The following is a 1,017,214-nucleotide window of genomic DNA, read 5'->3' on the forward strand; positions in this document are numbered from 1 at the left end:
TTTTACTGAAAACGTCACTTTTTCCCTGTTATTAGGGAAAAAGTTAAGTTTACAGTAAAATGTAGAGGGTTACAACCCCCCAAACCCCCCATAATGCCGGCGCGATGTCTATTAAGTAAAGTGGGGAGGTTCCCCAACAAAAACCCCCGTCGGAGCCCCTAAAAACTGTAATTTTCTTCGGCACGCGCCTCCGTCTTGCGCTCAGTTGTCGGCGCGCGCCTTTGTCTTTCGCGCCGTTGTCTATGAACCCAATTGTATAAGAAAGCAAAATAGAAAAACTCAGTATTCCTAGGAAACTGACAGTCCCAGAGAGCTCCCAGAAGCTAACTGGAAAAGATGAGTTTTTAACTAAATTGCTGTAGAGGAATGGAGCTGTTTAGGTCAACACAGGAGCTGTTATTACCTATAATTGACTCATTGCCAGATGAACAATTTTGACACTGCCGTGTGTGTAGTCCAGTTTGAAAAAAAGTTGAGAGAACTGGCAGAACTGCAAGAGCGCTTGTGTAGGTAATGGGGTGATTTCCTTCCAGGAAAAAAAAAGACAGTAATGTAAAACTAGTTACATTTGTACCAAAAGAAATAGATCTCCAATAAACAGTCCAAGATGCCAAGTCTTAGGCGCTGAAGTTGAAAATAAGGTCACAACCTAACTTATTTTTTTATTTATTCAAGTTTCTATACCGTTCTCCCAAGGGAGCTCAGAATGGTTTACACGAATTTATTCAGGTACTCAAGCATTTTTCCCTGTCTGTCCTGCTGGGATCACAATCTATCTTGGGGCAATAGGGGGATTAAGCGACTTGCTCAGGGTCACAAGGAGCAGCATGGGTTTAAACCCACAACCTCAGGGTGCTGAGGCTGTAGCTTTAATCACTGTGCCACTCTAGAAATCAAAATGTAGTAAAAGTGAGCCAAGTATAGGACAATCCATCCATTGTGACGTTACTTATGAGGTTGGCTCTTAGGCATTGGTTGGATGAGGCATTGTGATGTCACAATACCAGCTGTGGTTATCAGAGGCTGTAACTTTTCACACTATTTATTCAATTTTCTATACCGTTCTCCCAGAGGAGCTCAGAATGGTTTACATGAATTTATTCAGGTACTCAAGTATTTTTCCCTGTCTGTCTCGGTGGGCTTACAAACTATCTAATGTACCTGGGGCAATGGGAGGATTACATGTCTTGTCCAGGGTCACAAGGAGCAGCGTGGGTTTGAACCCACAACCTCAGGGTGCTGAGACTGTAGCTTTAACCTCTGCGCCAAAAATTATCCAGGATAAAGAGGCATGCCGTTCATTTGCATTCTTTGTAAAGGAAGGGGCTACAACTGGAATTCAGTCTCATGACTCCCATTTGCAACATGTCCTTCAAAAGACTGGTCAGATCCTCTCAGTTCCCTTGGTATCCTTAGATGCATTCCATCTGGCCCCATGGTTTTACCCACTTTTAGTTTTGTTCGCTCTCTTCCATAAATTATATCGTATCTAGATCACTCCCATATGTACACTTGCCAACAATTGGCAGTCTTTCTTCAGATTCTTCTTCAGTGAACAGAAGTATGTTAGGTACTTCTGCCTTTCTCTTGTCCCTCTCCACATATTGCTTTATTCTTTCTATCTTATAGTTCCACTTCTGGCTACCTTCCTTTAACTGATCTGGAAAAAGTCTTGTTACCTCATTATTTATCTTTTCTTCTACTCATGTGCAGAGACTCCCAGGTGGATCCCTGTTTGGGTGCGATACAAAAAAGAGAATGTTGGATCCTGAGGTGGGGGGGGGGGGGGGGGGGGAGGAAAAGAAATTAATTGTCAAGACCCTTATTCATAGCTCTCTAGTAGGTTAATGGTCAGAATCTAACACCAGCACCAGACTACCGCAGTGTTAGGGTGCACAGGATGTTCAGAGCGCACAAACTCTGGAAACAACACACACACCAAAGACAGCTGCACATAGCATTAAAAGTAGATGTAAATGTAAATGAGGTCATCAGCTATTATGCACTGTGCTCAGATAAACAGCGCACAAAAAAGCACTGCCTTGGCGCTAGAAAATTATTGGGTTATTTGAAGAGAGGATTTCTTATGGTCAAATATATTTTATTGAGCAAGCAAGAGCACAACATAGTAACACAAAATACAGAAACAGCTCAAAAGTTTTGAAAAGTCCCAGAAAGAACCACCCCCCCAAACCCCCCAAACCCCCCTCCCCACCAAACCACCCCTGGGTCCTCCTTCGAAACACAAATTAACAAAGAATTTGAATAACAAATTATGCAAAAAAGGCACAAAAGGGAAGTACAAACAAAGCATCAATTAAGTATCCGGCTACGAGCCAGAGGGGTCAAAGTATTCCAGAAAGGTTCCCAAGTGGTCTGGAAAAGACGACCTTGTCGAGAAGCCAAGTCAGTCACATCCCTTCGCTAGAGAGGATTTCTTAAAGAAGGATCATCTTTTCTGACATCTAGAAACCCTAAACATCGTGCACGAAAATGTCATCATCCCATTTGAAGATAAACTGGCCATTGTGGCAGTATTTCAGAAAGTTTACCTCCTTGAGCATCGGGTTTGAAAATGTGGCGATAAAATCCCATTGAAGAATGTCTCTGTAGATCTGGTTTTAGCTCTCAAAAAAACTTGCAAATTACATGGGTTCCCTGTGCCCCAGTTTTACTGGGCATGTGCACTAGAATTGTACTTTACAAACAGTTCTTATGCACATGTGCCATGCACATTCTTCCTCCTTAGTTTCCCAATGCTCAATGCTAGTAGTGCGCATAAAATTCGCATGCTATTAGTGTTGAGCATTGGGAAATTATTTTGCTGCACTGTCATAGTATGGAACAGCACTAGAGTTTTGTGCATCGGGTCTGCTGGTATCTAGCTACTGCACCCAGTGCTTCCTGGTTTGGAGAACCAAACTGGTTTCTTTTCCTCTTACATGTATTTACTTTCCTGCCATAAAAGCTTGTTGACATTATTATGGTTCCTTTTAGTTTAGCCAACTGCTGCCTTTTTACTTCACCTGCCTCCTTCCTCCTTGCCAGCACCTTCCTAAGATACTTCCCCCATCTTACAAAAGTCAACATTTTTGAAATCCAGGTCTCTGAGCTTTAGGTAACACCTCTCTGCCTTAGCCATTACGAACTGAAAAGTTCTCAGCCCAACCAAGAAGGGGATCACATGGAGCTATGAAACTTTACAAGTTATTTCACATATTCACCCCTAACTTCAACACACTTGGCATATCGTGTCTGAGGTTTCTGCAACCCTTCCAAAAAATACTCTGATGTCTGGTCACTGATGTACTGCTCTGCTGCAATCACCTCTGAATCATTTGAAAATTGGGTGTCAGGTCAAAAGTGTGCCGGGACAAAGGCGCGCCCAGACAATTGAGCGCAGCGCGGAGGCGCGCGCCGCTCTAAATTACTGTTTTTAGGGCTCCGACGGGGAGGCGTGGGGGGGAACCCCCCCACACTTTACTTAATAGACATCGCGCCACATTGTGGGGGTGTTGTGGGGGGTGTGGGGGGTTGTAATCCCCCACATTTTACTGAAAACTTAACTTTTTCCCTGTTTTTAGGGAAAAAGTTCAGTTTACAGTAAAATGTGGAGGGTTACAACCCCCCAAACCCCCCATAACGCCAGCGCGATGTCTATTAAGTAAACTGGGGGGGTTCCCCAACAAAACCCCCCATCGGAGCCCCTAAAAACTGTAATTTTGTGTGGCACGCGCCTCCGCGCTGCGCTCAATTGTTGGCGCGCGCTTTTGTCTTTCGCGCTGTTGTCTATGAACCGAAAATTGTCACCCTTTCAAACTCTTTTTAAGGTTTGGTAACAGAAAATAGTCAGATGGAGTAAGATCTGGTGAGTAGGGTGGATGGTCTATGCACTGAAACCCCAACTGCATCAAAACATCCTTCGTTTTGCCAGCCTTGTGAGCAGGTGCATTGTCTTGCAAAAGAACTCCTTTCTGCAGCTTCCCTCTCCTTTTTTGTCTTTAATCGGCACAGCCCTTTGGAAGATAGTCATTACAACACCTTCCTGATTCCAAAACACCGTGGCCATGATCTTTCCTGTTGACTTTTGAATCTTGAATTTCCTTGGCCCTGGAGAACTTGAGTGCTGCCATTGCATAGACTGTTGTTTTGTCTCAGGATCATAGTGGTGTAACCATGTTTTAACAGTAACTAGTCACTCCAAAAAGTTGGCACCAGCTCACTGAAAATGCTGCATAATCAACCTGGAAGTGTCCACTTGATGCTGCACTCAAACATTTGGGCACTCATTTGGCTGACAGCTTCTGCATACCCAGCTGCTCATGGATTATACACCCAACACGTTCCCTGGATATCTAGTGTCTCTCGGCAATTGTTTTAGCCGATATTCGTCGTTATATCAAAATCAGATCATGAACATGGTCAACAATTTCAGGAGTTGACACTGTTTGAGGCCTCCCCAACCTTTTTGCATCTTTGGTCTCGAAATCTCCATTCTGAAAGTTTGCACACCACTTCTTCACTGTGGAGTATGATGGGCATTTGTCACTCAAAATTTGCATCATACATTCATGGATTTCCTTTGACATTTTTTTCTGCAGGAACAGGAACTTCACGACAGCTCGGAGTTCCACACTTATAAATGTCACACTTTTCATTGACATGGTTCAGTCAGTGATCTGAAACAAAAGATAGCATTACGATTCTGTAAACTGACATTTTGCAAAATAAAATAACACTCTTTTAAGCTACAGTGGCAAAATAACGCTCAGAATTTAAGAAATTGGTTGAGCTGAGAACCTCTCAGCACCCTCTCATAGGAGTGGGCATACTCTGGAGGAAAAAAAGAAGATCGCTGTGACACAGCTGCAAACTGGTATACCAGGAAGCTGTGGCTATCATCCAGGGCCCCATGAAAGCTGTAAACACACGCATCAGTACTGGCTCTCAGTATGAAGAGTAGTAGCCACTATGTAAGCAGGGTTGTTTAAAGTAATATCCTCTTAACGGTCCATGCACTCCTAATCATGGCAGTTCCTTATTTCAAAACCAATGTTTTAAACCAGATCTGTTATTGCAGTTCATTCAAAATATTATTATTTATTCAAAATATTGGGTACCAACGCCTCTTCCCTACTAAAAGTTTGATAGTTGTGTTTTGTAGGCCCTGCAAACAGTAGCTGACTCTAGTTGTGATAGAGCACATGGATAATAGTTGCCAAATCTCTTCTATCCAAAAGAAGGTGAAAATGACAAATATAAACATCTTCTAAAACAAGCCCATATTACCAGTTATCATAATCATCTTGGTAGCCAGAATCGCCCACAAGCCCATCATAGCCTCCTTTCAAGGTACATTCATGCCCATGAGACATGGCAGTCAACATTCTATTCCTTCTATTAATTCACGAAACTTCAGACTGCTGCCAAACAGTTACTGGATTGCTCAACCACCCCTATCTGGTTAAACTCCATTGTCACACACAGCACTAACCCCCCTCTTTTACAAATGCATAACGTGGGTTTTAGCGCTGGCAGCGGCAGTAATTGCTCCGATGCTTATTGGAATTCTATGAGCGTCGGAGCAGTTATCACCACTGTTGGCGCTAAAACCCACGCTATGAGTTCGTAAAATAATAATAATAATTTTATTCTTATATACCACCAAAGCCTTGGAAGTTTGAGGCAGTTCACAGCAAGAAGCGCTGGACAATCAGCGAAGAGGTTACAATCAAAGTCAACAATACAATCTTACATAATGAAAGAATTGGAAAGCTATGTAGTTCTTAGGGTTACTGGTTGAATAAGCAGAGCAGTATAGAATCTTAGTTTACAAATCGATTGAACAAACTCGTTTTTACCATTTTTCTAAAATTGAAATAGGATGAGGAGAGCGTGATATCGTTATTAAGCCAATCGTTCCATTTGCCTACCTGGAAGAGTTCTGTCCAAGAATATTTTGTAGTAGCAGGCTTTTATTGTCGGATAGGTGAACAGATGTATTCTTCGTGTGGGCCTAAAAGAACTTGTCAGATTAAAATGGGAAACTAGGTAAGTGGGGGCCAGACCAAATATTGATTTATAACACAGACAAGAGAACTTAAACAGGATTCGCACCTCTAGGGGCAGCCAATGGATTTTTTGATAGTAGGGGCTTATGTGTTCCCATTTCTTCAGTCCAAAGATCAGTCGAACTGCCAAATTTTGAATGACTCTGAGTCTTAGAATGGTTTTTTTGAAGGATCCCAAGTAAATGATGTTGCAATAATCGAGCAAGCTTAGGATGGAAGATTGAACCAGTAAGCGGAAGGATGCTGCATCAAAGTATTTTCTGATGGTTCTGAGTTTCCATAGTACCAAAAAGCATTTTTTAACCAATAAATCTGTGTGAGCATTTAGGGTGAGGTGTCGGTCCAGGGTGACTCCCAGGATCTTAATGGAGTGGTCAATAGGGAAGTCCTGACCATTCAAGGAGATTGATGAGTCTTTGATTTTGTCATTAGGGCTTGCAAGGAAAAATTTAGTTTTGTCAATGTTGAGCTTCAATTTGAATTTGGTCATCCATAGTTCAATTTGCTTTAGAATGGATGATAGATGAATCTTAGTCTTGGAGGTCAGAGTAGTAAGGGGAATAACGATGGTGATATCATCAGCATAGATATAAAATTTAACTTTTAAGCTTTGTAGTAAGTTCCCCAATGAGGCGTGGTAGATGTTGAACAAAGTGGGGGAAAGAGGAAAGCCTTGTTGGACTCCGCATGAGTTTACCCAACTAAAGGATTTTTTATTGTCACTATAGACTTGATATGACCGTGTGCTCAAAAAAAGCCCAAAACCATTTTAACACGTTACCTGAAATACCAATTGACTCCAGACAGTCAATCAGAATAGCATGGTCAACAAGATCGAAGGCACTACTTAGGTCTAGTTGCAGAATAAGAGCACTGGTACCCTGACTGAATAAGGTATGGAGGAAGTCCAGAAGAGAAGCCATGACAATTACAGTGCTGAATCCGGAACGAAAACCAGACAAAGTGCTCAATATGAAATCTCTCAAAGGTGTCAACTAGTGGATGCAGACAAATGTGAAAGAAGATTAGAGAGAAGACCGACTCCTGCAGTAGCCCACATTCCAGCACAGCTGGGTCCAGCAAAGTGCAGATCTACCATTAGTAAATTTGTAACCAATTATTAAAATCAACTATGGTATCTGAACATTGGAGGGTGTTCAATGTAGTGCTAATTTAAAAAGAAATTTAATTAGCTCCAGGGGTGATCCGGAAAATTACAGACCAGGAACTGGACCCTTAACTCCATAACAAGAGTGTTTCTTTGTGTGTACTTAGGCTATGAATGAATGGCAGCGAATAAGAGGTACGTTTCATTTATAAAAATTATAGTGCAGACTTCCAGTATCCTAGTGGTCCTGGAAAAATTGATGCTTAAGACCTTATTCAAAAAGCACTTCATCCCATTGGAAAATAAATCTTTTTTTTTTTTTTAATAAATGACTCTTTGTAGGTTCTGTTACCTTGTATTAGATCAAAATATCTAAAGGGAACTGTTTTGATTTTGCAAATTTATGTAGACCATTTAAAATCTATTGACAAGCCAACAAAAATATGTCACAAACTACTAAGGACCATTTATTAAAAACTGAACTATATACCTGATTTTAAGAAGTCATCAGACCTAGTCATTTAGGAGTCATTTTATAAGCAATCTAAGGGGCTTGTTTTCAAAAAAAATGATAGACATCCAAAAGACAGCACTTGGACATCTTACTAGTCAAAAACATCCAAGTGGGTATTCTCAAAACAGACTTTCTAGATGTTTTTCTGGTTGTTTTGTCTCCAGTGCATCTAAATCTTAAGGGGGCGTGTATTGGGTGGGTTTAGGGCGGGCTTAGGACTTGGATACTCTAAAGGGATAATCAAACCTTTAAAAAAATGACCAGGGCTTTTTTTTATTTTAGACGTTTGCAGCTAGACCTGTTTCAAAAGCATCTACAGGTATATGCTATGAAGGTGCCCACACTGATCAGATGACCACTGGAGGAATTAAGGCATTACTCTCCCAGTAGTCACTGAACCACTCCCACCACCCAAAAATGGGATCCCTCCCCCCGTACTATCCATCCTGTATGACAGATTCACATGGCTAAACCAACAGCCAACAGTGGAGATTCACATGGCTCACATACAGCAGAGCAGAGGGGTACTCTAAGGATTACTACAGTGAATGTCATATTAAAAGTCCCAGGTACAGATAAGAATAGCTATACGGGGTCAGACCAATGGTCCATCAAGTCCAGTAGCCCGTTCTCACGGTGGCCAATCCAGGTCCCTAGTACCTGGCCAAAACCCAAGGAGTAGCAACAGTCCATGTTACCGATGTCACTATAACTTGCTTATATTGTATGATGAGCCTTCCAAAGCCTACTATACCTACAAAAAGATGACACCTGCAGCCATAAGGGCTATTGTTGTGGTATACAGGTGAGTACAGTAAGTTTTGGGTGGGTTTTGAGGGCTCACCATACATAGTAACATAGTAAATGACGACAGATAAAGAAGACCTGAATGATCCATCCAATCTGTCCATTAGTTATTCTAATTAAAAATACATGATTAAATTAACTTGTCTCTTCTTTGATATTTCTGGGCCATAGACTAAAGTCCACCTGGTATTGACCTAGGTTCCAACTGCTGAAGTTGCCATCTAAGCTCACTTCAGCTAATCCAACCATCCCGTTGTTTGCAGGATATCTACTGTAAATGTCCTAATGTTCCAAGTTAATGGAGTTCCCATTAATGCCCTCCCCAGCCCATCCTACACCAAATCACCACATATGGGACACAAACCGTACAAGTCTGTCCAGTACCGGCCTTAGTTCTTTAATTTATACCATTTGTTTTCTAATTAGAGATTCACTGTGTTTATCCCACACTTTTTAAAATTCCATCACTGTCTTCCTCTCTACCACTTCCCTCAGGAGGGCATTCCAAGCATCCACCACCCTCTCCATATAAAATAATTTCCTAATATTACTCCTAAATCTTCCTGGACTTTTAATATGACATTCACTGCAGTAATCCTTAGAGTGCCCCTCTGCTGTACTCAGGATTGCTCAGCTGCCTGTGAACAGTTTGCTAAGAATGCTGGCTGCTTGGACACCAGAAAAACTTGCTTTTGTGCATTTTTCATGAGAACGTCTTTATATTCGAGAATGGCCTAAAAAGATAGATGTACTAAGGGCCCATCAACATCTTCTCTCAAGTGGCATTATGGGGCAAAGATCTGGAACAATTGCTCACGCCTACTACTTATGGGGAATTTAGGAAACACCTAAAAACATATCTGTTCTTGAAGTATTTAGACAACTAACCTGTACAATCCTACTCCACAATAACTGATCTCTAGCACTGTTAATAACTAGCTTCTAACTTTGTTAATTCTACTTAATCTGTAACATTTTTTAACCATTGTAAACCGCATAGAACTTCACGTGCTGTGGTATATAAACTGTTATTATTATTAAATATCTAGATAATTTATTTTCAGACAAAAAAGATACACATGTTGCCGTTTTGGAAAAGAACATTTTCTCTACTGGATTTCTGGACATCTTTCCCATAACATCCAAACTCAGACTTAGACGTCCTATTGAAAATGCCCCTCCACATGTGCAGTTTTACATGCTAAGGTACTCATTTTAAAGCTGCATTTTTGCTTCCTTAATTGTTGAAATCTGATTTGATTTGGTATATTGACATTTTTATATTGTCTAGTTATGTCTCTGTTAGAAGTGGAAATCACAGGGAAATAAGATTTTATGCATGTGATAGGTAAACCACATAGTTGTATGGGGCATATACATTTTTGAATAAATAATAATAAATATGCATATATAAAAGAAGGCACTCCCACACACAACTACTGAATGCAACTTGTCTCGAACTACTACTGAATAAGCAAGAGCGAAACCCAAATCCTTTTCCCTTTCATTTAATGTGATATGGGCACAGATATTCACAGGGGAAAATAAAAGGCGAGTGGGGTTGAGGTGACGTTTCAAGGGCAATTCTACAATGAGGAACTTAAGAGTGTGTGCACATTTGCACACATAAATGCATAAAGATTAGCTCTTATACATGTAACTGCTGTTAGCAGTGGCAAAGTTAGGATGAGAGGTGCCCGGGCCGGTGGCACCCCTCCCCTGCCCTCTTCTCCGCCCCACCCCACCCCATCTGCTCCTTCCCCATCCCCTCCTGCCTCCCTTCCCTTCCACTGGGCCTCTTTAATGTTCCTGGCGTCAGCAGCAACCCCAAGCTGCTGCTCGTGGCAGCATCGGCTGTTCCTAGGAAGTGACGTCGGAGGAAGAGGTTGGGGCTGCTGCTCGTTCTGGGAACATTAAAAAGGTATGGATAGGGTTACACGCGGATTGGTGAGGGGGCATAGAGGAGGATGGGTAACTGCACCCCCACCAAGATGGCACCCAGGGTGAACCACCCCAGCTCCCCCCTTACTACGCCATTGGCTGTTAGTGCTATTCTGTAAAGGAGCTTGTATTGGCATAGCTCAGAATATGGTGGCCAAAACCATTGCCGCTAAGTACAATTCTATACAGGGTGTGTGCACTTTACAGACTCACACTTAACTCCAATTCTATGCACTGGACTTATACCTTGGATGTGCTCAAGCTGCACTCTGTAAATCCCCTTATAACATTTTAGAGAGTCATCAACACATCCCTGCCCACGCCACCTTTTCAGATATGTGCAATAAAACTTAGGCACCAAGCCTTATAGATTAGCGTGAGGCCAGATGCAAACACAGATCCTAATTGGAGCCCATTAACTGCAAAATCCTAATTGCAAAATCCTAATTGGAATCCATTAACTGCAAAATCCTAATTGGAGCCCATTAACTGCAAAATCCTAATTGCAAAATCCTAATTGGATCCCATTAACTGCAAAATCATTGGAGCCCATTAACTGCAAAATCCTAATTGGAGTCCATTAACTGCATTAACTGCAAAATCCTAATTGCAAAATCCTAATTGGAGCCCATTAACTGCATTAACTGCAAAATCCTAATTGGAGCCCATTAACTGCAAAATCCTAATTGCAAAATCCTAATTGGAGCCCATTAACTGCAAAATCCTAATTGCAAAATCCTAATTGGAATCCATTAACTGAAAAATCCTAGTTGGAGCCCATTAACTGCAAAATCCTTATTGCAAAATCTTAATTGGAGCCCATTAACTGCAAAATCATTGGAGCCCATTAACTGCAAAATCCTAATTGGAGCCCATTAACTGCATTAACTGCAAAATCCTAATTGCAAAATCCTAATTGGAGCCCATTAACTTCAAAATCATTGGAGCCCATTAACTGCAAAATCCTAATTGGAGTCCATTAACTGCATTAACTGCAAAATCCTAATTGCAAAATCCTAATTGGAGCCCATTAACTGCAAAATCCTAATTGCAAAATCCTAATTGGAATCCATTAACTGCAAAATCCTAATTGGAGCCCATTAACTGCAAAATCCTAATTGCAAAATCCTAATTAGAGTCCATTAACTGCATTAACTGCAAAATCCTAATTGGAGCCCATAATTAGAATCCATTAACTGCAAAATCCTAATTGCAAAATCCTAATTGAAACCCATTAACTGCAAAATCCTAATTGGAGCCCATTAACTGCAAAATCCTAATTGCAAAATCCTCTAACCAAATGATATTATCAAGTGGTCCATGAAGGAAATTACTCTAAACCCTGGCAAAGCCCTTCGGGAGTCCCTCAAGGTTCCCCCCTATCTCCCACCTTGTTCAATATATACATCTCTTCCCTAGGCCACCTATTACAAAAGCTTAACTTAACTTATTACATATACGCAGACGACATCACAATACTACTACTAATAACAAACGTGACCACAGCCAACTCAAAACATATCTCCTCCATCATGACCGAAATAGAAAAATGGACTACAAACTTCAAACTGAAACTAAACTCAGAAAAGGCAAAAATTTTCCTTGCAAGCCCAAATGAAAAAATCTCTGCAACTACAATGCATGTAAACGGCTATGACCACCCAATACTAAAAACTATAAAAATACTGGGAGTCACCCTGGACACCCACTTGACCTTGACCGATCACATAAACTCGGTGACAAAAAAATGCTTCTTCATCCTTTGGAAACTGAAAACCATAAAAAAATACTTTGACCCTCTATCCTTCAGAATATTGATACAGTCACTGATTCTATCCCTGGACTACTGCAACATTATTTACTTGGGGATACCCCAAAAAAATGTGAGAAAACTGAGAATAGTTCAAAATACGGCCATCCGTTTAATATTCGGACTAAAGAAAAGCGATCATGTTAGTCCTTTCTACAAACTCCTTCATTGGTTACCAATTGAAGCACGAATTCTATTCAAATTCTCCTGCCTCTGCTACAAACTAATCTGGGGATTGGCCCCCAGCTACCTACTACCTCACTTTGAATTCCACTCCTCTACCAGGCCTACCAGAAACCGTAACCTCTTTACTTACCCAAATATCACAGGCTGTAGATATCGTACCTTTTTTGACAGAACATTCAAATTCCAAGCCGGTAGACAGCAAACTTGGCTAGGCTACTTCACCGATGCCGCCAGAGAGTCATACAGTGTCTTTAAGAAAGAACTAAAAACCACCTTTTTTAAGAAATTCATAACCTAACCAGACTTCCTACCCCTAAAACCAGAGCCTCCTCCCATCCAAAGTTCTTCTTTCACCTTAATAGGAGCCCGTCAACCTTCATCTGCCATAATTCGTCCTTCAATCATTACCAGTTTCCCACTGGTGCCCGTCCTTCGTTAATGTATCATGAAAACAAATTATTTCTCATCAACATCCTATGTTATCTTTTTCATCTATTCAGTCTTGCACCTTGTAATTCATTGACTGCACAATTTTCTTTTACCTACTTATGCTCTGAATTCCGCCGATTGTATAATGTTATTTATTGTGAACCTTGTAATTCACTGACCCTGTAACTCACCTTGTACTATCACTGGATGTTCAATGTTCTCTAATCAACCTATACTCTGTAATTCGTTGTCTGTTCAGCTTTTCTTCATTGTGAACCGCCTAGAAGTCGCAAGATTATGGCGGTATAGAAAAAAAAAGTTATTATTATTAATTGGAGCCCATTAACTGCAAAATCCTAATTGGAGCCCATTAACTGCATTAACTGCAAAATCCTAATTGCAAAATCCTAATTGGAGCCCATTAACTGCAAAATCCTAATTGGAGCCGATTAACTGCAAAAATTGGTTGTTAGTGCCCAATTTTTGCTAGTTAAGGACTCATTACCCAATAACTTGGGTGATCAACTTTGGGCGTCATATATAGAATCCGGGAGCCCGCAAATGCAAGGGGGGCAAATCTATGGGTGGAGCAGGGGCGGATATGGGCATGCCTCACAGTAATGACAGGATTATAGGTTACATGCACTTTTGCCATATTTAAACATGCCTGATTATACTAGGGGCTCTTTTACTAAGGTGCGTTAGCATTTTTAGTACACGCACAAGATTAGCGCACGCTATAGCGTGTGCTAGCTGAAAATTACCACCTGCTTAAAAGGAGGCGGTAGTGGCTAGCACACGCGGCATTTTAGCGTGTGCTTAAACCTCTAGCACGCCTTTGTATGGCCTAAAATGTATTTATTGAAAAATGTTTATGTTAAAAATATAAAAAGCCAAAATTGACAAATTACAAAATATAAAAACGCATATAATAGTCCACAGTATGATAAAACATATAATTCCAAACGACGGTTGGATCCCGATAAAGATAGTACACAAAGAAATGGTATGCTGGGAATGAGAACCAGTTGTAATCAGGCTAACATATAGTCAGGTGAATATATTGGCCAGACCCAACACGGGCCATGTTTCAGCAGGATTATGTCTTCATCAAGGATCCTGATTGCTGATTACGGATAATACTCAATGACCACAAGTGGGCTCTAGTTGGTCTTGGAACAGTATGAATATCAGTGTGCCTAAATGAAAAGGCACCAATGCTGGCTAGAATTTCATAATGGATTCTGGGCACCCAGATGCTGTTATAGAATAGTTTCTAGCAAAAAACAAAAGGAATTGACCCCAAAATATCCACAAAGAAGAAAATCCAGAGAAACCCAAAAAAACTCTGTGGAGTGACGATGTTCCTAAATGGACTTTATTTGAAAGTGTCAAAGTTCCAAAGGTACACTGAAATCATCCACATAAAATAATTTAATCCACATAAAAGCCTTAAAGGACCTAGTCCGCTTGCATTTGCAATGTCTCACTTCCGGCTCACCACATAATTGTTTCCCACGTATTCACCTTTATAGGACCCCCAGGGACCCCTGAAGAAGACTTTTTGTCGAAACGCGGACCGTTTTGGGTCCTGTATCCCTAGCGGACTAGGTCCTTTAAGGCTTTTATGTGGATGATTTATTTTTATGTGGATGAAATTATTTTATGTGGATGATTTCAGTGTACCTTTGGAACTTTGACACTTTCAAATAAAGTCCATTTAGGAACATTGTCACTCCACATAGAATAGGTTCTCACATGTATAAGGAGATTCCCACATATAGAACTATTACAACACGGGGTAATTCTATAACTGCACACCTATGTATAGGCACCCAAGGATAACTGGTGCATAAAGGAGAGTTGGCACCTAGCTTTCATTATAGAACACTAGCATAGTCGGATATATGAGTATATGCTCAACTGTGCTTATGCACAAGTACTTATGTCAACTGGCATAAATATGTGTGCTATGTTCTGAAGATAACCCTTAGGGGTAATTCTATAGGGAGCCACTCACTTTTAGACAGCATAGTCTTTTGCATGTGTGGTATTGGTAACAGTGGTTGACGTAGCTGGTTTTGGGAAAGGCTTGGACAAGTTCCTGAAGGAAAAGTCCATAGTCTGTTATTGAGAAAGGGGGAAGCCACTGCTTGCCCTGTGTCGGTAGCATGGAATATTGCTACACCTTGGGTTTTGGCCAGGTACTAGTGACTTGGATTGGCCACCGTGAGAACAGGCTACAGGGCTTGATGGACCATTGGTCTAACCCAGTAAGGCTATTCTTATGTTCTTATGACAGTAATCCCACCTGAAATAAGGGGGCATTCTCAACCCCTTTAAAGATAAGTAGGTGCCTACTTTTCTTTTCTTTCTATATATATATATTAGCCTCCAACTAGCCATGTTCTTGGAACCTAAATCTAGGTGCTGTCTTATACAATGAGCCTCTTATGTGTGTATTTTCCGAAATTTGTGTATATGTGTAGATTTCTACCAACACGCGCAAAGTAACTTTGCACCAGAACATGGAGGAAGCCACTGCTTGCCCTGGATTGGTAGCATGGAATGTTGTTACTATTTGAGTTTTTGCCAGATACTTGTGACCTGGACTGGCCCACCTTGAAGATGGGCTACTGAGCTTGATGAACCATTGGTCTGACCCAGTAAGGCTATTCTTATGTTCTAACAGCTGTAGCATCAGTTTATTGGTTTATAAATGCTTGATATACTGCATTTTCTAATGTATGGATCAATGCAGTTTATCAAAAACAATATGTAATTTAAAAGAAAAGAACATAAATTTAAAAAGAAAGGAAAGATTATACACATAGATCGCCCTGCCTACAATGCCGTCTTCTCTCTGCTACTCTGGCCCGCCCTCTCTGTTGTAACTTCCTATCTCCTCCAAGGTGGGCCACAGCAGCAGAGAGAAGACGACACTGGAGGCACGGCAGCCTTTGTGAGCGGAGACAGTCCGGGAGGGGACAGGAGATGCCTGGGGAGGAGTGCGGCAGTTGAAGTTCTGCAGAAAGGGAGGATGAAAGCTGTCCAACAGGCAGTCTGGCCAGCGGTAAAATGCCGTTCCTTCATGAGTAAATGCACAAATATAAGAGTATAGACTCAAGGGTGCTATTTCAATAATATCAACCTTCAAAATAGCAGCAAACTTTTACTACCATTTGCATCGCAACCCTGTCTTACTAACTTTGCTCAGGATCCTCAGCGCCACCACTTAGAGCTCAAATAGATTTCATTGCTCTAAGCTTTATGTGCCAGCTCGTCATCGGGTCCTGTTTTATTTTCCTAATTAGTTGACTTTGTTTAACTTTATTTAAGCATATACTTAGTTTAATCTTGTGGTTTCTGGCTAGGGGATTTTCATGCCAACATGTTTCGCTATCAAAGCTTTATCAAGGCTTAACCCCTAACTAATTAACCGCCAGAAACTGCAAATGGTGGCAAAAGTTTGCCTTGTAGAAAGGCTATTTTGAAGGTTGGTTCCTTCATGAGTGCCACTTGCGGCCGCTGCCTCAATTGACCTCATTATAGGGCCGCCGCTGTGTGTAGACGTGTGAAGAGAACTGTTAGGTGATTGACCCAGCAGGCATGACAGATGGTGGTGTTCTAAAGAGACTGCAGGCACCTACGTTGAGAAGAAGAAATGCCTGCAAAAATCGCATCATAATAATCAAGCCTGGAAATAATAATAATAATAATAGCTGTATTTATATACACTGAGGGCGCTCCTTCACCATTTAAATTTAATTTAAATTTAATTGATTGCATTTTTTTCATTGAAGAAGCCAGGTTTCTCACTTGCCAGGCAATGCCTTAGGCATGTCCTACCTCAGGGGTGTCAAAGTCCCTCCTCGAGGGCCGCAATCCAGTCGGGTTTTCAGGATTTCCCCAGTGAATATGCATGAGATCTATTAGCATACAATGAAAGCCGCGCATGCAAATAGATCTCATGCACATTCATTGGGGAAATCCTGAAAACCCGACTGGATTGCAGCCCTCGAGGAGGGACTTTGACACCCCTGTCCTGCCTTAATTGATTGTGTCTTTCAAGTACTTAATATTTCCTTTGGGTCTTTACATTGTTGTTACTAGTATGTAATTGCCAATGTAGAATTTGGCCCCGATTCTATAAAAGGCGCCTATAGTTAGGTGCCTAGATTGGCACGCCTAGCTGATCTGAGCACCTAACTTAATTTTTAAAAAAAAATTGGCTTAATCAGTACGGATAATTGAAAGCACCATTAAGAAAACAATTTTAAAAAACATTTGGGCTCCTGTTACAAAGTTGTGATAGAGGTTAGGAACTCTATGAGCATTGGAGCATTGGAGCATTTACCTCACTGGCCTGCGGTAGAAACCTCTACCACGGCTTTGTAGAAGCCAGTGTTAATTTGCTGGTGGGCGCCTAACTCGGTACACCAAGGAACCTACTGGTGAGTAGGCATGGTTAGGGGTGGACCCAGGGCATATTTAGGGCGGAGTTTGGGCATGGATTGACTTAGGCACACTCAACCTACTGGCGAGTAGGCATGGTTAGGGGTGGATCCAGGGCATATGTAGGGCAGAGTTTGGGCATGGATTGACTTAGGCACACTCATTTAGGCCAAGAAAACACTAAGGCCCTCTTTTGCTAAGGTGTGCTAACTGTAGCGCGCGCTAATTGATTTAGCGCATGCTAAACTTTAATGCGTGCAAGTTAGTCTATGGACACGTTAGCGTTTAGCGCGCGCTAATTCGATTAGCATGCACTACTCGGTTAGCACACCTTAATAAAAGAGGGGGGTAAGTGCCTAAGAATGCTTATGCACCACTTGGTGTGATTCTATAAATGGCATCTAGCGGATGATTGACGACTGTGCCATATGGCAATGCCATTTATAGAACACTGAATCTCTACTGAATTATAAGCAACAACGATGGATTTTTGAATTAAATTCATTAGAACCATATGGGTTAGATGCAGAACTAGATTGGATGTCTCTGACATAAGAAGAGCTCATACTAATATAGGAACTTTGGATCATCTGATATTCTATTGTCCATTGATACTTAATTTTTGGAAGTCGATATGGGGTCAAATTAATGTAGTACTTGGGTCAGCGATACCACTGACTTATGAAGCCATAATTTGTGGTACTCTATTACATGTTAAACCTTCTTTGGATCACTATATAAGCTGGTTTTTCTTAGTAATGACGGGAATAGCCATCCAGATGATAACACACAACTGGAAGAGTTATGATCGACTTAATTATACTTTCTGGTGGGCAAACTTATGTTCTAGTTACAAATATGAAAGAAAGAATGCTGAAATTTTAGGATATAATATTGCATTTGAAAGGGTGTGGAGCCCATTGGCATCATTTATTGAGTCACAATAGCTGTCATATACCTTTTATTTTTATCTGACCTCCTTACACATCCAGGGTGGGAGATGGGAAAACATTATAATTATTATTCGCTATATTTATTTTATTGAAATTATACATGTGGTTTTATTTTCATTAGTTAAGGGGAGGAGAGGGGTGAAAATGTTTGTTGTTGAAATATATGTATATTTTTAAAGTGCTTTTGTTTGATTCGTTTATGTTTAAATTCACTGTATTGCACTGTTAATAATTGAAAACTAATAAAGATTTACAAAAAAATAGAAGAGCTCTTCATTTTACGCATGTCTTTCACGTCATACTTGGGAGTTGAATTGACATGCACATACCTAGTGAGGTCACAGATAAATAAGAACGGTTGGGAGTTTAAACACTAACACACCATTTTGCCAAATAGAAGTAAGCATGGGACAGTGGTAAAAACCAAGTAGGTGCCTCAATATAGGCATATAAGATGTAGTTTTAATGTTTGTTTGTGTATTTAAGCAGTGGGATACATCTGGTTTTGTTCCTTTCGTGACAGATAACCCATTCCTGACGCAGATAGCGAAACATGCATGTCGGCGTAACGTTTTGGCAATGAGCTGACAAAAGATGATTTCAGATAAGTGTGCATTTAAAGACTATATTGAAAATAACAAGAAAACTTAAAAAAAAATACTTGTGATTTTGAAATCGATTCCAAGCCGATGAAGAAGCTTGTGGTCATATACAAGTTTTTATTGGAAAGCCCGAGCTGATATCTGTCCCACCTGGATTTTTGCCGTCGGGATTATTTAAAATATGCTGATGCAACAGAGCTGATTCAGGAAGCTGGACTTCTGCCAGACTTATTTGATTTTGCTTTTCAATTTTTTTTTTCCAGTTTATGAAATATTTTAAATTTTATTCCATTATTTTTACCCCTATTCCTTTTATTTTATTAACTGAATTCTATTGTTTAACGGTTCCTCCCTTCTATTCCTTTTTACATATTCCTTTAATTCAGATAAAGTATACACATGGTTTGAAGGATTCCTTAAATCAAGAACCTATAGAGTAAAATCAGACAAACAAAAATCTGAACCTTGGTCAAACCCTTGAGGAGTTCCCCAAGGATCCCCTCTATCCCCAACTCTCTTCAATCTCTATACAGCCTCCCTCAGCTCTCACCTAGACAAACAAGGCATAACCTCCTACAGCTATGCCGATGACATTACCATTCTCATACCCTTCGATCAACCTGAACTCTCCATGACGAACACAATATACCAAACACTAAAATCAATAGCAACCTGGATGAAAGATCACAAACTGAAATTGAACCCAGATAAAACAAAATTCATCCTCCTAGAAAACAACAAAATACCAACCATAACCAACATTGAAATCAACGCAATCAACTACCCCATACAAACCACCCTAAAACTGCTAGGAATAAGTATCGACAGATGCTGCACCATGCAACCGCAAATCAATAAAACAATACAAAAGTCATTCTTAGTCATGAGAAACTTAAGACAAGTTTGGAAATTCTTTGAGAAAACTCAATTCCAGCTCATAGTTCAGTCCTTAATACTAGGCCTACTTGACTACTGTAATATCCTCTACCTCCCATGCCCTACAACCATAACAAAACAACTACAAACTATCCAAAACACAGCACTAAGACTCATCTACTCATTAAAGAAACATGATCACATTACAGAAGCATATCTCCAATCGCACTGGCTTCCGATCCCAGCAAGAATACAATTTAAATTCTTCTGCCTACTATTTAAGACTTTATACGGAGACAGTCCAAACTACCTGAATAACCGCCTCATCCACAAAACCGCAAACAGACATAGGAAAACTCACACCCCATTCTCATACCCCCCAATTAAGGAGGTCAAACGGAAAAAACTATATGATGGCCTCCTGGCCAATCAAGCAGCCAAACTAGACAACCAAATCATCAATCTACTGACGGCATCCCTCGACTACAAGACTTTTAGAAAAGAAATAAAGACCATACTCTTAAAAAAAAACTCTGAATAAAGAAATAATACCGCAAGTTTCAAACTCCACCTCTCACTAAAGCCAACTACCCCAAACAAATAACCTTATCCATTTCTCACTCATTTTGAAAATTACCAATTTTTTTTTTTGTAAGTTCTTGTTGTAATACATCTTGGATAATTCTTTTGTAATCCGCCTTGAACTGCAAGGTAATGGCGGAATAGAAATCCCTAATGTAATGTAATGTAATTCAGGGGTGCTTTCATTGTATGCTAGTAGATCTCATGCATATTCATTGGGGAAATCTTTAAAACCCGACTGGATTGCAGCCCTCGAGGAGGGACTTTGACACCCCTGCTTTAATTCATTTATATATCATTTACATAGATGATGCTCCTATCTGTAAAGTTAGGAATTTCTATGAAATATTCTACATGCTTCTCTCCTCTCCTTCCTGCCCTCCATAGGCCTCCCTACCCTCTTCTAGCCCCTTCCTTTGTAATATCTTTACTTTTCAGTAATTGTTTTCTCAGGTACTTTAGCTAGCTTCTGAGCCTTCGGGACAGTTAGAGAAGTTCCAAGTACCTAATTTTATTTTTATTTTATTGTAACCCGTTCTGGGCTCCTGGGGAGGACGGGCTATAAAAATGAACAAATAAATAAATAAATATTGGGTGAAATATTTCCCGTATGAGAACCGCTTCTGAGGGCTCTATATGTTCTATATACACATTAAAAGAGCAAGCTAGATGCATGTATAATATGATGAATCTACACAAACAGAGTGATGTAAGAATATAAGTCTGTAGGGCAAGATTTAAGAACATAAGAACATAAAACCCGCCATCTCCGGATCAGACCTTGGGTCCATCAAGTCCGGTGATCCGCTCCCGCGGAGGCCCGGCCAGGTGTAACCTGGCGAAAACTTAGTCACCCATATCCCTCTACACGCCTTTCGAGGAGATGTGCATCTAACTTGCCCTTAAATCCTAGAACAGGCATTTGTGCTTAGCAAACAGCATTCTGGTGCCTATCTGTAGGCAACCTGTAAAGAATTACCCTCCCCTCCCCCAGTGCCTTTCCTGCCTTGTGCCCCATTATAAAAATCATTCTCTTAGCACTCAAACATGGCAAATAACAAGTTACTGGACAACAATGGTAAGAAGTAGTCATATTCAAAAAGATGTTTTCTACTCTGTGTTCATGGTGAAAAAAAAAAGCCCAACGTAAGTTGCAATCATGAGGCAAAGCATTTTTAGTGCATTTTTTAATTTTAGTATCCACAGCACTTTTTTTTTTTTTTTGACTTGGCAGCATTCTCCTTCTTTGGGCTTCCAACTGTAATTGGAACCAGAAGTTAAGATTCTGGTGCCATGAGCTTTCACATGCAACAACACGGGGATTTCCCCCTCCCCCCTCCCCCTTAGTCTGATCATTGCAGCAGTGGTTATGGGCTGGGGTCTATGCACCTGCTATTCTGTGGAAAACCTAAAATCCTGGTCTCTGAACCAAGCCCACAGTCACTCATGACTCCACAGCATCCTCAACCCCAGCTGGCCTAAGCAGCAGAAACTCCATCTAGGAAACTGGGCACATGCAAGTGTAAACCTGCTCTACTGATCCTTGCCGCTCATTTCTAAAAGTATCTTAATATATAAATTATCTTTTGAGAGAAATATGCACAGCATTCACAGGCAGATCAAAGTGGTTTGTGATGCAAAAAAGGGCTGAAATAGCCCTCCTTTGAAACTTTCAAACTGGTGCTAATTCAAGACCTTTCTCTGTTACCATTTGTCCATCAGTCAATCAACAGAGTGGCTTTTGTATGTCTTCTGTTTGAAAGCTATATCACTTAAAGTATGTTTCCAAATCATTCTAATTCTTGATCCAACGCAGCAAGATACAACATGCAATCAGCCTTCCCCTGAACCATGAAGAGCTAGCGATGCCCTCCCCCCCCCCACCCATCATTTTTGGTATAATTTCTTAGGCTAAATAAATCATTTCATTCTCTCCAGGGAATCCCCGGGAGGTTTGGCTGCCTGCTCCTGCAGCTTCTACACAGTAACACTTCCACAACTGAAAGAAAAGAAAAAACAGGGAAGGGGAAGGAACGGATTGCTCTACTCCACTGGGGTGTTTACCATATGGCTCCAGAAAAAGGAGGACGGATTGAGACATCCGGGTTTTACTTCTACTGAAAGCAATAGAAGTGAGTAGGACAGCTAGAGATATCTGGGTTTTACTTCCATTGTAAGCAATGGAAGTAAAACCCGGATGTCTCAATCCGTCCTCCTTTTTCTGGAGCCATATGGTAACCTGCATGATAGGAATGAATCTCACTCCTAAGCCACAGGTATGTGGAGTATGATTTCAGCTCCCGGTAAAGGGAAATCAGCAACTCCCTTGGAACATAGTAGATGACAGCAGATAAAGACCCGAATGGTCCATCCAGTCAGCCCAACCTGATTCAATTTAGATTTTTTAATTTTTTTTCTTAGCTATTTCTGGGCAAGAATCCAAAGCTTTACCCGGTACTGTGCTTGGGTTCCAACTGCTGAAATCTCTGTTAAGACTTACTCCAGCCCATCTACACCCTCCCAGCCACTGAAGCCCTCCCCAGCCCATCCCCCACCAAACGGCCATACACAGACACAGACCGTGCAAGTCTGCCCAGTACTGGCCTTAGTTCAATATTTAATATTATTTTCTGATTCTAGATCCTCTGTGTTCATCCCACACTTTTTTGAACTCAGTCACAGTTTTACTCTCCACCACCTCTCTCGGGAGCGTATTCCAGGCATCCACTACCCTCTCCGTAAAGTAGGGGGGGGGGGGGGGGCCTGACCTGTGATTTATTTAATTAAAAAAATGTCGCTGCCTCCAATCAGGAACAGGAGTTAGAAGTTCTGTCCTCATTGACACGCCTTCCGATTTAAGGCAAGCCACTTAATCTTCCATTGCCTCAGGTAAGCCCTCCTGGACAGGGACCTCAACGTACATATAACCTGCCCTGAGCTACTACTGAAAAAAGGCAAGAGCCTAAATCCAATTCCCTTCCCCCCAGCCCCTTTCATCTAAAATGATCCATGATCTCCACAACCTGCTGCTAGCTCTTGCTGCTTCTTCAAATGAGAGATAAGCCATTCCTGCCCAGTACGTGAAAATCGTGCAGGTTCAGAGCAAACCCCAGCCTAAGCCAGCAGTGACTGCACGATCTTCTTAACCATTGAATGACTGAGCTACTATGGCAGAAGGAGGTGGGGGTGGGGGGAGAAGATGAAACAAGCTCCGTTTTTTTCCATGAGACCTGCCCTTAAAAAAAAAAAAAAAAAATTGGCAGATCCAGTCATGAGAGGAAAAGAGTGATTATATGAAGCGATACTTCCTGTTCTCTGGAGCTATATATAACTGTCTTGTTTAATGTAGGGGGATGAAATCACGCGGGTAGGAGTAGCGAGAGCTCGGCTTCCCAGCTCCTGAGGTTTCCTAGCAGACCACAATGAACAGGCTCACTTACTACGCGCTTGCGGTGAGTACAGCACTTGCAGAGAGGTAGCTGGAACGCTCTTTGTACCTAAGGCTGCTCCTGCGACGACTTGAGCTAAAGCCAGCCATGCCTATATGCCTCGTTTCTTGGTTAAATAGTCTAGCGATGTGCATAGCGCGACTTGCTGCATCGTAAGATGAAGCCCTGTGCGCTAACTTCTATTTTTATTTTTTTTTTTTATGAAGATAGAAGGAAGAGAGATTTGCAAGGTACTGTATGATGATATGCATGCTTGTCCCTGGCTTTATTTTTAAGTTGCTTACCAGACGCTGAAGATTTATGAGTTTTAAAACAAAAAAAAAAATGACTAAGCTATTTGGAATATCTTTTAAGCTACTTTACAACCTTTTAGCATCAGAAAATAGCAGTACTTTTTTTACCTAGTAGTCGTCAGATTTGCAATTTAATAACTGAATTTTCTTCGACAGAAGGCATGCCTCATTCTTACTTGGTGCACGACAGATGCAAACCACATTCCATGTTTGGTAGTGTAAAATGTTTCAGGAAGGGTTGTTATAGTCTATCTTTGTGCTTATGCGTTGCTCCTTCCGTGTTTGGGCTCTTGTGTACTTCTCAATCGACTAACAATAAGAGCTATTCAAAGGTTGTAAATGAGCTTTCAGGACCACACAAGTCCCTTCTTTAGAACTCCCAATGATGTTATTCCTTTGATGGTATGAGCACAGCCTGTGCCCTCCTTAACCAAGTTTTGGGAGGTTTAAAAAAAAAAAAAAAATATCTGGAAGTGTGTGGAAGCCTTTGTAGAAAGGGATGGAAAAGTAAATGGTTTCTCGGTATTAAATGCTTGTTTTTTCTCTTTAGTTCAACTTCTGAAATGGAAACTTTTTTTTTTGGTTCCACTGGAATTTAGAACTTAGAATTCTAAATGACAGGCAGTGAAAAAGGCAGCTAGCAATTCTTGGTTCTTGCAATGTGCAGGACCTGCAAACTTAAGAAAAAAGTTAATGGCCAGACATTGGTGTGTTTATTTAAGATATTTTAAGCAAATCTGTATTGGAAACCTTGTAAGATCTAAATACCAATATCAGCATGTGTATGAGCAGCAAAGACTTATACAGATACGGTTTTACCATTGATTCATTAAATGGCCCAAAGTATTCCTTTTAAAATAGGGTGTGTTTTGAAAGGGATCGGGGCAGTGTCAAAACAATCAATTCAGTGATGAAATTAAAACTTACTAGTTTATTTCCAAAGGTATACATGACAAGAATAAGGTATCTCATTACAGTTACACATGCATTCTCAAGAGAGCTAACCTATGAATTTGGTCTGCTGAAAATTAACATAGCTATCCATTTAATTACTTTAATATAATGAAAATTGAAGGAGAAAAAGGGGAAGGGGGAGTGAGGGGAAGGGGGGAAGGGAGGTGAGGGGTAGTAGGGGGTTGATTGGGGTCATATGGAAATATATTTTGAAGGAATGCTAGCAATATTTATGTAATTCTATTTGAAATGAAATCTATTTGTATTATATTATTTCCTTCAATAAAATGTTATAAATTAAAAAAAAATGATGGAATGAGCAGACAGCTGAAGATTGACTTCTATAGCAAGCAGTTCTTAATTTCATCCTCGGGACACACCTAGACAGTAAGATTTTCAGAACACCCACGATGAAAATGCCCAAGATAGACTTGTATAGAATGGAGGTCGTCTATGCAGATTTATCTCGTAAGTGTCCCTTTTCAATACTGATCTATTTTTTTTAGGACTGTAAACTGCCATGGCTTAAAAAGTTAATAATAAACATTATGGGTATCCTGAAAACCTGACTGACTAGGTAAAGCTACAGCCTCAGCACCCTGAGGCTGTAGGTTCAAACCCACGCTGCTTCTTGTGACCCTGGCCAAGTCACTTAACCCCCCATTGCCCCAGGTACATTAGGTAGATTGTGAACCCGAAGGGACAGACAGGGAACAATGCTTGAGTACCTGAATAATTTAATGTAAACCGTTCTGAGCTCCCTTGGGAGAATGGTATTGAAAATTGAATAAATAAATAAATCTAAGAGGATACCCAATGCCACAAGGGTTAATACACTTGCCTGAAGAGTATCAGTGGGACGTGGGGGTGGGGTGGAATTTCAATCCAGGTTTTTCTGGCTGTTAGCATACTGCTACTGCTGGACACACATACTACAGGATGAAATGTGGGAGGAAACATTAGACGGAGAATGTCAGATATGCAAATGTATAAATCATGGGCCTCGTTTGATTAAAGTGCATTAACTGTTTAGGAGGAGTAGCCTCATGATTAGTGCCGTGAGCCGAGATCCTGGGGAGCTGGGTTCAATTCCCAGTGCAGCCCTCTGTGACTCTAGGCTTAGATACACTAAACAGGGTCAGTAAGACCGTGTGGCTCCGCTGCGGTCTGATTAGTGGTCAATTCCAAAAGAGCGACGGATGCTCAAACAAGTTTGCAAGCAAATAATTTGAGCGGAGGTTCGTCATAATCCCCGCCTGATCCTGCCCATGAATCGCTGTGAGAGCGACTCTCACACATGTGCAGAGCCGGCAGGGGAAGCCCGAACAGCTGAGAGGCAGGGGAAGCCCCGAAGCAGCCTCCTGCCACTCAGTTGTTTGGGGCAGGAAACCTTTTTTTTTTTTCTTCTTTTTTAATGACACAATGTTATGTGTGTTACCCACACACAATATCTGTCCCCATTATAAAAAAAAAAAAAAAAGTCATGCTGGCCCCCCTCCCGACCACAGCCATCGCATCCCCCCATGCAACCGTGGGTCCCCGAACCCTCCGACAATGATGGTCGCCCCTGCAACAGCAACACACCCAGAGAGATAGGAGGGATGCCCACTCTCTCCTACCTCAGCAACCCAGTTGTGCATCCGGGCCACCTGGACCACTCCCCAACACTCCCCTGCGCCCCCCGACACCCTCACCCTACATGAAAATCTTCCCTCCTCCCACCCCACCAACAAGACCCCAAAAGATAGCCCTGGTGGGCTGGGGGATCATCCCAGAAACCCCCCTAGCCCCTCCCCCATACCTTGTTGTAGAAGCCAGCAAGAGGGATGCCTACACCCTCTTGCCAGCAGGTCTGCCTCTTCAAAATGGTGGGCCTTCCCCTTCCCGGTGCATCCTGGGATGTGTTTTTTTCACGTGTAGGCCCTAGTGAATGAAATTGACTACTTATCTATACTAGACAAAAGAAAGATATACAAACTTTAAAAAAACCAAAAACCTGCTAAAGCGTTATTTGTTCTGTAAAATTCAATATGATTACTGAGACTTCTTGTTAAAGAAGATTGTTTTGTTAAATTTTCTATGTTTTTAGTGTGGCTTATTGTAGAGTGTATGTAAAGCTGCAATCCGCCTTGTTAAAGGCTGACTATAAGTAATAAACTATAACAGGAATCATGCATACAATTGTCAATGTTAAATTTACGCTTAGTGCATATCTTCCCAGCTCCTAACTTTAGGTGATCTATAGTGAATGACCCCCTAACTAGTAAAAAAAAAAAAAAGCAAAAGCAGAACTGTGGATTGGAGTCAATGATCTTGATGTAAAAGTTTATTGAAAAGTTTGAAAAGTCTTCGCAATTAAAAGTGATGCAGGTCAATTGGTACAATCCATATGATCAAGTTTCAAGTTTATTTAAAATATTTGATTTGATCGCAAAGTCCAAATCCAATGCGATTTACACTTGGGGGCTCCTTTTACAAAGGTGCGGTAGGGCCTTAACGCGTGCAATAGCGCACGTTAAATTCCCAAGTGCACTAGATTTTCAGCTACCGCGCACGGTAATTTTGTGCGTGCGCTAAAAAACCCTAGCGCACCTTCGTAAAAGGAGCCCTTAGTTATAAAATTGGGTTAAAAACCAAAAAAGAAATAATAATTAAACTAAACAGTTAGTACTATTTTACCAGACAATACATGTGAAAAAGGGAAAGGAAAAAATAAATAAATAAAGGATTAAATATAATTTGTAAACAAATAAAAAGGGTTAGGTAATGAAACAAGAGGCTAGGGGAGGGTACCCAGTTAATTTTGCTTATCAGCACTACTAGTCCAATATAAAGTATCCTTTGAGATGACCCATTGTGCAAAATTTTCATTCTGCATCATATGGATTTTACCAATTGATCTGCATCACTTTTAATTATGAAGATTTTTCAATAAACGTTTACATCAAGATCATCAACGCCACCGTTTTGCTTTTTTCCTTGGTTCCCCCTGGTTTTCTGTGGAACTTTCTGGGTGATTTTCTTTGGCTTGCCTTGGACTCCCTAACTATTATAGGAACAGAGTGCTGAGCTGAAGACATTGGATTTGCTTGCTTCATCTTAATCCAAGTTAACTCACAGCAGGACAATCAAAAAGCTTGCATTACATTTTTTTCAAATATAAAAACCAAAAGAGCATGCTGACCTTTGGCAAAAAAAAAAATGAAAAAAAAAAGCCCTAGATAAACTCATTTGATAAATGCAGTTTTATTTTATGAACCAATTCTGAATGCTTGGGGGTGGGGGTGGGGGATCCCAAGCCATTTATTTGGCTGCACCTGTGAATGCCTCTAGTCTTGCATGTCTGAACAGGTGCCAATGTAGAAAAATTGAGTGTAGCCTTCTTGTAGCCATATTGGTGGTAGATAAAACTGGATTCCTTGCAGTAGTTACAATTTTTGTCTTTTGATTAGAGGGGCAAGTAAAACAATATGGTGGTGTACGTGGAGGGGCATAATCAAATGAAACGTCTAAGTCCGACGTATGGCTCTAGATGCCCAAAGTCGGCAGTAGAAAAGTGTCCAGTTTTGAAAAATATGGGGCTCATAATCAAAACGGAAATGCATCTAAAAACCCGCCTAAATTTGCACTTGTCAATCAAAAAAGACGGGTCGATCTAGTGCCGATAATCGAAACGAGTTTTAGACGTATCTACAAGCAGCTTAGGCCTTTTCACTGACCACTACATGCAAAGAATAAAAAGGGGAGTTTTTGAAGGAGTGGTTAGGGCGGGAGGTTGGCGGGATGTGGGCCGACCTAGACATAGTCGTCCTGCAGCATTAATCGAAAGTTTATCGAGAATGCCTAGACGGAACTTATACGTTGTGACTTAGAGGATCTAAAAATAGATCTAACTGCCCAGAAAGTATCCAAAGTGACCAGACAAAGTACAGATGTCCACACACTCACCCAGTGATCACTGCCACCTCCCCCCCCCCCCCCCCGCCATAAAATTTGGAATAAAAATACCTGCCTCCAGAACATCAGCATCTGACATAGGAAAGCCTAGTAGAGCTGCACAAAGGTGATTTAAGTAGTCTGGGGGGTGGGCTTGTGAACCATAGAGAGGAGGACCCAGGCCTATAAGCCACTCTAACCACTGCATTCATGGTGGAAAATATGAGCTCACCAAAACCTCCCCAAACCCCACTGTAATGCCTTATAGGTAGCACCTGCAGCCATAAAAGCTATTGGGGTGATAGACAGGTGGGTATAGTAGGTTTTGGGGGGCTCACCATGACCTGCAAGGGAGTTGTGGTGAGATGTTTATGTGGAACCCTTTTTGTGAAGTTCACAGCAGTACCCTGTAAGGTGCCCCACTGCTCTGTTTCCATGTCTGGGTGGCCAGTCCATCACTTTGCTGACTCCTCCCACGTCCAAAAGGTCTTTTTCTAGGCATTTTGGACTTGGACATTTTTTTAGACAAGAATGTGGTATAAAGATAGATGACGTAGCGGTGTGGATGATCAAACAGCTGGATACTTCCGACTTTGGATGACTAGTGTTTTAGGCCCAAAATAGACAGATTTTTTTTTTTTTAATTATGCTGCGCCACGTCCAGGCTATTGATCATCCAGACCACCAGTACGTCTATCTTTATTCCACATTTTCAACCAAAAATTTGGCTAAGTCCCAAACGCCCAGAACAAGACCATTTGGACGAGCAAGGGGCCAGCATTGTGATGGACTGGCCACCCAGACATGGCAACAGAGCAGTGGGGCACCATACAGGGCACTACTGTGAGCCTCACAGAAAGGGTGCCACAAACATCTCACGAGAACCACTTTATAGGTAATTGTGAGCCCCCCAAAACCCACTATACTCACCTGGCTACAATCTCAATAGCCCTTATAGCTGCAGTTTCCACCTATATCGCAGTAGAGTAGGGCTTTCAGGTTTTTTGGTAGACTCACATTTTTCTCCATGAATGCAGTGGTTAGAGTGGCTTATGGGCCTGGGTCCTCCTCTCTATGGTTCACTAGCCCACCCCCCCAGCTCTACTAGGCTTTCCTATGCCAAGTGCTGATGTTCCGGAGACGGGTATGTATGATTTTATTCTGATCTTTGTGGGGGTGTGAGGGGGCCAGTGAACACTGAGACATTATGTGTGGATCTTTACTTTGTCTCTGCAGTGGTTATCTGGTCACTTTGGATAACTTTTTGGCACTTATACCTGCTTTTACATCGTCTAAGTTTCATCCAGGAAGTCTTGTGAAACCTTTGATTATCCCTGCAGGATTATTAACTCTAGGTCGGCCCACATCCTGCCCTAACCACTCCTTCGGATATGCCCCTTTTAGCTTTGGGTGCACAGCATAATTTAGAGGCCTAAAAAGTCCCTGGATACGTCAGGAAATTCAGTTTGATTAGCGGCACTTAGACGACCTGTCTTTTAGGTTGTCCAAGTGCCAACTTGGACAGGTTTTTAGATGAGTTTTAAGTTTCAACTATGAGCCCCATAAACTCTAGGAATGGGCACCCAGAAAGTTTTCATTTCATGTTCACTTGTTTTTTTGGAACAAATGCCGTTAAAAGCACGCACCACCTAATCTGCCAGATTCTATCAAAGTTGGGTGTACAATTTTGGCTGCAGATCACAAATTTGCACATAAGTTAATTTACACCCCTCCCCCTTTTTTTTTTTTTTTTTTTTTTTTACATAACCGAGCAAGAGATTTTGGCCAGGGTGCTGAATTCTCTGCGCTGTTCTGATGCTCATAGGAACTCTATGGGTGATGGGACTAAATCGCGCGAGACAACGGCGCGCCGACAACTGAGCGCAGACAACTGAGCGCAAGGTTGATGGCGCGCCGAAGAAAAGTACTATTTTAAAGGGCTCCGACCGGGGGTGTGGGGGGAACCCCCCCCCACTTTACTTAACAAACATTACGCTGACGTTGTGGGGGGCTTGGGGGGTTGTAACCCCCCACATTATACTTAAAACTAAACTTTTTCCCTAGAAAACAGGCAAAAAGTTTGGTTTCAAGTATAATGAGGGGGTTACAATCCCCCAAACCCCCCCACAACGCCAGCGCGATGTCTGTTATGTAAAATAGGGGGGTTCCCCACCAACACCCCCCATCAGAACCTTTTAAAATAGTGCTTTTCTTCGGCGCGCCATCAACCTTGCGCTCAGTTGTCGGCGCGCCATTGTCTCGTGCGATTTTGTCTATGAACCACTCTATGAGCAATGGAGCAGCGCAGAGTATTCAGCATGCCGACCAGCGCTAAAAACCTATTGTGCGGCTTTCTAAACAGATGGGTTAGCTAATTCAGCGATAGCAATTATTGGAGTTAAGCATTTAATTGGCAGTAATTAGAACTTATGCATGGATGTGCCCTATGCCCTGTTCTGTAACATCTACACCTAAATTTCATAGCATGCATTCTATCAGGAAACAGCATGCACTAATCTAATCTAATCCTTAGGTTTGTATACCGCATCATCTCCACGTTCGTAGAGCTCAACGCGGTTTACAGTAGGAGAAATAGGAAGGAACTACAACAGAGGGTTAGAGGTAGAAGTGTGAAGAAAATTTAGAGGACTTGGGATGCCAAGATATAAGAGTTTCCTTGATTCCTAAATTGGAGGGAGACTTACACTACCGCAATGTGCAAATATCCCTGGATACTATAAAGGTCAACCAAATCTGGCTATGATCCTGAGATACGCGGTCAACTGAGCTGGTTAACAATCCAATTAATGACAATAATTAGGCATTAATCAGTTATCAATTTTAATTGGCACCAATTAGGATTTACATGTGCATCTGGCTTGTGCTATTCTATAACACTAGGGGCCTAAATGCCATAGCACAAAACCTATAAGGGGGCCATGGAAGGAACCTCGATGGGTCAAGAGGTGATCCAAAAATTTGTGCAGAGTTAAAGAATATTAGAGATGCCAGCATGTGTAAGTCCTGGCACCCAAATTTGGTCATGAGAATTGGCACTATATGCTATTCTGTAGAGGGTACTCAGCCCAGAGCAAACTTTATGGGATATTGCTGAGTGTCAAAGTTTTTCCAACGCCAAATTTTGAGCGCCATTTACTGAATTCAGCCCTATATACACCTAAGGGGAAATTCTTCGTGTGGTTTTCGTGATAAGGTGTTTGGGGACAGACTTAAAGATCTCAATCTGTATACTTTGGAGGAAAGGCGGGAGAGGTGAGATATGATAGAGATGTTTAAATCAAAAATCCAATCAAAAAATGTTATTAGCCGAGTGGTGGAAATGCTCACTGAAAAATCATTTAATTACAGTGGAGAAAAAACCTCAGCCCAATGAGTTTTTCAGCTGCTCTTATTCTGTATCACAGGCAAACAACTCCACTATTTTTCAAAATGGGAACATATCCCACCACTGTGTGCACAGGGAACAGGAAAAAGAACCTAAGGAAAGGTTTCACTTATCTTCACAGCTGTTAATGACGCCAGGATCGCGATCCAATGCAGTAATCTTCCTGCTTGCTTGGCATTAGAGTGAAGGTAGGAAATCGGTGTCCAGATCCAACAAGGCTCTTGTTTCACCAATGAATGGTTTCTTCAAGGAGTTCCCTCCTATTCCTATACCAAAGTGAGCAAAGGTCCATTTATTTTTTGAATGCCATTTGGCCGAATGAGCTTAATCAAAAAATAGAATGGTATGCATTCTATTAAGTTTTTGGTGCTGTGCTGTTTCTGTTTTTTGTTTTTGTTTTTGATAATAATATGGTATGCTCTGTGAGTACTTCCCGGCAGAAATGATGTCATCAGTATTGGGGCTATTAATCAGACTGAGTAGTGGAGCTGAATCAGCACCGACAAAAATCCACACTTAGCGCTAGTCTATAAATCACATCGTGATAAATAGAATATGCATAATGCCCATCAGGCATGGCCAGTTATGCCAGTTAAAATCTGGCATAATTGCCTGCGTCTAAATTGTGCACAGAACATGCATATTCTATAACAATACACTTCACTTTTAGGAACGCCCATCCCTCTAAGGAAACAAGAAGGCAGCTGGTCTACTAGATCCAACGTTGAAAGGAGACATGAAGCAAACCACATGAAGAAAAATGGCTTTTATCAATGCTCCTGGAAATGGTTTCTGATGTGACTATGTTTCGCCAACTAGGTTGCGTCAGGGGCATGCAACCAGCTGCAACAGACCCAGGATTATTTCTTTCGGCACTGGTGGAAGCAGCTGTGTCACCAGTTGGTAGTATGCCCCTGACACAGCCTAGTTGGTGAAACGTGGCGACATCAGGCACCATTTTCTGGGAACATTGATTACAAACCATTTTTCTTCATACGGTCTGCTTCTTGTCTTCTTTCTGAACCCAACTTTAGTTGTAGTATACAGAATCTGGGGAATTATACACACTCTTATTTCAAATGACGGCAGATTCCTAGTTCTGAAAACTACAGAGCTTATAGCGATCTCTGGATTTCTTATGCTGATTTAGTAATGAAGACAAATTTTTGAGGGTCCCAGAAAACTTGAGGTTTTTTCCCTTATTTCAAGGTAGTATAAAGAAATAAAACAAAAAACAATGGAAATAAGGTGATACCTTATTTCAGAAATGGTTAAAAAAATTAAATAAATATCACAAATATAACTGAACCAGCATAACAAAAAAAATGTTAAAAAATGCAAGAAACATAAACCATTAAAATATCAAACATATGTTAAAGAACAGGTTAAAAGTCATGAAAAGTTGCATTAAGTGCTAAGCAGTTTGCATGTGAGCAGCTGTAGCTGTTAGTGCATGGCCACAGTAACCATTGCTATACTGGTTTGACGGTGTGCGCTGGTTTACCTGTTAACTGTATACTATATTATGGGGTAGGAAATTAGCATGCTAACAACGGGAAATAAGGTTCCATTTATTTGGTTAATGGCTTATGGCAAACCCATCAAAGTGGTATACAATTACGATAAACTCATTTAGAGAAGAGAGGAAATGCAAATTATACTAGTAAAGCAATAGAGTCACAAAATCTTAGTCTGCTGCATTCCCCAAGCCCAGGTACTCCAGCAGTTATCCAACAGCCCTAGCTGGAAAGGCAGCTTCATGCATTAACCCCCAAATTATATATATGTCAACTAAACGCAAATTTGACCATGTCTCCCTACTACTTACCAATCTTCACTGGCTCCCAGTACTCTCCAGAATCCATTTCAAATGCTCCTGCCTGGCTTTGAAGATCATTCACGGCATCCTTCCGCCCCTAATCCTTCTATCCTTCCTCGCTCTGACGCCTGCTACCACCAGATCAGCCCACAGACATAAACTATCCTTCCCCTCTCTACACGGCATCCTCCACGCAGGTAAACTGGGAAGATCCCTTCTCTCCAAAATCACGGGCCTTTGGAACGATCTCACTATCCCGCTGCGGAACCTGGGCTCCCTCCAACTATTCCGAAAACAACTGAAAACCTGGCTTTTCTCTAACATATAACATCTCTTCTCCTGATCACATCCCCTCTTTTATATGCCTTTGTAAATCCTTCTCCTCTCTCTTCCCTATTTTTAAGCTTTGTAAACCGTGTCGAGCTCCACTTCCGTGGAGATGATGCGGTATATAAACTTAAGGCTTAGTTTAGTTTAGTTTAGAAGCTGCATGTGCAAATTTGGACGCATGGCCGAACTGCACGCACAACTTAATTGTTTAATGAAGTAATCAAAATCCGACCACTCCTTCCTGAGCACACTACTAAAACCCTTATCCACCCTTTCAACACCTCTCCCTTAGATTTCTGCCACTTGCTTCTCTCAGGTCTTGAACTCAAACATCTCTCCCCCCTACAATCTGTGCAAAATTCTGCTCCACGGCTTATATTCCCGGAGAGCCGCCATACTCACATTACCCCTCTCCTCAAGTTATTTCATTGGCACACTGACCATTTATGAATAGAAGTCAAACTCCTCTTACTGGCCTACATATACACTCATTCTGCAGCCCATTAATATCTCTCCTCACTTATCTCCCCCTATGCTTCCCCCCCTTTCCCCTGTAAACTCCCTTCATCAGGTAAGTTATACTTATAGAAACAAGAAGGCACACCACTGGTAACATCCTTTTCCTCAGAAAGATCGCCATTGACCACTAACCTCCTGGCCCAGCCTGTCACTTTGGTGCCCATCTCAAGAGCACTGAGTTTATTACACATCTGTGTGGAACACTGTCAAAGGCTTTGCTAAAATCTAAATACACCACATCTAGCCCTCTATCCAATTCTCTGGTCACCCAGTCAAAGAAATTGATCAGAATTGTCTGACAAGACCTACCTCTAGTGCAGTGATTCCCAACCCTGTCCTGGAGGAACACCAGGCCAATCGGGTTTTCAGGCTAGCCCTAATGAATATGCATGAGAGAGATTTGCATATGATGGAAGTGATAGGCATGCAAATTTGCTTCATGCATATTCATTAGGGCTAGCCTGAAAACCCGATTGGCCTGGTGTTCCTCCAGGACAGGGTTGGGAACCACTGCTCTAGTGAATCCATGTTGCTTCAGGTCCTGTAATCCACTGGATTCCAGAAACGTCACTAGTCTTTGTTTTAGAAGTGTTTCCATTAATTTACTTCTTCCTTATTTCCACCTTTAGGAGAGAGAGACCGTATCCACTCTTCTCCGGTCCTCTAGTACAGTGGTTCCCAACCCTGTCCTGGAGGACCACCAGGCCAGTCGGGTTTTGGGGATAGCCCTAATGAATATGCATGGAGCAGATTTGCATGCCTGTCACCTCCATTATGTGCAAATCTCTCTCATGCATATTCGTTAGGGCTATCCCCAAAACCCAACTGGCCTGGTGGTCCTCCAGGACAGGGTTGGGAACCACTGCTCTAGTACCACTCCGGATTCTAGAGAAGCATTGAAAAAGTTGCTGCCAGCCCTTCCTTAACTTCCTTCAGTACTCGTCTCCTCCACTGCCAGCTCCTGATTGGTAAGGCCCGACTTTAGTGCAGGAAGAGGCAGTCGGAGCATACAGCAAGTGATTTCCTTCACTCACCTGCGCTCTGGCTGCTCTCTCCTACCTCTCCCGCTGCCCTCTCCAGTCTCCCCCTCAAAAACCCGTATTCGTAGTTTTTTAAGATTTGCGGGGGTTCCTGGAATGGAACCACTGCAAATATCGGGGGAGTACTGTATCAGCTATATGGTTTGCAAAAATTACGATCATAACAAGTTAAAGACCACATAAAGACACATTTGCAGAACAGCTCTCATAAAAAAAACCTAACACAGGAAAGTTCTAACAAACCATTGATTTTTCAGCATTTTCTTAAAATTCATCCTCCCAGCACAGTATTACAAAATTCCAGGCAATGTATTCCAAAGCTTAGCACCTGCCACAGACAGCATCGCTGCACCAATCCTAACATGAGAGATTGACATCTTACCTTCTAAGCAGGGCAGGATTAACCAACAGGCCAAGTAGGCACTTGCCTAGGGCCCGAAATGGTAGGGGGGCCCGATGAAGGAGGGCATCAACATTGTTTTTTCCATATGGTGATGGCCCCTTCAGCATCGATCGACAATGCGGGCCCCACCCCGATCGGCAACGTGGCCCCCCTCCCCCCCATTGACAGAAAGTAAGACAAGCAAGCAACGCGGGTAAGAAAGGCCATGGGAATTGTAATTGTGCAAGCGGTGCTGCTTGCCCAAAGCTTCCCTCTGACACAGCTTCCTGTTTCTGCCTGGGCGCATGGTGGGGTGGGATGGGGGCCCAGTATACTTGTGTGCCTAGGGGCCCTCGATGAATTAATCCTGCCCTGCTTCTAAGCTCAGTTTCATACTATTTTCTGATCTCAGACACCTTCTAGGCTGATAAATTTTAAAAAATCCTTTTAACACAACTGAAGAAACATGATACAAAATCTGATACATAGTAGAAAGAATCTTAAAGTGAACATTTTGCTGCATGGGTAGCCAATGCAATTGTTTCAGCACTGGGGTTATGCGAGTCATTCTATAAGAGAATCTGGGTACTCAGATGCTGTTATAAGCTCCCACTGCACAGCTTTACTTACCGGAATCACTTAGAAGGAAATCAGACGCCTACAAATACCGTATTTTTCAGACCATAAGACACACTTTTTCTACCCCTGAAAAGGGGGTGCATCTTATGGTCGCACAATGCAGGAGTAAGTTCACTGCAGCCAATCACAGAGCAGTGCAGGACCAGGCAGGAAGCGCAAAGGTCATGCTCCTGCATTGTGCGTTGCTCTGCAAAAAGAAAGGCAGCCATCCAGCAGGAGACTGCGCTGGACCACCACTTAAAAAAAGGTACATGGGGAGGGGAGGGGGGAGGCTGCGGGTGGCTTTGGGCTGCAGGCTGCCGAAAAATATGTTTTCTTGCACTAGCTTCAGAAACTTTCCAGAGTAGAAAAATACAGAGCAAAAAAGAAAAAAAAAAAACAGTAGAATCATGCTAACTTTCAATTTAAGTCCCAGGTCAGATTTTTACTTAACTATCCATGATTGTCCCATCCTGTTTAGAAATTCACACTCTACACTCTTCTTTTAAGGATCAGACCACTGAATTTCTGGTGCGCTTTTCAAGTCCTTTATACCCTGAGACACATTTGTTCTTTTCTGATGGAACACAATTTAAGAAGGGTGAGTCAATTCTTTTAACGGGGAGTTCTGGGCGGTACTTACTTTCCTCATCTTACAAATAGTGTGTTTACTACCTTCCTGTTGCTGCCATTCTGCTCCCTGTTAGTGAGATTCTAAACTGCAAGTCCTGCCCGAACTTCTCGCACTGCGCTACTCAAGCTAACAGGGAGCGGAATGGCAGCAACAGGAAGGCAGTAAATGTGCTATTTGCAAGGCTTGCCAAACTTCCTGCACTGAGCGGCTTAAGCAGTCCGATAGGATGGGAGGGAGAGATGGAAGGGTCAGCGGTGGCGGTGGGAGGCAGGGGGAATCATTTCAACTAGGGCTTATTTTTGGGGTAGGGCTTATATTAAGACCTACCCTGAAAATCATGCTAGGGTTTATTTTTGGGGTAGGTCTTATTTTGGGGGAAATACAGTAGTTGTAAAATTGCCCCCACTATGTCCGAATAGGTCAGTGGTCTCAAATTCGCGGCCCGGGGGCCACATGCGGTCCGCCAGGTACTATTTTGAGGCCCTCGGTATATTTATCATAATCACAAAAGTAAAATAAAACCATTTTGATCATATGTCTCTTTAGCTATAAATGACAAAAGGAAGGATTTATAAACTATAAAGAGTTTTACCTCATGCAAAATTGTCATTTCTTTAATAAGAAGAAATTAACTATTCTTTCTGCGGCCCTCCAAGTACCTACAAATCCAAAATGTGGCCCTGCAAAGGGTTTGCGTTTGAGACCACTGGAATAGGTCATTCACAGAGAATCCTTAGTTAAGGAAATATTAAGGGGTAGGTAGTGCTCACTTGAGGTCTACGACTATGCCGTGTGCAATCCTCACTCAGCAGGATAAACCATTCAAAACAGAACAGACCAACTTGTGATGTTCTTCAATTTTCTTTATTCAAAAACTTTTCTTTTTTCTTATCATTCTTGCTCCAATGCTCAAATGCCTGACGGGACCCGTTTCGCCAAACTGGCTTTATCAAGGGTTCCAGCAAGGAGCACTTAATTTAGCTTCCTCTTGCAGCCGAGGCAGGAGCAATGTGAGACACATATAGCAATAAATTACAACGCCACAATATACTAATTCAGTCCCCTGCCGGTTGCCCTGCACATGCAACCCCCACTAACTTAAGGCTGCCAAATGTATCTAGATTCACAAGACAGGGTTGATCCAGGCCTGGGTTTACCCCAGTATATGTTGGGATTTGTAGTCTTGCATTTCTTAGGGAATGCAATTGGGAAATTGGAACTACAAGTCCCTGTATGCAACAGGGTAAACTCGAGACTTTATCAACCCTGCCCTGTGAATCTGGATCCAGTTGACAGCCTTACACTAACTTTAGCTGATGAAAATGCCTTGTTATATAAGCTGTAATATTCTTATTAAAAATCCAGTTGAGATTCTCTCACCCATCCTCTCTACAGTCAAAATCTTAAAAGTGGTTCCAAGAATCATTGCCAGTTTCTAACCCCAAGCTATTTGATATTATTTCATACTATGAGGACAAAGATATCTAAGTTGTAAAATTGTACAGGCCTGCTCAAAAAGCCAAGCCTTTGCTTATTTCCTGAATGTCAGTTATCCTCATGCCTCAGGACTTCTGGCTATGAACTCCAGAGTTTGGGGACATAATAATTAAATGCTCTTTTTTCTTGTTTTGGTTTCTTGGGGGTCTTAATAGATCTTGTTGTGGCAACAGACCTTTGTCCCTGGGACATAGGGCATTAATATCTCCATAATTATATAATGATCTCTGTTCATGTAAGGTTCTGAATGCCACTCAGAAAGTTTTTGAATACAAATTTTTGTCATTCTATTGGCAGCCTATGTGTCTTTCTAAGGTCTGGAGAAACATAGTCATATATCTTGTTGCTTGTTACTAGCCTGTTAGCTGCTCATGAACCAATCTGATTTTGCACAACTGTTGTTGTTTTTTTTTTGTGCAGGCCATGATAAAGTTATCAGCCTGCTTATATAGATTATTTTGTTGATGATCAGGGCATGGATTGCTGATATAAATGCTTTAGAATTTAATAGACCTCTAACCCTTTGTAATAAATGAGAATGGCAACAGATAACTAGATGACTCCTGAAATATGGTTTTCCAGTGAAAGCCAAGAATCTATCAACATTTCAAACAATGGCATAGCGATGGAGGTTGGCACCCAGCATTGCTGCACTGTGTGCACCCCCCCCCCAATCTTCCTCGCCACTTGAGTGCCCCCGCGTTCCTCTTGAAATGTTCACTGGTGTGAGCCTAAATACCACCTGTATAGTCACTTCCTTAAACTATATCATGCCTCTTTATAACTTAAATAGTTATAAAGAGAATCTCAGAACGCCACCTGTCTGATCCAGCACAGTGTAGCAGCACTCGTCACTGGCTCACCCAATCGTGCATTTGCTAACTAAACCTATATTTTCAAGATCTTTTTTTTCTTTTGCCTATACTTTAATTTATTTTTATATGTTTTTTATTTTATACTTTTACTTGTTCACATTATTTCATGCGCTCTATCACTCTAATAAATAAATAAATTAAGCAATTAAGCTAAAAATTTCTCTTCGTGGGTTTAAATTCATCCAATAGCGTATATTCTGTCCAATTCCTTCACAATTCATTTGCAATTCATTTGGATGAATTTAAACCCATGAAGAGAAATTTTTAGCTTAATTGCTCACACCATTGAACATTTCAAAAGGTACATGGGGGTGGGAGTGAGCAGGAGAGGTGCCGGCTCTGGGCTGATCCTCCCCACCCCCTTACTATGCCACTGATTCCTAAATACCATAGTTCATTAGATGATTGTTAATATAGTACATTTTTGGAGGTCCAATGACATCACTAACCAAGATGGATGCCTGAATCCACTGTTCCCACTCCAGAACAAATAACCTCGGTAGTTACTAACGGGGTAAGTTATCAATGTAGGTTAACTTAAGATGGGTTATTTTACAATAAGTCATGCTATTTTAGAACAGGGTCCCATCTTAACAGTAGCTCACATTGATAACTTCCCCGCTAAATGGGCCATGTGAGCTGGACAGAACCAAGGTGCAGGTGGTTGGGGGTTGGAAAAAGGGAACTGAGATCTGAAAGAATACTCTTACCTAAGCAGTAGCCTAATAAGGATTATGGAGGCTTTAAGATGACTGGCATGTTGTCCGACACATAAGACATGGTTATCGTAGTCAACATGGAAGGGAACACCAGGAGAACCTGCTTTCCTAGTAGGAATTGGACAATGATATGAGGAGCTGAAAGAAGACTATTAAGTGTCAAGAATAATATGCAAGAATTAGTGGCTGAACTCTGGACCGAGAAGTGAGCTGGGACATAGAGTTGAAAAAATGTACAGGAAGTTGAGAGAACAGCAATATTACATACAGGCTCTGCCTCACCAAGTGGAGGTTCTAGAGAAGGTTCAGTACAAGTGGATAGCAATAAGAAATTGAACGACTTTGAACACAAAATAAAATGCTGAACATTTGAATTCAAGGATTACCAGAAAAAATGTGCTTATCAAAACTGTAAATTTATAACAAAAAATTTGTGTGCAGTACTGAAACAGATGGAGACCAGAATATATCCCCAACAAACCACAGGACATATCAGTATGTTTCCTAAAATATTCTATGGGACAGAAAATCTTCCTAGCAGTCAAAGCATTAAGAAGTTTCAAGTGGAAGATTATGATACACAGATATATGTGGACTTAATACCATCAACACTATAGAAATGGATAGACTTTGCTGAGGAAACCAGATTTCTGTGAGAGGAGAATCTCAGATACCATTGGCTATTCCAGTTTGGAATAGTGATTACAAAGGGACCATTGTGACTGCACGTACAGTTAAAGAAGCAATCCATGTGCTGCAAAACATGGGCCTCAAGAACATAAAGCTCTATCATTGGCAAAAGTTAATGCCTTGGTCCGGCCAAGAGAAAACCAATGGGAATAAGTAAGCAAAGGAAGGAAGCTGTTAAGGTGTTGTAACAATGACTGCAGTTGTTAGTGGTAAAAAATCTATGAGAAAGAAGCACAGATAGATTGAGACTGATAAGCCCGAGGGAGACTTTGGAAAAGTTTACTGGCTTGAGGGGATAAGTAGGTTGTGAGAGGGCCCCAATATTGGTGAGACAGGCACAGCAACAAGAGAAGCGAGTTGAATTTGTCCGTATGATCAGAATGCATGGAGACAAGGGGAAGGATGAATTGAGTGCAGGCGCATCAAGGGTCAAGGAATAGCCGAATGGTTAGTGCAGTGGCCTGCAAACTCCTCTTACTGACCTACAAATGCACTCACTCAGCTGCTCCTCACTATCTCTGCATTTATCTCCCACCTATGATCCCCCCTCCCCCATCCCCGTGAGCTCCGCTCAGCTGGTAAGTCTGTCCCCATATGCCTTATGATGAACACCATCAACCATTTTAGTAGCCTTCTTCTGGACCGACTCCAGCCTGTTTATATCTTTTTGAAGGCGCTGTCTCCAGAATTTTACACAATATTCTAAATGAGGTCTCATCAGAGTCTTATACAGAGGCATCAATACCTCTTTTTCCTACTGCCCATTGCTCTTCCTATGCACCCAAGCATCCTTTCAGCTTTCACCGTCACCTTTTTAACCTGACAGTAGCCAGAAAAAAACAAAAACAACCCACACACAGTAACAACAAAAATTTAAAACATCATGAAAACTACATAATAAGAAAAGCAGGTCATACAACTTTCAAAGAAAGGTATTCAATAAGACCCATCGCATACAAATCTATTAAACTGAATCAAAGTAGGGGCCTTTTTCAGCTCCAAAGCAAGAGCATTCCAGCCAACCGGACCTTGCAAGGAATACGTAGTTTTACGAGTTATAGCTTTACAAAGTCAAGGATAGCACATTCAAACTCGCCCCGTTCATGGAACGTAACGGTGCGTGATTGTTGATAGACTTGTAGACCAGAGTGCAACACTATTGGGCAGTTATTCTGCAACAGCCTAATAATTGTACATAAGACCTTAAATTCAGTTCTAAGGTCAATCGGAAACCAATGTAGATCTCGCAAAATCTGCGAGATATGATCGAATTTAGAGGCCCGTACAATCATGCGTGCAACAGCATTCTGTACCATTTGCATGGCCTGCAACACATAGTTCTTAACATTAAATCTTAGCTGCCATATTTCACACCATTCCTCAAGCTTTGCTAGGTCCTTCCTCTTGTTATCCATACCAACAGTAGCATCTACTCTATTGCAGACAGCCCTTCAGCAACATCACTTACAAAAATGTTAAAAAGATCAGGTCCAAGAGCCGAACCTTAGGCATACCACTGGTAACATCCTTTTCCTCAGAGTGATCTCCATTGAACATTACCCTCTATCACCTTCAACTTAACCAGTTCCTGAACCAGTCCTTCACTTTGGGACCCATACCAAGGGCACTCAGTTTATTTATAATATGTAAACTGCTTTGATTGTAACCACTGAAAGGCAGTATATGAAATCCTATCCCCTTCCCCTTTTAGGAGTTATAGAAAGTGTGAATGCTATATGGTGAAATGGGAGCAGGATACACGATTTGGAGGATGGGCATCGGTTTCCAGGTACAAGATTCAGAAAGTAGAAACTGGATGGTGCATAGAAGGCAGAGAAGTGTTTTTTTTTTTGGGGGGGGAAGGAGAGGCTGGGGTTTCAGGGGATGGTAAATAGGAATAGGAGGCAATATGGGTTGTCCTTATGGGATAATTGTGACCACTGCAAGACAACCATGGACTTAAGGTTTTAAGTATAAATGCTAAGGGTTTGAACTCATTACAGAAAGGGAGCCTGCTATTTAATGAGGGTAAGCGAGTGAGGGCCAACCTATTGATGATGTAAGAAACACATTTAGTAAGAAAGGTGGAACATTATCTGCACAGCAGGGAGTTCTTTCTGTATTGTGCATATTTTTCTTCAGAAGAGTTAAAAGTAGAACCTGGGAGATGTTGCCAGGAGGAGAGATGCTTAGATGTTTAAGTGAAAGGCCAAAGATATACAGTTGCTAATCATCAACCTCTCGTATGTTGTTTACGTTGTTTGTACAGGTAAGCTACTCCATATGCCCAATACTATTTTAGTAATGAAGCATTTTTCTCATAGCTTCTTCCTCTGAGTCTTACAAGTTCATACCATAACTTCTCATCCTCGAATTTATGTTCATATAGGAAATGCCTCCTCCTTTACGGACTCCTGCGAAGTGTTTAATTGGTTCAGTTGTTCCCTTTTCCTTTCTTTCTAGTGGTTACATTTAGAATTTGAATTCTTTAAGCCTGAGAACAGTTTGAGTTGTACAGCCTGTAACATTTTGGTAACCTCTCTCTTTTCTGAACTATTTCTTATCAATATCATTAGGGACATTTGATTTCCAGAACATCTGGAACAACCTGCCTGACTTGGTGCATCAGGTTCTCTCTCTGGCGGTATTCAAATCCAGCTTGAAAACCCAACTTTTTTGAAACTGCATTTAAGTCCTAACCCTACCAACCTGTAAACCACCAATCTGTGTTATTCCCTCTATAGTCCCCTACCCTATCCTCATTAGTATTCTTGTAAATCCCTATCTGAGCAATATGCATAGATTTACCTTTGTCCTATGTTCTGTCTTAATTAGATTGTAAGCTCTTTTGAGTAGGGACCGTCTCTTGAGTTTTTAATGTACATGCTGCTTGTTTCTGGTAATGCTATAGAAATAATAAATAGTAGTACTTTCCTATGTACAAGCCCTGCTGAGTGGAACAGGCTTCCAGAATATATCAAGCAACAAAAAGATTTGTGTAAATTTAAAAAAAAAAACTTGTTAAGGCGTAATCTGTTTTGTAAGATGAAATATGCTTTTTCTATGAGTTGGCAATTTTGATGATTTTTTTACATGTTTGTTATATTTTTAATTGTGTATATTTGGTTACTGCGGATGAGCAGACTAGATGGGCCATTTAGCCTGTATCTGCCATCATGTTTTTATGTTTCTATGTAATCTGCCTTGTTTAAAACAATATAAATAATAAACTATAAACTATGGTAGTAACTAAACACCCCTGAAAATCAACAGCAGGAGGGATGCTCACTCCCTCCTGCCTGAACCCTACCTGAAAACTTGCTCCCACCCCAACACCCCCCAAGCTCACCTGGATCCTCCTCCTGTATCTTTTTCTTGTACGCTGACCGAGGGATGCTTACTCCCTCCGTCCGGCAGCCCGCCTCCACAGAATGGCAGGCCTGCCCCTTCCCGGTGCATCCTGGGATGCACCAGGGAGGGGCCTAAGGCCCTGATTGGCCAACTGGAATCTTAGGCCTCCCAGTGCATTCTGGGATGCACTGGGAGTGGCATAAGACTCTGATTGGCCAGATCCCTTAGGCCACCTGGGAGTTATTTAAAAAAGGGATGGTTAACAAGACTGTTATAATGCCTCTGTATTGTTCCATGGTGCGACCTCACCTGGAGTATTGCGTTCAATTCTGGTTGCCTTATTTCAAGAAAGATATAGCGGAGCTTGAAAAGATTAAAAAAAGAACGACCGAGATGATACAGGGGACGGAACTCCTCTCGTATGAGGAAAGACTAAAGAAGTTAGGGCTCTTCAGCTTGGAAAAGAAATGGCTCAGGGAAGATATGATTGAAGTCTACAAAATCCTGAGGGGTGGAGAATAGGTACAAGTTGACTGATATTTTACTCTGTCAAAAATTACAAAGACACTTGGGGTTCCTTTTACGAAGGAGGCGGTAGCGGCTAGGACGGCTGGAAAATTACCGCGTGCTATTACGTACGTTAAACCACTAACGTGGCTTTGTAAAAGGAGCCCCTGGTGTTGTATCTTTACGTGCTTCTTTTTATTTGCGACACCTTTGTAAGTGTATAGTTGCATTACCGTACAGTTAAATATGTTTTCTTTGAGCCTAATCAATTGACTTCTTTTATAGCGTTATCCCGTTTGGAGGCAGGAAAATCTTAAGCCCTAGGATTATTATAGAATTGCTCCTGCACTCAGCCTTATAGCCATTTTTATGTATAAGAATGTACATTATGTTCAATTCTTTTTCTTTTTGTTCTCGCTAAAAGAATACCTTGGATCTTATAATTTGAGGACTTGAGCATATTAGTTATAAATTATCCTTGTGTTATTGTATGAGTTTCTTGATGTATATAATTGCTAATCTTGCTTTCTGTACAAGTTTTTCTTGGTAGTTTGATTTGAAAATCAATAAATATAATTATATATATATAAAAAAATAATTTACAAAGACACTCAATGAAGTTACAGGGAAATACTTTTAAAACCAATAGGAGGAAATATTTTTTCACTTGAATAGTTAAGGTCTGGAATGTGTTGCAAGACATGGTAAGAGTAGTTAACATAGCTGGTTTTAAGAAAGCTTTTGACAAGTTCCTGGAGGAAAAGTCCATAGTCTATTATTGAGAAAGACATGATGGAAGCCACTGCTTGCCCTGGATCGGTAGCATGGAATGTTGCTACTCTTTGAGTTTTTGCCAGGTACTAGTGACTCGGATTGGCCACCGTGAGGATGGGCTACTGGGCTAGATTCTTAGGATTCTTAGGTTCTTATTTTCAAAGGTTATACTAACCCCCTCTTTTACAAACCTGCAATAGCAGTTTCTAGCGCAGAGAGCCGCGCTGAATGGCCTGAATGGCTGAATGGCCTGCGCTGCTCCCGACGCTCATAGGAATTCAATGGGCGTCGGGAGCAGTGCGGGCCATTCAGCGCCGCTCCCTGCGCTAGAAACTGCTATTGCAGTTTCGTAAAAGGAGGCCTAAATGTTTATACAATTACAAAGTGTTTTGAAATATATAGGATCCTGTTTTTTATGAACATTAGAGAGAGTGAGATTCACTATATTTCAACTCCACTGGTATCTCAATGCTTAACTAAAACCTGCTTGTGCATTTTCTTTTGGCGCATCATGAACACTGCAGTAAGAATACGAGTTCTCTAAAATGAAATGGATAAGGAAAATTAGTATTCATGATTGAAGAAGGTGCACAACTGTTCATAAATCTTCATAAGTTTCATAAATAAGATTTTCATTCATCAGGAAGGAGCATGTGAGGTGTTAAAGAGAAGAGCAGCACCAAAAGGGGGAACTGAGACTATTTATCAAGTACATTCACCTCAAGAAGATGAACAAAAACATAATTTTTTTGTGCATTCGAGGAAGTAAAACTTAGGGAAGTGATATGCACAGTCACTTATTGAAATGGAAAGTGATGCTGTTCAGTACTTTTTTTTTTTTTTTCGGAGTGTGTAGAACTGATCTCTAGAGGCACATACAGCAGTGGCGTACCAAGCATATGTTATAGAAACACAGATATATTGAAAACCAATGTATGTAAAGCAACACTTTCAATTGGTGACTACTATGATTGTAGGACAATGTAGTAATGAAGTTTTGCAGAAAACTATGTGAGACAAGTATCAACTCTAAATTTACTCAAAAAGAAGGAAAAAGCCTCAGAAAAAGGCCCTCCCACCGCCACAAAGGTGGATATCAAGGTGTTTGAGCATCATATCATATGTGAAGCACAAGTTTTTCTGCTCAAACACTCATTTTAACGAAGGTTTTGCCTGTGAGGTTACCATCTAACCACCTTGATATCCACCTTTGTGGCGGTGGGAGGGCCTTTTTCTGAGGCTTTTTCCTTCTTTTTGAGTAAATTTAGAGTTGATACTTGTCTCACATAGTTTTCTGCAAAACTTCATTACTACATTGTCCTACAATCATAGTAGTCACCAATTGAAAGTGTTGCTTTACGTACCAAGCATATGTGACACCCGGGGCCCATCATTTTTTGACACCCCCCCATCTGTATGAAAAACATGATTTTTAGTAACAATCCACACGTCACACATGAATATCTAGGAAAAGGCAGCATCTTACATACTGCAGTGAGCAGTACATCAATAAACCTATTGTAAAACTAAACAAGCCAGACTAGTACAGATCAATCCTACACAGTCAATCCTAACAGAAAACCATGTCTTTTCGAACACACAGAACACAGAAAACACCTTCGACTAGGATGTAATCACAAACTAACCCCTCTCCCTTTTACAAAACTGTAGTGTGGTTTTTAGCCATGGTGATAACAGCTCAGATGCCAACGCTAAAAATCGCTCTACAGTTTTGTAAATGGGGAGATAGAATAAAAATACATAGACAAAGATTAAACTGAAGCACCAAGAAGTTGGACTCTGCGTACAATGCAACACCACAGAAACAGCAATGCATCTCCCCTAAAGCAAAAAATAAATAAATAAATATAATTTTTTTCTACCTTGTCTTCTCTGGTTTCTGCTTTCCTCATATTTTTGTCAATCTCTTCCTTTCATCCACTGTCTACCCTCTCTTTGCCCTTTCTATATGGCATCTTCTCTCTTTCTAGTCCTGTTCTAGAAACTTTATGCATCCCTCTTCCATTTCTCCCTTCACCCCCATTAGTCTGGCATCCGTCTTCTTCCCTTCCCTCCTCCAATGGTCTGGCATCTCTCCTCTCCTCTTCTTCCCTTCCCTCTCCCACATCCACATGGTCTGGCATTTCACTCTCTCCTCTCCCTTCCCCCCACTTCCATCAGCATCTGCCCCCTTTCTCTCCCTTCAACCCAATTCCATGCAGTATCCTTTCCCCTTATGTCTCTTTCCCTGCAATTCCATCAGCATCTGCCCCTTTCTCTCCCTGCACCACACTTCCATACCACCCTGACCCCCGTTCTCACCCTTCAGCATGATTCCATACCACCCTGACCCCCGTTCTCACCCTTCACCATGATTTCATACCACCTGGACCCCCCCTTTGTCACCCTTCACCATGATTCCATACCACCCTGACCCCCCTTTGTCATCCTTCACCATGATTCCATACCACCCTGACCCCCTTTGTCACCCTTCACCATGATTCCATATCACCCTGACCCCCCTTTGTCACCCTCCACACCCTGACTCCCTTTCTCACCCTCCACATCCTTCCATGCCTCCCTGACCTCCTTTCACCACCCTACTATGCTCCTTTCTTTCTCCATCCCAAAGGTCCCGCGATGACTGCTTCTGCTCCGGATGGAAGAGGTAAGTGACGTCGGAGGGGGCTGGGCCGGCAGACGCAGTTAGTTACAGCAAGATCCCGCAATGACTGACTGCCGGTCCACCCCCCCTGCCCCGACGTCACCTCTTCCAGAACAGAGGCATTAGATGGCGCAGTCATCGCGGGACCTTCGTTCACTTCAGCGCGGCTGCCGACTCTGTTCTAAGTACGGCAGCCGTGCTGAGGTGCCGTTTGAAGCAGCGCGGAAGGTTCCGGATCCGGCCGGCCGTGCACCCCCTTGGAGCGTTCACCCGGGGTGGACTGCCCCCCACCCCCACCCCTCCTTGGTACGCCACTGCATACAGTACTTATTTATTTAAAAAATTTATATACCACATGGAGTTTCAGCTGTCACCCTAGACTATTGTCTCTTAAACTGTGTGCCACGGCACAGTGGTGTGCCCTGAAGAGATTCCAGAATTTTACTTTGTTTTTAAAAATTCCTTTCATAAGTATACACTACAATAGATAACATAGGCAGGCTGCACCACCTCATCCGCCCCGGCCCACTGGCCTTAACAGAAGTCACAGAGACATAACATTGAGAATAACAGGCCATATTTGAATTCACCGCCAGCGGGGAAGCTCCGTCCACATTCCCTGACTCACCCAATGAGGGCATGGCCCTCACCTCTGACGTCAGGAGTGGCGTCTGAGGGACCCATGGAAAGTCGGGAAATGGGACAGAGCAAAGGGCCGAGCTCTCTCCGGGCAGCCGCCATGTTATCAGCAGCATGCACGAAGGGCTATCGCTGCCGGCATTAACATGTATATTGCATACTCAAGAGTCTGTCAATGATATGAGTATCTTCGTGCGTTAAGGATACGGCTGCCCAGACAAGCATCATTTTTTGGCGTGATTGGTCCTTGAAAACTAATGGCAAGTCATTTTAATTTTAGTTTTTAAGCAGTAGTTGAGCAACAAAGCAATCGAGGCTTTGTTGCCATTTGGATCTTATCTTTGCAAACTTGGATTTTCAGCTGAATTTAAAAAAAGAAAAAGAAAATGACTTCAGATAGTGGATGATGAAATGTAGGTTTGCTTGTCAACTATCGAGCTGCGTTTTGAGTTAATTTGCACTCAAAAACAAGCACAACCATCGCATTGATTAGCAATTCTATTCTATTTACTTTAGTTTCACTGTTGTTACAATACATAACTTAAAGAACTTTAAATAAATAACTCTCAAATTAAATTTTTTTTGTTGGTTTTGCAATTTTATAATTTCAATTATAATATGCCACGAAAAATATTTGCTCCATTTAGTGTGCCAGAGCTAAAAATGTTTGAGAGACCCTGCACTAGAAATACAATTGCGTCAATACTTAAACTCCAAGGCTAGTGTTTGCTTTACACCAGCTGTGGTATTTCAAATATCCATGGATTTTCAGCATTCTCCCCAGATTCTATATAGGGCAACCAAAATCGGGTGCTGATATTTGGATGCCAGTCCAAAATGTGCACTCAACCAAATTTGACCAATGAGACAATTAGTGCCAATACTGAGTGCTAACCAGCACTAATCGACACCAATTTGGATTTCAGCGCATACCTTGCTACATTTTATACAATGTATGCCCAAATCCCCTAGCATGCAACCCAAAAGAGGGCACAACCATGGGACGTGCATGGATGGGTCAGGGGTGTTCCTACAATTTGCGCATGGTGCTATAGAGTATTGGGAATGTACGCCCAAATTGGGCTCTCGAAATTACACCTAGTTAGAGTATGAGTAAGTCCTGGGCACCAAAACAATGGCCTGCGAAGGAGTTCATACACAGACCGTTCTTCGGTGATTGTTTGTTGCACAGGCTAAAGTTTTTTTTGTTTGCGGTTTCAATTGATACCTTATCAACCTGGGACCGAAACACGGACCGTGTCAGGCCCCTTGGTTTGCTTTAAGGTGGTAATGTTAACTGCACTCAATTATTTGATATAATAAATTTAGCCTGCATCATTGTACATTTGTCTGCAGTTTCTCTTTGTTTTGCTTTCGTATTTTTTACTGCAGACCTCGTTGATTTTTCCATTTTTTGTTTGTTTCCTCTTATCCCATCCATGGATTGAAGTGACAAGAGGCTGAGAATTAAGAAAGGGTCGATGAAGAGGCAAAAAAAAAAATAAAAAGCTGAGAGGACAAATAGAGAGGAAAGTTCTGAAAATCCATCCTTTAAAAAATTAGCACCTTAAGAATTATCCCTCTCCACCTTTTACTTTGCCACGATAGAGGTTGGTGCTGGGCTAAATGGTTTTATATTTATCGACCATTTTTAAGAGTGTTGTTTTTTAATAACTGAACTATGTATGTTTGTTTAACATTTTATGCTTGTTACTATGGAAACCGTATAGGTAATGTACGGTATATAAATTTTTAAATAAATAAAATGTATATACCGTATACAACTATGCGGTTTCCAATTATCAATTATAACATCGGAGTAGCGTCGGACCATTGAGCGCTCCAGGCTGCAGCGCAAGCCTCTACTGTGACTTAGTAAAAGAGGACCTATGAGAGAATGCTGGGATAATATTTCAGTTGGGTGCTAAACTGGAAAGGTATACAGATATGTTGAAGCCTACAAAATAAGCAGATTTTCAACGATATTTAAACTATGCTCTTCAAGAAATCCCTTAATAAAGCTTAATACCATGATAAAGCTTAACCCCCCTCTTACCATCCCCTCCCTAACCCCAGATCCTACTTTTCCCTCTCTTGGAAACCTCTGATCTAACATTGTAATCCTTCTTCCATAACTCTTTTTGTAATCCGCTTTGAACCGAAAAGTAATGGCGGAATAGAAATCTGTAATATAATGTAATGTACTTGAAAACTGGATTTTTACACTTCTAAAAATATGCACACACTGAGCTTTCTCTAAGTTGTTATGATGACCTGCTGCTCATCTTGAGCCAATGGTTGAAGAAAACTATCAGTGGGAAGCCCAGAGGGCATAGTGGGGTTGGGCGTAACCTCCTTGGTGATGATTTCTGGGTGCTGGGCAACTTCCTTCCTTTCACCTACTCCTCAGTCAATGACTTCTGTAGGAACCAACTCCTCCACATACATCCTAGGGGGCTTTGATAAATTTTGGTGGAGGTGGGGAATCCCCTTCCCCTCATGCCTCTGGGCACCCAACTTCTAAATCCAGCCTGGACTTCAAGGAAACAAGGTTAAAGCAAGGATGAGCCCTAGTTATGAGGAAGTGAAAGAAATAATATTTAGCAGTCTAGACAAACCTCATCCTTATCTACCATTATACTGAGGTTAATATTCAGTATTTCTTTTCTAGCTCTCATTTTCCACATCTCTCTCCTTTCCAATTCCTTCCCTTTCTGCCTCCAGAGATCTTATCTCTGGCTTCACCTTTATTTTGCTTTTCCATGCTTTATTCTTTTTGGTTTTCTCATTCCTTTTACACCCCCCCCCCCCTTTCCTCTTAACTTTTCCTACAGTTAGCTGGTCACATTTTCACTACCTATACTTTAGGCCATTTCAATTAAAAAAAATAATAATAGGTGCTTAGGTCCTACTGAAGATGTACTTGACTTTGCTAATCATAATCAGGCAGCAAAATTGGATATTCTGAGCCTTTTTGGCAATTGTATGTAACTGAAGTTGGATACAGTAAGTAGAAGATTTCTTTTTATTTTATATATTTAAACATTTATTGCACCTAACAGCAGGGCGAACTCAGGGGTCTGTGGTGCTCCGAGTCAAGTTTTGCTTTTGCACCCCATCATCCCATTCTCCAACTCTGTCTCATTCCTTTTCTGCTTCCTGTTTCCCCATTTCACCCGCTTTTTAGTCCTTTATTTCTATGTTCGGTGACTATTCCCTCCCCATCCTCATCTACCATCATCTGCTTCTCATCCCCTTTTCAGCCCCAGCTCCTTTCCTTTGGCTCATCTCCTCTCTACCTTCTGTTCCCTTTTTTATGGCTTATGTCCAGATTTCCATTCCTCACTTAATATCTTCCCTATTTCCACTCTCTCTCACCTCCTTCAAAACTTTATCCCACCTTCCCCATAACTCTTTGTCCCAATGACTCTCCAAACCCTCTATGCCCTTCAAACTATCCTCCTTCCCCATTTGTCTGCACTAAAGCCTCACAGCACTCACTCAATCAATCAAATAATCTCCTTTGACTTCCTTCCCTAAGCCAGCTTAATTTCTTAATCCCCACTATCCTTTCACCTAATTCTTAAGTCTCAGCTCTTCCATATCTATCCTTGAGTCCTCATTCAAATCTCACACACCCCAAGTCCTTACTTAAATTCCTGATACCCAGCCAGTCTTAGAACCTGATCTCCCTCTCAATCATAGAATATCAACCTTTCTCAGTTTCTGATCTTAAGCGCCCACCTGTTTCAGTAACTGCCCTTCTGACTTTGTTTCCCCCTTATCAAAGCATACACTGTCTTTGTTTTTATCCATACAATATTTCATCTTTCTGAGCGATTTTATCCCTATTTTACATCTTCCCCATATAGTATCTGTCCTCATGAATCCCTCATGAAGGAAATAAAGGAACTGAGAAAGGAGGTGGTAAGACCTGAGAAGCATCCCTGAGAACGAGGTACATCGCTGAAATGGTTCATGAGGTGTCAAAGATTTTCAGGAGTGGGGAAGAAGAGGCTGTGCTGAGGGAAGACGGCTGGACTCAGATTATGGAACCCTGCAAGACTGGTACTGTGACTCCACCTGCCCTTGAACTGAAGAACCGGTATGCTATCCTGGAAGTGGATGAGATGAGAGTATCCCAGGCAGAGGAAAGACCAAAACTTAAAATCCCCCAAATTGCTGGATCCATGACCACTAGGAGGCATAAGGTAGTGGTGGTTGGCTGTTCCCTTCTGAGGGGTACAGAAGCGTCCATCTGCAGACCAGACATGATGTCCTGGGAAGTAAGCTGCCTGCCTGGTGCCAAAATCCAAGATGTTAAGAAGAAATTGCCAAGACTTATCAGGCCTGATGACTATTATCCGATGCTGCTCATCCACGTTGGCACTAATGATATTGCCAGGCACCCCTGCAAATGTATCAAAAGTGTTTTGTGACTCTGGTAGAGAAGGTGAAGTAGTCAGGTGCATAGGGGGTATTCTCGTCCATCCTTCCTGTCGAGGGTAAGGGCTAGGTCAGAGAAGCACGCATCCTGGGGATGAATGTATGGCTACGTGGATGGTGTCGTTGAGATCATTTTGGCTTCCTGGACCATGGGATGATTTTACATGGGCTGCAGAGCAGGGATGGTATACATCTATCAAAGAAGGTAAGAAGTGTCTTCATTGGCAGGCTGGCTAATCTGAAGAGGGCTTTAAAGTAGAAGTGATAGGGAAGGGTGATCAAAGCCCCTGGGTGAATATAAGCCCTCAGGTAAGTAAATCACTGAATACCTATACATGGATGGGAAAAGGGGGCAATGTCTGGAAAGCAGTATATACTAATGCTCAAAGGATGGAAACCAAGATTCTGGATCTAGAACTGTGATGGAAGAAGATGAGTTGGATATAGTGACGATCGCAGAGACGTGGCTGACAGAGAACCATGACTAGGATATAGTTATACCAGGCTATAATCTGTTCAGGGAGACAGAACAGGAAGAAAAGGAGGGGGAGGGGGAGAAACATTATATGTTAAAGATCTTATTAAAGCCACACAATTGCAGGATCTGCAGAGCAAGGAAGTAGCACTGTGGATCAATTTGGAAAGAGGGAATGGTAAATATAATTACATTAGTGTGATATACAGGCCTCCTTCACAGATGGAAGAAAAGGACAGAGATTATTTAATAGATTATGTAATGGTACAGTTTAGGGGGTGAAGAACTTATGTGCACAACAGAACAGCAGGACTTGGGTGTGATTGTATGTGATAAGAACATAAAAATTGCCGCTGCTGGGTCAGACTGGTGGTCCATCGTGCCCAGCAGTCCGCTCACACGGCGGCCCTCTGGTCAAAGACCAGCGCCCTAAATGAGACTAGCCCTACCTGCATAGGTTTTGAGTCAGCATAAACTTGTCTAACTTTGTCTTGAATCCCTGGAGGGTGTTTATAAGAACATAAGAATTGCCGCTGCTGGGTCATAATCTTAAGGTGGCCAAACAGGTTGAAAAGGTGATGGCGAAAGCTAAAAGGATGCTAGATTGCATAGGGAGAGGTATGGCCAGTAGGAAAAAGGAGGTATTGATGCCCCTGTATAAGTCTTTGGTGAGACCTCATTTAGAATATTATGTACCATTCTGGAGGCCGCACCTTCAAAAAGATATAAAAAGGATGGAGTCGGTCCAGAGGAAGGCTACTAAAATGGTTTGTGGTCTTCATCATAATGCTTATGGAGACAGACTTAAAGATCTCAATCTGTATACTTTGGAGGAAAGGTGGGAGAGGGGAGATATGATAGAGACGTTTAAATACCTACGTAATGTAAATGCGTATGAGTTGAGTCTCCTTCATTTGAAAGGAAACTCTTCAATGAGAGGGCATAGGATGAAGTTAAGAGGTGATAGGCTCCGGAGTAATCTAAGGAAATACTTTTTTACAGAAAGGGTGGTAGATGCATGGAACACAGTCTCCCAGAAGAGGTAGTGGAGGCACAGACTGTGTCTGAATTCAAAAGGGCCTGGGATAGGCATGTGGTATCTCTCGGAGAGAGAAAGAGATAATGGTTACTGTGGATGAGCAGACTAGATGGGCCATTTGGCCTTTATCTGCCATCATATTTCTATGTTTCAGAGAGTTGTGTTTGTGAGAAGCTAGCTAAATTAAAGGTAAACAAAGCGATAGGGCAAGATGGTGTACATCTGAGGGTGCTGAACAACTGACCTTTTCAATGCTTCTCTAGAGTCAGGAGTAGTACTGGAGGACTGGAGAAAGGTGGATGTGGTCCTTCTCCACAAAAGTGGAAGCAAGGAATAAATAGGGAATTACAGGCTAGTAAATCTGACTTCTGTTATAAGCAAATTAATGGAAACGCTTTTAAAACAGAGAATGATAGTTTCTGGAATCCGGTGGATTATAAGACCAGAGGCAACATGGCTTCATTAGAGGCAGATCTTGTCAGACAAATATGATCAATTTCTTTGACTGGGTGACCATAGAATTGGGTAGAGGGAGTGCGTTAGATTTGGTGTATTTAGATTTTAGCAAAGCCTGTGACAGTGTTCCAAAAAGACATCTAATAAATAAACCAAGTGCCCATGGGTTGGGCCCCAAAGTGACGGGCTGGGTCAAGAACTGGTTGAGTGGAAGGGTAGTAATTGATGGAGAGGGCAGTAGTTAATGGAGATTGTTTTGAGGAAAGGGAGGTTACCAGTGGTGTCCCTCAAGGTTCTGTTATTGGGCCTGTTCTTTTTAACATAAGCAATATTGCTGAAGGGCTGTCAGGTAAGATTTGCCTCTTTGCGGATGATACCAAAATCTGCAATAGAGTAGAAATCCAGGATGGTGTGAATAACATGAAGAAAGACCTAGTGAAGCTTGAAGAATAGTCTGAAATTTGGCAGCTAAAATTTAATGCTAAGAAATGCAAGGTCATGCATTTGGGCTGCAAAAACCCAAAGGAACAATACAGATAGGGAAAATGCTTGAGTACCTGATTGTAAAAACCGCTTAGATAACCTTGATAAGCGGTATATCAAATCCTAATAATAAATAAACTTAAACATTAAGGGGTGAAGAACTTATGTGCATGACGGAAGAGTGGAATTAGAAAAGGTACAGAGAAGGCGGTGAAAATAATAAAAGGGATGGGACAACTTCCCTGTGAGGAAAGGCTAAAGTGACTAGGGCTCTTTAGCCTGGAAAAGAGATGGCTTTGGGGGAGATATGATAGAGGTATATAAAATATTGAGTGGAGTGGAACAGGTAGATGTGAATTGCTTGTTTACTGTTTTCAAAAATACTTGGACTATGGGGCATATAATGAAGCTACTAAGTAGAAGATTTATAACAACCTGTAATTAAACTCTGTAATTCGTTGCCAGATAATGTGGTGAAATCAGTTAGCATAGCAGAGTTTAAAAAAGGCTTGGATAATTTCTTAAAAGAGAAGTCCATAGGCCATTATTGAGATGGCTTGGGGAAATCCACTGCTGTATAAAATCTGTTTTACTTCTTGGGATTTTGCCAGGTACTTGTGACTGGGGTTGGCCTCTGTTGGAAACCGGATATTGGGCTTGATGGACCTTCGGTCTGTCCCAGTATGGCAATTCTTATGTTCTTATGAGTATGTACTCATGGTGGAGTGCAAAAGAACAATTAGTTTTATCAGTGAGTGGAATACGGAGCTTTTGATAAGAATGTGCTGAAGTAAAAAAAAAAAAAGAAGGTATAATCCAAGTTTACACTGTCTTCAAAAATGTGCCCGTGACATGTGAATTCTCTGATTAGTTAGAAAGAAGCAACAAGGTCCAATATGCAAGAGATAGAGAATGTGGACACTCAGCGCACCAAGGCTTGGGAATAAATCACTCTTTCATTACATCTGAGGAACTAGTTTAGGGAAGCTGCAGCCTGAACAATACTATAACTTTGATTTAAAACAAATCCATATAAAGAGAATACTGGACTCTTCCATAGTCACTGCAATTTCAGGGCAAGCAAATTGTATTTTTATTTCACTGTTGTATAACACCTCAAAGGTCTTCAATATGGGAACTTGTATACTGCCTTTTTGTGGCTTTGGCATTCAAAGCAGTAGGCACTGGAGGATTAAGTGACTTGCCCATAGATAGGATAATTCATCTATCTAATCCCAGGCTCAAATACTTAATTTTAACCAGACCTTATGTATAGGTCACAATCTCCCCTATCCTCTCCTTTAGGCTTAGCCATATTTTTAAAACATTCTTCATCACCCTCCTGATGTTGTTTTTTCCCTAAATGTATTCTTACTTTCTTCAAAGATTGTAGTTCACCCCTGTTCCCTTTTGTATCGCTAATTACTTGTGTATATACATTGTATGTTTATTTGTATAAATTGTTTTATTTTTGCCTCCTCATTTTAAATTGTCATACGCATTGAAGTATTTTATATTGCGTGCACAACAAACTTTTAATAAATTTGAACTTGAAACTTGATATACCACAGGACTGTGAAGTTCTATGCGGTTTACAATGATTAAAAGATGCTACAAATTGAGTAGAATTAACAAATTTAAAAGCTACCGGACATGGTACTACTCGAAAGGGTCCAGAGAAGAGCGACTAAGATGGTTAAGGGGTTGGAGGAGCTGCCATACAGCAAAAGATTAGAGAAACTGGGCCTCTTCTCCCTCGAACAGAGGGGGGACATGATCGAAACATTTAAGGTACTGAAGGGGATAAACTTAGTAGATAAGGACAGGTTGTTCACCCTCTCCAAGGTAGAGAGAACGAGAGGGCACTCTCTAAAGTTAAAAGGGGATAGATTCCGTACAAACGTAAGGAAGTTCTTCTTCACCCAGAGAGTGGTAGAAAGCTGGAACGCTCTTCCGGAGGCTGTTATAGGGGAAAACACCCTCCAGGGATAAAAAACAAAGTTAGACAAGTTCCTGCTGATCAAGAACGTGCGCTGGTAGGGCTAGTCTCGGTTAGGGTGCTGGTCTTTGACCAGAGGGCCGCCACGTGAGCGGATTGCTGGGCATGATGGACCACTGATCTGACCCAGCAGCGGCAATTCTTATGTTATTATGTTCTTAGCTCTAGAGATCAGTTATTGTGGAATCAGATAGTACAGATCAGTTGCCTAGATACTTCAGGAACAGATATGTTTTTAGGTGTTTCCTAAATTCCCCCTAAGTAGTAGGCATAAGCAATTGTTCCAGATCTTTACCCCTGATGTGAGAAAAGATGTTGATGATGTCTTTTAAATTTACATCCTCTAACCGGTGGAGAAACAAAATTCAAGTGTGAGCTTCTCTTAAGTCTGTTGGTTGAGAAAGAGAAAAGGTCAGTTATATATTTAGGGGCTAAGCTGGAGAGGCAGTAGCTCTGTCAGTGAGTTATGCAGCACACTTTAAAATAGCGCTTCCCTCATCAGTCCTGATCACCCCACGATTGGCTGTGTTTGAGACAGCCAGAATGAATATGCATGAGATATATCAGAGACCACCGTATATGGAAATGTATCTCATGCATATTCATTGTTGATATAATAAAAATCTAACTGGCTGTGAGGTACCCAAGACAGGACTAGCCTTGCTTTAGAAATAGTGATCCTTGTTAAAACAATGGGGGGAACGGGACACTCAACTCCACCTAGCTATTTTTATCTCATATTTATAGTATGGCATGCTATAACATAAATTTTTATTTATATACCGCAAAAGCCTTTCAGTTCTAAATGGTTTACAAAAGAGGTAAAGCTGACCAGAGTCAGCGAACTGCAGCAAAAGTTTGGCAGGCAGTTAATAAGGAGTTTATAAAGTGGAGATAAGTAGATCTTTACAAAGAAGAGGGATTTACAAAGAGGTGGAGAAGACCAATGACCCTGATCTTTCACATAGATTGGAAGGAGTGGTACTGATGGAGGTCATGTCCTAGGGGGTCCTAGGAAGGACTGCCAAATGTAGCAGAGCCGTGCTGAGGTCTGATAAGCAGCAGTAGCAGCAAAAAAAGGAAAAGAAAGAAAGACGTCCGAGGCTGGAAGTTTATTTTGTTTGTTTCTTTGCTGCTGCATACCAGAGCTCCAACACAGGAGTGGCTTAGTGGTTAGAGCTCCTGCTCCAGCAGCCTCAGGGTTTGACCCTGAGCAGGACTTAGAGCAGTGGTCTCAAATAGAGAATGACACGGTGACAAAATTCATCACCGTTCCCGTCCCCGCGGATAACCGTGGGAAACCATCTTCATGTCATTCTTTAAGGAGAGAGGGAAGAATCAGAGTATGAATGGCCACAACCACTGACCCTCAAGCTTTACTTTGAAGAATGCTGGTGTAGAAGGACCGAGGTTGAAACAGACACTACAGAATGGCAGTCTCTGGTATCCAGAGCAGATATTGTGATGTCATAATGCCTCATTCCACCAGTGCCTAAGAACCAATCACATCAGTGATGTCACAATGGCTTCATTATCCTTGGCTCACATAAGAATCAGAGTATGAATGGCCACAACCACTGACCCGCAGGCTTTGCTCTGAAGAATGCTGGTGTAGAAGGACTGAGGTTGAAATAGACACTAGAAAATGACATGGGATTATTTCCCGCGGTTATCCGCGGGGACGGGAATGGTGATGAATTTTGTCACCATGTCATTCTCTAGTCTCAAACTCAAACCCTTTGCAGGGCCACATTTTTTTATTTGTAGGTACTTAGAGGGCCTCAGAAAAAAATAGTCAATGTCTTATTAAAGAAATGACAATTTTGCATGAGGTAAAACTCTTTATAGTCTATAAATCTTTCCTTTTGGCTAAGTCTTAATAATAATATTGTCATTTATAGCTAAAGAGACATATGACCAAGAAACTGTTTTATGTTTACTTTAGTGATTATGATAAAATACCGAGGGCCTCAAAATAGTACCTGGTGGGCTGCATGTGGCCTCCCGGGCCGTGAGATTGAGACCACTGACCTAGAGTGATTTTGTAGCTGTCCCCCTAAGAAGTTATGGCCCAGATTCTGCACATGGCACCATTAGTGGCAGCCACTTGCGAAAGTGGTGCCATCCGCATGTCCATCATGCAAGAGTGACATTTTCAGAATCATGGCCATGTCTAAAGTAGGCGCCGTAAACGCAGATCAAGGTTTTACAGGCCTACACATCTGGTTCTTACTTTACATGAGAATCACGTCCATAGAGGCATCAAAGAACACCTACGTCAACTCGCCTACTTTAGACGTAGGTATCCTTAAGCAACTCTATGGACGCGCTATAAGCCACACTAATGTTTTGTAAAAGGGGAGGGGGGAATTAAATATCAAAAGATTATGACTAACAATTTATTATTCCCCCATTTTCTTTACAGATATTTAACATCTCAGTCACACCAATCGTGCAGGAAATATCTCCTCCCAAGTACCATCATAAGGATCCAGAAACATCCGAGCGGTTACTTTGTGACCAGTGCCCTCCAGGAACCTATGTTAGGCAACACTGCACAGCAGCCAGGAAGACTGAGTGTTCCCCTTGTCCCAGTAACCACTACTCAGAGCATTGGCATTATAGTCAGGAGTGCAAGTACTGCAGTGTGGTATGCAAAGAGATGCAGTATGTCCAACAAGAATGTAACAGCACTCACAACAGAGTCTGTGAATGTATTGACGGGTGGTATTTGGAACTTGAATTTTGTTTACGGCATAGAAAATGTCCTCCTGGATTTGGTGTCGTGCAGCCAGGTATGTAATTTGATATCATCATTATATGACTGATTTTGTAAAGATCTTTTCACGTGCATATTTTTGTACTTGTATGTACGAGTATAATGCATCTTATAAAATTATTCTCCCCCTACACATAAAAGTATGCATAATGACAGGAATGTTTGTATTTTTAATCCACTTGGGCATAAAAGAATGCAGCTTGGAGGCCCTGCGTATCTCAAATGAATTATGTAATCCCTTGTTTCTACAGCAGTGGTTCTCAACCCTGTCCTGGGGGGACCCCCCAGCCAGTTGGGTTTTCAAGATATCCTTAATGAATATGCATAAGACATATTTGCATGCCTATCTCCTCCATTATATGCAAATCTCTCTCATGCATATTCATTAGGGATATCCTGAAAACCCAACTGGCTGGGGGGTCCCCTAGGATAGGGTTGATAACCACCGGTCTATAGGCTTAAGTTTGAGGTAAGAGAGCTTTTTTTTGTTTTTATTTAAAACTTCTGCCCCCCCCCCCGCTCTCCCATGTTCCAAAAAGTAATATACAGCACTATAAGAACAACAAAATCTAACAAAGTATTTTAAACTGAAACAGAAAAACAATATTCATGCCCTCCTTCTTCCACCTTCCTCCATTAAACACAGGGTGATAAAACTGCTTAGACCGCATTTGTATAGGTTAATTCAATGAAAACTCCAATAGAGATAAAATTAAAAACAAAAAACCAGCAAAAGATGGATTCCCTCTTCCATCCTTTCTCAGTTACAACTTATTTAGGAAACAGCCAGGTTTTTCCATTTCTTCTAGAATATTCTATAATCCTACTTTAAACCTTAGCTCCTCCAGAAATTGATTTCACAACTCGGAAAAAATTGCTGAAAAAGCCCAAGCTCTAGAGACCATCAAACTTGCCATTTAAATTGACCTTAATGCTTGGCCAAGCATATATCACTCTAGCCTGACATTTATGTAGCTAGACCCTTTCACCTTTAGCACCCTTAAAGGCAAGGCCAGCAACATAGTATGGATCTTTAATGTCACTAGCAACCAGTAGAAGATCTTCAACAAAGTGGAAGCTGGCGTCCACCTGGATAGCTCATTATCATTCTTTCTGCTGCACTTTGAATCCAACATCACATACAGATCATTTATTTTTTTTTTTCATTATCTTTAATGATTTTTTTTTTTAATAAATTTTTTATTCATTTTCAAAATTACATTAAATGTATATATATATTCAATCAATCACATTAACAATAAATATATCATTTAACATTCTATCATTTGTACAGTACATAAATTTTTATCCCTCCCCCTTCCTACCCCTCCCTACCATATATTCCATAATCTTATAAAAAACATATTAATAAAATATCCCTCACCCTACCCAAATTAATTGATACATTAAAGGGAAACATTTTCAACTAATCCTTACAAAATTCTGCTAATGGTTTCCAAATATCCTGAAATTTTTGAAATACCCTCTTTGTACTGCAATAAATCTTTCCATTTTATTCCATTTTATAAATATGGCACAAAGAGTTCCACCAAAAACTGTAATTTAGTCTCTTCCAATCCTTCCAATTATATGTAATTTGCTGAATGGCAACCCCAGTCATTATAAGTAACAATTTATTGTTGTTCACAGAAATCTGACTTTTTGCTCTCATTTCCATACCAATATTGTACAAGACATCATCTCTAATGATTTTTTATAGCTTTGACAATAAACATAAAAAAACTAAACTAAGCACACTACAATCCGATATCTGTCCCGTCTGGACTTTTGCCGTTGGGATTATTTAAAATATGCTGAGGCAACAGAGCTGCTTCAGGAAACTGGACTTCTCTCAGACTTATTTGATTTTTTTTTTTTCCAGTTTATGAATTATTTAAAATTTTATTCCATTGTTATTACCCCTATTCTTTTTATTTTATTAACTGAATTCTATTGTTTAACGGTTCCTCCCTTCTATTCCTTTTTACATATTCCTTTAATTCATTTAGATATCATTTACACAGATGATGCTCCTATCTGTAAAGTTAGGCTTAAACAAACGGGAAAACATCACCCCTTTCTACCATAAACTGCACTGGCTGCCATTTGAATCCAGAGTCCTATTCAAGTTCGCATGCCTCTGCTACAAAACTGTATTTGGTCTATCTCCAAGCTACCTCAACCCTCACTTCAAGCTAAATCACAACAATAAGAACTCTCGCAGAATTCATCTGTTTGCCTTCCCCCCCCCTTAAAATGATGTCACCTCAAAAGGTTCCTCGACAAAACCTTCTCCTTCCAGGCAGCCAAACTAAACTCATGGCTTGCCCAAATTGTACTCGACGCTCTCTCCTACCTTGACTTCAGAAAAAAACTCAAAACTCACTTATTCCACGAACAGAACCCCTAACACACCCTCTCACCTCTTCAACTCCCCTCATTCCACGCGAACCTCCACTTTCCCCTCTTATTGTACCCACCAAACCAATTTAACTTCAACGACCGGTTTTTCATGTAAATAAATTTTTACCTTCCTATTGTACATTCTTGTATATTCCTGTCAACCCCAATGACCTGTACACTCCAAAATATGCTAACTCCAATGTTTTTCATTATCTGTAATCTTAATTAATTGCTGTGAACCACCTAGAACTCTCTGTGTATGGCAATAAAGTTATTGTTATTATTATTACATGCTTCTCTCCTCTCCTTCCTACCCTCCATAGTCCTCCCTACCCTCTTCTAACCCCTTCCTCTGTAATGTCACCTAGAGCTTGTATAGGTAAGTGCGACGCACAAAAGGATGAAATAAAAATAAAATCCTTAACAACAATGAAATTGATAAGTAGTGCACAATGACCCTGCCCAATAATAGCCCTGACATAATCCTGAATCCAGGCGTTGCACTATTCACTACAACCCTTTCCTTGCTGGAGTGGAAAGGGCATATGTCAGCCACGTATATACAAAAGGGTGTGTATGTCGTACCTACCATGCAAATTAAATGTATAAACGTATAAGTAAGAATACCGCGCCCTGAAGAAGTGAGGCGTAAACGAAATATGCATGGCGGCGGCGGTTAACACTGTGAGAGAAAATAAGTGCCATTGAGGAAGCATAGCGGCGATTACATTTAGAGTGCCGCTTCTGATGGCTCTGTGAATAAAGAGGAGGAGTCATGTTTTGATCGAAAGAGCACAGTTACACTTCCCCCTCCCCATTCGCGGTTTCTGCACTCGCGATTTCACATAATCATGATTTTTTTCTGGGCAGGGGGAAAATAAAAAAAACAAACCATATTTTTAACCTCCCTGCTGCCTTCCCGGCCTTACCTGGTGGTCTATCGGGCTTTCGGGGCAGGAGCAAACTTTCTACGCTCCTACCCCGTGCAGATCGCCATGAGGAAATGGCTGTAGGGAGTTCCCGTCGTGGTCTCGAGAGACTACAGGAACTCACAGCAGCCATTTCCTCATAGCGTGACATCGCCTTGACATCTGCTCTCTAGACACAGCCCTGGGCTCAGGGAAGATGAGATGAGGTTTGAGGGGGTGTGGCTGAGGGTGGATTGGGGCGGGCCGGGGTAGAATGGGGAGGGGTTGTAGGCAGAACAGGGTGGGGCTACGTGCCCTCTTTTTTGGTGTACCACGAAAAACATGTGCCCCATTAGTGTACTGGAGCTAAAAAAAAAACGTTTGTAAATGCAGAGGTGGAGGAAAAACGACGGGACCTACGGGACCTGCGGTGCTTATACGCAAATGCAAGAAGCCTCATGGCCAAGATGGGTGAACTAGAAGTCGTGGCCAAGGGGGAGGACCTAGATATAATTGGAATTGCAGAAACCTGGTGGACAGAGGAAAATCAATGGGATGTGGCGCTGCCGGGGTACAAGCTCTACAGGAGGGACAGGACCCACAAGAAGGGGGGAGGCATAGCACTATATATAAAGGACTCTATCCACTCGGTCGGGATGAATATGGCAACGAAGGCAGAGGGGCTGGAATCGCTATGGGTCAAATTGCCGGGAAACAAGGGTGCAGGCATAAAACTAGGACTGTACTATCGCCCACCTGGTATGCCAGAAGGAGTCGGACACGACTTGGAAGCTGAACTGAGACAGGAATGCAGGACTGGGAGTGTAACAGTGATGGGGGACTTCAACTACCCGGGAATAGACTGGAGTACGGGTCACTTCAACTGCACTAGGGAAACAGGATTTGTAGAAGCTGTGAGGGACTGCTTCATGGAGCAATTAGTCAAAGAACCGACGCGAGGGGGTGCTACTCTTGACCTCATCCTAAACGGATTAGGGGGGCCTGCAAGAGGGGTAGAAGTGGGAGGACCACTAGGCAACAGTGATCACAACGCGATCAGATTCACATTAGAAAGGGGGACACCCATAGTAAGGAGGACCGCAACAACTGCGCTCAACTTCAAGAAAGGGAACTATGTTGCTATGAGGGAAATGGTGGGGAGGAAGCTCAGAAACATCTTTAGGATGGAGACTGTGGGAAGCGCCTGGACCCTATTCAGGGACACCCTGCAGGAAGCACAAAGAATGTACGTCCCCAGTTTCAGGAAAGGCTGCAAGAACAAGCGATCAAAGGACCCAGTTTGGATGTCAACTGAAGTAAAGAGGGCAATAAATGACAAAAAAGAATCCTTCCGGAGATGGAAAAAGGACCCAACGGAGGAAAATCACCAGGCGCACAGGAAATGCCAAAAGGAATGCCACCGAGAGGTTAGAAAAGCGAAAGGGGAATACGAAGAGGGGCTGGCCAGGGAGGCGAAAAACTTCAAGGCATTCTTCAGTTACGTAAAGGGGAAGCGACCAGCGAGAGAGGAGGTGGGGCCGTTGGATGATGGGGATAGGAAGGGAGTGATTAAGGAGGATAAAGAGGTAGCTGAGAGGTTGAACACGTTCTTCTCGTCAGTTTTCACGAGCGAAGACACATCTAATATACCGGACTCAGAGGAGCTCATGAGTGGGGAACAGGCCGAAAAATTGGAGCACATAGAGGTAAGTAAGGAGGATGTCCTCAAACAGATAGACAGGTTAAAATGCAGTAAATCACCGGGCCCGGACGGGATCCACCCAAGGGTTCTGAAGGAACTAAGACAAGAAATAGCGGGCACAATCCAGCATGTTTGCAACCTATCCTTGAAAACTGGTGAGGTACCAGAGGACTGGAAATTGGCGAATGTCACACCTATCTTCAAGAAGGGATCGAGGGGTGACCCCGGGAACTACAGGCCGGTGAGCCTGACTTCAATTATAGGGAAGATGGTGGAAGCTATGATTAAGGACGGCATTTGCGAGCACATCGAGAGGAATGGCATACTGAGAACAAGCCAGCACGGATTCTGCAAGGGAAGGTCGTGCCTAACGAACCTTCTGTACTTCTTTGAGGGAATAAGCAGTCGGGTGGACAATGGGGAACCCATAGACATCATTTACCTCGATTTTCAAAAGGCTTTTGACAAGGTGCCACATGAAAGGCTGTTTAGGAAGCTGTGGAACCACGGGGTGGGAGGGGATGTGCACAGATGGATCAAGCACTGGTTGTCGGGTAGACTGCAGAGGGTCGGAGTGAAGGGCCAATATTCTGACTGGCGGGGAGTCACAAGCAGTGTGCCACAGGGATTGGTGCTTGGGCCGTTACTCTTCAACATATTTATCAATGACCTGGAAAAGGAGGCAAAGTGCGAGGTTATAAAATTTGCAGACGATACCAAACTGTGCGGCGGAGTTAGGTCCAGGGAGGAGTGTGAGGACCTGCAAAGGGACCTGGACAAGCTGGAAGACTGGGCAAACAAATGGCAAATGCGCTTTAACGTGGAAAAATGCAAGGTCATGCATATAGGGAAAAACTACAAATTGGGGGGGGGCATTGTTGGGAGACAGCAGACTTGAGAGAGACTTGGGTGTGCTGGTGGATGCATCACTGAAGCCATCTGCACAGTGCGAAGCAGCCTCAAAAAAAGCCAACAGGATGCTGGGCATCATAAAGAGGGGCATAACAACCAGGACGCAGGAAGTCATCATGTCATTGTATCGAGCGATGGTGCGTCCACATCTGGAATACTGCATTCAGTATTGGTCGCCGCACCTCAAGAAGGACATGGCGGTACTTGAGAGAGTCCAAAGGAGAGCAACGAAACTGGTAAAAGGGCTGGAACACTGCCCATACGCCGAGAGGTTGGATAGGCTGGGGCTTTTCTCTCTGGAAAAAAGGAGGCTCAGGGGAGATATGATAGAGACCTTCAAGATCATGAGGGGCATAGAGAGGGTGGATATGGACAGATTCTTCAGACTGAAGGGGACAACAAGTACGAGGGGGCATTCGGAGAAACTGAAGGGAGATAGGTTCAAAACAAATGCAAGGAAGTTTTTTTTCACCCAAAGGGTCGTGGACACTTGAAATGCGCTACCGGAGGAAGTGATCAGGCAGAGTACGGTACAGGGATTCAAACAGGGATTGGACGGATTCCTGAGGGATAAAGGGATCGTGGGATACTGAGGGAAGAGCTGGGATGTAACACAAGTATAGAAAGCTAACCAGGTAATAAGTATAGAAACCCAACCAGGTCGTACATGTGCAAGACCGGAGGGTTAGGACTTCGATGGGAAGATAGGACTTCAATGAGAAACCAAGGTGGCAAGGGAGCCCCTTCTGGTGATTCAGACAGGTCGTGACTTGTTTGGGCCGCCGCAGGAGCGGACTGCCGGGCAGGATGGACCTATGGTCTGACCCGGCGGAGGCACTGCTTATGTTCTTATGTTCTTATGTGAGACACTGGTTTATTTGATTTCATGCAGAGCAAAGAAAAGTGGTTTACAGATATTCAAAGGTCAACAAAGACAAGCAAAATCCAAGAAGTCTGCAATGAATGTCAAGTAGCCAAGAATAAAACAAGGAAAACTGCAGAACAGATGTACACAATGCAGGCACTTTATTCAGTCATAAATTTTGCATAATAGTCCACTTTTCCTTAGAGAAACGTGTTTCGATTAAGAAATCGACATGTCACATATCTTTATCCACATCTCCATCAGGTCTGTTGACCCCTCTTTTTCACTGCTTTCACCATTTCATTAGGATTATTTTGGAAAGTCACGCACACAGTATCAGATACACCAAACAGTATTTCTCATGGCATTCCTTTGTTTATCAATAGGACCCCTGAGGAAGATTTCTAAATCGAAACACGGCCCCTGTTGGATCCCCGTTTCTCTAAGGAAAAGTCGATTATTATGCAAAATTTATGACTGAATAAAGTGCCTGCATCATGTACATCTGTTCTGCAGTTTTATAAATATTCAAAATCATTAGACATAAAGGGGAAGGAATGCCTTTAATCAACAGAACAGTAGGAAATAGCATAAGCAAAAATAGGTAAAGTTAAGGTTAAAAAGGAGCCAGCAGGCAGAACTAGACTGCCATTGGCACAGTTCTACTGCTTCAGGAATGCGTGGATAAAGAGGTGGGCTTTCGGCGCTGAAAATTTCATATAAGATGGTTCAAATTGAATTACAATCTAACTTCTAGTAAAAAACAAACAAACCTGTTAACAATCTCCCCTAGGCAAACACAATCTAAAAAAATCCAATAAAACTGCAGTGATACGTCGACTCGAGAAACAAAAGAAAAAAACTGCAGAAATGGTGTACAAGACGGCAAGGGTTCCTTTTACTAAGCTGCGCTAGCGGTTTTAGCGTGCACAGCATTTCCGCGCATGCTAGACGCTAATGCCAGCATTGAGCTGGCGTTTGTTCTTGAAACGTAATCAATGTAGCGCAGGGTTAGCGCACGCGGCAGTGCAAAGCGCGCTAAAAATGCTAGTGCACCTTAGTAAAAGGAACCCCAAGTCTTTAATAAATAAGCATATATAAACTCATAAATATAATCATAAAACTGTATTCACAAGGGTTGGTGAACCCGGACCCAAAAATCACCCTTATAAAGCCTGTGAATTATGAATTAGGAAATTCTCTCTTTGCAGCGAGCGCCGGAAGATGGGTATCTCGCGGGACAACTGGCACAAGCGCCGCAAGACCGGAGGCAAAAGGAAGCCCTACCACAAGAAGAGGAAGTATGAGCTGGGGAGGCCCACCGCCAACACCAAGATTGGTCCCCGTCGGATTCACACAGTTAGAGTCCGAGGTGGCAACAAGAAATATCGAGCTTTAAGATTGGATGCTGGGAACTTCTCTTGGGGCTCTGAGTGTTGCACCCGTAAGACCAGAATTATTGATGTGGTATACAACGCATCCAATAATGAGCTGGTGAGAACCAAGACATTGCTGAAGAACTGCATTGTTCAGATCGACAGCACCCCTTACAGACAGTGGTATGAGGCCCACTATGCCTTGCCTCTTGGACGCAAAAAGGGAGCTAAGTTGACTCCTGAAGAAGAAGAAATCCTGAATAAGAAGAGATCCAAGAAGATTCAGAAGAAGTATGACGAGAGGAAAAAGACAGCCAAAATCAACACCCTCCTGGAGGAGCAGCTCCAGCAGGGGAAGCTACTCGCCTGTATGGCCTCCAGACCTGGGCAGTGTGGGCGTGCAGACGGCTATGTCTTGGAAGGAAAAGAGCTGGAATTCTACCAGAGGAAGATCAAAGCGAAAAAAGGCAAATAAACTCCACTCTTCCAACAAATAAAGCCTAAATACCTGATAAAAAAAAGGAAATTCAATTCTAACTTTAAAATCTTTATCTATTTTATTATAGATAATGCATTTCTATTTTATTTTAAAAATTTGTATTCAATTCTAACATGTAAATCGCATAAATGTTACTACTAATGCAGTATGTGGAATATAAAAAAAACTTGTAAATTTTCTTTCCTGCTGCTTTCTAATACCTATTTTGTAAAACAATGATAAATACTATGGGGCTCATAATCATAACAAAAAAACAAACATCTAAAAAGTGGCCTAAATCGGTACTTAGACGATCAAATAGCCAGATCATCCAAGTACCGATAATCAAAGCTGGTTTTAGACATATCTAAAACCAGCTTAGGCCTTTCCCCTGCCTCTAAATGCCTAGAGCAAAAAGAGATGTTTTTAGAGGACGGGAAAGGGCAGGAGGTGGGCCGACCTACACTTAGTCGTACAGCAGGTATAACCAAAAAGTTTAACAGTTGGCACTTATACTTTTGACTTAGACCAAGTCAAAACAGGTATAAGTGCCGAAAAGAGGCCGTTGAGCTGATCGCGGCTGCCGCAATCAGCTCAGCGGCCCGGGCAACCTGTCCACCCCACCACCACCACCACAACGATCATGGCAGGAGAGATAGGGAATCTCTCCTGCAGCGATGGCGATACCCCACCCCCTGAACTGTGGCACTTCAGAGTGAGGATCACGGCAGGAGAGATGAGGCATCTCCCCTGCCGTGATCCTCCCCCGGAAGTGCTGCAGTTTGGGGGGTGGGGGATTGCCATCACTACAGGAGGGTTTCCTAATCTCTCTAGCTGAGACCCATCTCCCCCACACCGAACTGATATAGGCAGGAGGGAGCTCAACCCCTCCAGCCCCGATGAACCCCCCCGATGTGATCCTGGCAGGAGGGAGTCCAACCCCTCCTGCCCCGATGACCCCCTACCCCCCAACTGATATAGGCAGGAGGGAGTCCAACCCCTCCTGCACCAACAAACCCCCACCCCCAACCAATCCCCCAAACCCCCAATCGGCTCCCCCGAACCCCGTGACACCCCCCACCCAATGACTCGCTGACACCCCACCCCCTCACTCACGACACTTCTTTACCTAAGATCTGTTGGCTGGACGGACGTGTCCCAAGCCCGTCTGCCCGGCAGGCCCACCATCCGCTGAATAGTGGGCCTTAGGGTCTGATTGGGCCAGGCACCTAAGGGCCTGCCCACAGGAGGGGGCCTTAGGCATCTGGACCAACCGGAATTGGCCCAGTTGCCATAGGCCCCTCCTGTGGGTGGGGCCTCAGGCACATGGGCTGGGTTGGCCCCATGTGCCTAAGGCCCCGCCCAGAAGAGGGGCCTAAGGAAACTGGGCCAATTCCAGTTGGCTCAGGCACCTAAGGCCCCTCCTCTGGGTGGGGCCTTAGGAGCCTGGCCCAATCAGGTACTAAGGCTCACCATTCAGCAGATGGCGGGCCTGCCAGGTGGATGGGCTTGGGACCCGTCCATCCGGTCAACGGATTTTAGGTAAGGGAGTGTCGGGGGTGGGGTATCGGTGGGTCGCCGGGTGGGGGGGTGTTGTGGGGTTCAGGGGGCACCTGGGCAGGAGGGATTGGGCTCCATCCTGGCCGGATCACATCAGGGGTGGGGGGTCGCCGGGGCAGGAGGGGTTGGGCTCTCTCCTGCCCGGATTGGTTGGGGGGGTTTCATTGGGGCAGGAGGGGTTGGGCTCCCTCCTGCCCATATCGGTTCAGTGGGGGGGAGAGGGTCGCAGCAGGAGCCTTTCCTAAAGTGATGGTGATCCCGGATTGCGGCAGGGAAGATGCCTCATCTCTCCTGCTGCGATCCTCACCCCGAAGTGCTGCAGTTCGGGGGGGAGGGTAGATTGCCATCGCAGCAGGGGAGACGAGCCATCTCTCCTGCCGCGATCGTTGCAGGGTGGGGGGGAGGTGTATGGATTCTGTAACCGGTGTTCTTTTTGACAGACACCGGTTACAGAATCTAGCTTTTAGTCAAAGGACTGGCCCCTCCTTCGCCTAAAAGGTCTGGTTTTGGGCGTTTGGGACTTAAGCTGTTTTTTGGTTGGTAATGTGTTGTAAATGTTGATGTAGTGGTGGTCTGGGCATTTAAACAGCTGAACGTGGAGGTAGGCCATTCTAAATAAAAACCTCATTTTGGATTTTTTTTTTTTTTTTGAGAATGGACATTTTTCCTTCTTCTACTTTCAGCGTTTAAAGCCTAGGCCAAAAGGGGACTTAGACTTTTTTTATTATTATTATTATGCCCCTGCACTGGTATTGTTATTCTCAATCCACAATCCACCAAAGTGCAGAAATTTTTTTTTTTTTTTTTTTAAGTGTGAAAAATTGCCAGTATTTAACCTCAGGGTCTTCAGAAGGCCAGCTGGGTCATAAGACTCAAACTGGCTGGAATCCTCATTGGTTCCGTTGGTTTTCTTATTTGTCCTTATTCATGTTTAAATACTAATTCATTTATCCTTTCTTCTTTGTGCTTTATTTTTTCTTATATAAATCCTGTACATGCCTTAGTCATTTCATTAATAAAACTACTAAACACATTCCAATTTATAAAACGTGTACTTAGCTTGTTTAGGAGCAATATTTCTCCTCTAATACCGATGACATAATTGTACTGTGTTTCACCAAAATGCAGCATAATTGTTTTAAGTTTAAGTTTATTAGGATTTTATATACCGCCTATCAAAGTTTTCTAAGTGGTTTTACAATCAGGTACTCAAGCATTTTCCCTATCTGTCCCAGTGGGCTCACAATCTATCTAACATACCTGGGGCTATGGAGGATTAAGTGACTTGCCCAAGGTCGCAAGGAACAGCACGGGGTTTGAACCCATAATCCCAGGGTGCTGAAGCTATAGATCCAACCACTGCGCCACACACTCCTCCCTAGAACTTTTCCTGTTGCTTGGTGTTGAAGAGCTAGGGAGATCAATTTTCTAACAGTATCAGTTTACAATTCAAATCTGACAAAACTCGAGACTGATTTTCGTGTACAAAGACCAAAAATCTGAATTTCATCAGCGAAGACATAGAGTATGTAATTTCAGTTCTCCAGAAGCTCAGCCAACAGCGACAGGTATAAATTAAAAAGCACAGGGGAGAGCAAGACTTGTGGAACACCCCTCTTCCATTCCTTAGAGGATGATAACATTTGATTCGAACAAACAACCTGAGTTTGATTTTTTAAAATAGGACTCAAACCATCTCAAAGCAGTGGAGCATATCCCAACGTTATGCATTTGCTTAGTAATCTGACTGACAGTATCGAATGCAGCACTCAAATCAAGTTGAAGCCACAACGCACCACAGCCTTGATCTTTCTTCACTAATATTATTATTATTATTTTATTTCTTATATACCGCCAAAGCCGTAGTAGTTCGAGGCAGTTCACAACAAAGAAGGGCTGGACAATCAGCGAATAGTTACAATCAGCGAATACAGATACAACAAAGAATCAGCTGATACGGTTTACAACAGAGAAGGGCTGGGCAATCAGCGAATAGTTACAATCAGCGAATACATATACAATAAATATGCGTGTGCGGGGGACAGGTAAAATATGAGGGGAACCAATGTAAGGTGGGCAGGGCGAAGAGGTAAGGGAAAGAGAACTTGGGGAGCAGGGGTAGGGAGAGAGGGCTTAGGTTATAATTCGGTCGAATAGGCTAGTTTTTAATCATTTCCTGAAGTTTAGGTAGGATGAGGAGTGCGAGATAATTCTGCTCAGCCAGTCATTTAGATGACCTGCTTGGAAGGCAAGTGTTCTGTTTAGGTGACTTTTGTATCAGCAGGCCTTTAGAGTTGGGTGGCTGAAGAGGTGGGCTCTGCGGGTGGGCCTGGAAGGGCAGTTTAAGGAAAAATGGGGAACCAAGTATAAGGGGGCCATACCATGAATGGATTTGAAACAGATACAGGCAAACTTGAACTGGATTTTTGCTTCGATGGGTAATATATCATCTACTACAGAACATAAGAGTCATTCTGTGCTATGATGATGTCAGTAATCTGACTGATTTTCGTGCAGCTCTAATACAATCTTTTCAAGAATCTTGGTTAACAAAGACAAATTTGAGGTAGGACAAAATCCTGTATTCATCTACAGCAGCAGAATACAAACTACGAAGATGTTTAGCAATTACAATATCTTTGGCAGATAAAAATTTGACAAAAACTCATTAGTAATTTCAGTGTCATCATCTTGGGAAAAAACCATATTTTTATGTTCTAAGAAATCTTCCTCATTAAGAAGGTCTGAGGCAACCAAATTTGCCCTCTTATTGTAGAAGAACTCAGAAAAACCTAAAGATGTTCATATATTTAACCAAAGGTGGGTCTATAAGTAGTGATCAAACTAGAAACAATCTGAAAAAGAAGATGTGGATTATTATCAGTAGCATTCAATTTCTTAACATAATGTTTTTTGCTATGTGTAACCTCAGAATAATTAACAAAAACACTGTCTTTTACAAAGCCGCAGTAGAGCTTCACCATGGCTTTGTAAAATAAAGCTAATCATTATACGCTTATGTTTGTTTTTAGAACAATTTATACGGTCTTGGTATTGTGACCCGTGAGAAAGCCGGTTATACAGGCGAAACGGCTCCTGTCGGGAAATTAAAGCTACGTTTTTGAACAATTTCTTGTTTGAAGAAAAAACCGACACATTGAATGTAATTGGATTTACAAAGTGCACCTTTATTTTTGAGTATATTGGGTTAAATAAGGGGTTTGGGTTCACCCAGTTATGTGCACATAAGAACATAAGAATAGCCTTACTGGGTCAGACCAATGATCCATTATGCTCAGTAGCCCGTTCTCACGGTAGCCAATCCAAGCCTGTAGTAGAGGAGTTTTTCAGGATCCATGATCGAAATCTGGACCTGATAAGTCTCAGACCGTTTTTAATTCCTTATGTACTGAGCAGGTTTCTGAGATCCTTTTCCCCTCTTTTTCACGTTTGTTGCTTGCTACAATTAGAAAGAAGCTGTTTTGGTGGTTTGTAGTAGTACGCTTTGCAGTTTCTCAAGGAGAAGAGAAAGATATCTTTTTTAAAATTTCTTTAAAATGCATTACAAGATGAGCTTTATGCTCAATAAAGGAAAATAAAAAGTCCATATTAAGGGAGAAAGAGGAATAAATCACAGCACAAAGAAGTCAAAATAGAAGCAATCAACCTGAACCTACAATATGTTGATATTCACCTACTGATCTTCATTATTCACAACCAATATAGCTAGCTTCAATATCTAACAGGGATCTTTCCAGGTGATCAGGTTCATAAAAAAAATGTACTGAATATTTAAATGGGAAATGATACACTTGGCTGAAAATTTTTAAAAAAGAAGGCTCCAAGAGCCCAAACTCTAGACTTAAATTGTTTTTGTCTAACTTGAGTTGCTCTAGAAACATCCAGAAACATTTGTAATTTCCCTCCACAAAATAGGAAATCTTTGTCTGAAAATAGTTTTTCAAAATCATAATCTTATCTGCTTCAGAAGAGAAGGAAACCAAAAGAGCAGTAGGCTCAGAAAACTCATCCTGAATGGTTTCCAAAAAAGGTTGTCAAAATTTTCCATAGTATCGTCCTTACTCTCAGGAGTCTTTAGACGTAACTTCCCCAAGGTTTCCACTAGCACTCCTCTTAGACAGATAATAACATTTAGTCAATACAATTCTCTCAACATTAGTCAAAGCCAGAACCTCCTTGAAATATTTCCTTAACAAAGTCTCCGCAGATAATAATGGACACACGGGAAAATTTAAAATTAATTCAAGTTGCCTATGCAAGCAAAGACTATCCTTGATCGCTGAGACACCTGTCTGTTGTAGACTGCAAGTCTGAGAATCCATCTTTTTCAATCTAACATCAAAACTTCTAAACTTTTTCTCCATATCATTTACTTTAGAGACCATACCTTTAGAAAATTCACATAATTGCTGTGCAAATCCCTGAAGCATTACTTCAGCCCTCTTTGCCACTTTCCACACATCTAACAATGACACTTTTGTAGGCTCATTTTCCAAAGAGATAACCTCCTTGGGAAATTCCACTGGTTGAACTATGAACACAGTCAGAGGTGAAGTTGGTAGAGGCTGTTGCAAAGCCACACTTCCTTCTTCTGAGGTAAAACCAACATAGGACAAACCCCTCTTCAAAAGATGATCAGAAGCTGTAGGTGGAACCTGAACATAATGAGGCCCCAGAATCATTTCCCACAATAGGAGGAGGAAAAGGGCTTAGTCAATGAAACCAAATGTTTCTTTATAGGACCGGATATTAAAGGAGTACTAACAGGAACATGCTTAGTCTTAGCTTTGCGTTTCCTCATTGCAATAAAATACAGTAACGCAACCAAATTTTCCACTCACTGAGACTCCACTTTGACTCCAAAGGGAGTCACAAGACCCCCTTAGGTCATGACTCTTTGGCACACCTTGTGGCTTTCTCATAGGAAGTGCAAGGCTTTTAACTCATGTGACAGCCCAAAAGAAGTGACATCAGTGTTCAGCTGGAAACAGGAGAAAAAACTCCAAGGCACTGGATGCCATATTAAACCTCCTTCCCTGGACACACAAAGCTCTTCTGCCGAGAAGCCATAGGAAGTGGTATGCTTGAAGCTGAGAAACAAACTCCAAGGCACCAGGTGCTGCACAAAGCCTCCTTCCTTCAGGTACTCAGCGTTCATCCTCCTTCTGAGAGGAAGATATTTTAATGTTAAAATTAGCAGGTTAAACAAGCATTGCTAACTTTATTTATAATACAGGCAGTCACCAGGTTAAGACTGAGTTACGCTTTTAAAGCTGTTCTTAAGTCAGATTTGTTATGTAACTCAGAACCTTTAAATTTTAAGATTCTTGCTGCTCACCTCTGCTCCCAGCTGACAAAAAGGGCCAATTGTCCCTACCAGTGTTCCCTCTAAGGTACAGCATGCACAACCACACACTGTTCTTAATGTGGCCATGTGTCATTCCTGAATCTGCTACAGGAGAAGTGTAGGAGTTTATGCCACTGGAAATTCTGCTCAGTGAAATCAAATGAAGCCGCAACCGTGTTCTTAAGTCCCAGTTGCATTTAAGTTGGGCGTCTGTAACTCAGGGACTGCCTGTATATTCCAAGACTGCAACATATTTAATGCCTATAGACGGTTGGCATGATGGCAAATTGCCAAGCAGTGTTTTAGCATGACTGACTATAACCTATACAGAATGGGTAGACTAGATGGACCATGTAGGTCTTTATTTATCATTGTTTTTCTTTCTTTACTACTGTAATAAATTCTGTTTACAATTTCCATCGCCTAAATCAATTAAGCTATTCCGCTTCTTTTAGTTATCAAGCTCTGACTATTTGGAATAAACTTCTTCTCACTGTTAGATCAGAAACTAATTATTTAGTTTTTAGAAAGTTTTTTAAAAACAGTTTTATTCAATACATTTTTGAACTGATTATTTTTAATTTTTTTTTTTTTCAATATTGCCTGTTTGACCGGGTTTGTTTCCGGTCATCTGCTTTATTGTAATCCACCTGGAACTCATAAGAGCTATGGTGGAATATAAAAAGCTTTGTAATATAATAATAATAATAATTTTATTTCTTATATACCGCTAAATCCATTAAGTTTGAAGCGGTTTACATAGAAATATACATTGAGGAAACAATAAAAATAGGATAAATAAAGAAAAGGTACTTAGAAATTCCCTTACTGTCCCGAAGGCTCACAATCTAACTAAAGTACCTATGAAAAAAAAACCCAAACAAATCCAGTTAATGAATATTAAGATGTAAAAATAAAGACAGAGATAGAACAGGAAAGAAACATCCCAACAAGAAAAACATTGATCTCATTACGGCCATATTCTTTTAAAGCAAGTGTACATCCCAGCAATAATAAAGTGGGTAAAGTAAATTAAATTAAAATTATTTGAATTAAAACTAAATATATATAAATTAATTAATTAAAAGAGAATATATGGACTTTATAAGTATGTAAGAAAGGAATAATGATAGAAATGAATAGAAGGAAAAAAAAACAAAAAAACATTAGACAATGGAATTCTAATGAAAATTTAAAATAAAGATGTAAAACAAAATAAATAAGAAACAGTATAATAAGTGATATTTTAAACACGATGTTATAAGAGTCAGGAGGGTCTCATTTTCACTTCAGTCAGACCACCATTCTCAGCGTCTCTAGTCCATCAGCCGTTTTATCCAATCAACCGCCATTATCATCCTCAGCACACAACTACAGGTCACCTCCTCCGATGCAAAAGAAACCTCCCTCAGTCTCCTCAACGATCAGTGCGCTGAACAGCTCTGCTTCCACATAGATCATGCCGATTTCAATCATCTGCTCCCTGGTGCGGACTGCGCCTTACTCTGCTAGCCCTCGCTCCCGCAGACACCGCCTCTCACCACACCACTCCCATGATTGGTGAGGAATCTGGCGTGGCGAAATTTCATCAAGATGAAACAACTCTGCAGACCTCCTATCCTGCCGATGTCGCCCTGCAAGCAGAATACAAGGAGTTGCATCGGTTTCAGTGCCTACGCTGAGCACTTCAGACATGGCGCCTCCAGGTCCCAACAGCTACCGCTTCACGATGTCTCAGCCACCCTTCACTGACTTCAGCGCTGATACTCTCTCGACTCTCCACTACCAGTGTCACTTGCCATGGCTCAACCGTCAGGCACAGCCCAACACCCTCCAGAAGTGCAAGGAAATATCAGGTAGGAAGGAGGCTTTTCAACTGTTAGACCAGAAACTAACAATCAAATCAGTAGCTGTCAGTCCGTTTTCACGAATAGAGGCTTCAATCCAATATGATAAATCAAAATAAGATTAATAAAGATAAATTAAATAAAGTGAGCTACTAAATGAAATAAACAAAATAAAAATAAACAAAGCAACAGAGAAAACCAAAAAAGTAAAAAAGGGAGTGGGAGACAGTGCAATTGATGACTTAAAAGGCCGCCATCTTGTTAGAATAATGTAATAAATCTGTCTTGTTCTTTCTCCAGGGAAGAAACAACTAGATATCATTAGCTTACATAAACTTAGAAATTCCCATAAGTGCTAGGATAGAACACAGTGTTTTTTAAGTGAAGCATTGCAATTTTTGACAGGAAAACCACCACAAACCTTTGAATTTTGGCTATTGTTTAAAAATAGGTGAAATCTGTTAAAAATTTTATGAGTAATGCTATCTAATAGGATAAGACGACTTGTTCTTCTGCTTGTCTTCTAATTTTCCCCATGGGAAAAAATAAAAAAAACATTCTAAGTGCTCTTTTTACGAAGGAGCGCTAGCGGTTTTAGCGTGCGCTACAATGCCCCCCGCGCTAGACGCTAATGCCTCCATAGAGCTGGCGTTAGTGTTTTCCGTGTAGTGCGGGATCAGCACGCGCGGCATTGTAGTGCGCCCTAAAAACGCTAGCGCACCTTCGTAAAAGGAGCCCTGACTGTATCAAAGTTGTTCCTTAGCAATTAATAGGAGTTTTACCTTGCTGTGTCTGAAATAAGAATAAACATGCTTGCCTTCGGGACACTATTCCCTTTAAGCTGAGTGGGAATCCTACATAGTCTTGCCAGTGGGAGGCACTGTTTCACTATCACATTTTCAATAGTGAGAGACAGGCGAGTTCTGGAGGACTCTAGAGAACCTCCCTAACCTTAGAGATTAAAAACACAATATTGAAGTACCACCTCCTACTAGTTGTAAAGCAGTTGGAGGACACCTGCTCAGCTTAGAGGGAACAATACTTCAGAAACTTTCATAAGTGAATAAAAGGCATATATTTTAGGGTGAATGAGTATTGACAGACAGGTCTAATGGGTGGAGTGGAAGGCATTAATGGAATATCATGTGACTTAAGCTATTCTATAATCTAGGTCATCCATATTTACACACGTGCAAATATGTAAGAATACTAGCCCTTATGTACATTAGCATAAAATTACCCATGAAAATGCCAGCAGGTGCCTATGTGCTACTCTCTAATGGTGCGTGTAACATACATAGTGCATAAAAACAAGAGGTATATACAATATAGCAGAATTAGAAGAGGTTCAAAGAAGAGCGACCAAAATGGTTAATGATTAATAATAATAATAATAATAATAACTTTATTCTTCTATACCGCCACAATCTTGCGACTTCTAGGCGGTTTACAATCAAGAGTGCTGGACATTCAGCGAAATACAATAAGTAGATATTCAGAGGAAATACAGAGATCAGAGACCTCAGGAGGCAATAGTATAGAAATACAATTTGCTGAGCGAAAATGTAATATGTACATTTTAGTAGGTAATGTCCGACAGGACCTGTTGGGGATAAATAGCAACGTAAAGTTATGATAAGATGAAGATAACAGATTATATTTATAACAGTGCTGTAAGTTCAGGTGGAATAGGGAGGGGGGAGGGAGAGGGAGAGCGGGTCAATTGTTTAGGTATTTCTGGAACAGGTATGTTTTTAGGCGTTTCCTGAATTCCCCGTATGTAGTGGGCGAAAGCAGTTGGTCTAGGTCTTTGATTAATGGAACTCCTCTCATATGAGGAAAGACTAAAGAGGATAGAATCACGTACAAGATAGCTTTATTAACATTCAAAATATTAACAGCTACAGCACCAATATTCCTAGAAAGATACCTAATACCATATACTCCTATAAGAACTTTAAGATTAGAGGACAAAAAGTTTCTCCATTCCGTCTTTGAGAATCATTTATTCAAGACGAGATACTATCTTTATGGTCACAGCTCCACAAGTATGGAACTCTTTACCAGGTTATATTAGGGGAAAAAAGGATCCTTAATAAATTCAAGTGCTCTACAAAGATTGGCTCTACAAAGATGCATTTGAAGCTTGAATTTTCAACGAGGCTATCTTAATCTTATTTTTAATGGACAAAGGTTACCCCTTCCCTCTTGTTTTTACCTTTTTGTCTCACTTTTCTTTAATTAATTTTGAAGTTCCACCCTTTTTCCCTTTTCATCTTGTATGTTTGGTATACGTCTTATTGTAATAAATGCAGTCCGTCTTCCACATTTTTATACTGTATATCGCTTTGAAATATGAAATTGCGATTTAATCAAACTTTTAATTAAACTTGAAACTCTTCAGCTTAGAAAAGCGATGGCTGAGGGGAAATATGATTAAGGTATGTCTGGTAGCACCATAGAAATAATTAGTAGTATTCTATAAAATCCTGAGTGATGTAGAACGTGTACAAGTGAATTGATTATTTACTCCATCAAAACTTACAAGGGTAGTGGAAATTTACTTTACAAAGAGTAGGAGACTCACAATGAAGTCACAGGGAAATACTTTTAAAACCAATAGGAGGAAATATTTTTTTTCACTTAAAGAATAGTTAAGCTCTGGAACTCGTTGCCAGAGGATGTGGTGAAAGCGGTTAACATAGAGGGGTTTAAAAAAGGTTTGGACAAGCTCCTGGAGATAAAGCCCATAGACATGGGGGAAGTCACTGCTTGCCCTGGGATCGGTAGCATAGAGTGGTGCTACTATTCTGCTTGGTACTTGTGACCTGGATTGGCCAGTGTTGGAAACAGGATATTAGGACAGATGGACTACTGGTGGCATCCATTTCAGGTATTAGGGTTGTCCAGAAAAACCTAAAGTTGGAAAAACTGTGCGAATTGAAGTTTTTCCCATGAATTTGATTGTGCTTGATTAAAAAATAATTTTTTTAAGCCCATCCCGGGGTCCCTCAAAGCCATTGATTATAGAAACATAGAAACATGATGGCAGATAAAGGCTTAAATGGCCCATCTAGTCTGCCCATCCGCAGTAGCCATTATCTCTTTCTGGGAGATCCCGCGTGCCTGTCCCAGGCCCTTTTGAATTCAGACATAGGGCTCCTTTTATCAAGCTGCGCTAGCGGGGTTAGTGCGTCAGACATTTCATCATGCGCTAACCCCCGAGGCCGGCTAAACATCTAACGCCCGCTCAATGCAGGCGTTCGTGGCTAGCGCGGCAGGCGGTTTAACGCGCGGTGTGACCGTGTTAAATCCCCTACCGCAACTTGATAAAAGGACCCCATAGTCTCTGTATTTCTTAATGGGGCTCCTTTTATCAAGCTGCGCTAGCGGGGTTAATGCGTTGGACATTTCATCACGCACTAACCCCCGCAGCTGGCTAAAAAACTAACGCCTGCTAGTGGCGTTAGTGGCTAGCGCGGCAGGCGGTTTAACGCCTACCGCAACTTGATAAAAGGACCCCATAGTCTCTGTATTTCTTAATGGGGCTCCTTTTATTAAGCAGCATAAGAGCATTTTATTGCAGGCCGGTGAGATAAATACTCAGACGCTCATTGAATTCCTGTGAGCATTGGAGCATTTACCAGTAAAATGCTGTTATTCTGCTTAGTAAAACCCAGCAAAAATTTGATATATAACTCAAGGGTGGGAGATTTCATGGTGACATCAGGAAGTACTTCTTCACCGAAAGGGTGGTTGACCGTTGGAATGGCCTTCCACGTCAGGTAGTTGAGGCCAGCAACGTGCTCGACTTCAGGAAACGATGGGATAAACATGTGGGTTCACTTCGGGGAATTGCTTAGATGGAGTGTTCTTTTAAGGGGAGTGTTCTTTTGAGTGGGCAGATGTGTTGGGCCGATGGCCCTTTTCTGCCGTCATACTCTATGTTTCTATGTTTCTGTGTATAGGTTAGGTACTGGTATTTTGGGCCAGGAAACCCCTGGCCTAAACTTAGGCACTGGTAGACATGATTCTACAAATGGCGCCTAAATTTTATTGATTGGGGCAGATGTCATTTCCCTATGAGCCTACTGATTAGCTTCTCCTGGAAAAGTTATGAGGTAAAAAAAGAAGAAGAGAAAAAGGTGCTGGATTTCATATGCGGCTGAGAAAATCACTTTCTATTATACCTTAAGAGTCCACTGAAGTCCAGCTCAGTGTAAATAAGGCTGCCTCAACAGAGTCTATACCAGGGGTAGACAATTCCTTGAGAGCCGGAGCCAGGTCAGGTTTTCAGGATATCCACAATAAATATGCATGAGATAGATTTGCATCTCATACATACATATTCATTGTGTATATCCTGAAAACCTGACCTGGCTCCGGCTCTCGAGGACCGGAATTGCCTAACCCTGGTCTATACAAATGTAAGCATACTATTATGTAATCTGGAAAAACAATGCAGTTGGAAACCTCTTCTTTGGACTCTTGCCCAAAGAACATTTCTTTGTGGTATAAACATTGCTTTACATAATTCAGTGATAACATGAAAAGTAGCACATTGTATTTTAGTGAAAACAAAGTAGGCTGTATGCTGCTTTGGCTGAGAAATAATGTGATTTTTATGAGGAATATGAATTCATTACCACAGATTTGATTCATTAGTTCGCCATGAAAAAGTTAAATGACTTGCCTAACATCACAAGGAGGGTGTGCTGGGGTTTGAACCTGGCTCCATTGGTTCTCAGCCTGTTGCGCTAACCCAGGGGTAGGGAACTCCGGTCCTCAAGAGCCGTATTCCAGTCGGGTTTTCAGGATTTCCCCAATGAATATGCATTGAAAGCATTCCATGCGTCCATGTTACAGATGCCAGTTAGAGAATCGGGTTAGAATAGACGTGGCCGCTACACTTATCGCAGCAAGGGATCTCCCTGCCGCGATAAGTATAGCGGCCGCCTGTCCGATCGCCGGCAGGAGGGTGCCCAACCCCTCCTGCCAGAACGCTGCCCCCCTGAAACTCTTGATCACCGGTAGTAGGGTGCCCAACCCCTCCTGCCGGAAAGTTACACCCCCTCCGGACCCCCCATGCTAATGACCACCCCTGCGCTACCCCCCCCCCCCGATGACCCCCTTAACCTCCTCCCCAACTAACCTCTAAATTGTTGGCTGGCCGGCCGGAACTTGCAGCATATCCCCGCTAAGTCTAAGGCCTAATTGGCCCAGGCTGTAGGCACCTCGGCCAATCAGGCCTTAGGGTTAGTGGGGATGGGCGGACCCGCTATGCCTAAGGCATGATTGGTCCAGGCTTCTAGAGCTTGGGCCAATCAGGCCTTAGACTTAGAGGGGTGGGTCGGGAAAGGGCAGCAGGGAGATCCTTTGCCGCAATAAGTATAGCGACTGCATCTACTTACAATGTAGACTAGCATTTTGCTGGCCTACATTGTAAGCATCTCTTCCTCTACTAGGGAGACGTGTAGGGCTGCCTAGGTTCGCCTAAGGCCCTTAGGCGAGCTTAGGCGGTCTTGAGGGCCTCCCTAGGCTCCCAGAGGCACCTTCAATATAGGCGGCCTGCCTGGGGAGCATTTTTTTTAAAAACGTGCATCCCGATTGGCTGATTAGACAGCTATAGGACGCCTACAGCTACCTAAAATAGGGACACACTTTGTAGAATCAGAGCCTATGTGTCTAATCGTCATCGGTCTTAATTATTAAAGTTATCTTTATCATTTATTCTTTATCAAATGTAACACTTTAATATTATTATTATTTTAGTATTTATATACCACTTATAACCTCACGTGGTTTACATTCAGGTCCTCAGACAATTTTCTCTATCTGTCCCGGTGGGCTCACACTCTATCTAATGTACCTGCGACAATGGGGGATTAATTGACTTGTCCGGGGTCACAAGGTGCAGCATGGGATTTGAACCCACAACCTCAGGGTGCTGAGGCTATAGCTCTAACCACTGTGTCACACACTCCCCTGAAAAAAGTGTTACATTTGATAAAGAAATGATAAAGATAACTTTAGTAATTAAAATTAAGACCGATGGCGATTAGACACATAAAGCTTGATGACAATGAAAGCTTTTTGAGCCTCGAGTTGTGTCACTGAGGTCTTGGAAGACGTGATTAATTGTGAAGAAGTGAGTAATCTTTCAGCTAACAAATCGGAGAGTATTTCTGTGCACACAACATTAAACATGCAGAAACGACTTTTCAATTACACTCCCTCAGTCTACGAATAACTCAGTCCATGCTAATCTATTTGTTCAAAAATGTAGCACTTTGTTATGAAATAGTTTTCTTCACCTATTTGTTAAAAAAATATTTTCTTGACTAGAGTCACTTGTGCTTATAATGTGTTTACTGTTCCAGATATTTGCCAAGAAATGGCAAGTGTTTTTCAATGAACAGTTGTTAACAGATTTCTTACTTTGCCAACACATACTCGAAAATGTATAATTGCGCCACAGAACTCTGCTAGGCTAATGCTCAATCATGATTTTTCAAGGTCCTTATGTGGTCACTCTGAAGACTTTATAAAGCCAATCTCTAGAATCTGGTACCAAAATGCATAGACAGTGAGTTATAATTCTATAAAGATCCAACCAGTTGTAGGTGGCAAGAAAGGGTATAAATTGCTTTGTATATACCGGTAATGCCAACTAGCAGAAAATAATTTTTCCTCATTTTATGATGCATAGATAAGAACATAAGAATTGCCATAATGGGACAGACCAAAGGTCCATCAAGCCCAGTACCTTGTATCCAACAATGGCCAACCCAGGCCCCAAGTACCTAGCTAGGTCCCAAGTAGCAAAACAGATACTATGCTACTTATCCTAGCAATAAGCAGTGGATGTCCCCAAGCCATCTCGATAATGGCCTTTGGATTTCTCTTTTAGGAAATTATCCAAACCTTTTTTAAACCCTGCTAAGGTAACTGATTTCACCACATTTTCTGGCAACGCATTCCAGAGTTTAATTACACGTTGTGTGAAGAAACATTTTCTCCTGGTTGTTTTAAATCTACTACTTAGTAACTTCATCGCATGATCCCTAGTCTTAGTATTTTTGGAAAAAGTGAACAAGTGATTCACATCTAACCTTTCTACTCCACTCATTATTTTATAGACCTCTATCATATCACCCTGGAGCCATCTCTTCTCCAAGTTGAAAAGCCCCAGCCTCTCCTCATAGGGAAGTCATCCCATCCCTTTTATCATTTTTGTCACCTTTCTCTGTATCTTCTAATTCTGCTATATCTATTTGGAGATATGGCAACCAGAACTGCTTACAGTATTCGTGGTGCAGCCGTATAATAGAGCGATACAAAGGTATTATAACATTTTCATTTTTGTTTTCCATTCCTTTCCTAATTCCTAACATTCTATTTGCTAAGTTAGCAGCCGCCACACATTGAGCTCAGCATTGGAACCTAGATCCTTTTCCTGGGCAATGACTCCTAACACTGAACCCAGCATCAAATAGCTATAGTTCTGGTTCCTCTTTCTCACATGCATCACTTTGCACTTGCTCACATTAAACGTCATCTGCCATTTTGAAGCCTAGTCTTCCAATCTCAAAAGGTCCTCTTGCAATTTTTCACAATCCTCTCATATGAGGAAAGACTAGAAAGGTTAGGGCTCTTCAGCTTGGAAAAGAGACGGCTGAGGGGAGATATGAGTGGAGCAGAACGGGTACAAGTGGATCGATTTTTCACTCTTGCCAAAAATTACAAAGACTAGGGGACACTCGATGAAGTTACAGGGAAATACTTTTAAAACCAATGGGAGGAAATATTTTTTCACTCAGAGAATAGTTAAGCTCTGGAACGCATTGCCAGAGGTTGCAGTAAGAGCAGAAAGAGTAGCTGGGTTTATGAAAGGTTTGGACAATTTCCTGGAGGAAAAGTCCATAGTCTGTTATTGAGAAAGACACCAGGGGAAGCCACTGCTTGCCTTGGATCGGTAGCATGGAATATTGCTACTCCTTAGGTTTTGGCTAGGTACTAGTGACCTGGATTGGCCACCGTGAGAATGGGCTATTTGTCTTGATGAACCATTGGTCTGACACAGTAAGGCTGTTCTTATGTTCAGATTGTGCCCTGTGCCTTGGTATTATCAAAGCAATCCACTCATAGTGCACGCTCTGGCCTAGTGTATTGTAATTGACACTGAACCAGTGGCATAGCCAGACTTTTTTTTTATTAGGAGGTGGGAGGAGGAGCAGAGTTAACATGGGTGGGCACTGGATGTACAGGTCTGAGCCACTCTAATCATTTTTTTTAAATTTTTACAAATAATGCTTTACATTGCTTGTGTAGTGGAAAAAGAGCAGCATGAAGATCAGCAGCAGATAGATAAGTGGTAGTTGTTGCTGAAGTAACACTAACTCACCAATCGCAGAAAATGGGTGCAGTGAATGACACGGGGACAAATTTTTCCCCATCCCCATGGGAACTCATTTTCCCGTCCTGTCCCCGCAAGTTCTTTTCCTGCCCCTGCCTCATTTCTTCAAGCTCCGTCCTCATCTGCACAAGCCTCAAACACTTTAAAATCCTAAGTAGCAACATTCTAGAGCTCAGATTGTGATGTCATAATGCCTCACTCCACCAATGCCTAAGCTCCGTCCTCGTCTGCACAAGCCTCAAACACTTTAAAATCCTAAGTAGCAACATTCTAGAGCTCAGATTGTGATGTCATAATGCCTCACTCCACCATTGCCTAAGCTCCGTCCTCATCTGCACAAGCCTCAAACACTTTAAATTCCTAAGTAGCAACATTCTAGAGCTCAGATTGTGATGTCATAATGCCTCACTCCACCAATGCCTAAGCTCCGTCCTCGTCTGCACAAGCCTCAAACACTTTAAAATCCTATATAGCAACATTCTAGAGCTCAGATTGTGATGTCATAATGCCTCACTCCACCATTGCCTAAGCTCCGTCCTCATCTGCACAAGCCTCAAACACTTTAAATTCCTAAGTAGCAACATTCTAGAGCTCAGATTGTGATGTCATAATGCCTCACTCCACCAATGCCTAAGCTCCGTCCTCGTCTGCACAAGCCTCAAACACTTTAAAATCCTATATAGCAACATTCTAGAGCTCAGATTGTGATGTCATAATGCCTCACTCCACCATTGCCTAAGCTCCGTCCTCATCTGCACAAGCCTCAAACACTTTAAAATCCTAAGTAGCAACATTCTAGAGCTCAGATTGTGATGTCATAATGCCTCACTCCACCAGCGCCTAAGCTCCGTCCTCGTCTGCACAAGCCTCAAACACTTTAAAATCCTAAGTAGCAACATTCTAGAGCTCAGATTGTGATGTCATAATGCCTCACTCCACCATTGCCTAAGCTCCGTCCTCATCTGCACAAGCCTCAGACACTTTAAAATCATAAGTGTTCAAGGCTTTTGTGGTTAAGAATGAGCTTTCAGGAATGGGGCGGGGACTTGGACAGTGACAAAATTCGCGAGGATTGGACAGGGAAAAATTTGTCCCTGCGTCATTGTCTAGAAGTGACTCCTGCTCAGGTCATGCCCAAACTGCTTGCCATATTCTCTGCTCTGTGAACACTCCTTACAGCAATAGGATCTGAAACAAGGTGGCATAGCCATAGCGGGAGGGGTACTGCGGGCCATGAGCCCTGCACTTTGCTCTCAGGCCCCCTCAAAATTAGCCTAACTTGAATTGCTGGTCCATTTTAAAAATATACCACAGTAGTATTGTTAGATCATGGTTCTTCTAGTGCCATGCTATTTTGGGACTTCTTTTCTGTTTCAGGCAGAACTCAGAGGGTGGTGGTAAATGGCACCCCCTCCGAAACAGCGGAGGTGATCAGCGGAGTGCCGCAGGGCTCGGTCCTGGGCCCGATCCTATTCAACATCTTCGTAAGAGACTTGGCTAAGGGGCTTCGGGGCAAAATTACGTTATTCGCCGATGACGCCAAACTATGCAACGTAGTAGGCAGGAGCACAACGACCAAAGCACAGTGCCTAACAAAAGCTCAATGCCCGACAGTATGACGCAAGACCTACTCCTACTGGAGCATTGGTCCAGGACTTGGCAACTAAGTTTCAATGCCAAAAAATGCAAGGTCATGCACCTTGGCAGCAAAACTCCATGCCAGACTTACTACCTAAATGGAGAGACCCTAGCAAGGACTGTAGCAGAACGTGACTTGGGGGTAATCATTAGTGAAGACATGAAGACTGCCAATCAAGTGGAGAAAGCTTCATCCAAGGCTAGACAAATCATAGGTTGTATCCGCAGAAGTTTCGTCAGCCGGAAGCCCGAGGTCATAATGCCATTGTACAGATCAATGGTGAGACCCCATCTGAATTACTGTGTACAATTCTGGAGGCCACATTACTGCAAAGATATGCTGAGAGTTGAGTCGGTTCAGCGAATGGCTACCCGAATGGTCTCAGGACTCAAGGATCTCCCGTATGAGGAACGGCTTGATAAGTTGCAGCTATACTCACTCGAGGAACGCAGAGAGAGGGGAGACATGATCGAGACATTCAAATATGTCCCAGGCCGTATCGAGGTGGAAGAAGATATCTTTTTTCTCAGGGGGCCCACGGCAACGAGAGGGCATCTGTTGAAATTCAGGGGTGGGAAATTTCATGGTGACACCAGAAAATATTTCTTCACCGAAAGAGTGATTGATCACTGGAATGATCTTCCACTGCAGGTAGTTGAGGCCAGCAGCGTTCCAGATTTTAAGAAAAAATGGGATTGGCACATGGGATCTCTTCATAGAGGTAGGTAAAGGAGGGGGTCATTGGTGTTGGCAGACTAGATGGGCCGAGGCCCTAATCTGCCTTCAGTTTCTATGTTTCTATTTCTATGTTCTTCCTTTTGTTTATCTGAAATATTGTTTAAGTTCCTTAAATCCATATCCATTAAGGCAAATGAATGTTCAGAATTCCATGTCTGAGTCAGTCCTGTAATTTTATCTGCCATAAAATTCTACAGACCTCACCCGCAAGCAAAAATAAATGAGGTAGAGAAGGTCACAGGGTGTACTGTATGTGCTATATGATTCAAAAGTAAACAGTGCACATTGATTATATTCTGTTTGAGTTACAATAAAAAAAATCTCTTTTTGTTGTGGCATTTAACACTAAAACTCTGCCCAAAAGGACATAAAAAAAACCACATAGAAATTACACCACAGGATTATGTCTACATAAATTCAGCAATTACCAGTGTTTCATTTCATTCCCCACTATCTGTCATATTCTCAACCTATCACTCTCCACCACAACTGTGCCCGATGCCTTCAAATATGCCATTGTTACACCACTTCTCAAAAAATCCTCGCTAGATCCTACGGGGCAGGTTCTGTAAAGGAAGTGTAAATTTAGGCGTCCATATAAAGTAGATAATAAGCCTAATTAATAACTTTAACAAGCAACCGGAAGGCTGGACAAAGGCTGAACGCGATTCACAAAATAGGTGTCTGCAATTTTGTGGACGTCCATTGGAAAAAGCTGCGCCTAATGGGATAGGCATGGCATGGGCGTGGCTTCAAAATAGACGTCCATTTACAGAATCGCTAGCCGCATTATTATAGAATTGCGCTCTGGATGTCTAAATGACGCCTAACTTTTAGATGTCCTTTTGGATGCCTTTCCCACTATCACCCCATCTCCTTCCTCCTCTTCTTATCCAAGCGACTTGAATGTGCTGTTCACCACCATTGTTTTGAGTTTCTCTCATCTCAAGCTATCCTTGACCTGCTTCAGTAGGGTCTACGCCCTCTTCATTCTACAGAAACTGCCCTTACGAAAGTCTCCAATGAACTGCTCCTGGCCATCCTCTTCTTCCCTTTCGTGTCCCAACAGTTCTCTTCACAAAGCCACGATCAGCAGCTCCTGCACACTGCCTGCAGCTGATCCAGAGGGAAGGTTTCGTATCAGCCGCGGGCTGCGTGTAGGAACTGCTGCTGCAGCTTTGTGAAGACAAGTGTGGCTGGGTGGAGGGAGCTGGCCAGAGGAGGTAAACACCTGCGGGAGGGAGGAAGGCACAAATTTGGGACACAGCACAGAGAGAGGAAAGGACGACAACGGGCATGTTGGGACAGGAAAGGAAAAAGAGTGGTGCATTGGCACAGTAAGAGAGAAGCAGGGTCGCGTTGGGACACAGAAGGAAGGGAGGGAGCAAAACCTTTAGACAAAGGATGGAAGGAAAGAGAGAGGGAGGAAGCATGAATTTGGAACACAGAATGGAGAGAGGGGAGCATGAATTTGAGACATAGGATGGAAGAATGGAGGGAGTGAAGGAAAGAGATGCTGAGGTGAGGGAAGGAATAGCAAGGGAGAATTGTTGGGCATGGATGTCGGAGTGAGAGGGAAAGAGATGGTGCACATGGAGAAATGAAGAAAGAGGAGAATTGTTGAGCATAAGGAGGGAGAGAGAAATATTAGGCATGGTAGTGGGAGAGGCATGGGGAAGAGAGATGAGAGGGAGAAATGTTGGATGTGGTGGTTGAGAGGGAATAATGGGACGGATGAAAAATGAAAGTGTAAATCTATCTTTACTTTCTATTTAAACTTCAGTACTTTATTTTGAAGACTTTCTTTAACGCTTAATGTTTTTATAGACTGTGTACTGTACAGGATCCGAGGTACATACAAATTCAACTTTAAAACAGTTTAAGAATTTGTTCTTAACCCAGGAGCTGCCTGTAATGCCTTTAAATTATATAGTAGATCTATTAATTTTATTAATTTACAGACTTTAGTTTCTAATGCTAGATTTGCCTCCGGAACACTCTTATCATCCTTTGGCAACTTCTGTTGTCAGTCTTTATTGAACAATGAAACCTACTTACCCTGCTTGAGGTGCACAGGCTCCAGAAGGAAATCTGGCCCATAGCTAAGGATTGCCACTAAAATAGGTTAGATGGGAAAGGATTAAAAGCCTGAGTAGATGCAAATGAACATTTATTACAGTTTGAACTGAGATGAAAGCCTAATGACTTAGAAGAAACTTTTCAGTCAAGAAAAGAGGAAAATATATAGCTGTTCATATAGGAGCCAAATCAGTGGGTACCATAAATGCTGACCATCCCCAATATAGAGCAAATTCTTTCACTATGTCTAGGGAGGTGTAATTTTGTATGGTTTGGCACCTCCAATTATTTTGAAATGTTGGCACCTCGGATCATGTGGAACAATCTGTTTATTTACAGCTTTGAGAAATGTTATCATCTGCATAATATAATAGTTTAAAGACTTGCATTGATCTGCATTCAAATCTTGGATAGTAATGCTGAAAAGAAACACTAATTTCTCTCTACAAATCATTAGTGAAAACTCATCTGGGGAATTTTGTCTTGTTCTGGAATCCTGGAAAAGGCTACCATAGGTATGGGACCTGTATGATAGATAACAAAAATATCCAAAAAATCAAGAAAAGGATGCCCAAAATAAATCACAAAAAATTGCACCCTCCAAAATACAGGACAAAAAAGTCACCTTTCTTTACAAAAAGGGAGAAAAGACCTCAGTGAGCGATCACACACAGGAGTGGAAGCGGGTGTGTGATCGCTCAAATCCCTGACGAAGCATTTTGTTGCGAAACAGGGGCCCCTGTTGGATATTTTGGAAGAATGTTTTGACTGATAGCTTTTTTCCATAGAGCAGTTTTTCCTGCTTGCTTTACTCCAGGACTACACCTGAATATCGAAGTGCTCAGATAAGTGACTTCTATTTTTGATAATTGTTGTTTGAAGAAAAGTTTAAAAAAATATATAAAACTATAAGAAAATATATAAAACTATTAGAAAATTAGAATAGAGGTTCACTTACTAATTGGGAGTTTTTCTGACCAAGGATGTGTCTGCTAGGATTAAATTCTGTTTAAAACTAGCCTGTCTATATGGGAAGCTTAAAGAGCCCCTATTAGACACTGAGGTCTTTTCTCCCTTTTTGTAAAGAAAGGTGACTTTTTTGTCCTGTATTTTGGAGGGTGCAATTTTTTGTGACCTGTATGATAGAGACATTTGAATACTTCAGAGGTACTGATAATGTCCAAGGAACAAAATTATTATTTTTTTAAATTAAACTTTATTGGTTTTTAAAATATTAACAGTGCAATAAACAAGCATGTGAACATATAGCAAAACAAGATAAGCACATTTCTCTTACAACATATCAGAGCAATACTTTTAAAACGCCCACCCACCCATTGATTAATCGATAAAAGCACAAATACGTATATACATTCAGTAATCTTCCTTTCTGTAAAATAATAATGCAATCCCACCCACCCTTTCCCCCTTCCCTGGATGTGCGTGTGAAAATAAACAAAAAGTTAAAACATAGAACCAACTAAACTGAAAGATATTTTTAAACTATAGTGAAGTAATGATAGATGTCAACGGGCTCCAAACCAGTTTAAATATATTGCTATGCCCTAACATACCAGCATTCATTTTCTCATATTTATAACTGGAGCATAAATTTCGAGTAATATGGAACAAATATTTTTCAATGGAAAGGACAATTTGGAACAAAGGACCATCACAGTACACTCAAAGAAAGTAGATTAAAGAGCATCACAACAAATTATTTCTTCGTAGAGAAGTTTATGTGATATATGGAGCAACCTTCCAGTGGAGGCCAAATGCTAAACCGAATTCCAGAAGGCCCAGAAGAAGCCCAGAGGATATGAAAGTAAATTCTGTTATTAGGAGGCCAGAATAGATGTGTCTTGCTGTCCTTAACTTCCAGCATTCTTTATTTCAATGATAATGTAGATAAGTTTTCATGGCCAAACAAATATGACTTTTTAATAGGGAAGTTATCAAAGTGGACTATCATTTACACATATTTATTTACGCCTGTTCATTTGCAGAAATTAGATAGTTCTAAATCTAATAGATGCTGGCATTGTCATCTTGAAATAGGGACATCGGATCATCTGTTGTTCTATTGTCCTTTGGTACTCCATTTTTGGAGGTCGATATGGGGACAGATTAATATCATACTGGAGTCATTGATTCCATTGACATATGATGTAGTCATATGTGGGATGATATTGCATCTTAACCCCCCATTGGACAGATATAAATGTCAGTTTTTCCTTATTATGACCAGGATAGCCATGCAAATGGTTACTCGCAACTGGAAAAATTGGGATCGCCTTAGTTTTACTTTTTGGTGGGCGAATTTATGCTTATGTTATAAGTATGAGAAGATGAACACTGACATACTGAGGCATAAGTTATTTAAATTAGTTTGGGGTCCATTGACGACTTTTGTGGCTTCGTTATAGTTGTCTTTTATTTTTATTTTCTGTTGTTTTAGGGTGGGAGGGGGGAGGTATCTCTTTTGTTTGGTTTTATTTCCTGATTGAAAATGCTAGAAGGGAGAGGGTTTTTTTTTATCCTTTCTGTATTGTTACTGATTGATTATAAGTGCTTATTATGATTATTAATATATATATGTATATTTTTTTGCACTTTTTGTTAGCTTTGAAAACTTAATAAAGTTAAAAAAAAAAAGAAAGACATTTATTTATTTATTTCCCGCCCTCCCCAGAACAGTTCAGAACAGGTTACATGGCAACATACATAATAATTAACAAACAGGGTACAGAAGATTACAGTGAAATGCATCTAGTTCAATTGTTCTGGATTAGCAGATACGTGAAGCATACATAAAGAAAGTGTCAGGTCAAAAGCGCGCTGGGACAAAGGCGCAAGCAGACAACTGAGCACAGCGCGGAGGCGCGCACCGAAGAAAAAGACTGTTTTTAGGGGCTACGATCAGGGGTGTGGGGGGGAACCCCCTCACTTTACTTAATACAGATCGCACCGTGTTGTGGGGGCATTGTGGGGGGTTTGGGGGGTTGTAACCGCCCACATTTTACTGAAAACTTAACTTTTTCCCTGTTTTTAGGGAAAAAGTTACGTTTTCACTAAAATGTGGGGGGTTACAACCCTCCAAACCCCCCAGAACGCCGCCACGATATGTATTAAGTAAAGTGGGGGGGCTCCCCAACAAAACCCCCCCTCGCAGCCCCTAAAAACAGTCTTTTTCTTCAGCACGCGCCTCCGTCTTGCGCTCAGTTGTCAGCGTGCGCCTTTGTCTTCCGCGTTACTGTCTATGAACCGAACTATATATATGAGGAATACATTGGTTTGGGAGTTACCGTCTGTGTGCTAGTTTATCCTGAAGACTCAGGTGAAGAGGTAGGTTTTTATTGCTTTTCTAAAGCTCAGGAACCCATCAAGGGGTTTGATGTCAGGAGTTAGGTGCTTCCAGTACTTTGGTAAGAAGTGAGTCTGACCTTCATCTGGCTCTTTCTAGTTGGAGGCTCCGACCAGGGGGCAGTTGGAGACGTGTTTCATCCTGGGAGTGGAGGGTCTGTTTTACCATTACTCCTTGACCCCAGAATGTCTCCACTTATCACAGTTGAAATAAATGGAAAAAGAAATGTATAGTAACAATAACATTTTTTTTTTTCTTTTAAGGGACATCAGAGAGTGATACCATTTGTAGAAGGTGTACCAAGGGATTCTTCTCTAATGAAACTTCATCCACAGCAGCCTGTCAGCAGCACACAAGCTGCCATTCCCTGGGAATGCGAACGGCAGTGAAAGGGAATGCAACGCACGACAGCCTATGCTACCAAAACACAGAAGCTTCAACTTCCAAATGTGAAATAGGTACTGTATAGTTCAAAGATGATTTTGGAAAGTGGCGTAGTAAGGGGGGAGGAGCGGTTCGCCCCGGGTGCCATCTTGGTAGGGGCACGGCACCCATCCTCCTCGCCGCCCCTCAGCTCCTTCCCCACCCTCACCCTCCCACTATCGCCCGCCCTGCTTTCCTTCCCCTGTACCTCTGTAACATTCATGGCGTGAGCAGCAACCGCCAACCTGCTGTCGGGCCTGCGTCCGGCTCTTCTTCTGATGTCACTTCCACGCGGGGCGACAGCAGGTTGCTGCTCACACCATGTTACAGAGGTACAGGGGAAGGGAAGCAGTATGCGCAGCAGTGGGGGTAGAGAAGAGGGTGGGGGGAGGAGCACCACTGGCCCGGGCGCCTCTCACCCTCGCTATGCCACTGATTTGGGCTTAAGTGTTGTCAAATTTAGGGGCCTTTTTACTAAGCTGTGGGGTGGGCAGTTTTTGCATTTGTGCGTGCTAATCATATGCTAAAAAAATAGCTTTTATCTGTTAGCACTGGGGGTGGGCCTGGGAGCAAAGAGTAGCTTTATTCCTTGCTAATCAGATAGCGCAGCTACATTGACACACTCTAATCATTTAGGGCTCCTTTTACAAAGCCGGTATTAATGCCGACGCTCACAGAATTCCTATGAGCGTCGGAGCTAATACTGCAGCGGCTGGTGATAAAAAAACCTAACATGACTTTGTAAAGGGGGGTGAGGGTAGTGTTAGTGCATGGTTAGCACATGAACCCTTATCACCTACAAAACAGGTGTTGGTAAGCGCCCATGCACTAATGGACATACGCTAATGTTAAAATTATCGCATTGGCCATTATTACTAAACTAGAAAAACTGGCCATTTCCCTGTCAGCACTACACGTGGACATAGCAAGCGGGACAGACCCGCGCTAGGGATAGCTTAGGTCCCTATTTAGCGCTGCTTAGTAAAAAGACCCCTTAATTTTCTGCAGCCAAATGTTGCTGTTAAAAAAAAAAATTACACTTTATAGTTACGTAATAAAGAGAAGCACACGCATGGCACTCCATCAGAAACTGGCACTCACAATCTGTAAGAATAAAACACATTTCATTCTCCAGTCCTTTTCACATACAGGAATAGATTGTACAAATGGCACCTAAAAATCAGCACTGAAAAAAATATTAACGGAGCTCAAAGTTAGGCACCAGCCTTAGTGCCAGGAACCATGCCTAACTTTAGGTGAGGCCTTTTACAACAACTGAAACCTGGTTTAAATCCTTGCATCTAAATTAGGCGCCGATCCCCCTTATATTATAACTATGCGCGTGAATTGCGGGACAACCCTGATTTGCCCATGACCCTCTCAGTTCCGTGACCCAAGCTTCAAATTTAGGCGCAGATCCCATTTCTTTTCTTTGGTTTTTTTTTTCATTTTAAATCTTTATTAATTTTGAAATGTTAACAGTGCCATACAATAAATTTAAACATAAACACTACACAGAATGCACTTTAAATACACAAATAATTCAAAAAAAAAAATCATTTTCACACCCCCTCTTCCCCCTAATTAATAAAAGAAATACATTCATTTCAGTAATATAGATTATTAAGTATAGCAAACAATAATACATTCCCCTTCCCCCACCTACCCTGGATGTGTAAGGAAGGCCCATTTCTAAATTATACACATGTAAATTTTTAATAAAATCCAATTAGTGCTAATAATTGCTTCTTAAAAACCAAATTATCGGTGTCAACCGACTTGTTATTCAATTCAATTGCATGTGCAAATTGGGCACACGTGTCATTTTTAACGCTTTTTATAGAATTCAAGGGGCAATTCTGGAACTGGGCGTCCAGGTCAGGGCAAATGTCAATCCAATGACATTTTAGAAAAGAATCCGCCGACCTGGAGCCTTTTCTAAAATACATAGAGTATATATGTATGTGGCAGCAGCGAAAGAAGCCATTTTACAACTATACATGTGAAAAAAAAAAAAAATCAACAGAGGGAACACAGCAATTTAACATAGTAGATGATGGCAGCTTAAGGGCTCCTTTTACTAAGGTGCGCTAGCATTTTTAGCGCGCACTGCCGATTAGCTTGCGCTAACCCCCACGCTATGCATAAAAACTAACGCCAGCTCAAAGGTGGCATTAGAGTCTAACACGCGGGGCATTTTATCGCGTGCTATAACCGCTAGCGCAGCGTAGTAAAAGGAGCCCTAAGACTTGCATGATCCATCCAGTCTGCCTAATAAGATAAACTCATAGCATACAATGATCTGTCCTTGCCATTTCAGGGCACAGACCGTAGAAGTCTGCCCGGCAGTGGACATAATCCCCAACTACTGGAGTTGCTGTCGAAGCCCACTCCCTACTTAACATGTATAACTTCCTATTCTACAACATACCCAAGTAAGTGTTCTCAATCTGTATGTCACTACCCTTGTGACGGCTGCTCATTAACTATAGAGCAGTGTTTTTCAACCTTTTTACACCTATGGAATGGCAGAAATAAAAGAATTATTCTGTGGACCGGCATCGGTCCATGGACCGGCGGTTGAAGAACACTGGGCTAAGTCATGGGCCAGACCCCGCCCATCTCCACCCTAGACCCTGCCCACCTAATAGTACTAATTGCACCTTGCACGTCCCGTGCCTCATCTGGAAGCCTTCCCTCTGACGTTGCAACGTCAGAGAAGGCTTCCAGTTCAGGTGCAGGACGCCCGTAGGAGCCACTGCCGTTGGCTTTGTGCACTGAATCAGTTAGGAAGAGGGAGCTGGCTCGAAGATAACGCCGCATCGATCGCACCGTGGACTGGCGGTTGAAGAACACTGTTTTGGGCCTGATGCACGTGCTGGCCCTGTGGACCAGCAGGAAATTTCTGTGGACCGGCACTGGTCCATGGACCGGTGGTTGAAGAACACTGCTATAGAGAACACAAACTTTTTAATTTTTTTTTCTTTATTTTCTATTTGGAGGTGGAAATAAATAATAGAGTAGTACACGGGATAGCACCCTTAATCCATCTTGTAAAAGGCAGGCCAAAACGAGCATTTGTTAAATTCTGTACAGTGGCTTTTGAGCAGAGGCCATTATTGGTATGTGAATTTTCAACCAACTATGTGTATTCCCCTTGTAAAATGGAGAATACACATGAAAATTTCAGTCCTGCTCTTGTCCCATCCAAACCACACCCTTTTGAAATTGCTCTGTATTTGGGGTTACCAGATGTCAGGATTTCCTCAGACATGTCCTTTTCGAGGACATGTCCGGGGGTCTGGAAAGCTTTTCAAAACCTGGCACTTTGTCTGGGTTTTGAAAAGCTTGGAACAAATCACTGTCAGGCAGCAGCGCGTGCACAGATGCCATGCGATGATGTCACGCATATACGTGTGACATCATTGCGTCACCTCCGCGCATGAGTGGATGCGCTCCTGCCCGTCGAGAGCAGGCAGCGGGGAGCGGGGCTGGGACATAATAGGGCGGTGATGGATGGAACTGGACGGGCCTGGGAACGGGTCTAGGGGGTCCAGATTTTCCAAATGGAAAATCTGGTATCCATATCTGTATTATGGATAATTTAGATATAAATAGTGACTTTCTGAAACTGGCTTTTATATGTGGATATGTTTTTAAAATAATGGCCATAGTGCTATTTTTCTAGAAAGTAAGGTATCTGTACTCAAAGAAGTCAGGCTGTCTATGGGGGAAGAGCAGTGATCTGTAGACTCCATAGCCTCATGGTAGCCTTGGCCCCCTGATATCCACCACAGAGTTCAGTCATTGTGATCCTGCACTCCCTCTGCCTGGAGGCCTAAGAGAAGGGCATCATGACTAGCTAATGTCTCCATTGTTGCTGTCATGATATGGAAAGAAGCCAGTAGAGCAGGGATGGGAGAGAAGAAGGAGGGGGAAGGGACCCAAGTCCTATGGAAGACAAAGAGGGAAAAAACCCCAGCAGGATTAGGAGGAAAAATGGGAGAGATGCAGGACCAATGCATCTCTTTCACTCTCTTTTCCCTCCTTCCCCTATTTACAACCATTTTGTACCACCCAGACATTTACTACCTTCTCACTTGGCACATCCCATTCAGCCTTCATGTTCACCTCGTCCTCCTCACTTCTCGGATGCCGACTGAGTCCCAGAAGCACAAACTACTATGCATCTACTGCTCTCCCTTCGCTTCTTTCTCCATGCAAAAGGCAACTAATGCATGCAGGTGGCAGGAGGGGAGGGGCAGGACTGGGGAGTCGAAGGCTTCCTTCTGTTGAAAGAGATTCAAGACAATGAGCAATAGACATGCTTTACAAGATCTGGATTAACTAGTGCCCCAAATTTCACTTAGTACATAGCAACTCTCTGCTTTCTACTTTAGCAACTCCTCAACCAGCATCAAGTATGGAACAGAAGGGGAGGATCAAGTGGAAAGCAAAAGGAAATACTTTAGTCCCTGACTGGGCTCCTCCCGTCCCTTTCTGAGGAAAGGAGGAGTGAGGCTGACAAATCAGAGCTGAGAAGAATTATTCTTCTTTAACATATCCCCTTTCCTAGGCTGATGTTGGGCAAAAGGATGTAGCTATTAGATACTTGCAAGTATTGGCAGTAAAAAAACAAAACCGTTTACATACACAAATAGGGGTAAATTATATATATGGGTGTCTAAAAAATCAGTGCCAAAAAAGAGCTGTTCTATATTATTATTTATTGACTTGATATACTGCGGCTTGTGAGCCACATGCGGCTCTTCTTGCATGTGGCTACAGCTCTCCAGGCCCTGACCCTTTAATCACCCAATACCACGACTCCCCCCCCCCCCTCCCCGGGCCTACTGAGACACCAAGTAGTCCAGTGGGGGTCTTTGTGGCAGAAACATGGCCCTCTCACACCTGCCTTTTTGCTGCTGCCTTCTAAAATAGATGCCACATCCTCTCGCAGCTGCTTGCATTTCCTGTAGTACCTTGAGCTGCTGCGAGAGGTCACGGCAGCCATTTTAGAAGACAGCCTCAAGGAGGTAGGAGCGAGAGGACTGCTGCTGGACTACCAGGCCTCAGTAGGCTCAGGGGGGGATCGTGGGGTTGAGATTAAAGGGTCAGGGCCTGGAGAGGGGAGAGAACCTTAGCCATGGGTTAGGGGAAAGGGAAGGGGAGGGAGGGATGAGAGGTGAAGAGACCTGCAAGGGGTTGGAGGGGAGAGAAGCTACACCTTGCGGCTCTTTGAAAATTTTGAGTCAAACATTTTGGATATATTGGCTCTTTTTCTGTAAAAAGGCTGCCAATCCTTGGCCTATACCAATCAAATTGGTGTAAATAAAATAAACAGATTATAAAAGAAAGAAAAGAACACCATTAATAACAGACACCATACATCATAACTAAATAAAATATAAACCTATCCTTGTTCCAGCCAACCCAACCATCCTTAAAGTTACATTTGTAGTTATAGAATAATGGGATCCATGCCTAAATTTAGGCATAACCATTTGCACCAACGAAAAAGTGGCACAAATGCCCATGCCAATCCACCCTTGATCCACATATTTCTGCATCCCCTTTTTTGACTTGCATGGAAAATTTAGGCGCAGATCCCACACCTAAATTTACAACATAACTTGTAATTGATTCTAATTAGCGGCAACAATTGCTTGTTAAAACACTAGCTATTGGCACTAATTAGATTGCTGTTCTATCAGGTATGCGCCCAAATTTGCATATGCATTTTTAGCACCCTATTTATGTTCCCTTCAGCTAAGGGCTGCAAAAGTAAGAGACATCATGGGCACTGTCTTTGTTATCAGGCTGCTTCTTTTGACAAAGATTTCCATCCATTGTTGATCAGATCTATATCTTATAAGCATTACAGAAGCCTTTTCTTTTCTCTAAATTTTTGGCTAGCTAAATTTCTTTGCATCAAATTATTTTTGTGTTTTCCCATGGCATACCGGTAATCGTTTGTTAACCGCATTGAACTAATGGTTATGCGGTCTAGAAATCTGCTATTATGTTATGTTATGTACTTTCTGTTCTATGCCCTGGGCAGATTGGTAGTACGGTGTATTGCGAGGATTTTCTTCAAATAAATATATAGGAAGATGTATTTCTTGGAGGTTCATAAGGGCTAAACACAATACATAAAAACTGATAGGAACAAAGGACAGGATGCAGGGCCGGTGCACAGGTATTGAGCCCTTTAAGAAAACCTTCAGTCTCATCACCCCTCCCTCCAAATTGATTTTCAGACCCCTCCCCAAAATATCAGCTTTTGAAAATTAATTGAATTGTGGATGTGTATCACAAATAAAGGCAATGTTCAAAAGTCAATTGTTAATTAGAAAATTACCCACATTTCCTGCAAACCTTTTGAAATAAATAAGTATGACTTGATAGTTCCGTGAGGCTGCCAAAACTTAGGCCCTCTTTTACTAAGGTGCGCTAATCGATTTACCGCGCGCTAAACGCTAACGCGTGCATGTTAGTCTATGGGCGCCTTAGCGTTTAGCGCGTGCTAATCGGTTAACACACCTTAGTAAAAGAGGGGGGTTACTGTTTCACTTGAACTGCGGCTACTCATTGCTGCCTCTCAGAAGCTGTTGCCCTAGGTGACCACCTAGTCCTGCCTTATAGTTGGGCCAGCCCTGATTGTGTGGACGAATAAGTGACTGTTTTCTCTTTTCTTCTATGCCATACTGTACTCCCACAAATGCACAGAATTTTCATGTTTATAGCTTATTGGTATTGTGAGAGTCCTGGAATTAATCTTCATACCATACAGCTTGTTAATGATTTTCAATAAAGAACGATACCACTGCATAATGTCATTCCTCTACTTATCTGAAATAGCAGCCAGTGGCATAGTACCGGGGGGGAGGGGCGGCAGCGGTCTGCCCCAGGCGTGGTCTTCCTAAAGGCATGGCGCCCCTCCTCCTGTCCATCCCCCCACAACTCTCCTAATTTTACAAGTTTATTTATTTTGTGCTATACCATCTATCCCAGGGGTCTCAAAGTCCCTCCTTGAGGGCCGCAATCCAGTCGGGTTTTCAGGATTTCCTCAATGAATATGCATGAGATCTATGTGCATGCACTGCTTTCAATGCATATTCATTGGGGAAATCCTGAAAACCCGACTGGATTGCGGTCCACAAGGAGGGACTTTGAGATCCCTGGTCTATCCCAAGTATCTAGACCGTTTACAATAGGTTAATAGAAGAAAAAAAAGAATAAGATATTATCTAAAATATTGAGGAGGGAAGACAGACAGACATGACTGACAGAAGTCCAATACGGAGGTTGAGGGAGGGAAGTAAAGTTACAATAAAATTAGCTATGGAAAAGGGTATCTGGTCGGAAAAGAACAGTAGGTGAGGGGATCTCTTTGTCAGGAGGGTATAAGATGGTTAACCTGCATGGAAAGTGTCTCAGTTATTTACCAAATAGATCTCGGTGTTCTGAAAACTCAGCCTTATTAAAAACAAATGTTGATCCAAAATATGCTGAAACCAGTAAAATGACCTTCTGCTGTGCAGGGGTTAAACTGTGGAACTCACTTGTCAGCCAATTACGAAGATGTGAAAAGGGCAGCTTTAGAAAACTACTTAAAACACAGTTATTTGTAAATGCCTTCTTCTAGACCAGGGGTGTCAAAGTCCCTCCTCGAGGGCCGCAATCCAGTTGGGTTTTTAGGTTTCCCCAATGAATATGCATGAGATCTATTAGCATACAATGAAAGCAAGGCATGCAAATAGATCTCATGCACATTCATTGGGGAAATCCTGAAAACCCGACTGGATTGTGGCCCTCGAGGAGGGACTTTGACACCCCTGTTCTAGACAATGATTTTTTATGATTGCTGCTTGCTGAAGGATTTTTCCATGATTTTTTGTACAAGCCTTCTGGCTTTCATTTTTCATAGTCGATTTTATGAGGATTATTTGTTCGTGTTTGTTTGATCTTATTTGATTTATAGAATTATGTATGTACAATTATGTAAACCGTTTAGGTTTAAACGGTATAGAAATTTTTAAAAATAAAATAGGAAAGTTTTAAATTTAGGGCTCCTTTTACTAAGGTGCGCTAGTGTTTTTGGTGCACGCAGGAAATTACCGCGCGCTACGCTTCCAGCACTAATGCCAGCTCAATGCTGGCGTTAAGGTCTAGCGGGCGGAGCAATGTAGCACACGCTATTCCGCACATTAAAGCCCTAACGCGGCATAGTAAAAGGAGCCCCTAGATCTGAATACCGGTATTGAAGAGTCAAGTCAGAGTTCGTTGGGCATTGCATCCCACAGTGTCGGCACCATTACGGAGATGATAGATTTGCGGGTATGATCGTAGAAAATTTTGCAAATAGGGGGGTATTCCAAGAAGATTTGGAGCGTTGGATCTTAGTATTCTTTGAGAGGAGTGGGGAGTAATAAGTTTCTCAATGAATGCCTTCCCCCGTACCTTTTATTACTTTCCCGACGCGAGGTTGCTGCCCAGGTCAGCATCGGCGCTCTCTCTGACATCACTTCCGGGACCTGCACCTAGGAAGTAATGCCAAAGGGCGAGTCGACAGCAACGTGAGCATGCTGCTCATGCCGGAGAAATTAAAAAGGGAAGGGGATGCGTTATGGGGGGGGGGGGGGCAGGGGAGGAGTGCCATAGCCCCGGGCGCCGCTCACCCTTACTGACTACGCCACCGATAGCAGCATTGTGTCTTTCAGTGATTATGTTTGTACTGGTTATAAAACTGATTGTAAAATCTCCTTGACCTTAAATCTCTCCAGATTTTAATTCATTCCCTTATAATATCTAAAATTGATTACACTTCCCCCTCCCCATTCACGGTTCCTGCACTCGCGGTTTCATATAATTGTGATTTTTTTCTGGGGAGGGGGAAAATTTTTTAAAAAACAGTTTTAATGTAAAAATAATCCATCTTTTTTTCCTCCCTGCTGCCTTCCCAGCCTTACCCGGTGGTCTAGAGGGCTTTCGGGGCAGGAGCGATCTTCCTAAACTCCTGCCCCGTGCAAATCGCTATGAGGAAATGGCTGCTGGGAGTTCCCGTAGTCTCTCGAGACTATGTCGGGAACTCCCTACAGCCATTTCCTGATGGCGATCTGCACGGGGCAGGAGCGTAGGAAGATCGCTCCTGCCCCGAAAGCTCTCTAGACCACCAGGTAAGGCCGGGAAGGCGGCAGGGAGGCGGGGGTGGGTCAGAGCCGGATAATCACGGTTTTCCGGCATTCGCAGTCCGGCTCTGCCCGTATCCCCCACGAATGACGAGGGAGAAGTGTATTGTAATTCATTATATAAAGGCTTATACTAAAAGGACATTAGACGCCTTCAACTAAACTAAACCTTAAGTTTGTAGACCACATCTCCATAAAGATAGAGCTCGACACGGTTTACAGGTAATTCAATAAATGAGGGAAGGACATAATAAGAAATTAGAGGTTATGAAGAGTACAAAATACAACAATAAAAATTATCACTAACTCAAGAAAAATCTGATCACGTTACTCCTCTGTTGAAGAATGCTCACTGGCTTCCCATTCATCATCGGATCATCTATAAAATCGCCCTCCTTACTTTCAAGACCCGGCAGACCAATGAACCAGCATTTATTGACAGACTCCTTATTCCATATGACTCCCCTAGAATCTTAAGATCCTCATCACAATTTACCCTTAGGGCTCCTTTTATCAAGCCACGCTAGCAGTTTAATGCGTGTAATAGCGCACGTTAAACTGCCGGCCGCGCTAGCCGCTAACGCCTGCCTTGAGCAGGCGGTAGTTTTTTGGCCAGCGCAGGGATTAGCGCGTGATTAAAAGTCGCACGCGCTAACCCCGCCAGTGTGGCTTGATAAAAGGAGCCCTTAATGTTCCAACTTTAAAAATAATCAGTACTCGTCGTTCATACATTTTCTGTGTAACAGCAGCCACTATTTGGAACTCACTACCTTTACATTTAAGAGTAGAACAAAATTTGGTTAAATTTAAGAGCAGCTTAAAATGCTTCCTTTTTATAGATGCATATGATTAATGTATCTGACTCAATTTTGATGTATTTTATACAATCTTAATTCACCTTTATCTTTCATCAATTTTAAACCTCTTCCCTATCCTTTCCCTTCATTTCTTCCCTATGATTTTAATTTTTTTTTTAATTGTAATTTTTTCACACACTTCCCATTTGTTTCATTCCCCCTCCCCCCTTAGTATGTCTGTCCTTGTATTGTCTTTGCTCATTATTTTATTTTTGATTTTAATTGTACAACGCTTTGAAATATATTGTAAAGCAATATATCAAATTTTAAATCTAATCTAATCTAATCTAAACCTTAAGTTTATATACCGCATCATCTCCATGAGAATGGAGCTCGACACGGTTTACAAGAACTTAAAATAGTGGGTAGAGAAGAAGAAAAAGGATTACATGAACTTATGTGTAGAAGGGGGGAGAGAAAGGGGGGAAGGATAGAGCTACAATTTGCTGAAAAGCCAGGTTTTCAGTTGTTTGCAGAATAACTGAAGGGAGCTCAGGTTCCGCAGCGGGGTGGTGAGGTCGTTCCAAAGACCTGTGAGTTTGCCTGAATAGTGGATGCCGAGTGGAGAGGGGAAGGCTAGTTTAAGCCTTTGGGCAGTTCTGGAGGAGTCGGGACTGGAGGAGTTGAAAGACAGTGGGATAAGAGGAGGCAGGATTCCGTGAATGATCTTGAAATTATATTATAAATTAAATTATAAACTATACCATTTAGACCTAGCCTGCTAAACCTCAATTTCTGTTTTCCTCTCGTTTTCTGCAGATGTAAGCCTGTGTGAAGAGGCATTGTTCAGATTTGCTGTTCCCTCTGAACTCGCACCTAACTGGTTGAACATCCTAGTAGAAAGTTTGCCCGGTATGAAGGTTAAGGAAGCAAACCTAGATCGGATAAAGCAGAAGTACAACTCTCAAGAGCAGATATTCCAGCTGTTGAAATTATGGAAACTTCAAAATAAAGAGCAAGATGTTGTCAAGAATGTCATTCAAGGTGTGTAGCAAAAGGATGTGGACACTACAATGCACACAAGATAGATTTGTAAAACATAGGTTTATTTGCGACTTATATGGTCCAACATTGACTTATTTGGTAAAACTATTGGGGCCTTTGTGCTTAACATTTTCAGAGTCATGCTCCTAAATTGGCCTTTTTGAAAATTTGTTAGGGCTCAACATCTACATTTATACTCAGAACGCCACTAAACTCCTAAATGCAAGTGGGTTGGAGTTAGGAGTTAAAAGCAGCCTTGAAAAAGTGAACTTGTAGCCTGGATTTGAACACTGCCAGAGATGGAGTTTGACGTACTGACTCAGGCAGTCTGTTCCACACACAAGGTGCAGCATGATAGAAGGGATGGAGTCTGGAGTTGGCAGTAGAGGAGAAGGATACAGTTAAGAGAGACTTACCTGATGAATGGGGTTCTCAGGGAGAAATATAGTGAGAGATGAGAGATACTGAGGAGCTACAGAGTGAATGCACTTATATAATGTGAGTGCTGTTTGATCTTATTGATCCTTCTACTTGCTAGACTTTCAACCATGGGGTTAAAAGACACAGTCTTCAAGTGATTTTTTTTTTCTGTTTTAAGGATTTGTACATTTAGGGCAAATTCTATAAATGGCGTCCTGATTGTGGGCATCCTATTGCTGTCTAACCAGCTAATCGGGATGCACATTTTTAAAAAAAACACCCGAGACAGGTCGCCTACACTGTAGGCATTTTCATGAGCCTAGTGAGATTCTTAGGGCTGCTTAAGCTCACCCAAGGCTATGCGTGGGCATGGTTTCGCCCGGACATGGCCTTAGGCAAGCTTAGGCATCTCCCTAAGGCCGCGATAGGCGCCTGAAATGCAGGTCAGCAAAATGCTGGTCTACATTTCAAATAGACGCGGCTGCTGAGCCAATCACATCAAGGGAATCTCCCTGCTGCGATCAGTTTAGCAACCACAGCAGGAAATCTACCCCCCCTCCCCCCCCCGTGAAGTCAGCCAGCAGAAGGGATGCCTGGGTCTCTCCTCCTCTCTGCCCCCCCCCGCCCCCCCCCGCATACCTCTTTAAATGTTTTGCAGGCATGCTCAGCATCTTCCACTTTCTGCTGGTGCTGGCCTCAGCTCCCTCCTGGCCCCTCAACCTGGAAGTGATTTCAGAGGGGAGCGAGGCCTGGTCACGGGACCAGGACGTGACATCCAAAGGGAGCTAAAGGCCGGCGCAAGCAGCAGGTGGCAGATGCTGCTTGAGCCGGCGAGCATTTCAAGAGGTGTGCGGAGAGGGGGGCACTCAATCAGTGGGGAAGAGTGGGGAGTGAGGGGGCACACAGTGCGGCAACATCAGGCGTCATCGCCTTGGGTTCCAACCTCCCTTGCTACGCCACTGGATTAAAGCAGAACACCTCCTTAATCCATCAGTGGTTTCTGTTTCCCCTCCTCCCCTGAATGTGAAACTGGCAAGGGATACCTGGCTCTGACAGCTTCAGGTATTAGGGATTTGAGGGGTAGGTAGGACTGAGAATTGAGGGACCCAAGTTCAAAGCCCACTTAAGCTCTTTTGGTTTTTTTTAAACTGCAAGCCCTCCATGGACAGAAAAATGCCTACTGTACCTGAATAAATAAGACACCTGCAAGCCTGAAAGCTCTTGATGGGGTGTACTGTATGTTCAGCTACATTCGTTATTTTTCTGTTCCTCAAAGGCTCACAATTTTTTTTTTTAATTCACAAACAGCTGAAATGAGATTTGAACTTGGGCCCTCAGAGTCTCAACCTACTGCTCTAATTGTTAGGCTACCCCTCTGCTGTGTTGAATGTCTGTTTGGCCCTTTTATAAGATGAAGGCTCCTATGCTGCCACACAGATGCCCTTGTTTCCTCCTTGTGCCCATGTTTCCTCCTCTCATCCCCCCCCCCTTCCTTCCTGCCCCTCAGCCCTTCATAATTTGGATATTTCCGTTTGTAAAATGGATGTTCATGTGAGAGGAACTTCCATGCACTGAAAATGTTCATGCTGGACATTGCAGGATGTATCCTGTCCTAAAATATATGTGAGATTGATGTCCATTTGTGATGGTCTGACTTAGATGTGCATATTTGAAACTGGACGTCCTTTCTAACATGCCCCACGATGCTAGCATAGAGTCTTAACTTACAACATGTGCTATACAGAGAGATTATGGGGCTGATATTCAGCACTATTTAGCTGGCAGGGAATGACTCCCAGCTGGCTATCCACCTATACTCAGTGAAAGATAGCTGGCTATATCCCACTGAATATTTGGGTCAGCTGATTGGCTGATGACCAGCTATGCCATGCAACATAGCCAGTCACCGCCAACAGTGGCACATCGAGGGTGGGAGACACCGCTCGTGCCCTCCTCTTCATCCACTGCTTCTTCTGCACCCCCCATGCCACACTCGCACCCTCCCTTCCCCCGGTACCTCTTTAAATCTCCTCCAGCGTAAGCAGCTTCTCTGGCCTGTTGCTTTTGCCAGCGTTGGCTTTCCCTCTGACATCACTTCCTAGCCCTGCGACCTGGAAGTGATTTCAGAGGGAAGCCAGGCCGTTGTGAGCAGCAGACTGGAGAATTTGCTTGTGCTGGTGAAGATTTAAATAGCTACGTGGAGGGGGAAAGGAGGATTGCGAACGTGGCATGGTGGGGGCAGAGAGGTACCGGCGCCCCCACTAAGATGGCACCCTGGGCGGTCTGACACCCTCCCCCTTACTATGCCACTAACCACCAATATTCAGTGGCTGCCCAGCTAAGTTCAGTGGCCAGATAGACCCGCCAAGAAATCAGGTCCATCTTTGGCCACTAGGACTTAGCCAGCCAATGAGTATCGGCTTAGCAAAATCTAAACCAGAAATTCAGTGCCGGATACTGGATATGGTGCCTGGCATTAAATTTCCACAGACCGCTGGGTATGTATTTATTTTGAGACCAACAAAAGGTTTTACTTTGCATTCTGAACAGGTAACTGTGCAATAAGGAATTTCTAGGGGATAAAGTTGTTGTTTTCCAAATCAGAGCATGGCATTCCTCTAATTATTTTCGTTTCATTTTTGTTCATTATAGATATAGATCTTTGTGAAAAGGGTGTACTGAAACACATTGGCCACATAAATCTTACCACTGACGAGCTGCTGGCTTTGATGCAGAGTTTACCGGGAAAGAAAGTCTTAAAAGACGACATAAAGAGTATGCTGCTTGTCTGCAACTCTCCCAAACATATACTGAAACTTCTCAGCCTGTGGAGAACAAAGAATGGAGATCATGACACCATAAGGGGCATCAGGCATTTGAAAACAAAGAACATTCCGCCAGCGGTAGCCCAGAATCTGAAGAAGCTCATCCGATTCCTTCACAGTCCCACCATGTACAGATTATATCAAAAATTGTTTTTAAAGATGATAGGGAATCAGGTGCAGTCCCTGAAAGCAGGCTGCTTGTAAAACGAAAGCTAACTTGCCTTTTCATTTCAACGCCTACTGACTATATTCGACAACTTAGTAGTAGCAGAATTAGACTGGAACAATATTCTGTAAGAATATCTGTTTTCCTATGTTGTGCTTGTTTTATTTAAAGGAATGTCTCCAGGGGATAGAATTTAAGCTTTTTTTTTTTGTAATAACTCGAAGGCCTAATCCAGAGAGGAATATTGGGAATCCAGCATGCCTTACATATGTATAAACCGTGTATCAGTCTCACAGACTGACCGACATGAAGCTCGCATAAACCAGTATTTATCTCTGCCTTAAGCCCTAAGAGTTTCTATGAAAGTTGCCTTCTTTAATAAGGTACTAATTTGTGGATAACACTAAGGGGTCATTTACTAACAGTACACATTGACACTGTTAGGGGGGAATGCAGTATAGGTCGCTCAAAAACAGTAGTATAGTAAGAGGGGGGAAGGGGGGCAGAAGCACTGGTGCCGGTACCTCTGTTCCTCTCTGCCCACCTGCTTCTTGGAATCTTCTCCGGCTGTGAGCAGCACATCCTCCCTGCTACTCGCGCCGGCCTCAGCTCTCTTGATGTCACTTCCTGGTCCCAGGACCAGGAAGTGATGATAGAGAGAGAGAGCTAAGGCCAGCACGAGTAACAGGGAAGAGGTGCTGCTCGCTGCCAGACTAGATTTCAAGAGGTAAGTGTGTGTGTGTGGGGGTGGAGGGGGGCGGGGTGCACAGAATGGGGAACAGTGCGGGGGGTGGTAAGTGTGGCAGAGGTACACCATGCGGAGCTGCCGGGCGCCACCACCTCACGCACCTCCTTCCCGCAGTACGCCACTACTCAAAATTAGGCACTGGGGTGACACGTGCTAAGCAAATTCTATAAAGGCATTTCCATGGAAAATTATATTTGTGGAGCACTAGCTGTAATGTAATTTTGTGCCTAAGTTTGGGTACAAGCTCTTACACCTGCCAAAGGCTGGTATAAATGCTCGCACCCCAACTAACCCAACTACTGTAAGTTAGATGTGGAAATTCAAGTGTTCTATAACCATGCACCTAAATCCTTGCAATGCCCCTGACCTGTCCATTCTCCTCCCCTTTGGATTTGCACACAAGATAAGTTAGGTGTACAGGTTATAGAACAGGGGCATAGGGAAGATCCATGTGTAACTACTAAAGACTGCCAATTAATGCTTGCTAACGCCAATAATGAATGGTTATCACCTATTTAGCCAATTAGTTTACATGAGGATCTATGATCTGTGCCCAAAATGGTGCACCCAACTTTGAGCAATCTTTTCGGAATTAAGCGGTTAATGCACATTATTTTCCACAAGACCCATTTTATGCGCCAAGATCTTCAGTAAATAGTGGGGTTGAGTAGCCCCCAACATTTTCACTTTTGTTTCCTTTCCTGTGTCATTCACAGCATTTTGTCGTTTTGGTTTAGTGAGTCTTCATGTTCGTTTTGTAGGCAATGTTATCAAGAGAACATCCTCTATGCAAAGAGTTGTTTTATTTTTCTGCTTATTTTTGTTCGTTAACTACGTGGAATCACAAGGGATATATCATTAAACCGAAAACAACAGCAGAGAAGACGGAAAACCAGCAACAACCTATGGTGGTCCCAGAAAGAAAATGAATGTGGTGCAGTGGTTAAAGCTATGGCCTCGGAACCCCGAAGTTGTGGGTTCAAACCCCATGCTGCTCCCTTGTGACCCTGGGCAAGTACCTTAATCCCCCATTGCCCCAGGTACATTAGACAGATTGTGAGCCTGCCGGGACAGACAGGGAAAAATGCTTGAGTACCTGAATAAATTTGTGTAAACCATTCTGAGCTCCCCTTGGAGAACAGTATAGAAAATAGAATAAGTAAATAGTGTGAAAAGCTTCAGCCTCTGATAACCAGAGCTGGTATTGTGACATCATAATGCCTCATTCCACCAATGCCTAAGAGCCAACCTCATCAGTGATGTCACAATGGCTTGATTGTCCTATACTTGGCTCACTTCTACTACACTTTGATTTGCAGTGGTTAAAGCTACAGCCTCAGCACCCTGAGTTTGTGGGTTCAAACCAATGCTACTCCTTGTGACCCTGGGCAAGTCACTTAATCCCCCATTGCCCCAGAGTACATCAGATAGATTGTGAACCTGCCAGGACAGAAAGGGAAAAACACTTGAGTACCTGAATAAATTAAATGTAAACTGTTCTGAGCTCCCTTGGGAGAACGGTATAGAAAATTGAATGAATAAATAATGTATGGCTTAACACGGTTATGAGGCCTACCTCAGGAGCCCAAAGTTGACGCATTACAAGATATTACTGGAAACATTATTTCTATGGATAAAAGTAATTCTATCCAGTGTAGAAATTCTTACATGATCCCCAACAAAACCCCAGCAGAGCATATGGTGACTGAGAACACAGCTTGTAAGCCAGAAAGACACACCCCATGAGCCATGTTCCCATCTCCCATATGCTCTTCTAGGATTTTGTAGGGCATTGACTTATGTTGAGTCATACATTATTGAAGTAATACAAGTTTCTTTTTTCTGACCATCATCAGTAGTTGCTGGTACTCTGTCTACTCTGCTGTTGTTGTCTTTTGCATTTCATCTGCCAGGGATTTGCTCTTCTGTTTGTCCCTTAAGGGATTTAACATTAACATTTCCTATATCATTGCAAACAACAGCCCATCCCTAATAAATAAAGGCTCCTTTTATCAAGTAGTGGTAGAGCATTTTACTGCAGGCCGGCAAGGTAAATGCTCCGATGCTGATAGCAATTGAATGAGCGTCAGAGTATTTACCCCACCGGCCCACGGTATAACGCTCTACTGCTGCTTGATAAAAAGGAGCACAAGTAAATAGAATATGTTAATGGTGTTAGCATGTGATAACTGTTAATAAATGATCCTGTACATAAAGTATTTTGCTGCTTATGTATTATTTCTAATATATGTTTGTACATATTTATTAATATTGTGAGAACCTGAAATTGAAGTTATGTAAGAAAATTTTTTTAAAATTGATACTTTTTTATTATTAAGAAACTTATGGTTTATTGACACGATGGATTTAAGATATAAAATATATTTTTTTGACAGAGAAAGTGGCGCATTTTTTTGTGTGTAGTGTTTTATAAGAAATATTTTTCTCCCTCTTCAGCTATTTTTAAACAGTTTTATCTGTATAAATCGTGATATTTTTTCTGTAAGAATGATCCAATATTGCTAAGAGAATTAAAGTAAAAAATGTGGAAAATATAAATTATCTGAATATTAAATATTTTTTGAAATACAAGTATAACTACATAATATTGTCAAATTAAAGTCCGAATTGCATACTGTTATGCAAATATTTTAACTATTTAATGTTTTATTTATCGCTTTTGGCTGTTGGATTTTGACCATCCTCCTCCTTTTTGTTAATGTTCCTTAGTCTGTAAAATGTATTAATATTAATAAATTAGTGATTTGAAAAGAGATGGTTAGTCCTACACTTTGTCTTTTCTTCTCTTTCACCAATCTAGGAGCTTATGCCGTAGAGTCTTCTTCATCCTGAAATATGTACAAAAGCATTACAGCACCACCGCTACCCTGAGAATTGTGGCACGATGATTCAAATGGTAGAATTTGAGCAGCCATTTCATGCTCAAGTTCATACTTTTTGAGTCTCCCCTGACTAAAGAGGAAGGAGGCTGTAAGCCTGAAGTGTCCTCATGTACTTCGACATAATTATTCCTGTGTGCCTTTGAAACAAAAGGTTGGTATTTCGGTACTAAACCACCAACCAAAAATATATGAGAATGGCACAAAAGATCCTTAATTTAAAAGAAGAAAGTATCAAAACAAAACGTAACACATCAATAGCTATAGGTTCATTTATGATGCTTAGGTAGCAACTTCAGCACTAGAGAAAAGATTTATGTCTCATATATAGCCAAATAGATCAGGATGTGCTGGGAGTGGCCTTTGACAGCAATTCCAAAGTAGGGCCAGAATTGTATAATATGAGCCCTGAATATGGCAAGGATGGATCAAGATTTTCTACCACATTCATATCGTATGCTATCAATGCACGTGCGGTATTTCTCAGTGAGGGAGGGAAAGACATCTTAAAGGGGAACTGAGGAAGTAAAATGATGATAATAATACTATTGGGTTGCTTGTTCAATCATGAATTTATAATAAATGTGACTGTTAGGCAGACTGTGCAGGTTTCCCATCATGTATTATGGGATTGATATTTGGCTGGTGGCAATCAGCATTTTGCTGACCGTTACAGGTGTTATCCGTAGAAATTCAATGTTGAGCCCTGGTCCAGGTTCTGGCTTTGAATTTCTGGGTTTATGGAGTTGGCGAAACCATAGCTGGTTAAGGCCCTCTTTTACTAAACCGTGGTAACGGTTTCTACCTCGTCCCAGGGCACTAAATATTCGAACGCTCATAGGAATTCTATGAGCATTGGAACAGCATTGGAGCATTTAGCGCTCTGGGTGGCAGTAGAAACCTCTTCTGCATCTTAATAAAATAGGGGGAGGGAAGGTAAGTGTGATATTCAGCACTTAACGTCCCTATTCTATAAACAGAACCCTATTAAGGTGCCCTAATCATGGCTGCTTAGCGACACCTAAGTTTGGGAAACACGCCAAACTTAATTTTTTTAATTGGCTTAATCAGTGTGGTAAATGACCACGCCAGTTTTCAGCCCATCAAAAATAAAAATTAAGCCATTTAAGAATTCAGCGTTGAACTCTTAGGACGCCTATTGACGCTTATGTGGAAGTGCCATCCAATGCCTAGGGACACCTAATGACACCTGTATTAAAAAAGTAGGTTTAGTTATGGGCGGAGAATAGGCGTAGTTGACTTAGGTGTTAGGTGTCTGTCATAGGCACCGCCAAATTAAGCAAGTGAAAAACTGGCTTAATGGAGCAGCACCTACGTCTAGAATCCTTGGCAATGCCGAAGTCTGCTTAGACGCCACTAGGTGTGATTCTATAAACAGCATCAATTTTTAATTGACAACCATGCCAAGTAACACCTACCACATTGGCACTACTTGACGCCATTTCTAGAATCTAGCCTTAACTGGCTATGGCAAGCCAGTCCAATTAATGTGGCTACCTTGGTCTGTTAAGTGTTGAATATTGGCACTTAACTAAGTGCTAACTCCACCTTGAGAGTGCTCCCAAAATAGCTGATTTTGGATAAACAAGCAATATAAGTAGCCATGAACCCATTTCTACATGGTTCAATCGATTTGAAAGTTGATCCCAATGTTGGGTAAATCAAAATGTAAAGGCAAAATATATTTAACAGGTTTAATAGAAGTACATTAAGTGTGAGCAATTGAACATATTACTTTTCCATACAGTCCCCATGCTAAACAACATATTTGTTGTATCGCTCAACTAGCTTCTGCTTTCCTCCAGAGAAGAACTTTTTCGGCTGCTCCCAAAGCTAGATGAGCACTGACTACTACTACTATTATTCATCATTTCTATATTGCTGAAAGGCATATGCAGTACAGTACATTTAACATTCAATAGACGGTCCCTGCACAGAAAAACTTACAATCTAATTTGGACAGACAGACAAGACATCTTGGGGTTGGGATGTTTCTAGCAGAAAGAACGATATGGTGGGTAGAGGTAACTTATGGTGAGAGAGTTAATAGTTGAAAGGAGTTTCAAAAAAGTGGGCTTTTAGTTTGGATTTGAATAGGCTAGAGACGGAGCATGACTTATTGACTCTGTTATTCCAGGCATACGGCATGGCAAGAAAGAAGGGACAGAGTCTAGGTTGGCGGTGAAGAAGAAGGGGGGAGCATAGGGGGCAGGGGAGTTCATGGGGGGAGCATAGGGGGAGATAAGTGAGGAGAGGAGTTTGAACTGTACAGTATTTGGAAACGGATGGGGAGCCAATTAAGTAACTTGAGGAGAGGGGTTATGTGAGCGTGATGACTCTTGCGGAATAGGAGTCATGCAGCAACATTTTGAACAGATTGGAGGGGAGAGATACATTTGAGCGAAAGACCTGAGAGAAGTATGTTGCAGCAGTCTAAGCGAAAGGTGATGAGAGCATGGGTAAGGGTTTCGGTAGTGTGCTCAGAGAGGAGAGATTGAATTTTTGTAATATTATAGAGGAGGAAGAGATGGGTTTTAGCAGTTCATTGGATCTGAGTGGAGAAGGAGAGAGAGGAGTCATAGATTATCCTGAGGTTGCGAGCTGACAAAACAGGGAGAATGAGAGTGTTATCCACAGAGATAGAGAACAATGGGAGGGGGAGGGGGGTTAAGGTGGAAATATAAGAAGTTCGGTTTTAGCCATATTCAGTTTTAGATGGTGGTGAGACATCCAAATGGCAATGTCAGACAGGAGGCTGAGACTTTAGCATGAATTCCTGACGTGGAGAGGTATATCTGGGAGTCATCAGCATAGAAGTCATATTGAAAACCATGGGAGGAGATCAGTGTACCGAGAGAGCAGGGTATATATGGAGAAGAGGACCCAAGACAGAGTCTTGAGGTACAGTGGGATAGCAGCGCAGGAGGTTCCACTGGTACATACACTAAAAATGCAATGGAAGAGATAGGAAGAAAACCAGGAAAGAACAGAAATCTGGAATCCCAGCGAAGACAGCATATCAACAGTATCAAAGACAGCAGACAGATCGAGAAGGATGAGGATAGAGTAGAGGCATTCGGATCTGGCCAGGAACTGATCATTAGAGACTTTAGCAAGGGCAGTTTCCATAGAATGTAGAAGGCAAAAACCTGATTGAAGTGGGTCATAGTAACATAGTAACATAGTAGATGACGGCAGATAAAGACCCGAATGGTCCATCCAGTCTGCCCAACCTGATTCAATTAAAATTTTTTTTTTAAATTTTTCTTCTTAGCTATTTCTGGGCAAGAATCCAAAGCTTTACCCGGTACTGTGCTTGGGTTCCAACTTCCAAAATCTCTGTTAAGACTTACTCCAGCCCATCTACACCCTCCCAGCCATTGAAGCCCTCCCCGGCCCATCCTCCACCAAACGGCCATACACAGACACAGACCGTGCAAGTCTGCCCAGTAACTGGCCTAGTTCAATATTTAATATTATTTTCTGATTCTAAATCTTCTGTGTTCATCCCACGCTTCTTTGAACTCAGTCACAGTTTTATTCTCCACCACCTCTCTCGGGAGCGCATTCCAGGCATCCACTACCCTCTCCGTAAAGTAGAATTTCCTAACATTGCCCCTGAATCTATCAACCCTCAACCTCAAATTATGTCCTCTGGTTTTCCAATTTTCCTTTCTCTGGAAAAGATTTTGTTCTACATTAATACCCTTCAAGTATTTGAACGTCTGAATCATATCTCCCCTGTCTCTCCTTTCCTCTAGGGTATACATATTCAGGGCTTCCAGTCTCTCCTCATATGTCTTCTGGCGCAAGCCTCCTATCATTTTCGTCGCCCTTCTCTGGACCGCCTCAAGTCTTCTTACGTCTTTCGCCAGATAGGGTCTCCAAAACTGAACACAATACTCCAAGTGGGGCCTCACCAATGACCTGTACAGGGGCATCAACACCTTCTTCCTTCTACTGACTACGCTTCTCTTTATACAGCCCAGCATCCTTCTGGCAGCAGCCACTGCCTTGTCACACTGTTTTTTCACCTTTAGATCTTCGGACACTATCACCCCAAGGTCCCTCTCCCCGTCCGTACATATCAACTTCTCTCCTCCCAGCATATACGGTTCCTTCCTATTATTAATCCCCAAATGCATTACTCTGCATTTCTTTGCATTGAATTTTAGTTGCCAGGCATTAGACCATTCCTCTAACTTTTGCAGATCCTTTTTCATATTTTCCACTCCCTCTTCGGTGTCTACTCTGTTACAAATCTTGGTATCATCTGCAAAAAGGCACACTTTTCCTTCTAACCCTTCAGCAATGTCACTCACATACATATTGAACAGGATTGGCCCCAGCACCGAACCCTGAGGGACTCCACTACTCACCTTTCCTTCCTTCGAGCGACTTCCATTAACCACCACCCTCTGGCGTCTGTCCAACAGCCAGTTTCTGACCTAGTTCACCACTTTGGGTCCTAACTTCAGCCCTTCAAGTTTGTTCAACAGCCTCCTATGAGGAACTGTATCAAAGGCTTTGCTGAAATCCAAGTAAATTACATCTAGCATATGTCCTCGATCCAGCTCTCTGGTCACCCAATCAAAAAATTCAATCAGGTTCTTTTGGCACGATTTACCTTTTGTAAAGCCATGTTGCCTCTGATCCTGTAACCCATTAGATTCAAGGAAGTACACTATCCTTTCTTTCAGCAACACTTCCATTATTTTTCCAACAACTGAAGTGAGGCTCACCGGCCTGTAGTTTCCTGCTTCATCCCTGTGACCACTTTTATGAATAGGGACCACATCCGCTCTCCTCCAATCCCCAGGAATCACTCCCGTCTCCAGAGATTTGTTGAACAAGTCTTTAATAGGACTCGCCAGAACCTCTCTGAGCTCCCTTAGTATCCTGGGATGGATCCCGTCTGGTCCCATTGCTTTGTCCACCTTCAGTTTTTCAAGTTGCTCATAAACACCCTCCTCCGTGAACGGCGCAGAATCTACTCCATTTTCTCGTGTAACTTTGCCAGACAATCTCGGTCCTTCTCCAAGATTTTCTTCTGTGAACAAGAATATCTTGAGAATATCAAGAATATCTTGAGAAGGAAGGAAGTCCAGGCAGCGGTGGTGAACAACAGCACTTCGAGTAGCTTGGATAGGAAGGGGAGGATGAAGACAGACTGATATTTGCAGGGTCTAGTGAGGTGTTTTTTTTTAGGAGAGGTGTACAGCATTTTGGAAGACATCAGGAACCGTTGCAGTAGAGACTGATAGGTTGAGGATATGACAGATGGGAGGGATGACAGTGGGAGTGAAAGCTCCGAATAGGTGGATGGGAATCGGATCAGAGGAACAGGTGGTTGGTTTGGAGGAGGAGAGAAGGTGAGCAGTTTCCTATCCATCATGCTTTGTCTTTTTGTCACAGTGATGTACCCATATCTCATCACCGGTGATAATTCATTCCAGAATACTTGGATAGAAACATAGAAACATAGAGTATGACGGCAGAAAAGGGCCATCGGCCCAACAAGTCTGCCCACTCGAATAACCCTCCCCCCTAAACACTCCCTCGAAGTGACACCTCATGTTTGTTCCATTTTTTCTTAAAATCGAGCATGTTGTTGGCCTCAACTACCTGAAGTGGTAGATCATTCCAACGATCAACCACCCTTTCGGTGAAGAAATACTTCCTGATGTCACCATGAAATCTCCCACCCTTGATTTTTAACGGATGCCCTCTTGTAGTCGTAGATCCTGTGAGGAAAAAGATGTCTTCTTCTACCTCAATATGGCCAGTAACATATTTGAAAAAAATCCAAATACACAAGAAAGGATGTCCAAAAAATCCAAAACCAAAAAAACACCCTCCAAAGCACAGGGCTACGTATCAAAGTTATACCAAAAAAGGAGAAAAGACCTCAGTGTCCAATAGGGGCTCTAAAAAGCTACCCACATAGACAAGCTGGTTTCAAACAAAATTTGAGACCAGCAGACACATCCTCGGTCGAAAAACTCCCAAAGGAAGAGAGTTAAAATATATACTCCCTTTCAAAACTCTCTTTGCAAATTCAATTTTTCATATGTATACTAAATTTTAATTATTTTTTTCAATTATTTTCATTAAAGTCACTTATCTGAACATATTGCTGTTTGAACGTAGTCCTGGGATTAGAAAGCAGGAAAAAATTGCTCCGTGGGAAGTAAGTTGAAAGCTTATTCAAGCATGTCCATTGTCACACTTCCACATAATCCAGCAGGGCTCCCTGTTTCGCTACAACGCTTCTTCAGGGATTTGCTGCTTTACATGCTGTGCTACCATGCATGACTTCTAGCATAGGCAATTCCTCAGCAGGGAAATCTCCTACTGTTCCCAGGACTCCTCCCCTGGATTTTCCCAGCTCTCCTCCTCAGGCCCAGCTTTGCTGAAGGATAAGGGCTTCCTCTGTTAGGTCCCTCCCCCTAATTACTATCCTGGGAATAGTAGGAGATTTCCCTGCTGAGGAATTGCCTATGCTAGAAGCCATGCATGGTAGCACAGCGTGTAAAGCAGCAAATCCCTGAAGAAGCGTTGTAGCGAAACAGGGAGCCCTGTTGGATTATGTGGAAGTGTGACAATGGACATGCTTGAATAAGCTTTCAACTTACTTCCCACGGAGCAATTTTTTACTGCTTTCTAATCCAAGGACTACGTTCAAACAGCAATATGTTCAGATAAGTGACTTTAATGAAAATAATTGAAAAAAAATAATTAAAATTTAGTATACATATGAAAAATTGAATTTGCCGCGGGCTGCTGGGTGCGATGGACCCCTGGTCTGACCCGGCAGAGGCAATTCTTATGTTCTTATGTTCTTCAGCTTGTGCGGTAATCTCCTGAGAAGACTCATGAATAGTATCCACAATTAAAACCATCAAATCAAGAGAACATTTATTTAAAATGGCCGCCCATTTATGTAAAAATGCTTCTTTGTTGGTATAATAATAATAATAATAACTTTATTCTTGGAAGTTCTATGCGGTTAACAAATGAAGAGACTGTACATTTACAGTGAAGTTAAAGTTACATTTACATATTAGACGATACATTTTCAGTCATGTTACATTTACATTATAGCCGATAAATTTTTTTTTTTTTTTTTTTTTGCAGCTAGGTTATATACATACCTGGAGGTTTTTGAATCCTTAAACCTCGAGGAATGAAATGATTTTTAATGTATTCCAGTAAAGACATACTATGTAGGTCTAATTTAATCAGTTCCTTTTGAAGACCAATCCAATTATTTTTATCCACCAAGTAATCAGGTGACCCCAGAGCGCTATCTTCTTGAAATAAGGAATTTCTAGATAGACAAGACGTAACCTGCTCAGAAGAAAAGCACAGGGTGCGCTGCCACCCTGGAAGCTCCATGGAGAAGACCAATTAAGCAAAGAACTCTCTTTGATCTGATTGGCCATATTTTTCATGACGTATTTATCCTGCTCAGCGCTGCTTGCCTGCTGCTCTGTTAGCTCCTCCTTCTTCTCCTGGCTGGCTTGCTTGCTCCGTTGGCTGTTCATGGCTGAATGATGAATGTCATCTGTTTAAAGCTACAGGTTCCTGAGGAAGAGACCCAGAGTCTCAGAAACCGGGCTAGTAGAACCTGAACTTGAACTAATCTGATGCTACAGTGGGCTTTGCTGCCCTGCTATTGTCCTCTTCGGACCATGCCTGCAAGTTAAGTCTGCCGATTATTTTTTCCTGGGAGTCAGCTGGGGGAACTTCAGAGTATCTTGCTCTGTTTCAGCACTGTGCATATGTGATTCATTTTTATCACTTATTAGTTTGTTCACCTTATTATTTGGTGGGTTGTCCGATGATAGTGTGCAGGTGGAGGTTATTAGACCTTCACCTTATTGTGTGAGCGCTGGAGATTGTTCTCCCTTCACTGTGCCTTCACACTGAGGATTCCCCCTTTCACTGGTTATATTATATTTTATTGATAGAGTGCGATTGGCAGTCCAGTGCTTGGGACAGAGTGAGTTACTCTGTGGGTCTATTAGACCTTGTTTTTGCTGCTGTTTGTGTGGTGTTAGAACTAGCATTTGTACCAGAATTGCAATGTGGTTGCTGTTGAAGTAAGGTTTGATCAGTCTCAGTTGCTTTAAACTGTAGAAAGCTTTTTTTTTTTTTTTTCCAGAGGTTTTAGGAAGGCATCTCCTGCTGCCCCTGGAAGAAGCTACTGCTGGTGCTGCTGGGGGTGGGGCTGGCAGAGTTGTGGGCAGAATTGGGTGGAGTTATGGGTGAGACTGGGTGGAGTTATAGGTGGGACTGGGTGGAGTTATGGGCAGAGATGCAAGATGGGGGCAGGTCCTAAAACTCCGGCTTAGGAGATCAGCCCTCTTGGCAACTCTGTTTCTGTCTAAATTCCCAGCATTCTTTTTCCAAACTCAGGATAACATATAATCACCAGCCTGCACAAATAAGTTATTCTGCCATCTTTTGATATCCTAAGTAGTAAATAGGTCATACACTGATTACAATTTATAAAGAAATGTTTACTTTTTTTTTTCTTTTTAAGAGAGTGTGGATAATGGGGAGTTTGCAGTGATTTTCTATTAATAAATATGGTGCATAGTTGTATAATAAACATTTTCCAATGATTATTTATTAATATATTTATTTATTGGGATTTATCAACCACTTTTATGAAGAGATTCACCCAAAGCGGTGTACAGCAAGTATAGTTCAATATAAAACTTATAATTTCGTTAACAGCTTAACAATAGCAAAATGGGCAAATATAAACAAATACAATAAATGAGATACAGTAAGCTCAAAATCAACATATTGAAACTAAATACTAGGACTACCATGAAACAGTATGAAAAATATACATATTTTACAGAAATAAGTCAGCATGATACTAATGAAACGCCTAATTAGCACACATTAGAACATTCAGATAACAGATATGATGCTAATGCTTTTCTACAATATATAATCGTTTATCATATAGCCGAGGGGTCAAGTGCAGATATATAGATGGGGACAAGATAAATGGTACAAAATCCATTGCATGACATAAAATAAACCCATACTGGAAATACCAGTGTCCCACAAACTTTGCGAAGCCACGGCACACTAAGCTTGGGGCTGCGGCAGAAGGGCATCCAGAAATGCGTGGACATTGATGCAATGATGTCACATGTATGCGCATGCGCGGAGGCCCTCCATCTGTGGCCCAGAGTCTACCATTATTGTGCTGGGGGAGGGGGGCTGGAGGAGGTTAGGTGCAGAGAGAAGGAGAGGCGCTGGCAAGGAGGAGAGGCACTGGCTAACCACCTATAGAACGTGGAGAGACACTGGCTAACCACCTATAGAACGTGGAGAGACACTGGCTAACCACCTATAGAATGTGGAGAGGCACTGGCTAACTACCTATAGAATATGGAGAGGCACTGGCCAACCACCTATAGAACATACAGAGGCGCTGGCTAACCACCTATAAAACATAGAGAGGCTCTGGTTAACCACCCATAGAATGTGGAGAGGCACTGGCTAGCCACCTATAGAACATGGAGATGCACTGGATAACCACCTATAGAACATAGAGAGGCACTTGATAACCACCTATGGAACATGGAGATGCACTAGCTAACCACCTATAGAACATGGAGATGCACTAGCTAACCACCTATAGAATGTGGAGAGGTACTGGCTAACCACCTATAGAACATAGAGAGGCACTGACTAACTACTTATAGAACATAGAGAGGTGCTGGCTAACTACCTATAGAACGTGGAGAGGTGCTGGCTAACTATCTATAGAATGTGGAGAGGCATTGGCTAGCCACCTATAGAACTTGCCTCTCACCTGTAAGCCTCTCCTCCTCACCGGCATCGCACGGCACACCCAGAATCTCGCTGTGACACACTAGTGTAATGAGGCACACAGTTTGCGATACACTGGATTATACAGTCACTGACCCAAAAACGTATTGAAGCAGCACAAGATTGAAACTGGTAATCTATTACACCAATAAGGAGGACTTCAAGTTTATTAGGCTTTTATATACCGCCTATCAAGATTATCTAAGCAGTTTTTTTTACAATCAGGTACTCAAGCATTTCCCTTGTCTGTTCCGGTGGGCTCACGATCTTTCTAATGTACCAGGGCAATGGAGGACTGAGTCACTTGCCCAGGGTCACAAGGAGCAGTGCAGGGTTTGAACCCACAACCCCAGGGTGCTGAGGCTGTAGTTCCAAACACTGCGCCACACACGCCTCCAACCTGGCCATTGTCTAGTCATGCATCTTTCTTATACTGTACATTTTAAAATGCTATCTAAATTGAGACATTCTTTCACCTCATTTTTGGATAGAGAGGCTAGAGTATTTTGACAGCACACTCTTAAACTAACTTTCTCTGAAGTAAAGCATCTTTGGTCTTAGGGATTTCTTTAGTAGGGTGCAAGAGTTCCAAATACCTCAAATACTTCACATTCTCCTGGAAAATCTGACACGCCTATGATTTTATTTTGAGCTGGTATTAATACGTTGGCTCCTGACTAACTGCACGTTCTCACTGCATAAACTAAGCAATGTGGTTATGTCATATGTGTCAGAAGGGCATTGATTCTATTGTGATTTCTTAATTAAAAATAGCAAAAAAAAAACCAAACAACTCCAAAACTGATGCATTTTGTAGCCCAAAAAATATATGTTTATATCTGTTACTGGATATAAGCTTAATTAAATGCCTTAGACCAGTATTTCTCAACTCGGTCCTGGAGTACCCCCTTGCCAGTCAGGTTTTCAGGATATCCACATTGAATTTGCATAAACTTGATTAGCATACAATATGTCCATTATATGCAAATGTCTTTCATGCATATTCATTGTGGATATATTCAAAACCTGACTGGAAAGGGGTACTCCAGGACAGAGTTGAGAAACACTGCCTTAGACCAATGTCTCTCAAACTGTATGCCATGGCACAGTAGTGTGCTCCGAAGAGCTTCCGGGTGTACCATGATAGATTCCAGAATTTGACTTTATTTTTAAAAAATTCCCTTTTCATACACTAGAATAGAGGACATGTACATCGCATATGCAAGAGTCTGTCAATGTTATGAGCGTATTTGTGCATAAGGCTACAACTGCCCAGACAAACATCATTCTTTGACGTGATTGGTCCTTGACAAATAACAGCATGTAATTTTAATTTTATTTTTTATTCAGTAGTTATCTTAACTTGAGCAACAAAGCAATCAAGGCTTTGTTACCATTTGGATCTTATCTTTGCTAACTTGGGTTTTCAGCTCTGACAGAAATTAAATCAAAAAAAGAGAACGACTGCAGATGGTGGATGATGAAATGCATGTTTGCTTGTCGACTAATTTGCATTCAAAAACAAGCTTATCCATTGCATTGATTAGCAATTCTATTCTGTCTTCTTTAGTTACCCATATATAGCTTAAAGAACTTTAAATAAATTACTCTCAAATTTAATGTTCTGTTGGTTTTGCAATTTTATAATTTCAATTATAATGTGCTGCGAAAAGTATTTGCTTCGTTTAGTGTGCCAGAGCTAGAAAAGGTTGAGAGACATTAGCGTAGACCCATAGGCATCAGAACGGAGGGGGGAGGGGCCACAGGGGCCTTGACCTCCCCCAAAATTGCCCGGCATTAGGGGGGAGCAAACAGGGCAGCTGCCCCATCTCCCGCAGTAGCCTACAAGTGACTTCACCCATGCTCCGGGGCTCTAATGCTGTGCTTGCCGGCTACCCAAATCTTCTCCGAAGAAACCTGAAGTTACGTCATGAGGGGGAAGAAATGAGAAGTGAAGCTGGCAAGCACAGTGTTAGCGCCTCAGAGCATGGGCAAAGTCGCTTGCTGGCTAGGGCAGCGTCGGTGGGAGATAGGGCAGGGAGGGAGGCGTTCAACTCGCTGCTCCTGCTTGCTTCGGGCCTTCCTTGCTGTTGGGTCCTGCCTTTGTGGAAACAGAAAGTAGGTGGGACCTGGCAGCGAAGAAGGCTCGAAACAAGCAGGAGCAGCGAGTTGTGAATGCTGCACTGCAATAGGGAAGAAGGGAGGAGGGATGGAAAAGGGAAGAAAAATGCTGCTGCACCCAATTGGGGAGAAGGAAGACCAGAGAAGGGAGAGGAGAGGAATGAGAGATGCCAAGTCTGTTGAGGGGTGGGGGGAGAAATGCTGCTGCTGCACCCAATTGTGGAGACAGAAGGAAAGCGGGAGAAGAAAGGGGGGGGATAGAAATACTGTGTTGCACCCAATTGGGGAAAGAGAGGGAAAGTGGGAGAAGGAAGACCAGGGAAGAGAAATGCTGCTGCTGTACCCAATTGGGGAGAGAGAGGGAAAGAGGGAGAAGGAAGAGAAATGCTGCTGCTGCACCCAATTGGGGAGAGAGAAGGAAAGAGGTAGAAGGAAGACCAGGGAAGAGAAATGCTGCTGCTGCACCCAATTGGGGAGAGAGAGGGAAAGAGGGAGAAGGAAGACCATGGAAGGGAGAGGAGAGGAACGAGAGATGGCAAGTCCATGGGAGGGAGGGAAAGGAAAGGAGGTACTAGACCAAGGGGGGAGGGGGGAGGGATGGCTGCCAGGGCATGGGGGAGGGAAGGAGATAGATGCCAGACCTAGGAGAAAGAAAGGAAGGAGGGAGTGAGAGAAAGGAAGCAGATGAAATGCTAGATAATGGAGGGGGAGAGGAGAGGAGAGAGATGCCAGACCAGAGGGAAAGGAAGGAGAGGAGGTGCCAGTGAATGGAGGGAGAGATAGGAGAGAGATGCCAGGGCATGGGGGGTGGGAAGGAGATAGAGATGCCAGACCATGGGGTGGAGTGGGACGGAAGGAAGGAAAGAAGAAGAGAGAGATGCCAGAGCATAGGGGAGGGAGTGGAGACAGAAAAATTGAGAGGGGGTGAAGCTGAAATGAATCATGTACAAAGGAGAGAAGGGGCACAGGATATACAGTTTATTAAAGGGACATAGAAAGAGGGAAGATGCCGTATGGAAGAGAGAGAGGGTGAACAGTGGATGGAAGGGGCAAAGAGAGGGTGGAAGGGGCAAAGAGTGAGGGCAGATGTTGCATGGAATAGAGAGAGAACAAACGCTGCATAGAAAGAAGAGGGAAGAGAAGATGATTAAAGCAGAAATGACAAAAGGTATTTTTGTTGCTTTTTGTAGAATCAAGTAGTATTGTAACTGTATTGATAAAAATTTATAAATAGGAAATAAGGCAATTTGGGGGGGGGACTAAATCCCTTTCCTCAGGTCAGGACAGGATACCATAACAGCAGTATACTGTACTGGCCTGAAGAAAGATTTGGCCTCTGAATTGAAAAATGGATTAGTCCAATAAAATGGTATTTCCTTATTCTATCTTTTAATTTGTAAAATGGTGATTGTTTTGTATCAGTTTTTTCAAATTTACTACTACTTAGAGAATGGCGGGGAGGGGGGAGGGGAGAGAAGCAGTCTGCCTCGGTGCTCCATTACCTTCTTCGGGCAGCAGCAGTGTTTACAATTTGCTGCTGTTGCCGGCTTCAGGCCTTGCTCTCTGCTGGGTCCTGCCTACTTCCTGTTTTCATGAAGACAGGACCCGACAGAGAGGAAGGCCTGAAGCGGGCAACAGCAGTGAATTGTGAATGCTGCTGCTGCCCGATGAAGATCAGGACATCGGGGAAGGAGCAGGGAGAAATTGGCTGCTGGCTTGGGGGTGAGGGTAGGGAAAGAATCGTGGAAGTGGAGAAATTGGCATGATGGCTTTGTGGGGGCTAGGGGGAGAGAGAAAGAAAGGAAAAAATAAAGAGGGGGGCCAGGGGGAGAGAGAAAGAAAGGCAGAAATAAAGAGGGGTCAGGGGGAGAGAGAAAGAAAGGCAGAAAGAAAGAGGGGGGACCAAGGGGAAAGAGAAAGAAAGGCAGAAATAAAGAGGGGGTCAAGAGGGAGAGAAAGAAAGGCAGAAAGAAAGAGGAGGGCCAGGGGGGAGAGAAATAAAGAGGGAGGCCAAGGGAAGAGAGAAAAAAAGGCATAAAAAAGAGGGGGGCCAGAGGGAGAAAGAAAGAAAGGCAGAAATAAAGAGGGGGTCAAGGGGGAGAGAAAGAAAAGCAGAAAGAAAGAGGAGGGCCAGGGGGAGAGAGAAATAAAGAGGGAGGCCAGGGGGAGAGAGAAAGAAAGGCAAAAATAAAGAGGGGGGCCAGGGGGAGAGAGAAAGAAAGGCAGAAATAAAGAGGGGAGCCAGGGGGAGAGAGAAAGAAAGAGGGGGGGGCAGGAGAAGAAAGAAGAAGGATCAGAAGGACCAGAGACTCATGAAATCACCAGACAAAAAGGTAGGAAAAATGATTTTATTTTCAACTTAGTGTTCAAAATGTGTCCGTTTTGAGAATTTATATCTGCTGTCTATATTTTGCACTATGGCCCCCTTTTACTAAAACGCAATAGCGGTTTTTAGCGCAGGGAGCCTATGAGCGTCGAGAGCAGCATGGGGCATTCAGCGCAGCTCCCTGCGCTAAAAACCGCTATCGCAGTTTAGTAAAAAGGGAGGGGGAATATTTGTCTATTTTTGTATAGTTGTTACTGAGGTGACATTGCATAAAGTCATCTGCCTTGACCTCTTTGAAAACCCGCAGAATATAAATGATAATTAACATTTTCTCTGCGTACAGCGTGCTTTGTGTTTTTAAAATTTTATCATTTTGACTTGGCCACAAAGGTAAGGGGGAGGGAGGGAGGGGAGCTGCTGAAAGACATCTAGTAATCCTTGCAGGCTTGACTGTGCAGGGAATTATTTTTGTAAAATCATGTTTTGTTATGTGACTGGCATTATCTAGACTTTAATTTCTATGAATGAATAGAATGAAAATGATATAAAATTACTTGCTTGCGGGGACCGCGTGTTCTGGCTCACACAAGGAAGGAGGGGGTGAAAGGGAAAAAGTTTCTCTTCCTTGGAAATAGATTTTGAAGTGACCTCATCAAAGAAGACCAGCACCAAATGTACAAGAAATCCCTTAAACAATGTCAAAAGAGCCCAAAATAGAAAACTGCTACTGCCTTGAGACTCCATTATTGAAGGAATCAACTTGAAATCACAGAAGAGACAGGAAAAGGTTAAATGCCTCATGGAATCCTCAGGTACAAAACACAAACCAAATTGTGAATGAAATCAGAGCAGACAGTAAGAATTATAAAATTGATGTCATTATCCATCTGGAAAAAAAGGCATACTAGAAATAATGCCTCAGCAGTACAATTTTCAGAAGTTCTATTTGCTCATGGTAAGGGAGAAGAGAGACTGCTAGTGATGGTGGGGGAACTGATAGAAGATATGAAAGAAGGGTGGTAGAAAGGAACAGATGGTAAAGGAGGGAGGGAAGGGTGGTGGTGGAAAGGAATAGAACAGATATTGAAAGAGGGTAGAGAGGAATAGACCCTGAAAGGAAATGTGGAAGGCAGAGTGGGGAGAAGACGCTGGAAGGGAAGAAGACAGATGCCAGACTATGGGGGAGCAGAGGGAAGAAGATGGGTGCTAGACGATGACGGTGACGGGGCGGTGAATGGGATGGCAGTGGTGGTGACGGGGCGGTGAAAGGGATGGCGGTGACGGTGACGGGGCGGTGAAGGGAACGGCGGTGACGGGGCGGTGCAGAGGATGGTGGGCCGGGGACGGTGCAGTGACGGGGACAGATTTTTTCCCCGTGTCATTCTCTACTACTACTACTACTATTTACATCCACTGTCTTCATATTTTGCACAGTATTTGGGGACATGTGTCACTGTTTCTGTAGTGTTGCATTATATACATACAGTGTTATTTGTGTAGTTTAATTTTGTGGTTAACCATTATGTGTTGTTAATTAGATTATATTATACTAGTCTTTAAGCCCGTTACATTAACGGGTGCTAGAATAGATGTGTCTGTCTGTCTGTGTTTCTTTATCTCTCTCTCCTTGGCCGCTGTCTGTATCCTTCTGTCTCCCCCCCCCACGAACAAAGCTGTCTGCCCCCAGCATACACCTCCCCCCCAAAGCAGCCCCCTTTCCCTCTCCCTAACTGTCTCTCCATGGCCCTCTTCTGTCTTCCCCCCCAGAGCAAAGCTGTCTGTCCCCAGCACACCTCCCCCCAAAGCAGTCCCCTTTCCGTCTCCCTATCTCTCCATGGCCCCTTCTGTCTCCCCCCAGCACACCCCTCCCTCCAAAGCAGCCCCCTTTCCCTCTCCCTGTCTCTCCATGGCCCCTTATGTCTTCCCTCCCAGAGCAAAGCTGTTTGCCCCAAGCATACCTCTCCTCCCAAAGCAGCCCCCTTTCCCTCTCCCTGTCTCTCCAGGGCCCCTTCTGTCTCCCCCCCCAGAGCAAAGCTGTCTATCCCCAGCACACCTCCTCCCTCCAAAGCAGCCCCCTTTCCCTCTCCCTATCTCTCCTTTGCCCCTTCTGTCTCCTCCCAGAGCAAAGCTGTCTGTCCTCAGCACACCTCCCCTCCAAAGCAGCCCCCTTTCCCTCTCCCCATGGCTCCCGGTATTGATCCCCTTCTTACCCTCCCTCCATCCCGGCTTCTTCTGGCCTGCTCCTCTTCAAAGCAGCCTGCGATCGTGGTGGCCGGCTTTAGCAAACCTAGCAGGCCGCTCTCCAACTTGGTAGCGCGTTCCCTCTGACGCGATCCCGTGCGTCAGAGGGAGCGTGCTACTGAGGTTGGAAAGCGGCCTGCGAGGTTCTTTAAAGTCGACCACGATCGCAGGCTGCTCTGAAGAGAATGATCAGTGGTGGCGGCGGCAGCGGCGAGAGAGGGCGGGAGGTGTGTTTCCTGCTGAGGACGCAGGCAGGGAGATAGCACAGTCATGCGCCTTCAGCCACCACACGCGCATCCAGCCCCTGTAAGCGCCGTGAGGTGTCAAATAGAATACTGCCACAGAAGCACACCTCACGGCGCCAGGAATCATGAATTTTCAAGAGCACATGCGCGCTCTAGGGTTTTATTATTATTTATTATATGTATATATGAAAAATGAATGGAAAATTGTATTACAATTAGTACTATTATAGGGGCGGGATCAGGGGCGTAGATTGGGCGGGGTGGGGGGCGGAGCTTTCAGCCCACCCCAAATAAAAAAGCATTCTACTGCCTATGCCTAGGCCTAGACCTATACCTGACCTGCAGGTTTATGTGTTTGCAAGGGATCTAATCTAGGCTCTGATGAGGGGATATATTTATTCTGATGTTGATTCAGAATCTATCTTCACTGAAAAGTGGAGCCCGCTTCTCTCTTGGACCTGACACTACAGACAGCTTTTCTGGTCGCCCTTACTTCAGCAAGACGTATCTTGGTTCTGTCTTGTAGAGAGCCTTTCCTGCAGATCTCTCCGCCCAGCTCCTTTGTTCCTGCGGAAGGTGGTGTCAGCATTCCATGTTATTCAGCAAGTGTGTTTGCCTTTTTTCAACCTCCAGGTTCTAAGAAATAGGACTGCTATGGGGGGGAGGGGGGAGTTAAAGTTTGAGAAGGGACTGTAAATAAAAGCAGTTTGTTATAATTGTAGTTGTTGTTGCTGCTGACTGAGTTCCTTTTGGACATAAAAAGGGGAAAATTTTGTTTTGTCAGTAACCATTTGGCTGCCTGAACTTGACCAGCTGAGAATTCAAAATACCAGAGCTGCTGAATATTAGTGCTGCTCATACCTTTAGAGAGAAAAGAGTGTTTGGTGGTATAAATGAAGTGTGTTTGAAAGCTGATGCCTGTGTGTGCTGACACTTGAAGAACAGAAGATTGAAGAGGATCAAGTTTAGGGTTGCCAGATTTCCTCTTTGAAAAAAAAGAGGTTGCCTGGTCCCGCCCCATTCTGCCTCCAGCTTCACCCCGTTTCTCCTCTAGCCCTGCCCCCCCCCTTCCATGAACCTCCCTGAGCTGGAAGACCCCATTTGGAAGCCTTCGCGCATGCGCGGACATTGGCGCAATGATTTAACATGCATGCGCACATGCATATGACATCACCACGGTGACGGCCACACATGCACAAAGGCTTCCAGATGTGGCCCCCGAGCTCAGGATGTCCAAAACCTGGACAAACTTCTGGGTTTTTTAAATCCCTCCGGGCGCCCGGACGGTCCCTTAAAAAAAGGACATGTCCAGGTTTTCCAGGATGTATGAACATAAGAACATAAGAATTGCCACTGCTGGGTCAGACCAGTGGTCCATCATGCCCAGCAGTCCGCTCACCTGGCGGCCCTCTGGTCCAAGACCAGCACCCCAACTGAGCCCAGCCCTACCAGCGCACGTTCTTGTTCAGCAGAAACTTGTCTAACTTTGTCTTGAATCCTTGGAGGGTGTTTTCCCCTATAACAGCCTCTGGAAGAGCGTTCCAGCTTTCTACCACTCTTACAGCTAGAATAGAGAAAAGAAAAACAGATAGGGAAATAAAACTTTTATTATTTTATCTGTAGTTAACAATACAGTATTTAGGCATTCAGAGCTGTTAGGCCAATAAGGAGCACACACCCAGGAAGATAGGGTTTTGTTTGGGGGGGGTTTCCTTTTATTTTATTTTAAGCTAGTGAGGTGTAGGAAGAGGACGGACACAGAAGAAGAAAGAAGACAAAGGGGTACCTGAAGAAACAAGATAAGTTAAGACATCAGAAGAAAAGAGGACACTTTAGCCACTGGTGAAAGACACTTTTAACATTTACAACAAAATTAAACAATCAACCAGAGTTCATTAACAGACTTTTAATTCCTAATAATACTTTAAAATCTCTTCGTTCAATGTCTCAGAATCTTCTCGTCATACCTTCTTTAAAATTGATCAATACGTTGCGCTCCAATAATTTTGCCGTCACTGCCCCTACTCCCTGGAATTCGCTGCCTAACCATTTGCGTAGTGAATCCGATATAAAACAATTTAAAGCAAAATTAAAAACATTCTTGTTCCAACAACTGTCCTCTTAAGGACAAAAATTAAATCAAAATGATTACTTTTTACCCTAACCTATTGTATTTTCCCTTTTTTGTTTTTCCCTTCCCAGTTTTAATATGTTTTTATGTAAATTTTATATTGTACACCGCTTAGAAACCTGATTGAGCGGTTTAAAAAATCTTTTAATAAACTTGAAATTTGAAACTGACACATATTTACCTGAACTTACTTGGAAATTAAATTCTAATGATTCTGACGCTTTAAAATAGAGAGAGAGAATCACTTGATAAGAAATAGCTCTTCATTGAATAATTTTGAATTAATCTGAAAAATATTTACTTTGAAGACACCTGTAACCGTTCCCCTTAACTGTATCCATGATATCCTGTTTGTCTGTCTTGTCTGTTTAGATTGTAAGCTCTTGTGAGCAGGGACTGTCTTCTTTGTGACTGTACAGCGCTGTGTACGTCTGGTAGTGCTATAGAAATAATTCATAGTAGTAGCAGTATGAAGAGTTTCAGTCTTTGGGAAGCAGAGCTGAGATTGTGATGTCATAATGCCTCATTCCACCAATAAGAGCTAACCTCATCAGTGATGTCACAATGGCTTGATTGTCCTGTACACCCCTCTACCCTCCAACCCAGCCAGCAGATTAACCATTCCCCTTAACTGTATCCATGACATCCTGTTTGTTTGTCTTGTCTGTTTAGATCAGGGCTGCTCAAGTCCGGTCCTCGAGATCTACTGGCAGGCCAGGTTTTCTGGATATCTGCAATGAATATGCATGAGAGAGATTTGCCTGCACTGCCTTCTTGGTATGCAAATCTCTCTCGTACATGTTCATTGTGGATATTCTGAAAACCTGGCCTGCCAGTAGATCTCGAGGACTGAACTTGGGCAGCCCTGGTTTAGATTGTAAGCTCTTTCAAGCAGGGACTGACTTCTTTGTGACTCTGTACAGTGCTGTGTATGACTGGTAGCACTATAGAAATAATTAATAGTAAAAGTAGTAGTAATAAAAGTTTCTTGAAGCTTTATGGTTTTATAAGAGCTCTGTGATTTACCTCCCCTTTTACAAAAGCATAGCGCAGTTTTTAGCGCTGGCCACAGTAGTGACAGCTCCTACGCTCATAGGAATTCTATGAGCGTTTGAGATGTTACTGCCGTAGCTGGCGCTAAAAACAGTGCTACGCTTTTTAAAAAGGAGGGGGGGGGGGTTAGTTAACACTAGATCCAGTCTAGAATAGTTTAGTACTATTTTAAAATTTGTATTACCACTTTATAACTTAAATTGAATTTTAACTGATTTTAAAGTATTTTTAATCTTTTAAAAAATGATTTGGGAGAATGCAATAAAACCATCTATGCACTTTCTGAAAATGAGTTTTCATTCTTTTAGGAATTTTAAGTGAAAGCATTGTAGCATCATCCAGTTTTACCTATATTTCCTAGCCAGGTTCCCTTTGACATTCTAACCAAGGTTAAAAGGTGGTTAGGGTTATTTTTCTGGGCTTCCTCCTCCTCCGGTTAAGGGTTGGGCCCTGCCACTCAACAATTGAAGAGGAGACTCAGCGCTTGCCTCAGAGAGGGGTCCAATCTGTATACTTTGGAGGAAAGGCAGAAGCAGGAAGATATGGTAGAGACTTTTAAATACCTACATTGCAAAAACGCACATGAGGCGAGTCTCTTTCACTTGAAAGGAACCTCTGGAATGAGGGGGGCATAGGATGAAGGCGAAAGGAGACAGACTCGGAAGCAACCTCAGAAAATACTTTTTTCATTGCAAGGGTGGTGAATATGTGGAACAGCCTCCTGGTGAAGCCAAAAACTATTTAAATTCAAGAAAGCTAAGGACAAGTTTACAGTACTCCCCCGAAATTTGTGGGGGTTCCGTTCTAGGAATACCCCGCGAATTTCAAAAAAAACCGCGAATACGGTTTTTCAGCTGATTGAAGGCAGGAGAGGGCAGCTAGGGCACCGGTGGGGGCTTAAATTGTACTTACAAAGCCGGGCACATTTTCTGACCGCCTCTTCCTGGTACTAAAGTCATGCTTACACCAATCAGAAGCTGCTTTGATACGTGTCAAAGCAGCTCCTGATGTAACCATGACTTTAGTGCCAGGAAGAGACGGTCAGAAAATACTGTGAATTACTGAGTCCGCGATTTGCGAACCGCGAATTTGCGGGGATTTACTGTATAAGATCCTTAAAGGAGTGTTTCTAGAACAAGGTAGATAGAAAGAGAAAAATGAAAGCAGATAAAGACCATATGGCCTATCTAGTCTGCCTGTTCACATCATCTACTATCCCTTCCAGTATAGTAAGGGGGGGCGGGCATCCCTGGGCACCATCTTGGTAGGGACGCCAGCACCCATCCTCCTCTCCCCCCACCCCACTACTGTGCATGCGCACCCTTCCCTCATACCTCTTTAATGTTCGGGGCACAAGCAACAACCCAAACCTGCTGCTTGCACCAGTGTCGGTTCTTCCTCTGATATCACTCCCTGGACCCACGCCTAGGAAGTGACATCCGAGGAAGAGCAGACGCTGTTGTGAGCAGCAGTTTAGGGTTGCCGCTCGCGCCTTGGACATTAGAGGTGCGAGGGAAGGGAGACGCGGCCAAAGAGGGCGGGGAAGGAGCAGGTGGGAGGACGTGGAGGGCATTATCTCCCCGGGCGCCTCTCACCCTCGCTACGCCACTGATGTCATCCTCTCCCATAGCGATCGAATGTACTTGTCCCAAAACACTCTACCAGACGGCTGTTCCACGCCTTCACCACCCTTTCCGTGAAAAAGTATTTTCTGAGATGACTTCTGAGTCTGTATGAAGGGTAGCATTGATCTTGTTATATACATGTTCATTAAAGAGTTTACCTCTACTCAAGTAGGCGTCTTGAAGTGAATTGCAAAAACTTTACTTTCCCAACCAGCTCCATTCAGTTTTAAGCTAATCTAATCTTCTATTTGTGCGTCACTCATACCTATACAGGCTCAAGGCGACTGTAAAGAGAGGCAAGAGGGGAGAGGATGGGGAGGGAGGGAGGAGAGGAGGGAGAGAGATGAGGAGGATAGGAAGGAGGGAGAGGATGGGAGAGAAAAGAGGGGGGAGGGGAGGTGGAAGGATAGGGGAAAGGGGAGGAGGAGAGGGGAAAGGAGATTAAGTGTCGAACAGATGGGTTTTCAGTTTTCTTCGGAAGATAATGGGTCTCACTCTGCCTGTTAGAAAAGCAAAAGGGACTTAAAGAGGAAAAAGCAGAAGATAAAGTTTCAGCATGACTGGAATTCTGTTTAGAATTTGTCATGGGTGAATACAGATGCAAGACAACCATGCTGAGTGCTTCCAGGGGAATTCTGCCCATGTAACGAAACCTGGGTATCCTTACACAGGCGTCTGGGATGACCTCTTAACCTGGCAGAAGTAAAGCTTTTCTCTGCCAGCAACCTCTCCGACTGTCTGTTCATTTTGGTTCCTCTTTGCAGGGTGCCCAGACCCCTTTGTTCTGCCTGCATATTTCTTTTAAGCACTTTCATTCATAGAGGTGCAGACATGATTTCATCAACAACCTCACTTCTCACTTGCAGGCTGCAATCGTTACACCTGTGTATTCTGGGACTTACCAGTATTTACTGAAGTGGAAAAAAAACAACTTATAGAAGCAAAACACAGTTATCTCTTACTATAAATACAACCATAATGAACTGTAAACTACGCAGGGATCAGTACCTCTGTTGTTTTTAACAGTAAGGAAACACAATATGCCACTAAGAAATTGTCAACCTTCTTTTTTAGTACAAATTATTTACAGTATGGTTCCCTAACCTGTCAAGAGATGAATCTGATGATTTAATGGCTGAGACCCAAGTCAGACGAGAAGGTGATCCCTCCAAAGGCCTGCAAGAAATGTGTGAGATGCTCGTGCAGCACTAAGGCAGTTCAGAAGCTATCCAGCAGGCATTGTTGAAGACAATAGAGAATTTTCCAAACGTTACAAGTAAAGATAATGACAAGCTACTAGAATTAGAAGATCTTCTGGATACAGACTGGGGAGTAAACAAAATCACAATAAAGCTACCATACAACATAAAAGAGAAATGGACATCTTTATTTTTATTTTATTTTTTTATTAAAAAATTTATATACCGCATACAACTATGCGGTTTCCATATCACATACATAAAATCTTGTTTCCCTCCGTTTATCACATGTCAAGATAACATCGTTAATCGTCCATGTTATAATAGGGATAGAGCACAAATTCAATCAATTCAGAAGTACAAACAAGCTTTAAATCATACATTGCTGTCAAAAAATTCTAAAAGGCGATTATCAACTGAAATATATCTTAGCATAAGAAGGCTTTGGCAAATAATTGAGTTTTCAGCATTTTCTTAAAATTCATCCTCCCCATACAAAACTGCAGGATACCAGGCAAGGCATTCAATAGTTCTACGCCAGCCACAGATAGGCATGCAGTATAAAGTGGACAACTAAGAGAAGTTCCCTCCCTTCACAGGCTTTATAAAATTCATTAGGGAGCTCATTTTCAAAGCACTTAGACACACAGAGTACCATAGGTGCTTTGAAAATGGGATCTAGCAAAAAGGAGACTGTCACCAGCCATCCAGAAAGAGGCATGGGCCAAAGCGGGAGCGCGGAAAGCTTGGTCCTGACCTCCGCGCTCCTGACTCGTGCGCCTGCTGCCCTGAAATAGTACGGAGCTGTCAAGGGAGGGAAGGAAGAATTTTAAAAGGTACGGAGTTAAAAAAAATAAAAGGTACAGGACCACCAGGCTGCTTGGAAAAGGGACGGCGGCGGTGGGTGGGATGTTTGTTCTAAAAAAGTTGTCCTGCGGCGGCGGCGGTGGGTGGGCGTTGTTCAGAAAGGTGGTACGGCTGCATGGGGGGGTTGTGCAACTGTACAGGGGGGGTGCAGTAAAAATTTTATATCTTCGCTTCATAAGATGCACTGAGATTTCCACCCACTTTTGGGTGGAAAAAAAGTACTTCTTATGGATCGAAAAATACGGTAAACAGGATAGAGTCAGTCCAAAGGAAGGCTGCTATAATGGTCGGTGGTCTTTGTCATAAGGCATATGGGGACAGACTTTAAAATCTCAATATGTATACTCTGAAGGAAAGGCGGAAGAGGGGAGATATGATAGAGGCATTTAAACACCTACATGGCATAAATGCTCATGAGGCAAATCTCTTTCATTTGAAAGGAAGCTCCAGAATGAGAAGGCATAGGATGAAGTTAAAAGGTGATAGGCTCAGGAGTGATTTACAGATTTTTTACAGAAATGTTGTTAAATGCATGGAATAGGCTCCCAGTAGAGATGGTGGTGACAAAAGACTGTCTGAATTCAAGAAAGAGTGGACAAGCACGTGGGATCTCTTAGGGAGAGGAGGAGATATTGGATGATGTGGATGGGCAGATTGGATTGGCCATTTGGCCATTATCTGCCAACATATTTCTATGTTACCGAGGTAATACTGCAGTTACTGGGGTAATTAGCAAAGTAATGGGGAGAACTTTTTAAAAATCTGTGAGAATACTGCAGTAATGGAAGACCGTTCCACAGTTGTGCTGCGGGAATGTGAACCATTATCATGGCATTCCCACAGTAATGAGGGAGCACTCCCTGAGTCCCCATGCTTACTGGCTCACTTCCCATTGCAGAAGGAAAGCTTCGGGGTGGCTCCTGCAATCCTGCATCTTCAAGTTGACTGCAGCAGCAGTGATTCCAATATGCGGCCTGCCACTGACCTGGAAACTTTCAGTCTACCCTGACTTCCTTTTTCTCTGCCTGGGTGGGATGCCACAGAGAGGAAGCTACTGGGAACCCATTCAACTTGAAGAGAGATGGCAGCCTGCAGGGAGGAGAGAGAGAGGGGTACATATGGGGGAGAAAGAGAATTGCTATACTCAGTTGGGGGGAGGGGATAAGGGAGAAAACTACCAAATTGGGGGTGGGGGGGAGATCTGGGAAGAGAAGAGAGATACCAGATCATGGGGAGAGAAGGAAAGGAGTGGAGAGATGCCAGTGGCTAGAGCACAGAGAGGGAGAGGGGATGAGAGATGGAAGGGAGGAAGAGGAGAAGATAGAGATGCCAGAGTAAGGGGGAGGGGAAGGGAAGAAGACAGAAATACTAGTACTAGAAGGAGGAAAGAAAAGGAAAGAGATGCCAAACCATGGGTAGAAGGTACAGAGATTCCAAACAGTAGGATGGGAAGGAAGGCAGAAATGTAAGGGAAGGAGACAGAGACACCAGACTATGGGGTGGGATGGAAAGGAGAGGACAAAGATGCCAGAACATGGGGGAGGGGACAGAGATTCAGCTGACATATATTGAGACAGGGAAAATCCTGAAGTTAGGGAAATCCCCAACTTTGAACAGGTTTCTAAGGAAACAGCCCCTGTCACTAGGGAAATACCAAGGCTTAGCAAGCCCCTAATAAGCCCCAGAGTGTACAGTACAGTACAGGGCAAATGAGGCCAGATCAGATAGGGAAGAAAAGTGTTTCTTCAACCCAGACCTATTCATCCTTTTATGAGGAGTCTGCTAGGCTACAGCACAAAACTCAGAAAAGCTTTCTGTCCTATCTAGGCTTGGGAAGGGGGTGGGGCCGAGAGAATGCCTCAACACACAGAGAACTTAAAGCCAATGTGAGCCCCAACCAATGAGAAGGTTAGCCACACCTGGCAGACTAATTATTCAGGCAGGAACACAGAGGGGGGGAGGTATACACAGGACATAGAGGAGAAAGGAAGGCAGGCAGTGGGCCAATGCTGCTTCCTAGAAGCAGCCAAGTAAGAAGGGCCAGAGAAGCTAAGATTGAACCAAAGCTACTGGAGCCCAGGGAAGCCAAGAACCCAGTGCAGGTTTAAGGTCATTCTAATGAAACACAAGAGGTGGACATGCTTTCTTGTTCAGAGAGGGGAGATGCAGTTTCAGCTGGAGAGGAGCTCATGGAGCTTGGGGACAATTTTTCCGTAACCTTAGAAGAAGAGGCGGAGATGAATTGGGAGCCCATTGAATGAGGAAGATAGCTGCTTTAGGAAAGCTACTGTAAATAATATGCTGCTGCCCATGTTTGAAAGGAAGGTGTTAAGAGGGCAAGCATTCTTTCTGTTTCAATCTTAATGGGCATGTATAGGAGTCACTGCCCAAGGTGCTATTGTTGATGATACGTTGAAACCCTCAACACAATGTGCGGCGGCGGCTAAGAAAGTGAACAGAATGTTAGGAATTATCAGGAAAAGAATGGAAAACAAAAATGAAAGTGTTGTAATACCCTTGTATCGCTCTATGGTATGGCCACAACTTGAATACTGTGTGCAGTTCTGGTCACTGTATCTCAAAAAAGATATAGTGGAATTAGAAAAGGTACAGAGAAGGGTGACAAAAATGATAAAAGGTTTGAAATGACTTCTCTATGAGGAAAGGCTAAAGCAGCTAGGGCTCTTAAGCTTGGAGAAGAAATGACTCAGGGGTGATATGATAGAGGTCTATAAAATACTGAGTAGAGTGGAAAGGGTAGACATAAATTGCTTGTTCACTCTTACCAAAAATACTAGGACTATGGAGCATGCGATGAAGCTACTAAGTAGTTTATTTAAAATAAACTGGAGAAAATATTTCTTCACACAATGTATAATTAAACTCTAGAATTTGTTACCGGAGAATGTGATGAAATCAGTTAGTTTAGCAGGGTTTAAAAAATGCTTGGACAATTTCCTAAAAAAGAAGTCCATAGGCCATTATTGAGATGGCTTGAGGAAATCCACTGCTTATTACTAGGATAAACAGCATGAAATCTGTTTTACTACTTGGGATCTAGCTAGATACTTGGGACCTGGATACTGGGCTTGATGAACTTTTGGTCTAGCCCAGTATGGCAACTCATATTCTTGAAGAAAAGCCATGGATCATTGCTAACCCATCAGAAGGGGAACTTTGGGAGGGTTTTGGGCCATCTATATTAGGGTGAATAGGTTCCCTCCCCACTGAGCCTAGGAGTATTGCGGATTATTGATCTAATTGAGAATGGTGAGACAACCAAAGAGGGGGGAAGGAATAACTATTGGAAAGTTTTAGGAGAGAAAGAAATTATATAAGAGCTCCAAGCGACATTGAAATGAGAGAGACTCACATCCGCCAAGACGAGAGCCTAGGGCCGAAGACCCAAGAAGCCAAGATAAGGAATCCGCAAGAGACAATAGCCGCAGGGAGGTGGCTGTGATTATGACTGATTATGCTAAAGACACTCCTGTATTTTAATTGACTGTTATTGAGAAGACTAAAGTGTTTTGAGTAATTATGCTGCACACAGTTATGGATTTTGATTAGTTCAGCAGGATACCTGGTGTGTTTTAAAACCAGGCAAATAAACATAATGTGGAAATCTGGACTGGACCCAGTGTCTGAGTTCTTTTTAATACTGCATTCCAGCTCTATCAGGCCATTCCAGGTTTTGCTTGGTCTGATGCATGTGTTGGGATTGTTTGGGTTGGACAGGTTGGACGGGCTGTCCGACTCAATCCCTGTCACATTAAACAAATAAAAAGCAAAAACCCTTCTCTTTCCTTGATTCCTCCTCTGTATCTGGAGCTACTTTAGCCTATTTCACTGCCTCCCCAGCAGACTCTAGGCCCTTTGCTGTCCATCATGTTTTCAATTCAGTGCTAGTACCCTGCTATATTGTTGCTAGTGTTATTCTAGCTACGGCTCTAAGATTTCTTAATGTTCTAATACCATTTAGTTCAAGGTGATTTACATCAGAAAGAAGCCTTAATAATTCTATGGGAAGATACAATTCTTTGGATAAAAAAAGATATCCTTATAATTCTTTAGATAAAAATACTAACTTTACAATCTATCATATAAAAATGTTTTAAGCATTTTACAAAATCTCCAATAACTCATTTCGGCCCTTATTTGCTTAGGTAAATCTTTCCAAACAACAATAGCAGCATATTGTGACAGGGAAAAGCACGCAATCAGGAAATTGCCTAAGGTGCAAGAGAAGCCCAGTAATAATGTCACTCAGGTTAAACCTGGGGCTTCAAAAGTCAGAGCCGTCCCTGTAAACAGAAGCTTATTTGCCTTCAGCTAAGAAGCCTGAGAGTCAGCAATTTATTTCAAAACCTAGAGAGGGGGTGGAAACAATTACACCTAAGAACATACTGGTGAAAACTTTATTAAGAGCAGGCAGGCTAGTTAAGGAGAACAGCCATTGAGAACTCTAGCTGTCCCTGCAGGTGTAAATAAACAGGCAGGAGAACAGAAGTTAAGGAGGAATAGTTCCATTCCCAACCAAAACTTCATTCCTGATGCAGCACTGAAATCACAGGGCAGAAACAGGAGAAACCAGCTACAGGAGAAACCAAAGCTAACCCAAGGGAACTTTCCAAACTCAGCTCTATAGAGAGGTCTGATGAGGATTTAACCCAAGCAGCAGGTGGGCAAGATGTAGACCTAGTTTCTTTATCTGGGGAAAGTGATATTCAGCCAGAATGTGACCTATGCATGGGTGAAGGGGAATGTGATACAATAAGCTTGTTGGAGGATAATGAAATGCAGTGGGAGCCAGGGGACTAGAACATAAAGAATGAATGTGGTGTTAGAATGTGTGATACAGTGAGAAAAATAGCAGTAAAGCTGATATCTCAGAGTAGTTTTAGTTCCCATAAAAGGATTTACTGTGGGGGGAAAGGAAGCCTTAACTCTGTCCCTCTCTAATTGAGAAGTACAGCTGGAGCAGTAGTAAGGCTTAATAAATAAAGCCCTAATCTTAATTGGAGCTCACCAAGGGGTTTTGTTAAACATGAGGGATACAGCCAGGCAGGTTTGCCCTCTCTCTGAGTTCAGGTAATCCTAGTAAAGGACTCAGTGTCCAGTTCTTTAGCAAGATTAGGAGAGCCTGGGATAGTCACTTGGGATCTCTTAGAGAGAGGAAGAGATAATGGTTACTGCGAATGGGCAGGCTGGATGGGTCATTTGGCCTTTATCTACCATCATGTTTCTATGATTCAAACATAATTAGCAAAGCTTATAATGAACTGTCTGAACAGCACCAGTGCATAAAGTTTGGTAGAAAGCCACCATATTTGATGCACCTAACACTCATGGGAGGTGTAGTCAAGTTGCTGAATTGAAAGTGGAATCAAGAGGAAAAGTAATCATGTGTCTGCATTACTGACTGTGCTTGTGGCAACTTACCTTTCATTTATGACAAGAAGTTTGTGCTTATTTTTAGACTGTTGTTTGAATAAATCAGTGCATGGTGGAAGCACTGGACTGAACTTGGTTACACTTGCTTCAACACCCCAGAGTTTGGGGAATAAAAATCTTTAATTTTTGCACATGGCTGTTTTGCGTTCCTTTTTGAGTTTGCAATCCCCTTGGCCATTGCAGTAATACCGCTCGGCTGGTGCAGTGCTGAGGATTAAGGGCCCAGCTGCCTGCTGTCCCTACTCCCTGTCACAATATGTAAAAAAGGAGTTAAATTGATGTTTAAATGTATACCTCTAAAAGGGGGAAACTGCAATAAAAATGTGGTACTTAATCTATTAGAGGAATAATGCAAATGTGAAAAGAACAAAGTGAGATGATCAGAAGTTTCTGCCTTTATAATATGATGAATTAGACAAACAGTTTTAAACTCTATACATTTTTCTATAGGCAGCCAATGAAGTTTCTTATAGAATATAGAAACACTATCATATCTCCTCAGGCCATATATCAACCTCACAATGGGACAGTACAAAGTACAAACCAAAACATAATATAGCCATTGTATTAAAAGGTCTATCCATGACATCCCTTTCAAACCACTTTTTTAGACTGCCTGTAATATTACTAAGTGATCTCCAAGATAATATTTCCTAAGCTTACTAGTATTGTGCACAGAAGAGTTTTAGTCCATAAGCCATTATTGAGATGGCTTGGAAAATCCACTGTTCATTTCTAGGATAACTAGCATAAAATCTGTTAGAAACAGGATACTGGACTTGATGGATCATCAGTATATCCCAGTATAATAATAATAATAATAATAATAATTTATTGTTATATACCACTAGACCACGAATGGTTCTAGGCGGTTCACAGCAGATAAGGCTGAACATCCAGCAAATATACAGTATGGCAATTCTTATGCACTTATGCAGTACTGATAGTATTTAGAAGGTTGACTTGTGCACTGAGCTAGACCTTTATATTCCTTCCCTCCCCCTCCCTACATTAAACACTACTGCTCAGATGTTTTTATTATCATTGCTTTGAAATCTTGCTGCCAATGTTGGTACTGCTTTATCTCTCTAATGGTGCTTAGGTCTCTTTGGCAACTTTGGGACAACTTTATCCACTTCTACTGCCTTGATATCTTCCTGCCAATGTTGGTGATGTTTTGATTCTCTCCTACTGCCTTAGGTATGCGTAACAATGATGGTACTGCTTTGCTGTTTTCTCAATGTGTTGTGGTCTTCATTCCCTTTTTCTAGGATGCATGGTCCATCTCATGGTAGCTTGTACATAAGAACTGCCATACTGGGACAGACTGAAGATCCACCAAACCCAGTATCCTGTTTTTAACCGTGGCCAACCAAGGTCCCAAGTACTTAGCAAGATCCTGAGTTGTAAAACAGATTTTATGCTGCTTATCCTAGAAATAAGCAGTTGATTTCCCCAAACCATCTCAATAATAGCCTATGAATTTCTCTTAGGAAATTATCTAATTATCCAAACTTTTTTTTTTTTTTTTTAAACCTGCTAAAACAACTGATTTCACCACGTTCTCTGGCAATGTATTCCAGAGTTTATTTACACGTTGTGTGAAAAAATATTTTCTCTGGTTTGTTTTAAATGTACTAATTAGGAGCTTCAAGGTATGCCCCCCAGTCCTAGTATTTTTGGAAAGAGTAAACAAGCAGTTCACATTTACCCTTTCCACTCGTCTCAGTATTTTATAGACCTCTATCATATCACCCCTGAGCTGTCTCTTCTCCAAGCTGAAGAGTCATGGTCATAGGGAAATTGTCCCATCCAATTTATCACCCTTCTCTGTATCTTTTCTAATTCCGCTATATCTTTTTTTAGATACAATGACCAGAATTTCACACAGTATTCGAGGTGCAGCTGTACCATAGAGTGATACAAGGGCATTATAACATATTCCTCTTTGTTTTCCTTTCCTTTCCTGATAATTCTATTTGCTTTCTTAGCATCTACCGCACGTTAAGCTGAGCGTTTCAACATATCCAACGATGACCACTTTTAATAATGCCCTTTGCCTTCCTTTTGGTGTTAAAGGGTCTTCATGCCACTCTTGATGCCTTGGAGTGCCAGCCAGCAAGTTTTGTTCAAATGGCTGGAAAAAACAACTCCAAAATTGCTTACCTATAAATTTTAATGAACCCAAATAATTTGAATGATTTTGAATCTGAAACCAAACTAAACCAAACCAGTGATTAAACTGAACAAGAACCTTGTAAAGCCCTAATATTTCTAATTCAATATTAACAGTGGAAGGGCTAGAAATAGGAACACATGAACTGGATAAATAGGAATGGAAGTGAAGTAGACTGGAGCTAGTTAAACTAACAGAAGACAAAGTGATGGTGATCAGAAGGGATTCATCCAAGGATATTAAGGGAACTCAGAGAAGTTCTGGAAGCTATATTTTCTGACCTCTTTAATACTTCTTTTGAGTTAGGAAAGGTCCTACAGGACTGGAAACAGGTAGAAGCGATTCATTTACAAAAAGTGGAAGCAATCGAGAGGCTGGAAACTACAGGTCAGTTAATCTGATCTCAGTGGTGAGCAAATTCATGGAATCACTGCTGAAACAGAGGATAGTACAGTTTCTGGACTCCAACAGATTACAGGATCTGAGGTCACATGGTCTCACAAGAGCTGGTTCTTATTGCTATGTGAGCAAACCTCGTACTGTCAATTAACTTAGTGTACAAGTACTTCACCATCAAAGCTTTACACTCTGTCAAAACTCTTTAAATTACAGCATGTAGATCACATTCAAAATATTCCAAAGACATTAGTTGGAGAACATGCACTTATCACCTAGATTTCAATGGATGACCAATTAGAAATGGTAAAGAATTAAGGCATTGTAACAATAATGCAAAAACAAAACCAGTAATATTGACTGGAATAACTTTACTAGACTTTTCAAGTTCAACCAGTTCAGGAAAGGAGACTAAAAACTGGAAAGTGGCTAACATAATATCAGCGTCTATAAAAAGTGTCTAGGGACATACTGGAAAATTACAGACTAGACATTAGTTATGAGGAAAGTCCTAAATGTTATTTAGAGGGTTTACGTGGCTTGGTGGGTCAACGCAAGGCCAGCCAACAGGATTTCAGGAAGAGCAGCAATATTCTTTGTTCACTTGTTAACAGCCTTTGAAGTTATTACAGCCCGACATTATGGAATCAGAATTGTCAGAAAGCATTTGACAGACTTCCCAATTGGAAGTGGATATCCATTATGCGGTGTGGAACTATGGGACAGGAGGATAATTGGCATGTTGAATTGGATAGAACATTGGCTAAAAAGCAGGAAACACATCATACCCATAGAAGGGAAGGAAATCTTTGAAGATGAAATTCATTTTAGTTTTTCGCTGTAATTCATACCATTACCTGAGTTCTTTTCTTATATTGTATAATTATAGTATTAATATATGCTACCAGCATTTCAAAACTGACAGCAATCCGTGGTCACTCCACAGAAATGCCAGGAATCTACTGCAGATGTCCTGACGTCAGTAGATGCTAGCACAACCTTTGGCTCTGTATTGCATGAAATGTCCAGAGCTGCCTCTGATATATGGTAAGTAGAAACGGAATAATACAGTTAAAACAGCAATTATCTGCCTATAGGTCAGAGACCAATACTGAGTCACAAACAACCAGCAAATAAGCCCCATGACAAAGGGAAACTGAAAACGAAAAACCTGGAAAGGCTACACAACAGGGAAGAAGGCACTTTCATCTAGGAATTTTCCTGAGAAATGTCATTTTGTTTCATTTCTTGTTTTTCTCAGTTTGGCACAAATGTCGTCATAAGTGCACATAATGATGCCAATAAATGATGCCTAATGTTAGATGCAGATCCCCTAATTAACCCACCCAATTAACACATGGAGTTAAATTTAATGAGCCAATTAACACCAACATTTTGGCGCTAATGATCAATTAAATTTTAATTTAATAAATTAAATTAATTATGAAAATTAAATTTGAATTTATACACATATCTTTGTAGTCTGTATTCTATAAAGATATGCACATAAATTTTATGTGCGGATCCAAAAAGGAGTGCGGGTATGGGAGGGGCATTCCTAGATTTTGTGTGCAGTGTAATAGAATAAGGCAGATCCATGCCAAATCTATGCATGAGGATTTACACTAGGTTTCAGTTGGTATAAATCCTTGTGCATAAAATTGAACGTGGATCCTGGTACTAAGTGCTATTCTATTAACAGCGCCAAATTTTGAGTTCCGTCCAGAACGTATTGGGAAGCGTTCAATTGTAGGTGAAGGATGTCCAAGTCTAAACATGTGCAAAACTCACCCATAGCATGTCTACCAACACGCCTCCTGGATCTTTGGACCCACAGCAACTAGAACACCTCGCAAGATGTCTAGAAACCGAGTCGAGCCCCTACTTCAGGAGAAAATACGGTATATAAATCTAAGGCTTAGATTAGATTAGATTAGATTAGAAAGACGGTTTCAAAAATTGGCACTTGGGCATCCTAGCGATTGAGACTGAGAGGAGGGGCATAATAATAAAAAAAAACCTCTAAGTCTGTTTTTTGATTATGAGCTCCCATAGTGGAATTAGAGAAGCTTCAAAAAAGAGTGACCAACATGATAAAGGGATGGAACTCCTCTCGTGAAAAAAGGCTAGAGAGGTTAGGGCTCTTCAGCTTGGAAAACAGATGGCTACAAAATCCTGATTGGTGTAGAATGGGTAAAAGTGAATTAAATTTTTTACTCTTTCAAAAATTGCAAAGACTAGAGGACACTCACCCCCAGATTCTCTAACCGGTGCCCATATTGATGGCCACCTTAAAAGCAGCTGCCGATCGTGTGTCAATCATATGACAGCACCAGACAGAGAACCGTGCCTTAAGTGCCTATGATTCATGCAGACAGGCACCAGAAATGTAGGCCTACAATAACCCTGGCAAACATTTCTGGTGCCTATCTTTGCTGATAGATCCCCTCACAGCCTGCCATCAGTGGATGAGGAATTTCCAATCAGCTGAGCTGATAGGATTCCCTGAAACCATGACTTTGGGGATTCCTGCCAGATGAGCTGAGCCAGCGGGGAGATCCCATATTCGTCTCTCCCTCCCTCCCACCCATCCACCGACCAATCCCCCTTGTACCCTTCTAAGGAGATACCCCTCCCCAAGCCTGATATCCCCAATCCCTCTTGTATCTTTGATAGACAATCAACAGGAGGGTTACCCGGTGCACCCTGGGATGCTCTGGGAGGGGCCTAAAGCCCTGATTGGCCCAGGTGCCTAAGGCTACTCCAATGTGGGGGGGCCTTAGGTGCCTGGGCCAATAAGGCCCCTCCCAGTGCATCCCAGAGTGTACTGGGAAGGAGCCTAAGGCACTTATTGGCTCAAGCACCTAAGGTCCCTCCCATAGGAGGGTCCTTAATTAAATGGGCCAATCAGGGTCTTAGGCCCCTCCCAGTGTATCCCACGGGGCACTGGGAAGGGGAAGGTCCTCCATTTTGATTGGGCATTCCTCCTGCTGATTGTCCATCAAAGGTAATAGGGGGGGTGGATGTCAGGCTCAGGGGAGTGATCTTTCCTTGGAAGGGATAGTGGAGGGGTGGGAGGGAAAAAGGGAGAGAAAGAGGAATCAGAGCTGGTTAATCACAGCAGGGGAATCCCTGATCAACTGAGCCAGCAGGACTCCCCGAAGCCACAGTTTTGGGGAGTCCTGTCGACTCGGCTAATCAGGGATTCCTTTGCCTCTCTTAGGTGATGGGAGGCTGTGAACTATTGTTGAGATCCCCTGGCAAAGACAGGCACCAGAAATGTAGGCCAGAGTTTTCTGGGCCTACATTTCTGGCACCTATCTTTGCGTGAATGCACCTGCGTAAGCGCTTTAGGCTGCCTAATGCCACCTCTGGCATTGAGCCAGCCTCAAAAATTCATACAAGTCGGTTCAGTTCTCAAAAAATATTCACCATAATGTTCAAAGAAAACATTTTTTTCTATTTTTCAATTTTATACAATGAAGACTATTAGGGAGTTCAGATTTCCACCAAGATCATGATGCTTCTGGTGGTGTTATTTTTCATTATTCCCATCATAGTTTCACTTCTATTATATCAAATTATAATTCAATACATATTCTTTTATCATATCTTTACTTTTCTTTATAACTTAGCTTTTATCGCTGTGGGTTCCCCTTCCTGACACGTTTTGCTTGTCTTTATCAAGGTCGGGGGAACTGTTAAAACACAAAATTTAAATATTCATAAATACTATTATTTGCATCAGTTATTTTAATATCTAAAAAAGTCTAACTTGCCTTTACGTGAAGTAAAACTTTCCCATTTACATCAGCCGCTAGAGATCCAAAAAATGGCCGTGGCGTTTTTCGGGAGCGTTAAAGTAGATCCATCCTCCCATGACGTCAACAAGGATGCCGTAGCACCTAGCAACCAGTTTAAACAAATATTTTAAAGGGACACAATTTCACCCACAGAACAAGTTCAACAGTCTACCTGCACCATCCAATCAGATGTTTCATTCAATCCATTAGGGGCCATTGTTTGAAGTTCAAACGTCCATCTAAGCTCTCTGAGGTTCAGCGTGCGTTCAGTATTCAGTATTCTTCCTACAAACAATGTAAATAGAATTCTCAAACAGTAGCTTCAACTGATATCATTTATTCTATTCCCTTATCTGTAGTACCTGAAGATTGGAGGGTGGCCAATGTTATGCTGATTTTTAAAAAGGGTTCCAGGGGAGATCTGGAAAATTACAGACCAGTAATCCTGACTTCAGTGCCAGGCAAAAGGGTGGAAACAATTATAAAAAAATAAAATTGTGGAATACGTAGACAAACATGATTTAATGAGACAGTTAGCATGGGTTTAGCCGAGGGAGATCTTGCCTCACCAATTTGCTTGACTTCTTTGAAGGTGTGAATAAACATGTGAATAAAGGTGAGCTGTTTGATGTAGTATATCCAGATTTTCAGAAAGCTTTTGGCAAAGTTCCTCATGAGAGGCTCCTGAGAAAATTAAAGAGTCATGGGATAGGTGGCAAAGTTCAGTTGTGGATTAGGAATTGGTTATCGGATAGAAAATGGAGGGTAGGGTTAAATGGTCATTTTTCTCAACGGAGAAGAGTAAACAGTGGAGTTTCGCAGGGATATGTACTGGGACCGGTGCTATTTAACTTATTTATAAATGATCTGGAAATTGGAGGCTTCTTTTAGGCAGGGATTCCTGCCATGGGAGATGATACCTTAGGAGATCATAGCCATCTAAGGGAAAAAATAAATTTCCCTCTGGATCCTGGAAACAGCAGAGTTCAAATATAAATGTCAAAGTTCACAACCCATACTCTCTTATGAGACCAAAAAGAGGCTGTTAAGGTACTGGGGGGGGGGGGGGGGAGGGTTGTTGTGAGGATTTGAATGCATGACCTGTGGAAGATGGAAGAAGTGCCTTTAAACAATGAGCTACAGGAGCTTTCATTTAGGCATGGGTTCCTATAATTTTTTAGTGACATTCTGCCATCTAGGTGCATATTGATGATGTTACAATGATGTCAAAATTGTGCATCAGACATGTCCACTTGCTCTGAACCATAGTCATTTTGAGTAAGGATTCTCTTCTTATTTTTTTAGGCTTTTGGGAATGAGGTTTAGTATGCTATATATATTTCATGTGCTTTGCTTAAGTAATGCATTAATAAACATCTTTTGACCTTAATATCAAACTGGTGTCCTATATACCCCCCAAAATAGAAGCACCGTTTACCTATATGCGGATGCCTCAGGCATGCCTAAGTGACGCCTAAGTCACGTCCACCTAACTCGTGCCTGCCTAGCACTCAACTCTTGCTCAAAAGTAGACCTGGGGCAATTTGAATTGTAGGGATCCAAGATGGTGCTGGGTACTTACTGACTGGAGGGACGCTGTGAGATTTGCTGCTTGTTTTCAGTTTGTTTCCTTGGTCACTGTTCCTGCGATGCCAAAGAAAAGGGGTAGGAGTACTGCTGGAGCCTCGCAGCGCTCCGAAAATCTCCCCCTCACTACTACTGAGCAATTTCTCCAATGTCTTCAGAGGGAGTCAGTTATGTCGGGAAGTCGCCCGCTGGATCCATCGGCACAGAGTGACGCTGACCCGGAAGTCCTTGGCCTAGAAACTACTCTGAGCCCCGACCTAAGGAATCTATCTCCCCCGCCACAGCATGCTAGCTTACCACACGAAGGGAGTGTCTCAGAGGCAGCAGCACTCCCTGACCGAGAGGCTGTATCATCTGGGAGCCAGCTTATAGATGCCTCAATGGACCTTTCAAGTCCAGAGGTAATACCTGCGGCGAAAGCACTTCTGGGAGGAGAAAACCAGGGTCAGCAGAAAGAAAACGGACAAGGTGAGCTGAGACAAACTTTACCTGAAACTTCCTTCTACTCTGAGAGACCGGCTGAAGTTACCCTGGATTCAATCTGGAACCTGGTTTCCAAACTAAACAGATTAAGGATGTGGAAAGAAATTCTAAAGTTCAAAAACAAGAAATAGAAGAAAGTCAACAAGAAATTTCCAATATGAAACTTAAAGTAGGAAATATTGAAAAAGAACTGACTGTGATTAAGCAAGTTCACTCTACAATAATAAAAGATAATCAGATTATTAGAAGAAAATTGGAGACAATAGAAAATAGTTACCGAGCCAATAATCTACGTTTGCTGAACTTTCTTAAAGTTTCTTCTATAAGACCAAGGGAAATGATAAAAAAGTACTTTATAGAGATTTTGAATGTTCCTGAGGACTCTAAACCCCCTTTTACTCGGGTATATTATTTACCCGGTAAAGTAGTAGATCAGCAAGTGGATGATCAGAATCAGTTCCAGCTGGAACCGCAGTTAAATTCAATTGCAATTCTTGAAACCTCCGATAAAGAATTGGCCAAACCAGCAACTCTTTTATTATCTGTGGCATTATTGCCAGATAAAGAATGGATATTAAAAATGTTCTTTAAAAATAAATATAAAGAGTTTCTAGGCTTGAAAATACAGATCTTCCCAAGGAAACTCAAAATCGTAGACAACAATTTCTTATATTGAAACCAGGTGTTACTCAGTTAGGTGATATATTCTTCTTACGCTTTCCATGTAAATGTATTATAAGATATCGAGATAACAAATATGTGTTTTTTGAACCGGCCCAACTTACTAGTTTCCTGATGCTGAAATGCCTGGAAAGAGAAGGAACATTGCATTAGTTAACTGGAATTAAACTCCTTGAACCAGTCATCAGATACCTTTATTCTTTACTTGGAGTATTTTTTTTTTATTTTCCTTTATAGTCACTCAATGACTCTTGGATCATAAATGAGGACTTGAGATTGGGCATATTTGTTATTGTGTAAAGTTTTGTTTTCCTCATGTGTAATGTTAACACTCAATCTTTCTGTACAAAATGTTTAATTTTGTTAACATGTAAAAATTGATAAATAAATAAATAAAATAGAACTGCTTTTGCAAAGACTAGATTTTAGGTGTTAGGTAGACACGTTAGGATGCTGAGCGGCATACGATTCTGAAATGGATGTCTACGTTGAAGCCACGTCCACGCCTATCCCATTAGGTGTAGCTTTTTTCTGATTGGCGTCCATAAAATTGTGGACGCCTGTTTTGTGAATCGGGTCCAGCCTTTGGACGTCTAACTTTCAATTATTGCATGTTAAAGTCATCAATTGGGCTTATTATCCACTTTATCTGGATGCCTAAGTCAGTGGAAGTCCACATTGTGGACGCCTAAAGTTAGACGTCCTTTACAGAATCTGCCTCTATACCTCTCCCTAAAAATTCTAGGCCTTCTAGTTGCAGAGATAGATGAGGTTGAGGAGGTGGACTTAATCACTAAGCTGGAAATTTTTATTCAAGAAGCCTCCTGAAGAGCCACCATGTTAGTGTTTTCTGAGAATATATCTGCTCACGTATCTCTCACTATGCTCCCCCCGCCCCCCATTAACTCCATTCGTCGAGTATGTCTCTCTTATCTGTACCCTTCTCCTCCACTGCCAACTCCATACTGTCCCTTCTTTCTTGCCACACTATATACCTGGAACAGGCTGTGTGAATCAATATGTCTTACTCTATCTCTAGCAGTATTCAAATCCAAGCTAAAACCCAATGTTTTGAAACTGCTTTCAACTCTTAACTCCTACTGACTGCTGTCAGACACCTATACCTATTGTATCATTTCCTCTACCAGAATCTCCCCAATCCTGAGATGTCCTGTCTGTCTGTCCAAATTATATTGTAAGCTCTTCTGAGCAGGGACCATCTATTGAATGGGCACACTCTAAAGTTGAAAGAGGATAGATTCCGTACAAACGTAAGGAAGTTCTTCTTCACCCAGAGAGTGGTGGAAAACTGGAATGCTCTCCCGGAGGCTGTCATAGAGGAAAACACCCTCCAGGGATTCAAGACAAAATTAGGCAAGTTCCTACTGAACAAGGACGTACGCTGGCAGGGCCAGTCTCAGTTAGGGCGCTGGTCTTTGACCAAAAGGGCCGCCGTGTGAGCGGACTGCTGGGCATAATGGACCACTGGTCTGACCCAGCAGCATCTCTTATGTCCTTATGCTCTAAGGCCCAGATTCTCTAAAAGTGCGTCCCGATTTTAGGCAGCTGTAGGCGTCCTACAGCTGTCTAATCAGCCAATCGGGATGCACGTTTTTTTTAAAAAAATGCTCCCCAGGCAGGCCGCCTATATTGAAGGCGAGGTCCGCAAGACACCTAGGCCCTGATTCTGTATAGGACGCCCGGGAGAGGCATCCTATTCAGAATCGGCCTAAACTAAACCCCGATTCTGTAACCGGCGTCCATGTTACAGACGCGGGTTAGAGAATCGGGTGAGATTAGACACGGCCCGCTACACTTATCGCGGCAAGGGATCTCTCTGCCGCTATAAGTATAGCGGGCCGTGGCCCCCTGACCGATCACTGGCAGGAGGGTGCCCAAACCCTCCTGCCCGAAGACGCACCTCCCTCCCCAACACTACCGACCGCCCTCCTCCCCGACACTACTGATCGCCCCCCCCCCCCCCGACATTACCGATCTCCCCCCCCGACAATATCGGTCGCTGGTAGGAGGGTGCCCAATCCCTCCTGCCCGAAGACGCACCCCCCCCCCCTGGCGCTAACAACCCCCACTCCACCAAACCTGTTCTTACAGATGGGTCTTGCATGTCGAGCAAGCAGGCACGCCTCGTCGAAATGAGGCGGGCCCGCCCCTTCCCGGCCCATCCCGCCGAAGCCTAAGGCCTGATTGGCCCAGGCTCTAGAAGCCTGGACCAATCAGGCCTTAGGAATAGCGGGTCCGCCCATCCCTACTAAGTCTAAGGTCTGATTAGCCAATCAGGCCTTAGATTAAGTGGGGATGGGCGGACCCGCTATGCCTAAGGCCTGATTGGTCCAGGCTTCTAGAGCCTGGGCCAATCAGGCCTTAGGCTTCGGCGGGATGGGCCGGGAAGGGGCGGGCCCGCCTCATTTCGACGAGGCGTGCCTGCTTGCTCGACGTGCAAGACCCATCTGTAAGAACAGGTTTGGTGGAGTGGGGGTTGCGTCTTCGGGCAGGAGGGATTGGGCACCCTCCTGCCAGCGACCGATATTGTCGGGGGGAGGGCGGTCGGTAGTGTCGGGGGGGGGCGGTTGGTAGTGTCGGGGGGGGTGCGTCTTCGGGCAGGAGGGTTTGGGCACCCTCCTGCCAGTGATCGGTCAGGGGCCACGGCCCGCTATACTTATAGCGGCAGAGAGATCCCTTGCCGCGATAAGTATAGCGGCCGCGTTTACTTACAATGTAGACCAGCATTTTGTTGGCCTACATTTTTAAGCTTCTCATCTACTAGGGAGACGCGTAGGGCCGCCTAGGTTCAGCCTAAGGCCCACCTAAGGCCCTTAGACGAGCTTAGGCTTCTTGCGGGTCTCCCTAGGCTCCCGGAGGCGCCTTCAGGCCTGCCTGGGGAGCATTTTTTTTAAAAAAAACGTGCATCCTGATTGGCTGATTAGACAGCTGTAGGACGCCTACAGCTGCCTAAAATCGGGACGCACTTTTAGAGAATCTGGGCCTAAATGTACAGCGCTATGTATGCCTTTCACCACTATAGAAATGATAAATAGTAGTTGTAATGGAGAAGATCGAAATGAGGTTTTAATTAGTTTCTTTTGTAAACAACAGGCTCTCATGGTTCTCCAATATATATTTTCCTGATGTTTCTCGGAGAGCCCAAATGTTCAGATGAGAATTTCCAAAATTGAGACCAATCACTTAGCCGCCTTTTCCTACCTAATTGCAAACTGAAGAGAAACTTTTGCTGGTTTAGGACTTTGTGCTCATGGAAACTAAACAGTATGTTACCGTGAGCACAAAATTTGTCAGTCCAGTTCCTGTATATACATATATTTTTTGACATAAAACAGTTAAGTGACCTAAACTGGCTAGAAATTAAAGCATTTCTCATAAAGTATTGCCATTTCCTGACACTGGGAGATTCCATATGTGAGAGATGCCCATAATTATGGGGCAAACCTAGGAAACCCTTTGGCAGAAAAAACAAACAAAAAGATACCTTTGATGAGTAAGACAAGAACTAAAGACTTAAAAGATTATATAAATAGACAAAAAATATTCCTTACATGTGGTGGAAGAGATATGAGACATGTGGGTAGAGACTAGGATCAAAAAAGATAATGTTAGCTCCTAAAATTACCTAAATACTCTGTATGATACCTGTGCTATACAAGCTGGAATTTTACAAGTGCTCGTAAGCTTCTGAAATATAATTATATGGACATAGAGATCTAAAAAAATTATACTTAAAAAATTATGTTGACCTATGTTGTCAAATCCAACTTGTGGTCACAATGTCTTTTATTAACAGTTTATTCCAAAGAACACTGATGCCATCTTCTTTTCTTTTTCCCCAGACCTAGAGAGATGGACATGTTGCATTCCCCAATTTCTGTACTTACCAGAAAGCCTTTATTTTATTTCAGGGTATATCAAGTACAGAATTATTTACCTGGCAGAATACAAATGAGGAGGCCTTAGTAGATCTCATCCCCCTTATGGGCATTTTTGGTACTCATTTGCTTTTATTACTGAGAGAAATTCCTAGGGTTTTGTAAATCTCTGGGCAGCTCTACTAGGCTTTCCTAAGCCAGCTGCTGATGTTCTGGAGACAGGTCTGTATGTTTTTATTCCGATTTTTATAGCAGTGTGGGGGGTCAGTGATCACTGAGGGAGTGTGTGGGGGTCTGTACTTTGTGTCTACAATAGTTATCTGATCACTTTGGATACCTTCTGGGTACTTATACCTGTTTTTAGATTGCCTAAGTTACAAAATATATGAAAGCTTGGTCGGCCCTCTTCCTGCCCACCTCCTGTCCTAACCACTCCTCGAAAAACGCCTCCTTTCGCTTTGGATGCACAGCGGCAGTCAAAAGGTCTAAGATGCCTTTAGTTCTCTGTAATGTCACTGTCTGTATACAGTCTCTTCCCTTGTAAACCGCTTACAACTGTTTGTGGTATGGCGGTATATAAAAATAAAGTTGTTGTTATTATTATTATTAATAAAACCCGTTTCGATTATTGGCACTTGGACGACCTGTCTTATTATTTTATTTATTCATTTATTTAGCCCGTCCTCCCACAGGAGCCCAGAATGGGTTACAGGAGTACAAGGGAGTTTAGGTTATAGCATTTACAGTAAAGACATAACATATAGACTTAAAATACAGACTTAGTAGGCATAGGGTGGATTAAATTGCAGCGTTTACAATGTAGGTATAACATGGAGGTAACATAGCTTTCCTAGCAGGTGGGTGTATCTTTGTTGTCAGAGAATGTGGTGGTAATTCAGGTTATATTTGCGGTGGCCTGTGAGTTTAGAGATGTCGTTTGGTGTATTAGGCGGTGCCTTTGAGATCCATCCATCCGGGGTATAGACGCAGACTGTTAAGGAGCTGGGTTTGTAAAGAGAAAGGTTTTCACGGCTTTCCTGAAGTTCCAAAGACTGTCTAGTGATCTAATGGATGAGGGGGATGATGTGCCATAATCTGGGTATGTAATGAGAATAACAGTGTCTTTGGGCTGTCTCAGATGTGAGCGAACAGCCAGGTGGCAGGATCAGCCGTTTTTCTGTTTGAGATCTCGGTGATTGGTTGGGAACATAAGTTTGTAGTTTTGAAGCTATGTAGTTTGGTGTCATCTTGTGGAAAGTCTTGAAGGCTAACACCAAGGTTTTGAAGGCACATCGTTTTCAGATAGGCAGCCAGTGCATGGAAGTTAGTGCAGGGGTGACGTGGTCGCGGAAGCCCAGGTTTTTTAGGAGTCGGATTGTGGTGTTTTGCACCCCTTGGAGATGGGAGAGTGTTTTTGCTGGTAGGCCCACTAGTAAAGCATTGCAGTAATCTAGTCGGGATAATACAAACGCGTATAGTAGCTGAGCAAAATCGCTTTCTGAAAAATAGGCACAGATGCACTTTAGTTGGCAGAGGTAATAGAAAGAGGAAGACACTATTTTTGATACATGGTCTGAGAGTGACAGGTTTGAGTCGAAAATCACACCTAGGCTGCAGACGTTCTCTTTGGCTGTGAGGGTGTCATTTCCCCAAGAAAGAGATGGACAAGTGATCTTGTGTATCCAGAGAAGTTCTGTTTTTGATGCGTTTAGCTGAAGTTTATTTGCAGTCATCCAGTTTTTTATTTCTGTTAGGCAGCATTGAAGTTTTTTTTAGTTGTGCATCTCAATGTTGACCTAGGGGGAGGTAAAGTTGTATGTCGTCTGCATATGAGTGGATTTTGATTTGGTATTTTTCTGCGATGTCAAGTACTGGTTTGACATATAGGTTGAAGAGGAGTGGGGATAGTAATGCACCCTGGGGCACTCCGTAGCATAGAGGTTTTGGATCTGATAAGGAGGGCTCCAGTAGTACTTTCTGAGACCTTTCATTCAAGAAGGAGGAGAACCATGCCAGCGCGACATCATGGATTCCGATCGAGTATAGTCTGGATAGTATCGAAGGCTGCGCTCAGGTCTATTAGGACCAGCAGTGCGTCTTTTCCCTCATCAAGGATTTTCCAGCAGTCATCCACGTTGTCTAGAAGCACCATTTCTGTGCTATGGTGCTTCCTGAATCCTAATTGGAAATTGGAGAGGGTGGTGTTTGTTTCCATGAAGTCTCGTAGTTGTGTGAGCACTATCTTTTCTAGCAATTTTTGAGACAAATGGGAGATTTGAGACTGGTCTATAGCTGCTTGGATTATCCGGGTCCATAGTGGTTTTTTTAAGGAATGGTCTTACTACAGCAGGTTTCCAGCTTTGTGGTATTATGCCTGATTGTAGGTCATGCAAGTGCAGATTTAGGTGGGTTTTTAGACATTTTTTCATTTCGATTATGAGCCCCTGGGCTTCCAAATGACAGTTGAAATTCAATGTGGAGAGTTATAAAGTGATTCACATAGGGAAATACAATCCCAGTTACAGGTACAAAATGCGTAAGTCTGAGTTAGACACTTCCAGTCCAGTGTGCAGGAGTTTCTAAATATGCAAGTAGAATGTTAGGGATTATCTGAAAAGGGATAGAAAATAAAACTGAGAATATCCACACCTTGAACACTGTATGCAGATCCGGTTGTCCCACTTCCAAAAGTAGAGAATATAAAGCAACTAGCAAAAGTTCACAGAAAGGCATCAAAATGATAAAGGGGAGGAACACCCCTTATGAAGAAAGACTAAACAGCTTAGGGTTTTTCAGCTTAGAGAAAATATGACTGAGAAGGGATATGATAGACTTATAAAATTCGGAATGGGGTGGAATGGTTGAATTAGGGAATAGTTGCTTAACCTGTCAAATAGTGCAAAAACAAGAGGGCACACCATGAAGGGAAGGTGATGGATTTTGACATATCACCTTTCTGTACTTGTTTATTTATTGGAATTTATTAACTGCCTTTATGAAGAGATTCACACAAGGCAGTATACAGCAAGTATAATTCAACCTAAGCAAAATTTTGTTAACAGCATAACAGTAGTAAAAAGACCAAATATAAACATTAATACAATGAATGAGGTCAACTGAAACTTAATAGGACTACCATGAAATAGTTCAAAAATATACTTAGTAACAGCACTGAAATTCAAATAAGAGAGATATAATACATAGTAAACGGGAGACATAACACTAATGAAACATCTAATAAGCACAGAGCATTCAAATAACATAGATATGAGACTAATGCTTTTCTATAATACAGCTTTATCTTATAACCGAGGGATTGAATGCAGATATTAGGTCGGGACAAGAAGGGTGGTACATAGTGCGTTGGGATAAACAGATGGGAGGTTAAACTCAGTTGTTAAACTCAGTTAAAGACAAGTTGTTTATACAGTTAAACAATGTGTAAGGAACTGATTTAGTTATAGTGTGTGTAGCAAGCTAATCCTGGTGAAGAATGAGTGCATAGACAATCATCCTATGTATTAGAGGCAAGGGTGTAGAGCCAGACTTTCACCTGCTTTCTGAAATAGAGGTAGTCTGGAGTTAGAACTGCAATCTCAAACTCGTGGCCCATGGGCCACATGCGGCCCTCGATCTGTATACAATTGTCGTCTCCACTCTACTTCACAATCGCGTACAGACGCAGGAAAGCGCTTGCGTGAGTTTACAGAGCCCGCCAGACACTTAAGGCACTTAAGGCACAGTTCTTCATATTCTCATAACATAGTAACATAGTAGATGACGGCAGATAAAGACCCGAATGGTCCATCCAGTCTGCCCAACCTGCCCAAGACTCCTTTAGATGAGCAGAATGGTTTGTAATTTCCGTTCTGCAGTAACTGCCTTCAGACTTCACTGTGAAGAATCAATGAAGAGACGCCATTCTTCTGGACAATGCACTTTTGACAAACTGTTGAAGAGCCTGTTGATGTCATGACAAAAGCATAATGAGCCATTTGCAGTGAAGAATGTTGTTAAGTTATGATTACTTTTTCTGTAATGAGTTATATTAGCATCTTTTGCAAGCAAGTGCTTTTGCTTAAGCCTTGAAGCACGAAGTTCTGCTTTTTCTTTTGAAAGATTTAGATCACAAATAAGATCATTGAGCTCAGCTTGTGTAAAGGTCTCTGGTTCTGAATCTTCATCATTCACATCATCAGAATCAGATAATTCTGGATTGTGACCAGCTGCTGCATTATCATCACATTCCTCATCATGTTCCACTGAAGCAAGTCCACCTTGTGGAGGTACAGGGACAGGCAGTGAGTCATCATGAGGAATAGGCCTAATAGCAGAATCCAGAGTAGGATATATAATTTTGTGCTTAGTTTTAGCTAAGAATCTACTTGTGTTCACAAGGCAAAAGTAGCAATCTTTAATATGGTCTCGCGGTTCCCTCCATATCATTGGCATTGCAAATGACATCGCTGCCTTTTGTCGAATGAGCCAGTCGTGAAGTCCGTTAGAACAACTGTTGCAGGTGATATGTAGAGCCCAAGACTTATTCTGGTCACCCAGTGGACAGCCAAAGTCCAAGTTGTATACCTTCCTTAGATCTACGGTAATTGAGCGACATTGTGCTTTCGTCGTGAACAGAAACTATCTGGATGATTAGTACAATGTCTTGGCATAATAAAGGCTGATATTAATCACCATAAATAATGTCTGTAGCATAAAAAACAAAGACAACTTTCGTTAACCTTCCTTACACGTTTATCCTATAAATGCATGATATATTGCCCAATTAACGTTTATAATTATATATAATGAACCTCATCACAAAAATGTGACTTGCTAATGAAAAACTAAACACAGATTTGAAATCAGCATGAAAACTACTACAAAACCCACCCAACATTAACTCTGATGAAAATGATGTGTTGACCTGTGTTATGAAAACAATAAAATAAAAATCAATAAAAAGTTATATATCCAAACTAAGTCTTTGCTATAAAAGGGTATGGACCCGACACGGTCTATGTTTCGAAAAACACTTCTTCCTCAGGGGTCCTTGATGTTCAGTACACATTTACATTCAAGGACCATATGGATAAAAGCAATTGAACAGAAAGCCCCGTTGGAAGAGTTTCATTTCTGCTGGCTACTTCCTCATCGTTATGGAGAGCTAAGTACCTCCAATAGACTGTATAATGCCTGTGCCTGATTAGCTGTTTTTGGTCACTCCTGCACCCTTGGATGAGAGGCAGAGACAGTTCTTACCATATTTATATATTTTGATGTTTATTCACTTGTCACTATTAGCACACTAGTTTGTGCACTAGTTATATTTATTACCACTCACGGGTTAGCCCGGGGATGTTTCACAGATAACACCCCTTTGGGTATATATTAGTGACAGCTGGTGCATTAGGGGCTTGTCCCCACTGCGAGCTGTGTGGCTGAGGGCTTCCTGTTCACCAATTAAAATAAGTTGGTTTCTGGTTTGAGCTGTCTCTTCCCCTCATCCCGTTTTTTGAGGGTCTTGGGAGATTTTCTCCTTTTGCTTTATCCATTTTCTCTCTTGGTTTTGGGTTTGTTCTTATTGTCATACATTACAATCAACATATAAAATAGCAAGACCTAATTAAAATTGAAATCTCAGTACTTACTTTATCACAAGTTAGAAAGTTAGATATTCAGCTTCTTTCATCATTAAGCTCCTCACAGGGCTTCCGTGAAGCTGATTGTGCAAAGTACAGTAGGTTCAGTCAAAATAAAAACCTCTTGCTCAAATTTTATAAATTGTCTATTATGGGGTTTCAATTCAGTTTCATTGTATTATTTCTAGTCCACCTTTATCCAAGGCGGATTACAAAAAATACATACATAATAAAACAGTAAAAACTACAAACAGACACTCACAAAACAGAATTTTATTTATTTATTCAAATTTCTATACCATTCTCCCAGGGGAGCTCAGAATGGTTTACATGAGTTTATTCAGGTACTTAAACATTTTCCCCTGTCTGTCCCAGTGGGCTCACAATCTTTCTAATGTACCTGGGGCAATGGGGGGATTAATTGGCTTGCCCAGGGTTACAAGGAGCAGCGTGGGTTTGAACCTACAACCCCCAGGGTGCTGAGGCTGTAGCTTTAACCACTGTGCCATTCTAGAAATCAAAATGTAGTAAAAGTGATCCACATGTAGGACAATCCAGTCATTGTGACATCACTGATGAGGTTGGCTCTTGGCATTGGTGGAATGAGGCATTATGATGTCACAATATCTGCTCTGGTTACCAGAGGCTGAAGCTTTTCACACTATTTTATTCAATTTTCTGTACCGTTCTCCCCAGGGAGCTCAGAATGGTTTACATTAATTTATTCAGGGACTTAAGCAGTTTTCCCTCTCTGTCATAATCTATCTAACGTATCTGGGGCAATGGGGGGATTAAGAGACTTGCCCAGAGTCACAAGGGGCAGGGTGGGTTTGAACCCACAACCTCAGGGTACTGAGGCTGTTGCTGTCATGGTAAACATAGAAACATAGAAATAGACGGCAGATAAGGGCCACGGCCCATCTAGTCTGCCCACCCCAATGACCCTCCCCTACCTTTCTCTGTGAATAGATACCACGTGTCTATCCCATTTGGCCTTAAAATCAGGCACGCTGCTGGCCTCAATAACCTGAAGTGGAAGACTATTCCAGCGATCAACCACCCTTTCAGTGAAAAATAATTTCCTGGTGTCCCCGTGCAGTTTCCCGCCCCTGATTTTCCACGGATGCCCCCTTGTGGCCGTGGGACCCTTGAAAAAGAAGATATCTTCTTCCACCTCGATGCGGCCCGTGAGATACTTGAATGTCTCGATCATGTCACCCCTCTCTCTGCGTTCCTCGAGTGAGTACAGCTGCAACTTATCCAGCCGTTCCTCGTACGGGAGATCCTCGAGTCCCGAGACCATCCGGGTGGCCATTCTCTGGACCGACTCCAGTCTCAGCACATCCTTTTGGTAATGCGGCCTCCAGAATTGCACACAGTATTCCAGGTGGGGCCTCACCATGGATCTCTACAACGGCATAATGACTTCAGGCTTACGGCTGGGCAAGTCACTAATACTCCATTGCCCCAGGTACATTAGTCAGATTCTGAGCCTCTTTTAGAGACCGAGTGCCCAAACTGCAACCCAAAACCCACTAATTTATCACAGAGTGCCAAGACGGCAATTTAACCTGAATGCTAAGCTTTTAGTTTAGAAAAAACAACTCCTACGTTAACATCTTCTGTCTTAAAAGAAAACCACAATAACAATGATACAAACCCAAATTTTTTTTTAAAAAATGAAGCACCCAATACAAATCTCTCTCTATACCAAAAATAGCTAACACTAGTAGTCAACATTAAAGAAATGGATATTCCCTGAATCAATAATCTGCTTCCCTCTGCTATGCCATGCTGTGAGCTATAATCCCCTCCAACCTTGCTGCTCTCCAACCCCACCACGAGAATCACGCCGCATGTGAGCCGCCCGCCTTACCCCAGACAAGGGACGGAGGAAGCAATCCCATTGGGCTGCTGGGCAGAGGGGCAGGTGATGTGAGAAATGTCCTTAGGCATGCAAGGAGAGGGGGAGGGGAGCAGCCCAGCCCCGCCTCCCTCTGGCTTTCTAGTAATGAACTCTGGTGAACTCTGTGCTGGGGCGATGGCGTGTGTGCCCACAGAGAAAGCTCTGAGTGCCCCCTGTGGCACACGTGCCATAGATTTGCCACCACTGGCTTAGGCTATAAGCGGTGTATAAATACTAAAATAAGTAAATATTTCATATTACAAAAAAGATGTTTTTTAAAAAAACATTCGCTTAAATTCATACAAGCTTGTTAGATGCTTTAAGTACACAGGTAGTTAATAGTTTTCACTCCTAGAAATTTTACTGCAGCTGTTCTGCCTGTGCAAAAGAGTTAAATGGAGCTGGCCAGAGCTGGGCATGAAAATGCCGCTCTTGCTGGAAGCTGGTTGTATCAAACTGTGGGTAAACACGTCTGCTGGAATAACTAGCTCCGAGCTTGTTTCCTCTATCGAACCACTCAGCCCGCAAACTAACAAAGGCAACAAAATTTTTGTTGGACCTGCTGTATTTGTGGATTTGTCCTCGGCTACTTCAGAACTGACTATCCTCTTAAATGCAGAGTAGGTGGATAGTTGTGTGTTCAGGTTTGAACAATTTATATTGGCAAGAGATATTTTGGCAGAGGCCTGCCAGAAAGCAATTCTGTTGTCCTTGCTGGGATGAAAACACCTTGCTCAACTGACAGCTGCTGCGTCCTTGGCAGAGGCTAGAATGGCAGACCAGGTGAAGATGGGAGTTAAGTACCCAAACCTCAGAAATAAGTTAGAGCAGTGCCACTTGCCTAACACAGAGCTCTGATAATTATACAAAAGTTTACATACTGTAAATCTATATATATAAAATCGGAGGTATATATGTGTGTATGTATGTGTGTGTGTGTGTATGTGCCGCGATCACGCAAAAACGGCTTGACCGATTTGAACGAAACTTGGTATGCAGATCCCTCACTACCTGGGTTGTTATGTTCTGGGGGTCTCGCGGCCCACCTGCACACGTGGGCGGAGCTACAAACAGAAAATCAGATTTCACCCATTCATGTCAATGGAAAAAATGTAAAAAGCTGCCATTCTCACAGTAATTCCAACTACCTGGGGTGATATGTTCTGGGGGTCTCGCGGCCCACCTGCACACGTGGGCGGAGCTACAAACAGAAAATCAGATTTCACCCATTCATGTCAATGGAAAAAATGTAAAAAGCTGCCATTCTCACAGTAATTCACAAACGGCTTGACCGATTTGAACGAAACTTGGTATGCAGATCCCTCACTACCTGGGTTGATATGTTCTGGGGGTCTCGCGGCCCACAACTCTATGTTGCTTGCTCAAGGGTGGGTTCACCCAAGAATTTATATGTTCTTGCTCCAGGAGGTGAAACTAAAATTGTTGTTTATAATCACGTTTTGCGTTAGTTGTATTGTATTCATTTTGTCAAATATTTCACATTATAATTTAAATATTGTACTTTTTATTAAGCTGTAAAAAAATACTTTCATTCACCACTATAAAGTATCTGTCCCTAGCATCCTTGTATCCCCTTCTAGATCACAACGATTGGTTATGCTCTCTGGATCTCAGAGGCTTACACTCAATTTCGCATTCATCCAGCCTCTTGCAAGTTTTTCATATTTCAGGTGGGAAATCATCATTTTCAGTACAGAGTGCTGCCCTTCGGTCTGGCATCATCTCCCAGAGTTTTTACCAAGTGCCTAGTAGTAGTAGCAGCAGCTCTGCATAGCCATGGTCTTCGGGTTTTCGCATACCTGGACGATTGGCTGATCAAATATTCAACATCTCAGGAGGTTATTGTAGCGACCCAATGGACTATTTGGTTCCTCCAAAGTTTGGGGTTCGACATAAACTTTCCAAAATCCCAGATACAGCCCTCTCAGACTCTACAGTTCATTGGAGCTATACTGAACACTGTACAACTGAGAGCATTCCTTCCTCAACAACATCAGGATGCTCTCATTCAACTTTATCAAAAAGTATAATCCTTCACTTTATTCACATGGCCTCTACAATTCATGTGACTCCTTTTGCCAGACTTCACCTCAGAATTCCTCAGTGGACCCTGGCATCTGTGGGCGCAGGCTTTCGACCCACTCTCTCAGCACAGTGACTCCTTCTTTGAGACAGTGTCTCTACTGGTTATTGCTATAATTAAATACCCATGCAACGCCGGGGCATCAGCTAGTACTCGAATATAAGCTGAGATTTTTGGGCCAAAAAAGGCTCAAAAATAGGAGTCTCGGCTTATATTCGGGGCAGCGTTCACCCATCCCCCCTCCCCCCTGTTGCAGGCCTCCACTGGGCCTGCTGTTAGACCTGGTGGTCTGGCAGCGGGCTGGAACAGGAGGGACCCCCCACCTCGTGTCTCCGCTGACTCTAAAAACTTTTAATTCCCTCCCACCTCCCCTGCCTACTTTTTGAATTTCCTGACAGTCTCACGGTGGGCCAGAATAGGAGGGATCCCTCCCATCTCCTGTCTCATCCAACTGTGATGATTTTTACCTCCCTCTTTTTCAATTCCCTGGTGGTCCAATGATGAACTGAGCAGGAGTGATCTTCCTGTGCTCCTGCTCGGTGATGAGCTGCTAGTTGAATGACTGCACGAGGGGTGTCGGGGTGAGGTGTTTAGGAGTTCGGGGGGTGTTGGGGTTTCAGCGTGGGGTGTTGGGGGGCCCGGCGGCAGGAGTGAGGGGGAATCCCTCCTGCTGATTGTTGGGGAGGGGTGTCAGGCAGAAAGGCAATCTCAGTGGTGGAAGTCGGTGGGGGGCTCCTATGCTGCAGCCGGCTCAGCTGATCGCATCAGGGGTATTTCCCCTCCAATCAGCTGAGCCGACAGGACTCCCTGAACCCACGGTTTCAGAGAGTCCTGCCAACTCAGCTGTTTGGGGATTTCCATGCTGCGATCAGCTGATGACAAGGGATCCCTCAGCAAAGATAGGTGGCTGAGCCGCTTATCTTTTTGAAAAGGCAGGTGCGATTCTCTGACCAGCGCTGGTTGACATGGGCACCACTTAGAGAATCAGGGGGTAAGGCATCTGTTCCCTAAGATAGACGCGATTCTGTATAGGACGTCAGTGCATGATTGACACGTGAGATTCTCGACCACTTCTTAGGCAGCCACTGAGACCGGCACCCTATACAGAATCAGGCCCTCAGTGCCTGCTCTAGCAGAAAAGCTGTGTATCTCTAACTAAACTGAAATAAAATTAATAATTATAGTTCCATATTCTAATCTAAGCCACCCAGTAGTAGAAATCAGGGAAGCACGTGTCACACTCACTTTGCAGTCCCAGTCAAACTCAGACAACAATAAGAAGCTCAGCCTCCTAGCCACTCCACGGTCACAAATTTGGGGATTCACAATTAATTTTCCAATTTTCTCTTGTACTGTATTTCCATTAAAAATAAGCAATTTCCCAAAGCTTTTCTCATTAGCAAGGCAGCAAAACTGAAAAGGTCAGCACTGCTGTGGATATTCCAAACCACTCTAATTTAAAACACTTTTTGCTGTCTCTCTCTCTCTCTCAGTGGTGTACCAAGGGGGGGGGGCGGGGGGCAATCCGCCCCAGGTGCACGCCCCAAGGGGGTGCACAGCTGGCCACCCTCCAGTGTTCTCCCTAGGGCAGTGGTCGGCAAACTGCAGCTCGTCAACAGCAGGGGTGTCCAACCTGCTTTCCTTCCCTTCCCTCTCCCAAGCCACCGCTGCCATGGGGAACAGGCAGGCGCCATGTTCTGAGATCGCCCTGCTTCTCTTCCCCACGGGGCTGACCAACTCTCGCCACCCAATGTCAATTCTGACATCGGAGAGGATGTTCTGGGCCAGCCTGGCTGGCCCGGAACGTCCTCTCCGATGTTAGAATTGACGTTGGGTGGCGAGAGTTGGTCGGCCCCGTGGGGAAGAAAAGCAGGGAGAACTCGGCGCTGGTCTGTTCCCGATGGCGGCAGTGGCAGCATGTTTCCCAATGGCAGTGGCATGGGGGAGGGCAGGGAGCCAGAAAGAAAGAAAGGGGGGGGGCAGGGAGCCTGAAAGAAAGAAAGAGGGCAGGGTGAAACAAAGAAAGAAATAAAAAAATGGGGCATGGAGAGAGAAAGACAGACAAAGAAAGAAAAGGGGCATGGAGAGAGAAAGAAAGAAGGGGGCAGGGTGAAAGAAAGAAAGAAATGGGGCACGGAGAGAGAGAGAGAGAGAAAGAAAGACATAGAGAAAGAAAGGGGGCATGGAGAGAGAAAGAAAGAAGGGGGCAGGGTGAAAGAAAGAAAGAAATGGGGCCGGAGAGAGAGAGAGAGAAAGACAGACATACAGAAAGAAAGGGGGCATGGAGAGAGAAAGAAAGGGGGCAGGGTGAAACAAAGAAAGAAAGAAAGAAATGGGGCACGGAGAGAGAAAGACAGACATACAGAAAGAAAGGGGGCATGGAGAGAGAAAGAAAGAAGGGGGCAGCAGCACTCTTCCCTGTACCTCACATCTAGTGACCAGCCCAGCGTGTGCAAGTGCTGTGACTGCCGGAAGGAACTGCAGCCTGCATCATGGCAGGACCCGCAACTCAACTCTAGGCGCTCCTGGAACCAGACCCCAGTCCTGGAGACTTGTTAAAATTGGGATCCAGAACCAGAGACCACTGTCTTCCTCCAGGTGAGCCCTTACCCCCCAAAAAAGTTTCTAACTCTGTTTATGGTAGCATGGAATGTTGCTACTATTTGGGTTTCTGCCAGGTATGTGTGGCTACCCAGTGGAGGATTGGTGGTTACTAATAAAGGGGCAGCCTTGATAAAGCAAATGGGTGATACATGTTGGCAGCATCAGTCCCTTATGCAAAATACCACAAGCTAAGTATACAGTAACTTTAAAAATTATAAAATTATTTAAGAAAGCATTAATGAAAATAGAGAGCAAATGAAGAGGTAGCACATAAAGCTTAGAGTAATGAAAACTTTTTTTACTCTGAGTGGTGTTGCTGAGGCTCTTTGGTATATCTTGAATAAACATTTATCCATATCGGCATATTTGGGCTTATATGCATGATTTATTGTTATAAGTGATAAGTTATTCAAAGACAAAGATTAAGGGATTTGAGAGGACTTTACAGAATATTAGCATGGATCTTCTAGCACCTAATTATGTGTGCCATTTACTGCATTCCCCCCCCCCCCCTCATAGTGTGCCCTTTTTTCCCCCTAGGGCATATGCGCAAACTATCAAGCACAGTAGATTCTTTGATGAAATCAAGGACTACTTTATGGGGCAGCTGGTTCGAGAATTGACAAGAGGCGAAGCAATTCTAGTGGAGCTCATGAATTGGCGCAGGAGCTAATGGTGCTCGGGCCGCTTGATAACAGTGATCATAACGTGATCAGATTTGATATAATCCCTGAAGTAAGTTCACACAGGAAATCTATTACAATAGCATTTAAGTTAAAAAAAAAAAAAAGAGACTATGATAACATAAGGAGAATGGTAAAAAAGAAACTTAGAAGAGCAGATGCAAAGGTCAAAAATTTACATCAGGCGTTGATGTTATTCAAAAATCCCATCCTGGATGCCCAGACTAGATATATTGCATGCATTAAAAAAAGGAGGAAGGAAGACCAAACTGCAGTCGTTGACAAATGAGTTGAAGGAAGCTATTATTAGCGTTAAAAGAGAATCCTTCAGAAAGTGGAAGAAGTATCCAACTGAAAATAATAAGAAACAGCACAAGGAATGGCAAATCAAGGGCAAGGCACTGATAAGGAAGGCAAAGAGAGACCCTGAGAAGAAGATTGTGCTGTAATCAAAAATACATAGGCTCAGATTCTCTAAATGGCACTGATATCAGCGGCCACCTAAAAAGCAGCCGCCGACCGCATGTCAATCACACAATGGCACTCAAACATGAAATTGATGACCTGCTGATAGTGATCTGTAATCTGTCGCTAAAATCGTCTGTAGTACCTAAAGATTGGAAGGTGGCCAATGTTATGCTAATTTTTTAAAAAGGGGTCCAGGGGAAATCTGGGGAAATTACAGACCAGTAAGCCTGACTTCAGTGCCGGGCAAAATGGTGGAAACAATTATAAAAAATAAAATTGTGGAATACGTAGACAAACCTGATTTAATGGGACAGAGTCAGCATGGGTTCAGATGAGGGAGATCTTACCTTAGCAATTTGCTTGACTTCTTTGAAGGTGTGAATAAACATATGGATAAAGGTGAGCCAGTTGATGTAGTGTATCTAGATTTTCAGAAAGCTTTTGACAAAGTTCCTCATGAGATAGTCCTGTGAAAATCAGATAGGTGGCAAAGTTCAGTTATGGATTAAAAATCGGTAATTGAATAGAAAACAGAGGGTAGGGTTAAATGGTTATTTTTCTCAAAGGAGGAGAGTAAACAGTGGAGTGCCGCAGGGATTTATACTGAGACTGGTGCTATTTAATTTATGTAAAATGATCTGGAAATTGGGACAACGAGTGAAGTGATTAAATTTTCAGATGACACTAAACTGTCCAAAGTTGTTAAAAACGCATGCAGATTGTGAAAAATTGCAGGCAGACCTTAGGAAACTGGAAGACTGGGCATCCAAGTGGCAGATGAAATTTAATGTGGACAAATGCAAAGTGATGCACATTGGGAAGAATAACCCAAATCACAGTTACCGGATGCTAGGGTCCACCTTGGGGGGGTTAGCGCCCAAGAAAAAGATCTGGGTGTCATTATAGACAATACGATGAAACTTTCCACCCAATGTGCGGTAGCAGCCAAAAAGCAAACTAGATGCTAGGAATTATTAGAAAAAGGATGGATAACAAGACTAAGAATGTTATAATGCTTCTGTATTGTTCCATGGTTCAACCTCACCTAGAGTATTGCGTTAAATCTGATCTCATTTCAAGAAAGATATAGCGGCACTAGAAACCTCTGCTTTAGTCCAGGTTCCTAGGTATTCCTTCCCAGTTTTCACATTATACCTCAGAAGTTTGTAAGACCTGATCTATAAGCGCTTGACGTTTATACCAGCTAGAGAAATATCCCTTCCTCCATCCCCCCCCCCAACCCCAGGAGTGTTTCAAGTATAAACCACAGAAAGTTCATTAAATGGTGATAAGTTCCAGACATTGTTGACAGAGATGGACTGAAGCCAGTGATCTAGTGCAGAAAGACTGTTTATAAACATCAGGTTTACTTAGTCACTGAACTACCAGAATGTCATAATTTCTATAAAACATAAACAAATGTCTGTTTAAGATCACAACAAGGGTAAACCTATCAAGGGCTTATTGAGGAAAGATTATCATATGGCTAAGGCCAGAATTACATTTGATGAATATGATTGTTTTACCCTTTCCTTAAAGGATGTGCAAGTATGTTTATTTCTTAATTATATAGTGAGCTTGCGACTGGAGTGCTGGTCAGATTTGTATTATATAGTTCCCTCACAGACATAACAAGAAGATTATTGTTTTATGCTTGCCCATTAAAGTAGCCTCCTACTGCTTCTTGCCTGGTCTTTTGGTTTTGAAGCGTAATATAATTTTTGCACATTGCAAATATCAATAATTGTCATCTAGTATGGTAGTCTGTATTCAACTGAACAGAAAACATCTGACCTGATAAAGTTTAGTAAATCATGCTGATAAAAAGCAACAGTGTGGAAAAACCATTAATTTCAAAAGGATGATATTGATCTGGATAATGATAAAAACCAGGCACAGGATAATTTGGCTAGTAGGACAGCAGATCTGCAAACTGATCACCGATATGCCATTTCTCTATCACACATATGTTTTTTCACCTCTGGCACAGTGAACGGGGCAAATGTTTTTCACGGCACATTATAATTGAAATTATAAAATTACAAAACCAACAAAAAATTAAATTTGAAAATTGTTTATTTAAAGTTCTAGTTTAGCCAATGTATGGGTAATTGTAACAACGGTGAAACTAAAGTAGGTAGAATAAAAAGTCCGAGAGCTTGTCTCGACGGACGGCTCTAACGCGGAGCTGGGAGGCCCGTGGGGCCGTCCGTCGGGTAGGGTTTAGTGAAGGGGGGGGTTAAGGTAGGAATAAAAGTTTTGAATCGGGAGGGTAGAGGCCTTCCCGCTGAGGGATTGGCCTCTGATAGGTTATAAGTTGCGGCCGTGGGGTGGGGTGGAAGATGTATATAAGGAGGGCTCTCGGAGGACCTTAATGGTTTCCGGTCCTCCGAGACAACTTTCCCACCCTCCCGCCTGTTGGTACCTGGGGTGAGTGTTTGCTTCGGTTGGCAGTATTCCGAGCTACTGGCGGCTGGTCTCATCATGGGGATAAGCGGTGGGCCGGTTGGGAGCCCTGCCTGGTTGGTCGGATGACCCTGGACAATGGGGCATGTGGGGACATGCCACCCCTCGGACCCTTGCTTAGATGGCAGGGTCGGGGGCCATTTACATCTGAGTCAGTAGCTCGGGATCTGGGTTGCAATGGTGATACCATTGTGCGGGTTTAATGGATAAACTGTTATTTAATGTTGTTTGTAATGATATTTATAATATGTAAAATGTTATTCAAATATGTTAATTTTCAATAAACAGGGCTGCGGCCAGGTTTCTCCACGCAGGTTTACGTGTCTTCTTGGGGTTTGGTTAAGGGTGTGATGGGCAGGAAGATGTTAGCATTAAGAAAGCGGGCCGCTCCAGCTTCCGCTGTTATAGAACTGCTAATCAATGCGATGCAAGTGCTTGTTTTTGAATGCAAATTAACTCAAAGCGTGTCTCGATAGTCGACAAGCAAACGTGCATCTTACCATCCACCATCTGCGAGCTGAAAATCCAAGCTCGCAAAGATAAGAAGATCCAAACGGTAACAAAGCCTTGATGGCTTTGTTGCTTAAGTTAGGATATCTACTGCAGAAAAAAAAACCTATGGGCTCCTTTTACTAAGCCGCGTTAGGGCTTTAACGCACGGAATAGCGCATGCTACAATGCCGCACGCGCTAGACCTTAATGCCAGCATTGAGCTGGCGTTAGTTCTAGAAGCGTAGTGCGCGGTAATTTCCTGCGTGTGCTAAAAACGCTGGCGCACCTTAGTAAAAGGAGCCCTAAAATACGGTAATACTAAAATTACTTGCCGTTAGTTTTAAAGGACCAATCATGTCTAAGAATGATGCTTGTCTGGGCAGTTGTATGCTTATGCACACAGATGCTAATAACGTTAACAGATTTTTGCGTACGCGATGTGTATGTCATCTATGTTAAAATTCAGGAATCTCTTCGGGGCACACCACTGTGCCTTGGCAACACAGTTTGAGAGACACTGCTCTATCAAATACGGTTCATAGACAACCCCGCGAAAGACAAAGGCGCGCGCCGACAACTGAGTGCAAGACGGAGGCGCGTGCCGAAGAAAATTACAGTTTTTAGGGGCTCTGACGGGGGGTTTTGTTGGGGAGCCCCCCCCAGTTTACTTAATAGAGATCGCGCTGGCGTTGTGGGGGGTTTGGGGGGTTGTAACCCTCCACATTTTACTGTAAACTTAACTTTTTCCCTAAAAACAGGGAAAAAGTGACGTTTTCAGTAAAATGTGGGGGGTTACAACCCCCCAAACCCCCCACAACACCCCCACAACGCAGCGCAATCTCTATTAAGTAAAGTGGGGGGGTTCCCCCCCACACACCCCCGTCGTAGCCCTAAAAACAGTAATTTTCTGCAGCGCGCACCTCCGCGCTGCGCTCAATTGTCTGCGCGCGCCTTTGTCCTGGCGCGCTTTTGACCTGACACCATCAAATACATCACTACAAGCAAACAGAAATCACTATACCTAGCAATTTTTATGACAGAATAAACCACACTATTTTCTAGGGTTCTCTTTCATAATAATCCCTTATTATTTGGAAGATCAGTCAGATGGAATTTACATATGAGACCTGAGTTAGAAATTGGAAAGCAGACATGGCTGTAATGGAAAAAAAAAAATTTCTTGCTCATTTCTTACGTTGCCAAGTTTCTTTCAAATGAATTTCCTGTGAAAAGACTGCTACTGTTCAAAACCGTAACAAACTGGTATCCAGGATCCTTTTGCAGCATTGAAATCCTCCTACAGTACAAAGCCAGCTTCTCCTCATTCTACAGCATACGTTTAAGTAAGAGGAGGCATCTATAAACATTCCTTATTAAGAGGTTAGGGTAGAATATAAGAACATAAGAATAATCATACTGGATAAGACCAATGGCCTATCTAGCCCATGATCTAATTTCCAGCAGTGTCCAGTCCAGGTCACAGAAACCCAAATAGATTTTTTATTGATAGATATAGTTACATTGATTAATTGATTGAACAATGTTAGACTTATGAACTAGGAAGTAGAGAATGACATGGGGAAAATATCTGTCCCCGTCATTGCCCCATCACAGGACCACCGTCCCCTTCACCGACCCGTCCCTGAACCCGCCGTCCCCTTCACCGCCCCGTCCCCGCCATCCCCTTCACCGCCCCATCCCCACAGCATCCACCCTTCTCTCCCGCCTCCTCACTGCCCTTCAGCGGCCCGAGAATTTCCTCCCTCCCCCTTATCTTTGCGGCGTAAAGAAACTTAAGGGAGAGAAGGCGCGCTGTCACCGATCGCACGCGTGGCCTCTTCCCTCTCTCCAGCCAAATCTATCTCCCTCCCTCCCCCCCTTTCCTTTGCGGCGCTTTAGAAAAGAAACTGATGCCGGCGATGCCGGCAAAGCCTGCCTGTGCCGCCCTGCAGTCACGTGTGTGTGGGCGGAAGCTTCTCCTCTGACAATTGTCATTTTATAAACGCAAATAAAACAGAGCAGGGTTCAACAAAATCCATCTCCCCTCCCTTTCACAAATATCCCCTTCACTATTGTGAAAACCGAACAAACCAAATTACTACAGAATGCTACATAGAAAAATCAAGCTAAAAGAATACTTTAGTCACACATGGCAAGAATAATGTTAGGGGAGTGCAACTGCCCCCTGGTCAGAGAGAGAGCCCTAAGCCAGCTGGAAGCTAATGAAGCACAGCCTGGACTTTGTGGTCCCCAGTTATGTCTAATACCAGCTTTAGCAGAAAACATATTTCAAATCTCAAATATTCTAATCACAAAATATAAAATAAATTTATTTTTTTTCTTTTTGTTGTCTGGTAATTTTATTCTTCAAATCACATTGGTCTCAGGCTTTGGTTTTAGGTTCCTTCTGTCTTCATCATGGCATGGCTGGCTCCTGGAGGTAAAATAGGCGCAAGAGGAGCTGGGGAGAAGATGCCGAGTCTGACACGGGCACAATTTTTGTTACCACAGGAGTAAGACTTTTCACCGCTCCCATGGGGTGGTAAAAGGTCTTGTCCCCATTCCCACAGGCGGTGAAAGGTCTTGTCCCCATTCCTGCAGTAAACCAGTTGCAAATGTCTCAATTCCTGCGGATTTACTGTGGTGACCCGTAGTTTACCACGATAAACGGTCCCCGTGTCATTCTCTACTAGGAAGAAACATCATGAATTGTTCATTATAGAGATAGATTTTTTAATGAAATCTATATATATAAAATCGGAGGTATGTATGTGTGTATGTATGTGTGTGTGTATGTGCTGCGATCACGCAAAAACGGCTTGACCGATTTGAACGAAACTTGGTATGCAGATCCCTCACTACCTGGGATGATATGTTCTGGGGGTCTCGCGGCCCACCTGCACACGTGGGCGGAGCTACAAACAGAAAATCAGATTTCACCCATTCATGTCAATGGAAAAAATGTAAAAAGCTGCCATTCTCACTGTAATTCAAAAACGGCTTGACCGATTAGAACGAAACTTGGTATGCAGATCCCTCACTACCTGGGGTGATATGTTCTGGGGTCTCGCAGCCCACCTGCACACATTGGCGGAGCTACAAACAGTAAATCAGATTTCACCCATTTATGTCAATGGAAAAAATGTAAAAAGCTGCCATTCTCACTGTAATTCAAAAACGGCTTGACCAATTTGAACGAAACTTTGTATGCAGATCCCTCACTACCTGGGGTGATATGTTCTGGGGGTCTCGCGTCCCACCTGCACACGTGGGCGGAGCTACAAACAGAAAATCAGATTTCACCCATTCATGTCAATGGAAAAAATGTAAAAAGCTGCCATTCTCACTGTAATTCAAAAACGGCTTGACCGATTTGAACGAAACTTGGTATGCAGATCCCTCACTACCTGGGGTGATATGTTCTGGGGTCTCGCAGCCCACCTGCACACATTGGCGGAGCTACAAACAGTAAATCAGATTTCACCCATTTATGTCAATGGAAAAAATGTAAAAAGCTGCCATTCTCACTGTAATTCAAAAACGGCTTGACCAATTTGAACGAAACTTTGTATGCAGATCCCTCACTACCTGGGGTGATATGTTCTGGGGGTCTCGCGTCCCACCTGCACACGTGGGCGGAGCTACAAACAGAAAATCAGATTTCACCCATTCATGTCAATGGAAAAAATGTAAAAAGCTGCCATTCTCACTGTAATTCAAAAACGGCTTGACCGATTTGAACGAAACTTGGTATGCAGATCCCTCACTACCTGGGGTGATATGTTCTGGGGGTCTCGCGGCCCACAACTCTATGTTGCTTGCTCAAGGCTGGGTTCACCCAAGAATTTATATGTTCTTGCTCCAGGAGGTGAAACTAAAAATGTTGTTTATAATCACGTTTTGCATTAGTTGTATTGTATTCATTTTGTCAAATATTTCACATTATAATTTGAATATTGTACTTTTTATTAAGCTGTAAAAAAATAATTTCAATCACCACTATAAAGTATCTTTATTTGAATCCATTTACAGTGTTATTGCTATAATTAAATACCCGTGCAATGCCGGGGCATCAGCTAGTATAACATAAAATTAAATTAAATAAATAAATAAAGATACTAATTAATTAATTAATTAAGGGAAGGGAAGGAGGTTTGGTGTACATGATTATTGAAATCCAACAGAATATAGACCTGGGATAACGTATGTTATGGGAGATCCTATGCACTGAGATCTGTTATCAGGTATGATATACCATGCTCCTAGATTATTGAGGGGTTTTCTATTAATTTAAGTGCTTCATTAAATTGATAAAAACGAGATGATGAATTTACTTATAAAAATTGAAGTGAATTGTATAAAGTACGTATGTGACTAATATAAATACATGAAAAAACAATTCAACAATTTGCCATAACCCTATTTGTTCATAGAAACCCAAATAGTAGCAACATTCCATGCTACCAATCCCAGATGAATAAAATGCATTTATTTGAATGTGAAGCTGGACATTTTAAAGCATATTTTGGGCAATTCAAGTTTATCAAGTTTCAAGTTTATTATAACATTTGATTAATCGCTTATTCCGAATTCTAAGTGATGTACAAAGTGATAAAATTACAAAATATAGGAGGACAAACATAAAAGAGATGTACTATAACTACTAATACAATAAACTAGGTGCCAATATTTGCGTATGTGTTAAATATGTAAATGTTTATAATACTGGGTTTAAAAAAAGGGTTTAGATAAGTTCATGGAGGAAAGGTCAATAAACCATTATTAACTAGAAAGTGTTGGGAAAGCCATTGCTTATCTATGGCTATAAATAACAGAAAGGATTGAGATCCCACTGCTTTCTTTCAACCTGGATTGGCCGCTGTCGAAAGCAGAATGCTGGGTATGATGAACCTTAGGTCTCATCCAGTGCGGCATTTCTTATATTCTTGTTTTTTTTCCGAGCCTGTATGCCCATGTCCACCTGCCTGTTATTTTATCTGAGGTCTTACTAGCTCTGTTCCAACCCCTTCTTTGAAATGTGCGCGCTGGCATTTGTACGCGACAGGATCTGGTTTGGGGTTCCTATTTTATAAATGAACAAATGTACCTATGTCATCTTAATAAGAAAGATTTAAATAGGTGCCTTTGTGGACTTCACACAAAAACATTCTGTTGCAAAATCACATTCTAAGGTCCTGATTTTAAAAAAGATGCCTACAGTTAGGTACCTTGATCAGCATACCCTAGCTCATCTGGACACTTTTTTTTTTTTCAATTGAAAAGCTTTATTTGGTTATAATAACAGAAACAATATAAGAAACCAGCAATCGATACAAGCAGGATCTAGACACATTTAATTTTTTTAATTGGTTTAATCAGCAGTGATCAAAAGTGCCATTAAAAACTGATTTAAATGATTTAAAAAATAATTTGCTGGTAGGTGCCTAAAGGCACCTACCACTTTGATGTAGACATCTACACCAAGGCGCCTACAGGTAAGTAGGCATAGTTAGGGATGGATTTGGGGTAGATACAGGGCACAGTTTGGGCATGGATTGAGTTAGACACCCAAGAAAACCCTGGCCTAAATGGATGTAATGCCTTCCGGAGCCTAAGAATGGTTAGATACCACTAGGTTCAATTCTATAAACAGTGCCTAGAAGTTGATTGACATCCGCACTGAACTGCGCTTAGGAATTAGATGCTGCTAATAGAATCGGGGCCTAAATGTCTATCCCATGTACACTTGAACTCTGCCAGTGCTTTGGAACTTATAACCTTCACTGGAAGTCTGTTCCAGACATCAATAGCCCTCTCAATCCAAATGTATTTTCTGATATTTCTTTTGTGTTTCCTACTCTTCAGTTTCAGACAATGACCCCTGAGTTCTTGAACTTTCCATTCTGTGGGAAAAGGTAAGTGTATTATCAAGCCTGCTAGATATTTAAATTCCTTTTGTATCTCCTCTTTCCCTTCTTGCTTCCAGTTAGTATATCTTTAACACCCTAAGGGGGGTAAGTCATGAAAGGGCGTTAGCGAGTGCAATCACTAAAGATGGCCATTATTGGGTATCTTTAGCGGTTAGCATGTATTAACATGATTGCATGCATTAAAGCATTAATGTGCCTAACACGCTAAACGCCCTTTCATGAATTCCCCTCCCCTCCCTTCAGATCTCTCTGTGTAAGACTTTCAGTGCAATCCACGCTTCATTTTGGTAGCTCTCCTTTGAATTTACCATGTCCTTCTGTAGGTATGGTCTTCCAAAACTGAATACAATGTTCAGAATAGGATCTCATCAGGGATCTACAGAGAGGTGTATTTCTTCTTTTTTTCTATTAATGATACCCAGTGCATTTTTTTTCTAGAAAAAATGGTATTGATACTCAAATGCAACACCTTCCTTCAGGGTTGGGTGATCAATAAGAGACCTGCCCTACAACTCACCACAATCTATGAAAAAGCAGAATGCTGGGATGCACCAGGAAGGGGCCTTAAACAACCTGGGCCAATCAGAGCCTCAAGCCCCTCCCTAAATGCACCATTAAGAATTAGGCTCTAGTTGGCCCAAATGCATAAGGCCCTACCCATAGGAGGGGCTTTAAATAACCTGGGCCAATCAGAGCCTCAAGCCCCTCCCCGGATGCACCGGTGAGGAATCTAAGGCTCTGATTGGCCCAGATGCCTAAGGTCCCATCCATAGAAGGGGCCTTAAACAATCTGGGCCAATCAGAGTCTCATGCCCCTCCCCAGTGCATCCCAGAATGCACCGGTGTGGGGAAGGCTTGCCATTTTGAAGAGGTAGGCATCCCTCTGGCCAGCCATCTAAATAAGGTAAGGAGGAGAAGGTGGGGAACATCGGAGGCATGGGGGGTGCATGGCAGTAGAAGAGAGTGGGAATTTCTCCCGCTGCTGAGGGGGTGTTGGGGATGTGTTGCTTAGTGGCAGGAGAGAGAGGGCATCTCTCCTGCTGCTGGGGGTGTTGTTTGCAGTAGGAGACAGTGGGCATCTCTCCTGCTGTTGAGGGAATGTTGGGGGGATATGTTGCTTGGCAGCAGGAAAGAGTGGGTGTCTCTCCTGTTTCCTGTTTAGAGCAGGAGAGAGTGAGCATCTCTCTCGATGCAAAGGGGTTATTGTGGGGTGTATTGCTTGGCGGCGGGAGAGAGTGGGCATCTCTCCTGCTGCCAGGGGGGGGGGGTTGTTGCTTAGCGGCAGGAGAGAGTGGGCATCTCTCCCACTGTCGGGTAGAGGGTTGCTTGACTTCTGAGGCCCGATTTGTTGTTGGGTGATGGGCTTTTTTTAATTGTGTTTATTCTGAGCATGTGCCCATTGCTATCACCAGTGATGGTCACATGCAAATTTAGCAAATTTTCACTACCCTCTGCCAATCCCATGGATAATGACTCGCTTTTTAAAAATTGCTACTATAATGGCTACGACAGCGGCCCCTCGTTTTTTAGCGTGACTTTTGAGAATCTAGGCCACAGTCTTTGTCTCTACCACTTCTGTCAGAAGACTATTCCACACATCTACCACCCTTTCTAAAAATTAAAAAGTATTTCCATAGATTACTCCTGAGCTTATCACCTCTTAACTTCATCCCTTGCCCTCTCACTCTGGAGTTTCCTTTCAATTGAAAGAGATGTGCCTCATGTATTTATGCCACACAGGTACGTATTTAAACATTTCTATCATATCTCCCCTCTCCTGCCTTTCCTCCAAAGTACACATATTGAGATCTTTAAGTCTGTCCCCATAAGACTTAGGATTTAGACCACTGACCATTTTAGCTTCTGTCCTCTGGACATACTCCATCTTGTTTATATCTTTTTGATGGCATGGTCTCCAGAATTATACACAATATTTAGCAGTGATTGTCTCTAACATGTTTAATGTACAGAGTTGCATACGTCTAGCAGTGCTATAGGAATGATAAGTGGTAGCAACCGTTGAGTGCTGGGGAGGTAAAATTCCTAGATATAATAAATGATTGCTGTTCTTTCTCCACATTCATGGGAGCAGATTTGCTTGTATTGAAGTATGTTTACAGTTTGTGTGTATGTGGGGGGGGGGGGGGGGGTAACTCAAGCTCCCAGTATGCACTGCTGTATGCTCGGTGGGCTAGAGCTCTCTTTCGCCTGCCTATGCAGAGAGCAGACTCCATTTTTAGCAACACATGCCATAGGAAAAACAGTGTTCCCCATCTGGTTTACACCTTTGAACCTGCTAGCCTCTAAGTAATTCAATGTTGCTAAACTTTAAAATACATTACCCTTCACAAAGAATATGTGGAATACACTCCTGACTTTCCCTATCTCTGGAATGTGCTGGTAAATTGTGGACTTTGTAGAAGAAGAAATGCTTTAAAATCAACTGAACTGTGATTTATTTCTTTGTTTTAAGTTTTATATTAAAGAAGTTTGTTTAAGGAACCACAGAGACCAGTCTCGTAATGTTATAGACTACAGGTTCAATGAGTTTAAGCTGCTGACAATCCTCAGCGTCAGAAATCAACTTTCAAGTTTTCAAGTTTTATTTATATTTGATTAATCGCTTAATTAAAATTATTTCTAAGCGAATTACAATGTATAAAAGTAACATATGATAAAACATAATACAAAAATAGGAAATAACATATAAGATATTATAAAACTAACAATTTATACAATAAATACAATTTAAAAAAAAAAGAATGAATTTACATAACAAATATATAATGAGCTAATAAATTTATACAATAATGCAAAAGATATCAACATACGAGAAAAAAAAAAGATTTAGGAAAAGAGGCATGAAAAAGAAGAAAAAAAGAACGAGGGAGAGCTCAGAAGTAATTTATACGTTAAAGGCATCCTTGAATAAAAAGCATTTTTAATTCTTTTTAAAATTGCTTAAGTTATTTTCATCTCTTAACTGTAATGGTAATGAGTTCCAAAGTTGCGGCGCTGATACAGAGAAGTCAAGCAAATTTGTGAGGCAAGATCTCCCTCGGCTGAACCCATGCTGACTCCGTCTCATTAAAGAATGCTTGTCTACGTGTAAGACTAGTAAAACTAGGACAAGTAACACTGTGAATGCTGCATGCAGAAAAGAAGAAATGGTTGTCACAGAGTGCAAAAAAAAGGCAGAGCTAGATATTGGGCTCCTTTTATCAAGCCGCATAGTAACAACTTTTTCAGGTACATCATAAGCATAAGGCCTGTGAGAGAATCCATGGGACCATTAGATCATGAAAAAACAAAAGGGAGGACAAGGCCAAAGCAGAGAGACTGAATGAATTCTGTGCTTCAGTCTTTACATAAGAAGATGTAAGAGGTCTACCTGAACTGGAAATGACTAAGCAGAGGAGCTCAATGAAATCTCAGTGAAACTGGAAGACATATTGAGTCAAATTGACAAGTTAAAGAGTGATAAATCAACTGGTCTGGTTGGTAAACACCCCAGGATACTGAAAGAATTCAAACTTTAATTATCTTCTGTTAATGATCTACAATCTGTTGTTAAAATCATCCATAGTATCTGAAGATTGGAAGGTGACCAATATAATGCTAATTTTTTTAAAAAAAGGGACCCAGGGGTGATCTGGGAAATTAAAGGCTAGTAAGCCTGACTTTAGTTCTGGGCAAGAAAGTGGAAACTAATATAAAGAATAATATTATGTAACACATAGACAAACATGGCTTAATGGTCAGAGTCAGCATGGGTTCAGTCAAGGCAAGTCTTGCCTTCCCAACTTGCTTCATTTCTTAGCAGGTGTGAATAAAGATGATGTGGTATATCTAGATTTTCAGAAAGCTTTCAACAAAGTTCCTCATGAGAGATTCCTGTGAAAATTAAAGAGTCTTGGGATATGAGGCAATGTTCAGTTGTGGATTAGGAATAGGTTATTGGATAGAAAACAGAGGGGAAGGTTAAATGGCCATTTCTCTCAATGGAGGAGGGTGAATAGTGGAGTGCTGCAGGAATCTGTACTGGGACCAGTGCTATTTAACATATTTATAAATGATCTGGAAATTGAAACAAATGAGGTGATTAAATTTGTAAATGATACTAAACTCTTCAAAGTTGTTAAAATGCATGTGAACTGTGAAAAATTGCAGGAAGAGATTATGAAATTGGAAGATTGGGCATCCAAATGGCGGATGAAATTTAATGTGGACAAATGCAAAGTGATGCACATCAGGAAGAATAGTCCAAATCATAGTTACCAGATGCTGAAGTCCACCTTAGGAGTCAGCACCCAAGAAAAACATCTGGGTGTCATGGTAGATACTACACCGAAATCGTCTACCCAAGGTGCAACTACAGCAACAAAAGCAAACAGGATGCTAGGAATTATTAGAAAAGGGATGGGAAATAAGACCAAGAATATTAATGTGTAGTGCTTCTGTATCGCTCCATGGTATGACATCACCTTGAGTGTTGCGTTCAGTTCTGGTCACCGTATTTCAGAAAAGATATAGCGGAAATAGGAAAAGTTCAAAAGGCGACTTCTTCACAAATCCAGCTCCATGAATAGTCCAAGCCAAACGGATCCCAGACAAACTCAGCAACTAGGCCATAACGCTGAGTTCCTGACCAAAACATGTAAAAGTAAATTAGAATAACTTGGATGTTCATACTTGCCATACTCGTTTAGTGTTCTCGAATGTTTATACCCACAATAGCATGTGTGTTGAACTAACGTATCGCGGCTGTTAATTTCTACTATAGCATGTAAAATCACCTACTGTTTCTCTGATGTTCTCTATTTAGCATAACTCAGGGCTCCTTTTACGAAGGCGCTTTAGCGGGTTTAACGCGCGTGACTTTTCATCACGTGCTAACCCCCGCGCTCGCCGGAAAACTAACGCCTGCTCAAGCGGCGGGAGCGGCTAGCGCGGCTGGCAGTTTAGCATGCGCTATTACGCGCATTAAACCACTAACGCGCCTTCGTAAAAGGAGCCCTCAGTCTTTGTACCACTCACTTCCCAAATACGTCTTGTCCATACTTATTCTGACTTTGCTGTGTGTACTCCTCTAACCCGTTCTGGGCTCCTTTGGGAGGACGGGCTAAGCAAGTGACTAAACTCTTAAATAAGAAAAGGCTAAAGAGGTTAAGGTTCTTTAGCTTGGAAAAGAGACAGCTGAGGGGAGATATGGCTGGTCTAGGTGATTTGCTTCTCTTCAGTTTGTCAAATTGCCCCATTACATCTTCCAGTGTTAAAGAGATTTGTTTGTTTCTCCGACTCATCAGCACTGGATGCCATTTCTGGCACCAGTATTTCCTCTATATTTTTCTATGTGAAGACTAGGGTCACCAGATTTTAGGCCCATATAATCTGGACACAAGGCTCCGCCCTCCAGGACCGCCCAGTTCTACCCAGCCCCACCCAATTCTTATGCCATGCCCCATTCTGCCCTAGCCCCACCCCCAAACTTCTCGAACGCGGAACCATGTTTGGAGGGCCTCCAAGAATGTACAAGTATGACACGATGATGTCACATGGATGTGTACATGTGCAGATGCCCTCCCGATGTGGCCCCGAGCTTGAAGCTTTTCAGAACCCTGACAAAGTGCCAGGTTTTGAAAAGCCATCCGGATGCCTGGACAGTCCTCTAAAAAGACAACATGTTTGGGTAAATCTGGACACCTAGTAACCCTAGAGAAGACAAGAACAAAGAAGTAATTTAATCTCTTTGCTATGGCCTAGTTTTCCCTGAGTTCCTCTTTTACCCCTTGGTCATTTAGCAGTCCAACTGATACTTTTGCCAGCTTCTTGCTTCTAATATAGCCAAAACATTTTTACTATGGCCCATATTCTATAAATGGAGCCATAGCCTAACATAAATGGAAAACGCCATTTAATAACAATTAAAAAGTGATTTAAAAAAATGTAGGTCCCTATTGGCGCTAAAACAACAGCACCTGCATCACGGCTACAGAGGTGCTTTACAACACCTAACACCCCTATAGGCGTGGCTAACATCAGAAGTGGCGTTAGGTATCATGAAGCAACTCCGTAGCCGTGATTCACATGAAAGGTAGGTTTTGAATATCCTGGCCTACATTAATAGTGCATGTGTCATTCTTTAGTGTCTAGCTCAACCTCAGTCCTCCTACATCAGCATTCTTCAATGCAAGGCTTGAGGGTCAGTGGTGGGCCCATTCATACTCTGATTCTTATGTGAGCCAAGAACAGGATAATGAAACCATTGTGACATCACTGATGAGGCTGGCTCTTAGGCATTGGTGGAATGAGGCATTATGACATCACAATATCTGCTCTGGATACCAGAGATTGTCATTCTTTAGTGTCTATCTCAACCTCAGTCCTTCTACATCAGCATTCTTCAATGCAAGGCTTGAGGGTCAGTGGCTGGGCCCATTCATACTCTGATTCTTATGTGAGCCAAGTACAGGATAATGAAACCATTGTGACATCACTGATGAGGCTGGCTCTTAGGCACTGGTGGAATGAGGCATTATGACATCACAATATCTGCTCTGGATACCAGAGACTGTCATTCTTTAGTGTCTATCTCAATCTCAGTCCTTCTACATCAGCATTCTTCAATGCAAGTCTTGAGGGTCAGTGGCTGTGCCCATTCATACTCTGATTCTTCCCTCTCTCCTTAAAGAATGACATGGAAATGGTTTCCTGCAGTTATCCGTGGGGATGGGAATGCTGATGAATTTTGTCACCGTGTCATTCTCTCCTTATCACACTTTAATTTTAAAAATTTTTAAGGCATACTAATGAACCAAATGCGCATTAATGAGTGTGCGTTCCTACTCTTGACATCCATGCCTGCACTTCTTTGTCAAATGCTTATGATGATGTAACGCTTTGTTAGCCATGCAGCTGGGGTAGGTGAATCTTGTTATCGCTATATTAAACTCACATTTATTAAGTCCCTTATTCCCTACTGATAGTATGATCTGAAGTTATACAAACTGGTGTCTCAGTTAACATTGTCAGATGACAAGAGTGCATGTGTATGTTTTTTTTTAAAAAACTTTATTTAGTTTTTAATGCCAACAAAAAATGCAATACAATTTACATACAAATAATAATAATAATCAAATAAGCACTTATAAACAATCAGAATCTATACAAAAAATAAAATTCCCTCCCCCATCCAACATTACCATCAGGAATAATACCAAAACAAAAGATATACCCCCCTCCCACTCCCCCCCTGGATGTGTGGGTACAAAACAACAGAAAATAAAAATAAAGATAAAGGGCAACTATAACAAATCTACAAAAAACATCAATGGACCCCAAATATCTTATTATGCCCCAGGCAGTCAGCATTCATTTTCTCATACTTATAAGTTAAGCATAAGCTCGCCCACCAGAAAGGAAAACTAAGATACTCCCAATTCTTCCAATTGTGAGTAATCATTTGCATGGCTATCCCGGTCATAATTAGGAAAAGCCGGCATTTATAGCGGTCCATGGGGGGGGGGGGCTTAATATGCAATAATGTTCCACATAGGACTACCTCATACGTCAATGGAATTGATGCCTCTAGTATGGTATTAATCTGTCCCCATATTGACTTCCAAAAGTTAAGTATCAAAGGACAATAGAAGAGCAGATGATCCAGTGTCCCTACATCAAGTTGACAGTGCCAGCATCTATTAGATTTAGAACTGTCTAATTTTTATAAACGAACAGGGGTCCAGAAACTTCTATGTAACAAAAAATCCATGTTTGTCTCATAGATGCTGATGCTGTACATCTCATCCTCAATTAATTCAATTTAATATATTGCTCTTCCTGAAGCTAAAAAAACCCAGAATGGTGAACTATACTAATGGGGAAAAATAGGGAAGGAATGCCAGTTTCCTAAGAAGATAGAAGAACAAGAGGAAGAGAGAGAAAGATAGAGGAAAAAGTATACGTAGTCTTGAAGTTGTGAAGTGAAGATTCAGCATTTTATGAGTTGGCTCTTTGTCACGGTTGTGGTGTGCTGTTTTGCATACGCTGTGCAGTTTCAAAGTGTGTAAGGATAAATAGAGGGTATGCGAACTGGAGTAGCATGATGTCATTTCTGCAGCTGTCACCTGTTTCAAATGCCCATTTTGCAAAGATATATTTAGTTCCCAAAGTAGATTGAAAAGATTTATATTATTCTACTTTAAAATTATGGTGTTGGTTATGTAAGTAAAGACTGAAATGGGTCTCTGTTATATGTGAAAGCCATTGCTTTTCTATTGTTGCTTATGATGGTCCGTGGTGTAGTGATAGGTTGGTATCTTAACAAGTCTTTTTAGTTCTATCTGATGTAGTTTTATCTGTATGCATCAGCTTTGCCGGTTAGGTTAGTTTTTTAACTGCATTCTTTTTTAAACTGTTAATTAGTTTAGATTCAGCTGATATTTTATTCGTATTTTATGCATTTCTTTTGCCTGTTAAGCTGGTATTTTATCAGCTTTCTCTTTATTTTTTAATGTATTTTATCCGCATTATATTGTAAATGCATTCCACTCATTATTGTTAAGTTTCTCTTATTCCAATCTGTTGTATTTCATCTATATTTTATGTACTTGCCCAGTTTGTTGTGAACCGCCTAGAACTTTTTGGAGAGTGTGGTGCAGTGGTTAAAGCTACAGCTTCAGCACCCTGAGTTTGTGGGTTCAAACCCACGCTGCTCCTTGTGACCCTGGGCACGTCACTTAATCCCCCCCATTGCCCCAGGTACATTAGATAGATTGTGAGCCCACCGGGACAGACAGGGAAAAATGCTTGAGTAGCTGAATAAACTCATGTGAACCGTCCTGAGCTTCCCTAGGAGGACGGGATAGAAAATTGAATAAATTGATTAAAAAATTAAAAAATTTTTGGTATGGCGGTATATAAAAATAAATTATTATTATTATTATTATTATTAGTCTCCATTACATCGGCTGGGAGGCTGTTACATACATCCACTACAATTTCCATAAAGAAATATTTATTTAGTCTACCCGTTGCCCTCATCCTATGACCCCCTCATTCCAGAGCTTCCTTTCATGAACAGTTTTGTAAGTAATGAAGGAGTACATGTGATCCCTAAAGTTAGTGAATATCTTTCTGCTCTCGTATAAATCCTGAATGTGGGTAAACTGAAAGTTGAACATTAAAGCTGTGTCTATTATGAACCCTTATTTCTGCATTCAATTCCATTTGTGAGCTTGCTAGTTCCTGAAGAAGCGGAGCGCAAGAAAAATGAGTCTGATTCGCCATTGCACAGAACACACTGCATCTCTGCAGCCATGACGGTTACTACAAAGTTGTGAGCTTGTTTTGGCAAGCATAAAGGGAAAGTGGGATGACAAAACAAACTCTTTAATTCATCTGCCCTTAGTCATAGGCTTCCCGTCAAGTATGGTTTCTTCTTTATTTAGAATCAGTAGTAAGTCAGGAAAGTATAAATACATAAAATAAAATTCCCTTTCTGTGGGAAGAACAGTGGCCAAAGTAAATTGTCTGTGGTTTAGAGAGACCATGCATTCCTTTTGTGTTTGCTCTAGAAGAGACAAGTGTTTCGCGACATTTATTGTTTTACGTTTTACAATAATAGTATCACAAGACTCTTTAAAGGTTGATGAAGGGTGAAGGGGCATGCTGATCAAACTGAGAAATGCTCCTAAGAATTTGTGTTCTTTTTCTAGCTTGTTCCTTGAGGCTAGGGTTCTATGCCTCTGTTCTATTCTGAGGCCAGTTCAGGAGTACCCCCAACCCCACAGGCAGTCTGGTTTTCAGGATATTGACAATGAATATGCTCAAATTTTTGATAGTGTCTAAGTCCGACTTTGAACGTTTCCCGCATGACGTCCAAATATCAGGGTGGGGAAACATTTATTTTCGAAACTGCTAGATATCCAAAAAAATTTTTGAAAATGACCTATTTGAATAATTTGACCTTTAGGACATCTAACTTTTATGGCCATTTTTGAATACAAAAACATCCTTGTTCAAAACGTCCTAATCCAGACGTGAGCGGGGCCAGCATAGTAATGGATTGGTCATATAGACATCCCAACAGAGCAGTGAAGCACCTTAGAGGGCACTGCTGTGAACTTCACATAAAGGGTATCAGATGTGTATCTCACCATAACCCCCATATAATTTATGCTGAGCCCCCCAAACTCCCCCAAAACCTGCTATACCCACCTCTCTACGACCCTAATAGCCCTTATGGCTGCAGGTGGCACCTATATGGCAGTATAGTAGGGTTTGGGTAGGTTTTGATGGGCTCATAATACCATAGATGTTGTGGTTAGAGTGCCTTATGGGTCTGGGTCCTTCTCTCTATGGTTCACTAGCACACCCACTGGGTAACTATATACCTGATGCTCTACTAAGCTTTCCCCATACAGATACCGCTGTTCTAGAGCCAGGTATGTATCTTTTTGTTCTCATTTTGTGTGGTGGAAGGGGGGGTTAGTGAGCACTGGGAGAGTGTGGGAGTGTCTTACTTTGATGCATGTGGTGATCATCTGGTCCATTTGGGCACCATTGTGGCACTTAGATGGTTCTAAAACAGGTCTAGCTCTGAACGTCTAAGTTCTGTCCAGGATGTTTGGTGAAACATTTGATTATCACTGCAAGACATCCAAATCTAATCCACCCTTATGCATGTCCAAAGCCCACCCTTAACACGCCTCCACCAAGCCCATCTCAAGCTCTGGATGCACAAAGGCTGGGACACCTTGCTAGACATCCAGGAAGTTGGTTTTGATTATTGGCACTTGGATGTCTTGGCAATTAGGACATCCAAGTGCCAATTTAAGACAGTTTTTGGTCATTTATTTTTTTATTATGAGTCTCTCAGTATATATAAATTAATTTCAAACATAGGGCCCCTTTTACAAAGCTGCAGTAGCGTGTAGCGAATGTTCTTTCCTTCCTTCCCCCCCCCCCAGCGGGACCCTGCGGCACAACCTCTCTCTTCAGCTCCGGACTCCTACACACCTACCCGCTGGGGGGAGGGAGGGAAAAAGAAAAAGAAAAGAAAGAAGAACATAGGCTATACACCAAAGATTTAAAATTACAGCCACCAGAAGAAGAGATAAGGTGGGGGGAGCTGAGCCATCGCCAATTTTGGGGGAGGCCATGGCCCTTGTAGCTCCCTCCCCCCATTCCGCACCTATGGATGGGTAAGAATACTTCTCTTTTTCTATAATGTTCTTTATGCATGTTTTCTATCAACCATTCTATTTATAATATATTGTTTATAACCTGTTATTATTTTTTCTATTTATTTTTCTATGGTTTCAAAAATGTTTATGTACAAGAGACCACTGAAAAGCTTTCAGCCCATCCAACAAAGCTGGGGCAGTCTCCATCAAGGGCTATACCCTTAGTCCAGTGATCTTCCACTTGTTCATTCCATCAGAAAAATATGGAACAAAAATAAAAATGGAAAATTGCTTACCCAACTTTGTTGGTTGGGCTGAGAACTTTTCAGTATATTTTGTAGACTCATGAAGAAGACACTTTGTTGTGTCAAAACACAGTGTTCAGTCCACGTGTGTCAACATTTGATTGAGCCAGCATATGTATCAATAAATCAATTAAAGACTCGGATCCTGTGCGGAGGTCATCTTTAATTTCCTGCTTTTGTTGGATTGTTGACTTTACTGTGGGGATTATATTCTTCTTCTTTTGCCCTGAAGAATATTAGTTCAGACCACACAAGTCATATCTGGGCAGTAGAGGGGTGGTCTGGGGATGGAGTTGGGGAGGAGATGGCACATTTTTGGGCATGGGCTATTTTCTAACCTAATCTACGATTTGTGAGTCGCTCTGTGCCTAAACAGGTTCAAGGTGACGTACATATCAAATGATTGGCAAAAGAAAGAAGAAATGGGTAAAAGGAGATATAGCAGTGGAGGAGGGAGGGGTGAAGTCCTCTACAGGGAAATATTGAGGACATATTTGAAGTACAATTCCCCAGGATAGCATTCAGCATTTAGTGGGGAGGGGGGGTCACTATAGGTCAAAAAATAACCCCCTCTTTTACTAAGGTGCGCTATACTTTATAGCGCACGGTAAATATTAGCGCACACTAAACATGCCTGCTATCCTATGAAAGCGTTAGCGGTTAGCGCATGCATTGATTTAGCGTGCCATAAATCCACGCTAAAACACGTTAGCGCACCTTTGTAAAAGATGGCCTAAGTTTCCAAAAATTTGATAATGTGACAGCGAAGGGCTTTGATGGGCAACATAATGTTTGTGGGAGATGGCAGTGGTGTAGTAAAACAATTGTAGGAAAGGAGTGGGCGGTGCAGGGCAAAGGGATAGTGATTAAATCAAGAGTAAATACTGACTGTATTTTGTTGTTTATGCAATAACTTGTCCCTGCAATTTGGTATATATTGGACGCACTAATAGACCAGTTAAAATACGATTAAACGAACACAAATCTCGTATATTGACTCAAAATTTACAAGCCCCCATCGTCCAACATTGGGTCCAAAAGAAACATCCAATAGAAGGGTTGAGATGGCGAGTCATTGACCAACTAAGGCAGGGGAGGGTAGGAGGTAATGTAGAAGGAGCACTGAATTTTAGATACAGTGACTCCTTGGGGGGGGGGTTGAACGCCGAGGTAGAATGGGCCACGCTGATCTAGCTTCACCCTATAGGACGGCAGATTGAACAGCTGTTTAGTTCAACAAATTAGTATACTTAAGGGGTTGAAAAAAACACCGCCACCATCTTACTCTGGAAACTGAGGGAGAGTTGGATGACGTTAGCGGCACTGGTAGGCAACAATGTTTGTCCTAATATATTCAGCTTTCATAGGTTTTCAGTAGATATCTTAGGGTAATAGTTTTACTTAAGCTTAATAGTGATTACAGTTTATAATGATGAATATTCAATTGTTTATAGGGGATCCTTCAAATTGCATAATTGCAAAACATGTTGGATCCAAATTCCCCCAGGTCGAAATAAACATGAAGATGAGTTTGAGCTAAGGACAATATTTATTATTCCCAATGAACAATATACCTGAAGAAAATATACTTTAAGAAAAAGTACAAGTTAAGAATTTAAGGCCGGTGAAGACCTTTTACACATATGTCCCCGCTTTATGAAGCGTACCATGAATGGCGGAGGTGTAACTCAGGCCTTTAATTAGACTTATGATAAATCTTCCAGATTTCAATATTCTGACAAGCTGAATACCCAATACCTCACTCGGAATAGTTCTTTAATATTTAATGCTAGTACTGTATTTGTAAATGGGAGTGCCTAGGCTATAAAATCGCCCCAATAGATTCTAATTTCTTCTTTTTTTTTGCCTAATTTTCTTCTCTCTCTGACTCATGTGTGCCTTCAGCCAAGGGTTCAGTAGCGGTGACTGCATAGCTTCACCGTCACTTTTAAAACTTTTTGACATTTGCTGTGGCAAGACAAAACCTTTTTTTTGCACCTGGCAGTGATTATCTATGTTAATTCCTACACTTGTGCGGACAGACCACAGACCTGCTTCTGTTAGTGATGGCCAGGGAACAAACCACTTGCACTCTCCTGGCCTCATTTCAAAAACTCAAGAGCAAAGGAAAGATCACTGTATTCATCGTATGGCAGTTGGAGTATGGTGATGCCACAAACCTCACCCGGTACCCTTTCATGTGCGCAGGTTCTTCCCAAGAGAATTGTTTTACAACTGAGGCTGGAAAGTGAGAGTGGTTTGCCACTTTCCATCTCCTAATGGTCTATACTTTCATTTTTAACATACTATCACTTTTTGAATGATCTCCAGTCAAGCCAATTGAAAGAAATCAGGGAACCTAATACATCATGTTTTCTGGAACCCCCCATCCTCTTCAGATAGTTCAGCCTATTTATCAAACTAAGGGGTGGCTTTGATTAATGCAGTTTGATAAATGAATCCCACAATTGTGCCAGCACCAATAACAGTCTTATTATTTTTATAATGTTAGATTAAAATTCAATGTTGTGCTTCACTATCTACTATAAAAATGTTCATATTATATTTTCCTAACCCTCCAGTCATGGTTCATGGGCTTGACGTGCCACTGAGGCATGTGCACATCTGAGAAGCTGAAAGCTATGCTGTCGGTAGTTTCACTACCAGCAGGGCCTCCCAAGGCGGACAAGTTTCGGCGGAGATGTCAGACTAGCAATGAACCACCCATCTGGGTAGCAGCAGAGCAGATGGGCAGTGTTGGAGGCAGAGGATCGCGTATGATGTGACAACGGCAACAACATTGAATTTATACTGCGCAGAGAAAAGGCCTGACAATCTGCTTCTGTATTCTGCGAAGAAAACTTGATGATGAGACATAAAGAATCGACATACTGTATAGTGCGGGAAGATGGTCCCCTAGATCAGAAAATACTCACCATACTACTAGGGAAGAGCCCAGTGTTTATGAAGCTGACGGATCAAAGTCACTAGGACATCCTGATGTTGATGTTGCCGGACAGAAAATGGAGATAAGAAGCTGTAAAGATATTCTCAACATAAGAACATGGAATGTACGAAGTATGAATCAAGGAAACTGAAAATTGTTAAAGATCAAATGGAGAAAACAAAATCGATTTGATAGGGATCAGTGAGCTCAAATGGTGCTGGGAAATTCAACTAAAAGTACTTATGAGGACAGCACTCAATCCTTATCAACCTAGGGATTTTTAAATTGTTGTTCAAATTAAAAAGACTAGGGGACAATCGATGAAGTTACAGAGAAATACTTTTAAAACCAATAGGAGGAAATATTTTTTCATTCAGAGAATAGTTAAGCTCTGGAATGCATTGCCAGAGGTTGTGGTAAGAGCGGATAGTATAGCTTGTTTTAAGAAGTGGATTCTTATAACGCTTTTAGAAAATTTTTTAAAACACATTTGTTTGATAAGCTTGTCAAATAATTATGTAATTTTCTTTTATCATCTTCTTTTACCTGATGTATTTTTTCACTTGTACAGTTTTAAGAAAGGTTTGGACAAGTTCCTGGAGGAAAAGTCCATAGTCTGTTATTGAGAAAGACATGGGGGAAGCCATTGCTTGCCCTAGATCGGTAGCATGGAATGCTGTTACTCTTTGGGTTTTTGCCAGGTACAAATGATCTGGATTGGCTACCGTGAGGAGGGGCTACTGGGCTTGATGGACCATTGGTCTGACCCAGTAAGGATATTCTTATGTTCTTATCATACTTCTTGTCTTTATTCTGTGACTTTCTTAAGAGATGAGGGTACTGGCTCCCTCTCTGCTTCTAATGTCAAAGCCTCATAGGATTGATTTTTGGACGTCATAGATCTTTAAAAAAAGTGAAACAGATGAATGTACCAAGAGGACGGCTTGGGTTGTGTTAGCAATCATAGCCACTTAAAAGAGGATAGGAAGGAACATCAAATCTCCAAGGAGATTTATGGCAGTTCAGATACTGCACACACTATAAATGGATGTTAAATACTGGATCCAAATTTATTGCAGTACATTGACATAGGACAGATCCAAAAAGTGCACACAGAGTTCCAAAACTGGTAAGTGCTATGGTTTACCAACCACCAAATTATTTTCAAAGCTTATCCCAGATCCCTGTAAATTATTTTCCTGGTAGGGTTAGTATGAGTGACATGCTCTTTGTTGCTTCATTATAATTTTAGTTAAATTACTCATTCACAATTGTCAGTCTGCGAGTTACACTTTGACATTTTTTCCTAGCTGCATAGCATCTCCTGTCCTTTTATCATTTCAGACAAAAGTGCTCCACAGGGTTTTTTTTGTGGGTCTTGGACTGGTTTTCAGCCAGTGAAAATGAGGAACTTGCATAGCATATAATCTTAACTTGGTTTCAGTCTGCAGAGGAAGTTCCTGTCCAAAACCATGCCATGTGGCCAAAACCCAGTTTTAAGCCTCAGAGAGGCATACATGTGTGCCAAAGCATTTTTGTACCAGTATGGATGAAGCTGGGAGCCTGTTTTATGAAGGCACATCAACACATATGTTGACTTTATAATGTAGATATAGCATAAGCACATTTGGTTCACTATTATCCCCCCCCCCTCCAATTTGCAAACTGGACAGCATGCAAAAAGATAGCAAGCTAAACTGTACTATAACATCTCTGATCCCATTTGCAGTTTAGTACATCAACCACATACCACCACACACTAGGGATAGGGTCAGGGGTCAAGGGTCAGGGGTTAGGTTTAGGGCTAGGGTCTGGGGTCAAGAGTCCGAGTGTTGCCTAGATAACTGGCACCTCTCCGCCATCCCTCCCACCCCATTCCATGCTCATGCTCTCCCATCTCCACCCCTCCCCACCAAGTACCTCTTTAAAAATCTTCACCAGTGCAAGCAACTATTCTAGCCTGCTGCCTGCATCGGCCTGGTTCCCTCTGAAATTACTTCCAGGTTACGGGGCCCAGATGTGACATCAGAGGGAACGCTAGAAGATTTATAAGTACGGAGGTGGGAAGGGAGTGTGAGTGTGGCTGGCAGGCGGGGGAGGGTGTGTGGAAGGAGCGGGGGGGGAAGTGGAGAGGAGGGTGCAGAGGGGCACCACCGCCTTGGACGCCTCTTACCCTCGCTGCGCCACTCACTGTGGGACACCTGAGTGCACCCTGCCGTAAGCGCAGTAAAAGGACACTTTATTGATTTGCTCAGGGTCATATGGAACTGCAGTGGGAATTGAACCAGTTCCCCTGGTTCTGAACCCACTGTATTAACCATTAGGCTACTTCTCCACTCTGGATTACTTCTGAGATGGTGTGCGGGTGGGAGCCTGGGTGCTGAAATTATCTAACCTCTCAGTCCCAGAACACAATGCCAATATCAAATATTGTTCACAATTATACTTCCTTTATTTTGTGCTAATAAAGTGATTTTATGCAGTGCTCAGAAAATGGTTACCAAGTAGCGCTATTGTGCTGTGTTTCTCGTTCAAAAAGTAAAACTGTACCACTTTCAATCATCGCACTAGGAGAGACAATCTCTAAAGATAAGAGAAGTAGATTAGGTGCACTTATCTTATTTAAATAGTCCTGCTTCTCCATAGAATGGTAAACAATCCCACTTATCTCCCACAAAACGGGATGTGTGCTTGGTGCTTATTCAAACCTCCTATTCAAAGTCCGTTAAGTCCATCTTCATGCTGCCAGACATAACCCAACTAGGATCCTAGTTTCACCAATGACAGCTTCATCAAGGGTATATTGTCAAACAAAATTCCATGGCTCTTTTAGCAACGGTCAGAGATGAGCAATTTTCAACACCAGTATGCTGGAGGCTGATATTCAGACCACGGGAGGAAGCCTGGCTACCACTGGCGATCAGTGGCGAGCCCAGAAATTCAATGCCAAGGCCATATCTGGCCACTAGCATTGAATTTCCAGTCTAAATGCAGCTGCATTTGACATAGCCAGCCAAGCCAATATTCGTTGGCTGGCTGGCTAAGTCATAGCAGCCAAAGATCGACCTGCTATTCACAACTATCCCAATGCTGTCACAGTGGCCTGTTTCCCTTGCCAGTTTGGCACTGGCATTTGTGGGAGTGGACAAAAATCACAGAGGAATTAAGGGGCAAAATCCCCTAATTCCTCTAGTAGCAGCTGCTTACCAGATCCTAAAGGTGCTTGGTAGCAGGCATAACGCTCAATGTCAATCTTTTAAGGCTTAGACATTTAAGGGGAAATTCTAAAACCTATGTTTAGGCACCAATTTGCACCCTACCAGTGACTAAGTTAATTGAAGAACACCATTAGAAGCAGTGGAAAATGGTGAGGTAAAAGCACCTACCAAGCGCCTAAATAAAAGATGCCGGAATCATGCCTATATAGGTACTTTAGGTCGCCTAATGCCAGAGTAGTCATGGTCAATGCAGGAAGTGGCATTAGACAGCCTAAACTGCCTACGTAGGTGTGATTCACGCAAAGACAGGCGCCAAAAATGTAGGCTCGGAAAACCCTGACGTACATTTCCAGCACCTAGCTTTCACATGGGTGCGATTCTGAAACTGGTGCCGATGCATGATTGACACGCGATTGGTGGCCACTTTTAAGGCAGCTGCCGACATTGACACCAGTTACAGAATCCAGCGGTTAGGGCCAGATTCTTTAAACGGCGCCTAAGCATGACTACATTTTAGGCGCCACTCCGCTTGGTTGTCAGTTTACCGCTGGATGCCGCTTATAGAATCACGCCTAAGTGGACTTAAAAGTAGGTCTAAGTCAGATGCCTACGTTACTCACATCTATTCTCCGCCCCCTAACAACACCTATTCTTCAGGTAGGTGTCGGTTAGGTGGCAAAGGTAGCATCAACTTAGGCATCGCTAGGCACCTTTCTGAGTTCCACATGGAACTCTAACTTGGTTATTTTTTAAAAATGTATCAGTTAACGTCAACGGCAGAGTCAATTACCAAGCTGTTTAAAGCTAATGGAAATAATTTGGGTTGGAAAAAAAAACCACACCCAATTCCACAGGAAAAGAGAAGGGCAAACCAAACCAGAGAAAGCACTGTGGAATCAATGTTTTTGGCGTAAAATTTTATTAATACAAATGGTAATACCCAGCAGGCAAAATATTAAGAACATAAGAACATAAGCAGTGCCTCCGCCGGGTCAGACCATAGGTCCATCCTGCCCGGCAGTCCGCTCCCGCGGCGGCCCAAACAGGTCACGACCTGTCTGCATCACCAGAAGGGGCTCCCTTGCCACCTTGGTTTCTCATTTAAGTCCTATCTTCCCATCGTAGTCCTAACCCTCCGGTCTTGCACATGTAAAACATATAAAACAAGGGTTGGGCATGGATTTTAGTTAGACGTCGCTAAGTGACCGCTATTAGGACACTGTTTATAGAATCTGGCCCATTTGCATGTATTTGAGTCTGATTCATGTATATCCTGTTTTTGTAAAATGGAGATTTACAGATGCATGCAAATATTGGAGGTGAATATTGCCGGAGACCACATATCTTCCAGGTCCCACTGTGACTCTGCCTATGGATCATCCTGGCATTAACTGTGCTATGGCATTCAGAAGGGACTAATGCCACTGAATATCCTCTCTCAGCCTCTTCTGCCTGTTTGAACTCCTTTGAGTATCCACTCTATGATCAACACACAACATTCAGTGCACCGGCTGGCACTAATAATAAATTATTATTATTAATAATAACCTCTTTCATGGTTTTGTAAAAGATGGGGTGGGGTTAGCCAGCTAGCAGTCTGAATGTCGAGTAGCCACTAATATTCATTTGCTTTTCAGCTAGGCAAATTGAACTGTTGGTTAAATCCGCTTATTTGTCAAGTGGATTCTTATAACGCTTTTAGAAAATTTTTAAAAACACATTTGTTTGATAAGCTTGTCAAATAATTATGGAATTTTCTTTTATCATCTTCTTTTATTCTTTTACCTGATGTATTTTTTCACTGATTGTACAGTTCTTCTTTGTGGTTGGAACAGTTGTGGTTGGGCGGTATGGAAGAATAAATTTTTTATTATTATATTTGCGCTTAGGTGTCTATGTGCTGTTTAGCTGGCCAAGAGCCATTCCTGGCATGCTAAATAGTTCTGAATATCAGGTGGTAAGTCTTTAGGTCAAAGAGACTGTGAATCAGTGCATAGTCGAAATCATGCAAAAAAAGCAGACAGCCCACTTTGCTCTGAAGGGGTCATATTTGGTGTAGGTTATAAGCCACTCAGGACCACAGGAGAAGAAAAATGAGATTTATATGATTAAATGTGGAGAGTCGTTATGTTAGGACAAGTGCAAATCGGGATTTTTAAAATTTTTAAAAATCAATGATAGCATGTGTACTTAGGAATCTAAACAGATTTTGAAGGCGCGATTGAAAAACTCTGATTTATTGTCTTGTTCCATCTGTTTTTGCCATCCACACTCAGCTCTGGAAAAGCTGTTTCAATTTGTTCTTGAGCTACAGTGGGTGAATACCCGCTCATCACCATGTGACTTGGCTGCCATCTACTGGGAAATCAATAGCATTAGCACAATTGTGATTTGCCTGATTGTGCATTTCCTTCAGAAATTAATATTTTGAACCATAAAATATTTTAAAAGAATCTGTATATTTTGGTGAAATTTTTTTTAAGTCAGCATTACAGCATCAGAGACTGTCCACCATTTGTTTTAAGCTTAGCATAGGTTCATCAAGAAAAAAAGGGCAATGCAAGTTTTTCCTGCTCTATTTTAAGGTAGGAAAAGATAGGCATGGTCACTAAGGAGTCTCCCTTACGTGAAAATGTCTATGACTCACCTCATCTGAAACAGGTCCAGAAAGACACCAGCATTTACTAAAGCTGGTCAGTTTCCAGCTGAAGAACATACCTAAAGAAATTAGCAATCCAAAGGGTAAAGAATTGTGTTGGTCTACTTAAATATTGTTTATTGTTCGCTACTAATGACTGGGAAGTCAATTCAGAGCGGTTTGCATGAGCTTCTATAAAAGGTGTTACAATACAGAGTTACAAAGAGCTTCTGCAAGGTGTTATAATACATGTGCTCTATACAGAGTTACAGGGGCTTCTGTAGCAGTGTTACAATACAATTATTAATACCAGCATAATTATGGCATAATAAATCATCCTACTTATGTTACCGGCACATCGATCGTCAAGGAGTTTGGCCTATTCAACTAAATACTGTATAGTCTATATACATGTATTTGTATTGTGTTTTACCGGTATGTTTATCTTTGAAGTAATATCTTCCTCAGAGTCTAGTTTTCTGGGCTTCAGCCCTTGATCTATTTATTTCCTATTGTGTTCTTCCTATCGAGTTCCTGATTTGGGGGGGGGGGGGGGGGTGGACTAGCCAACTGTCTCCTCTATGTTGTTTTATTGGCTAAAGTAGTCTACAAAGAGGATGCTCTTTATCCCTTTCTTGAACTTTCCAGTATCTTTTTCTAGTATTAATTCCTTAAGGAGGGCATTCCACCAGCTTGGAGCCATCACCGAGAACATTCTTTCCCTGACACTTTTGTATCTGATATCTCTGAAGGAGGGAATTTCCAACAGGTGATTTTGACTCGAACGTAGTGCACGTGTTGTTGTGTGCTGATGCAGTCTGGCTGCTAGATATTGTGGTTCAGAGAAATGAATGATTTTGTGCATTAGCAGTAGGATCTTGAATTTCACCTGCTTTCAATCGGGAGCCAGTGTAGTTCTTTCAGTAGCAGGGTGGCCCTCATGTGCCTCGATTTTCCCAGCAAAAATCTTGCTGCTGTGTTTTGTACCTTTTGAATCTGTTTTATCATGTATTTTGGAACTCCCAGTAGGACTGCATTGCAGTAGTCAAAAATTGATAGTACCAGGGTTATTATTACGTTGGACATTGCTTGGCGGGTAAGGTAGGGTTCGAGTCCTCTGACCCAGTAGAATTTGCCATATGCACTTTTCACGATGTCTAGGTTTGGGTTCAACCATTCCCCTAGGTTTCTCACCCCATCCATGGAAGATTTTATGGTATTACCGTTCAATGTTAGTTGGTATCTTGGGCTATTTCCTCCCCATTTGTTAATTAGTAATAGTTCCATTTTCTCCTTGTTGGCTACTAGCCCATTTGTTTGGAGCCATCTGAAGATTTTCCCCAAGCATGTTTTGATCTTTTGTTTAGTTTTCACATTTTGCTTCTTTAGCGGAATGATCAGTTGGATGTCATTTATTTTATTTCATCCATTTGTGCGTCGCACATACCTATACAAACTCTAGGCAACATTACAGAGGAAGGGGTTAGAAGAGGGTAGGGAGGACTATGGAGAGCAGTAAGGAGTGGAAAGGAGAGAAGTATGTAAAATATTTCATAGAAATTCCTAACTTTACACCATCTATGTAAATGATATCTAAATGAATTAAAAGAATATGTAAAAAGGAATAGAAGAGAGGAACCGTTAAACAATAGAATTCAGTTAATAAAATAAAAACAATAGGGGTAAAAACAATGGAATAAACTGGAAGAGAAAATTGAAAACCAAAATCAAATAAGTCTGGCAGAAGTCCAAGTTCCTGAAGCAGTTCTGTTGCCTCAGCATATTTTAAATAATCCCAACGGCAAAAGTCCAGACGGGGCAGATATCAGCTCGGGCTTTCCAGCTGCTGCAGCCCTGACTCATCGCTTCCAGGCAGAAGATGCACAGAGATAGAACAATCCAGCGCCAGGCTGCACTGCTCTCGGTGGGCAGCGGATGCTCAGGAGCAGCTCCCGAAGAATACAGCACTCTGCCTCCATCGGACAACCACTCCATGGATCCGGAGACACCACCAGCCCCTCCCCAATGAGAAAGTAGATGCCGCCCCATTCTACGCAACCACCAGCAGGGATCAACCATGCCTCCACTGGTCCCGCCTCCAGCAACGATCTCCCCACAGTGATCTCTAGTGACCGCATGCAGGAAGGAAGGGCCTCTGCTAAAAATGAACCGTTGAAGGCCTTTAGGTTAGTAGACAGTTATGCTGTGATTCTATAACTGTCAAACTCCTCCTATCCAAGATGTTTTCTGACTTTCCCGAGTGAAAATTAAAAGAAAAAACTACAGAACCCTGTAAAACTATGAATAAGGTAGATGAAAGGAACAAAATAAAGTAGAAACCAACAAAATAGAACTAAAAACTTAAAAATATAAGAGAGAGACACTGAAGCCTAGGTCTTACTCAGGCAACATTCTAGAACATCTGTGTAGATGTAGCATTCCCACCCCAGTTTTCTGATGAAATGCCCAGTGGTTGGAGTCTATCCAAGCCATGACATTTCCTTTAAGGCCCAGGGCCATGCATCTCAGTTTTAGTAGTGTGTGTTGGACAAGGTGAAAGGCTGCCGAGAGGTCCAGGAATCCCAGTAACACATCCTCTCCTTTAGCATGGTGTTGTACTGCTACTAGCTGCTAGTTTTGTACTGCTACTAGCACGGTTTCTGTGCTCAGGTATCTTCTGAACTCCGATTAGGCCTGGTAAAATTTTGACCTGTTTTCTAGGAAGTCTAATATTTGTTGACAGGCTTGTTTGTCTATTAGTTATGTAGAAATAAGGGTCAACAACCAAGTTGTAGGTGATAAATTAATGTATCTTTGACAAGCCTCTGAAAGCTATCCTGCTGAAGAGAGAATAATTCTTGACAGTTATACCTACAACTCAATTGTTGACCATCATTTCACAACCCAAGCAGAAAATATGCCCTAAGCAAATTTCAGAAAGAAAGAAAAAAACAGAAGAGTTGGGTGAAAGATGCTGTAGCCCTGCTACCAATCTTGAATGTCAGTTAAACCAGAGTATAGACTCAGACCCCTTGAACCAAGGTCTTCTTTAATGCAATAATCAAACAAGGAAAACAATAAAATACAGTTCTGATGTGCTGGACAAGAGTTATTGCTTTGTAATCAGACGTCTGTTCTCAACTAGCTCTCTCTCCATGAATAAAAGGCTGGGAGCTTCAGCATAACACTAAATGCCGTTTAGACTTTCTCACTGCTAAAATCTTGATGGAATCTGAATGGACGTGAAGGACTCGTGCAACCCTAATTCTGCATTGTAGTTTCAATTCACAAGAGAAACCAATGGAGAGAGAATGGGGCTGTTTGCCCAGCATGCTTAGAGAATAAGCAAGCCAGTATAAAAAGTCCCATAAGACACAGGAAGCTGTACATGTACTCAGAGCCTATTACAGGGAAATACATGATTACAGGGATTTGTAGTCTTATTGCATTAACTAATTACCTGACTCCAGGCAAATGGGTATTTATAAAGATCAGGGTAACTTATAGTGGAAGGAACCAGCATATCAAGCTAATTATACACCAAACTGTTGACTTATTCATAGAAAATCTTCATTCCCAGCACATATAAACAATACAGTGTATTCTTTTTTAGATGGATTAGTCAGAGTAAAAGTAAGATGGATATCGTTTATATTTCCAGCAATAAAGTGCCAGCATCACCTTTGTCATCCATATTTGATAAATATCTTCAAAATTAGAAATATAATTTAGAACAGGGCAGGGCCGCCGTGTCCTCTTTCTTTCATGAAGAAATCTGGTAACCCTATTTTCAGTAGGTTAGCCAATCTGCTGCTGAAGGCACTTCTCTTCTTTGATAGATGCACACCATCTCTGTTTAGCAGCTCTTGAATCAGGGCTGCCCAATTCCGGTCCTCGAGATCTACAGGCAGGCCAGGTTTTCAGGATATCCACAATGAATATACATGAGAGAGATTTGCCTGCACTGCCTTCTTGGTATGCAAATCTCGCTCATGCATGTTCATTGTGGATATCCTGAAAACCTGGCCTGCCTCGAGGACCGGAATTGGGCAGCCCTGCCCTTGGATAATCATCCCATGGCTCAGGAAGGCAAATTAGAAGGCAAATTTGCACATCTCTCACTATCAAAAAAATTATGAGACTTGATTTTCAAAGAATTTATCAGAGTTGCCAAAGAGGCTACATTTTTAAAAGGGAGATTTTAGTACATGCCATGCAAAAATAATTCTTGCATGTTTGTGATGCCTGCATCGGAAAAAGGCTTAAAATTAAACCTAACTGTGAAATCTTTAGTATAGTTGATGTTTGTATTTTAAATTTATTGTTTATTATTTCTAATCTTGAACTTTTTCATGAAGAGGAGGAAAAGCCTCAGACTCAAACCTGCTGAAATGAATTTCAGGGGGCGGTGACCTTACGTCGGGGCTCAGAGAGACTTCTAGCCCAAGGGAGTTCGCCGCGGCACTACTCTCTGCCGGCGCTCCCAGCGGGCAATTCCCCGACGAAACCTGCTCACTCAAAAGACGCCTAAAAATGGCATCCACTGCAGGCAGAGGGGTCTCCGAGCGTCGGGGGGCACCTCCGACGCTTCTTCCCCTTCTCTTAGGCATGTTTCCATGTTGCCGCTGGGAGCAAGCTCACCGCGAGAGGAGAGCACGCCGGAGGAGGAAGTGTTTTCCTCTTGAGAGGCCAGCATGTTGGAGGGCTTGCAATTGAAGACAGCTGAAAGTGAGTTACTCCTTTTAGAAAAACCGGCGGTAGGAACAACTCCAGCTAAAGGGGATCAAGGCTCCGGAGAGGTAAAACAGCCGAGTGAACACTTATTAATGACACAACCAATTTTTGTTTCTCCTGTTAGACCTTCTGAAGTCACTCTAGACTCTCTCTGGGACTTAGTGTCCAATTTTGGAAATGCCCTTAACTTACAGGTAAAAAATTTGGACAAAGAAATACAAATCCAGAAAGAAGAGATAAAAACAATAAAGGAAGAGACTGTATCACTGAAATTAGATATCCAAGAAGAAAAGAAGAACTTAAAAACAATTAAGAGTAACCAAGATTTATTTGTTAAAGACAATACGATTATGCAGAGAAAATTGGAAGCTTTAGATAACAATATTCGGATTAATAATTTGCGATTAATTAATTTTCCTAAAGTATTATCAATTTCTCCACGAGATATGATAAAGCGATACTTTCTGGAAATTCTTAAAATACCTGAAAATGCTTTACCACCTCTTACAAAGGTTTACTATTTACCTATAAGAAATCAGGATCCTCAAAAGAAAGAAGATGAAGGAATACTACAGAAAGAACCCTTGGACGTTTCCACTTTGTTAGAGCAATCAGATAGAGAATTGGCTATTCCAGCCACTCTCTTATTGACTGTGGCTTTGGCCCCAGACAAGGATTGGATTCTTAAACTTTTCTTTAAAAATAGGGCCAAGGACTTTTTGGGGTTTCATATCCAGATATTTCCTGATGTCTCGAGAGAGACTCAGAAGAGAAGAAGGGAATTCTTAATGTTAAAACCAGAAGTGACTCAAATAGGGGGTTTATTTTTTCTTAGGTATCTTTGTAAATGTGTCATAAGATACCGTTCCTTGAAATATGTATTTGTAGATCCAGCTCACTTGACTACTTTCCTTTCTGCGAAACGTCTTGAGTCTGTAGAACCATTGTGATAATAATAATTAGCTCACCTCTCAGTAGTAGTTTAAGTGATTTTTCTTGTTAAAACGTTTTACTTTAATTTAATTTCTACTCTTATCGTTAATCTTGGATCTTAATTTGAGGACTAGTGTGTGATTAAGTTAGGATGTATACTTTCTTTATTATTTTGAATTGCTTTCAGGTTTGAGAGTAAATAATATTATTATGTTTTCTTGATCTCACTTTCTGTACAAGATGATATGCTTGACAATAAATGTGTAAATTTTATAAATAAATAAAAAAAAAAAGAAATGAATTTCAAGTGCAGACAGATCATCCATAGGAGAAACTTCATTGGCATAAGAACCTCCTTTCCACAAGTTTAATTCACTATTATTTGTCCGCTAAAATCCCATTTAATTAGATATGTTCACCTTGACCCAGGAGAAGTAAACTGGTCTATTTCATACTCTTTTTATGATTATTATTAGTTTATATTTTTAGAACTATTACACAAGAATAAACTTGCGCAAGCAATACAGATATTGAAAAGCAAATAAGGCATTATGGATACGAAGGAAAACAGAATCAAAATTTTCATTAGACCACAATTTGGTAGGAGAAGGCCTAAGAAAAAGTGAGGAAAGCCAATTGAAAGAAATTGAAAAGCTTAGCAGCTCTGTCCCACATTGCCTATAATTCCATTCCTAATCCGAGTCTAAACAGTCCCAGGTACCAACTTCTTCAAATCTAGGAAGGTTCTTAATTGTTTAGGAGGGAAAAAGGCATATTTAACTCCAAGATATTTATCCAAACATTTACAGGGGTAGGCTAATAGAAATGAAGCCTCAAGAGTTAGTCTCAGATCTCATAACCAGAAACAATCTTCTTCTCTCCTGCATTTGTCGTATAACATCAGGATACATTCTAATCTTTTTCCCAAAGAATAACACTCAAGAATTACGAAAACCACATTCATATCTTATTCAAGAGACAAGCAAAGTAGCTTTTTCTGTTATCTCAAATATAGATGTTTCAAGCAATTCAGTAACATTCAAAGCTTCTCCCATATTAGTTGCCAAACCTTCTGTCTCTGGGTTTACTGCCATGTCTTTCTTCAGAGGAATATAGTAAATTTGGTTCAGAGGTAGAATATTGTCTGGGGTAAATTTCAATTCCAGGATAAAGAAGATGAAGTGAGATGAATACCTCAATCAGATATTTCTTAAAAGTTTCCATGGGAGTCATCACCAAAGACTTTGGAAAATTTAACAAATGAAGATTCAATCTTTGATTATAATTTTCAAGTTCAAGTTTAATTTATTTAATATACCGCAAATATAAAACCAAAGGTAAGTCTAAGAGGTTTACAATAAAATTTAAAATAACAAAGTAAAAAAAAGGTAAGAAACCCAAAAAATAAAACCAAAACTTAAGATACAATTGAAGACATGAGGAAAGAGGGACTTAGCGGATTACAATAAAAATAAAAAGGTTGGGGGAAAGGGATGAACAATATGGTAGGGGAGGAAACAGAATATTTATCCCCTCTTCTAGGAAACCGTGCTAGCGATTTTTAAAGCAGAGAGCCATGCTGAATGGCCCGGCTCTGCTCCCAACACTCATTGAGTTCCTATGAGCGTCGGGAGCAGCGCGGCTCTCTGCGTTAAAAACCGCTAGTGTGGTTTAGTAGAAGAAGTGGGTTAGTTCTACCCGCACTAATTTCATAAAGCCAGGAATGCAGCTGCTGTTTAACATGATTTTATCTTTAACAATATTCGATGTGGATTATTGGAGAATATTAAGTGTTATATTTAAGTTAAAATGTTATTATTTGCTGTCACACTTATAAGTTTTAAAAATGAATAAAGATTTTTTTTTAAATTAAAAAACAGTATTCGATGTCAATCTTGTAAAGCTTTAACATTAGTTTTAACTGAGATCAATTCAAGGATAAGTTCTTCTTTATTGCCTACAATTTTCTTAGACAAATTATCTACTATACTCAAAAGGGCTGAAACTTCCTTAGAAGACTTGGAAACTGTAGAGTCTAGTCTCAGGAGTCTAGTCTCATATGCTCTCTAAGATCACCACTACAGATTTATATGCTATTTCAATGTCTTCGATGTTTATCCAAGTTTATTTAAAATTTGTTATACCACTTATAAGCGGTGTACAGAATTCATAAAAAAATAGGGTCATATTACAATTGTAATTAGTTAGACATACAAGAGACTAACTGATGTACAGGAAAGAAGAGGTTAGGGGGGAGAACTCTATTAAATCAATAGGACAGGAAGTTCTTCTTCACCCAGAGAGTGGTGGACACATGGAACGCACTCCCGGAGGTTGTGATAGGGCAGAACACGCTACAGGGATTCAAAGAAGGTTTGGATAAATTCCTGAAAGATAAGGGGATTGAGGGGTACGGATAGAAGTAGAGATAGGTTATAGGTAGAGTCAGGAACCACTTGACAGGTCATGGACCTGATGGGCCGCCGCGGGTGCGGACTGCTGGGCGCGATGGACCTCTGGTCTGACCCAGTGGAGGCAACTTCTTATGTTCTTATGACAGCAAGATGGTTAGGGATAGAACAGTAGGGAGTGGGAATTCTGTCTGAAATAGTCCGTTAGAGACAAAGTTTCATATTTCAAAGGTGTCTTTGAATAGAAAGGTCTTCAGTTTTGACTTGAAACGTTCGAGTAGAGGTTCTTCTATTATGTGGAATGGGATAGATTTCCAGAGCGAGGGGTCAGTTACAGAGAATATAGAAGAACGGATAGAATCATAATTTATATGGCATAATGAAGGAATCGCTAATAGATGTTGGGATTACGACTAGAGTGATCTTAAGGGAGTGCAAGGGATCAAAAGTCTATTAATGAATTCTGGGGCATTGGTTGATTAAGACTTAAAAGTGAGCCGTAATATTTTATAGCTGATTCTGTAGGAAATTGGGAACCAGTGTGCTATGAACAGTAGTGGTGTCACTTGGTCGAATCTTTTTGCTTTCATTATGATTGTAATTGCTGTATTTTGTATGATTTGGAGTCTCCTTAATTCTTTCGGTGTAATCCCTTTGCATAGTGAATTGCAATAGTACAGCTTTGCGATAATCAGGGAGTATATTAGGATATTGAGAGATGAGGGTTCTAAAAGGCTTGTTTGCAAATGGATCATTTGTAATCTATGAAAGAATTGTTGGACTGTGGCGCCGATTTGTTGATGGTAGGTTAGCTCCAGCCCTTCAAAATGCGAGATTATCTTCGCAGAGTAGTTCCTGCTGGATCTCTGCAACAGCAAGCTGCAGTGGGGGAGTGGATGCTGGAGGGGATAAGGTGACCGCAAACTCCAGTTCCTCGAGTTCTCTCCCACCTGGAGCTACAGCGGTGAACTCTCCAGCTATTCCTGTGGGACCTTTGAGCGCGGTATACTTCAGGATAGACTGCTGCTACTGGGGAGAGGATGTTTTTACTGCTGAGGGAGCGACTCTGACCATTCCCTTTCATTTTGTATGAGGCATGATAAGGTAAAAAGGAAATATTTGCATCCAGCAGAGTTAAATTTAAGAACTCCAAACTCAGGCTGCTGCCATCTTAGCTCCTCCCCCCCCCCCCCCCGCCCACACACACTCTACTATTTCATACTCTTGACCTAAGTTTGTTTTGATTCACTTGGTAGGTTTTAGTACATACCCCAGCCTTGCCCCACTCTGCCTAGCCCCATCCCAGCCCTGCCTACTCTGCATAATGGCTAAACCTCATGGTATACCTCAGTCTCCTGGTTATTCCAGAAAATACCTTATTGTAACCAGCCTGAGGTTAAAAGGTATTTTTAGTCTGGAGGGGGGCTCTGAAGGGTCCTGGGAGTGGACAGGAGTCAGTCACGGGGATCTGCTACTGAGATTACGTCAGGCACGTGTCCCCACGAATCATGGCTGTTCCTCGCTGCTGAAGAGACAGAAAGATTGGGAGGAGTAACAGGAGAGGCCCTGGCTTGCTGGCAGCGTTGGGTCAGGTTCATCATCGTGCATGCCGGTGCTAACATTAATTCTGAAAAAATCTGATTTCTTTTTCTAGATTCACAAACCCTAAAACGGAAGACTGACATGTTTCAGTGTTTTGTATATAAACAAAGCTCATTCAAGGTCAGAACACACATCAGTAAATCTCACAGCACTTCCACACAAGTTTTTATATTTTTTAGCAGCATTAGCAGGGCCAGATTAAAGGGTAGGCCCAATAGGCACATGAATCAGCGCTGAGGATTTCAGGGAGGCCTGATGCACTGTTCCAATATCATCATGTCATCTACAGGGTCCTGCTTACATGCAGGGCCAGTGTTGTGTGTGTGTGGGGGGGGGGGGGGGCAAACAAGGCAGCAGTGCATCACTAGCAGAGACTGTGGTGAAAGTTGTCTCTCTGCCCCGCGAAGCCTTTTCTTTGTGCATCCTGCCCAAAATGCAACTTCCTGTCGGGGTTGGTAAGCGGAGAAAAGAGAAAGCACGAGGTTCTGGACCAACAGAGGGAAGGAGACCAGAGAAGGTAGTGAAGTCGGAGTGAGGATGCAAGAGGAAGGGAAGAGAAAGGAGAGAATCTGGACATGAGGAGGGTTGGGGACACAGAAGAGATGCTGACCATGGATGGAGTACAGGGGTATGGAGACAAAGGGGCAATGCTGGACACAAAAGGAAGGATAGGAACAAAGAGTGACACATAGAAGAGATGCTGAACATGGGGGAAGGATAGGGACAGGGACACAGAGGGGCTACACTGAATAGAATGGATAGGGAGGGACACACAGGAATAATGTGCTTAATGCATCTTAAAATGGCACACTGTGGGACACACTTAGGAACCCTGTGGCAAATGCCAATTTAGCATGTACTAACCCACACACTAAAAAAATTTGGGAGGGGGCATGTCAGGGGGACATTTCTAAACTAATCAGTTCATGCTCCTACATTATTGCACACTAACTGGTTAGCACAGGATTACCACGTGAGCCATCGCCTACAATAATTTTTTAATGGCTATGTACTAATGGCAAATTTAGCACATGGTCATTAATATTGAAAATGGAAAATCGGCCATGTTAAAGCAGTGAGAGAATAGCTTTAGCGCGCAGGAAAAACCCACATAAGGGCACGCTAAGGTCACGTTTTGCCACAGCTTAGTAAAGGGGCCTGTAACGATGCAAGCGGGCTATAGGGTTTTTGGGCATGCACATACGCAGCCAGACATGAACACAGATAGTAGAGAAAAGCTCTTTATTGATTCAAAACAAAACTCCCTGAACCCTATTACTTCACAGGGCAGGGTATACAGGAAACAGTCTCTTAGTTTGATAAGCAAAAAGTCCTGAGATGGGCCTGGAGCTGCCATGTCCCAAACATAGACTGCAAATTCTTCCTTAAACCAGGTAGTGAGGTCTAGGCTTAGCCAGACCTCAGAACATGGCTCAGATGTAATTAGCACCAAAAGTTGGCTAAAAGTGGCCAAAAACCAAAACAGAACTGTGGATACGAAGTACTTGATGTCAAAATTTATTTCAAAGATTCTTCTCAAATAATTCAAATGGTGCAGGTATAGCAAAAACAACTCATTGATGTGTGATGTATGGATTGTTTTTGCTATATCTGCAACTTTTGAATTATTTGAGAAGAATCTTTGAAATAAACATTCTTCTGTAGAAGGTGGGTAAGAAGTTCTGCCTTTTTTCAGCAGACCCTGAGATTACCTAAGGAGGTTCACACTTGCTTCTTGGTCTGGGGCACTGGCACCCGGATAATGGCTTACACCTTCTAGATCTGAGGTTTCACTTGGCTGTTCCCAACTGAGTATTCCAGGTACTGAACCTCCTGTTCTCCCAGGAAGTATTTTTTGGATTGGCCGTCAATTTCACAGGCAACAAATTGTCCGGAACTGCTTCCACTTGGATGAAATGAATCTTCCAATTCTTATTAGAGATGACAATATCATCTAAGTAAGCAGCCACATAGTCCCCCATGCTGTTTTAGCAGGTGGCCAACCAAGTGCTGAAAAGTAGTGGGAGCTCCATGAAGGCCGAAAAGTAACACCATAAGCTGGAACAGACTCTGGGGTGTGGAAAAGGCTGTCTTCTCTTTGGTCAGGTGTAGAGTAGAGATGAACTGGGCCCCTCCCAGCCTCTCAATGAGCTCATTCACTCTTGGTATGGAATACTCTTCCAGCTTGGAGAAAGTATTCACCTTCCATTCTCGATACAAAACCGATTGCTCCCATTGAGTTTCAGTACCAGCACAAGGGGGGAAGACCAGTTACTTGTCGACTCCTCAATTAACACCTAGCTTCAGCCTGTCCAATACTTCCTTTGCCACAGCCTGCTGCTGAGATCTGATAGCCCCAGAAGTTGACTTACCTCAGCCAAGCAGAATGTCTAAAAGTGTAGTCAAGAAGTATGCTGGGGCCACTTCTTCCTCCTTTCCACCAAGCCTCCTTAAACCAGCTCTGGCCCTGCCTATTATACTTCTTGGTATCTGCCTTCCTGACTCCTCCTTCCTGTGTCACTTCCCTCTAAGGAGGAACTACCTATATTAAGTCAGCTCCAACATTATTCACCATTTTTTGTCCAATGTGTCATAATTAGATTCTAAGCTCTTTCGAGCAGGGCCCGTTTCTTACGTGTTTAATGTACAGCACTGTGTGCATCTGGTAGCACTATAGAGATAATAAATAGTAGTAGTATCCAGCAGGGGGAATGGTAGCATCTTTTAAACTCCTTCCTTTACAGTAGAGAATGACACGGTGACAAAATTCATTACTGTTCCCGTCCCCGTGGATAACCGCAGGAAATAATCCCATGTTATTTTCTAGTATCTATTTCAACCTCAGTCCTTCTACACCAGCATTCTTCAAAGCAAAGCTTGCGGGTCAGTGGCTGTGGCCATTCATACTCTGATTTTTCCCTCTCTCCTTAAAGAATGACTTGAAGATGGTTTCCCGCGGTTATCCGCGGGGACAGGAACGGTGATTAATTTTGTCACCGTGTCATTCTCTACTTTACAGGGCTCTTAAGTGATTCCATCAATGAAGGCTTGGTCATCACCCTAGAAAAATAGAGCTCTAGTTCTGCTGAAATCAGATAAGATCGAAATTATTTGAGATTCTATAAAAATAAAACATTGAAACATGGGTTTTTGAATGTGTTTGCAAGTTCTTAATAATTCTCAATCTTGTAAAAGTTTCAGGTTTTGAGAATATATTGGAAGAATGTATTATTTTCTGTAATGTATATCTTGGAGTTTTATTTATAATAAATGTTATAAACACTGTAAACTACTTTAAACAAGGTTACTGGAAGGGGCAGTATAAATTTCCATATTATACTAAATTAAAAAATAAAGTAGCAAAAAATAGTTTCAAAAATGCAATGCATGCCTCTCATTTGGAAATAGAGCAACAGCAAGTACAAGTTATTGAGAAGTGGCCAGTCACATGGGCTGACCTTTCCCTCCCTTTTCTTTTAACCACATTGGCCCATCTTTCTGCTGTCCTCCTCTACTGCCAAGTTCTGTGCAATAAGATAAAATTTGTTCTTACCTGCTAATTTCCTTTCCTTGACTCCTGTATGGATGAGTGGGTTATGTCTCCCAATCAGCAGATAAGGCAAAGAATACTGACAATTCAGAGAAGACATTAGGACTATTAATTCCATATACAAAAAGGAGAAGTATACTGTATACCAAACCAACATGACATAAAACTTGCCCTGAGGTATAACCTTTGTGGTGCCTAACTATACCACTGATTATTATTATAATTACATTTATATTTTGTGGGGTGAATCATCAGAATCAATCATACTGCCAACTGTTTAAAGGAGTGACGAAAGATCAGAAATATAAAATATAGATGCCCCAATCGGCACCAGCACTCCACATTACTCAATTAATTCATCATTATCCAAATTATTTCCCCCATAGAAACAAAATAGGAAAAATATTTAGGGCTCCTTTTATCAAGCCGCGCTAGTGGCTTAACGTGCGTAATAACGCACGCTAAACCGCCGGCCACGCTAGCCACTACCGCCTCCTCTTAAGCAGGCGGTAGTTTTTGGCCAGCGCAGGGGTTAACGCATGATAAAAAGTCAAACGTGTTAACCCCCGCTAGCGCGGTTTGATAAAAGGAGCCCTTAATGTTTATGTTTTACAGTATGTGTTATTGGCATTTGATATACCACCATATCTTGGAGCAGTTCAGGCTGGTGTACAATTTCTTTTCTTTTTTTTTTTTTAATCAGGTACTCTAAGTAGAAAAATATTTATTTAGAAATATATGTATATTTCTTTATTTACTTTTTCTCATTACTCATCCCTTCCCAAAGGCCCAGGACAACAGATAACACAACGCCTAAAATACATTACAGTAAGTCACAAAATATGTTTAAAAAATGATTAACAGTTTAGCACAGGGATCTCAAAGTCCCTCCTCGAGGGCCGCAATCAAGTCGGGTTTTCAGGATTTCCCCAATGAATATGCATTGAAAGCAGTTCATGCACACAGATCTCTTGCATATTCATTGGGGAAATCCTGAAAACCCGACTGGATTGCGGCCCTCAAGGAGGGACTTTGAGATCTTTGGTTTAGAAGGTAGGTGAAAGCCATAGTATTCCTTCAGGCTTTTGACAATTTGAAATTGGGGCTTTGCTGCTGATTAGGGGAGGGGGAATAGGTACAAATTTAGGTATGGGATTCTGAGGTGGGCTGGGTGGTAAAGTGGAGTTTATAAGGATATTTTTTAAGACAGCTAATCGATTGTGTAATGTTAGATAACAGCGTGCTTCGTATAGAGGGATTTTATGAGGGGAAGGGTGATTTTTATAGGGCAGGCATCCCAGTTGGTTTCTTGCAATAGGAGGAAGCTGAACACAAAGGGGTCCTTTTTGCTAAGGTGTGCTAACCCATTTAGTGCACGCTAAATGCTACGGCACCCATTATATTCTGTAGGCGCCTTAGCATTTGGCGTGTGCTAAAAAGGACCCCAAAGTGTGAAATGCATTTAAAAATTTCTGGTCTTCAGGGATATTACAGGATTTCTTAATTGCATCTGAATTCAAATGCACTTCCTCTTTCTTTCTAACTATCCTCCCCCTCCCCCACCCAAAACTGCAGAGTTCTGCCGTTTGTTTTTGTGTTTCTCTTGGGGGTTGTGAGCCGAGGCTCAGGGCCAACTCGGATTTGGCCTCTGTCCTTACGAGCCCATTGTTGCTGAGTTTTCATCCTTTGCATTGTTGGTTTCAGATAACAAATGGGCTTTATACCAAAGTAGCATTTTTTTTTTTTTGTCTGTGGTAACATTTGCCATTGACTTCATTCTTACTTGCTCTAAATGCCATAGATATTGGCAATAATACATAATTCTTGTCGAGTAAAGGCTTTTAATATTCACATTTAGACTTTAAAAGTGCCAACTAGCTGATTTAAAGAGTTCAAATTCTTCTCTAGGCAAACTATTAGAGTAACTTATGTAAGTCTTGTTGACAGTTTTCTGTACTTTTGGTTTTCAGAGACAGAAGCATTAATACCATGAGAGCTTTTACCCCAGGGCGTGAGAACAGCTCTCAGCAGACAAAATATGGTCTAATGGAATTGTGTATCAGTCTATTATTTATTTGTATAAAATTTATTACACCTTAGCGTATTTGATCAGAAGCTTCCTAGCATTTCATATGGGGTCCTGTGCTGTAAAGTGTTACAGGTGCAATGGGCCTTGACTCACTGGAATCATTAGTAGTGTACAGAACCAAGAAAACATAGCTCAACATATAATAAAATCAACTGAGTACACTCTAGCTTATATTTTAGAAACTATATTCGTGTTGTGGGTGTCTGGAAACCATATTGCATGGAAGATAGATATCCAGGATATGGATGTCTATCAACATAGTAACATAGTAGATGACGGCAGATAAAGGCCCAAATGGTCCATCCAGTCTGCCCAATCCTACCCACTCTTTAAATTACTGATTTAATTTAAATTTTCCTTCTTCTTAGCTATCGCTGGGCCAGAACCTAAAGCTCTGTCAGGTACTATCCTTAGGTTTCATCTACTGAAGTCTCCATCAAAGCTCACTCCAGCCCATCTAAAGCATCCCAGCCATTGAAGCCCTCCCCAGCTCATCCTCCACCAAACAGCCATATACGGACACAGACCGTGCAAGTCTGCTCAGTACTGGCCTTAATATTTTCTGATTCAAGATCCTCTGTGTTCATCCTACGCGTTTTTGAGCTCTATCACAGTTTTCCTTTCCACCACCACCCTGGTCTGGTCATGTTTTGGGTGGGACTAGAGAGGGACAAAAATATGAATATCCAGATCTAATTTCAGAAGGGGAAAAGGTGTATGCATCCAAAAAGATGGGCGTTGGTATTTAGACCTGGTATCTTGCACATCTAGATTACAGAAAGGTGCCCTCACTGAGCAGCATCCCATTGAAGGGATTAGGACAAGTCACCTCTTTAATGCCCCAGTGGTTGCTGTCCTACCTCTCCCTTGAATGTGCAACTGAAAGGGAAGGCCCAGCTCTGCGACGGCTGCAGGAACTATGGATGCTCATGGCAATAACATTTATTTTTTAATCAACTTTTTAATATCTCTGCATTTGGTGTGGAGTAGTAGTTTGATGGTTGGAGTCGGGAGCTGAGAATCTTGGTTCAAATCCCACTTCAGCTGTTGGTGATTTATTTTTTTTTAATAGTGAGCTCTCCAGGAACATAAAACTAATATTGTACTTGAATGTACACTGCTTTAGTAGCCTTTGAGCTGCCTCCCCCCCCCCATTCCGTGAAAGGAAAAAAAAAGATCTCTCATTGAGCAAGACTGCTAATGGCAAACACATTAGTAGTGAGTTTTTCTCAAAATGTCGACAGAGAAAATTCCTCAAAATGGTATTTTAGACAAAACCGTAATCAGGAAGAGGGTTTCCACTGAGCACCGATTCATAGAGATAAGTGATATAGCAAAGAAGCTTTTGTACTTGAATTCCAACAATACAGTATATCAAAATATCAAATTTGGGGCTGAATTAAATTGAACTGTAGAGCAATGATTAAACAGTGGGGTTTATCTTTCAAAAGAAGTAAAATATTATAATAAAAGAAATATCATTAGAAAAATGGCATGTAAGCAGAGAGAATGAGGACTAGAGAACTACAGACTTTAAAAAAAAAAGGCCAGATACTGTATATTACCCATCATTCTATCTTCTGGACTTTAATGTAAAATTCTATCAGATTCTGAAAAAAAAGCCAGATTGTTGGCCATCCTAACTTCCTAGGTCATGAGACCCCCTTAACCATTAGGGATGGACAGCTAGCTGACCCACCTCTTCAAAATGGCAGGCCTTCCCCTCCCTGGTGCATCCTAGAATACACTGAAGGGGGCCTGAGGCTCTGATTTGCCCAGGCTGTGTAAGGCTCCTCCTGTGTGTGGGGCCTTATGCATCTGGGCCAATCAGAGTCTTAGGCCCCTCCTCAGAAATATCCCAGTGCTGTCACTGTACTTGTACCCCTGGACCAGTCGCTGACTTTCTTTAAGAATCCACTTCTATTATAGCGGTTCCTGACTGCTTTTGTACAAATTGAGGGGGCAAGAGCAAGCCTACTGAAGGAAGTGAAGTTGAAAGATGAGTGATAGCATAACCCTAGCATTCAGGACTACTAGACACAAATCACATTATTCGCCGATGACACCAAACTATGCAGCATAGTAAGTAAGAGCACTTTGCCCAACAGTATGATGCAGGACCTACTTCTATTGGAACATTGGTCCTTGACTTGGCAGCTAAGCTTCAATTCTAAAAAATGTAAGGTAATGCACCTTGGCAGCAGAAATCCATGCAGAACTTACACACTAAATGGTGAGACCTTAGCTAGGACTAAGGCAGAACGTGACTTAAGGATGATCATTAGCGAAGACATGAAAACTGCCAATCAAGTGGAGAAGGCTTCATCAAAGGCAAGACAAATGAGGGGTTGTATCCGTAGGAGTTTTGTCAGCCGGAAGCCTGAAGTCATAATGCCGTTGTACAGATCCACAGTGAGACCTCATCTGGAATATTGTGTACAATTCTGGAGACCACATTACCAAAAAGATGTGCTGAGAGTTGAGTCGGTTCAACGAATGGCCACCAGGATGGTCTCGGAGCTCAAAGATCTCCTGTATGAGGAAAGGCTGAACAGATTACAGCTATACTCACTCGAGGAACGTAGAGAGAGAGGAGACATGATTGAAACGTTTAAATATATCACGGGCCTTATCGAGGTGGAAGATGATATCTTCTTTCTTAAAGGACCCTCGACCACAAGAGGGCATCCGCTAAAACTTAGGGGCGGGAGATTTCATGGCGACACCAGGAAGTATTTCTTCACCGAAAGGGTGGTTGATCACTGGAATGAACTTCCACTTCAGGTGATTGAGGCCAGCAGCGTGCTAGATTTTAAAAAGAAATGGGATATACATGTGGGATCTCTAGGGGGGTAAAATCAAGGGGGGCGGGTCATTAGAGTGGGCAGACTTGATGGGCTATGGCCCTTTTCTGCCGTCATCTTCTATGTTTCTATGTTTCTACAAGAAAGAAGATTATTGAGGTAAGAAACTAATTTTTCTTTCTCAGCACATTGTTACTGCCGAGTTACATTGGTTCCCAGTGCAATTTAGAGCACAATTTAAATTGTTGATGCTTATTTTTAAAACATTGTCTGGTAATAGTCCCAGGTGTTCTAAACAAGCACTGCAGATGTTTGAGCCGCTCACTCCCTTAGATCTATAGGGACATGGCAATTGGTGTTACCCCCATTAGCGAAAGTTCATTATTCAGACACTGGTTCACCGTCCTTCACTGGAACAAATTAACCTGACAATCCTCAATGCCTGAATTTAGGAGAAAGTTGAAAACACATTTGTTTGTATAAGCAGATGCTAGATGAGAGAAACAATGTACGGAGCTAAGTTTCAGTACCAAATGTCTATTTGTATCTGTCTGGTTTTGCCAGTTTAATTATAAATGTTATTGTTATTTGTTTCGTTAAGAGGGCTATAATTGAGAAATAAATAAATGTATATGTTTAATCCTGGTGGATTCCTGAGCTACTGGGTTATCATGAGTGCTGTTAGAGGCCAACTAAAACTGCCTTTTCAGTTTCTGCCAAAATTGAAACTGCCACCAAAATTATCTGAAAGCTTTTCACTGAAACCAAAACTGCAGCCAAAACTCATCACCTGGTTTCAGTCGTAGCCAGAATCCATTAAATTACATTAGTGACTTTTATTCCACCATTACCTTGCAGTTCAAGGCGGATTACATAAGAGGTTATCTGGACATTTCCAGAAGAGTTACAGAGTTGAGCGGGTTATCTGAAGTAAATCAATGAGGGCCGCTGAAGACTGTCAAGAGTTTGCAGTCCCTATTCGTCTGCTAAATAGTCATTTTTGGCTGAAACCATAACCATAGCCGAAAATTAAAATAACCTTTCGGTCGAAACCAAAATTGGAGATAAATGGATTTTGAACCAGTTTTGGCGCCTTAACTGAAACTAAAATTCAGTTGGCCTCTAAGGGCTGGATTCTATAAAAGGCGCTGATATTGGCAGCTGTTAAAAAAAAAAAAAATGACTGCCAATTGTGTATCAATCACGCAACAGCGCCATTTGTCGAATTGCATCTACCTCAAACATAGGCCAGGATTTTGAAGGCCTGCATTTCCAGTGCCTGTGGCTGGTGTGTGAATCACATCTATGGAGGAACCTAAGAACGCCTAAAGTCATTTCCGGCATTAACCATCCCCTTTCCCTTTCATCTTTGTTACCATTACCAAGTTGACAACATTGTCTGTTGCTGTTCTAACAAATTTTTCTTCTGACAGCAAACTCTGAATATCTTCAAGAAATGAGGCAAAAATGTGAAAGGCGTGGAAACCCTTCAGTCTTAAGGCCAGATAAGCAGACTTCCTCTCTAAAGACTCTTATCAATCCAGTGGACAGTCACCTTTATATAAAATTTTCCATGGGACGTCCAACAGTCTGTTGTGCGTCTGTTCGCCAAGAATTGCAACATATATCTTCTAATAGTCAATAATGGAGGAGCAGTCATTTTATGCACAATTTTATGAGCAGGCACCAATCACTTTGAAGCACAACAGCAAAGAAAAATTCCTGCCGGGCCGCCATTTGGTCATGATGAAGGAACAAGATCAGTTACCTCCAATATAAGATAAATGCTACCTTTTTCCATTTCCATAAGTAGCCGTTGTAATAACTTGTTTGTACTGGGACGGAAGAGTGTTATGATGGTCCCAAACTTGTTCTCTTAGTGGCACCTTCTGCGCAGGAGACAAAGGGCACTGAGTACTTTTCACGTTATATTTTAAAACATTTTTCAAATTTTGTATGGACATTATTGAATACTGTATTAGAAGATATATGCTGGTATTTTGACAATCAAATTTTGAAGAGCGTATTTATTAAAAGTAATCCTATACTCCTTTTAGTGCTTGGCACCAAGAATTGCAACCAGCTTTGCTTGATCTCTGCTTCACCGTTCTGTTTGCCTAGAGACCAATAATGAATTCAACAAGCACAGGTAGATCCACTCTTCTCATAGGCTACATTTCCTGAGCAGCAAAATTTAAGATGAGCTGATCCACCGTTTGCATGACGAGGTTTGCAATAGCAAAATCCTGTTCCAGGTTTTGCTGTTTCATTTGGTTTACTGAGGAATCATCGTTTAGGCCTCAATGCAGGTGCATATATAAATTTTTTTTAAAAATAATTTTAATGGTTATATTTAGGGCTCCTTTTACTAAGCCGCGATAGCGGTTTTAGCACACGCTTAACACGTGCTAAACTGCCGCACGCGCTAGATGCTAACGCCAGTATTGAGTTGGCGTTAGTTCTAGCCGCATAGCACGGGTTTAGCACGCTCTAAAATTCTACACGCGCTAAAAATGCCATCGCAGCTTAGTAAAAGGAGCTCTTAGTTTTATTGTACGATAGTTTTACTTGCTTGATTGTGATACTTTACTTTTAAAATTTTGACGTTCCTGTTTCTGTGATTTAAGAAGCTGCTATGACCTGTTGTATTATTGGGATATCAAATGAACAATAAACATAAACTTGAAAGGCTCACTTTTAAGTAGAAAATTCTTTACCTACCGATTGTTCCAAATCGACTTCTGTTAATGCCCTCTAACTGACTTCGTCCCCTCCTGATGTTGTTACCATTTATGTTCTTCAATCCTATTATCATTATAGTTCTTCCCATTTTCCATCTTGTACCGTGCCTCCCGACGACCGACTGCCCCTTTGTTAGCGATTGATGATTTTCTTCGGCGTCTACCACAGGAACAGGAAGCGTCGGGGGCTAGCCTGCTTGGGACACCGCCGGGGAGTAGTGCGGGGGTGAAAACCTCAGGGCTCGACGTTACTCTAAGCCCCGACGTGAGGACGCCACCCCATGAGCTACTGCCGCAGGCAGCCAGCTCTCCAGGGGACAAGAGAGCACCCGAAGAGGTAGCCCACTCATCTCTGGAGGCCAGTGTGTTGGAGGGCTTGCCGTTTGAGACATCTCAGAGTGGCCTGCTCACTCTGGTAGGACCTGAGACCGGGACAACTAAGGCTGGGGGAGCACAAGACTCCATGGAGGTAAACCAAATTTCGGAACAATCTCTCACAGCACAAGCACGCTTTTTTTACAGCAATTAAACCTCCAGAAGTCACTCTTGAAGCACTATGGGATTTGGTAGTGAATCTGGGAAACTCCTTAAACCCTCAAATTAAAAATTTGGAACTTAAAGAACAGAAAGGAGAAATAAAATTGATTAAACAAGATATATCTCAGTTAAAAGTAGAGGTACAAAATACGGGTAAAGAGCTAACAGTAGTAAAGAATAATCAAGACTTACTGGTTAAAGATAATATAATTTTGAGGAGGAAATTGGAAGCTCTGGAGAATAATGGTCGAGCTAACAATTTGAGGATTATAAACTTTCCTAAGATCTTATCAATCTCCCCTCGAGAAATGCTGAAGCGGTACTTTATGGAAATATTGGAAATTCCTGAAAGCTCTTTACCTCCTCTTACAAGGGCATATTATCTTCCTGTTAAATCCTAAGTCAAAGAAAAAGAAAAAGTTGAGGAATCTCAGGAAAGATCATTGGACATTTCTGCAATACTGGAACAATCGGATAGAGAATTGGCTGTCCCAGCCACTCTCTTGTTGTCTGTGGCTTTGACCCCAGACAAGGATTGGATATTAAAACTTTTCTTTAAAAATAGATCCAAGGACTTCTTGGGACATCATATCCAGATATTTCCTGATGTCTGTAGAGAGACCCAAAAAAGAAGAAAAGAATTCTTAATTTTGAAACCTGGAGTGACTCAAATAGGGGGTATTTTCTTTTGAGATATCCATGCAAATGTGTTGTCAGAGACTGTTCTTTGAAGTATATTTTTACAGACCCATCTCATTTGATAAGTTTCCTCTCAATGAAGCGTCTTGAGAAAGGAATAGCTGCGCCTAATGAAGTTCAGCTCTCTGTACCGCAGTAGACATAGGTTTTTCCTAAAAATGTTTTTGATTAATTTTGCTCTACTCTTTAAATTTTGGTTCCAGTTATTGAGGACTAGTGTGTGATCAAATGAGTCTATTTTATTTATTCATATAATTTCAAGTTTGATGTGTTTTTCAATTTTGGAAAATAAGGTAATTTGGTTTTTGATCGCACTTTTCTGTACAAAATTTTTATGCTTGGTAAATATTATAAAATTGCATAAATAATAATAATAATAAAAATTTAATAAAAATGTTTTGCTTGTCTTACAAAACACTTGCATACCAAGTTGCTTGCAATCCAAGGCTTTACTGTATATACATTTTATTGTTACTGAAAATCTTTCTTTATGAAATCTGTCTTCATTTTGCTGGAATAAGGATAGAAGGTCTCCATTATATTTAAAGCAAGCTGGGGAGTTCAGCTCTGATCAAAAATGGAAGCTATGCATTGCATTTTTCTCACTTAAGCAGAAGCTGAACTTGACCTCCATCAAAGGCAGTAAATAAATTTTCTTTCTGTTTTTTAACAGCTCATGGCAGATGTTGAACTTACCCAAGACACAGGCAGTAGTTTTTAATTGTTTATGTAGATAAGGAACTGCAGCGATAGGAGCTTCCAGTAACCATTTACACAGCTACAGCAGCTGTTATGTCCTTATTGCAAAACAAAATGAGTATGAATTTCAGCTTTGAAGTTCTCCGTGGTGTGCATTATTTTCTGAATTACAACCTCCAGATATAAAGTGAATTGGAAACAGTTTGATCAGCTTCTTTGAGTGGAGGAGTGCCCTTGGATCGGTACCATGGAATGGTACTACTGCTGGGGTTTCTGCCAAGTACTTGTGACCTGGATTGGCCACTGTTGGAAACAGGATTAAATGGGCCATTGGTTTGATCAGTGTGGGCTATTTTTATGTTCTAATGATTAAAATAATAATAATAATAACAGCTTATATAACGCAATACCGTGAAGTTCTATGCGGTTTACAGAAGATTAAGCAAAGGTAACAAATTGAATTGACTTTAAGAGGGGAGGAAGAAAGAGAATTAATAGGACAGGAAATTCATTGTTGAGGAGAGAGTGATCAAAAGGACAAGTTAATCGCTATAGAGGGGAGAGAGAAGAGAGGATCAGTTGTCTAGATCAGTGTTTTTCAACCTTTTTACACCTATGGACCGGCAGAAATAAAATAATTATTCTGTGGCCCGGCATCGGTCTGTGGACCAGCAGTTGAGGAACATTGGGCTAAGTCGTGGGGCAGACCCCGCCCATCTCTACCCAATCTCCACCCCAGACCCTGCCCCCATAATAGTACTAATTGCACCTTGCACGTCCCGTGCCTCAGCTGGAAGCCTTCCCTCTGACGTTGCAACATCAGAGAGAAGGCTTCCCGTTCAGGCGCAGGATGCCCATAGAAGCCACTGCCAGTGGCTTTGTGCACTGAATTAGTTAGGAAGAGGGAGCTGGCTCGAAGATAACGCCGCATCGATCGCACTGTGGACTGGCGGTTGAAGAACACTGTTTGGGCCTGATGCACATTCTGGCCCTGTGGACTGGCAGGAATTTTCTGTGGACCGGCACTGGTCCATGGACCGGTGGTTGAAGAACACTGGTCTAGATGCTTTAGGAACAAGTGTGTTTTTAGCCGTTTCCTAAATTCCCCATAAGTAGTGGGCGAAAGCAATTGTTCTAGGTCTTTACCCCATGATGCTGCTTGGTGCGAGAAAAGATGTTCATGGTGTTTTTTCAGTTTACAACCTCGAACTGGGGGGGAAACGAAGTTGGAATGTGAGCTTCTCTTGTGTCTGTTGGCTGAGAAGAAGAAAAGGTCAGTTATGTATTTAGGGGCAAGTCCGTGTAGTGCTTTAAAGCAGAAGCAGGCAAATTTTAACTTTACGCGCGCTGCCATTGGCAGCCAATGCAGCTGCCGGTAGTAGGGTGTCACGTGGTCAAACTTCCTCAGCCCAAAGATCAGTTTGACCGCTGCATTTTGCATCAATTGTAAACGTTGCATATTCTTTTGGGAAATTGCTAAATAAGCGATGTTACAGTAGTCAAGTAGACTTAGTACGAGGGATTGGACTAGGGTTCTGAATGCCGATGTATCGAAGTAAGCTTTAATGGATCTGAGTTTCCAGAGAGTAAAGAATCCCTTTCTGATTAAGGAGTCTACCTGGTCTTTCATGGTTAGGCATTGATCCAAAGTTACACCTAGTATCTTAATGGTGGGCTGGATAGGAATACAGGCTAAGAACAACGGAAACCAGCATTCAAACACCACTAATGCTCCTTGTAATCTTAGACAACTCACTTCATGCTTCATGACTTCGGCTACAAACTTAGACCCTGATTTACTAACCCCCCCTTTTACAAAACCTTAGCATAGGAAAAACAAGCATAGTATATTGGCCCCCCTGAGATTGTAAACCCTTTGGAGACATTATCTGAATGTAACTCACCCTGAGCTATCAAAAAGCTTGAGCTAAATATTAAAAATAGAAAAATAGATTTAAAAAATTCTAACGCATTTGGTAGATTATTAGCTCATAAATTCTTGTCACATGTCTTTTTAGTGAACCATTAATACCATTCCCTTACCTTATTTAAAAGCAGACTGAAAACCCACCTTTTTGATTTAGCCTTTCATCCATAACCTTACTCCCCTCTGCACCCTAGCCAGCCGATTAACCATCCCCACCTCCCCTCCCCCCCTCCCCCCCTCCCCCCCGTTTGTCTATCTTGTCTGTTTAGACTGAAAGCTCTTTTGTGCAGGGACTGTCTCCTTTGTGATGCTGTACAACTGGTAACACTCTAGAAATAATTAGTAGTGGTAGTATAATTAAACACATAGGAAATCTTTGCTATTGTTTCAGTTATTGTTGGAGTAGTTGTATAACTAGGCATCTCCCTTTAGATACCCCAAGGCCACATAGTAGGAACAGGTTCCATTATAGAATACTAGCATAACCCCATATCAGTGCACAAACATCTAAGCGCCCACACTTGTACCAGCCAATCAGCTGGCATAAGTGGGGCAGGGATGCATGTTACATGGGTAAGTGGGAACCCCCACCTATGTCCCAGCTGTGTTTCACCCCAGTGTACACCCCCCAACACACACACACACTTTCCACTTACCAGTTCTTGTTGCGGATAGCGTAGCTGGTTTTAAGAAAGGTTTGGACAAGTTCATGGAGGAAAAGTCCATAGTCTGTTATTGAGAAAGACATGGGGGAAGCCACTGCTTGCCCTGTATCGGTAGCATGGGAATATTGCTACTCCTTGGGTTTTGGCCAGGTACTAGTAACCTGGACTGGCTACCATGAGGAGGGGTTACTGGGCTTGATGGACCATTGGTCTGTCCCAGTAAGGCTATTCTTATGTTTTTATGCCCCCCCCCCCCAATTCTTTGTGTATTTCCTATGCCCCTACCCTTCCTGAGTCATATTCCTTCCTTCCTGTATCCTTCACTCATCCACTTTACTTCCATAGCTCCTGTTTCTAGGTCCACCCATTTCCTGCCACTGGAAATGTCCTGCTACAGGGATAGCATTTTTCGTGGTTTAGGAATTCTATGAGCATCGAAGCTGTTACCACCGTAGCTGGCGCTATAAACCGTACTACACTTTTGTAAAAGGGGGGGGGGGGGGGGAGATAAGGCAGTCACAATCCATAAACTGAAAAAGCAAAATATATGTTGTTAATTTAAATTTAATGAAACACTCATGCACAAAGAGGTGATTATACCATTTTAAAACCATCTTTCAACATTTATGTTTCCACCGTCCAATTTATCTGTTTACCCAACTATCAATGTTTTGCAAACTCTCAGGTATTTTGAATAGCTCATATTGTTATGGGTGTTTAATGTATTATGCAACTGGATTTATAGGACTGATAATGATTCCTATCACAGCAGTATCACTGTTTCCATTGGATTTAGTTTATTTTAATTTAAGGTTAGCTTACTGAGTAAGTCTACACCAATGATTTCCTTCCTGGATTATGATACTTAACAGACCTGCCATACCAGGCATTAGTAATAATGCAAAGCAATGCGGAACAGTTCCTGTCATAGGGGAATTCCCTGAATCTGTGTAGGGCTTACCACCTACATTGATACCAGCCTGCAGGAAGAAAATTGTTGACACAGCATAAGAATATGCTTAACCACAAAACTGGACTAAGTCCTCTTGAACAAATCACAATAAACAAACAAAATAGAGGACTGATACTGATAAGAATTCTGTCTATCATGCAAAAAGAAGATCACTTTGAATTTGACATTTTCACCAAACCAACGGACAGAAATACATTTTTGGATTACCGCAGCTGCCACCCTATCAGTTTAAAGAACAATCTTCCTTTTTCTCAGTTTTTGAGATTAAAGAGGAATTGTTCTTCTAAGAAGACTTTTAAAATGAGATCTCAGGAGCTAATAGTGAAATTGCAAGAAAGAGGTTATCCATATACAACTTTAAAGAAAGCCTTAAAATGAACTAAAAATTACCACAAAGAGTGGCTATTCCAAAAAAAACAAAAAGATATGGCATCTGAGGATAAAATTATGACTTGCGCACTCCGATATTCTACTGATGGTAATTCTATAGCTCATATTTTAAAAGAAAACTGGAAAATCATGGAAACTAATCCTCTTTTTGAAGATGTTCATTTAAGAATAGCCTTTTCTAGAAACAAAAATTTAAAAGACATTCTGTCCCTGACCATGTGTGATATCAGAAAACCTCCAATATCATTGTCAGTAGGTTTTTTCAAATGTGGACATTGCAACATTTGCAATTTTACGGTCTCTCAAAATGAGTTCATTAATCCATCAGATGGAAGGAGGTATAAAATAAAACATTTTTTAACATGTTCCACTGATTATATCATCTATGTGATCTTGTGTCCATGCAACAAGCTATATGTTGGCATGTCCACAAGATCATTTAAGATCAGAATAGGGGAACATAAGTCCAACATCAAATGTTTTAAACGCAATGCTCCTTTGGCTGAACATTGCATTCAGATGAACCATTCATTTTCTGATTTGAAATGTTTTGGTATTGATAGAGAAGTACAGACTATCAGAGGAGGCAATAGACAACGGAGGTTACATCAGCGGGAATCTCGTTGGATATTCAGATTAGACACATTAAAACCAAAAGGGTTGAATTCTAAGATCGATTGGTGTTCTTTCTTTTAACATTTCTTTTAACATTTTTTATAAGTGGCAGATTTTGCATTAATGTTTTTTCTTTAATAAATTTTGATTGCACAAACAATATTCTTAAAAGGGATATTAAGTTAGTTTTTTCTTTAAGATGTGCCGTATAATCAACACATGCGCACTATTATATACGTCACCGGTTAGGGATGTTTAAAATGCGCATGCGTGGCGTTTAAAGTTCGCCAGCGCCATTTTTTCTATATATGTCAACCGAAACAAAGTTGCACAGTGAGTACTTCCTTTGTAGTTTTGTAGATAGTTTCTTGCACTATTGCATACAGATATATTAATCTCATTTATGATTTGTTTATTTGTAGTTTACAAATACAAGACCCCTGAAGAAGCCCTTTATTGTGGCGAAACGGGTCCCGTAGGGCGTTTAGCCATTCTAGGACAACTACAATGATTTACTACAAGTCAAGCTTATATACAAGTTAAGTGCGAATTTTTGATACATTTTAAAGTTATTTATTTCACTCAGCACTTTATAACAGCTTGTTGCACATTTGTAGTTTTGCACATAAAAATACCGGCTCAATGAAAGATACCATTTACCTGTACAAGTGGTTTCCAAACACTGATGTGTTTTGAACATTACAGGTTTCTGAGTACAGCATAAGAATAGCCTTACCGGGTCATGCCCAGTAGCCTGTTCTCACAGTGTGCCAATCCAGGTCACTAGTACCTGGCAAAAACCCAAAAAGTAGCAACATTCCATGCTACCGATCCAGAGCAAGCAGTGGCTTCCACCATGTCTTTCTCAATAACAGACTATGGACTTTTCCTCCAGGAACTTGTCCAAACCTTTCATAAAACCAACTACTCTTTCTGCTCTTACCACAACCTCTGTCAATGTGTTCCAGAGCTTGACTGAGTGAAAAAAAATTTCCTCCTATTGGTTTTAAAAGTATTTCCTTGTAACTTCATCGAGTGTCACCTAGTCTTTGTAATTTGTGACTGAGTGAAAAATCGATCCACTTGTACCCGTTCTACACCACTCAGGATTTTGTAGACTTCAATCATATCTCCCCTAGGCCTTATCTTAATGATAGATTTCAATGCTGAGATTATATGGAAACTTATATAGCTGCTATAATTTCTATCTATCCAGTCCAGGGGTAAACAAGTTATAGCCCATGAGCTAAAACTGATAATGAGACCAGTCCCTGGTTCTGCGTCAATTGGACTATTGCAATATTGTTTATTTGGCGGGTACACAGAAAAATTTGCATAGATTGCGTATTATTCAGAACTCAACGGTTTGACTTATTTTTAAGTTGAAAAATTTCAATCATATTACGCCCTTTTTCATGAATTCCATTGGTTGCCGTTAGAGGCCCGGGTACAGTTCAAGTTTGGCTGTATTTGTTATAAAACCTAGTTCGGGCTTTCACCAAATTATTTTCTGAACTTGTTTTCATTCGTCAATAGGAAACACATTAGGCGTTCACTTGCAAGATTTACCTTTCCATTTGTCAGAGGGTATAAATTCAAAAGATACCTAATCCTATCAGGCAGCATCTTGGGATAAAGACCTAAATCTCTTAATCACGAGTTCTAGCACCTATCAAGTATTTAGGAGACACTTGAAAATGTATTTGTTCACTAAGTATTTGAGTAATTAAGATATTTCATCCTATTGTAACTACTTTGCTTATGTAAACTGCATAGAGCTTCACAGTACTGCAATATAGAAGCAGAATGTTATGTTATGTTAATCCACTTAGGCAGAGTAGGTGCTCACCTAAAAAGTATTGAACAGCTGCAGCCTAAGCTAAACAATAGGTCCTGAAAGTCACACTAATTCAGAGAACCTCTGGATAGTAACAAAGGACTAGATTCACTTAGCCCACCGATCAACTTCCGACCACTTAGCGACCCCTTTACAACCCAATTTCCCTCCGACCCGATTCACTAACCTCTGTCCCAATCATCCTCCGATCCGCGCATGCAAATGAGGGAGAACAGCATTCAGATGCAGGCAAGAAGCGATTCAATAAATTAAAAAAGCAACACTGACTAGGCTGGCCGATCCAAAAATAAGCGACCAGTCGCAGAGGTCCTTTCCAGCTGCCCGCTCTCAGCCCCGAATCTCCTGCTCTCTCCTGCCTGCCCCAAATCTCCTGCTCTCACCCTAAATCTCTCCTGCCGCCCTGACTCGCCGCCCTGCTCTCGCCCCAAATCTCTCCTGCCTGCCGCCCTAACTCGCCCTAAGTCCACCCAGTACCGTTCTTACTATTCTCCAACTACTGGAGTTACTCTTGAAACTTGGTACCTTAGATTCCAACAAATGGCGTTGTCGTCGAAGCTCACTCCACTCTATCCAAACCCTCTCATCATTTGTGGGATATAATTTTTTTTAAAATTTTTTAATTTATTCAATTTTTCTATACCGTTCAGGTACTCAATCATTTTTCCCTGTCTGTCCTGGTGGACTCACAATCTACCTAATGTACCTGGGGCAATGGGAGGATTAAGTGACTTGCTCAGGGTCACAAGGAGTAGCGTGGGTTCGAACCCACAACCCCAGGGTGCTGAGGCTGTAGCTTTAACCACTGCGCCACACACTCCCCGTAAAAGTCTGCGCAGCACCGTCCTCATGTTCCAAATTACTGAAGTTTCATTGAAGCCCTTCCCTGCCCCATTCTAAACTGAATTTCCATATTCGGAGCATAGACCATTCAAGTCTGCCTAGTACCAGCCCTAGTTCTTCAATTTATGCAATACAGTTTCTAATTAGAGATCCTCTGTGTTCATCCCACTCTTTTTTTTAAATTCCATTTCCGTTTTCTTCTCCACCACCTCCCTTGGGTGGCATTCCAAGCATCAATCACCCTCTCCATGACATTACTCCTAAGTCTACCACCTTGCAACCTCAATGTATGCCCTCTAGTTTTGAGGAATCTTAGAGAGTAAACTTGTATAATGTTAAACCTAACTTAGGACCTCATACACCCAGGACACTATGCAAAATTTCTTTCGTGCCCTTACTGGGGTGGTGCATTCATCATTGGTCCATTTGTAAAATGTTTTACAGTTTGGCTAATTCCGTATACCAACTCATATGTGCATCTGAAAGAAGAAAAAAGGAGGAAGTACGGTACTTTACTTTAGCGTGCCGGTTACTCAACCATTTCACACCTTGGTTTCTTCAGGGGTTCTGCTACTTCCTCTATAGATGTACTCCACTATGAAACATTATCGCCAAATCTTTAGATTTCAATTTCTGCAATAAAATGTATTAATTAGGTTAAACTTATTTATTGTGAAAAACCTGCCAATCACTGCCTTCCTTTATTTAAATACTATTATTTAATATAAATCGTTTAAAAACTTTTATCATTCTATTGTTCTTAGGTGTGGATCAAACTTAATTTTAGGGCTCCTTTTACTAAGGTGCGCTAGCGGTTTTAGCGCGCGCAGGGTATTACCGTGCACTACACCACGTGCTACGCGGCTAGAACTAATGCCAGCTCAATGCTGGCGTTAGCGTCTAGTGCACGGGGCAATGTAGCGCGCGCTATTCCGCGCGTTAATGCCTAACGCCGCTTCGTAAAAGGAGCCCATAGACCACAACCGAAACTTTAAACCGCTAACTAAACCGTTCACTGATTTACATTTGTTTGGTCCACACATAAGAACAATAGAATGATTTATATTAAATAATAGTATTTAAATAAAGTAAGGCAGTAATTGCCAGGTTTTTCGCAATAAATAAGTTTAACCTAATTAACATCGTACAAGTTTACTCTCTAAGATTCTTTACCAATGAGACTGTAATTTGAATAATTTAAGGGCTCCTTTTACGAAGCTGCGTTAGCGGCTTTATCGCACGCACACTTTTAGTGCGCGCTAACCCCCGCACTAGCCGAAAAACTGCTCAAGAGGAGGCAGTAGCAGCTAGCACGGCCGGCAAATTTGCACGCGCTAATACGCGCGTTAAACCGCTAACGCAGCTTCATAAAAGATTTTCAAGTTGTATGTTTGGATTGCCCTCTAGATTTACCACTTTCCCTTCTCTGGGAAATATTTGGTTCTATATTAATACCTTTCAAGTATTTAAACTTCTGTATCATATCTCCCCTAGTCCTCCTCCTGAATAAATCATTGGTTATGTTTCCATCTCTTTCCTCTGAGCATTATGAATCTATGTGTTCCTCTGCTTTTTCTACTTAGTGCTTTCTCTCTCAGATTCCTTACCGAAGCACTGATGTTTAGAAATGTCATATCCAAAATATCAAATGGGCTTTCCAAAAATCCTACCCATCACAATGAATCAAAAATATAGAGCAAATGGGCAAACAAAGGATTAAACTAAATTAATTTAAAAACATATTGAAACAAAATCAAAGCAATAGAATTGCAAAATTACCGCACGCAAAATTCTTGCATGTTCCTGCATTCTGGGTTTTGTCTTTCTCAGATTGGCAACACAGATAGAATTCCCCTGAGGAAGATCTATCCGATTGAAACGCGAAGGTGAGCGTATGGACAATGGCCAGGATTCACTAGCCTGCCAGATCGGGCCTGATCTGGGCCTGATCCTGGCAGGTCCGACCAATTCAAAAAACAAAAATATGCAGATAGGGGCGATTGGAGGAACGCCTCCATCACCTGCATGGATCACACATGCGCAATCCACGCGCATGCGCAGACCATAGGAGCAGCGATCTTTTTTTTTTTAACTTTTTTGTACTTTGGGTGGCAGGACTTCGGGGAGACTGAACCAAACGCCGCTACCTCCATTGATCCCCAACCCGCGTGGCTCCCAGAAAGCTGGTCCCGCTCTTGCCAGATGCCACCCTCACTAATAATAAAAAGATAAATGGAGCCCGTGGTTTTAACCCACTTAGATCCCGTGGGTTAAAACCACAAGCTTGCACTGCAGGGAAGGGTGGGAGAGTCCAAGCAGACAGGAAATCATGGCAGTTTGGGGCAGGCAGCAGTTTGGGCAGGCAGAAGAAGAGCATCGGAAAGACAAGCAGCAGGAGATAAGAAGCAGGGCAGCATTTGGGGCGAGCAAGCAGGAGAGATTGCAGGGCAGAGAGCAGGGCTTCCAGCTGGGAAGACGTTTTCGACTGGTCCTCAGCAGTTGCTTCTTCAGGTGATCGGCCAGCCCAGTCGGATCAGAAATTTGGTGTAGTGAACGGATTCGAAGTGGATCGCAGGAGAGGTAAGTGAATCAGGCCGGATGGAAATTTGATAGTAAAGGGGTCGCAAACCAATCAGTATACGATCAGTTTACTTTGTGAATCTAGCCTAATGTTGCTATAAAGCCAGCACTGGAGGTGTTAATCACCTATTAAGATAAGTGTTGCTAATTATTTTGTGAGACATTTTTTTAATTTCACGCTTTGTGGTTTCAAAGTATTGTTTTCAGAGTCATTACAGTTTGTTCTATTACAAAACATTTTTATATTGATTTTGTGGGGCTCTTCTGTTTACACTGTAGGGGTAGGGTGGAGGCGTGCATATGTGATTATAGCTATCTCTTCAGGATGGGGACCTGAATATAACATACAGGTTATAAGAGCTCTTATGATAGGAGTCTATGAAGCTTTACGATATGCACTCCTCTTAGTTTCATTTATTATTCATTATTTATTTATTTTTATTCATTTATTTTTTGATTTTCTGATCTATATATTTGCACATTGAGACATTTATAGATAAAGATATTAGAAAGGTGGGAAACTTTTGTTGAAGCGTTGAATACGTGTTATATTTTTGATATAATTGTGGTGAATGTTTTCCATTACTAATTTTGCAATTCTGTTGCTTTGATTTGGTTTCTTTTTTTTTTTTTAATCTTTATTAAGTTTTCAAGACTAATACAAAGTGCAGGAAATTATACAAACATTAATAATCAAAATAAGCACTTATATTCAATCAATAACAATGCAGAAAAAATAACCCCCCCTCCCTTCCAATACATTCAATCAAGGAATAAACAAAAGAGATATCCCCCCTCCCTCCCACCCTGTCCTGAATGTGCATGGAAATGAACAAAAATTAAAGACAAAAGACAACTATAATGAAGTAATAAAAAGATGTCAACAGGCCCCAAATCAGTTTAAATAAATTGCTATGCCCCAACCTATCAGCATTCATTTTCTCACACCATCATACTACTCAGTAAGGAAATGAGAGTCTCTGCTTAACTCAGCCACTATATCTGGAGAAGCAATAAGACTTCTCCACTAGCCTCGGAACCAGCCCCCACCCCACCAACACACAGGCAGAGGATGATTATGGGAGAACAAGGGTAGAATCTGAAGAAGGATGCAACTAAGATCCTGTCTAGAGAATGACACGGTGACAAACTTCATCACCGTTCCCGTCCCCACGGATAACCGCGGGAAACCATCTTCATGTCATTCTTTAATGAGAGAGGGAAGAATCAGAGTATGAATGGCCACAACCACTGACCCGCAAGCTTTGCTTTGAAGAATGCTGGTGTAGAAGGAGTGAGGTTGAAACAGACACTACAGAATGACAGTCTCTGATATCCAGAGCAGATATTGTGATGTCATAATGCCTCATTCCACCAGTGCCTAAGAACCAATCACATCAATGATGTCACAATGGCTTCATTATCCTTGGCTCACATAAGAATCAAAGTATGAATGGCCACAACCACTGACCCAAAGCTTTGCTTTGAAGAATGCTGGTGTAGAAGGATTGAGATTGAAATAAACACTAGAAAATGACATGGAATTATTTCCCGCGGTTATCCGCGGGGACGGGGACGGTGATGAATTTTGTCACCATGTCATTCTCTTTCCTGTCCTGAGAAGCAGGAGGGAACAAAAAGGGAGTTCCTGGGATATCTAAGACAAAAGAGACTTACAGAGAGATTTTCTTCTGGGGAAGGGGCAACCCAAAGAGCAAACTGATGAAAGGACTTTTGTAGCAGGAAACAAGGGAGAAGACCATGAAGCCTCTAAATAGAGATTGTACATGTTGATCCTAGTTGTGATCCGATTTGTAGTTTGGATCAGGTCAAAATTAGGATTAACGCTTACCATACAGCAAAATGAGATAATCACTTGCCTCACTTACCAACTTAGGGTAGAGCAGTGACTTAGTGGTTAGAACAGCTGTCTCACCACCCTGAGGTTGTGAGTTCAATTCCCACTGTAGCTCCTTGCGACTCTGGGCAAGTCACTTAACACTTCATTGCCCCAGAAAATAAGTAGCTATCTCAAAAGTGTAAACCATAGAGAAAAAGCAGTATATAAGTCCCAGTCCCCTTGTAATCTAGGTTTTCGAACTCAGAAAGTTTAAGTAAACTCTGATTCAGAACCCCAGTTCTGAACTGAGTTGTTAAATGCCAGAGGATTGTTGGTGCCGGTAGCCTCCCAGTACAAGCTAGTCCCAGCCCTGACTTCTCTATAAAACGTTTACGGCCTCTTTTACAAAGCCGCGCTAGCGACTGTGCTGCGGTAATGGCCCCGAATCCCATAGAGATTTAAAGGGCTTCGGGGCCGTTGCCATGTGGCTTTGTAAAAGAGGCAGTTAGTTTCTAATAAAATAACCTGCTCTTAGCGGTGACATGTAAAACAAAATCTGTTATTTAAAAAAAATGATGTCCAGTTATGCATTTTTACAAAATTATTCTGCAAGTGGTCAAGTGGTGGTTTTAGGATGATCATGCTAGTTAATTATCAATTCTTGGAAGAGGCCTGAAAAGAAATCGGTGGACGGTATAAGGCTGAACTTTCCCTAAGACACCTAATATATTTGCATCAACAATGCCCAGGATCAGTTTCTTCTGACCTAAAGTGACTTTGGCTATTGCATCATAGTTTGCCTTCCCTTCCCCGACCCTACTGTCTTAGCAGCTCCAAAATTTGCTGTTCCTGCTAACAGCTGATCTTACTGTTTATATTGTCACATACTTAGAAGCTAGGACTTTGTTCAAACAGCTAATCACAGGACCAGCAAGAAAGAGGCACATGTGGATAACAGCATCTCTCCCCTCTTCCTCCCTCCCCCTACCCTCTCTCAATCTTTAGCAACCAACAGCTTACAAGAAGTGCCAGTGAACAACAGGGCTGGCAGGCTGTCTAACATATTATGCCTAATCTTTGACCTAGGAATCTTCATTTCAGGGTTGGCCCATCACTAGCTCGTTGCCAAAGGCTCTTGATCCATCTCTATTCCCTGTGCAGTCATGGAATAATGAGTGACACAGTGTATATGAAGCAGTCCAGGGGAGTGTGACAAAAATGATAGGAAGTTTACGCCAAAAGACTTATGAGGAGAGACTGGAAGCCCTGAATATACCCTAGAGGAAAGGAGGGACAGGGGTGATATGATTCAAACGTTCAAATACTTGAAAGGTAGTAACGTAGAACACAATCTTTTTCAAAGAAAGGAAAATGGTAAAACCAGAGGACATAATTTGAGGTTGAGGGGTGGTAGATTCAGGGGCAATGTTAGGAAATTCTACTTTACGGAGAGGGTGGTGGATGCCTGGAATGCACTCCTGAGAGAGGTGGTGGAGATAAACACAGTGATAGAGTTCAAAAAAGCATGGGATGAACATAGAGGATCTAGAATCCGAAAATAATAGTAAATACTTAAGAACTAAGGCCAGTACTGGGCAGATTTCCATGGTCTGTGACTGTATATGGCTGTTTGGTTGAGGGTGGGCTGGGGAGGGTTTCAATGGCTGGGATGGTGTAGATGGGCTGGAGTGAGCTTTGACAGAGACTTCAGTAGTTGGAACCTAAGCAGGGCCGGATTTAGATGAAAAGAGGCCCTAGGCTATTCCACTTATGAGGCCCTTTCACCTCCCATTTTTAAGTTTGTAAATTACATGAGAGATAATAAAATACATCATTACTGTGATATATATCAATATGTTAAAGGAAACATGTTGTTATTGGTACTAACCTTTATAAAAAATGTGACACGGATAATAAATAAAAAAAAGTCGAGAACACTTATTTGGACATTTATTCTCAGCACCATATATAGTACTTGTAACAATAACTAATCAAACATAACACACAACATTTACAAAGAAACAAAATTCAAATAATGAAAATCTTTAACTACGAAAATAAAATACGCAATAAAAATTATCATATTTTCTATCAAATTAAATTAAATATATTCAATACATTGAAGATTAAACCAAATTCAATTCAGATAAATTGATTTCATAATAATTCACATTTAAAGTTTAAGTATGAATTATTATGAATTTTAAGTCTTAAACTAAACCAAAAATGGAACTTTATTCAAATAAAATCCAGATCACAAAAAAGAAAATATCAAATTGTATATCATATTAAATTTTATGTTAATAGTTATTTTATTTAAGAACTGATTCAATCCAAGTATACATTTAAAACGAAATAGTAGATTAGAAGAATTTCTTTCTAAACTTTTTCACACAGAATTCTTCTATAAGTTCATCAAAATCTATTTTTCTGAAGGTCTCATTTTTGATGCACAAAATACTCAATGAAGACAACCTCGTCTGGGTCATTGTGCATCTTAATTGATTTTTGATATTTTTAAGTCTTGAAAATGACCTTTCTCCACTACAATTAGTGACTATTAAACTGAGAAACAGCCGTACGATTGATTCCACATTGGGGAAGGCCACTTGAATATTTTCTTTGAATATTATTTGATACAAGTCTGTATGCGACAATGTGGAATTTTTTGAAGGTTTATGTGTTTGTCTCACATATGTGTGGAAATGAAATAGTTCTTCAGTAAGATTTTGGTTGACATCTTCTGGGTTTTCTTGCATTAATAGCTCAACACCTCTTTGAAGTTCTACCTTTGATAATGTAAGATCGGCAAGAAAGGAAAATATTTTCACTACATCATCATAAACATAAGCTCTTCTTCCTAAATTTGATTCTAGTGCATCTAATATAGGAATAAATGATGTAATCCTAAATGTATCTCTTGAAGGGATATCAATAGGTCTGTTCGTTTGTCTGTTCCAATCTTCACCAATCTGCACTTTATTTATGTAAGAACAAACCAGAGCTTAGGAGCATAAGGCACGTCAATATTTGCCATAGCAATCAGTGAACGTATGAACTATACTTTGGTGCAATCTAGTATATACAAACGAACAGACCCAATGAGCCGAATGCGTTGATCTTAACCAATACATTTTTATGTTTGTTTATTAGTCATATGCGTAGAATTTCTCCTTATTTTCGGTTCAGTGTTTTAGTGTTCACTGTTTTTAGAATAGTGTAATTTTAATTTTGCTAACAATTTGAATGTAGGCCCCTCTTGATCTTGAGGCCCTAGGCTGAAGCCTAGTTCGCCTATAGGAAAATCCGGCCCTGAACCTAAGCACAGTACCGGGCAGAGCTTTGGATTCTTGCCCAAAAATAGCTAAGAAGAAAAAAATAATAAAATTGAGTCAGATTGGGTCTTTATCTGCCATCATCTACTATGTTACTATGTATACAGAATCCACACCACTGAAGTTTGATTTTAGGGTTTTCTCTCCACTACATTCTCTTTTGTGATCAGTAATGCCAAAGATCCCCCAAGAAGAGAATCTGTGTTCCTGTTATTCTCTCTGTCCGACAGAATGCTTTTCTCTGGTACTTCTGCAGTTGAGCACATGAAAAAAACAAAATGAACAAATGATTCCCTTGTCATACCTGAATTTGATATCAAAGTGTTCTTATTTACAAGGGGCCGTTGAAAAGTTCTCAGCCCAACCAAGAAGAGAATGATGTGGAGCCATGAAATAAGTTATTCCACACTTTTCTTGACACTTTTTGTTTCAATGATATGAAAAGAAAAGAGTCAAGAAAAGTGTGGAATAACTTATTTCATGGCTCCACATCATTCTCTTCTTGGTTGGGCTGAGAACTTTTCAACGGCCCTTCATATTAAGGGCCCCTTTTACAAAGCTGCAGTAGCGAGTCTCCTGTGACAAATGCACCAAAGTCCTAAGGAATTGAATAGGTTTCGGTCAGGACAGGATTAACCAATAGGCCAAGTAGGCACGTGCCTAGGGCCCGAAATGGTCAGGGGGGCCCGATGAAGGAGGGCATCAACATTGTTTTTTCCAAACGGCCATGGGCCCCTCCAGCATCGATCGGCAACGTGGGCCCCCCCCCCCCCCCCCATCGACGGAAAGTAAGACAAGCAAGCAATGCGGGTAAGAAAGGCAATGGGAACTGTAATTGTGCAAGTGGTGCTGCTTGCCCAAAGCTTCCCTCTGACGCAGCTTCCTGTTTCCGCCTGGGCGCATGGTGGGGTGGGGCAGGGGGCCCAGTGTACTTGTGTGCCTAGGGGCTCTCGACGAATTAATCCTGTCCTGGTTTTGGTGCATTTGCCACAGGAGAGTTCGTACCGTAGCTTTGTAAAAGGGGCCCTAAGGGCTCTTTTTACGAAGATGCGCTAAAGAAATAGCGCACAAAATTACAGCCCTGGCGTAAGGTAAGCGCTGGCGCATTAAGGTCTAGTGTGCGCTATTCCATGCGTTAAAGCCCTAACGCACCTTTGTAAAAGGAGCTCCAAGTGTGTTCCAGTACACAGAAATTTTTTTACATCACTTGGCAGTATGATTTCTTTACATGTTTGGTATTTCTTTGATCCAGACTTTTAACAAAGTCTGTTTTATAAAATGATTTGACGACTTTTTTCTTAGTTGAAAGACACAGATGGCAATTTTCAAAGCTATTTACTTGAATAATAGAATTTACCTGGGTATAAAAGCTTGACTGAGAATTGCCATTCTCTGTCTTGACAAAAGTATGCATGGGCTTCAGTGACGCACTTTAAAGAGAAGTATTCCCCTGGGCCCAGTTTTTCTAGAGGAGTGAATAAGTTCATGCACCTGTCACTTTCAAAAGTATATGTGCTATTTTTCCTTCTTTATTTGCTCAGTTGAAATAGCAGGTGCAAAGTCTGTGGATGTACTTAACGTGCATACTATATGATAATCTTCTAAAGAAACCAGTTAGGTACTGTAATTTCTTTTTGAAAATTAACATAAAGCACATGATGTTAGAGCACCTGCGTACCTGCAGCTATGTAGGCTCTTAGAAAATTGCATCTCTCGATGCCTAGCCTTCAAGGTACATGAAAAATGTATCTGGCAATTCGGATTTACCTTGGACTACTTGAAATCGTAAACTCTACTTTGCTAACCCTACTCTCACATACTGTGCTTCCCACACCAGATCAGAAACCTGAATTCTCCACTCATGGCAAAATATGGAGGTATTTTCTTGTAAGGCCCAATATTTTCTAAAGGTCTTCCAAGCGAATATAAAAAAAAAAAATCAGCAGTTTCATTAAAAGATGATTTTCTTAATTATGTTAAGGTTGAATTTGTTTTAGTGATAGTGTCGATTGTGGAGGGTTTGTCTAAGTATCTCAAAAAGGATAAAGTGCAATTAGAAAACATTTAGGGGCTCATAATCGAAAAAGAAAAACATCCAAAAACCGGCCTAAGTTGGCACTTGGACGAACATTTCCCAAATACGTCCAAGTGCCGATAATAAAAATGGGTTTTGGACGTATTTCTAAACAACTTAGGCCTTTATAGTGCCGCTGAACGACCAAAGCTAAACGGGACGTTTCGGGAGGAGTATCGAGGGTGGGAGTTGGGCGAGACATGGGCCGGCTTAGACTTAGTCATACAGTAAAACATGGTCTAAGTCATAAAAACCCACCTAAAGTCACCAGATAAGCACTGAAAACACATAACACAGACCCCCACATACTACCCAAGTGATCACAGACCCCATCCCCACCCCCTATAAAAATATTAATCGCACCTTTAAAATTCAGTCTCAACCATTATCACGTGGCCGCCTGGCATAGGAAAGCCTAGTCATCCAGCACAGAGGTAGCTTAAGTCATCTTGGGGGTGGGTTAGGGACCCATGGAGAGGAGGACCCATGCCCATAAGCCCCTGTAATCACTGCATTGATATTGAAACATGTGCACTCCCCTATACACCACCACAACCCTTTTTTACTGGCATATAAGTGGCTCCTGCAGCCATAAGGGCTATTGGGGTGGTAGATAAGTGGGTCTAGGGGATTCCAGAGGTGGTTTGGGGGCTCACCATGACCTATAAGGGAGCTTTAGCGAGGAGAAGTCATGGCACCCTTTTGTGAAGTTCACAGCAGTGCCCTGTAAGGTACCCCACTATTTAGGTGGCATGTCTGGGTGTTCAGTCCATGACTTTGCAGACCCCTCCCATGTCCAACAGGGCTTGTTCTAGGCGTTTTTGACTTGGACGAAAAGTTGGATGGAAATGTGGTATAAATATGGATGATTTAGCGGCTTGGATGATCAGATCGGCAGGACATATAATTAGCCGATTTTCAAAACAAAAAAATTTTGGACGTATTTTTTGAAAATGTGTCCTAGGCTGTTTTTTACTTTGGACGACTTGCGGCTTAGACGCAAAAGGACTTAGACGTCCCTTTCAATTATGCCCCTCTTAGAATTCAAGGGCAAAAAAATGATATAACTGATGGAATACTTCCCTAATGAAAAGAGGCTGAACAGATTAGAGCTTTTCTACTTGGAGAAAAGACGACAGAGAATATATGCTAGAAATTTATAAAACTGTGAATAGGGTGGAATGGGTAAATAGGGAACCATTGTTAACCTGTCAGATACCAATGACCAGCAGATTGAAAACAAATCACAAATTTTTTTAATTTTTTATATGGAGCATAATTAAGCTGAGGAATCAGTTGCAGAATTCAAAAGATGGTTAGACAAGTTCCTGGAGGAAAAATCTGCAATAATTATTAGCCAGGTTGGATTAGGAAGAACTGCTTTATGGGATCTGCAGGATATTTGCAACCCATTCTGGCCACTATCTGAGACAGTATGGTGGGCTCAATGAACCTCAGTCTGGTACAGTAAGGCCAACTCATTACCATCTTCTCCAAAGGTAAGTCTATATGCTATTTCTCTGCTACCATCCCTTTCTTCTTATCTATGTCCCCACTCTAAACTTCCTCTTGGATTGGTCAATGCTCATTCTCTCCATGGCAAACAATTTCTTATTTGAGACCTTGTTCTCTTTCACAAAATTGACATCTTATGCCTTACAACAATCAGACACAGATGTATCTTATATTAATCAGGTCTGTCCTTGGATTCCTGTCCCTCTCCTCTGTCAAGAAAGGGGGGAGAGCAGCTTACTATTATTTACCGCAGTCACCATCAGATTAATATCCCTTGGAAACACTCATTTTCCATCTTCTTCTCTCCCCTCCACTGGACTTCCTTCTACTCTACTTTTCCCCTTCCCCTCTATTGCATCACAACAACTCTTAACAGAGTTCACAGTAGACCAATGTGTCTCCTCATCTTTCCCCATAATACTTGGCAATTTCAACCTACACTTAGATGACCATTCTAATTTCCATACTTTGACTTTCTTCATCTACTGTCAGGTTATGATCTTTTCCAACCTAGTACTAACCCTACTCACATAGCAGGCAATAATTTAGATTCAATTCTATCCTTTACCCACCATAGGTCTTCTTCAGTACTTCCTCTCCCTTAGTCTGACCATTCTCTAATCCCCATCATGATATCTGCCATCACAACTCCTCAAAGATCTGTATCTCAGTCAGTCCAGTATAGATATCTCAGCAAGATGACCCCTGATTCCATTACCAGTTATGACCTTTCTCTCAGGTTCCACTGTCTGAACAAACTCAGCTTTGGGACATAAGTCTCAAAAATATTCTAGACACTGTTGCTCCTGCTATATCTCACTCATCGCCTATAAATATAAGGAGCCCTGGTACAATCCTGAACTTCTGCTACTCAGGTGATAACTATGTTATGCAAAATGCCAATGGAGATGCTTCCATATCCTTTCCACCCTCTCTATAAATCAATTCCAGCTCCTGTGACAGCTGAAGCAGGCTAGCATCAGCACAGACAGACTGTGAGTACAGGCTATTGTAACCTATGGGAAAATCAGGGATGGGGGTCTAAAATTGCATGTGCCAAGCATTTCTAGGGCTAGATTTAGAGTCCCCAACCTTCAAAACCCCCTTTCTAGATTTTTATTTTTTTACCTTTTATTTGGTTTTCCAGAGCTGTTTTTGGCAAGACCATGCAGCTGCCATGGCCATCTTGGATGTCCTGATTTCTGTTTCATGTGCCTCAAAACCCTTTAATTTTGCTAAAAATCACTTGGAATTGACCCTCAGACTGTGATACCCCTATATCATGCCAGAATTGCACTGGATAGTCAGCTGTGTGTCATAAGGCACATGAGATAGGAGTGAGAATCCCTGCTAAATGCAGACTTAGCCTCTCCTGGTACCTCCAGGGCTGGGGGATTGCAGATGGCTCTTTCTCTCGATGTCAAGCCAAAGAGTCCACAAAGTAATCCACTATGGGATAGCTGAATTCAAGTTTGTATCCAACTCGTATTATCTCCAGCACCCAGCAGTTCGAACTGATCCTTGCTCACTCCTCCCAATAGGCCCAAAAGGAAGACTGGAGGGTGGTCAATATGATGCTGATTTTTAAAAAGGGTTCCGGGGGAGATTCGGGAAATTACAGACTGGTAAGCCTGACTTCAGTGCCGGGCAAGATGGTAGAAACAATTATAAAAAATAAAATTGTGGAACACGTAGACAAGCATAATTTAATGAGACGGAGGTCAGCCGAGGGAGATCTTGCCTCACAAATTTGCTTGACTTCTTTGAAGGTGTGAATAAACATGTGGATAAAGGTGAGCCGGTTGATATAGTATATCTAGATTTTCAGAAAGCTTTTGATAAAGTTCCTCATGAGAGACTCCTGAGAAAATTAAAGTGTCGTGGGATAGGCAGCAAAATACAGTTGTGGATTAGGAATTGGTTATTGGATAGAAAACAGAGGGTAGGGTTAAATGGTCATTTTTCTGAATGGAGGAGAGTAAACGGTGGAGTGCCGCAGGATCTGTACTGGGACCAGTACTATTTAACTTATTTATACATCATCTGGAAATTGGAATGACAAGTGAGGTGATTAAATTTGCAGATGACACTAAACTGTTAAAAGCTGTTAAAACGCATGCAGATTGTGAAAAATTGCAGGCAGGAAACTGGAAGACTGGGCATCCAAGTGGCAGATGAATATCTCTACCCTCTATTCAATGCTAAAATCACTCACAACAACAAAAAAATAAAAGCCAACTGCAAATGAAGCAGAAAACCCTTCCGCTCAAGATTTAGCACTTTACTTTACAGACAAAATAAATAAACAGCCAATTCACAAATTTCTCGTTAGATTATTCCAAAGATCTATCAACTGAATCTTTAAATCTATCATTTAGTACATTTTCCACATTCTCAAACCTGACAATAAAAGACATCAACCAACTAATAAAAAATATGAACAGCTTTGGACCCGATCCCTCCTATCATTACATAAGAACATAAGAAACGCCTTCACCGAATCAGATCTTTGGTCCATCCAGTCCGGTGACCCGCACACGCGGAGGCCAAGCCAGGTGTTCCCCGATGAAGACCTGTCAATCCGTATCCATTCTGAAACGCTACTTCACAACTTTTGGACCATTCATTCATAGTATGGTAAAAATAGCTTAGTACTAGGGAAGTTGTCCACGACGTTAGAAAGATTGGTAATTCATCCTAAAATGCAGATTGCACAAACTACCGACCAATAGCAAATCGCCCCTTTCTAGCTAAGATAATCAAAAAGATCGTATTTAATCAAATATCAGATTTTGATGAAAAAACAAACGTGCTTCACCCAAATCATACAGGATTTAGATTGAATCACTCCACTGAACATTCCCTTATTGGACTCACTACTTCGATCCTGTCGTACATTGACTACAGGAAATCAGTACTACTTATTTCTTTAGATCTTTCTGCAGCATTTGATACAATAGATCACACACTTCTAAATAGATTAAAATCTATAGGAATACGTGACACTACTTTAGATTGGTTTTCATCCTATTTCATAGATCATTCCTCCAAAGTAACCACTGATAAAAGCTCCTCTAAACCATTCAAATTAGATTATGGTATCTCCCAAGGATCAATTCTCTCTCCCCTCTTATTTAATATCTTCCTAGCTCCACTTTTAACATTAGGTCAATCCATTGAATTTACCATGCATGCTTACGCAGATGACATTCAACTGCTTCACCCTATATATCTTAATGACAAAGAGGACGTTAAACACATGAACAATAAATTTGAAAAAAATCACCAAATGGTTTAGGGATAATATGCTATCTCTAAATGTCTCTAAATTGAAAGTGATGTTATTTCCATGCAATGATAACAAACATCTAATCGCCCCTATCTATTTCAAATCCACTCCAATTCAATTTTCCAACTCAATCAAATTTCTTGGCGTTATACTGGATAACAAACTAACCTATCATCTACAGAACAGCTCTGTTGTTACGCAGGTTATGCAATCACATGATTCGTTCTATCTCAAGACTTCTAGAAATATCAACAATAAATATACTGATATATTTCCTAGTAATATCCCATCTAGATTATTACAATGCCTTATACCAAGGAATAAATCAAAAGGAATTAAGACACCTACAGATTATTCAAAATACAGTACTCCCCCGAAATTCGTGGGGGTTCCGTTCCAGGAACCCCTGCAGATTTTGAAAAACTGCAAATACGTTTTTTATGCAGGGGAGACAGGAGAGGGCAGCTGGAACGCCAGCAAGTGAAGGAAATCACTCGCTGTATGCTCTGACCGCCTCTACCTATACTAAAGTTGGGCCTCACCAATCAGGAGCTGCTTTGACACACAGCTCCTGATTGGTAAGGCCCGACTTTAGTACAGTGTTTCCCCAAAAATAAGACAGTGTCATATTAATTGAGTTCAAAAAATGCATTAGGGCTTATTTTCAGGGGATGTCTTTTTTTTTTCCAAGTACATCATCTCTCCCTTCCTCTCCTCCAGCCCAATTCTTCCCCCCTCATGTGCAGCATCTTTCCTCCCTTCTCACCCATCCCCTTGTGCAGCATCTTTTTATCCCTTCCTCCCATCCCCCTGTGCAGCAAAATCCCACCGACCCTCCCACTGTGAGACTGACATACCTGCGCTCCGAGGCCTCCAAAAACAGCAGCAGTGGCAGCACTCTGAACGGGCTGCTTCGCGGTCTTCCCCGCTGGGGACGGGCTTTCCCTCTGCAGCATCTATCTATCCCTCCCTCCCAACCCCATGTGCAGCAGAACCCCACTGACCCTCCCACTGTGACAAGGCAGAGGGAAAGCTCCAGCAGGGAAGACCATGAAGCAGCCCATTCAGAGCTCTGCCGCCGCTGCTGCTTTAGGAGGCCTCGGAGTGGAGGTATGCCAGGTCTCACCAGGGTGGGGGTCGCTGAATTGATGAGTCTAAATTTTTCAACGAATCAGTCGTGGAGAGTCAGGGACATTCAAGGGGAGCTTGGGGGGTGTCAATCTTAATTAGGGCTTATTTTTGGGGTAGAGCTTATATTAGGAGCATCTTTAAAAATCATGCTAGGGCTTATTTTCAGGATAGGTCTTATTTGGGGGAAACAGGGTAGATGATGGTACGGAAGATCTGGAGAAAACCAAAACAAAATAAATCTACACACCTGGGGATTTAACAGATGGGGCTAATATGAAAACGTAAGTGGGTACGAAAGTTCTACTACTAAAAATAGATCCCACAAAAGGAACAAGGCTTTCTTTGCTGTAAGTATTTTTAACATACATTATTTATAGCCAGCTGCTTAAATTTGGCAATAGAAGCTGACAGGCTTGCGATGACTGAATCAGTAGGAGCGAAATATCCCACTGAGAAGCCCCTGCCGCACCAACTCTTAACTATTTTGTTAGAATTCTCCTGGAAATCCTGTTTCTGTTCTGCCATTGACTCTTGTGTGTGAACTTAAGCAAGCCACTTTATCTCTCTGTGCCTCCGTTTATTCGTCAGTAATTGGGCAGTAATACCAATGTTGTCCCTTTTCCTTTTCTCCTTTGGATGCCTTTATTTAATCTGAGCACAGAAACGTACCACCAGAGTGTTCACTCAGAACTGTCTGTAAGTATGCTTTTGAAATATTGAATTATAACACGGATTAGGAACCATGCATGGATGAAAGGCGCTGTTTCAATTCAGATTATTATTATTAATAACTCATTTGGGCTTCTAGTTACGGAAATTTGGAGTTGTGATAAATAAATGATACACTGGAGTAGATCTCTGCAGGAGACTGTAGAATTTCCCCTGGGCCGGCACAAATGCCTTTTTTTGTAGCATGAAGAAAATGCCATGAGTTAAATATCTCCAGGGTCTCAACCATTATTGAGCTCAGCAATTTAGCAGCATGGAGGCTTTTATGAAACCTGTAGCAGTTTGAAGTGTAGCGAAATCTCTTGGCAGAAAATAGAAAGTTTGTCTTCTGTCAAAGCAAGAATATACTGTATTTTATTGGTGTTTCACTGGAAGTCACAATTAAATAATTTTATCTGGGAAGGCAAAAAATTGACATGACAACATCACAGAAAATGTGAAATTCACTAAGCCTCCATCTATAGTAGGGAATGTATTTGTTTATTTATTTAAAATTTACTTTATTTTTTAACAGATGGAGATAACATTCATTTTAATAATACAGCCTGAAAGCCTGAAAGCTATCAAAGCCATATATACCTTCACAAATACGAAACATACCACATATTAGGACCTTATGCGTAAACCACAACCATGCTCTGGCTTTATCTATTAGGTCTAGCACTCCTAGGTCCAAGTAATCTAGGAGAGGATCACCAAATAACAAATAATCACATCCCTATGCTACACATAGAGGGGTCTAATAATAAAAAAATTTCCAAGTCCCCTTTTGGCCTAAGGCCCTAAACGCTGAAAGTAGCAGCAGGAAAAATGTCCATTCTCAAAAAAAACATCCAAAATGAGGGTTTTTTTGAGAATGGCCTACCACTACGTTCAGCCCAGACCACCACTACGTCTAAACTTACAACACATTATCAACCAAAAATTAGCCTAAGTCCCAAACGCCCATAACAAGACCTATTAGGCGAAGGAGGAGCCCAATCTCTCCTGCCGCAGTTAATGGCAGTTCGGGGGGAGGGGTGATCACAATCGCGGCAGGAAAGATGCCCAATCTCTCTTGCTGCAATCGCGATCCACCCTGCACTCCTGAACCAATACCAGCAGAAGGGAGCCCATCCCCTCCTGCTGAGGCACATCCCCCACCCCCTTAAAATACAGGCAGGATAGATCACAGGCCCCCCTTCCCATGACACCCCTTCCACGACCACACCCCCGAACCCCTGATTGGCCCCCCAAAATCCCACGACCACCCCCTACTCCACCCCTGCCACCCTCCTCACCCCCTTCACTTACATTAGTTGGACGGACAGATAGGTCCCAAGTCCGTCTGCCCGGCAGGCCCACCATCCTCCGAAAGGCGGGTCTTAGGACTTGATTGGGCCAGGCGCCTAAGGCCCCGCCCATAGGGGGGGCCTAGGGGCCTAAGGTAACAAGGCCAATTCTGGTTGGCCCAGGCACCTAAGGCACCTCCTGTGGGCAGGGCTTTAGGCACCTGGCCGAATCAGGCCGTCCGTCCGTCCAACTAATGTAAGTGAAGGGGGGTGAGGGGTTGAGGGGGGTGTCAGGGGTTGGGGAGTGATCATGGGGTCACAGGGTTTGGGGGAAATCGGGGGTTTGGGGGGGCGGTTGTATGGGGGTGCTTCATGGACAGGAAGGCCTGGGATCCCTCCTGCCTGTATTTTAAGAGTGGGGGGTTGCAGTGGGCAGGAGGGCCTGGGATCCCTCCTGCCCATATTTTAAGGGGGTGGGGAGGTCGCGGGGCTCACGCCTCGGCAGGAGGGGTTGGGCTCCCTCCTGCTGGTATTGGTTCAGGGGTGGGGTGGATTGCGGCAAGAGGGATTGGGCATCTCTCCTGCCGTGGGTCGCAACAGTTCGGGGGTGGGGCGATCACGGCAGGGGAGATAAGCCATCTCTCCTGCCATGATTGTTGCGGTTGGGGGTGGGCAGGTTGCCGGGGCTGCTGAACTGATCGCGGCAGCCGCGATCAGCTCAGTGGCCCCTTTTCGGAACTCATACCTGTTTTGACTTGGTTTAAGTCAAAACGTATGAGTTCCAACTGGGCAACCTGCTCAATTTTTGGTTATACTTGCTGTATTACTAAGTCTAGGTCGGCCCACCTCCCACTCTTTCCCCTCCTCTAAAAATGCCTCTTTTTGCTCTAGGTCTTTAGAGGTAGGGGAAAGGCCTAAACTGGTTTTAGATACATCTAAAACCAGCTGTGATTATCAGTACTTAGACGATCTGGATTTTTGATTGTCCAAGTACCAATTTAGGCCACTTTTTGGTTGTTTTTTTTTTCTATTATGAGCCCCATAGCCTATTAAAAACCCCAAACCCGAAAAAACATTATATTAACTCAGTGTCCCACAAACATTTTTATTCAGCAGCAGCACAGTAAACTCCAGGCTGCGGTTAGAGGACACCCAGAAATGTGCAGATGTCACTGTGATGATGTCACGTGCATGTGTGATGTCATCATGTCATCTGCGCATGCGCAAAGGCCCTCCAGGTGGGGCTCAGAGCCGCCAGTGTGTATGTGTGTGGCGTGAGGGTTGCTGGAGCAGGAGAGGCACGGAGAAGAGGAGAGGCACCAGCGAGGAGAAGAAACATGGGTGCTGGATGACTGCCCACATGACTTGCCGCTTGCCGTGAGAGGCACGTCCTGTAGGTATTCGGCCAGTGCCTCTCCTTCTCGCCAGCATCTCGCCGCACACCTGGAATCTCGCCGCGGCATACAATTAGCGATGCATGTACTAACTAGACAGGGATTCACTGATTGCTGTAGCTCTCATTGCTACCACATGCCCATAATCTATGGCAACAAAACCAACAACAGAAAGAAAACCAAACCCATAAAAACTAGGAAACATTCAAACCTCCTGCGTCACAATTTCACACCAACCCTCACAAGACAGAACAACCACCCCGTCCCATATATATATTTCAACACCAGATCAGTAAACAACAAGGTGCCATTAGTAAATGGACCAATCTCCTCTAGAGATGTAGGCCTAGCATTTTTATCCAAAACATGGCTTAAAGAGACAAATACCCGTGAACTATCCCATCTCTGCCCTATAGGATACAGCATCCTTCATTCATCATAAGGCGTAGGGGACAGACTTAAAGATCATAATATGTATAGTATACTTTGGAGGAAAAGTGGAAGAGGGGAGATATGATAGAGATGTTTAAAATACCACTAACACAGTGAAGATGACAGAGAGGTGTTGCGATACTTTATTATTCGAACTCAAATGCCTCGACGAGAACATGTTTCAGCCCTATGGCCTGCATCAGGAGTCTTTATATTTTTTACTCTCGACATGTTCCATCAGTACAGCCATGATGGGAAATAAGGTGTGAAATATCTTGAAAAAAACCCCAAACCCCCCGAAGATGTATAAAAACTGCCGTGTCACTCAAATTCAAAACTACCAAAATGGCACTAGAAATCGTTGAAGATCACATTGGATTCGGAAAAACTCTCAAACTATGCGGAACAAGCGGCAGCTCAAGTATAGAGAATAAGACAAAGGCTTGATTATCTGGATTCATTGCAGTGAAAAGGTACTGGGGGGCAGAGAGGAGGAGAGTTGCAGGTACCACCACCAAGAGGGCACCCGGGGCAGTCCACGCTTTTTATATAAATAAAAAGATGAAGCTGAAGGATAGAAATGAATTAACTGATGATGTTATAATCCCAATAAAGTGGCCTGTCACTTGTAATTCAGGGAGATTCTTGAGCTCATTGAAAATGTGAGGAAATTTTACCATGTAACACCACTTTTGATCAAAGCCCACTGGCTCCCAGTATCTCATAGAATCACATATAAAACTGCTTTTAACCTTTAAAACACGTCACAAACTCTCCCGAATTTATAGACAGACTCTTAATCCCATACGCTCCTTCAACAACATCTGCTATCTATTCCATCGATGCGTCACATCAGCATGACCCACTCTACCATTTTCTCAATCACCGGTCCCACACTGTGGGACCAAATGCCCATAGAATTTTATTCCAAGATGCCTTTGATCTTTAATTAATGGTTCTCCATACTTTTATTTACAGACAGGTTCCCTCCTACTGTGCTACCCTTAATTGGCTCCCTATCCTATTTAGAAATGTATTTCTTTCCCCTCCTTCCTTCTGTTCCCACTATGTCTGTGCGTCAAAATCCATGTATCCCCGATTTTATATTAGATAAGCGGAATATCAAATTTTAATAAAATATGAAACTTGTCAAGAACTCCCAAGGCCTTGATGTTTAAACTACATGTTTGTGTCTGATAATTATTTCCTTGGCCTCCTCCAGAGATGGAAGAGCTGAGGGGGTATAAAACCTGTTCATGTAGTTATTCAGAGCATGGCGTGGGGTTCACAGAGATCCTCGGTTTTTTTTAACTCCTGCAGACCTCACGAATCCTGTTCACTCTACAGATCCTTGTTTTAACTCCTGCATACCTCTTGGATCCTGCTGGGGAGGGGGGGTGGGAAGTAAAATGAGGATCCCTGTGGACCCCATATCACGGATGCTTTCTTTTTAAGGCCATGCGGTAGAGCGCCGCGGGATCCTCGTTTTACCCAGTCCTGCTGTTGTGAGTCTGAAGCGCAACTCCTAAGGCTGAACTTTAGAAAAAGATATTCAACCCGACTTTTGAGTATATTACCATTAATTTAACAGGCAGCTGCTTGATCCATGGCATTCCCAGGAGGGGGAACCCCTCTAGTCTAGTGCCACGGAAAGTTCAGAGGCTGGCCGAGTCAGGCAACTGCCCTTTGGTAACCCCATAGGTGTTATCTGCATAGATCTGTGGAGTCTCTATTATGCCTATCAGCACAGATCTGTGGGATGAGAAACTGCAGCGGTCAAAACCAAGGTGAGCAGATTTTCAAGGGCCTGCAATTAAAATCCGCAAGGTCCACGAGGTCCGCATTTTACCCATTCCAGTGCCTAGTTAGCCAAAATCATTGTTATATTAAGTTACACACACAACTGATCTTATTCTATAACTTGCTTGGGCAACTTTGCATACTAAGCAGAAAGTTGGGCACCCAACCTTATAGAATTTTTTTGGGGGGGAGGGGGACTGAGTTGATGACAATTTAGGCACTGCAACCTTTGGACCTTTGCATGTCACTGCATATCATGGAATACATTCTTTTTTTTCTGGGAGATTCAGAGTCATCACTAGGTTTTTAAAGTTGTCTATAGCAAACCACTTAAAGAATTAAAGCACAGATGGATTACTGGGTGCCATAGGGGAAAACACCGTGTCAAATAGCTTCGCTTCACAGCACTAAATGGACAAGCTCGTTTTCAATCCAATATCCCTTTTCCAGAACAATGTGTGCTTGAAGGCATTGTGTTGTAGGACATGCAGCTCTTGTGCAATCACGAATCATTTGCTTTCTTTAATTGACCAATAGATAAGGAAAGGGCTGTTTGTTTTCTTTTCTTTTCCATGCAGCCTATCTCGAAAGCAGAAGTGCAGGAGCTGGGCGGAGAGGCACGCTGACATCATGTTCTATTTCTATGCCGACACGAAGACTACATTTCCCGGCCTGCTCGGCTGGTACAGAGCAGGCTCCCTGACCGCGTCCTGCAGGCTGAGCCTCTCTGCTGATGACTGAACCCTGCTGGAAACCTATGAGGGCAATAAAGCCTGCAAACAAGTGCAGCGAGAGCTGCTGAGCGGATTATGTGCACGTCCTTGCGAGGATGGCTGTTGAAGGTAAGGAGGTGTTTGGGGGGGGGCTTTCTGTGGCTGCAGCAGGTTTCTCTTTTCCCCTGGAAGAGCAACAGCAGGAGGTGTGCCTCACTGCTCACCTGAGCTGAAAGACACGGCAGGGTTTAAAATGGTCTTTTTTTTTTTGTATTTAAACAAGTTTGCTGGGAATGGCAAGAACAAGATGTGCCCAGTGCTTCCTTTTAAATGGGAAACAGTTTGAAAGATCTGTCTGTATTTATTATGGAGGAATGTTGTCCATGATATTATCAGAGCTGCCAAGTTGCCCATGCGAGTCCGGTCCTGGTTTTAAACCTACATACCAAAGCAGTGTTGTATTTGTAGTCCATGATCCGACCCCATTGAAATCAGTGCTCTGGGTCCCACAGTGCATCGCACCACAATGAGGCTGGCAGAAATCCAGGATTGGCTCCCAAAAAGTGTTCCTTCTGGAAATGGATAACTTGGCAGCTCTGTATTATTATGAACCTATGCGTGTGCATTGAAACCTATCATGGTTGCTTCTGAACACTTAATCTCTAAGGTCGGGAGTCTGTCTGACTGTTGGAACAGTGGAATGGATCTACATCCTGTGCTTGCCCTTGTAATGCTTACTGCACTGCTGGGCTGGCTGATGCTGTACAAAACAGCAAAAGGAAGATTTTAGCGTGAAACATATTGTTTAATTATAATTAAAGCACTGCTGGGCAGACTGGAAATAAGAAAGTGTACTAAAACAGAAAGTGTACTTCTGCTACTAGGAAAAAGTTGCCAGCAGTGGCGTACCTAGGGTATGTGGCACCCGGGCCCATCATTTTTTGACAACCCCCCTATGTAAAAAAATATTTTTTGTAATGACCATGAAACAGAATAAATGGTCAGAATAGAAACAGGTAATGAAAATTTTCTTATATTCCAAACATAACATAACATAAATTATGTCTGAATTGTCATGACATCAGAAGTACATATGGAGTAGTTGCAGGTGATGCTTGGGACAGTTCTGATTGTGTTAGTTCGGTTTTATGTGTTTTTTGAATAGAAGGGTTTTTATTTCTTTTTGAAAGTTTTGCAGTCTGTGGTCGATGTCAATTGGTTGTAGAGTTGGGGGTCGAGTGTTGCAGCTCGAATGGCTAGGAGGTTGTTGAACTGTTTTTTTCTTTTGATGTTTTTGGTTGGAGGGTGTGTGAATGGTGCGTGAGTTCTCTTATGTCTGTTTGAAGTGGATTGAATTATTTAGCTGAAGAAATTAGTTACCCCCTCATCCCACACACATTAATTCTCTTCCATTTTTGTTCCCATTATAAAAAACACTGATAAGTTCCCAGAAAAAAAATACATTAAAATAAGAAGTGAAAACAAAGGCCCCTACAGATGAGAACATAACATAAGAATAGCCTAACTGGGTCAGACCAATGGTCCATCATGCCCAGTAGCCCATTCTCATGGTAGCCAATCCAGGACACTAATACCTGGTCAAAACCCAAAGAGTAGCAACATTCCATGCTACCGATCCAGGGCAAGCAGACACTTCCCCCATGTCTTAATAACAGATTATGGACTTTTCCTCCAGGAATTTGTCCAAATCTTTCTTAAAACCAGCTACACTATCTGCTTTTACCATAACTTCTGGCCACTTCATTTTTAAGTTTAGATCTTTCCTTTCAAACAGAGACCTTGCTAGATGTCAAATACAGCACAAGGTAACTTCACATGGACTTAGCTGTGCAGGAAATGTGAATCTCCTCAAAAACCCACCATATAGTGCAAAAATGTACAAAGGTCTGTTTTTTTCTTTCGATCACTACATAGCCTAATGCCACACAAGCAGCGCTGTTACAAACATATTCTGTAGGTCAATGCTAAGGATAACAAAGTTTCCTTCCTTGGACCAGAAGGAGATAAACCACTGGAAGAGATCCCAAAACAACACCCAAAGACCCACTCAGTGTGTGAACCAGTTGAGTGGAGTGGACTAACTGGGGGGTGGAAATGGGCCCGGAGTTTGCTCAGCAGAATTTCCCAGACCACCTCTTCCTCTCAACACATTGACACGCTGCCACCATCACCACTAGGAACACCTCACTGGGTAGGCCAGCTATGCTATAAACTTTATAAAACACATTATTATATTTTCTTATAAAGCACATATTTTAACTGAACTCTCTGACATCCTCAGCCTTTCCATTCACAAAAATAGAAGGAAGAAAAGTTCCCATTTCCTGCTGTCTCATGTCCCCGGCCTATACAATATTTTTTTTCTGCAGACCCTTCAAAAGTCTGACCAAATCCTCGTTTCACTTGCATTATAAAGTACTGAGGATGCCATCTCTCCCCAATCCCAGGTCCTAAAGTCTAAGACAGTAGCGCAAACTAATGCTGCCAGATACAGGAAAACATTTTTTGATTCGATTCAGCCCTATTGAATTGGTTTTTCAATTCGATTTTCCTGCCCAGTTGGGTGATTTTTTTCAAAACTCCTGGTGGGTTTTATAGCTTTTTCACCCCCTTTGGCTTCTCCTAACCACACTGGCGCTGTGGTGTAAATAAAATAAAGAAACAAAAAGGACTTTTCCTCTCTCTGTTAAATCCTAGCTCACGTTTGCAGTCCAACACCAGCTTTGGCAGGATACACATTTCAAATCTGACATATTATAATCACAAAACAGAAAATAAAATTAATTTTTCTACCTTTTGTTGTCTGGTTATATTTCAAATCTTGTTGGTCCAAGGCTCTGGTTTTCTTCTGATAACTTGCTTGCCAGGGTCTCCTTCTTTCTGCATGCTAACCATCCATCTGCCAGCTCTGTCCTCCCTTTCCATTTCCCTTCCCTTCCCAGGAAGTCTGGTATCTTTCCTTTTTTTCATCTCCCTCCACAGATCCACCTTTTCTTAAATACCCTTTCATCCGGCATCTCTCCCTCCTTCCCCACCACCCCAGAGTCCACCATCTCTCCCTTTCTTTTCCTAATTACCCTCCTATCCAGTATCTCTATCCCTCCTCCACACCATCCCTTGTGTCCAATTTCTCTCCCTTTCTGTTCCTTCCCTCCCTAAATCCCATGGTCCATCATCTCTCTCCCTCTCCTCTATTTTCAGACCCATTATTTCTTCCCCCCCCCAAAGTTTGGCATATGCACGTCTCTTTCAACACCCCCTTCCCTCCGTGTACGTCTAAATCATGGTCCCCCCCAAAGGCCTGTCCCCCCTTAAAAGTCTGCCTGTCCCCCCTTGAAGGCCTGCACCCCCCTTGAAGGCCTGTCCCATCCCCTTGTAGGCCTGTCCCCCCCTTGAAGGCCTGCCTGCCTGTCCCCCCCTTGAAGGTCTGCACCCCCCGAAGGCCTGCACCCCCCCGAAGGCCTGTCCCCCCTGAAGGCCTGCCTGCCCCCCTTGAAGGCCTGCACCCCTTGAAGGTCTGCACCCCCCCCCCCGAAGGCCTGTCCCCCCTTGAAGGCCTGCCTGCCTGCCTGTCACCCCCTCCCCCTTGAAAGCCTGCCTGCCTGCCCGCCCGCCCCACCCTGAAGGCCTGATGCCCCAACCCACCCCGAAGGACCGCTCGCCCCCCTGGCCTCCCCGCACCACCTATGAAGCAGCCGCAGCAGGATCGCGAAGTCAGCGTCAGCGATCCCTGCGCTGCTTCCTGCGCCACGGTCCCGCCCCTCCTCTGACATCAGAGGAGGGGCGGGATCGCAGCTCAGGGATCGCTGACGCTGACTTCGCGATCCTGCTGTGGGCTGCTTCACAGGTGGTGCAGGAAGGTCAGTGGGGCGAGCGGTCCTTCGGGGGTGAGGGGGACTGAACGGCAAGGCCGGGAGCACCCCCTTAGGGCTGGCACCCAGGGCGCACCGCCCCCCCCGCCTCCCCCTTGGTACGCCACTGGTTGCCAGTGCTGTAGTCTAAGGTTTTGCATGCCTATGGCCTATCTTGCTATAGCACTTTTTTTTTTGCTAGAAAAAGGCCCTATTTTTTGAAGGGGGCGGGGAAGATATTTGGAAGATCTTTGACTCTGTCCCTTCTATCTTGCTGCGCCGTATGATGGAACAAACTGCCCAAGTCATTACATCAGGCGCCATCTCTGGCAGTGTTCATAACCAAGCTAAAAGCCCATTTTTGTGATGCTGCCTTCAAGTCCTAACTCCCACGTGCCATAAAATTACCCATCATTCTCTCTGCAAAAAAACTCCTCAACCCCTATATGTCCTGTCAGTCTGACCAATTAGATTGTAAGTTCTGAGCAGCGTTATAGGGTTTCCCATATACCTTCAGAGAAAGAGGACAGATTGAGACATCCGGGTTTTACTTTCATTGCTTTCAACGGAAGTAAAACTTAGTCGTCTCAATCTATCCTCCTTACTTCCATTGCTTCCAGTGTAAGTAAAACACGGGTGTCTCAATCTGTCCTCCTTTTTCTGGAGCCATATGGTAACCCTAAGCAGGGACCATCTATTGCAGGGGTACGCAATTCCGGTCCTCGAGAGCCGGAGCCAGGTCAGGTTTTCAGGATATCCACAATGAATATATATGAGATGGATTTGCATGCACTGCCTCCTTGAGATGCAAATCTATCTCGTGCATATTTATTGTGGATATCCTGAAAACCTGAACTGGCTCCGGCTCTCGAGGGCCGGAATTGCATACCCCTGATCTATTGCATGTTGATTGTACAGCGTTGTGTACGCTTTTCAATGCTATAGGAATGATAAATACTAGTCGTAGCCTTTATAATGTTCTCTAGGATGCAGGCCAAAGAGACAAGAAGAAAAAAAAAACAATCTTTCACAGACGGCACAGTCCAAAGAAGAGAGGAGATGACCATGGGCCACTCTGAGGTTCTGTGAGAATGATGCCGTTGCACAGGATGCAAAAGTGGTGGTGGTGTTGCAAACGTTGTTCACACAGTGCAGTGGGCAGGGCCTGGGCACTAGGGGACATGTCACACAGGACGTGATACTGGCTTGGGCTGCTACTGTATGATGACACCCAAGTGATAGTTGAACAGAAAGTGTACCCATATGCTGCGGTTATTTGTCAGCCTTTGCTGATGCTCTTTCCAGGGCACTGTCTCTAAATAGGATAGTTTTGCAAATGACAGTAATGACCCTTGCTCCTAAGCCAGAGTATATTGAGTATCCTCTCAATCGCCAAAATTTGCTGCTAGTACACTTCCCCCTCCGTATTCGCGTGTTCCGTATCTACGGATTCGGTTATTCGTGGTTTTTTGACCAAAAAATAAATTTTAATTTTTCGGGCTTCTTTTAGCTCTGTAAGCCCTTCCCCTTTAAGTCTTACCTGGTGGTCTAGCGGATTTTCAGGCAGGAGCGATCTTCCCACGCTCCTGCTCCATGCAGATCGCTCATAGGAAATGGCTCGAGAGACTACGGAAGCTCAAGGCAGCCATTTCCTGTGAGCGATCTGCATGGGGCAGGAGCGGGAAGATCGCTCCTGCCTGAAAATCTGCTAGACCACCAGGTAAGGCTTAAGGGGGTGGGGCTTACTGGGCTAAAAATAGCCGAGGGAAGCTGGGGATAAGGGCAGAACCGGCCCGAATATTATTCACGGCTTTTCCATATTCGCGGGCTGGCTCTGCCCCTAACCCCCGCGAAGTGTACTTACCTTAGTGCCTGTGCTATATTAGCCTTCTTCTGGACTTCAGAGGGTGGATGCATGCATTTATTTAATTTGTTTTCTATCCCGTTGTCCCAAAGAGCTCAGAACAGCTTACAGGTTAAACATACAGTCAAATCTTGGTTTGCGAGCATAATTTGTTCCAGAGGCATGCTTGTAATCCAAAGCACTCGTACATCAAAGCGAATTTCCCCATAGGAAATAATGGAAACTCAAGACGATTTGTTCCACAACCCAAAAACTTTAATACAAAATACTGTATGTACTTGTATTGCAAGATCTCGCTCGTTTAGAACAGTCACTACACTCTCGCAGCATCAGAGAGAGAAGAACCATCGGCTCAGTTGTGATGATGTGATGCGTGTATACTGTATGTACAGGTCCTCGTCGACTTACGACCACAATTGGTTCTGACTGACAGGTCGCATGTCGATTTGGACGTATGTCGGCCTATACTAACTACAGTATTTTTACCCCTCCCCACGTACCTTTTCCCTGGTGGTCCAGAGGTGAGGGGTAAAAAATAGTATGGGCTGGGATGTGAGATGGGGGAAACGCATCGTAAAGTCGAACCGTCGTAAGTTGCATGGGTCGTAGGTCGATGAAGACCTGTACTTGTATAGCAAAACATTGCTTGTATAGCAAGTTAAAATGTAATAAAATGTTTTGTTTGTCTTGCAGACCAAGTAACTTGCCATCCAAGGTTTTGCTGGATATATTATATAGTTGACAGGTTACAATTTGACATAATTACAGAACAGGTTTACCATACAAGGTTGTATCTTAACTTGACACAAACTAGGGATTTAGTACAAACAAATAGTTTCCAGGTTAGAATTTGTGTAGTTATCCTTGGCAGTGCATGTAGTGCAAATAAATGTATCGGTCCTAAAAAAAGAGGTATCACCTTACTGTATATGCTTTTTATTATACTCCTGGTGGAATTCTGTGTGAATGCGCAATGCAAAATTTGCACAGAATTGCACAGTTACCCAGAACTCCCCCTTTCCCTCTCAGAATCTCAGATGGTGTTAGCTACCAGGTCGTGGTAACAGCAGTGATTCCCACACGCTGCTTGCTGCTAACCCAGAAGTCTCTCCACAGTAGAGGGAAGGCTTTTAGGTTAGTAACAGATGGCATGTATGAATTGCTGCCGATACTATGACCCAGTGAAGCAAGCCTTATTAGGGAGAGTGTGGGGAGGGAGGGAGGAAGGAAAGTTGCTGGCACAGAGGTTGTGGAGTGAGAGGAAGGCAAGATTCTGGCAAAGGGGGAGGAGTGAGAGGAAGGAAAGATGCTGACATAGGTGGAGGGGAGGGAGACATGCATGGTGACGGGAGAAGATGAAACGTTGCACATAATGGAGGGGAGAAAGGGCTGACCCAGGGCACAAGGCAAGGGGAGTGAGAGATGGTAGACAGTGGGAAAGAAACAGAAATGGGTATGGCAGTGGAAGGAAGGTATAGGATGCTGCATGGAGGTAGGGACACAAGGGAGGGAGATAAAGAGAGGTGTTGGACATGGGGGTAGATGGGAAGGAGGGAGAAATACACAGGAAGTAGAGGGAGATGTTTGATCCAGGAGCAGACTGGAGTGATGGAGAAATGCCTGACAGCAGAATGGAGTAATGGAGACATGCCTGGCAATGGGAGTGAGTGGAAGAGAGTGGGAGAAATGCTGGACCATGGGGGAGAGTGCAGGAGGGAAGAGAGAGGGAGATGTCAGGCTACAAGGATGAGGAGGGAAAGAAGAGGGAGCAGATGCTGGGCTATAAGGGTGGAATAAGTAAGATGCTGAAAATGGTAGAACCCTGAGGGGGAGGAGAGAATGGCAAGGAAATGGATGAGAGGATAGATATTACAGAGAGTAGTAATATGCTAATGGGTGTATGGAGGGCTGAGGAAGGAATGGGATGGGGAATGGGAGAAAAGATGGAAATTTGATAGTTGAAAAGTGAAAAAGAAAGCTAAAAAAGGAACATTTTATTTTAAATGATTTAAATGGAACATGGATAATATTTAGCAAAAATATTGTTTATATTTTGACAAATAAACTTGTAGAATTTGCTATGTGCGCAGAATTTTGAATTTTTTTTTTGCGCAGAATTTTGCCAGGAGTATTATTTTTAATCTTGTTAACTCTTATTTCTATTCAAGAGAGCTAACAGCAGCCACACTGCAAAAGAGGAAGATCACAAAAAAAAAATAAATAAAAAAAAAAATATATATATATATATATATATATAAATCAGTAACCAGTGACTGGCTTCCAATGAGAATATGAACTGTAACAATTGTAGAACAGTTTAAATTGTAGATCTCCTTAGCTCCTTATCTTTCCCAGCTACCTCATAATGCAGGAAACCTTCTTCCTGATTTACAGCAGCAGACTAAGAACCAGGAAAAACCACAGTTCAAGTCCCACTGGCATTCCATATGACCTTGTGCAAGCCGTGTCACCCTCCGTTGCCTCAGGTACAAACTTTACTCCCACTTTTACTAAGCCATGGTAGAGGTTTCTACCATAGCCTGGAGTGCTAAATTCTCCTTTGCTCATACAATTCCTATGAGCGTTGGAGCAGTGTTGAAGTATTTAGCACCCTAGGCCGCAGTAGAAACCTCTATCACAGCTTAGTAAAAAAAAAAAAAATGTGTTGGGGGGGGGGGGGGGGTAGATTGTGAGCCCTCTGAGGACAAAGAAATACCTACTGGACCTGAATGTATCTCACCTTAAGCTACCAATGAAAAGGTGTGACCTTAAAAAATAATAATAAGGGGCCTGATAGTCAGATGGCAGTGCTCAGTGTTTTGCTGACTGCTGTCGGTGTTATCCCCAGAAATTCAATTCCAGGCCATATCTGGGCTTCGGCATTACATTTCCAGATTTACAGAGCTGGTGAAAACCATAGCCAATGGGATCTGTGGGAGATGTACGTGCCCCTGATCTACTGAGGCATATGGAAATGTTGACGATTCCTGTGTTGACGAAGATGGTTAGTTCATTTTTGGCTGAGGGTGTGGTGCTGGCTGTGCCAAAGCTGGCGATTGCATGTCAAGGTGTGAAAAAAGACATCCCTTGGTCTTATGGAGCTCTCCAATTTTCACCCAATATCATCTTTACCTGTGATTGTGAAGCTCGTTGAAAAGTCTCTTTATGTGCAATTGGATAATTATCTGCAATCTTCTTTGATATTGGATCTATTTCAGTACAGTGTCTGCAAGGCACATAATACAGAGGTGTTATTGGCAACTAAGGATGATGAACTTTGCTATTAATCTAGATAGGCATATTGATTGCTTTTTGGAGGTTATCTGTGTTTTTTTGGTTTTTTTTTACGTAACAGTTGCCTTTAACACATTGGATCATAGGATTTTTTTGGCTGAATGTGGTATTGTGGGAGTCGTTTTGCAATGGTTCCAGTAATACGTATTTGAATGGAAAGAAACAACTGATTCGTACTCGTATTGTTCGAACTGTTCCTCAGTGGGCTCTTCACTCCTTGACCTCTTGTGATCTGACAGTATCCAATTTAAAGCTGTTTCATTTAGCCATAACAGTCTGGAATCTTTTGTTGGCAGACTTGTTGGACTGCAAAAAGTTGCCTTAGGTTCTGAAATCAATCAAAAATCTAGAATCCTTTAAGGCAGGATTGAGGCATTACTTGTTGAGTTGATTATACTATCTTGCTTTTTCCTGCCCGAAAGTTGTGTTTTTGACTTTTTGTGTTGTGTGTTTATGATTTTGTAAGAAACAAAAGGAATTGACCCCAAAATATCCACAAAGAAGAAAATCTAGAGAAAACAAAAAAAACTCTGTGGAGTGACGATGTTCCTAAATGGACTTTATTTGAAAGTGTCAAAGTTCCAAAGGTACACTGAAATCATTCTTCTTCAGGGGTCCCTGGGCTCCTATAAAGGTGAATACATGGGAAACAATGGAATACGTGGTGAGCCGGAAGTGAGACACTGCTTGCATTTGCAATAGAAAGGCAGTCTGGGCGATTACATTGCTGAACATAGAGGTAGAAAACAAAAGGAATTGACCCCCTTTCTATTGCAAATGCAAGCAGTGTCTCACTTCCGGCTCACCACACAATTGTTTCCCACGTATTCACCTTTATAGGGCCCCCAGGGACCCCTGAAGAAGACTTTTTGTCGAAACGCGGACCGTGTTGGGTCCTGTATTTCTAGCGGACTAGGTCCTTTAAGGCTTTTATGTGGATGATTCATTTTTTATGTGGATGAAATGATTTTATGTGGATGATTTCAGTGTACCTTTGGAACTTTGACAATTTCAAATAAAGCCCATTTAGGAACATCGTCACTCCACAGAGTTTTTTGGTTTTCTATGATTTTGTAAGGGCAACAAACCATTTTATAAGGAAAGTAAGTAAAAGCAAGAGGAAAAGAAGGCTGCTTTGGTTCTCAAAAGTAGTAGCTGAGAAGGTAAGGAAAAACAGGTTAGCTTTCTTAAACTACAAAAGATAATTTCTTTGGGTGACCAGGGAATTGAATATAGGGAGAGTACTAGATGTGATAGATTTTAGCAAAGCCTTTGACAGTGATCCATACAGGCGTCTAATAAATGAACTTAATGCCCTCGGTATGGGCCTTAAAGTGACAGACTGGGTCAGGACTGGTTGAGTGGAAGGCAACAGAGGGTGGCGATCAATGGAGATTGTTCTGAGGAAAGGATGTTACCAGTGGTGTGCCTCAAGGTTTGGTACTTGAGTCTGTTCTTTTTAACATTTCTGTAAGTGATATTGCTGAAGGTTGTCAAGTAAGATTTGCTTCTTTGTAGATGATCTAAAATACAGAAGAGACCCAGGATGGTGTGAATAACATGAAGAAGGACCTAGCGAAACTTGAAGAATGGTCTGAAATTTGGCAGCTAAGATTTGATGCTAAGAAATGCAAGGTAATGCATTTGGGCTGCAAAAACCTGAGGGAACGGTATAGTTTAGGGCAGGAGTGGGCAACTCTGGTCCTCAAGGGCCGGAATCCAGTCAGGTTTTCAGGATTTCCCCAATGAATATGCATGAAATCTATTTGCATGTACTGCTTTCAATGCATATTCATTGGGGGAAATCCTGAAAACCCGACTGGATTCTGGCCCTCGAGGACCGGAGATGCCCACCCCTGGTTTAGGGGATGATGAACTTTTGTTCATGAAAGACGAGTGGGACTTGGATATGATAGTATGTGATGATCTTAAGGTGGCCAAATAAGTTGTAAAGGTGACGGCAAAAGCTAGAAGAATGCTAGGGTGCATGGAGAGAGCTATGACCAGTAGTAAAAAGGAGATTTTGATACCTTTGTATAAGACTCTGGTGAGTCCTCATTTAGAATATTGTATACAGTTCTGGAGATTGCACCTTCAAAAAAATATAAACAGGATGGAGTCGGTCCAGAGACAGGCTACTAAAATGGTTGGTGGTCTTCATCATAAGGTATATGAGGACAGACTTAAAGATCTCAATATGTATACTTTGGAGGAAAGGCAGGAGAGGGGAGATATAATAGAGACGTTTAAATATTTACATGGCACAAGTCACATGAGGTGAGTCTCTTTCAACTGAAAGGAAACTCCAGAGAGAGAGGGCATATGATGAAGTTAATTGGTGATAGGCTGAGGGAGTAATCTAAGGAAATACTTTTTTACAGAATGGGTGGTAGATGCGTGGAATAGTCTCCTGGTAGAGATGGTAGAGACAAAGATTGTGGCTGAATTCAAGAAAACGTGGGACAGGCATGTGGGATCTCTTAAGGAGAGGAGGCGATAGTGGATTCTGTGGATGGGTAGATTGGATGGGCCATTTGACCTTTATCTGCCATCATGTTTCTATCATGACTGTATTACTTGCAATCATATTACACAAAAAAGGGTAATTAGGTGTTGTACAATTGTGCTATTAGCTTTAATGTAATGTCAGTATACTTTATAAGTCTAGCACCAACCCTCTCTGTGAAGATAAATGAGTGAGCAGCTAGGTTGGCGTGCTTGCATATAAGTGTCTTCTCTGAAATACGTCAGCCCCACCACTCCACCGCTATGTTAAATTTCAAAAAAGCGGGAGATTTACGTGGTAACTCATCATAGGTAATTCATTTTCTAAACGCTGTGACAATTCTAACATGTTCATACAAGTGCCTTTTTTCCAACTAAGATAGTGTCAAGAAATTTTTTAAGAGTATATACTTAGCTTTTATACACAGCTGAACCTGGGAGTCTGACCCTATAGTGACAGGAGCAGCAATATTGGGTCTCATTACATCACCCCTCTAACTATAAAAATGGAAAATCTATACTTGTCTTAAGAGGAACTATAAAACACACACCAGGGTCAGACTCCCAGGTTCAGTTGTGTATAAAAGCTAAGTATATACTCTTAAAAAATTTCTTGACACTATCTTAGTTGGAAAAAAGGCACTTGTAAGAACATGTTAGAATTGTCACAGCGTTTAGAAAATGAATTACCTATGATGAGTTACCACGTAAATCTCCCGCTTTTTTGAAATTTAACATAGCGGTGGAGTGGTGGGGCTGACGTATTTCAGAGAAGACACTTATGTACAATTGTGCTAAGCATCAATCTTGTAGGTCACAATTTTTTTTAGGCACCCTATATAGAATATGGTCCTAAATGTAAAGTTTGGTACACTAGCTTATAGAATCACCCCCCCTCCCTGTCTGAGGAGGGGCATTTAAAAAAAAGGTCTAAGTCCAACTTGGACATTTCCAGCTGGACGTCTAGATTTGGATGAATTGAAATGGCCATTTTCAAAAGGCAAACTGCTGGATGTCCAAATATATCGTCTACTTAGATGTCTTGGCCACTGTTGTGTCTAACTTTGTACCCCATTTAAAATCCAAATACAGACATTTGGACATGGGATGGGCCAGTATAGTAATGGACTGGCCACATAGACACCCCAACAGAGCAATGGAACACCTTAGAGGGCACTGCTGTAAAGGGTGCCTGATATATATCTCACCATAACCCCCTTATAATTTATAGTGAGGCCCCCCCAATAAAACCAAAAACTACTATACCTAGCTGCGTTCCGCCTCCAATAGTACTTATGGCTGCAGGTGGCACCTATATGGCAGTATTTGGGGTGGGCTTACACGTTCTACCATAATTGTAGTGGTTAGAGTGGCTTATGGACCTAAGTCCTCTTCTCTATGGTTCACTAGTCCATCTACCTAGCTACTTAAGACACCTGTGTGCAGCTCTACTAGGCTTCCCCATACCAGATGCTTTTTCTTATTTTTGTGTGGTGGAAGGGGGTCAGTGACTGGGGCAGGGTGGGGATGTCGTACCTTGATGCATGCATTGATCATCTGGTCAGTTTGGGCAGCTTTGTGGCACTTAAACACTTTTAAAACAGGTCTAGTTCCAAACATGTAAATTCTATTCAGCATGTCTTGCAAAGCCTGCCCATAAAACGGCCTCCACCATGCCCATCTCATGTTCTGGATGCACAGAGGCTGGGACACTTCGCTAGACATCCAGAAAGGTGGTATCGATTATCAGCACTTGGATATTCTGGCGATTAGGATGCCCAAGTGCCGATTTAGGATGTTTTTTGGACGTCTATGGTTTTTGATTATGAGGCTGATAGTGTCTAGGACCAATTTCTGCGGTGACAGGTCAAAACCGCGCAGGACAAAGCCACGTGGAACAATGGAGCACTGACAAACGCGCACAGGCCATCTGCGCGCTGGTTTTAAGCAGTATTTTAAAGTGCTCCGAGGGTGTGTGGGTTTACTTATTATTGTTGGCGCTTCCATTGGGGGGGGAACCCGCCCCATTATAGAAGAAACTGTACTCCCATGGGGGGGGGAACCCGCCCCATTATAGAGGAAACTGTACTTTTTAAAAACAAAACGAGGAAAAAGGCAGTTTCCTCTCTAATGGGGTGTTCCCCCCCCCCAACAGGAGCGCAAACAGCTCTAAGTAAAGTGAGGGACCCAAACTCCCCTCGGAGCGCTTTAAAATACTGTTTAAATCCAGCGCGCAGACGTCCGGCATGCAATTTTCGGCGCTCCATTATCAGTGTGGCTTTGTCTTGCGTGGTTTCATCTATGTACTATTTTTCACAGCTCATGTGACGCCAATCTTGCCTTTTACACTTCCAGCATAAGGACCTCCACCTTTTCCTGCACTCATCCTGTGCACTGGTCTTATCTCACTTTCCCTTTAAAGTCTTTAAATGTGGGATGTTTCTGCTCCATTTGCCCCAAATGCCTCAACTTATTACTTTTCTTTTTGTGATCTGGGAAATGTGTGTTTTATAGTTCCTCTTAAGACAAGTATAGATTTTCCATTTTTATAGTTAGAGGGGTGATGTAATGAGACCCAATATTGCTGCTACTGTCACTATAGCTATAAATTGCTTCTGTCCACTTACACTAGCTGTACACCACTTTTGGGGAAATTTTTCTTCAAAATGATAGTAAATAAATCTTAACCAAATATATCTCTTTTCAGCTTTCCAATATATTTTCCTGTGTAGACTTCCTGTGCTTTTGCTAGCTTTATTAATGTCCTGTGAAACCAGTAGTTTTTTTTCAATTGCTGATGTATTTTGATTTTGAGGCATTCATATAGTTTTGTCTGATGGAAAGTTTGCGGTTCCCTTATTAAGAGGGATGCCCATGTTTTTGACTGAAAATATTACACCATATTACTTCAGTCATCACAAAAATATTGTGCTCCTAAGCATTGTAGTGGTGAGATTTTAAGCCTTATCAGTTGATGTGATAAAGTGGGATAATTTGGTGCTCTGAAAATGCAGACATGGAGGGGCATAATCAAAAGAAATGTCTAAGTCCCCTTTTGGCCTAAGTCCCTAGGCGCAGAAAGTAGGCAGCATGGAAATGTCCATTCTCAAAAAAAACATCCAAAATGAGGGGTTTTTTTTAGAATGGCCTACGTTCAGAGAAAACAAAAAAAAACTCTGTGGAGTGACGATGTTCCTAAATGGACTTTATTTGAAAGTGTCAAAGTTCCAAAGGTACACTGAAATCATCCACATAAAAATAAATCAGCCACATAAGAGCCTTAAAGGACCTAGTCCGCTAGGGATAAAGGACCCAACAAGGTCCGTGTTTCGACAAAAAGTCTTCTTCAGGGGTCCCTGGGGGTCCTATAAAGGTGAATACGTGGGAAACAATTGTGTGATGAGCCGGAAGTGAGACACTGCTTGCATTTGCAATAGAAAGGGGGGGGTCAATTCCTTTTGTTTTCTACCTCTACGTTCAGCAATGTAATCAACCAGAGTGCCACTACGTCTATCCTTACCACACATTCCCGACCCCAAAATCACCCAAGTTCCAAATGGCCAAAACAAGACAGTGAAGGAGAGGCCAGTTCTTCGCCTAAAAGCAGGATTCTCTAACCAGCGTCTGTCATAAATAATTCTGGTTACAGAATCCTGGAACTGTCATTCTCCCCTCCCCCCCCCAACGATCACGGTAGGAGATATGTCTAATCTCTCTTGCCACGATCCCTCCTAATCTCCACGGCAGGAGATATGCCCAATCTACAATTACCGGCAGGAGAGATGCCCAATTCCTCCTGTTGGACAGAACCCTCCCCCCCCGAACCCTCAACATCCATGATCATCGGTAGGAGAGATGCCCAATCTCTCCTGCTGAAGAACACACCTCCCCGCACTGATCATCGGCAAGAGGGAGCCCAAGCCCTCCTGGTGGACAACACCCCACCCCAATGCTGTTTGGCCCAGGTGCCTAATGCCCTTCTTAGGCGCCTGGGCTAATCTCCCCGGTGAATCCCACAATGCACCAGGAATGAGCAGGCCTGCATTCAGAGGAAGGCAAGCCTGACAGACGGAGGGAGGACCCAGCTGGCCATCTATTAGGGTGGTTAGGGCCATCCGGTGGAGTATGGAGGGGGGTTTTGTGGGGGTTGGGTGCGCAGTCGGGGGAAGGGGGTTCGGGGGGTTTTTGTCCAGCAGGAGGGATTGGGCACCCTCCTGCTGATAATCGCAGGTGATGGGGGTTCAGGGAGTTTGTGTTGGCAGGAGAGATTGGGCAATGATAGACTCTGGAAAGCACATTTAGGGGCTTGTCCCTGTTTGTGATTTTCTTACCATCTTTATTGATTCTGAGCACCTATGTCAGTTTAAGGTTTTCAACATATTACTGTGTCTTGTTTTTTGTCTTGTTTAGGTCAGATAAAACACCAAGTAAAAGCTTGTTAAAGAAAAAAGCTTTTTTAACTTTCCCTGAAGATCATATAAGAAGATTCTCTCCTAACTTCAAGACAAAGATTGTTCTAAATCAGGGGTCTCAAAGTGCCTCCTTGAGGGCCGCAATCCAGTCGGATTCCCCCAATGAATATGCATGAGATCTATGTGCATGCACTGCTTTCAATGCATATTCACTGGGGAAATCCTGAAAACCCAACTGGATTGCGGCCCTCAAGGAGGGACTTTGAGATTCCTGTTAAATTCTAGCAGATTGATATAGAAATGTGCAGTGAAATTGTTTCATACATTTCATGCCATTATGTGCATGGAAATCAAAAAAGAACATGATCTTTTGCCCCAAAAAGTTCATATTGTAGACAGGCGAATTAACACTGTATCCTCAGGTACTCGGCCATGTAAACATTTATGAATAAAACAGAAAGCAGAACTGTAAAGATAATTCATACTTCAGCTGGAAGTAGGGTTACCAGATTTTACTTTAATAAAATCCGGGCACCAGCCCCGCCCTCTTGCCTGAAGCGATTTCGAGAGAGCTTTTCAAAACCCAGACAAAGTGCTGGGTTTTGAAAAGCTGTCCGGTCCCTCGGAGATGACCTCAAAAAGGAGGACATGTCCAGAAAAATCCGTACGTCTGGTAACCCTAACCAGAAGCCAATTGAGAGCAACATCCTGGAAGCTGTATTTTGCAATAGACAAATTTCCTCTAGAGAATGACACGGTGACAAAATTCATCACCATTCCCGTCCCCGCGGATAACCGCGGGAAATAATCCCATGTCATTTTTTAGTGTCTATTTCAACCTCAGTCCTTCTATACCAGCATTCTTCAAAGCAAAGCTTGAGGGTCAATGGTTGTGGCCATTCATACTCTGATTCTTTTGTGAGCCAAGGATAATGAAGCCATTGTGACATCACTGATGTGATTGGCTCTTAGGCACTGGTGGAATAAGGCATTATGACATCACAATATCTGCTCTGGAGACTGTCATTCTTTAGTGTCTATCTCAACCTCAGTCCTTCTACACCAGCATTCTTCAAAGCAAAGCTTGAGGGTCAATGGTTGTGGCCATTCATACTCTGATTCTTATGTGAGCCAAGGATAATGAAGCCATTGTGACATCACTGATGTGATTGGCTCTTAGGCACTGGTGGAATGAGGCATTATGACATCACAATATCTGCTCTGGATACCAGAGACTGTCATTCTTTAGTGTCTATTTCAACCTCAGCCCTTCTATACCAGCATTCTTCAAAGCAAAACTTGAGGGTCAATGGTTGTGGCCATTCATACTCTGATTCTTTTGTGAGCCAAGGATAATGAAGCCATTGTGACATCACTGATGTGATTGGCTCTTAGGCACTGGTGGAATAAGGCATTATGACATCACAATATCTGCTCTGGAGACTGTCATTCTTTAGTGTCTATCTCAACCTCAGTCCTTCTACACCAGCATTCTTCAAAGCAAAGCTTGAGGGTCAATGGTTGTGGCCATTCATACTCTGATTCTTTTGTGAGCCAAGGATAATGAAGCCATTGTGACATCACTGATGTGATTGGCTCTTAGGCACTGGTGGAATGAGGCATTATGACATCACAATATCTGCTCTGGATACCAGAGACTGTCATTCTTTAGTGTATATCTCAACCTCAGTCCTTCTACACCAGCATTCTTCAAAGCAAAGCTTGAGGGTCAGTGGTTGTGGCCATTTATACTCTGATTCTTATGTGAGCCAAGGATAATGAAGCCATTGTGACATCACTGATGTGATTGGCTCTTAGGCACTGGTGGAATAAGGCATTATGACATCACAATATCTGCTCTGGATACCAGAGACTGTCATTCTTTAGTGTCTATTTCAACCTCAGTCCTTCTATACCAGCATTCTTCAAAGCAAAGCTTGAGGGTCAATGGTTGTGGACATTCATACTCTGATTCTTATGTGAGCAAAGGATAATGAAGCCATTGTGACATCACTGATGTGATTGGCTCTTAGGCACTGGTGGAATGAGGCATTATGACATCACAATATCTGCTCTGGATACCAGAGACTGTCATTCTTTAGTGTCTATCTCAACCTCAGTCCTTCTACACCAGCATTCTTCAAAGCAAAGCTTGAGGGTCAGTGGTTGTGGCCATTTATACTCTGATTCTTATGTGAGCCAAGGATAATGAAGCCATTGTGACATCACTGATGTGATTGGCTCTTAGGCACTGGTGGAATGAGGCATTATGACATCACAATATCTGCTCTGGATACCAGAGACTGTCATTCTGTAGTGTCTGTTTCAACCTCAGTCCTTCTACACCAGCATTCTTCAAAGCAAAGCTTGCGGGTCAGTGGTTGTGGCCATTCATACTCTGATTCTTCCCTCTCTCCTTAATGAATGACATGAAGATGGTTTCCCGCGGTTATCCGCGGGGATGGGAACAGTGATGAATTTTGTCACCGTGTCATTCTCTACTCTGTAATCTGTATGAGTTACCAACATAAACAGAGTTATTGTAAACCAACTGAGAGAGAATCAAAGCTTGAACCAGTCAACAAATTGTTTTCTATAAAAGTAGGGACCATTCAGTCTTAAATGTTTGAATGGACTTTTGCCCAGTTATCTTTCTGCCCATTTCTTATTTGTAAACAGAAAACATTTATGCAAAGTACAGTTCTTTGAATTGATGTGTTTATAGACGATTCTTTGGCAAAATGTTAGCATACCAGGCGGCTTTGTGGGAGAAACAAGTCAGCACTCACATATCATTTTCCACTTCCTATATGGCTTTTAGAAAACTGTTGAAAAAACATATTTGTTTGACAAATATTTTGATTAATTTGCTGTGATCATACTATGTTGGTTAGTATTTCTTGATGTGTGGACCTCACAGAACCGTGAGATAGTTGTGGTATATAAGAATCAATGTTATGCTATGTTAAGCTATTAATCTGGGGTTCAAAAGAAAGGTTTGAATCAAAAATCACTCCCCAAAATGTTGGAGGTTTGAACAATTGGTAGAAAAAAACATCCATGATGCAATGATACAGACAGCAGAATATTTGAAGTCAAATTACTAAACCTTAGGCTTGTCAGCATTAACACCCCTCCCTCCCCCCCCCCCCACATACTTTTACTAAGTCACGGTAGAGGTTTCTACCACAGTCTGTAATGTTAGAGCAGCATCAAAGTATTTAGCGCTCTGGGCCACAGTAGAAACCTCTACCGTGACTTAGTAAAAAAAAGGGGCGGGGTTAAGTTTCTTTATCTCACTGCAGATCATTTTGGTGTCTAACTCTGGGTGCCATTTATCGAATCTAGCCCTTGGTGCCAACACTTCTGTTTCTCCCTTGAGCACTGTCTGGTTTCCTTGTAGCAAGCTTTTTACCTGTGGGAACAGGAATGTCCCAGGTGATCACAACTTCCTCATTCTCCACTATTTTTTCAGGGTTATGAAACCAGTGTTTTTCTGGCACAGCAATATGCCAGTGTTTATATAGCACACCTCATCCCCTAGAAGCTGCATTTATTGTGCCCGTCTGTATTCAGGTATTTTTTTTTTTCTGATATCAGCATACCACACCCATCAATGAGGTGTGTGATCGTTTCTGGAACGACGAGTGAGGTGATTAAATTTGCAGATGACGCTGAACTGTTCAAAGCTGTTAAAAAAACGCATGCGGATGGTGAAAAATTGCAGGCGGGCTTTAGGAAATTGGAAGACTGGGCTTCCAAATGGCAGATGAAATTTAATGTGGACAAATGCAAAGTGATACACATTGGGAAGAATAACCCAAAGCACAGTTACCAGATACTAGGATCCACCTTGGGGGTTAGTTCCCAAGGAAAAGATCTGGGTGTCATTGTAGACAATACGATGTGAAACCTTCCGCCCAATGTGTGGCGGCGGCTAAAAAAGCAAGCAAGATGCTAGGAATTATTAAAAAAGGGATAGTTACTACTACAGCTCCCCCTCCGGATTCGCGGTTTCCCTACTCGCGAATTCGATTATTCGCAATTTTTTTTTGACCCTTGTTTTTTAATGCTGAAACACTGCCCCGGACCTCCCACAGACCTTACTTGGTGGTCTAGCAGTGACGTGGGGCAGGAGCAATCTTCCTACGCTCCTGCCCCGTGCAGAGCGGTCATCAAAATGGCTGCCGTGAGTTCCCATAGGAAGATCACTTCTGCCCTGCGTCATCGCTAGACCACCAGGTAAGGTTGGGGTGGCAGGGATGGGTCAGAGCTGGCCCCAAAAATTATTCAAGATTTTCCCTATTCGCAGGCCGGCTCTGCCCCTAACCCCATGAATATTAAGGGTCTGCTGTACTACTACTACTATTAATTATTTCTATAGCGCTACTAGATGTACGCAGCGCTGTACACAGTCACAAACAAGAAAACAGTCCCTGCTCGAAAGAGCTTACAATCTAAACAGCCAAGACAGACAAACAGGATGTCATGGTACAGTTAAGGGGAACAGTTAATCAGATGGTTGGGTTGGAAAGCAGAGGAGTAGGGTTAAAGATTGAAGGCTATATCAAAAGGGTGGGTTTTCTGTCTGTTTTTAAACAAAGTAAGGGAAGGGGATTGGCGGACAAATTCAGGTAATTTATTGAAGGCATGGGGGCAGCTAGATGAAAGGAACAAAGTTTGGAATTGGCAGTGGAGGAGAAGAGTAAAGCTAAGAGCAACTTATCTGAGGAATAGAGTTCTATGGGAGGTGTATAAGGAGAGGAGAGAGATATTGAGGGGCAGCAGAATGAACATACTTGTAGGTCAACAATAGGAGCTTGAACTGTATGTGATGGCACATAAGGAGCCAGTGAAGTGACTTAAGGAGAGGGGTGAGGAGCAAAACGAGGTTGGTAGAAGATGAGCCGTGTAGCAGAATTTTGCATAGATTGCAAAGGGGAGAGGTGACACTGTGGGAGACAAGTTAGAAGTAGATTGTAGTAATCTAAGCATGAGGTTACGAGAGCTTAGACAAGGGCTCAAGTAGTGTGCTCAGAGAGGAAGGGGCAAATTTTGGTGATATTGAAGAGATAGAAACGGCAGGTCTTAGCAGCTTGTTGGATGTGTGTAAAATATGAGAGGTCGGAATCGAAGACGACTCCAAGATTGCGAGCAGAGGAGACTAGAACAATGACAGTATTATTTACTGAGATGGAGAAAGGAGGAGGGTTTAGGAGGAAAGAAGATCAGCTCAGTTTTGGACATGTTTCGTTTCAGGTAATGACAGGACATCCAGTCACCAATGTTAGCCAAACGGAGACTTTTTCTTGGACTTTAGCTGAAATTTCAGGTATAGAGAGGTAGATCTGGGAGTCATCAGCATATAGGTGATACTGGAAGCCAAGGGAGGATATCAGGGCACCGAGGGAAGAGATAGAGAGAGAGAAAAGAAGAGGTCCTAAGACAGAACCCTGGGGTATGCCAACCGCTAGTGGGGTAGCAGCAGAAGAGGACCCACCAACATATACACTAAGGATGGTTAACAAGACTAAGAATGTTATAATGCCTCTGTATTGCTCCATGGAGCGGTCTCACTTGGAGTATTGCATTCAGTTCTGGTCTCCTTATCTCAAGAAAGATATAGCGGCATTAGAAAAGGTTCAAAGAAGAGCAACCAAGATGATAAAGGGGATGGAACATCTCTCGTATGAGGAAAGACTAAAAAGGTTAGGGCTCTTCAGCTTGGAAAAGAGCTGAGGGGAGATATGATTGAAGTGTACAAAACCTGAGTTGAGTAGAACGGGTACATGTGGATCGATTTATTTATTTTTTTACTGCATCAAGATTTATAAAGTCTAGAGGACACTCAATGAAGTTACAGAGGAAATACTTTTAAAACCAATAAGAGGAAATATTTTATTGTCAGTTGCCTCTTTTGTCAACTGCAGAGGATGTGGTAAGAGCAGTTAATGCAGCTAGTTTTAAAAAGGTTTGGACAAATTCCTGGAGGAAAAGTCCATAGTGTGCTGTTGAGACAGACATGGGGGAAGCCACTGCTTGTCCTGTATGGGTAGTATGGAATACTGCTGCTATTTGGGTTTTTGCCCAGGTACTTGTGACTTGGATTGGCCTCCATGAAGACAAGATACTGGGCAAGATGGACCATTGGGCTGACCCAGTAAGGCTATTGTTATGCTCTTATGCTCTTATGTACCACAGTCAGCTCCAGGTTTTGCCTTTGTTATTGAGCTTTTCCATTACTGACTTCCACAGATATAGCCAGCCTGATTTTTGTACAATCCTTTGGGCAAAGTCCTTGTGTACAATCACTTTTGGAGATGCTCTAGGAAAGTGTTTGAAATGAGCAGATTGGGTCTTGCAGAATTTTATCAGTCATTCTCCAGCTTCTTTTCTGAGGCCCATATTCGCCAACCACTTGGCCTTCTTAGTTTCCAACTTTTGCATCCCATTCATCCACGAGCACGAGTACATCTTGTTTGCATGTTCTGTTATTTTCAGTTTGGACTTGTTCATAAAACTGATCCTCTTCTGCATATTTTGTCTGCACACATTCCTAAATAATAGATGTTAATGGACTTTCCTCATAAATGCCTACATGCCTGCATTACGGTTCTTGCCTGCTTCTTAATTAGAAATGCAGCATCATTTCTTTTTTTTTTTTGTCTTTCTTCATATTCAGAGTACCCAACAGGTCAAGTTGAATGCATTCCATTTTATTCTTGATCATGCCTGGCTTTCCTTGGTTCATGCTTCACACCCTCCATGTCCCAATATGTGAGATATCTTTGCAGCTTCTAACTTCTTTCGTTGGTAACTACGTCAACAGTCCAACATCCTAAGGACTTTGTTCCAACTGCTTCACAAATGCTGGTTTTAACCTGAAGAGCTTTCAACTGTAACCTGTTGAGTGCTTTCTGACCTGAACTGAGCATGTGTTGAAGTGCTGGTATAGGTGTCAGGAGCACCCCCCACTGACTTCCAAAGTGTGGGAGGAGCAGGCCCCCGAGGCACCCCCAGTGCTGTCAACAGTGTTCTATACTGCTGCTGGACAAAGAGAGGTGGTTAGAGGGGAACCAATTCAGATTAGTACCATAATTATTAGGGGAATGTTTCCTCTCCTTCCCCATGCCCCCCCCCCCTCCAAACAATGCCTATACACAAATTAGGTTGCAAAGTCTGAATTTGGGGTTACAACCAAGCTGGGCAAAAAGAAAGTCGGATGCCTTTCCTTCCCATTGAGCCTACACTAGAAGGAAGGGGGTGATGGCAGTATTGCAGCTGATGCTGTAGGAGGAGTGGGAGCAGCAGTGCAGATCCAAGGTAGGGCTCAAGGGAAAAAGGCTTGAGTACCTGAATAAATTCATGTAAACCGTTCTGAGTTCCATGAGAGAATGGTATAGAAAACTGAATAAATAAATAGAAGGGCGGAGGAAGGAAGATGCTAAGAATGGTGGAACCCTATTTAAGAGATTAGGAGGGGAAGAGGGGGTGGCAAGGAAATGTATGAGAAGATAATGATGACAGAGGGTAGAAATATGGTATTGAGGAGTATGTTGAAGATGAAAGGGAATGGAGGACTGAAGAAGAAATGAGATGGGGAAAGGGAGTGAAAATGGAAATTTGATAGTTGAAAAGTGAAAAAGAGGAGGAGGAGAAGGGTAAGTGAGGCAGAAAAGAGCTAAAAAGGAATGATCAATATACAGAGGCAGGTGTAATGAAGGAATGGACAGGAGAGAGGAGAAAACACAAATGGACTGCAGCTGCTTGAAGGAGAATTAGCAGACAGGAAAGCAGAAAAGAAAAACTGGAACCAATATGATGGAAAAATAAAATGGCCAGACAACAAAGAGAGGAAAAAAAGCATTTTATTTTGAATGTTTTAAATGGAATATGGAAACAAAAACAAAAAACTGTGGTCCGGTTGGATTTTTTATCATTGTACATTTTTAATTGCATTTTCATGTTTTTATATGTCAATGTATAATAAATTATCTCCAGAACATCTGTATACACTGTTTTTTGTTTTTGTTTTCATCGGTGGATTGTTTTCACTGTGGATTATTGGGTCTCCCCATTTTTCTTTGTTGTGCTGCACTTAAATGGAATATGGATATTAATTAGCAAAAATGTGTTTAAATTTTGACAAACTTGAAGAATTTGCAAATTTTGAGTGCAGAATTTTGACTTATTTGCAAGAATTTTGGATTTTTTTTGTGCTGAATTCCACAAGGAGTAAACACTGTGGTAATGAAAACTGGCTACTTCAGTTCATCAAAATATTTGTCCATGCTTAAAGATTAAAACCAACTGTGGCATTAAATGTTGTTCTTCAGCACTTTGGCCCCGATTCTATAAAAGACACCTAAGACAAAAGTGCAGAGGGATGCGGCACATAGCACCTGTCAATCTTAAGTTAGGCACCATTTATAGAATCATGCCTAGCGGCACCTAAAATGGACTTACAGTAGGTGCCAATAAGTGACTGGTGTCCCCTAAATTCTGGCACCCAAGTCAGCTTACAATCCTGAAATAATGATAAATCAGTAAAAAACACATTTTTATATATAATTAACATCGTAGGGACGTCTATCTGGCATCTACATCAGAAAAAAATGTGATTTTTTGGGAACGGGTATCGAACGGCTACCCAACGCCCATGTAACGCTCATTGCAACTTGCGCCACGTGGATGTCTAAACAACGCCTAAAACTAGGCGCAGTTTACAGAATCAGGGCCTCTGTCTCCACTACCTCTTCCGGGAGACTGTTCCACTCATCTACTACCCTTTCCATCAAAAACAATTTCCTTAGATAACACCTGAGCCCATCGCCTTTATAATCTTTAGATAGTGACAACAGATAATTTATAATCTGAAGATAGTGAAAATTTTCTTAAAGAGTACGCTTTTAGCAGTTTCCGAAAAGGCAAATAAAGAAGCCGTAATAGTGGATTTCAATAGGCAACAAATTTCACATCTATGTGAACTGATAACAAAAATGAAAACTTCTGGAAAGACCAGGTTCAAACTCTTTACAGAAGGAAAGCACAAAAGCAAATGTTTAACAATTTGACACACATTATTAAACCCCATTAATTTTATAGAAGACAAACACCCTTCCAAAGACTTACAAACTAAACAGCATATCTTAAACTATTCTCAAGCTCTAAAAGGCAGCCAGTGGAGATGTATCAACAACTGAGTTACGTGATTGTATCTTGATTTCCTAAATATCAGTCAAGTGGCAGTGTTCTGCATTAGTTGAACTCTATAAAAGAATTTTACAGATAAACTAGTATATAAAGTAATTAAGTTGTGAGAATACTAAAGATTTAACAACAAGAGAAATATGGACAAACTAAGAGGTCCTTTTACTGAGGCGCGCTAGAGTGTCTTAGCATGCACTAAATGCTAGCACTTGCTAGCAAGTCCATTATATCCTATGGATGCGTTAGCATTTAGCGTGCGCTAATATTTAGCACACACTAAGATGCACTATGGGGTCCTTTTACAAAGGCGCGGTAGCGGTTTAACGCACGGAATACCGCACCTTAAACCGCCTGCCGCGCTAGTACCTACCGCCTCCATTGATGAGGCATTAGGATTTTAGGCTGCCGCGGGGGTTAGCGTGTGATGAAATGTCCGACGCACTAACCCCCGTAGCGCGCCTTGATAAAAGGAGCCCTATGTTTATTGAAACCTTTATATACTGCACACCAGCCTAAAAGGATCCAAGCGGTTTACAATGTATAATTCACATTCATCAAGAAAGAACTCCATTTCAAAATAGAAAAGGAAAGGTTAAGAACAAAATTAAAAAAAAATTTTCAGAAGATATAACAAAAAGATATAACAAACAACATCTCAATAATAACAATTCTAACGGCAAAATAATAAAACACTCAAATCTCAATGAACCATAATTTATACATGCAGCTAAAAATTTTACATTACAAAATTAATCATTACATAAACATAGATCACAATCCCAGGCTCTGTTCTAAGTTGAGAAAGCCTTTAAATGTCTTTAAAAAAAATTATATATATATATATATTTTTTTTTTATTATTGATTTTCCGAAAAACGTAACATATTAACAGAGAATAAAGCATAAAATAAAGCACAAAATGCACATCCATCTTATAAATATATACATACAGTATATTTTATCCAACCCACCTTTCTATTAATTAATCAATAAATCAGTAATAGTAATGTCTTTTAAAGTTTATATATGATTCTTCTTTTCTCAAATCTATGGGCAGGTTATTCCATAATCGCAAACTAAATAAAAGAGTGCACAATCTCTAGCTGATGCAAGATGTGCCTTTGAAATGTGAGGAACGACTACCCTATTAGATATGTCAGGTACAATGAGCTTCGCATCTTGCACCACCATGAGAACCATACTTTTTAAGTTATACACAAGCAATCCTTCTGATACTCCTGCTCCTAACAGACTGGAAAACAACTGCACACAACATATATCCAATACCCATCATAGCATACTCCAGAGGAATTACCCACCCAAGCTGGCATCTCATATTAAACAGAAACTCATACTATTGGCCCTTCACATATCAACCCTCCCCAAAATTAACAACTAGAAAACCAACAAATCCATACAATACCACAATACTACCCCACCAAAGTTCACTCATATATCTGAAAACAACGAGCAACTCACCAATAGAATACATCCCTCTCAAATGCGCCTATATGAACATAAGAACCATTGGCCCTAAAACAGAACTCATAAAAAACTGGATAGAAGAAGATAACCTTGATTGCCTTTTCCTCACAGAGACCTGGCTCACCTCTGATACAGACCCCAGAATAACTGAAGTCTATCCAAAAAGCCACAAAATGACACTGGTATGCAGAGAAAATAAGAGAGGAGGAGGAATTGCCATCATAGCCAGAGACACATTAAACATACACCTACTAGACAAAATAACAGACCAATACATGGATTTACTTGCCTGTCAACTCTCAAGCACATCACTTAAAGGAACACTCACATGCATACTATGCTACATAACCCCAAGTAACTGGAGCACAGCTAAGCCAATATTTGAAGAATTTATCTATCGAAACTCCCTAGCAACTACATACAACCTCCTTCTAGAAGACCTCAACCTTCACCTTGAAAACCATTCCTGCAAAAATGCTGAAACCGTACTAGCATATCTAGAAGTCCTAACATATAAAATCTTAGATCCTCAAACTACACATGAAAAAGGACACCAGCTGGACATCGTAGCATACATGTCCCAATAGACCTCACACCCAGAAGTTCAAACCTTAAACGGAAAATGGAACCGTTCCCTTTGGTCTGATCACTACACCTACTCCTTCGAAATCAATTGGTCCTGTAACAAATACACTCCGACTACTCAACAGACTATCTTCCTCTCACGTAAATATATAGATCCCACAGTATTCTGGACAAAAACAGATACCTTAATCCAACACTACACATCTAAAGACTTCATCTCAAAATGGAACCTGCTAAGTAGGGCCACCCTAGATGAACTAGCCCCAGAAAAACCTAAAACCAAAATCCACAGAAAATCAGACAAATGGTTCGACAACGAACTACTCCAACTCAAAAGACAATGTAGACAACTGGAAAGAAAATGGAGAAAATGCAACCTATTATCATTCAGAGATCGTAATAGACGCCTTGGGGCGTAAAATAGCACCAGGTTAGAACGATATGAAAGCTGTAGCTGAAATAATGCTCTATGTGCCAACACTAGGATCTTAAATTTGATCCTAAATTCCATTGGTAACCAATGGAATTTTAAATGCAAAGGTGTCACGTGATCACAAATATATGCCCGGCCTAAAAATCTAATTGCAGTATTTTGCACTGTTTGTAAGTGCTTCAACTGTCCTGACTCAATGCCTGCATATACTAAATTACCAAAATCTAACTTTGATAATACAAAGGCATGAGTTAATGTGTGCAGTGATTTCTCATCCAAGAAATCTCGAATGGCTCTAAGCTGTCTTAGTGCCCCCAAACCTTTATCAACCTAAATGGAGTGTGTATAAACTATTTCTGGAAAACCCGCACCTCCTGGAATGTAGATTTTGGCATACACTGGTTCCGAGAGACTAGCTCAGAGGAGGGAATTTTTCTTGCATCCTTTTTTTCGAGATCTTTCTGAGCCCACCATATGATTACAAAGCTGTTTGAAAGTGCGAGGATTGCAGGTTGATAGCTTGCATCGTATTCCATGATGTTTAAGTGCTTTTCAATAGCTGTTTCAGTCCTCTGCAATGTTCTTAGCTGATCTCCCAGTAATTTGGGCTGGATTGTTTCACTTTTTCACCTCCTGAAATTTTACACATTCCAGGTACAAGGTTGTTGGGTTTTTTTTTTTTTTTATAATGCAGTCTTTCAGTTCAACCTGGAGAAACATGAAGAGGTAACCTTACTTCAGTGAAAAAGTCATCCTGATGTCATTGGAGAAACTTTTCACTACTCTTAAGTTATTCTGCTAAATGGTGATTAATGATGTGCCAACAGAGGTGATGTTATCTTGTGGTCATTAAAGTTAAATCTGACAGAGAGGAACCAACAAGGTCATATAGTTATCAGATTGCAGGTCCAAAGTTACCTGATACTGAGCATAATACTAAATTTGAATATTGATTTTTATATCTAAGGACTCCTTTTTACATGAGCAGGCGGTAGTTTTTTTTGGCTAGCGCGTGATGAAAAGTCGTGCGCGCTGAAGCCGCTACTGCGGCTTCATAAAAGGAGCCCTCAGCTTTTTTTCCAGGGGGTGTTTGAGGGTACGGAGAACCAGCACCTTTTCAGTAGCCTGCAAAAATTGATTCATGTATTAATGAAACAGTCCAGGCTCTACACCCCAAAAGAACATAATAGCCTTACTAGGTCAGACCAATGGTCCATCTAGCCCAGTATCCGGTCTTCGTGGAGGCAAATGCAAGTCGCAAGTACCTGGCAAAAACCCAAATAGTAGCAGCGTTTCATGCTACAGTCCCATGTCTGTCTCAACAGACTTTTCCTCCAGGAACTTGTACAAACCCTTTTTGAAACCAGCTACATTAACCGCTCTTACCACATCCTCAGGCAACGCGTTCCAGAGCTTAACTGTTCTCTGAGTGAAAACATATTTCCTTCTATTGGTTTTAAAAGTATTACCCTATAACTTCGAGTGTGCCCTAACCTTTTTAGGCATTCCTCATACGAGAGGAGTTACATCCCCTTTTTCGTCTTTTGTTCGCTCTTGTTTGAACTTTTTTTTTGTGCCGCTATATCTTTTTTGAGATAAGGCGACCAGAACTGAAAGCAATACCTTTTCACAAATTAAGTGGCTAAGTTGTTATGGAGTGAGTCTCTCAGTGATCATCCTACCCCTGAAGGATAGCCTAGAATTTTAAGTACAGAAAGACCCAGAAAGACTATTCTTATGTTCTTATAGTCTACTTTTTTTTGCCAGTATGCACTGTCTATATATCTAAGAAAAAAAACATTCTTTTAAAAGGTTATGGTGAAAACAGTGACGTAGCGAGGGAGGAAGGTGCCCCTCTCACCCTCTTCTCCGCCCCACCCTCCTGCCACGTGTATTCCGTTTTGCTTCCTCAATACCTGTTCAACTTCCCCGGCATGAGCAACATCTCTAACTTGCTGCTTGTGCCAGTGTTGGGCTCTCTTCCCGATGTCACTTTCTAGTTGTGGGACTCGGAAGTGACATCAGAGGGAACGCCAAAGTTGATGTGAGGAGCAAGTTGGCGAAGGGCTAGAGGTAGGTGGGGTGAATTGAAGGTGCGCATACAGCGGAGGAGGAGTGGGAAGAAGCATAGGGGAGGAGGAGAGGTGCCAGCGTCCCCACCAAGACGGCATCCAGGGTGAACTGTCCCCCCTTACTACATCGCTGGGTTACAGGACTTATAGATTCATGATGGCAGATAAAGGCCAAATGGCCCATCTAGTCTGCCCATCCGCAGTAACCAGTATCTCTTTATCTCTCTGAGAGATCCCACATGACTATCCCAGGTCCTTGTGAATTCAGACACAGTCTCTGCCGCCACCATCTCTTCCGGGAGACTGTTCCATACATCTACCACCCTTTCCGTAAAAAAGTATTTCCTCAGATTACTCTGGAGCCTATCGCCTCTTACCATCCTATGTCATATCATTGCAGCTTCCTTTCAAATGAAGGAGGCTCGACTCGTGTTCATTTTCATTGCATAGGTATTTAAATGTCTCTATCATATCTCCCCTCTCCCACCTTTCCTCCAAAGTATACATATTGGGATCTTTAAGTCTGTCCCCATACGCCTTATCACGAAGACCACACAGTAATTTTGGATAATAGTTGGGAGGAGAGCATGTGTAGAGTTGATTTGATGTCCCTGTGAAAGGATAATCCAAGGTATTTTATGCAGGAGGTAATCCAGGTGAAAAGTTGCAAAGTGACGGTAAATGGGATAAAAGCTGAATTAAGAGGCATGAGTTCAGTTTTATCCCAATTAACCTTGTACCCAGAGATTGTGGAGAAGGTGGAAATCAGTTGTACCAGTGATGTTAAAGAGGCCTCGGGGGTCTGATAGGTACAATAAGACATCATCGGCATAAGCTGATATTTTGAATTCAATGCTAGCAATAGTAATACCTTTGATATTAGGAGATTGTCTGATGGCAGATAACAAAAGATCCAAGGCTAGATTGAAAAGCAATGGGGACATCGGACACCCCTGTCTTGTACCTCTATGTAAGGCAAAGGGAGTAGAAGAGTCGTCATTAGCAATTATTTTAGCATCCGGGTTATTGTATAATCAAAGTGCTTTTGTGCTATAAATACTTCAATGCTTCTCAAAACTTAAAGTACTTAGCTTTTAGCTCATTTTGAAACCAAGGGCCTGTTTTACAAAGCCGCACTAGCAGCTGCTGCACGGTAACGGCCCCGAAGTCCATGGAGATTTAAAGGACTTTGGGGCTGTTGCCGCGCGGCTTTGTAAAACAGGCTGCAAGGCCGTTGCTTAATATTTTCAATCTTCTGACGAGGCCTGCGTTTCGCGGGATAAAATTACATTCCCGCTGCATCAGGGCTAATGACTCATTAGCAACGCTAAAAAAAGTAAAAAGCCTAAAGTTACTTATCTTTTTAAAGAAAGCTACTTGTAAAACATTATCTTTTTCAAAAGATTCACTTTTACCTTCTCTGGACTGACTGCACGCCACTGCCGGTTCCGAGCAAACAAATATGGTCAGTATGTATAATGCACTTTCAGTATGCTTGTTCATTTTTGACTTTTTAACAGGGGTCAGAGCAAATGCCTGGAAATGGCTTAACACATTCCAGTAACAATGAGAGAACTAAAACATTTTGTAGTGGTCATTGTCATTTTGAAATTTCTCAGTCTCTTCTCAAGTCGTAAGAGATACCTGCTCACCGATAAGCAGGTGTCAGCTATACAGACTTGTTTTTTAAAAAACCTTAATGGATAAAGAACATATAGAAGTGCTGTAGTGCTTGACAGTTTGACAACTCGCTCAATTGCTTGGCCTTCCTATTTTGCGATTCTCCCTGTAAACCCAAATTCTACTGTTTGAACCAGGGTCATGAGTGCTGTCACTCTAAATTGATTTTTGCTCTTGGGACCCCGACACCACATTAATTAAATCAAACTTTCAAGACTTGCTGTAAACACAATTTCACAGTGATGAGATATTTGGTGAAGAAAGCAATGCTTTATGGTGCAAATATAGGCATTCTGTATTTGATTGACTTCATTACACAGCACAAATCAAATGTTCCAAGTTTCTTTTGTTTTGAATCAACCTTTGAGTCACTTTTTTTTTTAAATTCCAGATTTTGTAATAAATATGGCAAAGTAAACATAACAAAAATGGCAGTTACCATACACAAACCATAAAGGCATAGAAGCTCAAACATCCCAAAGAAAGAAAACAGTGGGCAGAAAGCCACAAGCTTATGTCTAGAGAGAGTAAATGCAAAATCTTAAATAATAAAATGCTAGCCGCGCATGCGCACTTGCCTCGCGTGTTCCCTGATCCCTTTTCTGTCAGGATGTGGCAAGACAAGTGCGCATGCGCGCCCTTCCCTGCTCTCCACCTCACAATACAGACCGCACCACGCCGCCCCTTCACAACGGCTGCCACAAGCATCGCCGCCGAGCGCACCCGAGGGCAGAGGCAGCCTACGCGCACGGGATGGAGCGCGAGGACAGCTGCCCGACTGTAAACTGTAAATTCAAGCTCCTGCCGCGGCTCTGCCCCTGAGGACAGCAGGCCTTCATTGACTGCCGGTGACCTGTTCAGCTACTCTCTAGAAACCTTCCCGCGGTCCCGACTCCAGCAGCACTGTACACACACTGCTTCGGGGCCTTCTACTGCCCTGATTTACTCTGGCACAGAAGCAGAGCAAATCAGGGCAGTACAGAGCAAATCAGGGCAGTAGAAGGCTCCGAAGCAGCGTGTGTACAGTGCTGCAGACGCTGCTGGTGTATCAGGTTTGTCGGGACCGCGGGAAGGGAAAGGAAGGGGGGGCGGAAAGGGACTAAGGGAGCCAACCAGACCGCGGGAAGGGAAAAAGGGTAGGGGGGGTAGGGGAAATGCTGCTGCTGCTGCACAGGAAAGTAGTGGGGGGGGGGGAATGGAGAGGGAGGGAATGCTGGTAATATACATTAAAAAAAACAAAAAAAAAAAACTTACTCTGTGAAATTTCAGTTACTACAAAAAAAAAAAAATAGGTGACATATGACACCTCCATATACAAACAGAGAGAGACACACACAGGAAACAAAAACCCTTAAAGACAAGGAGCAATAGAGAAAGATTGAAAGAAAGAAAAAAATAAAAGGAGAGAGAGACACAGAAAAAAAAAATCACACACAGGGGAGGTAAAAGACACAGGGGAGGTAAAAAGAAGGGAGAATGGACAGGAAAAAGCGGCTAAGGAGACAGAGAGAGAAAGAAATAAAGACAGACACACACGTATATTCTAGCACCCGTTAATGTAATGGGCTATAAAGCTAGTAATAATAATAAAAGCAGAAAAACCTTCTCTTAAAATTATCAATACAAAACGGCAATTTATTTTTTCTATCACAGCCCCTCAAACATGGAATTCGCTCCCTATTTACTTGAGGGAAGAAAGCAACTTGGAAAAATTTAAGAGCAAATTAAAAAGCTTCCTTTTTAAGGATGCCTTTGATAATTAGCAAGCCAGTTTACTGGCCTGATTTTAACTTTACTGTATAGCTTTACTTAAGTATACAGACTTCTCCTTTCCTTATGTATTTCCCCTGAATGTCTTACTTACTATCAAATAACTTGTAGTTCTTTTCCCTTCCTTTCCCTTTGTTTATGGGTTTGTTAAGTTTGTTATTAGTCATGCAAAATTCAGTTCTTGTTATGTGTTGTATTGTTCCCTAAATTTTGTAATTTTAGTATTATGTACATCGCTTAGAATTATGATTAAGCGATTAATCAAAACCATATTAAATTTGAAACTTAATATAGTAAATGGCGGCAGATAAAGACCCGAATGGTCCATCCAGTCTGCCCAAACATATACTCTCTATAATTTAATGATTTAATCTAAAATGTTCTTTTTCGTAGATATTTCTGGGCCAAAAACCCAAAACTCTCCCTGGTACTGTGCATAGATTCCATCTGCTGGAGTCTCTGTCAAAGTTCACTCCAGCCCATCTAAACCATCCCAGCCCTTCCTCAACTGAATGGCCATATACAGGACACAGACCGTGCAAGTCTGCCCAGTACACTGGCCTTCGTTCTTCAATATTTACCATTATTTTCTGATTAGAGATCCTCTGTGTTTATCCCATGTTTGGGTTTGTTTGGTTTTTTTTTTACCTCTGTCACCGTTTTCTTCTCCACTACCTCTCTCAGGAGCTCATTCCAGGCATCAACCACCCTCTCCATAAAGAAGAATTTCCTAACATTACTCTTGAGTCTACCACCCCTCAACCTCAGATTATTCCCTCTGGTTTTACCATTTTCCTTTCTCTGGAAAAGATTTTGTTCTACGTTAATACTTTTCAAGTTTTTGAACGTCTGAATCACATCTCATCTCTCCCTGCTTTCCTCTGGGGCTTCCAGTCTCTTCTCATATGTCTTTTGGTACAAACCCCCGACCATTTTCGTTGCCTTTCTCTGGACCGCTTCAAGTCTTCATATGTCCTTTACCAGATACGGTCTCCAAAATTGAATACAATATTCCAAGTGGGCCTCACCAATGACCTGTACAACACCTTCTTTTTTCTACTGTTACGCCTCTCTAGCATCCTACTAGCAATAGCCACCACCTTGTCACACTGTTTCTTTGCCTTTAGATCTTCGGACACTATCACCCCCAAGGTCCATCTCCCCATCCGTGCTTATCAGCTTCTCACCTCCCAGCACATACAGCTTCTTCCAATTTCTAATCCCCAAATGCATTACTCTGCACTTCTTTGCATTGAATTTTAGTTGCCAGATATTAGACCATTCCTCTAACTTTTGCAGATCCTTTTTCATATTTCCACTCCCTCTTTAGGGTCTACTCTGTTACAAATCTTTGGCATCATCTGCAAAGAGGCAAACCTTTCCTTCTAACCCTTTAGCAATGCCGCTCACAAACATTGAACATGATCAGCCCCAGCACCGATCCTTGAGGGACTCCACTACTCACCTTTCCTTCCTCCTTCCTCCAAGCGAATTCCATTAACCACCACCCTCTGGCATCTGTCCGTCAACCAGTTTCTAATCCAATTCACCACTTTGGGTCCTAACTTCAGACCGTCAAGTTTGTTCAAGAGCCTCCTATGAAGAACCGTGTCAAAAGCTTTGACACAGTTCCTCATAGTTGTATTTTGATATCTCAATCCTAATATATGAGTGTAAACATTATTGGCAAAAGAAGGAAAAATCCAGCATATCTGCAGTAAAAGGCAAACACCAAAAACAAAGAAAGACCTGCAGAGCAGAATGTATAAGGTGCAAGAATCTTTATAAAAAGTCTATACAAAATTGTAATCCATAAAAAACGGCTTTTATATATATACCGTATTTTCCGGCGTATAAGACGACTTTTCAGTACCTTAAAATCCTCCCCAAAGTCGGGGGTCGTCTTATACGCCGGGTACTGTTTTACATGCCCTTACTACCTTCTCTGCTTGCAGCACAGAGCCGAACGGAAGTCTTCCCGACGTCAGCGCTGACGTCGGGAAGACTTCCGTTCGGCTCTGTGCTGCAGGCAGGGCAGATAAGGAGAAGGAGAGTAGCCTCGCGGTTCGAGTGGCTACCAAGAGAGAGGGGCGGCCGCCCCGCCCCGGTTGCAGCACAGCCGGCCAGGTTCCCTTACTTTTGTGGCACTTCCCCGACCGACCGATAACAGCCCGGGTCCGACAATCCTCCCTGCCCTGTAGCCGCGAATCTAAATACCTTCTTACAGCAGCTGTAAGAAGGTAATTTAGATTCGCGGTTAAGGGCAGGGAGGTTTGTCGGACCGGGGCTGTTGTCGGTCGGTCGGGGAAGTGCCACAAAAGTAAGGGAACCTGGCCGGCTGTGCTGCACCCGGGGCGGTAGAGAAGGTGTGCGGAAGAAGGGGTAGTCTTATACGGCGAGTATAACACAAAACTCTATATTTTAACTAAAAGTTGGGAGGTCGTCTTATACGCCCAGTCGTCTTATACGCCGGCAAATACGGTATATGGAATATGGACCCAACATGGTCCATGTTTCGGAGAAACACTCCTTCCTCAGGGGTCCAGGATATCTGATGTATCACATATATAGAGAGAGAGTCATGCAGAGAACATCGTTGTAGTATGAAATGATCAAAAATTGTGAATCGAAGGCAAGAAATTCTCCTTCCGGGCTAACACACGATTGCAGTACTCAGACGGCATCCGTTCAGAAAGTGGTGCGGGGCCAGGCAGAAGTGCAGAAAGTTTGCTCCTGACCTGTGCACTGCTGGCCGCAAAATAAGATGAGACAGCCGTCTAGCGAGGGAGGGATTTAAAGATACCAGCGGGGGGGGGGGGGGGGCAACAGATTAAAAAAAGGTACCAGGAGGACTGCCTACGGGTTTTTCACTCTATAAGACCCTGTCCCGTCCTACCACTACACCACCAGAGGGGGTATAGGGCAGGGCAGTGGAATTTTTTTTTCTTGAGTTTTCCTCCTCTACAAGTGGCTGCATCTTATGGTTGGGTGCGTCTTATAGAGCAAAATTTATGGTATATTGGTTCACAAGAAAAAAGTAGTAATTTATTAATTGACTCTTTGGGCTCCTTTCACAAAGCCGCACTACGATTAGCAGTGCACTGAGGCCCCGATTCTATGAAAGTCACCTAGATCGGAGCACCTAACCAATCTGGGTGCCTAACTTAATTTTTTTAATTGTTTTAATCATCGCTGATAATTAAAAATGCCATTAAAAACCAACTAAAAAATTATCCGGTAGGTGGCTACAGTCTAGAGATGACATGGGGACAAATTTGTCCCCGTCCCTGCGGGATTTCTCTATCTCCATCCCTGTGAGTTCTATCCCTGTCCCTGCCCCATTCCTGAAAGCACTGCCCTCATCTGCACAAGCCTCAAACACTTTAAAATCATAAGTGTTTGAGGCTTGTGCAAATGAGGACAGAGCTTGCAAGGATGGGACAGAGACTGGGACATATGTAGCAATAGTAATAACAGATGGAACAGAACAGTGGTATTCTCTTGCAAGTCCTTGAGAAAACCAGTCTGTATTACCATTTCTGGCTCCTAGCTTTAAAGTAGTTTGCTCGACATGGCCATGTTTTACTAAAAGTGCTGTAACTCTAACCTGGGTATTGCAAGCAGTGACTCACTGCTTTTTAATATACTCAGGCTAGAGTCACAGTTTTTACCAGTTTGAGGCTCAGAATTTTACACTAGCTTGTATCCATCGACACTGAGGCAGCCATTGTGGTGAAACGTTTAATTTACATTCCACTTTAATAACCAACCTTCCAGCAAAAGGCAATTACAATCATAATATAGCATAGACATTTCAAAAAATCCAGAAAAATAGCAATATAAATGCATCTAAAATCAGGGATCTCATAGTCCCTCCTTGAGGGCCGCAATCCAGTCGGGTTTTCAGGATTTCCCCAATGAAGATGCATTGAAAGCAGTGCATGCACATAGATCTCATGCATATTCATTGGGGAAATCCTGAAAACCCAACTGGACTGCGGCCCTCAAGGAGGGACTTTGAGACCCCTGATCTAAAGTCATATTATAAATTAATCATGCACTTAACAAAGACCATTTATGAAAGACCATGTTTTCAATTCTTGTCTAAAATCTTTATTGGAAGAAATCATCCTCAAAGCACTAGGCCAGGGGTAGGCAATTCTGATCCTCGAGAGCCGGAGCCAGGTCAGGTTTTCAGGATATCCACAATAAATATGCATGAGCTAGATTTACATCTCAAGGAGGCAGTGAATGCAAATCCATCTCATACATATTCATTGTGGATATCCTGACCTGGCTCTGGCTCTCGAGGACCAGAATTGCCTACCCCTGCACTAAGCAATGATTTCCATTGAGTAGGCCCATGGCCATATCGGGTGAACTGGTTTAAACCTGAGAGCCAGAAATAGTAATAAAGACTGGTTGTATTCGTACATTCTGCTTCTTTGCTTTCTTCTACATTGGATCTTACTTTCTCAGCCTCTGAGGACTGCCAGCAGGATTTTTCATCCTTTCAAAAAGTACAAAAACCAAGGGGCACTCGATGAAACTACATGGAAATACTTTTAAAACAAATAGGAGAACATTTTTTTCTTGAAGAATAGTTGACCTCTGGAACTTGCCAGAGGATGTGGTTACAGCAGTTAGTATAGCTGGTTTTAAGAAAGGTTTGGACACGTTCCTGGAGGAAAAATCTAAAGTCTGCTATTCAGACAGATATGGGGGAAGCCACTGCTTGCCCCGGGACCGGTAGCATGGAATGTTGCTATTTGGGTTTTTGCCAGGTATTTGTGACCTGGAATGGCCACTGTTGGGCAACAGGATCTTTGGTCTGACCCAGTATGGCTGTTATGTTCTTATGTAGGATAAATGTAACGAATATGCATGAATGAGATTTGTGTTTGATAGAGGGAGTAATCAGGCAAACCTCTCTCATGCATATTCATTACAGGTATCCTGAAAATCTGAACCTTTGGCAGCACCCATTGACTGGGAGTGAATACCAAGGGACTGGTATTCTGGGATTGGAGAGATTAAATTTTAAAAAAAGAGAACGACTGCAGATGATGGATGATGAAATGCATGTTTCTATTTTTTTATAGAGACTGTGTCTGAATTCAAGGGGGCCTGGGATAGGCACCTGGGATCTCTCAGAGAGAGAAAGAGATAATGATTACTGCGGAGTGTCCGCTAGTCTTTGTAATTTTTGACGCAGTGAAAAATCGATCCACTTGTACCCGTTCTACTCCACTCCAGGATTTTGTAGACTTCAATCATATCTCCCCTCAGCCGTCGTTTTTCCAAGCTGAAGAGCCCTAACTGTTTTGGTCTTTCCTCATACGAGAGGAGTTCCATCCCCTTTACCATCTTGGTCGCTCTTCTTTGAACCTTTTCTAATGCCACTATATCTATGACATCACAATGCAAGGTGTAAAGAGCTTTAGCCAATAGGGAGAGGAGGAGATAGTGGATGCTGCAGATGGGCAGACTAGATGGGCCATTGGCCTTTATCTGCCATCATGTTTCTATGTTTCTGTCTGACTATCAAGCTGCGTTTTGAGTTAATTTGCATAAGAATTGCCGCTGCTGAGTCAGACCACTCAAAAACAAGCTCATCCATCACATTGATTAGCAATTCTATCTACTTTATTTTCACCATTTTACAATTACCCATACATAGTTTAAAGAACTTTCAATAAAACGCTCTGAAATTTATATTTTTATTTGTTTTACAATTTTATAATTTCAGTTATAATGTGCCGCAAAAAAAAAACCAACACATTTGCTCCGTTTAGTGTGCCGGAACTAAAAAAGTTGGAGAGACACTGCTGTAGAGAATTACTCCCTTTATGTGTTAGCCTGTCCTGCAGAAACTCTGGGCCCTTCGTGATATGAACCACTACTACTGTTTATCAGTCTGGATGGAGCCAGGAATTATGTGGGCACCGGTAACATTCAGGTCCTGATTCTGTAAATGGTGTCTTAACTCCTATAATAATAATAATAATAACTTTATTTTTGTATACCGCCATACCCCAAAGAGTTCTAGGCGGTTCACATTAGTTAGACAGAGATTACAAGTGGTTACATATCAAATTGATCGTAGAGTTGCGAACAGCAAGGAGAGAAGTAGGGGGGAGAGGAGGGAGACGGGGGAGGGGAGTAGATCAGAAGGGGGGGAGAAGGAGGATAGAAAAGGGGCATTAAGGGTCTTGGTCTCGGAATAGGTGATCCTAGGCATCGTTCGGTGCAGTTGTCAATCAACTGCTAGGTGCCGTTTGTAGAATCATGCCTACTGGTACCTAAGCATTCTTAGGCACTGCTTGGCGTGAAAATCCTAGACGCGCTTCATTCAGGCCAGGGCTTTGAAGGCCTAAATGAGTGCGCCTAGCTCCATCTACGCCCAAACGCCACCCTGAATCCGCCCCTGACCCTGACCCCTGACCTACCACGCCAGTAGGTGCCTTGACGTAGATGCCTACCTCGAAGTGGTACAGAATGGGACAGTGCATCGCGGTTGTTTCAGCTCAGGCCGTTTCATCATGGCCACGCTGAATCGGCTGCGCTCAATCGTCCTCTCCACTTCTCCATGTCACTGTAGGTGCCTCTCCTCCTCTCTTTCCCCAGTGGCGTAGTAAGGGGGAGCGGGTGCGTGTGGACCGCCCCCTCCCAGGGGCCATCTTGCTGGGGGCATCGGTGCTTCTTCTCCTCTGCCACCCTCCCTCCCCCCCCCCCCCCGCAAACCTCTTGAAAAGTTCAGCAACTCCACTTCACTGGGCTAATATAAAAAAGCTTCCTCCCTATATGATTTATACTCGCTGCACAAAAATAGAAGCTTTGCCTGAATAAATATTTATTATATCAAAACATCATTATCAACACTTCACATACAATGCGATTAAATGGATCCACACTACACATGTAGACAATAAAACTATTAAACCACTAAAGCTTTTACAGCAATAGTAGAAAACCTAGAGTCTTTTAAAGTCCTTCTCAACAGAACAGTATTTCATGATGATTTTCAGCTCTTTTTGTTACTTTTTGCTCTCCTTGGATGAAAACTCCTGTCATGGATATAACAAGATAAAGTTGGTAAAATGCCTTCTCTGTTTTTATTCCAAACGGTAACCAGCCAGCCCAACGCAGTACCACGTTTCGCTATTCAAGCGTCTTCAGGAGCTGTATCTGCATCAGGTTTTCAAATCTCAACCATCTGAAATCCTTTATGTCATCATATATCAACAGCAGCACGGGTTCACAAGCCACCACATCCTCTTGAAAGGAACCAACACCATATTGCTGGCCTTGGCTTCTTTCTGACGTTGCTTTCTATTCATTGGACCAGCACCTCGTGTCAGAGGCGAGCCAAAGTCAGTGTGAGCAGGAGGAGGAAGGTACTGCTCACACCGGTGAACTTTTCAAGAGGTTTGTGGCGGTGGCGGGAGGACACTTGAGCGACAAGGGAAGAGCAAGGGGAGCATCTTTAGTTTTGGGACCCACCAAATGAGGTCAAGTGCTGCTATGACGCTCCTGAGCTGACATCCAGGTGCAGCAAGATTCATCGGGGTTGATTCAGCGCTGAAACAGCAATGCTGAATCATCCTAGACCCAAAATGGTAAGCGTCTACCAAAAAATTAATTGTTTTTAATTGGTTTTTTTAATGGCACAATTAATTTTTTTTTTTTAAATGGCACTTTCAATTTGTTGATTAAAAAAAAATAAGTTGGGCATCTTTTATAGGATCACGGCATCAATGCCAATGTCTGCATAGCTAAGCAGGCATAGCGAACCGCAGAAAAAGCAGTCCTAACTATGTAGGTATGGCACCAAATATTCGCTGTACCTACATAACTTCCAGTTGCTACCACCAAAGACCTGGATATTCAGTCCATGCCAAGATAGGACCCAGCAATGAATATCCGGGTATACTCCCCCACACACACACTTTTACAAAACCGCAAAGGTGGTTTTTAGTGCACACAGGCACGCTGAATACTCTGCGCTGCTCCCGATGCTTGTAGAACTCTATGAGTATCGGGAGCAGCGTAGAGCATTCAGTGCGCCAGCCTGCGCTAAAAACCGCTTTTGCGGTTTTGTAAAAAAGGGGGGGGGGGTTATCTGGTGATGGTCAGCATTAAATAAAACACTGACCTCTGGCATCTGAATATTGACCATACTGTTATTGTTGTTATTAATATTTTGTGTATTATTTACCCCTGCAGCTGTTCACCGCAATCGGAATTCAAATAACATCGATCACCGTGCCTGCACAGAAGGTGTTGACCTGCTCCTTGAAAGCGAAGGAGTGGATTCTGCCCTAGTTAACCATGAAAACACTCCGAAGGTGCCTGACTCTAAAACCCCCAAGAGACCGCAGACAGATCCAGAAACGTCTAAGGTAACTACAGAAAAGAAACTGAGGGTAGCAGGACAGTTTTGTCCAAAATTAATTTTGTGATCAATGAAGTGGTATAAAAGATCTTCTAAATAAATAAAGCTCTTTTGGTTTTCTAGTCCAGTTGTGATTTCAAGTGAAATATTAGAAACTCAGAGAAAATAAAGGAGGTTTAAAGGAATTACATTTTTTTTTTTTAAAACGTAGGTGGTGGGGGTGAGGAGTGGTAACTGAAAACAGCACAGTAGAGAAATGAATTAACTATATTATTCTAGTCCAGGGGTGTCAAAGTCCCTCCTTGAGGGTCACGATCCAGTCGGGTTTTCAGGATTTCCCCAATGAATATGTATGAGATCTATTTGCATGCACTGCTTTCATTGTATGCTAAAAGATCTCATGCATATTGGGGAAATCCTGAAAACCCGACTGGATTGAGGCCCTCGAGAAGGGATTTTGACACCCCTGCTCTAGTTAGTTTGCTGACATGAGAGCATCTTCCATGTTTCCTATTGTACAGTGTCCCGCAAACTTTCTCGAGCCGCGGCACACTAAAGGTAGTGGCCGTGGCTCGAGGCACCTGGAAGTGCGTGGATATCGCCATGATGACATCACGCGCATGCGTGACATCATCACGTCGATGTCTGTGTGTGTGAAGGCACTCCAGGCGGGCCCTGAGACGCCGGTGCCAGACGGGAAGAAAGCCAGAGAGAAAGATAGGTGCTGGCGCCCACTGATTGCCTGCAGGACGTGCCTCTCGCCAGGAGGTAGTCGGCGTCGGCACCGCGGCACACCTGAAATCTCAGGAGCCACACTAATATTCCTTGGCACACAGTTTGAGATACACTTCTATTGTATATATTACATAATGATTATGGACATTTTTGCTGGAAAAGGGACAGAGGCTTTGGTAATTGAACTGTGCCTCCACTGCTCATTGTGGCATGCAATGTGTGTGCACAGATGCTTAATAAACCTTTCCGATATCCTGTGCTGGCCATACACAGATGTAAACCCGTGTTTGTGACAGGGTCACAGCTGTCTACACACTTTCCCCATCTGAAAAGACAAGCTGATTAAAAATAGAAAAAAAAAAAAGCAGAATTATGTACTCTCTCTAAATATACCAAGCCCAAAACCAACCACACCGGCACAACTCGTGCAGGAATTGCTCTTTGTTCCCTGACAGGGTCTAGGACGATTCATCGCAGCTGTGTAAGAGCCGCTGGTTCAGCGCAGGCCTTTCCCTGCGGCCCTTTTTTTGCGGGATGAGTTCAACACGGATCTTTACAGACTATCAAAAACATTTCAACTCCAGCGTGTGATACTTTTTCTCTGACAACTGGATTTTCAGCCTGTAGGGCTGCGTGCCTGTCCTGAGCTCCCCTCCCGATCTTAGACTCCCGCTTCTGTACCTGAAAAACACTCTGGTCCCCCATCTGCTCCACTGTGTTCTGCAACATCGTGCTGGGATTCACAATGCAGCATGTAGCTCAGGTGGTGGTGGGGGGGGGACAATGCCCTCCACGATCAGCACTCCACCTCAATCCAGCATGTGGCGCAAGTAGTGTAGGCAGTGCCCCCCCCCTACACACACCCCCCTCCATCAGAACTCCATCTTGATCTAGCATTTAATGCATGGGAGGGGGGGGCAAAGCCTCCCCAGAGCCCTCCAAAATCAGACGATCCAGCATGTGTTGTATTTCTGTGAAGGACCACGTTGAACGGTTCATAAACAACCCCGCGAAAGACAAAGGCGCGCGCTGACAACTGAGCGCAAGACAGAGGCGCACGCCAAAGAAAATTACAGTTTTTAGGGGCTCCGACGGGGGGTTTTGTTGGGGAGCCCCCCCAGTTTACTTAATAGAGACCACACCGGCGTTGTGGGGGTTTTGGGGGGTTGTAACCCTCCACATTTTACTGTAAACTTAACTTTTTCCCTAAAAACAGGGAAAAAGTGAAGTTTTCAGTAAAATGTGGGGGGTTACAACCCCCCACAACGCGGCGCGATCTCTATTAAGTAAAGTGGGGGGATCCCCCCCACGCTCCCCCCCGTCGGAGCCATAAAAACAGTAATTTTCTACAGTGCGCACCTCCGCGCTGCGCTCAATTGTCTGGGCGCGCCTTTGTCCCGGTGCACTTTTGACCTGACATCCGTTGAACTGACCCACCGATGAAAGGGCCACACTGAATAGTCCCACGATGAAAGGGTCACGCTGAAATGGTGGATCTTAAGTGGCAGCAATGAAAGGGCTGCGCTGAACTGGCGTCCCATTCCGCCCTAACATGCCCCCGTGATTTAGATGTGCTAATTTGGCAATTACTGCAGGATGACTGAGCGCGTCCCATAGTACGCTATTTTAAGCTGCGTTAGGCACGCGTTAGCACCTAACACAGCTTTGTAAAAGGGCTCCTTAGTTCTGTTGATTCAGCAGTTGTAAAACCATTTCTTTCATCGTGTGTGGTTTATCTAGCGTCTTTACAGTGTGCAAAACTGGGGGGGGGGGAAATGGAATTGCTTAATTTATTGCATTCCAAGCCATTTTGGCTGTAAATCACTTCTGTGGACATTTTTCCCCTTTTGAAAACGTATAGACCTAGCACCAGCGGGGTTTAGAAAAAAAAAGGACCCCTCTTTAAACATTTCTGAGGGTACCTCAGAGAGCTGATTTTTGCTAAACGCAAATATGACCACGTCTCCCCTCTACTTACCAATCTTCACTGGCTCCCAGTACTTTCCAGAATTCATTTCAAATGCTCCTGCCTGGCTTTCAGGATCATTCACGGCATCCTTCCGCCCCTAATCCCTCTATCCTTCCTCGCCCCGACACCAACTACCACCAGATCTGCCCACAGACATAAACTATCCTTCCCCTCTCTACATGGCATCCTCTACGCAGGTAAACTGGGTAGATCCCTCCTCTCCAAAATCACCGGCCTCTGGAACGACCTCACTGTCCCACTGCGGAACCTGGACTCCCTCCAACTATTCCGAAAACAACTGAAAACCTGGCTTTTCTCTAGCATATAATAATCTCTTCTCCTGATTACATCCCCTCTTTTTATGCTTTGTAAACTCTTTCTCTTCTCTCTTCCCATATTTTTTTTAAACTCTGTAAACCGTGTCGAGCTCCACTTCAGTGGAGAAGATGCGGTATATAAACCTAAGGCTTAGTTTAGTTTAGTTTAGGACCAGTGTAAACAACTTGCTTGCAATTGAACTTAAACAAGTTGAAAAGTGCACATGTGTGGGGGAATTGTATATATGGTGCCCAATATTATACGCTACTTCTGAAAACCTCAGCATGGAAAAGCATTCCACTGGATGCAAGGTGCTGAAACAGGACGGAAACATTGGATCCATGCAAAAACACACTTCATAATAACAACTTAATTTTTTTTCTACCGCAATACCACAAGCGGTTTACAGAGGAAGAGACTGTATACAGATGGCGATGTTACAATAAAAGGCTTTCAAATTACATTAGCATGTTAAGATTAGTCAAATTTATCTGGAAGCATTTTAAAGATACATAAATATTTGTAGGATAGTGCCTAAGGGTTGGATTCTATACATGGCATCTAGCAGTTGTCAATCAACCGCTAGACACCATTTATAGGAATCCCGCCTAGCGGCGCCTAGACATCCTGGAGGTAGGTACCAGTGCTTAAGGCCAAGTTTTACTTGGCCTAATTTATAGGCACCTAATTCAGATGCCTAGCGACACCTAAGTCAACTACACCTATTCTCCGCCCCTAACCATGCCTGCTTTTCATATAGGCGCATTAGGCATTGGAGAATGCCTCGACTTATGCGTCACTAGGCATCCTAACCAGTGGCATAGCAAAGGTAGGAGATGCCTCCCTCCCTGCTCCTTCTGCGCTCCCACCCTGCTCCTTCTTCCTTACCCCACACTCACACCCTCCCTTCCCCTCCCCACCCTGCACCTTGTTAAATCTTTACCAGCATGAGCAGCTTCTCCGGTTTGCTGCTCGTGACAGCATTAGCTTTCCCTCTGATGTCACTTCCTGGCCCCGCAACCCGGAAATGATTTCAGAGGGGAGCCAGGCCAGTGCGAGCAGCCTAATGTAGGCAACTTATATCTGGCCCTCAGTGTTTCCACGTGAGCCTTTCCTGATATCCAGTGTTCAAAGATTTAGTTTTGCTCAGAATTAACAGTATTGGATGTTCGTTGTGAGTCTAGTTTGAGCTTTAGTCCTCAAATTAATTACATTGTAAAAATAAGCTTTTACCAATTGCAAATGTTGCATCAACTAAAACAAATCCTTGAACAGAAAACCTTACAAAGTTGACACATACCTTCGTATCAAGTAGGATGGTCTACTGTAATACTCTCTCTCTAGGATTAAGTCAGGCCAATGTATATCATTTGCAGTTGGTTCAAAATACTGCTGCGAGGCTTTTAATAGGTAGCAAAAGAACGGATCTTATCCCTCCACTTCTATATAAACTTCATTGGTTACCTATAGATCAATGCATTAAGTTCAAGCTATTGTGCATAGTATTCAAAGCATGGCACTTGAAATCTATATTATATTTAGCAAATAAGTTGATATAGTCAACAGAGATCCCTATGCTCTTCTAGCAAAGAGCTGTTTTCTTTGCCAGGTCTAGGTATCATAAAGTTGTCTCTCTTGAGAAGCAGAGCTTTTTCTTATGTAGGTCCTGCATTATGAAATCCTTTGTTTGACAAATTATTTGATGGTTTGTCATATTTGTCATTTTGTAAGCTGTTGAAAACAGAATTATTTCAGCAATTGTACCAAGTCTATGGCTCATGTAACTCTTCATCTACATTATGGTATGCTGATGCTAACTTGTGCTAGTATTCTATAATGGAATTGGTGTCCTGATGCCATTACAGAATGTCCTTCCCTCCCACCTGCAATTGCACTGCCAGAGCACATATTTATAGAATTGCCCTCAGTGTTCAGCAGTATTGAGTTATTAGTACTTAGTTACTATAGTTACTTTATGATTATTGCAAGAAAATAATTATCTAACCTAGTAATTGTAATTTAATTATTTTGAAGAGCAACTTGCATGACATGACATGAGGAGGATGTGGTTGGCATGAGCTGGTCTAACCTCCTTTAAAAAAAAGCATCAGGAAATGAAGTTGTGTGATATTCACATTGGGGTTATATACAGGTATGTAACAGTTGGAGAAAATATGCTGTATAATGCTGTATGCATATTTCCTATGGCTGTTCCTAAGCTATCAGTTCCTATCCAATGATAGTTGGCAACTGCTTGACCCAAGAAACTTCAATAGGGAACTGTTACAAATTGTAGACCTTCTGGCACTAGTTAGTTAGGGGCTCAATTTCTGAATGTTAGTGGATTATTGCAATTCCTTATTAAAAGGGATATGCCTAAAAGACATAAAACGTCTTCAACTTATCCAAAACACAGCTATTAAGATTATTTCAGGATCTAATAAATTTGATCACGTAACCCCACTGTTACGAAAAGCCCACTGGTTGCCTTTTATACATAGGATGACATATAAAATTGCTCTTCTGACTTTTAAAACTATACAAACTAACGCCCCAGCTTTCATAGACAGACTCTTGATTCCGTACGACCCTCCGAGAGCCCTCAGATCATCTTCACAGCGCACTCTTAATGTTCCCTCTTTGAAAATAATCGGTACTCGTCGTACCTTTATCTTTTCAGTGAAAGCCCCAATGGCCTGGAACTCTCTTCCTCTATACTTAAGATCTGAACAAAATCTGCAAAAGTTCAAAAGCAGTTTAAAGTGTTTTCTTTTTAAAGATGCCTTTAACTGACAATATGATATATATTTACCTTAACAGTTTCCTAGCAATTCTTCACCTTCCCTACTCCCTCTTGTATTTCCCTTTTGTGTACCTTGTCTTTAAATATTGTAGTTCTCCCCCTTTTCCTATTGTTTTCTGTAGCTTAAGCATGTTAGTCAGCCCAAGAATTAATATTAGTCATGTATGTCTAATTGGTCTACAGTTTGTCTCCTTGTTATTTTTAAATTTTTTATGTACAACGCTTTGTACCTTCGGATAAGCGTTTTATCAAAAACTTGAATAAACTTGAAGCCAAGGTAGCTCTTGGATTTTCTGAAGGGGTGGGCTAGTGGCAGTAGTTACACCCCCAAAGAAGATTTGGTGCCAAATTTGTCTTTGGAATCCCTCCTGCCATTGACCATGTTTGCTGAAGGAATGCCCCTTGATTTGCTTATGCTTGAAGCTGACACTTGAGAGATTTATAGATTCAGCCTGTCTATACCACCCAGGTTAGACATTATAGGCACTTGCTACAGGAGCAAAGAATCGGAGGCTGGGGCAAGTCCCAGATCTAGAACCTGGTGCTGGCTTGCTTTAGTGAGAAGGTGTGGGGACTAGAGCTGTCCAATTCAGGCAAAAAAATGTTTGATTTTGCCAATTGAATCAATTTTTTTTTGATTCGATACAATTCAGTTCACTTTCCATGACATAGTTTTAAAATTTGCTAGAAAAATGGATTACATGAATGACATCTTCCAGTTCTTACTTGGAAATACTAATTTGTCAGCTTTGGCTGGTTTCACAAAGCTCCACCAAGCAGCATTTGCTTCTTCAACACTTTCGGGTGTATCTTACAGATTTTTGGCTACTGATCACGAAAATCGCGTTTAAAATTACGCATCACGTACCGTTTTAACAAAAAAGTACATTTTTACAATTTCTTGTTATACTTTCAGGCTAATGCAATTAATAATAACTGATGTCAAGATTAAAGAAGGCATTTTTGTCGGTCCACAGATCAGACACTTCGTCAATGATGAGAGATTTGAAGATCTGTTAGTCGGGCCAGAGGAAATCGCCTGGAAAGAATTGTCATTGAGAATTTTCTTGGCAGTTACAGAGCACCTAACTATATTCAACTGGTTGACAAACTTCTTAGAACATACAAAACCATGAAGTGCAACATGTCACTGAAGATGCACTTTCTACATTCACACTGGACTTCCCTGCAAATCTTGGGACAATCAGCAACTAGCATGGCGAAAGGTTTCACCAGAACATTGCCAGTATGGAAAAAAGATATCAGGGCAACTGCAATCCATCAATGTTGGCTGACTATTGTTAGACTCTGCAACGAGATGCACCAGACACTGAGTACAAACGAAAATCATCAGGAAAACACTTTTAGCCACAGCAAACTATCAGAGTGTATCAGAAACTGTGTAATAAACATAGTCAATTAAAGATACCATCATGTTTCTCAGAATTCCTACATGATACAGTCGGTGAGAAATAATATTTGTGTTTATTTTTAAGGAAGCAAAACTTTTGGAAAAATTTGTTTTCCAGTGTTACTTGACCTGCTGCAGAGAATATTCTTTTCAAAGGAGCAGAAGTTGCTGGTGAACATAGAAACTTCTATGCAAGCCGGCTTAGTAAAGGTAACTTCTCCCGTCTCTTGTGCCAGCACATAAATACATCACTACCAGTTTCCAAGGGTTTATAGTTTCCAAGGGTTTATAGTTTCCAAGGGTTCACCACCAGTTTCCAAGGGTTTATAGTTTCCAAGGGTTCACCACCAGTTTCCAAGGGTTTATAGTTTCCAAGGGTTCACCACCAGTTTCCAAGGGTTTCTAGTTTCCAAGGGTTCACCACCAGTTTCCAAGGGTTTATAGTTTCCAAGGGTTCACCACCAGTTTCCAAGGGTTTATAGTTTCCAAGGGTTCACCACCAGTTTCCAAGGGTTTATAGTTTCCAAGGGTTCACCACCAGTTTCCAAGGGTTTATAGTTTCCAAGGGTTCACCACCAGTTTCCAAGGGTTTATAGTTTCCAAGGGTTCACCACCAGTTTCCAAGGGTTTATAGTTTCCAAGGGTTCACCACCAGTTTCCAAGGGTTTATAGTTTCCAAGGGTTCACCACCAGTTTCCAAGGGTTTATAGTTTCCAAGGGTTCACCATCAGTTTCCAAGGGTTTATAGTTTCCAAGGGTTCACCATCAGTTTCCAAGGGTTTATAGCATGCAGGCTCTGCAATGCATCTGAGGCAGATTTCACCATCATAGTCTGCCATCGATGGAAGTCTGGCTTTCATGGCAGCCACATTGGTATCTTCAACTATTTCACAAAAGCTGCTGCACCCCGATAGGAAAAATCTAAAAACTGCAGCAACACCCAGTTTAACATTTGGAAACAGATAAAACTACCGCAAAACAATTGCGCGGTAGCCTAACCATGTATTAAGGACTTAAAAGTCCTTTAGTAAAAGGGCTTCTCATTATTGCACGCTGCTTTGCATTCAGTATTTTACCCTTGAGCTAGACACGGTTAACCTTCTATATCCAACTTTCGTAGGTGCTGGCATCATTTTTCAAACCGTGATAGCTCTTGTAGACTCTAACTGCCAATAAAATCGAAGTAGACTACAGTGACACATTCCTAGCAATTTTCTGTGAATTTCTGGGGACTCATTAAGTGTTACATAACCATGCATGAAACTAAAGGTTTGTGACAGGATTCGAGTCAGTAGACACTTTCATCATTAAAGCTCTCATTATATTTTCTAATATTTAGAACAGGGGTAGGGAACTCCGGTCCTTGAGAGCCATATTCCAGTCGGATTTTCAGGATTTCTCCAATGAATAATAATAATAATTTTATTCTTATATACCGCCAAAGCCATAGAAGTTCGAAGCGGTTTACAGCAAAAAGCGCTGGACAATCAGCGAAGAGGTTACAATCAAAGTCAGCAATACAATCTTACATAATGAATATGAATAATGAATATGAATAATGAATGAATATGCATTGAAAGCAGTGCATGCAAATAGATCTCATGCATATTCATTAGGGAAATCCTGAAAACCCGACTGGAATACGGCTCTCAAGGACCGGAGTTCCCTACCCCTGATTTAGAATCTTGAACCGGAGTTTCAGGTTTGTTTGGGGTTTTTTTCAAGGCAAGCATCTGTTAATTTCTGAATTTCTACCAACAAATTGCCATATAGTTACTGCAATGTTATAGAAGCTCAGTACAACACCCAGCCTCATTAACTGAAGTGCCAGTAATTTCACCATGCCTGTTCCATGATAAATGTTTTTGTTTCTAAACTCACACAACTCAGAACACCTCACCTGAGCGTCTCCTAAACAAGATCAACACTATAGTGGGGCACAGTAAACAAACACTGTGGGCTAGATGCACTAAAGATGCCGACTGGATCACTGTTGGCCGATTCTCCAGCAGCGATCGATGCGCTATCAAATTTGCATGATTTTTGTGTGTGTATGTGTGAATTTATCTCATTGGAAAATTAGTCCAATTGGCACATTTCCGCACAATTCTTCCATGGGCCGGATAAAATCATGGCCTGCAGGCCATACTTTGGAGACCCCTGGTCTAGGCAACCACCTAGCAACCCTTATAACAAGGGAGCTTACATATATAAGATGGGTATTTCATATCTTCACATACCATAAGTTTGTTTTGTTGTTTTTTTTTACCATAAATATTATTGGATGTAATATTGGTAAAGGGAAAGCAATGAGTTACTCTAAGCAGGATTACTTTAATCAATAATCAATCGCTTTAATAAATTAGTGATTTAATTACTGTAACCAATTACTTTAAGCTGAGAAGTAACTAGTGACTAATTAATTATTTTTTTGAAGAGTGACTAGCACAACATTGATTGCCCTCTTGCAATGGTGTAGCTCTGGTAAGTGGTGCCTTCCCCACGCCCTCTTCTCTGCCCCCTCTCCTTCACAACCCCCCTCCCCTCTGCCGTGCACATGCCCCCCTTGCCTTCTCCCTGTACTTTTTAATTTTCCAGGTGAGAGCAACAGCACAAACTTGCTGCCTGCATCGTATCGGCTATCTCTCTAACATCACTTCTTAGACGCGGGGCCCAGAAGTGACATCAGAGAGAGGCGACACTGATGCGGGCAGCAAGTTCGTAATGCTGCTCACGCAGGAAAAATGAAAGAAGTATGAAGGAAGGGAAGGGGCACATGCGTGCGACAGGGGAGGTCGGGAAGGAGGGGTGCCTACACTCTTTGCAAAGATCATGCCCCGGGGTGGACCCAGCTTACTATGCCAGTGCCCTCTTAAGAGTATGTCAAAATTGCGAGTTACTCTTTCCTTCATTTGAAAATTCATGCTGGTCTGTTCAGAGAATATAAAAACATAAGAACAGCCATACTGGGTCAGACCAATGGTCCATCAAGCCCAGTAGCCCATTCTCACAATGGCCAATCCAGGTCCCTAGTACTTGGCCAAAACCCAAGGTGTAGCAATATTCCATGCTACCGATATAAAGCAAGCAGTGGCTACCCCATGTCTTTGTCAATAACAGACTATGGACTTTTCTTCCAGGAACTTGTCCAAACCTTTCTTAAAACCAGCTATACTATCCACTCTTACCACATCCTCTGGCAACGCGTTCCAGAACTTAACTATTCTCTGAGTGAAAAAAAATTTCCTCCTATTGGATTTAAAAGTATTTCCCTGTAACTTCATCAAGTGTCCCCCTAGTCTTTGTCATTTTTGACGTAGTGAAAAATCAATCCACTTTTACCCATTCTACTCCACTTAGGATTTTATAGACTTCAATCATATCTCCTTTCTTTTCCAAGCTGAAGAGCCCTAACCATTTTAGTCTTTCCTCATACGAGAGGTGTTCCATCCCCTTTACCATCTTGGTCACTCTTCTTTGAACCTTTTCTAGGGCGCTATATCTTTTTTGAGATAAGAAGACCAGAATTGATAAGCAAGTCTTGATAGGATGACAGGGATTGTATGAAGAGTCCGTGTGAGAGAATGTCCTTCAGTCTGAATATTTATTTGTCCTAAGCTGAAAACATGCCCAGTGCACCCCCCCCCCCCCCCCCCCCCGAGCTCCTATTCTGCTGACTGCATCGCAGCCAAGCAGGAAAGACAATGGACAGGACACCTCTCCCTTGCACCCTGTGCGGCCGCCTTGCCCACACATAGCTTGCTATAACCCTGTCTTTGTGTATGTGAATGTGTCTCTGTGCCTGTGCCTATGGACAGATGGATTAAGCCTTCCCAACAGGAACTATTGCTCAAGTGAAATGAGCCTAAAAATGGTTGAATTGGTGTCTTGTTTTCTCTCCTCTTTTAATACATCCCTCATGAGCTATATCTCACAGTACTCTGTACTTTTGCCACTAGACTTTTAGAGGTCAATATTCAAAACAAAAGGATGATTTAAATACAGCAGGGTGGGGAGGGGGAAGAACTGAGAGGAAATATGTGGCTCCCTAAGTCTACCCCTCCCCCCCCAAATGGACTTCTGTCTACACCCCTGCCAAGAAGTAATGGTTTCATAGGCTGAAAAGTTAATCATTAGCTCTGGTAAAGATCAGATTAGGCCTTATGTCAGTTCTTTGGTGGCCATAACAACCCCTCTTCCTATCTTCCCATCTTGAGATACAAAATAATGATGCACCTATGGGGGACCCCACCTAGGTTGCAACTCTAATCAAGTTTTATGACCCCATTTGGGATTCTGATTCACAGTTTTAGAAGCTGTGCTTTAGGCAGTATCTCTGGTTTCTCTCATTCTCACATTTTGTATCCTTTCTGTTTTTGTGCTGATAAAGCTTGAAGTTAAAAACAAATTCAGTACTGCAAGTATGACTTCATTTGCAGTTTCCTGAAGCCCAGGTTTAGGGCAGTTGGATGGAGCTTGAATGCTTCATTTCCCACGTCAGATTCTCTAACTGAGATTCATGTCCAACAGATCATAGTTGATATGGATGACAGTAGGGTTACCAGACATCTGCAAAAACCCGGACATGTCCTCTTTTTATAGGACTGTCCAGGCTCCCAGATGGACTTTCCAAAACCCGGCATTTTTCTGGGTTTTGGAAAGCTCCTACGACAGGGGTGGCGAACTCAATCATATAAGGGGCCGAAATTTGAAAAAAGGCTAAGCCGCGGGCCAAACTTTTTATTAAGATAATTAGGGGTCCTTTAATTAAGGTACGCTAACCGATTTAGCATGCGCTAAATGTGCACCTTAATTAAAGGACCCCTAAGTGACTAAGGTTTAGTCTTAGCAGAAGTATAGGGTTACAATGTCTCCAACCCCACACCAGATCTGTGGTGTAAACAAAATAAATATTGTAATCACAAAACAGAAAATAAAATTATTTTTTCTACATTTTCTTGTTTCATGCAGCATCTCTTCCTCCTTCCCCACCACCCCTGGGTCCACCATCTCTCCATTTCTCTTCCCAACTACCCTCTTATGCAGTATCTCTATCCCCCCTCCAAACATCCCTTGTGTCCAACTTCTCTCTTTCTGTTCCTTTCCTCCCTCCCGCCATCCCATTGCCCACCATCTCTCTCCCTCTCCTCTGTTTTATTTCTTACCCACCCCACCCTCCACTCAGTCTGGCATATGCACATCTGGACCCCTCCTTCACTCCCTTCGGGTACTTCTACAACAGGGCCCACCCCCTTCCCGAATGCCTGCATGTTTTCCCCCTGCATGTTTTCCTCCTTCTTCTTCCCGGTCTTACCTTCAGATTTGACCCGCCGTTCCTACTCTCCCTCCGTCTCGGTTTCCTAGTCTCCTCTGGCCCGTCGGCATGAACCGCTGCCGCTGCTGCTTTTCACTCGCTTCTGCCTTTGCCTGGTCTCCTCTTCAAAGCAGCCTCCTGAGGATCGCCGGCCAGCTGGAGCGAACCTCGCAGGCTGCTGTTGACCTCGGTAGCACATTCCCTCTGCCACGGTCTCACCCCTCCTTTGACTTACGGGATCGTGTCAGAGGGAACGTGCTACCGAAGTTGACACCGGCCTGTGAGGTTCGCTACAGCTGGTCGGTGATCCTGAGCAGGCTGCTTTGAAGAGGAGACTAGGCGAAGGCAGAGCAGCAGTAGTGGCAGCTGTTTATGCCGGCGGGCCAGATGTAGTATAAAATTTAAAATGTCTGGCGAGCCAGTTTTTAACACACCGTGGGCCAGAATTTGACATGTCTGCCCTACAAGCTCTGGCCGCCTCTGGAGAGCCTCTGAGCATGCACGGATGAGGTCACATGCATCCGCGCATGTCCCAGGCCCTCCAGATGCGGCCAGAATTCCTCACAATGAGAGGAAGCTTTTTGGGGGTGGGGCTGGAGGGTGTGACAGGGTGGGGTTACAGGCAGAACTGGGCAGGGCTAGGGTAGAACAGGGTGGGGCTGGAGGTGAAATGGGGCAGGGTTTTAAAAAAAAAAAATATGGTAACCCTAGATAACAGAGACCGCTAGTACAGCGGTATTCAAACTTTTGGTCAAGTGGTCCATTTTTTCAACTGGTGAGTTGTTTGAGGTCCACAATATTAACTGGCTTACCTACGTTTCACTTCTAAAGCTAAGCAAGCCAGTAGACTTGCACAGACACATAGAGGGGCATTTTCGATAGGACATCTAAGTTTAAGGTTGGACGTTTTGGGCAAGACGTCCATAAACTCAGTAGAAAAAAAAATGTCCATTTCCAAAGCTGCCAGACATCTAGCTTTTATTTTTGGAAAAAGCTATATAGACGTTTTGGTCCTTAGGACGTCTACCTTTTTTGGCCATTAAAAAAAAAATGTCCACGTGAAAAGCGCACAAAAGCAAGTTTTGTTGATGTACCCAGCTACCTTGTCTGTTTGCGGCAGAGGAATCCCCATCAGCTGAGCTGGTTTTGGGGATTCCTCCTGCCAGGATCAGCTGGAGCCCTAACCCCCTCAACATCCCCCCACACATATATCCCTGAAACATTCCTGGAACCCACCCCCCACATCAGCCGACATCACTGACATTAGGCAACACCTCCCCCACACACACATCACCTAGCCCGTACCTTCCAATGCAAAATCATCAGGAGGGAAGCCCACACCCACCTACCTACAGGCCTGCGTGCTGCGAATGACAGGCTTTCCCCCTCCCAATGCATCTTGGGATGCCGTGTAAGTTCCACCTATGATGTCTTGGAAATGCTTTGATTATTGCTTCAGGAAGTCCAGGTGGAAGCCCACCCAATTCCCACCCATAACACACCTCCCAACATGACTCTTTTAGCTCTGGAGGCACAGCATCTTAGAAGTGCTGCTGAATGTCCAGAAAGTTTGTTTTATCGGCATTTGGACATCCCTGCTATTAGGACGTCCAAGTGCTGACTTAGGGAAGTTTTGATTATGCCCCTCTAAGCAAGTATATCGTAAATACTAGGGTTACCAGATTTCTTCTTTAAAAAAAGAGGACAACTGGCCCTGCCTCGTTCCAGTGGAGTCAGAACCAGGTACACAATCACATTTATTAGTTGAAGAACCAAGACCAAGCTTGGCGTGCACTGGGAGGCTGAATAAGCAAATCAGTCTTTTTAGAGTTCTCCACACAAATAACTCAGCCTACTCCAATATATTTTATCTGATGACTTATGGTTGGTCCAGAGGACAGTTACTAAAATACTGAAGGGAATAGACTTAGCAGATAAAGACAGATTTTTCACCCTCTCCAAGGTAGGGAAAATGAGAGGGCACTCTCTAAAGTTGAAAGGGGATAGATTCAATACAAACGTAAGGAAGTTCTTCTTCACCCAGAGAGTGGTAGAAAACTGGAATGCTCTTCCGGAGTCTCTTATAGGGGAAAACACCCTCCAGGGATTCAAGACAAAGTTGGACAAGTTCCTGCTGAACCAGAATGAACAAAGGTAGGGCTGGACTCATTTAGAGCACTGGTCTTTGACCTGGGGGCCGCTGTGTGAACAGACTGCTGGGCACGATGGACCACTGGTCTGACCCAGCAGCGGCAATTCTTATGTTCTTATGAGACATGTAACTATCCCCCCACCTGGAAAAATTCCTCTCCTCTAGAGAAGGAGATACTGGATTTTTCAAGAGGTCACTGAATACGTGTTTATGGATAGCAGAGGTCAGTTGGAGGAGCTGGAGGCTCCTTAGCTCGAGTGGGAGGGGTGTACTGTATAAAAGGGGAGTTAGGAGTAAGTTCTAGGCTTTTGGTTATCCTGATCTCCTGCTAGAGCTCTAGTACTGAGGGAGACCTTTGAATTACTGACTGTTTGCCAAGAGAAAAGCCTGAGGAAGAAAGGGAAACTAGGAGAGTTCCACTACAAGAGAACATAAAGGGCTTTTACTTTTCCCAGGGGTCATCAGGAGAGGATGGAGCAAAGAGTGTGTGGAGACCTATCTTTAAAAACAAAACAAAACAAAACAGTGAGTGAACAGACTTTGGGTAAGGCAGTTCTTGTGTGGAGTTTTTCAGCTTGGCTCGAAAGATACAGTGGTCCCAGGCTGAGAAAAGAGGGTGGGACCCAAAAGTGGTTCTCCGCGTGTAAGGAGGATCTGAATGAAGAGATTGGGGAACACAAAAGAGATGTTTCTGAAGTGACTTTATTCTAAACCGTTATAAATCCAGTTTCAATATTTCTACACTTGAGGAAGCTGCAAATAGTTTATGCATTGATTGTTACGTAGAGCATTTTTGACCCCTGTTCGTTTACAGAAATTAGATAGTTCCAAGTCTAATAGATGCTGGCACTGTCATCTCGAAGTAGGAACATTGGATCATTTAAACATAGTAGATGACGGCAGATAAAGACCCGAATGGTCCATCCAGTCTGCCCAACCTGATTCAATTTAAATTTTTTTTTTTTTTTTTTTTCTTCTTAGCTATTTCTGGGCAAGAATCCAAAGCTTTACCCGGTGCTGTGCTTGGGTTCCAACTGCCGAAATCTCTGTTAAGACTTACTCCAGCCCATCTACACCCTCCCAGCCATTGAAGCCCTCCCCTGCCCATCCTCCACCAAACGGCCATACACAGACACAGACCGTGCAAGTCTGCCCAGTAACTGGCCTAGTTCAATATTTAATATTATTTTCTGATTCTAAATCTTCTGTGTTCATCCCACGCTTCTTTGAACTCAGACACAGTTTTACTCTCCACCACCTCTCTCGGGAGCGCATTCCAGGCATCCACTATCCTCTCCATAAAGTAGAATTTCCTAACGTTGCTCTTGAATCTACCATCCCTCAACCTCAAATTATGTCCTCTGGTTTTACCATTTTCCTTTCTCTGGAAAAGATTTTGTTCCACGTTAATTCCCTTCAAGTATTTGAACGTCTGAATCATATCTCCCCTGTCTCTCCTTTCCTCTAGGGTATACATATTCAGGGCTTCCAGTCTCTCCTCATACGTCTTCTGGCGCAAGCCTCCTATTATTTTTGTCGCCCTCCTCTGGACCGCCTCAAGTCTTCTTACGTCTTTCGCCAGTTACGGTCTCCAAAACTGAACACAATACTCCAACTGGGGCCTCACCAATGACCTGTACAGGGGCATCAACACCTTCTTCTTTCTACTGACTACGCCTCTCTTTATACAGCCCAGCATCCTTCTGGCAGCAGCCACTGCCTTGTCACACAGTTTTTTCGCCTTTAGATCTTCGGACACTATAACCCCAAGGTTCCTCTCCCCGTCCGTGCATATCAGCTTCTCTCCTCCCAGCATATACGGTTCCTTCCTATTATTAATCCCCAAATGCATTACTCTGCATTTCTTTGCATTGAATTTTAGTTGCCAGGCATTAGACCATTCCTCTAACTTTTGCAGATCCTTTTTCATATTTTCCACTCCCTCTTCGGTGTCTACTCTGTTACAAATCTTGGTATTATCTGCAAAAAGGCACACTTTTCCTTCTAACCCTTCAGCAATGTCACTCACAAACATATTGAACAGGATTGGCCCCAGCATCGAACCCTGACGGACTCCACTAGTCACATTTCCTTCCTTTGAGCGACTTCCATTAACCACCACCCTCTGGCGTCTGTCCGACAGCCAGTTTCTGACCCAGTTCACCACTTTGGGTCCTAACTTCAGCCCTTCAAGTTTGTTCAACAGCCTCCTATGAGGAACTATGTCAAAGGCTTTGCTGAAATCCAAGTAAATTACATCTAGCATATGTCCTCGATCCAGCTCTCTGGTTACCCAATCAAAAAATTCAATCAGGTTCGTTTGGCACGATTTACCTTTTGTAAAGCCATGTTGCCTCGGATCCTGTAACCCATTAGATTCAAGGAAGTACACTATCCTTTCTTTCAGCAAAACTTCCATTATTTTTCCAACAACTGAAGTGAGGCTCACCGGCCTGTAGTTTCCTGCTTCATCCCTGTGACCACTTTTATGAATAGGGACCACATCCGCTCTCCTCCAATCCCCAGGAATCACTCCCGTCTCCAGAGATTTGTTGAACAAGTCTTTAATAGGACTCGCCAGAACCTCTCTGAGCTCCCTTAGTATCCTGGGATGGATCCCGTCTGGTCCCATCGCTTTGTCCACCTTCAGTTTTTCAAGTTGCTCATAAACACCCTCCTCCGTGAACGGCGCAGAATCTACTCCATTTTCTCGTGTAACTTTGCCAGACAGTCTCGGTCCTTCTCCAGGATTTTCTTCTGTGAACACAGAACAGAAGTATTTGTTTAGCACATTTGCTTTCTCCTCATCACTCTCCACATATTTGTTCCCAGCATCTTTTAGCCTAGCAATTCCATTTTTTATCTTCCTCCTTTCACTAATATATCTGAAAAAATTTTTATCTCCCTTTTTTACATTTTTAGCCATTTGTTCTTCCGCCTGTGCCTTCGCCAAACGTATCTCTCTCTTGGCTTCTTTCAGTTTCACCCTGTAGTCCTTTCTGCTCTCCTCTTCTTGGGTATTTATTTATTATACTATTGTCCCTTGATACTTAAATTTTGGAGATCAAGTGAACAACATATTGGAAAATCCAGTGGCATTGACGTACGATACCATTCTATTTGGTATGTTAATGAGGGCTAAAAGCCAAATATCTTCCCACAATAATAAACTTCTCTTCATCATGTCAGGGGTTATCTTGAGGAATTGGAAAAACTGGGATCGGTTGACTTACACTTTCTGGTGGGAATCTCTATGTCATATTTTTAATACAACAGGGACATTAAAGGAAATCTCTGGATGTTTCAGAACCATTGACTAAATTCTGTAAGGAATGATAATTGTTTGTATTTTATAGACCTTTAAACATACACATCCAGGGTGGGAGGGAGGTGGGGTGGATTTGCATTGAAATCTTGAATTGAGAAATTTATAGATCAATTCTGTTTTTTTCTTGATTATTAGGTGGGGGGGGGGTAAAAATGTATTGCTCATTTATGTCTGTAAGATCAATATGTTTTTCTTGTACTATTATATATATCTGTATTCTTTGTTTTGCACAATTGAAGTTTGAAAAATTAATAAAGATTTAAACTGATTCTTCAATCAAATTTAAGTAGGACAGCATGAGGACTGTTAATGTGATTGAGCTATGGGTCTATGATCCTTTGGCTTTCCGGAGTAAGACTGGCCCTGGCCTAAGCCCAGCTTGAGAGACTTAAAAGAAAAGCCCCACAGAAATAAATCTTTCTGTGAACCCTGGTGGTAGGTGCCTGACCCAGAGAGCTGAGAACGAGCGGGACCAGGGCTTCAGACATTTAAATGCCTACGTGACTTAAATTTGCATATGGCAAGTCTCTTTCAAGTGAAAGGAAACTCTGGGAAGAGAGGGTATAGGATGAAGGGGAAAGAGGATAGACTAAGAAGTAATCTGAGAAAATATGTTTTCATGGAAAGGATAGTGAATGCATGGAATGACCTCCTTGTTGAGGTGGTGGAGACAAATAATGTATCTGAATTCAAGAAAGCTTGGGATAAATATATTGGATCTCTAATGGAGAGGAAGGAATAGTTCTGTAGAGGGTATGAATAGGCAGACTAGATATGCCATATGGACTTTATCTGTCTTTATGGTTCTCTATTTCTATTAGAAGATTGGCTTCGGTGCTGAAACCGGCTTGAAATTCATGTTCAGCCTTATTTCAGTTTTGGCAAAAAATGCTGGTGCATTGTCTGGTTCTAAAATTTTATGCTGGCTCCTCTAGCTGTCCCCCCTTCCCATCCCCCTTGGCAGATTGAGCCCCCTCCCTCCTCCCTCCCATGCACTGAATGAGCCTCCCTTTCTCTTTCCATCTGTACCTGGAAAGACCCCCCTCTATCCATGCCCTGGTGATCTACTACCCTGTTTCCCTGAAAATAAGACCTATTCTGAAAGTAAGACCTAGACTGATTTTTAAAGATGCTCCTAATATAAGCCCTACCCCAAAAATAAGCCCTAGTTAAGATTGACCCCAGAAGCCCCCCCCCCCCCCCAAATGCAACTGATACTCCTTGACTCCATTCCTGACGCTAGTGCTGCCTGAAAAAATTGGACTCATCGATTCAGCAACCTCCACCCCTACTGCTTTAGGAGGCCTTGGAACGGTGGTATGTCTGTCTCATGGTGGGAAGGTCGGTGGAGTTCTGCTGCATAGGGGGATGGGAGGGAGGGATAGAAAGATGCTGCACAAGGGGATGGGTTAGAGGGAAGGAAAGATGCTGCACATGGGGGGGGGGAAGGAAAGAGGAACAACTGGGGTGGAGGAGAGGAAGGAAGAGATAATTGCTTTACATGAAAAAAATAAGACATCCCCAAAAGTAAGTCCTAGTGCATTTTTTTGGATCCAAAATTAATATAAGACACTGTCTTATTTTTGGGGAAACGCGGTAGATAGCCAAGGCAGGAGTAATCCCAAGTGTTCCTGCCCGTGTCTTTGCTAACACAATATCTAGTGGCAGTCTTATCAGTCTGCGGTTGGAGGTCAAGGCAGCCATTATGAGAGTGGAGCCAACGCAGGCAGGAGTGCAGAGATGCAGAATTTATTTATTTTATTTTTTTTGGGGGGGGGGCACTAGAGCAACAACCAGCTCAGGGTGCCACAAACCCTGGGTGCCAGCACTGAATGCATATGAGGAAACAGGATCTGATATCCTGGAGGATAGTAAGCAAAATTGTAGAGCTGAGATGCCTGGATTTTGAAGAAGGATAGCTGAGCACACAGGCTGTTAATTAAGAACATAAGAAGTTGCCTCCACTGGGTCAGACCACAGGTCCATCCTGCCCAGCGGTCCGCTCCCGCGGCGGCCCATCAAGTCCATGACCTGTGAAGTGGTTCCTGACCATTTTTTATAACCTACCTCTGCTTCTATCTGTACCCCTCAATCCCTTTATCCTTTAGGAACCTATCTAAACCTTCCTTGAACCCCTGTACTGTGCTCTGGCCTATCACAACCTCTTGTCCTGTACCTGTTGTCATCTACTATGATAGCGAAGGTCCGTGTGTTATAAAACAGTATGCTGATTCCTCTGATGTCCACAAAAAATATGGAAAAATGAAATATGAATATACTAGTTGTTTAGCCCGTTACATTAACGGGTGCTAGCAGCCCTTCTTCCTTATTTTTACCTCCTCCCTGTCCAGCAACACCTCCCCCCCTTTCCCTGCTCTCCCCATATAGCAGTAGCCCTTCTCCTTTTATCTCCCCCTGTCCAGCAGCACCCCTCCCATTCCCTCTTCCCCCTGTCCAGCAGTAGCTCTTCTCCTTTACGTCCTGCTCCCCCCCTGTCCAGCAATAGCCCCAGGAAAGAGTGAGGATCACAGGACCAAAGCTTTTACTCCAATCCTCTTGATGCCTGATATCCAAGTAGGGGAAATCCACTCTCGCCACCTCCTTGCTCCTGCTGCACTTCCTCCTCGGCTATACACACGCACACACACACTTACATACAGCTCTCCGGCTCCTCACGCCCCTCCTCCACCTTCCGCTTCTTCGGCGGGGGCCAACGTTTTCTTTTGTTTTCTTTTCGCGTGTTCCTCCATCACGGAAAAACAGCACTACCGGCCAACTTAGTCCCTTGCCGCCCCCTTCCCGCGGTCCCAACAAACGTCCTTACTCCAGCAGGGGCCGCAGCACTCTAAACACGCTGCTTCGCGGCCTGCTACTGCCCTGATTTGCTCTGCCCGTGTCGGGCAGAGCAAATCAGGGCAGTAGCAGGCCACGAAGCTGCGTGTTTAGAGTGCTGCGGCCCCTGCTGGAGTAAGGACGTTTGTTGGGATCGCGGGGCGGGAAGAGAAGAGGAGCGGCGGCAAGGAACTAAGGGAGCCGAAGGTAGGGTCGGATGGGAGGCTGAACAGGGGTTCGGGTGTGCCGGGGAGAGGAACGAAGATGACGCCGACGACTGGATAGAGAGAGAGAGAAAGAGATTCGCACGCATGCGCACTCCTACCTCAGGTGCCCTACATCTCACAGAAAACGGACGCACGCAGGTGGGAGTGTGCATGCGCGGCTTAGCGTTTTATTATATTAGATGACTAATTTTTATTCTCATAACATCAACCACCTATTCAGACCAATATATCACCTTTCAAGTTCAAATGAAGTCAGAATGCTGCTCATTTCATATAAACATTTCACTTGAGCATTTTTATGTCAGCTAATCTCTCATGCTTCTTGAGTCATCAGAAGCAGCAATCTAAAATATGAAACTTTATAGAATGTTTTGCCAGTATGCTTCCTCATTGGCTCTGGTATATATACGTATATCATTAAATTAAGGGAATTAAAGCCTTAGGCAAGATATGTCGATCCTTTGCTTTTTCTTTCTGATTTCATTTGAACTTGTAAGGTGATATATTGGTCTGAATAGGTGGTTGATGTTACAAGATATATAAGACCTTAAACAGCTATATTTTGACCAGTTCGAGCAATTTTTATTCTCAGCATTTTCACTGTTTCCTGTCCTCTAGCATTCTCCACTGTCGGGTTTTCCCATTTGCTGAGAAGGTTTATAGCAGTGGTCTCAAAGTTGCGGCCCTCCAGGTCCTATTTTGAGGCCCTCGGTATATTTATCATAATCACAAAAGTAAAATAAAACTGTTTTGATCATATGTCTCTTTACCTATAAATTACAATATTATTATTAAGACTTAGCCAAAAGGAAAGATTTATAAACTATAAAGAGTTTTATCTCATGCAAAATTGTCATTTCTTTAATAAGAAGAAATTAACTATTCTTTCTGCGGCCCTTCAAGTACCTACAAATCCAAAATGTGGCCCTGCAAAGGGTTTGAGTTTGAGACCACTGGTTTATAGTATTTTATCCATCTACAGCCAACCAGGATGCTCACTTTGTTCAGGTTTCATAAAAAGTTGAACTCTGCTGTAACAACTGAATCTGAATGTTGCCCGCATGAGTCAGCGATAAGTCTGCCGAGATTAGTTGCTGAAGTTTGCTTTTGGTTTGGTCTATAGTGCAGCGAGGGAATTAAAGACCTGTTACATTGTCTGTTGGGCTATTCAGTGATTTTCATTTCATATACCTGTTTGCAGCAAAAGGGTAGTGAACAAAAGAAAGGAATAAATTGGCATTCTGATGTTGAACTCTTTTTTTGTGAGAGCAGAAAAATTAAAGGTCTAAGGAATATATAAATCTCACAGGGTTGTTGTTTTTTCCATTAGTAGAGGGAAAGGAAAATAAGTTCATTTCATAAGACATATTCTTAACTCTTGCATTGTGTCTCACAGTTCTGGAAATACAGTACAGTACATAGATGAAAGAAATGGTAGGAGAACTCTTATACAGGGAAATTGATCATAATGGCCAGGTCCACGGTTTTCTCACTCTGTTGGGCAGCTTTGGAACGTTGGTTGCAGGAAATTTTGAGTAGCTGCGGCTTGTGGCTTTTTGGGCTGGTTTTAGATTTTTGTATTGTAATTTGAGCTGCATCTTGGCACGATATTCTCAAATAGGCTTGCCATTCAGCAAATCAGCACTTAGTAAGGTTCAAGGTTCAAGGCTTATTAACATTTGATTTATCGCTAAATCTGATTACAAAGCGATGTACAAAATAAAACATAAAATATCGAGATACAAAATTAAAACTCAATAACATAAGTTTGAGACAGGACAGACTTGAGGTGGAGGGGGAGAAAGGGAAAAGACTTAGTTAAGAAAACAAATAGGGCAAAAAACATAAGGGAAGGGTTAGATTAAAATTTAAAATGCTAAGAAAAGATTAAATAATACTAGGAATTAAAAGCGTCTTTAAAAAGGTGTGTTTTCAAAGATTTTTTAAAAGAATGTAAATCTCTTTCGATTGTAATATATTGTGGGAGAGAATTCCACCATTGTGGGCCCATGACAGAGAATATATCTGATCTTCTTGTTCCTATTGTTTTCAGAGAGGGTATGACTAATAAATTTTGGGAAGATGATCTTAAAGAGCGAGTGGGGTTGTAAGGGATTAGCATTCTTGATATAAACTGGGGCTCATTGTAAGTTAGAGTTTTAAATATAAAACCAATGATGGCCCTTGCCTGCCCTCTCCCCACAGCCAGGGCCGGATTTTCCTATAGGCGAACTAGGCTTCAGCCTAGGGCCTCAAGATCAAGAGGGGCCTACATTCAAATTGTTAGCAAAATTAAAATTACACTATTCTAAAAACAGTGAACACTAAAACACTGAACCGAAAATAAGGAGAAATTCTACGCATATGACTAATAAACAAACATAAAAATGTATTGGTTAAGATCAACGCATTCGGCTCATTGGGTCTGTTCGTTTGTATATACTAGATTGCACCAAAGTATAGTTCATACGTTCACTGATTACTATGGCAAATATTGACGTGCCTTATGCTACTAAGCTCTGGTTTGTTCTTGCATAAATAAAAGTGCAGATTGGTGTAGATTGGAACAGACAAACAAACAGACCTATTGATATCCCGACGTTCGGTTATATTCGTGTTACTTCGATAATATGAAACACGTGTTAATTTTATTAGAAAAGATTCTTATTTTAGGATTGCGTACACGATCATTTGATTCTCGCCTTTTGAGTTCAGTAGGTTCAATACTTTAGTGAAGTGTTTATAGACTATTGAAATAAATTTTTGTGACAATATCTTCATTTCGCGGAATTCAAATAAGTAAGTTCTTAACATATGTTTTAATTTGCATATTTTAAAATGTATATTACGTGCTTTATTTTATATTTTCATGATTATATCATAAATAATAAAATCCTAGAGCGCGCATGTATACTTGGATTGAATCAGTTCTTAAATAAAATAACTATTAACATAAAATTTAATATGATATACAATTTGATATTTTCTTTTTTTGTGATCTGGATTTTGTTTGAATAAAGTTCCATTTTTAGTTTAGTTTAAGACTTAAAATTCATAATAATTCATACTTAAACTTTAAATGCGAATTATTATGAAATAAATTTATCTGAATTGAATTTGGTTTAATTTTCAATGTATTGAATATATTTAATTTAATTTGATAGAAAATATGATAATTTTTATTGCGTATTTTATTTTCGTAGTCAAAGATTTTCATTATTTTAATTTTGTTTCTTTGTAAATGTTGTGTTATGTTTGATTAGTTATTGTTACAAGTACTATATATGGTGCTGAGAATAAATGTCCAAATAAGTGTTCTCGACTTTTTTTATTTATTATCTGTGTCACATTTTTTATAAAGGTTAGTACCAATAACAACATGTTTCATTTAACATATTGATATATATCACAGTAATGATGTATTTTATTATCTCTCATATAATTTACAAACTTAAAAATGGGAGGTGAAAGGGCCTCATAAGTGGAATAGTATAGGGCCTCTTTTCATCTAAATCCGGCCCTGCCCACAGCCAATCCTAATCAGAGCCTAGCCTTGTGTGTATTTCTCATACATTTCTCTTGGTTACTTCTGTCTCTGTCTCTTGTTCTCCTCTACTTGAAGTTTGTTGTCCGGTAGTTCTTTGGCATAAGGAGAAAAATTTCCCAGCTAAACTCTAGGAGGTAAAATTGCTCCCTCACCCCCAGCCCCCTACACAAGTTGGCTAGATTTAAGCATGAAGGGAAAAGAGACATTCCAGGGCTTAGGAAGAGGAGAGGGAGCACACACTGTGAATTTGATTTGAAAATAAATACAGCCTTTACCCTAGTTAAGGCAAGTACAAAGTGTTTCAAGTTTTTTTTGTTGTACATGTGCAGTTTCTCTTTCAAAATGAGCTTGTAAGTCCACAAGTGCAAAAGTGCCCCTCTATTCTTGCTGCTCTTTCTCCCGGTTCACCAGAATTGTTTCTCTCCATTGTTGAATATTTTCTGTTTGTTTTGGGACAGGTACTGTATATCTCTGAAAATATTTGTGTTGCACTGAAAAATTCTCAGCCCATCCAACAAAGTTGGGGCAGTCTCCATTGAGGGCTATACACTTAAGGCTCTTTTTACAAAGCTGCGCTAGGGCCTTAATGCGTGGAATAGCGTGCGCTAAATTGCTGCACGCGCTAGCCGCTACCGCCTCCTTTTGAGCAGTTGGTAGATTTCTGGCTAGCGTGCGTTAAAACCGCTAGCACAGCTTTGTAAAAGGAGCCCTTAGTCCAATGAGTTTCTACTTTTTTTAATTCCATTGGAAAAGTACTGAATGAAAAAAGTGGAAACTCGCTGGAGTAGGTGTATAGCCCTTGATGGAACCTGTCCCAACTAATTTAGTTGGGCTGAAAATAACTTTGCAGCACCCCCCTTGTACATTGGGCTGTGGTTTTTTTTGGTGGTTTTTTTTTTAAAGGTACCTGTAACTGAATTTTGGTTTTTGGTTGCACTCATTATGTCTTTGTTATAGGTTGGAAAAAATGATTAATAATAATAATAATAATTTTATTTTTATATACCGCCCTACCACATAGTTCTAGGCGGTTCACATACAGTACTAAAAATATACAGTCAAGTGAATAAAATACAATATGATCAAAAGGGTAATACTCAGATATTTCAACTAACATGGGGTTAATTGACTGATTTTATTAATAATAATAATTGACTGGCTCATTAATCCACTTCTGATTATAACTTACACATCCAAGGGGTGGGTGGGAGGGTTGGGGTTTGATTTTTACAGAGATTAATGTAGGAAAGGTTATTGAAGGAACCTATATATTTATGTTTTTCTTGATTAGTCATTTGGGTGGGTGGGAGGGAGTAAAAATGATTGTTCATGTATTTCTGAATGATGAATGTGCTTTTTCTAACAAAATTATTCTATGTACAATTGTTTATTGCACTTTGATAGTTTGGAAAATCAATAAAGATTTTTTATTTTTATTTTTTTTAAAGGTAATTGAGCGGGATTAAAAAAAAATATCTGGCAACACTGAAACTGGTACTGGTATGAAACCCACAGCCCCTTGTGAATTCCTAGTAACATAGTAGTGGTCCATGTAGTGTGCCCAGCAAGGTGCACTCTGCAGAGAATGCAGGTTACCTCTTCTATGCCTATTATAACCTAGTTCAAATATCTGTATAGACTGTTGCCTAAAGTAAGCCTAGTGGAGTCGGAATCAGGCACACAATCCCATTTATTGGTTGAAGGACCAAGACCAAGATTGGCTTGCACTGGGAGGCTGAATAAGCAAATCAGTCTTTTTAGAGTTCTCCAGACAAATAACTCATCCTGCTCCAATATATTTTATTTGAACCAGAACTCTTTACTGAAACTTCAACTGATATTTAAACAGTGATGACAGCTACTAAGATGTTGGCCATTGTTTTTCATCATAAAGTGTACAGGGACAGACTTCAAAATCTCAAGATGTATACTTTGTAAGGCCAGGATAGGGGATATGATAGAGATTAGAGAATGACACGGGGAAAAATTCTGTCCCCATCCCTGGACCACCATCCTCTGCACCGCCCCGTCCCCGCTGTCCCTTTCACCGCCCCGTCCCCGTCTCTGCCATCCTCTTCACCATCCCGTCACTGCCCCGCTGTCTCTTTCACTGCCCCGGACTCGTTTCCGTCTTCAGCGTCTTCTCCTCTCCATCCCCCCACCCCCAGCACCCTTCAAGCGGTCCAGAGGTTCCTTCCTTCCGGCCAGCCGTGCATTTCCCTCCTTTTCCCTTACCTTTTCTTCTTAAAATGGTGATTTCTATAAGGCTACCAGCTGTATTACAGCCAGAGCCTTGAAGTCGCGTCGGGTTGCCTGCTAGAAGTCTCCTCCGATGCAACCGGAAACAGGAAGTTGCGTCAGAGGAGACTTTTACCAGCAGGCAACGCAATGCGACTTCAAGGCTCCGGCTGTAATACAGCTGGTAGCCTTATAGAAATCGCCATTTTAAGAAGAAAAGGTAAGGGAAAAGGAGGGAGGGAGATACATGGACGGCCGGCGGGAGAGAGTGGGCTGCCGGTTCGAACGCTCGGTCACCGCGCGTTCAAGATTGTTCACCGCCCCGTGCTACCATTCACCGCTCCACGGGGCGGTGAATGGCCTTGTCCCTGAACTTGCGGTGACCAGTTTTTTTGGTCACCGTTTTGGCGGGTTACCCGCGGCTAAACGCGGGTAACCGCCACCGTGTTATTCTCTAATAAAGATGTTTAAATACCCACGTGGCATAAATTTGCATGTGACGAATCTCTTGCAATTAAAAGGAAGCTCAGGGATGAGGGGGGTATTAGATAAAGGTGAAAGGGGATGGACTAAGAAGTAACCTCAGAAAATACTTTTTCTTAGAAAGGGTAGTGTCCTAGATGCATTTACGCTTTATAGCTGAGAGAACTCACAGTAGTGTATCCCAGCGCGGTATATGTGATGTAACCCATAGGAAATGAATGGCCTACATCACATTTGTCATGCAAGAATCACTACCGCGGCTTTGTAAAACGGGCCCTAAATAAATGTAACTAATTACTGTACTTAAGTAAAAGTTTTGTCATTTTTACTTATAAAGAAGTGTAGGATAACATTTGTTACTTTTACTGAAGTAATAATTTCACCAATTTGTGCTACTTTTATTCAGTTACATATATGATGCTTATAGTTAAAAGTCAAAGCAGAAGCAAGATATAAACGACGATTCCTCAGCAAACCAAATCAAACAGCAAAACCGGGAACAGGATTTTCCTAATGCAAACCTCATCAGGCACACAATGGATCATCTCATCTTAAATTTTGCTGTTCGGTGAATATAGCCTATAAGAATAGTAGAGTTACCTGTTTTTGTCGAACCTGTTACTCCAGTCAAACAGAACAGTGATGCTTTCCAGCAACATTTTACTGTTAGCTTCTGTACGGTGTTTTGCCTACTCTCCGTTTCCTCTTTGCTGATGATGATGTTAGCGTTACCTTCCTCACTGCTGTTGCATTTCGGCATTTTTTTTTAATGAGTGGTGACTCTTTTTATTCCACCTGTTTCCCTTTGTCGCCCCCACACTCTAATTTAAACACCTAGTAATGTGGAGGGACATTTTCGATAGGACGTCTGAGTCCAAGTTTGGATGTTTTGGGAAACACATCCAAAAATACTGTTGAGAAAATGACCATTTTCAAAACAGCAAAATGTCTAGTTGTCTTTGCCTTAAATGCGTCTATCCTACGGGAGGGACTTAAGTATCGAGGCCAATCAGGGCCCCTTAGTCCCCTCCCAATGCACAGAATAGTATTTAAGATCCTTCTTATAATATTCAAGATAACACAAACACTCACTCCTTCCTTTCTTGACCGCTGCCTTATCCCTTACACAAGCACCCAAACTCTTCACTCCTCACAGCAAAATCTTTTGGTAATCCGAAACCCCTGCCAAGTAATATATGACATCACTTGTCACCACATTTTCTCTGTAACCGGGCCCTCCTGTTGGAATCACCTTTTCTCTCATCTCAGATTAGAAACCTCTTTGGAAGAATTCAAAGCTCATCTGAAAACCTTCTTTAACTATGCCTTGAGCCATTGTTCATCCTTTACTCACTAATCCTTCACCATTAGCGTCTATCCTTTCCTATCCACTAATGACTGAGGTGTAAACTGTCACAGCAGTTGACTAGTTTTCCCCTTCTCCCTTTCTCCATTATACTATCCTATCATATAATGGATTTCCATCTTCAACCCGCTCTAGCTTTCCTCGTTCTACCCCTCTTTCCTCTCCTCTTGCTATTACAGTATACTGTACTGTATATTACACTGATTTGTAAACGGCTCAGAAGTTCTGCAATGGACGCTATATCACAATTAAATAAAACCTGGAAATACGTAAATAAACTTGGAAACTTATAAGCCTAATTTATAAAGACCAAGGGTAGGTGGGTGGGGGTGAGGTGGGGGCAGTCCACCCCAGGTGCAAGGAGCTCAGGGGGTGCTGGAGCAGTCAAGTTTATTCAAGTTTATTTAAAATATTTGATATGATCGCAGAATCCAAATCCAATGCGATTTACAAAGAATTAAAAAAAAAAAAAAAACCTCAAACAAACAGGACACTAGAAATAATTATAACATAAAGATGCAGTTGAGGAAGGGGGCAGTCGACTCTGCCACCCCTGCTCCCTCTGATTCAAACTTTCTGTTCCAGGGCGGGGAACCGTTTGAGCCGATGGCTGTGCACAGGGGGTGCTCTAGCTAGAGGAGGGAGGGCTCCGCCCTGGATTCCCACTCGGCCACGTACGCCACTCACAAAGACACATATAGGCAAAGCAGCAGAAATCATGCCTAGACTGAGGTGGCAGGTGTACACCTGCACAGGAGCCCCTAAAGTGCACTGCACACAGGCACGCATTTTATAAAAATCCACATGTAAATCTCAATTGCAGCTGCATTCAGCCCAAACTCTACTCCACTGTATACCTACACTTAGATCGCATAAATACTCATCATCTTAATTTAATTTATTTATTTTAAACATTTTTAGCCTGCATATCAAACATCTATGCAGGTAACAGCAGCACTGCATGCAGTTTACACACACCGCCTATGAGAGAATTTGTTACAAGTGTTTTTATGTATGTTAAAAAGAACATAAGAATAGCCTTACTGGGTCAGACTAATGGTCCATCTAGCCCAGTGGTCTCAAACTCAAACCCTTTGCAGGGCCATTTTGAATTTGTAGGTACTTGGAGGGCCGCAGAAAAAATAGTTAATATCCCCCCCCCTGAAGGCCTGCATGTTCCTCCCAGCGTCCTCCAGCTTCCCCCCTGGCCTCCCGGTCTTAGTTTCAGCTAATTACCGCAACCTGCAGAGAAGATCGCCGGTGCTGTAACGTTCCTTGCAAGCTGCCATTGGCCTCTGCAGCACGTTCCCTCTGCTGCAGTCCTGCCCCTCTTCTGACTTCAGGGGCAGGATCGTGGCAGAGGGAACATGCTGCTGAGAACGACGGCAGCCTGCAAGGATCGCTACAGCACCAGCGATCCTCTCTGCAGGCTGCGGTAATTATCTGAAGGCAAGAGCGGGAGGCCGGGAGGAAGCCGGAGGATGCTGCAAAGTGTGGGCAGCACTAGTACCGACAGCACTAATACAGACTGAGGGCCGCAAAATAGTACCTGGAGGGCTGCATGTGGCCCCCGGGCCATGAGTTTGAGACCACTGATCTAGCCCAATATCCTGTCTTCACAGAGACCAATCCAAGTCACAAGTACCTGGCAAAAACCCAAATAGTAGCAGCATTCCATGCCACCGATCCAGGGCAAGTAGTGACTTCCCCCTTGTCTGTCTCAACAACAGACTATGGACTTTTCCTCTAGAAGCTTGTCCAAACCTTTTTTAAAACCAGTTACATTTACATGTGAAAAATTCTTTCTAAAATTCCCTTTCAGTGTCTTATGCGTGAAAGTTTGTAGTAGCTTTCGTTCCTATAATGACTGTGTTTCAGCTGTTTGTTTTTACTCTATGCAAATTTTTAAGGGCTGTTGATTAAACTAGCACTGCCACAGGTGCGGTAGTGATTGGAAACAATTTAATTACAGCTATTTAATTGCATCTCATTCAGTGAAAATTCAAATTAAACAAAAAAAAAAATAGAAGATTATACCCTCTTATTTTATTCATGCAGTTTTCATCGTTGGTTGTTTTCTAAATTTGTCCTTTGTTTTAATGTGCTACTTTTATAAAAACAATTCAGAAAAATATATTTGGCTCAGAGATCCTCTGTGGACTGCTGTCTTTAGTTGGGCTAAATAATCCAGTAATGGTGTGGAGAAATACAAATCTAAAAGTAATCAGAATGTTTATATCAATAATGATTTTAATGGCAAAACCCCCAAAATAAGAGATCCACAAAAATTGCCAATAAAGAGATTTCTCTAGATGATAGACAGTAACCCAACCCATTCAAAATAATCTTTGTAAATCATGCAGTATGTGAATGAGAGCCCTCAGTTATAGTGGATCTTATTAGAGAATCCTAGACATATTGGCTCATAGCAGTTACTCATATGGACCTCAATTAGTGGGCTGAGTGCCCCAAGAAAACATCAGTGAGCTTCTCATGCGTGCTCAGGGCCTACTGTAATCCCAAAACAATCACTTGTAAATGTCATTTGTTGCTATGAAGACTAATCTCACACACATAGTTTATAGTTAATAATGGAAGCACATCCCAGACATAATACATAAGTTAAACTTCTAGGGAGTTCAAATTAAATTAATATTGTTGATCTAGGTAAGTTTACCATATGGCTTCAAAAAAAGGAGGACAAATTGATATATCCATTGCTTTCAATAAAACCCGGATATCTAATCCATCCTCCTTTTTCTGGAGCCTTATGATAACCCTAGGGGTTTGTTTTGGTCCCACAAAGCTGGGTCTGACTGAGCTCCATTTCAGAATTGAAAACTCCTCCTTCAGGAACCCACAACTTAAATATCAGTGGCAGAAAAACTTCATCACAGGGGATCTGTAATTAGAAGTCAAATGGTGTAAATTAAAGAACAGACTTGTACGGTTTGTGTCCCATATATGGTGATTTGGTATGGGATGGAGAGGCCATGAATGGGAACTCCACTAACTTGGAACATGAGGACAATACTGACTAGACTGTACAGTAGATATCCTGCAAACAACGGGACGGTTGGATAGGCTGGAGTGAGCTTAGATGGCAACTTCAGCAGTTGGAACCTAGGACAATACCAGGAGGCTTTTAGCCTATGGCCCAGAAATATCAAAGAAGAGAGAAGTTAATTTAATCATGTATTTTTAATGAGAATAACTAATGGGCAGACTGGATGGACCGTTCAGCCTCATCTACTATGTTACAACTGTATGTTACGCTCAAACATGGTGGACCAGGGTATCTCAATAATTAGGCTAATAAGCTATTCCTTTTAGAGCGGGGCAGTTTCTGCTAACAAGATCACGATCTGCTTTAAAGATTTTAGTAGGGTCTGGGATAGCCCACAGCACTGAAGCCAGTGGGGGGCAAAGGACACTCTGCCAGCAAGTTAAAACTGCAGACACTGTACTATAGTTACAAATGGCGCTATTTCCAGATATTCAAAGCTGGGACCTGGGTGAGCTTCAGCTTTGAATATCCGGTTATTTTTAAGATGGCTAACACATAGTCGCTTAAGTTGATAATAAGCCCTTAAGCAGCCATAGGCTAGCACATAAAGCTGTGGCCAGGGTTAGCACATAAATGGGACTGCATAAATGACTGTCCTAAGTGCTGAATGGCCAAGTGTTGAATCTACCTCCAAGTGCTGAACGGCCAAGTGTTGAATCTACCTCCAAGTTCTGAATGGCCAAGTGGTAAATCTACCTCCAAGTGCTGAATGGCCAAGTGTTGAATCTACCTCCAAGTTCTGAATGGCCAAGTGGTAAATCTACCTCCAAGTGCTGAATGGCCAAGTGTTGAATCTACCTCCAAGTGCTGAACGGCCAAGTGTTGAATCTACCTCCAAGTGCTGAATGGCCAAGTGTTGACTCTACCTCCAAGATAACTAGCTTTGTGAAGTCCTCCAACGTCATCCCCATGGTTGTTTTCAACGTGTCCAGTCATCTGCTTGCAGGTTTCCCTCTTCACCTGGCTCCTTTGATCTTCCCAATCATGATGTCCTCACCCAGTGATTTCTCTTCTGATGGTGTAACCAAAATAGGACAGTCGCAACTTCATCATTTGGGCTTCGAATGACATAGCTGGTTTGATCTCTTCCAGAATCGAATTGTTAGTTCTTTTGGTGGTTCACAGCATGCATAAAATGCTTCTCCAGTACCAAAGTTCAAATGAGTCAATCTTCTTTCTGTCTTGTTTCCATAGTGTCCAGCTTTTGCATCCATAACTGACCACTGAGAAAATGAGGTCATGAACAAGTCTGATCTTCGGTTGGAGTGTTATTTCCTTGCCTTTGAATACTTTGTCGAGCCTTCATTGAAGAGCAACCAAGTGCTATGGAATATTTCATCCCTGCTAGTTGCTTCTTTGCATAAAAGAGCCCAGGAGATTGAAATCCTCTACAACTTCTATTCTATCACCTTCAAGATCAAAATCTTATTCATTTTCTGGGTTCATGATCTTCATCTTGTTTATGTTCAGTTCTAATCCCATGTTATGACTTTCAACTTTGACTTTCTTAAGCCTTGCGGAGATGCACCGCCACAACTATTATCATTTTTCTCAGTAGATAGAACATGTCTTCTATGCTGCTGGTGATGAGCACTGCATCATCTGCATAGTGCAAGTTACAGTCAAACCTTGGTTTGCGAGTAACCTGGTTTGCGAGTGTTTTGCAAGACGAGCAAAACATTCTCGCAAAACTTGTCTTGCAAACCGAGTGTTGACTCGATTTGTGAGCACCCCCCCCCCCACCCCGAGAACCGGCATCGCAAAGGCCCCCCCGCTTGAACTGGCACCCCCTGCCCGAACAACTTGAAACTTACCCCCCGTCTGGCACCGGCACACAACCCACAGGACGTGCCGGTGCCGTTTGAAGAACTTCCTGCCTCTTCCGGACCTTGAGCATGCATCTGCGCATGCTCAAGGCCTTCTAATTCTCCCTCTTGCCGAGATATGAATGAAGTAACCCCAAAAATACAACAGGAGAATAAGTCTTTTCAGCAATTTTAGATTTTTCAAATCAAAATGTTTATACACAGAAAAATCTCACAATAATATTAAAATATGTGAAAAAATTTTTGTAATTTGACAGTTACGTTTTTCAAGAGGAGGTGATATTTCTCAATATTTAATGTATCAGGAGCAGAAATTGATTTATTCCTGGTAGATGATAATCTCGGAGGGCCTCAACAAGGAAATTGAGTGGACAGTGATGTGACTTTACCAGCATTGTTTTACTTAGTATATATATATATGACATCATTATGGTATGTACCTCAGGCAGACTGAGCCAGCTTTTCAAGTAGAAGGAGGGCGGCTGTTGGGCCTGTGCTTTCTCCTATCCGGTAAGCGACCGCTTTGAAATATTTTCAAAGAACCTGATAAATTTTGTATTTTTAAAGGATTTTCAAGTTAATTGAAATGCATATTTGATACCATTTTATCTCTTTTTCCCAGGAGTGAGTTTTTGCTCCTGATGAAGCAGGATGTGAAACACGAAATTATGTAGAGGACGTGGCATGGAGTGATATGAAAATTTGCTTGCATTTATACTATTTGAAGGATATGTGTTGGAGTGGTTTTTTTTTGTCGTTTTTGATATTTTTGTTTTCACTGGGGATATCTTGAGAAAAAAATGAATCTGGCAATGGGGGCTACCTGCTTGGACTACACAGTTGATCGCACTTGAACATCAGCGAGTTAATTTAAGATAAGTGGAAAAGCTTTTGTTATGTTTCATTGTTAAAATGGTGAGGCAGGCAGTTGGTGCTATAATGCTGTGATTATACCATTGCCAGTAGGGATGGTGGTAATCTTATGACAGCACTTTACAATCATTTACAGCTAATTCAAAATGCTTATATTAAAATCATCATGAATGCAAAGAGGTTTGACCATGTTTCACCACTTCTCAAAAAATCTTATTGGCTTCCAGTATCCATAGAATAATTTACAAAATATATTTGTTATCACTTAAGGCTCAGCTCTATAAGTCTCCAGCTTTCATCGAAAGGATTCTAATTCCCTACGCATCCACTAGAATGCTTCGGTCTAATGACTAAACTAAACTAAACTAAAGCTTAGGTTGGTATACCGCGCCATCTCCACAAGCGTAGAGCTCGGCACGGTTTACAGGGTTAGGTTGAAAAGGAGCTACAATGAAGGGTTATAGGAAAGGAGCTAGGAAGATAAAGAGGAACAGGGAACCAAAAAGCGGGAAGTGTTAGATTTTTGAAAAGAGCCAAGTTTTCAGGTGTTTGCGGAAAGATTGGAGGGAACTTGAAACTCTGAGCGGGGATGTGAGGTTATTCCAGAGTTCTGTGGTTCTAAAGGGGAGGGATTTTCCTAATTTTCCTACTTGGGATATACCTTTAGTAGAGGGGAATGATAGTTTTAGTTTTTGGGAGGATCTAGTGGAATTAGGATTAGAGGAATTCCAGAAGAGTGGGATAACGGGAGGGAGGATGCCATGTAGGATCTTGAAGGTTAAACAGGCACATTTAAAGAGGACTCTGGAGTGAACTGGGAGCCAGTGAAGTTTGGACAGGATTGGGGAGACTTGGTCGAACTTGCCTTTTGCGAAAATAAGCTTGGCCGCGGCGTTCTGGATTAGCTGAAGTCTATGGAGTTTTTTTTTAGTTAGGCTTAAATAGATGGAGTTGCAATAATCCAGTCTAGAGAGGATGGTGAAGTGAGAATGATGAAAGTACGATCTCACTTTCCTCAGCATATGAAGACTAAAGAAGACCATTCCATCACTTAAAACTATTAATATACGAAGACAATACATTTTTTCAGTCATGGCCTCCCAATTGTGGAATTCCTTGCCAATCTACTTAAGGGAAGAAAGAAATATTGACAGATTTAAGAGTCAATTGAAATCCTTTCTTTTTAAAGATGCTTTTGACTGATAGACATTATAAAAACAAAACCAAAAAAACCCCTCCTTTTGTAATTTCCTTGATTGTCTCATTTGTCTCCAATTATTGTACTTCTGCTCCCATATGGTCCTGTTCGTCTTGTAAGTCATGTATTTGCTATATGAATTTTTGTTTCCCTGTATACTGTTATAAACTATTTTTAGAATTGTGCATCGCCTTGAATATATGATTAGGCGATCAATCAGATTTTAAATAAACTTGAAACTTGATTTTTCTATGTGTATTGTGACAGGGAAGGTCCTTTCACGGGTTCCAAATCTGCTTTAAACCCTGCCACTAAAGAAAATGTGCCTATTCCTAAGCCAAGGAAGCTGCCCATTAACTCTGTTACCAGTGCTAAGATCAGACAGGCAGGGCAGAACAGAGAAGGGATAGGACAGAAGAACAGAATACCTGTTCCAAGCCACTATAATCCCTTTTATAAACCATCTTTTAATTCGCCATTTAAACCTCTGGTCAGGCAATCTGACACAGCAAGGGTTTAGGAAAGGGGTGGAGCTGACAGGCAGAACGTGGTTAGAGCACCAGTGAGTTACACAGCAGAATAAATTAAGGCCAGCTGCGAACAGAGGGAGGCAATCAGGAACCTGGAGGGAAGGACGTTCCTCACAGAATAGGGAACTGAAGGCTAGGAGCTCTGTCTTACTGCCTTCTGCTAAGAAACTTTCAGTCCCACAGTACTGCCAAGCTGACAAAACTTTGCTTTCCCAACAGAGGCTAATTGGAAGGAAAAAGCTCCAGGAGCAGGGCTGGCCAAATACTGTTCCAGAGGATAGCTTGTACCCAGCTTCAGAGAGTGAGGATTCTCTTATGGAATTAGAGGGATATGTCTCTGAGGGGAATGAAATGGACTGCAGCCCAGAAACCTTAGACTATATGTCTGAATGCAGCATGAGTCAGTAAGGTACTGTAGGGGGGAAGGGAATTAAAGTTTGTTCTAGAACAATGGTCTAAAGTACTTAAAGAAACATTTCTGTCCTTATGTGGGACTGTATAATGAATGAGAGTTTGATGTGTGAATATGAGGATTGCCTAATAGCAGAAATTAAACCAGAATCCCTGTATGCAAGCAAAGCCTAGTGAGTGGGGGGGATGGGTCATGCTAACTAACCTTAGAAAGGAGAAATAAAGCCCAGAGTGGATTCAGTGACCTGACATTTCACACCCCTGATAGTGGGAACTTTTGAAAGGGGAATCTTAGACCATTTAAAACAAGGGTGGATGGTTCCCAGCCCACTGCCCAGAAATAAGAAGGGTAAGTGGGGGTATTTATAATTCAGGTAGTCAGGTGGGGGAAACGTCCTGAAGAAACACAGTGGGCTCAATGCAATAATTGTGCCAAACCTAGAAAGTGTGAAGCTAAAGCCAGGGGTCGGCTGGGGCTCTTGTATATAAGTTCTTCAAACCAACTGTGCAAAGCATGAACTGTGAGAAAGAAACCTGGTTTAAAAGGGAAATGTTTTGGGGTTTTTTTTTCCCCTTTCCTGATTGAAGCAAGGAGTTGCTGTAAAAGAGAACTTTTTTGTGTGATAAATCTTTTTCAAGCATCATCAGCTAGTGGGGCTGTATTAGAACCAGTGCAAGCTGAACTGGATAATAAAACTTGGAACTGGCAATTACTGTTGGAAGTTTTTTTTTTCTTTTCTTTTTCTCTGCCGTGCTTATTTCAGAGTGGTCCTCCAATTATTTCAGAGTGGTCCTCCAAAGAGCGCTAACACGTGCGCCTGGGGCGGGAGCCGGGTTGCCAGCACTAGGCTTACCCCTGGCCCCGTTACTGTATAAATATAAATATGGATGACCATAAAACTGAGACAATTGCAGATACTCAGAACAGTTTACATGAATATATTCAGGTACTCAAGCATTTTTCCCTGTCTGTCCCGGTGGGCTTACAATCTATCTAATGTACCTGGGGCAATGGAAGGATTAAGTGACTTGCCCAGGGTCACAAGGAGCAGCATGGGTTTGAACCCACAACCTCAGGGTGATGAGGCTGAAACTTTAACCACTGCATCACATTCTCCCCTTTAGAGATATCTGGTTTATTTCAGAAAACAGAGACTTCAACGACTGGTAGTCGGTCAAATTTACCCTTTGCTGCTTCTCAGTTTAGCTTCATGGATGTGTGTTCCCTTTCCATTAAGACTACTGTAACTAAAGTGAAAGTTCCCAGTTCCTGACAGCGTCAATTAAAAATATTCTTATTTCAGTCTGATAGCTCAGAAGCTGCCTTAAACATCCCTGAAGAGATTTCTTCCTGTGCTCCAGATATTTTGAAAGAGTTTTGTTTTGTCTTCAGGCAAACTATACTATTTGTCTTTTATTAATAACTCATTACAGCTGGGAAATCATGAGAGTTATTTCAGATGCCTACATACATACGCCTTTACTACTATTTTATATTCCTCTTGGGGCCAGTTGAACCAACAGATGTAATAAAAAGGCAGTTTTCCCTGTGTGCATATTTAACTTAGAAAGTCCTCTGGATCAGTTTCATTACTAGAGTAAAAATTGCTGAGCTTGAATAACAGAAATTGATGCATTTTTCATCTTCCATTGCCTCTTCTGCTAAAATTGTATTATAAGCTTAAGTCTCCGTGATGTCTGTTCCATGCCTGGACTTTGCATTAGTTTCTGTCTTCTGATTTAAAGCCCATCAGAATTACAGCCCTTCAGCATTTGGTGGGGCTGGAGGTGGAGGTAGGAGGCATGAAGAGGAAGAACTTCTATGCTGAGGAATTGTGGTGTTCAGAGCACTCATAGAACTGGGGCATGTGTCAGTAGACTTTAGAAAATAGTTCTTGTCCTCATAATATATGGTCAAGCTATCTTTCTATTGAATGAGACTTGGCGGGTAACAAACAATAATTTTGAACAGAAGATAGTTGTGGTACAGCTTCTAGTTGGGAAAATGGCTGCTTTTCCTGCTGTTGTCTCAGTTGTTCCCCAACACAACACCATACTGGAATCTTTGCTTCCCTCTATCTCACAATTCCTATATATAGTCAGAAATGGAGACATTCACTCCACCTAGTGGATACACTTCTAACTGCATGCTACTAATGAGGCCCCTCTCTCTCATTACATTTCCCCTCCTTACCTTTATAAAAAGGTGTATAAATATAAAATAGAAACATCGGTTCTGTTGAGAGGTCATGAGTATACCATCAGTCACCTCTAATACACCTTCCTAATAACAAATGTAATTTCTATATAATAATAATGAAATCTGAATGTTATAGAAACTATTCTTCCTCTGATCACATGTATTGGGTTTAAAAGCAAAGGATGATCTGCTGGTTGTAAAATTTGGGGGGAGTACTGGTTGATTTCAGTTGTTCAGTGATTTCCACTTCAGGTTCACGTGCCGTACTCATCCTTTGTTCATCTGTGAGTTTAGGGTCCACTTACAGATTTAATATCTTATATATAGTTCTAACTAGAAGTTGTAGGTAACATAGTAAATGACGGCAGATAAAGTTCCACTCTACCAATTGTATACGCTCTGTAAATTAATTTAATTTAAATGGTTCTTTTTCTTAGATATTTCTGGGCCAGAAACCCAGAGCTCTGCCCGGTAGTATGCTTAGGTTCTATCTACTGGAGTCTCTATCAAAGCTTACTCCAGCCCATCTAAACCATCCCAGCTATCAAAGCCCTCCCCAGCCCGTCCTCAACTGACTGACCATACTAGGGACACAGACTGTGCAAGTCTGCCCAGTACTGGCCTTAATTCCTTCAATATACTATTTACCCATTATTTTCTGATTAGAGATCCTCTGTTCCTCCTAAGAGTTCCATGAACTATAGAGCAATGGTGACTCATTGGCTGGGTGGAACTGGGCGAGACTAGGGGCAGAGCTAGGGGTCCTATTTTTTAGCTGGATCCACAAACCTAGAAATTCAATGCTGAAGCCCAAACGTGGCCTAGCTTTGAATTTCCAGGCATAATGCTGATGGCAGGCAGCAAAATGCTGAGCATCATTGGCTTAATATTGACCCCAAGAATTTTATAGTTAAAATACAGCAGAAGGCAATATTATAATGATGTTCTGAAAGCAGTCGTTTGTTGCTGGAAAAGCAAAAGATGTTAATAGATGCTAATGTGAAAAAATTTTTGTTTTAAAATTTGTGCCTATGGATATACTCGAGCTGAGTACAAATCTTTATTGATTTTTTTTTTTTCTTTTTCTTAGCATAACAGGTCTACATAGCGGTTCACAATTTTCTTTCACACTTCAATAAAACAGAAATAGTTTAAAAGTTGACAAACTCTAGTGAATTTATTTAAAATCACATTTAAATTTCTCTCTGTTTAATTATCACAGTTTAGAATAGAAATTTTCTTTTTGTGAAACTATTTCCCTGGGGCATAGTAACTAAAGAACTACGTTTTTAGAAAACACTTTCACTTGGCCTTGAATGGCAGGAAGAGATTGTTTTATTACTCTGAAGCCACTCTTCTCGTCCCTCTTTAAATCCAGCTGTGTCCCCTTTGTGTATGGTTCTTTTTCTGTTATTTGCCTTTTCACATTATCTCCTTTAGCTCCCCTCTCTGTCCTTACCGAGGTCTTCCACCCTTCGACACTCTCTCAACTCATCCCCTTAACTCCTATTTCCCCCAAGACCCTTCCCCAGTGTATTTCTCCTCCCAGTTTTCTCTCATCATATCCTCCCTAAGTTGCTTGTATCTCTCTTTCTCAGAGTCTTCTCCTGCATAGCCCAGCATTGTGCATGAGTTATACAATGCCTGAAACCAACCTCTCCATTGCAAGCTTATTAGTCACCCTAGCGGTTGCCTACATGACCTAGCTAGACCAGGCACATGGGAGTACAGAATCTCTAATATGGTAGCACTCTGGAGTTATTTATATTTATCTATATTCCCCAAGTAGATCCAAATCCAAAATTCCCTAGAGGCAAATAGAATATCTGACAAGGCCATGTATTAGAAAAATAGAATATTTATTTCTATCGCAAATTATAATTATCAGATAGTGCAACTTAGATATTAGACTTTAGTACTAGACAAGCTAGGATGTATAGGAAATACAATAGCCCACTCTTGCATGAATTACTGGAGACGTCAACATGCATTTCCCTATAGGCTATGAGCATACCTCCTGACCTAACCCCAGAATACACAGAAGCTGATACAACCTGTACGTGCAGAGGAAATTCTATTAAGGCATTACTTGACTTCTGGAGTGATGCCCAGCACAATCGGTACAGAGAGGTTTTCTCTGTCAGATGGAACTCTGGCATGATATAGGAACACTGCCCACCATGGTTTTGTGGGAGAGATGTCTCTCGGGCAAAGGGAGCTCAGCAGGAATACTGGCAGGAATACAAAGCACTGTAATAGTAACAGTTTGGGTCTGGCTGTTCTCTTCAGGCCTCTGTCACATACCCAAGGGGTGGCAGCTTAGGCATAGCATAGCCAACAGGCCTCAGGAACAGGAACCAGCAGCATGAAGTCCCTTCTTAAGAGTGCTGTAGCCAGTTCATCAAGTCTTCCTGAAGATCCATCTTTATACATAAGAACTAACGCTGCTGGGTCAGACTAGTGGTCCATCGTGCCCAGCAGTCCGCTCATGCGGCGGCCCCCAGGTCAAAGACCAGTGCTCTAAATGAGTCCAGCCTCACCTGCGCACGTTCCGGTTCAGGGCTTATCTTGGAAGATGATGCTTTCTGTTCTGACCTCTTGACCTGAGCATATCCAGAAATATCCCCTCAATGTCACCTTAGGGGAGTTCCAGGGTTCCTTGCTGGTGGCCCCCAAGACATTTGGGCACCAAGATATCTAAAAAGGACAGCTTGCCCCTGTTAAGACTCTAAGCTGAAGTATATGCTGTGACAAAAGGTCATTGAGTCACAGATAAGACCCGTAAGGAGCAGAAGTAGGCTGAATGTTCTCCCTTCTTCAGACAGCTTTTTAATTCTTCAGGAGAAATGTATTCAGCTCTGTGTAAAACTATGTGCAGGCTTTAATCCTTATACCACACTAGAAATTTCAGCAGGAATCCAGGCTCAAGTCTCAGCCTGCTTATCCAACATTGCTGCCTGGATGTCAAACTGCCATCTAAAATTGAACCTGGTTAAAATTGAACTTCTTATCTCCCCACCCCCCCTTAACCCACCTCTCTTCCTTCCCCATTTTCTATTTCTGTGGGTAACACTTTCATTCTCCCTGTCTCATCAGTTCAAAAACTTAGGGGTCATCATTGACTCCTCTCTCTTTCTCCACACAGACTGGCTTAAACCAGTCACTTGTTTCTCTATAACATCTCCAAAATTCATCCCTTCCTTTTTGAACACATTACCAAAACCCTTATCCACATTCTCATCACCTCATGCTTAGATTACAGCAAGTTGCTTCTCACAGGTCTCCCGCTAAATAATCTCATAAAAATAGCTATATTGGGTAAAATCAATAGTCCATCTAGTCCAGTATCCTGTTTCCAAAGTGATCATTCCAGGTCACAAATACCAGGCAGAAACCGAAATAATAGCAGCATTCCATGCTACCAATCCAGGGCAAGCAGTGGCTTCCTTCATGTCTGTCTCAATAGCAGACAACAGACTTTTAAACCTAATTATGCTAACCGCTATTAACACATCCTCCGGCAACGAGATCCAGAGTTAAACTATTTCTCTGAGTGAAAAATATATTTCCTTCTATTTGTTTTAAAAGTGTTCCCATGTAATTTCATTGAGTGTCTCCAGGTTTTTTGTACATTTGAAAGTGAAAAATCGATCCAATTTCACCCATTCTACACCACTCGGGATTTTGTAGACCTCAATCATATCCCCCCTCAGCTTTCTCTTTTCCAAGTTGAAGAGCCCTTACCTCTTTAGCCTTTCTTCATATGAGAGGAATTGCATCCCCTTTATCTTTTTGGTTGGTCTTCTTTGAATCTTTTCTAATTCCACTATATATATATTTTTTTTAAAGATGTGGAGGGGCATAATCGAAAGGAATGTCTAAGTCTGTTTTCGTCTAAGTCGCAAGTCGTCTAAAGTAAAAAAACATCTTAGGACACATTTTCGAAAAATACGTTCAAAATTTTTTTTCCCTTTCAGAAATCTTCTAAGATCTGATCGTCCAAGTAGCTAAATCGTCCATCTTTACACCACATTATCGTCCAAGTTTTCGTACAAGTTAAAAAATGCCTAGAACAAACCATGTTGGACATGAGAGGGGTCTGCAAAGTGATGGACTGAACACCCAGACATGGCACCTAAATAGTGGGGTACTTTACAGGGCACTGCTGTGAACTTCACAAAAAGGATGCCGTCATCATCTCACTACAGCTCCCATATAGATCATGGTGAGCCCCCCAAACCACCTCCAGAATCCCCTAGACCCGCTTATCTACCACCCTAATAGCCCTTATGGCTGCAGGAGCCACTTATATGGCAGTACAAAAGGGTTTTGGGGGTGTATAAGGGAGTGCACATGTTTAAGTATCAATGCAGTGATTACAGGGGCTTATGGACATGGGTCCTCCTCTCCATGGGTCCCTAACCCACCCCCAAGACGGCTTAAGTCGCCTCTGTGTTGGACGACTAGGCTTTCCTATTCCAGGCTGATATTCTGGAGGCTGAATTTTACAGGTGTGATTACGATTTTTATGGGGGGGGGGGTCGGTGATCACTGGGGTAGTGTGTGGGGGTCTGTATGATGTGTTTGCAGTGCTTATCTGGTCACTTTAGGTGGATTTTTGTGACTTAGACCATGTTTCACAACGTCCAATTTCTGTCGATCCTGTGCTGTATAACTTTCGGTTATACATGTGCTGTACAACTAAGTCTAAGTCTGCCCACATCACGCCCAAATTCTACCCTCGACACTCCTCCTGAAACGCCCCGTTTAGCTATGGTCGTTCAGCGGCACTATGAATGCCTAGGTCGTTTAGAAATACGTCCAAAACCTGGTTTGATTATCGGCACTTGGACGTCTTTCATTTATGATCGTCCAAGTACCGACTTAGGCCGGTTTTTGGACGTTTTTCTCTTTCGATTATGAGCCCCATATTGACCAGAACTGAGCATAATAATCAAGGTGAGGTCACACCATAGATTGATGCCGAGGCATTATTATAATCTTAGTCTTATTTACCATCCTTTTTCTAATAATTCCTAGCATCCTATTTGCTTTCTTGGCCGCCGATGCATACTGGGCAGAAGTTTTCAGTGTGCTGTCCATAATGACTCCCAGATATGTGTCTTGAGTGCTGACTAGTAAGGTGGGACCCTAGCATCAGGTAATGATTTGGATTGTTTTTCCCTGTGTGCATCACTTTGCATTTGTCCGCATTAAATTTCATCTGCCACTTAGATGGTCAGTTTTCCAATTTCCTAAGGTTTCCTGCAATTTTTCACAGGCCTCGTATGTTTTGACCACTTTGAATAGTTTTATGTCATTCCATTTCCAGATCATTTATAAATATAAGAGGGTGCTGAAAAGTTCTCAGCCCAACCAACCAACTTCCTAAATTCTGAGTGTTATTTTGCCACTGTAGCTGAAAAGAGTGTTTTATCTTATTTCGTTAAGTGCTCATTTGCAGAAACAAAATTCTATGTTTTGACATTGTTTCAGATCATGGATTGAGCCTTATCCACGTCATTCTCCTCTTGGTTGGGCTGAGAACTTTTCAGCACCCTCTTGTATATTAAATAGCACCATTTCCAGTACAGAACCCTGTGGCACTCTGCTATTTACCATCCTCCATTGAGAAAAACTGCCATTTAACCCTACTCTCTGTTTTATAATAACCAATTCCTTTTTTTTTAACTTTATTTAGTTTTTAATGCCAACAAAAAATACAATACAATTTACATACAAATAATAATAATCAAATTAGCACTTATAAACAATCAGAATCTATATAAAAAAATTCCCTCCCCCATCAAACATTACCATCAGGAATAATACCAAAACAAAAGATATACCCCCCCCCCACCCCCCGGATATGTGGGTGCAAAACAACAGAAAATAAAGATAAAGATAAAGGGCAACTATAACAAATCTACAAAAGACGTCAATGGACCCCAAACCAATTTGAATATCTTCTTATGTCCCAGCAAGTCAGCATTCATTTTCTCATACTTATAAATTAAGCATAAGCTCACCCACCAATTCCTAATCCACAATAGAACATTCCTCATGAGAGACTTCTGAGAAAATTAAAAAGTCATGAGAGAGGAGGCAAATTCATCAAAACCTTTCTAAAAATCTAGATACACTACATCAACTGGCTTGCCTTTGTCCATATTTTTATTCATGCCTTCAAAGAAATGAAGCAAATTGGTGTGGCAAGACTTCCCTTGGCTGAGGCCATGCTGACTCTGTCTTCATTAAACCATGTTTGTATATGTGTTCCATAATTATTTTTTTTCCTGGCACTAAAGTCAGGCTTACTGGTCTGTAATTTTCTGGATCACCCCAGAACCCTTTTTAAAAATCAGCATTAGATTGGTCACTCTCCAATCTTCAGATACTATGGAAGCACCACCTGTGCTGGCCTTCCGTCAGCCACCTAATCTGAAACAGAAACTGGTAAGAAGCAAACTTCCTACACAAACCCACAAAAGAAGAGAATGGCACACATTTTTGCAGTGGCAATCTGCAAACTGTGCGAGCATATTGCAAAGGATCCCATGGTCACTCATGGGAAAAATATTCAATATAAGGAGATCCTTCACATGCTGATCTTCCAATGTGGTATATATCATTCAATGCAAAAAGTGCAAAGAAGGATGTTACACTGGTGAAACAGGCCAGATGCTAAAGACCCGGATCAACTTACATAGATATCATATTAAAAATTACAATGCCAACCAGGATGTCACCTCTGTCGGAAAACCTGAGATGGAAGAAGAGATTCTCTTTCTCAAAGGACCCTCAGCCACAAGAGGGCATCCGCTTAAACTCAGGGGCGGGAAATTTCATGGTGACACCAGGAAATATTTCTTCACCGAGAGAGTGGTTGATCCTTGGAACGAGCTCCCGGTGCAGGTGATCGAGGCAAACAGCATGCAAGAATTTAAGAGCAAATGGGATGCCCATGTGGGATCCCTTAGAGGGTTAAGCCAAGGGAACCTTTCACCAGGAGTGGGATCCCTAGGATAGTAGACTTGGGGGTGGGTCAGTAGAGTAGGCAGACCTGATGGGCTATGGCCCTTATCTGCCGTCATCTTCTATGTTACTTTGAAAAACCTGACCACTGCCCCAATAATTTTATGGTAAGAATACTGAAAGGAAATTTTAAGACAATCCAAGAACGTAAGACGCTTGAACTCAAGGTGATAAAATGTTTTGATACTCACTGGACTGGACTCCACAAGGAACTTGGCTTATTTTCCCACTACAAAGACTCTTAAACTGCTTTGTCACCTCTTTGTCTCCAACTACCAGTGAAATGCTTTCATGTTTCTCTTATATTTACTGATTTTGCCAGCATTTGCTTATTTCTGATCTGAGGAAGAAGGGGTTACCTTTGGGAGTGAATCATAAACTACATTAAGCTAGTCCAATAAAAAAAAGTGTTGTTTTTTTTTCCCTTTATGTTTTTGTTTTATTTCTAAATATTACAATGATACATTACAGATCACTAACAGCAGATCAGCAATTTTATGTTTTGAGTTCTTTCAGTACCCCGGAGTGTATACTATCTGGTTTAAGTGATTTAACTCTTTAACTTGACGAAGATTTCATTCCGTTTATTTTGGTGCACCTTATACATGGAGTAGACTTCCTGAGTTGATATGTCAAACTCTGTGTAGGCTAAATGCCCTCCTTGTTGAGTCTGCTTTTATCTGTTGCCCCCCCTCCCCCCCCCCGTTCACCCCCTCATTACCCATGTCTATTTTAATCATTCCCACAATATTTCCTCAGTTGTCCTATTTATCTGTCTTGAATAGATTGTAAGCTCTGTTCAGCAGGGACTGTCTCATATGTCTAGTAGAGCTGTAGAAATGACAAGTGGTAGTAGTAGAAGGAGTATGGTGTGAGCTTCAATTTCCAGGCATCTGTTTATATATTTCAATATTTATATTCTGCTCTATTGTCAGCTTCTAGACAGAGTACAGTTCTACAATTCTGATCATCACAATTTAAACATCACATACCACATTACTGGACAAACAAGGCATGATAACTTGCAGAGCCTTGCTGTCCCAAGGACTAATAAAATGACTCAACAGTCAAAGGTGAATATAACGTCTACTAGGCCTATAGAGCAGCTTCCATCGGAACGCCTGTCACTACACATAGATAAATGTAAGAACATCCTCAACTCAGACCAAGGAAGAGTGCTTAGATTCTTCTTGCAAAGCTACAGTCCCAGCGCAATTCACATCTGATCTAGGCAAATTCTTCAGATATGGAAAGGGAGCTGTTTAGCACTACGTCTGCCACACCTATTCAACCTTCTAAGTAACAGACTCCTACACCAGTGCTAGTCACTGATGAGTCCCTGTCATCTGCTTAAAGAACATCCACATTCATTAGCTTTCCTAACTACTTTGTCACACTGAGTAGCCACCATGATACCATCCGAGATGGTGCTCATTCATCACTGTCAAAAAGGTGTTCAACCCTTAAATCAAAGAAAACATAGGACAAGCTCATAAGATCTGTAAAAGAGAGGAAGGGATAGTAGATGTTAAGGATGGGCAGATTTGATAGGACATATACCGCCCGATATTCAGACCGTGGGAGATAGCTGCCTGTCTCCCATGGTTCAAGGTCAACTCAGAAATTCTATGCCAGCCATCCAATATTGAATTTCCAAGCATTTTGGGGGCTGGCCAAGGCACAGTCAGCTAAGACGTGGAGGGGCATAATCGAAAGTGTGCCTGAGATTGGACGTTATGTGCAAAACGTCCACAAACTCAGTAGGAAAAATGGCCATTTTCAAAGCTGCCAAATGCCTATCTTTTATTTTTGAAAATAATTCAAGTATAAGTTTTGGTCCTTAAAATATCTACCTTTTTTGCCCATTTTCAAAAATAAAAACATCCACATGAAAAAACGTACAAGAGCAAGTTTTCTAGAAGTACCTGAAGGTACGAGGGGATCCAGGGATCTGGGAGGGGGCCCAGGAATGTTGGGGGGATGTGGGGAAGGGGTGGAGATGTCAGGGGGTGTTGGGGATTTCAGGGGGATGTTGGGGAGATCCGGGATGATAGGGGGATTGGGATTTCAGGGTGAGGAGTGTAGGGCTCCAAGGCTCAGCTGATCCTGGCAGGGGGAATCTCCATCAGCTGAGCTACCAGGAGTCCCCAAAACCAGCTCAGCTGATGGGGAGCCTATGGGGCTCATAATCGAAAGAGAAAAATGTCCTAAAACCGGCCTAAGTTGGCACTTGGATGAACATTTCCCAAATACGTCCAAATGCCAATACTAAAAACGGGTTTTGGACATATTTCTAAACGACCTAGGCCTACATAGTGCTGTTGAACAACCAAAGCTACACGGAGCGTTTCGGGAGGAGTGTCGAGGGCAGGAGTTGGGTGGGACATGGGCCAACTTAGACTTAGTCGTATAGCACGATCGATGGAACTTGGACGTTGTGACTTACACTATGTAAAACATGGTCTAAGTCACAAAAACCCACCTAAAGTCACCAGATAAGCACTGAAAACACATAAAATAGACCCACACACACTACCCCAGTTATTTCCGACTCCCCCACAACCCCATAAAAATATTAATCACACCTTTAAAATTCAGCCTCCAGACCATCATCACCTGGCCGCCTGGCAAAGGAAAGCACAGAGGTGGCTTAATCCATCTTGGGGGTGGATTAGGGACTCATGTAGAGGAGGACCCATGCCCATAAGCCCCTGTAATCACTGCATTGATACTTAAACATGTGCACTCCCCTATACAAACCCAAAACCCTTTTGTACTGGCATATAAGTGGCTCCTGCAGCCATAAGGGCTATTGGGATGGTAGATAAGTGGGCCTAGGGGATTCTGGAGGTGGTTTGGGGGGCTCACCATGACCTATAAGGGAACTGTAGTGAGGAGAAGACATGACACCCTTTTTTTGAAGTTCACAGCAGTGCCTGTAAGGTACCCCACTATTTAGGTGCCATGTTTGGGTGTTCAGTCCATCACTTTTCAGACCCCCTCCCAGGTCCATCAGGGCTTGCTCTAGGCGTTTTGGACTTGGACGAAAAGTTAGACAAAAATGTGGTATAAAGATGGACGATTTAGCGACTTGGATGATCAGATCTGCAGGACGTATAATTAGACGATTTTCGAAAGTAAAAAAATTTTGGACGTATTTTTCGAAAATGTGTCCTAAGCTATTTTTTACTTTGGACGACTTGTGAGTTGGACGTAAATGGACTTAGAGGTTCCTTTCGATTATGCCCCTCCATGGGTTTTTGCTTTTTTTAACTTCTTTTTTTCACTTTTTGGGTGGTGGGAGGGGTTGTGACCACTGGGGGAGTAAGGGGGGGGTCATGCCTTAAATCCTCCAGTGGTCTTCTTGTCAATTTGGGCACCTTTGTGGAACTTAGACGCAACTCAAACAGGCCTAACTGCTGGGGTCTACGTTCCCTCTAGGAAAGCTTGATTATGACTGGGGTGCGTCCAGGTTGAAGCCTGCCCAATTCCCGCCCATAACACATCTCCCAACACGCCTCTTTGCTCTCTGGATGCACAGCAGCTTTGAAGTGCTGCAGCACGTCCAGAAAGTTGGTTTTGATTATCGGCACTTGGACATCCCTACTATTAGGATGTCCAAGTGCCGACGTAGGCTGGTTTTTGGATGTTTTAAAGTTTTGATTTTGAACTCCATAGCATCCAAAGATAGACCTGATTTTTACGTGGATCTATCTGGCAGCTGAACATAACTGATTGTGTGATGCCCTATGTGCTCCTCTCGACCATTGCATTCTGCTTACACATTGTAATTTGGTTATTCCAACTGATGAGAAATGACAATTACAGACTGAGATCTAGTAATTTCCTATGTGCGGGACATGCTGAGAGGAACAGGCTGCCAGAATACATCAAGCAACAAAAAGATTTGTGTAAATTTTAAAAATTGTTAAAGCGTCATCTGTTTTGTAAGATGAAGTATGATCGTTGATGCTTTTTATAAGAATTGGCAATTTTGATTTTTTTTTGACGTTTGTTTTGTTATTTTTTAATTATATATGTTAGGTTATAATCCGTCTTGTTTAAAGTTGGAATCTAGATAATAAGCTATAAACTGGCCCAGCTGATAAATATTGGTGGTGACCGTCTGTGTCGTGTGACGTTGCCAATCACCTGGCTATCTACTGAATGGAATATTCAATAGGAGATAGCTGGAAATCTCCTACTGAATATTGATGGATAGACAGCTATGTGCTGTTTAGGAGGCTGGGAACCATTCCCAGCTGGCTAAATAACACTGAATATTGAGCCCATAATCTTTATCTGTTGCTATTTTCTGTTTCTATGAATGTCTGCATTCCAAATACACATGAATTTTCATTTTTCTGGATTAAAACATAATTGCCTTTTTCTTGTCATAACCGGGATAGCCATGCAGATGGTAACCTGAAATTGGAAGAACTATGACCGCCTAAATTTTCCTTTCTGGTGGGCAAATTTGTGCTCCAGCTATAGATATGAAAAAATGAATGCCGATAGTTAGGGGCACAGTAATTTATTTAAGCTGGTTTGGGGGCCGTTGACATCATATATTACCTTACTATAGTTGGTCTTTGATTACGAGTCAGTTTTGGTTTATTTTCATACACATCCAGGAAAGGGTGGGTGGGGGAGGGGCTATTTAATAATAATAATAACTTTATTTTTGTATACTGCAAATACCACAAGCAGTTCAGAGCGGTTTACAGAGGAAGAGACTGTACACAGGCAGCGATGTTACAGAAAATATTTTCAAATTACATTGTTGAGTCGAGAGAGGTTAGGTATATCTGGAAGAATATCAGGGATACAACAAGTATTTCAGAGGTATAACAAGGCAGGAAGGAGTCAGAGAAATTTATCAAAGAGATAGGTTTTAATTGATTTCCTAAAGGATTGGTAGGAGGGTGTATTTGAAATGAGGGTGGTTAGGCATTTATTCCATTTGCCTGCTTGGCATGACAGTGTTCTATCAAGGAATCTCTTGAAGATACAGCCCTTTAGGGAGGGGGAGGCAAACAGATTGGCATTGCGTGTGTGAGTGGTGCTTGGAAATACAAAGTGGTATGACATGTAGATTGGGGATAAGCCTGTTATGGTTTTGAAGCAAAGTCAGGCAAACTTGAAAATGACCCTTGCCTCCATCGACAACCAGTGAAGTTTTCTGTAGAACAAGTTTACATGATCTGACTTTTTGAGACCATAAATGAGACAGACGTCAGTATTCTGGATGATTCTCAGGTGTTTGAGTATGTCCACCTGGGGTGGGAGGATATTTTTAATCTGAATAGGGTAAGGTTATTGGGATAGTCTATGGTTCTGTTTTATTGAATAATCATTGGGTGGGGGGTGGGAGGGAGAAAATGGTTGGTTATGCATATTTGTAAGTTGAATGTGCTTTTATTGACTTATTAGCTGATGCCCCAGCGTTGCACGGGTATTTAATTATAGCAATAACACTGTAAATGGATTCAAAAAAAGATACTTTATAGTGGTGAAATAAATTATTTTTTTACAGCTTTATAAAAAGTACAATATTCAAATAATAATGTGAAATATTACTAACACAAAACTTGATTATAAACATTTTTAGTTTCACCTCCAGGAGCAAGAACATATACATTCTTGGGTGAACCCACCCTTGAGCAAGCAACATAGAGTTGTCCATGGGAAAAACAGGGGGATCTTAAATCCACTCCACAGTATGTAATAGTCTGTCCTTGTGATTTGTTGATTGTGATAGAGAATGCAAGTCTCACTGGAATTTGCAATCTCTTAAACTTAAAAGGAAGATCTGTTGGAATAAGTGGTATCCGCGGGATAAATACGGTTTCACCTTGTCCCTTTCCGGTTAAGATAGTCGCTTCAATTACATTGGACAGTAACCTCTTTACACAAAGCCTTGTGCCATTGCAAAGTTTTGGTGGGTCAAGGTTGCTAAGTAAAATAACTGGAGATCCCACAGCTTTTTACATTTTTGCCATTGACATGAATGGGTGAAATATGATTTTATGTTTGTAGCTCCGCCCACGTGTGCAGGTGGGCCGCGAGACCCCCAGAACATATCACCCCAGGTAGTGAGGGATCTGCATATCAAGTTTCGTTCAAATCGGTCCCACAGCTTTTTACATTTTTCCCATTGACTTGAATGGGTGAAATCTGATTTTCTGTTTGTAGCTCCGCCCATGTGTGCAGGTGGGTCGCGAGACCCCCAGAACATATCACCCCAGGTAGTGAGGGATCTGCATACCAAGTTTAGTTCAAATCGGTCGCACAGCTTTTTACATTTTTTCCATTGACTTGAACGGGTGAAATCTGATTTTCTGTTTGTAGCTCCGCCCACATGTGCAGGTGGGCCGTGAGACCCCCAGAACATATCACCCCAGGTAGTGAGGGATCTGCATACCAATTTGCGTTCAAATCGGTCCCATAGCTTTTTACATTTTTTGCATTGACTTGAATGGGTGAAATATGATTTTCTGTTTGTAGCTCCGCCCACGTGTGCAGGTGGGCCGCGAGACCCCCAGAACATATCACCCCAGGTAGTGAGGGATCTGCAGACCAAGTTTCGTTTAAATCGGTCCCACAGCTTTTTACATTTTTTCCATTGACTTGAATGGGTGAAATCAGATTTTCTGTTTGTAGCTCCGCCCACGTGTGCAGGTGGGCCGCGAGACCCACAGAACATATCACCCCAGGTAGTGAGGGATCAGCATACCAAGTTTCGTTCAAATCGGGCAAGCCGTTTTTGCGTTGGCAGCTTTTTACATTTTTTCCATTGACATGAATGGGTGAAATCTGATTTTCTGTTTGTAGCTCCGCCCACGTGTGCAGGTGGGCCACGAGACCCCCAGAACATATCATCCCAGGTAGTGAGGGATCTGCATACCAAGTTTCGTTCAAATCGGTCTAGCCGTTTTTGCGTGATCGCGGCACATACACACATACACACACACATACACACCTCCGATTTTATATATATAGCTAGATTATATGATATAGATTTGTGTATTGCACTTTTGAAGTTTAGAATATCAATAAATAATTTTTTGTTTTTTAAAGAATTTTCTGTCAAAACAAAAACAATTTTTTAAAAGTCTTGTATCTACCCCTTTTGGCATGTCTGTTCTAGGATAACATGAGATGGAATCTGGTGAAGCTTGAAGAATGGTCAGGCAATTGGCAACTAAGATTTAATACTTAAAAAATGCAGGGTCATGCACTTGGGCTGCAAAAATCCAGGAGAATGATATAGTATAGGTGGCGATGAACTTCTGTGCGCAGTAGAAGAGCGGGATTTGGGGGTCATTAAGAACATAAGATTAGCCTTACTGGGTCTGATGATCTCTGAGTGGCAAAACAGGTAGAAAAGGTGAAGATCAAAGCCAGGAAGATGCTTGGGTGCATAAGGAAAGGAATGGCCAGTAGTAAAAAGGAGGTGATAATGCAGTTGTATAAGTCTCTGGTGAGGTCCCATTTGTGTGTAATTTTGGAGACCGCACCTTCAAGAAAGATATAAATAGGATGGAGTCGGTCCAGAGGGCTGTTACAAAAACGGTTAGTGGCCTTTGTCATAAATTATATGGGGACAGATTTAGAGAACTTAATATTTATAATCTGGAAGAAAGACGGTAGAGAGGGAATATGATAGAGATGTCTAAATATCTCCCTGATCTCTGTGGTATTAATGTACAGGAGGAGAGTCTTTTTTTTAAGTGAAAGAAAACTCTGAAAGAAGAGGCCATAGGATGAAGTTAAGAGGTGATAGGTTCAGGAATAATGTAAGAAAATACTTATTTACAGAAAAGGTGGTAGATGGGTGGACTAGTCTCCCGGTGGAGGTGGTAGAGATGAAGAGTGTATCTGAATTCAAGATAGTTTGGGACAGGCATGTAGGATCTCTTAGGGAGAAGAGGAGATAGAGCGGATGGTGTGGAAGGTCAGACTGGATGTGCCATTTGGCCTTTATCTGCCGCCATGTTTATGTTTCTATAAAGTCTCATACCATCTGCAAACAGATATGCTTTTCCTTCTAATCCTTCATCAATGTCAGCTATAAAGACATTGAAGAAGACTGAACTTTATACTGATTCTTCTGGCATCCCACTGGTCACTTCTTTCAACAGAGTAAACCCTATTAACTAACATTTTCTGAGTGCTGTGGGTTAACCAACTTCTCACCTGGTTTATAATTTTTATTCCACCTCCCAGGCTATCTATTCTGGTCTTATAATGGTTTTGATAGAAAAGCATTAACGATAATTCTGATGGTCCTCATTGTGGTAAGTTTCTTTACACAGAGATTTGCTCAGTACTGACATATGAAGTAATTCTAGCGGTTCATTATTATTATTATTATCGGTAAAAATGATACACAGTGTTTATATGGGCTCAGTTTCTGCAAATGTTGTACTGTATGGCTTGTATGATGTCCAGTTTTAAATTATAAAATTAAAAATTGTATGGTTTGTATGAGCTCTGCTTTTAGATTAAAGAATTTGTATAGATGTGTTTTGCTCCTATGTTGCCAGTACTGATTTCTCCTCGTATTTGCATATATGAATTAAAGAGCATCTTGCAGCCCATATAAATTCAAATCCCTCCGTTGTGGACCTTTATAATGGCTTGGAGATAAAAGCACTTAGAATTCTAGTATGAGTTTATTTCTAATGAATTATTTAGGCACCCGTCTTCTTTAACTAATTGAGGTTGGTTAAGATAAAGGACAGTTTCTTTGATGCGATGCTCTCATTGACACATGAAGTAATTATAGTAGGTGGTTTCAGCTACTGCCGAAAGTTAATGTGAGCTCTGTTTATGATGAATGGGTTGTTTTGTGTGGCATATTTTAGACATACTGCTGTGTTAATGTCTTCCAGTTGAGTATCCATTAAAAAGTAAATGTGAATTTTCCTGGTGTGTATCAATAAGTTTTATAGAACATGCAGTGCATTGTTAATGTACAGTTAGTACTGTGAGGCTACCACTAGAGGTTATGGTAGTCATTTTTTGTAATAGAACCACTAGGCTAATAGAACAACTAGGCACAGGAACAATTGGGATTCAGTCCTGTCCCCTTCACCCTATGGAACTAAGGGAGGCCCAGTAAGGTCTGTTCTGACTGGGAGGAGGGGGAAGTCCATGATTGTGTTGGGGGGGTAGGAGGAAGGATCTGAGATTGTCAGAGAAACAGTGGGGTGGGGGGGTCAGTGATGAAGGAAAGGGATATACACATTCTGCTTATGTGGGTCCTGAAGTTGTCCAAAGAATTTCTAAATTGATTGTATACCAGTGGTGTAGCCATGGGGGAGAGGGGGTACCCAGGCCTCCCCAGTTTGTGTTAAGGCCCCTCCAAAGATTCCAGGAATGCTTAAGCCCTATCAGCCAGAGATGATTCATAGCCTGAGCCCTCTCCTGGCCTACCAGAGTAGCAAGAAGCTGGCGGGGTGCTCCAGCCACCGGTGCTGACACTTCCGTGCATGCTCAGTTTGTACATTTGAATGGAGCATGTGCAGAAGTGCCGGCATGGAAAGCTGGAGCATTCTGATGGCTTTCGCACTGCTTCTGCATCACGAGAGGCAGATCCGGTCAGTGAAAATTGAGCATCCCCACCAGCAAAGGTATGATTCAGTAGCAGTGGGGGAGTGGGGGGTGTTGTTTCTGGCTATGCTCCTGTTGTATGATATGGATGTAGAAATGACACACAAACAGAACTGAGATATAGGGCAGGACTTCTAAAGTTCCACTAGTATTGTTGAACAGGATATATCCCCAAACCATCTCAATAAATGGCCTTTGGACTTCTCTTTTAGGAAATTGTCCAAGCATTTTTTTAAACCCCACTAAGCTAACTGATTTCACCACATTCTCTGGCAATGAATTCTAGAGTTTAATTACATGTTGTGCGAAGAAATATTTTCTCTAGTTTGTTTTAAATGTACTAATTAGGATCTTCATTGCATGCCCCCTAGTCCTAGTATTTTTGGAAAGAGTGAACAAGCGATTCACATCCAGTGGCGTACCTAGCATAACATAGAAACATAGAAATAGATGGCAGATAAGGGCCCACGGCCCATCTAGTCTGCCCACCTTAATGTCCCTCCCCTACCTTTGCCCTGTAAATAGATCCCATGTGCCGATCCCATTTGGCCTTAAAATCAGGCACGCTGCTGGCCTCAATCATATGTGGCACCCGGGGCCCATCATTTTTTGACACACCCCCATCTGTATGAAAACATGATTTTTAGTAACAATCCACACGTCACACAAGAGTGTACCTAGCAAAAGGCAGCATCTTACATACTGCAGTGAGAAGTACAACAGCAATACACCCATTGTAAAACTAAACAAGCCAGACAGATCAATCCTACACAGTCAATCCTAACAGAAAACCATGTCTTTTTGAACACACAGAACACAGAAAACACCGTCGCCTAGTATGTAATCACAAACTAACCCCCCCCCCCTTTTTACAAAACTGTAGTGTGGTTTTTAGCCATGGTGGTAACAGCTCAGATGCCAAAGCTAAAAAATGCTCTACAGTTTTGTAAATGGGGAGACAGAATAAAAATACATAGACAAAGATTAAACTGAAGCACCAAGAAGTTGGACTCTGCATACAATGCAACACCACAGAAACTGCAATGCATCTCCCCTAAAGCAAAAAATAAATAAATAAATAGAATTTTTTTCTACCTTGTCTTCTCTGGTTTCTGCTTTCCTCATCTTCTTGTCACTCTCTTCCTTTCATCCAAGGTCGACCCTCTCTCTGCCCCTTCTATATGGCATCTTCTCTCCTATTCACTTTCCAGAAACTTTATGCCTTCCCCTTCCATCTCTCCCACACCCCCATGGTCTGGCATTTCACTCTCTCCTCTCCCTTCCCCCCCCCCCTTCACCATGCTTCCATACCACCCTGACCCCCCTTTCTCACCCTTCTCCATGCTTCCATACCACCCTGACCCCCTTTCTCACCCTTCACCACACTTCCATACCACCCTGACCCCCTTTTTCTCTTTCCACCACCCTGCTATGCTTCTTTCTCTCTCCATCGAAATCAGCAAGGTCCCACGATGATTACTTTTGCTGCCGCTGCTTCGGAAGAGGTAAGTGACGTCGGAGGGGGCTGGGCCAGCAGAGGCAAGGTCTTGCAATGACTGCGGCTGCCGGTCCAACCCTCTCCGAAGTCACTTACCTCTTCCGAAGCAGCGGCTGCAAAAGTAATCATCGTGGGACCTTCGTGTACTTCAGCGCGGCTGCCGACTCTGCTCTGGAATAAATACAGCAGCCGGGCTGAGGTGCCGTTTTCAGCAGCGCGGGAGCTTCTGGACCCAGCTGACTGTGCACCCTCTTGGAGCATGTACCTGGGGCGGACCTCCCCCCCACCCCCCGTTGGTACACCACTGTTCACATTTACCCTTTCCACGCCACTCAGTATTTTATAGACCACTATCATATCACCCCTAAGCCATCTCTTCTCCAAGCTAAAAAGCCCCAGCTGCTTTAGCCTTTCCTCATAGGGAAGTCATCCCAAACCTTATATCATTTGTCACCCTTCTCTGTACCTTTTCTAATTTGTTATATCTTTTTGAGATATGGCGACCAGAACTGCGCACAGTATTCTAGGTACGGCTGTACCATAGAGTGATACAAGGGCATTATAACATTTTCATGTTTGTTTTCCATTCCTTTCCTGATAATTCCTAACATTCTAGTTGCTTTTCTTAGCCGCCCCCGCAAATGGAGCTGAGGGTGTCAACCTATCTTCTACAATGACAGCTAGATCCTTTTCCTGGGCAGTGGCTCCTAACATACAGCATTACATAGCTATAGTTCGGGTTCCTCTTTCCCACACGCATCGCTTTGCACTCGCTCACATTAAGGGCTCCTTTTACAAAGGTGCGTTAGGGCCTGAACACGCAGAATAGCGCGCGCGCGCTAGCTGCTACCGCCTCCTTTTAAGCCGGCTCTTAATTTTTCAGCTAGCGCAGGCTATAGCGCGCGCTAATCTTGTGCGTACGCTAAAAACGCTAGTGCACCTTTGTAAAAGGAGCCCTAAATGTCACCTGGCATTTTTTGATCTGTCTAGTCTTCCAGTCTCAAAGGGTGCTCTTGCAGTTTTTCACAATCCTCATGCGATTTATCAACTTTGAACAACTTTGTGTCATCAGCAAATTTAATTATCTCACTAGCTATTCCTATCTCTAGATCATTGTTAAATATGTTAAAAAGCAGTGGTCTAACAAAGACCCCTGGGGAACCCCACTATTTACTCGCTGCTCGCTCAAAAATGCCTCTCTTAGCTAACTCTTAGTATAATTCTTTCAATAGAAACAGCAATGAATGTTCTTCTCTTTAAAACTTGGCTCAAGCATATAATTTAAATTCTTAAAGGGGAAAGGGCCTCAGATCCCCGTGCGTTGTGAGTATGTTAACTAAACAACCGCACTGGAAAGGGAAGAAACCTCATTGGCCTCACACTGCCTCCTGCCAAGTAAAATTTGTTCAATGCTTATTTAGGGCAGGATTCACAAAAGTCCCAAAATCTATCCTATCCGTGTCCTATCCGTTTCCGAGTCATTGTAGCCGATCGATTCAGTAAAGCTTGTCCATGCAAATGATCCAATCGTAAACACACCGCTTTTAGCGCTGAAACATCGATCGACGCACGTGCACACTGTGTCCTTGTTGACTCATAATGCATGTGCTAGCTCTTTCGGACTTCACCGCGTAGAAATGGGGCGTGGTTTAATCGCGGACGTCATTAGCTATATCTGCCATGAAGCAATTAGCAACAACTAGCGACACACATGCACGCGACAATCTTGCTGGGGGAGGGATAGCTGGCCCTTAAAAGTTATATTTGATTTAGGATTTTTTTTTTTTGTTATTTGGCATTGATATTTGAAATGTACAATGCGCAAGGAGAGCACGGGGATATTCCGCGATTTTCTCGCCATGCGCATTAAAAAGCCGAGATTTACTCCCACGCTCGCTATGCGCATTCCAAAAAAATTAAAAAAATATTTCTAACGCTTATGTACATGAAAGTTTACATATATTTAAAAGTTTTGATATATTTTGGATTTTTGTAGGGGAAGATATATATTTTTAATGGCGTTCTTAACATGTACGCGTCAGTTGCTAGGCAGAAATAGCCGGCGAGGATGTGAACGACTGGTCCTCAGCAGTCGTAACTTTTTGGACAGGAAAGGCCAGTCGATTTGGCCAAAATGCTTTCATGAATCGACGCATTAAGAAATTTACATGCCTTTTTACTCATTTGCATGCGCAGATCGGATGGGGTGCAGATGGGGTCTGGAGGAAGGTTAGTGAATCGAGCCGGAGTCAGAAAGTGAGTGCAAACCGAGCGGTACACGATTGGTTTGCTTAGTTTCACTATTCAAAAACTCATTCTTCAAAGTACAAAGCAAAGAACTTAGCTTAGGCAGGGCTTCGATTGTATACTGCAGGTACAGTGAATCTCCTGCTGTCTTTGCCGGTCCGCTTTTGCGTGCGTCAAGGCAATGGACTCTTGGCGTTACTTCTCACACTCCTATAGGCATTATACTTTTTTTTTTTTTTTAATACGGCTATAATATCACAATTGCATTTATTGGATTAATTTTTGACTCGTAACAGAAACTCTGTAATCACTTAACAAGCCCAGCATAATATTTGGCACATTTCACAAAAATAATGCTGTTCATAAGCCACCCAAGTTAATAATGATAATTTGTGCAGTATTTGTAACGATGGATATCTAAAACAGGAATAAAGCTTCTAAAGTAAATACATATATTTATTTGTCTTAATTTGTTTTAACATTTTATGTATGTAACAGTTTTGGTATAAAACAATATAGAAATTATTAAAATAAATAAAATATATGTACTGTATGTATTTTATTACAGGATGATGGAACGGTTTGATAATGTATGATCCCTGATACAGTTGTAAGCCGAAATACTTTGCATCACCTATAGATTTGCTTTATCAATCTATCAAAAAAGGATTTATTAACTTTATACTTCTGACAAGTATCCTTTCGATCTATTGTATAACATATAGCAAATTGAGGTCTTCATGTGACACAGCACCTTTCTCTTTTTGGATTTTGCCCTTCCCTTCAAAGGCTTGTCCTTTTCTGGTTTTTGGCATTAGATATATGTTGCCTTTTACCCCGGAAGTGGCTGCATATATAGAAACACGATGACAAATAAAGGCCAAATGGCCCATACAGACTGTCCATCTGCAGAAAACATTATCTCTTCCTCTCTCTAAGAGCTTCCATGTGCTTATTCCATGTTTACTTGAATTTAGACACAGTCTCTGTCTCTACCACCTCTTCTGGGAGACTGTCCAATGCATCTACCACCCTTTCTGTAAAAACGTATTTCCTTAGATTACTCCTGAGCCTATCACCTCTTACTTCAACCTATGCCCTCTCATTCCAGAGCTTCCTTTCAAATGTATTTACACTTTGTAGGTATTTAAATGACTCTGCCATATTGAAAGGTCACTTGGACACACAAAGTCAGAGGCGTGAAGAAGTACAAGTTTTATTCACAGCATGCATGCTGGACCCCTGAGCTCCAAGCTGGCTCAGAAGTGCCGAAACCAGGAAGTTACCGAGATATTTATTCATTTTTCTGGCTATACAACTGAATTCTAGAAAAAGCTTTTCACGTGTTACTTTTCTTAACACTCATTGGTTCTAAGCTCACACTAGCAGGTCACTAGCAGGACACTTATCTAACTCTTACAGTTAAATGTACAGAAGGGCAGGGTACATCATGGCTCAAACTCTTATCTATTCAGCTTACAATGTGGTAAGGTAGGGACATACATTTTAGGCAGATGCAGTCAATAGATTATACACTGTTTTCAGCTATGTAGGCCAGAGCAATATTTTAAACAACAGTTAACTATTTCATGACCCTACAATATCTCCTTTCACCCACCTTTCCTCCAAAGTATACGTATTGAGATCTTCAAGTCTGTCCCCGTACCTCTTATGATGAAGACCACACACGCCTTTCTCTGGACTGACTCTATCCTTTTTATATCTTTTTGAAGGTGCAATCTCCAGAATTGTACACAATATTCCAAATAATACCTCCTTTTTTCTACTGGTCATACCTCTCCCTATGCACCCTATCATCCTTCTAGCTTTCAACATCCAAGTCCCACTCTTCTGTCATGCACCTAAGTTCTTCACCCCTAAACTGTCCCGTTCCCTCAGGTTTTTGCAGCCCAAATGCATGACCTTACATTACTTAGCATTAAATTTCAGACCATTCTTCAATCTTCGCTAGGTCTTTCTTCGTGTTATTCATACCTTCCAGGGTGTTTACTTTATTGAAGATTTTTGTATCATCCGCAACCGACAACCCCTGAGCAATATCGTTTATAAAAATGTTAAAAAGAACAGGCCCAAGAACAGAACCTTGAGGCACACCACTGGTAACATCCCTTTCCTCGGAGCGATATCTATTGACTACTAACCACTGTCATCTTCCATGCAACATAGAAACATATATGATATCCTTAGTGCCCCTTGCCTCCCAGTAGTCTCCAAATTCTGTCCCGTTCAGTCTCTTTTTTCCTTTTACACAAGTTGCAGTCTTGGCAAAGAGCCTGATACAGAGGAAGAGGTTGGCTGGAAGAAGAGTGACACATTATAAGACATGGAGGTGAAGGAATGTAGTGGGTGAGTTGTGGGTGAAAAGGGGTGTGTCAAGCAAGCGGGGGAAGGGTAGGTGAGATGTGGTGGAGTATGCAGATATAAAACCTTTCTGCTATAGCATCTATATAGTATACAACCTTGTTTTCCTCTACTTCTTGTCATTTAACATTCCTCCTTTGATCTTCTTCTTTTGCCTAATCCTCTATAATGAAACACTAAGCGCGCAAGCGCATTTAGGGTTTTGTGATCCCTGCCACCACCACGGTCTGCCTCCGTGCCGAATTTGATTTCCGGCACGTGGGGCGGCTTGCGACGGCGGTAGCGGTTTGACTCCTTGCTGCCGCTGCCGGGACGCCTCTTCTCATCCCTGGACCAGCAAACGCAGCAGTTGCGGGGCATTTGCTAGGCCGGCCCACTTCCATAATGCGAGGTGGGCCGGCCTAGCAAAAGCCCCGAGGCTGCCAGGGCTACCGGATGCTGGACAGGGGGAGCAGAAAAAGTAGAAGGCCTACTGCTGGACAGGGGGGATCAGGTAAGAGGTACTGCTGGACAGGGGGGAGGTAAAACGAAGGGAGAAGGGCTGCTGCTGGACAGGGGGAGCAGGCAAGGGGTGGTGGTGGACAGCCGAGGAAAGAGAGAGACAGAAAGAAAGACAGACAGACAGCGGCCAAGGAGAGAGAGACACAGAAAGACAGACAGCAAACAGCCAAGGAGAGAGAGAGAGAAAGAAAGAAAGACAGACAAACACACACATCTATTCTAGCACCCGTTAATGTAACGGGCTTAAAGACTAGTGTCTAAATAAAGATTTAGCCCCTGCCATTACTGATTGAGCTTTTTGCTCATCCTGCCTCTTGGTACTTAGCAGCATTCATCTGCCTGTGTCTGTTTGTATTTTCTGATTGCTCCTTTTTATTCTCCTTTTCTATCCTGGTCTCTATGCTCTTTTCTTTCCAACGATGCTTAACACAAAAGTGTGTCGCTTTTTTTTTTCAGTGCTCCTTTTAATTTTCAAGGACCATTCTCACCTCTGACTTTCTTTAAACTAGTCCCCTTCTTTAAACTAGTCCCCTTATTTTTTTTTACTCCTGTTACCTATCTTTTACTAAGGCACGCTAACCGATTTAGCGCGTACTAACATGCCCATAGAATATAATGGATGCTTTAGCATTTAACGAGCGCTACATCAATTAGCGTGCCTTAGTTAAAAGGACCTCCTATCTATCTCTGTGTTCATCTTTGCTTACACCCCATGATGTCTATTAAAATGTTTTATTGCATATTATGTTTCAATACAAAAATTCTTCATGAACTGCCAGATATATTGGGAGATCTGCACCAAAACCCAAACAAGGGAAAATCCTTAAATTATAAGTTATTGAGTTGAAGGCTGTATAAACTCAAAAGGGTTACTTAAGCGTGTTATATCCCCGGTCCTTTGTGCATGAATGTGTTTTAACCAAAAGTGCAAAATAACTTGTAATAAAATGTGCTAAGATCTCTCCAATATACTCGTGGTGCAATTTAAATTGCTACATTTACAACTTGATTGAGGTTCAGCTTGCTCAGAGGTTCTCCCCTTCAATTGTTAACTGTTTTTAAAAGTAAAAAAATGAACTTTTGGACAAAAAAGCTGGTTACTTATCTGATGATAGAAATAGTTGATAAAACAGTAATGTAGCATACATACTCATAATCAATACTTTGTATTATTGCTTGAATTCGAGGTGCTACCCAAAAGTTCAGGGAATGTGAACAGCGTGCGTGAACTGGATATAGTATGCCCTTCTGCCGCTAGAGGTGTCTAGTAGTATGCTTTGTGAATCACTGTGCCAACGGGCATGCAGTTGAGCAGTCGCGTTGTTTTGTTCTGTATGATTTTGTAAGGTTGTGATTTAGTGACTCGGCGGATTTTACTAAGCAAAGAATCTGCATCAAATTTTGTTTCAAACTTTAAAAAAGTGACACAGAAACCTATCGTATGCTCCAGGAAGCCTCAAAGCAAAACCTTTCTTTGGTACAAATGCTTCAAGGACGGATGAACATCTGTCCACGACGATGACAGTTCTGGACGACCGTCAACAAGCATAACACTGGAAACCATAGCAAAAGTTCGTGAGATTATCCTTGCAGATCTTAGGCAAACTATCCACAATGTTTGTGAGATAGTAGGACAGTCATACTGTGAGGTTTTGAAGTGGTTGAGCGAGAGCATTTGGCGCAAATGCCCAGACAAGTGGAAAAACAAAAATTGGTTGCTCCACCGTGCTCATACATCACTCGTTGTTCGCCAATTCCTGACTTCAAGAAATATTACCGTGATTAAGCACCCTTCATATTCGCCTGACCTTGCCCCCTGTGAATTTTCCAGTTCCCCAAAATGAAATTACGACTGAAAGGGCGCCGTTTTAACACAATTGAAGAGATCCAGGCAGAATCACAGGAGGTCCTCAAAACACTCAGCCAAGATGACTTCTATAGATGCATGGACTCATGGGAAAAATGCTGGGATCACTATATACATTCTCAAGGGGACTACTTCGAAGTACTAGGTGTAGGAGTTTTGGTAAGCAATTTTTTTTTACAGTTGAATTCCCTGAACTTTTGGGTAGCACCTCATATTTGTATTTGTCTATTGCTTATGTTTGTCTTACTCTTGCTGTACACTGTCTTGAATGAATTTCTTTAAAAAGATGGTAAATAACCATATACAAGGTGTGATAAAAAATTATTATAGTAAAAGACACATTATCATTAATCCCCCCTCAAAATACTTCCCCTTGCTTTGAACACACTTATCCCATTGTTCTTGCCACTTTCTGAAGCAGTTTTGGAAGTCCTCTTTCGTGAGTGTCTAGTTGTGCTGTCATGGCTGCCTCGATATCCTGAATCAATTCAAAATGTTTACCTTTTATGGTCATTTTGACTATGGGAAAGTGTCAGAATTCGCATATTGCCAGACCCAGTGACTACCATAATATTTTTATACTCGAATATAAACATATTTTTGAGCCAAAAATGGGAGTCTCTTTATATTTGAATCTTCCCCCTCTACCCGCTGCCAACTGTCCCCCTAAACCAGCAGACTTCAGCGCATATCTGCACCCATGCCCTTACCCCCACCAGCAGGCAGCTAGCATTTCCTCCCTCCAAAGTAAGAGTAAACCCCCCCAGGCCAATTGTGATTTCCTGATGGTATAGCGGCGTGTTGGAGAAGAACAATTCCCACTTGCTCCTGCCTATTCTATCTTTGCAGCAAAATATCCATTTTTGCTGCATTGAAAGAATGGGAAGGAGTGAACGGAAATCACTCCTTCTCCATCATGTCGCTAGACTACTAAGAAATCACGGTAGGCCTGAGGGTTTTTTTTACGCTTGCTTGGGAGGGAGGGAACCCTAGTTGCTGGCCAGTGGCGATAGGGGCATGGGTTTGTGCTGAAGTCTGCCAGTTTGGGGATGTTGGACGGCAGGAGTGGGGGTTGGTGGCGGTGAAGAGGAAAGATTATTGGGAGGATGGTAGGGCACCACAGAGAAGGCAAGGGAAGGAATGATAGAATACAAACCCTCTGATTTATATTTGAGTTACTGTTTTCCCCTAAAAAGGGGGGCAAAAATGGTATCTTGGGTTATACTCGGATATGTTTATATTCAAGTATATACGGTAAATCCTAATAAATAAATAATTGATGTCCATATTTTCTCTCTGTCTCTTCTAGTGGAAGAGCAAAACTAAACTCATAGAGCAAGCTAGATATTTTCATTTCAAATTTGCTTGACAATGGTAAATTTATTTTCCTGACTATGACTAGTGAAAAGTCTGTAGAGTTCCAATTACGGAGTAGAGTCTTGCTTTGCTAACTATATATTCAGATGTAGGATAAAATTGCTGATAAGCATCACTTCATGCAAATTAAGTGTTCAGTTAGAAAATCTAATGAGATTTGCTGACTCTGTGGTTATTTAATGAAGATATATTTTAATTATGTGAATTTAATCAACGTAGTTTGTGCATGGTCTCTGTGTAGCGGTATTGCTCAGGCAAATCTCTTTTTAAAAATGATTTCTGGTGTTACTGAATTTTGTTTTTATATTCAAGTCCAGAGGGGCAGGGAGAAGAAATACTTTTCAAGGCCCAGTGCTGGAGCTGAAAGTCTATCCACTCTCCTCAGTCTCACCACTCCTTCTATGGGTTAAAAATAATCTTCTGGGATTTATGAACTTCAAAAGTCACAAGATCATGTATTACCTCAGGTTTCTATATAAGAACAATAGCAACATCCCTTCTGTCATGAATATTCTCTTTTTACCTCTGGATTCTTCCTCTCTTCATTCTCTAGAATGAATGTTTTCATACCAGATGCGCTCTCTGACTCTCTCCCTTATAGGTGAGATCTTCTCTACCATGGCTCCTTAGATTTTTGTCCAATGCCTTTTCACTGGCACACTTCTCTTCTCATGGCACTCTCTCTGATGCACCTCCAGAATTCAAGCAACATGTCAGTTCTCACAGCAATTGTTACATTACTCACACCACACCCTCATGATTATGGTGTTTTCTATGTGTTCGTTCTTTGGATAGTATGTGCTGCCCCCTGCTTTCTCCCTGTAGGGATCATCCTCTTCTCCACCACATCCTCTCATATTCTTCTTGGCTCTCTTCATCAATTCAACCTGCTTTTCAAGGAGTAAGACCTCTCTCTCTCGGGTTAATTGCCTTCAGTGACTGCATTCCTTTATTTCTAGGGATTAAACCCGAAAGTCCCTTCTTTACTTTTGGCACGCACTGACCAGCACCCAAGCCCCACCAACAAAAGTATTGCCTCCCTGATGTCAGCTTCACAGGAAGAAAAAGGAAAAGAAGAGGCCCTTCCCCTTCAAAACCCCAGGACCCTTCTAGCTCCTTCCCCAAACTTCCAAACAGGGAATCCTAATAAAAGATTTGTGGGATCTTATAACTTTATACTGATTCAAGGGCAAGTTGTATGCCTAAAAGATCAGTACTAAAAACATCTGTCTAACAGGGCATATCTGGTAGTTCATATCTGAATTTATCTTAAACAAATTCATGTCATTTATTTTTTAGAAGTTTGCATTTTCCTGTTAAAATGTTTCCAGGTACACTTGAACCTGCACTTCACCTGAGATGATCTTGCTATTCACATGAGCTGCTTCTCCTTGAACTGAAGTGAAGATTGTGCACTAAAGAGGAAAGTAAAAAGAAAAACTGTGCCAAAATTCAGCCTTTTTTTTTTTTTACATCAGGAATAATTCATGCTTTGATAAGTTTGCATGTGATTTGCCTGCTGACTGCATTACCTTTTGCACAATGGTTTTCTTGTAGATTTTTCTGTGCTAGTCTTGTGTCCAGAGTAAGGTTAGTATGAGAAAATATAAATGAAAAAAAAATAGTACAGCTTATTACATTGGACTCTGTAAGTACATCTGTATCATAGGATACTTGTACAGTATTGACTCTCATTCCCCAGTTTCTTTCAGTAAAATACAAGGTAGTGACCATTAAAGGTTAATCTTGCTGTGTAAGAGGTCTGACTGCACCGTTAGCTATTGGAAAGAATATTTTTTTGCTGACCACAATGGTCTCTATACTCTTCAGAATTAATAGCAGTATTATTCAATCTCATTACCTCCCTGCTGTATCGCCTGTTCTAAATCAATGTATTTTTCAGGAATGGTGCCCCCTCTGACCAGCAGGTGGAGACAAAGGCTTACTGAAGCTGAGTTGCCCAGTTTTGTTTTGTTTTTTTTTTTCTAATAACTCTGTCTATGTTGAATCCAAGCACTTGAATTCCATTGTATAGATTTACCTGAGCTCCTAGCATTTATAATTGAGCACTGCACTGGGTAAACCTATCTATTTCAGCAGATATGTTCAACTGTCTTCTATATTTCCTGATTTGGATCTGCTCTGTCTATAGGAATGTCCTTGGTTCTTTAGTATTTCAAAGGGGTACAAGACTACTGATAAATTGCATAGGCTCATTCTCATTCTTTTGTTATTGTTGTTTAACTATATAGTTCTGCCGCTAGCATGGCTGATTCTGACAAAGCACATTACCTTCTTATGCCTTGGTCTATGTACTTGTAAATTGGGTTTTAATGATAGCACAGCTTGTTCCTTTCTGCCTCTTTGAGGGTTTCTATGCATTGTGGAAGTATTGTAGATGCTGCCTTCCATCCCAGAAATGGCTGCACATATGATTAAATTGCATGGATGAAAATCACCATGTAAATAACTTTATTAATAATTGATAGTCTTATGGGACAGTCCATAGCTCTCTATTGGAAATAAGTTTCCTTTTCATCATAAATATTATTTTTAGATTGCACTGAGGGGCATTTTTCATTTTCTTCCATGGCCGCCTACTGTTTTCTCCTCAAGCTCTCTATTTTTGTTTTCAGCTCAGCAGCTGTTTTTAATACTCTCTCACTTTCCATTGTGAGCTTCCGTCTCCTCTAGAGCATCTTTCATGGTTTTCTGCTGCATCTACCTGCCATTTTATGTGTTGTTCATACAAGGCATAAAATGTTAAATAATATTTTTTCAACCCATCATACCATAAAGCAGTGTTTCTCAACCCACGGTACGCGTACTCTAGGGAGTACGCGGGCCGCCTATTGGGGATATGTGGCCTGCTTGCCAATTCCTGCTAATTTCCGCCTATCCATCCGCTGCTGCCGCCGCCGCTTGGGATCTCGCATGATTTGGGGAGCACCGAGCATGTTGAAGAACGGGAGTATTGTGCGCAGTGGACACAGTTAAACCCAGCAGCTGAAAGATAAGTAACAACTTTTTTCTTGCTTATTCACCATCATTTTTTGCCTACCATCATCTTCCACCTACTTAACCTGTTTTGGATTAGTGCCATGAATATAAGGAAGGTAGGGAGAGTGCTATGATGTCATAAAGCTAGAGCTCCTATACCTAAGCTTGTTAGCTTTTCACCGAGCGCATATAATTTAATTCAATTTCATTGTTTGTTATAAATTCAATTCTCTGTATTAACACTATAGAAACATAGAAACATGATGGCAGATAAAGGCAAATGGCCCATCCAGTCTGCCCATCCGCAGCATCCACTATCTCCTCCTCACCCTAAGAGATCCCAGTGCCTGATCCATACTTTCTTGAATTCAGACACAGTCTTTGTCTTCACCACCTCTACTGGAAGACTATTCCACATATCTACCACCCTTTCTGTAAAAAAGTATTTTCTTAGAAAAACCTCTGAGTAGGTGCCAATCAACTGAGATGCCTGATGAAGGTATGTTGGGGAGAAGCTGTAAATATAAACGTACTACTTTTATATAGTCTGAATGCCCAGGACATAAAGGTTATTTTAGAAACATGAAGGCAGATAAAGGCTAAAAGGCCCATCCAGTCTGCCCATCTGCAGTAACCATTATCTCTTCCTCTCTCTAAGAGATCCCACGTGCCTATCCCATGCTTTCTTAAATTCAAACAGTTTCTGTCTCCACCACCTCTTCTGGGAGACTGTTCCACTGTATCTACCACCCTTTATGTAAAAAAAGTATTTCCTTAGACTACTCCTGAGCCTATCACCTCTTAACTTCATCCTATGCCTTCTCATTCCAGCACTTCCTTTCAAATGAAAGAGACTCAACTCATGTGCATTTACACCATGTAGGTATTTAAACATCTCCATCAAACTTCCCTCTCCCGCCTTTCCTTCAAAGTATTGTGACATTTCCATCCCTAGGGATGAACCTGTCAGGGTTAAGTCAGGTACTAAACCAGTTCCCCGAGACAAGAAACCAGGAGAATGTAGAGCCTCAGAGCCTGTTGAGGACAGGGCTGCCTATCCTGAGGAGAATAAACCTGCCCCTGCCCCAGGACCCATTCTAGAGCCAGAGCCTGTTAGGAGAGTAAGCTCCCTTAGGAAGGTCAATCAGTTCCCCAACAGCAATATTCCTAGTGAACTGAGAGGGAGCCAGAGAGCACTCAAACCTGTGCCCAAGCCAGCTAAGCTAGGGAGTGGCTTTAACACCTTAAAACAGCTCTCAAAGTCTGTGGAGCAGGCAACCTAGGAGGACCTGGCAGATAGGGCTCTTCTGGCCAGGCAAAGGCAAGGCACAAGCCAGGAGCCCATGGAATGGGAAGGCTCTGCACCTCAGGAGACTACAGAGCTGGAAGCTCCAGAGGAATGTATGGACATAACAGAGGTTGCAATGCCTGTAGCTGAATCCTTGGAACCGATGGATGCGAGTGTGGCAGTTTCTTGCCAGTAACTTATTTTGCTCTTTCTTTTTTTTTTAGATTGTGTTGGGGGACATTTTACTGAAGGAAGTAGCTTCCAAGGAACTGTTTTGAAAGGTTTTATTTTTGATTGCACAGCAGTAAGGGCTGGGCTGATACTGGACTTGGATTGTGTAGAGCATAAGAACATAAGAAGCGCCATCTCCGGAACAGACCCTAGGTCCATCAAGTCCGGCGATCCGCACATGCGGAGACCCCGCCAGGTGTACCCTGGCATAGTTTTGGTCCCTATATCGCTCCAAGCTTCTCGTAAAGAGAAGTGCATCTAGCCTACCCCTACCCATGTCACTTCATGCCACTCATAAGGAGATGTACATCTAACTTACCCTTAAATCCTAGAATGGTGGATTCCGCAATTACCTCTTCTGGGAGAGCATTCCAGGTGTCCACCACTCGTTGCGTAAAGCAGAACTTCCTGATATTTGTCTTGAACTTGTCCCCCCCTTAGCTTCAGCCCATGTCCTCTTGTCCGTGCCACATTGGACATTGTAAATAACGTTTTTTTCTGCTCTATTTTGTCGATTCCTTTCAGTATTTTGAATGTCTCGATCATATCCCCTCGTAGTCTCCTTTTCTCAAGGGAGAACAACCCCAATCTCTTAAGTCTTTCCTCTTAATCCAGGTTCTCCATACCTTTCACCAGCTTTGTTGCTCGTCTCTGCACCCTCTCTAGCAGTTTGATATCCTTCTTTAGGTATGGAGACCAATACTGGACGCAGTATTCCAAGTGTGGTCTGACCATCGCCCTATAAAGCGACATTATGACTTTCTCCGATCTACTCGTGATTCCCTTCTTTATCATGCCTAGCATTCTATTCGCATTTTATTCTAGAGCCTTAACTTCAGCTGGGTCTGAGCCAGAAGGAAGCTGGTGTGGTTTTTTTTGGTGTTTGCATGAAGAGCCAGTGACTTGCAACAATTCTATTCACAGTCTCCCGAGACTGGAAAGTTGCTGCAGCCTAGAGAGGCGAAATTTACAAATTGCATTGCTCTGAAGTTTTGTTTTGTAGTTTATTATACAGGAGCCTGGTGAAGAGCAGGACTGTTTCACAGAAAGCCCAGGTCTCCAGGAAGAAAAGTAAAAGTGTTTCTTTTGTTTTGTTTTCTGGTTTGAAGCTATGTGAAGCTGCCAGGACATTGCCTTGAACTTATGATTAATTACCTGGGACAAAGTTTAAGTTTGTTCACTGGACTGTAAACTGGCTATTAGAAACTGTTTGCTTGAGGAGGAAAAGCCAGTGGAATGGTTTTTGTTTTTTGTTCTTTTTGACGCATTAAACTAAGTGCAATAGTCTGAAAACTGATTGGCTTATTATTATTATCATTGGTGAGCCAGAGAACTTTACCACAGTGTAGGGTCTCCCCCTTTGGGAGCCGCGTCAGGGTCGTGTTGCCACCAGTCGGCAGTCCCCCACCGATTCCTCGTGGGCCCGGCTGGTGACAGTATACAGGTTGAGATCTTTAAGTCTGTCCCCCATATGCCTTATAACGAAGACCATGCAGCATTTTAATAGCCTTCCTCTGGGCTGACTCCATCCTTTTTTATATCTTTTTGAAGGTGCAGTCTCAAGAATTGTATACAATATTCTAAATGAGGTTTCACCAAAGTTTTTCCTACTGATCATACCTCTTCCTGTGCACCCTAGCATCCTTCTAGCTTTCGCTATTACCTTTTCAACCTGTTTGGCCACCTTAAGATAATCAGATACAATCACACCCAAGTCCCGCTCTTATGTTATGCACATAAGCTCTTCACCCCCTAAACTACACTGTTCCTTCGGGTTTTTGTAGCGCAAATGCATGACCTTGCATTTCTTAGCACTAAATTTTAACTGCCAAATTTCAGACCATTCTTCAAGCTTTGCTAGGTCTTTATTCATGTTGTTCACACCATCCGGGGTGTCAACTCTATTGCAGATTTTGGTATCGTCCACAATATCGCTTTTAAAAAATGTTTAAAAGAACAGGACCAAGAATGGAAACTTGAGGCATACCACTGGTAACGTCCGTTCCTCAGAGCGATCTCCACTCACCACTACATTCTGTCATCTTCCACTCCAACCAGTTCCTGTCCCAACCCATCACTTTGGGGCCCATCCCAAGGGTACTCTATTTACTGGACGTCTGTGTGGAATAGAAACATAGAACATAGAAACATAGAAGATGATGGCAGAAAAGGGCTACAGCCCATCAAGTCTGCCCACTCTGCTTACCCACCCCCTGTCTATGCCCTAATGACCCAATTTCCTTATCTTGACCCTCGTAGGGATCCCACATGGGTATCCCATTTATTCTTAAAGTCTGGCACGCTGTCTGCCTCGATCACCTGCACTGGAAGCTTATCCAATGATCAATACTGTCAAAGGCTTTACTGAGATCTGAATACACCACATCTAGCGTACTCCCTCTATCCAATTCTCTGGTCACCCAGTCAAAGAAATTGATAAGATTTGTCTGACAAGACCTACCTCTAGTAAATCCATGTTGCCTCTAGTCCTGTAATCCACCGAATTCCATTCTCTGTTTTAAAAGTGTTTCCATTAATTTGCTTACCACAGAAGTCAGACTTACCGGCCTGTAATTCACTACTTCAACCTTACTTCTACTTTTGTGTAGAAGGACCACATCTGCTTTTCTCCAGTCCTCTGGTACCACTCCCGACTCTAGAGAAGCATTGAAAAGGTCAGTCAGCGGAACCACCAGAACTTCCCCTAAGTTCCTTCAGTACCCTCAGATGTACACCATCTGGTCCCATTGCTTTGTCTGCCTTTAATTTATCTAGCTCCTCATGAACACAGCCCTCTGAAAATCGGTCAGGGTCTATCACTCTTCCATCCCCATTCGCATTTGTCTTCTGCTGTCCCGCTCCCTGTGCTTCAGCCGTGAACACAGCGCAGAAATATTTGTTAAGCAATTCAGCCTTTTCTTTATCAGTTTCTACATATTTCTCCCCTTCACCTTTGAGTCTCACAGTGCCACTTTTGCACTTCTTCCTACCACTGATATGTCTTGTCTCCCCGCTTTATCATGTCAGCTATTTTTCTTCCATTTGTATCTTTGCTTTCCTGACTACACGACCAGCCTCTCTTAATTTTTCCAGATATTTTTTGCCTGTTTTCCTCTTTCTGCGATAATTTTGTAGTTTATGAAAGCTAAGCTCTTATTCCTTACCTTCTCAGCTACTGCTTTTGAGAACCAAAGCGGACTTCTTTTCCTCTTACTTGCCTCACAAAAAGGTTTGTCACCCTTAAAATAACTCCTTCTAGACCAGGGCTGCCCAAGTCCGGTCCTCGAGATCTCCTGGTAGGCCAGGTTTTCAGGATATCCGCAATGAATATGCATGAGGGAGATTTGCCTGCACTGCCTTCTTGGTATGCAAATCTCTCTCATGCATGTTCATTGTGGATATCCTGAAACCCTGGTCTGCCAGTAGATCTCGAGGACCGGACTTGGGCAGCCCTGTTCTAGACATTCCCATCCAGACAGCAATTCCTTGATGTAATTCCCCATCCGAACAAAGTTTATTTTAAAGTCTAGAACCTTTACTTTTGAATGAGCCCTCTCTATACCTGTCTTAATATTAAACCATACCATGCAGTGATCACTGGATGCCAGATGCCACTGTAACATCAGAAACACTTTCCGCATTTGCAAGCACTAAGTCCAGCATGACCTCATCTTGTATGCATCTTCCATTACCAACTACTGGAACAGTTCTCCTTGTAGAGAATCCAGGATCTCCCAACTTCTAGAAGACCCCACAATATGGATACCCCAATCAACATCCAGAATGTTAAAATCACCTATTAGTAAACTTCCCCTTTTTTAGATATATTCTGAATGTTTATTATTACATTTCTGTACACTTCTTCTGTCTGTGAAGGAGGCCAGTATATCACACCAATGTAAACATATTTATAATAATAATAATAACTTTATTTTTCTATACCGCCATAGTCAAACTGACTTCTAGGCGGTTCACATAGAAAGAAGGCTGGACAATCAGCGAATTACAAAATGCAAGAAGAATGAAGTTACATCATGAATTGGAGAAGCATGGGGAAAGAATACATGAGAGAAGAAAGATGTTACATAATACAATGGGGTTATAAGGGGGAGAAAAAAACCCAAAACAAAACCTGAGAGAGGTGATCTGATTAAGCAAGGAATTTGCCAAATAGAACAGTTTTAATTGATTTTTGGAATGTGTTGTAGGTCTGTCTGGCTTTATTTATGTGGTTTCCCAGCCAGGATTGCTGTCTGTTTGCTTGGAACATGAAGGTTCTGTCTAGGAAGGATTTGTATTTGCAGCCTGTGATCTTTGGGTATGCAAAGATGTTTTTGTTTCTGGTGGTACGTGTGGGGTTGTGTAGAGTGAAGTGTGTTTGCAGGTAGGAAGGTGCCAGGCCCCAGACTTGTTTGAAGCAGATACAAGCCAATTTGAACAGTATTCGCGCCTCCACAAGTAGCCAGTGTAACTTCTTGTACACAGTGCCTCTTCCTTGCCCTGTAGATCCTGCAATTGTGTGGCTTTAATATGATCTTTAACATATAACGCTATTCTTCCTCCTTTATTCCTACCCTGTCTTTCCTGAACAGATTATAGCCCGGTATAACTACTTCCCAGTCATGGTTCTCTGTGAATCACATCTCTATGATTGCCACTATATCCAACTCATCTTCTTCCATTACAGCTTCTAGATCCAAGATCTTGTTTCCCATACTTCAAGCATTAGTATATAATGTTTTCCAGACATTGCCCCTTTATCCCATGCTTACCTGAGGGCTTATTCTCACCCGGGGGCTTTGATTACCCTGCCTCATCACTTCTAGTTTAAAGCCCTTTTCAGTAGATTAGCCAGCCTGCTGCCAAAGACACTTTTTCCCTTCTTTGATAGATGCATACCATACCTGCTAAGCAGCCCTTGGAAAATCATTCTTTAGTCCAGGATGCCAAAATCTCTTAACAACACCATCCACATAGCCATGCATTCATCTCCAGGATGTGAGCTTCTCTGCCCTGGCCTTTACCCTCAACAGGGAGGATGGACGAGAATATCACCTGCACACCTGACTGCTTCGCCTTTTCTGCCAGAGCCACAAAGTCACTTTTCGTATATTTGCAGGGGTACCTGGCAATATCATTAGTGCCAACATATATGAACAGCATCGGATAATAGTCATCAGGCTTTATGGGTCTCGGCAAGCTCTCCATAACATCTTAGATTTTGGCACCAGGCAGACAGCATACCTCCCAGGACATCATGTCTGGTCTGCAGATGGATGCTTCTGTACCCCTCAGAAGGGAATCGCCAATCACCACTGCCTTATGCCTCCTAATGGTCACAGATGATTTTAAGCTTCAGTACTTTCTTGGGATGCTCTCATCTCCTCCACTTTCAGGGCAGCATACCGGTTCTTCAGTTCAAGGATGGGTGGAGTCACAGTACCAGTCTTTCAGGGTTCTGTAATCTGAGTCCAGCTGTATTGTCTCAGCACAGCCTCTTTTTCCCCACTGCTGGAAATCTTTGACACCTCATGTACCTCTCATTCTCACGGATGTTTCTCAGTCTTGCTACCTCCTCTCTCAGCTCCTGTAGTTCCTTTATGAGCGATTCAAGCTGAAGACATTTTGCACATGGAACCACACTCCCACTGCCTGGGTAACATTTTCTGTCTGTATAGAGACAGAAGCTGTAACCTGAGCAGCAACTTTGGTGACATAATGTTTCCCAGCAATATTGTGATGGCAGAAGTACTTACACCTGGAAGAAAAAAAGAAAAAGCAGAAAAATCCTACCAAAGCAATGCCCTGTTCCTTATTGGATGACAAGCCAATAAAGCTCCATTTTGGGGTGGGCGGGATGGAATTAACCTCAAGGGTCACCTGTGGAGTCTGATCTCTAAGAAAGTCCTCAAAGTTCAGTCTCAAACTAGGAGGCTGAAACCAACCAGAGGTCTGTCCTCAAGGAACGCTTTTCAGGTAGGGTGAGAGGAGTCGCATCCCCATGAAATATAGTGCACTTGGCCTGACTTAACAGTTTTCCAGGCCTCTCTCCCACTTACTATTCCCCAAAGTCTCAAAAAGATCCTAAACAGATCCAAAGAAGTCTTTTAGTCAACAGCTCTCTCCTCAAGCAAATATATGCAGTTCACAGGTTACTGTGAAAACTATCTTTAACGCTGAGCCTCTACAACCTCTCTTAGAACCAAGTTTACTGAGGGTTAGGCACTAGGCCAGCATTCCTCCCATCAAGGGTCATCTGTAGAGTCTGATCTCTAAGAAAGTCCTCATAGTTTGTTTGATTTGGTTGTGCATAAACCAGCATTTAGAGGGGTGTTATGCTTACATGTCTAAATCCTGGTTTCAGAATGCTGGGATACACACACTCAAATTGCTAATGCATGCATTATATAACGGGGCTATAGTCTGGATGTGTTGTAAGCAGGGCTAAAAATATACACTTACATTCCCTGTTTCAGTAGGGGAATGCATATTTAGGTTCCCCAAGATTAATTTCAGGATCTATGAGGGATGTTCAATAATTTATCTACCTGAGTATGAAAGAAAGTAAGCAAGCATGTTGAAACAAGTCTGTGCATGTTGTGACATGCCTCAAGGTTACTCATACACAGTTGTAGCTCAGTGTGAGTCTAACATTCCAAGAGACAGAATGTCAGGATTGTTCTCATGCGAATCAAGTAGGTAACTGCTAGATTTGGAGCACTGTTTCAGTGATAAAATTTAAGGGAAAAAGCCAAAAGAGCTTATGGTGAGTCTGCCCCATCATCCTACAAAGTAAAATTTTGGAGCAAGCAGTTTGAGTGGGGTAGAGAGTTCATTGAAGATGACCCTCACACTGGACGTCCTGTGGAAGCAACTTCCACAGAAATGTGCAAGAAAGTCGAGGATTTAATTTTGACAGACAGATGGATTAAGGTTTCCCAAATAGCTGAAGAAGTCGGCATCTTGGCAAGTACAGTTTGGAAATTCATGTAACATAAGGCATGTCCAAGGTTAGTTCAAGAGGGTTCCAAAAATGCTGACGCCATGTCAGAAGGCCACAATGCTCCAGTGCTGTCAGGAGAACATGGAGATGCTCCAGGAAGACCAAATGTATTTTTTTCATCATTTGGTGAATGGAGATGAGACTTGTGTCTATCACAGAGATCCTGAGTCCAAAATGGAGTCAATGCAATGGAAACACAAGTCATCCCTCACCACAAAAAAATCTGCAGGCAAATCATGGCAGCTGTCTTTTAGGATCATGAACGACTTTTGTTTTTGGAGTTCATGCCACAAAAGACAACCATAACTGTGGAGAGTTACACCAACACTTTGTCACTTTGTGGGAGTCAATCAAGGAGAAAAGATGAGGAAACTTATAGCAGGTATGCTGCTTCTTTACGACAATGCTCCTGTACACACGTCATGACAATCGCAGGCTGTCATTTGAGATTGTGGGTTTCAGCAGCTGAACCATCCACCCTGAATTCCTGACCTGGCTCCCTCAGATTATTTCCTGTTCCGAGTTTTGAAGAAATCTGTCCTTGAACAGCATTTTCCAAGTGAGGAAGCTGTGACTTCCTGGTTTGAAGGACTAAGCAAAGAATTTTTGTCAAAAGGGTTCAAGTCATTGCAAGAAAAGTGGATGAAGTGTATGGAGCTATGAGGGGACTATGCTGAAAAATAAACCAAAATTGTCGAAATCTCTTCTTTCCTACTGAAGTAGATAAATTATTGAATGCCCCTCATACATCTCTCCCAAGGACATCCAGGTTGTATAAAGATCCTTGTGTGGTGTGACAGGGTAGAGTACCTGTCACTGGCCAGCAGAGCAAGCCTGAGCAGTGGAACTCATTGAGCCTGAGAGAAGAGGTAATCTGCATAGAGCTGCAAATGCTGCTGAGAGCTGTCCACTCACCCTGTGTGAGCTGTGGTGCTGAAAAGGACAATTCTCAGGCAGAGAGTTGGAAAAAGAAGGAGCTCCTTCGGAAGCTGGGTGACCTTCGGGAGGAGGAATATTGGCCTCTGGCCTAATTCCCAGTAAGCCCTGAAGGCCAATTCTGAGCAGCACTGACAGGGGGGGCTCAGTGCAGTGGAGTAGAGTGGCCAGGCTGACCAGTCTTGACAGGGCGGTCTGGTGCAACAGAAAATGGAAGCTCAGTAGTAGGCATGTCTGCAGGGACCTATACTCCTGCAGGAAAGAACTCAGAAGTTGCTGGAGGACTCTGTAGAGCCTGGAGTCAAGGAAGTGGCTCAAGCTTGATGACCAGCAGTAGACCGGTGAAGAAGGATCCAGGTGGTGGGGCCCCAAGAGGCCAGGGAGTGAGGGACTGGTATTGGCCCCACAAGAGGCAACTGGAAGAGCTGGCAGAGTCCAAGACTGAGGGGTCAGGTTGCTGATCAGCTATGGGACCGGCGGGGGCGGTAGCAACCAGTGGAGATACCAGTGATGGCACCAAGAGCATTGGCCAAGTTCTTTAGAGCATCCGGTGGAGGGACTGGCTGGGACGGTGGCAACAGGCGGCGGGACCGGTAAATGGTACCAGAATCTGCTGAAGATCTGGTGGGCCAATGGAGGTTTGGAGGAAGGACATGAAAAGACCTGGAGGACCTGGAGAATAACCAGGAGGGTTGGGAAGGCCTCTGGTCATGGATTTCAGAAAGGAATGCATGTATGTGTATTTAACCCTATGTTGTAACAGAGACTTGGAGAACAGAGGTGCCTGAGGGTATGAATATATGATATATGATATATCGCTCGGCACGGTCATTTGATGACATGTGGTCAGTACTCTCCTAGAGGGAATAGGTGAGGTCACCCCGTAATCCCCCATGTTTGTTCTCCCCCCCCCCCCCCCCCCCCCCATGCAAATATTCTACTGACAAAATCATATTGGAAGCTATGACAGGGCATATATTATGAAATACCAACATGTTATATGTTGCTGTGTTGACCAGTTTGATTATTGTGGACACTGACAGTTGCAAAATAAGTGCCGACACTGCACATAATCAGCACATAAATGTCCATACCTGCATGTTTTTTGTTTAAAAAAGGCACATTGTCAGCACATAAATACTAGCATAAATTGTCCATTCTTCCTAAAATCTGCATTCACACGACACATTTACATGCCATAATGGTAGAGACGCTGGCCGCACAGCTTATACTGTGAGCTTTCAGCAAAAAAAGTCTGTGGGATGCAGCATTCAATATGCATGCAAATTACTGCCATATTGAAATTGTGGCAGCAATCTGCAACTCACTAGCAGATGTCATCCTACCTGTCATTGCCTGAGTGATGATTGGTTCAGACACTGAAATATAGGGTGACAAAGAAACGAAAAGCAAATCATTGGTATAGTTTCAGCATCACCCCTCCCCCCTGGCAATTAAAAAAACAGCAAAATGGCTGCATCCCCTTGTTTTGACTTGACCTAACCTGACTACCCCATACTTACATAGTGTACCCTACACCCCCAGCCCAAGTCAACCCAAACTCCTTCCATATTACTTAAAACAAAGCATCCCTAATGTCTAGTGGAACCCTCCCCCAGGCTTGTCCTCACAGGTATATCTTAAACAAAGGCAGCAGCAAAGCCCCCTCACTCCTGCCTCTGGCGCCACCTTCTGGTGCATCCAGTCCTGCACAATACAATCTGAGATTCATGGAGTGGGGTCAGTTTGCTATATACAAAATGTTTTTCTTAATTGGTAGTCTGGGGAGGGGCTCTGGGAGCAGGGTTTGCGGTGCACTGGACATCAGGATGCTTTAAGTATATCTGGGGGGGGGGGGAGACAGTGTATTAGGCACTAGAGATATAATTCAGGTGGATCACACTGCAATTGTACCAATCTTATTTCCATCTCCCTCCTTTCCCCCATTTCTTGCCCTTCTTATGTGCCCTGTGGAATGCCCGCTCTGTCTCCAATAAGCTTGCCTATGTCCATGACCTTTTTGTCTCTCAGTCTTTCCTTCTACTCACACTGACTGAGACCTGGATCTGCCTGGATGACTCTACTTCAGCTGCTGCCCTGCGTCATAGAGGCTACCTGTTCTCCCATACACCTCACCTGGATGGTCGTGGAGGTGGCGTTGGGCTACTGCTCTCACCCTCTTTATTTTTTATTTTTTTATTTATTTATATTCCGCATATCCTAAAATTCTATGTGGATTACAAATTATTCAGGTACTCAAGCATTTTTCCTTATCTGTCCCAACATGCTTACACTCTATCTGGGCACTGGAGGATTAAGTGACTTGCCCAGGGTCACAAGGAGCAGTGCTGGATTTGAACCCACAACCCCAGGGTGCTGGAGCTGGAGCTCTAACCATTGTACCACACACTCCTTATTCTACCTGAGTCTTACCACTTCTCTTCTTTTGAAGTCCACTCTATCCATTTTTTTTGCACCTCTATCCCTCCACTTAGCTGTCATTTACCGACCCCCTGATAAGTCTCTCTCTTCATTCTTCACTGACTTTGACTCCTAACTTTCCCTTTTTTTTGAACATCCATCTCTCTCCATCATCCTTTCTGATTTCATCATTCATGCTAACAACCCCTCTGACTCTTATGCTTCTAGTCCTGACATCCTCATTTGGTCTTCAGATATGCTCCACCACCCTTACCCACCAGAATGGCTGCCGCCTTATCTTGTCTTCTTCTCCAACTGCTCTATCACAAATTTCTCCACCACAGTCCTTCCCCTCTCCGACCATCATCTGATAACTTTCACAATCCATCACCCTCCTTTCTAGCCCCGGCCGATCTCCTCCTCCACCGCTGTTTCACCTCTTCTTTCTACCACTATGCTACACAAGTCTGTAAACGAGGCTGTCTCCTCTTATAACACCACTCTCTCCTCTGTTTAAATATCCTTGCTCCCCCTACCCAAAGCTATATAAGGCGCCCCAAACTCCAGCCCTGGCTAAACTCTAAAATCCGCTACTTATGTTCCTGTGCCAGGTCTGCTAAATAGCTCTGGCTCAAATCCCATAATCAGGCTAACTTCATTCATTTCAAGTTCCTCCTCCTCCTCTTTATCTATATATATAAAATCGGAGGTATGTATGTGTGTATGTGTGCATGTGCCGCGATCACGCAAAAACGGCTTGACCGATTTGAACAAAACTTGGTATGCAGATCCCTCACTACCTGGGATGATATGTTCTGGGGGTCTCGCGGCCCACCTGCACACGTGGGCGGAGCTACAAACAGAAAATCATATTTCACCCATTCAAGTCAATGGAAAAAATGTAAAAAGCTGCCAACGCAAAAACGGCTTGCCCGATTTGAACGAAACTTGGTATGTAGATCCCTCACTACCTGGGGTGATATGTTCTGGGGGTCTCGCGGCCCACCTGTACACGTGGGCGGAGCTACAAACAGAAAATCATATTTCACCCATTCAAGTCAATGGAAAAAATGTAAAAAGCTGTGGGACCGATTTGAACGCAAATTGGTATGCAGATCCCTCACTACCTGGGGTGATATGTTCTGGGGGTCTCGCGGCCCACCTGCACACGTGGGCGGAGCTACAAACAGAAAATCAGATTTCACCCATTCACGTCAATGGAAAAAATGTAAAAAGCTGTGGGACCGATTTGAACGAAACTTGGTATGCAGATCCCTCACTACCTGGGGTGATATGTTCTGGGGGTCTCGCGGCCCACCTGCATATGTGGGCAGAGCTACAAACAGAAAATCAGATTTCACCCATTCAAGTCAATGGAAAAAATGTAAAAAGCTGTGGGACCGATTTGAACGCAAATTGGTATGCAGATCCCTCACTACCTGGGGTGATATGTTCTGGGGGTCTCGCGGCCCACCTGCACACGTGGGCGGAGCTACAAACAGAAAATCAGATTTCACCCATTCACGTCAATGGAAAAAATGTAAAAAGCTGTGGGACCGATTTGAACGAAACTTGGTATGCAGATCCCTCACTACCTGGGGTGATATGTTCTGGGGGTCTCGCGGCCCACCTGCATATGTGGGCAGAGCTACAAACAGAAAATCAGATTTCACCCATTCAAGTCAATGGAAAAAATGTAAAAAGCTGTGGGACCGATTTGAACGAAACTTGGTATGCAGATCCCTCACTACCTGGGGTGATATGTTCTGGGGGTCTCGCGGCCCACCTGCACACATGGGCGGAGCTACAAACAGAAAATCTGATTTCACCCATTCAAGTCAATGGGAAAAATGTAAAAAGCTGTGGGACCGATTTGAACGAAATTTGATATGCAGATCCCTCACTACCTGGGGTGATATGTTCTGGGGGTCTCGCGGCCCACCTGCACACATGGGCGGAGCTACAAACAGAAAATCAGATTTCACCCATTCACATCAATGGAAAAAATGTAAAAAGCTGTGGGACCGATTTGAACGAAACTTGGTATGCAGATCCCTCACTACCTGGGGTGATATGTTCTGGGGTTCTCGCGGCCCACCTGCATATGTGGGCGAAGCTACAAACAGAAAATCAGATTTCACCCATTCAAGTCAATGGAAAATATGTAAAGAGCTGTGGGACCGATTTGAACGAAACTTGGTATGCAGATCCCTCACTACCTGGGGTGATATGTTCTGGGGGTCTCGGGGCCCACCTGCACACGTGGGCGGAGCTACAAACAGAAAATCAGATTTCACCCATTCATGTCAATGGAGAAAATGTAAAAAGCTGCCATTCTCACAGTAATTCAAAAACGGCTTGACCGATTTGAACGAAACTTGGTATGCATATCCCTCACTACCTGGGGTGATATATTCTGGGGGTCTCGCGGCCCACCTGCACATGTGGGCAGAGCTATAAGCAGAACATCAGATTTCACCCATTCATGTCAATGGAAAAAATGTATAAAGCTGCCATTCTCACAGTAATTCAAAAACGACTTGACCGATTTGAACGTAACTTGGTATGCAGATCCCTCACTACCTGGGGTGATATGTTCTGGGGGTCTCGCGGCCCGCCTGCACACGTGGGCGGAGCTACAAACATAAAATCAGATTTCACCCATTCATGTCAATGGAAAAAATGTAAAAAGCTGCCTTTCTCACAGTAATTCCAACTACCTGGGGTGATATGTTCTGGGGGTCTCGCGGCCCACCTGCACACATGGGCGGAGCTACAAACATTAAATCAGATTTCACCCATTCATGTCAATGGAAAAAATGTAAAAAGCTGCCATTCTCACAGTAATTCAAAAACGGCTTGACCGATTTGAACGAAACTTGGTATGCAGATCCCTCACTAACTGGGGTGATATGTTCTGGGGGTCTTGCGGCCCACCTGCACACGTGGGCGGAGCTACAAACAGAAAATCGGATTTCACCCATTCATGTCAATGGAAAAAATGTAAAAAGCTGCCATTCTCACAGTAATTCAAAAACGACTTGACCGATTTGAACGTAACTTGGTATGCAGATCCCTCACTACCTGGGGTGATATGTTCTGGGGGTCTCGCAGCCCATCTGCACACGTGGGCGGAGCTACAAACATAAAATCAGATTTTAACCGTTCATGTCATTGGAAAGGATGTAAAAAACTGCCATTCTCACAGTAATTCCAACTAGAAAACACTTTCTATGACACTATAACCACTAGGGACATCGTTTCTATTCTACCACGGACACCATACCTATAGAGTTTGTATGTTCTAACTGTGTTTGTAACTGTTTCCTTCATGCACTCCAGTTCATAATGTTATTACATTACATGAGTACTCACATATGCTGAACTAGGAACTCAGGTTCCATTCTGAACCGGGAAAAAACTGCATGGAGTTTCTTTTCAACCTGAGTTTCCACATATTGAGTTGTTTAAATCAATACTGAAACTTTTGGATGCCACTTATTCCAACAGATCTTCCTTTTCAGTTTACGAGATTGCAAATTCCAGTGAGACTTGCATTCTCTATCACAATCAACAAATCACAGGGACAGACTATTACATACTGTGGAGTGGATTTAAGATCCCCCTGTTTTTCCCATGGACAACTCTATGTTGCTTGCTCAAGGGTGGGTTCACCCAATAATTTATATGTTCTTGCTTCAGGAGGTGAAACTAAAATTGTTGTTTATAATCATGTTTTGGTTAGTTGTATTGTATTCATTTTGTCAAATATTTCACATTATAATTTGAATATTGTACTTTTTATTAAGCTGTAAAAAAATAATTTCATTCACCACTATAAAGTATCTTTATTTGAATCCATTTACAGTGTTATTGCTATAATTAAATACCCGTGCAACGCCGGGGCATCAGCTAGTAATTAATAAAAGTTTATTGTTGTGTGATGATATTTGACTCTTTTTTTCTCATAACCATTCTAAATAAAACCGTATCATAAGAAAGCGCAATATGGTTTTCCAATAGAGAATTTACTTGAGTCCAAATTGAATTCCAAAATAACTTAATACAGGGACAGTAATAAAGTAGATGATCCAATGTCCCTGGTTCCAGATTACAGTGTAAGCATCTATTTGATTTAGAGCTCTCTAACTTTTGTAAACGAACAGGGGTCCAAAACGCTCTATGCAACAAAGAAAACTAAGTTTGCCTCATAGATGCTGACACTATACATCTCATTCTCCAAGACCAAATTCGTGGCCACTGAGATGCAGAAATCTGCTGCTTAATCTCAATGCTCCAAATATCTCTAAGGAAGGGGATAGCGCTTCTTAAACGCGGTTTATGATTATTACTCTGTTTGGCCAGGAGTGGTGTTGTGACTTCCTTTTTTGTTTTTTGAATAGGAAGGTCTTTAGTTTGCATCTGAATTTGTCAGGGATTCTTCAAGTCTGATATCTGACGGTAGTGCATTCCACAGGGAAAGGGCTGTGACAGAGAAAACAGTGTTGCTCATGTAGAATAGCTCTCTTATGGGATGGGATATTAAGTAAGGTTTGATTGTTGAATCGTAGGGCGCGTGATGGGGCATTGGGAATAAGGAGTTTATCAAGAAAGGCTGTTTGTTTAATCTTAAAGAGAAGTAGAAGAATTTTGTATGTTGTTCGATATGAAATGGGGAGCCAGTGTGCTTCACGGAGTAAAGGGATGATGTGATCATTTTTTCTTGCCCTATGTATGAGTTTGACGGCCATATTGTGAATGAATTGAAGTCTGAAGGTTTCCTTTTCTATGAAAAATATAGTAATGTTGTACATAATAGATTTTAGTTTCCAGAAACATTTAAGGTATGAAGAATATAGTAAATGGATACTTAGTATAATGGTTACCTGTAATCCAGTGCAAACATAATATACATGTAATAAAGTAATAATAGTGCAATAACACCATATGCATTACATGGCACCCATCTAAATCTGCATTTAAAATCCATTGCGGATGCCTATGAAAACTACTCTGAATTGACCCCCCCCCCCCCAGTCATTTGTAGCGGTATAGAAACTTCCAATAAAGATAAAGATTGTGATAGAATTTCATATGACAGAATTTTACACGAGGGCGAATCAAAAATTAAAGACAATTGTTAAATTATGTGATAACTAGAACAGAGCTAGCGAAATGCAACATATGTACTCATACATTGCCTGTTGGATAATTCATCAACGCACAGTGCAGCGCTCTGCCTTTAGTCATGTAGCAGCCACAAGGTCAGAAACATGAACGCTCCATTGCCAGATTGCACCATCGAAGAGCAACGTGCAGTAGTGCGCTTTCTTTGGGCGGAGGGAGCAAAACCTGTGGAAGTTCATTGTCGGATATTGACTCAGTAAGGACGTAGCACCATGAATCAATGAATTGTTTATGAGTAGGCAAAAATGTTTAAAGCAGGATGAACAGGTAAAACCGACTAAGGTCGTTCTGGTCACTCATCAATATCACGCACATGTGAGCACATTGACAGGGCAGATGCCTTGATTAGAGAAAGCCGACAGATAATGGGGTCTCAATTGGCTGCAAATGTGGATATAGGCTATGGATCTGCATTTGCCATAATGCTTGATGACTTGGGATTCAGGAAAGTTTGCGCACGAAGGGTCCCCAAACAGGTTACTGATGTGCACAAGCAGCAGCGTGTGGAGGTTGTGACCCAGTTTCTGAGACGGTATGAAGAAGATCTGAGCACTTTGGGAGAAAAGTATCACCGGCGACGAGACATGGGTGCATCACTGCTACCCAGAGAGCAAAAGACAAAGCATGATGAAGTAAAGGAAGTGGTGCCGTTAAATGTATTTTGCCTTTACTTTTTGATTTACCCTCGTATAATGACTATGTACACTTCTTCGGGAAACATAGAAACATAGAAACATAGAAGATGACGGCAGAAAAGGAATACAGCCCCTCAAGTCTGCCCACTCTGCTTACCCACCCCCTGTCTATGCCCTAATGACCCAATTTCCTTATCTTGACCCTCGTAGGGATCCCACATGGGTATCCCATTTATTCTTAAAGTCTGGCACGCTGTCTGCCTCGATCACCTGCACTGGAAGCTTGTTCCAATGATCAACCACTCTCTCTGTGAAGAAATACTTTCTGGTGTCGCCATGAAATTTTCCGCCCCTGAGTTTGAGCGGGTGCCCTCTTGTGGCCGAGGGTCCCTTGAGAAAGAAAATATCATCTTCCACTTCGACACGTCCCATGAGGTACTTAAATGTTTCGATCATGTCTCCCCTCTCCCTACGTTCCTCAAGAGTGTAGAGCTGCAATTTGTTCAGTCTCTCTTCGTACGAGAGACCCTTGAGCCCCGAGATCATCCTGGTGGCCGTCCGTTGAACCGATTCAATTCTGCGCACATCTTTACTGTAATGTGGCCTCCAGAATTGCACACAGTACTCCAGATGAGGTCTCACCATGGCCCTGTACAACGGCATTATGACTTCAGGCTTTCGGCTGACGAAACTTCTATTGATACAACCCAATATCTGCCTTGCCTTAGATGAAGCCTTCTCCACTTGATTGGCAGTTTTCATGTCTGCACTGATGATTACTCCTAAATCTCGTTCTGCTGAAGTCCTAGTTAAAGTTTCTCCGTTCAAGAAGTATGTCCTGCATGGATTTCCGCTTCCGAGGTGCATGACCTTACATTTCTTAGCATTGAAGCCTAGCTGCCAGGTTGAGGACCAACTTTCCAATGTAAGCAGGTCCTGCGCCTTATAATTCTGTAAACCGCATTCACTTACTATATTACATAGTTTGGCGTCATCGGCGAATAGTGTTATTTTACCTTGAAGCCCTGGAGTCAGATCCCCTATGAATATGTTGAAAAGGAGTGGACCCAGGACCGAGCCCTGCGGCACTCCACTGGTCACCTCCGATGTTTTAGAGAGGGTACCATTAACCACCGCCCTCTGAAGTCTGCCACTCAGCCAATCATTGACCCATGCAGTTAGTGTCTCTCCTAACCCCATCGATTCCATCTTGCTTAGCAGCCTGCGGTGTGGGACACTGTCAAAAGCTTTACTGAAGTCCAGGTACACGACGTCCAAAGACTCTCCCAAGTCCAACTTTCTTGTTACCCAGTCAAAGAAGCTGATGAGATTGGATTGGCAGGACCTACCCTTGGTGAATCCATGCTGACTGGGATCCCGAAGATTCCCTTCATTCAAGATCGTGTCCAATTTGCTTTTAATTAGTGTTTCCATGAGTTTGCACACTATTGATGTGAGACTCACCGGTCTATAATTCGCAGCCTCTGCCCTGCAACCCTTTTTATGCAGAGGAACGATATTAGCTAATTTCCAGTCCAGGGGAACTTTCCCCTTACTTAGGGAGAGATTGAATAGCTCAGCCAAAGGTTTCGCCAGGACATCGCTCAATTCTCTGAGCACTCTTGGGTGCAAATTGTCTAGTCCCATGGCTTTGTTCACCTTGAGTCTTGCCAGTTCACTGTAAACTTCACCTGGTGTGAACTCAAAATTCTGAAACGGGTCTTCTGTGCTTTGTGTTGCCTTCAACTGCAGACCGTGTCCCGGTGCCTCACAGGTGAAGACTGAGCAGAAGTATTCATTCAGTAGTTCGGCTTTATTGGAATTTGCTTCCACGTAACTTCCATCCGGTCTTCTAAGGCGTACTATCCCGCCTGTGTTCCTTTTTCTGTCACTAATATACCTGAAGAAGGATTTGTCCCCCTTTTTAATGTTTTTTGCCAGAATTTCTTCCACTTGAAGTTTTGTCTCCCTAACTGCCATTTTGACCGCTGTAGACCTGGTCCTATATTCTACTTTTGCCTCTCTTTTCTCCGTGCGCTTGTAGGAGAGAAACGCTTTTTTCTTCTCCTTAATGAGGTGCGAGATCTCCGCGGTGAACCATTGGGGTTTATTGTTTCTTTGTCATTTATTTACTGATTTTATGAAGTGGCTAGTTGCTTCATGTATGGTTGATTTCAGTGTTAACCACTTAGCTTCTACATCATCGGTCTCCGCTTGGTCCTGCAGCGTTTGATGGACAAAATCTCCCATGCGTGCGAAGTCTGTGCCCCAGAAATTGAGTACCTTTGTTTTCATGTTTGATCTAGGGAAGCCTTTCCTAAGGTTGAACCATACTATGTTGTGGTCGCTGGAGGCTAGCGTATCTCCTACTGAGACCTCTGAGACGCTTTCCCCGTTGGTGAGTACCAGGTCGAGGATCGCCTGGGCCCTAGTGGGCTCCGTTACCATTTGTTTGAGACGTGCTCCCTTTATGGAGGTTAAGAGCCTCCTGCTACCGCTGGTTGTCGCTGAAAATGAGTTCCAGTCTGCATCAGGCATATTGAAGTCCCCTAGCAGTACAGCTTCTCCTCGTAGAGTGATATTCTCTATGTCTTCAATTAATTCTGCGTTCATGTCTTCCAGTTGTCTTGGGGGTCTGTATGCCACACCTAGATACAGGCATTTTTCTCTGCCTCTTGCCAGGTTTACCCAGAGGGACTCCCCGGTGTACTTGACATCTGTGATCCTGGTGGTTTTGATGTCCTCTTTAATGTATAGAGCTACCCCCCCTCCTAACCTGCCCTCTCTGTCCTGACGAAGTAGATTGTAGCCCGGTATAGCCATATCCCACCCATGTGAGTCCGTGAACCAAGTTTCAGATATTGCCACCACATCTAGGTCGGCATTCCTTATTTCAGCCTCCAATTCTAGAATTTTGTTACCTAAACTGTGTGCATTGACATACATGGCCCTCCATATCTTGTGTTTGCTAAGTCCCTGTGAGGCGTATCCTACCCGAGTCGGTGTGACTCCCAAAGAACTGTTTGCAATGTGGGTACTTACCTTGGACATGGAAGCGGAGTTTCGACTCACCTCATCAGGATAATTCCTGTCTGCACTAATATGTGAATGGGTACCCTCCCCCGACTTACCTAGTTTAAAGCCCTGTGAAGCAGGCGGGCTAGGTCAGGAAGGTGGTCTAGCTATGTTTTATATACATAAATATCAGTTTTATCTTTCAAAGAGCAAACATAAATATTGCCTCTGTGATTTTAATTATCTTTGAAGATGTTCTCAAGACAGAATATTGAGTTCTAGCAAAAGCAATGTACCTCTAACAAAACTAAACTAATCCAGCACTAAAACAAATTACCGTATAAGAGAGGTAGAAGAAATTCACAGTTTTATTTATGCCATATACTTTGTAACATTCAGGTTACAAAACTGCAATCTGTACTGTACATTGCCATAAAATATTAGTTGGTCGAAATTACATCTCACTAGAAGGCAGTCTTGCTCTCAGTATGACAAAAGCCTGCAGTGACTGACAGAACTTTTTTTCATTTAATGAACTGAACTATGAATATAAAAAAAAAAAAAAAAGAACAGATGGTGATTGAAAAATAGTGCCTTGTTGATAAGCCCATGTGTTCTGATTTTACAGAAAGGATAATGGAATTTGTATGTGACAAAAGTAAAGTTGAGTGCGTCACAGCAACCACCGCCACCACTAATATAAAACTGAAATGCTAATTTGGGCGTGAACTGCGAAATAAAATTAAAGCGAATCTCTCAAGGGCTTTACAGTTTTAACACACTATAAATGTGCGTGCATACAGAGCAACTTTCTGAGGTGAGTATCATTGAAGCCCTCCCCAGCCCATCCTCAACTAAATGGCCATATATAGACACAGACCGTGCAAGTCTGCCCAGTACTGGCCTTAGTTCTTCAATATTTACTATTATTTTCTGATTCTAGACCTCTCTGTTCATCCAGTGCTTTTTTGAACTCCGTCACCGTTTTCCTCTCCACCACCTCGCTCTCGGGATTGGTAAAATTGAAAAATAGTAGCACTTAGCTTGTATTTGAAGTAACTGATCTTGTTCCTTCAATGTGTTTATGTAGCGGCCCAGCAGGGAATTTTTTTCTTTTTTTTTAAATCTTTTCTATTGTACTTCAAAGTGATTTGTTCGCGCTCATAAAATGTGCTTAACTTGACTGCTCCTCTGCTCATATCCAAGTTTCATCCGAAAAGGGCTTCCTCAGGAGAAGATTAAACTATAATAGAAAATAAAATAAAATTAGAATAAACATATCCCACTACAAAACAAAACAATGGAAACCTGATACACCCCTTTCCATCAATAATTTAAAAGCATATATTCCCTCCCTACATCACCTATATGCTGATATTTTGATAATTCTACTTTGAAGAGCATATTAATTAATCCTTTACACTCCTATTGGTCTTCAGAAATATTGAATTGTCTGTAAAATTTTGTGATGTAACTGAATATCTTAGAAATAAGGTAGGAATTTCCAAATTGTGACTAGTTTACCAATGTAATATAATTGACTGTAACCCACCTCAAACTCCACTTGGTGAGGATTTGGTGGGATATAAGATACCATGTAGCATAACATAATGTAAGTTTTGCCTTTTTGCAGATAGCAAAATCTGAACTAGGGTAGACACTCCTGATGGTGTGGATAACAAAGAATCTTGAATGGTCAGAATTTTGAAGCTCAAATTTAATGCTAAAAAAATGCAGGGTCGTGTATTTAGACTGCAAAAACCCAAGGGAATGGTTCAGGCTGTATTCCATAACAGAATCTGGGTGCTCAAATGCCATTATATAATATTATCTTAGAGCACCGATTTTGGGTGCCTAACTTTTAGCGCCTTTTATAGAATTGCCCCTAGAGCGTAACTCAATTGCTACTATACCTCAGCATAACAATTTTAATGGTTTCAAAATATTCTCAGTGAACATGAGAGAGATTTGAATATACTGGCCGTCCAATCTCATGCATATTTGTTGTGAGTATTCAAAAAAACACAGACTAATATGAGTAAGATACATTAGAGAATGACACGCCGGAACGGGGAAACAATCAACTGGTTGCCGGGAATACGGGTTCAAGGCCATTCACTGCCCTGTGGAGCCTTGTCCCCACAGTAAAGGATCTGCCAAGTTGCCTCCCTTCCTTCCCCTCTGGATCAGCAGCTCCCCTCAAAATCTTGCATCCAGCAGCCCCCTCGTGATTGCGGGTGCAGCAGCAGCCCCACTACCTTGTGAATCCAGCAGCCACCCTTCCTTCCTATCGCGGGTGGAACAGTCCCCCACCCTTGCACCCAATGCGTTCGCCATTGGGAATTTAATTTATAAACAGGCCCCTCTCCGCCAAAGCCGACCCAGAAGGCTTCCCTCTGATGTCAGAGCTGACGTCGGAGGGAAGCCTTTCTGGTCAGCCTGGGATCCCAGTTACCTCAACTGTCTTCCTTCCAGCTTGGCTGCTCCTGCTTGTCTTCAGCGCCAGCGGCACTTGTTTGCCAGGACAACACGCAGCGGCTCTTGCACGCAAGAGCCAATGCATGCTGTCCTGGCAAACAAGTGCCACTGAACACAAGAAGGAGCAGCCAAGCTGGAAGGATGGTTGAGGTAACTGAAATGCCCGGCTGACCAGAAAGGCTTCCTTCCAACGTCAGCTCTGCAATGAGAGGGAAGCTGCCTAGGTCAACTTCGGTGGAGGAGGGTATGCCCAGCTGGACAGCCCTGAAGGGAACAAGTAAGGGAGAGGGGACATCGTGGGACAAAGGGAGAAAAAGGGGGGGGGAAGAAAGGAGCACAAAATTTAGGCCAAAGCTTGGAAGGCAGGGAGGGAGACATGAACTTGGGACACAGAAGGAAGGGAGGGAATAGAAAGGGAGAATTGTTGGGCATGAGCTTATAAGTGAGAGGGAAAAAGATGGTGCACATGGGGAAAGGAAGAAATAGGAAAATTGTTGGGCAGAGAGAGAGAGAGAGAGAGAGAGAGAGAGAGAGAGACAGAGGGGTGAGGTAGAGATACATGGGGTAGAAAAGGATGAGAAGGAGAAATGTTGGATATGGTGGTGGAGAGGGAACAGAGACAGATTGAAGGGGATGCGAGAGGGAGGAATGTTGGAAATAGTGATGAAGGGAGCGGTGTGCCATGGTGCTGAAAAGGGGTTGATAGAAGGATAAGTGTTGGGCATGGGACTGGTGGCCAATGGTGAAAAATGCTGCACATGATCTGGGGATGATAGAGGGAGAAATGTTGGATGTGGCAGTAGAGGGAGTGGGAGAAATGCACTCTGGATCTCTCTCTCTCCGTTTCCCCCCTCCCTAAACACAGGGAGAGGAGATCATAGAATGGTGAGATGATGAAGGCAGGGAGATGAGCACAGGGGAAATACTAGAAAGGGATGTATAGGAGACACAGAGAAGGGAAATGCTGCACACGGGGAACAGCAAACAAAGAATCCAATGAAACTGCAGTAAAATATCAAGTCGAAGGACAAAGGAAAAAACTGCAGTGATACAAGATACCAAGTCTTTAATGAAACGTCATAGAAAAAAAAATATATACATAAAACAGTTTGTATCCAAAAGGATTGAAAAACCCGGATCCAACACGGTCAATGTTTCGAAGAAGCACTCCTTCCTCAGGGGTCGTAGAGTGTGTTAATGCATGAAAACCTGATGGATAACAACTGGACAAAAACTGGAATCAGCAGTGAACAGCTGAAAAGACGTGAAGGCTCCTACATAGTGCAGGGCATAAACGCAGAGCCCAGGCAAGGTCAACCAATGGCTGAGAACGCTGTCTGGTGGCGTCATGAAGGGGGCAGGATAGGGCCAGTTTGGGAGGGTGTTCCTTAAAGGACGCATTCGCCGCTCCCACCGACTTAGCCTTTTTCTTGGACACAGGGGTGGACTGGCAGCTGCGCTGAAGTGCAGGTATCAGGAGGTTCCAGATCAGGCTGGCTGGGCACCCTCCTAGGGCGTGCAACCGGGGCGGTCCGCCCGCCCTTGGTACGCCACTGATGGCACTATTTCTGTACTTTTCTCCTGGATGTCCATGGATCTAGTTTGCTGAGATGTCCCTGGATCCAGGGCAGGATTAATTCGTCGAGGGCCCCTAGGCACACAAGTACACTGGGCACACAAGTACACTGGGCCCCCCTGCCCCACCCCACCCCACCATGCGCCCAGGCGGAAACAGGAAGCTGCGTCAGAGGGAAGCTTTGGGCAAGCAGCACCACTTGCATAATTACAGTTCCCGTTGCCTTTCTTACCCGCGTTGCTTGCTTATCTTACTTTCCGTCGATGGGGGGGGCTGCTTTGCTGATCAGGGTGGGGCCCGCGTTGCCGATTGATGCTGGAGGGGTCCTTCGCCATTTGGAAAAAACAATGTTGATGCCCTCCTTCATTGGGCCCCCCTGACCATTTCGGACCCTAGGCATGTGCCTACTTGGCCTATTGGTTAATCCTGGATCTAGTTTGCTGAGATGTCCCTGCAGTGTTCTCCCCAGAAATTTTTTCAAGCCGAGTGGCATGAAAAAGTAGCCGGGTGGGGCGGGACGGGGAAATTTGGTGGTGGGGAAAATTAAGGACTCCTTTTACTAAGCTGCAATAGCATTTTTAGCGCTTGCAGAATTGCCGCGCTACATGGCTAGAACTAACGCCAGCTCAATGCTGGCGTTAGCGTCTAGCACGTGCATCAATTCTGCACGAGCTAAGCGTGCGGTAAAACCGCTATCGCAGCTTAGTAAAAGTAGCCCTAAATGTGTACTATTTGTATTAATTAATTATTAATAGTTATGTTCCAATGCTCAATATGACTGCCTTTCTTAAGGTTTGACACTTGCTCCATAATATTTTTATTAAATTTTAGAAGTATCCAATTCTAGAAGTGAATAATTAGATATTTGCCCTCTTTCAAATGGTATAGAGCAGCGTCTCTCAAACTTTTTTTAACTCCGGCACACTAAATGGAGCAAATGTTATTTTTGGCACACTAAATGTAGCAAATATTTTTCATGGCTGGAAAAAATTTCTGGGAGAACACTGTTGCCATTAGTTTTCAAGGTCCAATCACATCAAAGAATGATGCTTATCTAGGCAGTTGTATAATAAAAAGAATGGATAAGATAACATGAGAAGTGAAATTGTCATGAATCAGAGGGATACATACCCTGTTGGTTCTAAAAGCAGGCTTATGGATTAGATATAAACTATGAAGGCAGTGGTGTACGTAGCATATGTGACACCCGATGCCCATCATTTTTTGACACCCCCCCATCTGTATGAAAAACATGATTTTTAGTAACAATCCACACATCACACAAGAGTGTACCTAGGAAAAGGCAGCATCTTACATATTGCAGTGAGCAGTACATCAATACACCCATTGTAAAACTAACCAAGCCAGACTAGTACAGATCAATCCTACACAGTCAATCCTAACTGAAAACCATGTCTTTCGAACACACAGAACACAGAAAACACCTTTGCCTAGTATGGAATATGTCATCACAAACTAACCCATCTCCCTTTTACAAAACTGTAATGTGGTTTTTAGCCATGGTGGTAACAGCTCAGACTCTCATAGAATTCTGAGCAATTACCACCATGTACGCTCTACAGCTTTGTAAAAGGGGGGATAAAAGAGAAAAACATAGACAAAGGTTAAATTGAACCACCAAGAAGCTGGACTCTGCATACAATGCAACACCACAGAAACAGCGATGTATCTCCCCTAAAGCAAAAAAATAAATAAATATAATTTTTTTCTACATTGTCTTCTCTGGTTTCTGCTTTCCTCATAGTTTTGTCACTCTCTTCCTTTCATCCATTGTCTACCCTCTCTCTGCCCCTTCTATATGGCATCTTCTCTCCTTGTATTCCCCTTCCATCTCTCCCTTCACCCCTATTATTCTGGCATCCATCTTCTTCCCTTCCCTCCTCCAATGGTCTGGCATCTCTCTCCTCTTCTTCCCTTCCCTCTCCCATACACCCCTGATCTGGCATTTCACTCTCTCCTCTCCCTTCCCCCCACTTCCATCAGCATCTGCCCCCTTTCTTTCCCTCCAACCCAATTCCATCCAGTATCCTTCCCCCTTATGTCTCTCTCTCCTTTCCCTGCACACCAATTCCATCAGCATCTGCCCCCTTTCTCTCCCTCCACCATCCTTCCATACCACCCTGACCCCCTTTTTCTCCCTCCACCATCCTTCTATGCTCCTCTTTCCCTCCAAACCAGCAAGGTCCTAAGATGACTGCTTCTGTTGCCTCTGCCTCTGGAAGATGTAAGTGACGTTGGAGGGGGTGGGCCGGCAGACGCAGGGTGTTGTGGCATGAAAAGTTGTGGTAGATGAAAAGTGAAACCTGGGAAAGATCTAAATTATTGTTCAAATGAGCTTCTATTAAAACCAAAGAATATAACCACAGCACTCGGGAAAGTAAAAAAGGGAGAGTAAAATGGACTTACCGAAAAGGTCTCTGCACTGATGAGATAAACTCGTATGCAGAATAAATCTGAACACGCGACAGTGGGGCTATGATATTTGATCGGTTGAAGAGGCGCCAAAAAAGTGTCGGCAGTGGATTGAATGCACATTGATAGGGGAGGGGCATCGGGCTGTTAAAAAAGGCTGCTTTAATAAATAAATGAAAATACTGGTGAAAAAATAAATAACAAACCAAAACCATGATAAAATGCCGAACCTGACTGCAAGTGGTAGTGAAAGTAGCATAAGGCACCCGTAGTACTGTTAGTGCCAGAGCTGCATAGAATAAAGAACCGTGCTGTACATGAGGAGATAAGATGTAAAGTGCTGGCCCCTCACTGCACCACTTGATAAAACTAAGGAGCCATGTTCTAGAGCAGGGGTGCCCACACTTTTTGGGCTTGCAAGATACTTTTAAAATGACTAAGTCAAAATGATCTACCAACAATAAAATTTTTAAAAAACACAAAGCACACTGTACACATAGAAAATGTTCATTATCATTCCTATTCCAGGGTTTTTTCAAAGAGGTCAAAGCAGATGACTCTATGCACTGTCACCTCAGTAACAACCATACAAAAATAGACAAATACCCCCCTCCCTTTTTACTAAACCACGATAGCAGTTTTTAGCACAGGGAGCTGCGCTGAATGCCCAGCGCTGCTCTCGACACTCATAGGCTCCCTGTGCTAAAAACCGCTATTGTGATTTAGTAAAAGGGGACCATAATGCAAAATATGGACAGCAGATATAAATTCAGACACATTTTGATCACTAAATTTAAAATAAAATCATTTTTCCTACCTTGTTGTCTGGTGATTTCATGAGTCTCTGGTTGCACTTTCTTCTTCTAACTGTGCATCCAATCTTTCTTCCCTTCTTTCAGCCTGTATGCTTCCTCTCCTCTAGACCTCATTCCCTCCCCCAACTTTTTCTTCCTCTCTCCCTTCCCTTTCTTTCTTCCTCTCTCCCTTCCCTTTCTTTCTTCCTCTCTCCCTTCCCTTTCTTTCTTCCTCTCTCCCTTCCCTTTCTTTCTTTCTTTCTCTCTTCATGCCCCCTTTCTTTTTTTCTGTTTCTCTTCTTTCCTTCTGCCTCCCTGCCCTCTTTCTTTTTTTCTTTCTTTCTTTCTCCCTGCCCTCCCCTTAGCCACTGCCACTGCTGCTGCCATCGGATAACAGGCCCCAAAGCCGCCACCACCCGCCCCAAGCTCTCCCTGCTTCCCTGCTTTGGGCCGACCAGCATTCCTCTCCCCGACGTCAATTCTGCTGTCAGAGAGGAAGTTCCGGCCCACCCAGGCAGCGATTGGCTGGGCAGAGCTTCCTCTCTGATGGCAGAATTGACGTCAGGGAGAGGAAGGTTGATCGGGCCAAGATCGCGATCGACCTATTGGGAGAAATGCTGCCGGGTCCTGCCTTCGCGGAAACAGAAAGTAGGCAGGATCCGGCAGCAAGAACAGTAAATTGTAAGCTTCACTGACCTGTCTCCCGCCTTAGCCCGTAGCAAATGCATGCTTTGGGGCTCTAACGTGTCCGTGCTGGTTTCTCTCCCCCCCCCCACCTCCCGGTTTCGGAGGGAAGAGAAGGGAAGCCGGCACGCACACATTAGAGCCCCAGAGCATAAGTTCACTACGGGCTAAGGTGTGAAATCTCCAAGTCGGTTTTTTGGTGGCAGCAGCAGAATTCACAGCAGATGATAGCCGGGCGGTTATCTAAATTAGCCGGGCGGAGCACCCGGCTAAAAGGCCTTAGGGAGAACACTGTCCCTGGATCTAGTTTGCTGAGATATTCTGTCAGCACTGAAGGAATCTGACACTTATAAAATATACTAAGTGGAAGGCACTCGTGCTTCTTTGAACACAAATATCTGTAACATTTCACAGACCCTTTTTCATGCTACTTATAAATTTGGGCCTGCCATTCATTTGCTTAGAGCTGAGCCTAATGGATGAGCCTAGTTTTGAAAATTAGTGCAAAACTTTTTTTTCCTACTCTAAATCCACTTCTGATTTCACCATTTTATGTTCCTAAATTCAGGAATTTGCTGAAATTTTTTAAGAATCAATGTATTTATTTGTCATTTGTTTTACTGTCAATCATCAACCAGCATGGATAGTTTACAAAAACCAAATTAAAACCAGAAAGGATAAATATAGGCTCCTTTTACAAAGGTGCGCTAGCGTTTTTAGTGCGCGCTATAGCGAATGCTAGCCGAAAAACTACCGCCTGCTCAAGAGGAGGTGATAGCGGCTAGCGCGCACTGTTCCGTGTGTTAAGGCCCTAACGTGCCTTCGTAAAAGGAGCCCATAATGATAAAATAAACAGAACAGTAGGAAGGACAGGCTAAAAAGAGGATGTTTGGTGGTGGGGGGGTAGAGCGACTTTTTATATACCACTTTTATGTGGCTACAATCAAAGAATGAAGAGCACTAATAATTTCATAAGACAAAATAATGAGCTGAAGTAATGGAACACATAGTGGTAGAAAGGGAGGAACTATGATGCTGTCAAAAGGCTATCATCAAACAATTTGATTGGAGTCAGGTTACTTGTTCAAGGCTAGAAGACACGATATGTTCTCAGTAATGGCCTCCCAACTGTGGAACGCTCTTCCTCAATATATCAGAGAAGAAAAAGATCTTAGTCAATTGAAAAAACTTCTAAAAAGTTATCTTTTTAAAGACGCATTCAATCTCTAACCTTCCTCTTTAGTTGCAAATATTAGGGCTCAGTTTTATTACCCAACCCCACTGTTTCATCCCTTGTTTTGTCTCTTTTCTTAAGCTATGAAGATGCAACTTTACCCCTTTATCCTTCACGTTTCGTGTATGTCTTAAAATTGTTAGTTTTAAGTTTTTTGTTTTTTTTCTTCTTTTGTTTACCTATTGAAACCTGTTTTATGAAGTTGTAAATCGCTTAGTAATTTGAATAAGCGATTCATCAAATATAAATAAAAACTTGAAACTTGAACTACCTTTGAATTTATGGTGAGAGGATTCTAACCAGAGTAAAAATGAAGAGTACTTAAAGATTGGAGGGTGGCCAATTTTACTTCGATTTTTAAAAAGGGTTCCAGGGGAGATCCCGGAAATTACAGACTGGTAAGCCTGACTTCAGTACCGGGCAAAATGGTAGAAATAATTATAAAAAAATAAAATTGTAGAGCACATAGGCAAACATGATTTAACGAGACAGTCATGCCGAGGGAGATCTTGCCTTACCAATTTGATTGACTTCTTTGAAGGTGTGGATGAAGGTGAGCCGGTTGATATAGTGTATCTAGATTTTCAGAAAGCTTTTGATAAAGTTCCTCATGAGAGGCTCCTGAGAAAATTAAAGAGTCATGGGATAGATGGCAAAGTTCAGTTGTGGATTAGGAATTGATTATCGGATAGAAAACAGAGGGTAGGGTTAAATGGTAATTTTTCTCAATGGAGGAGAGTGAACAGTGGAGTGCCACAGGGGTCTGTACTGGGACCGGTGCTATTTATTTAACTTATTTATAAACGATTTGGAAATTGGAATGACGAGTGAGGTGATTAAATTTGAAGATGACATTAAACTGTTCAAAGTTGTTAAAACACATGCAGATGAAATTAATATGGACAAATACAAAGTGATGCATATTGGGAAGAATAACTCAAATCACAGTTACCGGATGCTAGAGTCCACCTTAGGGGTTAGCATCCAAGAAAGGGATCTGGGTGTCATTGTAGACAATACTATGAAACATTCTGCCCAATGTTCGGTGGCGGCCATAAAAGCAAACATGATGCTAGGAATTATTAAAAAAAAGGGATGGTTAACAAGACTAAAGATATTATATTGCCTCTGTATCACTTAATAGAGCGACCTCACCTGGAGTAACATAGAAACATAGAAATAGACGGCAGATAAGGGCCACGGCCCATCTAGTCTGCCCACCCTAATGTCCCTCCCCTACCTTTGCCCTGTGAATAGATCCCATGTGCCGATCCCATTTGGCCTTAAAATCAGGCACGCTGCTGGCCTCAATCACCTGTAGTGGAAGACTATTCCAGCAATCAACCACTCTTTCAGTGAAAAATAATTTCCTGGTGTCACCTCGTAGTTTCCCGCCCCTGATTTTCCACGGATGCCCTCTTGTTGTCATGGGACCCTTGAAAAAGAAGATATCTTCCTCCGCCTCGATGCGGCCCATAAGATACTTGAACGTCTCGATCATGTCTCCCCTCTCTCTGCGCTCCTCTAGCAAGTATAGTTGTAATTTGTCAAGCCGTTCTTCGTATGGAAGATCCTTGAGTCCCGAGACTATCCGGGTGGCCATTCTCTGCACCGACTCCAGTCTCAGCACATCCTTGCGATAATGCAGCCTCCAGAATTGCACACAGTATTCTAGGTGGGGCCTCACCATGGATCTATACAATGGCATAATGACTTCCGCCTTACGACTGACGAAACCCCTTCGTATGCAGCCCATGATTTGTCTTGCCTTGGACGAAGCCTGTTCCACTTGATTGGCAGACTTCATGTCCTCACTGACGATTACCCCCAAGTCTCGTTCTGCTACCGTTTTTGCTAGGATCTCGCCATTAATGGTATAAGACTTGCATGGATTTTGGCTGCCCAGGTGCATAACTTTGCATTTTTTGGCATTGGAGTTGAGTTGCCATGTCCTAGACCATCGCTCCAGTAGGAGTAGGTCGTGCATCATGTTGTCGGGCATTGACTCTTCGTCTGTTGTGCATTTGCCCACTACATTACTTAGTTTTGCGTCATCGGCGAATAATGTTATTTTACCTCGAAGCCCTTCTGCCAAGTCTCTTATAAAGATGTTGAATAGGATTGGGCCCAAGACTGAGCCCTGTGGCACTCCACTGATCACCTCCGTCATTTCGGAGGGGGTGCCGTTCACCACAACCCTTTGAAGCCTACCTCCAAGCCAGTTCCCAACCCATTGCGTCAATGTGTCACCTAATCCTATAGAACTCATCTTGTTCAGCAACCTGCGGTGTGGTACGCTATCGAATGCTTTGCTAAACTCCAGGTACACAATGTCCAGGGACTCCCCAATATCCAGCTTCCCCGTCACCCAATCAAAGAAGCTGATCAGGTTGGATTGGCATGATCTCCCCTTAGTAAATCCATGTTGTCGGGGATCCCATAGATTCTCCTCATCCAGGATCTTATCCAATTGGTGTTTGATTAGAGTTTCCATTAGTTTGCTCACTATCGATGTTAGACTCGCTGGTCTGTAGTTTGCTGTCTCCATCTTTGAGCCTTTCTGGTGGAGTGGAATGACGTTAGCCGTCCTCCAGTCCAACGGGACACTGCCTGGTCTCCTTATCTCTTGAAAGATATAACAGCACTAGAAAAGGTTCAAAGAAGAGCGACTAAGATGATAAAGGGGATGGAACTCCTCTCATATGAGGAAAGACTAAAAAGGATAGGACTCTTTAGCTTGGAAAAGAGAAGGCTGAGGGGAGATATGATTGAAGTCTACAAAATCCTGAGTGGAGTAGAATGGGTACAAGTGGATTGATTTTTTACTACAACAAAAATTACAAAAAGACTAGGGGACACTTGAATCTGCAGGGAAATACTTTTAAAACCAATAGGAAGAAATATTTTTTCACTCAGAGAATAGTTAAGCTCTGAAACATGTTGCCAGAGGTTGTAGTAAAAGCTGATAGCATAACTGGTTTTAAGAAAGGTTTGGACAAATTCCTGGAGGAAAAGTCCATAGTCTGTTATTAAGAAATGGGGAACATTATATTACATTACAATGTACTTGTTAATCGCATTACCAAAAGTTCTATGTGGTTTACAAAAAATTATTAATTATAACATATTACATAGACAGAATGGATTAATCAGTCAATTATTTAAGGAAAAATAGGTTTTCAACTTCTTCCTAAAATGTTGGTAAGAATCAGTGGAAAGCAGCAATGAATGAAATTCCTTTTCAAGAGAAGCTGCCTGGAATTCTAGGACATGATTGAGGAATTTCTTACTTTTACAACCTTTTACTGGAGGGAAATTGAACAAAGTATATGTTTTTCTACTATTGTTATCTGTAGCTATAATGAAGCTATCAATCAGATAAATTGGGGCTGAGCCATAAACAACCTTATAACAAAAACAGCCCAGCTTGAACAAAATCCGAGCCTCCATAGGCAACCAATGAAGTTCATAATAAAACGATGTTACAGGATCATATTTTTCAGTCCGTAAATCAGTCTAACTGCTGTACTTTGAATTAATGATAGTCTTGATAACTCTTTCTTAGTGACTGATAGGTAAACGATATTACAGTAGTCAAGGAGACTCAGCGAAAGTGATTGAACCAGTAGCTTAAAAGCAGAAAATTCAAAGTAAGGTCTAATTGTTCGCAATCTCCATAAAGTAAAATAACTTTTACGTACAACGGCTTCTATCTGACTTTTCATCGTGAGATGTTGATCTAAAACAATTCCTAATATTTTAATCGCAGGGTGAATTTTGTAAGATGTTGAATGAATTTTAATAGAAGATTCATGAGCAATTTTACTTGGGGATGCTACAAAAAAAATGTGTTGTCAGAATTAAGCTTTAATTTAAATGGCTGCATCCAAAGATTCATCTTTTCTATTACAGTTTCAATGGAAAGGATGAATCTCTGGATGCAGCAATTTAAATTAAAGCTTAATTCCGACATAGAATATTGCTACTTTTTGGGTTTTTGGCCAGGTACTAGGGACCTGGATTGGCCACCGTGAGACCAGGCTACTGGGACTTGATGGACCATTGGTCTGACCCAGTAAGGCTATTTTTATGTTCTTAAAATGACCTCTATAATTTACCAAGAGATTTTTCAGATTATGTGGAATATAAATCTTTGTAAATATATTTTCACAAGGATGAATGCATTCTAGATCTTGACTATATCAATTGCTCAACATGACTACTTCCAGTCTGAATGGGTTTCAACCAAAACAAGAATGAGTTTAAGTGACTCTGAAGCAATTGGTCGCCGTACCTCAAGAAGGACATGGCGGTACTTGAGAGAGTCCAAAGGAGAGCAACGAAACTGGTAAGAGGGCTGGAACACTGCCCATACGCCGAGAGGTTGGATAGGCTGGGGCTCTTCTCTCTGGAAAAGAGGAGGCTCAGGGGAGATATGATAGAGACCTTCAAGATCATGAGGGGCATAGAGAGGGTGGATAGAGACAGATTCTTCAGACTGAAGGGGACAACAAGTACGAGGGGGCATTCTGAGAAACTGAAGGGAGACAGGTTCAAAACAAATGTAAGAAAGTTTTTTTTCACCCAAAGGGTCGTGGACACTTGGAATGCGCTACCGGAGGAAGTGATCAGGAAGAGTACGGTACAGGGATTCAAACAGGGATTGGACGGATTCCTGAGGGATAAAGGGATCGTGGGATACTGAGAGAGGTATCCAGGAAATAAGTATAGAAACCCAACCAGGTCGTGCATGTGCAAGACCGGAGGGTTAGGACTTCAATGGGAAGTAAGGACTTAAATGGGAAACCAAGGTGGCAAGGGGGCCCCTTCTGGTGATTCAGACAGGTCGTGACCTGTTTGGGCCGCCGCGGGAGCGGACTGCCGGGCAGGATGGACCTGTGGTCTGACCCGGCGGAGGCACTGCTTATGTTCTTATGTTCAATTATCTTTTAGAAAGGTAAAGGCACTCCTTATATAATAATAATAAAAAAGATAAAGTTGTTAGAGAATTTGGTGCCAAGTGAAAACCAATTTTCATTACTTTCCTTGTGGCTGGCAGATTTTCTCACCCAGGCCTTACTAGGCAACAAATCAAACTTGTAGCTTATGCAATTTTATAATTTTAATATCAGCGGCACCTTGATGAATTATTACTTCCCGTAGGACCTTGTGGTGCATTGCTGCCTAATGTTCCCTAATACTCCGACATTATCACCCTAGGTAAGATGAGGCACTTGGAAATTGGCCAAATTTTTTATTCTTGAGGTTTGGAATGAGCTCAAAATATGAACAAGAAAAAAAATTAGTCTACTACAAAATCCATTAAGCTACTCCCCATACCAGAGATAAAAATGTATTGGCAGTGAACCTAAGATTATTGATTGTTCTGCCAGAACACATTTCCCAGATACATTCCATCACTACTGCAATGAAATGCTCTTTTATATCTGAAATAGCATAGATATTAAAATGGTATGGTAGGAAAATGCAGCCATTATTTAAAAAATAAAAAAAAAATAAAAAAAGTCTTGTAAAAAATCAGTTTAGTATTAAGCTTGAATGTTTCACCACTGATTTCTTTTGGATTAGGTAATTTCAATATTGTACAGGCAAGATATAAATTTAAAGCTCCAGGCAAATTGCATCAAGTTAAAAACAAAATATCAATAACTCAACCCTAAAACTGATAGACAACATACATAATCAATAGTAAACGTATTGTAGCCACCGAGGTTCTAAGGAACAGGTCAACAGCACCCCTAGAGGCCACAGGAAAAAACAACCTGGGCACGCTTCTCAGTAAGGAGATAACCCTGCAGGTTTTAAGAATAAACAAAAGCAAGAACCACCAAAATGCTAATTTCCAGCAAGTCAGTAATCTCATCAAGCTGGTCTATCTGATCTTGTGGTTTGGGGGGTTCTGTGAATCCCCTTTTGGGTCTTTCTACCACCCTTCCTGCCAGATTTAACAGGGACCACGGCAGGCTCCAAACTAGAGAGCTGCACGGGAACGGGGATGACGGGAATCCCGCGGGTTCCCCCTTTGGGTCACAGGAATCCCGTGGGGACGCCCCTTAGGGTCGCGGGGATCCCGTGGGGACGCCCCCTAGGGTCGCGGGGATCCCGTGGGGACGCCTCCGAGGGTCGCGGGCTTCCTGCGGGGTTGGATCGCAGTGCACTCGAGCCGCGAGGGTAGTCTCCTCCTCCTTACCTGCCCTGTCACAGCACACAGCCGAACGGAAGTCTTCCCGATGTCAGCGCTGACGTCGGAGGGAGGGCTTAAGCAAAGCCCTCCCTTCCTCTGACGTCAGCGCTGACATCAGGAAGACTTCCGGTCGGCTGTGTGCGGCAGGGCAGGTAGGGAGAAGGCAATGGCGTACGAAAGAGGGGGGAGGGGGCGGTCCGCCCCGGAGAATGTGCACTGCCGGTCAGGTCCCCCGATAGACCGACAACAGACCCGGCCGACAAACCTCCCTGCCCTGTAGCCGCGAATCTAAATTACCTCTTACAGCAGCTTCACTACTCCAGTTGCTGTAAGAAGGTAATTTAGATTCGCAGCTACAGGACAGGGAGATTTGTCTGACCGGGCCTGTTCTGTTGTCGGTCGGGTGCAAAAGCGCCACAAAGGTGGAGGCAGGGAGGAAGGAAAGGTGGAGTGGAGAAGAAAAGACGCTTAAGGGGGGAGAAGGCCACTGAAAGTACTGGGGAAGACAAAGGGGTGGAGAAGAACGCTGAAAGGACATGGGGTAAACGGGAGGAGGGGGGGAAGGATTCTGAAAGCACATGGGGAAGACAGAGGGGGGGAGAAGGCCGCTGAAAGTACTGGGGAAGACAAAGGGGTGGAGAAGAACGCTGAAAGGACATGGGGTAAATGGGAGGAGGGGGGAGGAAGGATGCTGAAAGCACATGGGGAAGACAGAGGGGGGGAGAAGGCCGCTGAAAGTACTGTGGAAGACAAAGGGGTGGAGAAGAATGCTGAAAGGACATGGGGTAAACGGGAGGAGGGGGGAAGGATGCTGAAAGCACATGGGGAAGACAGAGGGGGGGAGAAGGACCCTGAAAGCACTGGGGAAGACAAAGGGTGGAGAATGCCACTGAAAGGACATGGGGAAAACAGGGGTGGAGAAGGCCGCTGAAAGGACATGGGGAAAACAGGGGGGGGGGGGGAGAAGGCCGCTGAAAGGACATGGGGAAGACAGAGGGGGGAGAAGGATGCTGAAAGGACATGGGGAAGGCAGAGGGGGGAGAAGGATGCTGCCTGACAGGACATGGGGAAGATGGTGGGGGAGAAGGACACTGAAAGGAAATGGGGAAGAGGGAATGGGGAGAAGACGCTGGCAGGGAAGAAGACAGAGGTGCCAGACTATGGGGGGAGCGGAGGGAAAAAGATGGGTGCCAAACCAATTTGGGAGGGGGGAGAAAGGGAGAGGCACAGTAACAGAGCAAATGGAAGACACAGAGAGAAGAGAGGCAGTGGTTGGAAGGAATTGAATGAGAACATGAAGAAAGCAGAAACCAGGCAACAAAGGTAGGAAAAAAATTATTATTTTTTTTTTTTTGCTTAAGGATAAAGTAGTATATTAGTTGTGTTGATAAAAATTTATAAACATTAGAGGCTCTGGTAGAAACCCGTTTACAAAGTATGTATTCTTCCCAATTAATATTTCCAAATTAATAAAGTCTTTTTGCTTATTTTTAAATGGGTTTCTACCAGAGCCTTTAATTCAGTAGCATAATTAAATGAAATAACTATTTCTGTAGTTTATAGGGACGGGTGGGGATGTAGGGGATTCCTCGCAGGGACGTAGGCGATTCCTCGCGGGGACGGGCGGGGACGGAGGGGATTCCTCGCGGGGACGGGTGGGGACGGAGGGATTCCTCGCGGGGACGGGTGGGGATGGGTGGGAGTCCTCACGGGGACGGGTGGGGACGGGTGGGAGTCCTCACGGGGACGGGTGGGGACGGGTGGGATTTCTGTCCCCGCGCAACTCTCTACTCCAAACCTGACTGGTCACATTATACAGTCAGATAAAAAGCCAAATAAACTCTATGCTAATGACCTCAGCCTTTGGCATAAATTTTCAATATAAATCTATCCTGTAGTATAGCTTTTCATATTTACTTGTGACAGAAGCCTTCTGCTCATCAGAAAAAGAAGCAACAAGTAGCTGATTACATCCCCTACTTCTTTTCCATTTTGGAAATTCATGATGATGCAATAAGCTTTTAACCTGGAAAAGCAGACGGGCCCTGATTCTATAAATAGCACCTAAAACAGTGTCTCTCAAACTTTATTTAGCTCTGACACACTGTATGGAGCAAATATTTTTCACAACACACTAAATGGAGCACATGTTTTTTGTGGCACATTATAATTGAAACTATAAAATTGCAAAACCAACAATAAAATTAAATTTCAAACTTATTTATTTAAAGTTCTTTAAACTATTTATGAGTAAATTGTAACAATGATGAAACTAAAGTAGATAGAATAGAATTGGATGTGCTTGTTTTTGAGTGCAAATTAGTTCAAAATGTGGTTCGATAGTCGACAAGTCAGCATTTCATCATCCACCATCTGCTATCATTCCCTTTTTTCAATTTTTGTCAGAGCTGAAAATCCAAGTTTGCAAAGATAAGAAGATCTAAACAGTGACAAAGCCTCGATTGCTTTGCTGCTCAAGTTAGGATAACTACTACATAAAAAAATTAAAATAAAATTACTTGCCATTAGTTTTCAAGGACCAATCACATCAAAGAACGATGCTTGTCTAGGCGGTTGTATCCTTACGCACAAAGACGCTCATAACATTGGCAGACTCTTGCACATGCGACGTACATGTCATCTATTCTAGTGTAATAAAGCGCGGGAGCCCTTACCTACACCTATTTTCTAGGTCATTTGTTCTCAAACATGTCCTGGAGGACCACCAGCCAGTCGGGTTCTTAAGGTATCCCTAATGAATATGCATGAGAGAGCTTTGCCTATAAGGGAGGTGACAGGCATGCAAATCTGCCTCAGGCATATTCATTAGAGATATCCCAAAAAACCCAACTGGCTGGTGGTCCTCCAGGACCGTCTTGAGAACCATTGTTCTACTTGGCAAGGGCTCCCATGCTAACTACCATATATACTTGAATATAAACTGATCCAAATATAAACTGCAAGATAACCTTTTTTCTCCTAAAATATAGGGCAAAAGGTTAACTCGGATATAAACAGCCCTGCCAGGTTCTGCACCCCGCTCTCCTCCCTCCCTCCCCTGCGTTGTCAGGCTCTGCACCCTGTCCCCACTCCCTCCCTCCTTCCCTGATGCCTTGCAGGCCTTTCTCCAGGCCTGCCTTAAGCCCTGATGGTCCAGTGGTGAACCAGGACAAGAGGGATCCCTCCTGTTCCAGTCAACTCTAAAACATCCCACCTCCCTCCTGCCTCCCAGACCTCTAGAAAGCCTACCTTGAAAGCGCTGGTGGTCTATCGGTAAACCAGGGCAGGAGTGATCTTTTTATGATCTTGCTCCATGTGAACCACTATCTAAAATGGCGATGTGAGTTCTTGTGGGAACTTATGGCAGCAATGTTAGATAGTGGCTTGCACAGGGCAGGACCATAGGAAGATCGCTCCTACCCTGGTTCACTGCTGGACCACCAGTGTTTTCAAGGTAGGCATTCTGGAGGTCTGAAAGGTGGTATGTTTTAGAGTTGGCCGAGACAGGAGACGGGAGGGATCCCTCCTATCCCAGCTCACTGCTGGACCACCAGGGATTACAGCAGGCCCAGGAAGGCCTGCACCAGATTTGGGGGGAGGGGGGAGACAGGCGGGTACTGATTCGAATATAAACAGACCCCCATTTTTGAGCCTTTTTTTGGCCCCAAAATCTCAGTTTGTATTAGAATATATACGGTATATGCTAAGTGGTTGGTGAATGATGATGTAGCTGTGCTAACTGATTACCACTGGGCATGCCTACTCTCTGCCCCTAAACAGAACCCTAGCGCAAAAAAATAGAGTGTTTTTTAGGATGTGAGAAGTGCGTATAGATCCAAACACTACCACGGAACTCTTGAGCGAGCCCCACGTTAATGAATTTTAACCTTTACTAATCATGCAGTTCGTGCTTACCACATCTTAGTAAAAGGGCCTCTGAGTGCATGTTCTTGACTATGGCCCTGTATGTCTTAAGAAGAAAATCTCATCTTGAACTGTTCTTATGGGAAGTAATTTTTCTGTGCACAAAGGCTATTTTATACACGCAAAAGGGCTTTTCTAAAACTACCTCAGTGAATTAAGCATCATGACGAAACAATCATTTAAAAACAATATTATATTACAAACTCATTGAACAAAATATTCAAAAACAAGTGAAATGAAGCCATCATAACACTTTTCTTTTATATAGCAAGGTGTGTATATTCTCAGGCTTTACCTAATGTCAAAATCCTCACGCAGTTCCTTCTTAATGGAAAAAAAATACATAAAACATGGCCAGTATTAACACAATTAGATAAAACATATTCATATTAGATAAAACATTTCAAATGCAGGACAATCCCTCACTCCATCTATTATATTGCAAATGTACCCACCCTAAAACAGAGTCATTACTTGAGTAGACAGTTTCTTGTTGTGTCAAATATATTGTTACTAGTCTTTAAGTCCATTACATTAACGGGTGCTAGAATAGATGTGTCTGTCTTTCTTTCTGTGTGTGTGTGTGTCTCTCTCTCTCTCTCTCTCTCTCTCCTTGGCCGCTTTCTGTCTGTCGGTCTTTCTGTCTTTCTCTCTCTCCTTGGCCGCTGTCTTTCTGTCCGTCTCTTTGGCATTCTTTCTGTATGTGTCTCTCCCTGGCCCCCTATCTGTCTGTCTTTCTTTCTCTCTCTCCTTGGCCGTTGTCTATCTGTCTGTCTTTCTTTCTCTCTCTCTCCTTGGCCTCTGTCTGTCTTTTTTCTTTGTCTCTCTCTCTCTCTCTCTCTCTCTTTGGCCGCTGTCTGTCTGTTTTGGGGTTTTTTTGTTCTCTCTCTCTCGACCTCTGTCTGTCTGTCTTTCTCTCTCTCCTTGGCTGCTGTCTGTGTCTTTCTGTCTGTCTCTTTGGCATTCTTTCTGTATGTCTCTCCCTGGCCCCCTATCTGTCTGTCTTTCTTTCTTTCTGTCTCTCTCTCCTTGGCCACTGTCTGTCTTTCTGTCCGTCTCTTTGGCATTCTTTCTATATGTGTCTCTCCCTGGCCCCCTGTCTGTCTTTCTTTCTATATGTCTCTCTGTCTCTCTCCCTGGCCCCCTGCCTGCCTGTATTTATCTGTTGTGTCATGCCTGCCTGTCTCTCCGTGGCCCCCTTCTGTTCCCCCCCTCCCAGAGTAAAGCATGATTGCTGTCTGCCACAGCACACCCCTCCCCCTAAAGCAGCCCCCTTTCCCTCTCCCCTTCCACTTCTTACCAGCATGGGACACCTCGCAGCACCGCACGACAAACTCCTGCCGTTGCTGAGACAAGCTTCCACTTAATCCACCGCACGTACCGCAAGCCGCCCCACCTGCCGCAAATGGAATGCGGCCATGGAAGCACACAGCACGGCGGCAGGGATCACGACCTCCTAAGTGCGCATGCACGCTTAGGGTTTTATTATAGAAGATTCTACAGTCTGGACTCTAATAAATACCACCACTCTCAACTTCAACTATTTATTTATAGCATTTATATACCACTTATAGCCTAAGTGGTTTACATTCAGATAATCATTTTCCCTCTCTGTCCTGGCAGGTTCACACAGTATCTATTGTACCTGGGGTAATGGGGGATTAAGTGACTTGCCCAGGGTCACAGGGAGCAACGTGGGATTGAACCCACAACCTCAGGGTGGTGAGGCTGTAGCGCTAACTACTGTGCCACACACGCCCTGACATTGCCTTCCTAAAACCACAAGCTTAAACCAACCCCTGTACTTATACAAAAGTAACTTTAGCATTTAAATAGCTTTAATACAAAGCAAAAACCTACAAGTTCTACTATACCCATGTACCAACAAAGTAGGAGAGATGCAGTTGTAGGTGGACATGGAAAAATCCACTGCTTTTTTCTAGGATGAGTGGCATCAAATCTGTTTCACTCTTTTAGGATCTTGCCAGGTACTTGTGACCTGGGTTGGCCACGGTAGGAAACAGGATACTGGGCATGATGGCAATGCCATACTGGGATGGTTTGTCCCAGTATGGTAATTCTTATGTTCTTATGTGAGTCGAGTATAGGATAATCAAGCCATTGTGACATCACTGATGAGTTTGGCTCTTAGACATTGTGGAATGAGGCATTATGACATCACAATCTCAGCTCTGGAATGTTGCTACTCTTTGGGTTTCTGCCTGGTACTTGGGACCTGGGTTGGCCACTGTTGGAAACAGGACACTGGGCTTGATGGACCTTTGGTCTGACCCAGTACGGCAGCTCTTATGTTCTTATGTTATGTACAGTCCAGCATTTCAAACAGATTGCAGCCAAATAGCCTCCATGTTTTAAAAGTAGCACATCCATGCCGAGAATAAGTCACAGCCTTAATGCCTATTTTGATACCAGAAATTGTCTCAAGGCTGTAAAGAAAACAGCTTTTTCCAGGATCAGAAGTGTTTCTACAGAAACGTAACTGGACACAATAACCATTTCCAGAATCAGTAAAGCAGGGGATAAAAAAAAAGAAAAGAAATGTAGAATAATGCTGTAGAGAAATTGATGCATACGATTGATCTGTAAATGCAGGTTTTATTTCTGCTGCTCACTTGTTAGGGAGAGGCACCTACTGTACAGTAGAACTGGTTTGTGACTTTCCTGCTAATAATTGCAAAGGAAATCTCTACAGTTGTGCGTCGGGCTGCCATTGTACATTTGAAGGATCTGATTTTTACAGAGAGGGAGAAAATTGCAAATAAATTTCAAAATTGCTTTGCTTTCACTACATTTTTTTAAAAAAATGTCCAAGGGATTAATTTCCTGCAGTTTCCAGAAGAGAGAAAAAAAAGCTAAGGAAACGTCTGAATGAGGCACTGTGATATTGTAATGTGCTTTATGCAGGATGTTCTCCAAAATGTTGCAGCTAGAATAGTATGCCGGGCAAAGAGATATGACAAAGCTTCACCTCTTCTGAAGAGTCTTCGTTGGCTGCCTATAGAAGCCCATGTAACATTTTAAGCTGTGTGCTCTATATTTATGGCTCCTTTTACAAAGGTGCGTTAGGGCCTTAATGCACGGAATAGAGCGCGCCAGCAGGTGGTATTTTTTCGGGTAGTGTGTGCTAATCCGGTGCGTGTGCTAAAAACGCTAGCGCACCTTTGTAAAAGGAGCCCTTAGAGCCATTAATGTTTCAGCCTTCTTCGCTCTCTTTTTTTTTTTTTTAATTTATAATAAGCTTTTATCCTTTCGGCGAGAGGGAGAATTAGAAGTCCTTGAGCATGCACAGATGCATGCTCAAGGCAGGCAGAAGCCGGAAGATCTTCTAGGCACTGGCACAATCTGTGCCTGCGTGCCGGTGCCAGACGGAGGGGAGGGGTAAGTTGTTCGGGTGGGGGGGCCAGTTCGCGTGCGGGGGGTGCCGGTTGGAGCGAGGGGGCCTTTGCGAGCGGGGGGAGCGATGCCAATTATCGGGGGGGGGTGGGTGCTCGCAAATCAAGTCAACACTCGGTTTGCGAGTCAAAAGTTTGCTGAGTGTTTTGCTCGTCTTGCAAAACACTCGCAAACCGAGGTTGACTGTATTAGCATTAAGGGCTCTTTTTATCAAGCCGTGCTAGCGGTTTAACACACGTAATAGCACACGTTAAACCTCCGGCCGCGCTAGCCGCTACCACCTCCCTTGAGCAGGCAGTAGTTTTTTGGCCAACGCGGGGGTTAGCACGTGATGAAACGTTGCGCACATTAACCCCGCTAGCGCGGTTTGATAAAAGGAGCCCTAAAATTAAACGACGTTTGAGCAATAAAAATATAGATTAAACAACAAATTTCTATACATTGCAAATACAATATAGATAAAAACTTGTGAAATAAAAAATTATTATAAATAAAAAAAACCTTTGAATGAACTGGAATGCTATTACCATTAGATCTTTACAAACATGAGTACAACATGAGAAAAAAATAAATTACAAATGTGCACTTGGACTAATGTATTTCATAACTTCATGAAAAACATCGCCTACCTAAAAGGGCGGTTGTGAGTTAAAATGACATATTTACACGAGAATTAAATCATTGCACCTGGAGACATAAATAAAACTCCAAATAGATGCACATTTTATATGCAGGACAAATTAAATTAATACTTATGAATTGAAGGTTATTATGATTGAAAGAAGACTCAAGATTGAAAAATGAAAACTCAGAAAATAATGTAACCATTTGGGTCTTTACAAACTTGAAAAGTTAATAAAGTTAAAAAATGAAATATTAACTTATACACTTTTGGGCTGAGAACTTCATATTACATAGACTACTCTATGAATAAATAATGGAAAATGATAACACAAGGACCTAATCAATTAATAATGAAGATGAATGTATATAAATTTCATCATATATAAATAATGATTGATGAATAAATCAATTTGATAATAAATAATGATAAGATAGCCATAACACATACATCTATGAATAAAGCAGCCAGATTGAATAAATTATGAAAATGAGAAAAGTGGTAAAAATATTGTCCCAAAAAAGTTGAGTAATTGTATAACTTGAACTTAAAAATCAAAAATAAATACACTTCTCCCTCCGTATTCGCAGTAGATGTGGGCGGCCAATAGGTGCGAATATGGAAAAACTGTGAATAACTTTTTTATATGGTATTCGCAGTTTTGGGAAAGTGCCATCATTTTTACTATTGAAATCGTGATTTCTGGGCAGCCAACCAGTGATTTCATGCATGCTGGGAAGAAGCCTTTCTCTCTAGGGATGCTGGAAAGCAGTGTTTTTCTCAGTGCACATTGGGAAACATGGAAGCAGCGAATTTGTGGGAGAAAGCATGGAAGCAGTGATTTTCAGAGTTACAGTACAGTAATGGTAAGTGATAAACTTTTTTATCGGTACTGTACAGTAAAAGGAGTAAACTTTAGTGATGATGTTTTGGGGGGGGGGGCAGAGTCAGCGGCCGTAAAATCACAAATAAGCGAATACGGAGGGAGAAGTGTATTGTTGCACATATAAACTCCCGGATAGTCACCCCACAGAGGACATGTCCAGGAAAACCTGGATGTACAGTAACTCAAAACATATAGAGTTCTTTCTCATTGCTTTCAACCAAGTATACTTTAAAGCAGTGGTTTTCACCCCATCCTAGGGGACCCCCAGCCAGTTGGGTTTTCAGGATATCCCTAATGAATATGCATGAGAGAGATTTGCACATAATGGAGGAGACAGGCATGCAAATATGTCTTATACATATTCATTAAGGATATCTTGAAAACCCAACTGGCTGGGGGTCCCCCAGGACAAGGTTGAGAACCACTGCTTTAATTCATAACAGGGAGACACTATTACACTGGTACCTAATGCAATCTTTCCTCCACTGTTTGCCATCTATTGCCCTTCAGTGGAAACAAGTAGTTTCAGTTCTTTAGCTTGTAGTGTTAAGGTGTACTTTGGCGGGACCCTTTATCATCCTGCCAGTTACATTCCACACATAGTCTGCCGATTTCTTTAACCCCTGTCTTGTCTTATTAGTTGCAGCAGCTCATCTAAATGGAAGCATTTCCTTCAGCAGAATATAACATGTTTTATGGTAGTAGCTTGAGAGGAAATGTAGGGGGGGTGTGTGTGTTTCTCATCCTTATCTCCATCCTATAATCAGTCTGATGGTGTTTATTAGGCATTGGGGTTATTAATCTTCCTTCTGGAGCATGTATTCAAATTGAACTTTAAGCCAATTAATTTTATTACTTGTAAGTTTTACCCTCATATGAAAAGCTGTACCTTATCCCAATTTGTAGAATAAGGTCAGTGGCATAACATCATTTAATAATTGACTGTTAATTTAATGTGAAAGCCAATTATTGGCTTAAATTGGTGCTATTTGGCATTAGGCATGCGGCTTACCCTAAGTGATATTCTAGAACTTTGTGCATGAAAAAGGAGTGGGACTCGGGTGTGATAGTAGGTGATGATCTTAAGGTGGCCAAACAGGTTGCAACGGCAACGGTAAAAGCTAAAAGGATGCTTGGGTACATGGAGAGAGGAAAGACCAGTAGGAAAAAGGAAGTATTGATGCCTCTGTATAAGACTACACTTCTCCCTCCATATTCGCAGTTTCAGCATTCACAGTTTCGACTATTCACAGTTTTTAGTTTGCTGGCTCCTCACCCCCCACCCCCACCTACGTCAGCTTGCATAGAGAAATTGCTGATTCCAAGCGTTTACAGAGAAGATCGCTGATTCCCAGCGCTGATTCCCAGTGTTTTGCCTCTCCTTCAGGAACAGACCAGGTTTCACACCATGTTATTCACAGTTTCACCATATTCACAGTGGTGTTTAATAGAAAACAGCGAATAACATATGAAAAGGTTATTTGCGGTTCTGTTAATCCCCTATCACAGCGTATACGGAGGGAGAAGTGTGGTGGAACCTCATTTAGAATATTGTGTACAATTCTGGAGACCGCACCTCCAAAAAGATTTAAACAGGATGGAGTTGGTCTAGAACAGTGGTTCCCAAACCTATCCTGGGGAACCCCCAGCCAGTCAGGTTTTCAAGATATCCCTAATGAATATGCAGGAGAGAGATTTGCATATAATGGAAGTGACAGGTATGCAAATCTCTCTCATGCATATTCATTAGGGATATCTTGAAAACCTGACTGGCTGGGGGTCCCCCAGGACAGGTTTGGGAACCACTGGTCTAGAGGCTACTAAAATGGTTGGTGGTTTTCATCATAAGGCGTACAGGGGAAAGACTTGAAGATCTCAATTTGTATACTTTGGAGGAAAGGTGGCAGAGGGGAGATATGATAGAGGCTTTTAAATACCTACTTGGCATAAATGTGAATGAGGTGGGGGGTTTTTTTAATTGAAAGAAAATGAATGATTAGAACAGTATCCCGGTGGAGGTGAAGGTGATGGTGAGCAAAAGTGTATTTGAATTCATGAAAAATTGGGACAAGTATGTTGGATCTCTGAGAGAGAAGAAAGGATGGTAGATGGCATAGTTATAGTTAGGCAGACTAGATAGGCCATATGGTCCTTATTTGCTTTCATTTCTCTTTGTTACTATGGTGCTCCACAGAGATTTATTTTGGTGCTGTTTTTAAGGCGACATTTACTGAATCTAGTTCTATACGTGTATGATGAACTAATTAACATCTTCACAAAGAAGTCATCAATAAAGTCTTAACTAAGTGGAATAGTTATTAAGGTATGGTATATGTGGGATTTAACATTACCTTAATTTCCTAAAGGAGTGACTAATCTGTGGTAGCCACAGTCAGATGCTCCGAGGTGTTTCCTAAAAGTGTCAGTATGTGATATACTAAGAGGTGTATTTTGAAAGCACTTCTTAGACACACAAAGTTCCATAAATTATGGTAGTCCTTTGTCTAAGTGTTTTAATGCCATTTTAAAAACTGAGCCCCATAATAACAACCAGTCCTTAGGATAAATAGTTGGGTTTTCCATTCTCAGACTAGCCATATTGCTCAATCATCTATAAGTGTAGTCTTCTAGAGAATATTGTAATCACATCATATGTCGTATTGTATTAATAATTGGGAGGAGGGTAAGAGAAAATGATTGTTTTATGTATTATTTGTGTAGTTAATAGTGCGTTTTATGCAGTATTTTATGTTCAATTAATTGTATTGCACTGTCAAAGTTTGGAAAAAGGTGGAAATAGGGAAGGTAAAAGGGGAAATGGGAGCCTGAATATGGGTAGGTAAAAGGAAGGGAGAGGGGTTACTGCTGGACAGGGGGAGCAGAGAAGGGGTACTACTGGAGAGGGGGAAGGGAGAAGAGCTACTGCTGGACAGGGGGAGCAGGGAAGGGGTACTGCTGGACATGGGAGGTAAAAGGAAGGGAGAAGAAACAGAAAGACAGACAGACAGGGGGCCAGGGAGAGACACAGACAGAAAGAAAGAAAGGGGGCAGGGAGAAAGAAAGACAGAAAGAAAGAAATGCCTCAGCGCCCCATTGTACTAAAAGTCAACACATCTATTCTAGCACCTGTTAATGTAATGGGCTTAAACACTAGTACAGTGGTACCTCGGTTTACGAGTGCACCAGTTTGCGAGTGTTTTGCAAGACGAGCAAAACATTCGCAAACTTGGTGCCTCCCTCTTCTGGCGTGGCCTGGGCTGGGCGGTGCGTTGGAGATCCTCCTTCTTCTGGGCTGGGCTGGGCTGGACTGGCTTTGAGCATTTGTGCATGCTCAAAGCCTTCTGGTCTCGGCTCTCAATCTCGGAGAGAGCGAGACCAGAAGGCTTTGAGCATGCGCAAATGCTCAAAGCCAGTCCAGCCCAGCCCAGCCCAGCCCAGAAGAAGGAGGATCTCCGACGCACCGCCCAGCCGCGCCAGAAGAGGGAGGATCTTCGGGCACCGGCACTGGTGCCAAGTCGGGTAAAGGGTGTCATTGACTACTCGGGAGGGGGAAAGTAGGATCGCGGTGGAGGGGGGGCAATTGCGAGCGGGGGGGGGATGCTGGTTCGCAGGGGGGGGAAGCTGGATCGCGGGGAGGGGTTTGGAAAAGCGTCGGATTCCTCAAGGGGGGGGAGAATGGAGCAGCGCCGGTAGCCCTCGTTGGAGGGGGGGGGAGGAGGTGGAACCAATCAAAGCAGTTTCCCTTACTTCCTATGGGGGAAACTTGCTTTGATATACGAGCAATTTGGTTTACAAGCATGCTTCTGGAACAAATTCTGGCTCAGTAAACCAAGGTTCCACTGTACATAAATAATATTATTGTAATACATGTTAATATGGGATACACTGTAATGAAATGCAAAGCAAAATAGCTAATTACTATGCATACTGGAAAAAATGGCATTAAAATGAATACCGCACACAGTATTTTTCTTTCCTGGGAGTTCTTGAAAGGGCCAGCATGCGATATCTTGAGTTGCCCCTTTCTCCTGCCCTCTAAAAGACCCCATTTAAGACCTCTTTGAAGTATTCCCCAGGAGTCCCTGCAGGCTATAGGTTCACCAAATCTGTAGGCGCCTTTATCTCTTGTGGTACCATGAGACTTGCTAATACAGCAGTGGGGCACCTTCATATACTGCTGTGGCCTTCACATAAAGGGTGCCAAAAGTACATCTCACCTTCATATACTGCTGTGGCCTTCACATAAAGGGTGCCAAAAGTACATCTCACCATAACCCACTTATAATTTATGATGAGCTCTCCAAACTCCCCCAAAACCTACTTTACCCACTTATCTACCACCTTAATTGCCCTTATTTATTTATTATTTATATATCCCTTATATCCTAAGTGGTTTACATTCAGGAACTTTATCATATTTCTCTATCTGTCCCGGTGGGCTCAAACTCTAGCTAGTGTACCTGGGGCAATGAAGGGATTAAGTGACTTGCCCAGGGTCACTTGGAGCAGTGAGGGATTTGAACCACACACTTATAGCTGCAGGTAACACCTATATGGCTGTATAGTAGGATTTGTGGTGTGCTCAGACTTTCAATCATAAATGTATTAGAGGGCTTATGGGCCTGGTCCTCCTCTCTGTGGTTCATTAGCCTATTCACCAGGCTACTTAAAACACTGTGTGATGATACTCTAGCTAATTTTCCCATACCAGATGCTGCTGTTCTTGAGGCAGGAATTTACTGTTTCATTCATATTTTGGGGTGGTGGGTGGGAGGGGGTTAGTGACTACTGGGGGAGTGTGGGAGGGTTATTACTTTATCCTGCCAGTGGTCACCTGGTCAGTGTGGGTATCATTTTGGCACATAAATGCTTTTAAAACAGGTCTAGCTCAGAACGTCTAAGTTCCATCCAGGTTTGATTATAGATGCAGGACATCCAAGTCTATGCACACCCAAAACCTGCCCATAAGATGCCTGCAAACGTGCCACCTAGATTTTGGAAGCACAGCAGCTAGAGCAGTGTTCTTCAACCACCGGTCCGTGGACCAGTGCTGGTCCACAGAAATTTCCTGCTGGTCCACAGGGCCGGCACGTGCATCAGTCCCAAAACAGTGTTCTTCAACCGCCGGTCCACGATGTGATCGATGCGGCGTTATCTTCGAGCCAGCTTCCTCTTCCTCACTGATTCAGTGCACAAAGTCACGGGCAGTGGCTCCTACGCCTTGGCTTCCAGATGAGGCGCGGAATGTGCAAGGAGCTGCTACCCACAGCTTTGTGCACTGCATCAGTGAGGAAGAGGGAGCCGGCCTGAAGATAACACCGGGGGCGGCATAAAATGGCCAGACGGGAGCAGGCCAGAAGGTAAGGCATAGCATGGAGGGAGGGAGACAACAAAGGTAGGGGGGAATGATTTTATTTTTGAATTTAGTGATTGAATTATGTCAATTTTGAGAATTTACATCTGCTGTCAGGTTGTGTAGTTTAATTTTGTGGTTAATCATTGTGTGTTGTTAATAAGTTTATATTGTGTGTATCTATGAAAAATGAATGGAAAAAAATAGTGTTACAATTAGTACTATTATGGGGGCGGGGTCTGGGGTGGAGATTGGGTAGAGATGGGCAGGGTCTGGCCCACGACTTAGCCCAGTGTTCTTCAACCTCCGGTCCGCGGACCGATGCCGGATTCACAAAATAATTATTTTATTTCTACTGGTCCATAGGTGTCAAAAGGTTGAAGAACACTGAGCTAGAGCACCTCACAAGATGTCTAGAAAGACAGTTTTGAAAATCGGCACATGAACATCCCGGCGATTAGGATGTCCAAGTGCCAACTTATGATGGGTTTTGGACATCATAATTTTTTTTATTATGAGCCCCATAGCAAATTAAAACCCCTTTTATCAAGCAGTGTTAGGATTTTTAATCAGTGGTCGCTGCGGTAAAAGTTCTGATGTTTAACTGGTCAAGATTTGCCACATAAAAATAGGACTATGTTTTATATGGTCCCATTTATGCAGCTACTCTAGCCGGTTAAATGCTGAATAATGACACTTAACCAGCCAAGTACTGATTCCACCCCAGAACATCCCCAAAATAGTTGGCTTTCACTTAGATGCACTGGCAAGTTAGATGATTAAATTATTTATTTATTTATTCGATTTTTTAGCCCGTCCTCCCAAAAGAGCCCAGAACGGGTTACAATGAATATATTGGTGCATTAAAATTATAAGTAAGATAGGTACTTAGAAATTCCCTTACTGTCCCGAAGGCTCACAATCTAACTAAAGTACCAGGAAAAATGACAATTAGAAGAATAATAAAGAAAGAAAATAGAGATAGAGGAGAAAAATAAGAAAATAAACATACTAATAAGATTACAATGATCTAAAGGAATTTGAAAGGTTAAAAAGAGGGCAGATAAGAATAGATGCAGAGGGAGAACTGTTGAAGCAATAGAATTCTGGGGAAATTTAAATGAAATTTGAATGATAAAATAAAACAAAACAAGTGGTAAAACAATAAGTGAGATTAAAAAATATATCATGAAGTGAAAATAAAATCAAAACAGTCAAAACTGAAGTCCAGCTTGAACGGGCCCCTGAGCCAACCGTTGGTCCGATGGCTGGACTGCAGCCCTCCTCCGTCGGCTCTCCCCTGTGAGATGATTAAATTTGCAGATGACACTATACTGTTATTAAAACGCATGCAGATTGTGAAACATTTCAGGGTGACCTTAAGAAATTGGAAGACTGGGCGTCCAAGTGGCAGATAAAATTTAATGTGGACAAATGCAAAGTGATGAACATTGGGAAGAATAACCTGAACCACAGTTACCTAATGCTAGGGTCCACCTTGGGGGTTAGCGCCCAAGAAAAGGATCTGGGTATCATTGTAGACATTCCGATGAAACTTTCTGCCCAATGTGCAGCGGCAGCCAAAAAAGCAAGCAGGATGCTGGAAATTATTAAAAAAGGGATGGTTAACAAGACTAAGAATGTCATAATGTCCCCTGTATCGCTCCACGGTGCGTCCTCATTTGCAGTATTGCGTTCAATTCTGGTCTCCTTATCTCAAGAAAGATATAGTGGCGCTAGAAAAGGTTCAAAGAAGAGCGACCAAGATGGTAAAGGGGATGGAACTCCTCTCGTATGAGGAAAGACTAAAACAGTTAGGGCTCTTCAGCTTGGAAAAGAGACAGTTGAGGGGAGATATGATTGAAGTCTACAAAATCCTGAATAGAGTAGAACGGGAACAAGTGGATCGATTTTTCGCTCCGTCAAAAATTACAAAGACTAGGGGACACTCGATGAAGTTACACGGAAATACTTTTAAAACCAATAGGAGGAATTTTGTTTTCATTCAGAGAATAGGCTCTGGAACGCGTTGCCAGAGGATGTGGTAAGAGCAGATAGCGTAGCTGGTTTTAAGAAAGGTTTGGACAAATTCCTGGAGGAAAAGTCCATAGTCTGTTATTGAGAAAGACACGGGGGGAGCCTCCGCTTGCCCTATACCGGTAGCATGGAATATTGCTACTCCTTGGGTTTTGGCCAAAATCATAAGTGTTTGAGGCTTTTTCGGTTAAGGCAGAGCTTACAGGAAGGGGGGAACTTGAGTTCCTGCAGGGATGGGGAGAAATGTGTCCTTGTGTCATTCTCTACACGTACCACTGAATATCCAGGGATGGCTACTATGCATGCTTTATGTGGGGAGCTGCCCGCTTAAACCCCATTGCAATATCTGCCCGTTTATTTGTTGTATCAAGCGGTTCATCAACTCTTTCGTGTCTTACGTGGTAATTTTGCTTGTTTTACAAACTAGGGCATGTTGAAGCATTTTGTTTCATGTGGAGAAGTTGATGCCACGGAAGTAACTCTTCTGTTACAGGATTTACATATCCACAAGACTAAGCAGCCAACGAGCACCTGGCAATTGGCTGCCAAAAAGCCCTGATTTAGGGCTGTTCGCATCTGACTCTGAAAATTTGGCCCAATGTATTTCCCTGCAGATGCTCCTTAGTCTGGTATCTCTATTTTCCACTACATTTCCCTTCATTTCTCTTCCTCCATATGATTTAGATAGGACACCGTTGCAGCTGCTGTTGGCAGGCACGTCGAGTGAGTGGAATTCGTCCTATGCCACCTTGTGTGAAGGATTGTCTTAGTTCATTCTGGCCATCCCACTGTACAGGACACTTCTCGTTTCAACAACTCTCTTGAACAAGTTTCAAGTTTTATTTATATTTGATTAATCGCTTTATTAAAATTGTTTCTAAGCGAATTACAATATATAAAAGTAACATATAATTAAACATAATACTAAAATAGAAAATGACATATAAGATATTATAAAACTAACAATTTATACAATAAATACAATTTAAAAAAAAAATGGGAGAATTGACATAACAAATATATAATGTGCTAATAAATTTATACAATAATGAAAAAGATATCAACATAATAAAAAAAAAACCTCTCTCACAGGACATCAATACAAGAACCATCACTGTGCTTTTTTTTGGGCTGGTACGATAGCTGTCATTAATCGCTGAGCAACTACTCTAGTTCAAGTTTAGAGGGTTGTTGTTTTTTTTTATTCCAGCACAGAGAGTGTGCGTTGATTCGAAAGGAAATGCCAGCTGTGTGTCTGTGCTTGTGCCCCTGTTCTGTGATACTATGATAGCTCCCCAGTTAGCACTGTTTTTCTGTTTTTCCATGATATCCAGCAGCAAATTCAATCTTCAATCTTCTTAAATAACTTCAAAAAAAAAAAAAAAAAATTTCTTATCCTTTCTTCTATACTCACTATTTCTTCTCTCTCTACCTCTCCACCTAGCTACACGTCGGGCGTTCTCCAGCGCACCAACTTTAATTCACAAGGAAGGAAAAATGGAGGCAGCAGAAGGCAAGCGAAGCTTTCCAGTATACTGCATTGATTGTCACATGTATGACTACCTCCCTTCCGGGAGGCAGGCCTACATATGCAGTCGATGTCAGGAACTGGCTAGCCTAAAGAAGGAGGTCGGGAGACTGCAGATCAAAGTGCAGGAGCTAGAGGGACTCCGCTCCATAGAGGAACCAAGGGATTTTGAACCAACTGAGGACACCACCAGAGAAATCCACATCAACGAACAGGTCAGAGAGCTCGAAAGATTCATCGAGGAGGCCTGCAAAATGGTAGAGACGCAGAATCACCCGCTCTTCAGAAGGGAACAAACGGATGGAGGACAGGACCCGCCAGGAGACACCAGGACCCACCAGGAGCTGAGGGAGAGGAACCTTGCGGAGGAACCATTCAGGAGGAGGAAGGATTGGAGGACCCAATCATCGACACAGACCTGAGACCCAGGAGGAAGCTGAGGAGAGGAAAATCTGCTATCGTTGTGGGAGACTCAATCCTGAGAGAGGTGGACAGTCACATAGCAGGGGGCAGAGCGGATCGCCTAGTGACATGTCTCCCAGGGGCGAGGACAAAGGACATCTCCGACAGAATCGAGAGAATCATGGAGGGAGCTGAGACGGAGGAAACAGCAGTAATTGTCCACGTCGGAACAAATGACGTCAGCAGAAGGAATTTCAACATGACTACACTGACCGAGCAGTTTAAGATCCTGGGGAGGAAGCTGAAGCTGAGGACAGGGAAAGATAGCCTTTTCTGAGATCCTGCCAGTACCAAGGGCAGATGCGAGGAGGCAGACCGAGCTGCAAGCAACAAATGGATGGCTGAGACGATGGTGTGAGGAGGAGGGTTTCCTCTTTGTAAGGAACTGGTCAACCTTTATGGGGAAAAACAAGCTCTAACGGAGAGACGGACTGCATTTGAGCACGGCTGGGACGAGGATGCTGGCACGTAACATCCAGACCTGCATAGACATGACTTTAAACTGATAACAAGGGGAAAGCCGATAGTCGATCTGATCTCGACACATCGGGCCACAGTATCGAGCAAGGATACTGAAACAGGTAATGGCGATTGTGGACTAGAGACAAAATGGACACTTTTTGGACATAAACCCAAAGATGCAGTACAGGGACCCGAGAGGCAATTAGAGCAAATGAGCACGACAAGGAGGAAACAGCCGGAACCAGAGGGCTATCAAAGAACAAAGAAGCGGGCAGAGGACGGGATAGACACACCACAGGAGGCAGCCCGTGAGGAGACCAGCAGGAGCAACAAATCAAGAGTAGATCCTAAAGAAAAGGTAACTAACTGGGACTTAAATTGCCTATACACAAATGCTAGGAGCCTAAGGACTAAAATGGGGGAGCTAGAAGTTATAGCCAGAAATAAGGACCTAGACATAATAGGAATCACAGAGACATGGTGGTCAGAGGACAACAAATGGGATGTGGCCCTGCCAGGGTACAAACTCTACAGGAGAGACAGGGCACACAAGAAGGGGGGAGGAATAGCACTGTATATAAAGGACTCCATTCCTTCATCCAGAACAGAAACAACAATAAGGGCAGACAGTTTGGAGTCACTATGGGTTAAGCTGACAGGAGGGGAAGGAGTTGACATCAAATTGGGACTGTACTATCGCCCACCAGGACAGCCAGAAGCAAACGACCTGGACCTGGAGGCCGAACTGAGGCAGGTGTGCAAAAGTAGAAGGGTGGTGGTTATGGGAGACTTCAACTATCCGGGAATAGACTGGGACATTGGACACTCAAATTGCACGAGAGAAACTAAATTCCTAGAGGCGACAAGGGACTGTTTCATGGAGAAGCTGGTCACGGAACCAACGCGAGGGGAGGCCACTCTAGACCTAATCCTCAACAGGCTAGAGGGACCTGCAAAGGAAGTGGTGGTACTAGCCCATTAGGGAACAGCGATCACAACATGATCCAGTACAAATTAAACATGGGAACACCAAAGGTGAAAAGAACCACAACGACAGCACTTAACTTCAGAAAAGGAAACTACAAGGACATGAGGAAAATGGTAGGAAAAAAGCTCAGAAACAGCTCAGCAAAGGTGAAGACCGTAAAGGAAGCCTGGACACTGCTTAAAGGCACATTGCTCGAGGCACAAGACCTGTACGTCCCAAGGTTTAGGAAAGGGTGCAAAAAAAATCAAACTAGAAACCCAGCATGGATAACAACTGCAGTTAAAAAGGCGATAAGCGACAAGAAATCATCCTTCAAGAAATGGAAAAAGGAACCAACAAAGGAAAACCAGGAAGAACACAAAAGACACCAGAAAAAATGCCATCAAGAGGTCAAGAAAGCAAAGAGAGAATATGAGGAAGGACTGGCAGGAGAAGCAAGAAACTTCAAACCCTTCTTCAGGTATGTGAAAGGGAAACAACCAGCCAGAGAGGAAGTGGGACCACTGGACGACGGAGACAGGAAAGGAGCGATAAAGGAGGAAAAAGAGATAGCTGACAGGTTAAACAATTTCTTCTCGTCAGTCTTCACCAGAGAGGACACATCCAATATCCCAGAACCCGAGGTGATTATAAACGGAGAACACGACGAAAGACTGATACAACTAGAGGTAAGTAAAGAGGATGTCCTCAGACAGATAGACAGACTAAAGAGCGACAAATCACCGGGCCCGGACGGCATCCACCCAAGGGTACTAAAAGAACTGAGAAACGAAATAGCAGAGACACTTCGCCAAATATGTAACCTCTCCCTAAAAACTGGGAGATCCCAGAGGACTGGAAAATAGCAAATGTCACGCCCATCTTCAAGAAGGGATCAAGGGGTAACCCGGGAAACTACAGGCCTGTGAGCTTGACCTCGGTTCCGGGAAAGATGATGGAAGCAATGGTAAAGGATGCAATCTGCGAACACATAGAAAACAATGGACAACTGAAGGCGAGCCAGCATGGCTTCTGCAAGGGAAGGTCGTACCTCATGAACTTGCTGTACTTCTTTGAGGGAATAAACAGCCAGATGGATAAGGGGGAATCCATAGACATCATTTACCTTGACTTCCAAAAAGCCTTCGACAAGGTACCTCACGAACGGCTACTTAAAAACCTGTGGAACCACGGGGTGCAAGGGGATATCTACCGATGGATCAAACACTGGTTGGCAGGCAGGAAACAGAGGGTTGGAGTAAAAGGCCAATACTCAGACTGGCAATGGGTCACGAGCGGAGTTCCGCAGGGGTCGGTGCTGGGACTTCTACTGTTCAATATATTTATTAACGATCTGGAGACGGGGACAAAATGTGAGGTTATCAAATTTGCTGATGACACCAAACTCTGCAGCAGGGTTAGAAACACGGAAGACTGTGAAGACCTGCAAAGGGACCTAACGAGACTGGAAGACTGGGCAAAAAAGTGGCAAATGAGTTTTAACGTACAGAAATGCAAGGTCATGCATGTAGGGAAAAAGAACCCGATGTTCAGCTACAAAATGGGGGAACACTGCTAGGGGTGAGTAACCTTGAAAGGGACCTGGGGGTGATGGTAGACACATCACTGAAACCATCGGCGCAGTGTGCGACAGCCTCAAAGAAAGCAAACAGAATGCTGGGCATCATCAAAAAGGGTAACATAACCAGGACGAAGGAAGTCATCATGCCGCTATATCGCGCAATGGTGCGCCCGCACCTGGAGTACTGTGTTCAGTACTGGGCGCCGTACCACAAGAAGGACATGGCGGTACTCGAGGGAGTGCAGAGGAAGGCGACTAAACTGATAAAAGGTATGGAAAATTTTTCATACGCTGACAGGTTAAAAATGCTGGGGCTGTTCTCCCTGGAGAAGAGGAGACTTAGAGGGGACATGATGGAAACCTTCAAAATCCTAAGGGGCATAGAGAAAGTAAATAAGGACAGATTCTTCAAACTGTGGGGATCCACAAGCACTAGGGGTCACTCGAAGAAATTGAAAGGGGACAGGTTTAGAACAAATGCTAGGAAGTTCTTTTTTACCCAGAGGGTGGTGGACACATGGAACGCGCTTCCGGAGGATGTGATAGGCCAGAACTCTGTACAAGGGTTCAAGGAGGGTTTGGATAGGTTCCTGGAGGATAAGGGGATAGAGGGGTACAGATAGAACTTGAGGTAGGTTGTAGAGGTGTTCAGAAATCACTTCACAGGTCGCGGACCTGATGGGCCGCCGCGGGAGCGGACCGCTGGGCGAGATGGACCTCTGGTCTGACCCAGTGGAGGCAACTTCTTATGTTCTTATGACCATGCCCTAAATCTATAAACTCACCCAAATTTCCAACTTGCACACAAATTTACACATGCAAGTTATAGTGTAAGGTCAATTGTGTGTGTAAATTAATTCAATAATGGGCTGTTAATTGGAATTAACAGATAATTGTTGGATATAATTGGCCTTAGTTGGCACTAATTAACAGTTATGCATGCAGCTACTTAGGGCTAGATTCACTAAACCCCGATTCCGTGTCTGATCCGTGCCCCGTTGCATGCAGGCTGACAAATTCACAAAAGGCCTGCGTGCAAATGGAGAAGATCATTGACACACCCTCCACCCACGGCACGGATCGCTAGAGATCGATCCTTGAGCATGCGCAGACCATCTTCCTTGCCTGTAGATGGTCTGCGCATGCTCTCACTAGGAACTTTTTTTTTTTTTTTTTTGCAAGCCCTAAGTTTTAACATGCTTTAAGCCTCCGGGTTAAAACCACAGGCTTGCACTGCGGGGAAGAGTTGGAGAGTCGGGGCTGCAGGAGTTTGGAGCAGGCAGGAGAGTCGGGGCTGCAGGTGTTCAGGTAAGGCAGGAGATCGGGTCAGGTGGACAGAAAAACAGGGCAGAGAGCAGGGTGGCAGAAGGCAGGGCCGTCGGAAGGACCTGAGTGACTGGTCCTCAGCAGTCGCTTGTTTGTGACCGGCCAGCCCAGTCAGTGTTGCAGGGTTTTTGTTTGTGAATCGCTGCCTGCCATCATTTGAATGCCGTTCCCCCTCATATGTATGCGTGGATCAGAGGATGATCGGGACACACGTTAGTGAATCGGGTCAGAGGGAAATTGGGTCGCAAAGGGCTCACAAACTGATCAGTACACGATCGGTTTGCTTATTCACTATTCTATCAATTGTGCACGACTTCAAGGGGCAGGTTAGGCAGTTATAAGCATAGGTTATTGAATGCCATCATTTACGTGTCTGACTGCCTCCAATTATGTGTGAGCATTTACTCCAATCATTGAGTTGGCTTATACTGTATGCTAAAAACAAATAAGTACTGTGGAAATAGATGTTCGTGATTTAGGCGTTTATTTAGTCAATAAAATGATGCAGGCTTACAACCAAACAAAAGAATCCACATATGCAATAAGTGTTGTGGACCCAACATGGTCCGTGTTTCGACTTAGCTACCTTCTTCAGGGGTCCTGTAAGGTGTTAATGATTGTGTAAGAAACTAAGGCCTAGATTCAATAACAATAGCAACTCAAATGCTGTTGGCCGATTCTCTGACCGATTTTCCAACAGCGATTGATTCACTATTAAGTTTGCCTATAAGAAGGGGTAGAGTGGCTGCTTCACCTTGATGCAGCAGGAGGTCTCTCTCAATAACAGACTATGGACTTTTCCTTCAGGAAATTGTCCAAACCTTTCTTAAAACCAGCTTCTATTATATTTTCATAGTCCTCATTTCCAAAAGAAAAGAGCCATGGGGTTTTTTTTTTAAGTTTCCTCAGCCGAGTTAAAGGGATGTGTTGTAATTGTGCACTACTTCTTCCCACTTCTGAGGTAAAAGCTGGCCACGGAAGCAAGCAGAAGTATTATTGTTAAGATAAGAAGTGCGTTTTATGACATGGCAGAGGTTAAATCTTTTTAAAACAATTAAAAAAATATTTTTCAGTGCTGCATACTGTGAATGGAGGATTAAACCAGAGCATGAAATTAACCTACGGTACATACCGAGCCCGTTACTGCCATTATTTTCTTAAACTATTATTTTTGTCAAGTGAGCATTTTTTTTTCCTTTAAAAATTATTCTTGCATGAACATGTTTTAGGATTTAAAGTTAGGCTTAAATTTTTAATGTATGAACCTGATTTGCAGTTTTTAAATCATTTTGCTTTTGTTTTTGTCTTAAATATTTGATTGTATTTTAATTTGAATGTAGGACTATTGATGTTGTTTTTTTGTAATTTGCTTTGGTGAAAATGTATTTCTTGGATTAATGGGTTGTAAGAAAGGTTTTGTTAGATTTTTTTTTTTTTTTACCCTAAGATGACCACATTTGGCTTCTATAATGGTCAGTTTGATTAAACAAAGCCAGGTATGATCAATTGAAATGTAATTGAAAGTGTACCTGAAAGATGTTGAAACTCATTTTATGTGAACTAAAAGGCTTACTAATGTTTTCTGATCAATGAAAATTAATGTACCATGAGTGTTCATTCTGTTTTAAAATTCTTGTTAATATTTTATATGAATAAAATACTAGAAGAAAAATGGCCAGCCAGTTAATGGAAATCTGTTCCAAATTGTAACTATAAAAGAAGGTAGTGAGTTTATAGATTGGATTTTTCTCACTAAATTATTATGCTTATATGTTTGCTGTCCAGTAAGAATTATGTATATATGATAGGTCACTCTGTGATCTCTTACTACTTATATCTAAAGTCATGCTCTATATCCAGGATAGTTTTGCTCTGGTTCCATGCTTCACTGTATACATATTTAAGAACATAAGAATTGCCGCTGCTGGGTCAGACCAGTGGTCCATCCTGCCCAGCAGTCCGCTCACACAGTGGCCCTTAGGTCAAAGACCAGTACCCTAATTGAGACTAGCCTTACCTTCATACATTCTGGTCCAGCAGGACCTTAACCAACCTTTTCTTGAATCCTAAAGGGTGCTTTCTCCTATAACATCCTCTGGAAGAGCGTTCCAGATTTCTACCACTTTCTGGGTGAAGAAGAGCTTCCTTACATTTGTACGGAATCTATCCCCTTTTAACTTTAGAGACTGCCCTCTCGTTCTCTCCACCTTGGAGAGGGCGATCAATCTCTCTCTACTAAGTCAATTCCCTTCAATATCTTGAATGTTTCGATCATGTCCGCTCTCAGTCTTCCCTTTTCAAGGGAGAAGGGGCCCAGTTTCTCTAGCCTCTTACTGTACGACAACTCCTCCAGTCCCTTAACCATTTTTTTCACCCTTCTCTGGACCCTTTCGAGTAGTATGTCCTTTTTCATGTATGGCGACCAGTGTTAGACGCAGTATTCCAGGTGGGGGCGCACCATGGCCCGGTACAGCGGCATGATAACCTTCTCCGATCTTATTGTGATCCCTTTCTTAATCATTCCTAGCATTCTATTTGCCCTTTTTGCCACCGCTGTGCATTGCGCGGACGATTTCATTGACTTGTCTACAAGTACTCCCAGGTCTCTTTCCTGGGGGGTCTCTCCAAGTACTGCACTGGACATCCTGTATCTTCCAGTCAGGGGCTATGAAGACTGCCCTGTGAACTTCTAAAAGCTAAGTTACTCAGCATTTCATATTCTGCTCTTTTCACTGGTTTTCAGCATTATATCTGCTTAATTTATCTTCTCATCCCTGTTTCTTACTTAAAAAAAAGCACAAAAAAATAAACCCTTCTCTTTCCTCTGTTAAATCTTATTTCCTCTTTCCCTTTCCCTTCATAGGAATAAGGGTAAGACTTATAGTCCCACCAACCCCAGGGACCACTATTCATATATAGAGGCCCATATAATCAGGACTACTCAAATCAAGTCACTTCACAACCAATCAAGATGACCTTTATTCTATGCAATCACTGTGGTGCTTTAATTCCAAGACATACTATTTGGAGGCTTAAGGCTTGCCCCATCTGTCTTCAACTTGCCAGTATTAAGGAGGAGCTCTGCAAACTTAAACAGGAATTGAATACAATTAAAGCAGCTTCCATCACTCCACAAAATCATACCAACTTACCACCTCTACCTCAAAGAATAAAACAGCCCAGGAAAAAAATGGGTCACAGTAGGCTCAGGAAGACTGCGACATGTAACACAGAAACATCCACCTTTACTAATATTACCTCTACAGAATTCCTTCGCTCCACTAGTGCACTGCGATACTCAGGAAAACAGAAGGGAGGTGGGACTGGAACCAATGAAGGTAACTCAAGAGAACAAGTGCACCCTAAGTACAAATAAAAAAGCCAAAAACAGAAAACTATTACTGTTGGGGGATTCCATCACCAGAGGCATTAACCTTGGAACACAGGGCGAGGAGACCAAAATAGTGAAATATCTTCCAGGATCCTCAGCTACCAGGAGTTCCAGGCAAATACTGACTATACTTAAGGAAGAAACTAAGGATTTTAACACTGATGTTGTTATCCATCTGGGAACAAATGACCTGGCCAACAACTCCACACTTGCAGCACAGAAAGCTTTTCGGGAGCTTGGTGAGGGCGTGAAACCTTTTGTAAAGACTTTAGCTTTTTCTGAAATACTGCCTGCATATGGAAAGGGAGAGCAAAGAGTGAAAAACACAGAGGACTTTAATAGATGGCTCAGAGCCTGGTGTCATCAAGAAGGCTTCAGGTACATAGGAGGATGGGGAAATACATGGAAGGACAAGAAGCTATATTGCACTGATGGGCTACATATTACTACAGCAGGAAAAAGAAACCTTGCAGAGAAATTTAGACAATATTTTTCTAGGCATTTAAACTAGAAGGTGGGGGTGGTGTATGTACGAAGGACAATTATAGAGACCACCCCCGGCAAAAGAAAAGATGTGATAGTTAGTAGTAAAGGCTGCAACATAAGCAATATCAGCAACTCATTTCTTAGTATTGCAACGGAAAGTGAAACGACACAAAAATCCATACGAAAAAGGAGATTAACGCTGAAAAATAGCTGGAAAGCGATGACCACAAATGCTCGCAGTCTAAGCAACAAAGTTCATGATCTGCAAGCCCTGATATTAGAGGCAGATCTAGATATTGTTGCTATCACAGAGACATGGTTCAGTGAATCACATGGATGGGATGCAAACATACCGGGATATAATCTTTTTAGGAAGGACAGAGATGGTCATAAAGGTGGAGGAGTAGCTCTCTATGTAAAGATCAATATCCAAGCGACCGAAATGCAAGGGACCTGGGGAGAGGAAGAAGCGATATGGATCGCTCTGAAAAGAGAAGATGGAACTTCTATCTACGTGGGTGTAGTCTACAGACCTACGACTCAATCGCAGCAAATTGATAAGGATCTGATTGTGGATATCCAAAAGTTTGGAAGGAAAGAGGAGGTTCTGCTGTTGGGAGATTTCAACCTGCCGGATGCGGACTGGAATGTTCCGTCTGCGGAATCGGAAAGAAGTAGGGAGATTGTGGATGCCTTTCAAGAGGCTCTGCTCAGACAAATGGTGACGGAACCCACAAGGGAAAAAGCGATATTGCATCTGGTCCTCACAAATGGAGAGAGTATCTCTAATGTTCGAGTGGGTGCTCACCTGGGTAGTAGCGATCATCAAACGGTTTGGTTTGATATAACGGCTAAAGTGGAGAGCGGCCGCACGATACTTAAAGTCCTAGATTTCAAACGTACGGACTTTAATGCAATGGGAAAGTACCTGAAGAAAGAGCTGTTAGGATGGGAGGACATAAGAGAAGTGGAAAGACAGTGGTCTAAGCTGAAAGAAGCAATAAAAATGGCTACGGACCTTTATGTGAAGAAAATCAATAAAAACAAGAGAAAAAGGAAGCCGATATGGTTCTCCAACCTAATGGCTGAGAAAATAAAGGCGAAAGAGTTGGCGTTCATGAAATATTTAAAAAACCAAGAAGAGGAGAGCAGAAAGGACTACAGGGTGAAACTGAAAGAAGCCAAGAGAGAGATACGTTTGGCGAAGGCACAGGCGGAAGAACAAATGGCTAAAAATGTAAAAAAGGGAGATAAAATTTTTTTCAGATATATTAGTGAAAGGAGGAAGATAAAAAATGGAATTGCTAAGCTAAAAGATGCTGGGAACAATATGTGGAGAGTGATGAGGAGAAAGCAAATGTGCTAAACAAATACTTCTGTTCTGTGTTCACAGAAGAAAATCCTGGAGAAGGACCGAGATTGTCTGGCAAAGTTACACGAGAAAATGGAGTAGATTCTGCGCCGTTCACGGAGGAGGGTGTTTATGAGCAACTTGAAAAACTGAAGGTGGACAAAGCGATGGGACCAGACGGGATCCATCCCAGGATACTAAGGGAGCTCAGAGAGGTTCTGGCGAGTCCTATTAAAGACTTGTTCAACAAATCTCTGGAGACGGGAGTGATTCCTGGGGATTGGAGAAGAGCGGATGTGGTCCCTATTCATAAAAGTGGTCACAGTGATGAAGCAGGAAACTACAGGCCGATGAGCCTCACTTCAGTTGTTGGAAAAATAATGGAAGTGTTGCTGAAAGAAAGGATAGTGTACTTCCTTGAATCTAATGGGTTACAGGATCCGAGGCAACATGGCTTTACAAAAGGTAAATCGTGCCAAACGAACCTGATTGAATTTTTTGATTGGGTGACCAGAGTGCTGGATCGAGGACATATGCTAGATGTAATTTACTTGGATTTCAGCAAAGCCTTTGATACAGTTCCTCATAGGAGGCTGTTGAACAAACTTGAAGGGCTTAAGTTAGGACCCAAAGTGGTGAACTGGGTCAGAAACTGGCTGTCGGACAGACGCCAGAGGGTGGTAGTTAATGGAAGTCGCTCGAAGGAAGGAAAGGTGACTAGTGGAGTCCCTCAGGGTTCGGTGCTGGGGCCAATCCTGTTCAATATGTATGTGAGTGACATTGCTGAAGGGTTAGAAGGAAAAGTGTGCCTTTTTGCAGATGATACCAAGATTTGTAACAGAGTAGACACCGAAGAGGGAGTGGAAAATATGAAAAAGGATCTGCAAAAGTTAGAGGAATGGTCTAATGCCTGGCAACTAAAATTCAATGCAAAGAAATGTAGAGTAATGCATTTGGGGATTAATAATAGGAAGGAACCGTATATGCTGGGAGGAGAGAAGCTGATATGCACGGACGGGGAGAGGGACCTGTGGGTGATAGTGTCCGAAGATCTAAAGGCGAAAAAACAGTGTGACAAGACAGTGGCTGCTGCCAGAAGGATGCTGGGCTGTATAAAGAGAGGCGTAGTCAATAGAAGGAAGAAGGTGTTGATGCCCCTGTACAGGTCATTGGTGAGGCCCCACTTGGCGTATTGTGTTCAGTTTTGGAGACCGTATCTGACGAAAGATGTAAGAAGACTTGAGGCGGTCCAGAGGAGGGCGACGAAAATGATAGGAGGCTTGCGCCAGAAGACGTATGAGGAGAGACTGGAAGCCCTGAATATGTATACCCTAGAGGAAAGGAGAGACAGGGGAGATATGATTCAGACGTTCAAATACTTGAAGGGTATTAACGTAGAACAAAATCTTTTCCAGAGAAAGGAAAATTGGTAAAACCAGAGGACATAATTTGAGGTTGAGGGGTGGTAGATTCAGGGGCAATGTTAGGAAACTCTACTTTACGGAGAGGGTAGTAGATGCCTGGAATGCGCTCCCGAGAGAGGTGATGGAAAGTAAAACTGTGACTGAGTTCAAAGAAGCGTGGGATGAACACAGAAGATTTAGAATCAGAAAATAATATTAAATATTGAACTAGGCCAGTTACTGGGCAGACTTGCACAGTCTGTGTCTGTGTATGGCCGTTTGGTGGAGGATGGGCAGGGGAGGGCTTCAATGGCTGGGAGGGTGTAGATGGGCTGGAGTAAGTCTTAACAGAGATTTTGGCAGTTGGAACCCAAGCACAGTACCGGGTAAAGCTTTGGATTCTTGCCCAGAAATAGCTAAGAAGAAAAATTAAAAAATTTAATTAAATTAAAAAAAAAAAAATTTAAATTGAATCAGGTTGGGCAGACTGGATGGACCATTCGTGTCTTTATCTGCCGTCATCTACTATGTTACTATGTTACCTCTAGAGCAATGATTCTTAAACTTAATGACTATGCACGAGAGATGTGCATATAATGGATGTCATGGGCATGCAAATCTTGCTCATGCATATTCATTGGGGATATCTTGAAAAAAATACCTAGTTGGCTGGTTGTTCCCAAGGACAGGTTTGAGAGCCACTATTGTAGAGGACTACTGAGTTGGAGAGAAATGTCTGAAAGACCTTGAGAGTGAAAGCTGCAGATGCTGATCACTAAAGTGATTCTCAAACTCTCTGTGGCCACAAATTCAATTACATGGCCACAGAAATCATGTGACTGCTATAAGGTCATGCATTTGGGCTGCAAAAACCTGAGGGAATGGTACAGTTTAGAGCAGTGTATTGCAGACCATGTGCCTCCTGAGATTTCAGGTGTGCCGTGACACACTGGCGAGGAGGAGAGTCATCCACGCCGGCTGACTGCCCACAGGACGTGCCTCTCACGGCAAGAAGCATGTCCTGTAGGTAGTCAGCCAGCGTGGATGATGCTCATCCTGGCCGGCGTCTCTCCTCCTCTCCCCACACCTCCCGGATCCCTCCACCGAAGCAGGTTGCAGTCAGATGAGCCTCCACGCGCGACATCCGCACACTTCTGGGTGCCTTCCGGCCAGGGCACCGGATTTAGTGTGCCACTGGCTGAAAAGTTTGCGAGACACTGGTTTAGGGGGGTAAAGAACTGTTTTATTTTATTAGGTATTTATATACCACCTATAAAAGTTATTTAAGCAGTTTGCAGTCTGGTGCTCAAGCATTTTCCCTATCTGACCCAGTGGGCTCACAATCTATCTAACATACCTGGGGCAACAGAGGATTGATTGACTTGCCCAGCGTCACAAGGATCAGCGTGGAGTTTGAACCCACAGCTTCAGGGTGCTGAGGCTGTAGCTCTAGCCATTAGGCCACGCCTTCTTTGTGCATGATAAGCTCAGGTTGAATTAAATATTTTGAAGTATATTTTTAATTTCAGGAAAATGAAAGGTATGAATTTGTCCTAAATTCAGGGTTGACTCATTGGAGAATTAAAAAAGTTGAGGAATATAATCTGGTGTGTCCCCAAAGCGTGTTTTGAACAAGAAACAATAGACTTTATAATGGATCATAGCTTCAGGTAGCCAGTGTAGCTCTATTAGGTAAGGTTTAATCCTATTAGTCTGAAAATTAGTCTAACAGCTATATTTTGTAGGGTTTGAAGTTTTTTTTTTTTAAATTATTAATTTGGAATAGTCTAAGAAAGTAACATTACAATAGTCCAGTAAGGATAATAATAATGATTGCACCAATAAACGGAATTGATGATGATAAAAATATTTTCCAACAAAAGACTTTTTGATCAGTATATGGACTTGTGGTAACAATGAGAGATTGTTATCAAAATGTAATCCCAGAATTCTGATTATTGATGTCAGAGTTTACTCAGTATTATTTATTGATAACACTTTTATTTCACAATCTATTTTTGGATGATATATTAAAATTAAAATTTGTTTTATTTTTATTTAATTTCAATTGATAGACCGACATCCAGTTTTTTTTTAATCAAACTCATACAATGACTTACTTTAGATTTAATATGTTTTATAGGACAAGAAAAGGTGATAAGAACAGTGATATTGACTGCACATATAAAATAAATGAATTTAGATTTTTCCAATGCATAACCTAATGAATGCAGAACAATATTGAAAAGGGTGGAAGCTAGTGGGGATCCCTGAGGAAAACCGTAAGGAAGCTGCCATTCTTTGGATATCTTGGAAGACATATTTGCTTTGCTGGATCTTTCAAAAAAAATTTTAAACCAACTTAAAATGTTGCCTGATATGCAGGGGGGCGTGGACCAACCCGGGCGCCATCGGTGGTGGTGCTGGCACCATCTGCCCCACCACACCATGCTATGCTCACGCCACCCCCTGCCTCTTTTATCTTCACTAGCGCAAGCAACCTCTGCCTGTTGTGCATGCCAGCCAGGTTGTCCTATGAATCACTTCTGGGTCACGGGGCCAGGAAGTGACATCAAAGGGAAATCCAACACTGGTGCAAGGAGCATGCTGCAGAAACCACTCGTACTGGTGAAGATTAAGAGGTAAGGGGGGAGGGAGAGCACAAGTGTAGAATGTGGGGTCAGAAAGGAGCAGGGAGCACAGAAGGAATGGGGGCGTGGAGAGGGGGGGACACAGGGGGGGGGTGCCACTTACCTTTACTATGCCACTGGGTCAAACTGTAACCCTTTGAAATATTAGTCCTTACGATGTCTAACATGGATTCTAAAATAGTTTCTGTACTGTGACCCTTATGGAAACCTGTTTGTGTTTATTACAATTTGATATACTGCTGAGCTTATGGGTACGCCGTCAAAAGTGCGGAGGACAACGGCAAGCTGACAATCCCGCACTGACATTTGAGTGCAGGAGAAAAGTGCGCTGCCACTTCCACCACTTTGAGGTGTGGGGGGGACTTAGAAATCCTTACGCTCCCATTGGGGGATTGGGGGGAACCCCTCCAGTACACTGAAAACTACCGGTCTCCTTCCTGTTTTCACTCTTCGGGAGTTTTCAGAGTAGTGGGGGGTTCCCCTCCACACACACCCCCCCCTGAGGAGTGCAAGGACTTCTAAGTGTAGTGGGGGGAAACACCCCCCTTAGAGTGCAAAAGGGAAGGCCTCAAAGTGGTGGAAGCGGCGGCGCACTTTTCTCCTCTGCTGAAATGTCAGTGCGGGATTGTCGGTGCGCCATTGCCCTCTGGTTTTGACGTGTCACGGAGCCTATGACAGTTCTCAGCAGTTTACAATAAAAACATAAAATAAATAGAAAAGGAATGCCATAAAAATATTGAGCAGACGTAAGAACAAACACTTGCAAAAAAAGTGTGAGTGCACCCACCATCCACCCAGACTCTGCCTATGTGCAAAATGCCTGTAAGAATAATCCTTAGGTAGATTTTTTGTGTGTTTGTTTATATCTTTATTCATTTAAAAACTTAATAAGTGTGATACAATATACAATCATTTTACAATTAACATCACTTAGTACTCTTACAATACTCCTTCAAAACAAATACCCCCTCTCCCTTCCCATCAATCTTCCCACTCAATTGACCCTAAGTATCCCCCTCCCCCTTCCCCCCTCCCTAGATGTATATAATCAGCAAAGGAAAAGAAAAAAATATTATCAATCTTTACAGTATTTTTCTAATGGTTCCCAAACCTCCCTAAATTTCTTTAAACGCCCCTGCTGTATGGCGAGAACACTTTCCATTTTGAAAATGTGACACAAAGAATTCCACCAAAAAGTATAGTTTAGATCAGTAGTCTCCAACTCAAACCCTTTGCAGGGCCACATTTTGGATTTCTAGGTACTTGGAAGGCCTCAGAAAAAAATGGTTAATGTCTTATTAAAGAAATGACAGTTTTGCATAAGGTAAAACTCTTTATAGTTTATAAATCTTTCCTTTTGGCTGTCTTAATAATAATATTGTCATTTATAGCTAACGAGACATATGATCAAGAAACTGTTTTATTTTACTTTTGTGATTATGATAAACATACCAAGGGCCTCAAAATAGTACCTGGTGGGCCGCATGTTTGAGACCACTGGTTTATATGATCCCAATTTTTCGTAATATGCTGTATTGACAACCCCTATCATGATGAGTAAGAGTTTATTATTATTAGATGATATTTGACTCTTAACTCTCATAGATGTACAGAATAAAACAGTATCATATGACAATGTCACCGGATTTTCCAATAGATTACTAACTTGATTCCATATAGATTTCCAAAAATTGAGTATTAAAGGACAGTAGATAGAAGATGATCTAATGGCTTTTATTTTTTTAAATTTAGATTTATATCCCATCCTCCCTTAAGAGGTCAGAATGGGTTACATTCATAGTGCTAAATCTACTTTCCATGTAGTGTATCTACCCTCATAGTCCCAAATGAGCTCACAATCTAACTATGTAATGCCTTAAAGAAAAACATCAATTAGATAAAGAGAAACAGAAGACGACCCCCAGAGCAACTTAAAATAGTGTTAACAAGGAACCCGAAGAAGACTGAAGTAATATGGTAGAGTACTAAATCTAACAAAATAAATATACAGTAAACCCCCCCACGAATTCGCAGTTCAACGTTTGCGGACTCAGTCGTTCGCGGTTTTCACTGCAACCAGCAGCCACTTTAACCAGGTGGTCGCTAGGACCACAAAGACTTCTCTTCATGGACAGGATGGCCTCTTCAACGGCACTTTGCGCATTTGGTGCCAGGAAATCCCCAACGCCGCATTCTTTGCCAGGAGATGGAAGCCCTTTGCCGCTGCTGCCGTCAGAGAAAAAGAAAACGGCATCTGCGGTCAGCATGAAAAAGAAGCAACTGGCTCCGGAGGCTTGCAGAACCCCTCCCCCGCAGGTTTACATCTTCTAAAATGGTTTAAACTATGAAAAATGCTTCTTTTTTTTTTTTTTTACCACATCCGATATTCGCGGATTTTCATAATTTGTGGGTGCTCTTGGAACAGAACCCCCGCGAATTTCGGGGGAGTACTGTAAATACAATATCGAGCAGAAATGAAAAGAAATGAAAATAAAGGAAGTAAAACAGAGAGCAGAAATTAAACAAACTGAAGAAAATAGAATAAAATAAGTTTTAAAAAATTCCTGTCTGTTTATAGATCCAGGTTTCATTCTGCTCCAATAGAGCATTATCTCCTACTCAGCTTCACCATTTTCACCCATGGAAGGCCAGCAGAGCAAGGAATGATCCAAGGTAGACTCCAGCACAAGCCATTTACACACATATATGCACACATGTGCATGTATGTACCATTATTCTAATGATGTATGTGCATAATCAGTGGGCAACTGTATGCATGCATTTTATAGATTTCTCTCTGGCACGCTTGGAACTTTGTTATATCCTCAAGCTACTACAGATAGTGGGAGCAGCAGTTCTACCAATAAGTTATGGCTGTTTCCGAACTCTTCAGATGGACCTCCTGCCAGCACAGAGATTAGAATACAGATACCAGAGAATGGTCAGGAAGGCTGGGATTTGTCATGTCTAATAAGCTATGGAAGAATTTTTTTTTTTTTGCATGGCATTGTATTGCAGCCTTAATTAGATTGGATTAGCAGCGTCTAACTGCACACACAATTGTCATCGCTAATGAGTCCTAACTCATGTAGTCCTTTGTAGTGCAATAACTGTAAACCTGTTGAAACCTTTAATCAGTCATTAGCAGCTCTTCAATTTAGTTGACCTAATTTTATGCACATTTTCGGTAAAAGCTGAGGAGGTGGAATGAGGGCTTATGTTGACTGAATACCCTTCTCCTTTCTGTTTTCTCTTTTCAGGCTACCGCTGTGAAATTAACTAAGCCAGTGGCCCTGTGGACTCAACAAGAAGTGTGCAAGTGGTTGAAGAAACATTGTCCTAATCAGTATCAAATCTACAGCGATTCATTTAAACAGCATGACATAACTGGTAAAGGACGCGGCCTGCAAAATGTTTCTTTCTTAGGAAGATTTGGTCAGAATGTTTGCATTGTTCCTTAGACTTTACTTTTAGGATGTTTCATTGTGTAAAGCAGTGTTTCCCAACCTTGTCCTGGAAGACCACCAGCCAGTCAGGTTTAAGCGGCCTGCAAAATGTTTCTTTCTTAGGAAGATTTGGTCAGAATGTTTGCATTGTTCCTTAGACTTTACTTTTAGGATGTTTCATTGTGTAAAGCAGTGTTTCCCAACCTTGTCCTGGAAGACCACCAGCCAGTCAGGTTTTTGGGATAACTCTAATGAATATGCATGAGGGATATTTGCATATAATGGAGGCGACATGCATGCAACTTTGTTCCATGCATTTTCATTAGGGCTATTCTGAAAACCTGACTAGCTGGTGATCCTCCAAGATAGAGTTGGGAACCATTGGTGTAAAGGACATCCTGTGTTAAAGCTCATAGTAATGAGTAGGGTTACCAGACATCCGGGAAACCTCAGACATGGCCTCTTTTTAGAGGACTATCTGGGTGCCTGGAGGGCTTCAAAGAAGGTTTGGATAGGTTCCCAGAGGACAAAGGGATTGAGGGGTATAGATAGGTGTAGAGGTAGGTTATAGGGATAGGAGTAGAGGTAGGCTATAGAGCTAGTCAGGGACCATTGCTCAGGCAATGGGCCTGATGGGCCGCCGCAGGAGCGGACCGCTGGGCGAGATGGACCTCTGGTCTGCCTCAGCAGAGGAAACTTCTTATGTTCTTATTTCCAAAAAACGGCTATTTGTGTGGGTTTTGAAAGTCCCCGAACATGGGGCCACGTCTGGAGGCCCTCTGCACATGCGCAGATGTCGACGTGAAAACATCATATGCACGCACGCATGCCTTTGATGTCATTGCGTCAACATCCACACTTCGGGGAGGGAGACATGAAGTCTGGCTGGGGGCAGGGCTGGGAGCGGAATGGGGCAGTGCCAGGTGTCTTCTTTTTTTTAAAGAGGAAATCTGGCAACCCTAGTAATGGGGCATACTTTGGGTCATATGCCTCTATAATTTGCTGCAAGTCTAAATTTAATCAAATTACTCCACTTTTGTTACATAGAGTTTAATCTTTCAATCTGTTATACCGACACTATCCTTTATATATATCTTCTTTTTTATACAGCCTAGATCAGTGGTTCCCAACTCTGTCCTGGAAGACCACCAGCCAGTCAGGATTTTGGGATAGCCCTAATGAATATGCATGAGAGAGATTTGCATACCATGCATATTCATAAGGGCTATCCTGAAAACCTGAGTGGCTGGTGATCCTCCAGGACAGGGTTGAGAACCACTGACCTACATCATACTTGTATACAATGATCAATTTAAATAAGTTTGAGTTTCCTGTATTCCGTTCACAAAATTGGTATCTTTCCATAAACAAAATTTACCTCCTCTTCTACGAAACTGCACTAGCGGTTTTTAGTGCAGAGAGCCACGCACAATGGCCCACACTGCTCCCGACATTCATAGGAACTCAATGAGCGTCGGGAGCAGTGCAGGCCATTCAGAACGGCTCTCTGCGCTAAAAAACACTTGTGTGGTTTCGTAGAAGAGGGGGTTAGTGTAGCTATCCCAAGTGAACATTAGAGTGGAACAGGATTTGGTGAGATTTTGTAAATTGACAAAATCTTGGCTAATTAACAGGTATTTCTGCTGAATACTCTAGGTCAGGGCTGCCCAAGTCCAGTCCTCGAGATCTACTGGCAGGCCAGGTTTTCAGGATATCCACAATAAATATGCATGAGAGAGAGATTTGCATACCAAGAAGGCGGTGCAGGTAAATCTCTCTCATGCATAGTCATTATGGATATTCTAAAAACCTGGCTTGCCAGTAGATCTCAAGGACCGGACTTGGGCAGCCCTGTTCTAGGTCTAGGCAATTTGCTTAATACTAAATAATTTGTAAAACATGTTCATCACTTCTGTGGACCCTTGGTTGAGATGATTGATATTTAAAAAGCTCCTTATGTTATACTGAGATCATTTACCCCTCTCATTCTGTAACTGGGTGCCTAAAGTTACGTGCTAATCCCCGGATTCTGTAAAGGTCACTGGATTGTCTGCATCCAAATTTGGGCACGATCCTGAGATGCTTGCACATCTTAATTGAATAATTGAACAACTACCGTATTTTCACGCATAAAACGCGCATATGTGTATAACACGCATACGCGTATAACGCACGGGAACAAAGCATTGCTGTAAAAAAAACTCTATATAGCACGCACACGCGTATACCGCGCATGCTGCTATAACCTCCTCCCACCACCCCCGCTTACTCCCTCTTCTGGCCTGCGAACCGGCATCCTCCCCCCCCCCCGCTCGCGTCACCCCCCCTTCCCCGCAATCCTACAACCCCCCCAGCACCGCAAAGACAACGCTTACCCGATTGGGCACCGGCACCAGCACCAATGCACAGGACGTGCCAGTGCCAGTGCCCGAAGATCCTCCCTCGCCTGGGCTGGGCTGGGCTTTGAGCATTTGCGCATGCTCAAAGCCTTCTAGTCTCGCTCTCTCCGAGATTCTGAATCTGAGGGAGGATCGCGGGGGAGGGGGGTGACGCGAGCGGGGGGGAGGATGCTGGTTCGCAGGGAGGATGCCGGATCACAATGAGAAAAAAAAAAAAATTGTATAACGCGCTCACACATATAACGCGCATGGTTATACTCGGTTTGTAAAATCGTGTATAACGCGCACGTTATATGCGTGAAAATACGGTAATGCCAGTAATTGAATGCTAACGATCAATTGTTGGTGTCAGTTGACATCAGTTGGGAGTTGCGTGCGTCTCCTCCCACACCGTATTCTTCAACACTGCGCTCAAATTCTCTAAAGTGTGCCTAAAAGTAGTCGCCTACATTGGTGAGCCTAGCTGAAAATTAAGTTAAAGGCTAAACTGGTACTTCGCTGCACCAAATTCCTGTTCCTGCATAGGTGGGACCTGCTGAGGCGCTGCTTCCAGGGCAGGCTGGCAGCAGCAGTCTCAACTCGTTGCTGCTACCGGCTGCCTGAAGATTCCAATTGCAGCGCCGGAGGAGATAGATAGGGGAAGTCAGGAGAGCCATACCCGATTCCGAGGTGGGGGGGTTGGGGGCTGGAGAGAGAGCTTGTTGGCCACCTGCTGAGAGGGGGTGGGGGGGTTGTAGTGTGTAGCTCTGTAAGCATAATCATGGTCGTTTTCTTTCTTCTGCTCATCCCCCCCCCAATAAAGAAGGCAGCAACACTCTTTAAGCATGAGAATTATGATATGCCTCCCAGAATTTTGGATATGAATCACTTGAAAAAGATTCAGGCAGAAACAGCTGATGGCGGGGGTGGGGCTGCAAAGTTAATATTAACCCTTTAACTGGCAATTGTTGAAATGGCTGCTTTACTTAACTTGATATTGAACGAGAGCAACAGTGCCAAGTAAACGGGCATTTGGAGATGCAGATCTCCCACAAGAGCCATAGAAGATACATTTTGCTTCTGAGCAACAATGCCAAATAAAGGGTTCATAGTCAGTGGCGCGCAAGACACCAGCGCGCCGACAATCCAGCACTGACAATTCAGCGCAAGACAGAAGCGCACCACCGAAAGCCGCCGAAAAATGTATTTTTTAAGAGCTCCGACGGGGAGTGTGTGTGGGGGAAACCCCCCCCTACACACACACACACTTTAATGCATAGTGTTTGTGCTGCCGTTGGGAGGGGTGCAACTCACCACATTATAGAGAAAACAGAACAGTTTCTGATTTTTTTCAGGAAAAGTTCCATTTTGTCTATAATGTGGGGGGTTGTTCCCCAATGGCCCCCCCCCCCAACGGCAGCGCAAACACTATGCATTAAAGTGGGGGGGGTTCCCCCCACAACCCCCGTCGGAACTCATAAAAAAATAACTTTTTCAGCAGCTTTCGGCAGCGCGCTTCTGTCTTGTGCTGAATTGTCGGCGCGCTGGTGTCTCGCGCGCAATTATCCCGTCACCAAATAAAGGGCTACCGTGAAAGAAAAGTTAATAGGAAACCATACTCCATTAAAGTTCCTTAACTACAGTAGTGTATGCGAAATAGGGGTCCTAAAAGTACGACTGTAGGCAGGTGTATTAAATAGCACACTTACAACGTTTGTAATTTGCAAGCCTAGTATAAAAGGCATCAATTCAATAATAACTGTAGATGCAAAAATTTCCCATTTTTGTTCTTGCAGGTCAAAGAAGAAAACAATCAAAATACCCTCAGTTAAAACAGGTTTTTATAAGAATAGCCTTACTGGGTCAGACCAATGGTCCATCAAGCCCAGTAGCCCGTTCTCAAGGTGGCCAATCCAGGTCACTAGTACCTGGCCAAAACCCAAGGTGAAGCAATATTCCATGCTACCGATCCAGGGCAAGCAGTAGCTTCCCCATGTCTTTCTCAATAACAGACTATGGCCTTTTCTTCCAGGAACTTGTCCAAACCCTTCTTAAAACCAGCTATGCTATCCACTCTTACCACATCCTCTGGCAATGCTTAACTATTCTTTGAGTGAAAAAAAATTTCCTCCTATTGGTTTTAAAAGTATTTCCCTATAACTTCATTGAGTGTCCCCTAGTCTTAGTAATTTTTGGCAGAGTAAAAAATTGATCCACTTGTACCCATTCTACTCCACTCAGGATTTTGTAGACTTCAATCATATCTCCCCTCAGCCATCTCTTTTCCAAGTTGAAGAGCCCTAACTGTTTTAGGCTTTCCTCATATGAGAGGAGTTCCATCCCCTTTACCATCTTGGTCGCTCTTCTTTTAACCTTTTCTAGTGCCACTATATCTTTTTTGATATAAGGAGACCAGAATTGAACACAATGCTCCAGATGAGGTCACATCAAGGAGCGATACAGGGGCATTATAACATTCTTAGTCTTGTTAACCTTGCCTTTTAAAATAATTCCTAGCATCCTGTTCGCTTTTTTAACCGCCGCCACACATTGGACGTAAGATTTCATCTTATTATCTACAATGATACTCAGATCCTTTTCGTGGGCGCTAATCCTCAAGGTGGACCCTAGCATCTGGTAACTGTGATTCATATTATTCCAATGTGCATCACTTTGCATGTGTTCACATTAAATTTCATCTGCCATTTGGATGCCCAGTCTTCCAATTTCCTAAGGTCCACCTGCAATTTTTCACAAGCCGCATGCATTTTAACAACTTTGAATAGTTTAATATCATCTGCAAATTTAATCACCTCACTCGTCGTCCAATTTCCAGGTCATTTATAAATAAGTTAAATAGCACCAGTCCCAGTACAGACCCTGTGGCACTCCACTGTTTACTCTCCTCCATTGAGAAAAATTATCATTTAACCCTATCCTCTGTTTTCTATCCGATAACCAATTCCTAATTCACAACTGAACTTTGCCACTTATCCCATGAAACTTTAATTTTCTCAGGAGCCTCTCATGAAGAACTTTATCAAAAGCTTTCTGAAAATCTAGATACACTATATCGACCAGCTCCCCTTTATCAACATCTTTATTCACACCTTCAAAGTAGTCAAGCAAATTGGTGATCTCCCTCGGCTGAACCCATGCTGACTCCGTCTCATTAAATCATGTTTTCTACATGTTCCACAATTTTATTTTTTTATAATTGTTTCTACCATTTTGCCTGGCACTGAAGTGAGGCTTATCGGTCTGTAATTTCCCAGATCTCCCCTGGAGCCCCTTTTTAAAAATCAGCATAACATTAGCCACTCTCCAGTCTTCAGGTACTTCAGATGATTTTAGCTACAGGTTACAGATCACTAACAGCAGGTCAGCAATTTCATGTTTGAATTCTGTTAGTACCCTGGGATGTATTCCATCCGGTTCTGGTGAGTTAATACTTTTTAACTTGTCAATTTGGCTTAGTACAGCTTCCAGATTCACCAAGATTTCTTTCAGTTCCTCCGCATCATCACCCTTGAAAACCATTTCCGGTTCAGATAGATCTCTTACATCTTCTTCCGTAAAGACTGAAGCAAATAATTCATTCAGTCTTTCCGCTATGGCCTTAACCTCCCTGAGCGCCCCTTATGCTCCTTGATCATCCAACGGTCCCACACAGGTCTCACAGGTTTTCTGTTTCTGATGTATGTAAAAAAATTGTTGTGAGTTTTTGCCTCTTTTGCAAGTTTCTCTTCATATTCTTTCTTAGCTGTCTTTATCATTGCTTTGCATCTAACTTGCCAGTGTTTGAGTTTCTTCTTATTTTCTTCATTCAGATCCTTTTTCCATTCTTTAAAGGATATTTTTATGGCTCTAGTAGCTTCTTTCACGTCGGCTCTCATTTCCTCTTCTTTCCACCTTTGCTGATACGTGAAATGCATCTGGTCTGGGCCTCCACAATGGCATTTTTAAACAACATCCACGCCCGGTTTACAGTCCTAACCTTTGCAACTGATCCTTTTGGCTTTGTTTTAACCATTTTCTTCATTTTATCATAGTCGCCCTTTTGAAAATTAAACACCCCTACAGTAGATTTCTTTTGCGGATGTACAGTAGTATCATTATCTTTTCACCCCCCCTCCTCCCCCTCGTTTCAGCACTGAGCTGTCATAAGTGCAGCTAACCACAAGTCTATACTGATCATTGTAACAATAAGTGAAAAAAAAGGAAACCTTCGCATCAAAGAATGAAAACATAGACCAACAGGTCTGCATAAAACAAATTCTCAAAGACAGTGAGAATTCAGATGAAGGACTTGACATGGTGCCATGCTTTGGTTTGACGCCAAGGTTTCCTTTTATTTTTTTTCCTTTTTTCATTGGCTATCTCCTACTTTTATTATATTTTCTCTTTTAAATATTGCATTAATCCACATTAATGGATAATGCCAATGCACATTAGTACATAGCTCTCTCTCCTACTCCCCCTCCAAGTAAGATAATATCCTCTATAATACTGACAACCTATGAGACAGATCTAGACAGGGAATTGGTGAATAGGTTCAAGATGACATTTATCTGTATGGAAATGCACTTGGCAAAGATCTGTACTTTGGAAACGTATAAGGGCAACAACTATTCACAAGTGAAATGATATTTATGAGCACTATGCAAGAAGTTGATCTAGGAGATAAAATATAATTGACGTTTACATACCTCAGTGTGATACAGTACTAAACTGGAAAATTGAATATTGAAAAGTATACAGACTTATATCAAATATATGGCAGTGAGATTGTATAGATAGTATTAGCAGCATTGTAAATTTAAACCAAAAGAGAGAAAGAGTACTTAGAGCACAGTTTCCTGAACTTGATTGTTGGGACGCCTGACAACCAAGTCTGGTTTTCATGACAACTGAAAAATGCAAATTTGTATGAGACTGAAACCTAGGGCTCCTTTTACTAAGCTGCGATACCGTTTTTAGTGCGTGCAGAATTTTAGCGCATGCTAAACGCGCGCTACGTGGCTAGAACTAATGCCAGCTCAACGCTGGCGTAAGCATCTAGTACGCGGGGTAATTCTGTGCACGCTATGCGCACGCTAAAACCGCTATCACAGCTTAGTAAACAGAGCCCCTAATATTGCAAATCTATATATATAAAATCGGATGTATGTATGTATGTGCCGCGATCACGCAAAAAACGGCTTGACCGATTTGAACGAAACTTGGTATGCAGATCCCTCACTACCGGGATTGATATGTTCTGGGGGTCTCGCGGGCCCACCTGCACACGTGGGCGGAGCTACAAAACAGATAATCGGATTTCACCATTCATGCAATGAAAAATGTAAAGAGCTGCCAACGCAAAAAACCGGGCTTGCCCGATTTGAACGAAACTTGGTATGCCGATCCCTCACTACCTGGGGTTGATATGTTCTGGGGGGTCTCACTGCCCACCTGACACATGGTGGGCGGAGGCTACAAACATAAAAATCAGATTTCACCCATTCATGTCAATGGAAAAAATGTAAAACAGCTGCCAGCGCAAAAACGGCTTGCCCGATTTGAACGAAACTTGGTATGCAGATCCCTCACTACCTGGGTGATTTGTTCTGGGGGTATCGCGGCCAACCTGCACACCTGGGCGGAGCTACAAACAGAAAATCAGATTTCACCCATTCATGTCAATGGAAAAAATGTAAAAACTGCCTCCGCAAAACCGGCTTGCCCGATTGAACGAAACTTGGTATGCGGATCCCTCACTACCTGGGGTGATATGTTCTGGGAGGTCTCACGGCCCACCCTGCACATGTGGGCGGAGCTACAAACATAAATATCAGATTTCACCCATTCATGTCAATGGAAAAAATGTAAAAAACTGCCTCCGCCAAAACCGACTTGCCCGATTTGAACGAAACTTGGTATGCGGATCCCTCACTACCTGGGGTGATATGTTCTGGGGTCTCACGGCCCCACCTGCACATGTGGGCGGAGCTACAAACATAAAATCAGATTTCACCCATTCATGTCAATGGAAAAAATGTAAAAAACTGCCCTCCGCAAAACCGGCTTGCCCGATTTGAACGAAACTTGGTATGCGGATCCCTCACTACCTGGGATGATATGTTCTGAGGGTCTCGCGGCCCAACTGCACACGTGGGCGGAGCTACAAACATAACTTCAGATTTCACCCATTCAAGTCAATGGGGAAAAATGTAAAAAGCTGTGGGACCGATTTGAACTAAACTTGGTATGCTGATCCCTCACTACCTGGGGTGATATGTTCTGGGGGTCTCGCGGCCCACCTGCACACATGGGCGGAGCTACAAACAGAAAATCAGATTTCACCCATTCATGTCAATGGAAAAAATGTAAAAAACTGCCATTCTCACAGTAATTCCAACTACCTAGGGTGATATGTTCTGGGGGTCTCGTGGCCCACCTGCACATGTGGGCGGAGCTACAAACAGAACATCAGATTTCACCCATTCATGTCAATGGAAAAAATGTAAAAAGCTGCCATTCTCACTGTGACCAATTTGGACGAAACTTGGTATGCAGATCCCTCACTACCTGGGGTGATATGTTCTGGGGGTCTCGCGGCCCACCTGCACATGTGGGCGGAGCTACAAACAGAAAATCAGATTTCACCCATTCATGTCAATGGAAAAAATGTAAAAAGCTGCCATTCTCACAGTAATTCACAAACGGCCTTGACCGATTTGAACGAAACTTGGTATACAGATCCCTCACTACCTGGGGTGATATGTTCTGGGGGTCTCGCGGCCCTCCTGCACACGTGGGCGGAGCTACAAACAGAAAATCACATTTCACCATTCATGTCAATGGAAAAAATGTAAAAAGCTGCATTCTCACAGTAATTCAAAACGTCTTGACCAATTTGAACGAAACTTGGTATGCAGATCCCTCACTACCTGGGGTGATATGTTCTGGGGTCTTGCGGCCCTGCTGCCACACGTGGGCGGAGCTACAAACAGAAAATCAGATTTCACCCATTCATGTCAATGAAAAATGTAAAACGCTGTGGGACCGATTTGAACGAAAATTGGTATGCAGATCCCTCACTACCGGGGGTGATATGTTCTGGGGGTCTTGCGGCCCACATGCACAACATGGGCGGAGCTACAAACAGAAAATCAGATTTCACCCATTCAAGTCAATGGAAAAAATGTAAAAAGCTGTGGGACCGATTTGAACGAAAATTGGTATGCAGATCCCTCACTACCGGGAGTGATATGTTCTGGGGGTCTCACGACCCACCTGCACACGTGGGCGGAGCTACAAAACAGAAAATCAGATTTCACCCATTCAAGTCAATGGAAAAAATGTAAGAAGCTGTGGGACCGATTTGAACGAAATTTGGTATGCAGATCCCTCACTACCTGGGGTGATATGTTCTGGGGGTCTCGCGGCCCACCTGCACACGTGGGCGGAGCTACAAACAGAAAATCAGATTTCACCCATTCAAGTCATTGGAAAAAATGTACAAAGCTGTGTGACCGATTTGAACGAAACTTGGTATGCAGATCCCTCACTACCTGGGGTGATATGTTCTGGGGGTCTCGCAGCCCACCTGCACACGTGGGCGGAGCTACAAACAGAAAATCAGATTTCACCCATTCAAGTCAATGGAAAAAATGTAAGAAGCTGTGGGACCGATTTGAACGAAACTTGGTATGCAGATCCCTCACTACCTGGGGTGATATGTTCTGGGGGTCTCGCGGCCCCACCTGCACACGTGGGAAGGGGGGGTTCACCCAAGAATGTATATGTTCTTGCTCCTGGAGGTGAAAGTAAAAATGTTGTTTATAATCAATTTTTGTGTTAGTTGAATTGTATTCATTTTGTCAAATATTTCACATTATACTTTGAATATTTTACTTTTTATAAAGCTGTAACAAAATTATTTCATTCACCACTATAAAGTATCTTTATTTAAATCCGTTTACATTGTTATTTCTATAATTAAATACCCGTGCAACGCCGGGGCATCAGCTAGTATAGTATAAAGCAAGAAAAAAATAAATAAAAAATCCAAATAATTGGTACTTAAAAAGATAATAAGTAATAAATAACCGGAAGGCTAACCCATCAAACTCAAGAGAACAACCAGTAGTTAAAAATTATTGTGAATTCTAAGTGTGAGTTTATGAGCTCTAAAGAGACAATCCCTCTGGAAAGCAACTCCTAGCCCCGGATAACCCAGCATAGAAACCATTTTCCGGAGCAGTGCCAGAAAAATAGAGTTCCTCCATGGATGAATCGTCACTGCATCAGCTCTTTGTCTTTCATGCCAAAACATGGAACATATTAGGTCTGCAATAAAAACTGGACTCAATACCTGATGAAAGACGGTTTTATCAACTTTGTAATCAATAAATACTTGTTCACTCATTTTATCTCTGGTTGATGTGTACAGTTCCATCCCCACTCTTTTATAACTTGCAAATACAGTATAACTAATGATTATTTATTTTGGATATCCTAAACATTAGTTTAGGAATTAGTTACTTGAACATTCTGTTCACCACCGTTGCCTGGACTTGCTCTCCTCCCAAGCTATTCTGGATCCACATCAGTCAGGCTTTCGCCCACTGCTTTCCATGGACTGCCCTTACTAAAGTTTCCAGTGACCTGTTCTTGGCCGGAAACAAAGGCCTCTACTCCTCATCCTTCTCGATCTGTCTGCTGCCTTTGATACTGCTGCTCACAGCCTACTCCTTCATACACTGTCCTCATTGGGATTCCAGGGTTCTGATCTCTCCTGGTTTTCTTCCTATCTCTCCCATCCTGGTGGTTCCTCCTCCACAGAGAGAGGGTTGCTTGATCAGGGGAGGGGGTTATAGGGGAGAGAGATGCTTGCTCTGGGGATGGGGGATAGGGAGACAGTTCCTTGCTCTGGGTGATATAGTGGAGAGAGATATATAAACTTATGAGCACAACTATAAAAGAAAAAAAAAACTTTTGGCATTTTGATTTGTTGATGGTGTGCTTTGCAGTTTGTTAATGGGAGCTGAAATGTTTGCAAATATTGATTATTTTGTGGTTCTTTTTTTTCCATCTGTATCACATGTTGTTATATGAAGATTTTTATTCCAGTACCATGTTAAATACTTGTTAAATGTTGTTTTAATCTTCAAATAAAATATGCATTAATACATACTCTTGGTTTTATTACAAGTTGGGGATTGAGAATAAATGAGTTGAGCATGGAATTTGAGGCAGAGAGACTGCAGGTACAGGGTGGAGAAGGTTTGGTAGAGAGTTGTGATGCAAGGTGAGCGAGATGTAGGCTAGTGAGAATGAATGTCACTGATACAAGCTGGTCAGCAGTGTTGCAATCCTGTGTAGGCAAATACTTGGCAGCTCTCCTTCAGCTCATTTGAATACAATGTGGCATCCGCTCAAAAATTAGCGAAGACCATTGCACTATATCAACCGGCTCACCTTTAGCCACATGTTTATTCACTCTTTCAGAGAAGTCAAGCAAATTGGTGAGGCAAGACCTCCCTTGGCTGAACCCATGCTGATTCTGACCCATTAAATCATGTTTGTGTACGTGCTCCACAATTTTATGAAATGAGATTGAACTGGGGGAGATGGAGGGGAAGAGGGATGCTGGTCAGGAATAGAGAGGGGAATGGGAGATGCTAGCCAACTGGAGGGGGAAGTAAAGAAGGAAAGGAAAGATGAGAGCTGGCCATAAGGAAGAGACGAGGAGGAGGAGGAGATGCAAGTTACAGGAAGAGAGGTAAGAGGAGAAAGAGAGATGCTGGCAAACTAGGGAGGCAAAGAAAGAGTAAGGGGACATCCTGTAACTGTAGTGGGGATCGGTAGGGCTTTGAGACATTCCTGGTGGGGCATGGGGTTGAAGCTTCACCTAGAGTGTCTAATACCCTTGAACTGGCCCTGGCAACAGCTGAACTCCTGTACTCATGAACCTTATATCTACTGAGTGTCACCATTATATGATGACTGACTCCCTCCCATGGCCTCCTTGGGTGGAAGTTTCATTTTTCATCCACCTTTTCTATGAAGTAGTTTATTTTATGTTATTCCTGTATCTACAACAAAGTTCCAAAAAAGTGAGGCATGGAGGAAATTAATCCATTAACAAAAAAAAAATCTAATAACTCTCCACTTAATCAATACAATCAAGCACCCTTTACAGACGAAAGAAAAAGCCTCGGGTCTTGGGTGAGCCCATCACTTACAACTCTACCCCAACACTGACATCATTGGCATAAAAAAACTTTTGTTAATAAGGTATTGTCACAAACAGTCCTCAGAGCGGAGTTGAAAAGTGACAAAAACTATGATCTGGCATGTCCCCCTACAATCAGGGGTATCTTCAAGTCTTCCACTTGGCCCTAGGTAACTGCCTAGGCCCGGGAGTAAAGGTAATTACTGGCTTCAACCATTCAAATACCAAACTCAGGCAGAATTTCTCAAAATCAAGAATGGTCTTTATTCTGACCTCATTGGTCAAAAGGGTATAGCATAGAGTAAAACACATTCAGCTTTTCACAACAAAAAAAACAAAAGAAAGTCAAAAGAAAAACATATGTCGCTGGCAAACAATACAGAGAGTACAGTTCAAATCCAGCTCTAGTCCAGCAGTACAATGGTGATTCATTAGCATTGAACTTTTTGCATGAAGACATAGACCTCAGTCCTGATTGCAGAGAGTTACAACCAAGCGTATTTTTGAAAAGGAAAAAAACCCCAACCCCACATAACCCTTGTCTTGCCTGAGACCATCCACTGTGGCTCAGTCTTCAAATTACACTTGCTTGCCAGAAACAAAACTTCTTTTCTGTGACAGTTCATTTATAGACAGGAGCAAGGTATTCACAGGACAGTGCATATATGAGTGATATAATCCCCAGCAGCAGACAGTTTTGAACATTTTTTTTCTCTGAGGTACCAAACAGTAGGGAAACTCTGCCTAAGGCTCTCTTTCCACTGTAGCACATATTGGTAGGCAGCACAGCTGAACAGGATTCTGTGATTACTTCTTTACCATGGCAAACACAGTGAGTTTTCAGCATACAAATACATTCACTCTGTCTTAATGCCTTTTGGCTTAAACTAAACATACAGTTAGCAGATTGTAAAAATCCAGATAAGTACCTAATTCTTAGCCAGCAATAAAATCCACCAAAACACAAAGCATACATTGAAAGGAAAAAAAAACACCAGCTGTCTCACAGCTACTCACTGCCTCAGTTAATTTCCATGAGCTCTGCTTGGACCTCTGAGGTAGGGCAGGCTACCTGGATTTCCACTTCCATCAAATCCTCTGGAACATGAAAGTTGCAAGTAGAGCAACTTTCTTCTACTTCCTGCATGGGCCAATCTAATACCTCAGAGTCTTCCTGCTCTCTCCAAGGCTCGTGCCTTGCTTCATCCTACTGGAGTGTTTCTGCCACGTCACTCTCCACTCCCCTTACTGCTTCATTCAGCCTGCCTTTAACCAGCCCAAAGCTACTCCCCTTCAGCCTGTAGAGGGGGATGGGCTTTGGTTTCATTGCAGGCTGCCTCAGCTCAAGCTTCCCCTGTCTGCTTTGCCTTAATCTTACAGGCATAGCCACCTTGGCTTTAGCTGCCCTATCTGGTGTACTAACAGGGTCCAAATGCTGTGTTTCATAACCAACCTGATCCAGATTACCACTGTACTTACAACATGGACAAGGGAAGTCAAGTTGCTCACTAGAGCTGATCTGGTCAGCTCATCTGCACAGGATCTTCTTGGCAGCTCTAGGTGCAAAGCCAGCACGGGGGCTTGGTTTGTCACAATATGTTTAATTCAAAAGGAGAAAAAGAATTTTAATATCAGGAAAACAAGAAAATAACACCGGTCCTTCTTTATACAGTCGACGTTTCGTGGGAGAAACCACTTCTTCAGTTCTGCTAGACTTTAGTGATGCTTAATCTAAAAGACAATATACAGACTAGATATGCAAAAGTCTTAAATTTTTCACTCAGAGAATAGTTAAGCTGGCAGGTTGTGTGGGGCGGGGTGGAAGCGTTCCTGCTCGTTTCGCTGTGGTGAGGGAGCGCCAATGTCCGCCAGGGAGCCTCACTGTGTTGACATGTCCAATGAAGCTGTGCGAGGCACCTGCGACGACACCTCCATCTATTTGCAGTAAATATTGGTTACTGGGCATTTTGTCAGACAGGCCAATGAAAGGAAGGCACCGGCAATCAGCAGAGGATACTTTGCTCGTGTATCAGCAGTGAATCAGCTTTTTTGGAGAGGACAGGGTGCAACTGTCAAGTAATAAGCCTGGGTGCTGGTCTTGATACCACATTCTGGAGATTAAAGGATGAAAGCCGTCTCCCAAGAAAATATTTTGAAGTTGTTTTTCCCATGATAGTTTCCAGGAAGATACACCGTATTAAATCCAAGCCCCCTTTACCAAAGCCAATTATGGACACTCATTCTGGTCAATCACTTTTACTAGATTCTCACTCTTTAGACTCCTGCCGATTCTGCATTATTGGAGCAGACTTGAGGAACTTGCCAGACCTTGAGGAAAAACTAAGGAAGTTTAATCTAGAGACACAATTGCCAACTGTGCTGGTTGCAGTGTGTGCTGGTGTACATGAGCCCAGAGCAGTCGGCAAACCTGATAAAATGGGCAGCATACAAATTCCACACAGCCATGCTCATCAATTATGAGCAGGTGAATATGGATGATAGTTTTGGGCAAATCATGGTGGAGAACTTGCAAAGGCGGCAGTGTCAACTAGCTGGTGTTGAATTTGCCAATCCTTGGAGTCTCGGAGAGAGAGGTTGCGGTCCAATCGATGGGAAAATGCCACTGCCCTGGACATGATGAACGGTTACTGCAGTCTGCCACAAAATGATACCAGAATAGAGAAGTTGGAGTTTGGGGATGAAAAGGAGCTCCTGGAACAGATACTGCTCCACTACTGCATCAGCTGGGCCACAAAGGATGGCCAGAATTTTGGTCTGGCAGAGATCTCATTTTAATCTTTTGTCAATTTGAGGAACTATTGATGCTGAATATTGCACAAAAGGCTTTCATTTCTACATCTTTTGAATGGACTACTTACAGTATTTCCAATCTGTCCTCATCATTGGTAATATACATTACATTTGTGATTTCTATTCCGCCTGTGCCTTGCGGTTCTAAGCGGAAATATATATATTTTTTTTAAAAATCAACTGCTAATTACAGAAACATCTGCCAGCTGTTGCTAATGTCTGAATGTGTCACATTGTGTTAAATATATCTTTGCTGGGGGGGAGGGAAGAGAATAGTTAAGCTCTGGAACACGTTGCCAGAGGTTGTGGTAAGAGCGGATAGTGTAGCTGGTTTTAAGAAGGGTTTGGACAAGTTCCTAGAGGAAAAGCCCATAGTCTGTGATTGAGAAAGACATGGGGGATGCCACTGCTTGCCCTGGATGGAATATTGCTACTCCTTGGGTTTTGGCCAGGAACTAGGGACCTGGATTGACAACCATGAGAATGGGCTACTGGGCTAGATGGACCATTGGTCTGACCCAGTAAGGCTATTCTTACGTCCTTATAAATGTCCAGAGACAAATAGCTCAAGGTCTACTCACTGTTATGCGCTCTTTACTCTTCTCCCGTCACTGAAAACAAGCATGGCATCTCTGCGTTATAAACTTCTGTCAGCCAATCAGAGTGCACGCTGTACAGACTAAAAAAACTATTCCCGTATCTACTCCATTTGAGCTTCATATCACAACCTCTTCTAGTGTTTCTGTTTAATTGAAAAAATGTATACCAGTATATCACAAACTGTGTGCCGTGGCACACTAGTGTGCTTCCTGAGATTTCAGGTGTGCTGCGACACACTGGGAAGGAGAAGAGGCACAGGCGCCAGCTGACTGTCTACAGGACATTCCTCTTGCGGCGAGAGACATGTCCTGTAGGCAATCAGCTGGCACCGGCACCTCTCTTCTCCGGCCCTGTTCCCTGCTGGCACCTCCCCCAAACACACACACACTGGCCCATCTGAAGGGCCTTCGTGAATGTGTGGACGTTGATGTGTTGATTTCACGCATACGCTTCCGGTTGCCTCGAGCTTCAGCCACTACCTTTTAGTGTGCCGCAGCTCGAGAAAGTTTGCAGGACACTGACGTATACTGTACATTTTTACGTCTTTGCAATTGTTTTCAATTGTTGCCTCCCTCTCTCCTCCCCTACCTTCCTTCTCTCTTGTGGACTATACATACATCTCTTAAGGCAGAATTATGAAATTTCAATAATAAGATAAGAGCTAAACAAGAAAAGAGCTATACTTATTGAGCAGACGTAGCTAAAAAGTTGGCACATTCAGTGGGTGTTGAACAGATGGAACTCGATAATTTAGGAGCAGGTGCGATGTGCAGTTTAAATGAGAGATCTCAATTAAAAGTAATATCCAAATTGTGAACAACTGGTAAGGGGGATGAAATAGATTATTGATCTAGATAGTGAATGAACAGGAGGAATGAAGAGAAGGTGAAATAGAAAGAAAATAAGCCCAGTTACTGCTAGATATTTTTTTTTTCCAGAAAATGCTGAGCTATCTAGCCTAAAGGAAGCAACTTTAGGGAGGCTTTCAATGCAGTCTTTGAGACACCTCCAGCTAGTCAGGTTTTCAGAATACCCACAGTGAATATGCATGAGGTTAATTTGCTTGTGCTGCCTCCATTGTGTGTAAATTAGAGAATAGGCTAAAAGAAAACCTATAATATGCCAAAAATACTAAACTAAACTAAAGCTTAACTTTGTATACCGAGTCATCATTCTGAGAAGGCTCGACTCGATTTACAGCAATTAAATAAACAGGGAATGATTAAATAGAAGATAATAGCAAAATTTCAAAAGAATTAATTTTCAAAATGTTTGGCAAAGAGAGTAATTTTTAAAGATTTATGGAAAAATTGAAATGAACTGGAACTCCTTAAAAAAAGGGGAGATCATTCCAGAGTTGAGAGAGTTTAAAGACCAAAGATTGACTAAAGATCTTGACTCCTTTAGTCTCTTTTTATGAAGGAAGGGAGAGTTTAAATTGTTGGATACCTCTTGCAAAGGAGAATCAGTAAACGTTCCAAAATAAAGGAATAAGAGGATTAAAGATATCATGTAGAATTTTAAAAGAAATACAAACGCATTTAAATTGAATTCTAAAATAAACCGGGAGCCAATGAAGACTCTGAAGCATTCGCAAACTAATAACTTTAACCAAAAACAATTGCCAATAAACTTTAAATCCCGCTGAGAACAAACACCAGCGTCTAAATTTGTAGCAGATGTTACTAATAAGACATCAGTACGGGCAAAACCAACCCATATTTCTTGGTTTGTTTAACCCCGGGCAGGAAACTCATAGGTGTCAAGCACGACTAAGGGCTCCTTTTACTATGGTAAGCTAGAGCTTTAACGCCCGGAATAGCGCGTGCTACATTGCCACGCATGTTAGACTTTAATGCCAGCGTTGAGCTGGCGTTAGTTCTAGAAGCATAGTGCGCGGTGTAACGTGCAGTAATTTCCTGCGTGTGCTAAAAATGCTAGCGCCCTAAAAGCCCTAAAAGTCTAAATAAGCCCTGCCCCGTACATCATTGTGTCTTAATTATTTTATTTTCAAATATATGATCAAAATGACAAGAATGTTTGCTGAAAAGACACTCAGTGTGAGTTCAAAGAGGGAAAAAGGACGAGCGCTTTAAATCCTCAAACTGCCTAGTTAATAACTTAGATGATTGGTTTGGAAATGCAAAACTCGTTGAAAAATTGAGACCCTGAACACGGTCCAACTTATCTGAGTCCCATAGGATTCCTGTCACCACTCAAATTAGGGAATGACATGGGGACACATTTACATAGAAACATAGAAATAGACGGCAGATAAGGGCCACGGCCCATCCAGTCTGCCCACCGCAATGACCCTTCCCCACCTAACTCAGTGAATAGATCCCACGTATATATCCCATTTGGCCTTAAAATCAGGCACGCTGCTGGCCTCAGTGACCTGAAGTGGAAGATTATTCCAGCGGTCAACCACTCTCTCAGTGAAAAAGAATTTCCTGGTGTCACTGTGCAGTTTCCCTCCCCTGATTTTCCACGGGTGCCCCCTGGTTGCCGTGGGATCCTTGAGAAGGAAGATATCTTCTTCCACTTCGATGCGACCCGTGAGATACTTGAACGTCTCGATCATCATGTCTCCCCTCTCTCTGCGTTCCTCGAGTGAGTAGAGCTGTAACTTATCCAGCCTTTCCTCGTAAGGGAGATCCTTGAGACCCGCGATCATCCAGGTTGCCAGTCTCTGCACCGACTCTAGTCTCAGCACATCTTTTCGGTAATGCGGCCTCCAAAATTGCACACAGTACTCCAGGTGTGGTCTCACCATGGATCTATACAATGGCATAATGACTTCAGGCTTACAGCTGACGAAACTCCTGCGTATGCAACCTATGATTTGCCTTGCTTTGGAGGAAGCTTGCTCCACTTGATTGGCAGCCTTCATGTCCTCACTGACGATCACCCCTAGGTCACGCTCTGTTTCAGTTCTTGTTAGGATCTCGCCATTTAGGGTGTAAGTCTTGCATGGATTATGGCTGCCCAGGTGCATGACTTTGCATTTTTTGGCATTGAAGCTGAGTTGCCAGGACCTAGACCAGCGCTCCAGTAGTAGTAGGTCGTGCATCATGTTGTCGGGCATTGAGTTTTTGTCTGTTGTACTCTTGGCCACTACATTGCTTAGTTTGGCGTCATCAGCGAATAATGTTATTTTACCTCGGAGACCTTCTGCCAAGTCTCTTATGTAGATGTTGAACAGGATCGGGCCCAGGACGGAGTCGTTTCGGAGGGGGTGCCATTCACCATTACCCTCTGAAACCTACCCTCAAGCCAGTTCCCAATCCATTTCGTCAGCGTGTCGCCCAATCCTATAGAACTCATTTTGCTCAGCAACCTGCGGTGTGGTACGCTATCGAATGCTTTGCTGAAGTCCAGGTATACGATGTCCAGGGACTCCCCAACATCCAGCTTTCTCGTCACCCAGTCAAAGAAGCCGATCAGGTTGGATTGGCAGGATCTCCCCTTAGTAAATCCATGTTGACGGGGATCACGTAGATTCTCCTCGTTCATGATCGTATCCAATTGGCGTTTGATTAGAGTTTCCATTAGTTTGCTCACTATTGATGTGAGACTCACCGGTCTGTAGTTTGCTGTTTCCATCTTGGAGCCTTTCTTATGAAGTGGAATGACATTAGCCATTTTCCAGTCCAATGGGACGTCACCTGTACTAAGGGAGAGATTGAAGAGTGCGGATAGCGGTTCCGCCAAGACATCACACAACTCCCTGAGCACCCTGGGGTGTAGGTTGTCAGGCCCCATTGCCTTGTTAACCTTGAGCTTTGACAGCTCGCAGTAGACACTGCTGGGCGTAAACTCGAAATTACTAAATGGATCAGCTGAGTCAACCCTTGTCTGCAGCTGAGGACCAAGTCCCGGCGCCTCGCGGGTGAAGACTGAGCAGAAGTATTCATTTAACAGTTGGGCTTTCTCCGAGTCCGTTTCTGCATAGTCTCCCCCTGGTTTCCTGAGGCGTACTATCCCACCTGAGTTCTTGTTCCTGTCACTGATATACCTGAAAAAGGATTTATCTCCTCTCTTTATGTTCCTTGCTAAAGACTCCTCCATTCGGAATTTGGCCTCCCTAACTGCTGTTTTGACTGTTTTTGACTTGGTCAGATAGATTTCCATGGAGTCCTGTTTCCCTGATTGTTTGTAAGAGATGAATGCTTTTTTCTTCTCCTTGATGAGGTCCGAGATCCCCGTAGAGAACCATTGTGGCTTATTGTTCGTACTCCGTTTACTTACCGATTTAACATAGCGGTTTGTTGCTTCCTGTATGGTGGCTTTCATAGTTGACCACATTTCTTCCACGTTATCGGTTTCTGTTTGGCTTTGTAGCACCTGGTGAACGAAGTCTCCCATTTCTTTGAAGTTTGTGTCCTTGAATTTAAGGACCTTGGTCAGTGTGGTAGATTTAGTGAAACTTTTTCTGAGATTGAACCATACCATGTTGTGGTCGCTGGAGGCCAATGTGTCGCCCACCGAGACCTCTGTGACACTTTCTCCATTGGTATCAGGTCTAGGATTGCCTGATCCCTTGTTGGTTCCAACACTAGTTGCCTTAGTCTTGCTCCCTTCAAGGAATTCAATAGCCTCCTGCTGCTGCATGAAGCAGAGGAAAGCGTGACCCAATCCACATCAGGCATGTTGAAGTCACCTAACAATACTGTGTCCCCCACGCAAGGTGATATTCTCTATATCTCCGATTAATTCCATATCTTGGTCATCCTGTTGTCTTGGGGGTCTGTATACTACGCCAAGATACAGGCATTTGTCCTTCCCTCTGGCCAAATTTACCCAAAGAGATTCCCCAGTGTACCATACATCTGTGATTCTGGTGACTTTAATGTCATCTTTAGTATATAATGCTACACCTCCTCCCATTCTGCCCTCCCTGTCCCGGCGAAGCAAGTTGTAACCCGGTATGACCATGTCCCACCCGTGGGAGTCTATGAGCCAGGTCTCAGATATCGCCACCACATCCAAGTCGGCATTTATCATTTCTGTTTCCAGTTCCAGGATCTTGTTTCCCAGACTGTGGGCGTTGACGTACATAGCCCTCCATGTTGTATGTTTGTTATGTCTCAGTGGGGACATTCCTGCTATAGCAACTAGGCCACCTTTAGCATTATTTGCATGTCTCGTACTCTTCCTAGACCCAGAGCTGCAATGTGCACCTTTCCCGGACTCCCCATACCCAGAACTACAGTTTATGCCTAACCCAGACTCAGAATTGTGTGTACCCTGTGGGGGTATTCCCTCTTGAGCAACTTGACTTCCTATAATACAGTTTGCAGTGTGTATTCTGTCGCTGGACCCAGAATTACAATGTGTACTTCTCCTAGTCCCAGAATCACAGTGTGCACCCCTCCTAGATCCAGAATTACAATTTGAACTCCCCTTAGACCTAGATTTACAATGTATACTCCCCTTAGCCCCAGCATAACAATGTGACCCAGAATTATAATGTGACCCTGAATTATAGTGTTTACTTTCTTTAGTCTCCCTTACTTCAGTCTCAAGAAAAAATTGGTAGCTTAGCTCGTCAAGTAGGTTGTTTGTGCCAGTACCCTCCCCCAACTTACCTAGTTTAAAGCCTTGTGAAGTAGGCGGGCTAAGTGGTGTCCCAGGACGTTCTTCCCTCTTCTGGTCAGGTGTAACCCGTCTGGTCCCTGTAATCCTTGCAGTGCCTCTCCATGGTGCAGGAACCCAAAGTTCATCTCCTTGCACCATCCTCGCAGCCAGTCGTTCGCCCTCCGGATGTGATCCTCCCTGGCCCTGCCCTTGCCCCTCATTGGGAGGATCGAGGAGAAGACCACCTGTGCATCCATCCTCCTCAGCTTCTCACCCAGGGCTCTGAAGTCATCGGGTATGCTCTCCGCGGTGCTCCTGGCGGTGTCATTGGTTCCGACGTGGATGAGAATCATGGGGAAGTGGTCTCTGGGCTTGATGAGTCTGTCCAGGCAAACAGTTACATCCCAGATCCTGGCCCCTGGCAAACAGCAGACCTCTCTTGATTGCAGGTGTGGTCTACAAATTGGTCCCTCGGTGCCCCTTAGTAGCGAATCCCCGATGACTACCACCCTGCGCTTCTTAGGGGTGGTTCGATCTGTTGACTCCGGAACTGGAACCGTCTGCTGAACAACCTCCTGTACCTCGTTGTCAGGATCTTCCTGAAGCAGCTGGTATCTGTTCTTAAGGGTGATTTGAGGTGTCGATGTGGAGTTGCCCTGCATGTGAGAGAAAGAAACAGAATTAGGTTTACTGCGTTTTCCTGTGGAGGAAGTCACAAGCTGCCAGGAATCAGCGTCCTCAGTAACTTCCTGAATACCGATGGTTGGTTTCAAGTTTGTAGGTTTTGAAGCTTTGGGTGTCTCTAGGATAGCCCTGTCAGGTTCTTGTTCAACGATCTGGGACAGCTCCTGTATGACTCCATCGATGAAGGTTTCGTCGTCACGGATGCTTCTTAAGCGTTGAACCTCTTCTCTCAGGCTCCTCAGCTCTCGCAGAAGGCTTTCATCAGGCTGAACTATTGCTTCCGTCTGTGTGGAGACTGTAGACATCTTTGAGGGGATGGCCTCGGTCTGTACAGAGACCTCCGCTCTCTGTCCTGGCTTTCCTTCTGACTGTACAAAGACCGTAGCCATCCCCTGGGTACTACCGGCTAATGAAGTGCCTGTCTTGATTGAAGTCTTGCTGCTTCTAGTTCTGCCTGCCATTAAAAAATAAAGAAAAATTTTTTATTTAATTTATTTTATTTTATGTTTTTTTTTTTTTTTTTAAGGGGTAGGGGCTGTTAGGTGTAGGTCAGAAGGTGTTGAGGTTGGAGGGATAGAAGTAGTTAGTTCTTAGTCAGAGGGATAGAGTAGTTAATTAATTGTTGGTTAGATTTGCCTGCTTGTTACTGTGCTAGTGAGGTCAGTCTGATTAGAGGATGTTAGAGGATAGTGTGGTCTGCCTGTTTAAGATGGTTTAGGGATAGAGTGATTGGTGTGGACCGCCTGTTAAGTGCAAGGGTTTGGTTGCTTGTTGGTTAGGTAGAAAGAAGAGAGTTGAAAGATTTGGAAGAGGTGAGATTGAAGAAAGACTGAAATCAATTGGCTAATTAGCTAGAGAGACGGCTAAAGTTGATAGCCCTTCCTTGATGCCCTTCTTGAGGCCCTTCGCAAAGGCGCTCTCGCTAAGGTGAGCGCCTTTGCCGCTCGCCTTCGCCGCGCGCCGATCGTCCGGGCGCCGTTGGCTCGACCCCTTTTATGGGGGAGCTCGGCTGTGATGTCGGGGGTGGGCGAGGCTACCACCCGCTCCCTTTGCTGCTTCTCCTGCCTTCTCTGCTCCTCTCCGCCCCCTTTTTCTGCCTTCTCCGACTCTCCTTTTGCTTCTCCTAACCTCTCCGCTGCTCTCTTTCCTCCTGTTCCCATCCCCGTGAGTTGGTTTTATTTTTTGGGGGGGAGGGAGTTTATGTACTTTATTCACAGTGAATGAATACAAACAATGAAATAGCCACAGTCAGATTTCAACAAAAACAAAATATAGTCCAATCAGTAATATACGGAAGGCAAGCATATAGAGGCTAAGTCAATCACAAAAGCTAAAGAACAGTACAAGTATCTGAGTTTTGTCGCTGTCCCTGCCCCATTCCTGTAAGCTCTGCCTTAATCGCACAAACATTGAACACTTATGATTTTAAAGTGTTTGAGGTTTGTGCAGATGAGGACAGAGCTTGGAGGCATGGGGCAGGGACAGGAAAAAAAAACCTTGCCGGGACGGGAAAACGAGTTCCCGCAGGGATAGGGAAAAATTTGTCCCCGTGTCATTCTCTAGTGCAAATCTATCTCAAGCATATTTATTGTGAATATCTTGAAAACCAGATTGACTTGGTATGTCCTGTGACTAGGTAGAAAACTCCTGGCCTAAAATAATGGCAAGAATAATGATGGGAAATATGTGGGTATTTTCTGTATCAGTGCTTCTCAAACTTGTTTTTAGCTCCGATATACTAAACGGAGCAAATGTTGTTCATGGCACACTAAATGGAGCAAATATTATTCGCAGCGCATCATAATTGAAATTATAAAATTGCAAAACCAACATAAAATTAAAATTGGGATTTATTTAAAGTTATTTAAGCTATTTAAACTATGTATAGGTAATTGTAACAGTGATAAAACTAAATTAGGTAGAATTGCTAATCAATGCGATGAATGTGCTTGTTTTTGAATGCAAATTAACTCAAAACGCGGCTCGATAGTTGACAAGTAAACATGCATTTCATTATCCACCATCTGCAATTGTTCTTTTTTTTTCAATTTAATTTCTGTCAGAGCTGAAAATCCAAGTTCACAAAGATAAGAAGATCCAAATGATAACAAAGCCTTGATTGTTTTGTTGCTCATTAGGATAACTACTGCATAAAAAACTAAAAATGAAACTAAAATTACTTGCTGTTAGTTTACAAGGACCAATCACATCAAAGAATGATGCTTGTCTGAGCAGTTGTATCCTTGCACACAGAGACGCTCGTAACATTGACAGACTCTTAAGTATGTTAGATTTCAGCAAAGCCTTTGACATGGTTCCTCATAGGAGGCTCTTAAACAAACTCCATGGGCTGAAGTTAGGGCCCAAAGTGGTGAACTGGATTAGAAACTGGTTGACAGACAAACATCAGAGGGTAGTGGTAAATGGAATTTGCTCAGTGGAGGGTCAAGTGAGTAGTGGAGTGCCTCAAGGCTCGGTGCTGGGACCGATTCTGTTCAATATGTTTGCGAGTGACATTGCTGAAGGATTAGAAGGTAAGGTAAATTTTTTGCAGATGATACCAAGATTTGTAACAGAATGGATACCCCGGAGGGAGTAGAAAACATGAAAATGGATCTCCAAAAGTTAGAAGTATGGTCTAGCATCTGGAAACTAAAATTCAATGTGAAGAAGTGCAGTGATGCATTTTGGGGGGGGGGGTAGAAATCCGAGGGAACCCTACGTGCTGAGAGGTGAGAGACTGATAAGCACAGATGGAGAGAGGGACCTTGGGGTGATTGCTTCTGAGGATCTAAAGACATCTAAACAGTGTGATAAGGCGGTGGCTGTAGCCAGAAGAATGCTAAGCTGTATAGAAAGAGGAATAACCAGCAGAAGAAAGGAGGTGTTGATGCCCCTGTAGAGGTCGTTAGTGAGGCTACACTTGGAGTATTGTGCTCAGTTTCAGAGGCCATGTCTGGCAAAGGATATAAAAAGACTTGAAGAGGTCCAGAGGAAGGCGACAAAAAATGATAAGAGGTTTGAACCAAAAGAAGTATAAGAGACTGGAAGACCTAAATATGTATACTCTGGAGGAGAGGAGGGACAGGGGAGATATGATACAGATGTTTAAATATTTGAAAGGCATTAATATAGAACCAAATCTTTTCCAGAGAAGAAAAGATGGTAAAACTAGAGGGCATAATGTGAAGTTACATCTTAGGAGCAATGTTAGGAAATTCTTCACAGAGAGGGTGGTAGATGCCTGGAATGCCCTCCCGAGGGAAGTGATGGAGAGGAAAATGGTGATGGAATTCAAAAAAGTGTGGGATAAAAATAGAGGATCTCTAATTAGAAAATGAAGGATAAAAAGTAAAGAACTAAGGCCAGTACTGGACAGACCTGCACGGTTTGAGTTCATATATGGTGATTCGGTGTAGGTTGGACTAGAGTGGGCATCAATGTAAACTTCACTAATATGGAACAGGAGGATGTTACTGGCCAGACTTTACGGTAGATGTCCTGCAAACAACGGGGTGGTTGGATAGGCTGGAGTGAGCTTGGACAGCAACTTCAGCATTTGGAAACAGGACAATACCAGACTTTACAGTCTACGGCTCAGAAATATCAAAGAAGAGAAAGTTAATCTAATCATGAGTATAACTTATGGGCAGACTGGATGGACCGTTCAGGTCTTTATCTGCCGTCATTTACTATGTTGCTATATTTATATTCTAGTGTAGACTTATGAAAGAAATTTTTTTAAAATAGAGTAAAATTCTGGAATCTCTTGTGGCACACCCAGAATCTCTTCAGGGCACAACACTGTGCCATAGCACACAGTCTGAGAGACATTGAATAGAATAGAATACAGTGACACAAGGTAACACTATTTAAATTAGACTGTGCTAGGAAGAACTCCAGGAAATATATGCTAATTGGAAAATATTTGATGTGTAACATATTAAAAAGCAGCTAGAACAAACATTGGTCCATTCAGCCTGCCCATTTCTGCCCCCAGCAATAAGGATACCTCCCAAATGCCAGTTACAGTGGGGGGGGGGGGGTAGATTCAAGACCACCACTACTAAACAACAGATGGAACTGGTGTCTTTAGAATTTTCAATTACACTACATACAAGACCCAGACAAAAGCACAGCAAGTTATCACTTTGGAGAGAGGAAAAGGGTCTCAGAAACTTGCTCTGAACCATCAGTACTCATAGGAACTGAGGCTTATAGGTTCCAGATTTCAATCACTGACCCTAAAAAAAACCTCTTACACTTTTGAGTTACTTAAACACAATTCATATGCCTTCATAGCGAGAACTGTGCTTATGGGAATGAAAGCCATTTTGACCAATGGATATTCTGGGATCCACCAACTTATACTCAATGGAGAATCTTTGATGATAGTACATGCTTCTTGGAGCGGAGGACAGGCTGGTGACCTGGACCTGAGTCCTGGTCGCCGCTGCTGTCAGATTTGGGGACACTTTTGGATGGACCTTACACCCCAGGCTCGTGGACGATTACTGAATTTGGTGAAGGGGGGTCCCACGCACATGTCAGATTGTTAGATATTGATATCTTTGTGGTTGGTGGAGGTGGGGAGGAAGTGGGAGGAGGGGTGGTGGGGGTTTGATTTGTGCACATGTGAGAGTTTCTAGGTTGCACTGTTATGTGATTTTACTTGCACTTATCTTGAAAACTTTAATAAATATATTTCAACAAAAAAACCACAGTTCATATAACAATCTTGTTATAAATTTAAATATCAGTCATACTGGGGGGGGGGGGTAGATTCAAGAGCTATGGTAAATGTTATGCAATAAATAAAATTGAGCACTAAACACAGTGGCAAACCTACTATATTTGACCCCCCAGGGCTGATTCATTTTTTAATACCTCCCTCTATTTAAAAAAATATTTTTAGTAATAATCCACATATCACATAACAAGGGTTCACCTAGGAAAAGGCAGCATCTTAAACACTGCGGTGAGCACTAGAACATCAATACACCCATTGTAAAACTAAACAAACCAGATTAATAAAGATTGATCCTGCAGAGTTAATGTTAACAGAAACATGTCCTGTTCATACATACAGAACACAGATATACCTTCGCCCAGTATGGAATTAGTAATCATATAACTAAAAAATAGAATTATGTAGACAAAAAAAACTGAACCGCCAAGAAGCCAGACCTCTGCATACAATGCAACATCACAGAAACAGTGATACATGTCCCCTAATATCATAGAACATAGAAAAAGACGGCAGATAAGGGCCGCAGCCCATCTAGTCTGCCCACCCTAATGACCCTCCCCCTATTTATACTCTGTGTAGAGATCCCACGCAACAATCCCATTTCTTCTTAAAATCAGGCATGCTGTTTGCTTCGATCACCTGAAGTGGAAGTTTATTCCAGCGATCAACCACTCTTTCGGTGTGAAAAAGTATTTCCTCGGTGTCGCCGTGCAATTTACCGCCCCTGATTTTCCATGGATGTCCTCTTGTCACCGTCGGACCTTTGAAAAAGAAGATATCCTCTTCTACCTCGATACGGCCCGTGAGGTATTTGAAACATCTCGATCATGTCTCCCTCCTCTCTTGCGTTTCCTCGAGTAAGTATAGGCGTAATTTATCCAGCCATTCCTCGTACGGGAGATCCTTGAGTCCCCGAGACATCCGGGTGGCCCATTCGCTGGACTGACTCAAGCCCTCAGTACATCCTTGCGGTAAATGAGGCCTCCAGAATTGTACGCAGTACTCCAGATGGGGCCTCACCATGGATCTATACAACGGCATAATGACTTCAGGGCTTACGGCCTGACGAAACTCCTACGTATACATTCCTATGATCTGCCTAGCCTTAGATGAAGCCCTTAGATGAAGCAGTTGTAAATTTTAAAAAAACTGACAAATAACAATAACCACTTTACAAAGTAACAAATATAAATAAAACAAAATATGGAAAATATGAAATACTGTACCATTTTATTGAAGTAATACATTTTTTCAATTAACTTTCAGAAGCCAAAACCTCCTTTTTCATGTCAGTACAGAATACTGCTGTTACAGTGTTTTGTCCTGACCTGAGGAAGGGGGTTTTGGTCTCTGAAAGTTAGTTTAAAAAAAATGTATTAAAATTAGTCCAATAAAAAGATTGCCTTATTTCCATTTTCTATTTAAAAACTTTTATCAATACAGCTACAATAGTACTTTATTCTAAAGCAACAACAACAACAAAATCTCTTTTCTACTTTTTGGCATTTTTGGTTTCTGCTTTCCTCATCTTCTCTTCACTTTGATCTTTCCATCCAGTTACTGTCCTTTCTCCTTTCCATGTAGCATCTGCTCTCTTTCTCTGCCCTTTCCATCCAATGTCTGCCCTCTCTCTCTTCTTTCCACTGTCCGCTCTCTCTCCCTTCCACCTGGTATCTGCCCCTTCCACTCTCTTCTTTACATCCATCATCCACTATCCACTCTCTCTCCCTCCCTTCCATCCAGTATCTGCCCTCTCCCCCTTCCATTCTCTTCTTTCCATCCATCGTCTGTCCTCTCAATCTTTTCCATGCAGCATCTATCCCTTTCATCCACTGTCTGCCATCTCTCTCTGCCCCTTCCATCCATTGTCTGCTCTCTCTCCCTTCTATCCACTGCCTGCCCTCTCTTCCTTCTATCCACTGCCTGCCCTCTCTTCCTTCTATCTACTGTCTGCCCTCTTTCTCCCTTACATCCAGGTCTGCCCTCTCCCCTTTCCATATGACATCTTCCCTCTTTCTATGCCCCTTCTATAAACTGCCTATCCTGTGCCTCTTCTCTCCTTTATACATGATTCATTTCAGCTTCACCCCCTCTCTGTTTTTCTATCTCTTCTTCCAACCCCTTCCCTATGCTGTAGCATCTCTCTCTTCTCATTTTCTTTCTTACTTCCCTCCTCACTCCACTGTGTGGCATCTCTGTTCCTTCCCTTCCCTCATGCTGGCATCTCTCTCCTCGCCCTCTCTTCCATTTCTCCCTCCCCCTCCATGCTCTGGCATCTCATCCCCCAATTGGATGCAGCATTTCTCTCCGCCTCCCCTCCCCAATGGGTACTTATCTACTTCATTCTTTTTCTTTTTGTCACACCCTTCCCCCATTGGCAGGGCAGCCTTCACAACTGGCTGCTCTTGTCAGCAGGCCTTCCTCTCTGCTGAGTCCTGCCTACATCCTGCTTCCGTAAAGGCGGGACCAGCAGAGAGGAAGGCCCAATGCCAGCACAGCAGCCATTTGTGAAGGCTGCTGCTGCAGGCCCTCCGAGCACCCTCTTATGGACTGACTAAGCAAGTAATCTATAATGGCAAAGTTGGGCTCAGAAGCTGTTATAGAATATTACATAAGCTGATATTTGAGTGCCTAACTTTAGGCGCAAGCATTTATACCATGTCAAAGACTGGTATAAAACTCGTGGCTAAATACTGTCAGTTTAGCACATAAATGACAGTATTCTAAAATAGTGCATAAGTGCCAATTAACACCACTTAAGGGTTATTATTAGTTAAAGACAATAGGCATCCAATTAAATAATTGTTAGGCACTATTCTAGAACTTACTCATGCAACTTTGCATGCTAGCTGCAAAATTGTACACCCACGTTTATAGAATTAGGGAGGGTGTGACCACCTGCAAGATTTCTCTCCATCAAGAAGGGGATTATTTTACTTTTAGAACAACTGAAAACTTGACTTTATAAACAATACTGGAAGAATTTTATTGTGTAGGAATGATATAAAGGATGCTTGGGATAATTGCTGAACTTGGATAGGTTGATTATGATGTAGTTATGAGTCGTGATGTGAAATTTGGCAGGTGAATAGACAGGTTGGGGTATGGGTGGGTTGAGAGTATTTTATTGGTGAATTGGGGTTGGATAGTTGGTATTTTAATTGGAGTAGGGGGATATTATAATCTGCTCTATAGTACTGAAAAACTGAAAGCTGAAGAGAATAGGGGCTCCTTTTACGAAGGTGCGTTAGAGCCTTAATGCGCGGAATAGCGTGCGCTAAAATGCCGGGTGCGCTAGCCGCTACCACCTCCTCTTGAGCAGGTGGTAGTTTTTTGGCTAACGCGCGCTAATCCGGTGCGTGCGCTAAAAACGCTAGTCCACCTTTGTGAAAGGAGCCCTAAATTTATAAATTAAATTAAATCTTTTTCTTTACCGGTCTAAAGAGCCAGCAACATCCAGCTCTATGAATACCAGTGTTTCCCTAGAAAAGTGTTTCTGATCATAACAGGACATGTAACCTGCCAGTCAGACACAGGTGCTTAGTTTGGGAGCACTATTCATGTTTTGGATATCCATAAACCAGCACTTAAGACATCAACAGTGCCATGCACAGACATCTAAATTCTTATTTTACAAAATTGGGATGCCTAGAACTGAAGAACATCTAAATGGCAAAGGGTGTGGTCTGGATGTGATTGGGCAGAACAAGAACAGCCCCCCCGCCAAAAAAAAATAAAAAATAGACATTTATACCCCATTTCAGAAGGGGAATGAACATCTATCTCCACGAAATGAACATTGAGAGTTAGATCTGCTACCCAGGAAATCCAGGTTTTCAGCTCTTCACTGGAGGAATTAGAGGTGACCTCCTTTATCTTCTAGTAATTGGTGAACCCATGAAAGTGCAACTGGCAAGGGAGATTAGGCTCTGTGACAGCTTGAAAGATGTAGATATCTTTGATTTTAAAATGGCTGACAGAAATGTATGTGCTTGGACATAAATGGTTATGCTGCCATTGCACAACATAGACACTCATGTGCTACCATGGAGCTGCTTATGTTCCTGTGTTACCCATACCCCACTGATATTTTAGATGTCCGCTTTCTAAAATGGATGTCCGTGGGTATGGGGAGGAGAAAGGAGGTGGAGCTTACGCAAGATGGTGGTCTGATGTATCTGCGGGGACGCCGTCGTGCTTGTGGTGGAGTGTTTCCTCATACAGTATGGTGAAAAGAAAGTCGAAAATACGGGTGTTCACCATTGAAGCAGCGGAACCATTTGGCCCGATGGATGCCTTCGTGGATCGCGGCTCACGAACCCCACAACTGGAGGTTTCCACGGCTGGAGAGTACGCGCAAGCAGAGGCGTGGGACTTCACCTTTGAGGTTGCCACCTTATCTCCGGATGAGCGGAGTCCACCTAGTTGCGACGGAGGAACCGATTCTCGACATGCCTGCTCGGGATGCCCTCTTGCTGGCCTCTCTGTGTAGGAGGACTGACCCTGGAAGGGGGAAGGAGGAGCTCTCCAGAACGCAGCAGTCGATGGTGAGATCATAGCAAGCTCAAGCAGCTTCTTCAAGCACTAAGGAGGCTACAAGTATTTTGGGAGCCCAAGAAGTTTCCTTGATAACTGAGGTGGTTACAGGTACTTTGGGAGCTACAGGGAATTTTGGAACTGAGATTGTTCCCTTACAAAGACCTAAAGTAATTACCATGGAATCCATATTGGAGGCCATATCAAACATGCAAACTTCACTGGGGAATCAAATTCAACAATTATCCTCGCGCTGTACTAACATGCTTTCAGAAAATTTGGAACTTAAAAATAAAGTATCAAGTCTGGAGAATAAAACGTGTGACTTTGAGACTAAAATAAAAACGTTGGAAGTACAAGCTCTGACTTGGGTCAAGGACAGTGCTAATTTGTGCTTTAAAAAGGAAATGATGGAAAATTCTGTTAGGAGATGTAATCTCCGTATTATTAATTTTCTGAAAGTCCAACCTATAACTGCCTTAGCTATGTTTAAAAGATATTTGAATGAAATTTTGAAAGTACCGGAAACCTCGCATCCACCTCTCTCAAAAATATATTACCTTCCAATGAGAGTTAAATCTCAAAATCCTAATCAGCAGAATTTATCTGATGATAGTTTGAATTGGACACAGTTTCTAGAGAGGTCCGATTCTGAGGTTCAGATCCCTGCTACATTAATAGTATAGTTTGCAATTAAGTTGGATAGGGATTGGATGCTTAAGATGTTTTTTATTAGACACCAAAAGACCAATGTCAACTAACTCATCAACTTTCTGATTGTTTAGGGCTTCAGACATGCCATTTTTGTTCGCCCATATTTTCGGCGATACAAAAAATCTTCTTAGTGGCTATGGCTGTGGCTTCTTCATTCGCCCACTCACTCGGAGTTTTTTTAATCTTTTTTCTTTCTTTGTAACGCTTTTAAATATGTTTTTCTTGTGTTTTACCTTATTAACATATAAAGTGCTTCTCATAAATAATTATGATAAAAAAGTTAACTTATCTTAACCAATTGTCGTTTCCTTAATAGGATCGGGTCGGGGCTTGTCACATCGACATGTTTCGCCGTGAGGCTTTTTCAAGATTAAGTCCCCTGTAGGAATGAAAGAAGACATTATAATTCTCATCCCCATGTGTTCTATAACCATGTCTATTCTTATCTTTTAAGGGAACCATATAGTAGATATCTACAAGACCATATGCTCACCCTTTTTCAGTTCAAACAGACCATCCCGATATCCAAACTTTCTGATCTATCAAAGATGGCCACGGCGTCTTTTTTCTCAAGTATAAGTACCTCCCCTACTTTGTGACGTCACTACTCCACATAGCGAATCAGGAAAACACATAGTATGAGAAAATATTGGCACATTTTACAAACTGTCCCTAATGTTTTTGAGGAGTTTCCTATAATCACTTACCATCGTGGGAAAAACATAGGTGAACATTTGGCACGCCACCGATACTATACTGAAGGGAGTGAAGTAAAAACCATTCCAGGTCATCAGAAATGTCAGAAATGCCAATGGTGTAAATACACAATAAAAAAATATATATATATATATATATATAAAAAAATATATATATATATACATACACCCTTTCTCTATACTCTATACTCATCTTTGTTTCTCTCTTTACTTCTCCACCTAGAGACACATCGGGCACACTCCTGCGCACCAACTTCAAGTCACAGGGAAGGAAAAATGGAGGCAGCAGAAGGCCAGCGAAGCTTTCCAGTATACTGTATTGATTGTCACATGTATGACTACCTCCCTTCCGGGAGGCAGGCATACATATGCAGTCGATGTCAGGAACTGGCTAGCCTGAAAAAGGAGGTCGGAAGACTGCAGATCAAAGTACAGGAGCTAGAGGGACTCCGCTCCATAGAGGAACCAAGGGATTTTGATCCAGCTGAGGACACCACCAGAGAGAACCACATCCACGAACAGGTCAGAGAGCTCGAAAGATTCATCGAGGAGGCCTGCAAGATGGTAGAAACACAGGATCACCCACTCTTCAGAAGGGAACAAACGGAAGGAGGACAGGACCCGCCAGGAGCCATCAGGACCCACCAGGACCCACCAGGAGCCGAGGGAGAGGAACCTTGCGGAGGAACCAACCAGGAGATGGAAGGATTGGAGGATCCAATCATCGACACAGACCTGAGGCCCAGGAGGAAGCTGAGGAGAGGAAAATCTGCTATCGTGGTGGGAGATTCAATCCTGAGAGAGGTGGACAGTCACATAGCAGGAGGCAGAGCGGATCGCCTAGTGACATGTCTCCCAGGGGCGAGGACAAAGGACATCTCCGACAGAATCGAGAGTATCATGGAGGGAGCTGAGACAGAGGATACAGCAGTGATAATCCACGTCGGAACAAATGACGTCAGCAGAAGGAATTTCAACATGACTACACTGACCGAGCAGTTTAAGATCCTGGGGAGGAAGCTGAAGCTGAGAACAGGGAAGATAGCCTTTTCAGAGATCCTGCCAGTACCAAGAGCAGATGCGAAGAGACAGACCGAGCTGCAAGCAACAAATGGATGGCTGAGGCGATGGTGTGACGAGGAAGGTTTCCTCTATGTACGGAACTGGTCAACCTTCCTGGGGAAAAACAAGCTCTACAGGAGAGACGGACTGCATTTGAGCACGGCTGGGACGAGGATGCTGGCACGTAACATCCAGACCTGCATAGACATGACTTTAAACTGATAACAAGGGGAAAGCCGATAGTCGATCTGACCTCGACACATCGGACCACAGTATCAAGCAAGGATACTGAAACAGGAAATGGCGATAGTGGACTAGAGACAAAATGGACACTTTATGGACATAAACCCAAAGATGCAGCACAGGGACCCGAGAGGCAACTAGAAATAAAGAGCAAGACAAGGAGGAAACAGCAGGACCCAGAGGGCTATCAAAGAACAAAAAAGCGGGCAGAGGACGGGATAGACACACCACAGGAGGCAACACGTGAGGAGACCAGCAGGAACAACAAATCAAGAGTAGATCCAAAAGAAAAGGTAACAAACTGGGACTTAAATTGCCTATATACAAATGCTAGGAGCCTAAGGACTAAAATGGGGGAGCTAGAAGTTATAGCCGGAAATAAGGACATAGACATAATAGGAATCACAGAGACATGGTGGACAGAGGACAACAAATGGGATGTGGCCCTTCCAGGGTATAAACTCTACAGGAAGGACAGAGCACACAAAAAGGGGGGAGGAATAGCACTGTATATAAAGGACTCCATTCCTTCATCAAGAACAGAAACAACAACAAGGGCAGACAGTCTGGAGTCACTATGGGTGAAGTTAACAGGAGGGGTAGGAGCTGACATCAAATTGGGATTGTACTATCGCCCACCAGGACAGTCAGAAGCAAACGACCTGGAAATGGAGGCTGAACTGAGGCAGGTGTGCAAAAGTGGAAGGGTGGTAGTTATGGGGGATTTCAACTATCCGGGAATAGACTGGGACATTGGGCACTCAAACTGCACGAGAGAAACTAAATTCCTAGAGGCGATAAGGGACTGTTTCATGGAGCAGCTGGTCGCAGAACCAACGCGAGGGGATGCCACTCTAGACCTAATCCTCAACGGGCTAGAAGGACCCGCAAAGGAAGTGGTGGTAATAGCACCATTAGGGAACAGTGATCACAACATGATCCAGTACAAATTAAACATGGGAACATCAAAGGTGAAAAGAACCAAAACGACAGCACTCAACTTCAGAAAGGGAAACTACAAGGACATGAGGAAAATGGTGGGAAAAAAGCTCAGCAGCAACTCAGGGAAGGTGAAGACCGTAAAGGAAGCCTGGACACTGCTTAAAGGCATAGTGCTCGAGGCACAAGACCTGTGCGTCCCAAGGTTTAGGAAAGGGTGCAAAAAGAAAAATCAAACTAGAAACCCAGCATGGTTAACATCTGCGGTTAAAAAGGCGATAAGCGACAAGAAATCATCCTTCAAGAAATGGAAAAAGGATCCAACAAAGGAAAACCAGGAAGAGCACAAAGGACACCAGAAAGAATGTCATAGAGAGGTCAGGAAGGCAAAGAGAGAATATGAGGAAAGACTAGCAGGAGAAGCAAGAAACTTCAAACCCTTCTTCAGGTATGTGAAAGGGAAACAACCAGCCAGAGAGGAAGTGGGACCACTGGACGACGGAGACAGGAAAGGAGCGATAAAGGAGGAAAAAGAGATAGCTGAAAGGTTAAACAAATTCTTCTCGTCGGTCTTCACCAGAGAGGACACATCCAATATCCCAGAACCCGAGGTGATTATAAACGGAGAACACAACGAAAGGCTGGTACAACTAGAGGTAAGCATAGAGGATGTCCACAGACAGATAGACAGACTAAAGAGCGACAAATCACCAGGCCCGGATGGCATCCACCCAAGGGTACTAAAAGAACTGAAAAACGAAATAGCAGAGACACTTCGCCAAATATGTAACCTCTCCCTAAAAACTGGGGAGATCCCAGAGGACTGGAAAATAGCAAATGTCACACCCATCTTTAAGAAGGGATCAAGGGGTGACCCGGGAAACTACAGGCCTGTGAGCTTGACCTCGGTTCCGGGAAAGATGATGGAAGCAATGGTAAAGGACACAATCTGCGAACACATAGAAAACAATGGACAACTGAAGGCGAGCCAGCATGGCTTCTGCAAGGGAAGGTCGTGCCTCACGAACTTGCTGTACTTCTTTGAGGGAATAAACAGTCAGATGGATAAGGGTGAATCCATAGACATCATTTACCTTGACTTCCAAAAAGCCTTCGACAAGGTACCTCACGAACGGCTACTTAAAAAACTGTGGAACCACGGGGTGCAAGGGGATATCTACCGATGGATCAAACACTGGCTAGCGGGCAGGAAACAGAGGGTTGGAGTCAAGGGCCAATACTCAGATTGGCAATGGGTCACGAGCGGAGTTCCGCAGGGGTCGGTGCTGGGACCTCTACTATTCAATATATTTATTAACGATCTGGAGACGGGGACAAAATGTGAGGTTATCAAATTTGCTGATGACACCAAACTCTGCAGCAGGGTTAGAAACACGGAAGACTGCGAAGACCTACAAAGGGACCTAACGAGACTGGAAGACTGGGCAAAAAGTGGCAAATGAGTTTTAACGTAGAGAAATGCAAGGTCATGCATGTAGGGAAAAAGAACCCGATGTTCAACTACAAAATGGGGGGAACACTGCTAGGGGTGAGTAACCTGGAAAGGGACCTGGGGGTGATGGTCGACTCATCACTGAAACCATCGGTGCAATGTGCGACAGCCTCAAAGAAAGCAAACAGAATGCTGGGCATCATCAAGAAGGGTATCACGACCCGGACGAAGGAAGTCATCATGCCGCTGTATCGCGCAATGGTGCGCCCGCACCTGGAGTACTGTGTTCAATACTGGTCGCCGTACCTCAAGAAGGACATGGCGGTACTCGAGGGAGTGCAGAGGAGGGCGACTAAGCTGATAAAAGGTATGGAAAATTTTCCATACGCTGACAGGTTAAAAATGCTGGGGATGTTCTCCCTGGAGAAGAGGAGACTTAGAGGGGACATGATAGAAACCTTCAAAATCCTTAGGGGCATAGAGAGAGTAAATAAGGACAGATTCTTCAAACTGAGAGGAGCCACAAGCACTAGGGGTCACTCGGAGAAATTGAAAGGGGACAGGTTTAGAACAAATGCTAGAAAATTCTTTTTTACACAGAGGGTGGTAGACACATGGAACGCGCTTCCGAAGGAAGTGATAGGCCAGAACTCTGTACAAGGATTCAAGAAGGGTTTGGATAGGTTCCTGGAGGATAAGGGGATAGAGGGGTACAGATAGAACTTGAGGTAGGTTATAGAAGTGGTCAGAAACCACTTCACAAGTTGCAGACCTGATGGGCCGCCGCGGGAGCGGACCGCTGGGCGAGATGGACCTCGGTCTGACCCAGTGGAGGCAACTTCTTATGTTCTTATGTTCTTAAGGGCTGGAGTGGCAGCCCCCACATAGGGAAATTAGCATTGTGGCCAATACGACAACTACATGTAAGACCCATAATGTTGTATACGTTATATTATGCCCTTGTGATTTAATATACGTGGGCAGAACAAGTCGTCAGATGAACATCAGACTAAATGAACACAAATCCAGGATAACTAATAAAATAATGGAGGCCCCCTTAGTTGAACATTGGGAAACCTATGGGCATAACAGCACGGATATAAGATGGCGCATCATATCACATATAAAGGAAGGGTGGGAGGGTGGAAACTATAAACATAGGTTGAACTGGTTGGAACAGAAATGGATCTTCAGGTTGAATACGGTGGTGCCAGGGGGTTTAAACCAGGAAGTGGAGTGGAGTACTTTACTGTAATGTGTTTTCCTGATTCGCTATGTGGAGTAGTGACGTCACAAAGTAGGGGAGGTACTTATACTTGAGAAAAAAGACGCCGCGGCCATCTTTGATAGATCAGAAAGTTTGGATATCGGGATGGTCTGTTTGAACTGAAAAAGGGTGAGCATATGGTCTTGTAGATATCTACTACATGGTTCCCTTAAAAGATAAGAATAGACATGGTTATAGAACACATGGGGATGGGAATTATAATGTCTTCTTTCATTCCTACAGTGGACTTAATCTTGAAAAAAACCTCACGGCGAAACATGTCGATGTGACAAGCCCCGACCCGATCCTATTAAGGAAACGACAATTGGTTAAGATAAGTTAACTTTTTTATCATAATTATTTATGAGAAGCACTTTATATATTAATAAGGTAAAACACAAGAAAAACATATTTAAAAGCGTTACAAAGAAAGAAAAAAGATTTAAAAAACTCCGAGTGAGTGGACGAATGAAGAAGCCACAGCCATAGCCACTAAGAAGATTTTTTGTATCACCGAAAATATGGGCGAATAAAAATGGCATGTCTGAAGCCCTAAACAATCAGAAAGTTGATGAGTTAGTTGACATTGGTCTTTTGGTGTCTAATATAAAATATGGACCAATGCTAAAGGAATGACTGGGACATTTACTTACTAAGATGTTTTTTAAGCATAAAGATGTTCCCTTTTTGACTAATATAATAAGAATGTATCCTGATGTATCTCGTTCAATCCAGAGAAGAAAGCAGTTTCTTATATTGAGACCTCAGGCTATATAGTTAGGAGCAACCTTTGTTCCAAGATATCTTTGTAAGTGTGTTATGACATTTAGAGGTAATAGATATGTGTTCTATGAACCACAGCAGTTATCTAAGTTTATTTCAGATAGAGAGTCTACATGAGCTTCTCTGTTCTCAAGTTAGCTTTGAAAAGTAATCTAATCTAGTCTAATCTTTGGTTTATATACCGAGTCATCTCCCAGAGGAGCTCGACTCGGTTCACATATAATTAAGACTAGAGTACACAGCAGAAAACGTAAGAGAAGGAAGAACTAATTAAAAACTAAAGTACATAAGCAGTCAGATTGCCTCTTTAGTTTGCCTGATATTTATTTTCTTTGATGCCTTATTTCAGTTTTTTCTTCAGCTACGTCTCCGAATATTGTGGACTAAGTATACGTTGCATAAGGTGATATCCTTTAAGTAATGTGGACTGTTGATTTTATTTTCAGTTTACATTGTATTTTTTCCTTTATTGACTGGTAATCATTGTCAATTGTTAAAACTTATAAATAAAGAATTAAAAAAATAAATGGATGCCCATGACCATCCATTTCATCGTGTATTTTAAAACAGTCTCTATGTCAGCATATCCAGTTCTAAGATGCAAGTGAAACTTCAGACATCCTGACTTAGATGTCTAAAATCCAGTCCTTTCCAAAATGCCACTCAGAGTTGCTAGTTTGACTCTTAATATCCCACTATGATCTAAATAGTTACCATTACTAGGGTGCCCTGAGGCCCAAATAGTGAAGAAAACAATACTGACTCTCAGAAATCTACTATGCATTTTCTTCTTCTCGAGGAACAAGATTGTTTGGGCACTAATTTTGTTTATACTGCCGTAGGTTATAATGAGGAAGCTCTCTACTGGTAAAAAGCAAACTAAGAGTTAAAGGCAACTTCATCCTACTTTTACAATGGCTCTTCCAGTTCTAGGTGTTGGGGTGTGGGATGTGGGGGGAGGCATGAAACAGCGCCTGAAGCAATAACAGGTGCTCATCAAGTCAAGTTTAAGTAGGGAGGGAGAGGAGGGTTCTGGGTTCTCATGGCTGTGCAAGATGGAGAAAGAAAATGTGACTTCTGGGAACAGGGGTGAGAGACATAGAATATGACGGCTGAGGATGGGAGAGAAAGGAAGATTCAGATAACTTTTTAACTGGTATATAAAGAGAAAGAAGAAGATAATTTACAAGGTAACATAACAAATGAAATTATACTGTATAGAGAGGTTAATAACATGACAATTCCCAAGTTCTGGTCCTGGTCTTTTGTCCCTGGTCAAGTCATATTTTGCTACTGTGGCTGTTGTTTCTGTTCTTTCAGGATTATAATGAGGTTTTTTTTGTTCATTTTTTTGTGTGGGAAGTCTTTGATTTTCTTTTAGCTTTGGGGAATGTGATCTTCTAATATCTTTTTATTTTGCATTTCTGTTTCTATTTCTCCAGTATTCACACTGCGTGCAGAGTCTCTCTTTTTCATGGGATTTCCAATTCGACTCAGAAAGATACAGTGAGATTGCTTGGGGACAGCAAAGGCAAGAGAGAAAGAAAGAGAGGATAGAGGGGAGGGAAAGACAGAATGTGACTGCTGGGAACAAAGGGAGAGGGTACAAGAGAGAGAATATAACTGCTGAGGATGGAGGATGAAAGAGAGAGAGAGAGAAAGAAAGAATGGAACTACAGTGACTACTGGGGATGGGGGAGGAAAGGAGGAGAGAAGAATGTGACTGCTGGGTGTGAAGGCAGAGAAGGAAGCAATTTATATTATTGACCCAATTCATGACAGGACTGCGGCTCTTGAATTATTGTACGCAGTATTTAAAAACTAGCATGGCACTTCTGTTTTGAAAGGTTGCAGACTAGAGAATGACATGGGGAAAAAATCTGTCCCCGTCACTGCCCTGTCTCCGGGCCACCGACCCCCTTCACCGCCCCGTCCCCGCCGTCCCCTTCCCCGTCCCTGCCGTCCCCACCATCCCTTTCACCGCCCCGTTCTCGTCCCCTTCACCGCCTCGTCCCCACTGTCCCCTTCACTGCCCCATCCCCGTCGCATCCACCCTTCCCTCTCGCCACCTCACCGCCCTTCAGCAGCCCGAGAATCTCCCTCCCACTTACCTTCGCGGCGCTTTAGTAAAGAAACTTACTGAAGCCAGCGAAGCCTGCCTGCCCGCCTGCAGTCGCGTGTGTGTGGGCGGAAGTTTTGCTGACGCAACCGGAAGTAAAACAGGACCTTAGGGGTAGTACAAGAGAAGGTGGGTACGGGACGCAAGAGGCAGGTGTTTCCCTTTTAGAAAATTGTCAACCCTAATATCGACTAATGCTATCAAAATATCTAGTAGCGGAAAATAGTAGAAAAAAAGACAGCACAGAGAAAGTGATTTTTAGAGGGAAACGTGTGTAAAATTTTGTACTCTAGTTAACTATTTTTATCATTTTTCTATATTGATAATGGATGAGTGTGGAGGCTCATAATGTAATTAACAAGAGACCCCCTTCCTGCATGTCTACAAGATTAGGAAATGAAGATAAGAAATTCAGAGAACAAAGTTAATCAAAAATCAATATAAAATTTCTATGAACAAATACAATTAGTGGAAGGATAATAGGATTTTTAAATGTCAATCAAACGGTAGGAAAGCGACAGAAGGATTTGGTGAAAAGTTAATTACTAGAACCCGAATCGGAGCCACAATATTTGTAAAAGGTAGGACTGTACTGGCAGCATTTTAGATAAAAACCTTTATATAAAGGTTTCCCAACATCCTAACATAACGCTCCATTTGTATACCTCAAACACCTCGCAGTTCTATGTGGTTAATATAAAGAGAACTGTGCATTCGCAACGAATTACAAAATAACAATGGAAACATACACTGCATCCATATTATTCCCCTCCCCCCCAAAATTGCTTAAATAAGTTTTTAACATTTTCTTATAATGACTGTAAGATACAGATGCTCGTATAATAGGGCCCAGTTTTTTTCTCCCAACTAATAGCCTGAAAAGCTAACATATTTTCCACATATTTCAATTTGGAGCAAGCCCTTATAGTAGGAAACATTAAAAAATTTTTTTAAAAAAAAGCAGAAACACATGAAAGGCGCCTCAAAATATTGAAAGCATAATGCACTGTGAATGAAAATATTAACACTTAATGTAATTTGTGAAAATGAATAAAGAATTATTTAAAAAAAAGCATAATGCACAAAAGGTAGTTTAAAATAAAATTTATCAGTAGACTTTGTTGGACTCAAAAAAATTAGCATTTATAGACAAGGGGCACTCAGGAAACTGTTGGGTTGTAAAAAACTGAGAGGTCATTGTTGACAAGAAGATGAATCAGTAGAGAAGGATATACTCCTAACTCAGTGATTCTTAGCCCCTGCCATATGGAGCTGCCCTGCCTTCTCCTACCAATATTTTGCCACTAGTTCTTTCAGTGTAGTGGTTAGAGCTACAGCTTCAGCACCCTGAAGTTGTGGGTTTAAACACTGTGCTGCTCCTTGTGACCCTGGGCAAATCACTTAACCTCCACTACACCAGGTACATTAGATAGACTGTGAGTCCACCGGGACAGATAGAGAAAATGCTTGAAGTACCTGTATGTAAGCTGCTTTGAGTGTGGTGGTATACAAGTGTGTTTCCCTGATGTCATAATGCCTCATTCCACCAATAAAAGCCAACCTCATCAGTGATGTCACAATGGCTTTATTGTTCTATACTTGGCCACTTCCACTATTGTATCAGATGAGTGTGTGGCACAGTGGTTAGAGCCATAGCCTCATAAGAACATAAGCAGTGCCTCTGCTGGGTCAGATCAGAGGTCCATCATGCCCAGCAGTCCGCTCACGCGGCGGCCCATCAGGTCCAGGACCTATCTATACCCTTCTATCCCCTTTTCCTTAAGGAAATTATCCAATTCCTTCTTGAACCCCTGTGCTGCTCCCTGTGACCCTGGGCAAGTCACTTAATCTTCTACTTCCCCAGATACATTAGGTAGGTTTTGAGGCCACCGGGACAGATAGGGAAAATGCTTGAAGTACCTGTATGTAAGCTGCTTTGAATGTGGTGGTATACAAGTCCCAATCTCTTTCCCTGATGTCATAATGCATCATTCCACCAATAAAAGCCAACCTCATCAGTGATGTCACAATGGCTTCATTGTTCTATACTTGGCTCACCTCCATTATTGTATCGGAGGAGAGGGTGGCACAGTAGTTAGAGCCATAGCCTCAGCACCCTGAGGTTGTGGGTTCAAACCCTGTGCTGCTCCCTGTGACCCTGGGCAAGTCACTTAATCCTCCACTTCCTCAGGTACATTAGATAGATTGTGAGCCCACCGAGACAGATAGGGAAAATGCTTGAAGTACCTGTATGTAAACTGCTTTGAATGTGGTGGTATAACTACAAAAAGGCGGTATACAAGTCCCAATCCCTTTCCCTTCTTACAACCCACCTTCCTAATTCCTGTAGCCCTCCTTTAATTGGTGCTGCTTCATGCTTTTTACCTGACTCTTGGGCTCTGTTTCTAGTGCACACTTTCTTAAGAAATGAGACAACGGTGTCAGTTGGGTTCTATTTATAAGTTGAATTATATCATTAGTTGAAATGGTATATCTCTGGCTTATGAAATGATAGAAAAATCTGGTTTGTTGCATTTGAATCAGCATCTTCTCGATTGCTTGGCCAGCTGAAGAACTCAATTTCTAAGTCTTAGGGCTCTTTTTACTAAGCTGCGATAGCGGTTTTAGCGCGTGCTAAATTGCCACGCGCACTAGACGCTAATGCCAGCATTGAGCTGGTGTTAGTTCTAGCTGCGTAGCGCGGGTTTAGCGGGCGCTAAAATTCTGCGCATGCTAAAAACGCTATCGCAGCTTAGTAAAAGGCGCCCATAAGTCCCTTTTCTTGGATTATGACACATTTGGTAAATCTTTGGTCATTAACTTTCTACTATGTCCTTCTGTTGTTTTCCTACCATTGGACATTTAAAAATCCTATTGTCCTTCCACTAATCTCTTGCCAACTCCTCTTTCTTCTATCTCCCCATGCCACTACCTTCACAAATTCTGAAAAGTAAAATAAATCTGACGTTGGAGCGATGGCAGTGCTGCTCAGCTCAGCGACACCATGATTTGTCAATGCATGAATCATGATCCTGCTTGCATGCAGAAACATCATGGCTGCCCAACGCAGGAGTCCTCGGAGTGGTACATGCTCACTTCCTGCAATCAAACACCCACATCTCTCTCTTGGCTCCTCAAACTGTTCACAAGCCTCCTCTGCCCCCCCCCCCCCCCCCACGCCTCTTCCCAATGTAAAAAACTCCAAAGGGATCTGGACAAACTGAGTGAGTGGGCAGATAAATGGCAGATGAGTTTTAATGTGGAGAAATGTAAAGTTATGCACATAGGGAAAGGGAACCTGATGTACAACTACATGATGGGGGGGATGACATTGGGAAAAGGCAACCTAGAAAAGGACTTGGGGGTTTTGGTGGATAAAACAATGAAACCGGCAGCACAATGCGCAGCGGCCTCAAAAAAGGCGAACAGAATGTTGGGCATTATCAAAAAAGGTATCACTACCAGAACCAAGGAAGTTATCCTCCCGCTGTACAGGGCAATGGTGCGACCGCATCTGGAGTACTGCGTCCAGTACTGGTCGCCGTACCTAAAGAAAGATATGGCGATACTCGAGAGGGTCCAGAGAAGAGCGACAAAAATGATAAAGGGCATGGAAAACCTCTCGTATGCTGAGAGGCTGGAGAAGTTGGGGCTCTTTTCCCTAGAAAAGAGGAGACTTAGAGGGGATATGATAGAAACTTATAAGATCATGAAGGGTATAGTGAAGGTAGAGAGAGACAGATTTTTCAGACTGGCGGGGGGCAACAAGAACTAGAGGACACTCAAAAAAATTGAAGGGAGATAGTTTTAGAACAAATGCTAGGAAGTTCTTCTTTACCCAGAGGGTGGTGGACACCTGGAATGCGCTTCCAGAGGGGGTGGTTGAGCAGAGTACGGTTTTGGGTTTCAAAAAGGGATTGGACGAATTCCTGAGGGGTAAGGGAATCCAGGGGTACAATTAGAGGGTTCCTATACAAGACAAAATGCTCTTGAGTAATAGATCACTACAGGTCATTGACCTGGGGGGCCGCCGCGGGAGCGGACTGCTGGGCATGATGGACCTATGGTCTGACTCGGCAGAGGCCATGCTTATGTGCTTATGTGCTTATCTCCCCTCACCACGCGCACCCTACTTCCCTTCACCGCCACAAGCAACAACTTCGAAATGCTCCTCATGACCACGAAAGCTCTCCCGCTGATGTCACGTCTGAGTGCCGTACATAGGAAGTGACATCATAGGGAGAGTCGCCAGGGTTGCGAAGAGCACTTTGAAGTTGTTACTTGTGGTTGTGAACAACTAGAGATAAGGGGAAGGGCAGGAGAGGCGCATGCATGGCATGATCGAGGAAAGAGCGGGTGGCAGAGGTGAGAATGGGGGAGGGGAGCCTCTGCCCCAGGCGCCTCACACCCTCGCTACACCACTGTCCCCCCCCATTCTGAGTCCTCACTCACGTTAAACTCTCTTTCCTCACAAATCCAGTCTTTACCGCTTCCTTTCATCTTTCCACTGTTTTCCTCCCTCTCTTCCACTCCCCCTGACGTTCCCAGTCTCTCCTTCTCTGTATACATTGGCTGCCTGTAGAAGCAAGGGCCATCTTTAAGTTTGCTTCCCTTTGCTTCAAAACCATAACAGGTTCATCCCCAATCTACCTGACTCACCATTTCAAATTTAAAGGCACAACCTATACACGTAGTGCTTACTTGCTCGCCTTTCCATCCTTGAAGGGCGACATCTACAAGAGATTCCTCGACCAAACACTATCACTCCAAGCAGGCAAATGGAACAAATGTTTAACCAACCTTATTTCAAATGCGCTTTCTTATCCAAACGTTCAGGAAGTCATTCAAAACCTATCTCTTTGACAAATTTCTCTGACTCCACTTCTATTCCTAAAACACTCCCAGATAAACTCGATTAATCTCGACATGCTAATATAAGTTCAAAAGTTTTTTGTATAATCGCTGTCTGTATACAGTCTCTTCCTCTGTAAAACGCTCTGAACTATTTGTGATATTGCGGTATATAAAAATAAAGTTATTATTATTATTATATCTTTTACTATTTCTCTGCTCCTTTCTTCCATATGCATTCCTCTTCCCTTTTAGTGTAAGGAGATCCAGTGGCGTACCTAGGGGGGGCGGGGGAGGGTTGTCCGCCCCAGGTGCAAGCTCCAAGGGGGTGCACAGGAGAGAGCTGGATGAGGGACCCGCGGAGTTAAATACATCTCGAGCCGCGAGGCTCGTCTTCTTTTCCTACCTGCCCTGCCGTTCACATATAGCCGATCGGAAGCTTCCCCGATGTCAGCGCTGACGTCGGAGGGAGGGCTTAAGCAAAGCCTGCCCTCCGACGTCAGCGCTGACGTCAGAGAATACTTCCGGTCGGCTATTTGTGCGCGGCAGGGCAGGCAGGAAACAGAAGACAAGCCTCGCGACTCGAGCTCTGTTTTGCTGAGAAAGATGCAAAGTGGGGAAGGAGTGCGTTTTGGACACAAGGCATGAACTTGGGGGAGAGAGGAAGGGATGGAAAGAGATACTGAGGTGGGGGATGGAATGGGTTTTTGGACACAGAAGGCATGGACTTGGGAGAGAAGAAGGGAGGAAAAGAGATGCTGAGGTGGGGGAGGGAATGGGTTTTTGGACACAGAAAGCATGGACTTGGGAGAGAGGAAGGGAGGGAAAGAGATGGTTGTGTACACGGGGAATAGAAGAAAGGAGAATTTTTAGTCATAGGGAGGGAGTGAGGTACAGATAGTGGCATACCAAGGTGGGGGGGTTGGGGGGGGGCGGTATGCCCCGGGTTTACGTCCCAAGGGGGTGCACAGCTGGCCACCCTCCAGTGTTCTCCCTAGGCCGGCAAACTGTGGCTCTCTAGCCACTTGAGTGCCACCGCCGCCATCGGGAACAGGCCGGCGCTGAGTTCTCCCTGCTTTTCCCTGTGGAGCCGACCAACTCTCGCCACCCGCGTCAATTCTGACGTCGGAAAGGACGTTCTGGGCCATCCAATCGCTGCCTGGCTGGCCTAGAACGTCCTCTCCGACGTTAGAATTGAAGTCGGGTGGCGAGAGTTGGTCGGCCCCGCAGGGAAGAGAAGTAGGGCAAACTCGGTGCCGGCCTGTTCCCGATGGCGGCAGTGGCAGCCTAATCCCCAGTGGCGGTGGCAGCATTTTCCCAATGGTGGTAGCATAGGGGAAGGCAGGAAGAAAGAAAAAAATGGGGGGACAGGGAGCCAGAAAGAAAGAAAGGGGGCAGGGTGAAACAAAGAAAAATGGAGCACGGAGAGAGAGAGAAAGACAGACATACAGAACGAAAGAGGGTATGGAGAGAAAGAAAGAAATGGGGCACGGGGAGAGAGAGAAAAACAGACATACAGAAAGAAAGGGGGTATGGAGAGAGAGAAAAAGAAAGAAGGGGCAGGGTGAAACAAAGAAAAAGTTTGGGGAGGGAATAAGGTCTGGAGGAGAGGAAGTATACAGGAGGCTGAAAGAAGGGAAGAAATATTGGATGCACAGTCAGAAGAATAAAGTGCAACCAGAGACTGATGAAATTACCAAAGGTAGGAAAAATGATTTTATTTTCAATTTAGTGATCAAAATGTGTCTGCTTTGAAAATTTATATATGCTGTCTATATTTTGCACTATGGCCCCCTTTTACTAAACCGCAATAGCGTTTTTTAGCGCAGGGAGCCTATGAGCGTTGAGAGCAGCGTGGGGCATTCAGCGCAGCTCCCTGCGCTAAAAACTGCTATCACGTTTTAGTAAAAAGGGAGGGGGAATATTTGTCTATTTTTGTATATTTGTTACTGAGGTAACATTGCATAAAGTCATCTGCCTTGACCTCTTTGAAAACCCACGGAATATAAATAATTAACATTTTCTCTGCGTTCAGCGTGCTTTGTGTTTTTAAAATTTTATTGTTGGTAGATCATTTTTACAAAGGTAAGGGGGAGGGAGGGAGGGGATCTGCTGAAAGACATCTAGTAATCCTTGCAGGCTTGACTGCAGGGAATTTATTTTTGTAAAATCATGTTTTGTTATGTGACTGGCATTATTTAGACTTTAATTTCTATGAATGAATAGAATGAAAATGATATAAATTACTTGCTTGTTTTTATGTGCGTGCGCTGAAACAAAGTGGAGAGAGAGTTGGCTGAGGACGCTGAAGGGAAATGGGGAAGAGAGAGTGGGGAGAAGATGCTGATTTATAAATTGACAATTGTACAGAATATTGTTTCTTTTTATACTTTAATATAAACAATTCAAGGCTTGTGTGGATGGAATCAGGTGGTTTGCGGGGATGGGGACCGAGCTGACGGGGATTAGTTCAATAAAATTGTATTTTTTTATTTCTCATTATTTGTTTTATTTTTTATTTGTTATGTATCAGTTTTTTCAAATTTACATCTACTGTCTTTATATTTTGCACTGTATTAGAGGACATGTGTTACTGTTTTTGTGGTGTTGCATTGTATCCAGGGTCTGGTTTCTTGGCGGTTCAGTTTAACTTTTGTCTACATATTTCTATTTTTAGTTTGTGATTATTCCATATTGGGCGAGGGTGTATCTCTGTTCTGTGTTTATGAAAAGAACATAGTTTTCAGTTGGCATTGACTACAGGATCAATTGACTGTGCGGGATCTGGCTTGTTTAGTTTTACAATGTATGTGTTGGTGTTCTAGTGCTCACTGCAGTGTTTAAGATGCTGCCTTTTCCTAGGTACACTCTTGTTGTGCGATATGTGGATTGTTACTAAAAATCATATTCTTCATATAGATGGGGGGGGGGGGGTATCAAAAAATGATGGGCCCCGGGTGCCACATACCCTAGGTACGCCACTGAAGAGAGCAGATCTTTTTCAGACATGTAGTGGGCAATGGCTCCTAATGGGTTAATTTTGCTCGTACTATGGCAGTAATGAACTTCGCTCCTCAGCCAGAGTATATGGAGTGTGATCTCGGGCTGATATTTACTGCTGAACCTCACCATAGTACAGTACTTGCATTTTGCCAAAGAGAGCTTTCGTTTGGAGTTATGTGTATAGGTGACTTATAACGATGTGCCTGGAAATTGTTTCTAATAACGCCTGTGGCACCCAACACAATTGGAAATCTTTCTATATTATTCTGCCCCATTTTTATGGTCTCTAACTGCATTTCTTGGTCCTTGAGGATCTTCTCTCTGTCTTTGTGATATACAGAACAATCACTTGCCACTGACACTTCTATTTTCATTGCCGCGACTCTAGTGATTCAGTTTGAGCTACATAACACAGAACAGATGCATCCAGTACATACTCTTTGTAGAACAGCTTTGAAAACATATCCTATATACTGTGTATTAAAAGTGTAATCTCTTTAAAGTAGAAGAAATAGATTTTTGTAAACCTTTGGGGTACTCCAGCTTTTTATTCTATTCCACTGCTGTACCTTTCCTTAGGATAGTATCTCCAAATGAGTTAAGCTTTGGTGCATCATGCAAGGATTGAGCTTCACTTGTAGGCGATAACATGGTACCATACCATACTGGTTCTTATATACTGCAAAATTTTCAACTAGGATTCTGTGCGGTTTACAACAAAGTTAGAACATAACTTTAAAACTGCACAGTTATATGAAAGAGTCAATAATCATTAAAGGGGGAGAGATGATATAAGTCATTTACCCCCACACCTGCTAAGGCGCACTTGCCGATTTAGCGTGCGCTAATCAATTTAGCACATGCTAACGCGCCCATTATATTCTATGGACGCGTTAGCATATAGCGCACGCTAATCGTTAGAGTGCGCTAAATTGGTTAGCACGCCTTAGTAAAAGGACCCCTAAGGTTTACTGCTCACTGTTATGTAGACTTGCATTGTGTCCTTTCAGAGTTCATAATCAGCCTAATTCTATATAAAGTGCTAAAAATTGGGCGCGCAAATTTGGCACACTCCCAATGTTTCCTGCGCAATGTAATTGAATAATAGAAACATAGAAAGATGACGGCAGAAAAAGGGCCAAGGCCCATCAAGTCTGCCCACTCTATAGACCCTCCCCTTAAGATTAGCCAATGTTTTACCCTGACCCACGTAGGGATCCCACATGGGCGTCCCATTTATTCTTAAAATCTGGCATGCTACTGGCCTCGATTACCTGTACTGGAAGCTTGTTTCATTGATCAATCACTCGCTCCGTGAAGAAATACTTCCTGGTGTTGCCGTGAAATTTTCCGCCCTTGAGTTTGAGCGGGTGCCCCCTTGTGGTTGAGGGGCCTCTGAGAAGGAAAATGTTATCTTCCACTTCTACACGTCCGGTGACGTATTTAAACGTCTCAATCATGTCTCCCCTCTCCCTGCGTTCCTCGAGGGTGTAGAGCTGCAAATTGTTTAGTCTTGCTTCGTACGAGAGACCTTTAAGCCCTGAGACCATTCTGGTGGCCATCCTTTGGACCGACTCGACCCTCTGCACGTCTTTGCGATAATGTGGCTTCCAGAATTGCACGCAGTATTCCAGATGAGGTCTCACCATGGTCCTGTACAATGACATTATGACAGCAGGCTTTCTGCTGACGAAACTTCTACGGATGCAGCATCTGCCTTGCCCTTGAGGAAGCCTTCTCCACCTGATTGGCAGATTTCATGTCTGCACTAATGATTACTCCTAAATCTCGTTCCGCTGAAGTCCTGGTCAAGGTCTCCCTGTTCAAGGTATAAGTTCTGCACGGGTTTCTGCTACCTAGGTGCATGACCTTACACTTTCCAGCATTGAAGCCCAGCTGCCAGGTTGAGGACCAGCATTCCAATGTACGCAGGTCCTGCGCCATACTATCTTGTAGATTGTCCTCGCTTACCATATTACATAGTTTGGCGTCGTCGGCGAATAATGTTACTTTCCCTTGAAGCCCTTGAGTCAGATCTCCTATGAATTGTTGTAGAGGAGCGGACCCAAGACCGAGCCCTGCGGCACCCCCGCTGGTCACCTCCGATGTCTCAGAGAAAGTACCGTTAACCATCACCCTCTGAAGTCTGCCACTCAGCCAATCATTGATCCATGCCGTCAGAGTCTCTCCTAACCCCATCGATTTCATCTTGTTTAACAGTCTGCGGTGTGGGACGCTGTCAAAAGCTTTACTGAAGTCTAGGTACACTATGTCCAGTGAATCTCCTTCGTCCAGTCTTTTTGTTACCCAGTCAAAGAAGCTGATGAGGTTTGATTGGCAGGACCTACCCTTGGTGAATCCATGTTGATTGGGGTCCCGTAGATTCCCTTCGTCCAAGACCGTGTCCAATTGGCGTTTGATCAGTGTTTCCATGAGTTTGCATACTATCGATGTCAGACTCACTGGTCTGTAATTTGCAGCCTCTGTCCTGCAACCCTTTTTGTGTAGAGGAACGACGTTAGCTGTTTTCCAGTCCAAGGGGACTGTCCCTGTACTCAGTGAGAGATTGAAGAGCACGGCTAACGGTTCTGCCAGGACATCACCTAACTCCCTGAGCACTCTGGGGTGCAGATTGTCCGGTCCCATGGCTTTGTCCACCTTGAGTTTTGTTAGCTCAAAGTAAACCTCGCTGGGTGTGAATTTAAAATTCCGAAACGGGTCTTTTGTGTTTGACTGTGGCTTCAATTGAGGGCCGGACCCTGGCGCCTCGCAGGTGAAGACCAAGCAGAAGTATTCATTTAGTAGTTCGGCCTTTTCGGGATCCGATTCTGCGTAATTCCCGTCCGTTTTTTTCAGGCGTACTATCCCGTCTGTGTTTTTTTTCCTGTCACTGATATACCGGAAGAAGGATTTGTCCCCTTTCTTAATGTTGTTTGCTAGAGTTTCTTCCACTCGAAGTTTGGCCTCCCTGACTGCCGTTTTGACCTCTGTGGACTTGATCCTGTGTAGCAGTTGACCTTCGCTTTTCCCCGTGCGTTTGAAGGAAGCAAATGCGTTTTTCTTCTCCTTAACGAGACGTGAGATCTCTGCGGTGAACCACTGGGGTTTGTTTTTTCTTCGCTGTTTATGTGATGATTTTATGTAACGGCCGGTTGCCTCGTGTATGACAGATTTCAGGGATGACCACATATCCTCCACATTCCCTGTCTCAGTTTGGTCCTGGAGCGCCTGATGGACGAAAACTCCCATGCGTGCAAAGTCTGTTCCTCGGAAGTTGAGTACCTTTGTTTTAGTGTTTGATCTATGGAAACCTTTCCTCAGGTGGAACCATGTTATGATCGCTGGAGGCTAGCTTATCTCCCACGAAGACTTCTGAGACGCTTTCCCCATTGGTGAGTACTAGGTCAAGGACGTTTGGGCCCTAGTGGGCTCCGTTACCATTTGATTGAGGCGTGCTCCTCTTATGGAGGCTAATAGCCTCTTGCTGCCGCTGGTTGTTGCTGAAGGTGTGCTCCAGTCTACATCCGGCATATTGAAGTCTCCCATTAGTACAACGTCCCCCCGTAGAGCAATATTTTCTATGTCTTCGATTAGTTCCGTGTCCTTGTCTTCCGGTTGTCTTGGAGGTCTATATACCACACCAAGATACAGGCATTTTTCTCTCCCTCTGGCCAGGTTCACCCAGAGGGATTCCCCGGTGTACTTAACGTCCGTGATTCTGGTGGTTTTGATGCCTTCTTTAATGTATAGCGCTACCCCTCCGCCTAACCTGCCCTCTCTGTCTCGATGAAGTAAACTGTAACCCGGTATAGCCATATCCCACCCATGAGAGTCCGTGAACCAGGTCTCGGATATCGCCACCACATCTAGGTCGGCATTCACTATCTCGGTCTCCAATTGCAGAATTTTATTGCCTAAACTGTGTGCATTGACATACATGGCCCTCCATCCCTTGTGTTTGCTAGGGCTGTCATGCGTATTATGGGTGCTTACCTTGGGCTCAGAAGGGCGGTTGTGTCTCGCCTCCACAGGATGATTCCTTATTGCTCTGGAATGTGAGTGGATACCCTCCCCCAACTTACCTAGTTTAAAGCCCTGCGAAGTAGGCGGGCTAGACGGTGTCCAAGTACGTTTTTACCTCTTCTGGTCAGGTGAAGTCCGTCATGTCCCTGCAGTCCCTGGAGTGCCTTTCCATGGTCCAGGAATCCAAAGTTCATCTCTATACACCAGTTGCGAAGCCACTCGTTGGTACGTTGGATGCGTTCTTCCCTGGCTCTTCCTCTGTTTCTAACTGGGAGGATGGATGAGAAGACCACCTGTGCACCTGTGCACCTGTTTGCTTCGGCTTCCTACCCAGGGCTCTGAAGTCATCGGGTATGTTCTCTGAGGTGTTCCTTGCAGTGTCGTTTGTACCTACATGGATAAGAAGCATAGGGAAATGGTCATTAGGTTTTAGTAGTTTATCGAGACAGGTGGTGACGTCACGAATCCTGGCTCCAGGGAGACAGCAGACCTCCCTTGACTGCAAATCTGGTCTGCAAATTGGACCCTCGGTTCCTCGCAGCATGGAGTCCCCAATGACTACCACTCTGCGCTCCTTTCGGGGGGGCTGATCAGTGTGCTTTGGAGTCCAAGTTGTGCGCTGGGTGTCTTCTCGAGCCTCTTCCGCTACCTCCTCGGTAGTAATGTCCTGCAAGACGTGGTATCTGTTTTTCAGGCTGAGTTGTGGTGAGCTACCCTGTTTGGGACAAAAAGAAGAAAAGGGAAGTGAGAAAAGGGGGGGGGGGTTTCTCCGTTTTCCCGTGGAGGAGGTTACCAGCTGCCAGGGACCGGCATCCCCTATCATTTCTTGCACCCGATCGTGGAATTTGTAACTGGAGACTTGGGTGTCTCGAGGATGGATCTGTCATGGGTCAGCTCTGCCAAATGGGAAACCTCCTTGATGGCTCCGTCGATGAAGGCCTCGTCCTCCCTGATGCTCCTTAAGCACTGCACCTCCTCCCTAAGGCTCCATAGTTCCTGTAGGATGTCCTTGTTCAGCTGCTCCATCTCCTCTGTCTGAGTAGAAACTGTAGCATGGTTTGGGGGGGTGGTCTCGGTCTGCACAGAAACCTCTGCCCTCCGTCCAGTGCCACCCTCCTCCTTCTGCACCATCCTCTGGATCCCGCCGGACGTTGGCGTGATGAACTGGATGGTAGTCTTGGTACTCCGCGTCCTCCCTGCCATATCCAAAGGTAGAGAGATTAGGTGTAAAATAGAAAAGTAATGAGAATAGGGAGTTGGAGAGAGAATAGAAAGTGTCAGGAGAAGACTATCTGCCTGGATGAGAGTGTGTAAGAAAAGCGTATGTGGAGAGAGTGAGTGTGTATAAGAGTTTAGAGTGTGGAGGAAATGTGTTTATAAATTTTTTTTTTTTTTTTTTTTTATAAAGAGTTTAGAGTATGGATTCAGCCTATTAGAGGCCCTTCTCAAGGCCCTTCGCAAAGGCGCTCTCGCTAAGGCGAGCGCCTTTGCCGCTCACCTTCGCCGTGCGCCGAACGGCTGTGCGCCGTTGGCACGCCTCCTTTTAAGGAGGGGGGCCCGGGCGCCTACTGCTGACGCGGTGAGGGTGGGCGGAGATACTCTCGCCTTCCCCGACTCGATGTAAGGTTTGCCGCTCGCCTTCGCTGGTTCCCCGAGTCTCAGCACGCTGCTGCTGAGACTCCCAGCGCCTCCTTTCTGTCTCCTGCTCTGCCCTCGCTGCCTGTAAGCAGTGGCTGGACCGTCGGCTCGCCTCCTTTTAAGGAGGGGGGCCCGGGCGCCTACTGCTGACGCGGTGGGGGTGGGCGGAGCTACTCTTGCCTACCCCGACTCGATGTAAGGTTTGCCGCTCGCCTTCGCTGGTTCCCCGAGTCTCAGTACGCTGCTGCTGAGACTCCCAGCGCCTCCTTTCTGTCTCCTGCTCTGCCCTCGCTGCCTGTAATGAGCCAATTAGTGCCGATAGTTGGAATCTTAACAAGCAATTATTGGTTCTAATTGGAATTAATTAAAATTTGCGTGCACGGGATCCACAAGTTTCCAAAAAGGGGGCCTGGCCGTGCGAAGGTCATGGGTAGATCAGGTTCATTCCTGCGATTTACATGTTTGGCTACTGAATATGGGGAGCGGGGGGATCCACGCCTAATAGTTCCGAGGGTTTATTCCATGTTTCATTTGGTGTAAATGGCTATGCCTAAAGTTAGGTGCAATTCCCAGCGCCAAGCGCTATTCTATAGACAGTACCTAATTTTGGATACCATTTATGAAATAGCACTGAGTGCTATTTTTTTCGGTGCTGATTTTGTAGGCGCTATTTATAGAATCTATAGAATCTACCCCATTGTAATATGTATGGGCAACTTAAATAGTGCTTGGAAGCATCTAATATAATCAGGACAATTTCTATACTCTATGCCACATTTTCTTTCTCTGATATTTGATATTTGAGCATCTTCCCTTTTGCTACATGTAATACTCGGGGTTGGTGTAAAGCAGGGGTGTGAAACTCAGTCACATTAAGGGGCTGAAATCCAAAACACAGGCTAAGTCTTGGGCCAGATCCCGCCCCCATAATAGTACCAATTGTAACACCATTTTTCCATTCATTTTTCATATATACACACACACAATATAATCTTATTAACAACACGTGGAGGGGCATAATCGAAAGAGACGTCTAAGTCCGTTTGCATCCAACTTGCAAGTCGTCCAAACTAAAAAGACAGCTTAGGACACATTTTCGAAAAATATGTCCAAAATTTTTTTTTGTTTCGAAAATCGTCTAATTATACATCCTGCCGATCTGATCGTCCAAGCCACTAAATCGTCAATCTTTATACCACATTTCCGTCCAACTTTTCGTCCAAGTCAAAAACGCCTAGAACAAGCCCTGTTGGATGTGGGAGGCGTCTGCAAAGTAATGGACTGCACACCCAGACATGCCACCTAAATAGTGGGGTACCTTACAGGGCACTGCTGTGAACTTCACAAAAAGGGTGCCATGTCTCCTCCTCACTACAGCTCCCTTATAAGTCATGGTGAGCCCCCAAACCACCTCCAGAATCCCCTAGACCCACTTATCTATCACTCCAATAGCCCTTATGGCTACAGGAACCACTTATATGCCAGTACAAAAGGGTTTTGGGGGTGTATAGGGGAGTGCACGTTTCATTATCAATGCAGTGGTTACAGGGGCTTATGGGCATGGGTCCTCCTCTCTATGGATCCCTAACCAAGCCCCAAGACAACTTAAGCCGCCTCTGTCCTGGACGACGAGGCTTTCCTATGCCAGGCGGCCAGGTGATGATGGTCTTGAGGCTGAATTTTAAAGGTGTGATTAATATTTTTATGGGGGTGGGGGGGGAGGGTGATCACTGGGGTGGTGTGTGGGGGTCTGTTTTATGTGTTTTCAGTGCTTATCTGGTGACTTTAGGTGGGTTTTTGTGACTTAGACCAGTGTTCTTCAACCACCGGTCCGTGGACCAGTGCCAGTCCACAGAAATTTCCTGCCGGTCCACAGGCCCAGCACGTGCATCAGGCCCAAAACCGTGTTCTTCAACCGCCGGTCCATGGTGCGATCGATGCGGTCTTATCTTCGAGCCAGCTCCCTCTTCCTAACTGATTCAGTGCACAAAGCCACGGGCAGTGGCTCCTATGGGCATCCTGCACCTGAACCGGAAGCCTTCTCTCTGACATTGCAACGTCAGAGAGAAGGCTTCCAGATGAAGCACAGGACGTGCAAGGTGCAATTAGTACTATTATGGGGCAGGGTCTGGGGTGGAGATTGGGTAGAGATGGGCGGGGTCTGGCCCATGACTTAGCCCAGTGTTTTTCAACCGCCGATCCACAGACTGATGCCGGTCCACAGAATAATTATTTTATTTCTGCCAGTCCATAGGTGTAAAATGGTTGAAAAACACTGACTTAGACCATGTTTTCCATGGTCTAAGTCACAACGTCCAAGTTCCGTCGATCGTGGGCTGTATAACTTTTGGTTATACATGCTGTACGACTTAAGTCTAAGCCAGCCCACATCCCGCCCAACTCCCGCCCTCGACACTCCTCCTGAAATGCCCCGTTTAGCTTTGGTTGTTCAGCGGCACTATGTAGGCCTAGGTCGTCTAGAAATATGTCCAAAATGTTTTTATTATCGGCACTTGGACGTATTTGGGAAATGTTCATCCAAGTGCCGACTTAGGCCAGTTTTTGAACTATCTAACTTCTGCAAACGAACAGGGGTCCAAAAAACTCTATGTAACAGAAAAAAACAATTTTGTCTCATAGATGCTGACGCTGTACATCTCATCCTCCAAGTCCAAATCCGTGGACATTGAGTAGCAGAAATCTGCTGCTTTATCTCAATGCTCCAAATGTCTTTTAGACTAGTTTTAGGCTTCTTGTTCAAATATTCAGATATTAATTTATACCACTTGGCGGCCTCAAAGGCTCAGATTCTCTAAAAGGTGCCATTATCAGCAGCCACCTTAAAAGTGTCTGCTGATTGCATGTCAATCGTGCGACAGCGCCATTTAGAGAATCGCACCTCTGGCAAAGGTAGGCATTGGAAATGTACACCAGAGTTTTCAAGGTCTATATTTCTGGCTCCTACCTTTGATGTAAACAGCCAATCAAGTGGAGAAAGCTTCATCCAAGGCCAGACAAATGTTGGGTTGTATCCGTAGAAGCTTCGTTAGCCGGAAGCCCGAGGTCATTATGCCGTTGTACAGAGACAAGGTGAGACCTCATCTGAAGTACTGTGTACAATTCTGGAGGCCACACTACCGTAAGGATTTGCTGAGAGTTGAGTCGGTTCAGAGAATGGCCACCAGGATGGTCTTGGTGCTCAAGGATCTCACGTACGAGGAAAGGCTGGACAGATTGCGGCTATACTCTCTCGAAGAACGCAGGGAGAGGGGAGACATGATCGAGACATTTAAGTATATCACTGGTTGTGTAGAGGTGGAAGATGATATTTTCTTTCTTAAAAGAACCTCAGCCACAAGAGGGCATCCGCTGAAACTCAGGGGCGGGAAATTTCATGGCGACACCAGGAAGTATTTCTTCACAGAGAGAGTGGTTGACCATTGGAACAAGCTCCCAGTGCAGGTGATCATGGCCAACAGCGTGCCTGATTTCAAGAATAAGTGGGATGCCCACGTCGGATCTCTACAAGGGGAGTGTAAAGGTATCGCCACCTGAGTGTGATCTCTAGGAGGATAGTTAGAGAGGGTTAATAGAGTGGGCAGACTTGATGGGCTATAGCCCTTTTCTGCCGTCATTTTCTATGTTTCTATGTAAATCATGACTACATAGGCACTTTACAACACCTAATGCCACTTGCGGTGTTAGCCACATCTACAGTGGTGAGGCTCACTGGTAGATCTGCTGCCTCTGCACCCAGATGTTGCAAGATCAAATCCCACTGCTGCTTCTTGTGACCCAGGCAAGACACTTAATCCTCCAGTGCCTACCGCTTTGATGTCATCTTTGAAATGCCAAAGCCACAAAAAGGCGGTATTGAAGTCCCTATTCCCTTCCCTATAGTGGTGTTAGATGCCGTAAAGCACCTCTGGAGGCGCAATTCCAGCGCTGGTTGTTTTTTTGTTTTTTTTAGAGACCAGAAGGCGCCTGAATTTTCTTTTAAGCCCACTTTTAAATGGTGTTTTGGACTTAAGTTAGGCGCCTAAGTTATGGCGCTGCTTCTAGAATATGGGCCAGTACTTCCTCCCTTTTGAAAATAAAATACACAGACTCTGCCTTCAACAATTTCACCACAGTCATGGAATTGAGGGAAAATAAAAGTTTTGAAGCACAAACTAGATTTCATTATACAGAATAAGCCTGATGGAATTATGACTAATTTACTGTAGGAGTTCTTAAGATTTAATCATGATACCATACTGCTGCCCACCTAAGGAATTAATTGCAGGCAGGAGACTGAAAACAAATCTGGTGGTGGCCAGAAAGACGGAACTAGTACTAGGGTACTGTATAAAAACTGAAAACAACATTTCTTTTGTGGGTGTAGTCTGGCCTTTCTGGTTGCCTTGTAGGGCACCTTCCTACTGTTTTCTTAGAAAGATAATTGGGGACCTACTGAAGGGCAAAGAAGTTAACATTTCTGTGTTAGCAATTTCTTATTATGGAATACTGATTCTTTTTGTAAATGTCTCATGTTTTTAAATGTAGTTTCTCAATGCATTTTGCCTAGCGCCTGCTTGCCTATCTGAAAATTGTTCATTTTACATTTCCAAAGTTATAAAAACAGAGTAAGGTGTCCTTCTACTAAAGAGCGCTAAGTTTTTGCACTTAACAGCAAAAACCAGTTAGATTGATATTCCAAGCGATTTACCCCCTTTTACAAAACCGCGCAAGAGGTTTTTAGCAATGGCCGGTGCGCTGAATCCTCTGCGCTGCTTTGATGCTCATAGGAACTCTACGACCTCTTGCAATTAGCAGGATATCAAGAAATTTTAATAAACATAAACATTAAAAACGAATGTGTCCCAATACTGAACCCTGAGGGACTTCACATATATATTGTTTAGATAAAGAGATCATGACCTATCCTGCAGATCAAGTGAAACCAAATTAACACAGTTCCTGAGATTCCCAAATCTTCAAGGCGATGTGAGAGAGTGAAATTGTGAACAAGGTCAAAGGCTGCTGTGAGGTCTAAGGATAAGAGAAGAACGTCATCACATCACGGTGCCGAAGAGAGGAGAAGCGGAGAAAGGCAGCGTTTCACTGCTCAGTGGGGAGGAAGACAGCGTCGGTGCCGAGCACCGAAGAAAGGAGGCAGGAACCAGGCTAGGGGAAGCGGCGAGAGTTCGCTCCGCCCCCCCCCCCCCCGCGTCAGAGGCAGCGCCGGACTAACCCTTAAAGGGGGAGGAGCCAGCGCGGCACACGCGGTGCCGAAGAGAGGAGAAGCGGAGAAAGGCAGCGTTTTCACTGCTCAGTGGGGAGGAAGACAGCGTCGGTGCCGAGCACCGAAGAAAGGATGGCTAGGAACCAGGCTAGGGGAAGCGGCGAGAGTTCGCTCCGCCCCCCCCCGCGTCAGAGGCAGCGCCGGACTAACCCTTAAAGGGGGAGGAGCCAGCGGCGCCCAGCCGTTCGGCGCCCGGCAAAGGCGCGCGGCAAAGGCGCTCGCCTTAGCGAGAGCGCCTTTGCGAAGGGCCTCAAGAAAGGCCAAGTTACTACACCCAGGAACACCAGGGAAAGACTGAAAGGTACGGAAGAAGCAGGCGCAGAAGGAACGACACACTCAAAACAACGTAAAGGTAAGGTAGAGCAAGGGCAGTACACACAAGAAGAAGGCAAGAAGCAGCACACAAAGAACAAACACAAACAAAGTATGAGTAAGGTAGAGCGAGGGCAGCACACACAAGAAGAAAGCGCTGAAGAAAGCAGGCACACAAGGAGCACGTAATCTTAAGTGTTATCTTAAAGTAGGAACGACTATGGAAGCAGAGGGAAACCAGAAGATGAGCTTTCCAGTGTTCTGCACCGGCTGTCATATGTATGACTACCTCCCCTCGGGGAGACAGTCATATGTATGCGGTTGGTGTCAGGAGCTGGAAAGCTTGAAGAAGGAAGTCAAGCGACTAGAGGACAAGATACAGGAACTAGAAGGACTTTACACCACGGAAGACCCAGTCAGGACAGCTGAAGATTTCACGAGCGAGAGACACATCGAGGAGGAAGTCAGGGAACTTGAGAAATTCATTGAAGAAGCATACAAGAGGAGGGTGGAAGAGAACGAGCTTCAGATGATAGAAGAAGCTACACCTACATCGAAGGGAGAACAAGAAGCAGAAGACCTCAAAGAAGACACCCACAAAGAGAAATTGACCAGTCGATGCCCAGAAGAAGAGAGAGCGAAGCACACCGAGGACATTGACCTGAGACCGAAGCGAACATTGAAGAAGGGAAAATCAGCGATCCTAGTGGGGGACTCGATCCTGAGGCATGTGGACAGCCACATAGCAGGAGGGAGGGAGGACCGACTGGTGACCTGCCTCCCAGGAGCGAGAACCAAGGACATCGTGGACAAAATTGGAAAGATCCTGGAAGGTGCGGAGACGGAAGAGACCGCAGTAATGATCCACATTGGGACGAATGATGTCAGCAGGAGAGACTACAAAAGAAGTTCGCTGATAGAACAGTATCCAAGATTCTGGGAAGGAAGCTGAAGATGAGGACCCAGAAGATAGCATTCTCAGAGATCCTACCAGTACCGAGGGCAGATGTGAAAAGGGCAGGAATGAAACTACAATCAATAAATGCGTGGATGAGGAGATGGTGTGAGGAAGAAGGATTCCACTTCGTGAGGAACTGGACGACGTTCTGGGGCAAGAGCAAGCTCTACAGGAGAGATGGATTGCACCTGAGCACAGCGGGAACTAGACTTCTAGCAAACAATGTCAAGAGAGGGAATAGAAACAGGCTTTAAACTAAGAAGAAGGGGAAAGCCGACAGTCGACCAAGCGTCGATGTTCAGAAAAAGGTATCCCGTGAAGATACTGAGGGGAAAAAAGGCTGGGAAGAAACAATGGACAAATTACAGGAGTCAACTAATCAAGAAGAGAAGGTTAGAAAGATTGTAGCCCAAGAGAAGTATCTAAAGACCGAAGCACAGGGAAAGGAATTAAAGGCAGCAAAATTCCAGGAGCTAAATGCATATATACTAATGCAAGGAGCCTAAGAAACAAAATGGGGGAATTAGAAGCCATGATCATTGCAGAAGACATAGACATCATTGGAATCTCTGAAACATGGTGGAATGAGGAAAGCAAATGGGATACAGCACTGCCGGGGTACAAGCTCTATCGCCAGGACAGGTCAGGACAGAAAGGAGGTGGAATAGCACTATACATAAAAGAAAGCATACAATCAACAAGAATGGACACAGCGGAGACGACCAACAAGCTAGAATCACTATGGGTTAAAATACCAGGAAGGAAAGGGCCTGAAATAAAGATAGGCCTATACTATCGTCCACCCGGACAAACCGGAGACATCGATGAAGAAATGGATAGCCGAGATGAAGCGAGAATGCAAAGGCGGTAACACGGTTATTATGGGAGACTTCAACTACCCTGGGATAGACTGGAGTCTCGGAAGTTCAAGATGCGCTAGGGAGACAGAATTTCTGGAGGCTGTACAAGATTGCTTCATGGAACAGCTTGTTAGAGAACCGACAAGAGAAAATGCCACTCTGGATCTAATCCTAAATGGGCTAAGGGGACCTGCAAAGGAAGTGGAAGTAGTGGGACCGTTGGGAAACAGCGATCATAATATGATCAAGTTCAAGATGGAAGTAGGAATACTGAAAGGAAAGAGAACCATAGCGACAACTTTTAACTTCAGGAAGGGTAACTACGAAGCAATGAGGGGAATGGTAAAGAAGAAACTTAGGAACACTTCCCAAAAATGGCAGACGGTAGAACATGCCTGGTCCTTTTTCAAGGACACGGTGAGCGAGGCGCAAAATCTATATATCCCCAAATTCAGAAAAGGGTGCAACAAGAGTCGAATAAAAGACCCGGCGTGGATAACTAAAATAGTGAAGGAAGTGATAAGCAATAAGAAAAATTCAATTCAGAAAATGGAAAAGGGACAAAACTGAGGTAAACTGGAGAGAGCACAGGAAGTATCAAAAAGAATGTCACCGTGTGGTACGAAAAGCCAAAAGAGAGTATGAAGAGACACTAGCCAGGGAAGCACGAAATTTCAAACCGTTCTTTAGATATGTTAAAGGGAAACAGCCGGCTAGGGAGGAGGTGGGACCACTGGATGACGGAGACAGGAAGGGAGCGGTGAAGGAAGAGAAAGAGGTCGCAGAAAGACTTAACATGTTCTTTTCATCTGTATTCACAAACGAAGACACAACCAACATACCGGAACCTGAGCAATTCTTCAATGGAAATCAAGCACAAAAGTTAACATCCATAGAAGTGAGCCTTGATGATGTGCGCAGACAGATAGAAAAACTAAAAACTGACAAATCCCCGGGTCCGGATGGAATCCATCCAAGGGTGCTGAAGGAACTAAAAGAGGAAATAGCGGAACTACTACAGCAAATTTGCAACCTGTCTCTGAAAACAGGTGTGATTCCGGAGGATTGGAAGATAGCCAACGTTACGCCCATCTTTAAAAAGGGATCAAGAGGAGACCCGGGAAACTACAGACCGGTGAGTCTGACCTCTGTTCCGGGGACAAATGGCGGAAACACTAATAAAAGAAAAAATTGATGAACATTTTGAAAAACACGAACTTCTGATAACCAGCCACACATGGTTCTGCAGGGGGAGATCGTGTCCTGACCAACTTATTGCACTTCTTCGAGGGAATTAACAAACAGATGGACAAAGGAGACCCCATAGACATCATATACCTAGATTTCCAGAAAGCCTTGACAAGGTGGCCTCATGAACGTCTACTCCGGAAACTGAAAGAACCATGGGGTGGACGGAGGCCTGTGCATAGATGGATCAGAAACTGGTTAGCGGGTAGGAAACAGAGGGTAGGGGTGAAGGGACACTACTCAGACTGGAGGAAAGTCACGAGTGGTGTCTCCGCAGGGCTCAGTGCTCGGGCCACTGCTATTTAATATATTCATAAATGATCTAGAAACAGGAACAAAGAGTGAGATAATAAAATTTGCGGATGACACCAAACTATTTAGTGGAGCTCGGACAAAGGAAGACTGTGAAAAATTGCAAAGGGACTTGGACAAATTGGGGAGAATGGGCAGAGAGATGGCAGATGAAGTTCAATGTAGAGAAATGTAAAGTATTGCATGTGGGAATCAGAAACCCGAGGCACAGCTATACAATGGGAAGGATGTTATTGAATGAGAGTACCCAAGAAAGGGACTTGGGGGTAATGGTGGACATGACAATGAAGCCGACGGCACAGTGCGCAGCGGCCGCCAAGAGAGCGAATAAAATGCTGGGATAATCAAGAAGGGTATTTACAACAAGAACGAAAGAAGTTATCCTGCCGCTGTACCGGGCAATGGTGCGTCCGCATCTTGAGTACCTCTGCGTCCAGTATTGGTCACCATACCTTAAGAAGGATATGGCATTACTCGAGAGAGTCAGAGGAGAGCGACACGACTGATTAAGGGGGATGGAAAGCCTTTCATACGCTGAGAGATTGGAGAAACTGGGTCTCTTTTCCCTGGAGAAGAGAAGACTTAGAGGGGATATGATAGAGACTTACAAGATCATGAAGGGCATAGAGAGAGTAGAGAGGGACAGATTCTTCAAACATTCAGAACATAAAAAAACAAGAGGGGCATTCGGAAAAAGTTGAAAGGGGACAGATTCAAAACAAATGCTAGGAAGTTCTTCTTTACCCAACGTGTGGTGGACACCTGGAATGCGCTTCCAGAGGACGTTATAGGGGCAGCGAACGGTACTGGGGTTTAAGAAAGGATTGGACAATTTCCTGCTGGAAAAGGGGATAGAGGGGGTATAGATAAAAGATTACTGCACAGGTCCTGGACCTGATGGGCCGCCGCGTGAGCGGACTGCTGGGCGCGATGGACCTTAGGTCTGACCCAGCGGAGGCATTTCTTATGTTCTTATGTTCTTATATAACTATAATTATCTAATGCTAAGAGAGAAAGTTCTGTAGAGTAACCATGTCTAAATCCAGTCTGATGGGGATGAAGAATATTTACCAGGTCAAGATATGACTGAGCTGCCGAGTGTCAGTTTTTCTCCCCTGATTTAGTAGTGCAGTGGCCAGGGAACAGGAGCCAAAAATCTCATCCCTTTGGAGTTGCTGGTACAATGGCCAGAGAATGGGCATCAAAGGCAAGGACTATTCCCATGGGCTTAGGGTTTTTAATAGTTCCACATCTTCCCTCCACAAAAGTGTCTTCTCCTACTGCTATGCTAACTGGTTTATTACATTCTCTGTCAGTGAATTTCAAAATTTAATTACTCACTGAGTGAAGAAATATTAGATCTGATTTGTTGTAAATGTACTACTTAGTAGTTTCATTGCATGCCCTCTAGTCCTTGTGTTTTTGGAAGAAGTAAACAAGTGATTCACATCTACCCTTCCACTCCTCTCAGTATTTATATAGACCTCTATCGTCTCTCTCTTGAAAAGCTCTAGTCTCTTTAGCCTTTCCTCATAGGGAAATTGTCCCATCTCTTTTACCATTTAAATAGTAACATAGTAAAAGATGGCAAGAGACAGACCCGACCCGATCCATCCAGTCTGCCCAACAGGCACACTCATTATCAATTCATGATTAAATTGTTTTTCTTTGTCATTTTCTGGAACATTACCTAATAGAAGGCCACTGTACTTAGGTTCATAACTACTTCGTTTTGCCGTTGAAGTCCACACCAACCTATCTGAACCATCTTGTTATTTTTGGGATAAAGACCATAAAAGTCTACCAGGCCCTGTCCTCGTGTTCCATATTACTGGAGTTTCTGTCAAAGCCCTCTTTAGCCTATCCTAAATCAAATTGCCATATATAGGACATAGATTGTACAAGTCTGCCCAATACCAGCCTTAGTTCTTCAGAGCCAGAGTCACCAACTAAGCACCACTCGACATACCAAATACACATGCAACCATTTATGTTTTGTTTTTTTATACCATTTTCGAATTAGCGATCCTCTGTGTTCATCCGTGTTTTTCCTCACTGGTTTTGTCTCCACCACCTCCCAAGCATCAACCATTGTCTCCGTGAAAAAACAATTTCCTGATATTACTTAAGTCTGCAACCTTACAACCTCAATTCATTTCTTCTAGTTTTACCATTTTACTATAATGACCTGAGGAAGGAGGTTTTGGCCTCTGAAAGCTAATTGAAAAATGGATTAGTACAGTAAAATGGTATTTCATATTTCGATGTGTTAATTTGTAGTGTTGATTGTTATTTGTCAGTTTTTTCACATTTATTTCTGCTATCTTTTAAAAAAAAAACTTTATTTAGTTTTTAATGCTAGCAAAAAGTACAATACAATTTACATACAAATAATAATAATCAAATAAGTACTTATAAACAATCAGAATCTAAACAAAAAATAAAATTCCCTCCCCCATTGACCTTATCCTATGCCTTAAGTAGACCTGAGGAGGGCCAGCTTGGTTTACATGGACAGGTAGGTGTGATGAAATGAGCAAACATGAAATAATAAAAAATTCAGCCATTACACTTTCTCATATTGCACCAGGATTTACTAGTTAGAAAAACGTTGATAGATAGGGCCTAATCCAAGAGCAGGTGAGAATGTGGATTAGTAGCTATAAAGAAATAAATGTAAATCAGATAAGCTAGAATATAATAATCAGAAACACAAAAGTAAGACAGGAATCTAATTTAACATATTGATTTGGCACATGTTTCATGTGCTTGAGGGTACAGGAAGGCAGGCTAAGACATTCTATGATTGATAACCACCATAGCAAATTTACCCCAGATGGCCAAGCTTAAGTTTTATAGGGCTTTTTTGTTCTGAAGAGTGACCAGCCTGAACTGGGCCGGTCCTCAGGGAGTTATAGGCAGACAGGAGTTGACTTTTGACCTGGTATCCACATTCCAAGAGGCCCTGAGTTTGCTCTGGCCTGAGTTTACAGTGGGAAAGACAAATCGAATCCATAAGTGTATCATTGTATGTATAGATCCAGAATTAAGGTTTAGTAAGTCAGTAAGTCAGTAAAACTACACAGTGGGAATTTACTTATGTAGCTATAGGGTAACAAGTTAACAAAGTGTAGATTAGAATAATATTTTATTTTGATTTTCATAAATCTGAAATTCTGATCCTGAGCAGGCTGCATCTGGTGTTTGGCCTCTGACCTTGAGCAACTTTTTTCTACTCTGTGGAATTCTGATGGGAAGGGGAGTTAACTGTTCCTTTCATCTTTTCTCTGTTCAGTCTTAGTGAGACAGAGATGATTTTCTCAGTACAGAGAGGGCACGCTGATTTTTACAGGAAAGGAATTAAAAGCTGAATCTGAGTAGTCTTTGTGAGTATATTACAATATTTGTCTATGTATTTCATCTTTTTATAAAATATGTAAGCTTAATGTGAGAATGTAACTTTTTAAGTATAAGAATGTAATTTTAGGAATGCTTTTGTGACACGCTCATATGAAGCTAGCCTTATATGGGAACAAATAATTTGGGCCAGCTAAGTTGTAGCAAAGGAATGTTGTCATTTAGGATATATATGGATGTGTAACTGGTAAAACGTTAGAATTTGTTACGAGCAAGGCCAGCTTTTTGCTTCTGTAATAATTCTCATGATACAATTAATAACCTTATGATCAATGAGATTTGATAACAAATAAATAATAATTGTTTGATTTTATTAAAAATATTTGCATCATTTTTTCATTATTTCATTTTTACAACCCTAGAGTAGCTATAAGTACGCTTGTGCGCAATTATCCTGATCACCATCCAACATTACCCTCAGGAATAATACCAAAACAAAAGATATACCCCCTCCTACATCTCCCCCCACCCCCGGATATGTGGGTGCAAAACAACAGAAAATAAAGATAAAGGGCAACTATAATAAATCTACAAAAGACGTCAATGGATCCCAAACCAATTTGAATATCTTATTATGCCCCAGCAAGTCAGCATTCATTTTCTCATACAGAGAGACTATTAAGGTAGGAAGTCTCTTATCATTTTGAAGACCCAGATATTAGGGCACAAACTGAAGGCAAGTCTTTTCAGGACTGTGTATGGTTGGGGAACTATAATTCTGTGTTTGGGTTGTGGCCAGGGGCCTTCCTGTTGGAACTGCTTTCTGTTGGTTTATAAGGAATGCTGATGCTACTGTTTTAGTACAAGTTATGTTAATAATAAAGAAAGTGTTGTGGTTACTCCTACCCCTTGTCTGCCTGGATTCCTGAGAAAACCAAGCTCACATTACCACAGTTGGGTTTCCCAAATCCTAGGGTCACCAAATATCTGGATTTTCTCTTTTTGAGAACTCTGTCGGAAGTCTCTGGGCGGCTTTTCAATTTAACAACTATTGTTCATGGAAACTCAACATCTAGTAACCCTCAACCTTAATGGAGTCCTGTTGCTTCTCCAGCACACACCCCAACCGTGCACCTATCCAGAGTCCTCCTCTCCCACTCACCCCCCCCCCCCCCACAGACACATACACATCAGGATTCTGTGCTTGCTCACCCAATGCATCTGTAATATTTTAACCGTCATCATCATCGGTGTTTAGTTCACTCACTCTGACAACAGCTGAATGGTTATAGCAACCCCGGGTGAGCAAGCATTTATCCCTTCAAATAATCCCCAAAGTGCCCATCTACCAGGAGTATAAATGTTCCCCTGACCAGGGGATGCCCAACCTGGTCAGTGGGACAGAAGGGAAATTTCCAAGGTGAGCCTCCTCTCCTAAGCAAAAAAGATTCTCAGCCTGCAGTTACAAATTAATTAGTCAAAAAGGCCCGGTTTCTCTAAACAGCGCCGGATTTTAAGGCACCAGTAGGGTGCCTAAACTCAATGAAAAATGCCATTTAAACACCGGTTTCACTGATTTTCAAGGCACCTACTGGTGCCTAAAATATTTGTGCCAGAATCTAACCTCCATAGGCACTTTATGGTGCCTAATGACACCGTGGGCATGGCTAATGCCAGAAGTGGCGTTAGGAGGCATAAAGCACCTAAAGTGGCGCAATTCGAAACAAAGGTAGGCGCCGAAAATGTAGGCCTGGAAAACTCTGGCCTACATTTCCAGTGCCTACCTTTGCCAGAGACGTGATTCTTTAACCAGCACTGTCACATGATTGACATGCGATTGGCGGCTGTTTTCAAGGTGGCTGCCAAAAAAAATCCGGGCCAAAGACCATAGACCATAATTTAATAACTCAATATTCAATTTATTAATAAAAGATGATAAACCAAAAACCAGTGTTTGTACCTGGGAGTATAGTTGCCGTTTTCTCCTGTCCCTATACTCGAGATTGTACTTCCAGACTATTACATTTATAGTTTCTTTTACATCATATCTGCTATTTAACAATGTTAGATAACATAATAGCAAGACAGATCACATGATCTTAGGTAAGAATTGACTGCTGGAAAACAGCTTAAACAACACTTACGGTACTTCCCCTTCAAATTCCATGCATTTAGTTGCTAACATAAGCTTTTAATTATCTTATCACTTATTTCATCTTACCCTATTACTATATCTTAATACTTTCATAGCATTACAAAACTTGTACATTACCAAATCTGTTAAATTGTTCCATGTACACACATAGAGGCTCATTTTCAAAGCACTTAGACACACAAAGTAGCATAGAAACCCATGGTACTTTGTGAGTCTAAGTGCTTTGAAAATTAGCCCCATAATTGTATAATTCCTATACTTAATTCATTAAGCAATGTTTCTTTAATCAGTACTTTGAGGCTGATTCTATAAACGGGCGTCCCGATTTATGGCAGTGGTAGGCATCCTACCATTGTATAGCAGCCAATCATGACGCACATTTAAAAAAATCACCTGAGGCAGGATGCCTACACTGTAGGCATTTTTCGCAATTGAGGGAAGCGTAGGAACACATAAGCTCATCCAAGGCTAGGCATGGCCATGATTTCACCCGGAAGTGGCCTTGGGTGAGGTTAAGTGGCCCTAGGCATCTCCCTAGGGCTGTGACAGACATCTGAAATATAGGCCAGCAAAATTCTGGCCTACATTTCAAATAGACATGGCTGCTGAGCTGATAACAGCAAGGGAATCCCCCTGCTGTGATCAGCTGAGGCAGTAGACCCACCAAAATCGGCAAAATAGATACCAACTTCCTTCTGTCCCTGAACACCCTCCCCCCGATCGAAGCAGGAGGGATGCCCATTCCCTCCTGCCCCCACTCCTGTATCTTACACTCTCTGGATGGCATTCTGTGATGCACCAGGGAGGGGCCTAAAGCCCTGATAGTCTCGGATGCCTAAGGCCCCTCCCATAGGAGGGGGCCTTAGGCACCTGGGCCAATCGGAGTCTTAGGCCTCCTTCCCAGTGCATCCTGGGATGCAGTGGGAGTGACTTAAGACTCTGGCCAGATACCTATGACTCCTCCCATGGGATGCACTGAGCCAATGGAAAGCCATTTTAGAGTGACGGGCCTGCCGGCTGGAGGGTGTAAGCATCCTTCCAGCCGGACATTCTCATACCAGGTATGGGGGAGTACAGAGTGAGGGCCTACAGCTTTGGGATAGTGTCAGGGAGGGGGTAAGGTTTTCAGGGTATTGGGGATTCTGAGGTTTTTGGGGTGGTGGTAGCAGGAAGGAGTGGGCATCCCTCCTGCCGGTCTTTGATGGGGGGAGGGGGAGGTTTGGAGGCAGGAGGGAGTGGGCATCCCTCCTGCCCAGCTGCTTGGGGAGGACAGGGGTTCAGCGGCATGAGGGTCATCCCTTCTGCTGATTTTGATGGGACTTGTGAGGGGTTTCCTACCACATCTGATCAGCTGAGGCAAGGGATCAGGCGCTATTCTCTAACCGGAACCTGTGACATGAGCACCAGTTAGAGAATTGGGGTGATTAGGCGAGGTTAGGCATCTGTCTATTATGGCAGATTTAATTCTGTATAGGACACTGGTGTGTGATTCTCAGCCACTTCTTAGGCGGCTGCTGAGACCGGCATCCTATACAGAATCTGCCCCTTTGTAACTATCTCTCTGAAGTGCTACCTAGTTATATTTAGAGTTCAGGTAGGAAGTAAACTATCGCTTATTAGTAATATCTCTTTACTAAATATACATTTTATTTCCAACTTTAATTTGATTCTCCTCATATAGCTGTACAATGTACTTAAAACATTTAACTCTTGATGGCAGTAGTGGACTTTACAATGTTTTATTCTCCCTGCTCTTGTGAATTTATGTGAAGTAATTCATTGTTTAATAAACAAAACAAGTGGGAAGGTTGAGATGTTCCAGTAGGGGGTCTTTATTATCAGTCACATAAAAACAAGGATCAAATTCTGTAAAGCCCTCTGCAACAGTGAGCCAGAAAATTTCATTGCATTGTTCTGTTGAGAGCCAGTCTAAATCTTCTTTATAATAGAGGAAACATTTTTTTCAAAACATACCTTTAAAACACAGCCGTTTTGTTCTTAAACAACAAATTTCAAGGCTCCTGAGGAAGGTACCCTGAGTACAGAAATGCATGCAGCGTTGTTGCTGAATGTTTATGTGACTGAAACTTCTCGACCTTTCCCCTTTGTTGTGTTTATTTGATTGCTTCTGTTGGGAGTTCCTGCCACTTCTAGTGGTGCAGTAATTCATTGTTTACCACAGTTGGTTATTTTTTAAGGAAATATCTAAGGGAAACCTCTGGACTTTACTTTTCTTTTTGTTGCACTACCCTTACCATCGATTGTGGAATTATTCCTGTCAGCAATTCAGTTTAGTTCTTTAAAATTTGTTTTTCTCAGAACTGCAATTCAGCCCTTTCTCAATTTCACCCTTTCTTCACATGACAACTGCATAATAGCCTATAATTATAATTCTGGAACTTTTGTCAGTATCATTATTTTATTTAATTCAATTACCTTTTACTTTGACACTACAACATGGACCCAAGTGTAGACTAAGAGTAGAATTAAATTCATCCCTCTTTTCCATTGCTCCATACTCTACCTACAATCTTATTTATCCCATATAATTTGAAAAGTATAACCTTGTCTTTGCCTTTCATGTTTCCACCTTATACTTACCATTTTAGTTCAATTACACAGTACTGATCTCCATCTGCTGCATATTTATCCGTGCTATTGCCCATAACCACATCTGTAAACTCGCAAGACTTCATCACCCCATAGTGCTTGCATGTTCCACTTGATCCTATCCATACAATTCAAAAACTATTCAACAAATAAAATGTGTGAGGGCTAAATGAAAGATAATGCCTTTATCTCCATAACTTTTGTTCTAATGAAGATATTGTAACGAATGAAAAAGCAAAAATAATGCTTGAAACTTGCTCTTATTATATGTATTTACTGTTCTATATAATTGTCACGATTCACCACACGTTTCTATCAATGATGGACAAGTTTTTGAAAGCCACCGCAAAAACCCTCAAAAACAAACAACTCTGCATATCTTGTGTCATCAACCAGTCCTTTCTACCAGTCAAAGTTCTTCTTTTAATTTTGGAAAAAGGCAGAAATCTTATAGCAGTGGTTAAAGCTCCGACCTCAGCACCCTGAGGTTGTGGGTTCAAACCCATGCTGCTCCTTGTGACCCTGGGCAAGTCACATAATCCCCCCATTGCCCCAGGTACGTTAGATAGATCGTGACAGAGAGGGAAAACTGCTTGAGTACCTGAATAAATGCATGTAAACCGTTCTGAGCTCCCCTGGGAGAACGGTATAGAAAATTGAATAAATAAATAAACATTAATTAAATAATTAATGTTGGAAGCCGCAGTCCATTAGGCAGGAGCCTGTTTAGTCACTGCAAATCGACAGGCTATTGAGACCCCCCCCTGAAGAAGCCGGATACACTCGGCGGAATGGGGGATATGATAGAGACTTATAAGATCAGGAGGGGCATAGAGAGAGTAGAGAGGGACAGATTCTTCAAACTTTCAAAAAATAAAAGAACAAGAGGGCATTCGGAAAAGTTGAAAGGGGACAGATTCAAAACGAATGCTAGGAAGTTCTTCTCTACCCGACGTGTGTTGGACACCTGGAATGCGCTTCCAGAGGGCGTAATAGGGCAGAGTACGGTACTGGGGTTCAAGAAAGGATTGGACAATTTCCTTCTGGAAAAGGGGATAGAGGGGTATAGATAGAGGATTACTGCACAGGTCCTGGACCTGTTGGGCCGCCGCGTGAGCAGACTGCTGGGCATGATGGACCTCAAGTCTGACCCAGCAGAGGCATTGCTTATGTTCTTATGTTCTTATATGAATGGGGTCCTATGGGCTTGGGTTATCCGCTGTGTGCTAAGATAAGTGTGGGCTGTTCATTTTCGTTTGAAGTTTTCCTAAATGTTTTTCCAATTATAGTGTTTTGGCTTCACATGAAATATTTATCAACAGACACTTATTGTGAAAAAAATCTGAGAGATTTTTCTGGATCAATGATTGAAATCTGGAACCACGAAGTCTTGTTTTATAGTTTCTCATTGAAGATCAAGGTGGTTTCTGTGATCCTTTTCCTCTCTGTATTATGCAGTGGGGTTTTTGGGTTGTGCTTGTAAAACTGTGAGGCCCACCTTCACCACTGAGAGAGATTGGCATATAATGGAAGTGAGAGGCATGCAAATCTGCTCCATGCATATTCATTAGGGCTATCCTGAAAACCCGATTGGCCTGGTGATCCTCCAGGACAAGGTTAGGAACCACTGATCTAATGTACCTGGGGCAATGGGGGGATTAAGTGACTTGCCCAGGGTCACAAGGAGCAGCAGGGGTTTGAACCCACAACCTCAGGGTGCTGAGGTTGTAGCTCTAAACACTGCACCGTATTCTTCCCCTCTTAACCACTGTGCCACACTCTCTCTTCTGATGAGTGCTCACTGCATACTTCCATTTCACAGGTAATAGTAAAACAGCCTCTTCACACAGGCATTTCTTGCCAACTGAGGTAAAAGAAGACATTTTAAAGAACAAGTAAACACATGTAATGCATCATTGCTGTCATTTATTAATGAATTATGGTTCTGGAGGCATTACTTCTTATGTACTTATCTCAATTCAAAGCACCACATCCACAGACCCAATGCCAATGTTTCAGCAACCCTGTCTGATTCAGGGGTCGAAATCAGTGTCAAAAAAATAGTTCACCCAAACAAAGCTTTATCAATAAAAATGTCAAGAACCATGTTATTTTAAGCAGTTCAAGGAACTGAAGTAATAAAAGCATCCTCTCTTTGGCCAAATCATTTATAATGTTCCTTGCACATCATTTGTTATCTGAGTAGAATAAGTTGCCAGTGTACCTTCAACAACAAAGATTTATATCAGTTTAAGAAAATGTTGAAAAAGCATCTTTTTTGTCAGATGAAGTATGCTATTTAGTAATAGCTTTGATTGAAGTATTGATTTTTATTTCTACAGCACTTTGAAGAGAAGTCTTTGATTGTCTATTTATGTTGTGACTTGTTAAATGTTTAAATATGTATGTAATTTTGTAATCCGCTTCGGACAAAAGCAGAATAGAAATAATAATAAACTATAAACTATAGCCATATCTTATATATATATAAAATCGGAGGTATGTATGTGTGTATGTATGTGTGTGTGTGTGTATGTGCCGCGATCACGCAAAAACGGCTTGACCGATTTGAACGAAACTTGGTATGCAGATCCATCACTACCTGGGATGATATGTTCTGGGGGTCTCGCAGCCCACCTGCACACGTGGGCGGAGCTACAAACATAAAATCAGATTTCACCCATTCATGTCAATGGAAAAAATGTAAAAAGCTGCCATTCTCACAGTAATTCAAAAAACGGCTTGACCGATTTGAACGAACCTTGGTATGCAGATCCCTCACTACCTGGGGTGATATGTTCTGGGGGTCTCGTGGCCCACCTGCACACATGGGCGGAGCTACAAACAGAACATCAGATTTCACCCATTCATGTCAATGGAAAAAATGTAAAAAGCTGCCATTCTCACAGTAATTCCAACTACCTGGGGTGATATGTTCTGGGGGTCTCGCGGCCCACCTGCACACGTGGGCGGAGCTACAAACAGAACATCAGATTTCACCCATTCATGTCAATGGAAAAAATGTAAAAAGCTGCCATTCTCACAGTAATTCAAAAACGGCTTGACCGATTTGAACGAAACTTGGTATGCAGATCCCTCACTACCTGGGGTGATATGTTCTGGGGGTCTCTCGGCCCACAACTCTATGTTGCTTGCTCAAGGGTGGGTTCACCCAACAATTTATATGTTCTTGCTCCTGGAGGTGAAACTAAAAATGTTGTTTATAATCACGTTTTGCGTTAGTTGTATTCATTTTGTCAAATATTTCACATTATAATTTGAATATTGTACTTTTTATTAAGCTGTAAAAAAATAATTTCATTCACCACTATAAAGTATCTTTATTTGAATCCATTTACAGTGTTATTGCTATAATTAAATACCCGTGCAACGCCGGGGCATCAGCTAGTTTACAATAATAAATTACCACCAAAACTTATCTGTGTATGTTTTCGGTTCTACAGAGCACTCCATTTTGAAGAATCCTTCTTCTGGAACTACAGTCTTAAATTGACAGAAAAATATATTTCGTTCTGAAATTACCCTTGTCAGTGTGTTCAGTTGTTGCAAATTATAGTGGACTTCTGGAGTATGATAATGCTTCTCTATAAACAAAATGGCAACATGATGATGTAATGTCAACAACTTAGAAACATAGAAACAAGATGGCAGATAAAGGCCAAATAGGTCTACCCATCCACAGTAACCATTGTCTCTTCCTCTCCCTAGGAGATCCCACATGCCTATCCCACGCCTTCTTGAATCCAGACACAGTCTCTTCTCCATCACTTCTTCTGGGAGACTGTTCCACGCATCTACCACCCTTTCTGTAAAATAGTATTTCCTTAGATTACTCCTGAGCCTATCACCTCTTAACTTATTTATTTATTTAAAAATTTATATACATTATATTACCTATACAGTTTACATAATAACATATATGACAACCTACTGGCCACCAGAGCAGCAAAACTGGACTGACAACTCACCAATCTGTTGACTTCAACCACAGACTACAAAACTTTCTATAAAGAAACAAAAACCCTACTCTTCAAAAAATACATAAAACCAATATAACACAACCAATAATGTTCCAAACTCCTCCCGCATTACCAATCTACTTTACCAAAACTTTAAACCATTCTTCCGGTATGTGAAGGGAAACAACCAGCCAGGGAGGAAGTGGGACCATTGGATGATGGAGACAGGAAAGGAGTGGTAAAGAGGAAAGAGAGATAGCTGACAGGTTAAACAACTTCTTCTCGTCAGTCTTCACGAGAGAGGACACATCCAATATCCCAGAACCTGAGGAGATCATAAACAGAGATCAAGATGAAAAGCTGGTCCAACTAGAAGTAAGCCGAGAGGATGTCCTCCGACAGGTGGATAGACTGAAGAGCGACAAATCACCTGGTCCAGACGGCATCCACCCAAGGGTACTAAAAGAACTGAGAAACGAAATAGCGGAAACACTTCACCAAATATGTAACCTATCCTTAAAAACTGGGGCGATCCCAGAGGAATGGAAAATAGCAAACGTCACGCCCATCTTTAAGAAGGGATCAAGGGGTGACCCGGGAAACTACAGGCCGGTGAGTTTGACCTCGGTCCCAGGAAAGATGATGGAAGCGCTGGTTAAGGACACAATCTGCAAACACATAGAAAACAATGGACAACTGAAGGCGAGCCAGCACGGCTTCTGCAAGGGGAGGTCATGCCTCACGAACCTCCTGTACTTCTTTGAGGGAATAAACAGCCAGATGGATAAAGGGGAACCCATAGACATCATTTACCTTGACTTCCAAAAAGCCTTTGACAAGGTACCTCACGAACGACTACTCAAGAAGCTGTGGAACCACAGGGTGCAAGGAGATGTCCACCGATGGATCAAACACTGGCTGGCAGACAGGAAACAGAGGGTTGGAGTAAAGGGCCATTACTCAGACTGGCAATGGGTCACAAGCGGAGTCCCGCAGGGATCGGTGCTGGGACCGCTCCTGTTCAATATATTTATTAACGACCTGGAGACGGGGACGAAATGTGAGGTTGTTAAATTTGCTGATGACACCAAACTCTGCGGCAGGATTAGAACCACGGAAGACTGCGAAGACCTACAAAGGGACCTAACAAAACTGGAAGAGTGGGCAAAAAAGTGGCAGATGAGTTTTAATATAGAGAAATGCAAGGTCATGCATGTAGGGAAAAAGAACCCAATGTTCAGCTACAAAATAGGGGGATCACTGCTAGGGGTGAGCAATCTTGAAAGAGACCTGGGGGTGATGGTGGACACAACATTGAAACCATCGGCACAGTGTGCGACAGCCTCAAAGAAAGCAAACAGGATATAAGGTATCATTAAAAAGGGCATCACAACCAGGACGAAGGAAGTCATCATGCCGCTGTATCGTGCAATGGTGCGACCGCACCTGGAGTACTGTGTCCAGTACTGGTTGCCGTACCTCAAGAAGGACATGGCGGTTCTTGAGGGGGTCCAGAAGAGAGCGACTAAACTGATAAAAGGTATGGAAAACTTTTCATACGCTGACAGGTTGAAAATGCTGGGGCTGTTCTCTCTGGAGAAGAGGAGACTTAGAGGAGACATGATAGAAACCTTCAAAATCCTGAAGGGCATAGAGAAGGTAGACAGGGACAGATTCTTCAGATTGTGGGGAACCACAAATATTAGGGGTCACTCGGCGAAATTGAAAGGGGACAGGTTTAGAACAAATGCTAGGAAGTTCTTTTTTACCCAGAGGGTGGTGGACACATGGAACGCGCTTCCGGAGGTTGTGATAAGCCAGAGCACAGTACAGGGGTTCAAGGAAGGTTTAGATAGATTCCTAAAAGATAAGGGGATTGAGGGGTACAGATAAAAGCAGAGGTAGGTTATAGAGATGTTAAAGAAACCACTTCAGAGGTCATAGACCTGATGGGCCGCCGCGAGAGCGGACCGCTGGGCGCGATGGACCTCTGGTCTGACCCAGTGGAGGCAACTCTTATGTTCTTATGTTCTTACTCCTTAGCAAATTAGAAAATGCTCAAACTATTCCTTAAATACTTCTTAATATGTGCTTCTTAAGATCATAATAATTCTTATGTAATCCGCCTTGAACCGCAAGGTAAACATAAGAACATAAGAAAAACATAAGAAGTTGCCCCCGCTGAGTCAGACCAGAGGTCCATCTTGCTCAGCGGTCCGCTCCCACGGCGGCCCATCAGGCCTAGTGCCTGAACAGTGGTCCCTGATTAATTTTGTAACTTACCTCTAATCCCATCCCTATAATCTACCTTTACTCTTATCTGTACCCCTCAATCCCTTTGTCTTCCGAGTACCTATCCAAAACTTCTTTGAACCCCTGTAGCGTGCTCCTGTTTATCACATACTCTGGTAGCGCGTTCCATGTATCCACCACCCTCTGTGTGAAAAAGAACTTCCTGGCGTTTGTTCTAAACCTCTCCCCTTTCAATTTCTCTAAGTGTCCCCTTGTACTTATTGATCCCCTTAATTTGAAAAATATGTCCCTGTCTATTTTTTCTATGCCCTTCATGATCTTGAAGGTTTCTATCATGTCTCCTCTAAGTCTCCGCTTTTCCAGGGAGAAAAGCCCTAGCTTTTTCAGTCTGTCAGTATATGAGAGGTCCTTCATGCCCTTTATTAGCTTAGTTGCTCTTCTCTGGACCCTCTCAATTACCTCCATGTCCTTCTTGAGGTACGGCGACCAGAACTGAACATAGTGCTCCAGGTGCGGACGCACCATAGCACGATACAGTGGCAGGATGACTTCCTTTGTCCTGGTCGTGATACCCTTCTTAATGATACCCAACATTCTGTTTGCTTTCCTTGAGGCCATGGCACACTGCGCCGACGCCTTCAATGTTGTGTCTACCATCACTCCCAGGTCTCTTTCAAGGTCACTCACCCTAGCGCTGATCCCCCCATTTTGTAAGTGAACATCGGGGTTTTTCCCTATATGCATGACCTTGCATTTCCCTATGTTGAAACTCATTTGCCACTTTTTGGCCCATTTTTCCAGTGTTATCAGATCTTTTTTGAGATCTTTGCAGTCCTCCATGTTATTGACCTTGCGATATAGTTTGATGTCATCCGCAAATTTAATAACCTCACATTTTGTTCCTGCTTCCAGGTCGTTAATGAATATATTGAATAGGAGCGGTCCCAGCACCGACCCCTGTGGTACTCCGCTCGTGACCCATTGCCAGTCTGAGTAATGTCCCTTTACTCCAACCCTCTGTTTCCTGTCCGCCAGAATAGAAATCACTAATGTAATGTAACAGGCATAAAATATTCAACAAATATACATAGTTCAGTTGTTGAAAAACAACATTCCTAAAAATGGTCAAATCCAGTTTGAATATAAAATTTAAACTCAAAAAACATTCACAAACAGTTGGGTTGTTTACATTTTCTTAAAGTTCAATCTAGCAGTACACAAACGCAAAATTCCTGGCAAGGTATTCCACAGCTTTACACCCGCTACAGATAATATAGTCGCACCAATCTTAATGTGGGAGATTAACATCTTACCTTCCGAACATAATTACATACTGTTTTCTGATCTCAAATTTCTTTTAGGCTGATAAATTAAAAAAAAAAAAAAAACTCTTGGAAAACAGCAGGAGAGACTTGGTACAAAGTTTGAACTATGGAAAGGTACATGCCAAAATGATACAAAGGTACATACCAAAAAGACATCCGGCATCTTCAGCTTATCCAAAATACCACCATAAAAATCATCACAAACATGAAGAAATTTGGCCATGTTACTCCCCTGTTAAAAAACACTCATTGGCTGCCTATTCCGTACAGAATTACTTACAAAATCGGCATTCTCTCTTTCAAAGCCCAAAAAACTAAAGAACCTGCTTTTATTCACAAGCATCTCATCCCACACGATCCGCTTAGAACACTAAGGACCTCTTTTACTAAGGCACACTAACTGCGCGCACTAAACGCTAACGCATGCATGTTAGTCTGTGGACGCAGCAGCGCTTAGCTCACCTTAGTAAAAGAGGGGGTAAGATGCACTAATCAACATCTTCTTCATGTACCCTCTTTAAAAACCATCAGTACCTGTTGGGCTATCTCATTCGCCGTTACTGCTTCTAAAATCTGGAACTCCCTCTCAACCCATATAAGGGCAAAAAGGAAATTTATAATGCTTTCTCTTCAAAGACGCTTACTGGCCACATAGCTCTCTGTTCTATTTAAACTCTGATCTCTCCCCTTCCCCTTCAGTTCTTACCTTTAATGTGTTCTTTTCTTTTAAACATTGTAGTTAGAAACATAGAAACATAGAAATAGACGGCAGATAAGGGCCACGGCCCATCTAGTCTGCCCACCCTAATGTCCCTCCCCTACCTTTGCCCTGTGAATAGATCCCATGTGCTGATCCCATTTGGCCTTAAAATCAGGCACATTGCCGGCCTCAATCACCTGTAGTGGAAGACTATTCCAGCGATCAACCACCCTTTCAGTGAAAAATAATTTCCTGGTGTCACCTCGTAGTTTCCCGCCCCTGATTTTCCACGGATGCCCCCTTGTTGCCGTGGGACCCTTGAAAAAGAAGATATCTTCCTCCACCTCAATGCGGCCCGTGAGATACTTGAACGTCTCGATCATGTCTCCCCTCTCTCTGCGCTCCTCGAGTGAGTATAGCTGTAATTTATCTAGCCGTTCTTCGTACGGGAGATCCTTGAGTCCCGAGACCATCCGGGTGGCCATTCTCTGGACCAACTCCAATCTCAGCACATCCTTGCGATAATGCGGCCTCCAGAATTGCACACAGTTCTCCCCTCTTTCCTTAGGTTTCATTGTACGTCATGTCTGTTTGGTTTGTTATATAAGCAAAAGGAATTGACCCCAAAATATGCACAAAGAAGAAAATCCAGAGGAAAAAAACAACAACAAAAAAACTCTGAGGGGTGACAATGTTCCTAAATGGACTTTATTTGAAATAAAGTCCATTTAGGAACATCGTCACCCCACAGAGTTTTTCTGATTTGTTATATAGACTGCTCTATTTTTTATTGTTTTAATTAGTCCCTTGATTGTATCCCTCATTTTTAATGTAAAATGCTTAGAAGTTATGATTAGTGTTTTGTCAAAATGTAATAAACTTTTAAGGCTCCTTTTACAAAGGTACGCTAGCATTTTTAGCGCACGCACCGGATTAGCGCGCACTACCTGAAAAACTATCGCCTGCTCAAGAGGAGGTGGTAGCGGCTAGCACGCGCGCTATTCTGCGCGTTAAAGCCCTAATGCACCTTTGCAAAAGGAGCCCTTAATAAACTTGGAATTTTGAAGTGGACTTTTTGTTGTATTGGTAGCCAGTGCAACTGCTTCAATACTGGTGTTGTATGAGTCATTCTAGAAGTACCTGTAATCAATCTAGCTGCAGAGTTAATCAACATCTGCAGTGCCCTCATTTTTACTTTTGCAGCCCCCCAAATATAGTGAATTACAATGATCCACTCTGCTCAAGATCAATGCCTGCACCACACTTCAAAAATCATAATTTGGCAGCCTAGGCTTCAATCTATACATCTTTAACTGCATATATCCCACCTGTATTATTTTCAATACTTGTTTCTCCATGGTCAAACATCTATCCAAACACACTCCTAGAACTGTCATCTCTTTTTTTTACTTCCAGTCGCTCTCCCATCACATAATAACATAGTAAATGATGGCAGCTAAAGACCCGAATGGTCCATCCAGTTTGCCCAACCTGATTCAATTTTTTTTAAAAAAAAATTTTCTTCTTCTTAGCTATTTCTGGGCAAGAATCCAAAGCTCTGCCTGGTATTATGCTTAAGTTCCGACTACTGAAGTCTCTATCAAAGCTCACTCCAGCCCAACTACACCATCCCAGCCATTGAAGCCCTCCCCAGCCCATCCTCAACCAAACAGCCATATACAGACACAGACTGTGCAAGTCTGCCCAGTACTGGCCTTAGTTCTTCAATATTTACTATTATTTTCTGATTCTAGATCCTCTGTGTTCATCCCATACTTTTTTGAACTCCGTCACTGTTTTCATCTCCACCAACATCTCTTTCAGGAGCGCATTCCAGATATCCACCACCCTCTCCATAAAAAATAATTTTCTTACATTGCTCTTGAGTCTCCCACTTCTCAGCCTCAAATTATGCCCTCTGGTTTTACCATTTTCCTTTCTCTGGAAAAGATTTTGTTAATACCTTTCAAGTACTTGAACGTCTAAATCATATCTCTCCTGTCCCCTTTCTATCTCAAAGCTGTCCCATCGATTTTTCACCATCATCACCTCTGTCTTATTCACATTCAATTTCAGTTCATGATCATCCATCCATTTCTCAATCTTCTCCATATATGCCCTATCATTCTGGAGCTTCCTTTCAAATGAAAGAGACTCAACTCATGTGCATTTACGCCATGTAGGTATTTAAACATCTCTATCATATCTCCTCTCTCCCACCTTCCTCTAAAGTATACATATTGAGATCTTTGTCTGTCCCCATACAGGACAGAGAGGTCAGCATGCCACACGAACTTCAAGTTCAGCATTTTATTAATCTAAGTATGAAGGAGACTCAGTTAAATTAATTGTAACCGCCTAACTGCTAATATTCAGCATATTTAGCAACCTGTATCAGCAGTGTGGTGGTACTCAAGGGGTAGGTTGTTGGCAGAGGATTTGGTCAGGGCCTTTAGGCAATCAAGGGTGTGAGGGAGGAGAGAATTGGAGATTGGTGACACCTCCATCCCTTCTGCAGGTCCTGGCTGATATTTAGCCAGGGTCTGCATAAGTATCTTATGTGAGTCTGTTTGAATATCAACTGGGACTTACATAATCTCCAACAGTCCAGCACATGCCAAATTAGCCCTGAATATTCCATGTCAATGCCCCAATATGGCCTGATATTGACTATCTCAGGCTAATTCTTCCTTCAGTTATCAGCATTTAAAGAAATGTTAAACAGAAATGGAGAAAGTACTTGAACTCACTACCACTGTCTGAACTTCCTCTCATCCCATGCTATTCTGGATTCGCTTCAGTTAGGCTTTTACCTGCTGCATTCCACAGAAAATGCCCTTACTAAAGTTTCCAATGACCTGTTCTTGACCAGATTCAAAGGCCTCGTCTCTATCCTCATCTTTCTCGATCTGTCTGCCATCTTTGATACTGTTGATCATCGCCTACTCTTTGATACACTGTCCTTGTTGGGATTCCAGGGTTCTGCTCTCTCCTGGTTTTCTTCCTATCTCTCCCATCGCACCTTCAGTATATGCAAGGGTGGTTCCTGCACCACAGCCTTCCCACTATCGATTGGTGCACCTCAAGGCTCTGAACTGGGACTACTCCTTTTTTCAAACTACACTTGCTCACTTGGAACGCTGATCTCCTCCCATGGCTTCTAGTATCACCTCTATGCTGATGACTCCCAGATCTACCTCTCTGCACCAAATATCTTTACTGAAACTCAGCCTACCTGTCCGACACTGCTGCCTGGATGTCTCACCTCCATCTAAAATTGAATACAGCTAAAACAGAGTTGCTCATCTTCCTGCCTAAAACCAGTCTCTCTGCTTCCCTCGTCCTCTGTCTCTGTGGACAACATTCTCATCCTTCTTGTTTTGTCTGCTCGTAATTTGGGGGTCATCTTTGACTCCTCTCTCTCCTTCATCGCACAGATACAACATATCGCTAAAACCTGCTGCTTTTTCCTCCATAATATTACCAAAATCTGACCCTTCCTCTCTGAGCATACTACCAAAGCACTTAGCCACGCCCTCATCACCTCGTGTTTAGACTACTGCAACTTGTTACTCTCAGGCCTTCCACTTAGCCATCTCACTCCCCTCCAATTCATCCAGAATTCGGCTGCACAACTTATATTCCGGGAGAGCTGCTATACTCAGGTTACTCCTCTCCTAAAGTCACTTCACTGGTTTCCCATCCATTTCAGACTACAATTCAAACTCCTCTTACTGACCTAGAAATGCACTCACTCAGCTGCCCTTCGCTATCTCTCTTCACTTATCTCCCCCTATGATTCCCTCACCCCCCTCCGTGAGCTCTGCTCAGCTGGTAAGTCCCTTCTGTCTGTGCCCTTCTCTTCAACTGCCAATTCCAGACTCCATCCCTTCTGCTTTGCTGCACAATATGCTTGGAACAAGCGGCCCGAATCCCTAAGGCAGGCTCCATCTCAGGCAGTGTTCAAGGCCGTTAAAAGCTCACCCCTTTCAGAATGCTTTTGACTCCTAACTCCTCTCACCTTGGGTTCTACATCCCCAGCCTTAAATGTCTGTCTGTCTGTCCAAGTTAGATTGTAAACTCTTCTAAGCAGGGACCTTCTATAAATATCAAAATGTACAGCGCTGCGCAAGCCTTTCAGTGCTACAATTCTGGAGGCTGCACCTTCAAAAAGATAGAATTAACAGCTTTTTTGGAAGATACACAAGATGTTATATCATTCAGATCAACCCTTTGATTTCTTGTCTTTCCTTTAATGATGAGAATGTATTTCAAGAAAAAAAATGAGAAGTTCTGTGCAGCCAAAGTGATGGTGTTCCCTGACGTAGCCAGGGTGACTCAACTTAGACGAAAGGCCTTTTTGGCCTTTAAGCCCTAGAGTGATTGCCCTGAAAGTTGTTTTGAAAATCTAATTAAAAAAAAAAAAAAAGATATAAAAAAGATGGAGAAGGTCCAGAAGAAGGCTACTAAAATGGTGTGTGATCTTCATCTTAAGGCATATGAGGGCAGACTTAAAGATTTTAATCTGTATACTTAGGAGGAAAGGCGGGAGAGGGTACATATGATAGACTTTTAAATCAATCTTATATACTGTTGCTTGCCAGCAGTGGTGTTAACCTCAGGAGAAAAACATTACAGTAAAACGTGGAGAAAAAGCCTCAATGTCTTATTTTAGAGATTTGGCAATCAATACTGATTTCAAGCCACTCCACTCTTATCATGGGCAGTAAAAAAAAGTCCACGCAGAAATGAAACTTTCAAACAGGGGCTCAAACCCACCACTGTGCACAGGGTTTAACAGATCAAACTTGTCAAAAACATACAAAAATTACTCAGCTTAGAGGTGTTAACTGTACAAAGGTGGTACATCTGAAATCCATATTAATATGAATGGTCTGTCTCTGTTATATAAAGTTTGTCAAATGATACAGTTCTGAATGGTAAAGTGGAGTGGAGTGGAGTGCATGTGACAGTATGTATGGAGGGAGGGGAAGTTCACTTCCTATAACCATTAGTTGCATCTAGCAACAATAAAAAGGACCTACCTTTAAGTATGGATTGCTAAGCTCTTTTGAGCAAGGACTATCTCTTCTGTAAGAACATAAGAATAGCCTTATTGGGTCAGACCAATGGTCCATCAAGCCCAGAAGCCCAGGTCACTAGTACCTGGCCAAAAACCAAGGAGTAGCATATACTTATCACATGATTAAGATGGAGCGGTGACATTAAATCAGACTCTAGATCAAGTTTCAAGTTACATCTGTTCATATAATTCCAGTAATATCCAATTCATCCCTTGTCTTAGAATGTAAGCGCGGTGGTTTAATTTGAAATTTGGAAAGTTGACTCCTCCCAGCTTTTTGGCGTTTTGTAACTTTGCCAGAGCAATCCTAGGTGTTTTCCCCAGCCATATAAATTTAGTGAGTAATCTATTTATATGCTTATAACATCCTTCAGAAAAAAATATTGGTAACATACTCATATTGTATGACTGGAGCTATCATCATTTTTATTGTTTGTACCCTTCCCCACCAAGAGAAATACAAGGGGCTCCATTTCTCACACAATTCTTGAATTTTTAAAAGAAGATTTTTCTCATTAGATGGCATGGGATCACCTACATTTTGCAGATACATTACCCCCAAATATTTAATACCCTTAGGTTTCCAGATGAAAGGATACGGGTCTAACAAAGATTTTACACAGTGTACATTTAAGGGCATAAGAATAGCCTTACTGGGTCAGACCAATGGTCCATCAAGCCCAGTAGCCCGTTCTCACGGTGGCCAATCCAGGTCACCAGCAGCTGGCCATAACCCAAGGAGTAGCAATATTCCATGCTACTGATACAGGGCAAGCAGTGGCTTCCCCCATGTGTTTCTCAATAACATACTATGGACTTTACTTCCAGGAACTTGTCCAAACCTATCTTAAAACCAGGTACGCCATCTGTTCTTACCACATCCTCTGGCAATGCGTTCCAGAGCTTAACTATTCTCTGAGTGAAAAAAAATTTCCTCCTATTGGTTTTAAAAGTATTTCCCTGTAACTTCATTGAATGTCCCCTAGTCTTTGTAATTTTTGACAGTGAAGAATCGATCCACTTGTACCCGTTCTACTCTGCTCAGGATTTGGTAGACTTTAATCATATTTCCCCTCAGCCGTCTCTTTTCCAAGCTGAAGAGCCCTAACCATTGTAGTCTTTCCTCATATGAGAGGAGTTTGATCCCCTTTACCATCTTGGTCATTCTTCTTTGAATCTTTTCCAGTGCCACTATATCTTTCTTGAGATAAGGAGACCAGAATTGAAAGATATCTCAGATTTACTCCAACTGATCTTGCATCCCAAGAAGGATCCAAAAGTGTCAATAAATAAATAAGTTAAACAGCACTGGTCCCAGCACAGACCCCTGCGGCACTCCACTGTTTACTCTCCTCCATTGAGAAAAATGACCATATAAACCTAGCCTCTGTTTTCTGTCCAATAACCAATTCCTAATCCACAACTGAACTTTGTCACCAATCCCATGACTTTTTAATTTTCTCAGGAGCCTCTCATGATATACAGCACTGCAAATGTCTACTGCTGCTACAGAAATGATTAGTAGTAGTAGTATCTAAGAATAAAATAGATGAGACTTTTGTGATAGATGTCTACAAATACTATGCATGTAAGATTTGTGAAAAAAACAACAAAGTTTTTTTCTACTTATATATCTCATTTGCAAATATCAAAGGCTATAAAGATCAGTACCATTGGCCTGAAAGTATTTCAAAGCTGCCCTCAAGGGAGGTGTCTGAATTCACAGCCAGGTTTTAAGACCATTCTAGAAGAGCAGAAGTCAGATTGTTAGTTAGAAAAAAAAAATGCTCTCCTCTTGACTTATGGCTAGCCATAATTTGCTTAGTTTTATTTCCAGGCATTGCATTGCATACAACGAAGCAAGAAATTGCAATATGCAGGTCTGAGTATACTGTATATTGGCGAAGATGTTACATGAAATCGATTGAATAAATATGAGGATATTCGATTTTTTATTTATGAAGTTTTAACACTTTTGAAAAGAAAGTCTTGAAATAAATGATTACAGTTTGAGAGCAAAGTATTATATGAAAAATAAAAATCAGGAAACCTGCATTCTAATTAATTCTCTACCGAGCCCACACAAGAGAGGAGATTAAGCCAAGAAATCAAAGAATTAAAAAAATCAGCAGGTTTAAAAGTGTACGCTGTAAGCATCACATAAAGTTCCATTTTGCTGAGTGGGCGGGTGAGAAGTATGTGGGATTGCATAGGTAGTAACTTGGTGGATTGTGTATTTGTGGCTGCAGGGTATGGAGGTTTGTGTGGGATGGCATAGGAGATATGTTGTGGTATTCACAGGGTGGTTGTAGATATGGGGTTAAGGTTTTTATGAACAGGCAGCTGAGAGGCAGGCAGGCAGCTGAGAGGAGCAGGAGGTGAGCGGAGGGGGTCAGGAGAAACCTGAAGGGAGAGAAAGAGAAGCAGGGGCAGTGGCGAGAGTTAGCTCCGCCCACCCCCAATGTCATCTACTGAAGCTCCCCCTTAAAAGGGGAGGAGCCAATAGCGCTCAGCCGTTCGGCTCTTCAGGCAGCTGAGAGGCAGGCAGGTAGCTGAGAGGAACTGAGAGGAGCAGAGAGAAGCAGGAGGCGAGCGGAGGGGGTCAGGAGAAATCCAAAGGGAGAGAAAGAGAAGCAGGGGCAGTGGCGAGAGTTAGCTCCGCCCACCCCCAACATCATCTATTGAGGCTCTCCCTTAAAAGGGGAGGGGCCAACAGCGCTCAGCCATTTGGCGTGCGTCGAAGGCGAGCGTCAAAGGCACTCGCCTTAGCGAGAGCGCCTTTGCGAAGGGCCTCGCGAAGGGACGAGCCACCACTAAAGAAGAGCGGAGGGAGACCACAGCAGACGCAGAGGCCTCTCAACCAAGCAGACCCAGCAGGTACAAAGACACACAACTAGGCAGACACAGCAGGTACAGAGGCACACAACCAAGCAGACACAGAGGACACAACAGGCACAGAGGACAACCACAGCAGGCACAGAGAACACAGCAGGTGCTGAGGACACACAACCAGACAGACACAGAGGACAAAGCAGCCACAAAGGACACACAACCAGGGAGATAGAGGACATAACCAGGCGAACACAGAAGATATAGGCACAGAAGACATCCACAGGAGACTGGCAAATGGACAGCAATGGAAGCATCAGACAGAAGCAGGATGCTGAGCTACCCAGTTTTCTGTACCGTCTGTCATATGTATGACTACCTCCCTTCTGGGAGGTGGTATTACATATGCGCTCGATGCGGAGAACTGGAAAGCCTGAAGAAGCAAGTCAGACTCCTGGAGGGCAGCATACTGGAACTGGAGGCACTTCAAGCAGTAGAGGAAGAGATGCAGAGATCATCAAGACGGAGGACACCATCGAGGAAAAAGTCTGGGAGCTTTAGAACTTCATATAAGAGGCATATAGGGAGGCAGTGGAAAAACACCAGCAGCAGTGGAACAGCCGGGATACTCCTACAGAGAGTGTGGACCACCAGACGGACAGCCACCAGGAGGGAATGGGGGACACAGCAGCAAGATCAAGAAACAGCAGAGGGAACCCACAAGAAGACGAACACCAGGATGAGAGGAAATGGACAGGAACGAAGTACATGGACCTATGGCTGGAGAGATGGACATACACCAAGGACACGGACTTGCGGCTGGAGAATTAAGAGAAGATAGAGAGGACAACAATCATCGTGGGGGACTCTATCATCAGACAATTCGACAGCCACATAGCAGGAGGAAGACTGGATCAACTGGTGACCTGTCTACCGGGAGCCAAGGTAGAAGACATAGTGAGCCGCATCGACAGAAACATCACCAGTGTGATACAATGAAGAAGATACAATGGTGCTGATCCATGTGGGGACGAACAACGTGAGCAACAGGAACTACAACAGAGAAGTACTGAAGGACCAGTTCCAGATGCTAGGAAGGAAGCTGAAGACCAGAACCCAGAGATAGCATTCTCGGAGATCCTGCCAGTACCCAGGGCAGATGAGAAGAGACAGATGGAGCTGCAAGCAGTCAACTCGTGGATGCGGCGCTGGTGTGAGGAAGAGGGATTCCACTTCATGCGCTACTGGACGACATTCTTGGGGAAGAGCAAGCTATTCAGGAAAGACGGACTCCACCTCAGCAGAGACGGAACGAGGCTACTTGCAAGCAACATCAAGAGAGAAGTTGAGAGGTTTTTAAACTAGGAAGAAGGGGAAGAGAGACCAAGAAGGGGAAGGAGACCGAGAAAGAGAGTTGATGGTTTGGGAACCGGTATACCCGGAGGATACCGTGCAGGAAAATGGAGGGGAAGACATGCCAGATCACAGACAAGACAGACCAAAAGGGACACAAGAGGGAAGGACACTCAAGGAGGGAACAGGCTGCAAACTCAACCGAGAAAGAGAGTCAATGGTTCAGGAACCGGTATACCTGGAGGATACCGGGCAGGAAAATGGAGGAGAAGACTCACCAGATCACAGACAAGACAGACCAAAAGGGACACAAGAGGGAAGGACACTCAAGGAGGGAACAGGCTGCAAACTCAACCAAGAAAGAGAGTCAATGGTTCAGGAACCGGTATACCTGGAGGATACCGGGCAGGAAAATGGAGGAGAAGACTCACCAGATCACAGACAAGACAGACCAAAAGGAACACAAGAGGGAAGGACACTCAAGAAGGGAACAGGCTGCAAACTCAAGTGTTTGTACACGAACATAAGGAGCCTTAGAAGTAAGATGTGTGAATTAGAAGCTGTGGCACAAAAGGAAAACATTGACATCATTGGCATCACGGAAACATGGTGGACTGATGAAAATGTCTGGGACACGGTGCTACCAGGATACAAACTATACCGCAGAGACAGAGTGGCTCATAAAGGAGGAGGCATTGCCATATACGTTAAAGAGGGAATTGAATCTACTGGAGAGAACATGCCACAACAAACGGGTAAGTTAGAGTCTTTATGGGTCAAAATTCTGGAAGTTAATGGACAGGAAATGAGGATAGGCATCTACTACTGAACCCCAGGACAGTCCGAAGAAATTGATGAAGAAATGACAGATGAGATGAAATGCAACTGCAAGGGAGGCAGCACAGTTATCATGGGCGACTTCAATTATCCGGGGATAGACTGGAACCTAGGCACCTCCGGCTGTGCCAGAGAGACCAAGTTCCTGGAAACGGTAGATGATTGCTTCCTGGAACAACTTGTCAAGGAAAACATGAGAGGAAACGCAATTCTGGACCTAATTCTAAATGGATTTCGAGGATCGGCACAAGATGTAGAAGTAGAAGGGATCCTGGGAAATAGTGATCACAATATGATCCGCTTCAACCTGGAAACAGGTGTGAAACATCGGTCCAGAATGACGGCCATGGTGCTAAACATCTGAAAAGGGAATTATGAAGGGATAAGACGCACGGTGGGGAAGAAGATTAAGAAGAGGATAAACACTGTAAACACGCTAGAGCAAGCTTGGTCTCTTTTTTAAGGATACAGTCACCGAGGCGCAAAATCTATATATACCACGTATCAACAAGGGATCAAAGAGGAAAAAGAATAAAGAACCAGCGTGGCTCACTAGAGGTAAAGGAAGCATCAGAGACAAAAAAAACTCATTTAAGGAATGGAAAAGATCAAAAACTAATGAAAACCGGAATAAGCACAAGCTGCATCAACGCAGGTGCCATAAGACGGTAAAAGGGGCCAAAAGAGACTACAAGGAGAAAATAGCCAAGGAGGCGAAAAACTTCAAGCCGTTCGGTCGATATATTAAAGGGAAACGACCCGCAAAGGAAGCAGTGGGACCGTTGGATAACCAAGGAATAAAGAGAGCGCTAAAGGAGGACAAAGCAATCGCTGACAGACTGAACACATTTTTTGCGTCTGTATTTACCGAAGAGGATATACACAGCATATCGGAACCCATTAGGCTATATGCTAGGAGTGAAAACGGGAAACTGAAAGGGTTAACGGTCAGTCTAGAAGAGGTATGCAGGCAGATTGACAGGCTTAAGAGCGATAAGTCCCCGGGACCAGATGGCATCCATCCGAGGGTCATCAAGGAACTGAAAGGGACCATAGCTGAACTGCTTCAACTAATAGCCAATCTGTCAATCGTATCGGGAAAGATTCCGGAGGACTGGAAGGTGGCGAATGTTACGCCGATCTTCAAAAAAGGTTCGAGGGGAGACCCGGGAAACTACAGACCAGTGAGTCTGACCTCGGTACTGGGAAAGATGGTAGAGGCGCTGATAAAGGACCGCATCATTGATCACCTTGACAGACAAGGACAGGTTGTTCACCCTCTTCAAAGTAGGGAGAACGAGAGGGCACTCTCTCTAAAGTTGAAAGGGGATAGATTCCGTACAAACATAAGGAAGTTCTTCTTCACCCAGAGAGTGGTGGAGAGCTGGAACATTCTTCCGGAGTCTGTCATAGGGGATAAGTTCCTGCTGAACACTGACGTAAGCAGGTATGGCTAGTCTCAGTTGGGCACTGGTCTTTGACCGGAGGGCCACTGCATGAGTGGACTGTTGGACATGATGGACCACTGGTCTGACCCAGCAGCGGCAAAAAAGAAAAAAAAAAAAAAGAATGAACCCTTCTCTCCACTTTCCTCTTCTTCCACATTTCTTCCCTCTTTTTCTCCTGCCCTCCTTTCCATTTGTATTTTCTTCCTTCCTTTTCCTTTTTCTCCATCCCTTCCCCTCTCATTGCTTTCTTCTTCTCCCCTTTCACTGGCTAAACTTATCACTTCAAAGTGCAAGCATTTATGAAACTAAAATATCATGATCATGGAGGGTAATGTAAAAACGCCAGCCACACCTAAAACTATGCGTGCTGCAAACTGGCCTGTTCTTCTAGAGTAAGAGTGCCCAAAAGAAGTAGGGGAGGACCAATAAAAATTAGAAAAAGTAAACCTTGGAGTCAAAGAATGACAAACAGAGTTTATTATTATTTTAAAAATAGACCAAGTCTATGTAAAAACAAATCCCCAAAGTAGACGTTTAGAAGAAAGACTCAATATTATAGTACCATGTTTCGGTGTAACCACCTGCATCACGAGTCATAAACAATCTGGCTCAAAACACAAGTGTCTGTTGTTGAGCGTTAAATAATCCTCAATAGGAATTTATTGGTATACGCTCACACCAACAATTTCCTGATAGGTCTTGCCATATACGGGACACAAGCTGTAGAGGTCCACCCAGAATTTCTGTAATGTTCCAAATAGTAGAGTTCCATCAAAGCCCTCTACAGTACATTCTAATCTGTATTGCTATACACAAGACACAGACCTTAGAAGTCTGCCCAGCAGTGGCCTTAGTTCCTCATAGATGGAGTCACTGTCTAAGCACCATTCAATTCATTAACACTCATGCAGCCATTTAAGTCTTGTTTTTATAGCATCCTCTCTCTAATTAGGGCCCTCTTGTGTTTATAACCAATGTGAAATCAGATATGAGAGAAACAGAGAGAAACAACATTCTCCAAAAGCATATCCACTCGTATTTATGAACGTATTTAGTGGGAGGAAAAAGTCTGAGCCCAGCCTATAAGCAATCGCATAAATAAATTCTTTTAGCAAACATCTCATTGGCAAAAAAAACCCCTCTAATTTAAAGACTGCATAGATATCAAAAACTTATTTGTATTCTTTATGTGGCTAAATATGCAATCATTCTGATGGTTTCAATGAAACACTGTCTGACAGTGGCCAGTGTTTCGCTAAATTGCTGCTTCAGGGTAATAATGAGCCATATCATCAGATGGCATCTCCCAACTTCAGTGCTCAATGGTTTCACATACACATATACTTCTCTGTGTTTATCCCAAGCCTTTTTCAAATTCATCACTATTTTTGTCTCCATCACCTTCCTTGGGAGGGCAATGCAGACATCGACCACCCTCTCTGTGAATAAGTATTTCCTAATGTTACACCTAAGTCTACCACCCCACAACCTCAGTTCCTTTCCTCTAGTTTTATCATTTTACCATCTCTGGAAAACATGTTTGAATATTAATACCTTTCAAGTGTTTAAAAATGGTAGCCACAACGCCTAGCAGTAATTTAGCAATATTACAGCAAGGGGTCAAACTGCCATATTAGAGGTTGTTTAAGGAAGGCCTGGGGAGGCCTAAAAAGAATTGCCATCTGAAAATGTTCTTCAAAAGTTAATGCTGATGGAGAAGTTTGCAAGATTTCCTCTTGGAGGAAAAATTCTGGATGGTTTCATAGACAGTTTCCGCTGGAGCAAATAGTAGAGCCTTGTAGGACTTTGAAGTGAAGGTTACTTTGCATGCAGACATAGCATTTCCTTTTTCTTCTTAAAGGAACTTCTGGAATGCAAACACATGTTGACCTTTAAAAAGTTTGTGATTAGAGGGAGTTGAGAAGAAGGTGGGAGAGAAACTTAAGAGACTTTCATCACGATCCTTCCTCTAGGCCGGGGACCCTGACCTCTGTGTAGAGGACCAAAGATACTAAAACCACACCGACAGTGGTGGCAGGAAAAATTGTGAGATCCCCTGAATTTGGGAGCTGCAGCTGATAAGGATCAAGAATCAGGAGAAGAGAACCGGGATATCCCTGAACCATTGGACAATCTGCCCAAATGGAGTGAGGGTGATTCGCCAGGGGATTTCAAGAGAGCCTAGACCAAATATGAGTCATTTTGGACAGCCTGTGCCCAAGTGGTAACTGTGGATGGGAACCCTGACAATCAAGACCTCTCTAAGACAGTACCCCTGTACTTCATAATTAAAAGGGATCTGATGTAAAGGGTGACCAAGGGAACCCTGGAGGGGGAGGAGATAGAGCAGCTGTTAGATCCATAGGCAAGTCATGCAGTTAGCCCATATTTACCTACTAGGATGTCACTTGGGGGAAGGAGAAAACTTGAGAACAGATTTTGGCCTGGTTTTTCTGGCCAGGCCTATACAGTATATGCAAAAATTTTTGTCAATCATGTCTGATCTGCCAGTTGAGTAGTCCTGCAAAAGTTCCACCAGCCCCTCTTGTGTCTATGCCCCTGGCCGACACCCCTTTTATAGCAAGTGAAGGTCACTATGGTGGCCACGGCTGAAGTGCATATGAATTCTATGAGTGGCGGAACTTTGACTGCAGCGGTTGATAATTTAGAAAACCCTAACACAGTTTGATAAAAGGGGGCCTACGCTCTCTAAGTCTGTCCCCATATGATTTATGACAAAAGCCACTTTGTAGTAGCCCTCTGGTCAGATTCCATCATATTTATATCTTTTTGAAGGTGCAGTCTCCAAAATTATACACAGGATTCCAAATGGAGCCTCAGCAAAGACTTATACAATAACATTATCACCTCCCTTTTCCTACTGGCCATTCCTCTCCTTATGCACCCAAGCATCTTCCTGGCTTTGACCTTTGCCTTTTCTATTTTGCCACACTGAGTTCTGTTTTGCCACACTGAATTCATCGGACACAATCACACTTTAATACATATACTTTGAAAGAAAGATGGAGGAGAGGGGATATGATAGAGACGTTTAAATATCTCTGTGGTGTTAATGTACAGGAGGTAGAGCTTTTTCAAATGAAGGAAAACTACGGAAGGAGAGGGCATAGGATGAAGTTAAGAGGTGATAGGCTCAAGAGTAATGTAAGAAAATACTTCTTTACAGAAAGGGTGGTGGATGCATGGAATAGTCTCCCAGTGGAGGTGGTGAAGATGAAGACTGTATCTGAATTCAAGATAGCGTGGGACAGGCATGTGGGATCTCTTGGGGAGAAGAGGAGATAGTGGATGGTGTAGAAGGGCAGGCTGGATGGGCCATTTGGTCTTTATCTTCCGTCATTTTTCTGTTTCTATTTTTTCCTTTCTGAAGCACTTTGCACTTAGAGGTTCATTTTCAAAATAGAAAAATGTCCAAAAATTGATCAGTAGTCCATCTAAATCTCAACGGGGGTGTGTTAGAGGTGTTGTGTCAGCGAGTCTGGGGCAGGCTATGACTTGACTTATGACTTGGATGTTTTTCTTCCAAAAATATTTAAGAATATATCCAGGGCACAGGTTGGACATTTGGGGCTAGACCGATTTTAATAACAAATAAGTGCCAAAAAGACACTGACCAGATGACCACTGGAGGGATGAAAGTATGGCCCTCCCACACTCTCTCAGTGGTCACTGACCCCCCTCCCATCCCCCCAAAGATGTGAATGAAACTACATACCTTCCTGTATGATAGATTCAGATTAGAGAATGACACGGGGACAAATTTTTCCCCGTCTTCGTGGGACTCATTTTCCTGTCCCATCCCTGCAAGCTCTGTCCTCATCTGCACAAGCCTCAAACACTTTAATATCATAAGTGTTCGAGGCTTGTGCGGTTAAGGGAGAGCTTACAGGAATTGGACAGGGACAGCAACAAAACTTGCAGGGACGGAGAAATTGAGTTCCTGTGGGGACGGGGACAAATTTGTCCCCATGTCGTTCTCTAATTCAGATGTTATGGCTAGTCCTAGTAAAGCAGAAAGCAGGTTCCTGTAGTAGTGGGCAGTGTAGTCAACCACAGAGATCCAGACTCGGGTCCATATCTCTCTAACTACTACATTTATAGTGGAATACTTGAGCCTTCCAAATCCCACCCAAATCCCATTGTACCTACATATAGGTGACACCTGCAGGCATAAGGGCTATTGATATGGTGTACAATTGGGTCCAGTAGATTTTGAAGGGCTCACCATACACTATAAAAAGGCCTGCCTCGCCATTTTGAATTTCCAGGCACAACCTGTACACGTAGTGCTTACTTGTCGCCTTTCCATCCTTGAAGGGCGGCATCTACAAGAAATTCCTTGATCGAACAGTATCATTCCAAGCAGGCAAATGGAACAAACGTTTAACCAACTTTATTTCAAACGCACTTTCTTGTCAAACTTTCAGGAAGTCAATCAAAACTTATCTCTTTGACAAATTTTTCTGACTCCACTTCTGTCTTGATGCATTCCTAAAACACTCCCAGATAAACTCAATTAATCTTAACATGCTAATGTAATGTCAAAAGTTTTTATATTATCGCTATCTGTATACAGTCTCTTCCTCTGTAAACCGCTCTGAACTATTTGTGGTATTGTGGTATATATAAATAAAGTTATTATTATTATATGTACCTGGGTCTTTTTATGTCACCGTACTTGAAGAAGGAGACGGTACTACTCGAAAGGGTCCAGAGAAGAGCGACTAAAATGGTTAAGGGGCTGGAGGAGTTGTCGCACTGCGAGAGATTAGAGGAACTGGGCCTCTTCTCCCTTGAAAAAAGGAGACTGAGAGGGGACATGATTGAAACGTTCAAGATAATGAAGGGAATAGACTTAATAGATAAAGACAGGTTGTTCACCCTCTCCAAGGTAGGGAGAACGAGAGGGCACTTTCTAAAGTTAAAAGGGGATAGATTCCGTACAAATGTAAGGAATTTCTTCTTCACCCAGAGAGTGGTAGAGAACCGGAACACTCTTCCAGAGTCTGTTATAAGGGAAAACACCCTCCAGGGATTCAAGACAAGGTTGGACATGTTCCTGCTGAACCGGAACGAATGCAGGTAGGACTGGCTTCTGTTAGGGCACTGGTCTGTGATCTAGGGGCCACCACGGGAGCGGACTGCTGCGCACGATGGACCACTGGTAGGACCCAGCAGCGGCAATTCTTATGTTCTTATGTGATGTTTGCTACAGTTCCCCCTAAGGTATCCCACTGCTCTGCTGGGATGTCTGTGTGGCCAGTGTACTAAAAATGCTGGCCCCTCCTACATCCCAATGGCTTACATAGCAAAATAGTAAATGACGGCAGAACCTGTGTGTTCCATCCTGTCTGCCCAGCAGTTTTTTGTGTGCTTTCTTTTGGATGTGTTTTTTTGTTGGTTTTTTTTTTATGGTTCAGAAATAACTGCAAATCTTCACAATACGCTCATGATTTAACAAATTTGAATAATTTTATGTCATCTGAAAATTTCACTACCTCAGTCATGGCTCCATTTTCCAGATCATTCATAAACATTAAAAAGCTTTGGTCTCAGTACAGATCCTGAGGGCACCTCACTGTTAACCTTTTGTTATGATGGGTTTTGTACTTCTACTCCAGAATTGTTCACAAAATCCACTCATTTGAGAAAATAAACGTGAGGGCCCTAAATCTTTATTTTACAATCTAGCACTCTTTCCAAACCATCTGATTACACAAAACTGAATTAGCAGAGCAAAACAGTCTCAAAATAAACTGGAATTACAATTACCCATAATTTCCATATAGGCATTTAGCTACAAATTTTATTCTTTTTCAGTCTTAACAGTGTCATCTTTTTGTTAGCTAACAGATGTCTTCTGTCTCTTGTCTCTACAATATATTCTGTGAGATAAGCAAATCCACTGATAAATCACTATGCTCTTTTGTAAGGAATTCCCACAAATAACATTTCCTACTTTTACGCAGACGACCTATTACAGTCGAAGCTATAATTTAGTTTTAGTTCAATTTTATTTCTGTATTCTCGTTCTGGGGCCCATGCAGAAAGCATTGCCTTAATCTTAACCTGGTTTCACCATGGGTATTACTGGCTGAGCAATGCAGTAATAGTTTCAGCATAAGTGTTAACTTGCATGGAAATCATTAACGCAAACTGTATTAAAATGTATGCTAACAGGGTCATTAAGAATTTCAGGGCTAAGCAGGAAAAAAAGGTTTTTTGCATGCATTTAACCCATCAATCTTTTCACTAGGTCTGGGGCAGTTTAAAAGGGGCAAGATGATGGGACTTGATATAATGCTTTGTTTTGTGTGGTTGCAATCAATCAAAGTAGTATTTTTTTTTTGTACCTGGGGCAATGAAATGTTAAGTGACGCCCACAGTCACAAGGAGCTGCAGTGGGAATTGAACTCACAACCTCAGGGGTGGTGAGGCAGCTGTTCTAACCACTAGGCCACTAGCAGTGGGTATCTATTGGCACCCCTCTCTCCTTCCAATCTGTCTATCCTGCTCCAGACTGCTTTCTGTAAGGGTGCTTCTTCCATCCCCCTTCCCCCAATCTAGACCCCTCCCCCTTTTCTCAGTCTTAAAAAAAAAATAAAAAATTGCTCTCATAATCTAGTGATGCCCGCCCAATTTCCAAAAATATCCCTGCTGATCTAGTGGTCCCCCCCTTCCTCCTGTTCCCAATTATAAAATAAAAATCTCTGGTGTTTAATGGCAATCCCAACCCTTCCCTAGGTTAGATAGATTGTGAGCCCACCGGGACAGAGAGGGAAAAAGCTTGAGTACCTGATTGTAAAAACCACTTAGATAACCTTGAGAGGCGGTATATAAAAATCCTAATAAACTTGAAACTTGAAACTTCCTCAAATTTCAGTGCAGAAACCTTACTGGTGTCATTAATATCAAAGGTTCAGCAATTATACTTAAGCAAATAAGCAATTCTATTACAATTTGATCTATCCGTGGTTTTTTATTTAGTCCACCATAACATCTTGATCCATCGGCTTTCTGAGATAGGTCTCGATCTTACAGTCCTAGATTGGTTCTCTAAATTTTTTTGCAATCACGATCTTATGTTGTTAACATGAATGGCAGTATGTCTCTTCCTTGGAAGCCGTCATGTGGAGTACCTCAGGGATCACCACTCTCTCCCGTTCTTTTCAATATTTATCTGACTACCCTGAAATTCTTCAAATTATCTCCCCTCGAATCTCTGTATACATATACTGACGACATCTTTGTTCTCCTTGAGGTAGACTCGAATATTTCAAACCTGTCCACAAACATAATCGAATGCATATTGAAACTTCAATCTTGGACCCTTTCTGTTCAATTGAAGTTACCGTATTTTTCACTCCATAAGACACACTTTTTTCCCACCCAAAAGTGGGTGGAAATCTCGGTATGTCTTATGAAGCGAAGATACAAAATTTGTCCCCCCCCCCTTATAGTTGCACACCCCCCCCCCCCCCCGGCACAGCCGCACCACCTTTCTGAACACTGCCTGCCCGCTGCCACTGGACCACCTTTTTAAAACACCCTACATGGCAAGCAAGGCAGATGAGACTACCCCGTACTTTTTAACATTCTTCCTTCCGTCCCTCGACGGCTCCGTACTATTTCCGGGCAGCAGTCGCAAAGTCAGGGGCATGGAGGTCAGGCACGAGCTTTCCGCATTCCCTCCTGGCCCCGTGCTGTTTTCTGAGTGGCTGCCGGTAGTTCTCACGAGTCCTGCCACTGGACCACCTTTTTAAAACACCCAACCCATCCGCTGACGCCACCGCTGTCCTTTTTTCAAGCAGCATGGTAGTCCTGTACCTTTTTAATCATACCCCTCCTGTACCTTTTTTTTTTTTAAATATATATATAAACCCCGTACCTTTAAAAATTCTTCCTTCCCTCCCTCAACTACTCCATACTATTTCAGGTCAGCAGGCGCACGAGTCAGGAGCGCAGAGGTCAGGACTAAGCTTTCCGTACTTCCACTTGGACCACTTGCGCCTGCTGCCCTGAAATAGTACGGAGTAGTCGAGGGAGGGAAGGAAGAATTTTTAAAGGTACGGGGTTTATATATATATTTTTTTTTAAAAGGTACAGGAGGGGTATAATTAAAAAGGTACAGGACTATCAGGCTGCTTGAAAGAAGGACAACGGTGGCGTCAGCGGGTGGGTTGGGTGTTTTAAAAAGGTGGTCCAGTGGCAGGACTCGTGAGAACTACCGGCAGCCATTCAGAAAATAGCACGGGGCCAGGAGGGAACGCGGAAAGCTCGTGCCTGACCTCCACGCCCCTGACTTTGCGATTGCTGCCCGGAAATAGTACGGAGCCGTCGAGGGATGGAAGGAAGAATGTTAAAAAGTACGAGGTAGTCTCATCTGCCTTGCTTGCCATGTTTTGTTTTTTTTTTCTTTCTTCTCTTTCTTTGTTTCTCTCGTTTCTCTTTCTTTCTCTATCTTTCTCTACTTCCTTTGTTTCCTACTATGCAATTGGTTTGGTGGTGGGGAGGAACTTTGGGAGGTGGGGGGAGGGGTTAGGCTATTCTTGACATTTCAAGTTTATTGGATGATATCTTGTATTGTTTCTCTGAAATTGGGGGGATTGGTTTGAGGTCTTTTTTGTTTTCTGTGTTTTTGGCATTGGGTCTTTTACATTGGGCCTAATTGCATTTGTTTCTGGGGGTTGGGGGATTGGGTTGTGTGCTCTGATGTGAAAACAAAAAATGAGTGCCAAGATCTATCCTGTACAGTTTTCTTTATATTTGGTTTTCTGTTGTACTCAGTAAAACCTTTTTTTAAAATAAAAGGTGCAGGGTTAAAAAAAAAAAAAGGTACATGGGGGTATGATTTAAAAGGTATGAGGGTGTTTAAAAGGGTGCTGAATCCCAATATAAACGACTGGGTAAGGTCAAAAAAGCCTAGTTCCAAAAAACGGAATCACAAATAAACAGATAGAGGAACCAGTTCAAAAAATACTTTCCACTTTCAACGGTGCTCAGAATCCAAGATGGAATGTAAGAACTCAGAGTGGGGGATTAACCCCTACCAGAACTCTTGTGGTATCTATCATTGCACCATGACTGCTGTGAAAAGTTGTTTTGAAACATTGAATACTATAAGTGATACTTTGTATAGTATTCAATGTTTCAAAACAACTTTTCACAGCAGTCATGGTGCAATGATAGATACCACAAGAGTTCTGGTAGGGGTTAATCCCCCACTCTGAGTTCTTACATTCCATCTTGGATTCTGAGCACCGTTGAAAGAGGAAAGTATTTTTTGAACTGGTTCCTCTATCTGTTTATTTGTGTTGGTGTTTAAAAGGGTACAGGGTATGGGGGATGATTTAAGGTACTGGGGAGGTTCGTGGGGGTATGGGGATGATTTAAGGTATTTGAGGTACATGGGGGGTATGGGACCTGCCTGCCTGCCACTAGGCCTGCCTGCACTGTCCCGGCCTACCACTAGACCACCAGAGAGGGGGGCAGGGTGCAGAGCCTGGCAAGGAGTGTAAGGTTGGGTGCAGAACCTGGCAGGGAGAATTTGGTTCAGAATGTTTTTTTTCTTGTTTTCCTCCTTTAAATCTAGGGTGCGTCTTATGGAGCGAAAAATACGATAAATGAGACAAAGACAAAACTGTTATGGCTTGGCCCACAGTTAGACCATCTTCCTTCTTCTGTCTTACTACCATCAGGGATATCCTTGCAGATTGACTTTTCAAGCAAAGTTTTGGGCTTCGTTATTGAGTCATCACTTTCATTTAATGAACACATAAAGGGCTCCTTTTACTAAAGTGCGCTAGCGGTTTTAGCGCACGCTAGATGTTAACGCCTCCATAGAGCTTGCATTAGTATTTTCCATTTAGCGCAGGGTTTGCACGCGCTAAAAATGCTAGCACACCTTAGTAAAAGGAGCCCTAATTCTCTGGTAAAAAAAAATCTTCAGCCTCCACATGCTGAGAAAAGTTAGGTCTTCCATCAACAACATTTTGCTGTTCTCGTACAATCAATTATTATTTCACGGTTAGAGTACTGTAATTCTATTTCTAAGTATGACCAAATAAAGTCTACAAAGATTTCAGTTGATCCAAAATACTGCGGCTAGGTTGATTTTCAGTAAAAGCAACATATCTCTGCTCTTGACTAAACTTCACTGGCTTTCAATAATCTCTACGGTTTACTTTGAATGTGCCTGCTTAACATTTAAGATCCTGTTTGGTATCTGTCCTTTACTAATCCCTTTGTCTTGGAATTCAAACAGACTTGGTATAACCAGAACATACAAAAACTTAAAACTTTTCTTCCCTTCAATGAAAGGCATCACCTCTACTTAGCAAACTGGGAAAATGTTTACTTTTCAAAATAACTGATGTATGGAATAATATTCCTTTAGAGTTGTGAGACCTGGGCTCTCTTCAAATATTTCGCACCCATCTGAAAACTTGACTATTTTCAAAACTGTAAATCCCGATCTTTCCTCTTTTATCTTTACCATTATTAATTTTATTATAAACCGAGTCGAGTTCTATCTATATCGAGAAGACACGGTCTATAAAGTTTAGTTTTAAACTGTGTGCCGCAGCAAGATTCCAGGTGTCGCAAAAGAAATGAGTCAGTCACTGCTGGCACTGGCGCCTCTCTTCCTCTTTGCCCTCCACCCCCCCTTCAGCGATAGAGGGATTTCCAAAACCCGGCAGTTTGTCCATGCTTTGGAAGGCCCCCCCATCCTCAGGTCCATGTCTACAGGACCTCTGAGCATGTGCGGATGTCGACATGATGTCATCACGCATGTGTGTGTGACATCACCGGTCGAGGTCCACACATGCTCAGAGGCCCTGTAGAGGCAGCCCCGAGTTTAGTGTGCCACGACAGGAATAGTTTGAGAGACACTGTTCTACCCCGTTCTCCCAGGGGAGCTCAGAACAGTTTACATGAATGTATTCAGGTGCTCAAGCATTTTTCCCCTGTCTGTCCCTGCAGGTTCACAATCTATCTAATGTACTTGAGACAATGGGGAAGATTAAGTGTCTTTCTCAGGCTCACAAGGAGTAGCGTGGGTTTGAACCCATAACCTTAGGGTGCTGCGGCTGTAGCTTTAACCACTGCGCCGCATGAATGTCTGTCTGGCAACTATCTTAGAAAATTACCAGACAAATCTCCTTGCAAAGCGGATGAGTAGCCTAGTAGTACTGCAGTGGACTGTGTAAACCAAGGGACACAGGTTCAAATAACATTGTAATTCTGTTTTTTTGTAAATGTGATCCCTCCAGGACCTGAAAAATATTTATTTATTCAATTTTCTATACCGTTCTCCTAGGGGAGCTTAGAATGGTTTACATGAATTTATTCAAGTACTCAAGCATTTTTCCCCGTCTATCCCAGCAGGCTCACAATCTATCTAATGTACCTGGGGCAACGGGGGGGGGGGGGTTAAGTGACTTGCCCAGGGTCACAAGGAACAGCTTAGGTTTGAACCCAAAACCTCAGGGGGCTGAGGCTGTAGCTTTAACCAATGCATCACACACTCCCCACTGTACCTGAATGTATACCATTTCAATAGCTTCAGGCTTGCAGGTGTCATATCTTTGGGTACAGTATTTTTCAGTTCCTAGAGGGAGCCCCAGAAAAAAAAAAAAAAAAGAATAACTGCTAGGCTACTCCACTGACCTGTTTGCTGCTTTGTTTAGAATGGCCATCGTACCTGCAGCTGACATAGAGCCTGGTTTTCCTATCCTTTTTCACTTGCAGGGGAAGAGGGATGGGGGACAGCAACCATTGGTGGATTAAGGCGGGGATCATGCCTTAATCTCTCCAGTGGTCAACTGCTATATCAGAGTACCTATTTGTACCCTGCATGCGACTGAAACAGCTCTAGCTTAGGATACCCTTCTTTTTTTGGCTTGGATATTTCTTCCAGTTTGGTAATTGCTGTTGGGATCTTGGTTCTGGGCACTTCTTAGTCCCACCTAGAGAATGACACGGTGACAAAATTCATCTCCGTTCCCGTCCCCGCGGACAACCGCGGGAAACCATCTCCATGTCATTCTTTAAGGAGCGAGGGAAGAATCAGAGTATGAATGGCCACAACCACTGACCCTCAAGCTTTGCTTTGAAGAATGCTGGTGTAGAAGGATTGAAGTTGAGATAGACACTACAGCATGACAGTCTCTGGTATCCAGAGCAGATATTGTGATGTCATAATGCCTCATTCCAAAAGTGCCTAAGAGCAAATCACATCAGTGATGTCACAATGGCTTCATTATCCTTGGCTCACATAAGAATCAGAGTATGAATGGCCACAACCACTGACCCGCAAGCTTTGCTTTGAAGAATGCTGGTGTAGAAGGACTGAGGTTGAGATAGACACTACAGAATGACAGTCTCTGGTATCCAGAGCAGATATTGTGATGTCATAATGCCTCATTCCAAAAGTGCCTAAGAGCCAATCACATCAGTGATGTCACAATGGCTTCATTATCCTTGGCTCACATAAGAATCAGAGTATGAATGGCCACAACCACTGACCCTCAAGCTTTGCTTTGAAGAATGCTGGTGTAGAAGGACTGAGGTTGAAATAGACACTAAAAAATGACAAGGGATTATTTCCCGCGGTTATCCGCGGGGACGGTATCGGTGATGAATTTTGTCACCGTGTCATTCTCTATTACATGCCCACAGCACGCTCTCTTGCCATTTGGACTAACTGCAGTGTGAAAAATCTAAATTCTGACTTTCCAAAATCAGGATTTGAATGTTTTTAGCAGATGGACATGTTTAAGCATTCTGAGATGTCCATCTGCTTTGAAAATGAGCACTTTAATCTGCTTTAATATATAGAACACACCGTGAGTCACTTTCTTAATATGATCTTTCAAGGTTAAATGAGAGTTTAACCTTTTCCTATCGTGTGTCCCAGATGACGGGACATTCCAAAAATGTCGTTGCCATCGTATGTCCCATACTAATAAAGAGTCAGGAACACAAAATATTTGAATTTTTCAGACTTATGACTTATTTACATTATGTTTACAATAGCCGTAAATGATAACGGTGAATAATACAAAACTTTGCTAAAATAATTACGATTGGAACCAGCGTAACATAAAATGTATTACGATAGGAAAAAGTTAAAAAGACCTCTAAAAAACTTATCATGAAAATTTACATTACATTACATTACTGATTTCTATTCTGCCTCAACCTTGCAGTTCTGGGCGGATTACAAAAGAGACAACTGGACATTTCCAGGATAATTACAGAGAGAATTCTGGTCATTTCCAGAAGTTACAAGAATAATGGAGCTGTATATTTCAAGAGCTACAAGATGCTGTACAAATAGGAAATAGTGCAGATCCAGTATATATACCGTAAGGGAAGCAGCTGATATGCTTGAGGCTAAAGAGAAGGGAACTGGTGAAGGGGGGAGGAGGGGGGAGTTGCGTTGAGGGGGGTCCGGTTGGGGTTAAGCCATCTGTATAAATTTTTTGAATAGGTGGGTTTTGATTTAGTTTCCAAATTTCTTGTCTCTAATATCAATATAATTATAAGGATGAGATGAGGTATGAGAACAAAACCAAATAAATTTAGTCTTACCCATTTTTAACATCTAATCTTCAACAATATCAAAGCAATCTTGGATGCAAGTTTAAAATATCTGGTAAGGAAAAGCCAAATGGAATTACTAAGAAAATATCAGCATTAGTACAAAAATTCCCCAGGATTTAAGTCTTTAGCTAAAAGTTTCCATCACAATATTAAAATGAAGGTGGGAAGGTGGGGAAGCCCTGTGGGACATCACCTGCCACCTTCTATGGCTCTGAAAACATGTTTTCCCACTTTGGCCCAGGTTCACTAAAGATAGCGATTTAACCGCTGTTGGCCGATTCTCTGGCTGATTTTGAAACAGCGATTGATTCACTCTCTTTTTTTGCATGCCGGGGAATGTCTTTGGGTGGTGGCGGCAGGAGGAATTGGGCACTCCTCCTGCCGCTAACATTCGTGGTTGTGGGGGATGTCTTTGGGGGTCCTGGCAGGAGGGACTGGGCATTCCTCCTGCTCGCCATCTTCGCGGGGGGGAGGGGGTATAATACGGGTTCCCTGCCATAGCTGCTAAACTGATCGTGGCAGGGAGATTCTCTTGCCGCAATCAGTTCAGTGGCCGTGTCTACTTGAAATGTAGGTGGCTACCGCAGACCTAGGGAGGAGCCTGTGGCCCCCTAAACTCACCAAGGCCACTTCCAGGTGAAACCACACTTAGCCTTAGTGAGTTTAAGCGGCCCTAAGCACCTTCCTAGGCTCGTGGAGGTACCTATAATGTAGGCGGCCTGTCTTGGGATGTTTTTAAAAAAAAAACAAAAAACAATGTGTGTCCTGATTGGTGGTTAGACAGCAGTAGGCCACCTAAAATCGCGACACCATTTATTAAATTTGCCCCTCAGAGCCCCAGGCCGTGGTAGAAACTTCTACCGCAGCTTAGTAGAAGAGGACCTAGGTGACTCGCATCTGAAAGAACTGAATCCAGTCACCTAGAACAGGGGTAAGCAATTCCAGTCCTCCAGAGCCAGAGCCAGGTCAGGTTTTCAGGATATCCACAATGAATATGGATGAGATGGATTTGCATGCACTGCCTCCTTGAGATGCAAATCTATCTCATGCATATTTATTGTGGATATCCTGAAAACTTGACTTGGCTCCGGCTCTCGAGGACCGGATTTGCCTACCCCTGACCTAGAATATTAAGAAACAAATCTCCCTGATATTCAACCTGTGGCAGTCAGTGTTTTTTCTAAGGTACCATAGCTAGATTATGAGCCCCCTGGGACAGATAAGGAAAATACAGTACTTTAAGAGTACCTGATTAGATTGTGAATTCATTGTGAACCACTTAGATGGCTTCACCAATGGGTAGTTTCAGGTTTCAAATACGAATGAAACTTGAAAAGTGTTTTGAGTAGTGTGTACTTCAGATAAAGTAAAACTGGAAAAATCTTCCCAAATATATCCCCCCTTTTACAAAAGGGGAAAGTGTTTTTTTAGCACAGACCAACGTTCTTATGAGCATTAGGAGCAGTGCAGAGCAATCAGTGCATCGGCCTGCACTAAAAACTGCTTCCACAATTTTGTAAAAGGGGAGGATATATTTGGGAAGATTATAATCACAGGAGTACAAAAATCATCAACCTCAAAAGGTAATAAATTAAAACTGTTTGTTTAATCTGATAATAACTTTATTTTTATATACTGCAATACCACAAATAGTTCAGAGCGGTTTACAGAGGAAGAGACTGTATGCAGCCAGCGATTATACAAAAAAAACTTTCAAAATTACATTAGCATGTTAAGATTAATCGAGATTATCTGGGAGTGTTTTAGGAATGCATCAAGGTAGAAGTGGAGTCAGAGAAATTTGTCAAAGAGATAAGTTTTGATTGATTTCCTGAAAGTTTAATAAGAAAGTGTGTTTTGTTTTTTAATCTTTATTGATTTTCAAACTTTGACAGTGCAATACAATTAATTGAACATAAAATACTGCATAAAACGCACCATTAACTACACAAGTAATTCATAAAACAATAAAGTTGGTTAAACATTTGTTCCATTTGCCTGTTTGGAATAATAGTGTTTGATCAAGGAATTGGGTAGTCTGACCCATTTAATCTCAGAGAGGTGTTCATGATCTTGTTTATGGGACTTGCCAAAAAAACTTTTTTTCCGAATTCAGTTTTAGTTTAAATTGTGTAGTCCATTGTTCTACCCTTGTAAGGACAGATGAGATGATTTGTTTTATCTCTTGGGTCAGTGAGGTTATGTGAATAATTATTGTGATGTCATCTGCGTATATACTGTATATGATTTAAATTTTAAATCGGATAGCATATTTCCCAATGATGCCATGTAGATATTGAAGGGGAGAGTGGGGAGCCCTGAGAAACATCCGCAGGGGTTACTCCAAGCCTGAGAGAAAGTTCCTTCGCTGTAAACCTGGTAAGAACGTTTTTTAAGGAAACCCATGAACCAATTTAGTACCTGACCAGAAATGCCGATGGAGTCAAGGCATATAGTTTGTTCTCTCAAAGATTTTTAACTAAAAAAAAAAAATCTGCCAGATTTGGTGCCAAGAGAGTATGTATTGTAATTTAATTGGAAATTAAAAGTGACTTTGACAGAGATCAGAAAAGATATTAAAAAGTGTCTTGGGATCAAATGTGAATAATAAGATTTCTTAGCACTAACAAGTTGACTTTATGGGCTCCTTTTACTAAGGTGCGCTAGCGTTTTTAGCGCACGCAGGAAATTACTGCGCGCTACACCGCACGCTACATGACTAGAACTAACGCCAGCTTAATGCTGGCATTAAGGTCTAGCGCGCGCGGCAGTGTAGCGCGTGCTATTCCGCGAGTTAAAGCCCTAACGCAGCTTAGTGAAAGGAGCCCTATAAGTGTCAGTTAGTTTCTTCCAAATGACTCTTAGGGCTCCTTTTACAAAGGTGCACTAGCGGGGTTTACACGCGCGACTTTTCATCACGCGCTAACTCCCGCGCTGGCCAAAAACTACCGCCTGCTCATGAGGAGGCGGTAGCGCCTAGCGCATCCGTCAGTTTAGCACGCGCTAATACACGCGTTAAACCACTAGCGAGCCTTTGTAAAAGGAGCCCTTAGATCAGCAACCTGGTATTTCCTCTAAATTTATTCTACGCATCTACATTCATTTTTTTTTAAAGGCAGGACAAGTTATTTCCTTTCATATCAAACATCAAGTCAGTGGGACTATATTTATTTAAATGTTTTTGGATTGTTTTCATTCTGTCATTAAAAACATCAAAACTATTTATGGAGAATTCAGAAAGAATGAAGATTATTCCAGACCAAAATAGTTTAGAATTAATATTTCCACTAGAAATATGATCATTTCTTGATCTTCTAGTTTTAACATCTTTCAATTGCTAATTGAGGGTGAACTATCAAATAAAGATTTGTCCAAGCAAGTGAATTCCTAAGAAATAAAAATTAGATAACAGTTGCCCAGTAAAAGCAAAAATATCCACTTAATCCTTAACAGGACTTCAACAAGTGGTAAGAAAGGAAAAACCTAGGTCTTGCAGGGAATCATTAAGCGCTCTCACAACAGAGCCATTCAAGTCATCTAAATGTAGATTTACATCTCCCTATAAAATACAATTTTTAAACCATAGATTGGACTGGGTAATAAAATCAAATAATAATACTTGATAGGCTGACAAACTACCAGGAGATCTATAAAATAAAATTAATCCTAAATTGTCCTCTAAGGCACAATCTGTAATCTCAAAGTTATAGCCTCTGTGGTAGGATTATTTAAAGAATAAGACAATGTGACCTTTAAAAAAATCCCTATAAATAATGGCTATTCCATATTGGCCCCCCTCGATGGGCTAAACGTGACTGATGCGCATTCTTATAACAAAAACTAAGAGAAACTCAATGAAGTTACATAGTGTCACCCACCTGGCTTCCGCTGGGTAGCTGTAATGCCAGGATGGGTGACTAGGCCGACCTCTGCGCACCACTCTAGAGGAAGAATGGCCCTTCAGGGTGAAAGCGTCAAAACTGCACCAACACAAAGGGCCTGTTTTACAAAGCAGCACTAGCGGCTGCAGCGCGGTAACGGCCCCGAAGCTCATAGAGATTTAAAGGGCTTCGGGGCTGTTGCCGCGGGGCTTTGTAAAACAGGTCCAAAGTTCAAACAGTAAAAAAAAAAAAAAAACAACTCTCAAACAGTTCAGGATTTTCAAGGAACAGTTCAGTTTTATTCTATCCCCTTTACACAGGGGATAAAGCTCAAGCTTTAAGGTAAGTTTGCTAAGCATAATATGACCAATTTTTTTTCATCAAAACTGGACATCTATTAATATTCTGTCCCGGCCCCCCAGCCCCGCCCTAGCCCCACCCCCAGCCCCTAGCTCCGCCCCAATTTCTTCCATTCATTTTCATGGACGCACAATATCTTATTAATTCATAATGGTAAACATAAAATTTTAAAAAAAAAACACAAAGCACACTGTACAACAGAGAAAATGTTAATTATCATTTATGAGTTTCAGGGGGTTTTCAAAGATGTCAAGGCAGATTACTTTAAAATATGCTTGGGTCTTAGCAATACATTTAATAAAGTATGGAGCCCATTGACTGCATTTGTTAACATACAATAATAGAGATATATCTTTTATTTCTTAGATTTCCTTATACATCCAGGGGAAGGGGAGGGGAAAGTATTTGGACGAGTTTAAAAATATTTAAATATAATATTGTAATAAAAAATATGATTTAATATATTAATAATTGGGAGGAGGGGGAAAATGGATGTTTTCTTTAATAATGTGTGTAATATGGTGTATTTTATGCAATCTGTTAAAGTTATATTAATTGTAATACACTGTCAAAGCTTGAAAATTAATAAAGAATTTAAAAAATAAATAAATAAAATATGCAATATCACCTCAGTAACTACAGAAAAATAGACAAATATAGTGCAAAATATAGACAGCAGATATAAATTCTCAAAACAGACATATTTTGATCACTAAATTGATAATAAAATCATTTTTCCTACCTTTGTTGTCTGGTGATTTCATGAGTCTCTAGTTGCACTTCCTTCTGACTATGCATCCAATCTTTCTTTCTTTCTTTTGCATTCAGCCCTATTCCCCTTTGGGTCCAGGTCTCTCTCTCTTTTCCCTCTGTTACCCTCCCCAGATCCAGTGTTAGTTCTCCTTTCTACCTTTGTTCCAGGTCTTCCTCTCTCTCCCCCTCTATCTGAACCTCACATAGTCCTGTATCTACCTCCTATCTGTCCCCTTTCATCCAAGCCTTTTTCTCTGTAGTCTTTCTAATGTGCTTACAACCCCCCCTCCTTTCCCTGCCTCTTTCTCTCCTTCTTTCCTTCCTCCCTCCTTCCCTCCCAGTAGATTTTAGCATATCTCTCTCCTCCTTTTTTCCCCTCAGATCTAGTATCTGGCTCCTTCCTCTTTTCCTCCTCCCAGGTCTGGTATTTGTCTCCACTCCTTCCCCCCCCCCCTGCTCTGGCATCTCTCTCTCCGCTCCCTTCCTCCTGTTCTTCCCTGGTCTTCCTTCTCAATTTATTTTCTGCCTCTGTCTAAATTCTTTTTTACTATTCAGTCCTCAATTTCCCTCCTTCACTGTGTCTACCTATAGCTTGCCACCTCTTTCCCTAACCCCTTCCAGTAACTAACTGTATCCTTTTCCCTCAATCCTGCATGTGCCCTATTTTCTTTCTCCTCCCTACTTCCTTCCAGCGTCTGCTCCCCCGTCCCTCACACTTCCATTCAGCGGCTGTCCCTCCTCTCCCACACACTTCCATTCAGTGTCTGTTTCCCTATCTCTACCCCTTCCATCAACTGTTCACCCTCTGTCTCGCCCCTGCCATTCACTGCTTCTCTGCTCTTCCATCCAGTGTCCGCCCTCTCTCTCTCTCTCTCTTCCATATGGCATCTTCCCTCTTTCTATGCTCCTTCCATAAACTATCTATCCTGTGCCCCTTCTCTCCTTTGTACATGATTGATTTCAGCTGTCACCTCTCCATTTTTCTCTCTTTATCACCACCCCTATGCTCTGGCATCTCTCTCCTCCTTTCTTTCCTTCCCATCCCACGGTCTGGCATCATCCCTTCCCTGATTCCCTGGCATCTCTCTCCTTTCCTTTTCTTCCATCTCTCCCTCCCCTTCTATGCTCTGACATCTCCTCCTTCCTTTCCCCCTTCCTTTTCCCTTGGTCTGGCATACCTTCCTCCTTCCCTCCAAGCTCTGGCATCTCTTCTTCCCTCCAAGCTCTGGCATCTCCTTTCATTCCCTCCCTCATCTTCCTTCTCCCTCCAGTTGGGTACAGCAACGGTCTCCCCAATTCTCTCCCTCTCTGCTCCCTTTCCTCCTCCTGTCACCCAAGACCTGGTGTCCTGAACTTCATCAGGCAGCAGCAGCATTCACAATTCACTGCTGTTGCCGGATTCAGGCTTTCCTCTCTGTTGGGTCCTGTTTTCATGAAAACAGAAGTAGGCAGGACCCAGCAGAGAGGAAGGCCTGAAGCTGGCAGCAGCAGCAAATTGTAAACGCTGCTGCTGCCCAAAGAAGATAATGGCGCCAGGCCTTGGAGCACCCGAGGCAGACCGCTTCTCCCCCCTCCCAGCCAAACTCCCGCTGACCCTCCTGACTCTCCCTCCCATGCAAACCTTGCCGACCCTCCCAGTGAGATGTCCGAGCAACAAACCTCCCTCCAGCAGCATTGGCAGCTGCAGCACGCTAAACAGGCTGCTTCGCGGCTTTCTCCTGCCAGTGAGTCCCTCTGCCACGTCACTGATGAGAGCTAATAGGAAGTTGTTATGAAGCTGTTAAAATGAGTGAAGGTGAGCGTAGGATTTGAACTGGTGAGCTTGAGAAGATGGACAAGATCAAAAAGGTGCCTTAACTTGGTGAGCCACAAATGGATTCTTTCTGTCAGGGGAGAAGTTTCCTACCATGACAGCATAGGATGTCCTAGCCATGTGAAGAGGAAAATAAGTTTGCCTGCAAAGGGAAATGTGCTGATGAAAAATGACAAGAGTCCACCATCTAGACTCTCTTATGAGAGCTAATTGGAAACTGTTGGGAAGTTGTTAAAATTAGTGAAAGTGACGGTGTGATTTGAAACAGTGAGCTGGAGAGGATAGAGGAGGCGCATTAACTTGGTGAGCTAGAAATGCTTTCTTTGTGGTGATTGCGATATCATTCCTAAGCGGATGATACATAGGCAGGTCAGTAAGCTATAATATGACAGGGCAGTGAGATCCACCTGATTAGAAGCTGATGTAGCTCAATGTGTTAAAATCCTATGCTGATCTTGCAGAGGTTGTGAGTTCAACACCCAGCACATCTTTTAATTGACACACAACACTACACTCAATATGTATGCCAAAAATCCTAAAATAGTAACAACAAAAAGGCACAACCAGTCACAACAGGGTTTGGATGGGGGACGCCCAGAATGAACTGCAATCCTGACCTATAACAGTTCCACTTGAGAAATAAAGGGAGCTCTCAGTGTGAATCAACAGCAATGGGAGCAGAAGCTCCGACACTTCACTTCTAGGTTGAGGCAGGAAGCCTCCACCACCACACCATCATTGAGCCCCCTATGTGTGTATAATGAGAAACACCTGCAATGAAACCCTAAATGAATTATACAATCTAAACAACCCCGTGAGCAAATCAAAAACTCCAACGGTGGAATTAACAAACTGAGCGACCCCCACACAAACCCTGCCAGCCGAAACCCGCCACGCTGGATATAACAATATCAAAACATACCAAAAAATACTCAAAAATGTACTTATCTGAACAAAACTACCGCAATTGAAAACGCCAGGAGCCGAAGTTCAACCACGCTGGTTTCGGGGAGGAGCCCTTCTTCAGGAACCTAGCCCCCGACCACAAACCAAAACAAAAATAAAAAAACCAAAACGCAAAGCGGGACGGCTGGAGGGAGGGGTCTCCGAGCAGGAGCGCACTCCCGCTTAAAAAGCGGACCAGGATACACGTCACGCACCGACCATCCAATCGTGCAAGACGCGAAACGCGTCATACATCACTCACACCGGGGCGGAAAACAAAGCCCCGATGCTACAGGGGGGAAGACGATAAAACCCGATCAGTGCTAAAGGATAATGCAGTGCTGGAACCAACCCAGCGCAGAAAACCTACATGAAAACACGGTACCCAAAAGAAATGGGATGGAAGACTATATGATGGTGTTCCATTCCACACTTTCATTGAGACCGTGGGGAGAAACAACTTGAAGTTGGAAAATCCAATATTGTTCCCTAAGATTTAACTGAAATTGTTTGTCCCCCCTGAAATCCCAGGGAATTTGCTCAAGCACAAACCACACCAGATCAGTAAACTGATGACCAGCTTCTAAGCAATGGGGCACCAGGGGGGCAGATAGTGATGCCGTTCTGATACGACTCCTGTGTTCTTGTAGTCTTGTTCTAATCTTTCTGCTCGTGCGCCCCACGTAATGCAACGCGCAAGGACAGGTGATGATGTATACCACCCAAGCCGAATCACAAGACGTTTGGGATCTGAGATGGTAAGTGCGCTGGGTCCGGGGGTGTTGCCATTGCGAGATAGATAAAGTAGACGCACACATATCACAATGGAATGGAACACCATCATATAGTCTTCCATCCCATTTCTTTTGGGTACCGTGTTTTCATGTAGGTTTTCTGCGCTGGGTTGGTTCCAGCACTGCATTATCCTTTAGCACTGATCGGGTTTTATCGTCTTCCCCCCTGTAGCATCGGGGCTTTGTTTTCCGCCCCGGTGTGAGTGATGTATGACGCGTTTCGCGTCTTGCACGATTGGATGGTCGGTGCGTGACGTGTATCCTGGTCCGCTTTTTAAGCGGGAGTGCGCTCCTGCTCGGAGACCCCCCCCTCCAGCCGTCCCGCTTTGCGTTTTGGTTTTTTTCTTTTTGTTTTGGTTTGTGGTCGGGGGCTAGGTTCCTGAAGAAGGGCTCCTCCCCGAAACCAGCGTGGTTGAACTTCGGCTCCTGGCGTTTTCAATTGCGGTAGTTTTGTTCAGATAAGTACATTTTTGAGTATTTTTTGGTATGTTTTGATATTGTTATATCCAGCGTGGCGGGTTTCGGCTGGCAGGGTTTGTGTGGGGGTCGCTCAGTTTGTTAATTCCACCGTTGGAGTTTTTGATTTGCTCACGGGGTTGTTTAGATTGTATAATTCATTTAGGGTTTCATTGCAGGTGTTTCTCATTATACACACATAGGGGGCTCAATGATGGTGTGGTGGTGGAGGCTTCCTGCCTCAACCTAGAAGTGAAGTGTCGGAGCTTCTGCTCCCATTGCTGTTGATTCACACTGAGAGCTCCCTTTATTTCTCAAGTGGAACTGTTATAGGTCAGGATTGCAGTTCATTCTGGGCGTCCCCCATCCAAACCCTGTTGTGACTGGTTGTGCCTTTTTGTTGTTACTACATCTTTTAATTGAGGCATTCTACCTTGCATGTGCACCTTGATGATCTCACAATGAGGTCAGCATTGTGCAGCTGCACACCTCCATTTGCAATGAAGGAACATGCATGTTAATGTCTGTATCTGGCTTTTCTAGTTTTAAGCTTTGAGAAATGAGGTAATGTTCTTTCTTTGCTTTCAAGAAAGAGCTGATTGCAGCACTGGTTGGTGAGAAAAAAGGGGTTCTTTATAAGCAGGAAATCCAAAGGTGTGTGTTTTTCATGTGCTTAATTAGTAAATCATATTGCTGTTTGGGCAGAGAAGTACTATGTTTTGCATGCAATGTTTTGTATTGATGTGCCCTATTGATATGGTGGCTTATTAAATCTATTAGGAGGGGAAAAAACATATTCCTGAACTCTATGTCGAAAATATCATTTCAGAAACTCAAAGCATGCCTAAGTTTCGCCCATAGAAAGTTGCATTCAGCTCAAGCAGAAACCACACTTAGACCAGCTTTTCATTCGCCTACAATTTCCGTGATGTTTAGGTGCAGGCTGCCGCCCAACTAGCGTCTATCATGAGCCTATCTCTAACCATGCCTAGGTTACGCCCATGTCTAAATACTTAGACGTGAATTTTATTGAGAACGCCTACAAATATGGAGACGCGTTCGAAAACTCACATCTATCTCGCGTCTAAATTCTAAGCATGCCTAGCTAGCGCCTAGCTCTGTCTAAGTCCCAATTAACGCTTGTTAAGACCCTAAATCGCTCATTAACCATTTAAATCAGACGCCTAGATGGCAGGTGCCACTTAGGTGCCGTTAGGCGCACTTTGCAGAATCGGGGCCTTGGTGCAGGAGATAACGGTGCTGGGGCCACTTGATAATAGTGATCTGATTTGATATAATCTCATGAGTAAGTGCACATAGGAAATTCAATACATTAGCATAGGAGCCTATGATAAAATGAGGAGAATGGTAAAAAAAAAAACAACAACAACCAAACTTAAGAGGAGCAGCTGCAAAGGTCAAAAATTTACATCAGGTATAGATGTTATTCAAAAATAGAATCTCAGAAGCCCAGTCTATATTCCATGTATTACAAAAGGAGGAAGGAAGGTCAAACAACTGACATGGTTAACAAGTGAGGTGATGGAAGGTATTAGAGCTAAAAGAAAATCCTTTGGGAAATGGAAGAAGGATATTACTAAAAAATAATAAGGAAGCAGCAAGTCAAATGCACAGCATTGGTAAGGATGTAAAAAAGAGATTTTTGAACAGAGCATTATGTTGGAGGCAAAACCACATCATAAATATTGTTTTATGTATATTAAAAGCAAGAAGCTAATACAAGAAACAGTTGGATCGCTAGATGACTGAGGGACAAGGAGTATAAGAGGCATTCAGGGAAGATAAGGCCATAGCAGCCTTCTGCTTCTGACATACCTGAAAACATTATGGGGCTCATAATCGAAAGAGAAAAACATCCAAAAACCAGCCTAAGTCGGCACTTGGACGAACGTTGTCAAAATACGTCCAAGTGCCAATAATGAAAATGAGTTTTGGACGTATTTCTAAACGACCTAGACCTTCATAGTGCCGCTAAACAACCAAAGCTAAACAGGGTGTTTCAGGAGGATTGTCGAGGGCAGGAGTTGGGCGGGACGTGGGCCGGCTTAGACTTAGTCGTGCAGCATGTATAACCGAAAGTTATACAGCCCAGGATCAACGGAACTTGGACTTTGTGACTTAGACCATGTAAAACATGGTCTAAGTCACAAAAACTCACCTAAAGTCACCAGATAAGCACTGAAAACACATAACACAGACCCCCACACACTACCCCAGTGATCACAGACCCCCCTCCCCAAACCCATAAAAATCATAATCACATCTTCAAAATTCAGCCTCCAGACCATCATCACCTGGCAGCCTGGCATAGGAAAGCCTAGTTGTCCAGCACAGAGGCAGCTTAAGCCGGCTTGGGGGTAGGTTAGGGACTCATGGAGAGGAGGACCCATGCCCATAAGCCCCTGTAATCATTGCATTGATACTTAAACATGTGCATTCCCCTATACACCCCTAAAACCCTTTTGTACTGCCATATAAGTGGCTCCAGCAGCCATAAGGGCTATCGGGGTGGTAGATAAGTGGGTCTAGGGGATTCTGGAGGTGGTTTGGGGAGCTCACCATGACCTATAAGGGAGCTGTAGTGAGGAGAAGACATGACACCCTTTTTGTAAAGTTTACAGCAGTGCTCTGTAAGGTACCCCACTATTTAGGTGCTATGTCTGGGTGTTCAGTCCATCACTATGCAGACTCCTCCCACGACCAACAGGGCTTGTTCTAGGCATTTTTGACTTAGATGAAAAGTGGATGAAAATGTGGTATAAAGATGGACGATTTAGCGACTTGGACGATCAGATCGACAGGACGTATACTTAGACGATTTTCGAAACAAAAAAAACTTTGGACGTATTTTTCGAAAATGTGTCCTAGGCTGTTTTTTACTTTGGACAACCCTGCGACTTAGACGAAAACGGACTTTGACGTTCCTTTCGATTATGCCCCTCTATTGCTATAAGTTTTCATCTTTGTGGAAAATTTCTCTTCTTATTTTCTTGTAGTCTTTTTTATTAATTCTTTCCATCTAACTTGTTTATGCTTTACAGAGCAATGGTCAGACCACACTTGAAATACTGTATCCAACATTGGTCTCCCTACCTGAAGAAGGATATAACCCTGTTGGAAAGGATGCAGAGGCGAGCCACGAAGCTAGTAAGAGGCATCGAGAATTTGAGCTACAATGAACGCCTCGAAAAACTGGGATTGTTCACCCGTGAGAAGAGAAGGCTGCGAGGGGACATGATAGAGACTTTCAAAATACTAAAAGGATTTGACAAAATAGAGCAAAAAACATCGTTATTCACATTGTCAAATATGACTTGGACAAGGGGTCATGGACTGAAACTGAGGGGCACCAGGCCCAGGACAAATAATAGAAAGTTCTGTTTCTCACAGCAAGAGGTGGACGCTTGGAATGCTCTCCTGGAGGGGGTTGTGTCGGAGACCACCATTTCAGGATTCAAGGGCAAGTTGGATGCACACCTTCTTGCAAACCACATTGAGGGATACGGGTAAACAAGGTCTTAGCAGGGAACCCCGGGATTGGCCTTCGCGTGTGCGGGTCGCCGGACAGGATGGACCTAGGGTCTGATCCGGCGAAGGCATTTCTTATGTTCTTATGTTCTTATATTGCTTTTTGTTTTCTTCATTCATATACTTTTTTAAGGATATAGATTAAGTGGGAAAGACACAGGAGTGTATTTTACAGGGAGCCAGACTTTCAACTCTAGCCAAAGAGGATATGGGGAAGGCGGGGACGATGCTCGTGTCAGGTTAGGAGAGAGGGCCAGTAATTGGAGGGGAAGGGACAGTGGGTTGGAAGGAGAGAATGGGTGCCAGTAGACATCTCTCCTCTCTGCCAGTCCTTCCAACACTGCCCTGGACCTGGTGGAAAGGTTCCCTTGTTAAATGCACTTGGGAAACTGTTTTGTTTTAATTTTTTTTAGCATTGGTTTGGAGTGTATAATGGCCACATATAAATGCATTCTGTGCTAATGGTTTTGCTCATGCTGAAACAATTAGAGTATTTGGCACACAACATGTGTGCCAATGTTGGCTTTGAGCATTGGCCTCTGAGTTAATTAGACATGGTAAAAGAGCTGGGAATTTATTCCTATCAGATAGTGGGACTCATAATAGAAAATTACTTCTATCCCTTTGTTTCTTTACCCAGAACACCCATCATATCTTTTCTGACCAGTAACTACTGAGATCTGCTTCCCCAAAACAGACATTAAACCCATTAACAATCCCCAGAGCCACAAATGAAATGCAAATCTCCCACCCACATTAATAATACTCACATAACCCAGATGTACAGAAAGGCAAATATTCAGCTCTCCTAAGGAGCTCTCAATGGAGCATTCACCTTTTGCACCTAGGTGAGAACTCTTGAGTGATACCAAAAGATAGAGTTAGATACTCTACATCACAACAAATGATAAAGTTAAGCACCTGAGTCAAACAGTCCTCCATTGGCATCGGGTTCTTTTTCCCTGCAGCAAATGGCAATCGAGCAGTCCAGACTGTCCCCATACTCTGCTCAGCTTTTACCTCCACAGCAGGTAAAACAAATCTGGAGATGTCTAAGACAAAAGTTAAATCCCGTTGTTTTCGTTTCATGACTAGTTTCCATCAGAGATAATACGATGATCTACTATGTACGATCTACGATGATGTTGTACTATGTATGGTTGTATCTTAGTGCGATACTCTTGATTATGTGCTTGTTTTCTTTGTACTATTCATAACTCACAATAAAAAGTTTTGAACTAAGAGTGGCATTAGTGGACGGAGTTAGATCCTCAAAGCAGGGAGCAGGGTTAGGCACGCCAGTTGATCAGCTCCTTCACAGCCTGCCAACGGAAGATGGCAGTCGAGCAATCTGAATGCCCCCATACTCTACTCTGCTGTCACCTCCAGGGTAGATTGGCTAGGACACGCGTTACAAAAGCATGTAGTCTGGGGAAGACTGTTTCTGCAAAAATTAGATACAGAAAAATTATGCTACATAATATGCCATGAGTTAATGACTAAAAGAATATGTTAAGTGTATTAATTTATGCAGCCAGGAGTGATCCTAGCAAAAATGTAGGCAAAACATGTACTGTAAGTAAAGCAGATAAATGGCTGCCTAGCAAAGGTTAAATTTAACCTTAATTTTCTAGAGGCCCTGTTGTGTCCTTCCAGAGAGCCCTAGTAATGGTCAAATATCGCATTTATAGTGCATTGAAATTCACTGTAATGTGATTTGTGTCTGAATTTATAGCTCACATGGGAATTCAAGTTATTACTATTTCCTTCTATTAAAATCGTCAACTCTTGAATATGTTCAGATGAAAAACAGAACTAATAGTCTTTTGCCCATGATTTGTAAGGAATCAATATAGAGTTCCCATCAGTGAAGCAAATTACTTACTGATTTACTTCCAGTAATGACCATGCCCAGTTGCCCATTAACCCTTTCCATTCAGAAAAATAAATGTTTGTATACTTGTCTTTAGGGCTTCCATTTACTCTTGCTTTAGATCTTTACCAGAAAGAGAAGCAACATCTGAAAATGTCCCTATAGCTTAGAATATAATTATATATATATATATATATATCCTTTTTTTCCTGACCTTTGCATGCCTGTATAGTCTGATCACAGGAACAAGGTATTGGAAGTTTTTGTAAACAATACATTGGCAGCATGCTATAAGAGTTTTTTTTTATTTTTTTTTTTTAGAAACGTTTGCAGTCAAGAAACCCTTCTAAGCAGTCTAAAAACTTCCTTAAAAATCATATGGGATAATTTTGAAAATGGGCACTTCTGTGACATGCTCAAAACAATATTTATTTTATGCTTATTTCATAAAAGCAACTTAGCACCTTTGTTCCTCTATAAACTAGACAAATACAGAGACCACACAGTAGTGCACAAATTCAGTGGCATTCCTGGCTTGGTTACCACCTAGGGTAGAACACTTCCTTCTCCAGGCATATCGCACTCCCCACTCCTCCAAGAATTGGGGATGTGGGATCGTGATCTGCATGTGTACAGCTGTTGACTGCCGGTCCCTTGCCCCAGAACAGGAAATTGACAGCAGAGGAGGCTGCCAGAGCTGACAGCCACGTGCATTTGGACTGGGGCCCCACAGCTGCTCCATATTTCCCCTTATGGCCTGCATGAGGGGCGGACCACACCCACTACCCTGTCCTTGGTATACTATTAAACAAATTCATTTGCACAGGTCTGCTTCAAAAAAGGTAACACTGTAACAGAAAATGATGGCAGATAAAGCCCCCATGGTCAATTGAATCTGCCCAACAAGGGTGGCCAGAGCTGCACCCGCTACTCAGCGCATCCCCAGTCACCCATGCTTAGGGTTACCATATGGCTCCAGAAAAAGGAGGACAGATTAAGACATCCGGGTTTTACTTCCATTGGTTTCAATAGAAGTAAAACCTGGATGTCTCAATCCATCCTCCTTTTTCTGGAGCCATATGGGAACCCTACCCATGCTTAAATGCTGGTTGTCAGGTCTCCTGCCAATCATATAGGCAGCCAAATATGATGGTTATACGAACCATATATCATCCCCAAGAATTGCTGGCACTATTCCACCTACCAGTCAAGGTGTCTTCCCTCCCACTAAGCTACGCAGTACCCTCATTCACAGCATATGACAATAAAGTGATCTACAACAGTGGTTCCCAACCCTGTCCTGGAGGACCACCAGGCCAATCAGGTTTTCAGACTAGCCCTAATGAATATGCATGCAGGGCAGGATTAACCAATAGGCCAAGTAGGCAAGTGCCTAGGTCCCGAAATGGTCAGGGGGGCTTGATGAAGGAAGGCATCAACATTGTTTTTTTCCAAACGGTGATGGGCCCCTCCAGCATCGATCGGCAACGTGGGCCCCTCGATCAGCAATGCCCCCCCCCCCCCCATCAACGGAAAGTAAGATAAGCAAGCAACACAGGTAAGAAAGGCAACGGGAACTGTAATTGTGCAAGCGGTGCTGCTTGCCCAAAGCTTCCTGTTTCCGCCTGGGCGCATGGTGGGGCGGGGCAGGGGGGCCCAGTGTACTTGTGTACCTATGGGCCCTCGGCGAATTAATCCTGCCCTGTATGCATGGAGCAGATTTGCATGCCTGTCACTTCCATTATATGCAAATCTTTCTCATGCAAATCTTTCTCATTAGAGCTAGCCTGAACACCCGATTGGCCTGGTGGTCCTCCAGGACAGGGTTGGGAACCACTGATCTACAACGCTGAAGTTACTGAAGCTTCACTCTTTTTTTCTGGAACTTGGACTGTAGAAGTCTGTCTGGTATTGGCCTCAGTTCCCCTGTGCTGGATTTTCTTTCAGTCTTTTGCCATTTGTGGGATAGAAGTCTGTCAGGCACTACTCTTACCCAAGATTACACCTCAACAGCCATGTTGCATTTCCATTCCCTTTCTGTGTCTAACCCATGCAGGTATAAATGCATGCACGTGTTCTTTGTATGTACACAAGTGTTTTACAAAATAGGCTTATAACTTGGCAACTTCATCTCAGCGCTGCTGAAATTATGCCGAGACATGCCTACTGTCAAATGTATCTTTATTGTAAACCGCTTCGAACTTCACAGTATAGCGGTATATAAGAAATAAATTATTATTATTATTATGTGCAGAATATTGTGGTATGCAGACTATGCCTGTAGTTTTCCTTTCTTTTGCTGTTCATACATTTTGGACTGTGAATTAATGTGGACTACTCTGTTGGGGAAATTTCCTGTTGAATGTTTTGGAACTATTTTCATTTTGATACACCCACAGAGACTAGTGACTTATTCAGCTTTGCTATATGAACATTTAGCCTATGTCAATAAGCAGAATCATCCTGACAAGCTTTCTGGTTATTTTTACTTTGAGAAATAAAATTCAAGTTTATTTTGGAAAAGAACTTACCTGGCGCGGTGGTGTTCTTAAACTAAACGCTTTATTATTTTTCCTTGTGCTGCCCGCAGCGGCTCACAAGAGGTTTTTCTTGTACCGGTGGCCCAAGACCCATTGCCCTGAGGCTGCCGGTTACAATATTTATTTAATTATTTAAAAATTCTTTTAGCCCGCTTATACCTAACCGGTTCACACAAATGCAAACATAATTATCAAACAACAAAAGGGACATAAAACATAGTTCAGATTCATAAAAGTTCTTCAAACAATCTTTTGGAAAAAACCTCTACAGATAAAGTTGTCTTCAAGACCTTCTTAAATTTCTGTAAATCATGTCACAACCGAAGAGGTCCTGTCAAATTGTTCCATTACAAATACTCCTGCCACTGAGATAATGAAAGTCCTAATTTTCTCTTAACGCACAGTTGTTAGCTAGCTCCTCACTAACTAACCGAAACATGATAGAGGTGTTTAATACCTACATAATATAAATGTGCACGAGTCGAGTCTCTTTCATTTGAAAGTAAACTCTGCAATGAGAGGGCATAGGATGAAGTTAAGAGGCGATAGGCTCCGGAGTAATCTGAGGAAATACAGTCTCCTGGAAGAGGTGGTGGAAACAGAGACTGTTTGAATTCAAGAGGGTCTGGGATAGGTGCATGGGATCTCTTGGAGAGAGAAAGAGATAATGGTTACTGTGGATGGGCAGACTAGATGGGCCATTTGGCCTTTATCTGCCATCATGTTGCTATGCTACTAAAGTTCTATGACATCACAATGCAGGTGTAAAGAGCCTTAGCCAATAGGGAGAGGAGATGATAGTGGATGTTGCAGATGGGCAGACTAGATGGGCCATTTGGCCTTTATCTGCCATAATGTTTCTATCTCTTCTGATCTCAAGGATCTTGATGGCTGGTACACTTTTAACACGTGTCAAGTACCATGGGATCTCAAAATGCACTACCTTAAATATCAACACCAGAGACTTCTTACAATGCACCTTTTACACCTGAATACCTACACAGGATTTTATAACAGCTGTTCTCTGTATAAAAACCATTAAAAACATGCATTATACTTGGAACATGCTTTATAAAATTACTCTTTTTTTTTTTTTTGCATAAAAGTGAAATTGTCTTTACTTGGCTATATTCAAATCTAGGCTAAAAGACTAACTCTTATTGATGTCTGTTTTATCATTCCCTCTGTGAGAAATTCCCTCACCCCATATTTGTCCCGTTTGTCTGTTTTGATTAGATTGTAAGCTCTGTCAAGCATGGATTGTGTCTCTTGTGTTTAATATACAGAGCTGTGTATGTCTAGCAGTACTATATAAATGATAAGTACAACAGTAGCATAGGCGTCGGAACAGGGGAGGCCACAGGGACAGGATGGCTCTTCCGAAATCCCCACCTACCACCTCCCTGCCGCTGTAATTTAAAATCTTTGGGCTGCTGATGGCATGACGAAGTGAGCCTCCTCCTGTCAGCCGGCCCCGGAAGTGTTCTTTCTGCAGTACTTACTCTCCCCGCATAGGCAGGATGCTGCAGAAAGAACACTTCTGTGATGGGAAGTTCGCTGCCCAAAGATTTTAAATTACAGCTGTGGGGAGGTGGTAGATGGGGAAGTCAGGAACTGGGGAGAGATCATACAACAGGATTCAGCTGAGAGGGGGGCTGGGGTTGGGATGAGAATGAAAATGAGGGAAAGACAGATGCTGCATGGGCTTGTGGGGGGGGGGGTGGACCGGTAGAGTAAGGACAGATATTCCATGGAATGGAAGGGGTTTGGGAAGGCAGGGAAGGACAAATGCTGCAAAGGCTGGGGGTTAGGAAAAAAGGGAAAGAGAGAATGCATGGATGGGGTGGGGGAAGGGAGGGAAAGAGATGCTGGTGGGTGAGGGAAGAGAAAAAGAGAATTGTTGGACATAGGTGTGTGGAGTGGGGGAGAAAGAGAGATGGTATACAAGGGGAAAGGAAGAAAGAGGGAAAATTGTTGGACATGGTGCTGGTGGGAGGAGGGAGGAAGAAATGTTAAACTGGGAGGGAGGAGATATGACTCAAAGAAGGGAGAGATGTCAGATTCCGGAGAAGGGTGATAGAAAGAGGGAAGAGAGAGATGTCAGACCACTGGAATGGGAAGAAGAATGGGAAGGAGAGAGAGATGCCAGACTAGAGAATGGAAGGGAAGGAGAGGAGGGAGATGCCAGACTGTGGAAAGAAGATGAGATAAGTTAGACCACAGGAAGAGGGAGGGAGGAGAGAGAGAGATTCCAGACCATGGGAGAGGAGAGAGATTCCAGGCTATGGGAAGGAGAAGAGAAAGATGCCAGACCATAGAAGGGGGGAAGGGGAAAGACAGAGATGTCTGATCACGAGAGAGAGAGGGATGAGCTAGTGCACAGGGATGGAGGGGAAGGGGAGACAGAGGGAGGAGATGGCGCACAGAATGGGTGTGGCAGGGAAGAGATAAGAAAAATGTTTCTTATGGATAGATGGGAATAGGGGAGAAGAAAAAGGGAGGAGATGTATATATGCATAGATGGGAAGGGAGGACATGGAAAAGTAGATAGATTTTGAGAAGAAAGCAGAAAAATGGAAGAAAGTTTAATGTTAAAAGTTAATGTTAAAGATGGATGTAGGGCAGAAAATGAAGAGGAAAGAAAAACAGCAAATGGATAAGAAAGCCCTGGATACACACTTAAGAGCATAGACAGAAGGAAGTGTAGCCAGAGACTGGGAAAAGATGGTTATAAAAATAAAATCACCAGCCAACAAAGGTAGGGGAAATGATTTTATTTTCAATTTAGCGATTGAAATGTGTGAGTTTTGAGAATTTACATCTGCTGTCTATATTTTGCACTGTTCAGGAAGAAATGCTTTTGTTTCAAGTTTATTCAAAAATTTATAAATCGCCCAATCGGCCTTCTAGGCGGTGAACATTATATTATAAACATATATGGGGTAACTATACATCCTTTAAAACAATAGTCATAATTCAAAACATTTAGAAACATTACAAAAACAAACAGGAACAAAATGGGAAAAAGGATAGAACTACAATTTATCAAGAAAGAAAAAGAACATGTAGGGAAAGGACAAAAGGGGAGGGTATCCAAAGGTAGATTAAAACTACGTAGCCCTAAAAAGGGCATTTAGGTCTCGAAAGCATCAAGAAATAGAAATAGAAATGTTTTTAGTTTATATTTCTCTGGGGTTATACTGCATGCAGAGTCTTGGATCTTAGAGTTTCATTTGTATATATTAGTACTTTTAGTTTGTGGTCCTGTATTTGTGTAGGGGCTATCTGTGCTCTGCATCTGTGACCAAGGCCAGGTGTTCTGGTAGGAATGAATGTTGAGAAGCATACAGTGTGCTTTGTGTAGTTTTAATTTTATGGTTAACTATTATGTGTTGTTAATAAGATTATATTGTGTGTGTATATAAGAAAAATGAATGGCAAAAATTGTATTACAATTAGTAGTATTATGGGGGAGGAGTCTGGAGAGGGAAGATATGATAGAGACATTTAAATACCTACATGATGTAAATGCGCATGAGTCGAGTTTCTTTCATTTGAAAGGAAGCTCAGGAATGAGGGCATAAGATGAAGTTAAGAGGTGATAGGCTCAGGAGTAATCTAAGGAAATACTTTTTTACTGAAAGGGTGGTAGATGCATGGAACAGTGTCCCGGAAGCGGTGGTGGAGACAGAGACTATGTCTAAATTCCAGAAAGCCTGGGATAGGCACGTGGGATCTCTCAGAGAGAGAAAGAGATAATGGTTACTGCGGATGAGCAGAATAGATGGGCCATTTGACCTTTATCTGCCATCATGTTTCTAAATCCCTGAAATTATGCACCTACCTGAACGATCGACTTATCTGGAACACCTCAACCAAACCAAGGAGACTCCAGACTCCATTTATTCACTCCCCCCAATCATAAAAAATATAAAAAATATCCTCTTCATACAAATAGATACAGTACTAACAACAGTGGAGATCTAAGATTAATAATCATCAATATCTACAAAATTCTCATAAGCCTGCATGTCTGCGCAGAAAAACATGCTGAAATAATAAGTATTTGTAAACAGAAAAGTCCTGTTGATGTTGTAGACCTGCTGGTAACTGGTTCCCTTCCTTTGGAACAACAATGGAAAAAGCCCGTTGCCATGTTCATTCCAAGCGGGTCTCTTTAAATGAGTGTTCCTCCAACATCCATGGAGAGGAGCATGAGAGGATCATGTATGGGACCAACATTTATGCATGTAATTTACATACTAAAGAGTTATATTTAGGTGCACACATCAACACCAACTATTGACAAGGGCATAAGGGGGTTTGCCTACTGTAGGTGCATTGATGACAACTTACAATATCCTTATAATGGAATCCTGGTGCCCAGATGCCATTGTAGAATTAATGCTCAGCACACTGCTTCTGGATGCCTAAACCATGGTGCTCAATTATAGAATTGCCATCAATGTGTCCTTGTCACAAGTCTGTGATGAAGTGTGTGCGCTGCATGGTTGAGGGTGTCCATTATTTGTGCGTAATCTCTCTCCCTCTTTGGCTTTCTCTCTGGATTCTAAGGACACATGGATAGATGGGAAGGGAAGGGTGGACATAGCTCTATATTCTTGATATGGGTAAACACTCCTGGACATTCTCAGTCTTCTGTGTTGTGAATAATTTACTAAAGTATGTTAAGCAGTTAATATAATAATAATAACAGTTTATATACAACAGGACCATGAAGTTCTATGCGGTTTACAAAGATTAAAAGATGGTACAAATTGATTGAACTTAACAGAGGTGAAAGCTAGTGATTAACAGCTTTAGGGATCAGTTATTATGGAGAAAGAATTGTACGGGTCAGCTGCCTAGATACTTCAGGAACAGATATGTTTTTAGGCGTTTCCTAAATTCCCCATAAGTAGTAGGCGTAAGCAATTTTCTAGATCTTTACCTCAAAATGCTGCCTGATGTGAGAAAAGGTGTTGATGATGTCTTTTGAGTTTATATCCTCTAACTGGAGGGGAAACAAAGTTCAAATGTGAGCTTCTCTTATGTCTGTTGGCTGAGAAGGAGAAAAGGTCAAATTATATATGTAGGGGCTAGACCGAATAGTACCTTAAAGCAAAAATAGCCAAACTTAAACCTCACATGTGCCTCCATCGGTAGCCAATGCAGCTGTCGGTAGTAAGGTGTCACATGATCAAATTTCTTCAGCCCGAAAATCAGTTTGACTGCTGCATTTTGCACTAGTTGTAATCATCGCATATTCTTTTGGGATTGAAGCTTCCAGAGAGTGAAAAAAAACCTTTCTGATTAAGGAGTCTACCTGGTCTTTCATGGTTAAGCTCTGATCTAGTGTTACACCCAATACCTTCATAGTAGACTGAATAGGATAACTAAGTTTATTGATGCATAGTGATGTTTTGGTGTCAAGCGGGTGTGGTGAAGCTACGAAAATTTTGTTTTTTCTGAATTAAGTTTTGGTCTGAATTCAGTCATCCATTGCTCCATCAAATTTAGTACTTCTGTTGCCTTGGGAGTAACTTCCGAGAGAGAGTCAGCAAATGGAATGATGATCATAAAGTCATCTGCGTAACTGAATAATTTTATCCCCAGCTGGGTCAATTGCGCACCTAGTGAGGATATATAGACATTGAAAAGCAATGGGGATAGTGGTGACCCTTGCGGTACGCCAGATGGATTGCTCCAGGTATCAGAGAGATCGTAATTGAAACGTACTTGATAGGTACGGGACATAAGGAAACCTCAAAACCAGTCTAACACCTCTTCCCTGATACCAATTGCATCTAGGCATTGTAGCAGTTTCCCATGGTCTACTAGGTCAAAGGCAGAGCTCATATCAAATTGCATGATCAGGGCATTAAGGCCCTTATTGAACAAGAGACGCAGATTATCTAAGATAGTCGCAATTACTGTCTCAGTTCTGAACAAAGGTCTAAAACCAGATTGAGTTTCATGTAAGAGAGAGAACTGATCAAGATGTTCCATCAATTGGGTATGTACCAATCCTTCCTTGATTTTTACAATAAATGGAATGGATGCTACTGGTCTATAGTTGGTTACTAGTGTTGACGATTCATTACTATTTTTTGGAATTATTATTATGTGACCTTTATTAGTGAGGAACTTTCCATTTTTTAGGTTATGGGCTAAGTAATTCAGCAAAGATAGTTTAAAGTCTAATGGAGCCGCTTTCATAATTTCTGGGGTACATGAGTCCAGAACGCAGTATGATTTAGAGTATTTGTTATATAGTTTGATATAATTATTCCATTCTAAATCTTGAAAGGAACTTCAGATCATGTCTGCTGGTATTTCATTTCCTGGTATGTTAGCTAATATGTGACTTAGCGTATAACTGCTACCACACAAGTTGCGATATATTGTTTACATAAACCAACCAGTTAGATTTTTTTCTTCTGCTACTACTAGTTCAACTTTGTATACCATAGAAAGAGTATTCCACTAAAAATGTTGACAAGCATTCTTCTAACAGTAAAATCTCGTTTATCAGATCTTCTGGATTATCCAGTATACCTCGGTGATGTCACAGCATTGTCACTGAGATGCATGCAGGTTTCTCTTTCTCCTTCCTGTTAAAAAGCATCAGTGCTAGGTAAGACTTTTTGGGCACATTACGTTTTAAACTCTTTTTACTGTTTCCTCTTTTGAAACCTGCATTCAATATACTTCTGTTTTATCCCTCATCAATTTTTTCTGTATTTTCCAACTTTTCGATTAGGCAATAACCTGTTAGTCCTCTTTACTTTGGATAATAGAGACTTTCCTATATAAAGAATCATTTGAAAGGCTAAAAACAATATTGATGAGATGAAGTCAAAACAACATACGGTGGTAAGGATTTGAAAATAATGATGGCATGTGAGATCTTTTCCCCAACACACAACAGTTGGGTAATGTGGGCCCACACCTATTTCCAAAACTCAAAAATAGCTGGACAGTGAAAAGGCATATGAACTAAAGTTCATAAGAACATAAGAATTGTCGCTGCTGGGTCAGACCAGCAGTCCATCATGCCTGACTCCTCCCCCTCCAGTTCTTTCACCTACTGTGCCTCTGCCGCCGCGAAGCGGCAGCCCGCCGGACTCCTCCCCCTCCAGGTCAGCGCATGCACTATTTAGAGGGACTCTCTGCGGCGCACGCCAGCCTTTCCAGCACCTTTGCACCTACCTGCACTTTACTTATATGTAGCTGCCATTTTGTATAAGTTTTAGTATTTTGTTTTAATGTTTAGAATTTTTTAACCAGGCTTACTGTTATTTTAATTTCAGTTCTTTCACCTACTGTGCCTCAACTCTTATTTTGTTTTTATGATGTCTACTATAGACAATAATATCCCCGTTTATTGGGGCAATAGACCTTCCAGACCCATTCCTCTTAAGACAACTACATCTTCCCCGCATTCACTCATAACAATACCACTTCCAGCTCTATGCTCCAAAAATTCTTTACCAACATTTTCTCATATTCCTAAAATACACTCCTTTCCCATTAATCATTCTTTAAAAATTGGTCTTATTAACAGCAGATCAATACGTAATAAACATCATTTATTGAAAGACGTTATGCTCTCACAGGAATTACATATTCTATGCATCACGGAAACCTGGCTTACATCTGGTGACGAAGCTTTCCTTTCCTATTGTTGTCCTCCAAATTTTGACTACTATTGGAACCATAGGCAGAACCGTAAGGGAGGTGGAGTTGCCATTATCTTTCAAAAAAACTTAGTGAAGATTTGCGAACAACCTACGAACAATACTACTATTGAATTCTTACATGTACAAATTAAACAAACTCCAAAAACTGACCTTCTATTAATCTACAATCCCCCCCCCATAGATAATACCAAACTTACTTCTTTACAAAACCTTATATTTGACTTCTGTTCAGATACGATTTGTCCAATTATTTTAGGAGACTTTAACATTCACTTTGACAACCCGAATAATTCGTACTCTGCCGAAATGATCAATTTCGCTAAGACGTTAGACCTGGAACCTCTCATAAAGGAATCTACACATTCTTCAAAGCATACTCTTGATATGATTCTCACAACCAAACTTCATTCTATAACTCATTCACTATCCCAAATTACACCAGTACCATGGTCTGACCACTATTTAATTGTATTTAATTCTTGCTACTCTCATCCCGTAGAAACAATCTCTCCCTCTGCATCCTTAAAAAAATGTACGTATAGAGATTATTCCAAATTGGAAATCTCTAAAATTTCTACTTTTTTTAGCCCTTCCATACCTATTCCTAACTTTGATTCTCCGGACGATCAATTATCTTTCTGGAACTCCTCTCTAGAATCTTGTTTAAATGCAACAGCACCTTTAATCTCCAAAACTATTTCTTTTCGTAAATTACGTAATCCATGGTACTCACAGGAATTATCATTAATCAAAACACAACTACGATCTTTAGAAAGAAAATGGCGCGCATTGAAATCACCTGTTAATTTACAACGGTTTAAAGAACATGCTCATTTCTACAAAAATAAAATTAATCAAACTAAAAAAACTTACTATTCTAACAAAATCTATAAAGCCAAAAACAGTTCTGAATTATTTTCAATTCTTAAATCTATTACGCCAGAGTCTAAAACCAATAACATCACATCTGACTCTATTCCCAAAGCACAAGATTTGGCCGATTACTTCTGCGCTAAAATTGTGAAATTACGAAAAACCTTTTCTCTTCAAATAACTGAAGAATCTTCTCACTTTTTAGATTCATCTGTTATACCAACATCTAAATGTTAGAATTTTAAACTTCCATCCCTTAAGGAAATAGAAGGCATTTTTCAAAGAATTAAATTAAAAAACTCTCGTTCTGAACTGATTCCGCCTTTTTATTTGAAAAAATTTTTTTCCTGCTTTGGTTCTTTTATCCACTCACTTATCAATAATAGTCTTCTAACAGCAACTGTCCCTATTAACTGGAAGAAAGCAATAGTCACTCCAATTCTGAAAAAATTCAATGCCAATCGTAAAGATGTATCTAATTATCGACCAATATCCAATTTACCATTCTTAGCTAAAGTGACTGAAAAATTGGTCTTTGAACAACTATCAGACTTTATTGAAACTTCCAATGCTTTACATCCCAACCAAACGGGTTTCCGGAAATACCACAATACTGAATATTCATTGCTAGGTCTTATCAACAATATTCATTATTTTCTTGATCACCATAAATCGGTTGCCTTATTCTCCTTGGATCTTTCCGCAGCCTTTGACACTATAGATCACACTCTGTTACTTTACCGTCTGGAATCTTTTGGTATTAGTGGACAAATCTTAAACTGGTTCAAATCTTTTCTCTCTGACCGTTCATCTACTGTTGTTACTAATGACGTTCACTCTGCTCCTTATACTACATCTTTTGGAATTCCCCAAGGTTCTATTCTATCACCTCTCCTATTTAATATCTTTCTCTCCCCATTACTCACCATCTGCCAATCATTAGGTTTCACCCCATTTTCATATGCAGATGACATCCAACTTCTTCACCCGCTTGACCCAGAAAAGGACGATGAAATTACAGAAATTAACATTAAACTAGAAAAAATTAAAACCTGGCTTAGCTCCAATAAGCTATCTTTGAACATACAGAAAACACAAACAATGATTTTTACCTGGAGAAAAGACATCGTTCCAATATCCTCATTTTTACTCGATAATTCTCCAATTGTATCAGTATCATCATTAAAAATCTTAGGTGTAATTATTGACTCCGACTTAAATTTCCACGATCACATCAACCAAATTGTCAAATCTTGTTTCTACAAACTCCGGCTTATACGCTCTATTTCCTCCTTTTTAGAGCCCAAATCCATTAGTATACTTACTCACTCTATGATAATATCAAAACTAGATTATTGCAACTCTCTACTTTTTAATATACCACAAAAGGACAAAAAGAGGCTTCAAATTATCCAAAACACCGCAATAAAACTAATCCATAAAGCAAAAAAATATGACCATGTAACCCCTTTACTGATCAAATCCCATTGGTTACCCATTAACCACCGAATCACTTTTAAAATAGCACTACTAATTTTTAAGACTATGGCATCCAATGAACCACAATTTATTTCCAAAATGATTATTCCTTATCATTCTTCTCGTTCTCTTCGATCTATATCTCAAGATCTATTATCAGTCCCTTCTTTAAAAACAGTAGGCACACGAAGAAACGAAATGTTCTCCGTTTTAGGACCTCAATCTAATAATTTAAATTCTGTTTAAAAATTTTTGATTTTCAAGCTCAAATTTTTAATCTTTTAAATTTATTTTGCCCCTTCCTTATGTGTTTACCTTTAATGTTTCTTCCATCTTAGATTGAGAAAATTGTAACTTTTCCCCTTTTTTCCTAATGTACCTAGTTAGTGATGTAACTCCTTAAGTTCTAACATTGTATGTCATAAATTTTTGTTTTTCAAAAATTTGTTAAGAAGTTTTGTTTTTAATACTGTTTGTTATCATATATGATATTTTAATTGTACATCGCTTAGAAAGTGTTATAGGCGATTCATCAAATAAAAGTGAACTTGAACTTGAAAGTAATCTTAATTTATACATGTAGTTAAGAACATAAGAATTGCCATACTGGGAAGGTCCATCAAGCCCAGTATCCTCTTTCCAACAGTGGCCAAGCCAGGTCCCAAGTACCTAGCTAGATCCCAAGTATTAAAAAACAGATTTTATGCTACTTATTCTAGGAATAAGCAGTGGATTTCCCCAAGCCATCTCAATAATGGACTATGGACTTCCCGTTTAGGAAATTATCCAAGCCTTTTTTAAACCCTGCTAAGCTAACCAATTTCACCACAGTCTCCAGAAACAAATTCCAGAGTTTAATTACACGTTGTGTGAAGAAATATTTTCTCCAGTTTGTTTTAAATCTACTACTTAGCTTCATTGCATGCCCCCCTAGTCCTAGTATTTTTGGAAAGAGGGGAACAAGTGATTCACATCTGCCCTTTCTACTCCACTCAGTATTTTATAGACCTCTATCATATCACCCTGAGTTGTCTCTTCTCCAAGCTGAAGAGCCCTAGCCACTTTAGCCTTTCCTCGTGGGGAAGTCGTCCCATTCCTTTTATCATTTTCGTTGCCCTTTCCTGTACCTTTTCTAGTTCTGCTATATCTTTTTCGAGATATGGCAACCAGAATTGCACATGGTATTCAAGGAGCGATACAAGGGCATTATAACATTTTCATCTTTGTTTTCCAATCCTTTCTTGATAATTCCTAGCATTCTATTTGCTTTCTTAGCCGCCACCGCACATTGAGCTAAGGGTTTCAACAGATCTTCAATAATGACACCCAGATCCTTTTCCTGGGCAGTGACTCCTAACATAGAACCCAGCATCACGTAGCCATAGCTCAGGTTCCCCTTTCTCATATACATCACTTTGCGCTTGCCCACATTAAACGTTATCTGCCATTTTGATGCCAAGTCTCCCAGTCTCATAAGGTCCTCTTGCAATTTTTCACAATCCTCTTGCGATTTAACAACTTTGAACAGTTTTGTGTCATCAGTAAATGTATTTATCTCACTAGATCATTGATAAATATGTTACAAAGCAGTGGTCCCAGCAAAGAGCCCCAGGGAACCCCACTATTACGATACAGATGAAATTGTTCCGAGTTAGAAATGTTTAAACAGCAAGCAAGAGGTTTGAAGAAACGCCTGATCGAAAGGTGATGCCTTGGGATAGTTGTCAATGATCCTATAAAAGGGTAAAATTCTGTAATAAGAACCTGTTGGCCAACAGAAAGGGCCCGTTGGAGGCAGATTCAACCCTCACCTGTGTTTTGAGACATGCTAATGGGATGGGCAAAGTTCTTTCTGTCATGAAGAAGCATTGGTCCATTCTCCAGCTCCATCCATTTTTTTCAAGGGACGGATTTGAGGTTCGCATTCAGCAGAAACCACAGTCTAAAAGAGATCCTATGTCCAGCGGACACTGTGTCTAAAGAGTCATCATTTATAGTCGGCAGTCACAAGAGATGTGGATCATGTAAGACTTGTGAATCTACTCTTGAACTAGCTCGGAATTTTGTGCATCCTATCACCAAGGAGCTTTTTTCCTTTAAAACATCATACCACTTGCAACTCTATGTTTGTTGTGTATGTGGTCATCTCTCTGTGCCCAAAGATTTATATTGGTCAGACAACTAGAGAGTTGCGCAGGGACAGAAATCCCACCCATCCCCACCCGTCCCCGCCAGGATCCTCTCTATCCCCACCCGTCCCCGTCAGGATCCTCTCAGTCCCCACCCATCCCCGCAAGGAATTACCTCCATCCCCGCCCGTCCCCATAAAAAGCAGCAATTACTTCTGACAGGATCATCAATTCCACAGTTTCTTTTGTGTTTGTGCTGCTGTTTTCCTTGTAGAATCTCTTTGGTGGAACCCTTTTTTTGTTTTCTATTCAGGTAATTAACTTATAAACCCCCCTCTTTTACTAAGGCTGACGTGTCCATTATATTATATGGATGAACCCTGCTTCCAAAGCCTTCCATCCCCGTGGGAGTCCTGTGGACCAGAGGGGAGTCCCTGTGGGAGTCCCGTGGGTTAGGGGGGGATTCCCGTGGGACCCCTGCAGGACCCGCGGGATTCCCGCAATCCCCGTTCCCGTGCAGACCTCTACAGACAACCCGACATTTCAAAACTATGGGGTCCTTCTACTAAAGCGTGCTAACCGATTTAGCGTGCGATAAAAGCTAAGGTGTCCATAGAATATAATGGGCGCCTTAGCATTTAGCATGTGTTAAATTGGTTAGCACGCCTTAGTAAAAGGGCCTGTAGATTTGAAGAACACATAAGTAGTTTGAACTGTGAATGGGTTGAGGAGCCCCCATTCAGCATTGTCTGGAAGAGAAACATACTCTGTCTGCATTAAAATGTTGCATTTTTGACCACATCCCTGAGAAGAAGATGGATAGTGATAAAAAGTCCATCCTATTGAAGTGTGAATAAGAATGGATTTTCCATCTACGGTCTGAGGAGCACGCGGGTTTGGCATTTATTTTTTTTGAGCCAATCGACATTCACATCATTATATGACGTCAAACGTTCAGACGTCAACAAAATCCAACCTACTAACAGCCAGCTGCACTTTAGGCAGTGAGCACAGAGCTAATGTGCCGACTTGAGTGAGTAGAGTAGTTGAAATCACCCATTATTATTATTACTACCGGATTTCATTTATTTATTTCAAGTATTTATATGCCACTTATAGCCTAGGTGGTTTACATTCAGGTACTCAAGCATTTTCCTCACACTCTATTTAATGTACCTGAGGCAATGGGGGATTAAGTGACTTGCCTAGGGTCGCAAGGGGCAGGGCGGGATTTGAACCCACAACCCCAGGCTGCTGAGTCTGTAGGTCTAACCACTCCACCACACACTCCCCAGATTGTTGGTCTCCCTAATTTCTGATAACATTTCAGCAGTGGCGTACCTAGGCTAGGGTATGTGGCACCCGGGGCCCATCATTTTTTGACACCCCCCCATGTAAAAAAATATTTTTTGTAATAACCATGAAACGGAATAAATGGTCAGAATGGAAACAGGCAATGAAAATTTTCTTTTATTGAACCTCATATATGTAACCATTATTACAAACATAACATAACATAACATAAATTATGTCTGAATTGTCATGTCATCAGAAGTACATATGGAGTAGTTGCAGGTGATGCTTGGGACAGTTCTGATTGTGTTAGTTCAGTTTTATGTGGGTTTTTTTTTAATAGAAGGGTTTTTATTTCTTTTTTGAAGGTTTTGTAGTCTGTGGTCGAGGTCAATAGGTTGTAGAGTTAGGGCTCGAGTGTTGCAGCTCGAATGGCTAGGAGGTTGTCGAACAGTTTTTTCTTTTGACGTTTTTGGTTGGAGGGTGTGTGAATGGTGCGTGAGTTCTCCTATGTCTGGTTAAGGTGGATTGAATTATTCAGCTGAAGAAATTAGTTCCCCCCCCCCATTCCACACACATTAATTCTCTTCCATTTTTGTTCCCATTATAAAAAAAACACTGATAAGTTTCCATAAAAAAATACATTAAAACAAGAAGTGAAAACAAAGGCTCCTACAGATGAAAACATAACATAAGAATAGCCTAACTGGGTCAGACCAATGGTCCATCATGCCCAGTAGCACATTCTCATGGTAGCTAATCCAGGTCACTAGTACCTGGTCAAAACCCAAAGAGTAGCAACATTCCATGCTACCGATCCAGGGAAAGCAGACACTTCCCCCATTTCTTAATAACAGACTATGGACTTTTCCTCCAGGAATTTGTCCAAATCTTTCTTAAATCCAGCTACGCTATCTGCTTTTACCATAATTTCTGGCCACTTCATTTTTAAGCTTAGATCTTTCCTTCCAAACAGAGACCTTGCTAGATGTCAAATATAGCACAAGGTAACTTCACACGGACTTAGCTGTACAGGAAATGTGAATCTCCTCATACATCCACCATGTAGTGCAAAAATGTGCAAAGGTCAGGTTTTTTCTTTCGATCACTACATAGCCTAATGCCACACAAGCAGTGCTGTTACAAACATATTCTGAAGGTCAATGCTAAGGTTAACAAAGTTTCCTTCCTTGGACCACAAGGAGATACTGACAAACCACTGGAAGAGATCCTAAAACAACTACCCAGGCACAACACCCAAAGACCCACTCAGTGTGTGAACCAGTTGAGTGGAGTGGACTAACTGGGGGGTGGAAATGGGCCCACAATTTGCTCAGCAGAATTTCCCTGACCACCTCTTCCTCTCAACACATTGACACGCTGCCGCCACCACCACCACCATTAGGAACACCTCACCTCATGCAAAATTGTTATTTCTTTAATAAGACATTAACTATTTTTTCTGAGGCCCTCCAAGTACCTACAAATCCCAAAATGTGGCCCTGCAAAGGGTTGGAGTTTGAGACCACTGTTCTAGAGTGATCCCAGTTTTCAAGCACAGTCTCTTTAAGCTTTATGCACTGTTGTGGAATCAGCCATCGCATACTAAGAGGTCCGTTTGCTAAACTGCAGTAAACACGAACATGTGCTTACTGCAGCAAAAAAATGTTTTACTGCAGGGTGTACCCGGGCATCTTGCAGTTATTTTTGCATGTGTACGCACTGCCTATATGCTAAAAAAAATAAAATAAAATAAAACTTATGTTTTAGCGCTCGGGGCAGGTCTGGAGGCAGAGAGTGGGCGTGTTCTGGGCTAATCCACACAGCTACATTGCCATGCATTGACAGATTAGCATGTGTCTCACACAAGAGCTTTTACTGCCTACATAACATATAAAAACTACTTCTGTACCGCAATACTGTTAACTTCTCTGCGGTTTATAAAAATAAAATGAATTACAATTAGATGAAATACTTCAGTTGCCTAAGAATCTAGCAAACAGATATGTTTTTAAATGTCTCCTAAATTAAGTACTGGAAGTCGCAATTAAGAAATTACATAACGGATGGCAGTAGGGGCTCATGCGCTAATGAACATAAGAGTTGTCATACTAGGGCAGACCAAAGGTCCATCAAGCCCAGTATCCTGTATCCAACAGTGGCTAACCCAGGTCACAAGTGCCTCTGTAAAGAGAAAATCAGATTTTATGCTGCTTATCCTAGGAGTAAACAGTAGATTTTCCCAAGTCCCTCTAATAACGGCTTATGGACTTTTGTTGTAGGAAATTATCCAAAACTTTTTTTAAACCCTGCGAGGCTAACTACTTTCACCACGTTCTCTGGCAGTGAATTCCAGAGTTTAATTACAAGTTCAAAGAAGGAATATTTTCTCCTTTTGTTTTGGTTTTTAACTATTCCCCCTAAGGTGCGCTAACTGATTAGCGCGCGTTAAACGATAATGCACGCGTTAGCGTTTAGCGAGCGGTAAATCAATTAGCGCGCACTAATCATTTAGTGCACCTTAGTAAAAGAGGGCCCACGTGTTTATTAATGACAAAACAACAAAAGACAGTACAGCCAAACAGTATTTAAAACAACTAGAAGATATTGCAGAGCAAAACAGAATGGGGCTCATAATCGAAAGAGGAAAACGTCCAAAAATCGGCCTAAGTCGGCACTTGGACGAACATTTCTCAAAAACGTCCAAGTGCCGATACAAAAAACGGGTTTTGGACGTATTTCTAAACGACCAAGGCCTTCATAGTACCGCTCAACGTCCAAAGCTAAACAGGGCGTTTCAGGAGGAGTGTCGAGGGCGGGACATGAGCCGGCTTAGACTTAGTCGTACAACATGTATAACTGATTATACAGCCCACGATCGACGGAACTTGGACGTTGTGACTTAGACCATGTAAAACATGGTCTAAGTCACAAAAACCCACCTAAACTCACCAGATAAGCACTTCAAACACATAAAACAGACCCCCCACACAATACCCCAGTGATCACCGACCCCCCCCCTCATAAAATTATTAATCACATTTTTAAAATTCCGCCTCCAGACCATCATCACCTGGCCGCCTGGCATAGGAAAGCCTAGTCATCCAGCACAGAGGCAGCTTAAGTCATCTTGGGGGTGGGTTAGGGACCCATAGAAAGGAGGGCCCATGCCCATAAGCCCCTGTAATCACTGCATTGATACTTAAACATGTGCACTCCCCTATACACCCCCAAAACCCTTTTGTACTGGCATATAAGTGGCTCCTGCAGCCATAAGGGCTATTGGGGTGGTAGAAAAGTGGGTCTAGGGGATTCTGGAGGTGGTTTAGGGGGCTCACCATAACCTATAAGAGAACTGTAGTGAGGAGAAGACATGGCACCCTTTTTGTGAAGTTCACAGCAGTGCCCTGTAAGGTACCCCACTATATAGGTGGCATGTCTGGGTGTTCAGTCCATCACTTTGCAGACCCCTCCCACGTCCAACAGGGCTTGTTTTAGGTGTTTTGGACTTGGACGAAAAGTTAGACGAAAATGTGGTATAAAGATGGACGATTTAGCGACTTGGACGATCAGATCTGCAGGATATATAATTAGACGATTTTTGAAAGTAAAAAAATTTTTCGAAAATGTGTCCTAGGCTGACTTTTACTTTGGACGATTTGCGAGTTGGACAGAAACGGACTTAGACATCCCTTTCGATTATGCCCCTCCACTCCATACCCCATCCCCAAGCTCCAAAGTATAGCTCCTGAGCAACCTGAAGATCTCTATAGCCAACAGAAATTAGACAAAATTATTATTATTTATTTATTTTTAAAATTTCTTTTCTGCCTACAACCTAGGCAGATTACAATAAAAAAAAAAACACAGAATATTTCACATAATCTTCACAACAAAACAAACTGCATACAAGTAACCCTACTACGTTATTCCCTCTTCTAAAATTTCAAATATAAAATCTCGCAAAGACATTTCAATCAAAAAGGAGTATTTCACAACATTTCGCTCTAGGAAAAAGCTCATGCAAATAAGTACGTTTTCAATTCCTTTTTAAAAGATTTTAACTCCCTACATAACCTCAACTGACCTGTCAACTGGTTCTACAATCTTGGACCTGTAACTGAAATTGCTATCTTCCCAACTGCCTCAATTGCCAGTCGCATCGCTGTTTCAGACCTTAAAGACCGTGTTGGCAGGTGCTTCCTCAGTGCGTGTGTTAAATACCAAGGTGCTGGGCCGTAGATTGTTTGATGCACAATTGTCAAAACTTTATATTCAATCCTAAACTCTAACGGTAACCAGTCTAGTTGTTTTAACACTGGCGAAATATGCTCATATCTAGGTACCCCAGAAATCAATCATACTGCAGTATTTTGCACAACCTACAGAGCTTTCACTCTGTATTTTACGATACCTAAAAGCAATGCATTACAGAAATCAAGTTTTGTAATCACCAGACTCTGCACCACTGTCTGAAAATCAGACACATAGCCCAATAAACACAGTATGCTGTAAACCAGTATTGTGAAAATCAGATGCAGCCATCATAGATTTTAATCTCGACAGTACATTGTAAACCGCTTAGGTCAGTAAAATGCAGGAGCGGTATATCAAATCTTAAATAAACATAAACATACTCACAGCTGAAAAAAAGCCCCCTTAATCACCTGCAATATATGGACCTGCATAGTAAGTCTTTCATCCAAAAATACCCCCAAGATTCTCATATGTGGCAAAATTGGAAATGTTACTTGCACTTCCTTTACATTCAGGAATACAGGGCTCCCCCGGTCATTCGCGGTCGGCGATTCACGGTACCAGTCATTCGTGGTATTTTCCGACCGTGAATGACCGGGCAGGAGAGGGCAGCCGGAGAGGCAGGAGAGGGCAGCCGGAGTGCCGGCGAGTGAAGGAAATCACTCGCGGTATGCTCCACCCGCCTCTTCTTGCATTAAATCAGTTGGCAATGCGGCGCTCCCCCCCACCCCCCTCCCCGGCATCAACGGCAACGCAGCTGGCTCAGCTCCATGAAGATCCCGAGATGACGGCGTCTGCAGGAAGAAGTAAGTGACTTAGGAGGGGGATGGACTGGCAGACGCAGTCATCGCGGAACCTTCTTGGAGCTGCGTTGGCCGCGTTGCTGTTGATGCCGGTGGAAGGCCACGTTGCTGTCTGTCGATGCCGGGGGAGGGGCCGGCCGTTGTTGTCATCGTTGCCAGGTGGGGGCCCATTGCCGTCTGAAAAAAGAAAAATTGGCGTATTGGTAAATCGTCCTTCAGCGGGCCCCCCCTGACTATTTCGGGCCCTAGGCACATGCCTATTGGGCCTATCCATTAATCCAGCCCTGTACAGAATTGAGGGAGAAAGAGAGAGAGGCTCGTTGAGACACAGGAGGGAGAGAGAAGAGTGCATTGGGACTCAGGAGAGAAGGAGATTAGGCATGTTGGAACACCCAAAGGTAGTATGAGGACCCCCCCCCCCCCAATTTGTAAGTACAAGGCTTGTCTGTCAGCTTCTATGCTGTCTGAGCTGTTTAGCTTGCTCTGCTTCAATTAATCTCCTCCTGAGGAAGCCCTTTTCGGTGAAGCTCAGGTCTGAGTGGAGGAGCAGTCATTTTATGTACAATTTCATGAGCACACACCGGTCACTTTAAAGCACAATAGCAAAGAAAAATTCCTGCCAGGCCGCCATTTGCTCATGATGAAGGAACGAGATCAGCTACCCCTAATATAAGATAAGTGCTACCTTTTTCCATTTCCATAAGTAGCCGTTGTAATAACTTGTTTGTACTGGGACGGAAGAGTGTTATGATGGTCCCAAACTTGTTCTCTTAGTGGCACCGTCTGTGCAGGAGACAAAGGGCACTGAGCACTTTTTACATTATATTTTTAAAAATTTTAATTTTATATTTATGGACACTATTGAATATTTTGACAACCCTAAGCATTAAACATCTCAAAATCTTGTGCAACAGATGAAGTTTTTATAATGGAGAAGCTTCGTTGATACAGGCAGCCTTAACTATAGATGGCACTGCTTCACAGGAAACATTTAAACTGTATCAAATGATTTCGAATAGATGCAAACCAGACATAGTAATAAAGAGTAGAAAATTAACTATGTTAATGTTCTGCCTGCATGTCTGTAGAGTTTCTATTCAGTAATTAAACTATCCTTGACCACCGAAGCCTTAAATGAATCAAATTCTCCAACTTTCTGGATGAACTCAGTATTGGTAACCATAAGAGACTGAACAGTGAGCACAGGGGGTGCTTTCAGATGGCTCTTTCTGCATATAAAGCATGTTTTACCCAAGCAAAAGGCTCTAATAATGTTGTGCAGCCAGCTATGTATGCGTAAGTATTCATAGTGACAAGATGGATTGTACTGGTTGCAGAGGCAGCGTTTAGGTGCAGTGGAATCAGAATTGCAATGTATGATATGTTATGTAAATTATATGAGTTCATGTGCATGTTTATTAGTGCTGCCCGATTCACGATTCGAATCGGTTCACCGATTCACTTCGGGAGAATCGATTCGAATCGGTTCAAAACAAAAAAAAACGGCTTCCCGATTCGCCTGACCTTCTCCCCTCGCCCCCTAAAGCAGGAGGGTCAGTCGGGAAGTATTGCTGTCGGCTTCCCCCCCCCCCCCCCCCGACGTCTGGCTTCTGGCTCCCACCCCCTCGGCCTTCCGCTCCCCACCCCACCCCCGCTCTCCCCGCACTGTTTACTTTCCAGCCGGAACAGCCTGCAAACAAGATCGCGGTGACATCAGAGGAGGGGCGGGACCGCGACGGAGGAACCAGCTCCGAAGCAGTACTAAGATCGCTAACACCGCGATCTTGTTTGCAGGCTGTTCCGGCTGGAAGGTAAACAGTGCGGGGAGGCTGGGGTGGGGGAAGTGGAAGGCCAGGGGGGTGGAAGCCGGACGCCGGGGGGGGGAAGTAAGCAGTCCTTCAGGGTGGGACAGGCAGGCAGGCCTTCAAAGGGGGGTGGACAGGCCTTCAGGGGTGGGATAGGCTTTCAAGGGGGGACAAGCCTTCAAGGGGGGAGGCAGGCCTTCAAATGGGGGACAGGTCTTCAAGGGGGGGACAGGCAGGCCTTCAGGGGTGGGATAGGTCTTCAAGGGGGGACAGGCAGGCCTTCAGGGGTGGGATAAATCTTCAAGGGGGGGGCAAGTCTTCAAGGGGGGAGGCAGGCCTTCAAAGGGGGGGACAAGTCTTCAAGGGGGGGACAGGCAGACCTTCAAGGGGGGAAAGGCCTTCAAGAGGGAAACAGGCCTTCAGGGATGGTGGCACAGGCCTTTAGGGGTGGGTTGCAGGCCTTCAAGGGGGGACAGACCTTCAAGGGGGGGACAGACCTTCAGGGGAGGGGGGCCCTGGTATAGAAGTACACGGAAGGAGGGAAGGGGGGTTCAAAGAGATGTGCATATGCCGGACTTTGGGGAGGAAAAAATAAGTTTGAAAATAGAGGAGAGGGAGAGAGATGATGGACAATGGGATTTAGGGAGGGAAGGAACAGAAAGGGAGAAAAGTTGGACGCAAGGGATGGTGTGGAGGGGGGATAGAGATACTGGATAGGAGGGTAGTTGGGAAAAGAAAGGGAGAGATGGTGGACCCTGGGGTGATGGGGAATGAAGGAGAGATGCTGGATGAAAGGGTAGTTAAGAAAAGGTGGATCTGTGGAGGGAGACGAAAAAAAGAAAAGATGTCAGACCTCCTGGGGAGGGAAGAGAAATGGAAGGGGAGGACAGAGATGGAAAATGGATGGTTAGCAGGGAGAAAGAAGGAGACCCTGGCAAGCAAGTTATCAGAAGACAACCAGAGCCTGAGACCAACAAAATTTGAATAATTACCAGACAACAAAAGGTAGAAAAGGTAGACAACAAAAGGTAGAAACAAAAGGTAGACAACAAAAGGTAGAAAAACTAATTTTATTTTCTGTTTTGTGACAATATGTCAGATTTGAAATGTGTATCCTGCCAGAGCTGGTGTTAGACCGCAAACATGAGCTAGGATTTAACAGAGAGAGGAAAAGTCTTTTTTGTTTGTTTATTTTGTTTACACCACAGCGCCAGTGTGGTTAGGAGAAGGCAAAGGGGGTGAAGAGGCTGTAAAATAAACCAACCAGGATGTTTGAAAAAAAACACCTAATTAGGCAGGAAAATCGAATCGAATCAAATTGAATTGAAATTTTTTTTCCTGAATTGGGCAGCACTAATGTTATACCATCAGAGCTGATATTTATTTATTTAATTATTTATTTTTTAAAAATTTCTACACTGCCTAAGACTTAAGCGGTTTACAAAAAAACATACATAATCATGTAAACACATATAATCAAGACAACATAATACCATGACTCATCAGAATTATCTAACTTACTAAAACTAGTAGAAAACTATTAAAATTTCAGTAAAATAGGCTATCAAAATCTAACCTAGTTAAAAGCTCTCACAAACAGATGTGTTTTTAAGTGCTTCTTAAAAGACATTTTGTTCTTACATAGCCTTTGTGGATATGCTGGGGATCCATTATCTAGAGCAGGGGTAGGCAATTCCAGTCCTCAAGAGCCAGAGCCAGGTCAGGTTTTCAGGATATCCACAATGAATATGTATGAGATGGATTTGCATGCACTGCCTCCTTGAGATGCAAATCTATCTCATGCATATTTATTGTGGATATCCTGAAAACCTGACCTGGCTCCGGCTCTCGAGGACCGGAATTGCCTACCCCTGATCTAGATGCAGCTAGGTACCTATGATACCTTTATAAAGCAGTCATCAAGTAAGCACCTTTTTGGAACTATGATATAGGTATCTGTCATAAAATTATCCTTTTTTTTTGTGTTTTCAGTTATGATGCTGCCAACATTTTCCCCGCAAGAATTAAAACGGAGTCATTTTATACAGTATTGCAAGCCTAGTCATTTTTTTTGAGGGGGGATATACATTATATTAGCGCCATCTACTGGATCACAAGCCTACCCCTGAGGAAGGCTTTCTAGTGGAAGCTGAAACACGGACCATGTTGGGTCCAAAGATCTAAGCAAAAAAGAACTCTAAATAAGGCATATGCGGTATGTTTTTATGAGAAGAGCGACTTGAGATTGGAGGAGCTGCCGTAAAGTGAAAGATTAGAGAAACTGGGTCTCTTCTCCCTTGAACAGAGGAGATTGAGAGGGGACATGATCGAAACATTCAAGGTACTGAAGGGGATAGACTCAGTAGATAAAGACAGGTTGTTCACCCTCTTCAAGGTAGGGAGAACGAGAGGGCACTTTCTAAAATTGAAAGGGGATAGATTCCATATAAACGTAAGAAAGTTCTTCTTCACCCAGAGAGTGGTAGAAAGCTAGAACGCTCTTCCGGAGGCTGTTATAGGGGAACACACCCTCCAGGGATTCAAGACAAAGCTAGACAAGTTCCTGCTGAACAAGAACGTGCGCAGGTAGGGCTAGTCTCAGTTAGGACGCTGGTCTTTGACCAGAGATCCACCGTGTGAGCGGACTGTTTTGCACGATGGACCACTTGTCTGACCCAGCAGCGGCAATTCTTATTTTCTTATGTTGGTCTATAGGTTGATGTGTACAGTCTCTTCCCCACTTGTTTTTTGTTTTGCTTTGCTCTTTGTGGTGTTGAGTTTTCCTGTCTCTTGTGGAATAAAATTATCCCTTACATCAGTGTTCTTCAGTGCAAGGCCCGGGAGCCAGTGGAGGCCCTTGGAGATTTCTGGGGCAGCCCTCATCATCATTCTGGCTTTTTTCTGCTACTCTCTGCCTCTCTAACCAAGTTCATGATAGAAAGGGGAAGGGCTATATACTTGAAGGACATGGCATTTTTCAATAGGTGAGGGGAATGCATTTGGAAATGTCTTCAGGATATGTCCGATAAACAATTTGAAGTTGGGCTGGTGGGCTAGATGTCATTGATTCACATAGACAGCAGTGTCATAATCTCACATGGGAAGTATATGTGATGGCCCTCCTTTAGTTCACTGGATCCAAAGTGGCCCTGACTTAAAAATTAGTGAAGACCACTGCCTTACATTGTTTCAAGCTTCTCCTGGGTACCCTGAACTTGACTTCTTACGGTCAAAATGTCCAGGGTTGTTTTTGAAGGGATACTTAGCGTACCGAGTACAAACACCTTATCCATTGCTTGGTAAAAATAACCTATGGTCCCTAAGTATTAATAAAAAAAAGCTCAGGTTATGCACACTGAGGCCCTGATTCTATAAAAGACACCTAAAGTTAGGTGCCTAGATCGGTGCTTTTCAAAATCCAGACAAAGTGCCAGGTTTTGAAAAGCCGTCCAGATCCCCAGACATGTCTGGGGAAACCCTGATTGTTGGTGAGACCCCACTTGGAGTATTGTGTTCAGTTTTGGAGACTGTATCTGGCGAAAGACACAAAAAGGTTTGAAGCGGTCCAGAGGAAGGCGATGAAAATGATAGGAGGTTTGCACCAAAAGACGTATGAGGAGAGACTGGAAGCCCTGAATATGTATACCTTAGAGCAGGGATCTCAAAGTCCCTCCTTGAGGGCCACAATCCAGTCAGGTTTTCAGGATTTCCCCAGTGAATATGCATTGAAATCAGTGCATGCACATAGATCTCATGCATATTCATTGGGGAAAACCCGACTGGATTGCGGCCCTCAAGGAGGGGACTTTGAGACCCCTGCCTTAGAGGAAAGGAAGGACAGGGGAGATATGATTCAGACGTTCAAATACTTGAAAGGTGTTAACGTAGAACAAAATCTTTTCCAGAGAAAGGAAAATGGTAAAACCAGAGGACATAATTTGAGGTTGAGGGGTGGGAGACTCAAGAACAATATAAGGAAATTCTTCTTTACGGAAAGGGTGGTGGATACCTGGAATGCACTCGAGAGAGAGGTGGTGGAGATGAAAATGGTGATGGAGTTCAAAAAAGTGTGGGATGAGCACAGAGCATCTAGAATCAGAAAATAATAGTAAATATTGAAGAACTAAGGCCAGTGCTGGGCAGACTTGCATGGTCTGTGTCTGTATATGGCCGTTTGGTGGAGGATGGGCTGAAAGGGTATAGATGGATTGGAGTGAGCTTTGACGGAGACTTCAGTAGTTGGAACCTAAGAACAGTACTGGGCAGAGCTTTGGATTTTTTGCCCAAAAATAGCTAAGAAGAAGAAGGAAAAAATAAACCAACAAATTTTTAGATTGAATCAGGTTGGGCAGACTAGATGGACTATGTGGGTCTTTATCTGCCATCATGTACTATGTTATGTTAGGTAACTGTGTTGGGTCCATTGGGAAACAGTGATCATAACCTGATCAAATTTGAGATGATAGATGGAATGACGTCACTAAAGAAATCTGCTGTTGCAGCATTTAATTTTCAAAAAGGCATCTATGATAAAATAAGGAAAATGAAGTTTACAGGATCAGCAAAAAAGTTTAGTTATTTTAAATCAGGTTAGGACGTAATTAAAAAATAACATTGTGAAAGCCCAACCAGATGTATTTCATATAGTATGAAAGGAGGAAAGATGCTGGTGTCCACCGTAGGAATCTGAACCCAAGAAAAAGATCTGGCTATCATTTTGACACTATGCTGAAAAAGTGGCGTACCAAAGGGGGGGGGGGTGGTCCGCCCCAGGTGAACGCTCCAAGGGGGTGCACAGCCGGCTGGATACGGAACCTCCCGCGCTGCTAAAAACGGCACCTCAGCACGGCTGCTGTACTTAGAGCAGAGTCGGCAGCCAAGCTGAAGTGAACGTAGGTCCCGCAATGACTGCGCCATCTTCCACCTCTGTTCCGGAAGAGGTAATTGACGTCGAGGGGGGGGGGTGGACCGGTAGCCGCAGTCATCGCGGGATCTTGCCGCACTAACTGCGTCTGCCGTCCCAGCCCCCTCCGACATCACTTACCCCTTCCATCCGGAGCAGAAGCAGTCATTGTGGGACCTTTGGGATGGAGAAAGAAAGGAGCATAGTAGGTGGTGAAAGGAGGTCAGAGTGGCATGGAAGGGTGTGGAGGGTGAGAAAGGGAATCAGAGTGGTATGGAATCATGGTGAAGGGTGACAAAGGGGAGTCAGGGTGGTATGGAATCATGGTGAATGGTGACAAATGGGGGTCAAGGTGGTATGGAATCATAGTGAAGTATGAAAAAGGGGGTCAAGGTGGTATGGAAGGGTGTGGAGGGTGACAAAGCGGGGTCAGGGTGGTATGGAAACATGGTGAAGGGTGACAAAGGGGTCAGGGTGGTATGGAATCATGGTGAAGGGTGACAAAGGGTGTCAGAGTGGTATGGAATCATGGTGAAGGGTGACAAAGAGGGGTCAGAGTGGTATGGAATCATGGTGAAGGGTGACAAAGGGGGATCAGGGTGGTATGGAATCATGGTGAAGGGTGACAAAGGGGGTCAGAGTGGTATGGAATCATGGTGAAGGGTGACAAAGGGGGATCAGAGTGGTATGGAATCATGGTGAAGGGTGACAAAGGGGGTCAGAGTGGTATGGAATCATGGTGAAGGGTGACAAAGGGGGGGTCAGAGTGGTATGGAATCATGGTGAAGGGTGACAAAGGGGGGTCAGGGTGGTATGGAATCATGGTGAAGGGTGACAAAGGGGGCAAGGTGGTATGAAAGGGTGTGGAGAGTGACAAAGGGGGTTCAGGGTGGTATGGAATCATGGTGAAGGGTGCCAAAAGGGGGTCAGGGTGGTATGGAATCATGGTGAAGGGTGACAAAGGGGGTCAGGGTGGTATGGAAGGGTGTGGAAGGTGACAAAGGGGGGTCAGGCTGGTATGGAATCATGGTGAAGGGTGGCAAAGGTGGTCATGGAGGTATGGAAGGGTGTGGAGGGTGACAAAGGTGGGTCAGCGTGGTATAGAATCATGGTGAAGGGTGACAAAGGGGGTCAGGGTGGTATGGGAATCATAGTGAAGGGTGACAAAGGGGGTAAGGGTGGTATGGAATTATGTTGAAGGGTGACAAAGGGGGTCAGAGTGGTATGAAATAATGGTGAAGGGTAACAAAGGGGGTCAAGGTGGTATGAAAGGGTGTGGAGAGTGACAAAGGGGGTTCAGGGTGGTATGGAATCATGGTGAAGGGTGCCAAAGGGGGGTCAGGGTGGTATGGAATCATGGTGAAGGGTGGCAAAGGGGGTCAGGGTGGTATAGAAGGGTGAGGAGGGTGAGAAAGGGAGTCAGGGTGATATGGAATCATGGTGAAGGGTGACAAAGGGGGTCATGGAGGTATGGAAGGGTGTGGAGGGTGACAAAGGTGGGTCAGCGTGGTATAGAATCATGGTGAAGTGTGACAAAGGGGGTCAGGGTGTTATGGAAGGGTGTGGAGGGTGACAAAGGGGGGGTCACTGTTGGTATTGAATCATGGTGAAAGGTGACAAAGGGGGGTCAGGGTGGTGTGGTATCATGGTGAAGGGTGACAAAGGGGGGTCAGGGTGGTATGGAATCATGGTGAGGAGTGACAAAGGGGTCAGGGTGGTATGGAAGGGTATGGAGGGTGAGAAAGGGAGTAGGATGGTATGGAATCATGGTGAAGGGTGATAAAGGGGGGTCAGGGTGGTATGGAATCATGGTGAAGGGTGACAAATGGGGTCAGGGTTGTATGGAAGGGTGTGGAAGGTGACAAAGGGGGGTCAGGGTGATATGGAATCATGGTGAAGGGTGACAAAGGGGGGTCAGGGTGGTATGGAAGGGTGTGGAGGGTGAGAAAGGGAGTCATGATGGTATGGAATCATGGTGAAGGGTGACAAAGGGGGGCCAGGGTGGTATGGAATCATGGTGAAGGGTGACAAAGGGGGGTCAGGGTGGTATGGAATCATGGTGAAGGGTGAGAGAGGGGGTCAGGATGGTATGGAAATATGGTGAAGGGTGAGAAAGGGGGTCAGGGTGGTATGGAAGTGAGATGGAGGGAGATAAAGGGGCAGATGCTGATGGAATTGCAGGGAAAGAGACATAAGGGGGAAGGATACTGCATGGAATTGGGTTGGAGGGAGAGAAAGGGGGCAGATGCTGATGGAAGTGGGGGAAAGGGAGAGGAGAGAGTGAAATATCAGACCATGTGGGTGTGGGAGAGGGAAGGGAAGAAGAGAGGAGAGATGCCAGACCATTGGAGGAGGGAATGGGAGGAAGATGGATGCCTGACTAATGGGGTGAAGGGAGTAATGGAAGGGGGATGCATAAAGTTTCCAGAACGGGAATAGAAAGAGAGAAGATGCCATAGAAGGGGCAGAGAGAGGGGAGACAGTAGATGAAAGGAAGAGAGTGACAAAAAGATGAGGAAAGCAGAAACCAGAGAAGACAAGGTAGAAAATTTTTTTATTTGTTTATTTATTTATTTATTTTTTTGCTTTAGGTGAGATACATTGCTGTTTCTGTGATGTTGCATTGTATGCAGAGTCCAGCTTCAGTTTAACCTTTGTCTACATATTTTTATTCTATCTCCCCATTTACAAAACTGTAGAGCGTTTTTTAGCGTTAGCATCTGAGCTGTTACCACCATGGCTAAAAACCATACTACAATTTTGTAAAAGAGGAAGGGGTTAGGCAAAGGTGTTTTCTGTGTGTTCGAAAAGACATGGTTTTCTGTTAGGATTGACTGTGTAGGATTGATCTGTACTAGTCTGGCTTGTTTAGTTTTACAATGGGTTTATTGATGTACTGCTCACTGCAGTATGTAAGATGCTGCCTTTTCCTAGATATTCATGTGTGACATGTGGATTGTTACTAAAAATCATGTTTTTCATACAGATGGGGGGGGAGGTATCAAAAAATGATGGGCCCCGGGTGTCACATATGCTGAAATCTTCTGCCCAGTGAGTGGCTGCTGCTGCTAAAAAAAAAAAGCAAACAGGATGCTAGGAATTATTAAGAAAGGGATGGTAAATAAGACTGAGAATATTGTAATGCCTCTGTATTGCATTGCTTATGTATTTTTTTGTGGCTCATAGCAAGACCAGACCCCAGAAGAAGATCGTTGTCACGACCGAAACGCGGCCCCTGTTGGGTCTTTGCCACAATTATACTGTGAATTACGTGTCATTGTACATTTCATTGTGTATACTTCTGCATCATTTTCAAATAAACTGTATATCAAGATACCAGTTCCACTTTTTTCCCTGTTTACATGTTCATCTTGAGAATTGTGCACAGTTCTGGCTGCTGTATTTCAAAAGACATGGAGAGGGTTCAGAGAGGAGCAACCAGAATAATGGAGCTACTCTCATATTGGGGGGGAGGCTGAGGAGGTTGGGCTTTTCAGCTTGGAAAGGAGACAGTTGAGGGGAGGGATATGATTGAGATCTGTGAGATCCTGAATGGTGTGGAATGAGTAGAGGTGAATTGATTTTTTGCCCTTTCAAAAAGTACAGGAACCACAGGACGCTGGATGAAATTGCATGGGAATACTTTAAAACAAATAGGAGGAAATATTTTTTTTACTTGGGGAATAGTTAAGCACTGGAATTCGTGGTTACAGCAGTTAGCATAACTGGATTTAAGAAACGTTTGGACAACTTCCTGGAGGAAAATTCCATAACGTGCTATTGAGACAGACATGGGCGAAGCCACTGTTTGCCCTGGATTGTAACATGGAATGTTGCTACTATTTGTTTTTTTTTGCCAGGTTTGGGTTTGGCCACTGTTGGAAATAGCAAACTGGGCTAGATGGACCATTGATCTGGCTAAGTATGGCTGTTCTTATGTTCTTAATATTCCTAAAATTCCTAAAATTCCACAACGCTCTATGCAACAGAAAAAACCAAGTTTGTCTCATAGATGCTGACACCGTACATCTCATCCTCCAAGACCAAATTCATGGCCATTGAGATGCAGTAATTTCATGCTTAATCTCAATACTCCAAATATCTCTTAGACCAAATTACAGACTAAATTACAGTTTTTGGTGGAACTCTTTGTGCCATATCTATAAAATGGAAATATTTATTGCAGTACAAAGAGGATATTTCAAGAAATTTCAGGATGTGTGGAAACCATTAGCAAAATTTTGTAAGGATTAGCTGAAAATGTTTCCCTTTAATGTATCAATTAATTTGGGTAGGGTGAGGGATATTTTATTAATATGTTTTTTATATGATTATGGAATATATGGTAGGGAGGGGTGGGAAGGGGGAGGGATAAAAATTTATGTACTGTACAAATGATAGAATGTTAAATGATATATTTAATGTTAATGTGATTGAATATATATACATTTAATGTAATTTTGAAAATGAATAAAGAATTTAAAAAAAAATAAATAATATTCCTAAAATTCTGTTTACTTTTTTGGGCCACCACTGCACACTAAATGCATTACATAAACACGATTTTCAAAAGCACTTTGTGATTGGAATAGAAGTCAATCAACAACTCAACTATAACAGGGGGAGTGAAGTGACGATGTGGCAAAGGAGACTTAATCCGGCCGGTTGATGTCGAGACTGACACCCTTATGAAAGACGTTGTCTTTTTGAACTCACTATTTGGCTTCCTGATGAAATGTTGAAATGTGGCACGTCGAGGCCAAAGAACATTGCTCAACAGATAAGTTTCAGTTTAGATATTTTGATGCTTTGCACAATAGTATTTCAGTAAATTTTGAGGGTACAGCAATGATTGGGGGGTGAGGGTTTTTGGGGGGACAAGTTCCCCTTTTTCCTCCATGTCTCTGTGCATAACCCTCTAATTAGACAATTGTTATAGTTGAATTGTTGATTGACTTCTATTCCAATAACAAAGTGCTTTTGAAAAATGTGCTTATGTAATGCATTCAGTGTGATCTTTTCACATTTTTTCTTTTTTGAATTCTTTCCTCCATATTTTGTTTTTTGACCACTGCACACTAAGCAGAAGGTTTCAACATATTGTTCAAGAAGACACTTAAATCCTTTTCCTAATTGGTGACTCCTAATGTGGAACCTAGCATCATGTAACTATAATTTAGGCTATTCCTCTCAATGTGCATCATTTTGCACTTGTCTGCTTTAAATTTTATCTAACATTTTAATGTCCAGTCTTCTTGCCACACAAGGTCCTCCTGCAATTTCTCGCAGTCTGCATGTGATTTTAACAACTTTTGAATAGTGTAGTGTCATCTGCAAACTTGACCACTTCACTATTGCTCCCATTTCAAGATCTTTTATAACAGAGATTGGTCAAGTTTCTGGAATCCTGTGGATTACAGGACTGGAAGCAACATGGATTCACTAGAGGTAGGTCTTGTCAGAGAAATATGATCAATTTCTTTGGATAGAGGATGTGCGCTAGATGTGGTGTATTTAGAGTTCAGCAAAGCCTTTGACAGTATTCCACACAGACGTCTAATAAATAAGTGCCCTTGGGATGGGTCCCAAAGTGACAGGCTGGGTCAAGAACTGGTTGAGTGGAAGGCGACAGAGGATAGTGATCAATGGAGATCGTTCAGAGGAAAGGGATGTTACCAGTGGTGTGCCTCAAGGTTCTGTTATTGGATCTGTTCTTTTTAACATTTTTATAAACGATATTGCTGAAGGGTTGTCGGGTAAGATTTTCCTCTTTGCAGATGATATCAAAATCTGCAATAGAGTAGACATGCTGGATGGTGCAAATAACATGAAGAAAGACCTGGCAAAGCTTGAAGAATGGTCTGAAATTTGGCAGCTAAAATTTAATGCTAAGAAATGCAAGGTCATGCATTTGGGCTTCAAAAACCCGAGGGAACAGTACAGATTAGGGAGTGAAGAGCTTATGTGCATGACAGAAGAGTGGGACTTGGGTGTGATTGTATGTGATGATCTTAAAGTGGCAAAACAGGTCGAAAAGGTGATGGCGAAAGCTAGAAGAATGCTAGATTGCATAGGGAGAGGTATGGCTAGTAGAAAAAAGGAGGTATTGATGCCCCTGTATAAGACTTTGATGAGACCTCATTTAGAATATTGTGTACAATTCTGGAGGTTGCACTTCAAAAAGATATAAAAAGGATGGAGTCAGTCTAGAGGAAGGCTACTAAAATGGTATGTGGTTGTCATCATAAAGCGTAAAGATTTCAATCTGTATACTTCGGAGGAAAGGGGAGAGGGGAGATATGATAGAGACGTTTAAATACCTACGTAATGTAAATGTGCATAAGTCAAGTCTCTAATTTGAAAGGAAACTCTGAAATGAGAGGGCATAGGATAAAGTTAAGAGGTGATAGGCTCCGGAGTAATCTAAGGAAATACTTTTTTACAGAAAGGGTGGTAGATGCATAGATCAGTCTCCCAGAATAGGTGGTTGAGACAGAGACTGTGTCTGAATTCAAAAGGGCCTGGGATAAGCACGTGGGATCTCTCGGAGAGAGAAAGAGATAATGGTTACGGCAGATGGGCAGACTAGTTGGGCCATTTGGCCTTTATCTGCCATCATGTTTCTATGTTTAAAAGCACCAGTCCCCACATAGATCCTTGTGGCATTCCACTATTCAACTTTCTCCGTTAAGTGAACTGACCATATAACCCTATTCTGTTTTCTACCTTTTAAACAGTTCCCAATCCACAACAGAACAATACCTCCTATTCCTGTGACTTTTTGATTTTCTCAAGAATGTCACATGAGGGACTTTGTCAAAAGCTTTCTGAAAATTTAGATAGACTACATCAACTGGTTCACCTTTATCCATATGTTTACTCACATTTTCAAAACTTTACAGCAAATTGGTGAGGCAAGACTTCCCTTGGGTGAATCCATGTTGATTTTATCAAATTAAACCATATTTGTCTATATCTTCAATAATTTTGCTATTTATAATAGGGAAAGATAGGGCAGATATGAAACAGAGGGGACAACTGAACGGTAAAAGATCAAGCTAGATCAGTGGTTCCCAACCCTGTCCTGGAGGACCTCCAGGACAGTCAGGTATTTGGGATAGCCCTAATGAATATGTATGGAGCAGATTTGCATGCCTGGCACCTCCGTTATATGCAGGTCTCTCTCATGCATATTTATTAGGGCTATCCTGAAAATCCGACAGGCCTGGGGGGTCCTCCAGGACAGGGTTGGGAACCACTAGGCTAGATCATTCTTCATGCAACTTGCTTCAGAGTGACCCAAACCCAACACAGTCCAATCACGGTGCCATGGCAGCCAAGCTGGTTTCAGGAAAGTGAGATTTAAAAATGTTTTTTTTTTTAATGTCTGTTTAAACTTCTTTGGAAAGATTCCAACAGTAAACACAGCAGCAAATCATTCTACTCTGGTAGATGCAACATGGCTTTTAAAAGCAGATTTCCTAGTCCAATCTGGATTTTGGTGACTGGACTGAGGAATACAGGATGATCTGCCTGACTTGTGATCATTATACTGCCTTTTGTAAAATGATAAATGTATTTAAAAGAGACCCTTGGAACAAAAATGAATGTCTAGAATTTATCAGCTCTGTTTCAACTAGAAAGTGTGACCTTGCCCTAGCTGATACCAACTTAATAACTTTATTATTTGGCTTATGCTTCTTTTTTTTAACTTTATCCTTGAAGATAGCACATTCTCAAAGTCATTGCTGATTTCCAGTTAGCGTAACCTTCATATGCTGAAATTTAAATTGAATTTCTCTATTAGAAAAGCTGCAAAGAAGAGATAGGGGATGGGTAGGTAACCTAGGAGAGAGACAATTTCTTGTTCACTTTTGCCTTTTCTTCTTCCTTATGCCCTGTTTCTCTTGTGTTGTCCTACTTTTAAAACCAATAGGAGGAAATTTTTTTTTTTTCACTCAGAGAATAGTTAAGCTCTGGAACGCATTTCAGAAGTTGTGGTAAGAGTGGATAGCATAGCTGGTTTTAAGAAAGGTTTGGACAATTTCCTGGCAGAAAAGTCCATAGTCTGTGATTGAGAAAGACATGGGGGAAGCCACTGCTTGCCCTGGATCGGTAGCATGGAATATTGCTACTCCTTGGGTTCTTGCCAGATACTAGTGACCAGGATTGGCCACCATGAGAACGGGCTACTGGGCTTGATGGACCATTGGTATGACCCAGTATGGCTTTTCTTATGCTCTTACATGTGCCAAGTATAGGACAATCAAGCCATTGTAACATCACTGATTAGGTTGGCTCTGAGGCATTATGGAATGAGGCATTATGATATCATAATCTCAGCTCTGGAATGTTGCTCTCATTGGGGTTCCAGAATCTTGCTATTCTTTGAGATGCTGAAATGTTGCTACTCCTTGGGTTTGGGCCAGGTACTAGTGACCTGGATTGGCCACCATGAGAACGGGCTACTGGGCTTGATGGACCATTGGTCTAACCCAGTAAGGCTAATCTTATGTTCTTATTTACTGATTAATATAATGTTAATTTGGGCAGGCTGTCCAGGATAGGAGAAATTCTTGGTGAGCCCTAAGCAAACATGCTGTCCCTCCCTGGTCCCTATCTATTTCCACTTGATTTGAAACCTCATCAGTACCGCTGAGGTGAATTAAACACCCCAAATCATACAATGATAAAACAATACCTCATGAATTAAGACATTATAGAAGTTATTCTAAAAGTGCTATTTGTGTTTTAAACATGGATATCCCAGCACATTCACATTCAAACCTCCAAAATGTCTAAAGCACGGTGGAAAATGTGGATGCAGTAAAACCATAGAAAATGGCTGAAGGAATATTGGGGCATGTTATGGGTAGGGTGCAATACCCAAAACATAATTGATTAACACCCTTTTTCCCTTTGGTGAGAATATTTAGACTTTACTATATATTTAAAAAAAAAAATCAAACATTCTCACCAAAAGGAAAAAGGGTGTTAGCTAATTACGTTTTGGGTATTGGATTTGATATTATTGGCAACAAGGTTGTCTTTAAGGTTTTAATTTTATAGCTTTTTATTGTTAGGGTGCAGAATTCCCAACATCTATTAGCAATTCTGGGTAGCACATCGACAGGCAAAGAATGTGAGAAACTTGTCGGAACTTGCTTGTTATATAGGGATATAGGGTGACTAATTGCTGCTCCAGCTTGTCTTTGTGGCTGTTTGCTTTGGTGCTGAGTAAAGGAGAGCTTATAATGAGGCTGTGATACTGACTGCTGTTTCCATCCACTCAGATCTGCCTGTCTTTCATCCCTATTGGTCTCACCCATGTCTCAACTCTCTACCCCCACAAACCTCTCCGCTGCTACCTTTTCCTAAACCCACCTGTGTGCCCCCTCCACATCCATTCCTGCCCATGCCTGAGCTGAGTCTCTCTGTCTGCTTCTACACAGCCACCTCTCAGTCCCTAACCCCATTCCTCTCTGCGCCTGTGCAAGTGAGGTGGTGACTGAGTAATGACCTGTTGCCTGTCAATAGTGCTGCCCGATTCACAATTCGAATCGATTTACCGATTCGAATCAGGTGAATCGATTCGAATTGATTCAATTTTCAAAAAAATTGACCTTCCGATTCAATGACCGACCCTTCCCCTGTGCCTTCCTAAAGCAGGAGCTGCAGTGCTGCCTCTTGCTGGCCATCCGCTGACGCTTCTGCTTGAGGCGGAAGAGTCAGTCAGAAAGGCCTCCCCCAGCTTCCCCGCTCTTACCTCCTTAAGGTGTTATAGCGATCCCTGCAGCTGCCCGGTGTCCTCAGCGGCATATTCTCTCTGCTACGTCCTGCCCCTGCTCTGACATCAGGGACAGGATTGCGGTAGAGAGAACGTGCCGCTGAGCAGACGTTCGCGGCAGGGAGCAAGCCGAAGAGTGCCTTCATGGCAGGGGGCAGGCCGTTGCTGGGGTAACAGGTCTTCGCGGTGGGGATCAGGCCACAGAGTGCCTTCACGCCAGGGGGGCAGGCTTGTGCAGAGAGAAGTGGACGAAAAGTTCCTTTGGGGTGGGAAGGCAGGCCTGTGCAGAGGGAGGAGAAGGAAGGAGTAAGAGAGGGGAGGGGAGATGCCAGACCTGGGGTGAAGGGAAGAGACAGACCAAACAAAAAAGAGGGGGAGGAAAGCAAAGGAGAGGTGCTGGACTAAAGGAAAGAGGGAGAAGAAATGCAAGACCACAAGGGGAAGAGTACAAGAGGGACAGATACTGCTCCAAAGTAGGTGGGCAGGGTGCAGAATGGCAGGAGAGATAGTAGGAGAAAGCTTGTACCTGGGGAAGGGGATACAAGAGATAAGGAAGAGAGAAAGAAGAAGCTGGATATGGGGAGAGATAACGGTATAGCGGTATATAAGAAATTAAATAAGAAATTAAATTAAATAAGATGCTGGGCATGGAGGAAGCATAGGAATGGGGACAGTACTGGAGAGGAGAATAGGGACAGGAACACAGAAGAGAGATGCTGGATGAAAGGGTAGTTGAGAAAAGGAGAGATGGTGGGGATGGTGGGGTCTATCGCTGTAGCTGCGGAGGGATGGAGATGAAAAAAAAAGAAAGATGCTAGACCTCCGGGGGAGGGGAAAGGAAAACAGAAGGCAAGGACAAAGATGGATGGTTAGCACAGAGAAAGAAGACAACCAGACCAACATGGGACCAACATGATTTGAAAAATAACCAGACAAGAAAACGTAGGAAAAATAATTTTATTTTCTGTTTTGTGATTACAATATGTCAGATTTGAAATGTGTATTCTTCAAGAGCTGGTGTTGGACCGTGAATGTGAGCTAGGATTTAACAGAGAGAGGAAAAGTATTTTTTGTTTATTTATTTTGTTTACACCACAGGACCAGTGTGGGTAGGAGAGGGCAAAGGGGGTGAAGAGGCTATAAAATAAACCCACCAGGATGTTTGGGGGAAAAAACACCCAATTGGACAGGAAAATTTAATCGAATCAAAAAATCGATTCAATAGGCTGAATCGAATTGAATCGAAATTTTTTTTCCTGAATTGGGCAGCACTACCTGTCAATATCTATGCTACTGCACTGTCTGTGTGGGTGCTTGGGGTGGTGGTGGTTGACCATGAGCCGCCAGAATGTGTAGACTGTGGAGGCCATGTTGCATGAGAGAGGAGAGGAGGGTAAACACAACCTTACCATATAATATATTTATTTATTTTAAAAAATTATTCACTGCCTAAATACCTAGGCAGTTCACAAGGCACCATACGTGTGCAGTGGCCCTCCAGACGTGGCCCCAAGGAACGTAGAGAGAGGGGAGATATGATCGAGACATTCAAGTACCTCACAGTTCGCATCGAGGTGGAAGAGGATATCTTCTTTTTCAAGGGTCCCGTGGCAACAAGGGGGCATCAGTGGAAAATCAGGGGCGGGAAACTGCACGGTGACACTAGGAAATTCTTCTTCACCGAAAGGGTGGTTGATAGCAGGAATAGTCTTCCACTTCAGGTTATTGAGGCCAGCAGCGTGCCAGATTTTAAGGCCAGATGGGACAGACATGTGGGATCTATCCGCAAAGATAGATAGGGAGGGTCATTGGAGTGGGCAGACTTGATGGGCCGTGGCCCTTATCTGCCGTCTATTTCTATGTTTGTAGGGGGCAGGGCTAGGGTGGAACAGGGCAGAGCTGGAGGCATGATGGGGCAGAATAGGGCATGGTCAGGTGTCCTCTTGTTTTAAAGAGGAAATATGGCAACCCTACTCTCATCCCATCTTCCCCTCCCTACCCCACACAAACACCCCTACCTTCCCTCCCCTTCCTGCTTCCCAACTACTTTCATCCCTCCCCTCTTCCCTTCTAGCCATAGGCGCCAGCTCTGTGGGTGCTAGAGCACTACCAATATTCTTTACAGCACTGCCCAGACATCAGAGCTGAAATCTTCAAGATGTAAAGCTCCAGGGGAAAGCAGGAAGTAAGGCTGTGTGTTTGCAGCTACTGTTCCTGCCACCCCATGCAGCCTATTGATCAGACATTCCTTTGCCAGCCAATAAGCTGCAAAGAGGCAGGGCCAGTAGCTTTAGAGACACCATTGGTCAGACTTCCTTAGCCAGCCAATAGATTGCAGGGGAAAGCAGGACAGAAAGTTGGTGTCTCCTAAGCTACTTTTCCCACCTCCCCCTACTACCTTTTGGCTGGCAAAGGAATGTCTGAGCATTGGGCTATTAGCAGGGAGCAATGGAAAGCAGCAGTTTAAGTCAGACAGGTCTACCATAGAGAGGGGCAGAAGTGCTGAGGGCGGCAATGGGGAAGGAATGAGACATTAATAGAGAAGTAGGGAAAGGAAAAAGTAGACAGAGGCGCTGATAGGTTGTGAGAGGAATAGAGGTTGAGAGATGAGATTATGGAATGTTAAAGGGAGAACTGAGCTGAAGTAAATACAGGCTGGGGATGGCATGGGCTGTGATACAAAAAGAAGAGGACAATGGATGGACCAAAGAAAGAGGAAGAGATGAGGACAGGGGGAGGAATGTGTGGGATTCAAAGAGTAAGGAGCTGATAGAGTGAGATAAACTGAGGAAAGGGTTCTGAGAAAATATCAGACTGGAGGGAAGAAGCACTGATGGGCAAAAGAGGTGAGACTAGAAAGAAAAAAAAATCAAGAACAAAGAAAAAAAATGTTTTAGATTTGTGTGTGCTGCTCCCCACAGCTGATGGAGCCCAAGAATCACTGGGTGGGAATATGTAGCTGCTGGTATCTGCTCTTTTGTTCCAGCCTTGCAGTTAATTGGGTAAATAAGGTATTTCATTTGAAGGATGGGGAAAAGGAATGAGGTTGTGGAAATGTGGAATACCGTGAACTTGAAATCTCCCTTTTAAAACTTACCATATTTTTTGCTCTATAAGACACGCCTGACCATAAGATGCACCTACATGTAGAGGAGGAAAAACCAAGAAAAAAAATTCTGAACCAAATGGTGCCAACACCCTGCTCTGTACCCTTTCCCCCTCTGGTGACCTAGTAGTTGGCCAGGACAGGGTACAGGGCAGGTCTAGTGGTGGGTTGATAGGCAGGCAGGCAGCCCCGGTACCTTTTTTTAATTCTGGCGGTCCAGCGCTGTATCGGAAGGAGCTTTCCACACTCCTGCCCCTCCCTCACTGGACAGATGCCTCCTCATCTCTTGTGACAGAACGGTACACAAGGCAGGCATGATATTTTGTACATGACTCTGGTTGCTACATTATGGCTGCTCTGGACACTGCCAGAAGAAGCTGTCTAGGTGCTGTACAGATCTTGATGTTTATTGTTTACTGCTGCTACTGGAGTCTGGATGGAGGACACGGTACAGATAGCACTGCACATGTATTACCTCCCCTGGATCCCAGGTACTTCACTGTAAGCCTCCATGACCAGGGAACCTTGTGGATGTTGATTTCTATATTTTTATGGGCCAAGCATGCATATGTTTTCCTATATGGACCCAGTTTCTGCATGTTGGCACCCTTTTGGATCCTTCAGGATTTCTACATATACCATGGCAGTATTTTGTGAGATTCATGTTTATCTTCTGTTATTCCCACTTTACAGACATCTTTGGTAAAGGCACAGTGATACCATTTATGTACAACCCTGATCTTGTGAAATATGTCACAAGTTCTGCATGTTTTCACTGAACCATCAACATTCTCACATCCTGAACTATCTAAAATGGCATTGGACCAATCCTAAGCTTGCCACCCCAACGTACAAACGTAAGGAAGTTCTTCTTCACCCAGAGAGTGGTAGAAAACTGGAACGCTCTTCTGGAGTCTGTCATAGGGGAAAATACCCTCCAGGGATTCAAGACTAAGTTAGACAAGTTTCTGGTGAGCAAGACTAGTAGGGCTAGTCTCCGTTGGAGCGTTGGTCTTTGACCAGAGGGCTGCCGCATGAGCGGATTGCTGGGCATGATGGACCACTGGTCTGACCCAACAGCGGCAATTCTTATCTTCTTATTGCTAGCAAATATGATTTTGCAATGCTATTGAGGAAATAAACCTGATATACTTATTAAACTATATGCAATTGCAAACCTGTTAATTGTACAAAACTTTAAAACCAATTTGTTTCTTTTCTCCTGATGAACTCTTCAGTTGGCATCATCAAAATCCAAGGAGGTTTGAAAACTACTCTCAATTGCCAGTAATCCAAATAACATTTAGTTTTTCTTGATCAGAAGTAATTTTTCACGTTTCAGCAAAGAAAATGACCTTTCTCCTGAACAGTCAGAGAGTGGTATAGCTTAAGTACCTACAAATGCTTAGGTCCACATTAGGAAATGTGTCCCTCAGGCCTAGCTTTTCTAAATTTCTTGTAGATGGTCATTTGCCGATGTGCATGCATTTCAAAACATCGAACTGAAATAGCAAAAATCATCCATAAAAGTATTCCTAGTCGAGTTTGCAGAGCTCTTTTCAATGATCTGCAGCTGAACAAACCTCATGACAATTAGAAGAATTAAACTTTGTCAGAAATCCAAGTTTTTGTCTTTAGTTCTTTATAAACTTCACTGTTACAGTTCCTGCACTAGGCAGTTACAGATGATGTAATCTATTTCAGTAATGAACAATTCTATTACAGAATGTTTCACTTCTGGATTTGCAGAGTCATGGAAAATTATTTTCATCGTTCTACTCCTTTGGCTGTCTGCCCTGTAATTTTCAGTTGTTAGAATAATAAAAAAAAAAAAATCATAATCATAGATCTGAAAGTCAATTCTCACCTGCTCAATGAATTCAATTAGTGGGTTGTACAGAATAGGAATCATGCACAGATTTAACTCTACCTGTTGCAAATCTTTGCTTGTGACATAGATTCTTTTAAGAGTTGCAACCCACATGATGGCCATAATTGCAGTTCCCAGATGGTCCATTGTAGTTAGGCGATTCACGTTATATTGAGCCGATTTGGGATTTCCACTATTAATAGATATTTTGGTCAGTGCATCCTAAATGGCCTTGTAATCATGTCTCAATGCCCTGGTTGTTTCAGCTCAGACTGACCACTTAATGGAAGAGACGCTTTTCAGTGTCAAACTTTGACTGCAGGGCTTATTTTCGAGGATGTCTTTTTTTTTTTTTTTTACAAGTACAACAATCATCTCTCCCTTCCTGTCTTCCACCCCAATTTTTCCTCTTTCCTTTCTCCCCCACCTTTGTGCAGCATCTTTTTTTATCCCTCCCTCCCATCCCTCTGAGCAGCAGAACCCCACCGACCCTCCCACCGTGAGAATGACATACCTCCGCTTCGAGGCCTCCAAAAACAGCAGCGGCGGCAGCACTGAACAGGCTGCTTTGTGGTCTTTCCTTCCGAGGCCTTCCCTCTGCCGCATCACTTCCCCGCCGAGGCCTTCCCGTGAACCAGCACGTTCATAGCTCTGCCGCTGCTGCTGCTTTAGGAGGCCTCGAAGTGGAGGTATGTCAAGTCTCACTGGGGGTTTGGGGTGCTGAATCGATGAGTACGATTTTTTCAGAAAATCGGGCAGCACTAGTGTCAGGGACGGAGTCAGGGAGTGTTGGGGACCAGTGTTCCCTCTAAGCGGGCGGGTGTTGTGAGCAAACTTTTTTCACCGTGAGCCAAAAATATCGGGCGCCAGCAAGTTATGAGCCAACTCGCCCGATTCTCCTCTCGCCGCCCTGCCATCTGCCGTACGCCTCTTCCGATCGTGCGCTGTGACGAGAAACGTGTGCGCTGCGATGTAATATTTTGTGCGCCAGCGCACGCCAGCGCAGCTTAGCGGGAACACTGGTTCAAATGGTTTTATTTATTTCCCCAAATTTATTTTTGTTATACGCATTGAAAATATTTGATATTGCGTTTAAATCAAAATCTCAATAAACTTGAAACGAGTGCCCGTGAGATTGTGGGAGGGTTAAATACTCAAAACTTAGAAGTTTTTGCTACGCCAGCTTTCTGGTATCTTTACATACAGTGGCGTACCTAGCATATGTAACATCCGGGGCCCATCATTTTTTGGCACCCCCCCATCTGTAAGAAAAACATGATTTTTAGTAACAAACCACACGTCACACATGAGTACCTAGGAAAAGGCAGCATCTTACATATTGCAGTGAGCAGTACATCAATACACCCATTGTAAAACTAAACAAGCCAGACCAGCACAGATCAATCCTACACCGTCAATCCTAACAGAAAACACACAGAACACAGAAAACACCTTCGCCTAGTAAGGAATATGTAATCACAAACTAACCCCTCCCTCTTTTACAAAACTGTAGTGTGGATTTTAGCTACGGAGGTAACAGCTCTGATGCTCATAAAATTCTGAGCATCAGAGCTGCTACCACCAAGGCTGGTGCTAAAAACGCTTCACAGTTTTGTAAAAGGGGGGATAAAATAAAAATACATAGACAAAGGTTAAATTGAACCAGCAAGAAGCTGGACTCTGCAAACAATGCTTCACAGAAACAGTGACACATGTCTCCTAAAGCAATAAATAAATAGAAATTTTTTTCTACCTTTGTCTTCTGTGGTTTCTCCTTTCCTCATCTTCTTGTAACTCTCTTCCTTCCATCCACTGTCTGCCGTCTCTCTTCCCCTATATGGCATCTTCTCTCCTTCTATGCCCCTTCCAGAAACTGTATGCCTCCCCCTTCCATCTCTCCTTTCACCCCATTGGTCTGGCATCTCTCTCCTCGCCTTCCCTCTCCCACACCTCTCCTCATAGTCTGGTATCTCCCCTTCCCTGATTCTCTGGCATCTCTCTCCTTTCCTTTTCTTCCATCTTTCGCTCCCCCTCCATGCTCTCACATCTCCCCCTTCCTTTTCCCTTAGACTGGCATACCTTCCTCCTACGCTCCAAGCCCTGGCATCTCCTTTAATTCCCTCCCTCATCTTCCTTCTCCCTCCAGCTGGGTACCGCAACACTCTTCCCTGCAGCTCTGCACTTCCCCCCAATTGCCCTGCTTCGGTTCCTCTTCTTCCTTCCTTCCCCCCCCCCCCCCCCGCGGGACCCTGCGGCACCATCAACTCTTACTCCCTCTAATGTCGGCCCTGCAGCTCCAGACTTCCTCGCACCTTCTCCCCTCCCCCTTTGGATCGCTATTATTTTAAATGTTATAGCCGCGGAGCTGTATCCATCAGTGGAGATGTCTAACCTCGGCCTGCCCCGGAACTCTTACTGCAACAGTGACTTCCTGTTCCTGCCTAGACGGGCGGCTGCTGCAGTAAGAGTTCCGGGGCAGGCCGAGGTTAGACATCTCCACTGATGGATACAGCTCCGCGGCTATAACATTTAAAATAATAGCGATCCAAAGGGGGAGGGGAGAAGGTGCGAGGAAGTCTGGAGCTGCAGGGCCGACATTAGAGGGAGTAAGAGTTGATGGTGCCGCAGGGTCCCGCGGGGGGGGGGGAGGAAGGAAGGAAGAAGAGGAACCGAAGCATGGCAATTGTGGGGAAGTGCAATCCCCCCAATGCGTCCCCTTACCTTACCGACGCGTGTGTGCGCTGTGAAGAGAAACTTTGCGCTGCGATGTAATATTTTGTGCGCGAGTGCAGGCCAGCGCAGCTTAGCGGGAACACTGTTGGGGACATTGGGAGGGCTTCAGGGATCGATCTTAACTAGGGATTATATTTGGGGTAGGGCTTATATTAGGAGCATCATATCATGCTAGGGCTTATTTTCAGGATAGGTCTTATTTTCAGGGAAACATGATATTACTTATTTCTATAGCAGTACTAGACATACACGACACTGTACATTAGGGGTGTCAAACTAATCACATAAGGTGCCGAAATCTAAAACATAGGCTAAGTCATGCACAAAATTTTTTATTAAGATACTCGGGGGTCCTTTTATTAAGGTATGCTAACCGATTTAGCGCACACTAATAAAAGGACCCCTTAGTCTTAGTAGAAGTATAGTGTTTCAACTTCTCCAACCCCACGCCGGCTCTGTGATGTGAACAAAATTTTCAAAAAGACTTTTCCTCTCTCTTGTAGGTCTAGTTCACGCTTCCTGTCTAACACCAGCTCTGGCAGGATACACATTTCAAATCTGATATATTGTAATCACAAAAGAGAAAATAAAATTATTTTTTTCTACCTTTTGTTGTCTGGTCATTATTCAAATCATGTTGGTCCCAGGCTCTGGTTGTCTTCTGATAACTCGCTTTGCCAGGGTCTCCTGCCCATTTGTCATTTTCTTCCTTCTCCATGCTAACCATCCATCTTCCATATCTGTACTTTCCTTCCATTTCCTTTCCCTCCCCTGGAGGTCTGGCATCTTTCCTTTTTTTGTCTCCATCCTCGCAGCTGCAGCGATGGACCCCACCATCCCCAGATCCACCATCTCTCCTTTTCTCAACTACCCTTTCATTCAGCATCTCTCCCTCCTTCCCCACCACCCCAGGGTCCACCATCTCTCCCTTTCTCTTCCCAACTATTCTCCTATCCAGTATCTCTATCCCTCCTACACACACACACCATCCCTTGTGTCAACTTCTCTTTTTTTTCAGTTCCTTCCCTCCCTCCATCCCACTGTCCACCATCTTTCTCCCTCTCCTCTGTTTTTAGACCTATTATTTCTTCCCCTCTCTCCCCACCTCAGTCAGGCATATGCACGGTTGTGTGGAATCTATGTGTACTTCTACACCAGGGCCCACCTCCCACCCCAAAGGCCTACATGTTTTCCCCCTTCTTCTTCCCGGTCTCACCTTTGAGATTTGGCCTGCCATTCCTTCCCTCCCTCCATCCCGACTTCCCGGTCTCATCTTCAAAGCAGCCTGCAGAGGATCACCGGTCGGCTGTAGCGAACCTAGCAGGCTGCCTCGGCCTCCGCAGCACGTTTCCTCTGTCGTGGTCCCACCCCTCTTCTGACGTATGGGATCGCGGAGGTCTAAAGGCAGCTTGCTAGGTATGCTACAGCTGACCTGCAATCCTCTGCAGGCTGCTTTGAAGATGAGATTGGGCAGCTGGGATGGAGGGAGGGAAGGAACGGTGGGCCAAATAGTGGGCCAAATTTGGCCCTCGGGCCTGAGTTTGACACCCCTGCTGTACATTAACATGTAAGAGACATTCCCTGTTCGAGAGAGCTTACATTCTACATGGCAGATTTTGAGTAGTATGACCATGAAGGAATACAAACTTTAAAAGAAACAAATTTGACATACAGGTGAAAACCCTAGAGACAAGCCAATTTATTGAGGCATGAGCTTTCAAGAACCAGAGTCCACTTTGTCAAATGCATAAAAGGATAAGTCTCGCCAATCAGTGCAGTGGTTTCCATGAGTGATACTGGAGAGTGGAATCCCCTACAATGAGAAAATGTTTGTCACTTTATTTCATTAACAATGGCATTCAGAGCTTTATCAGACCACGTGTCCATCTCATATCCTCATTCATTCTAACCCCTCCCACTGATCAATGTAAGTATTGACAGTGGCTCAAGCTATCCCCTTCATCTCCACAATCTCGTCAGGCTCTGGCTGAATCATGTGTTCCATGTGAACTAGGGAATTACATGGGGACAAATTTTTTCCCGTCCCCGCAGAAAATCTTTTTCCCATCCCCACAAGTTCTTTGTTTGTCCCTGCCCCATTCCTGCAAGCTCCGTCCTTATCTGCACAAGCCTCTAACACAGTGTTCTTCAATCTTTTTACACCTATGGACCGGCGGGAAAAAAAAATTATTTTGTGGACAGGCAAACTACTAGGACTGAAATTTAACGTGAGCTCGGTCCTCGCAAACCATCTGATCCCATCTGCACAAGCCTCAGTTATGATTTTATACTGAATGTATTTTATCAAAGTATAAAAAGAAACAATATTCTGTACAATTGTCATTTTATAAATACATATAATAAAGAGCAAGGATCAACAAAATCCCTGTCTCCCCTCCCCTTCACATATATCCCCTCTACTATCAAGAAAACTGAATAAGCCAAATTATTACAGAATGCTACACAGAAATATCATGCTAACAGAATACCGCAGTCACACATAGCAGGAATAGGGTTAGGGGAGTGCAACTAAGGCAACTGCCCCCCTGGTCAGAGAGAAACCTAAGTCACTGCTAGACTTTGCAGTCCCCAGTTATGTCTAACACCAAGATATATACCGTATTTGCCGGCGTATAAGACGACTTTTTAGTACCTTAAAATCCTCCCCAAAGTCGGGGGTCGTCTTATACGCCGGGTACAGTTTACATGCCCTTACTTGCGCGGCTCTTCTTCTCCTTACCTGCCATGCCTGCAGCACAGAGCCGAACGGAAGTCTTCCCGACGTCAGCGCTGACGTCGGAGGGGAGGGAGGGCTTAAACAAAGCTTAAACAAAGCCCTCCCTCCCTCCGACGTCAGCGCTGACGTCGGGAAGACTTCCGTTCGGCTCTGTGCTGCAGGCAGGGCAGATAAGGAGAAGGAGAGTAGCCTCGCGGTTCGAGTGGCTACCAAGGGAGAGGAGCGGCCCGCCCCGCCCCGAGTGCAGCACAGCCGGCCAGGTCCCCTTACTTTTGTGGCACTTCCCCGACCGACCGATAACAGCCCGGGTCCGACAATCCTCCCTGCCCTGTAGCCGCGAATCTAAATACCTTCTTACAGCAGCTGTAAGAAGGTAATTTAGATTCGCGGTTAAGGGCAGGGAGGTTTGTCGGATCGGGGCTGTTGTCTGTCGGTCGGTCGGGGAAGTGCCACAAAAGTAAGGGGACCTGGCCGGCTGTGCTGCACCCGGGGCGGTAGAGAAGGTGTGTGGAAGAAGGGGTCGTCTTATACGGCGAGTATAACACAAAACTCTATTTTTTAGCTAAAAGTTGGGGGGTCGTCTTATACGCCCAGTCGTCCTATACGCCGGCAAATACGGTATTTCAAATCTGATATATTCTAATCACAAAATAGAAATAAAATTATTTGTTTCTACCTTTTTGTTGTCTCTGGTTTCTGCTTTCATCTTCTTTTCACTCCCTTCCAGCATCTGCCCTCTCTGTCTCTTCAATCCAGCATCTACCCCTTCCATCTGCTGTCTGACCTCTTCCCCTTCCATATGGTATTTGTCTTCTTTCTATGCCCCTCTCCCCTTTCCATCCAGCCTATGCCACCTCTCTCCTTTTTACATGATACATTCCAGCTTCACTGCTCTCTTCATTTTTCTCTCTCCTACACCAGATCTAGCATCTTTGTCCCTCTCAATTTCTCTGCTGATCCCCCCTTCCCATCTCATTCCTGTGTCTCCCCTTCCCCTCGTCTAATCTCCCTGCCAGCTGTTTCCTTTCTTTTTTCTTCTCCCTTCCCTCCTCCCCCTGTCCAGCAGTAACTCTCTTCCCTTTCCTTTCACTCCTTCCCTCCCAGCAGCATCTCTCCTTATCCCAATCCAGGTCCAGTAGCAGCTGTCCCTTTTTCCCCTTGCCCAGAAGCTTCCCAGACTCCTTTCCCTCCTCCCCTCCAAGCAGCATCTCTCCTTCTCCCTCTCCAGGTCCAGTAGCAGCTGTCCCTTTTTTTTTTTTTACCATGCCCAGCAGCTTCCCAACCTCTAACAGTGGCTTTCTCCCCTCCCAGCAACTCTCCTTACTTGCCAGCGCTGCGATTCAGTAAGGCAGCCTCGGGTCCTTTGTTGGGTCGCACCGCCTCTGAGGAAAGCGGAAGTTGCATCATCAGAGGCGGCTGACTCAGCAAAAGCTCCAAGGCTTCCTTCCTGAATCGCTGCGCTTGTAAGTAAGGGCTGGGAGGGGAGAAAGCATGGCTGTCGTAGGCTCCCGTTATCTCTCTGGGCCAACGTTATCTCTCTGGCTCCTCGATCTTGCCGGTCCTGCGCGGACCGGCAGGAAATTAAAGATGTTGATATCGCCGGTCCTGCGCGGACCGGCAGGAATTTTCTGTGGACCGGCACCAGTCTGCGGACCGGCGGTTGAAGAACTGTGCTCTAACACTTTAAAATCGTGTTTGAGGCTTGTGTGGTTAAGGCAGAACTTACAGGAATGGGACAGTGACAGCGACAAAATTCACGGGGACGGGACAGGGAAATTGAGCTCCTGCAGGGACAGAGAAAAATTTGTCCCCGTGTCATTCTCTAATGTGAACCTCCATATGGCATTCAATCAAACACTAGAAAGAAAGAGGTGCTACTGCAGCCTTTTTTTCTGCTACCCAGTGGTGGGAGAAGGTATGTGCAATGCAACACTACCACCACTGCTAACGAAGCTTATAACCTGTCTGATTTTTGCAGGCCTGTTTTGCGCAGATCTGCCCCTCCCCCATTCCTTATGCACCTGATATTTACATTTCCAGTCATCGCTGTCTTGTGCTAGGCAATATTGATGAGATCACATGGCTGAGTCAAGACACGGGTGTTAGTTTGTGATAACATCACAGGTGTTCAGTATGTCCTACATCAGTGTCTCGCAAACATTGCGAAGCTGCAGCACACTGAACATGAATTGACAAGAGCAGGCGGGGGGCGGTGCTACGGCGGGCTTGGTGGTGGGATTAGGGCGGGGATGGGCATAACTAGGTGGGCCTGAGGGTGGGGCAAGGGGATCTATAAAAACATAAGAATAGCCTCACTGGGTCAGACCAATGGTCCATCAAGCCCACTAGCCCATTCACAAGGAACTGCATTGGGAACGGAACCCAGTTTGCCAGAATCAAAGCCCCACCGTACGAACCATTAGGCTACTCATCCACTCAAAATTGTGTGCAGCTTTTGTTAGAAGCCATGCGCGTTATTATCGTACCACTCTAGCACAAGCTTTCCGCATTAACCTCTCTTGAACGTAGGCAAAAGTGGGTATATGCAGAGATTAGAACAAAAAATTTGTGGAGAAGGAAATGTTCAAGATGCAAGCTTGATTAAAATCACAGTTTAATAATCCACATAAAAATACCTAGGACCCAAGGTGTTGGGGGATGTGGACCCAACACGGTCCGTGTTTCGACGATACTGCCGGGCCTATGTTTCCAGACTGATTTACAAGGGCATCAGGCCGCCAAGTGGTACAAATTAATATCTGACTTTTTAAATAAAAAAACAAAAACAAGCTTAAAAGATATTTTGAGCATTGAGATAAAGCAGCAGATTTCTGCTACTCAATGGCCACGGATTTGGTCTTGGAGAATGAGATGTACAGATTCAGCATCTATGAGACAAACTTGTTTTTTCAGTTACAGAGAATTTTTTGGACCCCTGTTCGTTTGCAAATGTCTGGCAGTTCAAAATCTAATAGATGCTGACATTTGTCATCTTGATGTAGGGATACTGGATCATCTGTTGTATTATTGTCCCTTGATACTCAATTTTTGGAAGTCTATATGGGGTACAATCAATAGGATATTGGAAACTTCTATCCCAATGACATTGTTTTGTTTGGAACTATATTACAACACAGAAGTCTAGTTAACGCAAGCAAGAACGGATTATTTCTTGTTATGACGTGGATTGCTATACAGTTGATTACATAAAATTGGAAAAACTGGGATAGACTGAATTATATTTTTTGGTGGGAAACCCTGTGCCTATTTTATGAGCTTATGAATTCGGAACAAATGGGATATTATAAAAAAAATTGCTGAGACTTGGGGCCCATTAACGAATTTTGTAAAAACCAATCAATAGTGTAAGCCTTTAATTTTTAAAGGAGTTTCACAGACATCTGGGGAGAGTGGGAAGGGGGGGAGAAAAATACTTATGTTGTTATTTTATAGATATAAGTGCTGTCTCATTGTACCAAATGTTTATATATTCTATTGCACTTTGTGTTTGTTTTTAAATGAATAAATAATTTTTTTTTTTTTTTTAAAAAGGGGTCCCTAAGGTCCTGATACAGAAGCTCGTGGATTAAGAACCAAAAACGAACTAAGATATAACTCTGCGCAAGTTACAGCTTAGTTCGTTTTAAACTGTGATTTTAATAAAGTCTGCATCTTGAACATCTCCTCCACAAGTTTTTTGTTCTTGTCAGTTTTCCATTTTTGTGGAGTTTTAAGGGTCAATCTCTTGATTTGTTCTTATATGCAGAGATTACACATGCAGTTTTCCCGGGGGGGGGATAGTTACCTGTAAGACATGTTATTTTACTGTCAATCCATCCCATTTATTAATAACTAAGCTTCATTGCATTAAAATGAGACTTGTGCTAAAACAGAATGAGTTAATGGCAAAACAGCTTCGTTTTTTATAAATTTTTTATTCATTTTAAATCGAATACATAGTGCATACATATGAACAATCAAGTAATATAACATACTGCACTCTATTCCAACAAATAATATACAGCTATTAAAAAAAACCTTCCCCCCCACCCTAACCCTCCCCCATCCCCTCCTGGATGTGTATAACAATCTTACATGAATCAAAGGGAAATAATATTAATAATTCATAACTTACAATATTTTGTTAACGGGCCCCAAATTTCCTTGAATTTGCTATGGTGTCCCCTCTGTATAGAATTAATGTTTTCAAACTTATAAATCTGACATAAGGATTCCCACCAGAAACTATATTTTAAGTTATCCCAACTTTTCCAATTTTTCATCATCAGCTGCATGGCTACTCCTGTCATGATGAGGAGCAATTTATTCTGATTTGCATTAATTGGTTTCTTGTGTAATAATATCATTTTAAATAATATTATATCATATGATAGGATAGTGGAACTTCCAAACAGCTTCTTGCTAGTTATCCACATTGATAACCCTGAAGAATCCTGTTATAAAACTGTGCTCCTGGGCAAATGCGCACTTTTAAAACTGCCTTCTCAGCTGCGGTACTGTTCATCTAGGACAGGGGTAGGGAACTCCGGTCCTCGAGAGCCGTATTCCAGTCGGGTTTTCAGGATTTCCCCAATGAATATGCATGAGATCTATTTGCACGCACTGCTTTCAATGCATATTCATTGGGGGAAACCTGAAAACCCGACTGGAATACGGCTCTCGAGGACCGGAGTTCCTTACCCCTGATCTAGGATAAGCTAAAACTTAGTATCAGATCTTATGCGTGTAAAGGTCTGTAGATTGATGCATGCTGCTGTCAAATTACTCTACCAAGAACGAAATGGAGATGGTACAGGGCGAAAGTGCATAAATGGAAATCTCCAGAACATCAGAGCTATTTTTGTTGTTGTTGTTGTTGATGCGGTAATTTGGAGGGGGGTCTAATATTTTACGATATTATCCAAACATTTCAGCCGCTGATTTTAGTATCTCAGCATTTGCTTAGTAGAGTGATTTGAATTTTTATTACTTCCTTCATCTAAATTGGTTTGCAGGAGGCTGGAATGCAATTCTATTTTAGAAACATGCCAGCAGTTCCCTCTGGGGCATTATCTGTAACACCGAATTCCGTATAGGTCACCCAAAGCTGGGAGTCACAGATGCGCAAATAAATTAATTAGCTGATTAACCATGGCAATCAATTATTGGTGTTAAGCACATAATTGTCAGTAATTAGGATTTATACATGGCTCTGTAACGTGTGTAGGGTTGCCAGGCATCTGAATTAACCCGGACATGTCCTCTTTCTAGAGGGCATGTCCAGATGGCATTTCAAAACCAAGCACTTTGTCCGGGTTTTGAAAAGCAAATCATGTCGGGAGGGGCATCCACACATGCGCGGATGCCCTCCCGACTGAGGCGGGTGGGCTGGGGGTGGGGCTGGGGCGTGGCATGAGCGTAATGGGGCGGGGATGGGTAGGACTGGGCGGGCCTGGGGGCGGGTTTAGGGGGGGGTCTGGATTTTACATATGTAAAATCTGGTAACCCTAAACATGTGCACCTAAATTTCATATTTGCACAACTCCAAAGGAATGCATGGGTGGGTCAAGGGTATTCCCAGAAATTAGGCACCATATGTTAGAATACCTGCATTTGCATGCCCAACTGCCATCAGTTGGACCCGAGCATTTACAATAGCTTTTGGCAGGTATAAAATGCACTCTGTAAAGGTCATTCCATACAGAGCGTCCTTTACAGAATCATCTCAGCACATAACTTTTTGCTCCATCTAGGGGACAATTCTATTTCTGTTACATCTCCTTGAGAGTCCGTACATATGGTGCTCAATCTGTTCCAGTGAACTGGACTTGCAGAAGTGAGAATACTTACAGCTTCGAGCACCTCCCACATAGGGGTGTAGCACAGTGTCCCTCCCAGTTTTTCTTCTGCAAACAAACTGTGAAGAGGTGTTCTGATCTGCTCTCCTTAAGACTTTTTTTTCTTCTTCTCATTCAAAGTTGGTTTTACTGAGGCTTGGGTGCCCTGAGACCCCATTCTTGGGGATTCTCTGCCTGGGAAAGGATGCAGGTTCCGCTCAGATGGACTGCTACTCTGCAGGGAAAGCTTTCAGGTGGACCTGGGGAGCCAGTCTGCTGTGTATCTTCAGGGCTTAGAGCCATAAGACTCTTCCCTTCGAGGCAAGGGATGATGGACGGGCTGTGAAGGGGAAATTTTGCAAACTGGCCATTGGTATCTCACGGACCAGTTTGCAGGGTTTCCCCTTTGTGGCCTGTTTGATTTTTGCTTTTGATCTACTCAGTGGGCATTCCTTTGCTTGTAGTTGCCTTCCCTTAGGTTTGGGTTTAGCATTTTTGGTGTTTGGGTGATCATTCTAATTGGTGTTATTGAGAAAGTCTTGGGGGAAGCCATTGCTTGCATAGGATATTTTTGCTCCTTAGGTTCTGGCCAGGTACTAATGACCTGGATTGGCCACCGTGAGAATGGGCTACTGGGCTTGATGGGCCATTGGTCTGACCCAGTATGGCTGTTCTTATGAGGTTGAGTAAATTGAGGCAGGAGGAAGTGCTGTAAGGTGGTTTTAAGCAAAATTGTGCAAAGAGAGAAAAACTTGTAAGCTGGATGTCCTTTTTTTTTTTTTTTTTTTTTTTTGGTAAGGGAAATGCACTTGAGGGTATTGACCCAATTTTAATATGAGATTTAAAAGCCAGCGTTAGGATTTTGATTCTTAATTCTGTGAACATGCCCACCCGCAAGAGAATTATCTAGAACTTTCCTCAGCCCTGCCAGATATCTAAGAACAAATCTACGTAGGTCTTCTCAACAAAAGCAAAGCGGTTGTGAAAAAAAACATAACGGTACACTCCCCTCTAAACAATATTAAATCTTACATCCATAAATATTTTAATATTTTTAACCAGGAGGTCCTCAGTGTGATTGCATAGTCAGGTGTGCGCAGAGACTGGGAGTGCGCAATTTGTTTTTAGCAGAAAGGATGGTGTACTGCAGTGGGCTGTATAGCCTGCGCATGAGTTAAGTATTGAACGCCTCTGCGCTCACCTGACTATGCAATCACACTGAGGACCACCTGGTTAAAAATATTAAAATATTTATGGATATAAGATTTAATATTGTTTAGAGGGGAGTGTGTGTTTTTTCTTCACAACTACTTTGCTTTTGTTAAGAAGAACTATACAGATTTGAACAGGATTTTCATAGCGTTCTTCAGAAGGGTTTTTACGTATTGATAGATATCTAATAACAGCCATTTTCCCTCTGCAGGCAGAGCCTTGTTGAGGCTTACTGACAAGAAGCTTGAACGTGTGGGCATTGCTCAGGAGAGCCAAAGGCAACATGTTCTCCAGCAGGTTCTTCAGTTAAAAGTACGCGAAGAAGTGCGCAACCTTCAATTGCTTACACAAGGTAGGAGAAACTTCTTTAAAAAAATAGGATTTGAGGAGAAAAAAAAATAGCAGTTTACTGGCCAATATTAGCCTGAAACAGATTTGCCCTTTACCAGTACAGGCTGGTGTGCAAAGGTCGCTTCAGGTAGGCTGGAGGAATATTGCAAGGCAGAAACAATATATAAACATTTTGGTCACTTGGGAAGACGAATATTTTTGATCTGCAGACTGTTGGCATTCATCCTGTTTAAATGTCAAGCTGCTAAAAGAAGAAAAAAATAAAAGTGAGGCGATCGGAACCAAAGTTTGGAAAAATATATTAGCAGTGGCTTTTTTTTTTTGTTTTTTTCAGATATTAAGGGGCTCATTTTCAAAACAGAAAAACATTTTTAAAGAATGGCCACAAAGCGGCAGATGGACATTTCTTTTACAAAAATCTCCAAAAGGCCATTTTTGAGACTCATTTTTAAGATGTTTATCTCTGAAGTTTGTCTAAATCTCAAAGGAGCATGTTTTTCGACTGGACTAGGGTAAGCTTATGATTTTGGCCATTTTGGGGGGAAATTGTAAAAATGTCCAAAGCAAATATAGAATGTTGTGGGCTAGACTGTTTCAATAATGACTACCCCTTTTTTTTTTTTTAAATTAAGCTGCTTTAGAGGTTTCTATTATGACCAGAGCGTTAAATGTTCTGACACTGTTCCGATGCTCAGAGCGTTTCACGTTCTAGACCACAGTAGAAATCTCTTCTGTGTCTTAGTAAAAAGCCTAAGGGGCTCATAATCGAAAGAGAAAAACATCCAAAAACTGTCGGCACTTGGATGATCATCAGTCAAAAACGTCCAAGTGCCGATAATAAAACCAGGTTTTGGATGTATTTATAAACGATCTAGGCCTTTATAGTGCCGCTGAATGACCATAGCTAAACGGGATGTGTAAGGAGGAGTGTCGAGGGCGGGATTTGGGCGGGACGTGGGCAGGCTTAGACTTAGTCGTACTGCATGTATAACCGAAAGTTATAAAGCACAGGATCGACGGAACTTGGACGTTGTGACTTAGACCATTTAAAACATGGTCTAAGTCACAAAAACCCACCTAAAGTGACCAGATAAGCGCTGCAAACACATAATATAGACCCCCACACACTACCTCAGTAATCACTGACCCCTCCCCATAAAAATATTAATCACAACTTGAAAATTGTGCCTCCAGAACATCATCGCCTAGCATAGGAAAGCCTAGTCGTGCTGCACAGAGGCGTCTTAAGCCATCTTGGGAGTGGGTTAGGGACCCATAGAGAGGAGGACCCATGCCCATAAGCCCCTGTAATCACTGCATTGATATTGAAACATGTGTACTCCCCTATACACCCCCAAAACCCTTTTTTACTAGCATATAAGTGGCTCCTGCAGCCAAAAGGGCTATTGGGGTGGTAGATAAGTGGGTCTAGGGGATTCTAGAGGTGGTTTGGGGGGCTCACCATGACCTATAAAGGAGCTGTAGTGAGATGAAGACATGGCACCCTTTTTGTGAAGTTCACAGCAGTGCCCTGTAAGGTACCCCACTATTTAGGTGACATGTCTGGGTGTTCAGTCCATCACTTTGCAGACCCCTCCCATTTCCAACAGGGCTTGTTCTAGGCATTTTTGACTTGGACAAAAAGTTGGACGAAAATGTGGTATAAAGATGGACGATTTAGCGACTTGGACGATCAGATCGGCAGGACGTATACTTGGACGATTTTCGAAACGAAAAAATATTTGAACGTATTTTTCAAAAATGTGTCCTAAGCTGTTTTTTACTTTAGATGACTTGCAACTTGGACAAAAATGGACTTAGACGTTCCTTTCGATTATGCCCCTCCATGTGTCAAAAAGATACCCAAACTGACCAGATGGCCAAAAGAGGTATAAAAACATGACTACCCTTAAATGTCCAGTGGTCACTAACCACTTCTCAATACCCCCCCAATAAACCACACCTATAACTGACTTAGTAATCCTTGGCGTATGCGTACATTGGTGTCTGCATCAACTGGACTATTCCGCACCCATGTCAAAGTTGCTCTCACAGCGACCCATTGGACAGGATTACGGCAAACCTCCGTACAAATCATTTGCATGCAAACTTGTTGAACATCAATCACTGTTTCAGAATCGGCCCAAAAATCGGTCCACAGCGACCCACACAGTGACTGTGTTTAGTGCATCTAGCCTCATGTCAACTGTTCCAATTTCAAGGAATGTCCCCAATCGACATCTTCTACAGATACAAAAAAATGGCTCAAATAAATGGGCCCCTAAATCTGGATCCAGTTGATACCTTGCCCTATAACTTTGGATATCCTCATTAGTGGTCCCAACATATCCCCTGAACAAATTTCTGATATGGTCGTGTGAGGAGCTCTGAACCACTTGACATGGCATGACCCAGTTTGCCTAACTGGCCATGGGCGTGCCAGGGGTAGGGTTACCAGATGTCTTGTTAGAGGACTGTCCGGGTGCTCGGACAGATTTTCAAAAACCCAGCAGTTTGGGTTTTGGAAAGCTCTGGACGTGTCTGGAAGGTCTCTGAGCATGTACGGATGATGTCACATACATCTACGCATGCTCGGAGGCCCTTGGACGCGGCCCGGAGGTCAGAAATTAAAAAAATTAGCTTTCTGGAGGTAGGGCTAGAGGCAGAACAGGATGGGGCTGGGGTTGAATGAGGCAGGGCTAGGGGCAGAACAGGGCGTGGCCATGCATCTGGGATTTTACACAGCAAAATATTGTATCCCTAGACAGGGGCATTACGAAAAGTTGCATGTGGAACTATAGAATACTGCCTATCCACGCTTAACATGGGTACTGACATTATACCAAGTTTTACCAGGTATAAGCCTGGTGCCCAAAAGTTAGGCACGGGTCCGCACTAAATGCTATTCTACATAAGGGATGTGCCCATTATAGAATAGAGCTGTTTATTGAGTTCCCTCCTTTACACGCAGTATCTGTTACTATGATGGCATGACAGCACACTGCGTTTGGGAGTGAGAATTTGGTGGGTTATTAGAGGGGAATTGGTATTGGCTGCATACTGCAGTTAGCACAGGGTACTATCACTTGTGCAGTTAGCATGGGCGTACTTGTCACCCATCTACAGAAGGTACGTTTATCTGCACTAGAGAATGACACGGTGAGAAAATTCATCACCGTTCCCGTCCCCACAGATAACCGTGGGAAAGCATTCCGTGCCATTCTTTAGTATCCATCTCAAACTCAGTCCTTCTACATCAGCGTTCTTCAATGCAAGGCTTGAGGGCCAGTGGCTGGGCCTATTCAGACTCTGATTCTTCCCTCTCTCCTTGAAGAATGACATGGAGATGGTTCCCCGCAGTTATCCGCGGGGACGGGAACGGTGATGAATTTTCTCACCGTGTCATTCTCTAATCTGCACTAATAATCAAAACATGTGGCAATGACCATAGAGCACATGCTGGGTGCTCCCCCAAACAACTACTGTACAGCCTTTGCACTTACTATGTGTTAATGTTTGCTGTTAAAGCACGGTTGGAGGAAAAATTTAGCAAAAAGGTCCTGAAGTCATTTAGCGGGGAACTTATCCGCATGCGTTTTTGTTAATCAGATTATTCTACCATAGATCAGATTGTTTTAGCACAGGGTCTTTATTGGATAAAATGAGACCCTGTGCTAAACTGTGGCTGTCTCTGGGAAAAGGTGACTGAAGTAGAGGATGCAAAATATCGAGAGAGACCAGTTTTTTTTTTTTAATGTCATGGGTCCCTCAGCAGACTGAAAAAGTTGTGTGTTTGAACTTCTGTAACTACCCCACCCACACACACACACACACACACACACACACATGAAAGGACGGGGTTTGGACTCTTGTATCACTAATTATAAGTTGTAGCAGAATTCATTGAAGCCTCTTTTTTTTTTTTTTGTTTCTGGTGACTTTAGTCACCTTTTCACAGAGATGGTCACAAATAACTCGACATACTAAAATAACCCGACTTAGGAGAGAAATTATCAACATGGGCTACTATTAAGATGGGTTATTTTGCTACATAGTAAATGACTACACTACTCCAGAGAAATCTGCCAAAGGGACTTACAAAAGATACCGACAGCAAGGCAGCAAAAGTCACAAGGTTCCGAGAGTAGTAATTCAACAGTGAAAAACACTGAGAATGTAAACACAACTTGAAAAGTCTAATAATAATAAATTCATGTGATAGGGTGCCCTCCGTGTGTAGGATCAGTGATGGGAGAAATTCTCCAGCGCTTACTCCACAAGGTAGAGGTAACCATACCCCCATCTGCACACCATCATTGGGCACCGCTTGTGTGCCTTAAATCAAAAACAGTGAATACCTAAAGAGACACCAGTGTAATCGCTGATGGAAACCACACTAGAAACCCCCCAGCCAACTCCCCAAACAATAATAGTAGACTTAGCTTTAAATTGTCTTCATGAGTCAAACAGCAAGGACGGGAGGACGGTGGAAATTATTTAGGTATTCACTGTTTTTCATTCACCTTTTGATTTAAGGCACACAAGCGGTGCCCAATGATGGTGTGCAGATGGGGGTATGGTTACCTCTACCTTGTGGAGTAAGCGCTGGAGAATTTCTCCCATCACTCATCCTACACACTGAGGGCACCCTATCACATGAATTTATTATTATTAGAAGACTTTTCAAGTTGTGTTTGCATTCTCAGTGTTTTTCGCTGTTGAGTTACCACTCTCGGAACCTTGTGACTTTTGCTACATAGTAAATGACAAGCAGATAAAGACCCGAATGATCCAACCAACCGTACAGTCTTACCAACCAACAGTCTTACCAACCGTATGTGCTCTATAAATTAATAATTTTATTTAAATGGTCCTTTATCTTAGATATTTTTGGGCCAGAAACCCAGAGTTCTGCCCAGTACTGTGCTTAGGTTCTGTCTACTGGAGTCTCCATCAAAGCTCACTCCAGCCCATCTTAACCATCCCACCTATCAAAGCCCTCTCCAGCCTGTCCTCAACTGAATGTCCATATACGGGACACAGACAGTGCAAGTCTGCCCAGTACTGGCCTCAGTTCCTTCAATATATACCTATTTTCTGATGAGAGATCCTCTGGGTTCATCCCACGCTTGTTTGAACTCTGTCATACTATTTTAGCATAGGGTCCTGTTTTGTGCACTGTGCTAAAAAAACAGCCCACTTACCAGTAGCCCATGTTGGCAACTTCCTCATTAAGGGGCCAACTCACGGAACATAATGCTAGAGCCGATTAGGGCTGGACTAATCTAATCTAATCTTCGGTTTATATACCGGATCATTTCCCGAAGGAACTCGACTCGGTTTACAAATCATTAAATATAATGATCTTGATAACAGCATTTTGGGTGGTCGCGTGGCGTGAAAGTCTAACTAAGGGATTGTAGCCCTGAGGAAACCCCCCAAGGGTGAAACATGTCGGTGTACCTGTCCCTTACTATTACCACCTAAGTTAAGTATGAAAGCAGTTATGCTATTTTAACTTATTACACTGATGGTTTAAGTTATTCCGTTGGAGTTATTATAAAAAAGAGTATAACATTCATAAGTGACCCGGTGAAGATTGAATGTGTAAATCCAGTTGTTATGAAAGCGATTGAACACCTGGTGGCATTTCTGAGGGTCTGAAGATGAATATTTTTAATAGAAGGTGATTTAAGGGTGGTCAGAAGGAGACCATCTTTTAAGAGTGGTTTGATATATACCTTCTATACACATATACATTTCTAAACCAAGATATTAATTTAATTTAGGGTGCACAATATGTTTAGAGGAGCTCTAGCAAGGGACACAATATGGGTGGGAAATACTACCACAAACAGCATGGAAATGAAGTCGAACCAATGGTACTACCTATTCCTTTACAATTCTGAGAGAACCCCACACAAAACAAAGTCACTCTTACAGCCAAAAATCTAACGCCAGCTCAGAGCTGGCATTAGGATGTCTGAAGAGAGATTTTTCATGCACCAACCTCTTCATGGGGAGAGGGGAAGGATCACAGGTATAACTTGAATATATGCAGGACAGCCAGTCACCACTATATAACCTGCATGTAAGTGTCATAGCCTCCTGTTCTACGTGTATTTCTCCTTGAGTTTATTGTGAGTTTGACATCATTTAGCAGGCATTATAGTTAAAACTGACCACACAGTTGCCTGGAGATACCAGCCCTGCCTCCGCCTCCAGCCTCTGGTTCTGACTGAGCATGTGCACAAGACCAGCGCTTATGGCACAGCTCTTGTGCACATGCATCAGCAGGGTTACCAGACGTCCGGATTTCCCTGGTCATGTCCTCCTTCTGAGGACATGTCCGGGAGTCCGGACAGCTTTTCAAAACCCGCCACTTTGTCCGTGTCCCGTATTTTCCTTTGGGAAATTCTGGTAACCCTATCCATCAGACCATTCTTCCCCTATAACTTCCCACTGCTCAATGCTAGCAGCATGCATATGTGACACTCCCCCCCCCTTAAAAATTCCCTGCTGTAAAAGCAGTGATGGTAGATTTTTTTTCAGGTGGTCACTGAGGGAGGAGCAGGAGGTTGCTTTGCCCAAGGTGAAGGGGAGTCATATAAAAGGAAGGTCTTTGGTGGTCCCTTTTACTCCTGCCAAAGTCCTGAATACTGAAGGAGACGCCTGTCATACCCAGGAGGGGGGATAGACATTATTTGGATTGGACAAGAAAAAACTAAAGAGAAAAAAAAAAGGAGACGAAGCCGCTCTCAGACTTGGTTGATCCTTCTTTCCCCTGCTAAGTCTGAGAAAAAGAAGGGAACTCTCTACTGGTTGAAGAGTTAGGATAGAGAGGAAATACCTGAGAGTGATAAACTGATTCGTACCTAATGACAGGCCTGTGAATGGGAAGGCGAAGAGTGATAATATTATAACCAACCTGGAAACGTTGATTCTGGGTGTCGGCAGACTGCTGGAAACATCTCCTGGAGTAACAGATGTGAATGTCAGAGGAAAGCACCCTGCTGAGCGTCGCACGATTGCATCATGGGAGCTGGTCCTCGGCGTAGAAACATCTTTGTATTAAAAAGCATCATAAAAACATAAGAAAAATAACTGTACGTTGCCAGAGGATTTAAAGAATTGTTACCTTATGACAGATGGCTTCCATATGACCTGGAATGTGAAGTTTGAAGACCCCTGAGGCAGGCCTTACGGCCGAAACACGTGTTGGGTCTTGACTGTGAATAACGATATTGAGCACCCTGGGTCGCCTCTTTTGTTTTCCTTTGTTCTACCGTGGCGAGGTAGAATCTCCTGTTTGGGTGTATGATTTCTATTATCTTCAAGCAAGTTACTAAACTATTCAGTTCATTCGAGTTTACCTCATGGTTCCTACCTTTTTCTTCATCCTAAAGGACAGGTGAGACTGGGTGAATGATTGAAGCACCAGGATTTGCATTTCTTTCAGCCTGCTGGATTTAACCAGCCCTGGCCTATGTACGAGCAGTGAGTGACAGTGACTGAGTAAAAGATAACTTTTTATGGGCCCTGGTGTGGAGCGGGTGAACCCCCCTCCCCCGACCCAGAAGAGCTGGTTGGAGCCCAGCGCATGGAGGCGCGGGCGTGTGAAAGCCATTAGCACTGAGCATTGGGAAGTTTTTTTCTGGGCTGTTCCTGCAGTATTTCCTGGAGCTTTCTCCTCAAACTGAAACAATAAATAAACTGTTCATTCCATGGCAACTGCTCCTTTTATCCATATGTTGTTTGCATGCAGGTATTTCTCAGTGATCAGTTTGAAGCTGGCGGGTAAGATAAAAACACATAGGGATGTCACAGTGATTGATAACGGAAACATACAATAATGCCAAAACTATTACAATAACCAGCCCTATTGTTATGTGCTACCAGTACAAAGAGTTTTTAAAAATTTCCAACAGGGACGATTTAAGAATTTTATGGATGTTTGGGAGCCATTGGCTAAATACTGTAAAGAGAAATAATTAATTTTATTTTGTAGACAAGTAAACATACATATCTTGGGGAGGGGGGTGGGGGGTAAAGGAAGGGAGTGGAATTGAAATTGATCTGGGGATTTTATGAATAGTTTCATGAAGGTTTTGATATATTTGTTTATTAGCTGGGGGGGGGGGAATTTCTTTGTGCAGTAATATTTGTAAGTTTTGTTGTGCTTATTATATAATGTACAAAATTGTGAATCATTTATTGCGCATTTGTAGTTTGAAAATCAGTAAAGAATTTATTTTAAAAAATTGAATAATTTCAACATGCATAAGCTATGTAATTTATCTGGTTTACAGTTTGTTGAATTATATTTACTTTACATATTTCGTTATATGTAATATTCAAATTCTCAATAAAATATCTGGAGAAAAAATTTTTTTTCAATAAAATGACAAATTTTTACCACAGTTTAGTAGAAAGGCCCCTCAAACTAATTTAGAAGTAAAAACAGTTGCTCAATTACAAATTGTCCCTCCCCCCTTTTACAAAACCGTGGCAGCGTTTTTTAGTGCAGGCCAGCATGCTAAATGCTCTATGCTGCTCCCGACACTTGTGGAGTTCCTATGAGTGTCAGGAGCAGCGCAGAGCATTCAGTGCGCTGGCCTGTGCTACAAACCACTTCTCTGTGGTTTTGTAAAAGGGTGTGTCCAGGCTGTTATAGCAGTCCTATTGGTCATTAAGTTTCAAATGGAATCAATAGAGAACTTGATCAGAAGTAAAAACTTAAGACTGTTAAACTTTCTAATTGAGAAGAATTGTCCTAGAGATATGTTTAAGAAATTTTGGGGTCCTTTTATCAAGGCGAGGTAGGGGTTTAATGCGCGGAATACCGTGCGTTAAACTGCCTGCCGCGCTAGTCGCTAACGCCTCCATTGATGAGGCGTTAGTATTTTGGCTTTCCGCGGGGGTTAGCGCGTGATGAAATGTCCGACGCGCTAACCCCCGCTACTTGATAAAAGGAGCCCTGTGTATGGATCTGTTCAAATTCTCACCTGAATCTATCCCTATTGTTAGTAGGATTTACTGTCTACCTGCCTCTATAAGATCTTTGACCAGAGATAAAGCAGGAGAATTAATATTTATTTATTTAATTTCCTATACTGTTCTCCCAAGATAGCTCATAACAGATTATATGAATTTATTCAGGTACTCAAGCATTTTTCTTGTCTGTCCTGGTGGGCTCACAATCTAGCTAATGTACCTGGGGCAATGGGAAGGGGGAATTAAATGACTTGCCCAGGGTCACAAGGAGCAGCGTGGATTTGAGCCCACAACCTCAGAATGCTGAGGCTGTAGCTTTAACCACTGCACCAGCTCCTTGGAAATTTCTGGAATATCCCATCCACCAGAGCTGGAGTTTCCATGAAGAACTTTGATTGTAGCCTTCACTAGTTGTACTGATAACACTAAAAAAAAAAAAAAAATCTCAGGATCAAATCTCTAAGGAGAAAGTCTCTCATGGAGCAAAGATAATGATTTTTCCTCATGTATCATGTGAACCATAAAGGAGAAGGCAGAAGTTTTTGCTACTTTTTCCAGGAGTGTTTCAATTTTTTTAAAAATCTCCATGCAAATAATGGATTATCACTTAAATAAATATATTGGGGGGGGGGGAATCCAGCATAGATCAAAAGAATATTTTTTAAAAAATTAAACATCTGTCTGTTTTACATGCATATGAGTGAAATTTTTGCCTATACTTTTCAGTATTGGATGCTTCTTATTGTGAACTGTTGCAGAACTAATTTGATGTAATTGTTTGAATTCATTTTTCTTTTCCCTGTTTCAAAATATGTTAGAGCAAGGGGTTAAGTGTTGTTTTTTTTCCTTTCTTTATCAGATTATTTTTTCTGCTTTTCTGTATAGCTTTGCTCTTGGTATAATTTGGAAATTTAATAAATATAAATTTTAAAGGAAAGAATGACCTTGAGAGCTCACAAACACTTGTAGCATAAAGCTCATCCCTGATAGGTAGTCTCTGGTATTTTGCAAAAAATTAAATAACTTTTTGGTGGCTTAGAGACCCTGATCACACTGTGTGCAATTTTGACTTCAGTTTGTAAAATTGCGTTTAAATTCTAGACAAAAGGAAGTGGAACTGTGGCAGGGGAGGATGAGCCAGAGGCAGGAGGAACAGGAGAAGGGCTATATAGTGAGTAGAGCAGACATGTCAAACTCTGGCCTGCAGTGTAATAAAATTTGGCCCGCCAGACAATAAAAAATTTCACTGAAGCTGGCCCGCCGGCAGACAGGTACAAGCGCCGCATCAGCTGTAGGTTCAAGCGGCTTCCCAGTCTCACATTAAAGCAACCTGCAGAGGATCGCTGGTCAGCTGTAGCTGCCTTAGCCTCAGCAGCACGTTCCCTCTGCCATGGTCCCACGGGACTGCGGCATAGGGAACGTGCTATGGAGGTTGACAGCAGCCTGCTTGGATCGCTACAGCTGACCGGCAATTCTTGCAGGCTGCTTTAATGTGAGACCAGGGAACCTAGAAATGATACCAACAGCAAAATAATTAGGTATAAGTTTGCAGAAAGGCAGAATAGGAAAACATGCAAATGGCATCACTAAGGAAAGATGCCAGACCTCCGCGGGAGGGAAGGGAAACAGAAGGAAAGAAGAAAGAAAGGAGACCCTGGCAAGCGAGTTATCAGACAACCAGAGCCTGGGACCAACATGATTTGAATAATGACCAGACAACAAAAGGTAGAAAAAATAATTTTATTTTCTGTTTTGTGATTACAATATGTCAGATTTGAAATTTGTATCCTGCCAGAGCTGGTGTTAGACAGCAGGTGTGAACTAGGACCTAAAAGAGAGAAGAAAAGTATTTTTTATTTTTTTATGTTTACATCACAGAGCCAGTGTGGGGTTGGAGAGGTTGTAAACCTATACTTCAACAAAGACTAAGGTCTTTGTTGAAGTATAGGTCTTTTTTATTAAGGTGCACATTTAGGCCCAGATTCTGCAAAGTGCGTACCGATTTTAGGCAGCTCTAGGTGTCCTACAGCTGTCTAATCAGCCAATCGGGACGCACGTTTAAAAAAAAAAAAATACTCCCCGGGCAGGCCGTACATTGTAAGTAGACGTGGCCGCTATACTTATCGTGGAAAGGGATCTCCCTGCCATGATAAGTATAGCGGCCAGGGCTGCCTGTCCTTCCCGCCCCCCCCCCCACCGATCGCCGGCAAGAGGGTGCCCAACCCCTCCTGCTGGTAATCGGGGTGTTGGGTGGGTGGCCTTCCGGCAGGAGGGGTTAGACACCCTCCTGCCAGCGATCGGGGTGTTGGGTGGGCGGCCTTCCGACAGGAGGGGTTGGACACCCTCCTGCCGGCGATCGGGGTGTTGGGTGGGCGACCTTCCAGCAAGAGGGTTGGGCACCCTCCTGACGGCGATCGGGTGGGGAGACAGGCAGCTGCGGCCGCTATACTTATCACGGCAGGGAGATCCCTTGCCGCGATAAGTATAGCGGCTGCGTCTACTTACAATGTAGGCCATCATTTTGCTGGCCTACATTGTAAGCATCTCTCCCTCTACTAGGGAGACGCGTAGAGCCACCTAGGTTCGCCTAAGGCTCTAAGGCGAATAAACGGGAACACATCGCCCCTTTCTACCACAAACTACATTGGCTACCTTTTGAATCTAGAATCCTATTCAAATTTGCATGCTTTTGCTACAAATCTTTATTTGGCTTATCTCCGAGTTACCTCATCCCTCATTTCAACCTGAACTGCAACAAAAAGAACTCTCGCAGAATCAATCTATTTGCCTTCCCCTCCCTAAAACTATGTCACCTCAAAAGGTTCTTCGACAAAACCTTCGCCTTCCAGGCGGCCAAACAGAACCCATGGCTAGCCCAAATTATGCTCGAGGCACCCACCTACCTCGACTTCAGAAAACTACTCAAAACTCATTTATTCCACGGACGGAATCCCTAATCCCTCCTTCTTCCACTTCTCTCCCCCCCCCCCCCACCAACAAAATGATCTCTCCCTTTACTCCTTCTCATTGCTCTCCCCCAACCTGCTAACTACAATGATTTATACAACCCCTTCATGCTTACCTCAACGACTTCGCTTCTTGTAAATCTGATTTACTGTAATTCTTGTAAATCTGTTCAATTCTTGTAAATCTGTTTAATTGTAATTCTTGTAAAACTGTTTAATTGATGTGAACCACCTAGAACTCCCTTGGGTATGGCGGTATACAAAAATAAAGTTATTTTACAAAAATAAAGTTATTATTAGGCGAGCTTAGGCTGTCTTGCAGGCCTACCTAGGCTCCCGGAGGCGCCTTCAATATTGGCGGCCTGCCTGGGGAGCATTTAAAAAAAAACTAAAAAAACGTGTGTTCCGATTGGCTGATTAGACAGCTGTAGGACGCTTACAGCTGCCTAAAATCGGGACACACTTTGCAGAGTCCTGGCCTTAGCGTGCACTAAAGCGGTTAGCGTATCTTAATAAAAAATTTGGCCCGCGACATAGCCTATGTTTTAGATTTTGGCCCCTTATGTGATTGAGTTTGACACCCCTGGAGTAGAGTGACTGTTCTCTATACAGCTCACACCCTCTCTTCTACAGGCTTTCTGGAAGGGAGGGGCTGAAAAAAATGGTGGAGCTTTGTTCCTGGCCATTCCCCCAGACTCAGAAATTAAGCTCTGCTGTGAACATTAAGAATTCCAGCAAGTCCGTTTATCTTCTTAATAATTAATTTGGCCTGCTCTTGTTAATGTGGCAGAGAAGAAAATGTCCTGTCAGAATATTTGCTGCTTTTACTCTTTCGTTCTAACATTTTCCAGCTGGATTTCACATCTTTCTAGCAGCATCTGCTGTCCTTCCAAATAATAACATGCAGATCATGTAGTTTTGCTCACAGAATATAGTCTTATTTTCCTGGAGTCCCAACGTGAACTGGGAGCTTCGGAGACAGGCTGATTTATAAGGGCACACTTTTGTCCTTGATCACATAAAGAGCTAACACCTATGAAAACGGAGATCTAATTCTAGGCTCTTATATGCACTTTAACTCTTTGCTTCATTCTCTTATCACTATCTTCCCAGGAAAGGAATGAATGTCTCCCTTTGTACAGATTTGCAGGTCAGGCAGCTTTACTCTACTTATATTCTGGTCGGTAAATATTCCGCTTTTCTTACTTACATTTTAAAATATTGTCCAAACAGTTATCAAAGTGGGGACATCTACCAGGAACATCTAGGTTTCAGAAAAGGGTCCATATTGAGCAACACTCATAGACTCGCCAAGTCGGCTGCATTTAGCTGAGGCTTCTTGCTTTTGTGGATCATCTCTCTCAATCTCGCTAGGGAGCCGAGAGCCCCCACCCAGCTTTTATCATGAGACTGGTCCTAAAGCAGCAGGAAATGATGTTTTATTGAGGCGTATCCTGCTGCCGGATGGGGAGGCGGCTTGTTGGAATTGCGATGTGCCAGGGCATGGAACCAGGAGGCAGAGTGGGAGGAGCTTGGGCGGGGTTGGGACATGTCCTCTCAAAATATCGGGCCCCCCTTAGGCGCACTGCTCCACTGGAAGGATTAGAGAAGATTGCCTCCTTAATGCCCCCTAGTGGTTGATGCCACCCATGTCCCCCTCCCCCAAAAGCAAAAACTGGCAAGGCTTCATCACAGCTTCAAGAAAAATATATACATCTATATTTCTTAATTAAGCAACATATGCATTTACATTCTGCTACATACATGTTTATGTTGCCGTTTCACATAAACATTTATCTGCTGGTGCACACATGCACACACACTTTTCTGTACCTATCTTCAGCATAGTCTATGCTTCTAAAATGGATGCGTCTGCCACAAGTAAACTGGCGTATAAACATCCATGTCCCATTTGTAAATCTTTTCTGACGTGCCACTCCACATGTCTGCAAGATTGGTGACTTTTATTGCACAGCATCGAGTGCCTCTTTAATGCTGTATTTACTGTATAATTATTTGTTTGGAAGTACGGTGCCTTCAGAAACCCTGCTGCTAATGCATAAACTATGCTCTGCGACTTTGCAAAGCAAGGATTAAAACGCTCCTCCTGAGGCAGTAGGGATGAGATTAATTTGCAGCCCATGGAGTCCTGCATAATTAAGAGCAGAGGCGGACGTAGCGTATTTGGTTGTGGAATGTTGAATTCTGTGCACACAACAGGACCTAAGGTTACAACTGGATCTCCACTAAGGCCTTTTGCTGAAATCATGCTATAACCATCAAAACGCAAGCTATTACCGTTTTACTACATCGCAATCATTGGATGGACAGCCATCTTAGGACAAGCTAATGTTATTCTACTTCCATTAAACAATCGACCAGAAGGCAAAATACAAATATTGCATCAGTAGCAGTATTTAATTATTTATTGAGATTTATTAACCACCTTAATGAAGAGATTCGCCAAAGGCAGTGTATATCAATTACAATTTAGCATAAAATTTACAATTTTGCTAACAGCATAACAATAGTAAAAGGACCAAATATAAGCATAAATAAAATCTATTAGGTAAACATGGAAATAGCAATTTGAGACCTAGTAATAGGTCTAATGTGAAACAGTTATCAGAAATATACACATTTGACAGCAGTATACACAATAGAAACATGAAAAATTGTGGGTCTTTATTCAGTTTTCTAGACTGTTCTCCCAAGGGCGCTCAGAACTGTTTACATGAATTTATTCAGGTACTCAAGCATTTTTCTCTGTCTGTTCCAATGTACCTGGGGCAATGGAAGGACTAAGGGCTCCTTTTACTAAGGTGCGCTCGGGCTTTAACGCACTGAATAGCACGCGCTACATTGCCGCACGTGCTAGACCTTAATGCCAGCATTGAGCTGGCGTTAGTTCTAGCCATGTAGTGTGCGGTGTAGCGCACGGTAATATCCTGCGTGCGCTACAAACGCTAGCACACCTTAGTAAAAGGAGCCCCAAGTGACTTGCCCAGAGTCACAAGGAGCAGCGTGGGTTTGAACCCACAACTAGAGAATGACACGGTAGCAGAATTCATCGCCGTTCCCGTCCCTGCATATAAACGCGGGAGACCATCCCCATGTCATTCTTTAAGGAGAGAGGGAAGAATCAGAGCATGAATGGGCACAGCCACTGACCCTCAAGCCCTGCATTGAAGAATGCTTGTGTAGGACTGAGGTTGAGATAGACACTAAAGAATAACACGAGGTGGTTTCCCGCTGCGGGGACGGTGATGAATTCTGTCACTGTGTCATTCTCTACCCATAACCTCAAGGTGCTGAGGATGTAGGTTTACCCTCCGCAACTCACTGTTCCCCATAATAGACAGCACGGAAGAATCTGCAAATAACATAGAAATAGAACAGCTCAGATTATGAACAAGGAGATTTTCCAGCTGATCCATATAGACTAGGTGGGATTTTGTCTCGGGTCATTGCGCTTCCGTGAACATATTGAAAGCCATCATAGCGTTAAGAGAGGGAGGGAGATGATATTCTTGCTAGTGTAGAGACTGAAAAAGCTTTCAATAAAGGAACCTGGGAATACCTAATTGGGTGGTGCAGTACGAGTAGAATGGGATCATAGATCCCTTTCAACAATGGGTAATGACACTGTACACGGTTCTTACTGCCCAATTGTTGATCATGGAGCAGTGCCGGGGGGGGGGGGGGGGGGGGGGGGGAGGGGGAGGAATGGAACAGGGCAGGGCCCAGTGTCCTCTTTTTTAAAAGAGAAAATCTGGTAATCCTAGCTGTTCCCCTTATACCAGGGGTCTCAAAGTCCCTTCTTGAGGGCCGCAATCCAGTCGGGTTTTCAGGATTTCCCCAATGAATATGCATGAGATCTATGTGCATGCACTGCTTTCAATGCATATTCATTGGGGAAATCCTGAAAACCCGACTGGATTGCGGCCCTCAAGAAGGGACTTTGAGATCCCTGCCTTATACGATTTGACCTCTGAAGACTTTGGAATCTACTCCCCTCTGTAGGACGCCAGTTCAGATTTTCCCTGGATGTGTGAGTGGGGGGGAGCAAGATGGGCACAATGAGTCTTACCTCAACGCTCAGATGCTGTATTGAATCTCTCGGAGAATATCAGCAACTTAAACTTTTAGCGCTGTAGTCTCAGAACAGTACCAAATAGGACTCTCGGTTCTTTAAGCATAGGGTCGCCAGATTTTCCTTTTGGAAAATCCGGACCCTCTAACCCCGCCCCCAGGCCTGCCTAGTTACGCCCATCCCTGCCCTCATCCCCAAGCTCGCCCTAGCCCTGCTCCCCGCTGCCTGCTTTTGTCAAGCAGGGAGAAAGTCCACGCATGCACGGACGCTACATGATGACCGCACATGCGTGGACTTCCTCCCTGCCCGACACAGCTTTTCAAAACCCAGACAAAGTGCTGGACATGTCCTCAAAAGGGATATCTGAGCATCTGGTAACCCTATTTAAGCATTCATCTTTAATTCAGCACTCAAAACAAAGAAATAAATGAACTTACAATTTGTAGCCTTTACGGAAATATGGCTCCTGTCCACCTTCAAATAGTGTACTGTAATTCCCTGCCTCAGGGACTGGGGTATTTCAGTTGCTTGCTGGGGATAATGTATTTTTAGAGATAACAGCATAGGCGTCGGAATGGGGGGGGGGGGCACAGGAGCCATGGCCTCCCCCAAAATTGCCCCTCCTGTAGGTGATCCGGGGGGAACCCCCCCACTTCTTGTGAGGTTGGGAGCTTGCTACCCCGGCCAATGTGCCTCTCTAACGTGCCCCTGATAGCATCTACTCCTCCCCCCTTCCCTCCCGTCTGCTCAACTGCCCACTGCGTGTAACTTCATAGAAAAGCACTGTGCCACGCTGCTGCAGGCTTCAGCGTCTTCTCTCCACTGCAGCCTGCTCTCTCTGGCAACTTCCTGTTTCCGCTAGGGCTGGCCGCAGTGGAGAGACGATGCCAAGATCTGTGGCAGCGCGGCGTAACACTTTTCTATGAAGTTAAACGAGGCAGGCGGGTGAGCAGATGGGAGGAAGGAGTAGATGCCAGCAGGGGCGCGTTAGAGTGCTGACCAGCAGGCACACCGGCCGATAGCTAGGTGTAGAAGGGAGGAGCATATGGGACTGGGGGAAGGGAGAGATATGGACAGAGGAAGTAAGAGAGAGAGAGATGGGCATGAGGGAAGGCAGAGGGGGGGAAGGGAGAAATGGATGTGGCGGGGGCAAGATAGGGAGAGGGAGAGATATGGACAGAGGAAATAAGAGAGGGAGAGATAGACATGAGGGAAGGCAAAGGGGGAGGGAGAAATGGATGTGGAGGGGGCGAGATGGAGAGAGATTCAGGGAGGGGACAGAAGGGGGAGGAAGAGATAGACAACTTGGGGAAAGCAGAGAAGGAAGAGAAGACATGGCTAGGAAAAGGCAGAGGCAATATTGACTGGGGATTGTGAGACATGAGAGATGTCATACCTGAGAGCACACTAGGGCCTTTGGTCATACTCTGCTGCTGCTTCCTGTGGCTTTATGAAAAAAGAAGTGCAGCTGGAAAGAATGAGGATACCTACTTGTATGTTTTAGAGCCAGCCAGAACACAGGTACATACTCTTGGGAGGGGGCATGAACTTCGGACATAAGGGGGAAAGAGATGCTGATGTGGGGGAGGAAATAGAAAGGGAGAATTATTAAGCATGGGTGTGAGTGAGCGGGAAAGAGATGGTGTACATGGGGAAAGGAAGAAAGAGGAGAATTATTGGACATGATGGGAGAGGAGTGAGGTAGAGAGAGCTAAGAGGGAGAAATGTTGGATGTGGTTGTGGAGAGGAAACAGTGGGACAGATAATGGATGCAATACGAAGGAATATTGGTGGTGGAGGGAATGGAGGAAAAGATGTGGCATGGAGCTGGAGAGGGGTGATAGAAGCAGAAATATTGGACATGGGGCTGGTGGGCAGTGGCGAAAGATGCTGCACACAGCCCAGGGGATAAGAGAGAGAAATATTGGATGTTGCAGCAGAGGTGGTGGGAGTAGGCCCAATAGGCACATGCCTAGGGCCTGAAACTGTGAGGGGGGCCTGCTGAAGGAGGACGACTCACTTTGCCATTTTTTTAAACAGCAACGGCCCCCTCCCGGCATACACGGCAATGGCAACAGCCCCCCCCGGCAGCAATGGCAACGCGGCTGGATCTGTTAGAGGAAGGTCCCGTGATGACTGCTTCTGCCGGTCCATCCCCTTCCGATGTCACTTACTTGCTCCGGAAGAAGTGATGTCGGAGGGGGATGAACCGGCAGAAGCAGTCATCATGGGACCTTCCTGTAACAGATTTGGCTGTGTTGCCCTTGCTGTGGGGGGGCGCCATTGTCATTGCTGAGGGGGGGAGGTGCCCATTGCCGTTGCTGCAGGGTGGGCCCCGTTGCTATTGCTGCGGGGGGCGTTGCCGCGGGGGGGATAAACCGTTGCCATCAGCTGTTCTAATGCTGCTTTTGGGCAAAGGAGATCAGTAGGCAGAGCTGGCAGCTGCAATGTTTGGAGCGGGAAAGAGAAAGGAGCATGGAAGGGTGGTGGAGGGAGAGAAAGGGGGCAGGGTAGTATGGAAGGGTTGTGAGAAGGATGGTATGGAAGGGTGGTGGAAGAAGAGAAAGGGGGCAGGGTGTTATGGAAGGGTGGTGGAAGGAGAGAAAGGGGCTGACGGAATTGGTGTGCAGGGGAAGGGGAAAGATATAAGGGGAAGGTTACTGGATGGAATTGGATTGAAGGGAAAGAAAGTGGCAGATGCTGATGAAATTGGGGTACAAAGAAAGGGGAGAGAGACATAAAGTGGAAGGATCCTGGATGGAATTGGGTTGGAGGGAGAGAAAGGGGGCAGATGTTGATGGAAGTGGGAGGAAGGGAGAGGAGAGAGTGAAATGCCCTACCATGGGGGTGTGGGAGAGGGAAGGGGACGAGAGGAGAGGAGAGAGATGCCAGACCATTGGAGAAGGGAAGGGAAGATGATGGATGCCACACCAATGGGGGGGGAGAGAAGAGATGGAAGGGAGAGGCAGACAATTTCTGGAAGAGGCACAGCACAGAAGATGAAAGGAAGAGAATGACAAGAAGATGAGGAGAGCTGAAACCAGAGAAGACAAAGGTAGAAAAAAATTTCTATTTATTTATTTTTTTGCTTTAGGGGACATGCATCGCTCTTTCTGTGATGTTGCATTGTATGCAGAGTCCAGCTTCTTGGTGGTTTTATTTAGCCTTTGTCTACATATTTCTATTTTATCCCCCCTTTTACAAAACTGTAGAGTATTTTTTAGCGTTGTCCGTGGCTAAAAACCATACTACAGTTTTGTAAAAGAGGGAGAGGTTAGTTTGTGATTACATATTCCATACTAGGCGAAGGTGTTTTCTGTGTTCTATTTGTATGAAAGACATGGTTTTTTGTTAGCGTTGACTAGCCTTGTTTGGTGAAATGCATCAGGCATGGTTCTTGGGAGCACCTTGAATTAACCTGATTTGAATCTCCTTATTTTCTGCCAATCTTCTTTTGTTTCATGTTGGATTCCTTGGTGGACTGCTTACCTTGTTGTTTTGTTGCAAGTTAACATACATGGAGTGCAACGTACTAGAGGATTTGGTTGTTTATACATATGGGTTACAGTTGGTTGATGTAGAGTGAGGCAGTTGGTTGATGTAGAGTGAGGCAATTGAGAGGCGTTGTAAACTTGATTATTAATATAGACTTATATTTCGGATAGTATTACTGCTTTACAAATATTTGAACACTTTTATATATGCATGGAAAAGGTTCAGAGTTAAAGTCCTGGGTAAGTAGGTGGGAAGGGGATTTGTTCAGAGATGTTTGGGGGTTGCATAGAAGAAAAACTGTGCACTGGTATGCTAATCTTTGTTTTGAATTTAAAAAAATAAAGAAATACAAGTGGAAATAAAGAAGTAAATAAGAAAACAGATAAATGGGGGCAGGACGTGGGTGGGGTAGGGGCGGGGCATGGTCAGGGGGGCACAGTGTACTTGGGTGCCTAGGGGCCCTCGAAGAATTAATCCTGCCCTGGGTGGGAGAGAGGCATCCTGGATCCCTCTCTCTCTTTCCCCACTCCCTTTGCAGCAAGGGAAGGAATGAGAGAGAGAGAGGGGAAGACGTTGCACATGGGGGTGGAGGAGAGAGGAAGGAATGCTGTGCAGTGGTGGGGAGGGGAAATAGAGTGCACTTTGTGTAGTTTAATTTTGTGGTTACAATTGTGTATTATTACTAAGATTATATTGTGTGTATATGAAAAATGAATGGAAGAAATGGTGTTTACAATTAGTACTATTATTATGGGGGTGAGGTCTAGGGAGGAGCTTGGGCAGGTTTGGGGCGGGGTCTAGGGTGGAGCTTTTGGGCCCCCGTCCGCCCCCCCCAACAAAAAAGTGTTCCACTGCCTATGGATAACAGTATTAGTTAACGCAGGGCCGCCATCAGAAATTTCTGGGCCCCTTACTGATCAATCTTATTGGGCCCCCCACGCACCCCTTCCCCCCCGACCCCCCTTCTTCCATGGGCCGAATACACACATACTTTTCTCTGTCGCCGCATTCTTTGACCAAAAGATTTGTAAGCCTGCAACCACGTCAAGGTAGACTCTTTCAGCAGGGCCCTAACCTAACCTAAACTAAACTAATCTATACCTATCTATTCTAAACTAACATATGTCTAATACTGAATTAATAACAAACTAACAAACATCTGCATAATAAATAACTAATAAATAATAGTGCTAGTAGCTATAATTCACTTTTGAATGTAAAATCTCAGTTAAGGATTTCTTTTGACCTTTGTAGGCCAGAGATCACAATTGCACTGGAGGTCTCTGTTGCAGGATTAGCTGCTCTAATCGGATACCATCGAACAGAAAAAGAATTCCGATCGATATTGATAAAACAGATTAATAAAAATGTACAAAATTATTTACAATCGATTATTTAATTGATCAGAACTGATTCATCTGACAAAATAATTAATGTGTCTGCTAGCCCTTACATATCTGACCGAGCACATATCTGAACATACATATCTGACCGCATATCTAAACATACACATCTGAGCGCATATCTGAACATACACATCTGAGCGCATATCTGAACATTCACATCTGACCGTATATGTGAGCGCATATCTGAACATACACATCTGTATGATCCCATCCTCCTCAGCTTGCCTATAGCTGCATCATGCATGTTAAAAATGTACGATATGTTGATATGTGCACCTTCCTTCCTTCCCATCCATCCTCCTCAGCCTGTCCTTACACATCCACAGCTGCATATTAATGATGATGTATATGTTATGATGATAAATAAGTGCATATGAGCACATCATTAACATGCAGCTATGGATGAATATATAATGATGTTATGAGTGTGCACCTCTTCCTTCCCATCCTCCTTAGCATGTCACATACAGCATGTTACATTACACTTTGTGTAATGTAACATGCTGTATGTGACATGCTAAGGAGGATGGGAAGGAAGAGGTGCACACTCATAACATTATTATATATTCATGAATCAATCTGATAATCATTACCACCAGGCTGTGTGTGTTATGGGATGGAGGAAGAAAGGTGCATGTTTAAATTGCATGGGGACAGAAATCCCTCCGTCCCCGCCAAAGTCCCACCCGTCCCCGTGAGGACTCCCACCCGTCCCCACGAGGAATCCCTCCGTCCCCACCCGTCCCCGTGAGGAATCCCCTCTGTCCCTGCCCGTCCCCACGAGGAATCCCCTCCATCCCCGCCCGTCCCTATAAACTACAGAAATAGTTATTTCATTTAATTATGCTACTGAATTAAAGGCTCTAGTAGAAACCCATTTAAAAATAAACAAAAAGACTATTAATTTGGAAATATTAATTGGGAAGAATACATACTTTGTAAACGGGTTTCTATCAGAGCCTCTAATGTTTATAAATTTTTATCAACACAACTAATATACTACTTTATCCTGAAGCAAAGCAAAAAAAAAAGAATTTTTTTCCTACCTATGTTGCCTGGTTTCTGCTTTCCTCATGTTCTCATTCAATTCCTTCCATCCACTGTCTCTATTCTCTCTACGTCTTCCATTTGCTCTGTTACTGTGCCTCTCCCTTCCTCCCCCCTCCCAAATTAGTCTGGCACCCATCTTCTTCCCTCCGCTCCCCCCATAGTCTGGCATCTCTGTCTTCTTCCCTGCCAGTGTCTTCTCCCCACTCTCTCTTCCCCATTTCCTTTCAGCGTCCTTCTCCCCCCATCTTTCCCATGTCCTGTCAGCATCCTTCTCCCCCCTCTGTCTTCCACATTTGCTTTCAGTGTCCTTCTCCCCACTGTCTTCCCCATGTCCTTTCAGCGTCCTTCTCCCCCTCTGTCTTCCCTATGTCCTTTCAGCATCCTTCTCCCCCCTCTGTCTTCCCCTTGTGTTTTCAGCATCCTTCTCCACCCCTTTGTCTTCCCCATGTCCTTTCAGCGTCCTTCTTCACCCCTTTGTCTTCCCCAGTGCTTTCAGCGGCCTTCTCCCCCCTCAGTTTTACCCATTTCCCTTAAGCATCTTTTCTTCTCCACTCCACCTTTCCTCCCTTTCTCCCTCTCTGCCCCTTACCTTTGTGGTGCTTCCCCACCCGACCGACAACAGAACAGGCCTGGTCGGACAAACTTCCCTGCCCTGTAGCCGCAAATCAAAATTACCTTCTTACAGCAGCTGGAGTATTGAAGCTGCTGTAAGAAGGTAATTTAGATTCGCTGCTACAGGACAGGGAGGTTTGTCGGCCGGGCCTGTTGTCGGTCGTCGGGTGAAGCGCCACATGGCTAAGGGGACCTGACCAGCTGTGCACACTCCCCCCCATGGCTGCACCGGGGCGGACCGCTCCCCCTCCCCCCTTCGGTACACGACTGCCTTTTCCCTACCTGCCCTGCCGCAAGCAGCCGACTGGAAGTCTTCCCGATGTCAGCGCTGACGTCGGAGGAAGGGAGGGCTTTGCTTAAGCCCTCCCTCCGACGTCAGCGCTGACATCGGAAAGACTTCCGTTCGGCTGTGTGCTGCGGCAGGGCAGGTAAGGAGAAGGAGAGGAGACTATGCTTGCGACCCTGGGGGAGCCTGGGCCCTCTGTCAGCTCCGGGCCCCTGAATGCAGGACTGGTAGTACTGCCCTGATGGCGGCCCTGAGTTAACGGCATCCTCCCTCCCTTCATCCCACTCTCCTGGAACTCCTTAAATCTTAATACCACCAGACCCACTCACAAACTAAAATTATCCTTTCCTTCATTAAAAGGCATTTTCCCGTGCAGGAAAACTAGGGACCTCCCTCCCCTTCAGATTCACTGAGCTCTCGAACAACCTTACCTCCCCCCTCCGGATCCTGAGCTCTCTCCAACTCTTCCGCAAACATCTGAAAACCTGGCTTTTTTCAAAAATGTAATACCTACCCCATCTTTGGCATCCTAAGCCCCCCAAATATCCTTCTCACTATACCCTTTAACCTCATTGGAGTTCTTTTCTCTCTCAACTCTTGTAAACCGTGCCAAGCTCTACGATTGTGGAGATGATGCGATATATAAACCTAAGGTTTAGTTTAGTTTAGTTGATAAAAAGCTTTTAATGGAACAATGCTTTCTCAAGCCATGCTGTTGACTAAATATGGAGCTCCTACCCAGTTAAACCCTTGTGAGCTGGTCATCAGCCCATATTACATTACATTACATTAGAGATTTCTATTCTGACATTACCTTGCGGTTCAAGGCGGATATTCACTGGCATATGGCATCTGATCATTGTAGTACTGTTTGATTTGTGCCAGGACAGTACTTGGGCAAAGCCAACATGTAGGTATGTTTAAGCAGGTAGATTGATTATATATTTTAGGCGGAAATAAGAAAGAGGATTAATTATGGTTTAAGAGGGCTGTATTGAGAACCAACTCAGAAAACGCTATCTCTGTATTGTAACACCTTTACAAAAGCCCAAGTATTGATTATACCTTAATAATGCATTGATTATGGTTTAATTATGTCTGTTTTGAAACCATCCCAGGAAACGCAAACTCTGTATTGTAACCCATTCTATTACATTACATTAGTGACTTTTAGGCCGCCTTAACCTTGGAGTTCTAGGCAGATTATAAAGAGGTAAGCTGGACATTTCAAGGAGATTTACCGAATCGGGTCCTAATTATAAGACTGTGACAATCAGAATCAGGGATAATTAAGGTAAGGCATTAAATTGTCATGACAAATTTCCTGAATAGTAGGGCCTTTATTCCCCTTTGGAAGGTTTTGTAATCTGTCGTTTCTGTTAGCAAGGAGGCGAGATGGCGGTCAATTTTTGCTGCCTGAGTTGCTAGTAGACCGTCGTACATCTTTGCGCTGTGTGCCTTTGATTTGGGGGTGAATAAATGGTGGCTGAGTTCTCTTTGGCCTGGTTGAGTTGTTTAGAATAAGGAAGTCAGGTACCGGTAGGTAAGGGTAGCGCCATTCAGGGCTTTGAATAGTAGACAGTAAAATTTTAATAATAATTGTGCTTGCATTGTGTGTCTAGGTATGTGGTGGTGATGTGATCATATTTTCTTATTGAATAGGTCATTCTGAGGGCTGTTTTATACGGTCTGTAATTGTTTTATCATGCCTGCGGGGCATGGCAGGAAAAGGATATTGCTGTAATCTAGAAGTCCTAGGACTAGGGACTGGACCAGGAGTCAGAATTGCTCCCTATCGAAGAATTTTCAAATTTGCTGTAAGTTGCGCACGACTGCAAAGGATTTCTGAATTTCTGTTGATTTGAAGTTGCATGGTGCAGCATCTGTCTATTACCCCAGGAAGTTTTAGGGCGGGTTGTATAGGGTATGTGATAGATTTTATTTTTATATTTTATACCTTTACAGAAGCTCATGTATTGTAACACCATTACAGAAGCTCGTGTATTGTAACATCATTACAAAGCTCATATAAATCACTCAGAAATGACTCCCCCAGTCATTAGCAGCAGTATAGGTACAATAAACAAGGACTTTTCACAAACCAATTAAGTAAGCAGATAAAATTAATACAACAAAAAACAGTCCTATCTGTTGAGACAACCAGGTACCAGTTTGAATACTGGTAGTACCTCGTATCCCAAAACCTCCAGTCTTTGGTATTTCTGGGAGCACTTGGATTAGAGCTGAGAACAGAGCCTTACCTCTGACAAAATGATTAGAGGCAACCTATGTATACAGTTTCTTCAGCAACAGTAGTGTACATTACCAGTAACTTGTACATTCAGGGTGAATTCACCCTCCCCCGCTCCTTCTTATTGGTCAAAATCACTACCCTCCAGCTATGTATAATCCCTATAACCATGCAGGCTTGTAAAGTATGATAGGAATTTTTCACTTCTTATCCACCTATCCAATCCATTTATTTAAACTGAGTTTCCTCCCATACCGTGTTATTTAATCTTAAACTTAAAGATCTTGCATTGTGAAGCTAAGCAAAGCCTCAGCCTCCATGCACAAAATATGGATGAATCCAAAAATTCTTCCTCCTTTGTTCATGCAACCATACATTTATCCATTCACACTCCCTATTCCCACACTTCTTCTCCACCCAGATCAACCAAATAACCACAAACTAATGTACCGGATTTATAGAGTCAGACAGGTAGGTATGTTTCTGTTCATTATCCGAAGTGCATTTAAAAAAGGATAAAGGGTCATGGATTTGATATACACTTCCCCCTCCGTATTCGCAGTTTCCGTATCTACGGTTTTGATTATTCATGATTTTCTGCCCAAAAAAATCATTTTCATTTTTCAGGCTATTTTAAGTCCTGTGAGCCCCCCCCCCCTTAAGCCTTACTTGGTGGTCTAGCGGGGTTTTCGGGCAGGAGCAATCTTCCTACGCTCCTGCCCCGTGCAGATCACTCACAGGAAATGGCTGCCTTGAGCTCCCGTCGAAGTCTCGAGAGACGACGGAAGCTCAAGGCAGCCATTTCCTGTGAGTGATCTGCACGGGGCAGGAGAGTGGGCAGATCGCTCCTGCCCGAAAACCCGCTAGACCACCAGGTAAGGCTAACAGGGCTTAAAATAGCCAGGGGGAAGCGGGGGTTAGGGGCAGAACCGACCCCAATATTATTCACGTTTTTTTAAATATTCGCGGGCCGGCTCTGCCACTAACCACGGCAAATATGGAGGGGGAAGTGTACTGTCTTTCTATGGTACAATCAAAGCAGGTTATATTTACTATATGCAGGTACATTCTGGGGGGGAAATATTTACGAGGTGCCTAAAGATAGGTGCCTAAAGTTAGGCACCTAACTTAATTAATAAATTGGCTTCAATTATGAGCTATAATAAACTCAAAATTGAAATAAAATTTGGGTGACGGCCGGGTGCCTGTCTTCTTAACTGTGATTCTACAAAAGATAGGCACCTATTGAATGGCGATTATCTCCAACGTAGGTGTGTATAGGGGCAGAGAAAGGATTAGATACTACTAGGCACGATTCTCTAAAGGACTTAGGCGCCTATAATGTAGGCATTTAAAACCCTGGCCCACATTACAGGCAGTGGCATAGAAAGGAGGGTGCGGACCAAGTCAGTGGGGGTGCTGACACCTCTCCGCCTTGCCCTTTCACACCATGCCACCCTCACGCCATCCCTCCCCCCCACCCCGTATCTCCGTATTATCTTCTCTAGCGCGAGCAACTTCTGCCTGTTGCTCACGCCAGCCTGGGTCCCCTGTGAATCACTTCCAGGTCATGGGGCCAGGAAGTGACATCAGAAGGAACCCAATGCTGGCGCAAGGAGTATGCTTGCAGAAGCCACTCGCACTGGCAAAGATTAAGAGGTACAGGGGGGGGAGGAGGGATAGTATAAGGGTGGAATAGGGGGCGGGAAGGAACAGGGGATGCGAAGAGGAGGGCACAATTACTAAGCCACTGATTACAGGTGCCTAAGTTTTAAGCTAGGTGTGCTTCTGTAATAGGCACCTAATTGTGATGTAATAGGTGTCTATCTTTTTAGAATCCATTTACCGAATTTCCCCCCTCTCTGTCCCGTGCGAGCTAACAATCTAAGGGGTCCTTTTACTAAGGTGTGCTAACCGTTTAGTGCGCACTAAATGCAAACGCGCCCATTATATTCTATGGGCACATTAGCATTTAGCGTGACGTAGGGCTCCTTTTACAAAGCCGCGCTAGCGGTTTAACGCGCGTAATAGCGTGCTCTAAACCACCAGCCACGCTAGCCGCTACCGTTTCCTCTTGAGCAGGCCAGCGCGGGGGTTAGCGCATGATGGAAAGTCGTGCGCATTAAACCCGCTAGTGCGGCTTTGTAAAAGGAGCCCTTAGTAAAAGGACCCCTAAATTTTGTAGCAGGCTGGCAAATGTCGTATGTTAGTTGTCTAAAATCAAAGTCTGTGTAATGCAGTGGCAATGAAAGAAAGTATTGTTCTAACTCTTTCCGTCCAGCAATCTGGTTCCGTGCTGCTGCTATTTGCTAAAACCGATTTTCCTTCAAAACATTTAAGCACATTTCATTTTACCAATGAGCAGGCCTGAAAACAATTTGCCAGGAAACTTTGTTCCTGGCATTCAAGCCTTAATTCTTTCTTAAACCTAATGGTATATTATTTCATCTCCACTTAATCAAAATTAAGGCAGTGCCTGCAATCAGAGTGAAAGCTTTGCTGGAAATTAATGTTGAGTCAAATATGAAAAATATTCACCATATGATTCGATCTTCCGGCTCCCTCGTCTGCAGAGCAGAAAGAAAGAGCCTTGCCAGACAGCTTGACTCCTATACCAGATACAGTCCAGTCCAGTAAGACTGGCTCTTCTCCTCACTTCTGTCCATTTTGTAAGCTGGGCAGAAAAAATTTGGCATAATTTCATGATTATATTATTGGCATTTCCTCAATATGCCGTGTTCTTGGTTTAGTGGAATATTGTAGCGCAAATCTGACATTCTGTTGGCTCACCAAACATTCTTTTATTCCTCCCCTCCCCCCCCCCCCATATTCACATGGAAAAATCCTGTAATTTCAGGGAATGTTAACTCCTTTGGTGCATTAGCTCTTTTTTTATTTGTACTGGGTGTGCTTGAAGAATTATTGCCTTGTATACATAAATCATCTGTTTCGCTTTGGCCACCAGAGATCTGGTTTAGGCAGTGTTATTTTATTGGCACATTCAAAGACAATTTTACCCAGCATATTTGGCAAGTTCAGTTCACGTATAAGCAAGGTTTCCAAAAATTTAGGGCCCCTTTTATCAAGCTGCGCTGAAGTTTTTAGCGTGGACTGGTGAGGTAAGTGCTCTGACGCACATAGGAATTCTATGAGCGCTGAAGTATTTACCACACAGGAGAGACAGGGGAGATATGATTCAGACGTTCAAATACTTGAAGGGAATTAACGTAGAACAAAATCTTTTCCAGAGAAAGGAAAATGGTAAAACCAGAGGACATAATTTGAGGTTGAGGGGTGGTAGATTCAGGGGCAATGTTAGGAAATTCTACTTTACGGAGAGGGTGGTGGATGCCTGGAATGCGCTCCCGGGAGAGGTGGTGGAGAGTAAAACTGTGACTGAGTTCAAAGAAGCGTGGGATGAACACAGAAGATTTAGAATCAGAAAATAATATTAAATATTGAACTAGGCCAGTTACTGGGCAGACTTGCATGGTCTGTGTCTGTGTATGGCCGTTTGGTGGAGGATGGGCAGGGGAGGGCTTCAATGGCTGGGAGGGTGTAGATGGGCTGGAGTAAGTCTGAACAGAGATTTTGGCAGTTGGAACCCAAGCATAGTACCGGGTAAAGCTTTGGATTCTTGTCCAGAAATAGCTAAGAAGAAAAAATAAAAAATTTAAATTGAATCAGGTTGGGCAGACTGGATGGACCATTCGGGTCTTTATCTGCCGTCATCTACTATGTTACTATGTTACTATGTCACACTGACTCGGGCTAAAAACCCTGTAGCGCAGCTTGATAAAAGCGGTCCTTAATCACATTCTGACACGTTATCAGTTTTTTTTCCATGAATCATAAATTACTGCAATATAATCTTCTTGAGATTATATTCTTGTCTTTCTCTCAAGCCGCATTTTTTTCCAACTCTAGCTTTATTGCTTGATAATTGAAATATACTTTACAGCTGTCACGCTTATCTCTACACTTTCAGTTGGTTTTCTAATACAATATTCCCCCATGAATTTGTGGTTTGCGGACTCAATCATTCACAGTTTGCTCTGACTGCCTCTTCCTGTAGTAAAGTCGGGCTACACCAATCAGGAGCTGGTATAGCCCGACTTTACTACAGGAAGAGGTGGTTGGAGCAGACCGCGAGTGATTTTCTTCACCCACTGGCACTCCAGCTGCCCTCTCCTGCCTCCCCTGCCTTTTGACAGGCGAAAAACTGCATTTGCCGTTTTTTTGAAATTCGCGGGGGTTCCTGGAAAGGAACGCCTGCGAATTTTGGGGGAGAACTGTATCACTGATTGAGCGCTTAATGGCATAGACTGTTTCAAATGTTCTTTCCGTTGCAGCAGCCACTACCTTTGTATGACCCTCTGCTAATAGAAACATAGAAAAATGAAGGCAGATAAAGACCGTATGGCCTGTCTAGTCAGCCTAAGAAAACCAAAAAAACTCTGTGGAGTGACGATGTTCCCAAATGGACTTTATTTGAAAGTATCAAAGTTCCAAAGGTACACTAAAATCATCCACATAAAATAATTCCATCCACATAAAAGTAAATCATCCACATAAGAGCCTTAAAGGACCTAGTCCGCTAGGGATACAGGACCCAACACGGTCCGCGTTTCGACAAAAAGTCTTCTTCAGGGGTCTCTGGGGGTCCTATAAAGGTGTGTACGTGGGAAACAATTGTGTGGTGAACCGGAAATGAGTCAGCCTAACCATTCCATCTACTAAGGCAAACTAACTGATTTAGTGCGCGCTAAACAATTTAATGCATTCCAATCAATTTAGCACGCGCTAAATGCTAACATGTCCATAGAATATGATGAGCGTGTTAGCATTTAGCACGCACTAATTGTTAGCATGCACTAAATCGACTAGTGCGCCTTAGTAAAAGAGGGGGTTAGTGATCCAACATGCTTGGCCCAAGATTCTTGAATTCAGATGCACTTTTTGTCTCCTCCACTTCCACCAGGAGGCCATTCCAAGCGTTCACCATCCTTACCATGAAAAAGTATTTTCTGAGGTTACTTCTGAATTTATCCCCTTTCACCTTCACCCTATGCTTTCTCATTCCAGAGTTTCTTTTCAAATGAGACTCGCCTCGTACACATGTATGCCACATAGGTGTCTAAAAGTCTGTATCAAATCTGCTTTCTTCCAAAGTATACATATTGAGATCTTTAAGTCTGTCCCCATACATCTTATGATGAAGACAACCAGCCTTCCTCTGGACCGACTCCATCCTGTTTATATCTTTTTGAAGGTGCAGTATCCAGAATTGTACACAGTATTCTAAATGAGGTCTCATCAGTCATATACAGGGGCATCAATATCTCCTTTTTCCTACTGGCCATTCCTGTTTCTATGAACCCAAGCATCCTTCTAGCTTTCGCCGTCACCCTGCCAACCTGTTTCGCCACTTTGAGATCCTCACATACTCGTACTATCACACCCAAGTCCCGCTACTCTTTCATGCACAAAAGTTCTTACCCCATAAACTGTACCCATCCCTTGGGTTTTTGCAACCTAAATGCATGACCTTGCATTTTTTAGCTGCAAAATTTTGGACCATTCCCTCAAGCTTTGCTAGGTCATCTTCATCCACACAGTCTGGGGTGTCTGCTCTATTCCATATTCACATTTTGGTATCATCCGCAAAGAGGCAAATCTTACTAGATGGTGCTTCAGCAATATCACTTACAAAAATGTTATAAAGAATAGGCCCAAGAACCAAATCTTGAGTCACACCACTGATACCATCCCTTTCCTTAGAGTGATCTCCATTGAGTACTACCCTATGTTGCGTTCCACTCAATGAGTTCCTGACCCAGTCTATCACTTTGTTGCCCATACCAGGGCACCATATCTAGCGCTTTCTTTCTATCCAGTCTGGTTTCTTTTCTTTGATTTGCTCTATTGGATTTGGTTTGTTTCATTCTCCCCAAGTTTTTACTTGTATTTTCACAGATTTGGCCCTTCCTTTTTGAAAACAAATCTGTCCATATATTGGGGGAATTTTACTAGGGTCTTAGATAGATTTTGATATAAAAGTGAGAGTTCTAGGGCAAATTTTGATAGGTGGCACCCAGAACTCTTAAGCAGTATGTTCTCTTGATCTCATCACATCAAGTGACCTTCTTATCAACTTTTATTACTGTAGGTATGCCTTGATCTTAAAAAGGTTGCAAAACATTAGCCTAAGCTGCTCTGACAAAAGAAGAAATCTGAGGATTTAAACTATACTAAACTAAATTAAACCTTGTTTATAGACCGCGTCATCTTTATAAGACTAAAGCTCGACTCGGTTTACAGCAGCGGTCTCAAACTCTCGGCCCGCCAAGTACTATTTTGAGGCCCTCAGTATGTTTATCATAATCACAAAAGTAAAATAAAACAGTTTCTTCATCATATGTCTCTTTAGCTATAAATTACAATATTATTAGCCAAAAGGGAAGATTTATAAACAATAACAAAACTATACAAATACGGTTGGGAGGTGTTACCTCATGCTCCCTACAGCCCAGACATGAATCCACCAGACTTCGACCAAAGTTGAAACAACTTATGTGTGGACATCATTTTGCATCTCTAGAAGAGCTTTTTTCCGCCAGTACCTGAGCCATTCGGCAACTGAACAAAAACGGTGTCTTGGATGGAACAATGAAGCTTCTCAGACATTGGGACTCGGTCATTGCAAAGCAGGGAGACTATATTGAAGGATTGTAAAGAAATACTTGGGAAAAAAAAAATAAAACATGTAAATTTTTAAAAATAGTGAAGACTCCAGAGGTTAAACTGTCAATAAAGATGATTGAACTAAAAAAAAAAAAAATAGTGTGCATTATTTATTAAATGACCCTTGTATAAATAAATGTACTATTTTATATCTTTTGATAGCTTTGTGTTTTGAGCTCTGGATATGCATAGCCTACTAGTCATTAAAAATCCCAAAAGGGTGAAATACCTTTTATAACTGAGAAGGCTGGAATTAATTCTTTGGATTCTCAAAAAGATAAAGGGGTCCTTTTATCAAGCTGCAGTAGAGGGGTTTAACGCGCATTAAACCGCCTGCTGCGCTAGCTGCTAACGCCTGTTAGTTTTTTAGTGTGTGATGAAATGTCCGACGCGCTAACCCCGCTAGCGCGGCTTGATAAAAGGACCCCCAAATGTTAAGCTTTCCGGTGACAAGATGTATGTTTTATATGAAACAGTGCTCTATTGAAATTCTCACAGCCAAATTCAAATTTTATCTACAATGATTCATGTCCTGTACATAAGGGATTTGCTTACCAGCCAAGTCAAACTGGTCAATAAATTAATTTACTTTGGGGAATTTTGAATCATGCCCTTAAGGGTTTGTGTTGAAATTAAAAATACCTTTGTTCAAATAGCCTTTTTTTCTGACCTTCATTGTTTCTTGGTGTTTGCATTCTCTGGGATAACTGCTTCGTCTTCTCGGTAAAATAGCAAAGGTATACATCTTAAGCAAACACAAGACTTAGAAGGTAGAAATGTTGATTACCTTAACCCCACTTAGGTGAAGATCGCTGTGGAACATTCTAGGCAAGTAGTTTCTAGATGCCATAAATGACTCTACCTTGATCCTCGGTTCCTGAAACTGATCAGTGGAGACGTTATTGTTTTGAGTGGAACACGGGAGCTGGTGCAGGGGGTGGAACTACTTGAGAGTAGTGATAAAAAAAAAGCAAAATCTACCACAGCAGTGTTTAATATGGGGGTAGAATCTCCTATTAAATGAACCTACTACTTGGGATCCATGTTCAGCATGGCTGCCCTGAGTAGGCCTGCTCTTGCTATTGGAAGCTAAGCAGGGTAGAGCCTGGTTAGTACCTGGATAGGATACCACCTGGGAATACCAGGTGCTGTAGCAACATAGCGGAGCCACGCACTGTGTGGGCGAAGACAATGGCACTCCTGTAGTCTGCCATGAAACATCACAGGGTGGATTCCTCATGGTGCTTGTTGCCATGAGTCAGTGGCCAACCTGATGCCATAATCCAATCCATATATATCTATATATATTGATCCATAGAACAGGCAGTGGCATAGTAAGGAGAGTTTGGGGGGTGCGGACTGCCCTGGGCGCCAAGTCGGTGAGGGCACTGGCACCTCTATGCCACACTATGTCCCCTTTCCCAACTTGTCTTCAAAATCTTTTGTGGAAAAACACCAAGCAAAAAGTTATAAGGGACAAACACACCCACCCCAATAATAGCAAATTAGAAAATTGAAAGAAAACTAAAAAGAGCCTCTGTGAGGACCAAAGGTCTGCATGGATAGGGTTACCAGAAAATCCAGATTTCCACAGACATGTCCTCCTTTTGACTACATGTCCGGGGGTCTGGATGGCTTTTCAAAACCCAGCACTTTGTCCAGGTTTTGAAAGGCCTCCTCAAATTGTGTCGGGCAGGGAGGAAGTCCGCGCATGCCCAACAAGAGCAGTCAGCGAGAGGCAGGGCTAGGGTTAGACTGGGGGTGGGATTAGGGCAGGGATGGGCGGGACTAGGGGGGCGGGTCTAAGGGTCCGATTGAAACTTGAAAACTATGCATGGGGCACAGAGATTTTTTAAACCCAGATAAAATATATTCCACAGTGCAATAAAAGGCAAAAAGATATGTGACATTAGAACTCAATAGTGTTATGAAACAGGCTTTTAGAGACAAAAGGATGTGCTTAAAAAACCAGAATGTGGAAAATTAGGGGAAAAAGCATAAGCACTAGAAAATTAGACATAAAATATTAATAAGACAGGCCAAGAGAGTATATGAGGAGAGGCTTTTCAAAGAGGAAAAAATACCCAGAAGTCCAGAAAGGTCAGTTGGCCATTAGCCAACTGAAGGTGGGATAGGGGGATTAAAGGTGCACCAAAGAAGATTAGGCTATCTGTTTTGATATTCATTTCAGAGAATGCTGGAGAGAGAGTCACTCCAGACCTGTTCTTTGTGAATAATGACACAGTAGAACTGTTGCAAGTCAGTGTAAATCTGGAAGAGCAAACAGAAAAAATAGTAGTAAATCACTGAGACCGAGTGAAGTTGCAGACCTCTTAGTGGTAATATGTGACCTATCAAAGTCTGTCAGTCTATCTGACGAGTAGAATATAGCTGGTGTATTGCCAGTTATTAAAAAGGGCTTCTGGAGGTGATCCTGACCAGCAAACTTATTGGTGTTGAGCAGAACAGTAGAAATGGTTTTTAAGAACAGAATAACTGGACATTCGGAGAAGCATGGCTTAATGAGCATCTTTCAAGCTTGGACGCTAAAAACCCAAGCTAAGTATAAACCACATAGGGTTAAGGTTCCCTAAGTAAAATATTGAATGAAAGCAAGAATTAAAGCATGCACTCAATTTAAAAAAAAGAATAAAAATTAATTAATTAATTTAAAAAATTTGAATAATTTAAAGAAAAAAAGAGGAGGTTTTTTTGACTGATGATGGCTCACACAAGGCTGATCTGTTAAGACAAGTTCTAATATCAGACAGCCGCGAGCACTTGAAGTCCTTTCCCCTTGACAAAAAAGTGATTATTAAAAATTCTTACGTGTATCACTCTACAATACGATTCCACACAGTGTATCACTCTACAATACGATTCTTTTGAGGATGTATTGGTTAATGAGGAAGAGCCAGCATAAATTCAACAAACAAGTCATGTCTTTCTAACCAATTGTCATTTAAAGATGTAAGCAACCATGTGAGTAAAAGTGAGCTATCCATATAGAGCAGTGGTCTCAAACTTGCGGTCCAGGGGCCACATGCGGCCCGCCAGGTACTATTTTGAGGCCCTCGGTAAATTTATCATAAATCACAAAAGTAAAATAAAACAGTTTCTTGATCATATGTCTCTTTACATATAAATTACAATAAATCACAGGTCTTTGGAACGACCTCACCACCCCGCTGCGGAACCTGAGCTCCCTTCAGTTATTCCGCAAACAACTGAAAACCTGGCTTTTCAGCAAATTGTAGCTCTATCCTTCCCCCCTTTCTCTTCCCCCTTCTACACATAAGTTCATGTAATCCTTTTTCTTCTTCGCTACCCACTATTTTAAGTTCTTGTAAACCGTGTAGAGCTCCATTCTCATGGAGATGATGCGGTATATAAACTTAAGGTTTAGATTAGATTAGATTAGATTAATATTAAGACTTAACCAAAAGGAAAGATTTATAAACTATAAAGAGAGTTTTATCTCATGCAAAATTGTCATTTCTTTAATAAGACATTAACTATTTTTTTTCTGAGGCCCTCCAAGTACCTACAGATCCAAAAAGTGGCCCTGCAAAGGGTTTGTGTTTGAGACCACTGATCTAGAGTATCTGGAGTTTCAGCAAGCATTTGATAACATGCTCAGTTATAAAATTGCTTATAATAGGAGTAAGTCTTTAACTGGGCACCTGGAAGGAGCCTATTCTATAAAGGAGTATAGACGGCTACTTTCCTTTGCAACAGAGGTTCCCAACCCAATTTTCAGGGCACATCCAGTCAGTCAGGTTTTCAGAGAAATCACAATGAGCATGCCTTATAAGCCTGGCAGCTTTTATTTTGAATCAACTGTAGACGATGCAAGTTGGCCTGACTTGAACCTAAGAACAGCATGTTGCATTAGACTAAATGGCTAGTTATTGAAGCAGGAATCAATTTAATGAGATTCTCCGTAGTTAGAACTGGTTTTTAACTGCAGTAATAGTCTTAGACGAAAGAAACAGGATTTTATGTCATATGACATTTGAGGTTTTGAAGCTCGTTTCAGAGTCGCAGCGAACTCCCAGCATTGTGATTTCAGACTGGAGATGTAGCAGTTTGGCTCCCATCTGAGATGCCTTTGCGATTCCGTGCTGCTACACTGACTCTGTTCTACACAGAAGTCTAATAAATAAGTTAATTGCGCTCAGTATGGGCCCCAAAGTGATGGACTGGGTCAGGAACTGGTTAAGTCCACCAATGCCTAAGAGCCAACCTCATCAGTCCTTGATTGTCCTTTACTTGGCTCATTTTTACTACATTTTGATTCTAGAGTGGCGCAGTGGTTAAAGTTACAGCCTCAGCACCCTGAGGTCGTGGGTTCAAACCCACACTGCTCCCTGTGACCCTGGGCAAGTCACTTAATCCCCCCATTGCCCCAGGTACATTAGATAATTGTGAGCCCTCCAGGACAGACAGGGAAAAATGCTTGAGTACCTGAATAAACTCATGTAAACCGTTCTGAGCTTTCCTGGGAGAACGATCTATAAAATTGAATAAATAAATAAAATAACTGGACGGCAACAGACGGTAGGGGTAAATGGAGATTTTCTCTGGGAAAATAAGGATAGCCTTACTAGTTCAAACCAATAGTCCCATCTAACCCAATATCCCGTCTTCCCGGAGGCCAATCCAAGTCACAAGTTACTGGCAAAAAAACAGGCAGTAGCAGCATTCCATGCCACCGATCCAGGGCACGCAGTGGCTTCCCCCATGTCTGTCTCAACAGCAGACTATGGATTTTTCCTCCAGGAACTTGTCCAAGTATAATATGATTGAATTAGTTTGTATTACAGAGGAAACAAATTACAGAGTTTTGGACTAACTGTGCTGACTTCCCTTACTACGCCACTGATTGAAAAACCTTGCTTTGTAACTGTGGTAAATTGTAACCTGTAACTATGTATATTGGTATTAGATCCTTAGTATGTGTCGAATTAGGATAAAACTTATATAAATGCTACCCATTACATAGTATAACAGCTTAAGAGTTGCCCCCAACAACTTTCCTCTAACGGCCTCCCCCCATACCTTGAAATTGAAGGACAGTTTGAGGAATGCCCACTCACCTCCTGCTGCTGGGGGCCCCCCCACTCTCAACTCCCCCAACAACTCCTGACAACCCACATCTTTAAGATGAAGAATGGCAGGAGGGATGCACACTCCCTCCTGCCACCACCCCTAACAGCACCCTGATAGCCCCCCCGCCCCAATACCTATAAGATGAAGGCTGGCAGGAGGGGTGCATAGTCCCTCTTGCCGACAGGCCTGCCTCTTTAAAATGGCATGCCTTCCCCTTCCTAGTGCATTCTGGGATGCATCGAGGAGGGACCTAAGGCTCTGATTGGCCCAAAAGCCTAAGGTCCCTCCTATGGGAAGGGGGTGCGGGGGACACTGGCAGCAGGAGGGAGCGGGCATCTCTCCTGCCGATCATATACAGGGTGGGAGGCGGCAGTTGATCAGAGCAGGGAGAGCAGCCTTGACAGGAGGAGTTTAGCATTTGTTCTATTGTGTTGTTCCAGTTTGTCAGCAATGTTGGAAGGGTTATCTGAGGTGGAGTTTAACAATTGTTGTTAGGTACCATCGACTTGTGTACATGGAGTTTAACAATACAGATACCTTATTCCAGAATTGATTAGTATTAATCCTGCCTCTTGTTAGAGTTTGTTTGTTTTTAGAGTGTCCTTGTGTGTTGCGCAGAGGTTAAAGCTACAGCTACAGCACCCTGAGGTTGTGGGTTCAAATCCTATGCTGCTTCTTGTGACCCTGGGCAAGTCACTTATTGCCCCAGGTACATTGGATAGAGTATGAGCCCACCGGAACAGATAAGGAAAAACGATTAAGTGCCTGAATATAAACCACTTAGGCTATAAGTGGTATATAAATGCAAAAAAATAAATAAATAAAATAATGTATATAGGGAAGGATTGAAAGATAATTTGTAGTGATCTGATCAGGGAGCAGCGGACCAGAAAGTGTCAGTAACAAGATGAGAGGGATTGGACGTTAGGATATCCAGAGTGTGACCCTTCTCATGAGTAGGGCCTGATGGTTTAGGGCAGTGGTTCCCAAACCTGTCCTGGGGGACCCCCAGCCAATCATGTTTTCAAGATATCCCTAATGAATATGCATGATTGAGATTTGCATACCTGTCACTTCCATTATATGCAAATCTCTCTCATGCATATTCATTAGGGATATCTTGAAAACCTGACTGGCTGGGGGTCCCCCAGGACAGGTATGGGAACCACTGGTTTAGGGTTTAGTTGGGTGTCGAGAAGGAATTAGCGCAAATTGGCTAATTATTGAATTAAGTTATACATGCAACTGAATTTGATCTATAACTGCATGTGCAAATTTACATGCTAGTTGCACATTTGGGTGTCAACTTTCTGCAATTATGGGGCTAGCGTACACACTCCTGAAAAAACTTTTCTTACTTAACAGTGGAGTAGAGGAGTAGCCTAGTGGTCGGTACGGCAGCCTGAGGACTTGGGGGACAAGGTTCGATTCCTGCTGCTGCTCCTTCTGACTCTGGGCAAATCACTTAACCCTCCATTGCTCCAGGTACAAAAATAAGTACCTGCATATAATATGTCAACCACTTTGAACGCAACCACAGAAATTCAGTATATCAAATCCCAAACCCCTCCCTTTTCCTTTAACAGATATATAACGCATAATATTGCCCATAGCAACTATTTCACCTGACTGCCTAATTAGTTAATCCATTTTGCTTTGTGGTCAAGAAAGAGGAGTGGAACTTGGGTGTAATAGCAAGTGATGATCTAAAAGGGTGGTCAAACGGGTTGAAAAGGCAACAGTGAAAGCTAGAAGGATGCTGGAAGCCTTCCCTCTAATGCAAAACGGGTCAGCCACCGGCATCGTGTAGGGAGAGGTGCCAGCGGCCTTTGAAGAGATAGAAAGCAGTGCAGCTGAACAGAGAAAACAAGGTACACTCCCGTGGGAGTCCCGAAAAAATTAAGTCCATGCCCTGGTCAGAGAGCTAGGTATAAGTTCAGGTGGTCATTAAGTGGGTAGGTTGTTAAGTGAAGATGATCTGTATTGTCCTTTAAAGTGGGTTAAGGGGCAAATAGCATATTTAGGATCCTATCACACTTTAATAGCTATTCCCCCATAATGGCTATATAAATTTATGTTTGGTAGATTGCTTCCAGGGTTGTCTTTGTAGACAATAAATCCATGTAAATAAATAAGGATGAGCTAGTTGATCTAATGTATCTGGATTTCCTTAAGACATTTCTAAGTCTCTCTTGAGAGACTCCTGAGGAAATTAAATATTTATATGATAGAAGGCAGTGTCTTATTTGGATGAATAAGTGACTGAAAAACTACGAAACGAGTAGAGCTACGTTGTCAATTTTATCAATGGAGAAAGAGAAATGGTAGAGTGCCCTCAGGGGTCTCTACTGGGACCACCGCTTTATAATATATTTATGAATGATATGGAAAAAGGAAACGAGTGAAGAGATCAGATTTGCAGATGACAGAGAATTGTTGAAAGCTATCAGCTCCTGAACGGATTGTGAGGGGTCCTTACAAGGCAGGGGAAGTAGGCAGATAAAATTTAGGCCCTCTTTTGCAAAGGCGCGCTAAGCGTTTTAGCACGGATTTAGGGCGCGTTGAATCAACGCGTGTGCTAACCGCTAATATGTTCATAAGATAACATGTATGCATTAGCGTTTAGTGCTTGATAATATTTTGTGCGCGCTACAAATCATAGTGCACCTTTGTAAAACAGGGGACTAATGTCGGATGATACAAAGTGATGCAGGCAGAAGGCAGAGGGTTGGAGTGAAGGGTCACTACTCGGACTGGAGGAGGGTCACGAGCAGAGTTCCGCAGGGGTCGGTACTCGGACCGCTGCTGTTCAACGTATTTATTAATGACCTGGAAACGGGGACGAAATGTGAAGTTATAAAATTTGTGGATGACACTAAACTCTGTAGCAGGGCTAGAACTGTGGAAGAATGTGAGGACCTACAGAGGGACCTGAACAAACTGGAGGAGTGGGCAAATAAATGGCAGATGAACTTCAATGTAGGGAAATGCAAGGTCATGCATATAGGGAAAAGGAACCCGATGTTCAGCTACCAAATGGAGGAATTAGTACTAGAAGGAAGTAACATTGAAGGAGACCTGGGTGTACTGGTGGACACAACAATGAAGTCAACAGCTCAATGCGCAGCAGCCTCGATGAAGGCAAACAGAATGTTGGGTATTATTAAGAAGGGTATTACAACCAGAACAAAGAAAGTCATCATGCCGCTGTACCGCGCGATGGTACGACCACATCTGGAATACTGTGTCCAATATTGGTCGCTGTACCTAAAGAAGGACATGGAGATACTTGAGAGGGTTCAGAGAAGAGCGACAAGAATGATAAAAGATATGGAAAACCTTTCATACGCAGAGAGGCTAGAAAGGCTGGGCATCTTCACCTTGGAGAAGCGAAGACTCAGAGGAGACATGATGGAGACTTACAAGATCACGAAGAGCATAGAGAAGGTGGAAAGGGACAGATTCTTTAGCCTATTGGAAACTTCAAGAACAAGGGGGCACTCAGAGAAACTGAAAGGGGACAGGTTTAGAACCAATGCTAGAAAATTTTTCTTCACTCAGAGGGTGGTGGACACCTGGAATGCGCTTCCGGAGGATGTGATAGGACAGAGCACATTAAAGGGTTTCAAGGAGGGATTGGACAAGTTCCTGAAGGATACGGGGATTGAGGGATATAGATAGAAGTAGAGATAGGGCCATGTAAGAGTATAGCTAGAAGGAAAATGGGGATTAAGGGGTTTTTAGACAAAGGATCACTTACAGGTCATGGACCTGATGGGCCGCCGCGGGAGCGGACTGCTGGGCGCGATGGACCCCTGGTCTGACCCAGCGGAGGCAACTTCTTATGTTCTTATAAGGAAACAGAATCCATGCTGTATGTTTGGGTAGAAGAATGACAATTTCTCATTCTAGGATTGGCGAGGCTATGTTGTCGGGGGAGGTGCAAAACTTCAGAATGCCTTGCCAAGAGTTCTGCAATTATGCACTGCTAGATTAGGTTTTAAGAAAATGTTGAAAATGCAACTGTTCATAAATGCCTTCTTATGTTGAAATTTTATGTCAAATATGTACCTGCTGATGTTTGATTACTTAATGAGTTGATTCTTATGGCAAAGTTTTTTTGTAACCATTTAATTTGTATGTACTGTTCATTATTTATGATTCTGGCTATATAAACCGTATAAGTCAGTGGTCAGCAAACCGTGGCTCGTGAGATGCTTGCGGCTCTTTAGCCACTTGAGTACGGCTCTGCCAGTAGCACAGAAGGACCCCGACACAGCAGCTTTCTCACAAGCTGCCGGCGGCTGCCCCGAAGTTTTCCCTCTGCCACAACTTCCCGTTTCTGACAGGGCAGATTGCCACAGAGGGAAAGCTTCAGGGCAGCCACCAGCAGTTTGTGAGAACGGCTCCATCAGAGCCGGATTAAAAGATAAGACCCAAAATTGTCAGGGGGCCCGCCGGTGCGGTGCTTTAGGGCTGTTCTCTCTCACCCTCGCTGGATTTGCAGCAGAGTCATTGCCCGGCCCCCCCTAGCGTCATCATCCCGGGGCCCCCCCAGCGTCATCATCCCACCCACCCCATCCCCCAGCATCATCATCCCAGGCCCCCCCCCTGCAGCATCAACATCCAGGGCAATCCCCCATATTTCTCAGTGCCCCTTGGCCTCAAGATGTGGCATTGGACCCCACCCACATCATAGAACCCACCCCCCACCTTAACACCTTTGTCACTGGCAACAGCAATGCACATCTGCTGTGTCCTGCATTCATTTCTGTCAGTTCCTGTTTCCTCTCTGGCAGGACATAGCAGAGGGAAGCTTATGGGATCAGTGTAGGGTTACCAGACATCTGGATTTATTTGGACATGTTTTCTTTTCAGAGGACTGTCTAGGTGTCCAGACAGCTTTTCAAAACCCGGCACTTTGTCCGGGTTTTGAAAAGCTGGTAAGATCGAGGCCAAGTCTGGATTGCGTAGATGCAATGTGGTGATATCACATGTATGCATGTAATATCTTCACATCACATCTGTGTATGCGCAGATGCATTCCAGACCCAGCCTGAAGAGACAAGGTTTGCGTAGGGCTGAACCCAAAAAATGGCATGAGGGATGCCCACTCCCTCCTGCCACCAAACGCTCCCACCTTTCCCATGCAGATATGGCAGGAGGGATGCCCACTACCCCGGATGAAACTACCGAACACCCCCCCCCCCCCAAACTTTAGATATGACAGGAGGGATGCCCACTTCTTCCTGCTGTCGGCATCCCCTCACAGCCACCGCTGTCGCCATCTTCCCATCCCGGCCCACCCTACCACCGGTACCTTTACATATGGCAGGAAGGATGCCCAGTCCCTCCTGCCATTGGTCCCCTCCTCCTCTATATACCACGGCCAGCTGAACACCCCCACCTGCTGAACAACCCCCACAGCCACCACTGTCTTGCTGTCCTGGCCCATCCCACCACCTGTGAACAAGGCTGCCCTGTGAACTTCAATAAGCTAAGTTGCTCTGCATTTCATATTCTGCTCTTTTCACTGGTTTTCAGCATTATATCTGCTTAATTTCTCTTCTCCTTCCTATTTCTTACTAAAAAAAAAAAAAAAAAGCACAAAAAAATAAACCCTTCTCTTTCCTCTGTTAAATCTTATTTCTTCTTCCTCTTCATAGGAATAAGGGTAAGACTTATAGTCCCACCAACCCCAGGGGTAGAGACCCAAATAATCAAGACTACTCAAATCAAGTCACTTTACAACCAATCAAGATGACCTTTATTCTATGCAATCACTGTGGTGCTTTAATTCCAAGACATACTATTTGGAGGCTTAAGGCTTGCCCCATCTGTCTTCAACTTGCTAGTATTATTAAAAGAATAAAATAGCCCAGGAATAAATGGGTCACAGTAGGCTCAAGAAGACTGCGACATGTAACACAGAAACATCCACCTTCACAAATATTACCTCTACAGAATTCCTTCCCTCCACTAGTGCACTGCGATACTCAAGAAAACAGAAGGGAGGTGGGACTGGAACCAATGAAGGTAACTCAAGAGAACAAGCGCACCCTAAGCACAAATAAAAAGGCCAAAAACATAAAACTATTACTGTTGGGAGATTCCATCATCAGAGGCATTAACCTTGGAACACAAGGTGAGGAGACCAAAATAGTGAAATGTCTTCCAGGATCCTCAGCTACCAGGAATTCCAGGCAAATAAGACTATAATTAAGGAAGAATCTAAGGATTTTAACACCGATGTTGTTATCCATCTGGGAACAAATGACCTGGCCAACAACTCCACACTTGCAGCACAGAAAGCTTTTCGGGAGCTTGGTGAGGGCGTGAAACCGTTTGTAAAGACTTTAGCTTTTTCTGAAATATTGCCTGCATATGGAAAGGGAGAGCAAAGAGTGAAAAACACAGAGGACTTTAATAGATGGCTCAAAGCCTGGTGTCATCAAGAAGGCTTCAGGTACATAGGAGGATGGGTAAATACATGGAAGGACAAGAAGCTATATTGCACTGATGGGCTACATATTACTACAGCAGGAAAAAGAAACCTTGCAGAGAAATTTAGACAATATTTTTCTAGGCATTTAAACTAGAAGGTGGGGGTGGTGTATGTACGAAGGACAATTATAGAGACCACCCCCGGCAAAAGAAAAGATGTGATAGTACTAAAGACTGCAACATAAGCAATATCAGCAACTCATTTCTTAGTATTGCAACGGAAAGTGAAACGAAACAAAAATCCATACGAAAAAGGAGATTATCGCTGAAAAATAGCTGGAAAGCGATGACCACAAATGCTCGCAGTCTAAGCAACAAAGTTCATGATCTGCAAGCCCTGATGTTAGAGGCAGATCTAGATATTGTCGCTATCACAGAGACATGGTTCAGTGAATCACATGGATGGGATGCAAACATACCTGGATATAATCTTTTTAGGAAGGACAGAGATGGTCAAATAGGTGGAGGGGTAGCTCTCTATATAAAGATCAATATCCAAGCGACCGAAATGCAAGGGACCTGGGGAGAGGAAGAAGCGATATGGATTGCTCTGAAAAGAAAAAATGGAACTTCTATCTATGTGGGTGTAGTCTACAGACCTCTGACTCAATCGTAGCAAATTGATAAGGATCTGATTGTGGAAATCCAAAAGTTTGGAAGGAAAGAGGAGGTTCTGCTGTTGGGAGATTTCCGGATGCGGATTGGAATGTTCCGTCTGCGGAATCGGAAAGAAGGAAGGAGAATGTGGATGCCTTTCAAGAGGCTCTGCTCAGACAAATGGTGACGGAACCCACAAAAGAAAAAGCGATATTGGATCTGGTCCTCACAAATGGAGAGAGTATCTCTAATGTTCGAGTGGGTGCTCACCTGGGAAGTAGCGAACATCAAAAGGTTTGGTTTGATATAACGGCTAAAGTGGAGAGCAGCCGCACGATACTTAAAGTCCTAGATTTCAAACGTACAGACTTTAATTCAATGGGAGAGTACCTGAAGAAAGAGCTGTTAGGATGGGAGGACATAAGAGAAGTGGAAAGACAGTGGTCTAAGCTGAAAGGAGCGATAAAAATGGATACGGACCTTTATGTGAAGAAAATCAATAAAAACAAGAGAAAAAGGAAGCCGATATGGTTCTCCAACCTAGTGGCTGAGAAAATAAAGGCGAAAGAGTTGGCGTTCGTGAAATATAAAAAAACCTAAGAAGAGGAGAGCAGAAATGACTATAGGGTGAAACTGAAAGAAGCCAAGAGAGAGATACGTCTGGCGAAAGCACAGGCGGAAGAACAAATGGCTAAAAATGTAAAAAAAAGAGACAAAATTTTTTTCAAATATATTAGTGAAAGGAGGAAGATGAAAAATGGAATTGCTAGGCTAAAAGATGCTGGGAACCAATATGTGGAAAGTGATGAGGAGAAAGCAAATGTGCTAAACAAATACTTCTGTTCTGTGATCACAGAAGAAAATCCTGGAGAAGGACCGAGATTGTCTAGCAAAGTTACACGAGAAAATGGAGTAGATTCTGCGTCGTTCACGGAGGAGGGTGTTTATGAGCAACTTGAAAAACTGAAGGTGGACAAAGCGATGGGACCAGATGGGATCCATCCCAGGATACTAAGGGAGCTCAGAGAGGTTCTGGCGAGTCCTATTAAAGACTTGTTCAACAAATCTCTGGAGACGGGAGTGATTCCTGAGGATTGGAGGAGAGCGGATGTGGTCCCTATTCATAAAAGTGGTAACAGGGATGAAGCAGGAAACTACAGGCCGGTGAGCCTCACTTCAGTTGTTGGTAAAATAATGGAAGTTTTGATGAAAGAAAGGATAGTGTACTTCCTTAATTCTAATTGGTTACAGGATCCGAGGCAACATGGCTTTACAAAAGGTAAATCGTGCCAATCAAACCTGATTTAATTTTTTGATTGGGTGACCAGAGAGCTGGATCGAGGACATATGCTAGATGTAATTTACTTGGATTTCAGCAAAGCCTTTGATACAGTTCCTCATAGGAGGCTGTTGAACAAACTTGAAGGGCTGAAGTTAGGACCCAAAGTGGTGAACTGGGTCAGAAACTGGCTGTCAGACAGACGCCAGAGGGTGGTGGTTAATGGAAGTCGCTCGAAGGAAGGAAAGGTGAGTAGTGGAGTCCCTCAGGGATTGGTGCTGGGGTCAATCCTGCTCAATATGTTTGTGAGTGACATTGCTGAAGGGTTAGAAGGAAAAGTGTGCCTTTTTGCAGATGATTTCAAGATTTGTAACAGAGTAAACACCGAAGAGGGAGTGGAAAATATGAAAAAGGATCTGCAAAAGTTAGAGGTATGGTCTAATGCCTGGCAACTAAAATTCAATGCAAAGAAATGCAGAGTAATGCATTTGGGGATTAATAATTACATTACATTACATTAAGGATTTCTATTCCAATAATAGGAAGGAACCGTATATGCTGGGAGGAGAGAAGCTGATATGCACGGACGGTGAGAGGGACCTTGGGGTGATAGTGTCCGAAGATCTAAAGGCGAAAAAACAGTGTGACAAGGCAGTGGCTGCTGCCAGAAGGATGCTGGGCTGTATAAAGAGAGGCGTAGTCAGTAGAACATAAGAACATAAGAAATGCCTCCGCTGGGTCAGACCTGAGGTCCATCGCGCCCAGCAGCCCGCTCACGCGGCGGCCCAACAGGTCCAGGACCTGTGCAGTATATTTCTATCTATACCCCTCTATCCAGCAAGAATTTGTCCAATCCTTTCTTAAACCCCAGTACCGTACTCTGCCCTATAACGTCCTCTGGAATTGCATTCCAGGTGTCCACCACACGTTGTGTAAAAAGAACTTCCTAGCATTTGTTTTGAATTTGCCCCCTTTCAACTTTTCCGAATGCCCTCTTGTTTTTTTATTTTCTGAAAGTTTGAAGAATCTGTCCCTCTCTACTCTCTCTATGCCCTTCATGATCTTGTAAGTCTCTATCATATCCCCTCTTAATCTTCTCTTTTCCAGGGAAAAGATCCCAGTTTATCCAATCTCTCAGCGTATGAAAGGCTTTCCATCCCCTTAATCAGTCGTGTCGCTCTCCTCTGAACTCTCTCGAGTAATGCCATATCCTTCTTAAGGTACGGTGACCAATACTGGACGCAGTACTCAAGATGTGGACGCACCATTGCCCGATACAGCGGCAGGATAACTTCTTTCGTTCTGGAAGGAAGAAGGGTTGATGCCCCTGTACAGGTCATTGGTAAGGCCCCACTTGAAGTATTGTGTTCAGTTTTGCAGACTGTATCTGGCGAGGGACGTAAGAAGACTTGAGGCAGTCCAGAGGAGGGCGACGAAAATGATAGGAGGCTTGCGCCAGAAGACATATGAGAAGCCCTGAATATGTATACCCTAGAGGAAAGGAGAGACAGGGGAGATATGATTCAGACATTCAAATACTTGAAGGGTATTAACGTAGAACAAAATCTTTTCCAGAGAAAGGAAAATGGTAAAACCAGAGGACATAATTTGAGGTTGAGGGGTGGTAGATTCAGGAAATTCTACTTTACGGAGAGGGTGGTGGATGCCTGGAATGCGCTCCCGAGAAAGGTGGTGGAGAGTAAAACTGTGACTGAGTTCAAAGAAGCATGGGATGAACACAGAGGATTTAGAATCAGAAAATAATATTAAATATTGAACTAAGGCCAGTACTTGGCAAACTTGCACGGGCTATGTCTGCATATGGCCGTTTGGTGGAGGGTGGGCTGGTGAGGGCTTCAATGGCTGGGAGGGTGTAGATGGGCTGGAGTAAGTCTTAACAGAGATTTCGGCAGTTGGAACCCAAGCACAGTACCGGGTAAAGCTTTGGATTCTTGCCCAGAAATAGCTAAGAAGAAAAAATTAAAAAAATTTTAATTGAATCAGGTTGGGCAGACTGGATGGACCATTCGGGTCTTTATCTGCCGTCATCTACTATGTTACTATGTTACATATGGCAGAAGGGATGCTCGATCCCTCCTGCCATTGGTCCCCTCCTCCCCTACATACCCGCGGCCAGCTGAACACTCCCGCCTGCCTGCCGAACATCCCCTCACAGCCACCACCATCTTCCCGTCCCGGTATCCGTCCTAGATATCCAAGGTAAATCAACTTTGTGCCTGACTCAGTGACCCTGACTAATTGCCATCCTCCTCTTATGGATGGCACCATGAGGTTGTTCAGAAGGTGTGGGCATAGTTCTGTGACCACAACCTTTGAATGTACTCATGGTGCCAGCCTTCAGGAACAGAAGAACATAAGAATAACCTTACTGGGTCAGACCAATGGTCCATCAAGCCCAGTAGCCTGCTTTCACAGTGGCCAATCCAGATCCCTCGAACCTGGCCAAAACCCAAGGAGTAGCAACATTCCATGCTACCGATCCAGGGCAAGCAGTGGCTTCTCCCACGTCTGTCTCAATAACAGACTATAGAGTTTTCCTGCAAGAAATTGTCCAAACCTTTCTTAAAACCAGATACGCTATCCGCTCTTACCACAACATCTGGCAATGTGTTCCAGAGCTTAATTATTCTCTGAGTGAAAAATAATTTCCTCCTATTGGTCTTAAAAGTATTTCCCTGTAACTTCATTGAGTGTACCCTAGTCTTTGTAATTTTTGACGGAGTAAAAAATTGATTCACTTGTACCCATGCTACTCCACTCAGTATTTTGTAGACTTCAATCATATCTCCCCTCAGCCGTCTCTTTTCCAAGCTGAAAAGCCTTAATCGAATTAATATTTCCTCATACGAGGGGAGTTTCATCCCCTTTATCATCTTGGTCGCTCTTCTTTGAACCTTTTCTAGCGCCGCTATATCTTTCTTGAGATAAGGAAACCAGAATTGCACGCAATACTCCAGATGAGGTTGCACCATGGAGAAGTGCATTTTTGTTCTAGTAAGGATGAAACCCTGGCGCAGCTCAGCGAAACAGAGATCTCTCCATCGGATGTTCCAACCTATACGGCCTTGGGAATACCGACTGAAGCAGAAGCGGTGTGTGTGACTCCATTTGAGCTTCAAGTGCAGCTAAGTGGGCAGTTTCTTACTTGCTTGTTGCAGTTGGACTGAGCAGTTTAAAATCTGGAACTGCTGTTTGCAACTTTGCATGCCGATTTGTGGCGTGCTTGTGCAATGAAGAATTTTTGAAATTGGGAGGTTTCCTCTCTGACTGCTAATGTGCCCTGTGATTTCCTTATAAATTTTTTCACAGAATTTTTAAAAAATCACAAGAAGATAGTGGTAGAGACATTGATTTTAAAAAGTGGAGGGTTGTTTTTTGGATTTTTTTTACCAATGAAGCCGAACTGAGGTTTTTTCTCCACTTTTCAAATATTATTCAGTGGTTTTTCTGGGTTTAACTATTCTGGGGGGCCTTGCAGTGTAGAAGGGGTACCCTGTGATTGATTGAATATAGGGCATGCGTGTGTTTTGAGTTTGTAATTGAAATCTCCCATTATTATACTGTTGCCCAATTCTTCAGCTTTCCTAATCTCTGAAAACATTTCTTCATCTGTCTGCTCATTTTGTCCAGGGGAATGGTAGTATAACCCTACCTTTATATTCCTTCCCTTCACACATGGAATTTCTATCCATAAGGATTCCACACTGTTATCTATGTCATGCAGAATGTTTATTTTATTTGATTCAATTCTCTCTTTAACAAATAGTACAACCCCCCCCCCTCCAATTTGATCTACTCTATCCTTGCGATATAATTTGTACCCACAGGTAACACAGTGTCCCATTAATTGTCCTCCTTCCACCAGGTCTCCGAGATGCGTATCATATCTATCACATCATTCAGTGCTATATACTCTAAACCAGTGGTCTCAAACTCAAACCCTTTGCAGGGCCACATTTTGGATTTGTAGATACTTGGAGGGCCTCAGAAAAAAAACAGTTAATGTCAATTTTGCATGACAATTTTGCATGAGGTAAAACTCTTTATAGTTTACAAATCTTTCCTTTTGGCTAAGTTTTAATAATAATATTGTAATTTATAGCTAAAGAGACATATGATCAAGAAATTGTTTTATTTTACTTTTATGATTATGATAAACATACCGAGGGCCTCAAAATAGTACCTGGCGGGCCGCATGTGGCCCGGGCCGCGTGTTTGAGACCACTGCTCTAAACTCTCCTATTTTATTTTTTAGGCTTCTAGCATTTCTATACAAACACTTCAAATTGTGTTTTTGGTGTCAGGTCAAAAGCGCGCTGGGACAAAGGCGTGAGCAGACAATTGAGCGCAGCGCGGAGGCGCGCACCGAAGAAAATTACTGTTTTTAGGGCTCCGACCGGGGGGGGGCGTGGGGGGGAACAGATCGTGCCGCGTTGTGGGGGTTTAGGGGGTTGTAACCCCCCACATTTTACTGAAAACTTCACTTTTTCCCTGTTTTTAGGGAAAAAGTTAAGTTTACAGTAAAATGGGGGGGGTTACAATCCCCCAAACCCCCCACAACGCCGGCGCGATTTGCATTAAGTAAACTGGGGGTGCTCCCCAACAAAAACCCCCATCGGAGCCCCTAAAAACAGTAATTTTCTTTGGCGCGCGCCTCCATCTTGCGCTCAGTTGACGGCGCGCACCTTTGTCTTCCGCGTTGTTGTCTATGAACTGTGTTTTTTTCCTTGCAACTACAGTCTGCTGAGAAAACAGGGAAAATTTGAGTCTTTTATTCTGCCTTCCTCTTAAACCCTCCTGGCTTTCTTCCACCATTATTGGAACCTCTCTACTGGGACTCCCTAAATATCCTGTTTCAATAGTATCCTCCAAGGATGCCTCACACCGAACCATCCTCTCCTGGGCAACTGTCGGCTTTCCCCCACATCCCTTTTCGTACCATATATCTGTTTAAGAAACTACAACTACATCAAATATTCCTTTAGCTACTATTTATCCTGATTAATGACTGTGCTTAAAGTTTGACCCATTGGATTGCTATTAATTGTGGAATTGTTAATTGACATTTTGTGAAGTGAATGCATTTGTACGAGCAGCACCAGCAGAGATGATCAAACAATGGTATGTAGATACTGAGAGAGTGATAAGTGTGAGGGCCTGGAAGATATTTGTTTCCCTCAACACAAGACCCATTATTTTATTGTTTGTATAGCCCCAGAGAGCAATCTCGAACGGGGGGCCCCTAAACGCATTCTGTACAGTATAGAGCCAATGATCTATTAGATTACAAGATTAATGAGAGCCTGGTTCAGGTTTCACTGCAGCTCCTTCTGCTCTTGGGCAAGTCATGGTAGAGAATGACACGGGGACAAATTTTTCCCCGTCCCCACAGGAACTCATTTTCCCGTCCCATTGAGTTCTTTTCCTGTCCCTGCAAGCTCTGTCCCCTTCTGCACATGCCTCAAACACTTCAAAATCCTAAGTATTCGAGACTTGTATGGTTAAGGCAGAGCTTACGGGAATGGGGCAGGGGCAGGGGCAGTGACAAAACTCAGGGGTTTGGGACGGGAAAATGTAATTCCTGCAGGGGTGAGGACAAATTTGTCCCCGCGTCATTCTCTACTTCACGGTATGAGCACTCCAGGGACAGAGAAATACCTACTGTACCCAAGTGTACACTGCTTTGATAGTTTCCCGGCTTGCAGGTGGTACATGAGAAAATAAATACAATATATCAGGACAGAGAGGATATGAAATATGGTACACATGCTCTTAATGTCTCTTGAATGGAAGAGGGGGGGAAAAAAGCCTCAGTATGAGAAATGAGAGGAACGTGCTGGGCATTTCAAAACATGGCGTTTGCTTGAACACTCAAAACCCAGCAGTAATTGTTAACCTCACTTCATTCATATGACTTGAAATGGAGAGAACCCGGTCATGCTGTTTGGAGGTGAAAGGTTTACGAAGATGGGGGGGGTGTGAAGAAGGAATCGCACCATCACTTACATGTTATATCGTTGCCGCGTCCACATTTTTCTCATTTGCGTTCCCCTTAGCCATCCATTTTTGGATCCAACGAGCACATAAGAAAATCCAACACGCACTGCAGTTTTGGTTTAACCCTTTCAGGACCATAAGGATCGTAGGCCAATTTTTGTGGTTTTGACGACATTTTTATGGTAAAAAGGGCTTGCAGATGCCAAAAAATTGATTTTTTTTGCGAAATATCATTATTTTTATTTAAAAAAATCACACTTATGGCTTATGGACAGTGTGGCAAGTGAATCTTCTCGTCAATCTAGCAACGACGCTAATGAATGAATGTCGGAACCAGTTTGTTTACATAAAGGTAGTATCATATGGAATCCGTACATATTAAATTTAGAACTGTAGACTATCCCAATCAAAATTTATAGGATTTTAAAGTTATGGGACAAATATGTCCCTTGGTCCTGAAAGGGTTAAGATTCTGCCTTGGTATGAGCAAGGTGATGACAGCAACATAGTTAATTCATTTTTTTGGCCCATAATTCTTTTTATTTTTTTTTAATCCAGTTTGACACAGCGTAGCAGGGTGCTGCTATTGAAAGACTGAAATACCAGGTGTGATTAAATAAGATCACACATTTCATTCTCTCTCTAATTTCCCATTCCTCTTCAGCGGCTGACTCCCTGGGCTTCCTGATGGCTTGAAAAAAAAATGTTTCATTTACAGCGTTTAAAAGACAGTAATGGTGAAATGAGGTTCTAAGTAGCTTTCCTTGTCAAACTGTTGTAAAATGATTTGGGTTGTGGTTCAGAAATTGTTTTGCATTTTGTGGTATCGAGTTAATGAATCTATTTTAAATAGATTGCATTCCCCAAAGAACTAGATTCACAAATGTGTGTGTGTGTGTCACATCTTAGAAAAAAATGATGGAAAAAAAACTCCACAGACTATAATCAAAAGATAAACATCAAAAGCGGAGTAATGAAAATCTCAATTTAAAATTGTTGCAGCAGCAACATTCAATATATTTTTATACTACACATACTGGCTATAGATTTCTATTCAAAGAGAGGGAAAAATACATCAGACTCCCCTTCAAATCATTTCAACCAACCAATAGTGGTCAATTGACCGATGATGAAATGGATGTCCCATTCAATTGACCACTATTGGTTGGTTGAAATGATTTGAAGGGGAGTCTGAGGTATTTTTCCCTCTCTTTGAATAGAAATCTACAGCCAGTATGTGGAGTATAAAAATATATTGAATGTTGCTGCTGCAACAATTTTAAATTGAGATTTTCATTACTCCGCTTTTGATGTGTGGTTGTCACAAACACACAAATGTGTAATCATAGCCGAGCAGAGGTCAATAGCATTAAGTAAAAGAAATACCCCCAAATGTCTGTAGTTGGTCATCAATAATATTGTTTTGACTACACAGAGATAGGGGCACTGAAAGAATATTGTCTAAATGAATTTCTTTTGACCTCAGCCCACATATACTATGCATTATCTCTGCTTCCTGCTGGCATTCTGTCACCACATGAGAAGTGCCTGTTTTAAATATTTGCAGTGTATGACCCTGCAGAGAGAATTTATACTCGGTCCAATCACTGGAATTCATTATCTGCTCCCGGCTTTTTGTAGCCCCCCCCCCCCCCCCAATACCTGTTCATCTTTTCAGGTTAGCTAATTGCCCTTTTGGTTTGGCTGAGAACATGAACATCCTGGGAGTCATTTTACACACATCTTTCCCTCACTGTAGTCACAGAAAAAAGCTTTTATAAAATGACCCTGTGGTTATGTGTCTACTTTTTAAGGCAAGCTACTGCGTGTAAAAGGGATGGGATTTGATATGCTGCCTTTTCTGTGCTTACGATCAAAGATATCAGAGGAGCAGCCTCAGCACCCTGAGGTTGTGGATTCAAGCCCGGCGCTGCTCCTTGTAACCCTGTGACACTGCTCTTTGTGACCTTGTGACACTTAATCCTCCATTGTCCTAGCTTATGAGACCACCGGGACAGGTAGGGAAAAATGTTTGACTACCTGAATGTAAAAACCGCTTAGACAATCTCCATTGATAGGCAGTCTATAAATAACAAATAAACTTGGAAACTTTCATCTCAACAGACTCTTGTTCCTCTACAATCTGGCTTTTGCCCCCTACGCTCCACAGAGACTGCCCTTACCAAAATCTGCAGTGACTTGTTCCTGGCCAGATCTAAGGGCCTTTACTCTATCCTCATATTTCTTGACCTGTGTGCTGCTTTTGATCCTGCTAATCACTGTTTGCTCCTTGATATGCTGTCCTCACTTGGATTCCACAAATCTGTCCTTTCCTGGTTTGCCTTTTACATTTCCCATCGCGCCTTTAGTGTATGCACTGGTGGGTCCTCCTATGCTGCTATTCCACTAGTGGTTGGTGTAGCCCAAGGCTCTGACATAGGACCTCTTGCCTCGGTGCCCTGATCTCTTCCCATGGCTTCCATTATGTATATGCTGATGATTCCCAGAGCTACCTTTCTGCACCTGAGATTCCACCTAACATCCAAGAAAAAGTCTTAGCTTGTCTGGCTGATATTGCTGCTTGGATGTCCAGCCACCACCTGAAACTAAACATGTCCAAGACAACTGCGCCTCTTTCCTCCTAAACCAGGGGTGTCCAATGTCGGTCCTCGAGGGCCGCAATCCAGTCGGGTTTTCAGGATTTCCCCAATGAATATGCATGAGATCTATGTGCATGCACTGCTTTCAATGCATATTCATTGGGGAAATCCTGAAAACCCGACTGGATTGCGGCCCTCGAGGACCGACATTGGACACCCCTGTCCTAAACCCTCTGCTCCTCTCCCTCCATTCTCCATCTCTGTAAATAATACTGTTATCATTCCTGTCTCTTCTGCTCGTAACCATGGAGTCATCTTTGAGTTCGGCCTTTCATTTTATACCCACATTCAACAGATTGCTAAAGCCTGTCCTAACTCTACAGCATCACCAAAATGTGCCCCTTCCTCTCTGAGCTCACTAGCCAGACACTTGTCCACACTCTTATAATCTCACGCTTAGACTACTGCAATCTACTTCTAACAGGTCTCTTGCTGAACCACCTCTCCCCCCCTGCAATCTTTTCAAAACTCTGCTGCACGACTTATCTTCAACCACCTCTCTTCTCTCCTGAAACCATTTCACTGACTCCCTATACACCTTCACATACAGTTCAAACTCCTATTACTAACCTACAAGGGTCATAAGGAGCAGTGTGAGATTTGAACCCGCAACCTCAGGGTGCTGAGGCTGTGGCTCTAAACACTGCACCACACACTCCCCACTTTCTAATTTAGGCACATCCCTGCCACATTGAGGCGCTGGCGCGTACATCAGCTCTACGGACAGTGTACGTGCAGGCGCCTAGATGTTAAGCATGCTGATATTGGTAAACGTTTTGCATTCTATTACAGGACCGAGGAGCCTAGGTTCCATTATGGCAGTGGTCTCCAACCTTTTTCATGGAAAAGGGCCACTGTGAATGCAAGAAAGCTCCGAGGTCCACCAAAGGATTTCGGGCTTACACATAACAGTACTAATTTTGTAAACCACCTTGACCTGCTTGTTCAGACTGGGTAGTAAACATTAAAAGTTAATGCTAATATTGATTCTATAACACTTCAAAGACATATTTTTTAAACTTATTTTATTTTCGATGGTCAACAGTAGCAACACACTGAGATTGTTTGCAGTAACTCTATTAAGCAGGCAAGGTTGAAATTAACACCTTCACAGGACTAGAAGAGCACTTCAGCCAAATGTTTGAAGGCCGCAATGGATAGGGTTACCAGGCGTCTGGATTTCCCCAGACATGTCCGGGGGTCTGGATGACTTTTCAAAATCTGGCACTTTGTCCATGTTTTGAAAAGAAATCTCATCAGGAGGGGGCACGGATGCCTTCCTGCCCGATGAACAGGCCATGGGGGGGCGGGGCTGGGGGATGGAGCTGAGGCATAACAGAGTGGGGATGGTAACCATAGCAATGGAGGACTTTGGAGGCCCTGTGTTGAAGACCACTACATTATGGGATAGGTTCGTACTGTATGATTTCAGGACACCTAACTGGCCCAAATTATAGAATTATCCCCTTTAAGCGCTCTTTTTTGTATTATTATTATTCATAAGATGTCAGGTTCCATTTATAGAAGGCACCCAGCATGCATTTTAAAACAGTGATATGTTTTGATATTTTTCTTTTCATCTAATTTTGCAGTCACATCTGAAACTGAATTTTGATTTGACCATTTTTATTTCCCAAAGCTAACTGATGCAGACACATGTTTCACACATTCTGAGTGATTTATTTTCACAGTGAGTAGGTGTCGAGGGCCTCGATTAACCAAGGATATTTTAGGAATATTTCTGCCACACATTTTGTGCTTTTGCAAAGCGGTAAAGGTCTGACTCTGTGCACACACGTTTTGTGAAGGCAGTAGAACTGGCAGCTGGATTAGGAAGCTCATCTTTTCAGTGCTCCGCAGACGGCCTTCACAAGGAACGTGGTTCCGGAGTCACTTCTAAGTGAGAAAACTGAAGTAGAATCACCACAGAAATGAATAATGGGATCTTCCAGAGTGTAAGCATGATGTCCAAATGATCAATTACTTCTTTCTTTAGTCTTTATTAAGACAGGAACAAAATCAGTTAATTTATTAAAACACTCTTACAGACTCTATTATATTATTATCAAATACAACGTAAAATCAAAACAAAACAAAAAAAGACTTAGCTTTATTAGAAGAATCCTGATTCCAACGGGTCTCATTTCACCCTAGGCGTCTTCGGGGGATCAGTAAAAACGGTTAAACAAATATAAGCCTTGTCCTATGACGAAACATTACAACAATCTTGTTCTTTTTGATTTGCCTGCAACTTAATTATGTGCGTTGCGGGTTGCGCAAAATTTGGTAATAAGAACACTTTTTCGGTTGGGGAGAACTGAGCAATGCAGAATATTACGTGAAGTTATACTGGTTAAAATTGGAAGACCGTATATGTTACAGATTGCTTGTGTTGGTTTATTTGTGTATGCATGGCCAAGCACCTACAAGCCTGATGAGCACTATTCAGTCTTAAGTTCCGTTACCAAAGCTGCGCTCTGTTGGTAACGGAACATAAGACTGAATAGTGCTCATCAGGCTTGGAGGGGCCAATATTTAAAGCATTTTAACCAAGCAGGAGAGCCTCCTGCCTGATTAAATCGCTTGTGCCGGCCTATCCATTGATATTCACAGTAAGTGCAGGGGCGGTCTGTAGGCAGAGCTTGACCGGAGCTTATAATGAACCAGTCAATGGAAATATGAATATAGATTTAAAAATTGAATTTAAAAGATGTCATTTCTCTCAATGACAAAACTGTAGTGTGGTTTTTAGCGCTGGCCACAGCTGTAACAGCTCCGACACTCATAGGAATCCTATGAATGTCATAAGAACATAAGAATTGCCGCTGCTGGTCCAGTGGTCCATCGTGCCCAGCAGTCCGTTCACGCGGTGGCCCTCTGATCAAAGATCAGTGCCCTAACTGAGACTAGCCCTATCTGACCACGTTCCGGTGCTAAAAACCATGTTACGGTTTTGTAAAAGGATGGGGGGGGGATAGTTAATGTCCTTAAACATACCCAGTGGTTTAGGAAGCATATATCAGTGTTTCTCAACTCGGTCCTGGAGTACACCCTTCCTACTCACGTTTTCAGGATATCCACATTGAATTTGCATAAACTTGATTTGCATACACTGCCTCCATTATATGCAAATCTCTTTCATGCATATTCATTGTGGACCTGTTCAAAACCTGACTGGCAAGGGGGTACTCCAGGACCGAGTTGAGAAACACTGGCATATATCTATATAACATTAGGTGCTTTCAAACAATGATATTTCCGATATGGTCATAAAATATAAATAGCATCACTAAATAATTGAAATGTTATTAGCTGGAGGTGGCATTGCCCCAAGAAAACCACATTTAGCAATTAAGGGAGGAAAAAACCTCAAGTCTTCTGTATAAAGACAATCCAAACTCCAAGGAAAATACTGCAGCAGATACTTAAAAAAGCAGTAAAAAGTCTAATAGACTCTCAGAGCGACCCGCCCTGTCTAAAGCACTAAATACTAAATATAATATATGGAGAGAGGAGTCCTCAGTGTGGAAAGTAAGCGAGGGGAGAGAATTCTGCAGCGCTTTACACCAAGTGGTAAATGTCCAATGACCTCCACCTGCACACCATCACCGGACCCCTCCCGTGTGCTCAAATAAATGAATAATGATAATAATAATAAATGTGATTTTTAATTAAAGTGATATAAATTAATCACATATGCTAAAGTCGCTCTGAAAATCCCCAAGCCAGCTTCTAGGTAAAAATAAACATAAGACTTAGCTTGAAAACATTGTCCATAAGACTGGAATCAATGGCGGGGCAGGAAACCACCACCAAGTAGTCAGGTTCTACCAAGCCCAATTTTGGAGACTCTGGGTCCCTTCCTCAGGAACCTTCCTGAGGAAGGGACCCAGAGTCTCCATAACCGGGCTTGGTAGAACCTGACTACTTGGTGGTGAATTCCTGCCCCGCCGTTGATTGGCTTGATGGACCAGTATGACTGTGCTTATGCTCTTATGTGTTCCAAGTATAGGACAGTCAAGCCATTGTAACATCACTGATGAGGTTGGCTCTGAGGCACTGTGAATGAGGCATTATTAGATCAGCTCTGGAATGTTGCTCTCATTGGGGTTCCGGAATCTTGCTATTCTTTGAGAACAGGCTTGATGGGCCATTGGTCTGATCCATTATTCTTATGTTCCTAGTTCCTGAAGCTATTATGATCCCTGTTGTTGTTAGGTGCCATCGACTCACGTTCGAGTCCTAGCGACTTGATAATGATATCAAGTTTTTGTGGCAGAATACAGAAGTAGATTGCTGGATCTTTCTTTTGCGCAGTATAAATTTGATGTTGTCACTATTGTTGCATCAAACGTGATCCTCTGCCTCCAATACTGCCCGTCTGTTGCTAGGCAGATGGGTGGTACATTGTTAGTCTAACATCTCTGCTGAAATCTGTCACCTTGGGAGGTCCAGCTGGTAATAAAACTACTGATGGAATAGCTTTAAGCTTCACAGATGTGTGCAAGCACAAGTGGCACGACAAGCCCATGTAACCTGTAACCCTTGTCAAATTCACATCAAGGGAGGGGGCAACAACTACTAGGGAATTAAAGGAGATGGCTTGCCTTTATCGCTCCAGTGGGGAGCTGGTTACATGTTTTTGATGTATTAAATAGTGCTTAGATGGCAACTATGGCTATGAAGAACTAAGACCGGTTCTAGGCAGACCTACTTGGGATCTAGCTAGGTACTTGAGACCTGGGTTGGCCACTGTTGGAAATGGGACACTGGGCTTGATGGACCTTCAGTCTGCCCCAATATGGCAATTCTTATGTTCTTATGAGAGTCAAGTATAGGACACTCAAGCCATTGTGACATCACTGATGAGTTTATCTCTTAGGCATTGGTGAAATGAGGCATTATGACATCACAATCTTAGCTCTGGAATGTTGCTACACTTTGGGATTCTAGCTAGGTACTTGGGAACTGGGTTGGCCTCTGTTGGAAACAGGATATTGGGCTTGATGGACCTTTGTTCTGTCCCAGTATGGCAATTATGGTTTAGGATAGGCAGACTTTTACACTCTGTATCCTGCAAATGACAATATGATTTGGATAGGCTGGAGTGGGCTTCGATAGCAACACCAGTAGTTGGGACCTAAAGATAGTACCAGAGATGTCAAAAATGTGACTGTTGGGAAGGTTGGATGTACCGTTCAGGTCAGGCCCACCATCCCCCCCATCTGTTAGAACACTAGATGGACTCTGGAGATTCAGGAAGGCTGTGAAAACCTTCCTCTTCACAAACCCAGCACATGCACTCAGAAATGCCATTCAGAGTCAATGCACCTACGCCACCTACTCTCACCAGAGCTGCTTAGTGGATATGTTCTTTGTCATGTCTATATTGTAAATTATGTAATCTCAATTATATTGTGGATGTACTTTGTAACCCGTTCTGGGCTTCTTTGAGAGGAATGGCTATATAATTGAGCAAATAAATAAATAAACAAATTTATCTGCTGTCATTTACTATGTTACTGTATAATCAGAATGCCTTCCTGTAACTGTTAAGAGATAGAACTTCTCAGTGCTTAGAAATATCTAAGCTTCATTAGATTTGTTTTGTCAATAGGCTGATTTATATAGAGGATGTATGTATTTAAAAAAAATTTATATTCAGCTTTATCAGCATTTCTAGGCAGGGCAGGATTAACCAATAGGCCAACTAGGCACGTGCCTAGGGCCCGAAGTTGTCAGGGAGGCCCGATGAAATAGAGGACTCATTTTGTTTTTCCCTTGGCAATGCGGGCCCCCCTGGGAAAGACCGGCAGCGCTGCCCCCCCCCCACCCCGTAAAGATCGGCAGCGCTGGGCCCCCCCCAGGAGATCGACAACACCGTCCTCCCCCAGCATCGCCATCAACCAACCTGAATAAGTGATATCGGAGGGGGTAGACGGGCAGATGCAAAGAGTTGCAGCAAGGTCCCGTGATGACTGCATCTGCCAGCTCTGCTCAGAGAAGAGGTAAGTGATGTCGGAGGGGTTGAACCGGCAGATGCAGTCATCGCGGGACCTTGCTGTAACTCTTTGCATCTGCCGGTCCACCCCCTCCGACGTCACTTATTCAGGTTGGTGGATGGCGATGCCGGGGGAGGGCAGTGTTGTTGATTTCCCGGGGGGGCCCAGCGCTGCCAATCTTTCCAGGGGGGGCCCAGCACTGCCGATCTTTCCCGGGGGCCCGCGTTGTCAAGGAAAAAAAAAATACCGGGTCCTCTGTTTCTTCAGCGGGCCCCCTCTGACCTAGAAGGGTGGTGGAGGGAGAGAAAGGGGGCAGGGTGGTATGGAAGGGTGGTAGAAAGAGAAAAAGGGGCAGATGCTGATGGAATTGGTGTGCAGGGGAAGGGGATAGATATAAGGGGAAGGACACTGGATGGAATTGGGTTGAAGGGAAAGAAAGAGGGCATATGCTGATGGAATTTGGGTGCAGGGAAAGGGGGAAGGATACTGGATGGAATTGGGTTGGAGGGAAAGAAAGGGGGCTGATGCCGATGGAAGTGGGGGGAAGGGTGAGGAGAGAGTGAAATTCCAGACCATGGAGGTATGGGTGTGGGAGAGGGAAGGGAAGGGAAGAAAAAGAGAAGAGAGAGAGATGCCTGACCATTGGAGGAGGAAATGAAAGAAGATGGATTCCAGACCAATGAGAGTTTAGGGAAAGATGGAAGGGGGAGGCATACAGTTTCTGGAAGTGGCACAGAAGGACAGAAGATGAAAGGAAGAGAGTGACAAGAAGATGAGGAGAGCTGAAACCAGACAAGACAAAGGTAGAAAAACATTTTCTATTTATCTACTTTTTTTTGCTTTAGGGGACATGCATTGCTGTTTCTGTGGTGTTGCATTGTATGCAGAGTCCAGCGTCTTGGTGGTTTTATTTAAACTTTGTCTACGTATTTCTATTTTAGTCCCCCTTTTATAAAACTGTAGAACATTTTTTTAGCGCTGGCTGTGGCTAAAAACCATACTACAGTTTTGTAAAAGGGGGGAGAGGTTAGTTTGTGATTACTTATTCCATACTAGGCGAAGGTGTTTTCTGTGTTCTGTTTGTATGAAAGACTTGGATTTTTGTAAGCGTTGACTAGCCTTGTTTGGCGAAATGCATCAGGCATGGTTCTTGGGAGCACCTTGAATTAACCTGATTTGAATCTCCTTATTTTCTGCCAATCTTCTTTTGTTTCAAGTTGGATTCTTTGGTGGACTGCTTACCTTGTTGCTTCATTGCAAATTAACATACATGGAGTGGAATGTACTAGAGGAGTTACAGATTTGGTTGTTTATACATGCATATGGGTTACAGTTGGTTGATGTAGAGTGAGGCAGTTGAGAGGCATTGTAAACTTGGTTATTAATATAGACATATTTTGAATAGTATTACTGCTTTACAAATATTTGAACACTTTCATATATGCATGGAAAGGGTTCAGAGTTAAATTCCTGGGTAAGTAAGTGGGAAGGGAAGGGAAGGAAGGGGGATTTGTTCAGAGATGTTTGGGGGTTGCATAGAAGAAAAACTGTGCAGTGGTATACTAATCTTTGTTTGTTTTGAATTTAAAAAAAAAGAAATACAAGTGGAAATAAAGAAGAAAACAGATAAATGGGGGCGGGACATGGGCGGGGTAGGGGTAGGGCATGGGTGGGGCAAGGCCAGGGGGCCCAGTGTACGTATGTGCCTAGGGGCCCTCAAAGAATTAATCCTGCCCTACCCCTACCCTGGATTCCAACAGACATACATAATTTTGGTCTTTGTTTAAAAAGACTATCGAAAACGACAGATATTAGTGTCTAACCCATAGTTTTCGGCCTCGCTGAGATGATGTTCCAGCATAACTCTGGAACACATGGAGAGATTTCAACCAAACTTGGTATACATATGACTTACTATATGGTAAAAAATACTGTGGGGGTGGCATGTAAAAATGATCGAAAATGACAGATGATTGGGATAAATAAATATCCAGGTAACGCCGAGTAATCAGCTAGTAATCAGCCGAGCAATCAGCTAGTATAATATACACCTGAAGTTTATCAAAGGCTGTGTTATATATTTTATATATGTATTCAGTCACATTTGCAAAGTCAATTATACTCTTGTTTGGCCCAATTGGATAGGACCAAAATTTCTTCAAAGTCATTGTGATCCAAAATTGCACTTATTCTAAAGGCATTACCAATCATTAAATATATGCAGCACTTATCTTAGCAAACTCAGCATAAACCCAGGATCATTATGCTACTCCTCCACTTTTAATGAGCTTACTACAAAGGAGACCACTTGTGACCATAGATGTAAAGACTTATGTTCCCGGTGGGGCTGGATGGCAGCACATTAACCATGCCCACCTCATTATCCTTTATTGAACTTGTTTTCAGTCTTTGACTAACAAAAAAACCAACAAGGCGAAGTCCTGGGTTCAAGGTTCAGACCATACCTTTGAGCTTAGCTAAATGGTTGAGAAACAATCTTTGAGAAGCAATCACTGTACATCAAAGAAGGAACAAGGTCAGGTTTTAAACTTTTTTCTTGATTATATGTGCACCTTTTTTTGATGGTATTTCAACTGTTATGTGTCAATGACCACACTTCAAATTCTTTTTGGGGTAACGGGGTCCTTGAATATGTTGCCAGCATATTGCATCAGACCATCCTATTATCAGTCGCCGGGCTCCTATTAGACAAATATGAAGCTTTTTGTCTCCTTCAAAGGGGTCATAGAATGTTTCTCCGGAAAGTGAGTCTGTTGGGGAAGAAAGAATTATTATCGGTGTGGGTGGGTGATTCCCTTCCATCTTTTTGGGCTGGGCGAAATCGTCTCCACATGCTTTTATTGCTAGATCATAAATTGGCTCGCACTACCCCAAGGAAGAAAAAGCAGTTTTTATCCATCTGGCTTCCCTATATTCAGTCTTTGAGTCCTAGGGCTCGCAGTGATATCTTAAATGTCCTTTGACTAGTCCTGCTTGGCAAATAGTTGGGTGGGGTCTGGGTTACACAAGGGGGAGATACAGCTTTCTCTACTTTCCTCTTTTTCTTTCTTCTCCTTTGTTTTTTTTTTGGGGGGGTTTGACTAGTTATTGTTTAAATTGAACAGTATTTGTTGTTGCCATCCAACCCTACTGGGAACACAAAGGGGCCGATATTCAGACCAGCGGTAGTCGATCAGCCTGGATATTCAATGTAAGGCCGTTTCTGGTGTTTCTTGGCCGGTTTAAATTTAACCGTCCAAGCTGATATTCATTGCTGACGGCCAAAGATATTCTACCTATTTTGGCAGCCTAATGTGGCCGCTATACCTAGTTGATGCTGTGCTGACTATCAGCAAACAGCCAGTTATACTGAGTGATATACCGTAAATGTAATGTAATGTAATGTAATGTAATTTATTTCTTATATACCGCTACATCCGTTAGGTTCTAAGCGGTTTGAAGAAAATATACATTAAGATTATAAATGAGAAGTAAGAAGGTACTTAAAAAATTCCCTTACTGTCCCGAAGGCTCACAATCTAACTAAAGTACCTGGAAATTAATAAAGAAGAGAAAATAAAGATGGTTGAAAAAAGAAAAATTCTATGTGAATTTATAGGATGGAAATGAAACTGACAGTGAAGAACTGTATGAAAAATACATATGTGGGTAATCGCTAAGTCCTAACCAGTAAAATTCAGCAGGAAAATGCCTGCTGAATATTGCCAGATAATCGGTTAAGTGCGATGTAACTGGCCAAAGCTGTTCCTGGTCGGTTAAATGGTTTTAAAAAATTGGGCGGGAAGGAAGAAAGCATTTACATCTATAGTCAAAAGGAAAAAAAAATAATTAATTCAGTTTCCATAAATATCTTGTTTATCACGGGAGCCAGCAGATATTTCTTATCAGAGAAAAAAAAAATATCTGTCATTTCCATGAATAAACCTTCCATCAAAATATCACAAGTACTGACAATTTGACTGCCATTCAAAAGTTTATTTGAAAAAAAAAAAAAGGCTTGTCAAGTTGTCTTATTTCATGTGTGTAATCTTTTCCATCTAATACTTCAGTAGCTAACACCACCTACAGGTTTTGCATTTAAATCTGCATTTAGATAAGGATTTCTTGTAATGCCTGTGCTCTCCCAAAGTACCTAAAAATCTATGTTTGCTTCTCACCTTTTGGTTCCATATGTTTTTAGTTACTAGGCCCTTTTTTTTTCGGTGTCAGGTCAAAAGTGCGCCGGGACAAAGGCGCACCCAGACAATTGAGCACAGCGCGCGCCGCCGCACCGCTCTAAATTACTGTTTTTAGTGCTCCGACGGGGGGGGGGGGCGTGGGGGGAACCCCCCCACACTTTACTTAATAGATATCGCGCCGCGTTGTGGGGGCGTTGTGGGGAGTGTGGGGGGTTGTAACTTGTAACCCCCCACATTTTACTGAAAACTCCACTTTTTCCCTGTTTTTAGGGAAAAAGTTCAGTTTACAGTAAAATGTGGAGGGTTACAATCCCCCAAACCCCCCATAACGCCGGCGCGATGTCTATTAAGTAAACTAGGGGGGTTCCCCAACAAAACCCCCCGTCAGAGCCCCTAAAAACTGTAATTTAGAGCGGTGCGGTGGCGTGCGCTGCGCTCAATTGTCGGCGCACGCTTTTGTCTTTCGCGCCGTTGTCTATGAACCTTTTTTTCTTAACCCTTTAATTGACAGATGGTAAAACGGCTGCTTTATGTAACTTGACGTTGAACGAGAGCAACAGTGGCAAGTAACAGGCATTTGGAGATGCAGAATTAGAGAATGACACGGTGACAAAATTCATCACCATTCCCGTCCCCGCGGATAACCGCGGGAAACAATCCTGCGTCCTTCTTATGTGACTATCTCAACCTCAGTCCTTCTACACCAACATTCTTCAATGCAAGGCTTAAGGGTCTGTGATTGGGCCCATTCATACTCTTGATTCTTCCCTCTCTCCTTGAATAATGACATGGAGATGGTTTCCTGCGGTTATCCGCGGGGACGGGGACGGTGATGAATTTTGTCATTCTCTAATGCAGATCGCCCATTAGCAGGGTTACCAGATTTTACTGTTGTAAAATCCGGACCCGTGGCCCTGCCCCCAGGCCCACCCTGTTCTGCCCCAGTCTCACCCCAGCACCAGGTTGCGTCCGTACATGCACAGATGCCCCTCCTGACACCATCCCAAGCTGGAAGCTTTTCAAAACCCGGAGAAAGTGCCAAGTTTTGAAAAGCTGTCTGGATGCCCGGACATGTCCGGGTAAATCCAGACGTCTGGTAGCTCTATGAAAAAAAGCCATAGAAAACGCATGCTCCGTCTGAGCAACCACTCCAAATAAAGGGTTAAGCTATTTCTTCCTCTAAGTATTGCATCATGCATTTAGGATTTCATCCTAATTCATTCAACAGCATTGTTCACCTATTTCTTAGATTTGCTCTAGAATAGCTGTGGGTAAACATTTTGGCTCAAAGGTTACAGCTCTTCAGCCATCCAACTCTAAAAGCCTGCTGTTACAAAAGACATCTGAACAGAACTCTAGCCTTCCAAGCAGGTCATCTAAATCAGTGTTCTTCAACCACCGGTCCATGGACCAGTGCCGGTCCACAGAAATTTCCTGCCGGTCCACAGGGCCAGCACGTGCGTCAGGCCCAACACAGTGTTCTTCAACCGCCGGTCCACCGTGCGATCGATGCGGCGTTATCTTCGAGCCAGCTCCCTCTTCCTAACTGATTCAGTGCACAAAGCCACGGGCAGTGGCTCCTACGGGCATTCTGCGCCTGAACTGGAAGCCTTCTCTCTGACGTTGCAACGTCAGAGGGAAGACTTCCAGATGAGGCACGGGACGTGCAAGGTGCAATTAGTACTATTATGGGGGCGGGATCTGGGGTGGACATTGGGTAGAGATGGGCGGGGTCTGGCCCACGACTTAGCCCAGTATTCTTCAACCGGCGGTCCACGGACCGATGCCGGTCCACAGAATAATTCTTTTATTTCTGCCGGTCCATAGGTGTAAAAAGGTTGAAAAACACTGATCTAAATCACTGGCTGTGCAATATCTCTCGCGCTCCTCATCCTACCTAAACTGCAGAAAATTATTAAAACAAATCTATTTAACCGATTTGTAGCCCAAGACCCCTACCCTACCCTTGCCCCCTAGATCTCATTTCTCCTCCCTCCCGCTCACCCACTCCTAACCCCTTATATTGTACCAGCTCCCCTGCTTACATCTATTAATTGTATCTATTTTGCGTATTGTTCCCATTCACCGATTGTATTTGCTGATTGTACCCTTTCTCTGATTGTACCTATTTGCTGATTGTCCAGCCCTTCTTTATTGTAAACCGCCTCGAACTTCTACGGCTTTGGCGGTATATAAGAAATAAATTATTATTATTATTATGACTAGGTTTGGGGATCAGCAGAGGTTTAAGGTCTGAGAATTAGGGATAGATATACTAATGCATTTTATTACACATCGACAGCTGTTAATGTGCATCGATTCCCAATCAGGAATGGGGCAAAAATATGCACTGGTGGGCCAGTGTAGGTCTGGGAGGGGGGGGGGGGGGGCTGTAGTTTTCCTTTGCTCTAAATGAACATCTTCAAAACTCTAACTCTGAATACCATTAGGAAAATTGAATCCATTGTGGGTGTTTTGTTTTCTTTTTAGGTCCACTTGTGTTTTGCCACCTCTGCAATGTACTGCTTTTTCAGCATTGCTTTTGACAAAGGTTTTCTACCTGTGTGGATCAGTGATTATGTTTAAAGCACTCAGTTTCCTGCAGCTACTCAGTGGTTGATTATGTAGATCTTGAGCATAAATATGTTTATAGTTTATATTATTTTATATGTGTATATAACTTCTATTATATAGCTCAGATATGAAAAAAAAAAAAGTTTTTAGTGTTTCCTCACTGTGGTTACATGCATAAAACAGAGGCAGATCCTCAACAAATATAGCAAAGGACCAAAATAAGAAATAGAAATATACATGCATAAATTGAACTTGGGTCCCCAAGAAGGGGATCAAAGAAAAAGGTATTTGGCGTGTGTTTTTACTGTAAACATTGCAGAAGTTAGCAGGCAATGAATGGCAGTGCCAAGAAGCTGAGTGCTGCCAATGATAACGGAATGGGACGATTCACCGCGACCATTTTATCGCTAGACGTTGCAGCATGGCTGCGATGAAACGGCCGCGCTGAATCGTCCTCTCTGGAGTGGAGAAGGAAAACTATGAGGGAGAGGTGCCGGATTGAAAGTTGTGAGGGAAAAGTACCAGAATTTGAGGGGGGTGGGGGGAGATTTTGGAGAGGGTGTGGGGGGAGAAGACATTGCCCCGAGGGTTTAATTTTGCTGGAAGGAGAGTAGGGAGGGGGACATTGCTCCCCCCCACATGCCGAATTGTGCAGGAGAGGTGCCGGGAAGCTGCGGGGGGGGGGGGAGGGGGAAGGGTGCGGTACAGGCAGATGCCGGGTTTTTTTGGGGAGAGGTATGGCGGTAGCACAGAGGGACGGTCATCTCAACAGCTCTGAAGTTATTGAGCCTGAATGCGTGCGAGAACGGTTCATCATGGCCAGTCATTTGCGATGAAACGGCCATGCTGAACTGGCTTCAATCAAACGGCAGTGATGAATCATCCTAGACCCGCTGATGAAGCCTGTATTAAGAACCAGGTGGACAAAGGTATTGTTTGGTAACACTAAGTTGGTAGAGGTGGGAGAAAGCCTTTTGCTTGAGGTAACCCACCTGAGTGAACAGGTTTAGCAGTAGTACATGATCCACACATCATTCTACTAAGCGGCTAAGCTCCCATGAGTGATCTCGATCATCTACTTTGTTCAATGTGTACGTTTTGACGATTAGAAGTCAGTTGTGATAAAGTGTTCCACCTTGTGAATCAGATCCCTGAGGTAGGCCTCACGGCCGAAAAACGTCCGTGTCGGGTCTTAATTGTGAATGAAAACATTGAGTACCACAGGTCGCCTTTTCTATCTTCTTTTGTTCTACTGTGGAAAAGGTAGAATCTTCTGTTTGGAGGGGTTGGAAAGTGTATTACAGATCTTGAAGAAATATATGAGTTGCTGTAGATTGTTGGAGAAGTTATCCAATGCCTGATAGCGTGACAAAAGAAAGATGTCCAAGTGTTGCCCTGAAATTGAAGGCTGCGTATGTTTGAATAAATTTGCTGCTGTGGAAAAGGAATTTGGAAGTTTATACAGTATAGTAGTGAGATGCGCTCTGAATGCTAAATCCAAAAGTATGGACTGGAGCAAAACCACAAGTGGATTGGAGCATAAACCCCAGTGCCATGATCTTCATTACCCCATGACGCTGTCCTCCCCACTCCCCCAATTCAACATGTCTTCCTCTGTCTTCCCTCCCTCCTTCCAATTCTTCAGCATCTGTCCCTCCCTCCTTTCCACCCCCGGGTCCAGCACGGCACACTCACCATCCTTCCCTCCATCACTGGATCCACCACTCTCCTCCCCCCACACCTATTATTCATTATTCCCCTTTTTCTCAACCTCTTCCCCCCCTCCCCCACCGCCAATAATTTTTATTTAGCATTTATTCTTGTTCTGTATTCAGCATTTACTCTATACCGCCTATCAGTGTTTCTACTACAAAGCAGTTTACAGACTAAATCATACCCAGGAAGGAACTCCGTTCATCAAATGGGACAGGAGAAACAGTAGTGGAAACAGAAGTTTCAGGAAAAATTAGAATAGAAATAGAGAAAAGAGTCATAGCCGACATGCTAATGTCCCCAGACCCAGACATAGCAAAGATTAATCTGACATTCCCCCCCTCTCATAAATCCCCCCTCCCAGTTTATCTTAAAATCTATCTTCAGAGATCACCAGCGTTTCAAACATGCTGCCTATGGTCCGACCCACAGCTTTTCTCCTTGAGACACTCCACCCCGTCTCCTCCTGTTTCTGTATGGGAGGGATGAATCAGAGTCCTGGCTGGTGGACCTGTATGATTCACCTTTCTAGCAACCCTCTTTGGTCAGTGCCATAAGGGCCATTACCCCCTCTCCCCCCCATGTCAGCATGCTATGACCACACCTTCTTTTTTTTTTTTTTTTTTTTGCTGTCAGTGAGGGTTGGGGGTTCCCATTGACATGGTGAAGATTTCACAGCTGTAAGACATTGTGCGCCTAGTGTTTAGAAAGTATATAAATTTTAAAATAAATAAGGAACCAGAAGCACTGACATCCCTACCATTGGCAATTGGCATTTGCTCTGTGCTTCTCTTTCCAGAACACAGAGGTTTGTTTGCACATGGATGGATGGATGAGTCGACGGAGCCAAATGGCTTATTCTGAATAGGTACTATTCTAATTTAGGGGTTAGCCCAATGGCTTTTGTTTAATTTTTGTGTGATATACTGCTTGTTGATGCACTATCATAATAACAATAATAATAAATCAGCAAGGTAAAGAGATTGGGATTTAAATTTTATTAGGGTGGGAATAAGACATACTGCCAGATGAAGGAATCTGAGTTCAGCTCCTGACATCATGATTATGCTACCTGTGGAATGCCAGGAAAGGAATTCTGTGAATTGTTCCACAGCCCTTGGGAGGGAATGCCAGTCAGTACACAATGGTGACACCTACAGGCCAGACTTGAGGCCCACAATTCTGGAGAGAGCCTCGTTCTGAAGAACCCAGTTGAGGCTGCAGGGCTGAGCTAGGTGAATTGGTCGTTAGCAAACTCTATGGGTAGCCATGGAGCAAATGAATGGTGAATGTCACTTTTGTCCAAAAGAGCAGGAGAAAACTGCTGGGCCAAATTTAAAAAAAAAACTCTGCCATTCTGTCGATCCAGAACTCACTGCAAAATGTTACTACCATAGAGTCTGCTCATTGATGCTGAGTCTCTCTTTTAAACTTATGCAGCTAAAATGAAAGCAAAAAGAAAACAAACCCCTACTGTTCTTACACTATCCAAGCGGCATTAAGGCAACAAGCTGAGAACTCATTGAGGCAGAATTAGTGAAAGACATCAGGCAGAGCAGGCTGGGCTGCTTTTATGAGACCTGACAGCACCACAAAGTAAAACACCCTTTGTCAGCCGTAAAAGAATAAAAATCTAGTGAAAGTTAGTGTATATACATGCCTGAAAGAAAAGAGTACAGGCAAGACTGGATTAAACATTAAGCATTTGCATTGACAAGTCTGCTCTTACTGGGGATTTGTGTTTTAACGCTATGTTAAACAATCTTCCTCGCTCGCCTCTGCTTTCCATCGGAAAAACACTGATGACATTTTAGAACAATCCAATGAGTTTAGATTAAATTAGTAGTTAAGTAACCTTAATATCACGGTTTCAATATCTAATTAGTAAAAGAAACATCCTCATTTCATAATGCACTAACTTTATTATGTGGTAGCAATATATGTGCATATTTTATACTGCAGATGTGCCTCATAATTATTGCAGAATTTAAAAAGTTGTGGACTTGAACACCACAAGCTCTTCCTCTCAAGCTGTTGTACTGAACAAGGAGCTATGGCTCTTAGCTTTAAAACACTAAATACATTTATTTGGTGTGAGAATGCACAATACCATTAGTCACGTATATATTTACATAAGTTCTTCCCTAGCCTACCCTACTGTTTCCACTACTAGTTAGATTTTCAGGCTATCCACAATAAAATTTACATGACACATATGTGCATACATTGTATGTTTGTGTATTATGCAACATTTATATTCATTTTAGATATTGTGAAACCCCCAACTGGCTACAACTGGTGTGTAGTGGAGTGCCTTGGGGGTTGGTATTGGGGCCGATTCTGTTTAATTTACTTGTTAGAGATATTGCTGAAGGGTTAGAAGGAAAAGTTTGCTTTTTTGCAGATTACACAAATATAGTCAATAGATTAGATACCCCAGGGGGAGTAGAAGAGATTTCTAAAAATTGAAGGTCAGAGGTCTGGCAATTAAAATGTAACTCAAATAAGTGCAGAGTGATGCACTGGTGTGCAGCAATCCAAAGGACATATATGAGATAGGAGAGAGACTAATAAATACAGGAGAGAGGCCTTGGGGTGATGGTATCTGAGGCTCTCAAAGTAATGAAATGATGTGCCAGGGTGATGGCTAGAAGGATGCTAGACTGCAAAGAGAGGGAGTATTAAGGTTACACAGCTTTTGCCAAACCTAATTTTCATATTTTTGACAGGTGGTCATGCCACCTTCTGTTCCCATTAGCCAATCAGAAGTGAAGATCCGCCCAAGCCTTGCCCCTCCACACCTCCTTTGATGATTTCATCAGATATGACCGTGTGGCTTCATTTGCATAACCATGCCCCAAACCCTGCCTCCTTTTGGCATAAACCTACCTCTTTTGGTAGCATGGAAATAACATCATAATAATGCCCAGGCTATGCTTTCTTTTCATGATAGTAATGCTCACTGGTGGTTCTTATGTCACTTCCTGTTTTTCAGTACTCACTGCCATCTTGGATGGGTCATGTGACAGGAAGTGACATTGATTGCCTGACACTGCCCCCTCATGAGCATGTGCACAATTCATTTTACAGCCCTCTGGGGGTTTATTTATAACACGTAAAAATGCTCGGGGTAACGCCCATCCCAATTCATTTTATAGCCCTCTAGGGTTTTTTTTACAACACATAAAAATGCTCAGGGGTAACATCTTCCTTTCAGAAAAAATAAAATTCAACTTTAATTTTAGACACATCTCCTGTTTCTCTGTGTAAAAACAGCACCAGACAAATGCAGCAAAACGATCTCTTCTGCACGCTGACACAAACCTTGCAGGATATGAATTTGGATTTCAGGGAGGCCGACAGAAATATCATCATGAAGTACTCTTTCATGGAGAGGATAGTGAATGCCTGGAATGTCCTTCTGCAGGAGGTAGTTGAGATGAAAAAGGTAATGGAATCCAAAAATGTGTGGATAAACACAAAGGAATCCTATATGGAAGGCATTGAACCAAACAAGCTTAACAGTGCTTAGATGGCAACACCAGTAATTGAAGACAAAGAGAAGCATCCAACAGCGCTGCAGTAGACATCGAGTAATAGAAAACCAAGAAAAAATACTCCAGAAATTATGTACTTGATGCCAAGTCTTTCAATGCCAAGTTGTGTTAATGTGGTCCACCTTTGTGATAAAGGAACATGGACCCGACACTGTCCGTGTTTTGATTGCCAAAACTTCCATAGAGGTCTGAAGATTTCTGAACCACATACGGCCTCTTTTACAAAGCCGAACGGAAACAGCCCCGAAGCCCTTTAATTCTCTACGGGCTTCAGGGCCGTTAACGCAGAGCCGCCACTAGCGCGGCTTTGTAAACGAGGCCGATAGTCAAATGGGGATTCTTTGAAAAGTTGTGCGTCAGCGATTGTCTGCTTGGCAGACTTCTGTGTTCTGTGCCCTGGACAGATTCAGCTTCAGTAGTTGGAGAACAAGGCTAGAGACGGACAGTCTTCTACGATCTGTGCCCTGAAATTGGCAAGGACAAATCAAGATCAAGTATCTATATGTAATATTATATCATACTTTATGCTATGAGTTTATCATGTTGAGCAAATTGGTTGGCCATGCAGGTCATATTACTATGTTACTAGCTAAAATAGAAAAGGCTTTAAAACCCTGCTATCGAGTACAACCTATCATTATCTTACATTAGTTTTTCCCAAACCTGTCCTGAGGGAACCTCAACCAGTCAGGTTTTCAGGATATCCACAATGAATATTCATGAGTTAGATTTGCATTTAGATAGTGAGTGCAAATCTCTCTCCTGCATATTCATTATGAATATCCCAAAAACCAACTATATTATATTATGTACATGAAATGGTAAATACTTACTGCACACACAGAGCAATTGACCCTCTGCTATGTTTGTGAAACTTTGATTGCTTGGAATGTTGTCTAAGAAGCAAAGATCTGATTAAAATAGTTTGGTCAAACCCACCTTTAAATAAGAAATATATATTTGGGGCTATTTTTTTGTACATTCTAGTTCCTTATATAAGAGCCACCAAAATGTGCAGAAAGTGTGCTTTTCTTGATGAACTCGAATTGGTGGTTCATCAACCAGTTAAGTTTTCAGGATATCCCTAATGAATATGCATGAAAGAGATTTGCATACCTACCACAGTTCTTCCATTCTAGTCAAATTTCTCTCATGGATATTCTTAGGGATATCCTGAAAACCCGACTGGCTGATGGTCTCCCAGAACAGCTTGAAAACCACTATTCTAAAATGCTTCCACGTTAGTTTGAAAGCAGAGTGTCAGTACATGTTCTAAGGGGAGGGGGAATCATGGATTACTTAATTTCAGAGAAACTTCTGGTATTTGCACAAAGAGCTGAAGGAAGATGGAACCCAATCAAGTGGTAGTGCCTGAAATATTTATTTATTTATTTTTATAATTTGTAAACCACTTATATCCGAAGTGGTTTACATTCAGGTACTTTATCATATTTCCCTATCTATCCCAGTGGGCTCAAACTCTATCTAGTGTACCTGGGGCAATGAGGGGATTAAATGACTTGCCCAGGATCACAAGGAACAGCAAAGGATTTGAACCCACAGCCTCAGGATGCGGAGGCTGTAGCTCTAACCCCTATACCACACATATTGATTGGTAACCCATCATGACCAATTATATGTTCCCTCTACTCTTGTTAAGGGCATAAGAGCTCATCTGGAAAAGTCAATATGTCATTGAGTTGGGGTTGTATGCCGGTACATTTGGAGGAAATCATTGTTTAATCATTTCCTTGTTTTTAAAAAAGGCCATTTTACATTCAAAAAGTCTACTGAAAGTTTTTATTTATTTAGTTCATGTAATTTATAACCAATCAACTCTCCATGGTTCAAAGCTGAAATACAACATACAGCATAAAATCACTTCATTACCATGCAAATGTGTTCCTAAATATCAGCCAGAGCCCTCAGATCATCAGGTAAAGCATTCTATAGGCATGGTGCTGAAAATATAAAAGCTCTTGCAAGAGTGACCTCTAACCTACCTACTTTTAACAATGGAAGAACAAGGGAATTATTGACAATGTTAATTAAGACTTTCCTTTGGAGCAGAACAGAAGAAGAAACCAGCACAAAATTCCAAGAGACAAGTCGTGATGGGGTGCTTTTTCTAATCAAATGGTTTCTTGTTGGGTCTATGGGAAGACTGGAGCACCAAGTCCTTGGGAAGAACCTGGATTTAAAAATCAAATTGAGGGGGTTGTGTTCACGGTTTGCTTTAGAATTTTCTTCTGATTGATGATAGAAGTGTTGCACCTTAAAAACCGGGACCATACTGTTTAACCACTTACTCAACCATTTCCAAATACTGTAGTCTTAAGGACAACGATTGCTGTCCTTCCTAACTATTCCAGCAGACCTGCATTATGTTCGCTTTTTCATCCAGATAGTACCGGAAATCTTTTTTTTCTTTTTGATCATTCATTTCTTGGTCCATATGAACTTATTCTGTACTTTCTGATATGTAATTTTTATATTGTTGACAGCTCCAGGTTTCCCCGAGAACAGAAAATATCTTTGTTTTCTTGAAAGTTATTTCTGTCACATATTTTAGAGCTATTTTCTTTGTTTATAAACCGACATGTTTTGAAAAAAAAAAAAAAAAAAAAAAGGAAGAACAAGGGAATTCTAAGAGACACTAATTAATCAGCCAAAAATCACTGTAGTATTGATACTAAATAAATTAGACATAAATTAAGTGTATCTTAAATATTATACATAACACTGGCTCAATATTCCACAGGGAGTGAAAGCAACTGAATCAAGCAAGGCAGAAAGGTTAGTTTCATATAAGAACATAAGCAATGCCTCTGCTGGGTCAGACCTGAGGTCCATCGTGTCCAGCAGTCCGCTCACGCGGCGGCCCAACAGGTCCAGGACCTGTGCAGTAATCCTCTATCTATACTCCTGTATCCCCTTTTCCAGCAGGAAATTGTCCAATCCTTTCTTGAACCCCAGTACCGTACTCTGCCCTATTACGCTTTCTGGAAGCGCATTCCAGGTGTCCACCACACGTTGGGTAAAGAGGAACTTCCTAGCATTCGTTTTGAATCTGTCCCCTTTCAACTTTTCTGAATGCCCTCTTGTTCTTTTATTATTAGAAAGTTTGAAGAATCTGTTCCTCTCTACTCTCTCTATGCCCTTCATGATCTTGTAAGTCTCTATCATATCCCCTCTAAGTCTCCCCCCCTCCCTAGGGAAAAGAGGCCCAGTTTCTCCAATCTCTCAGCGTATGAAAGGTTTTCCATCCCCTTTATCAGACGCGTCGCTCTCCTCTGAACCCTCTCGAGTAACGCCATGTCCTTCTTAAGGTACGGCGACCTCCAGATGCAGGCGCACCATCGCCCGATACAATGGCAGGATAACTTCTTTCATTCTGGTTGTAATATCCTTCTTGATTATGCCTAGCATTCTGTTTGCCTTCTTAGCGGCCACTGCGCACTGTGCCATTGGCTTCATTGTCATGTCCACTATTACCCCTAAGTCCCTTTCTTGGGTACTATCATTTAATAACATCCCTCCCATCGTATAGTTGTACCTCAGGTTTCTGTTTCCTACATGTAATACTTTACATTTCTCAACGTTGAACTTCATCTGCCATCTCGTCGCCCATTCCCCTAGTTTGTTCAAGTCCCTTTGCAATTCATCGCAGTCCTCTTAAGTCCGAGCTCCACTAAATAGTTTGGTGTCGTCTGCAAATTTTATTATCTCGCACTTCGTCCCTGTTTCTAGATCATTTATGAATATATTAAATAGCAGTTACAATTCTATGTAAAGGCTTCTGTGCTGTTGATAAATATCATTCTGGCTTCCAATCCAACCTTGTCATCGAGACCACACTTATGATAGCCTTGTTCGATCTTCCATAGAGCTTGCACCAGAGTACAATCACTTATGTAAAGAGGAGTATGGTCTGAAATTTGACAGCTAAGATTTAATGCTAAGAAATGCAAAGTCATGCTAAAACATGAAAATACACAGTATTTATTATTTTTAAAACACCCACTATACCCACCTGTCTACCACCCCAATAGCCCTTATGGCTGCGGGTGCCACCTGTACAGTAGGGTTTGGGGAGTTTTTATGGGTGCACATGTTTCACCATAAATTAAGAGGTTAGAGTGGCTTATGGGCCTGGGTCCTACTCTCTATGGTTCACTAGCCCACCCCCCAGACTACATAAGACACCTCTGTGGAACTCTACTAGGCTTTCTTATGCCAGGTGCTGATGTTCTGGAGGCAGGTATGTAGGTTTTAATTCTGATTTTTATGGCGGTGTGAGGAGGTCAGTGATCACTTGGGGAGTGTGTGGGGGTCTGTACTTTGTGTCCACAGTGGTCAACTGGTCACTTTTGATAACTTCTGGGCACTTAGACCTCTTAACATTAATAAATCGAAACTGATGATTTTCCCTTTCAAAGAAGGAATAACTCTTCAGGCTCCCCTGAAGTTTGATTCGCTCCCAAAGTTGTCCCTACTCTAAAACTTAGGAGTCACTTTCGACAGTAAATTTTCTTATCACAATCACATTAGCACGGTTGTCCAGAAATATTTCTATCGTCTTAGAATGATACGTTTTCTTGCAAAGTTACTAGAACCAGTTTCTTTGAATACATTGCATAGATTACTGTAATGCCCTTTATAAAGGCATTACAAAAAAGGAAATTAGACGTCTTCAAATTGTGCAAAACACAGCTATTAAGATCATTTGTGGCGCTAAGAAATACGATCATGTCTCACCTCTCCTATTCAGTGCACATTGGTTACCCGTTGAACATAGAATTAGTTATAAAATCTTACTTTTAACCTTCACAACAAGACTAAGGGGTTCTTTTATCAATCTTAGGTAGGGGTTTAACACGAGTAATACTGCCTGCCACGCTAGCCGCTAACGTCTGCATTGAGCAGGCATTAGTTTTTTAGTCAGCCGCGGGGGTTATCGCAGGATGAAATGTCCGACGCGCTAACCTTGCTAGCGCGGCTTGATAAAAGGACCCCTAAATAATCAACCGGAGTTTATTAACAGACTTTTAATTTCTTATAATTCTTTAAAATCGCTTTGTTCAGTGTCACAAAATCTTCTCGTCATACCCTCTTTAAAATTAATCAACACGTTGCGTTCCAACAACTTTACTATCACTGCCTCCACACTCTGGAATTCTCTGCCCAATCATTTGCACAGTGAATCCGAAATAAAACAATTCAAATCAAAATTTAAAACATTTTTGTTCCAGGATGATTTTGGACAATCACCTGTCCTCTTAAGGACAAAAACAAACAAATTTTTATCACCTTTTATCCTAACCTATTGTATTTTCCTTTTTTGTTTTGCTTTTTCTTTCACGATTGTAGTTCTTCCCTTTCTTTCCTAATGTTTGAAATAAGTCCATAAGTCTTATCATGTGTTTTATTAAGCCACTTCGGTTTTGTCTAGTATCCCTGATTTTTAAACTTTTTATGTAAATTTTATATTGTACATCACTTAGAAACCTGAATAAGCGGTTTAAAATTTTTTTTAATAAACTTGAAACTTTTAGATCGCCTAAGTCACAACGTATAAGTTCCGTCTAGGAAGTCTCGTTGAACTTTCAATTATTGGCACTTGGACGCCCTGTCTTTTTGATCATCCAAGTGCTGATTTAGGCAGATTTTTTTTACGTATTTCTATTTAAATTATGTACCTATATGCTTCCAAAAAGATATAGACCAGGGGTATCCAATGTGTAGCCCATAGACCAGTGTATCTCAAACTGTGTGCCTCCTGAGATTTCAGGTGTGGCGTGGCATACTGGGGAGGAGGAGAGGCGCCGGTTGACTGACTACAGGACATGCCTCTCGTGGTGAGAGGCACGTAATGTAGGCAATCAGCCGGTGCCAGCGCCTCTCTGACCATCTTCCCTGCTCGCACCCCTCACTGGCATCTCTGAGCCCATCTGGAGGGCCTTCACGCATCTGCAGATGTGGGCGTGATGATGTCATGCATGCGCATGACAACATCACAGTGACGTCCATGCATGCAGCAATTCTGCACGTGCTAAAGCCGCTATCACAACTTAGTAAAAGGAACCCCTAGTGTACACTAACTGCTAAGAAGCCCATATATAAAATGGGCTTCATGACATTTAGCACAAATTAAACGTTTGTAAAAGAGCTCCTAAGTTTTACTACTTGGGAACTAGCTAGGTACTTGGGACCTGGGTTGTCCACTGTTGGCTTAAAGGACCTTCGGTCTGTCCCAGTATGGCAGTTCTTATGTTCTTAAGTTTGTAGCTGAGGCATTGGAGGGTTAAACTTGCCCCAAGATCACCTAGACTGGTAGTTGGATTTGAAGCTGGCTTTCCTGGTTCTCTGCCCACTTTTCTAACCAGTAGGCTACTCTATTACTTCAAAGTGTTTGTGAGAATTCTCTAGTGGGAGATGGTACAAAAGGATATGGGAGAAGCTGGGGGATCGCTCTGTTACAACTGGAACTCATCTGGAACAATTCTTCTGATGACAGATGAATTTGAAAAAAAGAAGAACACAAGTCTCGCAAAGGAAAATGCGGCACCCTGAGATTTAATCTGGTTTTGCTATCAATACCTACCGTCAAGAACAGATTCAAAACCTGACAAGATTCAAAAGTCTATTTAGCATTTGCATTTCCAGTATGTTCTAACTAGGATATAAGTGCAGAATGCTCTAAAGTAACAAGTTTATTCACAAAAATGTTGCTGCATGGTCTGCTGACTTTTGATGTTAATGAAAAATGTGAAAATTCAAAAGTGTTTTAGCAGATTGATTGTAGGCTATCTCGTTTGAAAGGTCTTGAAATGAACTAGTTCTGCATGAGTGAAGCACAGTCTGTCTTGGAGTAACTTAATGCATAATGTAAAAACTGCTGTGTATGTTAATGCTAGTGTGTAGAACCCTCCAGTTTTCCATACCCTCTGTGAATCCAAGTATGACTCTTGAGGAGAATTATTTATTTACAAAACAGTCATCAAATTCCACTTACGCAAAATCAAAGCTTGGTTAATCTATACACATTGGTGAATTTTAGCTAGAGTGCAATACCTTCAGATAAATTAGTTGGAATGTACGTGGTAACACCTTCCTGATAGACAGAATTTAATCTGTAAATGGGCATTTGGATAATCAATGGCTCATTTTTCAGATCTGACCTTGTGCAGATTAACCTGATCCAAATTCTTATATTAAAATCACTCTGATGTTTTAATCTAGTAGAATGTATTTTTTCACTTTGTAAAACATGTAGAACTTTTGCCAATATAAGTATGTAGTTCAATTAGTGTTCGACATAATTATTTCTATATCTATACATCTACCTTGGTTGTAGCTTCATTTTGTATTACGAGGCAAATCAAAAAATTAAAGGCAATCGTTAAATTATGTGATAACCGGATCAGAGTTAATGAAATATAAAATATGTACTCGTACATTGACTGTTGGATAGTTCATCCACACACAGTGCAGCGCTCAGCCTTTAGTCGTGTGGCAGCCAAGAGGTCAGAAACATGGATGATCCATTGCAACATGCAGTAGTGCGCTTTCTTTGGTCAGAGGGAGTGAAAACTGTGGAAATTCACCGTCAGATATTGACTCAGCATGGTCATAGCACCATGAATCAACAAAAGGTTTATGAGTGGATACAATGCCCATCAATATCATGCACACAAGAGCACGTTGACAGGGTGAATGCCTTGATTAGAGAAGAGCAATGGATAACGGTGTCTCAATTGGTTGCAAATTTGGATATCAGCTATGGATCTGCGTTTGCCATAAAGCATGATGACTTGGGATACAGGAAAGTCTGCACACGATGGGTTTGCCAAACAGCTTACTGATCTGCACAAGCAGCAACGCGTAGAGGTTGCGACCCAGTTCCTGAGACAGTATGAAGAAGATCTGAGTATTCTGGAGAGCATTGTCACCGGTGACACGACGTGGGTGCATCACTACAACCTGGAGAGCAAAAGACAAAGCATGGAGTGGAGACATCCATCTTCTCCAGTGAAGATGAAATTCAAACGACAGCCCTCCTCCAAGAAAATCATGTTAGCCTTCTTTTGGGACATGAAGGGGCCTATTTTGGCGCATTTCCAAGTGCACGGGCAAACAGTGAATTGTGCGTTGCTGTTAAATGAACTTGAACCTGCAATTCGCAGCAAAAGAAGAGAAATGTTGTCCAAAACAGTCATGCTGCACCCTGACAATGCACGTCCTCATACAGCAGCAGCAACAGCTTGGGTTCGAACGTCTTCCACATCCTCCTTACAGCCCGGAACTGGCGCCTAGTGATCATCACATCTTCGGTTCACTGAAGGAGACGCTGTGAGGTCACAGCTTCACCTCTGATGATGAAGTAAAGGAAAAGGTGCTCACCTGGCTTTGGGAGCAGCCATAAAACTTCTTCTCTGCAGGAATTCAGAAGGTTAGTTGAATGATACAACAAATGTGTCGTCTTGCATGGGGACTATGTAAAAAAGTGACATGTTCAGTTGCTTACCATTACAGTGGTACCTTGGATAACGAGCATAATCCGTTCCAGGAGCATGCTTGTAATCCAAAATGCTCATTTATCAAAGCGAGTTTCCCCTCCCCCATGAGAACTCAAGGCCCAGCAAGAAGAGCAGGCAGATCTTCAGGCACCGGCACCAACCCACAGAACATGCTGGTGCCAGTGCCCAGGCCCAGAAGATGGTAGGAAGCGGCGGGGAGGGGGGTGCCGGATCGCGGCGGGGGGGGTGCCGGATCGCGGCGGGGAGGTGCCAGATCGCGGGGGGGGGGGGGCGCCCATAAATCGAGCCACGCTCGGTTTCCGAGGCGCCGATTTTACGAATGTTTTGCTCGTCTTGCAAAACACTCGCAAAGCGGTGCACTCGTAAACCTAGGTACCACTGTACTTCTATTAAAGCTGTTAAATGTATTTTGCCTTTAGCTTTTGATTTACCCTCATTTTAACCTTCATTATGAATACTAAGTCACAGTTTTTGAATGTATTGGCAGGCATATTTTGAAATCATACCTTAAAGCCTTTACATTATTTTGAACAGTAATCATGGGCAGAGTCATTGTCACAGAGTGGGGTAGGTTTGAGGGTCTCATGTTGACAGTCCCCTTCTCATTACAATATAACTTCATTTATCTTTAGCCCTCCTCCTTTCAAGTATACAGGCAAACTACACGTTTCTGTGATAACATAGTTAAAACCGCATGAGACAATCTCGCGCTGGACATAAGCGCACCGGATTTAAACTCAATTTGAAAACACTCTGAGGGAGGTTGTGGGGGGGAACCACCACACTTAAGTTAGTACTGTTGGCGCTGCCGTTGGTGGGGGTTGTGGGCTTTTAGGGAAAAGTACAGTTTCCTCTGTAATGTGGGGGGTTCCCTTCCACACACCCCCTTGGAGCGCTTTCAAATTGAGTTTAAATCCGGCATGCTGATGTCCTTGCGTGATTGTCAGCCCGGCTTTTTCGGCTCATAATTGTCTTGTGTGGTTTTGACGCGTCACCGTTTCTGCAGAGTCTTAAAAAGAAATGATTTACCAGTCACAATTGTCTTTAATTTCAGCTTTAAGGCTAAGAGGTGAAATGATAATTATCTCTGAATGCTGAAGTCAGTGGGTGGAGCATGTCAGATTCAGATAACTTACTTATTTGGATTAGCATTTCCCTCTTTGTTTATTTTTTATTTTAGTTTAAGTATGTTTAATTTCTTTTATGATTTGGTTTTTAATTTTCAATTTGGCGTCTTTTAATACAGCAACTAAATGATTTATTTATTATTCTTATCCTTGTATCATGATTATTTGGTGTTCTTTTTCCCTTTTTTAATTGATGCACACCGCACTGATGTTATAATCGAAGAGCGGTATATAAATACAAATAAACATAAACATATTGGAATGACATTTTATCCCCTTTCTTTACAAAGCCACACTAGCGTTTTTAGCGCCGGCTGCCGCGGTAACAGCTCTGATGCTCATCAAATTCCTGAGCATCCGAGCTGTTACCGCCCCGGCCGGCGCTAAAAACGTTATTGCAGCTTTGTAAAGGAGGAGGTATATGTGTTACCATTTAATGGTTAAGGTTAAAAAAGAAAAGACAAAATCACATTTACATAGAAAATCTATAATAAATTGAATGTACGCTATACAGAGAGGTGAATACCAAGAACAATTCATAAGGTCTGGTCGTGGTCTGCATTGTCCCCGATCAGTCACATTTCTTGCCTTGGTGGCAGCACAGAGTATTTTACTGCTTTAGTTGCTGTTTCTCCTCTTTTAGACAGGATTATACTAAGTTTTTCCTGTTCATTTTCTAATGGGAATTGATTTACTCTTAGTTATGGGAAATAATGTAAATATCTCTGATGTCCTTCTGCGTATTTTGCATAGTATAATAGGAAATGCATTTCTCTCTGTTTCTCCAGTATTGCATTGCATGTAGAATCTGGTTACTTAGGATTTCTAGTTCAGTTTTGACTGCTTTTTTTTTGTATTTCTAGTCAATGGCCACTTATTCTTTATCTGAGAGCCTGTCTGGGCTTTTTTTTTTTTTTTGCCTCTTTGACCAGATGTAGTTTCTGTTTAGGAATCTGTAGCAGTCCAGCCTTTTCTGTTTTTGGATATGTGCCTCTTAATAGAAGGTACGTAGGTGCTTTAGGTCACATTATATTGTTTGGATTATGTTTTTTTTAGTCAAGGTTATCACTGTCTGGGTTCTGGTGTGTGGTCGGGGCCCTCAAGGGATTCAGGCCCAGATGCACAAAAATCACCGTTAAAATCCTGTGGGGCTTATAAATTGTCTGATTTGAAAATGGCGATCGGTGTTCAAACGACTTTTAATGCAAATGAGTTTTGTAGAGGTCTGCCATAATCCCATTCAGTCAGTCGCAGGAAAAGTGACTTAGACACTTGCGTATAGCTGGCAGGGGAAGCCTGAACAGCTGAGTGGCAGAGGAAGCCCGAAGCATCCTCCTGCCGCTCAGCTGTTCGGGGTAGGAAGTTTTTACTTTTTTTTTTAATGGGCACTGATGCTGTATATGTGTTACACATGCACAATATCTGTTCCCGTTTTTTTTTTTTTTTTTAAGTTGTGTCAGCCCCCCTGGATGACACCCTCCCCCAAACAATGGCCCCCTCCCAATGATGACCCCCAAACAAACAAAAAAGGTAATATGTAGAAATTTTAAAAAAAACATAAAGGGAAAAATACCTTTTGTACTGGACTAACTTAATGTATTATATGATTAGTTTTCAAAGGTAACCCCTTCTTCAAATGTGGGCAAAATCAGAATACAGTGGTGCCTCGCATAAAGAACGCCTCGCACAGCGAACGCTGCGCACAACGAACTTCATGTCTTGCTTCCTACAACGAACTTCGTTTCACACAACGAAGTCGCCCGAGCTGCATCCTTCCGCGCAGGCACTGCGCTTAACTGCCCTCTCTCCGCCTGGCTCCCTGTGCAGTGGCGGACCGTCGGCTCGCAGGGGCCCGGCGCCTACTGCTGATGCGTTGGGGGGGGGCGGAGCTACTCTCGCCGCTTCCCCGATGCTAGAAAAAAAAAAAAATGAACAGTTAAGTCCCAGTTTTTGCCGCTGAGACTCTGCCCTCTCTCACTGTAAAATTATTGTTTATACAGTATATCATGGCTTTCCGGCAGATGTTGGAGAAAAGAGAAAAACAAACGACTTTGGACAGGTTTTTCATGAAACCATCGGCCAAAAATCAGAAAATGGATGAAGATGTGCAAGATTCGGTAGACTCTACTTAGTCTGTCTTTAAATTTAAAAAATGTGTGTTGTTTTAAAAAACAATTATGTTTTTAGATGTATCTAAATAAAAATAATAACAAAAAATTTATCTTTTTTTATGTCATCTTAGCATATTTTATGCTACAGAACGAATTATTTTTTTTAACATGTATTGTTATGGGAAAACGCGTTTCACATAACGAACTTTTCGCATAACAAACTTGCTCCTGGAACCAATTAAGTTCGTTGTGTGAGGCACCACTGTATATAAGGGAAACATGAAAGCATTTCAGTGGTAGTTGGAGACAAAGAGGTGACAAAGCAGTTTGAATTTCTTTGTAGTGGGAAAGAGAATCAAAGTCTTTGGACCTGATCTGAGGAAGAAGGGGTTACCTTTGAAAGCTAATCATAAACTACATTGCTAGTCCAATAATTAAAAATGTATTATTTTTTTCCTTTATGTTTGTTTTATTTCTACGTATTACTAAAATTAGAAATTGCCTCCCACTTTAACTAATGCAAAGGCCCTCGTTTACTAAGGTGCGCTAACCGATTAGCATGCGCTAAACGCTAATGTGTGCATGTTAGTCTATGGACGCGTTAGCATTTAGCGCGTGCTAATCGGTTAGTGCACCTTAGTAAAAGAGGGGGGATAGTGCAGGTTTTAGTGCTGGTAGCGGCAGTAAGTGCTCCGACGCTCATAGAATTCCTATGAACGTCAGAGTAGTTCACCATTGCCGGCGCTAAAGCCCATGCTGTGTGTTAGTAAAAGAGGGGTGGGGGTGTTAATGAGATAAAACAATGGGCCCTGAGAAATACAGTATGCTTCACCTGACTGTGAACAAAATTAAGGTGTTATGGTTTTAATAATTCTGACCGTGAGATTCCTCTTATGATCACTATAAGTCCTTGGTGTGTTTTTGGGCTCTTCCTTTTCTTTTGAAATCTAAATTAATAGTTTATTTTAAAGGGCATTTTTAAGCTTAAACATTTTAAACTTGCTCAGCCTATTTCTCCGAGGATCATTTTGTGCTTTTACTGAAATATTTAATAATGTCACAATTAGATTATTGCAACTCCATTCAGAATATTTATATCTTGCTTACACCTGAGTGGGTAACAGAAAATCAATAAAAACACTACATGTCAGTATTTTGATCAAATTAATGAGAAAAAGGGAGGCAGATATTTATTTTATCCAAGAGATGCATTTGTCATCGTTGAGTCCGTTAAACTGGAAAGAGGATGGGTAAAACTTTGCTTTATTGCACCAGCAGTTGGGAAAAAGGCTGGTGTGGCTATCCTTATTAATGGAAAATGTTCAGCAGTATTTGGTAATATTCGGGCTGATCCTATGGGAAGATGGCTGCAAGTTGACATAACTTCAGGAAAAGATAGCCTGATGTTATTTAATATTTATGCACCTAATTCGAATAAATAATTCTGTCACTGGCTGCATCCAATTTAATTGTAGCCGGAGATTTCAATGTGGTCATGGATCCATTACTAGATAAACAACCTAGTAAGCAGCTGTAATCACTAGGTTTAGATAATCTGGTACAAGCCTGTGGATTGAAAGATATATGTCCCAGATATTTTCTATATTGTAATCCGCCTAGAACCGCAAGGCACAGGCGGAATAGAAATCCGTAATGTAATGTAATGTAATGTAATATGGCGGATTCTTCATTTTAATGCTCGAGAATTTTCTTTCTGCTCTCATGTTCATAACTCATTTTCGAGAATAGACTACATCTTTGTTTCAGAACAATTAATTCAACAGGTTATAAAGCCAGCATAGAGCTGATCCTTTTATCGGATCATGCTGGAATTTGAAAAGAGTTTCAATTTACTGAAAAAGAATCTAATAGACCTGTTTGGAGATTCAATAATACATTGCTTGCAGATTCAAACTTTCATGAGGACTTTCAAATAAAAACGAATGAGTATTTTCAATTAAGTACCTCGGAGGAAGTCTCTTTGGAAACTATATGGGATGCTTTCAAAGCTACAATAAGAGAGCAAATAATTTCATTTTCAGCATATATTAGGAAAAAACTAAAATTTGAATTTTCTAATTTGGAACAAATTATTATGAATCTTGAATCACAATTGGCCTCAAAATGGGAACAAAATACTTTGCAGGCCCTGTTGAAAGCTAAATATAGATATAATGAGATTTCCTCACAATTGGCTAGGAAAGATTTGTTTTCTCAGCAAGCTCTGTATTATGGAAAGTCGAATAAAGCGGGAAGATTATTGGCTAATTATCTCAAAGAAAAAAAAAAAAAAGAAAAGTAAAGATTGTGGCTATTAGAGATGAGAGTTGTATAACTCATTCTCAAACTGGAAATATTTTAAAACAATTTTTGAAATATTCTAAAGCTTTATATTCTTTTGTGCCTTATTCAAATAAAGAAGTTGAGGGACTATTGGCTCTAAGATTAGCCAAGGCTCTCCCTTATATGATTGGCATGCACCAATCTAGTTTTGTTGCTAAAAGACATTCTTCCAATAACACCAGATTGGCATTTCATAAGCTAAATTTAACAAAAACTCTGGATGATCCGGCTTCTCTGTCTCTTTGGATGCAGAGAAGGCCTTTGATCGTGTGGAATGGACTTTAATGTTTCAAGCAATGGATTGGTTTGGTATAGGATCTGGATTTATTCAAATGATTCAAACCTTATATAGTTCCCCCTCAGCCAGGTTATATATTAATAATACATTTTCTACGTTTTTGTCTGAAGAGGGGAATTAGACAAGGGTGTCCCTTGTCTCCTTTGCTTTTTGACATTGGTCTGGAACACTTGTTGGTGATACAGCAGGCAAAGGAGATACAGGGGATTCCTTATGCAATTCGGGAATATGATCTCTGCTTATGCTGATGATATCTTGCTTCATTTGAGAAATCCTGAATCTACCATTCCGTATTTACTGGAATTGATTGACCGATTTGGCAAATTCTCTGGGTATAAAATTAATTGGAGCAAATCGGAGGTTCTTCCTTTGAATGTACATTGTACAAAAATATTATATGATACATTTCCTTTCCTTTGGAAAGAAGATAAAATATTTAGGCATTATGATTCAGAAAACAGTGGAGGACACAATGGCAGTAAATGAAAAATCTTTATTGCTGAAAGTCAAGGAAATGTGTGAGCATTGGAACCTTTTACATCTTTCTTGGTGGAGGAGAGTCCAAACTGTCAAAAAGATGATTCTGCCTGTAGTCTGTTACCAAATGAGTATGTTACCGGTTTATTTTCAAGGGTCTTTTTATAAAAAATTAAATAGTATTCTCACAAAACTTATTTGGCTGGGTAAAAAGGCTAGAATTGCTCTAGTACCGTATTTTCGCGGATATAACGCGTGCGTTATACGCGATTTTACCTACCGCGCATACCCCTCGCGCGTTATATGCCTGAGCGCGGTATAGAAAAGTTTTTAAACATAGTTCCCACCCCGCCCGACGCCCGATTCACCCCCCCCAGCAGGACCGCTCGCACCCCCACCCCGAACGACCGCTCGCACGCGCTCCCACCCGCACCCGCATCCACGATCGGAGCAAGAGGGAGCCCAAGCTCTCTTGCCCGGCCGACTCCCCGACGTCCGATACATCCCCCCCCCCGAAGGACCGCCGACTTCCCGACAATATCGGGCCAGGAGGGAGCCCAAACCCTCCTGGCCACGGCGACCCCCTACCCCCACCCCGCACTACATTACGGGCAGGAGGGATCCCAGGCCCTCCTGCCCCCGACGCAAACCCCCCTCCCTCCAACGCCCGCCCCCCCCCAAGAACCTCCGGCCGCCCCCCCAGCCGCCCCGCGACCCCCCTGGCCGACCCCCACGACCCCCCCACCCCCCTTCCCCGTACCTTTGGAGGTTGGCCGGACAGACGGGAGCCAAACCCGCCTGTCCGGCAGGCAGCCAACGAAGGAATGAGGCCGGATTGGCCCATCCGTCCTAAAGCTCCGCCTACTGGTGGGGCCTAAGGCGCGTGGGCCAATCAGAATAGGCCCTGGAGCCTTAGGTCCCACCTGGGGGCGCGGCCTGAGACACAGGGTCGGGTTTGCCCCATGTCCCTCAGGCCGCGCCCCCAGGTGGGACCTAAGGCTCCAGGGCCTATTCTGATTGGCCCACGCGCCTTAGGCCCCACCAGTAGGCGGAGCTTTAGGACGGATGGGCCAATCCGGCCATCATTCCTTCGTTGGCTGCCTGCCGGACAGGCGGGTTTGGCTCCCGTCTGTCCGGCCAACTTCCAAAGGTACGGGGAAGGGGGGTGGGGGGGTCGGGGGGGTCGGCCAGGGGGGTCGCGGGTCGGCTGGGGGACGGACGGAGGTTCTTGGGGGGGGCGGTCGTTGGGGGGGAGGGGGGTTTGCGTCGAGGGCAGGAGGGCCTGGGATCCCTCCTGCCCGTAATGTAGTGCGGGGTGGGGTTAGGGGGTCGCCGTGGCCAGGAGGGTTTGGGCTCCCTCCTGGCCCGATATTGTTGGGGAGTCGGCGGTCCTTCGGGGTGAGGGGTGCGAGTGGTCCTGCCGGGGGGGGGATGTATCGGACGTCGGGGGGGGCATCAGGCTTTCAGGGATGGGGACAGACCTTCAAGGGGGGGACAGGACTTCAAGGGGGGACAGTGCACGGAAGTCAGGGGGGGTGAACGGAGAGTCGGGACAGCGCACGGAAAGTCAGGGCGGGCGAAAGGAGCGTCGGGCATCATGCGCGTTATATGCCTGAGCGCGGTATAGAAAAGTTTTGGTACATATCATCGTGATTTCTGCGCGCTATACCCCTGTGCGCGTTTTACACAGGTGCGCGTTATATCCGCGAAAATACGGTATATTTACAAAAACCAATTGCGGCAAGTGGGGTAAATTTTCCAAATTTCTATAGATACCATCAAGTATTTATTATGCCGCAGGATATGTATTGGATCCTTCCTGAAGTCTTGGAGCATCTTCTGGATTGGCTAATATTAGAATGTCAACTCCTATCTCCATTGTATTTGTGTCATGTTTTAAGTATCAAACTACCTCGGATTTATAAGTTCCATTATCATTGTTATATGATATAATCTTGTTTGGAACGTCATTAATGCCCAAAAGTCCGATCAATGGAAACCAGAACAAATTACTTCTTATCATGACAGGAGTTGCTATGTAACTTATTACAAAAAATTGGAAATCTTGGGATAACTTATAGTTTTTGTTAGGAAACCTTATACCAAATATATAAGTTTAAATATATGAATTTGTTACAATTGTGACACCATAGTAAATTCAAAGAGATTTGGGGTCCATTAATAAAATTCTGTAAGAATTATTTATTAAGTATTATTATTATTTCCCTTTGATTCATGAAAAGACTGCTGTGCACATCCAGGAGGGGCGGGTTAAGTACTATATTATTTGATTGTTTGGAGTGCTGTCTATTATATTATTATTGTTAACCTGTTGCACTATATATTGGATTTCAAAAATGAATAAAGAATTTTTAAATAAATAAATAAAAACACTACATGTCAGTATTTTGATCAAATTAATGAGAAAAATTCAACTCATAAAAAAATACTGTGACTAAACTGATTCATGGCTCTAGGGAATTTGAGAGAGCTACTCTATTACTGATGTAACTATACTGACTAGATGGGTCATTTGGCCTTCATAGAAACATAGAATATGACGGCAGAAAAGGGCCATCGGCCCAAGTCTGCCCACTCTAAGAACCCTCCCCCGAAGTGAACCCACATGCTTATCCCATTATTTCTTAAAATCGAGCACGTTGCTGGCCTCAATTACCTGAAGTGGAAGATCATTCCAATGATCAACCACCCTTTCGGTGAAGAAATACTTTCTAGTATCACCATGAAATCTCCCACCCTTGATTTTAAATGGATGCTTTCTTGTTGCCATACGTCCTGTAAGAAAAAAGATGTCTTCTTCTACCTCAATACGGCCAGTAACATATTTGAACATGTCTATCATGTCTCCCCTCTCTCTGCGTTCCTCGAGAGAGTATAGCTGCAACTTACCTAGACGTTCTTTATATGGGAGATCCTTGAGTCCTGAGACCATCCTAGTGGCCATTCACTGAACCGACTCCATTCTCAGCACATCCTTTTGATAATGTGGCCTCCAAAATTAAACACAATATTCCAGATGAGGTCTCACCATGGACCTGTACAACGGCATTACAACTTCGGGCTTTCGGCTGACAAAACTTCTACGGATGCAACCCAGCATTTGTCTAGCCTTGGATGATGCTTTCTCCATGATCTGCCATCATGTTTTTATGTTTCTTATGAAGTGAGAATAATTATTTATTACTCATAAATCCCCCTTTTACAAACCCGCAAAAGCGTCTTTTAGTGCAGGCCAGCATGCTGTTTGCTCTGCGCTGCTCCCGACACTCATAGAGCAGGAGCAGCACTGGCCTGCGCTAAAAACAGCTTCCGCAGTTTTGTAAAAGAGGAGAAAAATAATTTTGGGTCAGGTACCTTTATGTTTAACAGAGTTAATTATACTGCCAGATCCTAGGAAAACATTTTGCATGATTGATCATTTAGTAGGGTTCCCAAGCTTCAAAGGTGTACGTTTTAACATTTTATTTATAATCAATTGTACTTTTAAATTCAAAGAACAAAAGTATGAATGATAGGAATATAAGAGAGAAAAAAATAAAGGAAACGTTATCATCTAAACAAGAGTGAAAAACATCCTCTGAATTTAGACCACACTTTTTAAACCAAGATACTAGGAGATAAAATATACGAAAAATACAAGGCAATCTACCCTGATTACATAGTGAGACAGACTTGATGATTAAGTCGCAGCCAGTCTAACAGCCCTATCGATTTTCATGCAGGAGTATTCAAAGTTCCATTAATTTCTCCTTCTTTCATTACTACAAATTCCAGCATTTCTTGAGATCTAAGAAAACATAATTAACTCCATTTAAAGAAACCATACATCTACAGAAAAATTTTAACATAACAGTAGCTTCCAGAGAAAGAACTCTAGGCCTGAAGGCTAAACATTCCCTCCTCCTTTTTTGAGTATCTCTAACAACATCAGAAAGTATATCTGTATTTTAGAACCCCCCCCAAAAAAAAAAAAAAATTCTAAAGCAAAAGTCACAAGAAGTGTAGTGCATTAAGTTATTATTTCTAATGAGCTTTCCAAAAACTCTTGGAGGGGCATAATAATAATTTTAAAAACGTCTAAGTCCCCTTTTGGCCTAAGCCCCAAATGCTGAAAGTGGCAGCAGGGAAAATGTCCATTCTCAAAAAACAAACACCCAGACCACCACAACATCTAAAATTAAAATAATTCCCTACCCAAAAAAATCACCCATCCCAAACGCCCAAAATAAGACCTTTTAGGCGAAGGAGGGGCCAGTCCTTCGCCTAAAAGCTGAATTCTGTAACCGGCGTCTGTCAAAAACAACACCAGTTACAGGATCCCCCCCCCACCCCCCCGGCAACGATCACGAACGACTGCTTACAGGCCCTCCTGCTGACACCCCCTCCCCCAAATGTCCACGATCACTGCAAGAGGGATCCCAAGCCCTCCTGCCGACAACCCCCTGAACCCCTGACAATACCGGCAGGAGGGAGCCCAAGCCCTCCTGCCAGAAGACGAACCCCACACCCCCTCAAATATGGGCAATGGCACCTATTGATATGTTGAAAAATATTTGGTAGAAGTATAAAAATTTATTCTTGAACAAATTCCCCCATTGAATCGAGTATACTATTTGCCCGCAAAGAAGGAAGCCCACTCCAGAGGCACAAGAATTGTATTTAAAAGATTCTTTAAATGTTACTGGCCTGCTTGAAACCACATTATCTAATATTTCAGTGAGAGCTACTTTATGGGCTTCATTTGTTTTTGAACAAGATTAAGTAGTATTACGGCTTTATTTTCTCAACTCTCAAGTGTTTTTTTCTTGGTCAAAAAGTTTGGATTTTTCCTGACGTCACCAAACAGACATAGAAACGGAGGAAGTTATTTTTAACAATGAGAACTGAAACATTAACTTTGGGAGCAACGTTCCTTCTAGCATATCCATATAAATGTATGGTTAAATATTTGGGCTTGAAATATGTTGAATTTTTTAACCCCTGAACAGTTGCAGCTGGAAAAATGTAGTTAGTATGGAACAGTAATTGGGGAATAGGGAATTCTGCTGTTAAGCCTATTAAGAACATAAGAACATAAGCAGTGCCTCTGCTGAGTCAGACCAGGGGTCCATCATGCCCAGCAGTCCGGTCACGCGGCAGCCCATCAGGTCCAGGACCTGTTAGTAACCCTCTATCTATACCCTTCTATCCCCTATTCCTTCAGGAAATTGTCCAATCCCTTCTTGAACTCTAATACCGTACCCTGTCCTATCACGCCATCTGGAAGTGCATTCCAGGTGTCCACCACCCGTTGGGTGAAGAAGAACTTCCTAGCATTGGTTCTGAATTCTTGATATACAATTTTGTTTTCCTTCTTGAGTTTCTCTTCGCTCTATCGGGACCTTCCCTCCTTCAATTATTGTGGTCTAAGGAAGATTTAGTGAATGTTTACTGTATAATTTTCTATACTTCTTTGTGATGGTTTCTTTCTGTTTCTCTTGAGCAAGATTTCTTGTGAAGTATGTTAAATTGCAATAAAATATATATATATATATATTTTTTTTAATTTTTTTTTTAAAGGAGAAGCTATTTGGGAATGATTACAGGGGAAAGAGGACTGGGAAGTGATGAGGGTGGTGTTTTGTTGGAGTCACCGAGTCTCATTATCTCCTGTGGTATGAGAACTGTTATATTGGGAGCAGCAGCATATATATATATATATTTTTTTTTTTTTCACCAAATCCATCTTGTTTTTCATTGGAGTTGGAGATATTAGATCAGACTCTCCAAGCCCTCCTCTTTGTGTTCTTACTGAAGTTAGAAGGGCTGTCAAGTGGGAGGTGTTATGTTTGGGCCATTGAGCTCCTCTTGTGCTTTTGGCGCATTTACTGGCTCCCCTGTTGTGACTCTCATTGCATCACTGGTTTACACTATTGAACAGATGAATATGTGATAACCTACAACACAAATTGACCATCGTGTTGAGTTTTTCAAGACTACTTTGGATATTTCAGAGAGAAAACTATCCCCCTCTTTTACTAAGGCACGCTAGCCGATTTAGCACGCACTAAACACTAACGCGTCCATAGAATATAATGGAAACGTGTAGCGTGCATTAAATCGGCTAGCGCGCCTTAGTAAAAGGACCCCTATGAGTGACTCTCAAGGAAGAATGATTTGATTGTGAGAATAAACAAGTCGCCAAACAATAGCTGAAACTAGTATCACATGCAAATGCAGGTGCTGCTCCAAAATTATACTCGGCAATGCCAGCAAAATTACAACAATGATCCCATATTATTAAAAGTCTCAGTGACTAGGAGTGTTTATTAAAAGGCTTTGTATCTTTCTTTCATTGTGAAAATGACATGGCTCTTAAAGATACAGTAATCTCCTTTTCCCCCATGTGATTCATCTTTATAATATTTAAGTTCGCCTTCTAATTTATTTGTATAATTCTTAAGGCTTCTTGACGCAATTCCAGTCAAAACTGATCAAGGCAGTGATCAATAGCACATCCTTAATAACAACACAATAAGAAACATAAACATATGTGACCCTCCCTCCCCCCTACCCCCCACGACCACACACACACACACACACACTGAAAATCTCCTCTACCATAAGGACAGAGACTTTCAGAGGGTCACTGAAACAGAGTTGAGTCCCCAGGGATAGAGAAGATCTGTGGGAGGAGATGGCGGTCTCCTGTTACCCAGTGGGAAAGTAGGGGCAACGAGTATGAGAGAGGAATGAGTAAGAAATCAAAGGCTTCTGATTGTTCCTTTCTCTCGGCCGAGCCCTGAGGCCAAGGGGGATTCCTGAAGAAATTTTGGAGGGAACTGAGAAGAAAACAGAGGCTTTTGGTTGATCTTTTTTGTTCTCCCGCCAGAGCCCATGAGCTGAGGGAGACTCCTGGAGGGAGGAATTCAAAGGGGATAGAGTGTAAAGCTGCAGTCTGCAAAAGGCAGACAGCCAGTGAGGAGTTAGAGGGAACCTGGGTGGTTCAGCAAAAGAGAAACAGCAGGACTTCATTTTCTGAAGAGTTTCCCAGCAGAGGACAGAGACTATTAAAGTTTATTGAGAGTGATTGCTGATCTAAAACCTTTGAATCTTGCTGACTTCCAGCGCACCTGAAGCTGTATGTAAATAGTTTGAAGTTTCTACTATGAACTCTTCATTAACATTAAGGTTTCAATTGCAATATGGCCGTCTGCTGATTTACTAACGGCCTCTTTACAAAGCCGCATGGTAACAGCCCCGAAGCCCTTTAAATCTCTATGGGCTTCGGGGCTGTTAGCGCAGAGCAGCCACTAGCGCGGCTTTGTAAAAGAGGCCGTGTTGCATTTGAACCTTGTGACCAGCCAGATACAAGCCCTGCCAGAATGTTAGATAAATTAAAAAAAAACAAGAGTAAAAGTAGAAACCCGGCAGGAAAATTCCAGGATCTTCCAGGATGAGTTTGAGGAAGATAATATAAGCCACCACCAGGGGAGCTCTAGAGGGCCCTGGTCTACTGCTGACACTGCTAGATCTAGACACGCCCCTAGGGTAGATAAGCCAGCAGTGGCATTCAAACAGGGAAGCCGGTTAGGGAGGAAGTTTGGGTCTTGCCTCCCTAAGGATCCACCTAAGCCAAACAGGGACAACCGTCCTGTTCCCATGGATTGGACTGAGGCTGAACCAGCTAAGGACTTGCCTGGTTTCAGCGAGGAACCTATGGATTTTGAGGAAGCCTGTTCTGGCTTGGAATCCAATTATCCTGAGAGTATGCAGGTGGACTTGGCTTGTTGCCACAAACAGTGAGTGTGGTTGCTGTTGAACTGTTTGTGTGCTGTTTTCTTTTTCTTTTCTCTAAATTGTTAGTTTTTGGTTATTGTGAGAAAGCTTGGAGAAGTTGGGGAGAGGTTTTGCTTCCACCTTGGGAGGGAATTTTTGAAAAGCTATCTATTGGCTTTAATTTGCAAAACCTAATGCTATCTCCTATTCCTGGCATTACCAGAATTCTGCCAGAGGCTTTATTTAGTTTAAGCACTGTGGGATTACTAGAACCAGTGCACTGAACTGTATTTTGCATATTGCACAAACTGTTGGAGAATAGGCTTGTGCTGGCTGAGGAGAGCTGGATCCTCAGCTGCCATTTTTGGACTTTAATTTGGTTTTTTTTGTTTTGTCTTTTGCATTGTGCTTGGCTGGTATTTGGCCTACTGACTTTAGCATCTTTTCTGATGCACTGCTTACCTATATGTTGAAGAACAGTAAAGCTGAATTATGTTTTCATGAACCTGATTTATGAGTTTTGATTTTCTGGTTAACTCCAGTCCAGTCCTGCAGGGTGACTCCAGGCCGGGTCACACGTTAATGTACTGTGTTTTGTAGCCACCAGTATCTGAACTGAGCCCTTCTCTGGGCTACCGGGTGGCCACAACCTGGGATCACAAGTCCTTTGGCCTACCGGATTTATCCAGCCCCGGCCTATCCACAAGCTTGTGTAAGAATTGTGAGTGACTATGAGTAACAACCGACTTTTTTTTTTATAGCATTGGTATGGGGCAGATGAGCCCCAAACCCTGAAGAGCTGGCTGGAGCCCCGGCACGGGGCAGGATGCCAGGGCTACATAGAAACAGAGAAAATTAAGGTAGTTATAGACCATATGGCCTAGCCAGTCTGCCCATTCATACCATCTACTTTTCCTTCATCTCCCTTTGTGATCCTATGTCCATCTCCCCATTGGCTGATATGATTTAGCAGCTAAACAACATCTCTGACTATACCCAGGTATTCTGGAAGAAAGAAGGAAAAATAAACTGTGCATATGTATGCAGTTGACCTATTTTTGTTTTGTTTTTCTCAATCATCATAGAAACCAAAAAAATAAAGTTATTAAAAAAACACCCTCCCTCAGACCCTCTCTATCCACTATCCCAGTTCATACAAAAACTTATAAAAGCAAAAAAAACACCCAAAGGGCCCGATATGCAGCGCTGTTTAGATAGCCAAGAATGGCTCCTGGCTATGTCATGCTGAATATCCAGGTGTCTGGGTTGGCTGGTGACCAGCTATGTCATAAGAACCTAAGAATTGCCATACTGGGAAAGACCAAAGGTCCATCAAGCCCAGTATTCTGTTTTCAATAGTGGCCAACCCAGGTCTCAAGTACCTAGCTAGAGGGGGACTGCAGAAGACAAACATGAATAGGGATGGAGGAGTGGTAGACCCTGATCGCTTTTCAGAGGGTTGTGTTCTTGAGGAGCTAGATAAAATAAAAGTAGACAAAGTGATGGGGCCAGATGATATACATCCGAGGGAGCTGAAGGAACAAAGAGGTTCTGGTGGCTCCTCTGCTGATTGACCTTTTCAGTGAGTCTCTAGAGTCAGGAGTGGTACCGGAGAACTGGAGAAAGGCAGATGTGGTCCCTCTCCACAAAAGTGGAAGTAAGGAATTACAGGCCGGTAAGTCTGATTACAGGTAAGCAAATTAATGGAAACGCTTTTAAAACAGAGAATGGTAAAGTTTCTGGAATCCTGTAGTTTGCAGGACCAGAGGCAACATGGATTTACTAGAGGTATGTCTTGTCAGACAAATCTGATCAATTTCTTTGACTGGGTGACCAGAGAATTGGATAGAGGGAGTGCGCTAGATTTAGATTTTAGTAAAGCCTTTGACAGGTTCCACACAGACGTCTAATAAATAAACTGAGTGCCCTCAGGATGGGCCCCAAAGTGACAGGCTGGGTCAAGAACTGGTTGAGTGGAAAGCGACAGAGGGTAGTGATCAATGGAGATCCCTCTGAGGAAATGGATGTTACAAGTGGTGTGCCTCAAGGTTCTGTTCTTGGGCCTGTTCTTTTTAACATTTTTATAAACGATATTGCATAAGGGTTGTCGGGTAAGATTTGCCTCTTTGTGGATGATACGAAAATCTGCAATAGAGTAGACATGCCGGATGGTGTGAATAACATGAAGAAAGACCTGGCAAAGCTTGAAGAATGGTCTGAAATTTGGCAGCTAAAATTTAATGCTAAGAAATGCAAGGTCATGCATTTGGGTTGTAAAATCCTGCGGGAATGGTACAGATTAGGGAGTGAAGAGCTTATGTGCATGACAGAAGAGCGGAACTTGGGTGTGATTATATGTGATGATCTTAAGATGGCCAAACAGATTGAAAAGGTGACAGCCAAAGTTGGAAGGATGCTAGGTTGCGTGGGGAGAGGTATGGCTTGTAGGAAAAAGGAGGTATTGATGACCCTGTATAAGACTTTGGTAAAACCTCATTTAGAATATTGTGTATAATTCTGGAGGCCGCACCTTCAAAAAGATAAAAAGCATGGAGTAGGTCCAGAGGAAGGCTACTAAAATGGTGCATGGTCTTCGTCATAAGGCGTATAGGAACAGAATTTTAAATATCAATCTGTATACTTTGGAGGAAAGGTGGAAGAGGGGAGATATGATAGAGACGTTTAAATAACAAAAAACAAAAGGAATTGACCCCAAAGAGACGTTTAAATACCTACGTGATGTAAATGTATATGAGTCAAGTCTCTTTCATTTGAAAGGAAGCTCTAGAATGAGAGAGCATAGGATGATGTTAAGAGGTAATCTAAGGAAATACTTTTTTATAGAAAGGGTGGTAGATGCATGGAATAGTCTCTTGGTAGAGGTGGTGGAGACAGACTGTGAAATCAAGAAATTCTGGGATAGGCATGTGAGATCTCTTAGAGAGAGGAAGAGATAATGGTTACTGCGGATGGGCAGACTAGATGGGCCATTTGGCCTTTATCTGCCATCATGTTTCTATATTTCAAAGAAATGCAGTAGATTGGTGAAGCAAGATTTCCTTTGACTAAAACCATGTTGGCTTTCTCTCATTAATCCATGCTTATGTATATGTTCTGCCAGTTTGTTCTTTATAATAGTTTCTACCATTTTGCCCGGCACTAACGTCAGACTCATTGGTCTATGATTTCCCGGATCACCTCTGGAACCCTTTTTAAATATCGGCTTCACATTGGCCACCCTCCAGTCTTCCGGTACTATGCTGGGTTTTAAAAGAAAAATTACACATTACTAATAATATCTCTGCAAGTTCATTTTTCAATTCTATCAGCACTCTGGGATGTATACCATCCCGTCCAGGTGATTTGCTACTGTTCACAGTTTGTCAAATTGACCCATTACATTATATCATCCAGTGTTACAGAAATTTGTATGAGTTTCTCTTATTCATCAGAACTGAATACCATTTCTGGCACCAGCAACTCCCCCATGTCTTCCTCATACGACATATCTAGTCACTGCCAATATTCAGTGAATCACCAGCTAAGTTCGGCAGCCAAAGATAACCATTTAACAGGGTGGTATATTTTTGATGGTTGAGACCTAGTTGACTAGCTGCTGAATATTGGCTTAGCCAGCTATGTCTTGGCCAGCCAAAAATAGGCTGGAAATTTAGTGCCAATGGCAAGATACGGCACTGGCATTGAATTTCTGATATTTCCACCGACTGCGGGAGACTGCTGGCCATCTCCCGTGGTCTGAATATGTAAATTGCTTATGAAATCTCACATAATCTTCCTTCTCCCTCTCCACCTGTATAGTACAATTAGAAAGGCATTCCACACTGTAGGGGGGGCAGATTGTAAGTTATGCTCAACTGGCCTCATGAACTGATGGAATTCTCAATATACTTCACTACAGAAGAGAGGAGGCAAAGTTCTGCCACAAGCCTGCAGGGGTTCAGATTCTGGGAGAGTTTCCATGTTTTATTAAACTTTTCTATCTCGCACCAAGAGTCATAGCCTTCTGGGCGGCTTACAGTCTAAAAACCAACTAAGTAAAATTTACATAGTCAAAAAAAAAATAGAAAATACAATAATCAAAATAAAATTAGCTAAAAAGTTTCAAGAGACTATCTAATTTTTATTTATTTGGTCTGTTGTCCCCAGGGTTCTCTCCATATCAACCACCCCTAATTGTACATATATGCATCAGAAAAGAGGAATATTTTTAAATCTGTTTTAAATTTATCCAAATTCCCTAGCAATCTAGTTAACGGTAGATCATTCCAGAGTTGGGGGCCCTTCACAGAAAAGATTGCAGCTCAAATCATTTTTCCCTGTTTGTCTTGGTAGGTTCACAAGCTATCTAATGTATTTGGGGCAATGGGGGGATTAAGTGACATGCCCAGGGTCATAAGGAGCAGCTTGGGTTTGAACCCACAACCAACGTGAAAAACTTTAGGAGTGAAGGAACCAATAAGATTTTGCAGCAGATGTATTTCACTAAAGAAGAGGTATAGAATCTTGATAGAGGCACAATATGATTTAGTATTAATGAATGGCTAAAAACAGCGGGAGGCGGATGTAATGTATCTCTCAGCTGTGGAATACAGATATAATAAAGTTGATCAAGTCTATGTTTTATAACTTCTAATTTATACCTTCTGAATTTTATGCACAACCGGTTGAGATCCGTTGATAAGGGGAGGGGGAAACAAAGCAAGGAAGATGAAACTAAGGACAGTCTGCTGAGCTTTGGAGGCGACGGTGATTTAATGGCAGTATCAGGCAAACCTTGAATAGACAGCATAGTCCAGTCTAGATATATTGTGTGGTGGTGAATATACAAGCACTGAATAGCAAAGCATCATATATCATACATATATTTGACAGATTTGTTTCTTGCAAGTTCTAGTTAGTAAATCTGTGCCCAAAAGGGGGGATTTTTTTTCCACCGAAGGAGCGGAAGCAAGGTACTACGTACTCAGATACCCAAGGATTATATCGTACTTTTAAATAAGAATATAAGAAAATAAGAATAGCCGTACTGGGTCAGACCAAGGGTCCATCAAGCCCAGTAGCCCGTTCTCAAGGTGGCCAATCCAGGTCACTAGTACCTGGCCAAAACCCAAGGTGTAGCAATATTGAGAAAGACATGGGGGAAGCCACTGCTTGCCCTGTATCGGTAGCATGGAATATTGCTACTCCTTAGGTTTTGGCCAGGTACTAGTGGCCTGGATTGGCCAACGTGAGAATGGGCTACTGGGCATGATGGACCATTGGTCAGACTCAATAAGGCTATTCCTATGTTCTTATGTTATAAACCTCATAATAAATAACTAACTTGTAAAATCATTTGAAAGCACTCCTAAAATGCGTTTTTGCAAATGTAAATGTCACAATGTTAGTATACCATAATATAATGTGCCACACTTTCACAAAAATTATATATTGAGGTCACAAATAAGTGTAGGCAGTGCTGCTTTAGTTTAAGGGTAGTGTATATTTCAAAAAACGGAGGAAAAAGCCTCAGACAAATGCCCTCCCACCACCACAATGGTGGATAAAGGTGGTTGGGTGGTAACCTCATTGGCAGAAAACCTCCATTGAACTCCCTAATAGGGTTTTCTGCCAATGAGGTTACCACCCAACCACCTTTAACCACCATTGTGGTGGTGGGAGGGCATTTGCCTGAGGCTTTTTCCTCCGTTTTTTTGAAATATACACCCCCTTAAACTAAAGCAGCACTGCCTACACTTATTTGTGACATCAATATATAATTTTTGTGAAAGTGTGGCACATTATATTATCGATATTTCACATATCCGAGTTTCTTTTGTTACAATGTTAGTATACCTCCAGAAAACTTAGTAACCCCCAAAGTATTGACATTATTCCCAGAATTACTCGTAAGTCCAAAATTTGAATAGGCTAGGATTTCAAAATGCAAGAAGCACTCCCAAGTTCCCATTGATTGCTATAGACGTCACCTTATTGTAGCAACGCCCATTGATAAAACTAATCTTTTTTTTACTGCTGTTTGAAAAACGAACCAGTCTTCTTTTCAGATGAAGAGTGCTAGAAAGGTTTTGCTAGCGTGTCTATTGTTTATATGAGCAATAAAGAAAATATTTGCAGAAGTTGAGGCTCCTGTTTTACTTTTGATTTAAGCAAATGGATTTTAGAGTGGACTGAAATCTGATTTTCTCAACGGAGCAGCATCTGAGGTTCTCCTCCATTCTTCTACATGCTGAGGTACAAATCTTATCCATCAAGTTGTGATCAGCATTTGCTCATGAGTTCAGCTCGAAGCTTGTTCAAATGGCCATGCAGTAGAGCGGGGCACAACATAATACAGCAAAGTGAGTCAGAAAGTTATGTACTTTCATTCTGAGCCAGACTTTTAAATGGAAAATCATTCGTATCAATCTGGTAGAACTACATCTTGTCAAAATGATATCCGTTTATTTTAACTTATTACTAAGTACTTCTCAAAACTTCCAAGTGTCAAGAAGTCGAAATAAAAAAATCAATAGCTTTTTCACAGAAACTCCTTCAGGATTAATACTGAAGCCATAAAAGAGTTTTGAGGAAGCTAACTATATCCATGCCAGGTTCACAGTGCAAGTGGTCAAGAAACATCAGTCGTTGTACAAAAGTGAGAGTTGGTGATGGACAAGGGGGTATGCAATGAAGTTACTAAGTAGTACATTTAAAACAAATCAAATCAAATATTTCTTCACTCAATATGTCATTAAGCTCTGGAATTCTTTGTCAAAAAAATGTGGTAAAAGCAATTAGCATAGCAGAGTTTAAAAAAGGTTTGGCCAAGTTCCTGGATGTAAAGTCCATAAACCATTGTTAGAGTGGACTTGAGAATCATCCACCGCATATTCCTGGACTAAGCAGCACAAATTTTGAAATCCCACCAGGAGCTAGTAATATGGACTGGTCACTGTTAGAAATAGCATATTGGGCATGATGAACCTATGATCTATCCCCCCTTCCCCCCCACTCCCCTTACACACATAAAAGCATATTTTCAGTACCAACCAAGTAAACTAAGCACACAATGAAAGCCAAGAATTAGCTCAAATTTGCTGGACAAAATTTGACTAGCTAGTTCTAGGAGACTTTCAGGTACAATAATTACCTGGGAAAGGGTTAGCTAAAAGTCCAGCTCAAGATAACTGGTTAAAATTACCCGGTTATGTTATCTGGATTTTTGAAGACTGATTTCCTTGTGATAGAACAAGACATGGAAAAATATCTAAGCCTATCTATCCAAAGAGTTCTCCTTCAACTGCTCTGATTTAATAGCTTCAGACTTTTTAATTGACAGATGTTTCGAGTGTTCTTAACAATTGAGACTTTGCCACCAAAGTTGTACAAATCATATGCAGCCCCATTTTAGACAGAACATAGAACTTGAAATTGTGACATCCAGGTCAGGATTGTACAATTCCAGTAGCATTTTAGAAAAGAATCTGTCAATCAGGGCCGGATTTAGATGAAAAGAGGCCCTAGGCTATTCCACTTATGAGGCCCTTTCACCTCCCATTTTTAAGTTTGTAAATTACATGAGAGATAATAAAATACATCATTACTGTGATATATATCAATATGTTAAATGAAACATGTTGTTATTGGTACTAACCTTTATATAAAATGTGACACGGATAATAAATAAAAAAAAGTCGAGAACACTTATTTGGACATTTATTCTCAGCACCATATATAGTACTTGTAGCAATAACTAATCAAACATAACACACAATATTTCCCCTTCCTATGTCCATAGTGCCCCGAGTGCATCCTTCCTCACCTCCCCCCCCCCCCACTCTGATGCCCGCCTGCCTCCCATCCCCTTCCATTGAACACCCCCCCATGCCATCCTGCCTGCCTGCCTTCCATTAAACCCCCACCCCCCTCCGATGCCAGCCTGCCTGCCTCCCATCCCCCTTCCACTGAAACCCCCCACCCCACCCCCGATGCCAGTCTGGGCCACCCTGTCCTGACGGATCCACGTTTTGCCTCTCTCCCCGCGGAGCTGGGCTTTGCCCAGCTGTTTCCGGACTCACGTCTTTCCCTCCCTGATCCTCCTCCCAGGGCGAGAAAAAGAAAGGGAGAAGCCGAGTCGGCGCCCCGTTGCGGCCGGAGCCGGTTCCGATCCCGAAGCGTAGAATTTCTCCTTATTTTCAGTTCAGTGTTTTAGTGTTCACTGTTTTTAGATTAGTGTAATTTTAATTTTGCTAACAATTTGAATATAGGCCCCTCTTGATCTTGAGGACCTAGGCTGAAGCCTAGTTAGCCTATAGGAAAATCCGGCCCTGCTGCCAATATAGAGCCCGTTCTTAAAATGCATGCTTTTTAGATCAGTGATATCAAGCGCTTCCAACTAATCCAAAACATAGCAGTTAAACTTTGACAGGGCCCTTCATGAGAAACGCTGCTGTGCTTCAAATGGAATTGCCTTTCAAAATCAAGTACATAAGATTCCTTATCTGTTCCTGTTTCTTTCATGCTTGTTAGTACCTTAAAAACATGTTCATGAGACCTTATAATCTTTTCAGCAGAATCATCTTGTTCCCTCTTTCAGATTTATCAGGTTGAACACAATAAGGAGGCCAATATTTACTGTTACACATACACATCACTTTCCCCGTATGGAATAGTTTACTTTCCCATCTCCACGTAAAGCATTCATTCTAGAACGGGGGTGTCAAAGTCCCTCCTCGAGGGCGGCAATCCAGTCGGGTTTTCAGGATTTCCCCAATGAATACGAATGAGATCTATTTGCATGCACTGCTTTCATTGTATGCTAATAGATCTCATGCATATTCATTGGGGAAATCCTGAAAACCCGACCGGATTGCGGCCCTCGAAGAGGGACTTTGACACCCCTGTTCTAGAAGATCAAAACTGGGTTGAAAGCATTCCTGTTCCAGGGTGCATTTGATCCATAGATTTCTCTATGCTAGCTTTACTTCAGCTACATAAGACAGGAAGCAACCATTCTAATAACTGTCAGTGTCTTAAACATCAATAGAGGTATCTAAGTATCAGTACTTACATGTGTAAGTTGGTGTTTCAGAACTTAGATGTGTAAATGCAGACGTCTGTGTTGGCCATTTTGGAATCCTATAGATCTGAAGTAGAGAGTTGCGCGGGGACAGAAATCCCACCCATCCCCGCCCGTCCCCGTCAGGATCCTCTCCGTCCCCACCCGTCCCCGCCAGGATCCTCTCCGTCCCCGCCAAGATCCTCTCCATCCCCCATCCATCCCCGCCAGGATCCTCTCCGTCCCCACCCGTCCCCGCCAGGATCCTCTCCATCCTCACCCATCCCCGCCAGGATCCTCTCCGTCCCCGCCAGGATCCTCTCCATCCCCACCCGTCCCAGTCAGGATCCTCTCCGTCACCACCCATTCCCGCAAGGAATTACTTCCACCCCCGCCCGTCCCCATAAAAAGCAGCAATTACTTATGACAGGATCATCAATTCTACAGTTTCTTTTGTGTTTGCACTGCTGTTTTCCTTGTGGAATCTCTTTGGTGGAACCCTTTTTTTTGTTTTCTGTTTAGGTAATTAACTTATAAACCCCCTCTTTTAGTAAGGCTGACGTGTCCATTATATTATATGGATGAATCCTGCTTCCAAAGCCTTCCATCCACATGGGAGTCCCGTTGGCTAGAGGGGTGTCCCTGTGGGAGTCCCGTGGGTTAGGGGGGATTCCCGCAATCCCCGTTCCCGTGCAGACCTCTAATCTGAAGTTTCCCAATTAAATCCAAAGCCCACAATCATCCAACATCATCAATTTTGAAAGGAAAAAAAAATTGTGGGTGATCTCCCCTAATCCCTCCTATGCCAAAACGGCAGCTTTACAAAATATATATTACGACTACTACTACTGTTAATCATTTCTATAGCGCTACCAGACGCAAGCAGTGCTGCACAGTCACAAAGAAGAAGAAAACAGTCCCTGCTCGAAAGAACTTACAGTCTAAACAGATGTATCCGAGAATAGCTGTAAATCATGACATTGATCACAATTATCATAGACATAACACTCCTGGGAATATATGTGTAATTTTGGTCCTGCCCTAATCCCCCCCCCACCCTCCTAAATCATAGAAAAGCCATTTTTATCAGTGATGCTTCAGCTGCCCTCCCTAGAAAAACGCCATAAAAAAACAAAAGGAGAGGAGGGGAGAAACAATGTTTACTTTTTTCAATTGCGCATTTAAAAAAATGCCTTTCTCTCCAAAAAGCTACTATAATTCAGATAAATCTTGTAATTTGTTTTTAATGTAAAATTTAATCAAGACTCGCAGCCAGAAACACACAAGACAAGGGTATCATACATGCGCTCAAGAAGAAACATTGGCTTGTAGAACAAGCGCACATGAAACATGCCTGCCTCTCCCAAAAACTCAAAAGAAGCGTGATTTTATTACCCTCCACTAAAAAATATATATATATTTATATACACATTTTTTTTTTTCATTAGCCACAGCCAGAAACACAAAAGATAAGAGTATCATACACGTGCTCAAGAAGAAATGTTGACTGGTTAAATGTTAGACTGGGAAGTGCTAGGGAGGTAAAATTCCTAGATGTCATAAATGACTGCTTCTTAGAGTAACTGGTCCGGGAACCGACAACAGGGGGTGCTATTTTAGATTTGGTCCTTAGTGAATGCAAGACATAGTGCAGGAGTTTACTGTGTTGGGTCTGCTGGTTAACAGTGATCATAATGTGATCAAATTTGAGCTGATACTGGGAGTAACGTCGCAAAAGAAATCTACAGTAGGGGCGCTTAATTTTTGAAAGGGCAACTATGATAAAATGAGGAAAATGGTTAAAAAGAAGCTAAAAGGATCAGTTGCAAAGGTTAGAACTGTAAACCCGGCGTGGATGTTATTTAAAAATGACTTCGTGGAAGCCCAGACCAGATGTATACAGGAAAATGGTTAAAAAGAAGCTAAAAGGATCAGTTGCAAAGGTTAGAACTGTAAACCAGGCGTGGATGTTATTTAAAAATGACTTCGTGGAAGCCCAGACCAGATGTATTCCATGTATCAGCAAAGGTGGAAAGAAGAGGAAACGAGAGCCAGCGTGGTTAAAAGGTGAAGTGAAAGAGGCTATGGGAGCCAATAAAACATCCTTTAAAGAATGGAAAAAAGATCCGAATGAAGAAAATAAGAAGAAACACAAGCATTGGCAAGTCAGATGCAAAGCATTGATAAAGACAGCTAAGAAAGAATATGAAGAGAAACTTGCAACAGAGGCAAAAACTCAGCAATTTTTTTAGGTATATCAGAAGCAAGAAACCTGTGAGGGAATCTGTGGGACCGTTGGATGATCAAGGCGCGAAAGGGGCACTCAGGGAGGTTAAGGCTATAGCGGAAAGACAATGAATTCTTTGCTTCGGTCTTTACGGAAGAAGATGTAAGAGATCCACCTGAACTGGAAATGGTTTTCAAGGGTGATGATGCAGAGGAACTGAAAGAAATCATGGTGAATTTAGAAGATGTATTAAGCCAAAATTGACAAGTTAAAAAGTGATAAATCACTAGGAACAGATGATATACATCTCAGGGTATTAAAAGAACTCAAAAATGAAATTGATGACCTGTTGTTAGTGATCTGTAACCTGTCGCTAAAATCACCTGTAGTGTCTGAAGATTGGAGGGTGGCCGTTGTTACGTCGATTTTTAAAAAGGGCTTCAGGGGAAACCTGGGAAATTACAGACCAGTAAGCCTCACTTCGGTGCCAGGCAAAATGGTAGAAACGGTTATAAAAAATAAAATTGTGGAACACATAGACAGACATGGAGTATTGCGTTCATTTCTGGTCTCCTTATCTCAGAAAGATATAGTGGTGCTAGAAAAGGTTCAAAGAGGAGCGAACAAGATGGTAAAGGGGATGGAACTCCTCTCGTATGAGGAAAGACTAAAACAGTTAAGGCTCTTCAGCTTGGAAAAGAGCCGGCTGAGGGGAGATATGATTGAAGTCTACAAAATCCTGAGTGGAGTAGAACGGGTACAAGTGGATCGATTTTTCACTCTGTCAAAAATTACAAAGACTAGGGGACACTCGAAGTTACAGGGAAATACTTTTAAAACCAATAGGAGGAAATATTTTTTCACTCAGAGAACGTATTGCCAGAGGATGTGGTAAGAGTGGATAGCATAGCTGGTTTTAAGAAAGTTTTGGACAAGTTCCTGGAGGAAAAGTCCATAATCTGTTATTGAGAAAGACATGGGGGAAGCCACTGGTTGCCCTGAATCGGTAGCATGGAATATTGCTACTCCTTGGGTTTTGGCCAGGTACTAGCGACTGGATTGCTCACCGTGAAAATGGGCTACTGGGTTTAATGGACCATTGGTCTGACCCAGTAAGGCTATTCTTATGCGCATAAAACATGCCTGTCTCTCCCAAAAACTCAAAAGAAGCATGATTTTACTACTCTCACTAAAAAAATATATAGATACACATTATTTTTCATTAGCCATAGTCAAAACACAAGTGCTGATACTATAACGGCATCCCCAGACCAGTTGCTGCTTTTTGTCGCCAAAAGCTGATGCTGCTCTTCGAAAATGCCTTGGCGATTTTTAAGAATCCACCGGAGGGACCATGTTAAAGAGCACATTTGCATGCCATTGTCGGAGACTGCTAGAAACCTTGCTAAAGACAGAGTTAATCCGTTTGGATCATCTGCCGCTAAAATTTGTGCAGGCTAAACCGCCAGAAAACAGTTTAGCGACGGCGTTAAAGTTTTGAGAATCTTGCCCTCAGAGATGTTGGCTGGCAGGCAGCAGTGATCCTTTCTGCCGCATCCCGCCTCCTGTGAAGTAAGTTCCTGTTTCCACTTAGGTGGGACACAGGAGGAAGAAGGACCTGTGGCTGGCAGAGCAGTCTCTCTCGATCACTGCCAGCTTAAGCACCACCAGGGCATGAAATTATTATAATTATTTAGGGCTGCAGAATTAACAAGATAACATGAAGCAGGGAGACAAGCACAAGAGCAGGAGACGGAGCCAGCCTTTTGCTCTGCATGGGGCTGCCGCCAAAGTGGGTTCGCACAGGGTGAAACTGCTTATCTACAGGTCAGATTGGCCCTTCTCTATATGACAATTTTGACTGATAATTTGTGGGGAGGGGACGCATTATGATTGTTTGCCCCAGGCCTGATTTTGTTTCTCGAAGACTTCTGTCCACTTACACCATACTTAGCATGCTGTCTCTGGATATTCAACAGAATACAAATCACTCCTCATGAGTATTCTGAATATTTCTTCACGGGCTTCAGCGGTGTCACTTAGGAGGATAAGCACGAAGTGCCATTTAAATATAGTCTGGATATTCAACAGCATAGCAGTGCTGACTATCTCCTCTGACCACTACAGCACTGTGCAGTTAGTGGTCCATGGGCAGAGTCTCAAAAGAGCCAGAAGTTAGGTGAGCACCTTTGTTCCATATGATTAACTGAGCAGAGAGGACTGTACTAAAACAATCTGCCCACTTAGTTACTGTATGTGAGTGCTGACACTGAGTATTAGCTGGCGTGTACATAACGTCCGGATCACAGGCTGATTACGATATTCAATGTCGTTTATGCAGTATCATTTATGCAGTGGTTAAAGCTACAGCCTCAGCAACCTGAGGTTGTGGGTTCAAATCCACGCTGCTCCTTGTGACTCTGGGCAAGTCTCTTAATCCCCCCCCCCCCATTGCCCCAGGTACGTTAGATAGGTTGTGAGCCCACTGGGACAGAAAGGGAAAACTGATTGAGTGTCTGAATAAATGCATGTAAAACCGTTCTGAGCTCCCCTGGGAGAACGGTATAAAAAAGTTGAATAAAGAATACCAGGCATGACCTGGCATTGAATATCCAGGTTTCATGTATGCAGCGATCAGTGCTTTAAAAACACTCCGACTGCTTCCAGCTGAATATTGACCCGAGGGCTTCTAAAACCCAGGGCCAGAATCTCTTGACTATCACAACCAGTAGAAGAGACATTCAGGACCCTCCAGTGTTTCTCACTAAGGCAGGGGTGTCCAATGTCGGTCCTCGAGGGCCGCAGTCCAGTCGGGTTTTCAAGATTTCCCCAATGAATATTCATGAGATCTATTTGCATGCACTGCTTTCATTGTATGCTAAAAGATCTCATGCATATTCATTGGGGAAATCCTGAAAACCCGACTGGATTGCGGCCCTCGAGGACCGACATTGGACACCCCTGCACTAAGGTCATGGTGTGACATTGTCAAGAATTATAGTCTATAACAAATAACCAGCCAGATTGTGACTGGGCTAAATGCTTTTTTGTTTTCTTTAGTGTGGTTTCTGAAGGTCACTGTAGATAAACTACTGTTCGTAAAATTATCTTTCCTCCTCTTCCCTCTCCCATCCCTACTGTACGCTGGGTACATATTATTTTTACCACCAAAGACCCCAATATGCCGTATTCAGCATTTCGGTCTGTTTTACAAATACAGTTTGTGTGTGCTCTTCTAAATAAATGATGAGCCCCACATTGGAAAACTCTACTTTCTGAAATCTTCCTTTGTGGCTGTGTGATTAATGCTTTCATTGAAGCCGGAGGCCACATACAGCAGTCTCGGCATACTTTTTCACCTTTCTGTTGGCACAATTAATTTTGGCTTTTCATTCAGTGAGGCTGCTGTGCTCTTAATTTTTTATTTATTTATTTAAAAAAAAAAATAAGATTGTGCATTGATCTTAATTTCAGGTTGCTAAAATAAGGACGTTACAGCAGGTAATTTGCACTATTTTGAGGTGTTTTTTTTTATAAAGCTTGAAAGAATTTCAGATGAGGAACGAGGGAGCGCCATGTTCCTTGGTTCAGTCAGCCCTGAGGTAATAATTTTTTTTCTCTCTAACAATTCTTCCTTCTAATCTTTTTTGATGATACCTCAAAATGTCACCTTGTGCCTCACAGCTGAGGTTGCAGTGTACTAAAAATAACTCCTACTGTACATATGTTAATAAAAGTAGAACTCATCAGTGCATCTTTCCTAAGCTGAGAAACACATTTGTGTAAGGAAGGATCATCAACTTGGTAAGGCAGCAGAGACTGTGTTCCATTGTGCTTTTATTAATCTCTCTGCTTTTCCCTACCAATTTCCTCTTTTAGCTCTTGTACTGATTTGTCTTCAGCACCTTTTGAAAATGTCTCAGAATAGTTAAAGCTGTCCCTGTTGAAAAAGATTAGTATATACTGAGGATAATTTTGTAAATGGGTGTTAAGGCAGGGAAGGCACGTGCAGCAGCATCTCTTCTGCAATGGCAGGGTTACCATATGGCTCCAGAAATAGGAGGACGGATTGAGACATCTGGGTTTTACTTCCATTGCATTCAATGGAGGTAAAACGCAGATGTCTCAATCCGTCCTCCTTTTTCTGGAGCCATATAGTAACCCTATGTAATGGCATCTGGGCATCCATATTCTGTTACAGAATACTAGCATAAAATCTTATCGGCACGCCTAAAGGTGGGCACCCTCATTTACACTAGAAATAAATACTCAAGGATTAGGGCCCGAATATATCCCTTATTCACTCAAAAACAAGCCCCACACGGACCAACGATACACACACCCAGCAACACTACAACCCACAACATTCACACTCCCCAAAGAGAAAGGGAAAAAGGAAAAAGAAGAAGTGGAGAAAAAGGCCTCAGTTCAGCTTCATCTGGCCAAAAAAACTCCACTCCTACAAAAGCTGTTTATGTGTAAATGCTGAAAAATAGTCCAAGGAAACAAGGCAACTAAGTAGCCTGTCAGGTGGTATCAAACAGGAAGCCTAATACAGATGAAAGTCAGTGGGTGAATGTAACAAAAGGCAGTATAGTCCAGCTCATAACATCCACAGCAAAAGCAAGAAAAAATAACTTAGCTGGTAATGGCTTCCAAATCCAGGCCGGGCAGTCCTTACACCCAACAGGGAACCCTCCGTTTCGCATCAAATCGCTGAATCAGGGGTGTTCATATCATTGCTTCACATCCAGATATTCCAGACCCACCATACTCCTCAAACATCCTCACCACTTCATCGATCAAAACTGGCGCTCATTTACCCCAGGTTGATGCAAGGTGTACGTGGATGCACCTAAGTGCAGCAAGCAAAGAAAGCAACTTAAAGTATCCAATTAGTCATGCACATGACATTCTCTGCCCATATGTACACTTCCCTTGCACATGCATACCATAGCCCTTACACACACACCAATGCATGCCCCCCAAAATAGTCACTAAGCACTATTCTAGAAAGGGTGCATACCCTTTATAGAATAGCACTTAGGGCCTGGTTCTATAAAAGGCACCTATAGGTGCTGGATGTTGTCAATCAACCACTAGGCACTGCTTATAGAATTACACTTAGCAGTGCTTAGGGGGTCACTAGGCATGCTTAGGGGGTCACTAGGCATTCTTGTGGTAGGTGCCGATATGTTAGGCCAGGGTCTTCCTGGCCTAATTTACCAGCACTTAACACAGATGCCTAGCAACGCCTAAGTCAACCACACCTATTCTCTGCCCATAACCACGCCTATTTTACAGATAGGTATCATTAGGCGCCAGTAGGTGCCGTGCGGTATTCCACGCGCAAACCTAATTAATTTTTTAATTTTTTAAATCATTTTTTAGTGCCATGATCAAGTACCACACTATGATTAGGGTGTCTAGTGGCACCTAACCTAGGTGCTGTATATAGAATTTATTGTTTATTGAAAGCTTCTATACCGCTACTAATGACTGGGGAGTCAATTCAGAGCGGTTTACATGAGCTTCTGTAAAGGTGATACAATACAGAGTTAGCGTTTTCTGAGATGGTTTTCAATACAGATGCATTTATACCATAATCAATCATCCTGTGTATATACATACATAATACTAGAATTGTGTACTATGTTCATGCTAAATCCTACTTATTTGCACACATAATACCTGAATCGTGTCCTTTGCTCATCTTAGATTTACTTATATGCCTAACTTTAAGTGCCAGACTTACATCTGCTGAAACCTGATGTAAATGCTGACGCCCAAGATAGGCACACTGACACATGACTACCCATGCAACTTTTTTGGCATACTCCAATACACCCATGGCCATCTCCCCTTTTGAGTTATGTGCTATTTGAGTTAGGATGACAAAGAGATCAGAAGACAACAATAGAGCATCTATCTTTAAACAAGCTGGGAAGATGACATTGTGTCTTATTGCGTTGTTTCACAGAGCTGTCTGGATGATTTTGAAAGTCCATTTTGCCCTGAAGAAGCGGTCATAAAGCCATGAAACACTGGCTTATTGAAAAGGACTGCATGAGACTAAATGACTACGGATAGCTTTGACATAGCAAACTTTATTGTATAGAGAACCTGAGTTCCATTTAATAATTTTTTGTGTGGTTATTAGTCACTTTTGATGAAAGGTTTTTGTGCCAATGATGTGGGCAATGGTGGTAGCGTGAATGTAGGCTCGCCAAAGACCTGAGGCTTTTTCTTTCATCTTATAGTGACTTCTGGCAAATCAGTGGAGTTTGGGTTTTAATTAGGACATTTTCGTATGTCCTCCTCTTCACTCTGGTGAGATTCTATTTGAGTTAGGCACACTGCCTTATAGAACAACGTGCAGCCAGATACACGCAGAGCCTGGCAATGAGTGTGGGGTTGGGTGCTGAGCTTGGTAGGGAGAATTTGGTTCAGAATATTTTTTTTCTTTTCTGTTTCTCCTCTAAATTTAGGGTGCGTCTTATGGTCAGGTGCGTCTTATGGGGTGAAAAATACGGTAAACACATACAGAGAAATACCTAGATAGTGATCTGGCCTAGTTCACATAGCTTCATATTCTGTCACCTTAGCAATCCCATAAAATGTCACCTTTCTAACACTATACCACCAAGCAAGGACTAGATATTCAAAACCTCTTAAAAAAATTCTTCAATTACTGTATGTGGAAGCCTCAGTCCCACTACTCCACCGCTTTACCGTTTGCACCTGTGGGGAGAATTACGTGGTAACCTTCATCATTGGCTATTCCGCATTCATAAATATTTGAAGCTTAAATAAATTTAAATATATTTCATTGTGCATTTAAAATGGTATTTACTTATTTATAATACTGTGTACTTATCTCTGCATCCGCCAACCTGGGAGCCAGACCAGGTTTATGCTTCAAATATTTATGAATGCCATTTACGTAATTCTCCCCGCAGGTGCAAACGGTAAAGCGGCGGAGTGGTGGGACTGAGGCTTCCACATACAGTTATTGAAGAATTTTTTAAGAGGTTTTGAATATCTAGTCCTTGCTTGGTGGTATACTACTTCATTATTTGGACTGATATATAAGTTAAGACACCATTAGCCATTTATTGGTGTACCTTTCTAACACTAGCACCCTCTTTTATGAACACATAGCGCGGGTTTTAGCCCCGGCAGCTGCGGTAACTGCTCCGGCACTCAAAGAATTCCTATGAGTTGGAGCAGTTACCGTCATTGCCGGCGCTAAAACCCGTGCTATGCGTTCGTAAAAGAGGGGGTAGCTCTGCAAAGGATTGTATAAATGATGTGTATAAAAGCATTTTGGTATCTCTCATAAACAGCATTTCTTTCCAGGCATCATCGTCTAAATCCTCACAGTGTACCGCTATCAAATGGATAAAAGGATTGATGCAAAAGTGCCACCGCACGGTTGTCTTCCAAACATCACTGATGCACATCTGATGTAAACATCGCCGTTCTGTTCCTACAGAAAATTGCTATCGCAGTCCAACTGCTTAATTGCACTATCACAAACTACTAACTTAACGGCCGCTTTTACAAAGCTGCGCAAGCAAGTGCTGAGCGGCAAATGCCCATTCAATCCCTATGGATGTCGGAGCATGTACTGCATCGGCCCGCGCTACCAGGCTTCATAAAAGAGGGGGTTAATAATTCTAGCAAACACATACGGAGGATCACCAGTTTCTTACATTTAATATATATCGTATTTTTCGGACCATGACGTACTTTATCCACCCCCAAAAAGGGGGTGGAAAAGGGGGTGCATCTTAAGGACCGAATACACTGTACCCCCCCCCCGGTACCTTTTGTAGTGGTGGTCCAGTGCGGTCTCTGGGACAGCTGCCTGTGTCTTTAGCTAGCAGAGCGATGCAGGAACACGACCTTTGCGCTTCCTGCCTGGTCCTGTGCCACTCCCGCAGCCATCTTGGAGACCGCACTGGACCACCACTACAAAAGGTACCGGGGGGCTGCGGGTGGCTTCTGGCGGCTTCGGGATTCGGGCGGCTTCTAGCGGCTTTGGGATTTGGGCGGCTTCTGGTGGCTTCAGGATTCGGGCAGCTGCGGGCTTCTGGCGGCTGCGGCTGGCTTCGGGCTTTGGGCGGCTGCGGGCTTCCCAGCACCAGACACACCAGACCATCAGAGACACTTACATGTAGAGGAGGAAAAACCAAGAAGAAAAAATTTCTGAACCAAATTTTTTTTTTCTTGGTTTTTCCTCCTCTACAGGTGGGTGCGTCTTATGGTCTGGTGTGTCTTATGGTCCGAAAAATACGGTAACCTCAATATTTTGAAACAAGAACACCTACTTTCGTCAACTGAGTGTTTTGGGAAGCTGATTGCTAGATTGCATTGAATACTTTCAGATTTTAAAATGCTATTTAAGTATTCTGTGAATTCAAACATGTAATTTTTGTTTCTTCAGCTGACAACATGGATGAATTTAGCTTGACATCTAGCAGGATATTATCAATTAAAAACTGTACCTCATTGCCCAAATTATTTGCTGCTGTTCAGATTTTGAAGCTTTATGACAGTGTCCAAGTGGGTTTAATGGCTGATAATCCAATTTCCATTCACTACAGGCCTGATATTTCACCAGTGGCCATCAGCGTTTTGCTGATTGACACTGATATTATACCCATAAATTCAATGACAGGCCACGTCCAAACTCTGAAATTGAATTTCCAGTATATGGAACAGGCAAAAAACATAGCCGATTAAGTACGATATTTGCACTTAATTGGCTACAAAAACCCACATAAAGACTATTTATTTTAAAAATGTGTATACCGCCTAAATTGTAAGGGCTAGATTCACTAAACCTTCCGATCCTGTACCGACAATCGCAAAACTGACTTAGAGGGGATATGATAGAGACTTAGAGGGGATATGATAGAGACTTACAAGATCATGAAGGGCATAGAGAGAGTAGAGAGGGACAGATTCTTCAAACTTTCGAATAATAAAAGAACAAGAGGGCATTCAGAAAAGTTGAAAGGGGACAGATTCAAAACGAATGCTAGGAAGTTCTTCTTTACCCAACGTGTGGTGGACACCTGGAATGCGCTTCCAGAGACCGTAATAGGGCAGAGTACGGTACTGGGGTTCAAGAAAGGATTGGACAATTTCCTGCTGGAAAAGGGGATAGAGGGGTATAGATAGAAGATTACTGCATAGGTCCTGGACCTGTTGGGCCGCCGCATGAGCGGACCGCTGGGCACGATGGACCTCAGGTCTGACCCAGCAGAGGCCCAGCAGAGACCCAGCAGAGGCATTGCTTATGTTCTTACTGGTTTTACAATCGTTCCCCAACCCTGATTCATTAAACTGCTGACTGATCAATCTCCTATCTGATCCAATCCTACCCATGCAAATTAGTAAAACCCCATGCAAAATAGCCAAGCGATTGATTCACTAACAATTGCTTGGCTATTTTGAATCAGGTTTTACTATTGTCAAACCCAACTGCTGCAGACCTGTCGGTAACTGTGTTACCGAACAGGTCCGTCGTTTTTTTTGACAGGTATGCCCCTTTCTTTTATTCATTTTTTTAATGGGGCAGATATTGTGTGTTATACACATAAAATATCTGCCCCATTAAAAAAAAAAGAATAAAAGACAGGGGCAGACCTGTCAAAAAAATGCACTCCCCCGACAAACGCGCCCCCCGACCCATAAATGGCAAGAGGGATGCCGACTCCCCTTCCCCCACCAGAAGCTCCCCCCACCACACCTCTTAAAAATATGGCAGGAGGGATGCCAACTCCCTCTTGCCATTGGGCCCACTCCTGACTTCCCCCCCCCCAAAAAAAAAAAAATAATAGAATGCCCTCTAATAATAGAATGCTCCCCTGTTGGGAGCAGGAGGGGTGCTCAGTCCCTCCTGCTCTGTATGGCTCCAGCGATGGGAGAAAGAAGAACTGAAGAGTCCTGCTGCTCCTTCTCCTCCTGTTGACGAGTCTGGGCCTTAGACCCCACCCAAGTGCATCATGTGATGCATGGGGAAAGGCCTAAGGCCATGATAGGCTCAGGCACATCAGGCTCCTCCCAAGCTCCTCCCAAGGAAGTCCCTGAATGGCCATTTGTTTGGAAGGCCCGATGCCAAGAGCAGTGAATTGGGAAAACTGCTGCTGCTGCCTAGAAGAGGTTCACCCCAGAGCCCAAAGTAACCCCCCCCCATTATGCCACTGATCACTATCCTGCCTTTTGGGGGGCACCACTATCTACAACACACACACTGGAGCCACTATCCACAATATATGCCCCCCACCCCCGAGTCATTGACCTCCAAATACTTGTTGGTGCTGCTGCCACTGCATATTCACTGACCGCCATACACCCCCCCAGAGCCGCTGACCACCTTACACCTGTAGGTTTTGCTATGACTTATCCGCTGTGTGTTGAACTGGGCAGAGCCTTGAGCATCTGCGCATGCTTAAAGTCTGTCAGCTCCCGCCCCTCTGAGATTCTCAGAGAAGGCAGGAGCCAACAGGCCTTGAGCATGCAGAGATGTTCAAGGCCACGCCCAGTTCAACATACAGCGGATTGCTGGCAGCACAATCCATGAGTGTTTGGAGGTCAGCAGCTCTGAGGGGTGCATGGAGATCCATGAATCTATGGCAGTGGCACCAACGAGAATATGGGGATCAGTGACTTGGGGGTGGGGGCATGTATGTGGAAAGCAGCTTCGGGGACAGTGTGTGTATTGTGGATAATGGCTCGGAGGGGAGGACAGCTGTACCAAGTGGTCAGGTGGTGACTTGAATATAAACCAAGATTCCCATTCTTGGATTATTTCTCTGATCCCAAATCTCAGTTTATATTGAAGTATATATGGTATATCTGCCACACTTAATGTGAAATTCACAGCAGTACCCTCTAAGGTGCCCCACTGCTTTGTTGACCTGTTTATGTGTCCAATCCATTAGGTTGATGGCCCCTCCCATGTCTAAATAGTGCTGTTTTGGACGTTTCTAACTTGGATGATTTTGTAGTTCAAAATGGCAAATAACTTTAGACGTCTTGGAGGGCTACATGTTTTGGTGACCAAGACATCCAAGTAGGCAATTTTTGAAAAAAATTTATTTATATATCCATTCAAAATTGGATGTTTCTGTGCTTCCAAATTTGGACGTTTAGCGGGAAACATCCAAGTTAGACACCCTTTTCGAAAATGGACAACATTGTGTCTCAGCTGAATGATCAGTCAACCATTCCTTCTTGAAGGTTAACCAGTTTTTGTTTTTGTATAGACACCAAATTGCTCATCATTATATTTGCATCTGAACATTTTCATCAATGGTAACAATTCGAAGCTGAATGATGCTCCTTTCACAAATAACCAGAGAGAGAGATAATAATTACTGCGGATGGGCAGACTAGATGGGCCATTTGGCCTTTATCTGCCGTCATGTTTCTATGTTTCTAACCCCCATGAATTTTTTTAATTTACATAAAAAATAATACTTTGGGTTTTTGTGTATTTGGGTGGACTGTTGGTGGGGACTTTCCTATCTAGTATATGGAGTTCTTTACCAATATGTGATTTTATTTGAAATTGTAAAATGCTTAGATTGCATTGTAGGTTTGTGGTATATCAAATCAAATAAATCTGTACTCTAAATTGTCATATATTATATGTAATAAAGTCTATGTAACCTTTATGCTATTTTGTAACTCACCCAGAACTCCACTCTGCGAGGATTTTGGTGGGTTAAAAGACTGATTCGAAGATGAATGGATATTCTTTAAGATCTAGATGTCAAATAAGAATTTAACAGGCCAAGAAGTATGGTTTGACCTTCTTTTCCTCTCTCTTACCATCTTGACCCTATTCTATTCATGTTTGTGTTTTCTGTAGTCCTACTCCTGGCCTTTCATTTGTGAACTTTTCTGTTTTATCCTCATCAGCTTCAGTGTTCCGTCCCTTTACCCTTGTGGGTATAGCCAGACATCCAATTCTGGGTGGACCCCTCTATCCCCCCTACTCTCTATCCCCTTCTATAGGTACCTCCCAGCTCATAATATAAATACTTTACCTGATGAGTGTCCCCAAGCCCCTGTTACCTGAAAACATTTTCCAAAGATGGGCAGAACTCTCTTTTACCAAGACTGACAGGCAGCAGTTACATATGTAAGCCTCCAGCGTCAGCTGCTCAGAGATGCCACCACTGGCTGCTGAGCTTGGTAGAAGGGAATTCTTCTGCCTTTTGGACCTTTTGGAGGAAGTCTTCATCTGATGGGACTTGATGTTCCCCATCAGCTAAAGCAATGGTCCCCAACCCTGTCCTGGAGGACCATCAGGCCAGTTGGGTTTTTAGGTTAGCCCTAAAGAATATGCATGGATCAGATTTGCTTGCTTGGCACCCCGCTCCTCCCTGTCTCTCTCCAATCTCCTAACTTGACTTTACTATTACATTGACAACACTAACCAAATATAGAACGAAAGATCCCAAATTAGAAAGAAAAATATGTAGACAAAAAATTGAACTAGGTACCCTAAAATTTTAAACTTCCATGTACTGCAACACTGGAGAAATAAAAACAGAAAGGCATTTCCTTTTCTACTGAATGCAGTTGAAAGACATCTTTATTTATTTAGATTTCTATCCACACCTTTTTCTGTAGTAGCTCAAGGTGAGTTACATTCAGATATACTATGTATTTTTCTTGTTCCCGAAGGGCTCACAATTTAATTTGCATCTGAGGCAATAGAGAATGGACTTGGCCAAGATCACAAGGATCAGTAGTGGGATTTGAACTAGGTACCCCTGGATGTCAAGCCACTAGTTTTCTCCTCCACTTCATCTGCTATGCACATTTCCCAAAGCTATTTCAGTTAATAAACTTAAAACAAAATGCTTTTTTTCTATCTTTGTTGTCAGAACATTTTATTTATTTCTTATCATGTTGGTCCCAATTTTTCTTTCCTGCCTGTCTCCTGCTCATTCTTCTTCCAGTGGTTGCTGTCCATTAGTCTTTTCTCCCTCTCATCTCTTCCCATCTTGTTCCATTCCCTCACTATGCCTGTCTCTGACATATTGCTCTTTTCTTTCTAGATTTTCCTTCTCTTTATTATTTTCTGCCTCTGTCCACTCAAATTTCATGCTCTTTCTCATTCTTCTCCATCTTTTTACTTTTCACCTACCTATCAATTTTCCATCTCCTTCTCTTACACACTAGCTCTCCCATTTCCCATTCCACTCCTTCCCCAACTGTCTATTCTCTTCCAATTTTCATCCATTTCCCATTACCATGTTTCTACCCTCCATACTCTACTCCATACTCTACTCCATACTCCATACTACTTCCTGTCATTCATCTCCTTGCCTCCCCCACTCATTCCCAGTTTTTGATTTCTGAGAGGCAGTTTAGGAGTTTTGTGATCTGGGCATCACGGTTTTCTCCTAGTGGTAGGTGTGATTGGATGTCATCCACAAAGGAGTGAATCTATATTTAATATTTGTGGGCTATGTCTAGGACAGGTCTAATATAGAGACTGAATAAAAGAGGGGATAATAGAGCCCCCTGTAGAACACTATAATTGATTGGTTTGGGTTTCAATAGTGCTTTGTTGAGCAGGAAGTAGGTGAACCATTGTCATGCAGTGTCTCGGATTCCAATTTCAGAGAGCTGTGCTAAGAGGAGAGAGTGGTCAATAGAGTTGAATGCCACACTGAGATCCAGCAGCACCAGAAGGATATTATTACCCTTATCCATGAGTTTCCAACAGTCGTCAAAAGAGATGTTACCAGTGGTATGCTTCAAGGTTCAGTTCTTGGGCCTGTTCTTTTTAACATTTTTGAAAGAGATATTGCTGAAGGACTGTCGGGTAAGATTGCCTCATTGCAGATGATACCAAAATCTGCAATAGAGTAGTCACCCCTGATGGCGTGAATAACATGAGGATGGATCTAGTGAAGTTTGAAGATTGGCCTGAAACCTAAGGACTTTTGTGCATGAAAGAGGAACAGGACTTGAATGTGACAGTATGTGATGATCTATAGATAGCAAAATGGGTTGAAAAGGTGACGGCAAAAACTCAAAGGATGCTTGACTGCATAGCATAGATATGGCCAGTAAGAAAAAGGAAGTGTTGTTGACCCTGTTTAAGACTCTGGTGAGACCTCATTTAGAATATTGTGTACAATTCTGGAGCCTGCACCTTCAAAAAGATATAAACAGGATGGAGTCTCTCCAGGGGAAGGTTATTAAAATGGTCAGTGGTATTCGTCATAAGGCATAGGGGACAGACTTAAAGATCTCAATATGTATACTTTGGAGGAAAGACAGGAGAAGGGAGATTTGATAGAGACATTTATAAACCTACATGGCATAAATGCACATGAGGCTAATCTCATTCATTTGAAAGTAAGCTCCGGAATGAGAGGGCATGGGATAAAGTTAAGATGCATGGAATAATCGCCTGGTAGAGTTGGTGGAGACAAATACTGTGTCTGAGTTCAAGAAAACATGGGACAAGCACATGAGATCTCTTAGGGAGAGGAGAAAGTAGTGGCTGCTGTGTTGGGCCATTTGGCCTTTATCTGCCTTCATGTTTCTATAGATCATGAATTCAACTGGAAGCCAATGTTAACATCAATAAGGGAGTGCAATTTTATTTTTCCTTTTGCTGATGTTCTTAGGTGCTCAAGAAGTATTTCATTAATGTAGTTCTCATTGTCCTTTATTTTTCTGAATCTCACCATCTTCTTTCTCAGCTTCTCTACCTGTTCCCTGAGGAATTTAATCTAAATACATTTTGCCCACTGATCCAATCCCTCACCTGGATCAGGCTGTCTATCTAGACATAGGCAAAAGTTGTAATAAGGGCAAAAGTTTTGGCAACACCATGTTTTCAGCTATATTACTGCTTTAACAGCTTTTGTACCTTAGCCTGAAATGAGCCCCTCCAAGAATGGCAAGAGATGAGAAAAGGGTTCAAATTGATCCCATTCATAGAAACATGATGGCAGATAAGGGCCAAATGGCCCATCTAGTCTGTCCATCCACAGTAACCATTATCTCTTTCTCTCTCCAAGAGATCCACACATGCCTATCCCAGGCCCTCTTGAATTCAGACACAGTCTGTCTCTACCACCTCTTCTGGGAGAGTGTTCATAAGAAAAGGGAGCCTCTCCCTGATTTCTGATCACTTTCTCTCTCTTGTTTCTTGCATGGCCATCTGGAAACCCCATTTAAAACAGGTTAGTGGCATCATTTAGTTCCCAAATGGAACTTCAGTTGTAGCTTGAGTCCAAGCAGAAGGACCAGAGTTCTGCTTGAAGTAGTGGCTACTTCAAGCAGAAATGAGCTGAACAATGTGGTGGGCTCACTCCATTCAGTGGATAAGCAGAGCTCTCTTGGCATTTAGCAGAGGTTAATGATTTCATGCTGGAGGATATATTGTGCTGGAAGCTTAGATTTAAAAAAAAAAAATTCTTTCTGAAAATGTGTATTATAAATCTTGCATGCTCCAGTGAGAAGGCTATTTTGTTTTTCATGAAGTTGAAAATCTCCATAAAAGCAGAAGTACTTCAGCACAACTATTCTTTATCCATCATTCTCTTCTCTAGGGCCTGAGTAAGGAGGGGGTAGGAAATTTTTTTTTACTGCCAGTTATTTGTAAATATATTGAGGGGCATAATCAAAACTTTAAAACATCCAAAAACTTGCCTATGTTGGCACTTGGACGTCCTACTAGCAGAGATGTCCACGTGCCAATAATCAAAAGAAACTTTCTGGATGTTCAGCAGCACTTCTAAGCTGCTGTGCGTCCAGAGCACAAAGGGGCGTATTGGGAGGTGTGTTATGGGCAGGAATGGAGCGGGCTTCCACCTGGATGTCCTGAAGCAATAATCAGAGCTTTTCCAGGACATCCTAGGCGGAACTTACATGCCGGGACTTAAGACGAAAGTAAAACAGGTCTAAGTGCCATTAAGGTGACCAAACTGACAAGATGACCACTGGAGGGTTAAAGAAATGACTCCCCCCCCCCTTTTTACTCCTCCAGTGGTCATGACCCCCTCCCACCACCCAGGGATGCAGAGAAAAAAAGCAGCACATTGAGGGCTTGCCATCAGCTGATCGTGGCAGAGGAATCCCCATCAGCTGATCTGGGTTTGGGGATTCCTGCCAGCTCAGCTGATGGGGATTTCCCTTGCCAGGATCAGCTGAGCCAAAGAGACCTACACCTCTCCCCCCCCCCCCCCCCCCGACATCCCCATGACATCCCCGGACTCCCTCCCCCCCTGCACCTCCCCACATTCCCGGATCTTTGTACCTTCCAAAGACAAATCAGCAGGAGTGAAGCCCACTCCCTCCTGCCTACAGGGCCATGTGCTGAGAATGACGGGCCTTCTCCCTCCCAATGCATCTTGAGATGCAGTGGGAGGGTCCTATGGCCCTGATTGGCTAAAAATGGCATGAGATGAAAATTGCAAGTAAAGGAGACAAAAAAGGGAAGGGAAAGGGATTGGGACTTGTATATTGCTTTTTTGTAGTTTTACAAACACATTCAAAGTAGTTTATATGCTGGTACTTCAAGCATTTTTCCCTATCTGCCCCTGTGGGCTCACAGTCTATCTAGTGTACCTGGGGCAGTGGAAGATTAAGTGACTTACCCGAAGTAACAGGGGGTTTGAGCCCACAACCCCACAAAGTCATGAGGGTTTGAGCCCACAACCTCAGGTTGCTGAGGCTGTAGCTCTAACCACTATGCCACACTCTCCTCGCACCCTTCTTTATGGTCAGACTAGATAGACCATATCTGCAGTGGCATAGTAAGGGGGAGGTGAGGGGGGTAGTCTGCCCCAGGCGCTATGTTGGTGGGGGTGCTGACACCCCTCCTCCTCTCTGCCCCCCCTCCCCCCCCCCCCCCGCTTATTCCCATTCCTCCCATCTGCTCACTACCAGTCCAGGGCAAGCAGAGGCTTCCCCCATGTCTTAATAACAGACTATGGACTTATCCTCCAGGAATTTGTCCAAACCTTTCTTAAAACCAGCTACGCTATCCGCTTTTACCACAACCTCTGGCAACGCATTCCAGAGCTTAACTGTTCTCTGAGTGAAAAAATATTTCCTCTTATTGGTTTTAAAAGTATTTCCCTGCTGAGGGAGCACAAATTGTTCCCTGTGCCTGGCAGAGGAGGAGGAGCTATGTCTGCTTGAGGAGGGCTTGGGAGAGACTGAGAAGCCTCATTCCACAGACAGATAAGTTGCAAAAGAAGGGTGGAACTAGTAAGAACGCACTAAATTAGATATGTATGGGAAACAGATATGCCTGAATCTGAAGCCACGCAAAAACGTATCTCTAGCACATACTCGGAGCAGGATAGGATTGGTTGTTGGGAAACGGAAAGAGAGAGAACATCTCTTGTGGATGGGGCATAAATCTCCCACCAGCACTCACAAAGGCATTTCCCCCCACCTCATCTACCCAAGCCCTCACAGTCATTGCATATAAGTGAAGCAGTCTGGCAGCGCACATAACCTTATGCAGGGAGAGCGAGGACCTAGAACGCACTGCCCTGACATCTGATTTCTGCCTGATCAAGTTTCAAGTTTAAGTTTCAAGTTTATTAGGTGTCTTGATTAATCGCTTAATCAAACTTCTAAGCGATGTACACATTAAAATTTACATTTGTTAGGGGACAATACAATACATACAAATACTTAAACAAGACTAAATTGCACTCAGTTTAACATATTCTTAACATTAGGTAAGGAGGGATGAAATACAATTCATTAAAGTAAAGAAGAAACATTAAGGGAAAATACAAGAGGGTAATAAATAAAAAAGGTATAATAAAGTAAAGTGGAGTAATAAAATTAGATTGCAAAGGCATCTTTAAAAAGGAAAGTTTTTAAGTTACTTTTAAATTTCCCAAATTCCTTCTCTCTTAAAGAAATAGGGAGGGCATTCCAAGTCTGCGGTGCAGTACATGAAAAAATAAATTGTCGTCTCGTGTTAATAATTTTCAGCGAGGGAATAGACAGTAAGTTTTGTTCGTTAGATCTTAAAATTCTCCTTGCAGAATATGGAATTAATAACTTAAATAAAAATGCGGGGGTCATATTATATAGAGTTTTAAAGATGATTATACACAGTTTATAAGTTACTAGCTGATGGCCCGGCATTGCACGGGTATTTAATTATAGCAATAACACTGTAAATGGATTCAAATAAAGATACTTTATAGTGGTGAATGAAAATATTTTTTTACTTTATAAAAAGTACAATATTCAAATTATAATGTGAAATATTTGACAAAATGAATACAATACAACTAACACAAAACTTGATTATAAACAACATTTTTAGTTTCACCTCCAGGAGCAAGAACATATACATTATTGGGTGAACCCACCCTTCCCATGTGTGCAGGTTGGCCGCGAGACCCCCAGAACATATCACCCCAGGTAGTGAGGGATCTGCATACCAAGTTTCGTTCAAATCGGTCCCACAGCTTTTTACATTTTTTCCATTGACTTGAATGGGTGAAATCTGATTTTCTGTTTGTAGCTCCGCCCACGTGTGCAGGTGGGCCGCGAGAGCCCAAGAACATATCACCCCCGGTAGTGAGGGATCTGAATACCAATTTTCGTTCAAATCGGTCCCACAGCTTATTACATTTTTTCCATTGACATGAATGGGTGAAATCCGATTTTCTGCTTGTAGCTCGGCCAACGTGTGCAGGTGGGCCGGAAGACCCCCAGAACATATCACCCCAGGTAGTGAGGGATCTGCATACCAAGTTTCGTTCAAATCGGTCAAGCCGTTTTTGAATTAATGTGAGAATGGCATCTTTTTACATTTTTTCCATTGACATGAATGGGTGAAATGTGATTTTATGTTTGTAGCTCCGCCCACGTGTGCAGGTGGGCCGCGAGACCCCCAGAACATATCATCCCGGGTAGTGAGGGATCTGCATACCAAGTTTCGTTCAAATTGGTCAAGCCGTTTTTGCGTGATCGTGGCACATACATACATACATCCGATTTTATATATATAGATTCTGTGAATAACTGGAAGCCAGTGAGCATTTTTGAGAAGTGGTGTTACATGGTCAAATGTTCTAGCTTGCACTATACCCACCTATCCCTCCACACTGGCAAGTTATGGGAACCACCGCATTCATTTACTGCCAAACACGAGTAACAGGGGCAGGTGACAATTGGGAAAGTAAAAAAGGTCAACTACTTGCTGGGCAAACTAGTAAAAGCCTATCGTTGAGGTAGGGGAGACGCTGTCATTGTCCTGGAGATGAAGGGGAGGGGAGGTGAAGGGCGACTAGGGTAGCGCAGCACGCCATCTATGTAAGCCATGTCTGCAACCTCCCATCACGCTACATAACATCCTCTGCCCCATCATCATGTAAATGGTGTACATAAAGCTCACAGAAGAGCACAATTCAGATAAACTTGGCAATGCATATGGAAAGAATGTAGCACAGAGATGTCCAACCTGCGGCCCAAGGACCGCATGTGGCCCAGTGAAGTATTTTGTGTGGCCCCGGTCGAGGGCGATGCAGTGTTTTCCTTTGCTGCTCCTAGGTGTTTACCTTCTTGCCGGCTCCCTCCTGTGTCTTACTGCAGGCCCCAGAAACATTTTTTTCGGCCAGTGCGGCCCAGTGAAACCAAAAGGTTGGACACCCCTGATGTAGCAGGACATGTTGCCATGTCTGTGTACCATGACCACACTAGTGCAACCATCTCTGTGCCACACATTCACCAAGAAACCCTGAGAAGACATCACTAGAAGGCTAGTCCTTTACACATGTAACCATGGTCTCACAATTTCTTGGGCGCCAGCTAGCTCCTTTGGTCAGGTACCCGAACCAGGATCTACAAAGCACAGTCTCTGGTTTTTTGAGCTCATTTAGACCTCATTTAGAATATTGTGTACAATTCTGTAGCTGCACCTTCAAAAAGATATAAAAAGGATGGAGTCGGACCAGAGGAAGGCTTCTAAAATGGTATGTGGTCTTCATCATAAGGCGTATGGGGACAGACTTAAAGATCTCAATCTGTATACTTTGGAGGAAAGGTGGGAGAGGGGGAGATATGATAGAGACGTTTAAATACCTATGTAATGTAAATGTGTATGTCGAGCCTCTTTAATATGAAAGGAAACTCTGCAATAAGAGGGCATAGGATGAAGTTAAGAGGTGATTGGCTCTGGAGTAATCTACGGTAACGTTTTTACAGAAAGGGTAGTAGGTGCATGGAACAGTCTCCTGGAAGAGGCGGTGGAGACAGAGATTGTGTCTGATTTCAAGAAAGCATGGGATAGGGACTTGGGATCTCTTAGAGAGAGCAAAAGATAATGATTATTGCGGATGAGCCAACTGGATGGGCCATTTGGCCTATATCTGCCATCATGTTTCTGTTTCTAAATCCCAGTAAGCCGAAGGGTAATCTTTTGGGGGGCACCAGTTATTTCTGTTTCAGCCAATAAACAGTCAGTAATCTCTTTACTAACAGGAACTCAATAAACACAGTTCATAACAGGTAACTTCATATTTGCAGTTCAAAAGTGTTCAGAACAGTTTATACCCCAAACTGTTCCCTTCAAGAATACAGTTCAAACTGAAGAAAATTATGCTCCAGTCCAGTTCCAATGCAATCTGCTAGTGTGTCAGGAAACAGCATGTGGCAATTGCCATCCCATTCCCTTACTTTCCAGAGTCTGATTCTCACAGTGGATTCCCATCGACACAATGGAAGTCTTGGCAGAAGTGAGGCACTCCCGCTCCCACTTCTACCTCTGGTGTCTCTTTTCTCAAGTACTCCTTCTTGTTCCCAAGCACGGAACAACTCCACAGGTACCATCTGCCATGAGGCAGGGGCTTCAGACACCATGCCCAGGAAATTTCCCCTGTTTTAGCTTCCAGGACTTCCCCCCTCAGTGCTAGGGTCACTTCGGGGATGGGCAACCAAACATAAGAACGTAAGAATTGCTATACTGTGACAGACCAAAGGTCCATCATGCCCAGTATCCTTTTTCCAACAGTGGCCAACCCACATCCCAAGTACCTGTCAGAAACCTAAAGAGATGCAACATTCCAGAGCTGAGATTGTGACGTCATAAAGCCTCATTCCACCAATGCCTACGAGCCAAACTCATAAGTGATATCACAATGGTTTGATTGTTCTATACTTGGCTCACATAAAAACATATGAATTGTCATATTGGGACAGATCAAAAGTCCATCAAGCCCAGTATCCTGTTTCCAACAGTGGCCAACTCACGTCCCAAGTACCTAGCTAGATCCCAAGTAATAAAACAGATGTTATGTTTCCCCCAAGTCATCTCAATAATGGCCTATGGACTTAGAACATAAGAACATAAGAACATAAGCGTTGCCTCTGCCGGGTCAGACCAGGGGTCCATCGTGTCCGGCAGTCCGCTCCCGCGGCGGCCCCCCAGGTCCATGACCTGAAAGTGTTCCCTACCTAACCTAAAATATCCATACCCTATTCGCTCAATGTCCTGTAAGGTAAACCTCTATCTGTACCCTGTTATCCCCTTTGCTTCCAGGAAATCATCCAGTCCCTTTTTGAACCCCAGAATTGTACTCTGTCCTATCACCTCTCCGGGAAGCGCGTTCCAGGTGTCCACCACCCTCTGAGTGAAGAAGAACCTCCTTGCATTTGTTATGAATCTGTCTCCTCTCAGTTTTTCTGAATGACCTCTTGTTTTAGTTGTCCCTGCTAGTCTAAAGAATCTGTCCCTCTCCACCTTCTCTATGCCTTTCATGATTTTATAAGTTTCTATCATGTCCCCTCTCAGTCTCCGCTTCTCCAGGGTAAAGAGCCCCAGCCTGTCCAACTGTTCGGCATATGAAAGGTTCTCCATACCCTTTATCATCCTCGTTGCCCTCCTCTGGACCCTCTCGAGTATTGCCATGTCCTTCTTGAGGTATGGCGACCAGTATTGGACGCAGTATTCCAGATGTGGGCGCACCATTGCTCGATACAGTGGCAGGATAACTTCTTTTGTTCTGGTAGTGATACCTTTTTTGATAATGCCCAACATTCTGTTCGCTTTTTTTGAGGCCGCTGCACATTGTGCCGCCTGCTTCATTGTGTTATCCACCAATACCCCCAGATCTTTTTCTTGGCTGCTTTCCCCGAGTACCCTCCCTCCCATCGTATAGCTGTACATGGAGTTCCCCTTCCCTATGTGCAAGACCTTACATTTCTCCACATTGAAGCTCATCTGCCATTTTTTTGCCCACTCACTCTCTTTTAAGAAATTATCCAGGTCTTTTTTAAACCCCGCTAAACTAATTGATTTCACTACATTATCCGGCAACGAATTCCAGAGTTTAATTACACGTGAAGAAATATTTTTCCCGGTTTGTTTTAAATCTACTACTTAGTAGGTTCATCGCATGCCCCCTAGTCCTAGTATTTGTGGAAAGAGTGAACAAGCAATTCACATCTATCCTTTCCACTCCGCTCAGTGTTTTATAGACCCCTATCATATCACTCCTGAGCCGTCTCTTCTCCAAGCTGAAGAGCCCTAGCCACTTTAGCCTTTCCTCCTAGGGAAATCGTCCCAAACCTTTTATCATTTTTGTTGCCCTTCTCTGTACCTTTTCTAATTCCACTACATCTTTTTTCAGATATGGCAATCAGAACTGCACACAGAATTCAAGTTGCGGCCGTACCATAGAACGATACAAGGCATTATAACAATTTCATCTTTATTTTCCATTCCCTAATATTCTGTTTGCTTTCTTACCCACCACTGCACATTGAGTTGAGAGTTTCAACGGGTTCATAGACAACCCCACAAAAGACAAAGGCGCACGCCGACAACTGAGCGCAAGACGGAGGCATGCGCTGAAGAAAATTACAGTTTTTAGGGGCTCCGACGGGGGTTTTGTTGGGGAGCCCCCACAGTTTACTTAATAGAGATCGCACCGGTGTTGTGGGGGGTTTGAGGGGTTGTAACCCTCCACATTTTACTGTAAACTTAACTTTTTCCCTAAAAACAGGGAAAAAGTGAAGTTTTCAGTAAAATGTGGGGGGTTACAACCTCCCAAACCCCCCACAACGCCCCCACAACGCGGCGTGATCTCTATTAAGTAAAGAGAGGGGTTCCCCCCCATGCCCCCCCCGTCGGAGCCCTAAAAACAGTAATTTTCTGTGGCGCGCACCTCCGCGCTGCGCTCAATTGTCTGCGCGCGCCTTTGTCCCGGCGCGCTTTTGACCTGACATCGTTTCAACGTATCCTCAACAATGACACCTATATCCTTTTCCTGGGCATGTGCTTGCAAACACAGTCCCTTTTATTACTTTCTAGCCCTGCTCATATGAGCTGGCTCTTTCCAAAACTATCCACCAGGCTAGGAATATCATCCTCCTTTCTTAGTGACCACCCTGAAAATCCTTCCTTCCACAACCAAAGCAGGGACATTTTCACGGGGGTCACAATCTCCCTCAGTTAAGAAAAAAAAATCTTTATTTTCCTCTATTTCTCTTCTTTTAAAAAATCATTTTTCCTCTGATCTCAGAGGGGGGGGATCTAACAACATTTTCTCATGTTAACCAAATTAGAAACATGACAACAGATAAAAGCCAAATGACCTATCCAGTCTGCCCATCCGCAGCATCCACTAGATCCTCCTCTCTGTAAGAGATCCCACGTGCCTGCCCCACGCTTTCTTCAATTCAGACGCAGTCTTTGTCTCCACCACCTCTACTGGGAGACTATTCCAGGCATCTACCACAATTTCTGGGGGGAAAAGTGTTTCCTTAGATTACTCCTGAACCTATCATCTCTTAACTTCATCCCATACACTCTCACTCTGGCGTTTCCTTTCAATTGAAAGAGACTGGCCTCCTGAGTATTGATACCACATAGGTATTTAAATGGTTCTATCATATCTTTCCTCTCCCACCACAAAGTGTACATATTGAGATCTTTGAGTTTGTCCCCATATGCCTTATGACGTAGACTACCGACCATTTTAGTAGCCTTCCTCTGGACCAACTCAATCCTGTTTATATTTTATTTTCTACACAATACATTTTTTTCCAGGACTTAGTGAACACAATTTATATTCTCCTAACAGTTTAAAAAGGCCCCTTTTTTCACATCCAAGTCAGCAACTCTTCTTTTTTTTCCTCCCATGCCCCTGTGGAGAGAACACAGAAATTGCAACATTTTCATTTTATTAAACCTTAACAGCATTCTGGCTAACAGCATGCATAAGTTACTAACGTCCTTTCACTTCAACCTGTGATTTGTTTTGTCCAGCACAGGTCTCCCTCCTGCTGTCCTTCGACTGTAATCCCATTCACTCTTCTCTTTCCCCAACGAGCGTCACCATGCTCCAGCCACTGTCTTCACCCACCATTCTCTTTCCCTTTCCGGAAAACATCTCTAGCGTGATGTCTCTATTACAGCTCTTCCACTGATGACAGAGCCAAGGTAGAAAACTGCTTCTCTTCCAGTGGATTTTTCCACCAGCGGGAACAGTTGCCATCTTTCTGCACCCCTCTCCCACCCAGCTATGCCCCTAATTTTACAGTTCTGGGTACTGAGCCATATCATGCTGTCTCCACATAGCTCATTTTGTCTAGGCAAGTAGGACTCAGCTTAACTTAGTTTCTCTAAATTGTTTCATTGCCCCAATGATTCAGAAGGAGAAGGCAAGCTTAGCCCTGGCACTGAACTTATGGAGGTAGAGAAAGGGGAGTTTGGATGTGATGTAGGCAGGAGTGATCAGGTGGAATCTCTTGTAGGCCATAACAAGGGCTTTGAACACACAGCATTTGTTAACTGGAAGCCAGTGTTCTGCACAGAGGGCTGGGGAGATGGGGTCGTCAAGGTTGTGTAGGAGGTGGATTGCAGTGTTCTGGACTCACTGGAGGCGCTTGAATTCTTTGACAGTGATTCCATTGAATATGGAGTTACAATAGTCCATTCTGGAGAGTACATAGGCATAGAGGAGTTGGGCTAGGTCAGGTTTAGTGATACATGGTTTTATCCTTTTTAGCTGACGCAGATAGTAGAAGGAGATAGAGACCACTTGTGAGATATGGGCTGAGAAGGACAGGTGGCCATCCAGTACCACCCAAGACTGCACACTTGGTCTTTTGCTGATAAGAGTGTGGAATCCCAAGCTAGTATTGGGCAGGTGAAATTAGTGTACTTCTTTCTGATCCATAGAAGTTCAGTTTTGGCAGCATTCAGCTGGAGTTTGTTGTCTATAATCCAATTCTTCATGTCGGTGAGGCAGTGTTGAAGGTTGGTGAGTTGGATAGATCGGTCTTTACCTAGCGGGAGGAGAAGCTGAATGTCGTCTGCATAGGAGTGGGTTTTAATGTTTTATTTTTGGGCTATATCGATAACTGGTCTGATGTACAGGTTGAAGAAGAATGGAGACATCAGGGCACCCTGGGGGACTCCATATTTGATGGGTTTGGGTTCTGATTTGTTTGAGCCTAGTAGTACTGATTAAGTTCTCTGTTGAAGGAAGGAAGTGAACTATTGAAGTTGAAGAGTCCTTTATTCCTAGGTCAGTGAACCTGTGCAGTAGGAGTTGGTGGTCAATGGTCCATCCAGCCCAGTATCCCATCTTCACGGTAGCCAATCCAGGTCACAAATACCTGGCAAAAACCCAAATAGTAGCAACATTCCATGCTACCGATCCAGGGCAAAGTGGTACCTTCATTAAAATTATTGGGAGTCACGTTTGACTGTAAATTTACTTATCACTTACATATCAGCGTAGTGGTCCAACGCTGCTTTTATCAACTGCGCATAATAAAAGCTTTAGCAAAATTGTTAGAGCCCGCGTCCCTAAACATTTTAATCCACTCCCTTATTATTTCATGTATGAATTACTGCAACGCCCTCTCTTATTTCTCCATACCCCCTTCCCTACTACTTTTCCCCTTCTTCCATGATCTATCGCCTTGAGCCTTTATAGGTCCTGGTCATTCGCGGTCCCGGTCATTCGCGGTATTTTCCAACCGCGAAACGCCGACAAGGAGAGGGCAGCGGGAGAGGCAGAAGAGAGCAGCCAGAGCGCCGGCGAGTGCAGGAAATCTCTCGCTGTATGCTCCGACCGCCTCTTCCTGCACTAAGTCAGGCCTTATCCAATCAGGAGCTGTTTTGACACGCAGCTCCTGATTGGTATCGGGCACATAAATGTTAGTGTCCACTTTATAGAATTATCCCTTTAGGGGTCTCCATCACATTTATAATGCTCTGAATTATTGAGAATTTATCCCTTTGTAACATCACGTCTCATGAACTCGGATACCAATTTCTTGTGCCTGGGCCTGGCAGTTTGTAAAGGGGACATGGAGGGGTGGGGAAAAGGAATAGTATTCCTTAATAATTACTGCTATTAATTCATTACAGCCTGAGCTCAAAACAGACATTTAGAGACACAGCAGCGTTTGAACTGGCTTCCAGCTTTAAAAGCTTTTGTTTCTTTTATCTTGGCTCACAGTCCTAAAAATATGGTTACCTCAGAAACAGTATAATGGTGATGTTTTAGAGAGTTCTAGAGCATATAGAAGAGGCTAAATACACCACTAATTTGGTTCATGAAAAAATAAAAACAAATTAATAGTGACATAAAAATTACTTCTTCATTAAAACTGGTGAAAGATGAAACCCCAACCCATAATTAAACATATATTAATAAAAAAAACAAATTACCTCTACAAATCCGCCATTAGTCAAACATGGATAATATATATCTCAAAAAGATTCAAAAACATGTTTTGATTTGTTTTGCCATAGTTGGTGAGGGCTTGTAATGTCGATAGTTTGTTGTGTATAGGGAAAATGTTTGAGTACCTGATGGTAAACTTCTTAGATAACCTTGATAGACGGTATATAAATACCTAATGAAGCCGCGTTAGGCTTTTTTAATCTTCAGCTGTGACAGCATTAGCTCCGACGCTCATAGGAATTCCATGAGTGTTGGAGCTAACACCACCGCGGCTGGCGATAAAAAAAAAATAAAAAAAAAAGCCTAATGCAGCTTCGTAAAAGTGGGGGAAATAAAATTATGAGTTAGATTTTAGGTTTCTCTAGTATAAGTAGTCATTTTAGCTTTAAAGAACTTTAACATGATCTACTGGCATTGCTTTTCATCTAAGCGATAGCTTTACCCGATGGACTGTACTTTATTCCCTTCACAAATATAAAAGATCTAACTAGAAATAGCAAGCACAGCAGAAAACAACCAGAGTTCTAATAGTCTGAAGACTTAAATCTTCCTGGGTAATGAAACCTTTTGAAAACAGACCAAACGAGAAAGATTGCTATCATTTATCGTTTATTGTCCTTTGATACACCACCAAATTTTCATTATGGATATTCTAGATACTGAGTGAGAGGCCTGTAAAGCCTCAGACTTATCTGCCACGGTAGTTTTCATCCTGACTCTGTAAAAAGTATCACATCTTAAAGTCTACCCTGGGCAGAAGCATACATTTTCAAAGGAATTTCCATAGGGAGCAAGGTGTTTATCCTACAAGGGGGGAACACCTCAATCTCTCCCCCAGGTGGGCAAAGCAAGGGTAGAGTTACTACTGAATAGAGAATATGCAGTATGATATTTTCAAATGGAAACCACAGGTTTACAAGCACAACAGACGGTTTCATAAATGCCTTCTAAATTTAAAACTTAAACCCAGATTCATTTGTAGATGGTCTGCGCATTTTTTGTTTGTTTTTACTTAAACTTTTAACTTTTTATGAGCCTGTGGTTTTAACCCACTTTAAACCCACGGGTTAAAACCACGGGCTCGCACTGTGGGGCAAAGCTGGGAAAAGAGAGCAGGAGAGTCAGGGCAGAGAGTGCAGGAGAGTCGGGGCAGAAGCAGGGCGGCGCTCGGGGCACAGAGAGCAGGAGAAGGGAGCTGGAAAGTCAGGGCAGAGAGCAGGAGATGCAGTCGGAAAGCAGTGAATGGTTGGTCCCCAGCAGTCATTTGTTTGCCGATCGGCCAGCCCAGTCGGTGTTGCAGTTTTTGGTTAGTGAATCGCTGCCTGCCTAGTGAATGCCGTTCGCCCTCATTTGCATGCGCGGATCGGAGGATGATCGGGACAGAGGTTAGTTAGTGAATCAGGTCGGAGGGAAATCGGGTCGCAAACCGATCAGTACACGATCGATTTGCTTAGTGAATTTAGCCCTTAGATGGGGTAGGCGAATCAGTTGGTGGCAGGGGGAGGTTGTTACCTATAAATAAATATATGAACATTCTCTTTCTTCTCTTTTTTCATTCCTGAATATGCAATTCACCTTGAGCTTCTGTTTGAAAAAAGCAAATAATATATATTTTTTTTAAGTTCATTAAGTTTTTATTAAGGTTATACAAAAGAACAGAAAATAGTACAAATGAGCAACAGTCATATATTTTTTAAAAAATTCAAATCCAATTATAGCACCTGAAAACCTCTGTTTTTTTAAACTACAAGTCTTGAAATACTGTCACCTCACAGGCGGTGTAATTGTGCTGCTTCAGGGAACTTTAGAACGATCTACCAGCATTTCTCTTCACCTAATTGATAAGTTGCTTGAGAAGGGGGGGTGGGCGGGTATGATTGATTGGATGGGCATTGCCAATTTCATCTAGGCTACAACAGTTGAGCTTGCTAAGGCGTTGAAGTTTACAACATGATGGCTGACTACATTTGACTGGCTTATTCAGCTAAATGAAAGCGCCGGACTGACTGTCAGGGAGTGATTAATAAAGAGTGCACTTTTGAAATATGAAGGCCAACAAAAGATGGATTGCAGCTGCTGGCTTTCTGAAATAAAACATGAGCTTTGTGTCTTAATGATATGGCCTCATGGCCCCTGTTTGTGGCCTTCCCCATTATATCATATTATGAATAGATAAAATCACGTTCTAAATTCTGCATTATGTTTCGCTATAAATCTGTGCCCCGTTCTGGGAAGAAAAAGCTATCTGTAATATTTACCTGGTATTCACAAAGGATTGAGTTCACGAAATGTATAGAAGGAATTTATTGTAGACTTTCAGCACCAGTAAACATGAACAGTTTTCTCTCAGCAGGTTTCAGCCTGGCAATGGGAAAATGGCAGGGTTGTGCCATTTTCTCCACTTACTTGTTGACCTAGGAATTTAGTGGGTAATTTTTGTGACAGGGTCACTAAAATGTCCTAACAAGTTAATGTACTTGCCACTGTTATTAACTCAATCTCTGATGGCAGTGTGTAATGTGCTGCATTGAGTGACACTGGCCATCTTCGCTGTATATAATGTGAGAATATACAGGGTGAAACAAAGAATTTAAAAAAAAGTACCAATAAATCTTTCCATTTTATAGATATGGCATAAAGAATTCCTTGGTACTTTTTTTTTAATTCTTTGTTTCACCCTGTATATTCCCACATTATATACAGCGAAGATGGCCAGGGGATACTTTAAGAAATTTCAGGATGTGTGGAAACCATTAACAAAATATTGTAAGGATTAAGTAAAATTATTTTCCCTTTTAATTATCAGTTCAAGATATAGGGAGGGGGGTACTTTATTATTACATATATTATATAATAATGGAATATATGGATGGGAGGGATGGGAAAGGGGAAGGGATAAAAATTTATATAATGTACCAATGATTGTTTATAAGTGATATATTTATTGTTACTGTGAATGAATATATTTTACACTTAATGTAATTTTGAAAATGAATAAAGAATATTTAAAAAAAAAAAGTACCCCCTAGAGTTTTTTTTGTCATTTCCTCAGCAATTGCTTTGAATTTCAATGGGATATGTTAGTCATCATGCTTACGTATTACTATTAAACAACATTTAATTATCTTAACTCCAGTCATGGTACATGGGCTTGTGTCACTGGGGCTTGCGCGCATCTGAAAGCTATGCCGATGGTAGTGTCACTCCCAGCAGGGCCTCCCAAGGCGGACAGGTTTCAGTGGAGATGTCAGACTAACAATGTACCGCCCATCTGGGCAGCGGAAGATGTGGAGTGTTGGAGGTGGAGGATCGCGTTTGATTGCAACAACGGTGACAACATCGAATTTGTACTGCACAGAAGAAAGGCCCGGCAAAACTTCTGTATTCTGCCACAAAAACTTGATGATGTTCATTATTAAGTCGCTGGGACTCAAACACAAGTCGATGGCATCTATCAATTGTATCTTAAGCTGTGTTGAATTTCATTGAGATATTTTACTTACTTGTTTAGTCGTCAAACTTGCATACACTTCTCCCTCGTTATTCTGCGGGGGATACGGGCAGAGCCGGACTGCGAATGGTGAAAAACCGCGATTATCCAGCTCTGACCCACCCCACCCCCCCACCTCTCTGCCGCCTTCCCGGCCTTACCTGGTGGTCTAGAGGGCTTTCGGGGCAGGAGCGATCTTCCTACACTCCTGCCCCGTGGAGATCGCCATGAGGAAATGGCTGCTGTGAGTTCCCGTAGTCTCTCGAGACCACGACGGGAACTCCCTGCAGCCATTTCCTCATGGCGATCTGCATGGGGCAGGAGCATAGGAAGATCGATCCTGCCCCAAAAGCCCTCTAGAACACCAGGTAAGGCCAGGAAGGCAGTAGGGAGGTAAAAAATATGGGTTTTTTTTATTTTCCCCCTCCCCAGAAAAAAATTGTGATTATGTGAAATCGCGAGTGCAGAAACCGCGAATGGGGAGGGGGAAGTGTATTACTATTAACCAACATTTAATTATCTTAGGTTTAGTATTACTACCTGGTGATTTTTCATCGTTAAAAATATTCAGGCTACAACACAGTAAAATTACATCATTCAAGCAATACAATTAACAAAGTGTCATAAGAACATAAGAGTTGCCATACTGGGACAGACAGAAGGTCCATCCTTCTATCTGTCCCAGACAGACAGACAGTGGATTTCCCGAAGCCATTTTAATAATGCTTTGAGAAGTTCTGAACAAACTTGTTGATCCATCCTTGTGGCAGGCTGGCCCAGATTATCTGCTGCACTTTTTTGAGTTTGACGACTGTTTGCAGCTTTGGATGGAGCTTAGGGTTGCCAGATTTTCCTTTAGGAAAATACGGACCCTTAGCCCCACCCACATGCCCACCTAGTTATGCCCACCCCACCCTAATCCTGACCCGCAACCTGCCCTAGCCCTGCCCCCCTGCTTCCCGCACTTGTCGGGCAGGGAGGAAGTCCATGCGTGCGCAGCTGTCATGGGATGATGTCCCACGCACGCCTGCGTGCGGCAGATTTCCTGCCCGACACAGCTTTTCAAAACCCAGACAAACTGCCAGGTTTTGAAAAGCCGTCCGGACACCCCAGACATGTCCTCAAAAGGAGGACATGTCTGAAGAAATCCGGACGTCTGTCAATTCTAGCTTAAGATAAGCCTCCAACATGACACCCCAGATAAAAGTCTATGTCACCGTGATGTCATTAAGCTGATAGCCTGTTTTGTTTATTTATTTATTTATCCAATTTTCTATACCGTTCTCCCAAGGGAGCTCAGAACGGTTTACATGAATTTATTCAGGTACTTAAGCATTTTCCCTGTCTGTCCTGGTGGGCTCACAATCTATCTAACGTACCTGGGGCAATGGGGGATTAAGTGACTTGCCCAGGGTCACAAGGAGCAGCGTGGGTTTGAACCCACAACCTCAGGGTGCTGAGGCTGTAGCTTTAACCACTGCGCCACTCTAGAAATCAAAATGTAATAAAGGTGAGCCAAGTATAAGAGGACAATCCAGCCATTGTGACATCACTGATGAGGTTGGCTCTTAGGCATTATGACATCACAATACCAGCTCTGGTTATCAGAGGCTGAAGCTTTTCACACTGTTTACTTATTCAATTTTCTATACCGTTCTCCCAGGGGAGCTCAGAACGGTTTACATGACTTTATTCAGGTACTCAAGCATTTTTCCCTCTCTGTCCTGGCGGGCTCACAATCTATCTGATGTACCTGGGGCAATGGGGGGATTAAGTGACTTGCCCAGGGTCACAAGGAGCAGCGTGGGTTTGAACCCACAACCTCAGGGTGCCGAGGCTGTAGCTTTAACCACTGCGCCACACACTCCCACACGCCACACGCTTGGGGGGGGGGGGGGGTTCAAGTAATGTTAGTTTTACAGCGAAACATTTTTGAATGCACAAAAATAACTTGGCGGTCATGCCAAAAAGTCTTCGCTGATTTTAAAGATATTCTCATTTCACTCGGCACGTACATAATAACAACAAATAAAGCTGTCAAATTTCATCTTGAAATTCTAAATGGTTGCTGGAAAAAAGCAGCAAAACTCTCTAGGGGTTACTTTTTTTGCCTCACCATGTGCTGTATATTGTATGTAGAGGCTTCCCTATTAGGAATGACCACGGGAGGCAAGTATGGAAATGAGATGATGTGAGGTAAAAAAAAAAAAAAAAGTACAGTAAAGCCTTGGATTGCAAGTAACTTGGTTTGCAAGTGTTTTGCAAGACAAGAAAAACATTTTATTAAATTTTAACTTAATATACAAGCAATGTCTTGCAATACAAGTACATATAGGGCTCCTTTTATGAAGGTGCCCTAGCTTACGAGATTAGCATGTGCTATAGCGCGTGCTAGCCGAAAAACTACCGCCTGCTTAAAAGGAGGCAGTAGCGGCTAGCGTGCGCGGCATTTTAGCGCACGCTAAGCCCGCGCTAAAACTGCTAGTGCACCTTTGTAAAAGGAGCCCATAGTATACACACATCAGAACTGAGCCGATGGTTCTCTCTGACACTGCAAGAGTGTAGTGACTGTTCTAAACAAGCAAAGTCTTGGCAATACATGTACATACAATATACAGTACACAATATACATCATCACAACTGAGCCGATGGTTCTTCTCTCTATGACGCTGCAGGAGTCTAAATGAGCGCGGCCATGCAATATAAGTATGTATAGTATTTTGTATTAAAGTTTCGGGTTGTGGAACGAATCGTCTGAATTTCCATTATTTCCTCCCAATTCGTCCTCAACTGCCCTGATAAGAGCTCTCGCAGAATAAATCTCTTTAATTACCCATCTCTGAAATCATGTCACTACAAGAAGTTCCTGGACAGAATGCTATCATTCCAGGCAGCTAAACTGAACACATGGCTCGTAAAACCCATATTCGAGGCCGCGTCATACGCTGACTTCAGAAAATCACTGAAGACTCGTCTCTTTAACACAATTTGAGTTCTCTTCCATTGGTAATTCCATTGGTAATTTTGTATCCCTGAAAGTCCTTTCTCTTCCCATTACTCCTCTTACCCCCATTGCATGTATATTGTTGTAAACCTCTCTTATTCTCATTGCATGTATCTTCTTGTAAACTGCTCTGTACTTCTGTATCCTGTTGTAAACATTTGTTTCTTGTTGCAAACATCTCGTATTCTCATTGCATGTACAGTGGTACCTCGGTTTACGAGTGCACCGGTTTGCGAGTGTTTTGCAAGACGAGCAAAACATTTGCAAACTTGGTGCCTCGTAAACCGAGCGCGCCTCGATTTGCGAGTGCTCCCCCTGCGAACCGGCACCCTCCCCCCCCCCCCGCAATCCGGCACCTCCCCCCCCGCCGCGACCTGAGGTCCCCCCAAACCATCCGAACCCTCTTCTTACTTTGATGTAGCCTCCGCACCTGCACCAGCATGTCCTGTGCTGTGCTGTGCTGTGCCGGTGCCTGAAAATCTGTCTCCGGTGCTGGGCCTTGAGCATGTGCGCATGCTCAAGGCCTGAGAGTTCACATCCAACGTGAACTCTCACATCCAATGTGAACTCTCAGACCTTGAGCATGCGCACATGCTCAAGGCCCAGCACCGGAGGCAAATTTTCGAGCACCGGCACAGCACAGCACAGGACATGCTGATGCAGGTGCGGAGGCTACATCAAAGTAAGAAGAGGGTTCGGGTGGGTTGGGGGGACCTCAGGTCGCGGCGGGGGGGGGTGCCTGATGGTGATAGGGGGGTGCCTGATGGCGGCGGGGGGTGCCCAATGGCGGCGGGGGGGGTGCCAGATCACGGGGGGGGAGGGTGCTGGTTCGCGGGGGGGGCCTTCGGGGGGAGCAAAGCTGATTCTCGTGGGGGGGGGAGCAGCGCTGCTGGCCTCGGGGGGGGTGGAGGGTGGGAACCTATCAAAGCGAGTTTCCATTATTTCCTATGGGGAAACTCGCTTTGATAAACGAGCATTTTGGATTACGAGCATGCTCCTGGAACGGATTATGCTCGTAATCCAAGGTACCACTGTATCTTCTTGCAAACCACTCTGAACTTATGTATCTTGTTGTAAATATATGTTTCTTGTTGTAAACATCGCATACTCTCATTGCATGAATCTTGTAAACCGCTTTGAACTTATGGTATAGCGGTATATAAGAAATAAAATTATTATTATTATAAGCGTGCTTCTGGAACGAATTATGCTCGCAAACCAAGGTTTAACTGTATATGTTCTAGTTTCAGAGAAAAATGCATTTTATCCATTTTTTCTTGCTACACAGAAGAAGGCTGAGAACTTATTATTAACTTTATTAGATATCTGTGTGGAACACTGTCAAAGGCTTTACTAAAATCTAAATCTAAATATACCACATTTAGCACATGCAGTATAATACCAGAGAAATAGAAACAAATGAATTTCTTCCTGAACAGTGCAAAATATAGACAGCAAATGTAAATTTTCAAAACTAACATATTTCAATCACTGAATTGAAAATAAAATCATTTTCCTACCTATGTTGTCTGGTGATATTATTTTGTAAAGCTATTAAATGATCACAGCTCTTAACCAAACTAAAGTGCTTAGCACTATTTTATACGTTCTACTATATATGATATTTTGTGAAATGCTCAGACCCTACACCCCGTGATTTAGTGATAACACCAAACTGAGGTTCATAAGGGGACCATCATAGCTTTCACCGTCCCCATTACAAACCATACCAGGCTACTCAAGTAAATACTGTTGGTCTAACTTTTTACAGGAATCTTAGTAATAATGATTCAACAATGATGACTTATCTGGATATGGTGGTGTTGTTAATTATGATGAACCTCGGACAACTTTAAAACTGCCAATTCAAGTTCTTCTCTTTTGTTCTTATTGGCTTATTTCATTTATTGTAACTGTGCTGTTGTCACCGTCCCCCCGACTCGAGTTTCGCGTCTTCTTCAGGGAAGGACACTGTCAAATAAAACGACAAATGTCTACTGTGTACACCGTGACTCATATGAAACTATCATTAAAAAACCTTCTATCGAAGGTGAAGGGTTCACTGTTGTGGCTATTAACAAGCCTACTAAACCATCTATAAAACAAACCTATATGAGGCCACATATTCAGTACTACTTATATACCCACTCACATACCTGGATTGGCTCTCCAAAACGAATGAACAACACAAACAGGGCTGACTGAATACTTCCCAACTAAACTACTATTTAAAGGTCCTAACCCGGAACCACAAAAGTAGCCCCGGAAGAGTACCCAAAATTGAAGGACAAACCTTATTTTTTCTACACAAGTAACCATTCTATTTCGTGATTTAATCCTTGCGGACTTAATATGTTCCAGTTGTAAATGAACCTTTGTTCTTTCTGAATTAAAATTTTGGAAAGATCGCCCTCTTAGTCCTTAATGTGAATTAATACTGTGTATCTCAATTCGTCGACAGCATGTGATTGCTCTATCCAATGAGCTGTCAGGGGGGCAGATATTCTGCTGTTCCTTATGCCGCTAAGATGCTCTGATATTCTAACCTTAATCTTGCAGGAGGTCTGACCGATATACAGTTTCCGGCAGGGGCAGGTAATACAATACACCACTCCTGCCGAATTACAGTCCATTGTTGAATCATTATTACTAAGATTCCTGTAAAAAGTTAGACCAACAGTATTTACTTGAGTAGCCTGGTATGGTTGGTAATGGGGATGGTGAAAGCTATGATGGTCCCCTTATGAACCTCAGTTTGGTGTTATCACTAAATCACGGGGTGTAGGGTCTGAGCATTTCACAAAATCTATGTATATAAAATCGGATATATGTATGTATGTGCCGCGATCACGCAAAAACGGCTTGCCCGATTTGAACGAAACTTGGTATGCCGATCCCTCACTACCTGGGGTGATATGTTCTGGGGGTCTCGCGGCCCTCCTGCACACGTGGGCGGAGCTACAAACAGAAAATCAGATTTCACCCATTCATGTCAATGGAAAAAATGTAAAAAGCTGCCATTCTCACAGTAATTCACAAACGTCTTGACCAATTTGAACGAAACTTGGTATGCAGATCCCTCACTACCTGGGATGATATGTTCTGGGGGTCTCACGGCCCACCTGCACATGTGGGCGGAGCTACAAACAGAAAATCAGATTTCACCCATTCATGTCAATGGAAAATATGTAAAAAGCTGCCATTCTCACAGTAATTCAAAAACGGCTTGACCGATTTGAACGAAACTTGGTATGCAGATCCCTCACTACCTGGGGTGATATGTTCTGGGGGTCTCTCGGCCCACAACTCTATGTTGCTTGCTCAAGGGTGGGTTCACCCAACAATTTATATGTTCTTGCTCCTGGAGGTGAAACTAAAAATGTTGTTTATAATCACGTTTTGCATTAGTTGTATTGTATTCATTTTGTCAAATATTTCACAATATAATTTGAATATTGTACTTTTTATTAAGCTGTAAAACAATAATTTCATTCACCACTATAAAGTATCTTTATTTGAATCCATTTACAGTGTTATTGCTATAATTAAATACCCGTGCAACGCCGGGTCATCAGCTAGTATCATATATAGTAGAACGTATAAAATAGTGCTAAGCACTTTAGTTTGGTTAAGAGCTGTGATCATTTAATAGCTTTATAATTAATATCACAGAGGAATAAACAATATCTCCCCCATCATTATCTTGAGAGATATTATTTTGTAATCATCTTTTCCCAGTCTCTGGCTGCAATTCCTTTTGTCTGTGCTCTTAACTCTGTTTCCAAGACCCTGTTATCCATTTGCTTATTTTCTCTCCTATACTTTCTGCCCTACATCCATCTTTACCAACAGAAATTTAGGGCTTTTACGAAGGTGCCAAGCGGATTTAGCACACGCACCAGATTAGCGCACACTATAGCACGCGCTAGTCAAAGATCTGCCGCCTGCTCAAAAGGAGGCGGTAGTGGCTAACGCGCACAGCAATTTAGCGTGCGCTATTCCGCGCATTAAGGCCCTAACGCACCTTCATAAATGGAGCCCTTAGTCAAGGTAATGTGTATAAACCACTGGAGATAAGAAAAAGTATACCTAGGTATACCAATGTATATAAAATATATAAAGTTTCTCCTATAATTGCAACCCAAAACTTAAGACAGTCAAGGATGGATATGCTTCCGTATGCTCAGAGGTGTTTAACTCTCATAGAGGGCTTGTCCACCCTCCTCGTGGAGTTTTATTTTCCAGTCATTGCATATAGTTTGCATGTTCAATCAAAAGCTGTTTTTTTGTTTTTTAAACTGGTTGAATTATCTAAGATAAGTGAATTTAACCTTATCTATAGGTCAATGTGAATTCAATAAGTACAAAGAATTTTTTGATAATTCAACGAGTCTACAAAATGAAAAAACAGCTTTTGATTGAATACGCAAACTATATGCAATGACTGGAAAATAAAACTCCACGAGGAGAGTGGACAAGCCCTCTATGAGAGTTATACATCTCTGAGCATATGGAAGCATATCAATCCTTGACTGTCTTTTAAGTTTTGGGCTACATCCATCTTTGGCATTAACCTTTAACATTCAACTTTCTTCCATTTTTCTGCTTCCTTCTCAAAACTATTTTTCTTTGTCTTCCCCTCCTCTCCATACATGTGCACCATCTCCTTCCTCCTTTCCCCCATTCCCATCAATCCTAAACAGCATTTCTTCCATCTCTTTTCCCTTCCCTACTCTTCCCCTCCCTGTGCATTATCTCCTCCCTCTCCTCCCCCTGACATCTCTGTTTTCTTCCTTCCTATGGTCTGACATATTTTTCACTCCTTTCCACAGTTTTATATCTCTATCCCTTCCTTCCTTTCCCCTACTGTAGTCTGGCATCTCTCTCTCCTCCTTCCCTCCCCCTTCTTGTGGTCTGGCATCTCTCTCCTTCTGTCCCCCCCCCCTTCCCCTGATCTGGTATCACTCACTTCTCCTTCCCGCAGTCTGGCATATCTCTCTCACCTTCTTCCCTTCCCTCCCCCTTCCCATGGTCCATTTCTTCCTTCCCCCCTTCCCATGGTCTGCTATCTCTCTCCTTTCCTTACAGTCTATCTTATCTCTCTCTCTCTCTCTTCCTCCCCTTCCATCCCTACTCTGCAATGTTGCCCACTATCTTTCTCTCTCTCCTTTCTGTTTCTGGCATCATAAGTTCCCCTCTCTCCCACGCCAGCCTCCCCAATTCTATTTAAGAAGCTGTCCAGGGGGATTCCAGGTCTGGCATTTCCTCCCCTTTTTATCTGCACCGGTCGACATCGTCCTCACCTTCAGTCTTTCAGACACATCCATTTTTGTTGCAGGGGACCGCCAGCTTCAGCAGCAATTCTTAACCGCCACATGTGCCCCCTTTCTGTGCTTTCCTTCTGCCGCGGTCAGTTCCCAATGGTGCAACTTCCTGTTTCCACGTGGATGAACTGTGGCAAAAGGAAAGCACAGAGAGGGGCCGCAAGTAGCGGTTGAGAATCGATGCCAGGGACAGCAGTCCCCTGTAACAAAAATGGATGTGTCTGCAAGACCAGGAGAGGTAGATAACATCCCAGCACGGATAGAAGGGAATGGACATGCCAATCCACTAGGGGCCTCCAGAGCCTCAGGGCCCAGGACAGCAGCCATGTTTGCTCACCCCCTAACGCCGGCCCTGTGCTGTGGCACAGTCACCAGGGGCCACATAAAACGGCCAGGCGGGTCAGATTCGGCCCAAGGGCCTTGTGTTTGACACACGTGATTTATGCACACAATTGGCACTTAAAGTTAGATACCAGATTTTAGAATGAGAGAGGCTAGGGGACACTCGAAATTACAGAGAAAAACTTTTAAAACCAATAGGAGGAAATATTTTTTCACTCAGAGAATAAATAGTTAAGCTCTGGAATGCGTTGCCAGAGATTGTGGTAAGAGCGGATAGTGTAGCTGGTTTTAAGAGAGGTTTGGACAGTTTTCTGGAGGAAAAGTCCATAGTCTGTTATTGAGAGAGACATAGGGGAAGCCACTGCTTGCCCTGGATTGGTACAAGGATAAAACAGGGGAAACAAAATCACAATCTCAAAAGCACAACACAAAGGTGGAATTGTCCCAATCAGAATGGTGCACAAAAAAGTGTCTTTCAACTCATCTGATGAATCCAAATGCCTTTATTCTTCCAAAATTCATAAAATGACTCTATGACTCGACATGTGCATGTTTCGGCCCAAGCGGCCTGCCTCAGGAGTCTATAAGTACACACATAAGCATAAATACATAAAAAATGATACATAATATACATATAAACATATTAATTAGAAATTAGAAATTTTAAATTTTAAAAGACAGCAAAGAATAGAAACTATATATAAAAGAACATTAAAATGGACAAATGACGTCAAATGTATGAATATCGTTATGGCATTTTATCATACAAAGCAAATATAAGACTATTCCAAAGAAAGTATCACATATCAAATGGTCAAAACAATTCATCATGCAAAAACGGATATAGAACAACTATGACAAAATGCATAAAAGATAATCATAACAATTCATGAAGCAAATATAAAAATACATAGTAAATAATTTATATAAATGCCCAATATATATCATGTATTGATGATGATGTCAGAATATTTAATCAATAGATAGTCATGAACAATTCATAAAGCAATCCATCACACAAAACAAATATTGTTTTGTCACAACTATTATAGGTGCACAAAAAGAGTTCATTGTTTCACTATCAATTAACATATTTCCTAGCAGTTGTATATGATATGTTCTTTGGGGTAATTATTTTGATTATTTATTAATTTTTAATGCTTTAATATTTGTTTTGTATGATGGATTGCTTTATGAATTGTTCATGACTATTGATTAAATATTCTGACGTCATCATCAATACATGATATATATTGGGCATTTATATAAATTATTTATTATGTATTTTTATATTTGCTTCATGTTATGGTTTATATTTGTTTTACATGATGAATTGTTATGATTATCTTTTATGCATTTTTATGCATTTTATGCACTACTAGGGTTCTGGATTGGCTACCATGAGAATGAGCTACTGGGCTTGATGGACCTTTGGTCTGACCCAGCATGGCTGTTCTTATAACATAACATAAATTTTTATTCATATACTACAAAAGCCTTTCAGTTCTATGCGGTTTACAAAAGAGATGGGCTGACCATTGTCAGTGAGCTACAATAGATAGAATATTGGTATCAATGAGTTAACAGTAGTTTCACATCAGTATGCTGCTTTGAAATGATTACAAGAATTTTGAGAACAGATGGGTTTTTAATAGCTTCTAAAATGCATATATGATGTTGATATTCTAACCATTTGGCCCAGTTCAGGATTCTCGGAAGCGGCTTGGTATGATAAGAGTTGGTTAATGAATCTTTTTTGAGTACAGCCTTTGACTGAAGGGTAGGTAAAAAATGATCGGGAATGCGTGGAGCGGCTTGGCGACGAGAACAAGAATTGAGCAGTTAGGTAGTTAGGCATTAGGCCATGTAGGGCTTTGTAGACAAGGCATCCAAATTTGAAGAGAACTCTTCCTTCAACAGGAAACCAATGTAGTTTTTGGTAAAATGGAGTTATGTGGTCAAATATGCTCTACATGTGCCAAGTATAGGACAATCAAGCCATTGTAACATCACTCTGAGGCACTGTGGAATGAGGCAGAACCAGAACGTATGCAGGTAAAGCTACTCTCAGTTAGGACACTGGTCTTTGACCAAAGGACCGCCGCATGAGCGGACTGCTGGGCACGATGGACCACTGGTCTGACCCAGCAGCGGCAATTCTTATGTTCTTATTACAATTTCAGCTCTGGAATGTTGCTCTCATTGGGGTTCTGGAATCTTGCTATTCTTTGAGATGCTGGAATGTTGTTACACTTTGGGTTTTGGCCCGGTACTAGTGACCTGGATTGGCCACTGTGGGAACTGGCTACTGGGCTTGATGGACCATTGGTCTGACCCAGTAAGGCTATTCTTATGTTCTCTGTATATACTTGGCTGGACTTCCACAGAGCTAATATATGCATGCTAGAGAGTTGCACAGGGACAGAAATCCCACCCATCCCCACCAGGATCCTCTCTGTCCTCACCCGTTGAGCATGGGGCATTGACGCCATTTGTGAAAGCTTCAGGTTTGAAAATAATTCTACATGCAAAATGACACCAGCGCAAGGTTTTAAAATTATAACCAGGATTTATTGAATTATTGGTTCTATTTTCCCATTATTAGATCAAAAGAATAGCATAATTGCTTACGTTGCGCTCATGGGAGATCATCATCGTGGCCAAAGACTGGCCTTCTCACAATGGTCTCGTCTTTCTATCTCATTACAGTCTATTATATAACTTTTGGTTTAGTGACATCATCAAGTTTGACGACCAATAACATTTCTATGGGTGGTCTTAAAGTTTAGACAAAGAAACATTCCTCCATGGTTAAAAGTTAGTCAAAGTTTCAGATGATTTCTGAATTAACATTAACATTCAAAAGAATTCACAATTATTAACATGGTAAATTCTCAGTCCTTCCATGCTGACAAGTTCTGAGCCTTAAAGGAAAAAAAACTCCTAAGCTGACAGATTCAAATTGCACAGCCTTACACAGAAATCTTACTCAGGAGAAAAAAAGGGGGGTTAAATCCCCCTCTCCTCTTCCTGAAGCATGTTTATGCTTATAAAACCATTTATATAAACCATTTATATTTTACACAATCATATCATCACATATTACATCCATGGGCCCCAAACATTCATAATTTCATTCATATCTTGGCCATTCATACTTCATACATTTTATATCTCAGTTTGGAATAAGGAATCTAATATGCTTTTTTCTAACTAGTCTAAGCACATCTGTTTTCAATTAGAACCACGAGGCTAAAGGCGGGAAGCTGAACAAAGAACAGAAACTATTCACTGGCACAAGATGCTGGCCTAAGACAGGACAGTTATAGCACATACAAAGAACCTCCATGTAATCATGTAATCATGATTTCCACCATGATTTCCACCATGATTTAGTTCAACAGCAAAGTACACAAAAAAAACACCATTCTTTTCCTTATATTAATCTTTAGTGTGTTTTTTCTTCTTCTGGCCTTAGCTACATTATATTTAAATGTTTTATTCACCTGTTTTTCCATACGCTTCTATTTGGGCGCGGTCCTTAACTAACACAGATGTTTGTCTAACTAGAATTACCCAGAACCATATGAAAAACTGGCGCTACAAAAATACTGCACTTATCATGTCCTAACATCCATTCTCATTTCCGTCCCATAACCAGCACCCCCTGCTGGCCACGAGCCACTACTCAATCCCCTCTTGGATATTACTGAATTTATGAAGTAATATTCATAATTGAGCTCGTGGTCTTATCTGTGGCGCTGGGGTTTACTCTGGGTACGGTTCTTCTTATGGATCAGTTGTGTGTCTGTGCAAGTATATTCTTTTAAATGCCAATTAGATAGCAAAAGCCAGAAAAATGTACTACCTAGGCCTGCAACGGCAGGTGCCTAGAAGATCTTACCCAAAGCTTACTTGAATTCTCTAGTGAGAATGCAAGCAAATCCCATCCACTATTCTAGATAAAACCCATCTAAGTGTACATTTATGTAAGTTGCTGTCTAAACCATATCATATAGGAAACTTACCATTCCAGTGGTAGTTAGACAGTGTCTGTTCTAGGTGCAAGTACAGTCCTAGAGCAGAGACGTCTGTTGTTTTATTCATAGAGGTATTCATGAAACTCCAGTACTTTTGAAGTTTAAAAGTCAGAAAATTTAGAGAAAGTATAGTTAAAGAAAAATAGAACCCTAGATTTCCCTAAGATAAAGAGAACCTCAGTATTACCTAATTTAATTAGTCCCTATGCTCAAAAGTGTTATGTTATAAAATTTTGGAATTAAATCAATAAAGTGTAAAATAATGCACAGTGTTAAGAAAACCCAAATATATGCTTAATATGGAAATGTACTCATGTGCAGATAATGCATGCACATCAGATATAAGTTTTCTTTTTCTGTGTGTGTTGCAGGAACTCATTTCTCAAATTAAAATCATTAAAAGGACTGATGATATCAGCTGTTAAACCCAATTAAACAATATTGTGGCACTGTGTTACAGCTTAGAAGCTGCCACTGTGTATAGAAATACAGTCATATGAAATAAAATTTAAAATACAGGATACACAAAATATTTTCTGAGAACAATGCATGAAGACAATGATAAAGAAAATACAGTTATTAATACAATATCAGAATAAGTCTATGAAATTATGCAAAAGCATAATTAAAGTTCAGAAGCCTAATTCAAATGAAATGATTTAAAGTAACGTGGTTTAAGATAAAGTCTGTTTTTTTTCGTTCAAAATTTTTTTTATGAGTCCAGAAATGTCTTTTGCAAATAGTTTTAGCAACTTGTAAGGTCGGAGTCTCTAAATTAATTTCAGTGAAATTTAAATCATGGCTTTAAAAAGTTCATGCTGCAATGTTTTCATAATTCAAGCTTGGCTTTTCTGTAACTGAAAGCTTGGCTTTTCTGTACAACTGAAAGGTAAGCACAGCTCATTAGTTGAAGACAAAGGAACACTGAAATTCCCGCCGAAAATTCAGCATCGGAATTTTTTCTCTGTGTTCTCCACAGCTCTAGTGGTGGAATGTGGTACTGCTGGTCAGTGTAAATCCTGGAAGGAAAGCACATGTTCATTAACAAAAGAACAAAGAAAAAAACACATAGCACTTTATCCCCTCTGCAAACTGTACCAATTCTTGTATTGCAGAGTTACAGTTTCTGTGTTGAATTGTTGAAAGGATTCAAAGAAGGTTCTTAACTGAAACACAAAACATACAGATTAAATAGACTTTTTTCAGGGTCCTGTAGTACCAAAATTGGCCACAGGAAAATTTAAACATGCAGACACATTCTCTACATGGTAAAATTAGACTTTCTTTTTTTCTAACATCAGGGAATTATTCTCAATTCCATATTCTTTATTAGGTTCCTATCCTGAAGAGCTTACTTGTAAAAAGTAAACAAAATTTCAATTCCGAATTCATCCACTTAAATAAAAGTTTATTATAATTGTTCTTTTCCGTTAACCAAGTTAGCAAGCCCTTTGTTTCACATTTATTTCGATTTTCAAAAAATATAGGTACTTAACCTCTACTTTTCTTAATCTTTTTATTTTAAACTTCCCAATTTAATTTTAAAATGCATTTAAATTTAATTACTCCCTAATCATACATTTTGGACAATGCACAAGTTTAAAAATACTTTATAAACCATGCAGGGGTACAAAAATTCATATTCAAAATTAATTTGAACCCTGAGATAAAAATATAAAGGCAGGGATTTTATTTTTCCCTTATGCACACTTGCCTGCTTTTAAGCATGGTATCTGTTTTTTGGAATAAATCTTTTTCTTTTCCACAAAATTATCCTTTCACTGTTGAATACCAAGTCCAGCAGAATTCTTTTCTCTTCTCTCATCTTCCCTATCGAACTTCTCCATATCAGATCCCTTACAATCAGGTCATAATTCATAGCACATCCTTCCTTAACACGTCTCACAAAACTTTCTTCCACATTCCTGTACATTCGTTCTACAAACTATCTCCCTGCTTTGAAACAGCCAAACATTTAATTTTCTTTTCCTTTTCACTTATGGCAAAATCCACCTTGTTTAAATATCACATTCTGACCCAACATTTCTTTTCTTGCAACACTCTTATAACCCTTTTAAAAAATAAAGGAACAAGGGAAAAATTCAAGCTACATAACGTCTTTTTTTTTTTCTTGTACAGAGCCCTTAGGCTACAAACAGCTTCTGAAACTCTCCCAAAGTACCTCCATTGTTCCTAACACCGCAGGGATCACTTAGCTATGTAAACTCTGCTTTCCCAATACACTTTCTTGTTTTCCTGAACATCAAAACACAACTTTGAATTAACTTCAAGTGCCTTACTAAACAATTACCCGGCTGATCGGAACTCCAACCTGCATGCATTTCCCTGTTAAAGTTTTATCGGAGAGAGACCACATTGAATCCTGACATAAACTTTTCTTTTTTTCTCTACTACATCGGAAACAAATTTAAGCCACGGATACATAGGATTCTCATGTCTTGCTAAACTACTAGTTCTCAATAAACCCTTTTAATATGCAAACAGACTTGCTCCGAGATAAGCAAATACCTGTTGGAAATCTGTAGCCCCGAGACAAAGGACTCCATTGCTGCTCTTCCCTCCCCCTCTTTCCTCACGTGATAGCTCTGTGGAAAGCATCGAGGGAGGAAAAAGGTGGGGGTGAAAATCCCCCATTTGCAGCCCGCTCTTTCAAACAAAGGAACAGCATAGCAAGGGAACGGGAAGCCATTAACTTTATTTTTCTTTTTCCAGAGACAAGAGAAAAAGTTAGGGCAAAGCAAAAAAGACAGAGAGAGACAGAACTGGAGTCTAGAAAGACAAAGCTGAGAAACACAATTTCTTTTTTCTTTTCAAAGCAGTTACTTCAGATAGGCACTGAAAATGCACTGAGGGAGAAAAAGAAGGAGGGGGTGCCCTCAGCCCGTTTTTTCAAACAAAGAGACGGGTGAGGGAAACTTTTCAAAGTCAGATTAAAACAGACAGTTTTCTTTTTTCACAGAGAGAAACAAGTTAGTTCAGAGACAAAGCTTAGACACACAGCAGGAAAGAACAAATTTGTTTTTTTCTTCAAACTTAATGACGCATTTTCAAACAAGCAAAAACTTACGTTCACAGAGGAGACCTGCTCAGATGGAAAAATGCCAGCACTGCAAGGAATTTTTTTCTTTCTTTTCACAACATTCTTTCTGTGTTACTTTTATTTCTAATTTTTTCTTTTTTCTTTTTCCATTAATATTTAATTTCCACTAACTTCATATAATTATGTACAGATATATACAAGCATGCATGCTCCTTACTGTTAAATAATTTTTTTTTTTTTATTATTATTATTAATTAATTTTTTTTTCTTTTTATTATTTTTAAATTTTTTTTTTTTTTATTATTATTTTTTTTCTTTAAACAGGCGTAATACTCACAATTTTCCAGTTTTCCGGTCCCGTTTTATCTCTAATTTCCGCCATATTCCTGCGCAGCCAGTCAACCTGTGACTACCTTTTGTTACACAACCATGCGAAATCTCCAGAGCTCCTAGAGGTTCTATGAATAACCTATAAGCTTTTTCAAGACGTCAAATTAGTTAGTTCCCGGGTTTCGGCACCAATTGAGCATGGGGCATTGACGCCATTTGTGAAAGCTTCAGGTTTGAAAATAATTCTACATGCAAAATGACACCAGCGCAAGGTTTTAAAATTATAACCAGGATTTATTGAATTATTGGTTCTATTTTCCCATTATTAGATCAAAAGAATAGCATAATTGCTTACGTTGCGCTCATGGGAGATCATCATCGTGGCCAAAGACTGGCCTTCTCACAATGGTCTCGTCTTTCTATCTCATTACAGTCTATTATATAACTTTTGGTTTAGTGACATCATCAAGTTTGACGACCAATAACATTTCTATGGGTGGTCTTAAAGTTTAGACAAAGAAACATTCCTCCATGTTTAAAAGTTAGTCAAAGTTTCAGATGATTTCTGAATTAACATTAACATTCAAAAGAATTCACAATTATTAACATGGTAAATTCTCAGTCCTTCCATGCTGACAAGTTCTGAGCCTTAAAGGAAAAAAAACTCCTAAGCTGACAGATTCAAATTGCACAGCCTTACACAGAAATCTTACTCAGGAGAAAAAAAGGGGGGTTAAATCCCCCTCTCCTCTTCCTGAAGCATGTTTATGCTTATAAAACCATTTATATAAACCATTTATATTTTACACAATCATATCATCACATATTACATCCATGGGCCCCAAACATTCATAATTTCATTCATATCTTGGCCATTCATACTTCATACATTTTATATCTCAGTTTGGAATAAGGAATCTAATATGCTTTTTTCTAACTAGTCTAAGCACATCTGTTTTCAATTAGAACCACGAGGCTAAAGGCGGGAAGCTGAACAAAGAACAGAAACTATTCACTGGCACAAGATGCTGGCCTAAGACAGGACAGTTATAGCACATACAAAGAACCTCCATGTAATCATGTAATCATGATTTCCACCATGATTTCCACCATGATTTAGTTCAACAGCAAAGTACACAAAAAAACACCATTCTTTTCCTTATATTAATCTTTAGTGTGTTTTTTCTTCTTCTGGCCTTAGCTACATTATATTTAAATGTTTTATTCACCTGTTTTTCCATACGCTTCTATTTGGGCGCGGTCCTTAACTAACACAGATGTTTGTCTAACTAGAATTACCCAGAACCATATGAAAAACTGGCGCTACAAAAATACTGCACTTATCATGTCCTAACATCCATTCTCATTTCCGTCCCATAACCAGCACCCCCTGCTGGCCACGAGCCACTACTCACCGTCCCCGCCAGGATCCTCTCCGTCCCCGCCAAGATCCTCTCCATCCCCCATCCATCCCCGCCAGGATCCTCTCCGTCCCCACCCGTCCCCGCCAGGATCCTCTCCATCCCCACCTGTCCTCGCCAGGATCCTCTCCGTCCCCACCTGTCCCCGCCAGGATCCTCTCCATCCCCACCCGTCCCCGCCAGGATCCTCTCCGTCCTCACCCGTCCCCGCCAGGATCCTCTCCGTCCCCGCCAAGATCCTCTCCATCCCCCATCCATCCCCGCCAGGATCCTCTCCGTCCCCACCCATCCCCGCCAAGATCCTCTCCATCCCCACCCGTCCCCGCCAGGATCCTCTCCGTCCCCACCTGTCCCCGCCAGGATCCTCTCCATCCCCACCCGTCCCCGTCAGGATCCTCTCCGTCCCCACCCATCCCCGCAAGGAATTACCTCCATCCCCGCCCGTCCCCATAAAAAGCAGCAATTACTTCTGACAGGATCATCAATTCCACAGTTTCTTTTGTGTTTGCGCTGCTGTTTTCCTTGTGGAATCTCTTTGGTGGAACCCTTTTTTGTTTTCTGTTCAGGTAATTAACTTATAAACCCCCTCTTTTACCAAGGCTGACGTGTCCATTATATTATATGGATGAACCCTGCTTCCAAAGCCTTCCATCCCCGTGGGAGTCCTGTGGGCCAGAGGGGGGTCCCCGTGGGAGTCCCGTGGGTTAGGGGGGATTCCCGTGGACCCCCGCGGGATCCGCGGTATTCCCGCGATCCCCGTTCCCGTGCAGACCTCTAATGCATGTGTCTTCTTTGAATGTTACCCTAGTTAGAAGCATCTATGCATATTTATACCCAGCCTAGCAAAAAAGTTTCAGGAATAATCTACCTTACATTGTTTTGAATTTTCACAAGTATGTGCAGAAGTACAAGTTCCTTCCCACCCCCAAATTTGGGAACAATTCCGTTCATATATGTTATACGCTCATTTGTTTATCTACAGCAGGGGAACAGTTTCCTAAAAGTCATTTCCATGGATAAAGTACCATTTTACCTGCAGAAATGATTTTTTTTTAAATTATCCTTCCTACCTTTTGACATTTCACATAAGAAATCATTATTTTATCAAAGGAGATGTGCTCTCCTCTACATTTGCTCCCCATCCATTTCCGAATACGGTTTAAACTCCTCATGCTGACTTAAAAGTGCTGAAGCCCCCCCAATATCTCTCTTCACTTATCTCCCCCTATGCTCCTCCCCGTGAACTCCGTTCATCGGGCAAGTGCCTCTTATCTGTACCCTTCTCTTCCACTGTCAACTCCAGACTCTGTCCCTTCTTTCTTGCAGCACCGTATGCCTGGAACAGGCTGCCTGAATCAATACGTCATGCTCCATCCCTAGCAGTATTCAAATCCAAGTTAAAGGCCCACTTTTTTTAACTGTTTTCAACTCGTAACTCCCACTCACTGCTGTCAGATACCTAGACCCACTGTATCATTTCCTCTATCATTATCTCCCCAACTCTGTAATATCCTGTCTAAATTAGATTGTAAGCTCTTCTGAGCAGGAACTGTCTATTGCAGTGGTCTCAAACTTGCGGCCCGGGGGCCACATGTGGCCCGCCAAGTCCTATTTTGAGGCCCTCTGTATGTTTATCATAATCACAAAAGTAAAATAAAACAGTTTCTTGATCATATGTCTCTTTAGCTATAAATGATAATATTATTATTAAGACAGCTCAAAGGAAAGATTTATGAACTATAAAGAGTTTTACCTCATACAAAATTGTCATTTCTTTAATAAGACATTAACTATTTTTTCTGCGGCCCTCCAAGTATCTACAAATCCAAAATGTGGCCCTGCAAAGGGGTTGAGTTTGAGACCACTGGTCTATTGTATGTTGAAATGTACAGTGCTGTGTACACCTTTCAGCGCTATAGAAATAATAAATAGTAGTATCAGCAGTACATGTTTGGTTTTAGTTGGTGTGTGCAAGGGCAAGCATAGGGGCAATGTACAACCAAATCTGTTTGCATATTGCAGACTCCCTAGACTGGTAAAATTAGGAAGATGTCTAGCTATCTGTTGAATCTGAGTTTAAGACAAAATGATTAGATTTCTGCATCACATTAGAAACATAAAATGTATTAACTGAGATACTGACTGCGGGACTCTATTTCCTTCAAACCCTTGGGAGTGAGAAATGCTGAAAATTAACAGAATTATTTAAAATGAGCTATCTCCTGTCTGTAATTACAAGAACTTAATAAAAGAGAAATCACGATGTCTTGAGTACGCACTGCCAAATGAATGGGCTGCTCAGTCTCAGTTTTTTCTGTGTAACATGATTGCGGCTGATATTTCTGCCAATTCTCATAAGGATTTCAATTAAGCTATCTTCTTTCTTAATGACTGGAGAAATATCCTATAGTGACAATAGAGCTGGTTCTCCGATAAGGGGGACTGATGGTGACCCTGAGGAGGACGCAAAAACAATAATTTTGGTGTCTGGGATCACATGTCAAAATTTCCTCTACCACTCTCTCTCTGTGCACACATTACATGGCAATTGGTTTAAATTTCTCTGGGCAGATGGAAGCAACCCAAACACAGAAAAACAAAAGTGGAGGCAGGCATTGATTTATATACAAATACCATTTACTGGGCATTTCCCGGGTGAACAAAAATATATATAAACAAGGCAAAAAATAGTAAGATATACAGGACACAAGAATAAACCACTGCAAGTAAGGATGCTGTGCAGCTCAGGGTGGGGAGGGGAACACTTCTTGACTGATAAGTTGAATACTGTTAGCAATACTTGGAGATAATATATAGCAGGATTCTCCAACCTTTTTCATGTAAAGGGCCGCAGAGTGACTATATTGGTCGCCGTACCTTAAGAATGACATGGCGTTACTCGAGAGGGTTCAGAGGAGAGCGACGCATCTGATAAAGGGGATGGAAAACCTTTTATACGCTGAGAAATTGGAGAAACTGGGTCTCTTTTCCCTGGAGAAGAGGAGACTTAGAGGGGATATGATAGAGACTTACAAGATCATGAAGGGCATAGTAGAGAAGGACAGATTCTTCAAACTTTCGAATAATAAAAGAACAAGAGGGCATTCGGAAAAGTTGAAAGGGGACAGATTCAAAACGAATGCTAGGAAGTTCTTCTTTACACCTGGAATGCGCTTCCAGAGAGCGTAATAGGGCAGAGTACGGTACTGGGGTTCAAGAAAGGATTGGACAATTTCCTGCTGGAAAAGGGGATAGAGGGGTATAGATAGAGGATTACTGCACAGATCCTGGACCTGTTGGGCCGCTGCGTGAGCGGACTGCTGGGCACGATGGACCTCAGGTCTGATCCAGCAGAGGCATTACTTATGTTAAAACTCTTGAGTACCGCCAAAAGATTTCAAGCTTAGTACTAATTTTGTAAGCAGCCTTAACCTGCTCGCTCAGACTGGGTATTAAACATTAAAAATTAATACCACTATTGAATCCATAACACTTCAAGGATACATTTTAAAAACTGATTTTGTTTTCGATTCTCAACAGAAGCAAATTCAATAAACGAGACACCTGAGTAACACACTTAAGAGATTGTTTGCAGTTACTATGTCAGTGCATTTTTTATAGGATTTGAAGAGCATTTTGGCCAACTGTATGAGGGCCGCAATGGAGAGCTGCATGCGGCTCTGGGGCCATGATTTGGAGACCACTGATATATGATTATAACCAAGACACCATCATGTTTGGCTGCCCATATGGTTGGCATGGTGGAAACTTGACAGTCATCATTTAAGCATGGGTGACTCAAGCCCTCACAGAGTGGTGGCCATGGCTCTAGCTACCTTGTTGGGCAGACTGGATGGACCATGTGGGTCTTTGTCTGCTTTCATGTACTGTATTACTGTGTAAACATTTGCAAACTTGCTGTCTGTTGTGGTATTACTTGGTCTCCTTTATTGTAGATGTCACTCCTGTTGCTCTAGAAACATAATGGCAGATAAAGGCCAAATGGCCCATCCGCAGCATCCACTATCTCCTCCTCACCCTAAGAGATCCCATGTGCCTGTCCCATGTTTTCTTAAATTCAGTCACAGTTAGGGTTACCAGAGTTTCCAAACAGAAAATCCAGACCCATGGCCCCGACCTCAGGCACGCCTCATTCCAGCCGGCCCTGCTCTGTCCGCCCCCAGGCCCGCCCCAACCCCCTCAACCTGCACGAGCAATGAGTGACATCAGACATCACCGCATTGCATCCGCGCATGTGCGAATGCCTTCCCGACGTCGCTCGTTGACCTGGAAAAAGTGCTGGACATCTGGTAACCCTAGTCATAGTCTTTGTCTCCACCGCCTCTACCACAGAAACAAGATAGCATCCCCTCTTTCTCTTGGTGATCTGTCAAAAGCAAGCTGGATATTGTAACACTGACAATCACACTCTGACATTTGTACGCAGGACAAATGCATGCCGCCACCTGAAACCACTCTGACCGTTCCCGTTTGCACTTTGAGGGGTGTGTGAGGGTGTAATCCCCCACTACACTTAAAAATCCTCACGCTCACATTAAGGAAGGGGTGGGGGTGAACCCCTAATACACCTAAAAGTCGCACTCTCCTCCCAAAGCCCGGCTCTTCTGCTCTGAGGTGGGTTGTGGGGGGTACTACAATTGCCCTCTCCTTTGGGGGATGCCGACGCAGTTTGAATTTTAACTTTGCTGAAAAAAACACAATACACTTTCAATTGCGCCCCGAAAATCCCGAATTCTCCTGCGCGCACTTGTACCTGTGCGCAATTGTCGGTGCGGCTTTGCCGGAGGGCTTTTGTCCTTCGTTCAAACATCGGTGTACCCTTTCTCTCTCTACTTGGACAGGTCCTGCACCCTACTTGGTCACTCTACTTCTTAGCCCCAGTCAATACTCCCTCTTAATGTTTTGTGCAATTTTACATCCTAGGGCCTTAGACCCTGCTTACCTCTAAAGTTCTCTTTTTTGTTCTTGTAAAGTAGGCTGTACACAACAAAGTCCCTCTTCCCTGTTAGGAGTTTTTTTTTATTCTTACTATCCAAATCACTTACAACCCTCTCAGCTGAAGAGTTGCAGGTCTTCCCTTCTGTCACACCTAGTCATCCAACATGGACTCTCACGCTCCTTGGCTCCACTAGTCTTCTGTTTCTGAGAGATGGAACACTGAGGCAGCTTCTTTTTTCTTCTGTCTTAGGGATCCTCTTGGTGATTTTTGCACTGCTGGAGTTTGTCCTTCTACTTGGCGTTTTTCATGAAGTATGTGGCAAACATTTTCCATTATTGCAGAAAAAAAAATCTACTTTTGGACTTTAGTGTGTTAGTTTATTCAAATGTAATTCTCAGAATTGTAAAATAATGGGGGAGGGTCATCTTTGACAAATCAAAACTTTGTTAACAGAAGGAAATAATGGGGGTCTTTTACTAAGGCGTGCCAGCCGATTTAGCATGTGCTAAATGCTAATGCGCCCGTTATATTCTTTTTTCTTTTTTTTTTTAATTTATCATTTTCATATTAATACAATCAAGCATAAACTTGTACAGAAAGCTTTAAGCAGAAAGTAATTCTTTAAACAAAATAATATATAAAGAAACAATAATTACTTAATCTAGCACTAGTCCTCAATTAGTAGGTTCCAAGATTAAACTTAACGGAATCAAAGAAACATTTAATGAAGAAACATTTAATGACTGAGCACCCATTATATTCTATGGACGCATTAGCATTTAGCGTGTGCTAAAGTGGCTAGCGCATCTTAGTAAAAGACCTCCAATATGTAGATAGTGCAAAAGCTAAAAGATCCAAATAAAAGTTCTCTGTTCTTTTAGCCCTGATTTCTTTTCCTTATCACAGTTCTCTTCATTTCCAGTTCCCTGGTCATATCATTTCCTTATTACCTTTGTTCTTTACTTTCAATAATCTTTCCACAGCCCCTCGCTGCTTGTCATTCAAGCAGAGATTTTTCCCATGTTTACTTCACTTCTACGCAGCTCTTTTCTCTTCTTACCCCTGATTTCTCTTCCTGTACTCTGAACAATCTGATTTCCATCTGGAATTCTGTTCTCATGTTGCAAAATGACCTGGTACTGCTAGCCCCCTTCCCTCCCCCAATCATAAATCTTGGTTTTATCATAATCTGTCACTGCTATGCAAACAAACTTGTCAACAGAAAGGTTTTGGCTGAAAACCAAAATTAATTCTAACCTTCACCATTTCAAAGCCTGTTCCTCTTTTTATCACCTGAAATTTAAACAAGTGAAAAGACAGTATTTCACTAACATCATTCTTAATTCAACAAATAGACCTAAGAAACTATTTTCTATCCTGTCTACATTAACTTTTTTTTTGTAAGAAAACATCCACTGTTATCGTCCCCACCACTGGTACATTTCATTATTTATCTCTTCCAAGATTGTCTCTCTTCAAAAATCCTTCCTGTCACTATCCCCCACCGTAACATCTCCCTCTACTGATTGCTCTTCTTCTTTTATTTCCATACTCTCAGCTTCTTGGAATAATTTCTCTTTGCCTACAATCACAACTTTTGAAAAACTTGTGCTCTCTCAAGGGTTACTACTTGTTCCCTAAATCCTGAGAGAAGAGGCGATAAAAAGAGGACATATTTCTCTCAGAGAGGAAAGGAGAGGACATATCTTTCAGAGAGGAGAGGAGGCAGGATATTTCTTTGGGTAAGTATACATTATTTTGCTCTGAGCTTTGTTAATTTGGGGGATAAAAGCTAAACTGTAGGTTCCTTTATAAAAATAGTTTTAAATCTTAAAAGAGCAACTTTACTTAGCTAATTTCTATAGAGTAAAAGCCTGCTATAATTTTAAACTTGAACTTTCTGCTAGAGATAGTCTCTGGCAGGCAGGGTCTGGCTTAGGCTGTATTCCAGAAGAAGATGTAAAAAAATCTTTCTGGACTGGAAATGGTTTTCAAGGGTGATGAGGCAGAGGAATTGAATGAAATCTTGGTGAACCTAGAAGATGTATTAAGCCAAATTGACAAGTTAAAGAGTGATAAATCACCTGGACTGGATGGTATACATCCCAGGGTACTGAAAAAACTCAAACATGAAATTGCTGATCCTTTAGTGGTCTATAACTTGTCACTGAAATTGTCTGTAGTACCTAAAGATTGGAGGCTGGCCAATGTTATGCTGATTTTTAAAAAGGGCTCCAGGGAATTACACACAGGTAAGCTTGACCTCAGAGCTGTGCAAAATAGTGGAAACAATTATACAAAATAAAATTATGGAATATGTAGACAAACATGATTTAATGAAACAGAGTCAGTGTGGGTTCAACCGAGGGAGATCTTGCCTCATCAATTTGCTTGACTTCTTTGAAGGTTTGAATAAACATGTAGATAAAGGCAAGCCAGTTGATGTAGTATATCTAGATTTCCAGAAAGTTCCTCATGAGAGGCTTCTGAGAAATTTAAAGGGTCATGGGATAGGAGGCAATATTCAATTGTGGATTAAGAATTGGTTATCGGACAGAAAACAAAGGGCAGGATTAAATGGCCATTTTTCTCAATGGAGAAGGGTACATAGTGGTGTGCCATAGGGATGCGCTGTGATCACTGCTATTTAACTTATTTATAAATGATCTGGAAATTGGAACTACAAGTGAGATGATTAAATTTGCAGATGACATTAACTGTTCAAAGTTATTAAAATGCATGCAAACTGTAAAAAACTGCAGGACGACCTTAGGAAATTGGAAGACTGGGCTTCCAAATGTCAGTTAAAATTTAATATGTACAAATGTGAAGTGATGCACATTGGACAGAATTCTCCAAATCATAGTTACCAGATGCTAGGATCCAACTTGGGGGTAAGCATTCAAGAGCAAAATCTGGGTGTCATCGTGGACAATATGCTGAAATCTTCCACCCAATGTGTGGCTGCAGCCATGAAAGTAAACATGATGCTAGGAATTATTAGAAAAGGGATGGTAAACAAGACTAAGAATGTTATAATGTCTTTGTATCGCTCAATGGTGTGACCTCACCTTGAGTATTGCATTCAGTTCTAGTCTCCATAGCACAAAAAAGATATAGCGGCAAGGTTCAAAGAAGAACAACCAAGATGATAAAGGGGATGGAACTTTTCTCATATGAGGAAAGACTAAAGAGATTACGGCTCTTCAGCTTGGAAAGGAAACTGCTGAGGGGAGATATGATCGAAGTGTACAAAATCATGAGTGGTGAAGAATGGATGCAAGTGGATTGATTTTTTTATTGCATCAGGATTTACAAAGACTAGGGGACACTCAATGAAGTTACTGAGTAATACTTTTAAAACCAATAGGAGAAAACATTTTTTCACTCAGAAAATAGTTTAGTTCTGGAATGCGTTGCCAGAGGATGTGGTGAGAGCGGTTAATGTAGCTGGTTTTAAAAAAGGTTTGGACAAGTTCCTGGAGGAAAAGTCCATAGTCTGCTGTTGAGACAGACATGGGGGAAGCCACTGCTTACCCTGGATTGGTGGTTTGGAATGCTACTACTATTTTGAGGTTTGGGATTAGCCTCCATGAAGACGGGATACTGGGTTAGATGGGCCATTGGTTTGATCCATTAAGGCTATTCTTATGTTCTTATCCCCTCTTCCTGGCTCAGTCAAATCTGACACAACCCACTTTATCTTGCATTCTTGATGGTCTTGAATAGTCTCACCTCTGGGAATTTTCAACCTGTCTGGAAGCACGTACTAATCTGCCCTGCTCTTAAGAAGCTCTCCTTGGACTATCTCTGGCATCAAATTATCAACCTCTCTCTGATATTTGTTATCTCAAAGCTGACTGAGCATGTATTTTTTTCAACACTTACTTCAATTTATCTCTGAACTAAATGTCCTTCACATGCACCAATGGATTTTGCTTTGTGCTTAGTACAGAAACATTAATAATCTCTTTACTGGAACAAATAAGACAACTCATAAGTACAGGAAAACTGCTGTCATTATGCAACTGGATATTTCAAGTGCATTTGATCTGGTAGATCATAAAATCTTACTTCCTTGAATAGTATAGGAATATCTGGAAATGTGTTGAATTGGTTTCAAGGGTTACTGTCATATAGATCTTCTCAGAAAAATGGTCACCACCATTAGGAGTGCTGCAAGGTTCTCCATGTTATTCAATGTAGTACTTTCATCATTAGGAAGAAATTTGGAGACAGCAAGCTACCATGTTTTTATTTATGCTGAAGAGATTACTTCTTGTTTTAAGTTGATTCTAAGATACAAGACATACATCAGAAGAAGGTTTCCCATTGCTTTCATTTAATTGTGAATTGGATGAAGTCAAATTATCTGACATGAAATAGATAAAACGAAATGTTTATTAATACTGGAATAATGCATCCAGCACTGGTCGCCGTACACGAAGAAGGACACAGTACAACTCGAAAGGGTCCAGAGAAGAGCGACTAAAATGATTAAGAGGCTAGAGGAGTTGCGTACAGTGATAGATTACAGAAACTGGGCCTCTTCTCCCTTGAAAAGAGGAGATTGAGAGGGGATATTATCAAAACATTCAAGATAATGAAGGGAAGAGACTTAGTAAATAAAGAAAGGTTGTTCACCCTCTCCAAGGTAGAGAGAACAAGAGGGCACTTTCTAAAGTTAAAAGGGGATAGATTCCGTACAAACATAAGGAAGTTCTTCTTCACCCAGAGAGTGGTAGAAAACTGGAATGCTCTTCCGGAGGCTGTTATAGGGGAAAACACCCTCCAGAGATTCAAGACAAAGTTAGACAAGTTCATGCTGAACCAGAACGTAGGCAGGTAAGGCTAGTCTCAATTAGGGCACTGGTCTTTGACCTAAGGGCTGCCACATGAGCAGACTGCTGGGCACAATGGACCACTGGTCTGACCCAGCAGCGGCAATTCTTATGCTAATAGGATTCTAAACATTCAAAAGAAGAAGGTTCTACTCTTAGGGCTAGATTCACTAAACTCACCGATCGTGTCCCGACCAGTTTGCGATCATTTCCCGACCCCGACCCAATTCACTAACCTTCTGGCTGATCAATCTCCCACCCAATCCAATCCGCCCATGCAAATGAGGGAAAATGGCATGCATAAGTGGGAAGCCATCGATTCACTAAGCAGAAGTAGAAACACCGATTAGGTTTGCCAATCTGAAATGAAGCAACTGCTGAGGACCAGTTGCATACTGTCCTTGCTGACTCTCCTACTCTCTGCCACCCTGAAATCCCAATATCGAGGTTACAAAGCAACAATAAAAATTCAATAAAAAATAAAACTGTACATATGCATATGAACTCCCTTTTTATTCTGCAAAAAGCGCAGTGCAAGCCCATGGTTTTAACCCGTGGGTTTAAAGTGTGTTCTGTTCCATAATCAAAGCATGTTTTTGTTCCATAATCTGGCTGCACAAATTGAAATGATTCCTTTTAAAATGCCCACTTGTAGAGCCAGCAAGTAAACCGCAGCCACCCCTCCCCGTTTGTTTTGAGCTCGCCTGTGCAAAGAGCAAGCGCAGGTGCAAATGGCATCTACAACCAACAAGGATAATCTGATCAGATCAGATCATATGCATGCTGAATCGTTAGTGAATCGGTCACTCGGCAAAACTCGGCCACAAATCGCCCAAACAATGATCCAGATCGGTGAGTTTAGTGAATCGAGGCCTTAGAGCAGATGGAATAGATTATAATCTAGAATGATCATTAAACCTATTAGGAATAATATTGAACAACAAATTAACAATGAAGGATCCGATGAGTCATCTTGTAAAAAGTGCATTCTGGGTCTTGAGAAAACTTAGAAGCATCAGAAAATATTTATGGCAAGATTAATTTTTTTTTTTCATTTTCTATTTATGATCATTTCAAATATTTTATAAGGCAAACTTTGTACAGGTACAAGATCCTCCATCTGAAATCCTTGGGACCAGGCATATTTCGGTTTTTGGAACTTTTTGGATTTTGGAATGGTAATTTAAGTCAGAAAAAGACAGACCAGAAGACCCAAAAATTGCTACCAAACTCTTTTTATTTCTAAATAAGGTAAACCTTAAACAGTTCAAGCACAAACATGTTCCAAACTATGGGACTGGAGCAATACCTTCAAACATAAATGAAGCATACAGTTTAGGGGGTGAAGAACTTATGCGCATGACAGAAGAGCAGGTCTTGGGTGTGATTGTATGTGGTGATCTTAAGGTGGCCAAACAGGTTGAAAAGGGAGAGAGATGGCCAATAGGAAAAAGGAAGTATTGATACCCCGTATAAGACTCTGGTATAGGGTTATTAGATGTCCGGATTTCCCTGGGCATGTCCTCTACACATAGTCCACAATCCTCAGTATAATAAGCTTGGTTTGCCATGTTCAGCCATGTACCAAAAGTCTCACACTGTCAGCTCTTCTGACAGTCCTTGCCAGATTTTTTGATCTTCCAGGACTTTTCCTCAGCCCACGGCTAGGGAAGGGTTTTCAATCTCATAAGAATCTCTCTGATCGAAACATTCAAAATACTGACGGGAATAGACTTAGTAGAGAAAGACAGACTGTTCACCCTCTCCAAGGTAGGGAGAACGAGAGGACACTCTCTAAAGTTGAAAGGGGATAGATTCCGTACAAACGTAAGGAAATTCTTCTTCACCCAGAGAGTGGTAGAAAACTGGAATGCTCTTCCAGAGTCTGTTATAGGGGAAAACACCCTCCAGGGTTTCAAGACAAAGTTGGACAAGTTCATGCTAAACTGGTGAGACTGGACTCATTTGGAGCACTGGTCTTGACCTTGGAGCCACCGCATGAGCAGACTGCTGGGCAGGATGGCCCATTGGTCTAACCCAGCAGCGGCAATTCTTATGTTCTTATGTTCTCTGCATCCTAAGGTTCTCCTCAACCCACAGCTAGGGAAGGGTTCTCTAGTGGAAGTCTCTTCCTCAGGACCTCCCCTCTCAGTCTTGGGCAGAAGTACTCCTCCCTGCCTGAGTCCCACCCCCTTGACTCAGCAGGGCTTTATCCTTTGCCTAATGGATCTCAGCACTGAGCGCAAAGCTCAGGGCATTCTGGGACATGAAGTTTTCCCTGATTTGTCTGATGCCCCATGCTGCCCAATGGTATAATGCAGTCTTAGTGAGGGGAAAACCCTTTATTCCCTAACAGCCCCATCTCTAGATGCAAACTTCTTAATGTTAAGAAAAGACCTAATTGTTGAGGGATGTAATGTAATGTAATGTAATTTATTTCTTATATACCGCTAAATTCCGTTAGGATTCTAAGCGGTTTACAGAAAATAGACAATAAAAATAAGATAAATAATGTAATGTAATGTAATGTAATTTATTTCTTATATACCGCTAAATTCCGTTAGGATTCTAAGCGGTTTACAGAAAATAGACAATAAAAATAAGATAAATAATGTAATGTAATGTAATGTAATTTATTTCTTATATACCGCTACATCCGTTAGGTTCTAAGCGGTTTGAAGAAAATATACATTAAGATTATAAATGAGAAGTATAAATAATAAAGAATAGGTACTTTGAAATTCCCTTACTGTCCCGAAGGCTCACAATCTAACTAAAGTACCAAAGAACAAACAAATTAGCAAAATAATAGAGAGGAAAATAAAGATAGAGGAAAAATGGATAAAGAAAACATTGCTCATTTGCATATTTCACAATACATTTACAGGGAAATCAGATTAAATATTGTGCCTAATGAGAGAACCTCTTGGCACAACAATAAAAACAACTTTCGTCTTTCTTGGGTAGACCTAGAGAGGTCAGGAAATATCCATTTCTGTTATGTCCTTCTGAATTCCATACTCTTCCATATCCCTTCCCACAATCCGGGTGTTGCAGAAATCCAAACATTTTTCTGAGCATGTGCTCCTCCTACCTCAGAGAGAATGAGTTAGAGCCCTCTGCAGTTTCAATTTCTGCAAGCAATCTTATTTTGGTCGCTTAAAGTTCATTTTTTTCGGTGACTCTGCTGTGGTGGTCCTCTGCTGGAGGAAAGGACGCAGTCCCATGGATCCAGGCTGCTGCTTCACAGAGAAACCAGTGGACCTGTAGAGCCAGCCTGCTGGAGCCACCTTTCTTGGACTCTGGGTCCATTGCCCTGGGAGCTCACTTGCTCTCTGACCTTGTCAGGGGTTTAAGCACAGGCTGTATGCATCCTGTGTAAAAGTCCCTCTGAGTTTCAGGGCAAAGGCTGCGTTTCCCACCCCCGGTCATAGAGAGAAGTTCTGTTGGGGTGGAGAGTAAAGTCGGAGTCCATCCAACTGGTAGTCCAAAGATCTTCAAGTCTGCTCATTTTGGAGCATTTCTGAGGCATTAAATTCTTTTCCTCCATTCAGCTACAGTGTACAGAGCTGACAGGCAGACACTTCAGAGACTGTGAGTATGCCTCCATTATTTCCACAAGAGCTTCAGAGGTGGTCTGCAAAACTCATTTTTCTGAGTTTCTGAGGGTGGGGTTCAGGTCCCCCACCTCCCCAAACCCCAAATCACTATTTTTTAAAAAAATTTTGTAAAGTGCTTATTTTTGCTGATTGTGGCGTGAATTCACTGGCAGTGACCATTTTCAACCTTTGATTTCTGCCTCAAGACCACTTGATTTTGTTGAAAATCGGTAGGGATGATCTCTCAGCCCCTACTCTGTTGAATGCATGTCTAGATTATGCTGGATTGGTGCCAGAATAATGTCCAAGTACCGCATGCTGCAGCACACTGGGGAAGGTAGCAGAAGCTTTGGGCTTTATCTCCTTGGTGTCCTCCAGGGCTGGGAAACCGACCTGGGTCTGTGATGTGGGCAAAAGATCAAATCTAGGGGCCATTCTGGATACTTGTACCAAATGCCTGCATACCGAGACTGGAGACTCCTTTGGTGCAGCACGAGAAGCTCAGTGGGACCCAGTAATGGCCACAGAGTGTGAATTTTCTCTGGATTTCATTTGACTCCTCTAGCGAGCGTATATTTCAGACCTAGCTCATTTGATGCAGCCAGTGAGCACATTGCCTCTTTCCAAGTTGGTTGCTCCAGCACCAGAGATCCCTATGCAGAAGCCCTCTCATCCGGCTATGCCAGATCTTGATTATTTTAGTTGTCACACAGATATTATGCCTATCCTGTCTCTTGACGATGTGTCTATTTTGGAGGCTGCAGGTACCCTTGCCGGATATAAGAACATAAGAATAGCCTTACTGGGTCAGGCCAATGGTCCCTCTAGCCCAGTATCCCGTCTTTGTGGAGGTCAATCCAAGTCACAAGTACCTGGCTAAAGCCCAAAATAGTAGCAGCATTCCATGCTATCGTCCCATGTCTGTCTCAATAGCAGACTATGGACTTTTCCTCCAGGAATTTCTCCCAACCTTTTTTAAAACCAGCTACATTAACTGCTTTTACCACAACCTCTGGCAATGCGTTCTAGAGCTTAACTATTCTCTGAGTGCTGCTATACTGCCCCTGTATCGCTCCATGGTGCAACCTCACCTGGAGTATTGCGTTCAATTCTGATCTCCTGCATGCACTGGATCAGTAGCATGGAATGTTGCTACTCCTTGGGTTTTGGCCAGGTACTAGGGACCTAGATTGGCCACCATGAGAATGGGCTACTGGGCTTGATGGACCATTGGTCTGATCCAGTAAGGCTATTCTTATGTTCTTAAGAAAGATATAGCGGCACTAGAAAAGGTTCAAAGAAGAGCGACCAAAATGATAAAGGGGATGGAACTCCTCTAATATGAGGAAAGACTAAAGAGGTTTGGGCTCTTCAGCTTGGAAAAGAGACGGCTGAGGGGAGATATGATTGAAGTCTATAAAATCCTGAGTGGAGTAGAACGGGTACTAGTGGACCGATTTTTCACTCCGTCAAAAATGATAAAGACTAGGGGAGGGGCACTCGATGAAGTTACAGGGAAATACTTTTAAAACCAATAGGAGGAAATATTTTTTTCACTCAGAGAATAGTTAAGCTCTGGAACACATTGCCAGAGGTTGTGGTAAGAGTGGATAGCGTAGCTGGTTTTAAGAAAGGTTTAGACAATTTCCTGGAGAAAAAGTCCATAGTCTGTTAGTGAGAAAGACATGAGGGAAGCCACTGCTTGCCCTGGATCGGTAGGATGAAATATTGCTACTCCTTGGGTTTTGGCCAGGTACTGGTGACCTGGATTGGCCACTGTGAGAATGGGCTATGGGCTTGATGGACCATTGGTCTGACCCAGTAAGGCTATTAGCATACAAGTGGCTGATCCTGTTCGGTACTAAGCTCTAATGAATCGAATAATATTTAATATGCATGTTGTTAGCAGCCTGTAGTGAAATGGCACCTGCATAGGAAGGGATACTCAGATTTTGAATATATCTGAATTCCTTTTCAGATTCCATTTAAGTTTGGGCATGATCAGATAATTACTGCTTCTGTTAGAGCTTGTCATATATTATGGAAAACCTTTTATCTTGCTTTATCTGTGCCTTAAATATTGTCATCCTATGCATGATTAATGCTATGATGTACAGACTCTTTGTAAAATATTTATTATGGTTTTTATTGGGGACAGTTGTATTCATTTCTAAATTGTCTTAGCAGAGATGCAGATCTTGATTAGAATTGTAATTGCTTTTTCCATGTTTATATAATAGCAATTTATTCAAGACATTTGAAAAAATCAAACAGGAAATACCTACTCTTGGAGATCACTATTCTTAATTATGAGCCTGCCACTGGAAAATGTTTTAGAGGAACTAAGAAAAATGTTTTAGTAGCTCATTTGGCAATCAAAAGGAGCATAGTTATTATGGTCCCTTTTTTGTTCTGAAATGTATTTCATTCCTAAATAAATTAAACACTTGTGGGCGCTAATGCAAGCAGAGAAATCCAGAACAGTTCCTTCCACACACAACCACACTTGCACCCTCCCTTCCATCCCATACATCTTTAAATCTTCACCGGCACGAGCAACTTCTCCAGCCTGATGCTCGTGCCGGTGTTGGCTTTCCCTCTGATGTCACTTCCTGGCCCTGTGACCCGGAAGTGATTTCAGAGAGGATCCAGGCCAGCACGAGCAGCAGGCCAGAGAAGTTGCTCGCGCTTGCAAAGATTTAAAGAGATATGTGGGTAAACAAGGATGCTAGTGTGGCATGGTGGGGGGGGGAGACAGAGAGCTGCTGGCGCCCCCACCAAGATGGTACCTGGGGTGGTCAACCCCCTGCTCCCCCTTACTACTCCACTGTGAGAACTGCTGGGAAGCAAGAATTGACTCAGAAATGAAGACATCTGGAAAAAAAAGAACATATGGAAGGCTAAAACAAATAAATAGGAGGAACAATAGGGCTTTGTTTCTAAATGCAAGAGTCTGTCAATACAATCACCCAGACAAGCATCATTCTTTGACCTGATTGTTCCTTGAAAACTAACGGCTAGTAATTTTATTTTTATTTTTTATGCAGTAGTGACCCTTATCTTGGCAAACTTGGATTTTCAGCTCTGACAGAAATTAAATTGAAAAGAAAGAATGGCCTCAGACGGCAGATGATGAAATGTGTGTTTGCTTGTCGACTACAGAGTTAATTTGCACTCAAAAAACAACACATCCATCACACGGATTAGCAATTCTGTTCTATCTGCTTAAGTTTCACCATTGTTACAATTACCCATACATAGCTTAAAGAACTTTAAATAAATAACTCTCAAATTTAATTTTTTGTTGGTTTTGCAATTTCATAATTTCAGTTATAATGTGCAACAAAAAACATATGCTCCATTTAGTGTGCCACAAGAAAACATTTGCTCTGTTTAGTGTGCTGGAGCTTTAAAACATAGGGCTCCTTTTACAAAGGTGCATTAGGGCCTTAACGCACAGAATAGCGCACATGCTAGCCGCTACCGCCTCCTCTTGAGCAGGCGGTAGTTTTTTGGGGTAGTGCGCGCTATAGCATGCACTAATCCAATGCGTGCGCTATAGCATGCACTAATCCGGTGCGTGCGCTAAAAACGCTAGCGCACCTTTGTAAAAGGAGCCCATAGTTTCAAAGCAGCCATCAAGAAATAACCATAAGAGCATAATAAAGGAAAACGTGAAAAGCCTCCAATTTAAAAAAAAAAAAAAAAATGACTCCGAAGCTCAAATCAAGAGAACGACAATAGTAATAATGAAATAGACAACCATAGAAGGAAACCTAAAGAACCTTCCAGCGATACAGCTAATATTTAAGTTCCTGAAAAACCTTCAACCATACCCCAGGCTTTTTTTTTTTTTTTTAGACCTTCTTTTCTTCAGATGTGAAGAATCAAAGGAACCTTACAAAGAAATCGCAATTTAAAAAAAAGGTTACCCTATATCAAGAGCATGAAACTTCAAGGCAAGAAGATACCTTCTATGCAAGTGTGCAGATCATGCTATATTGAGAATAACTTGAATATTATGCCTACAGAACGCAAGACCTTTCTTTTTCAAATAAGCTTTTATAACAATCTTATCACTAGAGAAGGTGACCAAAGAGGTTGCCCTTGTTGAAATCACATCTGATGAGCTCTCCAGGACCCCCCATCAAACCAAGAGATCAAAGTCACTCCTAGATCTTATTCTCTAGACAAGTCTTTTTAGAAATATGAAAGTGTGGCGCAGTGGTTAGAGCTACAACCTCAGCAACCTGCTGCTGCTTGTGACCCTAGGCAAGTTACTCAATCCTCCACTTCCCCAGGTATGTTAGATAGAATGTGAGCCCTACAGGACAGATAGGGACAAATGACTGACCACCTGAATGTAAACTGCTTAGATAACCTTGATAGGTAGTATATAAATACCTAATAAATAAATTAGAAATCAATGTTTCATCATGCTTAGATATATTTCAAGCCTCCTTGCAATACCTCAAAAGAATCTCTGCCAGAAACAGAATTGTAAAAGGAAAGCTGAGGACCAGAAGGTTCCTCAGCTTTAATATTATTCTCTATAGCCTCCAATTTATGATGGATATTGAAGCTATCTTTAATTGCTAAAACTATAACTATGTGATGCAAGTTAGGAGTCACTGCCCAGGAAAAGGATCCAGGTGTCATCTTTGATATATGTTGAAATCTTCTGCTCGGTGTGCATCAAAAAAGAAAGCAAATAGGAATTATCGGGTTAGGAATGGAAAACAAAAATGATTTTGTATCGCTCCACATCTCAAAACTGGAATTAGAAAAAGTACAGAGAATGGCGACAAAAATGATAAAGGAGATAGGACGACTTCCCTATAAGGAAAGGCTAAAGTTGCTAGAGCTCTTCGGCTTGAATTAGAAATGGTTCAGGGGAGATATTATAGGGGTCTATAAAATACCGAGTGGAGTGGAATGGGTAAAAGTGAATCACTTGTTTACTGCTTCCAAAAATACTGGGATTAGGGGGCATGCAGTGGAGCTACGAAGTAGTAAATTTAAAACTGGAAAAAAAAATTTCTTCATCCAACATGTAATTATTAAACTCTGGAATTCATTGCTAGAGAATGTGGTGAAAACAGCTTAGCAGGTTAAAAAAAGGTTTGGATAATATCCTAAAAAAAAAATAAAAAAAAGTCCATAAGCCATTATTAAGATGGACTTGGGAAAATCTACTGCTTAAATCAAAGGCGGGAAACTGCGCGGTGACACCAGGAAATTCTTTTTCACTGAAAGGGTGGTTGATCGCTGGAATGGTCTTCCACTTCAGGTGATTGAGGCCAGCAGCGTGCCTGATTTTCAGGCCAAATGGGATCGACACGTGGGATCTATTCACAGGGTAAAGGTAAGGGAGCGTCATTAAGGTGGGCAGACTGGATGGGCCTTGGCCCTTATCTGCCGTCTATTTCTATGTTTCTATGTTTCTATTTCTAGGATAAGCAGCATAAAATCAGTTTTTCTCTTTTGGGATCTTGCCAGATACTTGTAACCTGGATTGGCACTGTTGAAAACAGGATGCTAGGCTTAATGGACCTTCGGCCTGTCCCAGTGTGGCAACTCTTATGTTCTTATGTAGGCTCCAAAGTCAGAATTCATTTTTGAATAGATGAAAACAGTTTAGAAACAGTCTCCTTTGTAAAATGAGCCACGTTGAATCATACCCTTAGTTCCCATCACTACCTTCCAAATATCTATAGGGGCACATCATGAAACCCAGGAATAGCTTTGAAAACTTTTGGCAGTGACTGGAGGAGAAACAGCCTTAGGTATGACTAAAACAGGTAAAATTCCAGACTTTGTTCCTTTCATCTAGCTGCCCCCTATGCCTGGAATAAATTACCCGAATTTGTCCGCCAATCCCCTTCCCTTCCCATGCTTAAAAGCAGACTGAAAACCCACCTTTTTGATATAGCCTTCAATCCTAACTCTACTCCTCTGCCCTCATAGAAACATAGAAGATGACGGCAGATAAGGGCCATAGCCCATCAGGTCTGCCCACTCTACTGACCCACCCCCAAGTCTACTATCCTAGGGATCCCACTCCTGGTGACAAGTTCCCTTGGCTTAACCCTCTAAGGGATCTCACATGGGCATCCCATTTGCTCTTAAATTCCTCCATCCCAGCCAGCTGATTAACCGTTCCCCTTAACTGTATCCATGACATCCAGTTTGTCTGTCGTGTCTGCTTACATTGTAAGCCCTTTCGAGCAGGGACTGTCTTCTTCATGACTCAATATAGTGCTGTGTAGGTCTGTTAGTGCTATAGAAATAGTTACATAGTAACATAGTATCATAGTAGATGACGGCAGATAAAGACCCGAATGGTCCATCCAGTCTGCCCAACCTGATTCAATTTAAATTTTTATTTTTTTTTTTTTTTTTTTTCTTCTTAGCTATTTCTGGGCGAGAATCCAAAGCTTTACCCGGTACTGTGCTTGGGTTCCAACTGCCGAAATCTCTGTAAAGACTTACTCCAGCCCATCTACACCCTCCCAGCCATTGAAGCCCTCCCCTGCCCATCCTCCTCCAAATGGCCATGCACAGACACAGACCGTACAAGTCTGCCCAGTAACTGGCCTAGTTCAATCTTTAATATTATTTTCTGATTCTAAATCTTCTGTGTTCATCCCATGCTTCTTTGAACTCAGTCACAGTTTTATTCTCCACCACCTCTCTCGGGAGCGCATTCCAGGCATCCACCACCCTCTCCGTAAAGTAGAATTTCCTAACATTGCCCCTGAATCTACCACCCCTCAACCTCAAATTATGTCCTCTGGTTTTACCATTTTCCTTTCTCTGGAAAAGATTTTGTTCTACGTTAATACCCTTTAAGTATTTGAACGTCTGAATCATATCTCCCCTGTCTCTCCTTTCCTCTAGGGTATACATATTCAGGGCTTCCAGTCTATCCTCATACGTCTTCTGGCGCAAGCCTCCTATCATTTTCGTCGCCCTCCTCTGGACCGCCTCAAGTCTTCTTACGTCTTTCGCCAGATACGGTCTCCAAAACTGAACACAATACTCCAAGTGGGGCCTCACCAATGACCTGTACAGGGGCATCAACACCTTTTTCCTTCTACTGTCTACGCCTCTCTTTATACAGCCCAGAATCCTTCTGGCAGCAGCCACTGCCTTGTCACACTGTTTTTTCGCCTTTAGATCTTCGGACACTATCACCCCAAGGTCCCTCTCCCCGTCCGTGCATATCAGCTTCTCTCCTCCCAGCATATACGGTTCCTTCCTATTATTAATCCCCAAATGCATTACTCTGCATTTCTTTGAATTGAATTTTAGTTGCCAGGCATTAGACCATTCCTCTAACTTTTGCAGATCCTTTTTCATATTCTCCACTCCCTCTTCGGTGTCTACTCTGTTCCAAATCTTGGTATCATCTGCAAAAAGGCACACTTTTCCTTCTAACCCTTCAGCAATGTCACTTACATACATATTGAACAGGATTGGCCCCAGCACCGAAACCTGAGGGACTCCACTAGTCACCTTTCCTTCCTTCGAGCGACTTCCATTAACCACCACCCTCTGGCGTCTGTCCGACAGCCAGTTTCTGACCCAGTTCACCACTTTGGGTCCTAACTTCAGCCCTTCAAGTTTGTTCAACAGCCTCCTATGAGGAACTGTATCAAAGGCTTTGCTGAAATCCAAGTAAATTACATCTAGCATATGTCCACGATCCAGCTCTCTGGTTACCCAATCAAAAAATTCAATCAGGTTCGTTTGGCACGATTTACCTTTTGTAAAGCCATGTTGCCTCGGATCCTGTAACCCATTAGATTCAAGGAAATACACTATCCTTTCTTTCAGCAACACATCCATTATTTTTCCAACAACTGAAGTGAGGCTCACCGGCCTGTAGTTTCCTGCTTCATCCCTGTGACCACTTTTATGAATAGGGACCACATCCGCTCTCCTCCAATCCCCAGGAATCACTCCCGTCTCCAGAGATTTGTTGAACAAGTCTTTAATAGGACTCACCAGAACCTCTCTGAGCTCCCTTAGTATCCTGGGATGGATCCCGTCTGGTCCCATCGCTTTGTCCACCTTCAGTTTTTCAAGTTGCTCATAAACACCCTCCTCCGTGAACGGCGCAGAATCTACTCCATTTTCTCGTGTAACTTTGCCAGACAATCTCGGTCCTTCTCCAGGATTTTCTTCTGTGAACACAGAACAGAAGTATTTGTTTAGCACATTTGCTTTCTCCTCATCACTCTCCACATATTTGTTCCCAGCATCTTTTAGCCTAGCAATTCCATTTTTTATCTTCCTCCTTTCACTAATATATCTGAAAAAATTTTTATCTCCCTTTTTTACATTTTTAGCCATTTGTTCTTCCGTCTGTGCGTTCGCCAAACGTATTTCTCTCTTGGCTTCTTTCAGTTTCACCCTGTAGTCCTTTCTGCTCTCCTCTTCTTGGGTTTTTTTATATTTCATGAACGCCAACTCTTTCGCCTTTATTTTCTCAGCCACTAGTTCATAGTAATAGTAGTGTGAAGAGTTTCAGTCTTTGGGAAGCAGAGCTGAGAATGTGATGTCACAATGCCTCAGTCCACCAATAAGAGCCAACCTCATCAGTGATGTCACAATGGCTTGATTTTCCTGTATTCCCCTCTGCCCTCCAACCAAGCCAGCTGAATAACATCCTGTTTGTCTGTCTTACCTGTTTAGATTATAAGCTCTTTCGAGCAGGGACTGTTTTCTTATTCTTTGTGACTCTGTGCAGCGCTGCGTGCATCTGGTAGCACCATAGAAATAATTAATAGTAGTAGTAGTAAAATAACAGAGGTGTGCAGCATCGGGAGAGGAGGAGAGTAGCGAGGAGAAGGAGGAAGGAAGAATAAGAAAGTAAAAGGGCACAAACCAAACCAACAGGGATCTGTAAAAGAAGACAGAGAGGAGCAGGAAGCTAGGGGCAGCGGCAAGAGTAAGCTCTGCCCACCCCCACCATGTCGGCAGAAGCATTGGCCAAACTCCCCCTTAAAAGGAGAGGAGCCAAGCGGAACACGTGGTGAGCAGCATTGGGAGAGTAGCGAGGAGAAGGAGGAAGGAAGAATAAGAAAGTAAAAGGGCACAAACCAAACCAACAGGGATCCGTAAAAGAAGACAGAGAGGAGCAGGAAGCTAGGGGCAGCGGCAAGAGTAAGCTCTGCCCACCCCCACCATGTCGGCAGAAGCATTGGCCAAACTCCCCCTTAAAAGGAGAGGAGCCAAGCGGAACACGTGGTGAGCAGCATCGGGAGAGAAGGAGAGTAGCGAGGAGAAGGAGGAAGGGAGAATAAGAAAGTAAAAGGGCACAAACCAAACCAACAGGGATCCGTAAAAGAAGACAGAAAGGAGCAGGAAGCTAGGGGCAGCGGCGAGAGTACGCTTCGCCCATGACAACCGGGTCGGCAGAAGCATCGGCCAAACTCCCCCTTAAAAGGGGAGGAGCCAACGGCACACAGCCGTTCGGTGCGCGACAAAGGCAAGCGGCAAAGGCGCTCACCTTAGCGAGAGCGCTTTTGCGAAGGGCCTCAAGAAGGGCCAAGTCACTACACCCAAGGACAGCAGGGAAGGATACCAAGATAAGGACGCGGCAGGCACAGAGAAGAGCACACACACACACAAGCAAAGGTGAGGTAAGGTAAAGACAGCACACACAAGCAAAAGGCAGCAAGGTAAGGAAGCGGCAAGGTAAGGTAAAGACGCGGCAGGCACAGAAAAGAGCACACATACACACAAGCAAAAGATAGCGAAGTAAGGAAACGGCAGACACAGAAGATAAGGAAGAAGCAGGCACAGAAAAGAACACACACACACACAAGCAAAAAGGTACCGGTACATTAATAGAATACTCCAAATAGGCAGATAGCAATGGAAGCAGAGGTAATCCAGAGGATGAGCTTCCCAGTGTAATGCACAGACTGCCAAATGTATGATTACCTCCCCTTGACGAGGCAGTCTTATGTATGCGGTCGGTGTCAGGAGTTGAAAAGCTTAAAGAAGGAAGTTAGTCGACTGAAGTACAGGATTCAGGAACTGGAGGGACTTTACATCGCAGAAGACCCATTCAGGACAGAAGATCCACTCAGGACAGCTGAAGACCCAGAGAGAGAGAGAGGCACATCGAGGAACAAGTCAGGGAGCTTGAGGAGTTCATCGAAGAGGCCTACAGGAGGGTGCAAGAACAAGAACATGAACATCGTAGGAGGGACAAAGATATACCTGCATGGAACAGAGGACAAAAGCGATCTAACTCTAAGGAAGAAGAAGCCCATAGAAGAATTTTGCAGGAAGGGGAGGCAAGGTCTTGCCGGTGCCAAGAAGAGGAAGCAGTAAAACGCACCGAGGTCACAGACCTGAAATTGGAGCGAAAACTGAAAAAGGGAAAGTCTGCAATCCTAGTGGGAGACTCAATCCTAAGGCAAGTAGATAGCCACATAGCAGGAGGAAGAGAGGATCAGCTAGTGACCTGCCTTTTAGGAACAAAAACAAAAGTTTAATAAAACTTATCTATAAGAAAAGCAAATTTGATCATGTCACTCCTCTCTTAAAGGAAGCCCATTGGCTTCCCATCTCCCACCGTATCACTTATAAAATTATTCTACTCACGTTCAAAATCAAACTCTTACATCAACCTACATTTCTTGACAAACTCCTTATTCCTCAAAGTTCCACTCGTACATTAAGATCATCAGACCACAAACTTCTCTATATTCCATCCCTAAAAGACTTCTACTATACTTGCAAAACAAATTTCGCTATAACCGCCCCTACATTATGGAACTCACTTCCACAATACGTCCGTGACGAACAACAATTAGCTAAATTCAAGATAAATCTAAAGACTTTCTTATTTCGGGACGCTTTTAATCTAACCTAAATTTTATTTTATTTTTTTTCTTTTTATTTTTCTCTCTCTTTCTCTTTTTTCTTTCTTTCATCAGGCAAGCATCCATCATCTTCACGCCTCCCCTTCCCTTCGTTCAATCCCACCCCCCCACTTTTCCCATTTCTTCTATACAATGTAACTTTTTCCCTTTCCTCCCCTATTGCCCTCACACTCCAGAACTTCAAGTCTTTGTCATTTATGTTTAATTTTAGACATCTTCATGCACATTCTACTACATTTAAACTCTTTATTAATTTTATTGTTAACCGGCCAGACAATTGTTTGATGGTCGGGATATTAAAAACTAATAAACTTGGAAACTTGGAAAGACATCGTCGACAAAATTGAAAGGATCCTAGAAGGAGCAGAGACGGAAGAGACTGCAGTGATGATCCACATTGGGACAAATGATGTTAGCAGGAGAGACTACAGCAGAAACGCCCTGATCGAACAGTTCAAGATTCTGGGAAGGAAGTTGAAAATGAGGACTCAGAAGATAGTGTTTTCTGAAATCCTGCCAGTACCGAGAGCAGACGTGAAGAGGCAAATGGAACTACAATCAATAAATGCCTGGATGAGGAAATGGTGTGAGGAAGAGGGATTCCACTTCGTGAGAAACTGGACAATGTTTTGGGGCAAGAACAAGCTCTTCAGGAGAGACGGACTACATCTGAGCACGGCGGGAACTAGACTTCTAGCAAATAACGTCAGGAGAGGAATAGAGCAGGCTTTAAACTAAGAAGAAGGGAAAGCCGACAGTCGACCAGGAGTCGATGATTCGGAAGAAGGTATCCCGAGAAGATACTGAGTAGGAAAATTGCTGAGAGGACACAACGGGCAAACAACAAGAGTTGACGGAACAAGAGGACGATATGAAGAACGCAGCACAGGGGGAAGACAAAATGGGCAAAAAACAAGAGTTGACACGACAAGAAAAGGATGATAAGAAGAACATAGCACAGGAAAAGGAAAAGAAGACAAGAAAATACCAGGACTTAAAATGCATGTATACTAATGCAAGGAGCCTAAGGAACAAAATGGGAGAATTAGAAGTCATGGCCATAAAAGAGAACCTAGACATCATTGGGGTCTCTGAAACATGGTGGAATGAAGAAAATAAATGGGACATAGTACTGCAGGGGTACAAACTCTATCGCAAAGATAGGTCAGACCAGAAATGAGGTGGAATAGCCCTATACATAAAAGATAACATACACTCGACCAGAGTGGACACAGCAGCGACGACCGACAAACTGGAATCGCTATGGGTTAAAATACCAAGAAGGAATGGGGCCGAGATAAAGATGGGCCTGTACTATCATCCACCTGGGCAAACAGAAGAAATCGATGAAGAAATGGAAGCGGAACTGAGGCGGGAATGCAAAAACGGAAACACCACTGTTATGGGAGACTTCACCTATCCCAGGATAGACTGGAGTCTTGGAAACTCAAAATGCGCTAGGGAAACTGGATTCCTGGAGGCAATACAGGACTGCTTAATGGAGCAGCTCATCAGAGAACCGACGAGAGGGAATGCCACTCTGGACTTAATCCTCAATGGGCTAAGAGGACCTGCAAAAGAAGTGGAAGTAGTAGGGCCGTTAGGAAACAGTGATCACAATATGATCCAGTTCAAAGTCGAAGTAGGAATATCGAAGGAGAAGAGAACCACAGCAACAGCTTTTAACTTCAAGAAGGGAAACTACGAAGTGATGAGAGTAATGGTAAGAAAGAAACTAAGGAATAACTCAAAGAAATCACAGACTGTGGAGCAAGCCTGGTCTTTATTTAAGGACACAGTGAGCGCAGCGCAAAATCTGTATATCCCCAGATTTAGAAAAGGATGCAAAAAGGACCGAACAAAAGACCTGGCATGGATAATTAAAGAAGTGAAGAAAGCGATAGGAGATAAGAAAAAATCATTCCAGATGTGGAAAAAGGACAAAACTGGGGAAAACTGGAAAGACCACAGGAAACATCAAAAAGAATGTCAACGTGTGGTTAGAAGAGCAAAAAAAGAATATGAAGAGAGGCTAGCCAGGGAAGCGCGAAATTTCAAACCGTTCTTCAGATATGTTAAAGGGAAGCAGCTGGCAAGGGAGGAGGTGGGGCCGCTGGATGAAGGAGATAGGAAGGGAGTGATGAAGGAGGAAAAGGAAGTGGCAGATAGACTAAACATGTTCTTTTCATCAGTATTTACAAGAGAGGACATATCCAACATGCCGGAACCTGAAAAAATCTTTAAAGGAGATCAAGCAGAAATATTAACATCCATGGAGGTGAGCCTCGAAGATGTGCTCAAGCAGATAGATAGATTAAAAACTGACAAATCTCTGGGCCCGGACGAAATCCACCCTAGGGTATTGAAAGAGCTAAAAGAGGAAATAGCGGAATTACTACAGCAGGTTTTTAATCTGTCCCTGAAAACAGGGGTGATCCCGGAAGACTGGAAGATGGCAAATGTTACACCCATCTTTAAAAAAGGATCGAGAGGAGACCCGGGGAACTACAGACCGGTAAGTCTGACGTTGGTTCTGGGGAAGATGGCGGAAGCGCTGATAAAAGACAGCATCGATGAGCATCTAGAAAGGAATAAACTCATGAAAACAAGCCAGCATGGATTCTGCAAGGGAAGATCGAAGGAATAAACAAGCAAATGAACGAAGGGACCCCCATAGACATCGTATACTTGGATTTCCAAAAAGCCTACGACAAGGTACCCCATGAACGCCTACTTAGGAAACTAAAGAACCATGGGGTGGAAGGGAATGTACATAGAAGGATCATAAATTGTTTGGCGGGTAGGAAGCAAAGGGTAGGAGTGAAGGGCCACTATTCGGACTGAAGAAGAGTCATGAGTGGTGTTCCGCAGGAATCGGTACTCGGACCACTGCTGTTCAATGTATTCATAAATGACATAGAAACAGGGCTGAAGTGCGAAGTTATAAAATTCACTGACGACACAAAACTTTTTAGTGGGGTTAGGGATAAAGAGGACTGTGAAGATCTACAAAGGGACCTGAACAAACTAGGAGAGTGGGCAAATAAATGGCAGATGAGAAATGTAAAGTCTTGCATGTCGGAAACAGAAACCTGATGTACAGCTATATGATGGGAGGGCTGGTAATGGGTGAAAGTAGCCTAGAGAAGGAATTAGGGGTACTGGTGGACAAAACAATGAAGCCGACGGCACAGTGCGCAGTGGCCTCTAAGAAGGCGAACAGAATGCTAGGTATTATCAAGAAAGGTATCACAACCAGAATGAAGGATGTTATCCTGCCGTTGTCTCGGGCGATGGTGCGCCCGCATCTGGAGTACTGCGTCCAATATTGGTTGCCGTACCTTAAAAACAATATGGTAATACTCAAGAGGGTTCAAAGGAGAGCGACGCGACTGATAAAGGGTATGGAAAACCTTTCATATGCTAAAAGATTGGAGAAACTGGGCCTCTTCTCCCTGGAGAAGTGAAGGCTTAGAGGGGACATGATAGAGACTTACAAGATCATGAAGGGCATGGAGAAAGTAGAGAGGGACAGATTTTTCAAATTTTCAAAAACTACAAGAACGAGAGGGCATTCGGAAAAATTAAGAGGGGACAGATTCAGAACCAATGCTAGGAAGTTCTTCTTCACTCAAAGGGTGGTGGACATCTGGAATGCGCTTCCAGAGGGCGTGATATGACAAAGTACATTACTGGGTTTCAGGAAGGGATTGGATGATTTCCTGAAGGAAAAGGGGATTGAAGGGTACAGATAAAGGATTACTATGCAGGTCCTGGACCTGATGGGCTGCTGCGTGGGCGGACTGCTGGGCGTGATGGACCTCTGGTCTGACCCAGCAGAGGCACTGCCTATGTTCTTATGCATCAGTTCAACCACAGAAACTGCAGATGTTACCAAAGTAGTCAGTTAATAAATTCAAGGAGGCCACTGAGGAGGGAGCCTTTTGGCAGAGCTGAGAGAAAAGAGAGATCTATATATTGCTCCCTTGAGACAAATCAGATATTATCCACAAAGTGTTTAATGCTAGGACTGGACACAGTCAGATGCTTGGATTTGATTTTCCTCTTATCCATATCTGAGGCCAAATCACATATCCTCAAGTCCTCAGTCACAGCTCCAATTTTAGGAGCAACAGAAAACATTTTTGGATAGAAGGGCCAATTGAACGTATTTTTGGATGGAGTGTCCAGTCTTGCCCTTACAATATTGGTAGGGCCATGGCCCCAGTGCCCACCCCATTCCACTGCCTATGGATGTGAATATGGATATGAATTTCTCCTCCATTGCTGCATGCCACAGCACTCCCATTATTTAAGGGCCTCCTCAGTGCTCAATAATAATGTCACTAAGGCATCTCTTTCTGCCTGAACACTCTTCTTTACAGAATTAGTTGTAATCAGTAGCATCTTGGGTTTCCAGTTCAACAGCGTGGTCTTTCCTCATACAGCGGCGCTGTTCCACCTCTTGTTTCTCTTTTCTATCCTTACATCCTTGTGTTGTCACCTCAAGCAGATTTGAAATGCACCTGCAGACACTTAAGGATAGCCATCCTGGACCAGAACAATGGTCCATCCAGCCCCGTATCTTGCTTCCAGCAGTGGCCAAACCAGGTCACAAGTACCTGGTAGAATCCCAAAGAGTATCAAGATTCTATGCTAACAGTCCCCATGTGTCTTAATAGCAGACTATAGACTTTTCCTCCAGGAACTTGTCCCAACCTTTTACAGCCCAGATATGCTAAATACTGTTACCACATTTCTCCAGCAATGCGTTTCAGAGCTTAACAATTTGATGAGTGAACAAAAAAATATTTTCTCCTATTTGTTTTAAATGTGCCATTTTGTAAATTCTATGTACTTTTTGAAAGAGTAAACAATTGATTTACATTTACTCATTCTACTCCACATAAGAGTTTTATAGACCTCTGTCATATTCCCTCGCAGCCATCTGTTCTCCAAGCTGAAGAGCCCTAATCTCTTAAGGCTTTTATTGTATGAGAATATTTCCTTTCCTTTGACCATTTTGGTTGTCCTTCTTTGCAGCCTTTCTAATTCCGCTATATATATATTTTTGAGATAGAATTGCACACAATTCTCAAGGTGAGGTCACAGCATGGAACGATACAGAGGTATATTAATATTCTTTGTCCTATTTTCTATCCCTTTACTAATCATACCTAGAATTCTGTTTGCTTTTTTGGCTGCCAGTGCAAAAAGAACTTCCTGTTGCTGATGATGCATATCAGACCGCCTGTGGCTGGTCCTAGCATTATGACATAAGAGGAAGAATGATATGGAGCAAAGACTAATAGTATCTGCATATGCGTGAGATATATGCATGTCTGTGAATCTGGGTGAATTATGTGGTGTCTGCGTGTAACCATAAAGTAGTGGAACAAAAATGAACTATGAATCAATCCTCATTGGTGCATATAATGTTGGTTGACACATGCATGACGTACATCTTTAATGCACCAAAGGTTTGCTGTATGGCAGCCTACCTCAAAGGCTGCAGGATCATTTTCTTTCGCTTATAAAACTTTTTTTGCCCCAGTAGAGGTGCATTCTTTACAAAAAGTGTGTGTCTCCTGAACGGGGAGGGAAGGGGCATGCGCGGAACATTGACGCTTACTGCAAGACCATCCTGTGTGTATTTCCTAGGCACTGCCTCTACCAAGCTGCCTGCGTGAGGTTTCCTTTGAGCATTGACCGCTGTTTGGTTCGATGGTGGCTTTTTCCGTACGTAGAAAATAACTGAGGCTTTTGAGCATGTCCCCCTGAGTTAGCACATTTTTTGGACTAGTGTTCAAAGGCAAGAACCTTTTTCCTTAAGTCAGGACAAAATTAGTAAAAATGGCAATATCAGAGTATATAAATGAAACTTAAATGTATTCTAGTGACAGTCTCACAGAGAAAGATAGGAGGGGGGGAGGGTGAGAAACAGTGAGAGATGGGTGATTCAGACATGCTCTGGCATTGAATATCCAAAGTTAATTCAGCCTGCGGCAGCGAGTGGTTTACAAGCCGCATAACACCAAAGGCTGAATATTGGACGGTTAATTTCAAACAAAATGCCACAGGAAATGTCTTTTGTGTTAACTAGTTTGTTTCAAAGAAAAGCCTAGTTCTACTGGGCACATTTACAATGTGGGAGTTCAACATCTGGAAGCAGGCCTGAAGCTAAAGACAGAATAAATCAACATAGGCATAAAATTATTAATCCAGAAAAAAAATGAATGGAAACCAAGATAAAAAAAAAAATAAAAAAAAAGAGGAAGAGTAGGGTAATAGTGGCACTTCCAAAGAGAAAGGATATCAGAAAGATGTTTTGGCAAAGTATAGGATCTCATATCAACTATTCTAAATCTAAGCTTGTTGAGAATTCTATCAATCATCCGTCTTATTCTGCCCTCATTCTGGCTTCCATCAATCTTTAAAACACTTTGCTAATTGCACACTCAAAAACCTCATAATATAAAAGGGAATACAACGATCACTTATCTGCTCATTGCAGAGACAGCGCTGGAGCAACAGTCCAACAATCGACGCCCACACCTTGATTAAATGGCATTTTGGTTGACAAAACCTGCATCTGGGGTTGTCAAAACTGGATCGCTCAAACTTCATGTGGAAGGCAAACACCGTAACGCAGCCCAAGCAACCAGCTAATGGCAGACAAGAGTAAGTTGACAGCTCAATGGGGAAGCGGCCATTTTTCAGACCAGTCCAACATATCAGTAACTTTGTGCCAATGATACTTCAGAGACATTCTGTGCCCCGTATATGACAATTCAATATAGGTTGGGCTAGGGAGGACATTGCTGGGCAGACTTTACGGTATGGATCCACAAGCGACGAGACGTTTGGATGGGCTGGAGTTAGTTTTGTCGGCAACTGCAGAAGTTGGGACCTAAGGCCAGTACCGGGCGCATGTTACGGTCTATGGTCCAGAAATATCAAAGAAAAATGGACAATTTAATTAATTATGAATTTATACTGCATGTAACTAATGGGCAGACTGGATGGACCATTCAGGTCTTTAGCTGCTGTCACTTACTATGTTTGTAACTATCCAGGAACATGAGACATTTGAAGTTAAACCCCCCTAATATTCAGCCAATATCATTCCATTTTTTTTTTTTTAAATACTTACCATTGCTAGGTAGATTAGTCCCCAATATTCAGTGCTGGGCCGTGTTCTGTCACTGGCACTGAATACTGGGGGCTAATTGCTGTAGGGCTGGCTGCCAGAGCCTATGTTGGTCCCAGTCAATATTCAACCATGGTTCACATAGGACAGTTATGCAGCCCTGGCTGAATATTGGCCAAAACTCCCCCTGATCCCCTTTCTGACCTCCAAAATAGCCTTCTTCCCATCTACCCCATCCTCCCAGCTTTCAAGAATCAAAGGCCCCCCTCCACCCCAGAACAAGCCACCCACAAGATCTAGGTAGGCCCCTCAAGCCTACATAATGTCCCTGGAAGTCCATGGGGGGTCATTGGGTCAGGAGCAAAGCCCCTTGCAGCTGACCTCTGCATATAGCTTCTGCAACCTCTCAAGGCAGCTTGTAGTATTTTGTGTCATGCGAAGTCACAACAGCCATTTTCTAAGGGAAGCCATGGGGTCTTACCAAGAGATCAGGGGTTTAGGAGTAGGTTCATTGCAGGTGGAAAGAAGAGCTCCAGTCAACACCACTTCCCTCCTGCCCTCCTGTCACCAAATGCTCCCCCAAACCCACACACACACACACACACTCCCCCAAACTCCCCCCCCCCCCCATACCTTTGTTAAATGTTGGGAGCTGGAGGGAACCATGGTCCCTTCAGCTCCTAGTCCTGCCCGTCAAAAATGACAGGTCTTTCCATCTCCGGTGCACCATGTGATGCACAGGGAGAAGCCTAAGGCCCTGACTGGGGAGGGGCCTTAGATGTCTGAGCCATTTAGGTCCAATCAGGGCCTTAGGCTCCTCCCTCTGTATCCCATGTGATACACAGGCCTGAGGTCTAAAGTCTGATTTGCTCAGACGTCAGATCTTAGGCCCTGCCCTGTGCATAACATGGGATACAGAGAAAGGAGCATAATGCCCTGATTGGCTCAGGTGCCTAAAGCCCCTCCCCGTGCCCGGCAGAGAAAAGAAAACTTTTTAGTTCTTTTTTACTTTTGCATGAGCCCGTGGTTTTAACCCGCTTTAAACCCATGGGTTAAAACCACAGGCTTGCACTGCGGGGGAGGCAAGGAGAGTCAGGGCAGAAGTAGGGCGGCGATCGGGGCAGACAGAGAGCTGGAAAGTCGGGGGAGAGAGAGCAGGAGAGTCGGAGCAGAGTGCAGGAGATGCAGTTGGAAAGATGTGAGCGACTGGTCCCTAGCAGTCGCTTGTTGTGGGATTGGCCAGCCCAGTCGGTGTGCCTCATTTATTTTTAGTGAATCGCTGCCTGCCTATATTTGCATGCTGTTCCCCCCTCATTTGTATGTGTGGATCGGATGGGAAGATGATCGGGACAGAGGTTAGTGAATCGGGTCGGAGGAAAATCGGGTCACAAAGGGGTCGCTAAGTGGTCGGGACTTGATCGGTGGGCTTAGTGAATCTAGCCCTTTACAGTAACTGATTACTATTCAATGTATTGTAAACCGCTTTGGGTGTATCTTTTCATGAAAAAACAGTTAATAAATCCAAATAAATAAATAAATAAATAAAATCACACTAATACAATAAAACCTTGAATTGAGAATAACGTGGTGTGCGAGTGTTGTGCAAGACGAACAAAACGTTTTATTACATTTTAACTTGATAAACGAGTGAGATTTTGCAATGCCAAGTACGTACAGTATACACACATCACGTCATCAGAATTGAGCCGAAAGTTTTTCTCTTTGACACTGGCGGAAGTTTATTGACTTGTTCTAAATGAACGAGGTCTTGCAATACAAGTGCGTACAGCATTTTGTATTAAAGTTTTGGGGTTGTAGTACGAATCGTCTGAGTTTCCATTATTTCTTATGGGGAAATTCGCTTTCATATACGAGTGTTTTGGATTACAAGCATGTTTCCGGATCGAATTATGCTTGCAAACCAAGGTTTTACTGTACATTATTTTTTAAAAAACACCTTTGCCCTATCATTCTGCTATAATCTCTGATTTATTTGTTTTTTTTCGACAGTGTCACATTTCGTTCGGATCTGCTTGTTCTGCTTAGACCTGAAAAAAGGAATGTTAACTGTTACAATCAAGTCAAGAAATATATTTAGTGCACTTTTTGTTAGGCCTTTACTTCCATACCCTTCCCTGTAAAACAGTCCGAGTCTCCTTCCCTCCCTCTGCAAGCTATAGTTGCCTGAGGCTGCTTTTATTTTTATTATTTTTACTGCAGTAATCAAACCAGCCAGGGCTGATTTCCTAATGATTTACTCAGAGAAAGAGAGATGCTGAGTGTAGTTTTGAAACACAGCACCCTGCAGGGCATAAATGTAGTTTGGGATGGGCATGGAACGCGGTACCACCCCAAATATTGCAGATGCCAGTGTTGAATTGATTCCTCTCCTCCTCCTAGCCAGTCTTACTTCTTTATCAACGCAACCCCCACCCATACACATGCTCAAAAGTAGGCAGACAAACTACTCCGTGCTGCTGGAACTTCTGCAGAAGTATCGGTACCTCCATGAAGATGCAGTAATTCTCTGACTCCATGGGGCACCGCATTCTGAATCCAAGGTTGCTTTAACTTGTCTGTGATTACCTGGAAGGGATGCTGCCACCGCTTCCTTCCTACCTCCTGTTCCAAAGACTGAGAAATGTGGCTTCTTCAGAATATCAGTTTGTACTGAAAAAAAAAAAAAAATCAGGTTACTGCATATAAGATGTTTTATGAAGCTATGGGGAAGGGCTGGGGCGGCTGGGGCTCTTCAGCTTGGAGGAGAGATGGCTCAGAGGTGATATGATGGAGGTCTATAAAATAATGATTAGAGTGAAAAGGGTAGATGTGAATCGCTTCTTCACTCTTTCCATGCAATGAAGCGGCTAAGTAGTAGAACCGGAAAAAATATTTCTTCACACGACGTGTAATTAAACTCAGGAATTCATTGCCAGAGAGTGTGGTGAAATCAGTTAACTTAGCGGGGTTTTAAAAAGGTTTGGGTAATTTCCTAAAAGAGAAGTCCATAGGCCATTATTGAGATGGTTTAGGGAAATCCACTACTTATTCCTACCGCGTTTCCCCGTAAATAAGACAGTGCCATTTTAATTTTAGGCCCAAAAAACGTATTAGGTCTTGTCTGCCCATGAATTCACTCTGTCGCATTACTGATGACATCATCAGTAATGCGACAGAGTGAATTCATGGGCGGGCAAAGCCGAAGCAGCCTGTATAGAGTGCTGCTGGCCAGATACGCTGCTTAGGGAAGTATGTAGGGCTTGCTCACGGTCGGCGGGATTCGGATGGGAGGGAGGGAAGGATGGGGGTTCGGCTGTGCGGCAGGGGCAGGTGCTTGGGGGGGTGATGCTCGCTGAAGGGTTCTGCTGCACAAGGGATGGGAGGGAGGAAAGGGAAACTGCCGGCAAATCCCACGACTAGGGCTTATTTTCGGAGTAGGGCTTATATTAAGACCTACCCCGAAAATCCTGCTAGGTCTTATCTTCTAGGTAGGTTTTATTTTCGGGGAAACATGGTAAGATAAGCAGTATAAAATCTGTTTTACTACTTGGGATCTAGCTAGGTACTTGGGACCTGGATTGACCACTGTTGAAAATAGGATACTGGCCTTGATGGATCTGCGATCTGTCCCAGTATGGCAATTCTTAACATGTGGATAAAGGTGAGCCGGTTGATATTGTGTATTTGGATTTTCAAAAGGCATTTGACAAAGTATCTCATAAAAGACTTCTAAGGAAATTAGAAGATCATGGGTTTGGAGGTTAAAGTCCTATTATGGATTAAGAACTGGTTGAAAGAGAGAAAACAGAGAGTAGGTTTAAATCAGAGGTGTCCAATGTCGGTCCTCGAGGGCCACAATCCAGTCGGGTTTTCAGGATTTCCCCAATGAATATGCATGAGATCTATTTGCATGCACTGCTTTCAATGCATATTCATTGGGGAAATCCTGAAAACCCGACTGGATTGCGGCCCTCGAGGACCGACATTGGACACCCCTGAAATAAATACTGTTCAGCTAGTATTTTCTGATTAGTGTAGGCCAGGGGTGTCCAATGTCGGTCCTCGAGGGCCGCAGTCCAGTCGGGTTTTCAGGATTTCCCCAATGAATATGCATGAGGTCTATTAGCATACAATGAAAGCAGTGCATGCAAATAGACCTCATGTATATTCATTGGGGAAATCCTGAAAACCCGACTGGACTGCGGCTCTCGAGGACCGACATTGGACATCCCTGGTTTAAATGGTCAATATTCTCAATGGAGAAGGGTAAATAGTGGGTTTCCCTAGGAGTGTGCTGGGAGCACTACTTTTTAACATATTTATCAATGATCTAGAGCAGTGTTTCTCAACTAAGTCCTGGAGTACTTCCTTGCCAGTCAGGTTTTCAGGATATCCATAATGAATTTGCATAAATTTGATTTGGATACACTGCCTCAATTATATGCAAATTTATTTCATGCATATTCATTGTGGATATCCTGAAAACTTGACTGGCAAGGAGGTACTCCAGGACCAAGTTGAGAAACACCGCTCTAGATCATTGATATAAATATAAGAGCCGTCTTTTTATGATCATGTCAGGCATAGCCATTCAATTGATCACGAGTAACTGGAAAAACTATAACAGAATAAGTTACACTTTTTGGTGGGTGAATGTGTGCACTACGTACAGATATGAAAGAATTAATGCGGAGTGTAGGGGATTTAGTGGTATATTTAATAAAGTTTGGAGCTCATTGACTAAATTTGTGGAATTATAATAATGTCTATTTATTTTATCTTTCCTTCTGTTCATTTACTTTTACACATCCATAGTGGGAAGGGGGTTGGAGGGAGGGAACTAAATATTGATGGTGACATTTAGGTAACTTTGTTCTTCATTTATATTATATACTAGCTGATGCCCCGGCGTTGCACGGGTATTTAATTATAGCAATAATACTGTAAATGTATTCAAATAAAGATACTTTATAGTGGTGAAAGAAATTATTTTTTTACAGCTTTATAAAAAGTACAATATTCAAAAAATAATGTGAAATATTTGACAAAATGAATACAATACAACTAACACAAAACTTGATTATAAACAACATTTTTAGTTTCACCTCCAGGAGCAAGAACATATACATTCTTGGGTGAACCCACCCTTAAGCAAGCAACATAGAGTTGACCATGGGAAAAACAGGGGGATCTTAAATCCACTCCACAGTATGTAATAGTCTGTCCTTGTGATTTGTTGATTGTGATAGAGAATGCAAGTCTCACTGGAATTTGCAATCTCTTAAACTGAAAAGGAAGATCTGTTGGAATAAGTGGTATCCGCGGGATAAATACGGTTTCACCTTGTCCTTTTCCGGTTAAGATAGTCGCTTCAATTACATTGGACAGTAACCTCTTTACACAAAGCCTTGTGCCATTGCAAAGTTTTGATGGGTCAAGGTTGCTAAGTAAAATAACTGGAGATCCCACAGCTTTTCACATTTTTTCCATTGACATGAATGGGTGAAATATGATTTTATGTTTGTAGCTCCGCCCACGTGTGCAGGTGGGCCGCGAGACCCCCAGAACATATCACCCCAGGTAGTGAGGGATCTGCATACCAAGTTTCGTTCAAATCGGTCCCACAGCTTTTTACATTTTTTCCATTGACTTGAATGGGTGAAATCTGATTTTCTGTTTGTAGCTCCGCCCACGTGTGCAGGTGGGCCGCGAGACCCCCAGAACATATCATCCCAGGTAGTGAGGGATCTGCATACCAAGTTTCGTTCAAATCGGTCAAGCCGTTTTTGTGTGATCGCGGCACATACACACATACACACATACACACACACATACACACATACATACCTCCGATTTTATTTATATAGATTATGTTATATTATGTTACTATTAATTGTAGGAAATCTGAAAATCTTGAATGATATATATGTTACCTGTACAGATAATAGTGCATTGTATGTAATATCTACTGTTCTTTTATTTGTTTGGCCCTGTTTTTGATTAAAAATCAATAAAGATTAAAAAAAAGAAACACTGATCTAGAGATGAGAATAACTAGTGAGATAATTAAATTTGTTGATGACACAAAGTCCGTACGTTTGAAATCTAGGACTTTAAGTATCGTGCGGCCGCTCTCCACTTTAGCCGTTATATCAAACCAAACCGTTTGATGATCGCTACTACCCAGGTGAGCACCCACTCGAACATTAGAGATACTCTCTCCATTTGTGAGGACCAGATCCAATATCGCTTTTTCCCTTGTAGGTTCCATCACCATTTGTCTGAGCAGAGCCTCTTGAAAGGCATCCACAATCTCCCTACTTCTTTCCGATTCCGCAGACGGAACATTCCAGTCCGCATCCGGCAGGTTGAAATCTCCCAACAGCAGAACCTCCTCTTTCCTTCCAAACTTTTGGATATCCACAATCAGATCCTTATCAATTTGCTGCGACTGAGTCGGAGGTCTGTAGACTACACCCACGTAGATAGAAGTTCCATCTTCTCTTTTCAGAGCAATCCATATCGCTTCTTCCTCTCCCCAGGTCCCTTGCATTTCGGTCGCTTGGATATTGATCTTTACATAGAGAGCTACTCCTCCACCTTTATGACCATCTCTGTCCTTCCTAAAAAGATTATATCCCGGTATGTTTGCATCCCATCCATGTGATTCACTGAACCATGTCTCTGTGATAGCAACAATATCTAGATCTGCCTCTAATATCAGGGCTTGCAGATCATGAACTTTGTTGCTTAGACTGCGAGCATTTGTGGTCATCGCTTTCCAGCTATTTTTCAGCGATAATCTCCTTTTTTGTATGGATTTTTGTCATTTCACTTTCTGTTGCAATACTAAGAAATGAGTTGCTGATATTGCTTATGTTGCAGCCTTTACTACTATCACATCTTTTCTTTTACCGGGGGTGGTCTCTATAATTGTCCTTCGTACATACACCACCCCCACCTTCTAGTTTAAATGCCTAGAAAAATATTGTCTAAATTTCTCTGCAAGGTTTCTTTTTCCTGCTGTAGTAATATGTAGCCCATCAGTGCAATATAGCTTCTTGTCCTTCCATGTATTTCCCCATCCTCCTATGTACCTGAAGCCTTCTTGATGACACCAGGCTCTGAGCCATCTATTAAAGTCCTCTGTGTTTTTCACTCTTTGCTCTCCTTTTCCATATGCAGGCAGTATTTCAGAAAAAGCTAAAGTCTTTACAAAAGGTTTCACGCCCTCACCAAGCTCCCGAAAAGCTTTCTGTGCTGCAAGTGTGGAGTTGTTGGCCAGGTCATTTGTTCCCATATGGATAACAACATCAGTGTTAAAATCCTTAGTTTCTTCCTTAATTATAGTCAGTATTTGCCTGGAACTCCTGGTAGCTGAGGATCCTGGAAGACATTTCACTATTTTGGTCTCCTCGCCTTGTGTTCCAAGGTTAATGCCTCTGATGATGGAATCCCCCCAACAGTAATAGTTTTCTGTTTTTGGCTTTTTTATTTGTACTTAGGGTGCGCTTGTTCTCTTGAGTTACCTTCATTGGTTCCAGTCCCACCTCCCTTCTGTTTTCCTGAGTATCGCAGTGCACTAGTGGAGCGAAGGAATTCTGTAGAGGTAATATTAGTGAAGGTGGATGTTTCTGTGTTACATGTCGCAGTCTTCCTGAGCCTACTGTGACCCATTTATTCCTGGGCTGTTTTATTCTTTGAGGTAGAGGTGGTAAGTTGGTATGATTTTGTGGAGTGATGGAAGCTGCTTTAATTGTATTCAATTCCTGTTTAAGTTTGCAGAGCTCCTCCTTAATACTGGCAAGTTGAAGACAGATGGGGCAAGCCTTTAGCCTCCAAATAGTATGTCTTGGAATTAAAGCACCACAGTGATTGCATAGAATAAAGGTCATCTTGATTGGTTGTGAAGTGACTTGATTTGAGTAGTCCTGATTATATGGGTCTCTATATATGAATAATGGTCCCTGGGGTTGGTGGGACTATAAGTAAGACTACTAGTAAGGCAGAAATATAGGCTCTATACCACCTAAACAAAACTGCAGGTTCTATCAGTGCTACCCTAAAACACAGGATTTATAACAGGATTTTCCCTACTTTAGTCACCCTGAGCCACAGGCACCAGAAATATAGGCTCTATACCACCTAAAACACAAATCGTGCCCATATCCCTAACAGCAGTGACAGGGAAAAACAGCCTCCTGCCACTGCTGTTAGGATGTGCACTCCCCCCCCCCCCCCCCGGTACAGTGCCATGCCCCCCTGTGCCAGCACCCCTAAGCCACTGCCCCCCCCCCCCCCCGAACCAAAAAAAAAATTATGGCAGGAGAGATGCCCACTCCCTCCTGCCACCGAACTTAAATATGGCAGGAGGGATGCGTTGGGTGGTATCTTAGGCGTCTGAACCAATCAGGGACTCCCTTAGGCTCCCTCTGTATCCTGGATAGAGTGTGTGGCGTGGTGGTTGAAGCTACAGCCTCCGCACCCTGGGGTTGTAGGTTCAAATCCCATGCTGCCCCTTGTGACCCTGGGCAAGTCACTTAATCCTCCATAGCCCCAGGTACGTTAGATAGATTGTGAGCCCACCGGGACAGATAGAGAAAATGCTTGAGTACCTGATTGTAAAACCGCTTAGATAACCTTGATAAGCGGTATATAAAAAAATTCTAATAAACTTGAAACTTGAAGATAGCAGGCTGGTAATAGGGAATTGCAGTAACAGCGCATCATGCACATTATAGTGTTAACTAGCTGGTGATCTACATACTAAATTGTTCATGTACTGGGGCTCAATCCCTACAATATTTTCAACAGTAGACAACATAGTTTAAACATCTACTACTTAGTAGCTTCATTGCATGGCCCCCTAGTCCTAGTATTTTTGGAAACTAAACGAGCGATTCACATCAACCCATTCACTCCACTCAGTATTTTATAGGCCTCTGTCATATCTCCTCTGAGCCATCTCTTCAGGCTGAAGAGCCCTAACCGCTTTAGCCTTTCCGCATAGGGAAGTCGACCTATCTTTTATCATTTCCATCGCCTTTCTTTGCACCTTTTCTAATTGCACTATATCATTTTTTAAGATGGGCAACCAGAATTACACACAGGGCTCCCTTTACAAAGGGCCTTAACGCGCGGAATAACGTGCGCTAAATTGCTGCGCACGCTAGCCGCTACTGCCTCCTTTTGAGCAGGCGGTAGTTATTCGGCCAGCGCACACTATACCGCGCGCTAATCCGGTGTGTGCGCTAAAACGCATAGCGCATCTTTGTAAAAGGAGCCCACAGTATTCGAGGTGCAGCCATACCATGGATACAAGGGCATTATCATGTTCTCGTCTTTATTCTCTTTCTTTTTTTTTAATTCTTTATTCATTTTATAACTTACATCAAGTGTAACAAAAAGTATCAACCAGTTTGACTTAAATACATCACTTGAATTCTACAATTATTCATATTAAATAGAATGATCTCTTTCCCTCCCAACCTTTCAACATCTCATGACGCTTATACCATATAATAAAGTCCCCCCTCCCCCACCCCAATCTTTCATTTGTACAAATCAGGGAAAATGATACTTATTGCAATAATTTGTTAATGGCCCCCACACATCTTGAAATTTATTAAAATTTCCTACTTGCGACATCTTTGCAAGTGTATAATTTGCTACCGTTCATTTAAATATGTTTTCTTTGAACCACAACAGTTAACAGCTTTTCTGGCTATGTCCAGACTGGATAAAGAGAAACCATCAGCTCCATAATTAATATATTTGCCTTATCTCAGTTTGTCTGTAATTTATCTTCTAATAATATTTCTTTAGCTCGCTTTAAGAAATCTTGGATCCACATTTTGAGGACTTGAGTTGAGTTGGTTGGAAGACTTTTCCTGTTTTAATTTTATTGATTTATATTGTTATAGGTCATATCTCTACTAACTTACTTTCTGTACAAATGATTACTTGTTATGTCATTTGAAAATTTAATAAATAATTATAAAATAAAAATAAAATTTCCTTTCTGAATAGCTAATGTTCTTTCCAGTTTATAAATATGACACACTGAATTACACCAAAAACTATAGTTTAATCTATTCCAATTTTTCCAATTACAAGTTATTTGTTGTATGGCGACTCCTGTTAAGATAAGTAAGAGTTTATTATTTTTGGAAGATATTTGGCTCTTAACTCTCATACTCATGCCAAATAATACTGTATCATACAATAATGCCACATGTTTATCTAATAAACTATTAATTTGGCCCCAAATTGATTTCCAAAAGTCCATAATAAATGGACAATAGAACAATAAATGATCTTTATTCGTTTTTATTCTCCATTTCTTTCCTGATAATCCCTAGCATTCTATTTGCTTTCTTAGCCACTGCTACTGCGCACTGAGCTGCGGGTTTCAACGTATCCTCGATGAAGACACGTAGGGCTCCTTTTACTAAGCCGCGTTAGGGCTTTAACGCGTGGAATAGCGCACGCTAGACCTTAATGCCAGCATTGAGCTGGCGTTAGTTCTAGAAGCGTAGCGTGCGGTAATTTCCTGCGTGTGCTAAAAACGCTAGCGCACCTTAGTAAAAGGAGCCCCTAGATTCTTTTCTTGGGCAATAATTCTTAGCATGGAATCCTGCAACGTGTAGCTTTATTTCAGGTTCCTCTTTCCCACATGCATCACTTTGCATTGACTTACATTAAACGCCATCTGCCATTTTGATGCCCATTCTCGCAAGGTCCTCTTGCAATTTCTCCACAATCCTCTTGTGATTTAACAACTTGGTGGCATCTGCAAATTTAATTCTCACTAGTTATGCCCATCTCCAGATCATTGATAAATATGTTAAATATTGACCATTGAGAATATTGACCATTTAACTCATTGGCCCAGCTTATATACAGTCCATATTTTTCATCTGATATACAGTAATATTGCATTATTTAACTCTACTCTCTGGGGCTAATTCTATAAATGGCACCTTAAAAAAAAGGCCCTGGCCACATGTCAATTACGTTTAGGCGTCATTTATAGAATCGCGACTAGTGGTGCCTATGTAAAAACTTACTGCCTCTTTTACAAAGCCGCGCAGCAACAGCTCCGAAGCCCTTTAAATCTCTATGGGCTTCGGAGCCGATAGTGTGGCTTTGTAAAAGAGGCCGTTAGGCACCTGGAATGTAGGCAAGGGTTTTAAAAGCCTACATTTCAGGCACCTATGTTTGTGGAGAATCATGCTTAGCAGTGCCTAACTCTCGCTTCTCCCAAAGTAACATCTACTTAGACGTTAGGCGCCGCTGAGCGCATTGAGATAGGCCCCTATCTTTTAGAGAATCGGATAGGCACTTTTCACCCAATTAATTTTTTTAACCAATTATTGAGGCTATTAAGGATATTTTGTCAATTACCCCCCCCCCCCCCCATTTTTACAAAACTGCGAAAGCGTTTTTTTAGCGCTGCTCCTGATGCTCATAGAGTTGCTATGAGCAGCGCAGAGCACTCAGCACACCGGCCTGTGCTATAAACTGCTTCCATGGTTTTGTAAATGGGGGGAGGAGGGCTAAGTTAGGCGCCTAAGAGGCACCTAACTTTAGGGGTGCCCTTTATAGAATCAGCTCCTCTGTTTTCTATCTTTTAACTTCTTAATCCATAACAGGCCATTATCTCCTAGCCCATAACTTTCTAATTTCCACAGAAGTCTTTCATGAAGTATTTTGTCAAATGTCTTCTGAAAATCCAGATTCACGATATCAACCAACTCGCCTTTATCCACATGTTTATTCACTCTTTCAAAGATATGTAGTAGATTTGTGAAGCAAGATTTCCCTTTACTAAATCTATACTGACTTTGTCTCATTAATCCATGCCTATGTACTGTATATGCTCTGTAAATTTGTTCTTTATAATAGTCTCTACCATTTTGCCTGGCGCTGACTTCAGACTCACCGATCTTTAATTTCTTGGATCACCTCCCATACCATCTTTTAACAATTTTCTAGCCAGCTGTTGAATTGATTTAGCACTGTAAACCGTAACAGCTTCTGCCAACAATATTTCATCACTGATTATAACAGATGTTTTAAAGGAGAGATTTTTTTTTTTTATTTCTTTATTTATCAGTTTTTAAATTTTAACAAAATCAAACATTTTGTACAGAAAGATTGTCTGATTATACATATATTTAAAAGAAAAAAAGGGAAATAATTTTCCACAATAAATCTCTACTCAAACAATCTCAAGTCCTCATATTGGATCCAAGATCTTATGAGTGAACTTTAAGGAAATTCAAATAATAAATCCTATACAAAGAAAAAGGTATCTGATGTCTGGATTAAGGAGCTTTATATTCTATTAGTCAAGTCCATTGTTGTTGTTGTTCCTTCCTTTTCCAAACGTTTCAGCGTCAAGAAAGCTGTAAGTTGGGCCGGTTCAAAAAACACATATTTATTGTCACGATACCTTACTATACATTTACATGGAAAGCGCAAAAAGAAAATCCACCCAACTGCGCAACTCCTGATTTCAACAAAAGAAATTGACGTCTACGATTCTGAGTTTCTTTACTAACATCTGGGAATACTTGAATTTTCAAACCCAGGAACTTCTTATTTTTATTTTTTTAAAACATTTTTAATATCCAATCTTTGTCTGGCAATAACGCCACAGATAATAGAAGAGTTGCTGGTTTAGCCAAATCTTTATCAGATACTTCCAGAATTGCTGTTAAATCTAATTGAGGTTCTTGTTCAACCTGTTTCTGATCCTCCACTTGCTGATCCATTACTTTAGTAGGCAGATAGTACACCCGAGTGAGAGGAGGTATTGATTCCTCGGGGATATTTAATATCTCTTTAAAGTACCTTTTTATCATCTCCCTTGGGTTTATAGATGGAACCTTCTGTCAACAATATTTCATCACTGATTATAACAGATGTTTTAAAGAGAGATTTAAAAAAAAAAAAAAACCCCAAAAACAACCCTGTTAATGCCCTGCATTAAATGCAAAATTCAGAATTTCATAAAGTGGGCAGGGAATGTACCCATCCAGTTAATGTACTGGATCGATTCTTGTTTACTGGTCCTACCCTTAAATTTTTCTTCTTTAGGAAGGGCACTGTATTGTTTGTCAGATAAATTTCTCTATTGGTATCACATAAGTGTATTTGCATAGAGAATAGTTTACCAAATCGTATCAAAGTTATATAATAAGTATGTCTTTATTATAGCATTTGAGCTAGCCAGCTATTATTCCCTATTTTGAACAGGAAACATGAAACACTGAGGGCTCCTTTTACTAAGCTGCGCTAGCGTTTTTAGCACGTGCTGCGTATTAGCATGCGCTACCCACCCCCGTGCTAAGAACTAATGCCAGCGCAATGGTGGCATTAGTGTCTAGCATGTATGGCAATTTAGCGTGTGCAAAGCCCGCGCTAAAACCGCTAGAAACATAGCGTATGACGGCAGAAAAGGGCCGGCGGCCCATCAAGTCTGCCCACTCAGGAACCCTCCCTCCCTCGAGAATCCGTGTTTTAAGCATTCCTCTGGAGCGACCCCACCTGTCTGTCCCATCGTCCCTTGAAGTTGCGCGTGGTACTGGCGCAGCTTAGTAAAAGGAGTCCTGAGTTAATTGTTTCAAGCGCAGAACATGGGGACTCTTTGGACAGGATATGCATTTGTCTCTTTGCATGGATAGTTTGATGATGATGTACAATCTCTAATCATAAGCATCTTAGATTACCGCAATATTATATACTTGGGATTCTTTAAGAAAACCATCAATTGATTGAGAGTTATTCAGAATGCTGCCATCCATCTCATTTATGGTCTCAAAAAGTTGGACCATGTAAGCCCGTATTACAGAAAATTACACTGGCTACCGATAGAGTCAAGGATCATCTTCAAGTTTGCCTGCCTCTGCTTCAAAACCTTAACAGGTTCATCCCCAATCTACCTGTCGCACCATTTTGAATTTCTAGGCACCACCTGCACAAATGGAGGGGCATAATCGAAAGGGACGTCTAAGTCCGTTTACGTCCATCTCGCAAGTCGTCCAAAGTAAACAAACAGCTTAAGACACATTTTTGAAAAATTCTTCCAACTTTTTTTCATTTTGAAAATCGTCTAATTATACGTCCTGCTGATCTGATCGTCCAAGCCACTAAATCGTCTATCTTTATACCACATTTTCGTCCAACTTTCCATCCAAGTCCAACACGCCTAGAACAAGCCCTTTTGGACGTGGTAGGGGTCTGCAAAGTGATGGACTGCACACCCAGACATGCCACCTAAATAGTGGGGTACCTTACAGGGCACTGCTTTGAACTTCACAAAAAAGGTGCCATGTCTTCTCCTCCCCACCCACCCACCTATTAATCAAGAAAATTAATACCCACAAGAAACTATCTAAAAATTCCCCAAAACAATTCCAGTACAAACCCCTCCCTCTTCCCTCCCACCCTGGATGTGACGCTTTTGAGGAATCTTTATCCGCACAGAGTTACGGCTCGGTATTGTTTCAGTTTTTAATCCACATGCTCTCATATCAGGACTTTTAGGGACCCCTGAGGAAGACAGCATTGTCGAAACACGGACCGTGTTGGGTCCACAGCTCTCAATGGTTTAGGTCCTACATATATTTTATGTGGATTATCAAATTGTATATTTTTTTAATAAAGCCTGCATCTTGAACATCACCATCTCCACAGAGGTTTTCGTTTTTGCTGGATTTGCATTGTCCGTGGGATTAAGGATCAATCTTTTGCTTGTTTTCCTGATGTTATAGAGTAAGCCCTTTGTTAAATCGTTGTGCAGCCTTTACTTAGGTTCCATAATGATCAGACACACAGAAGTCAGTCGGCCGGGGGAGGGGGGGATGAAGGACAAATTTCCTTTCTGTGCTGAGTGTCACGCCTGGTAAAGAGCACCAAAAGACAATAGACTGCACTGCATGAGTAGCTCCAAACTGGCTTGCATCTACTGTCCACAAACTGCTTAACTCACGTGCCGTGAGTTTCAAGTTCTCAGATTTTGTGCGGAGTAACTGAATAATATTACAACACTGTCCACTTTTTTTTTTTTTTATATTACTATTTGTCCAATATAGGCACACATTTTCTTGTTAAAAATCAATGGAAAAATCCACCAGCAGTCCCATGTGTTTCAGAAACTTACCCCCTCTTCTACAAAACCGCGCTAGCGTTTTTTAGCGGAGAGCCACGCTGAATGGCCCGCTCTGCTCCCGACGCTCATTGAGTTCCTATGATTGTCAGGAGCAGCGCGGGTCATTCAGCACGGTTCTCTGTGCTAAAAAATGCTAGCGCGGTTTCGTAGAAGAGGGGGTTAGACTTCAAGTCATAGCATTCTCTTCTCCAGTAGTAGGCACTAATTTATAATGATTCCTCTTCATGGAAGGCACTTAGCACATCAGGGGTCTACCTAGGTGCCTTGCATTCCTCCCCAGGAGCACTGGGTTGCTCAGTCTTGCGAGCCTGTCCCTGGAAGTCTAGGCAGCTATTTTCATCGCTGGCAGAACATGGGCAGGAGCAAGTAGGATCGCTCCTGCCCCAGCGCTGTTGCTAGACCACCAGGGAAACAAGGTAGGCCTGGGGTCTTTCCTGTGGGTGTGTAAAGGAGTTGGTGGTGCCTGTTTAGGGAGGGAGGGGGAATGCTGACTTTTCTTGTTGGGGGAGGGAGGGTGCACTAAAGGTATTTTTTAAAATTAAAAACAAAAGACAAAAAATTATATGTATGTATTATATATACTGTATATATGGTATATATAAACCAGTTTGCAGCTACTCCTGCAGTTCAGTTGTCTTCTGGCACTCTTTACCAGGCTTGACACTCATAGCCACAGAGAGGACATTTCTCCTTCATAGTGAGTCACCACCCGCAGTCGACTGACTTCTGTGTGTATATATATAGCTGATCCCCCCAGAACTATCTGAATGTATCCTGATCACTTATTCATTATTAGGTGATTAGCTGTTTCTGCACATGGCTTAATCTGACAAGAGAATTCAACTGGATGAATATGAGGTGTGTCAGCCTTCCTGTCTCACACTCATCCCTTCTCAACCATTTCTTTTCACACACACGGCTTCTCACGATCTCCTATCCCCTCCAGAAAAGCTGTTCTTTATTACCCACTCACCCCCTCCCATTGGAAACTAGAATAATGATGTCGTGCAGAAAAATTTAACACATTTATGATTACTGGCATCGAAAAAACCCAAATGGTTGAAGAACATTGTTTTCTCTTTTCTACTTCTCTGTAGTATTCCATTTTCTCACAAATGATATTGCTATCTCGACCTGCATAGAGTTTTCAATAAAAATATATCTCGGGGAAACATTTTAAGGCATGGTTATCAATTGTAAACAGAGCCTGGGAGTACTAGAGAGAGTACCTTGATAGGAACCTAACAGTTCCTCATTGTGTGTATGAGGAATGTGAGCCAACTAGAGAATTGTGTTGCCTCAGGGCAAGCAGAGGTAGAGACTTCTGACACTGGAAGCAGCACACAGGAGTCTTTTTTTTTTTTAAATCCACACAAAATGTAGGCAACCAATGTCATCTATAAGATTTTGACCAAGGACATTGCCAAGCCTGGCTTCCAAATGTAGTTCAGGGTTAGTATACAGCAGCGGTCTCAAACTCAAACCCTTTGCAGGGCCACATTTTGGATTTGTAGGTACTTGGAGGGCCTCAGAAAAATATACTTAATGTCTTATTAAAGAAATGACAATTGTGCATGAGGTAAAACTCGTTATAGTTTATAAATCTTTCCATAATTGCTTCTGATAATTTCAGCTATACACAGCTGAAAGCAGTGCAACATGCAGAAAGTGAAATTTAGATAGTTTTTCACTTTCTGCATGTTGCACTGCTTTCTGCTGTGTACAGGGCCGGATTAATGAATAGGCCCAGGAGGCACATGCCTAGGGCCCGAAATTTCAGGATGGGCCCGCTGAAGGAGGACAAACAGAGAGCAGCTGTCCTACCGTCTCACCTTTTTTTTTTTTTATAAGGCTACGGCAAGTAAGATCGGCTATGGGCCCAGGCCAGTGGTGTACCAAGGGGTGGGCAGGAGGGGAGGCCCGCCCCGGGTGCCAGCCCTGAGGGGGTGCTCCCGGCCTTGCCGTTCAGTCCCCCCCACCCCCGAAGGACCGCTCACCCCACTGATCTTCCTGCACCATCTGTGAAGCAGCCCGCAGCAGGATCGCGACGTCAGCGATCCCTGAGCTGCTTGGGCGCTGCTTCCTGCGCCGCGGACCCGCCCCTCCTCTGACGTCAGAGGAGGGGTGGGACCGCGGCGCAGGAAGCAGCGCCTAAGCAGCGCAGGGATCTGACGTCGCGATCCTGCTGCGGCTACTTCATAGATGGTGCAGGAAGGTCAGTGGGGCGAGCGATCCTTCGGGGGTGGTGGGGGGGGACTGAACGGCAAGGCCGGGAGTATAGGTAGTGCTGCTTCATAGGTGGTGCGGGGAGGCCAGGAAGGCGAGCGGTCCTTTGGGGTGGGGCGGGCGGGCAGGCAGGCTTTCAAGGGGGAGGGGGGTGACAAGCAGGCCTTCAAGGGGGGGACAGGCAGGCCTTCAAGCGGGGAGGCAGGCCTTCAAAGGGGGGGACAGGCCTTCGGGGGGGTGTGCAGACATTCAAGGGGGGGGCAGGCAGGCCTTCAAGGGGGGACAGGTCTACAAGGGGGTGGGACAGGCCTACAAGGGGGTGGGACAGGCCTTCAAGGGGGGGTGCAGGCCTTCAAGGGGGGTGCAGGCCTTCAGGGGGGGTGCAGGCCTTTGGGGGGGTGCAGGACTTCGGGGGGGGGTGCAGACCTTCAAGGGGGTGCAGGCCTTCAAGGGGGTGCAGGCCTTCAAGGGGAAGACAGGCCTTTAAGGGGGGGGACAGGCCTTCAAGGGGGGGACAGGCCTACAAGGGGGGGACAGGCCTACAAGGAGGTGGGACAGGTCTTCAAGGGGGTGCAGGCCTTCAGGGGGTGCAGACCTTCAAAGGGGTGCAGGCCTTCAAAGGGGGGGACAGGCCTTCAAGGGGGGGGACAGGAAGGCAGGCCTACAAGGGGGTACAGGCCTACAAGGGGGAGACAGGCCTACAAGGGGGTGGGACAGGCCTTCAAGGAGGGGGGACATGCCTTTGGGGGGGTGCAGGCCTTCGGGGGGGGTGCAGACCTTCAAGGGGGGGACAGGCCTTCAAGGGGGGGACAGGCAGGCAGGCCTTCAAGGGGGGGGACAGGCCTACAAGGGGGGGACAGGCCTTCAAGGGGGGGACAGGCCTACAAGGGGGTGGGACAGGCCTTCAAGGGGGTGCAGGCCTTCAAGGGGGGGACTGGCAGGCCTTTAAGGGGGGACAAGACTTTGGGGGGGTCCCTGGTTTAGAAGTACACGGAGGGAAGGGGGTGTTCAAAGAGACGTGCATATGCCAAACTTTGGGGGGGGGGAGGAAGAAATAATGGGTCTGAAAATAGAGGAGAGGGAGAGAGATGATGGACCATGGGATTTAGGGAGGGAAGGAACAGAAAGGGAGAGAAATTGGACACAAGGGATGGTGTGGAGGAGGGATAGAGATACTGGATAGGAGGGAAATTGGGAAAAGAAAGGGAGAGATGGTGAACTCTGGGGTGGTGGGGAAGGAGGGAGAGATGCCGGATGAAAGGGTAGTTAAGAAAAGGTGGATCTGTGGAGGGAGATGAAAAAAAGGAAAGATACCAGACTTCCTGGGGAGGGAAGGGAAATGGAAAGGGAGGACAGAGTTGGCAGATGGATGGTTAGCAAGAAGAAAGAAGGAGACCCTGGCAAGCAAGTTATCAGAAGAAAACCAGAGCCTTGAACCAACAAGATTTGAAATATAACCAGACAACAAAAGGTAGAAAAATTAATTTTATTTTCTGTTTTGTGATTATAATATGTCAGATTTGAAATGTGTATCCTGCCAGAGCTGGTGTTGGACTGCAAACGTGAGCTAGGATTTAACAGAGAGAGGAAAAGTCCTTTTTGTTTCTTTATTTTATTTACACCACAGCGCCAGTGTGGTTAGGAGAAGCCAAAGGGGGTGAAAAATCTATAAAACCCACCAGGAGTTTTGAAAAAAATCACCCAACTGGGCAGGAAAATCGAATTGAAAAACCAATTCAATAGGCTGAATCGAATCGAAATTTTTTTTCCTGAATCTGGCAGCATTAGTTTGCGCTACTGACTTAGACTTTAGGACCTGGGATTGGGGAGAGATGGCATCCTCAGTATTTTATAATGCAAGTGAAACGAGGATTTGGTCAGACTTTTGAAGGGTCTGCAGAAAAAAAATATTGTATAGGCCGGGGACATGAGACAGCAGGAAATGGGAACTTTTCTTCCTTCTATTTTTGTGAATGGAAAGCCTGAGGATGTCAGAGAGTTCAGTTAAAATATGTGCTTTATAAGAAAATATAATAATGTGTTTTATAAAGTTTATAGCATAGCTGGCCTACCCAGTGAGGTGTTCCTAGTGGTGGTGGTGGCAGCGTGTCAATGTGTTGAGAGGAAGAGATGGTCTGGGAAATTCTGCTGAGCAAACTCCGGGCCCATTTCCACCCCCCAGTTAGTCCACTCCACTCAACTGGTTCACACACTGAGTGGGTCTTTGGTGTTGTTTTGGGATCTCTTCCAGTGGTTTATCTCCTTCTGGTCCAAGGAAGGAAACTTTGTTATCCTTAGCATTGACCCACAGAATATGTTTGTAACAGTGCTGCTTGTGTGGCATTAGGCTATGTAGTGATCGAAAGAAAAAACCTGACCTTTGCACATTTTTGCACTATATGGTGGACGTATGAGGAGATTCACATTTCCTGTACAGCTAAGTCCGTGTGAAGTTACCTTGTGCTATATTTGACATCTAGCAAGGTCTCTGTTTGAAAGGAAAGATCTAAACTTAAAAATGAAGTGGCAGAAGTTATGGTAAAAGCAGATAGTGTAGATGGTTTTAAGAAAGATTTGGACAAATTCCTGGAGGAAAAGTCCATAATCTGTTATTAAGACATGGGGGAAGTGTCTGCTTGCCCTGGATCGGTAGCATGGAATGTTGCTACTCTTTGGGTTTTGACCAGGTATTAGTGTCCTGGATTGGCTACCATGAGAATGGGCTACTGGGCATGATGGACCATTGGTCTGACCCAGTTAGGCTATTCTTATGTTATGTTCTCATCTGTAGGGGCCTTTGTTTTCACTTCTTATTTTAATGTATTTTTTTTCTGGGAACTTATCAGTGTTTTCTGGGAACAAAAAATGGAAGAGAATTAATGTGTGTGGGATGAGGGGGTAACTAATTTCTTCAGCTAAATAATTCAATCCACTTCAAACAGACATAGGAGAACTTGTGCACCATTCACACACCCTCCAACCAAAAACATCAAAAGAAAAAAACTGTTCGACAACCTCCTAGCCATTCGAGCTGCAACACTCGACCCCCAACTCTACAACCAATTGATATCAACCACAGACTGCAAAACCTTCAAAAAGAAATAAAAACCCTTCTATTCAAAAAACACATAAAACCGAACTAACACAATCAGAACTGTCCCAAGCATCACCTGCAACTACTCCATATGTACTTCTGATGTCATGACAATTCTGACATAATTTATGTTATGTTATGTTTGGAATATAAGAAAATTTTCACTGCCTGTTTCTATTCTGACCATTTATTCCGTTTCATGGTCATTACAAAAAATATTTTTTTACATGGGGGGTGTCAAAAAATTATGGGCCCCGGGTGCCACATACCCTAGGTACGCCACTGGCCCAGGCAGTTAAGATCGGCTATGCCCCCCCCCCCCCCCTCCAGCATCAACGGCACTTAAAAGATCGACAACAGGCCCACCGGCATCAACATATAAGATCGGCAACGTGGTGCTCAGCCCAAAGCTTCCCCTCTGACACGAACTGCCTGGGCAGAAACATCAGAGGGAAGCTTTGGGCTGAGCACCGCATTGCCGATCTTACTTTTTGTTGATGCCGGGGGGGCCCGTTGCCGATATTCTTACTTGCTGTCAATGCCGGGGCCAGTAACAGTTTGAAAAAAAAAAAAAAAAAATCGGAAAGAAAGGTGAGTGCCTTTGAACTCTCCTGGTACTGTTCTCTGCTACATACTTTTCTGCTGAGCTGGACATCATCTCACTCCCTTCAGTTTGGTTACTGGCTCCAACAGATGCAGCGTTATGCTAAATTAGAACTTTGCACATACTCTGGACGAACATTATCAGAATGTGATTTGTGGGACTCCTTTTGCCTTGAAAATATATAGACAGTTCTCTTTTTGTGTTATGCTGTTTTTTAGGGGATGCTGGGGGAGGAGTATGGAGAGTCGCCAGGAAAGCAGAGAGTAGGGGCTTTGATAGTCTGTGCACCTGATAATTGGGTAACACTGACATCATACTATTGTAGGGATTTATGCTGGCCAGAGTGTGCGTGTGGATGTCTGTAAGGGTGTCGGTTTGAATGACTGTGTGGGTTGTGATTTTTCCTGCTCTATTTCTTTGCTATTCGGGGGCAGGGGGTTTGGTTGGGATGATTGAAGTGGGAAGAAGGGGGCAGATGATGGAAATGGGGAGAATTTGTGCCATCAGCATCAGGCACATATGGGAAAGCAGCAGCAGTGAGGAGGTGAGGGGCCCTCACCTCCTCACCACTGCTGCTGCTTTCCCACATGCTGGATGGGGGGCATATGCTGGATGGGGAGGAAGAAGATAGAGTTAATGAGATAGTGGAAGGGTGAAGGAAAGGGCTGGCAAGCTGTGAGTAGACACAGTGAAAAGAGGGAAACTGAGTACTGAATAGTAAGAAAGAAATTTATTTAGACGGAGGCAGAAAATAGAGAAGGAAGACAAGAGAAGGGAAGAGAGAGGAGAGAGAGATGCCAAAGAACGGGGAAGGAGACCGAGATATCAGATCTGAGTGGAGGAAATGAGAAGAGAGAGATGCTAAAAACCACAGGGGGAAGGAAAGTAGAGATGGAAGGAGAGAGATGCCAGACCATGAGGTGAACAGAGGGAAGATGAGAGATGCCAGACCAATTAAGGAAAGATTTATAAACTATAAAGAGTTTTACCTCATGCAAAATGGGATTTAGATTCTAAAGTATCAACTGCAAGAGACAAGATTTTGGTGTAGTCCTCTAGGCATTATTGTAGAGGGGAGAATCAATATCCTACTTATGCCTGGAAAACTTGTGCCTTAAGTGTCCGGTGGTCGCGTCTGCAACCGCCTTCAGCTCTCACCTCCTCCAGCATGCAAAGTAGGCAGGGACGCAATTCACTAAACAAAAATCTTGAACACCGACTGGACTGGCTGATCAACAAGAAAGAACTGCTGGGGACCAGTTGCTCACGTCCTTTCCTACTGTCCTGCCAGACGTGCAGCCCTGAAATAAACCTGATCTCTGCCTCCCCAACTCTCTCTCTGGCTCCCCGGCTCTCCTGCTCAATGCCGCAACCTGCTTTCTGGCTCCCCGACTCTCCTGCTTAATGCTGCAAGCTGCTCTCTGCCTCCCCTGACTCTCCTGCTCTCTGCCGCCCTTCCCTGCAGTGCAAGCCCGTGGTTTTAACCTGCTTTAAATCCGTGGGTTAAAACCACGGGCTCACACTGCAGGGAAGGGCAGCAGAGAGCAGGAGAGTCAGGGCCAGTACAAAAAAGTAAAAAAAAACAACAAACCAACCAACCAGACAGCAAACATATGTGCAGACCATCTACAGGCAAAGTAGATGGTCTGCGCATGCATCGGGTTCACTACCCAGCGATCCGTGTCGTCAGATGGAGGCGTGCCTCCGATCACCTCCATTTGCATGAAGATGGTTGGTGAATCGGTTGGCCTGCCTCCAATCGCCCACGGATCGGACACGGATCGGAAGGTTAGTGAATCTAGCCCTATAAGACTTAAAGAATCAGAAAGCTGCATGAAAATGATCTCAGCTAGGGCTAGGAATCTTTAAGCAAGCTCTGCTGCGATACTACATTTTCAGCCTATGTTATTCCTTGTATGTGAGAGTCTTTTTTTTTTTTTTTAATAATCTTTATTGATTTTCCATATATCAACAGTGCAATACAGAAGTATATAAACATATAATAAATCAAGAAAAGCACATACATCTTAAAGGCATACATGAGCCTTTAAACCCACCTACCCATCCAATGACTAGTCAACTAAAACATAAATGCATAGATTCTTTCAATAACCTTTTCCTATTTAAAGTAGTAATGTAATCTCACCCCCCTCCCACCCACCCTGGATGTATGTATTTCAGCTAAAATTAAGATAAAAGTATCCCTCCCCCCCCCCACCCTCACCCTTCCCTGGATGTGTATGGAAATAAACAAAAATTAAAGATAAAAGACAACTATAATGAAGAAATAAAAGATGTCAATGGTCCCCAAACCAATTTAAATAAATTGCTATGCCCCAACATGTCAGCATTCATTTTCTCATATCTATAGCTTAAACATAAATTCGTCCACCTAAAAGGAATACTGAGGCGTTCATAATTTTTCCAATTACGAGTTACCATCTGCATGGCTATCCCGGTCATAATTAGAAAAAGCCAGCATTTATAGCGGTCCATGGGGGGGGCTTAATATGCAATAATGTTCCACATATGACTACCTCATATGTATGTGAGAGTCTTATCGTGTTAATTCCTTATGCCAGTGTGTTGCAAACATTTTCTGTCATGGCACACCTAAACTCAGGGCTGAGTCTCCAGGGCCTCTGAGCATGCATGGGCGTCAACCAGTGAGATCACACACATGTGCGTGATGTCATCATGTCAACAGCCCTCCAGGCACAGCCCTGAGCTTGGGGGCTTTCCCAAACCAGGAAAAAACTGCTGGGGTTTGTAAATCCCTTCATGTTGGGGGGGAGGGGGGCAGAGGTGCCTGTCCCAGCAGTGACAGGCTCCTGTCCCACTGCAACACACTCAGAATCTCACCCTACCATGGCACACAGTTTGCATTTCACTGCCTTATGCCATAAAAGGCTTTGGAGAAGAGCCACGCGTTCACCTGCTCCCTGAAGCAGAGCGAGTGGAGGAGTGGCTTAATGGCAACCTGACAACCAGAGGAACAGGGATTGATTTCCACTGCAGCTCCTTGTGACTCTGGGCAATTCAGTTAACTCTCCATTGCTCCAGGTACAAAATATGTAAACCACTATGATTGTAATCACAGGTATACCAAATCTCATCCCCTTTCCTTTCTTGTGTTGAGCAAAGCCTTTCGGAGAACATGCCAGAGTGTAGATTTAGAAAAACGAGAAAATATTTCTTCACACGTGTAATTAAACTCTGCAATTCATTGCCAGAGAATGTGGTGAAATTAGTTAGCGTAGCAGGGTTTTAAAAAGGTTTGGATAATTTCCTAAAAGAGAAGTCCGTAGGCCATTATTGAGTTGGCTTGGAGAAATCCACTGCTTAGTCCTAGGATAAGCAGCATAAAATCTGTTTTACTACTTAGGATCTAGCTAGGTACTTGGAACCTGGGTTGGCCACTGTTGGAAATAGGATACTGGACTTAATGGACCTTCGGTCTGTCCCACTATGGCAATTCTTAGGTTCTTGTCACTGTAGAGTTGGTAAGTTGCTTTCTTCCAAACATTAGGCACATCCCAAAGAATTACTATGGAGGTTTTACTGCAAAATCTTAATATGAGTTAGGAAAGAAGGGCCTTAAATTGTTGCATATTTTAATATACTAGTATGTACATTATTTTTTTTTTAGATTTTAAATTTATGAGTAATAATTGCTATACCACAGATCTCCTTATTAGCTCTATTTTTTATTGAATGGGAAGATGCCACATGCTGTAATTTCTGCACCTTTCCTCAATGCCATTCACTCAGGAGTCCAGACTTAGGCTGTCTAAAATACAGGGTAAGGCATGGGTACGGAGCACGTGTAGTCTTGCCAGTTTATTTATTTAGATTTAGCTCATACCTATGTACAGCGTTACCCTGGTCATTCGCAGTCGGCGGTTCGCGGTCCCAGTCATTCGCAGTATTTTCCGGCCGCGACCGCCGACCAGAAGAGGACAGCTGGAGAGGCAGGAGATAGCAGCTGTGTGCTACGACCACCTCTTCCTGCACTAAAGTCAGGACTTACCAATCAGGAGCTGTGTGTCAAAGGAAAGAGATGGCGTCTTTAGTGCAGAAAGAAGCGGTCGAAGCATACAGCGAGTGATTTCCTTCACTCGCCGGCGCTCCGGCTGCTCTCTCTCCTGCCTCTCCGGCTGCCCTCTCCAGTCTCCCCCACAAAAAACCGTATTCGCGGTGTTTCAAGATTCGCAGGGGTTCCTGGAACGGAACCCCCGTGAATTTCAGGGGCGTACCGTAGTAGTAGCAGCTTAAGGTGAGTTCCATGCAGGTATTCAAATCCAAGCTGAAAGGCCATTTTTTTGAGGCTGCTTTCAACTAACTTCTACTTACTGAATGATTTATTTATTATTATTTATTTAAAAAAAATGTATAAACCACTTAAAATCAAAGGGCTCCTTTTACTAAAGTGCGCTAGCGGTTTTAGCATGCACTAAGCGCTAACGCCTCCATAGAACTTGCGTTAGTATTTTTCATTTAGCATGTGATTTGCACACGCTAATCTTTAGCGCCCGCTAAAAACGCTAGCGCACCGTAGTAAAAGGAGCCTAAAGTGATGTACAAAATAGCATACATATTATAAAGACAAACCAAATGTACATCGAACAAAATTAACATTAAGATGTCCATCTTTATCAAGCTGGAGTTCTTACTTCATCTTGTGACATCACTAAATTAACCCATAGGGACAATGTAACGCCTGATTTATTCAGCATTCAGTCTACACATATTACATAAATGCATCTACGAACAGTTGAGTTTGCAACTGTTTCCTGAAACGATCTTTACACAGTCTCATAACTCCAGAGAAGTGAGTTCCAGAGCTGTACTCCCACTACTGAAAACATCATATCTCTTATTTTCTTGTATTTACAAGCCTCATACAACCTTCAGATCGTAACCTACGATTAGGATGGTAAACTTTCCAAAGATTTTGGAAACATGCCAGAGCAGACGAATATGCCACCTGTGGCATGATGCCTATGTCCATCCTATCATTCTCTCTGTCCTGTCTGTCCAAATTATATTGTAAGCTCTTCTGAGCAGGAACCATCTATTTAACCATATTAAATGTACAGTGCTGTGTATTCCTATTAGCGCTATAGAAATGATAAATAGTAAAAGTAGTATTTCTCTATCCCTATAAGCCTTACAATCTGTTGAAACAATGGAAAGCTGAATGCCTTGTACAAGATCACAAGGAGGCCACAGTGGGATATCAACCAGGCTTTTTTGGTTGTCAGCCAAGTGCTCTAACTATTAAATTACTCCTCCACTCTATTGGCCACAAACTTAAAGCCATAAAAGAACAAAATTAGCCTCGGGTCTCTCATGCCTGGGATGTCACTCAGGCTGGCCCCCAACCATTTTCTCTTGGCCTTTAGCATGGGCATGCCAATCTAATTCTCAATCATAAACAAAGATGACTCAGAGTTTCTGGTCACATGCAAATTATTGGGGTGCTGCTTTCTGAACATCTTCTGTGGCTTTTTCAGAAGGAGAGAGTTTTTCATATACACTCAGTAGCAAGCTGAGATCAGACTGTTCTCGGCTCCTTATTGCTCACGTCCAGATTATTTTCTGGGAGGACCGCTGCCAGTCTTTCTGCTTGGCACTTCGGGACACAGGAGAAAGTAATTAAAATCCTGCTCCTCGATTTCACTGTGCAACAGAGGTTTTGAGGCATGAATTGTAGTGGGTGTTCCATAGTGATTTGGGGTTGCTGAACTCAAAACTGACCTTAATTTTTCGGTATAACCCTCTGATTTTTTTGCAACAGAGCATTATAATGCAAAAATTAACATTTTTGCTATATTTTATAATGTTATAACAATCTCTGAAATATTAAAACAGGCACTTTGATGACATCTTGCAAGGACGTGAGAAAAGTGCATGGATAGCGTTGAAAAACATAATTGAGAATTTTCTGGGGACTAGCAAGGCACCAGACTATGTCCAAATGGTAGAGACGATGCACTAAAAATTCATTTTCTCTACTCGCATCTGGATTGTTTCCCTGATAATCTTGGTAGTGTTAGTGATGAGCACGGCGAAAGGTTTCACCAGGACATTGCTACAATGGAGAAACGATATCAGGGCAGCCGGAATTCATCAATGCTGGCTGACTATTGTTGGACATTAATTAGAGATGCTCCTAATCTCGTTTATAAACGCACTTCAACAGCAAAACGATTCTAGAAAATAATATTTATAGGAACTCTTAAATCAGCGCAATTCATTACATTATGACTTCTCATGCTATAAATATTTGCAATTTGCTCAAAAACTATACGTGATGGGAAAAAACTGAGGCTATTTTCATACACATATGGGTCCACTCCTTTTTAACATATTCATAAGGAATTGACACGAGGGCTGCAGGGTAAAGTAACATTATTCGCCGATGACGCCAAACTGTGCAACATAGTAAGTGAAAGCTTTTTACAGGATAGTATGACACAGGACCTTCGTACGTTGGAAAACTGGTCCTCGACATGGCAGCTAGGCTTCAATGCTACGAAATGTAAGGTCATGCACCTCGGTAGCAGAAATCCGTGCAGAACTTACACCTTAAATGGAGTAACCTTAGCTAGGACCTCAGTAGAACGAGATTTGGGAGTAATCATCAGTGCAGACATGAAGGCTGCCAAACAGGTAGAGAAGGCCTCATCCAAGGCAAGGCAAATGATGGGATGTATCAATAGAAGTTTTGTCATTCGGAAACCAGAAGTCATAATGCCGCTGTACAGAACCATGGTGAGACCTCATCTGGAATACTGTGTGCAATTCTGGAGGCCACATTACCGTAAAGACGTGCTTAGTGTCGAGTCGGTTCAGCGGATGGCCACTAGGATGATCTTGGGGTTCAAGGGTCTCTCGTACGAAGAGAGACTGAGCAGACTGAGGCTCTACACTCTAGAGGAACGCAGGGAGAGGGGGGACATGATTGAGACATTTAAATACATCACAGGACGTATCGAGGTGGAAGATGACATCCTCTTCCCCAGGGGACCCTCGACCACAAGAGGGCATCCGCTTAAACTCAGAGGGGGGAAATTTAGTAGTGACATCAGGAAGTATTTTTTCACGGAAAGGATGGTGGATCACTGGAATAAGCTTCCGGTGCAGGTGGTCGAGGCCACCAGCGTGCTTGACTTTAAGAGTAAATGGGATATTTACGTGGGATCCCTACGTAGGACGAGTCACTAGCATCTAGACTTATTGGGGTGGGTCAGTAGAGTGGGCAGACTTGATGGGCTATAGCCCTTTTCTGCCGTCATCTTTCTATGTTTCTATATATTAGAGGCTACTTCTTATTCTGATTTTAGAAAATCACTAAAGACACGTTTGTTTGACATGTTTACATCTTAGGTGTGGTTTTTGTTTAACTTTCCCTTGCTTTTATCTGATGTATTCCTTTTTATTAATTGTTTTGTTATGTATTTTATATTTATCGTCTGAATGTATTTTTTCCTTTGTTGTGAACCGCTTTGAATTTTTTGGTATAGCGGTATACAAAAAATAAATTATTATTATTATTATTATTATACAGGAGGTCAAATGCTATAAAGTAAACCTCATTTTCTTCTTGCCCCAGGGAAAAAAGTTAAAATTTGTTGCGCAGTGTTTCTAGTGCAGCAGAGTGGACAGTTCAACTACGTCAGCAGTCTCCAACCGTATTCATGTAAAGGGCACAATGTGACTAAGAGACAGCAACAGTTTATTGTTTCTATAGCACTACCATGCACACGCGGCACTGTACATTGGGCATGCAAGAGGCGGACCCTTCTCAGAAGAGCTTACAATCTAATTATGACGGATACATAGGACAAAGGGGAGTCAGAACATAGTGCTCGTGTATTGAATTAGAGGGGGCTGATGAGGCGGAATAACATAGGGCAAAAAGCTCTGAGGGCCCCCGAAAGATTTCAAGCATACACGTACTACTAATTTTGTAAGCTGCCTTGACCTGCTTGTTCAGACTGGGTATTAATCATTAACAATGAATACTAATATTGAATCTACGACACTTCAAGGATATACTTTAAAGACTCACTTTACTTTAGAGTGTCAGCAGTAGTAAATTCCATAAATGAGACACACTTAAGAGATTATTTGCATTTATGAAATGAATGTATTTATAGGATTTGAAGAACATTTCAGGCAGCAATTTGAGGGCCACAATGGGAGACTGCATGAAGCCCTAGGGGCAATGCATTGGCGACCACTGATCTAAGTGATCAGGGAAGAGGGCAACTCAACTATAGGGCACCTCCAGTTAGGCTCCCATTGATATGTTTAGCGAGGGTAGGAGGCACCCAGGGTGGTGGTGTTTCCCCCTCACACCCTCCTCCCTACCCTCCATTCTAAAAAAAACCATCCAAAATGAGGGTCTTTTTAAGAATGGTCTACGTCTACATTCAGCAATTTAATCACCCAGACCACCACTACATCTATACCTTAAAACATATTATCAACCAAAAAATTGCCCAAGTCCCAAATGCCCAAAACAAGACCTTTTAGGCGAAGGAGGAGCCAGTCCTACGCCTAAAAGCAGGATTTCTGTGACCGGCGTCTGTCAATAACAACACCCAGTTACAGAATCCTGGGACACCCCCCTCCCCTCTGCAACGATCGTGGCAGGACAGATGTCCAATCTCTCCTTCTGGCACCCCCCCCGGAACTGCCGCAAACCGGCAGGAGGGATCCCAAGCCCACCTGCCGACAGCCCACCCCCTGCGAATACCGGCAGATGAGAGGCCAAGCCCTCCTAACGACACCCCCACCCCTTGTGAATACCGGCAGAAGGAAGCTCAAGCCCTCCTGCCAGAAGACCAACTACCCCTGAATCCCTAAACGCACCACACAGTACCCCGGACACCCCCCCCCCCCCCACCCTCCCAGTAACCTCAAAGTTGGACGGATGGACGAGTCCTCTGTCCAGCCAGCAGGCCTTCCATCCTCGGAATGGCGGGCCTGCCCCTTCCCGGTGCATTGTGGAATTGGGCCAGTTGCCTAAAGCCCCGCTCATAGGGGTGCACGCGGCAAGGAGAGGAGCGGGCAGGCGAGCAACCTGGGGGTGGGCAAAGAGGAGGAGGGGTGCCGCCATGCTCTTAGAAAGATTGTGCCCAGGGCAGATGCACCCCCCATTATTACGCCACTACTTACTTAAAATTTTTTTTTTTTAATCAGTAATGTGTGGGTTAGCATGTGCAAACGAAAACAAGAGAATTGACCCAATGATCTCCACAGACAAATCCAAGAAGAAACAAAAAACAATGTGGAGAAATGATGTTCCTGAGATGGACTTTATTAATATTAAAACTTGGCAAACTATATAAAAACCTCTAGGATGCAGTCCGCTGAAAAGCTTTGGACCCTGGAACTCAACACGGTCTGTGTTTTGACAAAATGTCTTCTTCAGAGGTCTTATCACTAATAATAAAACCCTAAGCGCGCATGCGCACTTAGGGTTTCGTGTTTCCTGCCGCCGTGTTTTTTGATCCGTGGCCGGATTCTATTTTAGAACCCGGCGGCAGGAAACACACCGGCGACTCCCCGCCCTCACTCACCACCAGAGAAACCGCTGCCGCCGCTGATTCAGAACGCGGGGCACAGGCACCCCTGCCGGCATCTATTTCTCCCCTTCCTCCCTCTCGCCTGTTCACCCGCTCATAGCGTTTAACTGAAAAGCACTGCACTATGCTGCCACTGGCCTCGCCGTCTTCTCTTCTCTCCACTGCGGCCCGCCCTCTGACAACTTCCTGTTTCCGCTAGGGCGGGCCGCAGTGGAGAGAAGATACCGAGGCCAGCAACAGCGCGGCGTAGCACTTTTCTTTGAGGCAAGTAGATTTCTGCGGGGAGTATGCACAGGGAGAGCAGGAAAGGGGTGCTGCTGGACGGGAAGAGGGAAACGGAAGGGAACAGGGGGAGCAGGCAAGGGGTGGGTGCACAGGGAAGTGGAGGGAATGCTGCCGCTGTACATGGAAAGGGGGAAATGCTGTTGCTGCTACACAGGGAAGGAGGGGAATGCTGCTGCTGCACAGGGAAGGGGGAAATGCTGTTGCTGCTACACAGGGAAGGGGGAATGCTGTGGGAAGTGGGAGAGGGGGATAGGGAAAGGGGGGCCAGGGAGCAATCTTGGTTTGCTTTGGGGGGAGACAGAAGGGGGCCATAGGGAGAGACAGAAAGATAGGCAGGCAGCGCATGAGAATGAAAGACAGATACACAGAAAGACAGCAGGCAGGGAGACAGAAAGAAAGAAAGACAGACAGACATATTCTAGCACCCATTAATGTAACGGGCTTAAACACTAGTGAATAATATTATAATGAGTTTCATGTCGTAGGCGTAAAGGCATCACTAGATAGTATGTGATAATTGAAATGAATGCAATGCCATGCTTAATGTGGTATGGTGCAGAAATGAAAGATGTGATGACTGGTGGTAAGACACATCAATATGTAATTGGAGCCAGCGAAAATATGGTGAGGAACTGGTGATAAGATAGTAGCATGTGAGAAAAAGGTAAACTGGGTGGAAAGAAATGTGACAAAAGTGCCTAAGAGTGTAGTGACGCTTGAAAAGAAAGTCATGACACTCAAAAAAGAAAGCAGCAAAACTAGATAACCAAATCTCCAACCTATTGATAAAAACCCAAGACTATAAGATGGTCAGAAAGGAAATAAAAACTATACTCTTCAAAAAATCCCTAAATAAGGCTTAAAACCACAAATACCTTCCTTCTTACCATCCTCTCCCTACCCCCTGATCCTACCTGACCCACTCTTGGAAACGGTCTTCAATCTAACTTTGTAACCCTCCTTCTATAACTCTTTTTGTAATCCGCATTGAACCGCAAGGTAATGGAGGAATAGAAATCTGTAATGTAATTAGTATGTAATAAGCGATTTATCAAATTTAAATAAACTTGGAAATTTAAAATTTAAATAAATAATGTAATATAATAACTGTTAAAAAGAACTAAACCATGCGTACGGACCACTTTGAAAGGGCAATCTAATTGTGGCTAAGAAAGCTATAAAAGAAAGCGCAGGATGCAGAATATGGAAGGTAAATGCATACCCTATGAAGTCCCGTGGTAAAGATACGTGGATAAAAATGCCAGTCGGAAATAAACTAAGGGCTCCTTTTACTAGAGTTTGTAACGCATGCACAAGATTAGCGTGCACTAGCTGAAAAATTACCACCTGCTTAAAAGGAGGCGGTAGCGGCTAGCACACCTTTGTAAAAGGAACCCTAAGTTAAAATAAAAATTAGAAAAATAAAAAACATAGGCCGTGGGTAAGAGCAAATATAAAACATGGCATACCGTTCTAAAAAAAATCTCAAATAACATCTACTCCTTAGAATCGTGATCCATTTAGCGCTAAAGCTCAAATTTATATAATAGTGGGAAAAACGTAGTACAAGCTATAAAAAAATTAAACCAAGTGAAACAACCATTGAAACTGTATATCAATGGTCAGCAGAGTCTGCACGGGAACGGGGATCACGGGAATCCCCCCTAACCCACGGGACTCCCACGGGAATCCCCCCTAACCCACGGGACTCCCACGGGGACCCCCCTCTGGCCCACGGGACTCCCACGGGGACCCCCCCTCTAGCCAACAGGACTCCCACAGGGATGGAAGGCTATGGAAGCAGGGTTCGTCCATATAATATAATGGACACGTCAGCCTTAGTAAAGAGGGGGTTTATAAGTTAATTACCTGAACAGAAAACAAAAAAAGTGTTCCACCAAAGAGATGCCACAAGGAAAACAGCACTGCAAACACAAAAGAAACTGTGGAATTGATGATCCTGTCAGAAGTAATTGCTGCTTTTTATGGGGACGGGCGGGGACGGAGGTAATTCCTTGTGGGGACAGAGAGGATCCTGACAGGAATGGGTGGGGACGGAGAGGATCCTGGCGGGGATGGAGAGGATACGGGCGGGGATGGGTGGGATTTCTGTCCCCGCACAACTCTCTACAGCAGAGCTCTCTATGAAAGCAAATGTAAGAGCTGCTAAAAAGGGAACGATGCAAACGCTGCTGAAAGCAATCAGTCCGGGAAAAATTCAAAAAACAAAAAAAGGTAAACTAAACCAATGGAAACAGCTGTTAAGGCTGTACACCCTAGGTCTTTTAGACTACTGCAACATTCTCTTCCTCCCCTGCCCAGCAACAATGATAAAACAACTACAAACAATCCAAAACACAGCACTGAGACTTATCTATTCATTGAGGAAACACAACCACATCACAGAGGCATACCTCAACTCACACTGGCTTCCAATTCCGACAAGAAATTCTACTGCCTACTATTTAAAATCATAAACGGCGACAGCCCAACCTACCTGAACAACCACCTCATCCAAACTACATCAACTAGACATAGGAAAACCCACACTCCATTCACGCACCCTCCAGTCAAAGAAGTCAAACAGAAAAAAAACTATATGATGGCCTCCTAGCCACACAAGCAGCAAAACTCAACAACCAAATTTCCAATCTACTGATTATGACCCCAGACTACAAAACATTCAGAAAAGAAATAAAGACGCTACTTTTCATGAAATTCCTGCAAACGACTTAATACCACTAGCTCCTTCCCACTTCCCAATACCTTCCCGATTCCCCAAAGCAACCTCATCTACTCTTTATCTCCTCTAAAAATTACCAGATATCTTCTTGTAATTCTTCTTGTAATTCTTTTGTAATCCGCCTTGAACCATAAAGCAATGGCGGAATAGAAATCTCTAATGCAATGTAATGCAATGTAATAAGGACATACAGATCTCTCTGTAAAAGCAAACGTTGGGGCTGCTAAGAAGGGGGGTTGCTATAAAGGGAGCGGTGCAAACAGGGAAAATCATCACAAAATTCTTTTTACCATATTTCTGCAGAAGCCTGTTTGTATGCACTAACTACATGTTAAAGACTTAATGCTCTTTAATAAAAGAGCCCCTTAGGTTGTAAGCTCTTTGGGGCAGGGAAACACAGTATCTGAATGAGTCTCACCACTGTATGTTGGCCCACTAGAGCTGTTAAAAAAAAAAAAATAAAGTATTATTAAACAGTTTCTGCTTTCCATGTCACTGGGAAGGATGAACTTTTGGTGTGACCCGGATTGGAAGAATTTATGTTTTTTGTTCTCTTTCTCAAAAAGGGATCAAAATTTCAGGTGTGTGATATAGTTTGCAATAACTTTCCAAATTAAATAATGACTTCATAGGAAGATTAACAGTTCTAGTCCCTGCTTGCTTCAGTATGTGTGCTTCTAATAGAATAGATTTTCTAACATAACCTGGCAACCTGCTCGCCAAAAAGTAAAAGCACAATAAAACTAGTATCATTATATCACAAATTCCTTTTTGATTTATTTTCATAGTAAACATATTTTAAGGCCTGATAAAATAAGAAGTGACCTTGAATTTAGTTTACCCATCTGATAATAGAAAGCCTTTATTTTTTAGATATAAGAGAAGGAAAAAAAATATCCATAATAGATGATTTTGCCTTCCAAAAAACATAGAATCCTGAAGAGTTTTATTTTTCTGCAGAGAGGGATTTGATGAGAGGAACCAATGGGAAGCAAAATGAACTTTCCAAAATCAAGTCACAGTAGGTATTTTATGTTTATTTTAATGAAAGATCAGGCAAGTTATGTAGCTCAGCAAGGGAAAAATTAACAGTTTCTTTGCTGTCTTTAATTGAAGAGGCTATATTTACAGTTAGGCAAGAAGGTAAGATACTGTAATTACCTTTTCTACTTAGGATTTCCACATAAATGTTGATGTATCACCATATTTAGTGCAGTCAAGACCCAGTACTTAGATGGGTAAATGGCTGCCATCCGTTGCAGGTTCAAGTTTAAATAGGGGGTCCCAGATTACTGCAGTTTCTGGTATATGATCATTCCCAAACATACTGCATTCCTCATTTTAAAAATGAAGACAGCAGGCAGTGTGCCTCAGTGGGATTGTCAGTACAGAGAGAACTGTAGATCTCGGTAGACTGAAGTGTAAGATAAGTGTGATAGATAGATAGGATGAGGTCTTTGTATCCCCATAGCCTTCTCACACAGGATTATCCCCAGAGCAGTCATAGAATAGGCTTGGAATGCCAGAGCCAAAGGAAAAACCAGGACCAGCCTCAGAAAGGAAGGGGATTGTAATGCCCAATAGACTTGACACACAGCAAGTAGGGGGAGGGCAGTGTCTTATTGTGGGAACAAGGACCAGATAATAGAAGAGAAAAACAAAAATCTTCTTTTCTAATAAATGCTGCCAGAAATCCCATGCAGCAGATAGGCTTGGAGAGGCAGTACAGTGATCCTGAGGGGAGGGGCACTTATAGTGTGACCACAAAAAGCAGAGAGTTGGAACCTGGGAGGTTGCCCAAGAATCCTGGGAGTTGGAGTGCACAACCTGCTCTCCATTTCCAGAGCAGATAGGCAAAGCCAATCATAGGCTAGAGTAGAGTTCTGGAATAGAGAATGACAAATTTGTCCCCATGGGATCTATTTCCATTTCCATCCCATTTCCACACATTCTGTCCCTGTCCCTGACCCATCCCTGCAAGCTCTGTCCTCATCTGTACAGGCCTCAAATACTTTAAAATCATAAGTGTTCAAGGCTTGTGCAGATGAGGACAGAACTTGCAGGGATGGGGCAGGGACTGATTCCAAAACGCAGATTTGATGGGGGAACATCTCTAGTGAAGCTTCAGGACTGAATTCTTAAGCATTAGAAGCTAAGAACATTGCACTAAAGGTGAGCCATCTTGAAATGTTGCTCATTATGGAGGGCTGGAAGCTAGCAGTACTCTTCTTGGCAATGCGATCCAAGTCAATCACAGATAAAGCAGAAGAGTGGCATCTTTGCAGTGGGTTAAGCAGGAAATCCTGTTGAGGAGAAAAGAAAAGGAAGACTCTTAACTGAAAGAATGGTATTTAATTTTGCTGCTACGAAGCATGCTTTGACACTGAGACTATTGTTAACTTTGCCTTAAATCATTTCTATAGCACTGCAAGGCGAACGCAGCGCTGTATATTTAACATACAATAGACAGTCCTTGCTCAGAAGAGCTAACAATCTGATTTGACAGATAGGACATCTCAAGGTTGGGGAGATTATGGTAGAGAAAATGATACAGTGGGTATAGGTATCTGACAGCAGTAAGTGAGAGTTGAAAGTTGAAAGCAGTTTCAAAAAAGTGGGCTTTTATCTTGAATTTGAATACTGCTAAGAATGGAGCATGACATATTGATTCAGGCAGCCTGTTCCAGGCATACAGTGCAACATGAAAGAAAGGATGGAGTCTGGAGTTGGCAGTGGAGGAGAAGGGTACAGATAAGAGAGATGTACCCAACGAACAGAGTTAATGGGGAGGAGCATGGGGGGGGGAGATAAGTGAAGAGAGATATTGAGCACTTGTAAAACTAAACTAAACTAAAACTTAGTTTTATAGACCGAGTCATCAACCAAGAGGAGCTCGACTCGATTTACAATAATGTAAAACATAATACATAAATTTGACAAGAAAAAGTAGACTGAAATAGTTAATTTCCAAAATGTTTAGCAAACAAAAAAGTTTTCAGAACTTTCCAGAATAAAGCAAAAGAACCTAAACTTCTTAATGTAAGCGGTAGTGCTGCCCGATTCAGGAAAAAAATTTTTGATGCGATTCAGCCTATTGAATCGATTTTTTGATTCAATTTTCCTGCCCAATTGGGTGTTTTATTCAAACATCCTGGTGGGTTTATTTTATAGCCTCTACCCCCTTTGCCTTCAACTAACCACACTGGCGCTGTAGTATAAACAAAATAAACAAACAAAAAAGACTTTTCCTCTCTCTGTTAAATCCTAGCTCAGGTTTGCGTTGTAACACCAGCTCTGGCAGGATACACATTTCAAATCTGACAAAACAGAAGATAAAATTAGTTTTTCTACCTTTTGTTGTCTGGTCATTATTCAAATCTTGTTGGTCCCTGGCTCTGGTTGTCTTCTGATAACTTGCTTGTCAGGGTCTCCTTCTTTCTTCTTTCTCCGTGCTAACCATCCATCTGCCATCTCTGTCCTCCCCTTCCATTTCCCTTCCCTCTCCCGGAGGTCTGGCATCTTTCTTTTTTTTTCGTCTCCCTCCACAGAGCCACCTTTTCTTAACTACACTTTCATCCAGCATCTCTCCCTCCTTCCCCTCAACCCCAGGGTCCACCATCTCTCCCTTTCTTTTCCCAACTAACCTCCTATCCAGTATCTCTATCCCCCTTCCACATCATCCCTTGTGTCCAACTTTTCTCCCTTTCTGTTCCTTCCCTCCCTAAATCCCATTGTCTATCATATCCCTCCCTCTCCTCTATTTTTAGACCCATTATTTCTCCCCCCCCCAACGTCTGGCATATGCACGTCTCTTTGAACCCCCCTTCCCTCCCTCCCTCCCTGTACTTCTACACCAGGGCCCCCCTCCCCTGAAGGTCTGTCTCCCCCTGAAGGCCTGCACTTCCCCCTGAAGGCCTGCACCCCACCCCTGAAGGCCTGCCTTTCCCCCTTGAAGGCTTGTCCCCCCCTTTAAAGGCTTGTCCCCCCCTTAAAGGCCTGCATCCCACCCCTGAAGGCCTGCCTGTCCCCTCTGAAGACCTGTGCCACCATCCCTGAAGGCATGTTCCCCCCCTTGAAGGCCTGCATCCCCCCCAAAGGCCTGCCTGCCTGTCCCCCCTGAAGGCCTGTCCTACCCCCCAATCCCCCCAAAAGACCGCTCACCCCTCGGAAGGCCTCCATGCTTCCCCTGGCCTCCCAGTGGTGTCCGGTTTCCCCTGGCCTCCCCGCACCATTTACCTTATAGGAGCTGCCTGCAGAGAAGATCGCGGTGCTAGCGATGTTTGCAAACTGCTTCAGAGCTGTTTCCTCTGCCACAGTCCCGCCCCTCCTCTGACATCAGAGGCAGGATCGTGGCAGAGGAAACAGCTCTGAAGCAGTTTGCAAAGATCACTATCAACACAATCTTCTCTGCAGGCAGCTCCTATAAGGTAAACGGTGCGGGAAGGCCAGTGGGGAAGCAGAAGGTCAGGGAGGAAACCAGACACCAGCACTTCCAAACTGACCCTCCCCCCTCGCCCTCTAAAGCAGGTGCGGCAGCAGCCAGCCAGCAAGAGCAGAGCTGCCACTCCTGCTGTAGGGGGCGAGAGGGGAGGGTCAGCCGAATCAGGAAGCCAATTTTTTTTTTTGTTTTAAATCGATTCGAATCGATTCACCCGAAGTGAATCGGTGAACCGATTCGAATCGTGAATCGGGCAGCACTAGTAAGCAGTAAAGCATTCCAGAATTTGGTTAATTTAAAAGCACAACAGTAACAATGGAAATTTGCTCAGAAATCTGTTAATGGGTTGCCACCGCCAAGCTGAGAGCAATGGTGGCAACCCATTAACAGATTTCTGAGCAACTTTCCATTATTACTGGCAAGAAAACAAGCTTTAACACTTCCCCTGAAGAAGCCCGTTGGTATGAAATGGATTTGGCCTCCGTCGGATTTAAAAGATAAGTGCTTGTATTCAGTTTAATCAAAGTGCCAGATTTTTGATGGTTGCCTGCTCCTTTTTCAAATTTGAGAGAAATTGATATTTCATATAAAAATTATTGATGAATATAAAGTATTTAAAAACAAATATATTGAAAACAGATTAAATTAATTCATAAACTATAACAGAGGTTTTGACCTATGATGACACCCTAACCCTAACGCTAAATTGGTATCCTTCTATTGATTGGATCCCAAGGGTTTTTTGAGGTCTTTTAGAAACATAGAAACATAGAAAAATGACGGCAGAAAAGGGCCAAAGCCCATCAAGTCTGCCCACTCCAGTGACCCTTCCCCCATGAGTTTGTTCACCAACCTCCTGCCCTTACCTCATTAGAGATCCCACATGAATATCCCATTTATTTTTGAAATCTGCCACGCTGTTGGCCTCAATCACCTGCCGTGGGAGTTCATTCCAATGATCGACCACCCTCTCAGTGAAGAAATACTTTCTGGAGTCCCCATGAAATTTCCCTCCCCTGATTTTCAGCGGATGCCCTCTGGTGGACGAAGGTCCCATAAGACGAAAGATATCCTCTTCCACCTCGATACAACCCGTGATATATTTAAATGTCTCAATCATGTCTCCTCTCTCTCTTCGTTCTTCAAGTGAGTACAGCTGCAATTTATTCAGCCTTACTTCATACGGAAGATCCTTGAGCCCCGAGACCATCCTGGTGGCCATCCGCTGAACTGACTCAACTCTCAGCACATCTTTCTGGTAATGTGGTCTCCAGAATTGAACACAATATTCCAAATGAGGTCTCACCATGGACCTGTACAGTGGCATTATGACCTCTGGCATCCTGCTGATAAAACCTCTACGGATACAACCCATCATTTGCCTTGCCTTGGAGGAAGCCTTTTCCACTTGATTGGCAGTTTTCATGTCATCACTAATGATTACTCCTAAATCCTCTTCTTCCGTGGTCCTAACTAAGGTCTCACCATTTAACGTGTAAGTCCTGCACAGATTTCTTTTACCCAGGTGCATCACTTTGCATTTTTTAGCATTGAAGTTGAGCTGCCAAGTCGATGACCATTGTTCTAATAGTAGTAGGTCCTGCGTCATACTGTCAGGCATAGTGCTTTTACCTACTATGTTGCACAGTTTGGCGTCATCGGCGAACAATGATATTTTTCCTCTGAGCCCTTGGGTCATATCACTTATGAATATGTTGAATAGGATTGGACCTAAGACCGAGCCTTGTGGCACTCCACTGGTCACATCTGAATTCTACCGCTCATCCAATCCTTAACCCATGCAGCTAGTGTTTCCCCTAATCCCAGCGATTTCAACTTGTTCAATAACCTGCGGTGTGGGACACTATCAAAAGCTTTGCTGAAGTCCAAATACACTACGTCCAGGGACTCCCCGGCATCCAGTTGTCTTGTTACCCAGTCGAAGAAGCTAATCAGATTTGATTGGCAGCACCTGCCCTTGGTAAATCCATGTTGATGGGGATCACGTAGATTTTCTTCATCCAGTATTGTATCAAGTTTCTGTTTGATCAGTGTTTCCATGAGCTTGCATACTATGGATGTGAGACTTACCGGTCTGTAATTTGCCGTCTCTGTCCTGCAGCCCTTTTTGTGGAGTGGAATAACGTTAGCTGTTTTCCAGTCCAAGGGGACTCTTCCCGTGCTTAGGGAGAGATTGAAGAGCACAGACAATGGTTCCGCCAGGACTTCACTCAACTCTCTGAGCACCCTGGGGTGTAGGTTGTCTGGTCCCATGGCTTTGTTCACTTTGAGTCTTGAAAGTTCGCAGTAGACGCTACTGGGCGTAAACTTGAAGTCTTGAAACGGGTCTTTCTGGCTTTCCCTTGTCTGTAAAAGTGGACCGGATCCCGGTGCCTCACAGGTGAAAACCGAGCAGAAGTATTCATTTAGTAGCTCGGCCTTAGTGGAATCCGATTCTGCATAATTCCCGTCCGATTTCCCGAGTCGTTCTATCCCATCTTTGTTTCTTTTCCTGTCACTAATATACCTAAAGAAGGATTTATCCCCTTTCTTAATGTTCCGCGCTAGATTCTCCTCTATTCGGAGCTTGGCCTCTCTGAGCTCCGAATAGAGGAGAATCTAACGCGGAACATTAAGAAAGGGGATAAATTAGGTATATTAGTGACAGGAAAAGAAACAAAGATGGGATAGATTGGAAAAAATTATGCATTATTCATAATTGACAGTGTTCTACATTATTTATGTCAATCTAAGGATTTTGGATTTTAAACACTCATTAAGGGTCTCCACTGATTTTGCTCAATTTGCACTGTATATTAAAACATAGAAGCATAGAAACATGATGGCAGCTAAAGGCCAAATGGCCCATCCAGTCTGCCCATCCGCAGTAACCATTATCTCTTCCTTTTTCTAAGAGATCCCACGTGCCTATCCCAGGCTTTCTTGAAATCAGACACAGTCTCTGTCTCCACCACCTGTACCGGGAGACTGTTCCATGCATCTACCACTTAGAAGCCAACAGCAATGTGCAAATCACCTAAACAGCTTTATGTACTGCCCTATTTTTGCTTTGAAATCATTATCTAAATAATAAGATGTCTTGCCACCTATATTTCTTGCAATTAAAAATGTGACAACAAAAAAAAAACTGTTGAGGGATTTCCACTGAATAATGCTTGGTTCTTGTGCATTATTTTGTACTTTTGCCTGCTTCTCTATCACATTGCCGTAGTTTTCCATCAGTATACAAGTTGTGCTGTATCAACGAGAACCAACGGTGCTGCTGTGGCACCTGACAAGCAAGTAAAGATATGAATTCCTCTTGCTATGTGCCTGCGAGGGTTCCATTCTACTAACTGGCTCAAGGAGAATCTTTATTGTTTGTAGATTCTTCATTTTTGCCCTGCAAAAATATTCAAAGCATTATCGCCGAGTCAAATAACAAAATTTCATTCTGAACTCTACCGCAGCGGCCTGAATTGATCACCAGGTCAGGCCAGCATGTCAAAACTGGAATGCTGGCAGGTCACCTGGGTCTAGATCTTTGAAAACTTCACATTAACCAGGGCCATCTGCTTCCTAGTACATCGGCCCAAGCATGCCCTGCAGCTGTGGCCAGGGGAAAAGAATTTCTTTTATTCACTTGCCCTTCTGTTTTAGATTCCTGAAGAATTCTTTCTTTTAGATGTCAAAACAAAATACCAGTTTCTAAAACCAGAGCAACAGCCTGGCATGAGTGCCCTTTACTTCAGGCCCAGTGAAAAGGCTTTTTGCACACTTGCTTTTCTTGTTATGACTGACTTTTTCCTCATCATGCAGTACATGAGGTTCCACCAAACGAAAAAGATTAGGTAACAAAGGCACGATGATACTAATCCATTTTCTAAGAAAGTGTGGAGGAGAGGATGTGTAACATGTTTGGGCTGACAGATTTCCAGGCTGTAATGTTGCTCTGACCTGCAGGAGAATTTTCTACAAGAGAGACAGTGATTGTTCATGGTGAGGTCGGTCCTCCCTGCCAACTAAGTGTGGAGGAGTGTACCACACGCAAGGCATGTTTCAGAACCTGAAAGTGAGTCAGCCTGCGTGTGGAATTTCCCGGCTATGCAACCTTGTAGGCTAATTCATTTAAATTAGTGCAGAGCAAGTATTAGACTGTCTGCTGTGCATGAACGGAGGCTTGCTTATCGGAGCTCTTTGCTCAAGAGTCAAGTATTTACTTGAAACCCAGCTTTACATAAATTTTCCAAGGATTCAGTTAAATTCTTTCCACTATTTTAAATCTTTTCCCTGCTACAAAAGGACCTCTCATGGCCCAATGGACTCCAAAAGCGCTGATGCTAATTTCTTGTCTCAAGTCCCACAGAAATGTATCTATCTTTCATTTATCTATGTTTATGCATTACCTAGGCAAGATACAGTAAAAACATACCCAAATTTGAAAAACATAAAACTTTTACAAAAAACAACCAATCAAAAATACTACTTTACCTAAATAGGTATCAAAACAAACTCATCATTGATAAAAAGCCTTAGGGTTTTTTGAGTTCTTTAAATTAAGAAAAAATGATGCAACAGGTCTGGCAGCTGGTTCCCTAGTCCATCATTTATCACTCCCTCCCCTCCTCCAAATTCTAAGATCTCTAACTCTCTCCCTCTTCCTATTCCCAAGATTAGAGAATGACACGGTGACAAAATTCATCACCGTTCCCGTCCCCGCAGATAACCGCAGGAGATAATCCCATGTCATTTTCTAGTGTCTATTTCAACCTCAGTCCTTCTACACCAGCATTCTTCAATGCATCAGTGGTTGTGGCCATTCATACTCTGATTCTTATGTGAGCCAAAGATAATGAAGCCATTGTGACATCACTGATGTGATTGGCTCTTAGGCACTGGTGGAATGAGGCATTATGACATCACAATATCTGCTCTGGATACCAGAGACTATCATTCTTTAGTGTCTATCTCAACCTCAGTCCTTCTACACCAGCATTCTTCAAAGCAAAGCTTGAGGGTCAGTGGTTGTGGCCATTCATACTCTGATTCTTATGTGAGCCAAGGATAATGAAGCTATTGTGACATCACTGATGTGATTGGCTCTTAGGCACTGGTGGAATGAGGCATTATGGCATCACAATATCTGCTCTGGATACCAGAGACTGTCATTCTGTAGTGTCTGTTTAAACCTCAGTCCTTCTACACCAGCATTCTTCAAAGCAAAGCTTGAGGGTCAGTGGTTGTGGCCATTCATACTCTGATTCTTCCCTCTCTCCTTAAAGAATGACATGAAGATGGTTTCCCGCAGTTATCCACAGGGACGGGAACGGTGATGAATTTTGTCACCGTGTCATTCTCTACCCAAGATCTCTCTACTCTCTCACCCTCTTCTCTTTCCATCTCATTTACAGCATCTCTCCCTTCCTCCCTCCAATTCAAATATCTCTCCCTTTCTGCCTCCTGTTGTCCACCATCACACCCTCCCTCTCCTCTGCCCTTGAGGGTGACCTGTCAAATGCGTGCACGACAAGCATGCGCCAACAGTTGCGCCCCAACATTTGCACACACAACAAGTGCGCGCACTGAATGGGAGGTCTGTCCCGACAGAATACTATTTTCGGATTTGTCGGTGTATTACTGGAGAGGCATATATGGGGTAAAGTCATAGGTTGGAACAGGGTAGAAACCAGCACACTTAAAAGATTCACTTCCTATCAACAGATTCTCTAGGGCAGGGGTAGGGAACTCCGGTCCTCGAGAGCCGTATTCCAGTAGGGTTTTCAGGATTTCCCCAATGAATATGCATTGAAAGCAGTGCATGCAAATAGATCTCATGCATATTCATTGGGGAAGTCCTGAAAACCCAACTGGAATATGGCTCTCGAGGACCGGAGTTCCCTACCCCTGCTCTAGGGTTAGGTTTACAGGGAATTGGCTCAAAGTGCTATTCTATAAAGGGCACTGATCCCGAAATGCCCATTACAGAATAACATTCAACACCGATTTTTATATGCTACTAAAATTTAAGTCAAATTGGAATTGGCTAACACTCCTGTTCTCTTGGGGGGAATGTTTGGAATAAAAAATGCTTTAAATAATGGACATCAGTATGAGCCCTTCAAATTGAACCCGAAAGATTGTGGCCTTTCTAAATCATCGTTCTTTAGCAATCTCAGCTCCTGATGAAGGTGGCGAAACGGAGCTCTGTGAGTGGTGATACTAATTTCTATAGGTAGCACATATTGTTTACAAAGATTCAGCTAAGTACTTTTGTACAATATAGTTCCGGATGAAATTCTCTATATATCGAGTGATGTTATGAATTGTTACAAGGGAATATGATCTTTAAATAGGACAAGCATCGTCCTTGACTCAATGTATGAACTGCATATCGATTTATTGAGTCACAAAGCTTTTTATCAACTTTTGCATGACTTTTTAGTATTAGTTCTTGCACTCAGTTTATCCAGTAGTATCATGAAATTTTATTGAAACACAGGGAATCTTAATGAAATACATGGAAGTGTGACACGGTTTATTGCACTATTTCAGTATAAATTTTTTTGTCAGTATTTGCACTAGCACTTTAAGAACTCTATGGACTTCAAGCATTTTAACACTGTGATGTTTTGGGAGCTCATCTATTTATTCGTATTACTTTCATTATTTTTTATTATTTTTTATTGCTCCTTTTTCCCTGGTGTGAATGTTTGCAAATAATTTAAAGTATATTTATACTACTTTGATTATATAAAACAGGACTTATTGATGTATGAGGTAGTTCTTATTTAGACTTATGACTGTGTCCTTCTTTGAGTACTGCGTCCAGCACTGGTCACTGCACATGAAGAAGGACACGGTACTACTCGAAAGGGTCCAGAGAAGAGTGACTAAAATGGTTAAGGGGCTGGAGGAGTTGCCGTACAGTAAGAGATTAGAGTAACTGGGCCTCTTCTCCCTTGAAAAGAGGAGACTGAGAGGAGACATGGTTGAAACGATCTGACATAAGGGGGGCGTTGGGAGTCATCAATTATCAACGTTGATGGTGGCAGGCTCCACCAAAATTTAAGATAAGTGGTTCCTTTCCATTAGAATTTGAAGGTCTTTTGCTCACATGCTTCATAATATTTTTTAATAGATATTTATAATTACTGTTTTGAAAAATGAATTAAAGGGTTGAAAATAAAGATTTAGTAAGACAAGGTAGGAGGTGGTAGGCATAAATGATTACAAAAGATATACAAGACAGCAACTTGAAATGATATATACATCATTAGAGGTTCTGAAGATTGATGTCTGTATACTTATGATAAGCCCACCGCAATTTAAACTGCTCAAAGAGAGAATAAGAAAAATAAACATATCAATAAGGATGCAAAGTAAATGTATATTGGACATTAATGATACTTTACTTGTCATCATAACATTTAAATTTGTTTAAATTGGTATTCAAATCGTTTATTTACATCATCTGGATAACCCCCTTTTTTGCTTTAAATAAGCTTACAAAAATAGGCAGCCCCTAGAAAGACTTAGGGCCCGTTTTACAAAGCCGCGCGGTAACAGTCCCGAAGCCCATAGAGATTTAAAGGGCTTTGGGGCTGTTGCCGCGCGGCTCTGTAAAACAGGCACTTAACATTCAGACATTGGAATAAATGAGGCAGCAGAGAAGGACAGATACACCAAATGTGGAGGCAGAGGACTACAATGTAGTGCCTGATCCGAGAAATAAGGCAATGAAATAAGACTGCCTTTTTAGGATTCCCTCTGTCTTTCAGTCCTGCCTGCATTTATAATCAGTATGCAAACTGCAAGCAAAGATCACTATTTGTATTCCAGAAAGAACAATTAAATACCAATGAATAATGTAAGGATTTGATCTGCACTGTTGAATTAGATCATGAGGGGTGTTTTTTTTAGGGGAAACATTTTGACATTAGGTTTAAAAAATGGTCCTGTATGACTATTTGTTGTGTTTTCCTAACAAGAATAATTTTAAGAGTTTACCAATTTTATATGTTATGATCAGGAAGATACATTCCTATATAATCAGTCAAGTAACTTATCAACCTGCTGTTAAAATCTCTTTTAAACAAAGGAGAAAACGCTAAAGTATCAGAGTTGTGTGTAAGGAATTCCTTATTGCTTTCACAGTTGTAAATGTGAAGTACATAAGTATCCTATTATTTTCAATCGTTTTAGACAGTTTGGGAGTTATGTATTAATAACAATGCTGGAGGCCGCACCTTCAAAAAGATATAAAAAGGATGGAGTCGGTCCAGAGGAAGGCTACTAAAATGATGTGTGATCTTCATCATAAGGCGTATGGGGACAGACTTAAAGATCTCAATATGATACTTTGGAAGAAAGGCGGGAGAGGGGAGATATGATAGAGACGTTTAAATACCTTCATGATGTAAATGTGCACGAGTCAAGTCTCCATTTGAAAGGAAGCTCTGAAATGAGAGCGCCTAGGATGACGTTAAGAGGTGATAGGCTCAGGAGTAATCTAAGGAAATACTTTTTTACAGAAGGGGTGGTAGATGCGTGGAACAGTCTTCCGGAAGAGGTGGTGGAGACAAGAAACAGGGACTGTGTCTAAATTCAAGAAAGCCTGGGATAGGCACATGGGATCTCTTGGAGAGAAGAGGAGATAATGGTTACTGCGGATGAACAGACTGGATGGTCCGTTTGGCCTTTATCTGCCATCATGTTTCTATGTTTCAATGGAGGAATTAATCTACAAGGCCTATTGAAGTGGACTGGCTGGTTGTGGAAGGGCTTTCAGTGAATGCGATGCATTAATATTAGCTTGGAATTAGTTCACCAGAAAGGACATGGTGAATAGATGCTGAGGATGGTGAGGCAAATATTTAACGTGTATTGTGAAAATAATGAAAAACAGCCTCACAAGACTGTGTAAGTCCATAAGAGCTGCCCTACTGGGTCAGACCAAGGATTTATCTAGCCCAGTATCCTGTCTCCAGCACCGGACAGACAAGTCACAAGTAACTGGTAGAAGGCAATTAAGCTGATTAGGAGCATAAAAAGAGGCATCTGATACCAACCTGGTTGCAAGACATGATCAGAGAAGGTTATCATGCCGCTGCACCCTCACCTGGAATACTGCATCCAGCACTGGTCGCCGTACATGAAGAAGGACACGGTACTACTCGAAAGGGTCCAGAGAAGGGCGACTAAGATGGTTACGGGGCTAGAGGAGTTGCCGTACAGCGAAAGATTAGAGAAACTGGGCCTTTTCTCCCTCAAACAGAGGAGATTGAGAGGGGACATGATAGAAACATTCAAGGTACTGAAGGGAATAGACTTAGTAGATAAGGACAACAGGTTGTTCACCCTCTCCAAAGTAGGGAGAACGAGAGGGCACTCTCTAAAATTGAAAGGGGATAGATTCCGTACAAACGTAAGGAAGTTCTTCTTCACCCAGAGAGTGGTAGAAAACTGGAACGCTCTTCCGGAGTCTGTCATAGGGGAAAACACCCTCCAGGGATTCAAGACCAAGCTCGGCAAGTTCCTGCTGAACCGGAATGTACGCAGGTAGGGCTAGTCTCAGAGCATTGATCTTTGACCAGAGGGCCGCTGCATGAGTGGACTGCTGGGCACGATAGACCACTGGTCTGACCCAGCAGCGGCAATTCTTATGTTTTTAAGACACAGAGGGGTTAGCATGCGATAACCAGGCTACTGCACAAACATGTCAAGGGGTTGTGCAATAGTTTGCTTGCCACCATGCATTAAACTGTAAGTTAATAAATTTTTCTGAATTTTTGTCTTAGGGGGGTATGGCGGTATCATACTTTGCACACACTAACTGACTAGCAGAGTTAAAGCAGACGCACTTACCACTTCATAAATTGGAGACAGTAAGTTTTAAAGTGTGAGCAATAAAAAAATAGGGAAACGCCCCTCAAAAGCTGCCATGTTAAATCTGGGCTTGTTAGGTGCCATCGACTCGTGTTTGAGTGCTAGTGACTTGATGACATCAGCAAATTTTTGTGGCTGAATACAGAAATAGATTGCCGGGCCTTTTTTTTCTGCGTAGTATAAATTTGATGTTGTCGCATCAGACACGATCGTCCGCCACCAACACTGCCCATCTGCTGCTGCCCAGATGAGTGGCAGTCGAACATCACTGAAACCTGTCCGCCTTGGGAGGCCCCTGCTGGTAGTGAAACTACTGACAGCATAGCTCTCGGTTTTACAGATACACCCAAGCCCTAGTGGCACGACAAGCCCATGTACCATGACTGGAGAATCTGGGCTTAGTGCACAGTTAAACCTGCATTAAGCCAGCGCTCATTAAAGTATGGCTGGTGCATATGACCTCATTTTGGACATGCAAAACTACTTCAGTAGAGAAAGGTGAAGGATATGGAGGCAGGTGGATCGAGCTCACCAAAATCGACGCATGGCAAAGGCAAGAAATCAAAAGCATTTGCCTACACGTCAAGTGTAACTCTCTTGTATTTGTATATTCTCTCCAACACTTATTCAGACAGGGATACCGATTGCACATCGATTGACATTTAAAATTCTGCTTCTAATGTTTAAAGTTAAGCAAGATCGCACACCAGCATTTATAGAGATTACTTAGCCCTTACATCTCTGCACAGAGACTCCATTGTAGTCAACAAAATCTCCTAACTAATATTATCTATCTGGGATCTCACAAAAAAATCTCTAATATCTTTGATAGGCTGGTATCTTAATGCATTCTGCTTCATTTTTTCAATCAAGTTCCTTATGTTCAATTTGATGTATTTTGTCTGTTCTATGTATTACTTCTTTCCCTGCCATGCATTATATTGTAAATGCTTTCTGTCTTTATCTGTGTTCAAGTCCATTATTCCAATTTGTGTTTTATCTGTATCCCATGTAATAGCTCACCTTGTTGTGAACCGCCTAGAACTTTTCCGGTATGGCGGTATATAAGAATAAAATTATTATTATTAATAGATTAAGAATAATACAAAATACAGCAGTCCACTTGATTTTTGGCTTAAAAAAATATGACCATGTTAGTCCTTATTATTTACAGTTTCATTGGTTGCCTTTCGAGGCAAGAGTCCTGTTTAAATTTGGCTGTATTTGCTTTAAAGCAGTATTTGGTTTGACCCCCCAGCTTATCTCGCTTCTCACTTTGAATTTTATAAGTCTAACAAGAATACACAAAAAACTTATCGGTTCACGTTTCCAACATTAAATTCGTGTCACTATAAGAGATTCTTAGGAAAAACTTTTGCATTTCAGGCTAGTGTAATGAATACTTGGTGGAGTACTCTTATTCCCCAAGCTCAGTCTTACTATTCTTTAAAAAAAAATTGTTGAAAACTTACCTGTTTGATAAATTTGTGACCTGACTGCCATGATTGTATTTTCCAAGATGTGTATGGCATGTTTATGTATATGATTCGCTGATTTTTCTTGCTGTGAACCGCCTAGAACTAAATGGTGTGGCGGTATATGAGAATAAAGTTATTATTATTATTACCCTCAGCTCAGCTCAGCACATAACTTATGACACCTCTTCAAAATGGCGGGCCTTCCTCGTCCTAGTGCACCCTATGATGCACTGGGAGGGGCCTGAGGCCCTGATTGGCCCAGGCACCCAAGGCCCCTCCTACTGAAGAAAAACATCCAAATTATAAGCCTGCCCTAATCCTGCCAAAACACACCTCCAACCAGTGGTATACCTAGCATATGTGACACACGGGGCCTATCATTTCTTGACCCCCCCCCCCACCCTCATCTATATGAAAAACATGATTTTTAGTAACAATCCATACATTACACAAGAGTGTACCTAGGAAAAAGCAGCATCTTACATACAGATTGATCCTGCACAGTCAATGCTAACAGAGAACCATGTCTTTTGTACACACAGAAAATATAACTAGAACCAAGACATCTCAATATATGAATCAAATAGTGAAACTTAAATATGAATGTTGGGAATATAAAATAATGCAATTTTTCATATACACTCAGATTTGTGTAATCCAACCAAGAGTCACATCACTGTGTATGACTTTGATATACGAAATAGTGAGTGAGGCTGCGTGCTCTATTGATTATTAACTTTGTTCTCGATGGCAATAAGAGGAAAAACCACTCCACTTAGAAAACACCTTCGCCCAGTATGGAATATGTAATCACAAACTATCCCCTCTCCCCCTTTTACAAAATGATAGCATGGTTTTTAGCATTGGCCACAGCAGTAACAACTTTGATGCTCATTGAATTCCTCCCCCACCCCCACCCCCCTTTTATGAAGCTGCATTAGCTTTTTTTATCGCTGTCCATCGCAGTAAAAGCCCGGCACTCTAGAATTCCTATGAGCGTCAGAGTTAATATTGCTGCAGCTGGCGATAAAAAAAGCCTAATGCGGCTTCATAAAAAGGGGGTCAAAAGGAGGGGAAAAATAAAGCAAAAATGGAAAATAAGATAATACCATTTTTTTGGACTGATACATGTTTCAATTAGCTTTCAGAGGCCAAAACCTCTTTTCTCATATCAGTAAAGTATACTGCTGTTTTCTACCTTTGTCTTCTCTGGTTTCTGCTTTCCTCATCTTCTTTTCACTCTCTTCCTTCCATCCACTGTCTGCCCCTTTTATATGGCATCTTCTCTCCTTCTATACCCCTCTCAAAAACTGTCTGCCTCCCTCTTCTATCTCCCTTTCCACCCCCATTGGTCTGGCATCCATCTTCTTCCCTTCTCTCTCCTCCCCCAATGGTCTAGCATCTCTTTCCTCTCCTTCCCTTCCCTCTCCCACACCTCCATGATCTGGCATTTTATTCTCTCCTCTCCCTTCCTTTTCCTTTTCTTCCCTCGTCTTTCTTCTCAATTTATTTTCTGCATCTGTCTAGATTAAATTCTTAATATCCAGTCCTTAATTTCCCTTGCCACCTCTTTCCCTAACACCCTCCAGTATTTCACTAACTCTATCCTATTCCTCCCATCCAGCATGTGCCCCTTTTTATTTATCCCCTCCTTCCATCATGTGCCCTCTTTCTCTACCCCTTCCATCCTGCACCTTCTCCTCTCTCTGGCCACTTCTATCCAGTGTCTTCCTCCTCTCTCCACTTCCATTCAATGTCTGCTCCCCTCTTTCTATCCTCCCCACTTCCTTCCTGAATCTGCTCCCCTCTCTCTCTCTCCTCCCCACTTCCATCCAGCATCTGCTCCCTTCTCTCTCCCATCCCCACTTCCATCTAGCATAGGCTCCCCCTCTCCCCTCATCCAATGTCTGCCCTTTCTCTCTCTCCATCCACCCCTCTTCTATCATCCGCCCCTTCTCTCTCTCCCTTCACCTTACTTCCATCAGCATCTGCCCCCCTGTCTCTCCCTCCAACCCAATTCCATCCAGTATCCTTCCCCTTCTGTCTCTTTCTTCCTCTTCCTGCACACCAATTACATCAGCATCTGCCCCACTTCCCTCTCCATCAACCACCCTTCCATACCAGTATCCTGCTCCCTTCTTTCTCTCTCCCTCCACCCTAATGCCATCCAGTATCTTGCCCCTTCACCTCCTCACCACTACTGTATGTCTCTTAAACCAGCAGCAGCAGCTGTAAATTTAAATGCAATCATCGTGGGACCTTGATGCACCTCCCCACGGCTGCGGGCTCTGCTCTGGAACAAGGAAGTGATGATGGAGAGGGTGGACCGGAGAGGTGCAGGAAGGTCCAGCAATGACTGAATTTAAAGTTTACTGCCGCTGCTGCTGGTTGAGGAAAGCAGCAGCGGCAGGGTAGGACGGGAGGTTCCTGACCCGGTGTGCGGTTGTGCACCCAGGGCAGATTGTCCCGTCCCCCCCTTGCCAGTATGCCACTGCCTTCAACACAACCCTTTGAAATTTCAACAAACTGCAGATGAACATAATGAAAACAGCAATTTGGAAGGTTTGGCAAGAAAAATGTCCATCTGCCCCTTAATGCCACTTTTTAGATGTTTTTCTTTTTTTTTAAATGAACCCTATAGTCTGTCTAAGGAAGCAGCTCTGATATAAATACACAAAGTAGATCATTTTCAAAGGGGAGCTTCTCTTTGTATCCTGTACTTTGCACTGAGTATGCATGAGAGACAGGAGGGATAGTTGATGGAAAAAGTTCCAGCAAATTAAATCCTTAAACAAAAGCTTTGCAATTTCAAGATTATGCAAGCACAAACTGAACAGCAGGGTTATTGTACATTTTTATTCCTGCTTTTGGCCAAAACTTGAAATCTGGCCTGAAATATCATGACTATAAAAAATAATTGTTAGCTCAAGTACACAAGAGCAATCCAAATCTCTCCTGTTGAAACTGATTTTTATCATGGGATAGTCCAAACGAAAGGTTGACAAGAACAAAAACACTGGGGAGAAGATGATGTTCAAGATGCAGGCTTTATTGAAAGTCCAGTCCAGTAATCCACGTGGAGAGATACTGCCTTCTAGGAACAACTAAGATGGACCTACTGACCTTCAGCACAAAAGAAACCCTCATTCCGCCATTGCACAGATTTGAATACTGTCTGTAGTTTGTCCTTATCGGCTCAATAAAGACATTACAAATGTAGGATGCATGCAGAGAAGGGCAGCAAAGATGATTAGAGGTATAAAATTAGTTTCCACCAAGACAAGACTGACTTAGATAAAAGAAAATTGAGGGGAGATATGACAGGTATATAATACAAAAAAAGCTATGGGAAAAGTAGAATCAAAAGAAAGAAAGGTTTTACATAATTGAAATTTTTTTATAACATATAAGTATACATGATATGCTCAGACTAAAGTGACTGTGCTCATTAAAATACAATGCCCAATGTGTATATCAGTATAAATGGGCTGGTACTTTTATCTGTCATTAAACACCAAAGATGACTATTACGACTACTTATCATTTTTATAGCCCTGCTAGGCATATGCAGCACTGTACCCATCTTTTGATATTGCTTTCAATTCTTAACCCTAGGCCTCTTTCCAACAACCTAGCCAGCAGAATAACCGTTCCCCTTAACAGTATCCATGACTTCCTGTTTGTCTTGTCTGCTTAGATGGTAAGCCCTTTCGAGCCCCTTCGTTACACAGTATAGCGCTGCGTACGTCTGTTAGTGCTATAGAAATAATTCATAGAAGTAATGTGAAGAGTTTCAGTCTTTGGGAAGTAGAGCTGAGAATGTGATGTCACAATGCCTCAGTCCACCAATAAGAGTCAACCTCATCAGTGATGTCACATTGGCTTGATTGTCCTGTACTCCCCTCTGCCCTCTAACCCAGCCAGCAGATTAACTGTTCCCCTTAACTGTATCAATGACATCCTCTGTCTGTCTTGCCTGTTTAGATTGTAAGCTCTTTTGAGCAGGCACTGTTTTTTTACCCTTTGTGACTGTGCAGCACTGCGTGTGTCTGGTAACGCTATAGAAATAATTAATAGTAGTAGTACATTAAAATATTCAAGAGACAGTCCCTGCATAATAGAGCTCCAATCTAATCAAACAGACAAACAGGATGTAGGGAATTTCTCAGGCATGGGTACTTTACAAGTAAGTGGGAGTTAAGAGTTAAAAGCAACCTCAAAATAGAACCACAAGGTTTCTTATCAATGCTAATGTTCAAGCCAAAAAACAACTGGTCAAAATATAACGTATATACTCAAATATAAACCAAGATTTTGGGGCCCAAAAATGGGGGTCTTGGTATATATTTGAATCTACTAGCGTAGTTTTAAAAAATATCCAAAATTAAGCCTACCGGGCTGTGGGAAATGGAGTCCCAGGTCAGGGAGCAGGCCTGACATGCGAGGCAGGCAGCTGATTCCTCCCGGTGATGGCTGTGGCAGTCCTCCATGTTGTTTGCTGGACGCCGAGAGGAGGGGGAGTGAGAAGTCAGCGGCACATACAGATTGTGATCCTGTCCCGGTCCCGCTAAACTGGCTGGCAATAATGAAGCCAGATGCCATGGGGTCTTCCCTCTTGTTAAATCACTATGGTCTCTGCCAGTCTTGATCCTGCTCCCCTCTGAAGTTACTTCCTGATTTTGATAGGCCAGCAATCGGCATGGAAGACCACTGCAGCCGATGCCTGGAGGAATCGGCCACCTGCCTTGCATGTTGGGCCTGCCCCTGACCTGCAACTTTGTTGGAAGAAGCAAAGGGTAAAAGGTAATGGGGAGAGATCTTGGATATAGGTGGAGGGAGAGAGAGAGAAAAAAAAAAAAAAGAGATGAGGTGTTGGAGGAAAGAGGGGAGAGGATATGCTGGATGGAGGGGGCAAGACAGTAGATACTGGTTAGAAGAGTTAAAATAAAGGGGGAAAGAGAAAGAAAGAGAAGATGCTGGAAGGGGGGAGAGAGAGAAGAATTAGCACAAAAAAAACAAACCTGGAGAAATAGAAGCAGATGGAGATGCAGAAAAATAAAGGGAAGAAAACTGAAAGGAAAAGGTTAAAGTCAGAGATGGATGTTGGAGAGGAAGTGAAGACAGGGATGAGAGACAAGGCACATAGACTGCAGACCCTGGAAAGAAAATTTAGAAAAGACAGAAGAAAGCAGAAACTGGGACAAACATGAATAAAATGGCCAGACAACAAAGGTAGAAAAAAATAATTTTATTTTTAATTTATAAACAGAAAATGAACTGCTCTCTTTTTATATTCCAAAGTATAGAGTGCAGTTTCTCTTTCTCTGGTGTTGAACTGCATATGGGCTTCTTGAGGTTTAAGTTTGATTTTTGTCTACATTTATTTAAGTTTGTGGTTGTGTTTTCCTATGTAGGGGCCTTGTTGTGAATATGTTAGCTTTGGGATATATGCATCACAGATATTTGTATTATGTTTAGTGACTTATGAGATAGCTGATGGGGAGAGAAGGTGAACAGTCTTTATAGACTGGCTCACTATGATAACCCAAATTTCTAACCTCGGTTTTTATTCAAGTCAAACTTTTTAGTGGGAAAAAATGATACTTTGGTTTATATTCAGATTGGTTTACAAGTATATACATTATCCAAAATGTGTACTTATCTTGAGAATGTACAAAAACATATAACTTTGTAAATCCTCAAGAGGCTGGGTTCAAGGTGTGAAAATGTCTCTTATTCCAGAATGGGATGTTGAGTACCAAAACTGATAAATAATAATAATTTATTTATATGCCGCCATACCAGGGAGGTTCTAAGTGGCTCACAGCATGAAGAATAATACATACATTTCAATAAAAAACATCTTGATAAAATACAGCAAAAAAGGTAGTACATATATTTCAATAGACTTGATCAAAATGAAAGTGCAGACCATGCAAGTAAAAACGTGAGGATGAAATGCAAACATGGTTAAAATTAAGAGAAAAAACATTAAGATACCAGCCTATTAAATAATTGAGTCTTTAGTATTTTCCTAAAATCTAAGTATGTAAGAAGCTTCTAACATCATTTTTCCGAGCCATATATTCAATTTGGCGGCCTGAAAAGAAAAAGTTTTCTCAAGGAACTTCTTATAACGGCCGGATTTTATGGAAGGATATGTAAATAACTGCGTTCTCCGTGTGTTTTTATTAGAATGACTCCAAGATAAATGAGGAAGTAGATAACCTGGTGACAGACCAAAAGCTGCTTTGTAACAGATGCAAGAAAACTTAAACAGTACTCTAGACTCTACCGGCAACCAATGTAGTTTGTGATAGAAACGGTGCTATGCTCCCATTTTATTTAAACCAAAAATGAGACGAACAGCAATATTCTGGACTACCCTTAATCTCTTCAGAATTTTCATATAAGCCCCTACAGCCCGTAGGTCTAGCCTTACCTGCATACTTTCTGGTCCAGCAGGAACTTGTCTAACTTTGTCTTGAATCCCTGGAGGGTGTTTTCCCGTATAACAGCCTCCGGAAAAGTGTTCCAGTTTCTCTCTGGGTGAAGAATAACTTCCTTACGTTTGTACGGAATCTATCTCCTTTCAACTTTAGAGAGTGCCCTCTCGTTCTCCCTATCTTGGAGAGGGTGAACAACCTGTCCTTATCTACTAAGTCTATTTCCTTCATTATCTTGAATGTTTCAATCATGTCCCCTCTCAGTCTTCTCTTTTCAAGGGAGAAGAGGCCCAGTTTCTCTAATCTCTCACTGTATGGCAACTCCTCCAGCCCCTTAACCATTTTAGTTGCTCTTCTCTGGACCCTTTTCGAGTAGTACCTTGACCTTCTTTAAGTAAGGCGACCAGTGCTGGACGCAGTATTCCGATCTGTTCGTGATCCCCTTCTTAATCATTCCTAGAATTCTGTTCACCCTTTGTGCTGCCAACTGACATCAGGATGGAAACATTCTACAACAGATTCCCAAAAAATTAAATGGTAAGGCAGGGGTGGGCAATGAGAGCCGGAATCCAATTGGGGTTTTAGGATTTCCTAAAATAATATGCATGAGATTCATTTGCATACAATGGGAAGCAATACATGCAAATAGATCTCATGCATATTCATTTGGGGAAATCCTGAAAACCCGACTGGATTCCGGCCCTCGTTGCCCACCTCTGCCTTACCATTTAGCGCGCCTTAATAAAAGCGCCTTAATAAAAGCCATTAAGTGCTAATATGATCTTCACACAAAATAAAGGGCTTACCGCAAAACATGTTAAATCATTTTGTAGTAGTTTGCCTGACAGCATACACTAACTTGCACATTAGTTATTTTTTATATATTATTGTGGCTGAAATCATCAACTATAGCTTGGTTTATTAATCAGTTGAAGGATTCATCACATAAAAGTGAGGAGTTGAATCTCTAAACATTGTTGTTTTGAGGAGGATATATAGGTTCATAGACAAAACCGCGGAAGACAAAGGCGCGCGCCGACAACTGAGCGCAAGATGGAGGCGCGCGCCAAAGAAAATGACAGTTTTTAGGGGCTCCAACGGGGGGATTTGTTGGGGAGCCCCCCCCCCCACTTTACTTGATTCAGATCGCGGCAGCGTTGTGGATGGTTTGGGGGGTTGTAACCCCCCTCATTATACTGTAAACTTAACTTTTTCCCTGTTTTTAGGGAAAAAGTGAAGTTTTCAGTAAAATGTGGGGAGTTAAACCCCCCAAATCCCCCACAACGCCCCCACAACACGGCGCGATCTGTATAAAGTAAAGTGGGGGGTTCCCCCCACACACACTCCCGTCGAAGCCCCTAAAAACAGTTATTTTCTTCGGCGCACACCTCCGCGTTGCGCTCAGTTGTCGGCGCGCACCTTTGTCTTCCACGGTTTTGACCTGACACTGGATATATATTTGCGAGAGTTAGAGAGATTGAGAAATGATCTGAAATGGTTTTACTATGAATCTGAGAGTTAGTAATGGAGGGAATAAGAGATTTTGATATAAGGAAAAAAAATCTATTCTAGAACAGCTAGAGTGAGGGAGAGAGATGTGAAATCTTATTCAGTGGGGTTAAGGAGTCTCCAGGGTCTATTAATCCCAAATTCAGTTTAATATTTTGTATGTTAAAATTGGATTTAGTTGGATGGTATCTGCAGGAAGAGCATCTATCTAGAATATAATCTCGTATTTGGTTGAAATCACCTCCTACAATGATATTAGTCAGCAGTAAATGAGTTCAGGTGATATTTTGTGGAAGAATTCTGGAGAATCACTATTAGGAGTATAAATATTACATAAAATTAAGGAGGAGTTGTTTCCCTGATTAAACTTATCATATACGTCAAAAAATTTGACCATGTGACACCGCTGCTAGAAAAAGCACACTGGCTACCGATTACTTGTAGAATCTCATTCAAAATAATACTGTCATTTTTTTAAACACTATCATCAATTTATAAGCAAACTATTTGTCCCTTATACATCTTTCCGTTCACGTCGGTCTATCGACCAACACTAGCTGTCTGTCCTGTCGTTGACGATAATAAGTATACGTTGAGCATTGGTTGCCTGTGGAAGCTCGGATATTGTTCAAGTTGGGCTATCTTTGTTACAAGATTTTATATGGTGCAGCTCCTACTTATCTGGCTAATAGTTTTTTCATAGCTACGCACAAATGCAGTAGAAAAACCCATGCTCTGTTCAATTTCCCTTCTGTAAAAGGTAGTAAAAGCAAGAAATTCCTAAATCACTCTGTAGCATCTCAGGCAGCTTCTCATGAAAAAGAATTTCGATCATTGTTGCTCACAGCTGTTTCTTACAGACATTTTAGAAAACAGCTAAAAATCTATCTTTTCTCCAAATACCTGACTAGCTGACTCATTCAAATATACGATTATGTTTAATGTTTATAATCTTTTGTAAACCGCGTAGAACTTTTTGGTAACACAGTCTATAAGTATAATGTTATGTTATGTTGTTGCGCCCCCAACTAAGGAATGGCTTGCCAATGCACTAAAGAGAAGAAAAAAGCTTTGACCATTTCAAAAGCAACTTGAAGTGTTTTTTATTTAAGGATGCCTATAATCTATAATTTGCAACTGACAGAGCTGGATCGAGGACATATGCTAGATGTAATTTACTTAGATTTCAGCACAGCCTTTGATACGGTTCCTGGAACACTGCCTGGAAATGACCAGCCATATTCTAATGTAATCCGCTTAGAACCGCAAGGCACAAGCGGAATAGAAATCACTAATGTAATGTAATGTAATGTAAGGTTCCTCATAGTAGACTGTTGAACAAACTTGAAGGGCTGAATTTAGGACCCAAGTGGTGAACTGGGTTAGAAACTGGCTGTCGGACAGACACCAGAGGGTAGTGGTTAATGGAAGTCGCTTGGAGGAAGGAAAGGTGAGTAGTGGAGTCCCTCAGGGTTCGGTGCTGCGGCCGATCCTGTTCAATATGTTTGTGAGTGACATTGCTGAAGGGTTAGAAGGAACAGTGTGCCTTTTTACAGATGATACCAAGATTTGTAACAGAGTAGACACCGAAGAGGGAGTGGAGAATATGAAAAAGGATCTGCAAAAGTTAGAGGAATGGTCTAATGCCTGGCAACTAAAATTTAATGCAAAGAAATGCAGAGTAATGCATTTGGGGATTAATAATCGGAAGGAACAGTATATGCTAGGAGGTGAGAAGCTGATATGCAAGGACGTGGAGAGGGACCTTAGAGTGATAGTGTCCGAAGATCTAAAGATGAAAAAACAGTGTGACAAGGCGGTGGCTGCTGCCAGAAGAATGTTAGGCTGTATAAAGAGAGGCGTAGGAAGAAGGTGTTGATGCCCCTGTACAAGTCATTGGTAAGGCCCCACTTGGAGTATTGTGTTCAGTTTTGGAGACCATATCTGGCGAAGGACGTAAGAAGACTTGAAGCGGTCACTTTGGATACCTTTTGGCCACTTATACATGTCTTTACATCATCTAACTCACAACATATAAGTTCCGTTTAGGCAGTCTTGTCAAACCTTCAATTATCCCTGCAGGATGACTAAGTCTGGGTCGGCCCACATCTCGCTCACATCCTACCTTTAACCACACCTCCAAAAACACCCCTTTCAGCTCTGGGTGCACAGCGAGATTCAGAGGCCTAAAAAGTCCCTGGTTACGTCTAAAAAGCCATTATGATTATCAGCACTTGGATGACCTTTCTTTTAGATCGTCCAAGTGCCATCTTGGGTGGGTTTTTAGACATATTTAACTTTCAATTATGAGCCCCATAGTCTTTGGCAGGCAGGGTCAGGCTTAGTCTCCATTCCCACCATCCACCTCTAGCTCATTTTATTTACTTATAGTCTTAATTTAAATAGTCAATTATCCTACTTAGGACAACAGGTGAATAGGTTATTACATATTATTACATTTCATTACTTGTTAAGACTCACTAAATAAAGAAATACAAATCATCTTAAGGCTCTCTATACCAGTCTAGCATACCCAGTATCTTAATAGGATTTAATTAGGCAGCTCAATAATAAAATGCATACAGTAGTCCAGCAGCAAGAGAGGAGCTATTCAGTCTTTTGCACCAAGTGTCGCATGTATGATTATCTCCCAGTTGGCGAGAAATTATATGTTTGTGCTCGCTGCAAAGAGCTCCTGGCTCTCAGAGAATGAGTCCATTCCCTTGAGATTAGTTGCAGACTTGGAGGAGCTGAGGGAGACAGAGAGGTACACAGAGGAGACCTACAGGGACATTGTAGAGAAGTCCAACCTTCAGTCAGGCAGCCCTTGTGTTGCCTTGGAGGAAGGAGGTCTCCTAAAAGGAGAACATCAAGCTGGTGATGCAGGAAATGTTCCTGTAGCCAGGACCTGCACACCAGGAGATGCCGATGCAATATTCTCTTGCACTGAGAATTTATCTCCAGAGGCTTCAGCCCAGAAGGGAGGACTTAGGATAGCCATTATAGGTGGAGATTCAATCATTATGTATGTAGATAGCTGGGTGGTTGGTGGGCGTGAGGATTGCCTGGTCATGTGCCTGCCTGGTGCGAAGGTGGCAAACCTCACGTGTCACTTAGATAAGATATTAGATAGTGCTGGGGAGGAGATAGCTGTCCTGGTAAATGTAGGTACAAATGACATAGGAAAATATAGGAGGGAGCTTCCAGAAGCCAAATTTAGGCTTAGACTGAAATTCAGATCCTCCAGGGTAGCATTTTCAGAAATACTCCCCATTCCACATGTAGGACCCAAGAAGCAGGCAGAACTCTGAAGTATCAGTGTATGGTTGAAATGATGGTGCATGGCTGAGGGAATTAGATTTGTTAAGAACTGGGCTAACTTATGGGAAAAGGGGAGCAGATTCCAAAAAGATGAACTCCACCTTAACCAGGATGGAACCAGGCTGCTGGTGCTAATGTTTAAAAAGGAGATAGAGCAGCTTTTAAACTAAGATGGGGGGGGGGGGACCAACAGTTGCTCAGAAGCAGATGGTTCAGTGTGGAGTAGTATCCTTGAAGGATACTGTTGAATCAGAACATTTAGGGAGTTCCAATAGATAACTTTCAGAAATGGTGAAAGAAAGCCAAAAGTGCTTAAGAGGGAAGCGGAGTAAAAATGTCAAGTTATCTCTGTCATTTTCTCAGCAGCCTGTAGATACAAGGAAAAAACACAATTTGAAGTGTCTGTATACAAATGCTAGAAGTCTAAAAAATAAAGTAAGGGAGTTAGAATATATAGCACTGAATGATGAGATAGATATAATAGGCTTCTCAAAGACCTAGTGGAAGGAGGACAATCAATGGGACACTGTGTTACCTGGATACAAATTACATCAGAATGATAAAGTAGATCAAATTGGAGCGAGGTTGTGCTATATGTTAAAGCAGGAAGATAATCAAATAAACTGTCCGCGGTAGGAGGGATGCCCAGTCCCTCCTACCACCACCCCTGAACACCCCTCGAAGTTCCCTGGCAGGAGGGATGCCTACTCCCTCCTGCTGGAACCCCCAAAACAACCCCCTTATGGAAGGGGCATTAGGTATCTGGCCAGTCAGAGTCTTAGGCCTACTGACAGTGCATCCTAGAATGCACTGGGAAAGAGGTCTAAGAGTCAGGTTGGCCCAGGTGCCTAAGGCACCTCCCCGATGCATCCCAGGATGCACTGGGAAGGGGAAGGCCTGTCATTGTAAAAAGGCAGGCCTGCCGGCCAGAGGGAATAGACATCCCTCTGGCTGGCCTTACTACATAAAGGTACTTGGGGGTTCAGGGTGGGGGGTTCAGGGGTATCTATGTTTGGAAAGGTCATGGGTTCAGGAGGGGTCCTGCTCACAGAAGGGAATGGGCACCCCTCCTGCCTATCGCTATTGGGGTGGTTGTTTCGGGGGTTCCAGTAGGAGGGAATGGGCATCACTCCTGCCAGGGAACTTCATGGGGGAGTTCAGGGGTGGCAGCAGGAGTCTGTTATTGAGAAAGACATGGGGGAAGTCACTGCTTGCCCAGGATCGGTAGCATGGAATATTGCTACACTTTGGGTTTTAGCCAGGTACTAGTGACCTGGATTGGCCACCATGAGAATGGGCTACTGGGCTTGATGGACCATTGGTCTGACCCAGTAAGGCTATTCTTATGTTCTTATATTCTTATCCCTCCTGCCACAGAGAGTTTTGGGGGGGGCAGCAGGAGGCAGTGGGCATCCCTCCTGCCGCGGATATTTTGGGGGGATGTTCCCAACCATTGCCACTCAGTTGATCATAATAGAGAAGATTCCCTTGCTGCGATCAGCTGATGGTATCCTGATTCTCTAACTGGCACCTATGAAATGGGTGCCAGTTAAAGAATTGGGGTGGTTAGGTGAGGTTAGGCGTCTGTCTGTTAGGAGAGACACGATCCTGTATAGGATACTGGTGTGCGATTCTTAGCCACCACTTAGGTAGCAGCCGAGACAGGTGTCCTATACAGAATCTTCCCATTAGGCCTGGTTTTCCTTGGCCTATATGAGTGTGCCTAAATGTAATGTCACATGTGGCTGCTAAGCACAATTCTATATACACTTCTCCTTCCGTATTTGCAGTTTCTACACTCGCGATTTTGATTATTCGTGGCTTTTGTTTTGATGGCTTTCCCCTGCCCCAGTCCCGCACCCACAGCAATGAACTTACTTTTCCCTGGCCTGTCAGACGGCATGCTGTTCCTCTTGCCTCTGGCTTGCAGAAAGCTCCGATTGTCAAGCCTTTCATCCCTCCCTCTTCCTTCCTGTCGCGGAGTTAGTCCCGGAGTGCTGACAACTTATTGGCTAGGGTGGCTGCCAATCGGTGTCATCACACCCCTTCTGGCCCTGGTTTCCGTCTCTGATTGGCTATGTCCAAAGAGCCTGCTTTGCTGGCTCCCAGAGTGCATCGGGCACACGGTGAGGCAGGTTTCTTCTGGAACAGGGCTGAGGCGTGCGGGATAAACAGCAAAGCTTCCTCCCTCCCCCTCCCCCTGCTTCCTTTCTCCCCTTCCACAGCACAAGGGGGAATTATAAACAGTCCTTGGATTTTTAAACAGCTGCTGGCAGGCGCCGGATCACTGAGGTGGGTGGCAAAGAGTGCACAGCTGAGCAGAGTCTGGGCAAATACATAGAAATAGTTATTCGTGCCCCTAACCCCCGTGAATACGGAGGGAGAAGTTTATAATGGGAGTCTTTTATAGAATCACACTAAGAACTGTGCTGCTTGGCGCTGACTTTTTGGGCACCATATATAGAATTTGAGCCTAAGCCCATATGCTAACAAATCTTAGTAAAAGGGCCCCAGAGCTGGCAATAAAACCTCCAAAGGTGCCTTCTCACAGACTCACGAGTTGCATATGCTCTGCGGTGTTAAAATAATATTTGTCTTTTGTGTTGTTCCTCATGTTCACTCTGTTTTAGACTTATACTCATTCCTGTACTAAATGGCCCAATCGTTTAACAATATCTTCTAATTTACTTTTAAATATCTCTCTAACAAATGCATCAATTAGACACGACCATACTCTACTCCCTAGATTTCAACATGCTCCTTTTAATGTTAAAATAAATGGGTTTAGATTAGTTTTGACCTGTGCCCAGTGGTTCTGCTTGTTCTATCCAAACATACTTACACATTTGATTAGACTGAAAAAAAAAAAAAAAACAGAGGTCCATTGAGTTCAATCTTCTTCTGATTTCTTTAATGGTTTTCTTTTAATGGTAAACCAGAGAAAAGAGTTAAACAAAGACCATGCACTTGTAGCCAATTATTCAGCAACTGGGGGGGAAAAAAGTCCTTCCAAACTCCAAAAAAATGCTACCACTGTTCAGAATTACTGGTTAAGATGGTTTATTTATTTTATTTAGGGCATAGCTGTATCGTCTCGCTCACCAACATATTTGTTCCACTACAATCAGGGCCAGATTTAGATGAAAAGAGGCCCTAGGCTATTTCACTTATGAGGCCCTTTCACCTCCCATTTTTAAGTTTGTAAATTACATGAGAGATAATAAAATACATCATTACTGTGATATATATCAATATGTTAAATGAAACATGTTGTTATTGGTACTAACCTTTATAAAAAAATGTGACACGGATAATAAATTTAAAAAAAAGTCGAGAACACTTATTTGGACATTTATTCTCAGCACCATATATAGTACTTGTAACAATAACTAATCAAACATAACACACAACATTGCCCCTTCCTATGTCCATAGTGCCCCCAGTGCGTCCTTCCTAACCTCACCCCCCCCTCTGATGCCCACCTGCCTCCCATCCCCCTTCCATTGAACACCCCCCCATGCCATCCTGCCTTCCATTAACCCCCCCCACCCCTCATCCGATGCCAGCCTGCCTGCCTCCCATCCCTTCCACTGAAACCCCCCCCACATCCCCCCCACGATGCCAGTCTGGGCCGCCCTGTCCTGACGGATCCACGTTTTGCCTCTCTCCCCGCGGGGCGGGGCTTTGCCCAGCTGTTTCCGGACTCACGTCTTTCCCTCCCTGATCCTCCTCCCAGGGCGAGAAAAAGAAAGGGAGAAGCCGAGTCGGCGCCCCGTTGCGGCCGAAGCCGGTTCTGATCCCGATCCCGAAGCGTAGAATTTCTCCTTATTTTCGGTTCAGTGTTTTAGTGTTCACTGTTTTTAGAATAGTGTAATTTTAATTTTGCTAACAATTTGAATGTAGGCCCCTCTTGATCTTGAGGCCCTAGGCTGAAGCCTAGTTAGCCTATAGGAAAATCCGGCCCTGACTACAATCCTGTTCGAATGTACGTCTAATCATAGTCACTCCATATGCAGCCTTTTTATAGACTGTGATCATAATACTCCATAATCTTGCCTTTTTCACAGAGAACATCTCAGCTCCTTTCTAGAATCTTAGGATATGTTCTATTTCCTCTTCATTTCGGGGTCCTTTTAATAAGGCGCGCTAACTGATTTATTTATTCATTTATTTAGCCCGTCCTCCCAAAGGAGCCCAGAACGGGTTACAGCGTGCGCTAAATGCTAAGGCGCCCATTATATTCTCTGGGCGCCTTAGCATTTAGCACGGGTTAAACTTTAGAGCGCACTAAATCGATTAGAAACGTAGAAAATGACGGCAGAAAAGGGCCACGGCCCATCAAGTCTGCCCACTCTAATGACCCACCCCCCTAATTTCTTCCATGAAGAGATCCCACATGCTGATCCCATTTTTTTTTTTTTTTAGTCTGGCACGCTGCTGGCCTCAATTACCTGCAGTGGAAGATCATTTCAATGATCAACCACCCTTTCAGTTAGTGCGCCCTAAATCGGTTTGCGCACCTTAGTAAAAGGACCCCTTTATTTGTTCTTCTCTCGGTTCCCTGGATTGTACCGAGATCTTTCCAGAATTGTACCCCAGACTTTACAGGAGGCCCTACTAAAGTCTTCTATAATGGACGGAAAGAGCTGCCAGCTATCTAGTCTCTCTGGCACGCTTTGACATATTCTCGATTCTTTCTAAGCCTCCTGTTTCTCTATTTCTAGAATATATTCTGTCTCTTTGCTAGTACAGATCCTTGGAGTAGGAAGATGGCATGTTCAAGGTGCCCCTCCTGGCTTGGGGCTAGATTGCAGTTATGCAGTGTCGCCTGCCTTTTCCTGGTACTAATTGCCCGCTTTAAGAGCCCTGAGGTTGTCTGATACCATGCCAGCTGCTATTCGCAATCTCACATTAGGTGTGTTTATCTTCCTGCCCAGGTCTGTTTCTGACTCAGATGTTACGAAAGTTTTCCCTCCCAGTTTGTAAGTTGCTTACATTTGGGGGGGGAGGGAGGGGTTTCCCTTTTAGTTGCCAAAGTACAGTATATGACGATGTTATTTATCAGCTGCTTTAATTGTGTATTTATTAATCAACGTACTTCCTAGTTAAACTTCTTATACAGAATCAAGGGTGAATCAGATAAGAAAAGAGAGAACTCAATTATTTGCCAATGCCTTCTTATACTAAGATGGAATTCAGTTGACAATCGCCTTCTAGAATTTTTCTGACATCATTTAAAGCTTGTTTGTACTTCTGAATGATTGAATTTGTGCCTTATCCCTATTATAACAGGGATGATTAACGATGTTGTCTTGACATGTCTATGTTATATGTGATAATCGGAGGGAAACAAGATTTTATGTATGTGATATGGAAACCGCATAGTTGTATGCAGTATATAAAATTTTTAATAAATAAAGGAACTGTAAAATTTTTTCTTAATATGAACAAAAAGGAGAAACAATACAAGTGGAATCTCAAGTTCCTGCTATGGTTTCTAATTCCAGGATTTCTAGAAGAAAAACCATTCTCCGTATTTCAGGAATCACCATGATGACTTTTCCAGGATATTTGTTAAGTCAAACATATCTCATGAAATGTGCGAAGACTCTCTTGCTCCCTTTTTTGTCCCTTTTCCTTGAAGTAGGTAATAAACCTTGAATACTGTGGGAAGTGACTCTGGTAGTACTTATATTTTCAATAGATATTTTTTTAAAGTATCTGCCACATTAACTGAGTCTTTGAGATATTAATAAGAAACAAATTCTGGCACCTGACTGAATTCCCCAAAATTTCAATTTTCTATTTCAATTTTGAAATCCTGTTGGTAAACAGTAACTTTTGTCTTGAATTTTGTACACTTCATCATTGAGGTTCTCCGTTTATTTTTTAAATTTGACAATCATAGGCTTTGGGATTATTAGGATCTTTTGTATCTGCCCTGAAATCTGTTGGGTTTGATAAAAAAAAAAAAAAAGAGACTCCACAGTGCTCATAATGGCTTTCCAGATTATTTTGAAATTAAATATTGTATAAGATTCAGCAAAGTAGCCTAAGAATCAATCTGGATAACAGGTTTCCTTGGCACATTCAAACTCGAGGCATGAGGTCCAATCCTGTCTCTAGCTGGTCTCCACAAAACTCGGTCTCCTCCATTATTGGAGCCAACTTTTCAAAACAATTAGGGGTGTTATCCCAATGGAAATTAGCCCTCTGTGGACACAGTTAAGGAGTTTGCTCAAAATTGAGGGCGCTGAAGCACCCACAGAGTTGGCTCCTATGTCCTCCACCATCTCTGTTGCAGTTCTGGCACCCTTTTTGTGAAGTTCACAGCAGTTCCCTGTAAAGTGCCCCACTACTCTGTTGCCATGTCTGGGTGGCCAGTCCATCACAATGCTGGCCCCTCCCACATCTAAATGGTCTTGTTCTGGGCGTTTGGGACTTAGACAAAGTTCTGGCTGAAAATGTGGTATAAAGATATAATTACTGGTGGTCTGGATGATCAATAGCCTGGATATCCAGATAGATGATTTTCGAAAAAGAAATATTCTAGACATATTTTTCGAGAATGGACATTTCATCACTGCCAATTTTGGGCATCTAGCACCTAATCGGACTTAGACGTTTCTTTTGATTATGCCCCCTATGTTATTTGAGAGGGAATATTTATTTCAATTTATATCCCTTCCTCCCCAGGGAGCTCAGAATGGGTTACATAGCAACATACAAATCAGTTAGCAGTAAGACACATAAGAATTAACAACAAGGAACAGAAGACCAAGGCAATAGGGTACCATGAGATGCATCTAGTTCAATTGCTCTGGATTAGCAGACACATGGAACCTGAAGCATGAACAGGGAGACGTATGAAGTCGGAAGCATCCACAGGGAGAGAGTCAGTGTGTGCACAACATAACATAAGCAATGCCTCTGCTGGGTCAGACCTGAGGTCCATCGTGCCCAGCAGTCCGCTCACGCGGCGGCCCAACAGGTCCAGGACCTGTGCAGTAATCCTCTATCTATACCCTTCTATCCTCTTTTCCAGCAGGAAATTGTCCAATCCTTTCTTGAACCCCAGTACTGTACTCTGCCCTATTACGCCCTCTGGAAGCGCATTCCAGGGGTCCACCACACAAGGAGAGAGTCAGTTGAACGTCTATTAAGAGTACAGTAGTATGGAAGTAACAGTCTAAATGCTAGCTTGTCCTGAGGAGTCAGGTGAAGAGGTGGGTTTTTATTGCTTTTCTAAAGCTCCAAAGTTCATTAAGGGATATGATGATCGGAGGTAGTTAATTCCAGTACTTTGATAAGACGTGAGAGTGTGACCTTCATCTGGCACTTTCTAGTTAGAGGCTCTGACCAGGGAGTATTTGAAGACGCGTTTCCTCCTGGGAGCGGAGAGGTCTGTTTGGGACATAAGGTGGGAGTTTGGCTGATATGTAGCCAGGCGCCATGTTGTGTAAGAACTTGAACGCAAAGTACTAAGCCTTAGAAGATGCAGCGTTTGGCTATGGGTGGGCTGACACTAGTGCTTGGGATACTGAATCACGGATGCAAAAGTTTTTCAGTAGTCTGATGGCTGCATTTTGTAAGCATTGAAGACGTCTAGGGCTCCTTTTACGAAGCTGCGATAGCGTTTTTAGCGCATGCAGAATTTTAGCGCACGCTAAACCCGCACTACGCGGCTAGAACTAACGCCAGCTCAGTGCTGGCATTAGCATCTAGCGCGTGTGGCAATTTAGCATGCGCTAAGCGCACGCTAAAACCGCTACCGCAGCTTAGTAAAAGGAACCCTTAGTGAAGCTGTGTAAAATCTGGTTCAGAGAAAGCGAAGTTACTTACCTGTAACGGGAGTTCTCCGTGGACAGCAGGATAAGTCAGCCACACTTTTGGTGACGTCATCTACGTCCCCAATTTGGATTTGCTCTCCCAGAGCTCAGGTGAGGCTTTGGGAGCCTCATCTGAGCATGTGCAGGTAGCCCTATATATACCTGTGCTGTCCCTCATTTAATCCAGTGATTTCCATAGCTTGAGTCTTATTGCAGTGTCACCCCTTAGGGGAGGAGGGAGGGTCAGTGTGGCTGACTTATCCTGCTGTCCACGGAGAACTCCCGTTACAGATAAGTAACTTCGCTTTCTCCATGGACAAGCAGTATAAGTCAGCCCCACTTTTGGTGACTCTCCAGCTGCGGGGGGCAGAGGGTGTAAGAGGACGGGGTCCCCATCAGGGGATGGTCCCCTCTGCGTCTCCGCTACCTTGCTGCGGTAGGGTGAGGCTGCATGAAGGTCAGGTGAGGGACAGAGATAAAACCCCAATTACTGAGACCAGTCAGAGCTTATGTGTTGTAAACAATAGGAACTTTATTTTGGTCCTCAGAACTGGACCAACACTTTCTTTCTTACCAACATGGTAGAGTATGTATCTCAATAACAGATGCGATTATAACAAGTAACTGTGCAAATTTGTGCTAACATGTGCAAACAGTGCAAATTGTGCCAACATGGCAGAATATAATCTGCTGACAGTCTATTCTATCTGATTTTGGCTAATAGTCCTGATCAGCTAGTTCAGGTGTTGGTGTCCTTTGCTGTGTCTGTTTTGGTCACCAATCGTAATATGTTGAGGCCAAAGTCATTGGAGGTCTGCATTGGGCGATCCAGGCAATAGTGTCTGGTGAAGGTGTGTGGGGTAGACCATGTGGCTGCTCTGCAAATGTCCTGGAGTGGCGTGTTGCTGAGGTTCGCCAATGTAGCGGCCATGGCTCTTAGTTGGTGTGCTGTGGCCTTTTCTTCAAGGGACGCTCCCTCCTGCTCGTAGCAGAAGGCGATGCAGTTTGAGATCCAGTTGGAAATAGTGCGTTTTCCCACTGGTGATCCTGGTTTGTTGGGATCAAAGGAGACGAACAGTTGTACTGCCTTTTGCCAGGATTGTGTTTGTTGAATGTATAGGCGGAGTGCACGGGTGCAGTCCAAAGTGTGTAGGAGTTGTTCCGTGCTGTTGTTATGTGGTCCCGGATGGAAGGAGGGAAGTACTATTGCTTGGTTTATGTGGAAAGGTGAGACTACCTTTGGTAGGAACTTCGGGTGAGTTCTCAGCACTGCATGATCATGAAGGATCTGTGTGTATGGTGGGTATGTCACCAGGGCCTGTAGCTCGCTAATGCATCTTGCTGATGTGATGGCGATGAGAAAAACTACTTTCCAGGTGAGGAATTTGATTGGCGCCTCCTCCAATGGCTCGAAGGGGTGCGCTGTTAGCCTGTGGAGGATGATGCCCAGGTCCCACGCGGGTGGCGGGCGGCGGACCGGGGGGTGCAGGTTTGTAAGCCCTTTCATGAACTTGGACACTAGCGGGTGTGTGGCTAGGGTCCTGTCCTCAATGTGGCTGTGGAACGCTGATATAGCGCTCAGGTGGACCCATATGGAGGATGTTCTGAGGCCTGTCTTGGATAGGTTAAGTAGGTATTGGAGTACAGTTGGGACCTGGCAGTTCAGTGGGTCTTCTCCTTTCGAAACACACCATATGTGGAATCTTTTCCACTTGAGCCTGTATGATTTTCTAGTTGACGGGTGTCTGGCTGCTAGTAGTACCTCAGTCACCCCTGTTGACATGTGGAAAGGATCCAGGATTAGCCTTTCAACATCCATGCTGTAAGTGCTAGAGTTTTCAGACTGGGATGCAGAGTTTGTCCCTGGTCCTGGGTGATCAGGTCCGGTCGCAGTGGTAGGCTGATCGGCGGCTGTGTCGACAGCCGATGTAGGAAGGGGAACTACACTTGTCTCCGCCAGTAGGGCGCGATGAAGATCACTGAGGCTTCCTCTTGCCTGATCTTCTGGAGCGCTCTGTGGATAAGTGGTATAGAAAGGCGTAGATAAGTGGTATGAAAGGCATAGAGTAGGTGTTTTCCCCAATGTATGGCAAAAGCGTCCCTGGTTTGGCTGTATTGTGCTGGTCTTTTGGAGCAGAATTGTGGGCACTTTTTGTTGTCCTCCGTTGCAAAGAGGTCTCTTGTTGGGAGGCCCCACTTGTGGAAGAGTTCCTGGGTTACTTCCAGGTGGAGGGACCATTCGTGGGGGTCCAGCTTTCTGCTGAGGCTGTCTGCCAGGGCGTTGTTCTGGTCCGGGAGGTAGGTGGCCTGGATGAGAGTGTTGATTGCTAAAGCGAATGTCCAGATTTTGTGGGCCTCTCTGCAGAGGGTGAGTGAGCCCGTGCCTCCCTGCTTGTTGATATAGAACATTGCCACCTGGTTGTCTGTCTGAATCAGTAAGGTCCAGGGGGCAAAGGCTTGTAGGGCATTCCCAATTGCCCTGAGTTCTAGCAGGTTGATGTGTTGTTTGGCCTCGGATGGGGACCAGGGGCCCTTGGTTCTCAGGTGGAGGAGATGGGCTCCCCACCCCTGCTTTGAGGCATCTGTGGTGAGTGTCATTTGGTGTTGTGGCTGCTGGAAGAGCCTGCCCTTGAACAAATTCTGCTGCTGTGTCCACCACTCGAGGCTGTTGCAGATTTTCTGGTCCATTATGACTCTGTGTGACAGAGGTTGTGTGTGTTGGTTCCAATTTTTTCTGAGGAACCATTGCAGGGGTCGCATGTGGAGCTTGGCAAGCGGGACGACGTGTATGGTGGCAGCTTGATGGCCCAGGAGACGTAGTATCGTTCTGGCTGTGACTGTACGTGTCTCTGATATACTCTGAGTTAGTTTTCGTATTGCTGTTCCCCTTGAGTGGGGCAGGAAGGCTGCGTTCTGGGTGTGCAAATTCTTGCCCCTATAAACTCTATTGATTGTGTTGGTTGTATTATGGATTTTTTGATGTTTACGAGGAAACCCAGGGATTGCAGGAGTGACATCGTTGTCTTTACTGCTGTTGCTGTTGCCTGGGCCGATGGACCCACCAGTAGCCAGTCGTCCAGGTAGGGGAACACGCATATGGCGCTCTTGCGGAGGTGGGCCGCTGCTACGGCGACACATTTTGTAAAGACTCTCGGTGCGGATGAGAGTCCGAAGGGCAGGACCCGGTATTGGAAGTGCTGGTTTAGGGTCCTGAATCGTAGAAATTTTCTTTGGGAGTGATGCATAGGGATGTGGGAATATGCATCTTGAAGGTCCAGGGAGGCCAGTCAGTCGTCTTTTTGAATTAATGGTAGGATTGTCCCTAGGGAGTGCATCCAAAATTTTTCTCTGACTACGTGCTCGTTCAGGCCTCGTAGGTCTAGGATGGGGATGAGAAAATAACGGGAATAGAATCCCTGGTTGTGCTGTGACCTGGGTACTGGCTCTATTGCTCTCGCTTGGAGGAGAGCTTTTATTTCTCTGGAGATGAGTTCTGGCTGCGGTTCCCTGTAGTTTCTTTTTGGTGGGTTGGGTGGTGGGTGGGTGCGAAATCTGATGCGGTATCCCTTTTTTATGATTCGCAGCACTCATTTGTCTGTGGTTATCCTCTCCCAGGCCTTGTGGAAAAGGGAGAGGCGGCCCCCTACTGGGGTGGAGGGCGTTGTTGATGAGTCAAAAACTGGGCCCCGCTTTCGTGCCGGTGGAAGTGGCTGGCTTGTGTTGTTTTCGTTCCCTCTGGCGCTGCCTTTGCTGGTAAGGGGCGCTGGGCTGTTGTGCTTTTTGTCTGTGTGGCGGCCATCTGGTCTGGCTGTCATACCGCCTTCCATTGGTGTTCTGTCGGCGATACTGGTTGATGTGCCGTCTTATTGTTGCGGCTTTTACCAGGCCATCTGAGGAGAGGGTTTGGAGAGTAGTGCAATGCTCCTTCATTTTGTCCACTGCTTCCGTCACTTTGTCTCCGAATAAGTTCTCCCATGAGCATGGCGCGTCTGCAATACGCTCATGGGTGTCCTCTCGGAGTCCCGAGGCTCGTAGCCATGCCAGGCATCTGGCTGCTATGGCTACTCCAGCTGTGCGGGTCGAGGTTTCGAATGCGTCGAAGGTCGCTCTTATCATATGTTTTCCGCATTCTTCCATGTCCTGCAGTATGGGAGCTATGCAGGCTTTTTCCTCCGGGTGTAGAGTGTCCAGGGTTTCCTCTACTCTCCTCCGGAGGGCATCGTTATACAGGGTCAGGTGGAATAAGTGGGTATCAATTTTTGCATTGAGCATGGAGCCATGGTAGACCTTTTTAGCAGTGGAATCCAGGGTCCTGTGTTCCTTGCCCGGGGGATCGTTGGCATGAGGGCGGTTGCTCTTCGCTTTTTTGAGTGCAGATTCCACTATGATAGAATGGTGAGGGAGCTGTGGTTTGTCAAAGCCTGGTGTCTCACTGATCTGGTATTTTTGGTCCAGTTTCTTGGACACAGCGATGCCTGACATTGGGGTCTTCCAGATCTCGTCCCGGCAATCTAGTAGCAACTTGTGGGCTGGTAGTATCGCTGTGGCCTTTTGCACTTGCAGGTATTTTAGCAGTCCCGGCACTTCGTTTGTCGCCTCTCGCTCCGGTGTTGGAGCAAGTGCTAGGCGGGAGGCCACCTTCTGGAGGAACTTGGGATAGGTGAGGTCTTCTGCGGGAGTGTCAGATTGTGCTGTCCCATTTGCAGGCTCAGTGTCTGGAGTCTCCCCAATTGCTGACGCATGTGGGCTGCTTTTTGTTGAGGCATAGCTTGGCTGGTAGCACTCAGTCTGGTCGGAGGCGTAGCCGCCTGTGGTCGGTGAGTGAGATGCCGCTGTCTGTGCTCCATGCCTCCCTGCCGGTGATGGTTGCCGCACTTGTTCTGCATTTTGTGCTGGACTTCCCGTCAGCTGTTGTGAGATGAATCTGCTGAATAGATTAAGTAGTTGTTGGTGGTCCATGGTGGTGGCTGGTTGGTCGGGGGCACTGGCGCTGTGTTGGCGGGACCTGCCCCTGCTCCTGGCTCTGTGGTGGTGTCTGTGCCGTCTCGGCGAGACTGAAGAGGCAGAGGAGGAGGAGGTGGAGGAAGAAGATGAAGTTGTCCTGTATCGCTTCCTTCTTTTTCCCTGTTTGCAGCTTTGGTGATTGTTGTTTTTTGCATCTTGGCTGGTTTGCTGGGCAGAGTCAGTGCTCATGCTTGAAAAAGCACTGTCTTTAGGCTGTGCAGCTTTTAGGTGTAGCTGTGCCTTTAAGGGGGCGGATCCCGACGTGCTGACGTCATCGGGAGCTGGAATCGGAGCAGAGAGTGATCCTGGGCTGCAGGCAACATGGCACCGTGCTGTATCGAAGCATGGCACTGTCGGAGCACTGGGGCAAGCAGGCGGAGGGGATAGGAGACCCTCGGCCGTTTTTGCCACTGTCTGTGCCTCTGCATTCGACCCGGGCCCTGGAGCAGCCGACGGGGAATGTCTCATTAGGCCAGAGAGTTTTAAAAGCAGCCTGCTCTGCTGTTCCTGGGTTTCTTTAGTTAGCAGGTAAGCAGGGTTTGCTGTAGCTGCCGATTGGGCTCCCCGAGGGGCTTTTCCAGCGTCGGGTGTGCTGATGGTGTCTTCTCTGCTGCTGGTGGGGATTTTTTTCCCCTTCTGCTTGTCTTCCCCCGGGTTCTGAAGCGTGTGCAGGCGATTTTTGCGGGCTCTCGGGGACATCTTGAGGCACTGAGTTCAGGCGGCCATGAGGTGAGCCTCTCCTAGGCATAGGACACACACCTCGTGGGGGTCTGTGGAGCTCATTTTCCTCTTGCAGGTCGGGCACTTCTTGAATCCCGGTTTTGCAGTGGTTTTTTCTGCTTCCATTGCCCTTTTCTTCTGGTTTCTTTGTCTTCTTCTTTCTTTCTGTTTTCGTTTTGGGGTTTTTTTTTGTGGTGATCCGGCCGTTGGTAGGGCGGATGAACTAAACTGGATTAAATGAGGGACAGCACAGGTATATATAGGGCTACCTGCACATGCTCAGATGAGGCTCCCAAAGCCTCACCTGAGCTCTGGGAGAGCAAATCCGAATTGGGGATGTAGATGACGTCACCAAAAGTGGGGCTGACTTATACTGCTTGTCCATGGAGAAATAGTTTCTTGTTTTCAGCAGTATTTGTTTGATATTTTTCTTGACTTTTTAGCCTGGTTTTTTTGTTTTTTTACGTTTCTGTATATTTGGAGGGGCATAATCGAAAGGAACGCCTAAGTCCGTTTCGTCTAAGTCGCAAGTCGTTCAAAGTAAAAAACAGCTTAGGACACATTTTCAAAAAATACATCCACATTTTTTTTTGTTTCGAAAATCGTCTAAGTATACGTCCTGTCAATCTGATCATCCAAGTCGCTAAATTGTCCATCTGTATACCACATTTTCGTCCAACTTTTCGTCCAAGTCCAAAACGCCTAGAACATGCCCTGTTGGACATGGGAGGGGTCTGCAAAGTGATGGACCGAACACCCAGACATGGCACCTAAATAGTGGAGTACCTTACAGGGCACTGCTGTGAACTTCACAAAAAGGGTGCCATGTCTTCTCCTCACTACAGCTCCCTTATAGGTCATGGTGAGCCCTCCAAACCACCTCCAGAATCCCATAGAACCACTTATCTACCACCCCAATAGCCCTTATGGCTGCAGAAGACATTTATATGCCACTAAAAAAGGGTTTTGGGAGTGTATAGGTGAGTGCACATGTTTAAGTATCAATGCAGTGATTACAGGGGCTTATGGGCATGGGTCCTCCTCTCCATGGGTCCCTAATCCACCCCCAAGATGTCTTAAGACGCCTCTGTACATCACAACTAGGCTTTCCTATGCCAGGCTGGAGGCACAATTTTCAAGTTGTGATTAATATTTTTATGGGGGGTGGGGGGGTTGGTGATCACTGGGGTAGTGTGTGGGGGTCTGTATTATGTGTTTGCAGTGCTTATCTGGTGACTTTAGGTGGGTTTTTGTGACTTAGACTATGTTTTAAATGGTCTAAGTCACAACGTCCAAGTTCCGTCGATCCTGTGCTGTATAACTTTCGGTTATACATGGAGTACCACTAAGGGCTCCTTTTACGAAGCCGCGTTAGCAGTTTAATGTGTGTAATAGTGTACGCTAAACTGCCGGCCATGCTAGACGCTAATGCCAGCATTGAGCTGGCGTTAGTTCTAGCCGCGTAGCGTGGGTTTAGCGCACGCTAAAAAGCTGCGTGCGCTAAAACTGCTAACGCGGCTTCGTAAAAGGAGCCCTCAGTCTAAGCCTGCCCACGTCCTGCCCAAATCCTGCCCTCGACACTCCTCCTGAAACGCCCCATTTAACTAGGTCGTTTAGAAATACGTCCAAAACCAATTTTTATTATCAGCACTTGGACGTATTTTGAGACTGTTTGTCCAAGTGCCGTCTTAGGCCAGTTTTTGGACGTTTTTCTCTTTCTGTTATGAGCCCCATAGTAAATACAAGAAAAAGTATACATTTTAGCAAGTTTTAATTGTATGTTGAATATTTGGTTGACATTAGTTATTATAAATGTTATGTAACCTGCTCAGAACGGTGGATGTAGCAGGCTATAAAGTTTTTAAATAAATATTATTTAAATTACTTTGTTCTCTGCCCTGAACTGTGGATGGCTAGATTAATAAATATCTTTTAGAAATATAAAAAGATATACGGTAAATGTAAAACTGTTTCATGGTAGTCCTATTAATAAGTTTCAATTTACTGATTTTGACTTTACCTCATTCATTAAGTTTATATTTGGTCTTTTTACTACTGTTCTGCTGTTAATAAAATTGTACATTTTCTTTTGAATTATACCTGCTGTACACCACCTTTAGTGAATCTCTTCATAAAGGTGGTTAATAAAGTCTAATACATGAATACAAGGATAAGAGGGTAGCACAAGTAGATCCTTTTGGAAAGACTTTAGCAAGAAATCTGTTGAGACAGGAGGCAATCAATAGATGTAGCAGTTTCAGGAGGGCCTGGTGTTGAGTGAACACCTTGGGTGTCCTCTGATTTTTTTATTTTTTTTAACAGGATTTCTCTCTTCCGTGGGCAGGTCTACTATGCACTCAAGAGGGTGTGGTTTTCTGATCAGAAGCAACTTACAATAACTCCTGTAATGTACAGGTCAAACAACTTGGACAAAGCATCCTGAGGGACATAGACAGTGTGGTAGGCAGGGAAGGGCTACCAAAATGGTTTGGAGCCTGCTCCAGAAGCTTTTTGAAACTTTGAAGCTCTTAGAGATTTAGAAACCTTAAACGCCTCTAACTCAGAGGAGAAATGATACAGGTGTAGAAATCCCAAGGGCTCTGTAAGAGCATTTTTTTTTTTTCTAGTGTCTATACTTAGAGTGAGGAACTCTCATTATAACCTAACCCACAGAGATGTAATGCTTCCCTTTCTCTTTGTGTAATCTTTCTACTGGAAATCATGCGTATAGTGTTATGCGCATGTTGCTCTGATCGCAGCCCCCCTCTACACCCCCAGAACCCCATATCGTTGAACAATGCTTTGGATAGTAATCAAAGCTCTAATTTCAGCAAGTAAAATAGCATTTTACTCACTGGAAAGGTTCTCATTATTGCCTTCAGGAAAAAAAAAAAAGTAGGGGCTGTGTATCCGGCATAATAATTCTTGCTGATCTCCTGGGAACATCGAAGCTTGGTGTAATCTTCATAGAACTTCATCTTACCATCTAAGAATAGTGCAGAGTTTGTTACTGCATTGTAGCTCGTGATCCTAACTCAGGATCTTTTAATTTCTCTTCAGCAAACACCTATCGGGAGTCTAAATCCTCAGAGTCTCACACGTCGTGCGAATGCATAAAGCCTAACCACAACAGCTACAGAACAAAAGCAAGCCAAAGCAAGTCTTGCACTTGAAATTGTTAAAGTAACTATTCCTGTCTTGACAGAAATGGAGTGAAAAAAACCGAACTTATTAAAGCATTTTAAAACCAAGGGAGGCAGTTTATGCAGCACTCAAGCATCACTAAAGTCTCGGTGCCCAAAATGGGTTTCCCTCTTTGTGTTTGTCACCCCAGAGATTTGCATTGTGGGTTTGTTAGTAATTACTTTTTAATTAATTAATTTTTATTATTTTAGTTGTTTCTTTTTATTATGCTATTTTTGGTATAGTCCGTCTCCTTTGGATTTAAAGCAAATTTGTACATTTTCACTCTAATTTTAAATATAGCGCTCAAAATTTATACAGGCAATGTATTATTTGATTTAAAAATTTATATACCGCATACAACTATGCGGTTTCCATATCACATACATAAAATCTTGTTTCCTACGATTATCACATATAACATAGACATATCTAAACAACATCATTAATCATCCCTGTTATAAACAGGGATAGAGCACAAATTCAATCAATTCAAAAGTACAAACAAGCTTTAAATCATACATTGCTGTAAAAAAAAAAAAAAAATTCTAAAAGGCGATTGTCAACTGAAATATACCTTAGCATAAGAAGACATTGGCAAATAATTAAGTTGTCAGCATTTTCTTAAAATTCATCCTCCCCATACAAAACCACCAGCAGGGCAGGATTAATTCGTCAAGGGCCCCTAGGCACCCAAGTACACTGAGCCCCCTGCCCTGCCCCACCCCACCATGCGCCCAGGCAGAAACAGGAAGCTGTGTCAGAGGGAAGCTTTGGGCAAGCAGAACCACTTGCACAATTACAGTTCCCGTTGCCTTTCTTACCCGCGTTGCTTGCTTGTCTTACTTTCTGTCGAAGGGGGGGAGGCCGCTTTACCGATCGATGCTGTAGGGGCCCATCGCCGTATGGAAAAAACAATTTTGATGTCCTCCTTCTTCAGGCCCCCCTGACCATTTCGAGCCTTAGGCATGTGCCTGCTTGGCCTATTGGTCAATCCTGCCCTGGATACCAGGCAAGGCATTCCATAGTTCTACGCCAGCCACAGATATCACTGATGCTCCGATCCTAACATGCATAGTCGACATTCTACCCGTCAAACTTAATTTCATCCCATTTACATCTCAAAGCTCTCTTCCCATTTTATAGATCTGGAAGAATTCTTGTAAGATCTTTGGGGAAGCATACTACGATGTCTGATGTATAATCGCAACAATCTTAAACTGCACTTGATAGACTGTAATTGATAAACAAGCCAATTAGGTCCAGATTTTCTAACCAGCACTGATTTTTTAGCGCCAGTAGGTGCCCCAACTCAGACAAAAAAAAATACACTGTTGAAATGACTTTTTTTTTTAAAAAAAAATATCTATATTGATTTTCAAACTTTTGACAGTGCATTACAATTAATTGAGCATAAAATACTGCATAAAATGCATTATTATTTACAAGTAATACATAAAACAAATCATTTTCTCCCACCCTCCTCCCAATTATTAATACAACAAGACATATTATGTGACTACAATATTATAATTAAGTAATTTTAATCCTCAAAATACATTTCCCCCCCCACCTACCCTGGATATGAAAGTAAATCGAAGAAAAGGAGAGATGTATGGTCACTATTGCGAGGTAACAAATGAAGTCAATGGGCTCCACACTTTATTAAATGAATTACTAACCCGCAAACATTCTGCATTCATCCTCTCATATTTATATGTGGTACACTCATTTCCCCACCAAAATGTGCAATTTAATCTGTCGTGGCTCTTCCAATTTTATGTGACCATTTGGATAGCTATTCCCGTCATTACCAAGAAAAGACGGCTTTTATATTTATCTAAAGTAGGCTTAACTTGTAGTAACGTACCACAAATTACGGCTTCATAAGTTAAGGGAATAGATGACTCAAGAATAATATTTATATGTCCCCAAATTGACCTCCAAAAAGTAAGTATCAATGGACAATAAAATGACATTTTTAACTGAGTTTCAAGGCACCTAAAAAATCGGTGCCCGAATTGCACCTCAGTAGGCACTTTAGGCCACCTAACACCACTGTGGGTGTGGTTAATGCCAGACGTGGCATTAGGCAGCCTAAAGCACCTATGTAGGAAAGATAGGCACCAAAAATGGAAGCCTGAGAAATCCTGGCCTACATTTCCAGTGTGGGTGTTGCTAATGCCAGACGTGGCATTAGGCAGCCTAAAGCACCTATGTAGGAAAAATAGGCACCAAAAATGTAAGTCTGAGAAATCCTGGCCTATATTTCCAATGTGGGTGTGGCTAATGCCAGACGTGGCATTAGGCAGCCTAAAGCACCTATGTAGGAAAAATAGGCACCAAAAATGTAAGCCTGAGAAATCCTGGCCTACATTTCCAGTGTGGGTGTGGCTAATGCCAGACGTGGCATTAGGCAGCCTAAAGCACCTATGTAGGAAAAATAGGCACCAAAAATGTAAGCCTGAGAAATCCTGGCCTACATTTCCAGTGTGGGTGTGGCTAATGCCAGACGTGGCATTAGGCAGCCTAAAGCACCTATGTAGGAAAGATAGGCACCAAAAATGGAAGCCTGAGAAATCCTGGCCTACATTTCCAGTGTGGGTGTGGCTATTGCCAGACGTGGCATTAGGCAGCCTAAAGCACCTATGTAGGAAATATAGGCACCAAAAATGTAAGCCTGAGAAATCCTGGCCTACATTTCCAATGTGGGTGTGGCTAATGCCAGACGTGGCATTAGGCAGCCTAAAGCACCTATGTAGGAAAAATAGGCACCAAAAATGTAAGCCTGAGAAATCCTGGCCTACATTTCCAGTGTGGGTGTGGCTAATGCCAGACGTGGCATTAGACAGCCTAAAGCACCTATGTAGGAAATATAGGCACCAAAAATGTAAGCCTGAGAAATCCTGGCCTACATTTCCAATGTGGGTATGGCTAATGCCAGACGTGGCATTAGGCAGCCTAAAGCACCTATGTAGGAAAAATAGGCACCAAAAATGTAAGCCTGAGAAATCCTGGCCTACATTTCCAGTGTGGGTGTGGCTAATGCCAGACGTGGCATTAGGCAGCCTAAAGCCCCTATGTAGGAAAGATAGGCACCAAAAATGTAAGCCTGAGAAATCCTGGCCTACATTTCCAATGTGGGTGTGGCTAATGCCAGACGTGGCATTAGGCAGCCTAAAGCACCTATATAGGAAAGATAGGCACCAAAAATGTAAGCCTGAGAAATCCTGGCCTACATTTCCAGTGTGGGTGTGGCTAATGCCAGACGTGGCATTAGGCAGCCTAAAGCACCTATGTAGGAAAGATAGGCACAAAAAATGTAAGCCTGAGAAATCCTGGCCTACATTTCCAGTGTGGGTGTGGCTAATGCCAGACGTGGCATTAGGCAGCCTAAAGCACCTATGTAGGAAAAATAGGCACCAAAAATGTAAGCCTGAGAAATCCTGGCCTACATTTCCAGTGTGGGTGTGGCTAATGCCAGACGTGGCATTAGACAGCCTAAAGCACCTATGTAGTAAAGATAGGCACCAAAAATGTAAGCCTGAGAAATCCTGGCCTACATTTCCAGTGTGGGTGTGGCTAATGCCAGACGTGGCATTAGGCAGCCTAAAGCCCCTATGTAGGAAAGATAGGCACCAAAAATGTAAGCCTGAGAAATCCTGGCCTACATTTCCAATGTGGGTGTGGCTAATGCCAGACGTGGCATTAGGCAGCCTAAAGCACCTATGTAGGAAAGATAGGCACCAAAAATGTAAGCCTGAGAAATCCTGGCCTACATTTCCAATGTGGGTGTGGCTAATGCCAGACGTGGCATTAGGCAGCCTAAAGCACCTATGTAGGAAAAATAGGCACCAAAAATGTAAGCCTGAGAAATCCTGGCCTACATTTCCAGTGTGGGTGTGGCTAATGCCAGACGTGGCATTAGGCAGCCTAAAGCACCTATGTAGGAAAGATAGGCACAAAAAATGGAAGCCTGAGAAATCCTGGCCTACATTTCCAATGTGGGTGTGGCTAATGCCAGACGTGGCATTAGGCAGCCTAAAGCACCTATGTAGGAAAGATAGGCACCAAAAATGTAAGCCTGAGAAATCCTGGCCTACATTTCCAATGTGGGTGTGGCTAATGCCAGACGTGGCATTAGGCAGCCTAAAGCACCTATGTAGGAAAAATAGGCACCAAAAATGTAAGCCTGAGAAATCCTGGCCTACATTTCCAATGTTGGTGTGGCTAATGCCAGACGTGGCATTAGGCAGCCTAAAGCACCTATGTAGGAAAAATAGGCACCAAAAATGTAAGCCTGAGAAATCCTGGCCTACATTTCCAGTGTGGGTGTGGCTAATGCCAGACGTGGCATTAGGCAGCCTAAAGCACCTATGTAGGAAAGATAGGCACCAAAAATGTAAGCCTGAGAAATCCTGGCCTACATTTCCAATGTGGGTGTGGCTAATGCCAGACGTGGCATTAGGCAGCCTAAAGCACCTATGTAGGAAAAATAGGCTCCAAAAATGTAAGCCTGAGAAATCCTGGCCTACATTTCCAGTGTGGGTGTGGCTAATGCCAGACGTGGCATTAGGCAGCCTAAAGCACCTATGTAGGAAAAATAGGCACCAAAAATGGAAGCCTGAGAAATCCTGGCCTACATTTCCAGTGTGGGTGTGGCTAATGCCAGACGTGGCATTAGGCAGCCTAAAGCACCTATGTAGGAAAAATAGGCACCAAAAATGTAAGCCTGAGAAATCCTGGCCTACATTTCCAGTGTGGGTGTGGCTAATGCCAGACGTGGCATTAGGCAGCCTAAAGCCCCTATGTAGGAAAGATAGGCACCAAAAATGTAAGCCTGAGAAATCCTGGCCTACATTTCCAATGTGGGTGTGGCTAATGCCAGACGTGGCATTAGGCAGCCTAAAGCACCTATGTAGGAAAGATAGGCACCAAAAATGTAAGCCTGAGAAATCCTGGCCTACATTTCCAATGTGGGTGTGGGTTTGGCTAATGCCAGACATGGCATTAGGCAGCCTAAAGCACCTATGTAGGAAAAATAGGCACCAAAAATGTAAGCCTGAGAAATCCTGGCCTACATTTCCAATGTGGGTGTGGCTAATGCCAGACGTGGCATTAGGCAGCCTAAAGCACCTATGTAGGAAAGATAGGCACCAAAAATGTAAGCCTGAGAAATCCTGGCCTACATTTCCAATGTGGGTGTGGCTAATGCCAGACGTGGCATTAGGCAGCCTAAAGCACCTATGTAGGAAAGATAGGCACCAAAAATGTAAGCCTGAGAAATCCTGGCCTACATTTCCAATGTGGGTGTGGCTAATGCCAGACGTGGCATTAGGCAGCCTAAAGCACCTATGTAGGAAAAATAGGCACCAAAAATGGAAGCCTGAGAAATCCTGGCCTACATTTCCAGTGTGGGTGTGGCTAATGCCAGACGTGGCATTAGGCAGCCTAAAGCACCTATGTAGGAAAGATAGGCACCAAAAATGTAAGCCTGAGAAATCCTGGCCTACATTTCCAATGTGGGTGTGGCTAATGCCAGACGTGGCATTAGGCAGCCTAGAGCACCTATGTAGGAAAAATAGGCACCAAAAATGGAAGCCTGAGAAATCCTGGCCTACATTTCCAGTGTGGGTGTGGCTATTGCCAGACGTGGCATTAGGCAGCCTAAAGCACCTATGTAGGAAAGATAGGCACCAAAAATGTAAGCCTGAGAAATCCTGGCCTACATTTCCAGTGTGGGTGTGGCTAATGCCAGACGTGGCATTAGGCAGCCTAAAGCACCTATGTAGGAAAGATAGGCACCAAAAATGGAAGCCTGAGAAATCCTGGCCTACATTTCCAGTGTGGGTGTGGCTAATGCCAGACGTGGCATTAGGCAGCCTAAAGCACCTATGTAGGAAAGATAGGCACCAAAAATGGTAGCCTGAGAAATCCTGGCCTACATTTCCAATGTGGGTGTGGCTAATGCCAGACGTGGCATTTGGCAGCCTAAAGCACCTATGTAGGAAAGATAGGCACCAAAAATGGAAGCCTGAGAAATCCTGGCCTACATTTCCAATGTGGGTGTGGCTAATGCCAGATGTGGCATTAGGCAGCCTAAAGCACCTATGTAGGAAAGATAGGCACCAAAAATGGAAGCCTGAGAAATCCTGGCCTACATTTCCAGTGCTTATCTTTCGTGGAGGCGCAATTCTTTATACGGTGCCATCGCACGATTGACATGCGATCAGTGGCCGTTTTTTAGGCAGTCGCTGATTTTCACACCATATAGAGAAATCTGGGCCTTAGTGCTGATAATTGGACACCAAGGTGCTGGGATCTGCACATACATTTTATGCACAGGGAAGGGGGGGGGAGACATGGACAGATCAGGAGCAGTCATGGAATTTATGTATAGTTTAATAGAATAAGGGCCCAAGAATAAGGGTGAACTGGATTAGAAGCTGGTTGACGGACAGATGCCAGGGGGTGGTGGTTAATGGAATTTGCTCGGAGGAGGGAAAAGCGAGTCGTGCAGTGCCTCAGGTGATCGGTGCTGGAGCCGATTCTATTCAATATGTTTGTGAGCGACATCGCTGAAGGGGTTAGAAGGTAAGGTTAGCCTTTTTGCGGATGATACCAAGATTTGTCAGAGAGTGGACGCCCCGAAGGGAGTGAAAAACATGAAAAAGGACCTGTAAAAGTTAGAAGAATGGTCTAACGTCTGGCAACCAAAATTCAATGCGAAGACGTGCAGAGTGATGCATTTAGGGGGTAGAAATCCGAGGGAACCGTATGTGCTGGGAGGTGAGGCGATGCACTTGGTGACGTTTTAATATTAAGTAGCTAATTTGCATGGCTGGATCGGAAAATGGGTGCTCGAGGGGGGAAAAGCATGTGGCGAGCCGTTTTATGCATCGGTTTGGCAAACGCGATTGTCGCTAAAGCAGTCAAAACTGGTTTAGCGACGATCGCTGACTTTTTAGTGCATCTAGCTCTAAGTCCTTTATTTGTAGTAAGGCACAGCGAAGCTCGTCAGAGAGTTGCCATCTGAAACAGAGACTCAAGGCCACTGTCTGAAGGACACAGACAAAATATACAAAATAAGAACACTTAACTGGTTAAAAACAAACAAACAAATAGAAAAGACATGTACTGGTAGCACCAAACAGAGTAAAATACGGGATACTCTTCTTCTCTGGGAGGTAGATTCCTCAGATATCTGTTCATAATGTCTGATAACTTTGAGGCTAAAATGGCTGTTTCTAATATCTGATCATTTGGAGGGTTTTTTTAGAGAATGACATGGGGACAAATTTTTCTCCGCCCCCACGTGAGCTCATTTTCCCATCTCATCCCGGTGAGTTCTTTTCTTGTCCCTGTCCAGGTCCCATTCCTGCAAGCTCCATCCTCATCTGCACAAGCCTCAAACACTTTAAAATCCTAAGTAACAACATTCTAGAGCTCAGATTGTGATGTCATAATGCCTCATTCCACCAATACCTAAGCTCCATCCTCACCTGCACAAGCCTCAAACACTTTAAAATCCTAAGTAGCAACATTCTAGAGCTCAGATTGTGATGTCATAATGCCTCATTCCACCAATGCCTAAGCTCCGTCCTCATCTGCACAAGCCTCAAACACTTTAAAATCATGTGTTTGAGGCTTGTGTGGTTAAGAACTTAGAGGAATGGGGCAGGGACAGCGATAAAATTTGCAGGGACGGGGGAAATTGAATTACTGCGGGGACGGGGACATTCTCTAGGTTTTGTGACTTTCCTTTCTGCTACAGAAGAATGGAAGGCATTTTAATGGCTGTTATAAATGCTCTCACCTTCCTAATTAGCATGTGGCCATTAGTGCGGGAACCTTTACCGACATCTATTTTCTAGACGACAAGGGGTCACACTCTATCCTCATTCTAATCAGTTAGCACCTGGCAATGTAGCTGTGTAACCAATTAGTGCTGGGCACGCCTACTCTTTGCCCACATACACACCCCCAGTGCTAAAAATAAAAAAAGCATTATTTTAGCACGGGTGGATCCAAAAACTATCACGGAACGCCTGAGTAGTGGATTATAACCTGCAGTTATCAGGCACTAGTGATTATTACAGAAGGGTCCCTTAGTTTTATTCAACAAAGGCTGCATCTCTCTGTTAATCCCACCTGGTACAGTTAGACAATTAATTTAAAATCCGTGGGGTAATGCTCCTGATTTCTTTTGACTATTTCCTGTAAATTGTCACCCTATGGATTGTTTGTTGCCCCCTAGGCTAATTTCTATTCAAATGTTGTTATTATTGTCTTTATAGAGTTTTGCATAATTTATGTTTTATTTCTTCAGTCTCTTTCTTTATTAAAGAGTATCTTCGTCATATTTGTTTGAAAATAAATTAAAATAAAAATCCATTTAAACCCAAAATCATTCTGGGTGGCATTTATTTGTTGCAAAAATAATTTTATTTGTTTTAAGAATAAATAAATACACTCTTCCAAATGTAGCGTTCAGTAATCACTTCTGCCTAATTATAGATCAGCACTAACACCTCCAACATATGTCAAAACACATGTAGACAGAAATAAGAAAAGGAAAAGGAAGTAGGTTATACATAACCATCCAATTACAGCGTCCCTCTTCCAGTCCTAGGTACATAAGCATCGCCATATTCAGACAGACCAGAGGTCTATCAGACCAAGTATCCTGTTTCCAATAATGGCTAATCCAGGTAACAAGTACTTGGCAAGATCCTCAAAACTTAAAACAGATTTTATGCTGCTTAGCAACAGGAATAAGCAGTGGATTTCCCTGAGTCCATTTTAATAATGGTTTAAGCAGGGGTGTCCAACCTCGGCCCTCATAAGGTCGGGTTTTCAGGATTTCCCAAATGAATATACATACAATGGAAGCAGTGCATGTAAATAGATCTCATGCAAATTCATTGGCAGAATACAGTTTAGGGGGTGAAGAACTTTTCTGCACGAAAGAGGACATGGGTGTATGTAATGATCTTAAGGTGGCCAAACTGGTTGAAAAGGCGATGGTGAGAGCTAGAAGGATGCTGGGGTGCAAAGGGAGAGGTATGGCCAGTAGGAAAAAGAAAATATTGATGCCCCTATTTAAAACTCTGGTGAGATCCCATCTAGAATATTGTGTACAATTCTGGAGAATATAAACAGGATGTACCGTATTTTCACGCATATAATGCGCGCGTTATACACGATTTTACAAACCGTGCATAACCATGCGTGTTGTACACGTGAGCGCGTTGTACAAAATTTTTTTTACATAGTTTCCCCTCCGACGTCCGATTCATCACCCCGAAGGACCGCTCGCACCCCCACCCCGAAGGACTGCACGCACCCCCACCCGAAGGACCGCTCGCACCCCCACAGCATCCCCCCCTCCCCCTCCCACATGGAGAAGCTGCCTACCGTTGTTTCCGGATGCCAGTGAGCCCAGCTGCTTCCTCTTCCGGCGGTCCCGCCTTTCTCTGACGCAGGGCGCGTTTTATACGGGTGCACGGTATATGGGTGAAAATACGATAGTTGGTCCAGAGGAAGGCTACTAAAATGATTAGTGGTCATGCCGTCATGTTTCAATGTCATTTGCTTTGTTACTACACTGGTGCTGTTTTTAACACACTTGCTGAGCACTCTTTTTAGCGTGGCGCTAAGATGGCCAACAGTGTCATTTCTTATTAATGGTGTATGCCATTAATGTGTGAGTCCTCAATGCCGCCTATTTAGCAGACATTAAGGGCTTCCATGCTAATCCTGTGCTAATCGATCAGTGCATGCCAATGCCAACCAATTAGCCTACGCTCCACCCCCAAACACACTCTCCACCCCTAAACACGCCCCCACGTTAAAAAATAAAATGTATTTTTTAGTGTGTGGGTGGCGCACGTCGAGCCCACGGTTAGCAAGTGGCTCCTGAGTGTGTGCCATTTTTAAGCAGCTGAAAGCAAGCGCTAGTACTTTTCACTATTTAGTTAAAAAGGCCCCATTATAAATTCTTTTCTTACATTCACCTAACAGAGCTGCAAAATCAAAATCTTATTGGATCTATTAGCTCCTGCATAAAAATTACACATATTTAAAGTTGTGTAATAGGCAATTTGGATTGTTTCCAAGGAGGCTAATTTTCCTTTAACTTTGATAATCTGCTAGATGCTAGATTAGAGATTTAATACCCATATACTGAGATAAAAGATGTTGCCGGTCTGAGATTTTTTTTCTATATTCTATATTATATGGATAGATCTTTCATGTTTCAAGCAAGCAAACAGCAGTCCTGGCTGGGTAACTACATCAATGGAGCCAGGCTGACCTACGGGGCATTTCGGAGAGTAATCAAAACCGTACTGTTTGACAGATTCATCTCCTAAATAGAAGCCACACTAAATTCATAAATTTATATTTTCTGTCTGTCTATTGCTTGTGTAATATGTTGTACCCTCACTTTTTGCATTCTGTAATCGCTGACTGTTCAGCAGTGGCGTACCAAGGGGGGGAGGCCCGCCCCAGGTGCACGCTCCAAGGGGTGCACAGCCGGCCAGATCCAGAACCTCCCGTGCTGCTCCAAACGGCACCTCAGCACGGCTGCCGTACTTGTAACAGAGCAGAGTCGGCAGCCATGCTGAAGTAAACGAAGGTCCCGCGATGACTGCGCCGTCTAACGCCTCTGTTCCGGAAGAGGTAAGTGACATTGGGGGGGTGGACCAGCAGTTGCAGTCATCACGGGATCTTTCTGCAACTCCCTGCGTCTGCTGGCCCAGCCCCCTCCGACGTCACTTACCTCTTCCATCCGGAGCAGAAGCAGTCATCGCAGGACCTTGCTGATTTGGGATGGAGAAAGAAAGGAGCATAGTAGGGTGGTGAAGGGACAGAAAGGAGGTCAGGGTGTTATGGAAGGATGTGGAGGGTGAGAAAAGGGGGTCAGGGTGATATGGAATCATGGTGAAGGGTGAGAAAGGGGGGTCAGGGTGGTATGGAAACATGGTGAAGGGTGAGAATGGGGGTCAGGGTGTTATGGAAGGGTGTGGAGGGTGAGAAAGGGGAGTCAGGGTGGTATGGAATCATGGTGAAGGGTAAGAAAGGGGGTCAGGGTGGTATAGAATTATGGTGAAGGGTGAGAAAGGGGGTCAGGGTGGTATGGAAACTTGGTGAAGGGTGAGAAAGGAGGTCAGGGTGTTATGGAATCATGGTGAAGGGTGAGAAAGAGGGGGTCAGGGTGGTATGAAATCATGGTAAAGGGTGAGAAATGGGGTCAGGGTGTTATGGAAGGGTATGGAGGGTGAGAAAGGGGGGTCAGGGTGGTATGGAAACATGGTAAAGGGTGAGAAAGGGGGTCAGGGTGGTATGGAAACATGGTGAAGGGAGAGAAAGGGGCAGACGATGATGGAATTACGGGGAAAGAGACATAAGAAGAAGGATACTGCATGTAATTGGATTGGAGGGAGAGAAAGGGGGCAGATGCTAATGGAAGTGGGGGGAAGGGAGAGGAGAGAGTGAAATGCCAGACCATGTGGGTGTGGGTGAGGGAAGGGAAGAAGAGGAGAGGAGAGATGCCAGACCATTGGAGGAGGGGGTGAAGGGAGAAATGGAAGAGGGATGCATAAAGTTTCTAGAACGGGACTAGAAAGAGAGAAGATGCCATATAGAAAGGGCAGAGAGAGGGTAGACAATGGATGAAAGGAAGAGAGTGACAAAAAGATGAGGAAAGCAGAAACCAGAGAAGACAAGGTAGAAAAAAATTATATTTATTTATTTATTTTTTGCTTTAGGGGAGATGCATTGCTGTTTCTGTGGTGTTGCATTGTATGCAGAGTCCAACTTCTTGGTGTTTCAGTTTAATCTTTGTCTATGTATTTTTATTCTATCTCCCCATTTACAAAACTGTAGAGCGTTTTGTAGCGTTGGCATCTGAGCTGTTACCACCATGGCTAAAAACCACACTACAGTTTTGTAAAAGGGAGAGGGGTTAGTTTGTGATTACATCCTAGTCAAAGGTGTTTTCTGTGTTCTGTGTGTTCGAAAAAACATGGTTTTCTGTTAGGATTGACTGTGTAGGATTGATCTGTACTAGTCTGGCTTGTTTAGTTTTACAATGGGTTTATTGATGTACTGCTCACTGCAGTATGTAAGATGCTTCCTTTTACTAGGTATTCATGTGTAACGTGTGGATTGTTACTAAAAATCATGTTTTCATACAGATGGGGGGGGTGTCAAAAAATGATGGGCCCCGGGTGTCACATGCTAGGTATATCGATCAGCTGAAGATAAGTTGAAAATAATTTTTTCTTCTGTCTTTTGTTTTTCATTAAGCGAAGAACAGCATAAGGCTATAATTGTATTGAAGGTTTTATGCCAATGAGGTTACCGCTCAACCACCTTTAACAAACCACTTCGGTGGAAGTGGGAGGGCCTTTTTCTGAGGCTTTTTCCTTCATTTTGAGTTATTTAATAACCTATGCTATCCTTGTATTATACCATAGGACATTACATCATCAACCATTACTAGTGTTTATTATTTTACATATGTTAGGTATGCCACTGCTGTCCACCTTTCTACTTTGGGTTGCATACTTGAGATTCATATTGCATACTTGAGATCCATATTTTCCTTATGTCTATTTCTTTTGTAATATGTTGTACCCTCACTTTTTGCATCCTGTAATTCGCTGATTGTCCAGCCCTCTTCGATGTGAACCGCCTAAAAATCATCTGACTATGGCGGTATAGAAGAATAAAGTTGTTATTATTATTATTACAGTGGTGCCTTGGATTACGAGCATAATCTGTTCCAGGAGCATGCTCGTAATCCAAAATGCTCGTTTATCAAAGCGAGTTTCCCCATAGGAAATAATGGAAACTCGCTTTGATAGGTTCCCACCCCCCCCACCCTCTCCTGAGGCCAGCAGCACTGCTCCCCCCCCCTCCGCACGAACCTCCCCCCACCCCCCCGCGCAAACCAGCCCCCCCATCTGAACAAATTAAACGTACCCCCCTCCGTCTTGCACCGCACGCAGGCACAGATCGTGCGGGTGCCTAGAAGATCTTCCGGCTTCTGTCTGCCTTGCGCATGCTCAAGGACTTCTAATTCTCCCTCTCGCTGAGAATCTCGGCGAGAGGGAGAATTAGAAGTCCTTAAGCATGCTCAGATGCATGCTCAAGGCAGGCAGAAGCCGGAAGATCTTCTAGGCACCCGCACGATCTGTGCCTGCGTGCCGGTGCCAGACGGGGGGGAGGGGTAAGTTTAAGTTGTTTGGGCGGGGGGGCCGGTTCGCGGGGGGGGGATGCCGGTTTGAGCGAGGGGGCCTTTGCGAGCGGGAAGGAGCAATGCCGGTTATCAGGGGGGTGCTCGCAAATCGAGTCAGCACTCGGTTTGCGAGTCAAAAGTTTGCTGAGTGTTTTGCTCGTCTTGCAAAACACTCGCAAACCGAGGTTTGACTGTATTATTCTTCTTTACTTCTTAAATGCTTATTGATATTGCCAAAATTCAGCCTCTATGGTCACAGCTGCATCCCACACTACACAGAGATATCATTATTGCAACCCTCTCCAATCTGCTGACCACGACGCCCAACTACAAAACCTTCAGGAAAGAATTGAAAACCATGCTATTCAAGAAATATGTCAAATGATCTAACTAAACCTTCTTGACTCTTCCCCAGATCCCAATGCATATTCTATCTATCAACCTTGTAGTCTCTCTGGGAAGGGCCAGGCCAATTCTTTTGTAAACCGCCTAGAACTGAAAGGTGGGATAGAAGACACCAATGTAATGTAACTAATATGAAGATACTCTGAACAAGTAGTCAACATTTTTCCCATAAAAAGCAGTTTAGATAACATAACCCTCTTTTACTAAGCCGCAGCCTGGAGCAGGGTCGGAGCATTTAGCACCCCCAAGCCGCGGGGAGAAATATGTATGAAAACATTCAGTGACAGGGAGCATTCATCTCACTTAGCATCTGATAATTGCATGGTCAGATATCTGAATATGGCTACTATAGTGAGCTTAGAAACAAAACAAAAAAAAATCCATTCTTGTATAAATGTATGTGCTGCAGAAAAAAAAAAAAGAAAAGTCATATCCAGATGAATGCATCCCCCCCCAGACATCAAATAAATCTAGATCTGTCACACGAGTCAAAATTGTGTCAGCTGCAGCTGTCAGCCTGAAGTTGTCATTCAGTCTATCCAATGTTCCAAGCAGAGTGCTAAAATCCTGCAGCCTCCCACACAGAAGGCTCAATTGCTGGGTGAAAAAACCTGGGTAGCCATTGTTAGGGCCGTATAAGTTTGTCAGGGTAAACCTCTGCTCCATCTAAAACAATTAAAAGCCTTCCAGCTGGATCAGAAATAACACAGTAGGAGGAAAAGCAGCTTTCAGCTTCAGTCTGTAAGCCACAGGTGTCAAAGTCGGTCCTCGAGGGCCAGAATCCAGTCGGGTTTTCAGGATTTCCCCAATGAATCTGCATGAGATCTATTTGCATGCACTGCTTTCAATGCATATTCATTGGGGAAATCCAGAAAACCCGACTGGATTCCGGCCCTCGAGGAGGGACTTTGACACCCCTGCTGTAAGCGAAGAAGGCCTGCTCAATCCATCATCCCTTTAAGTGTTCTTCACAGGTCACATTAGTCTCTTGAAGAAAAGATATCACCCCCACTGTAGCTGGCAAATTTCAGTAAGTACTCGCTTCCTTTTTTTTTTTTTTTGAGTGGTTTAGCTCATTCACATTGTAAAAGATTTACTTCATGGCCATAGATAAAATATGAATATACCACTGACTATTCCCAGATAGTGAAATTCAATTATAGATAGATATAAAAACTTTGCTCCCCCTCAAAATGATCCAGTAGTGCTCTCCCCTAGTCCCAAATACTCTATCCTGCCCAACATTTAACCAAAAAAATATTAAAAAAAAAAAAATAATTAATCAAACTGGGTATAAACAAAATGGCCCTCCCTAAGGTGTCTGATTTTAAAAAAGTAGAAATTTCCTGCCTCCCCCAAGAAGGACAATTGATAAACAATATTCAGGTACTTACCATAGTTATAACCTTTTACATACACTCACATCTTCCCACAAACAAGTGACCTTACAACAACAGTGTTCACACACACACGCATTCAGATGAATTTCATAAATGGTAATGTGCAAACATCCATTTTGCTTCACCATATTGGTACATTACATTACATTAGTGATTTCTATTCCGCCATTACCTTGCGGTTCAAGGCGGATTACATTCAAACTAAAAAACAGGAATTACATACAAATTAAAAGGAATAGAATAAGCGATGACATAGAATTTTTTAAGGTAATAAACATTGGATAAAGAGTTACCAAAGGGAAGTGGAGGTCTTTAGGAGGTAAGAATATGGTGAAATTATGTGTTTTAGATAGCATTTGATAGATAAAAGTGTTGTTAAGAGTAAGAGATTTTAAGAGTGGGTGTGGTTAGGACTATTTCAGGGCTTTCTTGAAGAGTATAGTTTTTATTTGTTTTCTGAAAATCTTGTAGTCTGGGGTGGTTAACAGTAGGTTGGAGATTTGGTTATCCATTCCTGCAGCTCGAGTGGATATTGTTAGCGGACTCCTCAATTATTCTCACACGAATAGTGAAAAACAGAAGCAGCAAGAAAAGTCAAAATAGCCAACAATTGTCCACAATGTGGAATCATGATGGTACTGTCACATCCACATGATTTCCCTACCCTGAAAGAGCAGAATTAATAAGTCTTCTCTCAAAGAACATAAGTATTGCCACACTGGGTCAGACTGAAGGTCCATCAAGTCCCATAATCCAATCTGCTGAATTTGACTTTGTCAGGTGAAGTTAACCTGGCAGGGAACCTCCAAAAGTACTTGATACCCTGATTTCTTAGCAGATGCTTTAATGCAGGGGTGCCCAAAAAGGTCAATCACGATCAACCAGTAGATCACGAAGGCAACGTGAGTTGATCATGGAGCCCATCCCGGGCTCCGTGATAGGCTTACATTGCCTTCACGTTCTCCCTGCTTCCCAATGCTGTAAATAGGACAGCAGAAGTGCCGGGCCCACCAGCCTTCCCCCACCTGACGTCAATTCTGACGTAGGAGAGGAAGTTCTATTCCAGCTAATTGCTGCCTGGCTGGCCCAGAACTTCCTCTCTGATGTTAGAATTGGCGTCGGGGGAAAGGCTGGTGGGCCCGACGCTTCTGCTGTCCTCTTTACAGTGTCAGGAAGCAGGGAGAACTCAAAACTCGGCAGTGGTGGTTTGGGAGCCTGTTCCCCGATGGCGGCGGTGGCTTGGGGGGATTGCAGGGAGAAAGAAAGACAAAGAAAGGGGGCAGGCAGGGAGACAGAAAGAAATGGGGAACAGGGAGACAGAAAGAAAGAAGGTAAACAGAAAGGAAGGGGGGGACAGGGAGAGAGGAAGAAAAAGTTGGGGGAGGGAATGAGGTCTGGAGGAGAGGAAGAGGCTGAAAGAAGAAAAGAAATATTGGATGCACAGTCAGAAGAAGAAAGTGCAACCAGAGACTCATAAAATCACCAGACAACAAAGGTAGAAAAATTATTTTATTTTCAATGTAGTGAACAAAATGTGCCCATTTTGAGAATTTATATCTGCTGTCCATATTTTGCAGTATGGCCCCCTTTTACTAAACCACAATAGCAGTTTTTAGCACAGGGAGCCTATGAGCGTCGAGAGCAGTGCGTGCATTCAGACTGTCACTACAATGGCTGGCTGAAGGAGCTAGGAGGGGATATAAAATAGGAGGAGAATCCCCTCAGGTAATTGTGACGGTTTCAGTCCTGGCTCTTGACTGTGCTGGAAGCGCAATAGCAGCAGGCTGAAATGACCAGGTCAAATTATACAAGACAGTTTGGATCTGTTATAACTCTGCTATTGTCTGCTGGTGAAAACGTCCGGAACTATAGTACTACTATTTATTATTTCTATAGCGCTGAAAGGCAATAGACAGTCCCTGCTCAGAAGAGCTTACAATCTAATTTAGACAGGACATTTCAGGGTTGGGGAGATTATAGTGGGTCTAGTTATCTGACAGCAGTGAGCGGGAGTTAAGAGTTGAAAGCAGTTTCAAAAAGTGGGCCTTTAGCTTGGATTTGAACACCGCCAGGGACGGAGCACGACGTATTGATTCAGGCAACCTAAATATAGCAACATATGTATAAACCAGCATAGTGGTGGATCACGCTAACCAGGTACGGACAGCCAGTTCTAAAGAACTGCGAAAAAATTAAGAATTTGGTCTAGATTCACTAAACTCACCGATCTGGGCGATCCGTGGCCGATCCGTGGCCGAGGTGTGCGAGGCAACCGATTCACTAAAGAGTCTCCCATGCAAATGAAGTGATCGGACGCTCAACCCCACAGCAACTCCATGGATCGCTGCAGAGCGATCCAAATGCATGCGCAGACCATCCTCTTTGCCTGTAGATGTGATCCGCGTATGCACTTGCTCTCCGCACAAGCTTGAGGTCAAAACTAAAGGGGAGAGAGGTGGCTGCACTCGCTGGCCCCACGAGTGGACTTCAGGAATCATTTCAATGGAACAGAACAGGCTTTGCAGCCAGACTACGGAACAACACAGAACACAACACGCCGTAATGCAGCCCCGCTTTAAACCCGTGGGTTAAAACCCACGGGCCTGCACTGCGCTTTATGCACAAGGGAGATGTTTGATTTCGATGGTTTTATTTTTGATACTAGGATTTCAGGGAGGCAGGGCTGGTATTTCAGGGTGGCAGAGAGCAGGACAGTCGGCAAGGACGTGAGCAACTGGTCCTTATCAGTTTCTTCTTTTTGGATCGGCCAGCCCAATTGGTGTTCCTTCTTCTTTTTAGTGAATCGCTGCCTTCCTACTTATGCAGGCAATTTCCCCTCATTTGCATGTGCGGATCGGATCGGAGGTTGATTGCAGAGCTGTTTAGTGAGTCGGGTCGGGGAACAATTGGGTTGGGAAATGATTGCAAAATCATCAGTACACGAACGGTAAGTTTGGTGAATCTAGGCCTTAGACATAAAGCTATGTTTTTCTAGTACTGGAACCAGAGAGACAAAAGCAGCTGCTGCGCTCTCATAGTTCAGGAACAAAAGGAACGGTACGCGTTGCTGACAGTCACCTCGGCATTCTATTCATTGAAACATGCTGAACCGACTCCCAACATTTCTGAATTCCTAGGCACTGTCAACTATGTTAGATCACAGCCACTTCATGTCTGCAGTATAAAATTAATTAAAATGTGCAAAAATGCATTGTCTTCATTGTCAGCCTTAATTAGACCCTCATCCAGTGAGCTAATTTAATGATAATTAGGTGGATGACAGGGAGAAAAAAAACTTGTCAGCATACAAAGGTAGCTAAAGAAGACCCGAGTTTCTTTCTCAGAGCGTCTTTCTCTCGCTGTAAGCATATCATTGCTCTTCGTGTAGCGTGATAACTGGTTTACACTATAGATCGAAATGCTGCGATCGCTCTAAAGCAGGGGTGTCAAACTCAATCACATTAAGGGGCTGAAATCCAAAACACAGGCTAAGTCGCGGGCCAGACCCCGCCCCCATAATAGTACTAATTATAACACTATTTTTTTCCATTCATTTTTCATATATACACACACAATATAATCTTATTAACATATAATGGTTAACCACAAAATTAAACTGCACAAAGCACACTTTATGCTTCTCAACATTCATTCCTACCAAAACACAGATAACCCCTATGAAAATATGGGACCAAAAACTAAAAGTACTGATATATTTTTTTTAAACCCTAAGATTCAAGACTCTGCATGCAGTACAACCCCCCAGACAAAAAGAAACAAAGGTATTTCTTTCTGAGCAGTGCAAAAGATAGACAGCAGATCAAAATTCTCAAAATTGACACAATTCAAACACTAAATTGAAAATAAAATCATTCCCCCTACCTTTGTTGTCTCCCTCCCTCCATGCTGTGCCTCCCTCCAGCGAGTTTCTTAACTTCTGGCTGGCTCCAACCTGGCCATTTTATGCGGCCCATTTTATGCCCCCCTCCCCCCCTCCTCCCCGGTGTTATCTTGTGACCGGCTCCCTCCTCCTCACAGCCGCAGTGTATACAAAGCCACGTGCAGCAGCTCCTCGTGCGTCCTGCACCTGAACCGGTAGCCTTCTCTCTGATGTCACAAAGTCAGAGGGAATGCTTCTGGATGAGGCACGGGATGCGCAAGTTGCAGCTGCACGCGGCTTTGTGCACACTGCGGCTGTGAGGAAGAGGGTGCTGGCCACAAGATTAAACTGGGGGCATCGGACTGCGGGCTGCATAAAACGACCAGGCGGGCTGGATTTGGCCCGCGGGCCTCGTGTTTGACACCTGTGCTCTAAGGCAGTGTTTTTCAACCTTTTTACACCCGTGGACCGGCAGAAATAAAAGAATTATTTTGTGAACCGGCAAACTACTAGGACTAAAATTTAAAAACCCCGTTTCCGCCCCATCTCCGCGAGTTCGGTCACCTCAGTAACTATAGAAAAATAGACAAATATAGTGCAAAATATAGACAGCAGATATAAATTCTCAAAACTGACACGTTTTGATCACTAAATTGAAAATAAAATCATTTTCCCTACCTTTGCTGTCTGGTGATTTCATGAGTCTCTGGTTGTGTTTCCTTCTGTCTGTGTATCCTTTCTTTCATTTCTTTCTTTCTGCACTCAGGCCCAAGAATTGTCCCTTTCTATTCCCTCCCTCTTTCCTTCCTATGTCCTTAGTGCCCCCTGTGCCTCCTTCCCATGTCTTTAGTGCCCCCAGTGCCTCCTTCCCATGTCCTTAGTGCCCCCAGTGCCTCATTCCCATTCCTTAGTGCCCCCAGTGTCTCATTCCCATGTCTTTAGTGCCCCCAGTGCCTCATCCCCATGTCCTTAGTACCCCCAGTGCTTCCTTCCCATGTCTTTAGTGCCCCCAGTGCCTCCTTCCCTTGTCCTTAGTGCCCCTTCCTATGTCTTTAGTGCCCCCAGTGCCTCCTTCCCATGTCTTTAGTGCCCCCAGTGCCTCCTTCCCATGTCTTTAGTGCCCCCAGTGCCTCCTTCCCATGTCTTTAGTGCCCCCAGTGCATCCTTCCTATGTCCCTCTCACTGCCTTCCACACTTTGTCCCACCCCCACCCCAAAGCCAGCCTGCCTGCCTGTCTACCTCACTCCCTCCCTCCCTGGCCAAAGCCAGCCTTCTTGCCTGCCTACCTCCTTCCCTCCCTGCCGCTCAAAAAAAAAAAAGCCTCCCTCCTTCCTTTCCCCAGGTCAGCTGGCCCAGAACATCCTCTCTGATGTCAGAATTGACATCAGAAAGAAGACTTCCTGTCAGCTTTAGCAGCAGCAGCAGAGCAGTAAAATAGCAGCCGACCCGGGGAAAGGAAGGAAGGAGGCTTTTTTTTTTTTTGCGCCTGTCCCTGGACCTTAATATTGCCGGCCCTGCGCAGACTGGCAGAAATTTCCTGCGGACCGGCACCAGTCCGCGGACCGGCGGTTGAAGAACTATGCTCTAAGGGAAGAGATGTATTGTATGATTGGATAGTTGCTGCACATAGCAACTTATGATGTAAAAAGTACCCTCTCTTGTTGGCAAAGATATAAGAACATAAGAATTGCCATAGTGGAACAGATCGAAAGTCCATCAAGCCCAGTATCCTGTTTCCAACAGTGGCCAAACCAGGTCCCAAGTACCTAGCTAGATCCAAGTAGTCAAACAGATTTTATGCTGCTTATCCTAGGAATAAGCAGTGGATCTCTCCAGGCCATCTCAATAATGACCTATGAACTTCTCTTTTAGGAAATTATCCAAACCCTTTATAAACCCTGCTAAGCTAACTGCTTTTACCACATGCTTTGGCAATGAATTCCAGAGTTTAATTACACGTGTGAAGAAATATTTTCTCTGGTTTGTTTTAAATCAACTACTTAGTAGCTTCATTGCATGTCCCCCAGTCCTAGTATTTTTGGAAAGAGTGAACAAGCGATTCACATCTAGCCTTTCCACTCATTTTATAGACCTCTGTCATATCACCCCTGAGCCGTCTCTTCTCCAAGGAACTTAGCCACTTTAGCCTTTACTCATAGGGAAGTTGTCCCACCCCTTTTTCCATTTTTGTTGCCCTTCTCTGTTCCTTTTCCAATATAAACGTGAAGCTGAGTAGCTCTGGCCATTGTAACTGTGCAGGAGTAATATAGTAAATGACTGCAGATAAAGACCTGAACGGTCCATCCAGTCTGATCAGTAGGTACACGCATTACAAATCTATGATTAAATTAAAATGCCTTTTTTCTTTGTTATTTCTGGGCCATGGGCCATAGACTTTAGAAGTCCGCCCAATACTGTCCTGTGGTTCCAACTACTGGAGCTCGCTCCAGCCTATCCAAACCATTTCATTGTTTGTGGGATTCAGACTAGAGAATGACACGGGGACAGATTTTTTCCCCATCACCGCGGGAACTCATTTTCCCATCCCGTCCCCGCAAGTTCTTTTCCTGTCCTTGCCCCATTCCTGCAAGCTCAGTCCTTATCTGCACAAGCGTCAAATACTTTCAAATAATAAGTGTCCGAGGCTTGTGCGGTTAAGGCAGAGCTTACAGGAATGGGACAGGGACAGCAATAAAAATCACGGGGACGGAACAGGAAAATTGATTTCCTGCGGGGACGGGGAAAAATTTGTCCCCGTGTCATTCTCTAATTCAGATCATGAAAGTCTGCCTAGCACTGTCCTAGATAAATATTTGAAGAATTTTCATGGTGAAAGTTAAGTCAAAAAATATTTTTTTGTATAATTGAAAGTTTAAGCTGCATGAACACCCTGACAGACTGCAGGTTGTAAAACATGGAGAGGATTTTTTGAGCCAATGATTGAATGAATAAGAGCAATAACTGCTTCTTTAAGCTACCCTGATTTTCCGAGGCCTTTTCCTACCCCTACACCAGGGGTGTCAAAGTCCCTCCTCGAGGGCCGCACTCCAGTCGGGTTTTCAGGATTTCCTCAATAAATATGCATGAGATCTATTTGCATGCGCTGCTTTCATTGTATGCTAATAGATCTCATGCATATTCATGAGGGAAATCCTGAAAATCCAACTGGATTGCGGCCCTCGAGGAGGGACTTTGACACCCCTGCCCTAGAAGAATAAAAGAAATGATTAAAAAAATCAATGATAGAAGACTGAGGTGAAAAATGATGAACTAGAGACTAACCTCCTCTTTTACTAAGGCGCGCTAGCGTCCATAGAATATAATGGATGCACTAGCATTTAGCGCACGCTCAATCAGCTAGCACGCCTTAGTAAAAGAGGGGGTAAGAATATGTGATAGCATTCATGGTCTGTTTAGGATTCTCCATAATACTGTATGATTCAACAGTGGGTTTTTAAGTATTGTAAGTAATTGTGTATACCACTGTCCTCTTATAAAAAGTGTGTCACCAAATATGTACAAATAATTACATGTAACTAAAAAATATAGGGTTGTTGAGATGACTCCGCTGAGGGATCCATAAAATTAAAAAAAAAATTTCCAAAACTTGTATTCAAAATAGTCTTTAATCACAAGCTATAATCCAATGCAACCCAACATGGATCCAAGTTTCGGCAATACAAATGTCTTCATCAAGGCGCGATTCTAAGAGTAGATGCGACAGAGGCGGTTAGTCCTGATACTCCTACACCTTATACCACAGGCGTCGAACTCAAGGCCTGCGGGCCGAATCCGACCCACCTGGTCGTTTTATGCGGCCCACGGTCCAATGCCCCCCCCACCCCCGTTTTATCTTGTGGCTGGCTCCCTCCTCCTCACAGCCACAGTGTGCACAAAGCCGCGTGCAGCGGCTCCTTGCGCATCCCGCGCCTCATCCGGAAGCATTTTCTCTGACGTTGCGACATCAGAGAGAAGGCTTCCGGTTCAGGCACAGGACGCACGAGTAGCCGCTGCACGCGGCTTCGTGCACACTGCGGCTGTGAGGAGGAGGGAGCCGGCCACAAGATAACACTGGGGGGCATCGGCATAAAACGGGGAGAAGATCAGTAAAGACTGGGGGAGTAAAGGGGCCATGCCTTCATGCCTCCATTGGTCATCTGGTCAATCTGACCACCTTTCTGACACTTATTCATTATTGAAACAGGTTTTGCTTCAGACGTTCCAAGTTTTGCCCTGGACATTTTCTGCAATATTTCATTATTGTAGAAAAACATCCAAATCATAAGTCTGTCCTAATTCTGTCCAAAACACGCCCCATTTCTGACAAACAGCATAGAAAACTATCTAAAAAAATGTTTCAAAAATGGCAATTTGGACGTTTTAGGAAATAAAACCTCCAAATTACACTGTATGCCATTTTGTAAAATGTTTTTCTCTTTTGAAAATGAACCCCATGGTCATCTTACTATTGTTTTGCTGTTAATAAAATTGTTAAATTTTATGTTAAAATGTACCTGCTGTATACTGCCTTGGGTGAATTAAAAAAAATAAAATAAAAAGATATTTGGGCCAATGAATTAAAGATAGAACTGTCAAATTAGATAGTTTCAAGTCTAATAGATGCTGGCACTGTCATCTCGATGTAGGGACATTGGATCATCTACTGTTCTACTGTCCCTTGATACTTAGATTTTGGAGATCCATTTGGGAGCCATTAACAAAATTTTATGAAGAATGATTATTATTTTTCCCCTTTTAATATACACGTCCAGGGTGGGTGGGGTGGGGATACTTTAAACTATTTATGGTGGAGGGAAATCATTGGATGTATTAGGGGGGTTCATATATATAATTGAAATGAAAAATAATGTGATTGAATATTAAGTGCTGTTAAAGTGTAAAATCTATATAATAAAATGCTAAGCGCACATGCGCACTCTTACCCCGTGCTTCCCTGATCCCTGATCTGTCGCGATGTGGCCGCCAGACAAGCCTCCCTGCTCTCCACCTCGTGCCACTGCAGTAACGGCCCCACACTTGCGACTCGCCTTCATTCCGGAGCTGGCAAAAGCGGAAAAGCTACAGCACAGATCGGGAGGGAGGCTGCAACGGCCTTCCTATTTCAGTGGCCGCATGTGGCGTACGCCATTACCCGGCCGCCCTGTATTGCCATCTCAGTGGCGGTGGCACGGATGGAGGAGCGAGCGAGGCTGGGGAGGGAGGGGGAGCTGCGAACGGAAGGTTCAAATCCGCCCCTTCACCTCTGAAGTTGATTTCCAGCTGGGGAGGGGGAGGGGAAGTGGATTGTCGGGGCCCTGGCTGTTCGGTCCATGCGGCCGCCGTCAGGCGTGGGAAAGGAGCTGCCGACGGTAAGCCCGAATGGAGGCTTCAAATCCACCCCTCTGAAGGTGATTTCCACAGGGGGAGGGGAGACGGATGGTCGGGACCAGTGCTGCTCGGTCTGTGTGGCCACCCAGGCATTTCTCTCAGTCAGATGGTATCCTGCAGTTCCTGCACTAGCAGAGTGACGGTTGGAGAGAGGTTGTTCATTGCAAAATGATTTGGAATTTTCAAGAAAGAGAGAGACATAGAAGGCCATTTTCGATGTGACATCTAAATCCGAGCTTAGATGTTTTTGGAGGTGTGTCCAAAAATCAGGTAGAGAAATGGCCTTTTTCAAAACAGCAAAATGTCTTTTTTTTTTCCTTCAAAAAAGATAATTTCTAGATATGTTCAAAAAAGACCATTTCTAATATGTGCATCTATTTTTAAAACATTTTTGGAGGAAAAAAAAAACCCGGCCAAAAGAAAAACACACAAAACAAGTCATTTTTAGTAGACTGGACACAGAGCACTGCACTACAGTGAATTTCATATAAAAAAGAACCAGGTTCATATTTTACCATAACCCTCTGATAGAAACATGATGGTAGGTAAAGGCCAAATGGCCCATCCAGTCTGCCCATCCGCAGTATCCACTATCTCCTCCTCTCCCTAAGAGATACCATGGGCCTGTCCTATACTTTCCTGAATTCAGTCACAGTATTTGCTTCCACCAGCTCTAAGGGCAGACTATTCCATGCATCTACCACCCTTTCTGTAATAAAGTATTTCCTTAGATTACTCCTGAGCCTATCACCTCTTAACTTCATCCTGTGCCTTCTCATTCCAGAGCTTCCTTTCAAATGAAAGAGACTCGCCTCATGCGCATTTACACCACTTAGGTATTTATAATAGAGAATGACACGGTGAAAAAATTGGTCCCCGTCACCGCCCCGTCCCCGTCTCACCATCCCCGTCACCGCCCCGTCCCCGTCTCACCATCCCCGTCACCGCCCCGTCCCCGTCTCACCATCCTCTTCACCGCCCCGTCACCGCCACTGCCACCCCATTCACCGCCCCGTCACCGCCACTGCAATCCCATTCACTTTTCTTTATTTACGTATAAAGGAAACATTCTTTAAAACTTTAAAACTTTAAAACTTAGTTAAATATTAGTTAATAACTATACAAAAACAAAACACGCAGAGAAAAAATTAATTAATAAAAATTCTCAAAACTGACACATTTTGATCACTAAATTTAAAATAGTTATTTTTCATACAGTTTTTCAATCACTAATCTTCCACCACCCCTGGGGCTAGCAATGCAAAAACAAACACGACATGTACTTTAAATGCTGCCGTGATTAGCATAGTGACCGCGGCTACGGCTGCAAGTCTCCCCTCCCCCCAGCGATCACGGCAGGAGGGCACCCAACCCCTCCTGTAGACCCCCCCAACGGCCCTCCCGACAATCGCAGCAGAAGGGTACCCAACCCCTCCTGCCGGTCCTCCCAATGGCCTCCCCTAAGATCGCCGGCAGGAGGGTACCCAACCCCTCCTGCTGGACCCCCCCCCCAACGAACCCTCCCACCCCGGAACCCCCTTAGTCTTACTTTTCAAGTTGGACCGGACAGCTCCTCGCTCGTCTGGCCAGCAGGCCTGCCTCCGTCCAAATGAGGCGGGCCCGCCCCTACCCTGCCCAACCCACAGGATCCTAGGGCCTGATTGGTCTAGGCACCTAAAGCCACTCCCGCTATAGGAGGGGCCTTAGGTGCTTGGGCCAATCAGGCCCTAGGATCCTGTGGGTTAGGCAGGGGAGGGGAGGGGCGGGCCCGCCTCATTTGGACGGAGGCAGGCCTGCTGGCCAGACGAGCGAGGAGCTGTCCGGTCCAACTTGAAAAGTAAGACTAAGGGGGTTCCGGGGTGGGAGGGTTCCTTGGGGGGGGGTCCAGCAGGAGGGGTTGGGTACCCTCCTGCCGGCGATCTTAGGGGAGGCCATTGGGAGGCAGGGGAGGGGAGGGGAGGGGAGGGGCGGGCCCGCCTCATTTGGACGGAGGCAGGCCTGCTGGCCAGACGAGCGAGGAGCTGTCCGGTCCAACTTGAAAAGTAAGACTAAGGGGGTTCCGGGGTGGGAGGGTTCGTTGGGGGGGGGTCCAGCAGGAGGGGTTGGGTACCCTCCTGCCGGCGATCTTAGGGGAGGCCATTGGGAGGACCGGCAGGAGGGGTTGGGTACCCTTCTGCTGCGATTGGCAGGAAGGGTTGAAATGACAAATGAGGAGCACGGTGAAATAGCGGTTCCTAGAAGGGGGTACATTGGCCCGCGGGGACAAACCTGTTCACCGTTTCCGCGGTCGGTGAATGGCCTTGTCCCCGTCACCGCAGCGACTGCTAGTTTTCTTCCCCGTTTTCGGCGGTGACCCGCGGCTTAAATGCGGTGGCCGCGGGTAAACCGTCACCGTGTCATTCTCTAATTTATAACTCTTTATTTATAACATTTTTTTTTATTACATCAAGTATGTAAACAGACAGACAGACAGAAAGCGGCCAAGGAGAGAGAGAGAGAAAGAAAGAAATACACACACATCTATTCTAGCACCCGTTAATGTAACAGGCTTAAAGACTAGTGTTTCTATATTATGTTGCACTTATTGTTAGTTTTAAACTGAATAAAGAATTTTTTTTTTTAAAAAGAGCTGTCAAATGAACAATGGGATCTTATGGTGCTTGAACGTATCAGATGTTGTCACTCTGCTGCTATGAAGCAATCTCTTTATTTTATGTTAAGGGTAATTTGGACTCCTGTTAAGATCAGTAAAATCGACACTGAGCATTCTCCATTGTGTTGGTCGAGTAAAGGTGAAAAGGGAACTTTGGATCATTTGCTCTTTCATTGCCCAATAGTGCAAGCATTTTGGCAGAAAATTTGGAGTCGTGTTCAAATACTGATATCTCTTAATATTCCTTTGTCATATGCCGGAGCTATCTTTAATATTTTTGATGACTCAATTGTTATTAAAAAAAAAAAAAAAAGTCATAGGAAGTCGGTAGCTATTTTAATAGCAGTGCTATCCAATCAATTTTAAGAGTCTGGAAGGATTCATCTTCATTTATGTTTTGGTGGAATTATGTCTGTCTAATAGGGAAATATGAGTCAGTTGTCATGGAAAAAAGAGGTAACAAATCAAAATTTGACAAAATATGGCTACCTGTTAAAGAATTTGTGGAGAATAATATGATTAGGAATGAACAGGTTGCTTACTTTTCTTTTTTAAATATGTCACACTCTTTGTATGGTGTATCCTTGTCATTGGGATATGTTAATTGTTTGGAAATCTGAAATATGTATTTTACTGCCTAGAGATGAATAGTATGCATGTGTATGAATGAGTATGATGGTGTACTCTCTGTATGTGGGGGAGAAGCGGGGGGGGATATTTATTTTGGACTGCTATATGTGTATCCCTTGCTTATGATGGGAATTGTTATGTAAAATATTTTGGAGAATGTAATAATAATAATAACTTTATTTTTCTATACCGCCATAGTCAGGCGACTTTTAGGCGGTTTACATTGTAAGAAGGCTGGATATTCAGCGAATAACAAAAGGTCTTAATACAATACAATAAGTCTACTATCTAATTGTTTATGTGAAAAACTTTCAATAAAAAAATATTTTAGCTTAAAAAAATAAAATTAAAATAAATGAGGGGCAGGAGAAGAAAGTACAAGCTTTGTTGCATTACAGTTCTCAAGGGGCAGCCAATTGAGAACCACCAAATTAGGGTTGCCAGATTTTACATTTGTAAATTCCAGACCCCCTAGACCCGCCCCCCCAGGCTTGGCCATCCCCGCCCCAGTCTTGGCCATCCCCACCCCAGTCTTGCCCCTAATCCCGCCCTAGCCACACCCCCGCTGCTTACTCTGGTCAGGCAGGAGGGCATCCATGCATGCGCAGATGCGATGCGATGATGTCACGCACAATCACGCGTGTGCATGACATCATCGTGTGGCATCTGCACATGCGCAGATGTCCTCTTGCCCAACACAATTTCAGAGGAAGCTTTTCAAAACCCTGACAAAGTGCTGGGTTTTGAAAAGCCGTACGGATCCCTGGATATGTCCTGAAATTGAAGACATGTCCGGGGAAATCCAGACATCTGGTAACTCTACACCAGATCAACTCTCCAAACCAAGTATATCTTGGTGGTATATTGGTGTTAAGCCAAGGCCACAGGAACATAGGGGCAAATGTTTGGTCAACAGCCTCACTCATTTTGGTAGCTGCTATATCTTAGCTTGATGATAAGGCACGTGAGTGAAGGAGGAGCTGAGGGAGGAACTGCCGTTACAGGGAATTTTCCGGAGCTTGTTTCCAGAGACTTGGCTATCTCTGGAGCAACGGGTAGACAAGGACCTGTTGATTCTTCATAGGAAGAATTGAAGAAACATCAAGGAAGTGGTGAGCCCTCTTGTTATCCAATGATAAAACCAGCCCACGTTACTTTAGATTCCATCTGGGACGCAGTTGCCCATTTAGAGAAATTGTTTTTGGGAAATAAAATGCTGGTAGATGTTTCCCTACAAGAATGTAAGTCACGCCTAGTAACTCAGGAGGCAAAGAATTGTGAACTGGAAAGGACTATGGGAGAGGTGCAGCAAGATCTGAAAGTCTTGAAAACCAATTCCTTAGTGTCTGGAAGGGATTATGAGGGGTTAAAGAACAAGGTCGAGAAGTTGGAGAACTACGCACGGAGATTAAATCTCCATTTTGTTAACTTTCCACAACCCAAGAGGATTGCCCTTATTGAGATGCTTAGGAAATATCTGTTGGAAACTCTAGGGGTACTTAAGGAAGCCTTTCCACAGCTTACTTCTTACCAACGAAGAAGCAACAACTATCGAGACAAGAGGAGCTGTCTATGGATACCCTGAATTTGACACAGTTCCTGGAGACATCAATGGAAGATGAGTGTGAGAGATCCACCCTTTTAGTGATTTTTGTCTTTGAGTCCAATAAGGACTGGGTGTTAAGACAATATTGTCGAAATCAGAATAAGCTGCTTATGGGAGGGAAGGTATGGACTTTTCCTGATGTGTGCATTGATGCACAAGAAAAAAGAAAACAATTCTAATTACTTCGCCCCTAGGTTTTACCTTTGGGAGCCCAGTTTTTCTTACATTTCCCATGTAAATGTTTAATTTCTTTTGAAAGAAATAGATATCTTTTCTACGACCCAAAACAGCTCAAGGCCTTTTCAGAAAATAAACAAATAACGGTCCCAAGTGCGGAAGTGAGGGAATTGAATGTAGACACTTAAATGTCTGTAAGTTTTTTAAAAAGGGAAGATGTAATGGTATCCTCTAGGTCAGGGGTGAGCAACTCCGGTCCTCGAGGGCCGGAATCCTGTTGGGTTTTCAGGATTTCTCCAATGAATATGCGTTGAAAGCAGTGCATGCAAATAGATTTCATGCATATTCATTGAGGAAATCCTGAAAACCCTACTGGATTCCGGCCCTCAAGGACCAGAGTTGCCCACCCCTGCTCTAGGTTTTGTTATTGTTGACTTATGCTCAATTGATGCATCTTCTCCTTAAATTTCCTCCCATTGTGTAGTGGGCTTACAGGGAATTCTTCTGTTAACAATTTGATTCAGATTTACATCTGAAAATTTTTGAATTCTATTTCCTGATGCATGTATGTGCTGTTTAATTTAAAAATATGATAAATTGAAATTTTTTTACAAAAATTATCCTCTAGAGCAGTGGTTCTCAAACCTGTCCTGGAGGACCCCCAGGCCGGTCGGGTTTTCAGGTTAACCCTAATGAATATGCATGGAGCAGATTTGCATGCCTGGCACCTCCATTATATGCACATCTCTCTCATGCATATTCATTAGGACTATCCTGAAAACCCGACTGGCCTGGGGGTCCTCCAGGACAGGTTTGGGAACCACTGCTCTAGAGCAGTGATTCCCAACCCTGTCCTGGAGGAACACCAGGCCAATCGGGTTTTCAGGCTAGCCCTAATGAATATGCATGAGAGAGATTTGCATATGATGGAAGTGATAGGCATGCAAATTTGCTTCATGCATATTCATTAGGGCTAGCCTGAAAACCCAATTGGCCTGGTGTTCCTCCAGGACAGGGTTGGGAACCACTGCTCTAGAGCAAGAAGTATGATTCTTAATACTTTACATTGAAGCTTTGGAATTGTTCTTTGCATTTTTAATACTTAGTAATTGATGTCACATTTTATTCTATGATCGGGGTGGGAATAGGAGGATGATAGTAATATATGTGGAGTTATTTGAATTGTATTTTGTTTAATTCATATATTACAATATTATAATTAAAAATAATGGGAAGGGGGAAGGGGGGAGAGGTGAATAGGGGGAAAGGGAAGGGTTAAAGAAATAGAGGGAGGGTATTAAGAGATGTAATGGGTAATTTGGAAATATATTTTGAAGAAATGAAAGACATTTGATGGAAATTAATGTGGTGTATTTAAATGTAATCACTATTTTATTGTATTATATTATTGGATATTTATTGGATTTCTTCAATAAAATGTTATAAATTGGGGGGAAAAAAGACACGTGAGTTTGAAATTAAATACAGATGATCACCCACCTAGACTGACATAGAACAAACGAGAAAGACAAGAAAAACCAATTTGGTTGAAGGGTATTACCCTGCAAATGGTCAAAGTTCTACAACTGGAAGCTAAGATATAACTTTAACAGTATGGCTCAGAATAAAGAGGCAGACTGGATATATTAATTGGTCTTCAGGTGCCATCATCACTGCAGTGATATTTAATAAATTGAAAAATGTGCTTTATTAAACCCTCTCTTCATTATTCATAGTTTTAACTTGCCTCCTGTGTTTTTCACTCGTTACTTTAACCTATTAGATGAAAATTGTGCAGGTTTGATTGTTTTGTGGTCTGTTCTGTCATGTTCTCTCTTGCTTTTTATTGTACATATTGGCTGCTTTATTTCCAAATTAATAAGATGTAATTGTGCAGAGCTAATATTATTTGCTAGGAATATAAACACATAAGAAAAGCTTAGCTGAGTCGGAGCCGAGCATCCTGTCTCTGATAATGGCCAGTCCAGGTCGCAAATACTAGGCAGATCTCAAAAAGTAGATCTATTCCCCACAGTTCCTCTTCAGGGATGAGCAATTCATCTTCCAAGTCTGCATGGGGAGGACTGCATATGTCTGAGTGTGTGATCCAGGTGAGGACCTGGTGCTACAGAATTGGGAGCAGCCTGCAGAGAAGGAACAGCAATTTTTCCCGACGTTCAGCTTTTTAAAACTGCTGCTCCTGTTGGATATGGGGAGCTGAAATCACAGAATGCAGCACATGTTTTACAAGAAGCTATATGTTTGGCGGAGCTTCTTATAAAATACCATGGAAATTCTCCATGCCCTAGCCTGGATGTTTGAATTACCCTGTCTAAGTCCTCTCTAAAATAAGACTTCACATGTCAACCACAAATTTGATCATCTCCCATCATTCCAATCTTCAGATCATTTATGAATATGCTAAACAGCAGAGGTCCCAATACAGACCCTTGAGACACTCCACTAGTAGATAATTTGTCATTCAGTCATAGAAACATAGAAATATGATGGCAGATAAAGGCCAAATGGCCCATCCACAGCATCCACTATCTCCTCCTCTCCCTAAGAGATCTCACGTGCCTGTCCCTAGTCTTAGTCTCCTGAAATTATTTTTTCTTGTCCTCTTAACCACCCAAAACAAGCAACCATTTTAGTTACCCATCCTCCAGCAAATGTAACTGTTAGCAGGAGCAGTGAAATACTTTTTGGTTGGAGGGACCGAACAAACCAATATCCAACTCTGTCCCCAAGCTTTTTAGTTGCTGATGCTATGCTGGACAAAATATTGGTCGGGCCAGGGCCCCTGTGGCCCACACTATGCAATTGCCTATGACTGTCAGCATGTTTCTGCAGGGCTCTAGAGCACTGCTTCTCAACCCAAACCTTGGGGGGCACACCCAGCCAGTTAAATTTTCAGGATATCCACCATAAATATGCATGAGAGAGATTTGCACACATAGGAGGCATGTGGGAAACATGTGGGAAACAGAAACCCGAGGTACAACTATACGATGGGAGGGATATTATTAAATGAGAGTACCCAAGAAAGGGACTTGGGGGTAATGGTGGACATGACAATGAAGCCGACGGCACAGTGCGCAGCGGCCGCTAAGAAGGCAAACAGAATGCTAGGCATAATCAAGAAGGGTATTACTACCAGAACGAAAGAAGTTATCCTGCCATTGTATCAGGCGATGGTGCATCCACATCTGGAATACTGCGTCTAATATTGGTCGCCGTACCTTAAGAAGCATATGGCGTTACTCGAGAGGGTTCAGAGGAGAGCGACGCATCTGATAAAAGGGATGGAAAACCTTTCATACGCTGAGAAATTGGAGAAACTGGGTCTCTTTTCCCTGGAGAAGAGGAGACTTAGAGGGGATATGATAGATATTTACAAGATCATGAAGGGCATAGAGAGAGTAGAGAGAGACAGATTCTTCAAACTTTCGAAGATTAAAAGAACAAGAGGGCATTCAGAAAAGTTAAAAGGGGACAGGTTCAAAATGAATGCTAGGAAGTTCTTCTTTACCCAATGTATGGTGGACACCTGGAATGCGCTTCCAGAGAGCGTAATAGGGCAGAGTACGGTACTGGGGTTCAAGAAAGGATTGGACAATTTCCTGCTGGAAAAGGGGATAGAGGGGTATAGATAGAGGATACTGCATAGGTCCTGGACCTGTTGGGCTGCCGCGTGAGCGGACTGCTGGGCACGATGGACTTCAGGTCTGACCCAGCGGAGGCATTGCTTATGTTCATGCAAATGAGGCTTATGCAAATTCATGGTGGATATCCTGAAAACCCAACAGACTGTATGTCCCAAGCTCTAGCGTACCAAGGATGTCCAGTGGGGGCAATGCACTCTGGGGCAGGTATTAAGTGGGTACATGGAGTGGTCACGGGGGCTGCGGTCAGCATACACATGGCCGTCAGCTCTACCAGCCCCCACCCCCTCTGACAACAAGAGTGTTGTGCAGTGGTTAAAGTTACAGCCTCAACATTCTGAGGTTGTGGGCTCAAACCCATGCTGCTCCTTGTGACCATGGACAAGTCACTTAATCCCCCCCCCCCCCCATTGCCTCAGGTACATAAGAACATAAGCAATGCCTCCACTGGGTCAGACCGTACTCTGTCCTATTACGCTCTCTGGAAGCGCATTCCAGGTATCCACCACACGCTGGGTAAAGAAAAACTTCCTAGCATTCGTTTTGAATCTGTCCCCATCTAACTTTTCCGAATGCCCTCTTGTTCTTTTATATTTTGAAAGTTTGAAGAATCTGTCCCTCTCTACTCTCTCTATGCCCTTCATGATCTTGTAGGTCTCTATCATGTCTCCTCTGAGTCTCCGCTTTTCCAGGGAGAAGAGCCTCAGTCTCTCCAATCTTTCAGTGTATGAAAGGTTTTCCATGCCCTTAATCATTCATGTCGCTCTCCTCTGGACCCTCTCAAGTTTTGCCATATCCTTCTTAAGGTACGGTGACCAATACTGAACACAGTACTCCAGGTGTGGGCACACCATTGCCCGATACAACGGCAGGATGACTTCCTTCGTTCTGGTCGTAATACCCTTTTTAATAATACCCAACATTCTGTTTGCCTTCTTCGCGGCTGCTGCATATTGTGCCGTTGACTTCATTGTTGTGTCCACCAGTACACCCAAATCTCTTTCAAGGTTACTTCCCTCTAATACTAATCCCCCCGTTTGGTAGCTGAACATCGGGTTCTTTCTCCCTATATGCATGACCTTGCATTTCCCTACTTTGAAGTTCATCTGCCATTTATTCGCCCACTCCTCCAGTTTGTTCAGGTCCCTTTGTAGGTCCTCACACTCTTCCACAGTTCTAACCCTTCTACATTAGATAGATAGATTTTGAGCCCACCAGGACACACACAGAAAAATGCTTGAATGCCTGAATAAAGTCATGTAAACTGTTCTGATCTTCCCTGGGAGAACGGTATAGAAAACTGAATGAATAAATAAATGTCCTGTTCCGGGGCAGGGGACCGGCAGAGCCAATGGCTGTGCACACGCAGACCATGGCCCTGTGACTACTTCACGTGCCCCCACTGCCTAGGGTTACCTGACGTCCAGATTTCTCCTTTTGAGGACATGTCCGGGGATCTGGACGGCTTTTCAAAATCCAGTATTGGTCATCTGGTTTTTGAAAAGCTTCCCAACAAAATCAAATCGGGAAGGGGCAATCTGCACATATGCGGACGCAACACGATGATGTCACGGGCACACGTGCGTGCGCATGACATCATTGCATCATGTCCGCACATGCGCGAATGCCATCTGGGGGCAGGGCTGGGGGGTGGAACATGGCGTGACAGAGGCAGAACTGGGCTGTACTGGGGGGGGCGTGGCCATGGGTCCGGATTTTCCCAACGGAAAATCTGGTAACCCTATCACTGCCTAGAGGAGGAGGAGTAGGTGCTTTAGCCAGAAGACAGGGTGCTCCACCCTGGGTGGCTCCCAGGACTGGATTGAGAGCACAGTGGGACTGTGTTTGGGTGAACAATATTGCATTACACTTCCCCCTCCCTATTTGTGGTTTCGACGTTCGCGGTTTTGATTATTCACAGGGAGTTTCCCCAGGCCGCCCCACTGAGAATTGCTTGTTGGCATCCAAAATGGCCCCGGGTCTTGGATCGGGGCAAGGAGGGAGGCGATCGGAGGCGAAGGGGGGCGATCGGAGACGGAGGAGGCGAGCAGCCGCCTCAGGAGCATGGACCTTACCTGGTGGTCTAGCGATTTTCCTACACTCCTGCCCCGTGCAGAGTCATGCTGTGAGTTTCTATGGTCTCACGAGACTACAACAGGGAGTTCCTGTTGTAGTCTCGTGAGACCACGGGAACTCACAGCATGGCTCTGCACAGGGCAGGAGTGTAGGAAGATTGATCCTGCCCCGTGTCACCGCTAGACCACCAGGTGAGGGCCAGGGGTGGGTCAAAGCGTATTCGCAAATTTTTCCTATTCGGGGGCCGGCTCTGTCCCTAACCCCCGCAAATAGGAAGGGAGAAGTGTACTTCACTACAACTATTGTGAGAGCCATAAAGGTGACTAATGATGATTTTATTTTTCCTTGCAGCCTCCATGGAGAGCTCTCCGTAAACATGGCTGTTCTGAAGAGGCTATCGGCCTGGCATGCCTGAAGAATGTTACAATGAAAGTGACTCTGGTGCATCACAAGCAAGATGTCCATGGAGAACTGAGATTAACAGGAGTCAATTCATTGAGTCAGATGTATGGGTGCTGGAAAGTTCTGGTCTGCTGTGGAATAAAAAAAAAAACTTGAGATGTATCATTTACAGTGCTTGTGTAAAGCCTTGAAAAAAGCACTTCTGGCTAGGAAAAGAGAGCCTCTTTGTGTTTCGATCACTGTGCATAACTTAGGTTACTGTGGCAGGAATATACCAGTGCTTTCTAACAGACACCCTGCAATAACAATAGTGAATCATTTTTTTATTTTTTAACATTGCACTACAGTATTCTGTCAGGTGTGTGGATGGAATGATTCTTCTAAAAACTTTCTGTTTCCTGTAATCTGTGTAAACAAAAAAAATAATCCTGCTGTGCCCTGACTGGATTTGTACGGGCGTGTCAAATTCTGCCATCTGTTAGACTATTCAGCATCTTATCCTTGGTCTCATCACATTTGTGTGGAAAGGTACATTTTGTGTATAGATTTTTTTTTTTTTTAAATGATGGTAATTACTCCAGGATATAATCCACTGCTGGTGTATAGACTGTTAATAGGTATTTGATCAAGACTTACTGCGCTGTGATGATCCTTTTCACGGTACAATAATATGCATAACTAAACCAGACAGTACAGAACTGTTTTCAGAGTATACCATAGGTCATTTGTGCATGATTCCCCTCATTCTATAACTTGGGTGCAAAAGGCACACATCATTTATCAAATACTAGCATTGCTCCTGGGCCTGTTACAGTCTCACATGTAAGTTGGGTGCTAAGGTCTATTCAGTTTGCTTAGCATGTAAATGCAAAGACAGTGTCCAAATAGGAGGAAATATTCTTCTCACTCACAGAATAGTTAAGCTCTGGAACAAGTTGCCGGAGGATGGGGGTGACAACAGTTAAAGAAGCTGGGTTAAAAAAAGGTTTGGACAAGTTCCTGGAGGAAAAGTCTATAGTCTGCTATTGAGACGGACATGGGGGAAGCCACTGCTTGCCCTGGGATCAGTAGCATTGAACGTTGCTACTATTTGAGATTCTGCCAAGTGCTTGTAGAAACATGACGGCAGATAAAGGCCAAATGGCCCATCTAGTCTGCCCATCCACAGTAACCATTATCTCTTTCTCTCTCTGAGAGATCCCACGTGCCTATCCCAGGCCTTTTGAATTCAGACACAGTCTCTGTCTCCACCACCTCTTCCGGGAGACTGTTCCATGCATCCACCACCCTTTCTGTAAAAAAGTATTTCCTCAGATTACTCCGGAGCCTATCGCCTCTTAACTTCATCCTATGCCCTCTCATTGCAGAGTTTTCTTTCAAATGAGAGACTCGACTCATGCACATTTGGTTAAAGCTACAGCCTCAGCACCCTGAGGTTGTGGGTTCAAACCCAAGCTGCTCCTTGTGACCCTGGGCAAGTCACTTAATCCCCCCATTGCCCCAGGTACATAGATAGCTTGTGAGCCCACCAGGACAGACAGGGAAAAATGCTTGAGTACCTGAATAAATTCATGTAAACCATTCTGAGCTCCCCTGGGAGAACAGTATAGAAAACTGAATAAGTAAACAGTGTGAAAAGCTTCAGCCTCTGATAACCAGAGCTGGTATTGTGATGTCATAATGCCTAAGAGCCAACCTCATCAGTGATGTCACAATGGCTGGATTGTCCTCTTATACTTGGCTCACCTTTATTACATTTTGATTTCTAGAGTGGCGCAGTGGTTAAAGCTACAGCCTCAGCACCCTGAGGTTGTGGGTTCAAACCCACGCTGTTCCTTGTGACCCTGGGCAAGTCACTTAATCCTCCCATTACCCCAGGTACATAGAGAGCTTGTGAGCCCACCAGGACAGACAGGGAAAAATGCTTGAGTACCTGAATAAACTCATGTAAACCATTCTGAGCTCCCCTGGGAGAATGGTATAGAAATTTATTTAATTAAAAAGGTTTGCCACATCAGAGACACAAGTTTAAAAAGAAATGATCAGAATTGAGCAGCATTACCCATTTATGGGGTTTTAAAAAATCTTTTTGTGTAGACTGGATGGTTTTAATTTGTCCTATCTTTTCCATATATGTTTCAAGTGTATTTAAAATTTATTATACCGCCTAATCAGGCTTCTAGGCGGTGTACAGTAATCAATAAAAACAATCAAGTTAACAAACATATTTGGGGGAATAATTAACCAAACAGACAAACAAACTTGTACAACAGGAAAAGAGGGGTCAAACTACAATATTATAAGAAAGAGACACTGAAGGAAGGAACAAGAGGTAGGGGAAAGACCAAAAAAAGGGAGGTCGAATTGTCCTTAGAAGGGCAGTTGCTATTAAACAGCATCTTTAAAAGAGGAGTTACTACTCGAAGGCGTCTTTAAACAAGAAGGTTTTTAATTTAGATTTAAACCGGTTTAAATTTGTTTTCTATTTTATGTAATGGGGTATAGAGTTTCAGAGGGAGGGTGCAGTAACCGAAAATATATTTAAGCGCATAGTATTAATATTTTTCAAAGAGGGGATATTGAGAAGATGTTGTGTAGCAGAGCGGAGTGATCTGAGGGGGGGGGAATAGGGTATAAGAAGTCTGTTTATGAATTCCGGTTGATTACAAGTTCTAGTTTTGAATGGAAGTAGAAGAATTTTATAAGTGATTCTATGTTCGACGGGGGAGCCAATGTGCTTTAATTAGTAGAGGTGAAACATGGTCGAATGTTTGGATGTAATAGTTGGTAAATCCCTTTGACTTGCAATTTGTCACTTAAAGGTGATATAGAAAGTTCATCAAAACAAATAGATATTCAGTGACACTACCCAGTTAAATGCCACTGAACATAAGCACATAAGAAATGCCTTCACCGGATCAGACCATAGGTCCATCTAGTCCGGCGACCCGAACACGCGGAGGCTACGTAGGTGTTCCCTGATGAAGACCTTGTTTACTTGTATCCCTCAATGTGACTTGCAAGAAGGTGTGCATCCAACTTGCCCTGGTTAAACTTGCTCACTCAAGTTTAACCAGGCCTAACCAGTTAAACCCATTTGAATATCTACCACTAGGGCTCCTTTTACCAAGGTGCGTTAGGGCCTTAGCATGCGGAATAGCGTGCGCTATAATGCCGCCCACGCTAGCCGCTACCGCTTCCTCCTGAGCAGGCGGTAGTTTTTCGGCTGGCGCACGCTATAGCGCAAGCTACTCCGGTGCGCGCGCTAAAAACGCTAGCGCACCTTTGTAAAAGGAGCCCCTAAAGTGCTGCGTTTACGAGCATGCCTTCGCTAGGTGCAGAGACGGCGACTTACCCTATTATTCTATAAAACAGAATCTGTGCACCCAAATGCCATCGTAGAATTAGCACGCTGAATCTAGGTGTCAGATTTGTGGCACCCAGCTACAGAATTGCCCCCCCCCCCCCGACAGTATATCCTAAACACAGGAGGGAAGATTATCAGCACATGAAGACGATGCTAACAAGGTCTGGTGAGGGTGGCCCGGTACCACGTATTGCACAGGTATCCTGGACGCGCAGCAAACTGATCTGAGTTTATGGATGTCAAAACTGAATATGCATGAGAGAGATTTGCATACAGTAGACAATGTAGGCAAATCAGGCTGCTGCATATTCATTGTGGCTCTTCAAATGCGGAGGCTGGTATACTAAAGTGCAGTAAGGTTTTTTTTTTTTTCTGTATTTGTTTCCTGTTCATTTTCATTAAAGGTCAGCATTTATGTTGTGCCGCGTCTTAAGACACAAAAATGAAAGCATTTCAAGTTAATTCAATAAATAATGCACAGTAAGGGGAAATTTCGGCTGTGTATGAACTGATGGGGGCTTTCCCACCACGTCCCAGTACAGTTACCGTGCAGTGCCGCTCGTTAGCGTGCAACCCTGTTCACCATTAGCGGACCCGCACTTCCCACTTCCCACGCAGAGGCGGTAAATACAGCCACACTAACTGCACAAGTGATAATCAATGCCATTTTCTACCCATAACATGTCCGTTTCCTTCCCTATAGCATGGTGCCCAATTAGCCTAAGAATTAGCTCACGGTTTGTACGTAGTTATTCATGTGCAAACTGCTCAGCGCACTTTAGTACATATAACCCCTGGGCTCGGTGTGAGTTGGAAAGCGCTGTCATATGGTATTTCCCATTACAACCTGGTTTCTGCTTAGAACCGCAAGGCACAAGCGGAATAGAAATCACTAATGTTATGTAATGTAATGTAAGACCTCGTTGACATATGCAGTCACAGTGAAGACGGTATCATGTCACCTCCATGTTGCCAATTCAGATCCATTTCTTTCACAGCCAATAGTTAAAAACAAGCTTAAAGATAATGGGTCATGGATTTGATAGCCAAAGCGGTTTACCGTTATTATATGCAAGTACATTAAAAGCTATACCATGGGGTCAATTCATTATTTTCAGTGCTTAAAAAAAAAAAAGGGAAATTTGAGCTGGCATTCTATTTAGCAGTCTCCTTTGAGACTCGGAAGAGACGCCGAGACATTCTACCATCTGGGGGTATCGCGTTTACAAAAGACTGACAACTCGACCATGATTTTCATGGGGAAATACCGCAGTGGTTTACCATTGCCTCTTCCTGCCCACCAGCGCCTGGTCTTCCAAGGTGGTCACCAGCTATTAGTGCGGCCTGGCCCTGCTTAGCTGCCACATTTGGCAGGTGTGGGCTCCTCAGGACAGTGTTGCTGGGGCCAGTTGTAAAGCAGAGGCAGAGGAGCCTTAATAGGTCAGTTTGGCAGTTTGCCTTCCTGCTTTGCTACTGCTGTATTTGCTGTTTGGCTCAATTATGTGGTTAATAATGCTTTCAGTCTGGTGCTCTTAATAAATGAATTTACATCTACTACTTGTATTTTTCTTTTAAGGTTTGCTTTGTAAACTGCAAAAAAGAAGACAAAGAATATAATCAATACAGGGATATACAGTAGCTGTGCAATTAATAGCTACTTATATTCATGTTTATTCATGTAACAGAATTCATGCTATCCTTCCCCCCCCCCCCCTTCCCCCTTTACAAAACAGCAAAATCGTTTTATAGCAGGCCGGCTGCGCTGCTCCCGACACTCGTAGAGTTCCTATGAACGGGAGCAGCGCAGAGAATTCAGCTTGCTGGCCTGCGCTAAAATCAGCTTCTGTGGTTTGTAAAAAAAAAAAAAAAGGGGGGGAGAGGAATGAATTCACTTACATGCAGTTTTTAGTTATAAAGGATGAGAGGAAAAATATAAGATAGGAAATTTAGCAAGTGTAACAATTACATACTATTTTAAATGTATTTTTGGCCTAGCAGTTTCCTCCTGAGTTTTCAATTAAAATTAAACCAGCACCATGGACCTCCATTTCCCACTATATTGAGGGATTTCTCATTTTACAACCATAACTTAGACTTATCATTGAAGTGACAACCTTTGACTTGGGAATGCCACACTGCACTTCCCTTTAGAATCCTTGGTATGCATGCATCTTTTTTCCAGCCAGTAGGTGTCACTATTGAATAATGGATGGAAAACACCTACTTCCAGGCAGACCATGAATGCTGGTGCCAAAGCAGCCCCATCCCTAGCTAGCCTAAGGAGAAAAGGCTAGGCCCAAGAATCAAACCCAAGTCTTCCACCCAACTGTGCACATTGCTGCCACTGAACCACCTGAAAAACTTGCTATCATGTTCTTAAAGGACTACTCTGACAAAAGGGTTTCTTCCTTCATTTCATACTTTGATGGCATCTAATATTAATCTTGGATTTTTCACATTTTGATAACTTCCTAAATTATGGTTGTCTCCATTTTAAGTGAAACTCGCATTGCCTTCTAGCACATTGATGGTGATTACCACCTCCTTCTCTCATTCCACTCCCTTCTAACTGGAGCCTTCTGCAGATTCACTGCCCAACACCACTGTGGTCACTTCTGGAGGTTATGATACTTTTGGCTTGTATATCTTGGACACCTATGCCTAGCAATTCTCCCCAAGATGCAACCAAAATGATTAAGGCAGTGGTTCCCAAACCTGATTGTGTCAGCTTTTTGGGATATCCACAATAAATATTCATGAAAGATATTTGCTTGGAAAAGGGACGGCTGAGGAGGAATATCGTAAAGATCTACAACATCCTGAGTGGAGTAGAACAGGTAAACATGAAAATAAGAATAGCCTTACTAGGTCAGACCAATGGTTCATCAAACCCAGTAGCTCATTCTCAAAGTGGTCAATCCAGGTCCCTAATACCTGGCCAAAACCCAAGGAGTAGCAACATTCCAGGCTACCAATACAGAGCAAGCAGTGGCTTCCCCCTTGTCTTTCTCAATAATAGACTATGGACTTTTCTTCCAGGAACTTGTCCAAACCTTTCTTAAAACCAGCTACGCTATCCGCTCTTACCTCAACCTCTGCCAATGTGCTCCAGAGCTTAACTATTCCCTGAGTGAAAAAAAATATGTCCTCCTATTGGTTTTAAAAGTATTTCTCTGTAACTTCATTGAGTGTCCCCCTAGTCTTTGTAATTTTTGCCGGAGTGAAAAATCAATCCACTTGTACCTGTTCTACTCCATTCAGGATTTTGTAGACTTCAATCATGTCTCCCCTCAGCCGTCTCTTTTCCAAGCTGATTGTTTACTCTTTCCAGTACAAAGACTAGGGGCTCCTTTTATGAAGGCGGGTTAGGGCCTTAATACGTGGAATAGCACACGCTGAAATGCCGCCCACGCTAGCCGCTACTGCCTCCTCTTGAGCAGGTGATAGTTTTTTAGCCAACGCGCGCTATAGCGTGCACTAAAATGCTAGCACATCTTCGAAAAAGGAGCCCTAAGGGACACACCATGAATTTATGTGGTAACGCTGGTTTGATTTCTGAGCACACAAAAATTTAACAATTTAACGAATAATGTAAAGTAAAAATGTGATAGTCTAAAAAATTGTATGTAAATTGATCTTATTTATACAAAATAGTCCTAATACATGGATTTCGGAATGGAATTGTAGATCAGATTAATAATCCAGGATTTGTTAAAAGTAGGAAGGATTATTTCTCCAGTTAGCTTTTTATGGTAATATATTTTAAAACAAATAGGAGAAAATATTTTATCATTCAGTAAACAGGTAAGTTCTGGAACTCATTGCTGGAGGATGCGGTAAAAGCAGTTAGTATAGCTGGGTTTTAAAAAGGTTTGGATAAATTCCTGGAGGAAAAGTCCATAATCTACTCTTGAGATAGACACTGGGAAAGCCACTACTTATCTCTGAGATTGGTAGGATGGAATTGGTAGGATACTAGGACATGGGGACATGCAATGAAGATACTATGTAGTAAATTTAAACAAACTGGATAAAATATTTCTTCACCCAAAATGTAATTAAACTCTGGAATTCATTGCCAGAGAATGTGGCAAAAAACCAGCTTCCCTTATATTTATCAATTTAGGTGCAGGGAGGGGGGAAGTGATTATTACATGTTTTAAATGATAATGGAATATATGGGAGGGGGGATGGGAAAGGGGTGGGATGGGGATAAGAATTTATGAAATGTATCAATGATTGTTTTTAAGTGATGTATTTATTGTTATTGTGAATAAATATATTTTAACACTTAATGTAATGTTGAAAATGAATAAAGAAGATTAAAAAAAAAAAAACAGCTTAGCATTTTAAAAAAGGGTTTGGATAATATCCTAAAAAAAAAAGTCTATAAGCCATTATTAAGATGGACTTGGGAAAATCCACTGCTTATTTCTAGGATAAGGAGCATAAAATCAGTTTTACTCTTTTGGGATCTTGCCAGATAACTTGTGATTTGGATTGGCCACTTTTGGAAACAGGATACGGGGCTTAATGGACCTTTAGTCTGTCCCAGTAAGGCAATGCTTATGTTGTTATATTATGTAAGATTGCATGGGCTGGAGTCAAGGCCTTATGAACATAAGCATTGCCATACGGGATTAGAACAAAGGTCCATCACTCCTAGGAATCCTGCTTCCAGTAGCAAATTCAGGTCAGAAATACTTGAAAAAGATCCCAAAAAGTAGCTAGTTTTCCGTGTAATTTATTCTGAGGGATAAACAGTGGCTTTCTCCAGGTCTGTCTTAAAAAGAGTCTACTGGCTATTTCTCCAGGAGCTCATCCGAATGTTTTTTTTAAACTCCGTTATTCTAACAGCTTTTAGTATTCTGTAATGAGTTCCAGAGCTTAATTATGTATTGAGTGAAAAAAAATATTTTCTCGTATTTGTTTTAAATGTGGTAATTTGTAGTATCATGGCATGTCCGCTAGTCGTATTTTTTGAAAGCATCGATTTCTATGCCACATAACCTGACTAGTTCTATGTGGTGTACAAAAGATTAAGGAGTTATAACACAAAGGAATAAAAAATTGAAAGCAAAATTAAAGAGTATTAATTACCTAAGAATTTTGAAAATAAATAAGTTTTCAGTTGTTTCAAGTTTCAAGTTTATTATATTATTTGATTAAACGCTTTTCAGAATACAAAGCGTTTTACAAAGAAATAAAATTAAATTTCTAAAATCACAAATACATTGTAATTAAAATTAACTACTTTAAATTAAAAATAAAAACAAACTGGGGTAAACAATCCACATGAAACAATAGGAAAGGGGGAAGAAAGAAAAAAAATACAATTTATAAAAAAAAATAAATAAATAAGCAGGTCGGGTTAGTACATAGGGAAGGTATGAAGAGAAGGAAAAAAAAAAAAAAAAATGTGCATCTGAGATTGAAGTCAATAGGAGGCCCTTGAAGTCCTTATCCCAACTTGCTGCCTGGTAGGAAATTTGTATTTACCCATTCCAATCCACTCCACTAATGATTTTACAGACCCCCTAACACATATGTCCCTTTAGCACTCTTGTCTACTACGCTGAAGAATCCTAACCTCTTTAGCTTTTCCTCATCCCCTTTATCATTTTGGTCACCCTTCCCTATACCTTTTCTCATTTATTTCTCTATATCTTTTCTGAGATGTAGCAACTAGAATGGCATACAATACTCAAAATATTCAGTACTCACATCATGGAGCGATACAGAAGCATTTTGATATTCTCTTTTACTTCCTAGTTATTCTTCTATACGTGCATCACTTTGCATGCCCAGTCTTCCAGTTTCCCAAGGTCCTCCTGCAATTTCTCAGAATCCTCATGCATGCTGGCAAGCTGTAGGCCGTTTCAAGCAATTTTGTCACCAAAGACGTACTTCTTCACGCTGCGCCGAGAAGAGGAGAATGGAATCAAAACAAAACTTAGTGGTGCTTAGATGGCTACTCCAGTAATTCGGCAGACTTCTACAGTCTGTGCCTCAATTATGGTTAGACAGATCTGGGTGGGTTGGAATGGGCTTTGACAGCAACTCGAGCAGTTGAACAGTAAGACCAGTGCTGAGCAGACTTCCACAGTCTGTGTCCGAAAAATAGCAAGGAGAGAAAAATTGAAAAATCCTTAAAAGTACTAGGAGTCATTCTGGATAGCTCACTAACATTCAAAGACTTTGTAGACAAGCGTTTTCTACACTTCACAAGCTAAGAAGAGTCAGACCCTACTTCTTCCTACAGCAATACAGAATACTAGTTTAAACATCCATTCTATCTACAATAGACTATTGCAATGCACTACTATTGGGAATCTAAAAAAAACCCAAAACAACCCACACCTAATGAAAAGAATCCAACTACTACAGAACACTGCAGCATAATTGATAGTCTAGATTCCCAACCGTGTCCTGGAGGACCACCAGGCCAATCGGGTTTTCAGGCTAGCACTAATGAATATGCATGGAGAAGATTTGCATGCCTGTCACTTCCCATTATATGTAAATCTCTCTCATGCATATTCATTAGGGCTAGCCTGAAAACCCGATTGGCCTGGTGGTCCATCAGGACAGGGTTGGGAACCACTGGTCTAGAAATCAAAATTCAACCATGTCACACCACTGCTCAGAGAGTTACACTGGCTTCCGATAGAAAAGCGGATTGACTATAAGCTATGCTGCTTAGCCTTTAAGAACAATATGGAAATATCCCAAATGACTTACTAGGTAGATCTGCTAAGGGCTCCTTTTACTAAGCTGTGCTAGCAGTTTTAGTGCACGCTACAATGCTGCGTGCACTAGACGCTAACGCCTTCTTCGGATGCAACCCGGCTAGACAAATGCTGGGTTGCATCCAAAGAAGTTTTGTCAGCCGAAAGCCTGAAGGTGTAATGCCACTGTACAGGTCCATGGTGAGACCTCATCTGGAATATTGTGTTCAATTTTGAAGGCCACATTATCAAAAGGATGTGCTGAGAATGGAGTCGGTTCAGCGAATGGCCACCAGGATGGTCTCAGGACTCAAGGATCTCCCATATGAAGAACGTCTAGGTAAATTGCAGCTATACTCTCTCAAGGAACGCAGAGAGAGGGGAGACATGATAGAGATGTTCAAATATGTTACTGGCCGTATTGAGGTGGAAGAAGATATCTTTTTCCTTACAGGACCTAAGGCAACAAGAGGGCATCCGTTAAAAATCAAGGATGGGAGATTTCACGGTGACATTAGGAAGTATTTCTTCACCAAAAGGGTGGTTGATCGTTGGAATGATCTTCCACTTCAGGTAGTTGAGGCCAGCAACGTGCTCGATTTTAAGAAAAAATAGGATAAACATGTGAGTTCACTTTGAGGAAGTGCTTAGGGGGGAGGGTTCTTCGAGTGGGCAGACATGTTGGGCCGATAGCCCTTTTCTGCCATCATATTCTATGTTTCTATTCAGCTGGCGTTAGTTTTTCCGCGTAGCGTGGGGGTTAGCGCAGCTTAGTAGAGCCCTAAATGTCGCAACTCTGACCGCATAGCTCCAATTTTATAAAGACAGAATATAGACAGCTAGAACAGTTGTACATCCATATGGCAAGGGGGCATAGTCTGGCATACCTAAGAAAGGACTAAAGTATGGACATCCAATCCTGATTGAAGAAGGGGAAGGGATGTCCATGTCCATAAAAAGGGGTGTTTGAAAAGTGAAGAGAAGCAATAGATCATGAGACCAGCACAAATAAAATCAGTGTCGGGTTTTTCTGAGGCAGCTGGATGCGAAACGCATCAAGACCCACCTAAGCAGCCTTTGCTCTGCTCCAGTGCAGATTAGTTAAAAACTAAAAGTTTATGCAAGATTGAACTGGCAAGATGTTGAAAACTTATCACATGCAAAGCCATGTTATGTGCTGTGATTGAAAAGGGAAAGTTTTCCTGCCGCTGGAGCTCTGCTCTAAGTCTGGTCTCTTACGAGCTTTTTTTCCCCGAGCACTCAAAAATACATGCTACATTGTATTTGAATTAAGAAACACTTTCTTTGGTTTGTTACATTGTATTACATTGTCCTTGGTGGCACGTTTGGTTATTAAGTATCCCTGGAGTGTTGGGCATCCAGAAAAAGGGGGTGTCCATATTTAGACGTGGAGGGGCATAATCGAAAGGAACGTCTAAGTCCGTTTTCGTCTAAGTCACAAGTCGTCTAAAGTAAAAAAAAACAACCTAGGACACATGTTTGAAAAATACGTCCAAAATTTTTTTTCTTTCGAAAATCGTCTAATTATACGTCCTGCTGATCTGATCGTCCAAGCCGCTAAATCGTCTATCTGTATACCACATTTTCGTCCAACTTTTCATCCAAGTCAAAAACACCTTGAACAAGCCCTGTGGGACATGGGAGGGATCTGCAAAGTGATGGACTGAACACCCAGACATGGCACCTAAATAGTGGCACTGCTGTGAACTTCACAAAAAGAGTGCCACATCTTCAATTCACTACAGCTCCCTTATAGTTCATGGTGAGCCCCCCCAACCACCTCCAGAATCCCCTAGACCCACTTTTCTACCACTCTAATAGCCCTTATGGCTGCAGGAGCCACTTATATGCCAGTAAAAAAGGGTTTTGGGGTGTATAGGGGAGTGCACATGTTTAAGTATCAATGCAGTGATTACAGGGGCTTATGGGCATGGGTCCTCCTCTCCATGAGTCACTAACCCACCCCCAAGACGGCTTAAGCCGCCTCTGTGCTGGACGACTAGGCTTTCCTATGCCAAACTGCCAGGTGATGATGGTCTGGAGGCTGAATTTTAAAAGTGTGATTACGATTTTTATGGGGTTGGAGGGGGGAGTTGGTGATCACTGGGGTAGTGTGTTTTATGTGTTTGAAGTATTTATCTGGTGACTCTAGGTGGGTTTTTGTGACTTAGACCATGTTTTACATGGTCTAAGTCACAATGTCCAAGTTCCGTCGATCTTGGGCTGTATAACTTTCGGTTATACATGCTGAACGACTAAGTCTAAGCCGGCCCACGTCCCTCCCAACTCCCTCCCTCGACACGCCTCCCGAAATGCCCCGGGAGTTCATGGTGTAGGTCCACAAATGAATTTATGTCTAGGATCCCAATATAGCGTTCATCCAGTTTTGGAGATGAGGCATGCTATGAAAAATTGTGTCTTCCCCCTCCACCTTCCCCACCCCCCCCACCCCCCACTAAGTGGTTGACATGCATTCCAAGTTTCAACTAGGATTTCAGAAGTGTTGTCTCTTTCATCCAAGCACTGCAGAAGGACTTGGCAGGCACAAATTACATCGTTAATATCTAGTGAGGATAAGAAATCAAGGCAAAAAATAGTTTTCACACTTTGTCACGGCAGCGTCTGCACTGTTTCATGATATGAGCCCTTACCTGGGAAAGGAGAAAAGGATGGATGGTGTATAGGAGATGGAAGGATTATTTTGTCACCTTGCCCAAATTCAGCCTTGGCTAGGTTTTTTTGTGTGTGTGTGTCAATGATGTAGGATATTTTCCAAATTAATGCTTTTAGAATATGGAATCGCTTCACTGGTCGTTCCCCTCCTTGCAATCATCTCCAAGATGTTTACATATTGATCTAATATAGTTCCACCTCTTCTATTATGTGAGAGCCAGTACCAGAAGGAAGACAGTTTAGAGTAATTAAGGACTGCTTATGGAAGCCTGACCCTCATCCGTAATGGCTGCAGATGATAGCAGTGGCAACACCTGAGAACCGAGGAATGGCAGCCCCAGACCAGAAAGTAGTACACTAAAGAGGAAATTAATATTGGGCAAATTTTTTTTTTTTTTTTCCCCCTTTGGCTTCTTAATACTGCTGTCTCTATCTGTAAATGTCACATAAAATATTTCTCGAAAAGACAACCTTTCAAGTTAGCTTTTCAGCTGCGGCAGCCTCCTCTGCGTGTCAGTAGGTTCAGTTCTCGTCCTGCTTTTCTCTGGCCGCCACCGCACATTTTTTTGTTCCGTGACAGCAAGACACAAAAAAATACCTTTTGAAAACACGAAGCCCTTGAAAATGGCAATTTTTCTTTATCCTTTAAGAACTGGTTGTGTTTTATTTATTTTTTTTCTCCCTAACAGCTTTTCTCACCACAGGGCTGGTAGTCATCAGTGGGTGGCCATTATTCCATGTAACAGCTAGAAGCCGAAGAACATGCTTGACTACCTCAAGCTTTTTGTCTTGTTACCAGTGTGGAATTCTGCATGCAGCCTTCCCCTCATTGAAAGTCTCTCTGTCATAAGGCGAGATTCAGACACTAGATCTATCAGGCTCATTTACCCACCCTCTCCATCTCCTAACTGATTTCTTTTGTATGCAGAAACTCAAGCACCCATGAAAGCCTGGAGGAGAACAAGATGCTCTCCTTCTAACTGAGATCAGCATAAGTGATCTCTAAGGACAGAACCGATGGTGGTCATTATTGATGTCACAGATATTAGGAAAGTTGGAGCATTTTTTTGTATGTTTAATAGATTTGAAGAGGGGGAAGGGCAGGATTAAGGCAAATCTGGCATGCGCCTAGGGCCCAAATATTTAGAAGGGGTCCTATTAGATGTGTAATTCGATAGGGCTGAAATCATATTTTTGTCCTGGTGAGTCAGTTGTGGGCAGAAAGTGTAGGGGGAGGGGGGCAAGGTCACCCCTGCCCTCTGTCTATCTCCCAATGCCCTGTGCAGTCATCCTGTCAGCTGGAGGTGTGGTTTGTGGGAATTTTCAAATGAATTATAAGAGGCCCAGAGCAATTGTTTGCTTGTGATCCAACCTAGAAATCCTTCCCTGGGGGAGGGGAATAGGGGAAATAGGACAGATGTGCAGATATGGTACTTACCTAGATATGAAAGATGATAAGATTGAAATATGAGCCTGACACTTTTACAACTGGATTTTTGTACATTTAAGATTCTTGTTCTGATCCATAATGCAAAAGTATTGGCACCATAGGCAAAATTTTGGCCTTATATCCCCTCCCCCAATAAATTTTCAGGATCCTAGCTCATTGGCTTCCCCCTCCAAGACGCTGATAATTAAATTCTACAGTCATGATAATCCTACAGAAATTCTGAAAGAAAGCATAATTGGATATCATACTTTTAAATATAAGATGGATTTGGAGGTAAACATGATGTATTTTTTAATATAGTTATCAGGACTTAGGGGTCCTTTTACTAAGCTGGGGTAAGCACTAATGTGTGCTTACTGCAGCTTATAAAGCACTACCGAGGGGCATGCTCAGGCGTCTCGTGGTAGTTTAGGGATTGGTGCATGCTTCCCACATACTAAAATATACAAAATTTATTTTTTGGCACTGTGGGCATGTATGGCCATGGGGAGTAAGGGTGTTCTGCACTAATTGGTTAATGCAGCTATGTCACCATGTGCTAACCAATTAGCATGTGGTTGACGCAAGAGCCCCTACCAACTACAAAATAGGTGGGAAAGACTCACTCTGGGAATAGCACTGACCACTTTTTAGCGCTGCTTGTAAAAGGGTCCCTTAATATTGTGCTTTAACTGCAGCTGTTTTTTGGTACCTCACTAGAAGCTGCTTCTCTAGGCAGCCACCTAGTGTTGGAGGGGAAGAGAGAGTTTTATAATTATAGCAAAATACTAATATTTCTGATCTCCATGTTTTTGACCTGCAACCGCCTCCTCATTTAGGCCTGCAGTCCAATCAGAACCCATTTCTGTTGAGACTATGATGCCTTGAGTGGGTTCAGTGTCTGTCCCTCCTTGGGCCACCATCTCTCCCCCCCCCTCCCACCCAATTCAGTCTCTTCCCTCCTCCCTCCTCCCCATGGGTCAGGCACAGCTCCCTCACGTCTCTCACTCCTCCATCATCCTGTTAAGTTTATGTCAGTCTCAGGCCAGTCCCTGGGTCTTCCTTCTGCCATGTCCCACCCGTAGGAAATTGCATCAGGAGGAGGCAAGTCATGGCAGAGGCAGGTCAGGATTAACCAATAGGCCCAGTAGGCATGTGCCTAGGGCCCGAAATGGTCACGGGGGCCCAATGAAGGAGGGCATCAACATTGTTTTTTCCAAATGGCGATCAGCCCCTCCAGCATCGATCAGCAACGCGGGCCCCCCACGATCGGCAACGCGGCTCCCCCCCACCCCACCCCCACCCCCATCGATGGAAACTAAGACAAGCAAGCAACGCGGGTAAGAAAGGCAATGGGAACAGTAATTTTGCAAGTGGTGCTGCCTGCCCAAAGCTTCCCTCTGATGCAGCTTCCTGTTTCCACCTGGGTGCATGGAGGGTGGGGCGGGGCAGGGGGGCCCAGTGTACTTGTGTGCCTAGGGGCCCTCGACAAATTAATCCTGCCCTGGGCAGAGGGTATACCCAGGCTGGCCATAGGCAATTTGTCATGCTGCTGCTGCTGTTGCTAGCAACCTTTATAGGACCACATGGAAAAGAGAGAGGTGAAGGAGCAGTAATAGGCATGTTTGGGGAAATCTGGACGTCTTGCACTTAAAAATGGATATCAATATCATAGATCAAATGTTTACATATTTTAAACTCAATTGCTTCCAGCACTTACCAACACTAAATCACATACCTATCTGTTGTAACATTCCAACTGTATTTAAAGATCCCTCAAGTGTCTCATACCTTTAAACCTGATCAGATACAACTCTGTTCTCAAGAAAGCCACCTCAATGCACATCAGATCCTGCAAAATGTTCAAAAACCCTGTCTGATGTTATGACAAATTAAAATTATATTCAAGTTTTGATGTCACCTCGTTAAGGCCAATACCACAAAGAAAAATTTCCTCCCTAGGCTTTGTGTACCAATGTAAATCACAAAAGACTGCGTGTTAACACAACATAACTCAGTGCTTGTACAACCACAAATACCTCAGAGGTTGCTCATTGTGGTTTACATAGAGATGAAAGAGGGAACAATCTTTCCATGAATATACCGGATGCGCAATATCAGAAAGCAGCAATTACATGACTTGAACAACAGATGATGAGGATTTTCCGCAACAAATCACAGGTTGGACTGGCCTCAGCTGAAAATTCCAGATAAGTTTTTGTTTTGCTCTCTCTTTCTATTTTGAGAACTTTGTTGTGCAGCTAGTTCCATTTCCTGCTGTGGGAACATTTGTTTGTTTGATTTTCTATATGACCAGGTTTTTTTGGAGCAGTTTGAGGTATTTTTTTTTTTTTTTTTTGTAATATCAGCCAATGATATGTTTCTGAGCTCTAGTCCAGTCTAGTTTTTCTAGAGACGCCTAGAGCTGTCTTCTATTCTTGTTGAGCCTTTGAGGCTGGTTTGAGTAATGTTTTCCTATCTATATGGTGTTTCTGTGGCAGGAAAGGTACTGCTATAATATCTTTACTATTTTCACACTAACCCCCACCCCCCCCTTTTACAAAACTGCAAAAGTGGTTTTTAGCGCCTGCCAGCACACTGAATGCTCCACACTGCTCCAATGCTCATAGAGTTCCTATGAGCATCTGGAGCAACACTCCATTCTATCTTTCCTCTACTCCTCATTGATACATGCATACCCTCTGTACTTACTATCCTCCTTTGACTCTGACTCATCTCCTGGACAACTCTCTATGGCTTCTCCCATGTAGTTCCCCATTCACCGTTTCTCCTCTCCCTCCCTCCACCTTGTAGACCAGCATCTCTTTCCTCTCTCCCCCCAACCCTTGTAGACTTACATCTGCCTATTTTTTTCCTTCCCCCCCAGCATCTTCCTATATACCATCTCTCTCCCTCTTTCTTCCCTCCCTCCCTGCCCCTGTGGTACAACCTCTCTCTCTCTCTCTCTCTCTCTCTTTTCCCTCCCAACATCCCTCCAATTGTGCAGCATTTCTCCCTCTCCTTCTTTTTTCACATTGTCCAGTATCTCTTCCACCTTCCCCCATACTAGGTCCCTCATTTTTCTCTTCTCCCACTCTCCCTATCCTTGTGGTCCATAATCCCTTCCCTCCTCACCATTAATTCCCTCTATTTCTTTCCTTTTTCCCCTCTACCTTGGGTACATAATTTATCTCTCTCTTTCTCCCCCTCCACTTCACCCTCTGGTCCATATTTTTTTTTCCTCCCTTCACTCCATTTCCCTGGTCTATCATTTCTCTCATTTTTATTCCTCCCTCCCTCCCCCTGTGGTCCAGCATTTCTTTCTCCTTATTCCCTCCCTATCTCCTTCCCCATTACCTTGTGGTCCATCATTTCTTTCATTCTTCCTTCCTTCCATTAATCTCCCACCCAGTCCATTATCTATCTCTCTTCTTTCTTACTTCCCTACCTGCCCTTGTGGTCCAACGTCTCTTGCTCTCTCTTTCCTACCCCCTCAGGTCCATCAGTTCCATTTCTTCCCTTCCTCTACCCTTGGGTCCATGAACTCTATTTCATCTCTCCCTCATTCTTTTCCCCCTTCCATTCCCCATTTCTCTCTTTCTTCCCTCTGTTCCCTTTCCTTGTGATTAAATATCTCTTCCTTTGTCTTCCCTTCCTATCTTCCTCTCCTCTACCCAGGGTCCATCATTTCTTTCTTTCTCTTTCTTCACTCCCTTCCATCATATCTCTCTTCTTCTTCCTCCCTCCCCTTAATCTGCTCCCCCTACTCATCATTTCTCTCTCTTTCTTCCCACCTGCCCTTGGGTTCACCATGGCTTCCTTTCTCATCCCTCCCTCCCCTTGACCCTCAGCTCCATCAATTCTATTTCATCCATCCATCCTTCCCCTCCACACTCAGATCCATAAATTCTCTCTTATTTCTTCCCTCCAGGGGCCATCATCTTTCTCTCCACTCCCCCCCCCCTTCTGCACTCCCCATTCTACATTCTACCATGTCCAGGGAGGTCTCTGCTAGTGACAGCACTTGACAGATGCTGCTTGTGGCATGCTCAGAGCCTTTCTCTGTCATGACCTGCCCCTCTGACATGTTCCTGTGTATGCGGGGGTGAGTCAAAGTAGAAGAGAGGTTCTGAGCAGGCCACAAGCAGCATCTGTCAAGTGCTGCCACTAATGGGGACCTCCTGGGAGACATTGTGTAATGAAGTCTGAGGGAGGGTGCCAAAGCGCAGAAGAGGGAGGGAGGAAGAAGTAGAAGAGAAAGGGAAAAATGCTGGGTGAAGAGAAGACAGATGATAGCAAGCTGGATCAGATAGGGGGAGATACTGGGCCTCCAGCTGTCCTGGGACCTTAGGCACTGCCCAGTTGCCCAAGTAGTTAGTCCTTCCATGTCAAAGAAAATAGATTAAAAGGAAAGTGGTTGTTAACAGCCCAAAGAGAAGGTGCAAAAGACCCATCCATCCATAAGGAGAATAAGATATGAAGGAGAATAGAGTACCCTTCAGAGAGACCAAGAACTGCAAATACTTTCAGTATTTTTTTATACAGTTTCCAACTATCTTACTTTATTTTTATGGACTGTCTGCATCATTATTTTCTTTTCCTTATTACTGCATATATTTTGGTATTTGGGAAGGATCAAATAAATTAGTTTTATTTATACTGCATACCAGCCTCCCTCCTTTCTTTTCCAAGGAGAGTTTTGTGTGCCTGCCAGAGAACTCGTTCTAATGAAATAACCAGGCATCAGGGGACTCATTTTAATCTGCCTGGGGAAAGGATTTTTAAGAGATCTGTACATTTTTGCCACAGACACCACTAGAATGGTTCTGTATCCAACTCTGGGGTCACCCTCAGGCCCAGCCTATCTGAGAGATCTGCTACATTAGGGCAGGTGTAAACTACGCATGTTGGTATGAACACGTATACTGTATCTTTACTATAGGTGTTGCTGAGAGTGTGGTATCAACATTATGGAGTGGAGGAGGTGGCCTAGTGGTTAGCGCTGTTGCCTCTCTACCCTGAGGTTGCAAGTTTGATCCCAGCCTGCTCCTTGCGACTTTGTTTTTAGCCTTTTAACTATTTGGATTTTTTATGACTTTTTATTTTTTTGTTCCAAAATTTTTTAATTGAAGTTTTATATAATAACATACAATAAGGCAGGAGAAGCATATTAAACAAATTGCTCATAACATTGTTAACACAAAGTTTAGGATATTAAGAGATAAAAATCCTTGAAATAAACTCCCTCCCCCCAACTCCTCTCCTTATCCCATTCACAGAGAGTGAAAACCCAACATCCATCCATATCTACATACAAACATCTCCATTCTCATACTCTAATTCAGGGGTGTCAAAATTCCTCCTCGAGGGCCGCAATCCAGTCAATTTTTCAGGATTTCCCCCAATGAATATGCATGAGATCTATTTGCATGCACTGCTTTCATTGTATGCTAATAGATCTCATGCATATTCATTGGGGAAATCCTGAAAACCTGACTGGATTGCGGCCCTCGAGGAGGGACTTTGACACCTGTGCTCTAATTCAACCATTATCTGCCATTTTTTGCATAGGCACCCATAACGATCTAAATTTAGCCCCTTTACCTCTCTTCTTCATTATTACCGCCTCATAGTTCCCAATTAAACAAACTGAATTCCACCACTTTTATATTTTTATATTTAAGACAGCCAAGGACTGGAATACTGCGTTCAGTATTGGTCGCCGCACCTCAAGAAGGACATGGCGGTACTTGAGAGAGTCCAAAGGAGAGCAACGAAAATGGTAAAAGGGCTGGAACACTGCCCATACGCCGAGAGGTTGGATAGGCTGGGGCTCTTCTCTCTGGAAAAAAGGAGGCTCAGGGGAGATATGATAGAGACCTTCAAGATCATGAGGGGCATAGAGAGGGTGGATAGGGACAGATTCTTCAGACTGAAGGGGACAGCAAATACGAGGGGGCATTCGGAGAAACTGAGGGGAGATAGGTTCAAAACAAACGCAAGGAAGTTTTTTTTCACCCAAAGGGTCGTGGACACTTGGAATGCGCTGCCGGAGGAAGTGATCAGGCAGAGTACGGTACAGGGATTCAAACAGGGATTGGACGGATTCCTGAGGGATAAAGGGATCGTGGGATACTGAGGGAGGAGCTGGGATGTAACACAAGTATAGAAAGCTAACCAGGTAATGAGTATAGAAACCAAACCAGGTCGTGCAGGTGCAAGACCGGAAGGTTAGGACTTCGATAGGAAGACAGGACTTAAATGAGAAACCAAGGTGGCAAGGGAGCCTCTTCTGGTGATACAGACAGGTCGTGACCAGTCTGGGCCACCGCGGGAGCGGACTGCCGGGAGGATGGACCTATGGTCTGACCCGGCGGAGGCACTGCTTATGTTCTTATGTTCTTATAAGACCCCTGAGGAAGGCATTTTTATTTTGCCGAAACACGGCCCTTGTTGGGTCATTTGTATTTTATACATTATTTGGTTTTTATTTTGTGGATCACTTGTGACTGTATACATCCTTTGTGGATTGTTTTTTTAAGTTTTGGGGATGCTTATTAAACTACAAACTGGTATATTCGATCTTATGTTCCACAATCTTTTTTGTTGTTTTGCTGCTTCATTTCCTTTGTGGAACCTTTTGGTTCTATTTGGATTTTGTCGTCGAGTCGCTTAACACCCCGTTGCCCCAGGTACCACATTTAGGGCTCCTTTTACGAAGCCGCGTTAGCAATTTAACGCGCCTAATAGCACACGTTAATTTACCGGTCGGACTAGCCGCTACTGCCTCCTCTTGAGCAGGCGGTAGTTTTTCGGCTAGCGTGGGGGGGTTAGCGCGCACTAAAAAGGTGCGTGCGATAAAGCCGCTAACGCAGCTTCGTAAAAGAAGCCCTTAGATTGTGATCCTGCTGGGACAGATAGTTTACTATTCAATGAATTGTAAACCACGATGGGTGAATCTCTTCATGAAAAGGTTGTTAATAAATCTAAAATAATGAATAAATAATAAATGCTAATCCACATAAAGTCCACTTCTTCAATGTAGGTGCTATTGTTGTCAGATTTAAGAATGTAAGGCAGCTATGTGTCTTAAAATAAAGCCAAAAAAAGGCACTGTCTTGTCTAATTGAACTGGTCAATATTCAACCTGCAGTGGTCCGGACAAAATTAGCAAAATAGAAAAATTAACCCAGATTCTCGACAGAGTCCTCAAAAGACTTATTTTGACAGTCATCTGGTAACCCTATTAAAGACCCAAAGTAGTCCCCTCAGCAGTTCTTTATCTTTGCAGGCTTTATCAAATCTAATCTAATCTTCCGTTTATATACCGGGTCATCTCCAAACGGAGATCGACTCAGTTAACAAAAATCAGAAGACCAGAATACACATAGAGATGGGAGAAAGGGTGGGTAATAAGCCTGGCCTACTGCAAAAAAATGGGCCCTGCAATGCTTAACAGTTCCAGGGTCTTATGGGTAAATGATTTAAATATTGTGAGAATTACAAAGTTTTCAAAGTTTTCCGAAACAATTGAAAATGGCCCATCATTCTAATAGAATAAGGAATTCCATTCCAGATCTCCGTTAACTTAAGATTGACAGAGGGCTCCTTTTATGAAGGTGCGTTAGGGCTTTAACGCGTGGAATAGCGCGCACTAAAATGCTGCGCACGCTAGCCACTACCGCCTCCTCTTGAGCAGGCGGTAGTTTTTGGGCTATCGCACCTTTGTAAAAGGAGCCCAGAATTTCCCAATCGGTTTGATTCCCTTAAAAGAAGGACGCGAGAGTTTGTACTTCTGAGTATTCTTCGAATAACAGGACCTTTGAACATTCCAGTTTAACGGAATCAAAGAATCAAAAGCCAGGTTTGCAAATTCCCAGCACGATTTCTTTAACAGTTCTGTCACTTTATTGTTGTATTGGTAGATCATTGGCCTCCCAGCTCAACTTCAGTTAGGATCTTTCTGCACTGAAAGTAGCTTATCCTAGCCTAATTGGTATTTATCAAGCTCCTGGATTCTCCACCCTTCTCCCAAACTCCCTCAGGCTGAATCCAATCTCCTAGGCCAGGGGTAGGCAATTCCGGTCCTCGAGAGAAGGAGCCAGGTCAGGTTTTCAGGATATCCACAATAAATATGCATGAGATAGATTTGCATCTCAAGGAGGCAGTGCATGCAAATCCATCTCATACATATTCATTGTGGATATCCTGAAAATCTGACCTGGCTCCGGCTCTCGAGGACCAGAATTGCCTACCCATGTCCAAGGCCATCTGAGAATTGTAGTTCACTCACATTTGCAAAATTATTTTCTCTCTCTTTCCCCTTTCTGCTGTTGAAAGTTTTTTTTTCCTGATTTTACAAGTACCTTACCCTTTCTTTTCCCCTTGATGGTATAGTATACTGTAGTGCAGGGGTCTCAAAGTCCCTCCTTGAGGGCCGCAATCCAGTCGGGTTTTCAGGATTTCCCCAATGAATATGCATGAGGTCTATGTGCATGCACTGCTTTCAATGCATATTCATTGGGGAAATCCAGAAAACCCGACTGGACTGCGGCCCTCAAGGAGGGACTTTGAGACCCCTGCGTGTAGTGTATGCCATCATACAACCCAAAGAGCAGGAGCCAGGACCAAGAGACAAACCTGGGTCACTTGCTTGACAGCACTGTACACTACTGGGTCATTTTGCCTTCTAATAAGAGTTTCTCAACCCTCTGCTGGATCCAGAGAGCAGACTAAGTCAAAAAATATATACAGGGGTGACCAATTCAAACCGTTGATATGGAGTGACTAAAGTGGTCAGTGAAACAAAATAAAGTCACTGCTAGATCATCAAGAGATGTGATTTATATATTCAAAAGACTTATTTTGTACTTAGAACTCTGCTCAGAGACATGAAGGCTGATTACTCCGCCTCACCACCCAATCATTGCAGTGTTCAAAAAAGGCCTTTTTTGAACACTGCAATGATTGGGTGGTGAGGCAGAGTAATAAGCCTTCATGTCTCTGAGCAGAGTTCTAAGTACAAAATAAGTCTTTTGAATATATAAATCACATCTCTTGATGATCTAGCAGTGACTTTATTTTGGATCCAGAGAGCAGGCTTGGTTATTGACCTTCCTACAAGCTTGGCTGCTGTGAAATGGAAACTCTATGTTTATCAAACACGCTACATCAAATCTTTGCACATTTGTTCCCCTTTTTTATCTTTTAAAAGTGGTTTTACTTAGAATATGAAACAGAAGATTCCAAAGCAGATAAGAACCGTCACGCCACGTGGTTTAATTTCATTCCTGGCACAATACCATAGACCCCAGTTGGTATCTCGTTTCTCCTTTACGTTTCCACGATGTCAGTCAGTTTTGCAGATGAGGCAAACTCAAATTGGCATGAAGTAATGAAGAAGTAAATTGTAAAATATGCAAAGTTTATCTCCCCTGCCCTTCCTACCCAAACATGCAAATGCTCTCTCTCTCTCTCTTGTAAATAGCAGGATAGGTGGCAATAATAGCCATGCTTACCACATCTCTCCCGCTTGCCAGTGTTGGCAGTGGCTCTCTCCTACTTGCCAGCTGACCTGTTGCTGTCTCAGCTATAGTGTGGGAGCGAAGTGATCACTCCATACAGAAACAGCAACTGCGTGTAACCTTTCTCTCATATTGGCATCTGTGGCAGTGCCATCTGCTTCAGCCAAACTGTGCAGGAAGAGATAACCGCCAAGGCCAGAGGATCTCCAGCTGGCACAGCTGTGCAGCAGGGAAAGACACCATAAGAGATATATTCTTCCCAACAACTACCAGTGATTAAGTCACAATTCATTATTCTGGCCCACATTGGCCATTTACCTTTTTTTCTAGGAGGGGGGGGAGTGGATATAAGCATTGCTCTCCAAATGCCACCTCTGATTAAAGTCCTGAAGAAAATTATTTGAACTTTGTTCCTTGAGAGGTGGATAAGTATTGCTGATTTGAACAAAATTGAAAATGTTTCTCTTGTTTAAATTGTTTTTCACATGAATTAGATTCTTTTTATTTCATTAATGGCAGTTTCTTCTTGAAATAAATTTGTATAATGGATACTTTACATCCAATGTAAAATATTTTAAGTCTACTAAAACTTTTTAAATTTAATTTAAAAAAAGGGTATGATGTTTTATGCATTTAATTAAATTCCAGCTCCATCCTGTCAGCTAGGTACAAATTAAAATTATCTACTAAATAAATAATATATCATTCATAACTGTATAATCTAATGTATAATTAATACATCAGAAACTATTAAGCTATATCATTATTTAAATAAATGAATATATGTAATTGGAAGTCATCTCTAGGAAAAAATATTCAGCAAATCTAAAGGCTCTTTAACAGTAAATAGCATGGTTTTATGGTTCTAACACTCAGTGAGAAGCATCTTTATTTTTTGAAATCTAGGCATCCTCTCACAATGAGATGAGGCTGGCACCAGAGATCCAATATAAAAGAAATTTGCAAGAGGTGAGTGGAGCTTCAATATAAGCAAAATTGGAAATGGTTATCAGTGCACCAAAACAATGCAAAGCATCCTGGTTGAAAGGGAGAGGCAGAACTCAAGGACTGAGGTGAGGGGGAAACGAAAGGACAAAAAAGTCAAACAGGTATGTGGGCACCAGAAAGAATGTTTCATATTTATTTATTGCAGACTTTACTATACCGCTTTTAGCTGTCAAAGCAGGACAAAGTGATGCACATTCTAAAACAAATCCATAAGGAATCTTTGAAAATTGAGTTTTCCTCGTTAATGCTGGGTATTGTTATTGATTCTTCATTTACATTTAAGGACCAACTAAACTCGCTTATTAAAAAGTGTTTTTTCAGCCTCCGTGCTCTGAGAAGAGTGAGAGCACTTTTTCACCAACAACACTTTTCTGTATTGGTTCAATCAGTCATTTTGTCAAGGTTGGATTATTGCAATTCAGTGTATTTGGGTCTTTCAGAGACTTCAATTAATACAGAACACTGCAGCTAAACTTATTTTCGGTAAGAGTAAATTCAATCGCGTAACCCCTCTGCTCAAGGAATTACATTGGCTTCCAGTGTATCTCGGAATTCAATTTAAGATCCTATTTGGCATTTTTGCTGCTTTGATTCCTTTGGACTGGAATGTTCATAGATCTCATCTTACCAGAAGTTCTCAAAAGTTAAAACTTACATTTCCCTCCCTCAGTGGTAAAAACAGAACCTTTAAGAGATTTAGTTCTTTTGCTTTTAAATTAACCAAATTCTAGAATGCTTTACCGCTTACATTAAGACGTTTAGGTTCTTTTGCTTTATTCCGGAAAGTTCTGAAAACTTTTGTTTGCTAAACATTTGGAAATTAACTATTTAAGTCTACTTTTTCTTGTCAAATTTATATATTATGTTTTATATTGTAAACTGAGTCGAGCTCCTCTTGGTTGATGACTCAGTCTATAAAACTAAGTGTTAGTTTAGTTTAGTCTAGAAAGGAACCATTCATACCGATGATCTAAGGTAGAAAACTTAGACAACAGACATAAATAAAAACAGCAAATAGGCCAGTAGAGAGACAAGTGGCAAGAGGAACCTGATTCCAATTAGCCAGGGGTATGCCTGTTGAAAAAGCCATGTCTTAATTGCAGCTTTGAAACATGGGAGGGATTCCCCCACGGATTCATAAAGGCATTGAATTCCAGAGTTCAGGAGCCATATAAAAGAAGGTACGTTGCCTGGGATGGGGGGGGTTCTAGTTTTCCAAGGGGAGGTGGTAGGCTTGGGGAGGGCATGTTTCTTTGAGGAGGGAAGTTTTGGGGGGTTAGGTGGGGGGCTGGGGTTAAGGGTTTCATTTGCTCTGTGACTAACAAGGAAGGTTGGGGGACATGTTTGATTTTGTAAAATTTGATGATACATGCTGCACTCATTGTTTGCTGACAACTTGCGTGGTCTGTATTGTTGCTTGTTATCATCCATAAAAATTATTTATACATTAAAGAAGGCAAGTTGGCACATACATAAGAACATTAAGAATTGCCGCTGCTGGGTCAGACCAGTAGTCCATCTTGCCCAGCAGTCCGCTCACGCGGCAGCCCTCAGGTCAAAGACCAGTGCTCTAAATGAGTCCAGCCTCACCTGCGTACATTCCAGTTCAGCAGGAACTTGTCCAGCTTAGTCTTGAAACTCTGAAGGGTGCTTTCCCCTACAACAGACTCCGGAAGAGCGTTCCAGCTCTCCACCACTCTCTGGGTAATGAAGAACTTCCTTACGTTTGTACGGAATCTATCCCCTTTTAACTTTAGAGAGTGCCCTCTCGTTCTCTTTACCTTGGAGAGGGTGAACAACCTGTCTTTATCTGCTAAGTCTATTCCCTTTATTATCTTGAATGTTTCGATCATATCCCCTCTCAGTCTCCTCTTTTCAAGGGAGAAGAGGCTCAGCTTCTCACTGTATGGCAACTCCTCCAGCCCCTTAACCATTTTAGTCGCTCTTCTCCTGACCCTTTCGAGTACCGTGTCCTTCTTCATGTATGGCCATCATAATGAGCCACTCGCAGACTGGGAAGGATCACAGAGCAGTCATTAATTGATTGACGTGTCTGGAGGGAGGAGGGGTTCACAGGACGGTTAAGGAATGTAAGTAGGGAGGCTATAAAGACTAGGAGCAAAATCTTGAAACTTAACCCTAAATTCAACTGGTTACCGTTCGGATACCTTAAGCAGAGGTATGACATGCACATACCAACCCAAATGACGGCGCAAACATGGAATCACCTCCCATCATTCATAAGAGAAGATGTACGACTAGATAAATTCAAAAGCACCCTTAAAAGTTTTTTTTAATAATGACGCTTATCAGAGTTAAATTCAGGAATTAACCTTAGATGCATTACAGCTATAAATTAGCCTTTATTATAGCTATGAACTAGCCTTTATTAGGCTGTCAACCAACCCTACTTAACGTTTTTATCTTTATTGTATTACTTTCCTATTACAACTGTAGTTCCACCCTTCTTTCCTATATCTCTAGTAAGTGAGTTTATGTCTTAGTACTATCTAAAAGGTTCAAAGAAGAGCGACCAAGATGGTAAAGGAGATGGAACTCCTCTCAAATGAGGAAAGACTAAAATGGTTAGGGCTCTTCAGCTTGGAAAAGAGACGGCTGAGGGGGAGATATGAACGAAGTCTACAAAATCCTGAGTGGAGTAGAATGGGTACAAGTGGATCGATTTTTCACTCCGTCAAAAATTACCAAGACTAGTGGACACTCAATGAAGTTATAGGGAAATACTTTTAAAACTAATTGGAGGAAATTTTTCTTCACTCAGATAATAGTTAAGCTGTGGAATGCGTTGCCAGAGGATGTGGTGAGAGCGGATAGCGTAGCTGGTTTTAAGAAAGGTATGGACAAGTTCCTAGAGGAAAAGTCCATAGTCTGTTATTGAGAAAGACATGGAGAAGCCACTGCTTGCCCTGGATCGGTGGCATGGAATATTGCTACTGCTTGGGTTTTGGCCAGGTACTAGTGGCCTGGATTGGCCACCGTGAGAAGAGGCTACTGGGCTTCAAGGACCATTGGTCTGACCCAGTAAGGCTATTCTTATGTTCTTATATGTCTTTACCCTAACTTTTAATGTAAATCGCTTAGAAATATTTTATAAGCATTTTATCAAATTTTTAATAAAATATGGAAACTTGGAATCCCACAAGTAAGGTAGATATGGTTCATCAAATGCAACACAAAAGGCAAAATAAAAGGAAAATCAGAGTCCTTGGACATAAAATACTCTTTTAATCACTTCTCCTTGGTTCTTTTATGTGGGCTCAGTGAGGGAGGGGGGAGTCTGAAGTGGAACAGGTAGACCCAAATCATTTGTTTACTCTTTTGAAAAATACAAGGACTAGGGGGCACACATTGAAACTGCTAAGTACAGTGGCATAGTAAGGGGGGCCGGGGGGGTCCACCCCCGGCGCAATGTTGGTGGGGGCACCGGCAACCCTCCTCCTCTCTGACCCCTCTGCCTCTACCTGCTCCTCCCCTCACCATGCCCCTTCCCTTCTCCATACCTCTAGTCCTTCACCGCCACGAGCAACAACTTCAACGTGTTCCTCGCGACTACATCGGCTCTCCCGTTGATGTCACTTCCGGGTGCAGCGCATAGGAAGTGACGTCAGAGGGAGAGCTGCTGGGGCCGTGAGGAGCACATTGGAGTTGTTACTTGTGGGGGAAGGGAAGGGGGCAGGGATGAGGGTGGGGGCGCATCTCACCCTCGCTACGCCACTGACTAAGTAGTAAATTTAGAGCTGCATTTCTGATGTAGGCTGTGAAAACTGTAAGGTTGTTTATAGCTATTCTGCATGCAAATTTAGACTGTTTACCTTGTAATTTGTCAATTTGTATTTCTTATATTTTCATTACTTTTTATTCTTTAATTTATTTAAGGCTGCAATTTGATTAAAATTTGTAATAATAAATTGATGACTTACCTCAAATTGGCTCGTGCCCTGTGCTCATATGGTGAGTCAGGGGCTGTGCAAAAGGTTAAGAGAATGTTAACTTATCAGTTTTGGCCACCTATGTTTTTTAACATGTTCCTCCCCGGTTTGCTAGGTTATTAAAGATTGTTTTTTGAGAAAGAAAGAGAAAAAAAATTACAGAAAACATTTGGATCACTGTTGTTTTTATATATAAAGACAAAGAGTGTTGGAAAGAAGGGATAAGAGACAAATACCGGAAGTCAATAGAAAGTGTTACGTTAGATTGGCAATGAAGGGAATATATAAGCAGATTATTGAAGTTCATAGAAAGATAGTGTATATAGATAAGAAGGATTTGTGTACGTAGATAGGAAGGATTCGTGATAAGTGTTTGCATAGTAATATATACGCCATGATTATGTCTAACCAAATAACTAACAGGCATTAAGTATGATAACTGGCAATGTAAAAATAAACACACCCTTTATCTTTCTAGGTCTGGGATTTTTAATATGGGCGTTTCCCATCACCTCACTTTTTCCCATTACTAATGATTATTTGTTTTCTAGAGTTAGGAAAAACTGCAGACTTTCTACAGTGCACTTTAAGAGAATACCTATTGATTTTTATGAGTACTCTAAAAAAAAAAAATTTTTTTTAAATTATACAAGTGGGGCTGCTACCTTAATACTTGCTAGCAATTAATGTCTGTCCGTTTTCCAGCACATGAGTTATTATTTGTTGTATTATGTCATATGTCAATTTCAGTGTTTTTTGGAAATACGAGTGGATTTCCATTAATCATGCAATTACACTTCTCCCTCCGTATTCGCTGTGATAAGGGATTAACAGACCCTTAGAAACATAGAAACATAGAAATAGACGGCAGATAAGGGCCCACGGCCCATCTAGTCTGCCCACCTTAATGTCCCTCCCCTACCTTTGCCCTGTGAATAGATCCCATGTGCCGATCCCATTTGGCCTTAAAATCAGGCACGCTGCTGGCCTCAATCACCTGTAGTGGAAGACTATTCCAGCGATCAACCACTCTTTCAGTGAAAAAGAATTTCCTGGTGTCACCTTGTAGTTTCCCGCCCCTGATTTTCAACGGATGCCCTCTTGTTGTCGTGGGACCCTTGAAAAAGAAGATATCTTCCTCCGCCTCGATGCGGCCCGTAAGATACTTGAACGTCTCGATCATGTCCCCCCTCTCTCTGCGCTCCTCGAGCGAGTATAGCTGTAATTTGTCAAGCCGTTTTTCGTATGGTAGATCCTTGAGTCCCGAGACCATCCGGGTGGCCATTCTTTGCACCGACTCCAGTCTCAGCACATCCTTGCGATAATGCGGCCTCCAGAATTGCACACAGTATTCCAGGTGGGGCCTCACCATGGATCTATACAATGGCATAATGACTTCCGCCTTACGACTGACGAAACCCCTTCGTATGCAGCCCATGATTTGTCTTGCCTTGGACGAAGCCTGCTCCACTTGATTGGCAGACTTCATGTCCTCACTGACGATTACCCCCAAGTCTCGTTCTGCTACCGTTTTTGCTAGGATCTCGCCATTAAGGGTATAAGACTTGCATGGATTCTGGCTGCCCAGGTGCATAACTTTGCATTTTTTGGCATTGAAGTTGAGTTGCCATGTCCTAGACCATCGCTCCAGTAGGAGTAGCTCGTGCATCATGTTGTCGGGCACTGAATCTTCGTCTGTTGTGCATTTGCCCACTACATTACTCAGTTTGGCGTCATCGGCGAATAATGTTATTTTACCTCGAAGCCCTTCTGCCAAGTCTCTTATAAAGATGTTGAATAGGATTGGGCCCAAGACTGAGCCCTGTGGTACTCCACTAATCACCTCCGTCATTTCGGAGGGGGTGCCGTTCACCACCACCCTTTGGAGCCTACCTCCAAGCCAGCTCCCAACCCATTTTGTCAATGTGTTACCTAATCCTATAGAACTCATCTTGCTCAGTAACCTGCGGTGTGGTACGCTATCGAATGCTTTGCTAAAGTCCAGGTACACGATGTCCAGGGACTCCCCTATATCCAGCTTCCCCGTTACCCAGTCAAAGAAGCTGATCAGGTTGGATTGGCAGGATCTCCCCTTAGTAAATCCATGTTGTCGGGGATCCCGTAGATTCTCCTCATCCAGGATCTTATCTAATTGGTCTTTGATTAGAGTTTCCATTAGTTTGCTCACTATCGATGTTAGACTCACTGGTCTGTAGTTTGCTGTCTCCATCTTTGAGCCTTTCTTGTGGAGTGGAATGACGTTAGCCGTCCTCCAGTCCAACGGGACGCTGCCTGTACTAAGGGAGAGGTTGAAGAGCGCGGACAGTGGCTCCGCCAAGACATCACTCAGCTCCCTAAGCACCCTGGGGTGCAGGTTGTCCGGCCCCATTGCTTTGTTAACCTTGAGCTTTGACAGCTCACCGTAGACACTGCTGGGCGTAAACTCAAAGTTACTAAACGGGTCAACTGAGCCAACCCTTGTCTGTAGCTGAGGGCCGAGCCCTGGCGCTTCTCGGGTGAAGACTGAGCAGAAGTATTCATTTAATAGTTGGGCTTTTTCCGAATCCTTTTCCACATAGTCTCCGTCTGGTTTCCTAAGACGTACAATCCCGCCTGAGTTTTTTCTTCTATCACTGATATACCTGAAGAAGGATTTATCTCCCTTCTGGATGTTCTTTGCTAGAGACTCCTCCATGAGGAATTTAGCCTCCCTGACTGCTGTTTTGACGGCTTTTGATTTGGCCAGGTAGTCTGCTCTAGAGTCCTGCTTCCCTGATTGTTTGTAAGAGATGAATGCTTTTTTCTTCTCCTTGATCAGGTCTGAGATCTCCGCAGTAAACCACTGTGGCTTATTGTTCCTTCGCCGTTTACTTACTGATTTTACATAGCGGTTTGTTGCTTCTTGTATGGTTGCTTTCAAAGTCGACCACATGTCTTCCACGTTATCGGTTTCTTCTTGGCTTTGTAGCGCCTGGTGAACGAAGTCTCCCATTTCTTTGAAATTTGTGTCCTTGAATTTGAGGACTTTGGTTAGTGTAGTAGATTTAGTGAAACCTTTCCTGATATTGAACCATACCATGTTGTGGTCACTGGAGGCCAATGTGTCGCCCACCGAGACCTCTGTGACACTTTCTCCATTGGTAAGTATCAGGTCCAGTATTGCCTGATCCCTTGTCGGTTCCAACACCAGTTGCCTGAGGCTTGCTCCTTTCATAGAGTTTAATAGCCTCCTGCTGCTGCCGGAAGCAGAGGTAAGTGTAACCCAATCCACATCAGGCATGTTGAAGTCACCTAGCAATACTGTGTCCCCACGCAAGGTGATATTTTCTATATCTTCGATTATTTCCATATCCAGGTCATCCTGTTGTCTTGGGGGTCTGTAAATTACGCCAAGATACAAGCATTTGTCCTTCCCTCTGGCCAAATTAACCCAAAGGGATTCCCCAGTATACTGGACATCTGAGATTCTCGTGACCTTAATGTCATCTTTAGTATATAATGCTACACCCCCTCCCTTCCTACCCTCTCTGTCCCGGCGAAGCAAGTTGTAACCCGGTATGACCATGTCCCACCCGTGGGAGTCTGTGAGCCAGGTTTCGGATATCGCCACCACATCCAGGTCGTCATTCCTTATTTCTGTTTCCAATTCCAGGATCTTGTTTCCTAAACTGTGTGCGTTGACGTACATAGCCCTCCATGTTATATTTTTGTTATGTCTCAGTGGGGATATTCCTGTTTGAGCTATTTGAACACCTTTAGCATTGTTTGTGTTATTTGTGCTTTCCTGAGGCTCAGAACCACAATGTGTACTCCCCATATACCCAGAACTACAGTGTGTACTCCCCCTAGACCCGGAATTACAATGTGACCCTACTCCCGACTCAAAAGTGTGTGCACTCACCCCTGACCCAGAATTTCGGTGTCTACTTTCCTCAGCCTCATAAATGTATTGGCATTTTAGTTCGCCTGGTATATTGTTTGTGCCTGTACCCTCCCCCGACTTACCTAGTTTAAAGCCCTGTGGAGTAGGCGGGCTAGGCGGTGTCCAAGGACATTCTTCCCTCTTCTGGTTAGGTGTAGCCCGTCGTGTCCCTGTAGTCCTTGCAATGCTTCTCCATGGTGCAGAAACCCGAAGTTCATCTCCTTGCACCATCCTCGCAGCCAGTCGTTCGCCCTTTGTATTCGATCCTCTCTGGCTCTGCCCTTGCCCCTCACTGGGAGAATCGAGGAGAAGACTACCTGCGCATCCATCCTCCTCAGCTTCTCCCCCAGGGCCCTGAAGTCTTCAGGTATGCTGTCCGGGCTGCTCCTTGCGGTGTTGTTGGTTCCGACGTGGATTAGAACCATGGGGAAGTGGTCTCGGGGCTTGATGAGTCTGTCAATGCAAGCAGTGACATCCCGGATCCTGGCCCCTGGCAAACAGCAGACCTCTCTTGATTGTAGGTCTGGTCTGCAGATTGGTCCCTCGGTGCCCCTCAGCAGCGAATCTCCGATGACCACCACTCTGCGCTTCTTAGGGGCTTCTTGAATATAGAAAAACCGCGAATAACTTTTTCATATGTTATTTGCTGTTTTCTATTAAAAACCATCGTGAATATGGTGAAACCGCAAATAACATGGCATGAGACCTGGCCTGTTCTTGAAGGGGAGGCAAAACAAGGTGAAGAAAGTGCTGGGACTCAGCAATTTTCTCTGTAAACGCTTGGAATCAGCGATTTCTCTGTGCAAGCTGACGTATTTGGGGGGGAGGAGCCAGCAACTAAAAAACGCGAATAATCGAAACCACGATTGCTGAAACTGTGAATATGGAGGGAGAAGTGTAAAGGTATATGAATTATTTATTTTTTCTCCTACTGCAGCTCCTTGTGATACGAGGCAGCGGAGGGCTAGTGTTTTAAATTAAAACATATCGGACAGGCTCTCTGGTACTGAATATAGCAGGCTGGACCGCCTTGGACCTTGCTCTCCCCCTTTGCTTAGTCTTTCATTCCATTAGTCTTAGCTGACTTGTGGGTACAGAGATGGGCGACAAAAATGATAAAAGGTTTGGGACAACTGCCCTATGAGGAGAGGCTAAAGAGGCTAGGGCGCTTTAGCCTGGAGAAGAAATGCTCAGGGGAACTATAATAGTGGTTTATAAAATACTGAGTGGAATGGAATGAGCAGATGTGAATCACTTGTTTACTCTTTCTAAAAATACTAGGATTGGGATAGGGATGGGGATAAGAATTTGTGAGATGTGTCAATGATTATTTCTAAGTGATGTATTTATTGTTTATGTGATTGAATATATTTTAACACTTAATGTAATCTGGAAAATGAATAAAGAATATAAAAAAAAAATAATAATAATACTAGGACTAGGGAGCATACGATGAAGCTACTGAGCAGTAAATTTAAAACAAACCAGAGAATGTGGTAAAAGCAGTTAGCTTAGCAGAGTTTAAAAAGAAGTTGGCTAATTTCCTAAAAGAGAAGGCCATAAGCCATTATTAAGATGAAGTTCAGGAAATCCACTGCTTATCCCAAGGATAAGCAGCATAAAATCTGTTTTACTCCTTGGGATCTTGTAAGGTACTTGTGACCTGGGTTGGCCACTGTTAGAAACAGTATACTGGGATTGATAGACTTTCGGTCTCATGTTATTATGCAAATGTTTTGCCAGGTGATGTAGCTGACCATTTGAGTAGAGCCAAAGGCAAATTTACGGCTTACTTCCCTTCATCCAAGCTGCTACCTGAAAGGAAGAAAAGCAGCATAAAAGTTCAGAGACCCCATCAGTCCATGCCACTGATGGCTCTTCTGGTCCCACCCTTTCTGACATGGCTTCCTGTTTCTGAGGAGTGGGACATCAGAGAAAGCAAGTGCCAAATCTGACGCAGGCGGCAGTGGGGTGGGTGGGTAGGGGACCTCTAGCCACCGGCAGCCTGCAGCCGCCGCGGCCTACAGCCGCCCACAGCCGCCGTGGCTGGCCACCGCAGCCTACAGCCGCCCAAAGTCGCCGCGGCCGACATTCGCCTCGGGGGAGAGAGGGGGAAAAAAAGATTTGCGCGCATGCGCTCTCCTACCTGCGGTGCCCTACAGCTCACGGAAAACGGACGCACGCGCGGCTTAGGGTTTTATTATATTAGATACCTTTGAGGGCTCCGTGCGCTAGTAAATTTTTCATTCCACATTGGAGTGAATATTAAATGCCAATTCAAAGAATATGTTTTCAGCAAAATTTAGACATTTTTTAACGCTATCTCAGAATGAATAATTTGGGGTAGATTGTTCCAAAAAGTAAGGACAAACCATACAAATGCAATAGCACATGTGGAATCCCAGTGAACATTTGAGGCAGCCAGCATGGCTATTCGATGATCTTGAAAAGATCCTAAAACTCTTAGGTAGCCTGGAGTCTTATCATAAAAAGCCCTTTGTGCCACTGTGAGGATTTTAAATCAAATCTTACATATAATAGATAGATGTGCTTACTGGTTAGCACAGGACAGAGTCTGCCAGCAGCTTCACACCTTTATGCCACATTTTCCCCCAGAAAGCAGCTGACAGGGAGAGGGAAAAGATGGGAAGGTAAAATGGAGGGTGGTCACTAGTTTCGTGAAGAGGGCTAGCGACACTAGGCCTGGGGCCTTGCAGATGAAGCCCTAACCAGTACTGAACCCCACATGGAATCCAACAGCTTCTCCTACTTCTCTGAACTCCTTTGTAGAAAAAGACTAAACTAAACTAAACCTTAAGTTTGTATACCGCATCATCTCCATAAAGATAGAGCTCGACACGGTTTACAGGTAATTCAATAAATGAGGCAAGGACATAATAAGAAATTAGAGGTTAAGAAGAGGATAGCTAGCTTTACATTTTGGAGAAAAGCCAGGTTTTCAGATGCTTTCGGAATAATTGGAATGAGCCTAGGTTCCGCAGCAGGGCAGGGAGGTTATTCCAAAGCTCAGTGAATTTGAAGAAAAGGGATTTCCCTAATTTACCTGCATACATGATGCCTTTCAACGACCCTTAAAAAGACCCTGTGCTGTTGATTCCAGAGCTCTTTATATGTCCCTCCAACTTTAAGAGAAAACTCTTCCTGTCTAGTGACTAATAGGCAAGTCTGGCCACCATTACAACACAGAGTTAGAAAGGGCATGTTAGGAGCAGGGATTCCGGAATGGTCCTCCTTATCCATATAGTGCTAGATTCAGTAAACGGTGCTCAAGAATTGGCGCCAAAAAAAAAAAAATGCACACAATGCTGTTCTATAATGGATACTCACAGATGAGTGCCCGTTATCAAGGTTGCCAGATTTTCCAATCGGAAAAATCTGAAACTCTAGACTCGCCCCCCCCCCCAGGCCCGCCCAGTTCTACCCATCCCCGCCCTGTAATGCCCTAATCCCACCCCCAGACCTGCCCTAGCCCCAGCCCAGTGCCAGGACCTAAGCCTGCTGAAACCAGATGCGATTCCTGGTGCCCAATTTGGATGCACATTCCTGGTATTCTATAACACTCTGTACATATTTTAGGAATGCCTGTGACCTGCCTATGCACCTCCCATGGCCATGCCTCCTTCTGAGTTGCATGCTGTGGGATTTGAGCACACATTGTTATGCAATAGCACATAGCAAAATGTGTGCACAAATTCAAACTGGTGCCCATTAGCACCCAGTGGCATAGTAAGGAGGGGAGGCAGTCTAGCCTGGGCGCCATCTTTTGGTGAGGGCACAAGCACGCTTCCTCCTCTCCACATACACACACCCTACTACCTCCCCCGCTCCCCCACTTCCATGTGTGCGCGCCACTTCCCTTCCCCCATATCGCTGTAACATTCCTGGTGTGAGCAGCAACCCCCAACCCGCTGTTGTGCCAGCCTCGGCTCTTCCTCTGATGTCACTTCCTGGACAAGCACCTAGGAAGTGACATCACAGGAAGAGCCAACGCTGGTGCAATAGCAGGTTGAGGGATTGCTGTTTGCGCCAGGAACATTACAGAGGTACAGAGGAAGGGAAGCGGTGCCCACAAGGCAGAAGAGGCGGGGAAGGAGCATGTGGAGGTTGGGGGGGGGGGTGGAGAAGAGGGCAGGGAAGGGGTGCCTCTCATCCTCACTATGCCACTGTTAGCACCCATTTATTGACACTAATTGGCTCATTAGCCACAGCTTGGATTGGTACCAAATTTTGGCTGGGAGAGAGACAGAGCACATTTTGGTGATCTTGCAAACTTTCAAATCTTCACCGTCCACGAGCAACATCTCTTATCCACGGCTTATGCTGGCCTCATCCCTCTGTCTGATATCACTTCCTGTTCGCAGGGACCAGGAAGTAAGTACGTCAGAGGGAAGGATAAGACCTCTGCAGCAGCAAATAAGAAGTGCTGCTCATGGCCAGCAAAGATTTGAAGGGGGTGGGTGGGGGTGCACACGACATGGTGATATCAGGAAGGTGGGGGGCACATGACACTGAGTCCACAGAGAACTCATTATTCTCATTATTTTAAGCAACATTGTAGATCTAGCAGAAACAGAACAGAACCAAGCCTTGATCCGCTCCTGAAGCTTACTCTTGAAACCCACAGCCACTCTAGGCAATGAAAGCCTGGGAATAAAGGTCTGTGGCTACCCAGCTGAGACAGGTAGAAATAAAAGCCTATAAAATCAAGCTGTGGTTAATGCCTTTTTTTGTCTTATATTAACTAAACATATTTGTGACAAAATTTGTCCCAGTCCCTGCGGGAACTATCTCCATTCTGAGGGATAAAGGGATCGTGGGATACTGAGGGAAAAGGAGATAGAGGGGTATAGATAGAGGATTACTGCGCAGGTCCTGGACCTGTTGGGCCGCCGCGTGAGCGGACTGCTGGGCACGATGGACCTCAGGTCTGACCCAGTGGAGGCATTGCTTATGTTCTTATGTTCATTCCCGTCCTCTTCTTGCAAATTCTGTCCCTGTCCCTGCCCCATTCCTGCAAGCTCTGTCCTCATCTGCACAAGCTTCAAACACTTTAAAATCCTAAGTAGCAACATTCTAGAGCTCAGATTGTGATGTCATAATGCCTCATTCCACCAATGCCTAAGCTCTGTCCTCATCTGCACAAGCCTCAAACACTTTAAAATCCTAAGTAGCAACATTCTAGAGCTGTGTTCTTCAACCGCCTGTCTGTGGACCGGTTCCAGTCCATAGAAATTTCCTGCCGGTCCACAGGGCCGGCATGTGCATAGGGCCCAAGACGTTATGATTCATAGAACAAACGGACTGTATTGTCACTTAATTGACAGGGCATGTTGGCCATTTAGCTCCCAGGGACGTTCGAAAACCGAATGCCGACCTATGGGATAGCTGAATCTTCTGTGTTGCGGACCAATAGGTGTTGAGCTGACTGGTAACTGGCTGATGCAGGGGGATTACAATGCGGATGGGAATTGGAGTGAAGAGGAGAGGATTGTAAACACGGAAGTGGTGTGGCGGGCACGGCCTTTGAGACTTGAGCAGCACGTTGTAGGAGGATTGCCGCTATAGTACCTGTGGGTTTCCTAAGCAAGTTAGTTTATACTTAACTGTCAAAGTTTTATAGGACTTTTTTTGTAGGAAGGCGGTTAATAGATCCCAAAATAGATGTGTTCCAAGAAATTGAAATGGTGAGAAGAAATAGAATGATGGTAGGAAAGTAAACGTTATTTGCTACAGAAATGGCAATAGAAGGAGACAGAATGATATGATTTGGTTTTCTTGACTAACTTGAAGCTGATGTTCCTGCGCTGGCCCTGGGTCATTTTGTCTCTCGTTAACTTACATTTTTCGCCTGGTGGTAAGATACAATATAATTTGCTGCATGGAGGGAGAGAGGCAACAAAGGTAGGGGGAAAGACTTTGTTTTTGAATTTAGTGATTGAATACTGTCAATTTTGAGAATTTACATCTGCTGTCTGTATTTTGCACTGTTCAGGAAGAAATGCATTTGTTTCTTTTTCTCTGAAGTTGTACAACATACAGCGTCTTGAAGTTTAGGGTTTGTTTCTATATATTAGTACTTTTAGTTTTTGGTCCCGTATTTGCATAGGGGTTATCTGTGTTCTGGTAGGAATGAATGTTGAGAAGCATACAGTGTGCTTTGTGTAGTTTAATTTTGTGGTTAACCATTATGTGTTGTTAATGAGATTATATTGTGTATATATGAAAAATGAATGGAAAAAATAGTGTTACAATTAGTACTATTATGGGGTGGGGTCTGGGGCAGAGATGAGCGAGGTCTGGCCCATGACTTAGCCCAGTGTTCTTCAACCACCAGTCCACCGACCAGTGCCGGTCCACAAAATAATTATTTCATTTCCGCCGGTCCATAGGTGTAAAAAGGTTGAAGAATACTGTTCTAGAGCTCAGTTTGTGATGTCATCATGCCTCATTCCACCAGTGCCTAAGCTCTGTCCTCATCTGCACAAGCCTCACTTTAAAATCCTAAGTAGCAACATTCTAGAGCTCAGACTGTGATGTCATAATGCCTCATTCCACCAACGCCTAAGCTCTGTCCTCATCTGCCCAAGCCTCAAACACTTAGGATTTTAAAGGGCTCAAGGCTTTAACAGCTGACAGCAGAACTTGCAGGGAAGGGGTAGGGACAAGGACTGAACTCGTGGGGATGGGACAGGGATGGAGATAGATCTCAAGGTGACGGAGACAAATTTGTCCCCATGTCATTTTCTATGACTGACTTCCAACAGTTAACCTCCCATTGTGATGGGGGGATTTTAACTTCTCAGAATATAGTCACCTTTTATCACTGGACCAACTTAAATAAGTACACCCGGGAAAGATGATGGAGGCACTGATTAAAGACGGCATCTGTGAGCACATCGAAAAAAATGGGCAGCTAAAACCAAGTCAACACGGCTTCTGCAAGGGCAGGTCATGCCTCACAAACTTATTGCACTTCTTTGAGGGAGTGAACAGCCAGGTGGATAAAGGGGAATCTATAGACATCATTTACCTTGACTTCCAAAAAGCCTTCGACAAGGTGCCACACGAGAGGCTGCTTAAAAAGATATGGAACCACGGGGTACAAGGGGAGGTCCACCGATGGATCAAAAACTGGCTGTCAAACAGGAAGCAGAGGGTTGGCGTAAAGGGCCACTACTCAGACTGGAAAGGGGTCACGAGCGGAGTTCCGCAGGGGTCGGTGCTGGGACCGCTCCTGTTCAATATCTACATAAACGACCTAGAGGCGGGAACCAAGTGTGAGGTCATTAAATTTGCAGATGACACCAAACTATACAGCAGGGCTCAAACCAAGGAAGACTGCGAGGATCTCCAAAAGGATCTAACGCAGCTGGAAAAGTGGGCCGAAAAGTGGCAGATGAGCTTCAACGTGGGGAAATGCAAGGTCATGCACGTGGGGAAAAAGAACCCGATGTTCACATACAAAATGGGGGGGAACACCGCTAGGGGTCAGTAACCTGGAGAGAGACCTGGGAGTGATGGTAGACGCAACACTGAAGGCATCGGCGCAATGCGCCACAGCCTCTAGGAAAGCAAACAGAATGCTGGGTATCATTAAGAGGGGTATTACGACCAGGACGAAGGAAGTCATCATGCCGCTGTATCGTGCAATGGTACGGCCGCATCTGGAGTACTGTGTCCAGTACTGGTCGCCGTACCTCAAGAAAGACATGGCGGTACTTGAGGGAGTACAAAGAAGAGCAACCAAACTGATAAGGGGAATGGAAAATCTCCCATATACCGACAGGTTGAAGCAGTTGGGACTTTTCTCCCTGGAGAAGCGAAGACTTAGAGGAGACATGATAGAAACCTTCAAGATCCTGAAGGGCATAGAAAAAGTAGACAGGGACAGATTTTTCAAATTAAGGGGCACCACAAGCACAAGGGGGCATTGGGGGAAATTGAAAGGGGACAGGTTTAGAACAAACGCTAGGAAGTACTTTTTCACTCAGAGGGTGGTGGATACATGGAACGCGCTCCCAGAGGCTGTTGTAGACAAGAAAACACTAAATGGTTTCAAAGAAGGTTTGGATAGATTCCTAGAAGAAAAAGGGATTGGGGGGTATAGATAGGTATAGACCATTGCTCAGTCAATGGGCCTGATGGACCGCCGCGGGAGCGGACCGCTGAGCAGGATGGACCTATGGTCTGCCTCAGCGGAGGCAACTTCTTATGTTCTTATGTTCTTATGTACACCTGTATTACCTGCCACTAACTTGCTGACTTTTATCATTCCATATCCAAAAGAGAAATTAATCAGGGAGCTGGTATTACAGTGACTGTTCTCAGGAAGTCTGCTTGAAGTGGGACTTGTTGAAACATGTGAAAGCAAAAGGCAACCTGATATATGCAGTAATAAGATCAACTTCAGAGTTTTGTGGCTGTTCCTGTTCTGGGAGTCTTTTGAGTAGTGATTGACAATTCTACCAGAGTGTGTATCACTTTAAAAGGGGGGGGGGAAGGTGAGCAACCACCAAAGATTAGAGGGGAGACATTTTTAACATGGGCTACCATTATTTATTGGGATTTATTAACCGCCATTTCCATGAAGAGATTCACCCAAAGCAGTTTAAAATGGTTCATAGTCAGTGGCGTGCAAGACACCAGCGCTGACAATCCAGCGCTGACAATTCAGTGCAAGAAAGAAGCGCGCCACCGAAAGCCGCCAAAAAACTTATTTTTAAAGAGCTCCGACGGGGTGTGTGGGGGGAACCCCCCACTTTAATGCATAGTGTTCGCGCTGCTGTTGGGAGGGTGGAGGGTGCTACCCCCCACATTGTAGAGAAAACGGAACTTTTTCCAATTTTTTTCAGGAAAAGTTCCGTTTTCTCTATAATGTGGGAGGTAGCACACCCCACACACCCCCAATGGCAGCGTGAACACTATGCATTAAAGTGGGGGGGTTCCCCCCACACCCCCCCTGTCGGAGCTCTTTAAAAATAAATTTTTCAGCAGCTTTCGGTGGCGCGCTTCTTTCTTGCACTGAATTGTCAGCGCTGGATTGTCGGTGCGCTGGTGTCTGGCGCGCGATTATCCCGTCACCGTTTATAATACACTGAATAGTAATCAGGTACTCTTTAAGTTGTTCTTTAGTAAACTGCCTAGACTTTAGGCGGTATATACATTTTTAAAATAAATATTTTCCCTATATGTCTCAGCAGGCTCACAATCTAACCCTCTCTTTTACAAAGCCCGATAGTGCGGGCTGCTGCGACAACTGCCCCAAAGACCATAGGGATTTAAAAGACTGTGGGGCTTTTGCCTCAAGGCAGACGCTAACACAGCTTTATAAAAGGGGGGGAGGGTAACTGTGGTACCTGGAGTAGTGGAGGGATTAAGGGCTAGATTCTGTAATTGGTGTCTAAAATGATAGGCATCTATCGCATGCCAGTCACTCATAGGCATCCATTACAGAATCACACTTAGTGGCACCTAACTTGAAAAGTTAGGCACCCGTAACGTAGGTCAGGGTTTTAAAGGCCTTCTAGACACCAAAGTCCTTTACAGAATCATGCCTGTTACACCTACTTTACTGTTAGGCGCCACGAGACGCCATGTGATGAGTGCCTATCTTTTATTTATTTATTTTTAACATTTCTATACCGTCTAAGTCCTAGGTGGTTTATAATATATCCACGTATATAATACTTGAAAACGGTACAAAAGAGAGAAAAGCACCTATCACCCAATTAATTTCTATTTTTTAAATTATGAGCTTTTTAAAATTCAAAATTGAAACCAATTTACTAATTAAGATAGGTGCCTAATTTTAGGCACATTTTTATTTAGGCGCCTCTTATAAAATTTGCCCCTAAGTGACTTGCCCAGAGTCACAAGGAGCAGGCTGGGATCAAAATCATAACCTCAGGGTGCTGAGGCAGCAGTTCTAACCACTAGGCCACACCTCCAATTAAGATGGGTTATTTTACTGTAAACTAGAGAATGACACAGGGACAAATTTGTCCAAGTCCCCACAGGAACTCAATTTTCCTGTCCCATCCCCACATATTTTGCCACTGTCACTGTCCCATTTCTGAAAGCTCAGCCTTAACTGCACAAACCTCAAACACTTATGATTTTAAAGTGTTTGAGGCTTGTGCAGATGAGGACAGAGCTTAGGCACTGGTGGAATGAGGCATTATGACATCACAATCTGAGCTCTAGAATGTTGCTATATAGGATTTTAAAGTGTTTGAGGCTTGTGCAGATGAGGACAGAGCTTAGGCGTTGGTGGAATGAGGCATTATGACATCACAATCTGAGCTCTAGAATGTTGCTACTTATGATTTTAAAGTGTTCGAGGCTTGTGCAGATGAGGGCAGAGCTTAGGCATTGGTGGAATGAGGCATTATGACATCACAATCTGAGCTCTAGAATGTTGCTACTTAGGATTTTAAAGTGTTTGAGGCTTGTGCAGACGAGGACGGAGCTTAGGCATTGGTGGAATGAGGCATTATGACATCACAATCTGAGCTCTAGAATGTTGCTACTTAGGATTTTAAAGTGTTTGAGGCTTGTGCAGATGAGGATGGAGCTTGCAGGAATGGGACAGGGACAAGAACTCACCGGGATGAGATGGGAAAATGAGCTCCCGCAGGGACAGGGAAAAATTTGTCCCTGTGTCATTCTCTACTGTAAACCCAGTTATTAGCAACTAGATCTCATTGCATAAACTAGGACCTGTGCTAAAATAGCATGAGTTCATGCTAAAACAACCTGTCATAATTGAAGCTCATGTTGATAACTACACCCTGAGATCCTGAAATTCCCCCCTCCCGCACCACCACCTTTTATAAAACCGCGATATCATTTCTTAGCTCAGGGCAACGCACTGAATGCTCTGCGCTGCTCCCGACCTGAGTGTCGGGAGCAGCGCAGAGCATTCAGCGTGCCAACCTGCGCTAAAAAAACGCTATCGCAGTTTTGTCAAAGGGGAGGTTTATTTGAGACTTAAATCTGACGTGAATCCAAATCTCTGGAGGGGACAGGCTTATGCTTTGACCCACTGCACCGGAGAGCTAAGACTTGGGGCTCCTTTTACTAAGGTGCGCTAGGGCTTTGACGCGCGGAATAGCGCGTGCTACATTGCCGCGCACGCTAGACCTTAACGCCAGCATTGAGCTGGCGTTAGTTCTAGAAGCGTAGCGCATGGTAATTTCCTGCATGCGCTAAAAACGCTAGCGCACCTTAGGAAAAGGAACCCTTGGATTTAACCTATCCAAAGCTGAAAAGTCTCTTCTGCTTCATTACTATATATTTTTTGTTGGTTGTGTAGCTCACTGTCATATGTATGCATAAATTTGCTTTAAAAAAAAGGTTCCATTGCAGGTTTTACAGAGCACTTCCAGTTAACTTCACTATTTAATATGGTTTCCCACTGAATTAAGATATTTTAGAAAAGATCGATATTGCAGTAGAGTTGCACATAAGTATTAAAAAGCTGACCTCTTTGCAGAGCAAATTATTGATCTGTGTGATAAAATGCTTAAGCTTTAATATGAATGGAACTCAATCCATCAGACATTTCGGTCTGGTCTGTTGGTTTTTCTGGGGGTGGGGTCAGGGTATGTGGAAGAAGAAGGGGGGGGGATCTCTGCTGTGTTTTTATTTCAGACATACAAAAAAATACTGCATTAATGTAAAATCAAAACCAGAGAAAATTCATAAGAATTCCCCTAAAGTATGTCATGAGTAACGTCTTTTGTTTATATGTCTCATAGAATATTTTTAGGTTCAAACAATTTTTATTGATGCAAACACAGCAAATACAACATTAGCGCACCCCAAAGGTATACAGTACAAATAATAATGCATCACATACAATAATAGAACAAGCATATACAATAAAAGAGTAACATCAACCAAACTCCCTCCCCTTCCTTCTCTACATAGGGCAAGTGAGATTAATGAGGGTGGAAAGGTACTCCAAAGCCCTGTACTCTTATGAACCCCAAAAATGTCACACCACCCCTTCCTCCCACCTGAACCACTTATCCTATCGTTGACTAATTGCCAGAACCTTCAATACACCCCATTTCCACTCCTCAAACCCCCCCCCCCCAATGATACTCTCCACCCCGCCCCACCAGTACTCACCATTACTCTCTCAACCCAACTAACTAACAAATTAGGACACCCATCTTAAAACCGCACTGCGACCCTTAGGATGTAAGACTTGCAGATAAGGCTCCCATATATTCAAAAACAATAAGCGTTCCTATCAAATTTTAATAAAAACCTAAAACCTGAAAACCTGATAAGTTTAGTCACAATCTGCAATATCCACTCATCCTCCAACTGCTTTTCTCCCCCTCTGAGGCTCCGAGGGTGGGGATGGGGGAATAATCTTTTCCCCTCTCCAAGTTTCAGCAAGTGCCATAGTTCAGGAACCATACCACACCATATCAACTCTTGTATCCCGCAAATGTCAGCTAGGAATCGTTGCGGCTTACATAATATTAGAGTTGCTACAGAGACATAGGCCCTGTTTTACTAAGGTGCGCTAATCGATTAGCACGCGCTAATTGATTTAGCACGCGCTAAACGCTAATGCGGGCATGTTATGGACGCGTTAGCGTTTAGAGCACACTAATTCAATTAGTGCGTGCTAATCGCTTAGCTCACCTTAGTAAAAACAGGGGGATAGATATTGCATGGAAGATATCATGCAGGGAGAGTGCTTTCCTGAATTGGAAGTATGTGGGTGTTTGTCGAACGGCTGCCCGGGAGGTTGTTCCAGATTCTGGGCCCCTGAAACTCGAATGTAGTCTCAAAGAAAGCCTTCCTTCGAACATGGCATGCAGGGGGGGGGGGGGAGTAGTTTCCATCGTTGGATTGTCCTTGAGTTGTGGAAGGAATGTGCGATTTGGATGGCGGATGTGAGTCTATCTGAGTTTTCACCGTATTTGGTCTTATATATTATGCATGCGACCTTGAAATGGACCCTGCTTCTGACTGGCAACCAGTGTAGTTCCTTCAGAACAGGTGTAACCCTCTCATATTTGGTCTTGCGTAAGAATAGCCTCGACACTGTATTTTGAAGCAAGCGCCAGCAGGGAGCGGAGAAAGGTTCCTGATCTTCATCGCTCCTCTCCCTACCGGTATCCATTTAAATCAATTTGTCTCTTGCCCTAAGGCAGGAGTTGGCAACCCGCAACGTGCAAACCCCATGCGGCTCTTTGACCACGTGGCTGCAGCTCTTCTCGGAGCAATAGACACATTCAACTCATTCATGGAGCCGTCATTGCTGTTGCCCTTCCAATTATTTTATCTCCCGTGTTGAGCTCCCATGGTCGCTGTATCTCCCGCATTTCCCTTGCTTCAAAGGATTAGCGGCAGCAAAGCCTAAAACTGCCTGCCGCTAACCCAGAAACCTCTCCACTGCCGCACCCTGCCCTGTCAGAACTTCCTGTTTCTGCCCGGGCGGAACGTGACAGAGGAGAAGCTTCCGGGTTAGTGGCAGGCAGCTGTAGGAATCACCGCTGAAGCAAGAAAGAGCATAATATTTGTGAGTGGGGTTGGGGGGAAAGAAATATGTTGCAGAAAGAATGAGAGTGGTGAGAGAGGGAAAAATGGACATAAGGGTTTTGTTTTTGTGTTAAGTGTGTGTGTATATATATATATATATATATATATATATATATATAGTATATATATCCATATCACATTAAAAATCGTATCTTAAACCCCCTTCTCTATCCATTGAGGCTATTTGTAAATCTTGGGTCAAATATTTAGGATAAAATAGCTCTTTGCTTTAAAAAGGTTGCTGACCCCTGTCCAATGGTGTAGTAGGGATAGGAGGCACCCAGGAAGGTGGCGCCCCCTGGTGCCCCCCACACCCCCATGCCCCCACTCCTATCCCTGCCCCCTGCACCTTCCCGCCCCTATTCCACACTTGTGCTCTCCCTCCCTCACCCCCTGTACCTCTTAATCTTCACAAGCGCGAGTGGCTTCTGCAAGCCTGCTCCTCGTGCCAGCGTTGGATTTCCCTCTGATGTCACTTCCTGGCCCCGTAACCCAGAAGGGCTCCTTTTACTATGGTGCACTAGCGTTTTTAGCTCACGCTAAAGATTAGCACGTGCAAACCACGCGCTAAACGAAAAATACTAACGCAAGCTCTATGGCGGCGTTAGCGTTTAGCACACGCTAAAACCGCTAGCGCACCTTAGTAAAAGGAGCCCTTAAACTTGGATATTTATTTATTTATTTTAAAAAAATGTACATTCCGCATATCCTACAATTCTATACAGATTACAATAAAACATCCAGAAAGAATAACATATAAGTAACAAATGACAATCATACATTGCAAAGCATATTACAGTAAATAAAGAAAAAAAATTAAATAAATAAAATAATAATAACCCTAAGACACCACATTTCTTCAGCTCATCATCAGTCCCTTCTTCAGTCTGAATTTTCAAGCCAAGAGCTTTTGGCAGAGAATTCCTAACACAGGAAGCTAAACAATAAAGAGCAATTTTCTTTGTAGAGGCAGAAAATATGTGTAAATAATAATTATTAAAATAGAATCCTTGAAGGAACATAGGGTACAATGGATGAAGATACAGGGAAATACTTTTACAACCAATAGGAGGAAAAAAAATTTTCAATCAGAGGCAGCGGATAGCGTAGCTGGTTTTAAGAAGGGTTTGGACAATTTCCTGGAGGAAAAGTCCATAGTTTGTTATTGAGAAAGACATGAGGGAAGCCACTGCTTGCCCTGGATCGGTAGCATGAAATGTTGCTACCATTTGGGTTTTGGCCAGGTACTAGTGAGCAGGGATGAATTAATGGGTAGGCCACTGTGAGCAGGGCCAAATTAATGGGTAGGCCCAGTAGGCAAGTGCCTAGGGCCTGAAGTTGTCAGGGGGGGGCCCGCTGAAGAAACAGAGGACACCGCGGGCCCCCCAGGAAAGATTGGCAGCGCTGGGCCTGGGGGCCTGCCCCCCGGCATCGACGGCAACGCATCCGGAATAAGTGACATCAGAGGGGGGTGGACCGGCAGACGCGGGGAGTTGCTGTAAGTTTCCTCAATGACTGCATCTGCTGGCTCTGCTCAGGGAAGAAGTAAGTGACGTCGGAGGAGGTGGACCGGCAGTCACAGTCATCGCGGGAACTTACAGCAACTCCCCGCATCTGCCAGTTCACCCCCTCCAATGTCATTTACTTCCTGAGCAGAGCCAGCAGCTGAAGTCATCGCAGGACCTTGCTTCACGGCATTGGTTAGTTTGGAGGGAGAGAGAAAGGAACATAGAAGAGTGATGGAGGGAGAGAAAGGGGCAGGGTGGTATGGAAGGGTGGTGGGGCAAGGTGGTGGAGGGAAAAAAAGGGGGGCAGGTGCTGATGCAATTAATGTGCAAGGAAAGGGGAGAGAGACATAAGAGGGAAGGATACTGGAGGGAATTGTGTTGGAGGGGAAGAAAGGGGGAAAGATGCTGATGGAGGTGGGGGAAAGGGAAAGGGGAAAGAGACATAAAGGGGCAGATGCTGATGCAATTGGTATGCAGGGAAAGGAGAGAGAGACATAAGGGGGAAGGATACTGGATGGAATTGGGTTGGAGGGAAAGAAAGGGGGCAGATGCTGATGGAAGTGGGGGGAAGGGGGAGGAGAGAGTGAAATGCCAGACCATGGGGGGTGAGAGGGAAGGGAAAGAGAGGAGAGTGATGCCAGAGTAGACCATTGGAGGAGGGAAGAAGATGGATGCCAGACCAATGGGGGGAGGGAGGAAGAGATGGAAGGGAGAGGCATAGAAAGAGAGCAGATGCCATATGGAAGAGGCAGAGAGAGGCCAGATAGTGGATGGAAGGAACAGAATGATGAGAAGATGAGGAAAGCAGAAACCAGACAACAAAGATAGAAAAAAATTTCTATTTATTTTATTTATTTCTTTTTGCTTAAGGATAAAGTATTATTGAAGCTGTGTTGATAATCATTTATTAATAGAAAATGGAAATAAGGTGACCTGTTTATTGGACTAATTTTAATATTTATTTTTTTTACTAATTCAGAGACCATAACTCCTTTCCTCAGGTCAGCACAGGGATACTGTAACACCAGTATAGTTTACTGATCTGAAGAAAGAGGCTCTAAGTCTAAACTCTGAAAGCTAAGTGAGAAATGTATTTGTCCAATAAAATGACTGGCACTAAATTTTCTTTCCTCATGCCTCCTACCTATATGCAAAATATGAATTGGTGGACTTCCCAAATCCCTGCCAGCTGAAGATCTCTTCCTCTAGGAAGTAAGGGGAGATTTGTTCAGAGATGTTTGGAGGTTGCATAGAAGAAAAACTGTACACTGGCACTGGTATGGTAATCTTTGTTGTTTGTTTTGAATTTTAAAAGAAATGATAAAAAAAAGAAATAAAGTGGAACTAAAGAAGTGGGGTGGGACAGACATAGTGGGGTGGGGGGGGGCAGGGGAGCAGGGGGCCCAGTGTATTAGTGTTCCTAGGGGCCCTTGACAAATTAATCCTGCCCTGATCGTGAGAACGGGCTACTGGGCTTGATGGACCTTTGGTCTGACCCAGTAAGGCTATTCTTATGTTCTTATGTTCTTAAGAAAGATACAGAGGGTACCGGCCTGAAGAACCTTGTGCATAAAAGGAAGAACCTGAAACTGGATTCAGAAATAGATACAGAGCCAATGATGTTCAATAAGCAGAGGAGTAATATGATTTAATTTTAATTTAATTTAAGCATTTACTTTTCGCTTAGCTAAAATAGCTCAAAGCAGAGCACTATAAGAGGAAATACATACAAACTACAGTGTTTGATAACACAATCTATCATATACACAAAAGTAAAATGCAGTATCTACTCCTGAAAACACAAGATTAAAGTAATAGAAAAATAAAATGTTAAAGTTCTGAAGATATTTACAAAACAACCACGCCTTCACTAGGAGCCAAATTTTCCATAATCCAAGACAATTCTAACATCACTAGGTAAGGAATTCCAGAGCTCTGAGCTCTTTCCCAAGATAAAGTATTAGTTCTTCTTAGTCTACATAAAGCTCTTATAGGAATTTCCAATTTAACATCACAAATAGATCTTAAGGCTGATACATTTTCACAAAATCTTGTAAATAGCCCACAACATCCTGAAAACTAACATCAGCAAAGTAAACTCAACTCAAGTCCTACAAAGAGAAGACATTTAGCAAATGAATTTTGAATAGCTTGTAATATTTTTAATTGTTTATCCAGAAGACCTAGATAAACAGTATTACAATAATCAAGAATGGATAAAACTATATTCCACATAACAACTGGAATCCAAGACCAGTTTGGGCCAACACAACACCTCATGTTTAAAAACTATTTATGAACCACATTATTGATTCGTGAGGTCGCTGTTAGACCTGAGTTAATCCACCCACCAGCAATTTTATTTCATCCCAAATGGAAATTGTCAACCCAGACAACTGTAAGAGCATCATTTTGTACCGATTGCAGAGGTTTAAGAAGAGATTGGGACAGACCAACATAGATAGTGGTACAATAGTCTATTCAAGAAACAAACAAAGCGTAGAGGACAGCCATTTGAGAAGCACAGTCCAGGCATGAACTATACGAAACTGGAAGAAAGTGAAAAAGCTACAATAGTCCTAACCAACAATGCAACCTGATCAAGTTGCTGATCAAGAATTATACAAATCGAATCTAATCTGGTATTTGTGCATCACACTATGCATACAAAGGTTCAAGGTAACTTACAGTAAGAAATGGGGAACACTTTAGAACATGGATGCACTAAAAGTCAATTAACACTATGAGATGACTCAAGTTAGAGATTGCCATTCCGAGTGGAGAAAGAGGTAGATTGGTACTGTACAGTAGGGCTGCAGGAGATACATTAAAAGAGCAATTGGAGGAGAAGTAGAGAACTTCAAAAAATTTAAAAGGATAAGACAATGAAGTCATGAGGCTGAAGGAATCTGTTACATAGAAGCATGATAGCAGATAAAAGCCAAATGGCCCATCCAGTCTGCCCATTAGCTGATGGATAGCTACCAATTACAGTCATTAATTGATGTGTAGCTGAGTACTAGGTTATAACGTGGTAATAGGATGAAGAGTTTGGGGTTGATGGAAGTTGGACTTAGTTGCTGGTAGAGCATATTGAGTCAAAAAGAAGAGTCTTTAGTTTCTTATGCAGTTAGGTTCTGTTCTGCCAATTCTGGTAAGGTCGTTCCAAGTTTTCATACCTGAGAATGTGAACATTGAGTGAAATATTTGTTTGTCTTTGAGATTCTTTGTTGTGGGAAAGTTCAGTTGTATCCTGTTGACATTTCTGTGTGAAGTGGACCATGCTGAGGAGAATAGGTGAATTAGTGGTGCAGTAGAGTTTCTGTAGAGTATAATGCAGGATGGTTTTAATTTTATTCGAGATGAGATGGGTAGCCAGTGAAGTTGTTTGAGATCAAGTTGTATTTTTCAATTTGAATTTGAGTCTTATAGCTGTGTTTTATATTTCAGTTGTTGAACTAATTGTTTTTAATTTATATTCTGCATATCCTACAAGTCTATGTAGGATTACAAATTATTCAGGTACTCAAGCATTTTTTCCATCTGTCCCGGCAGGCTCACACTCGATCTAATGTACCTGGGGCACTGGGTGATTAAGTAACTTGCCCAGGGTCACAAGAAGCAAAGCGGGATTTCAACACACAACCCCAGGGTACTGAGGCTGTAGTTCTAACCACACACTCCCCACACTCCCTGATGAGATAGAAGAGCCCTATAAAATAGGGTGAAAGGCAGGGGTGTAGTGATTACCTGTGATCCACATGACAGCTGTTTTAGAATGATTAAGAATCGGTTTATTAATCCCAAGCCAGAAAGAGATAATGTCCATTCTAGACTGGGATTACGAGATGTTCGCAGAGAGTGAATCAATGTAATGGATCAGTAAAATTCCATCTGTATAAAAGAAAACAGTAATACTTAATTCTTGGATGAATAATGTAAGGTGACTGATGAAAATATTAAAAAGATGCAGTGCCAAGACAGAGCCCTCAGGCACCCTGGAATTAATACTGTAAACTGAGAATAAAGAAGATACAAAGGAGATGGAAAAGCTATGTACCCTTGAAAAAGAAGAAAATCAACATGTCTTGTTATCCTATGTCAGACAGGTGTGAAAGAAGAAGGAAATGGTCCACTAAGTCAAAGGCTACCCTAAGATCGAGAGATACTACTAAGGTAATCTGGTCAAGAACTGAAGGAAGGTTGCTGATGGCAGTACTATTACTAGGGTGAAAGCTGGATTGATGTGGAAGGAACATAAAAATTGCTATACTGGGACAGATCGAAGGTCCATCAAGCTCAGTATCCTGTTTCCAACAACAGCCAACCCAGGTCCCAAGTACCTAGCTAGTTCCCAATAAAACAGATTTTATGCTGATTATCCTAGGAATAAGAAGTGGATTTCCCCAAGCCATCTCAATACCAGCCTATGGACTTCCCTTTTAGGAAATTATCCAAACCTTTTTGAACCCTGCTAAGCTAACTGATTTCACCACATTCTCCGGCAATGAATTCCAGAGTTTAATTACACATTGTGTGAAGAAATATTTTTTCCAGTTTGTTTTAAATCTACTACTTAGTAGCTTCATCGCATGCCCACAAGTCCTAGTCTTTTTGGAAAGAGTAAACAAGCGATTCACATCTACCCTTTCCACTCCACTCAGTATTGTATAGAACTCTATCATATCACCCTTGAGTTGTCTCTTCTTCAAGCTGAAAAGCCCTAGCTGCTTTAGCCTTTCCTCATAGGGAAGTCATCCCATCCCTTTTATCATTTTCGTCGCCCTTCTCTGTACCTTTTCTAATTCTGCTATATCTTTTTTGAGATACGACGACCAAAATTGCATACAGTATTTGAGGTGTGGCCATACTATAGAGCGATACAAAGGCATTATAACATTTCTCATCTTTGTTTTCCATTCCTTTCCTGATAATTCCTAACATTTTATTTGATTTCTTAGCCACTGCCACACATTGAGCTGAAGGTTTTAACAATGATGACACCTAGATCCTTTTCCTGGGCAGTGACAAATTGGAATAGTTGCTGAAAAACAATGTGTTCTGCTAGCTTAGAGATATAACAGAGATTGGAAATAGGCAAATGAGATAACATCAAACACAGTCTTCAATTTGGCCCTGTAGGGTCAGTGCAGTTTTTGCAGGAGAAGTATGATATGTTCACATGCTTGCAACCCTCTGAATTAGTTGGAATTGATGCAAACTTCTTTAGTTTGACCCATGTACAGTTCATTGAGGTAGTCTAGTTGTATATGCAACTACACAGCTCTCAAGCGATATATTACTTTATTATCAGAGTTCTCATCAGTTTTTTATACTCCAACATATAGCACTTTTTTTTAGATGTTTAAGTGTTCCAGCGCCATCTATCGGACTGTCATCTGTACCCCTGAAGCAGGCTTCCTTTTTGAAGCCGAAACACAGACCATGTCGGGTCTGGATGGTCAACTTATATGTTTTGTATTTTAATAGCTGATTGTACTCAATAAACTCTGCTTTATCTCAGGTTGATGAGTATGGCTCCTTCCCCACTTTCTCTCTGTTGCGTATTTGCCGTGGGGGTTGCTTGACTTGTTTTTTTTTAATCTAGCTGCGACATTATCATGGCATGGACCACTGTGATGAGGTTCGTTTTTCTGATATATGGCAAGAGATTTTGAAGTTGCCTCAAGTGATAGAAGCAGTTCTTAAAGGGTGTTCAAATTTGAGGGATCAAAGTGATGAATTTCTATGAATAACGCCCGCAGCACTCAACAAAATGCTGATTGCCACCAGCTGAATATCGGGTCCTCCATATTTTCAAGAAAAAATTAGAGATTCAAACAAAACAGGGAGATCCTTATGTGTTACATACAGTGCTTGTTTGTTTAAATTTTCCCCTTCGTAACCTTTGCAATCCTGAGTTACATTCAGGTATAGTAGTGCTTACAAGCTAAGTTGGTACAGTGGTGCCTCACACAACGAACTTAATTCGTTCCAGGAGCAAGTTTGTTATGCAAAAAGTTCGTTATGTGAAACGCGTTTTCCCATAACAATACATGTTAAAAAAAATTATTCGTTCTGCAGCATAAAATATGCTAAGATGACATAAAAAAAGATAAATTTGTCAAAATGGTGAAAATGGTGGTCTTGCTGAGGCCAAACTCTTTGACGAGGTCACACTGTTTTACCCCATATTCACTCCTTCTAATTATTTCCCGTTTCATTTCAACAGAAATCACCTTCCTGCTTTTTTTAGAAGCCATGATATATAAAAAATATTGAGTTTATCTTAAAAGGACGACTGTATACAGTGAGAGAGGGCAGAGTCTCAGCGGCAAAAACTGGGACTTAACTTTTCTTTTTTTTTTTTTCTAGCATCGGGGAAGCGGCGAGAGTAGCTCCGCCCCCCCCCCCAACGCATCAGCAGTAGGCGCTGGGCCCCTCCATAAAAGGAGGCGAGCCGACGGTCCGCCACTGCACAGGGAGCCAGGCGAAGGGCTGTGAGAGAGGGCAGTTAAGCGCAGTGACTAACGACTGCCTGCAGTGCCTGCGCGGAAGGATGCAATACATCGGCAGCTCGGGCGACTTCGTTGTGTGAAACGAAGTTCGTTGTATGAATCAAGACATGAAGTTCGTTGTGTGCAGCGTTCGCTGTGCGAGGCGTTCGTTATGCGAGGCACCACTGTACCTGAGAAAATAGAAAGGAAAGAGACTGTCCCAAGGTCACAAGGAACATGTATGGGAGAAGCAGGATTTGAACCCAGCCTTGCCTAATTCTCAGCCTGCTGAGCTAACCACAAGGATTAGGCTACACCTCCACTTCTGAATGTGACAATTTGCTGCTACTTCTGCTTTGATACCTGGAATGCTGAGCTCTTTCCTTCTCCAACATAGCCACAGACACACAGTTTAGGACTGAGCTGTACAACAAGTGACACACTGTATAACATCTGGCAAGCACTACCAGATGTACACCCAGAGGTGTTAACAGTTATTTAAAAATATATATATTTATAAAGTGAACAATATTGAGACTGTATCATGGTAATGTATAGTTTGTTTATTTATTCATTCATTCATTCAATTTTCTATACTATTCTCCAGGAGAGCTCGGAATGGTTTACATGAATTTATTCAGGTACTCTGCTTTAACCTGTTTATATTTGCTTTTCATTTGATTACTACTGAATTCAGATGTTTTCAGAATCTAATCAATGATCTGAACATTGATTTATTTAAAACACTGTTATTCTGCCTGTCCACTACGGGGATTACAAAATAGCATACATAAAAATTATAACATTACAGCAGCACACAGAGTAAAACTGACAAACATCACATCTCCACAGCTCTACCTCAGAAAAAAATCTTAACAAAAAGATGTTGAAATATTTTTCTCCTTATGTCTATCAGCTCTGTTCCTCTCCGTGCATGTATTGCATTGTATTGTATCCTTTCCTATCTGTTCTGAATATACAAATATTATATGTTATGTGAAGTTTTTGCTCACAATTTGTGTTCATTCTGATTAATTTGAGTGAAAACAAGTTTCTCCACTTTGCATTGGTTGCCTGATGAACCACCTTCCAGATGGTATTCCTTATAATCTAAAGAATGTACTGTTTTATTGTAGTTGCTTTATTCTTCTAATAAAAAGATTTATTAATAAAAATGCTTTTCTCTCTCTCTTGTGCATCAGGGTTTGATGCGTTTGTGTTTAACTATTGATCAGAATCCTGTGCTGACATTTGAGGGGGCAAAAGCTTTACAGTTAGGATAAAACATTGTATTCAAAGGCAGACTCCAAATCTGAATAATTGTTCGCAAATTAAAATTTTTATTTTCATTATAAACGTTCTCTTCTCCAAAGTTTTGGCTTCCTGATTTCAGCTGTGCAAAGAACAGCAAGTGGAAGCTGAAGTTATTAACGCTCTGTATTAACCAATTAAAATGGCAGGGAGAAGATAAGAACGCCATTTCTTGATCAGGCAAGACATTTTCCTTCTCTTTGATCCCCTGACCCTGCAAAAAAAAAAAAAAAAAAATCATTTAACAGCTGTAGGCTAGATGTAAAGGTGTTTCAATAAAGGTGAATATTAATTAAAGGAAATGCAACCTTGCGAACTCAAGTCATTCGGGATCAAAAGTCCCCTGTAGGAGAGTAATGTACAGGCCTTTTTTCAGAGACTTGACAATGCCAATCCTCAAGAGCCATCAAGTGGCCAGGTTTTCAGACTATCCCTAATGAATATGCAAACAATAGATTTGCACACTACTGAGATTGTATGCATGTATATGTATTAGGAATATGCTCAAAATCTGGCCATTGGCCGCCATTGAGAACCAGAGATACCCAACACCCCAATATTTATTTATTTAAAAATACAGTATAACTCTCCCATTCCTTGTTCTGAACAGGAAACAGAATTACACCCATATTATATAAAAATTATCCTAAATTAAAACAAAGTTTGTAAGCATAAAACCATCAATTTCACCGATTGAGCATGTGTACAAGAAACACTACTCCCTCAGGAAGCGTTATTGTGAAACGATTTAGCCACCATCGTGCAAATAAACTAACCCCCTCTTTTACGGAAGCATAGCGCGGGTTTTAATGCCGGCCGCGGCGGTAACTTCTCCGACGCATGAGTGTTGGAGCAGTTACCGTCGCTGCTGGTGCTGAACCCCATGCTATGCATTCATAAAAGAGGGGGGTAAGTGTTTCTTTTTTGGTTAAGTTTCAAATGAAATGCGCAATATTTTTTAAGGGTAGAATGAAGTTTACTTTGTTCAAAAAAGTGGTCAGATAGGTTTTTGTGGGACCGGTGATTTAATACATAACCCCAGTAAAGACACAAACATCTATTAGTGCCTGGGTGTATGAGGTCCTTTCCTATATACAAATATTATATGTTATGTGAAGTTTTTGCTCTCAATTTGTGTTCATGTTGATTAATTTGAGTGAAAACAAGTTTCTCCACATTGGTCCATCTAAAATAACCTTCACAGAATTCTTCACATTTTCTTTTCTAACAGGTAGGTAGAAAGTAAGAACTCCTGTCCAGTCCAAATTTTCCAGTCATGTAGGCTAGGTCAAGCATTAACCCTGTAATTTTTTTAATCATAAGAACATAAGAATAGCCTTACTGGGTCAGACCAATGGTCCATCAAGACCAGTAGCCCATTCTCATGGTGGCCAATCCAGGTCACTAGTACCTGGCCAAAACCCAAAGTGTAGCAATATTCCATGCTACCGAAACAGAGTAAGCAGTGGCTTCCCCCGTGTCTTTCTCAATAACAGACTATGAACTTTCTTCCAGGAACTTTTCCAAACCTTTCTTAAAACTAGCTATGCTATCCGCTCTTACCACATCCTCTGGCAACGCGTTCCAGAGCTTAACTATTCTCTGAGTGAAAAAAATATTTCCTCCAATTGGATTTAAAAGTATTTCCCTGTAACTTCATCGAGTGTCCCTAGTAACTTTTGACGGAGTGAAAAATCGATCCCCTTGTACCCATTCTACTCCACTCAGGATTTTGTATGCTCAAGGGAATTCAAGTGTTGTCTTTGATTTGAGCATGGGCAGCTCTTTCATTAAGCAAAGTGAGGCATTTAACTTCAGGTACTAGATTTTAGGGCCCTGCAGTGGCCACCTCCCTTAACCTGCCAAGAGGCACATAATGAGAAGTGATCACTTAAACCAGGGGTGTCAAACGCAATCACATAAGGGGCCGAAATCTAAAACACAGGCTAAGTCATGAGCCAAATTTTGTATTAAGAGCCTTAGTCTTAGTAGAAGTATAGGGTTACAATCTCTCCAACCCCACACTGGCTCTGTGCTGTAAACAAAATAAATAAAAAAGACTTTTCCTCTCTTTTAGGTCCTAGTTCACACTTGCTGTCTAACACCAGCTCTGACATAGTGTAATCACAAAATAAAAAATAAAATTATTTTTTCTACATTTTGTTGTCTGGTCATTATTCAAATCATGTTGGTCCCAGGCTCTGGTTGTCTTCTGATAACTCGCTTGCCAGGGTCTCCTGCCCATTTGTCATTTTCTTCTTTCTCAGTGCTACTCATCCATCTTCCATTTCTGTCCTCCCCTTCCGTTTCCCTTCCCTCTCCCGGAGGTCTGGCATCTTTCCTTTTTCATCTCCATCCCCGCAGCTGCAGTGATGGACCCCACCATCCCCAGATCTACCATGTCTCCTTTCTCAACTACCCTTTCATCCAGTATCTCTCCCTCCTTCCCCACCACCCCAGGGTCCACCATCTCTCCCTTTCTCTTCCCAACTACCCTTCTGTCCAGTATCTGCAGGCTACTTTGAAGGTGAGAACAGGAAACCGGGAGTGAGATGGTGTACAATGGGATGGAGGGAGGTGAGGAACAGAAAGGGTATTTTCTCGCAGGCCAAATTTAATTACCCTGTGGGCCAAATTTGACCCGCGGGCCTGAGTTTGACACCCCTGACTTAAACCAAACAGAGCAGCAGGACCCACAACCTGAACAGTAATGGTATAAACTTTTAAGCCCTCTTTTACTAAGGTGCGCTATCTGATTAGCGCGTGCTAAAAGCTAACACATGCATGTAGGCCCTCTTTTACAAAGGCGCGCTAAGCATTTTAGCACAGATTTAGCGCATGCTAAATCAATGCGTACACTAACCGCTAATGTGTCCATAGGATAACATGCACATGTTAGCATTTAGCGTGTGTTTAGCACGCGCTAATATTTAGCGCACGCTAAAAAGCTTAGCGTACCTTTGTATAAGAGACGGTTAGTTTAGGCAACCATGTCCCTTTGGATCTGGGTCTAATTTTTATTAAGTAGAAGGTCCACCTTGAAAAGGCAGACATTTTGATTTATGCCTATTTGTTATGGGGTGGGTATTTTTTTGTTGTTTATTTGTTTTTTGATTTATGCATATATTTTTGTCTTGTTTTTGCTCTTGTAGTTTATTCTTCAGCAAAGATGAAATGTTACCTTGTTGGTTATCATCAAATCACTCATTTTTTACATAAGCATGTTGGGTATACTTATCGTTATCTTTATTGGAAGCTTCTATACCGCTACTAATAACAGAGGAGTAGAGAATGACACAGGGACAAATTTTTCCCCGTCCCATTGGGAACTCATTTTCCTGTCCCAGTGAGTTCTTTTCCTACCCCATTCCTGCAAGCTCTGCCCTTACCTGCACAAGCCTCAAACACTTTAAAATCAAAAGTGTTCGAGGCTTGTGCGGCTAAGACAGAGCTTACAGGAATGGGGTAGAGGCAGCGACAAAACTCATGAGGACAGGAGGGGGAAATTGAGTTCTTGCGAGGACGGGGTCAAATTTGTCATTCTCAACTGAGGATTCAACTTAGACATCTGTAAAGGATTTTTAAATACAGATTCAGATGAATTCCACTGTGATTGTTGTCGGCCTTCTAGCTGCTTGGCTAGGGTATCATGTTTGCACTTGCATTATTGCACTATGCTATGTTCACACAAGATTACAGTTAACCATTCTAACTGCTATATTTACACCCTTTTAAACAGGTTAACCGTTACAACTAAGTAATCTATATTTACATGCATCCTAAGTAGCTTTAGCAATGTGTACTATATTTATCCCATTTCCTCTCATCCTAGATAAGGACTTGGGGGTAATAGTGGACAAGACAATGAAGCCGTCGGCACAGTACGCAGCGGCCGCTAAGAAGGCGAATAGAATGCTAGGTACTATCAAGAAAGGGATTACAACCAGAACGAAAGAAGTTATCCTGCCATTGTATCGGGCGATGGTGCGCCCGCATCTGGAGTACTGCGTCCAATATTGGTCGCCGTACCTTAAGAAGGATATGGCGATACTCGAGAGGGTTCAGAAAAGAGCGAAACGATTGATAAAGGGTACGGAAAACCTTTCATATGCTGAAAGATTAGAGAAGCTGGGGCTCTTTTCCCTGGAAAAGCGGAGGCTTAGAGGGGACATGATAGAGACTTACAAGATCATGAAGGGCATGGAGAAAGTGGAGAGGGACAGATTCTTCAAACGCTTGAAAACTACAAAAACAAGACGGCATTCAGAAAAGTTAAGAGGGGACAGATTCAGAACCAATGCTAGGAAGTTCTTCTTTACCCTGAGGGTTGTAGACACCTGGAATGCGCTTCCAGAGGGTGTGATAGGACAGAGTACGGTATTGGGGTTCAAGAAAGGATTAGACAATTTCCTGAAGGAAAAGGGGATAGAAGGGGATAGATAGAGGGTTACTATACAGGCCCTGGACCTGATGGGCCGCCGCATGAAGGACCTCTGGTCTGACTCAGAAGAGGTACTGCTCATGTTCTTATTTGGATAATACTATGTCCCCTGCAGTGGGAGTGCTTCTTTCTGGGGCTGATGTAGTTACCCTTTATTTTACCACAACAATTCTACTCCCCAGTACAAGAACATAAGAACATAAGAATTGCCGCTGCTGGGTCAGACCAGCGGTCCATTGTGCCCAGCAGTCTGCTCACGCAGCGGCCCCTAGGTCAAAGACCAGTGCCCTAACTGAGACTAGCCCTACCTGCGTACATTCCGTTTTAGCTTGAGAAAATAGGCAGTAAACTACCGCACTAAAGGGTAGTGTAGTGGGCATGCAAAAGACATGGAAATTAATAATAGCTCTCCAATGTTAAAAAAAAAAAAAAATGGACTAAAATCTAGCACAGCTTAAATGTTGTTTTTTTTTTACTAGTGCTGATTCTTTACTCCAACTCATGGCTGGCATCAAAACGCAGCACGGGAACAAGGAGTGAGCTTAGGTGAAGTGTGGCATTTCACCTAAGATTACCGAAATCTTAAGCTTAAGCGACACTCCCCACACCCCCTCAACCCCACTGATGATGGCAGCACCCTCGACACCCCCATCCTCATCCCCTTAACCTCACAATGGTGGTGCACCCCATCAAATGCAATTCCACACATCTCCAACCCCACAATGGTAGCAGCATTACGTGACTTCCCCCCACATACCCCCCACCCCAGAATGATGGCAGCATTTCCCAACCCCCACAAATGACCCTACCTTATTTGGCAGACTGACCCTGCATGATGTGTCTTGGGATGTGCTGCGCTTGGTCAGAAGTTGCCATTGTTGAAGATGGTGGTGTGTGGAGACAAGAGCAGTGGTCATCGCTTCTGCCCACTAATGTGAAGGTGCATGGGAAGTGGGGGGAAGGTATGAGGGGTCCACTATCATTAGGGATTTTCATTTATTAATTTATAACTTTGAGAAAATATAATCACAAATGTACACTTTGTTAAAGAAACATGAATTGTAACAAACTTAGGGAGGAAAGTGAACTTAATCACTTGCAAGAGATAACTACCATTCTCTGTAGACCACAAAAAATATGGAAAAGGAGAGCTAAAAAGAAATCTACTACACTATAAAGACTTCACATAGGACTCAATGCCAATAGTCCCAGTGGAGATGTTCTTCAGATCTATGAAGGCCTTCAACTGTTCTGGCATTAAAAATTCATATTTATCTCTGGCAAAACGATCATCTCTAGCTTGAGCCCCTTGCTAAGAACGCTACCTGTAAGCACTTCGGTAAAAGGAGAGACCTGCCCTCTCGCCAATGATGCTGCCGGACAAGGTGGTGTAACAGGCTCTGGAGAAGATAGTGATGTTTCAACGCCCAAAGCTGCAGCCAATCCTTCAGTCACATATTCGACAGAGCTCCAAACTCCAGTCTCTTGAGAGATCCTGGTGGTTCTTTGCAGAACCAGAGAAACCAAGATGATAAAAGGGATGGAACTCCTCTCGTATGAGGAGTTACTAAAAAGGTTAGGGTTCTTCAGCTTGGAAAAGAGAAGGCTAAGGGAAGATATGATTGAAGTCTACAAAATCCTGAGTGGAGTAGAATGGGTACAAGTGGATCGATTTTTCACTCCATCAAAAATTACAAAGACTAGGGGACACTCGATGAAGTTACAGGGAAATACTTTTAAAATCAATAGGAGAAAATATTTTTTCACTCAGAGAATAGTTAAACTCTGGAATGCATTGCCAGAGGTTGTGGTAAGAGTGGATAACATATCTGGTTTAAGAAAGGTTTGGATAATTTCCTGAAGGAAAAGTCCAGTCTGTTATTGAGAAAGACATGGGGAAGCCAGTACTTGCCGTGGATCGGTAGCACAGAATATTGCTACTCCTTGTGTTTTGGCCAGGTACTAGGGACCTGGATTGGTCACCGTGAGAACGGGCTACTGGGCTTGATGGACCATTGGTCTATCCCAGTAAGGCTATTCTTATGTTCTTATGAGAAGTGGTTCTAGCCAGCCAGCTACCCTTTTACACTTGGTATGAGGCATAATAGTTCAAGGTAAGAAAAAAAACAGGCCAGCAGAGCAAAAAGATGGGCTTACACCACCACTCATGTTGCCATCTTGGCTCCGCCCCCTCCAGGGATTTGGTTTTGAGTGTTAAAAGGAGGTCATGTATGAGGAAAATCCGCAAGACCACTAGTATTGTGAGCCCACTAGGGACAAAAAAAAGTACTTGCATATAATGAAATATAAACTACTTTGGCTGTAACAAGAGAAAGGCAGTATATCAAATTCATGACCTTTGGCCCTTTATTTAGGGCTGTCAGAGGAGAAGAGAGAATCCACTAGATCACCAGGGATTATTTTTATGGTTTGGGGGGAGGAGAAGAGGTGCAGAGACTGACAGGCTGTTTGGTTTTTATAACTTATTCTTTCCTGTCAGTATATGAGCCAATCCCCATTCACATACTGACAGGAAAGAAAAATGCATATTTTATTTTGACAGTGTGACAAAATAGCTACATATTACCTTGGTGGTGTGCCTGTGCATTCTGAAAGTGCACAATTTTTAACACAGTGGTAATTTGCATGCTATTTGCTTATAGCATTAGGGAACTAACATTTTGAGTTAAGCATGTGTTAGGAAGCTGTCCATTAAGTATCACCACACAGCTTTAATGCAAGCTTACTGAATCAACTCCTTTGTTTCTATGCTATGGATAAGGTGAGGCACCAGTATAACCAGCAACAACAGATGGCAAGGAGAAAAAAAAGCAGCCCACCACTCGAGGGAGCCACAGCTCCTGGAAAGTGTCAAGGGTACTGGCAATCCAATTGCACACAGTCAGTGGCAATCAGGTTGCAGACTTCCAGCCTGGGCTGTGGGGACTCAGGGCTAGATTCTCAAAACTTTGCAGTAAAAACCAATGGGCCGCTGTTGCAGCTAAAAAAAAAAATGCACATGCAAATGAGGTTGGTGGAGAGTAGCGAAGGTTCGTTAAATTTGTATGTGCCAATCACTGGTGATAGCGATCGGCACATGTGCAGAATAAACGCGCAAAAAAGAAATCGAAACTCAGCAGGAGGGATGCCCACTTCCTCCTGCTGCTGAAGTCAAGCAACCTCCCCCCCTCCCCATGGCAGCAGGAGAGATGCCCACTCCCTCCTGCTGCCACACAATTTATTTATTTATTTACCCCCCCCTCCCATGCCTCCGATGACCCCCTGTACCCTCCCCCTTCTTACCTTGTTTACAATGGCTGGCCAGAGGGATGCCTACTCCATCTGGGCAGCAGGCCTGCCTCTTCAAAATGGCAGCCTTATTTATTCAATTTTCTATACTGTTCTCCCAGGGGAGCTCAGAATGGTTTACATGAATTTTATTCAGATACTCAAGCATTTTTTCTTGTCTGTCCTAGTGGGATCACAATCTATCTAACATACCTGGGATAAGGGGGGGATTAGGTGACTTGCACAGGGTCACAAGGAGCAACATGGGTTTGAACCCATACCCTCAAGGTACTGAGGCTGCAGCTTTAACCACTGCGCCACACTCTCCCCTTCAGTTTCTCACAAGGCTCCTTTGTTTTGGTGCCTAGTCATCTACAGATAGTGCTTTTGGGAAAAGGGTGTTGCAATAAATGCTGAATATTGGATTAGACAGGAACTTGGCGTCTTCTTGGCTCTTAATGGTTGTCTGTTAAGTTTCTGTTCTAGCTTGCCTCAGTGCTCTTGGTCTTACATTGCTGCCAGGCTGAAGTCCTAGCGACTAGACTTCTTTGTGTGAATACTGTGTTACCTGTCTATCCAACTGTGTCTCAGTCTCACGTGTGAGAGTGGAAATAAGTGGACTACACAAAGGAAAAAGAAGGTTCTTTCCGATTATTTCCATGCTGGCATTCTGTACATAGGGATATATGTCAGGAGAAAAAGGGAAGGTCCTGCTACGCATGTCTGCTTTGGCCGTGTATTCTGTTGGATATGTGTCAGGAAAGGAACTATCTCGCCAGAAATCTCTGCTTTGGCCTTCCTAATTCCTTCATGCTCGGTGCATTTTTCATGTCCTATTAGAAGGGAATTAATAGATAACTGTTTCTGTTTGTTTGGTACCTCATGAAGGCTGCTATTTCTACTTCTATGAAATTCTCTTGTTCAATGATTTCTGGGGGTTCATTTTCTACAAGCTTTAGTAGCCAGGTAGAACATAAGAACATAAGAAGTGCCATCTCTGGAACAGACCCTAGGTCCATCAAGACCGGCGATCCGCACACGCGGAGGCCATGCCAGGTGTACCCTGGCATAGTATTAGCACCATATCATAAGCTTCTCATATGAGATGCTCATCTAGCTTACCCATACCTATGTCACCTTAAGCCACTCATAAGGAGGTGTACATCTAACTTACCCTTAAACCCTAGAACGGTGGATTCCGCAATTACCTCTTCTGGGAGAGCATTCCAGGTTTCCACCACTCGTTGCGTGGAGCAGAACGTCCTATTTGTCCTGAACCTGTCCCCCCTTAGCTTTAGTCCATGTCCTCTCGTCCTTGTCACATTGGACATTATAAATAGTTTTTTATCCTGCTCAATTTGGTCGATTCCTTTCAGTATTTTGAAAGACTCGATCACATCTCCTCGCAGTCTCCTCTTCTCAAGGGAGAACAATCCCAGTCTCTTAAGTCGTTCCTCATATTCCAAGTTCTCCATGCCCTTTATTAGCTTCGTTGCTCGTCTCTGAACCCTCTCGAGTACTTTTAAATCCTTCTTTAGGTATGGAGACCAATGTTGGACGCAGTATTCCAAATGTGGTCTGACCATCGCTCTATAAAGCGGTAGTATTACTTTCTCCAATCTACTCGTGATTCCCTTCTTTATCATGCCTAGACATACTTTAAGTTACCGTAAGAACAGTATAACATACTAGATGTTGGCAGACAGGAACAATTTGGTCCATTTGATCAGCCTGATCCCTCTGCATGAATATACCAGAGCCTCGCTGCAGTTTCATGTTGGTTAATTTTGCAGCCTCTTCTCAAGGCATCTGTGCACATTTGGTCTTTCTTCTGCTATTGGCCCGCTAATATTCTGCCGGATTTAACATAAAGGATTTTAAACCTAGAGGAAAAGTCCATAGCCTGTTATTGAGAAAGACATGGGGGAAGCCAATGCTTGCCCTGGATCAGTAGAATGGAATGTTGCTATTCTTTGGGTTTTGGCCAGGTACTAGTGACCTGGATTGGCCACCGTGAGAACGGACTACTGGGCTTGATGGACCATTGGTCTGACCCAGTATGACTGTTCTTATGCTCTTATGTGTGCCAAGTATAGGACAATCAAGCCATTGTAACATCACTGATGAGGTTGGCTCTGAGGCACTGTGGAATGAGGCATTATGACATCACAGTCTCAGCTCTGGAATGTTGCTCTCATTGGGGTTCCAGAATCTTGCTATTCTTTGAGATGCTGAAATGTTGTTACTCCTTGGGTTTTGGTCAGGTACTAGGGACCTGGATTGACCACCGTGAGAACGGGCTACCGGGCTTGATGGCCCATTGGTTTGACCTAGGAGGGCTATTCTTATGTTCTTATGTTGGGCCCTTTCCCCATTTCATCCAATCACACTCTCTCACCTGATCTTACCATTGGGGCTGTATGAGCCAAGTCATAGCACCAAAGCTCCAGGGTGCCATACGCCTGCTTCACCAGCTCATTTTTCACAGGTGGCTACAGCACTGAATAAACTGGTGCAACAGACATCTCTATAGACTCTACTCCCTAACTTTAAATCTGTTTTCAGACAGTGCAGCTAGTAGTTATTTACAATCTGACAATTATTGTACAGTAAAGCGGTTCCAACTCCGGAGACAACAGTTCGGCCCCCCCCTAAGAAGCGCAGAGTGGTGGTTGTTGGGGATTCGCTGCTGAGGGGCACCGAGGGACCAGTCTGTAGACCAGATTTGCTATCGAGAGAGGTATGCTGTTTGCCAGGGGCCAGGATCCGGGATATGACCGCTTGTCTAGACAGACTCATCAAGCTCCAGGACCACTTCCCCATGCTTCTCACTCACGTCGGAACTAATGACACTGCCAGGAGCATACCTGAGGACTTTAGAGCCCTGGGTGAGAAGCTGAGGAGAATGGATGCGCAGGTGGTCTTCTCCTCGATCCTCCCAGTGAGGGGCAAGGGTAGAGCCAGGGATGATCGTATCCAGTGGGCTAACGACTGGCTGCACAGATGGTGCAAGGACATGAACTTCGGGTTCCTGCACCATGGAGAGGCACTACAAGGACTACAGGGACCAGACGGGCTACACCTGACCAGAAGAGGAAAGAACGTCTTTGGACACCGACTAGCCGGCCTACTTCACAGGGCTTTAAACTAGGTAAGTTGGGGGAGAGTACAGGCACAATTGATCTACAAGGTGAGCAAAGCTGCAAATACTTTGTTGAGATTGAGGTAAGTAAACTTTGCATTTCTGGGTTAGGGGCTGGGATGAGGGGAATCCCTTTGGGTGAATCTGGCTAGGTGGAAGGACAAATGCCTGTATCTTGGTGTAGTATACAGACCCCCAAGACAGCAGGATGACCTGGATATGGAATTAATCGAGGATATAGAGAATATCACCTTGCGTGGGGACACTGTATTGTTAGGTGACTTCAATATGCCTGATGTGGACTGGACCACACTTTCCTCTGCGTCCAACAGCAGCAGAAGACTATTAAACTCTATTCAGGGAGCACGACTCAGGCAACTGGTATTGAAGCCAACAAGGGATCGGGCAATACTGGACCTGATACTTACCAATGGAGAAAGTGTCACAGAGGTCTCGGTGGGCGACAGGTTGGCCTCCAGTGACCACAACATGGTATGGTTCAATCTCAGGAAAGTAGAAAGAAGGCAAGATTTGAGTGGACAGAGGCAAAAAAGGGAAAAAGTTAAAAAGGCTGAAAGGGAAAAATCAATACATTGGAGACAGGCATAAGGAAAGAATGGAACAGTATTGAGAGGAGAAAAACTGGACAGCAAACATTGGAAAGAGAATTGGTAGAAGATCGACAAAAAGCAGAAAGAGAAACTGGGGCCAAGATGATGGAAAAACAAAACATCCAGACAATAAGGTAGAAAAAATTGTTTTATTATGAATTTATTAACTGGAATATGTTAGCTTTGGGATATGTGCATCACAATTATTTTTGTATTCAGTGGCGTAGTTATATACAGCTGATTTGGAAGAGGGACTGGAGCCCAAAATTAGTGGAGGGGCACCAAAGTTTCTCCCTGCCTGAGTGCAATTTATAAATACTTGAGCTAGTGGAGATTCCCAAGCCCTGCCAACTGAAGACATCTTCCTCCAGTCTGGCAACTCAAAATCTCCAAGCTTTTCAGCCAAAGGCAATATCCTCAAGCTGCCCCTGCTTTCATGCGTACATGAAAACCAAGGGGGGGGGCAGGGAGGAGGCCCAAAAAAGCAGTAATATTTACCCTGATTAAACGATCCTCCACGTGCGCTGCTGACAGCTGATTCAGCATCCCCGCTCTGATGAGGCTCACCTCTGAAGAGGCTCACCATAGCTGTAATAGAAGTGAATGGGAGAACCAGGAACGCGCATCCCAGCTCATCAGAATGGGGATGCGGAAGCCTGTGGCTGCTCCCACTGTCAGCGGTGTACGTGGAGGATCACTGAGTCAGGGTAAGAATTACTGTTTTTTGGGGTTCTTCTCCACAGTGTCCCTTTAATGAAGGTTTATTATTAGATACGTATATCTTCTATATTAGTGATTGCAAATTTGGGACCTGCTCAGCATTTTTTTTTTGCTCATCAGCTAGTGTTAGTGTTGGTGTTTGTGAGGTCCCAGAAAATTTTTTTGTCCAATGTGGCCCAGGGAAGCCAAAAGATTGGACACCCCTACCCTACTCCTTCACCGTGAGCAGGGAGGGGTAACTTTCATAGCATTCCAGGTCGTGGGCCAACCCTCTTCCCCACTCCTACTCCTTCACTGTAAGCAGGGAGGGTTAATTTGCATAGCATCAAATTTGCACCAACATATTTCCCCGTCCCGCCCCACCCGGCTATTTTTTCGTGCCACCCGGCTAGAAAAAATTTCTGGGGAGAACACTGTGAAAATGTTAATTTTTCTTTAGTAATTTACTAATTTATCATATACATTTCATATATATGTCATAATTTTACTTAGCTTAGTTTTAATTCATCCCCTTGCCCCTGCTTTGCGGTGGCAGTCTGAATAGTCTGACAAACATTAAGGCCTTCTTTTACAAAGGCGTGCTAAGCGTTTTAGCGCGGATTTAGTGCATGCTAAATCAACGCGTGCACTAACTGTTAACGCTTCCATAGGATAACATGCACGCGTTAGCGTTTAGCATGTGTTTAGCGCATGCTAAAAAGCTTAGCGCACCTTTGTAAAAGAGGGGGTAAGTTATGTATCTCCCCAAACTTGAAAAAGAAGCACAAGCACGTTGGTAAGGGGATGAGTTAAAACTAAGTTAAGTAAAATTATGACATATATAAGAAATGCATAAGATAAATTACTACAGAAAAATTAACATTTTCATGTTTATAGTGTTGGGATAAGAACATAAGAATTGCCGCTGCTGGATCAGACCAATGGTCCATCGTGCCCAGCAGTCCGCTCCCATGGCGGCCCCTAGGTCAAAGACCAGTACCCTAACTGAGACCAGCCCTACCTGCATACGTTCTGGCTAAGCAGGAACTTGTCTAACTTTGTCTTGAATCCCTGGAGGGATTCCCCTATAACAGCCTCTGACTGAAGAACTTCCTTACGTTTGTATGGAATCTATCCCCTTTCAACTTTAGAGAGTGCCCTCTCGTTCTCCCTACCTTGGAGAGGGTGACCAACCTGTCTTTATCTACTAAGTCTATTCCCTTCAGTATCTTGAATGTTTCGATCATGTCCCCTCTCAGTCTTCTCTTTTCAAGGGAGAAGAGGCCCAGTTTCTCTAATCTCTCGCTGTATGGCAACTTCTCCAACCCTTTAACCATTTTAGTTGCTCTTCTCTGGACCCTTTCGAGTAGTACCGTCTCCTTCTTCATGTACGGCGACCAGTGCTGGATGCAGTATTCCAGGTGAGGGTGTACTATGGCCTGGTACAGCGGCATGATAACTTTCTCTGATCTGTTCGTGATCCCCTTTTTTATCATTCCTAGCATCCTATTCACCCTTTTCGCCGCCGCATTACATTGCACGGATGGCTTCATCGACCTGTCGACCAGCACTCCCAAGTCTCTTTCCTGGGGGGTCTCTCCAAGTAATGCCCCAGACATCCTGTATTCATGTATAAGATTTTTGTTACCGACATGCATCACCTTACACTTATCCATGTTGAACCTCATTTGCCATGTCACGGCCCATTTCTTAAGTGTGTTTATGTCACGTTGCAGATCTTCGCAATCCTCCTGCGTCTTCATTACTCTGAATAACTTAGTATCATCTGCAAATTTAATTACCTCACTCGTCGTACCAATGTCCAGACCGTTTATAAATATGTTGAAGAGCACGGGTTCAAGCACTGAAGCCTGCGGCTCTCCACTGGTGACGCTTTTCCAGTCCAAGTATTTTCCAATTACCCCCACTCTCTGTTTCCTATCCGCCAGCCAGTTTTTAATCCACGTGAGTATTTCACCCTTGATTCCATGGCTCACAATTTTTCGAAGTAGTCGTTCATGCAGAACCTTGTCGAAGCCTTCTGAAAATCCAGATATACAATGTCGACCGGGTCACCCTTGTCTATCTGCCTGTTTACTCCCTCAAAAAAGTGCAGCAAATTCATCAAGCAAGATCTTCCTTTGCTGAAGCCATGCTACTTGGTCCTCATCAGATCGTGTCCGTCAAAGTGCTCAATGATGCGGTCCTTTATCAGCGCCTCTACCATCTTTCCTGGTACCGAGGTCAGACTCACTGGTCTGTAGTTTCCTGGATCACCCCTCGAACCATTCTTGACAATTGGCAGTCTTCCGGAATCTTTCCCGATTTGATCGACAGATTAGTTATTAGTTGAAGTAGTTCAGCTATAGCCCCTTTCAATTCCTTGATTACTCTTGGATGGATGCCATCCGGTCCCGGGGATTTATCATTTTTAAGCCTATCAATCTGCTTGAATACCTCTTCTAGACTGACCGTCAACCCTGTCAGTTTCCCGTCTTCATTTCCCGCATATAGCCTATCAGCTTCCGGTATGTTGTGTATATCCTCTTTGGTAAACACGGATGCAAAAAATGTGTTCAATTTGTCGGCGATGGCTTTGTCCTCCTTTAGCGCTCCCTGTATTCCATGGTCATCCAACGGCCCCACCGCTTCCTTCGCGGGTCATTTCCCTTTAATATATTGAAAGAACGGCTTGAAGTTTTTCGTCTCCTTGGCTATTTTTTCCTCGTAGTCTTTTTTGGCCCCTCTTACCACCTTATGGCACCTGCTTTGATGCTGTTTGTGCTTTTTCCAATTTTCATCCGTTTTTGACCTTTTCCATTCCTTAAATGAAGTCTTCTTGTCCCTGATCGCTTCTTTCACCATTACAGTGAGCCACGCCAGTTCCTTGTTCTTTTTCCTCTTGGATCCCTTGCCAATTTGCAGTATACATAGATTTTGCGCCTTGGTGATTATGTCCTTAAAAAAGGACCATGCTTGTTCTAGTGGCTTTACAGTGCTTATCCTCTTTTTAATCTTCTTCCCCACCATGAGTCTCATCCCTTTGTAATTCCCTTTTCGGAAGTTCAGCGCTGTGCCCGTCATTCTGGATCGATGTTTCTCCCCTGTATCCAGGTCGAAGCAGATCATATTATGATCACTAGTTCCCAGCGTCCCTTCTACTTCTATATCTTGTGCCGGTTCTCATAGTCCATTTAGAATTAAGTCCAGAATTGCGTTTCCTCTTGTAATCTCCTTGACAAGTTGTTCCAGGAAGCTGCCGGAGGTACCTAGGTTCCAGTCTATCCCCAGATAATTGAAGTCAACCATGATAACTGCATTGCCTCCCTTGCAGTTGCATTTAATCTTGTCCGTTATTTCTCCATCAATTTCTTTGGACTGCCCTGGGGGTCGGTGGTAGATGCAAATCTTCGTCTCCGTTCCATTTGTTCCCGAAATTTTGACCCATAGAGACTCTAACTTATTCTTCATGTTCTCTCCGGTAGACTCAATTCCCTCTTTGACGTATAGGGCAATGCCCCCACCTTTTTGGGCCACTCTGTCTCTGCGGTATAGCTTTTATCCTGGTAGCACAGTGTCCCAGACGTTTTCCTCGTTTCACCATGTTTCCGTGATGCCGATGATGTCAAGGTTATCTTTTTGTGCATAGCTTCTAATTCACCCATCTTATTCTTTAGGCTCCTTGCGTTCATGTACATACACTTGAGTTTGTGGCCTGTTACTCTCTTGCATTTCCTTCCCTCTTGTGTCCCTTTCAATCTGTCAGGATTTCTGTCTAGCTTATAATCCAGTGAGTCTTCCCCGCTATCTTTCTGCACCATCTTTCCTGAACCATCGACTCTCTGTTGACTGTCGGCTTTCCCCTTCTTCTTAGTTTAAAAACTTCTCAATTTCTCTCTTGATGTTGCTTGCAAGTAGCCTCGTTCCGTCTCCACTGAGGTGGAGTCCATCCTTCCTGAATAGCTTGCTCTTCCCCCAGAACGTCGTCCAGTTGCGCACGAAGTGGAATCCTTCTTCCTCACACCAGTGCCGCATCCACGTGTTGACTGCTTGCAACTCCGTCTGCCTCTTCTCGTCGGCCCTGGGTACTGGCAGAATCTCCGAGAATACTACCCTCTGTGTTCTGGTCTTCAGCTTCCTTCCTAGCATCCGGAATTGGTCCTTCAGTACTTCCCTGTTGTAGTTCCTGTTGCTCATGTTGTTTGTCCCCACATGGATCACCACCACCTCTTCCACGTTGTAGGTGATCCTGTCAATGCAGCTCACTATGTGTTCTACCTTGGCTCCCGGTAGACAGGTCACCAGCCAATCCTGTCTTCCTCCCGCTATGTGGCTGTCGAATTGTCTGATGATGGAGTCCCCTATGACAATTGCTGTCCTCTCCATCTTCTCTTGCTTCTCTAGCCACAGGTCCGTGTCCCTGGTGTATGTCCATCTCTCCAGCCGTAGGTCCCTGTCCTCTGTGCACTTCCTGGCATTGGCTTGCACCAGACTCATCTTCTTGTGAGTTCCCTCCGCTTTTTTCAGATCTCGCTGCTGGGTCTCCCATTTCTTCTTTGTGGTCATCCTCCAGATGGTCTTCACTCTCTGTAGGTGTATCTTGGCAGTTCCACTGTTGCTGGTGATTTTCCACGGTCTCCCTGTATGCCTCCTCGATGAACTTCTCTAACTCCCGGACTTCTTCCTCGATGGTTTCCTCTGTCTTGATGTTCTCTGCATCCCTGTCCTCTTCCTCCATTGCTCAAAGTGCTTCTAGTTCCAGTATTCTGCCCTCCAGGAGTCTGACTTGTTTATTCAGGCTCTTCAGTTCCCCACATCGAGTGCATACAAAAGACCGCCTCCCAGAGGGGAGGTAGTCGTACATATGGCAGATGGTGCAGAAAACTGGGTAGCTCAACTTCCTGCTTCTGTCTGCTGCTTCCATTGCTGCCCGCTTGCCAGTCTGCTATGGCTTTCTTCTGCATCTGCTGCATTTGCCCTCTGCTCTCCTTGCTTGTTTGTGTGACCTCTGTGTCTGCTGTGGTTGCCCTTTGTTCTCCTTTGCAGTGACTCGTCCCTTCTCAAGGCCCTTCGCAAAGGCATGCGCCTTTAACGCGTTCCGAACGGCTGAGTGTTGTTGGCCCCTCCCCTTTGGGGGGGAGCTCCAATGGATGATGGGGTGGGTGGAGCTAACTCTCACCGCTTGCCCCTTGCTCTCTCCTGCCTTCTCTCCCCTGCTGTTTCTCTCCTGCTGTTTCTCTCCTCTGTCTCTCCCCTACTGTTTCTCTCCTCTGTCTCCTCTCGTGGCTTCGTTCACAAGCCTCTGATCAATGAAGATTGATACCACTTCGAGTTATATTACTCGAGGGGTGGTCTGATGATCCCTGCAAGCACTAGTAACTTTGTCAGTTCCATTTCACATTGAAATATTGTGAATGTATACAGTTCTGGCATGTTGATCGATAAAGAGTTCTATGAATTAAAAAAATAAATAAATAAAGATCATGGGACTCAACATTGCAGAGGGTTTCTCCTGTTTCATGCTGGTGTGGGAAAATCTTGCTGAACGAGCTCAGTTTATTAACAAATTGGAGAGAGCACAGGCAGTATCAAAAACAATGTCACCGAGTAGTCAGGAAAGCCAAGAAAGAGTATGAGGAGAGACTGGCCAACGAAGCAAGAAATTTCAAACCATTTTTCCGATATGTGAAAGGGAAACAGCCAGCGAGGGAGGAGGTGGGACCCCTGGATGAGGGTGACCGGAAGGGAGTGGTGAAAGAGGAAAAAGAGGTGGCCGGTAGGCTAAACGAGTTCTTCTCGTCGGTCTTTACAATAGAAGACACATCTAGTGTGCCAGAACCAGAAAAAATCTTCAGGGGAGATCAAGAGGGGAAATTATCATGCATGGAGGTAAGCCTCGAAGACGTTCTCAGGCAGATAGATAGATTAAAAACTGACAAAGCTCCGGGCCCAGACGGGATCCACCCGAGAATACTGAAAGAGCTCAGAGATGAAACAGCAGAGTTACTGCGGCATATTTGCAACCTGTCCTTGAGAACAGGGGTAATCCCGGAGGACTGGAAGATAGCGAATGTTACACCGATCTTCAAGAAAGGATCGAGAGGTGACCCGGGAAACTACAGACCGGTGAGCTTAACCTCTGTTCCGGGGAAGATGGCCGAATCACTGATCAGGGAAGGTATCAATGAGCATATAGAAAAAAATAATCTGATGAGATCAAGCCAGCATGGTTTCTGTAAAGGCCGATCATGCCAGACGAATCTACTGCATTTCTTAGAGGGGATAAGTAAACAATTGGACCAAGGTGACCCCGTAGACATCGTATATCTAGATTTCCAAAAAGCCTTCGACAAGGTGCCCCACGAACGCCTACTGAAGAAACTGTGGAGTCACGGGGTGGAAGGGGACGTGCACAGATGGATCAAAAATTGGCTGGCGGACAGGAAGCAGAGGGTAGGAGTAAAGGGGCACTACTCTGATTGGATAGGGGTCACAAGTGGTGTTCCGCAGGGGTCAGTGCTGGGACCACTGTTGTTCAATATATTTATTAATGATCTAGAAATGGGGACAAAGTGCGAAGTTATCAAGTTCGCGGATGACACAAAACTCTCCAGAACGGTCAAAACTGTTGAGGAATGCAAAGACCTGCAGAGCGACCTGAACAAACTGAGTGAGTGGGCAAAAAAATGGCAGATGAGCTTCAATGTGGAGAAATGTAAGGTCTTGCACATAGGGAAGGGGAACTCCAGGTACAGCTATACGATGGGAGGGAGGGTACTCGGGGAAGGCAGCCAAGAAAAAGATCTGGGGGTATTGGTGGATAACACAATGAAGCCGGAGGCGCAATGTGCAGCGGCCTCAAAAAAAGCGAGCAGAATGCTGGGCATTATCAAAAAGGGTATCACTACCAGAACGAAGGAAGTTATCCTGCCACTGTATCGAGCAATGGTGCGCCCACATCTGGAATACTGCGTCCAATACTGGTCGCCATACCTCAAGAAGGACATGGCAATACTCGAGAGGGTCCAGAGGAGAGCAACGAGGATGATAAAGGGTATGGAGAACCTCTCATATGCCGAACGGTTAGACAGGCTGGGGCTCTTTACCCTGGAAAAGCGGAGACTGAGAGGGGACATGATACAGACTTATAAAATCATGAAAGGCATAGAGAAGATGGAGAGGGACAGATTCTTTAAACTAGCAGGGGCAACTAAAACAAGAGGTCACTCAGAGAAACTGAGAGGAGACAGATTCAAAACAAATGCAAGAAAGTTCTTCTTCACTCAACGGGTGGTAGACACCTGGAACGCGCTTCCCGGAGAGGTGATAAGCCAGAGTACAATTCTGAGGTTCAAAAAGGGACTGGATGACTTCCTGGAAGCGAAGGGAATAACGGGGTACAGATAGAGGTTTACCTCACAGGACACTGAGCAAATAGGATATGGACTTTTTAGGTTAGGTAGGGAACATTTTCAGGTCATGGACCTGGAGGGCCGCCGCGGGAGCGGACTGCCGGGCGCGATGGACCCCTGGTCTGACCCGGCGGAGGCAATGCTTATGTTCTTATGTTCTTATAACCCTGCTGTGGAGTGAAGTGGTATAAGCTATGGACTCTCTTTCTGCTCTGGGCTCCTTGTCTCCCCTGACTCTGAGTGACCCTGTACAAAACACAGCAAAAAAAAACACCATTATTTTGAGGAATACTGGAAAAGAGTAACCAAATCCTTCTAGAGAAGAAAGAGTCAGTGAGGCAGGGAGGATAATTTTAGAAGCAGCCACATAAGTGGATACAGCTGGTATATACAGGAAAAGCAGCAGTTTATAATAGAAACGCACATGGATGCTTCCCCTTATCAAACTGCTGCTTATAAGTGCATCCAGAAACAAAAATAGAACCCATATGTGTGCTCCCACTCTGCAGCAGGTGTTAATATACACATTTGTGTCTGCTGGCTATCCGTGTATACCTTTGCATGTTGGAAAGTACAGTGATACCTTGGAATCCCAACACCCCAGTACTCGAACAACTTGGAATCCAAGCTAAAAATCTGAACTCTGCTTTGGAATCCGAACGCCCTGCACATTGTATGGGTGTGTTTGTGCCCCAGAATCTAAATGCTGCTCTGGAATCTGAACGCCCTGCACGTTGTTCGTGTGTGTTTGTGCATATGTTTCTCCAGCGCTCGGACCACTCATACGTCATTCAGTTCATTGTCTGAAGCTGTAGTGAAAGCATCGCGTGTGATTTTCGCCTTTGTGTAGTGTACTGAGGGAAATACTGTACTGTATTATTATCTGTTAATATTTTACCTTAAAATCCAGTGTATTTACTGTTATAATTTGAGTTTGTGGGACCTAGGAACGGATTCATCCAGTTTCCATTATTTTCAATGGGAAAAATTGTCTTGGAACTCGAACAATTTGAAACTCGAACGGGGTTCTGGAACGGATTAAGTTCGGATTCCAAGGTATCACTGTATTCCTCTAATTCTAAAAACTTGCATGCCTAATTTACATTTCCCACGTAAAGTAGGGCATGCAAGTTACATGATAGCATCAGGAGCCAGCTCAGTGGGTGCCTGAGCACCCCCCAATATTGAACAAATAGTAGTAACATTATATTCTAGTACCAAATGCGATGTATTATGGACCAGCTCATGGATCTGAATCCCGCACCACTCCTTGTAACCCTGGGCAAATCACTTAATCCCCATTGCTCAAGGTACATTAGATAGAGTGGGAGACCACCGGGACAATTAGGGAATAATGCTTGAGTACCTGAATAATTTGTAATCCACATAGAATTGTAAGATATGCGGAATATAAATTATTAAATAGAAAAATAGAATCTAGTTTAATCCGTTGGTCCAAATTTACCCTCCCTCCCCTTTTATAAAAGCGCAGAAGAGGTTTTTAGCACTGGCCGGTGAGCTGAATGTTCTTCCCTGCTCCGACGGTCATAGAGTTCCTATGAGCGTCGGAGCAGCGCAATACATTCAGCGCACCGGCACTAAAATCCTCTTCCGTGCTTTTGTAAAAGGCAATGTGTGTGTGTGGGGGGGGAGGGTTATTAATATCTGAATTGTGCTAAAAAAAATAAATAAAATAAATTAGTGCCCTGTGTGAATCCTCACAATATGTTTCATTTGTCCATTTCTCTAAAATGCATATCCTCCATTCATGCAACATGAATTCATATTTCGATGAGTCATCTGCTTCACAGATGAACAGGATCAACCATCATCATAACACTTCCCATGTGTGATGATCCTTATACACTCACATTAAGAAGTGTAGTGAAAATTTGAGCCTATTGTTAGGCTTTCAGCCCTAGTAAATTTATTTTAATTTTTTTTAAAATTTATTAAGATGTATTTACCGCCTTTTGGAAGGAGTTCATTCAAGGCAGTATACATAGTAATATAGTAAACAACAGCCGATAAAAAGACCTGAATGGCCAATCCAGTCTGCCCAATAGTTGCACGCATTATAAATTCATGATTAAATTAATTTTTTTCTGAATGGTCCATCCACTTTCTTTGATATTTCTGGGCCATGAAACATAAAGTCTGCTTGGTACTATACAGCAAGAATAAGTCAAATATAAGTAATAGATAGATAGATAGATAGATACGGTTGAGTCACATTAATATGACCACCTGCTAATATCAAAAATAACCTCCTTTGGCAGCACAGGTAGCAACCAGATGCCGTGGGAGTGACTCAATAAGATGCTGAATGGTTGCTAGAGGTATCTGGAGTCATGCAGACTGCAATGTGTCTGACAGTTGCTGATGGGTGTGTGGTGGTAGATCCAGTCATTGAACATGTCAAACGAGGTGGTCCCAAATGTGCTTGATTGGGTTAAGGTCTGGGGAATTTGGAGAGCAGGGAAGTCTTGGTCGTGTTACATGTGAGCAATTCTGGCAGTATGACATGTTGCATTGTCTTGTTGAAAGATCCCTTGGGCCATAGGGAAGACTGTCAACATATACACCAGACCATAACACTGCCACCACCAGCTTATGTACATCCAACAATGGTTGCTGGGTGTTTGTTCTTGGCGGTTTCATGCCTGACATGCCAATGTCCAACTGTTCAATGAAATTCAGAACGTGACTAATTGGAGAAGTTGGTGCAAGTATAATGTTAGTACTCCTGTGCAAATTGCAGCCATTTTTTGAAAAGGACCCTCTTGAGCATGGGTGCAGTTACTAGCCAATTGCAACAGGGTTCACTGCACAGTCATTTTGGACCCACATCTGAAATCCTCCTGGTTTATTTGGATGGTGAGTTGCTCCACGGTCGCCGATCAGCTGGCCCCAACCTGCATAGCCGATATTCACCTCTCACATCAGTGACTCATGCTGCCCCATAGTTACCAAGTTGGGTTGTCAAAAAGATTCCATTCATCCACTCACGGTACACTTTAACCTCATTAGCCCATGAACAGTTCACAAATGCCATCGTTTCCGAAATGCTGCCACCCTTGGCCTGGTAGACAATAATCATGCCTTTTTCAATCTATATATATAAAATTGGAGGTATGTATGTGTGTATGTGTGTGTGTGTGTATGTGCCGCGATCACACAAAAACGGCTTGACCGATTTGAACGAAACTTGGTATGCAGATCCCTCACTACCTGGGATGATATGTTCTGGGGGTCTCGCGGCCCACCTGCACACGTGGGCGGAGCTACAAACATAAAATCAGATTTCACCCATTCATGTCAATGGAAAAAATGTAAAAAGCTGCCATTCTCACAGTTATTCAAAAACGGCTTGACCGATTTGAACGAAACTTGGTATGCAGATCCCTCACTACCTGGGGTGATATGTTCTGGGGGTCTCGCGGCCCACCTGCACACATGGGCGGAGCTACAAACAGAAAATCAGATTTCACCCATTCATGTCAATGGAAAAAATGTAAAAAGCTGCCATTCTCACAGTAATTCAAAACCGGCTTGACCGATTTGAACGAAACTTGGTATGCAGATCCCTCACTACCTGGGGTGATATGTTCTGGGGGTCTCGCGGCCCACCTGCACACGTGGGCGGAGCTACAAACAGAAAATCAGATTTCACCCATTCATGTCAATGGAAAAAATGTAAAAAGCTGCCTTTCTCCCTGTAATTCAAAACCGGCTTGACCGATTTGAACGAAACTTGGTATGCAGATCCCTCACTACCTGGGGTGATATGTTCTGGGGGTCTCGCGGCCCACAACTCTATGTTGCTTGCTCAAGGGTGGGTTCACCCAAGAATTTATATGTTCTTGCTCCAGGAGGTGAAACTAAAAACGTTGTTTATAATTACGTTTTGCGTTAGTTGTATTGTATTCATTTTGTCAAATATTTCACATTATAATTTGAATATTGTACTTTTTATTAAGCTGTAAAAAAATAATTTCATTCACCACTATAAAGTATCTTTATTTGAATCCATTTACAGTGTTATTGCTATAATTAAATACCCGTGCAACGCCGGGGCATCAGCTAGTGTCTGATAAATCACGCGTTTTCCCCATGACAGCCAAGGTTGCTATATTGGCAACTTGCTGACATCCCATCTTATATACCCACAAACTCTGCATGTGACACGTGCATGTGTTCATTGGCTATGCATCCCTGACGTTAGAGATAGGCGATGGTCATAATAATGTGACTTGACTGTGTATATATTCAGAGTACAATACAAAGTATGGTATAGTATGCTACATTACAATGTTAATACAAATATTCAAAGAGGCCAATTTAAGAGCCTAAATCTTAATATTAGATAATTAAAACATTTACCCCGTCTTTTACTAAGGTATGCTAACTGATTAGCACGTGCTAATCAAATTAGCATGCGCTAAACGTTAACTTGTCCATAGATTAACATGCATGCGTTAGCGTTTAGCGTGCACTAATTTGATTAGTGCACGCTAATTGGTTAGAGCACCTTAGTAAAAGAAGGCCTTACAATAATTGTAATAGTTTTGTAGTACATATTTTGATGTTTGTTGTTTATTTCACTCTAATAAAAATAAGTTAAACATAAAATAATTGTAATAAGATTCTCAACCTCTTCTGCTTCGATCACTGGGACCTTCTTGAAAGCAGTTTACATATTATATCAGTGTCTCTCAAACCTTTTTAGCTCTGGCACACTAAACGGAGCAAATATTTTTGTGGTACACTACACGGAGCAAATGTTTTTCATGGCACATTATAATTGAAATTATAAAATTGCAAAATCAACAAAAAAAATTACATTTGAGAGCTATTTATTTAAAATTCTTGAAACTATGTATGGGTAATTGTAACAACGGTAAAACTAAAGTAGATAGAATAGAATTGTTAATCAATGTGATGGATGTGCTTGATTTTGAGTGCAAATTAACTCACAACGCGGCTCAATAGTCAACAAACACGCATTTCATCATCCACCATCTGCAGCCGTTCTCTTTTTTTCAAATTAATTTCTGTCAGAGCTGAAAATCCAAGTTGGCAAAGATTGCTTTGTTGCTCCAGTTAGGATAACTACTGCATAAAAAAATAAAAATAAAATGACTTGCTGTTAGTTTTCAAGGACCAATCACTTCAAAGAATGATGCTCGTCCGGGCTGTTGTATCCTTATGCTCTTAACAATGACAGACTTTTGCATACGTGAAGCATATGTCATCTAGTGTATACTCATGAAGGGAATTTTTAAAAATAAAGTAAAATTCTGGAATCTCTTGTGGCACACCTGGAATCTCTTCGGGGCACACCACTGTGCTGTGGCACACAGCTTGAGAGACACTGGGGTCCTTCTATCAAGTTGCGATAGGGGTTTAACGCGTGTTAAACCGCCTGCCGCGCTAGCCGCTAACGCCTGCATTGAGCGTGATGAAATGTCCGACGCGCTAACCCCGCTAGCGCGGCTTGATAAAAGGACTCCACTGTATTATATACAGTAGATATACTTATTTTGTACCTGGGACAGTGAAGAGTTAAGCGGGTTCAAACCCACGCTGCTCCTTGTGACCCTGGGCAAGTCACTTAATCCCCCCCATTGCCCCAGGTGCGTTAGATAGATTGTGAGCCCGCCAGGACAGAGAGGGAAAACTGCTTGAGTACCTGAATAAATGCATGTAAACCGTTCTGAGCTCCCCTGGAGAACGGTATAGAAAACTGAATAAATAAATAAAAAATGGGAATTTAACCCAGTTAGGTTGGTTCTTAGGTCACTGCACTATCCACTATGTTATTCCTCCTTTAGTTCTGGTGAAAGGTTGGGGGAGGGCCATACAAATCCAAACCTTCCTTAAATTAATCCAATCTGAAATTTTTCACTAGAACTTAACCTTACTAGGGGCAGCATGTATTTCAGTATGGACAAAACAAAGCAAATAAATCCTTCTGAACTCCTTAGAATTCAGCTTTAAGCAAGGGAGGCAGGAGCAGACAGGTGGGCAGGACAGTTCATTGATCTAGCTCTTGCTTCTCCAGTTCAGCAACATTCTTCTAAGGATCTCTTATCAGCATTTTCCAGAACTTTCATCAATGGGACACGTTTTTTTTCCAGCTAGACATAATAGTACCTTTTTAAAATTGACGTGTAATTATGGAAACTATCTTTATGACTGATCCTAAGGCAAAATGGCTCCGAGAACTCAGTCACTGCTTACTTATGCAGACTGAAGCCAGAGGAAAAAGCTTTTCCAGGATTCACTCCCAGAACAACCAAAAATTAACTTGATGCATTCTCCGCAAAGATGCCTCTTGAGCAATGGCGTAGAAAGAGTAGAAGGTGCCTCCCCCCCACGCTCTCTCCTGCTTCCCCCCCCCCCCGGTACCTCTAAATCTTCACCAGCGTGAGTAGCTTTTCTCCAGCATGCTCTTCGTGCCAGCGTAGGATTTCTCTCTGATGTCACTTCCTGGCCCCATGACCCGGAAGTGATTCAGAAGGGAACCAGGCTGTTACGAGCAACAGGCAGGACAAGTTGTTTGCGCTAGGGAAGATCTACAGAGGTACAGAGTGGATGGAGCGGTGCCGGCACCCCCACCTACACAGCACCCAGAATAGTCCACCACCACCCCCCCCTTACTATGCCACTGCTTTTGAGCACCAGGTTCTGTTAGGAAAATTCCAAGTGACCTAGTTAATGGAGGGAGGCTTCAGGTCAGCCTTTCTCCCTCCTCAACCACCTTGATACATCATAGGAATAGCTATATTGGGTCAAACCAATGGTCCATCTAGCCTATCATCCTGCTTCCAACAGTGGCCAATCCAGGTCCTAAGTACCTGACAGAAACCCAAATAATAGCAAGATTCCATGCTACAGATATCAGGACAAGCAGTGGCTTCCCCCATTTCTATCTCAATAGCAGACTATAGACTTTTCCTCCAGGAACTTGTTCAAACCTCTTTAAAACCCAGATAAGCTAACTACTGTAATCACATTCTCTGGCAACAAGTTCCAGAGCTTTGCTGTTCATTGAGTAACAAAAAAGATTTCCCCCTAATAGAAATGGAAGGAGCAAAGTTACTGATACCTTAGCCCCCCCCACCCCCCCACCCCCGCCACAAGCTATTTCTGTTTTCCAGAGAACTTTTAAGACAATTTAAGAACATAAAACCTTTGAAATCAAAATGATAAGGTATTCTGACACCTACCAGCATGGACTTAACAGAGATCTGGGCTTTCTTCCCCACTATAAAAACATTTAAAACTGCTCTGCCACCTTTCTGTCTCCTGAACACCCACGCACCCCTCCCTCTTCCTATCCCTGAACTGCTTTCATGTTTTCCGCATATCTACTGATATCTATCAACATTTGCTTATTGCTGATCTGAAGAAGGGTTAGCTTCAAAAGCTCATCATAAAATGCATTGAGAGAGTCCAATAAAAAAGGTATCACCTTATTTCCTTTGCTTTTTTTATTTCTTTATACTACCTACTTTCCTGGAGAAAGCTTTTCCAAATATTCAGCCCAATCATTTAACTCACTGAATTCCTACGAGTGTTGGAGCATTTACCTCGCCAGCCCGTGATAAAATGCTCTTACGCTGCTTAGTAAAACCCAGCGTTAGGTAGCCAAAGCTGACCTGCTTGTGGCCCTTGCTGAGAACCTCTGATTTGTACTTTTATTTATTAGTTCATATCTTTCCAGTGGTGGTTTTAAGGAAAGTTATATTTCAGATACAGTGAGTTTATTTATTTATTTAAAACATTTTTAATCCGCCTTTATCCAAGGCGGCTTACAAATTTCCATGCATAATAAAATAGGCAAGAAAGACGTACATCAATTAGAGGAAGATACAAAATTACCATATTCTATCTGCATAGTCTCATCATAACTACATCCAAATTCTTAAGTACCATCATTCTTCAATTTAATAAACCATTTAGAGCCGGCTCGCGAATATTAAAAAAATGCAAATAATATTTGGGCCGGTTCTGCCCCTAACCCCCGCTTCCCCTGGCTATTTTAAGCCCTTAAAAGCCACCCCCCCCCTTAAGCCTTACCTGGTGGTCTAGCGAGTTTTCGGGGCAGGAACAATCTTCCTACGCTCCTGCCTCGTTCAGATCGCTTCCAGGAAATGGCTGCCTTGAACTCCTGTCTCTCGAGCCATTTCCTGTGAGCGATCTGCACGGGGCAGGAGCGTGGGAAGATTGCTCCTACCCCAAAAACCTACTAGACCACCAGGTAAGGCTTAAGGGGGGGGGGGCTTTCAGGGCTTAAAATAGTCCGAAAGATGAAATGTATTTTTTGATGTAAAACCATGAATAAGCGAATTTGTGAACACAGAGAGAGAAGTGTATATTCACTTTAGAAAGGCTTGAACAAACAGATGGAGCACTGGAGGAGGGTCACGAGTGGTGTTTCGCAGGGGTCGGTGCTCGGACCGCTGCTGTTCAATGTATTTATAAATGACCTGGAAACGGGACGAAGTGTGAAGTTATAAAATTTGCGGTTTTGAAAATGAGCATGTTTGCTACTGGATTTGTGTAGCAAATCTGCAAAACGTCCAAATTCAGATGTGGACATCTCCGCATCTTCCTTGTATGGCACCCTCACCATAATATGACATAAAATGATGTGAGAAATGTGTAGCAGTCTTAAGATGCAGTAACTGCAAAATAAAGGCCTCTGTCAGGCAGAATTAAATGGGTTTTTTTGTGATTTTTTAATCTAAAAGTTAAGGCCCTCTTTAGCTATGCTACAGCAGAGGTTTCTACTACAGCTCGGGGCACTAAGGCCCTGATTCTGCAAAGGGCGCCTAAAGTTGGACGTCCAAGTTAGGCGGCCTTTGTAGAAACGCACTGAGCAGGGCTCAGCGGTAGATAGGCTTCCAAATTTTTAGGCGCCCTTTACAGAATCGTTCTATAGGCGCCAATTAGATGTCCAGAAAATGTCCTTAATGTTATAATTAGGATGTTATTAGAATGGCAATTTTATGCTTTTTCATTATAATTGTAAAATGTTACCACCATTTTTTAAAAAACTGTAATCTTTTTATTTATTTATCTTCCGTCACAGGGAGTGAGTTAGATTTGAACTAGGAATGTGGGTGTAGAAGGTTGTAGGTTTAATCAGTGCGCTACAGACTGAGCTAACAAGCTGCATAGGAATTATAAAACTAGGTCTTATAGGCATTGTAAGGAAGTCTACTTTTCAGCGTGGTTTGGGCTTCATATAGGTGAATTCTGTGGATGAGACATAGGCGTCCTTTGGATGTCTCCAATGCGTTTCACTAATAGACTTCTGGGTTTTTATTTTTGCTTTATTAAGCTCAAAGTACATTTAATAACGTACCAAATAACAGAGCACATGAATACAAATATAGTGCATGCAAAACCTACTAGTTTTCTGGGCAAACAACATTATTTGCTAATTATAGCACATGAAAAACACAGCTTTATGTTTCTTGCTAAAAAGCTACTCTTTTTTCTCACTAAAGACTGCTCCAATGAGCTCATTATTGAAAGAGATGCATTTAATATACAAAGCACATGACAAATATATATATATTGCATAGATAACTTCATTTGCAAAAGGTTAAAAACTGAAGAAACAGATACAGACCGTAGCATGGCTTCTACTTCACTGCAAATGGAGGTGTGAAGCTGCACAATGGTGACCTCATTGTGAGATCATCAAGGTGCACCTGGAAGGTAGAATGCCACAATTAAAATAGGAAGAATTGGAAGGGAAGATAATGCTTATTGCACAAATACATTCTGAGTATACTTATGGTCATATCAAAGCCATCATAGCATCTAATAGATCATTAATTTCTAAAGATTGTATATGTGAAAACTATTTATCAGTACTGGGTCAAGATTCCTTATTGAATATTTGAAGCCAAAAAATGGTGGACATATTATAAATTATACAGACTTCAATCTTTGGAACCTCTTATGAGGAATCTTGACCCAGTACTGATAAATAGTTTTCACATATACAATCTTTAGAAATTAATGATCTATTACATGCTATGATGGTTTTGATACGACCATAAGTATACTCAGAATTGATTTGTGCAATAAGCATTATCTTCCCTTCCAATTATTCCTGTTATCAATCATTTGAGATTTAGGGATGATATATTTTAAGGCCTTTCTATTTATCTTTAAGATACAATTAAAATAGGAACATGTACTGAGGGAGCTGGTTGGGATTCAAACCTATGACCTTTGGATGATGGGAACAGGGCTTTTACCCTGACTGGAAGCTGCTGTGGCTCAATGGGACCAAATGCAAAACATCCAAAAACAAGCCCATTTAGATGTGGAAGGGGCCAGCATTTTAATAGACTGGCCACACAGACATGCCATCAGAGCAATGGGGCACATTAGGGTGCATGGCTGTGAACTTTACTTAAAGGATGCTAGATACACATTACACCATGGCCCCCCTTATAGTGTATGGTAAGTGCTCCAAAACTCCCCCTAAACCTACAATACCTACCTGTCTATCACCCTAACAGTCCTTATAAGAACATAAGAACATAAGAGTTGCCTCCGCTGAGGCAGACCAGAGGTCCATCTTGCTCAGCGGTCTGCTCCCGCGGCGGCCCATCAGGCCTATTGCCTGAACAGTGGTCCCTGTCTAATTTTATAACTTACCTCTAATCCTGTCCCTATAATCTACCTCTACTCTTATCTGTACCCCTCAATCCCTTTGTCCCCCAAGTACCTATCCAAAGCTTCTTTGAAGCCCTGTAGCGTGCTCCTGCTTATCACATCCTCCGGTAGCGCGTTCCATGTATCCACCACCCTCTGTGTGAAAAAGAACTTCCTGGCGTTTGTTCTAAACCTCTCCCCTTTCAATTTCTCTGAGTGCCCCCTTGTACTTGTGGTTCCCCATAATTTGAAAAATCTGTCCCTGTCTACTTTTTCTACGCCCTTCATGATCTTGAAGGTTTCTATCATGTCTCCTCTAAGTCTCCGCTTTCCAGGGAGAAAAGCCCCAGCTTTTTCAGTCTGTCAGTATATGAGAGGTTCCCCATACCCTTTATTAGCTTAGTTGCTCTTCTCTGGACTTTCTCAAGTATGACTGCAGGTGTCACATATATGGAAGAACAGTAGGTTTTAGGTGGGTTTTGGTGGGCTCACACTTTCCTTCATAAATGTAGTGGGTAGAGTGGGATATGGGCATGAATCCTTTTCTCTACAGCTCAGTACACCGGCCACCAGACTACTCCAAACACCTGTTTGCTGCCCTTCTAGGATTTCCCATAAAATCTGCAGCTGTCATAAAGACTGGTATGTACAGTTTCTTTCACATCTTTGGGTGGGAGGGGTCAGTGACCACTGGGGCATATTTGGGGGAACATGCCTTCATGCATCCAGTGGTCATCTGGTCAATTTGGGTACCATTTTGGCCCTTATTCACTTTTAAAACAGGTCTAGCTCCGAAAGTCTAAATGACACCCTGAACGTATTCAAAAAGGTTTGATTATCGCTGCAAAGTGCCCAAGTCCTAAGGCCACCCTACCCCCACCCAAAACATGCCCCCCTCAAGATTTAGGGCTCCTTTTACGAAGGTGCGTTAGGGCCTTAACACGCGGAATAGCGCGTGCTAAAATGTCGCATGTGCTAGCCGCTACCGCCTCCTCTTGAGCAGGCAATAGTTTTTCAGCTAGCACGCGCTATAGCGAGCGCTAATTACATTACATTAGGGATTTCTATTCCGCCGTTACCTTGCAGTTCAAGGCGGATTACAAAAGAATTATCCAGGATGTATTACAACAAGAACTTACAAAAAAAAAAAGAAGAAGAAAATTGGTCATTTTCAAAGAGAGTAAGAAATGGGTAAGGCTATTTGTTTGGGGTAGTTCGCTTTAGTGAGAGGAGCCCTTAGACGTACTAGAGGGACAATGACCTGTAAGCCGTCTAAAAAGTCTGCTTCAATTAAAACTCACAAGTGCTGGCTTGGACGTCTTTCTTTTTTGAAAATGAGCCTCTTAGGCGTCAGCATTTCAAAACGATTGGGGGTGCCAAACACAATACAAATTACCCCTCCCTGGACACAATGAAGAAGCTTGCTCAGCATTGGGGTGCTCAGGACCCACAGAGCTGGCTCCTATGTTTGAGAATAAAGACATCATTCACAAAGGAAAAAAAGATGTTGACATATATCAGTCTGGAAAGGGTCTCAAAGCCATTTTTACAGGCCACCAGGACAGACAGGGAAAAATGCTTGAGTACCTGAATGTAAACCACTTAGATTATAAGGAGGAAGGTGTGGCCTAGTGGTTAGTGCTACAGCCTCAGCACCCTGAGGTTGTGGGTTCAAATCCCACACTGCTCCTTGTGACCCTGGGCAAGTCTCTCAATCCTCCATTGCCCCAGGTACATTAGATAGATTGTGAACCTACCAGGACAGATAGGGAAAATATTGAGTGCCTGATTGTACACCGCTTAGATAACTCTGATAGGCAGTATATAAAATAAATACATACGTGGTATATAAATACTAAAAATAAATAAAGTTTAAAAGAGGACTCAAACCCTTTTTTTTTAATGAAGGTATTCATGCTTTAACTTTGCTTTTCGGTCCTAAGAAATGTGGCAAACTTGGGACTTGAGCATACAATGCAATGACCCTAACTAATTTTCTCTAAAGGAAAATGTAACTCTGCTTATTGCTTTCTCTTTTTTCCTGACTACAATGTACCTTTTTATTTTTACTGTTATTATTATTGCAACCACTTAGATGTATTGCGATGGGCAGTATACATAAAACCCTAAATAAGCTTGACGCATTTTTGCCGTGACTGAAATTAAACACAAATGACAGTGTGGTTGTGTGTGCTGAAGAATTCCACCCGTCTTATTTTCCAGAAGGGCTATTTTCATGACGAAAAACATCATTGTCCATTCGCACTTCCAGAGGGGAGGGTGAGGAAAGAATGACATGCTCTCAGGGCTGATCTAGCAATATGCCTTAAAGCACAGGTGGTAATAAAAAAGCTCCGCCTCTTCTTTATTACATTACATTACATTACATTACATTAGTGATTTCTATTCCGCTTGTGCCTTGCGGTTCTAAGCGGATTACAAGTTAGAAGACTGGACATTTCCAGTAGCATTGCAGTACATATAAACAAGAATGCGTTAAGTTACAATTGTTGTTCTGGACTTTTCCAGGATAAATTGGTAGTAGATAGTAGATAGTGATAGGTTGTTTAGACGAATAGAGATAATATTGTCCGGATTCTGTTGTTTAGACGAGTAGAGATAATACTGTCCGGGTGTTTCTGGTGGTGGTGTTTGGGTAGTCATGAGAGCATTTTCTAATACTTTTGTGAGGTTATGATGATGGGAAGTGTTTTTTGAAGAGATGAGTTTTGATTTCTTTTCGGAATGCTTTAATGTCTATTGATTTGGTCAGTAGATTGGTGATGGTAGTATCGATCTTTGCTGCCTGTGTCGCTAAAAGGCTGTCATATAGTTTCTTTCGTCGTGTTCCTTTGAGAGGGGGGTGAGTGAATAGGCTCTGGGTTCTCCTTAATCTGTGTGAGAGGTTACGGTGTAGTCTGTTGTTTAGGTAGCTGGGTGCTGTTCCATGTATTACCTTGTATAGTAGACAGTAGAATTTGAACTGAGATCTTGCTTTTATTGGTAGCCAGTGTGAGTCTAAGTATGCTTTGGTGATGTGGTCGTATTTGCCTAGTGAGTAGATGATTCTGAGGGCTGTGTTCTGAACTGTCTGTAATTGTTTTATCATGTAATTTGGGCATGATAGGTATAGGCTGTTACAGTAATCTACAATACTCAGTACTAGGGATTGTACTAATATCTTGTATTGATCTTTGTTGAAGAATTTTCTTATTTTTCTTAGGTTACGTATTGTGAAGAATGCTCTTTGGATGATTTTGTGGATTTGAGACTGCATTGTGCAATTTCTGTCTAGTAGGATTCCCAGGATTTTGAGTGTGCTTTGCATTGGGTACTTGATTGTGTTTACTTCTAGTTCTGTGAGAGATGGTTTTTTTTCCCTTTCCAGTAGAAGGAATTTAGTTTTTTCCGAGTTCAGTTTTAGTTTATGACTTGACATCCATTTTTCTACCGTTTCCATTATCATTTTCAGGTGGTTTGTGGATAAGGGGTCTTGAATATTAAAGGGGAGGAGGATAGTTATATCATCTGCGTAGCTGAATGATACTGTGTTTAGGGCGTCTAGGGTTATGCCTAGGGATGCTATGAAGAGGTTAAATAATATGGGTGATAATGGTGATCCTTGTGGTACTCCACATGGGTTTGACCATGGGTCGGATATGTGCTCTTTTGATTTGACTTTGTAAGTTCGTGTTTTGAGGAAGCTTTGGAACCATTTGTGAACTTTACCTGAAATTCCTATTGCGTCTAATATCTGGAGTAGTGTGTGATGGTCAACTAGGTCGAATGCCGCAGAAAGATCGAGTTGAATGAGAAGCAGCTTGTTTCCTTTGCTGAGGTGTTGTCGGGCAATGTCTAATAGTGATACCAGTAGAGTTTCTGTGCTATGGTTGGATCTGAATCCAGATTGTGATGGATGTAGTATGTGATGGTCTTCAAGGTAGTTGGAGAGGTGTTGTGCGACAAGGCCTTCTGTTATTTTAATGTATAGAGGGATTGAAGCGATTGGTCTATAGTTTGCAGGATTATCTATAGGACCTTTGGGATCTTTTAGGATAGGTGTAATTATGATTTCTCCTAATTCCGGTGGGAAATGACCTTCACTTAGTGTTGTTTGAAGCCATAGTGTGAGGCTAGCTTTAAATTTGGTGGAAGCTGTTGCTAGTAAGTATGAGGGACAATTGTTCAAGTCACATGAGGATTTGCTGTATTTTTTGTAAAGCCTGTTCAAGTCTGACCATTGTATCTTTGGGAAGTTTGTCCATATCCTGTCTGCTGGGATTGCTTCATCTGTTTTGGGATTGATTCGTATTTCTTCTATGTTGATTCTTGGATTGTTGAATGTGGATCTGGTTGTGATGATTTTGTGTTTGAAGTGATCCGTTAATTGGGTGGCTGTGGGAGTTTGGTTTCCTTGGGTGGCGAGAAATGGTTTATCTGAGTGTGTGCCTTCTACATATTGTGACAGAATAATAAGCACCTGAGGGTAAAGAATTTCAGCTATGCAGGACAGCGTGACTGCCGATGTACTCCAATAAATTGTTCCATACACCCTCTGAGGGAGGAGGAGATGCGAGGAAGCAGAGTAGCTTACCAAAAATGCAATGAGATGATTCCTGAGTTTCTGCAGGTCTTGGACCCTGGCTGCCCTCTGACCCTCACTGAGTTCAATTAGGGAGCAGCTCGTTAAGCCCAGCTTAACTGATAGGAGGCAGTGGAGCTCAGTGTACTATCAGAAACTGGAAAGTATGCAGATCCAACAGGCACTAGCTAAAACATTCCTCCCTGAAATAGCCACCTTCACCTCTAACTCCTTCAAGACGCTAGGAACTGTTAGGAAAGGGATGGTAACCAAGACTAAGGGCTCCTTTTTCTAAGATGCGCTAGTGGTTTTAGAGCCGACGATATCCTGGTCCTCATCGAGACCGACGCGAACCTCACCAATCTCGCAGCTAACATTTCTTCTTGCATAACCAAACTCCAATCCTGGGCTCACACTGTACAAATGAAACTGAACGAGTCCAAAACTAAACTACTTTGGCTTGGCCCTAAACTTGATCAATTACCCACTTCCATCCCACTGCCCACAGGCTCCTCTCTACAGCTGGAATTCTCTAGCAAAGTTCTGGGCATCACCATAGATTCATCATTATCCTTCAACGACCACCTCAACTCCCTGATAAAAAAATGCTTCTGCAGCCTTCACATGCTGAGGAAAGTGAGATCCTGCTTCCACCAAAAACACTTTGCCGTCCTCGTACAATCCATTATCCTCTCCAGATTGGATTATTGCAATTCCATTTACCTAAGCTTAACAAAGAAAAGCCTCCACAGACTCCAACTAATCCAGAACACCGCGGCCAAACTTATCTTCTCAAAAAGTAAATTTGACCATGTCACACCGCTCCTATCCAAACTCCACTGGCTTCCCGTTATTTCCAGGGTCTACTTTAAATGTGCCTGCCTAACCTTCAAGATCCTCCACGGTATCCTTCCTCCTTTTATCCCTCTATCCTGGAATTCCTCAAATCCAACCTCCACTAGATCCACTCAAAAATTAAAACTATCCTACCCCTCCTTAAAAGGCATCTCCCTTGTTGGTAAACTTGGCTCTTCCCTCCCTTTCAGAATCACTCAGCTTTGGAACAGTCTCCCCTCCCCTCTCCGCAATTTGAGCCCCCTTCTACCATTCCGTAAGCATCTGAAGACCTGGCTCTTCTCCAGAACGTAACCCCGTCCCGCTCCTGGCACTCTCACACCAACCTCTCTTCTCTCATACTTATATAATTCCACTGGAGTTCCGTTCCTTCCCTAACCATGTAAACCGTGTCGAGCTCCATCTGCGGAGATGATGCGGTATATAAACCCAAGATTTAGATTAGATTAGATTAGATTAGAGCGCGCTACAATACCGCTCGCGCTAAATGCTAACGCCTCCATAGAGCTTGCGTTAGTATTTTTCATTTAGCGCGTGGTTAGCGCAAGCTAAAAACGCTAGCGCACCTTAGTGAAAGGAGCCCTAAGAATGTTATAATGCCTCTGTATCGCTGCATGGTGCGACCTCACCTTGCATTCAATTAGGGTCGCCGTATCTCACAAAAGATATGGTGGAATTAGAAAAAGTTCAAAGAATGACCAAGATGATAAAGGGGATGGAACGCCTCTCATGCGAGGAAAGACTAAAGAGGTTAGGGCTCTTCAGCTTGGAAAAAAGACGTCTGAGGGGAGATGTGATTTAAGTCTAGAAAGTCCTGAGTATTGTAGAACAGACTGATTTCTTACTCCATCAAACATTACAAAGACTAGGGGGAAACTTGATGAAGTTACAGGGAAATACTTTTAAAGCTAGTAGGAGGAAATATTTTTTCACTCTGAAAATAATTAAGATCTGGAATGCATTGCCAGAGGATGTTGTATGAGCAGTTAACATAGCCGATTTTCAAAAAGGTTTGTACAAGTTCCTGGAGGAAAAGTCTATATTCTTCTATTGAAACAGACATAGGGGAAGCCACTGCTTGCCCTAGATTAGTAGCATGGAATGTTGCTACTATTTGGGCTTTTTCCAGGTACTTGTGACCTGGATTGGCCACTGTGAAGACAGGATACTGGGCTAGATGGAATACAATTTAAGCTTCTAACCTTGGTATTCAAATCTGTCCGGGATCGATTGCCCAAGGTGATTGCTTCTCTGCTGCAGACTTATGTGCCTTCTCGTTCTTTGAGATCACAAGACAGAGCTTTTTTTGGTTGTTCCCACTCTTTGTTCGGTCACCAAAGTTGCAAATGAATCCCGTGTGTTCCAAGCAGCCGGAACTTTACTATGGAACTTGGTTCCAGATTCTATCCATCCGACCTCTGATTTTTTGGCATTCCGAAAAAGTTTGAAAGCCTATTTTTTTTCGACTTGCCTTTTCAAATGTGGTTGGTTTGTAATTTTGTAATTGCTTGGCTTTTTATTTTAAGGCATACGTGTAAGTTGTTTATTGTATGCTGTTATTTTAATAATCTGCTGTTTCTGTTTTATTATGTAATGTGTTGTTCCAATTATGTATGTATTGTTATCTACAAATAAATATAAACTCCAGTGGATTGAGTATAATGCCTAACCCCCCTCTTTTACAAAGGTGCGCTAAGCTTTTTAACGCGCGTTAAACATGCACTAAACGCTAATGTGTGCATGTTATCCTATGGACGCATTAGCAGTTGGCGCACACATTGATTTAGCGCATGCTAAATCTGCGCTATAACGCTTGGCTCCTTTTATCAAGGTGCACTACGGGGATTAGCGCGTCGGACATTTCATCACGCGCTAACCCCCGCGGCAAGCCTAAAAACTAACACCTCATCAATGGAGGCGTTAGCGACTAGTGCAGCAGACGGTTGAACACGCGGTATTCCGCGCATTAATCGCCTACCGCACCTTGATAAAAGGAGCCCTAAATGTTTCCTTTAAGAAGAAAAAATGGCCTCTGAAGCCGAGGGAAACAACTCTGTCCCTGGACTGTGTAGGAGAGAGTTGTCAATAGTACAAGCTCCCTATACACTTCTATCATGGGCCAAGGGGGGGGGGGGAAACCCTTACAGATTTAAAATGTGTATTGTACTAACTATTAATTAAGTAGAAAAGTGCTTATCTGAATAGCGTATCGTTGTTATCTGCATAGATGATTGATATGTGGGCTCCAAATGTGTTTTAAATACATAAATAAATTGGTCTGACCCAGTAAGGTTCTTCTTCTTATGTTCTTACTTTCCACTGGTGGTGTGTGTGAAATACTTGTCCTATCATCGCCAGGCAGGGTACAAGCAGTGGGGTGCCAACTAGCTGTAGATTCGCTTGGCAGGGTTGATCAGTCCTAGATTTAACCCATTGCACATAGGAGCATCCAGAGCTGCAAAGTTACCCATTCCAGGAAGGAGACTTTTTGGCTGCTCTTGGACTTCTGCCAACCTCATAATGGTGCATTATGGAACTTGAAGCTGATCTCAGTGGACAGAATCAGGGATGAGAAATACTATAATGCTTTCGGATATGAGTTGAAAACCAGGACCGACCAAAAGCCTCCCTCCTGGAATGGGGAGCTTGGCAGCTCTGAGCAGCCCAATTACATTCTCTTCGACAGGGGTTCTTGAACCAGCCCTCGGGACACACCTAGTCAATCTGTTTTTAGGCCATGCACAATGTCTAGACATACTGTACGAGAGATTGACACGCACTGGCTCCATTGCATGTAAAGCTGCCTCACGCTTACTCAGTTGTGGATATCCTGAAGACAAGACTGGCTAGCTGTGTGCTGAGGACTGAGAATCAATGACCTATGAAAAGCAAGACCTACAAGTCCTTGCATGCAATGGGGTAAACCCAGAACTGGATCAACCCTGTTATGCAAAGCTGGAGCCAGTTAATGAGCCTACAGTAGGTTGGAATGTGGAGGTTGGGAGGGAGATTGTTCTCTTCCCACAGACTCTTTGTGCTTCTGAAAGGACTTTTAAAATTATTATTTACACATTTAGAGCTATAATTAGAAAAGCAAAACATACTTAAAGAAAATTACAAGAACTGAGCTAAACCTTCAGGCAATCAACCAAAAGAAGGGGGTGGGAATATACAACTCAATAGAGAAATATAGGTGAACTTTGCAAGACTCACAAAATTTACACTCATAGCAACTCAGGCTTCGATGCATTAATTGGTACATTAGAACGTTGCACTAAGGCCCTCTTTCACAAAGGCGCACTAAGCGTTTTAGCTCAGATTTAGCATGCGCTAAATCAACGCATGTGCTTACCGCTAACGCATCCATAGGATAACATGCAGGCGTTAGCGTTTAGCACGTGTTTAGCACCCTCTTCTTCACCCATGCGCCTTCCCTGCCGCACGTGCAGCCCCTTCCCTTCCCCCATACCTCTAACTTCCCCAGTGCAAGCAGTATTCCCAACTTGCTGCCCGTGCCTGCCTCGACTCTCCCTCTGACATCACTTCCTGGTCTCGCAGCCAGGAAGTGACATCAGAAGGAGAGTTGAGGCCGGCGCAAGCAGCAAGTTGGAGCTAGAGGTACGTGCGAAGGGAAGGCACGAATGTGGCAGGGGAGGGATGGACAGGAAGAGAGGTGCCAGTGCCTTTAAGATGATAGCTGGGGCAGTCCACCCCACCTCTCCCTTACTACGCCACTGTACATGGGATCTCTTAGGGAAAGGAGGAGATAGTGGATGCTATGGATGGGCAGACTCGATGGGCCATTTAATAATAATAATAATAACTTTATTTTGTATACCGCCTTACCCAGAGAGTTCTAGGCGGTTCACAGCAGTTAATATTACACACGAAAATAACATTGGAATTAACAATTTTTGGAATGTACATGTCGTTGAAGTTCACAGGAATTTAACAATTTTTTGGAGAGTACAGGTCAATGAAGTTGACATAAAATACCATCAAAAATATACAAGGAGTATACAAGGAATATACAAGGAATATGCAAGGAATATACAGGGAATATAGTACATGGAATATACAAGAGTGTACAATAGTTTGTTTGTTTGTTTTTTACAGGGAAAAAACATACCGGTCAGTGAAGTTAATTGGTTTGGAGGGTACCTTGGGGGGGGGAAGGTGGAGGTTCAAGTGTATTGAAGGGAGTAGAAGCCGCGAATGGGAGTGTTAGGGATTCTGCCTTTAACTGCCATCATGTTTTTATGTTATAATTTTAAAAATAACAATTAACAGAAAATAATTCCATTTAGAATGGCAAAGTGTACAATCATACAATCTAATTAAGGAAAAGTTAAAACACCAACCACAACCCCAAGAATGCATTAATCTGCAGCCTAGCCACACCCCACTGTTCAAGAACTCCAAAAGCAGACTGAAAGTAGAGGGATTTTAAAAGAACTTTAAACTTAGGAAATGAAAGTTCTGAATGAAGATGAGTTGGCAAATTATTTTAGAGGAATAAGGCTTAGAAGAAAAGAGCTGAGTCACAAGTTGACTCAAACCGGGCCATGTTAGGAGATGGGAGAATCAATGTTGCGGGAACATAATGCCCAAGTGGGCATGTAAGGGATTATTAGGTTGTAGAAAATGTCAGTTTTATTAAGTTGTAACCGTTATCAGTCTAATCAGTTGCTTCTTTGGGCATCTGTTTTCGAAGATAGTTTAACAATGTCCGGTTGTAACTTATCTGGATTCGAAGATATGTTTCAGAGTTTCCGATTGTCAGTCAATTATAAACAGACTTCAATGTCCGTTTCATTGCTGAAAAAACTCGCTTGCAGTAATAACTAGTACCAAAAGTTGAACGGAGCAAATGCAACTTTCTTCATTGCAGAGAATTTTGCTGGCATTTGAGACCAGTAATCCAAGCAAATATCAACAAAATGGGCTTCATTTTCCATTAACACCCACTCCTCTCATTCAACTTGTGGAGCCATCATTCTAAACTTTGAAGAATTACCACCTCCAGTTTCGATGAATCAATTCCAATAAACTCGAATTACTATAGTTCCAAATTTAAACATGAGCCCATGACACTAACTCCCTCCTTCACTAATGCACAGCGTGGGTTTTAGCACCGATACTAAAACCCACGCTATCTGTTAGTAAAGGAGGAGGTAAGTCTTGATCTTGCCCCAAATTCCTCCTATAGCTGTGCAACGTACAAGAGAGACCAAAAAAACACTGTGGAGAGACAATGTTCCTGAGGAAGACTCTACTGTCAAAACAGCAGACTAGGCCCTTAAGGTTTGTTTATGTGGATCGCTATGTTGATTTTTTTAATATACTTTTTAATAAAGTCCATTTCAGGAACATCATCTCTCCACAGTGGTTTTTGGTTTCTCTTGGACTTGTTTTCTCTGTGGATTCTCCAGGGTCAATTTTTTGGCAGTGCAATGTATCACAGCAGATCTTGTTGCGTATTTAAATATATTAAATGTCAGCTTGTAAGGTAAAAAAAAACAAAAAAAAACAAATTGTCCTGAATTTTTGTTAAGAATGTTTTTCTCTCTGCAAGAAGATCTTTCCATGAAGATCTTTCCAACTGGAATTTGAGGCATTTTCTGACAGTCAAAATGCTCATTAATGTTGACCCAAATTACAAGAGCTTGGGGCAACAAGATCTGCTGTGATACATTGCACTGCTAAGGGAGGAATCTGGGAGAAGATCACGACTGAGTGGAGTAGAATGGGTACAAGTGGATTGATTTTTCACTCCATCAAAAATTACAAAGACTAGGGGTCATTCGATAAAATTGAAAGGAAATACTTTTAAAACCAATAGGAGGACATTTTTTTTTTTCTCAGAGAATAGTTAAGCTCTGGAACGCATTGCCAGAAGTTGTGGTAAAAGCGGATAATGTAGCTGGTTTTAAGAAAGGTTTGGACAAATTCCTGGAGGAAAAGTCCATAGCCTGTTATTAAAGACATGGGAGAAGCCTCTTCTTGCCCTGGATAGGTAGCATGGAATATTGCTACTATTTGGGGTTCCGGAATCTTGCTTACTCTGAGATAATGGAATGTTGCTACTCCTTGGGTTTTGGCCAGGTACTAGTGACCTGGATTGGCCACCGTGAGAACGGACTACTGGGCTTGATGGACCGTTGGGCTGACCCAGTAAGGCTATTCTTATGTTCTTAATTAATATATTTAAATGTGCCATGATGTCAGTTAAGAACGTTTATAAGCCATTGTTTGCCCTCCAACTGCAGATAATCCTGACCAAGTTCCTGGACAAAGATTTTGACAACATCAAGGCACTTAACAATTCTTGTACGAACCCTTCCCCTGCTCAGCCGCCGCACACTGCAGAGACTTCCATTTCATCTAGCAAAGTTTTAAAGTGCTAATGGGTCAATGATGAGCAGGCTATGATTGCATTTACAATTCTTGTAACATCCAACATATTGTTGACAGGGCAGGATTAATTCTTCGAGGGCCTCTAAGTACACTGGGCCCCCCTGGCCCTGCCCCGACCCATTTATCTGTTTTCTTATTTACTTCTTTTTTTCCACCTGTATTTCTTTTTATTTTTAAATTCAAAACAAAGATTAGCATACCAGTGCACAGTTTTTTATCTATGCAACCCCAAACATCTCTGAACAAATCCCCCTCCCTTCCACCCCTTCCCACCTACTTACCCAGGACATTAACTCTGAACCCTTTCAATACGTATATAAAAGTGTTCAAATATATTGTAAAGCAGTAATACTATCCAAAATATAAGTCTATATTAATAACCAAGTTTACAACGCCTCTCAACTGCCTCACTCTATGTCGACCAACTGTAACCCATATGTATGTATAAACAACCAAATCTGTAACTCCTCTAGTACATTCCACTTCATGTATGTTAACTTGTAACAACAAGGCAAGCAGTCCACCAAAGAATCCAACATGAAACAAAAGAAGATTGGCAGAAAATAAGGAAATTCAAATCAGGTTTATTCAAGGTGCTCCCAAGAACCATGCTCGATGCATTTCGCCAACAGAAAACTATGTCTTTCATACACAAAGAACACAGATACACCCTAACCCAGTATGGAGGGAGCCCTACCTTCATGTGAAGCAGTGTCAGGCCAGCAGCACTCTAAACAGGCTGCTTGGCCTTGTCTGTTGGGGATTTCACTCTGCCTTGTTGCTGCGCAGCGGGGGGTCGGAGGGTGTTCAAGGGTTCTGCTGCACAAGGGATGGGAAGGAGGGAAGGATAGAAGCTGGGAAAGGCTGCTCGAGGGAGGGGAGGAAAGATACTGCACATGTGGGGGGAGAGAAAGGAAAGAAGAAGAATTGGGGTGAAGGAGAGGAAGGGAGAGATACAAGCTCCCAGAATGCATCACTGGAAGGGAGGATTCAAACCCTTGCTTCACTGGTTCTCAGCCTTTTGCTTTAACCACTATATCAGTCTAGATGTACCGTAAGTAATGCCTTGCTTGGCAGCTTTTCTCATCTTTCACCCAGGGATCTCCAAAGAAGTAAAAAGAGTATACACATAAAGTGGTCAGAGAACTGTTTACAAAATGTTGGCCTTTTCTATGGAAAAGGATGCAGCACAACTTCTGAGTTACTTAGTTCCAAGAGGGAGATTTTAAGCCAGTTCTGGATTTCTGCCAACCTCATCCTGGTGCATTATGAGACATGCAACACTGATTTCAATGGTAAAACAAGGGACTACAAATACCTCACTATTTTGTGAAGTAAGTTTAAAACCAAGACTGGCCTAAACTGTGCAACTTGGCAGCTCTGATGCAACACAATAGAGCTGGAGCACCAGATAGTACTGTCAGCTCCCCCTAGTTCACAGGCTGACCGATTGTCCCATTGATTTCCCTTAGATAATGAAAACTACAAATCCATGCATGCAATGGTACAAAACCAGGACTGGATCAACCTATTTGGTCAACCTGGGGTGCATGATCAATTCTAAGCAATGAATGTTGCATTAATTGATTGACCCAGTTAAAGGCTTTATACTGTATAACCAAAACCAAAATAGGCTGTCTGGTGACAGAAAACTAGTAGTGGGCAGATCAGGACCACCAGTGGGACTGGGAAAAGGGGCTCTGTGAATGAGTGCTACCGGGTTAAAGTCTGTGTGGGGTACATCTTAGTGCTCCATCATATTTGTAACCAAACATTAAGTGCTTAGTGAAAACCCTACCATATCCTGACTTCCTTTTGGAAATTATGCAGGCTGACAGCTTTGCTCTATATCTGTTGAACCTTTCTGATTCCTTCCTTGTGCCCCAGGAGATATTAAAACTGATAGGGCCTGTGATGAAACAGACACCAGAAAGAAAAATAAAAGCATTTTTGCTGGATAAGCTTTTCTGCTGTCATTTTCAACCCACCAGCCTGTGCTTCTGGTCAGGTCACATGGGGCAACTTGCCCTAGGGATGTAATGATCACCCGTCCTCTCCCTCTCTGATTGAATACTCTTGGCTTCTCCCTGGAAAGTTTGGATGAAAAAGAAATTTCTCACTTTTTGAGTCTGTTTTCCAAACTATACTGGAGTCATCCTATTATTCTACTTGCATGTATTAGGTCAGTGGTGCTTAAACATGTCCTTGGGGGGACCCCCCCCCCCCAGTCATTGGGGTTTTCAAGATATCCCTAATTAGGGTTACCATATGGCTCCAGAAAAAGGAGGACAAATTCAGACATCCAGGTTTTACTTCCATTGAAAGCACTGGAAGTAAAACCCGGATGTGACGTCAGAGAGAGCGCTGAAGATTTCCTCTTTAATAAAAGAGGACACCTACTCCCAACCTGTTCTGCCTCAGCCCCGCCTCATCTCGCCTCCAGCTCTGCCCTGTTCTACCCCCCCTAGCCCCACCCCCAGCCACTTTGATTGTCTACAATCAGGGCCTTAAGCCTCCTTCCTGGTGCATCCTGGGATGCACCGGACATGGCCTAAGACTCGGATTGGCCCAGATACCTAAGGCCTTTGGTTTGGGGGAGTCCTGCCAGCTCAGCTGATAAGGGTTTCTCATGCTACAATCAGTTGATGGCAAAGGATCCCTCGGCAAAGATAGACAGCTGAGCCGCCTATCTTTGTGATCAGGCGAAGTTCTTCGCTGTTCGCCAAAGTTAAAAAGGTACGGGGAAGGGGTGCGGGTGCACACGCACAGCAGGGGGAAAAATGGCAAAGGGGGGGGGGGAAGAGAGGAGGAGGAGGAGGGGTGCCAGTGCCCCAAGGAAGATTGCCCCCCCCTCGCTACGCCACTGCATGAAAGGGTGGCTTTATACATTTCGATGCAGTATAGTCACAATTATTGTCATTACTTGATTAAACCAGGGACTTTACAGTGCTGCAATCTGACATTTTCCTCTCCAAGATACACTTATATCATGTGAACGTGACATAACACACACACCTGTTCTTGATCTGTCTCTGCTAGTTCTAAGCTGGTTATCAAGATTCCTCCACCTGCTGTTACCAGAAAGGTCTTTTAGCCTCAATCTTATGGCTAATGCCCAATGGCTGCTGTCAAGATCTATGGTTTTGCTTTGACTGTAGCCAATCTTTGTTGCCCTGTCTCGTAGTTAAGCTGGCCCTGGTGCTATAATATTACTTTTGTGAAGGAGCAACGGTGAATGAAAATACTGTAAAGAGCAAGTTAGAGAGATGAAACCTTATTAGATGAATGACAAGGGGCAACAGAAGTAACCAGGTTCTGGAAGCTGTGTGATACCAATTGAAGGTAGGCTGTTCCCAGACACACAGATGGCTTTCCTGGATCGCGGAGCTCACTTTCCGGATGCTCAGTATCCTATTCCACATGCCCATATGCCAGGCTACCCAGATGGATGACAAAATGACAGTATCAGCTGTTTCAACTGTATTCTGTGTATTCAGTCACAATGTTTTCCCTTCCCCATTACAACAGATTCCTCATGACCCGAAACAAATATTTGAGCTAAAATCTACTATGACTAAATCCATTAGATTCTCACATTGCAGGTTACAGCAAATAAAAGTGAAAAAAAAAAGTAGCTAAATATTTCCAGATCTTTCGTTTGGCATTAATCCTGCTCTTCTTTTTAATTTTTTATAGATGCCGATAATTAAGCCTTTCAAGCTAGGCCAGTCTGGTGGTTCAGATGGTAAATGCTAAGCAGGGGCAAGCAGAAGGTTGAGATTTGTGGTTCCCCTGGTAGGCTAGACATGCTGAAATATGGCACTCCTCTCTCTTTCCCCCTACAACACTGGCAACTGTTCATACTTACAGTATATAGCTTTCAACCATTTCCATAAAAAAATGCAACTTCCTTATTCTCACATTTTTCCTGTTTGTCTGTCTTGACTAGGTTATAAACTAAACTAAAGCTTAACTTGATATACCAAGTCTTCATTCCAAGAAAGCTCGACTCGGTTTACAGCACTTAAATAAAAACGGAGAGGAATTTACAATGATAAATAGAAACTGGAAAAGGTAATAGCAAAATTTCAGGAGAATTAATTTTCAAAATGTTTGGTAAATAGAGTGGTTTTTAAAGATTTTCGGAAGGATTGAAATGAACTGGAGCTCCTCAAAATAAAGGGAAGATCATTACAAAGTTGAGAGAATTTGAAGACCAAAGACTGACTGAAGATCTTGACTCCTTTGATTCCTTTTCTAGAAGGAAGGGAGAGTTTGAATTGTTGTATGCCTCTTGCAAAGGAAAATCTGTAAACATTCCAAAATAAAGGAATAAGGGGACTAAAGATACCATGTAGAATTTTGAAAGTTCTATGGAGTAGGAATCACCTGTTGCCTATAGGACTACATATGTCTACTAGTGCTATAGAAATTATAAACAGCAGCAGTAGTATAAGGTGTCCAGAGGGACAGATTACATAAGAATATAAGAACAGCCTCACTAGGCAAGACCAATTTTCCATCAAGCCCAGTAGCCCGTTCTCATGGTGGCCAATCCAGGTTATTAGTACCTGGCCAAAACCCAAGGTGTAGCAATATTCCATGCTGCCGATCCAGGGCAAGCAGTGGCTTCCCCCGTGTCTGTCTCAATAACAGACTATGGACTTTACCTCCAGGAACTTGTCCAAACCTTTCTTAAAACCGACTACACTATCCGCTCTTACCACATCCTCTGGCAACGCATTCCAGAGCTTAACTATTCTCTCAGTAAACCGCTCCCAAAGTTAGGTACCATTATGATCTGCGCTAATCAGGGTGGCTTAACTTATGGACCAGAAGAAGTTCTAGCACAGGGTGCTGGCACTAAAGGGCACCAAAGGCCCGATTCTCAAAAACATGTGTCCCCATGGTAGGTGGCAGTAAGCATCCTATTACTGTCTGGCCCCCTTTCTTTCTGTATGTCTGTCTTTCTCTCTCTCTCTGTCTCATTTCTTTCTTTCTTTCACCCTACGTCAATTCTAACGTCGGAGAGGACGTCCTCTCCAAAGTCAGAATTGATGTCGGGTGGCGAGAGTTGGTCGGCCCCGCGGGGAAGAGAAGCAGGGAGGGAGAACTCGGCGCCGGCCTGTTCCCAATGGCGGCAGTGGCAGCCTTTCCCCGGCGGCAGCCTATTCCCCGGTGGGTGGCCAGCTGTGCACCCCCTTGGGGCGTGCACCTGGGGCGGACCGCCCTCCCACCCACCCCCCCTTGGTACGCCTTTCAAATATTTGAATGTCTGAATCATATCTCCCCTGTCCCTCCTTTCTTCTAGGGTATATATTCAGGGCTTCCAGTCTCTCTTCATACGTCTTTTGGTGCAAACCTGCTACCATTTTTGTTGCTTTCTCTGGATCGCTTCAAGTCTTCTTATGTTGCCAGAGACAGACTCCAAAATTGAACACAATGCTCCAAGTGGGGCCTCACTAATGACCTGTACAGGGGCATCATCACCTTCTTTCTTCTACTGGTTATGCCTCTCTATACAGCCTAGCATCCTTCTGGCAATAGCAACCGCCATGTCACACTGTTTCGTTGCCTTTAGATCTTCGGACACTATCACCCCCATTTCCCTCTCCCAATCCATGTATATCAGCCCCTCACCTCCCAGAACACATGGCTCCTTCTGATTTTTAATCCCCAAAAGCATTACTCTGCACTTCTTTGCATTGAATTTTAGTTGCCAGATATTAGACCATTCCTTGAACTTTTGCAGATCCTTTTTCATGTTTTCCACTCCATCCTTGGTGTCTACTCTGTTACAAATCTTGGTATCATCTGCAAAAAAGGCAAACCTTTCCTTCTAAATGTCGCTCGCATAAATATTGAACAGAATCAGCCCTGGCACCGATCCTTGAGGGTCTGCACTACTCACTTTTCCTTTCCTTGAGCGAATTCCATTAACCACCACCCTCTGGCATCTGTCCATCAACCAGTTTCTAATCCAGTTCACCACTTTGGGCCCATCAAAGTTTGTTCATGGGCTTCCTTTGAAGAACCCTGTAAAAGCATATGTCCTTGTTCCAATTCTCTGGTCACCCAATCAAAAAAATTAAATCAGAATCTCCCAACAATGGTGAAGTACTGTCAAATCTTGATATAGGTGGGAGGTTGGGAGGACATTATTAATTTGAATAGGGTAAGGATAGTGGAAAAATTTATGTTTTTGTGCCGAGGAGAGGAGAGGAGCAGCGTGCAGAGGGAGGAAGGGAGAATTGAGCACCGGCAGAAACCTAAAAGAGAAGGAGGCAGTAAGCAAAGGAGGAGGCAGTAAGCAGAAAGCTCGGGGCAGCGGCGAGAGTACTCTCCACCCACCCCATAGCGTCAGAGGCAGAGCCGAACTCCCCCTTAAAGGGGAAGAGCCAACGCGGCACATGCGGTGCCGAGGAGAGGAGAGGAGCAGCGTGCAGAGGGAGGAAGGGAGAATCAAGCACCGGCAGAAACCTAAAAGAGAAGGAGGCAGTAAGCAGAAAGAACAGGGCAGCGGCGAGAGTACGCTCCACACACCCCCACAGCGTCAGAGACAGAGCCAAACTCCCCCTTAAAGGGGAGGAGCCAATGGCACGCAGCTGTTCGCTGCGCGGTGAAGGCGAGCGGCAAAGGTGCTTGCCTTAGCGAGAGCGCCTTTGTGAAGGGCTTTCAGAAGGGGCAAATTACTACACGAGCAGCAGGCAGAGAGAGAGAGAGAGAGGACACCAGCAGCAGGCACAGAGAGTGAGAGAGAGAGGACACCAGCAGCAGGTACAGAGAGAGAAAGGACACCAGCAGCAGGCAGAGAGAGTGAGTGAGAGAGAGAGGACACCAGCAGCAGGCACAGAGAGAGAGAGAGAGAGAGAGAGAGAGAGAGAGAGAGAGAGAGAGAGAGAGAGAGGACACTAGCAGCAGGCAGAGAGAGAGAGAGAGAGAGGACACCAGCAGCAGGCACAGAGAGTGAGAGAGAGAGGACACCGGCAGCAGGTACAGAGAGAGAGAGGGCACCAGCAGCAGGCACAAAGAGAGAGAGGACACCAGCAGCAGGCACAAAGAGAGAGAGGACACCAGCAGCAGACACAGAGGGAGAGAGGACACCAGCGGCAGGCATTGAGGGAGACAGAGGACACCAGCAGCAGGTACAGAGAGAGAAAGAGAGGATTCCAGCAGCAGGCACAGAGGGAGAGAGAGGACACCAGCAGCAGGCACAGAGAGTGAGAGTGAGAGGACACCAGCAGCAGGTACAGAGAGAGAGAGGACACCAGCAGCAGGCACAGAGAGAGAGAGGACACCAGCAGCAGACACAGAGGGAGAGAGAGGACACCAGCAGCAGGCACAGAGAGAGAGAAAGAGAGGATTCCAGCAGCAGGCACAGAGGGAGAGAGAGGACACCAGCAGCAGGCACAGAGAGTGAGAGTGAGAGGACACCAGCAGCAGGCAGAGAGACTGAGAAAGAGAGGACACCAGCAGCAGGCACAGAGAGTGAGTGAGAGAGGACACCAGCAGCAGGTACAGAGAGAGAGAGGACACCAGCAGCAGGCACAGAGAGAGAGAGGACACCAGCGGCAGGCATTGAGGGAGACAGAGGACACCAGCAGCAGGTACAGAGAGAGAAAGAGAGGATTCCAGCAGCAGGCACAGAGGGAGAGAGAGGACACCAGCAGCAGGCACAGAGAGTGAGAGTGAGAGGACACCAGCAGCAGGTACAGAGAGAGAGAGGACACCAGCAGCAGGCACAGAGAGAGAGAGGACACCAGCAGCAGACACAGAGGGAGAGAGAGGACACCAGCAGCAGGCACAGAGAGAGAGAAAGAGAGGATTCCAGCAGCAGGCACAGAGGGAGAGAGAGGACACCAGCAGCAGGCACAGAGAGTGAGAGTGAGAGGACACCAGCAGCAGGCACAGAGAGAGAGAAAGAGAGGATTCCAGCAGCAGGCACAGAGGGAGAGAGAGAACACCAGCAGCAGGCACAGAGAGTGAGAGTGAGAGGACACCAGCAGCAGGTACAGAGAGAGAGAGGACACCAGCAGCAGCCACAGAGAGAGAGAGGACACCAGCAGCAGACACAGAGGGAGAGAGAGGACACCAGCGGCAGGCACAGAGAGAGAGAGAGAGAGAGAGAGAGGACACCAGCAGCAGTTACAGAGGGATAGAGAGGACACCAGCAGCAGGCACAGAGGGAGAGAGAGGACACCAGCAGCAGGCACAGAGGGAGAGAGAGGACACCAGCAGCAGGCACAGAGGGAGAGGACACCAGCAACAGAGATGAGCTTTCCAATGTTCTGCACAGTCTGTCATATGTATGTCTACCTCCCCTCGGGGAGACAGTCATATGAATGCGGTCGGTATCAGGAGCTAGAAAGCTTGAAGAAGAAAGTAAAGCTACTAGAGGACAAGATACAGGAGCTAGAAGGACTTTACACCACAGAGGACCCAATCAGGACAGCTGAAGACTTCAAGACACATTGAAGAGGAGGGTGGAAGAGAACGAACTTCAGATGAAAGCTGAAGTTACATCAACACCAACATGGAAGGGAGAACAAGAAGCAGATGACCTCAAAGAAGACACCCACAGAGGAACACCACATGAGGGGGAGAAAATGGCTAGTTGAGGCCCAGAAGAAGAAACAGTGAAGCACACCGAGAACATAGAAGAAGAAGCAGCAAAGCACTCCAAGGACATTGACCTGAGACCGGAGCGAAAATTAAAGAAGGGAAAGTCAGCTATCCTAGTGGGAGACTCGATCCTGAGGCATGTGGACAGCCACATAGCAGGAGGGAGAGAGGATCGACTGGTGACCTGCCTCCCAGGAGCAAGAACCAAGGACATCTTGGACAAAATTGGAAAGATCCTGGAAGGAGCGGAGACAGAAGAGACCACAGTAATGATCCACATCGGGACGAATGATGTCAGCAGGAGAGACTACAGAAGAAGCACGCTGATAGAAGAGTTCAAGATTCTGGGAAGGAAGCTGAAGATGAGGACTCAGAAGATGGTGTTCTCAGAGATCCTACCGGTACCGAGGGCAGATGGGAAAAGGCAGGAGGAACTACAATCAATAAATGCGTGGATGAGGAGATGGTGTGAAGAAGAAGGGTTCCACTTCGTGAGGAACTGGACAAAATCAAGCTCTACAGGAGAGATGGACTGCACCTGAGCGTGGTGGGAACTAGACTTCTAGTAAACAATGTCAAGAGAGGAATAGAACAGGCTTTAAACTAAGAAGGGGAAAGCCGACAGTCGACCAAGCGTTGACGATTCGGAAGAAGGTATCCCGTGAAGACACAAAGGGAAAAAAAGGCTAGGAAGAAACAATAGACAAATTACAGGAGTTGACTAACCCAGAAGAGGAGGTTAGAAGGATTGTAGCACAAGAGAAGAAACTAAAGACCAAAGCACAGGGAAAGGAAATGAAGACAAGAAAATACCAGGATCTAAATTGCATATATACTAATGCAAGGAGCCTAAGAAACAAAATGGGGAAATTAGAAGCCATGGCCAATGCAGAGAACATAGATATCATTGGAGTCTCTGAAACATGGTGGAATGAAGAAAACAAATGGGATACAGCACTGCCGGGGTACAAGCTCTATCACCAGGACAGGTCAGGACAGAAAGGAGGTGGAATAGCCCTATACATAAAAGAAAGCATACAATCGACAAGAATGAACATAGCAGAGACGACCAACAAGCTGGAATTTCTAAGGGTTAAAATACCGGGAAGGAAAGGGCCTGAAATAAAGATGGGCCTATACTATCGTCCACCCAGGCAAACTGGGGATATCGAGGAAGAAATGGAAGACGAGATGAAGCAAGAATGCAAAAGCGGTAACACGGTTATTATGGGAAACTTCAACTATCCCGGAATAGACTGGAGTCTTGGAAGCTCAAAATGCACTAGGGAGACAGAATTCCTAGAGGCTACACATGATTGCTTCCTGGAACAGCTTGTTAGAGAACCAACGAGAGGAAATGCCACTCTGGATCTAATCCTAAATGGGTTAAGGGGACCTGCAAAGGAAGTAGAAGTAGTGGGACCGTTGGGAAACAGCAATCATAATATGATCAAGTTCAGGTGAAGTAGGAATACCGAAAGGAAAGAGAACCATAGCGACAAATTTCAACTTCAGGAAAGGAAACTATGAAGCAATGAGGGAAATGGTAAGGAAGAAACTTAGGAACACTTCCAAAAAAATGGCAAACGGTAGAACATGCCTTGTCTTTTCTCAAGGACACGGTGAGCGAGGCGCAAAATCTGTATATCCCCAGATTCAGAAATGGGTGCAAAAAGAGTCGAACAAAAGACCCGGCGTGGATAGCTAAAATAGTGAAGGAAGCGATAGGCAATAAGAAAAATTCATTCAGGAAATGGAAAAAGGACAAAACTGAGGGGAACTGGAAAGAGCACAGGAAGTATCAAAAAGAATGTCACTGTGTGGTTCGAAAAGCCAAAAGAGAGTATGAAGAGAGGCTAGCCAGGGAAGCACGAAATATCAAACCGTTCTTTAGATATGTTAAAGGGAAGCAGCCGGCTAAGGAGGAGGTGGGACCGCTGGACGACGGAGACAGGAAGGGAGTGGTGAAGGAGGAGAAAGAAGTAGCAGAAAGACTTAACATGTTTTTTTCGTTTGTATTTACAAATGAAGACACATCCAACATACCGGAACCTGAGCAAATCTTCAATGGAGATCAAGCTGAAAAATGAACATCCATGGAAGTGAGCCTTGAAGATGTAAGCAGACAGACAGCTAGAAAAACTAAAAACTGACAAATCCCTGGGTCCGGACGAAATCCATTCAAGGGTTCTGAAGGAACTAAAGGAAGAGATAGCGGAATTACTGCAGCAAATTTGCAATCTATCCCTGAAAACAGGCGTGATCCCAGAGGATTGGAAGATAGCCAACGTTACACCCATCTTTAAAAAGGGATCAAGAGGTGACCCGGGAAACTACAGACCGGTGAGTCTGACCTCGGTTCCGGGGAAAATGGCGGAAGCACTGATAAAAGACAACATCGATGAACATTTTGAAAGAAACAAACTTCTGATAACCAGCCAACATGGTTTCTGCAAGGGGAGATCGTGCCTAACGAACTTATTGCACTTCTTCAAAGGCATTAGCAAATGGATGGACAAAGGAGACCCCATAGACATCATATATTTAGATTTCCAAAAAGCCTTTGAAAAGGAACGCTTACTTCAGAAACTCAAGAACCGTGGGGTGGAAGGAGACCATGGGGTGATCATTAGTGAGGACATGAAGGTTGCCAATCAAGTGGAGAAGGCTTCCTCCAGGGCAAGACAAATGATGGGGTGTATCAGCAGAGGTTTCGTCAGCAGGAGACCTGAAGTTATGATGCCATTGTACAGAGCCATGGTGAGGCCTCACTTGGAGTACTGTGTTCAGTTTTGGAGACCACACTACCGAAAGGACGTGCTGAGGATCGAGTCGGTTCAGCGAATGGCCACCAGGATGGTCTTGGGGCTCAAGGATCTCACGTATGAAGAAAGATTTAAAAAATTGCGGCTGTACTCACTTGAGGAAAGAAGAGAACGGGGAGATATGATTGAAACATATAAGTACATCACGGGACGCATCGAGTCAGAAGATGATATCTTCTGGCTCATGGGACCCTCGACCACCAGAGGGCATCCGCTGAAAATCAGGGGAGGGAAGTTTCATGGCGACTCCAGGAAGTACTTCTTCACCGAAAGAGTAGTAGATCATTGGAACAGACTCCCACTCCAGGTGATAAAGGCCAGCAGCGTGACGGATTTTAAGAGAAAATGGGATACTCACGTGGGATCTTTAAGGGAGTAAATTCAGGGGAGGGGATACTTGGAATGGGCAGACTTGGTGGGCTATAGCCCTTTTCTGCTGCTTTTTTCTATGTTTCTATGTTTCTATGTTTCTATGATGGATCAGAAACTGGTTAGCGGGTAGGAAACAGAGGGTAGGAGTGAAGGGCCACTACTCGAACTGGAGGAGGGTCACGAGTGGAGTCCTGCAGGGCTCAGTGCTTGGGCTGCTGATATTTAATATATTTATAAATGATCTAGAAACAGGGACAAATAATAAAATTTGCAGACGACACCAAACTGGACACCAAAGTGGAGCTCGGACTAAGGAGGACTGCGAAGAATTATAAAGGGACTTGAACAAACTAGGGGAATGGGCGATGAGTTGGCAGATGAAATTCAACGTTGAGAAATGTAAAGTACTACATGTGGGAAGCAGAAACCCGAGTTACAGCTATACGATGAGAGGGATGTTATTAAAGGAGAGTACCCAAGAAAGGGACTTGGGGGTAATGGTGGACATGACAATGAAGCTGACGGCACAGTGCGCAGCGGCCGCTATGTGAGCGAACAGAATGATTCTACAAACTATCGTCCAATTGCCAATATTCCCTTTTTGGCCAAATTAACAGAAAAACTGATATTTAATCAGGTTTCTGATTTTATCGAAACAACCAATGCTTTGCACACCAACCAAACAGGTTTTTGTAAATTTCACAACATCGAATATTCACTGACAGGCCTAATAACTAAAATTCATTATTTCTTAGATCACCACAAATCTGTTGTTCTGTTCTCATTGGACATATCCGCAGCGTTCGACACAATAGACCACGATTTACTTCTTAATCGGCTAGAATCGATAGGCATTAGTGACCAAGTACTTAATTGGTTCACTTCATATCTCTCCAACCGTACTTCTCTCGTCAAGTTCAATAACGAATACTCTAAAGCAGTGATTCCCAACCCTGTCCTGGAGGAACACCAGGCCAATCGGGTTTTCAGGCTAGCCCTAATGAATATGCATGAGAGAGATTTGCATATGATGGAAGTGATAGGCATGCAAATTTGCTTCATGCATATTCATTAGGGCTAGCCTGAAAACCCAATTGGCCTTGTGTTCCTCCAGGACAGGGTTGGGATCCACTGCTCTAAAGCTTATTCTTCATCCTTTGGATTTCCCCAAAGCTCTATTCTGTCGCCTCTTCTGTTCAATATTTTTCTTTCTCCATTACTGAGCATCTGCCAGTCAATTGGTTTTACTTCTTTCTCTTACACGGACGATATTCAACTTATCTATCCTCTTGACCCAGAAAATAATAATGATATTTTGTCTATAAATAAAAAACTAGAAACAATACAAAACTGGCTCAATTCAAACAAATTAGCATTAAACATAAAAAAAACAAAATCCATGATTTTTACCTGGAAAACGGACATAGGCTTGAAGACCCCATTTGTCCTTAATAATATCTCCCTAGAGTCGTTCTCCACTTTAAAAATTATTGGGGTCATAATTGATGACAAACTACTGTTTCATGAACACATCACTTTTATAGTCAAATCATGCTTTTATAAATTGCGTTTAATACGATCAATCGCCAAATTTCTTGAGCCCAAATCGATTAATATTCTGGTTCATTCTTTGATTATAGCTAAAATGGACTACTATAACTCACTATTACTTAACATCTCCCAAAAAGAAAAAAGAAGACTACAAATTATCCAAAATACAGCTATTAAACTAATCCACAATGCCAAGAAATATGACCACGTTATGCCATTATTGATCGACTCCCACTAGCTCCCTATCAGTCATCGCATTTTCTTCAAGGTCATGCTGTTAATATTTAAAACCTTAACCTTTAATGAACCTCAGTTTATAGCTAGAATGTTAATACCCCATAACACTATACGACCACTCAGATCATCCTTCCAAAATCTCCTATCTATACCCTCTCTGAAAATATGATCTGATATGTTCTCCGTAATGGGCCCCCAATGGTGGAACTCATTACCACAATATATTAAAAATGAAAAAGATCTCACCTCCTTTAAAAAATCCTTAAAATCTCATCTTTTTAAAGATGCTTTTAACATTTAAATTTTAGATTTGTTAAATATTCTCAGCTTTTTAACTTTCCCGTTCCCCATTGTCCTATTCCTTTTTTTGTCTATTTCTTCTAAAAAGAGTTGTAACTTTCCCCTCTTTTCCTCCCAATTTAAGTTTGTCCTGTCTTCAAGAATTTTGTCATTTGGTTTGTCTTTTCTGTAATTTTAACCTTTTTTTAAATATAATTTTGTACATCGCTTAGCAAACCGAATAAGCGATTCATCAAATACTAATAAACTTGAACTTGAACTATTACTACCAGAATGAAAGAAGTTATTCTGTTGTTGTATCGGGCGATGGTGCATCCGCATCTGGAGTACTGCGTCCAATATTGGTCGCCGTACCTAAAGAAATATATGGCGCTACTCGAGAAGGTTTAGAGGAGAGCGACATGTCTGATAAAAGGTATGGAAAACCTTTCATACGCTGAGAGATTGGAGAAACTGGGACTCTTTTCCACGGAGAAGAGGAGACTTAGAGGGGATATGATAGAGACTTACAAGATCATGAAGGGCATAGAGAGAGTAGAGAGGGACAGATTCTTCAAACTTTTGAAAAATAAAAGAACAAGAGGGCACTCGGAAAAGTTGAAAGGGGACAGATTCAAAACGAATGCTAGGAGGTTCTTCTTTACCCAACGTGTGGTGGACACCTGGAATGCGCTTCCAGAGGGTGTAATAGGGCAGAGTATGGTACTGGGGTTCAAGAAAGGATTGGACAATTTCCTGCTGGAAAAAGGGATAGAGGGGTATAGATAGAGGATTACTATACAGGTCCTGGACCTGATGGGCCGCTGTGTGAGCGGACGGACTGCTGGGCACGATGGACCTCAGGTTTGATTCAGTGGAGGCATTGCTTATGTTCTTATGTTGTGTTGTACTGAATACTTATTGGGTGGGTGGGTGGGTGGGGAAAATGGTTTGGTTAGGTATATCTGTAAGTTGTATGTGCTTTTGTTGACTAATGGTATGTTATATATCTGTATATTGCACTATTGCAGTTTGGAA

The 1,017,214-nt window shown here is 42.9% G+C and overlaps 3 protein-coding genes, 1 long non-coding RNA gene and 1 pseudogene across 9 annotated transcripts; all 5 read left to right on the top strand.

Moving 5' to 3' along the window:
• The first annotated feature begins 23,672 nt into the window (after nt 1-23,672).
• Nucleotides 23,673-110,236, top strand: TNFRSF11B (TNF receptor superfamily member 11b). Its single transcript, XM_033929472.1, has 5 exons — nt 23,673-23,786; nt 60,755-61,124; nt 95,027-95,221; nt 105,994-106,218; nt 109,291-110,236. The coding sequence occupies exons 1-5, from the start codon at nt 23,757-23,759 to the stop codon at nt 109,665-109,667; spliced, it is 1,197 nt and encodes a 398-aa protein (XP_033785363.1). The 5' UTR covers nt 23,673-23,756; the 3' UTR covers nt 109,668-110,236.
• Nucleotides 69,103-69,778, top strand: LOC117353499 (40S ribosomal protein S8-like). Its single transcript, XM_033929473.1, has one exon. It carries the CDS (start codon nt 69,123-69,125, stop codon nt 69,747-69,749), a length of 627 nt encoding a protein of 208 aa, XP_033785364.1. The 5' UTR covers nt 69,103-69,122; the 3' UTR covers nt 69,750-69,778.
• A 31,263-nt stretch (nt 110,237-141,499) lies between the features above and the next one.
• Nucleotides 141,500-218,526, top strand: LOC117353781. Its single transcript, XR_004538027.1, has 3 exons — nt 141,500-141,648; nt 177,674-177,723; nt 217,589-218,526. It is a non-coding gene; the product is annotated as an uncharacterized LOC117353781 (long non-coding RNA).
• Nucleotides 218,527-249,459: 30,933 nt separating this feature from the next.
• On the top strand, nt 249,460-905,074 carry SAMD12 (sterile alpha motif domain containing 12). Of its 6 annotated transcripts, XR_004538408.1 has the most exons (7): nt 249,460-249,476; nt 250,068-250,331; nt 291,610-291,785; nt 431,357-431,486; nt 606,150-606,290; nt 606,624-606,801; nt 904,582-905,074. XR_004538408.1 is itself a non-coding variant. In XM_033934397.1 (5 exons), exons 1-5 carry the CDS (start codon nt 250,319-250,321, stop codon nt 904,602-904,604), a joined length of 483 nt encoding a protein of 160 aa, XP_033790288.1. In that variant the 5' UTR covers nt 249,944-250,318; the 3' UTR covers nt 904,605-905,074. The 6 variants fall into 6 exon arrangements, 1 of the variants encoding a protein (XP_033790288.1); XR_004538407.1 differs by lacking the exon at nt 249,460-249,476 and having other exon boundaries at nt 249,954-250,331; XR_004538411.1 differs by lacking the exons at nt 249,460-249,476; nt 904,582-905,074 and adding an exon at nt 776,556-776,574 and having other exon boundaries at nt 249,954-250,331.
• LOC117355601 lies at nt 446,004-446,938 on the top strand (annotated as a pseudogene).
• Nucleotides 905,075-1,017,214: the final 112,140 nt, after the last annotated feature.

Source organism: Geotrypetes seraphini, chromosome 2 (genome assembly GCF_902459505.1).
Source record: "Geotrypetes seraphini chromosome 2, aGeoSer1.1, whole genome shotgun sequence".
NCBI lineage: Eukaryota > Metazoa > Chordata > Amphibia > Gymnophiona > Dermophiidae > Geotrypetes > Geotrypetes seraphini.

Bases quoted from the DNA above. Each gene is read 5' to 3' on its own strand.
- SAMD12 (XM_033934397.1), top strand. The intron at 291,786-431,356 runs GTAACTACAGAA...TTCTCTTTTCAG, and splicing joins CAGATCCAGAAACGTCTAAG to GCTACCGCTGTGAAATTAAC. The intron at 606,291-904,581 runs GTAGGAGAAACT...TTTTCCTTGCAG, and splicing joins CCTTCAATTGCTTACACAAG to CCTCCATGGAGAGCTCTCCG.
- TNFRSF11B (XM_033929472.1), top strand. From the start codon at position 23,757: ATGAACAGGCTCACTTACTACGCGCTTGCG. The intron at 23,787-60,754 runs GTGAGTACAGCA...TTTTCTTTACAG, and splicing joins TCACTTACTACGCGCTTGCG to ATATTTAACATCTCAGTCAC. The intron at 61,125-95,026 runs GTATGTAATTTG...TTTTCTTTTAAG, and splicing joins ATTTGGTGTCGTGCAGCCAG to GGACATCAGAGAGTGATACC.
- LOC117353499 (XM_033929473.1), top strand. From the start codon at position 69,123: ATGGGTATCTCGCGGGACAACTGGCACAAGCGCCGCAAGACCGGAGGC.